At 42.9% G+C, this 1,153,433-nt stretch overlaps 3 protein-coding genes, 1 long non-coding RNA gene and 1 pseudogene across 14 annotated transcripts; 2 read left to right on the top strand and 3 right to left on the bottom strand.

Annotated features, from left to right (window-relative positions):
- Positions 1-240,020: 240,020 nt before the first annotated feature.
- Positions 240,021-287,060, bottom strand: HAO1 (hydroxyacid oxidase 1). The gene is made up of 8 exons (XM_073339672.1): positions 285,851-287,060; positions 271,555-271,706; positions 255,484-255,739; positions 251,375-251,550; positions 248,320-248,411; positions 243,067-243,225; positions 242,779-242,848; positions 240,021-240,134 (listed from the first exon to the last, which is right to left on the bottom strand). The coding sequence occupies exons 1-8, from the start codon at positions 285,985-285,987 to the stop codon at positions 240,064-240,066; spliced, it is 1,113 nt and encodes a 370-aa protein (XP_073195773.1). The 5' UTR covers positions 285,988-287,060; the 3' UTR covers positions 240,021-240,063.
- A 12,245-nt stretch (positions 287,061-299,305) lies between these two features.
- TMX4 (thioredoxin related transmembrane protein 4) lies at positions 299,306-357,424 on the bottom strand. 2 transcript variants are annotated; one of them, XM_073339669.1, is made up of 8 exons: positions 357,174-357,424; positions 337,450-337,565; positions 326,630-326,675; positions 324,870-324,998; positions 323,062-323,107; positions 318,019-318,120; positions 307,128-307,191; positions 299,306-304,087 (listed from the first exon to the last, which is right to left on the bottom strand). In XM_073339669.1, the coding sequence occupies exons 1-8, from the start codon at positions 357,380-357,382 to the stop codon at positions 303,780-303,782; spliced, it is 1,020 nt and encodes a 339-aa protein (XP_073195770.1). In that variant the 5' UTR covers positions 357,383-357,424; the 3' UTR covers positions 299,306-303,779. The 2 variants fall into 2 exon arrangements, with proteins under 2 accessions (XP_073195770.1, XP_073195771.1); XM_073339670.1 differs by having other exon boundaries at positions 299,306-304,084.
- An 81,883-nt stretch (positions 357,425-439,307) lies between these two features.
- On the top strand, positions 439,308-1,094,738 carry PLCB1 (phospholipase C beta 1). 10 transcript variants are annotated; one of them, XM_073339664.1, is made up of 34 exons: positions 439,308-439,635; positions 459,289-459,366; positions 615,783-615,851; positions 856,060-856,200; positions 864,453-864,532; positions 872,806-872,859; positions 873,865-873,940; positions 883,653-883,753; positions 885,571-885,737; positions 905,774-905,920; positions 916,913-917,070; positions 921,919-922,001; positions 932,961-933,045; positions 933,546-933,723; positions 942,913-942,983; positions 948,602-948,698; positions 961,216-961,300; positions 962,479-962,603; positions 964,748-964,902; positions 967,278-967,442; positions 970,512-970,611; positions 972,266-972,370; positions 973,171-973,280; positions 978,811-978,943; positions 982,823-982,876; positions 984,978-985,197; positions 990,780-990,957; positions 1,001,981-1,002,057; positions 1,002,163-1,002,252; positions 1,006,048-1,006,105; positions 1,010,042-1,010,128; positions 1,053,882-1,053,929; positions 1,057,157-1,057,221; positions 1,091,348-1,091,435. In XM_073339664.1, exons 1-33 carry the CDS (start codon positions 439,537-439,539, stop codon positions 1,057,193-1,057,195), a joined length of 3,513 nt encoding a protein of 1,170 aa, XP_073195765.1. In that variant the 5' UTR covers positions 439,308-439,536; the 3' UTR covers positions 1,057,196-1,057,221; positions 1,091,348-1,091,435. The 10 variants fall into 10 exon arrangements, with proteins under 10 accessions (XP_073195765.1, XP_073195764.1, XP_073195766.1 ...); XM_073339663.1 differs by lacking the exon at positions 1,057,157-1,057,221 and adding an exon at positions 1,053,023-1,053,135 and having other exon boundaries at positions 1,091,348-1,091,401; XM_073339665.1 differs by lacking the exon at positions 1,091,348-1,091,435 and adding an exon at positions 1,057,504-1,058,301.
- On the top strand, positions 766,748-768,795 carry LOC140908354 (E3 SUMO-protein ligase ZBED1-like; annotated as a pseudogene).
- Positions 987,715-997,039, bottom strand: LOC140909706 (uncharacterized). The gene is made up of 3 exons (XR_012158333.1): positions 996,886-997,039; positions 988,953-989,044; positions 987,715-987,800 (listed from the first exon to the last, which is right to left on the bottom strand). It is a non-coding gene; the product is annotated as an uncharacterized lncRNA (long non-coding RNA).
- Positions 1,094,739-1,153,433: the final 58,695 nt, after the last annotated feature.

Genomic DNA, 1,153,433 nt, shown 5'->3' with positions numbered 1-1,153,433 from the left:
GAGGTACAAACCAAAAAAAAAAAAAAAAGAGGTAAATACCTTGCTCTGGCCTTCTCTGTAGGAAGAGACAAGATCAGGTGTGTCCTGGGTGGAGGAATCCCTCTACACCCACATCTGCTCTCTACACAAATGGAAACTCTCAGAGAGAAATGCTGTTCTTGTGAAGTGGAACTCTGGAGAAATCCCTAGCTCTGCTCTATGCATTCTGAACCACCTTGGACAAGTCACCGAGGAGCCAAAATACCTTTGAGAATCTGGGCCAATGCAGAATCTGGTTATGTGAGTAAGGGACTGATGCTTTCCTTAGCTCAGAATAATGGCCCGGGCCCTCATTAGGGATGGGTCAGAGAACCAAATCCATGAACCAAATCCAAATCTTCTCTATGGTTCTGGAAGAGGCAGTTAGGGAGACCCTGTTCCACCCCCTTCTAGTTGTCATCTGCTGCTGTTTGGCAAAGAAGCTGAGAGAACTTCTTCCTAGAGATCTCTTCTGCGGGTCAGAGGGGGAAGGCCAGGAAGACCCACAAAGACATCCTGTTCCTGGCTTATGCCACAAAGGAAGTCACCCTGCTGCTTCAGTGTAGTCTGCAGATCTTCCCTCTAATGACTGCTGTCATAGGTCAAATTGCAGGGGGAAATAGGGGGCTCCATCTAGGAGCTTCTGAGATAGTTTGAGGTTATGCTATGCTTCAGATACACATTCCGACTTCCAGATGCTTATAATTATTGACTTGAACCTCCAAAACCTTTTGAGGTTCACCCATCAGTACACATAACCTTATATGAACAGTGATCTACAATATAGTAACCTGCCACCATTAGCAGCAAGCACACGGGGCTTAACTTGCTGCAAATATTGGTTAACACTTCCTCTCTTAGCCACTGAGGAAACCAACAGTGACCAGTAATCAGGAAAAAGGATACTCTTCTTTGGAAGGGTTCATTCATGCCGCTTTGTAATATTGTTGTCCAGGTTCCAATCTCACCTTTTTATCAACAGAGTTCAAATATAAACACTGGCTACCGGTAGCTGCAAATAGCAGAGGAGCACAAAAAGTCAATATTTTAAATGTCTTGGCTGACCAGGGACATTAGCATGTGCTACTGTTGCCAACGTTAGCAAGAAACCCAAGTGACAGTTTTAAAAATACATTGCGTTTAATTTCAAAATATGTTTGTTAGACACATGCAATTTTGTTTCCGCCAACCAGTCTATTATAAGGATAAGCCACACAGGCCCATCTGGTTACCCTGGAGAAAAAAAAACCCAACCACTATGAAACACTTAAGCATTTGTGGGTGGTTTCTCAAATATGAATGAGAAACCTAAGTGTTCAGTCAGTGGAATAGTTGTCCCGTTGGAAGCTTGCTAGGTTCTACATAGGAAACATTGTTCCAGCCTTGAGCATGCAGGGCCAAGAGTTACTGAGGATTTTCCACCATCTGAATTGTTTCATTTTTGGTACTCTGCAGCACTCAGGATGCAAGATAGCAAAGAGATTGTTGACAGCCCTATCACACTGGTGACTGGATGTCTCTAACTATTCATAATCCACCCTGACTTTTCAATTTAAGTCTGGTCCTGATAAAAGTCAGCATTATTTGGTGGCTGTTTGGTTACAAATTTTATATAGATTTTAAAGCTAGAAGAGGCTATTATGATTATTTAGTCTGACAAGTATATGCCATAGAAGCCCATCCCATCGTTCCTACATTGAGCCCATATCTAGTGGTTGAGCTAGAGCATACTTTTTAACAAGATTCCCAGTGATGGCAGACGCTCGTTTGAAATGAATTGGTGGTCTAAGGCCAGTTCTTTGCAATTAGATGGTGTCAAGGTTCTTCCCCCACGCTGAACGCTAGGGTACAGATGTGGGGACCTGCATGAAAACCTCCTAAGCTTATCTTTACCAGCTTAGGTCAAAACTTCCCCAAGGTACAAAATATTCCACCCTTTGTCCTTGGATTGGCCGCTACCACCACCAAACAAATACTGGTTACTTGGGAAGAGCTGTTCAGAAATGTCTTTCCCCCCAAATACTTCCCAAAACCTTGCACCCCACTTCCTGGACAAGGTTTGGTAAAAAGTCTCACCAATTTGCATAGGTGACCACAGACCCAAACCCTTGGATCTGAGAACAATGGAAAAGCATTCGGTTTTCTGACAAGAGGACTTTTAATAGAAATAGGAGTAAATAGAAGAAAAGAAATCCCCTCTGTAAAATCAGGATGGTAGATACCTTACAGGGTAATTAGATTCAAAACATAGAGAATCCCTCTAGGCAAAACCTTAAGTTACAAAAAAGATACACAGGCAGAAATAGTTATTCTATTCAGCACAATTCTTTTCTCAGCCATTTAAAGAAATCATAATCTAATGCATACCTAGCTAGATTACTTACTAAAAGTTCTAAGACTCCATTCCTGGTCTATCCCCGGCAAAAGCAGCATATAGACAGACAGAGACCCTTTGTTTCTCTCCCTCCTCCCAGCTTTTGAAAGTATCTTGTCTCCTCATTGGTCATTTTGGTCAGGTGCCAGTGAGGTTACCTTTAGCTTCTTAACCCTTTACAGGTGAGAGGAGTTTTCCTCTGGCCAGGAGGGATTTTAAAGGGGTTTACCCTTCTCTTTATATTTATGACAGATGGCCATATTACAAACCCACTCTCCTAAGTGGCATCTTTATTGGTAGTCACAGCAGAAAGGCAGAAGACCAAATGGGCCTGGGAGATTTAACTACAGTAATCTTCCATCTTCAGAGGCAGTTTCTCAAGGTTAGGTCTCAAGTTCATTGGTGGGGCTGTGAGAGTTGGAGGGTGAGATGCCGTGGCCTGAGTTGTGCAGGAGGTCAGATTAGACAATCATAATGGTCCCTTCTGACCTTAAAGTCTATGATTCTATTAGAAATAGTCAAAAATTATTTCATGAAAAAATTCTAAAGTTCTGATGTTGTTTCCATTTCTTTGGTTCAAATCAGAACTATTTCTCAGTTTTTAAAGTCCCCCCCCACACACACACACACACAAAAGGTTTATGATTCAAAGTTTTAAATTCCTCCTCTCCCCGCTTCTCCCATGCCCCCACCCCACAAACTTTTCCATTTTACTTTTCACCAATTTTGAAAAGTTAAATTTCTCCAACTTTGGAAGAGTTGCAGTAACATGTTTCCTTTTGCCATTTGGTCATTTTTCCAAAGCTCAGGAAGTTTTGAAAAGTGACAGAGTGGCAAAGGAAAAAATGAAAGGGGGGAGGGGGAAAGAAGCTAAAAACCCATTTAGACATCATTCATCCTATTGCATTCAATGACAAATAAAATAAATAAAATAATAACAGAGAGAAATAGGGCTTCTCCAGCACAACGATGCACTGCCTGGTATTCAAGAAGGTCATAAAGTCACACTCTAGTCCTGAACTTAGGTTAAATTGGGTTAGCGTCAATGTTGGTTGAGTGTGTTGCTTTATTAAATTATTGTATTTGGATCCTAGTTTAACTCAGTGGTGAGGTGACTCAAAGGAAGCAGAAGTGACACACTCCACCATTTTAAAGAGTAACATTAAATATATCTAGCAATATAAAAATTGCTAGATAATTGAATGGGAGCTTCATATAACACTAGTAAAATACCTACTATGTTTTCATTTACAATTTAAGCAGAGAAAAACAAGACAAATATATTGGAGATCCGTAAATGTTTCCCTCCTTCGGCTTGCTGAATTCAGATTAGATTTTGAAAGGTCGATAGCTTTGCTGCTCAGAAGAGGAAACAGTTTTAGTTGTTCAGTGGGAGTGTAGAGGTCTTTTCCATGTATTACAAACTGACATATCAGTCTGGTTAACTATTTTATTTTAGGTGACCATACGTCCCGTTTTGGCCAGGACAGTCCTTTTTTTAAGCCCTGTCCTGGCTGGCCTGACTTTCTGGGGCAAAACTGGGCATTTGTCCTGTTTGCTCTTGCCAACTGATAATCAGTTGGCAAGAGCAAACAGGACAAATGCCAAATTTTGCCAAAAAATTTGGGTGCGACCCCTAGCTGGGCAAGGAGAAACATGCAGGGGGAAGCAGCAACACCAGCTCTGTGTGGGAGGGAGGGCTCAGGAGAGCAGCTCGGGCTGGGCCAGCCTTGCCTGGGTGGGCAGCAGGGAGTCATGCACTGGCCCCACGCACAGAGGATAGAGGGGATAGAGGCTGGCCCCATGCAGGTGGGCAGCAGGGGTGGGGGGGCTTGGGCTGGCCCCATGTAGGCAGAGAAGGCTGGGGGGGGAGAGCCTGAGGCCAGCCCCATGCTGTCCCATTTTCCCTTTGGGAAAATATGGTCACCCTAATTTTATTACAGGCAATAGACAATGTGATGTAGATGCTATGGACATTATTCCCGCCTTCAAGTGAGACACTGATCATATAGCCAATGGGTTATCAAGCTGTGGACTACTGGCAGGCTCTGGACTTGCTTCTGTCCCTTGGATGTTAACGTATAGGGCCAGATTTTCAAAGATGTATAACCGTTTGTGAACATACCCAGTTTGTTCACACAAGTTTGGCCCTTTCAGTTGAGTGCTCTGCCTGATTGAAAGCCCTTTGAAGACTTCCTTCCCCGCACTGGCCTCAATGGGCTCTGGTTGAGATTCATGGTACGTGCCCATCTTTAGCACCTGTCCCAATTATTCATATTCTCGATAAAATAATCTGCCGAGCCTTCATGCCTTTCTTTGATACCAAGGACTCTCTTTCCTAGAATTGCCAGTTCACTTAACCATGCGGACTATTCGCTAAACACTTCACTTCATTGCCAATTTCAGCTTTGGCTCTAGGGTCTTTTTCATGTTTTCAGCTGAAGAAAGTTGGACTCTCCTGTATCTAAGGCCCTGATTCAGCAAAGTGCTTAAACCAAGTTTTCAGCACCGGAGTAATCTTGCTGAAGTAACCCATTCAATGGGATGATGCACGTACCGACATTTAAACACATGCTTGAGCACTCTGGAATTCAAACTGAAGGGCTATGTTCCCCAGTCTTCATCCAGAAAACTGTAAGTCTCCCAATTAAATCATAGGCTATGTTGCCCCATTAGGGACTGAAAGATCCTGGGTGTTAAATTGTTATATTCTGCTGTGCAAGCAGGGTTTTAATTTTATCATATTTAGTTTTCCAGACAAATGAATTTACTCTTCCTGGAAGCGAAGCATTTCATGATATTGTATTGTTATAAATAGAAAGGAAGAAAAGTCTCCCTTTCTGTATGAAACAGCCGCTTTCTAATCACACAGGCCTTGAGTCAGCAAAGCGCTTAAGCACGTGTTTGACTTGGAGCATGCAAGTACTCCCACTGACTTCAAAGCTTGAAGTTAATCATGTGTTTATGTGCCTTTCCGAATCAACTTCAGGATAAAAGTTCATTCTGGGCCAAAGTTTGGCCCACACAATCTCACCCCGGAAACAAATTTTGGTTACCGATTTTGAAAAAAATTTTGTTCAGCTGCATTTCACTTTTATAGAACACACACAGTCAATTAAGAGTGTCCAGACTTTTTTGGTTCTCTCCTAGCTCACAAACAGCTTTCTTTTTCCAAATCCCAAACTTGCCAAGTGGTTAACGGATGACCAAGCATTTTCCCAGTTTAAAATAAAGACTCCTAAAATCTCCTTTTTAAAATAACAGGGATTGTGATTTTAAAGTGACATTGTGGGCATTGAAAGCACAGGTTTGAATCTTGTGGCCACATTGTATAACAGCTGCAAAGCAAATTCTGCACCAAATGTCAAGCCAGGGAGATTTGACTTCTTTTCAGGCCTGAAGTGGCCTCAGAGTTTATGTCCTGAGGTCCCCCCTGCGGTGGGAAGGCAGGTACCTTGCTTACCTCACACAGCATTCCCTGGGCAATAGCAGTGCTGTGATCCACTCCTGGGTATGGTTTGTAGCCTTCTGGCTGTACCTCTTAGCTAGTCCATCCCCTACCAGGGGCTATGAAAACAGCCCAAACAAAATGGAACACTGTTCCAGAGCCCACAAGGGGCCCAGCCCTCTCCCCTGCACAAGAGGAGAGGAAGCCGTCTGTCCAGCTCCGTAAGGAGTCTCAGCTCCAATCCTCCTGCATGGCTAAAGGAAAACCATTAGATCTGTGGATTGCAACAAAACAAACTAGTCCAGCCTCTCTCCTCAGAAGGTACAGGCTGGGTGTACATCCAAGCTGTTCCTCTGCTAGTAGCCCCGATTCAGGGGCTCTCGCTCCCCTTGGCTCAGAAAGGGCTGCATTCCTCCCTTTTAAGCCCCCCACCAACAGGCCTGACAAGTCACACTGGTCCAGATGGTTGGGGCTGATTATGTCCACAGGAGGTTGTTTGTTGGTTTTTTTTTTTTTTAACAACTTCTTGATAGCTGGCGGGAGGGTGTTATCTGTCCCACCACAGGTGGAATGCATCTAGTCCCTGCAAAGGCTGTCTGTCCCGCAACCCCCTGGGAGCGGGGGCTGAGTGGAGAGCATGCCCTGGCTGAGCACTGAAGAAAAGGGCTCCTCTCTAGCCCCACCCAACATGCCATGGGGAGCAGTATAAGAGGTGAGGGAGAAGGGAGTCATGGGACCACGTGGGGTTTACCAGCCCTATCCCCACACGCTCGGCAGGGTGCTGAGGTGATTGTTTTCCTTTCTGAACAAATGGGAAGATGAGGCAGTTTCTTATTTGCTGATCCTGTTGCACTACAGCCTGAATGTCACCCTGCCTCCATATGCAGAAGCACTGAGGGGGCTGCTTGATCTGCTGCATGCCCCCTCCTTCCCCTGTGACCTGTGGAAGCCCCTCCAGGGGGATCAGGGCCCTTGGTGGGGGACAGGAGTGCTGAAGGTGACAGGGTTGGGGGTCAAGAGGACAACTCCCCATTGCAGCATGGTGCCTCCGCTCCCCAACTCACTGAGCAGCACGGAGCAAGCCCATGCAGATGGTTTTGGCCTTCATCCTGCCCCTCTGGTGATGGCAGCCATTGGTACTGTCCTTTCCACAGGTCCCTGCTTCCCTGAGGGAGAGATTCACCCTCAGCGTGGAGCACCAGAACAAGCCCTGCATAGGGGTTGTGGAGGGACTGCAGGGGAAATGGCAGCACAGGGATGTTTGTGCATTCCCTAGCATCTGAAAACACTGGTCCCTGCACCCCCAAAATAGACAGGCCTGTATAGCTATACATAGGTGCTGACTCAGTGGGTGCTGCGGGGCTGGAGCACCCATAGGGAAAAATTAGAGGAGGCTCCGCCCGCACCGGCAGCCAAGCTTCCCCCGCCCTCACCCCCTCCTTGCTTCCTCCTCCCCCAAGCGCACTGCGTCCCTGCTCCTCCCCCTCCCAGCGCTTCCCGTCCACCGCCTAACAGCTGTTTGGCGGTGCTTAGGACTTTCCAGGAGGGATGGGGAGGAGTGAGGACATGGCACGCTCCAGGGAGGAGGCGGTAAAGAGGCGGTGACTTGGGGGAAAGGGGTGAATTGGGGTGGGGTGGGGTGGGGGGGAGTTGAGCACCCACAGGGCAGAGTGGAAGTTGGCATCTATGTGGCTATAAAGGAGACAGGTGGGGCAGGGATCCCTCTTTGCGGGGATATAGGAGCCTTCATGAAAGAGGCAGCTGTCCCAGGAAAATAAACAGTGTATATTAATATGTGATGTCATTTAAAAGTGTATTGTATTGCACAAGGGGGGCAAAAGTTACGGCTACAGCTACAATCTGCCATTCCCTCGCTTTTGAGCCACTGCTTCAGGAAAGCTCCCAAGCACGCGCATGATTTCGAGTGTGTGCTTAAGTTTCCTTGACTTCAAAAACTTAAACATGTGCTGAAAGTTATGCCTGTGTTTAAGTGCTGTCCTGAACACGGACACTTTCTTAAATCAGGGACTACGGGTTCAACTTTGCCAAGCACGGAGCACTCCGACCCTGAGCCAGCGAAGCACTTAAGCGGGAACTTCCTCTGGAGCATGAGAGTCGTTGCAGGGGGACTAGTCATGAGCTAAAAGTGAAGCTTTGCTGGATTGGGACTAGAGAGATCCCCACCTTGGAGGATCCAGCCCTGTGTAGACAACTTTATAATTTCTTTTAACTCAGCCCTGTGAAACGTTCACACCCCTGGGCACTGTCGTTAAGCTGACCTTACCCCTGGTGTAGACACAGCTAGGCCAATGGAAGAGTTCTTCTGTCGACTGAGCTCCTGCGTTGATGGAAAAACCTTTTCCGTCACTGTAAGAAGCATCTACAGCACTACTGCGGCCGTACCACTGTAGCGCCTCCGGTTTGAGAGAGAGTTTATTAGGAATGACATAGGTGTAACGTTTTTAAAGAAAAAATATCAAAAAGAGAGGGATTAAGCCCTTAGCAATTAACAGGTCTTCGGCTCAAACCCTCAGGGCTCGTCTCCATGGCAAGGTACTGCACGGCAAGCCCGGGTGTGAATCTGCAGTGCACCCGCATTCCTGGATGTTCAGTGCGCTGTACCAGTGTCCACACTGGACGTTGTTGTGTGGGAGGCTGTAGATTCACACTCTGGCTTGCTGTGCAGGAACTTACCATGTAGACAAGCCCTGAGTCAGTTTCCTCTTTCACACAGAACTGGAGGACCAAAGGGGATTTAAAAAAAAAAAAACACAACAGTAATTGTTAAGCCACAAAACTCTTTTAACTCACTGGGCTAAATCTTCAATTGGTGTAAACTCATTTACTTCAATGGAGTAAAATAAGTTTAAAGCAACTGGAGATCTAGCCTTTTTTTTTCTTTATTGTGAGCAGATGTCACTTAACTATTGCTGGCTATTCCAGATACTACAGTTCAATAACTGGAGAAAGAGACAGAGAACTTCACCTAAAATTTACCCAAATGTACAAAACACCTTCCAACAGATGGGCCAACATAGCCATATTCCTGGCTTATTTGGAGACTTGTTCCTTGAAATTTTGTCTTCATTGTTAGCAACTACATACAAATGTCATCTGAGATTATGTTTAGTGCTTTATTTGATATGATCCTTCCTTTGTTCCTAGATTGACTTTCACTGGTTGGGCCTGCAATTCGCTGAACCAAGGCTTATGAGTAACTCTTAAGATTTAACTAGAGTCATTAAACTTAAGACGACATTTGAGAATAATGTAATTGGTTATGAAGGAATCACCATCCATGGTGGAAATGCCAAAGGTAGAAAAGTAGGTCCCTGTAGACATCTTGGAGAAGGAACTAAGTCAGCAATTCTCCAAGCCTGCTAAAGACTTCCTCGATCTTCAGGCAGTAATTTGTCTGAAGACTCTAGTAAGGGTCTCTGCTAGAGGGAACCAGAAAGCCTATGAAAATGTGCTGTACTAATAATACTTTCCATCTGTTCCCCTGAGTCAACAGGCAGGCAATAGTATGTTTAGAAACACCTTGAGCGTGCTGTTGGGTACATTTTCAGAGCTGCGCAGTGTTTTAGCAGCACGGATCTCGTTGACTTTACTGGCAGCTGTGCACTCAAGCCCCGTCACGACCCTGAAAACTTACTTCTTTTGCTCTGTTCCCTTCATGTGGATCTGAGTGGTTCACACAACCCTGGAAACTGATTCCATCCTATCCTAAATCCCCAACTCTTTGCATTGCTTCAGTCAGCTAAAGATAGTGCCGAATCTTCCATCCCACACCTCCACTGTCTGTTGCTTGCAGCAGAGAAAGCAAAAATATTGTCGTGTCTTTCAAATGTTCCAGGATTCAGAATGATGCTGAAATGCTATAGCAATTATGAAACTGTAAAGGACAGACAGAGACAGGATACGTCTACGCTGCAATCAGAAGGTGTGAATTCTGCTTTAGTAGACAGACCTGGGCCAGTTTTAGAGTAGCTTCCACTGCTACCAAGAGCAGTGACAATGCAAAGGCATGGGTTTCAGTACAGAATGTGCAAAACCCGCTCAGGACCAGAGCTTAAACTTGCATTGCTAGTAAAATGAACACACACACACACACTGTAGCTTCAGGTCAAATCTCCCTCTACCACCACTTCTTTCATCTCTTGCAGTGTCGCAGGTTCCTCTGGCTAGCACACGGTTGCATACTGGGCTTATCAACGCTAGGATTGCTAATAGCACTTTAGCACATATTAACTAACACTACTGTAAACTGTAGTGTGCACAAGAAACAAATGTTTTTTGATTTGTCATGTTTCAACCTAGGGTGAACTGTCGGGTTTTTTGGGGTTTTTTTAGGGATTTCTTTGCCTGTGGAATGCTAAAATATGAGGCATTGTTTGATGGACCCTAGGGATAAACATGACTAGGATCAAATACTTGTTCCTGGTCTGCACTAGAATTTACAATCATGTTAGCTGACACATGTTACAACACAATTAGCAATTGTAGGGTAGACTAAGCCTTTGTGGGTAGAGTGCATTTCTAGAGTGCAATGGCTATTACCCAGATATGTGCCTGGCTATTCCCCAGACACGTTTCCTCCCTATAACATTATGTGCTAATCAGCCCCATCCTGTAGTAGAGTACAGTCACGCTGCACCGGGAGCAGGGGAAGGCCTTCTGCACGAGGAAGAAAGAAGGTCTCTTGGAGCTCCCAGGTGCACAACGGCTGCCAGCCAGGTATTGGCAACAATTGGGGCAAACACACTGTGACGCTGGCAGACCAGGCACCAGCTCATGCCAAGGCCCTTAGGCCTCACTGAACACTGACAAATGCACCGCTGGAAAACAGTCAGGCTCACCGGTGTGTAGTATTGTTAAGATAGGTATTGGTTTTATATCAATGTGTATAGGGTTTCGACTTTATGAAATGCTTGAAATTTGCTGCATGCGTTAATCTCATTTATAACCTTTATATACCACCCTGTAAGGTAATACTTAAATGTTTGCTCTATAACTGTCAAATGCTTGTTTGAAACTATGTCAGGGCAAGTCTCCACTGCAAAATGAAGTCAACCTAAGTTACATTGACATACAGCCACCACGGTAGTTAAATCGCTTTTGCACATCCACACGACACTCCTTGTGTCGACAGTGCGCACCCTCAGCAGGCGCGCTCGCACCGAGCTAACTGTCCGTGTGGGGCTTTGTGAGACAGCTTCTGAAAAGCAGCAACAGTTGATGTAAGCAACCCAGTATCTACGATGACACTGCATCAATCTAACTACATCTAAGTGCTACGTTTCTTGTGGAGGTGGAAGTCAGTGCAGTGGGTAAGTCACGTCGGTGGAAGCGACATTTTAGTGTAGATGCTTACAGAGTTAGGTGGGGGAGAGGGGGCAAGCGAGGACCAAAACAGAGTCCCTGCCAGGAGGGAGGGGGAAGGGAGGGAGAGAGGACTGATATTTGCCCCCCCTCACACACAAGAAATATCTGAACTGGTGCCACTACAGTCGGGTGTCTTGGATTGTTTAGACACAACAAATCGTGCAGCTTGTCGGGGCATTAGTCTAGATAACCCTTGTGGTCCCTTCTAGCCCTAATGATTCTATGATTCTACTCCCCTCCTTGTGGGAGGGAAGGAGAATGCAGCTTCTGTGCCCAGGCCTACACAACTGGTTAGCTCCATCCAATGGCTCCATCTGCCCTCCTCACCATATCCCATGCCTGCAAGAGCCAGGCAAACTCTGGCCTTTCATCAGGAAATTGGACATAGTTGAAATTTGTTGCATGTTGAAATTCTGGAAAGATTGTGAATTTTAAACATCTGAAATCTGAAAAAAACAAAACCAAAAAAACCTCAGGACAATATTGTCCTGCCATTGTGAGCCAACAACTGAGTGGTTGACATTTTTCAAATTTTGAAGTGCCAACAAAATTTTAAATGTTAGAGTTCAAAACTTGGAGGAACAAAAGAGGGGAACTTTATTTTAAAAACTGGCCATGGATTTCCCACCTCCATTTTTTTTTTTGCCAGCTTCACAACCAATTAAGTAAACATAAGACATAACAACTCTTGTAAGTGATACATTTTGAGAACTGACCTCTATGAATTCTTAAATTCCAAAGAACACCAAGGGAAAATCCTCTGCTTCCATTTTATGATCATTACTTATTTCTGAATTGGAAGAAAAGTTCAAGTTCAGTGGTGAACCATTACAAAGTAATGTTACATGTTGTATTAATAGAAATCATCCTACCAATACTTTCACAAATTGAATTTCAATCATCAGCGACTTTCCTTCCATGGAGACAGCAGGAAACCCATATGCTGGACCAAGTTCTGCATCTGCACAAGGACCAACAGAACATTATTGTTATTATTAAATCAGGATCCCACTGTGTTAGGTGCTGTACAAACATAACAAAAAGACAACCCCTGCCCTAAAGCGCTTATAACCTTAGTAACATTCCGTCTCTAAACCCTCAATAACTCAATAGTGAAAAATTGGACATCCCGGAAACTTTTCTTTCATGAATGGAACCAGATAATGGGTCTGAGCCTCAAATCCCCATGCACCTACCACTCAAACAGGAGAGTGTGCCTACAATGCAGGAGTAAGCCCAATATTTCTGCTGTTCTGACCCCATCACCAATGCTACCAGTCACGTTACAGCTCAAAAATAAGTACCAATAAAAACAATGTAGCGTCAGATGCTGCAAAGAGGCTATTCAACATGGGTAAAGTGAACTGGATGAGTAGACCCACTGAAGTTAAGGGGACTTTGATGGAGAGAGGTGCTACGCAATGTGAGTAAAATGATCAGTATCTGGCCCTTAGAAGCAACAGTCAATGACCACATTCCATTATCTAAGGAGTCTACTTTTTTAATGCCACGTTTCTCCCAAACTTTAAAAGAATGGGCATTTAAATCTGGAAATCTTCGCTTATTATTTAATAGCCACAGAGGGAAACTCAGCTGAAAGGCACTTCTATTTCATAGCTCTGTTCCCAGCCCCAAACCTTGTTATCACAACTGGGTTACTGCCCTAGTAACGCTCTTAACCTCTCCTAATGACAAACAAAACAGAACAGCACTCGGGTCATATGGCTTGAATCACCGCTTCGCTGTTAAAAAACTACACTGACTTACACTTCCTTGCACCCTGGAGATAAGGAATTGAAGTGGGGCTGCCTTGTAATAGGGCCAGATTGTGACTGCTCCCTGCATAGGTGCATAAGTGGAGAGGGTCTGGTACAAACAACATTCTCTGTATGGCACACACGCACCGAGACCAGTCATAATGGCAGTCCTTCTGCTCTCCTAACTCAAGGACTGGGTCAGTCTAGCACTGCTGATGGCTCTCGGCTTCACCAAATAGGGGTTCTCAAAGCTTTTCATAGTCAGGACTGCATCTTAATACACTGACACTTCCCCTCCTGTCGGTGCTCACACAAACCATCTTCCCTTGCACCGATGATCGAATGACATCCCCGTGACAGTTATCGTAATTGCATGAATAAGTAATGCTAGCTCAAGAAAGAGACCTTGGAGTCATCATGGATAGTTCTCTGAAAACACCTGCTCAATGTGCAGCAACAGTCAAAAAAGTGAACAGAATGTCAGGAACTATTAGGAAAGGGATAGATAATAAAACAGAAAATATCTTAATGCCATTATATAAATCCACGGTATGCCCACACCTTGAATACTGTGTCCAGTTCTGGTCACCCCATCTCAAAAAGGGTATTTTAGAACTGCAAAAAGTATAGAGAAGGCCAACAAAAATGATTAGGGTTACGGAAAAGCTTCCACATGAGGAGGGATTAAAAAGACTGTTTGTCTTAGAAAAGAGACAACTAAGGGGAAATAGATGATAAAGATCTATAAAATCATGAATGCTGTGGAGAAAGTGAATAGGGAGGTGTTATATAACCATTCACCTAACACAAGAACCAGCACTACCCAATGAAATTAATAGGCGGCAGATTGAAAACAAACATAAGCAAGTACTTCACACAATGCAGTCAACTTGTGGAACTCATTGTGGGGATATTGTGAAGGCCAAAAGTATAACTTGATTCATAAAAGAATTAGATAAGTTCATGGAGGATAGGTCCATCATGGGCTATTAGCCACGATGGTTAAGGTTGCAACCGCTTCCTCTCAGTGTCCCTAAACCTCTGACTGCCAGAAGTTGGGAGTGGATGACAGGGAATGATTACTTGATAGTTGCCCAGTTCTCTTCATTCCCTCTGAAGCACCTGGCACTCGCCATTGTCAGAAGACAGGATATTGGGCTAGATGGACCATTGGTCTGACCCAGTATGGCCATTCTTATGTTCTTAAAAGTATTTAGTAGACATTTTAAAGCTGTTTAGCAGCTGACATCAAGAATGAGAGTCCTCACCAACCAGCTCTCTATGAACCACCAATAAGTGCTCTGCAAGGCTACAAATGGTCACAGACTATGGTTTGAGCATCTATATCCTAAAGGGGGAAGGGAAGGTCGGAGAAGAGACTGAAGCTTAGACTGATATGGGGCACGGGGTCCTGTTCATACAAATTTATCATGTTGTAATGAGGCCAGGGTACATCTCTGTTCTAAAAAATCCCCTGATTCAATTATAGTTGAAGTGTAGGAAAGCTTCTAGGGACTGACTCAAAGCCCACTGAAGTCAGTAGAAGACTCCTAGTGATTTCAACAGGGGATGGACTGGGCTCTGGTCTATTCATATTCCAAGATATGTATTTATTTTTAGTGCACTAGTCATCTGTAAATGCATGACACGTGATTTAAAACAGCACTCCTCTCCATTAACCTAACGCTAACTATAATAAATGAAAACACTTTAAAGGTGCAAAGAAATCAAGTACGAACAAAACTACATTGCAAAGCTCCCAACTGCTTCTGGGGCCTGACCCAAAGCAATATGACAGCAGTGGAACGACTTTGATTGCACAGGCCTTTGGATCACTCCTCTAAGAACAAGTGAAACTAACTCTAATAGGAGAGTGAAAAACCATCCATCCATTAGGAGCTGCCTCACTATTATGGTATTAGCAGCACTGCCAACACCAAATGTTCAAAACTCATGAGTCAAGCTCACCAAAAGTCACGAGATTGTCTTTAAAGTCATGAGATTATGTACAAATAATACATATGCTGTTCTTTTTATTTGCCTTCTGCGTTTTGAGCCTTTAGGGTGCACCGGGGTCACATTTTGAAGCTTTCTCCACAGCCGCAAGGCCTGGAAACTTATTTTTTCTTTAAGAACGAAGGCTGAAATCATCCCATACCCACTTGACTCCAGGAGCTGGGGCTTTAAGGAAAACAATATTTATCATGAGACTCAGGACAAAATCGTGTGAGCTGGCAACACTGTAAAAACATCCAGTGAGCTGAGCCCAAGGGTAGCAAACAGTGACAGAGGTGCTATCTACCACCGCACGTTTCCAGCCATTAGCTTTATAAGGCTGACCGGCACTGTGGTCTTTCAGCACTTTCTTGGTTCTGATTGTTAATAAATCGGGAACAGTTACTGCATCTTCAGTACTGTTAGTATTTTTACCCCCTAAATGTAAAGAGCAGCATTTCCCTGCATGTTCTTCCTTTAATTCACTATTGCTTTCCAACTTAAATTACTTTAGCTTTAAATGAGATGGGATTTGTTCTTTCTAATCTGCCAAATTAAACTGTAATTTCTAGGGAGGGGAAAAAAAGAAGAATTTCCATAAATTCTCCTGATAAGAGTTAGCTCGTAACAATATAGAACTCTGGGCACCAGTCAGCACTTCTACACACCAAAAAACCCTCTTTGGGGTCTTATCATAGCTAAATATTTACTGTGTCTTGGTCTTCCAAAAAGGCAAATGACCTCTCTATCACCAGATCAATATAAATTATATCTAGACATTTGCTGGCTACAACCTTTACACTTGAGCAAGCAATTAAAAACACTGTCTTGACGTGATTCTGCTAAGAAAAATGCAAACAAGCATTGACACTTGAACAGAGTGTAACTACAAGCTATGTTTTACTGCTGACTGCAGATGGAATTATATATGTATCAAACATCTAGGGCCAGACTCAAATCCCATTGAAACCAGTGAGTGTCTCACACTGATTGCAATAGGCTTTGGATTGGGCTCTTTAAGGAATCCCAGCTATTACCCGTGTTTGTAAGCCCTCGTTAAAACGAATCTAGGAACCCATTTACACTGGGCCAGTAATAGAGTTAAAGGGACCGGTTTAAACATGGTTTGATCATACCATATTTTAAAAATGTGTTGTAACTTAGATCGACACAGCCCACAGTAGCACATTGGGTTAGAAACCAAGATAAACTACAAGATTGTGGTTTTATATATATATAATTTTTTTTCTCCATTTACACTCCCCAGCCAAAGCATGTTAGAAACTGTCTTGGAGTCTGCCGTGTTTCAGCTGAGGGCCAGATCCTCAGATTTTGTAATTCAGAGTAGCTCTTTTTATATCAATGCACCTATGTAATTTACATCAGATGAGGCTCTGACCCCTGAGTTTCAAAATGTTTACTTAACTCAGGTTGATGGGCAACATAGACAGGATCTACATCACTGTGAAGATGGCTTGGAAGGGCATGAGACTCCATTATTTTGTGTGTGTATAATCATGATATTGCATTTTAAGACATCCTTAATTTAATAAAGACTAAAGCATCACAGAAGTCCAGATAGTTGACTCACCATAATTCAGAGTTACCAAACTTGAAGGGGAAAAAAAATCTGAAATGATTTTTGGGATAATAGCACCAAGATCAATAAGAATTCAGGTTCAGAATAGAGAAATTGAGCCAGACAAACAGGACCCCATTTTTAATTTTGGTGGAACTGCAAAGGTGAAAGGAACACAGTCGATTATTATTATTTTCGTACCTGCACAGCGGGCCAGTCGTGGAACAGGACCTCATTGTGGTAGGCACGAGACAAACACAGAACAAAAATCTTAGTTTTAGTGCAGCATTTCAAAGAGTGCTCATGAAATCTTAGAAAATGGCTCGGATAAGAGCATTGTCACTCGGTGACGGAGCACAGCCAAACAGGACCATTAAACATCCAGGGTGGATTGTGGCGTAAAGCCGCAGGTCTATGGTGAGGCCAGTATGGAGGAATCCTGTCCCCACCTGGAGCTTCAGAATGCACAGTGCTTTCAGGCAAGTAAAATTCTCAGGAGCATAACCACAGCACTACAGCTGGACTGGGTTGAGCATCCACTGCGCTCTGTGCCTGGTCAGTTCCCTCCCATCTTTCCCACTCCCTCTTAGAGACCAGCACTGACCTAATGCTAGCCCTGCAGAGTCCTTGTGCTTCCTGGGGGCCTTTGCTTAACCAAATGAAACGCTGAACCACAGCGGGGGTCCCCCAGCCATTAGATTTACATGTAGTCTTGTAAGTCGGAGGCTGGGTCACTGTATGTTTTATCTGTATTTTTGCAATGGGGGAGGTTGCTTTTCTTAGATATAGTTTTGCATGGTTTATATGAGGTTTGGTCTACATCAGTGTTTCCCGTGGTTCGCTGCTTCAGGCCAGTGGGGGCTGCGGGAACCGGTGCGGGCTGAGGGACATACCGGCTGCCACTTCCCGCAGCCCCCATTGGCCTGGAGTGGCGAACCGCGGCCAGTGGGAGCTGCGATCGGCCGAACCTGCGGACGCAGCAGGTAAACAAACCAGCCTGGTCCGCCACGGGCTTTCCCTGAACAAGCAGCATCTCAAGTTTGGGAAACACTGGTCTACATGATGCTTTACTGTGTGATCTCAGCTGGAGTTTGGCACTCTTAGGCCCCAATTCAGTAACACCCTTCAGCATAGGCTTGACTATAAGCACAAGTCATCCTGTTGAGTTCAATGGAATGTCATGGGGTCCACATGGGGAGCCTCCTCCTGGCAGCTCTGGGGATTAGCTCTGGCCAGGTGCTGCCCTCTTCTGGCTGCATCTCTACCCATCGTCTTTCACCTGGCAGCCCCTCTCGCTCCCAAAGCTGCAGCTTCCTGTGCATGGCTTGGCCCTCTGGCCAGGTCACTAAGGTCTTCCCTTTCTGGGGAAATCAAAGTCCTTCTGTACCAGCTGGCTGGCTGGCATCTCCAATGCCCTGCACCACTTCCCAGTGGCTGGTAGGGAAACCCAGGCCTGCCCTCGACCCTAGGCTCCAGGCCAGGGACCCTATAACAAGCAGCCAAGCTCTGTACAGTCCTACCTATTGCTGCTGTTTTCCTGGGCTTCTCCCTCTTTCTGGGTTTGCCAGCCCAAACTCCCTCTTCCCAGGGAATGACTGTAGATGACTTCATTGCAGCTCACCTTGCAACTCTCAGCTCCAGGGCTTTATACAGGCCTCTCCTGTTCCTGACCAGCTGAGCCCATTCCCAATGAGTGGCCTGCCCTCTGACTCCTTCTTCAAGTGCAGCCTGGGCAGTTAATTGGCCTGCCGAGCCACTTTAACCCCTCTAGGCCTTGTGTGGGGTGGGCGTCCTATCCCATAGTCTACATATTATCTATGTACTTAGAACTCAGCATGCCTGCTTTGCTGGACCAGGCCTAGTGCTGGACTCTGCCTGGTTTTTATTCTGTTCTCCTCATGGGACATCATGCACCTTTGTATTGCTGAATAAGGGGGAAAAAAATCAATAGATGGAAGTAAGAGAAAGATGAGAATTTGGCAAAGTCTATAAAAAAACCAACGATAATAATCATGCCGCCTAGCTCCAGTTCTATAGTCGATCCCAAAGCGCTTTACAAAGGAGATCATCACGGTTACCTTGGTTTGGGATTCACAGGGGAAAAGTGTAGCTGGCATAGATCACAGCCGGGGTGTAGGCACAGATTACGTGCAGAAAACTAGATTACGCACCATATGTATACTTGTAACGTGCAATCACTGCACCCTCTGTCTGTAGGCATGCAGGTCAGAGTCAGTAGAGCTCCATATGTATATATTTACAAAGAAAGAAGGATCCTGATTAGAGACCAGGCTCAGGCTACTGGAACAATGTTTATAGTGGGGGTACTGACAGCCATTAAACCAAACTGTAAACCCTGTATACAATGGAAACCACTTCAAGCCCGCACCCCTAGTTCCAGCACTTATGACCAGGCTCAAAGGTTTGCCTGACTTTGCTGCTCCAGCCTGAGCTTATTATTGTCTTCTGCTTTCTAAGTATAATCCTCACGTCTCTGACTCTGTGCCGTGTATGACTCATAACAACCAGCGGTGCTTTGAGTACGCACCGAGATTCTACGAGGGAACATCCTGGCTTTTCAAAATCAGGGCATCTCCTCCCATTTACACCAGTTTCGGATCTGACCCTGTGTTTTTATTTCCACCTTTATGGTTTTTATTTGTCTTTGTGTTGCCAGCCAGCCCGTTTAAAATTGGGAAGTAACACGGACACAGTATGTAACCAAAAGAAATTAAATACAAATGTTTTTGTTTCCATTCTTCGTTCTCGGACATTCGCTCTTCCGTCTGCTCATCCATTCTGTCAATTTCTGCCTTCACCCCTTTCTTTCCCTTTTGTGTTTCTTTCTTGATTGGGGTGTGGGGCACGTAGGGTCAGCAAAGTCGTGCTCAGCTTCAGCATTCTGCTGTCCCGTTAGCAAATCGCTTTCCCCTGGTATTGTGCTGTGCAGAGCTGGTTTGCTCTCCCAGAGCTGCACAGTGGCATTGTCTCCCTGCCAATGCTTTCTCCATCAGGCCAGTCCTCATTACCAAGCCCAGCTGGGCTCAGCTGACCTTGTACTAGGTACCGTGGGGCTGCCAATGGTTCCTGACTCAGGCATCCTGTTTAGACATCAGCCTGGTTCACCCTCCTAGAGGATGAAAGCAGTGGCCAAAGTCGGTCGAGCTCTGCACGTACAGGCTGCAGCGTGACACTATAACTGCATCTCCGTGTAAGAAAACTGTATGGCATAATACCCAGGATGTCACACTAATATCACGTGGTGTCCCAAAGCGTTTGAACGTGATCCAGATACAATTATAGGCACCTGCAGCTGATGACTCAGCTTCAGTACAGGAAGCGCGTGAGGTTCCGAAGAAGTAAAAGGAAACTACACACTGGCTGTAGAAAACCAATTAAGCAGTCTGGGCGTTAGTCAAAAAGAAAAATGACTTGGCACTTCTGGTCATCTTGCAGTTCATTTCCAGGGCAGCCTTGGAAGCGACTCAAAGATTTTCACCTACTGCCTAAAATTTAGACTTTGAAACATGCCAAGGCACCGACAAAACAGCAGCTGCAATGGCACAAAGAGACGGGGGGGGGGGGGGGAAGGGCTTATACCTTATTATTATACTAACACTGAGCTTTGGCCTGCTTATTATTAAGAAGTGTGTCTACAAGGCCAGATCTTCCGCTGGTGCAAATCAGGGTCGTTTCGTTGAAGTCAATGGGCCTACGTCAATTTACACAGGCTGAGGAGCTGGGGCTGTACAGTCTTGGATTGTGCTGCATGAGGCTATGGAGCAGGTGGCTACCTTGTACAGACTGAAACGCCATCCCGCTGGCGCGCAGGGGGAACCCCCCACAGTGAAATCTGTCTTCAAGTGTTAATACTTTCGTTAATAATGCTCTGGAGGTTCGCGCAGGGGAAAGGAACATAAATGATGGAAAGTTCAGAAAGTTGAACAGCAGACCAACACCGCGAGCGTGCCTGAAGCTGCGTTGCTGGTTTAAAATTAGATGACTTTAAACAGAAAAAAAAAAAAAAGAAGAAGAAAAAATGAGACACAGTAATGATCATGGATCTGGAATAAAAATTACAACATGCAACCACCATTTATAGTGTTGACCTTGTATTACTTTAAAAAAAAAAAAAACACTGCAAAGGACAGACATACCACCTACAGCCTCATCCACCAGATGAATGACTGCAGCTATTTTTGGCATTCGTTATGGTCCAGGTGGCCCATCTGGCCTGATTCACTTCGCCAGTTTTCCTTTGCATCTGGGAATTTTGACCCTCCTGCTTTCCGACTAATTGTATCACATTATCTGCTTTTTGTTCGTGATTTCCCTCTCGGCAAAAGGTTGCAAAAATCTCATGCGCTGTGTTAGAAAGTCTCAATTAACCTCTAACCTTGCTTCAGTGCATGTGGCTTGGGTTACTTCTCACACCCAACCGTGGGCCCATTAACACGTTGTCGTAAAACAAAAACTGTTTTGACGGGCTGTAATTGCTGCTAAGTGATGCTGAACAATGGGGCTCCTGTACCACTGCTAAATGGGCAGTATGTCCAGCAGAGCCTGTTCTCAGCACCCCAGTCAAGGAGATTTTATTTGAGATAAATCTGAGCCCCCTGTTGTATCTCTTTAAGCACTTAAGCAACCCAGCTTCCTAGAGCTATGAGCTGATGAAGGGGGCGTCGTATTTTGAATTACATGCTGCAAATCTGACAACGCTGCACAAAGCCTGAGCGACAACTCCCAGGGAGAACCACAGAAAGTTTTTTTTCTCCTCTGCCGCAAATATAATTAGTTTATGTTAGCTGGAAAAGGCCAAAGGCTACCAAAGGGCAAGGCCCTTTTTGTTTTTAGGCAAGACAGTGGAATAATTGCTTGACGCTCAGATCTGCAGGTGCTTTATGAAGCTCATTTGGTCTTGGCAGCTTGCAGTGAAAGCTGATTTCCTCTGAAAACGCTGGATTCCATGTGACAGGATTGATTTGCTGAGCCAGGAATGATTGTCCATTCATGCCATTCATAATTACAGTACCTGTTACAGTCAACACTTACCGTAGGTGCTTGTTCTTTTAACACGATTCGCTCACTTTTGGAAGGTGAATTTTTGGGTGGAGTGAATGTAGCAACTTGCTGCAGGTACTTCTAAAAGACCAGGGGAGCAATGGCCCTTTATATCTCCAGCATATCTCAGACAAAGCTGACCAACACTCACAATCTTGTTTTACTTCCTTTCTGGAGTTTCCACTAACGAAGCAAGGCTGCTTGGGAATGATATCACATTGATGGTCACTTCTTAACAGGGAACATCATTTCCACCAAGCACCACCATCTGGAGTCTCTGCTCCTGGGACCACTATAAAACAGTCACTAGCCAATCTGAGCAGGCTTCCGGTACCATGTGCTGAATATTTATGGGAGATCCATAGGTATTTCATTCACAGCTCAGCTCTTCAGTAATCATTTCATTTCAAAATCAGCTGTAACGTGCTATTATTCACACAGAGTCTTAAGTATACACGCTTTGCAAACACACAGCAGGGAAGGTCCATGCACCAAAGGAGATGACAGGTTCCATAGAATATTAGCTTACGAGCTTTTTTTTTCCACCCTAAATGAAAGTTTTCTTGGGGATTTGAATTGTGGGTGCATCTGCGTTTCAGTTTTCAGCGATATTGGCAAGACAAATAGCTAGATGCTTTTTTTATAACTCGCGATTAGCCAAAGACTGATGCTTTGACATGGGATGCAGACCCCACCGCAGTCATCCATTCCTTCATCACCTCCAGGTTTGAGCAGGACAATACCCCATGCAGCGGGCCAAACTTGCAAACTATTCAGGAACTGCAGCTAGTGCAGAACGGTACAAGTGGTGCTCCCCACGGGCAGCACGTTACGTCTGTGCTCTGAACTACCTTCCAGTCCATTCTGGGTGTGAGACAAGGTGTTCGTTTTCACCTATAAACCAGTAAATGTTTTGCGCCTTGGCTAAGCGAGACACCACTTCTTTCCTCATGGGATGCCAGGGCAAATAGGATCATCTGTTAGTTAAGCGGAGAGCCAGTCCCTGGCATTATGCAGAAGGGGGCTTGCTGCTAGGGATTCTTAGTCCAGGACTATGGAATTCACTCCCTGCATTGGCTCGCCAGAACCTGGGTCTAAATACATTTAGTTGCCAGATGCACCTATCTTCCCAGGCATTTCCTGAGGAAGAGGACTGAATGGCGTCAGGTGAGGAGAGGCCATTAAGAAGTTTTTATATAAACATTGTGGGTGAGATTCTCAAAACTCAGGAGGTGGGAGGTATGGTGGCTTTAAGCCACTTTTGTCTCCTCCTGCTCCTGGGCAGCTCTGGAGACCCCAGCAGAGTTTAGTCAGCCCTGGGAGCTTACGTTTCAGCAGCCTCCTGGGGCTATCCTATGGGTTGCAGTGCAGCCCAGATTCCCCACTGTGCTATTTGGTATGGTCTCGCCCCAACTTGCCCCATCCACCACCGGCACCATCCCCCCTACACCAGGGCTCTTGAAGGGTCCTTGGAAGGAAACCTTATGGCTGTCTTCCACAGTGCCTGCACTGGGGGAACCATCCCCCAGAGGTATATGGGGCTTTTAGGACCCCTTTACACCACTTCAGTTCTTTTATGAATTATAAAGGGAGCCAGCTGGGGGAGCAGGAGGAGCTGAGGCTTTTGACTCCATAGGTCTGTGCTGGGGTGAGGGAGATCTTAGACGCTTTATCCTTAAGCTGGTTAAAATGGATTTATGGAACTGTGTATACATATGTGTTTTAAAAGTATGTAATACACATATAAAGCCAGATCCGTGGAGTTATGCAAACATGCACCCTCTGAGGATGCAGCACGCAACAGTACAAGACAAGCACAATGAATACTTACTCCCATTGATGGGCACTTCTTCGCCAAGGCATCCCATCAATATCAATGGGACACCTCACATGGGAAGGTGGGCATTAGCCTGAGTAAATCAACGCATGAATAAATAAGACAATAACGGCATGCAGAATATTATGGGGCTGTTATTGGGTGAAATTTTCAAAAGTTCTCAGCTGTGGTTCAATTCTGTTCCTGTTGACGTCAAGGGGAACTTTACTACTGGCTTCCATGGGAGCAGAGTTCTGCTGATGCTGAAAGCTTTAGAAAATCCCTCCCATAATGTTTCGAAGCTAGAAATGCCAGTAATCACCATGTTCAGAGATTACCATATAATACAATGAGCAAAATTCTTAACTTCTTTAAACAAGGCCAGAACACCACTGCCATTGCAGCATCTGGCCGCTTTGTGTAGCCGCTCTATCACTCAACCACCCATTGTCATGCAGGGAGAGACCCACATTTTAGGATCCAAATATCCCTCAGATGCTTTTATACTTTTCTGACTGTAAATAGATAAAGTTAAAAACCGTTTTGAGCATTAAACTTTCACAGCAGTCTTAGGGCTTGCTTATTTACACTTGGAAACAGCTACTTCAGTATATTTCCAAGTGTAGACAAGGCCTAAGAATGAACCATATGATGCCGAATGCCAGGACTCTCTGACATTAAGCATCAATGCCAACATTCTATGCTAGTGGGTGGTACCTATCTTTAGGAATTTACGCTTCACCATAGCAAAATATTTAAGGGAAAGCCCTCACTTCGTCAGCACACACATCCGGCCTACTGTATCTATTGTTATTATCTCCTTTGGCCTTTCATTTCTGAGGAATCTGAAATCTCTACATCGATTAACTCATTACCCCTCACTGACAGAACTCTTATAACTCCTAGAGCCAGGTTTGTAACTGATATAAATTGGCATAGGTCCATTGACTTCAACAGAGCCATGCCCTTCTATACCAATTAAGGATCTGGCCCATCCAGCAGTGCGTTAATCAATAATGAAGTCCAAAAAATATATTGCCCTCAAGAAATGTAAGATTGCACTTCATGGTGTATCTAGTTATATGTCTTTCATGAGATATAATCTCTATCTTGGATATTACTGTGCACAGTATCTAGAAAGGTTTGGATGTTTTCAAACACTGTGCATGTTCAGAGACCCTCAGTTGGTATTTCACTCCATGCTCTACAGTAGTATTTTACCTACATACTTTCCTTCCTAATCAACCTTATAAAAGTAGTATAATAATCTACAGTCATGGCCCCATTATTATGATTTACAAGAGTTTTATGCTGAGATGCAGTGTATCCTAGTGCAAGGGTTCTCAACGTTTTTCTTTCTGAGGCCCCTCCAACATGCTATAAAATCTCCATGGACCAGCTGTGCCACAATAAATTGCTTTTCTGCATATAAAAACCAGGGCTGGCATTAGGGGATAGCAAACAGGGCAATTGCCTGGGGCCCCATGCCACAGGGCCTCTCGCGAAGCTACATTGCTCAGGCTTTGGCTTCATCCCTGGGTGGTGGGGCTCAGGGCCCTGGGCTTCAGCCCCATTCAGTGGGGCTTTGCCTTTCTGCCCTGGGCCCCAGCGAGTCTAACAGTGACCCTGCTTGGCAGCCCCCCTGAAACCTGCTCGTGGCCCCCCAGGGGGCCCCGGGCCCCTGGTTGAAAACCACTGTCCCAGTGGATAAAGCATTGGCCTGGGACCCAGGACACCTAGATTTTGTTCCCATCTCTGCCACTGATCTGCTGGGTGGTCTTGGGCAAGTTACTTCACCGCTCTGTGCTTCCAATTCCCCTTCCATGCTTTGTCTGTCCTTTCTATTTTGATTACAACAAGAGCTGACTCTTTCTGCATGCACGTACAGTGCTTAGCACAATGGGGCCCTGATCTCAGTCGGGGTCTCCAGGTGCTACTGCAATATAAATAATAAATGCTAATACAGTGTTAGGGGTCAGATGGGCCACTCTTGTAATAAGATTCCAAAAAAGAAACCCCTTGTACTTCTAGGGTTGCATCAGCACATTGGACAATGCTTTGCTAGCAGTCCTGTAAGTAGCGTTGGAGCATCGATCTGTTATCACCGTATGCCCAATAACGTGCCATACCGTTGATGGAGCAGCTTGAAACAAAGAAAACCAGCATCTTGTGTCTGCTCTTGAACTGGGACACTCGACTCTTCCTCTCTTCATGTGAAATGGCCCCAGTAAAACCCAAAACACACTACAAATCAATAGCCTCTGTATTGTTGGGTCTCCTATAATGTTCATTCTTTCATCAGTTACAAGCCAGAAGGGGCCCACTGCATAACACGGGCCACCGGACTTCCCTGAATATTTCAGCGATGGTGGGATTCCAAGTACCAGAACTGGGATTCGGGCATTGCCAGTGTTATATAAAGCTACAGTGACAACAGTTATTAGAGGATGCTCCTCCAGGCACGCTGGTGTGGCAGTTGTCTTCTGAGCCACCATTTTGAGGGATTCGGAGGAGCCACAAAATGGTTGGCGTTCTTTTAGAGGAAGCCTGAAGAACTTCGGCTCCTAACTGTGGGCTTTCGTAGTTTGGGTTCAGCTTGTGTTTCCCATTGTTTGTCTTTGACGGTCAGGGCAGTGCTGGCATTTTTCTAACCTACACTTAGTAACCCACCTGTGGAATTGTGTGCTGCTCTTTCCCCAGTGATTCCCCAATATGTTCTACTTAACTGTTGATGTCAAACCCATGAATAGGGTATCTTCTTCAGTGAAGAAACATAATCGCTGAACAACAAATGCAGCCACATGACAGAGCTCCTAGTTCTTCTGAACAACCCGTGATTACTGTTTTCTCCCCCTTTCTGTGTGCGAAGAACTCAGATGTCAGTCACAGATTGGCCTGGATCACAGACGCTGACATAAAAAGACATCTGGAAGCAGATAGTATCACACTGTGAAAAGGAACAATAAATTAACCATGAGAGCCATATGATTTCCCTGGAGCAAAAAAAAACCCAACCCCGCACACAAATGGACTTCCAGGCCAGGGGCACCACATATGGAAATCAGTACTGGAGGTGGGATGCAAAGGATGTGGGGAGTTCAAGTTCACGAATCACTGTTGGAAGATGAAATAAAGATGCTTTAATTGAAAGGCAAATAATTTTCTCTTTCCCCCACAGCCATGCTTGACATGGATTCTAAAGCTTGCTCCTGATAGTTCAGATAAATCTCCGCATGACCTGTTTACCAGGTCAACTCCACATCATTAGATACAAATTGAATACCCACTCATTCACAACATGGTCAAGTCTTTGTAGCTAACCCCACCCTTCAAGAATATTTACTGATAACACAGGAAAAGATGCTGCAGGATTCAACAGCGTGCTTCAACCTTCCAGGTGTTCCCAGACATTTGCCATACCTAAACAGATCATATGGAGTTTGGGGCCTGACTTTAGGCACCAATCTTTGAAGCTTTCGATCCATTTGTTCATCAAGTTTGTCCTGATGCTTAAAATAAGGTGAAAATGCCCTAAAGTATCTAGTCAATTTGGCAGTGCTGCTTCTGGGGTAGGAAAAATATATCTTCCTGACCACTCGAGGCAATTAATTCAGTGCCTGAAACGTTAAATTCTCTTAAATTTCGATTCAGAATTACAACTATATCATTAGTGAAATCATCCATCCCCTTTCTAAATCCAGTTGCAGCTTTTTGACTCCATGACCTCCTGCAGCAGCGAAACCGACAGGATAACCAATTCACTGTGTGAAGTGGTACAGTGGAGCCTCGTTAATATTCCCCTTGCTAATCCACACACCTCGTAATTCACACACCAAAACCAGTGGTCTTGTCCCACTTCTCAACTAAGATTTAACAGATTGTTGCAGGGAGCTCTCATGTTACTAAGGCTTCGTGGCTATTTCAAAACATGCTGCAGGACACTTACTAGCATAACACAAAGTCTGGACATCAAACATTCAAACTAAAGTCCAGGTATTGCTAATCCATTCCCTTCTTGCTTTTTTTGCTGTTTGCTTGCTTATGTGCTCATTCACTGAATTCATAGCTTTACAGTGGTTCTCCTTCATTAATATGAATTAGCAAAATGTAACTTTTCAGGGGGGTGAATTGGCTGATAATTTAATCGAGTGCCACCTTGTTCTCATACAGGGTGGAAAAAGGAGAAGTGATCAGTTTCCAGTGCATCCTTCAGGATTTGGAAAACCTTCGTAAATTTCCTGATAAGGGCTTGTCTTCACCATAAAGTTAACTTGAGTGTTGCCTCTATCGTGAGTCCCATCCACACACACCAAATCCCTGAACTTGAGTGTAATAGTGCTTTTAACTCACATGGGCTGGCCCAAGGGGGGGCCGAAACTCAACCGAGTGCAACTCCAGAGCCGCTAGCCCTCCAATGCTTGGAAGGGACAAGTCAGTTCTCCCCCAGTTCACCTGCAAAAGACTTCATAGCACAGGCCGCTCAGTTCACCACAGCACTAAGAACCAGGAACTGCTCTGAATTCTTTCACAGCTAATGGTGGGGAAACGTGCCTGTCCTTCTGCTCCCTTGAGTGGCTAAGCCTGTGGCCTGACAGCAAAGTGACCAGCCCGACTGAAAGCAGCAGCCAAGCACCAGCCTGTACCTCCAGCTGGGCCTGCTAGCCTGGCTTGAAAGCACCCCCACACTCAGGAGAGAGGGTTTCGGGTGGATGGAGCATAGGTGCTGGAACTAGGGGTTCTGCCGCATCCCCTGGCTCGAAGTGGATTCCGCCATATACATGCTTTACAGTTTGGTTCAATGACTCTCAGCACCTCCACTATACAGATTGTTCCAGCATCCCTGGACAGGAGAGGGGGGTCTAGGCAACACCTGAGTAACAGCCCAGGCTAGCTTTGCAATAAAGACACACACTAAGGCAGGCTGTGTGCTCCTGAGAGTAATAGAGTAATCTCTAGTAATATCTTGGGGCTTGGTCCATAGCCCATTGAAGTCAAGGGGAAGACTCCTGTTGAGTCCAAGGGGCTTTGACTCAGGGTCTTTGCACTGTATTTGTTGCTCCACACCACACAGACGCCCTCAAAGGATCCCACATTCTGGCTAGTTTTGCCAGCATCCTTATGCTGTGTTACCAACATCTGGTGAAACGAAAGTCTGGGCATTCCCAAGGGGTTTGCAGCAAGGGCATCTGTAGTGTTTGCTGCCCTAACTCGGCTTCAGGTTACAATTTCCTGGCCGCTTCCTGTTTTTTTAAAGCAACACTTTTTAATGACATCACTGCATTGTACTCACTTCAGCAGTGAAATGTAGCCCTCATGATACCTGGTCCCCACCTCCATGGATTCAAATCCATCTGGAGTATTTCACCACCGGTTTCTTCCATAACTTTCACTAACTGAAACAACTTAGTGACAACAGAAAACTTCACCGACTTGCTCTCCACATCCTCTTTCAAATCATTAATAAAATATATTAAACTGCCACACCTGGGATTGACCCCAGAGCACATTCCACTATTAGCCTTTCTCCACTGGGAGGAGCTGCCATGAACTGGGACTCTGTTTCCCAGTGCTCGACCAGTTTTCAGTCCAGGACAAGGCTTTCCACATGAACCAATTTTGTTTTCCTTAATGATCTTGTATGAGGGACCCTGTCGGAAGCAATCTGAGAACTGACGTGAGCTGTGTGTGTCTACTCATTCGCTAACTTTTCAGAGGACTCAAATAGGTCAGTGAGTTACCTTTAGAGCAGCTGTGTTGGTTTGACCCTGCAGGTTACCCTGCAGCTGGCTGGAAAATGATTCTTTTTTTTCTGAATTCTTTTTTTTTTTTTTTTTTGGTGGTGGTGGTTCCTGGCAGTTGACGTTTTGGGGGTTGGGTTTTTTTGGTGTGTGTGTGTGTGTGTGTGTGTGTGTCTTTGACAAAAACCCACATATTTTTGACAGGAACGGAAATTAGTTCATGAAAATTTCTGTGCCATTCCAAAGCTGTTTCCCTTTGAAAAAATGTCTAGCTGGAAAAATTGAGACCAGCTCTGCTGATATAGATCCTGAGGCTGTGCTATTCCAGCTTTAGCTGGGCCCAAAGTCAGCTGCAAATGGAGTTGAGATGAAGGTCACCTGCCTGTGTTGCGATCCCCAAGATTTCCCACAAACAGGTACCATCTTAGTCACTTTCCAGTCTTCTGGTAATTCGCTGCTGATCCCTTCCAGACTGAGTCATTTGTGTTGCTCAGCTGGCCCAGAGGAGCCAGGAATTCCTCTGGTGCTGATGTAAAACCAGCACACCCAGCTCGTACACCAGCTGCTTCCCCAACCAGAGTGAAGGGCAAGAGCAAGGTAAGGAGGAGGTGGAGCAGGAAGAGAGCACAGCTTTGCACTGGCGACTCTCAGCCAATGGCTGGTCCCTTAGGGGCTATAACCAGCTACTATAGGTTAAAACAAACTGGGGTGGCACAGATCACCCCAAAGAATCAGACTCACTGACATCTCCCCCACCCTCCTCTCTAATAAGCACATCTCAGCACAGTAGAAACTCTGGTCCGGGCTTTTTTATTTTAATAATATAGGCCAAAATCCAGACAGCATCACCTGGCCTGAGTATCTGGCTATGCTCTGGGCAGATGCATGGTGGGAAATTCTCTCCCAAGGCTACATTAGCAGCTCAGCCCAGTGGGTACATGCCCCTCCCACTGTTTTGCCAGCATCCTTATGCTTCATGGAGGGCGACAGAGGAACCTATGCAATGGTAGATCCCCTTGACCTAGACTGCCCATGCCAGCCCCTTGCACTCTGCCATGCAGAAAGCTCACGCAGAGCAAATCTCTCTGCAATGCTCCCAGATGTCCGTGCTGCAGGACCAAAACTGTCCTGGTTTCGTTAATCAGGAGCCTTCTGCAACCAATACTGCATACTGTCATCAGCACTGTACCTCTGCCATTGCATACTGAATTTTCTGCAGAGCGCGCCAATGAATCATCTCCGTTGCTGGTGATTTATGCGCTCCAGTTTCTCAAGTTGCTCCATAATTTGATTTCCTCCTGAGAGCCTCCAGCTTCTGTCAAAGCCAAACTCCAATTTCTCATAGAAAACTGCTTGTGGAGTCAGCATTTCCTTATGATCTTCTCCAGTAAGGACAGAATGATTCAGAGCTAACTGAAACGCAGTATGGTCCAGTGGACAAAGCACCAGACTGGGAGTCAGACCTGGGCTCTGCCCCGACCTCCTCTGTGACTTTGAGCAAGTCTCTTCACCACTTTGGGCCTTGGTTTCCTTCCTCTGTCTTGTCTATTAAGACTGTAAACCCTTTGGGCCAGGGATTCTCTGTGACTGTGTGTGTACAGTGCCTAGCACAATGAGGCCCTAATCCCAATTAAGGTCTCTGGGTGCTACTGTTTTACACATTAAAATAGCAGCCTGGGAGCTAACAGAGATCTTTGTTGTGTGGATTGCAAGGCGAGGACAAGGTTGGAAAGAATTAAGGTTTCAGTATGACACTCCGACACTCCTATTCATGTTGAGAAGCTCCTTCAATAGAACCAATCATGGAGTAAGATATTCATTGTGGGCAAAGGCATCAGAAATCTGGGTTTTAGCTTACTGGGTTAATCCTTCTATCCTGAAAATTGCAAATTATTTTATTGTTTAGTTTAAATACTGCTTTTTGGGGAAAATAATGTATATGTTGGAAAAGTTAAGAGACTCACAGCAGATTATTTATTATCAAACAAATACTAGCTTAATCGTGACTTTCACAAGCCTCAATCTGTCCAGCTGGTTTTCAATCCAACTGAAAGCAAGAATTGTAATAGTTATAATGTGATTCCCTATTATAAAGGCTGAAGTTTAAAAAAAATATTGTTATTCTTGAAAAAAAAAAACCCTTTTAACTAGGAATTTGGAAGTTCAAGAGCTTTTTTATTTTTAGCATTTAGAAGGAAATGTTCTCTCTTTTTTCTAAGGAAATTAAGTTCGCACACCTACCTGGAACATAATTAGCGTGCATTTTTTAATACAAGTATATTTGGATTTGACACTTCTTCCCTCCGGTAAATGTGTGTTTGTTTAAAAATAATGAAACACAGTGGTTCAAGACTATTGGGACTGCCGGGGCAGAATGTTGAACTTTACGTTCCCAAGAAACGTGCAGCCTTGACCTTGCCAAAAAATTCTTTTTTATGTTTAAATGGTCACTGCTTTAACAATGGGCATCAGGAAAGACTCTCCTTTAACTACATCCTTTACTTTTCATGTAGTTAGCTAAACATGCGTGCCTTTGGTGGATGCTGTCTGAACTGTGTTGGTTATCTCGGATAATTTGTACGCGTTAGCAAATGATGTCCCACTAGGTCAATGCAGAAATTAGTTGTGGAATTCTTGTCAGATTCACATTGTTTCCTGGCACAGTTGAAATCCACTCAGTTAGACACCTTTCAAGGTCTTTCGCTGGTCTCAATGTCGTTAATTGCTCCAGTTCTGGATGTGATGATTCATTCCCAGATGTCTCAGACCTTTCAGCAGCTATGCTCTGCTAAAATCAAAACGCACAGCCAGCGAACAGGACATTCTTGCAAACAGGATATTTTACTCATAGCCTCTCTTTTATGTGATTAATCCAAAGTAAGGAGGGGCTCCTGAATCATACTCTTGACATGGCAAACCCCCTGCACATTAGCGTGCTTCCCACACACACGAGATTGGTCATGAATGCAGCCTTTCTGTCGCCCCTCTCCAGGTGCAGTGCTAGTCACACTTTGAGCTTGACAGCATAACATAACAGTTTGCATTTGCCAGCCTTCTTGGCGAAGTATTCTTTTCTCTTCTCATTTGCCTGTATCTCAGTAGCAGGGCCAGCCAAACCGAAAATGAGTGAAGCACAAAGAGAGACTGTAGTTTCCAGTGACCGTCTCTGGGAAAATAGTGCACTCTTTGGGGTTTTTTAAATGGAGCCCTCAAAGGTCACTGGTATCACTTGTGCCTGTGAATCTGCAAACGAAAGGCCTAGCGCATCTGGTCCATTGGTTCCCAGCTTTCAGGAGAAATCACCACGAGCTGTGTGGTGTTTGTTTGCTTGACCTTGAAACCTCTTCATCAACCTACGCTCTGCATCTGCGTGTGATTGCATCCCATGGAACGGGAGCAACCCAAGTAACCAGCTTTAGAAGGCAGGTTTCATACACATTGTTATGGGGCAGCAATGTTTTACATTAGAGGTTTGCGATTCCAACCTTGCTGGGCGGCTGGGACTGTGAAACTGTAACTAGATTTAGTGTAGAACCCACTATACCACATCAGCTGGGCTCCCAGCTAGGGGAACATTCACTCACACACCTGCCATTAACCTAAGCAGCCACTGGATGTCTGCATTGCTCCATTCCAATGCTCCTGAAAAAGCATTTCCCTGAGGGGTAGAGCGGGAGAAAGGTCTCTTAAAGATGGCAATACAGAAATGATACCTGGGAGGAAATACTCCTGTGTTACATCTATGCTTAAGTAAGAAGCTACATCCAATGATTGGGTTGCTAGGCTGGGGGCCAGGAGCTCTCGGCCTTCTTCCCAGCTGCACCACTGACTTGCCATGTGACCTTGGGAAAAATCATTTAATGGCTCCATGCCTCAGTTTCCCCTGCTGCAAATTAGAACTGATAACACTGCTTACCCCGTAGGGAGAATTCATCAGTGCCTGCGGAGCACTTTGAGAAATTGAGATTGAAGGAGTTATGTGATGTGAACACACAGTATTACCCATTACTGCACACCTTGTTCGAATGGGCCTTTCACTCCATACCCTCCGACCCCAGGGACTGCAACATTACTCTAGTAACCAATACAAATGAGTAACCTTAGCGAGACTTGAGCTCCGGTTCTGGCCTCACTATGTTGGTTAAACTGGAAAGAATAGGGAAAAAAAAGAAGGAGGCAAGCCAAAGTGAGCATAATTGCAGTTATTTGTTAATTACCGTAGTATCATGGTAGCATCTAGAAGCCAGGACGCCACTGTGCTAGGCGCTGTACAAACTCATAAGGAAAAGACAGGCTGTGCCCCAAAGAGCTTAGGTATGTCTACACTGCAATTAAAAACCCATGGCTTGCCCGTGCCTACTGAGTCGGCCTCCTGGGACTTGAGCTCAAGGGCTCTGAAAAGTGGGAGGGTCGCAGACCTCCGGCTGCAGCTTGAGCCTGAACGTCGACCTCAGTTAACCAGCCCAAGTCAGCTGGCATGGGCCAGCTGCGGGTTTTTAAATTGGCACGTAGACAGACCCGTAGAGTCCAAGCATAAGGCCGTAGACACCCGACAGACACAACAACAGACTGGGAGGAGCACACGGAGCAATGAAACGATAGTGGTCAGCAGGAAAACCAGTGGTTGTGGCATGCCAGCTGCCTCACCGCCGTGTTGAGATTTCTGTAGCATCACAGCAGGAAGGAGTCCTGCCAGCGAGCGTGTTACCTCCAAAAAGGGACAGAGCTAGCAGCAATCTGAACTGGAGTTATCCTTTGGCTGGGGACCTGGGGAAAAGTGACCTCAGTGGCTGGTTGTGGGACTACTTCCCTATGCACTGGGGCTGGAGCAGGGACCAAGGGCACCCTGTCCTAGGGGGAATAGCCCCCCCACAGATGAGATCATTGGGGAACAGCCAGGGCATAGATACATCCTAACCATGTCTCCTCCCTCACCTGCACTGGGTGTTACTGTGGGGCTGCATAAGCTGGTAGCACTTGCTCAAAGCTTGTTGGTGAGGACCTCTGTGCCATTGTCCCAGAGGGAGCTTACAGCTGCTTTGAGGACCCATTATTAATTCCCCATGCCGTGAGGTTGCTCTCATCATGTGTCTATAGGTGGTGTACAAGGACCCTACCCAGTAAAATCCATCTATGCGCCCATGTCTACTCTGAAAGTCTCCTAGGCAAAAATACAGTAAGCCAGTGGATGAGGTCTTGGTTTCCTTCCTACTTCCTCTGAAGCACCAGAGGTTTGGGCTTTAATTTCCCTGGATTTTCTTCTACTCTCTCTCCTCTCCTAGCATTTCTTTCCTTCACTCTTTCTCACTTCACCTACTTTTCCTGCTCTTCCTCCAGTGTTCTAACAACCTCGATGTCTGCCTTTTGCAAGACATGCATCCCTTTTGATGCTCTCCCTCCCCGGTACATGTAGACTATAGAAGCAGCAAGCTCTTTCCTTGTGTGTGGTATCTTCCCCAGTCTTGGGTGTAGCATTTGGAGACAAAGAGGACAGGGAGAGAAGGAAAAAGAGGCAAATTGAGAGCAGATCATCAGCTGGTAAAGTAGGGTCCCTCAGCATCCAGCTGGTGCAAGTAGGGAGGGAGCAAGGCACACTTTGCAGGATAATGTGTATTGCACGAACGTTGATTTTGGGAAACTCCACCAGGGTTTTGCAAAAGAAGTGCAAGTTTTTCTAACTGGCCATTATTCCTCTGCAGCATTTTCCTTATTTGTGGTTGTCTTCACCTACAGCCATGGGAGAGCTTCTTTCCCCTCATGGCACTGTCCAACTTCTCCCAGCAGCAGCTTCTGGGTTTACAATTCCGTTGTGACCCAGAGCTCCAGAGACAAAGGGGTGAATAGAGGAAATGGCTATCAAGGCCCACACCTTTGGCTCCACCCCATGAGCTCCTATCTGCATTTATGTCTTTCTGGTGTAAAAAAATATAGGTTAATCAGGTTGATGGAAACTAGGACCTAATCTACAGCCCATTGAATCATAGGACTGGAAGGGACCTCGAGAAGCCAGTGGTAATCTTTCCAGTGACCTCTATGGGCTTTGGCTCAGGCCCTTTGTCTGAATTCACCATGGAACAGCTGCTGTAGCCCCCTCTCCTCTTTTCTACACATGTAACCCAGAATCACATCCAGATGGGCCAAGACGTAGTCCTACTAAATAGAACATATCTAGTCCTATGACTGGCAAGAAGTTTAAAGATGTAAGGCAGATGGGCTAAAGATTTCAGAAACTGCTTAAGGGCTTGAGTTAGGTGCTTAAATACCTTTACAAATCATAGAATCTCAGGGTTGGAAGGGACCTCAGGAGGTCATCTAGTCCAACCCCCTGCTCAAAGCAGGACCAATCCCCAAATAAATCATCAACTAAATTTGACCCCAAGTGACTGAGGAGTGGGGCTGGTTGAAAAAATATCCTTAGAAAATTCAGCCAAAATATTTTGGTTTTCGTCTAGAATTTTTCAGCATTCAAATTCCAGCCCTCCTTCCAAAATCAGAATGTTCACAGGCACCCCTCCCTCCCACACCATTTTTGACCAGTTCCACGTCAAAGCACCTAAGTGACTTAAGAACCTGGATGCCATTGAAAGTCAAGAGGAATTATGTACCCAAATGGCAGGCGCTTTTAAAAATGGAACATAGACTCCTAAGTCACTTAGGCACATTAGAAAATTTTACCCAGAGGCTTTGGGGCAAATCTTTTTTCCTGAATCAATTCTCCAAAACAGAACTTGTCCTGCCACTGAGGAAAAAGTTTTCAGCTTTGCACAGTCATAATCCAGGATGATTTATTCCCCCTCCCCTCTGGCAATTTCAGGTTGATGAAGTATTGTTCATTTCCAGTGAGAGAGCTAGTTTTCTGGGAAGGGCGGAAAAGTCAAATTTGGAAACAAAGGTTCAAACTTCTTCCTTCTTTTCTTGCAATTTGGACATACAAGAAAATTATAACATAACTGGCGAGCTCTGATTGCTGTTTATTACACTGCTCATAATTATTTATGTTACCTTGTGCTCCCCACGCCTGTTTGTTGGGTCTCATCATCTATGTAAATACTTTGCAGCCCTTTCTTTGTATCTGTGTACAGCTGCTAGCACAATGGGCCCCCGATCTCTGGCTCCTCTTGGCACGGCCACAATACAAATACATGATTGTTATGCTTACAGAATGCAAGGAAGCAAATTAAATGACTGTGGAAATGTGAAATGCCAAAAAATGTAGCCAAGTCTGGTACCTTGCTCCCTGGGACAGCAGCACGGAGGGAGGCGGTGTATTCAGCCCCTCAGGGGGCAGGGAATGCCTCACTGAGGTCACAATACAGGATCAGTGTTGATTAAATGGGCTCCAGTTTTCTTTGGTGTCAGCAGTTTCAGGAGGAAGTGTGCATGACCATGATTACCAAATGAATCCGTAATCCCAGAGGAGTATTTTTCTGACTTTAGAAGACCCCAGTTCAACTCCTTAAGTAGGTGAATTGTCCCACTGATGTCAGTGAAAATACTCCTATGCTCAGAGTTACATACATGATTAAGTGCTTTCCTGAGGACTAAATACACCATGGTTCTTCTGATTCAAAGCTTATCAAAGTCAATGGAAAGACTCCCATTGATTCTGATGTGCTTTGGATCAAGCCCCATGCCTGTAAAGGACCCATTCAAAAGTGAACATCTATCTATTTTATCTAAAGGTTTTATATTGTCAGCCATCACCATAATATCCGAGAGCTTTCCCCATAAAATCAAGAGCAAAGTTCCTGGTGAGCGTCTCACATTTTCCACACAAAGGTATCTGAGATTCCATAGTTATTTCCTTTTCCAAGTATAAGGAATTAATTCAGTGTCTGAGCCACCCCAGTGGCAAATGTTGACTTTTTCACCATGAACACTCACATCTATTTTTTTAATCTGCTGTGAAATAACAGCAACATTTGCTAGCAAAAATACCATCGTTACGTCCTGTTCTTTGTATATGGAAAATCTGGTATCTCCGGATACTACTATATGGGAACTGTTGGTTATTGACTGAAATAGTATCATGGGATCATCTTATGATATAGCATATTATAAATTATTAGGGTGTATCAAATAACTGCAGCCAGCCAGAGTGAAAACGGTGTCTCTCTCTCTCTCTCTCTCTCTCTCTCTAACACTACCTACCATGATGTTTCACAGGAAATCTCCTTATGGGTGTGGAAGTATAACATTGTATAAGTATAACGTTGTATAAGGGGACATGCTGGATACATTGTATATGAGAGGGCATGCCAAAACATGTTACAAAGTATCTGAGGGAGCACACGTAGGGACAGTTAGCTTTTGAATGGAGAAGCAATTAAGATAGAGCCAGCACGTCTAAGAAACAGGCATCAGAATGGAAGGTGTGAAGGGTAATTAGTTAAGTTAACTGGAAGCTGTTAAAGGAGATTGTTAAGTGTGGCAGGTAATTGAAGATACGTGACTGGTCTCAGGGATCTCAAAGGGTGGTGACTAAAATCTTTTTCTTCTTTTGTCTGTAACTTCTCTGTAACTTGTTCTCCAAAAAACTGTATAAATTAAAAGACACAAGCCCCTCTCGGGGGGCTCACTTCTAAATGTATTAGCAGAGCAGCTTTGCTAATAAAACAGAGTGGTCTGATAAATTGTGAGTCTGAGTCAAACTTTGACATGGGTAAAGAGGGCAGTGCTGCCTAGCGGATAAAGCACTGGACTGGGACCCAGGCCACTTGGTTCTATTCCCAATTCTGCCACTAGCCCACTAGGTAAGCTTCGGCAAGTCACTTTACCTTGATGTGCCTCAGTCTCCGCATCTATAAAAGGGGGATAATAATTCTGACCACCTTTCTAAAGCCATATGTGGTTGTGCAAGACGAGGGTTAGGGTACAAGGAGCCTTCCCCACATTCTGCAGCTGTGTCCGGGCTGAGCACAGTGTCAGGTGCTGTGTTCCCATGAGTGCTAGGGAATTACAATTACTAATGCCAGGCTCCTCAGTGAGGCCATAATACTCACCAGCCAGCAGCGCTGGTGCTATGTGGGGGAATGTAGTGGTGGCACCCCGTGAAAGGCTAGCAGAGCACCTAGAAGCACTGGGTCTGATTCATCATTGGGTTCATCCAGGGTTAACCCAGAGTAACTCATCAGTGGCATAAAACTGGAGTAGTGCAATGGTGGATCAGGCCCATTTTGCACACCTGGGGCACAACACCCCAGGAATTTCCATCCCAATGCACTTGTGCACTAGAGGCTAAGGACTTAAGCCACAATTAACCCTCTGGGCCAGGGTGTGTTTAGTCAGTGGAAAGGAGGGGGGCACTGCTGCCACCTCTCTACTCTCCAGAAGAGTAGAGATGAGACCATAGCTTTGATCCTCTTTGGCTCTGGCCAGTAGGTAAAGTACACTCTGCCCCTTGATCAAGGGTGGTCCAGCAGCATCAGGAGCTCCCACTCGGGAGGTGCATCTGTACACTGCCCCCAGCCATAGGCTTTGGCTTATGGCCACTCTCAAACCCTTTAATGAAAAGCATGGTGCAGTATATTACTGCACGAATAAAATTAGGCCCCCAATCAGCAAATCATACAAGTACATGTGTAACTTTAAGTACGAGTAGTCCCATTCAGTACAATGGCACTATTCGCATCCCAGAAAGTTATACACATCCTTAAGGACTCTGCTGGATCAGGGCCTTCCACAATGATTCTCTCTTTTAATGCCACAAGGCCGAATGTTTTAATTTTTTTGCCAGGCTTTTATTGAAATTTCTATGATACCATTCCTTCTTCCATTTGTAGCTCAGATCCATTGCTGGGACTACATTTGTGATGACTTGGTTTATAGCATGAACTTAGTCTTTTTATTAATTATTATTATTATTATTCATTGTAGCACCGGTTAGGCCTGAATTACTTGCCTTGTGCTGGGAAACGCTGACCTTTTCCTTGAGTATTTTCTGTTTTGGAACACGGAAGTTGACAGACTGAACTATATTTCTCAGTCCTGGCTCTGTGCCATTGACCTAAATTATTTCATAGTAAAATTGATGCCTGGTTGTTGAGGGACAATAACCATGTCATGAGCACAAATCCAAACCTGGTTCCAGACCCAAGTATTGCAAATGGAACCCATCTTTATAATGGGCCAAACCAACCTGCTAAGTCTGAACACCAGCAGACTTTCTGGGTATTCAAAACCCAGAACTGGTTTTTGTGATGTGGGTTCATCTCTAATTTTAGATTTAACATACTGACTACATACCCAAGCATCTATCCTCTTTTCTCTCTCCATCTGTGCCATACAAAGTGTTTTTCCCCATATCCTAGTGTTATATTACCAAGAGCCAGAAATAACAATAATCCTAAAGGGAAGCATAGTTGAGTGATTATCAATGCAGCACTAAAGTAGGGAAAAAATAATACCACCACCTAAAATATTACTTTCTATATAAAGGCTAGACTGTTCCATTGATCTTTGTGCAAACCTCCCATTGACACCAATGGAGGTTCTGCTCATGGATGGAACAGATGAGGAACATGGAGTCCTACATGTAGACCCTTGGCCATTCAGAGGCTGTGCTGAAGTAGCACAATCAAGCCTCTTTTGATTAATTCTATTACAGACTCACGCTAGGGGAACCATTTCAGACTTAACTTCAGGCCTGTCTCAGTCTGAACGTTCTGTAAGGTTCAAAACCTTGGTTTATATATATATAAATCAAATCAGTGATCCCTCAAAGCTGAGGATGATTGTCTTTTATGGATTGTCCATTTCAAGTTTCTGTGAGTCCGCTGATGACTGATGAGGCCTATTCTCTAGAGCTATAGACTCTGCCACATTGCAGACATGTATTTCCGAGCAGGGTGGGTGAACCTGGGATGTTGGTTTGACCCTTGGTGCGCTCTGTCGCTCCCGTTTCGTGTAATCACATCTGTTTCCTCAAAGTGCTGAGTTCTCTGCCTCAAGCAATTCTTCCATTGTTGTCAGTCCTGGACTATAGAGTCCCACGAGTTGATGTCAATGTTGCATTTCCTCCGATTACCCTTAAGGACATCTCTGTAGCATTTTTTCTGCCCTCCTCTAGCACGTTTGCCTTGATGTAGTTGAGAGTAGAAAACTTGTTTTGGCAGTCTGGAAACAGTCATCCAAACAACAAGCCCTGCCCAGTGAAGTTGATGATAGATAATCATCGCATCAATGCTCATGATATCGACTTGCAATAGGATCCTGATGTTAGTGTGTCTATGAGTCCATTTAATTTGAAGAATCTTACGCATACAGTGTTGATGATACTTCTCCAGAGCCTTAAGATGTCTCATATATGTTGTCCACCTTTCAGCCCCCAACCATAGGGTGGGGATCACAACAGCTGTGTAAACCATAAGTTTATTTTTAATTCTGATGTCACAATCTTCAAATATTCTCTTTTATCAGACAACCAAAAGCTCAGCTAGCACATCTGAGCTGGCACTGAATTTCTTCATCAATGTCAGCTGTCTGTGAGAGGTGGCTTCCAAGATATGGGAAAGTCGGCTCACCAACAAGCAAAGGTAGAGGTCCAAAAAAGAACTCACAACATGAGGAACAGGTGGTGGCTGGACAAGTCAAATGAGCTTCAACTCCTTGCTGAAACCCATGATATGCATGACTTCTTTAATGCTGTTAGAACCATTTAAGGCCCATGCATCTGGGGGCCAACCTTCCTGAGATCAGTGGATGGAGATGAGTTGGTCAATGAAATGGAAGCTGTCATCGCACACTGGAAGGACCATTTTGAAGATCTCCTCAATCAGGACTCTGCTATTGATAACAGGGTATTCAGCTTCATCCGATAACACCCGATCAGAGATTAACTTGAAATACTTCCCACCCTAGAAGAAGTGTGCTTTTAAAACAGATGAAGAGCAACAAGGCATCTGGAGTTGATTGAATCCCTGTAGTAATCTCTAAGCGGGGGGGAGGGCGGGGCAAAGAACTCACCTTACAGCTATACACTTATTTTGAAAATCTGAAACCATGAGAAAATTCCAGATTAATTTAGAGATACTATGATTGTGATGATCTTTAAGAAAAGAGATAAATCCTACTGTGGAAATTATAGAGGAATCTGTCTGCTAGCAACTTCAGGAAAGGTCCTACCAGATTTCTCCTGAACCATCTTCTTCCCCTTTTCCGAAGACATTCCTCCTGAATCTCAATGTGGATTTAGACTGTCTAGAGGCACTACTGACATAAGCTTAACTGCTCGCCAGCTACAAGGAAAAATGTATCAAACACAGACCAGTATACATGGAGTTCATTGACCTGACAAAGCCTTTAACTCCATCAACAGGGAAGCGCTGTGCAAAATCCTCCTGAAGTATGGATGTCCACTGAAATTTGATATATAAACATAGGCTTCTACACTACTTGGTTTCAGATAGGACAGGAAGCAAAAGGGCAAGATCATGTAAGTGCGATTCTCATGGTGTTTCCAACCTCCTGCCATTAGACAGAGCAGAAATGACGTGAGAATTCAAGCCCAAAGCTCAGGCCAAAAAATGTTCACATAATTTAGTAAGATTTCAATAAGGGGAGGGAGGAGATTTAAATAGGTCTCCTGTAAACTCATTTGGGGACTATATCACTCAAGGAATTGATAAAGACCTGCAAAGCTTTTTAGCTCTAGGTCACTGGTTTGAATCCAACCCAACTGGTAGCGACAGAAAATCTTTGCTATCTGGCAGGTGTTCAGCAGCTCTTGTGAAATGAGTTACTGGTGTCAGTCCAATTTTTAGTGGACAAGTGCAAGCATCACAAAAGCAATCATCATTTGCTCTAATTTGCACCCTGATGGGCAGTCTGTAGAGAATAGGAATGGGCTGGTAGCCTGAGAGTGAGGTGCTTTTTCCAGATCAAGGTTGAGACACATTAACAAGGTAATATGTAAAAAGAAAAGGAGGACTTGTGGCACCTTAGAGACTAACCAATTTATTTGAGCATAAGCTTTCGTGAGCTACAGCTCACTGCATCGGATGCTGTAGCTCACGAAAGCTTATGCTCAAATAAATTGGTTAGTCTCTAAGGTGCCACAAGTCCTCCTGTTCTTTTTGCGGATACAGACCAACACGGCTGCTACTCTGAAACCTGTCATTATGAAAGATAATGTGTGTAGAGAGCTTGCCCTACCACTGCCTGTGCTAACTGTACTTGGTGCACAAAGAGTTTCTAATTTGCCACCACTCACATGCACGGAATCCACCCCCATACAGATAAAGACAAATCTCAACCACTGTTAAAAAACAAGGTTCATAACAACACAATTCTCATACGGCTAAGCTGCTGAGATTCTTACATATTGAATACCGCAACAGAAACTAAGGTGTAATTAATAATTACTTGGTTATTCACCCTAATCTTACTCCAGATGGTCTTATTTGATGGTTTCCTTTTTTTATTGCTTTGTTCTGTATTTTTGCTGTCCTTACTACTGTGAAATTCATCTTTATTAATTTAATTACATTTCCACAAATGTCATGTCTGCAGAGGGCACAGGCCAGAAAACTATTAGAATAGTATTTCTCCTGTTGCCCCCACATTCAGCATACATTACTTTTCCGAAGATCATTCAACCCAGTCCATCCCCCCCAGCTTAAATGAAGACAAACACGCGCACGCACTCGCAATGCCAACTTACTAAGAGATCATTTTGGGAAGAACACCTGAGTTAAGAAGATTTCTTTAAAAGCCAGATGAAGTTCACCTACTTCAGTGAGACACTCCAGAATAAATAGTATCAAGAGTATTAGAATGACTGTTTCTAAAGCAGATTACTCATACATACTGTAGTAATCTGAAAGTCAGGGCTGTACAAATAAAATAGTAGATAGCAAAACCATTGCACTGAAAAAGCAAGGCAAAATTCCAGATTTGTTCCACAGAAATCCAGGAATGGGAATACATTTACTATCTACTATCACCTGTCACAGTAGCAAGCTCCCAGAAATGAAAGTCTAAGTCGGTCATGTAGGGTAAATGTCATTATTCTTCATTAATTCACTACAAATCAGCCTTGTTGTAAATCAGGGAATGTTCATTAATCAATCCATTTTTAAAAATATTTTATTTGGCCAAGAGTGTCAGTTCATGCAAGTAACAAAGTAAAAATTAAAACCATGTGCTACAAAGGGGTTCATGGCTGCGTGCTTACATCAACAAAGACTCATAACTGCACAAACAATTACCATAGATCATGTTAACTTTCATTAAATAAAACCATGCTGAAAGCCAGTAGTACTGTTCTTATAAAACACACATGTTGTCTAATCTGTTTATGTATTCAGGAAAAAAATTTGCCCTCCGTCAGGGAAAACTTAGGTTGCAAAGGTGTACATCAGGGCAGAATTTCTCTCACCAGTTCCCCACTATATTAGAGGGCATATTGTGTGAAGACACCTATTAGGAAGCATGAGATGGTTAGAGTCCTGCAAATTGGCAGATATCCGCTTTATATCCATGGACCACGTTTATGGATCGTGGATGGATGCGGATCCAAATTTTATATCTAGAGCCCTGCAAATCTGTGGATACCCGATGCTTTATATCTGCGGATATCCACATACCATGTTTACGGATCGGATGCAGCTACAAATTTTATATCTGCGCAGGGCTCTAGAGACGGTGCTCTCATTTCAGATCTTTAGTAGCTCACTTGGAAACATGGGTGAGATAGCAAGGGACTGCAATGTAGCCTCTATTGAGAGACTTACGTAGTGATTAAAGTAGGGGCTACTGGGAACAAGGATGCTTTGGTTCGATTCTTAATTTTGCCACTATCTAATGGTTTAACCGTTGGTGAATCACTTATGCTGACCTGCTCAAACTTGGGAGGGGGCCAGTTAATCAGCTAGTGTAAACTGGAATAACTCCATTGACTGCAAAATAGCTACACCTATTGTCACCAGTCGGGGATCCGGCCTTCTTCGTCTAAAGTCAGACACCTCCATCCACAAGACCTAGTCTACAAGAGAAAAGGTTTGCCAGTATACCTCTGCTAGTACAGCTTTACCAGCAAACCCTGCTAGTGTAGATGAACCTTACAGGGGCAAAAGAGTGTTTTTACTGGTATAGCTTATACCAGTTCCCCAAATGCAATAAGCTATACCAGCAAAAGGATTTTTGCCAACATAACTGCATCTGTACCAGGGCTTTTAGCAATATAAAAATGTCATTAAAAATAAAGAGACAAGATGAGTGAGGTAATATCTTACACTGGACCAACTTCTGTTGGTGAGAGAGACAAGCTTTCGAACAGACACAGAACTCTTCTTCAGGTCTGGGAAACTCAGTGTCACAGCTAAATACAAGGTGGAAGAGAGAGTTTAGCTTAAGTAGCAAAAACATATTTCAAGGGACTATTCAAGGTGAAATGGCCCGTTAACACCCCTCCCATTATAGGCAGGAAAGGAAGGGGAGGAAAAGGCAGCTGGGGGAGAGGCGTGGGGTTGTTAGTGGGTCATAGATTCTTGTAATAAGCCATAAATCCAGTGTCTCTGTTTGGTCCATGATTTTTAGTGTCTAGCAGAGCTATGAATGTAAGCTCCCATCCTCAACTATTGAAAGTGTCGCTCAAGTTTTCTGTGAGGATGAGGACCGACATGTCAGATAGAGAGTGATCGCTTTGTGAAAAGTTTCAGAGTAGCAGCCGTGTTAGTCTGTATCCATAAAAAGAAAAGGAGGACTTGTGGCACCTTAGAGACTAACCAATTTATTTGAGCATAAGCTTTCGTGAGCTACAGCTCACTTCATCGGATGCATCCGATGAAGTGAGCTGTAGCTCACGAAAGCTTATGCTCAAATAAATTGGTTGGTCTCTAAGGTGCCACAAGTCCTCCTTTTCTTTTTGTGAAAGTGTTCACCCCCATGTGATAGGGGGTTTTGGTTTTTTTTATAATTTTCCTGTGTGAGTTCATTCAAGAGAGTAATGATTGTGGGGTTTCACACAATAATTGCTATTGGGGCATTTATTGCACTGGATGAGGTACACCACATATTGCAATAGGCATTTATAGGACCCAGAGATTTTGAAAGGTGTATGGCGGGGGGTGTTGATCATTGTAGCTGTGGAGAAATGTCTGCAGGTTTTGCATCTGCTATTCTGGCAGGGTGGGTCTGGTGCCGCTTTGAATTGGTGTCCTGTTGTATGAGGAGCTTGCTTCTGATGATGAGCTTTGAGAGGTTGGGGGTTTGTTTGAAGGCCGAAAGAGGGGTCAGGAAAGATTTATTTCGTCCTTTCGAAATAAGAGGGGTCAGGAAAGATTTATTTCGTCCTTTTGTCCTATGAGTGATTTATTTCGTCCTTTCGTCCTATGAGTGGAGGGGTGTTAATGGGCCACTTCACCTTGAATGGTCCCTAGAAATACATGTTAACTACTTATGTTAAACAATCTGGTCCACCTTGTATTTAGCTGTGACGCTCCGAGTACCTTTTCCAGACCTGAAGAGCTCTGTGTAAGATCGAAAGCTCGTCTCCCTCACAAACAGAAGTCGGGTTCAATAAAAAAAATGACCTCACCTACCTTGTCTCTCTAATACCCCGGGACCAAAATGGCTACAATAACACTACATAAGTTGAAAAAATAATCACATGCCTAACCAACATTACTATACCCACAAAAGATTCTAGTGTAGATCAGGCCTTAGTTACCTGGAGGTGTGACCTGTTTTCCAGAAGTGCCTGGACACCCAAGTGGAAACATTTTTGCCAAGTTTGAAAGAGGAAGGGATACTATTTGCACAGGAATGTTTTGACAATAAATGGTTGTTAAAGGGTCCAATCCAACTCCAATTACAGCTAATGGGAAAACTCCCATTGAAATTACCCCCACTGCTCTCTGAACTTCTTCGATCAAATGCACTACTAGTCTTGATTTAGCAAAGCACTGGCTTAACGTTAATGTGCTGAACTGCTTTCCTGAATCAGTGCCTATATATGGTGGGCCTGTGTCTCCGATCTCGTGCAAAGTCTGAGTGTGTGTGTGTGGGGGGGGCGGGGGATGAGGTGTAAAGGTGTCTCTGACAGCTTTGTGCACCCCCACGTCCTTGGGCTTGACAGCTTTGCGCACCCCCACGTCCTTGGGCTTGACAGCTTTGTGCACCCCCACGTCCTTGGGCTACCAGGGGCCAGTTTGGCCTCAGGCATAGGTAAGAGCAACCTTGAGGCTGTCCTAACTTACACCAGCTAATAATACCTCCTAGGTGCTATTACACCAGGCAAGACTCTCTGGAGCACAACATTCATTAGTTTGTACACCGCTGTGAACTCCCCACTTAACCATCTTCCCTCCAAACCAAATAGCCAACATCTTTTTAATCTCTCTCCGAACATGTTGGTCTTCTTGTACTGCTCAACTGGCCAAACCCCATGTGGTACAGAATGTAGAGAAGATTCAAGCCTGTGCACTGAGTCAGGACAAGGTCTCTTATGCCCAACGTCAACCCTATTTCCGCTGTATCTTGTTGAAAGGGGATAACCGAGCGGGGGACATTCCAGCTGAGGGAGTGCCGTCAATTAAGAGGTCACTGTAATATTTTCAGGAATCTTCTCTATCCCTTTCTTACATACCCTAATACCTTTTGACTGCTGCTTCCCATGGAGCAACTAGTTCTACTGAGCTGTCCACAGTAGCACCGAGGTGCTTGTCCTGAGGCACTGCGGTTAATGTTTTGCCTGTTAATGAGTCTGATGAGTTCAAGCTCTTCTCTCTAATATACACTAACTCACACTTGTCTACAATCAATTTCATTTGCTGCCGTGTGGCCTGCTGCTTAGTTTTATTAGGTCCATCTGAAGTTGCCCAGAATTCTCTCTGCTAATTGTGATGGATGATATAATGATATCCCATGTACTAAAGTACGTCTTCTTAAACCAGTATTTACCATACACTCCCAAGCGATTACCTAGTCATAAAATAATCCTGTTAAAAGACTGAAGTGTGAGCAAACCAGGGTGACCAAGTGCCTTGTTTAAAGCATGATTTCCCTGCCCCCACTCCTGCATGCTAATGCTACTACAGCCCAATGGAAATGGATGGCTCAATTGCCAGATCTTGAGATCTCTGAGCTAAAGGAAATTCATCAATCATCATCATCATGTTCCCATTACACCTCTGGCATTTAGGGCAGTGACAAATCTCCTCCACTCCTGTCTGTTTCTGGCAAGTCTTTCAATGGTTCCCCAACTGTGCCCCAGGTTTTTCAGCTCAGCTTCCACAGCTCTTCACCATGTTGTTTTCAGGCGGCCTCATTTTCGCTTGCCTTCAGGTGTCCATCTTATTGCTACTCCGGTGATGGAATCAGTTTCCATCTGAAGCACATGGGCAATCCATCTCCAATGCCTCCTGGCAACGATGGTGCTCAGAAGCTAATTTCAACGTGCAAAGGAAATGTGTTCTAACACAAAAGATCCCTCACTGAGAACGATCCTTCAGACGTTTTGAAGGGTGACCCTGCTAGAGTGAACATAGCTGAAGACCCTGATTCCATCACTGCATTGGGCTGCCACAGTGGAGTGCGAGAATTCAGAACAAAAATCTCTAGGCTAAAATGTCAGCCAAAGGTTAAGGGTCCATATTAAAGAAGTGAAGGGGCTGTAGCAAGTACTTCCCTAGATCACAGCAAGCCACGTGAGAGCTGCCAAAAGCTGAATCTGGAACACATTTCTACTTCTTTTGTAGACTGCTACATATCGATAGTTATTACTTATATTACCGTAGTACCCACAGGTCCCAAATCATAGCAGGGTCCCATTGTACAAACACATAGTCCTTGGCCTGAAGAGATGGCAATTGAAATAGGTAAGACGGACAAATGGGGGAAGAAAATTTCTTGCATGGAAAATGGAGACAAAAAGATTTAGTCCTTGACCCAAAGAAGCAGTTAAGCATGTGCTTGACTTTGAGCATATGAGTTCTTCCACTGAAGTAAATGGAGCTCTGCACATGTTTGAAGTAAGGCACGTGCTTAAGTGCTTTTGCTGGATCCAGGCCTAAGTGACTTGTTCAAGGTCACCTGGAAAGGCTGTGGCAGAGGTGAGAAGTGAAGCTACAGCTCCTGAGTAGAGCTGAGTGAATCACTGATTTTTCAGTTCGGTGGCTAAAACCAAAAGAAAAGATTTATATTGGATCAAACAAAATGTTTCATTCAATCTGAAGTTGTTTCCTCCCCCCACCCCCGCCCCGCTCTATTTCATTTCTCCTTGCAAGAAAAAAGTCAAAATAGTTTGACATTTTGCAAATTATTTTTAATTTCTTTTGGCCAAAACTATTCAGCCCAAATTTGTGAATCAATCCAAAACTGTCTTTTCTCGCAAATTCTTTACCCAGTTCTACTCCTGAGTCATAGTCCAAAGCCTTTAACACATACCTATGCTCTCACAATTCCCATCATTACTGTGAAATGTGTTTCACAATTTTTTTTTACTTGAAAAATTAATGTATAAAACAATGCCCCTTCATTTTGGGGAACCCAGAGCTCACCCCTAAACTCATATTCCACCCCAAAGATATCTACATGTAAAGTTTTCAAAAGCACTTAATGATTTAGGAGTACAAGTCCCATTGATTTTTCCGGTTGTCAACTCTTGTGATATTTATTGTTTTTTTCTTAAAACCCCAGCTCCTGGAGTCACGTGATGATGTGAGAATCTCAGCTTTAATTAAAAAATAAATCCTAGCCCTTATGGTTGAGGGGAAAAGCTTGCAAACGGCTCCCAAACCAGAAAGCAAATAAATGAGATTTTTTTTTAAATTGTGGGGTTTTTTTAAAGTCAATCTTATAATTTTGGAAGGGAGGAGGGCTGACTCATGCTCTGACCACGTGAGGCTGGCAATACTGTGATATATCAGATCTTTCCTAATACTGGAATGCACACAAATATCCCCAGTAAAGTACAAAGGATGTGTGTGTGTGCACTTGCAAACCTGTTTTATGTGAGTCTCTTGTCCTGAAGGGTCCATACGCTAATGGTTATCAAATGGGTGGCTGTTTATTTTAACAGGGAAAGCCTACCCCGTGGAGCTGGTAGTTTTAAGTACTTTAAATAAACATTATCTGTAAACCCTAAAACGGTGCATTTATTAGCGCTTTTATAAAGGGCTCGTTTACGGTCAGATTTGCAGAAAAAAAATAAACAGAACGGATAATTTAAAACCTTGTCATCAGTGGAGTCAATCTCTGAGCTCAAACATCTATTGCTTTTTTTCCCCCGAGTGCAACTCTTTGGGGCTGCTGCTTATAAACTGCATTCTAGTCTGTCATATGGTCAAATAAGCCAATAAATATTCCTGCAAGAGTTTCATCATTTATAAAAATCTATGCTTCAAACAATAAAATATTTGATTTGTGAGGTGATCTGTAGTTTTCACAAAAATCCCTCCTGCTGTACAGAAAGATTATCAGTTTAACGGTCGGGATTAAAAGCCCCTGACGTGTAGTGAAAACAAATGCCTGTCCTCTTACAGGCCCGTTGCACTTAGCACCCGTATGCTGATGAGTTGCATTGATTCTGTTAACTGTTCCATGAAATATGCCTTTGGAGCAGTGAAAAAACACCCTGAAAGAGCACCACCACTGTGAACGCCACAGAACCTTCTGTGTGTGAAAACAGAAAAGCACCTCCTCATGCTCCCTTGTTAATAGAGGTTTCAGCTATGAACAAAGCAAGATGGAAGGATGTCATAGCTTTCAGTGTAAGTGCTGGATCATGCAATGACTTCCCTTACTGATTTCTTTCTTTTGCTCTGTTTTTCAATCTGCTTCTCTTCTCCTTTCATCTTCCAAACTTTCAGACAGCTTCACTACTTGCCCTGGGACCCCACCCACACTTTATCACACCCCAAGCACAGCAGTGAGACACTAGGTTCGAATATTTAGAGACGGTCAACATTTTTCAAACATTTTCCTCTTTTTCCAAAAGTTTGCCAAAAAATCATTTTCAAAATTTTCCAATTTTTTAAGAATACCCCAAATGATTTTTTGCTTTGTTTTTGCTTTTCCTCTTTTTTGGGGGGGGGGGCGAGGGAAATGGGGCAAATTGACAGAGAAAACTAAAAATCAAAAAGTCAAAAATTTTCAAAACGTCCTGAGCAAATGTCCAGTGCCAAAATGCCCTCTTTAGTGGCCTACGCTTTCTTGGTCACAGCGTTGCCTAGTATGTGATGTAATGCAGGTTTAAAGTATGCATATACTACCGCTGAGGCTTGTTGAAAACTGTCAATACTCATTTTGGATGGAAAAATGGATTTTCAACTCAACCTATATTTGCAGAAAATATCTGCTTTTCTTGAAAATGTTAGATTTTTTCCTGTGTCAGAAAACCATTTTTTGTTTTGTTTTGTTTTTTGGCTAGTTTCCAGTTGAAAATATTCAGTTGCTGAAAACCCACAAAAGTTTTGTGTGTTTGTAGCTTTGCAATGAAAATTTGAAATTTTCTACTGAAATTTTTGATGAAAACTTAATCTCTCATTTTTGCTGAATTTTTTTTTGGGGGGAGGGGATTTTTCCAACTCTATCTATCACCTTTACAGTGTATCAGATGCACTCTCTAAATTACAACAAATAACTATAGTACAAAGGCGTTTTGCACATTATGGCTGCTAAACTTTAAAGTAAAGGAGTGGGGGAGGAAACACCAGTTTCCCATACATCTGTGGATAATTTGGGTAGCTGCAGGATCCCCAGTAGCTTCCCTTGTCCTCCAGTCTGTGGGATTAGTTATCTAGGAAACATTTTGAGGCATTCACACTTGCCTTCCACCTTAATGTTGAACAGCTACAGGGGTATAGTTGAAAATTAAAGAGTTTCTATAAATCCTTTTTATTAAAAACATGGACTTTAAAGAGGTCTAATATACAAAATATTCAGCTCCGATGGTGATTACTCAGACCCTCTCTGGTAATTAGAGATGCTTTTTATTTGTCAAGAAAATATATTTCTCATTTCTCACTTACTAAAATCGAATATTGGGAACTTCCATTTGAGCACAGTGGGCCCACTCCTACACCCACCAAATACATGGCAAAACTCCAGTCAACCTAAATGGGACCTCGATCGGGACCTCTATTTGTACAATATATAAGTAGATCTTAGGAAGAAACTCAATGACATGTTATTTTTATTATTGCAATGCCTAGGAGACCTAGTCATAGACCGGGATCCCATTGTGCTGGGTGCTGTACAAACCTACAACAGAAAGACTGTCCCAACCACCAAAGAATTTACAGTTTAAGATCTGATTAAGGGCCCAACCCAATTCCCCTTTAAGTGAATGGCAAGGCTCCCACTGACTTCAATAAATGAGAATTTGACCAGATCTTCACAGATATATTTATATTATACACAAATATCTAACTGGTGTAGTTGTTTGACAAATATTGTTCAACCCTACAGAGCTTGCCTGAAATCTAGGTGGTACTTATGGTTACAACAGGTGATTTAATAATGAACTTTGGCTTTCCTTGAAAATGTGAAAGCGATCAGGCATTTTACAAATATCTAGGCTAGAGGTCAAAAAAGTTTTTATTAAGATATTTGAATGGCCAAAATTGTTCTGCATTAAATCGATGTATATCTAGGTTACATTATTTCAATGGAGTGTATCAAGATATATATCTGTGTAACTAAGAACAGCATTTGGCCCAAATCACTTATAGATTACCTATAATTATGCAAAAAGAAAAGGAGTACTTGTGGCACCTTAGAGACTAACCAATTTATTTGAGCATAAGCTTTCGTGAGCTACAGCTCACTTCATCAGATGCATCCTATAGAACTTTTATTTAAACATATCAAGGTTCGTTCACAAAAAGGAAAAAAAAATCTACATGGAGTAAGTTTGGAAACAGGCTTGAAAGATCAGGGATGGAGGTGGTTGGGAAAGGATTTTTTCCCCTCCAATACAACATTTTGACAAGTTTTTGTCTTTGTCAATTTTTCACTTTGCGGGTTTACAATATAAGAACGAGAACCCAACATTTTAACAGTTCTTGCCCCCTCTCAAAAAAATCCCCAGGTTTTCACAAAAAATGATAATTTTGTCCAAAGAGCCATGTTCTATTCAAAAAAGCTTTTGTCAGTCCAAAGAAACACCACTGAAATGAACGGAGTTATTCCAGATTCACCCCCCTGTGACTGTGATCAGAACCTTACCCAGTCTCTCTTCAAGCTCACCTTGGGATAGCTCACTTCCCTCCCACCTTTCGGATATAGAACTAACACAGGAGAAATGAGACATGTCTATTGTTTTCTCAATCACACCAGCTTCTTCCGAATTAATTGTCAAGATCTATTCTTTGGCAGGGATAACAAGAAAGGTCAGGCTAGAACACAGCTGCAGGTGTGCAGACACAACCCTCTATGGTGCTTTGTTTGAAGATGAATGAAAACGTAAGTCCTTTTAACTCTGTCTAATGATCCAGGGGCTGCTTTCTCTCTCCTTGAGGGACTTTGGAAGGAGGGTGTTCAGCTGCTGCCGTATAGGAAACATTTGGTCCTGCTGATTTCATGGCTGGGAAGCTTATATTACAGCTGATTAGACAATCTGTTCTTTCCTCATTTAGCTTTCATGTGTCTTTGCATACCACAGTGTCTTGCAAAGGAAAGTAAATAAGAATGAAAGAATCAAAGCAAAAGTCCAGGGTTAGTATTAGTCCAAAATAAGGGTTAGATCTAATATAATTGTAAAAATTACATGCAATGTCTAACATATGCAGAGAGACTAATTAAAACAAAGCAAGCACCTTGTATGTACTTGCTTTGTTTTAATTAGATACCAGGTTTTTTTTAAAAAAAGAATTGTACTGATATGTTTAATCTGATGTTTTACGGAAGCATGTTTCTGACCAGAGCTGAATTCATACTGAATATTCAGATGGTTGATTTTTAGGAGAGACTGGAACCACTATGGGAACACTAGAAAGAATACTGCCATGCTTGGTACAACAGAGAGTCCAATTCTCATCTCAGTAACAGCCAGGCAAATACGGACTTACTCCATGTTGCTGTAATTCCATAAACATTTGCTTTCCCCGGCTGCCCCTCAGCCTACCTACTAAGGGCCAGATTTTTAAAACTACTCAGATCCCAATAGCTGCCTTTTGGGCCCCAAATAAGTGGCCAGATTTTTAAAATGCACTCACCTCTCAGTTAGGCAGGCAGAAGTAGCAGCCAGATTTTCAAAAGCACTTAACATCCTGCAGCAAGTAGAATTCCCCTCCCCTGCTTCCCCACAATGAGCGGGGCTGAGCCCTTTTCAAAGCCAGGCTACCTCAATGGGCATGGAGCTCTTTGAAAATCTGGACCCAGTTGCGGGTGCTGGGTACTTGAAAACTTTCAAAAGTGACTTAGGTGCCCAGGTCTCACTGGGTGCCCATAAGTCACCCGGGCATTTTGAAAGTTTTACCCTAGGAGCCTAACTTCAGGCTGCAACCTTTGAAAAGCTTGAGCTTATGCCAAATCTTATACATATAGTTCTCCATGCCACCTCAAACTTTCTAGTAAGCATGAATGGACCAGATTCACCTGTGCTCTTATTCTGCTGGCTTCAGCAGAGTTACTAGGTAAATGGCTAAGGACAAATATACTGAGAAGTGATTTTATAGATAATATGCACACTATCGGATGAAAAGCACATTCCTACACTGGAATGTATCCTGGTTCTGGTAAAGGACCTGAGAAAGGAGCAGCCCAGGAACCAGATTGTGATTTTGAGACTCAGGATCTAGCTCCCAGTTCCCATCAGTGCTATACCAGCCACATATTCTGTCTATTTTAGGTATTTATATGGACCCTGCTATCATAGTATCTGAGCAGTGCATCACTTTTAATGTACTTTACTTTCTTAACACCCTGTGAGGTAGGGATTATCATTCCCTTTTACAGAAGGGGAACTAAGGCACAGAGAGACTGAGTGACACGCCCAAGGTCACACAGGAAATCCGTGGCAGAGCAGAGAATTGAACCCTAGTCTCAGACTAGTGCCCCACCACTGGATTGTCCTGCCTCCTGTTTCACCGGGCACACAAGATAAGCTGTACTGGGTAACTCACTGGCCAGGGGAAGCCAAGGACAATACCCAATCCCAGGTGCAGGCAGAGTAGCAGCAGCCTCAGGAAACCTGCTCTCCACCCTGAAATGGGAGCAGCCTACAAAAGGGGGCACTTTACTGCCTTGCACTGGTGCATTAGGTGGCTCACAGCTGAGCCCCTATCAGTGTGTCTACACTACATTGTAAACCCAGGTCTGTGGGACCTGGGCTTGTGGACTTGGTGTTTGTTTGAGCATCCACACAACACTGTGAATCTGGCTTTACATTGCTGGACCCATGTCCCACAGCTAACATGTCTGTACTGTACCATTCAGATGTTCTCACTCAGGTATGCAACTTGAGCTGTTTTCAGAGTAGCAGCCGTGTTAGTCTGTATCCACAAAAGGAACAGGAGTACTTGTGGCACCTTAGAGACTAACAAATTTGTTAGAGCATAAACTTTCGTGGGCTACAGCCCACTTCATTGGATGCACAGAATGGAACATACAGTAAGAAGAGTTGTGTCCACACTGCAAAATGATTAGGCTTGGATCAGAGTTGGGACTTGGGCTCTGACCCAGCCCGCCAGCTGGGTCCTAGCACCTGGAACTTGAGTGCTTCCTGACTGGAGTCAGACTGACACATGTGGACAGAAGGGGAGCTTGAGCGCTAACTTGAGTCAGAGCCTGGGCTTAATGTGCAGTGTAGACACACTCTAGAACACATGTTGTTGATTTCTTGAGAAGGTGCAGGTTTGGGTACTGCTTGTGAATACCTGATTTGAACCTTTGCCCTCCCCAAAATCTGGTGCAAATTGCTGAGAAGTAATGGGAGTTTCACAATATTTTTTAATAAAAGGATTGCTTACAAAGTTCATGGATAATGTTTCCAATATTTTATTAGAGGCACTTTGAGCCATGATTCTAAATGGCTGCACTAAACACAGAAAAGATTAATACTGGTAGTGGATGAAGTTCCAGGCTTCATTTTGATGAGCATTCAGAAGTTATGTTTAACCAAGCTTATACAAACTTCTTTGGTCTGAAGAAAATGTATATTTAGGCACTTCCCCGCCTAGGGTGACCAGATAGCAAGTGTTAAAAATCGGGACGAGGGTGTGGGGATAATAGGTGCCTATATAAGAAAAAGCCCCCAAAATCAGGACTGTCCCTATAAAATCGGGACATCTGGTCACCCTATCCCCGCCTTTCCCCAATTTCTATGGGAAGTTAAAATACGTTTCATCCTTAATTGAGCCTGACACACCTTATAGTTGCCACCAGGTGTCCTAACTGAGCTATTCAGCTCCCCTTTCTGTGCCAGTGAGAGGTATACACCCCATTACACTCCCGTTCAGGAATCTTCAGCTCTGCCACTACGCTACCTCCCCTAGGAAGCTATCGGGTAGTTTCAGTAGTCTTCACAATAGCAAGTCTATGATACTTCTCCTGAAGACACACATTGTCCCAGGGAGGCCCAGTTGCCCTTGGAAGCTTCGGAAGATGTAAAGGATCGAGGTTCCTTAGCCTTGCTACTAGGAGCAAGAGCTGGCCTTGCAGCCCCTTGATCTGATCTGGCACATTCTTGGCAGGGTTATCCTAGATAGCACTGTGTCCCAAGCAAACCCCAGATTAGAGATTCTCCAGAATGCTGCGAACTGTGCAATGCCATCATCAAGGGACACCCTGGTGGCAACAGCAATGAGCTGACATCTTGCCACCAGATGGCGAAGGAGGAGAGGAGAAATTCTTAATCAGCTGGACCGTGAGACTCAGGGAAGGTTCAAGGTTTGCTTCATTTTGAGGAATGGACCAGATGGCCTGGGTCAGTTATTATTTAACAGAAGTAGTTTGCCTAGCCCTCAATTCACATCTGGCAAGGACATTTCATAGGGGCTGTAATGATGCTGGGTGATTTGGGTTTTCCCAAGACCCCGGACGTGAGCTGCCATTCCATGGCTCGAGAGGGTTATATGATGATGTGGCAAAAACACACAGAGTCCTAAATGAAACTAAAACTGTGAGTCTAAGTAAAGAGAAGTGGTTGGTGGCTGGCTGTGAGACCCTGGTTTGCTGGCTCAGCTTAGCATTAGGGATATTAAAATGAGAAGCCAAATGCCTCCTTTCCTCCTGTGTTGGGGAGTACAGCGGCCTTCTCACATTCTGTCTCAGTCAGCTACTGGGCTCATTCAACAGTGACTGTGATTAAGACTAAACATACACAGCCACACGCACCAGCCTGCACAACAAATACCAGGCAGCTCAGATGAGGGATTCAGATAATGGTTTGTCCTTCTTTACATCAGTGTTATTTTCCCAGCAAGATAGGGGTTAAAGATGAGCTGAAAAGATATTCAGCTACCAAAAACTGATTTCAGGGATACCTAGGTCTGTGTTTTCCTTGGAATAGTTAATATTCTTCAACTCTAAAATAGTACCAGAACAATTCACTGCTAAAGCTAATTGTAGCTTTAAGGCACTGTATAAAGAGGATAATTTCTGCAGCCCTGCATTAAATCAAAATTCCATGATGAAGAAGAAGGTAATCAAAACAAGTAATGAACCAAGCTCCAGCAACAGATGACTTCCAACAGCTTCTTGGACTCTTCGCAATCATGCTGTAAACCAGGGTATGACAAAGTGAAACTTTTATAGCACTAGAGGGGGATCTCCACATGACTGGACGAACATAACTTCTAGAACTTGGTTTTCTGCATGAATGTTGGCAGAAAACAATTCTACACTTCTCCAGGATTTGCTGAAGTGTGGGTAAAATATAAACCTAACCCCATGTATTTTCTCGAGGAGAATCTACCTACTTGTGTCTGCACATCTGCAAGAAGGTGAGCATTTGCCTTGGAATCACAGCTCCCTCTTCATAATCCTAGAACCAATATTGTTGATGAAACAGTTTTCTATCATTTTAGGATTAGAGCTAGCATTTAATCCTGCCAGGCTTGGAAATGGTTGGAAATGCTTGTGTCACATTTAGGCTGGATTACTGCAATCCTGTCTCTTCGGCTTTATTAACTTTACAGAAGTGACAGTTCACCCAGAATAACACAGCAGCATTTGCACTTGTTTGGCTTGTGTAAGAACAAGACAGACTTACCTATCCGGAAATCGACACATGGATTCCAGACATCAGCCAAAGCCAGTTTTGAAACTGTCCTATCAAATGGAGAATAAAACCACATTATTTTTTCTCTGATGTATCGATCTGGAGCTTTACATGAGATGGGCCGCAGAGCTATATTTCACACCCAAAATATAAGTCATTGGGGTTTTCCTATACATGGACTATCCTTTCTCTCCCCAGTGATATTTTTCCCCACCTGACAACCAGTCCTTCCATCACCACCACACAGACAGCTGCCAATCCTGCTCGCTCCACTCCCAACTTCCTCTCCGCTCTGGTTGAGGATGCTGCTCAGGGTTTGGCCTGACCTCTGCATCCTGCTGCTTTTCAGACAATGGATCCAGTGCAGAAGATTTCACTGGGGCCTTTGAAGCTGAGCCTGCCTCTTCTTCGCTTGATATCTCCCCAGTGGGACCTCTCACCCATTCCCCCCCTACCACCACCAGCTGCAACTACAGAATCACCATAGGAGACACCCTCAATTTAGTGGAAAGGCATCCTATCACCATGGTTACCCCAACTCCCAGGCTTCCTTACATAGTATGAGAGCCTCCTCTCTTACGGGCCCTGTGCTTGTGGCTTGGATAAGTTCTATCTTTCCAGTGGCCTATTCATGGGTCATCTGTCTGATTTCCCTCCAGGCTCGGGCAGTAAGATGGCTACTACTCCAGAGGCTCCTGATGGTGTCCCCATCGCCACTCCAGAAGAAGAGATAATGAAAACCTCTTGGGTACCAAAAATATAAGGTATCAGAGCCAACCTGTCTGTACAGTGTCGGCAATTAACACGTGGGTTAGGCTTCAGCACAAAGAATTTGCTTTGGCCTGGTATTTCTAAAAAGATACCAACTCCGACTGGCAAAGAAATCAAAGGCAGTGTTGCCATTGACTGAGGTGGTATCAGAGTTTTGTCCTATCATGTTTCACAGTCCCACCTCAGAGCACAACGAACAAAGCTCAGAGGGGTAATGGGGACAACTAACCTAGACGGTCCCAGCACCTTCAGTTGTGAAGCTTCTAACCAACAAAACAAGAAGGATATTGAAGCAGCACGTGGGGCCATAGTCAGTTATATTGGTATAAATCTGGAGCAGCTCCGTTGAAGTCCATGGGACAAGTCATGTGAGAAAGTGCCTACCTAGTAAGGGCTGTGCTAGCTGGCCCTTGGGGAAAAGGACAGAGTTCTCGGACAGTCCATTGGAAATTGCGGATAATATTGAGCCCCTGTCCATCACGGGCAGTCCTGCTGGTTACTGCCAGCACTAGAAGAGTCGAGTACTTCAGCTGGCAGCAATAGACAAACATTTTCAAAGCCTTCAGAGCTCAGACTTTTCATGGTGACAAGCTTTGGTTCAGCTTATGAGAAGGCCTGCTCCAGGGACCTGGCCGAAATAAGTATCTTTCCACTTCTGTATGTCTCGCTGGAAAGATTCGAATCCACTGCCATTTCTAGGCAGTTCCTCTGCATCTACTAAAAGAGATTTTCAACCTGCCACTGTCAAGCGCTCCTAGGCAGGCTCAGACATACTATCCAGGTCTAGGAAAAAACAGCCCCTGCTCTCTGTTGCAGGTCATAACCCACTAACCCTCCTCCCCTTTTTGTCCTATGACTACAGAGATGTGAAGTGGCCACTTCACCTAGAATGGTTTTTTTACAATATGTGTTAGCTACTTATGGTAAACAATCTGGTCCACTTCATATTTAAGCTATGACACTCAGAGTCCCTTTCCTAGGCCTGAAGGAGAGCTCTGTAGAAGCTCAAAAGCTTGTCTCCTTCCCCAGCAGAAGTTAGTCCAATAAAAGATATTCCCTCATCCACCTTGTCTCTCCCATGTTCTAAAGTGGCTTCTCAATCTATATTTCAATTCAGACCTAGAGTAAAGGGTCCCTCATTCACAAATACATTTAGACAGGAGTATCTTCTAGCTCAGAGGAGGAAATTATAGAATCATAGAATATCAGGGTTGGAAGGGACCTCAGGAGGTCATCTAGTCCAACCCCCTGCTCAAAGCAGGACCAATCCCCAATTAAATCATCCCAGCCAGGGCTTTGTCAAGCCTGACCTTAAAAACTTCTAAGGAAGGAGATTCTACCACCTCCCTAGGTAACGCATTCCAGTGTTTCACCACCCTCCTAGTGAAAAAGTTTTTCCTAATATCCAACCTAAACCTCCCCCACTGCAACTTGAGACCATTACTCCTTGTCCTGTCCTCTTCCACCACTGAGAATAGTCTAGAACCATCCTCTCTGGAACCACCTCTCAGGTAGTTGAAAGCAGTTATCAAATCCCCCCTCATTCTTCTCTTCTGCAGACTAAACAATCCCAGTTCCCTCAGCCTCTCCTCATAAGTCATGTGTTCCAGACCCCTAATCATTTTTGTTGCCCTTCGCTGGACTCTCTCCAATTTATCCACATTCTTCTTGTAGTGTGGGGCCCAAAACTGGACACAGTACTCCAGATGAGGCGTCACCAATGTCGAATAGAGGGGAACGATCACGTCCCTTGATCTGCTCGCTATGCCCCTACTTATACATCCCAAAATGCCATTGGCCTTCTTGGCAACAAGGGCACACTGCTGACTCAAAGGCACACTGCTGACTCATATCAGAAAGGCTTCATGCTCAAGCCTTAGAAGTGGTACTGAATAGAGGCATTCAGTGTAGCTGGATAAGTTCTATTTTCATGGTTCCCCAAAGTCCGGGGGGGGGCTATCACCCTGTTGTAAATGTAAACCCCTTAAATCAGTTTATTATAGATCAGTTGTTCACACGGATGGTCTCAAAGACTCAAATTACTGAGCCACATCTTCAGCTTCAATGACATCACATCCTGGAAGTCAATGGGTGATTGACATCTGCTGAGGATCTGGTCCAATGTTAGCACAGGGGTTTTCTTGCAAAAAATACATCTGAGCTTTGAGTTTGGGGTTCTAGAATGTGCTACCTCCTAGACAAACAACATGGCTTTATTCCCCAGAAAACCACCTGTGATTTCATGAACAGGCAAGTCTATTTAATAGTGGGGAATAAGGACAAATGATGTTATTTCTCCCCATTTGTTCCTATGCAAAAATCACAAATGTGCAAAGTGCTGATGTCCTAGTCTTTCTCAAGGCCTGAGTTTCAAAATCAGAAGAGGGGACGCTAAGCCCCATTTACAAAAAAAAGTGTTTGAGTTGATTGTAAAAGTTTGTTCTGTCCACGTGGCTTCATTTAAAGAGACAGGTGAATCCCCCCAACTGAAAAAAGAATGGCCTTATTTCTCAACTCAGCTACAGTGGTGATACACTATTATAACTCCAATGGATTGTGTGTTTGTGCCCTATAAAGTAAAGAGAAGTAGTTCGTCTTTCAACAACAACCACCACCACCACCAAATTGATTTGCCTTAATGATCTACCGGTGATTACTGGAGTGAATCATTTAGTCCCACTTGGATACCCTTAGGGTCAGCCAGTGCTGGACATTTTCTCAAGACTGGCAAAAAACTCCAGAAGCAGAATGCATTTATGTTTCTCATACGATGCTCATGAATGAAAATATCGGCCCAGAAGATCAACAGCTGGAGTAAACGGACAGAGCTCCATTGACTACAATGGCAGAAACTTTCACACATTTTGCATGAGGCCAGCAAAATTAAACAAACTGGACACCAGGCAAAATGCTTGAATTCAGTTAGGGTTCATTGCAAAGTAACAAGACTGGTGACATTTTAAAACTCTCCTCCCCCAGTTTTGCTGTAGAAGCTGTGTGAGGCAAAAACAAAGGCAAAGTCAATGTGAGTTGGGGGTTTCTAAATCTATTGGGCTCTCCTGAAAATCTTAGCCACCATCATAAAAAAAAAATCCACATGTTCTCAGGAAAAATGCTGTAGGTTATCATTAGCTGATTTGTAGTCCAGGGTAACAGCCTGGGACTCAGGAGGCCCAAGTTTAATTCCTTACTGGCCCACAGACAAATCATTTAGGTTTTCAGTGGATGTTAAGAGCCTAAATACCATTGGGGATCTGGGCCATTTTACAGATAGGGATTAGAGCACTTGCTTTCCTTGTCAAGAAATGACGAAGATAAACACTCTAAGGATTATGCGGGGTTCAGATACTATGGTAATGTCTGAGTACATGCGACAGATATTTAGTAAGGTCCCAACTCAACAAGGTACTTAAGCAGAGTGCATAACTTTAAGCATGACTAATGCCATTGATTTCAATGGCAGTACACACACGCCCTGCGGAACCGGAGCTTTATTATTATCTGCACTTGCAAATGCTTCTATATTTAGACTGTCTGATACCTGAAACTTCCACTAGCAAGTAGCAAGAACCTCATGCTTGCTATGGATGCTTTGTGCCACCTCCAGCAGGGAAAGCAGTCCCAGTGTCACCAGGAGGGGAGATCTCCGCCTGGCACAGAGCTGTGGTGGTGTAGGAGGTATGTCCAGGAAAAAAGGAGAAATGGCAGCGCATCTCTAGACTCTAGCGATCATAGGTGCCAACTCCTTGGGTGGTCCAGGGCTGGAGCACCCACCAGCAGCCCAGATCCCCTACTCCCCTCCGCATGCGGCCCCTGCTTCTCAACTCCTCCCCCTCCCTCCCAGTGCCTCCTGCATGCTGTGGAACAGCTGGAGGAGCTGGTAGGGAGAGGTAGGAGCAGGGATGGGGCATGCTCAGGAGAGGGGGCGGAAAGAGGCAGGGCGGGGGTTGAGCAAGGACAAGAAGGGGCGGGATGGGGGTGGGGTGGGGTGGGGTGGGGACTTGGAGGAAGGGGTGGAGTGGGGGCTGGAAGAGGCGGGGTGCGGGCTTGGGGAAGGGAAGGAGTGGAGGTGGGGCCAGGGGCTGAGCAAGGGTTGAGCATCCCCGGGGAAAATTAGAAGCCGGCGTCTGTGCCGGTGATCCCCAACCGCCAAACTAGCCCGAGGCAACTTAATAGAAGTTAGAGCACGATAGGCACAGTCCATAATTGGGGCCTATAACTTTAGATTCCCCTCTACGACCCTCATCCTTCAAATCAGAGGTGATGTATGGGGGAGGGGGTTACATCCCCCCCCCTCCGATTTGTTGCTTGGCTTGTACTGAGCATGCTCACATTAACCGAGCATGCTCAGTAACATGGCTGAAGCCGGCTGCCCTCACTCTCCCCCCCGCCCCACTATTGGCGGACACGGTTCATCTCTGCCATCAAGTATGTGCTGAACTTTCTGCACGTCAGTGGTCCCACTGAAGTCATCAAGTTACACACAGGTTAAAGCGTTTGCAGGATCTGGCCTAATTTGTGCTGTTCTGACAGGTGTGTGAAAAAGCTAATGCTCTCCTCCGTGTTTTCACCAGCTTCAGGACAAGCAGGATGCTTTCAGATTTTACCTCCGCTCTGTATCCTTCCAGAAAACAAAAGCTCATTGGCTTAGATGAAATCTTATCACTTCACTCTGAAAAGCGGGGAGGGGGTTTTGTTTTCGTTTTGTGGTTGTTGAAAAATAGCAAGTTTTCACCTGGGGTAAGTAGCGGTAATTGTAAAGGTTTGGGTGCATAATTTTCCTCACACAGCCTGTTTCCCACCCACCCGCCGCCACTTACAGCTGCGTAAGCTACGCCAATAGGATTCCTGTGACTTCCGTGGAGTTGCTCCTCATTGACATCAACGTCATTTAGAGCAGAATCAGGCCCTTTATCCATAGTGCAATGTTATTTTTCATTGGTAGAAACGACGACATATCATCCCAGGCCAAATGCGCATACAAAAACATTAGAAAATGGAAAAAATAATAGAGGGTGCTCAAGCCCCACTAGCCACTCGCCAATCTGCTGCAGTGGGTGGGAGAAGCTGGGGGGAGGGGGCGGAGTGGGGGCAGGAAGAGGCAGAGCAAGGGTGGGGCCTTGGGGGAAGGGGTGGAGTGGGACAGGGCCTCAGGGCAGAGCACCGACCCAGAAAGAAGAAAGTCAGTACCTGTGCTATATTCCCCTCTTCTAGCCCCATCCTCCCACTGAGGCCTGTTCCTGCCAGACTTGAAGCTAAGTCCTTTGGCAATTTCAAAGTGTCAGGGGGGAAAAAAAATCATTTCACGTTGGGCTAAAAATGAAAAACTTCCTAACCTTCAGCAAATTGAAAAATTAAAAAAAAAAAAATCATTTCGGATCAAGGAGGGTAGGGATAGGGTCCAGAGTGACCTAGACAAATTTGAGGATTGAGCCAAAAGAAATCTGATGAGGTTCAACAAGGACAAGTGCAGAATCCTACGCTTTGGATGGAAGAATCCCATGCGCTGCTACAGGCTGGGGACCGCTGGCAGTCTGCAAAAAAGGACCTGGGGATTACAGTGGATGAGAAGCTGGATAGGAGTCAACAGTGTGCCCTTGTTTGCCATAGAAGGCTAATGGCATATTGGGCTGCATTAGTAGGAGCATTGCCAGCAGATCGAGGGAAGTGATTATTCTCCTCTATTTGGCACTGGTGAGGCCACATCTGGAGTACTGTGTCCAGTTTTGGGCCCACCCATACAGAAAGGACGTGACACACTGAAGAATGTCCAGTGGAGGGCAACGAAAATGATTAGGGGGCTGAGGCACATGACTTTTGAGGAGAGGCTGAGGGAACTAGGCTTATTTAGTCTGCAGAAGAGAAGAGTGAGGGGGGATTTGATAGCAGCCTTCAACTACCTAAAGGGGGGTTCCAAGGAGGATGGAGCTTGGCTGTTCTCAGTGGTGGCAGATGACAGAACAAGGAGCAATGGTCTCAAGTTGCAGTGTGGGAGGTCGAGGTTGGACGTTAGGAAACACTATTTCACAAGGAGGGTGGTGAAGCACTGGAATGGGTTACCTAGGGAGGTGGTGGAATTTCCAACCTTAGAGGTTTTCAAGGCCCGGTTTGACAAAGCCCTGGCTGGGATGATTTAGTTGGGGATGGTCCTGCTTTGAGCAGGGGGTTGGACTAGATGACCTCATGAGGTTTCTTCCAACCCTGATATTCTATGATTCTATGAAACCAAATGTTTTGTTTTGACAAAAATCAAAAGGTTTCATTTTGATTTTGGCCATTTTCTAATGTTTTTGCATTTAAAAATTTTTTTTAAAAAAGGAAATCTTGAGAAGTTGTTTCAAACCAAAAAATCAAAGTGTTTCATTTTTAAAATGTCAACATGAAACGGTTTGATTTTTTTTTTCTGTTTTTTGAGGGGAGCAGGAAAGGGGGGTCCAAAACAGTTCAGCAAAAATTACATGTTTGCTGTCACCAAATCTACATTTTTCACCCCCAAAAAATGCCCAAAAACTTTAGCCCAACTCTATTCCACATACACAAAAAAGATAAAAATTGACAGGTCAACATCTTTATAGTTAGTTCCTTGTACTACAGCTGTAAGAAGATGGAGTAATTATCATGTAGTGGACACACCTGTTATCTGATCATCTGACATACCCTGTTATGGAGTGTCTGAAATGGGAGTCAACAGAATTACTTCTGTCCTTACACTTCTGTCCCTATTCTAGAAATCCAAGGGACATCTGTGAAGGGAAGTCTTTAACCCAGGTCAATAGTAGACATCAGTAAGGTATAGTTTTCATAGTTCTATGTGGAAGTTTGCATAAATCCCATGTCAACAGGATTTGTTCATGAACTTGCCACACACAGCCTAGAATTTTTAACCTTGCCATCTGAAGGTTGGCAGAAACAGGTACTGAAGCAAAACATAAAATGTTTAGTGGGTCATAAATTTAAAAGGTTTAGATTGAGGTTTTCATAGCCAGCCAGGAGATTTAGCCCCACAACTTCCATTGAAACAAGTGGACTCCCTTTGTGGAGCTGGACCAATTTCAGTCAGCTCAGGAGCTGGCCCTTTGTAAGTAAAGCAGACATTAAAATAAAGCTTGGTCAGTTCATGCCCTAGCCTGAACTAACACCCTATAAACTCGAACATTTCAAAGGAACTAGGCAAAATGGCCCTAACAGGTTGCTTACTGTCTCCGATCACTGTGCGCTAATCCACAGCTGTTCCTTATAAAAAACTACTAATCGGAACCTGAAAGTCTGACAAGAATTTATACCCTTCTTTCTACATGTTTTAGTGTTGATTTGCTTCTCTTCTAACTAATGCGAATAGTTTCTGAGCTATTAACCTTTCTGTGAACTTCATTAAAATAGGAACCTGTTACTTCTAGCTGCTCAGTTGTATAAACAAGGGGAATAGAGTAGGAAAGGGAGAAAATGTCTGTATCCAGCACAGGCATACAGTGTCCAGTTCCCGTGTCCACACTTCTAAAAGAAAGTTGAAAAATTGTAGATTGTTCAGAGACAAGCTACAAGGAGGATTTGTGTCTGGAAAAAATATCCATACAATGAGAGCCTTAAGGACCTCACTCCATTTAGTTTATCTACACTATGAGTTTATGATTTAGCAGCATTAAATCGAATTAACCTGTCCACACAAAAAAGCCATTTTTTTCAGCATAAAGGGCTCTTCAAACCAATTTCTGTACTCCTCCCCGATTAGCACTGAAATTGACATCGCTGTTTTGAATTAGGGTTAGTGTGGACACAATTCGAAGGAATCGGCCTCCGGGAGCTATGCCACAGTGCACCTTTGTGACCACTCTGGACAGCACTCTGAACTCTGATGCACTGGCCAGGTGTACAGGAAAATTCCCGGGAACTTTTGAATCTCATTTCCTGTTTGGCCAGGCGAGCTCATCAGCACAGGTGACCATGCAGTCCCAGAATCGAAAAAGAGCTCCAGCATGGACCGAATGGGAGGTATGGGGAGAGGAATTCATGCTATCAGAACTACATTCCAAAAGACGAAATGTCAAAACATTTCAAAAAATCTCCGAGGCCATGAGGGACAGAGGCAACAGTAGGGACGCAATACAGTGCCACATGAAACTTAAGGAGCTCAGACAAGCGTACCAAAGAATCAAACGGACGCTCCAGGACAGAGCCCCAGACATGCCGCTTCTATGCTGAGCTGCATGCAATTCTAGGGGGGCCGCCACCACTCCCCACCCCTGTCTGTGGACTCCAATGATGGGGTACTCTCCGCCATGCCTGAGGATTTTGCGGATGGGGAAGATGAGGACGACGATGAGCTTGAGGAGAGCACACAGCACACCATTCTCCCCGACAGCCAGGATCTTTTTATCACCCTGACTGAAATACCCTCCCAACCCAATGAAGCCGGAGAAGGGACCTCTGGTGAGTGAACCTGTTAAAATATAATACATGTTATAAAAGCAAGTGTTTTTTAAAGATTAAGTAGCCCTGAGGACTTGGGATGCATTCATGGCCAGTATAGCTACTGGAAAAATCTGTTAACATGTCTGGGGATGGAGCAGAAATCCTCCAGGGACATGTCCATGAAGCTGTCCTGGAGGTAACCTAAAAGCCTTTGCAGAAGGTTTCTGGGTAGAGCACCCTTATTCCATTCTCCATGGTAGGATACTTTACCATGCCATGCTATTAGCAAGTAATGTAGTATCATTGCATGACAAAGCCTGGCAGTGTATGGTCCCGGCGTTTGCTGGCATTCAAGCAACATCCAATCTTTATCTCTCTCTGTGTTATCTTCAGGAGAGTGACATCATTCATGGTAACCTGGTTGAAATAGGGGAATTTAATTAATGGGACATTCAGAGGTGGCCGTTCCTACTGGGCTGTTTGCCTGAGGCTGAAAAGAAATCCTCCCCGCAGTTAGCCACGCGGTGGTGGGCGAGATAGGGGGGCATTGGCGCTGAGCTGTTCGCATTTGGCTAGCAGGGATCTTCCCTGATACCAGCCACGCAGTGAGGGGAGAGGTAAAGCGATCATCCCAGAGAATTGGATTGGGGCAGGAGGGGGGTTAGTTTGGTTTCTGCTGCTGCACGTTAACAGGAAAACCGCAGTACTAAATGGCCAACTCAACGTGCTTTGCTTGGTATGGGAGAGGAGGGCGCTGCTGTTATGAAGGTTGCAGAAGCCAAAAGACTATGGCTTACCGTGGCCACCTGCAAGCCAAATTCTGTTGCCTGGTACTGCGTGTGTGATCTCTAAACACCAAAGCCGCAGGCACTCAATATAAGATGCAAAATGCGACCCTGTACCAAAAATCACATGTGCTATGTAATGTGAATAGTGTTGCTCACCGTGAAAGAGTATAGCCATTGTTCTGTAAAATGTATCTTTTAAAATACTTCACTCCCTTTTTTTCCTCCAGCAGCTGCAAATGTTTCAAGCCTCCCTCCTCCGTCCCAAAGGCTATCTCAGATAAGGCAGTGAAAAAAATGCACGTGCGATTAAATGTTCTCTGAGCTCATGCAGTCATCCGGCACTGACAGAGTTCAGCAGAATGTGTGGAGGGACACAATAGCAGAGTACAGGACAGTGGCCGATGAACATGAGGAGACGTGGCAGCAGGAAGATCAGAGGAGGCATGAGGCAATGCTGGGGCTACTGCAGGATCAAACAGACATGTTCCAGCATCTAGTGGAGGTTCATGAACGGTAGCAGGATCACAGACTGCCTCTGCAGCCCCTGTTTAACCGCCCGCCCTTCCTCCTCCCCAAGTTCCATTGCCTCCTCACCCAGATGCCCAAGAACGCAGGGCGGGGGGGGGGCTCCAGGCACCCAACCACTCCACCCCAGTGGTCAGCCCAAGCAACAGAAGGCTGCCATTCAAGAAGTTTTAAAGTGGCCTTTTCCTTCCCTCCTACCCTTCCCCCACACCCCACCTGGGCTACCTTGTGAGTTATCTCCCTATTTTTATAATCAATTAATAAAGAATACATGTTTTTTAAACGACAGTTACTTTATTTCCTTTGCAAGCAAGCTGTGATCGAAGGGGGGAAGGGCAGGTGGCTTACAGGGAATTTAGAGACAATCAAGGGGGCGGGTTTTCATCAAGGAGAAACAAACTGAAGTGTCACACAGTACCCTGGCCAGTCACGAAACTGGTTTTCAAAGCTTCTCTGATGCGCAGCGCTTCCTGCTGTGCTCTTCTAACCGCTCTGGTGTCTGGCTGCGTGTATTCAGCCGCCAGACGATTTGCATCAACCTCCCACCCCACATAAATGTCTCCCCCTTACTCTCACAGAGACTGTGGAGCACACAGCAAGCAGCAACAACAATGGGAATATTGGTTTCGCTGAGGTCTGAGTGAGTCAGTAAACTGCGCCAGCGACCCTTTAAACGTCCAAATGCACATTCTACCACCATTCTGCACTTGTTCAGCCTATAGTTGAACAGCTCCTTACTACTGTCCAGGGTGCCTGTGTACTGCTTCATGAGCCAAGGCATTAAGGGGTAGGCTGTGTCCCCAAGGATAACTATAGGCATTTCAACATCCCCAACAGTTATTTTCTGGACTGGGAAGTAAATCCCTTCCTGCAGCCATTTAAACAGACCAGAGTTCCTGAAGATGCAAGCGTCATGAACCTTTCCTGGCCATCCCACGTTAATGTTGGTGAAACGTCCCTTGTGATCCACCAGTGCTTGCAGCACCATTGAAAAGTACCCCTTGCGGTTTATATACTGGCTGCCCTGGTGGTCTGGTCCCAAGATAGGGATATGTGTTCCATCTTTCGCCCCACCACAGTTAGGGAATCCCATTGCAGCAAAGCCATCTAGTACGACCTGCATATTTCCCAGAGTCACTACCGTTGATAGCAGCAACTCAATCATTGCGTTGGCTACTTGCATCACAGCAACCCCCACAGTAGATTTGCCGATTCCAAATTGATTCCCGACTGACCAGTAACTGTCTGGCGTTGCAAGCTTCCACAGGGGTATTGCCACTCGCTTGTGAACTGTGAGGGCTGCTCTCATCTTGGTATCCTTGTGCTTCAGGGCAGGGGAAAGCAAGTCACAAAGTTCCATGAAAGTGCCCTTATGCATGCAGAAGTTTCGGAGTCACTGGGAATCATCCCAAACCTGCAACACTATGTGGTCCTACCACTCTGTGCTTGTTTCCTGGGCCCAGAATCGGTGTTCCACGGCATGAGCCTGCCCCAGTAACACCATGTTCTCCAAATTGCTGGGGACCGCTGTTTTAGAGAAATCTGTGGTCATGTCCTCATCACCACGCTTCCATCGCCTCCTCGCCTGGTTTTTCAGATGCTGGTTTTGCATAAACTGCACAATAATGCGTGAGGTGTTTACAATGGTCATAACTGCTGCGGTGAGCTGAACGGGCTTCATGCTTGCTGTGCTATGGCATCTGCTTGGGCAATCCAGGAAAAAGGGTGCAAAATGATTGTCTGCTGTTGCTTTCACGGAGGGAAGGAGGGTTGACTGATGACATTTACCCATAACCACCTGTGACAAATTTTTGGCCCCATCAGGCATTGGGAGCTCAGCCCAGAATTCCAATGGGCAGCGGGGACTGCAGGAACTGTGGAATAGCTACTCACAGTGCACCGCTAGGAATGTCGACACTTGCCATGGTACTGTGGACGCACGCCGCCGAATTAATGTGCTTAGTGTGGACGCATGCACTCAACTGTATACAGTCTGTTCCCTAAATTCGACTTCCGTAAAATCGGAGTACTTTTGTAGTGTAGACATGGCCAAAGAGAAGGTTAAGAGGTGAGTGAACTGATCAAGTCTATAAGCACTAAAATCTTGCTCACACATTATGAAAGAAATCTTTCTGTTTGACTGTGTCTAGTAGCACCAACCTTGCCATAATAGCACTTATGCTGGGAGAAGGTATGAATCTAGGGGGCTATTTAATCTAGCAGACAAAGGTATAGCAAAAGCCTGGAGCGGGAAAAAAAATTGAAATTAAAATATATCTTTAACAGTGGAATCGTACCAAGGGAAGCAATCAATTTAACAACTCTTATGTCCTTAAATCAACACTGAATATCTTTCGAAGAGTGAAACTCTAGTTCAACCACAAGTTATTTGGCTCCATCGTGTTACCGATGTAGTAGGAAAGAGTTACTTTAACTTCAGGAATTACAAGGGGAGGTTCTATGGCTTGTGTTATGCAGGAGGTCAGACCAAACATCAGAATGGTCCCTTCTTGGCCTTAAAATCCATTAAGCTATCAGTCATTGTCCTCTGCTCCTAACGGTCATCAAACAACAGCTCAGCCAGTTTTCGGTTGTTTTGGGAGTGTACAAGTAAATACACTCAACATATTTAGTTAACATTTCACCTTTTCATTACAGCACTTTAGAAAGAAAACCTTAAGTACATTCTCTGTACAAATACTGTCTGGAGAATACCAAGGGCTGCATGAAATAAAACATGGCAAATGATCTTCTTTATTGAGGTAAGCACAGCTGAAAAGGGAGAATTCTCAGAGATGAAAATATTCTCTCTTCAAATAAGGGGACCATTGATCCCAGCACACTTTGCTTGGATTTATTTGACTGGGAAGTAAAGTGAATGGATGTTTCATTGTCTTTTAGTACGAGACAATTTCTACACTCTGGGCCAATCCAAAGGTCGTTGTTGGAGGTCAAATGGGAGTTTTTTCCACTGACTTCAAGGGGCAGTGGATGAGGTCCTATCTTTGGCAACCATAATCACATTTGCACTTTAATTCAGGAAGGAAAATAGATGACTAACAGAGTTTGGGGCACTTTTCATCTATATGGAACCAGGATACCCCTGTGCAAACACCAACTTTCAATGAACAGGTGGGTTGCTGACTAGTGTCCTTGCACTCTCCCCTCTGAGTCAGTATTGGTGCCAGTAGATCTTGTTAAAGGAGGTGCCATATTTTGAAAGACGTAAATCAAAGGTCCTAACCTTTGTGTACTTAAGGTTAAGCATGTGCTTGTAACCCTGATTCAGCAAAGCACACATCACCAGAGTGTGGAATAGATTGTATTGCTAATTCTATTTCTGCGCTACTCTTCAGTACTGTGTATTGAACTTAAGACCACCTCTGCTCATTAAAGGGCCAAAGTTTTAGGGAGCATCTATTTAATGTACCTGAAAAATGTACAGTTGTATTCATTTCCTCACACAAAAATCCAAGTGGAACTCATTCATAGGGTAGTTAAGCATGAAATCATACAATTTTTGAATGCATATGCCTATGTGTTGGTGCTAATGTGGGGTGTCTGTGGCATAAATAGATGTAACCTTAATGCAGGTCAGCTGACAATGTGGCTTTAAAGATCTCATGACATCTTTTGCAAAAGAATGATGTTAGCCCTGGTGTTTCCGTTCTAGAACTGCATCTTTCATTCTAACCTACATATTTATAGGCTGCCAGTCACCATAGTGTCTAGGGGCCAATACACAGTACTGAAGAGTAGCCCAGAAGTAGAATTAGCAATACAATCTATTCCACACTCTGATGATGTGTGCTTTGCTGAATCAGGGTTACAAGCACGTGCTTAACTTTAAGTACACAAATAACGACAATTAGACTAGTAATTAAGCATGTGCTATAACTGAAAGTTTTGAGGGAGTACCAGACTCATAAACCGCGTTAGGTGATCCAGCCAGTGGAGAGAACGAGGTCACTTGGTCAGCGTGTTACATACATGTGTGTTTAAAAGGAGAGGGGATAGGACTGATCCCAAAGGATTGTCCCACAGGAGAACTCCTGAGCACAAAGGCCAGTTGCCCATCTCCAATGCTTTCTGGAATCTGTTTAAGAGGACCACCATCATCTCCTTCTATCCCTAACTCTCTACCAACAGCAAACAGAGTGGAAATTAATAAACATCTCAAAAAAAAAAACAACCCAAACCAGAACCCTATCTAGAGGAGAGTTTTGACACCGAAGAGGAAGAAGAGCCAGAGACTCCATGTAGCCTACTAGAGGCTTGGCTATTGCAATTGATTTGAAGTGGAAGGTGCCTCGACACTGTGGTGATGGGTAGAAGCGTAAAACCCTGAGGTTTGGTCTGCACTTTAAACATTTTACTGATGTAATTAAGTTGGTCAAGGATGTGACGACTTCTTGTTGTCCATCCCCCCTTCCCTCCCGTTATGCCAGTAAAAGCCCTAGCATTGACAACGTGTGAACTGCTGGCTCGGGAAGGCTAGACCCCCAGCTCCATCCCTTCCTACCAAGGCCACGCTTCTTCTGCTCCCCCCGCACCAGAGCCCAGAGGCCCCCCTACTGCAGCCGCTGGCCCCCACTCCAACCTCCCCCAGGCTACCCCCGCCCCAGAGCGCCGGGAGGGCAGTGCAGCCACTCCCACCCCCCCACCCCGGTAGGCCAGGAGCGCCAGGATGGGGGTGGCGCATCCCAAGTCGAGGCCACCACACAGGGAGACTGGACTCCAGACATGCAGAGAAGGAAGCAGGAAGGCAGGGCAGTCTGGGGGCAGAGTGTGAGCAGGGCACAGCCTCCCCCAGGCTATGGGCTTCTTAAGTCTGCAGAAGAGAAGAGTGAGGGGGGATTTGATAGCAGCCTTCAACTACCTAAAAGGGGGGTTCCAAAGAGGATGGAGCTTGGCTGTTGTCAGTGGTGGCAGATGACAGAACAAGGAGCAATGGTCTCAAGTTGCAGTAGGCAAGGTCTAGGTTGGACGTTAGGAAAAACTATGTCACTAGGAGGGTGGTGAAGCACTGGAATGAGGGAGGTGGTGGAATCTCCAGTCTTAGAGGTTTTTAAGGCCCGGCTTGACAAAGCCCTGGCTAGGATGATGTAGTTGGGGTTGGACTAGATGACCTCCTGAGGTTTCTTCCAACCCTAATCTTCTATGATTCTACGATGCCCACCGCCCAGGAGTCCTAGCCTACACACAGTGATACGACTATAAGCTATACCAGTATAAAGTGCCTTATTTCATTTCAACAAATTGGAGTAAACTATACCAGCATAAGCATTTTGATAGCAGTATAACTGTGCCTGGACTATGGGTGGGGAGATGCTGTTTTAAGTATATGAATATAATTCAAGTGGCAAAACTTTTAAGTGTAGATTAAATTAGGTAGATATTGGCCAGTGGCCTGGATTCTGGGTCCTATGTGCACTTTGGGATTAACTATGTCAAAATTTCTAGAGAATTTAAGTAGAATAATCACAGAAATGAATGGAATAATACATTTACAAGGAAATTCATCTAACATTTTAACAGCTTGACTGAGAGGGCAAGCAGCAACAGTTTGCCTCAGTAAAACTGGACTAAGGATTTGGCCCTATGACTGCACACTTAACTAGACATGGTCAGATGTCTACCAAGGACAGGGCAAAAGCATTTGGACCCAGCTGCTTATAATTTACAGTCCTCCAAATTTTATGGATCCACTAAATTCTTGTAATAAGTTTTTTAGTAAAACAAAAACACTACTCTTAAAAAACATGGCACCACAAACGGAATGGGATTTACAACTAATGCATTAGTACTACTGTGCGCAGCTACTGGGTATTACTGGCAATGGTACGAGACGACATCACTGTCAACCAATCAGAAAGCTCCAGTGGTGTCCCAAATTCCAACACCATTTCATAATCAGACTATACTACACAGCTTCTCCCGCCCCCTGCTCTCCAAAAAAAACCCCCAAACATTAATCTTAGGTAGAATTGCTTCAGAGCATGTTAGGTAAACTTTTAGATTCAGGATGATTGTCCACCAGGAAGTGAACCCAGAATTTCAGCCAAAAAATTTGTACTCCAAAAGCTTGACTTAGATAAACATAGTGCTATCCTCAGGTATATAAATGACCCCAATTCAGTTTCAGCCATTCATTTCAGCTGTTAAAATAATGCATGCTCCTCTGTGTTTTTGTTGCAAAGGAAAAAAATCGCCATAAAATAATGAAGCACTGTAGTTGGTTCTTGTTAGAGGGAATGAAAATGCAACATTTCCTGTTTACTTTTGTAAATGAATGAACAGAAAAGTTTCACTGGCAAACCTGTGACATGCTGACCTTTTGCAAACCTTTGTAAGAAACACTGACAATTTGTATTTCAAACTTTTTTTTTTGTAGAGTTAATGATTTCTCCAAATCTCTTGCAAAAGGGTTCCTTTGTGTGTTTTTTCCTTCATTCTAAAATGTTTCTTTTCATTTTTTCCCCCTTTGCTTCTACAGGTTTGAGCCAACAGAAAAAAAAACCCACACACCTGATTTATCAAGAGCCGCTGATTGGTTGATGAGCTTGGCAGATTAGCAGGGCAATTCTGCAGTGAATTCAGATATTAAACACAAGTTTAAAAGTTAGTATATACCGGGGGAGGGGGCAAAAACTACAATTTTAGCCTGATGAAATTGTTGTTCCTATAAAACACTAGAAAATATACATAAACAGGACTGCATTCATCAGAAGACTCATGGAAGCCCCAAGAGATTGTAGATACAGGGCCTGATTCAAAGCCCACTGAAGTCAAAGAAAAGACTGATCCAACTTGTATTCAAATGACTTACATACTGGGTCTTGCAAATTTGTTTATGCAGCTGACATATGCCTTGGCACTGGGTCACACTCCTTTGACATATTTGAGGGTGTTCTGAATGCAGATATTTTGGCTATGACCAATTATTGTCATTGGTGGCACCTGACACCAAGTGAAAAGTAAGACTTTGCTGAGTGTCTTCCACTTACATCAAGCATAAGCAGGCAGAGAGCTGAATATAGTTCTCAGTGGGCAGCGAATCAAGCATGATTCAAACCAGTTTATCTAGGTCACGTTGGATAGAACTCTCACATATTGTGACCATCTTATAAAGACAGAGACGAAAGTCAAAACGCACAAACACCTGCTTAGAAAACTGGCTGGAACATGGGGGGCCAACGTCTAAACGTTACGCACTTCATCCTTGGCACTCTCTTACTCAGCGGTGGAGTACTACGCTCCAATATGAGATCACTCGTCTCACACAACGATGATCAACGTACTACTTAATTCCACCATGTGTATTATTTCAGGCACACTTAAATCTACTCCTCTGCCATGGTTACCGGTTCTCTGCAATATTGCTCGCTCAGTGTTCGCAGAGAGGAAAACGTAGCAAAGCTCATAACACAATTGCATGATATTCCACATCTACATTTAAATTAAAGACTTGTTGAATCCACCACATGATCATCTGCCCTTGTGTCGCCCATTGTGGATAAGTTTACCAAGTGAGAGATTTACGGTAAAGGAGGCATGGAGAGCTTCCTGGTCTGCACGGAAAGTGACAAATTATCTGGTCTTGGATCAACCTGATTTTGATTTACCACGAAGGCAATGGAGCCTTCTGAACAGGCTTTGCACTGGACATGGAATTTGTGCTGCAGCGGAATTTCGGTGGTGTTTCAGAGACAGTCCGCTACGTCAATGTGGGCAGCCACAAACCATGACACACATTGTTGAGGACTGCAAAATGACTCAATTTCCTAGAGGTCTTGAATATTGTTGATAAGAACGCTGTGGCTTGGCTTGACCAATTGCATAGGCCAAATAAAAATGGGCACTGGATCAGTTCCAGGGCTTCCATCCTAAACCAACTCTATCCATTGTCAAATTTCCCAGTCTGCTGAAGGTTCTTACATAGCTTTGTATAAGGCTAGAACTCAGAGCAGGGGTCGATCTATCATGTCTAGTATAGACAGGATAAATCAATCGCCGATTGCTCTAGCCTCAATTCCGGTAGTCCACCTCAACAAGAAATGCAAGGGGAATCAACGCGAGAGCATCTCCTGTCGACACACTGGAGTGAAGACACTGCAGTAAGTAGATCTAAGTACGTTGATTTCATCTACTTAATTCATGTAGCTGAAATTGCGTAACTTAGATCGATCTCTCCCCGTAGTGTAGACCAGCCCTTAGAGACAGACACAACTTCTTCATAGCTACATGTTGCACCCTTGATTGTGAGCACACTCCACTTGGTACACTGAACTAGAGGAGAAAGCCAATTTGTAAGCATTTGGAGTGCATAGCTAATGGAGACATTGCAGCGGCCTCGCAGATGTCACCCAGTATCGATGGCAATAATGCACTTAAGTAGTATAGAAAATTGTTTTATTCCCCTTGCAGCTGAAGGGCTGGATCACCTATTTTGCAGAAGAGCCATAGCTCTGGCTTTTTTGTCTGGCTTTTTTTGTTACCCCTGAGCAGCTTCTAATTCAATTTAATTATTAATCAGCACGATTATTCAGATCTCAGTTGTTCACACTCTTCTGGACTAGAAGGTGGGAAGGGATTTCAGTTTGTAACCAAAGACTAGAAAAGGCCAGATCCTTAGCTGGTGTCAGTCTGCGTAGCTCTACTGAAGTCAACATTGCCAATTTACACCAGCCAAGGATCAGGTTCGTTGTTGTAAGAAAACTCTTCTAGTGTAACTGCGCGTGGACCCCTGCTCTGGTGGCACGAAGGAGCCATATAGCCAGTAGATCCCACCCCCTCAGGATTTACCCTTCCCATAACCTATAAGGAAAGAAGCCAAAAGATAAAGAGGTTCCAGAACCAACACACCCCACCCGGTCTCAGTCGAGCAGCTTGGATAGATAAGTCCTCACCTAGTGAATTGTGCAACCACTGGGTGAGGCTAACCAAGAGGTAAAGCTGAAAGACCCAAGGGGAGATAGGAGCTGCTGGCGATGTTGATCACAGCTGGATTTTCAGCTTGGCATTACTTGGCCTAGTTTTTGCACCCAGAGTTTTGCAGGTGCAAATAATTGTGAGTATCCTTTAGCCCAATTAGACGTCTACTTACTTCATTGCACCTGCACACCAGATAATTGGATGTCTAAATAGCCTAAGTTGAACATAGAGTTATACATACACACCTGCAAAGAAACCCAGGAGGGCAGTATTAAAAACGGAGGGCCTGATTTCCAGAGATGATGAGGACTGATGACCCTTACTGAAATCAGTAGGGGCTGGGGGTGCTCAGCATATCTGAAAATCCAGATGCAGGAGCTTGAAATATACGGGCTCAGATCCTCAGCTGCTGTGAATCAGCATAGGCGGCTTCACACCAGGCCCCTGATCCAGAAAAGGAGTTAAGCACATGCTTTGGTAGGTTTCTATTCAAGACACTATTTAAGCACATTCTTAACTACTTTCCTGAACTGGGGCTTTGGTGAGGATCTGGCCCCCTGAGTGTTGGTCTGGTTGTGTTGGGAGTATAAGTTGAAAAAGCAGTTGGACAGAATCAAGCTAATTTTTTCCCCACTTAGTTCTAAATACCACAGCAGAGTATATAATATAAACAGTGGCTTCTCATTCCTAGTGGATTTATACCAAGAATCTGCCGTGTCCATAGAAACGCCAGGAAAAGGATCTCAAGTGAGATTTCCACTGTCTACCATTCACTTTACCGAGTCTCCCTCGTACATTAGTGGCCATTGTGTCCTCCCGCAAACAAGGCCCTGACCTTAATCCCACCTGTCAGCCATGCCCTGTGAACAATCTCTCTTCATTACCATGCTTCAGCCACATTTGGACTCACATACACAGGTAATAAATATTGTCAGATTAACATCGAGAGGAGGGAATGGAAGTGTGAACACCTCAACCAGAGATCGAAATGACATATTCCGTGCCTGAGGTGGCTTTGTTATAACAGTCGAATGGGGACATCCGAGGAAGAATAATTGAAAAAACAGCTTCTTTAAGTACACCACATGATGCCTGTGGACTAACTCCCCTCACCCCCACCCCCAAGAATGTTTCATATCATACTGGTTTGGTGTTAAGTGTATATATCTAGAGGCATTTTTCTCCAAAATTTGGATCCAAAAACACATCAAAAACAACAGTTCATCTGTCACGGTTGGGAAGCATGTATGACAAGAAAATATTTGCTTTGCTCTGGTTTTGTGTTTGGTTTGCTGACCACTTATATCAAAAAGCTAAAACTTCTTTTTTCATCTTGGTGTAGTTTAGAAACATTTATAGGACAGATGGTCTAAATTTGTGGGTTTTATAAACTTAATGAGAATGAAGAGGGGGAAAAAAGGCGCATATGGGTGCAATATTTTCTGGGGCTTTTTTGAGCTGACCAAAAGGTAGCCCTTTGCAAAACGAAGTAAGAATTCACATTGGGAACTCATTCAAAGGCTGACAAATGACTGTGAAAGGGTAGTGGGCTTGATACCAAAATGAGACTGTCACGGGCTGACTTTTTTCACCTCGGTAGCAGTTTTGCTTGCAGTATATGGTGTGGAAAAAACATGCATTATTCTTTCCAGCAAGCAACTGTTTCTTTAAAAACTTTTCCATTGTGGCCTGGGTGTCAAAGCTCCACAAAACTGATTAACATCATGTATTGTAGAATCATGCCTGGGAACTTGCTCTAGGCCCAAACAGCTCTCCTGTTAATGGGAGTGCAATGCCCTTTATTCTACAACGTAACTAGCATTTTATTCCAACATGCAGCTATGGGGTTTGGGGGTTTTATTCTTTTTAGCTGGAAAACATCGCACAGAGACTTGACAATATAGGTCTTGCGATTAAGGCACTGTGCTGGGCCTCAGGAGATCCAGAATCAGTTCTTGGTTCTGCCAAAGACTGCCTGCACGAACTTGGTCAAGTCACACACTCTGCACCTCAGCTCCCCCTCTGACAGATGATAATCCTTCCTTTCCCTCCACCAATTGTCTCTCTCGTCTACATTTAGACTTCGAGCTCTTCAGCACAGAGCCTGTCCCTAACGATGTGACTGCACAGCAGATATCGCAATGTGGTCCTCATCTCAGTGAGTCTGTCACAGAAGTATTAAACATTCCATGTAAGAGTGATGTAAGGAATAGTGCATGAAATGTATACCCCAGTAGGAGATCCACAAGGGTTAACAATATCAAATCACCTGAGCTGGCTTCTTCCCAGCTGCCCTACGTCACCACCATTTAAACAACAATGGGCAGAAATTCTCAAAGTCCTTTTCACTTTGGCCAGTATCACTTGGTTGCAAATTCAATTCAGTCAAAACCTTTGAGAGCTTGAATAACCTATTCCAAGGGCACTCTAACAAGTAGAGATCGCAGAATCTGTGCATATTCTCATATCACGACTTAGCTAGACCAAAATCCTTACATTCACAGTATTAAGAGGAAAAAAAAATCAGCATTCAACGTACAAAAGGGTAACTCAATAAGGGGGCTCTGTTGGGCTGTCTAAGGCCCCGATTCAGCAAGGTACTTCAGCACATACTTGAAATCAGGTATGAAAGTCATCCTACTGGGTAAAATTTTGACAAGCACGCAAGTCACTTAGGAACATTGTCATCAAAGATGCATCCTCTAGTGAGGACCGTTGTGCCAGTCAGAGTGACCATGGTGGATGGCATCGCAGTTTTCTCAGATCTGGCTCAGTCCCACCCCAAAAAAAATCCCTGAATCTCCGGAGCGCCCACATGGGTGATCCCAGATAGAGTCAGGACATGCACCCCTTCCTGTGTTGATGGAGAGTTTGAGAGCAGAGTGTATTAAGATGTTTTTGCCCATCCTGGCAGACATGGCTGAAGAGCATTCAGTGCTGTTTTTGAATGTAGTGCACAACCATCAGAAGGTCAGATCTCCGTATAGTGATGATATTTTGCACAGATTTGAACCACTTTATGCTTAGGATTTGGGCCTGAACAAACATATATGGAATGCCTCTGTCTGCTTCATAGAATCATAGAATATCAGGGTTGGAAGGGACCTCAGGAGGTCATCTAGTCCAACCCCCTGCTCAAAGCAGGACAAATCCCCAATTAAATCATCCCAGCCAGGGTTTTGTCAAGCCTGACCTTAAAAACTTCTAAGGAAGGAGATTCTACCACCTCCCTAGGTAACGCATTCCAGTGTTTCACCACCCTCCTAGTGAAAAAAGTTTTTCCTAATATCCAACCTAAACCTCCCCCACTGCAACTTGAGATCATTACTCCTTGTCCTGTCCTCTTCTACCACTGAGAATAGTCTAGAACCATCCTCTCTGGAACCACCTCTCAGGTAGTTGAAAGCAGCTATCAAATCCCCCCTCATTCTTCTCTTCTGCAGACTAAACAATCCCAGTTCCCTCAGCCTCTCCTCATAAGTCATGTGTTCCAGGCCCCTAATCATTTTTGTTGCCCTTCGCTGGACTCTTTCCAATTTATCCACATCCTTCTTGTAGTGTGGGTTGGGGCCCAAAACTGGACACAGTACTCCAGATGAGGCCTCACCAATGTCGAATAGAGGGGGACGATCACGTGCCTCGATCTGCTCGCTATGCCCCTACTTAAACATCCCAAAATGCCATTGGCCTTCTTGGCAACAAGGGCACACTGCTGACTCATATCCAGCTTCTCGTCCAATGTCACCCCTAGGTCCTTTTCCGCAGAACTGCTGCCTAGCCATTCGGTCCCTAGTCTGTAGCGGTGCATTGGATTCTTCCGTCTTAAGTGCAGGACCCTGCACTTATCCTTATTGAACCTCATCAGATTTCTTTTGGCCCAATCCTCCAATTTGTCTAGGTCCCTCTGTATCCTATCCCTGCCCTCCAGCGTATCTACCACTCCTCCCAGTTTAGTATCATCCACAAATTTGCTGAGAGTGCAATCCACACCATCCTCCAGATCATTTATGTAGATATTGAACAAAACCGGCCCCAGGACCGACCTCTGGGGCACTCTACTTGACACCAGCTGCCAACTAGACATGGAGCCATTGATCACTACCCGTTGAGCCCGACAATCTAGCCAACTTTCTACCCACCTTATAGTGCATTCATCCAGACCATACTTCTTTAACTTGCTGACAAGAATACTGTGGGAGACCGTGTCAAAAGTTTTGCTAAAGTCAAGAAACAATACATCCACTGCTTTCCCTTCATCCACAGAACCAGTAATCTCATCATTGAAGGCGATTAGATTAGTCAGGCATGACCTTCCCTTGGTGAATCCATGCTGACTGTTCCTGATCACTTTCCTCTCATGTAAGTGCTTCAGGATTGATTCTTTGAGGACCTGCTGCATGATTTTTCCAGGGACTGAGGTGAGGCTGACTGGCCTGTAGTTCCCAGGATCCTCCTTCTTCCCTTTTTTAAAGATTGGCACTACATTAGCCTTTTTCCAGTCATCTGGGACTTCCCCCGTTCGCCACGAGTTTTCAAAGATAATGGTCAATGGCTCTGCAATCACAGCCGCCAGTTCCTTTAGCACTCTCGGATGCAACTCGTCCAGCCCCATGGACTTGTGCATGTCCAGCTTTTCTAAATAGTCCCTAACCACCTCTTTCTCCACAGAGGGCTGGCCATCTATTCCCCATGTTGTGATGCCCAGCACAGCAGTCTGGGAGCTGACCTTGTTAGTGAAGACAGAGGCAAAAAAAGCATTGAGTACATTAGCTTTTTCCACATCCTCTGTCACTAGGTTGCCTCCCTCATTCAGTAAGGGGCCCACACTTTCCTTGGCTTTCTTCTTGTTGCCAACATACCTGAAGAAACCCTTCTTGTTACTCTTAACATCTCTCGCTAGCTGCAGCTCCAGGTGCGATTTGGCCCTCCTGATTTCATTCCGACATACCCGAGCAATATTTTTATACTCTTCCCTGGTCATATGTCCAACCTTCCACTTCTTGTAAGCTTCTTTATGATGTTTAAGATCCGCTAGGATTTCACCGTTAAGCCAAGCTGGTCGCCTGCCATACTTACTATTCTTTCGACACATCGGGATGGTTTGTCCCTGTAACCTCAACAGGGATTCCTTGAAATACAGCCAGCTATCCTGGACTCCTTTCCCATTCATGTTAGTCCCCCAGGGGATCCTACCCATCCGTTCCCTGAGGGAGTCGAAGTCTGCTTTCCTGAAGTCCAGGGTCCGTATCCTGCTGCTTACCTTTCTTCCCTGTGTCAGGATCCTGAACTCAACCAACTCATGGTCACTGCCTCCCAGATTCCCATCCACTTTTGCTTCCCCTACTAATTCTTCCCGGTTTGTGAGCAGCAGGTCAAGAAAAGCTCCCCCCCTAGTTGGCTCCTCTAGCACTTGCACCAGGAAATTGTCCCCTACGCTTTCCAAAAACTTCCTGGATTGTCTATGCACCGCTGTATTGCTCTCCCAGCAGATATCAGGAAAATTAAAGTCACCCATGAGAACCAGGGCGTGCGATCTAGTAGCTTCTGCGAGCTGCCAGAAGAAAGCCTCATCCACCTCATCCCCCTGGTCCGGTGGTCTATAGCAGACTCCCACCACTACATCACTCTTGTTGCTCACACTTCTAAACTTAATCCAGAGACACTCAGGTTTTTCTGCAGTTTCGTACCGGAGCTCTGAGCAGTCATACTGCTCCCTTACATACAGTGCTACTCCCCCACCTTTTCTGCCTCGCCTGTCCTTCCTGAACAGTTTATAACCATCCATGACAGTACTCCAGTCATGTGAGTTATCCCACCAAGTCTCTGTTATTCCAATCACGTCATAATTCCTTGACATCACCAGGACCTCCAGTTCTCCCTGCTTGTTTCCAAGGCTTTGTGCATTCGTATATAAGCACTTGAGATAACCTGCTGATCGCCCCTCATTCTCAATGAGGCAGGAGCCCTCCTTCAAGTCTGCTTGTAAGAAGTTTCCAGGTTTCTAACACGAATATCAAAAAAAGTAGTACACAAGCTTGGTAGGTCCTGAACTTTGTCTCAGCACAGACATTTTTGCATGCATAAGCAAGACATGGACTTCACGCAGGAGGTGGAGAGACTTATATGTTGGAGGACATCCGGTTTGCTGTGACTTTTTGAACTCTGCTTGCAGCCTAGGTAGATTAACTTGTCAACCCTCTCCACGGTGTTCGTATAGGCAGAAGGTAGTAGTGGCAGAAGCTGTTCTACTTTAGGATGTGGTTGTCCCTGCCCACACAGGCCTCAGGTCCAACTGGCCCTGGTCAGTAGCACCCAATAAAAGCCCCTGCTCAGGGTAATGAGTGAAGGCCAACAGCAGACCCAGCGGACAAGGGCCAAGTTCCACAACGGTGATGACAGTGGCCTGTGTAGGACTGTTGTTTCATGGACCACACAGGGTGGAAGAAAAGCTAGATCTTCTAAACAGTCACCTATGCACAAAGAAACCAATGGCATCTGGGGGAAGCGGTCCTGGGAAGGGGGATGGTGTGTCTCTTCACACCAAACCTTCTACATCTCCCCTCTCTTAAGGTGGCAGAATGGATTAAAGGGACCACCAGCCATGACAGACTGCAATTACAGAATCAGGATTAAAGCCCTATTACCAACTCCAGAAGAAGGAGCATGTTCCATATGCATATGGACAGGCTCAATGACCCCAACTTCCTGGAAGTCCAAAGCAGACCTCAGAGACGCATTCCATGTTAACACCAAACAACAGCAAGTACAAGACAGCACTTGTCAAAGACCTCACTCATTACAAGTTTATAATTGCTGGCATCAAAGAGGTGATCCTGCCACTTCAGAGCCTAAGCACCATTTTCTAAAGTCCCTAAGATGCACTGGCTTCAGGGGAGCTACTTATGTGTTTGAAGTTAGGCACAGTTAGGCTACGATTTTCAAAATACATCAACCGGCCAATAGTAAAGCAGATTAATGTTTGAAAGACGCGCCAAATGAAGTGGGTCCCATGTGCTCAACACAAGTTGGACCTAAATTCTATGGCAAAGTCCCTGGATTCCACCGCAGCCTGGTGAAAAATCGGGAAATACTGTGGCAGCAACAGATACATTTTAAAAACAAAGACCTTAATTCAGTAAATGAGAACATACAATCAGGGCAGGAGCCCCCGTGTTGTTTAGAAAGTAAATTCAATTTCATGCTGTTCCCACATGTTCAGTTTTCCATATGCCACAGAATTGTGTATTGATGGAACCGTATTTTGCCTGAACAGAAATAAAATGTTTCATGAAACTGTCAATTTGAGCAGAATTTCATTTTGGAAGAAAACCAGGAAAAAAAGGTTCCAACAATATCAACATGCCCCTTTTTGATATTTTTGGAACAAATATACAAAAATGCTGAAAATGTTACTGTAACACAAAACCTTTAAGAGGTCAAAACAAAGCATGTTGATCAAGTCAAAATTTTAAGAAGAATTGTTTCGGAATGAAACCAAAATCTCAAAAGCCATTGACTGGAACTTGCATCCTCCACACGGCTTTGTTGACAATGGCTAACCACATCACTGGAGTTGTCAGGGTGGAAGCTGGTGGAGTGGGATGGGGGATAATTGGAGCTTTTTACCAGATGTGGAAGCAATTTGCAATAAAACGCATTAGGATTTTTTTATTTTTAACACCATAAAGACCAGCAGTGGAATAGTTAGCCATGTTGACCTTTAAATAGTCGTCTTTAGGTTTCAGGGTAAACACCGCAATAAGATAAATGGGCAGTTCATATTTTGAAATGGTTGTGTTAGTTTCTCTGAAAACTCAGGCAGACAACGGAGCTTCATTTTACAGTAGGTTGTGTTCCCAAAGTTTTGCTTTGGATCCATGTGGACTAGAAGTATAATTTTCTAAAGAAAATGACAGCTCAGATCCTGGAGCACAATTCAGTGGCCAGGTGTGAATTGCTTGGCGGTGGCACTGTGGAACACACAGGGCCCAGATTACAAATCCAGCTGTCCACAGATTTCAGCGTGGGGGTTGACTGAATAGGGATTGCATTGGAAAGTGTGTCAATAATGCAGGACTCTCTTTTAGCCACTCATACCTGCTTTCCTTACCAAGACACACACAATTGGAATGGGTTTAAATCTCCCCTAATACAAACAAGTGCAAAGCAGCACAGGGCCAAACTCTGCCCCAGATTCAAACCTCACTGCAATCCCCAAGAGTTTTATGGGTGTGAGTAGAAATAGAATTTCACCTTATATGAAGACAGATCCCCCCTTCCCCCCGAAAAAGTCCTTTCTACCTACCAACACCATGAAGGACTATACAGTAGTTATTCAGTGTTCCCGGCCAGGGTTTTTGTTGCTCCCCCCCCCCCCGGTCACTTCCTCCACAAACCACCTTTTCCTGCAGGGTAGAGGGGAGGGTTTAAAAAAAAATATTCAGCTAATGTCTAACGAGTACTTCTACAAATAGCTGAAGATCTCTTAGTCAGAACGTCAAATGGTAATTGAATCTTAACGTGTGCTTTCCAAAAACATTTTTTTTGGTTGTTGTTTTTTGAAAGGAAGGTAGTAAAATCCACAGATGTGGACAGTCATAAACCTTTAGATGAGACTAGATTTCCTTGATGTCAGCTGATAAAATCCACTAATAAATGTGTACAGATGCAAAGGCCTATTTGTTGTCCTGTCAAGTCAGGCCATGTGGAACAAAAAACCTAAAAGCAACCAGGAAAGGAACTAATGAGGGGGGTTGCCTCTGCCAAGAGGCACTTACTGAAGTTCCTCTGACATTTAAGGAACATAGCGATGCGACATTCCTTTTTAACTTTATTGTTTTGTCAAAAGCGGGCTTTTACAGCCGAAGATCACGTTCCCAAGATAGTCAATTAGATTATGCAGATTTACAGACATGCTGTGATCTCTTTTGTGCAGCATGACTCGTTTCTTTGCTACCAATCATTCATATTTGATGACAAAGACGAGGCTGGAGTCAATATCTCCCATATGGAGCTGGATTCCCACCCCCACCCCCCTTCTACAAATAGCTCTTTAGATCTCACAATGCATCAAGAAGCCATATTTTTATATTATACACACACACACAAATAAATATATATCTCCTGATAATTAGTTCTGAATGCGCAAATATAGTTTAGAAAAAAAATCCCTTTCCGAAGTAACTGAACACCAGATTTCCGCAGAATGCAAGCCATCTCAAGGCATTGTGGTGTGCTCCGTGGTTAGCTCTGCTCTTACTTAATTAGGGACCGAAGTTATAAGTCCACAGCTGCAGGAGAGTAATAAATAGCTATTGCTGACTTCCTTATTGCCAGTACATAGGTCATAATTGTAGGGTGAAAAGCAGAGATCTTTTCATACACTAAGCTTGATGCAGCAATAGGACTTTGATGTCATAAGGAGGTTGTTACATATTTTGAAGTCCTAATTGTGGGCTGTTGTGGTGCTATCAGCTTCCTGGTGAAACATTAAACCATTCCATGATTTCTTTGGTATATAGTACTGGCCTTATATTTGCAGACATCTGCCAGATCCTCAGCTGGTGTGAATCAGTGTAGCTCCGCTGACTTCAGTGAAATGATACCAAGTTACTCCAACTCTCTCTCTGGTTATAGATCACACACACACACCCCGTTTTTTAAAAAGAGCCAATATTAAGTCTGCTTCCTGGATCCACATTGTTCTAATTAATAGCACCTGTTTACTTATTGTTCAGAACACTCCCACCCTAACAGCACTGGTCCCCTCCAGAAGTCCCCTTTTCAGCTCCTCAGCCATGCCAGCCCAGTTTCCCTAGCTAATCTAAGACCTCTGAGCGATGCGGTCTTGCATCAATATTTAAGTAAGCTCTTCCCACCCTTGTAATTTTAATAACTTCACAGCCTTTCACTGCCAATGACTCCAGGTTCCATGACCTTCGGCAATTTGAACATCTAAGTAAACCTCCCTTGTAACTCCTTAATCTTGGATTTTGTTGGCATCTCACTAAATTTATTGGTAAATTAAAATATGAGAACCTTTAACTTGAGTCTGGATGTCTCTCTAAAATGCATGCTGTAGTTCAACCACAAGTCAGAAAGAGGCTTGACAATGTGGACATGTCATATTGAATAGTAATTCTGTCCGCTGAAGGAATTACAAGGTAAAATCCAGCCTGTGTCATGCAGGAAATGAGACTAGATGATCATAGTGGTCTCTTCTGGCCTTCAAAAATATAACAGTACTTCAGTAGCAAATACATGAGTTCAAAAGAGCTATGAAATGTGGATTAGGGTACTAGCCTAGGAACCAGGAGACCTGGGAATCTATTCCCCAATTTCCCACTGACCTGCCGTGAGTGGCATCTTGCACAAGGGACTCCCCCTACTTGTCCCCCTCTAGTAGTGTCTGGAAATTATAAGGGCTGATTAACCAGCCTTGACTATCTGAACTGGGTTTCTTAGCTCAGAAAGTTGACACTGATACTTCTAGATCCAGAGTTCCCAGGTTCAATCCCGGAGCACAATCCACTCCGGAGCCAGTGATGCATTTGCACGATGCCTAACACAATGGGCTCCTGTCCTCAGTTGGGATATCTAGGCAACATTGCAGTACAAATAAGTAACAATGACAGGAACGGGGGAATAATTGCATACATTTGCATTGGCCACTATTGTGCAATCCATGCCACTTGCCAGTTACAGCACTTTGGAATCTGCTTGACAAAGGAATGGTCTGAAAACACAATGGGATTTAGGATGAAGTGGGGACAAGTGGATTTCCTCCCCTGCTGCTGGAGGCTCCTATTGTTTGCCATCTGCACAGAATACCACCTCTTGCTACAAGAACACTGAGTTCTGGATAAAAAAAAAAAAAAAAAAAAAAGCACCCCAGGTGACAGTTTCCATGCAAGGAACAATTGGGCTAAAGGTAGAGAAGAATCTTCTAGAGCAGGGGTGGGCAAACGTTTTGGCCCGAGGGCCACATCGGGGTTGCACAACTGTATGGAGGGCCGGGTTGGGAAGGCTGTGCCTCCCCAAACAGCCTGGCCCACACCCCCTATCCACTTCCCGCCCCCCTCAGAGCCCCCGACCCATCCACACACACACCCGCTCCTTGACCCCTGACCACCCACTCCAAGGACCCCTCCCACCCCAACCACCCCCCGGGACCCCACCCCCTATCCAACCCCCCCTGCTCCCCATCCTCTGACTGCCCTCCCCAAACCTCTGCCCCATCCAACCGCCCCCTGACTGTCCCTTATACAACCCCCCCGCTCCCCGACCCCTTACCATGCTGGAGCCAGCCATGCTGCCGCGCTGCCCAACAGGAGTGGCGGACCAGAGCGCTGCTCATGCAGCGGTGTAACTGCAGGGGAGGGGGGACAGTAGGGGAGAGGCCAGGAGCTCAGGAGCCAGGCAGGACGGTCCCACAGGCCAGATGTGGCCCACGGGCCGTAGTTTGCCTACCTATATTCTAGAGGTTACAAGACAACAGCAGTTACCAGAAAAAGAGGGACTAACTTAAGGACAATTGATGTGGGGAGGAAAACATGGGTCCTGGGTTGTCTGAGAAATACAGCTGGGGGAGAATGAGAATATTGGTAGATGGGTTGGGAGGGGCTGGCTGGGCGAAAGGACGAAGAGTAAGGTCACAGGATATAACTGTGTACAGGATGTGCAGTTAGGGTTGGGAAAGGCAGGTCAGTAGCAGAAAGGGAACTGGGATATGGCTGAAAGGGAGGCTGTTTTAAGGAATGGCGGGGACAGTCAAATTAATCCAGTGAAAAAGGAGAGGGGCGGCTATTGGACTAGGTGGGGAGGGCGGGAACGGGACGCTGAACAAAGTCAACTCAGTTTTGTTTTAATTTCAAACCTGAAGCTCAGGCTAGACTTGCTGAAGTTCATGGATCTTTTGAGCGAGCCTGGTTCCGCCTCCCCACCCACCACTTACAGGTTTGGATGAGTCAAGCTCATGATTCTATGCCAGAGCTGGGCTCATAGTTTAGAATGACAGTGTGTGAGATCGGATGAGGTCCTCTTGTCCCCCGTTAGGGGAAACAAACTCTGCTCATGGAATCACTGCAGCAGGTCAAGGTAAATGCACCAGCTGGTCTGGGCCTGGGATAACTCGCCCTGAGACCGTGTCTACCCTTAAGAGTTCCCTACCTCAGGCTCAGTGGAACTGCCTACTACAAGACTGACACTTGTATGTACAGAGAGAACTATCTGGAATTGGCTGCAGACCACAGAACTGACTCTGGCAGGAATGAAGAACTACCATGTCCCAGTCCAAAGACAAAGCACATTTTGAACTTGCTTCCCCATGCCACAACAGCTAACAGAAACCACCCACACGCAATCTTGGCTCCTGCGAATGGGGAGAAATCCCCGTGGGAAATGTTAGTCACTATGAGGAGAACTGGTAACAGCAGACACGGGAGTTAGGCACACAACTCCCACTGAAAGTCAACGGGAGTTAACTAACGGCCTTTGGTGCCAAATCTAAACAAACCGTGCTCAGATCCTATAGTGATAAGAGTAATACAAGAACCGGAACAGAGCAAGGGTGCCAAGTAGCATTAAGTGTTTTGTAAACTGCATTAAAATAAGTTCATTTTACATAAGCCACCAAAGAGCTGACAGATGGAAATAACCACACTACATTACCAGCTTAAGTTGGATTTGAACTCGTGGGTTGTGCACACAAAGAAAACAACCCACCCTCCCCACCGCCACCAAAAGAAAAACGCTTTTCACTGTTGACTTGAATTGAGTGAGAGACTGCATGTGTATGTACAAATTATTTAGCTCAGTAAGAAACAGCACTATAAATAGAGCACTACTGGCAAACACATATGGAGTAAAATTAACCAATACACATGGGGACCAGATCTTCAGCTGAAGGCAATAGGACTGTACCCATTTACAGCCGATGAGGAGCGGTCCTAGGATGAATGTAGATTGCAACATTTAGAAAACAGGCGAAATACGCCTGAGGAATTAGATTTCATTTTGTAGGTATTTAAAAATATATATATATATATATATATCTGTTTCAGTATTTAGAAGACCAGAAATAAAACACTACTAAAGAATTGATGGATAATAAACGTCATGGCACAACATTGTTCTTGGCATCACCGCATTGGATTCTGTGTCAATACAGCAGTCACGCAAACAGGAAGTCAGATGGCCCACAATCATTTGGCTGACATAGGGCTTTGCCCAGAGTTGGTCTTCGTTGCATTCACCATCACGCAGTGGCCCCAATTCGACAAAGCAGCGAGGCTGCCATTTTCAAAGGGCTGAAGGGACTTAGGTGCCAGACTCTTATTGAAAGTCAATGCAAGTTGGGCACCCTACACTTTGGGCCCATTGAGCAAATGCATTAAACTGGGAATTCCCAATTTTAAACACCGGTGCTGTCCCACTGAAGTCAATCAAACAGAGTTAAGCATATGCTTAAGCAGCTTGCTGGATCAGGTCCTATGTTAATAAAACTGCTGACAAGTTTTACACATGTAGCTGGAATTTGTTTAGGAGTAAAACATTTAGAAGCTGGACTTCCCTTGCTGTTGGTTAATCTGTAGCGACAGGCAGACTCCCCCTCCCCCCGCAGCCTTTGTGTGGTGAGTAGCTATATCATGCTGCACGGGTAGTGCAGATTTATTATACAGTATTAAAAGAACATTATCTGAAGAGTCTAGCCTGGGCCAACAGAGATCCATGCATTCCGAACACCCACACAGATTCTGAAGATTTAGGGTTTTAGTAAACATTGTCTTTGGATTTTATTGCACGCAGAATTTAAAACAATCATTTAAAATTAATGAAGTTCCTAGCCCTCTGGGTTCTCCAGCTACACACGAGAACATAAACCCATGTGCTGGAATCCCAATCAACAGCCAGCGAGACCCAGACAATAGCACTACGGGCCTGGGTTCTGATCCAAATGAGCGGCGGAGTCCATGCAAAGACTCCCGTGGACTTCAGTAAGCTTTTGGATCGGGCCCCAAGTCCTGAGGTCCTCACTGAGCACCAGAATACGAATGTGACACAGTGGCCTCTGCTAGGGGGTGATGTGGGGCTGCACTACTCCCCCAGGAGGAACTGTGCCTGACTCTGTATTCCCAGCATGCAACGGAGCGCACAGAGAACTATCCCTTCACAGGATGCAGGCTGCTCCTCCCGTGAGGCTGGCCAGCTCTGCAGGTTGGCATGGAGGCAGGCGGGGGAAGAGGAGGGGGTGACCATCTCTGCTCTCCACCTCTCCTTGCTTTCCTTGGGGTGGTCTGCACCCTAGCAGCATTAGGCAGGAGCAGGAACTGCACTCCAGATGTAGAGATGACATTTTAACTTGGTAGCTGTGCCAAAGGAGCAGTGAGGAAGGTGCCTGGGTGCCCTCCACTGCCCTGTTCATCCATGCCAGGGACAGGCTCCATTTTCCCCTCCCTCAGGTAAACCCACATTGAATTCAGTAGGAGCTTGCCTAAGAAAAGACCTCAGGAGTTGGCCCAAATCTCGAACCTGGCTCACACGGCATAGTGGGGCATGGGATTGCATTACTCCCACATCTGGACTCAGCAGTGCCTTTAACTCATCTCCAAGACTGTCAGGTTGGTGCAGATTGATTTTGCTACAGTTGTCCTTTGGGTCCAGCTGAAGAGGGCAGAAGACTTTTGCAGAGGCCTAATGTCTCTCTCCAGTGGGTTGGATGTACTTGTCATGTAACACACAGACATTCTATTCATTAGACACACTATCACACAGGCATAGGGACTGTGAATGGAGAATATGTGAATGGTCGAATACTCTATCCTGCATTCTTGGATATTCAGATAACAGAGATGCTTGCTATGGTCCTTCAAAATTAAGGTTATTTACAGCATCACTTTGTCATTTGCCCAAATGCCCCCAGGGATTACAATGCAGGCACAAAATCCAATTAACAGGAGACCTCAGTCACGTTTGATTAGAGACAGGCTAAAAATGTCATTGAAACTATTTTTAAGGGAAAATTAAGTTTTCAGTAACAGGAATATTTCCATGGAAATTAAATTGTCTGCTCTCTTCAAAAAACAAAAAATTGTTTTTTCACTGGAAAACCAACACTCAAAAAGTCTGTCTGTTTTCAGCTTTTTGTGTTTTTAAATAAAAAAAAAACGAACAAGAAGTGTTTCATTTTCATCAAAGATTTCCATGGTGGGGGGCGGGGGGAGGAAGAAGGGGAGAGAACATTTTCCGTTTAGCTCCACATGCGATCTGGCATATTATCTGCCTGCAGAACACCACAGCATCTGCCCATTATGAAGACTCATTCCTTCCTTCCTTTCTCCAACGTATTTAAACATATTGTACACATCTTCAGCATCTAGAGCTGTTGAAATTTTCCAAATTTCAATAGAAACAATGGGGGGGGGGAGGGAGAAAATCTGGTTTTTAGTAAGGAACATTTTCACATAATCCTTTTCATGTTTCTTGAGCCAGCTGTAGTAAACATCCTTTGGGGGAAATACATCGATATCATTTTAACAGCAAAACAAAAAGCTGGTCTCGGCACAGAGACTCAGGAGATCTGGATTCAATTCCTGACTCTGCCCCTCTATGCAATGCTGGGCACTTTCTCTCTCTGAACCACAGTTCTCCATCTGTGAAATGGAGACCGTATTATTTCTTGCTTCAATTGTTGGTCCATCTTGTCTACTTGGTTTATAACAGTAGTTCTCAAACTTCTGTACTGGTGACCCCTTTCACATAGGAAGCCTCTGAGCATGGCACCCCCCCCCCCTTATAAAATTAAAGACACTTTTTAATATATTTAACACTATTATGAATGCTGGAGGCAAAGCGAGGTTTGGAGGTGGAAACTGACACCTCAAACGACCCCCAGTTTGAGAACCCCTGGTTTATAAGCTCTTCAGGACGGGAACTGGCTCTTGCTTTGTGTACGCACTGTGCCTAAAAGTGCAACCACAATCTTAGCTGGAGACTCTAGGCTCCATTCTGCATATTATATGTTTAATTTTTTAAAAAATGTGCAAATGAGACTAAAGTCTAGTGGCAGTAGGGAGTCAAATGCCTGTCATACCTTCTTCACTCATCAAGCTCCTGCAAAAATTATGCCCTTCCCATCTCATTTCTTTTAAGAAAAAGCCTCAAAATCCCTTTTACAGTGAGGTTTACTGATGTTATTCCAGAACCAAATCAAAAGGCTATAAAAAGACAGGAGGATTATGGGGGAAAGGGGCTACACTGCTCATGTATTTTTGATTGTGTCCAAGAAATGATTCAGTTGAAATAATTATGAAACCATTATTATGATTCACATTAAATAACGGTAACTTCACCAAGCTGTATGTGGAAGAGGGCAGTTGGGGGATAGTTTTTAATGTAATGAAGCAACGCTAGCTCCCCAGCTTCTAAAAGATTACTGTACAGCAGTTCAAACAAAGGTTATCCCTGCCAGTGGTATTTACACTAGATAGGAATGGGTACTTATATACCCACCTACAGGCATTCACTTGTGGGTACCCCCAAATTACTAACTGACTCCAGAGGTAGCATTTCTGGAAAGTATGATTCAATTTGGTGGGGTGACTAGATAAATCTTTTCCCTCCCACCAAACCCAAACACATACACCCATAACCTCAGGTCTGTGGCACTGATGTGTTTGGAAGCAAGCAACGATGTGGGAGACTGTACCAACATCAGTCAACTGTGTCCCAGATCCTATCTTGGGTGTTGTTTACAGCTCTCAACTCTGGCAGTCTTCCCGCAAATACCATTCCCTTGATTTAATACCTACATCAACAGAGAAATAAATAAATAATCCATCAAATCTGTAAGTCAGCTCCCTAGATTTTTCTTCATTATTGCAGATTTCACAGTGTTTTGGCGAATAATTCTTAATTCATGAATTTCACCTCTTTGCGATGAGACAAACACAACATGATTCCCTTGAACATATTTTTGTTCAAAATGATTCATCCAAATGGATTTCTTCAAATAATGCTTGCCAGTGTTATTTGTGTTGCAACAGAATCTAGAGGTCCGGGCTGAGATTGTGGCTTTGATGTGTTGGACGATAGAGTTGAGTAAAACGTTTCAACCAATATTTTTTTCCAGTGAAAAACAAAAAAACAAAACTTCCTTCAAAATTCATATTGAACTCAAATTATTTCAGTAAAAACTAAAAAAAATGGTTTAGAAAACGTCCAAAAGGGTTTTTTTTAAACATTGCAATTTCAGTATAAAATGACACTTCTTTTCAAAATTTTCCTTGATTTTATTAAATTTATTTAAACCTTTCAAAATGTAGATTTAGATTCTGATGAAGCTAAATGTTTTGTTTGGCCCAAAACAAAAAAAAGTTTTGTTTTTATTTTTTGATTCGCCAACATTTTCAACACATTTTTTTAGTTTGACCTGAAACTATGTTTTCCTTCAATTTTTTCAAATGGCCAGCAAACCAAAAAATCATCTAGCGGTACTAGGCACTGAACACGTACATAGTAAGGAACCGTACCAAAAAGAGTTTAAAATCTAAAGCTTCAATGCTGCAAAAGACTCATGCGTATGTTTAACTTTAACACAAATTGTCCTATAGAAGCCCTTTTGTGCATAAATCTTTGCAAAATAAAGTCTCCTTGTATCTTGTTTGTTTCAAGTAATCAATATGCATTATTTGAAATTAAGGGTGTTATGAGTCAATGCATAGGTCACATGATATTTTGTGGTTTCCCCAACTGGAGCAGACTTCTAGCATGAACATGAATTCAAAATTTGCTTTCCAAATACAAATTTGAATTCTTCAGTGGGATTTGCTTAACATTCACTGTTTTGGCAAACTGCCCTCAAAGCTCATTTGCTAGAATGTTAATGGGAAGCGAATGCAAAACAGTCAAAGTAAATTCACTTCAAAACTCAGTCAAATACTGGCAGAATGTTGGCGGTGGGGATGTTAATATTTGCCCAACTCTAATAGTTATCTCTAAAAACAAAGCTATACGGATAAAAGGTCCAAATTAACACATGGATTTACACCTGGGATTAATTTGGCTCAGACCTTTATAGTTCAGCAGCTCCATTCTGCTGTATATATACACTAAGTGAAATCATTCCCCTTAAAGAGCAGGCTAGCAAGCAGAAATCAGCAACACCTGTGATGATGGTAAAAACAACAACAAACAACAACAAGGCAGCAAGATTTTGCTCATTTACAGTAACTGGGATCCAACTTTGCCAAGGTTTGTTTTGGCCTCTGGTAAACCTATGTCTAATCAGAAAGTAATGCATTTCATGGAAAATAAACTGCACCTGGATTTGAGTCATACCTAGTCCCCTTGAAACCTATCACATCCTCTCCCTAAATGTCTCTGATACAATAAACACATGAACATAAACAAGACTGTGACTCTCGTCTGCCCGGCCTCTTTCCTCATTCCAGACAGAAAACCTTAAAAACAGCTAACAGATCAAGAGGCAGGAAACCATTTCTAAAGCTACTTTGGGTTGGTGTTTAACATAATCCAGGATCTCTTTTGTTCAGTGGACAATTTTCCTACCATGTGTTCACTTACTGTGTTACCTGCTGATGGATTTCCCTGCAGAAATATTCACCGAACACAACTGTAGACAGCATACTTCTTTGCTAGGGGCACATATTTCTGCACCGCTGAAGTCAATGGAAGCTTTCAAAGCCCAGTAAAGCTAGGAAAGGCAGAGATGGTGCAGGTGGCTTCATTAACGATTGCGAGGAGCTTCGATATTATGGCATAGGAGCCATATAATTAAAACCACATGAAGGAAATCTCATACAGAACGGAGAGTACTCCTCTAACGTACTGGAACCCTGTAGGAAGGATGGTGGTTTGGAACACTCCAATTTACCTGGCTGGAACAGGACAATGCCTAAAATGCAGGACAATGCCTTGTGTCATGTCAAAGAGGCTACTCTTTGTTTCTTAACTCAGAGACTTTCAGAATCAATGTCAATTAACTATTCTTTAGTGCTAATTGCAGGAACTCCTGGTTTGCCATCTTCTTGAAAGTCCTTTGCACAGTTAAATACGTATCCAAAGGGTGATATTATTTCAGGAGCAGATAGAGGCCCTGGAGGAGATTGGATGCTGTACAAACATTTAGTGAGAGACAATCCCTCCTCCAGACAAACAGTGCACTAAGCAGTTCAAAAAGAGAAAAAAAGATTTTCTGGGTAGTGAGGTCATGTGCACAATTGCCCAAATCTGTGGAAGAAATGTCAGCACAAGCATGGAGAATAAATATTCTCTGTTAAATGCACAACATTGGTAACCTTTAAAGTACCACATTTGGCACCGGATGAAAAAGAAGAGACAAGAACGTGATAATCTTAGGCCAGGTTTTCAAACCCGAGGAATGGAAATGGCATGCTTATAACTGAGCGCGTTACTTTCACACCCACATTGGGTATTTCCCCATGCACGTGCCTTAGTGTCACTGAGAATCAAGCTCAAAGGTTGCTACCCTTAGGGTGAGAAAGACAAGAGGGCTGTGTTCAGAAGAAGCCGTGGCAGGTAGCTCTAGAGAAACACAGGAGCAGCCCTGGGTGGTTTATACCTTTTGGTTTTGTATTTTTTGAGTTTACTACTTAATAATCTTCATGGAAGGAATAAAAGCCAAACTGGGTTAGCCCAACTTGACACCTGAACCCATGAAATACATTTACAGGTGGAGAGGATGTTTTTATTCATGTCTGAGCTGACAATTAATGCAGTCATTGTGGATCGGGCACTGGACCAGGAATCAGGAGACCTGGGTCCTCTTCCCAGCTTGAGCATTGACCTGCTACGTGACCTTGGTGAAATCACTTAAACTTCATTTCCTCTTTTCTTTGTCTTGTCTAATTTAGATAGTTAGATTGTCCAGGGCAGGGATGTTTTCTTACTATGCATATGTGCAGCGCCTAGCACAATGAGGCCCAAAGCACTACCATAATAAAAAATAACCTTCCTTTCCCAGGCCACTAGCTGCTGCTTTGTATTAACAGTTATTTGGCAAATAGCTTAGATGAATAAATTCCAGCCCATCGTTTGTACTCAAAACAATTTGCTCCCACTGTCCAGCACTCGATATGTGTGAGGTGGGAGCCAGAACACAAATAACTTGCTCAAATGCCTGGGTAAATCTTTTCACTAATCCATTTGTGCCAGGATAGGAAGGAGCTGATGTGACATGCTGGATACTGTTTCTTTTAACAAACAATTGAAACTCTTCAGACGTGAGTCGAGTTCCATTGTAACAATCTGTTCCTGAAAACAAGAAAGTCTTAACATTTCCACCATCTGTGCTGAACTAGTTGAATTCATGCAAAATACTTCAGGCCATTTAGAATGGGCACGTACGGCAATCAAAAACATATGCCCCATAAACGGTCCAGCATAGTTTGGGTAGATTCACTGCCACGGGGCAGTTGGCCTCTCTCAAGAATACATAGTAGCATGGTTAGAGATGTGTTGAATTTGCTGACTACTTTGACATTGTCCATTTCCTATATTTATTTATGTATCAATTCCTGGCCACCACACAGCTCCTGGCAAGGACTTTCCATTTTTAAAATTCCCGAATGGCCTTCATATAATTCTTGGAGTATGAGTGTCCAAAACTTTCCCCAGTTATATGGTGGGGGTGTGATGTGTGTACAGATCTAATTTACTCCATTCCAGCCAGAGTGGAGATTTACATTGTTGTAGTGGTAATATATCTGCTCTGAAATCACTACTGAATTATTAATTTGCTGCTTACTAGAAAAGTCATAATGTTCCATGATTTGTAAAATGTAACACATTGTGGACAGGTGAGGTGCTGTTATAACCATCTATGAGCACCTAAAGTACATAAGCACCAAGAAAGGAGAGGAGGGGAACTGCTTAGACTAATCATCCAAGGATAGAATTTGGAGTAATGGGACAACATTAAGCACAGGAAAATATTAAGCTACATATCAAGCCAAATTTCCTATCTGTGGGATTTATTAGATTGTGGAATAGTCTCTGAAGGGTAGTAGAAGAAATATTGCTCGAGTCATTTAAAACTAGTCTGGACAAAGACTCAGAAGTTGGCCACATCCCTGATTTCTCATTGAGTCAATGCATGCTGCTACACCACCCTACACCATCTTAGCGTAACTTCAGAAAGGAGACATGCACTACATTATTTGCACAAAGCCTTCCTTTTGATCACTTTCAGTCTGCTTTTGGGAGTCCAGTCAGTGTGTCATCCTTCCGAGATACTTGATAAACCCTCTACCCCTGAAATACAGTACAGAAGGTAGATAAAAATTCTGGGAGCGTCTTTCATTTGTCTTTTGTAAATTGTATTCAGTTATTTAATGGCAGAATCAGAGGGCATGGTCTTGTCAGCTGTGATTCAGGGAAGTCCTTAAGCACATGTGTCTCTTTAAGCAGGTGAGTGGTCCCACTGAAGTAGTCACATGCTTAAGATTACACATGTGCTGAAGTATCTTGCTGGTTCAGGGCCATAATGAAAAGCATTCTTTTTACTGACACTCTTCTCAATGGGCCTGATCCAAAGCCCATTAAGGTCAGTGGGAGTCTCTAACTTCAGTGGGCCTTAGAGGCAGCACTGGAATTTCTGTGTGTCAACGCGTTGCAACAATTTGAGTCTTTCATTCAAATTCACTATAATCCCTAGGATCCAGTACCCTGGATTCTGGGAAAGATGAGCTCTGAAGATAGATCTGAATTTCAACCTATTCCCCACTTCTATAATGGTCCGACTCAAAACATAAGGATACAAAGGAGCATCAAAACTTTGAGAAAGTTCATATCTGGATCAGGATCCAAACTTAAAAGCAGATGGAGTCTATCCCTACGGCAGATAGTTTCATTATAGCTTTGTTATACCACAGGTTAAGTAGTATAAAGAACCACTGAAAGGACATCTGCTGAGGTATACATTTCCAGGGTCTTTATACAAAGATCAGAGCTCCACTTCTTAATAACCATATAACTCTATAAAGAATTATCTATGATTTCACTGATAGATCACCAATGGAAAAAGAAAAGCATAAAAGCATTCCACCTGTATTGCTGGCAGATGGCTTATAAATGTCGCACAGACTTAAACCTACTACTGGCTCGTACAAGAGGTATTAAACAAACTGCTGAACATCTGCTGGTAAATACACAGCAAACAAGAATGCAACTTTGAGCCAAACATCTGGTGAGTGTGGGCCACATCTCTGCTCATAAACTAAGCAATGTTTTCTGCTAATCATTAGCAGAGTTATTGATTTTAGATGTGTATCGCACAACTATAATTTTGTCAGAGAGTAGACCACATAAGTTGTTCTTTTTCTGGTTGTTTCATTTTGTCTTATTCCAAAAGTCCGTAAATTGACGAGCGGGACAAAAATTATAATTGACATCATCTGTGGGAAATATTTCATAAAACAACAGGCCCAGATGTAGGATTAAAGCCATGTGGTAGTAAAATACCACACTGAAAAAAGTCCAGGTTCCATGATTTCTTACGAAAACAGATGTGCTATTACTCCACTTTACTTGTTTTTCCAATGCTTTTTACTCCAAATAATTCCTCCCCACCCTCCCCCCAGCAACTGCACTAGGGAGAGAGAAGAAATTGATTGCAGATGGTGACTTGTACTTCAAAATCCTAACTGTCACACTCTTTGAAATAAAAATAAATGAAACATTTTGCGAAATTATATTGAACTGTGTTAAAGGTTATGAAGATTACACAAACACATGTCTGCTTGTCATTTATATAGCACCTTGAGGCATGACAACCAAATCTATTAAACAGCGCTCTCCTCCCTGGGAAGGAGTAGTTCTCTGTGCATCCAGGATGTATTGAAATGTAGTAAATAACCCAGTTCTGAGAGCCCCTCAATTCAAACCACAAGATGGTTTTAACCTCTGAATATTCTAACGCAGTGTTTCTAAACCTTTTCGATACCAGGGACCTGCTTGCTGCCTTCCAAAACCAAAACTAGGGAGATTCCACCTGTATTGCTGGCAGACCGGCCCCAGTCCATGCACTGGTCATTGAGAAACACTGTTCTAATGCACTTGATGAGAGGTGCCACAAGTACTCCTGTTCTTTTTGCTGCTACCTGTGTTTTCTAAGACCGCCCTCAACACAGGAGTCAACATAAAAATAAGACATCAGTTTTGTGTGTCTTGCTTTTCATGTAATCTCATGGTACTGTTATGTTCTTCACGTGTGTAGCCAGCCAGATGAGACACAGAGGTTTAATTGTTTTGAATACTAATTTATCCTACTGTAGTGCAGAACAATTGTATTCTTACTAAATAGCTTACTGTCATGTGGAATCCATTATGATGACACTAATTACAAGTCATTAATTTAGCATTTATGGGATTTCACAATAGACTTGCATGGATTCTCCATAGGAATTTATCATAGCTTTAGTCAATCCTAATCAAATGCAATGTAAACTAAGCTCCCATTATGTGCTACTTTAAAGGCTTTTGACCCGATCCTAGTCCAAGAGAGCCAATTGGTGTTTTGTCAGTTACTCTCATGGGAGCAGGATCAAGCCCTCTGTTGCGATACTAAAAGCCCAGAAAAAAATGTGATCACAGAAGTTTACTTGCAAGAAGTATTTCAACTCCTGGTATTTGGTTTGGGATATTTCAGTTATATTATGTGTTTCACTTTTGGGTGCACCAGTGCAAAGGGCAAAGAAGGGGCAGCTAATGAGAACCAAGGGGGGGGGAGAGGGGGTATTCGTACCAGAGAACTAGAGCAGAGGCTAGACCAGAGGTTCTCGAACTGGGGAGCAGGATCCCCTGTGGGGAGCAAGGAATGTATTTGGGGGGGGGGGAGCGTGAGGAGCTTTAGGAGGGAAAGAGAAACATACTGCACACATTTTACCCACAGCAACGAACAACTAGTAAAGCTGCTTCCTCCAGACATATCAGGTCCTCAGAGGGCACTGTGCATTGGACTGTAAAATGGCACTGTGCATTTTGACAGATCTGGCTCCAATCATCGACTCTACTAGACTAAAAATCATTATCCTGGCTACAGCTGTGCCCACATCAAAGCAGAAAAATCCATGTAACTGTCTCAGCCCAGACTCACTGCTTCATTTGCTCTCCTAGAGACTAGCGCCCAGGAAGCGCTGTATTGCATGGCCTACCACGAGGCCCCCTCTGGCCTTAAACAAAGGCTACCATGGAGTCTAGCATCACCAGCAGCATTTCAGATGCCACAGGTTAAGACCAACCAAGGCCAGTCTGAATTTTCCCTGTGCAGAAAGCTAAGCCAGAGAGCCCTGAAAGCTGCGCGGAAACCATTTTTCACACTATCTGGTCTAATGCATAGCCAGACCTTGGGCATGGTCCAATAATTCAGCTGGCTAAATGTTTAGGAAGGTTTTTAAAAGTTAACTCATTTCCATTACCCACCAGTAAGCAGCACTGGGCGTATTGGCAGAGGTTACATTTAAGCTGCTGACCTACTAGATTTTCATTTTAAGCAACAGCTCATATTTCACCACTAATGGTACGGAAGGCAATAGGAAATGCTTGATTGTTATTGGCACTCTAAATCCCATCCCAGTTTTATCAGTTCCATTCATTTTCCTTCCAGACCGTGGTACAATTTAACAGAATTTGTGCGGTTAAAGTTAACCAAGCCTGAAAAAAAAAAGTTCAGCAAGACGGAGTTAAATGAGCTTCAGCCAATTCTTCAAAAATCACACTTTCTTCTCAATGGACAGTGAAGCATTTTCAACAATTCCTGGATTCAGCACGCATTTAGGGTTAAAGATGTGTCAGCAGGCAAACATTGTTCAGTATTATTCTCTCACGCTATAAGGAAACGCCCTTCCAGACCTCATGACAGAATCCTACTCAATAACCAAATACCGGGTGCCAAACAACAACAAGCTGTTGCATGACACAGCAAGAGGGAAAAGGTGTAGGACTGGAACCAAGGAGTATGAACTCCTCATGATCCTACATCATCTTATTCTCAAGTCAGAAAGCCCAGGCTATGCTAAAATAATTGACCCTTAAATAAATCCTCTCTTGGGGAGAGAAATATGGAGAAGAAAGGAAGTCCCACGGACAAGAGGTGTCACAGTTTGGTTGTAAGCTCTTCATGGTAGGGATGCCAGGCCAAATTCTGCTCTCACAGCTCTATCTTCATTGGGGTTATATGGAGCCAGGGCTTGCTCCTGCAAGGTGCTGACCGCACTCTACTCCCACTGAAGTCAACATCTCACAAGACTTGGCCACACATGAGAGCAGAATTTGCTTCCTTGGTGCGCTGTGCGCTCCCCGCCCCCGAATCTCACACACATGTTTCTGGACTACCATAGGCATTGACTGCAAACTGTACATAATAATAAATGTGAAACAAACTAATTATCTTCAAATGTAACCAATTCAGAACATGTACATCCATATTCCTGACAGCAGCGACTGGCTCACCTGTTATTCTCATGCCTAATAGAACTCTGTACAGGTCTGATTTCAAGCCATTTGTAGTAAGGCTCCTCTAAGTTCTGATAACAGTCATGTTTTCTTCTTTGCCAGCACCCACTACACCAGAGTCCCGGAGACAGGGTATCCTAACTGTTGCTACAGCGGCTCTACACTGCCTAGAAAAATTGAGAGCAGCTCAAAGTGGCTAAAGAGTAGGTCAAAACCTGGCCCTAGGAGTTCATAAGAAGAGAAGTATAAAAGTTCTGCCCTCCTTCAAGTAACTAGTTAGAACTGATCAACGCTTGGAATTTCTATTTCACAGGAAATTTCAACATTTCAGCATTTGGTTTGGACGTTTCCCGAAAATCTGGAAAAGTTCCTTTTGAAAATTTCATTTAAAAATTAATGAAATTTATTAATTTTAATACTTTCATTATTTTATATTACTTCATGACCTGTCAGTTGCAGTGCATAACATGACATGTCAGCATGTCATAATCATGACATGTAATGATGTAACAGTCACCATAGTCTATTTTATTTTTTAAATACACATTACTAGCAGCTGCTATTTAGTACAGATTGAAACATCTTATTTTCTAGATCAAAGGAGCTCCTGCTTTGGTGCTGCAGTAAAACAGCTTGAAACTGACACACAAAAATGTGTTGCTAGGGAAAAGAATCAAAATCTGTCCTATTTGTTTTCACAAACACTTTTGGTTTCAGTGAAACGGCATTTTCCAACAGAAAACGGTTTTCACGAAAAATTTTCTGATCCGCTCTAGTTAGAAATCTCTTAACTTTTGGGAGACCCCGTGTATCAAAGATAAATGCTAAACATCCTTTGCCACTCTGTACATGTGTCCAGATAGATGCTGACAGCAGAACAAACTACTGGACAAAATCACTAAAGAGGTTTTTACACCACTGAGTTATGAATTCTTTATGCTCTTTCACCATATCTCCTGGGTATTTTATATCAGAGATCTAGTAGGTGGAAAATATCAATCAATACACTAGGACTAGGTTTACAGCCATTTGATGTGGGGCTGTAGCACAAGAACTATCATTTGGATCACGAACAGTATGGTCCCATTTCAAAGTCAGAAACAGTATGCACCAATCATACGCAAGAGTTAGTGCCACCATGTGATTAGCCATCTACATATGGGAGCAAATATTATAGGATGTTAAAAATGACAGCACACTAATCAGCATGGTGCATGTCAGTGAGCTTACAAGATTAGCTCACTATATACAGCAACATACATTTGTCAAAAGGAAAAGGAGTACTTGTGGCACCTTAGAGACTAACCAATTTATTTGAGCATAAGCTTTCGTGAGCTACAGCTCACTTCATCTTATGCTCAAATAAATTGGTTAGTCTCTAAGGTGCCACAAGTACTCCTTTTCTTTTTGCGAATACAGACTAACGGCTGTTACTCTGAAACCATACATTTGTCAGTTACACAAACAAATAACTGCCTGATCTTGTTTTGTGTAAGCCTCAAACTTCCCTCACCTCTCCACCCTCGAAACCTGCAGCTAATGCCGAGTCTCCTGTTGCAACGTCGAAATGTGGATGGCTACAAAAGCTTGCAAGCATTCCAGCAAGTTGTTCAGATCCAGCAAGCCCGTGAGGTAATAGTATTTCCTATTTCTTCTCTGTTTAGGCCCTAATCATGCAATTTGTTGCATACGCACCCATGTGCGTAGTGGGGAGGACTTGGGGGGAGGGGGAGGTAGCGTTTTCAGCTCTGTTTTACCCACATTGAACTTAAGGTAGCAGCTAGACATGCACAAGGAAATGTCAGAGATTTCAGTTTGGACAGATATCGACAGGTATGGAGTAGAGGTAGATCTGTCAATCAAGATAGAGATGGTAGTTTGTTTCTGGATGAGATTATCTAATTCCAGAGATAAGGTGCAGAGGGAGACGAGAACTGGATTAAGGACTGGACCTGTGGAACCCCCACAGAAAGCTAGATAGGGAATAAAGAGGCTCTTCCAAAGGGCAAGCTGAAGGAGTGATTCAAGAGGTGGGAGGAGAACCAGGAGAGGACAGTCACAGAAGCCACAGGATAGCTCCTGCTATCCCTCACAGGCCACAGATCCCTACTTTTGAAATAAGAAGCGTTTCATGGTGGTCTTTAAAGAGGTTTTCTTGTAGGATTACCTTCTTCCTCATATGCCCCGCTCCCCTTTCTGCCCCCCCCACCCGTGACATACAATCCAGATTAATGAGTAGATATGTCACCCCTGCCCTGTAACCTGGGGTGCCTGTTACAATGCCTTGCTACTGTAGCCTCCAACCTGGACAGCTCACAAACAGCCTCCAGCATACAAGTCACTCCTAGCTATGTCCGTGTGTGCTGCAGCCAGCCAGTCACACCTTGGCACTTACCAGCCTTGGTTATACTGCAGGGTGACCCCAGCACAGCCCCAATCCCAGATTTTTCCCCAGAAACGCATGTCCTGTACTTAACGTTGCCAATACCCCTGACGAATGCAGTTGAGTACTGCTTATTATTAATAATTCTTACTAAATAATAATATCATTAATATCGGGAGGAGGGGTGAGGCAAGGGTGTTAAGAAAACCTTCCCTTATTTTTGAAATACAATGTTGGAAATCCTACCTGTATGGCCCAGCCCGCTCCTGGACAGTACAAATATATTTGAGTCTGATATTTCTTTAAAGGAATAATATGCACACAACTTATTCCTCCAAATGGAGTTTCTCAGACACTTCAACTCGAACACACTGGATTAGATAAAAACAAGTGTATTAACTACAAAGAGAGATTCTAAGTGAGTACAAGTCAAGAGGCATAAGAGTCAGAAATGGTTACAAGAAAAAGATACAACAGTACTAACATCTACTTAGGAAAAAAGAAAAGGAGTACTTGTGGCACCTTAGAGACTAACCAATTTATTTGAGCATAAGCTTTCGTGAGCTACAGCATAGATGTACATACACAAAGTGAGCTGTAGCTCACGAAAGCTTATGCTCAAATAAATTGGTTAGTCTCTAAGGTGCCACAAGTACTCCTTTTCTTTTTGCGAATACAGACTAACACGGCTGTTACTCTGAAATCTACTTAAGAAACTCTCTTTCCTTTAAATCAAAGCTCTCTCACCACATGCTTCTGGAAGACTTATTCATCAAACTCTTAGGTCAGGACCCCTCCCTCAGAGTCCAATGCCTGCTTCCTTTGCCTCTTCAGGTGCAGTGAATACAATAGGCAAGGGGAAGGATTCCTTGGGGTGTTTGTCCCTCCTTTTCATATTTTCAGTCCCCAATTTGAAAAACATTTCCAGCTGATGACCCAGAAAGCAACGAGCCTATGGGGAAGGCTATTCCCTGCTGGGTTTTTCACCTGTTTGAACATCCTTTGTTTTTCCTTCCTGCTTGATCATAGAATATCAGGGTTGGAAGGGACCTCAGGAGGTCATCTTTTCCAACCCCCTGCTCAAAGCAGGACCGATCCCCAACTAAATCATCCCAGCCAGGGCTTTGTCAAGCCTGACCTTAAAGACCTCTAAGGAAGGAGATTCCACCACCTCCCTAGGTAACCCATTCCAGTGCATCACCACCCTCTTCGTGAAAAGTTTTTCTTAATATCCAAACTAAACCTCCCCCACTGCAACTTGAGACCATTACTCCTTGTTCTGTCATCTGCTACCACTCAGAACAGTCTAGATTCATCCTCTTTGGAACCCCCTTTCAGGTAGTTGAAAGCAGCTATCAAATCCCCCCTCATTCCTCTCATCTGCAGACTAAACAATCCAAGCTCCCTCAGCCTCTCCTCATAAGTCATGTGTTCCAGTCATGATTCTGCTGCTCTCCTTTCTTCCTTTTGTCAGGATCCTGAACTTGACCATCTCATTGTCACTTCCCAGGTTCCCATCCATTTTTGCTTCCCCTACTAATTCTTCTCTGTTTGTGAACAGCGGGTCAAGAAGAGCTCTGCCTCTAGTTAGTTCCTCCCTACATTTTTCAAAAACTTCTTGGATTGTCTGTGCACCGCTGTATTGCTCTCCCAGCAGATATCAGGGTGATTGAAATCCCTCATGAGAACCAGGATCTAGTAACTTCTGTTAGATACTTGAAGAAATCCTCGTCCACCTCATCCCCCTGGTCAGGTGGTCTAGGATTCAGTGAACTGCTTAAATGCAAATTAAGGCAAGGATACCTTCCTTTGTTTGGACAGACCTGTTTGCCAACTTCTTCTTATGGGCAGGGCGATGGGGTTTGGAACATGTGTTAATAGTACCATACAGGGGAATCTTATTTCTCCACATACAAAGGTTGCCCTACATATTTCACCAGGGCAATACTGACCAGCAAATTATGAGGTTTTCAAAGGATACCTCACAAGGCATACGCTGTACAAAGATTATTACAATGGTGTGCAGGGTGTGACCACAGGCGTATATTCTGTCGCAGCCCCTTTCATTGTTTTTATTCTTTGAAATTTTAAAACGATCACTATCATAATCATGCTTTGCTTTATACAGCACTGCAAGCATGTTGGCCACAGACATCAATCAATATTTAATGAATCATTGTAATTCCCTTCCTGCATTCTTGTTTCAGTATCTATCTTTTTATAAAACTTACTGCTTGCAACAGCCTTTGAAAATGAAAGGCACTGCGGGCATCATTAAACAGCGAGCACCGGTCAAGATACAGCACAAATACTTCACCGTGGGATCCATTCTAAATATGGGGACTGCCACAGTCAAGCTAGCAATATGGCACAGTATTTGTTTCCCTGTTAATGGGGCCCAGGTTATTAATAACAAAAAGGTTTTGTTTTTGTTTTTAAAAAAAGAGGCAGAATATGATACAGTGCCTTTCATTTACCATAGTAATGTATTGTCTTTTGAGCCGCATTTGATGTGTGTTCAAGCGTGCTTTTAGGCCCAGGCGTGGTGGTGTGTAAAGTGCACCACCGCAAGACAAGTTGAGGGAGACGTAGCCCTGTGAGTCACAGTTCTCCCTATGCTGAAGAGGGGATGGCAATAGTCATGTGATCTGGCCTACCCCATCGATAAATTGCAACACAATCTGTACTGGCTCATCTGCAGAAGCAAGCAACTAGATGGATCCAAAGTTCTGCTTATTCCTTAACTCTTCTGCCCACCTGCTCCTGGGGAAGGGAAGTAGGCAGTTGTGCAGTGCCTGCTTACTCCCGCATACCCCAAAGTAACCTTCGCAGAAATGCAAGGGGCAGGGATTCTTATTCCCATGCATATCCAGTGCTGAGATGTTCAAGAACGCTAAAGTGACTTCTGAAGACAAGCCCCATTGATAGTCACTGATGAGCTAAATCTAGCCCTATGTCAGTATCCACAAATTTACAATGCATTGTAACCTTCATATTTTTGGAGCCTGCATTTATTTTGCTAATTATGGGTGGGATTTTTCAAAACCATATTGGGGATTAGGACACCCCGTTCCCATGAGTTTTAATGAGAACTGAGCACCCCAATTCCTTATGCTGCTTTAAAAATCAGCCTACAAGTTTAATGACTGCTAGAGATGAGCATAAAATAGTTTTCTTGCCCTGCAAAATCTGAAATATCAAAGTTTTCCCATCCCAAATCAGGATCCAAAGTTGAAATCTCAAGTTTCCACGGATCAAAAAACCAGAAAAAAATTTCATTCAGATCAATCGAAACATTTTAATAAATTTCAAAATGTTTCAAATTCATATTTAACAATTAGCTTACATTTCAAAGAGAAAAGTAATTTTGAAGTCAAAACTGGACTTCCATTGTGAAAATGTCAAAATGGAGTTGACACTTTCAGATTAAAAAAAAAAATCAAATAGAAAAAGATATATCAAAATCTACCATTTCCTGCAAATGGTTTTGGCAAATCTGCATTCTCCAATGAAAAGTCATTTTGTTGGAAAATACCCAACTAGCTCTAATAACGACGCATCGCAAAGAGCAGAAATCTAAGAGTAAATTACTTGAGGTCAAAAAGAAAAAAGTGAAGGCACCTCTAGTACATGAACATCCCTTTCTTTGTGAAAGGCTTTCCTCTGGGAAGACAAGTCTTTACATTCAGATGTAAAGCCAGTCTTCAAAATGTAAATATTTCTTGTAATTTGTTATTGCCAAGATAGAAAGCCAGCCTTCTTTCATAAAATCATAGAACTGGAAGAGACCTCGAGAGGTCTTCTAGTCAGGTCCCCTGCACTCAAGGCAAGACTAAGTATTGGCATGTGTTTGTTTAACCTGCTCTTAAAAATCTCCAATGATGGAGATTCCACAACCTCCCTAGGCAATTTATTCCAGTGCTTAACTATCCTGACAGGAAGTTTTTCCTTGCTGCAATGTAAGCCCATTGCTTCTTGTCCTAGCCTCAGAAGTTAAGAACAATTTTTCTCCCCCCTCCTTGTAACAACCTTTTATATACTTGAAAACTACCATGCTCCCTCCCCCGCCATTGGTGTTCTCCTCTCCAGATTAAACAAACCCAATTTTCCCTCATAGGTCATGTTTTCTAGATGTTTAATTATTTTTGTTGCCTCTCTCTGGACTTTCTCCAAATTTGTCTACATGTTTCTGGAAATGTGGCACAAACAAATGGGCAAATACTCCAGCTGAGGCCTAGTCAACATGGAGTAGAGCGGAAGAATTAATTCTCGTGTCTTGCTTATAACAATCCTGCTAATACATCCCAGAATGATGTTTGCTTTTTTTGCAACAGTGTTGCACTGTTGACTCATATTTAGCTTGTGACCCCCAGATCCCTTTCCCCAATGCTCCTCCCTAGGTAGTCATTTCCTATTTTGTATGTGTTCAACTGATTGTTCCTTCCTAAATGGAGTACTTTACATTTGTCCTTATTGAATCTCATCCTATTTACTTCATAGCATTTCTCCAGTTTGTTCAGATTTTGAATTTTAATCCTATCCTCCAAAGTACTTGCAGGTTGGTATCATCTGCAAACTTTACAAGTGTACTTTCTATGCTATTATCAGAATCAATGGTAAAGATATTGAAAAGAACTGGATCCAGAACTATGATCCCTGTGGGACCCCACTCATTATGCCTTTCCAGCTTGACTGTGGATTACTGATAACTACTCTTGGGGAATGGTTTTCCTACCAGGTATGCACCCACCTTATAGTAGCTCCACCTAGGTTGTATTTCCCTAGTTTTGATACTGTCATGGGAGAGACCGTATCAAAAGCCTTACTAAAGTCAAGGTATACCACATCTACCACTTCCCTCCTACTCACAAGGCTTGTGACCCTGTCAATGAAAGACATCAGGTTGGTTTGACATGATTTGTTCTTGACAAATACATGTTGACATGTCACATTATCTTCTAGGTGTTTTCAAATGGAGTGCTTAATTATTTGCTGCATTACCTTTCTGGGTACTGAATGATTGGTCTGTAATTCCCCCATTTGTCCTTATTCCCCTTTTTATAAATGGACAGTATATTTGCCCTTTTCCAGTCTTCTGGAATCTCTCCCATGACTTTTTGAAGATAAGCACTAATGGCTCAGATATCTCCTCAGTCAGCTCCTTGAGTATTTTAGGGTGTACGTCATCCCTTGTTTTATGTACATAGCTAACTGTCAGTTGGACTTCTGGCTCCGTGTGAAATTTTGCTGCTTTATTGACCTACATCAATGCAAAATGAAAGGGCAACAGAGAAATTGCTGTTCATGGCAAAACAGGAGTTGCCACCTAAGACTTTTTGTCAAACTAAACAGCCAGCCCATTATTTTCTTCTTCATAGCTATTCCTTGCACATTTCAGCTGGTTTCCAAGAGAACTCTTCTGGGATTAAGTAGTAACATTTCATTTTTCACTGATCCTTAACAAAATATAGCAAAGGTTTCTATAATATAACAGAAGGGGTGCTGTCATTGTACCAAGTATATTACATTTTGGATTAGCTGAATAATCTTTTCAGAACCAGAATGCTGAAACATACATAAAAGGTTACTAGGCTTTCTTGTCCATTAAGCCACATTTCTACAGAAAAGCATTCCTTCTTTTGGACTGTGGGATTTGCTCATCTGTGAAGCAAGGGACTTCACTCTAGACATAGGGATGAGATCAGCTACAGCCTCAATATTTTTCTTCACTTTAGTCCCCTTGCAACTGAGGTGCTCAATGGCTTAGCCAAAATTGTGTTTAGCCTGTGGCCCTATATAATCCCATTTTTTAATCTCACCAGTCACACACAAGAATTTAAAATGTTAAGTTCCTGACCTCTATTTCCTTGGGGGTTAAATAGTCTGACCTAGCTTCTGCAGTGAGACTGGTTAATCAAATGTCATCTTGGCTGAGGGTGAAAAAAAAAATCTGGTCTAAACTATAACTGGTGCTAATGTTTATTAAAATTAAATTTAAAAGATCAGGTTTCCTCCACAGCTGAGAACCGCTTGGGTGCATGGGGGTGAAAGGTTACAACTCCTTGATTCTCCACCCCCTTGCAGGTTCAATGTACACTGGAGCAGCCTAGGGACTGCTCTAATTCCTGACAGCCATCAACAGCACCAAAAGAGTATGTACTAGCTGTAATTGCAGAAGCCATATCCCTTCCTCCCCCATTTTTGTTTATTTCTACAAAAATAGTTCTCCAAATCTAGCCTATTTATCCTTGGGACTAAAAGCCATTACGACACTTCAGTTGTCCTACCTTGTAGCTCTTTCTTACCCATTAAACTCTTCCAGTCTCCTGGGGGTTAGAGAGAAATCATAGAATCATAGAACTGGAAGGGACCTCAAGAGGTTATCTAGTCCTGTCCCCTGCACTCATGGCAGGACTAAGTATTATCTGGACCACCCCTGATAGTTGTTTGTCCAACCTGCTCCTAAAAATCTCTAGTGATGGAGATTCCACAACCTCCCTAGGCGATTTATTCCAGTGCATAACCACCCTGACAGGAAGATTTTTTTAATGTCCAACCTAAACCTCCCTTGCTGCAAGGACAGCTCAGTTGTTAAGGTGCTTAAACATAGGCTTTCCGAGTCACAGACAAGTCTCTGTGCTGCCAGTGAGACTTACAGCAGGTTTTTCCAAGGCATTTAGGCACCTGAAGATGTCAACTAGCACCTAGTTAAGAACCTTTTGACAATCCCACCAGGCGCCTATGTGGATCTTCAGGTGCCTAAATATCTTAAAGTTTGGCCCTTAATCTTTGTGGTTAGGTCCGATCTCTTTCCAACCTCACAGTGGTTTTATGAGGATAAATATAGGAATAATTGTCAAGGGTATAGATACTATGACCAGGGGAGACATGTAAGTACTTAAAACAGCTCGCTGTCCAGTTGCTCATAAATATCCAGTTTAAAAAAAAAAACCCACACCCACTCAAGTACATGAGTAAATCGCCTTGGAATGAATGTATATGTTAAAATAGTTTCGCTGCCCTCACAAGCATTTTATTAGCTGCTATAGGCTCAGATCCTGCCTCACTGAAGCCAAGATAGGAGCTTGGCCCGTGACTTCACTGCGTCCTGACTTCAATGGAACTACTGATGTGCTTGAAGTTATGAATGTACTTAAGTGCTTTGTTGGATCAGCGCCACCAGGTCCAATTCTGCCGCCCCCAATTACACTGAGTATTTCCATTGAACGGATCTAATTTGTGCCTGAGCAGAAGGGCTGGTCGGATGCCTGCACATCACTTACATATCAATTAAGTCCTTTTAAGTGGTACATAGGCAGGATTGCTCACCCTCTGCAGAAGAGTGAATTTCACCCTCCCATTGGTGTCAGGGCAAGCTTGCAACGAGGCCTCTGCTCTCTCCAAGACCTTTATGTGGTGGAAAGAACCACTACATAAATTATCTTGTCTGTGGCAGGCTTGGCTGTCTCCCCATCAGATCCCCATATGTGGGATCTTTTCCACCCTTTCAATTTTAACATGAGCGATAAAACAAACAGAGCAGCCCACATGTAGGAATGGTCTCCTAAAACCCTAGGAACGTGGGTTTCATGCTGGATAAACGGCTCTGAAATTCCACAGTTATTGTTGTGTAAATACTAAGTATCACCTCAAAAATGTTCAAGTGAAACACATCAGTTTGATCCCACTTTGGATCCTCAGGCCCTTTTTACTCCAAGGTCAACTTCACCACAGGCACATGGAGATTTTGACTACGCCGATTACTAAAGATGAGGCACACAATTCATCTTATTTTCACTGGAATAGGCACTTGTCCTGTGTGTTCCCCAGAGAAGTTCTCAGTGTAACTTAAGGAGGTCCCACTTTCAAGATGTCAGAACTAGAGCAAAGAGTATAATGGATATTTCTGGTTTGCTGGCAATTCGGGGGGGCGGGGGAGGAGGAAGTCACCTAAACATTGTTAGATCTGAAACAAAATATTGTGTATTAATTTCAAGCATATAAAGCGGATTTTTTTAAATTTAGTAAGACAGAAGGAAATTTTGAAGGTCATTTCAAATCAATTAAAAAAAAAGTCAAAACATTTAAACTTTTTCATTGTGTTTTTAGTGGTCCCCCTCTCCCTCCTCCCCCAACATGAACAGTTTTGTGAAAGCAACACAAATTCATAACAATGTTTTGGTGTCACTGCATCTGCATTTTGCACTGAAAAGTTTTGGACAAAAATATATACATTTCAACCAGTTCTACTCAGAGCACACCCAGGGCCTGACCCAAAACCCGTTGACGTTAAATGAGACTTTTTTCATTGGCTTCACAATGGGCTTTGGATAAGGCCTAAAGGAGCCCAGTACGGGACACATCTGACTTCTTTTAGGAATGGGAAAGTATGTAGGGCCTTCTTCCTACAAGACTATGGGTAGTTGGTCAAAAGTAAGCTTGAGTACGACTCTCTGCAAAATAGAGAAAGGGGGAAAAAATGGATAACAGGCAAAAATTGGTTCTTCCTGCTTTCTGGGTCTGAGATGCAGAGTTCTGACCCAGATCCAAAGCCAAGCTGCCCTCAGATTCAGGGAGGTTTGGATCCATTACAAAGGTGAGGACCCACAGCGAAGTCCAAAACCAGGTTCAGATGTGAATCTCCTCAAAAATCGCTGTGCTTCAGTTCTACCCCACTTCTGTAAGAGGGGGAAAACACTTCCTTTCTTCCACCCTTTGTCCTGTCTATTTGGACTGTAAATGCTGTGGGGGAAAGAGAGACTCTCTCTCAGGCACAGGTCCTCAAAAGGTATTTAGGCTTCTCATTTCCACTGAAATCAATGAAAGGTAGCAGCCTAAATACCTCTGGGGATTGGAGCCTTATTACCGACCACTGTGGGGTCTTGATCTCAGCTGGGGCCTGTGATAAGAGGGGGCACGCTGGAGGCAGGCCCAATGGGGCACTACTCCCTCTGTGACAGGCTCTCCAATGGTTGGTTGCTGCTTCAACCCTCCAGCTAAGGCATACTTGAGCCCCACCCCTTTCTCCGTATTGAAGTCCAAATATAAAGGAAGAATATGAACTCAAGAACAGGGTCATCCGAGAAGTCTTTGGAAGGATCCCTGCCATTCTACTTCTACATGTCTTCATGCAGCTACACCTTTGATCCATCCCCCTGGGCCCAATCATCCCATCCCCTGAGAAGCTTATTGAGGCAGCAAGCTGTCTCAGGCTCTTAGCTGAAACCAGACTTCCCTCAACAAGAGAGTGAAGCAGAGCCCTGCTCTCTGTCCTAGTCAGCCTGGAATTGAACTGGGCCTTCTCCTTTTAAACTCCCCTCTCCACACCGGACAGGTGTAATGGAGCGGGGCCAGTTAGGTACACAGGCCCCCCTCTAATCCCCTCACAGGGCCTGTGACAACAACAACAGAGTTCTGCTGCAGGATTTTGCTTTTAATCCAACAAAAAGCGTTCTGATTTGAACAAATTATTTTGAGCTGCGCAGTTCTAATTAATAAGGAGAAGAATAGAATTCTGCCACCCTTGAGGAGGGATGAGAAACTGAGTTTTGTTCGTTGTGGTGATTGTTGAAAAGAAACCTCTAAAAAACTGCTGCACAAGTCCAGGCTGCTGGTCTAGTCCCACTGCAAAAGCCCTTTGTCTTGCTTTTACAGGACTTAACATGTGTCCAATCAACTTCAATTTCTGGGTAGATCTAGACGGAAAACAATCAGGTGTTATCAATAGTATCATTTGGAGCAACATCAAAGCTCTGCTTTAGGGCATGAGGCTTGATACTTCCCAGCTGCAGTGTACAGTACAGTGAGAAACTCCAGGATCTGACAGAGGCTACAGGACACCTTGTAAAGATAGAGGAAATTAACCAAGCAGGTGTCTAATGCGGAGCATTTCTAGAAACCCCCTCTCTCTCCTTTTTACAAAGTCTAATGTAGAAAGACAATGAGTGTAATTTGTATAATAAATGCTTTTCATAGTATCAAAACTAGAGTTTTGGGAAGGACAGAATCCCTTATGCTTCAGGGAAGGGTTTATGCCAGCTTCCAAGTAACAGTCATTAGAAGAAAACCTGCTTGTAGGACAAGTTATCCCATACTGTCTACCACAGAGTTCCTTCCACCTTCTTCTGAAGTTGCTGGTACTAATCTCTGCCAGAAGCAGAGATTTTGGACCAGGTAGATCATGCATCTGATCCAGTATGGAGTTTTTATGGTTCCTACACATTTCCCTATAGGATTTTCATTTTAGCCAGAGCTGTATTTCATTTCTGATGTTAGGGTGAAGTGAAAAGGAGAAGGAAAGATTCAGAAAGGCAGGAAAGAGTGGATTAATAAAGCACAGTTTTACAGCATCCTGACTGATATTATGAAAGGTACCAACAGATGGAGTGGGTGTCACACTTTTGCTTCAAGAGTACAGGGGGTAGCATAAGATGGGGAAGGGCCTCCATGGGACACACATTTCAATAAGGTTGATCAAAGCAAAGCAAAGCAATTTTGTATTTAATATACCTAACGTCTCAAAAAAAATGGAGAAAGTTTCAAATGTCACCGCTCAAACCGTTACCACCAGGACTCACTCTAAGAGTTTAGTGAATAAATGAAGCATAAAAGTAGGACGTATCATACAACAAATGGCAAACAAAGACAGCCAAGCAGATGCTATGCAAAACAGATGTGCTCCGAGTCTCACTAAACTCAGGCTCTGATGGAATGAAATCCAAGGTGCTGAGATAACACAGTTATGAGCACAGTACGGCTTGTTACGGACGACACGTGATGGATCTTTGTGACTGACTCAAAAGATGGTTGAAGGTTGGGTGGCAGACCCAGACCATTGGGGTACAGGAGTCTGGTCGAAGAAAAATATACCAGCCACTGGATGAATAGTTTTCATTGAGTGACCAGAGCAGGGGCTGTGCTAGAGCAATCAGGAACCGGCTAGAGCCAATAAAGACAGGCAAGCTAATTAAGACACCTGGAGCCAAATAAGAACATACAAGAATCAATTATGGCAGGCAGACTAATCAGGACACCTGGTTTAAAAAGGACCTCCCATCAGTTAGTGGAGGGCGTGCAAGGGACATGCTGCTGGAGGACTGAGGAGTACAAGCGCAATCAGGCTTCAGGAGGAAGCTCCTGCGGTGAGGATGAAGAAGGTGCTGGGGGGAGGCCATGGGGAAGTAGCCCAGGGAGTTGTAGCTGTCAAGCAGCTGATACAGGAGATGTAGACAGCTGCTATCCACAGGGCCCTGGGCTAGAACCTGGTGTAGAGGATGGGCCCAGGTTTCCCCCATTCCCCCAAATCCTGATCAGACACAGGAGGAGTTGACCTGGTCTGTGAGCAACACCAGAAGGAAAGGTCTAATTTGGAAAGGGATGTGGCCTGTCCCCGACCCACCACGTGGGACAACAGAGACTGCAGAGATTGTTCTCCATTTCCCCCAGGCTGGCCAGTGATGAGGTTAGCTGAGTGAATGGCAGCTTTAAGCCTCTAGCAGAAGCGGCCAAACTGAGAGTTGCCGTGAACCTCTGAGATGAGTAAATCCACCAAAAAGCGCAGGACCCACAAAGGCAGAGGAGGAACTTTGTCACAGTTGCAACCAATTACAGTCTCATACCAGAGTCATGTATTCCATGAAACCTAGTGGTGACTATAGTTAATTAGCATCCCTTGCAGCAGCAATTAATTCACAGGACTGAACTTGGCCATATATTGCTCTCCTGATTAGGCCTCAACCTCCTAGTGCCCTGGCCCATTCACGTCACAAACCTCAAGATGGAGAAAAGCAGCCAGCGATAGAAGCCGGAGATGGCTTTTGAACTTGCATCTCATTTAACAGTGTTGACTAAGGAGGTGAAAGAGAGAGACCCATTTAATGGTAAGAATTCCCCCCTCTGATCAGCAAAACACTAAATGTGCTTTGACAGATAGTATACAGCCCAATAGATCAACTCCGACTCCTGGGTGGGGTGAGGGGAGAGTTCTAACCAGCCAAAGGCCCATTTGTAGGGTGACTTTCTCAAAGTGAAAATGATGCTGGCCCAAGCCACTCATCCAAGCCCCCGCCCCGCTGGGGCTGGTCCAAGCCTCCTGAGGCCCCCCACACGGGGGCTGGTGTCGCCACTCCATATCCCTTCCAAACATTCCCCGTTGGGGGGGGCATGCCCCACTTTTGGGGGGAAACTCCCCACCCCCTGGCATGCTCAGCCCTTGTCCCCAGCAGCTGAGCCTGGGCAAGGAGCAGGCTGCTGTGGCCTCCCGCCACACTCTCAGTCAGAAGCAGCTCCATCCTGTTTCCCGCCCTGCTGCCACAGAGATCTGCTGGGGCGGGAAAGGTGGGGAGAGAAGGACAGAGTCCCTCCCCGTCCCTGGCAAGCCAACCTGAGGGGGCACTTGACCTCCCCATGTCACCCCCTCACCCGTTGCCTCTGCAGAGAAGCTATACAGGATGTGTCAAAATATCCTTCCTGAAGTCGATGCAGAACCTTGTGAACCCACCTGGCTTCAGGACCAGTATTAACAGGCTGTGCCACTCATGCGGAGACTCCTCTCTGCCCACTAGTTCCTTCGCTTTCTCACTCCCTGCTCTTACCTAGGGTTGCCAGGTGTCCGGTTTTCAACCAGAAGGCCCAGTCTAAAAGGGAACCTGGCGGCTCCAGTCAGCACAGCTGACTGGGCCCCTAAAAGTCCAGTTTGCCACAGTGCCAGCGGGGCAGGCAGGCTCTATGCCAGGCTCCGTGTGGCTCCTGAGAAGCAGCTAGCATGTCCCTCCAGCTACTAAGTAGCAGAATGGCCAGGAAGCTCCGCATGCTGCCCCTACGAGCCACAGTGAGCGTCGACTCCACAGCTCCCATTGGCCAGGAACTGTAGCCAATGGGAGCTGCTGGAGCAGCACCTGCAGAGGGGGGCAGCACGAGGAGCTCACGGCCACCCCTCTGCCTAGGAGCGAGAGGGTCATGTTGCCACTTCCTGGGAGCTGCCTGAGGTCAGCACCACCTGGAGCCCGCACCCCAAACCACCTCCTGTGCCCCAACCTCCTGCCTCAGCCCTGAGCCCCCTCCCACTCTCTGAACTCCTTGGCCCCAGCCTGCGGCCCACTCCTGCACCCCAAACTCTTCATCCCTGACCCCATCCAAGAGCCACCACCCCCAGCTAGAGCCCCCTCCCCAACTGCCTGCCCCAGCCAGAGCCCTTTCACACATAACCTCTTTGCACCATCCTGCAGCCCCCTCCTGCACCCCAAACCTCTCATCCCTGGCTCCATCCCAAAGCCTGCACCCCCACCTGGAATCCTCACCCTCTCCTGTACCCCAATCCCCTGCCCTGTGAAGCTGAATGAGTGAGGGTGGGGGAGAGCAAGCAACAGAGGGATGGGGGATGGAGTGAGCAGGGGTGGGGTCTCAGGGAAGGGGCAGGGCAGGAGTGTTCAGTTTTCTGCCATGAGAAAGTTGGCAACCCCATCTTACTAGCATGAATTTTCCAGATTCTTCTGGGGGTGAGGGGGGGGGGGGAGAGGGGGGTAACCACCGCTCAACTCAGCTGAGGTGCTTCCCAGAGTCTGGATTAGCACACATACCTATATCTCTAGCCACTCAGCAGTGAGGCTCACTATCAGAGTCCAGGAGGTACATGTGACCCCATTTTTACATAAGCAAGAATGTGCTTGAACTGTATCTTGCCTACTGCATTCTGGGGCTCTGCCTGGGGAGCAGACAAAAAGATTAGGCTGTGTGGAAGGGTGGTGCTGTGGTTACGACACTGATGTGGAAGCAGGAACAACTGAGTTGAATCCCTGTCTCTGCTGTAGACTCCTGGTAGGACCTCAGCCAAGTCACTTAGTGTTTCTGGACCTTAGATCCCCGCCTGTAAAACAGAGATAATGCTGCTTCTTTCTTTTCACACCTTGCCTGTGGAAACTATAAGGTCATTGGGGCAGGGACTGTCTCTTACTATGTGTATGTACAGGGCCTTGCACAGTGGGGCCCTGAGCTTGGTTGAGGTCTCCAGGCACAGCTGTTATACAATTTATAATGTGCCTGTATCCTCCCTGTTCTTTTAGGGAAATATTTTCAGGTACAAGCAGGGTGCCTAGAATTCTTCATATAGCTCTTTAATCTCATCTGGTTATATACATGATTCAAGCCAATGGGACTACTCTCATAGGCAAACTGAGTTGTATGTACCCCTCAGTGTTTTGTATTCACCACCACACACTCGAGGATCTCAGCTTGTCTACGTACCGCCATGTCTAAGCGGCATTCTGTCCTGAACCCACCAAAGAATGAAGAGAACTAAGCTATGCAGCACTCACTGCTAAGGAAAATGCAGGAGCTCACAAACTTGGTCCAGCAAAAACGTTGTTAAGCTTTTATACATTTCTTTCTACTGGGACATTAAAATCATTTTCCCTCCTTTCCCCCCAACAGGATTCGAATCAAATATTTGTGGTGTCCTTATACTTGGACTTTAAGGTCAGAAGGGACTATCATAATCATCTTAGTCTGATCTCCTGCATATCGCAGAAGAGAAGCCAAGCCCAGGCTCCTCTGAACAATCTCTGGACTGATCATTCCTGAGTAGACAGAAGTCACCCCTCAATACTTGCAATGATCAATATTCACAAACTGACAGGTTTCAGAGTAACAGCCGTGTTAGTCTGTATTCGCAAAAAGAAAAGGAGGACTTGTGGCACCTTAATAAATTGGTTATTCACAAACTGATCACCCCAAATGGTCAGCTGTCACAGTAATAGGTCTGCAGCAGGAGATATCTGCGAACCTGAGTGGTCAGGATTCACCCCTAACGTCTTCCCAATAAATAATATCCATGAACACATCACCCATGAGCACTTAGTCATCCCAACCTGTTTTCATGGATGTTGTTCATTGCAACGATCCTGCCTAAAAAGATAGCTGCAAAGTTATTGTGCCTGACTTGTTAGGGCTCATCCCTAATCACTTTGCACTGAACAATATTCAGAAACCGATCATCCAAGAGTGGTCAGTAGTCACAGTAAGCTCTGCGCCATGAACAATATCCAAGAACAGAGAACCCTTGGGTGGTCATCATTGTTCCCTAAGCTGAGCAGAGGTGCTGGGACTAGGAGTGCTGGTGCACCCCCTGGGTTGAAGTGGACTCTATTACACACAGGGTTTACAGTTTGGTTCAATGCCTCTCAGCACCTCCACTATCCAAATTGTTCCAGCACCCCATCCAAGTGGTCTGCTGTCACCAGTAACGTCTACAGTGAGAGATATCTGAATCGGTTATCCTTGAGTAGAATCACTCCAATGTCTTTCCAATGAACATTATCCATGAACAGAGAATCTCAAAGTGGTCAGAAGTCACCCCAACTGGTTTGCAACCAGTTTTATCCATCTGATTCCCAACTGGTTGACAATCACCCCCAACCGGTTTGCAGCGAGAGATATCAGCAAACTGATCATCTCTGAGTTGTTAGCAGTCACCACCCCAATGGGTTTGCAGTGAGAGATAGCTGCAAACCAATTATCCCTCAGTGGCCAAGACGTCTTTGCAATAAACAATATCCAGTGAAAAAATTATCTGTAAGAGGTCAGCAGTCAACACTGTACTGTTTGCAATGAGAGGTATCTGGCAACTGATTGTCCCTAATTGGTCAGAAGTCATTGCAAACCTGTTTCCAATTAATTTACAGGAAGTGATTAGCCCTGAGGGGTCACCATTCACCCCACAACTGTTCGCAATGAGAGATAGCCATGAAGCAATCATCCCTGCACGGTCAGCAGTCACACCCAACCTCTTTGAAATGAGCAACTTCCGCGAACGTGTGATCTCTGAGTGGGGAGCAACCACAACTAACTGTGTCACGAACCATATCCACATACTAACCATCCCTGAGTGGTCAGATGTCACCCCAACCTTTTGCAACGAGAGAACTCAGGGATGATCGGCTTGCAGCTGTCTTCGATGCAACGAATAAATACTTCATATTGATCATCCCTGAGTGGTCAGGTGTCGCCGCTAACCTATTTTCAATATCCATGAACTGATCATCTGAGATGTCACCTGATATAATAGTAACATTGCAAATACAGAACGCCTTCCATCCACTGATCTCAAAGCATTTTACAAGCATGAATGAATTAAGCTCCACGAGCACCCCTGTGAGATGGATAAAAAGGGGACAATATTTACCTATGGAAAAACTGAGATGCACAGGAATAAGGACCTGATTTTCAGACATGCTGAGCACTTGCAACGTCCATCGACTTCAGATGGAGGTACGGGTGCTCAGGATTGCTGAGAATCAGGCCATAGGAATCACAAGGCAAGACTGGGGCAAAGCTGGGGGAAAAAAAAGACACAGGTCTCCTGCCTCCACTCCTGAACTTTAGCCACAAGACCATCTAAAGAACTAGCTCAGCAAAAGGGCACAGCCAGGGTCCAGTTCAGGAGTGTGCATTGGAATGATTGTGTACATGACCAGTGAGAGATTGTAGGGTAGTCCCTAGAACAATCTAACCTTGGTACTGTGTGCAAGGGCCTGGGTAGAAAGGCAGCGTGGCCTAGTGTCTAGAGTAGCAGACTGGCACTTGGGTTCTATTCCTGGCTCTGCTGTTGGCTTCCTAGCTTACCTCAGGCAAGTCATTTTGTCTCTCTAGGCCTCAGTGTTCCCCTCTGTAAAATGGGGAGAATGGTGCGTACACAAACACTGCACAGCAAGCTGGGCTGTATCTCTGATGCAGTAGCCTACTGCATGCTGTCAGCGTGGACTCTGCTGCTGCATGCTAAAAGTTCCCTAGTGCACTTTGATGTTCAATCAGGAGCACGGTAGATTTACACCCCAGCTGGTCTTACAGGGATGTGAGGCTTCCCACTTTTCATCAGCGCTTTACAAACTGCTATCTAAGAGCTAGGTATTGATATTACTCCCCAAATCTAAGATACAGGCAGCACCCAAGGGACCCCAATTTGTGAATTCTGTTCCTGGGGGCTATCCTGACGTGCAAACGAGAAACCAACCCACTTTAAAAACAAAAAACAGATGTATTCACAGAAAGAGCAGAAATATCTCCCTGGTTCTACTCTGCACTAGAGGGTGGGGAAGGCGTTAATCCAGCAATAGTCTGTGGAAGGTGTGTCCAGTGAGGCAATGAGACATAGAAATTAGTTATTTTGCCCAGGGATGGGCTGATAGATAAACTCAGCAGATCGTTAGCCCTGAGATGGAGGATGTACCACCCCCTCAAAAAGGGCCATTAATCTCCTTCCATTCAGGGAACGTGCGTCAGAACGACATACTACTCACAGAGCAGACATAACCCACCCGTGTCCCAGTTCAGCCTCCCTAACAAATTGAAAGGAATTATAGTGTGTAGGACTCTGTCACCCAACAGTGTGTCAGAACAGCCTGAGGGGACAGGATATTTTCTGCTGTCAAGACAGAAAGAGACACAGACACCCCCACATCCAGAAAATCCCTGTAAATGAAGGGTGTGGGGCACACACACACCCCCCACATTATTTTCTCAGTGCAGAAGTTGTAATTCAGCAATGGGAGCCAGTGAGGAGATGCATGTGGCTGGCTAGTCAACCCCAACGGCTGGACCCTGAGCTGGATTCTTCAGGCTGCTGAGGTCACTTGAGGCTATTTAAACAGTCTGGCGATTCTCAGCAGAAAATTCCCCAGGCACAGAATTTCCACTAGCACAGAACTGACAGAGCCTCACCTTTCCCTGGAGCAGAGGGGGAGCAGGAGGTAAGTTAGGGACAGGAGGGGCTGTGGTCATGAGGTGCAAAGGATCTTATGCCAGCAGCATAAATCAGGACAAAGCACTTAAATCTCACACTGCTCTAATATAGAGAGTTGCACTCATACAAAATATGCACTCAGGCTCGAATTTTAAAAAGGTATTTAGGCAAAGCAGTGCAAGGCCTAAGGCCCATATCCCAAAGACATTTAGGTGCCTATTTCCATTCAGATCAAAAGTGGCTTAGGCTCTTTCAGGCTAACAATCTCACAGGACTCCTAAATCCCTTTTGAAAATGGGACATCACTGAAGAGAGCAATTTCTGAATATCTTTACAAATCTGGGCCTTACACTAACACTAACTCTGCTAAACTGCTTTAACTTTCAGAACTGCCCAGCCCCAGTGTATCAGAGAGCCAAAACCAGCTCCCTGCCTCCACCCCTCAGCTCAGACATAATTGGGAAGCAGGCCCCACGCACCCAGCTGCTGTATTTATTTATTTATTTTTAAAAACACCATTGTTCCCTTCCTGGCCCAAGTCAGGAGCTGCCCTGAGTGGGGAAGGGTCTCCAATATCCCCACAGTCCAAGGCACAATTACAAATATTCTTTCCCCTTCTTTTCATGCGTCCAGAATTCCCTTCTCCCTCCTACTCTGGCCATGGTGCTGAATGCTATGGGGCAGGCAGGGCACATCTGGAGTAGCCCTAAACAGTCATTTACAGTTAATTGGTTCAGATGCCAATCTCGGCTCAAAAGTCATAGCAGGTCACCTGCTTACGTGTTGCTTTTGGAAAGGTGACTTGCCTCTCCGCGGCTATTTAAAAAGTTTACTTTCCTCCCTGTGGCTATGTTGAAGGTGGCTTTATCCCTGTGGCTATTTTAGGGACTGCTTTGCCTCCTTGCGGCTGTTTTTCGAGCATCCTGCTGCTATGTGGCTATTTCGAGTTGACAACTCACCTATTAGCGAGGAGTAATATGATCGCAGTCCCTGCTGGATTGTAAGAATGAGAGTTTCTCACTGAGACAGGAATTGCCAGACTGGCTCAGTTGGCCAATACCAAACACGTCACAGGAAGGGGCAAGCTTCTTCCCATCCCATCAGTTAGAGACTGGCATCTGCCACAGAGCATCAGGGTTTCTATCCCTTCCAGAACTCTTTGGGAGGTTTTACTTTCACTCCTGATAACACTGAATGTTCTTGTTATCTATCTAAAGGTCTGATCCTTTTCCGAATCCTGTTAAGCATCTTGCCTCAAAGTCCTTTCTCTGCAGCAAGGTAATTGTGCCTTGTGTGCAGCAGTATTCTTGTCTTCTTTTGTATTTGATTTATGAATAAGTAGACAAACAGATTGTGCTTTTGTGAATCACCAGGCATTCTGCTTTTGGATTCCAGAAGATAGCCCTGTCATACTAAAGAAAATTGCTATGTTTAGTCACGTGGCCATTAGCAAAAAAAAAAACCCCACAGTTAAACAACAGATCTGTCAGTGCCCCATTCAGAGATGAAAGGGGCTGGCATCACTTCTAGTCCTTGCAAAGGGTGTTCCTAAAGAGCACAGATTGTAAGATCCTGGGGGCAGGGACCATCTTTTTGTTTTGTGTTTATATAGCACCTAGCACAATCAGCTCCCGGTCCATGACTAGAGCTGCTAGGTATTTCAGTAATACAAATAGTAAATATTACCACAATTGTATGCTCCTCTCTAACATCTCAGTAGGAATAAGGTAGTGAGAATCCTGTACTTTTCCCCAGCATTTGTTTTTCCTTTTTAAGCACAAAGCAATCATTTTCTGCCACTGTAATGAGGACCCAAGCTGGCAGGTTCACCTTTTCTGAGTTCTGACAGACAAACTTGGATGCCATCAAACATCTGGAATGAGGCATTATGCTGGTATGACCCGTGGAGTAGGGTATTGATTGAAGGGGGAAGAATCCGGACTTAAGTGTTTTGTATAAATTGAGTAACAGTTGTTATTCACATGGATCTTGACTCGGTATCCTACAAAACTTCTAGCTAAGCTGTAGTATTGAGTGATTCCAAATGTGGATTTGTCGCATTGCCAGTTCAAACACCACTATAATCAATTACCGGAATGGTGAATTTTGGTGTTACAGAAACTCTTTGGCTACATAAACTTGAAGACGTCAGCTTTTCTGGCTCTTCCTGTGGGCCACAAGAGGTTATTCAGACTTCAGCACTTCCACCTTTTATTTTTAACTGCAATATTTAATTTGACATTCAGTTCTCTTGACCTTCAGGGCCTGAGCCAATGCCCGCTGAGGTCACTGGAAAGATTCCCATTGATTTCAACGCTAGTTGGGCCGGGTCAGGAAGTGTTGATCAGAACGGTTTATGTACAATTTACATTAAGATCTCTTCATTTTGCCTTGAGGATGTTTTTTAAAAAGTTTAATAATCTGAAAGTCTTTGTGCTCTAAGGAATTTTTCCATGGACTTCTGTTTTGTTTTTCCCTTTTTAATATTAGAGTTAGCATTACAAGTACTAGTCTGGCCAAATGTCATTACTGAACTACACACTGTTGTGACCTCAACTGGCAATGGAATTAAACCTCTTAAGATATATGCTCCATGAAAACAGATGAAATTCAATTGCCTCTTCAGATGTTCGTGAAACACTATACTGAATACGTAAGTCACTGGTACCCATGTTAACTTGCTGTCTTCATATCCTGCTGACGATAGTTACATTATTTTTAAATTTGTGGTGAAAGAAATGACACTGTCTTGGTTGGTAGCTAATCTGGATATTGTGTTTATAAAATTGGTGTCATCTTGCTTGTCGTCATTTACTATTACTCTGGAGAGTCTTGTAACATTTAGGTTTCAGAGAAGCAGCCGTGTTAGTCTGTATCTGCAAAAAGAACAGGAGTACTTGTGGCACCTTAGAGGACTAACAAATTTATTAGAGCATAAGCTTTCGTGAGCTACAGCTCACTTCATCGGATGCATAGAATGGAACATATATTAAGATATATACACATACAGATAAGTTGGAAGTTACCATAAAAACTGTGAGAGGCTAATTAATTAAGATGAGCTATTATTAGAAGGAGAAAAAAAATTTTTAACGTCTCATGCTCTTTAGGAGCATATGGTAGATATTTCCATATCAGATCATCTTTTCCAGTGTCCTGTGGCCAAGGCCATAGGCTTAAAAGGAACGTGCAGGAAACCCCATAGCGGACCAGTATGGAATAAGGTTCCCATGTGCAAGGGTGACAATATTAGGAAGAAATTATGTTCTGACACCTGAGGGTGTATTCTTTTTTATTATTATATCTAATGTTCTCATTATCCATACAAATGTCCTACTAAGCTCTTGACCTCAAGTAATAGCTTGTGGCAATGAGTTCCCAATGTTAATAATGCAACATGTAGAAAAGAACTTTCTCGTCTGTCACCATTTTTAAAATGCCCCATCTTTCACTGTCATGAAATATCTCCTTGGTTTTTGAGAAAGCTACCTGGGGGGGGAAGGAGAGCTATCCTCTCTGCACCATTCATTATTGTATAGCTCGATCACATACCCTTTGAGTGGTCTACTCTCTAAATTCTCCCAATCTCTTCAACAAGGACTTGAAATGTTTTGTGGAACATCATACTTCTCTATGTTCTCCTACCTTCCCACCCCACAAAGATAATCCCAGGTTTTAATGCCCTGCACATCCAAGTGCAAAGAGCCATTAGGCGCCCCTTTACTGCCTGGGAATGGGATACCTGCAACTGCAAAACACTGTGCAGAAGAGGCAAGAGTTTCTATGTTGTGGCTATTCCCTCTCCCGCAGAGGGGGCAGGCGGTGGATAGACAAGGGTGGGGCATAGGCAGAGCCTAAGATTACTGCCCCCCCCTCCACCTCACACACACACACACCCCGCAGCAGAGCTGAGAGGGGAAAATAGCTTAAGACCTGGTCTATGTACAATTCTTATAGTGGTTTAATTATTTCAGGTAGGGATGCAATTTTTAATATCAAAATAGTGAAAGCTATTATTTTGTTGAGGTACCACTAAAAACAAGGTTCGAAAACAGAGACATCCCTCAAAATGCATTCACAGGAAACTGTCTAATGATGTTTCTTTGAATTAAAAAAAAACAACTCTTTGTGAATCCTACAAAGTCCAAAACACATGTTTAAGAGAAGAAATGTTGATATTAAAGAATTATCCTGTTTTCCATAACTCTCCCTCCCCTTTCTTTCTAATAGATGAAGGGTAGCACTGAATAACACACTCATAACACTGAAATATAAAATGAGGAATTGTTAATGGTCAGATTAAGAGTTTTGATAGCCATGTTTTTAACGATTTGTAATTATGTATGGTGAATTAGTGAAGTTGATACTCCTTGCTGGCATAAGCATGGTTTTGCCAATTTTTACACAGAATTGCTAATCTGCTGAAAATGTTTTTGCTGAAAGAACAAAGGTAACCATGCTGTGTTGGAAAATACAAGTAAAAGATATACCAACATGTAACAATAAATAAAAATACCCCTTCCTCTGGGAAGACCCTGGGCAGGGTGACACAAAAACCATGACCCTGGAACTGGAAACCCACCAGGAAAAAGACAGAGGCTGGGTGATCAAAGCTTATGTGTGTGTAACATACGGGTTAGCACATCAACCCTTTGGATTTTAGGTAACAGCCAATTGGGTAAATATTAAATCATCTGTAATGTAGAAATGTATAAAGGATTTAAGTGAACTTGGGCCCAAACTTGAGAAACACTGGACCTGAAACTGAAGAATGGGCCTGAGGGACCAGACCAAAAGGATCAGAGAAGGTGACGACTAGCATGAAGGTGGAAGAACTTCTGGGTGCCCCTGAATGTGGTAACTTGGGGCCATTTACCAATTCTGTTTTGTCTTATTATTTGTCTGGCATAAATGTACGTCCAGACAACGTAAGTGACAATAGTTATGTCTGAAGTTGTATAAATAAAGGCAACAATTGATTAAACCTAAATTGGATGGATTTGTGACTCAGTTTCCAACTTTTACCCCCAACACTATCAATAGTTGTATTGGTATAAAGCTGCCATATATCTGTACAACTCATTCCCCTTCCCCAGCTATAGCAGTATAAGGCACCTTTCTACTAACAAAACAGTGTCCACACTAGGCATGTTGAAGCACTTTAACTATACCAGTACAATTTGTTTGGAAATAAGGTTTTATTTATCGGATTATAGACCGGTAGTAAGTTATACAGCCGTCCTGGAGAAAGGGGATTGCCAAGGAATGAACCGTGACTCAAAATTACTTCACTTGACCCTTGGTTTGCTCCTGGGGCAGTGTAACTATGTACTGCCCCTTACTTAGGGCAAATTGTTAGCTCACAGTCTAGCTCTTAAGCAGTTCCCCCAGAGTGCAGCTCTTCAGTACTATGGGCCACAGCAAGGTTACACAGGGCAAGTCAACATTTCAAGTAGACATAGGCTTTAACTGCAAAGTTCAGATGTGAAGCTGGACTCTTCTCAAAAGCTCAGGGGGTGCCTGGCTCCAGAGTTTCAGTCTGACTCTCTCCAAAGAAGTTTGGTTCCAGATCAAACTTCTCCAGGTTGTGGAGAGCACTTGGTATCTGGACCCATCTCTGATGGTGGAAGAGGAGAAGAGGCTAGTAGCTATTCCTGGCTCAGTGTTGCAAAACTATATGTATTCTTAGAGAGAATAGAAAAGGCCAGGGCAGAGGCCGAGTCTGCTTCACTGCAGCTCTGAAATGCCTTTGGCCATTTATATGTTTTTTATGCAAATATTTACTGTGCTTTCAATCAAAAACAAATATTTACTATTCTAATTGCAACAGTACTTGGCGCATACATACACACACACACCCCTCTTCAAATACGGAGCATCTTCCTAAGGAAATACACACTCGTAGACCAGTTGGTAATGAGCTTGCAAGGGAAAAGTCTGTTCTTTCCACTATTAAAGACACATTTCTTTTAGTTTTCCCTAAACCTGTGCCAGCTGAGTAAAAATAAAATTTCTGCTGCTGGTTTATCCCGTCCTACCCACAAGTGATTTACTGAGTTGCTATCTCCACTCAGCTAGCTGTATTGCCTTGCCTTTCTAATGACTGTGATCCATATCTGTTCTACACTTGCTCAGTCTTTTTAATAAAGTGTAAAACAAATTAGCTCTTGCTTCCCATAAATTAACTCTTAAGTGTTGAAGTTTGCTGGAGGTCACAGTGAACTCCAAGGATACCTTGGAGTAGAGAGTAGCATGCTCACAGACCATCACAGACTCTGCTCCCCCATTAGCACACTGCCACCGTTACTTTAAATAAAGCACTCTCCACAGAGTAAGGGGAAACAGATCAGAGTCCCGTAGGAGTAATGGGTTGTCTACAAGTTTACAAGACCAAGAAAGGAAAACTCAACAAGGCTTGAAACGAGCAAGAACCAAAACACCTAAATACTGTATAGACATACTATCAAACTAAAAATTACACTAAACTGTCAGCAATAAGTTTGTCCCAACTAAAATCATAAACTAGGTTTCTCTTGCCCCCCAAGAATTGCTGTCTTGAGAATTCAGATCTTCAGCCGGAGTAAATCGGCATAGCTCCATTGATCATAATGGAGCTATGCTGATTTACACCAATGAAGGGTCTGGCCCACTCTTTGGAGCCTCAAAAGCTAAGCCTAGAGCCTGACCTGCTATTTACTCTATGTCTATGACGGACATGGATCCAACCAGCATTTCACTCAAGAGATGAGCCAGGGACTTCACTTTCACTCCTAACAAAGCCTTTACCCAGACAGCTCAGCTAACCCTTTCTTTTCCCTTTGAGAAGCTTCTAGACTATACTGGGAGTATCCTTGACAATCAGCAGTATGATATCCTATGGCACATGCCCATTCAGGTTCTCAACGACTATCCTGCAATGCAACATTCTCTCTCACTTCTGGTAACTTGTGCCAACCTGGTATCACACACAAGCCGTGTGTTACATCTCACCACGTGGATGCCTTGGCTAAAACTACTTGAGCACAGCCCTAGCAACCACAAATTTTCTTGTCTTGTTTCATTTTGTGTCTTATCCATAGGAGCTGCTTTTTATTGCTTGTGAAGTGGCTTGCAATTCATCTTCTTGAGCACAATTAATTGCAATATCTGGTGCTGCACTGTATTGCTTCTTGCCATCATTCTGCCTCATGTAGCTCAGGCTGGGACATCCCTCCATACTTCCATTTTGAAATCCTTATTGTATAGTTTCTCTCTGATACTCCGTTTCATTTATTCCCTCCCAGAGAAGCAGGGTGGTCTAGGGCAATCTGCCTTGAACCAGGGTTGTGGAATTGCAATTTGAATTCTTAGCCATTCTGTATAATTTGTATTACCGTAGTTCCTAGCTCCAGGCCCCCGCATGCTAGCCACAGAACAATAAGTGGATCTATACCCCCAAATAACTTCCTGCTTAAGTAAGCTCTTCCATGGACTTGCTGCATACCCTTAGCCAGGTCACTTAACATCACTGCATCTTAGTGCCCCCAGTAGAAAATAGGGATAACAATTACTCACTTACCTGACAAGGATTTTTTATTTGATACCTGTGAAGTGCTCTCCACATGTAAACCACTCTGGAAGTGCTAGTATTAATGATCAACCTTTTAAAATACCGAGTTATAGAATATTAGAGGAGGGAGCTTTCCAAAGAGGTATGAAACAACCAAATTTGATGCAATGTAATGTATATGCATGGCAAACTTCTTGCAGCCAAGTCCTGAGCTACAAGAGGAGTAGTCTCCAAATGGTGGGGCATGCCCCCTGGGGAGACAGAGGAACCCTGGGGAATTGTGTGACAGGGCATGGCCCAGCCCCCATGCGGGGGGGGCAGGGAGGGAGCACCATGCTTTCAGCCCTGTTCCGCCCCCAGACCAGCTATACCCCTAGCCTCGCTCCTCCCCCAACCCCATTCAGCCCCCACAAGGAGGGAGGGGCAGAGAGGGAGTGCCACACTTCAAGCCTCGCTGGGCCCCCAGGCCTACTCCACCCCCCAGGCCCTGCTCCACTGCCGAGGAAGTGCTGGCTATGCAGTAATGGAGGGAGAGGCATGGACAGATTCCACTAATGGTCCATGGGGGAAAGAAAGCGACTGGAAAAGTTTGCACACCACTGTACTAGAGTAAAACTCACCCCTGGACAGCAGCTAGCACAAGGCCTATGCATGCTTAAGTCTCACTTAAGTTGTCAAAATCAGGCTTCAAGTGATAAATGGTGCATCTTTCACACAGGCCCTCTGCACAGGGGTGAATTTCACTTCTAGCGCACAGGGACCTTGTGAGCTATGCTGCCCCTCCATAGTGGCGTCTCCCTGCAAGGCATCCCATTTCCTTTTAACTCTGAAATTGCAATACTCCCATCCCATGAGAGAAAACAGGCTGGAATGACAGTATCCACCACTGCAACCTGGTGACCGCAAGGAAATATGCTTCCTGCTTTTAGACTCGAGGTGAGTGAAATATTTTTTCCTCATGTATACGGGTGAAATGCTAACCCCATTAGAGTCAGTGGGAGTTATGCCATTGACTTTAGTGGAGCCAGGATTTCATCCTGTAACAATGAAGTGAACTTTAACAACAAAAATACCGTTGAGCGCCACAGTTGAACCAAAAGAACACCGTAGTTTTGATGAGGAGTTTTTCACACTTGACATATTGGGATGGATTCTCAGCAGATCTAAATTGGCCTCGCTCTCGTGATTTCAATGGTGCTTTACACCAGCTGAGAATCTGGCCAATTATGACACTGTCAAGTGTAAGATCATCATAACATTCACAAGAAGGCAAGTTCATTGCTCAGTCAGGGTTTAATTTTGGCCTTATTTTTTCCTTTATTTTCTCAAAGCTGAAGAGCAGCGTCTTAATATTCACCCGGCATTACTCACTTTGAACCCCGCTACTCACCACAATTGCCTGTACCCCACTTCCCCACCGTGTAGCCATTATCACGTGTCTGCCTCTGCCTTTGCTTGCGTATCGCTGTTAATACTAGACTTCATAAAGGTAGACTTTACAGAGAGCCAAGCCATGGGTTTGGCTTGATGCTAGGAGGCCAAATACTAACCAAGTCTTGGGAGCTGCCAGTGCTGGTAACTGCTGAGACATAAAATTGTTGGTTTTTGCTTTAAAAAGATGTTTAATTATTCTCTAATTTCAATTTTCATGAACTTCTTGGATTGGTTGTCTTTGCGGTAACGTTTAGTGTACACTGGAAGTTCACAGTGGCTAAAGGACTGCATCTGTAAGAGCAGCGGCCACACTGCACACTGCCAGCGAAGAGGTAGGAATATTCTTAGTGACTTGGCTTAGCCTCAGCTCATGCTTCTTTTTTACAGACAGTGGCTTGAGCCAGAGCCAGACTTAGCACTAAGTCTACACCAGGCTTGAGCGTAGACCATTGGCCAGCCTACCTCAGACAAGCACACTCACGCGCATGCACAGAAAAAGGTTTCTGACTGCAGTCCCATACCTGTTAGTACCCTGCTCTCCCAGGCTGTTCACTGCTGCTAAAATTCAGGTGTTTTGTAATTGGTAAAGATCTGTGAAATAGTGAGACTCCAGGAAAGGGGATAGTCTGAAACAGTGTTTGGGAAAGGAGAGGTGTGTGTCTGCCCAGCGTCAGATGTACTCACCGAGTGCAAGAAGTTCTTCAGAGGCCTACAAAGAAAGGTGGTTCAGTGGTTTGAGTGCTAACTTAGGCCTTGGTAGCCCTAAGGTCAAATTCCTGCTCTCCCTGGATCTTCTGCATAACCCTGGGTCCCTTGGTCTCTCCCTGCCACATTTTTCCATCCACAAAATGGGGATAACAGCACTTCCCTTACCCTCACAACACCCGTGTGCGGAAGTGTAGTAGAGGTTGTGAAGTGCTCAGATGCGATAGCAATGGTGGCCATATAAACACCTGAGACAGAGCAGCTGTCCTCCACCATTCAGACTGCAGCCCGATCTCTAAACCAGGCAAAAGCTTGCTGTATCAATAGCGGGAGGCTGAAAGACTGATGAGATACAGAGCAAGATCATGTAATTGTTGCTCATTTTAGATGATTTTTTAATTAAATTTCAGACTCCTTGCCTCCAGAAAAATAGAGGGTTGAGGGGTTTGGGGATGGAGGGCTGTAAGCAGTGCTAAGTTTAATTACTGGCAGAAACAAGGAGGGAAATATTATGATAGTGCTAGACTTACATAGAACCATATTTAATGTATACTGAAACTTTCAAATAATATGAAATATTTGGGATTAAGTACTTCAAGGTTTAAATGTAATTTGTTATTTCAATAGCTTTTCTTGGTTGCATTTTACTAAGCTCAAGGCTATGCATATATAGAGACAAGACACTCCCTGCCCCGAACAGCTGAAACTAAGGCCCCAGAACCCGCAAAGACTTACGCAGAGGACTGACTCTGTGACACTAGCCACATGTTTAAAATTAAGCAGGTCCTGAGCTAGATCAGAGCCCAAGTAACTCACCCCCCAGTGGTTCTGTGGCAGAGCTGGTGAAGGTCCTCTGCAGCTTGGGCCATTGCCTTTGCCACAAGGCCAACCTTCCTAGGACAATACAATTGTATTTTTAAAGTTACTCCCGGAGTAGCTCTAGGAATCACATAAAAGGACCTAAAGTGAACAAGTGAGAGAGCAAAGTAGGGATTCTGCATACTCATCTAACCTTCTATCCATATTTCTATGTCCATCATCCCACATTAAAATTTTTAGGGGGAGATTTTTAGAGGTACAAAGGACAGTTGAGTGCCCAAGTGGCATTCAGTTTTAATGGACAACAGGCATTTAACTCTTTGAGACTTTGAAAAGAGAGCAGAAGAGTAGGTGGCACACTCTAACCCAAATGCTAGATGCTCTATACAAATCTTCTCAAATAGCACAGCTCCTGGACACTTTTTGTTTTTATTATTTAAAAACAAAAAACCCACCCACTTCCCTGTTTTGAATAGACGCAACCTGAAAGCACTTCATCCTTATTCCAGCATGAAGAGCTTGTTCCTTCTCTTATTGAAAGCCCATGCCACTGGCTTGCATAAAAGCAGGAGCAGGCCCCAAATTATGCAGAAATAGAGAGCATCAGGGCTTTGTTAGAAGGTTAATAATTGCTACAATGTGAATAATATAATGTTCTAACAAATAACTCAGTGTTGCTATTTAGTAGCCTGATGCAAAGAATAGTCAGCAAGAAGACTCCCACTGACTTCAAGGAACTTTAGATCAAGTCTGTAATCCTCATCATAGGATAGAAAGGGAAAAGAAGAAGATCTAAGCAGATACTAAGAGCTCAAGGGAAGAGGATTGAAAGTCTTCAAGGCAGAATGAAATCACTCAGTTTGATGGGAAGGTTCCCCCCGCCCCTCTTTGGAAAGGCAAACACATGGTGAAATAAAAAATTCCACTGGATAAAATATCAATAATTGGAGTCTCCTAAAATACCAAAATAGCCTCTTGCCCAGCCATTGAGTTTCCTGCATGTTTCCAATAAGACATTATATTAAGAAATATAAGATACATTTGCTTTTACACAATAAAAAGTTTAGCCATATTCTAGTGAGAGATTTAAAATGAGGGATATATGCATAACCTCACCTTGCTTAATAGTATACAGTTTAAACAGTTACACCTGGCTTGGCTAGTGGGCTTTATAAGGTCTCTGTAGTCAGTTACATACTCAATTGTCAATACATGGTACCTTGAAGTGTAGTTGCCTGGTCTTATTTAGAAAGCATTTAATCCTTTTCTTTTTCTGACACCCAGGGTTTTCTTTACTGTGTACTGATAAAATATTGGTGTCTCCGGTGGGTGGGATGCACCCTCAAACAGCTTAAGCTGGTTAACCTGAAACTTCTCCATATTTCTTTTATTTCCAGTAATCCAAACTCATCTACAGATGAGCTCAATGTGTTTACAGCGTGATGGAGACCAAGCCATCTGGGACAGCAGTTGTGCTTGGATACTGCATATGTCTGATGTACAAAGAGGTTTTCTACTCTTTATTTTAAAACAAAGATAATTTTTGCGCTTTATGTTTTGACTTCGCCAATTCTTTAGAATATATCCGTTTTATTTGCTTTTGCGGGTTTTTCCATAAAGACATTCATTTTTACTTCCTTAGCATGTGCATTACTAGTTTCCCATAATAGATATACTGCTTGACTGCTAAATCTGGTGCTCACAACCTTCTGTGAGACAATGTATGCTCTCCCCTGTGCCCAAGCACTGTATTTTACCAAACAGAATTTTTATCCAAGCTTTTTAGAGTTAATTTGTTACAGCAATTTACTGTTAAATATTTTAAAGCACAAACTTTAATAACCAATACATTTTTTCAAAAGCGTAGCACAACGGAAAAATCGTATAAAAATAAAGTTTAAATGCAGGTCTATATAAACACAGAGGATAAACTCTTATGTCATTGGCTTATGCTTTTGTGAGACATAAAAAAACCATGTTGAAATGTGTTGGTTTAGGTTACAGCATATTAAAGCTAACCAGACATAATAAATATTATAACCAAAAGGTTTAAAATATAACTATATTTTAGTTTTTAATGAAGGTGCAAACAGGTTTACCAACCAATAAAGTTATATTAATGTAATTTTTGCTTTAATATTGAGGTCTTCTCTCTATGGTTTTAAAAACTTGTTTGTTTGCAGCTGAATTATTCATTCAGGCAGAAATATATGTACACATATTTATAACTGAGGCCCTCTTGAGCTTTGCAGGAAAAGTGAGTTGGTATTATGAAGTGCAACCATAGTATCAAAATAATGTGGTACTACTAATGGCTTTTTCTCATATATCTATATATAAATCAATTATGCACACAGCATTTTTTTTGTGGCAACAAAAAATAAAGAAAGAGCTAAAATAGTTGTGACCCACAAAACGTAACACATGGACAACATACATTACATATAGACCTACTAACGATTAAAAGATGAAGATACCAAAACAGTTATATTTAAATATAAAAGATGAGGAATAGCTTAAAGTTACTATGGAAATGTGTGCTATAAAATAAAAAGTTAAACAAAATAATTAAACAATTCATTAAGGTATAAAGAAAATCCAATGTTTTATACACAATGTTAATGGCTAGTTTTTAAAAACGCAGGAGTTTTAGGATCAAAAGCAGAGTTAGCATTCTGTTCTCGGCAACCGCATCTTCATTAGCTGTTGAATTCCTGAAAGGTTAAGACAATTTATTGGACTGATTTATACCTTCGGCATTTGATAATTTCTTTCAGTTTGTCTTTTTATGAGGGGTGTTTCTGTAATAACTAGAACTTTTCAAACAAAAAGGAAGGAAAGAAGGCAGGAGGAAGCAAGGCACGGAGGGATATTAACTAACTTTGCAAGGACATTTCAACTAGTATAAGCAGGAGCCGCAAAAGAGCCAAATGAGCAACACAAGCAAAAAGGAAAGGAGAGGGTCTGAACACGAGAAAGTTCCAGTTTTTCCTTTATGTTCTACAATTGAGGAGCCATTAGCCAGTATTAGCCAAACCATTTGGTAGAGGTTAGCAATCTGGTCACTTGGATTTTGGATAATAGTCACACAGAGTTTAGTGGTTATGAATCCTAACTACAATCTCACAGCATGGCCGGCATAGACGAGGGGTGGAAAATAAATTTATAATAGTGCTACTTCAGCAAAATGCCTTAAATAACAGATAATATCAGGCACTTATAGCAAAATGTTTCACTTAGCAAAATGCCATTTATAAATACAAACTATGGGAAAATAAAGAAGCTCTTGAATTGTTTCTGTCAGGAAACATGTAACATCACCAAGATGCCTCATTCATGTGGTACTTGATGGATAAGAGTGACTCCTGGCATTAGGGTGGTTCTTTATACACATCGGAAAGAGGAAAAAAGGAAAAGATAAAAGACAAAGGAGGAGACTGTCAGTCACGATGCAGCCAGAAAGAAGCTAAGCTAAGCTAAGCTGGCAGGAACAAACTGAAAAATCAAGTGGCCCAGGAACAGTTAACTGCAGCAAAGACAAGCACCTTGACAGAGCATGTAGACAGTAGAGATGGGAGTGAAAGGAACAGCTTCAGGATTTGCAGAGAGAGGTAGTGGTGCCCACTCCTCCCAGAGCCAGGATAAAACCGAAAAGTCCTGGCTGCCATGCCCACTGTTCTAACCAACTAACCCTACTCCCCTTCTAGAGGAGGAGGGGAAATTCAGAAGAATTTGACAAGATTTTATACAGATCCCCAGTTGCTTCAATTATAGCTGATACATTATAATCAGAGATATGTATTTACTGTCCACCTATTCAGTGCCTAGCTCAATGGGGTCCTAACCTATCACTGGGGCTCAGGAGTGCTACCACAACACACATAATAAATCAGAGTCATAATACGGAGCTGTAATTTAACCTTTTGTTGGCGGATTTCCTTTTCTCTGGTGCTGTTTCGAGACCCATTTTCATTTCAATGGAGAAATTCACACACACACACACACACACAAATTGACAACATTTGAGAAACAGCAGCCACTTTATGAAACTGGGCAAAACTTGTGCATGCTTGCCAAAGACAGGAAGCGGATTATTTTTGCAGAGGTTGTATCTTGCAGTGTGATGGGGCGGCTGCCCCACACAAGCAGAAAAGAGGTTAAAAGCATCCCTAGGGAGGCAGCCAATTAAAAAGGGGCTGAGAGGAGCAGCCACTCATGGCATGGCAGGCTCATATAAGAAGGGCTGCAGGACAGAGGAGAGTTCAGTAGCTGACTAGAGCTTGAGGGCAGAAGAGCAGGCTTCTAGCAGGAGGAAGGAGAGCTGCAAGCAGGGGCCAGGGGAGCTACAGAGAGCTTCTGGCTGGCTGCTAGGGCCTGCAGGCTAAGACCCTGAGGTAAGGGCAGAAGAGCGTGCTGGAGCCACATGGGAAGTGGCCCCGGGACAATGGACTGCAGTTGCCACTGAACGAGTTGCTGGACAAACATTGCATGTCCCCTGAAAAACGGGGGGGGGGAGGGAGAACACAGAGCGCGGCACAGTCAGAGGACAGCGTCACTGAAGAGGATGCCGCAGTCTTGGGAGTGCAGGTCTTGGAACAAAACTGAGGCGGGTGCCCTGGTGAGCAGAGCTAATCCCCAGGACAGCCAGCAGGAGGTGCTTCATTGACGAGTGACACCCTGTCACACGCAGATACAAGAGAGAAGTTGTGCCTATTTGTAAAACAAATGCAAAAAAAATGACATAAGTGTCTTGCTTACGTGTAACAGTTTTCATAAAATAAGTCTACGGGGAGAATAGTGTCAGATAGAAGGATTTTGGCAGGAGTGATTTTAAACATATACTGTATCAAACCCAAAGGTTAACGTTCCTTCTGAAGCTATACATGACAGAAATAGAGCTTTTATATTACATGAAAACGACAACTGAGGAGGAAGATATTTCATGATTTTGTTTCTATACCTGAACGTCAAACAGACAAATCAGTCTATTTGGTGCATGCTGACATGTGACTTTGACCACACATCATAAACAGACAGAAAATTTTGCTTTACCAGTCAGTTATGTAGGACCAAAGGTGGAGAGAGAATACAGCAACAATGCCAAGTCACCAATAGGAGAGGAAAAAACCTACACCTTCTAATAGGCCCTCTCTCCAGAATTCCACACAGCATGAGTGAGTGTGGAGAGGCTTAATTGATTGTGGCTGATCCAAAAAGCAGCAGGAGTCACTACACGCAGCAGCAGACTGAATTCAAAACAAGATTAGACAAAAAGACACTCACTTTTGGTTCCTCTGGCTACCTACTCATTTCAATTTAGAGTTTGTTGATAGTTTAAAAAAAAATCATCAAGTGCTTCTTGTTGCTATGCAATATTCCTTTGCAAGTCTACCAACTAAAACATACAGCCACATGCACATAGCCTACTAAGGACGGTTACAACAGCCAGGTAATGGCTTTGCTCAGTTCTGCGATCTGGCTCAATCCTACAAATCCATGAGTCTTCGGGGTGGCCCCAGAGGTGGCAGCAAGTAAGGTCAAGGTGGGCAGATGGCAAGTTTGAGAGCATACGATGCTGGGGCGTTTTTGCGAGATGGCCAAAGAGCAGACAATGCTGCTTTTGCATACGAGGAGTGACTGACGGGAAGCCAGCTCTTTGCAAGGATTGTGACATTTCACGCAAAGTCAAGCCATTTCACACTCTGGCTTTGGCAGTGACCTGCACGTATGGAATGCCTCTAGCCCCTTCAAGTCTGTGTGTAGGAGGTCCCAGGTTTCCGACGCATACAGTGATATGGGCAGCACCCAGTTTTCATAAATAGTCGCATTTTATATTAAGGGTACATTTACAGATAGGTTATGAAGGATTAATGTATTAATCTATATTTTAATAAATAATTCATCAGCAGAGTCCAACAGGTTAATGGGTTGCTTATGATGACTTATTGATAACATCTACTGAATGCGTACTTATAACAATCTATGCCACTTGTTATTCACGTCTCAAACAATGCTTGTAACATCAATCAATCATTTAGGATACAATTGTCAAAAGTGCCTAAGTGACTTAGATGCCTGTCACTTTTGAATATGGGACTGAGACTCTTAAGCACTTTTGACAATTGTATCCTTAATAACCTGTTATAAACCATTTATGAATTTTCCCCAATATAAAATGTTACCTGAAATAGGACAATATTGATATAGGTTTCTATATTGTTGAATGCTGATGCTATTAAAACAGAATAAGAGCACCTTACATCACAAAGTGACCCATTGACTTAGATGAAACAACTTGTGGAGGAAGGTGCTATTCAATTATCTACTCAGGGCATTATTCCAGAATGACTAGTCCATTTTGGATTAAACTAAAAAAGGAACAAGGCACACTTATTCCAGACTAGGAGCATCTACACATGGATTTATTCAGGAATAGCTATTGTGCTTTTTATTCACACCCTGCCTTAATCTGAATCAACTTTCCAGTGTAGACAAACCCTGAGAGTAAGGAGTCCAAATCTGGCACTAAAAATATTTAGTGGATTTGCAACTGTGGATACTGTCAAACATGCACTAACAAGCACTCTCAGAGAAGCAATCTGTTGTTAGAGATAATTTGATGGTATCCCAAGTTTCCAGTACAATTTTGTTTAACTCAGGGTCAAAGTCCCTCTGCCTAAACAACTAACTTTTGCTGACTTAAAGTAATAATAAAAACATTTTTAAAAAAACGTGCGCCAGGTTTTATTGTATTTATTGGAACATCTGCTTGTAAGTCTTAAAAAACACTACAAAAATATGGTATTTTTCAGTGATGTTCAAAGCAATTTTGGTTGGTTGGTGTGATGTTTTGCTACTGTACAATGATGAACTGGGCCAATATTTTTAAACTCGGATGCCTAAAATTAGGTACCTAAACCCATGCTTAGGATGTGGTTCCCAGAATTTGTCAGTGAACTGGAGGTTTGCCACTGAGTTCAGTGGAAGCAGTAACAGCTCTCCAGTGTTACTGACATTTGCCATTAAAGTTTATTTGACCCTTCTAAAGATTGTTTTTTTCTGCATCAAGCACTAGGAGAAGGGAAATTCAGAAGTAATTAATGCATTTTGCAATCGTTTATTCTTTTTGAAAACCTTGAGCCAAATTCAGTCCTCAATTTCCATGTGTGTAAATCCATAATATCCTTGTTAAATGCAGAGTATCTTCAGTGGCATTACTCTGGATTTACCCTAGCATATGTGATCAGGATCAGGCCTGTCATGGTTATGAAGAGCAGTTTAAAAAAATGCAGTGAACAGATGTTTTGTTATCATAAGGCATTTAACATCTTGCCCCGTGCACATTTTTAAAACCCTGAGGTTAGTAGGGTTCCCTGATATAATTCTTGTATACTCTTCTTTGTAAAAGGAGGCATCCAGAATTTCCTGCAACATTCTTACTGTAGCTCCGATATTCTCTTAACTAAGCACCAGAGTCAATACAACCACCAAAACCCCTCTTATTGTTATATGCTACATACATTGCTTGAGATTTGCAGGACCAGATGCTATGGAGATGGCATTAGATCCTAAGGGATATTTCTAAACTAGTAGCGGGCATTCACTCCATCGCTCAGTATTCTATTTACTTCAGACAACTGAAAAGCTGTTACAAAGGACACTGTCTTTTTGTCCCAGAGCAGATTTATTTCTATTGGGAAAATCTGCTTGCTGAAAATGGACCCCTCAAAAACCAATAGCAGGATATTAGCTATGTTAAACTTTGTTCTCACATGGCCTGACCCAAAGCCAGTTTGAAGTGTATGGGACAATTTCCACTAGCTTCAAGGGGATTCGGATCTATTGAAGTCAATGGAACCGCTCACCACTTGAGCATGTGCTCGAGTATTTTGCCATCTAGAGTCTTTGAGCTCTTGAAAGAGCCAGGACTGCCGGGAAGCCTTGTATGTCGCCAATATAGCTTCGGCCCTACATGGCGGTGGAGTAATTATGCCGACGGAAAAGCGCTCTCCTGTTAGCATAGAGCATCTTCACCAGACACACTGAGCTGATGTCGTGCTTCTAGTGTAGACCTGCCCTCAATATCAGTAGAAATTTTGATATTTTATTTTGACTTGATGGGAAATTTTGAAATCCTCCTGTAATGACAACAAACTTGAAAATAGCACCATGCTAGTGCATGGTACCAGAAAGTGAAACTGTCTATAAGAGAAAAGGAAAATAACCGCCCCCCCCCAAATAAAACAGATTTTAAAATAACCTTGGGGCTAGACGGGTTCAGGCCATAACAGCACAGTGACCATTAAAATCAAAGAGAGTTTTTCACGGTCTTCCGTGTGTTCAGCTACCTACCTAAACACATGAACAGACCGAGTCACAGGATGAATCCCTCAAGATGCATGAAGCATTCTTCATCCTGCAAAATACTTAAGCATCTATTTATCTTTAAGCATGTGAGCAATCCCATTGACTTCAAATTTAAACTCAGATGTTCTGACCAGTTTTACGTAGATTAGAATTGGTTGACTTTTATTTTTTAATAAACAAAAATTTTTGTAAAATGGCTTTTTTTCAAAAATAATTCCCTCCCTCCACAGACATACAACTTGTCGTCATTCTAGTAATGTCTTGGTTTCGTGAAGAGTGTCAATTTTTATTTATTAAAAAGTCATCAAAATGATTACAGAAACGTTGAATTAGTTACACCCTGAACTCTCAGTAAACAAAGTTTTCAATAATCTTCATTTCTGAAAAAATTGAAATGGGTGAAGAATTCCTCTATTTTGAATGCTTTGAAACAAACAAACAAAATGCACATTCAGCAAAAAATGGTTTTCCTGCCCTAATAATTCTGCAATTTTGGTAAATTGTTTTCCGATACAGTTGGGAGGAAAGATGCTATACCACAGTGCAATATTAATTTAAACATGCAAAATTTACTTTTGCCAAAAATAATATAACTTCAGTGGAAATTTTACTCTATCAACCACAAGAATGTAATGCATGATGCAATCTCTTTAAAAATGTCCATTTATGCATGGGATTACTGACAGGAATTTCCATACCGGGTCAGACTAGTGGTCCATCTAGTCCAGTAGCTGGTCTCTGACTGAGGCCCATACCAGATGTTACTGATGAATGTGCTGCCCCACCATTTGCTATTATAGGCTAACTTGCCCTGGGGGAAAGTTTCTTCCTGACCTCTGTTAGTTGGATTATGCCCTCAAGCACAGGGGTCTGTTCTGGGACCAGTCCTATTCAACATATTCATAAATGATCGGAAAAAAGGAGTAAACAGTGAGGTGGCAAAATTTGCAGATGATACAAAATTACTAAAGCTAGTTAAGACCCAGGAAAGACAGTGAAGAGCTACAAAAGGACCTCTCAAATCTGGGTGACTGGGCAACAAAATGGCAGATGAAATTTACTGTTGATAAATGCAAAGTAATGCACATTGGAAAGCATAACCCCAACTATACATATAAAATGATGGGGTCTAAATTAACTGTTACCACTCAAAAAAGAGATCTTGGAGTCATTGTGGATAGTTCTCTGAAAACATCCACTCAATGTGCAGCGGCAGTCAAAAAAGCGAACAGAATGTTGGGAATAATTAAGAAAGGGATAGATAATAGGACAGAAAATATCATGTGGCCCCTATATAAATCCATGGTACGCCCACATCTTGAAAACTGTGTGCAGATGTGGTCGCCACATCTCAAAAAAAGATATTGGAATTGGAAAAGGTTCAGAAAAAGGCAACAAAAATGATTAGGGGTATGGAACGGCTTCCATATGAGGAGAGATTACTAAAACGGGACTTTTCAGCTTGGAAAAGAGACAGCTAAGGGGAGATATGATTGAGGTCTATAAAATCAGGACTGGTGTAGAGAAAGTAGATAAGGAAGTGTTGCTTACTACTTCTCTTAACACAAAAACTAGGGGTCACCAAATGAAATGAATAGGCAGCAGGTTTAAAACAAATAAAAGGAAGTATTTCTTCACACAACGCTCAGTCAACCTGTGGAACTCCTTGCCAGAGGATGTTGTGAAGGCCAAGACTATAACAGGGTTTAAAAAAGAATTAGATACATTCATGGAGGATAGGTCTATCAATGGCTATTAGCCAGGATGAGCAGGAATGGTGTCCCTAGCCTCTGTTTGCCAGAGGCTGGGAATGAGCAACCGGGGATGGATCACTTGATTACCTGTTCTGTTCATTTACTCTGGGGCACTGGCCATTGTTTGAAGACAAGATACTGTGCTAGATGGACCTTTGGTCTGACCCAGTATGGCTGTTCTTATGATTTATATCCTCTTTTTTAAAATTCTAATTACAAGTCTGGATATTCTAGTTATCAGACTTAGGGTTTTATACTACCACCCATCACCATAGTATCCAAGCACCTACCGTGTGTCAAAAATCAGTAGCAATGGACCCAGATCCTCCAAATGTATTTAGGTGACTAACTCCCATTGAAATGAATGGGAGTTGGGTGCCTAAATACCTTTGAGAATCTGGGACAAAGCCTATACATGTACACACAGATACTGCTTTTTAGACACACAGCTCTTGGAATAAAACCCAAAGCCATCAAATACAAATTCCTTGGGCTCTATAGCTATTTACTCCAAGTGTCTGGCATGTTCCAACTTCAGAGCACATACTATTTAGGCTAAGTGGTAGTGGGGCCCCAGTAGAAAGGTGGGGGGCATGGATCAGCATTCATGTCACACTCCCAGTCAGTACCCAGCACGGGCAAGCTAATGATCCGCCCAGTGGACCACATCCGGTGATGAATCCTGGTCACATGCCACCTGAGGTACACTGTGCATACGCTAACTAGAAAGATTACATCACAAAATAGGACTTATTAATTATGACTGCGCCAGCATGGGGAGATTTCGGGGGGAGGCCTCTGGGTGTCACTTAATTCTTCTGAGCAGCAGAAAGCCATAATATAGTTGCCTGCCTTCATTTGGCCTGGTTCTCCATTGCCCTACACCTTATGTAGTCATCTACACATGTGCAACGGCTGCACGCGTCACCCTTGTGATGATGTAATAGTTTATACCCACTTTGCACAGGATGCAGGGCAATGGAAAAAACAGACCTCTTGAGTGAAAGAGAAAGAGGTTCTGGCTTTCCCCTAGCATTAACAAGCATCTGCAAAGCTGAACTGTAGGGGGTGCACTTGTACTAATTGCGGCTATTAAGAATACCCCCTCCCACACACCCCTCAAAAGGCATTGTACCCCCTCCTAATTCTTGTAGCCACCTCCCTAATAATATGCTTCCCCTTCCCCCCTCCCCATCCCCATCCCGGCTCTGTTTCACAGCACTGAGCCTCTCATACTGTCTATTATGTACCATATTTCAGTGTATCATCAACCTCGGCTCCATAGGCTAGGCCCAGTTTATTTACAAAAGTTAAAAACTTAGTAAAAGATGTAAGGTTTAAAGGGAGTTTCAGTGGAGTCCCGTGCAGCCTCTTTACACATCTGCTCTAACAAACCTCGGTATGAAATATAAACACCCCATCACATGCTCTTCATATTGTCTCCCTTTGCGATTTCCCCCGCCCCACCCAAAAACGTTAAGTCTGGGGATTTCAAAGGGAAGCAGGCACGCAGCTTCATTTAAAAGTCAATGAGTTTCAACAGGAGCTGGGCCCCCAACTCTCTTGGGGCCCCTCTAAAAATCCCAGGCAAAAAGATTTTACCCCATCAAGACCAACCGCGTTAGAGTTTATAGCCATTCTGGAGCTGGGATAAGCCAAAGATGCGTTAGGAAGGTTTTCAAAAAGGCCCAGCCAAGACTATGGTTTGAATGCCACTGGCCTGATAGCCTCAGAACAGTGAGTGGAGAATCAAGCCCTGTAACTTTAAAACCCCCTCTTCTGCCCCCTGCCCCCCCCAGAAACATTCTATCCAGAATGAGGTCTGGCCTGTGACATTTCATGAGAGGTTAATCTTTTATGCAGTGGGGTGACTGCAAACAGCACTTAGATTGGAAGCCATGTCTGGTGGTGGAAGCACCCTGCTCTGTTGAGTGGAGCTCAAATCCTAAGCCACATGCCTGAGAGAACCATGCAGATCTCCCACCAAACGCAGACCTCTACAATCCCTGAGAGGCAGGCATTAAACCCACAAACAATTCCTATACTGACCTACAGATTACACCTATGTCTGGGCAGAGACAAACTCTCAAGTAATACCAGGGACCATTCAGGGACTCTCATGGGGAGTCCCACAGACCTTCACCCCAGCAACAGCACCCTGTTGCAAGTCCCCAACACCTAAATACACAGGGGGATGCTCTCTAAGCCAGTGCAGAACCCCCAGTCTCATAATGCCAAACAGGGTACCTTCTGTCCCTTGTGCTGGTCACCAGGGCTTGGGTGTGGGACAAGCTCAAAGGTGAATCCCAATTTCTGCTGTGCTGCCTGGCTCCCATCACAGAACTCCCACCCTGGATCCAGGCTGCTCCTTCACCCTGGCTGCTCCCTGGGCCAATCTCCTAACCCAGATTCCAGCTGTGTTTAGGCTTTCCAGCAGCAGCAAATACATAGGCAGGCTTCAGCAGGTGTCCCTCTTCCATTCTATCCACACCAGCCCATTGGCTCAGAGCCAATCAGCTGACTGGCAACCCAGCACCACCCCACTCGAGCAAGGCTGGGTGATATTCCTCTCCTCCAGTGGGATTTCCTTCCAGGTCCCTAGCCAAAAGCATCCGGGGCCCACAGCCCTCTCTGTCCAGCCCTTCATCAACGAAGGCTCATAGGTATGGGGCGCTGCTGCTGATTTGTGGAGTAGGAGCGCCACAAAAACCCTAACTGTGGAGTGGCTACATAATACTGCATATGCTACTATTCTCTTCGTGGTTGATATTTAAAGAGTTATGAGAGATGGATTTTAGCTAGACTTTGTCCTGTGATGTATGTTTCATTACAATTTTTATTGCCAAGGATTTAAAAGTCCATTTTCCCCTCTAGCCTATGTAAAAGCCCGTACCAGTGTCTGCCTTAATTCTTTAAAGAGTGAATGCTTCAAGTCAGACATCAGTCACTTGCTAAGCACATCTGGGCCAATAAATGTCTGTGGATTACATACAATCTGCTTAAAGAGCATGTCTGTAAATTACGTCACTTATTCCTGAACCCACAATACTCAGATTTTGATCAGCTTCCTGGTTCTTAAATCAAAACTCTGCCGCCTGTTCTGATAAGAGTTTTATTTTTGCAGCTGTCGGCCAAACAATATGCCATCAGTTTAACAAAAGAATCAAGTTTCAAACAGAATTATAAACCAGCCTAGTTTATTTGTTTTGTTTTAATGGAGACAGCTTCTACCAGTGGATTCTAGAGTGATTCTAGACTCTATTCGCCAGTAGAAATCAAGTTGAGTGGCTTAGCCTAGCAAGTTTGGACTAGGGAGGGGCTTTCAGGGAACGTAGAAAAGAGGAGTGGGGGCCTGAGGCAGAGGAAACTGCCCCAGACAGATGGAACCCAGGATCCATCTTTTCTGGGGGTGGCAGAGGGCATGGTTGGTTCAAAGTGAAGATTTGCTTGGTGGAGTTCTCCACTAGACAGGGGTACCCAAGAGCTGTCAGGACTCCAGCCAAAGAGGCAGGTGTACCTTCTGAAGCTACTAAGAGGATTTTCTGGGGGGAGAGGAAAAATAACCTGGCACCCACTGTGATGTATATGAAATCCTGCAGCAGGCCTCTGGCCAGTATAAAAATCACCCCTTGAAAAAGCTGCTTCCATGCCCCATGGCTCCCTCTAGCCCCCAGGGTTTCTCCCCAGATGACGCTTTCCTCCATTTCCTCCCCTTTCACAGGGCTGACCTGATTTTATGGGAAGAGCCAAACCACGCCAGGCAGCTTGGTGTCCCAGGCTGCCCAGCTCCCTGCTAGCTCTCTCAACAGCATCAGCACCTGGCTCCTGTTTCTCTTCTGGGCAATCACCGCACAGTGGCTCTCAGGGAAAGGCAAATGCTAGAGGGGCCTCAGGGAGCTAGGGCGGGACTTACTGAGCTGCCCGCGGGGGAGAGAGCAGGTCATTTTTAAAAACACTGTCTCCTGCTGGCTGCAACCTGGAGCACCCATCCAGACCCGGGTTTCCTGGGATGTGTGTGTCCGACTCTGGACTGTCCTGGCAGTTCCTTTCCAGCTCTCAGACAGGGTGGGATGGGTCTGGTGCTTGTGCTCCTGTCCTGCATCCACAGTGCTGGTCAGGAATGTGAGCCCCAGACTCTCCTTTTCTTCTGGCTCAGGCAAATGTTGCAAGAGGGCAGCCGCCATTGCGCGGGGTGGGAGGAGAACTGCTACTCCAGAGGGTGAGAGGAATACAGGGAAGCTACTGTGTGTGCTAGGTGAGCTGCAGGTGCGGGAAGTACAGAGGGGCCCATCTCGGTCCCAACCTTAAAGAGACAGACATTGTGTTTGTTTGGGCGACTTGATTCGGTTCTCTCTTTCCAATCCCGTTTTGGGCAGGCTGGCTGGGGATCACCTAAAATGCCCCTGGAACCTCCATGGGCCATTCTGGTCCTGCAGCCTACTCTTCAATTGCCTAGGCGGGTGTGCACAGGGCCACACAATCCAGCTTGTTTGTGGTCTCCGCCATATGGAATGATACAACCAGAGCGTTGCAGATCCCACTGCATTGACAGCGCTGTATGGAGAAGCTGGGATAGTGTCCCCCTGCACTATTAGGCCTGATTCTGTTCTCATTTACACCCGTCTAGCTCCCCTGATTTCCCTGGAGTCATTCTTGATTTACATCACTCTAGCTGAGCTCAGAATCAAGCCCAGTATCAGGATCTGGTACATGCTAGACGGCCCTCTCATTCATGCCCATGAAAATGACTCGCAGGTGGCATATATATTTTTTGCAGATTGAAGGAGTTCAGTTATTTAACATCTGTAAAGGATTAACGTGCTGAACAGTTTGGGGGAAATTAGATAGCAATGAGCACAGTGCATTTGCCCGCGCGTGGGATTGAACTCAACTTGTCTAGTTTTAGCACCGACAGGCGTATTTTCCTTTAATTACAATGTGAATCGTGAATGCCATGCACACACAGTATATGTCATTTCTGTCAGCCCATGCTTCAGCACTAAGCTACTGTAGTTTGCAATAAGTGAACACTTAGCGGGCTGATGCAGCCAGCTGCCATTTTCCATCCCCATCAGTGAGTATAGACTAACACTGGGGAATAAAGAGAACATTTATAGAGCTGCAGCCTTCTGAGTGCATTTCCAGCTGAACAGGAAAACATGGAGGGAGAGTCAACTGTAATGCACAATAAACCTCATTTAATTGTACTGCTGGAACAAGCTACAGCCTCGATCCAGTGGGGTCAGTGAGAGTCTATCAGTTGACTTTATGGGCACTAGATCAGGCTGGGTCTGTAATAACTGGTCCTTTAAGAAACAACCATTTTCCCAAGGAATTTCTTTTTTTAAATGAAAGTCTGTGTTGGGAAGTCTGTGATGCTGCTATCCTAACACCATTCCACCATATTTCCTACAGAAAATGAAGGATGACAGAAGATGAAAGAAGACATTAGCCTTCCCGTGTCTTCAATATCTCAATCCCTTTCTCTAGCATTAAAAAAAGATAAACGAGGTGGCCTGCCTCCTCCTTCATTCTTTGGGAGAACAGGTTCTCTCTTCGTCTGTTTGATGCTGCCCCTTACCACCCGCCAGCATTTCTCCAGGGGACAGCTGAATCCAGGTCACCACAAGAAGAATCGGTGCCTAGCACAGGATGACACTGTTGATTGCCTGCAGGACTTTTGATACTCCAACAGCAGATTACAAACCTAAGAACCACCATGCCTTGTAAAACAGAATATTCAAGGCTTTGCATGCCGTATACATTCTCTGTTTTCCCAGCAGCTGGGTATCATCTGGGACATTCCTCACACTTTTGCAAGTACGGAATCAGGCAGGACAGAATATAGCAAACCACCAAGAGTTCAAGAACTAATTTTGGAAGCCTTTGGTTCAAAATGGAAGGGAGTTTCAGCTCCACTATTTTTCTTTTTTAACTCCCCCCACATGCTAGGACTTTTTCTCCACTTGTCTGCAGTCTGCATGGAACTAAGGCAGGAAAACATTCCTGCAGGTGTGAGGGAAAGAATCAGTGCAGTGGGTCAACGTACAGGAGATTATTTTACCATATGGATAGCCATGTGTCCAAAAAAAAGTCTATATGCATTATCATTGTAGGACTCGGTGGATATGTCAAAAATCCCAGGTGTGACAGTAAAATTGGTTGCGAAGCCTTCACCTTCAGAAGAGTAATAAAATACAGGTTCAAAACTCATATTAAGGCCAACTTTTTCAACAGGCTTTGAGTTGCCTGCACCCCTCCTCCCCCTCCCCTTCCCATTTCTGCACCTATATAGGGTAGGACAGAAGGGCATATAGGCCCCAAGGTATATAGGTGCCTAAATACCATAGCTTTCAATAGGAGTTAGGCACCTAAATTCCTATGGGGACTGGGGCCATAGTCTACTGCAGATGAAGGGAGCTGCCTCCATACAAGGAGACAAATTGAAGTGTGGGCCTAAAAAAAGTCTACATAAGTAAAATTAGTTCCAGTTGTTACATTTTAACGATATTCTGATTATCCTTGAAACGGGACACTACTGAAATTGAGATTAGTCTGATACTTTATTATAGCCAATAGGTTTATGTTCCCAGCTGTGCCACATAGTTCCCGGGTGGGCTTGGGCAAGTCACTGCATTCTCTGTACTTCTGTATTCCATCTGTAAATGGTGGAGACGGATCCTTCCTTTCTCCCAGCCCGTTTGCCTTGTCTGCTTTGACTGTAAAAGCTTCAGAGGTGAGGCTGTCTCTTTTGAGCCTACCTGGGCTTTCTAGGTGCTTGAACCAAACACCACCAAATAACTCTTAGAATTATACCCAAATACAAACCTACCAAAGATATGATAGCATTTCATGTTATCTTTTTATTTGCTACTTGCCATTTAAAAAAAAAAAGACTTTTGAAGTCTTTTGGAAGTGGCCACATTAAAGAAAAATGAGAACACCCAAAACTTCCCAGAGCCAAGTGAACCCACGAGTCAAACAAATGCACTTTAAAAGTCCTCTGTTATTTATATTGGCTGTGTTTCCGTAGCACTCTTTTATGAACGGCCTGCCTAAGGCGTTTGTCTCCTTTCCAGGCCAAAAGGTACTCTGCTGGGGTTGGGTACACCATGCTTTAGTTTCTGCACTGGGCTCCTCGCCGAAGCTTCCACCTGTATATTCCAAGCCGGAGCAGCTCATTTGTTCTGTGAGGGCTGATATATGAAAGTTAAAGACATATGCAGTGACGACCCATTGGTAGTACTGCACTCTGTCTCACTTATGGAGCTGAGAACAATCCGAGAGCCAGTCAAGAGTAAAGAAAGAGCAATATTTTAGACACTAAACTTTCCAAGCATTTAGCAGAGAATGGATTGCAGATGTATATGTTTAAATGCCATTTTCGGTCCTATTGTTTCCTTTAACCTATTGCCTTTCTTTCTGAAAGCATCTTCTGATGAAAATACCAATACTGCTGAAAGCAATGGTCTTCTCGGTGAGAAATAACATCTTTCTCCTGAATGCTAAAACAAAAGGCCAGCATTTCACTTTTACTCCTTCACAGAGATGAGGCCAGACTGTTGCCTTTTGTGCAGACCTCAGAAATGCCAATATAGCTTGTGTAACTGGCCACAGGTGAATCACCCCAATGCAGAGGGACCCTGACTTACACAACAACACAAGAACGGCCATACTGGGTCAGACCAATGGTCCATCTAGCCCAGTGTCCTGTCTTCCAACCATGGCCAGTGCCAGATGCTTCGGGGGAATAAACAGAACAGGGCAATTATTGAGTGATCCATTCCCTTGTCATCCAGTCCCAGCCTGGGGCAGACAGAGGCTTTGGGACACCCAGAGCATGGGCTTGAGTCCCTGACCACTTTAGCTAAAAGTCACTGATGGACCTATTCTCCAGGAACATAACTAATTCTTTTTTTAACCCAATTATATACTATTGTCCTTTACAACATCCCCTTGGCAACGAGTTCCACAGGTTGACTGTGCATTGTTTGACATACTTTCCTATGTTTGTTTGAAATCTGCTACCTATTAATTTCATTGGGTGACTCCGGTACTTGTGTTGTGCTAAGGAGTAAATAGCACTTCTCTATTCACTTTGTTCATGATTTTATACATCTCTATCACATCTCCCCTTCAGCATCTCTTTTCTCAGCTGAACAGTCCCGGTCTTTTTAATCGCTCCTTGTATAGAAGTTGTTCGATACCCCTAATAATTTTTGTTGCCCTTTGTACCTCTTCCAATTCTAATATATCTTTTTTGAGAGGGAGTGACCAGATCTGTACACAGTGTTCAAGGTGTGGGTGTACAATGGATTTATATAGTGGCATGATCTCTTATGTCTTATTATCTATCCATTTCCTAATGGTTCCTAACACTGTTAGCTTTTTTGACTGCTCAATGTGCAGGAGCAGATGTTTTCAGGGAACTATCCATGATAATTCCAGTTCACAGCCTGCCAATCTCCTACTGCCATTTTGGCTCCTTAGGGCTACTAGTAGCCAGTGTAACATAGAAAAGCGACTGGATAGATACCAAAACTCCCTCAAGGCAGTGGAAAGGTGAGCTGTATGTCACATTTGCGCCTGTTTCCTAATCTCCACTGTGTGGTTCTCAGCCACGCCTAAGGACCTAGCCCACAGTCAGCAGGACTTTGAGCCACCCAGTAGAATCAGTTTCAATAAGGGCCTGACCCAAAGCCCATTGAAGCCAAAGGGAGACTTTCTATCAAAGTCTGTGACGTTTGGATCAGGCCCTACATGCAAAACTATCACTGTTACCTGAGTTTTTCTGTTTGCACACCTCAAAAATCACCTAAAGATTGAAACAGGCTACAGTAATAAAATACTGGAAATTAAGATGTTCTAGGGATTTGGGGGGAGGAAGGGGGAGGGAATGGCCTCCTTACCAAAGACCTAACCAAGGGCTCACTGAAGTCAGTGGCAAGGTTGCCACTGACCTTGGTGCAAAAGCAGACCCTAAGCTTTGTATTAGCAGAGTTCTTTCAAATTCATATTGCAGGATAGGAAACCTTAGCATATTTTAATAAGAGTTCAATATTTCACTTTATTAGGCTTACATTAATGGCACATTGCCTGGTGCTTTCAGATAATTTAATCCCCAAATCAGCAACCCTTAAGTGCATATTTAAGCAGTTTGAACATAGATGGAATTATTCAAATGCTTGAAGTTAAGCATGTGCTTGAATCCTTTGCAGAATTGAGGGTTAACTACAGAAGTAACCTAATGCTGATTGAGAAATAGAAAAAAAGTCTTCGTCAAATATTATAATCAACAAATTTCACTAACATTCGTCAAGTAATTGATTTCATCAGGGCTTAAGCACATGCTTAAACTTAATCACACTTCCTGAATAAGGATGTGTTCCTGAATTGAAGCTACAGTCACCAAGGAGCATTCTAATAGAATTCTACAATTGTTATAAGGCTGGTTCATCACCAGAAAAAGAAAAAGCAAGTAATTATTCAAGCAAAAAAAGTGAAATTTACTAGTCATATTTAGTAGTCAAATACTACTTGAGTGGCCCTTATTATTCTGTAAACCAAAAATAGCCCCAGATAAACAAACCAACAAAAGCCCAAGCGTAAATTAAAGGGGCCAAGTTCTCATTTCATGTGTTCTTGTGCAATGGTGCGGAGTTTCAAGTGTGGCTGAAAGAAGAATTTAATCCCAGAAGTTTAGGGCCTGCTCCTGCTCCATTTGACTTCAATAGCACAGTCCTCTCCTTGTTAAAACCAATATGATAATTATTTTTTCATTTACCTGGGTGTTTTGATTTCCTGGATGACACTGCTTCTCTAGCCTTTACTTGTAAACGGTCAGATAAGCTCTAATGGTCTAAAAAGGAACTGCAAACCACTCCAGCTGTTTAGATGCAATATGACATTGCATCTAAATTTGCTGTAGGTATGGAATTTTTCCCATAGTTACATCAACAGTTCCATTTAGCCTAGGACTGCATGGTTTCCATTAGATTGCCTCCCCTGATTCCTTAAAGATGGAGGCTGCCTGGAAGTTTAAGATTCAACATTTTTGAGAAAGAAAAAAAAAGTCTACTTAGCATCTGAATAATGTTATCAGAATATTTGCTGATGTATAAAAGAACAGTGCTTCGAACTAGTGATGGCAGAGAGTGGTTGGGATGGACATCCACAGCATGATTCTCATTTTCACTAAGGTACCTCTAAACCTCTCTGGCAGAGGTATGGGGCCATAAAGTGGACATAAAGTCAGAGACACCTAGTACATTGAGAATAGCCTTCCTCAGTAATAAGAGTGGGCTGCCACAGCTGAAGCATGAGGCATAGTTATATAGATAGTGCCTGACTCATAACATTTTCCAGATGGACGAGAAAAATGGATCACAGAACTTCAGTAGGAATAATTGAATAGCAGTGTCCTTTTGAGTAACTATATTTATTCACTGCACGGAGCCAGCTAGATGCGTCACCTTGTCTTGATGATGGGTCAGTCCCCAGAAATCAGCAACAGAGGTGGCTGGATATCAGAATTATATTTTATTTCTTTCCCCACGTGGGAAGGCCGAGATATGGAATAGAAATATCTTAACTTTGACATTTGCTAGCACTGTCATTCTATACAGACAAGCAAGGCGCATTTTTGTGGCTATCGTGTACACAAGTGAACAGGAGTTAAGAAACAGTGGGAAGTAGTAAGAATTTTTCTAGAAACAATTACGATATCAAATACCAACCCCAAGGCCTGACCCAAAGGCCACTGAAGTTGGTGGAAAGAGACTCCCAATGACTTCAATGGACTTTGGAACAGGCTCTCGCTTTGTTACATCTCCACAGCAGTTTTTAATTCAATTTGCCCAACAGCTTCTTCCCAAATGGTGCGGATACTTTGGCATCCCATACGACAGTGTCTCTATTTTTGATTTTCTGTCTTGGAAATCTCCTTTGTGGTTCAACCACTTTTTTTTTTATTTATTTTTTTAAATTAAAACTTCCTACTTTGACACATGATCTTAGGTTGGCCAGGATAAAGGGACATGCTGCCTAACAGGTCATCAGGAGGAAACCTGCATGACCAAGAAGTTTGCATAGAAGCTGATGGAAGTTATAGCTCCATTGGAGATACCAGCTCCCCAGCTACATAAATTAATGTCACCAGATTTATGAAACTAGCCATGCTTGAAAAGACGTTGCCGTTCAACTGGTGACATTCCCCTCTCCTGTCTACAAGAAGTGACAGGTTCTATTACATGGCATTGCTGAGGTTCTAGCAGGAGGATGAAATAAGCAATGGTTGGTTCTCTACTGGCCTGCTTTCATACATGGGCTGAACTAATCCTAGGTCGGAAGACAATTCTATGCGTTGGTCATTTAAATAGCTCACGCTTTTGGGGTGCAGTTTGCTTTCCCAGCTATCACATGTGAGTTGCTCTATGCTTATTTCCTAAAAGCTCCCAGGAATAGTAAAGCATGACACATTGTTGCTGTGGATGTTGCAGTTAACACCAAAATAACCATGCCTCGTGAATTAGGAACGTTTCCCCAAAATCGAGGGGGGCAGGACCTGATTTGGAGCTTTTCTTAAACCAGGGTAAAATCAGTGTCACTTTAATGGACTTATTCCAGATTTACACCAGTGCAAACGAGAACTGGGTTTATGATTCCTAACTCTGGGTCTGATTTACCATACAGTTTTCAGTGGCAATTGCTTTTGCTGAAAGCCTGTAGCTCCAAGTCACCCCCTTGGGAGCTGTTAAAAATATACTAAAACAGAATTCTGTTTACATTTATAACCTGACATTCATGCATAGATCTCACACTGCATGACAGTTACAGCAATGGGCATCGCTGTAAAACGTTACAATAAGAAGCAAAAGAATGTGACCAGTAAATTGTGAGAGGCATAAAAGCTCAGGAATAGTACTGCAAGGGGTTGACGTCTTATGGAAAGGAGGCAGCGCAGATGGTTAGGTTTTGCTTAGTTCAAAAGGGAGGGTGAATAGACTCCTCAGATGGCTTCAATAGCAGATTTTTTAAAGAAATCCTCTGTCATGCAGAATTTCCAGGCATTTTGCCTTGTGGAGAAGGTTTTGTTTTTGCCTCACTGGGAAAACAAAAAGTCAGGTTCTAAGCAAGTACCTGACATGTTAGAGATGGCAACACCCTTTCCCACAGGCAAGTGTGTGTAAATTCTGTGCGAGTGTCAGGGCTGGACAGCGGGCAGCCAGTGTGCATTGCGCAGTTACCAAGTTGTGATCAGGAGAGATGTAGCATAGTCGGAGTCAAGCCAAGTCAGGATACCAGGAACAGGCACCAAGTTGAAGGCAGGAGGCAAGTAGCTGGGTTCGGGTTGAGCCAGGTCAGGATACCAGGAACAGGCACCAGATTACAGACAGGAGGCCAGTAGTGAGGACAAACTGGGATCAGAAGTTCAGAGTAAGCCATGGTCTGGAGCAGAAGCAAGCTGACAGTCTGCATCATTGCTCAGACAGCTCCCTGTAATGACTTCCTGGTTTATGTACCGGCATAGGCTAATCAAGGAACTGCGGAGGTCCACCACTCAGGCCCTGCTGGGCAGTATGTCCCACAGTGTCTAGCTCCACAGGGTCTCCCAGAAGAAACCCATCCTGAGCTTCAAGGCAACACAGAAGCATCAGCACACCACAGCCTCCATGGTCCCAGGTTCTAGTCCAGCCAGTGCTTACACGAAGGGCACTTACAGTGTGTCCTTGTGGACTGGAACTTGGGAGACCTGGGTATTATTCCCAGCTTTGCCACTGGCCTGCTGGCTGACCTTGCGCAAGTCGCTTTACATCTGTTTCCCCATTTTACAGATAGGGATAAGATACTGACCTTCTTTGGAAAGCACTTTGAGATCTCCTGAGGAAAAGTGCTATACAAGAGCCAGCGCTACAAGAGTTAGGTAGTAATATATAATCATGTAGCTATCCAGTGCTTAGAGTGAAAGAATGTGTTCCTGGAACAGTCGCAAATGGCACAAATTACAACACAGGACATAATGGGACCAAAAATAACCGATCAGCTACATTAGGCCTTGCTTCATAATTGCTTTACACACTCAAGTGCTTCCCTGATATCTCCACTAAACTATTCCTCATTGTGGGATGGATCCAAGCCCACTGGAGTGGCTGGAAAGACTCCTGATGACTCCAATCGGCTTTGGAGTGGACTCAGTCTGAATAATCTGAAGTAAGTGTCTCTGTGCCCTTCCATTTCATCTATTTGCTTAGAATAAATAAAAGCCGTAACTTCTGCTAGATGGGGAAAAAATGGAGCCCAACTCCATTCACAGCCTTGTGGGATTTAATAGCAATGCACGACTAACTCCCATCTCTTGGAGATGAGCTTTTGCAACCCCAGAATTTTATCTTCCTCTTTTGTAGAGATGCAATGGAATCTGCAAATATTTAAGGTACCTCTCCCACCTGGGGTCCGATCCAAAGCCCACTGAAGACGGTTGCTGCTTTTCAATCAAGTTCTCCTCATTTAAAGTCTCAAAAAATAGCCAGTACCACCTCTGTGTAGATACACAGAAAGGGCCAAGTTGTGCTCTCAGGCTGGTGTAATTCTGGAACAGCTCCCCTGATTTCAGTACAGCCACTGCGATATTTCAGTGGCGTAACAGATTAGGCTCTTGGCCAATAGCTACCCCATGCGAAAAAAAGCAAAGTAATCTCATTTTTAGAGCTTCATGATGAGGTACATTAGCTAATTATTTTTTTAGGAAATAAATAGTTTAACTATCACCCCGTTCAGTTTTTGTGGGTACATCACCAAGTTCTCCAAAAGTTCTAGCTCCTGAGACAGTAAAAAAAGCCTGACTGCAGAAGTGTATTTATGCCCTCCAACACTTGCATTAGTGAATGCCAGGTCACCCAGATAGTCAGCTGGTAACTGTTGCTGACATAAAAGGAGTAATGGATGCAACCCACTGCTGCTTACATGTGAGAGAATGGTTATATGGAGTCTCACTGTCCACCAACTAGCTGGTCACACACCCCTACTGTCCCTCCTTCCAAAACCGCAAATTCAGTCTCTCCTAAACTTGGAAATCTCAATTTCAATCCAAATTCTGCATCTCATACCCACCTCCACTGCCACTTGCAAAAACTTGAATTTTTTTTTCATTCCAATGTGAAACAAAAAGAAAATTTCAAAACCTCAAAAGTTATCACAAAACAGACTTGTCTTCCTCCAGCCAGCTCTAGAAGTGACCATTTACTGGTAAGAGAACAGGTCTTCTGAGGGCTAGATTATGCCAGTCAGGCACAGCCCTATATTTTTATTATTTGTATTCTCATAGTGCTAGGATAATCAGCCACGGACCAGGACCCCATTGAGTTAGGTGCTGTACAAACAGAGCAAAGAACTTACAATCTAAGTAATGGGGATGCTGCAAAGTCTCAGGCACACAGGATGCCTCCTAGACCACCTGTTGTCACAGTGCACAACACACACACTAGAGAGGTACTACATTAGAATGTAATAACGTAATTTATGCGACCAGCTTCCACACCTTTAACGAGTGCTGATTACTTCCAACCCATGAAGCTGGACAATTCCACCAGCCAACATGTAGGGCTGGAGCCAGGGTCCCACTTTCTCCACCCTCTCTTTGGGGCTGTATTCATTTATATTTCTTGAATATCCACCAATGAACAGGTCCGGGCAAAGCCTCTGGAGTGTGGTATTTGAAGCAATTCTATTGCACACGTTTTTGGAAGAGCACTTATGTACAAGACCTGCTCTAGGAATTATTTAGAGGACGTTCTCTGGCCTGTGCTATACAGGAGGTCAGACTGAGATGATCACAGTGGCCCCTTGTGGCCTTGGAATCCATGAATCTATAAATTAGGGACTTTACAAAAGAATCAGAATATTAGTTATAGGTAATAAAGTGTTTTACAAATGAAGCTGTCCTGTCCATGTAACCTGTATTTATGTACTGCACTGCTATATTACTGCCTGTTTGTAATGCCAAGGTCCGTTTGGGATCATTTTGCTTTGCACAGCCTTGGCTCAATGGATTATTAAGGCTTTTCAATCCTGTTATGACTTTGTATATCTTCTCAATCAACAGCTATGGATTAAAAATCCATATACAGTCTCTATTGAGCCCATTACCTCAGAAATGTGCACAGTCGCTGCCGTTTGTCACGAAAGAACAAAATTTACCATTTCTCTTTCAAATGCCAAAGGGTATCAGTGCACATTAGAGAGACATGGCCTATACAATTTCATTTATATATACACACACCAAAGTAGCTTTCCATTCATACACGTGCAAAAAACAAAAAAAAAATGGACTCAATTTTTTGGTATCGTTGCTGTTTTTTGCCATCTTATCCAACTGCATAAAATGTCTAAGCAGAATTCCAACCTCCTCAAAATCTTACGTGAAAAGAAATCCCTCCTGGGCTAAAACCTTGATTGGAATGTCTGCAATCTCTGCCAGACATGCTTGTGAGTGAGGAACGCCTCAGTACAGCTGTTGGGAATTATTTTTCCCTGTTGTGAAAAGTTTTGATGAAAATAAAAACATGTTCATCAAAAACATCCACTGAAAGTTTCAATTTTTCAGCAAAAATTCAAAACCTGACGTTTTTCAATTTGGAAATGTTGCTGCAGTGCCTCATGGGAGCTGCTGCTCTGGTAGCTCACGCTTTCGTTCTCCTTTATAGGCTAGGCTTAATGGCTGGGGGTGTGGGCTCTGATGTGGGGCCAGAGATTAGGAATTTGGGGTGCAAGAGGGGCTGGGGCTGAGGGGTTCGGAGGGCAGGAGGGGGATCAAGAATGGGACTGTGGGTTGGGGCCCGGGAGGGGGTCAGGGGTGCAGGCTCTGGGCAGCGCTTACCTCAAGCAGCTCCCGGAAGCAGCGGCATGTCCCACCTCTGGCTCCTATGCGGAGGCGCGGCCAGGCAGCTCTGCGCGCTGCTCCATCCGCAGGCACTGCCCCTGCAGCTCCCGTTGGCTGTGGTTCCCAGCCAACGGGAGCTGTGGGGGTGGCGCCTGGGGCGGGAGCGGCATGCGGAGCCCCCTGGCTGCCTCTACACATAGGAGTCGGAGGAGGGACATGCGAGCTGCTTCCCAGGAGCCACTTGGCACAGAGGCTAGCAGGGAACCTGCCAGCCCCGCTAAACGGCGCCGCCACCAGGATCCCTTTTTGACCGGGTGTTCGAAAACCAGACACCTGGAAACCCTGACTCCCTACTCCTAACCTTGATGTGGCCTGGTCCACTTTGCTGGTTGGTCTGGAGTGAGGAGGGGGCCAAGTCCCCACATATTCTCTCCCCTTCTCCTTGCCCCCTGGGTGGTTTGTAGGGGGAGCAGACCTTGTACTCCACTGAATGCAGGTACTGTGATTGTATCTGTCCCTCATGCAGTGTGAGTGTTCCTAGCTCTCATTCACCACTGCACCTGTGGAATTGAAAATCTTCTTCTACCTGATCTCTGCCACTCTTTATAAAAGGGTCAGAGACAATCCAGCCCTAAAAAAAAAAAAAAAAAAAAAAAAAATAGACCAGAAAAAATGTTTACAGCTCGGTTTTCAACCCCTCCAACAAGGGATTCTTTAGAACCAGAGACAAGCCAAGATCCAATACCCAGCTCTGACCCAACCCTTGGGAAAGCTTGGATTCACACCAAAAGAGTGTACCTCAGGCCTATTTCTGAGTAGTACAAAGGGTGAACTCTCACCTGTACCTCAGCTTCAGGGGCAAAAACAATGCTTGGATAAAGACAAAGTTCCATGGTTTTTAAAAAAAAAAAAAAAAAAAAAAAAGTAAAATCCCAACTAATACTACAAAAAAAACCACACTTGGCAACAGGGATATTAAGTTTGATAGTTGCATCACTAAATCTAATACCCTTCATGAAGGCTGACATCAGAGGAAGGAGACGTCCTAAGAGTGATCTGTAGACTACCAAGGATTTTCAGATGATCAAAGAGAGAATACTGGCTCCTTTATATTACCAGTGATACCAGGAATTTCCTGGTTCACTAGAGTCTCTGGGCTGGATTCTGCTCTTACTCCCAAAGGTTTTACACTGTTGCAACTCCATTATCTTGGCAGGTGTCACTCCTGATTCACAGAAGTGCACGCTGTAAATAGAATCAAGCCCTTTATCTCAAATACTGGCTAACTGAGAAGAATGCTAGGAGTGTGATCATTTGGGGCAAGATTCACCAACATGCTCCAGCTGCTTTGCATGTGTCTGGCAATGCAATGTAGCTGTAAACCCAGTTTAATGAGACCTGGCTTAAATGGTTAGTTAAGCAGCGTTTGACAACTTTGTATCAATGGAAGCACACAAAGCAGCCGGAGCCTACTGGTGAATCTGTATGCGCTAAAGGGATAGACAATAAGACAGAAAATATCATACTGCCTTTATATAAATCCACGGTACGCCCACATCTTGAATACTGCATGCAGATGTGGTCGCCCAACCTCAAAAAAGATATATTGCAATTGGAAAAGGTTCAGAAAAGAGCAACAAAAATATTAGGGGTATGGAATGGTTTCCGTATGAGGAGAGATTAATAAGACTGGGACTTTTCAGTTTGGAAAAGAGACGACTAAGGGGGTATATGATTGAGGTCTATAAAATCATGACTGGTGTGGAGAAAGTAAATAAGGAAATGTTATTTACTCCTTCTCATAACACAAGAACAAGGCGGCACCAAATGAAATTAATAGGCAGCAGGTTTAAAACAAACAAAAGGAAGTGTTTCTTCACACAACGCACAATCAACTTGTGGAACTCCTTGCCAGAGGATGTTGTGAAGGCCAAGGCTATAACAGGGTGTGGCAGAGCTCAGACCTTGTCCCCGGGGGTCCCGCGCTTCCAGGCAATTTATGCTACTTCAGAGGCTCACTGCAACCCTCCACATAGCCCTTCTCTCGCTAGGGCCAGGGATACAGTCTACTGAGCCCTTTTCATCATAAGCAAGCAATGGAGGTTGGTGAGAGAATTCCCAGAGTCTCTGTTGCTCCTACAGCCTCATGCCAAAACAGTTTAGCCTCCTGTCCTGACAGGGGCCTGTTTTCCCCTCCCAGGAGGTGTTTCTGTAGTGGTTGGTTGGGGGGAACCCGGGCCCGCCCTCTACTCTGGGTTCCGGCCCAGGGACCCTAATGGTAGCAGCTGTTGGCAGCCAACCTTTTACTGCCAGAGTTGCTACATTTCCCTGGGCCACTTCCCCACAGCTCTCCTGCTTCTCCCTTCTTCACCCTTACCAATGGCTTGAGGGTGTCTTTATTAACCAGCCCTTCAGCCACACTTCCTCTCCTCTGTCCCCTCTCTGACAGACTGGAGTGAGCCCTTTTATATTATCAGAGGGGCCTTAGTTAGAGTCAGGTGGTCACATTAGCTTAATGGCCTCACCTGACTCTTTGCAGGTTAATTGGAGTCAGGTGTTCTCATTAGCCTGGAGCAGCCCCATCTCTGGTCAGTCAGGGAACAGAAAACTGTTAATCCAGTGGCCAGTATATCTGCCTTCTGCTCCTCTGCTGAACCCAACTGGCCTGGGTCTATCACAAGGGTTCAAAAAAGAACTAGATAAATTCATGGAGGATAGGTCCATCAATGGCTGTTAGCCAGGATGGGCAGGGATGGTGTCCCTAGCCTCTGTTTGCCAGAAGCTGGGAATGGGCGACGGGGGATGGATCACTCGATGATTACCTGTTCTGTTCATTCCCTCTGCGGCACCTGGCATTGGCCACTGTCAGAAGACAGGATACTGGGCTAGATTGGTCTGACCCACTATGGCTTTTCTTATGTTCTTAAATTGTTAGGAGATGTCAGACATCTAGGTAATGAAGCCGTGACTTCTCAAAATCTGGTGATCATCAGTAGCACACAAGTATAAATTCTGCACACACCTTCTCGTTTGTAATTAAAGAAAATACTGAAAAAGAAACTCTTGTATTGCGAGGCAGGAACAACTTAGAAGACACTGCCCCATGAACATGATTTAACTCTAAACACACAATACTTCTGAGGGTGAAAAGATTATTTCTTCTCAGGGCTCATTCAGTCCTTGGTTTCTCCAGTGAAACTGCCACCAAGGAACTGTAACTGTAGAAACTACTGAGACTGGGCTTTTTGCGATCAGCTGACCGCCACGAATGGGACTGAGGCCTCCACCTCAATTCACATAGGCTGCTGACCTGCAGTAGGATGGCAAAATTCCCATTGGTTTCTATAGGGCCCAGTGATTTTCAAGCACAATCAACCTCCCCTGGTTTGAAACCAGTTCCCTATATAGAAAGTCTCTGTATCACATTACCAGTCCTCTTGTCCCATAATATTTTGGGGGTTCGTAGGTTCTCGCCCTGTGTTAAGGTTTACCAAGCATTAAGTTTAAGCACACTACAGGAGCATATACAACTAAGTTTAATGTGAACCCCACTCCTTCTAAGCATTTACATGCTTAGATTTTGAAATAGCTTGCAGCTGTTGCTTGAGTTCGGCTAACAAACTCCCATTTCCTTCTCTCTTCTTTTTTTACTTTGGTTGGGAGCTAGATGTAGTGATGGAAGAAACACCAAACAACAATTCATGTAGTGTATTCCATGCAAGATGAAAACAAAGAAGGAACCAACAATGGGACAAGGGCAAGAAAGCGTTTCTAGTTTGTTGGATACATGCTACCGGGAAGACCACCCTCTGCGTGTGGTATATATCGGTGTTAAGTCTCACATCTCTTCTGCAATATATATATTTTTACAAGGTTCTAAGCCTTTTTATGAGGTGAATAAAACACACAAGAGCAACCTCCCAAGCAGTTAAAGGGCAGTGGTAGATGTCTCCGCTGTACACTTGCTTCTAATAGAATTCCCAGTTGCTTGCCTTCAGCAAATCAAAAGGCTTTGATGGAAAAATTCTTTGGAGATCAGTGGCCCACACTATCCCTTTCTAAAGGAATGAAAGAGGCATTAAATGTTTGCAAGGCTTCCCCCAGAACATACATCCACGGAATACGCTGTTGAGTCAACGAAATGCACAGTAGTTCCCGATGAAATCATACAGGGTTACAGGCTCTGAGAATTTCAGGACTCCACACTTCACTGGAGACTCCAAAGGGCCTACAGGATACTGCAAAATCACTCTTGATGTCCCACAGCACACTGTACTTCCCCACGTGGGTTTGATCAATTTTCTTGGGTAGCAGCAATCTGCTCCATAGTGTTTTCTTTCATTTGAAGGCAGCTAATTGTTCTTGTCTCTCATCAGTCCTTTTTGAATCAAATGGTCTTTTACTCCAATGGAAGTGGAAGCATCTAGCTTTCTTCTCTGCTGCTTTTCAGGCCCTTTTCTTTAGCCACCAAACCATCTTCTCTAATCCAAGAACTTTCATTTTTTTCTGTTCTCCTCCTCCATTTCCAGGGTCAGTGCTTGGTTATAAGCAATGGGTACATTCTTTTAAGGATGTAGTGAGCCCAGCAAGATTCACTGAGGCCTCTAGATCTATCGGAGGTAAAGGAAGGGGATGCTGACCTCCAATGTATGGGAGAAAACTAAAATGAAGCACGTGACAAAAATTAGCAAAGAAGGAAGCTTGAAAAGATGGAAAGAATTTTCGTGGAGTGAATCAGATTTCTCATATGATTCAACAATTCTGTTGTTACACTGCAAGTTGAAGTAATGGAAAACGGAGCAAGGACTGGGAGGATGGGAGGTGGAAGTGAACTGAAAATAAAATGATGTGCCACCTTTTAATGCAGGAGAGGTGACGGTTACATATGTTTAGGATGCATTAAAAGTATCTATCACTTGGTGAAATAAAATAACTTGTTCTATTTGCCTTTCCATTTGAATTTTGTTCTTCCACAAAAGGGTTTACTATTATTGGCTCTGTGTTTTACAAGACCACCTAAGGTCTTCTGAAGGTTTGTTGGTCTCAATTTGGCCTGTAAACTTCAGCATCATGGAATCTGAGCAGCAGTTTGACACAGGGAAATCTCACTAACTGACCTACAGCTAAAATGTCATAACCTCTTACATCTAGTGGAGCCAAGTACATCATCACATGGTGTTCACACTGAATATCAGTTGTGAATAGAGTTCTTTTCTGTTTCTAGAGCTGATGGCTCATTAGCTTTCACCACCAATTTTTACCCAGCTGACAAAGGAAAAATATTCAGTCATCACACTAAAAAGAGGAAAAATTCAGCAGTGTTACCTCTTCTCAGAATTTCATTGAGTCTTACAATATTTGTTGTTTTTGTGAAACCCCACTTCCAAGAATCAAGAGATAACATGAGAATCTCAGCTTTCATTTTATAAAAAAGTAAGTTTCTAGTCTTCATGGTTGTGGAGAATAAGCTTGAAAACATGAAAAATCTTATGATTATTTAGGCTTATATCATGATTTTGAGGGGATTGCCATGATTTCTGAATGCTTGCAGTTGGCAATACTGTGTGCCATAACACACAGGGGAATTTGCTCTTACTGTGTGCTAAGCATAGAATAAGAACACAAGAGAAAAAGAGAGATGAGTGACAGATAGAGAGCAGAACAGGAACTGTGCTTGGAGGGCCACCTATGGTACTGTGGGTGTAACCTTTGCAGGGGGCTGGAGTTCACTTCCTTGCCGTTCTCCAGTGCCCCACAAAAATCCAACTCCCCTAGAAAAGCAGTTGGAGGCCCAGAATTCAGTCTCTGAGGATTTTCCTCAAGGATTGCCCAGGGTCAGCCTCCCCGCATTCAAGTCCCAAAAAGAACAAAAAGGAATGAACTTAACTAAGTACCAACTTTATAAAATCTCATGATAAAGAAACATAATTTTTTACAACAGAACATGGCTACTTTATAATTCACATACATTAACTTTACAGTTATACATCAGCATAAATAAAGAAAACAAATGACATCTAAACAGGTCAGTCCCCACAGAAACACAGTGAGCAGAAACTCGGAGTTCCCAAAAGCTTAAGCTGAGTTCACCTGAGTCTCAGAGGCTTTGATCACCAAATCTATGCAGTCTGGGGAGTCAAAATCAACATCTTCCCTCCACTTGCCTATAGGAATCTTCAGCTGGAATCCATGCAGACTCTTCCTTCTCCTCTTCCGAAATCACCGTTAGCTAGTCAGCTCCCTGATTAACCAACCACTCAGTGAAGTATATAGATTGAATTTTAAAAACCCTGCAGCAAAATGCTTCAGAGTTATGGAAAAAACAGCCTGCTTTCTGCTCCTGGACTCAGCTTCTCCCAGCCCACACAGGGCACATGGCCTTTGTAAAGCAGCTGCCTTGACTGCTTGTTCTCATGGAGCCTGAGTCCAGCTACAGGGAACCTACTAAGCATACCCAAAACTGCCACACCCAACTCCAGAAACTTCTGGGTGTGGAGTTAATTGTGCATCTGCCTAGCAACAACGATCCAGACACAACTCACTCCTACCCACCCCCATAATAGAGCCCTTAAAGAGATATCTCCCTATTAGTCATGTGGGTTACGAGATGACAGTCCAACTTACATCTGCAGTGAGACGATGACATGCTATAGCAAGAACGCCATGATAGGATGTGGAAAGGCAAGTCAGTAAAGGATGAAACAAATGAAGACCGCCGTGGGAGACAGAGGGTAGGATAGCAATGCTGGGGGCAAGCATGGATAGCAGGAGACAGGCTGTCACCTGAGGGAAGGGGTGGGAACCTGAAAGAAAGAAAACATGGAAAGAAGAAACGGAAAGGGAGATAAAAAAGAACCAAGCAAAGCAGGTTTGATTTTAAAGTGGTGTGCAAATGTTATGAAACGTGTGACGGAGATGCAGGCATACAAACACTTTCACTGCATTGTGCAGTAAATGTACCCAGTTTACAGTGCAGCTGGGACCTTCAGTTGTGGGAATTAAGCTCCTTGTCCCTTTCCAATATTTTGGGTCAAAATTACCCCACTTCCCAGAGACAGAAGACCTGGGGCGATAGGAGTTAGTGCATAGCAGAGCAGATACCCAGCTGGTATAAATCAGCTTACCTCTATTTGAGTCAAAGGAGCAACATCAATTTACACGGGGGAGGTTTTGGCTGCATGTGTTTTGATAGCAGTGTCCAGGAAAAAATCCCTCCCCGCACTTCTCAGGGAAAGCATGTGAGTATCCTGCTGACAATGGCTGTATCTAACACACCTGTTCCACAGCTAACATGGTTCTGATCCAGAGGTGGCAGGACCTAAGTCTTGTTCGTGTCCTTAGTGCCTGATCCCGTGCCCATTGAAGTCAATGTGAATTTTCCCATTGACCGTAAAAGGAACGGGATTGGCTCCTTGGGAAAGACATGACTGTAACAAGTATACCCTCTTGCAGTGATTACACTCAGCTTGCCAGACAGATTCATTCCAGACATGGTGGATGAGAGATGAAGTTTGAATTTCTACCACACCCACCCAAAATGAACTAAAAGAGCCCCACTCTCTTTCCCTCCTTTCCCCCAACATTCCCACCACCACCTCCTAGAAAAGCGCAAAACTCTAACTCGTACAGACCAAATTATATAAACTGATGTTCCAGTTAACAGTCACTTTGGAAATTCCCAAGCCGTGAGCTGTCCTGCAATCTAGAAACTGTGGTTACCAAACATGAGCTAAATCAGAAACTGCTGCACAAAGAGTCTTTGCAAACATTCCTGGGGTCATTGTTTCCAAATAAAGCTTGTAACATTTGAATCCCATGACCACAAGAGCTTATCCGTTGGAGCGAGTAAGGAATATCCAGTGAGTTAGGAAAGCACCCCTTCTCCCCGCACCCCCTTTCCACTCTGACAACACTGTATTGGATCAGGACTAGTAGCAAGGGGCGGGGGTGGGGAGGGGCTGCTGGAAAAGGATACTGATTTACCTGCAGCACTAATGATAACTTCAGGATAACTCTCAATACATCTTAAATCAAGGTAATTTCCGTATTCCTGTTACTGGTCGCTGTACATCCTGGAAGGCATTTTTAAAGACTTTCCTTAGCGTTCATGCCTGAGGAAAACATTGGAAAGTAACATCTTATCCGCAGAACCGATACCATATGGGTTGCAACACTGCAATATTTTCCTTCTAGAATACCACCTTTCTCCATTGTTAGCAGCAGAATTACCATAGCACATAGAGGCTCAGATCACTGTACAAAAACCATAGTGAGAGTGTGTCTCTGGTCCCTCGGGAGCTTGCAGTTTAAACAGACAAGTATCACCATCCTGATTTTATACTGTGCAGTCTAAACAGACAAGTATTACCACCCAGATCTCCTGACTCTTAGTCCAGTGTCTGACAAGACCATCCTTGCTCTCGAATGCCCAGCTACCACTCTGGAAGATATGTTGTGGAAGTGAGTTCACTTTCAATGCTCATTAAGGGCTGAATCTAATGCCTACTGAAATCAACTGAAAGACGTCTGTCCTGATTTCACTGGTTTTTAGATGAGGCTCTAAATTCTCCAGGACAGGGACCTTCTCTCACACAGTGTTTGTACAGCACCTTGCACACTGGGGGCCTCAATCTCAGATGGGGCCTCTAGGTACTTCTGTAATACCAACAATGAACAATACTAATACATTCTCAGCCTTTCCGTGCTAGTTCTAATGGTGGACTTCATGATGTAGACACCTGTGCAACTATTCTGAAAATGATGGTATTTGACTTTGGTCACAACTATCCTGCTCCATGTTTAAACTGGTGAACCAGTTCCAAAAGATTTCAGATTCCATGGTCCTGAGTCTCATTTACACTAATGCCCTTATACATGGTTCTGGCTCACTCCTAGAGCCTTCTTCGATATCAGTACAATGTTTGCTGCCCTCCAATCCTCTGATACAGGAGCTTTTAATAAGACATTTCATATTTTTGCTAGCAGCTCAGCCACTTCACACTTCTGCTCCTTCCGAACTCTTGGATATAGCATTTGGGCCTTACTGCTTTTTTAAAATGATCAGTTTGCTCCAGAACCTGTTCTCCTGACACCTCATTCTCCGAGACTACCTGATCCATAGTACCAGAAAAGAGCAAGTCTGGGGTAGGTCTCTCCCCAACATCCTCTGCAGTGAAGACTAATGCAAAGACATCATTCAGCTTCTCCACAATGCCCTTATCTTCTTTAATTGCTACCTTTAGCCCCTCATGGTGCAATGGACCCACCAATTCTTTCACGGACTTCCTGCTTCTGATATACTTAAAGAATTTCCTGAATAGGGATGCTTTCCTAATAAGTCAGGGCCTCTCTGAAGCAAGGAGGTATTAATATACCCACTGGCCACTCTTGGCTGCAAGAAATCTTTGGAACTTCTGGTTTTATTATAAAGGCTACGTAGGACTATAATTGTAACTGTTGGTGAAATTAACACAAATATTTAGTAAACTGAAGTTCATTACCGGCAGATGGTATGACTCACTGAAAATCAAAACTTACCAGTAGGCTGGCAGTTTGTTTTCAGTAATTTAGGAGGTGTTGGGAAAAGAAAAAGGAATTTATCAGAGAACCGTTATCTTCAGTCTGTTCCAGCCGGAGAGGTTAAAGGAGAATCAGCCAGAGGCAGTGAAGTGCAAATAGGATTTTTTTTAGCTCCATAGCAGATTGTAGAGCTCTGCAAAAGTAAAAATACCACAAAGATTCCAGGAAAGCAACAAGGATTTGGATAAGTCAGGCTAACACAGACTATTAACTCTCTGGAGTTTGTGGACATAGAGAGAATTCCAAATTTTGCTTGATCAGCTGAAACAATTGAGGGGATAATTTTATCCAATTTTGTTGCCGGAATTTTAGCAAGAATTTTGTGTCAACAGTAGGGAAGATATATGTTTATAACTGCAAACATTAGGAGAATCCCTGCCTCGCTTTTCTAGTAAGGTGATATGAGCCTTGGAGGATGAAGCATCTTCCAGTGTCAATGAAATTTGCAAGTTAGAAGAGTGCTAAAGGTTTACATTAATACAGACCAAAAGCCAGCTGAAGCACGGGCTTTGCTCATTTTCATTTTAAGGCTGCTTTGGGAGCTTTCCTGTTCAGACTTATTCTTCCAGACCAGCTTGCACGGCTAAGACTGGTGGTTTTGTTGTTGTTTTGTCTGTAAGGGTAGCCTTCAAACTTGTACCTCACAACACAACAGAGATGTGTATTAATGATCTAATATGCACCCTGTCATGGCGTATTGCTATATTAGTGTCTAGTTATAGAGAATGATTAGCCAAAACCACATTCTGATTGGCTAAATGGACATTTCTGATGATGTCAAAACTGTGGCCAACTCCTAGCAGTGCACAGCTGATACCCTTGTCACTATAACACACACTGGCCTTACACCTGGTGCAGCAATTTACACCTGTGTAAAGTAAGTGTAAAATGGTAGCATTCCGATAGAGGAGTGTGTATACTCACTGCCCAGCATAAATGACTGCACAAGAACCTTCATGCATCAGGCCTATAGTCTCTAGGCCCATTATTTTAAATGTGGAGTGAGGAGAGAAGAGAACATCTATCTTGGAAGTATATAGTTGTAAGGCACACTCTAGGAATGGGGGCTGAAGAGGGGTAATTTGGTGTGGGTGGGGAAAGAGGGACTGAATGCAAAAAGTGACAGGAGGATGGATAGGATAAGTGGAGAGCCCACCTAATGAAACACTAGAGATGCAATTACAGGCAGTGGAGGAGAACCAGGAGAGGACAGAGTCATAAAAGCTGAGAGGGATAGACAACAAGAAGAAAAGCACAGTCACGGCGTGGTTCAGGGAGGGTGGAGCTTTGCCCAGAGACCAGCCACTGGAGACCATGGTGAGTATAGTTTCAGAGGAGCATGCAAGGTGGAAATCAGATTTGGAGAGGGCCTAGGATGGAATCAAAGGGAAGAATTCCAGGTACCATTTTTGTAGACAGCATGTTTGAGAATTGTGGAGAAGAAGGGGAGAAGAAAGACTGGTTGATACTTTGAGGGTGAGGTGAGGTCAATAGTATTATCTTAAGTTGGGGAGACCAAAGCATGCTTGTATGGAGAAGAAGGAACCTGATGAAAATGAGAGAGCCATCAGGAGTGGGGGGAAGCGGGGAAGAAAGAGAGACTATTGTACTATATGCTTTTGACAGCATCTTTATCCTGTTGGGCCAGTCACCTGCACATACTACGGAATATATGTCAAGCCATGAATATCATCCCAGTCCTCCAGTACATCATGTGCAGCATTTGCCCATGTGCATTGGGAAGAGCAGCCATAGAGCCCTATTAAACAGGGCGGCTATAAAAATTCATTCTGCAGTGAAGAAAGCAGATTTTGGCAGGTGGCTCCTTCCTCCAAGAGGTTTTGCTGAATAGGCAGGCCATCTGTTTGGGGTGGATGTGGTTCGACAGCAAACCCAGCCAGTTCCCTGCAAATCATCATCCACTGGTAATTGTCATTGTATGGATCTGCAGCTGTTTAATTTTTCCCTAAAAAATGATAACAATGCTTTAAAGTTAGACACTGGAATAATAAAACCATGTAGGTTTGTACAAAGAAAGCGTGTTGGGGGGGGGATTCTTGGGTATGCTGTGTTTATTGTTTTAACTAGTTGTGAACCACAATCTATTTTCATTGTCTCTCTGATCTGCATTGTACATCTGGCTGCCGGTGCTAATGTCAGCTTGGTGGGAAAATTCTCTAGTGGTTTGTGTATGTCAAATCTCTCTGTTTGGCAGCCTTGTATGTAGGTTTGGAGGTTTCCTTTGTTCTAACCTCCCACGGAAGGCTCACAAGTGAAATGCACTTCCATTAAGAAAAGAATCCAAACAGCAAAGCCACAGCAGCCAACTATGTATATGACTGGGAAAAATCAAGAAGCAACATGTCACTTGGCTTCTATTAACCACTTTGCCCAAACCCATCAAAAGCTTGTTTGTTCATGTCCAATAAAATAGCTCATGTTAGTGGTCAACCCTACTGTTCTGTCCCCCACAAGCCCTTGGGAAGTGTCTGAGGCACTAGGATTGTCTCAAGTTTAACATCTCTATTATGTCTTCTTTAACCATCTCTTGGTGAATGTGGACATACAAAAAAGAGGGAATATCTCAGGCAGTGACCTGCTTTCTTGTGTCAGTTGAACATTTGGCATCTCAACTTGGCTGCTGGAAATAAAGTGGGGGAAGTTTTGTATTTTGTCTCTTCTGGCCATGAGCCTCATCCTGGGAGCTATGCACCTCCTGGGAAATGCTGAACATTTTCAACTCCCAAGATTTACTTCACTGAGGGCTGAAGGCACTCCACATTTATAATGCATTGTTGGTCTTACAGTAACACCCAGAGGCCCCTACTGAGATGGGGGCACCATTGTGCTGGCTATCATACATATACATAGTAGGAGACCCTGTCCTGAAGAACTTACAATCTAAACCAGAGGTCTTCAATTTGTGGGGCGTGCCTCCCTAGGGGGGTGTGGAGTAATGTTTGGGGGAGCTCCACTCCTGACCCTAGCCCCGGCTGCCAGTCTGCGCCTGAGGTCCCAGTTTCTGACCCCACGCCCAAGGATCTGTGCCCGGGGTCCCAGCTGCCCTCCCCATGCCTGGCCACGGCTGAAGGCCTCAGCCCCTGGCTGAGGGTCCGCTCCTGCTTCCGCCCCCAGCTGTAGCTCCAGCCTCTGCTCCCTTACCCCTGTCCGCCTCCCCCCTCCCAGAGCTGTGGCCCCCCTCCATGGGGAGGGGGGTGTGCAGACAGAGGTAAGGGGGGCGCGAAGTAAAAAGTTTGGGGACCACTGATCTAAACAGACAAGACAGAGAAAGAAATACAATACACAAGGAAGAACTGACGCACAGAGAAGTTGGAAGATTTAGCAAGGAAGTCTGTGGCACAGCTGGGAATTGAACTCGGTATTACAGAATCCCAATCTACTGCCTTAATTACCCATCCTGCCCTTCCAGGACCAGGTAATTTCTATTAAGGTAATTTCTTTGTCATCTATATAGTCAAGCGAGAGAGAGAGAGAAAAAACACAGCCAAATTCTGCCCTCAGTTACATCTGTGCAATTTCTCTAAGTCAATAACATTGCACCAGTAGAAATGAAGACAAACTCAGTCCATAATTGCTAAGACAATAAAACAGTCATCTGTGGACACAACCTCTGATCTTGACGTCACACACCATTCTATGGGCCCCTTCAGGCTCCCCTTGAAGGTCAGTGTTCTAATACCCACACCAAAGTCTGGGTCATAAATATGGGTCTAACTCATGGAAATTCATAATGCTGTAAAAACAAAGATGATGAGTACCATAATTTAAAGAGAACATTGTTGGTTTTGAAAACTAGTCTATTATATTTATGCTTTATGCGTGGATTTGGAAAATGGAAAACTCGATCTGTCTCTAGACATATGTATATTTTTTTAAATGCGCTTCGTTTAGATTTTCTACTCACTGCAAACCACACAATCCATATTTTTATCTTTTGAGGCTTTGTTAAAGAATTTGGCAGACAGTCAGTGATCTGGAATGCTTCATACACTGCATACGCATAAATGAGCTGTAAATTGGACCTCATTTTCTCTCTCTTGTGACGAGCTGCTCCTCAAGTGCTAGATACAGCACGGTAATTACAACTATACTAATTTTTTTACTCCTGGTTTGGAGTTCATAATAGTGCGAATAACTGGTTTGGGGGTTCCCTGATGCTCCTGGAAGAAGAAAAAAAAAAGCCACACATTTTGGGTTGAACAAAACATTTAAATAAATTTTCGTGAACCCAGAGTTAAAAGAAATGTTTCAGGTCAACCCAAATGTTTTGTTTAACCCTGTGATGGTCTGTAATTATCAGAAGCATCCCCTAGTGGTGAGCAGTTGGACCCTTTTAATGCAGAGGGAGGTGGTTAGGGGAGCTGGGTCCCTCCCATTCCCCTAAGCTGTGACCCAGGGCCCTGTAAGGGTTACCAAAGTTCTGGCACTCAGGAGTGCCTTAAGGCTGCCCTCCCGGAGCCACTTCCTGCCACCACTGTTCCCTCTAAGCTGTGCGCGCTGTGAAACAGGAGGGCTAGGGAGCAGTGGGAGAGTGCTAGATATACAAGCTCCAGGCTAATTAAGGCGTGGTTCCCTGTAGACTAGGGAAGGTGGTTGCAGGTTAATTGGAGCACCTGCAGTCAATTAACCTGTTAGGAACCTAATAAAACCCTCTGCATCAGGCAGACAGAGGAGGAGGAGGAAGGAGAAAGGAGTGGAGTTTGAAGGTGTGTTGAGAGATTTGGAAAACCTGAGAAATGGAGTAAGGGAAACCCTGCGCCCCAGCATCTAAGGACTGAGGGTAACCCCACCTAAGGGGAACGAGGGTAAGAAACCCACAGGGGTTGAGAGGGGCTGGGACTCAGAGCGAGAAGCAAACCCAGACCCCTCCCCCTGCTTCCCTCCTCTACCACCTTCCCGGGCTAGTAGCAGGGCCCTCGGCACCCAAGAGCAGGGGCAAAGGGTGGTATCTTAGCTCCCCGCCGAGAAAAGCGCAGGACCCACCAAACTAAAATTGGCCATCTTGCCACAGCTCGCACACAGATCCTAAACACAGCGAAACACCGCACGCACAGAAATGTGCACAGAAGCACAAACATTTGCACAGAAAACTTTTTTTGCACACACGGCCTGTCAAAAATTTGTACAGAAGAAATTTTTTGCACTCACAGCCTGTCAAAAATTAGAGGGAACGTTGCCTACCATCCAGTCTCTCCTCAGAGTTTTGCAGTCTGTTCTGAAAAGGTAATAGAAAAAGGTGCTAACTGCACCTTCAGTCTGTCTGAGCCCACCAGGTAGGTACCTCTTCTCCAAGAGAAGGCTTCTGCAGCAGCCCTCCTCAGGATCTCCCAGGGTAGGTCTTCTTCCCTGCCTTGTCAGCCCCATTCTGAGCTTCCTGGCTTCCTTTTAAGTTCCACCTCCATCTGGAGCATGGTCTGTAGGTGAGGCTTGGTGGAGTCATCTGGGCCCAGAGTTACTCTTTAACCCCTTCAATTCTCTCATGAGCTTTATATACCCCATCGCAAACCCAAAAAGAAATGTTTTGTTTTAGTTTTAAGCTTTTTTTTTTACACTCAATATATATATTTTAATAAAATTGAAGTCAATTTCAAAATCAAAAGTTTTGAATAAAAATATATTTTAAAATGTCAAAAGTAAGCTTTTGTTTGTTTGTTCTTTTGTTCAGGTTTTTCTCTCTCTTTTTTTTTTTTAACCAAAACAATTTGGCAAGCTCCGCACAAATTTATAAAACATGTTGGCTGACCCAAATCTTCATTATTCAGCCCAAAAGTTTAATCCAGCTCTATTTATAACTTCTATAAATCTGGAGAAGTCTTCTGAAAATGGCCACTGAAAGCTCATGCAAAATTTTATTTCATCCACGATTGCAAAAAGCTCACTTTCATGCCAAAACTCCACTGGAAATTTTTTAAAACCTCAAAGAAAAGTAGAGGGTGGTACCAGCGCTTAGTCCAGTGGATTAAATGCTAAACCATTCTATACTGTCAGTGGCAGAGGCAGGGACAGAATCTAGAAGTTCCTTGTGCCAATGACCCCTAGCTAAATTCACTAGGTCAGGAAGGTTTTAGGATACTGTTGGGCTTAGAATAATTTGCCATTATTATTTGTTAGGTAAACAATATTAACAATCATCCTGCCGGTCATATGCCTGATTCACCAGAGAACAATGGCCACGACTAGGAATGTCACTTGACCTTTCCAAATCCTCACAACAAGCATATTAATATTTAGCTACTTTCAATAGCTGTGTGACCAATTAAAATCCTGTATATTTCTGGATTTCACTTTAGATTTAGAGATAGACGGCCCTGGTCTTTGTGCAAGGGGGACAATCACAGGCCTGTCTCATCCATATGAATCCATAGAAGAGATTAAACACCCCCAACAGGGTGGGGTTATGGCTCTCCACTCCTATATGTCAGCCCACAAAGCTCACTGGTCATCCTGGGGAAACAGATGTGCCAAGGGACAGTGCATCTTGCTCTCTCTGTGTACTGGAGTAGGGAGAATGCATCCGGTAGCATAATCCTTCTTCGGGCTCCTGCTCCAGTGGTGCGGCTCCACCCTGCTGCCTGAGCAGGGCTTTCCCTCACTGCCTCAATCTAGTCCCTAGAAATTTACATTCAAGAAGGGAGAGTGACTTTCATGGCAGCCAATGTAGCCCTCTATGTTGGGCATAGGACCAGAAATCATGGGACCCGAGTCTGGTTTTGACACTACATTGCTGTGTTACCGTGGGTAAGTCACTTAAATGGGTTAAGCCAATATCATTCAGGCACTGAATAAGACATACCATGGTCCAGTTCCCAAGCGTATTGGACAATTACCGCTGCAACTGGCATCCTTGTTGGCATCCTCTCACTGCCTCCAGGAACATATTGACAGGACAGGGTGGAGAATTCTGATCTACAATTCTCTGTGCTAGATGGGCTCTTTGAGGGTAGATAGATAAATAATTTCACCAGTTGGGAGAGATAAGATCCAGACAGACCAGGGTGACATCAGTATATTAAAAGTACTGTGGCCTATAACTCCTCACCAAGCCTCCTATCAGCTTCATATACATGTTGACTAGGACATTAGAAGAGAGAAACCCTTCCTGACTCCCATCAAACTAGCAACTGCCCCTCAGAATCTCTCAGGAAGAAAAGAACAGAGTCATATTCCATCTACCCTTACAAGGGGCCACAGACATTTCACCTCTACCTCACGGTCAACAGCTGGCAAACCTGAAAGAACTAACTTGGTCATCTGATCATCATCCATTGCCAGTGAGAAATAATTCATCAATGAAATCAGCACGGTTGTTACTTTACCAAGAGCGAAACTAGTTCAACCCAGGTCAACTCCACATATTGGTTGCTTTGTCACAAACCTTCCAGCAACTTCTCGCACCACCCCAAATATGGGAGGAGGGACTTGCTGTCATTCTCCAGCAACTCAATGCCTACTGCTCCCATGGTAGCTTTTGCAAGCAAGGACAAGCATGGATCCCTGCCAATATCAAAGCTCTCCAAGCACCTTCACTAGCCATGCACAAGTAATGAATACTTGGTATTTATCCCCTTATAATGTTGTTCTGCCACCACAGATAGATAGCTTTGTCCAGATGTGGGAAGATTACCTTATATGACTCCATAAAGAAGTGCAAACAACCCCGATTAACCAGGACGTCCTCCTCCATGGACCAGTTTCACTGTTTCAGCAGAAAACAGAGAACAAGCAATTTGGGAGGTTTTTTTGTAAACTGTTTATGGTTAAGATTTTCTGCTTTTCAAAAGCTAAAACCTGAATATTTTGATTTAAAAAAGAAATAACATTATCGAAAAATGTTTTGTTTCCAAGTTTTCATTTTTTCCAATGAAAAAGCAGAACATTTGGATCAAAATGAAAATTTTTGTGAAATTTGCTTTTGATCGGAAAGCCATATTCCATAGAAACACATTTGGATGGGAAAAAAAGCTTGCAACCAGCTGCAATAATGCTATAATGAAGGCAAAGACTAATTTCTCCACCTCCTGCACAGTCATGGCCTAGAACTCCAAAAGCTATATAACACAACTGGTAGACTTGGTACACAACTTCTACCTGTGAAACACTCACTTTATATTGAAAAGATTCTCAGACAGGGCTATAATAGTCTTAATATGAAAGGCCCAGATTATCAGGATTCTGATTTCTACATGCACATAACTTGTGTCTCCATCTGTCCTCGCATATGAAACCTGCATCTGCACTGTCAGATGAGCATTTATGCATACAAACTGGGTTGGGGGGGGAGCCTTGCAGATGCAAAACAATGCTTTTGACCATGAAAATGAGTACACACACAGACTATTGGCTTGTCCTCTCAAAGGAAAATCTAATCCAAAATTGTGGACTAAGTGACCTCAACAGAAGGAACCTGATTTCCTATATAGGGATCATGGAGCGGTGATGAGAGAGCGTGCGACCAGGAGTCAGGATCTGTTTCTGGAGCGGTAACTGGCCTGCTGTGTGACCTTGGGCAAGACACTTCTCTGTGCACGAGTTTCCTTCTCTATAAAACAGGAGCAAAGAGAATACCTACCTGCCTCCCAGTGGTCTATGGAGGCTTAATCCATTGTGTGGAAAGCAATTTGAGATCCACAATGGAAAAGTGTTACAAGAGTGCAGAGTGCCATTATTTAATGGTAATGTAACAGTTATACTGGTGACAGCCCTTCAGTCCCATCACCTGTCCTCTGAGCTGTCTAGTCACTTTGCCCAAAAGCTACCAGCATACTTTGTGATATAGCTAGTGCTAAACAGAAAACAGCAGTACGATTCGGGCATCATATCCTGCAAACAGACCATGGTATTTTATTCGCCAGGTATTATATTGCACACACAGGTTGGGTAAGAACCAAATGGGAAGAAGATTGAAGGGGAAAATAGTGCCGATCAAAGTAAGTAACGTTTCATGGAATACTGGAAATTTAATTTTGCGCACATCACAGCCATTTCAGCAAAACCTTCGCTAAGAGAACAGTTGCACTAAGAATGTCCCATAAATGAAGATGGTATCTCATTAGATCCATCAACTCCTTTTAAATCTGTTTTCTCTCTCTCAAGTTTTTCATTACCACCATAAGACATTGATTTTGCAATGTAAGGATGAACCATATCGTAGCCCCAGTAAAAGAGAAACAGAGTAGTTGCCAAGACTTAGCAAAGCTCAATGAATCCTGAAGTTTTTTCTGATCCAATTCCAGCTTATAAATGGTCAAGGCTTTGCAAACTTTATGGGACATCTGCAGGCCTTAGACAATTTATGTTTGAAGTGTTATGTCAGATCTTTAAATCCTATTTTCACTGAAATAAAATAGTGGGTAAAATTTATGCTTTGCAGAAATTTCTCTTACAATCCAGTTTTATCACAGTGAAATTGTGACAAACATACCGGAGGCCCTTGGTTTTCCTCTGAGCTCTTTCCCGTTCTCCCCACCATCCTCTCAGCATAGATGTGGTGGCTAAGGTCCTTTCTGGACACAAAAAGTGACCAAAACCTTAATCTAAATCTCAAACCAAACAAGAAGCAAGCTTTGAGCCGTGGGTTGGACAAGATGACCTCCTGAGGTCCCTTCCAGTCCTGATATTCTATGATTCTTCAAACCCCAACACTTTGGTTACAATATTTTTCTTCATTGTTTTTACCCTTTCCAGGCACTGGGTGATAATGGAAGCAAAAGAGACAAAATACCATGAAAAAGCCTGTTCTCATGAGATTCCATCTCATTTTTTGTAGACCCCAAGGATTCAGATAGCTTGGATACACTATGCATCCTAATGTTTGGGTATGAATGAAAGTAAGGGGCAAATCCTGTTTACTCATGTCATACCAATGAAGTCAAAATAACATAGGGACATCAGCCGTGACAGACACTTACATAGAGACCTCTCAAGATGTGCACATGCTAAGCACCGTCAGATATTTCTAACAGAGTGATACACAAATGTGTAATTTATGGGTTGAGTTCAGGTCTCCATTTACTTGATGAATGTTCAGCGTCTACATTTTTTTAGTTCCAAGAGATTAGGTAAATTTAACATCAATAGAAAGAAGCAATGTAGCAAAGTATGTTGAACAACATTAATATTTATTGGCATAAAGGTGCCACCTATTGTTATGACCACCACTGTGAGAGTAGCTTTAAAAGGCTCAATTGAAAAGTGTACCCCTTTTAACTCTATCTATGGATCATTTTTAATGACCCATCCCCAACAGGTAAATATTTCTACGCATATTTATGTGGGGATTTTTGTTAATGGCACAGATTATAATTTAACCAAATGTGGTCAGTGTTATGAATGTTTTAAATATATTTGATATTATCCTAGACAGTAAATGTCAAATATATAAATAGGCTTGGAAATGACAGTAAACATACAATTTCACCATACACGCACAAGCCAATGGAAAAATATTTCCGTCACCACTGATCGAAACTTACAGATACACAAAATAAGAAAACTGCTGCTTGAGACTTATTAGAGTTGATGAAAGGATATTTACTTTGCATACTTGTACACGTGATGCTGGCAATGTGTATTCTAATGGTTATACATTTTTGAACCTCAACATCAAATCATCATCTGGTTTGGTAAATCTGCTCAGGTTTACAAAGGCTGGTGTATATCCACTTGATGAAGTGGTGAACCAATTAATAAGCTTGCACTGCTTGTCTTGAGCAGTGCAAGACGGTATATTCCTGAGGTACAAGGCTGGGAGCTGGGGGGATTCGGCTGGTGTCTGTCTCATGAGTGGCTCTGTGAGCAGTCATGCAATCTAGCTGGCTGTGGGGTTCCACATGCGGTTGTGCTGAGTGATAAGAGCACCTGGAGGGGGTTGCTGCTTGTCACTGGCAAAGCACTGGGAGAGACAGACGGGTCTGGAGAGTTAAGGGGACACAGTGGTCCCACAGTCCCAGGCTGCACCCCGGGGATCCCGTCACAGTGTCATTGGAATAATACGTTACTAACGCTGCTCAAAAGCGTTGCTTTGCCCTAGTAGCGATGGTACAAGAAAACTAAAATCCTCATTGCAAAGCATTGGCTCTGTTGTATCCCCTAATTTTTGATTTGCATTTTGGGTACAGACGCAGTTAATAGGTAGAGAACAGATTTTTTTTTTTTTTATAAATGGTGATCATTAGAGATGAGAAACACCATTAACGATATGGGACTATCAAGCTTCTCTGACTGTCAAAAGGGTGAATCTGCATTTTTACTAATGGGATATAACAAAGATCAGGTACAAAAAGCTGTGTTATGACCAGCAAGTGTTCATCCTTATCTTCAATAATAGTTAAATATTTTGGAGCAGGACCACCCAGCTGCTGCTAAGACTAAAGAAACATCCATTGCCAGTGGTGTGGGGGTTTTGTTTGTTTGTTTTTGCTAATAGTATTCTGAAAAGAAGGAGCATTTTGCTGCATGTTACAGATCAATATCTGCTTCTTTTGAACCAACAGGGTCTTAACATTAAGATTAACAGTCTCTATGAACTGGACAGGTACTCAGACACCATAGCAATGGTCAACCTTCTAAAAACCTAGAGGGATGCAAAGGATTAGCTGGGTTTCATTTCATTTCATTTGATCGTTCTGTGTTGCATAGACTGTGAGACCAAGAACTACTGAACTAAGGTGTTCAAACCATCTTGTACGCTACTTAAAAACAGTCAGGGTACAGACTGAGCCGGTACATGGTCAGCAGCAGTTTTTCTTTAGTGACTCATACAGTCCTGCTATCTTTGAGCTTTCAGGTGTGATTTTTTTTTGGGGGGGGAGGGAGGGGTAATGGGGTTAAGACACATTTCTAGCCCAAAGAAAACCTACCAAATATGTAGTGATGCAATGCCAACTTACTGAGTCTGCAGACAGAAAGAAACAGAAATTCTAAGGCAGTAGAGAGTGATCCCCATTCTCCTCAAACGGAACTGAACATGGAAATCTAAACGTCAGCATTGTTAGCTGATTAGAATTCAAAACCTTGATAAATTAGAGATTTAGTCTGAAATCAACCTGATGAAATGTAATAAAGACAAGTACAAAGTACTACACTTAGGAGGGAAAACATCAAATGCACAGCTACAAAATGGGGAACAACTGGCTAGGCAATAGGACTGCTGAAGAGGATTTGGGTGTTGTAGTGGATCACAAATTGAATAGAAGTCAATAACGCAATGCCATTGCAAAAAGGCTAATATTCTAGGTGTATTAACAGGAATGTTGTATATAAGACATGGGATGCAGTTGTCCTGCTCTACTCAGCACTGCTGAGGCCTCAGCTGGAGAATTGGGTTCAGTTCTAGGAAAGATGTGAACAAATTGGAGAGATACCAGAGGAGAGCAACGAAAATGATAAGATTTAGAAAACCTGACTGAGGAGGAAAGATCAAATAAACTGGACATATTTACCCTTGAGAAATGAAGACTGAGGGTGGACCTGATAACAGTCTTCATATATTTTAAGGGGTATAAAAAAGGACAGTGATCAGTTGTTCTCCTTGTCCACTGAACATAAGACAAGTAATGGACGTAATCTGCAACAAGGGAGATTTAGATTAGATATCAGGAAAATCTTTCTAACTATAAGGGTGTTTACTGGAATTTGCTTCCAAGGGTGGTTGTAGAATCCCCATCGCTGGGGTTTTTAAGAACAGGCTAGACGAACACCTGTCAATAATGGTCTAGGTTACTTGGTCCTGCCTCAGTGCAGGGGGCTGAACTTGATGACCTCTCAAGGTCCCTTCCAGCCCAACATTTCTATGATTCTACAATTCTGTGGTCTTTTTAGCAGAAATAACCAAATATTCCAGGACTGTGGGTTTGAGTGTGTGGAGCTGCCTGTGGGGTCACCACTCTGACCCCAAAAGACAGAACAACCGAACCAGTAGCTATTTGACTCTTCCAATCAGAATAATTCTATACTCGGTCGTTATTCTTCTAAGGCTAAGCTATAGTTCTGGAATTCTAAAAGTAAAAGTAACCCTGAGATTCCTAACTGACAATGTTAGCAGGAGGCAAAAAAAAAATGCTTGTTTTAATTTGGCTGCCCTTTACCAAACAATATTAGTATTATTTAATATAATTGTTTAGATTTACGCAGCAATGAAAAAAGCCCTATACAAAAAGTTCTAGGTGCTCTAATGATCCATTAGATTTATAGTTGCAGATATCAACCAACTGGCAGAATTAAATAATCATAAAAAATCATTTAAAAAAAAAATCAACATTTTCCCATGGAAAATCGATATTCCAGAAACCACATTTTCTGCAAAGAAAACATTTCAGTGGAAAATTCCCAACTATCTCTTGGATGAACAAGTTCCACAGTCCCGGAGATAATGGATGGCTGTGGGAACGAATAGTGAGGTAAAGACCCAGGACGCCAGCTGAAATCTGCCTTGGGTCATTCATAACCAAAAGGCGCTACTGGCTGAAGCCCATGCAGCTTTACTTGTGTGTACAGTATATTAAACCTCTAAAGAGGTTGGGATAGGAGGCGTCTCAGGACTCGGGGCATATTTCAGAGGTAATGATTGAAGTAACCTCATTTTGGCTCTGCTAACTAACCAGTATGTAGCGACAGCAGATTTCAGCTCAGCTGGTAAGTCCCTTAATGAACTTGTTGACTTGTAACTATCAGCGGATGAGATAAGAAGCCCATTTGTTTCCCTTTGGGAAAGAGAGATTTAATGAGAACAGCTGTTCTTAATAACATCATCTAACCCTGAATTTGACCAACTAATGGAAATCCTGGTGACAATGCCAAAGCACACATCTTAATTGTTGACGCCGCTTTTACTTTTTGCAGTAAAAATATAAATCAATAAGCCAGTAATTAAAATTATAATATCCTAAGTGAGCTCTTTATGCTTTGGCTCTTGCCAACAGATAAGAGTGGAGTTTAAGAACCATAAATGGACTCTTTTCAACTGCAATGGAGCAATAAGTTGTTTTTTGGAATTCATGTGTCCAGCCCGACAGCTCTTCTATGAGAGCTCTGTACCCATAAAAGCAGGGGGGGAGGTATTGATAAAGCAGAGTCCCCACCAACTTACATCAACCTCTCTTTCCCTAACCCCTCTCACACTGGGGACCCTGAAGTGCACGGCTAAGTCTCCCAGAGGGCGAGGTGCCTGAGCCCCTTTCTGCAAGGAATTGGATGGTTTCCACACAGATGATCTGCAGCCATAACAATTGGGGAATTAATCTGCCCCATTATTCATTAAAGCTAGGGGAACAGGTAATTATACCCCAGTTTAACAGCAGAACATCCCTCTCCGCCTGTTCTCAGCGGAGCAGCCTAATGAACCATTTCTACAGTTCAGCATGATTCGACCTCCGTATAACATGGGGAATGTAACAGGATGTTCAGTGCAGCGATTGTCACGCCCGTGGGGGCCACGGACCAGACATTAAAAACACACAGCATTGACTGCGTGGCAAAGGTGCAGATTTCTGTCCCTTGCGCAGGCACAGAAAACTGATGTCTGCTCATTGTTTGCTTTACAGAGAATCCACCCTTTTGATCAGTGGGGCAATGCTCTGAGTGCCTGAACCTACAAAAGCATCCTCTCCTGTGGACCCTCTCTCTCACACTGAGTGACACTGGACTATTGCAAGGCAGGTGCCCTCCTGGCCTCAGTGGGGTTCCATAAAGGGGTCAGGGTCCTTTTGTGCAGATTCTCCCTGGTGCTACTATTTTATTACTATGCTGAGTAGTGGGGAGGGTGGTATTTTGGTTAGGGCACTAAGCCAGGACCAAAGAATTCCAGCTTCAAATCCTGGCTCAGCCACAGACGCCTTGGGTAAGTCATTTAAGCTCTGTGCTCCAGTTTCCAATCGCTTGCTTTCATGTATTATCCCTCTCTCCCTCCCTTTGAGTGTCTTGTTTATGTAGCACGTATGCTCTTTGGGGCAGGGACGGTCTCTTACTGCATGGTTGGACAGCACCTACCACAGTAAGTTCCCCATGTCAGCCTCTAGTCACTACTGTAATGTAAATAATAAGAACATTCCATCGCATCCACGGCCTGGTCCACACACAGTTTTGTACTGGCCCAACTAGGTCAGTAGGGGTGAGATTATTTTACTAATATTACAACTCTTTATTACTTGTGTAACCCTTCTGCCCGTCAGAGTTGGCAGCAACAAGGGCCGGGTTCAGTATCTAGGGGTTCCATTCCAATAACACAATGCAAAACCGGCTTGAGCACCCACCCAGTGACCTGGGACAAATATATACCACCCCCGCTGGGCACCTCTAAGAGGCAATACTTCCCCTCTCGCAAGCACAGAGTCTGAGTGTAGCAAAAGCCTTTTAAGAAGAGAAAGAAATAATGTGGCATTACACCACCAACAGGATTCATAACACAACCCATGAGCAAAACCCATCCCAAGCAAATTGGGCTGTGTTCTTTCCCTTTGGTTCTTGAGTCCAGCAACCCAAAACCCACTCAAAGTCCCAAAAGTCCAACAACCCAAGTCTCTGTCCCTGGTCAGTACAGCCCCAAAGTTCGAAAGTTTATCTGCAGAGTTTTACCTCCCAACGTGGGTGGAAATGGGAGGGTTAAGGGGCACCTTACGTGGTCCAAAGTGGATTGCCCCATCTCTTTGTGGGGCTCCGCTCCGCTCTACCAGCTGTCCCATGAATCGCTCTGCTCTGCCAGCCCCCCTGTAAGCTGTCCCACAAACTGCTCCACTCCACCAGCCGCTCCGCTCTGCCAGCCAACCCATGAGCCGCTCCACCCGTCCCGTGAACTGCTCTACAATATATCTTCAGGCCCCCCCACTACTTAACACAACACTCAGTGATTTCAGCTCTTTGTAATTTTAGCTCTGTCATGATTTCAGCTTGTAGTAGGAGCCGCCTCAGTGCTGGTGCACCATTGGCCCAAAGTGAATTCAGCTCAGCAGCGTGTAACTAGATTCCTAATGAAATCAAAATTAGCTCTGATAATCCACAGTGGAGAGAGGAGGAGGAGGAGGAGGAGGAGGTGGTGGTGATGGAGGTGCAATTGGCATGTAGGGCCCTCACCAGGGGCCCATACCACCCGGTATTAATACCTGTCCCCAGCCTCTCTCAATTCACTGAATTTCGGAACCCATGTTCCTTGCCTAGCGAGTGCTACTTAGTTGATGGCAAGTCCCTCCATCATAACAAAAGGCCAAGGACAGTTCCACTGTCCTTGATTCACATAATCAAGATAATAACAATTTATTCTTCCTGCCCCAATAACAGAGAAACTGGGGATCCCACAGCAGCCAAAGTGACCATTTGGGAAGCTATGGTCTCATGCTAGGTGGGGTGGGTGTGCCTATGCAAATGAGATACATAAAACTCCACAGAGATTCAAGCATCACAGGGCCCATAGTTAGATGGAGAGGGACTATGCTAATGTAAGACTGGCACTGCTGTAAAGTGACTGGTTACTTCACCACCACAACCCAGCAAAACACAGATCCCATCAAACACATTACATATTCTTGCTGCTGCAGCTTTAAAATTAACCAAAACACGGAGGGGAAAAAAACAAATGAATCTAGCAAGTGGCTGTCGGTTACAGTTACATGTTTATTTAGTGTCTCTTTTGTTGGATTTAAATGGATGGCATTGTCAAGCAGGGTAAACAAGTTTCTTCCTTTCCCTTTATTGATCCCCCCCTTTCTTCCCCTAGCCCTTTTCTCCACAAAATCCCGTTTCCACCTCAAATGGAACTTCAAAAAAGCAAACAATGATTACAAGTCTGCCGCTCGCATGGAATTTTTGCCACTTGACATTCAACGTGAAGTCGTATATAATTGGATTTCTGTTTGGCACTGTACATTACAGTTATATTCTTGGCAAAGGAGACCTAGAACTAGTGAAATTTAAAAAAAAAAACAAAAAAAAACCTTCTTTTGCTTTGTTTTGTCCCCTACTTTCCTTCCACAGCCAAAAATCACAATTTGCTCCACAAAGGGAACACTCAATAAGTCTCCGTGAGTCTGCCTCCTCCATTTATTTGCATTGTATAAACCACCGTAAATCTAACGCTGCATTTTAATTCCACTCCAAACCTAGGCTTTCTGCTCGACTGACATAATCGCACAATGGACACTGTCTATTATATACAGCAAAACATGCCGCCTGTCGAGCTTCCGCTAATATGAAATTAAGCGGGAAAAATGCTTTTGTCCACTATTTCCAACTAGAGAAATAACATGCCCAATAACGCTCTCATTCTTGCATGATTTCCTATTAAAAACAGGACCACAAAGTATGCCTTTTATACAAACATCAGTTGAGAGTTGTATGCTACCAGATCAGAAACCTTTTATAACAAAGTTTGCCTATTTCAAAAGAGTTGTAAAGTTTAGAACTCCAAAACCCAGGCCTGCTCTATGAAGACATTCAACAGCCTGACGTGTAAGTAGGCAGAGAGTGCGGATCTAAAAATCAAATGCTTTGCGTCGCTATTTGTAGCCAGATTCTTCCCTCTCCAACAATAGACATGCACGATCCTCCTGCTGTAGTTGTGTATCAAAATCTGACGTCAGAACAATTATGGATGAAATGCAGCCCCATTCAGAAGGCCAGCGTAAGATCAATGCACAATTTAAGTCCGCAAAATAGCACCGCATAGACTTCATGCTGGTTCTCGACCCATGGTGAAATTCACCTGGCAAGAATTTAAAATGGATGAACTAAAGACCTGTGGACAGGTCTACACTACAAAGTTGCATCAGCGTAGCTATGTTGGTTGGCGGCTGGGCTGTGGAAAAAAACACCATCCCTGGCCAACACAGAGATGTCAGCAAAATCCCCAGTGTAGGCGTAAGTGGGAAGAATTATTCAGTCGGCTACACTAATGTCGTTCGAGAAGGTGGTGTTACTCTGCTGGCAGAAAAACTCCTTCTGTCAGCAGACCCTGCATCTACACTATGGAGCTCTGCCGGTGTTGCTATACTGGCAAAGCAACTAGCCAAGGTATAGTATTGGGAAAAGAGGTGCTGGGAAGAGCTCTGGGCCAGCAAACGGGCATTTATAAGATTACAGCTATCATGGTACAATTCACTACAAGGTGCTCCACCAAACACAGAGCTATGATCCAAAGCTACCGAAGTCAATGGGAGTCTTTTCACTGACGTAACTAGGGTTGGATTAGACCCTAACGTTGCATGATGTAAAATAATCTACAAACTGGGTACAAATCCTGCTACTCCCACAGTGTATCATAAGATCGTACCTTACACTGATAGGATGCTGTGGCAATGTGCCTGTATGAATTCACTCTGGTAATCTCTCATTAACTATATTTTTAACCTTAAAGACATTACACTTTGCTATTTAAATACAGTCAATAGTCCTGTGAGTAGGAACGAGGAGAAATACAAATACTTCCCTAGCCAAATGCAGGATACTACTACATTAGTAAACCAGTCTTAGCCATTCGCAAAGCAAGATGGGGCAAACAATATAAAGGTGCTGTTGGATAAGGCCTGCAGCACAATAGAAGACCAAGAAGCAATATCTGAATTCATAAAGGGAAACGTCTATTGCAACGATCAGTTCAAACCTTAAACCCTGTGAGATGGATGATCTGGAAATGCTGTACAAGTCTGTCTTAGTTGCCTCGTGGAAGGGGAGAACAAACAGGTGACGTACCGTATATTCTGGACTTCTCTCTGGAAATCTGGGAGCTAAACCACAAACATTTGTACAAGTAGCAGTCTCACCCTTTCATCACTATCATCATTTGTAAAAGAGCATGTAGTCAGTTGGATATGACATAAGCTTTGCAGTATTGCCAACTCTCACAATTTTTTTTTTGGTCGTGAAACATTTACATACACATCTTAATATAGAATTAACATTATTAAGCAACACATATATTGACCGTGTATTGTTATATCATTTACATTTCCTTTTTTTTTCCAAAATTATTTAAATATAACCTTAACATTGTATCTATATTGTAACCATACATATGAACTTGTTTTGGGGAAACTGAATGGTTTCCAGGGTGAGAGAGAGAAGATTCTCAGGAAATCAGGAAAAGAAGCTGGGTCATGAGGGCAGAATGTAATTCAGTTATCTTCTGTGTATGTCCTTTATGACTAACCAATAAGCATAAGGTTACTGTGTCTACGTCACATCATCTCAATCATTTCAGTAACTGGAAACAAATGCTAATAGAATATCTTATAATGGAAGATTTAAATTTTGTGAGAACAGTGCCAAACAAATTCACAAAAAAGGATAAAATGAAGAGCATACATTGCACAGGAAAACTCTCAGGGTTTCATTGTGAAGTCCTTGATATTTGGTGGGGGAGGGAAAGTTAAAAGCCGCAGCTCCTGGAGTCAGGTGATTTACATGAGAATGTCAACTTTTTTTTTTAAGTAAGTTTCTAGCCATCATGGTCTCAGAGAAAAAGTTTGAAAACATCATCCCTAAAAGATCAAAAATGAGAAGGCAAATTAAAACAAGTCAAAAATGTATTATTTTTGAAAACTTCTTGATTTTTAAGCTGATGTCATAATTTAGTGGGCCCTGATTCATGATCTTAGAATCTTTAGGGTTTACAATAATGTAGCTAGCAATCCAATATGCTACAAGTCTATTACCCAAATCACTAGAATTACCCAGGTTCACATGTGATTTAATGTGGAGTTCTTCTCTTGCATAGTTTGAAATGTCCTTTTTTTAGTTGTTAAACTTTTTTTTGCAAACTAAATAAATAATGATATTCTTAAAGATAAAAATATTTCTCTTGGAGAATTCTCAGTTTGCTAGAGCACTTAATATATTACACATAAATAGTTGCATTAGCAAGTACTATGGATCTGATACAGTTATAGAAGCACTGCTGATTGACTGACAGTTCAGTTTTCAACCAACTTTGTTTTGTAATGAATATATGGAATGTAGATCCAGCTATGAACCATGTACAGAAAAGGAAGAATATTTGTTTAAAGTAGAGACATTAACAGATGTTTACATCCCCTGTGAATTAGCAAACAAAAGAAAGATTTTGCAATATTACCTTGGTGTTTACCTAGATTTTGTAGCTTAGATAAAGTATACTACATATTTCTCCAGAATGACTCAAATTGATGGCCTTGTCTATTCATTTTTGCAACGTAGTAGTCACCAAGACAGCAATGCATTGCAGAGAGTAGTGCGTTTTACTGATGACATCTTTAAGAGTAAAGTTTAATTTTGTTAATTTAAATGAGCAAAGCAGTTGTCATGACCAGATCCGCAGTGGGTGTATATCAGCGTAACACTGATGTACTCCAGCTGAGAATCTGGCCCTACCGGTCCAGTCTATATTAGATATAGCATGGACTGGTTTGGAAAAATCTCACACTCTTTGAAGTTTCATGCACTTTGCAAACAGTGCACAGGGTTTGGGAAACTAGAGTTTGTGAACTATTTCCCTCCGTAATTTAGATCCTATGTTTTTTCAGGGAGATTCAATAAAAAATAACCAATGAATGGGAAGCTGTAAGGTGTATGAGGTGAACTTGCTCAATGTCATAGTATTGCCAACTCTATAACTTTATCATATGTCTCATTATTTGGTGCTTATCTTAAATCTCTAGCTCCTGGAGTCATTATTTGAGAATCTCTGCTTTCATTTTTGAAATCTCATTCCTAAAATGAAGGTATGTTTTCTTTCAATCTTTGCTTCTAAAAGGAATTAAAATGCCAATTTAGCCCCTGATCCTGCAACCACTTACACATGTGCTTAGCTGTATTATTGTGAGAAGTACCGCTGGCTAGAATGAGTTGATTTCAGCTGATTGATTTCAGTGAGATTTTTCACGGTAGCAAACACAATCATGTGCATATGTACAGGACTGAGGCTTTTTATTGTTGGTATGCCTTGCGTAAGGAGCCCAGTTTTCCAATAGGGCATCTGAATCATGCATTTTAGACACACAAACTGGCATTCACAGTAAGCTCTTGAATGCTAGTTGCTGTAACTGAAGGTCAACCTGACCCTCCAAAATGTGGAATTTTTTACATCCAATTAAATAGCCCACCTTTTAGCACTGGACCCCCAATGGCTGCCAATATTTAATTATGTCTTGAGAAGACAAGAATTTAACTGAGACAATTCACACCTGCCTCATAAGGTTTTGATGGTGGCACTGAATAAATAGTCCTTTGCTCAACAGATGCACTGGATCAAGGTTTAGCTTGTTACATAGGAAAAAAAAATAAACCAGCTCATGTTTCCTTTACTTCATTTTTCCAGCTCTCTCATTCCATCAAGGAGCACATTGCATGGTCAAATCAGGCATGGCCATGCTTATTAATAAATCTTTGGAAAACCATGGATATCATGGTGCAATCATTTTTTATTATAGTCAGCGCACACCTGGTGAAAGATACTTTTATTTGTTATTAAAGCTCCCAAAAGCAGCTGAAGAGAGGGGGGGAAGTACTCCATAAGCAGAACCATAACTGTGATGCTGCTTTTCAAATCAAAAGGACAATACAGTCTTCACAGGATATGGCTCTTAGCCAGGTGTTTAATGCTCACAGGCCAATATACAACCACCTGAGCATCTGCTACCTAATTGAGAAACCAAATATCAGCGGCAGTTAGGTTAACAATTTAGCATTCCTTCATTTAAGATCTGGCTTTGAGTCCCTTAGCTCCTACCTCTTTTTATTTTATCATATACAAATATCCACTCTGATCCCAGAAAGACAATATAAATTTGACCCCTGGTGAACGGTGGGTGTTTGGACACTTTTGAGCAAGACCAGCTGTTCACCACCCTCCTGGCTTTCAGTCTGCCAAAGCAGTTCAAACCCGTCATCACGGGCATAAATTATTCGCAGACTTGCAAACCAGGAAGACATTCCTCCCAAATATTTTTGATGGGTCACATCATGACCCCAAACATCAGCACATCACCAGGCAGCATGATACAATCCAGTAAAGGATTCCATCTTGTTGGTAAATCATTTGTGTTGCAGACTAAATTTTTAACTGGGGGGGGGGGGTGTGCCGGCGGCAAAACCAAGCACTCCAAACACTAACAAAGATTTTTTTAAAAAAAGCCACACAGTTATTCTTTCTTGTCCTTTCTCTATTTTGAGTGAGCAAACACACATGCGATGGCAGAATGCTAGGAGGGTGCACCGAACAAAGAATAAGCAAACAATAGAAGTCAAAGACATACATACAATTGCCCAGACAAGTAATCACGAGCCAACTTTAAGTATTATATGCTAGGGCTGATTACAGCCCTCATTCTGACCCTTCTATTGCCACTGAGGCTAAATATAAGGGCCAGAGAGGTGACAGAAGGGCCCAGATCCTCAAAGATACATAGGTGCCCAACTCCCATTGATCTGGGCCAAGGGACCGAGGAGAAATTCCAGAACTCAGCCCCATGCTACTGCTCCCTGCAAGCCTGAACATGCCCTGCCCCCAGCTCAGGGGTAAGGTGGGCTACTGGTGGGAGAGGGAGTAGAGACAGCACTGAGAGCCTGTCAGAGTGGATTCTGGGCTGTGGGATAGCCCCAGAAAGGGTACTGTAAGTTACAGCAGTCCTTACACAAAGGGCCATTTGGGCCCCATCAGCTGCCCAGAGACCACAGGCTGCAAACCTGGTGTCAAGCCCTCTCCCTGGGCTGCACCTTCCACCCTGCATCTCTCAGGAAGTGCAGCACCGAACCTAGCTGGAAGCCCATGAGCGAAGTATGTCTGCACGATGCTGGGATCGTGCCCAAGCAGATATTCAGACACCAGATGGCGCTCTCAGTTACACCAGTGTAAATTCCAGAGTCACTCCACTGACTTCGTCAGCTTGCTCAGTCGTGGATTTAAACCAGTGTAAATGGGAGCGGCATCTGCCTTCTTTCAAATACACATCGTGATGCGTTCTGGCATGGCCTGTGCCGGAAGGGAGAACACAGGCACTCCCTTGGCGCGGCCATGCAGGACCCCGGTGTAATGCTACCACCAGCGTTTCCTGGACGTAAAGGGAGCAGAGGGCCACCCAGCACACGGGGCCGCTGCGGGAGAGAGCCCCTGTTAATTTTGGAAGCAGTGGTAAAGGCTGGCTGCTTTGCTCGGGCCCCTCTGTCAATTTTCCCTGCCTCTGCCTTGTGCAGACAGACTGGCTCAGGGAAGCACCCCGCAGCTGTGACATCTCCACGGCCTTCCAGCAGGGGAAAAGCCAGAAACTGGCCCTTAGCATATGCAGCACAGAAAAATAGCCCTAGTACAATGCTGTGACCTGCAGGTTACTCTTTGCACATCCTCCTAGGGAGAAAGCTGGAACTTACCCAATGTCTAAGAGAGTCTCTGTTCCCTGGTCTTGGCCTGGTGGTATCCTGTGAATGTGCTTCACTGGCAATTATTTTTTTAAAAAATACATGTTTTATGAAGTTGCTGAGCCTAAATTGTAGGCCTGGGGGGCTGGAGCTGCAATATGCAACACGCAAAGCGGAGAGAAAGCTGCTAGTGTCACGAAGCCAGTGGAGTCCCTCCAGCTTTGCACCAGGGTGAGACCAGACACTCCACACACTTCCCCCTCTGGGGGGGGAGAAGGGAAAGAACAAAGAGCATGTGACAGATGTGTAGTCGCGTTGCCTAATGCACTGCTGAAAGGTACTCCAATGCAAGGCTGATGAGCACAGTGTAAAACCTACGTAGAATAAAATACACAGAACTGGGAGCCAGTGGAGAGACAGGAGCTTGGGCCTGGCATGCTCAGAGTGGCCTGAGTCATGGAGGAAGTGAGCAGCCGCATTCTGTACCAACTGGAGCCTGGTTTCAGTTTCATAAGAACATAAGAACAGCCACACTGGATCAGACCAAAGGTCCATCTAGCCCAGTATCCTGTCTTCCGACAGTGGCCAATGCCAGGTGCCCCAAAGGGAATGAACAGAACAAGTGATCCATCCCCTGTTGCCCATTCCCAGCTTCCGGCAAACAGAGACCCGGGCCACGTCAGAGCATAGGTTTTGCATCCCTGCCCATCCTGGCTAATAGCCATTTCAGACACAATGTGTTACAGTAATCCAGCTCGGAGGTGACAAATGCATGGATCACCATGGCCAGATGGCTGTTGGGAAGGAAGGGACAAAGTTTCCTCAGAAGCTGGCAGTGAAAGGAGGCATTTGGGGAAACTGACGAAACGTGATCATTCAAGCTTAGTGAGGAATCAAACAGGACCCCAAGGCATTGCTCTACTGTGATGAATGGGGGCTGCATGCCTTCAATGGAAGTGAGAGATAGTGCTTTGGCCAAGCATTTCCCTTTCCAAAAAGCATCACTTTGGTCTTGCCTGCGTTCATCTTGAGCCAGCTGCTTTTCATCCGAGAGCTGATCTGGTAATTTTGTAGGTATGTCTACAATGCAATAAAAAAAAATAAAAAAAACACCTATGGCAATGAGTCTCAGAGCCCAGATCAACTGATTTGGGTTCATGAGGCTCATGCTTCAGGGCTAAAAATAGCAGTGTAGACATTCAGGCTCGGGCTGGAGCCTGAGCTCTGAAACCATCCAGGTTGCAGCCCAAACATCTACACTCTTCATTTTAGCCCCATAGCAAAAGCCCTATGAGCCCGAGTCAGTTGACCTGGGCTCTGAGACTTGTTACCACAGATCTTTTATTGCAATGTAGACATATCCAGTGAGTGTTCAGTGGGTAAGGGGCTGAACACTACAGGGGAATGCTTCAAAGGGGCTTGGCGACTGGGGTGTACCTATTGTTAACAAAGCAAGGGCTGGCATAGCCCAGAAGATTGTTTGGGTGGCTGACAGATTGGAGGTGTCAGGGAGCTGGCACCCAGTTAAGCACAAACAATTCTCCCTTTCGTTGGAGGCGGGGGGGCATAACAAGGTGACTCTCAGGCCTGGGTACCCCAAGAACCCGCACAGAGGAATTGAATTTTTCCATTAGTTATAGGCATAGTTGTTCTTCACTGGTCTTCATGCACAGATCCACTTTGCAAGGAGTGGCTCTAATTTTTTTTTCGTAGGGTTTCCTTGAGTCTTGGCGTGTACGACGGGGCCAGTCCCAGTGTGGGGTCATGAAGTGGGTAGTACAGTCTGGGCAGCAGTGGAATGCTCTTTCCCAGATCCCTTGGAGTGTATTCGGGTGATCTGACCACGGCAGTGTGCCGACAGCTCTTCACAGCAGCCTGTGCTTGGGTCCGGTGTCTGAGCCAAGCGAGATAGCTCCACTGGCTGTGGTTCCGCTGGATCGATTGCAGATTCGCGTTGCTTCCTGTCCTGATGTTGCTGCTGCTCTCAGAGGGATTCAGAGTCTTTGGCTCTCTTTTTTTCCTGCCTGTGCAGAAAAAAAAACACACCCCTGACCAACATAAGCAGAATGCTCTGCCACCGACATAGCTACCGCTGCTCGCTGGAGTGGTTTAATTATGCCGGCTTCGCAGGAGACCTTACAGTGCTGCAGCGGTACAGCCGAGCCGCTGTAGGGTCCATAGTGTCGACATAGCCTCAGAGATTGAGTCAAATGCTGCAATAATCACGGAGATCACCTTTGTTCTAGTTTTCCATAATCGTTCCACGCCATTAAGAATAGAAAGGAGCTCAAAGCACTGAAAAGGAAGGCTGGGCTCACCGGATTATCTGTAGCAACTACAGACACGGATACCAAACAAACAAACAAGTTTCTGAACCGACAGTGACCAATATCTGATTTGAAAGTAAATTCAGCATTCTATCCCTTTCCATGCAAGATCTTGTTCATCTTTGCCTTCGTAAACACAGTAACTTTGAATCTTATAGTTATTTATTATAAGCCTTCCCATCATTACAATAACAAAACGGAACCAGCCGAATCCATGTGGCTTGATAGGCATGAAAACAGAAAGTCCTTAAGATAAGTTCATAGCTCTGAAAGTATCACAAGAAGGCCTAACACTTGCCTTAATAGCCCGAGCTATAGCATTTTCAGTTTTGCCAAAAGCAACGACTTTCCTTCTGATCCCAGAGTAACTGTTTCCACACAAATCACATGTGGAGACAGTTTACAGGGAGTTATGATTGTGATGCTGGGAGACCTGGTGCCAGCTCTTGCCAAGTCTGTAGGCATCAGTTGAGCACTGACAAATTCATAGCTGGAAACCAGACCAGCTCACCTGTATGTTAATATAGTTCAAGATAGGTGTTAGACTTTAAAGATGTGTTTAGTGTTTAGAGTCTATAAAATGCACGTAAATTGCTGAATGCGTTAATCTTACTCGTAATGTCTGCATCCCATGCCATCAGGTAATATGTAAGTTTTGCTTTATAATTGTAAAAACGCCTGCTCTGAACTTGTGAAGAGTGGTTGCTCTGCCCATCAAGGAATATGAAGACTAAATGGGCCATTGTAGGACAAATACGTTGTTGATTGCCCCTAGTCATGAAGAAGTTACGTGCAGGAGCCCTCGTCCCATCAGTTTGAACTCTGGGGAAAAGCATATAAAGATGCTCTCAAGAAGAAATGGTTCTCTTTTATGCTGCCTGGGCTCTGAGAGACAACATAAGCAAAGAGAACTGTATGCTGCTTGGCATGGGTTAGCCCTGAAACACATTTTGAATTGACAGATTACTACAACTCTGTCCCCTTTGAAATCACAGACTGAATCATTTGTATGTATATACTTGGTTTCTTGAAGCTGTACATAACTCTCTCGTTGCTTTTTCCTAGTTAATAAATCCTTTGTTCATTGATTATAGAACTGGCTACAAGCGTGGTCTTTGGTGTGAGATCTAAGGTACGAATTGACCTGGGGTAAGTGACTGGTCTCTTGGGACTGGGAGCAACCTGACTAGTTTGTGCTTTTTGGAGTAAAGTGACCACTTAGCACTAAGTCCAGCTTTCATGGGTGGCAAGATAAACTAGAATGCCTGTGACTCCATAGTAAGACTGTTACAGTGATCCAGGAGTTCACATTTGTTACTGGGTTGGTGAAATGTAATTACAGAACATACCATCTGTCTGGGGTGTCTGCACTGTTTTTTTGACAGTCTCCCCAGAGGTTCGCACTCACAGTCATGACCACTCCAGAGAGCATGACAATTGTATCTACGCCTCTTCTGTTATCTCTGTGCATCAATTATTGTATTTTAACACTACATTTCCTCCCTTATAGAAAGATCTTATCAATTAAATGTACAGTTTTACAACTGGGGTCAGATTGGTCCAGCTTGTTATAGTTTGGTATATGGAACAGGAATGAACGTCCTTCATGTGTTTAAGGCAGACATTACCGTTTAGGAAGTGAGACAGTGTTCATCAGTGTCTAGATCAAAGGACTTTGGAATGAGGGAGCCCTGGGTTCTATTCCTAGCTCTGCTTCCGACTTGCTGTGCAAACCTGGCCAAGTCATTAAGCCCTTCTGTGCCTCAGTTTCCCCATCAGTAAAACAGAGCTATAATAATAATACTGGCCCACTTTAGCACCACAACATCCCTCTGCATTCATAGAGCCCTAGAAATGTAGGACTGGAAGGAACTTTCAGTAGTCATCAAGTCCAGCCCCCTGAGCTGTAGCAGGACCAAATAAATCTAAACTACCCCTCACAGGTGTCTGTCTAATTTGTTCTTAAAACTCGCTTGTGATGGGAATTTCATAACCCTTTTTGGAAGCTGATTCCAGAGCTTAACTACCCTTATAATTAGAAAGGTTTTTCCTAGTAGCTAACCTAAATCTTCCTTGCTGCTGATTAAGTCCACTACTTCTTGTCCTACCTTCAGTAGACATGGAGGACAATTGATCGCCGTCCTCTTAATATTTGAAGACTGTTATCAGACCCCTCCCCTTCAGTCTTCTTTTCTCTAGACTAAGCACACCCATTTTTTTTAAAAAAAAACTTTTCCTCACAGGTCAGGTTTTCTAAACCTTTTATCATTTTTGTTGCGCTCCTCTGCTCTCCCTTTAGTTTGTCCACATCTTCTCCTAAAGTGCAATGCCCAGACCTGGACACACTACTCCAGCCGAGGCCTTACCTGTGCTGAGTAGAGAGGGACAGTTACCTCCCGTGTCTCACTTGTGACGTTCCTGTTAATACCGCCCAGAATGAAATTCACCTTTTCCACAGTTGCATTGCACTGTTGATTCATATTCCAGTGGTGATCCACTCTAACCCCCAGACCCTTTTCAGCAGTAGTGCCACCTAGCCACTTATTCCCCATTTTATAGTCGTGCGTTTGATTTTCCCTTCCCCCGTGAAGCACTTTGCACTTATCTTTAATGAATTTCATCTTGTTGAATTCAAACCAAAAGGTGCTTGCAACCCCGCCCAGCTTGGTGTCATCGGCAAAGTTTATAAACATACTCTCCACTCCATTATCCAAATCATTAATGAAAATGTCAGGTTTCGGAGTAGCAGCCATGTTAGTCTGTATCCACAAAAAGAAAAGGAGGACTTGTGGCATCTTAGAGACTAACCAATTTATTCGATCATAAGCTTTCGTGAGCTACAGCTCACTTCATCCGATGCCTATGCTCAGATAAATTTGTCAGTCTCTAAGGTGCCACAAGTCCTCCTTTTCTTTTTATTAATGAAAATGTTGACTAGTACTTTGATGCCTGCAAAGTGCTGAAATACTGCAAGTATTCATAACATAGAAAAGATTCTAAATAAGGAAACCCAAGCCACTCTGGTAAAAGTGAGGTTATAAGGGAAATTGAATGACTCATCATTCAGGAGAATTATACCCCAGTATAATTACACGGCAAGCTTGTTAATTCTCACCTATGCAGTGGATAGCAGTAACAGTAGGCTAGCATTTAACATTAGGGCAGTATTCATGGTACTCCTTACATATTCTCTCTGCTAAGTGCAATGAATGCTGCAAATACCATGGTATTGTTCATTGCTTGCAATGGGGAAAAAAAAAAAGATTATAAAAAAAACTGTATACCAACCATTGTACAAGTGCCAGTGTATAAGGCTTCAGGGGCATGGATAGGACATTTGTACACTTTCTCTGAAAAGATAAGGCACCAAGATTTAAGTTTCCAGACACAACACAACTTAAGGATGCATGAGACGAATGTTACCTAATTTTAAATATTATTATTGGGCAGACATTCTGTTCGTCTGTGTTAAGCTATAAAACAGCAAAGCCAAGGAGACTGGGTAGTCATCACACAGAGAGAAATGTTGAAACAGGAGTGTCACGTGCGGAGACCAATGAGAAATATAGGTGAGGGGTAAAACTCAGACAAAAATTGCACTGCCAGGCAAACTAATGACAAACGATTGTCTTGTCAATTTCACAAAAGGCCGGGCATGTACTGGCATTATAAAAAATAAAAAAGACTATTGCAACATTTGGATTCCATTTGCCTATCTATCTATCTATCACTGGAGGCAGCATAATTTAGTGGATAGGGCACAGGCCTGAGACTGAAGCTCTATTCGTGGCATAGACCTGATCTGTGACCATGGGCCAATCATGTCACCTCTCTGCCTCAGTTTCCCTTCTCATCCTTTGTCTGGGTGGTCTACCATTCTTTCAATTTTCTGCCCCGTTATCAACTTCTAGTATTCATGCTGTAATACTTAAAGTGAATTTCATTTATTGATTATCCTTTGGGCCTGATATCGCTGCAGTATTCACTCAAGCACCTATTATTCTCTGTAACTTGAAGTTTTTAAATCAAAATTTGAGGCCTTCAGTAACTCAGCCAGAGGTTATGCACCTATAACAGGAATGGGTGGGTGAGGTCCTGTGGCCTGCAATGTGCACGAGGCCAGATGAGATGATCAGGATGGTACCTTCTGGTCTTAAAGTCTATGGGCATGTCTACAGGCCAATAAAAAACCCACAGCACCGAGTGTCAGAGGTCAGGTCAGCTGATGGAGGTTCACCAGGCTACAAATTGCAGCATTGATACTCAGGCTGGGGCCAGAGACCAAGCTTTGAGATCTTCCCTCACTTGAGGGGCCTCAGGGTCCGGGATCCAGCCTAACATCCCCACAGCCAGAGCCCAGGTCAGGTCAGGTCAGATGACCTAAGCCAGTGGTTTCAAACTTTTTTTCTGGGGACCCAGTGAAAGAAAATTGTTGATGCCCATGACCCAACGGAACTGGGGATGAGGGGTTTGGGGTGTGCGCTGCAGGGTAGGGCCAGGAATGAGGGGTTCAGAGTGTGGGAGAGGACTCTGGGGTGCAGGAGGGGCTCCAAGTTTGGGGGAGCTCAGAGCGTGGGAGGGGAATCTGGGCTGGGCAGGGGGTTGGGGTGCAGGAGGGGGTCGGGGTGCAGGAGGGGGTCGGGCTCTGGGCTTGGGCCAGGGATGAGGGGTTTGGGGTTCAGGAGGACTCTGGGTTTGGGAGGGCTCAGGGCTCTCAGTGCAGGCACTGGGGTGGGGCTGGAGATGAGAGGTTTGGGGGGCTCAGGACTGGGGCAGATAATTGGGGCACGGGGTTGGGGCATGGACTTACCTCCAGTGGCTCCTGGTCAGTGGTGCAGTGGGGGTGCAAAGGCAGGCTTCCCGCTTGTCCTGGCACCGCGGACCATGCTGCGCCCCAGAAGCAGCCCGCAGCAAGTCCGGCTCCTAGGCAGAGGCACGCAAGCAGCTCCGTGCGGCTCTCAGCTGCAGGCACCATCCCCACCCAGCTCCCATTGGCCAGTTCCTGGCCAATGGGAGTGCAGAGCCTGTGCCCGGTACAGGGGGAGGGGAGGCAGCACATGGAACCCCATGACCCCCCTGCCTAGAAGCTGGACCTGCTGCTGGCCACAGGGACTAGCCTACCTTAGCCTGGCAGCATCACCGACGGGACTTCTAACAGCCCAGTCAGCAGTGCTGACCGGAGCAACCCAGTGCCTGACATGCCACAATCCAGTACTGGGTCATGACCCGAACTTTGAAAAACACTGACCTAGGTCAGCTGCGGCTGTGCCATAGACCTTTTATTACAATGTAGCGACACCCTATGAGTCTATGAAGTCAATGACCGCCTACCACAGGGTGCTCCCTCAGGTACCCACTGTGTGCGCTTCCTTGCCGGCTTCCATTGCCTCACAGTCATAAACTCACTCAGGCGGCTTCCCTTTCACCACCCGTACCTATTATTCCACCATTCTTTTCCAGACAGAACAAGACACAGGCATATTGACACAGAAGGTTGCCACATACCTCTCTCTCAGCTCACCCTTAAGGCTCCTCCTTCCTGTTCCTCCCAATTATTGAGCTAATTGTCTCCTGAGCCCAGCTGTTACCACCTAGATGTCAGTAATCCCCCCAGCAGAAACTGGTTAAGTACTTCCAATTAAGCCTGCAGCCTTCTCTGTGCTGCAGGAACCTCAAGGTGCTCCAGCTATTCTGTCACACACTGCCCTTATTATTGATAAAAAAAAAAAAACCCACTAAACTGTAATCTAACAAAACCAGAAAAACCCAGCGGAGTATGTTCTCTTCCAGCTTTTCACACATTGTTCTGCATTCCCATATATAAATGTTGTGTTTATTGGGAGTATGCTTTTTAGTTTACGGGAATAATCTTACGTTTAAGAGGAATAGCTTCAAAACATTTCTAAAAGTGGCCTCAAATATCTTTACTATACATAAAAAGAGTCATGATAGACTGATCTTCTCTGCCCCTCCTCCCAGGGCTAGATGCAAGTTTTGTGTGTCACATTGTAAAACTGGAAAATCTTCCCCTAACAGTATAACACAGCTCTTTCTCAACCTGAAGGGTGGTGATATATTGGACCTTAAACCTGACTATGATGCAGGAATGGACAGTGCCCATCCTGCTGCTCAAGCCAGTGTCATTTTGGTGGAAAATCTGCACATTTGGAGGAAAGAAGAAAACAATTAATTAGGTTTTTTTAAACATGACACAAAAAATTGGTTCATTAATATCAGCTGTTTGAAGCTACTCAGAGGTTTGGAACATTATTAAGTAATCCTGGAGGAGAGGGATTAATGCACACAGTTTAGGTGAAGTAAGCAAATGTGCTTAATAAATGCTGTTTACCAAATTGAAGAGCCATGTATCACACGAATATCAACACCAGATATATGTGTGTGTGTTTGTGTGTGCACACATTATTTTTTAATATGATGGGTAATACATATAACAGTATAGCTGGAAATCCATACATCTATAAATACATGTTTTATGCTAGTTATGTTTGAAAACAAAAAATACATTAAACATTTTCCCATCACCAGAACTCCAAACCCTTGAGTTGTTTGAAATCCACATTTGAATTATGAGGGTTTCGGGCCCTTCTCTAGTGCAAGGCCTGGGGCATACCCCTGCAGAAAGGAACAAGGACAAACGTCTGAAAACACAGTTTCATTGCAATGATATTATCCTTTATATTGGATCAACTATTAGGTAAATTGTATAACAGGAACGTCCAACTAGATTTATCAAAACGGCCACAGATTATGAATTCATTACTTTGCTTTGGAGCCAAATGCTCAGCAGGGACAGCGTAAGGAAGGTACAACAAAGGTTTTGTTTGTAGGGGATAGAACCACTGCTCGCTGGTCAGCGACGAGGTTGGCTGATGTGTTTTCCATAATAACCAGTTGAACAATCTGAGCACTCAATCCCAGCCAAATATTAATCTGCTGAATTTATTACCTTTGGGGTCTTAAATTAAAATTGCCAGCTGGAGCCTGCATGTGTGGTATACTGAACAGTGCAGTACTGTGACGAGGTAGACAAACTCATCTATACCTTGAAGCCCCATGAATTGTGATACTGCACATGGAGCATTTGCTTGCTTTGGTGGTGGGGGATTAATGAGATATTTGTTAATAATTCCGCAATGTACCTCTAATGGTGTACACAGCTCAGGTCTGGCTTGACCAAACCAGTCCTATCCATTGAACAAAGCCAAATTTTATAGGAAAAGGGCTGTGGTGGCCAGAAATAATGCACCTACACAAAAAATCCCAACTATTTTTCCCTTGCAGGCATAAAATGGGGCAAGACAACACAAACGGCTTCAATACTGCAGCTAGAGAAAGCTCACCAGGTAAAATCCTGGCCCCACTGAACTCACTGGGAGTTTTGCCATTGACTTCACTGGGGCTGAGATTTCACTCACAGCTTTGGTTTGTAAAGGTTTCTGTGGAGCTGCAATTTTAATTCACATTGTTTCATTCAGTCACAATGGGGTTAAATTTAGGCCCTTCACATCTTGCAAGTTATACTCAGGTGCCAGGGCCACAAAGCTTGAAAACAGATTACTGAGTTGTGCCACACTTTGGGCTTTCACAGCAGAGTTATGCCCAACCACCAGCACAACATGGTTTAGATGAGACATTGGAAGTGAGTCTAGGTTCACTGGATGCTGGACTCAAGTTCACTCAAGGTATGTCTACAGTGCAAAGAAAAACCCACAGCACAGCATCTCCAAGCCTTTCTCCTGTCTCTCTCTTCCCTTCTGGGACTCCACTCCTTCCTTTACGAAGCAATCCCAGCTCCTCCCCAGATGGTTCTGATAAGGAATGAAGTCTGATACTCTCCAGCTGCGACAAAGTGGACTAACTGAGCTCCCATTAGGCCCTGGCCTACCATCACACCCCACTATGATCAAAGGAGATCCTATTCCCTGCATCTGCTGCTCAATGTGGGGCGTGGAGACATGTAGAAGGGAGGATATTTTCTATTAGCCTAGCAAATTAACTCTTTCCCCGTCCCTAGGTGTGGTCCCACAGAAGCATATTGACTGGGCATATGGGTAGCAGCATGCTTCCACAGCTGCTGCCCATGCTGTATAGAAAATGGATATAGATCTCCATAGTTATCATTACAGTGCCTTTCCTGGGCATAAACTCACTTTCAAATATGCTGTTTGCAGTGCAGTTGTAGCTGTGTTGGTCCCAAGATATGAGAGACACCAGGTAGGTCCAATATCTTCTGTTGGACCAACTTCTGTTGGGAAAAGAGACCAGCTTTGAAGCTTAAGAACTCTGTGTAAACTTGAAAGTTGGTATTTCACTAACCAAAATTGGTCCAATAAAATATATCACCTCACCCCACCTTGTCTCTTTGAAACATGTAACTAATTGCAAAGTGCCAAAGACAGGTGAGGGCTTTGTTGGTTGGTTTTAGTTGCTGTATTTCCATGTAGCAAGAGAACAGATATGCAAAGAATCCATTTCTGTTTTTTATGTTGATATTTACGTCAGAGAAAAAGTGTGTAAACCTCTTTTCCCAACCTTTAGGTTTGTCAGTCTTAATCACTGTCATAATACCATCTCACTCACCCTCTTGTAAATGGATGAGTTGTTATGTTTCTGACTGTCCTTATAGAACCTCCTGTAAAGAGCAAGCTCAATGGAGTTCTCCACCGCACCCCCTGCCCCTTCTAATTTGTCATCTCTCCAGAGCTTTATGATTTAGTTACTTGAAACATCCTGTAAAACCTAACAGGATTAGTACCCCCTACAGAAATATTTGTTCTCCATCCAAGCTTACCAGGTGTTCCTCACATTCTAAGTCTTGAGGTTTAACAAAGTGCACCCAACATATTAGGCAAGAGTGGCCTTCCTAGTGTAAGAACATTATCCTGCTTTCTTATATTGCTTTGGCTGAGACAAGACTGAGTTGCAGCCATTGTGAATGAACCAAGGACAGCAGAGGAAGTGTCTCTCTGATGTCATTAGGACATTATATCCCAAGATGAAGAAAAGGTTCCCTTTTTAGACAGAACTGGACATTTTACATCACAATCTGTTGTGTGTCTTGACACAGCGTGTTGTGTTTAGGATTTTTGATCTCTGTTTCATCCTATCCCATAATCTCCAGAAGAATAAATAATCAGATTATAACGCAACACAGGTTATAACCCAACCCAACCCTAATATCTAGTCATGCCGGATGTCCTGATGATTAAGAAATTAAGGTGGGTAAGAGAAAAGGTCAGAATCTGGTTGTGGTAGAAGTGTGCTGAATTAGATGGAAATGGTAGTGGATTACTATTTTTGAGCAAACATTTCTTGCAGAACCTTTTATCAGTTTTACAGTGGAAACATGAAGGATTTTATAACAAAAAAGCCCACCAAGATGTCTGGTTAGATAAGGTGGCTTATTTCTAGTCATGTACAAGAAGGTATTTGTTTACACAGTGATAAAGATTGATTTCCCTTTCTTTGAATCATTCACTTCTCCTCATTGGAAGCTTTCGCCCACACCGCCCCTCACGCTTGGGAGAAATTCCCCATAAAGATCCACAAAACTAACTCATTATCCTACTTCAAAATCCTCCTTTTCCGTGAGACCTACCGAAAAACAAAACAAAACAAAAAAAAACATAACAGGCTGCTGTTGCACATTGACCAATTGCTGATCACATTGACCAACATTGTCTCATTGTTTCCCTTTCCTTTCCATTGGCCGGTCTGTAACCATCTGGTGTCTCTTGTCTTACACATAGGCTATGTCTACACTGTGCACCTTACAGCAGCACAATTGTGCTGCAACAGCCATGCTGCTGTAAGGTCGGCCGTGTAGCTGCTCTTTGCAGCAGGTCTCTCTCCTTCTGACAAAATAAAACCACCTCCAATGAGAGGCGGCAGCTCTCCCGCCAACAAAGCTCTCCACACTTATGCTTTTTGTCAGTAAAATTTTTGTCGGTCAGGGGAGTGTTTCTTTCACACCCCGACCGACAAAAGTTTGACCGACAAAAGCGCCTGTGTCGATATAGCCTAAGATTGTGAGTTCTTTGGGGCAGGGACAGTCTTTTTGTTCTGTCATTTTGTAGCTCCTAGCACAATAGGGTCCCAGTCCATGCTGGAGCTCCTACGAGAATGCAAACAACACATCATAATAATTGGAAGCATCACTGCAATGATGAAAGCTTGGAGGGTTCCAACCTGAAATGACTGCATTTCAGGATTTCAAAAGCCAATATTTCATAACTAATTTCATTTGTTGAAGGCGGCTGTAATTCTGTACATCTTTGAATACCCATACTTTATATTTCGGCCTCTCTCTGAGGCCCTGTGCATACAATATTTAGACTTAAATTCACAGTAAGTCAATTATGAAAATACTTACCCAGGGCAGAGTCATGGAGGTTGCTACTTTTCCACCTTTACCAGAAGTGACTTTTGGGGCAACATCCAGATGAGGATGGTCAAAAAGCAGTAAAAATTTGCCATTTAAAAAAATTATGCCATTTTCAATCAAGGTGTCAATAATTCGTAACATTTCTACCAGCTTTGTTTGTAGATTGTTCTAATTTTCCCTTGTTTAGTCATCACTTATTAAAATCAGTAGCTTGGCTCTTTTCTCATAACTCAGTCCCTTCTATTTTTCTTGCTCTTCTGGGCTGACCTCCAATTTTCCAGTAACTTTTCAGGTAAGGAAAGGTACCTGAAGTGGATTCAGTATTCTAATATACACTAGAGCCATAAAGAGGGACAATCACCTCCCTTCTCTGAAATGTGACAGCTGTATGCATGCAGCCAAAAGCTGCATTAACATATTACATTGCAAAAATCACTTCTAATTTGCTCTCCACTACTATTAGTCTTAAGGCTTTCTGGATATTACTGTTTTCAAGCTGTATTTTGGTTAAATGCTGCACGAATGTAGTAGCACACATTCTAAGTTAGTCTCATGTTCTGTTTATGTAACTCCCCGGGTACCTTTTTTCACCCTGTGCTCTTGAGAGGAAGGGAGTGAGCAGGCAAAGATCCGGAGCCTTTTCAGCACAGAGCACCATGCCTACTGCTTAATTTCCCCTCAGACCCACATGCAGTATCCACTCATACCACAGTGCAAAAACCTTGCAAGGATTTGAGGATCAAGACCTTGCTATCATTTGAGAAGTTCATTAATGCACTATCCACTCCTGGTTCCAGATCATTAATGAACATATCGAACAAACACAGATCTCTCTCCAGAGGAACAAAAGACACGTTCTCACAATACCTAGCTCTTCATCAGGTAACAGGGCATCTATCACTTGCTTTGGAAAACTGAATTGGTGTTCTTTTTACCTTTGTCATTCCCCATTGCAGTACAATTGACTACAGTATATCAGAGCTGAAAAAGTTCCCCCAACAATCACACATAAATCCTATATACAGAGACTGTTCTGCAGAGACATACTTGGGTGTCATGAGTGCTGAGCTACAAGTGTACAATACCAGGTTTACTGTGGCGCTGAGCCCACACTCAGAAGGGGCCCAGTCCCCATTCTCTGCCTTGAGGCCCTGCCCCTGCTCAGCCTCTTCCCCCCAAGGCCCTGCCCACTGCTAGCATAGGAGGAAAAGGCCGAGTGGGGGTGGGGCCTCAGGGCGGAGCACAGGCAGAGCAGGAGGCAGAGCCAACCATGGGTCTGGGCACCGGGGCCCACAAAAGATTAATCTGGCCCTGCAAGAATACTGTTAAAAATACAGGGCCATATCTGTTATACCAGATAATAAGAGCACCCGTTAAGATATAACCCATAACGTAAGAGCAAATCATGGAATATTTTTCAGGAAGAAGCAGACCCAAAAGCCATCCATTCAACCACAAGAGTATACAATGGAAGCTTCACTGTGCCGGAGCCATGATTCAACAGCAGTCAGACTGGGTTAGGTGGTCTACTAGATATTTCAGTCACCACTTCCTTTTAAATACTCCTTTTCCCCTCTCTGAACGTGGTACTCCTCCTGCTTTGACCACTAGTACAGCCTAGTTTATCTGGAAAGAATAGTAGCTTGTTATAGACCCAGAGTTTAAGGTCAGAAAGGACCATCATGATCACCTAGTCTGACCTCCTGCACATCTCAGGCCACAGAACCTCACCCACCCACTCCTGTAATAGGCCCGTACCGTCTGGTTGAGTTACGGAAGTTCTCAAATCTTGATTTAAAGACTTCAAGTTACAGAGAATCCACCATTTGCACTAGTGCAAAACTGCAAGTGACCAATGCCCCATGCTGCAGAGGAAAGTGAAAAGTCCCCAGAGCCTCTGCCAATCTGACCTGAAGAAAAATTCCTTCCCAACTCCACATATGGTGATCAGTTAGACCCTGAGCATGTGGGTGAGACCCACCAACCAGACACTTGGGAAAGAATTCTCTGTAGCAACTCAGAGCCCTCCCCATCTAGCATCCCACCTCTCGACATTGGAGATATTCGCTAAAAGCAGTCACAGAAGGCCATATGCCATTATAGGCAACCTCATCGTGCCATCCTCTCCACAAACGTATTAAGCTCAGCCCTGAAACAAGTTAGGTTTTTGCCCCTACTGGTCATCTTGGAAGGCTGTTCCAGAACTTCACTCCTGATGGCTAGAAACTTCTGTCTAATTTCAAACCTAAGCTTGTTGATGGCCAGTTTATACCCATTTGTTCTTGTGTCAACGTTGGCCCTTAAATTAAATAACTCCTCTTACTTCCTGGTGTTTATCCCGCTGATGTATTTATAGAGAGCAATCATATCTCCCCTCAGCCTTCATTTTATTTGGGTAAACAAGCCAAGCTCCTTAAGTCTCCTTTCGTAAGGTAGGTTCTCCATTCCTCTGGTCATCCTAGTGGCCCTTCTCTGCACCTGTTCCAGTTTGAATTCATCTTTCTTCAACGTGGGAGACCAGAACTGCACAGTATTCCAGGTGAGGTCTAACCAGTGCCTTGTACAATAGCCATAACCCTTCCCTATCTCTTCTGGAAATACCTCACCTGATGCATCCTAGGATTGCACTAGTGACAGATAAGCAAAAAGACTTGTGTGCATGTGTCAGTCACAAGATGACTATGAACTACCACTACAATACAATTGTCTTTTTCACAGCTGCATTATATTGATGGTTCATAGTCAACCTGTGATTGACCAATATACCCAAATCTTTCTGCTCCTTTGTCACTTCCAATTGGTCCCCAGCTTATAGAAAAAATTCTTCTTGTTAGTCCCTATGTGCAAAGTGCAAGGTAATGCACAATTAAGTTTCATCCCATTTCTATTACCAGTTTACAAGATCATCCAGATCTTCTTATATGATATTCCGGTCCTCCTCCATATTGGCAATACCTCCCAACTTTGTGTCAACCACAAATGTTATTAGCACACTCCCACTTTTTGTGCCAAGGTCATAAATGAAAATGTTAAATAAGATTAGTTCCAAGACCAATTCTTGAGGAACTTCATTAGTATCATCCCTTTGGCCTGAGAGTTCACCTTTCAGTATGACCCATTGTCCTCTCCCCTTTAACCAATTCCTTACTCATCTTTCAATTCTCATTAGTCCTCATCTTCTCCAATTTAACTAATAATTTCCCATGCAGAATTGTGTCAGATGATCTACTGAAATCCAAGCAGAATATATCTACTGCATTTCCTTTGTGTAGAAAATCTGTTATCTTCTTGAAGGTTGGTCTAGCCTGATCTACCTTTTGTAAAACCATGCTGTATTTTATCCCAGTTACCATTTACCTCTATGTGTTTATCCTCCCTCCCTTTCAAAATTTGTTTTAAGACCTTGCATACAATTGAGTTCAAACTAACAAGCCTGTAGTATCCCCAGATCACTTCCCCCGCCCCCCAACATGCCTTTCATAAAGAGAGGTACTATCTCTGCAATTTTCCAGTCAATAGGATACGAGCCTTGAGTTTATAGATTCATTAAAAATCCTTGCTATTTGACTTGCAATGTCATGTGACAGTTCCTTTAATATTTTGCATGGAGATTATCCAGCCCTCCCCGCAATTTGGTCCTATTAAGTTGTTTGAGTTTGGCTTCCATCTTGGATGTGGCAATTTCTGCTTCCATATCCTTGTTCCCATTAGCCACTCTGCTGTTGCCCCCAAGGCTCCTCATTATCTGTATTAAAAACGGAGACAAAGTATTTGTTTAGGTATTGGGTCATACTTAGGTTATCTTTAATCTCTACCCTGTCCTCAATACTTAGCAGTCCCCCTTCTTTTTTATTTATATGGCTAAAGAACTTCTTACTATTGGTTTTAATTTCCTTTGAAAGGTCCAGCTCTGCCTGTCTTTTGGTATTTCACTTTTCCCCTGCACTTCTGATCTCCAAGAGGTAGCTCTCCTGGCAGATCAGTCCCTTCAACTGGTTAGGAGCAAGAGCCACAATTACTGCTTTGCATTCTAGACTTGTCATTAAGAGTCTCAAATGATTCACAAAACTGCAATGCTGGTTGCCTCAGATTCTGCCTCTTGACAGAAAAATTGTGGGCAGAGTAATGAAGGAAAGAGGGAGGTTTGTAAAAGACAAAAGAAACCCACCAGAAATATCCATGAAAGAACAGGCAGGACAAGTACCTATTTTCTCCATTCTGGATTCTAACACCACCAAAAATAGGGTACACAGGACAGATCTAGAGCCATGCTTTTTTTTCAGTTCAGTGGCAATTCAGAAAAAAACCCAAAACTTTTGTGTTGAACTGAAAAATGAAATTTCTGGTTAACTGCAAAGTTTAAAAGTATTTCATTTCAGGTTGAACAAAACCTTTCGTTTGATCCGAAATTAAATGTTTTGGTTCAATTTTGAGCATTTAACAATTTTGATTGTTTTTTTTTGAATGAAGTCAAAAAAATTGAAACAAAAAAAGTCATTTCAAATTGAAAAACTGAAACATTTCAATTTCAGAATTTTTTAGGACCCCCCCTCCAGCCAAAACAATTCAGTGACGCCAACATACATTTGTGAAATGTTTTGGTGTCAAATCTGAGTTTACACTGGCAACAAATTCCATCTGAAAAATTTCTTCTAGCTTTAGCCAGAGCCACCATTGTCCACAACCCATGTAATCATTTAAACTTGTGCATTGGGGGTGTGAAATGCTCTCAAAGCACAACAGTAGTGTTTCACATTCATTTTGCACTAGTAAGAATCTGTCCCTTTGAGCTCATTCCCACCTTTCTTCCACCAGTGTAGATCAGGAGTAATTCCACAGAGATCAATGGAATTACAGCAGTGTAAAACTGGTGTGAGATCAAAATAATATCATAAGAGTGGAAAAATTAAGAATGAAAGCAATTGACTTAAAAGCAGAGTACATGCAGAAAAAAAAACCCCAAGGGACGCATTAAAAAGATAAACACTGACTTTGCCCCAATAAGTGTCTCTTAAGCACTTTTTGAATAGAAGTCCTGCTTATAATTAATAAAAAAAAACAGCTGTGTGTAGCCTTGAGGCAACCTATGCGATCTTTGAATTTAATAGAGATAATCCAAAAATATGTCCATGAATCTACAGAGAGAAAATGTATTTATTTTAATTTTGCCCAGGCTTTACAATTAGAATGCAAAACATCTTGTTAATACTAAAGCCAGAGAGAAAAGAATTAGGTTAGTAGGTGAGTTGAATTCCTTGACTGAATTTGGCTCAATTTAATTCTGAAACTATAATGTAGCATTAGTAAGAAATTTAATTTTTTACACAGGTTAGCTGCTTAAATTCCATTCGGGTAAAAGCAAACAGTCAAATGGATAAATCAAAAGATTTTGTCAGAAAATTTCAAAGCTTCCTACAGGGTTTGGACACCCAGTTCCCACTGGGTGTCCAATGATTTTAATGGGAAGTAGTCATCAAAATCCTTTACATGGCTTTGCAAACGTCAGCCTTTATTTTCTTAGACATACTAATATTAAAGAATGGGCCTGAGCAGCAAAATCCAGGTCTGGATCTGGATTTCCAAAGCTCTCCCTGCAAAGGGGCTAAGGTCTGGGGTTTGAGTTCCAGAGAAGCTTTGATCTAAAGCATTTCATTTCATGGTGGATTCTGTTTTATGTATTGTTTTAAAGTGTGCACAGTATTCCTACCAACTGGTGTTGGATCCTATTTGTTGACTCCTGGAACTGTAGTTGTAAAGAACATAAAACTGACTCAGAAGTTACAGCATAATAAGAAAACGTTACTCACATGCAAGTCTGGTAGCTTTTCCTGGCCTAAAATTGGAAAAATCCTGCCTTCCTCTCTACAAACAAAATGCAAAAGTAATAATTGTAGTAAACCCAAACTCATGCACACAAAGGGGGGAAAAAAGCATGGCAGACAATATTTTAATTGTAATTAAGTTGATTTTCCATTAGGAAAGCAATTAAGAGCTTTCATTAAATCATTATACTTTGTGCATGGTGGCATGTCATACCACAAAAAAAAAAAAAAACCCAAAGGAAAAAAAACCACCCCAAACATACACAACCCAGGTATTCCACCTTGTCGCAATTTGTCACAGTCCAAGGGCTTGTGTGATTGGTAGAGAGGCTGAGATACATGGGCTGTAGTGTTAATAATCCAAGACGTTATTTGTAACAGGTAAGAAGCTGTGATCTAATCCCACGCCTGGTGCAAGGACATGTTGCACCTACTTACGCATGTGGCAGCTGTCCATCTCAGAAGAGGGTGGCATACTAACTGAATGGCTTTGGCGTCTACGTGTCATGCTGCAGCATCACAAAGGAATAAAAAAGTCCAATTCTTGAGGGACAGCCCTTGCCACAAATAATTCGGGGGTAAAGTGCTTGAGGCCTGCTGCACTTTCCTCTCTCCCAGCCACCTCTTTTCAGCCTTTTTAACTTCCTGGTGCAGCACAGCTCTCCAGTATAGCCTGTTACTCGCCACATCTTCCCAGCTGGTAATGTCAATTTTGAGAGTTTTCAAATTGTTCTTGCAAACCACCTTGAACTTTGGCCTCAACGCTTCAAGGCCACTGGGCTGACCCACAAGTTCTGCATAGAGAAGATCCGTTGGAATACATCTGTTGTCCATGTGGTGCAGTTGACCAAGCCAACGGAGGTGTCTGTGTTTGAGGGTAGTGATTAAACTTGGTAATTTCGCTTCCTCAAATACTTCATTGTCAGGAACTTTAGTTTGCCCTCTTGATATTTAGAGTATGGTGAAGAAAGCAGGCGTCAAAGGTGCTAGGCTTCTTTGTGGCCCAGGTCTTGCCACCATACAGATGCATGCTCAAATTTCAGTGGGTAGACCTGTGTTGTCAGTGTCCTGTTATCTCACATGTACTTGGTCAGCTGGCCAAATGAGGTTGCTGTCTTTCTCATGCAAGAATTAAGCCAGATTATCTGAAACAATCTCAAGATGACAATTGATTCGAGAGAGCAGAACTTGTGCACAAGCTATTAAAACTTCCAGTGCACTCAACACACCTTATGCCATAAACACTGTCTTCTGTACACTGATGGTTAGTCTAAATTCATAACAAGTTAGTTCACACCTACTCTAACATTGCTGTAGCTCTCCTTCACAGTCTGTGACGAGCAGTGCCTCACTGGTGAAAAGAAGTTTTCCTATAGGGTGGTGTTTGACATTGCTTTTTGCTCTTAAATATGGAACGTTGAAGAGTTTTCCATATGGTCTTGTATGGAGAGGTACAGCCTCGGTGCTAGATGAGAAGGCAGGATGACGCAGCAGAGAGAAGAATATACCAAAGACCGTAGGTGCCAAAGCACATCCCTGTTTGACTCCTCAATGGATTTCAAAGCTGTCAGACTGATCACTGTCAGGCTGGACTGTAGCCTTCATGCCATCATGGAAGCATTGAATCTAAATGAGGACTGGAGAGTACCCAATTCTCTCAAGTGATTGGAAGAGGCCCTTTCTGCTGGCAAGATTAAAAGTCTTACATCAGGGATGAATGTGGGCTCCTGTTTTCAAAAGTAACATTTAAATTTTTAATTGTACAGAGTTGCTTTAAACCAAAATCTTTGGCCTACAACAGCAGTTTCATCAATAATGTGTGGTGTATGTAACAAAGTCATCACAATTTCATAGTATTTTGTGTGCCACAAATTTACATTTCCAAGAATGTTGCCCATGCACACTTGTATGGTATAAGAGACACAAGGTAGGTGAGGTAATATCTTTTAGTGGACCAATCTTGGTATATTGGAAGGTACAAACTTTCAAGCTTCACAGAGCTTTTAAGGTCTGAGGAAGGCAACCAGAGTGTCTGAACTAAATATAAGTTGGGACAGACGGTTAAGCATAAGGTGTTTCCATTTTATAGTAAGCAACAACGAGAGCAAAAGTTAGTTGAAATCTCAGTTATTTCAGTGACTGTAGCATTTTCACATGCAGTCATGAGCTCCGTATTATTCAGTTATAACATTTATGTAAAAAATATTACTTGGTTTTGTCCCAAGAAGAATTTCTCTCTGTTAAAAAACCTCCAAGCTATTTCCCTGGTCAGAAATTAGTGGTTACATAACATTTACTCCTGGAAACCAACTGTTAAGAACTATCAGTTTTCTTGAAAAAGGTCACACTAAGACAAATTAACTTTATTTCCTGCCTGGGTCACAGTCACCTTACCTGGGTCAGAGTTACAAAAAATACTGACCCCTGTCATATGAGAGGGGTATTATCTATTAATTCTAGTGGCTATTGTTAGTCAGCACTTCCGAGATACATTACAATCTACTAGAATATTTAAGCCATGTTCAGCGATACTTAGCACTAATACAATTAGGGGCCACTCCACTGAAGTTAATTTGGTCTAAGGCTAAATACATTAGACTTCTTTTTCTTAAAAAATTTCCCTGTATTGCTTCATCAGTGACTAAATTAGTCCCTAGGGCAGGGTGATTAAAATGCCAGCAGCCACCACCACTTTGTCTATTGGAGAGTCCCTGCCACTCCTGGTGGAATTGAACTAGTGAGAAGCAAAGATGGGAGATTTAAAGGAAAAAAGTCTACAATAGACAAAGCCCCAAATTGGGAAATGGGGCGGGGGGCGCATCCAGGAGGAATTGACTGAGGTATCTAGGTCTGAGATTTACATTGTCAATAGCAATTATTTTACAACTGTCTTTTTACTGAGAGATTCCAAGATCATGAGAACCATCACTACACACAGCTGTTTTCTGCTATCAGAGAGGATTCAGACAGAGCCCTCTGACAGTTCTCAGGGTGCCCGGGACTGTGAGTCACCTTGTTATCTCTGCCTCATGTGAGGGGGAGTCTGATAGAGGTTCACAATACACCTGGGACCATTCTTGCTCTGGCTGCACTGGATTCCATGAGGTTACTACAAGCATAAACTCGACCCTTGCTCTTTTCATATACTTTTGTAAAAATTGGTTGCACTGCGGTCTCTGCTCATCCTGAGCAGCCCAGGGTGGTTGGGACTATGCCCTATGCCCTAACACATCCTAGGACTATGCCCTAACACATCCTGTGTGGAAGCAATGCCTTGGCTTGCTTCTGCAGGGCACTGAAAGGATTAGGTCTCCACTCCAGTGTGTATGGGTGTAGTCAGGGTTAAGTTCATGTGATAGATGTATATTTAATATACTGCAAAATTGACTTCTAATGAGTGTTCTTTTTTGAGGTGTGCATGAAAGTGCAGAGGTGCTACAAAAGTGCAACTGTTTAATTATAACTCCTTTCTGTTAGGGTTAATGATCCATTTGGGCCCATAGGTGTCCGTGGAAAAAGAAATATAAGATCACAGGCATCTGTTTGGGGTGGTGTCAGAAAGAACCGAAAGAAAGAAGGGAACAGACCTTGCAAATAGCCAACATATTGAAGGATTGTAGAAGGACAATGACATAACTATCATTCAAGCTGCCTATTGCCAGTAAACCTTAAAGAAACCATTTCTTTATCAGAACAAAAGTTTAAAACAGGTTGCACAGGAAGTTTGGTGGAACTGATTGAATTTCAGTGGGTTTGAAATCCCACGTGCTATGTTCAACCTACCCCATAGTAAAGTGCACAAAAACCCTATGTTAGTGGTGCATGCAACTTTATTATGAATCAGTCTCTTTCTCTGCACAGACACAAGCTCTTTGTTTATTGTGGATACTAGCAGTTACAGCTGCTACACGACATAGCTCAATATAATGCATCATATTACTGTAGTTATGATAAATAACAGTAACGTTGTTATTGCAAATAAGGTGGTGTTGTTGCTGTTCCTCTGCAACGTGAAGACTCATGGAATATATCTTATTTGTTTTACAGGGAAATTCAGGGCAGTATTCTGGCTTTTATAATCAGACCATATGTAAGGAAAGTGCAAGATGACACAGCACCAGTGGTCATTCCAGGAGGCACTGCCTGCCTAGGACCTAGGCAGAATATGTCCCATGTCATTTAGGAAAGAATATTCAGAAATGGCTCTGACCCCCCCTCCTGCCTTTTGAAAGTGTTGCTGGAAGGACTGGTAGAAAATTTTCTGTCAGAACTGTTTTGCTACAGAAAATTGGGTTTTGGACGAAACGAACATTTCTCTGGATCATATCTGCTGTCCACAGTAAATTTCAACTTTTCAGCAGATAAACAAAAATCCCAACTGCAAATATGTTTTTTTTAAAAAAAAAAAAATCTAAATTCTCTCCACATGAAAAAATCCCATTTTCCAGCCACATCTAGTTGTGTGTTTTCCCCCATCCTTCCCCAGTGGCAGTTTCAGTCTGCCAGCCAGTGCGAAATGAGGGGCCTATAGCTCCACCCAACATATCTATGCTGGAGTATCTGTGGGGCTTGCAGCACTAACAGCCAGCTGTCCTTGAGTTCAGAAATCACAAGGACCTGGACTGTGGCTTCCCCCGTGAGCAGGTGCCAAAGCAGGGCGCTCTCCACCCTTTATTTCCATGTACCAGTAGCTGCCCTATGTATTTTTCATGTTTCCAGTCAGGAGATGTATTCAGACTTTCCAATACAAGGTGCCATGGAGACACGACCATGACCATGACCCTCCGGAATGAAAAGACTATGGGTATGCTCCTTTCCTTACTGCTAGGCTTTAGCAGTTGGTCACTACAGGTGACATTGGTTAGGTGTTGTTTAATCGAACAGCTGTGTACAGCTAGAAGCCAAGAACCGAAGGGATCATCAAAATTCAGAACTAGTGTGCAGTGTGAGGACCATTTCACACAGAGCCCCCTTATGTTTGCATTGCAGTTAGAAAGTACCACCTGTATATAATAGTACAGCAGCAACCACGTACCAAGTACGACTTCATGGGCGGCGGTTGACGCTTCCCCTTGGGGAGGCTAGCCCCCTGTCCAACCTCTTCCAGCCGAGGCCATGCCAGTGGCTCGCTGCTCTCATCTCCCCCCTGCCCCTTCCCCTCCGTGGCCCCAGCCAGGGTAGTGGGGAGGCTGAGCGCTCAGCCCTGGCGAGGGTCAAGCTCTCAGGCTCTGCCAGGAGCATGGTGGAGCTCTCTCAGCCCTGGCTAGAGCTCTGAGCCCTGCCCCCAATTCCACCCCTTCTGCCCATGGCCCCACCCCATTCTGCCCCTTCCCCCATGGCCCTGCCCCTGTTCGGCCTCCACTCCACTTCTTCCCCACCGACAACCTGCCCCCCACTCGATCCTTCTTCTCCCTCCTTCCACAGCGGGGAGGGACAGCTCCTCCAGCCCCGGGGCCATGGAGGGGGGAGATTTTTCCTGGGGCCCCCAATCTGCCACTGCCCCTCCCCCACACACCTCCAGCGGCATGAAGATTGGGGAGGCTTAGCCTCCCCCGGCCTCCATTACACGTTGCCTCTGTACTACTTCCATGTTTTGAAACCGGCAGTGCTTTTGTGGCCTATTTCTCTGGTTTGTCATCACTGATTGTTATTAGACAACTCACATTCCCTTACATACTTTTCAAGTCCCTGTAAGTGAGGCTATTGTCACTGAACTCCCATCACCAGGGACCCCGGCTAATTTTAGTTGCTGCTGGGGATGACAAATAACAGTTGGAGATTAAGGTGGGTGAGGTAATATCTTTTACTGGACTGACTTCTGTTGGTGAGAGAGACAAGCTTTCAAGCTTACACAGCGCTCTGCTTCAGGCCTGGGAAACTAGCTCAGAGTGTCACAGCTAAATACAAAGTGGAACAGATTGTTCAGCATAAGTTGTTAACACATATTTCAAGGGACCGTACAAGGAGAAGGAGAAGGAGACCTCTCCCGGACATTTATAGGTAAAGTTATAGTGTATTTATATGATGCCTCATTTAGAAAGGAATGGGCTTGAATGTGCTGCCCATGCTCACCTTGAGTAGCCCCTTACTCCTTGAATAGTTCCACTGATGTCAACAGGTGCTCATCGCTCTAGGTGAGGAAGGACAGCACCAGTTGACCCAGCCTAATACTTTGTGTGACTATAGTGGCTTCTATCTGAACATCTCAAAGCACTTTGCAAACATCAAATTTAGCCTCATAATTACTGGAATCAAAGAAACCGAGGTGCAGCGAGACTAAGGGCCGGATAGTCAATAGCACTGAGGGGCCTAAAGATGCAGATACACGTTGTTTGTACTGGGGAAGGTGGTGAAGGCTGCTGGTGCTTCTGGAACGCTGGTGTTAGTTGCACCAGCCAGGAGTCCAGCTTGCCCATTCAGACCTCAGTGTTGTTCATAAAGAAAGACCACAGGCTCGGTGTGGTGGCGAAGGCGCTCGGCCAGGTTCAGTGTGGACAAAGCGTGATACTAGTGCCCCACAGGAGCTACAGGTATACTAAGACATGTCCACGACAATGGGACCAGCTCCATTAGCACACCAGGGCGCAGTCCCCTAGGCCAGCAGAAAGATGCCAGGTCTACTACACAATCATTGTTTTATGGTCCTTTAGGACGTTTCCCTAGTCCGGACCTAGGGCTTTGGAATGACGTGTCAGTGATGCTGACAAAGATGGAAAGATCAACATACACTTGCTAGTTGGAACAAAACATCATCATCCATTATCCTGGCATTCTCTCCTTATCTTCTGTCTCCTTATGTGTGTGTCCCTGTACCACCTCCTAGGAATGTGTTCATGCAGTTACTTCTGACCGCTGAGTGTTCCTGTACCATCCTCTCCGGCCAGGAATGTGCTTACTTGGTGTTAGTTATTACTTGGTGTGTTGCTATTTTGCCAAGGCCAGACCTCCTCTGGTTCACAGCCTTTGGTTCATCCGATTAGTTATGCCAAGGGCTCCCGCAGGGCCTACCTTAGGCACTCAGGGGGATTTTCAATGTGCCTAAGCAGGTTAGTCACGTTACTCCTACTGACTTCAACCCAGAAACTCCCAAAATCCAGGTTTGTGCTTCAACAGCAACAAGGCCATGCAATTGTATAGGAATTCCCTTGCCCACCACTGAAACACAGCCATTCTTAAGGTGCAATGTAGCAATCCTAGGTAACCGTTTAGTACAACAAGCACTCGAGTTGAAACCACAGGTGTCATTTATGTACGGAGAATATATGTAGGTAAGCTGCAGTTTTGGCAAGACATGAAAGCTAGATTCCCCACTGTTGAAAAAAGAACCCTGGATTCTTTAAAGACCCTCACAGTCAAGATGAGGCCCCCATATACGTTACAATTCTGCAGATACATAGTCTGCAACTTGTTGCAAAGCTGCTCCAGAATCTGTTTTCATGTAAAACAATTGTTTCTAAGCCTTTATGTTTATAAAGAAAATCGTCTTACTATTGACTGACTATACCAAAGGTACTTGATTTTGCAGGACAGTCTAGCTGATTTAGACTCCCTGTTCCAAATCGGGTGACACTCCAGGTGTGGGGGAGAAGAGCGAGCCTCCTTATCCTTTAATCAAGGTGAAGGTGCACTGAATTCTGAACTAGGGAACTCTGAGGTCTGTTCTCACCTCTACCAAATTCTGCTTATTTTGCTGTGAACCTCCCAGCCCTTATTAATGCGCAAAGCCTCATAACCCTACCTGAGTGGACAGTCAAATAGTATTTGCCACATTTATAATGAAGGTGATCGAAAAGTTGCACATGGTCACTTGCAGCAAAGCTGAGACTAGAACCTGAGTCCCTAATACAAAAGGCCTAACGCTCATTTATTCAGCTGTACTGCCTTTTGATACGAATGGGCTAGCTTGTCTCTATGCAAGCGACCACAACCCTCTCAGAGCCCTGAGTAGAACCTAGGATTCCTGATCACCAACACTCTGCTGCTTAACAAACAGCCATGTGGATTCCAGCAGCAAAAGTGTGTGTTACATCCCCCTCTAGTGGCTAATCGACTTGAAAAATAACAGTTTCTCCTCCAGATCAAGAGGCAGATCTCCGTGCTCGAGATTTGAAGGGTCAGTGCAAACGCTTCTACCAATCCATGGAGGGATCCTGAGGATCGCATGGGATGAAACTCCTGTTTTGGAAAACCTGGTTTATTTAATTCACACAGTGAGAAAACAGCCTTTAAAACAGGTTTTTAAACAGACCATTATATAACCTATTATGGCACAATGTGCAACAAAACATGGCTTTCCTCATACGGGTCATTTGTCAGACACCTCTATTGCTTGAAGAGGGTTGAAGGGTGGGATATATGGTTGTCTTCCTGCATCTGCAGACAGCCTGAAGTAGTAGCTCTTGGAGATGTGTGAACTGCTTCCGTTCGCTTCCAAGGAGCGTTAACGATGAAGCCAAACCATCAGTTTAAATGTCAACATGGTTGACCGCTTCCCTGTTGACCCTGTCAGCACAAACGCTCAGCTAATGTTCTTGCCCCACAATCCAAAACTGCTTCCTGCCTCTTCTCAGGTGCCCAAAAGTGCCATCTGTGCCCAACCCAGCTGCCAGAACATCGATAATCCCCCTCACACAACTGTCTTGCAGAAGGTGTGATCAATACAAAAATCTGTAGCAAACTGCACATTGGAGGACACCATAAAAGAAACTGAGAAAGTCAACGTCAGAACACAAAACACACGTGCTACTGTGCTGACTGCATCATTTATACGCATGTTTGTGGAGAGGAAAAATACTGTTGCGGTTAAAGTATTGGACTAGGACACTGGAGATCTGGTTTCAGGCACTCAATCTCTATGAGTCTTGGCTCCACATCTGTATAATAGGAAAACAATACTTCATTTGTCTATTTAGACTGTAAAGTCTTTGAAGCAAGAACCATCTCTCATTAGATGCTTGTACAGTGCCTTGGTTTCACCTGGGTACACAAATAGCACCCAGCCATTAAAAAATGTCCATTCCTCAATTTAAATGATCCTGACACTGAACTCCCAATCTGCTGCAGAAATCAGGTCATCTGGCTGCAGAGTCCACAAGGCCTTGGCTATGACCATGGTATTCATGTGTCATCCAAAAAGGAGCACATCGACGAGACAGCACCTCCTAACACCACACAAGAGCACTTGTTCAGTATTGACTCATAAGGAAATGTACCACCTACTGAGTCACCAACACCACTTCCTACTGCACCTCAGTTTCCCCTTGAAGGTCTCCCATTTACGTACAGATTTGTCCTGACTAGAGCTGTGCACAATGTTTGCAACGAAACCCCAAACCGCACAAAATTGGCCTGGTTTGCAGTTCCACTGCAAACTCAAAACTCACATCAGGTTTGCCCTGAAAAAATCTGCTAAGGTTCATGCACTTTTGGAGCAAACCTGAGATCATTTTATTTCAAGCAAACCTGAACTACTTTCTGGCTGTTGATTCTGAATCTTTGGGATAATGATGGTTTCACAAAACCAGTTGGAGCACCGGAACCGAGGACTGAATGGCATTTTGAAATTCTGATATTTTTTAACTCAAAACAAATCAAAACTGAAAGAAAATGTGAAAAGCAACTGCTTAGTTATGCACAGATTTACACTTAATCTGATCCCCAAGACCACTGGGATGAGAGGTATAGCTGTCTACAAGAGATATTTGATACATTTATAAAGCAATGATTTTTCAAATGAAAATTTGTCCTAAGTAATGAATAATTTACTATGTACAATACATTCCATATGCATCCCACAGTCAACAGCCACAGCAACCGTTGGCATTGTATTGCAAAATACAGCACAATGTATTTAAGGAAATGACCCTTAAACAAACAAAAAAAATATTGTCTACAGGATTGTCATATGCATGTTTTGCATCTTTTGTCTGGCTTTGGGGTGAGTGTTCAAATACAGTCACAAATGAGACGTGCCAGAAGGAAACATGCCCTTTTCTATGGAAGATCAGCTCACAGGTGGACTCGCCTTTGATTCACTTTGACTCACATTAATATATATTTCCCCTTCCCCTTTAACCCACATCCTGAAAAGCTCTGCATTAAGGCAGCCATCCCCCTAGCCAAGAAGATACAGCTCTGGCTCTCTCCGGCGTCCCGGCACTGCTCAGCAACTCACGGCCACTAACCTAGCATGACAGCATCCCACAGAAGAAATGGCCTAGGCCCCAGTGACCTGAAACACCACTTCCTTCCCCACATCCTGCCCTGAAAGTTAAAGTCAGCTGTTGTGCTCCAGTTTACAGCCCCCGGACTGGAATACCTGGCTGCTGGGTGTTTTCAGTGGAAGGCCTCCATGCTGGAGTTTGTTCCGCCTCCACCTCCCCCCCAGTCCAAGTCAATTGAACTTCAATCCCAGGTGCAAGACTCATAGAATCATAGATGAACCAAAGGCTGTGAACCAGAGGAGGTCTGGCCTTGGCAAAATAGCAACACACCAGATAATAACTGACTCACCTGTCCTCCCAGTCCTTTGCCCTGAGGAGGGGGCAGGGGAAAGAGGAACAGGGTGGAGTTTCTGTGTTTACTTATTTCTCTATGTACGTAAGTCTATGTATTTATTTTTGTCTGGGTGAGGGCATTTATTTATCTTTGTTAAAATTGCCATTTGGAGTTTGTAGATTTTAAAGAAACTTCACATTGCAGGAGGCATTTGCCACAGCTACAGTTTTATAAATAAAATATTAGCAGCCAGATTAATAGGTTATTAGTAGAGAGAGACCAAATGCATTCAGACAGTTCCAAACACAGGAGGACCTCTGGTTAGCATAAACTAAGCCTAGCAAGTTCATTAAAAAGCTACGTCTACACTGAGAAACAAACAAACACAGAAGCAAGTCTCCGGCTCCAGGCTCAGTGGGAATGGCCACACTGCGATTTTTAGCCCTGTACCATGGGCCTCCCCGGTCCGAGTCAGTTGAGCCAGGCTCTGAGAGTCGTTGCTGCTGGGATTTTTGCATTGTAGGCATACCCGAAGAAGCTTATCAAGGGTTCCCCCTATATACAGAGATGGTTCTAGTTGATGACCTCTCCTCTCGGCTATGGAAAGGGCCAGACATCCCTACTCACGCTGCTGGGCCTCTTCACAAGGTTTAATACAGTGAACCATGGAATGACAGGTTCCTGCCTCAAGATCTGGCAGCAGTCAGTGGGGCGGCACCTCATCCGAAGTCACAATCGGTCAGAGAAATTTCGACGCAACCACATCCCATCAGAATATGCGGTTCCATCAATGCTGAAATGCTTTGTGAAGCAGGGCGGATTTCACTGGCATTTCGTTTAAGAAGAAAACCTGGGAAGGGGGATTCGGAGGGGTGGAGGACAGTAATTCTGACAATGTTAAAACATCCTGTTATGACATGTTTCTTAATTGAACATTGCAATCGTTTGTTTTGAATTTATATTATATATCATAATAGAATACGACATTTTAAAAGTCAAAATCAAAACAAAACGTTTCCATCCACCTGAAACAAAAACCAAAAAAAATCAGAATTCTGCTGAGAATTTTGAGATCTTCTGTTGATTTGAAATGTTGCCAGATTTCAAAATCTCCAAGAAACAGAACTTGCACCCTCTGCTCAGCTCTATCCTTCAGCCTCCAAATTACCTCAGCCTCACCAGACCCCTCACCCGGGGAGTGCTGCAAGAATCCAGCCTCTCCCTCTCTGATTCAAAGCCCTAGAACACAGTATGAAACTGCAAGGGTTGATACATCAGAAACATGAAAACGACACCTAGCTCTACATTACCTTCACCTCAGCCCCGAACAAAACCATCTCCCAAGGGCCGGGCTGAAATCAGCAACTGAATGAAGAATAATTGGCTGACGTTGAATCCAGGAAAGAGTGAAGTGATATCAGTGTGGAGAAAAAGGGAAGATCACTTCGAAGAAATTGCTCCACCCATAACATCACCCTCCATAGCGGTTGTCCACCCTGATATCATGAAAATGGTCTGCTTCCTGAGTGTTCACCTGAATTCCTCACTGCTTTTGGATTCCTAAATAACCACATCCGTTATTCACTGTGGCCTTGATTCAGCAAGGTACTCAAGTATGTGCTTCTAGAGTTTGGGAAGTGCTGTGGGATACACAATACAGATTATTTGTATTGCAGTAACATACAAAGGACTATGTGATCTCTGTTTGTGCAGCAGCTAGCAGAATGGAGTTTTGACCCATGACTAGGGCTCCTAGGCGTAATGATAATAGACATGATAAATAACTGAGACTCATTATTATTATTATAAGTAGTCACTGGTAGGTGCTGCATGAAGACCCAAGTGTAAAATGTAATTTTTTTCTTTAATGTATGCTCATTATGCGATATTTACAATCTGTCTTTGAAATGATCAATGACAAGTATAAGTGTGCTAGAGTGAATCAATACACATGCAGCACAGTACCAACAAACTCACATAGATAGTCACCTTACCCAGTGAAAACCAGCTACGTAACATACAAAACTTGTTCTGTACGAACCATGCACAGGGAAAAGCTGATCACGCATTGGAATAGATCTGTTAAAATCATAACATATATTTTCTGTGCACTGAATCAAAACACACAGAGAATAATACAAAAGAGTCCTTTAAAATGTATGTCTGTCGAAGGAATAAATCTGTTAAACGAATCCCGTTTCTGTGTAACAAGGTTATGGCCCAAATTTCAGTCTCAGTTTTTTGGATGTAAATCTGGGGTAGCATGGCTTCAGTGGAACTTCTGCAGATTATACTTGTGTAGCTGAGGGTGCAATTTGGATCTATGGAGCATTAGTGGGTCCCCAGACACTGTTCAACAGAGAGTATCACGTCAGCATTACTAACATTTTGAATCACACACTGGAGTTAGTTGCAAGTCCTTGCATTTGCCCTTCCATCGTTTTTTCTCATTAAGATGCGTATCGCGTCTCAGTCGGCACGTTGCCCTATTTGCTTTCAAATGAAAACCAATGGGGTTCTCTCCAGATGGACTCTCCTGCAGAACACTTGAACACACCAGCATCCTGGCTCATCATTCAGTGATTCCTCAAGGGAAAGAAAGATCAGACTCAAATTATGTGTCTGAAAAGGAGGAGTCGAAGTTCTAAACCCAGGTGGTCTGACACTCATTTGCTCTTTCACCCCAATGCAGAACATCATTGTAAAAAAGTCACTAGGTATTGCTTTTGGCATATCTGGTAGGCCAGATGCTCAGCTGGTGTGAATAATCCCAGCTCCAATGGAGCTACTCCAGTTTACATCACCAGCTGAGGATCTGGCCCGTTCTCATTCAAACACCGTGTATTATATATCGAAGGGCCCGCTCTCATTTTTTCCAACTATTGTTTGTGTAAGTATTGGGGGTTGCTCAAGGCTAGAGCACACCAAACCCCAAGGGGGCCAGTCGTGAGCCAGGTGCACCACAACTTGGAGGCGGGCATGGTAGGTGTTTAAACACGAGCCCTGGTGGGTCCCAATAACCACCCAGACACATGGTTGAGGGAAAGGGTATTTTCCTAAGGCTGGTAGGAAAGGCTGTAGATACCCTAGAGGCTTCAACAGTTACAGTGCAAAGGGAGCAATTGTTTGGGTCCTTGGGGCTCTCCAGTAGAGAGCTTGGGGTGTCCTCTCCAGTCCAGTGTCTATTCAAGCAAATAGGAGCTTGCAGATTTCAAGGCCAGGTTCAGTTGAGTGTCTCTCCTGGGGTCCCTCTGTAGTGGCTCCCTGCCCAGCCGCTGCTACTCTCCCATAAGTCCCACCCAGGCCTGCACTCAGTAGTCATGGCTTGTTCCACACACACTCCTGGGGATTCTACTCTGAATTCAGTTCCTCTCCGGCTCCCTGCTTGCCATGCACTTCAGCTGAATTCACGCATTCTCTGCAGCTCCTGGCTCACCATGCCCACATTGCTTCCAAAGGGAGCCCAGACACTTCCCAGTTCAGGGACCTACCTGGCCAAGCGCAAAGGGATGTGTAGTGGGGTGAGGGCTAATGGGAGTTGTAGTCCCCTGCTTAGCAGATCTATCACATTTGAAAAAGAAAATACAAGGGCAGTCTCACACAAAAGTCCACGCTGAAACAACTTGAAGGGTCAACTAAAAGACAGGAACCTGACAGGCTTTAACTCTGTCCTTAACTCACCATTGGGCCTAGGTACAAACAGATTGAGAGAGAAACCTGGAGTTCAAAATGTGGTGTCTCTCTTTCCTTCCACGGCTGAGCTATTAAACTTTAAAAAAAAAATAAAAAGTTAAATTGACTCAAAGCCCGAAGTGCCAGTAAGCAGAGCAGGATGGTGTGGAGTCCCCTTCTCTTGCTTTTCAACTCCTTTTTCAACTTTACAGCTTTGCGGGATAACAAAACCAGCTGCTCGAGGTTGTTTATGTTCCTTGCCATGCATATTTCACACTAGTCTAGTTGCTGCCCTTTTCCAGGTCTCTTCCCTTTACAGCACATTGTCAGCTCGCAAGATGCCAGTTCCAGCTGGCAAACACGGGGTTACTTTGCAAGAGAGTGATACGTGTCCACAGGGGGGCAATAATGCATTGGGTCTGATCCTACACTGATTGAAATGTGAAGGTGTCAGTGAGCCCTTCCCTTATCCCTGTAGCTCAGAAAAACAGGCATTAGGTGAAATCATAACCAACAATACAGGACTGTGTGATTCATTTAACGTTTCGTTCCACAGAGACACACTGGGTCTGGATATTCGTACATGCATATATAGGACATGGCCTAATTTCCAGTCTGTGGAGGGGGTCTGGTATAGATGAGCCACAGGGATAATTTAGGGGCATTGCTCCTGGCAGCTGCGAGGGCCTGGCAGCGCTGGGCAGGAGTAGAAAGGAAAGGTGATGCTAATCTGGGAGGTGGGGGAGAAGCAGCTGTCAGGAAGCAGCAGGTGGACTGAGAAGGGGTGCGTGAAGCATGAGATGCATGTGAAGGGACAAAATGAAGGAATAAGGTAAAGAAGAGGGTGGGAGCGTCTAGGGGAGAGGGCCACATGAGTGGGAGCACATAAGGGTACCAGTGAGCTACTGCCATTGGAGGAGGAATAGGGAATCAGCCATTAAGGGCTGGGGAACAGGTAGGGGGGCAGCACTAGATGGGATGGAGAGGGGGAATGGGGACTGGAAACTCAGTGAATGAGGCCAAGGAGCCAGCAAGGGGAAGGAGGACTGAGAACTGAAGTGATGAAGGGGAAGAAGCACCAGGTGGGAGCAGGTAGGAACTAAGCGCTGGGGTTCACACCCTTCCCTTGAGGGGAGGGCAGAGGGTTGTCAGCCTGCAGTGCCCCAGTCAGAAACATGCCGCCATCTCTAGGCTCATGCTTAGCACCTAGCTGGAGACTGAAAATAGAGCCCCTCCTCCTGGCGGGAGGCAAAAACCAGCAGAAGATGGCTGTCCAAGGAGCAGAGAAGATAGCGGCTGGATTTCCAGACCAATAGGAGCATCCCATTGCTGTGGGGAGGAGGAGGTGGATTGCCGCCGCAGCAGCTGGCTGGGAGTGGGCGTTCCATCATGGCAGAATCCTTGGGGCTGCTCAAGTGGGGACCCTTCTACTGTTCAGTCATTTGTGATTCCAGAGGCCCTGACCCTGCAATGAACTGCATGTGGGTGAACTCCCATTGACTTTGCTGCCTCCCACACAGAGCTCATGGCAGCACTAGGCCTTAGAAGGTTTTATGGGGGATCTCTGTCTCCTTGGCCCGCCTTTCCCCATGAATAGTTGTCTACACTAGCATTGGCCAGAGTAGCCATGCCAGCTGGCCTCGCCTCTCACAAACAAAACAACTTTGTTATGGTGCTTGGACAAGAGAAACACACCTTCCCGCCCTCTCATCTTGGTCTCCCTAGCAACCTTGTTTTGTTGTTCCACAGAGAAAGGCCAAATCAAATAGCATTGGAGGCAGAGGCACATTAAAAACCTCTTCCCTTCATTGAAAGCCTCCATAACTTGGCAAATTCCCTGGTTTGGGAAAAGTAAACAGTTTAGACAGCATGCTGTACACTACGATTTCTATTCTATGAGGATGTGGAGATCTGAACTTCACTCCTGTTCTGTTAGTAATTACACAGCCTTTCCTGAGAATACGGTCATGCCGCTTGTCAGGTTAGAATTAGTAGCCTATTACATAAGGGTGCATTTCCCCCAACTCACTTGATGTATCACAGCACCATCTGCTGGCTCCTATAAATTAAACAGATTGACGTCTCTGCTAAAAAAACAAAACAAAAAAAAACGACTGGTAGAATATTCTTAATGCTTCACAGCTAACCTGAAGGTTCTAGATCTTGGTCTCTTCAACTAATTGTTGATGGTAAATAAAATAATTATCTATAAAGGGCTTTCGCCAGGAGTTCCTTCTCAGAAACCGTATAATGATCAAAATCTAGCCATTATGCTAGTCCCCCCAGCTGAACTCTTGTGCCTTTTACAAGATTCTTTGGCCATGATTTTGCAATCCAACTAGTTATTCTGGGTGCCTCGGGTTTTGGGTGTCCAATTTGACACATCTGAAAGGGACCTGATTTTCAAAAAGTGCCACACACTTGCCTTCTGAAAATCAGGCTTTTTGAAGGTATCTGAAATTGGTCCCACGCAAAAGCTTTAGAAAATCCTCACTGGCCTCTGGCAATTATTTACTCCAGGCAATTGCCTCACTGGGCTTGCTTCACCAGAATGGCTCGGTCATCTTTATGAACTTTACTGACAGTTGCTTCTTGCAGTTAAGTTATAGCTTCTTGGGCATTGAGAGGAGTGTTCTGATCCCAGTCCCTTGCATGGTGATGCTCTGTGAGTGTCTTGGAAAGGCTTTGAAGAGGGGAAGACTTGAGCAAACTGGGAAAATGGCTAAAGAACTAAGAATGAAACATAATGTCTCTGTAGACACACACAGTCAAACATATTTACAGCACCTACCAGGTGGATCTGCCGGGGCTAGTAAATGTACTTTTATTTTTTAAATAAGCCATCAGAGGAATACAAAGAAAATGTGATGTTTTGCTGATGGTCCCTTGGTTGTTTTTATTTTCTCTGAGTGGGTTTCCTTTGCCTACTTAAAACAATCCAGATTCAAAGGAGACTGGGTTCCCACGCGCAAGCAAAAAGTAATATTGTTTTTAGATTATGAAATCTTTGATACACAGAAGATGAAAATAATTTTACTTTACTGCCTTACACACCCAGTCCCCAAAACCCTTACTCATTCCTGTAGCACGGTGTAAATTAGTGGGACTACTCACGTGAGTAAGGGCTATCACAGAAGTAATGGCAAGCAAGATCAGGCTATTATTTAGAAGTGTAGCATAATCACTACGTAAACTGGATAACTTAACCCACAGCAGTCAAATGTGTCATGATATTTGAGGTAGCTCCTAATTTGGGAGATAGTATGGTCAAATGGATAGTACAGACTGGGAATCAGAAGACCTGCTTCTATTCCCAGCTCTGCTTCGTAACCTAAGGCAAGTCATTTCATCTCCGTTTCCCCTCCTGCCCTTTATCAGGCTTGCCTGTTTAGATTGCAAGCTCTTCAGGACAGAGACTGTCTCTGACTATATCTTTGTACAGCACCTAGCACAGTGGGGGCCCATCTCGGTTAGGACCTCTAGGTGCTACTGGAACGCCAATAACAGGAATCATCATTTTAATCAGACAGAACCGATCTGCAGACAAAGTGGTAGAACTGAATACTGTGCAGCGGTAAATGGCCATTCTCTACTGTTGCCGGTAGTCTGCGTGCTTCCATTTCTACAGGCGGTGCTAGCATGAATATACCATCTCCTAAAATTCAAGTTAAAAAAAAAGGGATTTCATCCACACCCCCCAGTAGCACTTTATATTCCTTTCCAGTCTCGCTCTTTCATTGAGCCGTTTGAGCTGTTATGTGATGAAGAGCAATTTGCAATAATAAGCATTTAAAAATGTGACTCCAGATACACAGCATTTGATTTAAGGAAGAGGGTTTCCCCTTTCACGGCCCAGCACACATACAAGGTTCAAACAAAGTGCGAGGTGCTGATGAACAGAATCTTGACAAACTTTGTTTTCCTGTGCGGCATCTCAGCACATAATGATTTCATTCAGCAGCTACTGCTCAAGCGTGGAAAGCATTGCTAAAGAAATCCCACAGAGTTCAGACTATCTTTTCCCTAACTTCAGCTCCCCACACACACACACACTCCATTTGCCTTTCAGGTTTTTTGCCAGGGATAACATAAATATTCATCAGCTGATATTTGCCATAGCTGTGAAGTCATGAATGAGGCCAAACGCTTTTCCCGCCTGCCCTGTCTGCAAAATGGCAGCTTCTGGTCTTAGCTCATCGCCAAACGACACTTTCCAAAATCCCCAAAGTGCACTTGCAGGCTTTTCAAATTCGGTCAGGTTTTTAATGTGCAAAGCAGAAATGCTGTCTGCCTAATATTTACCCTGGGATTTACAGGGAAAAAAAATATTACTTTGCTATGCTTTAAACTGTGGGATGCCTTGACATAACGGACAGAAATGCTGGCAGCTCAAATCTTGGTTGGTTTATTTCAGTGGACATGACTGCTGCAGGTTTCCTTTCTGAGTCAAACACCAGACACTTCAACGATTTGTTGTGCGGAAAAGAGAAACAGCTTTAGTCCATCATGCCGTTTTCTTAACCACTTAGGTGCTGTCACAGGAAGCCACATGCATTGGGAAACACTTTTAATAAGACTCCTTTAAGCTTGCCTTGAAATTTGGATCCTGAAATGTAGACTCTCCCATCCCTTGTCACAAGTGTTTGCCCTCTATGGTCCAGGTAGTGATTACCTCCTTAGAATTGTTCTAACCAAATCCAGAATCATTCATTCAAGTTTATACAGAGTTAATAGGTAGAGGAGTATCTTACTTACTAATACCTCCAGGGATCCCCTGACCACTTCTGATACTGCTGCTCCAGGCTATGGGCCATTACCATTGTCACCAGTGCAGAAAAGAGGGTGGGGGGACAAGGATTGCTTGGTGCCACTTTTCCAGCCACCAGTCTCTCACCCTTCCTCCCTCTTTCTCTTCTTTTTCTCTCTCTCTCTCTTTTTTATGCACACACAGTGAAAGAGATAGCTCGTGAGGAAGTGAAAGAGAGAGAATGACAGAGCAAGAATGAGCAGTGACGAAGAAGTGATGAGGATGGAGAAGCACTGTTGCCCAGCTAGCCTGCTCCCTGGGTGCATTCAGAGTCATATTTGCTAACATAACCAATGGAGCTGCACCAGATTACACCAGCTGAGAATACAGCCCAGTCAGCCATATCATTACAGCCCTTTGAGACATAGGAAACATTTTTCTCAGAAAGCTTTCATCAAAATTGCCAAAATTTGAAACATTTCAGTCATCACTCTGCTTTGCTGGCCAGCCAAAGCAATGAATGTAGCTGTGCATTTTCCCAGTGCATTGCTCTTCGTATATTGATTACTATTGAGTCACTATTAATGACAATAAAAATACTCTGGGGTAAAATATTCAATGCAAAGTGTTAGGATTCAGTAGGGGGAAACTTTTGTTATTAGTGGGAGGCAGTAGTTAAGTCCCTTCACTTCCCTTTCTCTACGTCTGGGATGAAACTGTAGCTCTGGAGATCACAACTAAGAACACAGTGATGGACTTGGATGCCTGGAACTATATCCAAAATGTTTGCTTGCTTTAGGTGAATCAGGGATTTTTGATCACATCAGTGGACAGTAACTTGGAGAAACAGAGGGTTCAATAAGAATAAGTTCTAGAAGTACATTAGGAGCAAGAGAAAAACCAAAGAAAGTATTGGTCCTCTACTTAGAGGGGAAGGAAAGCTAAAAATGGAAGACATCAACATGGCTGAGATGTTCAATACCTTTTTTAATTCAGCCTTCATTAAAAAGGGTAATAGTGACCAGATACTTAACACAATTAATATTAATATGGAGGGAAAGAACAGGTTAAAGTGCTTAGATAAGTTGTGTGTATTCAAGTTGGCAGGGCTTGATGAAATTCACCCTAAGAGACTTAAGGAACTAGCTGAAACCATCTCCGAATCATTAGCAATTATCTTTGAGAACTCCTGTAGAATGGATGAAGTCCCAGAAAACAGGAGATGGGCAAACATAGTACACATCTTTAACAAGGAGAATGAACAGGACCCAGGGAATTACAGCATAATTCACTTAACTTTGATACTTGGAAAGATACTCGTACAAACTATTAAACAATCAATGTGTCAGCACACAAAGGATAATAAAGAGTTATAAGAAATACCCATCATGGATTTACCAAGAATGAATCATATAAGCCACTAATTTCATTTTTGACAAGTTACTTGCCTAATGGATAGGGGGAAGCTGTAGACATGATATATATTGATTTTAGTAAGGCACCTGCCACAATCTCACATATTATCATAAGCAAACTTGAGAAATGTGGTTTAGATGGAATTATTATAAGGTGGGTACAAAACTGGTTGAAAGACCATATTCAAAGAGCAGTTATCAATAATTTACTGTCAAACTGGGGTGGTGTATTTAGTTGGGTCCTGCAGGGGTTAGTCATGGATTAAATACTATTTAATATTTTCTTTAATTACACGTATAATGGAGTGGAGAGTATGCTACTAAAATTTGCCCATGAGAGCAAGCTGTGGGGGGTTGCAAGCACTTTGGAGGACAGGATTAGAATTCAAAAAGACCTTAACAAAACTGACAAACTGGTCTGAAATCAACAAGATGAAATTCAGTAGAGATGAGTGGGAAGTACTGCACTTAGGAAGAAAAAAATCAAATGCACAACTACAAAATGGGGAATAACTGGCTAGGTGGTCATACTGCTGAAAAGTATCTGCAGGCGATGGTGACTCACAAATTGAATATGAGTAAACAATGATGCAGTTGCGAAAAAGGGCTAATATTGTTCTGGGGTATATTAGCAGGAGTGTTGTATATAAGACAAAGGAGGTAACGGTCGCTCTCTACCAGGCACTGGTGAGGCCTCAGCTGGAGTATTTTGTCCAATTACAGGCGCCACACTTTAGGAAAGCTGTGGACAAATTGGAGAGAGTCCGGAGGAGAGCAACAAAAACAATCAAAGGTTTAGAAAACCTGGCTTGTGAGGAAAGGCTAAACAAACTGGGCATGTTTAGCTGTGAGAAAAGAAAACTGAGGGGGGACTCAATAACAGTCTTCAGATATGTTCAGGGCTATACAGAGGATGGTGATCGATTGTTCTCTGAGGTTACTGAAGGCAGGACAAGAAGTAATAGGCTTAATCTGTAGCAAGGGAGATTTAGGTTAGACATTAGGAAAAACTTTGGGACTGTAACAATAGTTAAGCACTAGAACAGGCTTCCAAGGGAGAGTGTTGAATCCACATCAGTGAAGGTTTTTAAGAACAGGTAGGGCTAATACCTCTCCGAGATGGGCTGTGTGTACTTGGTCCCACCTCAGCACAGGGGGCTGGACTAGATTCCCTGGACTATGATTGTATGGTACAGTGGGACTGAATGACTCAGGATAACTGCCTTTCCCCTCTGAGTCGTTAATTCCAGTGTAACCCAGGCAAGTGGAAACAGAACATTTTAACCATGTGGCGGCTTTTTAGTGTTCCACTTCATAAATATGTTTTGCACCATGAAAGCCATCAGCAAACCTTGCAAACTTGTTGGTTGCCACGTCTTGGGCTGTGTCTACACGAGGGATATATTCCCAGGGTTCTCCACCTTTGCAGCTCCACCAAAGGTCGCCTGGGACAGAAGATGCTTCAAGCCACCACTTCAGTTTTAAGCAGGCCTGCACAAGACTCTGGTTAAAGCACCAGCAGCATCTTGCAGGTATGTGCATTGTCACCATTGCTACCGGCAGAGGAGCGGATTCAGGGTTTGCAACGGTAGGGTGCTCTGGTGGGAAATTCCTAGGGTAGACGAGGCCAGAGAGGATGAAACAGGCATGGAGAGCAGTGGAGTAACTGCCAGCAAAGTGTGGGCAAGGCAATGGGCACAGACCTTCAGTGCTGAGTGCCCCCTAGCAGGATAAATCCCCTGCTACACCCCCACCACCAATGAGGCTCTAAATGCCTCCCTCTCCCCAAATATTCACTCCTACACCCTCCTTCCAAACATCCAGCTTTTCCTCCCTGTCACAAACACTCCTCCCACTACCCTCCCATCAAACCCTCACCTCCTCCAACCATCCTCCCCCTTCTCCCCAAACACACCTCTCTCCCACCCCACACTCAGCCCACAGTTAGCATGATAATGCTGCTGGAACTATTATTGCTATTTTATTTTAAACAAGGAAAGTTAAAAACTGAAATTCTCTGCACCGATTTGTGTCTTTATAGCCTGTTCCTGCACTCCCTTATCAAGGGAATGAGGGTTTCCAAGATGGGCCCTCAGTTTGCAAACCTTTGTTAAAGAATGTTCTATGCCCCTACCGGGACGGTTCTATTGAACAAATGCTATTCTGAAAGCTCAAATGGCAGCTGTTTACTCTAGATGGGCAGCAACAGGATGGGGTGTGGGCTTCATAAAACCAAAGTCAGGTACATTACAAATTCAGTTCCATAGTTTTCAACCTGTCAACATTTTGCAAGAGACATGTCTCCAAGTAAGCCAAGGAGTTGACCACTTGCTGTTTGTATTAACCGTTTAAGCACTGTCCCTTGAAATCTATAAAATGCAATGCCTTTGAAAATGAAGATGCTAAACTGTGACAAAGCCAGTTTGCATCTGGAGGAAAAGTTTTGCTACACTGAGAAATTCTTTGTGTAACACATGTGGTATTCTCCCACTGTTTGGCAGGAAATAAGATAAACAGAAGCATAGCAAAATGAAAACAAAATGGAGCATGTATGCATCATGAAATAATTACAGTGCCATTTCATTAGAATCTAAATCTGGATTGGCAAACCTGCTTTCAAAACAATTTTGCTCAATCCACTGTGATAGAATTTGAAAGCAGTGACATCTTGCAGTACAGCAGCCAGAGCCCAGCTGCTGTAAATCGGTGTAGATTGACAAAGTCTATTTGGAGTGACACCAATTTATACCAGCTGAGGGGCTGGCCCAAAAACTTTAAATCTACTTTCTAGGAGTGTTCAAGGACACCAACTTCTCTGTGCCCTGTAAGTCAGTGGTTACTTACAATGGCCTTCAGTGTGAGTTGGAGCCAAATGTCCACATCAAAAGTAGTTTTATAAGACAGAGCCTTACAGTGAGGTTCAGCACACCATCACAACTTCAGAAGGCAGCTTTTCCCATGCTCTTAGGATTTGATTTGGGGCTGAAAACCATTCAGGAAGCCAAAAAACACAGCGCCTACTTCCCTAGGTTTGTTTCATCTCTGAGTCTTCTGCATATTCAATAGCATCAGGACCTACACTGTTCTTTTATCAAAGTGAGTTACTCTAAGTGTCTGTTTATTAATGTTAGGAAATTCTCAATAAGACAGACAAGTTTCACCCATAACTGGCACTCTCCCCACCAGCCGAGCTTGCGAAAAGGTAACACATGGCTCGCCAGAGCAATTCTGTTTGGTTTGCCCACAAGTAAAAATAAAATAAAATACACCAGATCCCAGAGGAGAGCTGAAGGTCACAAACAAAGGTCTGGTGGGCTGGAAGCTCCCTGTAACACCCTTTCAGCTCCTGATTGTCAGATTACTACTATAATTTACCTGCTGTAGCACCCACTAGATGCTCTTTCCAAACATTCAAGAAGGAGCAGTTCCTTGCTCCAAGGAGTTCACAGTCTAAGGACAGATAGACAATAGTGAAGTTATACCACGTAGAGGAGATCAGCTGGAAGGAGGCATGAAGATGATGTTGCAAAACAAAAACGAGCAGACCAGTCAGGAGCGCTGGTGGAGCGGAGGGCATGGGTGACAAGATGAAGGACGGACAGGCAGAGTTTGAAGGCACTGACAAGAAGCTTAAATGTGATGCAATAGCAGAAGTGGAGCTAGTGAAGGCATTAAAAGAGGGGGAGACATTATCAGATGGTCATGCCAGGAAGATGTGTTTAGGGGCTGAATTTGGAATGGACTGAAGGGGACAAATCAAATACAACCCAGTGGGTTATGTCTCCAGGGTTGGGTTGAGGTACATGGTATGAAGAAGCTAATGTACCTTCTGTCTATGCTATTCCTGATCTGTAAGGGCCTGATCCAAAGTCGGTTGAAATAAACTGAAAATCTGTTGATTTGACTGGGCTTTGCATCAGGTCCTAGATGAAATAAGGATTTCAGTTCCTGGGGCTATCAATCCAGCACCTTCCACAAGTAATAAATTCACATGAAAACTCCAAGTACACAAAACCCAAGAAATGCCTCTCAATGATACATGATTCGCAAAAAGAAAATGATACATGATTGTTAGGGCAGTAGCCTTGTCAAGACACATTTTGGAAAAAGTTATCATTGGAACAAAAGCAAATGTATTTTGTTTGCAGAACCACCCCCCTAAGTCACACTGTTTGGTTCGGATAGTACCAACAACCTCTAGGGTCTCCTAACATCTACTGGCCCAATCCTCCATCTCAAAGGCTCAGATTAGTTACTTGAATTCTTCAGAAAAGTTGTCAAGATTTTGGAACCCCCTAATTCTCCCTCACTTTTCCTTTACCTCCTTGTCCACAGAATACAATTTGGAGGGTGAAATATCCAGTATGCTTTTTGCTTTGCTACAACTGCTGTGCCTTCTGTTGATGATTATCACCCTCTGTGATGGGCTTAATCCCCATCACCTGTAACACAAGGGAAAGAACCTAATTAATTATGCTTCACACATGGGAGGTGATTATCTAATTGCCTCCTGGCCAAAGCTAGGCTGTATAAGATGTTGAGGGAGCGACTGCAGAAGAGAGAGGTCCTGCGGGAGAAGGTCCTAGACTAAGGTTTAACTGGTAGGATACAATAAGGGAACTGTACTGAAGCCCAAGAGGCGTAGAAGGGCTATTAATTTAAAGACTAGTTTGAATCCTTATTTGGACTTGTTCATGCTATCCCAGAAGGGGCTTAGACTTTTATGTGACTTGACAAGAAGGCCCATGGAACACCTGGAGGGGGAGAAGATGCAGACTGAGAAAAGCTATTGCTGGCCAAAGGACTGGCCACTGGTGTTGCGCACAAGAGGCGAAGTCCTATGCAGTGCTGCATGCCCAGGTGTGAAGGGGCACCCTAGAGGCAAGGATGCACATTTACATCCTCCTCTGTGCTTTTTGGTTTTGGGGCAACACTGCCAATTACCTCTGTTTTCCCTACTTAAACAACTGAACTTATCAGCCGAAGACATATTCTATTCTATACAGCGTCCTATCCCATCGTCATCATCATGCATTAAGTGACATGAATAACTGTGACATACCAGGGTATAATCCCGACTAATACATAGCTGTGTCACCTCTGACCTGGGGTGCCCTTTACAACACTTCCCACCTGGACTGCTCACAAACAGCCTCCAGCGTGCAAGTTACTCCCAGCTATGTCTGTGTGGGTGCTGTAGCCAGCCAGCCAAACCTTGGCTCTTACTAGCCTTGGTTATACTGCAGGGGACCCAACACATCCCCAGTCTTAGATTTTCCGCAAGAAATGTAGGTCCTGCCTACAATGCCCAGCTCTATCTAGGGCAATACAAGTTTCTATTAAGTCCATTATTCCTTGAATAGAAATAATATGCACAAAACTTGCCACCCGAATGAAGTTTCCCAAATACTTCAATTTAAGCACATTGGGTTAGATAAGACAAGTTTATTAACTACAAAGAAAGAGATTTTTAAGAGAACACAAGAAACAAGGCATGAAAGTCAGAAATGGTTAGAAGGAAATAAAGTTAAAATGCCATGAGTGCCTAACTTAAACTGTATCAGATTTAAGCAAAATTTCTCACCATATGTGTTCAACAGTCTTACTGACCAAACCCTATAAATCAGGACCTCTTCTCTTCCAGAATCCAATGAAGGCTTCCTTTGTTACTTCAGATGTAGAGAATAATATGGGCAGGGGGAGAGAGATGGGTGCCTTGGGGTGTTTGTCCCTCCCCGTTTATAGTTTCAGTACTCCTCTTTGGTACCAGGAGACAAAAAGTCTATGAGGAGGGATGTTCCCTGCTGCTTCTTCCCCACAGGTTTCCCTTCCTGCTTGATGACTCTGTTTACTGCTTAAATGCAAATCAAGCAGAGCACACATACCTTTGTTTGAAACAGACCTGTCTGCCAACTTCTGCTTGGTTAGGGCTGTGGTTTGGAGCATAAGTTATCATCATCATACAGGGAAATCTAACCGTAACATACGATATCACACATCTTATCAGGATGATACTGATCAGTAAACTACAAATTTTCAAATGATACCTTAAATGGCATACTTTGTACAAAGATTATTACAATAGTGTGTAAGTTGTGAATACAGGGGTACATTCTCTCACACTAACATCTGTCACATGTGGCTCATTCTCACTCATCCTAGCCCCAGGGGGGAAATTGGGTATGCAATGAAAGTTGTTTTTATTTTGGTTGGACGGGACTGGGGTGATTTGTGTGGGTTTTTATGAATCTGTGTGCTCCTCTGCGATCTGTTGAGCCAACCCCTGCTATCCCACCCCATAATCAAAAATCAGATACAAAACTCCTGTCTTTTCACATTAATTTTCACAAACAATGTTGTTAGTCTGTCACAAGATCCAGGGAAATTCCACTTCACCATGAAAGTTTTTTTTAAAAGAGGAAAGATTTAAGGCAAATGCATTAACTTCATCCTGCAGCATTTGGCTCTGAAATCACTCTTTATGAAGAGGGCTTATCAGCTTTGAACTTGGAGAGTCAGTCAGTTTGGAGATAAGCAGAGCAAGTTCATTATTCCACAGGAGCAGTAACTTAGAAATGGTTAATTAAACCCAATAAATAAAGTCTATTTCCTCACTATCAAAATTTACTCTGGGCCACAACACTATGGAACCTTCCTCAAATTAAGCTGGGTTAAGGACAGGAAACTGCATCTTCTAAACTTTAGAAATAGATCTTAAACATGTAAACATAAGATACTATGCCCCTATCTTTTGAGTAACATTTATATTATCTAAAATAAACAGTCTTTCTGAAATTGCTCTGTAATTGACATCTGACACAGTCCACATTGCAACACATATGATAAGTGCAGTAAACAGTAGAAATTACGCTTCCTTATGCTCTGAGAAACATATTTCCTTAAACAGATAAACTTTATTTTGTTGCTATGCAACCGTCATGCAACATAATACACTCGGCAGTAAATACGAGTAAGAATTTTACAACTGAAGGGTAGTGTGTGGCCTTTTGTTTCCTCCCTCCCCCACCCTTTGAGTTCAAGTCCCAATTTACGTTCATGCTGTAATATTCCATCATTTTATTCTAAAACCTTTTGCAAATTCAAACTTTTGGCAAAAAATGATTCAATGAGTAAAGCTCAATGCGAGGTATTTCAAATAGTGCATAAGGGAAGTTGGGGTAGGAGGATGAGGGGATGAAGATGCACCACTCCTATGTGGTTGATGGGAGATAAATGACTATGGGTCTCAGCCTACACCCATTTATATCAATGGCAAACTGCCCCGGGACTTCAACAAATGCAGAGCAATGGGATAGAGCCCTACTTTCTGTTTAAAAAAAAACCTTATTGCTAGATTTCTAGGGCAGACTTTTCCAAAGCATTCTGCACTGATTTACCTTCGCTCCCACTGACCGTGCCACTGACTTCAAAGGAGTAGAGTTAGGCCAACAGCGATTGCTTTAGAAAACTCTAGTCCTAGTATTTTGTGTTCACTTGAGAGGTGAGATATCAAGAGCAATCTTGGGTTTAGGCTGAGGGAGACTACTAGATTCTTAACCCAACTGCCTTTATGGATTCGGGGAGGTCACTTAACACTGCTGTGCCCATTCCTATATTTTGTACCAAGGCAAAATTCCCATTCCCTTCTACTGAGAATTCTAGTTTGCTCAAGGCATACAGGACCAAGTCCCTTGTCTTAGTTTTGTCGTACCAAATAGCGTCAATAATACTTATGGACCTGCCTCAGACGGTGTTAGATCTAAGGGCTATCAACCCTTCAAGTACACAAGTAGTTCTTATTTTATTGAAATACTCACGTAAGTAAATCTTTGGAAAGTCAAGCCATGAATAGCTACGGCCCTCATGTGAACAATGGGACTAGTCATTTGAAAAAGGACTACTTATGTAAGCAAGGGTTGGAAGAATTAGCCTCTTGGGGGCCCAATCCAAAGGCCATTTAAGTCAACAGGAGTCTTTCCATTGACTTCAATGGATTTTGAATAAAGTCCTTGATGAGTCAAACCCTGCTCTCCTTACTCGCGCAAGGAGCCACACTGAGTTTAATGGGACTTGGGTAAATGGAACATGATTTGGCCCAATGGCTGCAGAGTACCACTTATATGCCTATGTGAAATATCAGCCAATATATGGCTGCTAGGCTGGAGAGTTGGCATATTATTTAAGCACTCTCCTACTACTTTCTCTGAGGTGTAAAAATTCCCAGTACACCATTTTGAGGACCTCCACCAAAATGAATACTTGTCAGCACTAATATTCCTGAATTAATTATCAATCCAAAAAAACAGAAACGCACATCCAGCCCTTCTTTATACATCATCAATGGAAATAAGAGGACACACTCAATTTTACTTACTTTCTTAGCAGTTTACCTATAATCTTTCTGCACCTCAGTTTCCCTATCTGGAGAATAATGGATAGAGACCTTCCTTGTGTGAAATGCTTTAAGATGTGTGGCTGACAATGTAAGGTGTCATACTCAGCACTTACTGCATCATTATTATTATTTAGTATTTATACTTCAGGGAAGTTGAATTTGTCCAAGAAATCATCTAAACCAATGTTAATTTTTTTAAAGTAAAAATATAGCAGAGCTCCAGCTGGTGTCAGTCAGCACAGTTCTGTTCAAGTCACTAGGGCTACATGGATTTATACCAGCTGAGGATCTGGCTTATGGTCAGTATTCATATGTTATTATAATTTAAGTGCAAAGAGATTCATGTCAGTTAAGACTGTAAACCTCCAAACTCTGGATTGGCTGTACAATCCCTTGCATCTCAAAAGCCTCCAAGATACTTACCCAGCTCCCAGCCTACGCTGTTTACACACTGTAATGTAGTTGCTAGGGGAAACGATGCCATGTTGATACGAAAAGAATATTTAATCCGGACAATCTGAAGTGTAGTTTCTATAAACAGCGAACAAGAGGTATCCTTTAAACTTTGATATTTTGGTAGTTGTTTGCTATCAAAACATTTCTGTTTATAGTTTCATTTTAACATCTAAGCTCCTTCCAGACATGCATGTTAACATCTGAGAAAAGTTCTTCGCATCTGTACACATATTGAAAAGTCAGCAGTTTCTGCTTAGCTGGACAACAACTACAATTGTGTGCACCAGGAGAGAATTAGGGCCCACTCTTTTCATCCTTATTCGCACCAGGAGCCAGATTCTCAAAAGTGCTCAGCTCCTTTTAAGGAGCTAGTGCGGGGTGCTGAGCACTTAGGAAAACCTGGTCCATGTACACCTTTCAGAAGTAGCCCTATTGGTTTAAACCCTCTCCTAAGTAAGAGTTTCATGATGAGGCCCAAACAGAACAATCTGGCCACAGTGAATAGGGTGGCTTTACCCAGAGCCACACTTTTTTTGTGCTAAATCTTGGAAACTGCAGATGAAGTTCTTCGTACCAATGTCGTGTCAATCCCTTTCACGCTCTGGCATCCTGGGAGATAAATTACATACATATAATATGAATATGCTTAGAAGAATAATCAGCATTATTCAGGAACTGGTCTTCCAGCAAAAGATGACCCTTGACTGGTGAGAGGATAGTCTTGTGATTAAGGCATAGGTATAGAACTCAAGTCATAGGGTCTTCACCAAATGTCCTGTGTGACCTTGGGCATGTCACTTTCAGAGTTTAATTCTGGAAGGGACCACTATGATGATGCAATCTGACTACCTTACATAACACAGGTTAGAGAATGTCATCTGTGATTCCCGCACATTGAGCCATACAATTTGTAATTGAGCTCGAGTTACCTTTTAGAAAAACACTCAATCTTGATTTACAGATGCCTAGTGATGAAGAATGTACCACATCCCTGGTGTTGTGTGCTAATCGGTAATTAGCAACACTGAAAAATTTACTATTTAGTCTCACTTACTCTCTCTGTGCCTCAGCACTCCATCTGTAAAAGAGGGATAATTATACTTCTTTTCCTGGTATTGTCTATGTAAATTGCAAATTTTTTAGGGCCGGGACTCTTATTCTAGATCTCTGCAGTGCCCAGCACATGGGTCCTTTTCTCTCTGGTCCCTAGGCACTACTGTAATAAACATAATAAATAATAATAGATGGAACTATTCAGGATGGAGACTGTTTTGCTATATGAATGTGCAGCACCAAGGGCAATGAGTCTTGGTTGGAGTGTCTAGATACTACTGTAATACACAGAAATGTGTAAAGTTTACAGCTCAGTGCAGACTTGTTAACTTTTATAGTTTGGCGGATAGGACAGTGGGCTGGGACTCAGGAGACGTGGGTTCAATTCCAGGCTCTGCCACTGGCCTGCTGAGTAAGGCACATCCTGCCCCGTGCCTCAGTTTCCTTATGCATAAAAATGAGGATAATGATACTAGTCTCCTTGGTAAAGCACTTTGACACCTACAGATGAAAAGAGCTAGATACTGAACCATTTTTATTATCTGCACTCAAGTGTAGGACTGGAAGGGACCTCAATAGGTCGGCTAGTCCAGTCCCCTGCCCTTAAGGCAGGACTACGTAATAACTAGACCATTCCTGACAGGTGTTTACCTAACGTCCTCTTAAAAACCTCCAATGATGGAGATTCCACAACCACCGTGCACAATTTATTCCAGTGCTTAACCACCCTGACAGTTAGGAAGTTTTTCCTAATGTCCAATCTAAGCCCCCATTGCTGCAATTTAAGCCCATTTCTTCTCATGCTCGCCTCAAAGGTTAACAAGAACAATTTTTCTCCCTCCTCCTTGTACCAACCTTTTATATACTTGAAAATTGTTATTGTGTCCCCACTCAGTCTTCACTTTCCAGACTAAACAAACCCAATTTTTTCAATTTTCCCTCAGAGGTGATGTTTTCTAGACCTTTAATCATTTTTGTTGCTCGTCTCTGGACTTTCTCCAATTTGTCCTCATCTTTCCTGAAATGTGGTGCCCAGAACTGGACATAATACTCCAGCTGAGGCCTAATCAACATGGAGTAGAGCGGAAGAATTAATTCTCGTGTCTTGCTTACAACACTCCTGCTAATACATCCCAGAATGATGTTTGCTTTATTTTTGCAACAGTGTTACACTGTTCACTCGTATTTAGCTTCTGATCCACCATAGCCCCCAGATCTCTTTCCGCAGTCAGTTCTCATTTTGTATGTGTCCAATTGATTGTTCCTTCCTGAGTGGAGTACTTTGCATTTGTCCTCATTGAATTTCTCCCTGTTTTACTTCAGACCATTTCTCTAGTTTGTCCAGATCATCTTGAATGTTAATCCTATCCTCCAAAGCACTTGCAACCCCTCCCAGCTTGGTATCGTCCGCAAACTTTATAAGTGTACTCTCTATGCCATTATCTAAATCAATTATGAAGCTATTGAACAGAACTGGTCCTAGGACTGATCCCTGTGGGACCCCACTCGTTATGCCCTTCCAGCTTGACTGTGAACCATTGATAACTACTCTCTGGGAACAGTTTTCCAACCAGTTATGCACGCACCTTATACTAGTTCCACCTAGGCTGTATTTCCCTAGTTTGTTTATGAGGTCATGCAAGACAATATCAAAAAAGCCTTACTGAAATCAAGATATATCACAATTACTGCTTTCCCCCTATCCACAGGTTTGTTACCCTGTCAAGGAAAGCTATTAGGTTGGTTTGATGGGATTTGTTCTTGACAAATCCATGCTGATTGTTACTTATCACCTTATTATCTTCAAGGTGTTTGCAAATTCATTGCTTGATTATTTGCTCCATTATCTTTCCGGATGCTGAAGTTAAGCTGACTAGTCTGTAATTCCCTGGGTTGTACTTATTCCCCTTTTTATAGATGGGCACCATATTTGCCCTCTTTAATCTAGCCAGTGCTGCTAAAAACAGCCGTGAAGACATGGTGCCACTGACCCCCAGCACAGGTTACCTACCTGACTGGGTACTCAGGCGGGCTTGTACAGCCTGCACTGAAGACCATGCTGCCACATCTTCACAGCTATTTTAGCCTCACTAGCTAGATTAAATCGAGCACAGGTTGGCCTATCTGAACTGAAAATAATGCTTTCAATTACAGCATCCAGAGAAGGAGTGTGACTATGGAAAGGAAGCTGGTGTCTCACCAGAAAGTGCCATTGCTAGCTGGAATTCTTCCCTCAGCATCTGGAGAACTTCTTTTGCTCCTTCTTCACCCTAATAGATTGGAAGACAATACATTGTACTACGACATATATACGCACCAGGGGGCTGAATTAAGGTTTCATGGACAATCTTAATTCTGGCATTTCATTAATTTCATGTGCTTGAGTTTGCACCCATAACAGTCCCTAGTCATATTTTTTGAATGTTAATGCATGTCTAAAAGTTTAGTCTAATAGTCAAAATTTGGACTGCAGCCTTTGATGAATTACCTGATAAACCAACCCCCAGATGATAGGTCTTCCAATGAACACTGCCTTGGCACCAAGAGCCAATGCCTTGAGAACATCTGTGCCTTTTCTCACTCCACCATCCAGGAACACCTCTGCCTTCCCTTCCACAGCCTCAACAATTTCCGGCAAGACATCAATCTAGGAAAGCAAGAACAGGACAGTAGCAATTCAGTCCCATGTGACACTACTGAAGTTTTAAGCGAACTGCCACCTGTAGGAACCAGCCTTTAATGAAGATAAGCATGAATTTTGTGCCTAATCTATGTGCACAACTAATGCAGTTGTGTGTACAAATATGGACGTGACTAACCATACTAGTAGGCAGAGGTTAGTAATGATCCAGTGCAGTGCTAGGGGATACTTTGGTGAAGGTGCTGTCTTTCTCATTACACATAAAAGCAAGGTCCTGGTTAGGACTGTATGTGCCTTTCATAATGAAATCTAGAACCAGATTAAACTCATTTTTCTCTTAGCACAGTGTGGTATGGCGATTTACCAAGCCCAGTGACCAGCCACAATGTACCTGATCCACAAGACCCGAAGAAGAGCTCTGTGCAAGCTCAAAAGGTTGTCTCTCTCACCAGCAGAAGACGGTCCAATGAAAGATGTTACGTCCCCCACCTTGTCTCTCTAATTGTGCTAGAAGGCATACATAAAGATCCTGTTTTATATGCACAATCACAATGGCTACATATACAAGTTTCCTGTGCATGATACCATTTGTGTGTGTTATAGCCCATCAGAGATCGGGATCCCATTGTGCCAGGCTCTGTACGTACACATAGCAAGAGACAGCCCTTGCCCTGAAGAATTTACTGTTAAAGCTGGTAGAAAGTTTTCCATCAAAGGATTTTTTCCAGTGAAAATGGCTTTTTCAGTGAACATATTTTTGTGATCAATTTTCCATTTTTGTGAGGAAAATGTCGGCATTGATTGACAACCAAAACATTTTCAGTATTTCAACTAAAATCTGAAATACTATTTTAAAAAATGGTTTGTCTAATTTTGGGGGGGGTGGGGGGCGGAATAATTCAATATTCAATAGGAATAATTTCCAACCAACTCACTATCCAGCCAACTTAATATCAAACTAACCACGGGAAAGGATGGAAGAAAGAAAGGGGGATTATTCCTATTTTACAAACAGGGAACTGAGGCAGAGGCAGATTAAGTATCTTGCCCATGGTCACACAAGATGCCTTGAGTCCCAGACTAGTACCTTAACTGCAGGACCACCCTTCCTGTCATGCCTAACTTTTACTATCTCAGCAAAGCAGGAGAGATATTCGATTAGAAGCAAAGTGCTAAAGAGGCTGAAAATATCACGCTCTAGGAAAGCAAGCAGGGATCCAAATTATCCATTTTCAAACAGGGATGTAATTCCTTTCCCTTTTAAAGGATCAAAACATCTCCCTCTTTCTACATCCAAGCAAACTGCACCACCATACAAGTGCTGTAATTACTAAAGTACAATGTTTTAATTATGGTTTGTATCAATTTCCTCAATGTGTAATTAGATATTAGGAAATGTTAACCAGTTTGGGTTCAACTCACATTTCAAAAACCCATCCAAATTAAAGCATGTGATTATGATGCAGAAACAGAAACACTTTATGATCCGGTACAAATATATATTATGAAAAATGTAATATAAAATATACCCCATTGTAGCAATATGAAATCCAGTGAACAGACCAAACATTCAAAATACATAACTTAACGGTTTCTTCTCCTCCAAACTAACTTATTACAAGCAAATAATTTGTAAAAAATACAGTTTTCAGTTCAATTTTTCCTTTATTTCAGTTGGCAAAATGTCAAAATTCTTGAATTTCCTTATTATTCAAAATCATTTGTTAATTTCCTCATGAATTGTTTATTTCAGAATAGCTCTCACATACAGTGTAAAATTTTCAGAAGTGCCCAAGTGACTTACGAATCTAAGTCCCATTTTCAGAAGTGAGCAAGCAGATTTTCAGATGTGCCTCATTTTTTGGGTGTTCAGCTTCAGCCACCTAAAAAGAGATCCTCATTTTCAGAAAGGGCTGAGCCCTTGCCCTCTGAAAATCAGGCCTTTTTTGGTGTCTTAAATTGAGTACCTGAAAATTGAGGCTACCAAAAATCACTGGACATGTTTAAAACCTTGGTCTAGGTCACTTTTGAGAATGGGACTTTGACTTAAAAGTCTATGAGGCACTCTTGAAGATTTTAGTGATAATTCACTGCAAATCCTCTTTTACATTTACACTTCAGAATCCATGCAGCACTGGTTAGTAAACACAAGTCACATGGTAATAGTTAGTTCCCCAGTTGAGGGTCTTAAGTGCTGCCTGACACCATGCAAATTTGGAATTTTACTATCAAGTATATCATTTGACATTTGCTGTCTGCAAACATTCAAGGTGGTAAAGCCAGACCAAGTGAATGCTTGCAGAAAGCAAATATTAAAAAGTCATGATCACAGTTAAATTTCATTTTGAATGCAAACAAATGTTCATACAAATGCTTTCCCATTGTTGACTCCAATCTAATTTCATAAGTTAGCTGGAAGGGACAAGTACTAAATTCTGCTCATCTGACTTATCGCAAAGCATCTTCTTCTCTCCCTATAGGGGTAAGTTTCCTACTGTGATGTCATGGGAGAGCCACACTAGTATTCAGAGAACATCTGAGAACTGAAAGACCTGAGAGTAGAATTTTGACCCCTACCTTACATTTAAAAACTGAGCCAAGTTGCCAGCTGACATATTCACATTCTCCCAGGGTGAGAGTATCACTGCATGGCTGTCTTCCCCCTATCCTCCTCCTCCCTCCCCACCATCATCAGTAGTCCTTGGTCTGCCTGAGACACATGGCCAAGCTAGGGCCAATCAGAGGCTGACTCCTTGCTTTCTGTAACATTTAGGAAACACGTGTGATCGTAGCTGGAATAGAGAGCTAAGATCATTTTTCTTCTGGAAACTAGCAAAAGGTCATTTGTGTAACACCAGCAGGATCTAGGGAGGAGGGTTAATGGTGGAAATTGGCAGGCCCCCCCAGAGAGGAAGGAAGAAAGGAAGGAAGAGCTTGAAGGGTTCTAAGGGAAGGAAGGGATGTTCTAACACAAATACTGGAAATTTTTCATTCAAAATGTTTTTCAGTGAAAAACAGCTTGTGCTTCAGAACGGAGAACTATTGTGAAAACATTTGTATCAAGCTTTCCAGTTTTTTATCAAAAGCAACAATTTCCCCAATTACTCTTCTCTGCCACTGAATGCAAAAGCATGACTGAGTACTAGCTGTATGGTTATTCACCTCAGGTAAACATCTTTTCTTTTTTACTCTACTCACTATCTTTTCAAAGTTACAAAGTTACAGAGCAGCAAAAGAAAAAATGAAACACGAAGGGGCGCTACATTGGCACAGCTGCACCTCTGTAGCATGTCTGGTGAAGACACTCTGTGCAGACAGGAGAGGGTTCTCCCGTTGGCATAATAAATACACCTCCGTGAGAGGCGGTAGCTATGTCGGCAGGAGAAGCTATTCCCATTGACATAGCGCTGTCCACACTAGCACTTAGGTAGGCGTAACTACGTCACTGAAGGGGGTGGCTTATTCACACCCCTGAGCGATGTAAGTTACACCGAAGTAAGTGGTAGTGTAGACCTGGCTTCAACGACTCTGTAAGGTTTCCAAAGTTGGAGAAGTAGTGAAAAGTCACAGTGGCAGACTTTGCAATTTTCATTTCTCCTTTTGCTGCTTCATAGCTTGCCAGTAGGTTTTGAAAAGTTATAGTGTATCAAAAGGAAAAGACGTGGTGGTGGGGACAAGTCTGGACATGATTCAATTTATTGCGCTAGGTGGTAAAAAGGGGTGGGGAGGAAACTGGATACAAATACTAAGAATTTCTAATTTTTTAAAATTCAGAAAACTTTGAAATAATATTCCATACATTTTGGGGGGTGAGGGGGAATAAGTTTTGTTGTATTGATCCAATCCTGCACAACAACTTTGAACTTTTTTGTCAATTCCTTTTCCCATTTTCATCCAGTTCTATTAAGACTCCTGGTTTCCTGTAAAACCCTTGATTTTGGGCAACCTCTCCCACCCACCTGAATCTCCTGCTTTTCACACAGTCTCTCAGGAGCTCAGGAATCTCAAGCAGCAAGGAGCCAGAGAGAGGGTGAATGGGGGAAAACGGTAGAGAAACTCAAAGGGGAGGAAAGCTAGGTGTGGTGAGCAGGAGACCTTTGATAGATTTGATTGTAGGAAGGTTTATTCAAATGAGGAAATGCATATTCAAATCTGCACATTAGAATATTGCCTAATAAGCATAAAATCCCCAGAATTCCAGGCCTCCATCCTTAACTGGTATGATTAGGAGAAGGTAACAGTACAGAAGTTGCTGGGCCCTACCATTCTTAATGTAAGTGGAAGACTGCCAAAGACTGGGGGCTCATGGACATCAGCGGGAACAGAGACAGATGGGAGCGGAAAGGAGTTCACTAAGGCTCAACCCCAAACAAATGCAGACTTTCTGCTTACAGTAAAGTGGAGATATCGGAGTTAATTCAGCTATAGCTGGCTTGTCACCCTGGCTAATCCAGCCAACAAATTCTTTAGATGTCACCTCTGGCCTCCTGATATATTATTTATTCCACATTCCGCTGTGTTGTATTGCCATCAGGTAACAGGAAGTAAGACATTGTTTCAACGTGTCAGAAGACATGGACCCACTTGCGCCTCCTAGTGCAGTTAAAGTTTTGAATTATCCAGGGCATGCCAAGCATCAAGGACTACTTTTCTCCTTTTATTGCGCTCTTAAATGAGCTAACCTGAAACCACTCCTTTGGATTGCTTTCCTGAGCCCTGCAGCCAGGGCAGGCTGCCCAGGTTCCCAGAGGCAACTGCCCACATGTTAATCCTTCTGTGGCTTTTGGTTTGATTTCTTAGAAGAAAGAAATCCACAGGCTGCCCTCACACACACACCAGTAAGAGGCTACGAGTGCCTACATGCACGTTGTGAAATTCTAAGGGGCCTTGAAAGAAACAGCCCATTGGAGCTTAAAAAATATAGCACACGTTTACATGTTTCCTCTCCAGTAACCACATGTGCAACTTAAAAGGGGCAGGGCGGGAGCAGGGGACACAGAGACAGAGAGAGAGAACAAGTTAGCAAGCAGCTGTAGATGCAATTAAAGTTACTAAACAGATTCTCAAGTGCCATTCCTAAGTGGTTTCACCAATACTCACAGTTGCTGGCACACCATCCAGTTGGCGCGCACCATGGTTTGACACCAGGATCCCATTTACACCGTGCTTCACAGCTTCTCTAGCATCATCAGCTGGAAGAAACAAAAGTCAGCCCTTCAGACAGTGCAGTTTATTAGGGCTGTCCATGTAGAAATGAGAGCATCTCTAAAAATATTCTGTTAATAAGAATTTACCCAGGGCTCTGGCTTCTAATAGCTGGGCCTTGTACCAGCCTGTGGACAGCTGTGTCCATAAATTGTGGCCTGACCAGAATTAAAGTTAGCATTTGTATCACCTGGAACATTGGAGGAGGTAAGTAGCTCTGAGTGGGCAGTTATTGATCTCTTCTGGTGGCTGACATGTACTTTCATCACACTGATCTGCAGTTCATCATCAGTAAGACAATCCTGCTGCGGTGAGTTTTACTGTAGTCTGAAATTATTAATATCATTACAGTGTGTAATCACTTCACTAGGTTCAATTGGCTTTTGATTGATTACAGAAGCTTCAGAAAGAAACAAAAAGAAGTCCCATTCTCACTTATACACATGCAGAGTGTAACTCAGAGCTGAGCTTGGGTCTGTACATGCCATGGGTAGAATACGTCCGTTTGTTCCCATTTCCTGTCATAGCTGATTTCAGATTCACCCTAAATTAATGCCAACATATGAATGCTTATACAATTATGGAAAATGGAATATTGTATTGATTTGGGAATATCAGTTAAAATGGAAAATGAGGGTCTTCTAGAACTTAGACAGAGGGAAGATGGTCTAATGGTTAGGGCCCTAGTCTAAGACTTAGGATTCCAGTCTTTGCTGTGGCTCAGACTGAGTGACCTTGGTCAAGTCACTCAGGCGCTTTTGAAAATATGACCCTAAATGACTAAGCCTTTTAAGTGCCTATGTCATTTTTGAAAATGGGATTTAGGAGCCTAAGTCTCATCAGAAATCAATAGGACTGAGTACCTAAGTGACACAGGCACTTAGGTGTCTAAGTCACATAAATACTTCTGAACATTTTACCCAACGCTTCTTTGTGCCTTGGTCTCCCTATCTGTACAATGGGGATAATAGCACTTCCCTACCCCACAAGGCTGTTGTGAGGATAAATATATTAAAGACTGTGAAGTGCTCAGCTCCCATGGCCCTGGGGGCCATTATAAGTACTATAGATAGAATTATACCGAGTTTGACATATTAAAGTAGGTAAACATGTAAAACTATTGATTGTACTTATATGGTGCCCGCTACCATAGTATCTGAGCACGCACGCACAAACACACACAAATCTTTTAACGGGATCTCAAAGTCCTTTCCACATGCTAATTATGTCCCGCAAATATTACTGTTCACCTTTTATAGATGGGTTAACCATATGAGTGGTCAAACAACTTACTCAAACACCAAGACAGGGGCTGAGTCAGGAACTGAAGCCAAGTATCCTGACTCCAAGTGCACGGGACAATGACCCTTCCCTTATGCATGTAAATGAGCTGTAAGAATCTCTGATATTAGGCAGAACTGTGTTGCAATAATACATGGGGTACGGGATATGCACAAAGCAATACAAACTTGATTTCCACACAGAACAACGCTCTGTGTGTGTGTGTACAGCACCTAGCACAATGGGATTCTACCCCATGAATGACATTCCTAAGTGCCACTGCAATAGTTAATAACTCAAAGCCAACTTTTGGCTGTCCAGTCTGCAGTGCAGTACATGAAGACGGCTGAGATGAAGGGTCCCGTACACATCACTGATTTGTTTGCAGGTGGTGATGGTCTCTCAGGGAGGCAGTGTGACTTAGAGCACCCGGGACAGCACTCGGAATAGGGAAATACAAATGCAAAGTCCTGGCTCTGTGCCTAGCTTGCCATGAGACCTTGGGCTAGCCACAACGTCTCCATACTTGATTCAATTACTTACACTGGTGTTAATTAGAAGTTACTACAATGAGGTCAGCAGAGTTTAGGTGATCGGAAACCTGCGCGAGCAAAAGCACAACCCAGCCCTCTTCATCTCATCGATGTGGTGATAACACTTACCTACCTTGCAAGAGTAATGTGAGGAGTAGTTACCTAAGGTCCTGGTTCTGATGTCACTGACACTGGTCTAATTCCATTGGTTTCCAGGGAGCTACATCCACTTTACACCAGCATAGGTGAGATCAGAATTAGGTCCACAAAATTCTATACCATGTAAATGCTTAATAGTACTGGTGAGATGCTCTGTAACTATGCAAAGAGGCCAGTCCTGGTTCTAATTCTCTGCCATTACCCATGTTACACCTCTGTAACTGCACTGACGTCAGAAGCCCATAAAAACCATGCTTCGCTGGTTTGTGTGATGCAGAAGCAGGATATAATTTTTGTTAGCTTGCACTCTCCTAGGGCCCAATCATTGAAGGCGATGAGCATCTCTTGGCCAGGTGATCAAAGACCTCCGACAATGCCTCCAGTGCCTACTACAAAACCCACAACTGGAAAAATAATGACGTCCAGTCCCTGCTGACCAGGAGGAAGAGACAGAGCAATATAAAATCTATGTGTATGCTTCATAACGTTGGGAGAGACTCCCATAGCACAATGAGGCATGCCATAGAATAGTTTACATGAGAAAGAAAGGCAGAGAAAACGCCCTTCAACTCCCATTGAACTCGGTCAACACGGAAAGAAAGTTAGCACTTCCCAAGCCAGCCCCCAGTTAGGAAAAAGAAGAAGCCATTTGTTTCAGCTGGTTTTTTAAGGCTCCAGTTGGGCAACTCCTCCCTATTCAGCAGATCGTTGAAGCATGCAGGTAATCCCCATTAAAATCCATGAGATTTCAGCATATGCTTAAAGTTACAGTGGCCTATGTTATAAGAATATTTTTTGAAAGGTAAAGGAAAATCAGGTACACTCTATATCTATTCTATGCACACATTCTTGCCATTTAGTCCTACAGAAAAATCTGTGCCAATAAAGCAACATAAAAGTGTTTCTTTCTATCAGCGGTTGATTTAAATAAAAGAAGCCTCACGAGAACCTGTTGCTGAACCTTCACTGCTACAAACCTCGGAGAATTCCTTTAGTGACTATCGGCAGAGATGTCAGTCCTCTGAGCCATGTAATATCCTCCCACTTGATGGACGGATCGATTGCTTGGGCTACATAAACAGCCAGTCCGCTATTTTCACCGTAGCCTTTCTCGGAGGAAAATGCCAAATCGTTGGTGTCGAAATTTTTCATTCTAACATTACACAGAGACAAAAGAAAATGACACTGAAAAAAAAACATTTAAAAACCCATATTCGCCCTGCAATGAGTTCCATGCCAGCAGATCCCTTCACTGGTACAGATCTTATGGCAGGATCGGGGCCTCATATTGCACAGTGTGATGGGGCCGTCACCTCCCGTGAGTGCCTCCTATCCTCCTCTCTCTCTAGCTGCATCACTTGCAGTGACCACCTGTTGGGCTGTTAACTTCTCAAGCAGGTTTTCAGTGATTCAGCCCTCCGGCCGAGTCACACACTGTCTGTAGGTGTGCAACACAAGTCAACCCCTTCTGGGGTACACAGTCTAACAGGGCCTCTCACAGTGCCGTTAGCTATGTCTTTATCTGTAGCCCTGTCCCTGGGCTCAGTCCTTAATCAGTCCAACCTAACCTAGGCCTAACCCAGTACCCTCCGTTGGTCTCTTTCGCCCTACCTCTGGGCTTGGTTCTCAACTGTCTCTCAGCCGATTCTGGGCTAGTTTTCATTACTCCCTGCTCTGTTATAGAGCAGTGCCCCCAGGACTCCCTCCCTGGAGACTCTTCGCTTGGTAGCAAGGCTCACTGGCCCCGGCTCTTCAGCTAAGCCACTAGTTCAGTCCCCTTCCAGGGGGTTATCAAAGTCCACAAATGCTGACCCTCTTTGGGGTCTTCAGCCAGCTCCCTGGGGCCTGTGTAAATTCCCCTTCTCCAGGGCTTTGGCCACTCCACCTGTGGCTGGTGGGGGGGGGGGTACCTGCTGCTGGGCTCACCCACTACTCTGAGTCCCAACCCAGGGACCCTATAAAGAGTAGCCACCTGCTGCATCCCTTTTAATTCTGTGGCTAGTGTTCCCTGGGCCACTTTCCCACTGTCCCTTCACCTGTACCTTCACCCTTAGCTCAGGGATAAAGTCTTGCTTGAGCCCCTGCAGTCAGCAGGAGCACCTTCCTTCCTCCCCTGGTCCCTGCTGGCAGTGCTCTGTCCAGTCCTGGAACTGCTGCAACCTGAAAAATGCAGCCAGGAGCATTTTCTTTGCTCCTCAGGCTCCAGCCAGCAACTGGTCTGATCTGTCCAGCAGCTGATTTTTATAGTAGCCTGATGGGCTCTGATTGACTACCCCTGCAGCCTCTCTCTAATTGGCCGCTTCCATGCAGCCACTCTAGGAAGCCTGGAGGAGTCACCTCCACTGCTCCTTTTCTGGGACACGGTGTGGTAGGACAGCAAGACCTCCAGGAGGGGACCTCAGATACACCCCATCATACACAGTTAGCAAAGGCACATATCCTAGCATTTAACGTAGTATTCGATATCAACGAAAAAAAATTGGCCATACATACGTCGGCCAGGGGTGTGAAAAAAACACCCCTGACCGACATAAGTTTCACCGACAAAAGGGCCAGTGTGGACAGTGCTATGTCGGTGGTAGATGCTCTCCTGCCGACATCGCTACCACCACTTGTTGGGGGTGGTTTAATTATGTCGGGGGATAGCTCTCTCCCACCGGCATAGAGGGAGATCGTACAGCTGTGCCACTGTAAGGTCTGAAGTGCAGACATAGCCTAAGTTTTAGTTGAGGACCAAGCTTTAGTTAACCCACTTACATTTCAAGAGTTAGCTTGAAGCAAGAGGGATATTAAGGGGAATTTCCCCAGTGCAATCTTCATAGGCTGGCTCATCAGATGAGCTCACAAAGGCTTCATTAGCATTATAGTGGGAGTGGCAGCAATTGCTAACAATGAAGGTTGCTTAACAGTTTCCATTCAAACACCCCTTTTTACAGTTGTACATAACTTTCTGAAATGTTTACCTTTGGGACTGAGGTAATTATTTTTTTATTGGACTAACTCCTCCCCTCTCCAGAAGTAGGTCCAATAAAAAAATAACACTACGCCGAACTTGTCTCTGTAGTATCCTGCGACCAGCATGGCTACAAAAACATGAATATCTTTTGGACTGAAATTTTCCTTGCGTGGTCACTGCCTGAAGGTGAATATTTTTGGAAAGTTTGAGCAAATGAAGCTTCCACTGTTTTTTTTTAAGTAAGATGAAGAGGGGTGTGTCACATATTTCTTGTACGCAGTAGGTTGCAGGGCTACTACTAGCAGATCAGGCTCTTATACCAGATATGGACCGGCTACAAAGCTTCTGACACTGAGAGATATACCAGAGGTGTGTATTTCATAACCATCCTTTAATGCACTCCTGCTTATGGTACACTAACTCAAGTAAGGGATGTTGCACATGGTGCCACCTAGTGGCTGAACAGTATTGTACAGTTTAGCATTCCAAAATGGTGGGGGGGAAATCACATTGGGTTTTGTTAAGCTCTATGGCTTGCATATGGGTATAGGAGGTTTCACAATCCTTAAGCCTTGCAAAGCCTTGTGAAGATTCATCATTTCATTTGTCCAACAAGCATGACATTGAATCAGTTGATTCTAGTTTCCTTGTGAAACACAAAAGAAATCCATGGCACTCCATACCAGAACGTATACTGTTATTTGGATTATGGTAACACCCAGAGATGCTAAGCGGTCCCTGCTGTGCTAGGGGCTGTATATACACCTAGTACGAGATAGGCGCTGCTCCAAAATGCTCATTGTCTTAATAGACAAGAGACTTACCCAAGTCACCCAGTGGCAAAGCCAGCAATAGAACCAAGCTCTTCTGTGGCCCACTCGAATGCCCTATCTACCAAACAACTCTGCCTTTTCAGAAACTGGGCCCATTCTCTGACAGCAGGAAGTTTCATTTTGCATTTCAATGAACAGTTCTAAGAACCAAGCAATTTTCACATGAAACCAGCTGGTTTCACTTCTCTGTCCGTACCTAAAACTGGCTGAATTTCACCTGGTTTTAGGCTTTTATTGTGCCACTCTAATAGTAGCATTAGAAGAAAATGAGAAGGGAACAGTCTGCGTCCTCCCTCCCCTCTCCAAGTAAGATCCAGCTTTCCAGCACTTGGTTTGTGGGGTGGATAGGAAAAAACAGAACCATGGAGCCGATTTTAGCAATAACTGTTGTTTTTCTTGGACTCTGAAATGCAGATCAACGCTTGAATGAATGTTGTCTTACATACATTTCTGTGCACAATGGCACCTTGTTGTTACTCTGAAACTTTGTTGAAAGTCTGAAGCCAAGAAAAAGTTATCTGATAACTTGACAAAAGCATCATCCTGGAGAATTTCACCTATGGCTCTGAAACAAAAAGCTACATGGAAGTCTTGGTGTGTTTTCCATTTGAATTATGCTATTTCAGTGTTTAAAATAATTCTCTGGCTTTAGAAGGTTTTACAGGGTTAATTCAATGAAAAAAGCAGATTTTCCCCAAGTTGTGGAATTACCTTGATGACAAACTGTTTCAGAAATGTTCTACTCAGTCTGACCACGCAGAGGCTCACAGGTAAGACTTGTTTCATTAGCAGTAAGTGACGCAGCAAACAGGAAGAGTTGTAGGAAACAGATCTTCGCTATGTGCGCTGAGCTACTAGTGTTATGTGATGAGAGCCAGCAACCTGACTCAGCGTGGGTTCCGCAGATCCCCTGGTGGCACACGGAACAAGGTGCCTCCTGAAACTGGATCCTCTTTCTCCAGTCCAACTCATTACACTGCAAGATCCAGATTGGTTTGTTTTTAATCAGGAGGAGTTCCCCTTCCCCCCTCCCCACCGCTTGTAATACTTCCACTGACACGAAAGTGTTGGTCTCAAGTACGCTCCTAGAGGTGGCAGGGGTGAGCACGACAGAGGAAGCTTGCTCAGCTCCTGAGTCATAAAGGAAAATGTGATGCACCTAACCTGGAAGAACCTGCCCCCCACCCGCCCCGAAGGGAACAACCCAAAACGACATACAACACTGCAGGAGCAGCAGCAACAGGTGCATATGTCCTAGCTGAAAATGGGCTTTCCAAAGCAGCAGGCTGGTAAGTACCTGAGGTGCGGGGGGAGCTGGAATTTGTTGCGTACGTCGTCAAAGCGCTTGCCAAGGAGCGGCGTGTCCACCGTCACGAAGATTCCTTTGTAGCCTGCTCTCTCAGCACGCTGCACGAGCGACCTGGTGACCTCCCGGTCCTTGTAGATATAAAGCTGCAGCCAGTGAAGGCCATCAGGAGCCGCCTGGGCAACTTCTTCGATGGTGGAGGTGGCCCAGGAGCTGAGCATCATCCCTGTCCCCAGTGACCTGCAAGCTGAGGAGCAGAAGTTAGATTAGTGCCTGTTCTAAGTGTTGGACCCTTTTAGAGCTGGCTACTTGGCAGGAGTCACCAGGTTAAAACAGCAGTGAAGACACGGCGTCTCTGCTTCCAGTACAGGTTAGCAGCTCAAGTTAAAGTTTGTAGGGAAGTCTGGAGCGGGACTCAAAGCACCTAACCCAAGTTAAAGGCAGAGTAGCCATGTCTCCACTGCTGTTGTCACACAAATTAGCTCACTCGGGCTCAGAACACACCTTTTTTCCTGCAGTGAAGATATACCCTGAAAGTGGGCACACAAAGAGTAGGAGGTAAAAGAGAGGTGACTTGCCCAAGACCAAACAACAGGTCAGTGGCAGAGCTGGGAATACAACCTAGGTCTCCTGCCTCCCAATCTAGTTCCCGGTCTATTAGACCACATTGCTTCTTGAGCTTTTTCCTCCTAGAATTTAAATATCTTGTGGGTGAAAACCCCCTCCTGTGCAGAAAGTTAGCTATAGAGTTATGCATCATTTAAAAGCTCCACACAGGGGTTCAGTGGTGCCCAGGATGTGTTCTAGCTGTCTGCTCAGAGGGGATTTCCACCCCAGGGTGCTTGACAAACCAACTAACCTCGCACAATCACATTTTATGACTCTAACAGGGCAATCTATCACAATGTAAAATAGAGGGAAACCCACCGTAAAGCTCTAAAATATCAGATAGAGCCTGCTTTTTTCTTGGTGCACCACAGTATACATATTTTTCATGTAAATGGACCTCTGTCCAAAAACCTCATCTCCATACTTTCCAGGCCCTAAAAAGTGGTCTTTATGGCGACGTTTGATTAAATAAGGATTACAAATCTCTCAAAGTGCCATCTTATGAACAGTTTATTCAAACAAATTGGTTACACCCTCCCACAAACACTAGGCAGCCTTCAATCGGTGAAACAAGCATGCTTTGGTCTTCTATCTTGCAAGTTTTGCTACTCCATGAAGCACAAGCAGAGGGAAGCGTAAATTACAGAATCCGTGAAGCAGGATAAATATAGATATCAGACAGGCGTTTATGATGCATTAGAATCTACTAAGCATTTGTTTTTATTTATATTCTCCTTTGGCTTAACTCAGTAGAAGGACAACCGTATAAAGTGAACAGCAGCAGATGGGTCTCTTGCATTTGCACTGTCCCAGTGAGAGAAATGATAGACAACATTTTTACTCCCTGGCCTGCCCAGAAAATTATAAAGTGCAAATCATTAATTATTTGAAAAACTTTGCCTCTCATTTTTTTCACAAATTAGCAGCAACTGGATAACGACTTCTGCCAATGGCTCCATTGCCCAGAATTACGTGCTGAATAATTCTTGGTCTCAATGACAGGTGGTTCACAAAGCAATTCCTTGAAAATATTCAAAACTCAAGCTGATTTGGTGGGACATGCAAGTAACACAGTACATTTCTGTCACCTGATTAGATGAGAATCATTTTAACAGTTCGGCGTCTGGTATGAATCCTCTCATATTTGAAATTCGCTTTCAGCAAATATTCCACAATATGACCTTGAAACTCACCATGTCAACAAATATTCCTACCAAAAAACTTAATGACAATATTTGTGAAAAGAAACATCTGTGCAACACTTTCATAATGTCTAAATTGAGCCATGATTTGGCCCAATGTGTAAGAAAGAATCCAGATTGATTTAAAGTCCTCGCTTGATTTCACGTGACTGGCAATTCAAAGAAAAATCTTTTTACTCATGAGCTAACCAAATCATGATGGAATCTCTCAGAAATCATCAGCTTTTCACGGTAGAACTCACTTTTGGCTCAGATCTAGCAAAGAACTGAAGCACACGCGTTAATTTGCCATGAATGGGACTGTACTCATGCTTAAATTTAATTGCTTAAAAGTGTCATAATCAACAGTGCCTAAGCAGGCTAGGGTCATAAATACACAGACTTTAAGGGACCATCATGATAATCTAACCTGACCTTCTGCAAATTTCAGGCTAAACTGCCACACCCACCTATTCCTGTAATAGGCCCATAACCTCAGGCTGAGTTAACAAAGTCCTCAAATTTTGAGGTAAAGACATCAAGGTGCAGACTCAACTGAGATCAATGGGAGTTAGGCACCTTAGTCACTTAGGTGACTTTCTATATCCCGCTATAAGTGTTTTGTGAAATCATGGCCTGTAAATGTTGGTAACTCAGCTACAGCAGACCTGAAATCTAATAATGGCAGAGAATGTAAATATTTTGCATTCAGATGTGTTTAGATAGTTATTTATTTTCTGTTAGGGCTTGTCTACACGGTGGGGTAATGTGCTCTATGGGGGTATGATTTCTCAAGCTCATTAACGTGTTGCATATTAATTGGACCATATAGACTCTGCTAGCATGCTTTAATTAATGCTGCTTGAAACAATACTACAGGTGAGTCGCATCATATGTGCATTTTATTTACGCGAATTCAACTATATGCGCTCGGCAAAAAAAAAAAAAAAAGACCTGTAAATAGTGTGGGCGATTCCACCCACCATTCCACTCAGTGAGCGTGAGATGGGAGACGTGAATCTACTGTTCCCTCAATCGGTCTCAGTTCCCACGTGCCTCTCATAGTGTGAGCATCTCGCCACGCTGAGTGTGATTCTAGTCTTTAAAGATACGTATTTTTCGTACAGCATGGCCCCTAAACGCAAGCCAACTACTTCATCTGGTGCTCAACCGAAGAAACAGCAATCTGTTCCAACACCGGAGGAAAAACTGGCTGTGTTGGACTTATTGACAGACGGTATGTCGGTCTCCAACGTGGCGCGTAAATATGGCCGCAACAGATCTAGCATCCGTACCATCAAGATTCGAGAGAGAGAAATTCGTCAAGCTGTGGCATCGAGTGCTCCAATAACTGTTAAGGTGACGAGCCAGGTGCGTGGTAAGACTTTAGTGAAGACTGAAAAGGCATTAAACTTATGGCTGGAAGACATGAACCGTAAATGTGTGCCTATCGATGGCAACACGTTGCGGGAAAAGGCTCTTAGCCTCTACGCGCTGTTCAAACCTCCTGCCGAAGGGGGACAGCCTCCTGCTGAGAAGGAATTCAAAGCCAGCCAAGGTTGGCTTAACAGTTTTAGGAACTGCTTCAACCTCAAAAATGTGCAGACTACTGGTGAAGCTGCATCTCCCAATGAAGAGTCAGCAAAAGCCTACCCCGAACAATTAAAGAAAATCACAGAAGAAAAGGGCTATCTTCCCTAACAAGTTTTTAATGCTGATGAGACTGGGCTCTTCTGGAAAAAAAATGCCCAACCGCACTTACATTTCAAAATCAGAAAGACAAGCCCCTGGCTTCAAAGCAGCTACAGACCATGTGACTGTTTTGTGGCAATGCGGCTGGGCATTTAATAAAGCCGGGCTTGTTCTACAGGGCTGGAATTCCCCATGCCCTAAAAGGCAAGAAAAAAGGTCTCATGCCTGTGATCTGGCAATCAAATAAAAAGGCTTTGGTGATGGCAGCATTATGTCTGGATTGGTTCCACAAGTGTTTCATTCCGGAAGTCAAGCGATACCTCGAAGAGAAAGGACTTGACTTTGAAGTGTTACTGATCGTAGAAAATGCTCCTGGCCACCCTGCGGCACTCCGGTTTGTGCATAACGATGTTGAAGTCGTCCTTCTCCCCCACAATACCACCTCCATCCTCCAACCTCTCGACCAAGGCGTGATTCGCTGTTTCAAGGCCACGTACACAAGGCTTACGTCTCACGGATACGTAGCACTATGGATGCTGATCCCAATCTTAATGTGATGGAGTGCTGGAAGTCCTTCAACATTGGCAATTGCATCACTTATATTAAACAGGCAATGGATGCAATCAAGCCTGAAACAGTCAATGCATGTTGGCGAAACCCATGGAAAGAATGTGTGAATGATTTTAAGGGTTTCCCCAACCATTGACAAAGAAGTGAAACACATTGTTCAGGTGGCCAGGCAAGTGTGTGGTGATGGCTTCGTCAACATCCTTGAGGAAGAAATTGAAGAATTAATTGAGAGCCATAGAGAAACATTGACTAACGAAGAGTTAGAGGAAATGATAAAATCGTCTACAGAAGATGAAGATGACGACGACGAACAGGAAGAGCCAGCAAGTTGGAATCTTCATAAATTTGCTGCAGTGTTCCAAGCAGCGAAACACTTGAATGATTTAATTTCTGAATACGATCCCTCTATGGAACGAAGCCTCAAAATCACACGTAGTATTACAGACGATTTGAGACTGTATCAAGAAATGTTTGAGCAGCTCAAGAGACAACAGCGACAGTTGCCGATCACCATGTTTTTCAAGTTAAAACAACCAGCAGCAGATAAGCCTATGCAATCAACTTCTTGAGCTGAACCAGAGCCAACCACTTCATCTACGACTCGCTCTCCGTCACCCAAGCTCTCAGTCACCTCCGTCTCCTGGACTGACATCAAGCCCTGACGACCCCCTGTAATTAATCCCTTTAATTAAAAATAAAAAAAAATTGTCTATTATATATTGTACATTACTGTATACATTATACATATTACTGTAAGGGGTTGTACAGTATACACAAAACCATGTACAGTATACTGTACTGTATGGGCGATTTAAAGGATTTTCAAGGGTAATTTTGACTATACACGATTTTCGCCTTACGCGCTGACTTTAGAACCTAACCCGCGCGTAAGATGCGACCCCACTGTGCATTAAAGTGCACTTGGGAACTGACCACAAGGGGAGCTGGAACACCAGCAGAGTCTACATGGGCCAATTAACGTGCAACTTTAGAAATCACCCCCGCCCCATAAAGCGCATTATCCTACCATATAGACATGCCCTTCGTTATACCTCTGTAACCCTGGTGACGTAAGTGTAACCGCAAATGAGTAAATGAACATAATCTACCCTATTTACATTCATGTATATTCTGTTAATAGTAAAAGATCGTGGATATTTTTAATAAATATTTCAGTTCAACTATATATATGGAAATGAATTGGAAAGACTGTGTTTACATCTGGATCCAGATTAGGTTTAGGTTAGGGTTTGAGTTCAAAGTTGAATCCGGGCTTAATAGTGCCAAATTGGATTAAACAGAGCCAAATTCTCACAAAATTTCAGCCTCATCTGAACTATATATGGAAAAGTCAATGGCTGGAGTCTACAGTCTAGGGGAACTTGGGCCCTCCCTGATCCACCAGGTTCCAACCCAGGACCCAATGAAACAATAATTCGAAATGTGCGGCCAAGGGCGTGGGTGCCCTTATGCCTGCTCCCTGAGCCACTTCCTACTCCTGCTTCTGTTCCTCTGTTAGCATCCCCGGTTCGCCTCTGAGTCCCTCCTGGAGTCCTCCCTCTCTGTGCTCCAAAGGGCCTTTCTCTCTCAGTCACATCTTGTCATCATCAAAGGCCTGGGGCGCCTTGGCAGTGAGGCCAGGGCCCAGCCGCGTAGGGCCTTTGCGGATTCTTGGTAGGACCCTGCACCACACAACGGCTCCCCTGCTCCATCTGCCCTGACTGAGCTGAGCTGCTCCCTTTTGAGCTCAGCCTCCACTGTGAGCCTGGCCAGCGGGGTGGCTGGGCAGGGCTTTCTGGGCCCCGAGCTGCTCTTTAACCTTTACCTCCCCAGTGTGGGGCTTGTCCACCCCATCGCACATGCATATTGGCCTGTGTCAACTGGTCAGACCAGATGATCGCAATGGTCCCGTCAGGTTTGATAATCTAGCTGTTGCTGGAAATATGCACCCCATTCCAGTATTTTATTTTAGCAACAGTTTTATGATGGATGAAACTAGCTACTCCAGCAACCATATTTTACCCTTAAATTTCAGAATGTGCTTTTATTTGCTTAGTTATGCAAACTATTCCTGGATCCACAATAACTTGGGACACTCTTGTACTAACAAGAGACTTTTGGACAGAGCTTACACATCAGATTAATTTTGCTATCCTGCCCACCCACTCTTGTTTTTCATTTACCTTTTACTTCTTGTCTTTTAGGCCTCAATCCTACTCTGGTTGACATGTCTTTAACTAAATACATGTTGATTACTCCCATTAAAGTCAAATGGGCTACTCAAATTGCCTAAAGTTGGGCATGCATGAAGGTCTTTTCAGGTTCAGACTGTAAATTTCAGACTGTAAATTCTGTAGGGCAGAGCCCTGTATGTTTTTGCCTAGCACAAAGGGGTTCCGATCCAATTGAGGCCTGCGAGAGGCCTTGGGACACTACCACAACATAAATGATAAATAATAATCAATTGTGATTCTGCTGGGGAATTCAATTTTAAAAATGGGATAAAGGGACCGATTAAAGCTTAATGAGCCCAGATCAACCAAGAAGTGGGGCCAAAACCCCACCAAGGAGCATGGTGAGAGGTAACACAGCATTTCTTAACCCTTTTCATACTAGCAGCCCACCTTCCCAGGTTCCTCCTCCCACCTAGACAGGATCTAGCTGGGATCCCACTCCCATTTAACAGAATGGGCAAGATAGGTTGGTCAGGACCTCTAGGTTAAGACCCCTTGGGAAAGCATGTTTAAGGTTCCCTGGGGTTTGGCTTACATATTGTGACTCAGGTTGTTCATTGCCTTGTATGTTTCTTGGGAGGTTGACTAATTTTCTTTGTTTCTCGCAGGGAGGTTCTCCCATCATTTCCAGTCTTGGGGGATCCTTTGGAAAGGGCAACCTGAATTGCCAGTCAGACCCAAATCCATCACTAAAGATATCATCTCTAGGTCACAGGATAATGCATTATGTTGGTTCAGCATGATGCCTTTAGAACTTGGCAGTATTTATGGAGAGAAACACCCACGTTTTCCAAGTTGTTTGAAGTGCCTAAAGTTATTTGCTTGACGAAACACGGTTGGTCCCTGCAATGACTTGCTCAACAAAATACTCTGCGCCAGCTCTGCCTAAAATAATTTTGTTGACAAAATGAATTTTGTCATCTTTGCAGGAAGTCGTTGTGGAGTGGGGAAAATATGCCATGATGAAGTATAAAATGGTTTCTGTTGATCTAAAAAAAAACAGAGCGGTCATTCCGGAGCATTTCCACAAATGTGCACCCTGAAGGCCACGGGCTGCGTCAGCCTCTCCCATGGTTCTGTTTGCTGCAGGGGCTGTGATTAGCTCAGACCAGCCATTTTTGCCAGTGTTGACATTGTTTGTTGAACAAATGAAAATGACTCCATTGAGATTTTCCAGAAGTACGGCTGAAGAGCGGTGACCTAACGGGGAATTCGGCACCCAGATCTGCCAGTTGCAGTAGACTAAAAGTACTTAGGAGAAGTCTCACACACAAAAGCAGTGTAAGATCTGTTCTCTCTACAAATGCTTAAGGAATACATCCCCCCTGCTTCCCTACGAAATAGGAGAGTGCAGGGGGGAAACTTTGACCCTGGTTTCTAGCTGGTTTGTTTTTTAAGTGCCAGATGATAGCCCAGCCATAAGTGACCCCCCAAGGAGCCTAAGCAGGTATAAGCAACTCATCGCCCCCTGCCTGTGCACAGCAGATGCAGGGGGAGAAAAAGAAATGCTGCACGATTGGCTCATCAACACCTCATGCAGGTGGGCAGAAAGAGATGAGCACGGGTGGAACCTTGGCTCGTCCCTACCTCACATACCTGTCCAGCTGAGCTGGTGGGGTGAGGAGCGGTTCATTATCTAGCAGTAGTCAGAATCACGGGGAGATGACTTACCCCCCCGTCTCAGGCTGATGCTCTGTATAGTGGAACTCAATGAGCAAATCAGACGTAGTAACTATGCTTTTGAAAAACAAAGAGGCGGGCAAAGACAGCCCATTCTACAAACCATACAACCTGTTGGGTTGGAAAGTCAGCATCATGCTGTCTCTTGGACTCCCATCCCGATGATGGTGTGCCCGCTGAATGGTAGCCAGCCACCCAAAGTAGATGTATTAATTAGGAGAGTTGCTACATCTCAAAGCTGGATTTATTGTGCCTGCAACCTGACCAACACTCCTCCCACATCCCTCACTGAGATTCAAATCAGGGCATCCTTAGTCCCCAGGCAACAGCTTCTCCAAGGAACTAACAGGACATCCTTCTTCCGGTCGAGAGCCCCATGCAGGTGGGTGGTTCCTGAGACCCCTCACAACAGCCATTCTCCTGCTAGAAAGGGTACGTTCTCACAATAGGAGAGGAATATGACATCTATTTTTTCTGTATATCTTACAGAGACTGCAAGGTTACAGAGTGTTGCATCTTCCAAGGGACTGGCCCAGATCCTCACCTGGTGTAAATCGCTGTAGCTTCATTGAAGCCATGTTGATTTACACCAACTGGCGATCGCCTGTGTGTGTTTCTGTAGTTAAAGGGGATACTGCACAGGCTTCCACAGGGGTAGAGGCTTATTTCACCACAAAATCACTAATAACTAGCTTTTATATAGCACTTTTCATCACTAGATCTCAAAGCACTTAAAGGAGTAAGTATCATGCTTTTTCCTTTTCTGATTTAAAACTCAGGACAGTTAAACATCAGATCATCTGTTAAGCTTGAAAATTTCAGGTGCGCAAAAGTCAGGGCATTCCAAAATGAAGGTACATCAGACTACCACAACGCAACCCTTGCGGATAGTAGTTTGTATCGCTGTGCTGTATATGCCAGTTAATGTATGCCTTAAAAGCGAGTCGGTCCTGGGCTCTGTGGTAATCAACTATGGAATGTCCTGAATTTTGTGCATTTTAAATCTCAGCCATAACACGGCGTTACCATGGTTGCATTTAACAGCATTATGGGTCGCAGTTTCCTCAGTAATGTCCTATCATTGTAACCGAGGCCAAAAATATCGAAACATGTTTTCAGCTGACCAGCCATTTCTAAGAAAACGGACGGTGCGGGAAGCCCTGGTCTCTAATCACTACGATCTATTAAAGGTATTAGAGCTCCATCATGTGGAACACATCTGTATAACTATAGAGATATATCAAAAGCCATTAACTCACGAATAAATCTCCCAAGAAGCAATACATCTTTAAACCTGCTATAAATCTTCATCAAAGCAACTTGCTCTTACAGAGTTTCTGATTCAGCCTGACGGTTAAAGAGCGATGAAGGCTAGTCTGAATAGAAAGGCTACGATTGACCGAGGCCTGGAACGCTGGGGGGAGCTGCGCTGCAATTCACCTCAGCAGACCCTGTGTGCAGTGCCTCTAACCACTTTTTTCATATAGAACTCAATCCTCCAGTAGGAACAGAACCAGACTCAAAGTTGCCCCTTCATAAGGAACAGTCACTGGCATTTTTCGGATTCTAGCATGGGAGATGTAGCTAAATGTATAGTTTATGCATGCACCTTGCCCACACGGTGCTGGTATTTTACCTTGTTATCCCTTGTTTATAGCCTCGTTCATTATTTTCACATTACAAAAACTTAAAGGTACTGGCTGGTCCTCTTTCATGAACAGTTATTGCACGGCCTCTGAGATGCACACCTGGTGCTCTCTGTAAGTCCATAGGGTTAGGCTGAGCTAGAGTAAGAAGTAGGAGTAAGAAGTAAGAAGGAGTAAGAAGTAGCTCCAAGCTGGACACTGAATACTGGTTAATGACCCTGGACTTTAGCTCTATATTACAGCCTTGTAGACTGTAAGCTCTTTGGAGCGGAGACCATCATTTACTATATATTTGTACAATGGGGCCCCAGCTTGGCTGACTCCTTGGCACGACCACAATATAAATGTGAAATGTTAATATGTGCTTGAAGGGTTAAATTTCTTCAGCAGGTAGCACCTTAATGGGGAAGCGTCCGGAAGTCCTACCGACAAAGGCGTGGATTCTCGTAGCTGCGCATAAACAGACCCACGACTGCCAGTAGAGGAGGCGTAATACCGGGGAGACAATCCATTAATCGGTGTTTGCATTTTTACAGACTTATCTGCACTGAATTGTTGCATTGACTGCTTTCACCTACCCTTCTGTGTGCAAGTATTCTAGCAAAGGACTTTACCAGGAGGAACGATCCCAGCAGCAGCTGATTGTCAGTGGCTATTGCAGAACATGTGGGCCCAAGTAAACACTGAATTCACAATAAATAAATTCACCAGAAACCTGATTCTGAGGATTATGCTCCTCCAGTCAGGGAACAGAAACAATACCACATGACTGGCATGTAAAATGAAAACGACTTAAAGGATGAATATCCATGACTCCCCTTGTAAGCTGCTTGCAACAAGCTATCAGCCAAAAAATCATTCATAGAATGTGTTGGGAGGATAATTTTGAATAACAAATCTGAGGAAATTACCTGGGGATGTTGTGAAGGCCAAAACTATAACAGGGTTCAAAAAAAAGAATTAGATAAGTTGGTGGAGGATAGGTCCATCAATGGCTATGAGCCAAGATGGTCGGGGATGTAACCTCATGGTCTGAGTGTCCTTAGCCTCTGTTTGCCAGAAGCTGGGAGTGAATGACAGGGGATGGATCACACTCAACGATTGCCGGTCCTGTTCATTCCCTCTGAAGCATCTGCTATTGGCCACTGTCGGAAGACAGAATACTGGGCTAGATGGACCTATTGGTCTGATGCACTATCACCGTTCTTATGAAATTGTGATCGGTTTGCAGCCAGTTCCCAACAAACAAAAAGGAGGCAAAATGCCTTTAATTAATTATTTGTTATGAATCATTCAGCCAGCTCAAGGTATCATGAGTGATAACTAGAATGACTAGAGGCCTGGAAAACATGCCTTATAGTGAAAGACTACATTAGCTCAATCCATATAATTTATTGAGGAGCAGGTTAAGAGGTGATTTGCTCCAGCTCTGTAAGTACCTATATGGGGAAGAGACTTCTGGCAGTGGAGGGCTTTTTAGTCTAGCAAATGAAGGCATAGCAAGATACAGTGGTTGGAACCTGAAGCGAGAGACATTCAGACTAGAAATCGGGCACACAAGGGACATGCTGGACTCCCCCATCACTCGGAGTCCAAGTCAAGACTGGGTGTCTTTCTAAAAGACATGCTATGGCCCAAGCAGAAGTCATGGGTTTGGGGCAGATCTTAATGGGTGAGGTTCTTTGGCTTGTTTTATATGAGGAGTCAGACTAGATGATCAGAATGTTCCCTTCTGACCTTAAAATCTCTGAATCTATAAAGCATTATTGGGGATTGGTCCTGCTTTGAGCAGGGGGTTGGACTAGATGACCTCCTGAGGTCCCTTCCAACCCTGATATTCTATGATTCTATGATTATTTATATTACAGTTGATTCCAAAAAGCATGTGATGATGTGCAGACACCTCGAAAGTCATAGTCTTTGTCCCAGGAAGTTTACAAAAGAAAAACAGACAAAGGGTCAGAGAAAAGGGTGCAAAATAGAAGCAAAATTGATCCATAGATGATTGACACCCAGTGAGAATCTGCCAAAATCTCAAGGAGTTCTGCAGGGCTTCCATACAACCATCTGCACTTTGTAGCTCCGACAATGCAAACACCTGTCATTTGCTCCTGTTTGCTTGCCATGTATTTAAGCTGATGGCACTTTTCCATGTTTATCTCTGCCACAAACCATTGTTACCCTGAAGCGCCATCAGGTTGCAAGTGGCCCCCACAGATGTTCTTTTAAAGAAGAATGTTTCTAAATGAAAGGCCAAATTTTTCACAACTGGGTGCCTAAATAGAGGCAAGTAAATCAAAGTGACCTGCTCTTCAAAGGTGCTGGCTGTACACGGTTCTCATCTGAAGCCAGATGGAGACGCATGTGCTCAGTAGCTTTGAAGGCCACTTTGATTTAAGACCCTACACATTAAATTAGTGCCTGGCATTACATCCCCGACGTTTGCAGCCATTGGCCCATGTCATGGTTGAAATGGGATTCATTTGGTTCCAAAGAATATAATTGCTTCATGATTTGTCCCTTCTCTCTTTTACCGAGATATAATGATGGCAGTGAGCATGCCACCGTTCATTCTGTGCCTCAGAGCGTGCCTATGTCTGGAAGGAAGAGAAGAAATAAAAATGGTAGACCAGGAAACTGGTGCAGCTCCATGGACTCCAGCAGAGCTACGCTGATTTACACCCGCTGCAGAACTGGCTCAGGTGGCAATTCCTTTCCCACAATACTCATCTTACCTGGCTGACTTTTTCAGGAACTGGAGCCAGAAAAGGAATTGTTGCTAATACGTAGTGCTAAGAACAATGGGATAGACCTTTGACGGCTCCTCCAGTGGAGCTATGCCGATAGACACCAGCTGAGGATCTAGCCCCTAATTCTAAAATAATTCTGTTATAGCTGAGCAAGGTGTTGTGAGCAGACGGGATTGTGTGAGTGTATGGAGGGCAGGGAAGAAACAACAGGTACATCTCCAGAGTTATGCATGTTTTAATTCCCTTTTACTGTAATGGGAAGTGCATGGCTAAATGCTAAAGTGCTCCAAAGGGCAACACAAGTAAAAACAATTTAAAAATGAGACCTTGGCCACACTGAACTGATAAGTTCATCCCCTCATCCTTAAAACATACAAGAGAATATTTTAGGCTTGTTCCCATAAATGTAACTGCCTAGCCACAAACTACTGCTGAAGCATCCAGTTGAGCCTGAAAACCAGGCCCAAATTCTGCTCCCAATTCCTAAACCCACCAGGGTGTGGAGTTCTCCTCTCCACGTATCAACAGTGGGAAGGACCAGCTCTCTGTGCCCAAAGCCCCAGCTGGCTAGGCAGGTGGCTAAAAATCCCATGCCTACCTCCCGTAGGTCAGGTCAGGCTTTGTAGCCTGCTAGTGTAATGGCAGTAGATGGTACCACCTGCAGCTGGTCCATGCTGTGTGCTGAGAAGCAGTTAAGTGACTTGGCAAACCTCAGCAAGTGCCAAATCCTTCAGATGGATGTGCACTTGCGGAAGGTAGTAGGACCTCAAGGAAGGAAATGTCATCAGAAGGCAGAAGAGGTAAATCATGATTTAACCAATGGCAGATGGGAGAGAACAAACTGGAGAGAAAGCGATGGGAAACCACCCTCTGTACTTTCACCCATGAGAACTATAATAGCAGAACAAAGGTAAAGTAATCCATGGGTGGCACTAGACAGTGAGCTCCCCAAACCAGAAGGTGTGGCAAATTATACTGGAGAAGAGGCTCCAGCCATCAATACAAGCTGTGGTTATGATGATGTTGTACTAAATCCTTGCACCAAGGAAAAGAATGACTTGAACCTTCATAAATGAATCATCAGAGTAGGAACATGGAACTTGAGGAGTCTGTATGAAGGGAAGCTCACCATTGTGACCAAAGAATTGGAAAGATGTAGGACAGAAATATATGGAACTCAGAGCTGCATTGGAAGGGTAGGGGGTCATTTCATGACAATGGATGGATACAAGTGTACTATTCAGGATCTGAGAAAATGGGCATGCATTTATGTCATCGGCGGAAACATCATAGTGTGTGCTTGGATAAAATCCAATCAGTGACAGAATCATTACAATTCACCTTAGAGAGTAGCCTGTCAAGAAGTTGAGTATACAGGTTTATGCCCCTACAACAGCAGCTGATGACAATATGATTGATGGGTTTTGTGAACAACTTGAAGAGACACTTACTAAAACACAGCGTAAAGATACCATTGCTGTAATTAGGGACTTGAATACTAAAGTTGGAGCTGTAAGCTTTCATAAAATAGTAATGGGGGGAAATGGTCTGGGTTCACAGAATGAAAGATGAAGGTGTTTAGCTGAATTCTGTTCCTCTGCTCACTTGGTTATTACAAACACCATCTTCACCCAACAACCTAGATATTTATACATGAGAGCATATGCCAAAGAACCAAATCAACTATGTAATGATATAGCAATACTGAAGATCGAGTGTCCATTGAGCAAACACTGTCTTGAGTGCAGACTGTGGGTCAGACCATCAGCTGTTAGCTCCAAAAATCAAATTAAAACTTTAAAAGATATGATGTTCAACAGAAGCAGTAGACGAATTCAGTTATCTGGGATCATACACACCAACCGAGGAGGCTGTCCCAAAGAAATCAGAAGACTAGGGATAGCTTGCTCAGCTATGGCCTCCTTTAAGAAAGTGTGGGAAACCTGTGGTATCTCGGAATATATGAAGGTGCAACTGGTGAAAAGCCTAATTTTTTTCCCCTAGCGATTTATGGATGTGAATCATGGGACATTAATGCTGCTGACATGAAGAAAATTGAAGCTTTTGAAATGTGGTGCTGGCAAAGACTCTTGCATATCTCCTGGATGAAAAAAAAAAAAGATGGATTGCTGTGTTAGAGATACTATTGGAGAGAAACAGACCCTGATGTCAGAAATCAACAGATGCAAATGGATGTAATTTGGTCACATTAGACGATGGAAATAACCTTGAGAAAGTTACTGTGGAAGGAACGGTGGAGAGCCATTGCAGATGGACACCTGCTGCTGTTGCAGGGACACAGCAACAGAGTGTCTGAGCTTGGGGCAAGGGGACAGGCCCAGGGAGCAGCTGGTCTGTCTGTCCACTGTGCGCTTGTAATGCACTGCACAAAGACTAGCCATAGCCCAAAGGAAAGGGGTGCCCCGATGGGTGGCTGGGGGAGTGATACTGGAGCGGCACGTGGGCTGTTTGCTGATGTTAGTTTGTTCTGACCATGGTGATGGAGCGATTACAGGTGAAATCCTGACTCCCCAAAGACTGTTGTAGGGGTCTCCATCCCAAGGCAAAAGGTGGGAGTTTCTAACTACCATGGATCCATCCCCTGTCATCCAGTCCCAGCTTCTGGCAGTTGGAGGTTTAGGGAAACCCGGAGCATGGGTTTGTATCCTTGACCATCGTGCCTAATAGCCATTGATGGACCTATCCTCCATGAACTTATCTGATTCTTTTTTTAACCCAGTTATACTTTTGACCTTCACAACTTCCGATGACAAGTTCCAACTTCCCCAGGTTGACCTTGCGTTGTGTGAAGACGAATTTATTTTTGTTTGTTTTAAATTTGCTACCTATTAATTTCATCTGGTGACCTCTAGTTCCTGTGTTATATGAAGGGGTAAATAACAATTCCTTATTCACTTTCTCCAGAGAGAGGACACCACCACCATATGGCCATAACTGTGGTGACTCCCTTAGGAATAGCAAACCAAGCACAAAACTTACTTGGCTGAAAGAGAATAAAGAGAACATGGTGGAAGATATGCTCATCACACAAAGCGTCCAGGTTATGACACTCATGACAGAATTAATATGTAGGCACCTGCAATCTTTGAAAAATGTCATTCTCCTGGGAACAGAGAAATGTTTGCCGTCACTACCCCATCTCTCCCTGATCCAGAACAAGTTCCTGTGTGCCAAAATGTATTCCAATTGGTGTTGGGTCAGTTTTATACTCCACAGAAGCCAGATCTTCAGCTGGTGTGAACTGGTGTCGCTCCATTGTGGAGTTATGCCACTTAGACTAGCAGAGGATTAGGCGTGCATACAACTCAACCGAGCAGAGGCTATTATCTGCTTGTACATGGGCTTAACGATCAGTGGTTTCAAAATGCCCTTACAGCTTTTGTAATTATGTATAGCTGTTTTGAAACATGGATTATGAAATGGTTATTAACTTAGGCCCAATGCCTCAGCCGCTGAGTCATTTCATTTCTCAACACCGTTGCACACTGAGGGAGAACCAAAAAAAAAAAAAACACCCCAAAAACAAAACAAAAAAAACCTGACAGCAACAACTAAAAGCCATTTGTAGAAAAGAATCACCAGCAAGAAACAAAGCAAAGATTCATGAGCTGCAAGCTCAATGTCATTCCATTCATCTCTTTGATTTGCTCGAGGGGGTTTCTCTGCTGTGGTGGTTTACCTCTGGCGGTAGCTGCTTCTCCGTCCACATGAGCCATGCTCTGCATGGCAGTTGCTCCAACACATATTGGCATGCTGATTTTCTGCCCTAAGACAGCGGTTGACAGGTCCATGACAGACACATCCCTGAGCATCCGTGGGTACAGTCTCAATCTGACATAAAAGAGAGGGGGGGAGAAAAAATTAACTATGTTATTCATAGCTCACAATGAATGAGATCAGGTTTCCTTTCATGGCGACAATCGTCAGGAAAGATCTAGAAGAGAAGGAAGCCCAGAGAGCTATTTGAAAGGTAGGCAGGGGTAAGTTAAAAGCTAGGGAGGGACATTGCTTTAATTTACTATCCCAAGCTTCTGTGAAGCTGCTGAAATGTAGAAAGCAAGGGAGGAAAAGAATCAAAAAAGGAGGAAATAGGTGAAGAGCATTAGATAAGTGGCTCTCAACCTTTCCAGACTATTGTACCCCTTTCAGGAGTCTGATTTGTCTTGCGTACCCGCAAGTTTCACCTCATTTAAAAACTACTTGCTTACAAAATCAGGTATAAAAATACATAAGTATTGTCACAGCATACTATTACTGAAAAATTGCTGACTTTCTCACTTTTACCATACAATTATAAATCAATTGGAATCAATATTATATCCATATTGTACTTACATGTCAGCGTATACTGTATAGAGCAGCATAAACAAGTCATTGTCCATATGAAATTTTAGTTTGCACTGACTTCACCCATGCTTTTTATGTAGCCTATTGTAAAATTAGGAAAATATCTAGATGAGATGATGTACCCCCTGAAGGACCTCTGCGTATCCCCAGGGGTACGTGTACCCCTGGTTGAGAACCATGGCCTTAGAACATTATCTGTTCATACAGTATTCAAAAAACAGCCAGCCGGTGCAAAACAGCTACATGAGTCTCCATCCCCGAGCAGAAACGGGTGTCTGTCAATGTCAGATAGCAAGAAAAATTATTGCTCAGCTCAGCTGCCCTCGATTATTTTCCCCCTGTGGAAACAAGCATTTAACGGAAAATGGTACAACATGGTCAGTGATCTCATGCACTTTTGTCCCCATGTGGCTGACTCCCTATGCACTGGCTGTCTAGAATATGCCATGGTCTTTCCTTAAGGCTAGGTTGTCTTACTTCCTATGCACCCAGTCAGGGGGAGTAAGGGAGTCCCAGGTAAGCCTTTAATTCCCTGGCATGGGCTACCTGCATCATAACTGGTGACCTTGCGGGGAGAACATGCTCCACTGGGCTGCTCTTTAAATGCAAATTACAAGATAACTCTGATGGAGTAGTTGAATTAGTTTGACAGTTTAATTTTTGTCAGCTCAAAGGCTGCATTAAGTGACAAATGAGTAGACAGGTGATCAGTGAATATCCTAGCAGGTGAGCGATTATGTGACAATTAACTGGGTATGCACCATGCATATTTTGAGAGGAGTGGCATGTAAATACATTGGATTGTAAAATGCTTCTTTGAATTGTCAGGCAAAGGGGAGAAGTTTGAGTAGCAGGGTGGTGGGAAAGAAATGGGCACAGGCTTGGTTTCCCTCACCCTCTCCACTTAAAAGCAATGGCCCAGTGCAGAGGGGGAAGTCACCTGCTACTGATCTGTACCAGCAGCAAGATTACGTCCTTCCTGGAGGAAGTGGGGCGGGATGGAATGAATTGAAAGTTCCTTTTGTTGCATGGTCTGCTCCCGCACAGCTACGTACTCCCCCTGAGGCAGGGCTGACTGGTAAATTACACTCTACTCCTTGAATGAGTCTGGCAGAATCCGCATGACCCTCCCAGCCCCTGCATTGGGCCCCTTCCATTCCAATGCCTGGAAATAATACCATTGCAGAGCACACCATTCTGGTTCTTTATAAAGGCCAGATTTCCAAAATGGATGCTGCAGCAAGGTGGTTTCCCCGCTCCGGCCCTGAAGGGCTTAAAACAGCCCTGGGAGAGGGCTGTGGCAGAGGAAAAGCTGGGCTGATTGGGAAAGCAGCCACAGCTGTAGCCAGTGCAATCAGGGCCCAGCTGGCCCTTATAAGAGGGCAGTGGGCCAGAAGGAAAGGCAGTCTCTCTCTAGTTGCAGAGAGAGAAGGACCTGTCTGCCTGGGAAGCTGAGGAGGGTACCTAGGGTGGAGCAGTGCTGGGGAAGTGCAGAGGGAGCTGGGGAGTTCCAGCCTAGCAAAACCCCAGGCTGCAGGCCGAGATAAGGACCCACAAAGGGTACTGAGGCTGCCGAGGGGCAGCCCAGAGATAGGCAGAGGCAGCAGATCCAAACCCTCCTTGCCAAAGATGAGTGGCCTTTACAGGCTGCAGTCTACCCCAGTGAGCGGGGGCTAGATGGTGACAGGCAGTAGTCACTGAGGTGGAGATAGGGCGTTGGGGGTTCACATGAATGGGGAGGCCCAGATTGTGGGTTGCTGTGGTGGGCAGAACCCCTGAGTAAAGGGCACCAGGGTCCGGGAGGGACACCGGGGGCCAGCAGCAGGCGAGACATGAGCTGGCAGAGGGTGCTCCGGGGCTGGAAAGAGCTAATTCCCTGGACAACCAGCAGTGGGCGCCACAGCAGGGAGTCGTCGTTGCCCCGCCACGGGCCATGAAATGGTATTCCAGAACAGGTAACAGAAGAGTCATGTATTACATCTCAATAAAGCCGAGTGTCGTGCTTTGACAGTAAGCAACTCAGGACAGGGAGTCTTTGTACAAACAGCTAGCACAGTGGGGTCCTGGTCCCTCCTTTATCACCCCTCCGCCCCCCGTGATATCACAATATAAATAACAAACATGCATGGGGTGACGTTAACGCTGGGCTGTCTGTCAAGTCACCCTTACTGTGACCAACAGGCTGAGGTCTGAAAGACAACAGTAACGATCGAGCCATTATTACGACAAGCCACAAGAGGGTGTGCATTAGTAGGTACTGATGCATGTCCGGAGTGCATTGTGAGACACAAGGAGGGAAGGCTGGGTGCTTTTGGCATGCAGTGACAAGACACGCATCTGTATCTTGCTAATGCACATGCTGGGATGGCTGCTTGCTATTAGATTGTGGCTCCTGAATTTTAACTAAAGAAAACTAATTAAAAGCTGCCCAGCTATCGGCTGAGTCCAACCACCCGTGCTGCACGGGAGTCATGGATTCCCTTTGAAGCACTACTTCTGTTGTTATTCATAGGGTACCACCTAAATGCCCCAATGTGCTAGGCATTATAAAGCCATAGTAAGAGGGGGTCCCTACCCTGAGAAACTTACAATCTAAGTAGACCCAACAAGTTTTATAGAGGGCAAACTGAGACACAGAGAGATGAAGTGACTTTTCCAGGTCTGCAGCAGAGCCAGGAATTAAACCCAGATTCCTTGCATCTCCATGCATTGTCTTACCCATGAGACCATCCTACTTCTCCAGGAAAGCACTCCTCGGGGAAGAGAAAAATGTTACCTTCTCTTTTGTTCAAGTGATTGTGCTCAGCAAGAGCTAAAGAAGTAGTGTGTGATTTTAACTATGCTGGCATTCTTTGTGTTCTCGTACTGCATAGGAACCCTAGTCATGGACCATGACCCCACGGTGCTAGGTGGCGTACAAACACAGAACAAAAAGATGGCTTCTGCCCCACAGAGTATATAATCTATCCTATTTCTCGCCCGTTACATTCACATAAGACATGGCCCTCAGCCTTGTGCCTAACAACCCACTAAATAAGGAATTACCACTCCCATCAAGACCTCCCCCTGTCCTATCTGATTGTTGTGTTTTGGTGAAGAATGGGTTGAGGGATGCAAGGAAGGGGACACTGCTTTCCCCCACCCCCTATCATCCTCTCCATTCCAGCACTTACAACTTAGAGTTTACAGAGATTTCCTCTATGTAGCCATAGGAACATTTTCTGTTCTGGCCTGAGATGACACTAGAAGATTGGTGTGAACTATGCGTTCTGGGTCGGGGGAGGGATAGCTCAGTGGTTTGAGCATTGGTCTGCTAAACCCAGGGTTGTGAGCTCAATCCTTGAGGGGGCCATTTAGGGATTTGAGGCAAAAATTGGGGATTGGTCCCGCTTTGCGCAGGCGAGTTGGACTAGATGACCTCCTGAGGTCCCTTCCAATCCTGATATTCTATGATTCTATGATACTGCCACCAGATAACACTTACTCCTTGCCTTACTGCAACTGGTCTCCTCTGACACTCCAAGTCCACTTTTCCCAGCACTTATAAAGCAGGGATGGGCAAAACAGAGCAGAAAATGTAAATCCCTCTAAAACTTTTGCTCATTTTTTTGGGCAAACTTAAAATAAAACCTTATGGTTCGGGCAGTTTTTATGGTGGATTCTCTGTACCTTGAAGTCTTTAAATCACGAGTTGAGGACTTTAGTAACTCAGCCAGAGGTTAGGGGTCTATTACAGGAGTGGGTGAGTGAGGTTCTGTGGCCTGCAATGTGCAGGAGGTCAGACTAGATGATCACAATGGTCCCTTCTGACCTTAAAGTCTATGAAAGGTTTGCCACACCCCACCCCATCTTCTACTTTCAGGTTTTGGCTGTGCTTTATTCTGTAAGGCTCAGATTCATAGGTGCTGGAACTAGGGGTGCTGGGGGTGGCTGTAGCATCCCTTGGCCTGAAGTGGTTTCCATTATATACATAGCTCACAGTTTAGTTCAATGGCTCTCAGCACCCCTACTATATGCATTGTTCCAGCACCCCTGCTCAGATCCCCAGCTGGTGTAAATCAGTGTGGTTCTGTTGAAGGACACCAGCTGAGGATCAAGCCGTGCGTGCCAAAATACCATAACTCCCGCAGTATTTCTGGCCAGGAACAGATGCAGAAGTACCCAAATCTCTCTTTAAAAAAAGCTGATTTTCATGAGATTTCCAGCCTAAATTTGCAGAATCAGGAGGCGTGGCTGTTTATAAACATCCACATTTTAGGAGAATAACCTCAGTTCCCAGCCCCTTGGACTTCTACTGTCACTATTACATGGCTCCTAAAAGTGAATATTCTTTGGTTTCCTTTTTTGATACTTCTCCCCTTTAAACGTTTTCACAGAGCAAGTTCTAGACCAGGGGTGGGCAAATGCCTGAGGGCCACAACAGGGAATAGAAATTGTATGGCAGGCCATGAATGCTCACAAAATTGGGGTTGGGGTGTGGGACGAGGTGAGGGCTCTGGCTGGGGGTGCGGGCTCCGGGGTGGGGCTGGGGATGAGAGGTTTGGGGTGCAGAAGGGTGCTCCATGCTGGGATTGAGAGGTTTGGAGCGGAGGAGGGGGATCAGGGCTGGGGCAGGGGGTTGGGAGAGGTTCAGGGGTGCAGGCTCCGAGCGGCGCTTACCTCAGGTGGCTCCCAGAAGCAGTGGCATGTCCCATCTCTGGCTCCTAGGTGTGGAGCAGCCTGCGACCCTCCGAGCAGGGCCGTGCCGCGGCTTCCGGGACCCACGTGGTGCGGCTCCCCAGCAGGAGCTCACGGGCCGACTTAAAACAGTTCGCAGGCTGGGTGCGGCCTGCGGGCCATTGTTTTCCCACGCCTCTTCTAGACAGATGTTGGACCAATGCTCATGTTTCAGCAGTGGTTTTACAAGGTCACCCATTCTTATGAAATAAAGAAAATGACACATTTGGCTCCTCCAGCCCTGGAACAATAGCATTTCCTGGACATATATTCAAGACCACGTATACTTTTTTTAATAATCTATTGAGCACCCCCACCCCTTTCTTTTTCTCAAGTTAATATAGCCTGCACAACCATGTGCTGTGATCCGCGGTTCTAAACTGTCAGTCGTTGGGATGAGAAACCACCACGATACATCTCAGTGATATGGAAAGTAGCTTTTGCGATTTCAGTGGCTGTGATGGTCACTTGTAATAACAAACTATCATTCTGTAGTTGTTAAACTCATCTTATTGTTTTATCTTAACCAATGTGTTTGGATTAGAGTGGAGGGGAACTCCATTTAGAATAGCAAGGCTGGGGCATATAGGATTTCCTTTGATGAAAAGGTCTGTCTATGAGCATGCATTGTTCTGTAGCGTGCTGGACAGGACAAGACGCACATTTCTGGGGGAAGATCTGGGACTGGGAATTAGCGGGTGTGGGCCTATATGTAATTAAGAAGTGACTGGTCAGAGCACTCACCTATTTAGCTGGGAGTGAATTTGCATGCTGAAGTCAGTGTGAACAGGCCAAGAGGCACTCCAGGCCAGAGATTTTAGGGGACACAGCTGTTCAAACAGTCCAGATTGTACCCTGGGGACGGTCACAGTGGCTTGCTTCCAAAGTTGGTTTAAAAAAAAAGAGGAGGGAGGAGGAATTTCTTTTCTCTCCCCCCCTCCCCCTTATTTTTGACATTTGAATTCCATTGAAATTTCAAAACCTGAAAAATTTCAATCAGTTCTATATTTGGTTTATAAAAAGAGAAAAAAAATCACTGACATTTTCCCCTATTGGTTTTTAAATTTCAGTATTTTAACTGTCATTGAATTGTTTAAATATAATAAATTTTAACCAGCTCTCCTTTGTTCCCTCTAAGTCGGTGCTAATTAATGCCCCAGCTCTGTGCTGCCAGATAAACATATTGTGAAATCAAGCTTCTTATCCCAGGCAAATTCTAACTCATTCTGCTACCTTCCTTCTCTCTACAGCTCTGCACTTCCTGTCATAAACTGTCACGGCTGGTGCTGTGCCCTGTTCAGCAGTTACCCAGAGGAAACGTATTAGATCTCACAGGCTGTTTTGAATTTAATCCGTTTATTTTTTTGCAAAGCACTTGGAGAGCCTTAGATGACAGACATCACACAAATGCAGCCAGCGTATCCTCATTAAAAACCTATAAACCTTTTGGGGAAAGACAGGTGGAAATTTCCAGAGATTTATTCAAACAAGCCATGTAATAGTGGGTATGTCCACCCCCTTCTCTGGAGATCCCTCTGCAGTAGAAACAAGAAAATATTTCAATCACCCTTTGCTATCGATGGGGAGACAGCATGATACACATGTTCAGAGTAGATTCTTTAGTCTCCCAGTGCAGCGCTGTGTGGACACAGTATAGGGTTATCCTCCAGCAGCAGGCACTCAGCACTGAGAATTTACACCTGACAGGCTTAAGGAAGATGCTGACCAGAGTAAGTGAGCACAAGCCATAAATCACCCCCACTTCAAACATCCCCCTTGAAGAGGGAGATGCCAAATGAGGTGACTTGCTGCTACTCAGTGAAGTACTTTGGCTTTCCAGAGGCAATGTTCCTCTTTGTTCCTTTGAACTTCTATCTAAAATACAAAACATTCCTGGCTTTTTTTTTTTTAACTGAATATAAATACCTGCTTGAACCTGACTGCATTCTCAATCTTCCCCAACAGATATGGCCAGTCACTTGAATTACCTTAATACCTAGCCACAAGGCAATGATCGTTTGCTGTGGCTTTGGTAAACAAGCAGTCGTCGTTCCATGTACGTGTTCCTGAGTAAAAAGAAAAGGAGGACTTGTGGCACCTTAGAGACTAACCAATTTATTAGAGCATAAGCTTTCGTGAGCTACAGCTCACTTCTTCAGATGCATATCGTGGAAACTGCAGCAGGCTTTATATATACACAGAGAATATGAAACAATACCTCCTCCCACCCCACTGTCCTGCTGGTAATAGCTTATCTAAAGTGATTTCCAGCACAAATCCAGGTTTTCTCACCCTCCACCCCCCCACACAAATTCACTCTCCTGCTGGTGATAGCCCATCCAAAGTGATAACTCTTTACACAATGTGCATGACAATTAAGCTGGGCTATTTCCTGCATAAATCCAGGTTCTCACATCCCCCCCACCCCCATACACACACAAACTCACTCTCCTGCTGGTAATAGCTCATCCAAACTGACCACTCTTCAAGTTAAAATCCAAGTTAAACCAGAACATCTGGGGGGGGGGGGTAGGAAAAAACAAGAGGAAACAGGCTACCTTGCATAATGACTTAACCACTCCAAGTCTCTATTTAAGCCTAAATTAATAGTATCCAATTTGCAAATGAATTCCAATTCAGCAGTTTCTCGCTGGAGTCTGGATTTGAAGTTTTTTTGTTTTAAGATAGCGACCTTCATGTCTGTGATCGCGTGACCAGAGAGATTGAAGTGTTCTCCGACTGGTTTATGAATGTTATAATTCTTGACATCTGATTTGTGTCCATTTATTCTTTTACGTAGAGACTGTCCAGTTTGACCAATGTACATGGCAGAGGGGCATTGCTGGCACATGATGGCATATATCACATTGGTGGATGTGCAGGTGAACGAGCCTCTGATAGTGTGGCTGATGTTATTAGGCCCTGTGATGGTGTCCCCTGAATAGATATGTGGGCACAGTTGGCAACGGGCTTTGTTGCAAGGATAAGTTCCTGGGTTAGTGGTTCTGTTGTGTGGTATGTGGTTGTTGGTGAGTATTTGCTTCAGGTTGCGGGGCTGTCTGTAGGCAAGGACTGGCCTGTCTCCCAAGATTTGTGAGAGTGTTGGGTCATCCTTTAGGATAGGTTGTAGATCCTTAATAATGCGTTGGAGGGGTTTTAGTTGGGGGCTGAAGGTGACGGCTAGTGGCGTTCTGTTATTTTCTTTGTTAGGCCTGTCCTGTAGTAGGTAACTTCTGGGAACTCTTCTGGCTCTATCAATCTGTTTCTTTACTTCTGCAGGTGGGTATTGTAGTTGTAAGAAAGCTTGACAGAGATCTTGTAGGTGTTTGTCTCTGTCTGAGGGGTTGGAGCAAATGCGGTTGTATCGCAGAGCTTGGCTGTAGACGATGGATCGTGTGGTGTGGTCAGGGTGAAAGCTGGAGGCATGCAGGTAGGAATAGCGGTCAGTAGGTTTCCGGTATAGGGTGGTGTTTATGTGACCATTGTTTATTAGCACTGTAGTGTCCAGGAAGTGGATCTCTTGTGTGGACTGGACCAGGCTGAGGTTGGTGGTGGGATGGAAATTGTTGAAATCATGGTGGAATTCCTCAAGGGCTTCTTTTCCATGGGTCCAGATGATGAAGATGTCATCAATATAGCGCAAGTAGAGTAGGGGCTTTAGGGGATGAGAGCTGAGGAAGCGTTGTTCTAAATCAGCCATAAAAATGTTGGCATACTGTGGGGCCATGCGGGTACCCATAGCCGTGCCGCTGATCTGAAGGTATACATTGTCCCCAAATGTGAAGTAGTTATGGGTAAGGACAAAGTCACAAAGTTCAGCCACCAGGTTAGCCGTGACATTATCGGGGATAGTGTTCTTGACGGCTTGTAGTCCATCTTTGTGTGGAATGTTGGTGTAGAGGGCTTCTACATCCATAGTGGCCAGGATGGTGTTATCAGGAAGATCACCGATGGATTGTAGTTTCCTCAGGAAGTCAGTGGTGGCTCGAAGGTAGCTGGGAGTGCTGGTAGCGTAGGGCCTGAGGAGGGAGTCTACATAGCCAGACAATCCTGCTGTCAGGGTGCCAATGCCTGAGATGATGGGGCGCCCAGGATTTCCAGGTTTATGGATCTTGGGTAGTAGATAGAATATCCCAGGTCGGGGTTCCAGGGGTGTGTCTGTGCGGATTTGATCTTGTGCTTTTTCAGGAAGTTTCTTGAGCAAATGCTGTAGTTGCTTTTGGTAACTCTCAGTGGGATCAGAGGGTAATGGCTTGTAGAAACTCGTGTTGGAGAGCTGCCGAGCAGCCTCTTGTTCATATTCCGACCTATTCATGACGACAACAGCACCTCCTTTGTCAGCCTTTTTGATTATGATGTCAGAGTTGTTTCTGAGGCTGTGGATGGCATTGCGTTCCTCATGGCTGAGGTTATGGGGCAAGTGATGCTGCTTTTCCACAATTTCAGCCCGTGCACGTCGGCGGAAGCACTCTATGTAGAAGTCCAGTCTGCTGTTTCGACCTTCAGGAGGAGTCCACCTAGAATCCCTCTTTCTGTAGTGTTGGTTGGGAGACCTCTGTGGATTAGTATGCTGTTCAGAGGTATTTTGGAAATATTCCTTGAGTCGGAGACGTCGAAAATAGGATTCTAGGTCACCACAGAACTGTATCATGTTCGTGGGGGTGGAGGGGCAGAAGGAGAGGCCCCGAGATAGAACAGCTCCTTCTGCTGGGCTGAGAGTATAGTTGGATAGGTTAACAATATTGCTAGGTGGGTTGAGGGAACCATTGCTGTGGCCCCTTGTAGCATGTAGTAGTTTAGAAAGTTATTCTCTGTGTATATATAAAGCCTGCTGCAGTTTCCACGATATGCATCTGAAGAAGTGAGCTGTAGCTCACGAAAGCTTATGCTCTAATAAATTGGTTAGTCTCTAAGGTGCCACAAGTCCTCCTTTTCTTTTTGCGAATACAGACTAACACGGCTGTTACTCTGAAACTTGTGTTCCTGAGTGTAATGTCTCTTGTTCCAAATGCCTTTGGAAAGTCCATGGCAGAGTGTGTCACAACAGGTTATCAGAGATTTATTCCCCTCCCCCTCCGCTCTTCATTTAAAATGCTGAAAGAAGAGATTTTAGATTGATTTCTTGAGTGCCATCAAGCCAAAGACACCCTCACCTTGTCCTAAAATCCATTCTTTGTTCGTCCTGATTGGTAATTAGAAAACTTTAGGAGTGAATTTAATCACCAGGCAGCACAGCCTTGGAAGGACACAGTGTCGTGAGATAAAAACAAATGCAAGGTGAAAAAGGTCACGTTCTGTAGGGATGACGTGCTCGGACATCCCAAAATCTTCTCTGACCTTAAAAATCTCACCTTTACAACAATTACCACCATGTTATCCCAGGGCTCTGAAGGAACAGTGAGCTACTGTTAGCAATAAAGTCCTGACATTGGAATGTGACCCCTGGTTCTTATTGCAATACAGACTCATGTTCCTGATCAGTGTTAACAATCACTTAAAAATCAAAGAATACAAGAAAGTTACTGTGACTAGCATAAGAATTGATCTCTCGTGGAAATTTATACTCTAGGTGAACTGATATGTCAAAAGCATCTGAAGTTACTCAAACTTCTCATTGCTTAAAAGCAAAAACAATTATTTTTTAATCCATTATATGTGCGTGCCACTCCTCCAGAAGCACACATGGTCCAGACCAAATTACCTGTGTCACATCCCAAAGTAATCTCTCTCTTGCTAGTACATTCATTGATAACCATTCTAATCATTTGTCACTTAATGCAGCCATTGAGTTGACAAAAAAATAAACTGATCCAACAAAGAAATTCACATTTAAAGGCACCAAAACTATTTACTGCATGTACCTAAATAATTGCATCATGTACCAAATCAGCAACCTGTGCATTTCCCACACACTTTCCAAGTGCTGATTCGGTCTCAATTTTGTGCTGTTACTTTGCAGTTAAAAAAAACCTGAATTTTAAAGCCAATCGGTCCTGACTCCTTTGTCTTCAAGGTATAAGGGACATCTGTGCTTTTAGGGTAGGGTTTTCAAAAGTATTGGCTTAATTCTGCCTCCATTGAAGGCAATGGGAGGTTTAGGGGTTTCATAAATAAAGTTCAGTGTTAATGAATCTTTGCAACACTAACTTTGTGAGCTGAAGAAGTAAGATTCCTTTCTCTCCCCCCCACCCCAGCCCGAGAACCCAATACTCCTGAGCCATAATCCAGTCACTGAACCACAAGACCATCCGTCCTTATTCAGCCTTGTGGCTGAAACATATTTGACAGCCTTCTCCATAGGCCCCAAAACACAACGGGGCAGAACCTCTGCCGGTGTGAATGGTCAATGCTATGTAACAGGCACTCTTCAGAATCCTGCAGAAAAACATCATTGCGGTGAAGCTCAGGTTGCAGACACTTATCCATGTTTCGAGTGCACGTTACCTTTCAAAAACATTAGAGTTTAAAAATACTTATACACACTAGAAATCCAGGAATGCAGTTAAGGTTGCACTTCTCAAACAAAGCACCCAAACTACATTAACTTTGTACCCTTAGAGATGCCAGATTACTACCTTTCCTGATAGCTATGCATAGATAAGGGAATGGGAGTATTTCATGTTCTCAAGGTGCCTCTATAAGTTCTAATAATTACATATACATTAGCACACAACCAGTGGAAAACTCTTCGATTTTACAGTGTCACAGGAGCAGGTAAGTAGCTGAGGATCACCTAAATGGAGAATGAGCATTCTAATAGAAAGGACTTTTTTAGCTTCACATGTTAAGTATAATACAGCAGGATGGCCTAGCGACTAGAGCATTGGACTGTGACGCAGAAGATGTGAGTTCTATTCACAGCTCTGCCACTGGCCTGCTGGGTGACCTTGGACAAGTCATTTCACCTTGCTGTGCCTCAGTTTCCCCAGCTGTAAAATGTGGATAAGGATTTCTACCCTCCTTTGTAAAGGAGCGTTTGAGTGTTGAATAGCACCATAATGGAGCCAGTTTTTCTTAGTATTAAACCACAACTGCTGTTTTGGGTTTTTCCAATAATAATTCCCAATAGTAAAGACTCCTCCCTATAAAAAGTAACACTGAAAAAATATACTGGCCCTGCTTCCAGTCCCATTGACCTCAGTGGGAACACCCATTGTTAATGGAGTTTGCATTTCATCCTTTCTAAAAGCTGATATAATAGTATTTACTCATCCAAGGTTATTAATCCCATATAATGCAGAATATTTGTTACATATGAATAGGCCAATAAACACTTGCAAAGGAAAAAAGTGAGCAGTTATTTGTGTGAGCCTTTTGGCTGAACATCCTAAGGAGACTTCCAATTAGTTGAAGACTAATTATTTTTAATAGAGATAAGCTATCTGCATTGTCCTGTGATGTAACAGGCAGGGTCATACCTGTTATGTCTTCCATAGGCATTAGTTATACTCTGCATGTTACAGTGATAACGGGGTGTCTTGTGCCCATCAGGAAACAAGGATTTCATTAACATCTTGTCCCTTGTTATATTAAATGGCTAAGTGTGGTCCAAAAATTTCAAGTTAAGTTAAGGCTGGTTTTCTTCTGTTATAACCACCACCATTAACATCTTTTTAACCTTTTATTAAAGATACAGAAAAAGGAAAAACAGTTTCAGCATTAGAAATACAAAATGTTAAGAGTAAGGTTTTCATTTTAGCCATTTCCCTTATTCTCTTCCCTGTAGCTGCACAGAGTTGTTTATTGGGAATGCCCCTCTTTGTCTGTCTTTTAGACGTAGTAACTGGCCTTTTTTGGAGAAAAGGTTAGTTTAGATGATCTGGTGCCATCATTGAAGTCTGATCCTGGTTTGTTTGTTTTTTTAAGACTAAACATGACAAACACACACTGAAAAGAGAACAGCAAAGATAGAAAAGCAGCTTTGGTCTCTGGTGTGTTTTTCAGACTCCTGAGCAGTGAAGGTAAGCCAACCGAATTTTCTAGCATAGACCAGGCCTAAGAGAGACCACCACCCAACAAAACTGGTCTCTGACTACCCAACAGTAATGGCTGGCCTTTGTAGAGATGTCTAGCACGTAACCCAGCCACTCAGACTGTGCACTAGGTTTTGTGGTTTGCCCCTGGGGGCACCAATAGGACACAGCTTTGATTCAGCTGCCCGGCAGGAATGCACGTCATTGGTCATCTGAATAACTGAGTGGAGGAGCAGTGATTCACTATTTTGAGATATGATATAAATCCCCTTGAATTTCATCCTCGCAAAGAGAATCTGACGAAGGTTGAAACTGATCTAAAGATTGTTGCCTACTGCTGTTAGTACATTTTGTCTGAGTCAATAAACATGAGTGTCAGTTACCCGGGGTTGCAAATTTGCTGGAGTGCAATCCAGTTTTGAAGTTTTCCCACATCTCTCATTAGCCCGCGGGAGGCTGAAACGTGGAGGCTGAAACATACCCTGATGGCAGATGTGTGAAGACGAGTGTAGAAATTAAAATCTCAATTAGCAGATTAAATACTGCTTACCCCAGGGGTGATCCAAAGCACACTGAAGTCAATAGGAGTCTTTCTACAGAGTGCAGTGGAAAATCGATCGGGCTCCCAGTAAGAGCTGGTCAAAAAAACACTGTCAAAAATATTTTCCATCTTGGATGGAAAACTTCGGGGGTTTTTTGTTATTAAATGGAAATTTTCAAGAAATTCCGTGTTCACAAAAAGTGTTACTTAAAAACTAATTTATTTTCTCTTTTCAAAGAAAAAAGTCTATGGAAATGAACAATTTTTCATTTCTGGGGGTTTTTTTTGGGGGGGGGAAGGGGGAGGGTTTCTTGCTGGAAAAAAAATTATTTCCCAACCAGCTCCACTCCTAGTAAAGACTTTCAACCCATTAAAGAGTGATTCTGTCTTTTTCCTACCTTGAAAATGCTGCTACGTTATCTGCTAATGTCTGTTGATTGTCTGCTCCTGACCGGTAATAGTCGTACACTGCTTTTGGAAGAACTCTCTTGGCATATTGTTCAAAATCACCCACACAAACTGGTTTTCCAGACATTTTGCGGACCCCACAGGATAAGTCTCTTCTTACATTCCACTCTTTTTAAGGTCTATTTTTCGGCCTGTAAATAATTAATGTGTGACTTTTCCAAAGTTCAAGTATCTGAATCATTTGAATTGATTTTTTAAAATGTGCAAACAATCCTGGCACATCTGTACATTCTCTTTGGACTTTGCCATTCTGTTCTGATTCACAATTTGAGGGACGTGCCCAGTGTGTTCAGGGCAGATCCAGACTGTAAAAGGTCTACAACATGGGGAAAAGGAAAAGCAAGAAATAAAAAATGAATAAATAAGCAAAATAAACATATTGGCACTTTACGGATGCATGAATTAAAATGCTTAACCGAGGCTGGTCCCTCGGGTCAGGGACTCTGTGGGTGTATGCACGTGCGTCTTGTTCAGTGCTCTAGACCTTGTCAGTGCTAAAGACTAAAAAATTCTGATCTAGGCAGTTTGCAAAACCAGCTCCAAATCCAGGGTCAAACACCCACAAACGTAGAGGATTCTCAGATGTCTACAGGTAAGGCCCCTACTCAGGAGATCTGGCCTCAATGCCCAGTTCTACCACAGGTTTCAGAGTAGCAGCCATGTTAGTCTGCATTTTCCACTGAATGCATCCGATGAAGTGAGCTGTAGCTCACGAAAGCTTATGCTCAAATAAATTGGTTAGTCTCTACGGTGCCACAAGTCCTCCTTTTCTTTTTAGTTCTACCACAGACTCCCTGCCCCTGGGTAAGTGACTTTCTCCCTGTGGCTCAGTTCCCCCTTTGTAAAATGGGATAATAATCCTTCCTCTCTCCCACCCTGTCTTGTCCACTCGGACAGGAAGAGACAATACGTGCCCCAAAGTACTTACTGTGTGTCTGTACAGCACCAAGCACTGTAGAGTCCACTTCTGTAACATAAATATATCCCACCTCTACTGATCACCCGTAACACGTAAAACTGGCCCCTCACTACTTCATTGACCAACACCTAGATCAATGGTGCTGTGCTTCCTTTTTTCCCCTGCAGGGGGGGCTGTGAGCAGCGGAAGCCTCTGCCCATTCCACCACTGCAGACACAAGCTCAGCGGGTGGGGGCCAGTCCTGTGAGAACCCCAGTGGGAAGAAGGCTGAATGCCCCAGCAAAAGGAGAGGTTGTTGAGGGGGTCAGAACAGTGAGTGGAGGGTTGCTGGGGGGGGGGGTTGGGGGGGAGGGGGTGATCTTGGTTCTCTCACTAGCTCTCCTCCCCCACCCATCAACTCCTGGTGGTCTCTTCCCTCCCCCCATGCCCAAACTCCATGCTCACCCACATTATTAAGACCTCACCAACCCCAGTTTGTTTGCCGGCCGGGCCCTTATCCTTAAATCTCTCTCCATACTGGGAGGAGCAGTGCATGATAGGACTAGTGGTTTCTATGGGTTGCAGTCTCAAAATAAAGATTAGGCAGGATTCTACTTTTGGCTTTTATGCATTTTAACAGATAACATTCGCATTTATTTTCAAACTACACCTAAAGACATTGTCTACAAGTAATGATTTGCAAAGTCTTGTTGAAACTGTGCAATCAACTGAGATTTATGCCTTAGCTGGAAATAAAATGAACTCACCTAATAGCTGTTATTTATCCAAAACGTAATAACTGTAAAACAATTCAAGATTTAGAAATTAAATCATAGTACTTTGACTATATAACATTAATTTCTTCTTACCAGCTTGCCAAAGAGAATTGTAACTCACAAGCACAATGTATCTTAAAGTTTTCAAATTTCTTGCTCTGTGGGTGTCGGTTATTAATGATGAAGATGTTTTCCATTGCTGTTTGGGGTAGAGGGAGAAATCTAGAATTGAATTAAAATCTTATCCTTCCAAGTCATAGGATGAGGTACAGTAGAACTTTAAAGGTTACCTACAAGCTCGGTAGGTCATATTTGGGTCACCATAGGTCAACATAGGGCCTGATTTCTCACCGCATGACTTCACTATTGAAGTGACACCCGCTTCAAACTGGAGTAACGTGCTGATGAACCAGGCTCTAGTATCTACTTGTGATGTGCTATCCAATCAGGAATTGCACGTAATCAAAAAACAAAGCCAGCCACCCAGTCCCCTGGCCATTTGCATTGTAGAGTGGCTTTATGTTTCTTTAATGAGGCTGCAAAGTAAATAAACAAACAAACAAAACTGAATCACAATACTTCCTAGTACACTGTAATGTGATACAGACTGTTTTTTAAACCAGTGCCTTTGTCTTGTTTTAAAGGTGCATCTTTTTTTATGGATACACTGTCCAGAGTATAACATCCAACGATGAGTGAGAAAAACAATTCAGCAGGGATTTCCTAACATCTTTTAAGAAACACCTTAGGGATCGGAACAGGATGGGTAGTGCTGACCATACGGTCAGTCTTGGGAAACATTTAAAGAAAGCTACAGCATTTAGAGAGAAAGCTGTATGTCTCTAATTGCTTTTCCCATATGAAGAGAAGATTAATCTAAGAGGCTTGCGAGAGAGAGGTTTATGCTTCTTATGGGTATTCATCTGCTGAGAACTTTCATGAGAGGAATTACTGGAGATGAATATTAACGTAGGTATAATTATACCAGGAGATATTTTATCTAAAGAATGGAGGTCACACATCCATGTCAATTTCCAGCAAAATCCAGAATGGTTTAATTGACATCTCTCGCCCCTCATGATACAAAATTGGAGCTGTATCCTACCTATTTTATTTCAAAAGCATACAGTCTATGCTAAACAGGCTATCTATCCCAATGCACACCAGAGAACAAATACTGTGTGATAGCCAGGCATTTTAATACAGGCAGCTGCATTCAAAGGTACTTTGTATGTCACTTTATAATCTTGATAATTTGCCCCAAAACTGGTGAAGATAGCTTAGCTGCTCCACTCTTCCCAAGCTGTTCATGCCACCTCCCCCACCCACTACGTCTTTTCATTAGTCACCCTCACATAAATGAGACTACCTTTATGTCACTAAGTAGTTATTTGGTGCACAAGCCAATGCTTCCTCTCCCATACTATGGGACACAAACTCACCACACACACAAAACAGGGGAGAATGCTCAGTCCAGACTGGCTAAGAAGGTAAACCTAGGACCAAATTCTGGCTGCTCTGTGCACAGAGCCATATGCCAGAAAATCCTCAAGGAACAGGAGAGACCTTCCACCTCAGTTTTAACCCCCCTCCCAAAGCATTCCACAGCTGTCCCATGACAGGCGACCAGGGAAGGACACTCCTGGTTGGAGCCTCAGTATAAGAAAACGTGGTCCACACGTTCGTATGTATAGGCTACCCTGACCCAGCAATGGGGACTATGAACACACCTCAGACAGATCATTCATGTTCCTAGCAGAGATAAGGTGGGTAAGGAAGGCTAGTGGGCAGGGCTGGGTCGTTACTGGCCACAAATCAGTAGCACGTTGCTATTTCAAAGGTTGCATTTGCAATATCCATGCATTTCCATTATGGAGCTACTTACGCGATAGGCCGGAATTTGTCCCATGTTTTTGATGTAGATGTAATCTATATATCTTTGTGTACATCCTCTGATTATAGATGAACATTCAGCAAGCAGAAAAGGATGGCTACATTATTTCATGTTCATTTTCACAGCAAATAATTCATTCTGCTGTACTGTGAAAAGATATGCTATAATCCCAGCAAATTGCCTTGGAGGTGGAACGAAATGCTTTTAAAAAAATGTACTAAATGTATAATCGCCCTTGGTGCTCTTTCCGTCTCCCCAGCAGCCCTGCTTTCACCGACATAGGTGTTAGAGATGTCACTCACACCAGCCTACAGAACATGTCGCGAGGCACCATTGTTTAAACACGCCCTCTTCCCCAAACAGCAATGCTGTAATGATGTCAGGCGCAGAAGGCATCAAGCACCTGTGCCCTGTGGCTGTAAGGAACTGTTTTGGAAGAAGGGGTCCAACTAATTTGAGAAGGAGTTTGATATATTGTGAATGTTGGACAGTGCAGTCATGCTACCACACATGAATGCCATAGACATGCTTCTGAATAGCATAGTTAGGGGCTACCAGGCTGGGATGGAGATAGGATGGGATGAGCAGCTTTTTCAGTGACATCACCTCCTAGCTTAGGGTGGCAGTACACCTTTACACTTAGGGGCTCACGTTATGTCTTGTGTTGGGAAGGCAGCAGGCGATATCATACATCGGTGTCCCAGATGCCATGGGCAGCTCAAGACTGATCCGTATCTGATTGTCATGTACCCCATCAGGATGGGTCTGCTTCATCTACTGGGAGCAACCCAAGACCATCAAGTAGAGGGTGGGGCAGCTCAAGCCAGGGAGGCAGGATACATTTATGTTGCCCAGCAAAGGTGCTTTGAGCTTTCTGCATTGACTGTGAACACGTTATCCCATCCGGCTTCTCAGCACATGAGAACAGGGGGGTTATGAGTCTGCCCATCCACACTCCTTATTCTTAAGCAGCGCAGCTGTCCTCTTAGGCTACAGATGAGATGTAGAAGGTGTGTGATTACTGCTACCTGATCATTTCTGACCGGGGGGAACCTCCAAATTTATTACAGAGCACATCAAAAACTGGTTGTCTGACTATAGGTCTCATCATTTGGCCTCTTGCAGGTACAGCCCGGTGCACTGAACAGCCTCCTCACTGCATCGGACAAGATATATACGCTAGCTCTGACATGGCTTCCTTGTAAGTAATTGGCTCCTTTATTTTAACGAACCTATGCACTTGCTGTCCTGCAGGATGAACGTCTCCTGTCTGCTTAATGAGACCTCCGCAGTCTGAGCTTTCACCTTCGGGAAAGGCAATGGCGTTTTGAGGCTCAGCAAAGAGCTCGCTGGACAAAGGCAAAGACGGCTGATAAAAGTCAAAGAGCAATCCAACTGAAACATTCAGATGTAATTGGAGGGGTCGAAAGGGGACAGAAATCAAGGCAATGTTAACATCCTATTCTGCAGCTACCACTGCTTCTCATTTGTTCCCCTGGCAGACACTGGGGAGTTACCATGGGAGTGACACAGCAGTGAAAGATTAGCCAGGCTGTCCACAGAACGCTGCCCTTTCCCAGGATTAAAGAGACAGTGAAGACAGAAGTCATATGTTCTTTTAAAAAAAATTATCATCCTTGTTTCAAGCACCTTCAGTGATTAAAATGGAGAGGCTGTTCTATTCAGGTTCTTAGCGAGGGCTCTTGATCACTGAATCAGAGTGATATTAACGCTAGGTTTCCCTATTTATGCTCTTTGTTTACTTTTCACTCACCTTGGCTATGAAGTCAGACAGGCCTGGTTCCTTTAGAGCATAAAATGCTTTCACAACATTATAGTAGCTGAGTTATTGCCGACCACTTTTTGGCAGAAGCTGAGCTTTCCTTTTTCAAGGCTGAAGTCCAGGTCCTCTGCAAAGCTGGCCTCCCAAAGTAAGGTCTGATCCATGCAGCCAAGCAGCTCGGTCTGGCAGTGGCTTTTAACCTTGGGGGTGGCCAAATTAGGCTGGAGCATGGTTTAGTTCAGCCCGTGTGGATGGGGTGAGGCACCAAATTGGGCACACTAGTGATAGCACCCGCTGGAAGGGGGGGAACAGGGTCAGGAAATGTTGTGAGGTTCACATCAGAGCCCTCGTCTAAGCAGCCACTTGGGGATGCAGGCTCTGCAGGGGGTGTAGCTGCCCCGCCCCACAGATCTTGGGGCTCCTCAGGGAACCCCCAGTCCTGCAGAGAGTTAACACCTCTGTGCTACTCCCCAGACTCTTCCTGAGTAGCCGGGCTCCCTGAAGAGCCCTCGTGTCAGAAGGCAGCTATCCTGTGATTACACAGTCCCCACCCACCAACTCTCACAGCTTTTCTCTGATCAGCCTTTAGTGTGGGGGCAGATGTATGCTAGGATGGGCCCAACCACAGAAAGGTTCCTACTGCTCCCACCCTTGTCAGAGTGCCAGGCAAGTCCATTTTTAAAAAGGAAGTCTAGCAAAGGGAGAGGCAGCGTTCTGTATTGGACAGTATGGCCCAGCACTTCTGGAAAGATAGGACCAATTAGCCCTTTGTTTAATGAAGCAAATCAAAGAGGACAAGTTCTACAGGCAATCCTGTGAGCAAGAGTCAGAATCAGATGAGGGTATTCTTTGAGAGTTCTCTTGCTTGTTCTCAGATGAACGATCATCCACGCTTAAAGTGTAATTATACTCTGATATTTTGGTAGAGTGCCTCTCTAGGGCCCCATCAGAATGCCTTGCAAACATTAAAGAATCTATGCTCAAAAGCACGGCAAGGCAGATAGGTGTGATTATCCCCATTTTACAACTGGGCAACTGATACATGGAGGTTAAGAGACTTGCCCAGGGTCACACAGTGAGACTGCACAGCCAGAGCTACATTTCAATCAGAAAGACATATCTCCTTTTATTTACACAGCTACATGTATCTCAAGTCTGGCCTGGCCTGGCCAGGCCCTTAATAACATTGGCAACGGTATATATCCTCCCTTCCATGCCTATCTAGACAAATCACTTTCCGTGTGTGGATCTTTCTTCTGCCAGACTAACAGTGACAAGGCCTGGGGCCAACCTTCCCCAGTGGTGGCCATAGTCGCAAACTGAAATTTAAGATAACAACAGAGAGGTGAGGGACTGACACACCAATTTTACCTTCCCCTGTGGCAACCTGTGAGTTGAGGGCAGGTGCGCAGTGCCGGGTTGACAGTGGTGGGGAAAAGGGTGGCTTCTTGGCCAGGCAGAGCGAATGGTGGATGATAGCAGGGGGAAGCTGAGGGGCTCTGAAGAGAGACCATTCAGCCGCACAGGGTCAGAAGGACAGTGACCTCTACCTGGAGATCAGATGGTGGAGTGATAAGTGCAGGAAAGGGGCTTCTGGCAGAATCTGCAGGACTCTGTCATGAAGATAGCGGGGTATTACAAAAAGGGACCGTGACATTCTCTCCTCCTTCTTAACCAGGGTGATTTAGAAAGAAGCTGCATCCATCTCAGGTGTAGGTTTTGCACTCCCATTACAATAGGGCGATTTGATCCTGGGAAGCTCTTGTGACGTGTCAGGGCACAAGCCTGGTCAAACACGCAGTCAGAGCACAGGTTTCCCCAGACCGCGCCATTTCACCTGCTGGTTTGCAAGAGGAACAGCCTTTGGGATTCTCAGCCAGCACCTGCCTCAGTCTGTGCATTCTCCACCTCCCTCACCCCAGGCCAACTGATAGGGCTCTGTGGGCCTCTGGAGATCAAGTCTGTGCACCATCATTTGAGAACCTCTGGCCTACAGCTTTAGCATCCTTCTAGACACCAATAAAAGAGTGCGAGAACAGGCTTCATTCTCCATGAAAACAGCCCAGTTTCTTTGCTCACCTTGAACGGCTTGCACCACTCCCATGCTCCAGCTATATTCACTGCATGAACTCTGAGGAGATACTCCACATTGGGTGTTAGGTTCCGCAGTTCCACAGAGTTGCTCGCTATTTGGAAGAACCATGGGCTGAGCTTCTCAATGGCCATATCTGTACTGTTGGTGTCTACTTCCTGCACGACCAGCTGATAAAAACTCACCTGCTGCCTGTTGAATGGGGCCATCCAGCAGAGCCCACATGAGCTTTCTTAGACCTGTGGATCTGCAGAAATCATCCGCAGACTAGAGAATGGGGAGAGGTTGTTATCTTTAGAGCAAACACCAGAAATGGCCATGCTGACACACACAAGCAGCCTGCTGTTCTGTGACCACAAATGCCCCTAACCACCACTGTTATCTAGAGCCATATCCTCAAAGATATTTAATGCCTAATTCCCCTTGATTTCAATGGGAGTTGGGTGCCTAAATACTTTGAGGATCTTGGCCCTAGTGACTAATGAATTGCACTTTCAGGTAGAAGGTTGAGGGTACATACTTTACATACGCTGCGGTGTGTGTACTAGCATTTGTGAGTAAGTGAACTGTGTGCATATCTTGTGTACATCATTTGTCAGTGTATGAGCCCAATTCTTTTGTCACTCACACCTGTGTAAAATCAGGAGTAACACCATTGAAATCAATGGCTTTATACCAGTGTACAACCAACCGACGTCAGGAGAGAATCAGGCTCTTTGTGTTTATCATTATTCATTACAGTTGGTTGAATTTCTTTGGTCAAAGTTTTCTGCATTAAAATGGATTTCAATGAAAATTGAAAATTTTATGGAAAATTTCATTTTATTTGTTCCCCCCCTTTCTTTTTTTAATATACACTTTTCCTCCTCCCACCAGAAAAGAGGGAGAAAAGTAAAGAAAAGTTGGGGGGGAGGGGGGAATGGAGCGGAGGGGAACACTTTTTATTAAAAACTTTTTCCAGTGGAAGAGTAGAAAAGAGTGTGTTAAAAAGCAGGAGGAAATGTTACATTCACTTGTTCTTAAAAATACACGTTTTCTAGTTGGAAGGAAAGGTCAGAAAGAGCTGGGAAGGAAATGGGTTGTATTGATAGGACTGAGTACAGGTGGGAATAGAGTCAAACAGTGAATGAGGTTGTGGGTAGGGCAGGCTGGAAAACAAGAATTCCACTTTGCAAGGGCTTTTGAATTTTTTTTGGGGGGGGAGAAAGATAGAAAGAGAGACCTCTGCCTCATTATAGCCAACAGCCCAGTGGTTAGGGCATTCATCTGGGATGTGGGAGACCTGGGGTCAGGTCCCTGTTCCATCTGATTCAGAGCAGGGACTTGAACCTGGTTCTCCCACATCCCAGGCATGTGCCCCTGCAGCCCAACTACTCATGCTGGGAATGAGGAGCCCCTGGCCTGCTTCGCGGGACAGTGCCTATAGTGAGTGTGAAGGACTGGAAAATGAAGTTAAACAGTCAAGATGGGGCAAGGAAAGGGAATGAGGCCCTCTTGGAAACTTTTGATGAAGCAAGTGGCAATTTTAATTTCCTCTCCTACTGCCCAGTTCACTAGCAGCATGATGATGGATGGGTGGCTTTGCTGTAGATCTAGAAAATCCAGGCGGTGGGAGACTGCAGCAGTCCATTCACTCCCCATGCCAATGGATTCAGGGTATGTCATGGAGGAATATACTGGCCTGAGACAAGGAGTTGGGGAGGGGTTGGGATGTTCTACTCGTGCCACCTGGCAAGCCGTCCTACAGAGTAGCCACTTTTGGGGACCAACACAGCCAAGAAAAGCCATGTTCCACTGCCAGGGAAGTGCATTCCTCAGACAATGATGCATTGATTACTGACTGATCAATTCTACCTCATTGATTATAACTCACAAATCAGGAGGTTTGCTTTTAACATGAGATGCATCCTTGTACCATGGCAAAGGTCACCCTGTTATTACAGTAAAAATTAAAGTAAACAAGTCTGAGCTGCTTCCAGTTACTCTCTACTGAAATGAGCCAGCCATTTGTCCATTGACCTTCAGATGATCTCACCTCCTGCCATATTTAAAAGAGCTGGTTAAATACAGCACAATATTATAATAAAGACAATAAATATTAAAATAAGTTATCAGTCAAATAAATATACCACTTGGTTAGCGTTTGACCAGCTCTCACACTGAATCACACCACTGGTCCACCAAGTTCAGAGACCCGCCTTCAATGATGACCAATGTCTGATGCTTACAAGGAAGGCAAAAATACACCTAATTGTGCTATATAGTTGGCAAGAGAAAAACCTCCTTCCTGACCCTCTGCAGCAGTCAGCCTAGGCCCTGAATCATGAAGTTTGATCTCCCTTATCATCAGTAGCACAGGAATTTTCTGGCCTAATATTTTTCACAAGGTGGTCTGGTTTCCAGAGACACAAAATGTTCTTTGGGAAAATGTGGATTTGAATGAATTTTTTTTTTGTTTTATTTTCCACCCAAAAAAATCCCTTCACCTCTACCTGAGCCACCATGAAGAGACACATTCTAAACTATGCACCAGTCATGCCAGGCAGCCGGTACTTCCCATGATGGACTGGCCTCTCTGAGTGGCCAGGATGCAGCATGGGAGGCGTAACATGGCAGAACAGTCCAGCCCTTAGAGGAGAATGGGGGCACGAGGCACCATGGTTCAGGTGGATCCAGACTGAAGTTGAACGGATCCAAAATTAAATGTTTCAAGTTGGGTTGAGAAACTAAAAATGTGATGTTTCAATCTGGGAATCTCAAAATGTCTCATTTTGATTGAAATGCTTTGAGGTTTCTGTATCCGATATTTTACGGAACTTTTTGTTCCAACATGGTGACAGGACCACTGAGGTCACAAGGGAGTTTACATGGGAAGAAGGCAGTAACGTGAGCTGCAGAGGAGTATGGAATGAAGGCTGTGCCAGGAACTGATGCGGGCGCTGTGGAAGCAAGAGCGTGGTAAGGAACAGGGGCAGGAGAAAGAGGGACTACAGTCTGAAGCAGGAAGGGACTACAGTATAAAGAGGTGGCATTTCCTTTCCTGAGGGTTAATAACTACAAAGAGGAATACCTTCCTACGGCAGTTGCTTAGGGGAAGCCTCTCCATTTGTCTGTCTGCATTTCAGACTGAATTTACCAAGAGAAAGAGTCTCTCACGTTGAGAAGGGCTCCCCCCAAAGAGTTCCAACACAGAGGGCAGGCCAAAAATTCTGAGAGGCTGACGACAGGGTAGAGGCCCCACGGTGTACCTATATTAAAAGAGTTAAGGTTTTCAAAGATCCCCCAATAGGTCTATGAGATGTTTATCTCTGGCTTCCAGGGGCTAATACTATTGTAACTTAGGACTCTGGGACAACACAGTGTGTGCATGGTGGGGAGAGGAGGGGAAAATCCAGAGCTACCAGCACCATGTTGTGAGGCTGCCTATAAACAAAGCAGCAGCGTGCATGCAAGACCTTGCATTGAGCTTGTGAGAACAGCAGGGACAGCAACTTTCTAAGATGCCTTGGGAAGACCAGTGCTGTTAGGGGTGGGTGCCTATGCATATCTGGCACGACAGGATGCAAGATTAGGTGTAGGTTGCAGCAAGGACCAGTATCACGTGCTAGGGCAGAGCTGATGTCAGGATTCATCAGTGTAATATATAAGAGCAGTGGTCCTTAATGTAACTTTTCACCTTTCGACCTTCTCTGTGCCCCTCGCTCCACCCTCTCTGGCTTTTTTTTTTTTTAAATAACTAATTTAACATGTGTTCTGAACATTTGTCATTGACATGACCGAGGTAGGGGCAGCACTTCAGGGAGATGATGTAAATGAGCCCGCAACGGCAGACAGGTGGCGCCAGCAGCAAGGATGTCCGTTCCAGTGCATGGGAGGACTAAGGAATAAGGAAAATGGAGAGCAGCTCCACTCTTTCCCACCTGGTTACCCCTAATTCGCTCACCTAGTGACCCCTACGCCACCCTCAATCATACATAAAGTCCCCCACCCACCTTCCAGCACCACCCTGGGTGGATTTGTCTTTTGTTCCTCCTTTTTCTTGTTCTCATTTTTCCTGACTATGTTCTCTCGTCTAAAAATGTAGAAGAAAGGCAGAGATGCCCATTGGGAACTAAGCTTTTATAGCAGGTTTATTTCCAAGAGACACTCTCCAAACAGAATAATTCTTGGTTTAAATCCTTATCCACTAAATACCACCACATAATTCCCAAAGAGGAAAATTAAGGATTTGTTAGGAATTTATAATCTGCTATTCCAGAGATCCTGTGATTTTTATATTTTTTCCTGTCCTAGAGATTCTGTGATTTTTATATTTTTTATAAAATGTATATATATTTAAAGCCACATAATCATATACCAGTCAAGGAATCAGCTACTAAAAAAGTTATTTTAAAAAAAAAAAACACTGCCTTCTCCATTCCACAAAGCAGGCCTGTCTAATGAAACGCTGAGGGAATACTGAATTAATATTTTATAAGTGTTGATAAAGATTTGAGAGTGCTTCAGTTACTCAGTAAGTATTCTCTCTCGGGCCCCCGATAGTTTAGTTTAATGAGTGTCTGAGAAGCTGTGGTAAGCAATGATAAAGTGTGAGGAAATCCCTACTTTCCTGTACTACTGAGCCACTCACCAAATTGAAAAGATCTTTGTCCTCAATATTTCACTTAGGCTCAGAGTTTATACTCTGAATAAATGGTAATGGCTCCCTATTAACTTCTAGGATGGTAGTGCTTTCAGGCTAACTCCACACTGGCCTTTGACACTGTAGCTAGCCACATTTTTATTATAGTGGAGAACAAACATTTGATGCTGAGATTCAAACCATGGAGCTGTACAGAATATTCACACTGAACCTCAAATGCAGACAGCTTGAGCCTCGATACCTGGATTTGAAAGTCTCTCTGGAAGTCAATTAAGTCAAAGAGGGAGGGAGCACAGATTGGTGAGAGAAAATGAAGGAGAGGAGTTTGATGTCAGATTTATAACCAAACACACATACACACACAGGTCATTTGACTTTGAGACTGTTCGAACCAAACTTAGTTAAGATAGCAAACCCTTTCACAAAAGCCACATGGGTCTAATTTGAGAAACATGCAGCCCAGATGTAAAGAGAAAGATCACTCATCTACAGCAAGTGAAAAGGTGACAGCTACACAAAACTCAGCTGCTTCACTCAAAGGGCATATGAGAATATTTTGATATGCATGAGTTTGCATCTCATGTTTCACTGTGTTTTGGATTAGAAAAATGCAAAACCTTAAAAAAATAAATTTAGTTGCAACCTGGTTTTGTATGAAGATTAGAACACAAACCCATCAGCTGTCTTACTTTCACTTGAAATTTCAGCCCACATTAGCAACTCTTTGGATGAACAAAGAGAGAGCTTTAACTTTGCACCAACACAAGAAACTACAAATTTCAACCACAGTGAATAAATAAGTCAGCATTTCAAAGAATTGCAAGAATTCTGTTTCCCTACTGAATATAAAAACAAATTTTACATCTCAAAATACTGAGCCATTTGGGATTACAAACTCCGTTGCTTTAAAAATAATTACTAGAACAACTAGATCTTAGGCTCTCTTATTTCCATACCTGAAGTTGGCTAAGGAAAATTATTTTATCAACTTCATAATTGGGTTTGCAGAGCTAATTATAAGTAGAATGTAGTATTAAATTGGTCAGATGTCATATCAATGGAACACTTAAAGAGTTAAAAATGATGTATAAATGTTACAAGCACATTATAGCCACACTGTGTGTTATAGATGGCTTTAAACATCAGCAAGTGTTGTAAAACTAACAATTGATTAAACATTATTAAAACATCTTAATTTATTAATCCTTTATAAACTATTTACAAATGCAACCTTGAGATACAGTGTGATTTTTCAATCAAATGTAATTGTGCTGAAAAATAAAAACTAGCCAGAACCAGATCATAAATAAAAAATTTATATGGAATTCCAGTACAAATACCCATGGCTTAAAGCCACAGAATTTTTAGTATAAAAAGTAATTTTGCATAACATTTCCATGAAAAAGCCATGTAACAAAAAATGTTGTCCAACAGAGTAATTATAGTCGAAGGTTTACACAGATTTTATTTCACTTGAAACTTTATCGGAAGCATAAGTAAAAAAGGCAAAGCTTCATTTGTGCCCTCTTTAGAAATGTAGCCTTAACATTTCAAGACTGACTTACTGGTTTGTGGATGCCTCATTTTTTGGAGGCTCTTGTTGAGACACTTTCAGGACATGATTGCCAGAACATGTTGAGCACCAGCCTCTGAAAAGTGAGTCTCTAAATTGGAAATCCAAAATCTCTAGTCACCCTTCAAAAGTCTGCACTCCCCGTCAGCAGATCTTACCAGAGTTAACGGTGCTACAGTTACTCAAACCATTTCAGTCAATTGTGTGAACATCAGCCTCTTTTCAAAGACATTTTGTCTATATTCCAAATGCAAGGACAAATGCTACTTCTGTAAAGTGAATCAAAACAGAGGATGGAGGTGATGAGATGACACACAGTCTTCTCAGTTGGCACAAATGAGAGGTATTAATCCTTTAAATAACCCAGAAACACAGACGATGCTAAAATTGCAAGTCTAATACTGATGTAAACATTTCAGTACTACACTAACATGTCTTAAGGTTAAGAAGACATTTTTCAGTGAAAAGGTACACGCCTTCCATATATTATTCAAGACCAACACTGCTATTATTGCACGGTTACCACATTATTCATTAAGGAGAAACCTGCCTTTTATAATGCCCTTTAATACCACCTGTTACTTAAGCCGAAGAAAGAAAAGGAGTACTTGTGGCACCTTAGAGACTAACCAATTTATTTGAGCATGAGCTTTCGTGAGCTTCAGCTCACTTCATCGGATGCATACCGTGGAAACTGCCGAAGAGTAGATTTCCTCCACAAGCCAAGAGTTACTACTGTTTTGCTGCAAGTCTATTTGACAAAGAAAAATGACAATCTTAAAGCTGAGGTGTTATTAATGTCTGCACAGCACTTTGAGAAGTGTTCCATAAATACAATAATCAGACCCACTGTATTTCAACTCCATTTGCAGTACAAGAGATCAACTGTCAAACCAAAGCTAGCGCTAATCTTCCTTATTAGCGGGAATATGGAAATAAAGGGGCCACCATCTACGGGGTCTGATGTTTGAAACACCTTAAAATGAATGTTTCATCACTCAAACAATGTCAGATTCACAAAAAACATAACTGGGGGGGAGATGAACAGCTGCCATTTGGTATGTGCCTAAAGGTTTGCTGTTCTGGCACGAGTCCCACTTGCTTGTGTCCCTTCATCTACAGAGATTTCATGTCTTCTTTAGACCGGTTTTCACTGAATGCTTTCTACAGCCCGAACCTGAAACATGTGACATGCTCCTTGACTTGAATGGGAGTTACTTGAACATAAGGGACTGCAGAAATTTGTTTATGTCATTAAAGTTTTGTTGTTTCTCAGGACATCTTGTAATCCCTGCATCTTGTACGGCAATAAGCTTGTTATATAATTTGTTAAGATCTCTTAGTTAATGGAGACAGAGGTGTACCTCTTTGCAAGATTAACAGATTTTTCAACACCAGCATGTCAAGATTTTCAAAAACAGGTGCCTACAAAGTTACTCCACACTTAATTCTTAGGCACCTAAACGAGAGGAAGGTTTTTTTAAAGGCTATACACCTAGCATCTTGTACTGAAGTAACTGGGAGGTTCTAGATACTCTGTACTTTTGAAAATTAGGCCTCTAATTTAGATGCCTCAAGATGACTTTCTGAGGCCAACTTTAAGCTCTTATTTTTTAAAAATCTTTGCCATCACTTTTTGACATTTTTAATATGGATGTTTCTCTCCCTCCAAATCTTTTTGGAGCAACTCAAGACTCTATTCTGTAGGGAACACCCTTTTCTTTTTATATAGCACAAGTCAACGTTTTCAATTACTTCATGATGGACACAATCCCCTATATTTTCAGGTCAAGCAGAGTTTTAAATCCATGACTCATTGAAGATGTCATCAACTTGAAACTTAGTCAGGTCACTGAAGATATGACCCTTGGTCTGCTTGTCCTAGCCAGTTTTGGTGATTTTAATATTTCATTTTCCTATTCTTAAAATATTTTCCCCTCTCGCTGTATGATTTACCGACACAAACAAGGAAAACTGACTATAGAGGAAATTGTGAAATGGAGTATACACAGCTCTGTTAAAAGCACAGCCATGGTTTCTCTCCCCCCCAATCTCTTCCATTTACAGTAATCTTGCAACAGATGTAGGCAAAAATTAATTTTTTATATTGACTGTATCGCTTTAAAGACAATGGGCCTCAGCTACACAGCTGAAGCCCTTAGCACCACTTCTGAAAGTTTAGGGGACTGTGTCCAGGCAAGCCAAGCCATCTGCTCTCATTTTAGTGCACTGCAACAATTTCATTTCCATCATTTCTATTTCAGAATTTTCTCTGCATCTATTTTCTCTGCATCCAGAGGGCTGGAGAAAAGAGTCTAATCTTCATGGCTGTATGAACAGTCTAAATATCTGAGTATATGCAGAAGTACTGCCCCAATTCTGATCTCCTTTATGCTCAAGAGCTCAGTGAAGTTACACCTCTTTACACTTAGACAACAGACCAGAATCAGGCCCTATGACTGCAGGATTTATACTAGATTAGCAAATGTTGTACATTTGGAAACATTTAAAGAACAGTGAGACACAGTAAGTTAGATTGCTTTCTGCTAAATAAAATTTTCACATTAACAGTAAAACAATTCCCAAGACAGATGTAAACTGACCCTGTCAAGACTGATTGTCTCCAAGAAATCACCTTTGTGCACTGGTAATATCCCTTTTCTCACACAAGGGGGCAACCATCTTAATCTCACAGAACACTCCTTTTTCTCACAAAAGGAAATGAAGAGACTGATGCTAGATGGCCAGGTTTACGCAACATGGTCATTAAATATGCAATACAAAAGATGTAAACAACCTTTCTGCTTCTTATTATGCAATCTGGATCAGCATGCTGCCAAAGTGGGAATGTACACGATTATCCTTTAGATATTCATTCACGTAATGGGATGTGGTTATTAAAAAAAATTCTTAATATAAGTCATGCTAACTAGAATGAATAAAATGCTGATCTCTTGAATAAACTCGACAGCATGGGGTGTTGTCAGCAGATTAGCTAATGAGCCGTTTCCACTTTATGCAGTTCAAAAGATGCATCTGAATGTAGACAAGACAGCAGTGTAACCAAAAACTATTTCTTTCATTTCCTGATGTGTTTTTCCCACTACTTCCGTCATTAAAGCCAGTACACTGGAGGTGAAACCATAAGTGGTTTTTCAGTTAATATTACTAAAGCAGTTCTGACTGCCAACTACTGTGAGCTGGGAACAGCAAAAAAAAAAAAAAAATACTGCAGTTCTCCGCATATGACTAGCTTGTATTGGTAAGAAATATGGCATTTTACTGTTTTAGACACAAATACTTCTCACTGCAACATCTTAAAGGAAAAAGGTTACACTTTGGTAAAAATTCCTTGTTCTCACTAAATCATTTCCCTTCCAGCCTCTGAGATTCCAAACATGCCATTTCAAGCATCTAGTTGTCTATGTTCCATAGCCCAAGGTTTTTTGATGATTTTAAATTATTAAAATCACCAGCTGACTTGTGCACTATGCCTTTGAATAATCAACAGTTGAGAAGCTTTGGGTGCACTTCAAGCATAGAATAAAACTAGTTTCTGTTATAAAATTATGGTATAGTTTCAAAATAACTTCAGCAGAAAAAAACGAGAAAAAAAGCAACATAATGAAGGTGCTTCAGTTGAGTTGATGAAAGCAAAACCACTAAACACAAAGCTGTTTTAATGGAAGACAATTAAGGTGCCTCTGTCTGCTGTTTTATGATGTGCCTGATATTCTTATGGCATTTAAGGAACATATTCAGAGAGAAAGAAAAGGAAGTCAAGAGTCCTGCTAAGCTACTTCTTGTTAATGCAGGTTTGTGAATTCAGATTCTCTTGCCTCATCTTGCTTTGAGCAGTGTCTATAAAAGAGCACAAGCATGAACAACAAGCATCTCATTACCAAGTCTTTCATCCCATTGGTCACGTCCCCCTACCCCTTAAGTCTCTAAGCAGACCAAATTATACTTATGATTTTGATTGTCATGCCCAACGTAATATATAAAGGCGTGCTTATAAAAATGAAAATCTATGAGCAAACATTGGCTTAGAAAAAGGAAAGAAGAAAGAAGCCAGCTGATGCAGAGCAGAGGTTTCGCTTTACATAAACACAAACTACAAATCAAGTGTTTGGCTTCAGCTGCAGACCAGAAGGGCCCCAAATATTTCTTTGGTCCGAGTCGATGGAAAACACCAAGAAAACTATAGTCCATTGTCAGCCATCTGGCTTTTACGTTGCCTTACTGAGCTTTGGGTCTCTGAATCAGATGGAGGTTGTTCACAGATGTCTTCTGTCTCTTCTGTCCCTGATCCTTCATCAACGGCAGAATCGTCTTCTGAGCCATTCTCACTTGAATTGGCCTCTTCACTTGATCTGGCTCCATCTTCCCCATCTGAAATGTCCTTCTTTTCCTCTGCAGCCTCTTCTAACTCATTTGCTGATAACTCTTCAGCTTCTTCCACCTCTTCTACTGCTGTAAGCTCTGCATTCTCCTTTTCAATCCACTCTACTGAAACAAAATAAAGATTGAAAATGTTTAAATCATAGGGCAAGTCATCTGCTGAAGCCTCTTTTCTTGTTACCACACTATCACAAGAGTACAAAAATTACAAAATATGCTTTGTGAAAAGATCCTTGGTGTAATTCTAATGTAGCATCATCATCATCTCATTTTATTACTTTACTCTGTTTCTCTGTACTCTCAAACCTAGGTATAACTTCCACCCCCTTATAATTTGTCTGTTACTATTAGGAAAATATTTGTTTTCATTTTGTTCCTAATGGATTACAAGTTAACAGTAGCTCAATTTTATTTAGTTCCTTGAATGTCCACCGTCATCCTACAAGCATTAGCTGGAACATAAGCAACTCTGGGAATGCTTTTTGTTAGGTAATTGTAGCTATAGAGCCAATCTAGCAAACACAAAAAGCACATATTTGTGTAAATCTGTCATAAATATACTGTTCCCATTGTTTCTCAGAGTGATGGATGGCTTCATATTACATGAAGTATATTCTCCACAACTTTTAAATGTGGCCAGAGTGGGACCTAATTACTTAGCAGTATCACTTTAAATGATGCATTTGAGACACTCAGTTCATTATTTTCAATACTACTGAACCAAACCCAAAAACCTACCAGCAAACATTACAGAGATATTTATGATTCCATAAATCACATACATATATACAAATCAAATTTCTTTACCTCCAGGTATCAGTACAACTATGTCAAGATAAGATTCGTGGAATATGGTGTTCCAGAATCAAACCTAAACCTAGACACCATTAAATGATTAAATATTCACTGGGGACTGAGATTTTTGCTTTGTGCTCACTGCTACCACCATTACTTTTGTAGAGTGGAACCTTACTATAAGAATCTTCACACTGACAAGGTGGCAGGACTGTCTCCTTTATAAATCATATACAGTAGATTCCGCATATTAGCAACCCCGCTGGTTGCCAGCAAGAAGTTGCTTTTATCTGGCATTTGTCAATAAGTGGAAGGCAGGTTTGCAAGGCTGCAACCAGGGAAGCAGAGGGGAGAGGGGCTGCATTCCAGATGCTGCGGCCTTCTACAGGGAGCAGGGTGTGCTGCAGGCCCACAGTACTGCACAGTACCTCCCCCTGCACTCTCTGGGGATGGGGGTCTGCACATCCCAGCACTTCCTTCCCTGGGCACAGCCCTCCAGCAAGACACAGCCCAGAGAGCCCAGGGAGAGGTACCATGCAGCAGCCCCCCTGCGTGCTACTGCCCTGCCCGCAGCCTCCCTCCCTCCCAGCTCACAGACCCTTACCACCTGTGGGGTCCCAGTGCACAGGCAAGTTTGTGGGGCTGAAGCCAGGAATGACATGTCCCAGCACTTCCTTCCCTGGCGGCAGCCCTTAATAAGCAGCATGCCCATTGCCAATATCCAAATCCCATTAACACAGAAGTCATTGGGACAGGATTGGTTCCCAGCAAAATATTACTATTAACCAGATATCAATATCTGGGCTGCTATTAAGCAGAATCTACTGTATAAAAGTTTCTAAACCTTTCCAAAGGGCAGTTTCAACCCTCAGCTGCACATATTGCTTTCCATTAAAGTAATGGAGCGTTCTAAATATACTGGAGGGGATAATTCGGCCTTAAATGTGCTGAGACTACAGACAAAGATAATGAAATAATATTAGATTATTAAAGGTGCACTTTGTGCCATAAGAGGCAGCTTGGTCTACGGGATTGTCCCAGGGACTTGGGAGCCAGAAACTCCTGAGTTCTCATCATACGCTGCCATGGACTCACTCTATGCCTTTCAGAAAATCTTACACAGCAAATCTGCACCAAGTATGTCTTGAGGTACATCTGCCTCCTTTGCAGACCCAGTCAATCAATCAATCAATCAATCTTCTCGTTCTATTTTAGCAGCAACGATTGAGATGAACTCTACTAAGCAAGTGTCAGCTAAAATATTTAGTTCTGGTACTGAGGTAAGAGGCAGAAAACTTCCCAACTTGCAAGCGGGGCACACTGGATACGGAAGTAATTAATTACTATAAAACTGCATCACGCCAACTATTTTACATCTTTGGTGACTTTAAGCATCACAATACCCACTCTTGCAGACCGTATGTGAACGTAACTTCCACTTAAGTGTTGCAGAGGGAGGTTCATTTGGGTCCAAAGTGCAGTCTGTGTAATGTCTGCCTATATACAGAATGTGCATTAGAAAAATCCTGTCAGAGAGCAAGACTGCTTGTACCTTTAAATTAGACCAGTGGTTCCCAAACTGGGGTTCGCAGAATGTTACAGGGGGTTCGCCAGAAAAATTTCACTAATGGAGGCCAGAGGACCCCGGACATTGGAGGCAGCAGGTGGGACCTAGTTGCAGAGCAGTGAGCCCGAGCCCCAGGGAGAGTGGGGCCAGGCATCTGGGGCTGGCAGCCCAAGCCTCAGCGGAACCTGCAGCCCAAGCTCAGTGGAGCTCAGTTGACCAGGGCGGTCAACGGGGTCCAGCAGCAGGAGCCCCATGGAGTGCGGAGGAAATTTAAACTTAAATCCCCGGAAATATTCATTTTTAGGAGTGGGTTCATAAGATTTCACAATTTAGTGAAAGGGGTTTAGCAGGCTGCTAAAGTTTGGGAACCACTGAATTAGACAATTTTGTGGATAAGCATAAAACTGGGAATCAGGAGAACCATTTCTACTTCTGGCTCTAACATGGATTTCCTGATTGACTTGGGATGTTTTTTAGCCTCAGTTCGTGTGCCTGTAAAATGGGACTACTACTACTACTTTTTCTAATAAGGCTGTTACAAGGCTAAACTCTTTGGTGTTTATAGAGTGCTTTGAGTTCCTCAGATGGAAGGACATGAAATCATAGTGTTGTTTACAACAGTAAATACAGACCCTTCTCAGACATGCATGAAGGAATTGCCTGTACTCAGAATTAGTCAGTTGCCATCAATGAATCTTAGAGGAAAGTTTTATCATGAAAAAAAATGTACATTAGTAGGCATAAATCTTTCCAAAAATAGAATATCCAAGCATGTCGAGTGCTTACCGGATGCTTCTTCTCTGTACCTAGCCTTGGAAGGGCAAAGGCAGTCTGCAAGCAAAACCAATATCTGAGTAGAAGAAGAAAAAGTGTAATTCAGTAACTTAACCAGTAGGAATTTCTTATCTCACAGCCCCTGCAATATATCAGTCCCTTTGCACCACTGAACTGGGTTTATGAGCTTACAGTAAATTTAACCGGTGACCGGGTAATAAGAAGACTTTTTGAAGAAGACAGTGCCATCCTAAGTCATTGCTGTACTGGTCCTCCACAGTGCAGGGGCCTAGTTCTAATGTTTTCTCCTATATAATTACTTACTTTTACATTACGAAAGGGGTCACACTTTGTATTAAGAATGTTTATAAAAGGTTAATAAATGATTAGACCATTTTAATAAACAGGTACTTTTTTACAATCACACCTTACCGTAATGGTCTATAACACATTCTATTCATATCTAACATGGTTAATAAATGATTAATACATGTTCTAAGCATTTATAAATATACCCTTAATATCAAGTAAAGGATTATTTCAGTATTTGGAATTTATATTACTCCGCATCTGTTCCTAACTAATATCTACACAAAAGTAAAGTGGCAAATGCAACAGATGAATTTCTTCAACAGATGAAAGCAGAGAAAAACAACAATGGCAGTGGACAGGCTCAGATAGGTTTAACAGCTATCATAAGCGGAATCACAGTCAGAAAGGAATTACTACTTTCAAATAATTCTATGGGTCATTTTCCTCTTCTCCTATCCTACAATAAGAATTCCAATAGCCTCACTTACCAAGAAGCAGAGGACAAAAAACAACCAGTGACTGGCAGTATAAATATCCACGCTTAAGCCCCTTGCCTTAATTTATAAAGAGGACAAAGCCTGGGAAACATTAATACTAAATACACAAAAATGGAGGAAGCAGAATAGGAGATGGTGCTGACAAAGTTACTAGCTTTCCACTGCTGTATGCTCAGCTTCTCTCATCCTACAATAATTCCAGTACAAGCAAGTAGACAGTACAACCAATGCAAAAAATGAGTTAGTCTAACCCTAAACAGCAACCTAGAAAAACTACAACCTCACAGGACAACAGCAGGTCAGGCTGTCACAATAAAGTACTGAACAGAGAACTACACAACAGACATGTCTGTATCCAGCTTTGAAGCGGAACCCCCCTTCCTAAAAACCATCATTCTTTTTGAGTATCTATTAATAGGTCTTCTATCCACTGAACAGTGGTCTTTACAAAGCTGACTGAAAACAACATTTTTTTCCATGCAACAGAATTTTAGAGACTTACAGAGAAGCTTTATCCAATTTGATTGTCTCCTTAACATCTAAGCTATAGAATTTCTTCTGGGAACTAAAGTAAATAGTTCAGATAGAAATAGAAAACTCATGTGCTGCCAACATTGAGATGAAAAGTGTGCAAGAAACCAACACTGAGATGAAAAGTGTGCAAGAAACCGGAGGTTTATTCAAAACACTTGTAGGTGAGGTGGACCAATATCTCCTCTCTTCCAATAGAGAGCACAACTTAAATAGAGCTGGACAGGAAATGACCTTCCTGTCCCAAGAAAACTTGGTATTTCAAAAACATTTTCGTGTCCCATATCAGGACAGTCAAAATCTCAAATGTTTGCGAACTGATAATCTAGAAAAATATCAGTTTTGATCAATCTAAACATTTTGTTTCCACAATTTGGAAATGTTTTCTTTAGATTTTGACGTGTTAAAAACGTTTTATTGTATATTAACTTGCATATGGAAATAAGTCATGTCAAACCAAAAAAGCAGCCTTTTCATTTAGAAAATGCCAAATAGGACATTTTGACAATGCTGAAACTTCGCAAAAAAAAATGTGACATGGGAAATTCATCAAAATTAACTTTCCACTGAAGAGTTTGGGTTTTGCCAAATCTGCGTAACAACAGAAAAACGTTCTGTGGAAAAATTCGTGACCAGCTCTACTGAAGAAGGCTATTTGGGCAGAAAGAAAATGAAAGGCTGCCTTTACCAGAGTCTTAAAACAACAACCCATAAAATACCACGTTTAAACGTAAAGTTGGTCCCACTGAGGGAAAATAAGTGTGCTTACTGCGCAAATCATTAAGTTCTGGAGAAAAAAACAAAACAGGAAAGTGATATGAACAAAAAGGCACATTCCTCAATGAAGTACCAAACAGCAGAAACAGTAGCTGTGAACTATTAGCATAGGGGTGGCCAACCTGGGGCTCCGGAGCCCCATGCGGCTCTTCAGAAGTTACTATGCAGCTCCTTGTCCAGGCACCGACTCTGGGGCTGGAGCTACAGGTGCCAACTTCCCAATGTGCTGGGGGGTGCTCACTGCTCAACCCCCGGCTCTGCCCCCATTCCACCCCTTCCTGCCCCCTCCCCTGAGCCTGCAGTACCCTCGCTTCTCCCCCCTAGAACCTCCTGCATGCCACAAAACAGCTGATCAGGAGGCGCAGGGAAAGAGGCGCTCATCGGCCTGGTGGGTGGGAGGCGCTGACATGGGGCTGCTGACGTATTACTGTGGCTCTTTGGCAATGTACACTGGTAAATTCTGGCTCCTTCTCAGGCTCAGGTTGGCCACCCCTTTATTAGTGATAAGCCCAAGATGCTCGGGGTGCATCTACACCACATGACAATATCAAAAGACACCTGCATCACATCTACCTGAGTGCTTACATTATTAACACCAGTGCAGAAAAATGGGTAAGAAATTACCTAGAGTAGACAGGCCTTTAAATGCTGTTAAAACAAAAATCAAGAACTTGTTGAAAAAGCAAACCTTAAACCTTAAAAAAAGAGAGTAAAATTTTCAAGGGCACCTAAGTGACTTAGGAGACTAAGTCCTACTGACTTCCAGCGAGACTAAGGGTCCTCAATTACTTATGGTCAAATTTTTAAAGGCACCAAAGTGGATCAGTGCTATTAGCAGACATCTGGACACTTCAGGCAAGAAATCTTCATTCAAAGAATGAAATGTGTGCATGTGTAGATAGAAACACAATGCATTGGCAAATCTACAGGCCTTACTCCTGAGGGAATTCTGCACCAAAAGATTTAAAATTCTGCAAATTTTATTTGTCAATAAATAAATGTGGCTCCAGCATGGCAGTGGGGAGCACATGCCACTACTGAGGAGGAGATCACCCTGAAGCCCTCACCTGCCCTGTTACAAGGACTCGGCAGTGAGGTTGCACCTGTCCCTGATACAGTGCAAGGGCTGGGCCTGCCCTAGAAACACCCCGGGGCGCCAGGTGTGGGTGGGCAGGCTCAGCCCAGCAGGATCCAAGTATAGAGGGGCTTAGTGTGGGGGGATCCAGATGTGGTGTGAGGGGTTACTGTGTGAGGCAATCTGGGTGTGAGCGACACAGTGGGAGATCTGGATGCGCAGCGGCTCGTTGGGGGGTACCAGGTGAAGGTGGCTGGGACTCGGGGGAGGGGGGGTGGGGGGGGCTGTGTGGGGGCTCCAGGTGCTGGGGAATTGGGGCTTGATGGGGTAGAGGTCCAGGTGCAGCTGGTTCGGGATCAGTGGGGTGGGAGTCTGGGTGTGAGGGGCTCGTCGGAGGAGTTCAGGTGTAGGGCTTGTCAGGGTGAGGGTTCAATGGGCCTGCTTAACGGGGAGCTCCAGCTGCTACTGTGGGGTTGCCGCATGCCGGGATCCCACTTCCCTTATCCCCGTTTTCCCTCCATCTCCCTGCCCTCACTCCCATATTCCCCTCCCCTGCCATATTTCATCCCCCTTCCTTCCCACCCCCTCGCCCCCCCCCCCCACGTTACCCAGCCCCACCACGGGCACTCACTGTTGCACAGAATAGAAAACAGGAAGGCTCCCAGCACAGAATGGGACCACGACTGGCACTAGATCCAGGAGGCAGCATTCAGCTGCAGAGCCAGCGGAGCCCAGACACAGACTCCTTTGGATGAGCAGCTCTGTGCTAGTGGAATGAGGGGGGGCAGTGGCATGTGCCCCCTCCCTTGCCTCGCCTCTGTTTGGAGCGGGGCAGTCCCCGCAAAAAAACTGCGCCCATCCCCGGGCGGCTTCCCTGCTATTTTCTGCAGGGAAAGGCAGGAAATCTACGGGAGAGGGGAGGACATTTTCTGTAGGCATGTAGTCCCGCAGAATCCCCCCAGGAGTAACTGGCGCATTGGTATAAGCTATAGCAGCGTGACTATTCCATTTGCCTGTTACATGGTGCACCACTGTCATCCAGCAAAAGAATCTAATGGACATATGAGCTTCAGAGCTGGAAGAGGGACTGAAGACGCAAAAACTCGTGATCTCAGGAGATGAAGGTCCTGCGTGAATCAAGCCACATTTCCACTGACAAGGTAACAATCATATCAGCCTGTAATTTGTCAACTCCCTCAATAACTTCTTTCAGTTGCTTTTTGCAGTGTTGTCATCACTGTGTTAGGTGACAACAACACTGATACTACAAAGACAAGGTGGGTGAGGTAATCTCTTTTATTGGACCAACTTCTGTTGGTGAAAGAGACCAGCTTTCAAGGTACACAGAGCTCTTCTTCAGGTCTTCAGTTGCTTTTGTAAGTTCATTGCTTCTCTGTAGAGATGCGAGGTGTAAAATGCAGGTTATGTTTTCATCAAAGACCTCCTCATGTTCAGTACATATTTATGGGAACGGGATGCAAGCAGACAACTTCCTGAGATTCCTGTCCCTGAGAAGTTGCGGTATTTATCCTCCTCGTTCAGTAAGCCAACAATGGGTGGTCAAAGACTCTTCTAACTTCCACAGTGTGCTGTGGAGGGCAGTGTTTAATGTTATTTTTTCCTCTAAGAGGTTTGAGTAGCATGCTGAACACACTAAAAGTTTAGGTTGCTTGCATCATAGAAGTGACCTACTTTCTCATTTTCTTTTTGTTGTGTGAGCAAAGACCTCCTTATACTTCTCTGCATTCCTGGGTTACAGTCAGCAATTTGGATGCAATATTCTGCAAGTTACTTTTCAGACTCAGAATAAATACCAGTAAGTAGGAACATATTTTTCCATTTAACCACCATCTTACAATAATGCCATGTTGATTAATTTAATCCTTTAATTTTCCCTTTATTGCTTCACTAGCAGTATCTAACATTGGATTTACAAGCTTAAATCTGTCTCGAGAAGTACATCCAGTAAGAAACACTTCAGTTATGTCTTTAAATTACTCGTTTTGTGCTACACTGAAGGCCAAGTTAGCAGATACGACGGTTGCAACATTTTTATCAAATTCACTGCTTTGCCACGCAGTTTTTGAGACAATTGCTAATTGTTCTTTGCTATTTTTGGATGGCAAACGTGCACTGAGAAGGCTCCTGAATGATGCTGATGCACCGCTGAAAGGCATCGAGAACTTAATTATTGTGGCTACACTGCAAGGGCAATGGCCTATTCGCCTCAGACAAAATTTCAAGTGCAACATCAATGGAGTTTCCCACAATCAAATCATTGCAGCGCTTTCTCAGTAATTATGTCAGGAAGTTTTCTGGAGGGAGAAGAGATGTAAGGTTAGTATACAAGGCAAGCCATGTGTCCAAGCCTACAGTGAATCTCAGCATGAGACTTTAATCCATGTTCCATGAAAGGAACACGAACAGTAGGGTCATGACTCAGACGGTTGTCTTCTTTTTGCTGGGAACCTGCAGCGTAAGTGGTGATTCCCAAGCTAAATGTTTTTAACCTCTTTTTCCCCCTCATCTTCTTCCTTTATCTAAACGATCTCTTTTTCCCCCTCTGAAGACTCACATTTGTTCGACGTTGAGGAATGAGTGAGAATTCCATGTTTTCATTCTAAAGAAGCTAAAAAGTGCTGTAGGGAAGTGCTGCTGGAGCCAGGGTATTTATATGGACAGTTCCCTTCCTCCTGCTTCCTTTGTGTAGGGCACGTTGAAATGGCTTAGGCTAGGAGAAAAGGAAACGTCCAACAAATAAGCGAGGCTCTTTACAGCAAAGAGCTGACGTAGGGGGTGTTATTTATTTGCAAGGCCTATGAAGTGTTTCTATCCACTGGATAATTATCCAAGTTATTTTTGCATAGAATATTTTCACCTCCTGCTATGGCTTTTTGTTTTGTTTTTTTACAAAAGGCTTTGCTGTCGGAGTAAGTTGTGACTTAAACTGCAAACACCATCTTATCACTTCTCAAAAAGTGCACCATGTAAGTGCTCAAACCAAAATTTATATATAAACAGTAGAAAAAGAAAAACAAGAAAATGGTACTATATATTTCAAGAAACAGATCTTCCAGTCAGTACAAAATACAGTTTTTCTAGAAGTAATGGCAAACAAATGATCCACCAGCTGAAACTTTTCACCTTCATCCATTTTTGGGTAATAAATGTATTCTGTTTCTTGCTAGCTGTGAATCTAATAAAAAACACCCATTTGATTCACATCCAGTTAGCAAGGGTACATTTACTACTTAAAAGAACACGCAGACATCTAAATGTAATAAAACTTATAATGCAGGACATTCATCTTTGCACAGGTTATACACTGGTGCCCACAATGTGCTGCATATATCGAAGGATAGAGAAACACACAATACATACTCCACTTCGATACAATTACAGCTCTGTTATAATTAAATTCTCAGAGCCCTTTATTCAATCCCAATCCCAGCAATCTGTGCTCAGGACCTAAGGGGAACGCCCAAAAGGTGGCTTTAAACCATCTCTTAGGCCAGTCAGGGGTCTAGTTCAGCCCCTGATGCTGCTTGGCAACCAGCACACAAAGCTTATTTTGCCAGTAGATCACTGGACTACAACAAAACTACAGCTATGCCTCCTACTCCAGCCATACTCTCCATGCCAGGGGCTGTGAGGTGAGTGTATGATGCTGGCCACACCATCTTGGGGAGGACAGGTGAATATTCAGTTGTCCAGTTAAAGCTGCTTTATATAGCCCCTTTCCAACGCTGAAGCAGTGCAAAGGCTTGTTGTATTACGTTAGATGGACTACATGAGCCAAAGGTGTAACATAACCTGGTCACTGTCTAACACTGAACAGTGTTAAACAAGGTTCAGGGTTTGGTATACAGAGACCGTGGCCTCCTTAGTACCATGGCAAACACACTATTAAAAATCTTTTTAACCTTTTATTAAAGATAAAGAAAAGAAGAAAAGGCAGTTAAAGCATTGGTCATGTAAAGTACTGAGTAAGGCTTTCATTTTAACAACATCCCTCGCTCCCTTTCCCTTTATCTGGAGAGGGTTTTTAGAAGAAAAAAAACCCCTTGTTTGACAGTCCCTTAGATGATACCAAAGTTGGTAAAGTAACTGTCTTTTTGGAGAAAAGCAAAGAAATTAGTTGAGACAAGGTGGAGCTGTTACTGTTAAAATCCAATCGCATTTCATCCTGATGTTGTTTGGGATTCAGCTGGAGCCAGCAGAGGTGGCAACGTCATCTGGGTTCCTCTCTGGCCTGGTCTGGGCAGGACCTCTCTCAGGATCAGGGTGATGAAGGCCTGGGGTCCCAGGAGATAGCCCAAAAGGGAATGTTGGGTGGAACAGCCCATCCCCTCATTCTTTTGTCCACTAATTAGGCCTTATAATCCAACACACCAATTTTGATTGATTAATTTTTCTGGTCTTACACTTTCTCATTTCCAGGCATGATCTTAACACAGTCCTTGAGTTATATCACTAGGCCTTTTTGTTTGGACTAATTCAGTCTGTCTTCCTTTTCCCACCAATATTTGTCATTATAGGCTAGTGTGACATCTTATGAACTTTCACGTAATTGTTAGTTCAGCTGTAAAAAGTAAGGAAAATGTGAATACCCAGTTAACACAAGAGGCTCCAGAATCTGGCCCTCAGCATACAGGTATGTTACCAATGTTGTACAAGTCTCTACTGTAAGTACTTTTTTCAGCAACTGTAGTTCTGTGACCATCTGGGGATTTCAGAATACTCTTGGGTGTCAGTTTTGCTCAGTGACAACAGATGGCAATGTCACAGATACTTGATTTTGATTCACCAACGGGGACTCAAACCAGGATGGAACACATGGACGAAACAGTGGGAAATTAAGTTTTAATATAGACTAAAATATCAAAACAGAGAAATTATGAACCACTGTTAAAAGCAAACATCTTCATACACAATGAAATTACAGAAAGCCTCTTTCAATCTGGGTTCCTTCCCCCCACAAAAGACCAAAAGTCAAACCTTGAAATTTAATGAATTATAACCTCACAGAGTGAATCAAAGTGACCTTATGCTTTCAGTATAACTAATCATTAGTATAAGACTATTTTTCACTGTTTCTGTTTTTTTAGCAACGGTATGGGTAGATATGGCACTTCAAGCACTACAATGCTACATATATCTCCATTCCACCTACCATACACAATCTTTTCCACAGTGACTGTGCTTTCAGAAAAACTGAATCAGATGGATATGTAAAAGATCAAAATATTTACCTGTAAACATGGAAACTTTCAATATAATGGTACATCTTGTGAAGTTATTTACTGCTACTTAATTTTAGTCAATTTAAAAGAATATTTTTACTCCATCTATGAAGATAAAGGTCAAATAAAACCTAACCTGATTGAACCAATGAGTCCTGATCCCTGCTTAAGATAATTACTGAAGCCAAAAGAAGGCTCTGCTCTAGAATGGATAATATTTAAACCCACAACAGGAATGGAAAAGAGGAAAGCGTTTGTACAGTTCTACAAGTGTGGCAAGATGGTCACACACGAGATCAGTGATTCCTTCTTAAAGTAGGGAAGAGGTGTGTGATTACATGACAATTTACAGAAGAGCTTGACTATTTAATAAACTGCTATTTATGAAATCATTACATTTTGAAACAGTATTAAAAGAGCTAAAATAATTAAATGTCTATTACTTCTTTTCAAATCTTTTTTTGGTTTGTCAAATAACCAAGACAACTTTAGGATTACCCCCATAACTTCCTTTCTCAGAGTAGAGAACTGGGAAATAAACTAAACCTCTACACAGGAAATGGTAAAGAGGAAAAAAAATAGCTCTCAAATTGTGAACAATCTATCCTAATAATCCTAATTAGATCCATTCTAAGTCAGTATTGCTGCACCTTCTGTCACTTAGCTTTTGAGAAAGCCAAACAATACAGCAACATTTAAACCAGTAAGAGAACATATGTGCAGACTAGTTTAAAAAAGTAATACATTATAAAATTATATAATTGGGATTGGCAAGACAAGCGGAGCATAAAGAGACAGCTTTAAGTTTTTGAGGTCAGGCTTGACAAAGCCCTGGCTGGGATGATTTAATTGGGGATCAGTCCTGCTTTGAGCAGGGAGTTGGACTAGATGACCTCCTGAGGTCCCTACCAACCCTGATATTCTATGATTCTATGATCTTGAGAGAAAATCAGTGGTAAACAAAGAAGCACCATCATGAAGAGCCTTGGATACGAGAAAGAGAAGTTTGAATGAGATGGGAGCACCGTGAAGGAACTCAAACACAGGACCAAGATCAGAACTACGGGCAAGGAAGAGTGTTGCATGAACTGGAACTATGGAGAACGGAATGGAAAAAGTTGCAACCGTTTAAGCAAGAGATGACGTGGGCATGGACAAGAGTTTTAGCAATATGGATGCAGAGGAAGGAGTGGATTTTGAAGATTATGTATAAGTGACTGATTTGGCAAAACCCTAGGGGTGAGAAGGACAGAGAAAAGTCAAAGATTGCAAGTTTGAGAGGCTAAGGAAAAGAGGCTGACAAAATATGGGGGGAAGACTAGAGTTCAAAAAAATAAATTACTAATCTGTTTACATTTTAAAGACTGTATCTGAAGACTGGCTTCCTTGTTTAACTAGTATAACCCACTTTCTGCTCCTCCAGCTACTGCTGTTGACTGTGGTCACATAAGGCCTCCACTCAGCTCTCCTTATTCAGGCAAATCTTCCACTGAGCGTTGTTTGAGTAATGAGTGCTCAGCAGGGCTCGAAGGGTATGTCTACATTGCACACACACAAAAAAGCTGCAGCAGTTCTTATCAGAGCCCAAGTCTACAGACTCAGGTTCACAAGGCTCACACTATGGTGCTAACAACAGCTGTATAGGTATTCCTGATCCAGCTGGAGTTTGGGCTCTGTTACCCAGAGTGGGAATGTGTCCCAAGAAAGCTTTGCTTACAGTAGTTTTCTCATGTTAGTGATGCCATCAGCAGGGTAAATGAATTCAGAACATTGCAGCTAGAGGAACTAATTTTAAAGATTTTTTGTCTAAAAGGTAAATATATTTGTAAGTGGTAAACTTTGTTATGAATGCGACCAATTTGGGGAATGGGAGCTAGTTCAGGGGCTGGTAGCAGGGTGCCTCTTATTCCTCCCATACAGAAAGTTTGGATGCAGCGGGTGAGGTGAGTTTGCGGAGTATCCCACAAAACAGCTACTACCAACACCACAGAGGTAAGGAAGGTTCACAGAAGTGCCTTGATGCTATTTAGTATCAAGATCTTATTGTGACAGTACATGCAGCCATTAATGGGACATGTTTTCTTCTCTGCAACCCTATGAAGACAGTTTAGAGCCATTATACATACCATCAGGTTTCAGAGTAGTAGCCGTGTTAGTCTGTATTCGCAAAAAGAACAGGAGTACTTGTGGCACCTTAGAGACTAACAAATTTATTTGAGCATAAGTTTTCGTGAGCTACAGCTCACTTCATTGGATGCATTCAGTGGAATACTATGTACACATTGAAACAAACGTTTAATTTTAAGTATTACAAAAGAGCCCCCTTGTAGCCCTTCATTAAAAATAAAATACCCTTGCTGTTTCTTTTTCAGCAATTACTGTAAAGCAAGATCTCTAGATAATTTTTAAAGCAATGAGTTCACATTTGGCTGTAAAGAGGAAAATTAAAATGTAATACGCTTTCTTACCAAACCCAGGATCAGGCCAATCAACAAGGTGGCTAAAATGAAGATTGCATAAGAACCCCAGACATGAATTCCAAGAGTGCCTGTGAAGTAGCTGTGAATTTGCTGCAAATGGGAAAAAAACAGATTTAATATGCTCGTATTACACATATTTAGTACCCATTCTGTAAACTGTTCTTAAGTTAATTCCCAATTGAGACTTTTCATTCAACAGCCACTAATTACATTAAAAGAATCATCCCCCTTTGCCCTCACGCTCTTCCACACTATATTTAAGCTTACTGATACTGTAATTCTTATAAGACATATGATAGTGATAAAAATCAAACCATTTGTTTTCCTTATTTAATAATTCTACATGTAAAAGCTGTTTCAGGAAGGAAACTACAATTTTTCCTTCCTGTAATACTTGCAGTGACTAGTATTACAATATCAAATCTTCCTGAATTGAAATTTCATATTGGCTCCATCACTAATTTACAATGCAATTTCCACACTCCACTCATCATACTGGAAGGGACAGAGACAGGGCCTACACTTGTAAGAGGGCATACGCGCAAAAATATGTACCCAAGTTGTGCATGCACTTTTAAAGATAAACTAATCCTTTATATTAAAGAAAGGAAAGCCATGTCATAAGGAAATAATTACATATAGTGATCTTCACATTACTGACTTGAATCTTTTTCACGCTCTTCCCTAGGTCTTGTAGCACACAGTCCTGTGACATCTACTTTTGCTCAGAAATCGGGTAGCAAGAGGACAATATTAACAAATTTAAGGCTTCAGATTATCTTAATGATCTGATCCCTGTGCTCAGCACTATCATGCAGATCCATTAGTGTTAGCAATGTTAGGGGCCCTAGTAAAACAAATAAAACTTCATTACGTAATCTGTGCAAATCTGCAACAATTAGTATCACAAGGATGTTTACAATTCAGGGAACTTCTACCCTAATTTCTAATCAACTTAAGAACTAAAATATGGCTTCAGACCCCTAGTCATTGCCCTGTCTCAAACACTGGCTGGAAGGTACAAGAAACCCAAGAATACACAGATGTAGGATAATCTACTGCCCTCAAGAGAAAGTCTCCTCCTAATCCCTTATAGTTTAGATTGCTTTAATGCATGAAATAAAAGGTTTTATATTCCTTCTGAAACCTCTCTTTTTAAAAAAATATTCCGTAAATTCTGGATATTCTTGTTATCCATCCAAGTGTCCAATGCCACTTGCACAATGCACTGATGCACAACAGTGTGCAAGTCATTTAACCACTGAATCTTAAAAGTGCCCTCCTGTAAAATGGCATAGAAAAGATTTGCACCTACTAGGAAAGGAACGAGAAGGAGCAATAAGCTATGCCATTCACTGTTCCATCCAAGGGAACAACTAAAGAGTAGCTCAACCTACCTGCGTGGAATTCAGCTGCTCAGCTTCCCGTCCCTTCAGTTCAATCTTTTAATTTGCTGCAAAGCCGACTTTTCTGCCTCCCTTCTTTAGGGGCTGCAAGTTACCCTGCTATATGTGGCCTCTCCTTCATAGGAAGCTGAAGCCCACTGCTTGTGCTCTAGTGACACATTTATGAGCAGCTCTATACTTCATTAAAAATGCATGCTTGATAGAGCATTCTGATCAACCTAGTTTTTGCCTGATTAATAGAAAGCAAGTACCATGGGACTTAGTGAAATCAAGGATTCTGTTATCTTCAACCTTTTAGAAAAAACCTGGGTTGTTCACAATACCATGTGCATTAGGCTCACAGGGAGGAAAGACTCGTGTTTCTCTATGCCGATGTAAGTGTGTGTGTGTATTTGTGGACTGGTTTCTTCCATCTCATCTTCTAAAAGGTGCTCTTTAAGCAATATTCCCATCTGCCATCACCTGCCTTCCCACCCAGGCACAGGATTTAAGAATTTGCCACCTCCTTACTCACCTACCAAATTGGTGGGGAGGTAGAGACTGGCAGGGGCTCAGAATTTCTCCTAGTAGCTCTACTGGGGAAGAGACTCTGGGGAGCATGTGGTTGTGTGAAGATTCCACCCCACTGTCCTTTCTGGTGAAAGTTATTTAGGTAGATGCCAGTGGACAGAAGCAAGAACTAAAGATGGGCACTCTGGCAACCAGTGGCTGATCAGAAAGGGGAGTAAAGAACATAGCTGAGGTATGGGGATTGCTGTGGGAAGGACCATGGATGATCTGAGCAGTTTTCTATCATTTAATTTATATTTTCGAAGACTACATTCAAACAAGTCTCAAAATTTAATTTAAAAAAACACTGTCTACCCCATTTCTTCATTTGCATTTATCCAAAGGATAATAAAAGGGACTCTGGACTCCTTGCCATTATTCAGCATTACAAAAGTTATCACCCATATCCCAAACAACTTCATCAATTTGCAAATAAACCCAGAGAATTCAAAACTTCAAATCCAGCACAAAATTCCCACCATGCCTTAAATCCTTCCCCTACACATCTAATCCATACATAATTCTCCTCCTCAAAGGCCCAAACAGATGGACATGCCTTGAACTTCAATAAATTCAGGCTATTTCAGAATGACCCCGGACGTAGGTGAGAGGATGAAATCCAAAGATGAGGGGCCCTCATCATGGAGGACACCTTGGTACAGCTCCATCTGTTACATCAAGGAGACTACAGTTTGAACGTCCCCAATAATGGCAGTTGTGACAGTACTGGCAGTTGTGAAGCAAACAAGCCACAGACCATTAGAGCTTCCTAGGTCAAAACATACTTTAATCTCCACCCAGAAGCCAAACAGCAACTATTGCAGATTACAAAGTAGAGATGTCATGTGACCTCATAAGACCTTTCACTCAAGCAGGCAGCTGCCTTCTTCAGGGTTGCAGCTTCTGAATAGCCTTAAAACGTAGCCTCATACTACACTATCCTGGATTTAAAAGATGTTTTAATGTCTAAAATTTCATAAAACCAGATTCTCCAACTTTTATATTGAACCTTCAGTCAGGTAATTTGGCCTATAGTGAATAACTAAAATGAGCCATCCAGTTCCTAAAAGTACTTAAAGGCACTCCTCTGAGCTGAGGACAACTGAGGACACATTGAAAGTTTCTAAACTAAATATTTTCAGAGGAGATATTCCAAAAATAAATGTTAAGACTTCCCCAGAAGTGAAGAATCTCATTATTCAAATCCGTACCTATAAGAAGTCAGATTTAAATAACGTAATCTTAAGAAAAACATTTATCTGGCTAGACACCAAGCATGAAAAATTCTAGGCGGAAGACTTTTTTTTAAAATGACCCTAGAAAGATGGAACAGTCTAAAATAGGCATATACTAGAAAACTATTTCTAACATTAACAGTGTCACTAATAGAATTCCAAATTCATTTCTATTTTCTTTTTCAAGGTTTTTTTACTTGTATAAATAAGAACGTCAGAACACAAGAACGGCCCTAATGGGTCAGACAAAAGGTCCATCTAGTCCGGTATCCTGTCTTTCAACAGTGGCCAGTGCCCCAGAGGGAGTGAACAGAACAGGTAATCATCAAGTGATCAATCCCCAGTCGCTCATTCCCAGCTTCTGGCAAACAGAGGCTATGGACACCATTCCTGACCATCCTTGCTAATAGCCATTGATGGACCTGTCCTCCATGAATTTATCTAGTTCTTTTTTGAACCCTGTTATGGTCTTGGCCTTCATAACATCGTCTGGCAAGGAGTTCCACAGGTTGCCTGTGCATTGTGTGAAGAAATACTTCCTTTTGTTTTAAACCTGTTGCTTATTAATTTCATTTGGTGAACCCTAGTTCTTGTGTTATGATTTGTTTATACTGTTGATTTGTTTATTCCTTAGATTTGTTTATACTGACTACACAGCTCCTAGTCTGTCAGTCATTCTGAGGAGGGCTGCTTTTTCTTTATTGGATTCCAACCCTTATTAATATTTCAGCAGTACATTCTATAAATCTACTTCATATGACTATTCAAGGCAATGAACTGAGGGACAAAGCAGCAAAAGGCCACTATATCCACAACAGGTCAAATAGTAGAAATACACAGCAGCTGAAGGATTAAGGGGATGTCCTGCTCAGAATGTGTGATACCCTTGCAAAAGACCGTACAATTCTGGAATGCTTATTCTGACAAATAAAAGGGAATTATTCTAGCAACATAAAAATTACTGAGGATACATTTAGAATGTTGTGCTTACTTCTGACCACCTTATTTTAAAAAGGGCATTACAGAAATGGAGAAAACACAGTATGGGGCAGCCAGAGAGTTTGAAATAGGTTAGTAGTTAGATGTGACAAGTCTAAATGGTTCCAAAAAAGGCTATAAGTTACAACAGAAAAAAGGACAAGAAATTCTAAATTTGAACTTGGGTCTTCTCTCATAGTTATATGGAAGTGATACTCCCAGCTTTGTATGATTAGAGAAAGATACGACACTAAAACAAGCTCATGTATAAAGCAATTCTTTCAGGCCGTGGTGCAGAGGGCCAACACAAGACCTTCCACAGACAAAGCAGTCTCTCAGACTTTAAGGTTAGAATGGACTATCATGATCATCCAAGTCTGATCTCCTGAACACTGCAGGCCACAGAACCTCATCTATCAACCCCTGAAATATAAATATTAAGAAGAGAATCATCTAGAGAATATGATGGCATCCTACCTCCACTGTGAATGCAAAATATATTCTGCAATATGGTAGTAATCAGACTATAACAACTCCAAGTACCAGTACAGAATTAATTTTAGGCTGGCTCATTTTATTAGGGCTGCTAACCAATATTAAGATAACACTGAGCAGAGAGTACCCTTTGGCATTGATCATAATCTTATCTATAGCCTTAAAATGTCATTTTTGGCAAACAATTAATTAGCCAAGCACAATTTCTGCCTTCAGTTACAAGGACACAGGAATACATCAAGGGCATAGCCAGCCACAATAAGAAAAACGTAAGTTATGTATAAGGCTGTCAAATATCTGTTTAAACATTGTTTGACACACTTTTTCCTCAGATCTTAAATGCTGTAATAGCGAATAGTGTTACTTACCCTGATACATCCAGAGAGATGAAAAAGACCTGCCATTCCATGCATCCTAAGAAAGAAAGGGGATTAAGAGTTTGATGCACGACATACTGTACAAATTGAATGAAAACTGATGGAAGAGATGGATGTAAAATTTACAACATCCATCACATCCAGCCGTTCACATCTTCAAAGAGAAACTTATATTGCACATTAGTGAACGTAGGGTGAAAGTCATCCCGCCTGCACTTAGCCTGAGGTAAACCAAGTTGTGTAGAGGACACTAAGTAGAGGCTTGGGAGAAGAAATTCAGACAGACACAGCTGTCCACAGCCACTACTTCATTCAATAGGCCAGAAGAGCCACTACCTGCCTTTTTATAACCCCCATGCAGGGCACAGTCATGGATCCTGTGGTTCTTCACCAGCCCAGCCTCCAACAGACAGTGTAACAGGAGAGGCTCCTTATACCTGTAGAATCCCTAGAGCCTTCCCAGCAAAAAAAGGCTGGGGCCCTCGACACCTCACTTGACTTTCACTCATGATGACTAAAGGACTCTCTTACTTGCAGGTCCAACACAAATCTCTGATTCATTGTTTCATCACCATCTCTAACGGGAAAAGTGTGGTTTTCACTTAAAGCAAACCCTATGTAAATGCAGCAGGTTACAGGAAAATACCTTATTCTAGCACTACGCTTTACCTCCCACCATTCAGCAACAAAGTATGGGAAAACTGCACATTGATGTATGTGCTAGTCACTTAATGACAGAGATTTTTAGTGAGTCAAAATGGCCCATGTGACCAGAAGTCATTATATGGCAGACCTGCATAACAAAGCAGTTTCATTCCAGTACTCAGTGGACATAAAACTGCCATTCCTGTTAATAATAATGCTGAGCAGTTATGCTTTTCACCTTCCAAGAACTCTCTGTATTTAAAACATATAAATCTTAAAGATGTCAAGGACTGAACAGGCATGGAAAATAAACCGCTCACACACCAAAGGGTCAGGGCTGAGGCACCAGAGCAGGGTAGATTGCCAATACCTATGCTATGCTTCTCCAGTGAACAAGGACTTCAGTCTTTAATGCTATCAGTCTAGCACAGAGGTGGGCAAACTACGGCCCGCAGGCAACGTCTGGCCCGCAGGACCATCCTGCCCAGCCCCTGAGCTCCTGGCCCATGAGGCTAGCCCCCGACCCCTCCCCCGCAGTTCCCCTCCTGCTCCGCCACGCAGGCAGCGGGGCTGCGAGCTCCCGCCACTCCGAGCGGCATGGTAAGGGGGCGGCGGTGCACGCATGGCGGTAGGGGGACAGGGAGCGGTTGGGGTGGGGAGTCCCAGAGGGCAGTGAGGGGACAGGGAGCAGCTGGATGGGGCGGAGGTTCTGGGGCGGCCAAGGGCTGGGGAACAGGGTTGGATAGGGCGTGGGAATCCCGGGGGGCCTGTCAGGGGGCAGGAGTGTGGATAGGTCAGGGCAGTCAGGGGACAGGGAGCAGGGGGGGTTGGATAGGAAGTGGGATCCCAGGGAGCGGTTTGGGGCAGGGGTCCCAGAAGGGGGCAGTCAGGGGACAAAGAGCGAGGGGGGGGCGGCGCGTTGGATGGGTCGAGGGTTCTGAGGGGTGCAGTCAGGGGAAGTGGGAGGGGGGCGAATAGGAGGCAGGGACCAGGCTATTTGGGGGGGCACAGCCTTCCCTACCCAGCCCTCCATACAGTTTTTCACTCGGGTGTGGCCCTCGGGCCAAAAAGAGTTTGCCCACCCCTTGTCTAGCACCGTTTATTAGCAACATCAAAAGCCAGTTATTTTTAAGGTAAAATTATACGGCAGTTACATAAGAGAAGAGGGGGATTTCCACCCAGCTACAGGCTCTACGGCTTCCCATTTTTTCTCTAGGACATAGCCTTGAAGGTCCTCTGACGTCCTTGATCCGCGGTATCTGCGAAACACTCCATCCTTCGCACTGAGGAGCACAGACACATAGTGATTACAATGATGCCCCTTATTAGAAGAAACTGCCCCCTACAGCCAAAGTGAATTACCCATCATCAGAGGTGTTGGTGCCACTTACGAAGTTTGAACTGCACACCAACGAAGAGACCCTTGATGGTAAATTAAGGTTCCAAAAAAATTATGAATACTTCAATTCATGAACTCTTGCAAACTAAACAATCCCGAGGGATTAAACCTATTTTTAAAAGAAATATACCCACATATACACACCATTAAGGCAGCGATTTTCTGAGAAACCTAAAAAAGTTGGGATTCCAAATCTCATTCAAATTCAATAGAATTCAGGCACCTGACTTGCTCAGGCTCCTTTGAAATAGCCTTCAGTGTTTTTGTTTTTTTGATAAATTAGTTTACTGTAATAGACCTAACTGTGTGACATATTATTTATGTGCATTTATTTGAAGGATTCTTACAACATAATGGAGCGGAAGGATGAGGGGGTGTACACCTTACAATTTCTCCCCTGAATGTTTTAAATTATGTTACGCATAAACAAGGAATTTACAGACACTATTTTTCTTGGAAACAACTTCTGGTGAGGAATTTTCCCTGTGTTATCACAGACAAAAGTTTTAGCCCAAAGCTTGAATTAAATTTCAGACAATTAGTGTGTTCTCTTTGTCCATTCATACCCCCATTCTGCTTTCAATTATACCAGTTTAAGACCAGTTACAAGCAGAATTTGGAATACACACACACAGTATATGCACACATTAGATAGAGTTATTTTTAGGGTCCATACATTTTAAAACAATCTAGTAATAAAAAATCCAGTACTATATATATATATGCAGTGCAAGTAAGTTATTGTTGAGATGAAAACCCAGACTTCAGTTTCCTGATATGTTTGAATTTGCAACCTTAATGTTATTAACATTCCTATTCTTCCTGCTCAAATAATTCCCTTCGGACTTCACGATTACATAATTTTTCCAAGAAAATTCTCACTTTGAGATGATATGGTCATAATAAATCTCGACTCAAAATGAAAATTCCAAGGAAAACCACAAGCAAGTAAGAACAGAGGAAAATCTTTGTGCAAATTTAAACTATAGCACTGGTTGGTAATAATGCAATTAAAATTGTCTTTAGACTAAGAAATAGCTGATTTAATTCATATTAATCTGAACTACATATGCATAGCAAGGCTATTTTGTCTTGGAACAAAAAAAACTGTTTTTAAAAGATATTTTAAGCTCTAAAATTTATTTCTTCAATTTAAAAAAAACCTGTACTTAGCTATCCGGGGATCTCGGTGCTTATCCCATGAATTAAAACACAAAGCAGACAGACATAGGACTACTTATAGCTATAACCACTCATCCCACACCCTCCAACAGCCTTAGCAGAGAAGGAAAATAAACTGCAAGTCTTGTTCTTAGCCACTGCAACAGCTAATGCTCTGGGGAAGGTGAGGAGAATTATGTTACATAACATATGCCAGAATTATGTTCAACAGGTGGTGGCTATCAATAACAGTATGTAAGAAATAATTTTAATTTGCATCTGTTCACAGGCTCTGCATGATGCTTCATCTGTATGGAAACTGACAGCTTTGATTCCTGTATGATACAGACTTACTGGTAAATAGTAGGAAGTGTGGTAACAAAAAAACGGCCACTCAAACCTGGTGGAGAGAAAAAAAAATACAAATCACATTTGTTCAGTTCAGCTTTTGAAAAATAAATTTCTATTTCTATTTTCTAAAGATACCTATAAACATTTGTCTTTTCAGAACAAAATGTGAACATGAATGGGGTTATCACATCTCTAATAAAATGTTTAGTTGTTTTATTCTAGAGAATACTGCAGTAAATCCATGACAACGCTATTCAATATAAAATATTGTCTAGCATAAAGGCAAAAAACTTAAAAACTGTTACTTACCTTATGGTAACTGATTCGTTGAGAAGTTTTGTCTGTTTGGATCCCACTCTAGGTGTGGGCATGTAAGATCAGAATCTTTGAAAAGCAGCATCAGTTGAGCTGCGCCTACAACGTTCATGTGCTGGCCCCCTGCCAAGGGCATAAAGTGCAGAGTGGTTGCAACTGTCCCTCAGTTCACTTGCTAATTCAGAATCAGTTAACAAACGCTCCAAAAAAAGCAGAGAGAGAGTGGGTGGGGGGGATCCGGCTGATGACAACCACTCAAGATTACTAGTTACTAGAAGTTAAGTAAATGGAGGTTACTTACCTATAACAGGAAATTCTTAGAGATATGTAATTCCTATCTGTACCCAACACACACCATGAACCTGAGTCTGGCATTTTTTGCCAGCAATATCTGTTGGCCCACGCACGTGCTGTAGCTCTCTCTGTGCTCCAAACTGGTGATCTGGGCAGATGCCTCTCCAGTTTCCCCTTCTTATTGCAGTCCAAACAAAATGCACCGCAGGGGATGGAGGGCAGGTAATTGAATAGGTTTAGGGACTACAAATCTCAAAGAACCTTTCGTTACAGGTAAGTAATCTCCATTTCTTCGAGTGAAGGTCTCTGTGTATTCCACATATGGCAGATTATCAAACAGTAGTCAGACGGGGGAGGGTGTGCGGACGCAGAAGTAACAGCTGTCCCCACAACTGCATCCACAGATGACTGGACCAGAGAGTAACGTCTCATGAAGGTATACAAAGGCTCCAAGTAGCTACCCTACATATCTCTGGGAGGGGTACACCTCTCAGAGATGCAGCCGAAGTAGCTTGCGCTCCAGTGGAATAAGCCCTCACCCACTCCGAAGGAGGAACACAAGCTAGTTGGTAACAAAGCAATGCAATCCAAGATCCATTTTGAAAGTCTCTGGGCCGATACAGCTTGATTACTCAGCTATGGAAATAAATACTTTACGCATCTTTCTAACATCCTTTGTTCTTTGCAGATAAAAGACCAAAGCCCTTTTATCCAGATAATGCAGCCATCTTCCCTCATATGAGGCATGTGGTGTAGGGGAAAAAAAAACAACAATGGTAAGTGGATGAAAGGGGACTCGTATGAAACTTGGAAACTATTTTAGGTATGCATCTGGGGTGGGGTCACAATGAGAACTTTTCGTTACATTCTCCATGAGATGTTTGCTGAGTCTCAGTTTCCAACCCTCATGAGGGAGGAGAAGGGCAGATGTTGCGCCTGGCAGAAACATTAGCCTCACCCAAGCAAAAGAGGCAGCATTGATGTTCATCGCTTACCAAAAAGGAGGGAGACCATAAAACACAGGTTTTGAACTCTGGGACCCTGGGCATAATCCCAGACATCTTGGGGAGAAAAAGCCCCCGGGCGGGGAAGAAATGGGGGAAGCTATCTAACTATACTATGTTGGACTATACTATAAAGACTACTAAAGTTACTAAAATTACTTAAAAAACTAACTATATGCAGTATCTTACAGCTATGACCCAGGAAAAAAGGTGCTGAGGACACAGAAGATTCCAACTCAGACCTTGCGGCAGTAAGAAGGAACTGGACAGGTGTCAGTTTCATGCCCGCAGTTCAGAGCACAAGGAGAGCTGCAGTGCACGTGCGTGCCAATGGACACTGCTTGCAAAGAAAATTCTGGACTCAGGCAGATGGCACACACATGTATCCCATATGCAGAATATGCATACGAACCATCACTTGAAGAAGAATCATTTGTTCTTAATATTCATCCACGGGGATCCCTCTCTCCAGGTGACTGATGAGCAATGCCCTTATGGAAGGTGGGATTGCGCAATCCAAACTGCCAGTAAGAAAAGTGATTTTAACACTGTCCTACCAAATCTGGCACCTGATCTTGCAACCAAGTGTTTAAACAAAAATAAGGGGATTACCCAAAGTGGCTATCTTGCAGATCTCTGATATGGGGATGTTTCTAAAGCTTGCAGAGGAGAGACTGTGGTCTAGTGGAATGAGCTTTGATGCTTGGAGGAAAAAGCGTTCAAGCCATGCGATAGATACACTGGGTAGTCCAGTTAGATAGTCTCTACAAAGAAGTGGCCTACCCCTTAGAAGCACTACTTTTGGCAACAAATACAGGGAACTTGCCTAAAGGACTTTGTTCTCTCAAAATATTATAACAAGGCTCTGAAAAGATCCAAAGTGTGAGGTTTTGTTTCCCCTGGGGACAAATGGTGTTTTGGAATGAAAGCAGAGAGATCAACAGACTGATTTAAACGGAAATCTGACAATTTTGGTAATAATATTTTAGAGGGGATCTCAACATCACCTTATCTCTGTGGAATGTTGTATGAGGATCATCAGCCACAAGGCTTGGAATTCACTCACCTTCTGGCTGATGTAACAATAAAAAAAGGTCATCTAAAGAGTAAGGTGGTGTAAATTATTCACGAGAAATTCAAAAAGAGATTCCATGATGCTTGCAAGGACAATATTAAGATCCCACATCTGAGGGGGCTCTTTGGTGGGTAAGTATGAAAACTACAGAAACCTTTAGATATCTGGGGTGAAGAAGAGAGAACACAACTGCATAGGATGCCATGAATAAACAGCTGCAAGGTGGACCTGAATGGAACTAAATAAAAGTTGAGAGTGTTTCAAATGTAGAGTACAAATCAAGAATTTTAGGTCCGGGAGCCTCCAATATGTCAAGGTTGTGCTGTGCTACCCAAATATTGAAAATCGTTTCCACTCAGAGGAGTACTTTATAATTGTAAATCGCTTTCTGCTTGGCAGGAGGATTTGTTGGACTTACAGTGAATCTGTCAGTAGCAGTCAACTGGACAATATCCAGGCTACCAGGTGTAGCAATTTTACTTCTAGGTGAAGTACTTTATATTGGTTCTGTGATCTGTCTGGACAGTTTGGAAGTGCGATTGGAAGCTGAATAGAAGGAGACTAAGATCTATCAACCAGAATTTTCTTTGCCAATATGGCACTATCAAGATAAGTACAGATACATCCTGTCTGATTTTCCATATAACGCAGGTTATCAGAAAGATCAGTGGAGAAACACACAAGACTGTGATTCCACAGCATGATACAGACATCTTTCAAGGATCACAGGCTCATGAATCCTCTGAAGCAAAAAAGACCAGACACTATTTTCTTTGGTGGCAAACAAGACTATAATACGATTCCCCATGGATGTTTTTATAAAAGGTATGATCTAGGAATTATTTGGGGGAAATTGTATGGCTTATGTTACACCACAGGTCTGCCTAGATTATCACAATGGTCTCTTTTGGCCTTAGAATCTATAAATCTGTGAAATACAGGCATGATGATGAAGCTCTTCAGAGATCATTTGTTGTTGCTGATGGCTTTCCTGCTTGAGAAGTCTGTTACATTGTTACTGGCTCCTGGGAAATGAAGAGCTATTAGGGCTATCCTGTATTGTTGACACCATGTCCATAATTTCATTGCCTCCAGGCACTGGAGTGATGAACAAGCACCTCCGTAGTTATTTACTGTGGAGTCTGTGAGAACCCATACAGTGGAATTCTATAAAACAAGCACAGCAACCTCCTCTATCATAAGGTCAGCTGGCACTATTAATGCTGCTATTATTGGTGCCTGTGTCAATGCTAGCAATTGCCAACATTGTCAGGTGCAGGCCCCATAAAGGTCTGAGCCAGAAGTTAAGCTCATGTCACTTGCCCCATCATATGAGTGGTCTTAATGCTCTATCCCAAGAGGAGAGCAAAGGTTTAAGCTTCTTTGGGAATGAGAAGATTGGCATGAGGAATGATGTTCTGACCTCCTTTGTTTTAAGGAGGAGATACTACTGGTCTTGGTGCAAGCCCATACAGCCGGGGGGGACAGGGTTCGACAATCTCAGATCCTTATCAGACAGTGTTGGGGCAGATCTTCTGCAGGTATCAACCGCAAGGGTTGCAAACTGGCTATCAGGGGCACCAGCAGACTGGGATTTAGAAGCGACTAGTCCCATATTGGAAATTGATGTCCATTCTTCATTACTGAGGCTCCTCTCTCCAACTGCTGAAAAACATACTGAGTGTTTCTGGCTTTCTTGTTTTGGCTGAAAAGATCAGCAAATCAAGCAGCAGCCTAGTATGTGGCTCTAGCCAAGACAAAAAAAGGCAGTGGTTTTGACAGTCTGTGACGGCAAGGGTTTTGTCGCCAGAGGAACACAGGTTTGAAGCCCTAATGCTTCAAATTTGTTATTTTAGGATTATGATATCGGCACAAAGTACCATGGAGAAATTAATTTTTTTTTAAAGGAGGAATTTTGTTTGGAAATTAACCTTAACCAGGTGAAGATAGGAAAGGAAAACTTCTGCTATGTGTAGTGGACAGACACCGCTTCTTCGGTCTCACTGCCATGGGTCGTAAGAGGGAACCAAGGGACTTGTGGCCACTCTGCCCTTTATGCCCTGAAGTGGAGGAGTGTAAGTACATGTATAGCACAGACAAAGCCCAACAGAGATGTCTACTCATTCAAAGATTCAGACCTTGTACACGTCAGGGACATGTGCTTCTAGAGTGGGATCCACATGAATAAATACTTCAAGAAGAAATTACTGATTCTGTTATCTTTAAACTTCACTATCATTCATTTATGTATGTAAATATTCATTAATTCAGGCACGCAACTTCACACAGGTCTATAAAATTTTGCTAGAAGGCAGCCTGGCAGGAAGCCAGGGACAGTAGCAAGGGGCCCTAAATGCCAGTCAGAAGGTACAGGGTCTTATGTGTAAATGCCAACTCACTTGTATATACCCCAGGCTTAAGGATCAAGCCTCTGCATCCCCACAACTCCCTGCTCTCAACAAAGAAGGTATTTGGAGAGGCATTTTGCTTGGTTTATTCTTAGCCAGCACTTTGGATTTTAAAAACATGGATTTTTTTTTTTAGGACTTGTTAAATGATGTTTAAAATAAGGATTCTATGACTCTTGCATTACCCTAGACCAAAATCTGTGTTAAAAATGAGATGCTAAATGGATCAATCAGAAGTGAAAATTCAAATACCCAAAAAGCCCTTCAAAATTGTTGCAGTAAGAGGGAATCAGAGTAATCTCATATTAATCAGCCAAGACACGGCACTGGATTAAGAACCTGCTGCTTATTTCACCTCTGTAACGCAAGACCAAAAAAAAAAAAAAGAAGAAGAAGTGGGAGGGGAACAGAGGAAGGAAAAGCAATTAGATTAAATAAAGAAGAAACAATGTGAGATTTAAAGCTATGTATTACTTGTTAACGAGGGATCTAATTCAACCTGTAGCACATCAGAACTTTTAAAATATAATCACCGAAATGGCACTTTGTCATCACTGCACATTTTTTGATTTTCCAAGTTTCATTAGATCAGCTGGAAACTTCTACCTAGCAGTACTTAACTCCTGGTGTTTCCATCGCCAGCATCCTTAATGGAACTTATACCTCTCCATCATGCTTAGTAATACCATTTTTTTCTTACATGTAACTGGTGTCGAAACAGATATTAACTTTTTTACATCAGTTGCCAGATATTCTGTTTTATCATTTTAGATGAGATCAAATAAAATCCCGTAGTGCTAGAGAAAATATTTTTCAAAATCATAACAATGAATTAAACCACTGATATGTCAAATTATTCTACACCACCATTTTCATTGTAGAATGAAAGTGCTAGAGAAAATATTTTTCAAAATCATAACAATGAATTAAACCACTGATATGTCAAATTATTTTACACCACCATTTTCATTTTCACCACCATTCTGCATAGTAACAGTTCCCATTATAGTTGTATACATTTCTAGAACAAAAGCACAGCCATACTGGGACAGACAGATGGTCCAGCTAGCCCAGTATCCTGTCTTTTGACAGTGGCCAATGCCAGATAATTCAAAGGGAATGAAAAGGAAAGGGCAATTTTAAGTAATCCATCCCTGTCATCCAGTCCCAGCTTCTGGCAGTCAGGGGCTTAGCGTCACCTAGAGCATGGGGTTGCATCCCTGACCATGCTGGCTAATAGCCCTTGATGGACCTATCCTCCATGAACTTAGCTACTTCTTTTTTTGAAAACAGATACACTTTTGGCCTGTACAACATCTCCTGGCTACGAGTTCCATAGGTTGACTGTGTGTTGTGTGAAGAAGTATTTCCTTTTGTTTCTTTTAAACCTGCTGCTTATTAAATTTCATTGGGTGACCCCTGGTTCTTGTGTTATATGAAGGGGTAAATAATACTTCCTTAGTCACTTTCTACACACCATTCATGATTTTATAGACCTCTACCACATCCCCCCCTTAATCATCTCTTTTCTAAGATGAACAGTCCCAGGCTTTTTAAGCTCTCCTCATATGGAAGCTGCTCCATACCCTTAATCATTTTTGTTGCCCTTTTTTGTACCTATTTCATTTCTAATGGATGTTTTTAGAGATGGGGCAATCAGGCCTGCACACGATATTCAAGCTGTGGGTATTCAAGCTGTGGATATTCAAGCCCTGGATTTATATAGTGGCATTACTGTAATTACTATCTTATTATCTATCCCTTTCCTAATGATTCCTAACATTTTTTGACTGCAGCTGCACATTGAGTGGATATTTTCAGAAAACTATCCATAATGACTCCACTTTCTTGAGTAGTAACAGCTAATGTTGACCCCATCATTTTGTATGTTTTCCAATCTGCATTACTTTACATTTATCAACACTGAACTTCAGTTGCCATTTTGTTGCCCAGTCACCCAGTTTTGAAATATCCCTTTGTAACTCTTCACAGTCTGCTTTGGACTTAGCTATCTTAAGTAATTTTGTATCAACTGCAAACTTTGCCCTTCACTGTTTCCACTTTTTCCAAATCATTTATGAATATGTTGAATAGCACTGGTCCCAGTAACGATCCATGGGGGACACTGCTATTTACCTCTCTCCAGTCTGCAAACTGACCATTTATCCCTACCCTTTGTTTCCTTTCAGTTACTGATGCACGGGAGGACCCTCCCTCTTATCCCATGACTCCTTACTTTGCTTAAGAGCCTTTGGTGAGGGCCCTTTGTCAAAGGCTTTCTGAAAGTCCAAGTACACTGTACCCACTAGATCACCCTTGTCCATGTTTGTTGACCCCCTCCAAGAATTCTAATAGATTGGTGGGCATAATTTCCCTTACAAAAGCCATGTTGACTCTTCCCCTACATATTGTGTTCATCTATGTGTCTGATAATTCTGTTCTTTACTATAGTTGCAACCAATTTGCCTGGTACTGAAATTAGGATTGCCTATAATTGTGAAGACTGCCTCTGGAGCATTGTTTAAAAATTAGCATCGCGTTAGCTATCCTCCAGCCATCTGCACAGAAGATGTAAGTGATAGCTTACATATCACAATTAGTAATTTCACATTTTATTTCCTTCTGAGCTGTTGGGTGATTTATTACTGTTTAATTTATCAATTATTAATTTAAGGAGCATTTGGTCCTGGTGATTTATTACTGTTTAATTTATCAATCTGTTCCAAAATCACCCCTACTGACACCTCAATCTGGGACAGTTCCTCAGATTTGTCACCTCTGACAAATGCAGAGAATTCTTTGACTGACGCAAAGAATTCATTTAGCTTCTTCGCAAAGTCTTTTTTTTCCTTGAGTGCTCCTTAAGCATCTCAATCATTCAGTGGCCCCACTGATTGGCAGTCTTCCTACTTCTGATGTACTTTAAAAAAATTGCTGTTAGTTTGTGTGTTTTGTTAGCTGCTCTTCATATCTTATTTTTTGGCTTGCCTAACTATGCTTTTACACGGGACTTGCCAGAATTTATGCTCCTTTCCATTTTCCTCAGTTTGACTTCCAATTTTTAAAGGGTTCCTTTTTGCCTCTAACCGTTTCTTTTACTTTCTTGTTCAGCCATGGTGGCATTTTTCTGGTCCTCTTACTTTTTTTTTTTTTAATTTGGGGTATACATTTAACTTGGGGTATATATGAAATTTAATTTCTACTGTATATATTAATCCTTCACTGTTCATGGAGGCTACCATCATCCCAGGAGACATGCATAAGGCATTCATGCAGTACATTTATTAAGTTTGTAATGAATGACATGACCATTAATGTGTCTACTTTTCAAAGGCACAAATGGCAGCTAGGTGCCTAATTCCCATTGATCAGTGAGAGTTAGGCACCTAAAAACCATTTAGGCCTTTGAAAGTCTCCCTCACTATCCCTAAGTATTCCCATCCCTATCCAATTACCCAATCCATCTGAATGGAGACTTTTAGGGAGAGCAAGGCAAGGACATGGAAAAAAATTTTCCCCACCTGTTGATTACAACCAAGTTCACACTTCCAACAATGATCTTTCCCAGCACATACCTTCTAGCCAAGAACTGAAGCGGGCAAAGCCCCAGCATGATTGCCCCTATGGTTGAAAAATACTTCAACTTAGGTTACAACCAAAAATGGACTAAACTCAAGTAACCTTAACAGGTCCCCTTGCAAAAAACTTTTTAGAGCACAAAAAACATGGAAGCCTATGGTCAACTGAATTGCCACATAGGGCACACTGTAATCGTAAACTTACCTACTACAAGAAAAATCAGATGATAAACCAGAGAGCCAAAACCACTTAGGCTTTTTGAAAATCCTACCAGTAATTTTTAGGTTATTTATCAGAAAGACTAATTCTTTGAAATTTTCCCAAACAGTTCTGCTTGTCACAGCCTTATTTTTGAAAGAATCATTTTCTTAAAAAAATCATATGCTTCACATAAGTGCCTGTAGGCCCTAATAAAGATCAAAGTCCCATTGTTTTAGCATGGTACAAACACAAAAGAGCTTAAAATTTAATGCGCATTGGAAGGTCAGGCTCACAATGGAACACTGGTTGCAATCTTAATGTTGATATTGCAATAGTTAGGAGCTCATTGTTTCCTTAATATGAGGAAGCAGAGGTTCGTTTTAATTAAGGTCTTGCCCATGAGAAAGGAAGAACTGTTTTCAAACTCATCCCTTTATTAATCAGGTAACGATTTGTGCATTCGCTAACTGAAGAACCCATACCGGTACCTTTTGAATTTCAGAGAATTTTGGTGTTCCTCCAACTTTCTAATAATACAACTCACAAGCACACACTGAGCCCTTACGAACAGCCGGTATTCTTTGTCCTTGAGATTAGAGTTCAGCTTCACAGGTACAGAAAAATTAAGTCTGAACCTGTTAAAATTAACAGTATGGAATTAACTTAATTGCAGTATCACCTGCACTTGAGAAATAAACCCATAAAGTATGTACGCACTTCCACGGTTTGATAAAGCAAAATCATCAGCCATGGTTTTCTGATTTGGATGTATCTGGAACTTCCTCCCACTTTTATCACAAATCATTACTATAATTAAGCTTAGCATATTTTTTTTATTTCAGTGGATGACACTGATGTTTATTTTAAAGCCTTTTTATTGTCATCAATATAAATTTTCATAGTTGTGGGAAATTGGGGAGCGGGGGGGACAGGCAGTAATTATTTAAAGGTAAATGTTGAGATTCAAAAAGTAGAAACTGTATAACCATTAAACCACAAAGTATCCTTAAGTCAAATGCTAATAATGGTTGTCAAACAGCATTTTTCTTACTTTGCCCATCTGTAAAGTTTCAATCATCATCAGTGGAAATATTTTTTCCTAGGTTTATAAGTCTACAGTGAAATTGACGTTTACCGACATTTACTGATAAAAATCTAATCTTTCCAAGCCTAACTATAATAAACTTCATCCCTCTGCAGCTAGGATAGAATTGTAAAAATATTGCATTTATCTGCATGTACATAAAAAACTAACAAAGCTTTTTTTTTGTTTCAAAATGTTACATATCTGTGTCAGGCTCATTCAAAAAACACACCGAAGCCAAGAAATAGCCTATTTGAAAGTATAATTTATAGAACAAGTTTATAAAAGCTTTTTTCTATTCATACTTCATTTAAAAGAAACAAATTAAACTGGTCCTTTAAAAGTACTTAAAAGCATTACTATAGCTAGATAATACAATAAAGCAATAAAGCAGCCAGCTGATAGAGAGAGTTTATAAAAATTTCCATTTAGCTTGAGCAGACTTCAAGATTGTTTCCCCAACTAGAATAATCCATGGTTTTCAATCTCCTTGTTCCCCCAACCATTACTACCAGGCAGTGGAAATATCTCAGTCAACTAAGAGCCTTCCATGGCAGAAGTAGATCAACACTGTAGGTAGACACTTTTATGGGATGTCCGCTGCAGACGGCACTACAGCAGAGGACCCACGCTGATCCTTCGTTTGGAAGATAGAAACACTATGCTGTTAAATTCAAAAATGCAAGCAGCACAAAGAAATGGAAGGAAATAACATTTCTTTTGATTAAATAAGCTCATTTTTCTGAGTTGGCCAATTTTTCAGTTGCCCCAGTAAAATGGAATATTTTCCCAGTAGCTAAGAGTTACACAGGTTCGAGTGTTCCTTTTAAATACCTATATATAGTGCTCATTTCATAGCTTACCTGGTTCTTGAGTGACATCCACTTTTCCTACGGTGGTATCTAGATGTTCACTTTCTTTTGCAAAATTCTCCCATGCTGCTTCAATCTGTTGGCAGGCTGGACACCAAGGGGCATAGCTAAGAACAGAGAAGAATGTATTAGTTTAATATACACACACAAATTGTTTTTTAAATCAAGATTTCAAGAAAATGCACATCTGATACAATGGAAATATAAAAGTACTAGCCACAGATAAGTAGACACTTTTTCTAATTTTCTCTTAAAACTACTGGATTAGGAAAAAAAAATCATGAAATCCCAACCAGTTTTCTATAAATCCATAGGGATTTTTTTAAGTTGTTTAAACAATTCACAAGTTCGAAAAGATCAGCTTTTCCAAATCCTTCACAATGCAGCACAAATAACTCCATTTACACACAAAATTGATTTTCATGGAAGCTGTAAAAAGTTACTGAAGCGAGGTGTATCTTCAAAAATTATGTCCTAAAGACAACATTCTACATCACCTTCATACATCTCAGGCCCTCCTCTAAATTACATTGACTCTAATTTGTTAAAAGAACAGGAATACTTGTGGCACCTTAGAGACTAAAATTTATTAGAGTATAAGCTTTCGTGGGCTACAGCCCACTTCATCGGATGCATAGAATGGAATATAGTATATATATGGAATAGTATATATGTAGATATATATATACTCATACAGAGAAGGTGGAAGTTGACATACAAACTGTAAGAGGCTAATTAGTTAAGATGAGCTATTATCAGTGGGAGAAAAGAAAAAAAAACTTGAGTGGTAATAATCAAGATGGCCCATTTAGACAGTTGACAAGAAGGTGTGAGGATACTTAACTTAGGTCATGTCTACACTACGAAAGTACTCCGATTTTACAGAAGTCAATTTTTGGGAACAGATTTTATAAAGTTGAGTGCACGCGTCCACACTAAGCACATTAATTCAGCGGTGTGTGTCCACAGTACCCTGGCAAGTGTCGACATTCCGAGCGGTGCACTGTAGGTAGTTATCCCACAGTTCCCGCAGTCCCCGCTGCCCACTGGAATTCTGGACTGAGCTCCCAATGCCTGATGGGTTCAAACATTTGTTGCGGGTGGTTATGGGTAAATGTTGTCAGTCAACCCTCCCTCCCTCCGTGAAAGCAACAGCAGACAACTATTTTGTGTCCTTTTCCCTGGATTGCCCAAGCAGACGCCACAGCGCAGCAAGCATGGAGTCCGTTCAGCTCACCGCAGCAGTTATAACCATTGTAAACACCTCGTGCATTATCGTGCAGTTTATGCAGAACTAGCACCTGAAAAACCAGGCGACGAGGCGACGGCAGTGTGGTGATGAGGACATGAACACAGATTTCTCTAAAACCGCGATCCCCAGCAATTTGGAGATCATGGTGTTACTGGGGCAGGCTCATGCCGTGGAACGCTGATTCTGGGCCCGGGAAACAAGCACAGACTGGTGGGACTGCATAGTGTTGCAGGTTTGAGATGATTCCCAGTGGCTCCAAAACTTTTGCATGTGTAAGAGCACTTTCATGGAACTTTGTGACTTGCCTTCCCCTGCTCTGAAGCGCAGGAAAACCAAGATGAGAGCAGCCCTCACAGTTCACAAGCGAGTGGCAATAGCCCTGTGGAATCTTGCAACGCCAGACAGCTACAGGTCAGTCAGTAATCAATTTGGAGTAGGCAAATCTATTGTGGGGGTTGCTGTGATGCAAGTAGCCCACGCAATCATTGAGCTGCTGCTATCAAAGGTAGTGACTCTGGGAAACGTGCAGGTCATAGTGGATGGCTTTGCTGCAATGGGATTCCCTAACTGTGGTGGGGCGAAAGACGGAACACATATCCCTATCTTGGGACCGGACCACCAGGGCAGCCAGTATATAAACCGCAAGGGGTACTTTTCAATGGTGCTGCAAGCACTGGTGGATCACAAGGGACGTTTCACCAACATCAACGTGGGATGGCTGGGAAAGGTTCATGATGCTCGCATCTTCAGGATCTCTGGTCTGTTTAAACGGCTGCAGGAAGGGATTTACTTCCCAGACCAGAAAATAACTGTTGGGGAAGTTGAAATGCCTAAAGTTATCCTTGGGGACCCAGCCTACCCCTTACTGCCCTGGCTCATGAAGCTGTACACAGGCACCCTGGACAATAGTAAGGAGCTGTTCAACTATAGGCTGAGCAAGTGCAGAATGGTGGTAGAGAGTGCATTTGGACGTTTAAGGGGTCGCTGGCGCAGTTTACTAACTCGCTCAGACCTCAGCAAAACCAATATTCCCATTGTTATTGCTGCTTGCAGTGTGCTCCACAATCTCTGAGAGAGTAAGGGGGAGACGTTTATGGCAGGGTGGGAGGTTGATGCAAATCGCTTGGCCACTGAATATGCACAGCCAGACACCAGGGCAGTTAGAAGAGCACAGCAGGAAGCACTGCGCATCAGAGAAGCTTTGAAAACCAGTTTCAAGACTGGCCAGGGTACTGTGTTATCCTTCTGTTTTTTTCTCCTTGATGAAAACCCGCCCCCTTGGTTGACTCTAAATTCCCTGTAAGCCACGCACCCGCCCCGCTTTGAACACAGCTTGCTTGCAAAGGAAATAAAGTCACTGTCATTTAAAAAACATGTATTCTTTATTAATTGATTATAAAAATAGGGAGACAACTCACAAGGTAGCCTGGGTGGGGTGTGGGAGGAGGGAAGGAAAAGGCCACTTTAAAACTTCTTGAATGGCAGCCTTCTGTTGCTTGGGCTGCCCACTGGGGTGGAGTGGTTGGGTGCCTGGAGCGCCCGCCCCGCGTTCTTGGGCATCTGGGTGAGGAGGCAATGGAACTTGGGGAGGAGGGAGGGTGGGCGGTTAAACAGGGGCAGCAGCGGCAGTCTGTGATCCTGCTGCCATTCATGAACCTCCACCAGACGCCAGAACATGTCCATTTGATCCCGCAGTACCCCAGTGTTGACTCATGCCTTCTCTGATCTTCCTGCCGCCACCTCTCCTCACGTTCATCAGCCACTTTCCTGTACTCTGTTATTGTGTCCCTCCACACATTCTGCTGAGCTCTGTCAATGCCGGACGACTGCATGAGCTCAGAGAACATGTCACCGCGCGTGCGTTTTTTTCGCCGCCTTATCTGAGATAACCTTTGGGACGGAGGAGGGAGGCTTGAAACATTTGCAGCTGCTGGAGGAAAAAAAGGGAGTGAAGTATTTTAAAAGATACATTTTACAGAACAATGGCTATACTCTTTCACGGTGAACAACACTATTCACATTACATAGCCCATGTGATTTTGGTACAAGGTCGCATTTTGTATCTTATATTGAGTGCCTGCAGCTTTGGTGTTAGAGATCACACACGCAGTGCCGGGCAACAGAATTCGGCTTGCAGGTGGCCATGGTAAGCCATAGACTTTTGGCTTCTGCAGCCTTTATAACAGCAGCACCCTCCTCTCCCATACCAAGCAAAGCACACTGAGTTGGCCATTTAGTGCTGCAGTTTTCCTGTTAACGTGCAGCAGAAGAAACCAAACTAGCCCTCCCACTCCAATTCTCTGGGATGATCACTTTACCCCTCCTCCCACTGCGTGGCTGGTATCAGGGAAGATCCCTGCTAGCCAAATGCAAACAGCTCAGCGCAATGCCCCCCACCACCGCTTGGCTAACTGCAGGGAGAATTTCTTTTCAGCCACAGGCAAACAGCCCAGTAGGGAGGGCCATCTCTGAATGCCCCCTTAATTAAATTCCCCTATTTCAACCAGGTTACCATGAACGATATCACTCTCCCGAGGATAACACAGAGAGAGAAAGAACGGATGTTGCTTGAATGCCAGCAAACACTGGGACCATACGCTGCCAGGCTTTGTCATGCAAATGATACCACATTACTTGCTACTAGCATGGTGTGGTAAAGTGTCCTACCATGGAGAACAGAACAAGGCTTCTCTCCCCAGAAACCTTCCGCAAAGGCTTTTAGAGTACCTCCAGGAGAGCTTCATGGAGATGTCCCTGGAGGATATCCGCTCCATCCCCAGACACGTTAACAGACTTTTCCAGTAGCTGTAAGGGCCATGAATGAATCCCAAGTCCTCAAGGCTACTTAATCACTAAAAAACGCTTGCTTTTATAACACGTATTATATTTTAAAAGGTACACTCACCAGAGGTCCCTTCTCTGGCTTCATTAGGTTGGGAGGGTATTTCAGTCAAGGCGATAAAAAGACCCTGGCTGTCGGGGAGAACGGTGTGCTGTGTGCTCTCCTCAAGCTCGTCCTCCTCATCGGGACGCATTGGGCTTTGTTGCAAGGATAGGTTCCTGGGTTAGTGTTTTTGTTGTGTGGTTGCTGGAGAGTATTTGCTTCAGGTTGGGGGGCTGCCTGGGACTGGTCTGTCCTCGCTTAGAAATTTGTCTTATAGCTGCTTCAATGCCACTAATATCACAACTTGAGAGAATTTGATGGTATTTTAGAAATTGAAAGGGAAATTGTGATTGGAAATAAATTGTATTGCTTGTGATAATTAGAAATGGAAGCCTTAGCTTGAAAGCTAACCTAGTGGAATTATGAAGTAATGACATATGTATTAGACCATTTAAAAATACAAGAATATCACATATCCCGAGAGGGAACAAACATTTACAGATAATATTGTAGAAATGCATTTCCCAACAGAAAAGCAACAGATTTTTGTACTGAACTTTCTAAGTCACATTCCCCAAGAGAAAGCGCTTCTGACAAATAAAGCAGACAATATTGACAGGAAAAAAGCCATAAAATAACTCTGTGCTCTATGAAGAAAAGAATAAATCACTTAAGGTACATTCAGAAATCAGAGAGTAGTCAGAAAATACAAAAGACAAGAAGAAAAACTATTTAATGAGAAAGCAGAAGGTGAGAGAGAAAGCCGCTGCAGACAGCTGATGTGAGAAGAAAGAAAGAAAGAAAGAAAGAAAGAAAGAAAGAAAGAAAGAAAGAAAGAAAGAAAGAAAGAAAGAAAGAAAGAAAGAAAGAAAGAAAGAAAGAAAGAAAGAAAGAAAGAAAGAAAGAAAGAAAGAAAGAAAGAAAGAAAGAAATCCACAGGCCTACATCCAAGTGAGCAAAACTGGGATTTAAGAATACTCCTAAAGCATTCCATTTTCAGAATAGCAAGAGAATTAAGTTTGTGCTATCCTTTTAGAATTCAAAGCTCCGTGTTTGCGGAGAGTTGAAAATGTAAAGTTTAAGAATTATGGGAAAGAAAAAAAAATGAGAAATGTTAAACTAAAGCAAAAGTATTTTATATTGATGTGAGAATAAAATGTAAGCAAAACCATCTCTTATACTACAACCAGATTTATAGGAAAGGCCAAATGGGACTGTGTCACTGTAGGCTACATTAAATTGAAAAGAATATTAAAAAGCGGGGCACAACTTTTAAAGTTATGTATGGAATAAAGGAGGGCTCTTTTATTGAGAGGTGGGTTTTGGGCAAGAACATGAAGTCTCCACTCCAACCACAAAGAAGAAAATATAAAATAAAACAGGCAACATAGAAATATTTAGATGAAAAAAATGGGAGAGGAAGATGAACTTAACACTGATTTCTGGAGTAGACTTATACAAGACTGTGTATATTACATAACAATATACCCTGCCCAAGATCTGCAAGTGGGATTGAGAACAATGGGAATTTCATTTACAACCAGATGACCCTTGTTTGCACATCAAGCTACATTTATTATACACATACCACTCAATACAATGCATAAACCCTGTAATATAAGCAATCCCACAGCCTTCTTTCTCATAGATGTCCAACATCCTATGTCACCTCATCTCTCATGTAGACCCTCACCCCATCAGGGATCTACATGGACAAACCCTCATTGTAGTAAATGGGGTTCCAGGAAGGCATAAATTCCCATTGACTCCTGTCATAAATATAAAGGGAAGGGTAAACCCCTTTAAAATCCCTCCTGGCCAGAGGAAAAATCCTCTCACCTGTAAAGGGTTAAGAAGCTAAAGGTAACCTCGCTGGCACCTGACCAAAATGACCAATGAGGAGACAAGGTACTTTCAAAAGCTGGGAGGAGGGAGAGAAACAAAGGGTCTCTGTCTGTCGGTACGCTGCTTTTCCCGGGGATAGAACAGGAATGGAGTCTTAGAACTTTTAGTAAGTAATCTAGCTAGGTACGTGTTAGATTATGATTTCTTTAAATGGCTGAGAAAAGAACTGTGCTGAATAGAATGACTATTTCTGTCTGTGTGTCTTTTTCGTAACTTAAGGTTTTGCCTAGAGGGATTCTCTATGTTTTGAATCTAATTACCCTGTAAGGTATCTACCATCCTGATTTTACAGAGGTGATTCCTTTACTTCTATTTACTTCTATTTCTATTAGAAGTCTTCTTGTAAGAAAACTGAATGCTTTTTCATTGTTGTAAGATCCAAGGGTTTGGGTCTGTGGTCACCTATGCAAATTGGTGAGGATTTTTACCAAACCTTTCCCAGGAAGTGGGGTGCAAGGGTTGGGAGGATTTTGGGGGGTAAGACATGTCCAAACTACGTTTCCCAGTAAACCCAGTTAGAGTTTGGTGGTGGCAGTGGATATTCCAAGGACAAAGGATAAAATTAATCTGTACCTTGGGGAAGTTTTAACCTAAGCTGGTAAAAGTAAGCTTAGGAGGTTTTCATGCAGGTCTCCACATCTGTAGCCTAGAGTTCAGAGTGGGGGAGGAAACTTGACAACTCCAATGAGGGGCTACCTACATAACTTGCATGGGTTGATAGTAAACAAAGAAATAACATGCCATGACTGAAGTGGCAGCATGCTTTAACTGTTTCTTGTTTACAAACTTTATTATGTTGAGATGGTGCACAGTGTGCTCTTGTATAGTAGTAAGTAATATATGTAGAATTGTAAAAAGAGAAAGTGCCTTTTACAGGCTATAGGTGCCTTTAATACTAAAAACAAATTGCACAATATGACTGACCCAGCAGCCAAGCTTTCCTATGTATCAAAAATAATCAGAAGAGATTGAAAAAAACATCTTTCTTAGACACCATCCCTTAGCTACTCCTCCCTCCTACTCCCCAAACCCGAGAAAAGAGATTGGTTTTTCAGCATGCCCTGGAAGTCAATCATGGAATATTTCAGACAAGGACTTCACGCAATCGGCTGAGCCAGCAGTCCTCCCATCCTTTTAAAAGAAGGGGAATATAGCTGGAACCTTGCCATTCACCTCAGTTATGCTATTTTTTTTTATAGATATAAATGTGCTGATCTATCAAATGCTTTTAGGCGTAGCGTGGCTGTGTTCATGGTAAGTACTTACATTTATTTTATCCCCCATTGCAGATGAGGACAGAATTATTAAAGAGGAGATTATTACTACATTCCACAGTCTACTGTGCACCCGTCACAAGCGTTATGAATGTGACGCTACCAAACATGTTAAGAACAATGGCAAGGGATCCTGAGTGAGGACCAGGCTTCGGAGAATCCTCTGTCCCCACTACTGCTGCTAACATAGACCTGCTAACACAAGTACACACGATGGCAGTCTTTCCCCTTCAGTGGGCTATAGGATTGCATATCCATATGTAGGCACTTCCACCAGGAGTTCCAAGAACAGTGAGAAAGAGCTTGAATAGCTGAAATTTTTTGGCGCTATTCAAAATTTTGAGACACTGCGACCCGCCTTTAACTTTCACTTCATATTTTTATGCACCTTAAGTTGACTGGTTTTGAGTCATCTCTTCACAAGCCACTCCCAGACACAGCCTTACAGACCTTAAACTACTACAGTCCAGTAGTGATCAGATGTCACAAGAATGCAGTGAAATTAAAGAATGTACAGAAAAAACGACGTAAGTCCCAAAATAGTTAAGAACTAAACTGGATGGGAAGTGGAGGAAAGGAGTACTAAGATTGTGTGTGCAGAATGGAGGTGAACGATGGAATGGAGAAGGACAAAAAACTATTTTTATTTTCTCCTATTTCCCGCTGTTTACACCTCTTCCTCTTTAAAAATGACAATGGTTTTAAATAAAAATTACAGAAAAGATGAGGCTCAGGGAAAGCAAAAACTGAGCTCTTGAAAGAATTTAGGTTTTAGTAAGTTACATAACAGTGGGATGGGTAATAGATTAATAAAGAAACTAAAGCCAGCCTATGCCCCTACAACCTAATAATTGGACATATTGATAGGAGTTTTATAAACCCAGCTGCACTACAAATGTGTTACCTGAGAAGATAATCACAAGATTTTCAATATTTACAAGATCAAAGAAGTTTTGTTGTTGTTGGTTGGGGGGGGGGGGCGGTTAAACCAAAATGTCACAATCTGGTCACAAAATTGGATTCCCAGATAATGAAGTTTTTCATGCCTCCCAGTTATAAAAGTAAAGCTACAAAACCATTTGAAGAAATATGACAGTTAACTGGTTTCCTGTGAGTCTATTAAGTTATAGGTAACCTCAAAATAACAGATTATTTTTTCCATTGATGCTAAAATAGAAAATAGTCAAAATATTTTACAAATGCAGTAGACAACATTTTTCAGATCTGTGCAACAAATGAGAGCACCAACCAGGAGAGGAAAAAAACTCCATGAAATGCTTCACACTAGAACTGTAGCTCAAAACTCCTTAAATAGAATCTGCTCCTTTAGAACAGGTCAGTGTCACACTGACATCCATAGCTTGTTAATAGGGCCAAAAACACACATCCTAACACCATCACAAACAGATATGGTTGAAGCATATTTATTTATATTTTTTAAAACTGCCTATGAAGTTCATTGATGCAAGAGTATAGAATTGTTTTAGTTACTGAACAAATACACATTTACCATCTTGTTATAAAGGCAATGTTTCAAAATCTTATCTACAATACGCTGTTTGAAACAGAAAGGTGAAATCACTGAGGTCAAAGTTTCAAGTTTGGATGCCAAGTCACCTGAGACTATATGGACAGCTCTTCCCTATGGCCTGGTCTACACTGGGGTGGGGAACGATCTAAGTAATGCAACTTCAGCTACGTGAATAACATAGCTGAAATCAATGTACTTAGATCTACTTACCGCGCCGGTGTCTTCACTGCAGTAGGTCGACTACTTACGCTCCCCAGTCAACTCCGCCTATACTTCTCACTCCGGTGGAGTACCGGAGTTGATGGGAGAGCGCTTAGCGGTCAGTTTATTGCGTCTTTGCTAGACGTGATAAATCGACCCCTGCTGGATCGATCGCTCCGGAGGCAAGTGTAGACATGCTCCTATCATGCCTTTGAGAAGAGTGCCAGAGCCAGGACAGCAGCAGGGAGAGAAAGCCAACTGATAAAGGGACATATCAGACAACCCTGAGTGTTGATTTTATTGTATCATCAAATTATTATATTTTGCTGTTGAGCACATGGGGAATAAGATGGATTTTCACAGAACACAGGAATCGGCAACACTGGGCACCCCCAGAATATAAAAGTAATTTCCTAGAGGCCAGCAAAACCACACCCAAAGCACACAAATCCTCCTGTGTTTTTGCCCTTACTAAAAATAAAATTATAAATTGTTTTTATTTATACTGCAGTAGCACCCAAAAGCCAAAGCAAGATTTGAGACCCAGTTGGGTTAAGCACTGTTCAGATACAGTAAGACCATCCACATGAATCTTAACAGCTTCAACCCTACTGTCTCTGCAGCCACTCTCAGTACAGCAGCTCCCAGCTGATACTGAGGTTATTTGTAGGGGTGGAAAAGGCCACTAGTGAAAACGAATCCTTAGACTGCTCTTCTCTGCCTCACATCCAAGCACATACCCAAAGAGAAACACACTGTAGATGGGACCAAATATGGCAACAAAACTAGCTTCAAAACAGTGAGTTAAACTTTATTAAAGCCATACTATTCGTTGTGCTAAATTTTACAGGTGGACAAATGGCCCAGGAAGCAGGGGAGGCAGAAGAATCTAATCTGAACAGTGATCCTATCAACAGTGGCAGTTGGGATTAGGACAGATATTTAACACACGTACGTTTTACTGTAGAGTTCATCTTCCATTGCACCTATTGAGGCTCTGGGGATGGGCAGGCTCAAGCCAACCTACATCTAAAGCACCACCCTTCACCCCCCTCTCCCCCCCACAGCCTAAGGGGAGGAGCCACCAGACATAGGCAAAAAAATGGAAAAACAGGGGCACAGGTTCAAAAGCAGGGATCCAGATAGGGACACTGAGCAGAGAACCCCGGACAGCGCCCACTGCTCCTTAAAGGCATCCAGGGAGCCAGTGAACGTGGCCCAGAGGAACTCTGCCTGGAGGTGTGACTTGAGGGAAGATCAGAAATAGACCCTGCACCTGCAGAGCCCTCAGCCCCCATCCAATTTCCTCCTACTGGTATGATGGATGACCACCATGGCCAGCACTAGGTGGTTGACGAGGAGGTCTCGCAACTTTGCGGGGCCACAGATAGGGTGTGCATAAATCAGGAGGTGTGGGAAAAGTGCAGCCAAAACTTAAGGAGGTGGTTTTGGAGGAGCTGGAAGAGGAGCTGCAACCTGGCACACCTGATGTAAATGTACGCCAGTGTCTCCCTCTGACCACAGAACGGACAAGTGTGTGAACGACACCAAGTACACGCCCATGGTTACGGCTCCATGAAGGAGCCGCCAACTAACATCCCCGGTGGGCCATAGGACTAGGATGGAATACAGACTGGCCCACTGGGGTTCCTCATCCCACTTGGGTGGTGAAAGATCCCGCCATTTGGTGTCTGGGAGGGACATGAGGGTGAGGAGCATAAGCATGTACAGCTGTTTCTTGGGCATGATTCGGTGACAGCCTGGCTGCAAGTCTCACAGCCAGCTTCGGTGGTGCGTGAGGCAGGAGGCGCTGAGGGGGCTCACAGGGCAGAGGCCCGATGGTGAGGTCCCCTGAATCTTCCACTGCAGTGACTCCCTGCTATACACTCACTCATCCAGCTCAGTGGCAAGGCTGAGGCGGCAGGATGTCCTTCCCGTCTATCCTATCAAAATTGATGCGCCTTTTTACAGCACCAGGGGAACAGCCTTTTTTTTTTTTTTTTTAAGTTCAAATCCAAATCTGACAGGGCAGCCTAGGATCATATGCAAAAGATTTTCTCAGAGGAAGGGGAAGGAATACTCATCATCTGTGGCCTATTACAACCAGTAGAGTACCCTCATTTTGCCTATAATTCGTCAGTCTTTCAAGGCCCAGACTGACAGAGAGCCTCAAATATTTAGAAATGTATATTTAATATAATGATCTATTCTGGTTCTCCCCCTTTCAAGTGCTCTAGGCAAGAATATTTCACCTTGTTTTTAAAACTTAATGGTTTCAAAGGGAAAAAATCTCTATATTTACTTTCTCAGAGACTGCACTTAACAGTGGGCTGTCTGAAGCTTTATCCACTGAACAGCTGTGGATTGAAACCTGCAAGACTCACGTGCTTCAAAGCCCAGAAGCAACTGTGTGAGTATATTTCTTCTACATTGGGTCCTGGCAACAGTGTGCATCACGTAAGGAAGTTGCTGCCTTTATGAGATGTAATTAAATATAACGTGATGTAACACAAACAAAAAAAGATTCAGGAGTACGAAGAAGGCAAGCAGAAGTCCAGCAACAGAGTGGGGGCTATCCAGTTTATTGCACTGAATACGGCTTGTATGATTACCTGCCTTGTGGGCAGCTGGTGTATGTGTGCATTCGGTGCAAGGAGCTCATGGCCCTCAGACACCAAGTACAGATTCTTTACACTAGAGTGGCTGATCTGGATGAGCTAAGGGAGATAGAGAGCAGGTCTACACTGGAAGAGTTTACATCTGATGTAGATGTGCCGCTGTAGTGCGCATCATGAAGATGCTCTATGCCGCTCTCATGTCGGCATAATTACTCCACCACTGTGAGAGGCAGAAGCTATGCTGGCAGGAGAGTGTCTCTCACCGACACAGCACCACTGTGGACAGCACTTAGGTCACTGTAATTTGCGCTGCTCGGGGGGGTGGGGGGGTGGGGATATGTCTTTTTCACACCCTGAGATCAACTTAAGCGGTAGCATAGACCTGCCCAGAGATACATAAAAGAGACTTTCTGAGACAAGGAACACATGAAACCCCAAATCCATACTAGAGGAAGGTGAAGATAGAAAGCCAGGCCCTGTTGATCAGGAAGATAAATAAAGGCTTTTATGCTGTTATGAGAGCGAAATCATGGCCCATCAGATATCAATGGAAAAATTTTCATTGACTTCAATGGAGTCAGGATTTCACCTCAGAGATCTTATTATGCATAGGAACCTACCACTGTTTTCCACCAGCCCCAAATACTTTCCTGTCCAGCATCTCCCCCTTCATATTCTAGCTTCCTTCCATCATTTTCTGCACCCTCTCCATTCCCCTAATACATTTTCCTCAGATTAGCCTCACGCTACAGTTCCTCTTTACATGAGCCTATAGTCTATTCTTTCAGTGAACTCCACTCAGGGTAGGTGTGTAAGACTTATTGTTTATTAACATGTCTGTTACAAAGTGTGGCATCATTTACAGTGAGGAAACCACATCTTAAACCTTTGAATATATTCCAAAAGAGAGAGAGATAAAAAGAATTGATAATCATGCTCTTAAAAACATTTCCTCCACTTTATAGCCAAATATGGTAAAATAATCCAGCATTTAACTTAAGCAGGAAATTGGTGACTAACGTAGCTAATATACCCACAGTAGCTACTATTGGCACGGTTTTCTTCATTTGTTTCCTTCCTCGTCTTTGCATTGTAAAAGCATTGCAAAGAGTACCACTTGGGTTAGGTTTCTTGACATGCACAACAGCACTAGCCTGGCATTCAAGGAGTTTCAGACTGATGAAACAGGGTTTTTTTAACCTCCTTAATCCATGCATTGTGAAGGGAGATGTATATTGCAAATACATAGTACACAAACCAAACATCGGGAATGCAGGTAGTGTTATCACTGCTCTTCAGGAGTTATCTTAGGACCATTCAAATCTTGTTTTTACAACAGCTTCCTCAACACTCTGTGTTGGTTAATCCAGGCAGGCTGCATTCTCCAAGGAAATAAAAGATAAGTAGACTCACCAAGATTCTGCAGTAACAGAGACCTGATTTCTATGAGGAGGTGAGAAGAGAGTCACCTTTCACAAAACTCAGTAAGTCTCGAGTGCATTTAATCTGACCAGTCAACAAAGATTCAGGAATTAACCTCTGTAATCCACTAACTCCATATCACAAAGGAGTAGACTTTAAAATTGATATATTGATGCTTTTTGTTATAAGCAGAAAAGAAATATGTGAGTTCCATCAATCTGTCCACTATAGCTGCAGAAGGCCCAGAGAGTATGCCTACACTGCAACTGAACAACCAGGGCTGGCCCATGCCAGCTGACTCCAACTTGCAGGGCCTGGGCTAAGGGGCTGTTTCACTGTGGTGTAGACATGGCTCAGGCTCAAGTCCAATCTCTGGGACCCTCCCACCTCATAGGGTCCTAGAGCCTGAGCTCTAGCCCAAGACTCTAGAACGCAGTTGGACAACCCCTTAGTCCAAGCTCGGGCCAGACATGGGTTTTTAATTGCAGTGTAGACATACCCTAATTATGCTCAAACCCTCAACAGTAAACACTATCTCTAAATTCTATTGCTGTATAGACCGTTAGCACAATGGCTTACACAGTAGACTTGCCTACACTTTACATGGAGGACAAATAAGTGGTACTCGATATCTACAAACAGCATCCCCAAAGTAATAGGTATTCTTTTGCCCACAGGAGGTGAAGCACTTGTCTGGGCAGCACTTATGCCAGGCCAAAGCCCTTTCTCCTCTTCTGTTACTTCTTTGACCATTACTCAGTAGCGTACACCATTAGTTCAACTGGGGCCTAGTCCAAAACAAATGCCCCACTGGGGCAGAGTTCGTGGCCAACGAACAGGTAAACCAGGCACTATCAGGCCGTTCAATCCACCACTAGACCTGGAATAGTGTTCAAGGCCTGGGCAGTTGTCAACAGTCACACTTGCACATAAATGTGTGAACTCAGGGACAACCTTCTGGCTCCCAAGTCATTCCTCCCACAAGTACAGGAGACAGCGGTTCAAGTTGCCACAGACAACGTCAGCAATGTATTCATGTAACACAAAAACAACAACATAAAACCAAAAACAAAATATTTTCTCAGATATTGTGGAATGTATGATTTCTACTCTGTAAGCTGAGAAAAAATAGAAGTCAATTAAAAAGCCTTTCCTATTTTGTTCATACTAGCCTCCTGCTATCCCCATTTCTTGCAAATGTTGGATCTCACACACTTCAGCACACTCCTTTTCACCTTGATGCAAACAGAAGCCCCAAAAAAGCTATGATTTCTTTCAAAGATAGTTATCCTACATTTCATTGATAAAACGTTCTGCAGTATTTCCAGATCCTGCAACTTTGCCAGCTGTGAACAGTTACAAAAAGCCATCCAAGAACTAATTTTTTTTATTGGCGTGTTTTGCAGTGATACACTGTACTGTTCTGGAAAAAGAACTTGACTCTTCACAGCTGGTATTGTGTAGAAAAATTGAAATGCTGACATTCAAGATTTTTCTGGTTTCTATTTGCGGCTTCTAAATCGTGTCAGTACTATGCCAATTAGTTTACACTATTCCCTAAGTATTTGCCATTGTATCATTTTGAACAAATGACAGCATTTTTCAGATATGCAGGTTGACATGGTCTAGACAGCAGCCCTTACTATACAACAGACAACTTACAGCCTTTAAATAGGGATCTCCAGTGTAGTCATGGTTGCCACAGAAGTGCTAAGAGAACTCATCATGTGTTAGTGTAGAAAGAAAACTCTGGACACACCAAAGGAGTTGGAGAAAATGCCAGGCCTCCCAAGCAGCTAGGATTTTTATGTCAAATACTGCAACAATTTCAGAGGAGTATATCGGACTAAATTCTGGATCAAGAGACTGGTAACTGGGTGGGAATCTCACCTCCAGGTCACCAGTTCAAATCCAGACAAAGTAAGCAATGACAAACAGTTGTCATCATTTAATGGCTGTTCTGTGAATACCAGTGGATCTCAGACTAGTTTCTAGTAGAAAGACGTCAAGACTCCTGATCACAAATCCAGCACCAGTGGATTCACTCTCACTTAGAGAGGTGACCTCTTGAGGTCAAGCCAGAGGCACTTTAGGATATTCAAGGAAAGAGAGCACGGGGAAGCTTAAACAGATATTTCCTATTACATACAGTGTCTATGTATAAACATAGTACAACTACCATAAGGGAAAAGAATTTAGGCAAGTCAAGTCCTATCCCCCATACTCAGCTAGTGGTAAAACCTGGGCTGATAGGTTTCCCATGCTACCATCTCCACGAGTCACTAATTCATTTATCTTCATCACTTCTAAGCAGAGTTAACACTACAGTTGTAGTGTGGAAAATATGGTTTTCAGATTCATGAAGTTAGTGGAAGGGCACAAAAACACACTGCAGACATCAGTCCAGCGGAGGAGTTTGTTGCTAGTTAAAAAAAAATCAGGAGCTTTCGTTTTTAAATTTAAAATACCATAGGAAGTATCTTAATTAAAAAGTCCCAGTGTCCCATAATTCAGGTGATTTAGTTAAATTAAGCACCAGTTTTGAGAAGAAGAGAGCATCTGACTGAAACAAGCTCTGAGATCTAACCAGCACTGAATTCTGACAAAATTAGCTCTTAAGGAATGAAAACCAACCTAATAATGTCCTTGCTCCACCACTTTTGGTTTTAGACATTCACCACCATCTTTGCATGCTCCATTTCTCCCTGCCCCCCCTTTTTGGCAGGTTGTGTGTGGAGTGGGCAGCTGGTTGCTTAAAATATTTTCCATCTTACTTTTTATGGCCAAGAGAAAGTGAGGAGCCACCACCATTAGCCACCCACTTGATTTTAGTATAAATTTATTATTCATACACAGGCTAGTGAATCTTCTTTCTTCATATAAAAACCTTAATTTATAAACCTTCACAGAAAGTCTAAAATTTGTGTTAAACCATTCAAGGTCTAAGTGAATGAAAAGCTTTGTTACATTATGCAAAACCTCTTCTATTTAAATCCTACATTTTAAGTCTAAACTAACAGATTGTCTCCAACTAATGAAATACTAAATGACTTATGGTTACTGAAAAAGGTACTAGGAAATCATTAATATATCAGTTGATTATAAGTGGCTCATAATATTTTTCATACGGCAGTAACAAGGCAAAACACTAACTACCAGATGACCTCAACTCTATTTTATTATTTTTCTTCTATTTATATCAGAAACTTTCCTTTCATTTTCATATCACAGTTTTGCACTTAAGATAGACAATGAAAAATCAAGCCCGATCCTAAAAAACCTTATTCACAATAATGAGTCAGGGAATGTCTTTAAAGCAGGGCCTTCAAGATGGTCAGGCATAATATCTATTTTGACTACTTGCTGATATCACTAAGACTCCAATAGGCTTCTGAAATCTAAAATTCCTAGGTGGACTAGACAGTCCCTCCCTCTAATCACCTCCCAATGCAGAGTGACTCAATCCCAGTAGAAGAACAATAACAAGGCAGAAACAAACCTAGGGAAATAGTCTAAAAACAAACATGAATGCAGCTTTCATAGACTCAATGCTAGTTTACATCCTAAATTTACCCAAGGATTTACTGAAGTTTAACACCCACCACCATCAACTTTGAGTCATGTTATTTAAACATGCACAGACTTTCTAGGAATAACGCGTACAGAATTAGATCATCCAAACTAACTCACGGCTTCAGTCTAGGACTAAGCTCTTTATTCTCTGTTATGAAGAGCATTTTTTAGAAAACAAAATTTAGGAAACAAGTACACTTGATTGTTCCTCATAACATCGTTGCAAAGGACACCACTAGTAGTTCTTAGCTTGTTTTTAACTGCTCGGATATTCAAGCTGTGAGAGCACTTTTACAGAAAGGCAGCAAACATGCCAAGATACAAATTGCACTTTACAGCACCCCTGCACGCAAAACCAGGGAAATATCATAATCCCTTCTAACGCTTGTTTTTAAAATGTTTTGCGGAAATACAAAATTGTTGTTTCTAAACAAATACAGCTGGGCTAGCCTATAAATTCAAAATATCTGTATTTCAGAGATTTGAATGGTCTGATATCCTGGGTGAAATCCTAGCATCATTACAGTTAATGGGAATTTTCCATTGACCTAAGTGAACTTCGCTCTATTTGCTAGTCTCTAAGGTGCCACAAGTACTCCTTTTCTTTTTGCAAATACTGACTAACATGGCTGTTACTCTGAAACCTGTCAACTTCCATAGAAGTCAATGGCAGAACTCCTACGAATGTCAATGGGAGACGGAACAGGCTCATGAGGCATTTTTGGTGTGGTTCATATCTTCCAAAGACAAGGAGAAATGGACATACCCTGCTGGGAAGTAAGAAGGGAGAGGGACGGACTTTGTAGTTTTGAACTCATGCATAGTACCACTGTATCCCAATTTTGCATTCCTTATTCCAACAAAACTCAATCGAAGCTTTGAGTGCAAAGAAGATGCAGGACACATGCTTAACTTTGCAAACACAAACAGTCTCACTGAAGTTAGTCTCTAAGGTGCCACAAGTCCTCCTTTTCTTTTTGCGAATACAGACTAACACGGCTGTTACTCTGAACACTGTATTTGGGCGTTAGTTACTACACAAATGAACAAAAATAATGATGTCCCAAGTAATGCAGTCACTCTCTCCTTCTAAGATGGTACACACAGGAAAAATATCACTCTAGGGATGGGAGAGCGAGTTATCTGGAGCACGACATTATTTCTTCTCCTGGCCCCCTACACTGTCCCTCCTCTGGATAGGTGTTTGGGCTGGAAGGATGCACAGTGCTGTCACCCCACCAGCCCACAGGAGTTTGCGGGGCAGGGGAGGGTACAGTATAGGCATCCAACACCGTGGGGTGACTGTCACAGGGGAGAGGAGACTGTGCATGGGGAGGACAGGGGCTGCCCTGGGGCGAGGGGGACGGCACTCCCCGGGGGCGGCAGAGGCTGTGGAGAATAGGCAGTCCTGGGCAGGGGACAGACACGGGGGGGGGAACGGGGCGATGGAGGACGGACTGTCCCGGGGAGAAGGATTGTTGCGGGGGGGGGGGGGAGCGGGGCGATGGAGAACGGACTGTGGGGGGGGGCGGGGCGGGAGGGAAAGACGATGGAGGACGGACTGTCCCGGGGGGCGGGGGCGATGGAGAACGGACTGTCCCGGGGGGACGGATTGTTCCCGGGGGGGGGGGGAACGGGGCGATGGAGAACGGACTGTCCCGGGGAGGGGGCAGGGCGGGAGGGAAAGACGATGGAGGACGGACTGTCCCGGGGGGACGGATTGTTCCGGGGGGGGGGGGGAACGGGGCGATGGAGGACGGACTGTCCCGGGGGGACGGATTGTTCCGGGGGGAGGGGGAACGGGGCGATGGAGAACGGACTGTCCCGGGGGGGGGGCAGGGCGGGAGGGAAAGACGATTGTGGACGGACTGTCCCGGGGGGACGGATTGTTCCGGGGGGGGGGAACGGGGCGATGGAGGACGGACTGTCCCGGGGGGACGGATTGTTGCGGGGGGGGGGAGCGGGGCGATGGAGGACGGACTGTCCGGGGGGGGCGGGGCGGGAGGGAAAGACGATGGAGGACGGACTGTCCCAGGGGGCGGGGGCGATGGAGAACGGACTGTCCCGGGGGGGTGGGGGGGAAAGACGATGGAGAACGGGCTGTCCCGGGGGGGAAGACGATGGAGAATAGACTGTCCGGGGGGGGCGGGGGGATGGATTGTCCCGGGGGCGGGCTATGGAGAACGGACTGTCCCGGGGGGGGGGGGGAGACGATGGAGGACGGACTGTCCCGGGGGGCGGCGGCGATGGAGAACGGACTGTCCCGGGGGGGGGGAAAGACGATGGAGAATAGACTGTCCGGGGGGGGGCGGGGGGATGGATTGTCCCGGGGGCGGGCTATGGAGAACGGACTGTCCGGGGGCGGGGGGATGGATTGTCCCGGGGGCGGGCTATGGAGAACGGACTGTCCGGGGGGGGGGGGGGGAAGACGATGGAGAACGGACTGTCCCGGGGGCGGGGGGATGGATTGTCCCGGGGGCGGGCTATGGAGAACGGACTGTCCCGGGGGCGGGGGGATGGATTGTCCCGGGGGCGGGCTATGGAGAACGGACTGTCCGGGGGGGGGGATGGATTGTCCCGGGGGCGGGCTATGGAGAACGGACTGTCCCGGGGGCGGGGGGATGGATTGTCCCGGGGGCGGGGGGATGGAGAACGGACTGTCCGGGGGGGGGGGATGGATTGTCCCGGGGGCGGGCTATGGAGAACGGACTGTCCCGGGGGGGGGGGGATGGATTGTCCCGGGGGCGGGCTATGGAGAACGGACTGTCCCGGGGGCGGGCTATGGAGAACGGACTGTCCCGGGGGCGGGCTATGGAGAACGGACTGTCCGGGGGGGGGGGGGGATGGATTGTCCCGGGGGCGGGCTATGGAGAACGGACTGTCCGGGGGCGGGGGGATGGATTGTCCCGGGGGCGGGCTATGGAGAACGGACTGTCCCGGGGGGGGGGGGGATGGATTGTCCCGGGGGCGGGCTATGGAGAACGGACTGTCCCGGGGGCGGGCAGGCGGCGGATTATCCCGGAGGCGAGGTGCCGGCGGCGGGGCCGTTACTCACAACTGCACCATCCACTGGCCCTGCAGCACCAGGCTCCAGTTGGCGGCGCTCAGGACCCGCACGCGGCTCCGCGGCTCGCCGGGGCTGCCCACCTCGGAGGGGCGGGACGCGGCGGCGGCGGCGGGGCCCAGCGCTAGCACCAGCCCGGCGGCCAGGAGCGCGCTCACCGCGGCGGCGCCGGGCCTGGGTTGCCGCGCGCCCGCCGCCATGTTGCCCGGCCCAGCCCAGCCGCTGGGGAGAGGCGCCGGAAGCGGTCCGGGGGCGGGGCCTCCCTCCGCGAGGGGGCGGGCCTCGCTGGCCGGGACGGCATGAGGGGCGGGGCCTGGGGGCGGGGCTGTCAGGGGGCGGGGCCTGGGAGGAGGGGGCGGGGCGTCACGTCGCTGGAGCGCAATGGAGGGGGCGGGGTCTCTGGGGGAGGGGGCGGGGTCTATGGGGGGCGGGGCAGAGGTAGAACCAGAAGTGGGGTGTTGGGGGTGAGGCCTGCCGCAGACCAGCTGTCTGGGGGCTTCCTCCCACTCCCCCCCCCCCCGTGTGGCAGGGCGGGGCTGTGAGCATGTGTTCACCTGAGTGCACTTGCCCATGCCTCCGCCTCCATTGGCTGGTGCGTGTGCACGCCCTTCTGCGCCAGTGGTCTTGCACCTCCCCATGCTTCAGGTAGCCTGTGCCTGTTCCTTTGGCCTTGTTTGTGCCCATTGTAAATTGACTGCCTGACTTAAAAACAAACAACATGTGCTGGGTCATCATCCCAGCCCGCCACAACATGAACTATCATAGAACATCAGGGTTGGACGGGACCTCAGGAGGTCATCTCGTCCAAACCCCTACTCAAAGCAGGACCAATCCCCCATTTTTGCCCCGGATCCCTCAATGGACCCCTCAAGGATTGAAGTCACAACTCTGGGTTGTGCTGGCCAATGCTCAAACCACTGAGCTATCCCTCCCCCCCATATATGGCAGAATGTGGGTAAAACAGAGCAGGAGACATACAGTTCTCCCCCAAGGAGTGCAGTCACAAATTTAATTTACGCATTTTTTTTAATGAGCGTCATGAGCGTGGAAGCATGTGCTCTGGAATGGTGGCTGAAGCATGAAGGGGTATACGAATGTTTAGCTTATCTGGCCTTGCAATGCTGGCTACAAAAGTACCATGTAAATGCCTGTTCTCACTTCCAGGTGACACTGTAAATAAGAAGCAGGCAGCAATTTGTCCCGTCAATGTAAACAAACTTGTTTGTCTGAGTGATTGGCTGAACAAGAAATAGGACTAAGTGGACTAGTGGAGTCTAAAGTTTTACATTGTTTTGGTTTTTTGAGTGCAGTTCTATAACAAAAAAGAATCTACAGTTGTAAATTGCACTTTCTTGATAAAGAGATTTCTTTAGGGTACTTGTATGAAGTAAATTGAAAAACACTGTTTCTTTGTTTATCATTTTTACAGGTGCAAATAGTTGTAATAAAAATAATAATATAAAGTGAGCACTGTACACTTGGTGTTCTGTGTTGTAATTGAAATCAATATATTTGAAAATGTAGAAAAGCGTCCAAAAATATTTAATAAATGTCAGTTGGTATTCTATTATTTAACAGTGTGATTAATCGCGATTAATTTTTTGAGCTAATCATGTGAGTTAACTGTGATTAATTGACAGCCCTAATTTATACTGATTAATTTTTTAAATGTAGATGAGACCTAAGTGTCTACAGGATCAGGGGCTTACTGTCTGCTTTTCTACAAAAATTCAAGATGGAACAAAGTTGGATTTTTTAAAAATTGTTGTTCTCTAATTCAAGAGTGTTGTGTGTGAGTTTTTTTTAAAAAAGGAGGAAGGGTGAGGCTATTGAAAAAAGCATTTTGCGGTAGAGGCCAAAGCCTGCTCTAAGTTGATGAGAGCTTTGCTATTGGCTTCAATGGGAACAGGTTCATATATATATATTGGTATATATTTAGGACTTGTTTACAATCGAAGCACAGCTACTGTGCTGTAGCTATGCCACTGGAACACTGCAGCATAGACACTTCCTGAAGTGACAGAAGGGGGTTTCTCCATTGGTGTAGGTAATCTACCTTCCCAAGGGGCAGTAGCTAAGTTGTCAGAAGCTACTCTTCTATCAGCCTAGATATGTCTACACCGGGGTTAGGCCAGCATAGCTCTGGTGTTCAGAGATGTTGAGTTTTTCATACCCCTGAGTGATGTAGTTATGTCAATCTAAATTTGAAGTGTAGACCAGGCTTTAGCGGTCTGTCTACAAATCTCCTGGTTTTGTATGCGAGATGTGCAGAAATGGTCGACTGGGGGAAAGCCAACAGATGCAGGAGGGCACAGGATTTGGGTGGAGACGTCCCTTAGGAATACATTTATTGAAGGGGGAATTCTATATCCTAGTAAAGAGGATAGGAATGAAGTTGGTAAAGCACAGACAGGAGCTCGTGAGGAACAGTCAAATGTATATTTTGTCAATATTCAGTTGCTTGCCTTCCTGTGTTACATTTAAATAGGTTTCAGAGTAACAGCCGTGTTAGTCTGTATTTAAATGTAAAAAGAAAAGGAGTACTAGTCATGAAAGCTTATGCTCAAATAAATTGGTTAGTCTCTAAGGTACCACAAGTACTCCTTTTCCTTTTACATTTAAATAGGACTCTCTTACATGTGCTTACATACAAATACTAGAAGTCTACATACTAAGATGGGTTAACTTGAGTGCCTGGTATTAAATGAGGATATTGATATAATAGGCATCATAGAAACTGGGTGGAATGAAGATAATCAATGGAACATGGTAATACCAGGGTACAAAATATATAGGAAGTAGAGTAGGTTGTGCTGGCTGGGGAGTGGCACTATATGTGAAAGAAAGCATAGAGTCAAATGTGGTAAAAATTTTAAATGAATCAAACTGTATCATAGAATCTCTAGGGATAGAAATTCCATGCTTGAATAATAAGAGTATAGCAGTAGGAATATATTATTGACCATCTGACCAGGATGGTGACCGTGATTGTGAAATGCTCAGGGATATAGAGGATACAAAAAGAGAAAATCCAGTAATGAGGGATTTCAGCAATCCTTATATCAACTGGAAACATCTCACCTCAGGAAGGGATGCAGAGATAAAATTCTAGACATTAAATGACTGCTTCTTGGAGCAGCTAGTCCTGGAATCAGCAAGCTAGTCTTGATTTAGTCCTGAGTGGAACACAGGATCTGGTCCAAGAGGTGACTATAGCTGAACTGCTCAGTAATAGTGATCCTAATGTAATTAAATTTAACATCCTTGTAGGGGGGAAACACCAAAGAAACCCACCATAGTAGCATTCAACATCAAAAAGGGGCACTATGAAAAATGAGAAAATTAGTTAAATGGAAATTAAAAGGAACAGTCAAGTGGAAAATGCCTGCAAGCTGCATGGAACCTAGTTAAAAACAGCATAATATAGGCTCAAATTAAATATATACCCCAAATTTTAAAAAAACAGTAAGAGAACCAAAAAAAATGCCACCACGACTAAACAGCAGGGCAAATGAAGCAATTGGAAGCAGAAAGCATCCTTCAAAAATTGGAAGTCAAATCCTACTGGGAAAAATAGAAAGGAGCATAAACTCTGATAAGGTGATTGGAATAGTATAATTAGGCAGGCTAAGAAAGAATTTGAAAAGCAATCAGCTAAGGAGACAAAATCTAACAGCAATTTTTTTTTTAAATACATCAGAAGCCTGCCAAACAGTCACTGGAAAATCGAGGGGCTAAGAGAGCATTGAAGGAAGATAAGGCCACTATGGAAAAGCTCAATTAGTTCTTTGCATCATTCTTTATTGCAGAGGATGTGGGGGAGATCCCCAAACCAGAGTCATTCTTTTTAGGTGACAAATCAGAGGAACTGTCCCAGATCGAGGTGTCAATTGAGGAGGCTTTGAAACAAATTGAAAATTAAACAGTAGTAAGTCACCATGACCAGATAGTATTCACCCAAGAATTCTGAAGGAACTCAAATATAAAATTGCAGAACTACTAACTGTGGTATGTGACCTGTCTCTTAAATCAGCCTCTGTACCTGATGATTAGAGGGCAACTAACATAACGATGATTTTTTTAAAAGGTTCCAGAGGCGATTCTGGCAATTACAGGCTGGTAAGACTAGCTTCAGTACCAGCCTAATTGGTTGAAAATATGCTAAGGAACTAAATTATCAGATACATATAATGTTTATCTATGTTGGGGAAGAGTCAACACAGCTTTTGTAAAGGGAAATCATGCCTCACCAATCTAGTACAATTCTTTGAGGAGATCAACAACCATGTTGACAAGGATGATCCAGTCAATATAATGCACTTGGACTTTCAGAAAGCCTTTGATAAGGTCCCACACCATAGGCTCTTAAGCAAAGTAAGCAGTCATGTGACAAGAGGGAAGGTCCTCTTATGGATCACTAACTTGTTAAAAGATAGGAAACAAGGGTAGGAATAGGTGGTCAGTTTTCACAATGGAGAGGATCCCCCAAGGATCTGGACTGGGTGAGACCAGTGCTGTTCAGCATATTCATTAATTATCTAAAAAAGGGGTAAATGGTGAGGTGGTTAGATTTATAGACAATAATAAATTATTCACGATAGTTAAGTCCAAAGCAGACTGCGAAGAGTCACAAAGGGATCTCACTGAACTGGGTGGCTGGGTGACAAAATGGCAAATGAAATTCAAAATTGATAAGTGCAAAGTAATGCACGTGGGAAAAAATAATCCCAACTATACATACAAAATACTTTTGTCTAAATTAGCTGTTACCACTCAGGAAAGAGATCTTGGAGTCACTGTAGATAGTTCTTTGAAAATACAGTATCTGCTCAGTGTGCAGCAGCCCGAGGCAACGCATGGGGGGGGGGGGGAAGAGGGAGTCACATTCCCCCCAAAATTGCTCAATTACATGGTTCAGCTGAGTCCCCTCCTTGCAGGGCAGCTGAGCCTGCGAGCTGCACCTTGCAGGGAAAGGCAGAGGGAAGAGGAACAGCTGGAAGCTGCAGGGAAGGATAGCTGCTTTCTGGGAGGAGGAGGGGTTGCTTGGTGGATATGTGACTTAAGCTGTTCCAGGGTTGTGCCCTCCCACCCTTACCATCAGCAGGCATGGGTCATCTCTGGTAGCAGCAGCCAAAAAAGCTAACAGAATGTTAGTAACCATTAGAAAGGGGACAGATAATGACAGAAAATATCATATACCACTATATTAATCCATGGCATGCCCACACCTTGAATATGCATGCAGTTCTGGTTGCCCATCTCAAAAAAGATATTTTAGAATCGGAAAAGGTACAGAGAAGGACAACAAAAAATGATTAGGGGCATGGAACAGCTTCATTATGAGGAGAGATTTAAAAGATTGGGACTAGCTGTCTTAGAAAAAGAGACGACTAAGATGTTGAGGAGATAGGAGAGAGGTCCATAAAATCATGAATGGTGTGGAGAATAGAGAAGTTTTGTTTACACCTTCACATAGCACAATAACCTGAGGTCATCCAATGAAATGAATATGCAGCAGGTTTAAAACAAACATAAGGAAGTACGTCTTCAGACAACACATACTCACCCTGTGGAACTCATTGCCAGGATTTGTTTTGAAGGCCATATGTATAACCGGATTCAAAAAAAGAACTGGGTAAGTTCAGGGAGGATAGGTGCATCAATGGCTATTAGCCAAGATGGTCAGGCATGAAACCTCATGCTCCAGGTGTCCCCAAGCCTCTGATTCCCAGAAGCTTGAACTGGACAGCAGGCTGGATCATTCCAAATTGCCCTGTTCTGTTTGTGGCCCCTGATGCATCTGGCACTTGCCATTTGCCAGAAGATAGGATACTGGGCTAAGTGGACCATTGGTCTGACCCAGCATGGCCAGTCTCATGTTCTAATGTATGTGCTCTTTATAAACAGCGCTTTGAAATTTATTCTTGTCAAATGACAGAAATCACGCATAAGACTGTCTATGGATTCTATCCAAGACAGGGTTTCTCATATGAAATCCAAAGAGCACTATTTATTTCAGAGACTTGTAATTAAAAAACAGAGCAGCACTGCTCTCTGTTTACAATATCAACAAAGTCTATAAACACTGAACTAAATCATTACATTACAAGGAATATTTTAGCCTCATCATTCAGCAAAAGTCAAAACAAAGTTTTTCTCCTATAAATCTATTGTTGCCCTTAAACTCTTCTGCGGTAGGACCTTCCTTCTAGACACAGGAAGTTTTAGGGAATATTGCAGTAACATTTAGCTTCAAAGGGAAAATTGAAAAGTGTAAGGGGTTCAGCTTTGAAGACAGCTTCCACATTAAAATAATCTGTAAAGTGAAAACATGAAACAACTTTAATTTGGTGTAACCACCAGCACTTCCTTCAGACATCCACATGTGATTCCCATTGAAGTCACTGGGACAGATCCTCAGCTGCTCTAAGAGGGTGCAGCTCCATTGACTTCAGCAAAGCTACACCAATTTACACCAGCTGAGGATCTGGTCCATAGTAAGTCACACGCATGCATGGGCAGACTGAGTGTTGGTGGACAATATGGAGCAAATGCTGCATCTCTATCAACGGGCATGCACAAGTTCCTAAGCACAGCAGAAGTTCTTTGCTTCTACTATAGCAGGGGTGGCCAACCTGAGCCTGAGAAGGAGCCAGAATTTACCAATGTACATTGCCAAAGAGCCACAGTAATACGTCAGCAGCCCCACATCAGCTCCCCCCCTGCTCCCAGTGCCTCCCGCCCACCGGCAGCCCCGTTAATCAGTGCCTCCCCCTCCCTTCCCGCACCTCCCGATCAGCTGTTTCATGGCGTGCAGGAGGCTCGAAGGGATAAGGGGAGGAGTGAGGGCACAGCAGGGGAGGGGACAGGAAGGGGTGGAGGGGGGGCAGGGCCTGTGGCAGAGCCAGGGGTTGAGCAGTGAGCACCCCCTGGCACGTTGGAAAGTTGGCGCCTGTAGCTCCAGCCCCAGAGTCAATGCCTGGACAAGGAGCCGCATATAAACTTCTGAAGAGCCGCATGTGGCTCCGGAGCCATAGGTTGGCCACCCCTGTATTACAGGATGTTGGAGAGCCTGCAGTGTAAGAATCTGCAACCTCGAGACAGTACAGAGCTCTGCAGTGTCTCGCTGCACTAGAATAGAGAGGATGATTTCTGTTTTGGGTGCATGACCCGTGTACCCATATGCAGCATAGCCACTAACCTGCAAAGAGAACAACAGCAGACAGCCTGCTATTTTTCATAAACTGCCACAGTGGTAATGACCTATTTGCATAAGTTCTCAGGTCCCATTTGTTGGTTGTGAGGAAGATCACCCTCTGTGCCTGTTATGATCATGGCATACACGCGGAGAAGTTAGATACAAACAAAATACTCTTGGCTGGGAGGCTGGAACGTAACACTATTTTATCTCTTAGAATTCAGAACAATAACACACAAGAACCAAAACCCAGAGAGAGACAAAACAGGCTGCTCTCTAAAACAGAGTGGCACAATTCACCCCCATCTTATTCTAGGTTGTCTGCTGACTAACTCTGTTGCCCCAGACAGATCATACACTTCCCTACAGATTTACAGAGACCCGTAAGGTGCAAGCAGGACCAGGAGAATCCCTGACAATTTAAAGTAATAGATCACTCTGGTCCACGGTATTAAAAGCTGTGTTAACACAGAGTACCATGTCTTTTCCACGGGTAAAGGCTTTTTACTTATGCTTTGTTCACTGACCCAGAATTTGGACTTCTGCGGCCCTGTCTGCCTGGCTATTACCATAAAAAGGGTTAACAGAACACTCAGTTCTAGATACAACAGTGTAAGGTACAGCATGTGTTTGGAAACTCTCTTTTGTAACTTTCCTCTATCAAGTTTATTTTCTACATTGTTAAACACTGTCCTATTATTAGGCTGGGTTGATGTCCTATGGTAAGGAATGTATAATCTGAGTGACTTCTTTCACTATGTGCCATGACAGATTCATGACACTGCCTCGGAGCAGAATAGATCATTGTAACACTCATTTTCCTAAAATACACCTAATTGCATAAGCCATGTAATTTTATCAGGTCAATACCGAATTTCCAGAGCTGTCATTCTAAAGTTTCATGGTTTGTTTGGGTTTCGTTGTTGCTGCTTTCAAGAGCATATCTTAAAAACATGTCTGGGAGCTAAAGTACAATAGCAAAAAATTTCTCTTTTTATGATTTAATGTTCAAGTTAACAGAAAAGTAACTGTTGCACTCAGTTGCCTCATTGTCAGCAATGTTGGTGGTTTGCTGGAGGAAAGCTACACCAAGTTTGGTGAACCCAACTGTGTGGGGAAATACATGATAAGAAGTATATTTCACTCTGTATAAATTACAATTTGCATTTCCAGTCCTAGTGATGGAGGCAAACTTTTCGGTAGAAAGTAATAACATTTGTGATATCACCTACGTAACAGCATACAAGATGCTGTGTTTAAAGCCTGTTTCAACAGTGATTTGAAAACCATACCGTGTAATATTTAAGCAGAATGTTTAGTTTTTAAACATTAATGTTTTCTTCAGTTAAATTATTATCACCACATTCTATAATACTAACAGGTGCTTGGTTAACAATTTGCCATTGCACTAAATCTTGGTATCTATTTAAACTGAACCAAAAATTTTTCACAAAAAGCAGAGTTCCAGTTTTGGCGCCAGATGACAAACAGACAGCGTTTGCTTCCGTCCTGCATGAGTCAGACTACTATATTCCTGGGATCATTACTTCTTTACAGCAGTAAACTTGGAAAGCATGTCATTGTTTGTATGCATTAAAAGGGATCTTTACCAGAGCATCTGCTAAACCATTATCATGGACTGTAGATAAGGGATAAAATTGTAAGAGGACATTGCATGGTAACATTTTGCCTCAGTAATACACTAGGGCTAGAGGAAAGTTGCTACATTAATAATATACACTTAATTTAATATGGTGTTAAGAATTTATATCTGAGAAATTCCAGTACACAGCATCCTGTATATATGTACACAAAGGAATTAGGGCTAGATTTTTCAAGTGGTTACTACCCACAGCACCTCACATCCTGAGCTCTTTTGAAAATCTGACTACTTATTTGGAACCTAAGTGGGAGCTAAGGATGTGCAGAACCTATCTTTTCTCATAGACAAGGCATGAAATAATGTACCCTCTCATCTTGCTGGAATATCTAACTACAGAAGGCATGTGAGAGGTGTGGTAGAAAAACCTAATAGTGTACTGAACCTGCCGGCTCATTACTGAGCAAAGTGTTAACCCCCAGTGCAACATCCCGCCCATAGAGGACTCCACAGTCTACAAAGCACAGGGAAGGAAAGTATCACCAGAGGACAGAGGGGACGGGATGCAGGAGCAGCAGGCTGGGTCAGGGAGCTGACTGCAGAGGCAGTTGGGGAGCTGGGACTAAAAGTGGTGGTCTGGAGTGCATATCCTGTCAGTAGGCTTGAAGAGACGCACTTTCATACTCTTTTATCAGGCCAACCCTAAGGCCTGAGGTAGGAACTGCAGGTTCATTGTCTGTGACTTAAAGCCCTCGTGCATAGGGTAATGGCAGTGATTGTACCTGGCAGTCCTAGGTTATTCATCAGCCTCTGGGTGTTTATGGGAACTCACCATGGCCGAGCCTAAAAGGCCTAGTCTTTAGAGAGCCTACAATGCTTACCTCCAATTGCGTTATACACCCAGCGCACGGCCAACTGTGTTGAGACTACAGCGCTCCCAGCCACTCCCTCATGTGGGCTTGGATATAGTTGACTAGAATTTAGGTCTAGGTGACTTATTTTATATTTAAGGGAAACCAGCAACGTAAAATCCCCACGGGAGAGAAAGCAGCATCTCTCCTGTTGCCAGATCCTCCATTTAGAATTGCCTCACCACCCTGCCCCTAGCAGACAGGCAGGCACACATGCTGGGACAGGTCCTCAACTGGCAGCATTCAGCATATCTTCACTGGAGCTAAGCCAATTGACCTCATGGTACATAAAGGTGCATGGCCCAGAAATCAGAATCATAGCTCTGTGCACCCTACTGAGGATCCAGTCCTGAGCCCAGGGCCATGCAGGAGGACTCCTGTGCCCGAGTGAAGTCTGTATGCAGACAGATCCCTGCAGCTGTCTCTTTGCAGGATTCAGGCCCCACCCCTCCAACTGCTGCTGTTCACTTTCACAGTCTACTCATAATGCCTGTCTAGCTGCTACAACAGCATGAAATGAAGGCTGACGTTGCGCAGGAGATATAGGAGCAAGCTTTCCACTTTGAGCGGATCCGATCAGAACAGCGCTGACAAGAAGCATGAATTTTTATTGCTTCAGTTTTTCAAGGAGGAGGAGTTCTCCTTCCACGGGAGGAAGTGTTCCTAGCAATCTATTTCTTTTCTGCAGTAAAAAAAAAAAAAGAAAAATCTCTAAGGCAGAGATACCATTCTCCCTTTGTGGCCCTGACACCTCTGAAGCCTGCTAAATAGGTTGCTGTGTAAACTAGATAAAATGGTTTTATTAGGTTATGAGGCAAGCCCCAGAGGGCTATGCTTATCAAATTGTAAATCTGCTGCAAACATGGAGGACCAAATTCTGCCCGCATACACCTGTCCCCGTCCAGTGACCACACCTTTCCTCTTTACCCTAATAGTAGCAGCCTTCCTTGAAATCAGTGTGGCGGCGCAGGGGTAAATGAGAGCATGTTTTATTCCATACACAAACCTTTAGTACAGAGGTGGGCAAACTACGGCCCACGGGCCACATCCAGCCCACGGGACCGTCCTGCCCAGCCCCTGAGCTCCCTGCTGAGGAGGCTCACCCCCGACCCCTCCCCTGTTGTCCCCCCTTCCCCGCAGCCTTAGCTCACCATGCCGCCAGCACTCTGGGCGGCGGGGCTGCAAGCTCCTGTCGGGCAGCGCAGTGGTATGGCTGGCTCCGGCCAGGCGGAGCGGCTGCCAGTCCTGCTGCTCTGAGCAGCATGGTAAGGGGGCAGATAAGGGGCAGGGGGTCCCGGAGGGCAGTCAGGGAGCAGGAGGCAGTTGGATGGGGCAGAGGTTCTGGGGGGTGGGGGCAGTCAGGGGTTGGGGGGGTTGGACAGGCATGGGAGTCCTGGGGGGCCTGTCATGGGGCAGGGGTGTGGACAGGGGTTGGGGCAGTTGGGGAACAGGGAAGGGGGGGGTCCTGGGGGGGGCGGGGAGTCCCAGGAGGAGGTGGTCAGGGGACAAGGAGTCGGGGGGGGGCTTGGATGGGTCGGGGGTTCTGAGGGAGGCAGTCAGGGGGCAGGAAGTGGGAGGGGGCAGATAGAGGGTGGGGGCCAGGCTGTTTGGGGAGGCACAGCCTTCCCTACCCTGCCCTCCATACAGTTTCAGAACCCCAATGTGGCCTCAGGCCAAAAAGTTTGCCCACCCCTGCTTTAGTAGCAAGATTGCTTCTGATCTCACACCCATGTCAAGTCAGGAATGATTCCATAAATGCTGGTGAAGCTATGCCAGATTCTGGCCCTTTGTATCAACAGAAACTGAATCTAGCTTCTATAGTGTGAGTAAAAAGAAAAGGAGTACTTGTGGCACCTTAGAGACTAACCAATTTATTTGCGCATAAGCTTTCGTGAGCTACAGCTCACTTCATCGGATGCATGTAGCTCACGAAAGCTCATGCTCAAATAAATTGGTTAGTCTCTAAGGTGCCACAAGTCCTCCTGTTCTTTTTGCGAATACAGACTAACACGGCTGCTACTCTGAAACCTGTCATTATAGCATGAGTGTTTCCGCATCAGTCCCACTTAAACACTTTGCCATTTCAGAGACGTTCTGCTGCTAGAGAATCTGAGGGGGAGAGACTGTGTTTAGGGTAAGCAAAACCAGCTGCGGGGCCACATTTGCATGGACAGCTCTCATTGACTTTAGTAGTAATTGCCCAGGGATCGGGTATGTGAAGGCAAAATCAGGTGTTCCAAGTTCAGCAGCTATGCCCTCTGCGTCAGCTGGTGAGACTGACCCATCGCATTGGTTCTAGCAACAACTAGCTTTGTATACAGTCACCTTATGCACATTTACATCCTCAGGGATTTATATTTCTGTAAAAAGAGGCTATTAGAAAGTATACTGGACCAAATGCTACTGGTGTAAATCTGGAGTAAATTTCATGGGTTTCACTGCAGAGCAGAATGATCTCGGCAATATACAGCAGGCATACTGTACGTGTATAAATTAGATTTTTTTTAAAAGGTCACCTAATGCTTCGAGACTTCATATTAATAGAAAAGCTAGACGCTCACATGAAAAACTGCATGTCTGTGATCATGGAAACTGATACATCGTAAGCCGTGTTCATGCTCACAATCTGCATCTGGACACACAAGTATTAAGAATGGGCCTGAACCAAAACCCCAGAAGCAAACATTCTTGAACTTTGAAAATAAATCCCAATCCAATCTTCCACAAACTTTTCAGTTGGCCCCTGTCTGTGTTGCAGGCCAAATTAAATCCCCAAATCCAGGTACTGCTGAAGAAAGAAAGGAACAAAATAAACAGATAAAAATAAACCAGTTCCTACCCCACCACTTGTGTGTATGCAAATTCCTGATGGCTGTCAGTCTGTCACATCCACAGCAAGAAAGTACACCTTCATCCACATGCAGTGAGAGCTAATGCACTTGGAACCCACACCTGTGCAATTAGGGCTCTGCAGGATTGATGTCCTGCCAGTATTAACAAGCTGTTGACGGCTGTCTGAGAAGTCCACTTTCATCCTTCCGAAACCTGGAATCAAGTAATATTTGCTCATCCTCATCATCACTATGGTCAACAAATGTGCAATCCTTGCTCTGGAGTAATTAGTCAACTGGTGGTCAATCAAAATACTGTGAGCCTGATTTGCCGTTGCTCTGCACTTTGTGTAGGCCTTTACATCAGGCCGAAGTGAGTGTAACACCGTCACTCTGATCTGGTAGTCTTTTACATCCTCTTAAGAGTGGGGTAATGACTTTATGATGTGTCAGGCAGTGGAGAATCAGACCCAAGGGCTTTTTCACGTGGAGAAACTGACTGGCAGAATGAGAGTTGTATAAATATACTAAGCTGGCATAACTCCCCATATGGTCACGCTATACTGGAATAAAGTGCCTTTAGTAAAAAGTATCCACAGTGGGGGGTTATACTGGAATAGCCATAGTAGCATAATGATTCTGCTATAGTCAATTTCCCCCTGTAGTCAATTCCTGAGATTTGATGGAAGAGTTGCTTCTTACCCTTTGAACCTTTCCAGTCATTTCTTTCAAAGGAAAGACCTGCTTTGTTTTGCAACAGGAGAATTGCCTTGTCCAACGTGAAGTCTATTGGCGATGCATCCACAAAGTACTGAAACGGTTCAGTGCTTTTAGATCAGTGCTAGCATCAGCAATACACTCTGATGGAATCCAGTTCCTCTTTCAGAAGTATGCTCTTGATTACCCAGTGCAAGAGTTCATTATCCAATCACTCACCACAATGGCAAATTGAGATTTCAGCCCATTTACCTTTCATGTGATAATCAGCTTTTCCTGCCACCCCCACTCCACCAAAGCAACAAGAAGAAAAACAGTGTTGTATTGAAACAGTCACTTCCCAGTGAATAATCGCTTTGCTTACCAAGTGTCTTCTCCCTTGGCAAGTCTGCTCACTTCAGTGTAAGAACAAGATATGAGGAGGGAAATATTAGAGGGCAAAATCCTGCTCTCCTTACTCACACAATTAGCCCCATTGATTTTAAGGGGGGTTACTTATGGAAATAAAATGAACAGGATTTGGCCCCAAATGCTCTCTCTGCTTAGTTAACATTGAAATGTAAAGCATGCTGAGTGTATAATTCTTAGTCAGCAACAAAAAGCCCAGAAGTGCACAACATGCCAAGACAAGGGGATTTTATTGCTGTTGAGTGGGAGACTGGATTTTCTCTCCAAGAGGAATGCAAAATGGAATGAGGAGAGTTGTTTAGGTTACATAGTAATTTATGCAGCCATGGGAACATTCCTTTTTGCACCACAAAGGGGAGGGTGTGCAAATCTTTCAAGACCCTCATGCAAGAAAATATTTAGGGGTGAGCAGAAAGGGTCTAGAGTCATCAGAACCAAGAGAGTCACAAAGACTTGGGTGTACAGAGAGAATGAGCCACATAGATAACCCCATTCATAGCTTGGTCACACATCTGATGCATAAGCATCAGGCTGTTTTCTTGTGGTGTTTGCCAGGGGCCCAGACAGGGCTGCGGCTGTTGGAAGAAGCTTTTCAGTAACTTGCCATCTGGAGTTTGCACTGCCAATTAGACGGTAAATAAAACAGAGATCAAGGGCCCAATCCTGCCATCCTTACTCAACAAAATTCCTTTGCCTTCAGTGGGAATTTTGGCTGAATAGTTACCGCTGGATCAGATCACAGAATGTTGTAACCATTTCCTACTGGCATGTTATACTGATGCACAGATCTTCTTAAACAGAAGGTGCTTAAAAAACAAAAACTAGAGCCATCCTGTAACAGGCTGGCTCACCCCTGAAGGGCTGGAGTCAGTCAACTCTGATTACAGAATAAGCCACACCTGGGATAAAGATCAGTGTGATTGCCCTATAGCAACAGGAGCCATAGCAGATAGTGCTGGGATTTAGGACTAAGAGTCCAGCCAGGTAGGGCCTGCTAAAGCAGCAAGTGTAGGTGTGAGAACTAGGGGTGTGGGGGTGCTGCAACATCTCTGCCGGCCCTGTGCGCCTGGGGTCCTGGCATCAGCTTGGGGGAAAGGGGCTGGCTTTCAGCACCCCCACTATTAAAAATGTTCCAGCACCACTGGCAGCAAAACCCCAGGCAAGAAGGTCTGGGAGGAGGAACAGAAACCTTTGTTTTGCGTGGACTTTTAACGGGACTTGGAAACTTTATTTTGAATGTTTGTTAACTTATTAAAGGTAGAACCTGAGAAGGAACTGAAGGGGCAAAAAGTATTGAATTTATTGAACAGTCTGATAGGGGAAGCTGAGGCAGGCTGCCTCTCACATGACCCTAGCCATGAGGAGGAACATGGGAGACAGCTGGTCCAGTTACACAGACAAACAGGCAAGCTCCCATGTAGCTTAGAGCTTGGTCTGGGGTTTGTTTTTTTTAAAATGCTAGAGGCCACAATCTGCATGGAACTCCATAGTGCACAGAGACATCTAGTGACTCAATATCACCCTGCAAGTAAACCTGCTATAGCCACGAGATACTATTTTGGAAATACTTTGGATCAATCGAGTTGTGCATTGTCAAACTAAGGACCTGGTCCTGGAAGCTCTCCACGTCGATGACACTGATTGACGTCTCGAGGTGTTACACAGGTGCAAGGTTTGCAGAATCCAGCCTTGTGAGATAAGGGGAAAAAAAGCCTGTGGTAGAAACAAGCAGATACTTGAACAGAAATGTTTCTTTAAAGATAAAGACGTTGGGCTAGTTTCATCCTGGTATAATTGCACAGTCTGAAGTAGAGTTACAGCAGGGATTAAGTTAGCATATCATGGGCCCAATACAACTCCCACTGAAATCAAAGAAGAGAGACCAGAGAGGAAATTCAGATCTTAGGACTTATACAAAAAATAATCAGTACCACTGAAATGAAGCTCCTTTTGCCAAAGGCTGCATTAGCAGGCACCATGGGGAATGAGTTTATAATATTTTGAAAAGAGTATGAATGTTGGACCTTGCATCTTATCTGGCAGGCTTTTCCTACCCATTAACTCATGCGTGATCTGGGCAAGTAACCACGTGTTTCTCTAAGCAAATATCCAATGAGATTCACTGTATGTCTACACAGCGAAGAAAAACCCTTGGTTGGCCCATGCTAGACTACCTGGACTGCAGGCCTGTTTCACTGGTGGAGCCTGAGCTCTAGGACCCTGTGAGGGCAGAGGGTCCCAGAGCTCAAATTTCAACCCAAGCCTGGAAGTCTGGGTAGCAATGAAACAGCCCCGCAGCCCGAACCCCGTGAGCCTGAGTCATCTGGCACGGGCCAGCCATGGGTTTTTCTTTGCTGTATTGACATATCCATTGAGGGTTATAACTATCACGTCTGCTGTGGTTCACGGCCATTAGTGCCAACCTCAGGGCAGACTAACAAAAAGCAGGGAAAACACTCCAAACTAGTGGTATTTCACCCATCCAATAACAAATGTGAACTCCTGGATCACAGTAACAAAGTCTTTCCAGAGAATCCCAGGCAGTGGCCTTGGCATTCCAGCCTATGTCGCCACCCAGGTCAGCTGGACTCAGTGATAAATGAATGGAGTGTAATTGTAGCTGTGTTGCCCCAGGATATTAGAGAGACAGGGTGGATGAGGTAGTCTTTTGTTAGACCAACTCTCACAAGTGTAGGACAAAAAAAGGGGTGCACTGTAACCCACCAACCCCCTCTTTTTGTTCTGTGCCTGCTGAGGTTTTACCAGACCACTCTACCTTGCATGGTCCCTTAAAATATGGGCTAACTACTCATGCTAAACAATCTGTTTCACCTTGTATTTTGCTGTGACTCTGGGAGTACCTTTCAGAGACCTGAAGAGCTCTATATGGCTCGAAAGCATGTGTTTCTCACCAACAGAAGTTGGTCCAATAAAAAAGTATTACCTCACCCACCTTATCTCTCAGTAATAAATGGTCACTTACACCAAAGATCACAAAATATTTAGGTTGCTCCCAGGCTGACCCTGGGGATCTCTATTTTTGTTTTCCTAGCTCCAGCCCTGTGAGAGTCCAAGTAGCCAAAAGAGGAAGAATTTTCACAGCAGCTATCTTTATTTCCTACTTCCAGAATTCAAGCTGATGGGACAAGCTTCCTTGCACATGGCTCCTTTGCCAGTCTGAGAGGGCCATTAGCCCAGCCTTTGTATCGTGATGTTTCAACAATGGTCCACTTAGTTTTTTATAGTTCTTGATGGTTGGGGGAACCCTCCACCTGAGTTCACAACCACAGCAGGCATTTTTATCCCACCTTATAGCATGGGATACAGGCATTACAAGTAAGATTCACGTACGACCCTGGCAAACCAGGTGCCAGCTCTTGCCCAGGCTGCAGGCATTAGCTAAGTACTAACAAACTCATAGCTGGAGAGCAGACCAGTTTGCCCGCATGTTAGTTTTGCTCAAAATAGGTATTAGTCTTATAACAATGTATTTAGTGTTTAGACTCTGAGATGCTTGTAAATTGCTGCATGCATTAATCTCACTTGTAATGTCGGTATTCCATGTGATAAGGAAATCTGTAAGTTTTGCTTTGTAACTTTGAAAATGTGTGCTCTGAACCGGTGAGCCCAGGCCTGGGAATCATCTCCCCCACTCTCCAGAAGGGCTATCAAAATCAGATGGGCCACCAAGGAACATCATCATCATACAGACAGGTTTCAGAGTAACAGCCGTGTTAGTCTGTATTCGCAAAAAGAAAAGGAGTACTTGTGGCACCTTAGAGACTAACCAATTTATTTGAGCATGAGCTTTCGTGAGCTACAGCTCACTTCATCGGATGCATACCGTGGAAACTTCTGCTGCAGTTTCCACGGTATGCATCCGATGAAGTGAGCTGTAGCTCACGAAAGCTCATGCTCAAATAAATTGGTTAGCAGTTTCCACGGTATGCATCCGATGAAGTGAGCTGTAGCTCACGAAAGCTCATGCTCAAATAAATTGGTTAGTCTCTAAGGTGCCACAAGTACTCCTTTTCATCATCATACAAAGGATTAGTTAATGGCCACATCACACCTACATGCAAGGAAGCTCCTCTTGTGGACTTGGAAGCAGAATGAAGAAAATAAGAACAGGAAATTTTTCCACGTCGCTCTTCGCTGTTTGAACACTGCCAGGGCCAAAGCCTCTAAACTGAGACAGAGATATGCAGGGGTTGCGCCTAGGTCCACCCCTAAAAGACACTTTGAATTGACAGATCGCTACAGCTCAATTACTCTTAGGATTTAGATTGTAACTAATTTGTGTGTATACATTTACTAGCTTTAACCTGTAAATAACATTTCTTTTTCCTAGTTAATAAACCTTTAGATAGTTTATTACAGGACTGCTATGGGCACTGCGTTTGGTGTAAGATCTAGGGTACCAACTGATCTGGAGTAAGTGACTGTCTCTTGGCACTGGGAGTGTCATAAATATAAAAGGAAGGGTAACCATCTTTCTGTATACACTGCTATAAAATCCCTCCTGGTCAGAGGCAAAACTCTTTCACCTGTAAAGGGTTAAGAAGCTAATGTAACCTCGCTGGCACCTGACCCAAAATGACCAATAGATCATTCATGTGGTGTTAATATTTCAAATCTGCTTTCCTAATATTTTAGGCCATTAGCTCACTGTGAAAAGAAAATTAAAACACAAGGCACATAAAATGATGATTTCCAGCTCATTGTTTGCAGTGTTGTTATAGCCGTGTTGGTCCCAGGATATGCGAGAGACAAGGTGGGTGAGGTAACATCTTTCAGTGGACCAACTTTTGTTGGTGGTTGAGCCAAGCTTTCAAACTACACAGGTCAGGCCTGAAGAAGAACTCAGTGTAGCTCAAAAGCTTGTCTCATCCACCAACAGAAGATTTCTAATATGAAACTTCTGTTACTCATATTTACTGCTGCCTGGATCAAAGATAGATAAACTAATTCCACTTATTTAAGAACAAGTCACAGGGCTGACAAGCTGGGTGCCCCTTGCATTCTCAGATGATTTGAAACAGCAAAGTTACAAACTGCTGAAAAACCTGGTTTATAATGACAGGTTTCAGAGTAACAGCCGTGTTAGTCTATATTCGCAAAAAGAAAAGGAGTACTTGTGGCACCTTAGAGACTAACCAATTTATTTGAGCATAAGCTTTCGTGAGCTACAGCTCACTTCATCAGATGCATACTGTGGAAAATACAGAAGATGTTTGTTTTTATACACACAAATCATGAAAAAATGGGTGTTTATCACTACAAAAGGTTTTTTCTCCCCCCACCCCACTCTCCTGCCGGTAATAGCTTATGTAAAGTGATCACTTTCCTTACAATGTGTATGATAATCAAGGTGGGCCATTTCCATTTATAATGGAAATGCTGTCAGGGCCTTGACCATAATAATAAAATCACTTTTTGTAATGAGATTGTGTACCTATAACTACAATATTTCAATAAATTACCCTCTTCTGTTTGGCCTGAATATAGATTCACACTCACCAAATATATCCATCTAAATCACAGTTTCTAGCTTGAAAAGCTGTAGCAGTCTATTCTCTAGGGCTACCCGTAGTGCTTTTACAAACTTCTGTGAAGAAGCAAAGTTACAGCTCTGGCTGAAAAAGAAAAATAATTTGTTTAGTAGAGTTTAGAAAAGAATAAACTTCAATTCAATGATCAAATCCTTGAGCAGCCTCTCAATCATGGAAAGCACAGAATTAAATGGAACAACCAAGGTACTGGTCATAAGGCAGCAAAGAAGTGGAATGTTTATGTAGAGATTTCATAGTCCTACCACCGCACTCTGGAACTGTGCTCTGCAGTGAATCTTCTAATATTACTGAGAGTCAGTAGATGGTACTATTACTGTATAATACACTGTATAGGCTGTTAGACCCTCCAGTAATGTTTATAGACAGCTGTGGTGCAATTCTTTTTAGAAGGTGAACACATCACCAGTAATGCTTGAGCCACTTTTCAACTAAAATAATACCTTGGGTGCAGAGTAGCTGCTTACAGATTAAGTCTGCAGGAGAGAGAGAGGAAAAAAAATCCTAGAACATTTTGTGGTTTCCAAAGCACTGTATCTGTAAAAAAAAAAAAAAAAAAAAAAATGGCCTAACAAGAAAACAACTCTGGCCAGGATTTTAGTTTTCTGAGGTCCAGATGCCCAGGATGAACAGGGAGGGAATGCTTCTGAGAAGTGTAAAGAACTCCAGTAGCATGGAGAGCTCATTTTCAGTGATTCTATGAAATCTAAAAATGAGAGAAATATCATCTGCTAACCTGGGTTATCGAGAAAGGTAGAGAGCTTTCTAATACTTAGATAAATATGTCAGCAAATAGAAAAAAGGACTGAGGGAATATTAGAGTAGTTTTAATGAACTGTGTACTTTCAATGGGTAACCCATCATTTGCACGTAATAAATTTTATCTCAGGGTACAAGGTCCAAGTGAACCCATAGAAAAGTAGAAGATTTGCTGCTCAAGAATTTTGCATTAACTGACACAGATGAATTGTTTCAGATTTAGTATGCAGCCGGGTCACAGTTTCCAAGCTTTCCTAGGCAGCTTTGAAGGGCAGAAACTTAACTTTTTAAAAATGAAAGCAGAGACTTACATTTTCACTTGACTCCAGGAGCTAGGGCTTTAAGAAACACATGAAACTGAGGCTCACAATAAAATCATAATAGTGAGCAACACTGCTGAGTTAACATCGGGGGTGGGGGGAGACTGCCAGGTTAAATTTAAATTGGACAGTGGTGTACAAGTTAGTGTAATATCCACTGAAGTATACAAACTGCTCTCGCTCTTAAATCCCCCGCTTCCTTCACCCAGAAGGTGTCTGGTTATGGAAGTGAACCACAGACATACAGGAACTGCAACATGTAAATGTAATAATGATGCACAATGTCTACAATTTCACATCATAAATACATGGTCTCAGAGCATGCCTGGATCTTAAATTGATCAAATTTGTATCGACGGCAGTAAACATCTCAGGTACAGTGCCAAGCTATGACAGATGACCTAGTAAGAGAAATATCCAGATGCACTTCATTGATTGGGTGCTGGGAACGCAATATAAAAAATGAGCACCAATAGAGATACTTGTAAATAGCCCTCAAAAATTCTCAGCTGCACTGGGAGACGGGTTGACTGAAGAGATTTTGAGATTGGAAAATGCCTGCAGAGGACAGTGGCAGTGATACAGGGGGCTGGAACAATTTGTGTAGTGGGGGTGCTGAGAGCCACTGAACCAAACAGTAAACCCTGTATGTGATGGAAACCACTTCAAGCCAGGCAACACCCCTAATTCTAGCACCTATGCAGTGATACCCAAACTCATGAGAGCTGAGTAAGGAAATCAGTTGAAAACATTACCAGATGCACCTATCTGATGATGTAGTGAGTGAACTAGCTGATGGCCGGGTTGTTGGGGGTTTTTTGTTTTTGTTTTCATGTGCTGGATGCCAAGTCTGGATACAAGCAGATAAATCTAAATAAAAGATCAGTGTTACTGCAAGAAGGGAAGACACTGGTTCATGTGTGCAAGCCTCTCACATTCACAGAAACTGCACTGCTCGGAACAGATCTGTGCTGTTTTAGGGCTTTGAGTGCTTCCATCTATGCATGTGAGGGAGAAAAGCTGCTGCAGACCCTTAGCGTTAGCCGTAGGAGACAATAATGAAAAACACTTACTACAAAACCCCCAAGGCTAAAAAAATGAATGCATTTCTTTTTAAAAAATTGGAAAACAACAAATGGACCAAGAAGGAAAGGGGAACATTGTTGATGGAAAACATTTCAATAAGCAGATAAAGTCCACGATATTCATAGAGTATAAACCCAGAAGGGACTATTCGATCAACTAGTCTGACTTCCTGTGCAACACAGACCATAGAATTCCATCCAGTTACTCCTGAGTTGAGCCCCATAATTTGCATCTCTTCCAGAAAGGCACCCAGGCTTGATTTGGAGATGGAAGAGATGGAAGAACCACCATGTCCCCTAGTAGATTGTTCCCATCACCTGTGGGGTGGGAGGGAGTAAATTCTTTAACTGGAAGATGTTGCACAGTATTTTGGGATGATAAAAGGTATGCTTGTCACCTCCTTAAATCACAGGAATTAATGTGATTACGGAGAGCAGGATTTGGTCATAGTTTTGTTAAAATGGGCTGATCGGAGTAACAAATAAATAATCTTCCAAAGACACCTGGTTACTGCCTAGAGAGTATTTCCAGTTACTTTTCTTGGCAGTCCTACCCAAGTATGATTTTATTCATGATAGCTTGAGTGGCCAGTCATTTCCGTACAACTCAGATGCATTACAAAAATGTGATTGACAAGCTATTGCTCTGAGGAAGTAATTATCCCTGTGTAACTGAGGAAAGGCGGCTTGGGGCTAAGATGCAGAACTGGTCGTCAGAAGAGCTGGGTTCATTCCCCCACGCCACAGATTTACTGTGTGACCTTGGGCAAATCACTTAGGGTGGGATTTTTCAAATGTGCTCTCAGCATCAACCTAACGCTGCTCCCATTGGGAGTTTTATCATTGACTTCCGCAGGAGCAGAATTAGGTCAAAACTTAGTGCTTTTGAAAATCCCACCCTATATTTCCATGCCTCATTCCCCAACCTGTAAAACTGGGATAATAATAAACCTTTCCCCCACCTTTTGTCTGTTCTATCTATTTCAACTGTAAGCTCGTTGGGGCAAATTATTTTTATAAAGAACCCACACAACAGAACCCTGATCTCAGTTGAGCCCTCCAGGACCTACCATAATACAACTGAGAAATAACAAGTACTTTTCAGATTCAGTAGCAAGGAGTCAATTTTAATCAGTAACTTTTTCAGAATGTATTTAACCAGTACTATAAAACCAGGGTATATTTTGTGCATCATATTCTCCTGATGTCCATGGGGCTCTTTCTTGCAGTACACAGTGTGAAAAGCAGCTTTGCTCCTCACACTGAGGCTGTGAACCGTTTCTCTGTGATATTTCAGCTTGAACGATGACAGGTAGTTGGCACTGCCCTGTGGAGTCTTAGCAAACAGTCAAGCCTTGACTCACCAAAAAATAGGGCAGAAAAAGACTGTTTCGCAAAAGGGCTTGTGATGGTTTATACTCCCCACACTGGCCCTGAGAGGGTAAATTAGGCCTAATTAATTAATAGGCAGCACCTGGAGGAGGAGGCAGGGAGCAGGGATTGATTAGTCAGACATGAGGCTCAGCTAGACAAGAAGAAGAAGGGCCTGTATAAAGCCAGGTAGCTGGCAGCAGAACTGGGTGGCAGGGGAGTAGGTTACAGTCCTTCCCTAGGAGGAAGGAGTTGGGAGGTTGGCAAACCCAGAACTGGGGGGAGGTAGGAAAAGGCTCGGGGGCCGGAGGGGGAAGCAGCAAGGTAGGGCAGTGCAGGCCTTGGCTGCTGATGGGAGGGCCCCGGAGCTGGAACCTGGAGGGTGGGCCTGGGTTCCCCTATCAGCCACTGAGGATGTAGCATAGACCAGGCAGAGGGCAGTGGATTGCCTGGGATGATTTGTTCTGGAAAGACTTTGTTATCCCCCCCGAAGGGGGAGCCACGGAGTGACCTGGCCGGAGGGCCGAGTCACGAGGAGGAGGCTGGGGTTACTGGAACGAGAGGGGTCTGCAGGGCAAGAGGACGATGGGAGAGATGCTGCTGCCAGAGGAAGGCGCAATATCTGGAAGAGTTAATCCCCTGAATGAGCAGGGGGCGGCACCTCAAGCGGTGAGCGGACCCCCTGACAGGGCTATATTAGTCTTACCTGAACTTCCTCTGCTTGCAATGTGGATTTGCGTGTGATGCAGACAGGACACATGTGGACCTTGGAGAGACAAGGTGGGTGAGGTAATATCGTTTATTGGACCAACTTCTGTTGGTGAGAGAGACAACAAATCCTTGTCTAAGTAATGTCCTGGGTCCAGAGCCGTCCCGTCCAGAGGATGGACCGGGGCAATCGCCCTGGGCCCCATGCTTCGGGACGCAGGGTTCAGGGCGGCCTGGGGGGTTAGCAGGGAGCCTGGCACCGGCAGCAGCGAGCGGCCCGCCGCACTCTGCTGGCTCCCAGCATTGCTTGGGGAAGGGGGCGGAAGCCAGAAAGAGGTGGAGCGGGAGTTTGGGGGAAGAGGCGGGGTGGGCGTGGAGCGGGGGTGGGAAGAGGTGGGGTGAGGGCAGAGCAGGGGTGGGAAGAAGCAGGGCGGGGACTTGGGGGAGGGGTGGAGTTGGGGCGGGGCCTGGGCCAGAGCGGTGGGGTTGTCCTGGGCGCCATACCCCACTAGGGATGGCCCTGCCTGGGTCCAACATGGCTACAACAACACTTCATACAAGGTATAGATGTGTGGGCAGGTTGGCTTTTGACAGCAGAACTGGAACGATGGGCCCTCTTGTCAAGTGTGGCGTACTCCCACTTCCCCTTGATGTCTTCTCAACATAGATCCAGTCCCATATGTTCCCCACATGGCTGGGAAGTAAAAGCACCAGAAAAGCAGGGGGCAGCCAGGTCTCTTGGCATGTCTTCACTGCAGCCATAGATGTGATTTGCTGCTCATGAAGACACAGCCACACAATTTGTATACTAGCTAGCTCACTGAAAAGACATGTAGATGCTTTGGTGCAGGTTTTAGCAGGGACTGCACAAGCCTGCCTGACTCACACCCCACCTGCTCCTGGGGTACGTATTCACTTGGGCAGCTGGCCCTGAAGCTCACACCACAGCATCCTCGCTTCTCTTTTTAGTGAGATCACTAGAGGGCAGCTAGCACAGGTATGTCTACACAAGCTTCAAATCAAAGCCATGGCCACAGGTGTTGGTGCTGGGGGTGCTACTGCACCCCCTGGCTTGAAGTGGTTTCCATTGTATACAGGGCTTACAATTTGGTTCAATGGCTCTCAGCATCCCCACTCTAAAAATTGTTCCAGCATCCCTGCCTGTGGCTGCTGTATAGATGTACCCTAAGAATTCACCTAAAATATAGCTGTAGCTCAATCACTTACTAGCTTTTTCCCTCCATCATAAATCCTCTTTCCAAAGTCCCATGTTCAGAAATGTGCCAATGGCTGGAAGAAAGTTTAAGATGTGTTACATTTTTGTTTTACCTTTGCTTTAGTTGTCCAACAGTAAGATTGGAAAAATATGCTATCAGTTTGGAGTCCACTCTGATCAAATTATCTGCTAGCTCCTTGTTGTTGTTTGCAATATTTCAGGTGCACTCTAACTGATTCCATTCTTTGCAGGGTACACATGGATAAGGTTACTGGCTGTACATTCCCTTAGCACAGAACAAGAGACAAATGGATGCATAAAGCATCTGATAGAATAGGTAGACAAGTCATAAACTCTTTTGGAGTTTCCATCTCCCACTTAGCCTTGGCCTGCACAACTCTCAATCAGTCTAGTTCTCCATTGTCTGGCATTTGGCAGTCATTCACACCAGGGCGAAGTGGGAATAAATGCTACCAAATGAGAATGGCAGCGTTTTACACCCACTTTGCACAGGTATGATTAACCGTACCAGGTGCAGAGTAGGGGAGCACAGCTATCTGATCATCTTTTCAGAAGAAGATGCCTGCCTAAAACCCCCTTTGAAAGGCCTATGGAAAATAGCATCTGCTAGGAGGGTGTGTAGTCACCTGCTTTGAGTGCACAGACACAGGGTGAGAGCCTCCCCTTCTGTTCTGGCCCCTTAACACTGAGTCAAAGGGCTGGAATGGCATAAAGGGGCCATAAAAGCCCTGTATTTGGCCAGGGAGGATATGCCTTAGGGCACGTATGGTGGTTAGACAGCCAGAAGGCTGCTCTCTGAGACCCCCAAAGAAAGTCAAGATGTGGAGTGTGTGCTAGGGCAGCACTGCAGAGATCCTAGGCGGTACTTAGCCTACAGAATTGGGAACCTTATGCCGAGGGTCTCTCCAGTCTGCAGAACTAGGAGGGCACAAAGGTGGCTTAAAACCCTAGAGGTGCAGCACAAAAAAACTCACCGCCAGCATGTTGCAAATTCTGATCTTAGAGGATTGAACGCAAAAAGCAATTTAAAATCTAAATGCATTTGTCACCATTTATGCCCTTTGCTTATCATTTGTCATTCACTCACCTTGTTGGACTTAAATTTCCCTTTGGTGGGCCTTGGGCAACAGTTCAGGGAAGAGAAACTGTGTGAGGTTTGGGGGGGGGGAAAGGTGATTCTCACTGGGGATTTTAGCCTTTGAATGGAAACTACAGGCTCAGCACTGCCCTATTTGGCCCAGAACCAAAGCATTCTAAGACCCATAGTTCTGAGAGAAGCTGTAGACTTCACAGCAAGGAATGCCAAATAAAAGAACTGGGTGGGAAGCAGTGTAGGGGAAAGTTGCAATGTGAGTGAAAGATATCAAAATCTTATTGACCATGATCTGAAAGAAAGCATGAAAAGAATCCTGGTAACTCTACCGTAGTATGGTGATGCCCTTTAAGCACCTACCTCTGACCTTATTGTTGGACTTTCGATGGGTATTGCTCCAAACCAATGATACTTAACGTTCCTGCTAGGAACTTGTGTCACCCTTGCATCTTTCTAGGAGATAAATAAGGATCCCAATAAAAGTAAAGGAAGCCAAATGGGACCCCACTCAGATCACCTGCTAAACCATTCGCCACGTTTTCTCATTTTAGAAACAAGGGAAATAAAACTGAAAATGGCAAAATGTACTGTCTGGATTTCGCAGCTGCTGTCCTTTCACAGTTGGCTTATTCCTGCGCCCTGGGGAGAATTCAGTTACACATAAAGATAGGAAATCAGATTACACCTCCAAGGCTTCAGTGTTAAACATTTCAAGACCAAGCGGGCTGCAATTTAGCAGAAATGTCAGTAGCTTTCTCTTGACTGCTTTATGAAAAACAAGATCTATCATCCCCTGACCTCAGACATTAAATCCAAATGGCCATGTTAGCCTCAATTAATGATCAGGATAGGGCCACATTTGCTCTCAGGGAGTGAATTAGAATTTTGCCCATTTCCTCAGTAGGAGCCCACCCCCAGTGGTCTCTTTGGTTTTATTGTGGAAAGATTTTTTTAAAAGCAAAATCTATGTTTGATCTTTCAGAAAAATAAACACAAAGATGAGAGAAACCTCGAAAAAGCAGCATTTAACCCCCCCAAATCTGAGAGGAGAGACAGTAATTTGGATTGCTACACACTTCCGCAAGGTAGTTAGAAAGCCTCCCTATATGCTCTTACTTGGCTACACAGACTCGCATCTTGGGAGCGTAGTAGTAAACAGGGGAAACCCTGCTTATTCCCACTCCTGGAGTAGCTGGGCAGTGGGTCATGGTGGGTAAGACTTTGTAATGGGTAGAACTTTGACTCAGCCCCTCACCCCTTGGTGCCAGAGTAGGTGAATCCATAGTAAATTCATTATGGGTAAAATTTCAAAAGTGACTTAGGAGCCTGACCCACTTTCAGAAGTGACTTGGACACTTATACACCTAGATTTCATTGAAAGTTGGTGAGATTTAAGAGCCTACCTGCCTACGTCACTTTTGAGAATGGGACTTAAGCACTTCTTGAGAATTTTATCCTATAACTCCAGGGAGATACTAAGACTCAGGGAGGGATCTGAGCTAGACAGCTTCCAGGAACTACTCCTGAGATAATGCATTTTATGCATCACACCTTCCTCAGGGCTAGTCTTGAAACCTCAATCTGACTCACAGAATTAAATAGAAAGCAAGAATCTTTCTGTATATATATTTTTAAAAACTATCCTTTAGAATTTGAGAGAGAACTCTGTCCCTGTAATAGAATCCTCCAGGATCTGTCCTCAAATGCCTACACACAAAGGTTTAGCATTTGCTCAAAGAAATGTAAGAGCATATTCTTTTTTTTTTTATTGGCTTCATTCTTGTTAAATTTTATAGGACTCTCTCCCAAGAGAAAACCTTTATAAATATAGACAGAGAAGCTACAGATGAAGTGCTTGCTTTTTCCACTTTGTCACTCCAGTTTTATGCCATACAATGTGCTGAAATCCATGGAGTTTCACCGCTATGGAATTGATATAAAGGAGTAAAATATCAGGTTCATTGTGCCAGATTATGCCAGCTTTACTCATGTTGAGTAGCACCTAACTCCTCAAGGAGTCCCATTGAATACAATGGGACAACTGGTAGAGTAAGCTGTTACTCAATGAAGGGTAAGAATAGCAGAATCTGACCCTCCCTGGTTATTCATTTAAGGCTGGTTACTTACAACAAGGAAACAAACGTGAACACAACATATCCCTATGCAGTTAATAGTTGCTGACTAAACTAATCCTACAAATAATCAACAAAGAAAAGGGTAACGCCTTCAAAAGAACATCCATTTAAATAAGGAAAGAGATTTGACTGAGTTTGGCCCACTGCTTGCAGATGTTAATTTATCTGGGGGGTTGTTCCCTGGGGAGGCAGTGTTGCCTAGTGGCTAGCACTGGGGCTCAGGAGACCGGGGCTCTATTCCTAGCTCTGCCACTGGCCTGCTGGATGGCCTTTGTTGGTCACTTCAGTGCCTCACTTTCCCCATATGTAAAATGGGGATAATGATACTGGCTTCCTTTGTAAAGTGCTTTGAGATTTGCTGATAAGAGCTAGGTTTTATAATATGGGTGTTTCATTGCTACTGTACACGTACTCTTACTCAAATTCAGGGTCGGGGGCCAGGCTCAGTGAGTGGAGAGTTAGGAGATGGTAAAGATGACTTCCAGTTTCTCATTGCAACACACTGTTCAGCATTTTCAAACTAGATACACAATTTATTTTTCAAACCTGTTGTGTGGACAGGTTCCCAGTGTTCCTTCTTGTGGCCACTTTTGACACCCCATATTCAGGAATTCCTTCTTTCTTAATAAATAGTTGAACCACACTAATGCTACCCCAGGATCATGAAGGAGTCTGTATCAATTTAGCACTTAAAAAAAAAATAAATGAAAACTCTCTGCAGAAAGCACACAACTTTCCGGGTAAGCAGCATACAAGTACACTGGATGAAAATCTTGTAGAAATCTAAGACGTCTATGTTTTAAAAAAAACAAACAATAAAAAAAAGCCTGCTATTCCTTTCATGGAAAAACGGACACCACAATTCATCTGCTAGTGTCTCAGACTATTGCGTTTTCACTGCCATCAAATAAATAAAAATATGGTTACCTCCAGCTTTGATAGTTCTACCACGAGCAATTTAGATTTGTTAGCTATGGCATCACTGTGCAGAATGTCTGGGTCTGCAGTAGGGAAATTAAGAGGAGTCTGTAAGCTAATAAAATGTCATGCAGACGTAGAAAATGAAAGGAACCATAAAAACTCCAACCTCTTCAGCCCAGATCCTCAAAGATCCCATGGGAGCTGGGCACCTAAATGCATTTGAGGATCTGGGCCTTCCTGCTCTAAGCAGTGTTGCAGGAAAATACTGCTTGGAATGGGGGAGTAAGGGAAGAACCCAGCTGGGGCAGATACAGAGGGGATGATGTAAAGGGAGGGGAGCAATTTTCACTCTGAGGTGTACACACTTAAAATGTTACAGTGGCACAGCTGTAGTGCTTCACTGTACACACTGCCTACATCAACGGAAGGGATTCTCCTTTCAATGCAGGTAATCCACCTCCCTGAGAGGCGGTAGTTATGCTGATGGGCAGAATTCTTCCATCGACCTAGCACTGTCTACACAGGGACTTTGATCGGCTTAACTTCACTACTCAGGGGATGTGGATTTTTCACACCCCTGACCAATGTAGTGAAACAGACCTCATCTTCTAGTGTACACCAGGCCTTAGTTCCCGTTGACTCAGTGGGAACTGTGTCAATATATTTGAAGGCAGAATTTAGTTCAAGATCCCCGCTGATTCTCTGCTCACACTAAAGCTAATCCATTTTAGAGCCAGACTTTTGGGTAGGGCTCAATTTAATCTCCTCTTTTGTGCATGCAACTTTGCTCCTGCAAATGCTTGTGTCTGCACTTTTGTCTGCAACTTTCACGGCAGATGCAAATATGAGCAGTTACACCCAACCTGCTGATATAAACAGATTTTTATATGCTTAGCTACTAATACGTACACATATAATGAATATCAGAGGAAAACTGTTCATGAATACGCAGGGAGAAATGGAGGCCAATGGTGAAAATCTGTCTTACCTGTCCTAGGTTGTCCAGTAGAAATCAACAATCCTAGGTAAGCAGATCTGATTTTGCTTAGTAGACTGCAGTAGAACATAAACACACATATATTGCAACATATAAGGCCAATTTTCAGAAGTAGCTTCTTATTCTAATCTTGCATATATTCATTTGCATGCACAAAATCAGCATTGCCCCAGGCACATGGACATTTGCAAGTATAAATCACTGTGAGATTTAAATGACCCAACACTTGTTTTGGTAAAAAGGGCCTGATCTTGATCCCACTGTAGACACTGGCCAAAGTCCCATTGATTTCAGTAGTGGCTCAGAATTTGCATGGGCAAAATTGGAGGCTGTTTCAAAGCTGGCTGCTACTGGTCAGCCACCCTGGAACTGACTGCTGGATGCGAGAGGTGGTTGAAGATTTACCAGGTTTACATAAATGGAAGGAAAAATGAGATGGCAACTTAAAACATGGATTCTTTTCAAAATGTAACCCTAGGAGTTAGTACAGCTTAAAATGAATTACCAAAGGGAAGATGAAATTGTTCAGCACTTAAAGAGTTTTATCTTTTCAGCTGCTGGACTCATCTGATTTTCTGCAATAGGAATCTTCAGTTTCTTATTTACGCTTGGGAGGCATTAGCTAGTACTTCCTAGCCTGCAGAATCACTTTAACAGTGACAGGGCGGGAAGAGAAAAGTGTGGTAAATAGCATGGGAGATCAAAAATCACTATCATCGGATGCACTTCTCAGTGTTAAAGCACTTTAAAGTATTCTAAACTTTTCTGACTTTTCTAAATGGATCACTCCTTTCTAAATCATATCTATTCTACCATCAGGCTTGTTTTGCCAGGAATGCAGAACAAGAGTAATTCTGAATGGATTCAGATTAATCTACCTAGCACCGCATTTCTTTTTTCACTACCCACTAATTATTAATATTCCTCACTGTCAATAACGTTCACTTGGGACCTGATTCGAAGCCCGTTGAAGTAAATGCAAATAATCCTATTACTATCCCTGGGTTTTGTATTGGGTCCTACCAGCACTAAAGTACACTAGACACCGCACTATCCAAATAGGATGGGTTGGAATGGCATTTTTCTAACTGGAGTAGAACCAAGCAGCTATTTGTACAAAAGAGAGAGAGAGATGCAGAATTAATACGCCTGAGCTGAAATTAGTGACCATCTTCATGTGTGGATGTCACAACTCCGGTCAGATACCCACTTCTTGGCCACTCGTCAGACTGTTTGAGGGGATCCAACGGCTGGACCCTGTGTGTTTTAATCCTCTGGGGTCTGAATGAAGCCCAGGCAGTGCTGTTGTAAGGCTTGTTTTTTAGCTTTTGCAATTTTGTTTTATATAAGTGGTTGTTTGCCCTCCGTGTTTGACCCCCTTCTTGTTCATCAGTTGCTGCCCTTGTTCAGTAAGAGCAGGAAAATTGTGCCATGTGACTTGGGAATAGCCTGCCTAGTAACAGGAGAGCATAAAAGCCTGGCACGTCCCATGAGCGTGCTGTCCATCCCAGAGGCAGCCCAGTGTCTGCAGAATACCATCAAGAAAGAAGATCCACTCACCCGTTTGTGAGTCCCTGATCTGGTGTCATTGTTCCTGGTCCTTGTTGTCCAGTCCATGGTGGTCTTAGTCATGGTCCTCTTCCGTCCCTGTTCCAGCCATGGCCCTGATCCTGTTGTGGCATCCCTGCTCCCCTTTAGGTATCCCTGTGAAATGGTGATGTACAGTTTTACCTGTTTATCTTGTTAATCCACTTATAATTTGGGGTCCTGGCTGCAAACCAGTTTGTCTGTTAACTACTGAGTTACTTCAATAACTCTTGTTGTTTTGTTAACACTGAGAAGCACCTCATTAATTGCTCTTCCTTTGACGGGAAGATCTGGGGGTGAGGGAAGGGGATTGCAACCAGTGATCAGACATAGATCAAGGGGTGCTTGCAGTAAGAAGGAAGGGAGAATTTATTTCTTGGCCTCTCCTCCAACCCAACATTGTCTTGGGACCTTGTCATGGGGTGAAAAAAACCCCCTCTAGAGGGGAAGGAACTTGGCCCAGACTGGAGGAGGAGCTTTAAAGGAGAAGAGCCAGTGGAGGAGGGCTGAACCTAAGCTTGCAAAAGGAGCACAGTGGGAGGCCCAGCTGCCAGGGCCCATGATTACTGATGGTCTGCCTGACCTGCTGAGGAAAAAGGACTCTGGACACTTGCAAGGTCGGAGACATTTTTCTTTGATTTATTTTGTTTACAAGTCCTTGCTTTTCCTTCATGTGTGGGGAGGCTGGTAGGAAGGGATCCAGGGAGGGTATTGCATAGCAATCCAGCATACAGGACCCTTTGGGCCCCAGATCAGAGCCTGGTGGAGATGGTAGGCCTGGGATCCCCTACCCACCTGTGCTGGGGCTGGAGGCAAGAAGCCTAGCTCTGATACTAGGGATAGGACTAAAAGCCCATATGCCAGAGAGCCCTGGCTGTGGCTGGGTGAAGCCTGAAGCCCCTGGCTGGGTAGTGGAACTAGCATTTGTTGAATTCTTTCCACACCCTGAAAGGGATGGATACAACTTGCAGCCCAGTCGGTGGGCCGAGTCTCAGAAGGGACTGGGCCAGAGCAGCTATTGATAGGGAATGCTAAGATACAAGAGTACCTGTCACACCTTTTCCCGACCACTAGGTAGCACCTGTGGGGAGCAGATCCCTTCACAGGCCTTATGGCACACTTTTGGGTCTAGTACCCCTCCTGTAGAGCTGGGACCATCTGGCCCACTGCCCAGGCTCTGGAATCAGTACTGACCCCCCTCGGACTCCTTCCTGCAATGTACACACTGTGGCCCAGAACCTCCACCGTATGGGTGTTCTGGGTCCACAGGTTAACTCTTCAAGGGTGCATCATAAATGTAACACATAACATAGACAGACTCTTCAAAGGATTCTAAATCACCTTGGCGCTTTACTTAATTGCACAAGAAATACACAGATCTATACCAAAATATACCCTACTTGCATTTCCCTGCCTCGGTTTCCTCACCATTCTTTGGAGTGGGGTCCGACATCTGGTTATATCCAGGATCCATCTGCTGCAGCACATGGCATTGTCTTTTTTTTAAACATGGAGTCCTCTCTCCACCACACTTTCTGACTTTGGATGGTCGATACGCTTCCTGTCTCCTGCCCAAAGCTTCCTGTATGGCTCTGTGCATCTTTCCTCTGGCCCACCCAGCCTCTGTGCTTTTCAAAGACTAGCATCAATATCTTGGTGCCTTTGTCCCGCATTAGGGTATTTACAGTTCTCCAAATGCCAGCCACTTGCTGATGGCACATGGAAAACTGCTTCTCCCAGCTTCAGCCAACCTCTCTAAAGCATTGTGTGGTGCTCTCTCCCATCTGAATAGGCGATTGTAGAGTTCTAACAACTCACCATTGTATCTGGCCAGCAAGTTAAAGAAGTATGGGCTGGATGAATGGACTATAAGGTGGATAGAAAGCTGGCTAGATCATCTGGCTCAACGGGTAGTGATCAGTGGCTCCATGTCTAGTTGGCAGCCGGTATCAAGCGCAGTGCCCCAAGGGTTGGTTTTGTTCAATAGCTTCATTAATGATCTGGAGGAAGGCGTGGACTGCACCCTCAGCAAGTTTGCAGATGACATTAAACTAGGAGGAGTGGTAGATACGCTGTAGGGTAGAAATAGGATACAGAGGGCTCTAGACAAATTAGAGGACTGGGCCAAAAGAAATCTGATGAGGTTCAACAAGGACAAGTGCAGAGTCCTGCACTTAGGACGGAAGAATCCCGTGCACTGCTACAGATTAGGGACCGAATGGCTAGGCAGCAGTTCTGCAGAAAAGGACCTAGGGGTTACAGTGGACGAGAAGCTGGATAGGAGTCAACAGTGTGCCCTTGTTGCCAAGAAGGCTAATGGTATTTTGGGCTGTATAAGTAGGAGCATTGCCAACAGATGGAGGGACGTGATCGTTCCCCTCTATTCGACATTGGTGGGGCCTCATCTGGAGTACTGTGTCCAGTTTTGGGCCCCACACTACAAGAAGCATGTGGGAAAGATTGGAAAGCATCCAGCGGAGGGCAACAAAAATGATTAGGGGACTGGCCGGAGCACGCTGCGGCCAGGCCAGAGACATCCTCCCCGGCCCTCCACAAATAAGGTGGGAAGGGATGGGATGGGGAGAGTGTGGGGGTCCTGGGCTAGGGGTGGGGTCACGTGGGGAGTGGTCACAGGTGTTACTCCCCCTCCACCCCCCAAAAAAAATTTCCCTACCAGTTGCTGTCCCAGCCTGTCAGGGTAAGTAGCTGGCGTGCCAGGACACTTTGTTTACTTAGGTTTACCTCCATGCCTGCGGACGCTTGAGGTAAACAAACCATCTCGGCCTGCCAGCAGCTTATCCTCATGGCCCGGGAGCCAAAGTTTGCTGACCCCTGAATTACAGGGTCGGCTTATGAATGGGTCACAAAAATTTTCCATTTTTACTTATCCATCTTGGGGGGGGAGGGGTTGGCTTATAAACGAACCGGCTTATGATTGAGTATATACGGTAAGTCTTCAAGTTTCATTTCAGAGTGCATTTTTAGTTTCCAGGTGGTCAGTTTTTTGACTGAAAAGTTGAAACAGAAAACAGACGCTTTTCATGAAAGTCTCTGTGTTGTTGAAAATCTGGTTTTCCATTGGGAAAACGCTCTTGATGTAAAACTTTCAACCAGCCATTGAGAAGAGTCACTTTGTGAAAAAAGGCACCTTGATGTATATGCTTCCTTTGTACAGTCAGCGTCATAGCTGCATGCTTGCATGACGAGTGGCGTTTATTTTTAACCATTGTAAGCCCTGCAGAGCTAAACCAGAAGTGGGAGAGTGAAGTGGATTCTCTTCTGGCTTTTGTGTGGTTAGAAACATTGCCTAAATTCTACTAGTAGGACAGGTGTGATTATATAGCTTGCATTCACTTTGCAGCTGAGAATCAGGCTCAATAAGTCTGGAACCCCATGCTTCAGCAGATGCTCTCATTAAAAGTACTAGGGACAGATTCATGGTCTTGTTAAGTCTGTGTTGTGCTGTGGGAATGCCTTAAGCCCATCTTAAAGGGCCACTTCATAATTCCCCCTGGTAGAGGAAACCCCAGGAGCAAAAGCTGTTCCCTTCAGTGTATGCATTCAGCAACACAGAGGCCACTGTGTGATAATTCAGGCCAAGAAAACTGAGGAGGAAATGAAATTAGAAGAAAGCCTGTATAGTGACAGGCCAGCGAGTGGATTAATCAGTACATGGAGAATTGATTTGGAGTTCCTTCAGTATTTAGTCCTGAAGACATGCCATAACATTCCTTTGGGAGATTATTTTAAAACCCCAAGGAATGTGTGCACTGTTCTTGGGTGTTAAATATCCACGTGCTTGTGCAGTCTGCTTGTCCAAATGCCGAGGGAGTGGGTGATATAAAGAATCTCCTCTCTATTGAAAAAAGGCAGTGCTATTGCTCTTCTTCAACTAGAAATAAGTTTATTCTTGTCACGGAGTCACCGGGCAATGCTCTGGAACTACTCCATACGAAGCCAGTCAGGACTCTGGGGAAGCGTGCCTCCTCTCTGTGAGCAGACTGTCTCCAGGGCAAGAGGCTTACACAGCTTCGACCTTCCTAGGTCTGACCTTGGAGCATTCAGCATCCCCTTCCGCACCGTGCGCTTCCCACAGCGAGTCCGCACCGGCGAGGCTCCTGGGGAAGCCAGAGGGCCCTGCACCCCAATTCCGCAGTCAGACGTGACTCTCAGACAGCCAGTAAAACAGAAGGTTTATTAGACGGTAGGAACGTGGTCTAAAACACAGTTCGTAGGTACAGCGAACAGGACTCCTCTGTCAGGTCCATCTTGCGGGGGCAGGGAGGCCAGAGCCCCATCTGGGCCTCCCTCCATTTCCCCAGCCAGCTCCAAACTGAAACTCTCCAGCACCTCCTCTGGCCTTTGTCTCTTTCCCGGGCCAGGAGGCCACCTGATCTCTTTGCTCTCCAACACCTTCAGTTGGCACCTTTTGCAGAGGAGGGGCCCAGGCCATCAGTTGCCAGGAGACAGAGTGTCAGCCATTCTCTGTGAAGACACCATCACACTGGCCCTCTAGGGCTCTGCCACAATCACACACCCTTATCCCACCACCTAGATACTTAAGAAATGCATAGGGGAAACTGAGGCACCCACCCAGTATTCAGAGAAAACATTAAGAACAGTCCTACTTCATCACAATTCTGTTTCCACCTCTTGCACCCCCCGGTAGCCATTTTGGGTGAGAGCTTTCATGAGGCTCTCTCATTTCACGTCATGATCGTGATTTCTCTGCCAGTGCAATGCCACACTTCCCATATCATCACACCCAGGAGATGAGTTTTGTTTGTTTAAGCAGAGAGGTTTGTTCAAAATCAGGTTTAAAACAGTTTTCCGGACCAATTTTGGTAATCAATTTTATGCTGAGTTTAAGACAGACAAAGGCTTAAAGTGGACTTAAAGCCTTTGAGTAACTTCAATCAAAAACATCACAACCACTTTGAAGTGGCAATGTGCATAAAATTGAAACTTGGATCCTGAATATTCATAGTAATTATTTCATTCAGATGTGAAAACTAACTTCATTTTAAAATGTTCTTGCTCCAGCAATAGAATATCAAATGGCAATTGTAAAATTATCGTTAGTGGTCTATGGACTTCAAAACTCCAATAATGTGATTGCATATCTCTGGAGGTGGTGCAGCAAAGTCAAAATGCTTTGAAACGACATCAGTGGAAGCCCATGGAGAGAACAGCAAAACTAAACAGAGTAATGTCAACTTACAAGTCAAAATCCTGAGATGTAGTTGTGACCAAAAGCATCCCTGTATTCACACCCTACACATTGTTGTAATAATCTTTGTGTAAAATATGCCTTGTGAGGTATCATTTAAAAACAAATAACATTGATCATCAATATTCTTGTGTAATGTATATACAAAGTGCACATTAAAATTATGAAAACAAGCTGAAATTATCATGCAATGTGTTTGCCAGACAAGTCTGGGAAAAGGGTAAACCAGTTTCTCAAAGACAAAGGACAAGCTGATGCCTCTTGCCAGGTGTCATCAAAGTTGATTGGCTATCACAGGTCAGGTGGCAACAAAGAGGGACAGGAACAGATCGATCTGCATTTTAGCAAACAACAATGTAAAACCTCGTTCACCACAAGACTCCATGTCTCCATCCTCACAGCTGGAATGAACTTTATCCAAGGATAACCCTTAGGAAAATGCATATCAAAGGGTGTCTGGACTATAAAGTGAGGGCAAAAACACCCCAAGATCTCACGCTCACTCTTTTATTTATTTTTTCCCACCTAAGATGACAAAGGAGCCAGCCTTTTGACTTTTGGAGGAGATCCTGACCTGATGTTACTGGTAACCTATGGTAAGGATTTTACTTTGAACCAAGTCTAGCTTGCTAAGCTTTAGCCACTAGGAAGCATTTTATCTTTTTCTTTTGTAATCATTTCTGACTTTAATACCTTGTACTTGTACTCACTTCAAATATATCTCTTTGTAGTTAAATAAACTTGTTTTATTTTTATTTTTAATTAAAACCAGTCCAGTGCTGTATTTGAACTGTTTGGTAACTTAAGTTAAAGTAGCAAACTGTCAAATATTGACTCTTTATGGGGCAATGGCCAGATTGAATTGCCCAAGAGAGGGTTGGACAGTGAAGGACACAAATTTTGGGGGAAATTCAGGACTGGGAGTGTGCTAGGGTCACTCTGCAAGAGGTAACTAAGGTCAGCGGAAGCCAGAGTGTGACTGGAGAGTTACTGACAGGCTGTTAGAAAAGAAGTACTTGTGGCACCTTAGAGACTAACCCATTTATTTGAGCATGAGCTTTCGTGAGCCACAGCTCACTTCATCGGATGCATCTGTAGCTCACAAAAGCTTATGCTCAAATAAATGGGTTAGTCTCTAAGGTGCCACAAGTCCTCCTTTTCTTTTTGCGAATACAGACTAACACGGCTGCTACTCTGAAACCTGACAGGCTGTTGGAGTCAGAGTTGCTGGAGCTATACACAGACCCTCAGGGTGTGGCCTGCATGCTGCTAGGCTGTTTGTGAGCGTTCCTGGTTGGGAGTCACAACAGCAAAGCCTTGTGAGGCAACCAAAGTTACGGGGCAGGCCACCACCCCTTGCTGGCCGGAGTTGCACCCTGGAATGTATTCTCTGGGGTTGGCGGTTACTGACCTGTGCCATGTAACTTTAGCTAAAGTAGAAGGGGGTTTCTTCTGCGGGATGGGAAGAGAGGCAGACAAGTGACAATAAATAATAGTCTATTGCAAAGTATAGCAAGATCTTCTAAGACATATCCACAAGTATGTCAGGCTAAGCATAGACTCTCCGCTCATGAATGCTAAGTTAAGCATGCTGTCAGTATACCTTGCTTTCATATATTTATCTCACTCAGTTTCAAATACTTCTTACTCTTTAATATGTACGTGAGTGTAAAAGCAAAGAAGGGGAAAATCCATTAAGAACATTCACTAAAATGTTGACTTTTAAATTAGACAGAGGGATTACAAATTACTCTGGGTTTTTTTAGTAAACTAAGCAGTGTTAAGAACAGGAGGACTTGTGGCACCTTAGAGACTAACCAATTTATTAGAGCATAAGCTTTCGTGAGCTACAGCTCACTTCATCAGATGCAAGTGTTAAGCAGTGTTAGTCCACTTCATAACCATTATCAAGGGAGAAGGACGTCAAATACCCTTCATCAGTTCTGCCAGAGAAGGGAAATTATCCTTATTAAAGTTGTGGTGTTTTTTTGTTTTTTTTTTTTTTAAATTTTATTCTGGTTTTTCTGGACTCCATCCAGGATGAACTGCTTTAATGACCATTGTCAGAGAAGCAAGCTCCATTGCAAGACAGACTGTGGAAGAATTTACTCTCAACAACACACCTGGAGCAATTCCACTAAAGTCAGTGGAGTCTGCACCATTGTGACAGATCAGAATCTGGCCCACACTCTCTCTCATTATAATGCAACAAGCTTAACTTTGTCAGCAAATAACTAATTTGCAGTCTGATGTTCTGGACCAGAATATTGAATGGAGATCAGAGGGCAAGCCTGCTGAATGTAATTTTAGAGAAATGGTGTGATTCTTGTAACCCCAACTGCGAGAGCACAGAAACAGTGCTTCTGTGGACCAAGCACTTAGTTGTCACATGCAGGGGAGCTGCTAAGACTCCAGGGGTAAGAGAATGGTATTTGCAAATGGCAGACGCAGCAGTTTATGGCTATATTTAGCAATCACCTTGGCAAGGGATTGAGTGCCCTAATTCCTTCAGCCTGGGTGTAGGCATGTTGAAAGATTGGGCCGAGATCGAATGCTCTTAGAAATGAATTTTGGGAGCCACACCACAGACGTGGGCCTCCAAATCTCTTAAGCGCACAGATCTTCAAGGAATTCAACCTCTGACTCCTCTGAGTATCCACAGAATGGACCACTTTCTTCCTCCCTTCCCTGTGCCTTCAAGACCACTGTCCTGGTAGCATAGCCCCTCTCTGTATCGGAAATATTACTTGTATCAGTGTGGGAGGGGTTACTTGGCTCCAACGGGATGAACTAATCTTTCACCCCTCCACAAATTCTCAGCTATCATATGGCCCCTTGGGCCACCAGGGAAGCTTCTGTCTGAGGGATCCAGTTCCCCTATTCCCCTCCACCCCCAAATCTTCTCTGCCAATGTGATCTCTGCAAAAAGAATCTTCCCCCCCATGTTTGCACGGTTGGAGGCTACACAAGAAAAGGCTTAGGTTAGATACCAGGAAAGGCCCCTGTCAGAAATGGAGCTGAATATACTATTGTTAAAGCTAAGTTTTGGTCACAGATATTTTTAGTAAAAGTCAGGGACAGGTCACGGGAAATAAACAAAAATTCACGGCAGCCTATGACCTGTCCCTGACTTTCACTAAAAAATATCCCTGACAAAAGGGGTAGGTGAGGCTGCTGGGGCTCCCAGGTCCCCCCACCAATGCGGTGCTTAGGAGCTCCAGGGTCCCCCAGCTCCAGGGTCTGGGCAGCTGTGCGGTCTCCCCACCAGGTTGGGAGCTAGGAGCTGCAAGGGCAGGGCTGGAAAATGTCCCGTAGGTCAATGGAAGTCACCGATTGACATAATCGTAGCTTAACTATTGTTGGAGATGTTCACAGACACGAGTTCAAGCCCCAAAATATAGTTGCAATGCAGAAGTACAGTGAAGTGCATGATGCTGAATGGCCAGCTGTGACTGCAGTAAGATGACCCATTTCACTCCCCCTCCAAGTCAATGGTGAAACCTACCACTGACTTGCATAGGAACAAGCTCCAGGTGATTTTCTTCCTCTATAAATGCTACAGGTCTAGCGCTGCCCTCCCATACACCTGTACGATCCCAAGGGAAGTTGCCCACTAACGTGGGCATGCACAGGTTAGTCCTGTGGTTTTTGTGTTTCAGACATATTAGGCAAAGCATCGGTGTTTTTCCTAGGGCTTTTATTCTGCACTTGCAATAACGGCTTAGACTCTTTTACTAATTTTTTTTTAAAAATGTGTTTTAAAGTCTTCCAGTTATTCTCAGTTTCCTATTTCAGTTTCCCCACTGACATGAATGATTTGAGCAGACAAACTGTATTGCTCTAGGTAACCAGCTTGCTCATCAAATGCCATGTGTGATTGAGCTAAGTGACTATTATGATTTCAGGACAACGCTAAGTGCTAGAAGCTGAATAAACTTCACACTCTACATTTCAGTAGGTGAAGGCTGTTTATGCAGGACAAATATCCAGTGGAGACTGACTGTTCTAATTTTTAAAAGCATGGAAGGCTTTTGACACTTACACTATTAATTTTCCAGTAAGGACAGTGAGTCCTTAAAATAACTGTTTAGCTAACCTCTGTATGAACTGGCTCTGCTTGTTACTACTAAAAGTGGAAGTACTCATTGTACTAATGGATTTTGGCTCTTCTCTGCTGCTTTACCTTTATCTTTTAAGCATAGACTTTATTATTTGAGAACTGGTGTTTTTCCTATGCGAAAAGATAAAGCGTGCATTTTAAATTAATCATACTTATAATATTAGCTACCATATCGCTGTAGCATTTCTTCCTGGAACAGGGGTGGGCAAAGTATGGCCCACAGGCCATGTCTGGCCCATCAGAACTTTTAATCCAGCCCTCGAGCTCCTGCTGGGGAGCGGGATTTGGGGCTTTCCGCATGGCTCCCGGAAGCAGCGGCATCCCCCCCACCCCCGGCTCCTACACATAGGGACAGCCAGGGGGTTTCGCACGCTGCCCCCATCCCAAGCGCAGCACCCTCAGATCCCATTGGCCGGGAACTGAGGCCAATGGGAGCTGCAGGGACGTCTCCTGCGGACGGAACAGTGTGCAGAGCCGCCTGGCCAGCACCACGCCTCCACATAGGAGCCGGAGAGGGGACATGCCGCTGCTTCCAGGAGCTGCTTGAGGTAAGCGCCACCTGGAGCCTGCACCCCTGAATCATTCCCCTGCCCCCCCCCATGTCCCAGCCCTCTGCCCAAGCCCTGATCCCCATCCCACCCTCCAAACCCCTTGGTCCCAGCCCGGAGCAACCTCCTACACCCCAAACCCCTCATCCCCAGCCCCACCCCAGATCCTGCACCCCCAGTCAGAACCCTCATCTCCCCCTGCACCCCAACCCCTAATTTCATGAGCATTCATGGCCCACCATACAATTTCTATACCCAGATGTGGCCCTCAGCCCAAAAAGTTTGCCCACCCCTGTCCTAGAAGCTCATAACTGCTGAACAATAATGCAATTACTAACATAGTAAATTGGACTGTACCAACATCCACTGCAAAGCTTTGCTTTGCTTTTTCTAGCAATACCCTTAAATCTCAGGTGCCAATGTCTTAGCCTGACCGCTGTTAATCTTGATACTCAAGGATCTGAAGGCCAAATGTAAACCTATATCCCAAAATACTGTATGCAAGCAGCTGTGTTTGATTAAAAGTCTTATGCTGGCAATATATTAATAAATTATTTGTGTGAAGATATAAGTGCAGTAAATATTTCATCTAAATATTTTAGATCTCAGCTCTCCCAAGTTTTAAAGCTCAGTTTCAACACTGAGAACTGCTTTTGATGGACACTTTTAATCACTTCAAGTCAAGTCCCCTGCTTGGTATATCAAGACTCACTAGCTGCCTTGAAATCCTAAAATCCCAACTGAACCCTAAGCAGCAGGTTTCAAACTAATTTCCTGACTTCCTAGCAGTTGAAGTGTGGGGCGGGAGTAGTCATCTGCAGCTGAACTAAGGCTTGGATTTGTATCATGTATTTATGCAATTAGGTTTCGTTGGATTTTAAGTTCTTTAGAAATTCTTTGAATATATTTTTTTTTCCAGAGGACCTGTCGGAGGATAAACAACTGTACAGGAACTCTGAAAAATAAACGTATGTTCCGGAATAACTTGCTTTTGAAATAACTTCTGTAACATTGTGTGCCTGTATGTCGTCATCTTAGTAGAATTAGGTGTGGGTTTTTTTAAAGATATAGAGGAAAAATCAGAGTATCATTCTATAATGGGTGAATAAGTAGCTGGCTAAGATTCATTCTAGAACCCCGTCTTACAGAATGAAAAGCATTTGAGGCATAACAAGTCTAGAGGCTAATCCCAAATGCCCCAGTGGCTCTAGAGTAACCAAAACTCTATTTGTCAAGCAGAAACTATATCAGTACTAGTACTGACAACATTGGGAAAAAACCAATGTTTTCCAGATATATCTGTGAGATTGGCTTGTCTGTTTGCTTTCAGTGGATATGAATGTCATCCTGATCAACGAGTCTTCTACAAAGCTCTTGTAGATGTAAAACTGAATACTTGGTGCTCTTTCAAATGTCCTTTATTGGCTGGAAAATGTGATACTGAAGTCTTTTTAATCATATGTTTGCATTCTGTGTATGTATATGTAATATGCACTTTATCTATGCCTATGTCCCTTTAGAGTGCTTGACTTTATAACCACATTCTTATAACATACCATTTTTTAAACAAAATATAGCTCCCTATATCTTATTTAAAAAACGGGAAAAAATCATAGAATCATAGAATCTGAGGGTTGGAAGGAACCTCAGGAGGTCATCTCGTCCAACCCCCTGCTCAAAGCAGGACTGATCCCCAATTAAATCATCCCAGCCAGGGCTTTGTCAAGCCTGACCTTAAAAACTTCTAAGGAAGGAGATTCCACCACCTCCCTGGGTAACACATTCCAGTGTTTCACCACCCTCCTAGTGAAAAGTTTTTCCTAATATCCAACCTAAATCTCCCCCACTGCAACTCCAAATGCCATCATGTGGAACAATATCAGCCTGCTGTGTAGGTCATCAGGAAGACTTCAACCCAGGACCTTTAGACCCACAGCACAAACTTCTACTGCTGAAACTCAAGGAGTAACTGGTAGTGGTAGTTGTCTTCTGTGGGAATCCTCCATTAGAAGAGAAGATGGAACACTGTGTCCTGCCAGGGGCTTACCATAGCTATTTGCTAAACAGCAGAGGAATATATGGAATCAGAAATCCTGGCTTTGGAGAGGAGCGTTGTCAAGTGGTTCACCAGCTGAGCCCTAAGTTTAGAGTTGGTCATTTCTTATAAAAGACAGCATGGCTCAAAGGGTACTTGAGTGTGCCGTGTTAGAGAACTGTCTTCTATTCCTTGCCTTACTAGAAGCAACCTTATGTAACCTCTTGGTGGGGCATGACACTTGTCTGCTTCCTAAGGTAAGGGTATGAGGCCTTGCTCAATAAGAGCTCTGAAGTGAACAGAGCTACTAGCATTAGTCAGTGCAGGAACTGAGATGAGAACTCATGGTAGTCTCCTGGCTCATAATAAAGTAGACCTTCCTTAAGGCCACACACAGGGACTGTTGGCTTGCCTGTGTATAGTCCAGAGTTTCCTCAGTGGGGCCTGGAAATATGCATGCTCAGTGCAGCTGAAATGTTCAGAGATCTTAAGAACAGGACTTTAAAAGGCTTTATTGAACCGGTACAAATAGTGATTTTTTTTCCCCAGAGACTTATTACTTGGTGAAATCTGGATGAATTTTACTGGAGACAGTAAAAAGGCACTTCTGTGAACGTGGCAGTAACTCTCTGCCAGATGTCCAGTTCCTGCTCCAAAGCATCAAGGTGCTAGAGCTCTGCCAAGAAACAGTATGAACAAATGTAACTGTGGCAAAACTACCTACTTTCCCCTAGCTTTATTCTGAGAAACAGCTCAACCACTTTTGCTGAAAGTTTTCCAGAACAATTCATTCTGAGGTAGACACCCGGCCTGGAAACATTTCGACCAAATGGTTAAAGTTTGGCAAAGTCACAAGCAACAGAAAACTGGATTTTATAACTGACTGTGTTAAGCAGCAGTGTTGCTACAAGTTCCATCTATAGTAGGATAGAGATGTTCCTGTTTGGCAGAGAGAGGTACCTAGAGTACTTGGTGTATGATTTTGGTACGTGCTCTTTAAAGGACTCCACATTTATTGAACCACTTTGGCTATGATTAAGCCCTTCAATTTCCAAAGTGAGATAAACAGCATCGTAGCAGTGCTAGGCAAAGGTCTTTGGTTTGCGAAGTCTGCAGCTGCAGAATTCAACACTGAGCCTTGCTTTATATGAGGCTTACCTATCTCATTCTAGAGACAGGACATGTTCAATTCCCATGCTCATTTCAGGTGTACAAATAGTTCAGGAAAGTCACAGGCTCACTGATGCTGTCCTCTGAGAAAACTTTTTGCAACTGACATTGGGCCAGATCTTCCTTGACTTTCTCATAAGGCATGTGTGTTGAGTGAAAGTTTTCAGTGTTAGTAAGGCAAGCAGAAATTGGCCTATTATTGCCACATCAATTTTGAAAGGCCCTGCTATGACCCCATGGAATCAAAACAAGCACAATCCTTTCAAGTGTGTCTTGGCACCTTTTGACCGGAGGCTAAAATAAAGATGACTATCCCCAGAACAGAATTGCTTCTGCCTGACGTTATGATGATAATTCCAGAACAGCTGTTTTATCTACAGCTATAGCGCTGGGCCAGATCCCATAAATCCAAACCACAATATTTCTATTTGTATCACTCCCATACAAAAGAGAGGAAATAGCTCTGATTTCTTCAAATGAAACAAAGTATTGAGATACTAGGGTTGGAAGTGGGTCAGTAATAGTGTCTTTCAGTTTAAAACAGCTCCTTTTTTAAAAAAAGAAACCCATTGCTCCTTAGGAAACTACACAACCCTGCCTGTGGCTCTTTTTAATTAGCTTTCTTGCTTTCATCTCATTTTTTCTGGAGACAGTTTAAAATGCACCTTTCTCTGTTACTTAGCAGAAGTTGTGACGTGTAATAATACTAAAACCCTTTTTAAAAAAAGCTGGAAAAAGGCAGAACATTCACAGAATGCCACTGTGCAACATGCCTGGTTATTACAGGGGGCAGGGGGGCAGAGCAATAGTTGATTCAGCAAATATGCAGTCAGTCCACAGAATATAGCTTTAATGTTGGAGCATCATTGTTTTACTTGGCCTAATAATCATTAGCAGTATGTAAGATAGCTTTTGAATTTCATTTTCCATATTTTAACAGTTAGGAATGCTTTTTCAGAGGAAAAATGTGATTATCTTCCATTGTTGTATGCAGAGTTGTTGCCATATTGGTCCCAAGATATTCGAGAGACAAGCTGGGTGAGGTAATATCTTTTATTGGACCCATTTCTGTTGGCGAGAGAGACGAGGAAGAAGAGCTTGCTTCTCTCACCAATGGAAGTTAGTTTAATAAAAGATATTACATCACCCTCCTTGTCTCTCTAATATCCTGGGACTGACAGGACTGCAACAACACTGTATATTTCCTTGCTAACATTTTAAAGGGATGCTGTAGCCCCTTTAAAACCAATACATGAAGTTGATGTCTCAAGAACGTTTGATTTGTGGTGTTTGCTGGTATTGTGGACTAAAATGTTACCATCCACGTAGTCACTGAGCTGGCTGGGTATGTATGGATGCCAGACTGTGATGTCAGCTTTTGGGGCCTAGCTGCACCCTGATATCGGCACAGCAATCTGTTTCCTTTATGGATGTGTTAGCATCCTCACAGAGCAGACCATGGCAATGACTCATGCCTGATATCAGTAGCTATGAGTGGGGAGGGAATGGAGGCCTTATGTCCTCATAGGGGCTGGGGTCATTAGTAAATGTGAGGATCAGATTGTTGACCCCTTTACTCTCAAAGCAGCACCATTGACTTCATTGGAGCTATCGTGGAGTAAAGTACTACTCAGCATCACTGGGAGTATCCCAATCCTTTCAGACATCCAGCACTTCACACCCTTTCAGGAAGATTATACTACGTTTTTAGGCCACACTGTTGTTTATGACAAATGTATTTTCAGGAGGATCCATAGAATCATAGAATATCAGGGTTGAAAGGGACCTCAGGAGGTCATCTAGTCCAAACCCCTGCTCAAAAGCAGGACCAATCCCCAATTAAATCATCCCAGCCAGGGCTTTGTCAAGCCTGACCTTAAAAACTTCTAAGGAAGGAGATTCCACCACCTCCCTAGGCAACACATTCCAGTGTTTCACCACCCTCCTAGTGAAAAAGTTTTTCCTAATATCCAACCTAAACCTCCCCCACTGCAACTTGAGACCATTACTCCTTGTCCTGTCCTCTTCCACCACTGAGAACAGTCTAGAACCATCCTCTCTGGAACCACCTCTCAGGTAGTTGAAAGCAGCTATCAAATCCCCCCTCATTCTTCTCTTCTGCAGGCTAAACAATCCCAGCTCCCTCAGCCTCTCCTCATAAGTCATGTGTTCCAGACCCCTAATAATTTTTGTTGCCCTTCGCTGGACTCTTTCCAATTTCTCCACATCCTTCTTGTAGTGTGGGGCCCAAAACTGGACACAGTACTCCAGATGAGGCCTCACCAATGTTGAATAGAGGGGGACGATCACGTCCCTCGATCTGCTTGCTATGCCCCTACTTATACATCCCAAAATGCCATTGGCCTTCTTGGCAACAAGGGCACACTGCTGACTCATATCCAGCTTCTCGTCCACTATCACCCCTAGGTCCTTTTCCGCAGAACTGCTGCCTAGCCATTCAGTCCCTAGTCTGTAGCGGTGCATTGGGTTCTTCCGTCCTAAGTGCAGGACCCTGCACTTATCCTTATTGAACCTCATCAGATTAACCTCATCCAGTAGAACCCTGTCTTGTAACAAACCTAAAATTGCTAGGTAGATGTCTGTGCTTACACTCCGGGTATGTCTACAGTGCAATATGAGGGGTGACTGCAGAATGGGTAGACACACCTGCACTAGCTTGGCTAAATAGCAGTGTAGATGCTGGGTATGTACTAGTGGTTCTAGTCTGTGCCTTTGCAACTACACTGCTACTTTTAGCTGCACTTGTGCAGGGACGTCTGCCCAGGCTGCACTCACACTTCTGACTAAGTGTAACTACGCTGCAGTTCAAGGTGTATCATATGGCCCCTTCTATGTGAAAGAGAGAACAGGCCATTTGTGACATGAAGAGCAGTTACCACTTCTTGCAGTGAACTCTAAAATATACTGAAACCCACTGTATGGAAAGGAATCCTTTCCTTTATGACACTGAGACCAGCATGACACCACAGCCAACATCACAATAAGGTGAATTCTGCATTTCTAATGTAAGCTAAGGCATAACCTCCTCTGCCCTGTGGGCAAAGAGCCTGTGAAATTTCATTTAAAATGAAGCTTTCATTATTGTTAACATCTAAAACAACCAATCCGCTATTCATTAAATGCTGTTTAATTAAAAACTGGATTAAGTGATTTAGGGGCCTGAACCAATTCCCCCGATGTTATTGAGAATATTTCCACTGACTTTAATAGCAGTTGGATCTTGCCCCTAAGTTTAACCTTTTGGAAACAGCAAACAAGAGCATATTCAGCTTGTCCTGCTAATCGCTCATTTGGCCAGCAGTCTGGAAACTGCAAATGTGCTAAGGCTTAAATACAGCTTTGTCACTGGACAAAGAAATTGCACACCAGGTTCTCACCAGTTGCACATTAATAAAGTGGGAATTTATAACTACCTCTGAAGTAGGCTTTATAACAGTCTGACATTCAGGGCTGAGAGTGGGTTAGGGAGACTTTTTTCCCCCTCTAGGTTACTCGTGTTAATCTGAAATCAAGTGAGTGAATCTTTATCTGATTTTTTTTCTGAAATTGGTTAGTGTTGCTGTCACTGTCCTAGTTGACAAGTGTCCATGTCACAAAAGAACACCCTCCCTGCTGCCCTTAACTGCTGCCCTGTGGGCATTCCTAGCAGAGAGGCCAAAGACCAAATGAACATGGAGGCTACACTACCATTCAAGCTAAGTGGCGGTCTCTCCGAGTCAAGGTTGAGGCATGTTGCCAAAAAGAGCGGGAAAGCTTGTGCGGCTGCTCTGCTCCCTGCTTATTTGTTCTGTACATTTGGCAACTTTCACAAGCACTGATATAATGAATTTATTTCCCCCAGCAGTAGAATTTCTGTTGAAGAAACACTTCCCTATATCAGCGCTGTTGTAATGCACTGGTAGCTGAGGAAACGGCTTAACTGCTACATTCTGACTTGAGGCACAGCATCGTATAAACTGTACTGCCCCAGGAGCAGCTGTTGGGGGTGCCGTGACTCAGACATGCCTGTATGAAAATTACACGGGCTCCCAGCGTGTAGAGATTTACCGCATGCCAATAGCAGCAGTGATTAAGTACCCTCCTGCCCCAGTGCTGGCTTAGCTACTGGGACCAATGAGTCCCACGGCCCACCGGGGATATCAGCTTGCGGCTCCTTTATGGAGCTGTGAGCACAGGTGTGTACCTGGCGTGGTTCAGCACCCTCCCCGACACCTGTCCCTTCTGCGGCGTCAGGGAGACCCTGGGGCACGTCTCTCTGGGGTGTGCCAGGTTGCAGCTCCTTTTCCAGCTCTTCCAGAATCTTCCCCTGAGATTCTGGCTGCACTTTTCCCCGCACCTCCTGATACATGCACCTCCTATCCCTGGCCCCACAAAGCCTCAAGGCCTCCTCGTCAACCTCTTCCTGGTGCTCAATAGGTACTGGGACCAATGAGAGTGGGAGTGGGGAGCCAAGGGGTGGTCATTCTCCATCTGCTCCCAAGACTGTAACTGAGCAAAGATTAAGCCCGACTTAATTTTATATGCATGAATCCAAGGTAGCCCATATAGGGGCATACTGTGGGGGTCTTGCTCCCTCTTATTCCCTTGCGCAGGTGTATAGTCTGAGCCACAACCTGGCACTTAACTAGACAAATCGCTAGGAATTTTTTTAGTGATTTCTTTTATGTATCTACTGCAAGAACAAAGAGTTTATTGTATTGCTTATTGTATGTATTGCATATTGTAGACAGAAGGTGCAGGATAAACAAAATAGTTCCCCCACCTCCCTTTAAACTCTACCCCTCAGAAAGCAGCTGAACACTGAAAAATGCTCTTCACGAGGGCCAGCCAGAATGATGCTGAACTCCTTGCTGGCCTGACAATGGCTCCCAGCCTTCTTTTTGGAGGTGATCTCATTGGCTGTGCACACAGGCTCTTTCAGCTTGGCTTGGCAACCTCATGACTGCCGTGAAAGCGGGTGGAATACATCAGCTACTAACGGGGACTAGGGAATGACTGAGACTGTACCATAATGGGGGTGAACAATGGGTGGGGATATGTCAGTAGAGACAGCGCTTTCTGTGCGTGATGACGTATCTTTTCTAATAACTCCCAATATTAATTATACTTTAATGTCTGTGTATTGGATAAGGATAGAAATCACGGTCTCTTTAAAAAAAATGGGGTGAATCTATTTTCTTCTGGGTTTAGATGCCTAGTTCAACTACACAGTCAAGATGGAGGAAAGGAGCAGAACCTTGCTTGGGGCTGGACTGTCACAGCTCCTATATGGCCATGCAGGGGATAAAAGTGAGGAATGCCCCACACTCCTTTGCTTGAGCCCCTGCTCAGCCAAGGGATGCTTGACTTCTGGCTCTAGCCAAGAGAGAGTGAGTCAATGAATAGGGGCTACTCTGCCGATACTCCCCACTGTGAGTGGGGTGGTGGAACTGGGCAGGGTCTGGGAGGAACCCTGGCTCCACGCGCTCCCTTGCTCGCCGACCGGGCACATGTGACTGGCTGGGCACATGGGGGAGCAAGATACTCCATGGAAGGGTGAAGTAACTTACTCCTTCCCCAAAGCAAGTGGGGAGCAGTGAAAGAACAAAGTGTGTTCATTTCTGCGGTAGGCCAACTACATGCTGCCCTTTACCCAGGGAAGATAGCAAAGTTATGATCCGGCTCTTGGAGAAGAATGGCAGGGATACTCCACACGCTCTTAGTCCTATTTCCTTCCTTTTGCAGGGGGAGTGGGGGGCGGGGGGGCTGTGATCAGTGTCATTTAAAGCATCTCACCCCGTTTATTAACTGAAATACATCAGACAATGCTGTGTGGAAGTAGCAAAGCTGACACATAATCCTCTGTTGCTCTGTGCTCCTTGTCTTGACAGAAGAGTCCCAAAGAAATCCCCAGGCTTGCTTCGCTGGTGAGAAAAACCTGAGCCAGGAAAATCTCCACAAACAAACCCTGCCGAAGGGACTTGCATTCTAAAAGAGAAGTTATCATTTAGCATGGCTGAGGAAACAAGGGCCCTGAGGCAGACCCCACTGGCAGGAGGATCAGGCCCCAGGTTGGGAGCCATGAAGAGCAAATGAGAGTCCACAGTGGCTGAAATCTCAGAACGGAGAGGTTGCAGTACAATCGTGGGGAACTAGAATTGACACACCAAGTTGTACAGAAATAGAATCCTGGTGCTAAAGGATTTAGGTGCCCACCATCTCATGTCGTTTAGCATCGCCCTCTAGTCTATCAGTGTCCATGACTGGGCTGCCACTCTGACCTCTCTGTCCTGCTCTCTCCTCTGTTAATTCACTCCACAGTCCAGCTTCATGGACTTCTTCACCTCTCTTTCCTGCATGCTATAACCTGCCTCATCCATGCCCAACAGCTACTTCCTCTACACCTAGCCTCTCAGACCTGAGGGGCTATGGAGAAAATATCATCTCCCTTCAGAGGAGGAAAACTGATAAATAGCAAGAGAGAGCAGTAGAAATACCAGAAGGGAAATGGGTCACTGGTGCCAGTATCAGGCCTCTTGTTTTCTCAGCCATGTTAAAAAGATAATTTCTCTTTTAGGATGAGTCCCTCTGATAGGGTTTGTGGAGATTGTGGAGGCTCATCTCCAGTCTTGATTGTGTGGCTGGATGGTCCAGTGGACCGGGCACTGGCCTGTGACTCAGGAGGCCTGGTTTCTAGTCTCAGCTCTGCCACTGATTTCCTATTTGACCTTGGGCAAGGAATTTACTCCACCCTGTGTCTCAGCTTCCCATCTGTAACATTGGGATACTACATCACAGGGGTGTTGTGTATATCAGATCCGCTAAAGATTGTGAGGCTCTGTGATGGGCTGTCCATGCCACACAAGGCAAAGCAGGTTGTTGGGGCAACTAACTTGGTAGGCCACACCTGGGGGACAGCCAGGGCCTGAAAGGCTAATTGATGAGGGAGCCCAGCTGGGCACGGCCTGGCTGAGCTTGTATGAAGCCAGCAAGCTGATAACAGAAGAGGGCTGCAGGGGAAGTAGTCTGCAGTTGTTCCCTGGGAGAAGGGAGTCTGGGATGGTAAACCCAAAGGAGGGGGCCAGAAGATATGAAGGAGAAATCACAATAGGGCCTGGGAGCCAGTAGACAGTAGTTGCGGGACAGGGTCCCTGGGCTGGAATTCAGAGTAGACAGCAGGCCTGATTTCCCCTACCAGCCGCTGGGAAAGTGGTACAGACCTAGCCTTGGACCAGAAAACAGTGTACAGCAGAGGACAGAGTGGGATTTTGATATCCTGGAAGGGGAGAACTATACAGTGAACGGGCTGGAGTGCTGAGTCATGACAAAGGAGCACCACGAGTCTTGGAGAGCAAGCGGGATATGTGGTGTGAGCAACTGTTGAGAGGGGGTGTCTGATCAGAAAAGAGCGAATCCCCAGATGCAACCATACGGCAGGACCCCAAGGATGAGCAGTAAGCCCCATGACAGGCACTCAAAAACTATAGGGATAGAATTTGTTTTTAAATAAACCCCAAGAAGCATTGTAACTCTTTCTATTAGCTATAATTCTTGTCCCAAAAGAGCTAAAGCCAAGTCAGCTTAATGCTGTTATTTTCTATCTTCCCATAAGTCATATTATATTAAAAGGAAGAGCTTTTACTGCAGAATACAAATGGCAAACAAACCTAGTAGGGAAAAGGAGATGTATTTCACAATGTACTAATTGTGGGCCATTCTGGAGATAGCACAAATATTTAGTACTGACTAATATTCTTTCCTAGACTATACGAAGTCATTATAATGAATGATGTACCCTTTTGAGTGTCTGTGCATTACGCATGCTCTCTGGACAAGTTGTGATCAGGACCAGGAATTATGCCAATTTATTATGGTTAAAGTGATACTATTTAGCATTTATATAGTACTTTATATTTGCAAGGGGAATTTTAACTAACTAACCGTTTCAACACTCACATGTACTCAAGTGTTATCACCATTTTACAAACGAGAAACAGATTCAGAGGTTAAGGCCCAGATCCTGAAAGGTATTTAGGCTCCTAACTCCCACTGGCTGAAATCAAGGAGCCTAAATACCTTTGAGGATCTGGACTTGTCTCTGACTTCAGAATGCTGTGTTTAGAATGCAGGATTAGAACTCAGCGTCCTGGCTCCGTGATCCATCCACTAGATCATGCCACTTCATATATCTCCAGTTAAGAGTTTATAAAAGTGATTGGGATTGGGGAACGCTGGAATCTTCTGGCGTATTCCAGAGCTCCCCACAATAACCGCCCTGCTTCCCCGGGGTAGTTAGTGTGAGACGACACTGGGCAAAGAAATGGAAGCATCACATCATCAGAACCAACTCTGAGGCTAGCTGATGCTGTTGGCTAGCAGTTTCCCGGAATTGTTTTTTATGAATTAACCCTTTGATGGGTGTCAAATCCACAGTTAGTTCTTGGGCACTTACACCTTCCCCTGAAGAACTTTGGATCCTCAAACTCCATGTCCACATGACACGCAGCCTTAAGCCCCACAATCTCAGCTGGCCAAGCTTTTAGCCACTCTGGACTTAAAAAAAAAAAAAGAAAGAAAAGGCAGATGGATTGAGGGCATATGAGTCCTTGTAGTCCTGATTTGCCAAATCCTTCAAAGAATGTATTTTTCATTTTTTACAGGCTATCTTTATCCCTAGGGCTCTCCTTCCCCTTTAGCTCAGTCCACATTTTCCTTTTTTTAAAAGCTACTCTGGTTTTGTGGCACGTAGCAATGACTTTCCGTGTACCTATCCTGCAGAATCTAAATGTTAAAAAGTAGCCATAGCCTTAGGTAAAGATTTTGGGTGCCTCATATTTCAGTCCTGTATCCCATCTTCAGGATACAGACACTCCAGAGGAAGGTGGATGGGGAAATCTTTTGTGGCCCATTATGAATAATGGGCCAGATTCTATGCTGCAGCAGGAGTAGGAACCCAGACTAAGGGGCTAGAAAGACGGCATTAAATCACTTATTCATCTCCCTAATTTGCACAACTGTCCATTGGCTGTTCTGAGTTTTTGAGCAGCTCGAGTGCCCTGGCTACACCCCAGCATGCCACTAGTGAGGGGCTTACAGGTTAGTTTAGAGCTGCATGCTTTGGCCCTAACCATCTTGCGTGCCGCATGCATTGGAGAATTCTCAAAGGGGCCATCCCTCTTTACTGTTCCCTTACCGCCCATTAATCCTATATTGGTTGTGTAACAGGGAAGAGAATCCATCTCAGCATTCCAAGTTTCTTCCCAATTCTGGGAAGTCCGTGATTAGTTTATGTCGTGAAGGAAGAGGATGTGTTCCCCTTCGAACTGTCTTACCCTAGCTGGTATAAAACGATATTCACATAAATGTCTAATCCTCATTTCATTACAGAGTCAACTTTAAAATCTGTTTGCAGAACAAAGTTAAAATCAAAGCTAATGGAATCATGAAATGATTTAGTTGATTTACACTTTAGCTCATGCTACCACTAAGTACACTTTTAAAGTTATAAAGAGATGAAGAATTATGATACAATGTTAAAGCACAATTCATCTAGACATTGTTTGGAATGCTCACCCTGTTAGGCATATAATGCATCTGAGACACTGTAAAGATGCATTTAAAAAACCATTGAGAGATCAAAGTCAGTAGCACGAATGAGTGGTCATTGTAGACAGGGTTGACACATTTCATATCTGTTCCTACATATATATATATAAGGCTCTGAACTTCTGAAGAGATTTCCAATTCAATCTTAGTCAAAGATTATCTCATATGCCACTTAGCGTTGACAATTTTCATGTGCTTTTGTGTGATGAAGCAAGTACTCCCTCTGGGGATGATGTACACGGTTGCGTTAGGTGTTAAAATAAATTGTGGTAGGAGGGGGAAAGAGCTGATTGATTGAGAAGACAATTTCCTGGATTCTTAGCTTTTGCGTACTGTGACAGTGTATCTCTTTCATCATGGCAGGATTCAGCGTTGCCCCTCTGGCATTGAAGGGACCTGATGTAAATCAGTCCCACTCAGGATGTTTAATCCTTCACATTGTCTTATTCACAATATTTTACAGGGTAGGCCCACAGGGCTTCTTTAAACATAAACAAAAAAAAATTAGATTTCCTAACTCCCACTGGAGTACTGCCTCTTATGCCAGCTACTGATCACCAGCCACCCTGTCTAACCACTCTTGGCCCAGCAATGTTGGGAACAAAGGCCTCCCTCCCCAAATACAAGGCTTCCCCTTACAGGGTAAAACAGCTCTTTACCTAGGAGGAGCCTGTCCCCTTACTTCACACAACCCTTCTGCGCCTTGCTTCCCACCTCTCCTCACCTTTCTCAGTGGGAGAGGTTTTTAAAGGTCACAGGCTGCCCTTAATTAGACTCAGGTGACCATAATTAACCTGAGGCAACTTCTTTCAGTTCATAGGGGAAAGGGCTTTAGTCATTCTAAGACAGAAAGTTACCTTCAACCACCCTCCCATTACTCAGGTCTGACTTTTTCACAATACCTATTGACAGAAAGGCCTGTTTTCTGGTAGGATCTTAAAACGGTTAGTAAACTTCCCCTGGCAAATGGGTAACTAAAGTCCTGACTCTGCAACCAGATCCAATAATTCCAATCCTTGCACATTGGCACTCTACAGGAATGGGTGCAGGAGCTATGGATGTCACTTTGATTTTTGCCAGGGGGAGAGTAAAGCCTTGTATTTGATGTGATACAGCAGTCTGGCACTGCTCAGTGTTCCTTGACTAGTATAAGAAAGTCCTTCTCACAATTTGGGCTAAATGCAGGGATCATTGGGAGAACTCTCTGGCCCGTGTTTTATGCAGAAGGTCACACTATGTGATCATAAGGGCATTACAGACCGGAATAGGTCCAAGGGAGGGGGGCGGAAATCAGTCATTTTGAAGAGTTTTGGTTTTGTTTGTTTTTCCTCTTCCTATCTCCCCCAACCTCCTCAACATTAAATACAGTCAGGGGTTGAAACGTTCCCACATAAACAGGAAATGTAAGACTGCTGTATGTAAACCCTCTTTGTCACAGGAGGAGATTAAATCAATGGGCACAGTCAAGTACAGGCTGGGGGAAAATTGTTCGAGAGCCCCACTACTCTGGGAGCAGCCATGTTTAAACATGATTGGCTACAATCTCAGAATTTATAGAACCTAGGCTTAAAAAACAGACATAAAATACACAGTTTATGGTTTATGTTTATGGGCATCCAGAATCCAGGCCAGGTTTTCAGCAGAGCTCAGCTCCCATTTAGACACCTAAATAAGCGGTCATCTTTTCAGATGAGTATGGCCTATATTGGGTGCTAAGTACTCTTGAAAGTTTGGGTTTTTTTAAGGTACCTAGATGGTGCTAGAGCACCTTGTGAAGATGTGTCCAAGAGCTCTCTTGAAAATCTGTCCTCACATGGGTGAATAACTGGTACTTACCCTTTGTTTTGTGTTTGATTAACCTATGCTGTATATGTTAATTTTTGTAAAATATTTCCAGCATCCTACTAACAACTGGTTAGGTGGCCTGATGGAATCAAAGTTTTGGTTCAAATACACAAAGAAGCTTATAAGTGCGAGAATGTGGATAAGATGCATTCTCAGTTAAAGACATAGAGTCAATAACCTTAAACTAAAGTTGCGTGTTGTGCATTAGCTGTGCAATGGCAACGTAAGAGGAATGTGTATACCAAGGCCTTCATTCCTAGGCCAGTTGGGTGGACTGTTGAAACAATACTGAACAGGAATAACGTCCCATAGGATTGGTCAGTGACTATGTTGAGGCATTGCAGTCTTGAAAGAAGGATGTACTGTCACTATCATTTCTGACACCTTTTATACAGCATCCCTTTGATAAAACAAGATGGTTTACCAGAAGACAATCTTGCATCTAATAAGATTATTTTTTAATATGGATATTCTGCTTTCTCTCAGTTTACATTTAAATTTGTCAACGTTGCACTAGGAAAATCAGAATACATCTGGGGAGTATCACTTCATGAAAGACTTCTGACAATCTTTCTGATCTCTTGTCACAACTGAAGTGCAGTCTTACTCTCTGCTCGGTCTGATGACAAACGGTGTGTCTGTCAGTCTATTCAGCCATCCTATAATACTCATGCAAATTATTTTACTGTCATTTTAATGGTATGGGTCTGCCACAGGGTGTTCTACTCACTCCTAGGTGGTGCCTCTCTGGCAGTTCTGGGGATTAGCTCGGCCCAGTTCAGCACCCCCTTTCTTCTCTCCTACTGTTGCAGCTCTCTTTCTGCCCACAGAGTCACTCAACCCTCCAGCCGGGTCACACTGTGATTCCCCTTCCAAGGGAGTCTTTCAAAGTCCTCATGCCCCCTGCCCTGTGTCACTCCCACAGCGACTCCGGCAGTCTTCCTATTCACCGACCCTAGCAATGCCACTCTGTGGCTGGCAGGGAAACCCAGGCCTGCCCTCTGCTCTGAGTTGCAATGCAAGGCTTTACAGAGAGCAGTTAAGGTCTGCACCTACATCTCTACCTTACTGCTTTTACCCGTGAACTACCTATTGTGCTTGTCCAAGCTTTTCGTTCTCCAGCCTTCCTAGTCAGACACCTCTCTCTTAGGTCTACTAGGTAAACCCTTCCTCCTAGGTTCCTATCCCTTTCCTCAGGGGTTGCTATTTCCCCTTGCCTCGGGGAGAGAGACTGCAGGCTTCCTCCCGGCTCCCTCCTTGCTTTGTGGTATCTAGAAATTTTGTCTCAAACACATCCAGAGGTGACCTGTATCCAGTCAATATGGGGATTGTTGAAATCATCCATTATTATTGAGTTTTCTATTTTTATAGCCTCAGTAATCTCCTTGAGCATTTCACAGTCACCAAGACCATCTTGGTCAGGTGGTCTGTTTTATAGTCTGTCTGCTATACTCTTATTATTCAAGCATGTAATTTTTATCCATAGAGTGCATGTCACTTCAGGATGGGATGCACAGACAATATATCTACACACATTAAATGACTGCTTCTTGGAGCAGCAAGTCCTGGAACCCACAAGGGGAGAGGTACTTTTTGATTTAGTCTTAAGTGGCACACAGGAATTAGTCCAAGAGGTGAATATAGCTGAACCACTGAGTAATAGCAACCATAACATAATTAAATTTAACATCCATGGTGGCGGGAGAGGGGTGGGAGAATGCTAGAGAAACCCACCACAATAGCATTGAACTTCAAAAAGGGGAACCACACAAAAATGAGGAAGCTAGTTAAAATGGTAATTAAGAGAAACAGTCACAAGAGAAATGCTTGCAAGCTGCATGAAAACTATTTATTAAACAACTTAAGAGAGGTTCAAACTAAATGCGTACCGCTAAATGAAAAAAAAAAACCACAGAAAGAAGCAAAAAAAAAAAAAATTGCCACCATGGCTAAACAGAATAAAAGAGATAGTTAGAGGAAAAATGGTACTAGAAGCCAAATCCTATTAAGGAAAATAGAAAGGAGCATAAACTCTGGCAAGTCACTTGTAAAAGTGTAATTAGGCAGGCCAAATATTTGTAGAGCAACTAGCAAAATAGACAACAGCAAAAAATATATATATATATATATTTAATTATATCAGAAGCAGGAAGCCTGCCAAACAGTCAGTGGGGTTACTGGAGGATTGAGGCACTAAGGGAGCAGTCAAGGAAGACACAGCCTTTGCGGAGAAGCTAAATGAATTTTATGCATCAGTCTTCACTACAGAGAATGTGAGCAATTCTTCTTAGGTGACAAATCTGAGGAACTGTCCCAGATTGAGGTGTCATTAGAAGTGGGTGGAACAAATTGATAAATTAAACAGTAATAAATCACCGGTACCAGATGATATTCATCCAAGAGTTCTGAAGGAACTCAAATGTGAAATTGCAGAACTACTAACTGTGGTATGTAACCTATCATTTAAATCAGCTTCTGTACCAGATGACTTTAGGAAAGCTAATGTAACACCAATTTTTTTAAAAAGGCTCCAGAGGTGATCCTGGCAATTACAGGCTGGTAAGCCTAACTTCAGTTCTAGGTGAAAAACAGAACCTGTAAAGAACAGAATTATCATATGTATAGATGAACACGATTTATTGGGGAAGAGTCAACATGGTTTTAGTAAAGGGAAATCATGCTTCATCAATCTAGTACAATTCTTTGAGGGGGTCAAACATGTGGACAAGGGTAAGCCAGTGGATATAGTGTAGTTGGACTTTCAGAAAGCCTTTGGTAAGGTCCCTCACCAAAGGCTCTTAAGTAGACTAAGCAGTCACAGAATAAGAGGGAAGATCCTTTCATGGATCAGGAACTCGTTAAAAGATAGGAAACAAAGTGTAGGAATAAATGGTCCATTTTCAAAATGAAGAGAAGTAAATACCACTGTCCCACAAGGATCTGTATTGGGACCCAGTGCTGTTCATAAATGATCTGGATCATAAATATTCATAAATGATCTGGGAAAAGGGGTTAACAGTGAGGTGGCAAAGTTTGCAGGTGATACAAAATTATTCAAGATAGCTAAGTCCAAAGCAGACTGAAAAGTTGCAAAGGAATGCACATTGGAAAATATTATCCCAGCTATACACACAAAATGATGGGGCCTAAATTAAGTGTTACCACTCAAAAAGAGAGACCTTGGAGTCATTGTGGATAGTATATTAGCTTTTGACTGCAACTGCACATTGTTCAAAAAGACTGTAAGGATCCATTAGGAAAGGGACAGACAAGAGAAATTATCATAATACCACTGTATAAATCCATGGTACACCCACACATTGAATACTGTGTACAGTTCTGGTTGCCCCATCTCAAGCAAGTTATATTAGAATCCGAAAAGATACAGAGAAGGACAACAAAAATGATTAGGGGGATGGAACAGCTTCCATATGAGGAGAGACTAAAGACTGGGACTGTTCAGCTTGGAAAAGAGACATCTAAATGCGCAGGGAGAGAAGAGAGAGAAATCTGTGGTTGTTCTAGAGGTCTATAAAATTGAGTGGTATGGAGGAAGTAAATAGGGAAATGTTGTTTATCCCTTCACATAACACAAGAACCAGGGGTCACCAGATTAAATTAATAGGCAGCCAGTTTAAAACAAACCAAAGGAAACACTTCTTCACAGTCAGCCTGTGGAACTTTTTCCGGGGGATGTTGTGAAGGCCAAAAGTATAACTTGGTTTACAACAGAAGTAAGTTCAGGGAGGCTAGGTCCATCAATGGCTATTAGGCAAGATACCCTGAGGTGACAGGGGATGGATCACTCAATAATTGCCCTGTTCTGTTCATCCCTCTTGGCCACTGTCAGTTGGCAGGATAGTGGGCTAGATGGACCATTCATCTGACCAAGTATGGCCATTCTTATTTATCCAGGTAATATAGCAATAGTTGTAATCCATTATTCCTAGGGTTTTTCTGTTTTTTGGCAACTCCCTGAGCATTTCCCAGTCACTGTTACAAACCTGCTCAAGTGGTTAGTAGTTGAGTCCTACTGCTTTACTTTTTTTTTTACATATAGTGCCACTCCCCCACCATTGTAACCTACTCTGTCATTCCTATGTATTGTGTACCACAGGGCCGGCTCCAGGCACCAGCGAACCAAGCAGGACGTCGGGCTCTGGGGCGGCAATCCACCTTTGGCAGTGGCGGGAATTGGTGGCAGCTCCGTCACAGCGCGTTTTGCGCTCAGCGGCAATTCGGCAGTGGGGACGTGACTCTTCTTCGGTCGCCGGCAGCAATTCGGTGGCCATACCATCACTCCACCTCTGTGTTCAGCGGGCAGGATTCCGCCTCCCCATTCGGCAGCAAGTTTTGGGTTTTTTTGACGCTTGGGGCGGCAAATACGCTGGAGCCAGCCGTGGTGTACCAGGATATTACCATGTCCCACTGATTATAATTCTTTCATCACGCCAAAACGCCCAAATAAAATAAACACATTCTATATGTTGTACCATAATTCTGCTGTATTTTAGTTTTATAAGGCAGTCAAAGGCTTTGACCACTGAATGGATTAGATTTAAATCAAGGCACCAAAGGTAGGTGCCTTACTTTTGAAATACAAAAGGAATTTATTTTAAAAGCAATGTACATTTGAGGAAGAATTTCTCTTTCATAAAGATAACATGTGCTTTGCCAGTCACATTTATAATGCAGTACCAATACTCTCCTGCACTGTGCATTTGTAATATTTCACATAGTTCTCTTAAAAAATTGATGCTGTGAGTGGAATTACTTCAGCTCTGGCACTTACTGGCTGCAAGCATAGTGTCCTCTATTGAACATTTACAGCAAGCTAAAACACTACGAAAATATTGTTGCCGGCAAGAAACGTGTTATACTGAGTGCTAAGCACAAAGTTGTTGTGGTCTTTTATGTCAAAGAGCTGACCAGCGGAGCCCCAGCTGTGTCGGTTTCATTTATAATAAGGGTGTCTACTACTCACTGCTGGGTCATCTCCTTGTGGCCACATCTGGGGACTACCGCTCAACCAGTCTGATGCCCCCTCCTTCGGTTGCATACCCTTTCTCTCTCTCTCAGGACTCTGTATTGCTCCCTCTTTGTGGCTTGGCCCTCTGGCCACCTCACTATAGTGTTTTCCCCTTCCAGGGTCTCAAAGTCCCACTGGACAATCTATCTCAGGCAGTCTTCCATTCCATTCCCAGACTATGCCACTTCCCCTGGAGCTGGTTGGGGAACCCCAGGCCCATCAACTCCTCAGGGTTCCAGCCCAGGGACTCTTATGTCCAGCAACTATGATCTAAGCAAGCCCAGACCCTGTTGCTGCTTCCCTGGGCTCTTTCCTACTGTCCTTTCTCAGTCTTCTGGCCCACCCCTGAGTTATCACTAGAACCACCACTGTTCCCTGTGGCTACTTCATCCTCTCTCGGGTACTTGCTAGAGTCTGTGTTCCCAGGCAAGATCCCAGGGTTTAGTCCCCACTAGGATTCCGTGTCTCTTTTCAGTTCCCTTCTGCTCTAGAGAATGACTGCAAAGTTCCTTCCTGCAGCCTCTTTCTTACCACCAACTTCCTCTTTTTGTAAGTCCAGCCCAGCTTCTCCCCAAGCCGAACTTCATCAGTGATTAGGCCTCATCCATCCCTGACTTTCTACCAGGTGCATCCTGTAAGGTTAATTGGCCTATTTTACTGTTTAGGGCTCGTGTTGTGTAGATGGTGTCCTATCAAAAAGGGCATTGCAAGATCCAGACAAATCATTCACTTTCTTCAGTGCCTGCAGATCAGTAAGGACGTGATTGAGCAAGGTACTCAAGCATGTGCCTAGTTTTAATCATGGGAGTAGTCTTCAATGGAAGACTACTCCCATGCTTAAAGTTAAGCGTGCACTGAAGTACCTTGCTGAATTGGGCCCTTATCTTTGTGTCTGTATTTTATTCAAAGGGCTTGCAAACTGGCCCTCTTTGTATGCTTCCATTCAACCAGACATGCCTCTCAAACTGGGGACCAGAAGGAGGTGGTGGAGAGCCACTGTGTCACTTCTATATCATCCCAGGGATTCTGTCTACATTGGAGCAATCCCCATGTAGCCAGTGAAGTGAGCTTTACAGCATCTTTGTTTCACACTAGAGTAAAAGATCTGGCCCTTTAAGATAAAGAGGGGCTAGATAAAGGCTTGTGGCAGGTGGGAAAATATATTTAAGCATCCTGTTTCAAGAATTACCTATTCCCAAAGTTCATTTCCTTAACTGTGGAACAAACTTTTACAGGTGAAGCATGTCACGTGTCATAGGCAATGCTGTCTGACTAACAGCAGGCAGAGCTAATTGAGCACAGATACTAATGTCAGGGAGGGATGGTCCTGAATACAGGGTAGCAATTCCTTTGTGCCTACAGGGAATCTCATTTGTATGCAATGGCACAGACAGAGTACCTCTTCTCTGCCCCTCTGTTAAACCTAGTTAGCCTAGAGAATCTCCGGAGATTTAATAATGCAGTATAACAAAGTCACCAAAGAGGTAAACAAGAAGAGAGTGTCTTCCTGCATATTTGATGGGCATGTCAGGAAGCTTGGCTGTTAGGGGGGCAGATGAATGATGAATTTCAGTCCAAATGGTGTTTAGTTCAGAAAATTACAAGTGCCTCAAATCAGGGCCTTAGAATGAAAACACCTCTTAAACCTTAACAATAACATCCTTGCCGCAGTGCCATAATGCTTTCAATGTATTTAGCCCATTTTGATGCCGAATGCTATCATTTTTTGTGCACAGCTGATCTCGTATCACTTGATATGATGGCAAACAAATAAACCCCTTCAAATATAAAATAGCATGTTCATATACTGAAGTCTGTCAATATAAAGTATCCATTATTTTTTATCTCTAAAGAAGTGGTGTATGTATTTACCTTCTCTAAAATGTACAGTGGAGTTTACAGGTTTCCTTCTGAGTCATTGTGCTTAGAAAGTACTTAACACTGAAACAGGTTTTAACTCATTTTTATAGCACTAGTAGGCAGTGTCTTCTTAATAACATTTTCTGAGACTAGAGAAATGTTACCATTAGAGGTGGACTGTTGCTAGAAAGAGGCAACTGAGATCAACTAGACCAGCGGTTCTCAAACTTTTGTACTGGTGACCCCTTTCACACAGCAAGCCTCTGATTGTGACCCCCCCCCCCTTTTAAATTAAAAACACTTTTTAATATATTTAACACCATTATAAATGCTGGAGGCAAAGCAGGGTTTAGGGTGGAGGCTGACAGCTTGTGACCCACCACGTAATACCCTTGCGACCCTCTGAGGGGTCCCGACCCCCAGTTTGAGAACCCCCGAACCAGACACTTCATTAAAGAATGCAACAGAATAAATTCAAGCAAGGCTCTAGCTTCTTTTTGGTGTTTTGGTTTTTTGTTTAATAGAAGTCTAAAGAAATAGAGGGCATTTCTGGGTCACCTTTCTGCCTCGTCTTGTCAGCAGCAACCAGGGGGCTGGATTAAATAGCTCCTGCAACCAATAAACACCAGACGCTTGAACCCCCACCCAGAAGTTCTGGGCTCACTAAAATCTGGGCTCGCTACCTTCCCTATGCACCTCTCATGGGCAATACGTCCCCACTCACAAGCACTGAGTCTGGGTATGAGACAAGGAAAACTTATTAGGGGAAAATGGAACACAGCATCAAGCTGGGAAGACACAGCACCAATATATCTATGTGAATGGTAAGTAAAACCATTACTCAGGGTGTCTTTGGCAGTCTTTTGCATATCAGCGCCACGCTCCCCTCTTCCCCCGCCCAATAACTTAGTGTTAGTGAGCAGGGTAGTCCTAGAATCCCGAGGTCCATTCCAGCAGACTTGCCTCTAGTCCCTCAGGCAGTGCCGCCTGGTCCTGTCTCGAGGATCCACCACCTAACCCAGTGGTAGTTACCTCAGCTTTATTTAATGGCTGGATAGGAGGGACCTCACTAACATTCATTCAGCTCTGTGGCTTCAGCAAAGAGCCCTCTTTAGGATCCACCTTGCAGAGATGACCCATGTCTGCTGATAGTGGAGGGGCTGAGTGCGGTCAGCCAGCTTCAGCATTGTTACTGAGCATGCTCAGTACAAGCCAAGCAGAAAATCAAAGGGGTCGAGGTGTATGTGATCCCTCGCCTCTACCACCTTGGCATCATCTCCCATAGCAAAGTCCTTAGCCTGCATTATCTCTCACCATGAAGTCCTCACAGGAGCACAGGATCTGCAGGAGAGAAGAACCAGTAGCATACAGGAGCTGTGCGCAGATCCCTTGTCCTCCGATAGACCCTTTCCCCCCTTCCTTAGTTCCATACCACTATCCAACCAGTCTGGAGTTTGTGTATAGTTATGGCGGCTCTCACAATATAATTGGAGGATTCTGGGTAGAAAGCTTATGCAAATTAAGCTAGCTGAAGCCCTATATGTTCCTGTGCACTAACAGATGGGAGCAGAGCGCCTTTTCCTCTGTAAAGCTTCAGTACATAGGGCTTCCGTTTATATATATTAAAAAATAAACAAGGCATTTGTAAATACCAATCACCATAGTATCTAGGCACCAAGTGTCATATCTGTAAGACAGAAGTGTTTCTCCACCAAATTGATTTTGACCTGTACAAGATGTTTCAATCTAACATCTTTGCCCTATGTGTTCTGCTTGCTCTTGCTAAAACATGGTATTGATTTGAAGCCTTCCATAGTGCTGTAAATTCCATGCTATGCCTGCTTTTGTGTACTTCGGATGGATATCAAAATGGACTGATCTTAACCTCTTCATTTTTAAAGATCCTATGGTTCTTTTGCACGACAAGCGCTAGCCCTGGCATCCTGGCAAATTGGTTTGATTTTATCTTGGTTATCTAAAATTTCCCAGCTGTTTCCAGTGGACAAATTCCTCTTCGTCTTCTGTCCTCTAGGGATGTGTAAAGTTCCTGTCATCTGTTAAATGGCTCCCCCGCAACTTACATCTCTTGACATATTGTTTGACTAAGTGATCTCAGTCTATCTGATGCAAAGAATTATATTGAGACAGTGGTGTGTGATGACTGCCATCTTTGGCTGGCTGACGCACTAAGAATTGAAGTAGGGACCTCCAGGCCTAAAAGGTACACACTGCTACAGCTTGAGGTAAAGAGCACAGTCTGACATTACACTCCATAGACTTTATGAAATTATGCTTATGATATGGATATGACATATCCACATGAGATGTACTTTATGCAAGATAGCTCATGTAAGATATCATTGGAAAGGTTATGACTTACTGAATGAGATTATCCAATTTGTATGCCTGTATCATTTCTGTATCTGAAGTTAGGAATATTGACTATGTATCTGTATTTCAAATGGGTTACTTTGGGTGTCACCTCCAACTAGCCCTTCAGATACAACAGTGAGAAAGCCAGACAGTGCTAATGGCCCATTAGCAAAGACAATGGACTGTAAAAGAGCTTAGTCTTCCTGTGGACCTTGGAGACAGGCTAGGAGCAATGGCTACCACAGCCATGCATAGACATGGGTCTGAGTCACCTGATACTGGATACCCTTCATTCCCTTTTGGAATGCCAGTGTTTTTCTGCTGGAAGACAATGGGTTCCCACCTTACTCAAGAGCTATATAAGGCAGGGAAGTGACATCATTGTCGTTCTCCTCTGCCTCCCCACCCAAAGAGACACTGAAAACAAGAACTGAACTGGGGGGAGAAGGGTTGAGCCCAAGCTGTAAGGGAGTCTAGCTTGTGAGTAATAATACCTGAGGTCTCAAGCTGTAGACCAGTGCAGGTGCCTTTCAAGACTGTCTGTAATCTCCCTGTAACAATATCTAGGGTGAGAAATTACATGCATCTGAGGAAGTGAGCTGTAGCTCACGAAAGCTTATGCTCTAATAAATTGGTTAGTCTCTAAGGTGCCACAAGTCCTCCTTTTCTTTTTGCGAATACAGACTAACACGGCTGTTACTCTGAAACCTATTTGTAACCAATTTCTTTAGTGAAACAAGCTTAGTTTGCGTGTTTTGTTTTATTTGCTTCATAATTTCCTTTGTTCTGTTTATCTGTTTATCTTTAACCACTTAAAATTTACCTTTTATAGTTAATAAACCTATATCTTGTTTATAATATAATCCCGTTTGTACAATTAATAATGGGGGGGCAATAAGAGGCTGTGCATACCTTTCTCCACATTAAGAGAGGAGGTGGATTTCATAATATACCTTTGGGTCTGCATAATATACCTTTGGGTCTAAAGGAGGTGGACACCTGAGTGCTGGGGCAAGTCCCTTAAGCTAAGTCTTCCCAGAACTGATCTCAGTGTCTGTGTCATTCTGCAGTTGGGTGTGACCCTGCCCGTGTGCGTGCTGGAGGAGGCTTAATAGCCTGGCTCAGCAAGACAGATTAAAAGGGTGCCCAGGCTGGCAGAACAGGTGGGCTCAGTGATATCAGCACATCAGGTGGCATCCTAATGGGGGCAACCTGTCATACCCAGACTCTGTAGCCATGGGCTGTAACAACTCCAATCCTCTGTGCATTGGCACAGAGAGGGGACCTATAACACACATGCACTTGCCTGGGGGTTACAGTTGCACAGCTGAAATCACAGAAAATGGGGAAATGGAAAAATAGTTTTCACTCCTGCAACAGAGTTGACTCAGCCGTGTTGCACAACCGCTGGGTACACAAATGGAGATTTAAAAAAAAAAATGCTTGTGCTTAACTTCAGCATGTATGTGCTCATAGTTTGGCATGAGGGAGAGGAAAGTTCCCCCATTGGTACCACTGTTTGTTTGGTTAGAGATGGTTTTCTGTAAAATGGGGCAGTTGCACAAATGTTTAGGAAAAGAGGTGCTCATTTTTGGATGACAGGTTTCAGAATAGACAAGAAGTTGCAGAGTGTCAGAGAGAGAACAAAAACTGCAGCAATGCTAATGTTGCAAGATCCATGATTTCTTTTTCTTCACCTGCAGTTTTCTCCTTCAGTGCCATTAAGGCAAGTTTTTAAACAGCTTTTGCGTTAAGGCTTCCTCATACAAACAGACCCAGCAGCAAGCCCCTTCTTTGGAAAATCATACAGCAATTAAGCAAAGGGGTGGGGTTTTGGTCACTTTAAAACAAAAGCTTAGCAAATGCACATTGGTTGTGTTTAAAAAGTCAAGGTGGTCAAAAATGTTGTCAATTTTTCTTTGACAGAATGGAAATTTTCACCGATATTTTTTTTATTGAAAAATGTTTGTCAACCCGCCTCCCCCAGATAGTCAGATTTCAGCAGCTGAAAACCAAATATTGTTTTTTCTGTCAACTCCAAAATATTTTTTTAAAATCTTTTTTGAGGAAAATGAAGGGGGAAAAAATAATTGAGAATATCCATCGGGAGAGAAAATCATTTGCCAACCAGCTCTATGGAAGTGATTTTTCTATTGGCTGTTTTTCATTCTCCATGCAATTAAGCAAAGGGACCAGATCTCAATTAAGAGCATATATCTCACATTCCAAGTTTCAGACTTTACCAGGTTTGGCTATAATTCGGTCTAAATATGTGGTCAATATGTTTTCTTTTTATAGTGGCAAAAGCAGATTCCCTTTCTTGTAGCTCAGAAATGCTTAGATTTTATTCAAATTTCATATTAACAAAGGAAAACGAAAACCATTTTCGGGCAGCGAACAAGGTTATAAAAATTTAATTCCAAAATGCCAATGTTATTGAAAGTCACAAATGTGGGAGAGCAGAAGTTTATAATAGAAATTTTTCTGCAACCTTAGCTATGCTGGACGCAAGCATTGTCTGGTATAATAAAGAGCTCTATTTTCCTCTATGCAGGAACAAAATGTATAGCTCAAAAGATCCTCTTTCCATTACGGTGGCATAGTTCAATCCATCCCTGAAGAAGCCAGCAGTTTCTGAGAATAAAATGGACCTCAGGGTATCTGCGGGAACCAAGGGACATTCACACAGATGTCCCCTGCTTCTCCTTGGCTGCTAGGACCTTGTGACTCACACCTACCTATGGACTAGTTGGGGATTGGTCCCGCTTTGAGCAGGGGGTTGGACTAGATGACCTCCTGAGGTCCCTTCCAACCCTGATATTCTATGATTCTACGTGGATCCTGCAGAAACTATTGTTCCGGGATTTCCCCAAATGCATCTGCGAAATTCCACCTCACGGGGGTAGGGACAGAACAAGTGAATGCTACACCAGACTGTATCAACTTGAGCTGGGTTCCCACACAGGACTAGGACAAGGGAATCCATAGGGTGCCAGGCACATCTTTCTTCACCCACTCCAGTGCCCCCCACCCCCACCCCACGCACACACAAAGGATTCTGTAAGACAAGGAAGGGGTGAGACCATGATGTCATCCTTGCATGGCAGGGAGCTCACAGAGAAAATCATGTTTTCCACAATTTGAATGATGTTACTTTTGAGCCCTTTGGTGTCTCTGGATAAGAGGTACTTCATAAATGTCAACCATTAGCCTATGTCTGTTCCTTTGCTCTCTTAACTGGCCAGACCTTTAGTAACCACTTAAATACCAAGGCAATCTTTGGGCTGTTTAGAGATCTTCCTCCTTGTTCCTGATATTCATACCCCAGCCAGGAGTGTTGTGATGTTTTTGTTTTTCTCCCTCTCATCAATAAAATCTGGTCCCCTTCTGCATGTGATTTGCTGCTAGGTGATCTAACTTCCACCATATTTTATGTGCCCTTGCTTATGGCTGTAAACCTAAGTGTAATCTTTCTATACAGCAGTCTGTGATATAGAATTGGTAAGAAGGGAGACTCAGTGTAGTTAGTATTTCAGAGGTGGTGACCAAGTCCTCTGGAGTTGATGTGGCAGTCAGAATTCAGGGACGGTATTCCATATTCCTCTCCACCCCCCACAAATCCATCCATTCAGTAAGTGTCCACAGAATGAGCTGGGGGAAGCTTTTGTGGAGTGTTTTTAACCTTCCTCCCGTTCCCTCCCCTCCTCCAAAAAAAAACCCCTTCACACACAAGTTTTGCCAGCATCCCTATTGCCAACATTTTATTATACAGGTTTATCATTACTGATGTTTTCCTACGATAGATCGAGCACCCTTTAGCTGACAATCCCACAGTGCTTTGCAGATAGTAAGTAAGCCTTGCAACACCCTAGTGTGGTGAATAAGCATCATGATACCCACTGAAACTGAAGCACTTGTGCAAAACATTTCAATTTCTCTCAAGTTGAGAATGGCAGAGATGGGGAAAGAAACCAGGAGCCCTGATGCCTAGTCCTGCGCTTTAACGGATACACAAGCTACCTCTGTGTACGTGTGGTCAGACTGAAGCACTGTGGTTGCATCTTTCATCAAAATTAGCCATGTACATGTAAATTTATGTGCAGGAATCTATACCATGTTTTGATAGATTTGTACTCATTACTTTAGGATCCACTGGATTTTCCCTGTGGAATGCTGGGATTCTGGCTGAGGAAGGGTGATCTTTTATGACCTGAAGTTGACAATTGATGGGCACTTACAAACTCCATGGAGATCAATGGGTGCCCAGTACCTCCTGGGATCAGGCACGTGGATTGCAAGCACTTTAACAGTCCCTGCTGTGGTGTCTTTGCCTTCTCAGTGATTAAACTCATTAGGTTGCCCTACCCTCCACTCTGCCAATGATGCCAGCCTGGATGCTGCATTTATGTGGCCTTCCTGCCATACTTTCCTGATTTTCTTTGATGCATAGAACTTCTTTCTTGAGCTCATCTGCAAAGCAGCTCTACTTTCCTCATTTAAATACCTCCTTGTGAGCAGTTTCTCCTCTGTTATCTCTGAGAAGTTAGCTCACGCTGAGAATATGTTCTTGACAATTATTTTATGTATACTTTTTTTAAAAAATGGGCCAGATCCTCAGCTGGTGTAAATCGATATAGCTTCGACTTCAGTAGAGATGTGCTGACTCACCTAAGGATCTGGTCCCATGTTCTTACTACAGCATGGTATGGGCTAGCCATCACCGAGGAACTGTGTATACTTATTAATGTGCCCCATGTCCTTTCTCCCACTCCCTTCCCTACTGGTTTGTTAACCCCTGATGCTGCATCCTGGTTAGAACACCTGTGTTTCCTTATATGTATTGGGAGGCACCTGGGAAGAGAGAAAATGACAGGTGGTTTGGTTTTTGGTGAGTAAGGCCTTCCACTGGGATTCTGGCCATCTAGGCTCAATTCCCAGTGCTCTCTTAATCTCTTTGTGCCTCATTTCTCCATCAACTCCCTAAAATGGGAATGACACTTACTTTCTTCCTGTGTCCATCTTGCCTATTTAGACCGTTTGGACAGGGACTGTTTCTTACTTTGTGTAGGTACAGCACCTAGTTGTTGTGTCTTCCTGGCACTACTGTATTATGAATAAACAATAACCTAGCACATTCTGGGCACTGTCAAACGAATGAAAGATGTTGATTGTTCCTGGTTTTTCTGATGAATCATAGAATATCAGGTTTGGAAGGGACCTCATGAGGTTATCTAGTCCAACCCCCTGCTCAAAGCAGGACCAATCCCCAACCAATCCTCAACTAAATGAAGAAACAGCAAAATATACTGTCTTTAATTTGCATACCCATTCAGATTAATGCTGGAAGCACGCAGTTGGATCAGTAATGATTTATGAAATAATGTTGGGCACATTGCTGCCGGGAACAGTAATGCTCATGTGTATTATGGGTCCATTCTGGATGACCATCGGTTACATTCACATAAAATCAATGCTTATGCCAGCTGTTCCAAATGACTACTGCAAATCTCAACCTCGTTAGAGAAAGCAAGATATGTCCTTTATTATATTTTGTGTAGTTCGTTTGAGTTCTGTTTAGCTCAAAGTTTTATTCCTACTTGCTGATGAGAAGCTGAGGTTCCTTTATGGTAACTGCTCTTTATTTCAAATTATATGTCACAACCTTTAAATATTTACAACACTACTGGGAAAACAAGAGTTGAATCCTAAATTAATCATTGGATGTTTCATCGAAACTGTTGCATAATCTCATAAAAAGATCATTAGGAGATCACTTATATTGTTTGCTTTCCTAGGGCCCATTCCAGCTCCCACTGAAGCTGATGGAATGACTGCAACAGGAGTTGGATCGGGCCCTTGGTAATCACTTTCAGTGACATAATGCTTTGTTTTGGTTCTCGCTCCCTGGACAAGATGGGGATTGGATTGCTCATGGGGAGTGTGAGGGGAGAATGGGAATAAGGGGTGTGTTCTGCATTGTTTGAGAGATCCCAGTGCTGTCTAACTCTTATACAACAGACACACAGTGGCTTCTCATTCCTCCCCCCCCCCCCCGCCTCCCCCAGCAACCCCTACTGCCAGTCGTGGTTAGATCATAAATACCAAGTTGCAGGCTGCTGGCTCCTTCATAAAGGCTTTTTTTTTCTTTTTCATTTAACCTCCTCCCTTCCTCTACACATGACTTGTGTATCTCCCAGTTGGGAACTCAGGGAATGTTGCTTCTGATTGCCCAGCAAGTGTCCCCACAGAGCAGGTTACATCCCTGAGAATTCAGTGTTTCACCTCACAGGGCTCTGACTTGCCCAGGTTCAGGGTACGAGGCGCTGATTGCACCATTCTTCAGACCCAGATCTCTAGCTTCATAGTTCTTAGCTCACTTCTAGGTCACAGAGTCCATTACGGCTAGTCGCTGTTTAATAGATGCCTCTATGTGTCCAACAGAATGATTTCTAACTCACAAAACCTTGTCACAGCTCTTAGTGGTTCATCAGTTTAAGAATTTGGATAACACAGAATAGCCCTTAGGTTACTTAGCTAAGCTGCAGTCTTTGGATCAAGGGGGAAGATACTAATTGGTCTCAGTTTGGCAGTTGTACATATGTTGTATCTAGCCAGGGTGGAAGGAAATTAACTGGTTGTCTACTCTATATACCTGGGCATAAGTGGTCAGACACAACATTGCTAAAGAATGCTAAAGAATGTTAAGAACTAACCTTAAAATTTAAAGAAACCTCTTTGAAACATGTCACTGGCTTGTAGGAGAATGAGTTAAAAATGAGAAGGATCACTGTAAGATATTGTGGTTCAGAGTTTACGTCATTAGAAACACAATTAATCAAACCTTGGAATATCTCTTCTGTTTCAACTACGTAAATGGTGTTCTGTTGTTTTGTGACTAATTTTTTTGGTCATGGAATTCCAGTTTTTACAACTGTGTTTTGTAAGATAGCCAGAATGGACATGGGAAGCCTGTGCTGATTTCAAAATGCTTTGGGGAAGTGGAAGTAGATATTTCTGAAAAGGGAGGAGAGAAGAAACATTAGGAGATTACAAACAAGACTTTACATTTTAAAATCAGATGTTTAGCTCCATGATACGGCATAATCATAATCTATTTGTATTCTCTTGAGAGAGGTATCAAAACACATAAGCGTCTGGGAACTTTCAAAAAGTTTGGAAAACAACATGCCAGAGTGCCAATGCAACACGTTCAAACCCAAATTTGCCTGTAACATGGAATGACCTAAAAAAAACCCTGAACTATTTTTGTGAAATTAAATTGAGATGATGTACATTTTTCAATATCTTAAATGTTCTCTTTCGTTTCTGGCTATTTAAGCCAACAATTCCTTATTACTTATTTGTATTGTGGTAGTACCTAGAGACCCTAAGCAAGATCAGGACCCCATTGTGCCAGGCACTGTACATACAGAGACAGTCCCTGCTCAGAAGATCTTATAAGTTAAATAGACAAGCCAGTCCAAATGACGTGGGACTGGGGGAAGAGAGGCACAGAGAGATGAAGCCACTTGAACACATTCACATGACAGGTCAGTGGCAAAGCCGGGAATAGAACCTCCAGAGTCCCAATCTAATACCCTAGCCGCTAGGCCACCCTGCCTTGCCTGTGCTGTGATGCGTGAGTGCTTGTAAAACTGTACAAAACTTGGTGCTCGAGACTGAACTCGTGAGCTTCCACAGGACAAAGCTTGCAGGAGCTGTTTGGTCCCCTTGGCCTCTGCAGCCATGGAACTACCATACATACTGAGAAGGAAGGAATGGCCTCTGAAGTGGCTACGTGCGGCCTATGCTGCTCCCCACCCCCCTTCCCACTGGTAGAGTCCAGGACCTTGCCCATCCTGGCTGACACACATGGCAGTCAGGCTTGTGGGAATAATACCCAGGCATCCACTGAGCATGCATACTGCCTTCCTGATGGTCCCTCCCACCGGCGGGACAAGGTCTCAGAAAACAGTCATCTGGCTGACTGCTCCACAAAAGAGGCATCAGCCAGGGTGTTGAGATGCCCCTAACCGATCCCCTCTCCACACCAGATGCATAGCCTTCTCAATTGTTCTGACCTTATATGTCTCCTGCAGCTATGCAGGCCAGCCTCAATGTTCAGCTCTTAATCAGCACACCATGGAACAAAAGAGGCAAAGCTGGTCTTGGTTATTAAAATACAATTCCAAAGGACTTATAACCTTGTCATGGTCTGACCATTACTGCCTTTCCTTCAAGGTTAACTCAACACAGCTCTCATCAGGACCTACTGTATTGATCCTCCCTCACAGATAAGTGGAACTGGTGTTGTTCGGGAGACTGCTCTGAGGAGAATACAAGGCAACTGATTAAACCTAATAGTCAGATTAGAAATTATCACTTTCTCTAGTTAAATACAGTTGACACAGTGCCCCCAACCTCCGTTTTGTATTGTTCTCGCAGGTCATTGGCACACAGACAACCTACAGCAGATGAATCATAAAGCAAGGAGGTTGGAATTACTTGCTGTGACGTTACCTATCTATGTGACGGATACGATCATCTAGATTCAGACCGGGCTGGTCCCTTCAGTGGAGGCAGAACCATATTACGAAGGGATGGGGTGAAGTCATCTCTGCCTTAGTTTTGGCCATTTATCCTTGATGAATTATGGTGCTCAGGGAGCTCTGGGCTGTGGGCCACTCCTTTGCAAGCTGATGAAAACATGCTGGGACACACTGGGTCCATTACTGGTGGAGATTATCAGTAGATCTTGGAGTGGGGGGCAAGGTTACAGGCACCCCTAAATAAATTATTATTAGGTCTGTTCTTAAGAGACCAACTCTTGATACCGACAGACTTACTAGTTACTGCCCTTTTATTTATTATTTTTATTATTTGTATTACCATAGTGCCTAAAAGCCCCTGTCATAGACCAGGATCCCATTGTGTTAGGTGCTGTACAAACGCAGAACAAAAACATGGTCTCTGCCCCCAAGTGGCTTACAACATAAGTACAAGGCAAGAGACAACAGATGGATACAGACAGATGGGAAACTACAAGGAAACAAGACAATACTGGCCTGCATGATAGGCAGTGGTCTTGGCATACCAGCAGGTGAGCCATTGTCAAGTTTTTGCAGGTGTAACCCACACACCTCCTGGGTGTGGTGTTCTGTCCCGTCTAGCGGCACCGAGACCACTTAAAGAGAGAGAGAGAAAATGAATCTGCTCTACAGCCTTAGCTAACAGTCAGTTGACCTTTAGCTCATGTGGTAGAGGCTCATGCACTAAGCTCCAGAGGTCCCCGGTTCGATCCTGCTTGCTGACAACTGGGGTCCCTCGGCATTACATAGGCATCATGGCAAAACAGTTTTGAGGAGGGATTTCAAGGTGGATAATGATGTAGCTTTACAAGTATTTATGGGAAGTTCATTCCTCCCAATCACGATGGAGAACGTACAAAGGGGTTTCTTCAAAAACTTAACAAGTGGGAGTGGCATGAGCGGCGGGTATAAGAAGCCAGGGGAGTCTAAGCCTCCCCAAACAGCCAGCTTGCCGCCTTTGGAGCGCGTTGCCACCAAAAGGGTGCCCAGGCCATGGCCCCGTCCCCACTTCACCCTGAGACCCCGCTCTTGCTCATCTTCTTCCCTTCAAGACCCCACCCTCGCTCCGCCTCTTCCCATCCCCACGCCGCCCGCATGGGGACCTGGGGGAGGGGATGAAGAGGCGCATGCAAGCAAGTGGTGAGCTGCCGAAGGGCAGGCAGGGGGCCTCAGGGGAGGGGGCTGAGCGGGGCTGGGGGTGGAGTGGGCTGGGGCTTTGGGGGGAGGAGCTCGAGTGGGGACAGGCCTTGAGGTGGGGCCATGGTCCGGGTATGCCCAACCTCCCCAAATGGAGGAGTCACATGCCGCCCATGGGGCGTGGAAATTGGTATCATGGGCCGATCAGAGGTGAGCATCGATAGCAAATGAGGGATGTTAGGGAGAGTGGGAATTGACTGTGAAGGGCCATGAAAGTGAGGACCAGCAGCTTATATTTGATGGGATAGAGAAGGGGGGGCCAGTGGAGGGATTCAAAGAGAAGGGTATTATGGTCAAAGTGATGAGCTAGGGAAATGATCTTTGCAGCAGCAAGATTACATGTGTCAAGGCCAGAGAGAAGGATGTTGCCAAAGATCAGAATTGAGATGATGAGGCCTTGGACGAGAGTTTAAATTATCTTAGAGATGTTATGCAGAAAGAATCAGCAATACTTAGACATTGTCTGGACGTGAGGACCTAGAGAGAGGTCTGAGTTGAAGATAACACCTTATGGGCCCGAGTGACATGCAGGATTGTAGTGTTGTCCACAGTGATCAAGAAAGGAGTAGCTGGGTCGACTTTAGGAGAGAAAACTAATAGCTCTGTTGAGCTAGAGCTAACAGCTAGACATCCAGACATCCACAAGGAGATATCTCAGACAGGCTGAGATTTTAGTTTGGACAGAAGGAGACCAGTCTGGAGTATAGAGGTAGACCTCCAAGCCCTTAGCATACAGAGATGGCAGAATTTGTGTCTGCTGATGAGATTTCCCAGAAATAAGGTGTAGAGGGAGAAAAGAACAGGAAAAAGCGCGGAGCCCTGTGGAACCCCCACAGAAAGTTGGAGAGAAGACCTGTCTCTAATGAGAAGACCTGTCTCTAATTTCTCTGAGAAAGAAAGGTTGTGATGAAGCAGCTGGGGCATTAGCTAGACTCCTCAGAGTTCCTCAGTAACCAGTGACTAAATAAGTAGATCGGAATGAATAAAATAAAACCAAGACAGTGGCAGAGACAATTTCAAAAGAGCAAAAAAAATCTCAATGTGGGATTTCCCTTGGCAAGTGCTTGTTATGAAAATTCTGCTCTAATGCCAGAAAATTAAAGTGCTTCTGCAGAATTCCTTGCTTCTCGCAGGAGCCGTGCTCTCATTAATGACTTTGCCAGCACCTGCACAAAGCATTGCCACACAGGGATAGAGTGAGAGTTAATGATTTGGAAAAAAGTGAGGAAAGCAAATGATAAAGGTCTAGAAACTCATCTGGTGTAAATTGGTGCATCAGTATTAAAGTCCATGGAGTTGTGTACCTGTTTTCACCAGCTGAGAATCTGGTATGTAACAGGATATTTCACAGCAATGATAATTTAGCCATTATTGTACATTCTGTACAGTTCTTACGGTGTGTAGTTAACGATAAAAATATATTAAAACACACGTTTATCAGAGAAGCAAGAATAGACTGTATTACATACAGCAACAAGGGTGAAGTGACATCACTGTGAACCCTACCTTTTGACTCTCTCGACTTGTTCTGTTTTTACCTGGGCAGTCATGACACTGCATTAATGGAGTTTTTTGTGTTTAACAGAGTCTTAATGTGCTTTATTTTTTCTGAGTAAAGGCAATTATCTAGCTGTTCCAGTTCAGCTGCTGATCCCATATAGGTGACACAGAAAAGGATACTGAGAGCATAGGGCTATATGATCTCCCAATGGAATGAATTAAGGGACATTAAGGACATATAGAACCACAGAGCTCCAAAGACATTGGCTGTAGAGCCCTGATAGGCAATGTTTGCTCTAAAGATCACTGGGGGAATAGATCTACCTAATCCTGAATCCTGCTCAGAAGAAATGAGCAGCTTTCTGAGGTATGGCAATACATGTGCCAGCTAGTGTATCAGGCTAGCCAATCCGGAATAAATGGTGGGCTTAGTGCAGAAGTGACTTCTTGGGTCACTTCATATACATGCAGGTGCTGATGAAGTCCCAGATAATCTCAACCATTATGCATTAAGCTTTCTCATAGTCTATATTCTCCCAGGATTTTTAAAGATGTTGCATGACACATTATGAAGAAAAAATGTTGTTTTTTAAAAAATTCTATTGACAGGGAATAGATGTTTGTGGCAGATTGCTCTTTTATTTTTCCCTTTCCTCCCCTCCTTCTAATTTTTCCTTTGTGCAGCTGCCGCTGTTGCCAGGCTGTCTTTGTTGCTATGGTGTTGTTTTGTGTGCCAGAATTTTATATTCACTCTTGAGTCACCTGATAACTCTGTCTGCTCACTCCTATAAAGATAAAGGATATATCAGACCTCACCCATCAGATCATATTTACGCATGACATCTAGTGAGTTGATCAAATTAAACATAAATATATTCCACCATGTACTGTTCTTGGGTGCATACAATTATTCATTTAGCAGGTGTGAATTTTTTTACTCTGGGGGATCTGAAAAAAGATCTCTTGGGGATTTTTACCTTTACTAGGTTTATTTTTCACAAGACAGTCATCTGTGAGAGGGTTTCACTACACATTGCAGTAAACACTGGTAAGATTTGGATCCTACTCATGAAATCACTAGACTATTTTCTTGGCAATTACTTTGTTTTTATTAGGAGATTAGGGCCAAATTTTGCAAGTTGTCCTACTGAAGCCAGTGAGTCTACATGTATTATTAAGGAAAACGTACTTTGCCCCAATTCACAATGTAATTAAGATAATGCCATTTTTTTATTTTTATTTCTTTCACTGAATTTGTCTTTCACCTTTGATCTGCAAACACTTATGGGCATGGTTAGAGTTAAGCATGTGAATAGACCCACTAAGGCCATAACTTGTTTCTTGACAGAGAGTTTAACCAGAATAAATCATTTAAAATTCTGATACACTCAGAATAACATCTCTGGTTGATATTTTGCATTTATTCTTTCTGAAATCAGGATAAAGGAACTGTATTTTTCACATATTTTTCTTATCACTTTATGGCACAGTCATCCAATATATTTCTTATAGCTTTATTTAATCTTACTTAGAACAATGCCATCTGTTATTTAAATCATTTCTGACTCCCCTATCTGTATTTGTCTACTTACATACGCATATGTGAATCTAACACACACTGTACATTGAATTCTCTCTCTGTAAATTACATATATGTACACGCGCACACACAATATAAACATATAGTGTGCATTTAATATATCTGTTCACTATCTATGTTAATACAGCAGTAAGGGTGAGATTTTGAATGCACAAAACATCGAGACATTCAAAAGCGAGCTCCCGCAACTTAGGACATCTCATTTTAGATGGCCCTGGCTCTCAGCCCCAAACACTGCCCCGCTTAAGTTGGTGGTGGAAGTGTTCCTGGTGAGGATGCGCACTACCAACGGAAGAAGGGTGATGTGGACATGAACCCCTGCAGGAATTACTGCAGTGGCTGTAAATCAAACTAACGTAGGTCAACTTCAGTTTATAGTGTAGACATGCGATAGACTTTGGGGCCGAGGTATGTCAGATTCTTATTTTCCCTGAACTGCTCCAACCCGCTAGTTATAGGACCGCCTCATCCCTCCTTCCTGCTGACCCCAACCTTCTCCCAGAACCTTAACTTTAGCCTTTGTAGCTATAAAAGCTTGACTTTAATTGTGCATTTTTATTTTATTTGCAACATGCATTGCCTATTTAGGGCCAGATCCTCAGCTGGTGTAAATGTCAATGGAGCGACACAACCTGATGATTGGGGATTAAATCCTGGTCCCACTGAAGTCAATGGCAAAACTCCCATTGACTGCACTGGATCCAGGATCTCATCCTGGGTCCACAGTATCAAAGAAGAAAGACACATGCTAATGTTACTAATGTTCATATACTTATTTAATGCCATCTCCTCACTCACCTTTTTTAAGAATTAGTTATTGAAATAACATGCCATATTTTCCTTTGTTCCTCTTATTTGGGTGCAAAATTCATTACCAAAATTTATTATATGTGCTATTAAAGGCATACTTCTGTGAGGCCAAATTCTATTATCGGGTACATCTCATATAAAAGTGACTTAACTGAAGAAGCTTGTGGTTGAAATATGTGTGGGTGGGTAGCCAGGTATATGCTGTATGTGCACCTCTTAGACTTTAAGATTTATAAAGCATCCCCAAAATGGAGTGTGAGGATGGAATAGTGGAGAAACAAGTGTTTTTTAGCACAGTGAATCAGAAGCGTCTGTCCTGATGCTGGATTTAGTAAAGGCTAGCTTAGGTGAATCGGTTCTTTCTCTCTTGTTGAGAAAAAGGGACACAGTAGTCTCTCATGTATAGCCAATAAGCAGATGGAAGAACCAAGATGGGTATTCATTACCCTGCACGGAGATCCACACACCATGAAACTCCTTCAAGGGTGTCTTCCCTACAGGTGAATTAGTAGCTTGCTGGGAATGTGAGAGTTTAAGTGATCATGGATGATCATTCTACTACTCCCACTCTCACCTACCAGTTTTTTCCAACCCAAACTCTTCATAAATCACACACTATATGCTTGGGTGAAAAGGCAATCCTGACAACTGTCACCCAGATTCTGGTCTCAGCTACCCCGGCATAAATGGAGCTGTTCTGGCTTTACGCTGGTGCATTTGAAAACCGAATTTGGCATCGTCTCTCCTAAATCATGGCAAATCAACAGAAATTAAAGCACTGCAGTGAGTGGGCAGACTTTCATCCTGACTAATGTGACATTCGTTCATGCATGCAAGCTTGATAAGAAGAAAAAATAGATCAAACAGGTTCATGGGTAGTGGAACACTGATTATTGTCTGCATGGACTATCACAAAGGGCCAGATTCAACTCCCATTGAAGGCAATGGAAAGTATCCCATTGAAGGCAATGAAAGTTGGAGCAAGCCCAATACATTTTAATAACCCAGGAACTAACAATAAGAGACAAATGAGTAAATTGTAACATTCTTGTAACTTATTTTTAAAAAATCTCAAAAACATATACCTACACCAAATGAATTATTTGTAATAACAATCCTCAACCCCAAAACTTATTTCCTCAAAGGCTGTTCCTTCTGCATAATTTGCATTGGCCAAGTTAGAACAAGTTTGACCAGCTGCCTTTAAATCTTAAGGGTCAACCAGAAAATTCTGCAGGGAAATCCGAACTCTTATGTGCTGCGTCATCTGACACTTTATCTCTGCAGTGACTCTTCAACAGGCAGAAGGTCACTGCTAGAGCACGTTTGATTTTGTTCTTCAAAAACCTTTTTCTTGAAAACCTTGGTTTTAGGATGTCACTCGAATGTTAGTGCACATTCTGTCTTTAAATGAATTGAGAAAAGGATACCTAAAATGGAATTAAGGTCAGAGGTCTATTCCAAGAAAACCTCTCAGTATGGATGATTAGTTGGAGATGATTAGTATTGGATGATTTAGTTGGGGACTGGTCCTGCTTTGAGCAGAGGGTTGGACTAGGTGACCTCCTGAGATCCCTTCCAACCCTGATATTCTATGATTCTATGAAGAGAACATAAAACTTTCTAAAACCCCTTTCTTATACACTTTTGTGGCTCACCAGAGACCAGTGCTATGAGATTATAACTAGATCCCAAAAAGAGTTGATGATTTTAGGTGTTGTCTTTATCCTTTCGTCACCTCATTTGTCAATTTCCAGACGAATGAATTTCTTCCCTTTGTCTGAACAGCACCCCAATAACATTTTCCAGACTTAGCCTCAACTTTCTCTGCACTTTATTCTCCCTGAAGAGGTATTTGTAACCACTAACAACCCTACCTGTCACACTGTACCTAAATAGCAAGTGTGATACAACTTTTACCCCTGGGTCTTGCAAACCCAGTGTTCTCACACCATCTGTTACAGTAAGTTAGGGAATAAGAGAAATGCTTAATTATTACAAAATAATACTCCCTAGCTCTTATACAGCACTTCTCAGCCATAGGTTTCAAAGTGCTCTACACAGCAAGTCAGTATCATTATTCCCATTGCACAATGGGGAAACTGAGGCAGAAGGCTGTGCGATGACTTGCCCAAAGTCACGCAGCCAGCCAATGGCAGAGCGGGAAATAGAGCCCGTGTCTAAGCATGGTGTTCTTTATAGGTAGGGTGGGCTACGTTTCAAGGAAATAAAGGACAGGTGTAGGAAAGTTAGGGACATAATTTTTTCCCCATATGTTTTACTGATGATATAAAGCAGCGGTTCACAAACTGTGGGTCGGGACCCCAAAGTGGGTCACGACCCAGTTTTAAGGGGTTCACCACGGCTGGTGTTAGACTTGCTGGGGCCCGGGGCTGAAGCCCAAGCCTAAGCCCTACCACCCGGGGCTGAAGACTGAGGGCTTCAGCCCTGGATGGCAGGGCTCAGGTTACAGGCCCCCCAACCGGGGCTGAAGCCCTTGGGCTTTGGATCTGGTCCACCCGGGGCAGTGAGGTTCGGGCTTTAAAAAACAAATAACCAACCCCGGCATTTGTCCCAGACTAGAATTTTCCCCGTCATTGCTGGCTGCCATGTGGGCTGTCTCCTGTATGTCATGCGCTCCTGGGGACACTCGTCACCGGTCCCTGGGCAGGAGGGACGGGTGTCACCCTAGCTATAAGACTCCTGGGTGGAATTTTGCCTCTGCTTGCAGGCCAAGGGGCGTTCTCCCGCGTGGGGCCAGGATTTCCCCCTTCCTGCTGAGCAGAGAAAGCCTTTGCCACCTGTTCTGCAGGTGGGCCCTGCCCCCGCCCCCAGCTGACTGCTGGCAAAGGGCCATGAAATACTGGGGGCGATTGGAGCCGGGGGGAGAGGGGAAAAGCTGCAGCTGTGCTAACCCCTCTCTCCCCAGATAGAGCCAGAGCTGGCCTGCCCCCTAACTTCGCCTTGCCTGGGGGGGTTGCAAAGCCAGTCTCCCCCACCCCACCCGCCAGCTCCGCGCGCGCCACTCTGTCTCCTCCCCCCCGCCCGGCTGCAGCGGCCTCCTTGTGCCGGTAGGTGGCGCTGCCGCCCCGCGGGCAGGCGGGTGACCCAGCGCGGAGGAAAGTTGGGGGCCGAGTCAGCTGGGGAGGGGGGGGGGGGGGGAGGAGGAGGGCGGGCAGCGCGCTCGCGCCGGGCGCGCGTGTATATAGGATGTGCCGCCGCTGCATGGCTCTGTCCGCCGGCGGCCGCGCCAGCTGCCTGCTCGCCGCCCCTGCGCGCCGGTGACTCCCTCGCCCGGCTGCGGCAGCCCACTCCCCGGTGCTTCCTCCTCCTCCTCCTCCCCGCCGCCGCCGCCCGGGGCTGCCCTCCTTGCGGGCAGCCTCCATGCGCTGCCCATGGCCGGGGCACAGCCAGGCGTCCACGCGCTGCAGCTCAAACCCGTCTGCGTCTCCGACCTCCTGAAGAAAGGCACCAAATTTGTCAAGTGGGACGATGTAAGTCGGATCTGTTCCTTCCCTGTCCCCCCCCCCCCGCCCGCCTCTCCCTTTCCAGGACAAGGTGTGTGTGTGTGTGTGTGTGTGTCCCCCCTCTACCCACCCTCCAGGCGCGTCCCCCGCCCCCCAGGGCTGCCCCCTCCGGCGGCGGGATGGGGGACAAGGCAACGTGCCGAGCGCGGCTGGATGCCCGGCTCCGGCCCGGCACATGGACCGCGCCGCGCACCGCCGGGGGACGGGGAGCGGGGGAGGCGGGGGGCAGCCTCACCTTGGCTCACACCTGTTGTGGGCTGGGGCAGAGCGAGGGGGCCTCCCCGCGTCCTTGCCGAGTGTTGAATTTCATGTTGGGGCGGGGGAAGAGGATGATTCCTCCGAAAAGGAGGAGCCCGCGCTCGGGTGCAGGGGGTTTGGGGCCGGCACCGGTGTGTGGTGTGGCCTCCCCCGCGACTGGGGTTGTTTCCAGAGCGTAGGGCGAGTGTGCGGGGCCGGAAGCCACACAGGTGCCGGCCCGCATTATACAAGTTGGAGGATGAGTCTGGGGGTGGGGGGCGTTTAAAACGGAGGGGGAGCAGGTTGACAGTAGGGATTTGTTTCCATGCCGGCGGTGAATTATGGTCCCTATTCCTTTTAGCATGCCATCTACGTTAGCGTGTGCACCTTCGGATCTATTGTTTATTGTAACCCTTTGACATCTAAACTGCCTCTTGACTGCTAAAACTTTTCTGAACTTACTTTGTCTCCCTTGCATCTATCTGTTCGTCCCATTTCACTTCATTCACTGTTATCTTTCCCCTCTCCCGTGTCTCTTGGTTATGTTGTATTCCATCTAATTCACCCTGTATTCCCCTATATTGTTATAGATGGTGATTTAAAGTGTATTCTTTTTGCTTTTGTCCCCTTCCTCTTTCTTTCCCTGTGTTCTCTCTCTCTTCGTAATGACTACTTTCGCAGCCTTTTGCCGCTTTCGCCAGTCTTCTTCATTCCCTCTCTCTTTATGGACTCTTCCCCTTCCACCTTGTGACCTGAAATAGGCTGAAAGCTTGTCTCTTTCACTGACAGAATTTGGTCCAATAAAAGCTTCTACCTCACCCAGCTTGCCTCTCCACCCTCTATCACACGACCTGTGCATACACACCCTTGCATCCCCTAAATGAAGAACATCACAGGTACCCGTTCACCTTTTTTCCTCGGCAAACAGCTCTCACAATCCTTGACTCCTCCCAAAATCTACATGCATTCAAGCCTCCCAACAAGACCCCCTCTCTCCTACACACTTCTTCTCTGATTCCCCCAAAGCTCTCATGCATTTTTGTTTCTGCAACACAAAACACATTCACACCCCTTCAGTACAAAATCACACACACACAAGCAGCATCCCTTCCTCCCCTGAAACATCCAATACTATTTCTGTCTCTTCATCTCAGCATTGCTACATAGTGTGGGAGAGGGGTAGGTCTATGCTGCCCCCTGAACGGTAGCTGATTAGCAGTTGGGACTTCTTTTTCTCTTTATAGGCTGTGCTAGGGACTTCTTCAGAGACTGGGTGGATAACATTCTCCTCCCCAGCATTGGGCCACCAGTTATGAGTGGGGAGGATATAGCATCGGGTGGAAGGAAACAGAGGGGGCAGGTTCCTTGTGAATCCCATCCCTCAGTGGTTGCTCCTGTGGTAAAACCTCAAGGGTTCCTGCCCTCCGCACACAGCTAGAGAAATGGACAACCCACCAGGGCTGGTGCTGATGTGTGCACTGAGGCAGCATTGCGATGAAAGTATATGGATTGGGCATAAAGGAGAAGACCGACTTGCTGCACGGACTGAATGGCAAGAGTTGTTGAGAAGAACTAGTTTTCGAGATCTCCTTTTATACTAGCTCAGCTCAAAAAGAAAAATTCTTGTGTAAAGTTGACTTCTCTAGAGACATGCGCAGTAACAGCAAAGAGAAAGTGCCGTTCACTGCTCCCGTTCTGTTGCACAGTATCACGTTACCATTGCTCTCAACCTGTCAAGAGACTAAAGGTGTGATCCTGACCTTCATAAATGTGTGACAAATGCTTGCAGTGAGGAATGCAACACCAAAAAATTAGGAGGGAAGTCTTGAAGCAATGGGGATTTACTTATTAAGGGATTCCTAGAAGCTGAGTTTCATGACTGTGCCAATAATTTACAGTTATAAACAGTGAGATAACACAAGGGTCACATAGTGCCTGAGGTAGATTTGGATCTAAAATGGATGATTCACTTGCTGTTCGGGTTGAGTTGACACCTGTGAGTTCTCACCGATCAGATTTGCTGTATTGTAGATCACAGCACAGTTTCAGCCTTAGTGCTGTGAGATATATATATATATTTTTGATAAGCAATCTTGCCAGCAAATTCATAAACTACATATATGCTGAGGGCAAATTAACAGTGATTTATACTCTCCAGGTGAAGAATACAAGGAGTTATCAAACATGGATTATGTGTTTTGCCTATTTTTCATGGCCCTCGAATGTGTAACTGTGACAAGAACAGAATTGTTTGCAATATCTCATGGATATTGTTACCTTGAAAGATAGGACTAAATTATCTGCAAATAAAACTAGCTGATAGAGTTAAATCTGCAGAGAATTTGGTCCTTTGTTTTTATTTGTGAGGGCTATTACTGCACCATAATTCAGAAATGTGTATAGGTGAAGAGATGCACTCTGTGAAAATGGAGTCTTCCTGTATAAATAACTTACAGGATTTTTTTATTTAATTATGACTATATATTAGTATTGTATAGACTAAATGAAACCACCCACAATATTAAGCATGAAGGTTGTTAGCAAAAATTGACAAAGGATATAAATCCTAAATCAAGATTAATTGTTATAGATTCCCTGTTATATCTGGCACATATGAGCCCCCCAATCCTGCAACCTCATACACAAGAATAGATCCTCATGCCCCGCCCCATTCTTTATTGGTGGGCTCTCTAAGTGAGGAGGGTTCTCTGGAACATATATGAATGTAGAAATGGGACTGAGATTATCTGGCACTGAGACACCTGCCATGGGCATAACACTGAAATAGTTTTGAGCCTTAACTCTCTTTTGATTTATTTAATTGCAATTTACTTAGTGTGTGCGAGAGGGTTTTTTTCTTTAATATTTTTTTACCCACAATGCCTCATTCCAGCAATGGAATCACCCCAGGGAAAAATATTTTAGTGGAAGTGATCCCTACTGTAGTATGGAACATTTCATACCTTAAATTGTCAATAGACATACATTGCCTGTATTCAGAGAGATTTTTTTTTTAATGAGCATCATTGACCTGAGGCTTTATGGTCTAAAGTGTGAAAATGTGTATATAGGAGCTCCTCTGTGAAACAATAAGCCATAATAATGATGATACATAATATGTTAAAGAATTTACCATGACAATAAAACCTAATAGACCATTACAACTACTTTGGATCCATTGTGTAAACCTAGTGGATGTGCAGAGAAGTTAAGCTCATGCACTAAGGTTCCTTATGAAATATTTGTTGGGTGGAGGCAGGGGAGAATACTTCCCACAATCCGCTTTTGTAGGAGGAGATTTTAAAAGGTGCTAAAGGGGTTTAGGAGCACAAGCCCCTTTGACTATCAATGGGACGTGTGCTCCTAAATACCTTAGGTGCTTTTGAAAATATCTTACTAAACAAATAATTAGCTATTCTTCTCTTACCCCCTTCCTCCTCCCATACATGAATACTGGTCCTGTCTGTAGGCAGAGCCAAATTACCACTGAAGTAACAAGTCGACAGAACTTGGTCCTGGAATTTCAGTTTATGTTGTTTGGGCCTCCCCAAAGCACCTGAAAACGACTTTTTTCGTGTTTGGTACAACCCTAGAAATCTGATATGGAAAAGATTTGATCCACTCCTCTGTCAAGACAGCATTATCGCCTACCTATGCTTTCCCATACAGCACATTTCCTGTCTGTTTTATTTCTCTAATAGAAAAATGACCATATTGACTTCTTTTCACATCTCATAAAACAAAGGCTCTTCCTCAGCAAAACCTTGTGACTTGTACCAAGTTTCAGCCCAGAGCAAAATTTTCCAGATGAGTTATAAGCCACTGAAAATAGCTTTCTGCAAATGGGAGTGCTGAAAGGATTTTACCCAGAGTAGCACTTAGTGGCTATCACGCAGTCACACAATGTGTTGGAGGAAGAGTAAAGCAATAGCTCTTAAAGAATTAATTTAGTACTTCTTTGAATGATGCTGGGGTGAGATGCTGGCAGAAGCAGTAGTAATGTAAGCTTTTAAACTGACCCACCAGTGTGCTTGAAACCTGGCCTGGAGCAGCCATTCCTAGGTGTTAGAGAGCGAACTGCCCTCCAATATCCATCTAGTAACTTTGCTGAGACCACTAAGAAGTGCAACATGTGCAATGCTAAATGTGTGATGTGGACCCTCATCTACTCATAAGTGCAAATTGGTCACCTACACGCCTCGTATAGGGCCTGATCCAATGTCTGTGTGAAGTGCATAGGTGATCTCAGTTGAAAGACTCTTGTTGACTTCATTGACCGTGCTCTGAGCAGTAATAATCTTCTGTCAATTTAGACTGTTTAAATTGGTGCAATCTACGCAATCGTAAAGGCTGGAAATTCCATGTGTTCTGCAGGGGATTTCCTGTCCTGTACGTTGAAATCCATTTAAAATCTTATTTAAATAAAAGAGAATACACCTCTATCCTACGAGACAAGTGAAGTTCTCATACACCAGGATTACAGGTGACTATATAATATCCCCATAGCCATCTGCTTCCCCATTGAAGGATGTTTTGGCTTGAGACTCCTTACAGGGGGGCCTGATTGTCAGAATGGGCTGAGCACCTTGCTCTCTGAAATTGGGATCCTTTCAGTTGTCTCAAGTTAGGCTTCCAAAAATCAAGATGAGCAGAATCACTGGTCAGGAACAATCTTAGCCTTTCGTAGCAGGGAAAGAAGTCTGGGTTGTTCAAACATTGGTTTGACTGCCAGTGCTGTAGACATGCTGGTGTCCCTCATTCCCAGTGTTTGACAGTTACCGTTTCAGGAAGAGGAGATTTATAGACTGGTGGCTGAACTTTGTGACTTTGTCCTTACCCATAACTATTTCACATTTGGGGACAATGTATACCTTCAGATCAGCGGCACTGCTATGGGTACCCGCATGGCCCCACAGTATGCCAACATTTTTATGGCTGATTTAGAACAACGCTTCCTCAGCTCTCGTCCCCTAAAGCCCCTACTCTACTTGCGCTATATTGATGACATCTTCATCATCTGGACCCATGGAAAAGAAGCCCTTGAGGAATTCCACCATGATTTCAACAATTTCCATCCCACCACCAACCTCAGCCTGGTCCAGTCCACACAAGAGATCCACTTCCTGGACACTACAGTGCTAATAAACAATGGTCACATAAACACCACCCTATACCGGAAACCTACTGACCGCTATTCCTACCTGCATGCCTCCAGCTTTCACCCTGACCACACCACACGATCCATCGTCTACAGCCAAGCTCTGCGATACAACCGCATTTGCTCCAACCCCTCAGACAGAGACAAACACCTACAAGATCTCTGTCAAGCTTTCTTACAACTACAATACCCACCTGCGGAAGTAAAGAAACAGATTGATAGAGCCAGAAGAGTTCCCAGAAGTTACCTACTACAGGATAGGCCTAACAAAGAAAATAACAGAACGCCACTAGCCGTCGCCTTCAGCCCCCAACTAAAACCCCTCCAACGCATTATTAAGGATCTACAACCTATCCTAAAGGATGACCCAACACTCTCACAAATCTTGGGAGACAGGCCAGTCCTTGCCTACAGACAGCCCCGCAACCTGAAGCAAATACTCACCAACAACCACATACCACACAACAGAACCACTAACCCAGGAACTTATCCTTGCAACAAAGCCCGTTGCCAATTGTGCCCACATATCTATTCAGGGGACACATCACAGGGCCTAATAACATCAGCCACACTATCAGAGGCTCGTTCACCTGCATATCCACCAATGTGATATATGCCATCATGTGCCAGCAATGCCCCTCTGCCATTTACATTGGTCAAACTGGAAAGTCTCTACATAAAAGAATAAATGGACACAAATCAGATGTCAAGAATTATAACATTCATAAACCAGTCGGAGAACACTTCAATCTCTCTGGTCACGCAATCACAGACATGAAGGTCGCTATCTTAAAACAAAAAAACTTCAAATCCAGACTCCAGCGAGAAACTGCTGAATTGGAATTCATTTGCAAATTGGATACTATTAATTTAGGCTTAAATAGAAACTGGGAGTGGCTAAGTCATTATGCAAGGTACCCACCCACTCCCAGATGTTCTGGTTTAACTTGGATTTAAACTTGGAGAGTGGTCAGTTTGGATGAGCTATTACCAGCAGGAGAGTGAGTTTGTGTGTGTATGGGGGTGTGTGTGTGTGAGAACCTGGATTTGTGCTGGAAATGGCCCACCTTGATTATCATGCACATTGTAGGGAGAGTGGTCACTTTGGATGAGCTATTACCAGCAGGATAGTGAGTTTGTGTGTGTGGGTTTTGGGAGGGGGGTGAGGGGGTGAGAGAACCTGGATTTGTGCAGGAAATGGCCCACCTTGATTATCATGCACATTGTAGGGAGAGTGGTCACTTTGGATGAGCTATTACCAGCAGGATAGTGAGTTTGTGTGTGTGGTTTTTGGGAGGGGGGTGAGGGGGTGAGAGAACCTGGATTTGTGCAGGAAATGGCCCAACTTGATTATCATGCACATTGTGTAAAGAGTTGTCACTTTGGATGGGCTATCACCAGCAGGAGAGTGAATTTGTGTGGGGGGGGTGGAGGGTGAGAAAACCTGGATTTATGCTGGAAATGGCCCAACCTGATGATCACTTTAGATAAGCTATTACCAGCAGGACAGTGGGGTGGGAGGAGGTATTGTTTCATATTCTCTGTGTGTGTATATAAAGTCTGCTGCAGTTTCCACGTATGCATCCGATGAAGTGAGCTGTAGCTCACGAAAGCTCATGCTTAAATAAATTGGTTAGTCTCTAAGGTGCCACAAGTCCTCCTTTTCTTTTTGTGAATTTACTCTGGCCACTTGACAGTAAATCAAACCCAATGTTTTAATAATTCTTCCTTGGAGAGTTTTAAAGCCATTTTCAAAAGAACTACATTCAACTGCAAAGTGACGTTGTAAGGCTTTCCAAAGTCCACTTTGTTTAGGGATAGTGCAGGGGGTGGGGCCTGATAACGGCAGATATATTACTAGCTGGGTGAGTTAAAGAAACCGGAGTAGAAAGGAGTTTTTCTCATGGGGTTGGTGGAGGTACAGCTCTGCTCTGGTTTTGTGTGCATAGTTGCTGGAACTAGGGGAGCTGGGGGTGTGGCAGCTTGAAGTGGTTTCCATTATATACAGGGCTTACAGTTTGGTTCAAAGGCTCTCGGCACCACCACTATATACAAATTGCTGATTGTGCATAATGGTTTCCGCTGTGTGGCCCCAGCAGGAACAGGACAGACATTGCCGAGGTAGCACCAGCCCCAGAGCTAGGACACCGTTTAGCTGGTATTGTCTAGTGGTGGTAATTGGCATGCCAAGGCAGGTTAATGGAATGGTATAAGTTAAAAAACTGTATTTGTTTTCAATTCTCACTTAAAGAGTTTCTTATCTTCCGTAGTGATAATATGTACTTTACATAAAGGCTTTGACTGGGTCTTTGCTGCTTATGCTATTTACTTTCACTTTCAAGTGTAGTCTACCAATAAATAATGGAGAGGTTATATTTACTGGGAATGCTGCCTAAATTAGGCGACTTTCTGGCCATAAAACTGGCACCCAGTTTGAACCAAAAATGTAGTTATCAGAATTGAACTGTTGCACACGCAGCAGCATCCAGTGGCTAGGGCACCAGGTGGGAAGTCAGGAGACCGGGGGCAAGGTAGTCCAGGGTGACTAGTGAATTCTGAGCGCCCAAATTGAGATACTTTAAAGGGGTCTTATTTTTAGGAAGGGCTGAGCACTCACCTTTGAAAATGAGGTTCTTCCGTTTGTCTCATGTTGACTTGCTGCTCACTCTTAAAAATCTTGGCCCTGGGCTCTGCCATGTCATTTGTTTTATGACCATGGGCAAATCACTTAACCACTCTCTGCCTCCACACCCTCCTCTGTAAAATGGGGTAAATATCATTATCCTATCTACTCATCACAGTTGCGCCTGAGCCCCTCAAAACCACTAATGGATTTTATCCTCACAATACCCCATGGGAGGTAGGGAAACGTTATTCCCATTTTAACAAAGGTGCAGGGGAACAAAGATGCAGACAAACTAAGTGACCTGCCCACGCTCACCCAGGAAGTTCAGAGTGAAGTCAGGAATTGAACCCAGAGTTCTTCAGTAGACTTCATAAGGACTCACCTGCTAGACCAGTGATTCTCAACTAGGGGTATTTGTATCCCTGGAGATACGCAGAGGTCTTCCAAGGGGTACATCAACTCATCTAGATGTTTGCCTAGTTTTACAACAGGCTACATAAAAAGCACTAGCGAAGTGAGTACAAACAAAAATTTTATACAGACGACTTGTTTATGCTGCTCTGTATACTATACACTGAAATGTAAGTTCAATATTTATATTGCAATTGATTTATTTTATAATTATATGGTAAAAATGAGAAAGGAAGCCATTTGTCAGTAATAGTGTGGCTGTGACTCTTTTGTATTTTTATGTCTGATTTTGTAAGCAGTAGTTTTTAAGTGAGATGTAACTTGCGGGTAGGCAAGACAAATCAAGACTCCTGGAAGGGGTACAGTAGCCTGGAAGGGTTGAGAGCCACTGTGCTAGATTATCTTTACTCACATTTATAAAATGCTTTTGAACTTGGTGGGTGACTAGTGCAGTGTGATTTGGTCCGGGAGAATTCATGGGCCTATTTGTTTGTTTGGCGTCTTTTTTTCAGAAGATTATCAAGAACATTTGATGTGTTTGTTATACTTTATAAACATCCAGATATGTACATGTATCAAGTATTATCAGTATGGATAAGTAGAAATAAATAAAACAAACTAGTTGTGAATACTTGCCTGAGAATGTATTTCTCCTTTGAAGAAACTTTCAGATGTGGTTTAAATTATTGGCTGTCATATAGCTTGTTTTATTTTGGCATTTTTTTTATTCTGTCCAAATCAGTCACTACTGAATATTTCTGAGACCATCAGAAATGAACCAACATTGGTCTGCTCTTAGATATATTCAGAGATTAGACTTTTCCTTTTTTAAAAACAGAAGAAAAACATACTCAACTGAACAACTTTGTTTTTCCAGCCGGTTTGGATTTGGAACTCTCTTGAGTCCAACGTGTTCTGTTTGTTTTTCTTTAATTATATTTAATCTGCAATGATCGGACCAAATATAATGAACAAAAATAAAGTAGGGAAGGATACACTGTTATCTAAACTAGTGGGAAAATGTTGTATAACCGTTCTCTTGCAACACAAGAAGAAAATCAGATACTGAATTTAAACAAATCATATTTCAGATGTTCAATCAGCTAATATTTCATCACAGGATAAATTCTGATCCTATTGAACTCCATTGGAAAGCATTTATTGGGACAGAGATTTGGCCCCAAGGTTATCTTGTAAAATGAGTAGACTCTTATCCCAAAAGGATATGAAAATGATTTTCAATTCCATATATAGCCTCTATTACCTTAATATCTGACCACCTCACAATCTCTTTGTCATAAATATAAAGGGAAGGGTAAACCCCTTTGAAATCCCTCCTGGCCAGGGGAAAGCTCCTCTCACCCATAAAGGGTTAAGAAGCTAAAGGTAACCTCGCTGGCACCTGACCAAAATGACCAATGAGGAGACAAGATACTTTCAAAAGCTGGGAGGAGGGAGAGAAACAAAGGGTCTGTGTGTCTGTCTATATGCTGCCTTTGCCGGGGATAGACCAGGAATGGAGTCTTAGAACTTTTAGTAAGTAATCTAGCTAGGTATGTGTTAGATTATGATTTCTTTAAATGGCTGAGAAAACAACTGTGCTGAATAGAATAACTATTTCTGTCTGTGTATCTTTTTTGTAACTTAAGGTTTTGCCTAGAGGGGTTCTCTATGTTTTGAATCTAATTACCCTGTAAGGTATCTACCATCCTGATTTTACAGGGGGGATTTCTTTATTTCTATTTACTTCTATTTTTATTAAAAGTCTTCTTGTAAGAAAACTGAATGCTTTTTCATTGTTGTAAGATCCAAGGGTTTGGGTCTGTGGTCACCTATGCAAATTGGTGAGGCTTTTTATCCAACATTTCCCAGGAAAGGGGTGGGGTGCAAGTGTTGGGAGGATTGTTCATTGTTCTTAAGATCCAAGGGTCTGGGTCTGTAGTCACCTAGGCAAATTGGTGAGGCTTTTTATCAAACCTTGTCCAGGAAGTGGGGTGCAAGGTTTTGGGAAGTATTTTGGGGGGAAGGATGCGTCCAAACAGCTCTTCCCCAGTAACCAGTATTAGTTTGGTGGTGGTAGCGGCCAGTCCAAGGACAACGGGTGTAATATTTTGTACCTTGGGGAAGTTTTGACCTAAGCTGGTAAAGATAAGCTTAGGAGGTTTTTCATGCAGGTCCCCACATCTGTACCCTAGAGTTCCGAGTGTGGGAGGAACCTTGACACTCTTATTATATTTATTCTCACAACATCCGTGTAAGATAGGCAAGTTCTATTTTACCCTCTTTACAGATGGGGAACTGGGACACAGACAGGCTAAGTGAATTGCCTATGGTCGTACAGGAAGTCTGAGGTGGAGAAAGGACTTGAAGTGAGGTCTCTGAAGTCACAAGCTAGTGCCCCAAGCATTGGATTATCCTTCAAACAGCTATGCCAGATAATGATGAAAGGACTGAAATCCTTATCTGTTTTAATCTGGTAAATACAAGTTCTGTCAGTAGAATTTGATGTATCATTATTTTCATTGTGCAAAAATGCTTTCTAGCAGAGTGGAAAAAAATGGAGAAAAAACGTGGCTATCCAAATGTGTCAGCCACCAAAAACTGACTTTTTGTTAACTAAAACATTTCAAAATGGTCACTGAAGTTTTTGATTTACTGAAACAAGATGGGTTATTTTTAAATGAAAAACTTGTATAAAGTATAAACATTGACATTTTTATGCAATAAATTGCAGTTTAGAGAAAAAGGTTCTTATTTGATTGAAAAAAGTTCGAGTTAAAGAAGTTTTGACCTGCTCTACTTTCTACACAAAACTTCGCTTTTTAAGAAAAAAAAAATTAAATAAATTTGTTGTTACTACAGTCAAACCACATTAAAAGACCATTAGTAAGGTTGCAAAATCAAGCAATTAAAAGCTAGGAAATGCCAGAATTAAGATTGCCTGTGCAACTTAATTTGGTCCCTTGTGTGTATGCATTATGATACAGTCTTTAATTACATAATCACATACTATTTTGCTACAGGATTCCTGGCTCATTCGTTGCACAGGACAGTGGTGTTGACTTATTCAATCTTATTAACAGTCCTCATTGTTCAGTGGATGGCTCCATAGCTTATTTAATGTATGCTATTCAAACCCTGCGCTGATGACACAATTATTAATTTCTTCATGGGCTTTTCTGTAGTACCCCTCACCGTTTGTTGAAGCACTCAGATACTACATCAATGAATTAATGTTCACAATGCCCCTGTGTGCTCAGGGTGTGTTGTTCCCATTTCAATCCCCATCCCCAACACTCTTCCCCCCCCACCCCCCCAGCCTTGTTTAGCGGCATGACATGAAGGGCATGTCTACACTTTGAGCTGGGTGGGTGATGCGAGACTCAAGGAGACATCCTTGTGTGAGCTCTCAGCTGGCTCGGACAAAGCTAGTGCACTAAAAACAGGGAGTAGCCGCGGCAGTGTGAGCAGCCCTGAGTACGCACCCGCTGGGGACCGTAGGCATGTACTCAGGTCAGGAGCGACGGAAGCGCCCTAAAAGTGGATGGGCCACCGGTGCCTGAACTGTGGCCCTGCACTGCCCCTTCTTCCCACCCTCGTACCGCCCCTTCCATGAGGTCCTGCCCCTGTGCTACTGCTTCCCTCCCCAAGACTCCGGTGCAAAAACAATGAGGAGTCCTTGTGGCACCTTTAGCCCACGAAAGCTTATGCCCAAATAAATGCGTTTAGTCTCTAAGGTGCCACAAGGACTCCTTGTTTTTGCTGATACAGACTAACACGGCCACCACTCTGAAACCTTCCTGGTACAGTATCCTAGGGCTTGTGTGTGTAGAAAACTTGTACCGCTTTTAGCTATGCTGTACTGGTATAGTTAAAGCAGTGCAACTCTAGAAATTGCACTGGTAAAGTGCTTTTACCCCTATCACTTATTCCTGTACGGGAAGGGGGGTTAATTATACTGGTATAAGGCGCCTTTATGCTGCTCTAACTGCATCCACACTAGGGGTTATACTGGTATAACTATTTTGGTTTAAAAAAAAAAAACCCCACACCCATAACTGTAACCCCCTACAAACTCTGAATGTGGGCCCGGCTTTAGCTGAATCTGAGGGGCTTGTCTACATGAATGTTTAGTTTGTCGCAAGTTGGGGTGTGAATTTACCCCGCACTAGCCTGCAGCTCACATCTGTCCTTGGAAATCCTGGAGACGTGTATTAACAGTTCTTTAAAGTGCATTTATCTAGTGCTCTTTACACTGGGAGGGCATCAGCAGGGGCCATACAGACAGCGCAGCAGGTCAGTGCGGAGTAGGGTCACACCCCAGCTTGCAATGAACTAAACTTTCTTACAAAACTGCTGTAGGTGAAGACCAAAATATTGGGAGATTAAAGCCATGATCCTGTGGATTCTTAAACAGGTGCATAATTTTAGTCATCATCTCCTGTCTGCTGCTCTTGTGCTTAAAGCCATCCATCCACTTTTGTAGCATTTCTCATAGGACGTGTCTCAACACAGAAGTTGCACCAGTAAAAGTTTTGGCAGAATGCCTTCATGTTGGGTCGTTTGTGCCATTCAGCATGTCACCACAGCATTGGGCAGTAGTGGCAGAAGTGTGGAGCAGTGCGGGTAGACATCCCACTTTCTTTGTTTGTGCCTCAGTGGCATAAAATCTCTTTACAACAATGAAAAGTCACTTAGGTTTTTCAGTACACTAAAAATTACAGTGACCTTTTTTTATATACACAGGCCCGAATTTTCCAAAATGGGAGCCTAAAGTTATGCTTCTAAGGGGGTGGGGGGGGGGAATTTTCAAGTCTCCTGAATGATTTACGGGCACAAGTCCCATTAACATCAAACTTTGATGGAGGCATGTAGCCTGGTTGATGCATTTCAGCTTTCTTGATTTCTGTGAATGCAGTATGTCAGGAGGTGGTTTTGGTTGCAAATACAGCACAGGGCTAGAAGAGTGTTTTAAGTGTGAAACGTCTTAGTGGAAAATATCTCTATGCAAAATATGAAATTAAGTTAGGAAGTTAGGAAACCATTTAAAGAAAATAGTCCAAAATGTCTGTTTGAGCAATTCAAGACTATAAAATTGGAAGAGAGTAAAGAACATGTAAATAAAAAAAAATCTGTTTTAAATTAAAAATCAGGGTTTTGTTTTTTTTTAATCCCTCTGATGTTGTATATACTGGTCTATCAGATTGGGTCCACGCTGCTGCTGTTCTTTTTATTTCAGGAATTTGCAGAGGAACTCCATCAGAAGCCAGAGCTCTGCTTGGCAATAGTAGGCAGAGGGTGGTATTTGAAGCTGCTAACAATTTGCGGTCATTTGTGGCACGGACTTGTTGGCTAGACGTTGCAGATCTGCTGTGCCTTTCTCTGCTTTTTTTTTCCTTCTCCACCCTAATTGTTTCTCTTCCCCATCCCACATCTTGATTGTATTCTCGGAACGTCTCCATGAATGTTTCAGCATGCCATGTATTGGTTGTTCTGTTTGTTTATTTGGGGCCAGATGTTCAAAAGATGTTCTAAATACGTGTTTGGCTTCCCAAAAGGGACACCTGTTGGTCTCAATGGGAGCTGCTGCGCTTTGAGTACCTTTTTGACAATCAGGTGCCTAAATGGGAGTTGAGCTCTTTAGAAATCTAGTCCTGAGAGACTGTGCTGAGAACAGCCTCTTTGCTCACTTCTGTGAGGATACAGTCAGCCGAGCCTCGTCTTTCCTTCTGTTGCTTTATTTTCTCTCTTTTCTTTTGTGTGTTGGATTCAATAGGGGTGGGGAAGAAATGAGTTTGCCCCCCTCCCTCTTTGTTTGTCCTTAGGTGTTTTTCCTTTGTAGGGGTGGCTTGTTTACCTGGATGGAAGGGAATTGTATTTCGTACACTCATAAAGTGCTTTTGTGTCTCCTCGGTTTTGTTGTCTGTGTAGGTGTGGATGGAAAACCGCTCCATTTGGGGAGGTTGGGAAGTGGGTCAGTTATGTGCGGGAGAAAACTGAATGAATGGGTTTGAAGATACTCCTCAGCAATGACTCGTAGCAATGTGGGGTGCAAAAATATCTTATTTGTAAATATAATACAGGAATTGTGTATGAAATATTTATCTTTTAAGTCAGACAGTTATTACTTGGAACGGTGGGGTTGACCAAACTTCTGATGCACTGGTTTAGGTTCTTCATTTTCTTATGTGTAAATGTATAGGGAGTTTTCATGGTTTTTTTTGCAAAAAGAAAAGGAGTACTTGTGGCACCTTAGAGACTAACCAATTTATTTGAGCATGAGCTTTCGTGAGCTACAGCTCACTTCATCGGATGCATGCCGTGGAAACTGCAGCAGACTTTATTTATACACAGAGAATATGAAAAAATACCTCCTCCCACCCCACTGTCCTGCTGGTAATAGCTTATCTAAAGTGATCATCAGGTGGGCCATTTCCAGCACAAATCCAGGTTTTCTCACCCTCCGCCCCCCCCACAAATTCACTCTCCTGCTGGTGATAGCCCATCCAAAGTGACAACTCTTTACACAATGTGCATGATAATCAAGTTGGGCCATTTCCTGCACAAATCCAGGTTCTCTCACCCCCTCACCCCCCTCCCAAAAACCACACACACAAACTCACTATCCTTTTTTTTGATTGATTTCCCCTCCCCAAATAAAAAGCTACTTGTGGGTCCATAGTCCCAAAGACTGTGTGTTTGTGAGTGGGGAAGAGCATCCTGCAAAGGTGAGCAGAGAAGTTTTATTTCTGTTCCCAGATCCAGAAATAGGAGTATGGCTCTGGATGAGAGCTTGACACAGTTTTATTTTAGAAACAAGAACGTCGAGACAGTCTGAACCCAGCCCTTGCTGCTGCTGCTGCCACTCACAGCTGCCACAAGGGTGAGGAAGATCTGTAGACAACATTTTTAAAAAGTTAGATATGGTAAATAAAAGTTTTATAGGGCAGGCACTGTCTCTGGCTCTGTGTTTATACGATGTCTAGCAGAATGGGACACCAATTTTGGTTGGGACTTTTATGTGCTGTTGTAATACACATCATAAAATGTTTTGTCATATCAGAGCAGTGCATTTAACATAAAAAAACAAGAGTTGAAATTATTATAAATTAGTAACAGAGCAGAGAAAATGTTCTTGCTTTTGCATTTCCTGACTTAAAGCTGAATTTTTTTTTTGTTAGCACAGCTTTTGATTTTGTAATATAATAAAATTTCTACTATACTCGGAAGCTTTAATTGAATTCCTCTTTATGCATCGCATGGTGCAGATTCCGTTTTGTCACTTTACGGGGATTGGAGGCTTTGGTGCAATTCTTTTTGTGGCACTACGAAGTCTGCTGAGTGTAGCTGGCGTCCCACAGCCTGAGACTGGAAAAATCGTACTTTGACAGCCGTATATCGTCCACGCAGATGCAGCCAAACAGCTTTTGGATTTAAGCAGTTGATTTGGAATGATTAACCAGCAAAACGGATTAATCCTAGACATAATCTCTTTATGCCTGTCTTTCTCAACACCTCCGCCCCCTCCAAATGTCCTGTGTGCCTCATCCTTCAGAGGAGCAATTTGCATCTCTTTTACTGTGCTGTCAGTTTACGTACAAACGGCACAAAAAATGTCTAGAGGTGGGCTGAGGAAAGGCAGTTACGTGATGTGAATCATTTCTTTTCGAAAGGAACAGATTTCAGAGCACTTTTATAGTATTTTACAGATACTGACATCCACTCAATCTCTTCTTCATTAGGTTTGTTTTAGATTTATTTTCCATTGCATCTAGTACAAGTGTAACATGGACAGACCCTAGTCGTCGGCAGGTGGGATCAAACCTAGGACCTTAGTGCATGAGCCTCTACCACAGAAGCTAAAAGCCAGCTGACTCTTAGCTAAGGCTGTAGAGCAGACTCATTTAACTCTCTCTTTCTAAGTGGTCTTGGTGCCACGAGATGGGACAGAACACCACACCCAGAAGGTGTGTGGTTTACACAAGCAACCACATTGCACCCTTTGGACTTGGGGAAGACCCTGATTCAGGAAAACAATCCAGTGTGTTCTTATCTTTATTCAGCAAAACATTTAAGCATAGGCACAAGTTCCACTGAAATTGAAAGTTAAGCAGGTGCCCAAATGCATTGCTGAATCATAGCAAAATATCTTGTCTCCCTCCATACTTTTAATTTGTTGTGATGTCTTTTGCTAATACACAGTACCACTAGTATTTTTTTAGTGGATCAGACTTTCCCTTCAGTTGACAGTCAGGACACTTGTCGCAGGACAGTTAATGTCCTAGTGTGACTTACCAGCTTGTGTTCTATGACTTTAACATTTGGAGAGAGAATTTCTGGTTTTCATTTAACAAAATTCTAGCCAGCACATTTTGTGTTTTGTTTCCTTTCCTTATTACTGTCCACCTTTCCATAGCTTCTTTCCCTCAGTGTTTCCCCTTGATCTTACATCTGAACTGTGGGTGTCCTGTGTTGTGCTTCTGAGTTGAACTGTAATACTTTCAGGGCAAGGACATAAACTTTCCTCAGACTTTCACGTGTTATCTGTTGAATTAAAGTGTTTTGTGTGGTAAGGTGCTACTGAATATGAGTAAGGGTATTTGAATTGTGCATTATGTGCTTTGTAAAGCTGACATAAAATACTCCATAAATAATCATGTCCCCAAAGCAGATAATGTCACATGTCAGTTACTTTTGTCAGGTAATCCTCATTAAGGGCTTGATGCTGCATTCCTTGTGCATCCACAAGAAACATAGAGTTTGGTTCTATAAAGTATATGTCCTTATGCTGGGATGAAAACTTCTTTAAGGGACACTGTTCACACTTCTCTGTTTCTCTCCCTCCCTTCCCCCTCCCCACCCCCGTTGATACAAATGACAGCTGACAGATAACAGAAAGGGATTAGAGAAATTATTTTTCCAGTGTGTGTTTGTGCATTTGACAAGCAGTTTCACTATTTCTCTTTATAGTCAAATTTGCCTATTTGGATGTATCTTTCATACAGCCATGGGGACAGTTAAAAGACTGTAAAACCGTTTTAAAAAAACTGGTGAGGGTATTGAGGGCAGATGTCTCACCGTTGTTATGATGGCTGTCAATTGCTTGACCATAGTTAAGTGGTGGACATGCTGTCACTTTTGCTTATTGTATCAACTATGGTTATTTCACTAGTTCGTCTTCACCTATTGCCTCCTCATACGTTCAGATTGTAAATCCTTTGGGATGGAGATTGTCTCTTTATTATGTATGCGCACTGCACAGCACAGTGGGGGCTCCAATCCCCGTATGCTGCTTCTAGGCACCACTGCAATACAAATGGTTCATCATTTGAAACTACTCAACTCTCTCTCTCTTTTTTTTTTTAAAGCTGACTAGACTTCAAGTCGATGGGATCACTTTTAATTAAATCAAGCAACCTGCTTGTGTCCGTTGTGTATTAGACATTATATTCTATACACCGCCCTTGAGCCATTCACACAAGAAGGGGGAAAAATCAGCTGTGAAGCTGAGTGGCTAATGGATCAGTCAGCAAAGGAATGTCCGAGCCCAACTGAATTTGTCAGAAAAAGCAAGCTAAATGCCACTGAGCCAGCCCCCGTACTGCATTCTCCCCATGCGGTGGTCCCTGGGGAGGATCGAATCAGAAAGACGGGTCTTCAAGTCCTCACCCACAGAGGCCAGTGAGAACAAATTATAAACTGGTACTGCATTGGCCTTGTGTGACCAATAAGTGCTTGTCAGGGTGGATACCAAGGGAAAAAAGGTGACATGGCTGCTTCAGGCAGGCAGCTGTCTCAGGGAAACCACTGTTCCATCCCTGTTGTTGGAAAAATAGTGATGACTATCCAAACCTTGCACCCTGAAGTGCAGTCCACCCCTGAGGAAAGCACTTGATTGAGGCCTACCCTGACTCCCATGACCGCTGCACTGGATGCTCTTGTGTAAACACTGCAGGAAGCAGGATGTACCCTGTGGGAAGACCCGGCAAATCCGTTTGCCATCTGGCTCCCATTCTGTGATCCCTGGTGGCTAGGCCACTGGTTATCTTCTCAAGACCAGTGGCTCTTGCTGAGATGGTCAGCGTTGGATCACTTTCCTTAAGATAGTATTTGCCGCTGCAAATTTAATACCTTTCCAGTCCAGACAGGATCCCCAGTCTTTAAAAGCTTGTCTATGGAGGGGAAGGATGCTCCAGTGGTGAGGGCCCTCTTTTAGGAATTGGGACCCTGGGCCCTGCTCTCTCTCAGACTTTGTGTGACCTTGGACAAATCCAGTTAACCTCTCTGTGCCTTGTTTCCCCATATGGAGGGTAATAGCACTGTCCTACGTTGTGGGGGTGTTGTGAGGATAAGCATGTTTAAAGATTGTGAGGTGCTCCGATACTACAGTAAAAGGAGCCGTATAAGTATTTAAGACAGACCAACATTATCCTGCTTTTTAAATTTTTTATTTGTATTGCATCTGTTTTGTGGAATAAAAGAAAGTTGAGTAATATCATAGACTGCAATTTACATGATTAAATCGTGTTCTATGTTTTTTTTTGTTTTTGTTTTGTTTTTTAAATGTTCAGCACATTTTATTTTAACTTGGATCAATTGGAGCCATATTTTCTAAAGATCTGTAGAATGTGGCCTTATTTTTTGTTGTGTGGGAAATGGCTGAGTTTCAAAGCTTTACAGGAACTGTAACTGGTTAGGAGAAATATACATCCACTTTCCGAATAATTTTAATAAATAAAATTTTTCAGTGATCCCACATATGGACTTTACAATTGGATTTTTATCTGCTTTCAGAAAAATGCATATCGTTATAAAAAACGCATATATGAATTACAGACAAAAACAGGAAGTATTTAAATGGAAAACAGAATTAACAAGATTCCTACAGTAATTTAATATGTATAACTGAGCATGATTGGGCAGATACATTCTCTCTCTCTCTCTTTCTCTTGCACGTATACAGAATGTAGAACATGAAAACATTTAAATTACTTAGAAATATATTATGACATCGGAATGGAGATTTGGGATGTGGGATTAAACTGTGTAAGTGACATTCTGTGATTTGGTACCTTCAGGGTGGCTGTTAGGGCTGTTATTTAACAGTGAAGATAAGGTGGACCCGGCCTTGTGGCATCTGCCTTGCAAGTTTAATGTTCATATTATTTACCCTTTTTTTTTTTTGTAGGATTCCACTGTTGTGACTCCAATTCTTCTCAGAACAGATCCACATGGATTTTTCTTTTACTGGACAGATCAAAATAAGGTAAGAGAAGAAATGCCTTTTTTCGTATTGATTTCAATACAGTGCGATAGGGCTGGTGCGATAGGGCTTTGGGCAGGAAGCTTTGCACTCTAATTCTGGCATAGAGGACGCCCAAGGAGCGCTGCAGTGCAGAGAGCTCCTCTGTGATGTAGAGAAAGCATATATGCTCCTCCCCAGCCCCTGCTGCACAGGGCATGTGGCTGGGAAGAAGGAGAGTGATTGGCGATCCTCAGCTGCCTGAGTGGCCCCTTGTGGACAGGGGCCACTACTGGCATAATACAGAGTTGTTCCAATTTATACCTGGGGACCAATCTGGCGTGAAATCTTGGCTCTGCTCAAGTCAGTAGGATTTTTTCCATGGTGTGGTTGGTCCAATATTGGAGGAGTTTAAAGCCACCTATTTCAACCTCCCTGCTGAGTTACTCTGCACTCCTCAGCTGCGACTAAGGATGTGGGTCTCTGTTTTTATTAATCTGTGTTGGAGACTCGGTCTCTTGTTAAATATGTTCCTGTATGCTTGTTGGGAAGGCTTAGAGACTGCTGCATTGCTCCTATTTTACACCAGTGTCATTCCAGTGCTGTCCTGTTTCCCGCAGACAGAATCCATGGCATTACACCAGGGTGAAAGTGGAGCAATACAGTGGCGCATCAGGCCTTTGATCTTTTGTCAATATGCTGTCATAGCGATTCAATGGAAAAACACAGTCCAAGTATTATGAAGAAATTAGTTCCTCTTGTCCCCGAAGATGGATTGTGGTGGTACCTTGTTAGAAAGTAACCTTATCTTGTATCTGTTGCCTGTTACAAAAGAAAATATTAGAATAATGTAATTGCTTCTGTACAGTTTTCATTTTCTGTTAGTGTTTTTTGCTGGGTTCAGAGTATACAAGGCTGAAGCATCAAGGCTGCTGAAACTTAGTTTTCAAAACACACCCTCTCACCCTCAAGTCTTTACAAATAATTCTTTGGCGTTGCAAAAAGGCTTTTATTTTGGTTGTTCTCTATACCACATAGTCCTCTTTAAATATAATGTCCCTTTTAGGCTTTGATTCAGCAAAACACTTAAGCATGTACTTAAGTCTGGAGTTAAAAAATGACCCAGAGTTGATTGGAGAGTTTATTCACATACCCTTCAGTTTCCTACTGTTGTCTGTAAAAACAATGCCTTGAAGCAGTTCTGTAAAATGGCTATTTATAGAATGGTTATTTCCATATTCATGAAAAAATGTTTTTATAATGCCCAAAACATTTTTTAAAAGGTTGGGTATTTGTACAAGAGACATAAGTATCAGTTTGATTTTTTTGAAACTGGGGAATCAAATATATATATAAATGGCAACAAAAAAGATTTTGTCTGGTTAGTAATTCATGACAACTAAGTAAAGCTTGTTTTCAAAACCTATCCTAAAGGTCTCTTTATTTAAAAAGTTTGTGTTTGGGGATGATCATTTTCTGCTTATGCAGTGAATATTTTGATTTATATTTATTGTGAAATTATTGAAATTTTTAAAAAAAATTAAATTCTGGTTAAGTATTAGGTGAGATATTTAAGGTGGTTCTTATGATTTATGGTTGGAAATCCAAAGAAGGAACAGTAACCTTGCTTACACACCTACAACCATTGAGAGATCTTCTAAGAGACACATTTTTCACAGCACTGCTGTCATGTTTCTGACAGATGATAGACCATCACGGGTTAATCTGCTCCCTTCTAAAAAGGAGAAGTTATGAATTCCATCGCATTTTGGACTTACCTGAAACCATTCTCTTCCTCTTGTGTCCTGGAAGAAGCAGACACAGGTTTTGGCTTCATTCCATGTAATCGGTGCTAATTAAAATGGGTATGTGCGACTGGCATTACATTTTGGACAGGTTTGTCAAAACCTCTCTCTAAATCCAGAGAGTCATACACCTCTAACAACATTAAAGCCTCAGTGAGACACGCATCTCTTCACCGTTCATCCTTATTATTATTATTATTTTATTTTATGATCAGCTACACAATAATTTGTGTGTGTGTGCACTCATCAAAAGAACTGAAGGAAAGGGTAGATATAACAAAGGGAAAATTCTGCATGCATGACCTCTGTGGTGTTTTCTTGAGACAATGCACAGTTGGTGCAAATATAAATTGCATTTATGCCAGTGGTAGTTCAATTTACACTGGCATCTATGGTATTTCCTGTTCTGTGTTTACAAGATAGAGCAAATACCTCATTAAAATCAGATTCTGAGGTATAGATTGATTTTTTTTTTATCTTTAATGGTGCTTGTTTGATATCTGTTGATAAAAAGACACATGAAATATTAAGGTAACCAACTTTGCTCAGAATAGCAAAACCACAATAAAGAACTTTCTTGCTCAATCATTCCCCTCTATTCAGCACTGGTGAGGCCTCATCTGGAGTACTGTGTCCAGTTTTGGGCCTCACACGACAAGAAGGATGTGGAAAAATTGGAAAGAGTCCAGCGGAAGGCAACAAAAATGATTAGGGGGCTGGAGCCTTATGAGGAGAGGCTGAGGGAAATGCGATTATTTAGTCTCAGAAGAAAAGAATGAGGCGGGATTTGATAGCTGCTTTCAAAGAGGATGGAGCTCCGCTGTTCTCAGTGGTAGCAGATGACAGAACAAGGAGTAATGGTCTCAAGTTGCAGTGGGGGAGGTTTAGGTTGGATATTAGGACAAACTTTTTCACTAGGAGGGTGGTGAAGCACTGGAATGCGTTACCTAGAGAGGTGGTGGAATCTGATTGGGCTGATTTAGTTGGGGATTTGTCCTGCTTTGAGCAGGGGGTTGGACTAGATGACCTCCTGAGGTCCCTTCCAAACCTGATATTCTATGATTGATTAATATAGGATAGCTGGCTTTGGGCCAAGGGAAAGAAGAGACCTCGTCTCTCTTTATGACAAGGAAAATGTACAAAGTCGGTGCTTACAGACGCTGTGTTTATTGCCTTGGAGCTTGGATGTTCGCACTCCAGGGATGGTGTGAAGCTGAAAAAAGACCTGTTCGTGTCACATCTGTGCCTTCTTCACAGCCAAACCAGAGTACAGAGATGCTAGCAGATATCCCGCTTCCTTCCTCAGAGCACTGGCACCAAAACAAGGTCTTCTGTAGCTGAGAAGAGAGAAGATCAAACATTTCAGAGCAAGGATTCAGTAATATTCCATAGGATCTAAAACTATGCCTTTCTCCCTGATGATGATGAGTAAGAGGCATGAGAGACTAGATAGTCGTTGATAACCTGACCCCCAATTTACAGCTCCTGGGGATTATTCTATTATCCTGTGCAGAAGGAGGAACAGGGAGAGTATGACTGTATCCCAGGTGATGTGTATATTGTGGAGTCCCAGCAGTTTATGAATGGGAAGAATCAAGGGACTGGTATAAAGTCAGGTTGGTTTTGGCAGTGGAGGAAAGGAAGGGGGAGTAGCACAATGAGCTGGAAAGTGGCATTAGCTCTTAGGTTCTTAGACTGTGTTTTTTTCCAAGGCATGAACAGGGCCTTTCTAGGTAGGGGTAGGGATGTGTGTGTAAAGTCCTATCACAGTGTGGCCCAATTTGTGATTTCGGGGTGCTAACCAATATAAATAACATTAGAACAAAATGAGTAGTGACTGTCGCCGTCTGAACTTTTCCTGGAAGGTTGCTGTCCGCAGAATACTGATCAGTTCCAAGGTAACCTGGGTTTTTATGGGACCCGGATCATGCATGTAGATGCTTGGGATGTGGCTTGTCCACTGGCATGGGTGAGCCCCACAAAGGTGAGAGCAGCGTCTGTGATTTTCAGGGGTGGACTTGGTCATGTGCAGACCTCATGGTGCTAGGGCTCTGCCTCTCTCCATTCTTGAGGGAGTGTACTACATTGCACAAAAAAAAAACAAACAAAAAAACACCCCAAAAAACCAAACAGCCCTGCAGCAGTAAGTCTGAAAGCCTGGGTCCACTAATTGCAGCTCTCAGACCTTGTGTTCGGGGGCTCAAAATTGTAGTGTAAACATTCCCACTCAGGCTCTGAGACCCAGCAAGGGAGGGGGATTTCAGAGCCCTACCAGGAATGTCTACACTGCTATTTTTGTTTTTGCAGTGTGGACATACCCTTGGAGTCCCCCCCCTTGGTCTCAGGAGCTTTGCTCTGTTGTGTTTCCCTAGAGCTTGGATTGGGATGCTCTGTTAAACACTGGCAACCCATGGACCCTCTCCTAGAGAAGATGATATGAAAAGGTTGCGGTTACTATTTCAAGGACTGTCTTCTTGGACAGATACTGTACCCTGGGACAGTATTCTTCCACTTTGCCCTGCCTCATGAAATTCATAACTCATAAAAAAAAATAGATGGTGAAAAATAAATTTCTGGACGGCGAGGGTTTTGTCATAGTGGTGATGCGGTTTCTCTAAGAATAGTCTTTGTGTGCAATGGGAGAGCAGAGCATAACTCAAGATACAGGTTACCTATTGATAATAGTTTTGGATCAGCTGAATTCTGCTGCTTTGATAAGGAGTTTGAAGATAGAGAAGCTGGCAAAGTACTATTATAATGTGGCCCAGCGCCCATTCCTGTGCTAGCCCGAGGCAGAAGCTAGCTTCAAAACAGAAGCTTTGGATCCCTTGACATTTTTGGAATATTTCTCTTGTCCAGCCAGCATGAAAGGTAAAGGATTGTTTATAGAATTCTTCAAACCCTGTGCTGTACAGGTGGCTGGGTACATTTTTTTCCCTCTGAATAGCTTGATCTGGAGGAAAAAGCAGTCCCAGGCAAGAATGCATGCAATTTCTGACCAGGATCCTAGAGACAAGCTCACCTGCATTCTGATCCTGCAACCAGATATAGACAAGATGGGGATCAATCCATTGCAGGATTGGACCTTTATTTTGTAAATTTTCAAATTAACAATTTTATAAAACCATAAGATGTCTTGTATTTTAATTGTTTATAATGTGCCCATGCACAAAGTGCACTGCTGCCTTCGATTTACAACTGGGCTATCATTTGTTATCATTCAATCCTAACTTAGTTATATTTAAATTTGAACTGTGACTGGTTTTTTTTCTATGTTGCCTTAGGGATTTAGGTGCGCACATTTCTCTTTGACATTAATGGGTGGGATTTTTATATATGCTTAAGTGACTCAGAAGCACAAGTCCCATGTGTCTCCTTGAGTCATTTAGCTGCTTCTGAAAAAGTACCATCCAGTGTCTCTGAATGCCCTAGGCAGTTTTGAAAAATTTCAGGAGTGCTCTTCAGTTGTTTTGGAGTTGCACAAAAATTGTGCTTTTGTACCATTCTGAAAGAAAAGTAAACTTCTGCCTGTAACAAAATTAGCATACTTCCCCCCCCCCCCCTTTTTTTTTTTTTTGGAACTTCCAGACAATGAAAATATCCATTGATACTTTAGGAATCATGGAGACCTATTAATATTCGTGCCTCTCCATGAGATGAATAGCAAGATTTTTGCCTGGACAGTACAGGGGTGCAGTGCAGAGGTGTGGCATTTCATTGGCAGCTCTAAGAGGAACTGTGGTAGATGCATACAGAATTTCCCTTGGGGATCTGGAGCAGCATATGCTGAAGTGGCAGCTTGACCACCTTCTGAACATGTTCATTTCATATTTCAGCGCTAGTCAGCTCTGTTGGCCAGTGTGCAGTGTGGGAGAGGCCATGGCCCAACCCTCACCCTACCCCTTTTGGGAAGGGTAGACCCTCTGGCTTTGCTAGTATCGAGCTCTGGTTGTGCTCTCCTACCGTGGTGAAGATGGCCCCTTACATAGAGGTGTTTAGTAGAGGGGAAAAGTTCTTTTTGCAGGTCCATGCAGAGTCAGCCAGAATACCGGCTCTGTTCACAGTAGACCTCAAAAATTCTCCCTTCTGCTGTATAAAGTGTGTCCCTTGTCTAAATCTAAGGCCATGTCTACACTACAAAATTATGTAGACCTAAATGACCTTGGCATACAGCCGACACAGTTATTAAATCGTTTGTGTTGTGTGCACACGTAGCTCACAAAAGCTTATGCTCAAGTAAATGGGTTCGTCTCTAAGGTGCCACAAGTCCTCCTTTTCTTTTTGCAAATACAGACTAACACGGCTGCTACTCTGAAACTTGGTTCCTTGTGTCAGCAGTACGCATCCTCACCATGAGCGCTTGTATCAATGCAGTGTGCAGTGCAGTATGGGTGAGTATCCCACTGTGCAACTCAGCACCATCCAGTGCAGGCTGTTTTGGAAATTTTTTGCAGTGCCTGATGGGGCTGGAATGAGTTGCGCAGGGGTGACTGGAAGCATGTGGTCAAATTCCCATAACGTGGTCTTCTCCGTCCCATAATTTCATCTGCAGCCCATAATATTTTGCACCTTCTTTTCAAAGACCCACAAACCCACGCATCCCTCCTCGCTGCCCACCATCTCTGATGGAAGCATGGGGCCTTCACAGCTCTGCACTATTGTCATGAGCGTTGCAATCACAGGGCGCCTGATCCTGCAGTATTTGCAGAGGCACAAGAGGAGCCGTGGGGAACATGATGTTTCCTTGGAAGCTAGATTGCGATGGGACATAGAAACAATTCAAGGTTCTTGGTGTCATTCATGGAGTAACTGTAAGGGAGATGGTGGAGTGCCGGTTCCAGGCCCAAGAAACAAGCACTGACTGGTGGAATCTCATTGTTATGCAAGTTTGGGGTGGTGGGTAGTGGCTGGAGAACTTTCGGATACATCAGACCACATTCCTTGATCTGTGTGCCAAACTCACCCCAGTCCTCCAGCTCAGGGACACCAAAATGAGAGCTGCACTGACAGTTGAGAAGTGGGTGGTGACTGCACTGTGGAAACTTGCAATGCCAGGTTGCTTCTGGTCAGTTGAGAATCAATTTGGAGTCAAGAAATCCACTGCAGGGACCGTTGTCATGCACGTGTGCCGGGCCATTAATCACCTCTTGCTATGCAGGACTGTGACTCTGGGCAATCTGCAGGATGTGCTGGATGGTTTTGCAGCAGTGGGGTTCCCGAACTGCAGTGGAGTAATAGATGGCATGCATGTCCCTATTTTAGCACCAGACCACCCTGCTTCAGTACATCAACAGAAAGGGCTCTTTTTCTACAGTATTGCAGATGCTGGTAGATCACCGGGAACACTTTACTGACATCCGTGTGGGCTGGTCAGGGAAGGTACATGACGCCTGCATCTTCAAGAACACGGAACTGTTCAGAAAGCTACAAGCAGGGACTTTCTTTCCTGACTAGTGGATTACCATTGGAAATATGGAGATGCCAAGAGTCATCCTGGGTGACCAGCCTATCCCTTGCTCCTGCGGTTCATGAAGCCATATACTGGCCCCCTCAACAGCACCGAGAAGCGCTTCAGCAACAAGCGCTCAGCAGGTGCAGAATGACCGTTGAATGTGCCTTTGGTCTTCTGAAAAAGGGTGGCTGGCATTGTTTACTTCCCAGATTGGTACCTCAGTGAGAAAAATATCCCAGTGGTTATAGCTGTCTGCTGTGGCCTGCATAATATCTGTGAAGCAAAGGGAGAAAAGTTTCTGCCGAGGTGGTGGGCGGAGGTGGAGCGGCTGTCTGCGGAATTTGAACAGCTAGATACAAGGGCTGTTAGAAGACCTCAGTGCAGAGCTATACAACTCAGGGAGGCTTTGAAAGATGATTTTAATAGTGAATAGTGTGGGTTGTTGTTGTAGTGTGCTCTACCTGGCCTTGCTGTTTCGTGGCCTGGTATGAATCTTGTGATTGCTGTGTATGTAGGACTATAACAATGTCCATGCACCTATTAATATTGTTTGTTGGTGAATGGTGTTTATGGGTTCTGTAACACAGTGCAGGAACAGGAAATTGGTCGCTGTCAGATCTGCTTAGTACCAGCCAGCATATGTTGTGAACTAATAAAGATGAATTCTGTTCCAAACAATAAAATTTTATTCTGTAACATGAACCAGGCAATTAAAAAAAGGCAGTACTTGATTAAATTTAGGGAACAGGACTTACGAAGGAGAGAGAACAGTTGTTTCCATTTCAGGTACCCCTACACTGACCTGTGAAAGTCACGGTTGGTGCATGAGAAGCTGTGATTGTCTTTAATGCTCCCTGGGTGGAGTGGTAAGGGCAGTGCACTGACCCCTGATGCCATGTGGAATTTTGGGGATAGGAAGGTCCCAATATAGAGTTTTCTCTATGGGCTGCAGAGAGAGGCAAGCACGGGATGAGATTCTGGTCCCCTTGAAGTCAATGGTAAAGCTCCAATTGATGTCAATAGGGCTAGGATTTCAAGAGATGCTCTAGCTCAATCACAAGATATGGGCTTGATGGTCATAATAGTCCCTTCTAGCCCTAAAATCTGTGATTGAGAATTGATCTGCTATGTGTCATGGGGCCAAAGTGCTACATCTAGAAAAAGAGAGGAGTAGAGTATGTAGGATCCTTCAGGATCCGAGTCAATTTCAGCATTCCTGTAAATAGCGGGTCACTTTTCAGCTAGTTAAATTGCCAATGATCCATTCAAATCGAAGGAGCTGTGCTCACTTGCACCTGCTGGGGATTTGGGCCAGTATCTTTTTATGGTGCTCTGTGTCCATTTTTAAATTTGGCTTTAAAGCAGAGCGTTCCTTAGTGACCTGCAGGCAAAAGAACTTTAAGTCCTTTATATGTTTTACAGTGCATCTGATTAGAAAACTGTAGTAATGGGTATGTTTTTAAATATATATTTAATACATAACTAATATAATTTCATCACACTAATTTCACACAGAATTTTAAAAGGGTCATATAGCTTTTTTTAAAAAACCTGCTCCAACATTGAAGTAGCTTTGTTTAGTTTAGTAAAGAAAGAGTATACTGTACAGTCTATTTCACTGCTAAGGAGGTCTTGGCAGGATGTCTATAAACATTCTGACTGCCTAGTCTCTCTCTGTGAAAAGAAGGCCAAACAAACCCTTTGTACTGAGGCTTTTAGAAGATCAAGATTATAAATACTGCTGAATCAATGGGAAGAGGTGATGCTTATGCCTCTCTTGTTAAGCGATCATCTTAACATGCTAAATCAAATAAAAGTTATTGTCTTTTTCCCTGTTTGTAAATATTTGGTAGTAACCTTACCATTTCAGCAGACAGAACCACTTACAGTGAGTCTGCACTTATCTGTCGTGAGCCTTAGTCACAAAGGCATTCTATCAACTTGTAGGTACCACTCAAACAGCCTTTTGCTGCAACTGCAAGCTATAATCCACACAGAATCCGAGAGCCAAGACACATGGACTGAAGAGTATTACAGGCTTTGAACACAACTTCAACATTTTTGTATCAGTTGGGTTTTTTGTTTTGTTGTGAACACTTTTAGAAAGCATATGTTTTACGACATAGTCCCAGCATTCTTGTACCTGTGGGACTTTGATGTGGATATAGGTACGACATCTAACCCATATCTCCACATCCCCTCTGGTAAACTGAGGCTAAGTGGAGCCCTTGGATCAATGGTGAAAGTCCAAAATCCCTTTCTTCTGAGCTCTGTGACCTTGTTAATTATTGAAGGAACCTCTGATAGCATCTGAACGTTGTTGTCTTCAGCTATACTTTGAGTTAAACTCCTAGAAGTCTATCTGAGTGAGTAATGAGTTAGCGCACGAATGTGGGAAACAAGCATCCTGTTCTGTTGATACCAAGCAGACTGATTTAAGTGGCTTCATGACACTTCTCGGGGCACCCAAGGTTCCAAGTCACCTTGCTTCCACTGATGTAAGTTGCCCTCTACACCAACCTAATAACTCCACCTCCGCGAGAGGCATAGCACCTAGGTCAATGTCGTTAGGTCAATGTAGTGTCCCTGTAGTCACTGCGTTGCTTACATTGCCTGTTGCTGCCTTTGACAGCCAGAGCCCCGCCACCCTGGGGCTGACCGCCCAAGTGGGACTTCACCTTGAATGGTTTCTTGAAATATGCATTAGCCACTTATGCTAAACAATCTGTTCCACTTCGTACGTGGACACACTTCGTAGCAGGGACATACTGAGTTAGTTTCCCAGACCTGAAGAAGAGCTCTGTGTAAGCTTGAAAACTCATCTCTCTCCCCGACAGAGATTGGTCCAGTAAAAGATATTACCTCACCCACCTTGTCTCGCTAATATCCTGGGACCAACACGGCTACAACAATACTGCATATTTAAGACTTTACTCCTCAGCAGAGCCCTCAAAAATAAGACTGGCAATAACACCCATCCTGGCACTTTCACGCTGTACTGGAAACTGACTGGGTTACCTTTCTCCTCCCTGCTGGGTTTTGAGTTAGAAAGCGAGCCCCCCTGCTTACCTTAGGTGTGCTATATAGATCACTTGAAAGGAAAAAGAATCTGTTTATATATTTAAAGTGGAGCAGCTTTCTAGCTTAGCAGTTAACACAACAGGGGAGTCAGTCTAGTAACAATCTGTAGTCACCTGTAATTCCCAGATGCTGAGATGCCCCCCACCCCAACTACTTACAAATCAGCATGTGGAGAGGGAGGGAAGTGAGGGGGAGTGATGGGATTGCAGCTGAAAGTGAAAATAAAGAGAGATCTTTCATGGAGGCCAGCTTTCTGTCATTTGCTATTGTATTTTATTTTTAAGAGGAAATCCCTCAACTTTCAAAACATGGAAATTGTTCAGGACTTGTAAGGGAAATGGGACTACATCAAAGACAGAGGCACACTAATAAGCATTTGCCACTGGTAAATATAACTTCTTATTGCGTGGGATATAACCTTCGTAAAACAGGTGTGGGAAATTATTAATACACAGTTCCGGCCCAGTACTTAAAATGAGAGAAATCCTCAACTTTTAAAGGGGAATACTGCTTTTGTGGGGTGACTAAATTTTTTGAGACCAACATGTGACCCCTTAAATTGGCCTAATTATTCAGAAAATGCTGAGCACCACTTCTTCTCTCTGAAAACAGTGTTGTCCTAATGTAGCTGTTGGAGCGCAAGAGTATGTCCAGCAAATTGCTGTATGGCGAACAGGCTGTGCTCACTCTTGTAAGAACATACTGTAGCTTGTCCTACTTTTGGAGAAGAGATAGGGTTATGCAGTTGTAGATTCAGTTCAGAAATAAATATTAAGGCTGGTCAAATTTTCCATTGTAACTGTTTTTTGGTGGGAAAACTGGTTCTTTGAGAAACCAGTGTTTTTCATAACAAGTGTCTGATTTATGTGAAAAATTTCAGGTTTTAAAGTATTTCAGACCCAAACTTTGACAGAAACAAAACAAAACATTTGGACCGTCTGCACTAGAAAGGTGTAACAGGATCCAGTGACTGGAAGTTGAAGCTAGACAAATTCAGATAGGAAAAGGCCTATATTTTTAGCAGCATGGGTAATTAACCAAGGGGACAACTTACCAAGGGTCGTGGTGGACTCTCCGTCACTGGCAATTTTTAAATCAAGATTGGCTGTTTTTCTCAAAGATCTGCTCCAGGAATTATTTTGGGGAAGTTTTATGGCCTATGAGATACAGGAGGTCAGACTAGATCTCAGCGATCCCTTCTGGCTTTGGTACCTGCAGATATGACCTATTGATCTTGTATTTAGCTGTGACACTCGTAGTACCTTTCCCAGACCCAAAGAAGAGCTCTGTGTAGCTCAAAAGCGTCTCTCTCACCAACAGAAGTTGGTCCAATAAAAGATATTAACTCACCCACCTTATTTCTATGATTAGCCCATATTAATTCATACATCCTGTGAGCTGTTCGGAGTGTTGCTTTATCTCTGTCGCTACAGTAAGTGTAAGTAGCTTAAGTAAGTTTAGTGATCTTCAACTAACAGTTGTGCACAATTTTAGGAGTAGCGTGGTGTAGTGGATTAGGGCAGTGGAGTGGGGTCCAGAGGATCTGGGTTCTAGTCCTAGCTCTGCTGTGAGACCTTCAGCAAGTCACTTCGTCTGTTTGTGCCCGTTTTCCCTCCTACTTTTTGTCTGTCTTGTCTAATTAGAATGTAAGTACTTTAAGGCAGAGACTGTCTTACTGTGTTTTTTATTATTTTTTTTACAGCGCATAAGACGATGGGGCTCCAGTCTATTGTAATACAAATAATTTGGCAGCAGAATTGCTAATGTACATAAAATCCCCCAGCTGCACAGAGACCCGGGCAATAATTGAACACAGCAGCGGGTTGGTCAGCTGGAAGTCAGACTTCCATTTCTTTGTTTTTTACTTTTTAAGTCTTTTCTTATTTCATAGTCTTCACTACTGCACAGGTGCCATTGATTTTGCCAGCTGACCTACTGTTAGTATGGTTGGAAAGACTACTGCTCTTACATCAGCCTTTGTACTTTTGAGAAAAAGCAATTGATCTCTTGATGTCTGTTAAATTGGATTCTCTGTGTGCAGTTGGGCTAGTTCAAATACTACTATCTCTTTGGCATGTTTGCTCCTCTTACTCACTATTTATTCTTCCTATTGTGCTTTTAAATAGCCATTCTTTTTTGGGGGGAAAGTTTGCATTCAAACGCATTTTCTCCAGGTAGGGTATGTTCCATCTCTGTGCATGTCCTCTCCCTCCATAGGTGTATTCTTTGACTGCAGCTACTAATACGAAATAAGACAAATTGGAAAAAAAAAAAAGGGGGTTAGCAGAAACATGGGGTGGCACGCAACTAACTGTGGGATAGTCTGAATATTTCATCATCTTTGAACAAATACGTGCACTTCTTTAAGACCAATCAAGCGCTGAGACTATTCACTTGACCGCACTGCCTTGTATCTTTCGGTATGTCTACACGGTAGTAAAAGACCCATGACTGGCCCATGCTAGCTGACTCGGGACTATGAAATTGCACTTCAGGCTCAGGCTGGAGCCTGGGCTCTGGGACCCTGCAAAGGTATGTAGACATACCCTTTGTGCAGTCTTGCTGATCTGGTAGCTTTTTGCTTGAACTCGGTATAGCTATAAATGACTACCCAAGTCTCCATGGTGGTAAGAAGAACATGCTCTATTGTGCAGCGTTCTCTTCTGTCTATACCACAAACTGTTCAAAGCAAGTGGACAGTAGTGTACTAGGCCGTCCTCGTAGAGAGAGGACAGCAGCAGCAGCAGCATTCGGCTACATCTGTCCTGCCTCTAGCCTTGTCCCTGCTCTTTAGTACTTGATGTCCCCCACTGCTCCAACTCCTAGTGCTATGCATGGCCAGTGATCAGATGCCATGCAGGCACACCTTCCCACAGCAGCCTTCAGCGCTCCAAGTTCTTTGCACATTCGTCCCACAATATTATTTTTTAAGTGTTTTGTAACTATGGAGGGGCAGCACCCATCACCATCCTCCTCCAGAGAGTCTGCTGGGGTAGAAGACTGTGGCTCTGTGGAAGAAGTGTCCCCAACAGAGGCTGTCTGCGGGTTATGCTGAAATAGAGATTTCAAAATTTGTGTCGAGATTAAGGCCAGAAGGGACCATGAGATCATCCAGTCTGACCAGCACATCCCAGGCCAGTAAATGTCTCCCAGTTACCCCTATGCTGAGCCCAATAATTTGGGTTCAACTCAAGTATTTCAGTCCTCAGGAGGCTCAACTGCTGCAGAGAACAGGCAAGAACAAGATGCCACTAACGCTCAAGACCCCTGCAATGACAGGGCCTTGATTAGCGAAGAGACTCCCTTACTGGTTCTGCAGGAGTAGGGCTTTTTTACATGCTGGGGGGTAGAGGGGATGACCAGACTAGCTCTGCAGTAGCTATTCCAGTCAACTTCCCAAGGTCGACAAGCCCCCTAGCTATAATGCTTTGTTGGAAAGAAGTCCTCTTCTATTTCTGGGCAGGTCACTGATGGCAGCGCCCTTTTAATAGGAAAACCAAACCCAATAGGCACTGGCTCAGAATCTCACTTGCGACTGTTTAGTACGCCTTTTCTTTTTTTTATGTCAGTGTAACTCCACTGATGTCAACGGTTCCTCCTGAGTTACACCAGTGTGAGGGTGTAAAAGGGTTTACTGGCTCCCATGCCTTATCCATCCACTTGAGGTTCTGACACAAGTAACTCTTTACATTATTTCTCCAAAGATAGGCTTCACAAGGGGTGAAATGGCACTCTGAGGCCCCGAAATCCAAAATTTAGATCCTCAAAATCCCTGTTTAGCTGCTGCCTCATTCTGTAGCTGCCTAAACTCCTCAGCCACGTGATCTTCTGCCAGCTGGCGTGTGCATAGCCTCCTCCGTCCTGCTGCTGCTGACACCTAACTCATGCTTAAGCCCTGTCCGGATTCATAAAACAGGGTCTGCCCCTGCTTGTTTTGCCTGTGGGGCCCAATCCACTAGACGAGCTCCGAGACCACTTTAGAGCACATCTACCTGATAGGCCTCCCCACAAAACACAGCTGGAGGAGGTGGTGTCCCCTTTATATGCTTGAGACCTGTAGTTTGAGCCCTCAACCCAGGTGTGGGAGACGTGGGCTCAGTTTCCCCCTCTGCTTGCTGTAGAGCATGGACTTAAACCCAGGACTCTCACCTCCCAACTCTCACCCCTAGCGTATGGGGTATTTTGAGGTGGGTCTCTCCTGTTGAAGCTGTTCATTTGCATAAAATATTTAAACAGTGATTGGAGCAGAGTCTTGAACTTGGATCTCTCATCCCAGGTGAGGACCCTAACCACAGGGCTATGGGGTCAGTTGCTCTTTCTCTGGGCCAATGCCTTGTTATACAAAGTGGAACAGCTTCAGCAGGAGTGACTGAGAGAGACTTGCTCCAGGAGACCTCCGAACCCACTGGTTGGAGCACTAATCTAGGAGTTCAGAGACTTGAGTTCAAGTCCCTGAACCGTCACCTTAGGCAGAGTGGGGCTTTGAACCTAGGTCTCCCATGTCCTTGGGGTGTGCCCTAACCAGTGGGATATGTGAGTAAAAGTGGGAACAATGACAGCATTTTTTCTGAAATCGGGCTGAGCTGGTGTTGGTGCCTGACTCCACGAGAATGGTTGATGCTGTGAATCCCGAGCAGAGGGAGATGCATCCTTCCACCTGGAGTTAGGTGCCCAGCTCCGTGAGAGGGCCAGGGCTTAGGCCTCACCCCTTTGCTCAGCATTTTCTGTTGGCTAGCTTAGGTGCCTCCCCACTCAATGTGCTGGCTTCTGTGAATCCTTTTTTAAAAAAAGTGAGATGCAGCAATGCTCAGCCCAAGCCCCCCGCAAGGCGTACTTTTAAGCTGGTGCACAACTTTATTCAGGATGTGCTCTGCACTATAAGATGAACAGGGGGTGCAAGATTTCAGTGAACAGTTGCTAAAGAACATATTCTAAATTATGGCTCCCCAGGGCATCTTTAAAACCTCTAACATGTCCCATTAGCACGGTGATAAAACGTACGCTTAGGAAGTGCACACAGCACTGCAGTTTAAATGTGCTGCAGTGACACTATCTCCTCCCCCCACCCCACCCTTAAGAGTTAACAGACTTCACAAGGTTTTTGGGGGGGGGTTTCAGACCTCAACCGCCCCCCCTTCAATTTATGCACAGGCTGTAATTCTGCAGCGTAGCCCTTCCATGTCCAATGTCCTAATCTGCTGTGTTGCTGATGGTAATAAGCTGACCAAAATCTGTCAATACACATATCTATAAAGTATGTTCTTAAGTGGGACATGGGTAATCGGGACAGCTGCTTTAGGGGAACATTTTCCCAGGGAGCTGATTAATCCTGGCGTTCACAAGTGGCAATGACTGCCGCTTAACAACCGCAATATTAACAAAAATGTTGATTAATGGGCATGCGCTTGCTTGGTGCCAAGCAGTAAGTGAGGCGGGCTTCCCCAGCTGTTCAATAGCGGTGAAACTCTAAGCTCTGCTTTTCATACGGAAGTTGTTTAATGTGGTAGAGCTCAGTTGAGCAACTCTTGCTCAAGTCAATGGGACTGCCTAAGTAAGTGCTTCCTAACATCAAAATTGCACAAATGACACCAATAATGATTGAAAGGAGGAGGAATAAAGGTGAAATATAGTGTAGAGCCCTCTTGTTCGGTACAGAATTCTATGCTGCTTAGCCCTTTGAGGCTTTATTGCCTCGTGTTTGTAGGAACATTCAGAGTGTGTCAAGCAGCTATGCTCTATAACTCATCTAACAAATTACAAAGGTTGTTCATCTGTGCTGGCAACCTGAACCTGCCTGCTAAATATTGACAGTTGTTGTTTCCCAGGGTAGATGTAAAAGCATGTAACTCTGTACATCACCTTTCTCAGGGCCAATTAGGACTGTCTGTCTGAAACGTCAAACAAATTGTCCTTATCTCTACTTGGGCCTGTGTATCAATCATAGGTTTCAGAGTAGCAGCCGTGTTAGTCTGTATCCGCAAAAAGAGCAGGAGTACTTGTGGCACCTTAAAGACTAGATGAAGTGGGCTGTAGCCCACAAAAGCTTATGCTCAAATAAATTTGTTAGTCTCTAAGGTGCCACAAGTCCTCCTGTTCTTTTTGTATCAATCATGCTTCCCTTCGACTCCGATCCCCAACTTATCTCTACTGGCTATCCAGTGTAAATTCTCTGCTCCATCACTACCTACCCCTCTGCAGCCTGGACAACTCTTAATTTAAACAAAAGCAATCCCCCCCCCCCATAGATGTGAGGTGAAACTGACTTGATCTGCGTTCTTTGTAAACAATGCTCTTCCAAGGCCAATCCCCTTCCCTGTTATCACTTGTGTCAACTCCTTTCCGCTGCCCCCCTGTTCCCATGTTGGTCGTTACGCACTGTGATGTCTGGACATTGGAGCATGAGAGGTGCTGAGCGGATGCTTTTCTGCATCTTGCAGGCTTGGACCTGAGTCTGCTCTCATTGCAGTCCACTGGAATTTTGTTCCTATGTTCCTTGGTTCAGGCTCATGCTGTAGCGCTGGATTGCGATGTTAGGTCTGGCCCAAGTAAGGGGTGTGGTGGAAACAGCATCACCGGGAGGTACTGTGACTGGGTCAGAGTTCTCCCTTGGGGGAGTGGGAAAGGAGGAGCTAGTGTTTTCCTCGTAGTCTGTGGTGGCAGAAAATTGTGACATCTTTCTGCAGCAATGTTTGCTATGCTGACCAGTGATTAGGGGTGCAGAACCATGGCTACCCTAACACCCCATCCAGCTGCTCTGGTCACTAACCCCACTTTATTCCCATATATCTGGCTCCTGTAACCCATGTATCAGTGTAAGGGGGGAAACTACTTATTCCATTGTGGGTCATGTTGTCAAAGTCCCAAGCTAGTCCATACATTTTAGCCTCCTATGTATCACCTTGCCTCTGTGTTTGTCTGTAGTGCCATGCACACTTGTTATAATGCTTTAATATTGAAGTTTTGCACAGTGTGTTTTAAATGGCTTGAATGCCGTAATGCCATCTGCATAAATACAGTAGCTATTGTTTGCATTTTCTGTATCTACAGTTACAGATCCCATAATGCCTGCCTTCTCTGTACTGTATCGTTTATACAATGATTCATAAGCTCCATCCTGTGCTACGTGTGTTTTGATTTACATGAAAATGACTGTCTATAAGTCTTGCACCCTGTCACGTATAGCTCTGCATTTCAGCACATAAACCCATCTTACTGAGTAAAGCTCCCAGTGGGAACTTAATGAAGCTCAATGGGGTCTTTTGAACAGAGCATGGGGAGATATTGTACTCCATCACTTCCTGCCCCATGCTAACCATTCTTGGGAATATTTCATGAAGATAGAAACGTGTAAACATCGTTCATGGTGAAGGTTGCCTGAGAAAACTTTCTTGTTAAACCCATCATGCTGGTGATACTTTAGTATGTCTTTAACAAGAGTTGTGTTGAATTCGTGGAAAGGAGAGAATCTCTTTCATCAGGTCACATCATATAATCCCTTTCATAAAATTATCAAGCTCCATCTTAAAACAAGTTAGATTTCTTGCCGCCCCTACTCCTATCGGGAAGCTGTTCCAGAACTGCATTCCTCTGACAGATAGTAATCTTCTTCTAATTTCCAGTCTAAATTTGTTCATGACCACTTTATCCCCATATGTTCTTCTGCCAACATTGTCCTTTAGCTTAAATCATTCTTCTCTCTCCCTGGTGTTTACCCCCTGGATGTATTTATAGACAGCAGTCGTACCCCTCTGAGCCTTCTTTTTGCTAGGCTCAACAAGCCAAGCTCTTTTAGCCTCCTCTCTGTAAGACAGGTTCTCCGTTCCACTTTGAGTTCATCTTTCTTGAACACAAGTGACCCGAATGAGATTCCTTCCCATCCATTACCTGATCATAACTATCTGCATCTCAGTCACACACACCTTCCAAAGCATCCGTCCCCCTGCTGTGTGTCTGCAACATATACACGAGAGTGATGTTTCTAATACAGGGACACGTATTTTTTTTTAATGCACGTGCTTCAGTATTCTTGTGAAAAATGAATTTAGAAAAAACCTGTGCCCGTAGGTAAGATATAGCATGTGAAGTTTCAAGTCAGTTGAACTGGGTGTGCTGAGGTGCTGAGAGTGCGGTCTTATAATGGGAAACTAGCTTCAACTTGAATTATGGGCAAACTAATTCAAAGGAGAATTAAGCCAGGGAAGTCCTGTGGTTTGTGTTATGCAGGTCACACTAAGTTATCAGTGTCCCGTCTAGCGGTGCTACGTAATGGAGAGGAAGGGTGGTTGTGTGGATGGTCAGGGCACTGGACTAGGAATTAAGAGACCTGGGATCTAGTGCTCCATGGCAGGCTTCCTCTATGACATCAGGCAAGTCACTCCACCTCTCTGCGCCACAGGTTCAGCAGCTGTAAAAGAGGCTCAGCACTTCCCTACCTCAGATGGATGCTATGACGCTAAATCCATGAGTGCTTGTGAGGTGTACAGATGCTACAGAGGAGCACCATAGAAAAACTGACAAATCACTACTTTCTAGACTCACTTCATGTGAAGTATGTCATGGCTTTGGATTTTGTATTCAGGAGAAAATATGCCATATCTAACCTATCCATGGAATGGAGCATAGGCTTGGCCTCCAACAAGTTTCCAAAAATCTTCAACCTATTTAAGACCCACTCCTGTACGCACTTATATACATGTTTAACTTTAAGCATACGGGTAGTTCCATTAAAGTCAATCATAGGCATAAGTGTTTACAGGAGTGGGACCTGTGGGACCTTGGACAAGTGACTTAGTTGCTCTGTGCCTCAGTTTCCCCATGTGTAAAATGAGGGATAATAGCACCTCACAGGGTGTTGTGAGGGTGAATCCATGGAAAAATTGTGGGGTGCTTAGATATTGTGATACTGGGAGCTGTATAAGTCCTGTAGAGGTAGCAGTTCACAGGAACCAAGTTCTGAATTGTTAATTTAGGAGTGTGATTTCCCTGTTTGTGTTTGCAGTGCAGTCTGTGTCTATACTGGGGATTTGAGTTTCCAAAGTTGCTGCAAAGGTATAAATCATACCTAAAGCAGGGGTGTTGCACTGGTGTAGTTGCATGGGTGACTGGAATCCCTGAGTAGCAAGGACTAAAGGGGGTTGCAGGAATGAAGGCAAACCACTCAAATGTGATAGTTGGATTGTAAGCAGGGCCCATCGTTTTGTTCTGTGATGGTACATTGCCTAGCACAGAGGGGCTTCGATCCATGACTGGGCCTGTTGGTGCTACTGAGGTACAAACAAAGAAAGTGAGTTCTTCCAGAGGATTTCAGAACATGAATTTCACAAATGCAAGTCCTTTAGCTGATTATTTTAGAAACGGTAAAATCTACTGCTTTAGCATGATATCCTAACACTGTTAGACATGTTGTTTCTGTTGCTCGCACTGTGTTTGGAATGCAGATTGTTATGCTGTTTGAATGCCATCTAATACCAAAAACACCTATCAGTAAGTGCATTGCAAAATTAGTCTACTCTAACAAGCGCATATTTACACGCTTGTAACTTGTAACTTTAGTCTAACTAGGTAACATGCCAAACAAATGAAACAGCATTACCTGAGCCTGAGTTTAAAAACAAAAGGCCATATTTATCCATAGGGTTACTTTAATAAGTTGCACCATGGGTGAACTTGGACCAGTGTAACTAAGCAAAAGGAAAAGATTGTCTTGTGGTTAAGGAAGTGGGTTGCAATTCAGGATATCTACATCCAGTTCCTAACTCTGCCATAAACTTCAAGTGTGATGATGTGCAAATCACTTAATCTTTCCATGCCTCCATTCCCCATCCGCAAAATGGGGAAAATAGCACTTCCTCCCCCCAACCCCTTGTCTGTCTTGTCTATTTAGACTGTATATAAGCACTTTGGGGAAAGGACTGGTTTTTGCTGTAGGTATGGACAGTGCCTAGCAGGCTAGATCTTGGTTGAGCTCTCTGAGCACTACAGTTCTACTAATAATGAAAGATGTATGTATGTGACAAACTGGGGCACAGACCAGTGTGGGGCTATGTCGTCTGTACCGTGCAATCTTGGGTGCCTTACAATGTCTTGTTGTCATAGATCCCACCTGGGCGCTCACAAACAGCCTTCTAGCATGTCTGAATGTCTGGGTAAGATTTTTGGAAATCTTGTTCAGCATTAACACAGTTGTATCATAATCCTAGAAAGGAAGTATAGAGTGGAGAAGGGGGATGGGTTACAGTTACTGGGATCATGTGACATTTTTCCTAACTAGCATTTGCTTTTGTAGCTTGTCATAAAACTAGAATCTCAGGACTGCATTTCAACTAGATAACCCATATATTCAGATTTCAGAGTAGCAGCCGTGTTAGTCTGTATCCGCAAAAAGAAAAGGAGTACTTGTGGCACCTTAGAGACTGACAAATTTATTTGAGCACAAGCTTTCGTGAGCTACAACTAAGTGAGCTGTAGCTCATGAAAGCTTATGCTCAAATAAATTTGTTAGTCTCTAAGGTGCCACAAGTCCTCCTTTTCTTTTTCCATATATTCAGAGTCATTAGTCGGTGTATTCACCTACAAGATGGGAAACTCTTTTTGGAGAAAATCTGCATGACCTTGTCTACCATTTAGCTCTGCATATGGGTATTAGATTGAGTAGATTAGCATATAGCAAGCCGAATATGGGGTGAGTGAGCAATTCAGGTCTAAATCCAAGTTTGCTTGAGTTTTGGATTATTTGAATGCAAACACTATGGCTTCAATAATGCTTGTATCTGTGCTCTCTCCCATGCTATAGTTCGCACATGAAGAAGCAAAGACTGGGAGCCATATACGGTTGAGCTCAGGGTAAACTGCCATCGTTGTGTGGGAAAAGCCTGACCGTTTCCAGGGCATTATCAATTAATAGGACAGCAGGAGTCAAGTTGTTCAGTAGTTCAGTTATAAGGTTCCAAGATGCTAAACCAAAGCATTTTCTGTCTGAGTTTTTCACAGAAGTCCATTTTCAAGAGGTAAGAAACAACTTAGCTTTAACTTAGCTTTGAGTAGTTTTAGCGTAGCTGGTAATAAAACTGTACAGAAATGGTGGAAAGGGAAGAATATCTTCATATAACCCACTTCTTGGTTGAGAACTTCAGCACCTTATCATAATATGGCAAGCACTGCTAGAAGACACTTTATAAACAAACATGAAGGCAGTGTTAACAGGAAATATACACGTTTCAGACTGGATTCATAACACAGCCTTTGTTCTGTTTGTTTAATTTGAGGATAAGACTTCTGTTTGTTCCTGACCTCTTCTCAGAAATCTCATTACTACCAAGCTTCATAGCTTTTAATCTGCCGCTGCTAGACTGGCGACCTGATGCACATACTGCAGCGTAATGTACTGTTGTTGGTATTTACCTGGAGGGGGGAAAGTTAATATTTGGTGATTGTCCTCCCCAGGAGAGCTTTGGTAATGTCTTCTTTCTTTCTTTTTGTCCAAGCTCAGGTGAGTGTCTGCTTGAAACTTGTTTATCCAGGTATTCTCTTCCTCTCAAACAGTTATTAGAATCACAGGTTTTGACATGGAACAACAGAATCAAGAAGTTCACTGTTAGGATTGTAAGCTCCGGCTTTTGGGCTTTTTCATTATAATTCAGCTTGGTGAAATGCAGAGTTGTGTTCATGAGTTGACGAAAATGAGTGAGAGTAGTATGCTTCTAAATCAGGGGTGGCCAACCTGAGCCTGAGAAGGAGCCAGAATTTACCAGTGTACATTGCCAAAGAGCCACAGTAATACGTCAGCAGCCCCACGTCAGCTCCCAGTGCCTCCCCCTCCCTCCCTGCATCTCCCAGTCAGCTGTTTTGTTGGGTGCAGGAGGCTCTGGAGGGGAGGGGGATGGAACGAGGGCACGGCAGGCCCAGGGGAAGGTGTGGGAAGGGGTGCAGTGGGGGCAGGGCCTGTGGCAGAGCCGGGGGTTGAGCAGTGAGCACCCCCCCGGCATATTGGAAAGTTGGTGCCTGTAACTCCAGCCCCGGAGTCGGTGCCTGGACAAGGAGCCGCGTGTTAACGTCTGAAGAGCCGCATGTGGCTCCGGAGCTCCAGGTTGGCTGCCCCTGTTCTAAATGATGAGTTGCGTGGGGTGATCTTGGTCTAGATTTTAGCTGTCCTAAAATCTCAGGTGTGCCCTTTCCCACGTTAAAGGGACACAGTCAACTGAAAAATCACACTTCTTCCGCCTGACTTTTTAACTTACTGTTGAGGGTCAATCTGTTTCCTGGGTGTAGCCGGCCCCCGCATTCACTTTTCACATATTCGACTCCCACGCAGCGGTTGGCAAGGAAGATGATTAGTTCATGTACTCAGCTTCACGTGGTTTATTTTAATAAGGAACCGACATCTTAAAAATGTGTAAGGTTCGTCATTAGGATTGTCTGGGATCTTGGCAGGAGAGATTTCTATGGTGTTTAAATTATAAGATCAGAGGGGACCATTAGAACGTCTAGTCTGACTTCTTGTATATCACAGGCCATGTTGTTCAGTTATTCCTGCATGGAGCCCAATGACCTTTTTGGCGAAAGTGTATTTTCCAATACAGGCATCTTGTTTGGATTTGAAGCCATCAAGAGATGTAGAATCCACCACTTCCTTTGGTAGTTTGTTCCAATAATTAATCTCACTCTTTGTTAAGTGGTGCCCAATTCCTAATTGGAACTTGTCTGGCTTCAGCTTCCAGCCAATGGTTTGTGTTCACTGAAACAGCTGCGAAGCCACTTAGGTTATGTCTACACAGCAAAAAAACCCCAAACCCACTCCACAGCAGGGCGTCTCAGAGCCTGGGATCAACTCAGTTGGGCTCACGCCATGGGGTTGAATGAGCAGTGGAGATGTTCCTGCTCAGGCTGGAGCCCGGGCTCTGAAACCTGACAAACAGGGAGGGCCTTGGAGCGCAGACTCCAGTCCTAGCCTGAATGTCTACAGTGCTCTTTTTAGCCCTGTAGTGCGAGCTTGAGTCAGCTGACACGGGCTCTGAGACTCGGTGCATGGGGTGTTTCATTTCCCTCTGTGTAGATGTACCCTTAGGCGAACGGTCAAGGCTTGTCTGTACTAACGGTGGCATGTAGGATACAGGCACCTACCTATGTAGCTGTGCGTTGGAGTGAAAAGCGGGTTGCGTCCATCTGTAGCTACATAACATAGCAAAAGGCTGTGGTGGTAGGGAGAACTGGGGAAAAGCTCCAGCAGCTCCCTACTGCCACAGGCTTTCCCTGCCGCCTCCACCATGCCAGGATCTTTTCCTGACGCTGGAGCCTTTCGCTGCTGCAGGGAGGCAGTGGGACACCGTGCTGCTAAAAATAGCAATGTAGATGGGGAGGCGTTGCTTGGGCGTGAGGAGAGAGCCATGTAGGGTAGGTACCCGAAGGATCTGGTGCATGTCTGTACTCACCTGAGCAGTGCCTTGCTGTCTAGTGTCTGTTCTCTACTCGCTGCCATATGGAGTTTGCAGCATCGACATACCCGTAGCGTTAGATATCTTTCTGGGTTATTTTAGAACAACTTGACCTGATGTCTCAAAAAGCTTCCCAGCTGCATATAAACGCATCCGTCATTGTTCATACCCAAGGCTTCATATAGAGACTGATCCTGCAATCTGTTGGGCTGGAATCTGCTCAGCACTTTTGAAAGATAGGGCCCCCTTTGCTGTTCAATGGAGAAAGAGACATCTGCCTAATCCAACACGATGGAAAAGGTTCATCAGTTGCAAAGCATGAGACCTGGCTCATTGATTTGCCACTCCCACTGACCACAGGGACCTGGGTTTAAAATTGAATGGCTGGCGTCTGATTAAAGCCTTCCCTGCTGATCTTTTTTTTTTTCCCTATTGAAAATGGCACATAAAAGAATATTTATCACATACCTACAGGGGGAAACTTAGCAAGCCTCGAGCACAGATATGCTGCATTATTTAAGAGTATCTGGTAGCTTCTTTCATTTCCCTGCTTGGATGAACAGTTAAATTAAACTATACACCAGGATTTCAATAGAGTCTCTGTAGCAGAGGCTTAGGAAAAGTCATGCTATATATTATTTACTTTCCTGGAATTAGGAGTCTACATGTTTTTCCATACTAGATAAGACCCTGCCAAGAAAAGGAGCCAAAGAGCTAATGTTTTGTCTCATTTTATTGTTCCAGTACAGTTCTAAAGCACCTGTTAGTGGGCACTCATATGTACATTTGTCTACTACAAGGCTTGTCCCTTAAAATGAAGAGCTATCTTCCTACTTTCCTCCTGCACAGCTTTGTATAAGAAAAATTAGACGTCCTGCTCTATTTTATTCTAGACATTGTTATTTTTTAAATGTATGTGGACCTGGACAGACACACATTTGAACCTGTTTGGGGGTGGGGGGAGAGCGGGTTGGTTAGAAACTAAGTAGGTTTTAGCTACAATATGTGCAATTTTTTACAGCACCCAAGAACAAGGAGCAAACGCAAAGGGGGATTCTAGTGGGTCGGACAGTGGCAAAGGTTTCATGTAGCTCTACAGAGCTTTTATGTGGGTCTACGCAGCTCTGCTTAGGCTTCCCTGTAAGTATAGGAGCTAGACTGGAAATAATCCTCTCACCTGCCTTTTGACAGAAGGTTCTACTATGGTGGTAACATGCTCATCCTTTCTTATGACATAGAGACAGTGGCCTAAGTTTCTGGAAGCCAGGCCCAAGTGTAAAGTTTTTCCCAGGGGTGGGGAGGAAATGAGATGTTTGGTCCCTGAGCCTGTACAGAGTACACCAAACTCTGCTGTAGTCATCTCATCTTTCATCAGGTGATATCACTTGGGGGTCTCTGAGCCTTTAGACCATGGGACGATAGCCGGAGTATGAGGAGCGCAGGCATGTTTGGTTTCCTCCTCACCAGCTACCAATCATAGTCACAAAATCAATCATAGAATATCAGGGTTGGAAGGGACCACAGGAAGTCATCTAGTCCACCCCCCTGCTCAAAGCAGGACCAACCCCAACTAAATCATCCCAGCCAGAGCTTTGTCAAGCCTGACCTTAAAAAACCTCTAAGGAAGGAGATTCCACCACCTCCCTAAATAACCCATTCCAGTGCTTCACCACCCTCCTAGTGAAAAAGTCAATAGGTCATCACTTAATGTTGTGTTTTGCAGTTGGTGTGTAAGCTTTTTGCCTTTCACAGAGGACATTCTGCTGGTACACTTATTTATAGTCTTGTGCACTCATTGTCAAAGTAAAGCTGGAGGATGGGTTTCTCAGAAGTACTCACCTTTGGCCCAACTCCGCTCCTATTGAAGTCCATGGCAGTTTTACTATTGCCTACAGTGGGAGCCAGTTCTGTAGACATATCCTACCCGAAGTATATCATGTGCCATAGTAGGGTGCTTTTCTGGGTGCGGACTTGGAGCAATCATTCTCAATAGTAAGAGGAATGCTATTCTGACCTATGGAATCCCCTTTTTTATGATGACTTCTCTGTCTTCATCCCATAATCCTCCTGTCTTTATATTAAGTGGAAAGCAAGTGACTTGGTAGTGATGTCTGGGGATGTATTGGAATCTTATGTCAAGGTTTTGCTGAAACACAAGGGAAAATATTAGATTGATGTAAATTAAAGCTCTGGGAGATCGTAGGGGGGATGTATGAGAGTATGGAAGTATTGCTTGCTACCTAGCAATTACATTGATAAGAGACTTTTTTTTTTGCATCCACTTTGAAGTGTTGTGCTGATGGTAAACAGCTTTTGGCAACTGAAATCTTAGATCAGGTGGTAAATGAGTAATGAGTCTAGCGTTACAAAGGAAAAAAATCCTTCCTCTGTTGACCACAGGGAAGATTGTCATGAGGAGATAGCTTGAAGCCATTGAGCTCCAGTAGCTTCTTTAATTAAAGTGCTAGGGCAAAAGAACCAGAACTTTTTCAAAGGAGTCTGGCTACACAGTGTGGTGGAACCTTGGGGGTTTTTCAGAGGTTTCAGAATAAAATGAACAGCATCAAGAGCAATGTATTTGTACAGCCCAACACAGCAAAGCTCTTCCATTATAACAGAGAAATGAGAATGACTTTTTTTTTTTTAGACAAGTACAGAATTGTATTCTATTTAACTTGTGCCGTATTTTTTTCCCTTTAGCTGTGACTTCAAATTAAATGGGCTGTCGAAATGAGTAGCTGTGTGTGAGCTGTTTATTCAGCATTCTTCACTGAGGATTTACTGGAGTAAGGAATTGGGAAACACAGAGTAAAATAACTGCCTCTTCCAAGGTTGGTGGATTGACTCAAGGTCGTCTTGTTTGGGAGGCCTTTTCCCAATACAGGACTCGTTACGTAGTGAAAGTTCAGGGATGGATGCCTGCCCTGCACATAGGCTAGTTAGGATAAAGGCCTGTATCTTCCATCCCATCCCTGCCCTTGGAGTCTGGCCCACTATACAAAAATAAGGATCTACTCTGATGGGTTTCAATAGGAGGAGTACTGAGCCCGAAAGTTGGCATTTCCTATTTTTCCATTGATTGACTTTTTGCCCTTAATGTAATGAGATTTTATTTTTTATGAATATATCTGTGGGACCTCTTTCTTAAATTAGCACTTATTGAGGGCCTGAATGATTCAAGGCGTTGCTAGTGAACTACAGAGCCTTCACCTGTGGTTCACCAGTTTGAATCCAGCCTTGCTGAGTAGGGTTTAAAAGTTGTTTCTGTCTAGTGGATATTCAGTGGCCTCTGAGATGAGTTTGGGTCTTTGTTCCAGCTTCCACATCACAAATTTATTAGACCATTTGGGGTAACTGGCAGATTAAACAGAGAGGCAAAGGACTGCATAGGCAATGGAGACTGAGCTACCACTAGAGAAAGTCCTTGCTTTTTTTTTACATTCCAATCCGTCAGGCATGCTGGCAGCGCAGTTTGTGTGCGAGGATTACTTTGCTGCTGCCCTGTTAAGCAAAGGTTTTTAAATGATCAGTTCAGAACTGCTGATTTTTTTTGTCTTGTCTTTGCGTACGACACCGAGCATAGTTGTCCAGGACTGGAGCTTCTAGATGCTGCTGCAGTACAAGTAATAATCCAGATGTCTAGCCGATGCCTCTCACAAACACTAAATCTAGTTTTTTATAGTTATATACGCAAACAAGCTCATTAAATAACCTGCCTAAAATATTACACATGGAGCTGTACAAAATTTGGCAGCTACGCCTCCTTTCTACTAGGAAGGAGTAACTGTACCTGCACAGTAGCGTTCATTAAAGCGTAATCGGATTTATGCTGCCCTTTGTATCAACTTTTTACTGTATGCTATACGTGGAACACATTGCATCAGTTCCACCGAGGATCATACCTTTTGATCCTGCTTTGTATTCAAAATAGTGAAGAATATCATTTGCAATTCAAGATTTTTTTGAGGGGGTGCCTTTTGAATTTGTCTCCTGTAGGAAAATGGATTCTTTGCCCCTCTTCCTGCGGCTTGTGTCGTATACTTGAACAGTAACCATCCTTCTTCTTTTTTTTTTTTTTGTGCTACAAATTTATTCTTGTCTTGTGTCTGTATGCAGTGGATGTAAAGCAAAACCCACTGAAAAACACACAGTAAACTTGGCAGCACCCCACCACCACAAAACCTGTCCTCTTGGATATTTAACCCTACTCTTCCTGGCGTTACCTCTGTGTCTTACTTGCTCTGCACATGGGCAAGACTTCATGCTAACTGATATTGCAACAATTGGTTCAGCTCCCATGAGATCCAGCTGGCTGTCAGAAGACTCGGAGGTTCTTCTCTGGAAGCTGTCCCTCTGGCAGCGACATCTCCCTCCTTGGCAGCTTCCGTAGGTAGTTAAGCTGATAATGCTGGAGTTGCATCTGAATCTGTTACAGAGGAGAAAACCTCAAGCCTTTTGAATGCTTACCTGAATATTTTGAGGCTTCCCATGCTACTTTCTAAGGAATGGATTAAATCTGTCTCAGTGTTTTTTGTCCTCTTGCCACCCAGCCTTCCAGTTGCTCCTGGCAACAACTCATTCCTGTGACACCCAATCACCCCCCTGCCCTTCACTCAACAACCTACAGGTTTTGAAGCTTCCACTGACACTGGTTCTATTTCTGCTGGCCCCCTTTGTGTGCCCATGTGTGTGAGATTTGAACTCAGTGTAGCATCCATCCTTCTGCAGAGAAAGTGTCAAGGCTGCTGGGCACTGGAATGGGATCTCCAAAGGGTAGACAGATTTGCAGGAGGAAGGAGCTCAGCGTCTTTGGTTCACTGGTTGTTCCCTGTAGTGTTAATACATGCCCTCTCTTACAGTGACAATCCCATCCTCCAATCAGAGGAGGCTTAGCAGTAGGAAATAGGGTCAGGATTTCCTGCTGGCTTTCTAGCCAACTGGGTCTCTGTGCGGGGAGGGTAGAAAGGCCAGCTTCTTCTTGACTGCCCATCCCCAGTCAATTGGGATGCCAGGGCAAGGCCAGCCTTTGTAGCCTGGTTGCTGATCTGCCATGTGGGCACTCTACAATACTATTTTCAATGATGCGTTTAGTAACTCTTTAAGACTATCCTTAATGGCATATAAGCCACTAATTGTTGTTTCTTCTACACTGTAAAACTAACATCTTTGTCTTCCGCTGCCACCAGCTTGCTGTACTCAGCATGGCTGTGAGGGGCATTGATTAGTGTTGCACTCAATTATTATAGAGCTGGCTTTTCCTGATTCTAATCCTGAAGCCTAGTTATCCTGCCTTAACTGTTCCAGAGTCAGAAGAGCGTTACTTCATGCACCCAAAGGTTAATGAACACGGGACTGTTCTTAGCACCCACATTTGTACTGCGCAGAATGTCTACACTCATTGGCCTTAAAGCCAGCGATTTTTGAGTGTTTGGATGTTGGCTTCCTGGAGGAATATTGTGAATGAAAATTTGGGAGAAAGATCAGTTAGGGGTGTAGCATTGATCAGGTGGCATTTGGCAGGGGCTAGCATCCCCTTAGTTAGAAATAGGATCCACTGAAGAGTAATTCTAGCTGAGTGAAGGCTTTCTTTCCTCCTCCCCCCCCATTACCTAAAATCATTGATCAGTTTGGAAACTGCATCTGCACTCTAAGGTCTAAAACCTGTCCTTGCTGTCACCCGTGTAACCCCTGTTCTAGTCAATGAGGATGCATGGGTGTGAATAAGGGCAGAACTTGGGCTCTGCATGTCATTGTCTTTTTTTTTTTTTTTTAAACCAAACTAAACAGATACACTGACCTGGATTATACAGTGCATGATGAGCTCTAGTTTCCATTTATGTTTATATATGCTTGGGATTATTACCACGTCTGTAGCTAATATGGAACACTGGAGTCCTATGTTGGAATACCATCGTGGAAGGAATCATGGAGCTCCAAGACAGACTCCAGAAGTGGATGGTTCTGTCCAGGGAGGGGGCGTGGTAGGTCACCTGGAAGATGTATGGACCCCAAGTGAAGGCTCTAATCTTCTGGAATGTGATGGGGTGTCTGCCCCACACTAGCAGAAAAGGGGGTAAAAGCAGCCCTTGGGAGGCTGCACAGGAGGTAGCCAATCACAGAAGGGATTATAGGAGCAGCCAATCGGGGCCAGGCTGGCCTATATAAGAAGGGCTGCAGAACAGGGCAGTGGGAGTCACGCCCTGGAGCTTGAGAAGGCAGGAAGACTGGCTGCCTTGCAGGCGGAGGGCAGCAAGCACTCTGGGTAGAGCAGTGCTTCAGGAAGAGACCCAAGGAGCTAAAGGCAGTTCCTGGCAGGTTGCACGGATCTGCAGACTGAGGTCCTGACACAAGGGCAAGTAGGGTACTGGTGCCACTGAAGGAAGTGGCTAGAGTGTGGACTGCAGGTGCCCCCGGAAGTGGGGGACATAGACTGTGGCACAGCTGGGGGGCAGTGTCACTGAAGAGGACATGGGTCCAGGAACAGAGGTGAGAGCGGGCAACACACCACCAGAAGAGGGTGCAGCATCAATTCCCTGGACTGCCAGCAGGAGGCGCTGCAGTGATGAGGTGAGCCCCGTCACATGGAACCACAATGCAAAATGACTGCGTTGAATGCCTCTTCAGATGCCGCTTCCCCACTGCTGTAGGAGTGCTGCAACTTGCATCCTCCACTGTGAGCAGGGATGAGTCAAGCCATCAAAGTGTGAATGCAGATAGTTTTTATAAAGTGAAAAACATTGCCTAACATTTGGGCAATAAATGAAATAGAACAATTGAAAGCCTTGTAATCTTCATAAGGGTTGGGCTTTGTGGTGTTGTTTAGTATATTATCTCTCACCAGGTGGGCAAACGTGGCTAATCATTAGCTCTGTTGCTACTAAACCTCTCCTTAAGGCATCTAACTTCCAGTGGTCTGCAGGTGAATAATAATGAAGCATAATTTAGCAGAAGAAAGGGTTGCTGCATGCTATATGTAATCCACACCTGTTGCTACTAGTTTAAACATTAACTTGGCCTTTTTAACTCTGATAAAGTAACCGGAAACTATTATCAATATGGACGGTATTACACAAACAAAACTCTCAAACTCTGCTCCTTATGTTAAAATGGAGAAAACACTTTTATCTTCTGTTGGAGGTAATATATATTCCTAAGTGTGTGGGGTTGTTTTTGTTTTGTTTTGGTAGATTTTTTTTTTATGATTTGCCTCCAAAAACCATGGTGTGCTTAACCAGAAGATTTTGGTACAAAGTGATCAACAGTTTGGCTCTGAACAGAGAACTTAAATATATCCCTGTACTTTTAACTGTGACTGTTACCTCCTTTTTAGATCTACATTTTTTCCCCTGTACAGCCCTCTTATTTCAAATGAAAACCTCCATAGTGTAATGTTCTTTTCAGCAGTGTGAGCAGGTCGATCTATCGCTATCTTCCCCTCTCATCAATGACATTTAGGAATACATTCATAAAAAGCTGCATGCATGGATACTCTAAGCTCTTTGGCAAAGAAGCAGAAAACCTCATGAGTTCTAACCACTTACATTTAGCCTGTACTGGTTCATGTGCTGAAATTCTTCTTTCTGGGGCATCAGGGTAGCCCGGCTGCAAATGCTTTGGCCAGTGGGCAATCTTGTTAGCAGAACTTCGGAGACATACGTTGTTTTCTTAATGAATGATAATGAGAATGCAATAATGAATTATTGTTGTTGTTGTTGTTTGATTATTATTTTATTATTTATTATTAAAGATTTATATTCTGACATCTGTTTTCACTAATGGCTTAGAAGAGCAGTAGAGAGACAATAAAGAGGGACCCAAATCTATTTTCTGCATTTTCATTGTCTGTTGAATATTTATTTGTAAAGTTCTGGAAACCACTTAGGTACTTGGAGGGAAAAAAACCCTCTTAAGAGCCTGTTAAAATTGGCTCGTGTTCTAGTTTCAGCGTGATTGTAAAACTGGGTTGAGTAGTTCTAAACTGGAATAGGAATGGTTAAAGATCACAAGATTCACGATACATGCAAGTAGTGGTTAAAGCTTTCAGCAGAATTTACATGTGTTCTGTTATTCTGATATGTATATTTTAAAGTGAATGGCACTATTTTATATGTCACATGTCGTTTCTAGTTATAGAGTTATTGGGAGTTGAACCTTGTATGTAACAGAATGAGGTGATCACTAGAATTAATGACATAAAAAGCAACGAGTTTTTTTCCAGTACATGTTTTGACTGAGGTAAGCTAGAAATTGAACATTACTTTTGTTATTACAGCTTCATAAAAAGTGTCTTCACAGTCATAAAAGAAGTCTTATTCACAGCAATATTCACTGGGTCAAACCCCGAGCAGCTACGAATTGGCATAGCTCTATTGAAGTCACTTAGGCTCTTTTGATTTAAACCAGCTGAGGATTTGGCCCATCTTATAGAGCGTCTGCTCTCTCTCTCGCTGGCTGAAAGTTAATCATTACAAAATGAAATAGGTGAGTGGCCTGCTCATCTGTTGGAGGGAGGGACATGAGGACACTGCAACTGAAGCTGGTGTGAGAGAAAGCCAAAGGGTTGAATTATGGAGGAAGGGGGCTGCAGAAGATTCAAATATGTTTCATTTAAACAACGAGTAAGGCGTGTGCCTGTTGATCATTTTGATTTTATATTATAGACTTCAAGGTCAGAAGAGACCATTATGATCACTTAGTCTTATGTCCTGTGTAACACAGACCAGAGAATTTTCATGCATCCAGTACCCTTTCCTCAAACCGATCCCTTTTGTTATTTAGACTGCATATATTCTTCAGGGCAAGGACTGTGCCTTCCTTTGTCTTTGGAAAGTTTCTAGTAAATTTGGAGTATTACTGCAATGCAAATAACTAACAGAGAACACTAAAGGTATTGTAAAGGCAAGTGTAAAGGCAATCTATTGCTAGTAGAAAAGAATATGCTGTGATCTAAATCATTAAGTCTAACGGCAATAGCTGTAATCTGGCTTCTTGCCAGATCCATTGGCGGCTTTGTCAGAGATTGTGACTGAAATACAGAAACAAGCACTAATCATATTCATACAAAACCTGTATCATTAGTCTCAGGCTCATCAATGCATGATTACTAAATGCTTCACCAGCTGCTTTTTATTAGCCTCTTTTTAAAAAAATCTTGCAGGGTTTAGACAAAAAGTCCATTAAAGTAAGCTTGTAACTCAAACTCCTAAAATCAAGGAAATTTGAAGTTAAAGTTGAAGCTCACTTCTTTTAGTCTGGTTGTGTTCAGTTATTGCAGCACGCATTACTTCAGGTCTCATTTTTTTCCAGCAATGTGTAGGCTCCATCTGTCTCAACTGTTCAGATCAGCCTGCCATTTTGAATCTCTTTACATTTTGTGTTTGAGTTGGAAACGTTACCTCTAGGCTATCAGAGAGAGAGAGTGAACCGGGATTTTAAGCATTCCCTGATGTAAATTCAACTCAGGTATTCCAGAATTGTTCTTCGTGGGGTTCCTTGCACCATGATCCGTTACTGGCCAGTAACAGACACAGAGTGTTTGACTTACACTCTGAGTGCAATCCAGTGTGGTATCTCCTATGTTCATATGCATCACTGGGATGAAATGATGGAAACTGTTTAATAGTGAAACACCATCCAATAGTTCAGTATAGGAAATTAAGAATATATATTTTTTTATTTTAATTGAAAGTGCTGGGAAGTTTTAAAAAGTTTTTTCAATAGTGTGGAGTTCCACATAGGGAACAGATAATAATGCACAAATGGGTGCTCTGCAGCTAGGGGTGTGTGTGTGTGTATGTACGCGCATTTTAGTTGCATTTAAAAATGTGATCAATTGGAACAACTTTTTTTCCCCTCTTTTTAGATTAGTTTAGAAGAGTACGTGAGTCAACCAAACGTTATGGGAAAACATAGTTGCTCTGCGTGCACCACTTTTAAGATATTAGGGCCTGATCCTCCACTTTGCAACTTTGTAATAATTTATACCAATGCAGAGTGGGGGGCTAAAGTGTTGTCCTTCTGGCTTGGCAATGCCTTGCACTCCCTCTGCACAGCTTGTGATTCAAAGCTTGTGGAAATCAATGGTGAGACTCCCGTTGTCTTCAGTGCCCTTTTGTCTCTGGATAGTATCAGATGTAAACTCCATATTCTCATGTTACTCTTGTTTCAAAATAACAATGCCTCCATGGCTCAGTTGATGGTTTTTCCTACCTCTGGGGCATCTGGTCTTAGTTTCATGTACTATTTCAGAACTTGTGCTCGCTCCCACTGTTAATACCCCCGTGCAATACTAAGTATTGTAAGGATCCAGTGCTTGATCCTGTGATCACTGAAATTGATGGTACAACCTTCACTGACTTCAATGGGAGCAGGGTTAGGCCTTTGTCCTCATACAGACTTTGTCCTTCTGCTGAAATATTGAATCGAGGTCCCTTCTACCCATTAAGAAATGTCCTTTTTAGAAAGTGCAGGTCAGAACCTTGGTGTTCTAGCCAACATTCCCCCTCTCAGTCAGGAGCTGATGTTCAAGGCTGTGCACAAGATATTGGGGAGGTGTTCAACTATTGAAGTCTGAGGAGTGAATTGATTCTATGCTAGCACTATGGGGTCCTGGTCCAGATTTAGGGCTCTTAGGCACTACAGTAATACAAATAATACACTATAAATTGCTTTGTAGTACTGTACCTTAAGTAAGAAAGGTGCTACATTAAACCAAATCCCCTTCTATAATTGTCAACCAAATGTCAGGGTATTTTTAAACAACTTGATTTGCTAGTAAAGCACTATGAAGGTCTGAAACCAGTTGAAGTCCTTTTTACCCATTAAAACACTTAAAAACAAACAAAACCCAACCGAATGGATCTTTCACACTGTACAAAAACATGTGCTGATAGCCTGTGTGCCAATTTTCAGCACAAAACTATTAATAAACTTTGGATGGAAATATTAACACAGCCCTAAAATATATCCTTGGCTGTATTTGGGGAGAGGTGGAAGGAAATCATGTTCAGTAATTTGAGAAAAGATTTCTTTTATTGATCCAACACTTATCCAGATTATAATTACCCATATCATGCCATTTCACCAACAAAAATAATTTTTTCAAAGGTCACATAACGTATTGTTAGAAATGTGACGTCCACCACCCCAATAATGTCAGGTGTTACAATATTCTATGTATGCACGGTACATAATCTTAAAAACAAACAAACAGAAACCTCTTTGCTGTGGATTCGAGGACGTATTGTTTCTTGAAGTTTGGCATTTGAGCCCTAAGCTTGTTTTACTCTGCACAGTTGCTTGTGTTGAATTTTTGCCCACTCTTTTCACTTCTCAGGGCATGCAAAACTTGTTAAATTTCATGGGAAAGGATTGTGTTTTTGGTACATAAACATCCAGCCAAGTGTTTTTAGAACTCAGGAAGAGCAGGCACTTTCTTTAAAAGTTGCTGGAGTCAAACACATCCATGGAGCTTGTGCATGGCCCTTTCTCTAGGGAGAATATTGTATTAAAAGATCAGGAAATGTCTTTTCCAAGCTGGAGTTTCAAAATACTCTCCCCCTACCAGAATAAAATGCACATCAGACTGTCTCATGAAAGCTGGTTTTGTCACTTGCTGGATGATGTCTTTACATTCTAGAAAAATCAGGCAATAAATAAAGCAAGACTTGGCATGGCCAAGGCTGATTTGAAATTTTCAAAGGAAATGCCCCCTTAAGGTTAGCCTTTGTTTTCATTTTCCCTTGAACTTGCTAAAAAGTCACCTAAACAAACCAGAGAGGCTTAATTCAGACTAAACAGGGAGCTTTATTTTTCAAAGTAGGTCCCGGTTTGTTAAGAAACGTTAAATTTGCAAGCACTTCTAATAGGATAAACAAAAGCTGCCAAGATCAGCCACAGAAAGCATCATAGTCACGAGTAACCATTTCTCTCCAGAGTCATTAAAACATGGCATGCGTTATGTTTAAATTTTGTATCTTGATTTATTAATTGACCCAATGAGTGTTGGAAATTAAGGGATACATTGCGTCTTTCATGCATTTAAGAGCACCAGGGGGATGTAAGAGTTGCTCTTCTGAGTTAGCCAGAATTCCTCCTAGGACTGCCCTAGATTCCAGCTACATCACTCTCTGTGGGGGTACTGGATGATCTGATGCCTCCATTGAGTCCCCTATGGCCAGATACTGCGTTAGCAGCTCCTGCAAGGTGCCCCTCCAAAACTGGAGAGCCTGTGGCTATGAGGTTCCTGGGCTGCCATAGCTGGCCTTGGGCAGCTGTGATGGAGACCGTGAATAACCTGTGAGTTTCAGGGGAAACTGCCAGGACACACTTTCAGTCCTGGGCCCATTTTATGTTTTGAAGCATACACTTTGCAACAACATGGCTTAAAAATAAATGATTTGGAAGCTGAGGTCAGCATTAAGACTTACAGGGGCTCAAAAATGTGGGGGCAACAGAGGCTGAATAGTGGGTAGGCCCCAAACACCAGCTCTGCAACCTTGGTCCAATCCTCCAGTTTTAAGCCCAAAGTCATGCTTTTCTAAGGTTTGTCCCCAATCCGGTACTGAGACAAAACTGAACATGGTTTTGTGTGGTGTAGAGCATGTTGCCTCGGTCTCGCAGGTGCGGGTGGGCCCATGCCATTCCCAGAAATCCCGGAATGTTTGGTTTCTAGGGATGCATCGGTGACCACCCTACTGCAATCAGAGTTTGCCCTTGAAAGGAAAAAAGGCATTTACGTCAACTTTTCGGTGGTTCTTTGCATGGTATAGAGGTAGCAAAGCTCCTGCAAGGGTGGTGTGTAAGCTTCCCCCTTATTTTTATAGATCTGTTTTTCCGTCACTCCTGGCTTTATTCTCACTGATGCCCTTCCAAATATTTTTCAGAAAGAATGGACCTCTGAGTCATTTTGGTACCTGGAAAAATTCAGTGATCATCTTCCAGACTGTACTCAGAGATTAGTGTCCCAGACTGTGCTCAGACATACCTGTGCTCAGAGATCAGTGTCCCAAGAAACTATATGAAAAAGATTAATCTAAAATGAATTATCCTGGGTGGCACATCTCAACCATGAACTAATAGTATGCAAGAGAGTGTCAAATTATGGCAGCATGATACTGTGGATACTATTTCTTAGCAGTGTCTAAGTCCCACCTTCAAACGTGAGCTAGGCATGTCCAGATTTTTAAAGCTTTTTGAGCATTGCTGTGCTCAGCGTCACAATGTCAAACTGACGTAGGAGCCTAAAACTAATTTTCAAAAGGGATTTAGGCATTCAGGAGTCATTCAGAGGTAAAAAGTAATTGATGGCATATCTGTTTTCATTCTCAAAGTCCCGCACTTTTGAGTGTGTTGGCTACTTGGGCATCTAGCTGTCTATTTTCATAGATTAGTTGATGTAGTTTTCAATGGTAGCTGAAAGTGTGGCCCTGAACATTTGCACTCTTCAAATTAGCAATATTGAGCCTTGCAACATTCCCCTTATCCTTAAACAATATGATGTGGCCATCACAATATTTCTGTGATTCTGAACAGTACAAATTTCAGGTCTACAGTCCGTATCCCTAAGTGACTTTAAACATTAGCTGGGATTTTATTTGCTGGAAGATAAGTCCATCACAAGTGCTTGCTAATTAAATCTGGCACTCTGCCTTCATTTTAAATGTGGCCCTGTATGTTCATTAATCACGGTGTCGAACCACTTGAAGCACCACAGCAATTCCACCCTTCTCTTGCTCCTTTCAGCTTGCTCTTTGTCCCATAGAGTAAATGTTAGTAATGAAACTGCTTCCCACATGACTTTAAATGCCATTGCTAAAGCAAGAGTGAATTTTAAAATGTCAACCCTGCTTAGCCTTATGTTTAGACTAGGAGTTGTGTTAAAGAAATAAACTGAACACGAACTGAAGTTTTAACATTTATTTAAATAAATCCCATTAGCCTTTGCTGGCAACAAGAAACTTGGCCCTGTAATGTGTGCTTTCAAAGGAATGCCCACGCTTAGGGTGCCTTTTCTGTGCCCCTCCTGGGATAAGTATTTTGCATAAGAGAGTGCGCTCGGGTTCAGCCTCAACATGTCAGGTCCTTAGGTGTTGTATATGTTCCTTTTATTAAAGTGCTGTATAGTGTAAATTCATTTTTGTGGTTAAATATTCATTCATCCAAATCCCACTTTGTCTTCTGTTCATTTATGTTCTTCTCTTTTAAGGATTTCTTGTTTAAACCCAAAGAACTTCCATTCTTGAGGTGAGCCAGGACCTGAGGCAGATTTAACTAATGCAGCAAGCCCCTGATTCCATTCAGTCATCATGTTTGTTTCAGCCCTTACGACATTAATTATATCACGTAGCTCTTTTCATCATCAAGGTGCTGTATTAACGTTAATTGACTAATTCTCACAGTGTAAGTATCGTTGCCCCAATCATTTGGTGCACCCAGAACCTGCATAGTTAACTTAGTTGCATACTCTGAACTCTAGGGTACAGATGTGGGGACCTGCATGAAAACCTCCTAAGCTTACTTTCACCAGCTTAGGTTAAAACTTCCCCAAGGTACAAATTAATTTTATCCTTTGCCCCTGGATTTCCACTGCCACCACCAAACTTTAACTGGGTTTACTGGGAAACATAGTTTGGACATGTCTTTCCCCCCAAAATCCTCCCAACCCTTGCACCCCACTTCCTGGGGAAGGTTTGGTAAAAATCCTCACCAATTTGTATAGGTGACCACAGACCCAAACCCTTGGATCTTACAACAATGAAAAAGCATTCAGTTTTCTTACAAGAAGACTTTTAATAGAAGTAAAGGAATCACCTCTGTAAAATCAGAATGGTATATACCTTACAGGTTAATTAGATTAAAAAACATAGAGAATCCCTCTAGGCAAAACCTTAAGTCACAAAAAAGACACACAGACAGGAATAGTCATTCTATTCAGCACAGTTCTTTTCTCAGCCATTTAAAGAAATCATAATCTAACACGTACCTAGCTAGATTACTTACTAAAAGTTCTAAGACTCCATTCCTGTTCTATCCCCGGCAAAAGCAGCATACAGACAGACACAGACCCTTTGTTTCTCTCCCTCCTCCCAGCTTTTGAAAGTATCTTTTCTCCTCATTGGTCATTTTGGTCAGGTGCCAGCGAGGTTACCTTTAGCTTCTTAACCCTTTACAGGTGAGAGGATTTTTCCTCTGGCCAGGAGGGATTTTAAAGGGGTTTACCCTTCCCTTTATATTTGACACAGCTCCTTGCACTCTAATAACCATCTGAACTTTTGGCTATCTCAACGTCTCCCCACTGCGTTACACAATCGAACCCTGGGAAGTGCTCTTAGTTCCCCACCCACTTCCCCTCACTAAGCCCTCCTCAAGGGGCACTGAGGAACTGGGACATAGATTGAGAAGACTGGGGTTTTGTGAGGAGGGAATACAGTTTAGGTGGCCATATTTCTTGTGGTCGTGTAGACAGGGAGTTATGTGAGCAGAAGTGTTAACAGGAGCCACTCTGAGGGCATAAAATAGAAGATGGAGTGCATATTTCCCAATAACAACTTGTAACGCTTCCTCTTAACCATACTGTGGGCTAAATTATCGACTCAGCCTCGGTGCCTCTTATTAAGCCCAAGTTGATATTACTTCTTAAAAAATGAGCATGCTGAAGGTGTGTTCAAATTCTTCCTGTTTTACAGATTTGGGTAGCGAGGCTGAGAGTTTAGGTGGCTTGCTGAAGGCTTTGAGGCGGACTGTTGTCAGACCTGGGATTAGAACTTGACATCCTGGCTCCTGGTCTGGGCTCAGATTGCCCGCAGTACCTTCTTGCGTACGAACTTTAAACGCAAATGGAACGCTACGTTTCCAGTAAGAACCGGAACACACAGACAAAACAAAGTCGCGACACCAGTGCTGCACGCCTTTAACAACCAAAAATCAGCTCAAAATTGTCTTTTGCTCTCACCAGGCTGTCTGCCATCTCCCAGCACTCCCTTGGGTCTTCTCAACCATGGCAACGTGCCGAAGAGCAACACAGATAGTTGAGCCTAGTTCTGCAGGTGCTTCTTCTTGTGTCTGGAAACAGGCTGAATGCTTTCATGGGCACAGTGAATACAGAATCACATGTTGATTGAAAATCCCCAGGGAAATCTCAGGCCAGTGCCTCCCCTTCCTGGGTGCACCCATTTCTTCAATGGATGAGTCAAATAAAAACCGTGTAGCTGGGTTTGGCTCTGCAGCAGAAGAACTTCTAGTTTTCTTACCACTGAACACCAGATAATCAGTCACATTTTTAAAAGGCAGACAAGGAAAAATTGTTCCAGAGTACTAGAGGACCTTATTTTCAGGCAGCCACCTCTTCAGTTGTGGGTGCTTGGTACTTTTGAGAATCATTCCCTAAATATTTCAAACTTCCTTCTTTTAGACAGTCTTCACTCACTATCAATGCTGACCACTCTGATCCAACCCAACGTTAAGCAGGTGTGTTGTTGTATTGACGTTGGTGGGACTGTGGATGTGCTTTGTGGGATAAATGCTTGAATAGTCAGCATTTAGCATACGGTTTACCACCGAATACCAGAATATTCCTAATAGCCCTGCAGTTAACAAAACATTATTATTATGTAGGCACAATAATGCTCCACTTAAACAATTCAGGACTTTCTCTTGGCATTATCAGGGAGTTCTTAGGGAATGTCATGTAGAAAGGGTTTTCCTAAAGTATGAACCTCTATGCCGGAACACTGTTGCAGAAATTTGCAGTTGAGAAATATACCATTAAGCTCTTGAGACGTGAAAAGGAGCCCACAGATCAGTTATTGGGAAAATAGATCTTCTTCAGTGCTGAATTCCCATTTTGTTTCCCTCTACTGTTGCCCAGTAATACTGAAAAATAATTGACCATTCCTCACCACTGATACTTGAACCAATGGAAGTTAAAACTTCTGGGCACGTCACCCCCATTCTCATTTCTTTGACTGGTAAGTGCACTATACATCTCTTAACCAAATTACATGCATTGCCTGAAAGTTTCTGAAATACCAGAGGAGAGGATACAATAAGCCACATAAATACAGACCGCTAAATAGGTTTGTCTTTATGAATAAGCACCTATCTGCTAGTGTCAGTTCTAACCATTCCACCTCATCCCCTTAGCCTGAGAAGTGGCAGTCTTCTTATCCTGATTCAGCTTTGCTTCTGAATCATTATTAAATATTATTCCCCAAATTGCTGCTGCTGCTGTAGGACTTGACACCACCTGCAAAGCTCCTGGAAAAGGAAGTCCCCATCCTCAAGCCTGTATAATTTATATGTTAGTCTCAGCTCGAGCTGCAGGTAAATAGTGTGTGGGTGTGAGATCTCTCAAAATGTACTAACATTATCACATGTGCATGAGGAAACATTTGATTGCCTTATCTAAATATTTATCTCTATTGTCCATGCATTTTAGGTATGCAATTGCCCGTTACCGTATGCTGCCCACAATAATGGGGTCCTAAGAGAAACAATCCAACAGTGAAAAGAAAAGGAGGACTTGGGGCACCTTAGAGACTAACCAATTTATTTGAGCATAAGCTTTTGTGAGCCACAGCTCACTTCATCGGACGCATACTGTGGAAAGTGTAGAAGATCTTTTTATACACACAAAGCATGAAAAAATACCTGTCCCCACCCCACTCTCCTGCTGGTAATAGGTTATCTAAAGTGACCACTCTCCTTACAATGTGTATGATAATCAAGGTGGGCCATTTCCAGCACAAATTCAGGGTTTAACAAGAATGTCTGAGGGGGGGAGGGGGTAGGAAAAAACAAGGGGAAATAGGTTCCCTTGCAGAATGACTTAGCCACTCCCAGTCTCTATTCAAACCTAAGTTAATTGTATCCAATTTGCAAATGAATTCCAATTCAACAGTCTCTCGCCGGAGTCTGGATTTGAAGTTTTTTTGTTGTAATATCACAACTTTCATGTCTGTAATCGCGTGACCAGAGAGACTGAAGTGTTCTCCGACTGGTTTATGAATGTTATAATTCTTGACATCTGATTTGTGTCCATTTGTTCTTTTACGTAGAGACAGTCCAGTTTGCTATTACCAGCACGAGAGTGGGTTTGTGTGTGTGTGGGGGGGAGAAAACCTGGATTTGTGCTGGAAATGGCCCAACTTGATTATCATACACATTGTAAAGAGAGTGATCACTTTAGATAAGCTATTACCAGCAGGAGAGTGCGGTGGGGGGAGGTATTTTTTCATGCTTTGTGTGTATAAAAAGATCTTCTACACTTTCCACAGTATGCATCCGATGAAGTGAGCTGTAGCTCACGAAAGCTTATGCTCAGATAAATTGGTTAGTCTCTAAGTTGCCACAGGTCCTCCTTTTCTTTTTGCAAATACAGACTAACATGGCTGTTACTCTGAAATCCAACAGTGGACTCAAGGACAACATTGCCTTTTTAACCCAGAGTGTGCTTCTATAACTTCCCCTTCCACACATCCACCAAAGGAATATGCACTGCTGGAATTTACATGACCTGTAGCCAATTAATATAAAGTATGGTGGAATATTATGCAACAAGGCCAGCCATAAATAAATTAAGTTCACGCTATCAAATACAATGCTGGAAAGAACCCTCCCCTTCGCCCACGTTCAAATACCTCCCATAGACTACTTAGCGTATCGGCAATAAGCAGTGGCTGAGTACTGGAGATGAGTTTCAGGTACAACCTTCAAATGTGATGCACAAGTAATACACCGCCCAAGGCATTTCTGTTATCGATGGCATTTCTAAGCTCTCTGCTTAATTGTGAAATATTAAATGGACCTGCATGTTTACCAACAACTGTTCAATACAAATTTTTTTTTCTTTCTCTTTCAGCTACTCCATTTAAAAAGTCATCTCACTTGTATTTGTAAATGAGCAAGAATAGACATCAGGGTCTACTCATTTGATGCTGTTTGATGTTATATTTATAAAATGCATAGTTCCACAGGGCTTAGGCTACAGGTAAATATGTCAAGTGATCATCTAAACTCTCATTTCACACTCTAATTACACATTATAACTGTGTTGGGTGTCTTTTTTTTATTGGGGGGGAAAAAAAGCTAGCAGTTTATACTGTTCTAGCATAAGCATTACAGGAATTGGCTGCAAACATCTGGTTTTCTTTTTTTTTCAATTTCACGGAACTGCTGCATCCCCAAATACACTGTAAGCTCACTCTTCCTTTCGATACTGATATATCACCTAAGTTGCCAAGGATCATGAAATACGTAACACACGTGGGGATATTATGATACTATTTGGAAAGCCATGTCTTACCATTGTCTGTCATACTGAGAGGGAGTTTACCAATGGTCTATTTATGATAAGGCTTTTTAAGACAACTGTCAATTAGAAAGCCTGTATGCAGCTCAGAGTTGGTGCAGTTGTAAGACACACTTCTGACTCCCAGTGATGGGATTTTTAGAAGAAGGAGGAATTAGCATTATTATTATTATTACACTAAATTCAGGGAGTCTTTATTTGGAGGAATATAGAGTAGAGCAGATTTTTTTGCCCCCCAGGTATTGGGGGAATTCCTCACAGCAGGATGCAATGCAGAATTTATACTGTATTTCAAAGCCCATCCTCTTCATTAACAGCAAACAGTTATGGATAACATGCATCTGGGGGGGGCCTCTCTCCAGTTTATATTTGCTGAGCTTATCCTAATGTTTTCACGCTCCTCTATTTAGAATGTCTAGTGCTTTCTTTAAAGCACAATCTGAAAGCCCATGAAATCAAATTTCAAGATATTCTACCTGAAGTGAAGAAAACAAAAGATAAAAGTGAGATATAAGTGGAGCAAAAGAAAAATAAAGCGCTGCATACAAAAGCAGACAGATGTTTCAGCTAGATACATAATTTGTAGGAAAATGAGAGAATGCCTGTAACCTTGATTTCTCTGCTGGGTTTTCTATCCTTACACTGTAGAGTTGTTTAGTACCAAGGGTCTGATTCTGATCTCCTTTATATTAGTGCGTGGCAGTAGGAAAGTGTGGTAGTCTGGTCATTTTAGGGAGGACTACTAAGGCACAATGAATCCATTTTTGAACTCTCATATTTTACCCAGATGTAATTCCACTGGCTGCAATGGACTTGTTTTCTATGCTCTCTAAAGGATTTAGCTGTGAATGTCCCATAACACATGAATGATGGCTTTGATTAACCCAGCAGCAGGTCAGTCTGATCCCATCTTTGCCGTGGTTATCCACTAGAAAGAAAGTGCTGTTGGTCGAGTACCATTACCAGATCTTTGGCTCAGTGGCATGGCAAACTAGTGAGAAGGGAAAGAACAATGCTTCATGCCACAGATACAAAGTAAAACCTGATTCTTCCCGCCTTTGCCTGTGGGTGACTTGCCCAGTGGCCAGTCCTGGACCTGGACTACTTCTTAACCGATCCAGTTACAGCTCCCAGAACCAAGTAATTGGTTGCACTGGCCATGTCTGCTGGGCCAATTGAGCTCCTGTTGTCAACCATCAGAAGGATTATCAATTGTTTGCTGCTAACTCTAGAGGAACTGCCATTTAATGGATATCATTACATGAATATAAATAGAACCTTTAAAGAATCCAGATGCACTCCTCACAGCTGTTACTATTTTTAACTTTAAATTCTGACATATGAGTTATTTAACGCTCAGACACAAATTACCTTTGTTCATAAAACGTTTAATGCATGAAGTAATGCAGTTTTATGATTTTATATGATATCATAAAATGAGAACCTTTGCCCCATATACTGTAGCAAGAATCTAATATTGCTAGCTTAATTTTTTGTTCCCACTTAACTACTCCATTTTGAGCATGAAGAGGCCAACGTTTTATATTTTCTTAATGGTAGCAATGTAACTTCATAGGTACAGTCAGAGTTTCGTGGCTACATTTGCAAATAGCTTGATACTTAAAAGGAAAACTGATTAGCAAGCATGCCATTTTCATCCAGTTTTTAGTTTTGTCTTCTGTTTTCCTTTTCTTCTGCCAGATGGCGGTGATATTCCAGGGGTCCAAACAGCCCATTTTGTGTGTAGTGCACGTTAGACAAAAAAGTGTCAGTTATATCTAATGCACTCAGAAGTGTGCCACACAGACACTGCCATTTTATGAATCCAAGAGAGAACAGTCTGAGCATAACCTTGGTGCGCAGACATGGCTTGTTCACTCATAGTAGGCATGGTCTTTTAAAAAGTTGTGGCCAAATACCCTGTACTCAGGACAACTCCTTCTAACAGCTTCATGTAAAAAGTCACATAAAAAGTTGTGGCCAAATACCCTGTACTCAGGACAACTCCTTCTAAGAGCTTCATGTAAAAAGTCACAAGTTAAAGCTGCTAAGTGGAGTTTTAACTTGCAGCTCAGCCTCTTCACATGTGGAACTGCAGCAGGTGTTGGTGCCACTGAAAGCAATGGAAGTATATGAGGGCAGAGCAATGAGTATAACTAACGGCAGAATTTGGCCTAGTCTCCCGGTTCCTTAAGGGCCTCCTCTTTAACCCATTTAAATTCGTGGGAGCTTTGCCTTGACTTCCTTAGAAGCTGGACTGGGATCTAGGTCCACAAGGTCCCCTCAGTGAAAATTAAGTTGGACGAGTGCTTTGAAAGCAGTGCACATTTTCTGTACGTTACGGGCTTGTCTTCATTATGGAAGCAGCGGCATCGATTTAGCGGGTCTAGTGAAGACCTGCTCAGTCGATGGCAGAGCGCTTTCCCTTTGATTTCTGTACTCCACCTCAATGAGAGGTGGAAGCAATGTCAGTGGGAAAGCATCTCCCAAGGACATAACATAGTGTGGACCCTGTGGTAAGTAGATCTAAGCTATGCCGACTTGAGTTACACTACTAATGTAACTCATATTGCATAGCTTAGATCGACTGGCAGCTGTGGTGTAGCGTGAATAACACTTTAACTAGAATCCTCACAGTTAAGAGAGGATGGTAGAAACATTCCTTTTGGCTGGAAAAGACACTGTAGCAGCAAAATGTCCAGCAGCAATGAACGGGCTGATTCAGCTGTAGCACGTGGAATATCTAGAAGCGGAAAGAGCCATGTGATACTGCTGTTTAGGGGGTGGAGGTGAGGTGGAGGGCAAGAATCATTCTAAAACATGGAAACCTCTGTTTTGAAGCTGCCAAATATATTTTGCCTGTGGCTATGGGTATTAGCTTTAGAGCTGAAGGGGTTAAAGGAAGAAGGTATGAAAGGATCCCATCCAACATCGCCCAGGGTAGGAAGAAGGTATGAAAGGATCCTGTCCAGCATCACCCAGGGTAGGAGACAATGCACTATCAATGAGTAACTTACACACAACCTGGATCCAAATGTTATTTGTAATGGAATTACTAACAAAAAAAGACAAATTGTGCTTCTCTGTTCTTTTGCATTTGGGGATTTGTGACGAGCTATGTTGAGAGAGCAATGAAGATTTGAAAGCAAGAGGATAACAATAATGAAATGCATAAAATACTAGTGCTAATTAAAGTTGCAAAAAAACAAGCCCTGAAAAGTCAGGAGATTCCAGGAGGAAGGTGTCTCTTGTAATGCTGACCTTGACTGTGTTGCCCATCCCATGTATTTTAGTGCACACTAATGAACACGTGAAAATATACATTTGAGATAGGAACATAGTAATAAAGACTATATGAGTGTAATATCAAGAAGTTAACAGTGAAGGGTAAAGTTTTCTTTCTGGGGAAACAAAGGAAAATTCCTTTATATTAAGTTTATTAGTGACTTAGGATGTTAGCTCATGGAGCTTTATAGTCACAGACTATAGCTCATGTAGCATAACCACAACTTTCCAATGGATCTTGTAAGTGTTTGTGCAGCTGTCAAGCTGCTCAGGCTTTACCTTGAGATCTTGGACGTTCCTTCAAGTACAGGTGCAGTAAACCTAGATGGACTGAACTCGGTTTGTTTTTATAGCTCTTGCTCAATTGAAGATAATACATTTCCCACAAGATTTGACTGACATTCAGGTATGTAAAAGCCTTCCCGGCTCTCATTTGCTTTGGGAACTGCCTCTACCAACTTCTCCAGCAGATATAGTCCATTCCAGAGTTTTCAAAGTACAATAGCTCCATTCACAGCAAATACTGTAAGTTTGTGGCGGCTGTGGACCTCTTCTGCTAAAGATCTACTAGTTTCATCCACAAAGCTTGTCGCCACCTTTCTCTGGAGCTAATGGGCTTGAGGAGTATCAGTATGTATCGGTAAACAGCTGGCTGTGTTTACAAGCTCCACCACCCATTCATAACATAACATAACATAACATAAGAACAGTTATACTGGGTCAGAGCAAAGGTCCATCTAGCCCAGTATCCTGTCTTCGGATAGTGGCCAATGCCAGGTGTCCCAGAGGGAATGAACAGAACAGGTAATCATCAAGTGATCCATCCCCTGTTGCTCATTCCCAGCTTCTGGCAAACAGAGGCTAGGGACACCAATAGGTCTAATAGTCATTGATGGACCTATCCTCCATGAATTTATCTAGTTCTTTTTTTAACCCTGTTAGTGTCTTTGCCTTCATAACATCCTCTGGCAAAGAGTTCCACAGGTTGACTATGTGTCAACCTGATTGATTGCTCCGAAACCACTACCCTTTTGGGCTTGCAAACTTCTGCTCCAGTAGCTGAACTTGTAAATACCTGTAAGCAAAGACCCATGTGTGAATAATTCATAGCAAATAGTTTATTCAGCACACTTAGCCTCCTTTCTTGTTTGTGAATTGAACATGAGGCGTTAGAGAGAATCAAATGTATGTACCTTAATTGGATGGATAATTTCTGAAAATTATTTGTAGATTGTTAATTAACAGGTTGTATTTACTATCCAAACTTCAAGCTGTCTTGTCTCTGAATACACATAGAGCTGATGGTATTCTTTTTGTTCCCTGATTAGATGAGTGTAGCTCTTAGAATCTGGGTCCCAGTGCGAATACTTGCACTTACAAGTTCAGAACTCACTTACCGAGAATCTTCTATAACATCCACTTTAAATTCACTATTTCTATTAACTTTCCTGCCGGTAAACTCTTCTTCTGGAACATTAATGAAAAGGGGAACAGACACAGGCCAAGCCAGTTCACATTTTTATTCAAGCAAAGAGTGAGGTACTGCATTTCCATTAGCTGTAGCTATGAGCATGTAAAAATGTGTTTGAGTGGAAACTGTTTTTCATTGTTAACGACGGAAGCTTTTACCGGCACAACCACTAAAATACTTGAGATTCTGTGCTGTGCCTCTTAGAAGCATAGTAGTGAACTTGCAATGCAGTGGCAGGGAAGGCCAATCAATGGTGGCTTTAAGCCACCTTTGCACTCTCTTGATACTGGGCTGTTCTGGAGACTGAAGAGACCCACAGCATCAGAAAAACAGCTCTGGGGGCACTCCAAGTTACAGCCTCTCTGGGCCCCTCCATGGGCTGTAATGCTGACTGGACTCTCCATAGCACCATGTGCCATGGCCCTTCTTGTCCTCAGCCATTTCTCCAACAAGCCCCCTATGCCAGGTCTTGTGAAGGGAGTCCTTGGGAGGCAGCCTGCAGAGCCTGCACTGAGGTACCCTCCCCAGGCTCTAGAGCGGCCCCTTTTTGCTACTCTGGCCCTTTTACATGGCATAAAGGAGTCAGAGTTGGGGGAATGAGCTTGCTATCTGCCTTTCCATAAGGCTTTTCAATGGAGGACAGAAAGTGCTTTACCAATGATAACAAAGTCTCGCAGCATCCTTGTGAGGATGGCATCTTGGGGTTCCAGCGTCCTAACAATTTCCATATCAAATTAGCTCAAGTTCACAGGTATAGTGTAGTTGGTGTGTCGTGTTCCCCCCACCCCCGCGCAATCTAAACCTGGTCTCTGAAACTCAAGTTGTCGTCTTTCTGGATGATGAATAAAAGATTTTTCAGGTTAAATTCTGTTTCTGAAGTTCCAGCAACTGTCCTCTTTAGAGTGGCAGGTACCACAACTGAGGGCAGAATTTGGAAGTGCAGTGGGAACCAAGGCCCAGATTCACAAAGAGATTTAGGTGATGCGACACTGAGCATCGCACCACTAAACTTTTAGAGGCTTAGAGAGTTTGCAGGAGCAAAACTTTAATTCTCACAAAGCCCGAGTCAGTTGCCCAGACTCCCTATACATTGAATAGGGAGAGACAGGTGCCTTTGAATATGATTCACAAAAGCCAATACGCTAGACAGGGAGCTGCTTAAGCTAGCCAATGGGAGAAGCTGAGGAGAAGAGAATATGCTAAACCCTTCCCCTATCATGGAGATAGGCACCTCTCTGCAGCCCAGACTTAGGTGTCTATCTCTGCTGGCCATTCTCAGCTGTAAACCCTCTCCTGGAGTTCGGTATCTATGCTATTTCTTGCAAAAAGCTGTGGGTGGCAGGAGGAGGAGGCCCTCCTTCAGAACTTTTAGCCTTGAGTACTCATCTGGGATGAAGGAAAAGCCCCAGTTCAAGTCCCTCCCACCCAACCTGATGAGGGAGGTGAAGGGATTTGAACAGGGATCTGCCATTTCTTGGGTGAGGGCCCTAAGAACTAGGCCATGGGATATTCTTATGGGGAATGTCCCTCAGTTTCTCCTGATGAAGCTGGATAAAGAGTCATCGGAGCAGTGGGACTGGATCCAGGGTCTCCCACATTCTGGGTGAGTGCTCTAATGACCAGGCTAAGAGTAATTCTCATATTGGTGTGCACGGGCTCTCTGGCCCAGTGACATTTATCCAAAGTGCAACAACTTCCTCGGGGCAGATTGAGGGGACTTAGACTTTGGATTTAGAATCTCCTTTGCCTAGTTGCACATGAAGCATCTCATTTTTCCCACTGCCGTGTGCCTGGAGCAAGACGTTTGACCCCATGGGAAGTTGTCTCTGTGAAAGCAGCATCCTTTTAGATCATCCTGCAGTCGGCCATTCTTTGTTCTCGATGCCTTCTCTTCCCTCCAGGCGGGATCCAGACCAAGATGTACCTTTTGCTTCTGCCACGAGAGAGCCTGAAGATATGGCTAAACTACAGTAGCCATCTGTCTAATTATTGAGTCCCCAGTCTTTTGACCCATGCAGCTCTCCACATTGGTTACACAATGTCTCCAATCACTTCCCCAAATTCTTCTTAAACAATCCTGGCAGAGTGGATTCTGTTTTCTATTGTGTACTTCCACCATCTGCCACATTTCTGAGGCCTACAGTAGTTTAAGAGGACAGTAGCATTGTACAGTCTCATTTGAGTGTGTAGATGTATCTTCTTACTCTTCCAGATGTTTGACAAGCAGGAAAGTGATCTACTGGCTTTACCGATTCGTGTGTGTGTGTGTGTGGGGGGGGGGGTTTCTGGCTGGTTAAGCACAACCTAGAAATGTTCCACCCAACAGGCTGTCTGTCCTTCCTCTTGGGCTAAAATTGTGCCACCTGAAGCCTTCACAATGCCACAACGGTTCAAGGTCTGTGATGTCAGTTATTTAGAGATTTGAAAAATCTTTTCAGAATCCCTTCTTTTGGAACGTGTTCTCAGCTTCTCTTGCTTTATTTTCCAGCCCTTCTCTTTTATCTCTTCTGGCTGCTCTTTTAACTTCCTTGTTTTTGTCCGCATATTCTTGTCACAGAATAGCTTTTATTGTTGCCTCGTTCTTGCTGAATTCTCTTCTTTAATTATTTCCTAGCTTCAACAAGCCTTCATATATTTGGTTGGAGCCAATCTTCTCCATTAGATCTTTTCATCCCTACTGTAGTCCTGGCTACATCCACACATGTTTCTTAAAAGTACAATGGCAGTTTTTCAATGTTATCCATCAATGTCTGTCTTTAACTTTTCAAATCTATTGTGAAATATGCCTTCACTGCTGGATCCGCTAGGTTTCAAGTATAATACATACCCTCTGATAGCTTGTTTTAGTCTACTAGTGCTTCAAAGCGATCTAACGGTCCAAAACCTAATTCTTGTCTTAACCTTAGCTACGAAGATGCCGCATTTCAGATGAAGAATTTCCTTGTGGCTTTGATTCTCCATTATCATAGTGTCACCTGTATTTGTTGGTTGGCCAGTACTATCTTTGTCTTACGTCCAGCTCATGATTCTCCATAGTTGATTATTGTATTTGCAAATCCGTGACAGAGATTTCTTGTGTCTGGGTTATTTCAGTAACAGAAAAAGCATTTTTATGTGGACAGTTTGTTCTCCTGCATCACAATCCCCTACTGGGAGGACTGGTGGACTGCCTTTAGTTTGCCCCCTACCCTTTGACCTTTCTGGCTTGGATGGTCCTACTAAGAGTTCTTCTCCCACCAGCACAGCTCTTAGGGTCATTGGATGCAAGCCTTCCCACCATGTCAAGGAATAGTCCCTGGGGAAAGGATTGAAGGGAAACCCTCAGACTAACCCATGCCCATTAATTAGGTCACTCTTACTTGAGAGGTGGCAGATCCTTGTTCAGATCCCTTCTTCTTATAAGGTGGATAGGGGGCTTGATCTGTGGGTCTCCCACATCCTAGTTGAGTACCCTAAGGACTGGACTAAAAGTTATGAGGGAGGTCCTCCTCCTCTTTCTCAGTCCCCACTGGCTTTGTGTGAATTCTCCTGCAGGGCCTGAGCTGGTAGGCATGCTTTGAGTACGCCTACTGGATTGGGTTCTGCAGGTGGGTTAGGCAGAGGAACGCCTATCATCCCCCAGTTTGTGAATTGCTCTCGGGCTTACATGGGAGATAGGTGTCCAGATGCCTAGAGTGAGGCAGCAGTGTTTATGCCCAGAGACAGTAAAATAGGTGCCTAGGGAACTTATATTCCACAAATGTCAGCACTGAGGAACCAACGGGTTTCAGCAGATTATTTTTTGAATTGCAGTGAAGCTTGAAATTGGAATGCCAGTGCCTAGTCCTGGATTTAGGCACCTAAATCTGCGGTTTAAGAGCCTAAGTCCCTTTGTGAATCCAGGCCTAGTGAACCAATGTGTTGGTGTGAGCCAGAACAGAACCCAGGTCATTCTCCTTCTGTGCTTCTTTTGGTGCTGAAGTGCTTCTGGGAGCAAAACTAAGTCAAAGTAACTGTGTCACTGAAATCAGCAGATAGAACTGTGAATACACACGGGAGCAGGTCTACTGAGTGAGAAGGGGCCATTTTTACATAGCCACTTTTCAGAGAAGGTAAAATATGGTGTATTGGGCCTTCTCTATCCAAGCAAAAACTGACACCCTAATTCACCGTCAGTACAGCTCTACTTTGTCAACAGTGGAAGCTGTAGATTAGAAAGGGCTTCAGCGTCTTTCCCATTGCGTTGTGTATCCCTAGTTTTAGCCAACAAAGTCATTTTAAATACTGGAATCCTGCCTACGCTGCAGCTTCCATTCCTCCTACCACTGGAGGCTTACAGAGGCTGTATCCACATTGACAGTATTGCACAAGTGCTTCTTGAGGTGAAACATCAAATGATTAATTAGTAAGAGACAGACAGGGAGGGGACGAAAGACTTAAACCGGATATCAGCAGACCTCAGACAGACCAATTTGCATGACAGCTTGGCTTATGATCATGAGTTTTGGAAGAAGGCTATAAAAGTAGCCAACCCTGAATAGGTAAGTGGCAAGAAAGAAGAGGTAATAAGAGAATGAAAATATTATACTGTAAATGTTTGTTACATGAATACTACATAATGTTAGATAATAAAATAATGTTTAAGTCTGAACTTTTATGACATGTTGTTTGGACTTTCTTTGGAATAGTTTCAATGAGCTTTAGAGGTGCATGTTATTGGAGAGTCATAGATTTTAAGGTCAGAAGGGAGTGCTATATCATTTAGTCTGACCTCCTGAACTACACAGCATATAGGACTTCCTGAAATTAGCTCCTGTCTCACGTCCTATAGCTGTGTTTGAACTAAAGCAGCAGTTCTCAAGCTGTGGGTCGGGACCCTGTTTTAATGGGGTCTCCAGGGCTGACGTTAGACTTGCTGGGGCCTGGGGCCAAAGCTGAAGTCTGAGCCACATCATCCTGGGCAGTGGAGCTTGGGCTTTGGCTTTGCCCGACCCCCCTTCCACTGGAGGCAGTGGGGCTCGGGTGGGCTCAGGCTTCGTTCCCCCTCGGGGTCATGTAATAATTTTTGTTGTCAGAAGGGGGTGCAATGAAGTTTGAGAACCCCTGAACTAGAGCATATCTTCTAGGAAAAAAAATCCCCAACAAGCAGCATGTTCTTGTAAACCTGTATTCCTAATACTTCTCTGTTTTTGTTGTGTGAAAAGAGCATTGTAGGGAACTATGGGGAATCTCTGGCAGTTTCCAACCATTCTGAAGGCTGTGAAAGAGTTGTGTCCAATTGTATGTAGTAGATTTCAAGAAATGGAAAAAATAAATTACTTCCTTGTTACTTTGCTTAATCCAATGTCCTTTCCCCTCAGATCCTTTATAGCTGGCCTTTTCGTATAAACAATAGAAATACTGAAAGCAAATCTGACAGCTGGCAGGGAAGGAACTGTTCCTTGGCCTGCTTCAAAATAAATAAGTAAACACAGGTTTTCATTCTTCAGTAAAATTCCAAACCTTTTGCTCTCAGTGGTGATATATTAGAATGAATGGATTAACTCAGGAGAGCTTCATTGATGCATCCTTAACAAACACGTCCTTAATTGTCTTATTCTACACTGCAGTATCCTTACTGCAGGAGTCCTTAACCAATGCATCCTTAACTGAAGCCTCTTGTGACAAACTGACAAGTCCTTAACTGAAGTGGCCTGCAAACCGCAAACATTATGGATTGCTCTAAAAGAAAGCTGTTCTAAGTGAGTAGGAAATGTTCTAATGCCCAAGAGAACATCTTAAATGTACATCAACTTTAAAAATATCAAACTTTCTTCCATCCATAAGGTCTCTAAATAAAGTCAAATTTGAAGCTTCCATCTTTAGCCACTACTGAGTTCTTGGCATGTGAACATTTATGTTGGAACATGAGGGACCATGTCTAGGCCTGGCTGACAATTTTCTGTCAAAACTGCTTTTTAAATGGAAAACTGGGTTTTGCGAAAAGTGTTTGCTTTTCATGGAAATCATTGGTCGTTTTTTTGTTTTGTGGTTTGGTTTTGTTTTAATATCAAAGAAACTTGGATATATTTTGGCTTTTGGCCACATTTTTTTTGCCATTCTAATTTCTGCCAAAAAAATCTAAATTTTCCACAGGGCAAAAATATTTTCAACCATCACTAAATGTGTGGTGGTTTCCCCCCCAGGGCTCTCATAACACAAATATAAACAAATCTTAGCCATTTCCTCAAATATATGTGTATGCAATTCACCTGTTAAGCTGAAAACCAGCAAAGACAATTTCATCCTCTGTAATTTTTTTTAATAAACAATTGAGAAGGGGGAGTTAGAAAGGTAACTGTAAAAAGACAAGTAGGACTTATGGCACCTTAGAGACTAACAAATTTATTAGAGCATAAGCTTTCGTGAGCTACAGCTCACTTCATCAGATGCATACAGAAAGGTAACTGGAGTACAACCTTCAGCATTCTCTATGCATGAATGCTATATTAAAGCCACAGACAGTTAATAAAAAGATTTAAACAGATGCTTATGATTATGAAGCACTACAATATGTGCTGTTTGTTTTAACCTGAGGAAAACTACCATGTGCATGTCTGTTACACAAACAATATTGTAGTGGTGACTAAAACAAATGTTGTTGCTTTTTTAACAGTGTGAATGGCATGACATAGGCCTGATCTGAAGCCAATGAGAGTTATCCCATTGACTTCAGTGGGGTTTGGATCAGGCCCCTTGAGATCACAGTACAGGTACATGCAAATCTAAAATCCTTTTACTAAAGACCAAATCCGCTTGTGACATTTGTGTTCCTCTTGGCTGTCATTGCTTTAAGAATATTTTTACATTTGCATTTATTGTTTGTTTATCCTTGGTGGTCCCCCGGTGTTCTGAGGTTTTTTTTTAACATAGCATAGCAAGAAGTTGCTGAGGTATAAACTGAGGTATGTATTTACACTGTGATGGTAATTGCATGCATAGCTTTCTTTTCATCTGAAACCCAGGAAGTCAGTTACTACGAACATATATTTGTTGGAGATTAGCATTATAGGAAGCCTTATAACCTTGGTTTTAAAATGATTGTATTAAGACCGCTCGCGCTCTCTCTCTCTCTCTTTCTCTTTCTCTTTGAAGAGTCTTCATTCCTTTTGCACACCAAGCTCTTATTGGCTTGGGTTGGAGTCATGCACTTACACGGCTTGCAGAAGTGGCTAAAAATAAACAGATTGATCCCACGAACTGTACAAATTTAGGAATCCATTTTACTCTGTGATCAACAGTCATGCCAGACACATTGAAATCTTAGTTTTTACATATGAAAGTAGTTTCCTTAAGTATGTAAAGCTGACCATTTTTCTTTACAGTAGACATATGGCAAATCCAGTTTACAGGCACATTATTAGACAGTCCTGTCTCTGGAAAGCACTTAGCTTCAAGTTGCAGCTTCCAGTGTTTAGTAGGTGACCTTTTCATAGGCCTCTTCTCCTTGTGCTTTATTGCTTAAATAAAAAATATTAATTAAAACCATCAAGGATATGCTTAATAGAAGTCTGAGAATCAGTGACCTAAGAAGAAATGTCTGAGCTGACACTGGCCAGGAGGTGTTGCCTGCATGCAATAAACAGGGTGAAATTTAATGTAACTAATAAGTGAAAAGTGTGATGTAGCTATCAGAATCTAGCAGGCTAGACTGATTCCTTTAGTGTCTGAATGTAGTTGGAATAAGGAGAGAATAATGTGAACTTCAAAATGGACAATACAGTAAAAGAGAGTGGAATAAAGAGGTGGAGAAGTTAGATGTCTGGCTTGGGGTTGCCTCTTTCTAGGTTGTCTGTGAGTGCAAACATTATTAAACGATTCTCCAAGCCACTCAGTGATGCATAATGTGTGTAAAGGCAGAATTGCTTAGTATTCTACAGCTCACGAAAGCTCATGCTCAAATAAATTGGTTAGTCTCTAAGGTGCCACAAGTACTCCTTTTCTTTTTGCGAATACAGACTAACACGGCTGTTACTCTGAAACTTAGTATTCTAGTTTTACTTGATAGGTTTATCTTTAAATTTATTACTGTGTGGCAATTTGTAACAGTTTATTAACTGATATTTTTAAGGTATGTTTATCTTGAGCTCGGATGCAAATACCATTTCTAAATCATATGCCAGTCATCTTACGTTTGGGAAATACGTTTGGCAAAGGGATAATTTTTGGAAGGAATTCATTGTTGCAAGATTTTTACCATATATGGGTGCCCATTTGGCCTGCGTTTGTTCCCCTTTTGATTTCACTTTCCAAAGAATATTGTAGAGAAACTTATCGGAAATGGTCAACTTTAAGTGACTATTACAGAATATTCTCAGAAAGTGAGGTCTGAACAGGTAAGTGCAAATATGCACACTGGAAATTTGATTCTAAGAGTTACGCTTACCCAGTCAGGGAACCGAAACAATGGCATGAGACCAGTGTCCAGTCAGAACTAACCAACACTACTTGAATTATGGGTAGTTTTGTACAACATGCACAACATCAAACAGCCAGCTAAAGTAAAATGACTTAAGGCCCATACCCTATTGGACGTTGAAGACCTGAGTTCTTTTTAAGTGTGTGTCCCTTTTTAACAAATACAGGTATCTCTGTGCTATTGTACCACTGTCTGACATAATGAAGCAAATGCTCTTCTGGGCCCAGGCTGGACAGCGTGGGAGAGAAGAGGACATTAAAAGACAGATTACAGCTCTGCCCAGTCCCAGCCTGTTGAGTGCTCTAAGGTACACCAGCTGGCAGTTGTCCCCAAGGGATCTTGCACCTGTTTAAGATTTCCAGAATGCATCATGCTTCAGTCATGTGCGTGCTCTCTCTCTCTCCCTCCCCTGCCCCCCTTCCCCTCCCCGGCATCATGTCCTCTGCACTGGGGGCTGTGAGGGATGGATGAAGAGAGTCCTAGGGCCAGATCTACTGCTGTACACCAAATGGGGGAAATTCTCCCAGAGGCCTCTTTGGGGATGGTAAATCTGCTGCTGCACAAAAGGAGAGGGAGAACCTACCCCAGTAATGTTAGGATGTGTTGTGTTTGTCAGAACTGAAGCAGAGCTTGGGGAAACTCAAATTTGCTGCCTCAAAAACTGATTAAATGGTCAGATGAAAATCTTGAAAATGATGAGGTGTGATCTGAATTTCTGGCTAGGAAGCAGTGGGGAGATTGGATGAGTGCTCATTCCTATTTGGGATTATAAAATATATGAATGATCAGCATCAGTATTATTATTTTTAAAATTCATGATAACGGGAAGCTGTTTTGGGACTGTAGCAGTTATACAGTTAGGGCCAAGCCCTATCGCTGGGCAGATCTTGAGTAACTGGGCTGCAAGTTGAGGAATTCCTTACAAAACAAAGGAAAAGAACCTTCCCTACCCCTCATGCCCAAAACCACTGTGGCCGTTCCTGTGGGCCTGAGGCTGTAGGAGCCTATATAATCCCCATACACCTCTCCAAGCATAGGGGGTTTGATGCATGGATCTGTGCAGCCATGTTCGGCTGGCCTCAACTAAGCCATATCCCCACACTTAAAATCCTAATATCCTCTGCATCAAGACAGACAGGGAGCCTCTGCTAAGCTGTACTCCACAGTGCACGGAGATATATAGCTTCTATACGAGTCACTGATTCCTGCATAGTAGAACCATGTCCCAGTCAGTTGAATCTAGAGCCCTCTCCACCTCCTCCTAACCAGGGCCAGCGAAGAATGTGGATCTCTGATTCCCTCTAGTGCCTGGTCCACTTAAGTGACTTTGTTACTGCGTTCTGCTATAGGGTTTAGTCTTTCAGCTCAAGTGGTAGAGCCTCAGGTTTTCTGCACTGAAGTCCCTGGGTTTAGATCCCACAAGCAGAGTCCGTTGCATATGGAAGGAGCAGGGGCAGCATGTCCTCATGGTCCTTATTGCTGAATGTACTTCCTTCTACTAAATAATAGTATTAAGTTATAGGTAAGTTTACAAGTGCTCTGAGTGGAAGGCAGGGGATGTGCAGGGTGGTATGACCTAGTTCTCTTCCTCCAGTAATTTTTCTCTCCTCTGCATTTTCATATTAAGTATGGAATTTAGTTATCAGCCCTTACAGAAAATGCCTTTGTCAAAGGGGGAGATTTCAAATACCACTACAATGGTGATTACTGTCACTTGTTACCTTTAAGTCCACTGTGAGTCTTATTTGAGTAAGTGAAGAACTCATTAGGCACATGTGGAAGACGCGGCAAATTTAACTCTGCCCCGATTAATCGATTGCAGCTCCTAGTGCACAAAAGATGTTGTTGGCCTTGTTTTAGTAGCTTTCCAGGTATCAGGAGTGTAAGACTGCATTTAAAGTCATTTGTCACAGCATTGTGTCCAAAATGAGAATTGTCACTGCCAGCAGCTAATAATATCTGAATTACCCAATTATAATCTTATTTCTGCCAGTGGTTTATGAACACTGATCTTGCTGAATCTCTCCGTTCAATAGGTCAGTTCCTAGGATATATGTAAAGTCAAGACAGTAGTACTGACTTGTACAAAAATGTGTTATGACTGTAGCTCTTTCTGCTAAATTACATTTATTAAGACATTTCAGGTCTCTCCAGGAGACTTTAGAGAGGAGGGAGCAAGCCATCAAATAGCTTCTGTCTTCTACAGGATTTTCCCTGGTGTTGACGTTTTACTGAAGCCTCCAATCAACTGTCAGATTCAACATCTCCTTCCTTTGATCATTGAGCTCCCAATGTGGGCGGTGTTTGAATGTTTTTAAAGAGAATACATCATAAATGACATACTGTGACATAATTTTAGATTACTTTAAAGGGTGAGGGGAGGCTTCCATGGAATTCTTGGTGATGGAAATTAAGGGCATGGTGGGGTCTTGGTGTTGATGCATTATTATTATTATCTTGGAGGCCCAACAAAGACCAGAACCCCACTGTGCTCAGAAGCTGAGACAGAGAGACTTTCCTACACCGTAACTTTGTGATGCAGCCAAGAATTTAACCCCAATCTGCTGGTCTAACTAACAATTAAACAAGTTCTTTGGTGATCATTCTTGTGCCTTATAACTGAAACATTCAGAACTGTTCAATTTTAGGGCCCAGTCCGACTCCCACTCAGGTCAATGGCAAATATCCATCTGTATTAGCCAATCAGAATATTAAAAAATTGATTAAAATACGAAGAAATACATTCACCAGGAAAGATATGCATCAATGGCAAGGATGAAACATGGTCTCAGGGGTGTATCCAAATTAGGAGAAAAGGTGGGTATTTTTACCACATGTTAGCTAACCCATCCTAAAATCCTAGATTGTGCAAAACAACTGTCGTTTTAACACTAGTTGGTAGGTTGTCCCACCCAGTGTTAACATGTGTTAGTGGGTCAAGATAAAAACTATAATTGCATTGTCTACCCTGGGATTTTACCGCACGTTGTTACCATGTGTTAGCTGATATAGGGTGGTAAAATACTTCCACTGCCCCTCTTTCTCCCTGATTAAGACAAGGCCTAACTGAGGTGGGATCCCACAGTCTCTCCTTTCCATACCTTGCGCCAAGAGCACAGATTGAGAAAGGAAGCCTGGGTGTTTTAGTCACATAATAATGTGATGCAAGTAATAAGTGAAGTTAAATAACAAAAACAAAACAAAAACAGCGTTTCCCCCTTGCGGGGTAGTCCTTTTTCAAAGGGACTAACAGCTTACTTCAAAGTGAATAAGACTCTAGACCAACCGAGAGGACCAAATATTTCTGAATGTGCACTATAGATGCTTTAACATCTGTATTGGGGAATAACATCCCATTTCGGCTGAATGTGTCACTTGTCCCTAGACTTGACTGGAGTGCATTTGAAGAGTGTTAAAATCAAGGATTATGGAGCCCCCATCTAACAGAGAAGACTCCATTCTACCCATATATCATCTCTTCTATGCCATTGAGCTGACTACCCCTGCTCCACCAATAATGCCGGCCTTCATTGTCTATTGTCATATTTTCCCACAAACACCACTTCACTTTCTCCATTGTCTCCCCTTCTATGTGGGAAAAGTGCCACATAAATATCTGCAAAGCCACTACATTGTCCTCCTCCAAATCTCTCCTTAAAACGACTAAAATTTGCTACAATGCCTACCAAACAGTCATCAATGCCTAGACAGCTGGTGTGCTAGGACTGCTACTTATCACACTTACCAGTGTCCGACTATTAGTGCTTCCTGCATCCTGTTTGCATCCACCTGATGTCTTGTCTTTTGCTTAGGTTGCACACTCATTGGACAGTGACTGCTTAGAGCCTTTAGACCCAGCATGAAAGCCATATGTTTTAACTTCTGCAGGGGTTATTGGTTGGCAACTCCACACATGGGAATCCAAAGTCAAGTTACATTGCTTCCTTACTGGTCTGTAACAGTTCTTGGCATGAGATCTAAAATGATAGAAATCTATCTTTGCCCACTTTACAAACATGTACTGAAAAGAAGGAGAACTAATTGATTCTAACATGGAACAAGGAAAGCATAACCCTTGGGCATGGATTTAATGGGGAAATTTTTTTTCCCATGACTAATTCCTAGCAGATAAAAATGTTAACAGACAAAAACCAGCTTCTATATCTGCATTTGGCATAAAGGACCTCTTGACATGCCTTGTGACTTGACCATATAAATTGGCTTGTCAAATGAAATAAATGGATCCACAAGAGCAGGTCAGAATAATTAGTGACAGCAGCTTTCCCTAATTCTGTAACTAATAAAGTAGCCAAGATTTCCTTGAGACAGTTCACAGGTAGAGTTAGCTGGAAAATGGAAATTCCTTCCTTTGGAAAAATTTAGTTTCTCAGATTTTTTTTCATCACAAATCAGGATGAAAAGTCAAAAATGTAAAATTTTTGTGAGGTGGCATTTCCAGAAAAATTGTTTTTTGGGAGAACCAAGACAGACTATTTTGGCACGCCAACTGCTCATCTGGAAGGGTCTTGTCACTTTCATTTTGCCTCCCAGCTCTCAACCTCCATTTCTAGGATTTGCCCAAAATTTTAAAATGAAAATTCTCCCTGTCTGGGGTTCAAGCTGCATTCTCTCCTTCCGTAAACCTACCCCCACCCCTCCCAAACGTTGTTCTAGATTTTTCTAGAATCTAGTCACTGGGCCTGATAGATTACAGAACCCAACTTCGTGTGCTCCAAGCTGCCAAATCCTTTTCTTCTTGCTTGTACACCCTTGCCATGAAAAGGGAGTGTTGGCTAAGTCGGACAAGGTGGAACCAATATGCCCAAACACTTCCAGGATTCTCATGATGGGCAGTATAAGGCATTACAAATCCCCAATTCCTACATGCTACTCCTTTTGAAGGATATTTTCTTCAGTCATAAAACCATTTATAGCTAATCTTAGTTCTGTACATAATTACTGTATTTTCAACCACCACGGCAAACTCCTTCTACTTTCCCAGGAGTTCATGTTCTTAATTGCAGCCTCAGAGTGACTTTTAAATTTAACATGTCTTTCCTTTGATCTTGATACCTACTTGAAACATGTAGTAATTGGGAATGCATCCTCTGCATCCTAAACATTCATGCTTTAAAAACTGCTATTAAGCTTAATTGCCCCTCTTTCTCTCTTCCTCTGCTACACAGTGCTGAACCATTGAAGAAAGCTTGAAACCTACCCGTCTTATTGTTCTGTAGCATTTCTTTTCCTGCTCTTTGCAGTCTGCTGATTTTTCCTACTTAGTACAAGCTGTGCCAACTTCTGACAGCCTCCGGAGGGCACTCATCAGGCCATAAAGAACTGCCCAGTGATCCGTCTAGTTTGATACCTTGTTTTTGACAGTGATTAATGTGGGATTAATTCAAGGAAAGAATAAATCTCTGTAATGCACCTGATAGCACACTATTATACAGCACTTTTTCCAGATGCTAGTGTAGGATTATTATGGTTTAATACTGTGGCAGTACCTAAAGTCCACAGCCAGATTTGGCCCTATAATCACCGTATGCAAGAGAAGAGATAGTCATGGTTGCATAAATATCTAATTTGTTTTTGACTATGCTACTTGTCTGTCACAGGACATTGAGGCTACTTCTAGAGTGTTGCCTTTTAATGTCAACGCATAGTCCCCTTTCTTCTAAGAGTAGAAGGAGAGGAAGGATGATGCAATGGTTCGGGTGCTAGCATGGGTCTCAGGTGTCCTGGGTTGAATGGAAGTTAGGCATCAGAGCACTTTTGAAAATCCCACGAGGCGCCTTTCTGCATCTTTAGATGCCCTAATACCTTTACGTTTCTGGCATCTCATCTCTTTGGCCCAGATCCTCAAAGGTATTTATGCTTCAGACTTCCATTGATTCATCTGGGCCCTTGTGCCTCGGTTCTCCAGCTGTAAAATGCACTTCCTTACCTCATAGGGGTGTGTGAGATTTGCCAAATATTAAGGATTCGGAGGCTACGCTAATACACCTTAGATAGCTAGACATGGTTGCCAGCAGCCTCTTCTGTAACTTATTAGGCCTTGTTTGCATTCCTTTCCGCTAAACCATTGATGTGTGTTCAGTAGCCATGTGTTCTCTAAACATAGTTAATTTTGAGGGGGATTAGTAAACTGAAATCTGCTGCTAAAGGAACTTCCGCTGCTTTCGTCGCCAAAGAGATTTGCCATGTGGAACCCACTATCCAAGTACACCCCCCACCATACCATCAGCTGGTCATTGCTGACAAATTGGCCTGAGGACAGCAGGGCTTGCTTTCTCCATCATGCTTTAAACTCCTTGCAAATGCTTGTTGATGGCTGATGGTATGAAATGAGTGGTGCGAAGTACGACGAAACCATCTATCTTCTTTGCTAGACAGGCAGCCAGACTTTTGAAGACTGAATTTATTCTACTTTGAAAAAGCTCTCTATTTTCAGTCTATCTAAAAAAATTTTATGCCTTTCAAGCAGGCTTCTTTGGAGGGTCACCAGTTTTGGTTGGATGTATTTTGGGAAGTTTCATCACATGACATAATCGTTAACTAAAAATTAATCTTTAATTCCTGGAGACGCCAGGACAATCCTGGAGGGTTGGCAACCACACTTCCTTAGCATCTATCATCTGTGGATCTTAAAGCACTTTACAGGTGTTAACTAGCTGAGCCTTGCATCATCCATGTGAAGAGGTTGATAGGGATTATACAAGGATCACTTCAGTAATCACTGAAATGCAACCACTTCTGAGGTTGAACACAGCCCCAGTTTAACAGTCTAGCAACTCACTTAGGCCTGAGTTCAGCGAAGTTCTTAAACACCTGCCTAGCTTTAAACATGCTCGCGGTCCTGTTGGCTTTAAAGTGGTATATGCTGAAGTAACTTGAATGCAGGCCTTTGGCACTTTTGAAAATCTCTACGTAAAAGCATGCTTTTTTCAAACACTCTTGTATAATAAGCACACGCTTGTTATACTTTCAATACATGGTTTTTACAGTCCCACCTTCCTTCCCTACAACCCATTATCTAAATCAGAGGGAGGGTGGTGCCATGGCTGGGAAGTTCAAAGGAGTCTAAATTCATTGATTCAGTGAAATCCTACAGGAGATGGTTGCCCGACTTTCTTAGGGTCTTTTGAAAGTCCCAGCTTGTCTCAGGATATCAAATGGATACCAAGTGATACAGAAGGGGTAAGGTAAATATAGGTAGCAGTCTTCCTAAAGCCCTTATTGAATTCTGTAGCATTCAGAGTGTGCCGTACCTGTGTGTCGTACACAACATATGTATGAAAATAATGTGTCAGGCTATCTTTGTACAGACAACGTCCTTTTATTAGACAACTGTTTTTCTGAAAGGCATATCAAGCTTAAAGATAACAAAAGTATTCTGTCTGTTTCATTCCCAGACTTCTGCATCTCTCAATAAAACACCTTCCCTTTATTATAATCATTCACATCAAAACCGTGGGAGCCTTGGAGAATAGTGATGTATCTGGAATTCCCTTTTTGTCCTGATCAGTGGTGATTAGACAATACAGTATCCGTTTGCCCAAAACTCTAGTGACAGTGTGTGCCAAACCTTCCTTCCAGCATTTCTCTAAGTGCCTTCTTTTTTTCTGTCTCTCTCTTTTAAACTGATTAGCTGACAAAATAACTATTATTCCTTGGCTTTTCTGAACTACAGTTAGTATAGAAAGAAAAGGAGTACTTGTGGCACCTTAGAAACTAACAAATTTATTTGAGCATAAGCTTTCATGAGCTACAGCTCACTTCATCAGATGCATTCAGTGGAATTAGTCTCTAAGGTGCCACAAGTACTCTTTTTTTCTTTTTGCGAATACAGACTAACACGGCTACTACTCTGAAACCAGTTAGTATAAAAGGCTCTGTTAATTGCTGAAAGTCTTATACTGGCTTCAGCCTATGTATTGAAAATCTGCCTGATGTACTAGATGTACAGGAAAATCTGCCCGATGTAGTTGAGGAGTAGACTTTCTACTAAAGCAGAAATTACCTTTCCTTAACAAAACAAGTTGGCAACAGTCATTCAGTCCTGTAAGAATTTTTGGCATTTTAGTGCTTGTTGATTCACCAGAAGATTCCATTTCCTTGATTCTGGATTATTTGCACATACAGGAGTTCATGTTGATACTTGCTAGACGTAATCCTTCTGAGCAACAGGCAGAACTATCTCATCTGATAAAGCAGAAATTTACTTAACGAAAGTATTAGAATTCCTTCTAAGAGCTATATACACCTCTCTGTCTGTGCACGCAGCTTCCACGGATATCAACAGAAATATAGCCACAGATCAAGGGCAGTTTATGGCCCTAAGTATATAATGTTGCTCTGTGATTAAAATGCTAATATAAATAATTAATGTAAACCCTGTAGATGCATCTAATAGATCCTAATTTTGCTCAAAACTGTTGAGTTAATGAAGCTCTGAAAAAATAAGCTACCCAAGTACATTTTATAGAACAGTTTGTTTCATCTTTGTGCATATTAAATACTGCTACTTTTTTAAATAGAAAGAGCACACAAGTGCTTAAAGTGCACTTACGTTTTAATGATTATAATCAGGACAAAACACCTCGTTAGCCAATATATTATGGGTACAGATCCAGATTCAATAGACTAAATTAGAATAAACATAATTGACTTCATCACTCAGTACAATAGGTTTGCAAATCAGAATGAGATGAGTCTTTATCCAAATGCTTGCTCTGTCAGTAGGCTCTACTTTAACAGGGAAAAAGGAGAACAAATGTACAGATTTCTTGTCAGGCCACTGAAATAATTTCCCAGTTCTTTTTCTCTTGCCCAACACTGGCTGCAGTTATTGTAGGGAGCCCAGTTGGGAACCAGTGAATCTGTGTAGATACTCAATGAGATTGTATTTGAGCCAAACCCTCTGCTCAGTGCCAAGTAACCATGTGGGGCACTGGGCAGCTGTAGGGGGATAGGACATGGAATTGTTCTCCACAGGCCTCCAGGCAGTGTAGTAGGTACAGAGTTGATCTGCAGAATCTATTTCTAGCAGCCAGCCCAATAACTGGAGTAGTCCCCATAGAGCCAGGGCCAGCCCTAGACGAGTGATGCCTCAGGCGAGGAGTGTCTTCAGTGCCCGCCCCATTTGTTAAACTTTTGAATACCTTATTTTTTATTGCATTTGTAGCCCATTTCATCACATTAATGCACAATTTGCATGCATGATTTATCCCTGTCACATAAGATGATAAATTGGCACACTAGGGTCTGTAAATCTGTATTTATTCATTATATTTATGAATCCGCATATGGAATACCTGAAACGTTTTACTTCAAATATTCTATTTTCCCTGTTGTCGCTAACAACAAAAATGGGACCCTGAACCTGGTGCCCCCCAAGTCCAGCACCCCAGGCCGTTGCCTGGGTCGCCCGCCCCTATATCTGGCCCTGCATAGAGCTTTGTACAGCAAGGATGGAAGGATCTGTTCAGTGCAGGATCTCCTGCCCGTACTTCTTCCCAAACATGACCCATCTCTTCAGAGCCCTGTATGTTGCAGTTGGCCAGCACTTGCTCATGCAGCAGAGTCATGCCAATTCCCTTGACTGTGGAGAAGAGAGCTAGTTTCTTACCTTTGTCCTTCAAGGATTATGAAGTAAGAAATATTTTAAAATGTGGAGTGGGTACTTGGGAAACATTAATGAGTGAGTGTATTTCTGCCATTCCTTGTCTGTTGGTTGGAATTTGTGTGATCATATGTGATGGAGGGGTGCAAAATCAGTTGTATAAATGGCAATGTGCAGAGCTCACAGGAAATGTTTTGTGACCCTGTCAGTTATACAGCCCACAGTACACCAGGTACTTGTAGGAGATGGTGACATATAGATCTTTTAGTATTTTATCTATGACCTCACCCCAAAGCCCCTTGAAGTCAATAGATACACTGACATTGATTTTAATAGTCTTTGGATGTGACCCCCTAACCTCACAAATCATCAATATGTTTTGATTTGGGAGACTCAAAGAAAATAGCTTGAAAGTTACTTTGCACTGTAAAGTTACCAGGAAAAAACAGTATAGGCATGTGAATAAAGACTTTAACTTCCTGTAATTTTACAACATTACAATTCTATTAGCAAACAGAGATACCAACCTTACTAAGCACACATCGAATTCAGCCGTTTCTGACAGCAGTTTTAAGCCATTCTTTTTAAGTTTTGCATCATCCGTTTCTCAACATACCATTTTAAAGCAATGTAATGTCACAAATGATTACATCAGCGAAGGGGAAAACCGTAAATTCAGATTCAAGCATCACTCAGGCATAGCAGCTCTCATTTGCACTTTCCAAAATTGGGCTGGGGAAGTTGGCATTTGCAAACCAACAATAATTTCAAGACACTAGACGCTTCTGCATGAAGAGGTGGTGTGTAGTAGTAACCTCAGGCTACTGCATCAGAGTTAAAATGGATCCCTAATTCTACGAGCTGTTAAGATGGTTGCATATGCCTAAAGGCCATATTAATCCTACCCAAAACTAAACTTGAACAAACTATGTATTGCAGTTGTTGGTAAAATCCGTATTGTACAGGAACATATACTGTGACATACATTATATATTTTGTTAACCAGGTAGGGGAAATAATTTTTTAAATATATTTGGATTTATACTTTAAAATTTAAACACACAAGAATACCTATTCCAGATTCTAGGCACCATTGCCATCAATTGAAAAAAACAATACAGTGCAAACCTTGCTCCTAAATGAAACCGAGCCGCACACTCTTTGTTACGGACAATCACCATATAGCATACCAAAACTTTCTGACCCTTCTAATTTCCTGAAGCAATGTCCCCCTACTGCCACCTCACCCCTCCCCAGCTATCTGCTGCAGAAGACAGGCTTTGCAGCATTCCCCAAAGGTCAGTTCAGGGAATTTGGGGCCATTCCGAGTGAGGAATGGGTGGGCCAGAACTGTGATGTACTTAGCCCCGGTTGGGGATGTCCCTGGCCGTGCTGGGAATGTGGCAGCTTTTAAAGGGGCAACACCCTCTCTCCCCGCCCACAGATAGAGGCAGTCCAAGACCTTTTTATTTTTATTACAAAATACTTTTTTTTTTTTTTTTAAAAAAAAGGTTGCTGGAGGAGGATTCAGATCTCATCGTGAATTTCTCTTTGGTGGGATCAGCTTGAATCCTTGGTGTACAAACTTTTTGGATGGATTGCCCGAGGCAATCTGACAATAGGGACCGGAGCTAATAGATCCCCTGATGTTGGTTGGTTTGTTGTGTGTGGGGGGTACAATGTTTTGTGTGTTGCTGTTATCTGCAAGATGAAGAGCCTGTGCAGAACCCACTGCCATTACTATAAATGCTCCTGTACTATTATTTCAAGGAAGGCTAAATTTCCCCATAAATCTATAAAGGGGAAGAGTGTTTTGCCAGTGATTCACTGTTTTCTGAGAAGATGATTATCTCCGTCTGCATTCTTAGAGTTTACTTACTGTCACATAACTTCATACGTTTATCTATTTATTCTAATTTCTAAAACAAAAGGCACGTACCTAAAACATTATGGCCCCTGCTATCATTTCAAATCACTATTCAATATTATATAGCACAGTCCAGAGAGGAAGGATGATCTTGGGGCAGACTCAAGGAGATGGGGGTTTACTCTTCAGCTCTGCCACAAAGCTCCTGTGTGACCTTGGGCAAGTCACTCAATCTCTCTGTGCTTCTGCGCTCGACCTACAGAGTAAGGATAACACCATTCCTTTCTCTCGCCCTGCGTGCGTTTGTCTTGTCTATTTAAATTGTGAGCTTTTGGGGGCGGAGGCTCTCTCTCGTTATGTCCTGGTCTGCATTTAATGGCTGTGTCATTGAGGGGTGTGATTGTTTGTCTTTCCTCCCCATAGCTCTGCTGGCAAAAGCCCTAGAGTAGATGCAGTAATACCAGCATAAAGTGCTTTTGCCTGTATAGCTTGTTTTGCTCACCAAACTGCACTAAGCTCCGTCAGCAGAAGCACTGCTACGCCAGCATGGTTACACTGGAAGGGTTTGCTGGTGTAGCTATACAGGCAAAATTTCTAGCGTACACCTGGCCCAAGTGTTTGTACAGCACCTATCATGACAGGGCTCTGATCTTGATTAAGGCCTCAAGGCCTTATTGTAATAGTACCCCCCATTGGCCTTATCCCTTAACATTATCCAGTGACTCTTAACCAGCAAGGATTAAGCTCATTCCACATCAGACCCGACCCATTTTCTCCTATTCTTCCACCTTCTTGAAAAGCCTGTGAAAACAGATGGGCTTTGCAAGGTGTCCAAAGATTTGGCTATTTCAGCCCAGGCAGCATAAAGCACCCTGCTGGCAGCTCGCTCCAGCTTCATCAATGATGCTATTGCAGGGGCAAGGAGGCAGATTATGCAACCTGGCAGATCCCAGCTCTTCAGGGCTTTAAATTGTCCCCAGCCAGCAAGCAGGGTGGATCCTGGAGTATAGGTGTCATGTAGGCTCAGTAAGATGCTCCACTTAACAAGATGGCAATCGCAATCTGTGCGAGTTTCAGCATCTGGAGGATGTTAATATAAGCTCACAAGTGAATCCTTCTGAGGTTCAGGAGCCCCTGCTAGCAAAAAAGGTGCAGTTTGCACACACCCTTGTGCTAGTAATTGTGAGTTAAGTCCATAGTTCAGGGTACTGTTACACAGGACTCTTGTTAGAGGCAAACAATATGGTATTGCATTCACAGCATTCATTAAAACTTACATGGGAAGGCACCATGCCATGCTCTGCTCTCATTTGTACCAGTGTAAATCTGGAGTGACACCACTGACTTCTTCAGAGCTGCTCCAGATTTGTTCGGGTGTAACAGAGAGAAGAGTTTGCCCTGGAGTCTTTAAAAATGCTGAGCATTCTCTTCAGCTATATCCACACTACATCATGTACCGTAGCGCAGCTGCACTGATACACCTGTGCCACTGTAGCACTTCTGGTGAAGACAGTCTAAGCCGATGGGAGAAAACTCTCCCGTCGGCTTAATACCTCCCGCCTCCATGAGAGGCGGTAGCTGCGTTGGCTGGAGAAGCTCTCCCACCAACATGGCACTGTCCACACAGTGCTTAGGTCAGTACATCTACGTAGTGCAGGGGTGTGGATCATTCATGCCCCTGAGTGACGTAAATTATACTAAAGTAATTTGTAGGGAGTCATAGCCTTCCTTTGCCTGGATGAGAGAGAGAAGAAATGCTAGTTAACGCAATTGGGGACTTTGTTAGTTCTGTGGAAAACTCTTCAGACGTCTGAAGGGAAAGTGGTCTCCATGCTGTTTCAACTCCAGCAGCCGCTTCTACAGAGATGCTGAGATAGGATCACTAGTATTTGTAAGATTATCACCTCTTGCCTTACCAAAGCCTCTCAGGTTGTAGATCTGACTTTTGTGCTTACCTACTGTATTTAACTCACCAGAGCGGCCTTGTGCTCTCATTTCTAAAACTGGACTTCACAGACCCACCTTAGAGCTTCTGGGCTTACTACACCGTGAGTATACACGATACACCGATCGTTTGGGAATATTCACTTAACAAGAAAAGTGAAAGAAAGAACAATTAAAGTCCTGCCCAGGAACTCTTTAATTCAGTCACCGACCATTACATATGTGTTAGCTATTGTAAAGATGGAGCATAAAATCCAGACTCTAGTGAGGTTAATGGCAAAACACCCTTTAGGGCCAGGGTTTCACCAAGAATGTCTGTTTGCCAAAGGAGCCGATCCTGCAAGGTACTGAACATCTCTTTTATCCATGTCCTGAAATCCATGGGGTTTGAAGTGGGGCAGTACCCCACCTGTGATGTGGAGGGCAACCCACAATGTGACAATTTGGAGGAAAACCCGCCAGTCCAAATGCAGATTTTCCCATCTGTTACGATTTTTTCTCATAGAGACAATGAGTTAGCTGTAGATGTGTCATTCAATAATTCAGACATATCATCTGTGTTAATCCAGTTCTTCTAATAGATGTGTAGATCTGTTTTCTCCTTTCTTTAACTGAAGCGCCCGGGCCTTTGCAGCTCCAATTGGCTAAAACATTTTCAAGACTTAGACAGAGGCTATTTGTCATCATAAGTTCCTCGATTGGAAATACTGGCAGGCTGACAATTAGGTTAACTGCCATTGAGTCATTAGGTAATACAGCCCCCAAGTTTTGCTGCCATGGCATACCTAAGCGATACTGAAGGTGGGTGTTTGTTTTTCACTTACTGGTGTTTGAGCTGCTTTGCATAGGTTGCAGTGCACTGATTGTACCTCCCTTCTGTAAACAAAATACTCCCGTGAGAGTTTTACCGGTATAGAATTTCAAGATCAGGTCTATAATATATAACGATGTTTAAATATATTTATTGGGAATTCACTTCAAAATTAAAATATTGACTGTGCAAATAATACATTTCACCTGGTCATTTCAGTTCATTGTAAGTTTGATTAATGTCAATTTTGTAAATTGCAAACAACAGAAATAAGATTTGTCCTAATTTAATATTTATATAGGTGCCCTAGCAATATGGCCTAAATATATAACAGAGACAAGGGTCAGTGCTGACATGAGGATCACATGTACATGTAGGACAAGAAGCCTGGCTGAATAATTAGCCTCCATTTCTAGCAAGCAGCACATATTCTATCCTCACAGTGTAACACTGCAGGAAAAAAATAAGATTTTTAAGGCATAATGAGGAACAGCTGTTTGATGTTGACATTTAGCTTCCCCATTGTTTGATAAAATTTGGCTAGCGTCATGTTTAGCATCAGTCAGGTAGCTAACGTGTTATGTAGTTCCTTCTTCTTTGAAGACAGTAATAAGGCAAGAAAAGTATTGAAGTAACTGGTTTTTCTTCAAGTCATTTTATCTGCACTGGAAATGTATTTCTCATCCCCTGTAAGAATGAATATTTACGAGGTTTATGCAATAACATCTTCATTTCCCAGCTAGAGATGCCGTAAGAATTATGTTTAATATGTATTATTCTCTCTACTCAGTTTGTTTTAAACTTCTTAAAAATCACATGAACTGTCATTTTGAAATTTGTCATGTTTAGAATTAGTCCAGAAGACACAGAGTGGTTTATGGCGTTTTTAAAATAAATGGGTTTGTTTGCTTCAGTGTGATATTTTTAGATCAATTAGGTTCCATTCCTGCAAATACTCACTTCACTTGACTACCAAAGGATAGTCCCTTTGATGTCAGGGCAGGCCTTAATTGCAGGCCTAAGTGTTTGCAGGATCAGGACCCTGTTTATTGTTGAGCCCAATTTTGTAATTCCTCATGTCATGGAACTCTTCCATACTTCAGCGATTGAGCCCATCCATTGTAAGTTCTTTAAGGAAGAGATTTGTGAGGGCACAAATCGGTGTTAGACACCCAACATCTATTGACTGCCAGTAGGAGTAGGCAGCCTAGCTGCCCTTTGTGCCTTTGAAAATCTTCCCCTAAAATCATTATGAAACCTAAAGCAGAGAGACTGCACAATTAGTGCAGCCTTTTATCATTTAGAAAAACATAGGAGACATAATTTCTTTAATAAAGTTGTTCGATGAAATGCTTTCAGTGTGCCATAATAAAATGAAAGATTATTATTGTTCTTCAACATCAGAAAGACAAATCTGGGAATACAAGGACTAATGCAGGAGGGGACAAGTTTCTCAGCTGTTTTGTCATAATTAGCACAATTTTGTGGGGTGAGGGCAGAGGCGAGTGCAACAGTGGAAAAAAGACACAGAATTTAATTTTCCAAAGCCACTAAGTGATGTAGGTGCCTAAAGCTAGGTCTGTACTACAAAGCTTTGTCGGCATAGCTGTGTCTGTTGGTGTGTGGGGGAAAAAACCAACACCCTCTAGTCAATATAACTGTGCCATCTGTGCAGTGTAGATGGAACTATGCCGAGAGAAGAGTGCTTCTGTCAGCATAGCTCGGCCTGGTCTGCACTTAAAAATTAGGTGGACGTAGGTATAGCACTTGGGGTGTGAAAAATCCACACCCCGGAACACCAGAGCTCTGCTGACTAAACCCCCAGTGTAGACGTGGCTAGGTCCATGGAAGCATTCTTCTGTCAACCTACCTACTGTCCCTGAGGGAGACGGAGGTACTAAAGTGATGGAAGAAGCCTTTCAATCACCATAGCGTGTGTACACTACTGGTTTACAGTAGCATAGCTGCAGTGCTGTGGCTATGCCATTATAGTCCCCAAGGTGTAGACGAGCCCCTAATGTCGTTTGAGGAAGTGGCGTTCCTATCCTGAGAGAGAAACTCCTTCTGTAGGAGTGTAACTGTATGCGCGGAGTCTGTGGAGTGTGGAGTAAGTCTTGTGTCAAAGCCCCATCAACTTTATTGGGACTTAGGCTACTGGGTCACTTCGGTGCTTTGGAAAATTTAACCCTGTTTCCTGTATTAAAGTTGTTCGTGTCTTGCAGCTGGTTCCCTGCCTAGCAAGATATCTAATGTGCAGGCTTTACCTTACGCAGGGCTGGTCGACCCAGCTGTGTCGCTGAGGGGTGTGAAAAATCTACACCCCTGAGCGATGTAGTTAAGCTGACCTAACCCCCAGTGTAGACTGTGCTAGGTTTTGGAAGAATTCTTCCGTCAACCTAGCTACAGTGATGGGGAAAACCCTTCCCATTGGTGTAGATAGCGTCTACTCTGAAGCGCTGTATTGGTGCATTTGCAGTGCTGCAGCTGAACCACTGTAGTGTTTCAAGTGTAGACAAGTCCTTGGTCTTTACTGAGGGCCTGGCTACACTTGCAGATGTAGAGCGCTTTGAGTTAAACCAGCCTTCGGAGGGCGCAGTAGGGAACTTAGCGCAGCAGGCGTGGCCACATTTGTGGCACTTGCAGCGGCATTGGGAGCGGTGCATTATGGGCAGCTATCCCAGCATGCAAGTGGCTGCAACGTGCTTTTCAAATGGGGGGCGGGTGGGGTGGAGTGTGACAGGGAGTGTTGTGTGTATGTGGGGAGAGAGAGAGTGGGTTTTTGGGGGGCCGAGAGGATGTCAGCATGCTGTCTTGTGAGTTCAGACAGCAGCAGACCTCCCTCGCTCCCCCGCCTCTCTCTCTCACACACAGCATTCCACAGTAATGGTTGCTTTGTCTCGGAGCAGATAAGCAGCTGGCTGTCAGAGACGGAGCTTTCAAAGGGCATATCCGCATTCCTACAGCCGATTCCAAACAATGACAAGAGTGGCCACTTGACTTAAGGGGATTATGGGACGTTTCCGGAGGCTGATCGGAGCGCAGTAAAGCAACACCTCGTCCACACTGGCGCTGCGGGACTCCAGCGAGGGCGCAGCAAACGTTATTCCACTCGCCGAGGTGGAGTACCAGCAGTGCTGTAGCCGCGGAGTCAGAGCGCTCTACGTGCCTTGCCAGTGTGGACAGGTAGTGAGCTAGTGCCCCTGGGGCTCCTTTACTGCACTGTAACTCGCAAGTGTAGCCAAGTCCTTTGGCAGAACTCCCCACTGAAGTCCCTGCTCAGGCTAGGCGGCAGGAGGTTTGCTTTGATAAGCCCTGAGGATTGTTTCCGTTTGTTCAGTACTCTCTGAAATACATTGGTAGCCAGGGCGGTGCCCCAAAATCAGAACAGCCCTAAAGCACATGCTAAACATCAAACACACACTTAACTGCTGTCCTGAGAATAAGGATGGACTTAAGCACGTACTGATGTTGCCTTTCTGAATCTATCCTGAGTGAATTAAAATGGGTTTGATTAAACAGGTTTGGCAGTTAAAATGCACATAGAAAAATGGAGTTTTCTGGGTTGTCTCAGCTGAAAAGTTGAATGCAACTAAGCCATTTTTGCAAATAGCTTTGTTGCAAACTAAAAAACCAAATGGATTTTACATGGAGCTTGTGAGTAAGAGACGATCTTACAGAGACTTACACTCTGACATGCAAACATTTGCCATTCCATTCTGCTTACCGTGAAACAGCTATGATTGATAAATAGATGATCAAATGGTTTGTAGCAAATGAGAATTCTAATACTGAGACAGCTTGAGTTCCAGCCAATGCCGAGTGCTTTTTGAGGACAGGATGAACGTAATATTATGGGTCAGGTGCAACTGCCACTTTACAGTCAGGATCAATGTAAAGAAGACATTGTCATCCGGTGGCTGAAACAGTTAAGTGGCCTCCACCCCAAACATAGGCCCACGTATCTGGCCAAAACAAAGGCAAATCCAAGGCCACTCAGGAATTTGAACTGTGTGGGTAGGTGCCAGGCTGGGCACTGTTTATTTGGAGGACGGGTGTGTGAGTGAATGAGAAGCAGGACAGAGAAACAGAAGCAGAAAGAAAGCCAAGCAGACAGCAACAGAATGCTGGTAATCTGGCCCTGGGATTTCCGTTTTCATTGAAAATGTTCAGGCTTACCTTGAAAACCTGAAAATTGTTCTACTTTCGGCAACTGAAAATAACACCTTTTTTAAAAAAAAGAAACACCCTATCCCCAAACAAACACTTTCATTGAAAGAGTTTGACGTTTGTTTGTTGGTTTGTTTCCATCCCCATATCTTGCAGGAAAAACATTTGTTTCGTGACCATCTGGCTGCAACGCATAAGTTAAGGAAAAGCGCCTCTCATGTGATAGCTGTTAATAAGCCATTATGTACATACTGCTGGTAAATCTGAGAGTGCTATGTGACCTATTCTGTGCACAGCTGTATCTTTGCTTTACAAAAGGTGTTTTTTTGCCATGGTATAACTAACGTGTTAGCGATCCCACTGGACAGACCTAGTGGATACCAGGTCCCTGAAGCATTTACCGTGAGGTAGCTATGCAATGTCAGCGCTATGCACCCCTCCCCACCCATGATTGCCCTGGCTTCATGTACCTGACAGTGAAACTGCAGCGCCTTGGCTCCACTAGGATTGTACAGCAGGATTGCTAATGTACAGGTTTAAAAGGTTCCACCTTTTTTGCCATGGAGGCAACATTTTTGTATGTCAAGCTCCTGTCAGTCAGCTGTTTGGGAAGTGACACTCTCATTGTGTAAGTGACAGGGATATGTCTGAAGAGTGCTTGGTTATGTAAAGAAGGGTGAGTGCGAAATATAAAACAATGGAGAAGTAATGTGTTGCTGTTCAGGTTTTATTTTTTCCTTTTGAGCTTGCCAGTATCAAAGGCCCTTTTTCTCTTCCTCCCCATTACAACTGAAGGAGAAAGACAAGAAAAGGGAAAATAATTCACCACACTCACATCTCTGCTTCTGTCCAGAGACTCTGTCCTTGGTGTGGTTTCCCACATCCTGACTGATGAAAAAGTAAATATAGAAGATTACGAACAAAAATGCAAAATGTGATGGGATGTGTTGTATAGAGGCACTGTCTACATTTTATTTTTGTAACCGACAACTAGCATTTAAAAATGTAAAAATAAATTATTTCAGATCCCAGATTTATCCAGAAAGTTGTGTGATGGTTTTTGATCAATTTGAAAGTGTCTTAATTCTGAAGGACTTCCATCCCTCTGTTATTCGCTGGCCAAGTGGGAGGTGGGCTTTAGTACTTTTTGGTTACGTTCATGTTGCTGCCACCATAGTGTTATTTATGGATAAATACGTGAGTCTCTTTTTATTTGGTTGCATTTATAGATGTAAGAGTTTATCAAGGTCTCCCAGAGCTCCACATAGGCATTCTTTTATATAGTGTAATATAAATCTAAATAATAAACCACATGCTAGTGATCCATTCAGTCCCTTGATGTATATCGTCAATGACTGGCTAGGTTAATTGCCTCTTTCTGAGAGTGTAGGTCAGGATTGCACAATAGATGTCATATGATGGACAAATATGGATAAATAGTCTATTTATTTTAGGTGTAGCGAGACGAAGTGGGTGAGGTAATATTTTTTATTGGACCAGCTTCTGTTGGGGAAGGAGATAAGCTTTTGAGCTTACAGAGTGCTCTTCAGGGCTGGGAAAGGTACTCAGAGTGTCACTGTGAAATACAAGGTTTGAACAGATTGTTTAGCATAATACAGATGTGCTCCCTCCCCTTCCAATTACCATAGTATCTTACAATCTGTAATGTCTTTAGGTACTATTATCCCATTTTATGTATAGGTGCACTAAGGCACAGACTGATGGTGGCTTGTCCAAGGTCCCAAAAGGTAGTCTGTGGCAGAACAGGGAATTGAAATGAACCCAAATATCCCAAGTCCTAAGTTAGTACCACATGTTTGTGTTAACACGAAGATCATCGGCTGATGTAAAATTCATTTTGCAGAACTCTGCTAGTGAATGCAGTTGAGTGTATGCTCTTTGTATTGTTAGTGTGTGTTCCGTGCTGATAAAATGGCATAAAGGAAGTAAAGCTGCACATTTAGGGCCCGATACTCCCATTCCCTTATGTGGGCTACATACTCCGTTGTAAGAAGAAAAGGAGTACTTGTGGCACCTTAGAGACTAACCAATTTATTAGAGCATAAGCTTTCGTTGTGTTTTTTTTCCCCAGAGAACCCGACAACCCCTCCTGTACAGCTGGCTGGGGCTGCATGGCCTATGAGGGAGTGTTCCGGGGAGGAGTGAGCTGCTGCTTTCTATTGCATAAACTCTTTGGGACGCAGCAGCATGCTTAGTGGGTTTCCAAATAGCATTAACTTTCTGCCCTCTGAGGAGTGAGTCCGTTTGTGGTCATGTGTGGGACAGCTTTAAAGAGCTTGAGCCTGGGAAGCCAAGGAAGCAGGCCCAGATCCATGAGGTTGGAACCTGGTTTCCTGAGTGTACCCACCATTCCCTTTTGAGGCACTACTAGAAGAAGGATCACCATTATATATGTGATATAGTATTATATCATCGTCCCCATTTTAATTTTCCTTCCTTTTTTAAAAGAATGAAGTTTGGCATTGTGACTCCATTAAAAGTAGCTCTGAATAACACAGAGTGCGCTGCACATGTTCCATTGCTTTGAAAGAATTCCCGGGTTCCAAAGATTCCTTAGAGCTGGGAGGAAAATGCTGTTTATTATCTGCAAACTGTTTTCAAGCAAAGTGAAATTTTTCATTGTGTTTGAATTATTTTTTGTCCAGTTTTGGTTTCAGCCAAAAAAAAAAAAAAAAAATTTAAAAAAAAAATCGGTTGTCTGTTTCCCACTGAAAACCAAGGAATGTTTGTTTTGGTCAAAAAGCCATTTTTCATCAAAACCTTCCCTCACGTTTTGATGAAAATATGTCAACCAACTCAAATATTCACTATTTGAAAGTAGGGATTTCCACAGGAGATGGTAGAATCATCCAAACCTACCGTATTCACCACGTCATGGGCAAAATGCAGCATGCCTCCAGCAAATATCTGAAGTCAGTAAACACACCATATGGTACCTTCATATTTTAACTACCTTGTCATAGTGTGGCTTTCAACTCCCTTGGTTTTACATTCTCTGCTTTTCCATAAACGATATCCCACATCAGACTCTAATTTCTCACTTTCAACCTGCTGGCCATGGTCGACACCACTGCTATATTGCAGACTAAAAGGCTTTTCTAAACTGCCTTTCAATCAGTGTCTGTTGGTAAATCCATGTTTAAATTTGTCATTGCAATTGCAGGGCCTTTGCAAAGTTTCCCTGGTACTGATTCTCTTGAAGTTCAGTATGTTCATTTGGTCCCCTTGACCTTGTACTTCCATCGCTTCAGTTTAACACAGCACCTTATGTACCTCTCCTAATTTGTCCTGTTTTCTTTTAATTTGCATAACTTTTAATGGTTATAGGGAAACAGATTAGGTGAAGCTATCTAAGTGCCTGGTAGTGCTTTTTTGCCATGAGTGCTCCCGCTGATTTCTGATAGACACTTTGTGGGAATGATAACAGCACCTAGGCCTTACTTACCACTCTCCAGGAGTAGATCTCAAAGCGCTTTCACATTTCAGCTCCGGCTCCTGGCTGTCAATCCCAGGTGGGAGGAGGGGGCTCCAGCTGTGAAACAACAGCAGCCATGAAACGGACAGGAATGTCAGTTTCTCTGCTGGTCAGTTTTCTGCTGTGAAAATGAGCCCTGAGCGGGCTCCCAGCTCGGCTGTCAGTGCCAGGGTGGGGGGCCCCAGCTGTGAGCCAGTGCCTGCCTGACAGTTGCGGAGGAGGGGAGCTCCAGCTCTGTGTCCAACAGAGCTCCAGCTCTGTGTCCAACAATTCCCCACTTCAGTTGGTGGAAGCGCTCCTGCTGAGGACATGCACCACCAACAGAAGGAGCCAGTGTGGACATGAACCACCTGTTTAATTACTGTGGTGGCTGTATGCCAACTTAACTTAAGTCAACTTAATTTGTAGGGTAGACAAGCCCTTATTGATGTCACATTAAAACAAATAAGATTCCCTTTGTCACAGAGAGATTTTTATCTCAACACCTCCCACCTCTTCAGCATCAAATTGCATATAAGTCAGTAGTCCAGTCTCAGTGCTTCACAGAGTCTGATTTTTCCTGAGAGAAATGGACGGAGCCTTCCACACACTTGATATTTGCCCGTTCAGAAGTGAACTCTATCTTTACTCACCCAAGTTTTATCAATTGATTGATTTTACTATTTGGATTGTGCCTAGAGGTCCCAACCTATCTGTACCAGGCACTGCAGTTGTAGTCTATCCAGTGCTGTTTGAAATGAACCCTTGCATTGAAATCCCCTCTTGGGGTCTAATTGCTTTACAGGTGTTTGAGCACTGTCAGCTTTGTGGCAGAGGGCTTGGAGTTAGCAGGTGAAGCCAGCACATTGATCACTCTGGTACTAATTAGGTCCCACAGAGTGGCCTGTTTGGGGATTGGGGTGTAATTATCCAATCAAGCTGGCAGGCTAGGGGGCGCTAGATGATTAATTAGCCCATCTGCTGAGGACTGATCAAAAGGCACAGGAAAGAAGTGGGGGTGGAAGGTAGTAAGTAGGGCTAGCTAAGCTCAAATTCAGAGGGCTCTCAAGGAAGGGCGACCTCTTCTACTCTTGGGCTCTGGGGAGAGGGCTGATGAGCCAAGGGGCAAAATAGTACTTCCACACAGAACTGTAAAAGTGTTGGCGGAGGAACCTAAGTAAAATCGCTACTTAACTGGCAGTTGGAGCAGGTTTCAAGCTCCCAGGGACATCAGCTGGAATTCTGGGTGCTGCACGTCAGCAAATCGAGCTAAGAATGTATTTGTTTGCAATCAGGTCAAATGCAAACCCTCCTGCCTGCCCCACTGCCCAAACTAGAACTCAGAGAAATGGAGCATGAACCATGAACCTTTTCTGTTACCCTAAGATGATGAGTCCGGGATGTCTACACTACAAAATTAGGTCGAATTTATTAGGACGTGATTTTGTACAGTCGAATGTGTGTGTCCCCACTAAGCACATTAAGTCGGCGGAGTGCGTCCACAGTACTGTGGCTACCATTGACTTTCGGAGCGTTACACTGTGGGTAGCTATCCCACAGTTCCCACAGTCTCCGCCGCCCATTGGAATTCTGGGTTAAGCTCCCAATGCCTGATGGGGCAAAAACATTGTCGTGGGTGGTTTTGGGTACATGTCATCAGTCGTCCCTCCCTCTGTGAAAGCTATGGCAGACAATTGTTTTGCACCTTTTTTCCGTGCGGACGCCATACTGCTTTCAGCAGACGGTGCAGTAGGACTGCTAGCTGTCGTCATCGAATCACCACTTCCGCTGCAACTCTGTTCTCCTGCTCTTGTCTCCTGCTCTTGTCTCCTCTATGTTGGGTATCATGGGCTCCCACTTCTACTGCAACTCTGCTCTCCTGAATCCACCTCTCAGGTCCTCTCATTGTTCTCTCTAAATATCTATTCTTGTGGCATCTGTCGTCAGCAACCGCTTCCGCTGCAACTCTGTTCTCCTGCAGATGCCGTACCATGGCAAGCATGGAGCCCGCTCAGATCACCGTGGCAGTTATGAGCATTGTAAACACCTCACACATTATCCTGCAGTATGTTCAGAACCAGAACCTGCGAAAGCAGGCGAGGAGGCGACAGCAGTGTGGTGACGAGAGTGATGAGGACATGGACACAGACTTCTCTCAAAGTATGGGCCCCGGCAGTTTGGACATCCTGGTGGCAATGGGCAGGCTTATGCCGTGGAATGCTGATTCTGGGCCTGGGAAACAAGCACAGACTGGTGGGACCACATAGTATTGCAGGTCTGGGATGATTCACAGTGGCTCAGAAACTTTCGTATGCGTAAGGGCACTTATATGGAACTTTGTGACGTGCTTTTCCCTGTCCTAAAGCGCAGGAATACCAAGATGATAGCAGCCCTCACAGTTCACAAGTGAGTGGCGATAGCCCTCTGGAAGCTTGCAACGCCAGACAGCTACCGGTCAGTTGGGAATCAGTTTGGAGTGGGCAAAACCACTGTGGGGGCTGCTGTGATCCAAGTAGCCAACGCAATCACTGAGCTGCTGCTATCAAGGGTAGTGACTCTGGGAAATGTGTAGGTCATAGTGGATGGCTTTGCTGCAATGGGATTCCCTAACTGTGGTGGGGCCATAGACGGAACTCATATCCCTATCTTGGGACCAGACCAACTTGGCAGCCAGTACATAAACCGCAAGGGGTACTTTTCAATGGTGCCACAAGCACTGGTGGATCACAAGGGACGTTTCACCAACATCAACGTGGGATGGCCGGGAAAGGTACATGATGCTCTCATCTTCAGGAACTCTGGTCTGTTTGAACAGCTGCAGGAAGGCCAGAAAATAATGTTTGGGGATGTTGAAATGCCTATAGTTATCCTTGGGGACCCAGCCTACCCCTTAATGTCATGGCTCATGAAGCCATACACAGGCAGCCTGGACAGTAGTCAGGAGCTGTTCAACTATAGGTTGAGCAACTGTAGAATGGAGGTAGAATATGCATTTGGACGTTTAAAAGTACGCTGGCGCAGTTTACTGACTCGGTTAGACCTCAGCGAAACCAATATTCCCATTGTTTATGCATCCAATGAAGTGAGCTATAGCTCACGAAAGCTTATGCTCAAATAAATTGGTTAGTCTCTAAGGTGCCACAAGTACTCCTTTTCTTTTTGCGAATATTCCCATTGTTATTACTGCTTGCTGTGTGCTCCACAATATCTGTGAGAGTAAGGTGAAGATGTTTATGGTGGGGTGAGAGGTTGAGGGAAATCGCCTGGCCACTGATTACACCAGACACCAGGGAGATTAGAAGAGCACAGCAGGGCGCGCTGTGCATCAGAGAAGCTTTGAAAACCAGTTTCATGACTGGCCAGGCTATGGAGTGACAGTTCTGTTTGTTTCTCCTTGATGAAAACCCGCCCCCTTGGTTCACTCTACTTCCCTGTAAGCCACCCAACCTCCCCACTTCGATCTCCACTTGCAGAGGCAATAAAGTCATTGTTGTTTCAAATTCATTCATTCTTTTTTAATTCGTCACACAAATACGGGGATAACTGCCAAGGTAGCCCGGAAGGGGTGGGTGAGGAGGGAAGCACTGGGTGGGGTGATGGAGGAAGGAAGGACAAGGCCACACTGCACTTCAAAACTTATTGAATATGCCAGCCTTCTGTTTCTTGGGCAGTCCTCTGGGGTGGAGTGGTTGGGCGCCCGGAGCACCCCCTCCCCGCCCCCTGTGTTTTTGGGCATCTGGGTGAGGAGGCTATGGAACTTGGGGAGGAGGGCGGGCGATTACACAGGGGCTGCAACAGTGGTCTGTGCCTTTCCTGCACCTCAACCATACTCTGGGGCATATCAGTTTGATCCTCCAGTAGCCCCAGCATTGCATCCTGCCTCCTTTCATCACGCTGCCTACACCTATAATCTTGATCCCGCCGCCTCTCCTCTTGCTCCTGCCACCTCTCCTCTTGCGCATCCCTCCTGTCCTCACATTCATTTTGTGCTTTCCTATTGCTTGCCTCCACACATTCTGCTGAACTCTTTCAGTGCGGGAGGACTGCATGAGCTCAGAGAAAATTCATCGCGAGTGCGTTTTTTTCGCCTTCTTATCTGCATTAGCCTCTGGGATGGAGATGATGGGGGAGCGTTGAAACATTTGCAGCTGCGGGAGGAAAAAAAGGGAGAGGAGTATTTAAAAACACACATTTTAGAGAACAATGGGTAGACTCTTTCAGGGTGAACCAAGCTGTTAACATTACATAGCACAGGTGTTTTTGGTACAAGGTTGTCCCCCCACCCCCCGCCAATTCTCTGGGATGATCACTTCACCCCTCCTGCCACTGCGTAGCTAACAGCAGGGATGATTTCTTTTCAGCCACAGGCAGGAAGAGCCACCTCTGAATGTCCCCTTAATAAAATTCCCATTTCAACCAGGTGACCATGAATGATATCGCTCTCCTGAGGATAACACAGAGAGATAAAAATGGATGTTGCTTGAATGCCAGCAAACACTGGGACCATACACTGCCATGCTTTGTTATGCAATGATTCCAGACTACGTGCTACTGGCCTGGCATGGTAAAGTGTCCTACCATGGAGGGCGGAATAAGGCTGTCCTCCCCAGAAACCTTTTGCAAAGGGTTTGGGAGTACCTCCAGGAGAGCTTCACCGAGGTGTCCCTGGAGGATTTCTGCTCCATCCTCAGACACGTTAACAGACTTTTGCAGTAGCTGTACTGACCGTGAATGCATCCCTAGTCTTCAGGGCAAATTAATCATTAAACATGCTTGCTTTTAGACCATGTATTATATTTACAAAGGTACGCTCACCAGAGGTGCCTTCTCCACCTTCAAGGTCCGGGAGCCCGACTTGGGATGATTGGGAGGGTATTGGCTCCAGGGTGATAAACAGTTCCTGGCTGTCGGGGAGAACGGTTTCATCCTCCTCCTCATCTTCCTCGCCCCCAAGATCCTCATCCCTGTTGCGTGAGACTCCCCCCTTTCAGGAGTCCATGTACAGGGGTGGGGTAGTGGTAGGGGCACCACCTAGAATTGCATGCAGCTCATCATAGAAGCGGCATGTCTGGGGGGTCTGACCCAGAGCGGCCATTTGCGTCTTTGGATTTTTGGTAGGCTTGCCTGAGCTCCTTAAGTTCCATGCGGCACTGCTGCGGGTCCCTGTTATAGCCTCTGTCCTTCATGCCTTTGGAGATTTTTTTCAAATATTTTGGCATTTTGTCTTTTGGAACGGAGTTCCGATAGCACGGATTCGTCTCCCCATACAGCGATCAGATCCAGTACCTCCCGTTCAGTCCATGCTGGAGCTCTTTTGTGATTCTGGGTCTGCATGGTCACCTCTGCTGATGACCTTGCCATGCTGGCCAAACAGGAGATGAAATTCAAAAGTTCCCGGTGCTTTTCCTGTGTACCTGGCTAGTGCATCTGAGTTGAAAGTGCTGTACAGAGCGGTCACAACAGAGCACTCTGGGATAGCTCCCGGAGGCCAATACCGTCAAATTGCGTCCACACTACCCCAAATTCGACCCGGCGATGTCAATTTCAGCGCTAATCCCCTCGTCGGGGAGGAGTACACAAATCAATTTTAAGAGCCCTTTAAGTCTACAAAAAAGGCTTCGTCGTGTGGATGGGTGCAGGGTTAAATTGATCTAACGCTGCTAAATTCGACCTAAACTTGTAGTGTAGACCAGGGCTAAGTAGCAGCCATGCATGTCTTCTCAAATGTATTTTCTAATTTAGAATACTGATACCGGCTTTTGTTTAAAATGCACTTGGGAATCTCGGTGATATTTCATTCTGCTCAAGTTGTCGCCTTTTAAAAAAAAAATGGATAGTACATGATTGTAGAAAATTGTTAGTTTATTTTGAATATATTTAAAATTTTCCTCTTTTGTGTTTGACTCATCTGTTTATCTTGCTCGTAGTTTTTGCTTTGTTTCCTGTGCCGAAATACGTATGTAGTTAGAATATTATTTTAAATTGTTACAGAATACCCATTTTTATGGAGAAGAGATCTTCCAATGCAGTATTTAATATACTGCACTGGTGGGTTAAATTTGCTTAAAATGTAGAAAATCTCCCACATTTTACCTATTCTTAGACCAATAGAAACATTTCCAAATAACCCTCTTTTGTGACTTCCAGCCAAAGCATTGCTAGTTGTAGAAATGTGCTGGTGCCTGAGAACCTGAAAGTGACTAATGTGTATTCATTGTCTAATTTGAGAGAATTTTCTAAGGTGGTGTTGTAAACTAGGTAAATGCTCTCTGGAAATCTGAGAGTTTTTTTTTTAACCCTGACACTGTTCCTAGCATATATAAATAAACCCAGCAATCCTTCGTGTGTTGTAGGATAAAGTTTTCAACATGTTACAGAGGAGATTAGTTGTACCATGTCACCAATAATTGGGACTTGTCCGATGTGTCCCTCTAAGTTTCAGCTTTGTCATAAAATCACCACTTATCACAGTCTGTATATAGATCGGTCTATGATTGATCCTACAGTCCTTACCCAGATTACATACTCACTGATGTCTGTGGGAGTTTTGCCAGAGACCATGGTATCAGTCCCACCATGAGTTAAAATAGTGCTAACCGTCCCGGAAACATGCTTAATGCAATCCTTGTTTTTCTTCTTCTGTCAGCCAAGCATGTGCTGTAATCCTACAACACTGATGAATCATCTGGGTACAAGTGGAAATCTGAACACACTAAAACTAACATGGTTTATTTATTTCTGTCCTCGTCTGAGTGAAATTACTTAATTTGACAACTAATAAAAATTACTCTTCTTTTTTACAAATAGCTCTCACTGATTAAATGACTGGAGATGGATATACCTACGCCCGCCCCCCCCCACCCCCCTTACACACAGACTCATTCACTCAGTCTCGTTTAGATCACAGATTTGAGGAAAATTTTAAGCCAGTGCAAACCTCTCATCCCATATTGTGGCTAAGAAACGCATTGGAAGTTACTCTCTAGGGGGTTATAATGCATCCTAGTACCACACAGTAAGTTTTTATAGTCCTTTAGGGTGCCCTTTCTTGACCTGTATTCTCTCGTAACATGTCTCTCTTGCACCCCAGCCTTAGGGAAATGACACCCACTTCTAAAAATAGTTGCTGCTTTTTGTTAAGATGCCAGAAGTATTTGCATGAATAAACAAAGTCAAATTCTTTCTTTTAAAATTACATGTACTGCTCTCAAGGGAAGTTCTTGCTGACAATCTCCAGACTTACCCGTGATGGCTTTTCAGCCACTTTAACCTCTTCTTGTAACCTCTTAAACTAATGCTCACAATTTTAGTCATCTGTGTTCACTTTTTTTTCCACTTTCTTCTAATGACCATTTTTAAACTGCTGTTTACCTTTGTGCAGATGGTGCTGTCAAATTCAGTAGCGATGAACCAGTTGTGTAATTGGAGTAAATTGCATGTGTATTACATCGGTGAATAGATAACAATTTATGTTATATAAAGAGGTGGTGAAGAGGAAGGAGGAAAAGCAGTTAACTGGAAGGGTGTAGGCTAGTTTTCTTATCTATTCGTGCTAGTTACTTTTTCCACTGCTACCTTACCATTTCATCCCCTTGACAAGTAAGACATGCCTATTTACACTCACACCCATATGCAGACTTGTAACTTCAAGACTTGTACACTCACACCCATATAGCAAACCTATATTTGTTAATTGGGAGGAAGGCTGGTTTTGTGGTTAAACTGCTGGACTGGTTCTTGGGAGACCTGTATTTGGTTTCGAGCTCTGCTACAGATTTCCTGTGGGAAAGTCACTTAATGTCTGTGCCTCAATTCTCCCATCTGTAGAATGTGGGGTAATAATGCTTCCTTTCTCCCACCCTTTATCTCTCTCGTCTGTTTTGACTGTAAGCTCTTTAAGGCAGACACTGTGTTTGCAGGTTTCAGAGTAGCAGCCGTGTTAGTCTGTATTCGCAAAAAGAAAAGGAGGACTTGTGGCACCTTAGAGACTAACCAATTTATTTGAGCATGAGCTTTCGTGAGCTACAGCTCACTTCATCGGATGTTTGCAGTGCCTAGCACAATTAGGGCCACTAGGTACTACTGTAATAATAATATTTACCAAGTCAGTTTTCAATTGTAATTGGAAGGGTTTGCACGGCTCTGTCTATAGCCTTTGTTAGAAACCAAAATTTAGAGCTAGGCCATTAATTTGCCTGGAAAGCAAACCTTGTAATAAAATTAGTTCTCTGCTGATTGTCCGTCAGAATACTGCTTCCCCTCCTCAGTTGATCTGGAAGTTCCAGAGGCCAATTGAACTCTCATCTGAATGTCAAAAAGTGACTTCCATGTTTCCATTTGATCAACTGGTGACTAACTGGTATGAGTGACAGGCAAGCCGCTTTCTTACCAGGCATCCAGTTTGTTTATTCTGTGGCACTTGCATGAGTGTGCGTTTCTGAAGCACAGTTAGAGATGTCAGCAATCAGTGTTGCGTGAGTGAAGGTTTCTGTCAGCTCCTTCAATTCATTTTCTCCTTTGGGTGGAAACAGATTGAATTTGATTTTTTTCTGGTAATTGCTGAGAGCCGAAAATAACTACTCTTAAGTGGTTGCTAAGGTAGTGGAAAGCTACAGCAACACAAAACCACAAACACCAAAGTACAGAACTGTGGCCTGGAAGGCAAAATAACTACAACTGGCACATCCTTTATTGATAACATTGTCGTATGATGGATGCTTACCTAATGTTAATGCAGTGATAATGCACTGAGTCCAATTCTCCCAGAGCAATCCAGGTTAACCAGGGATTCGACAAGCAAATGATTAAAAGTGACCTCTGAATAATGCACCTGTCAAGGTTCCTTCCCCACTCTGAACTTTAGGGTACAGATGTGGGGACCTGCATGAAAGACCCCTAAGCTTATTCTTACCAGCTTAGGTTAAAAACTTCCCCAAGGTACAAACTTTGCCTTGTCCTTGAACAGTATGCTGCTACCACCAAGTGTTTTAAACAAAGAACAGGGAAAGAGACCACTTGGAGACGTCTTCTCACAAAATATTCCCCCAAGCCCTACACCCCCTTTCCTGGGGAGGGCTTGATAATAATCCTCACCAGTTGGTACAGGTGAACACAGACCCAAACCCTTGGATCTTAAGAACAATGAAAAATCAATCAGGTTCTTAAAAGAAGAATTTTAATTAAAGAAAAGGTAAAAGAATCACCTCTGTAAAATGAGGATGGTAAATACTTTACAGGGTAATCTGATTCAAAACAGAGAGAATCCCTCGAGGCAAAACCTTAAGTTACAAAAAGACACAAAAACAGGAATATACATTCCATTCAGCACAGCTTATTTTACCAGCCGTTAAACAAAACAAAATGTAACGCATTTTCTAGGTAGATTACTGACTAACTTAACAGGAGTTGGAAGGCTTACATTTCTGATCTGTTCCCGGCAAAAGCATCACACAGACAGACAGAACCCTTTGTTCTCCCCCCACTTCCAGATCTGAAAGTATCTTGTCCCCTCATTGGTCATTTTGGGTCAGGTGCCAGCGAGGTTACCTTAGCTTCTTAACCCTTTACAGGTGAAAGGGTTTTGCCTCTGGCCAGGAGGGATTTTATAGCCCTGTATACAGAAAGATGGTTACCCTTCCCTTTATCTTTATGACAGCACTTCATTAAGAGTTTATTGATAAAACACTGAAAAGCTGTAGAGGACAGACAGACAAAGGCCAGCAAATACGCAATAATAAAGGGGCTCACTGAACGATGACTGGGATCAGACACTGTTGATCTACAGAATGGCTGAGACAGCTTTCAGAGAATTCTGAGGATGTTTTGTTACTAGTCCAAAATTGCTTTTCAGGCGTTAAAGGGCCATTAATAGTTCTGAATGAGAGGAGACATTTTCACTGAAGCTCATATGAAGCTGGCCTGGAATCTTCTGTTCCTGCTAGTGAAAGTTGCCTGGCAGATATCCACATCACACGGGACTATGCACCGAAGCCATGTACCTGGGACCACACATGCCTAACGCAGAGGGAATTATGTATTTCTGGAGACGAATTGGTGCTGAGCCCATGCTTGGGGCCTCAGAGGGACTTCATGATGAAAATCTCAGCTATGATAGAAGGGGCACAGCAGGCCATATCTGCTTCTCCCTTTGCTAAACTGACTGTCGTCTCAGAGCCATGGCTGGGCCTTGTGACACACATTACAGCTGAGATTTCACTCCCTCAGGCTATGTCTACACTACTGTGGGAGCAACACTCCAGTGATTGATGCACCGGGGATCGATTTAGCGGGTCTAGTGAAGACCCACTAAATTGACGGCAGAATGCTCTCCGGTCGACCCCGGTACTCCACCGGGAACGAGAGGAGTAAGATAAGTTGCAGAGTAGACCCCGCAGTAACTTGACTTAAGTTACGTCAACTCCAGCTACGTTATTCGCTACGTAGCTGGAGTTGCGTAACTTAGGTTGATGTACTGTGGTAGTGTAGACATAGCCTCAGCCTTGCTGGCTTTGCAGCACATTGTTATTCAAGTGAAGCTCACTTGCTCAGGATAAGTTCTGTAGTGCTAAAGTGAATTTAGTGCTCAGGTAAGGTGTCATGCAGACAGTCCTGGAGATGGAATTCTTCTGTCCATCTGCAGAACAGATACAATCTGCAAAGCAGCAGTACAAGCTTCCCTCCAGTCTCCTACCAATGTGTTTCATCCCTGCTCTTCTTGTTGATGGGGAAGTCAGTCTCTTTGATCATCTTACCATGGCCTCTGTTGTAAAACTTCCCGCAAGGTTGATAGGAAACCATTGTAAGCCACCAAACAGCTAGCAGATAGCAACAATATTTGGTAGCAGTCACTCTGATCTGGATCAGATGACCTAGAAGTAAAAAGCTCCCTGGCCTATTATTAATTCCCTGAGCCTTCTGTTCCCCTGAAAATGTACCTCTAAGTCAGACTTCCATTAATTATTCTTTTTTACCTCTGCATCATTCTTATTTTACCCACAGTTTTCCTAAATCTGCAGATACTCAGCCAGTCCAGGGAATTTCCCAAATCCTCAAACGTGCTCTGACGCTACCACAGAGAAAACCAGCCGGGTGAATTTGGGCATTTTACTTTCGGTGAATTATTGCAGCGAGTCCGTATTTCTGCTAAAAAAGTATCTGCGGTTTCACACAGTGCTTTCTCTATGAAGTGTTGATATATAAACATAGTGTGAACATACATATTGGTGCTGCCTGCTTTATGGTGCTATTCAAGCAAAAGCAACATGAGCCAGTCGGAAAACTTGCAAGTCTTAAATTATTTTGAAAATCTCCCATTTTACATATATGACTCATTATAACACACCTTTGTAAATTCTAGCTTGCTGATTTTTTAAATAAATGTTTCTTGGCATCAGTAAATCCATTACATTTTACCCAACAATTTTCCTCCCTAGTTCTAGACACGGGGCAGAATTTAACTTAAGATAAAGAGATTGCTGTTGAAGATATACAGTGATTTGCCCATATCAGCCTGCACTATTTTGACTTCCTTTTCACATGGGATGTCAAGACATCATGGTCATTGTCGTTAAAGGCAGTGGATTGGTCTAAAAGAATCTACATAGACACCTAATCTTCATCCACCTTCATGAAGGGACGTATGCAACTAATAAACTCTTTGTGCCCTACCCAAGCTTGAAACCAAGTTGACAAATTCAAGGAGACCCAAGATGGAACCACTTCCAAAATGCCTGAATTTGTCAAAGTATGTAAACAGCCCGAATTAACCAGGTTGTTCATCGCCCAGAAAAGTTCAGCTGATCCTGACTTTGTGGATGCTATCACTTTCCTTGAGTCCTACAAAATGATGGCATAATATTTCAGAAAGACTTTACACTGCAATCAGCAATATTCAGCAAAAGCTGTTTCCCCTTGACTTTCTTCCCCTCTTCCCTGCTTATTCACCTGTCACAAGCAATCAGTATATCATATTGACAAAGGGTAGCAGATGCTCAAGGGCCCACTATTTCAATTGTCAAGGACTAGAGAGATTATGATGCGTGTTGCACCACGCTACCAGTAGAGTTCTTTGTTGGCTCAACAGTATTCTTCCCCTGAGTCCTCTTACCATAATGATTTAGGAGCTCAAATCATTTTGTTTATTGTTACCTTTAAATAAAAGCATTTAATTCCACCTTTAAATTGGAGGAGTGAGCATGTTGCTGCTGAATTTCTGCCAAAGCATTTGCTGTTAATTTTGCAGACGTGTAAACAAACATGAGGGATGGAATTTCAAGAGTTATTTACAACATTATTCACAGCTTAATTTCACTGCCTGGCAGTAATAGAAACTCGGGTTAGGACTATCATTTCACTTCATTTTATTTTCAAGGATTGCAGTATTGGTTGTATCTGTAAAAACAATGCCTTGCTCTTCTGATAGCAAAACTTGCAAGAAGTCTACGTATGTATCACTGACTGTGCAGGAAGTAGCAGAGGGGGAAATGGCACAGACAAAGCAATTGAGAACAAATTAACACTTCATTTCTATATTCAGAGTGTCTAGGCCTCCATAGAAATGATTTAACTGCAGCCCCCAATGCACCAAAGTGCTCAACTGCCTACGTAACTGTAATCAAACGAATTGTGCTCTTGAAGTCAATGGGCCAGATTCCTTGACCTGCACATTGCATAGTCACTTTCACCAGTGCTAAGCGAATGCTACGTGCTACTCGATTTACACCCATTTTTCACAGGGGTAAACGGCTGCAAAAGGTGCAGAACAATGGTGAATCTGGCCCAACAGGTCTGCTCTTGTGGTCGAAATTAGGCATGTGTTTAGACGCCACTGCTTTAGAACCTCATCCTGCAAGGTGGTGAAAGACTGGCATGAATACCAGTGACGGAACCCTGAACCTTTTTGCTGGGCCTTGTGCAACCTGGTTACCTGCCTCTCATTCATCATCACATGCCTTAACTCTCAATGGAATTTGGTCTCCTCCCAACCCCAGTCTTACTGTTGTGTCCAAGCTCCATGGCAGGTTACAAGGTGTGCTTTGAATAGGTGGTGGACGCTGCCTGGTACATTTAGTACCAACTCTGCGAGGGCAGAGTTCCACTGATGTCAATGAGGCTCTGTACAGAGACGTAGTTCATTGCAGAATGGGGGTGGAGTCTTAGTTAGATGTAGAGTATACAGAAGGAAGCCAGTGATGGGCATTTTGTGCTAGAGTGCTGTGCCCCCGGGCACCATTTCTTTTTATTGGTAAGTTTTCTAAGTATACTGAAAAGCTAGGGAAAGCCACATGAGGGTGTCTAAAATAATAAAAGTGCCTCCAGGAGTTCTTTGCTGGGCATTCATTATCCCTTTTATTTCTGTTTATGTCCTCTGTAGGTTTTTCCCAGAGTGGAGAGACTAGGAACAGGAGGAAATCACTGGTTTCCTTCTCAGACCCCTCCTCTCTCCTTCCCTTGATCCGCTCTGCATGCTTGACACACGTGGTTGCAACCACCTTCCCTCTGGCTTAAGAGAATTGGAGGGAGCTCTCCTGAGCCGGCCAACATATTGCTTCTGTTTACGCAGCTGCAGGGGGAGCCGTTGAGCAGCCCACCATTGTATCGCTCCCCGGTCATGGAATGTGCTGTCTTGACAGCACACCCAGCAGGTGATGGGAGAAGGGAGAGGCTGGCAGGGAATTTGCCCTGCGATTTCCCAAGTGCCAATTCCCCAAGCAACTGGGGAGCTCTGCTGCTTTTTTGCGTATGCGCAACATGCCTCAGACATGAGCAGGATTCAGCACCGAATTTGGTCCGCTAGCTGGATCATTCGCTTCCCAGCCCAGGCCGGGTACCAATGGGGAGTGTGACATGACCGCTGATCCACGCTACAAACTCCTGTACCACTTGAAAAATGAGTGATGTAATTTAGTTACCTCATGATTTATGAGTAAATAAAGACTATAATAGTAATTGGCACCCCGTCAGTGCATTCACAGCTGGTTTCAACTCTTCTCTATCCCTATGATTGGGTTAGATCATACAAGTGGTTTTTCCACTTGCTCTGCAGAGACGACATGAAAGGATCTGTGCCACCGTGGGTGGTGAGTTAGGCACACAAGCCCTGATATTGTTAAGGGAAGTTGACAGCCTGGCATTCCACACCATCTGTTCCCAACTTATACCTTGAGATTTAATGTCTGTTGGAAAAAATAAAAAGTCTTATGAAAGGAAGTTATTGACTGTGAAGGCAGCAAGGGAAATCCAGTGTATATATCGGCATGTGCTTTTTAAACTGGAAAGCAGATCAGTCATTGAAATAATGGCAATAGTTTTTCATGCAATTTTGTTTGGGTTTGACCAGGCCCTCTTCCTCGGGGAATGTGGGATGATTGTCATCTTGGCCAACCCTGGGCACTTCCAGGAGTAAAAGCACTAGTCTCTACAGCTTGTGCTAAAGCACCAGCCTAACTGGGAGACGGATAAGACTTGCATCCTCTGTGGACTGGGCACAGAGGAGGTCTGTATCACAGGTGACAGAGGCGCAGGGGAAGACAACAAAAAACTCCTGCCCCTTTTGTGCCTTCTGGACACAGGGCTTGATCCTGCAAGGTGCAGAGTGGTGCCTCCAAGGGTGAGCATCCTCAACGCCTGCTGAAGTTAATGGAAGTTGAAGCCGCGTTGCAGGATCGAGCCCGGAGACAGAAGAGAGTCACAGTGCATGTTGTGATTTTGGATGGTCAGCAGGTGAGTGCATGTAGCTGGAGAGTCATTCAGACGTGATTAGGCAGAGCAGTGGTGCCTGAGGGCCAAACATTATCTTATAAAAGTCAAAGGACTGCAATCACACTTAGGCGGATTCTCCAGCAGGGGAACGGCTGCCTGAAGACTTAAATCCACAGTCTGTAGCTGTGACAGGTTCTCGGTGGAGTTCTCTTAGATGAGGTTTGAATTAGCTGCAGTGAGTTATTATTATTTTTTGTACTAATGCAGTGCTTAGGAACCCTAGTCATGGACCAGGGTCCCCACTGTGCTAGGCGCTGTACAAAGCCTGAACAAAAAGATGGTCCCTGCCCCAATGAGTTTACAATCTAAGCATAAAACAAGAGATTATGAAGGGATTGATGGGGGGATTACAAGGAAACAATGAGAAAATATTAGTCAGCATGTTGGCAGCGGCCTCAGCACCTGGGCACCTGAACCAGTGTCAAATTTTTTCTAGGCATCACGGCAGAGGAGAGTTTGAAGGAGTATAATGAGGTAGCTTATGGGGATGCTCTTCTCAAATGTGAGGAGCATCATGGGTTTGTTTGACAAGTTAAACTGACAATGGAAACTGGCATCATGAGCCAGTTGGAGGTAGGAGCTGACATCTCGATAGCAAATGAGAGATGTCTGGTGGGGATAGACTGTGACCAGCCTCAAAAGGGAAGATGTGCACTGTATGTTTGATGCTATAGAAAAGGGGGAGACAGTGAAGGGATGCAAAGAGAGGAGCAATATGGGCAAAGCGACAGACTGAGTGGATATGAGTGGGGCCAGGCTGCATTTGTCCAGAGCAGAGAGAAGGATGCTGCCATAATCGAGATGTGAGGTGATGAGAGCTCCCGCTGGGTGGCTGGAGAAGAACGGTGTACCTTAGAGATGTTACGCAGAATGAATCTGCAAGATTTAGACATAGCCGGAATGTGAGGACCTAGGGAGAGGTCTAAGTTGAAGATGACATCCAGGTTACAGGCCTGAGTGATGGTCAGGAAGGTGGTGTTGTCCACAGTGATCAAGAAAGGATGGAAAGCTTAGTTGATGGCTAGGCATCCATGGGGAGATGTCAGAGAGACAGACTGAGACTGTAGTTTGGACAGAAGGAGACGAGTCTGGAGCAGAGAGGTAGAGGAAGTGGATGTTGGGAAGAGCCAGGGCTGAGGATCAGCAGGGCAGGCCTTGCAATAGGAAAAAGGGGCAAAAGAGTGGAGGGTGGAGCCATTGTGGACTGGATTCTAGAATATCCCTGGCTGTTCCTGAATGTTTTAAATGTTTTAAATGTTCAGAACCCCCAAAACAATTCATGGTCTCCTGCACAATTGATTTGCAGCAGGAAGTTGGCAAATAGTGCTTATATTGAAACTTCTTCAGATGGTCTGGGTGGGGATCCAACCTCAGATGTTCACTATCCATTGGTCTTTTTTTGAAAGAGCTTAGAATTTTGGAAGAATGCAAGTCCTCTTTTTCTTTTTGCGGATACAGACTAACACAGCTGCTACTCTGAAGACAAAGGGAGATTTCCCACAAATTTCAACTGGCATTGGATCAGGCCCTCTGCTTCAAGCAGTAAATAAATAAAAAAACAGAAATAATACTGCTGATAAGCATATTAGCTGAACTCACAAGTTGCATCAAAAAATATTAATCCCCCTTTTAAAAAATTCCTGTTCATTCTATTTTCTTCCAAATATGTTGTGTGGTATGAGAGTTGCAATGGGGATTCATCTTCCTTATTTAATGCTGGGAAAATATTTTTAGCAATAGAGAGGAAAAATTCATTAAAGTCATAGCAAAATATTATTGGTATTCTCCCTGTAACTTTTCTTTAAAGCCTTATGTACTGATGCAAAAGCAAATAGAATTAATGCTCCAATTATATTTTAAGAATATTTAGGGTGTTTCTCCCATAAATATTTTAATGTGCCTAGCTTTGTTTTTCCATTGTATCCAAAATACTGGAATTTGATATCATCACTGGAAATTGTAGCCTAGATTCTAACCTCAAAATCTGTGGTTTACAACTACGTAGTCCTTGCAACAAAGCCCGTTGCCAACTGTGTCCACATATCTGTTTGGGGACACCATCATAGGGCCTAATCACATCAGCCACACTATCAGAGGCTCGTTCACCTGCACATCTACCAATGTGATATATGCCATCATGTTCCAGCAATGCCCCTCTACCATGTACATTGGCCAAACTGGACAGTCTTTACGTAAAAGAATAAATGGACACAAATCAGACGTTAAGAATTATAACATTCAAAAACCAGTCGGAGAACACTTCAATCTCTTTGGTCACTCGATTACAGACCTAAAAGTGGCAATTCTTCAACAAAAAAACTTCAAAAATAGACTCCAATGAGAGACTGCTGAATTGAAATTAATTTGCAAACTGGATACAATTAACTTAGGCTTGAATAAAGACTGGGAGTGGATGGGTCATTACACAAAGTAAAACTATTTCCCCATGTTTATCCTGCCCCCCTTCCCCCCCCCCCCCCCGGTTCCTCAGATGTTCTTGTCAACTGCTGGAAATGGCTCACCTTAATTATCACTACAAAAGGTCCCCCCCCACCGCCCTCCCCTGCTCTCCTGCTGGTAATAGCTCACCTTACCTGATCACTCTCCTTACAGTGTGTATGGTAACGCCCATTGTTTCATGTTCTCTATGTATATAAATCTCCCCACTGTATTTTCCACTGAATGCATCCGATGAAGTGAGCGGTAGCTCACGAAAGCTTATGCTCAGATAAATTTGTTAGTCTCTAAGGTGCCACAAGTCCTCCTTTTCCTTTGTCTTCAGTGTTCTTTGAGCCTGTATTGAATGCAAAACAGGAAGTAACTGATTCAAAATCAGTTGAGGAATTGTTGAAAGTGGGTCATTGGCCACTGAAGTGGCGTTCGGTGTAGTCTATAAGTAGAAATGTTTAAAGGCATCCATAGTACAGTAGTTAAGTAGAGTATTTCATTGGACAATACAATGAATAGGCATGGGAAATTAACTTTGTTGGCAGGATGGAGGGGAATATTTTAATCCTTTTTAATTCAAGTTGTTTATTGGTGAAGGGAGTGCTTTCCTCCTTTATCCTGCTATCTTGGGTGGGCAAGTATTGGATTTTGTTCTGCAATCTGTCTTCTACTACTTATAAGCACTCTGTGCTAAATAAGCTGAACCACGTGCATTGTAACTGGTTGTTCTCTTGTGTGCTTCCTGTACGGCAGAGTACTCACAGCTCTTGGTGGCTGAACTTAAAGCAACAAAGAACTTAATATTTATTTCCTTTTATCGAACAGGATGATGGGACGGACCAGAGAGCATGAATCTCTGCAAAAGCATAGGCACTGATTTTTATTTTTCCCCACCTCCGCTCTGCCCCCAGGCTCTGCCTCCACTCCGCCCCTTCCTCCGAGGCCCTGCCCCAACTCTGCTCCCTCCCTGAGACCCCCACCTGCCTCTCGTTGCTCTCCTCCCTCCCCCAAACCACTCCCCCAACCACCAAACATCTGATTGGCAGCACAGCCGATCAGCTGTTCGGGCTGGTGGGTGCTGAGCATTCACCCCCGGAGCACCCATGGAATCAGCGCCTATCTGCACAAGGCACCCTCTTTGGTTCAGAAAGCCTCTCACCCATTAGACATTCTCAGACAAATTTTGCAAAGCAAATGGTGAATTTGGGTTGCTCAGTTTTTGGATCCACCGCTTGAGACATCTTGAAGTGGGCTGATATACACAAAGCAGTTACTGAAAATCAGACCCTTCTGATGTATCTCAGGTTGGGTACCCCGCAAACATATCACAAGTCACTTTTGAAAGTTGAGGCCATTAAGTGCAGAACAAGGCTAAGAATCAGGGCTTCAAAAATTTACCCAGCACCTACTGGCATGAAGACTAAGGCTAAGTCAACACTTCAAGCTACGACCATGAGTTCCGTGCTCACATACATACTTTATGTCTTAAACTAGCTTCCAGAAAGAGCAATACCTATAATGCCCCCGATCCTGCAGCTTTATTGTGTATTGTTTATTATATTGATTTCAATGTGACATCAATGTGTTTAGGATTCTATTTAGTACATTTGACTGTCAACTAAGGGTGGTAGAACATTATTTGGCTGATTTCGCTGACGTTTCTGGAGTAATGTACTGCTGAATAGTAGTTGGCCAGTTACAGAGCTGGCCAGATAGCTCAAATTATTTGCCCAGCCCCAGTTACTGTGAGTCTGATTGAAAGCACATTGAAATCAGCGGGAGTTTATACCATCTTTCCCCTTCGTCTTTTATGTAACAGATCACTTGGTGTCGTTGCCTACACGTCAGTATCTGTTTCCTTCTTTCTGTTCCCCTACACCCATTATTTCGTCCTCTCTCTTTCCCTGCCCTTTTGAGTTGGTAGGATTGCATGCTCTGTTTGCACTGCTGTAAATGACTGCACAAAGTGCAGGGCAGTGGACAGTCGGGCCCCTGAAATCTTTGGACAGGCGGCCCAGCGGGCCTCTCTGGATTTGTCTATAGGTGGAGGGTGACTGGCTGGTTGGCTCACTCCTTGACTTCTTAGGGAAGCAGAGTAGCTTCCAGGTTTGCTTTAGATAGTGCTAATGCTTACACCAGTTCTTATTTTGCAACAGGTGATTTGTTCATTACTAATTTTATTAAAAACATTTTTTTTTAAATCCCCAGAGGAAAGAAATGAAAGAGGGAAGACATACACGAGCATCTCTGTTTCCTTTCCAGGAGAAAGCAAAGGGGAGGAGAAACTCTTACATGGCTAGAGTTGCTCGGGAAACCATTTTATAAAGAATATGCAAAATTCAGAACCTTTGGAAATGAAAAGCAATTGTCATTAAAATAAACAAGAAAAAAAACAAAATTGAATCCCTCATTTCTATAGGTTACAGGTCAGATTATTATCTCTTTGTTATCTGGCAATGCAAGCGATAACGGGCTAGCTGCTGATGAAGTTACCAACTGACGTGTTGAATATAAATACCATAGTTCAGTATTAAGGCAAATGACACAGTGAAATGCTATCTCTTTAAGTAATCCTGTTGACAGCCGTTTTCTTTAGCCCTTGATTCACTGCTCTTCTGGTGAGGGCTGATTGCCCTTAACTCAGCGCTGGCATTTCTTTGTTTCCATGGTACTGATTTGCATATGGAACTAGTCCTTGCATTTTCATGTGTTCGTGTGGCTCACACATTTACTGTGTTAACTGTTCTCAAGGAAGGGATAAGCCTGTTACTGTTAAAGGGAGTTTGCCAGAAGGAAAGTGTGGGCGAATAATTCTTTAGGATGTGTTTGCAATGGTGGAGTGCTGACTGAGTGACTGGCTTCTGCAGTGCCATAGAAAATGAAAAAGGAGTTTGTTAGGGGTCTATCCTTATAACTGCGGAGAGGCTTACCCCTTCCTCCAGTGACGGATTAATAGGCCCCTGCAGGAGCGCTGGACCTGCATAGAAGTGGGGGGGCCTCCGGTGCCAGAACTGTGGCCCTGCATCCCTACTTCTCCTTGTCCCCCTGGGGACCCAGCCCCTGCTCCTCCTCTTCCCCCAGAGGCCCTGCCCCCTGGCCGGGCCAGAAGCTGGAGCTGGGTGGGAGGTTGGGGTGTCCAAGGGCAGCCCCTGGCCTGTGTTCCCGCCTGCTGAGGTGCACCACCTAGGGCAGGTGGAGACTTCGGGGCTCCCCACAGCGGCCTAGGCTCCCTGGGTGGCTCTTACCATGGCCTGGCTTCAGTTTCCAGCCCGGTCATGGGGTGGGACCTCGGGGGACAAGGAGGAGCGGGGGGGGGGAGCCCCATAGCGAGGGAGGTGTGGGGGGCCCAAATGTTCTTAGCACCCAGGGTTCCTGCCTTCCTCCCACCCTTTACTGGAGCCAACACCATTCAGGGGTGGTCCTTAAACTGCAAGCTCTTCAGGGCAAGAATTTAGGGTGAAATTTTCAGAAGCGCCTGAGTGGCTTGGAGTCCAGATGCTTAACTCCCACTGATTTCTGGGATTTAGGAGTCTAGATCCCATTTTCAAAAGTGATATGCACGTGGGAGTGACATTCAGTGTTGAGCATGCACAGCTGCGACTGAAGTCAGTGAACAGTTAAAGCGCTACATAATATTTAGCTCTCTGGAAAATCAAGTCTTGGGCCTCTCAAACTGGGGATCCAAAATTAGTGGATGCTCTTGGACCTTAATTGATCTGGGCCTCAGTTCCCCGTCTGTACAATGGGGATAATATGCCCTCACCTCGCCAGGATGTTGTGAAGTCAATTAATATTTGTAAGCACTTGATTCACGTAGTGATGTGTGCCATTGAAAAGCCTGTGAGGAAATTTAATAATCCCGTCTTCAGAGCAGGGTGTGAATAGTGGGCAGTGAATTAGGCCCGGGGCCCACACCCGGAGCAGTGAGGATGAAACGAAATGTTGAATAGTTGCTCATCACTTGAGTCCTGTCCATTCTATGGAAGTGGAATCCTTGCCCTTCCCTTCTTTTTTGGCGTGAGTGTGTGCAACTACCCAAAGGAGAGATCCTTGGAAAAGTCCACATTTTCTGCTTTCCTAGGGAGGAGAACAGGGCTCTAATTTTAAAGCTCTGTATTAAACATGACTCCAATGGAAAAATGAGCCTTTGAAAATGCTGGCCTTTCTTATCCCTATGTTAGCACCATTTTGCCCCCTGAACCGGGATGTGGTTAATTGAGGCAGTCACTTTTACTGGGATATCTCCCAGGGAACCGTCTTAGCCTAATGATAATCAGTGGCAATCACTGTTGCTTAATCAAGGCAGCACCATAAATCCCACTTATCAGGCATGCATGTGGCCAGTGTCAAGAGTGGTTAAACAGGTGTTAAATAAGCATGAGCGGGGGGGGGGGGGGGGCGCGCTTCCTTCAGGCATTACAATGCGGAGGATGCCAAGTGACAACTGGAAGCAGTTTTGTGCTTGTGCTTTGTGTATATTTGTGCTTGTCTTTTTAATTCCATACGAGATTTTATGTAGTGTTAACAGGCTGCTTTAAAAATAGCCTCCTTTCTTAAGTGAGATAGGATGAGAAGGGAGGAAAGAGGGTCTAGGGGATTGGGCACTATTCTAGGGTTAGAGAACTTGGGTTAAAATGTGCACCTCTGCCAGGGGCTGATGTGACTGTCCTTGCTCTGGTTGAGTTCCCCCTCTTGACCACTCACCAGACTGCATCCCTGCGTGTTTTAAACCTCTGGAGTCTGAACAGCATCCAGGCACTGCCCCATCTTGGTGTCCACAGGCACGCTGTCTGGGTGCAGACCCAATATCTAGCACCCTTCATGAGAGCTGCAACCACGTGGCCCCCTGCCTCTGGAACCAGTGCTGAGCCTCAGACTCCATTGCTCTTTACTTAATCACATGAGCAATACACAGCTCTAAACAAAAATAATAAACTCTCCAGGCATGTTCCTGCCTCAGTTTCCTCACCTCTCTGGGGCATTCTTTGGGCTGAGGTCAGAGTCATCTGGGGCATCCAGGGACCTTCTGCTGCAGTGCAAGGCCTGCATTCTGAAATATGCAGCTTTCTCCTACCAGCTCGCTTCTCTGAGCTTGTCTGCTCTGTCCCCTTCCTCTCACCTGCCTAAAACTTCCTGTGTGTCTCCTGCAGTCTTCCCCCTGAGAGTCCTTTTTAAAGACTATCGTCACCCCTGTGGTGACTGTATTCTGTTGTCTGCTCTCCAACCCCTCAGACTGATGGTGAGAGAAGTTGGAGAGAACTGGTTTCTCTGCTCAGGCAACCTCTTCAGTGTACCTGTTGTCTGGTCATTAAATTCTAACGACCCTCTGTTGTCCCTGGGCTGGCAGAGATGAGACACAGCCCACCTAGCGGCATTCACTGATACAGCAGTTTTCATACTAACAACTTCATTGTAGCAACTAGAATTTACAAGTTGTACAGACAGATCCCCCAAATTGTCTCCATGACCTTGGACAAGTCCCTTAGGGTAAAAATATCAAAAGCCCCTAAGTGACTTAGGCTTCTGAGTCTCATTGAAAGCCACCACATGGTTGCTTTTGAAAATGTTACTTCTAGCCTACTCTGTTTCCCAGTCCCCCTTCTGTAAAAGGGAAATAATACTTCCCAAAGGTGGTGTTAGGATAAAATCCATTAGTGACTGAGAGTCTCTTTGTGACTATGGTGATGCGAACCAAGGAATGACCTAGAGCGAGAAGCAGCAGCATGATTGTGTGGGATCTGCCAACTCTTGTCTCACTTATGTAGGTGGCTCAGGCAGAATTGCAATCCATACATTCTCCCACTCCATGGAGTACAAGCCAGGATCATGGGCGACTCCCACTACAAGCCCACATAGCCTGGCCAGCCAGTGCTCCTTCTTGGGCAGTGCAGCTCCACCTATCCCCTTTCTCAGAGTTGTCCCTTATGGCACAAATTGCCCCTTATCAGGGATGGTATAAGTTGTCCCCTGCTGTTAAGAGGGGAATGGAATGCTTTGCAGATTCAGTTTTCCATCCTAGTCATGATGGAATTTTACTGATTTAAAATGAAATATATGTACAACACCTTTTATAAACATGTAATCTTGAACATGAATTTGGGAGGGGAAGTTAATGGGTTTTTCGTATTTTTAATAAAGATTAAGAAGAAGTGCATGTTCCTCAACAGAAAACAAAATATCGCTACAAACCCACTGTAAGAGAGAAATCCCACAGACCCTTATTGAACCCTGTGTAATTGCTGCAGAGCACTTATGCCAGGGACAAATCAGTCTCACTGAATTGATATGAAATGTATGCAACCAGACATACCTGAAACAGATGGTAGGCCACAATTGTCATGCTCAATCATAGACTTACAAGATACGGGCCCATATTACACGATACTTGTCATACCCATAATTGCTACCTCAGCTCTGTTAATTTTGTTTGCTGACATCTAGATTTTTAACAATTATTTTCCTAGCAACTGTGCCTGCTCTGAGGATAAAACACTTCACACACTTTACTAATATCACCTAAGTAAGAATTTCTGGGTTTTCTGCTAGGAAATCTCAGCATTGCCATAGGTGCATGGTTTTTCTTTCCAAATAGAAGAACTGTGGTGTGATCCCAAAGCCTAGGTACTAAATCACCCCAGTTCCTACTCAATCTGTGCATCCATCACTAACATACAACAGTAGGTGCCACCTCCCCTCCTGAAAAGGGACAGTCCCCATTTTACAGCAGCTAACATTGTTAAAATTCTTTCTAAATGTCCCTCCTAGCCCATTGCATTTCAGGAGCGTTTCCAGCTGTGCCCCTGTATCTCTCACCTTGTTTCCCTGCATGTTGCTTATGTAAAACACTTTGCTTCCTACCAGAGAATCCTAGGGTGGGTTCTATCCAGCATTATGAGCTGATGCAATCTCATCCTAAAATGTGCTGTAGAGGTTTGTATTAAAAGGAAACTCTTCATATCAGATTAGTCTGTGCATTGCGTACTGCCCTGGGGGAGAACTGGAGTCCTTCAGCTTTCCGAGTCCTCAGAGTGGTATGGGCCTCCTGTGGAGCAGTTTATGCCCTGCCTCAAGTAGGTACTGCAATTCTGCCTGGCCTAGGTTTGGGTTAACTTGACTTTACCCCATATGACTTGTTTTATTTGCTGCTTGGTCCTCAGTAACCTAAGGAGGTAAATACGTACAGAGCAGAGAAAGAACTAGTCACATGCTGCAGATGAATGGATGTATTACGAGTAGAAAGCCCCACTGCACTTTGGTACATTTTTTTAGCTAACAGATCTGTCATCTCCCTAACTGGATGTAAGATTTGGAAAACTCATCTCACTCAAACTGACATCAGCTTGGTGTTTATAAATAGCCAGTCCACTGCCAGCCCCTTCGCTCCACACACATTGCCTGGGTCATTACAAGTTTTAAATAGAAATAGCTCTGTATTCTGTTACACGGTGAGCTCGAGGATGAGGAGATATTTGGGAACTCACAGGAAGCCAGGATGGTATTGCAGCAGCTACTTGATTTTTGCTTTTCTTCTCCAGCACGGCAATGCACAGCCAGCAGATACAGAGGGACAGGTGGTGTTAAATCTTTAATAGAAGCCTTGGTTAATATTGCAGGACCAAAACCTTACATAGGAATGGGAAAGACTTTACTGTGCACATCTTCACAGCATCACGGCACGTTTCCGCAATGCAGACGTTCCTAATCCAGCACTAGAATGAAGTGTCTGTCATTTCAAGGCCCACTCCTGTAAGGTATAGAGCAGGGGTTCTCAAACTTTTTTTCCTGGGACCCCCTTTGAACATATTACAGGCTGTGACGACTCCCCTTCCTCCCCATACCATGCCATGCTTGCTTCTGCACTGAATAGCTCTGAAGGCAGAGCAGAAGTAAGAACTACAATACGGTGACTCTTCCCCCGGCCTTCGCAACAGCCTTGCAGCCTCCTCTTGGATCAGGACCCCCTGTTTGAGAAATGCTGGTACAGAGCTACCCCCAACTACCATTGACTTCAGTCATGATCATTATTTGTATTTCGTTAGTGCCTTGAGGTCCCAGTCAAGATCAGGGCCCCATGGCATTAGGCTCTGTGTAGACAGAGTAAAAGATAGTCCCCACCTTGAAGACATTATAATTTAAAAGAGACAGGAAGTGTTCTCCTCATTTTATAAATAAGGAACTGAAACACAGAGAGATGAAATCACTTACTTAAGGTCAGACAAGATGTCTGTATCAAAGCCAGGAGATGAATGCAGATCTCCTGAGTCTGAAACCAGTGCCTTCACCACAAGCAAACCCCTTCTTTTTGCATAGCAGTTCAATAGACATTAAGGGTACTGACCTCACAGGATCATCTCACTGGCTTAGGGCCTAGGAGGCTAGCACTGCAGCCAGCCAATTACTGCTTGCAGTCTCCCTGAAAAATGCAGGGAAAGGCCAGGATTCAGGAAACTCTGTGGGTTGAATCTCAGAGACCTTCCATGGAATCATTCCATAATGGGATCTAGTTGCCCACCTGTGCATGTATATTGAGAGAAATCCTTCCCCATCGGGCCGTGAAGTGGAAGCAGAGCAGCTCAGTGGCTGCAGTAGCCTTTGCAGTTCTTACTTGGCACCTGTGTGGGGAAGTGGGTGTTGGGAATGGTTGGGGAGCCCACAAAAATCATACATCTACCAGCTATTGCCCCAGCTTCTCCAATGTCATGACTGGGACAGGGGCAGCCTGACCTAGTGGTCAAAGCAGGAGTCAGGCATCAGGCCGGGTCAGATACCCGGAGGTCAGAGTCTGAGAGCGGCCATAGGCACAACTGAGATTCGAGTGTCAGGAGGCAGGCAGAGTCACGTTACCAGGAGATCAGAAGCAGGAGACAAATGTGAGAACAGAACTATGGATCGATAACCAGAGTCAGATACCATGAAGTCAAGCCACAGAAGCAGGAAGCACACAGTCCAGAGCAAGGTGGATACTGGTTGCATGGACAAATTTCTGTTTCAGTGCTGGGTTTACATGGGGGCTGTGGACCAATCAGGGCCCCCAGCGTTCTGCCAATCTGCTCCCAGGACTGGAGTCCTCTGTCTAAGTTCAGCTCCTATTCTGACAACAATTAGCAGGTCCCTGGGTGGCAGGGTAGAACCTGCTAGCTTCAAAAAGCCCAGTGGACCAGCATTCAAGACCCATGGTGCCTGACATCCCCTGATCTGCCCCAGTGTGTCTCTCTGCAGAAGCACCTTCTTAATAGTGTATTAAGAAGGAAATCAATCTGGAGGTATGCTTGTGCAGCTAGCATAGGCTCACTTTCCAATTCAGTATGCATGCACACTGATGAAGGAGGAAGAAATAATAGTAAGACAGAGAATATGACTGAGGGTGTGAGGTTAGAAGTGAAAGAGCTATCATAGGAATGTAGGGAAGACTAAAAATAAACATGTAAATGCAAAATTTGACAGAACGTGAGATCTAATCAGCGAAATAAAAGAAAAAGGTGTGTGCATATAGGGAGGAAAAAATACACCAGACATTTCAAAAGAGCTCAAAGTAGATTTTCAAATGACCGATATCCACAATTTGAGAGCAGATTTCCATGTACAGGTTGAACATCTCTAACCTGACACCCTCGGGACCTGACTGGTGCCGAGCCAGAGAATTTGCTGAACCATGGAAGTGGGCAGGTCTCTTTTTATTTGTATCTCGCCAAGGCGAATAAACGGAACGATGCTTGCAACGCCGCTAGCCAAGGCTTACCGACTTCCTTCATAGCAAAGTGTTAGTGTTGTTACACAATTTTACTATATTGGCACAAGGAAATAAGTAGACGAAGCACAAAAAACATAAAATAAAATCATGCCAGAGCACAGATGTTGCCGGACCAGAGAGTGCTGGACTAGAGTGGTTCAACCTGTACAATTAACTCCCATTATCATAACAAGGAGTAATAAATATAGGGAGTAATAAATATAGTGAGGAATAAAAAAAGAACTGTGTGTGGGTGAGTGAGAGGAAGTTCACCAGTGGTGAGCTGGAGCCGGTTCGCGTGAACCGCTTGTTAAATTTTTCAGCCGGTTTAGAACCGGTTGTTAAAGGGGTGGGCAAACTCCTGTCCTGCTCGTCCCGCCTGAGCTCTCGGCTCCCCCTGTGAATTTGTACTCACCCGGCGGCACTGCGCGCCTTCAGCGGCATTTTGGCAGCGGGCCCTTTACTCGTTCTGGGTCTTCGGCGGCATTTCGGCGGCGGGCCCTTCACTCGTTCCGGGTCTTTGGCGGCAGGTCTTTCAGTGCAGCCTAAGACCTGGAGCGAGTGAAGAACCTGCTGCCAAAGTGCTGCCATAGACCCAGAGCGACGGTAGGAATCGGATCTTCAGCTTCTGGCAGCTCATCTCTGAAGTTCACCATGTAATTAAGAGAAAGAAAACAATTGATGAGACACCTAAAATATCAGGGAAGGAAGAGGATGAGCAGGTAAATGGCTGAAAGAGGTAATGGATGCAACATACATGTCCAAATGATAAAGTAACTAATACAGTCCTAGTGGCAATAATGTAAAGAAAGAGACTCTGGATACTAAATAGCCTGGAAGCAAACATAGGATCAGAGGCAGAGCCTGGAAGAAACCTGATGTGCGGGAGAGCATTGAGAGTGGGAGGATGTGAAAATCTACGTGTACTTTCCGCAGCCATCTGCCCTGGCCAGGATTTTCAGAAGGGCTGAGCACTCACAATGGGAGGGGAGTCAACCAGGGATAGGAGCAGCAGAAGCTCCCTAAAAGTGGAGGAGCCACAGGCTCCCAAACTGTGGCCCCAACCCCCAATGCTGCCCCTTCTCCCTGAGCCCCCACCCTCGTGCCACCCATTCCCCCGAACCCCTGCCCCCACACTGCCCCTTACCTGAGGTCCTATCCCTGTGCTGCCTCTTCCCCCCAAGACCGTGCCCCCTCTCACTCTTCTCCACCCCCTTCCCACTGTTGCTCGCCCTTATGGCTGGTAAAAAGTGGCCCCCTCTGTTCCAGTGCCCCTGACCAGGGATTTCCCGAGCTAAAGCCTGAGCTGCTACCATTTAGACGTACTCGCTGGTGCAGTAACACACTTCGACCTGCTGTGGATCTGGTGCAGAGGGGGACCTGTTACACACACTCCCAGCGGGTTACAGAGGCACCAAAATAAGCAGCCATATTTTCAGAAGAGCTCGGCATGGTGGGTCCTGAGATATTTGGAAAAAAATCTGGGCAGAAGTGTTACAATGGGAGCTGCTGGATGAGCACTATTGAAAACCTGGTCTTTGTATAGGTGTCTAAAGGGAAGCTGAGCTCTTCTGAAAATCGGCCCACCTGTGACCAATGGGACTGCCACTGCCAGGATCCTGTCCTCAAGATTCACTCCTTTAGGCTGAAAGACTGCAGTGCTCCTGAACAGCTTGTCATACAGAACTAATGATCTAGCCCCTTTTGAAGCATGTATTCTTTATAGACGACACATTCCGGGCATCATTTATTTACACGCTAGCTTTTGTCTGCAGCAAATGGGCAACGTTTTAAAGTGCAGATCTTCTCTGAAAAGTGACCCTGTTCCAGTGGAATTGTGGGGATTCCTGTTTGTTGTGTCTCACTGATTCTGGCAGATCAAATGGGCTTCATGAGGAAGTGAAAAGATGTTTTTCCTAACTGCTATGCAAACTAGGGTTGACACCTGTCTGGGTTGTACCTGGACAGTCCAGTTCTTGGCTTTTGTGTCCGGGTGCCATTTAGGGTTGCCAGGTGCCCGGTTTTTTACTGGAAAATGGCACTTGGCAGTTACCGCGGGGCGGGGGGGAAGCACGGGTCATTAACTTGCGCCAGCCACTGCTCAGCCGGGGCCACCTCCTACCTGCAGGCAGGCTCCTTGTCAGCCCCGGAGCAGAGGGAGCCCAGCTGGGGACTTGAGGGGAGGGAAGGGAGGTGGAGACGATCCAGAGAGTGATGGGGGAAGGGGAGAGAGGAGCGAGCGATCAGGACGGGGCCTTGGGGGAAGAGGCCGAGAAGGGGGTGGAGCCTGGGGGAAGAGGTGGGCCAGGGGGTGGGGCTTGGGAGTCTAGTTACCAGCCATTAGAAAAGTGGGAATCCTAATACAAACTCAACATGTGTTTAAGATTCCCCAGGCCAAATTCTGCCTTTAGTTTCACCTGTTCAATACCATTTTCTTCAATTCAAGCGGAGTAGGCATTTGGAACTTTGTTATCTTTGATGTGATTGCATTTTTAATCCTTGCCAAGGGCTCTCTGAGCTCTGACGAGATGCTTTTTTATATATATTATACACTAAAAAAGAAATACATTACTTGGGGAGTCTGATAGAACATGGAATGCACCTTGCTAACCCTTAGTACAGAGCTAAGAGTGGTGGACACTGGGGATAAAATGAACACAAATGCCCTCTGCTTTGCAAGATGTTTAATGTACTTTACCTACCACTAGCAGGTACGCCAGGTTGTTGGGTTTTTTTTTTCACTTTGGCAGCACCATATAGTGGGGAATAAAGGCAGCGATCCCCCCTTACCCCATCTTTACCCTGTCCCCCCCGGAGTCGGGGCTGAGCGGGGCCACAGCTCGGGAGGGGAGCATGGACGGGGTAAGGGGGCCAAGGCTGGGGGTGGGGACAGGAGCGAAGCTGCAGCGGGATCTGCTTCTCTCCCGGCCCCGCCCCCAGCCTTGGCCCAGGGGACACGGCCAGGGAGCTGGGGAGGGGCTGAGGGCCGGATCGGAGCAGATCTGGGCTTGGGGAGGGGCACGCTCCCTCCCCGCCCCTGCAAGGGCTGGTGCAGGCCCTGCCGTGCCCCCCGGACGTTATTCCATGCCCCACAGTTTGGAGACCTCTGGCATAAGGTATTTTGAAAAGAACTGCAGTTAAGAAGGTTACAGTCTCTAACCATTGCAACCCGCATATTGGACTCTGGAGCCTCCGTTCCTTCCACCTCTTCCGCCTTCATCCCCATCCCTCGAGTCTGATCTGATCCCCTTCCTTCTCTGGATCCCTTTTACTGAAAAGAAACCTCCAAGCACCTTTGTCCCTGGCAGCAGCAGGAGTAGAAGGGTCCTGAACAGCAAAGGCAGGCACAGAGTATTTAAGATGTTGAGAAGGGGGCAGTCAGCTGGAGAGTGAAAAATATTCGGGATCAGATATGGTTTGGTGGGCTTGTTCTCCTATATCCCAAAGCCAAACAAATACACCACCTTCCTAATTCTATACATCATTAGCACCAGAGCAATCCCATCCATGTTCCTCATGGCAGGGAGGGATTGTCTCACTATGTGTGTGTAGACCACCTAGCAAAACTGGACATATTTCTTGATGCTCTGTGGGCCCCTATGTGTTCCCCTTACCACCACTCTGCCACGGAGAAGCCCATGGGGAAGGGCAAAACTTTTTTTTTTTTTAAACGGCAAAGTTTATCTTGTGGAGGTGGTGCTGCCGGCTGCCCTCAAAGGGAGAGGTCTGGGGCCCTAGAACTGAGAAGGAGGCATATGACTATGTAGTTAAGGTCATTGGACAGGAGCCACCGTCCATTCCATTTGTGCCTCTGCTGAAAATAGTTTATTGCCATGTTTAAATTTAGTGGTGGTGTTGCTGTGTCGGTCCCAGGATATTAGAGAAACAAGGTGGGTGAGGTAATACCTTTTATTGCAACAACTTCTGTTGGTGAGAGAGACGAGCTTTCAAACTTACACAGAGCTCTTCTACAGATCTGAGATATGTACTCAGAGTGCCATAGCTAAATAGAAAGTGGAACAGATTGTTTAGCATAAGTAGTTGACAGATATTTTGAGGGACACCACAGAGCAGACAATCACTACATTGATTGCCTCAGGAAATTTTTTCGTAAAATCCTTAACAAACAACACATTCACCACAATCTCTCCACTGATGAGAGGACAGCTATGCAGTTCCTGAAATCTAACCACTAAATAGTGTTCAAAGGAGCAGAAAAAGGGGGTACCATTACAATCCTGAGCCATGAAGAATATGTTAATGAGGCCAACGAGACAACTCTCTCACACCACCTGTTATAAAGAACTCAAAGAAGACGCCACACACAATTTACCCAGGAATTTAAGGATATCATCAGATCCTTTCCCAAACAACTCCAAGAGAAACTTCACAAACTTCTTCTCCCATGAACTCACCCCAGGTTCCTTCTACACGCTTCCTAGGATAAGGGAACCCAGGCAGGCCCATCATATCTGGCCATGGCACTCTTACTGAAGGAATATTGGGACTCATAGAAACCATCCTCAAACCACTCACCACACAAAGGGCTAGTTTCCTCCAGGACACAACTGACTATCTCCACAAACTCTGCAACATTAATAACCTCCCTCAGAACACCATCCTCGCCATCAAGGATATCACTTCCCTATACACCAAAATCCCTCACAATGAGGGCATAGTTGCCTGATTCAAATATTTACATGACAATGGACAACCCTCAGATATCCACCCCAAACATGTTGCCAAACTCATGCATTTCATCCTTACCCATAACAATTTTACATTCAACAACAAATGCTTTGTCCAAACCATGGGAACAGTCATGGGTACTAGGATGTCTCCCAAATATGCCAACCTCTTCATGGTCCATCCTGAAGAATTTCTGGACAAATGCACCACAAAACCAATGATATACCTGAGGTACATCAAAGATATTTTGATCCTCTAGACAGACGACTTAAACTCCCTCATAGATTTTCACCACAACTTCAGGAACCACCACCCATCCATTAAACTTTCTCTGGAACACTTGCACACCAGCATCAATTTCCTGGACACCACACTCAGCTTCAACAATGGAACCCGACACACAACTTTATACAAGAAACCCACAGATCACCACACCTACCTTCATAGATACAGTAACTACCTCAAACACACCAAGAAATCTGTTATCTACAGCCAGGCACTCAGATACCACGGAATATGCTCTGAGGAGAAAGTCTGGGATATACACCTTAACACACTCAAAACCGCCTTTATCAAACAACGACACTCCATCAGAGAAGTAGATCGCATCATGGACTGGACCACCCAAATGCCCCAATAGAATCTGCTTATACAGAAATAAAACCCCCTCCTATTGCACACCCCTAGTTGTCACCTACTACCACACACTGGAACCCATATGAGGTCTCATCAAACAACAATAACCCATACTCAATGGGGACCCCATCCTGAAAGAAATCTTTCCTGAACCCCCTCTTGTAGTCTTCAAACCTCCCCCCCGGCCCCGCCAACCTCTCCAAGCTCATCGTCAGAAGCAAGCTCCTCACAGACCAGGACACACCAACTCAAAGCAGCACCAGACCTTGTCAGATCAACAAATGCAAAACCTGCAGACATCTCTCCACTCCTACAATGATGAACACCCCTCGCAACACACGTTTCACAGTCCATGGATCGTATAAATGCTTATCACAACATGCAGTGTACCTCATCCAGTGCACTAAATGCCCAACAACAACTATGGGGTGCGGGGGGGGGCAGACAATCTCTGTGCTCTCGAATGAACTCACACAGGAAAGTGGTAAAAGACAAGAACACCGTATCACCTCGGGGTGAACTTGCCACAAGTACTCCTTTTCTTTTCATAAAAGCAATCACTCTCTATCTGACCTATCAGTCATAATTCTCAAAGGAAAGTTGCACAGCGCTTTCAAAAGATGGGTCTGGGACCTTAAATTCATAACTCTGCTAGACACTAAAAATCATGGACTGAATAGGAAGATGCTGGATTTATGGCTTATTACAACAATCTGTAACCCACTTACACCCCCCTGCTGCTTTTTTCCCCTACCTTACTTCCTTTTCTCCCTATGACTGGCAGGGTGTTAATGGGCTACTTCACCTTGAATGGTCCCTTGAAATAATATGTGTTAACTACTTATGCTAAACAATCGGGGCACGGGTCACTTGCTGGAGGATTCTCTGCACCTTGAAGTCTTTAAACCATGATTTGAGAACTTCAATAGCTCAGACATAGGTGAGAGGTTTATCGCAGGAGTGGTAGGTGAAATTCTGTGGCCTGCATTGTGCAGGAGGTCAGACTAGATGATCATAATGGTCCCTTCTGACCTTAATATCTATGAATCTATGAATCTGTTCCACCTTTTATTTAACTGTGAGGACCTGAAGAAGAGCTCTGTGTAAGCTTGAAATTCTCTCTCACCAACAGAATCTGGTCCAATAAAATACAGTACCTCACCCACCTTGTGTCTCTATTTTTAAATTTATTATTTGCATTTCCTGCCCAGGCAGAATTGTATTATTTTAAGGGACGCCCGAGGCTAATCAGACGAGCTGTTCCTAAGTTATAAGGCTTTGAAAAAGTGGTGGATTTTTCCATACTTTTTTAAATTATATTTTTTGTTCAGAAACTCACAATGCAAAAATTGCTTGCTGTAAAAATGTCAGACGTGAGCCAGCCCTGGAACAGGTGTAATAGATGGGATGTATACACCGCCAGGCCATACTGCCTCTCTGCTAACACCTCAAGATCAGATTTAAAATCACTTTAACTTCCCTTGTGTAAAGATAACCTTGAATACCACAAAGTAGACAATATAATGATAATACAGAAGATATAGCCTACCTATGTAGGAAAGGACTTTGCTATATGCAGTTTTCTTGACCCTGAATTTTGCTGCTGTTGGTATAGTAAAGTACTGCTCAGATTTAGCATTTAGCTGTTGTATTTAGACTGAATGAAGGTTTTTCACATTCTAGAGACTGATCCAATACCCATTGAAACAAGTGGAAAGACACCCATTGATTTCAAAGGAGCTGAATCTGGCTCCTAGCCTCCACTCAATGAAAGCATTATCCACCTAACTCTCATTAACCTTACTGCAAGCCAGACAATGAGCTGAGACTCCAGATTGCTTCTAGGACATTGCGTGATGATGATTATGCTGGCAGGCACACCTATTTTTTTAATGTGCTTGATTTGACATAGTGCTGTTCACCATCTGAATTTTACCACAAGTTCTTTCTGCCAAAAGGAAAGAGGTAGTGTTTTTCTTTTCATCCATTTTAGACAATCATTTACTCCCTTTCTGTGGAAGAAGAATATTAACATTGTGGTAAATTCTTAACTCTTCACTTCCTAAATTAAAACAACTAGGAAAAACTCCTCAGCTGGTATAAATCAGGATAGCTCAAACAACTCTGTGGGGCTACCTTTATTAACACCAGGTGCAAATCTGGCCTGACTATCTAGAGTGGCAGCTGCATGTAATTTATCTTATCTGCTAGTTCATTATTCTGTGCACTTTGGAAAGTGCTCTGATTCCTCTTGTTGTGTCAGACTGGTCAAAGGAGACCTCTCTGCCACTGCTCTGCAACAGCGGCTCTCAACCTTTCCAGGCTACTGTACCCCTTTCAGGAGTCTGATTTGTCTTGCGTACCCCCAAGTTTCACCTCACTTAAAAACTACTTGTTTAGAAAATCAGACATAAAAATGCAAAAGCGTCACAGCACACTATTACTGAAAAATTGCTGACTTCCTCATTTTCCCCATAACATTATAAAATAAATCCAGGTGGAATATAAATAGTGTCTAACATGTCAATGTCTGTATGGAATGTTAGTTTGTACTGACTTCACTAGTGCTTTTTATGTAGCCAGCAGTAAAACTAGGCAAATATCTAGATGAGTTGATCTATCCCCTGGAAGACCTCTGTGTGCCCCTGGTTGAGAACCACTGCTCTGCAACACCGTATCAGAATGTATAGTATGGGATGGTGATGTACCTGTCCTTTGTCCAGGAGAACTAGCTGTTAAATAGCTATACTGTCATGCTGTGAATTGGGAGGAAGATAAACAAATTATCCTCTGACTTTATTTTCTCCATTTTCTGATTAAGGCAGTGCCCTAAGGTGCACTCGTGGCAGAGTTGCCACTGAACCCAATTGCTTCTTGCAGTGTTTCCTTAGTGTTCTTAACCTTGAAAGGTCACTCTGGAGATCTGACCCCCAAAAGGAGGGAAAGATCTTAAAATTGTCTTCTGAATGCAGGGGGGCTGGAAAGTCTCTGAATTTGGACTGACAGGGTGAAATCCTGGTCCGATTGAAGTCTATGGTAAAACTCCCATTGACTGTAATGGGGCCAAGATTTCACCCACAAAGCTTTCATGGGTTTTTTCCTGCTGTCAGTGTTGCCAACATGGGTAATTTGATCCCAAGTCTCATAACCTGTGGTGTTTTGCTGAGAGTTCCAGCTCTGGGAGTACTGTGATTGTGTGAGGATCTCCCCTTATGGGTGCCAAGAAAATCTTGAGCATGTGGCCTGAGCGCACCCTAAAGACTCAACCCTCCCCAAAGTGTGTATAAAAGAACCCCAGATCTATTATCCATTTAAACTCTTGTGATTTGTAAGCCAGTCTCATGATTTTTGAATGTTTGGGGTTGGCAGGAGCATGAAGTGCACAGATCTCCAGAGGGCTGCTGGAGATGCTGGCCATCATCCATGACTGATTTACCCAATTTTCAGAGTAGCAGCTGTGTTAGTCTGTATCCGCAAAAAGAACAGGAGGACTTGTGTTAGTCTCTAAGGTGCCACAAGTACTTCTGATTTACCCAAGGCTGGCAGTTAGAAAATAAACCAAAACATCTTGATGCTTGCAAACAGAACCACGCTGAAATGGTATCCGGGAGAGTTAGCAAACATGAACCTGTGCCATGGCACTCGTGCAGAGCTGAGCCATCTTTCAAACGGATTGAATGTCTTTGAAGATGGTAGAATAAACATACGCTGACCTCGATCTCTGTAAAGAATAACACTTTGCTTATTGTTGATGGATGTCTTCCTACTGGCACACCTTTTATTTGTCTAAAGGGAGAGAGCGGGGTATCGGTTTAATGTTCTTGTTTATCATTTCAGATAGATTACAAGATGTTCTCTTCAATGGCAATATATTTTAAGGAATTTTATGGTTTTCATTTTTTTTTAATTTAATTTTCTTTGTTTTTTTGCCAGCATGAGAAACTTCCTCCTATTCTCCCATCTGGCTAAACAACAAGCCGCAAAAATGTCTAGAATAAGTTGAAACTGGCAAAATCTGTGACTTGGTTAATTAACTCCCCATTAGTTCAAATAGCCAAAAAGTCCATTTTCCATTAAATACTTTTGTATAGATGCGTGTACCGCCCACACGTATGTAGTTAAAACAAACCATAAGGTATTCAGTCTTGGCTGGTCCATGCAGCAATGATCTTGTTTCTGAATTCAGCTTCCAATAGATATATAGCAGCATGCTGTCATTTGAAGTACATGTTAAAGACATGGTGATGTCTTTATGACGTAACTGACATGTGCGAATATGTGTTCTAGCTCTTGGCAGAAGCTTGGTAAGGAGGCTGAGAGAGAGAGAGAGAGAGTAGGGCTACTATTGTTACCTTTATTCTAATAAAGTTCCTTGTTCAGTGTTCAGTTAAAGTCTCTTCATGCGATCCTTTACCATTGTCATATGACAGAAGCCTATCTATCTTCCCACCTCACCTCATTGCTTTCCCTTGTGAATGTTCTGAAGTGTAGCTCTTGGGTGTCTTTGTCTTGCCTGCTCCAAGACTGAGCAGAATCTGGAGAGGGTAATGGATTTGACAAGCACCATTTTTTAATTGGGGGCGGGAGTTTCAGTTGAAAAAAATGGCACCAGTTCTAACAGTGACTAATGATTTGGGGACATTTTTTCATTGCTATTCATGCTGTGTCAATATCTGTCCCCAGATTTATAGTCATTCTCTCTTTTCTTTTCATAGGCGCAAAAGGGATTTTTATATTTAAATCTAAAAGCTAATACGTGAAATAGCTGATTAATCCGCCCCTCCGCCCTTTATTTTTTATTGGCCTTTTCTTAATCCAGTGTTTGCTAAATCTGTCAATTCCTCGCTCTATAAACCTGTGCTGAGGTTGCAGAACCATTTCTGTGCAGACACCCAGTGGGGAGGTAATCCTCTTGCCCTCCTTCCCAGCAGCCTCTGCAAATATCTGCCTGAATGTGTAGGGAGGGCAAGGCTGCATGCCCAGTACTTCCTCTGGTGGAGAGTAGGTGGCTGGCACCAGGGGAAGGAATCTGCACATGGTAAAGGGGTGGCATAGTTCACTTCCCCCTAGGAGCAAGGGTAGAACAGAGAAGGGATTGTGCTAGGGTAACCAGACAGCAAGTGTGAAAAATCGGGACCGGGGGGAGGGAGGAGGGGAGGGGAATAGGATCCTATATAAGAAAAAGACCCCAAAATCGGGACTGTCCCTATAAAATTGGGACATCTGGTCACCCTAGATTGTGCCATTTTGAAGAGTTCTTCTGAGGCATGCTGCTGTCTCTTATACAGGATGTTTAGCAAAGTCTTGGTCTTCTAGCCTTTAGATCTCGGCCTCCTGTTTCCGTCACTCATACTCACATGTTGAGGCCAACAAATGATGTGTCTGTTATATGTTACTGCATATTTACTTGCTAAGCAAACCCTCTGTACTTTGTTATGGTCAGAGACGTTTGTCCTGAGCTGGAAGGAATTGTGGAGGAAAAAACCCATGCCCAAACCTACTAGCGTGCTGGTCACCGATCAAAGGTCACAGCTAAATTTTTGAACCTGGAACATCCAGATGATAAAGATGGGGTGACCAGAACCAGATATGTACCCGGTGGCTGCATATGTGTGGTTGGCCTCTGCTGGCAGAGGAGGTACATAAGATATAATGAAGGGGAAGGAATTGCTCCCAGATAATCTGTTTGACTGGTGTGGGCCATTCTAATGTTGCCTTTAAAAAAACAGCATGCTCAGGGCTTACGACTCGAAGGGTCTCATCCAAAGTCCATGGAAGTCCATGAGAGTGCATGAGTCTAGCACAAAGAGCTGTGCTGCGAGGACGAAGGAGATGTGTTGCCGGAGTGCTGGCGTCTGGAGGCCTTATGCCTGTAGTAGCCAGGAACAAGCTCGTTCCCTGCAGGTGCACTGGGCTGGGTAGGGAGGTCTGTCTTGTTTACCAGGGACAGTTACTACATCACCAGCTCAGGTGGAGTGTGAGCTGCCCCTCTTTTAGCTCTGCTGCCACTGGCCAATGTGCAGGAGATGGGACTATCCCCACCCACCCATCTTGCCAAGACACAGCCCCTTTGGAACAGCAGCAGTCGCTCCTGGGAGTGCTAGAAGTCCCCACTTCTCCCTCTCGCATTCAGGATGTGCATTATTGCAACATCCTAAGCAGGAACGTTAAAGGGGGAAGCTGCTGGTGGTGCCCTCTGCTGTGTCACCCTGAGCTTTTAGGATCGTTTGATAGAAGGGAACTCACTGCAGTGAAATGGAATCTAAACACTACTGAGATCACCACATAACTAATACTGCAAGCAACCCCCTGCTTTCAACGGAGGACAATAAAATGTCTCTTTCTGATTCTCAGATCTGATCTGTTCAAGTTGTTTCCAGCTCTAACATGTGTTGTGTGTGTCAGATCCTTCTGTGCCTAGTGTTGTGTTAGAAATAGCTCCTGTACTCCATAAAGGGGCAAGTGTGGCAAATGCCTCTAAAAATGCTGTTCTAATACCATGCAACTTTTAGCAAATAAGTGTCAGGAATAGAAACCAGGCACCCTGACTCCCACTCTCTTTCTGTAGCTACTAAACAACATTCCCTCTCAGCTGGTGTTCCGTATTAGGAGTGCTATAGCTTGCAACATGTATTGGTGCACTGAACTGGCTCTGTCCGACACAAGGGAAAGATTATCGATTAGCTCTGCTACTTTCCTCTGAAGATGCATGTGACTAAGAGCTGAAGTGATGTGTGACTGGAAGCGTCTGCTGATGTCTCTGAATGTTCAGAAACAAAGACAGCTACGTGCAGCAGGCCTGATTCTTCCCTCACTGGCTTGAGTCCATATCGTCACTGAAGCCAGTGGAATTACACGGGAGTAGAACGTGTGTGAGTGAGTGCAGAATCGAGCTGCTGGGTATACTAGGCTGTGATTAAAATGGTGTGTCCAGACTAATGCAGCTAGAGACGCAGCTCTGAAGCTAAGTGAAGTGAATGTATAAGAGCAGCAGTTTTGGAAGAGCATTTTCTCCCCCCTCTAGTGAATACAAGAGAGATTTTTGTATCTCAGATCCAGATATCCAGAGCACTGACCACGCCCATTGAAACTAATACTTAAGCACATTGAGATGAAAGGCCCTATGTAAGTGCAACGTATTGCGTAAGGCACAGGGGTTGCCATGAAAAATAAATAATTATCCACGTTGACCACACAGCTATACGTGAGATGCTCGTTCTTACTCTAAGTGCAGGGAGAAACTATGCAGCATGTGGACTACCACTAAATGGTAAATGTGGTCAGCCAGTCTAAGGGTATGTCTTCACGGCCATTGGGAGGTATGATTGCAACACACATACACATATCTGAGCTAGTTTTGGGCACTGGCTAGCCTTGCCTGCCCAGGACCTAGGCTATTACTTGAATGGCTGCCACCCATATTGCTGTGACTTCAGCACTGTAGGAAGGCTTGTAACTCTTCCATTCATTATACACCAAAGACCATCGGTGGCAACTTTCAGAGCAAGACTCTAGATCAGTGGTTCTCAACCAGGGACACACGTACTCCTGGGGGTACGCATCAACTCATCTAGATAGTTGCCTAGTTTTACAACAGACTACATAAAAAGCACTAGCAAAGTCAGGACAAATGAAAATTTCATACAGACAATGACTTGTTTATAGTGCTCTATATACTAGACACTGAAATATAAGTACGATATTTATATTCCAATTGATTTATCTTATAATTACATGATAAAAATGAGAAAGTCAGCAATTTTTTCAGTAACAGAGTGCCGTGACACACGTGTATTTTTTTTGGTCTGATTTTGTAAGCAAGTAGTTTTTAAGTGAGGTGTAACTTAGCAGAAGGCAAGACAAATCAGACTCCTAAAAGGGGTACAGTAGTCTGGAAAGTTTGAGAGCCACTGATCTAGATCTCTTTGTTTTCCGTGTTGCTGTATTGATGTCATTAGGTTATGCTATTGCATCTTGTACTGGTATGGGGGAGGAGATGCTGGGAAGGTTTTTTTTCCACTCCTTTTTGCAGTCTATTTGACACATTGCTCCTTGGCAAATTGCTGTATGGAGTATGAACTCCCTCATACCACAGAGGAAGGGGTTTTGGGTTGGGGGGCAGGAGGAGCTAGTAACTGCTGAGACCCACAGTCCATTACTCCCTGGAGTTATGGGGTGCACCGTTAGTAAGGACAGCTACTACAGTGAGGGTACTGTTTGCTGCTGGGACTGTGTAGGGAAATTTATCCTTTGTGAAGCTTGCATACCTCCTCAGCACGTACTTAGCTATATGGAGGGGAATAAATATTTTGCCTCTTAGTTATTTTTAGCTTAGGGTGCCCAGAGGTCTTTCAAACACAAGGCACAAAGGAATGCTCCTTTATTTATTTACTTACTTAATGTTTATATAGAACACAACATAGAGCAGAAATAGATCTAACACTTTGACAGCACCTGGCATCTTAAATCATATCAGACGTGGTTAGAATGGTCAGGTTTAGTCAGTTGTCTATGTGGATTCACTCCACAGCTCCTGGAGATGATTGACCGTTCTCCTTCGACAAGAAATGCATACAGTGCGTTCAGCAGCCGACATCTATTAAAATGAGAAGCAGAGCAGATACCGCGGATTGCATCCCTTGGAGGAGTATCTCTGTGTGTGTGCGTTTGCGCTCAATAAGATCTTTGCTTGACGGGTCACAAATGACTTTGCCCATTTTTTGAAGAGAAAAAAAATGGACAGCCCTTGAGACCGAAACTCTTTCCATTCAGAGAACAGATACCGCGTGGCAGCAAAGCTCCATAGTCAGTGTGCTTCACCCTAGCCACTCTAGGGAAGAGAGGGCAGCTCAGTTTCTATTCTCACTGAGAGTCTGATCCAAAGACCATGAAAATCAATGGAAAGACTCTGACTGACTTTGGATCAGTCCTACAATCCAGTGAGAGAACCAACTCATTTTACATAAGCCAGCACTGACAATCTGCTGGGGCAGGGCTCCATTCCCTATGGCACGTTTTGCAGCCGTCCCTTCCCATCTGAGTGCATAGTTTTCAAGCCTGTTCCATTTTCAGCGTCGTTTGGAGTCCGCAGCCTTTAGAGCATTGCAGCTGCCAGGTATAAAGACATCAAGTAGACCTAGAAAAATGAAATGGCAGAATATTTTATTGATTCGTCAAATCTAGTTGCCCAACTGCCCGTGGTGGCTTGGGTGAGCAGAAGCAGGACACGTCCAATGCTCCTGTCAGAAAATGTTCATAAGACGATAATAGCTAGTCCGTTCCAGTGCTTGCAGAGAAACAAACCTAAATTATGAGAGCTTATTATTTTAATTATAGCACTTAGTGTGTGCTGCATGCTCTAATAAGAAGACTTGAGGAGTCAATCGCATAAGAGGTCTTATTTCCACAATACCAGTTCCTATAATAACTCCTCAAACAGTCCACCCCTTTTTATTAGGTACGGAGCTGAAAGAGTCCTTGACCCTGCTCTCTCCGTGTTGTGCTGCTAAGGTAGATCTGGGTTCCGTTGCTTGCATAGTGACTTGTATCCCTAAACATTTTGTTCCAGGATTGCAACAGGTAGACATCACATGATCCTTGATATTTAAAATAGACTCATAAAGAAAGAAGCTTTTGGAAGGTGGTTTAGCAATCACTTCTTGGATTTGACTTGAAAGCAAAGTGCCTGGGTGTAGCGTAGGCACATGTGGTATGCTGGCAGCCTAGCGAAAGTTAAACTGGAAAGGCTTTTTATCTGCCAAGCCCTGCATTCGGGATTCTACGTATGCCTTGCAGCAGGCGGGGCATGACACTAGTAACTTCAGACTACACTCAGAAGGTCACATCTTCTATTGCTTTAGCTGGTGTAGGCAGGGGAGATCAGCTGCAGTTGTAGTGCGGTGTTGCAGTCCTCCAACAGCCATAGCAGGACACATACAGGATGCAGCTGGGATTTTCAAAAGCATGCAGTGTGGGTGTAACTCTGCTCCCATTGATGCCATTAGGAGTTTTACTGTGGACTTCAGTGAGAGCAGATTTACACCAACACAGAGTGCTTGTGCAAATCCCAGGTGAAATGTTGTGATACACATCTGCTGGACGATCCTAAGGAGGAAAAGAGCCTTCTATGTCTAAAAGTAAGAGGTGTCAATCCTAGGCATCGCTTATTCACGTGCTGTTGTCGGCAACAAAGGATAAATGTTGTGCTCATGAAACATGCTGTCTGATCATGGGGCTTTTCTGGCATTTCTTGCGCACCCAAAGCTCTCGCTGAGGAGAACAGAAATTTTAGGTGTATGATGAATTGAGGATGGAGCCAGAGATGTGCAGGTACGTAATAAGGTGCTACCTTCCTCCATAACACGGCATACGCCTGTCAAATAAGCTAGACGTGCCGTAGCAAAATCCAGTTCTTGTGGACAGTGAATGGATTTATGTCACTGCATGTTGGCCGGGAAGGGTTTGGATTGCACAGATATGAGAGCTAGGGCCTGGGATGGGGCGTCATAATTTACTAGCAGGAATCAAAAGAACCAATAAACATCCAGAATATGGAATTCTGGACAAGTCCCTAGTGGAAGTGAGAAATACTAATGTATGCACTGCTTTGGAATTCCATGCATGTGTATATAACTAACTGCATTGGAATTGCTTAGCCAGTTGAGAAGGGACTGCTGTGTTTTCTGGTATGTGCCATGCCTTGCGGTTAAGCAAAAGCTATGTCATGCTCTACTTTTTTGCAGCTGAGGCGTGCCACCAAGACAAGCTGAAAAAACAGCCTTTAACTCTGCCGAGAAGCGCGACACATGTCCCCAAGTCCATCAGTTCTAACTTCACAATGTTCAGATCTATACTAGTCAGTTACACTTTCTATCCATGTTGCTGAAGTAGCTGTAATTTATGAAAGCAACAGTTCCACATTTGGGAGCCTCAGCTGGTGTCAATTCCCATGTAATCCCTTGATTTTCACAGGCTGAGTATCCAGCCCATTGTATAAAAAATGAGGCATTTATTATATATTATGGGGCAAATTCTGCTCTGGGATGTGAAGAGCCCCTCCTAGTGGCATAAGTGGGATCAAGGAGTGTGCATCGAATGGCAGATTTCTTTGGTTTTAGTTCCGTTTTTAAAAACCTGTTTCTTTTATTTAAAGAGACACTGTCAACTTGAATTTTTTGCAAAGTAGCAGGACACCTGATTTTATTCTGTTAATTATTCCTTTTAAAATACCATTTAAGAGTTTTTCTGCTGATCCTTATTAGGTTCTCTTCGGAAAGGAGAGTGGGCACATTCCAGAGCAATACAACCAGACATGCTCTGCTCCCTCCTCATACCCTTATCCCTTCCCCAGGCTATTCCTCTTCTCAGTTCCTGTTGCTCCTTTCCTCCAAAGGGTAAAGACTCCTGGAGCCAAACTCAGAAGCAGCTGTGGTGTTGTTCCTGCTGAAAGCCTTCTTGAAAAGCCTGGGAGAAAGTATGCACAACAGTTCTTCTTTCTCCCCCGCCCCCCTTCCCTAGCTCCTCACCCCCAGCAGTGCATAAGAGTGGTGTCATGATGCTGGTTCAGGAGACAAGAAATGTAACTGACCCTTGAAGAAGAGCTCTGTGTGGCTCAAAAGCGTGTCTCTCTCACCAACAGAAATCGGTCCAATAAAAGAGATTACCACACCCACCTTGGCAAAACAGTGAAACTGACTACTCACAAAGTGCTGCCTAGTCCACAAAGTAAATAAACTAAAAAGATTGGGGATTGGGTGAATAGTTTCCTTTCTCCTTCAGCCTTAGGAATTGTAGATGTTACTGGTAAATATAGTAGTTAAAAGAAAAACAGAAAGAGTTGTGATCCCCCCCCCCCAAGCTGGTGTCCTCTTTTAAATTTAATTTTAATTCCATGCTGTGTTTAAAGTAAAAATAATACAGATTTGATATCTGCAGATCCAGATACCCATTAGTACAAACAAATTAGCTTTATGTTAGATATAATGAAGGAAGGTCTGGGGGCGGGGGGGAGAAGAGGGAAAAAAAAATCTTGAATGCACTTGGCTTTTAAAGTTCACCTTTAGTATTAACCTGCCATATATTTCCTGCTTGTACAAACAAATTGTTCATTTTGTTTCCCTAATGCTGCATATATGTCACTTTACTATGTTTGTTTTGAGTAGTACGCAATAAGACCCTTTTCTGGGTTGACAGCTAGAATGAGACACTCCAGGAAAAACCCATACGATGCTTGGTTATAAGTAATGGTTAGACAAGGACCGTATCTGCCAGAATCCCTGCCCTGTGTCAGTTGCTCCAGGCACAAGGATGAACTAAAACAAATTGAGCAGTATGTGGTGTAATTGAAATGTCACTAGAGCAGTACATCTACTTTTTCCACCTATTCATTTCCCCCCTGAATTGATACCTAAGATCATTACAAGCTTTGAATAGTATACTCAAGCCAGCACATTGGATTTGGGAGGATAAAACAGAAATGCGCTGGTTATTTATATAGCAGAGGAGGTAATTGGCTATATCGTTTTATAATACAGAAGTCCTGTAATACAGGTACACATGCTGTACTATCCCAGTCATGTAACAGTTAACACTAACATTTCGGCCACTGAGTATGCATGCTTTTAAACCTGAAAATTGGTATCTTTACTTTGTACTATGAGTGCTAATCTGTAGACACCTTTGTGTTGCCCTGTGCACTGTGGTTAATTTTGCCTCTGGGCCTAATTCCATCTTCACATATGTGGGGTCAGGAAGGAATTTTCACCCAGATCAGATTGGCAGGGACCTTGGCAGGGTTTTTGCCTTCCTGTGCAGCGTGTGGGCATGGGACACTTGCCAGGATCATCTAGGTGTGGCTCATGTAATCATTTCCCTACCCTTGTGAGGACCTAAAACATCTTGGTCCCTCCTATTCTCTGCTGGTGTTACATCGTAGTTTTATGTCCTCTGGGCTGTAATACTTTGGTCTCATTTAGGTTGTTGGATTTAGTGGTGTTGGTAGCCTGTATATATAGGAAATCAGATTAGGTGATCTATTGGTCTGTGATTTAAGCAGAGTTGCCTCCCAATTTGCATGGGCATCAAGCGTGTCCAGAATTGGGCCTTTTGTTCCTTTACCTGTTTGCAAATTGACAAAGCCATTGGCTGTGGTTTTTGGCCACATGCTGTGTGCTACGGTTAAAGGGGACAACAGAATGCGTTAGAACTGAAGATTCTCAGCTGTCATGGAGAATTTGATCTTGTGAAGTAGGGTCAGGCTCTAGTGAGACACAGGAGTTGCTGCAACAATGCTCATTGGCTCTCGTTGAATAAATATGGGATTATAGAATGAGTATCGTTTTCTGGTTATTCCACAAAGGTGTTTGGATACATGGTGCATAAGGACCTGAAAGGAATATATGTATTTATTTGATTATCTGTAATGGCTCCACCAGAGCCATATAAATATAAAATATATAATTATGAACCTTTTTAAAATGGGTAACATTTCTTCTGTAGCACTAAGGAAGCCATTACTGAGCCTAGCTAGACTATTTAGTGGATTATTGACTTGACAGACTATAACCATGGCCTCCAGTGTAAGTGTTATTGACATAAGAGCCTGTAATGGGTCCTTTAGAAGCCATTATGGCCTTTCACTGAAGGCGTGCTGCACTTTGAGACTTGCTTCGGGTGGACAGATCATAACATACTGGGTATATGTTAACCGACATACACAATAGGCATTTGTTAAAATATTTCATAACAGCCAAAGAAAAAACACATCACAATAACAATCCAGGCACGCGGTCTTTTTCCTAGGTGGAGAGGATATCCTCATGCACAGCCAAGAGCCATAAAAGCAGCCATGCAATTTCAAGTGGCAGTTATTGCTATAAAGTTATTTTAAAAACAAAAACAATCCCCATTGGTTTTTATTCATTTGCCTTTTGTCGTAGTTTGATTTGGTGCAAAGTTCTTACATAACTTTTGACCACAGTGCCCTAGCTGTGTAGTCTCCATTATTCAAATCACTACCAGATATCCCCACTGCTCATGTCAGCATGTTGCATCACACTGCCCTGCAACCATTAAAAAGCAGTTAAGCATAAGCCAGCATTGCATTTCTCAGTGCGTACAGAGAGAGGCAAATGTGTGCCAAGAGGAAGGACGACCTAGTTGGGAAGTGAGAGGCGCTACTGGGACCAAATGAGGCAAGTGGGGCTAGCCACGATGGAATTAGGTGCAGGAAAGGCTCATTAACCATGTCTAGCTTGAAATAGAAGGGAGAAGGCAACAATTCCGAAGGGGTATAGGGCAGAGGAAGTTCCACACCAGAGCACATTAAATAATCGTAGCCTTTTTAATCTGAAAAGAAAAGACTGCTGTTGGAGGAGATAGGATAGAACCATATAAAGTAATGAATGATGGGCCATCTGGTTGCTCCATTTTATGTTGTCTCATTACACAAAAAGAGTGCACTCAATGTAATGAACATGATAGGAACAAATTCAGAATTGTTTATGCAATACAGAGTCCAAGGAAAATCCCTGCTGTGGGATATCATTGAGACAAACAATGCGGGTAGCCATATTGGAATGGAACTAGACTGCTAATGTGAAGGAGAATCTGCATGTTTCAGTGTGTAAGATGATCACTGGTGGGTACCAGCAAGAGTATTCTTCACCCTCCCTCCCACCCAATTCTGTACAGCTGGAGAATTGCCAGATATACTTTAATGGATTTTATGGTGCATTGAAAACTATCACTTTATCAGGGAGATTCTTGGTCCTGCTTGTAGTCCAGGGGGCTCTGTAAGGAAGTGTGCTATCTAGGTCCAGTAGCAGTAAGTCTGCAGAAAGCCACCCTAGAATAAAGTGGGTTGTGCCTCTCTATTTTAGGGAGCAGCCTGCTTTGTTTCTCTCTGTTTCTGGATTCTTGTGTGTTATCATTCTGAATTTTAAGAAATAAAGTAGTTACACTGCAACTTCGCAGAAACAGTACTTTGCTTGTATCTAAACTTCTCTGTGTATATTCCATGAATAAAACAGATTTACATTTTCCTATCAAATATCAGAAGTAGAGTTCCTGACTAGTTGGATCACTGGTCTATTCCAGTGTGGCAATTAATCATAATAATAACTTCTTACATTTTTCTATTGTGTCTTTCATGTCACAGCACCCTAGATACAATCCATACCTATATTGTGTGGGGTGTGTAAACAGAGATTTTATATACCTATGCAAAGAGAGACTATGTGTTTGCATGCTATATTATGGTTTTATTAGCAAGTGTATGGTTGGCTACATTGCTTGCATGTAGTGAAGCTATGTGTGAGCTATGTTTGTTTTAGTGGCATCTGAAGCTGTTCAGATGTTTAATGTTGTAAGTCCCACTGAAGATGGATTGGTGGAGGGTAATTCAGGCACTCAGACTTTATGGTAAATGTTGTTATTTATCACATGCTTGGCAACTTCCCAAATGCAGCTGTCTCAAGAGTGTATATATATGTGTGTGTGAGCACACGCATGTGCGTGCGGGATATGAATAGTGTAGGCATGTTTTTATATTGTGTGTATGAGGGGAAATTGCTGTTTTCCACTGAAATGCAGCCATTTCAATAGCAACTGTTAAATGCACAGCAATGCGACACAGATTTTAGGACAAGGAATGAAGGAGATTTCTGTATTCTGTGACACTGTAGGGAGAGTTTACATAGGCAGAATGTACAGTAGTTACCCAGTTACTCTCCCAAAACTCTCCTTTCTAATTAGTTGGAGGCAGGCGGAGGGCAGCTGCGTCTTCCAGATCTCTCTTTGTGCCAAATAGCATTTAATCTACATCAAACCCTGCTGGGACAGAAGGATAAACTATCTGATTTTTTTCCCCTCTGTCTGCATCCAATCTCTGCACCTCAGTCTTACTGAGAAAAATTGCAAATTCTAATCCCTGCATCATGAACATGGAGAAATATTAAAAACTGATCTCCAATATTACTGAAACCCATTGATTTGCACAAGCTGAAGTTTGGTACAATTTCAATTTATGAAAGGGGGCGGGGGGGAAGGGGGCTGTAAGTGTATCCCAGAAATAGGTTGATGAGGATATTTTAGAACTTTGGGATTTGTTTGATAGTGGGTGTTTCAAGACTCTTCTGAACTCCAGAGATACTTTATAATTTATCTGAGGTAGAAAACTAGTTAAACAATCCAAACTGGGATTCTTTGGTTTCTTTGCCAATGGCTAGACTTTCTACTCTAGTGTTTATAAGATTTTAGTTAAACAAATGAACACAAATGAGTAGTTAAAAAATGATGCGAGTTTGATGTGCAAATCTTTAATATCACAGACAGGAATCCCATTCCTAGCAATGTTTAAAACAGCTACGTGGCTCTAAAGATATGGACTTTGAAATCACAGGAGGTACTGCAACCTGAAAAGGCTTGGAAAAATGAACCATACAATTCCATATACCTCTGGAAATGTCACACTGAGAAGGAAATGCTAAATCTCACACAGTATTAGGAGATTGCCCAAGAGATCAGCCATTTTGGCCCTGTGTCTTCTCCAGAATTAGTTTGTTATTGAGTCTGTTTCTGAAGAAGTCTGAATCCACCGTACTCGATAATACATCTCAGCTGGTTTGATATGAGGTAATACTTTGACTCATAACCGAAGTTACTCATGTGGCTTCAAATGTAACAGTAAAGAAAATCCCAGCTCTTCCTGTTACTAACCATTAGGAGCCAGCCAGATTATACCATTCTCACTGAGGTTATGGTAATATTTTACCCACTAGTAGATTCTTTGAAATGACTGGCTCTACTCCAAAGAAGGGACCTACTCAAAGAATAAGGTTAATTCAGCTTCAGTAAGAGTGATAGACTTTGCCCCTAGAGTATTATTTTATAAGAAATATATGATCTCTGTACTAATTAATACACAACCTACAGTATTATAATAGGTGAACTCTGATTTTATGCTTATGCATACGGCCAAATTTTCAGAAAAATCATCTGAATTGCACCTCTCAAATTTGAGTGGAGAAGAACTTGTGAATGCAAGCAGAAACATGCATACAATTACACCTTTCTGCTTGCACAAATGCAGGATTGTCCATGCACACAATTTATGCTCTGGTACAATTTAGGAGGATCCTTGGAAAATGTGACCCATAGTCTTAAAAATAAGAATTTTGGTCAAGTGCTAAAACATCATACATCTACACTTTTTTAGAGCCAAACTTCCTAACAGGAAAACTAATCTTCCTGCAGTGCGTGCTATATTTCATGGTTCATTCCATGACTGTTCCATTTGGAAGACTGGGATGAGGCTTGGAGAATTGAAATCTGTGTTTTGTTTTCTCTCTTCAGTATTTGACTGATACTGTTTATTTTGCGCTGGTACAAAAAATTATTTCAGCCCTTGGCGTGTGCCTTCCATGCATATTCTGACAATGCTTGTACACAGATTTATCCCAAATATGGAGCTAACAGGCAAAAGTAATTTTTGCAATCTGTATATTCCAGAATGACAGCTAAGCCTCAGCTGCTTTGGGGTTTTTTTTAGGTTTTGTTTGTTTTTTTACCATAGCTGGTACATGAATGTTCTTGGCTTGTCTGTAAAGCAGTGAAACTGATGTTATTGTACAGACCAAAGTGAGAGCAAAGCACCTGAGGCAAGATTATACTGATTAAAAACAAGGTTAAAAATTCACATTGAAATGTCTTTATAAACTGACTGACAGCCAAATTTATAGCAGGGCTTTCACTTAAAACTTTTCAGGGAGCATGTACATTATCAGGAGAGGTCTGTGCTTTGAAGCACCTTTTGTGTATTTGGGGGATATAATACCAGTGTGGTGAAAGAGCAGGACGAGGCCAAGCTGGCTTGTGTTTTAAGTTCAGATTGGCACAGGCAAGCTGATCTGCAAAAACTCACCAATCAAGTCGAATATGTTGCACAATAACTTTTGGTATATTAGTCACTTGGTTGATGAAATTAACCAGGTTATTTAACACTTGATAAAACTACTAACCCCTTGTAACGTAGAGTCTGATCCTTATCCCCTTGCTCAGGTCAAGTAGCCTCTTACTCCCTGAGTGGATCTGTTGGCTTAAATGGGACCACTTGTGGCACGAGAGGTCTGGGACTTTTAAGAGAAAGCTGATGCAGCTCACCTGTGCCTCATCATGGGGCTTGATAGAGAGCAGCTGATCTCTATAAAGAGCCAGAGGATGTCTACATTGCAATTGCACATCAGTGGCTGGCTCATTACCAGCTGACTCGGGCTTATGGGGCTCAGGCTGTGGGGCTGTTTTATTGCGGTGTAGACATTCTAACCCAGGCTGCAACCCAAGCTCTGGGACCCTCCCACCTCACAGGGTCCTAAAGCCCACACTCCAGGCTGAGTCTACTCTGCAGGTAAACAGCCCTGCAGCCCAAGTCCCATGAGCCCAAGTCAATTGGCATAAGCCAGCTGCGGCTTAATGGTAGTGTAGACATACCCAGAGAGGTAGCTGTGGCAGGGGGAGCCGCAGACAGTTGGATGACTCCTGCAGGTAGCAGCAGAAGAGTTTGAGACTGCAGGGGAACAAGCCCCCAGCCAGGGAGTGGCTGCCTAAAAGCAGGAAATTGAATGGGACTTTGTGAACTTTATTTGGGGACTTTGCGTTTTGTTTGCCCCTTTGATAGGAATTGATCGGGACCCTGAGGGGTGTTGCAACAGAGAGAAAAGTGTGTGAAGTTGATGGAAGTTTATTTCTCCCCAGCTGCCTTCCTTGAGGAAATCAGAAAGTTGTTTTCCTTTCACTCTGCAGCCTCTTCACCTCAGAAACAACCTGAGACTTGTCTAATTGAAAATGAGCTTTATCAAGAATAGGGAGTTGATCAGATTGAAACAAAAGACTGGATAATGCTTAATGCAGCAAGTCTGAAACAGTTCAGCAAGATAGGTACACAGCACTGTTAACCCCAGCATTCAAAAATCTCATGATTTTTTCCCAAGTCTGACTTACAAGGGGCCAGGTAAGTGTGTGCATACTATAAGTGAGTGTATAGCTATAAATAATCTTGGGATCTTTGTTTGCCTTCTGGTTTCTGAGTCTTTACCATACACTTTGGTCATTTTTTCTGTCTTTCCTTTGTAACCTTGAGGACTATAGACTTTTTATTTAAGTGGAATCTGAGATTCTCCAATAATCACAGGACTCCAGGAGGTGGGGCTTTCAAAAATACCAAATATCACAGGACTTGTGATTAAAATCATGAGATTTGGCAACACTGTATGGTATCGTTACAATGAAGACTGTCTTGCCTTCCTAGAGTGCTTGCTTTCCCCCCTTCTGAGCCCTTCAACAATCCTGTATGTCAGAAACAGTTTCTAGTTTCAGGTATCTGTCGTCATCTTCCCTGCTCAGACTGACTCACACCCTGGCTAGACTTTGAGTGGGATGTTCAAAAGTGCTCAGCACTGGCCTAACTCTGCTCCTATTGAAGTCAGTGGTAAAGCTCCTGGTGTAAGAATTAATATCCTCCCATGGAACTTCTCCCAGCCCACGCCATGCAAAATGGTGTCCTCTGGTTTCTCCTCAGGGAAGGATATTTTCTGGCTCTCCAGTTGTTTTTACTAGTCATTGTAATCACTGTCTTGGAGACAGCGTTTAGCTTCCTGATGAATTCTGTTTACCTTCCATAACTTAAAGTTCCTTTTGAAGGTTTAGCCACACAATAGCTCTCTCTTATTACCAAAATAAGCACCCCTCCTCTAAAGGCTGCCTGCCCTTTGTTCTCTCCTCACTAGCATGCTTTTTGCATGTTAGTAGTTTTGGCAGGAGGTATCTGTTTTTAAAGATACAGCAGTTCTTAGTGTTAAGAATTAACTACAACTTGACTGTAGATCAACTTACATCCAAAAAACCCTGTGTTAAGTAATGCTAAAGTAGGGATGACAGTACTGTCTTGTAGAATTTAGAATCTAGCCCTTTTTGGCTGAGCCACTTTAGCTGAAACTTTAAAAAAATATTCAGCCTGATGATTGACACCTGAGACTGGCATGGAGAATCTGGTAATTTCCTAAAAGATAAGCCAATCAGTGAACAGCCAGCAAGTAGCAATATGCTGCTGTTGGAGGAAGGGAGCTGACTGGAGGTCATAGACAAGACAGTGGGAATTTAAAGTGTTTGTGGGTTGGGGAATTTAGGACTTCAAAAAAAGTCAAGAGCTAAATATGGAAACTATAGTAATAGCATTAGTTAACAGAGGCAGCCTTGGGTTCATTGCTTTTGTGTTTCACTCCAAACTGTTCACATGTAAACAATACAAACATGAAAGGCATTAACTGGGAAAAGTTTCACTTCAGTCTTCTGTAGTAAGGAGTACAAATAAAATGCTAACAAACCAAAATAAATAAATAAATAAATAAAAACCCCTTTGAGATCAAGACAATAAAATATCTAAAAACAGCAAATGTGTTACAAAAAGACCAAATGGGGCACTGGAAAAAAACCCCACACTTATACTCCAGAATCTATAAAACAGACTTTTGTAACAGACAGCACAGTTTATTCCCATGTTTTCAACAAGCGGGAATTTTAAAATGTGATGTTAATTATGGGCCGTTGAGAACTGAAAAATCCCAGATTTGAAATTTGATCATTCTGTCCAAAGTCAGTAGGCATGGGATTCATAAAGGTAAGCTAATTCAGTGCAAGTTAGGTCTCTAAGTACGTTTGTGTTTTCCCCCTAAAAGCCCGGTCATTTTTCTTGGATTTCAGCCATATGAGTGTCCTTATGTATACTAAGGGTAACAATTTACAAAACAAATTCTTCTGTGACTTAGTCGTGTCCGGTACAAGCCATCCAATTAGGAGTAAGGAAGGCCATCTGATGTTACTAGTTCAATGGATCATATTTTTAGACAGGAAAACGTCCATAAAGTGCATTTATTGGATAGGACTATAAGATTTTTTTTGTTTGGTAGATAGACAATGTGACACTGAGCTGTAGCTGAGGTTCTCCCTTATTCTGTCACTTATTCAAATCCTTCCTAATATATGGTATGAAAGATTCTGTGCAATGGGACAGCCTTTTGTACAATGCCAGTTCATCTTGTTTGCAGAGAATGGCAACTTGAATAGAAGGATAAAAATATATTAAAAACATAAGAAAATTAATGATTGAAATCCCCAGGATGATCTAACTCTTCAGATGTCATTGAAGTACAGTCCCGTACTTTTAGAAGGTCCACATGTCCTGTGGAGTGGAGTAACGCTTACAGGAAATCAGTGTTGTCCATTGGCATTCCACTTGTAAGTGGTATTTAAAGGCTTCAATGCCCATAATCAGTGTGTGATTAAGTCAATCCCTATTCATGAAAGCTCTTGCTCACTTCCCAGTGAAGTTAATGGGATCTTAGTGCACACAGGCTTTATTTAAGTTAAGCACCCGCTTAAGTGCTTTGCTGAATCATGAGCTAACAGTGTAAAGCAACCCAAGTGTGACGGCGTCAAGACTCACCACCGCTGGCGCCTCCTGCTGGTTGTTCTGGGAATTAGCTCTGTCCACTGCGGGGCATCCTCAGCGTGTGGTGTCTTGCCTGTTGTCAATTCTGCTGCCCTGGGACCCACATTACTCCCCGCTTGGTGGCATCCGCTTCAGGACACTGCCCTCCAGCAGTGCCCACTACTCCAGACTCACCCCCCTTCCAGGGGGCGGGTTAACAGCAGTCTTTGGGACTTGCACCTGCCTCAGTGGCCAACCATAACCCAAAGTCTAGCCCCTTAGCTCAGGGGCAGGTTGCAGTCTGTATTGGCCACAATCTTCTGTGGCCAGGTGCAGTATAAGGGCGAGGACCCAGGCCTGCCCGCTACTCTGGGTCCCAATCCAGGGACCCTTTAGCAGCAGCCTCTTTCTGCTCTCCTTTGTTCCCCTCTTGTCCGCCTAGTCTTCCCTGGGCCACTTCCCCTTTGTTATCTGTGCACCTTCTAGGCCCTTTGTAGCAGGGTCTGCAGTCTGGCAGGTAACGGGGCTGGAGTTCTCTCCTGCTCCCCGGAGCCTGCCCAGCACTGCTCTGTCCAAGGTGCTGGCTCCTTGCTTCAGGAGCCTGTCCTTCTCCCTCACTAGTCAGGGAGAGACTCCCTTCGTCTCTGCTAGGCAGCCTTTATAGAGGGTCTTGCCCAGCCCTCATTGGCTGCCTCTTCCTTCCCCTGATTGGCCCTCCACAGGCCTTTATTGATTGGCTACTGGTCTGCGCAGCCTCAAAAGGCCTGTTCCAGCCCTTTTCTCAGGGGGTGGGGGCAACTGCCCCACCACACCAAGATTTTCAAGTTTTGGGGTAGCCAGTTCATTCATCTTTCAGTGAGATTACAGAATGTCCCACTTCTTTATGCAGTAGAATTCTAATTTCAAGTGTAGCTTCCCCCTCACAGTATGAGAGCATGAGACATACCACTACAAATACACTAAGAAAATAATTATTTCCCATATGTATTTAGAAGATTCATAAAATACAGTAATAATAAAGGAAATTATGCACTCAGATTTCTAGTGGATGAATGTAAATTAAATCTTTAGAGATTCACCCACTAGTAATTTAGATCCTTACGTGTTGCTTATCTTTATGTTTTTGACTTTGATTTTTAAAATGTACTTATCCACATACTCAGGGACCACATACAGTAAAAATAAGTACAGCTCATACAAAACAAGCCAGTAAGAAATTCTAAGCTCCACCCAATTAATTCACCAATATGAATAACCATCCTCCTCAATGAACTGAGTGAGTTTAGGAGCTAGAAAATGGGAGAAACAGGGCAGGTTAAAAGATGTCAACTACAGATGTTAAGAGAAAAAGAAATGGAAATAAGTTTACTTCTGACAAGTGGCATCATCTGTCATCTGTTGCTGGAGTATATGTCAGTGATAGTTTCTGCTGAGTTATTACACTAGAAACTATATAAATTCCAAGAGGGGAAAGTGAGATTTGCCCAGTGATAACATGTTTTCCTGTGCTCACATTTGATTGCTGTATACAATTATGCACTCACCTAAACTCTTCTCATCTGTTATATTGAGGCATAAAGAGCCAATCCTCAGCTGGAGCAAATTGGTGCATTTCTATTGACTTCAATAGAGCATTGCAAATTTACAACAGCTGAAGAACTGGCTCAATAAGTTTTCCATTTTATTTTTCTAAGTCTGTGTAACTTATACTGGGTCTTCCTTACACCTGCATAAAGGGTTTTTGCCCTTACACAGGGAAAACATCCACTGAAACCACTGCAGGATCAGACCCACAAGGGAGGCCTCAGTTTAAACTACTGTTTAATTATTCCTTCCTTAACTGTCCTATGGTAACTTTAGATTTGATAAGCAATTGCTGTTGTAGGGGAAAAAAGAGTTTTTGTTCATATAGTCTCTTTTTATGGTATCAAATCAATAATTCATACTTATATGAAATGTGGAAAATAAGACTGTTTTATTCCAAATGGGATAATGAGATTCCTGTTTGTTACATTATGAATTTCTTAAATGACTCATTAAAGACCCAAACACCAAAGCACTTTTATTACCAAGGTCTAGCATCCCTGCGAGGGAAGGCTGATAGAATATGTAGGGAAGTTGAGTTCCAATGCGGTATTTGTTATCGCCTCATAAATAATTCTCTGGCATATTAGTCCAAAATGTGTATGTCCATAATCAAGGAAAGATGTAGAAAGGGATATATATGTTGCATGCTGCTTTTGTGTTTGATTGTCTTGATCTCCTTGATATAAAGTCGATCAACAGTGGTGCTGAAAAAATTGCTGAATACACATCTTGAACACTATGTGCCGATGGGGTCGCCCCATCTCAAAAAAGATATATTGGAATTGGAAAAGGTTCAGAAAAGGGCAACAAAAATGATTAGGGGTATGGAATGGCTGCCATATGAGGAGAGATTGAGCACAAATCTTCACCCTGAGATGGCAGAAATCTTCTCAGAATAACTGATCTTATGAGTTTTTTTCAGGATTCAGGGCTGGAAATCTGAGAGCAGGTTTTTTTTGGCACTGTTTGAACCCAAACCACAGCCCTGAAGTCAAACCTGGATCCTGTCATCTTCACTCTAGTTCATGTTTATTACACAGAGTCAGTTTATAGCCCTTAAGCTATTGTCTGTGAAGGAGGCAGTGCTTAGAGACCATGCTGCAGGGGGAGATTCCACTAGGAAATTTGGCAGGCATTTGCCTCACCCATACCTCTATCCTTTTCTGGGTAGCTAATGTGTGTGTTTTGTGGGGGGGAGAAGCAGCTAGCTGTAAGAAACACATGCACTCCCCAATGAACTTGCTCCCAGCCTTTGTATAGTATGCAGTGAAAGAATTCTTGTGCCTTCCCCCTGCTTGAGTAGCCATACAGAGCTGGTCCTGTAAGTAGGATCTGGGTTTCTGTGTTAAGATTTAGCTTTGTCACCACTCCATAAACTATGTATTTAGACAGAGAACAGATCTAAGGGTCTAATTCCTTACTCTTGCTAGCTTTAAAGGCATCAAGGAAATATTATAAATATAGAATCATAGATAACACATTAAACATAAAAGCTGCCTATTGAAGATTCTAGGCACCCTGCCATCAATTAAACATACAGACTATAACCCCATCCACATAAAACAACCAGTCAGTAAGAAAACCATTGCAGAGCAAAGTCCCCTTTGAAAACCCCACACTCCCACCCCCTGGAGTCCTTTCCAAAACGTCTCCTCCAAACAAAGATGAGCTTTTCAGCCTGCCCTGAATGTCAGCACCTTCAGGCTGCATAAAACAGAACCTATGTAGAATAGGTCAAAAAGACACAGCTTGTGGTCCATACTTGGACAGATCTCCCCTTGCCATCAAGGGTAGTTTTGCATGATTAAGGACTGCAGGGTTGGCTCCTACATGGGCATATCATGCTTTGCGACAAGCAGCAAGCTCTGCATTGTCTCGTTCAGGTCTGTGGGTGGATTAGGTGACAGCCTGTGTTCCAACTATCCACTATCTAGGGCACTCTGGAAATAATACTTCACGGACAGGTTGTGGGCAATACACAAAAATTCATGGGAGCCCTGACCTATCCATAACTTTTACTGAAAATAATGGGGGTGGGGAGAGAGAGGAATGACACCTGGATCCCCATAAGCGGCACTGACAGCCCCAGCTCCAGAACCTGCCAAAGCTGTGGGGTGGGGGTGCGCAGCAGCAGCCCTGGCCATGGCCAAAGCCACAGGGACAGAGGTCCGGTAAATTCACGGAATCCTTGACTTCCCTGAGCGCCGAGACAAAAATCGTATTCTTAACGATCCCCTGAGAGCATGAGCCAATGTCAGGAAATATCTTACAAAAATATGATCGGTCTCTCATGTGGGGCGGCATTTAATCATTATGGACTCATGTGATTATAACTGTTTGGTTTGGAGAGACAAGCTTCTTAACAGACAGTGCTTTTTGTCTGCTGCATGAAAGGTCAATTCAAAGTGACTCTTACTTGAATTCTGGTCCCAACTCCATCATTTCTACCATTGCTACTCATTGGTCATGACTGTAGAGAACAGCTCCAATGGAACCAAACTAATCTAACTGGTATATCAGTACTGTCTGTGCAAACTCCCACTGCTCATTGCAGAAAAAAAAACAAAACACCTGTTTGGACGCAACATCTAGCTGCAACAATCAAGAGAAATTGACTTGCACTATGGTTCAGCAAATAGCTCCTACTGTGTGCAGACCCCCAGCTGTGAAGGAAGCAAAAGTTTCTTTCATAGTGAGACCACAGTCATGTGAGCCAGCGGAGCAGTGCAGAATTGAGGATTCCAAAGAAACCTCAGACATGCTGATTGGAACATTTAAAGCCGGAAGACAACCATGAAGCTTATCAAGGCTTATCAAATCTGATGTGGACACTTACACCCTGGTGGGATCCTCCTGTGAGGCATTCCCTCACTCTCTCGCCCGTGGGGCCCAATCCAGTAGGCATGTTGTGAGGTCAGTTTCCCTGTCTATGAAATGAAGGTAGTGATAATTCATCAGCTTGGTATGATACTAAAGTCAACCTGATTCCCCAGGTAACTCAAGTTACTACCACCACAGAGCTCCCAGCTGCTACGTAGCAGCTCTTTACTCCACACCACATAGCACTAGTGCGTGGGCATTCAAACATCACCCTGGCTTTCCAGCCCATTCTTGGGGAAGCGGATCCCCTGGATTTGGAGGATACGGGCCATTGCAAGTTCATCCACCTTGTAGGGGAGGCAGCCTGGTCTAATGGACTGGAAGCCTTTGAGTTCTATTCCCAGCTCTGCCACGCACTTGCTGTGTGACCTTGGGCAGATCACTTCACAACTGTTCTCTCTCAGCCTCTGCCTGCCTCACAATCACAACCTGGAGAGGAAACTAGGACCAGCCAGTGCATGTTGCGGCAGCACTGGATGAGCCTGAGAGTAGCTTCTTGAGCCTGGTCCAGGATCTGTGATCAAGATCAAAGACACAGAGGCAGGTGCAGAGATGGGCTTCTGAATTTACTTAGTGTTAGACTTTATCCCACTGATGTTTCCACTCTATAAGAACATAGTTTTCAGCTCCCTGGCATTGCTGCTCATCCGTGCATGGAAAAGCAACAGTAAGGCTCTTGTCCGAGACTGCATGAGTTGCTGTAGCAACGGGGTGTCAAGAGATCAGCTGTGATGTCACATCCCGGTTTGCAGCAGTGGGATTCCTTGCCTGATTATGACCAGACTTTTGAGCTGGCACAGCGTGTTGCCTCCTGTCCTATAATGGGGCATCAGTCAACTGGAGTCGTAAGAGGTCTGTTTCATCTGTCACAGCTCTCCAGGCAAACGTAACAGCAGTAGCATCTCATCGATGGTCTGGCAGAGTGAAGCGCACTGGCACATACAGACTAGTGGTTGATGTATAATTCAAGCAGCCGCTCAGAATAGAAGTGGGCAAATTCAGCTGCAAGTCACCAAGCTGAATGTGGTGACTGTACCCCCATACATACTGACCAGTATTCAGCTGGAGCAAACACCAGGGCCAGTACAGCTGTGTGCAGGACCAAAGGGTCTGTTCCCCAGCAGACTCCAGACAGTTTTTGTATCAAGGCAGTACTGGAAGAGATCTTCATTTTCCGGTGCTCCAGGTGAGGCTAAATGTCAGGCTATGGTTGAGTTTTACTCCCAAGTATGTGACAAGTGGTTGGAATAGCGGTAGCTATCCTAGTACATGGATCGAGATGGGTCAATTGGCAAGATGGTTGTGATGGCAAGTAGTTCGCACTGTCTCCGTTTCATTAAGAATTTGTCTCCATTTCTGGAAGTAAGTGGTCACGTCTTGGAGGAGATTCCCTTCAATGCTATGGAAATTGTTTCCATACAGATGTCATCAGCATACACATACTTCTCAATCTGCCTTTTAGGAAACTTTTACGTGTATATTGAACAATGGGAACCAAAACTGACCCTTGTGGAAGGCTGTTGCAGAGATATTTAAGGCACGTGATTTTTTTTTTCTCCCCCAACTTGCAGGATGCAACTGCAATTACTAAACATTTCTTGGATGAAACGTATCGTCGATCTAGAAGGAATAAGTTACAGCAGCTTGGCTTTCAGCCCAACGTGTCAGACAGTGACGTAGGCTGCCGTCAGATCAATACGTTTGCTAATAATTATCTTGCTCTACCCCGATAATGTCTAATCTCATCATGCTATAGCAATATTGAAATATAGCCATAGCTTCAGACATGTACAAGAAAACACAGATTTAAAAAAATCTTAGTCCAAACTACATGCTTTTCAGATACACGGAGAGCTTGAACCTGGGCTGATGGCTAGCACAATAGCATTGACTGTGTGACATGTGCTTCACTCATCAATATGGTTCAGTTCACTGTGCACTGGTGGAAATGAGAATTGTTACTACTGTCAGAGCATATTCCAGGGTTTCCATTCCTGGGAGCAGGAGGTAAGCACAGATTGTGATAAGGGCAGAGATTCTTGACCCTACCTTTTGGCATTGGGAATTGAGTTGCAATCAGCTCCCATGGACCAATTTCCAGTCTGCTCAGCCACTATGTCAGTAAATCCAAGCAAATGTATTTATTTTTTTAACGTAGAGGTGAGGAACTGAAGACCTAGATCTGCAAGGGCTGTTTTTGCTTTGTTTTGGTATCAGAAGGGTACACTAGTATGGAAATCTCTTTGCATTCGTTCTTCTAATGGCATTGTGCATCCTATTTCCTCTGTATTTGAAAATGTTGTCATTTCTAGGTCTCCAGGGACATATTTTTAGAGATTGCGCATCATTAAGATGGCAAACACTTTTTCTGAGTCAACGGTGGTTCTTTTTCTTCTCTGGCCTTCCAGTAAGGATGTCACTACAGGAGTCACTGGGTACTACTTTAAGAATAACTGCTTAGAAGATCAGTGTGACACTGCACCCCATATTCTTCATAGTGATATTAGTATGATTTCATTTATATCATAATTACAATATTTTATGCAAGATAAGGCATGTGAGGTGTCATTGGAAAGTTTATGGTTTGCTGAATATGATTATTCTATTTGTATGCATGTATCATTTTTGTATTAAAAGTTATGGATATTGACTATGTATCTATTTCACCTGTAGCTATTCCTGGGCAATGCCCAGTAGGCAAAATGCTCTGTGTGTAGATGGGTGGCTGGGAAGGGCCCATTCAGGTTAATGAGCCATTAGGAAGAAGCAATAGGCCTTAGGAGAAGCTTCGCTCCCACCTGGTGAGCCTTCCTGTGAATGCTCCAAACAGCTCTGGGGGATGGCTGCTGTGACTCTACAGGGACAAGTGACCAGGTCACCTGGTGCTGGACTCCATCTTGGGATGTCAGTATTTTTCCGCTGCCTGGCGTGGGAACCAAGCTTTGAAACAAAGGATTCCCCCCATATGCAAAAGCTATATAAGGGAGGGGAGTGACATCATCTGCGTTCTTCACTGACTCCCCACCCAAGAAGACTCCTGGAAACACCTGAGGAACAAAGACTGAACTGGGGAATGTGCTGGACCCAGGCTGAAGGGATTTTTAGCCTGTGAATGGAACGTCTGGGGATTCCAAGCTGTAAGCAAGTGCAGCTAGCCCCTTAAGAGCCTTCAGTCTGCTTGTATCATCTCTTAGGGTGAGAATTTGCTACTCATATCCAATCTATTTAGTATATTAAGTGTAGTTTGCGTTTTTTGTTTATTTGCTTGGAAATCTGCTTTGATCTGTTTGCTATCCCTTATAATCTGTTAAAAATCTATCTTTTATAGTCAATAAACTTATTTTTGCTCTATCTAAACCAGTGTGTGGGAATCATAACTCAGGGCAAAAAGCTGTAGCATATTTCTCTCCACATTGAGGGAGGGGGCAAATTTTATGAGCTTACGCCGTAGAGTTCCCTGTGTAGCACAAGGCGGTATAATTTTGGGTTTACGCTCTAGAGGGGATGTGTGCCTGAGAGCTTGAAGGTGCCTTAGCTGGAGCCTTCCCATGCTGGGGCTGGTCAGAGAGCCTGCATGTAACTGCAGCTGGGTGTGTCCCATCTATATGTATGTTGGTGAAAGTGCAGGCTAGAGAAGGCTTTGCAACTTGTCATAGCAGTACGGTGTAAAAGGGAACCCAGGCTGGTAGGTCAGGGAGGCTCAGTGGTATCCCAGTTCCAGGTGGCACCCCGGGGGAACCCACCACAATAAGAACCTCAAATAAATGGACTCTAGAGGACATCTGAAAAACACACGCAACACAGTTAAGTTATATTGCAAATATTGCAGCAACTGAAATTGCCAGGTGCTGAGAATCAACAACTCTTTGCTCAGCCCTTGAAGGTTCAGCTCCACAATTAAGTCTTGAGATAATACCTGGCTTCACTGCTTGCAAAGAACACCCTCATGCTTTTGGATGAATCACTGCCCCAGGCTAACTGCGTGTGTGCGCGATGGAGGCACTAGACTGAAAGAGAAATAGCCCATAATGTCCTGACCAAAGATGTGTGCCTAAGGGGCTCACCTCTGCCCAGGACAATGACCCTGAACATAAAGCTAGTCAGGCTGAATTTGCAAGCTTCCACCTCTTCAAGCTTCACCTCTTCTCTATGATGGACATTGCTCTTCCACTGCCTCAGCAGCTTGCAATGCCTCAAAACCCTAAGCATGCTGCCAAGGAAGCAAGCAGCCTGTTGGATGACCAAAATACTCAGCGTTTTATAACAAGAAATGGGATTAGACATTTCTACAAATGGGGGAGAAAGGACAGTCTGTACGCAAGGATAATAAGGCATCAGAATGCTGTAATAATTTAGTAATGCTTTACTGTTATATAGTGCTTTCAGCTCAAAGCACTTTACAAGCACAAATCTTTAACCCAGTGCAGAGCCTGAGTGTTTTCCAGGAGAACAAGTAGGGGAATGGCTCCTACTCTACATGGGTTGCACAGAGGAGCAGTGTAGCCGCTCCATGGCTGCTAATGCACCCTGTGGTTCCTTGCACCAACTCTATTCATGGAGAATGAAGCAATAGGTGGTGGGTCAATCCTTGTGGATCCCCTGCATCTGCTCCTTCCTAGCTTGTCTCCCCAAAAAAGCCCACCTGTGTATGGGGGTGGAAGGATCCTCTTTCTGTGGCAAACAGGGGTTTGGACCCCCTGTGAAGGGTCACAGCATTCTGCTCTCTCCCCACCTGCAGTGGGATCCTTGAATCATGGGGATAGGGTTTGCCCCTAATTACGCCTCACCCCATGGAGTCTGTATGGTATCCTCCCCTTTTACTGGTGGGCAAGTAATGCACAGAAGAGCTAATTGGCTTACTCAGCTTTGCACAGGAAGTTCGTGTAGAGCTAAGTTTAGAGCCTTGAACTCCTGTCCCCCAACCCCATGCTGTAACTGATAAGGGATGTCCATACATTGCAAATGTAATGAAACTCGACTGATCTTTAAAAGCCATAGTTAGGCACTGCTCGTTGAATTTCAGTCTTTTAGTGAGCAACTTCAGAGGAAGTCCGAGTAGACTTTTTAATGCATGGTGGGCACTGAAATCAATGGAACAACTCCCCTGGATTGAAACAATATATTTGACGCTACAGTGCCACTCCATGACCTGTCAGTCCAGGGCGTTGGAGCGTGATGTAGACTTCTGCCGTCCCTCACTAAATAGTGCCATGCGCTGAAAGCAAGTGGCACAGAATTCTCAAGGGTGTAAGCATAAAAGAAATCCTGACATATTCCATAAAATGTATATAGGTCTTCTGGGTTTTTTTGGAGGAGGGTATTAATTTCATTGGGAGAGGGGTTATTTTGGCATTTTTTGAGTTCTACATCAATGTCCCATAACCAGGTTTTTCAGGGCTCTCTCTTCGTTATGTTCCCCATTGCACTTTAATGTGTGTTTCAGGCAGCACTACATTAAAGCACACTAGGGAACCTTTAGAGCATGTCAGCAGGATCTACATGGACCAATTAATGCGCAGCACATTGGTGTGCTTTAGAAATCACACCCCCATAGAGTGTATTACTGGTCCATATACATAAGCCATTAGGTACAAGAAGGCTGGATAGAATTCAATATTTGGTGGGGTTTTGTAATAATTGTGACAGATAATATTGATTATTTTTAAGCATTTTTTTCAATATCCATTTTCACAGTTGTGGGAAATTATGGGGGGAGGGTCAAACAATAATTATTTAATAACTGTCGACGTTGAGATTCCAAGAGTTAATGCTCTATAATCATTACCAGACAAGTTGTCAACATCGCATATGAAAATATACACAGTAAATATCCTTAAATCAAACTCCAAGTTCTCAAGCGCCGTTTTCTTACTTTGCTTATTTGTAAATTTTTATTCTTATTGAAGGAAATATTGTTTTGGTGATTTGTGAGTGTGCGGCAAAATCGACATTTACTGACATTTACTGGAAGAAAAAAAACAAACCAAAACAAAACCGCCCTAATTCTTCTAAGCCTAGATTCAAGTAACAATCTCTGGTTCTTTTTCTGGCATTTATTGAATAAACACCAACTTCATATTTTTTTTGTATTGAGAGTGTTTTACTGGTGTTTGAGTTAAAACTGAAAATCAGTATCCTAAACACGTTTTCATATGGTCACATCTGCCATTTATTGGGCCTCTATGAGATGATCCAATGTTTGAGTTTCAAAATCTCTACAATAGTTAAATGTTGCTATTAAATTCTCCTAACTACAGCTAGTTTAGATTCTTCAGTCCAAAAATAATTTGATGCACAGAGGCTTTTTACTAAACGTTTTGAAAATGTCTAGTGTGTCAACAAAACTTAAAAAAAAGTAAAAATGGAAAATGTCCATGAAAACTTTGAAAATGAACATTCATTTCTTTCAAAAACTTTTACAGAAAATACTTACTGTTTTCCAACTAGCCCATTTAAGAAATGGGACCATTTTCTGTTCTCTGCTAAGACTTACCATTTGAGTTAGGCGCTTAAAAAAAGCAAACCCCAACAACTTTGTCTCAGAAAGATTGTGGTAATTTAAAAAGGGCATTATCTGATGGCAAAATACTTTCCTCTTTCTATTGGAAGTCGTTGTCTGTATACAGCTTGTTTAACGTGCTTTATCTTTTGGGCCAGATTGACTTGTGTAAGGAACCCACTCCCTGCTTACATCTTGTGCAACGACTGGGCTCAGTTAGCTGGAGTGAAAACAAAGCAACTAAACAATGTTGCTTGCAGCATATCCTGCCCCCATTGGGGTGTAAATGGTCATCACTCAATTGAAGTCATCAAAGCTATGACAGTTTACACCAGCTGAGGATCACTGACTGTCATCGGACCCCTACGTCTGGTCCCTTTCAATTGTGGTGGTCACAAGGTGACATTGGCCCTTTAAGATGGAAGAGGGGCTCCCAGTTGGGCTTAGGAGTGGGCACCTGAGACCGAGAGGGAACGAGACTGTATGAATCAGAGACTTGGAGAGTCAGAGGGGTCAGACTCAGGCAGGGTGGGTGAGAGCTCCCTAAGACTCAGAGAGAGAGAGACAGGAAGCAACAAGAAAGTACTAGCAGGAGTTGCTTGAAGAGAGCAGTAGAGAGAGCTGAGTCTGGATGAGACCTGGTGGGGGCAGAATAGGAGCTGAAGAAAGCCGTTGGAGAGGACTGGCCATATCTGGGAAACCCTGCTGAATTGCAGGAAGTTTTGTGCATAGGTGCCTGGGCTAAGGGGAGAAACAAGCTTGGTCCACGGAGAATGAGCCCAGAAACAAGAGAGTTGTTGTGGGAGGCTGGCTCCTCCTGTTGTGGGCAGGAGTAGGACTCCCTGGCAGGGAGGCCTGGAGGAGTGGAATGCTGCAGGAGGGCGAGCCTCCTGGGTGAAGGCCAGGGCTGCAGGAAGGCTGGTTGCTGTCAGGAAGGGAGGTCTGAAGAGTGGGGTCTTGGCTCTGAGCAAAAGGGACTGGGAACAAAGTGCTGCTGTTCACTCTTGAATGGGTGATTTGGAGGCGAATGGGAAAAATCATATGTTTATATGGGAATTGGATAATGGTTTTATTACAAGGATTTTGGGGAATTACAGCCCTAGTCTTTGTGAATAAATTTGTATTAAACACTGAGAAACTGAATTCCTTTCACGGGTGGACAGAAAGGGAAACCGAAGCTTGGTGTACATGTCGTGCCATAACCTGATACTGGAGGGGGTTTGAGGCAGGACCGCCCTGCCGCAGTGGTTGATGTGGATTTATGCTCCATGGGTGTAGGATTGTTTCCCTAGATCCACATATGGAGGGGACTTTTTGTGCATGGAGAGGGATCCAGTGATTTCCATGCACTTGTTCCACTGTGTCCCTGCACATGGTTATGGGGGGCAGGCCTAGGGTTGCACTAGGGGTGAATGGGCATCTTTCTGCTAGCACTGGACCCCAGGCTATATTACCCATTCTGCATTCCCCTGCAATATCGCTCTGTGGAGCAGAGCCCTTCTCTGTGGGATGTGTAGGTGGAAGAAACAGTGGCCAAATGGCTCAAGGGGAACTCCATCGCTAGGGAACAGTCGAGAGCCACAGGGGGCTGCAGAACCAGTAGGGAGGCACATTACCTCTGCAAGCATAGCCCTTGGCCTGCAGAGGATCCCTGGGAGGCTCTGTCTGGGGCTGACTTTGCTGCTGTTTTGTGAGGTGCTCAGGAATTTGGGGAAACTCGGTGAGAATTCAGACCCTCACAGCGTTGTTTTCTCCTTGGCCTCCCTCCTGCAAGTGGGAGCTGGTTCTTATGTTTTAAATGGCACTGAAGTGGAGGAGGGCTGTAGAGGGCTTGGGTCAGCATTGTCAGCTATGGAAGCAGAGCTTGCAAATAAATGCGCCATTGTCAGGCAACTGAAGCTGAGGAGGAAGCCGAGGATTCTGTCTTTCGCAGCACTTCAGAAACGCTGAAGCACTGGGTGCCAGAACAGTGGGCGTTGATTTTTCAAGAGGTGTTTGGAGGCAGAGAATTCAGAATTTCCTCCTTGCCAGCTTAGAGGAGTTAGAATACAGGAATAGCAATGTTCATTAATGTGCCTTCATAGCTGGTCCGTGTGTTTTTATATAAATAGTACCCACAGCAGTGCTGCCCTCAAGATCCACCCCCTCCTCCTCACCTCAATCTAAGCAATCTTTCCACTGTACCTGATAATTGCATGCCTGCCCGCAGAGTTCAGGTAAAATCCTGCCTTTTTCTGAGCTGTGGTGCGGAGGGAAGCAGAAGTTTAAGTGCCAATGCAGGGCAGGAAGTCTTGGGGAGGGAACGTGCCGTCAGGAGCACCTTATGCAGCTCCATTACGGCCTCCCCGTCATGGCAGCTGCCATCCATAGCTGACAGCAGCATATGCAGAGGAGCCTCACCATGTCCTTACGTAAGTAGATAACGCCCTGGCTTGCCACGCACCCGCTGGGGTATTAGCCTGTGTCCCAGCAGGTCACTTGAATGCTAGGTTAGAATCTTGCCCTGCTACATTATAGGAAAAAGAGGAGTGTCTCTCTCCCCTAGCTTCCCTGCTTAGTGCACCCATACAGAAGATAGCAGGGTTTGGCTTTTTTAATCCATAACAGATTTTTAGGATGTTTTAGCAGCTCACTGGCTTTAAATCACAGTTTGAAGAGGTTGCTACATTTTCTTCCGGTAGGGACTACAATGAACATCCAGAGAGCAAAGTGTGCTGTTAGCAGCAAGACAGTGGTCCTCTCTTTGCGCTAGTGGACCTGCGTGATGAGCAGTTTACCAGAGGGTCCTTCTGGCATTGTCAAGCAGAGATTTCAGTCGTGACCAAAGTAAATTGCTAACTGGATTCTGCAGAAAATGAGGACAAACCCAGAACTGCACCATTTTTCCATTGCCATAAATGTTTATTCTTGTGACATCTTTTGATTACCCTTCTGGAAACCAATTACACATTCAGTGCCAATACAAACAAGTTTTAGGTATTTATGACCAGACAAGAGCATTTGTTTCCTTTCATTTGAATACCTAGCTATTGCCACAAATATCTGCTAGCAGAAGGAGATCCCATAATTGATTTGAATCCTATACAAGACGCTAGAAGGGAACTGTGCAGTTAGAAAAGGTAGGCCAGCCTTAGCATGAGAGCAATAATGTGTGTGTGTGTGGGGGGGGGGGTAACAGTTCATTGTTTAAGGAGCTAAGAGGAAAAAAGGGGTGGATGAAAGATCAAAGAATTTGACAGAGAATTGCCAGCTAGGATTCATAAAGAAAATTAACTTATAAAGATCCTTCACTATTATCAGTAATACCTGAACTTTTAAAAAGGCGGATTTAGTGATAAATTGGAGAACACAGACTAGATTCTAACCACAAAAACCATGTATGCATACACTATGGGTGAAATCTCTGCCCCCTGGAATCCCAGGTGAAGTTTTGACCCAAATGGGAGTTTTGCCCTTGACTGCAATGGGGTTGGGATTTCACCCTGAAATTCCACTATTGACAAAGGAGTTGAGTTTATGATGCTTGACAACACACCATTTGGTATCCATCTTTTCATGTTTCCACAACCTGAAGAAGCTTGTGACTTCCACCGAGTTGGTCAAGTAAAAGATATTCTCTCACTTACCTTGTCTCTCCTTATATCCTGGGACCAATGCAGCTACAATAACACTTTAGTGGAGTTAGGGAAATGCTGAGAGCTTTTAACCCCCCCAGTCTCCCATAAAGCTTTCCTTTTGGGATGATGACATTAGTTTTGCTGTGTGCTTGTAGGCGTGCGGGACTCACCCCTGCAGCACCTCCTGCTGGCGTCCTGGGAATTAGTTCTACGTCAAGCCTTAGAGTGCCCTCTGCAGGCCAGTATCCCGCTTACGCCAGACCCAGTGCCCCTTGTACCCCGGGGTGCCACCCCCTGGCACTAACCCCTCACTTGCAGGGTCTCCCCTCCCCAGGGAACCCCTATCCCTACCTTGCCTCAGTCATAGGCTACTGCCAGTCACCAGCAAGCCCCCACGCCCTGGGGCAGACTGCAGTATAAGCCCCTCATTACAGGCCAGACTGGGTTTGGATCTGCTGCCTCTGTCTAACCTTGGGCTGTCCCCTACAACCCCAGTACATGTTGGGCCTAATACCAGCCTGCAGCCTGGGGCTTTCCTGACTGGAGCTCCCCAGCCCTGCTCCAATCTAGGTATTCTGCTAAGGTCCCTCCCTCTCAGAAGCTAGAGAGAGGCTCTTGAGTGTCAGCCCAGCAGCCCCTTTATAGAGCCAGCCAAGTCTGTTTGGGGCGTGGCCACAGCTGAGGCTGCCTCCCAATCAGCCCCGCCTAAGGCTCCCAGCCCCGGCTCTCTCCAAGGGCTGGCTTTTAACCCTTTTGGGCCAGGAGCGGGTGACCACCCCGCTACAGTTGTACACGCTCGTGCTCAATACGTTACATTTCCTCACCCTCGTGTCCCACCCCGACACCAAATGGCGGGACTATCTTCCACCTAAAGAGGGTGAGGAGCCCTGGTGGGCCAGCCTTTACTCCACCTTGGTCCCACGGCCTGCCGGGGACATTAGTTGGCAGCTCCTTCATGGAGCCATGAGCACGGGCATGCACCTGGCGCGGTTCACCCCTACACCTGAGGCCTGTCCCTTTTGCGGCGTGAGGGAGAACCTGGCGCACGCCTATCTCGAATGCGCCAGGTTGCAGCCCCTATTCCGGCTCCTCCAGAACCTCTTGTTGAGGTTCTGGCTGCACTTTTCCCCACATTTGTTCCTCTTCGCACACCCTATCCGTGGCCCCACGAAGTCGCGAGACCTCCTCGTCAACCTCCTTCTGGCTCTGGCCAAAGTCTCCATCTACAATACCAGGAGGAGGATGTTGGACGAGGGGGTGCTCTGCAACTGCGGGGCCTATTTCCATTCCTCCCTAGTTTCATGTATCCGGGCAGAGTTCCACTGGGCAGTGTCTGCTGGCTCCCTCAACAGCTTTGAGGAGCAGTGGGTGCTGTCCGGGGTTCTCTGCTCGGTGTCCTCATCCGGTATCCTCATTTTGAACCTTTGACCCTCACTCCGGTCCCTGTTTTTCATTAGTTGTCCCCTGTAATCAGTTGGTCCCTGGGTCCAGTGGTCCGTCCCGCTAGGCTGGGGGAGGGGCCGTTAGCAGTGGGTAGGCTTGCACCCACCCACTTCCCGGGTTTTCCAATGAGACCCCGCTACAGTGCTATATTGCAAAGTGACTAAAGGAAAGAGAAAAGGAAGGGAAGAGTACATGATGCAGCCCTGACTGAAAAAGAACCTTTTCTATTTCAACCTTTCATGTTCATTGGTCATTTCGGGGAATTTAATACCTGAGACAGTTTGGATGTAACTGAAGTTGGAGCTTTCTACTGAAATCTCTAACCCTGAATGTGGCTGCCATATTCACTCTAGAGATGAGTGTGAGTCACAAAATCTGCATACATATTTAGCCCTGAATATACAGGGCGAGATTCTTAGCTGGTATAAATCAGCATAGCTCTGTTTACTTCAATACAGCTACACCAATGTATATAAACTAAAACTCTGGTCCATAAACATAAACAATTATCTTGATAAGAATTTGCCTTATTAAGGCTTGCCAAACTCATTTTCACTTAATCTTTTACACTTAGTGGACAACATTTTCCCATAATGGGTTGTTTAACCTAAAAAGAAATCACATACTTATTTGCTTGTCAAGTTGAGTGGAAAAACAAAGCAGTTACTCCAGATTCATACTGTTGTTACTGACAAAAAAAATCAAGTTCGGTATGTTCAGGTTGGGCCAGGGTGTATTGATAAAACATTTGTCACAGTAAGTGTGCTACACAGATTTTCCATTTAACCGAAATTTCTCTGATTTCAAAATTTGGTTTCATTCTGACTCGGAACGGAAGGTCAAATTTAGAAATTTCCTGCAAAACAAAATTTTCAAAAAAAATCACTTCAGGTCAGTCAAAACATTTTGTTTTGATAAAACCGAAATATTTCATTTTAATTTTGACTCTTTCTATTTCATTTTTTAACGACTTAAAAGAAATCGAAATAGGTTATTTTGATGCACAAAATCAAAACATCACAAAAATGTCCAAATAGAACACTCTGACATCACAACCCTTTGTTCTGATTTTTTTTTTTCCTGAACAAAATTTTGTCAGCCAACATATTCCTGTGGAAAGTTTCAATTTCAAGGAATTGACATTTCCGATTCAAAAATTTTCATCCGTCTGTAATTATTAGGAAACAACATGATTTAATTATCATGTAATTAATGCAGATTACAGTAGGGTTTACTCAACCAAATCCCCTGCTAATGTAAATTGGCATAGCTACACTGAAGACAAATCTGCCCAGAGTTGTGCTAGGCACTTCACAGCAGTAGTCTGACGTGATGCAAGGAGGAAGGTGGAAGGATGAATGGAGTTTATAGCAGTAAGATTACGTGGTTTCTCAACAGGCTAGCACTCAACATGGTGGAGTAGAATTGTGTTTTTGGGGAGGAGTGGAGTAAGGTTGTATATAAAATAAGTACATACCTATGCTGATTCATTCCATGCAGACATCAAAACAGACATCTACATTTACTATGTAATCTTGAAATAGGCTAAAGTGTCATGCAGAATTTCACAAACTAAACTATGAGCCATTGATCTTATTGGGAACTCTGGTTCACAAATGGATGGCACAATCCTTATTTCTATTTATGTATACTGTTTACATGTAAATCCACACTATTTAGCAAGTAGAGAACAACCACCAAGAGGGATTTATAGCTAACTGGCTGGCTGGGTGTCCATAAAAGGGAGCTACCCCACACCTTTCATTTATCACTGAGGAATTTTGCCTTGTTAACTAATGTTATGTTAATACGAAGTACCTAGACAAGGGGTGATGTGCTTCGCTCGGTTTTGGGAGGCTGAAATTATCTAATAAAAGTAAGAGTGAGCCAGATCCTGGGCAGGTATAAATTGGTGTTGCTCTACTGAATTCAGATGAGACTGCTTGCATGAGTAAGTGCTCCCCAACACAGGAAGGGTTGCACAATGCGCGGTTTCTGTGAGAACGTGCTCACCCAGAAAAGTGAGGATGCACAATCTAGCCCTATATGGATGGGTCTCTGTCTCAGATGATAGCTGAAAACAAACATAGCAGGAGTAATATTAATTTCTTAGTGTTTTTGTGGTAGCTGAATTAAGAGACATTATTCTCTTGCAAGAGTAATAGCTCACAGTAACAATGGTTACAGGTCTGTACTCAGTGCCAGGCTGGACTTATAGTGTTTTTGCTTCTCCGTTGCCATAGGCTTTCATGGCTCATCTAGCACACAGTTCCAATCCTGTGCCCATTGATTTCCGTAGCAGCAGGATTTAGAATTTCAATTTTGCAGCTCTTGAGCTGCAGCATTCTTCTGCCAAGTAGTAAAGAATGGAAGCATATTTTGGCTTCACAAAAAACCTGTCCAAAATGTATACTAAAATATTAGGAAATTGCCCTCCCACTCTTTAATGAGTCATTGGGAAGATGAAAGCAATTACTAAAGGTTGCAAAGTTCCCAAGGGTTTGATATTCTTGAACCTCGGAACTTCTAAGAAATGTTACATTATGCCTTCTGACTTATTCAGACCCTAGTGAATGTAGGCTACAGTGACATTTATGTGGGTGTGCTTACCTCAATCTGTTGCCTTTAGATGGCAAATTACAATGGCATAAGGGTTACTGTTTTCACGGTGCAGGAGGCACATGTAAAATTAAATTGCATAAATGTACCGTAGTTGTATGCAGTGTTGCTGTAGCTGTGTTAGGCCCAGGACATTAGCGAGACAAGGTGGGTGGGGTAATATCTTTATTGGACCAACTTCTGTCTCTTGCCTCTCTCACCAACAGAAGTTGGTCCAATAAAGATATTACCTCACCCATCTTGTCTCTATACATGTACCGTTCAGTTCTAATATCTGTTAATAAACAAGGACTATGGGGCATATGTTCCCAGGGCTTGCGTAGCTACTTCCTACAAAACCTACGTGAAAAGTCTGTGCGCTCGCCAAAAAAACCCCCTATGTGCTCGGTTGCCAGACCCAAAATATGGTAACGTGGATAAGGTCGCAGCAAGGATTGACAGATCCCACTCTTTAAAAGTAGGGATCTAATTACATCCCCTCTTCAGATGGCCTTGGTTTTGTAGACTGAGTGTGCTTACAGCTCCACTGCCCTGTTCTAACAATCCCCTTCCTAAAGGGAGCCCAGATCCTAGGATACAAATGCTGGTAATAATATTGACTTGATTGTTCTGTGAGGTGTTGATTTGTTTGGCTGTTTGTTGTTCGTGTTTATTCTTGATGTGTATTATTTGAGTTGAAAGGCTCTTGTTATAGGTTTGTGTTAGGGGAGGTCTAGCCATTTATTCTCTTTTTAAAATAAAACACAAGGCCAATCCTACAATAACAAGCTTCTCACAATCATCTTGTGTGTGGTTTTTCACCTTCTCTTGTAATCCCTTTTTCTTCTGCTTCTTTCATTCTTTCTCATGTTCTCGCTGATACAACCATTCACTTCTAGCAGTTGTCAGTCTTTTCAGTTTTCTAAATCCTTCTTTGATTGCATAAGCGGAATATCTTTCTTCATGTCTATAGCGTCCTTAGAGCCACATTGCCACAAGGTTGCCATCCCTCAGGATTTTATCTTGTGATATTTGGTGTTTTTTGGAAAGCCCCAGTGTTGGGAGACCTGTGATTACACAAGCGTCTTGGCTTTCATTTAAAAAAAAAAAGTTTTTTCTAGCCCTCATAATTGCAGGGAAAAACTGAAAACCACAAACCCTAAAGGCTCAAAAACCAGAATACAAATAGAGCACCCAAAATGTTTCCATCATCTTTTGATTTTTAAGCCCTTCTCGTTACTTTTGAGCTCTTGGTGTTGTCAGTAGTGGATTGTGGATACCTGAACTCATGTTGAATATTGCCTGACCCCACAAGCAGTCTCACTGAAGTCAGTGGGACTTCTTTTGGGGTGAAGGTATTACTCAGTGAGACAAGGGGATCACCATGTGATCCTTAACATTTAGGGCCAGATACTCAGCTAGTGTCCATGGATCTATGCTGATTGACACTAGTCGAGGATAAAACCCTGAATTTCGAATAGTCATAATCTGCATGCTTCATTGTGTGTAGAAATTTTTTTTACCCTGTTCAGTTCTGTTGATAGAGCAGAACTGCAAAGAAGGAGAAAGACTGTCTTAGTTTCCATTTCCCTCTCGAATCCCTGGTTCTCTTTTCAGTTTCTCGCTTACCTTATCTCCCTTTTGTTAAATGTCCTCTCTTCTCCATCTTTCTTTAATTACATCTAAAGTCTAGAGCTCCTCTTCCCATTCTAAATCTTATTGCCGTTATCAGTCTGATAAACATGAATGCAACTCTTCCATATATTTCATTAGTTTTGTTCTTGCCCATATTTGAGTGTCTCTCAGACATTAAGTCAACAGAGAGACTCCACATCGCGTCCTTATTTTGCTGTATTCAGAGTCAAGCTCGCTACCAGCCCTGCACACGCAGCTATTTAATAGAGCGCTGCAATTAGCTTCATTTGTTTCAGATGCTTTTCTTCCTGTCTCCTCCGTTGAGTCTGCCCTTAGTTTTGATACATTCCAAATGGGACTTCCACAGAACAGGCGCTAGAGTGGTTCCTAAGAACAGCTTGAAAAAATAAATAACTTGTATTTTTTTATCTTTCTTACATCAGAACTAGGGGGGAAAAAGCTTTTTTAATTAACAAAGAATAGTCTGGCTGTCTGCACCAAAAACGTTATGCTGCATTCTGAGATGCATTTACAGTGGTATGCAAATATGGCATAAAATAAATTGCAGAAGAAATAAAAACGTATGTGAGGCATTCTTGCACAGATCTGACATCTCTGGGGTCTGGAAGAAAATTCTGCACAAGGATGGACAAAATATGAAGAGAATGTAGAAATGTTACAGTAAGACCTAGGGTCAGATTCTCAACCAGTGTAAATCAGCATTGCTTTGTTGAAGTCAGTGAAGCTGTGCTGATTTACACCAGTTGAGGATCTGGCCCCATCCCAGCCTGGGGATCAGTTGTGCTGGAGAACAAAACACAATCCACACTGCACTCTTTGTGCACTGTGGATGACGCTCATGCTTTGGTAGAGGGCCCATTGCTAGATCCTACATGACAAGAAGGTGTCATGCAAGTGAGCTTCTGCAGCACCTTTGCACTGGGAGCGGGTGAGTCCCACAGCAGCTTCAAAACCCACCTGGATGATCTAGAAGAGGAGCTGCTCCACCTAGACCTGAACAGATTCAGTAACTAGGAACCTTCACGTGAGGACACCAAGGAGCAGCATCCACTCTTCAGGCCTGTCAGCTGGGGTATTAGCCATGACAGCATTGTACGCTGTCACAGAGGGACTGTGCTTCACTGCTGTGGCCTGCCCGGGTGTTTGGGGGATGGTTCTATTATCTTCAATCCCCATTTCATTTCCATATCCTAAGTCTCTTCATGCTTGGGTGGGGGTTGGAATCGAACACATAAGCCCATGGGATGCCAAAAGGCCTTTCTGCTCCCAGCAGAGGTGCATGCATGGATCTGATCCAATCAATATCCACCTCATTTGTGATGGTATGTCAGACGGAGCAAGGGACGGGAGAGCGTGGGAGCAGTGTGGTATTTCTGGGAGTGGATCTTCAGTCTGGAATTGAAGTGGTGCACAGTGGCCATTTTGTTAAGAATCAGATACTCCTGAACACTGGTTCGGATAACGGTACAGGCAGCCAGCTGTGAAAAGGATAGGAACTGGTGTTGTCAGGTGAATATTTTTTCCACAGGATACAAGTGTATTTCTCTCACTCTTTTTTTTTTGTTTGTCTGTTTTTTGTTTTGACTGGCTCAGGATCTGGCCTACAAAAAATGAAAAAGAAAGTATTGACTGCTACTATAGTACAGGTCACAGAGAAAACCTGTATTTTCTCTTGGGAATTTGCTTTTGCTTTTCGAGGTATAGTGGCTTTATACTGTACATGGATTTCAGATTTTCTGAGCATCAACGCAGGAATTATTTAAGATAAAAATTCTGTTAAAGTAGTGTTGCTCTGTGGCTAGTGTGGTCTGATTCTTGCTTTAGCACTGTTTATACCTGTAATTGAACAGATTTATGCTAATATGGACTATTAGTCTTCATCAAGGTGTAAATGAGGCAGACAATAGTAAGAGGGGCTTTAATATTTTTAAGCAATGTCCAGTCAAATCAGAGTTATTTGCCCGAGTCTCACAGGATAGTTTGTGTTGCTACTTGGGAAATATGTGCTCAGCGCTTGCAAAGAGCGTACAAGTGGAGATAAATCTCTCTTCAAGTACTGTTCTTTCCACAGTAGCTATGTCCATATGTGATGGCATTCACTTGTGGGGAGCATTGCCTAGTGGTGAGGCTTACTGCCTTCAAACGGCGGGTGGTGGTGGTGGGGGGAGGGTTGGTAGGGGAGCCCAGGCCCTCCCATTCCACCAGACTCCAGCCCAGAGCCCTGTAAGGACTATCAAAGGTCTGATAGCCGATGCTGCCCTCTCTGGGCCACTTTCTACCACCCCATGGTTGCCCAAAGCTTGCTGTCTATGATTAGATGTGCAGGTGGTCAACTCACCACTTGGCACCAACTTGTGGCCATGCATGGTGTGGTAGCTCCCTCTGTCTGGGGGCAGCAGCTATCTCTTCCGGTGGCTTGGCCCTCAGCCAGGTTCGGGACAGGGTATGGGGAGGGTAATAGGATAAGAAAAAGACCCCCAAAATCGGGACTGTCCCTATAAAATCGGGACGTCTGGTCACCCTAGTTCCAACTCTCTCCCCTGCTGGGGTAGTCCATAAAGAAAACAAGAAGAATTAACGCAAATAAACTGAGTCCATATGTGGGAGGGAATGCCTCCCTCTCAGGACATCCCTGAAGCAAGTCCTCCCTTCCCTCAGTGAGGGACCTTTGGTAGGGGAGATTCTGCCTTCCCTCAGCTTTTCTCTCAGGAGCTGCGAAGTGCACGTCTGCTCTCTTTTTTGATCTGCCCCCAAGGGAGCTGTTCTGCATCCTTTAATTTCTCCTCCACCCTGTGCCCGCCTTGCAGGTGTGGCAGGGCAGGCCTGGCCGAGCCCAGAGCAACCCCTTAACCCCTTGTTGCCCAGTGTGGGGTTTGTATACGTTAAGGTATTACATCCAAAACCCTCCATGATGTGCAATTACACCTACCCAGGAGCAGGTAGGGAAGAGGATATTGATTCTGAGTCTGCCTGGTTTCCCCCTGCTCCAAGAGGGTGGGAGTCCTTTGTACCAATCCTAGACTTGGTGATGGGTACGCTCCCCAGCACAATGGTGCGGCAGCAATGCCCTGCTCATTGTGTGTGTGTGGGGGGGGGCTAGCCATGGTTCCGTTCATTCTCTGCACCTTCTCCACCTCCCCATGCAGCGTGGGGGAATACTGGCCCTTCAGAGGGTGCGTCTCATGCTGCACTGCTACCCATGGTATGGGTAGTTAGTGCAGAGTAATGGGGGGATACCTTACACCTCTGCATGGGTATGCAGGACTGGACACAATGAGGCCCTAGGGGAGATAAAGTCTGGCTATTGTTAAGGTGGATGACTGGGACTCAGGAGACCTAAGTTCTGTTTCTGGCTCAACCACTGGCCTGCTTGATGAGCTTGGACAAATCATGTCACTCCTGTGTGCCTCAGTTTCCCCATCTGTAAAATGGGGATATTGATACTGAACTCCTCTTTGTAGAGTGCTTTGAGATCTGATAAAAGCTAGCTGGTATTATTAAAACTGTGTTTAAAAGGTAAATTTAAACCCTTGGAAAATACAACACAATATTCTCTGTAATTGTTTCCCTATGTAGGAGAGGTCACGTAGCACATCGTTTTTATTCTCTTAAGTGCAATATGTAGAAGTCATCTGAAGTGTGAGATGGTGGTCGAAAGTAGATGATTTTTAATGAGTAGTAAGGAAAATAGTCGTCCTAAAATTGATGGTGCACGTTATCACTGAGTGCACAGCATCCTTCTTATTCACACACACTTTTCAAAATGTCCTGTCTACAATCATGTAGATTTTTCCACTGTGAAGTTAGGATGTTCTGTTTTTTTCTCTTTTGCAGAATGGTAGCCAGGAGCTAATTATTGCGAGACAAGGGATACATAAAAAACAATACACAGAGGTTTTGTTGAAAAATGTGAACCACAGTAGAGTGCTTGGCAACACAAGAAATAGGCTAAATAATTTTGGTTTGAAATGAGTACCTGGAAAATCAATATATCAAACTGGTGGTGGAGATGGGGTGGGGGGGAAAAAGACCAAAGCAGATTTTCAAGGAAACAATGGGGCTATATGACAACGGTTCCGCTATTGCAGTGAGGAATTGTTACTCCTGACTGGTATGCAATGTGCAGGACAGAACCTGCACAGAGCTCACTGAAGACTGAGGTCTAACAGTAGCATTACTAGGGAACAAAAGCGCAGTTAGCGAAGTGTGCATTTTCAATGAATGGGTAACAATGTGTATTTCAACTTTTCCTTATAGGAGACAGAGCTGCTAGATCTCAGCTTCGTCAGAGATGCCAGATGTGGGAAACATGCCAGAGCTCCCAAGGTAGGAACTGCTGTTGTGTACGTACCAGATGTTGCATTGATAACTTAGATGAGATGGCTTGGAAACTATATACAGCAATTAGAAAATTTGCCCAACACAATAAATATCATTTTGCTTTTTTCTTCATTTACACAGCCTGTGAAACGATGCACTGAGACGGCTGGGCCATTGACTGTTGAGCCTGTGTATACAATTCTGATGAATGTTTTCTTTGCAGTGAATAAACAAAAAACTGGAAACTCATGCATTATTTCTAAAGATCCAGTCAAAATGATGGAAGCTCTTAACTTCCCTGGGGGCTGTTTAGTTTTAGTTCTCCCTTGCATTTGGTATGGGATGTTTGCCTGCTTGTTGAAGCCAATTAGTCTTTTTCATGTGACTTCAGTGGTCATTGAATCAGACCCTGTGGATCCCGTTAGGTGGGTTTTTTTGGTACCTTCCTGCTGAACGTTGCTGACAGAAATATGTTTTTTGTATTGTTGGTTTTGGACAGATAATTCACATCTAAGTGGAAAATCCCTAGCGCGCCGTTCTGGTAACTGGACTGTACCCTAGGGAAATCCACAGAGGTTTGTAGAAGGAAAGAAAATCTCTCCAGGGCTCTGGAAATGAATATCTGCGGCTTCACGGCTGCTGCCGAAGCTTCAGGGTTGCAGCGGCCTCTGGAGTTGCAATTCCTACCCTGGCCTCAGGGGAGGAAGTGGATGATTGATTTGCAGTTGATCCTCTCCTTCCACACTCCTTTCTGCCCCTCCTGTGCTCCACCCAGCTGTGTTGCAGGATGCTTTCCCATAAGCTGCTCAGGTTTTGTCAGAATACATTTTAGCAGCATGAATGGCAAGTCCTGTGTATTTGAACCTATCTGATGGTTATCTTCAAATGTATTTAAATCTGGTTTTCAAAGCTTTCCATATGGTGCCAGCAGCATTTGAAATGCTGAATTGTAATTGAAATGCTACAGAAGTACTTTATGACATCAACATTAATATCAAATTAGTTCTTCATGATTAATGGTTTTATGATGAATAGTAATAAAAAATTAACAAGGGCTGGAACATTATTTTTAAACTGATACCCACCTTTATATAAGGCATTCAAGTTCTTCTAGCAAAAATGTTTTTAGCTTAGATTTATGTGCAGGCATTGTTTTGGGGGCTTTTGTTTAGTAGGTTACATAAAGGCTGTTTTTGTTATTGTGTTTCACCAGCTTGAGTGCAGTGGCATTAATTGAAGGGTACCAGAAAACCAAGACTTCCGTCCTGGTGTAATGCCTCGTACCTGTGTGAATCAGCCCGCCTTTCATCGCTGGTTGCGTGGGATCCTTGATTGCGAGGCGCAATAGATGCAGCACCTGCATTGGCAGTTTGACAGGGCCATGTTTACCCGGTGGAGCAAAATGCTCATTTGGGGATCAGTTATGCCTGTTATGCACAGGTCCGTGTTCTGAGCACTGTGGGCAAAGAGGTGTAATTCATGGGCGAGTGTATGTTACAGGAGACTCGGTATGACAGAGCCACATTAGCAGCTCATGCTTTGAGATCTGGACATCACTAGTTCAACCCCAGGCCGAGGGGGTGCCGCCAGAGAGGTATAGTGACTCCCCAAGCTACCAGATGTACAGAATCACTTCTCCACCGCTACCCTCCTTAACAGGTCGCAGGGTGCCCTGTCCATGGACCCTCTACTTCCCTACCATTAAGTACTAGTGGGAATAATCCTTGCATTCAGGTGAGGGCAAGGACTGTAACTGTGGCCAGCCCCTGCATGGAGCCTATTCAGAGGAGAAAGTTCCTTGCACTTAGCACCCATGTAAAGGCATAGCACCCATAATCTGCTCATCCTACATCATTCCTGAATGTATGGTATATAAATATTATGGTCCAGAGTCTCAGCTTCTGTAAATTGGCGTAGATTCACTGAAGTTGTCTTAGACCAGCTGAGGATCTGGCCGTTTATGTGGTGCCGGAGGCACTCTCCGTACCAGGGACATGTCGTAAGCCTATATGAGCTGTGTCCCGGCTGTCTTAGAGATCGTGTGATATTTAGGTCATGGCACAAGGTCCAACTGTTTGTATCAGAAAGAGGATTTGGATGGAAGATTCATTAAATGGGTAGAAATAACTTTTTTTCTTTGCATTCCTCTAATTTATGATGATTTGTGGTCTTGAATTTGGTGACTCTGTTTCCTGCTAGTTTGAGTAAGCTCATTTAATTTTGTGTATTAATTATAATAAAAAAGGCTTGTAGATTGGGCCTCAGTCTTACAAGGGCCTGATCCAAAACCCATTTAAGTCAGTGGGAGTCTTTACACCACCTTCAGTGGTCTTTAGATCAGGCTTAAAGGTGGACAGAAATAAAGTGATCATCTGTATCCAGCACTGGCTTTTCTAATGTCCTATTTGATTTATTTACTTTTGTAGTTAAATAACAACACCAAAGATGCCTATACAAGGCACTAGGTACCCTAACACATTATTAGTATTGCAACAAAGTCCCAGCATCATTAAAATAATTATTTGAAATTATATTAAATTTTACACAGCCACCCACATGTTAAAAAAAACAACCCTCCTTTCCACCCGTTCATTATTCCAGGATGCTCTTCCTCCACCCTCTTCTGAACCCCTATCAAACAAAAGGGAGGTTGTAAGGGACTGCGGAAGACTTTGTTACAGCCTAGCTAGGGAACTTCCGCTATCTCGAAGCTGACAGGTCACTGTAGGACATAGAAATCCGACTATAACCAGCTTTAGTTATAGGTTAGCCAGGTAGCGGAAAACCCCTTTAGGAAAGTACCTAATTATATATTCATGAGGTGTTTCTGTGTACTGCTTATTATGGCTCACTGTTTGCCCCTTCGTCGGGCTCCGTCCCAGGCAGAGCTCCGGTGCGCTGGGTTCCCCGCCTCCGTGACAGCAACGCTTGGAGTCCCTGTTGCGGGTGTGTCACTTACCTTCATTAAAGCCAATAACTCGCTGCTTTGCTGCTTGTAGGTCTCATTCTTTTGGAGCACTCCTGATAGGCCTGCGGCCTAGCACAGAACAGGGGTGTTTCTTGGGTTACCTTTAATTATTTGCCACGGTATTGTATAAAGTCCATCTTTGGTAGTAAGTGCTGGCATCTTTAAGTACAGGAAGCCAAACTGCTCATTTATAGGTCTATTTCAAACTCATCTGTGTGTATTATTTTCAACAATTGTCTTCCACCAGTCAAGAGAGCCATACTTTGTGAATTGTTTTGTATGTGTTTTGTAATCTCTAATGTGCCTTCTTAATTGTTATAAAAAGGAATATTCTTTTCCTTTGGTCATTTTTAGCCGTAGGGGGAAAATACTCAATTCCTTTTATCTTCTTGTATAGTGGGTAACATTGCTAGTCTTTCTGTCAACCTATCTCACTCTGTCTCAAACTATCATGATATGTTTTGCTCTGATAACAATCATTAAAGCTAAGCTATGGATTTATGTGCTGTGGTAGGGTGGGAGCAGCCTGTCCTCTGGAGAAAGGAAATATTACGAAGGTGATCTTTTTAATACCTGCCATGGCCACAATGTATGGTGCCTGGTACACCTCTTGGGAAGGTGTAATCTGTAAATCCCCTTATACTCCCCTGTAGTTGTGATTAAAAAGGACATTTTCCTGTACACGATCCCACAAGACTTGTTCTTGCCAACCAGGTACCAATATGAACCTCATCACCATGGCATCTAAGCCTCCTCACAGTCTTTAATGTATTTTTCCTCCCATCATCCTTTGAGGCAGGGAAGTTCTACTCCCCTTTTACAGGTGGGAAACAGGCACAGGGCATGTTAAATGCCTTTCTCAGCATCACACAGGAAGTCGGCTGCAGAGCCAGGGACTGATCCGAGGTTCCTTGTGACCCAGTCTAATGCCCTATCCATGACTAGACCCTCCTTCCTTTCGCTGCGGACAGTAGCATGATGGGCGGTACTACTTCTCCCCACGTCTGCACTCCCAAGCACTGCAGCTGAGTCTTGTGGCTCTTCTCTGCTGGGGTGCCTGAGGAAAGAAGGGGCTCTTTTGCACCCACCACTCCCCCTGAGTACCCACTCAAGCATTATTTGAACCTTCATGTTTTCCTAGGATCAGCATCAGCTGCTGGGTGTGAATATACCAACTTCCTGATCCATCTCATGAATTCTCCAGAAATTGACCAAGCATTTTGTTGTCTTGCACACGTGCAATGTACTCTATCCAATGCCTTTTTGAAAGCTGGGCGGGTGAGATCCTGGCCCCGCGCAAATCAATGGCAAATCTTCTGTTGGCATCAGTGGGGCCAGCATTTTATCCAGTATCCGGAACAACGGCTCACTGAGACTCCAACAGTGGTATTTGACTACTTGCTCAAGTAGGAGTGCTGCAGAGGAGTCTCACCCCTGGAAAGCTCAGGGGAAGGACTGTGCTCCAGGAACAATTCCCTCCTAGTGTGCAAGGGGCCATTGTAGGTGGCACCATACTCCAGATGCACCTGGCCAACTATGACCTATAACTCTTTTGGTGCCAACTGGCAGAGGGCACAGGGCGTGCATATAGTTTTACAGAGTTCCGCCTGGATCAGATTCCCTGGATCACTAAAAGGTGGCATGTAGGGTCTCTGCTGTCATCATAATCACTGTGGAGCGTATACATAGATAATATTTACCAAGGTATGCATCGTATACTGAAAATTATGTTCTTAAGGTAAGGTAGGTCACTGGACGGTTCCTTCTAAGCAGGAAGTAACAGGCACTTCTCTTTCTGTCTGGTTATGCATGTACTGGGCATTGCATAATGAGCCTGATACCAGTTGAAAGATTGCCAACTCTACAAGAGAGGACATTGCTAGGAAGAAATAAACAGCTGGAGGGGATCCTGTTTACGAGTAAAAGCAATGGATTATGGGGGTCTATCTGGGAGAGCAGATGAAGGTCCACTCTGGGTCTTTCACCTTGGAGACCAGCTGACAGCATGTCTTGTCTCATGAGAAACGGATCACAGCCTGACTTATGTCTGAGCTACTGAAGTCCTCAAATCGTGGTTTAAAGACTTCAAGATACAGAGAATCCTCCAGCAAGTGACCCGTGCCCCACATTGCAGAGGAAGTCAAAAACCCCCCAGGGCCTCTGCCAATCTGCCCTGGGGGAAAATTCCTTCCCAACTCTAAATATGGCGATCAGCTGAACCCTGAGCATGTGGGCAAGACTCACCAGCCAGATACCCAGGAAAAGATTCTCTGTAGTAACTCAGATCCCACCCCATCTAACATCCCATCACAGGCCATTGGGCCTATTTACCACTAATAGTCAAAGATCCGTTAATTGCCAAAATCATGTTATCCCATCATACCATCTCCTCCATAAACTTTTCAAGCTTAGTCTTGAAGCCAGATAGGTCTTTTGCCCCCACTGCTTCCCTTGGAAGGCTGTTCCAGAACTTCACTCCTCTGATGGTTAGAAACGTTCATCTAATATCAAGTCTAAACTTCCTGATGACCAGTTTATATCCATTTGTTCTTGTGTCCACATTGGTACCGAGCTTAAATAATTCCTCTCCCTCCCTCATATTTATCTCTCTGATATATTTATAGAGAGCAATCATATCTCCCCTCAGCCTTCTTTTGGTTAGGCTGAACAAGCCAAGCTCCTTGAGTCTCCTTTCATAAGACAGGTTTTTCATTCCTCGGATCATCCTAGTAGCCCTTCTACCTGTTCCGGTTTGAAATCCTCCTTCTTAAACATGTGCGACCAGAACTGCACACAGTATTCCTGATGAGGTCTCACCAGTGCCTTGTATAATGGTACTAACACCTCCTTATCTTTACTGGAAATACGTCGCCTGATGCATCCCAAGACTCATTAGCTTTTTTCACGGCCGTATCACATTGGCGGCTCATAGTCATCTTGTGGTCAACCAATACTCCAAGGTCCTTCTCCTCCTCTGTTACTTCCAATTGATGCATCCCCAGCTTATAACTAAGATTCTAGTTATTAATCCCTTAATGCATGACCTTACACTTCTCACTATTAAATTTCATCCTATTACTATTACTCCAGTTTACAAGGTCATCCAGATCTTCCTGTATGATATCCTGGTCCTTTCTGAATTGGTATTACCTCCCAGCTTTGTGTCATCTGCAAATTTTATTAGCACACTCCCACTTTTTGTGCTGAGGTCAGTAATAAAGATTGGTCCCAAAACCAATCCCTGAGGAACTCCACTGATAACCTCCCTCCAGCCTGACAGTTCACCTTTCAGTATGACCCGCTGTAGTCTCCCCTGTAACCAGTTTCTTATTCACCTTTCAATTTTCATATTGATCCCCATCTTTTCCAATTTAACTAACAATTCCCCATGTGGCACTGTATCAAACACCTTACTAAAATTGAGGTAAATTAGGTCCACTGCGTTTCCTTTGTCTAAAAAATCTGTTTCCTTTTTAAAGAAGGAGATCAGGTTGGTTTGGCATAATCTACCTTTTGTAAAACCATGTTGTATTTTGTCCCAGTTACCATTGACCTCAATGTCCTTGACTACTTTCTCCTTAAAAATTTTTTCCAAGACCTTGCATGCTGCAGATGTCAAACTAACAGACCTGCAGTTACCCGGATCACTTTATAGGAACTATGTTAGCATTCTCCAGTCACATGGTACAACCCCTGAGTTTACAGATTCATTAAAAATTCTAGCTCATGGGCTTGCAATTTCCTGTGCCAGTTCCTTTAATATTCTCGGATGAAGATGATCTGCCCCCACCGATTTAGTCCCATTAAGCTGTTCGAGTTCGGCTTCGACCTTGGATATGGTAATATCTACCTCCATATCCTCATTCCCATTTGTCATGCTACCATTATCCCTAAGCTCCTCATCAGCCTCCTTAAAGACTGAGGCAAAATATTTGTTTAGATATTGGGCCATGCCTACATTATCCTTAATCTCCACTCCATCCTCAGAGTTTAGTGGTCCCACTTCTTCTTTCTTTGTTTTCTTCTTATTTATATGTCTATAGAACCTTTTACTATTGGTTTTAATTCCCTTTGCAAGGTTCAACTCTACATGACTTTTAGCCTTTCTCACTTTATCTCTACTTGTTCTGACCTCAATAGTTTTCTTTGCTGATCCCTCCCATCTTCCACTCCTTGTATGCTTTCTGCTTTTTCTTAATCGCTTCTCTGAGATGCTTGCTCATTGAGCTTGGTCTACAACTCCTGCCTATGAATTTTTTCCCCTTTCTTGGGATGCAGGCTTCTGATAGCTTCTGCAGCTTTGACTTGAAGTAATCCCAGGCGTCTTCCGCCTTTAGATCCATAAGTGTTTCAGTCCAATCCACTTCCCTAACCAATTTCCTTAATTTTTGAAAGTCAGCCCTTTTGAAATCAAAAACCCTAGTCACAGATTTATTTTTGTTTATCCTTCTGTTCAGTTTGAACTGAATTAGCTCATGATCACTCGAGCCAAGGTTGTCCACTACAACTGTTTCTTCTATGAGGTCCTCACTGCTCACCAAAACCAAATCTAAAATGGCATCCCCTCTTGTTGGTTCAGCAACTACTTGATGAAGAAATGCATCTAGGAAAATCTGAGCCCTATTATTATTACTTGCACTTGTCCTCCAGTCTATATCTGGGAAGTTAAAGTCTCCCATGATCACGCAGTTCCCATTAGTATTTACTTCATTAAAAACATTAAAGAGGTCTCTATCCATATCCACATCGGATCCAGCGGGCTATAGCACACCCCAAGCACTATCCCAGGGGAGGCTCCAGTAGCTTTCTTCCCCACTGTGATTTTTGCCCAGACAGACTCTGTCTTATCCATTCCATCACTTCTTATTTCTTTACAGTCTACCTCATCATTGATGTACAATGCTACTGCACCACCTTTACCTTTATTTCTGTCTTTCCTAAACAGCACATACCCTTCAATACCTGTACTCCAGTCGTGACTACTATACCACCATGTTTCTGTTATCCCTATAATATCTGGTTTCACTTCCTGCACCCAGTAGCTCTAGTTCCTCGATTTTGTTTCCTAGGCTCCTCGCATACAAACATCTTAATTTTTGCTGTTTGGCCTCACTCACTTTCTTCACCTGATTAGGCATGGTCATTCTACAGCCAGTATGACCTATTAGACTGATATCCACACTGTCCTTCCTCCTTATGTCCATTCTCCTATCCACAGCTGTATCCTTTCTTACTTCATTTTCTTCCCTCTCAGTGTTAAAATCTGGCATGGAGATTACCTGAACATCTCCCAACCATCTCCCCCAAATTCCTAGTTTAAAGCTCTCTTAATCAGTTGTGCCATCCTAGAAGTCTATTTCCCTCCCTACTCAGATGGAGTCCATCCCAAGAAAACAGTCCTGTCTATGAATGCCTCCCAGTGGCCATACGTCCCAAAGCCCTCCTTATAGCACCACTGCCTGAGCCATCTGTTGAGCACCATAATCTTGTCACACCTTTGTTGCCCTTCTCTAGGAACAGGCAGAATCCCACGGAAGATCACCTGAGTCTCTATGTCCTTAAGCATCTTCCCCAGCCTGGCATAGTTTCCCTCGATACGTTCCAGCGAGAATCTATCGGTATCATTTGTTCCCACATGAAGGATGATGAATGGATTCTTTCCTGCTCCCTTTAGGATCCTCTTCAACCTCAGGTCCACATCCCGTATCATAACACCCAGTAGACAGCATGCCCTTCTGTTCTCTGGATCAGCTCTGGTTACAGACCTGTCTATTCTTCTCAATAAGGAGTCCCCAGTCACGTAGATCTGCCTTTTCCTGGTGACGGTGCAATTCTCCGGTCTATCCCCTGTTCCCTCTGGCTGCAAGTCCTTTTCATTCCTATTCCTATTTTGGGCTGTCGTGCTCCTTTGGGAGCAGCAAATCTGTGAGTGTCCCATGGAACAGGGATGGGACACTCCAGGCAGACTCTTGGAGGGCTCAAGGGGTGAGCTGTGCCTATCGCTAACCTTTAGAGAGAGCAAGGCCTGTGCAGGCCTAGAGGGGAGGGCTTGTGTTGCGCGTGGCTGGTGAAGTTGGGGAGAGGACCCCCTGCAGGCACAGACAAGGCTTCCTCGTTCTAAGGAGCAGATGGTAGCGACGTGTCCCCATAGCCATGGGTACCCCCAGGAAGTGTCACACCCACCCTTCTCCATTCTTTTTTGCCCCTTTTTTTCGGATGATGTGTTTCCACAGGACCCTGTCATGATTTAGCTCTAAAAAAGGGCTTGATCCTGCACCTCCAGCTCAGGCCAGATTTCCACTGATCTCAGCTGGCAAGGAAACAACAGAAAGATTTGTTTTCATTGAATTTCCTTGTTCATTGTCTTCACTACCGGTGAACGCTGAATGTTCCAAATAGGTGAAAGAGGGCTCCACCAGTCCCCACATGTAAAGAAACTGGGTGAAACTCAGGGGTGGTAACCATGGAAGTGGGGCCCATTGATTGTATTGTTATTTACAATTCAACAACACCTAGAAGCCCCAGCCGAGATCTTTGGCCATTGTGATGATCACTGTACATTCACATAGTCAGAGCTCCTGCCTCCTATAATAAATAGAGAAGACAGACAGAGTCAGAGGAAGGGAGTGATATGCCCATTTTACATATGGGGGAACTGAGGCAAAGTTAGATCAAGGACCAGATTTTAAAGGTATTTAGGCACCTAGAGATGCAGGTGGACCTTCAGTGGGATTTTGAATGGGAGGTAGGCACCTAGGCACTTTTGAAAATCCCACTGGTGGAGCCTCAATATCTTTAAAAATCTGGCCCCAAGTGACTTGTGATAGAGGGCTTTAACCACAAGCCAATCCTTCCTATCCCCTAATTTTAAAGGATTTATTCTTCTCTCTTCAACCTCAAAACACCAGACTTGGAAATTATGGCAATATTTCCCACCTAACTGGGGTGTTTGTGCAAAGTCTTATGCTTTAGGTACAGAGTGCTGGTAACCAAGGACAAATCTCAAGCGCCGCCAGTGTTGCAGTGAATTTGCAAATGAGAAGATAAATGGAACTAATGTTCCAAAAAAACCCAAAAGAAACCTTTATAATTGTGAATTAGGAGAAGTGTCTTGATTCCAATATAATCAGAGATATAACAGGGCCGAGGGAATAGTAAGATGATAATATTAACCTCTGCTTTTTAAATAAGTTATTAGAATCATTTAAGAAGGAAGCAAAAGTAATTTGGGGAGCAGGAGATTAATAAGCGATTCATCTTTAAACCAGAAGGAATAACTGCTGATGTAGATTCATTTCTGAAACATGAAATGCTCAGGGCCTCACTACATAGTCCTCACTCATCAAAACTCCCATTGACGTCAGCCAGATTAGAACTCCAGCAAGGGCAGGCCCCAAGCTATTTATGTTTCAAAAATGCTGAAGCTGATTTGTAAATCAATAGTTGCTCCTTTGAATTCCACATTCATTTCCTCTTGCCATCCCATTTACCTGGTAGCAACCTCTGCAGTTTTATTTCAGTGTGAGGGCTGGGAAAGGCCTGTTTTTGTTCTTTTACTTGGAATGTTCCGTGTATAGAAGAAAATTAACTATCTACATGCAGTGAAGAGAAAAATTGGTTCTTGTGCAATAAAACACACATTTCTGTGAACATTCATATGCTCTGATGTGAGGTGTAAATGTGTCAATAATATTTAAATTCTTAAATGTAGGAACATAACTTAATAATGTCATAAGATACTAAATATCAGTTGAACGATTAACTATTGAAGAATTTGCATCCACAGTATGCTAACAGGACTATAAAATACACATTATTTTTTACCATTTTGAAATTCTTGAGACAATAACAGTTTCTATGGAAACTGAAATCTTCATGTAACTATATAAGGGTTTCAGCAGCAAACAGAAATATTAGGACGAGTTGGCGAGGCTCAGGAAGAATCCTTATGGCAAATGTTCACCTTTTAGAACTTTTGATGCATTTGATTATTGCTTTCCCCCTGTTGAAATGGAATATTTTAAAGTGACAGATGATATAGAAACTTGAGAAAATTAAATAATAAATAATTAAAGGGACTGTTCTGAAAGCCTAAAATAAATAAACAGGGCAACCCCCAGTACTTCAAACGTTTCAGCCCTGCAAACACATTTCCAGTTAACATGGTAAAAATCTGCTAAGCGCAGTCGTTAGCGTTTTGAAGTGTCAGGTGTTGTGTTCACAACTCTTGTGGTCTTGAGATATTTGGCATTTTTCTCAAAGTCCCAGCTTCTGGAATCAGGTGACCTGGGGAAAATCTCAGCTATCAATTTAAAAAAAACAGGAAGTTTCTAGCACTCGTAACTGTGGAGGAAAGCTTGAATATGTGAACCCTAAAAGCTCAAATACCAGAGAGGCAAATAAAAAGGATCCCAAGTTTATTACTTTTTAAAGTCTCATGACTTTTGGATGGGGTCATTCATGAATTTGAAATGCTTGGGGGTTTTACTGCACTCAATTTTCTATTCTGTTGCACTGTTTTTTTTCATTGACAAGTGTGATGGAGTGGAGAATCAGGCCAGATGTGTATTGAGATTTCTTTAGCAGTCTCTCTCTCTCACTTTGTTTTTAACCCTGTCCTCTGAATTTACAAACTGGGATTTTAGAACACTGTTTCAGACTCATTCAGCGCATGCATGCATAAATAAATAACACATGGTGGTTCTAACTTCTGATGCAGCTGATCAAATAGGAATTACAAGAAACCATCAGGATAGTAAATATAGTTGAGGCATTTGACTTTTGCGTGAACCCTGTCCTGAAGCAGAATTTGACCGCTATTTTATGTTTGCAAACATGGTCTGGTGCTTTGGGGAGTGTATACTTCAGGGGAAGTTTCTATAGTCTCATGTTGAACGGGGTCTGATTTAAGGGAGTGAGTGTGACACCAATGAAATATGAAAGATTGCCTTGTTTTGGGGTGTTTTCTTTCTCTCACTTTTTAACTCTCTCTGATGTTCATTTGGTTCCCAAAAGAGCCAGGAAGGAAATGTCTGCACTGGAACTGGAAAGTAGGATTCCCAGCTCCATGAGACATCCCCGCGCGAAGTCTGATCGAGCTGATGTCGCTGTGGCGGTGAGGGTGGCAGGGCGGGGCTAGTCGCTTAAGTGTGGCAAGCTGCCAGGCATCATACGCCGATGGACTGCCTGTTCCGCTGCTAGCAGCACTGCATCTACAGTGCTCTTGCTAGCATGTTAGCTTGATCAGAGATCGCCTGGGTATGCCTACCCGGGCTGGAAGTGACACCTTCCCAGCTCCACAGTAGACAGACGCAGACTTCTGAGGCCTCGCCGTGTTGCTTTAACCACCGACTGACCCAAAAAGAGAGGGGCTAATTGTCCTTGTTAAATTCTCAACAAGCCCTACCTGGCCTCTGAAGAAAGTAGATTCCTGGGCCAATCGGGAGAGCTACCATTCAGATGTTGGAAGCTTCCAAGTGCTGGCAGTTAAACTGCGGGGGCTGGAGCTGAAACCTCGGAGGACAGTAGGCTGGAAAACCACCCGAAGGGGCAACTGTGATGCTCTAATCTGACCTCCTGTAGAATGGGGGCCATAGAACTTCCCCAGATTAAGGGCTTGTCCACAGTGGCAATTTACAGCGCTGCAACTTTCTCGCTTAGGGGGTGTGAAAAAACGCCCTGCTGAGCGCAGCAAGTTGCAGCGCTGTAAAGGGCCAGTGTAGACAGTGCACCAGTGCTGGTAGCTATGCCCCTCGTGGAGGTGGGTGTTTTCGAGCGTTGGGAGAGCTCTTTTCCAGCGCTCGTACACGACCACACAAGCCACATTAAAGCGCAGCGTTGCCAGCGTAGACTAGCCCTGACTCATAGAGCACATCATGGACAGCCTGTGTTATGACTTGGGTTGGGATGTTTTTGAAATGTTTTGGCACATGTCCTCTCCCAGCTCAGGGAAGGACAAATAAAACTCCTATTCTACCCTCTAGGGAGAGAGGGAAAGCACCTGTGACTTTTTGTGTGTGGAGGCCACACCCACCACTCAGGGTGGCCCTGTGACAACAGTCGAGTTATATTTTTATCAGTGGAACAAAAGAGGCTTTTGTTGTCTTTATCACATTTGAAAGCTGGAGCGGTTGTTCTTTTCTTTGTGGTGAAGGCTGAACTAGGGCAATTATGCTGTGTTTAATAGCCTCCCTGATAAGACAGCATGTGGGAAATGGTGCATAGCCTTTTTCTTCTGTGCTATAAATCCCCTAGAAAAGTTAGCTGCCTACTTAGAATTTTATTGGAAGGTAGATCAGGCCCTAGTTTTGCAGCCCAGCAAGATTTCTGCTGCTCTGCCTGTTTCAAATGTTGGCATCACTGCTATTTATATCCCTTGATAAATTCATGTCATTTTTCCCTTCAATAACCTTGGCGTTAAGTTAGAAACTCTTATGTAAATTACACCTTAGTAGGGCTCTATTTCTGCCAACAATAAATAAAAGCAGATTGTGCACATTGCTCACCTTCTCTTCACCCAAGCTCATTTGAATTCACTGTACTTAGATACAACCGTGGCATCTTTTTTAAAAAAAATGTTTGTTCTTTTCCTGCATAGCATTTCAGTTTCACGTTCACAATAATGAGAGTTAACCGTATTTCTCCCCCTCCCCCAGGCAGTTGGCATAGCTGTAAAAGGAGAGTTGTCTTAAAAAAGCAAAATAAAGATGTCAAGGAGTCTTTCCTCTGCTGTGGAAAGTCGGATACACACCATGCTGTGTGTGTTTATCTGAGGGAGATGTTGATTTAAACAAAAGCATTTTTGCTATGGGTTGGAATTGTCTGGTAAACGTTACACCTGAATGGAGTTTACCTTGCGAGTTCATGGTCACAGGACGCGGGAGTTTAAATAACTGGAGTGCAGCAAAGAAAGTGATAAAGGAAGTTTGCCTTTAGAGCGCATTCCCTGGGAGAAGAACACATTTCTTGCTTGTGAATTCTTTGCAAGGTGTGGAGGAGAGAGGTCTTTGTGGACAGAGTACTTGAGATGGTCTTAGGAAGGTGCAGTCAACTAATAGTGTACTAGAGGGATGACTGAAAAGGAAATGCTGGATTTAGGCCATGTCTACACAAGCACATCTATCGGCAAAACTTTGGTCGCTCAGGGGTGTGGAAAAAAAGTCCCCCTGAGTGACATAAGCTTTGCCAGCATAAGCAATGTGTGTACAGCACTGTCGGCGGGAGTTGCTCTCCTGCCTACATAGCTACTGCCTCTTGTTGAGCTGGTTTTATTATGTCGACTAACGCGCCTACACGAGCGTTCTTACAGTGGCACAGCTGTCTCGGTACAGCTGTGCCGCTGTAAGCTTGTAAGTGTAGACATGGCCTAAGTCTGCCCAGGAATGAGTCTGTGTTGGGGAGTTCACCATGCTTACCTCAGATCTCCTCACAATGGGTTGGAATCCTTTGACTTTCAGGAGGACTTGTGCTCCTCAATCCCTTAAACACTTGTGAAAATCTCCCTCAGAACGGTTCCAAGATGGTGAGAAGAGAGCTGAATCCGGACGATCTACAGCAGTGATACTCAGACCTCAGTGGTTCAGGAGCCAAATTAGTGATCAACATTACCCAAAAGAGCCACAGCAGTGTGAATTCATTGTTTCGTTTACTATATTACTATAAATTCATATTTGAACAGTATGATGGGGAAATATTTAGTGTCTGTGTGTGTGTGTATTATTCTCACAGCAAAATGACTGATCAAGTACTATTATTTTACCAACTACAATTGGTTAATAACATAGTAAAAGCATCCTGATTGGTTAAGAACTTAGATTAGTTAATAGTTAAATCAGTGTTTTAATATGTGCTGCAAAGAGCCGCAGAACATGCACTAAAAGGCCACTTGTGGCTTGCAAGCCTCAGTCTGAGTATCACTGATCTACAGACACAAGCATTTCTCTGTGAAAGTTTTCTAGACAGTCTATGCATAAAACTAGCTGGATCCACAACAGTTTGACTCCTTCCATGGCTGGTCTTTGTGTCCTCACACTCCTTTTCTGTGTACCACCATATTGCCCCTCACACCTAGGTCACCCGTTCTCTTTGTGAGAGAGCAAACATCTCATGTTAGCAAACATCTACCCTTTCCTCTTTCAAATCTCTCCTCAAAACACACTCCTTCCAGGAAGTGTATCTCAGGGTTACCTGCCACCTGGTGAAGTGCTGTTATTTATTTAAAATCCCAACTGCTTCACTGCTAGGTGATGGATCCTTATCTTACTGACATGGTGTTCTTTATGTTTCCATTGTTGTCTGCTTGTATAGGGGGTCAGCTTCTTGGGGAAGGCCCCATTATCTCCACTCTGTTCTGTATAATGCAGATTACATTGTTTGGGCTCCATAAACAATTAAAACACTACAGTATGAAGTAGAGAGACAATGGTATCCTCTTCGATAGAGCGTCACATGACATTTTAGACAGAAGGTGTAGTGTGGGTGGGAGGAGGCAGAGAACTCACCAGTGCCAAGAGCAAGTTTCTTGAGCAAAAGCCCAACAATTACTTCTTTAAGAGAAGCCAGCCCCTTGTCCTTCCTAAAGGGAGGCAGTGACATTCCACTCCTGCAATGGACCCACTGTTTTCCACAGTAAATTTTACCAACCAAGACATAGGGGCTTTGCATAACGTGGCCTGAAGCTCATTATTTTCTTGTACTCCCCCATCTTTCTGTCTGAATCCATCCGTTGTCTCTTGTCTTATGCTTAGATTGTAAGCTTTTAGGGGTAGTTCTGTGTTTGTACAGTGCCTAGCACAATCGGGCCTGGTCCAGGACTGGGCTTGCTAGGTGCTATGATAATCCAAATAATACTAATAAAATAATAACAACAAAAACAACAACTTTGCTTTCCTAGAAAAGATAAGACGTGCTGCACTCTGAATAAGCTGCATTTTACGTAATTCTATCATGAACTTCAGAAAACAATTACAATTATCAGTTGTAAACAAAGCCATTAACTAACGTATGTAAATCCTTCTTGCTGAACAATGGTCTCAGCCTGGTAATATTATAATAAATAAAATATTTTAGCAGTAGACTGAACCTTACCCATTGACAGATCTGATGACAGTGTATGTAACAGACCTAGACTTTGGATGCTTGAAGATGGAATAAATAGTGCCTTATAAAATAAAAATGCCAAAGTGGGAGCAATTTTCAGCAGGCACTTAGAACAAATAATTAAACCTTCCCCGTTTTATTATAATTCAGTTTAGTAAATTTACATGACACCCATAGCTGGATGTCTTGTAAACAATTGGTCAGAGTGGAAGTTGCAGCATTGACAATTAGATGGAAAGTTAGATATATTTGTTGTCATCAGCATATTAATGACAGGCAGATTATTCTGTACCTCGCTGAGCTGAAAGCAAGTAGAAGCATATAAACACTTAGAAGTTCGAAAACTGCTCCCTGTAGAGCACCACAGTAAAGAGAAGCAGAATCTGAACATTGCACACACAAGGAAACCATCACCAAATGAAGTGCTAGGTTCATTTTAACCATGGGAAAGCTGTATTACTCAGCACAGCAGTGGACACTAAATGTGTTAAAAGAATGATGTGACGGGTAGCATGGAATGCTGCTGGGGAGTCCAGTGATGCTAAACATTGACAAATGATGTAAGAGTCAGGAGAATCAGTAAGTCATTATCTACCTTGAGCAATGCAGCTTCCGATCTATGATGCATCCTAAAACTTGATTTGAAAATTTTTGGATAAACAAATGGAACTAAACCATTTGCAACAGACTATAAGCACTTTTTAAACAGTATCTTTGATCAACCTCATTACTTAGAAGCTGAGTAAAAATTAGAGACAAGGTAGGTGAGGTGATATTTTTTATTGGACCAACTTCTGTTGGCAAGAGAGACAAGCTTTCGAGTTACATGGAGCTGCTTTTCAGGTCTGGGGAAGGTTCTTGAGAGTGTCACAGCGAAATACAAGATTGAACACATTGTTTAACATAACTAACTAGTTAGCACATATTCTAAGGAAACATTCAAGGTGGAGTGTGCCATTAACACTCTTCCAGTCATAGGATAAAAAGGGAGGTTACAGATTATTGTAATAAACCATAAATCCAGTGTCTTAATAAAGACTGTGATTTTTAGTGTCTAGGAAAGATATGAGCTTAAGCTCCCAGGCTTGTCTTTTGAAAGTGTTGTGCAGGTTTCCTTTGAGGACAAGGACTCAGATATAGAGTGATTGCTTTCTGAAAAGTGATTTATGGCTTATTACAATCAATAACCCACTAACAACTCCCGCAGCCCCCTTCCTTTTCTCCCTGTGATTGGAAGGATGTTAACAGGTCAGTTCACTTTGAATGGTCCCTTGTTAACTACTTATGCTAAAGATTTTCAAATTTTTGTGTTGGTGACCCCTTCCTCACACAGCCAGCCTCTTGAGTGTGATCCGCCATTATAAATTAAAAATGGGGGCGGGGTTTAATTTAATGGAGGCTCGGGGCTGTCAGTCCCACAGAACTGACAGCTCACAACCCTCATGTAATCACCTAGCGACCCCCTGTGGGGTCACAACCCCCAGTTTGAGAACCCCTGTGCTAAACAATCTGTTCCACTTTCTGTTTAGCTGTGAGGTACTCAGGCCAGGTGTACACTACAGACCAGGTATAACTACGTTGCTCAGGGGGGTGAAACTGTAGTTATACCAACCTACCCCACCCTCCCACCCACCCATATAGACAGCGCCATCAGCGGGAGAGTTTCTCCCATTAACATAGCTACTGCCTCTTGGGAAAGTGGAATAACTACACCAACAGCAGAAGCTTTCCCATCGGCGTGGTTGCATCTTCATTAAAGCGACACAGAGGCACCGCCGTGGTGTTGTATGTGAAGACGAGCCCTGAGTAAAATTTCCCAGTCCTGAAGGAGAGCTCTGTGAACGTTCGAAAGCTTGCCTCTCTTGCCAACAAAAGTTGGTCCAATATTACATCACCCAACTTGAGTCTCTAATATCCTGGGCTACAACACTGCATACAACGCTGGAATATATCGAGCTTAGTTACTTGATGGAATGCAACTTGCTAGGATTCAGTTATTGCTGGATTCCAACAATATTTGGGAGTCTAAATATTAGATAAAAGAATGAGGAGTATTTGTGGCACCTTAGAGACTAACAAATTTATTTCAACATAAGCTTTCGTGGGCTAAAACCCACTTATTAGATGGCTCACTGGGTGATTCTGGATTTCTTACATCCTCATGTTCTAGGTAAGATTGGATTTATTGTAAGAGTAGAGTATACTCATTGTATGTGCCCTGAAATTGCAGTACACTGTGCTTCCCTTGTTGTGGGAATATGTTTTCAAGCCCCTGTACTCAGCCTAGGATGTATGTCTTACATTGGTGTTATGTTACTGTATTCTCCTTGTGTGCAAGAGAATGGAGGTGAATGCATCCCCACCTCTGTTCTTGTTTATACCAATGGACATTTCGGTAAGAAATAGTTTTTTAAAACATAGGCAGGAGTGCACTAATATTAAGGCGTGTCCAAACCTCACTTTTTAGAAGTGATAACAAAATACCTTAGACCTTTATTCAGTACGAATTCTATGTCTCTGGGCTTCCACAGCTCAGCTGCCTCACCGCCTCATCCTAGTTAAGTAAACAAAATTATCAATTGTTGCTGCTGGCGAATTTAGCTGCTTGCCTTTTGATGACACTCCTCCACCCTGCTCACCCAGAAGGCCTTCATGAGCCATCTGTGGGTATGATGGCTCAATATTTCTATTTCTCTACTTCTTATACACCTTAGAATCTGAGTGCCTTCCAGCAATGCATTGAGCGGTATGGCTAACATCTGTCACATGTTGGTTCTCTCATCCTCTCCCCAGAGGGACATTGCGTCTGCAATGAAGTATTTTCTTTTGGTAGGTTTGGGGTTTTGTTTTTGTTTTTAATATACATGTTGCTGTATGTCTGTTAGAGGAGGCAAGGTCAAAGAATTTTACCTGGCACTTGGAGCGGAAATTTGCGATGATTCTTAGTTCCTTCCACATATGACCCATTGACATATGTGTTTATTTATGGTCCACTGACATCAACAAGGCTGAGCAATATTATTGTACTACCCATAATATTGATGCTAGAAGAAACACCCAGGTTAGCTTAGTCCACATTTTACTCAGACTCCCACTGGATTCACTGGCAGTTTTGCCTGAGTAAAAGTGAGGACTCAGCTTTGTCTGGTATACACTGCCCAGTGTTGGGAGTGGTACTAGGCTGTTGCCTGCCAGTAACACACAATGCATGCAGGAATTGTCTGCCACCCAGGGGAATGCACATACTGTTACAGCGCCTAACTGGAGTGCCACATGTACTCACCTTGACGGCCAGCCTGGTCTGCCTCTTTTGAGGGTGGCTAGCCTTCCCTAATTGCTGTGCTTGGTGGGCCTTTGACCTGTCACTCCCATGCAGGGGCTGATCTTGAGTGACAAAAATCAGGAGTTGGTCCCTCCTGACAAGGTCCAAAGGCAGAGGAATCCTGCCCATCAGCCAGTGTCACTTCTATTGAGTGGAGCCCTTTTGTATGATCTTCTGGTTACAGCATGGAAGTAGCTAAATTACACAAATATAAATGGTTTCACCGTGGTAGTCGTGCTAGTCTGTATCAGCAAAAACAATGACGAGTCCTTGTGGCACCTTAGAGACTAACAAATTTATTTGGGCATAAGCTTTCGTGGGTTAAAACCCACTTCATCAGATGCATGGAGTGGAAAGTACAGTAGGCAGGATGTATCTACCATTCAAGTGCATGGACTAACACCACATTTCATGCTGACTTAAAGTGTCTAAGTTGGACACAGGTTTTTTGTTGGAAACAGTTGTTCTCCGTTCCAGGGAGCTTGATATGTTCCAGGCATAGAAACCCCAGGAGTTCTCTTCAAAATGTACAGGAATGATGCCAGATGCTTGGTAGAAGTTCTGGCAAGCTGTACGGCATATGTAAGAGCAGGATCAGTCTGTTGGCTTTTGCATTAATTAGGACTGATGACTTCCCAATCTGAATAAAGTAGTTCAGTCTGAATTTCACACCTGCTCCTAGATATCATGGACTGAATGCCATTTCAGGCCACATAGTACTCTTAATAGTCAAATAGTTGCATGTGTGGATCAAGGGCAGTGATATGATCATTAGACACCATAGGTGAATTGTCAGATGTCCACACCAAGGTTAGGAAGTGCTGTAAAAATACTCCTAAGGCTTTTAAGCCAAATTCAGTCCAGGGCTGAGTGTTTCTTTGTTGGTAATCAGAAAACAACTTCTACATCTAAAACTAAAAATCAAACATGTAACTGTAACATACATTAATTTATTAGTGCGAAGTTTCGATCTTTAGGTCTGGTTCCATGTGGTTTAGGTTTGTTTGTTATTTGTGGGGAATTTTGAAAAAAATAAACACCTCTAATTCTGAGACAATAGAAATACTGTTTCTGTGAGTTGCCACGTATCGGTGCATGTTTAAGTCGCTCTATTTTGTGTGTGTGTGTGTGTTTGTCAAAATAACAATACCTCTAGTCAATACAATTTTAGAAATAGAATCAGCTATAATGGAGAGTGGGTGGAAAATATTCTTTGTCATGCTAAAATTATTAATTCCTCTCATACACTGGGATTGCATTGCCTCTGATTAATATGCAGAGATGTTTAGTTGTTTGCCAAGATACAAATTCCTTGGGAATGTTACTACCCATAACACTTTTATTCTGTGTATTAAAAAAAAAAAAGTGTCTGGCTTTTCCTGATTATTGCCATGAAGAATCCTAAAACACATATTTAATTATAATGTGAGAATGCTAACATAATCTATGTTCCATGAATTGCAACATTTCTAAAACTGAATGAGCATTTCTTCTGAAATATGATTACATTAGTCGATACAAGCTGGATTCTTTGCTGATGGTGGGAGGCTAGCTGCAGACCGTAGTGAGTCTGGTTCCACCTGGCCAGCATAGTAAGGTGATAGGGTGCGTGCGTGTGTGTGTGCATATATGTACGCACTCCCTCCCTCCCATCCACCCCCGGCCCTTGCAACAGAAACAGTGTCTCATTAACCTGGCCAGTTAAGACCAGCAGGCTGTAAAATGAGTGGTGGTTCATTAGCTGTTTAAAAAAAAAAACAAACCAAAAAACCAGCTCTACGGAGGCGAGACCTAGTTACAGGTGTTAGAAAGCAGTGTTGCCAATTTTTATGATTTTATCACAAATCTATTGATATTTGGTGACTTTCCATAAGGGCTCAGCTGCTGGAATCAGGTTATTAGTTGAAAATCTCAGCTTTCATTTAAACAAAAGGAAAGCGGAGAGTCTTCTATAAAAGGAGTTGAGCACCCTAATGCATAGGGGCTGACTCTGCAGGTGCTCCGAGGCTGGAGCACCCACAGAAAAAAAAATGGGTGCTCAGCACCCAACGGCAGCCCCCTCAATCAACTCCTCTCTCTCCCCCCAGAACCTCCTGCCCACCGGTGATCAGCTATTCAGTGGCATGCAGGAGGTGCTGGGGGGAGGGAGAGGAGTGAGGGCAGGGCATGCTTGGGTGAGGGGGCAGAACCGGTGGGAAGAGGTGGGGCAGAGCAGGAGTGGGAAGAGGCGGGGCACAGGTGGGGGCTTGGGAAAAGGGGTGGAGTGGGGGCGGGGCCTGGAGCGGAGCAGAGGTCGAGCACCTCCAGCAACTGAGAAAGACAGCTCCTGTGCCCTGATGTACTAGCAATAGTTTTATCCTTTGAGGTATTTTGAAGGCTTTGCTGTTGTCTATTAGAAAGGGACAGCAGTAAGGGCAGTCTTTGGGGATTAAAAATGCAGAGTGAAATCCTGGCCCTACTGAAGTCAGTTAAATATCCCCTGATACATTAGGATTTAGATGCAATCACTTCCGATAGAAGAATATTTAGTAACCAAAACCTGACTATCAGGGTGGTGGAACTGGGTATCGGACAGGATTTCACATTCAGACAGTTCAACTTGAGCATGACTAACGGCTTAATTTGACTCACTGAAGTCACTGTTAGTCTTTCTGCTGAAATGATGGGAATTGTATCAGATTCCAAGTAGTGATGGCTTTTTTGTAGCTTAAGTAAAATGAATTAGTTGTCTCAATTCCCAGTGGACATCTTCACATCACCAAACTCAGCCTTCCCATTAGCACTAACTGGCACTTGTATTGGCATTTGTCAAGGTTCCTTCCCCACTCTGTACTCTAGGGTACAGATGTGGGGACCTGCATGAAAAACTCCTAAGCTTACTTTACCAGCTTAGGTTAAAACTTCCCCAAGGTACAAACTATTTTACCCTTTGCCCTTGGACTTCCACTGTCACCACCAAACGTTTATCTGGGTTTATTTATTAGGAAAGTGTTGTTTGGAAACATCTTTCCCCCCAAAATCCTCCCAACCCTTGCACCCCACTTCCTGGGGAAGGTTTGGTAAAAATCCTCACCAATTTGCATAGGTGACCACAGACCCAAACCCTTGGATCTTAAGAACAATGAAAAGCATTCAGTTTCTGAAAAGAAGGATTTTAATAGAAGTAAAAAGTAAAAAAGAATCACCTCTGAAAAATCAGGATGGTAAATACCTTACAGGGTAATTAGATTCAAAACATAGAGAATCCCTCTAGGCAAAACCTTAAGTTACAAAAAAGACACAGAGACAGGAATATCCATTCTATTCAGCACAGCTTAATTTCTCAGCCATTTAAAGAAATCATAATCTAACGCATATCTAGCTAGATTACTTACTAAATTCTAAGACTCCATTCCTGTTCTGTTCCCAGCAAAAGCATCACACAGACAGACACAGACCCTTTGTTTTTCTCCCTCCTCCTAGCTTTTGAAAGTATCTTGTCTCCTCATTGGTCATTTTGGTCAGGTGCCAGCGAAGTTATCCTAGCTTCTTAACCCTTTACAGGTGAAAGGATTTTTCCTCTGGCCAGGAGGGATTTTAAAGGTGTTTACCCTTCCCTTTATATTTATGACAGCTTGGAGACAAGCTATCCTGGTTCACCTTCAGAGTAGGTTACACTGCTGCAGTTTCTTGTGTGTGTGTGTGTAATATGGTTTCTGGAGCAATCAGTTGTTTGGGATTTATCACCAGCAAAAACTGTTAATCAAAGATTCGTAGTTAACCCTGTGATGATCAGCCAAATATCTTGTGAAATCTTGGCCCCTTTTGAAGACAATGGGAATTTTGCCATTGACTTCACTGGGGTGGGAAGTTCACTCTACAGCTAGGCAATGTTAGTGAAGCATTTTGTATTTAAAATAGCAGTGAAAATATTTAAACTCACAGTAATCCTTTTGTAGTTAAAAAAAAAGTGAAAATCCTGTTTTTCCTTATTTACTCCTTGTATTTGTTTCTGCGAATATCCCACCAATGATTCTCAAGCAGAAAAATGAACAACACAGAACATCGGTCAATCATTTTTTGTGTCCCACTGACTTTATTCAATACTCTCTCTTTAACTTTTCTTGGTGGTGTTCCATTTGTGTTTTCTTTTATAGGCTGTGTGCTGTTTGATCACCCCAGAAACCCAATAGAGCAGGGGTTCTCAAAATTCATTGCACCGCGACCCGCTGCTGACAACAGAAATTACTTCACGAGCTCAGGACGGGTGACTGAAGCCTGAGCCCCCCGCGAGCCCCACCGCTCCAGGTGTGTGTGTGTGTGTCTGGGGGGGAACAAAGCCTGAGCCGGGGGCAAAGCTCAAGGGCTTCAGCCCCAGGTAGGGGGCCTGTACCCTGAGCCCTGCCACCCAGGACTGAAACCCTCAGGCTTTGGCTTTGGCCCTGGGCAGTGAGGCTCAGTCTTCAGCCCTGGGCCCCAGCAAGTCTAAGCCAGCCCTGGCGACCCCGTTCAAAAGGAGTCACGACCCACTTTGGGGTCCCAACCCACAGTTTGATGCAATAGAGCATCCTTTTGGAACTGCAACTCCTACTCCAGTGGTGCTGGAGATGGGGGATGGCTTTGGCACTACCTTTACTCTACCCAGCAACTCGTTCTGATGCTTTCTTTGTAATGAGTGGTTTCTATTATAATACAGCCCCGAGTAAAGGGTAGTGCATTGTTGTGCTGACCCAATAGCAGCCCAGCGCAGTCTTTTCACAGCACTAAGAATGGCCCAAACTGCGAGAGGTCTGTATCTGTTGCAGCGTGGGTTTCTCAATGAGCTGCACTGCCAGGCACGTTCTGCCCACTCATAGACTTTAAAGGCCAGAAGGGACGATCATGATTATCTAGTCTGACCGCCTGCACAAGGCAGGCCACAGAATCTCACCCACCCACTCCTGTAATAGACCCAGAACCTCTGGCTGAGTTGCTGAAGGCCTCAAATCATGATGTTAAAGACTTCAGGTTACAGAGAATCCACCATTTACACTAGTTTAAACCTGCAAGTGACCAGTGCCCCATGTTGCAGAGGAAGGCGGACCCCGCCCCACCCCCCCAAGGTCTATGCCAATCTAACCCTGGGGGGGGGAAATTCCTCCTTGACCCCAAATATGGCGATCAGTTAGACCCTGAGCATGTGTGCAAGACCCACCCAATCAGTCAGACAATTGGGAAAGAATTCTCCATAGCAACTGAGACCCTCCCCATCTAGTATCTGATGGTATCTCCATTGGCCGTTGGAGATATCTGCTGCTAGCAGGCACAGATTGGCTACATGCCATTGTAGGCATCTCATCATAACACCCCCTCCACTCTTCATCTTTCCATTCACCTGCTCAAGGGGGTCACACAGCAGCTCTATAGGACTTGTTCCCCTGACTCACTGAAGGCAGTGGTGTGGCTCACCAGTGCAAGGGGAGGAATCGCACCTTATTTCCCTTTTGTCCTTTGTGCCGGCATGCAGGAATAAAAAATTGGAGACAGGTTTAATGTATGTATCTGTTCAACTTCTCGATGTTTTGCTTACAGTAGAGTTTATATGCTCCTTCTTTGCATGATTTACAAATCCCCTGATACTGTACAGGCTATGGTTGTGGAGTCCGTTACTGACTTTTGTCACGTGCTAAACGACTGATTGTCAGACAGCATACTTCGTTTGCCGTGAGCATATCCTGGAAATAGTAAAATGTGGACATTTGATAAGAACTATCTGAGCCCTGTAACCTAACGATTCAGTGGCTTGCAACTGTCTCTCTGAGAGTACGTATCTGTTCAGTGATTTTAATCTCAGAGGCAACTGTCAGAGGACAATGCTATCATTCGTATTGTGTGTTCCATTAACTGTGTCCCCCCCCCAAAAAAACCCCCCAAAAAAACGAAGCAACAATTTCTTTCAAGCACTGTAACAGTGAGGCTTGGAGGCAGAAATCTTCTCTGACGTAGCCTCAGCCGTTCTGCTATAGAGTTTCAGCAGCCAGGAAAAATAAGGCAGGTTGTGCACAGAAAATTATGCGTGTTTTAGTCAAAAGAGTGCACGAATGTGTTACTTGCCAAATGAGATACAGTTCATATCAAGCCCAGTCAAGCAGAAGAGTTATTCTCTTCACTAAACAAATAAAAAAACACTCTTCAAGTAAGAAAAATCGTGCAGCCAGTGATGTGCTTGCTGTGTGCATAGTTACTGGCCTGTAATCTAGACTGCTGTTCATGGAGTGGTTTCTGTCACACTGGTGCAGCATCTACCAGTCTTCAAACAGCAAAGCTTGGTGCTGGCTTTAGCCTGGTGCAGGAGCCAAGTTAACCAGCACTGTAAACTGATTCAATTGCACTGACTTGCGTGGATCTGTTTCTCCATGATTCCACTGAGTCTTACAGTGAATTTGTCACCAGGGCTCATTAAAGATTTACAGAGGCTTTTCTGAGAAACAAATGAGAACAACTCCAGTACTTTTCCTACATCCCCCATATCTGCTTCATGTCTTTCTCTGTTGTAAAATCAACCAGGGTCACATCTGTAGAGGACATTGCAGTTTGAGAAGTAGCAAACGCAGGAGGGCAGAACGCAACTGCAAAGTAACCGGGAGAGATTAGAGCAATAGGGGCTGCCCTCTATTATGGAGTGAATCAGTAACAAGAAGATTCATCCTTGGTGTAATATCCAGCATGTATTTGGTTCAGCAGAGGTAATTACAAGCATAGACACACAATTGTTTGAGTTTTGATTAGATGGACAAACAAGCAGCCACATACATCACGTTAACGGAAATGCATTGTCGTCATGTCAACTTTTAGGACCCAAATCAGCAAAGCACCTACCATGTGCTTATGTACTTTGCTGAATCAAAGCCTATATGACCTAATATTGCTTTTGCACATAGCCAAATAGTAGAATAGCTGCAGGGAAGGTGTGAAATCAAGACTGAACAAGTAGGAAGTGCGGTGGAGTATGAAGGGATCTTGGTCTTGAGATACAGTCCAAAATATTGTGAAGGTTGAGAATCAGTGTATTAGTCAAAGGGCTCTGCCTCAGTGAAATCAACAGCTCCTCCATTGACAAACCACCATGTCAGTATTAACATGTTTTAGCCGAAAGATAAATTCAAAGCCATTTTGATGGATTATTGACAACCATTTATAAGGGGAAAAGGATAATCTGCACTCACTCCTGGAGTTAATGCCAAGCAGTTCATTGATTATAAAACTGTTTTATTTAAATATAGGGGATAGCTGTATGACTTTAACCTTTATTTATTTGTGGACTGTAATAGGTGTCGGGAGAGAGGATATTTTCCTCTGTCTGTAGCATTGCGTGGCAGTCTAGGTACAAGAGTAATTTACTGGTCACTTCTAGAAACAGGAGATTGAATTTCATGAACCCAGTGGTCTGCTCTGGCATGGTAAATCCTATGCTCTTGTTCAAACTTCTAAATATCTAATGGCACATGTGCTTTGGTTAAAGATTCTGTTCTGCATGAAAATCGAGAAGGGGGTGTTTCTATTTAAATTTACCAGCTATTGGCAATTCCTCTGAAGTTTTACAGTTGCAGTTTGTATTTTCATTTCCTATGTTACAAAGATGTGAAACACAAGAGTGGTACTGAGGGTCTAATATTTATTTCAAAGCCTGCCATATGCCATGGGTTGAGTTTTAAAAGGTTATACCATGTCACATAGCAGGGATCTATACCTGATGACTTAGTTACATTCTTGGCAACATTTCCATTTGAAAGTGTTGTCTGATGCCAAAAAACCTCCAAGAATATCCTGGCCTATAGAACTTTTGATCACTCGTGAGACTGTTTACTCCTGAGAATAAGAGAACAGCTAACATAAATGAAGATATATCTCATGGGGCTTTCAGAAATCCTGCCAAATAAAAGACTTGGAAACTTATGCTCCCCGAGAAGCTCACAGAAGTCATGGGCTACAAAAAGCTGATAGTTTGAGTGTCTGTGGAATGGAAAGAAGACAATTTGTGCTGCTAGTATAGGACTTTCCTTTTCTATAACAATGGCTTCAAGTAGGGTTCGAAGTATAGAATGTTGGAACAAGTTTTAGGGTCACTGGACCCATGTGAATATTTGGGTTTGAAATTTTTTGACTTCAATGAATTGATCAATATGTACTTTAAAGACCGGTCATTTTTATCTCAGTCCTTTGATGGCTGCAGTTCATACATAGTTGGCATTCATGTTACACTAAGAAAATCCATTTCCCACTTCTGTGTTGGTGTCTTCTTCGCTACAGGAACTCAGACATGCACCATTAATTAGGTACATCATTTTGACTTGATGAAAAGTACCTCTAGCGGGATCTCAAGTAATCTAATGAGCATTGAAATTCAGCCATGAAATTCACCCAGGGGTTCTTTACATAACCTGAGCTATACAAGTGGAGTGCACCACTGTGATGTTTTGAGGATCACCCAGACCACTAAGGGGTTCTGTCACTGTCTGCCCTGTAACCTGCAGTGCCTTTATGCTGTGCAGCTTTGGTTCAGAACCCCGACACCAGTAATCTGCCCACCAACACAAAGTCTCGCCCTGGCTTCCACCAGCCTAATTACTCCATGCAGGGTGATACCATTTGCCCTTCCTGTCCCAAGTCTCCCCAAATCTGTCCTGCCTGAGTTCTGAACTACCAGACCCTCCGACGTTTCCCCTCTGATTTGTCACTCCCAAAGGCGTGAAACCAGCCCCCGCCCAGATGTCAGTGTGGTTTGGTACAGCCATTCAACACAGTTTGCACGACAGTCTGTGGTCTGTGTCGAATAAAAATAAACAAAGGGGTTATTTTAATAGAAAAATCAAAGATGGGAAGATAAAATAGTAAGGAAAAACAGACATATACAGGTTACCTGGAAGATGAAAGTAAAGACACAACCTCAAGCTTTACACTTTCATGCTAAATAAACTTCCTTTTCTAATACAGGCTACCTGTTGCCTCTGGACAGCTTCCCAGTGTACCCCCTGCCACAAAGGGGACCCAGCCATTCACAGACACTACCCTCAGTTTCTGGACCCCAAACCTCAGATACAAGTCTGCTTTTAAAAGGCTTTTTCCCCTCTTTTTTCCCCCCTCAGTCCATGGTGACTCTTATTTATTCAGAGTAGGGAAACCCCTTCTCAATCAGGCATTACTTGGAGCTGGCTCCTTGGAAACACCTGTCTTGGGAGGTGCCCCTCCCTGCTGTGAGGTGTACTTGAAATTGTGGTACAGGCTATGAGCACAAAAAGAACAGGAGGACTTGTGGCACCTTAGAGACTAACCCATTTATTTGAGCATAAGCTTTCATGAGCTACAGCTCACTTCATCGAATGCATCCGATGAAGTGAGCTGTAGCTCACGAAAGCTTATGCTCAAATAAATGGGTTAGTCTCTAAGGTGCCACAAGTCCTCCTTTTTGCGAATACAGACTAACACGGCTGCTGCTATGAGCACAGTTTTCTATATACATAAATACATAGATTCATAACCACAGTCTGTATACATATCTTATAATGACCATCAAGTTCAGAACATTGTAAGCGTTCATAAAAGACCTTACTTGACATTTTTATACACAGTGACTTTGTATATAATCAGCTGATTCAATTGCTTATTCTTTGGGGTTCATACCACTTGTTCTCCCCTTGGGGTGTCTGGACTTTGATTGTCACACCCACACATGGGTGCACTTGCATACACAATGGAAAGACTCTTCATACTGTGGTATAAGGAGTTGGCGTGGCAAACAGCAGTGGGGTGGGACAAGGATCATCACATGTATGGCATTATGGTAACCATGTTTTCAACGTCCTGAGCAAGGGTGGCAAAGGGGAGGTGACCGCAACTCTAACCCAAAGACCTGAGCCCAGGCTGGGGGATGGATTTCATGTCCACTTGTCCTATGTTGAGCTTTGTTTAAGCAGTGAAATGGGTTTCACATTATCGAGTGCCAGAGCGGAGTACTGTTTATTTCAATGTTCATAAATCAGGTTTCCTGTAACAATCAGTAAACTGCGAAGTATTTATAGGGCTCTTTGTTATCTGTATTTGCCATGTGTTTTTTCAATTTCCTTAATGGCTGTGTGAGTCTACTGCTTGAAATAAATAAATAAATCCCTTTTTGCTACAAATATGTGTTGGTGCCCACTGAGACATTCGAATGCCCCTGTTAAGGCTGAATCCCCACTCTGGCACCTCGAGTGCAGGAAGTAGGGCCTGCAAGGTTTCTAAAAACTAATACTTGCCACTCCAGGTATTAAACTCCCAGGATTACAGCTTTTCTCTGACCTAGGCTTCGTAAATGCAGCCACCACCCAAATGCAAAAAATCCCTTTTGGACCCAGGAAGGAGCAGTTGGAAATTCCTCCCTGTGGGGTACCCTCAAACACTTTCACCCCACCCTCCGGCAAAGAGCTGAGAAAGAAAACAAAGGAAATTAGTGGTGGCCACCAGCTAATTAAACAACATATGCACAAACCTCTTAGGACACCAAAAATCCAATCCTGTTGTTAAAAAAGGTAAATTTTATTAAAAAGAAAGAAAGAAAGAAAATACATCTGGAACTTAGGCTTTTGCTAGATTTTAAAAGAGCAATTCCAAAAATTAAGCACCCAAAATAGCTTTCTTGGGGGTTCAGGTTAAAGGTTACAAGCAAACCAAAAGCATCTGGGGTTAGCACAGAGGAGATCTACAAGCCAAAATAAGAAATAAACCTGATAGCGTCTAACTAAACATTCCCTGGTTTGTACCTGGTTCAAGCCTTACACAGCATTCCTGCTGCCCTCTGTTCCCTTATTTCCTGGAGAGACACAACACACAAAACAAAGGGAAGTTTTTTTCCCCCCATTTTAAAAAGGTCTAGCCCTCCCATTGGGTCTTTTGGTCAGGTGTCCACTCCTTTTCCTTTACCTGGGGAACTTTATTAACCCTTAGAAATTCATTTCTAGCTATTGTGATTAAGGAGAAAAGCTTGAAAACATGACCTGAAGGTACTAAAGACGTTCTTACTCTCGAAGATTAAAAAAAAAAAATCAACGCTGTGTTCTTTTTATTTATCTCATGGTTTTTAAGCCAGTCTCATGATTTTAGGGAACTGCCTCATTTTTGACAAGTTAAGTAGGTGATACTACTTTCTACAGCTCGAAATATTTTGGTCACATCCATGTTTGATGAGACAGGAGAACCAATCCACCTGTTCTTCATCTCCACCCCTTTCCTTTTCTTCTCCTGCCCGTCGCATCTTCCAGTGTGCCAGAACATGAAACTCATTGGCTTTGAAACCCAAGTTGATTCCATCACTGCTGTTTTCCTGGTATGCAATTTTTCAAGCTCATTCTTGATTACTGATGATAAATTACCTCTGAGACGTGAGAAAAATGATCCCTGGTAAACTGCAAGCAAATGAGCCTGACTCTTCATTAATATGTGTGTGAAATAAAATCATGGAGGAACATCAATTCATAACTTACCTATGTAACGTGACTGAGGAGGAAATGGAAATGTGTCTAGTATTGTTTGAAACGATTCCCAGTCTTAACATAAAAAGACAAGTGATGTGGACATCAATGCCTGCTGTGACCCAGTTTTAAATAATGTTGCAGTCACTGGTGTTGTAATGGGGTCTACATACTGAATTTAGCATGGGGAGGAGAACCTCTCTAGTTTACAAGCAAGCTGCTTCACCACACCCTAGGCAATTGCCAGAGCTGCCAGTCATGGAGACAGGCACCTGCAGCTACAACCAATAGAGGAAACTGGGCCTGCTATAAAGGAGGGAGTACAGAGAAAGAAAGGGAGGCAAAAAGGTCTGGGACAGCAGAGGGGAGACAGTCCTGCACCAGGCTGCCAACAAGAAACTGAAGCAGACTGCAAGCCCTAAAACTGAAGGGCTGCTAGCCTTAAATAGAGGTGAAGGTCCAGGTATTGATCTGACCGAAGGCAAGCTAAGGGGAGTGGTCAGTCCTTGAAAGACCACACTAAGGGACAGTGACAGGTGTATTAGGACAAAGATGCCTGCTACACTGAGAGTTCAAAAATCTTATTAATACTTCAATTTTTTTTAATATAATTTCTATGGAAGATCTGTTTTCCATGGCTCTATAAATTGTTTAATTAAAGGCCACTGAGATGTGGGTTTAACAGATGAACAACAAATGAGCATGAGATTGCAAAAAGAATTAACTCTCTTACTTCATTCAGTGTTAAAAACATTTCAGTCAGTGTTAAAAGAGGCATCTAGAGGAAATACCCTTTCAATTCTGCTATTATAATTACTCACTGCAGGTGTGGATCACGGAATTTACTTGTTTGTTTGAAATTGCATGACAATGCCACACGAAGACTCCCTAATTGTGGGTATATATAGTTTCTGTCAATGTTTCTATCTACCTACACAACCTTTTGTGAATGTTAAGAGGAAATAATTGTGTTATCTCACATACCACTTTGTGTAAATGTTGGTTTGTTAAGGGAGAAAACTGTATTTCTATTGTTATTGTTTTAATCTATCGCTCTTGTCATTTGAAAAGTGGAAGTATGTTTTCATCATATGCAATTGTTTCTGAAACTGGCTACAGCACAGTAGCTGATTTCAGAAGCTATGCAGTCTGTATGCCCGCATATCTTTGGTTAGGATCATGCATTAATCTATAATCAGTTTAGGTAAGATGTACAATTCCCGTCCTGTTCTCTGTAACATGTTTCTTGGAAGAATAAATTGTGCCTGACAATGTACTTGTTACTGGAGAGAGAAAATCAAATCTGTCTAATCCTTGAAATCTATCTCATGTTTTTATTAGTGAAAAAAGCCTCCGTCCAGAGTGCTGTCTGGAATGTCCCGCAGAAATAACAACTAACAGCCATTAACCTCTACCAGTGCACAGTACATCCAAGCACGAGCTAGGTAGGACACACCAAAGCTGTCTCCATGGTTTCCCCCATGGCTTCCGACTACAAAATATTAGCATCACTTTAAATTTAAACATCTTCTTCGTTTACTTTTCAGAGACACCCACGAGATATCTGAAAGATAAGCCATTTGTTTCTGTGGCCATTCATCAAAATTGTTTAACTGGTGAAAGAGATGGCTTACAGATATTGTCATCTGCATCTCTATGAATACAGCCCTTCTAACTCTGCTTTGTAAGCTGCTGGCTTGCAGGCATGGCATTCAGTGTGTTTGCAAATGTGTACAGGTTGTGTAAAAGCCAAGGCACGGAATGGTTATTATTTTGAGATCTGTGCCTAATGCAATTTCACAGTAGTAACTGAATCAGACAATGCCCTCCATATTTATTTGCTTTCTTTTTCTGTTCACGGTGAGTTTGGAATACCCTGTTTTTGTGAATCTGAGGAAGAAACAATGAACATTTGAAACGGAACTTATGAAAATGTTCATATTTTGAGTTGTTTTGAGGTGTTTCTTTCTTTCTCTTTCCTTTTTGCTGGAGAATATATTTAGAAGAAAAAGCTCTGATTTACTTACCCTTTTTCACACACGTGATTAATGCTTCTAGGACACAGGAGTGAATATTTGCAGATGTGAAGTGAACATGTAATATTGGAGCAATCAAATATTTAAACTGACCATCTACCGCACAACTTAACAGATGAAAAATGAGCAGCAGGGAATTTATATAACATGTCACCTGTTTGCATAAATCTGGGATTAATCCTTTACAGAACTATCACATTAGACGCACGTGCTAATTTTGTTTTAAACCCTCCGATGTGGTATGTAATCTAATTGTGCACCTCAGCACTGTCTATCATTTTTAGTGGAACAAGAGGGCTTGTTGATAAACATAAAATAATCAAAGAAGCATCAAACATAAGAGCCAAAAGTTCCTAAAACTACTCAGAAAAGAGCACAAAATATATCTAGAACTGATTTTAAATAATCTCTTATGCAGTGTACAGATTTCGTGTACGAAAATGAACTGCTGACTACTGGTAGACTTTGCAGCAGGTAAATTACTGAAAGAATGATACATAGCTGATGTAACTGAATTATTGTTGATTTGCCTGACTCCTTGCCTAATTAATGGCTAATATAAAGGCATTTTTGAAAGCACACATTTAGAAGTTAATGACTGTCACAGAAAAGCGGGAGCTAACATTGTCCCTGAGCCTGAAGAGCTATGATGTACAACAGCAGAGGATCTGGCCTCTTTTCTGGGGAGAAATTAAAAGATAGCGGGCCAAATTTCGCTCTAAATCCTTCCCTTTCGAGACCATGTCCTTGAGATTCTTCTTTCAGTTCAACTTGTTGGTTTGTTATTGACTTCAAAGAGTGGGCTTTGAACCAGTGGCTAGAGTTTCAAGGATTTTAAATAGGGAAAATGGTATTTATGAATCTATTAGTGGAGAAGCTTGGCTTTAGGTTATCTATTATTAAGGATAACTAATTAAAAGAGATGTTTGATGTTGTCACTACTGATGTTTTCCCATGTTAATATTTTAATTTATTTCTAAAATCGCCTTAGATAGCAGCATGCCCTGTGCACAAGTGATGTCCAGGGACCAGCCCTGCTGTAACTCTGAGAACTAAAACAGTGATCAAGCACATCAGAGAAGTAAATAAATCATGGACAGGCAAATATGTGGGGTTTGATTCTCCACTGGCCCTGTATTTTGCATAGGTCATCCTCACTAATACACGATGAGGCCAAAATGTACCAGAATCATAATTATTTTGCACACTAGTGAATCAAGCCCATTGTGGGATGCCAATCTCAAAAGTTGAAAAATCATGGTAGCCCAATGTATGTGAGGTAATACCTTTTATTGGACTAACTTCTGTTGGTGACAAGGATAAGCTTTCGAGACTGTGAAGCTCAGAAGCTTGTCTCTTCCACCAGCAGAAGTCGGTCCAGTAAGTGGTGTATTAACCTCACCTACTTTGGCTCTCTCGGATCCTGGGACCAACATGGCTACAGCAAAACTGCAAATAGTAATAATAAAAAACCCCATAAGTCAGGCTCCCAATATTCATGACAGTATTTATTAAAAAAAACCCCTCATGATTATTAAGAAATAATAACTATTAAGTTCTTTTTATTTTCTTTTGGAGCTTTGAGGCTTCAAACTTCTCTCTGCAACAATGAGGGCTGGAAATTATCTTTTTCAAAATAAAAACTGAGATTCTCATGTGACTTCCTCTGATTCCAGGAGCAGGGGCTTTAAGAAAAAGACCAAATATCATGAGTTGGCAATGCTGCCATTGTGACTTCATTACTAATTTGTGATGTTTCTGTGCTCTCTATACCCATGAGTTACTATGAAATAATTGAGAATTGTTTAGAGGAACTGTGAGAGGAGGTAAGATATTTAAAAACATACAGATCTTTCACTTTAGTGAGCCCTCAACTGATGTACAAATAGAAGATAACGTTGCTTACATATTGGCCTTTTACGTCTTTAATATCATTCAAATAGACATCCCTCTTTTTAAAGCATTATCCATATCAGCACCCTGCTCCATTAGGTAAACAATAAACAAACCTGGGTTAGGCCAGGACAGTAGGTGGATCAGTGAAGACTAGGTGCTGCAAGGTATGGACCTGGTAATTCAACAGGTGATGGTACTCCTGTTTCCAGCATACTTAAAAAATGACCTAGTGCTAGGTGTACTGCAATGCTGGAGGTAGGTTAAATGGAGGTCTTGACCTCTTGTGATAACCCAAGATCCTGTAGTTTGTTTTGCAAGGGTAATTATGTTTGACCTTAGTGTCCTGGCCAAATCCCAAAGTGGCTCATTTTTCATTTCCTGCCGTGAACTCTTGTGGCGTTTTGCTATAGTCTGTTACAGAGCTACTTCATTACAAGAGGTTACGTTTTCAGTGGTGGATGAAGTGAACTTTGTGCATAGTTTATATGTTAGTTTATTAAAGATGTAAAATGCTCTGGTATCGCTTTATAGGAAAGGTACCAAATATATTCAGGATTATTTTTATTATTTGCTCTTTAAAATGTGTTTATTTTGTTCATATTTGCTCTGTGTTCATAACAGCGCCTTATTGTTCATTGTTTGTATGCCCCTTTTCTATGTGTGGGATAAGGAAAGAGTCCTATCTGAAAACCTTAAGCAAAATGATCTTCAAATATCAATATTGGTCCCTCTATTTTTACAAGGCTAAAAGAGTACAGAACTCAAATGAAAGCAATGGTAAGCTGGGGAAACAAGGAGGAGCTCTATCTAATCGCAAGACAAATGACTGTCTGAGGTCACTGAAGAGAGAACTCCGTTTTGGGGCACACTGAGCCACAAAGATTGTACCATTTAATGGGTGCTGCATTAATAAATAATAATACGAATACTTAACAGCGTTGTGGTGATGCCCAGAAGCACAGTCACAGACCAGGACCCTATTGGATTAGGCCCCGTACAAGCACAGAACAAAAAGACAGCCCCTGCTCCAAAGAGCTTACAGTCTAAGATGGCACTTAGTTCATTCACATGCTTTAAAGAGTTTCCTAAATATGGCCCCAAGCCGAGAAGTCCCTCACATCTCATTATGTGCTGCTTAGGCTTATTTAATAGTTAGCTTGGTTTGGCCAAAACAATCCAAAGCAGGTTGTTGAGGAGGTCGTAAAAGATAGTTAGCAAGAGGGTGCCTGAAAATAAAAAGGTTTGTTGGAGGTGCTCCCAGAACTGTAGGAGGTGGAATAGTGCAGATTTATGCGCATGTCCCACCAGCTCCTCCCTTACGCAGAAAGGTCAGGCAACAGAAATCTTTTTGTAATTGCTCATCTATGTACATGTCTCCACAGAGCAATCTCCAGATCTCTGAGTGGCCTCTGGATGAGGCGTACCAGAGGGGTAGCCAGGTTAGTCTGCATCCACAAAAACAACGAGGAGTCCGGTGGCACCTTAAAGACTAACAGATTTATTTGGGCATAAGCTCTGGATGGGGGTTCACGTAATCAAACAGGGATCCTCAATGGGTGGTAGGATGTTCCACCAGGTGATAACTGGGCAGGACATAATGGCAATTCAGCAGACTATGTAGAACGTGTGTTATAAAGTTATAGTCCTTGGCATGGATGGGAGTGGGCTATGGTAAAAATCTGACAGCTTGGTTATGTTGTCAGTAAGGAAGGGGATTGAGAGACTGCACACGAAGATTTGATTTACGGTGCCAGAGAGTTAGAGGAGGATGGTGAAACAACAATTTTCACTGGAGCTGTGACAGCTCTGTGCTGTTGATCCACAAGAAGAGCGTTCTGTAATAGAATTAAAAGTCCTGATTCCCCCTGTCACGTACACTGGGTTAAATCAAGGGCAAGATCATTGAAATCAATGGAGTTGCATTAGTTTAAACCAAGTGTAAGTCAAAGGAAAATCAACTTCAAAACTACCATTAGCTTCAGTAGAGTCAGGATTTCACCCTTGATCTACATTCTGCAATGGTTTTATTTCCTTCAGAATGTGCCCGTTGGTGCTGGTTTGGGACTTCCCAGAGTCTAGATTTCTATATACAGTAATACTAAAGTAAGCCACTGCAAAATCAGTGACTGGCTGCTGGAACAGATAACACTCCATATTGCTTTTTATTTTCTGTACAGCTTTTCTCTGGATCCTCCCTGCCCCCCACTGGGTTGATTTTTAATTTGATGTTTGGTGAAGCATTTAATAAAAACGATTTCCCCAACATTTTCAGGCAAATTATCAGAGTATTTAGTTTCTAATGGATAAGGCTGTGCTTGCAACTAAAGATAGCATTAGTATCTACAAACCAGTCTCAAGTTTAGATACTAATGCTAAATCAGCTGGTCGAACTTAGCTCACCAGATGTATTTAACAGAAATCAGAGCATGACTAATGCTTTGAGAAAGATTTGCACACACAGAAGGGCCAAAAAAATCCAGATTTACAAGATGGTATTTTTTTTTAAAAAAGAGAACCCTTTCATGCATATTATAGCCATAACATTATTAATATTTTAAAGGAAAGGCGTAATTGCAGAAAGAGGAACCCATCAAAAATGAAAAATACTGGTGACTAAAAACTGCATATTGGAGACATCTTCATGGAATGCGTTTTTGAAATTGAATTATCTTACTCATGCAAGCTGCTTTGCTCCAGATAAACAAAACCAGACAGGCTATAAACAGATTAAGATATTGTACAATTAAGGAAAAATCTTGGAAGTGTAAACCGCTATTTCAGTTTTAAAAGTTTGCAGCTGAACCTTTAGACTGCTAGCACAACTCTATGGCCTGGTCTACACTCTGGCGGGGGGATGATCGATCTAAGTTATGCAACTTCAGCTGAGTGAATAACGTAGCTGAAGTCGACGTACTTAGATCTACTTACTGCGGCGCCTTCACTGTGGTAAGTCGACGGCTGACGCTCTCCCGTTGGCTCCGCCTGCGACTCTCGCCCTGGTGGAGTACTGGAGTCGATGGGAGAGTGCTCGGCCGTCCATTTATCGCATATAGACTAGACGCGATAAATCGACACCCGCTGGATTGATCGCTGGCTATTGATCCAGAGGGTAATGTAGACAAGCCCTATGTGTGCTAGGCATTTTAGACACCTGAGTTATTGAAGATTTGAATAACTACAAATAAGTAATTCAAAATTTAACTTATGCATTAGAATAAAGCTTTTTGTCTGTGCTAAATAATTACAAGTCATTGGAGGTTGAAGTTGTTCCATACCACACAGCCTGGCTCAGCATCTTGCACGATCAGGCTTTTAAAGTAATATCCAACTCAGATGCTGTAACTTAGTTTGTTATTTCCATGAAGACAATGGTATGTTTCATGTACTGTAATTTAAGTTATGTAGTGCACAGCTATTTATATTGCACATTATCATCTTCTAAAATATAGACAACAGGTGATACACTTAGAAATAATTTGGTATTGCCAGCTTGAAGGTAATTGCTCGATAGGTTTTAGAAGGAATGAAGGGGAGCTGACAGTATAATTTTAATGCTGCATTTTTGGTTTCTTAAACATAATATATACTAGAACAACATCAGTAATAAAGGCCATTAGTTAAGCTATAAAAAGCAAGCAGGTAGGCAGCATAGTAGGATAAAGTGAAGGTCGCCTGCATTATGAGGAATGAGAGGCAAAGTAGAGTTCTTTAAATGATTTCAGATGGCATCGGCTCTGCTCAATTAATGCCTTGAGGTAGCTTCCTTTGGTTAGAAAATAATATATTAAAAACAACAAACAAACAAATACATACCTTTTAATTTTTATTTATTTGACTTTTCCTTGCTCTATTTTCTTATCCTTCTCCTAGGAACTATTTTCCTTAGTGGAAGGATACATTGCATAAACACTTCAATTTTTAAAGTGTGTTGTTTTCCAAATTTAATTTCAGTTTAGCTGCTATACTGGAATAACATTGAGTGATTGCGCTTAATTCATCAGTAGGATACTGAAGTCAGGGTTACACATCAGGCCATACAAACGGCCAACTTATACATACCCTCCTTTGGCCTATTGCTGTGTTAAACCATTTAGACTATATGATGAATATTTCTGTAAATTAATACCCCTTTTTCAAGATCCTGTGAAAAAGTTTTATATGATTATGTAACTAAAGTAGTAAAATGCATTCACAGAAATGCTAGAATTCCAGCATTTCCCGATGTTTGAGTGCTTCACTTTGGAACCTTAAAAATATTATTTGAACTTTTTTTTTGTTTAATATTGTGTGGGGGTGTGTATTTGTAAAATATTTTATATACAGGTATGTATAAATCTGATGTCTAGCATCTGGGCATATAAGGAATGGTATCTGTGTGTGTGTGTTTGTATTATATACAAATATAAAATCTAGGCTTCAGTGTTGACTGAGCATATTAGCAATACTTAAGATAGAAGATATCTGTACCATCATGCAATGACATTTGCACTATGAGATTATATGCTTGTGCCAGCATAGGCAGTAATATCCATATCATTTATTCCACATCAGTAATTATTGAGTCAATCATACTACATCAAGTTGAGTTCTCATAAGCTAAGCAGGGGCAGCCCTGATCAGCATTTGAATGACAGACATAAAGGAAAACCTTGGTGGTTTAGGAAATTGGCAAATCAGTTGGTGGTGGACCTCCTTTTGAGTCAATACTTAAATAGTGCCCACCTGAAGTGCCCACCGCAATGTCAATTGGAGATTCGTAGACTGGTAGAGTCCAAGGTCAGAAGGACCATTGTGATTGTCTAGTCTGACCTCCTGTATACCACAGGCCATACAACTTCCCTAAAATAATTCCTAGAACAAAATCTAATCTTGATTTAAAAATTGTCAGTGATGGAGACTCCACCATGAATCTTGGTAGATTGTTCCAATGATAATTACTCTCACTGTTAAAAATTTGCACCTTATTTCCAGTCTGAATTTGTCTAGTTTTAACTTCCAGTCATTGGATCATGTTATACCTTTCTCTGCTAGACTGAAGAGCCCATTTTCAAGTATTTGTTCCCCATGCAGGTACTTACAGGCTGTGATCAAGTCACTCCTTAACCGTCTCTTCATTAAGCTAAATACATTGAGCTCCTTGAGTCAATCACTATAAGTCATGTTTTCCAAACTTTTAATTGTTCTTGTTGCTCTTCTCTCTCCAATTTATCAACATCCTTCTTGAATTGTGGGCACCACAGCTGGACACAGTGTTCTAGCAGTGGTCTCATGAGTGTCAAACAGAGGTAAACTAACCTCTCTTTCTTACTCAGGAGTCCCCTGTTTATGAATCTCAGGATCATATAAGCTCTTTTGGCCACAGTGTTGAGCTCATGTTCAGCTGGTTATCCACCATGACCCCCAAATCTTTTTCAGAGTCACTTCTTCCCAGGAGAGAGTCCCCTGCATCCTGTAAGTGGGGTCTACATTCTTTAGTCCCAGATGTAACCATTTACATTTAGCTGTATTAAAATGCATACTGTTCACTTGTGCACGGTTCATCAAATGATCCAGATCACTCTGAATCAGAGATCCGTGCTTTTAGTTATATACCACTCCCCTAATTTTTGTGTCATCTGCACGCTTTGTCAGTGATTTTGTTTTTCTCCAGATCATTGATGAAAATCATGTAAATGTGCATCTGCACATCCCCACTTAAAATAATTGTTCATTACTGGTGGTGCAGAGTGGCTGTTGTTTTGTTTGTGAGTAATCCCTGTATATACCATCTGTAATGGACTTTAGGGCCTGATCCAAAGCCCACTGAAGTCATTTGGAGTCAATCCATTAACTTCAGTGAGCTTTGGATCAGCCCATTCTGGTATGGACAAAAGGTGCTATAAAAATAATGGAAATGGAAGTTTTAGAACTTTAATTAATTGCCAGCTCCGAATTAATGAGTCAAACAGAATTACTTGCACAAGATAGTTTAAACTAAATCATTATTTTTTCTTTAGTTTTAAATACAGGCTTTTGATAGCTAATATGGCAGAAAATGTAAATTAAACTCCTTGGGATTAAGAGTAAGTAGTTCAAAGTAATTAAAATGTGTGTATATAATATACTGGGGATATCTAAACCATTTCCCACCACTCAATGATGCCACGTACTTGCACTGCATTAGATGAAATTTTCTGAGTGGCACACTATTTTTGTATGAGCAGGATCAGTTATTACTACTTGTATTAGCACAGCGCATAAGAACCCCTAAGTATTGCTAGGTGCAGTTCATATAGTCCCTGCCCCAAAGAGATGACAATCTAAGGCCTTGTCTATACCACGGGGAGAGATCAATCTGTTACACAACTTCAGCTACGTGAATAATGTAGCTGAAGTCGACGTACTTAGATCTACTTACCGCGGGGTCCACACTATGCTATGTCGACAGGAGACGCTCTCCCGTCGACTCCCCTTGCGCTTCTCATTCAGGTGGAGTACACGAGTCGACGGGAGAGTGATCTGCGGTTGATTTAGCAGGACTTCACTAGGCCCGCTAAATCGAGCGCTGATGCATCGATCACCGCACGTCTACAGGTACTGGGGAATTGACAAGCCCTAAGTATAAGACAAGAGACAACAGATAGCTACAGACAGACAAATGGGGGAGTACAAGGAAACAATGAGAGAATACTGAGCAGCATAGTAGGCAATGATTTCAGCACACCAACAGCCTAACTACGATCAAGTTTTTTTTTGTAGGCATCACGGTAAAGGAGAGTCTTAAAGAGGGTTTGAAACCTGCAAAGCTTTATACTGACTTCCTTAAATGTATACACTGCATTGATTTCATTTAGACTACCCACAGCAGATACATTTAAATCTGTGCAGGATCAGGGCCTTAGTTCGATCCACTGTAAAATGGCAACACTAAATATTAAGTCATGCACCTTTTAAAAATATTTTAATCTCGAGGCCGAATACCTGTTCTTCTGCTGATTAATATTGAAGGCCTGACCCTGCAGTGTTCTACCTCTGGGCAGGGCATGCCACTACACTTGCACAGATCCCCAGTAACTACAGGGGGGCTCTGCATAGACGCTACATTTGGTCTCTGCAACCATTTCCAGGATCAGGGCCTAAGAGGTGTAAGTTTAAGTTTATTAGCTTTAAAGAAAAACACCGAGATTTACTATTTGCATTTGAGAATTATAACAGAGAATCCTTTGGGAATTATTTTTCTATTAGACTCAGTTTTGCACCAATTCTGTACTCTTCCTCTGTTTCTTTGATTTTTTTTTTAAATTAATAGATTTCACAGCTGTTCATTCTCTCCTAGCTTTCCCTTTCTATTTCCTATTCTTATCTGTTATAAAACTATGTGCTGTTCATCCTCTCAGCTTCCCACGAATGAAATGTTTTATGTATTCTGGTTATTTTTTAATTGATCTCATTATTTTGCCATCTGATAAATAAGCATTTTTATGATAGTTCAGATGTAGATCAATACTATCAGATAATTGTTTCTCTCCAGATGGCCAGATGGATTACTGGTTTTAGGGATTAAAATACTTGACACTGCCTTTCCTCCCAGTTAAAACAAAAGCAAAACTCCTGTTTACATCCCAAGACATCAGGAGACAAATTCTGCCCATCTCACTTGGGCAAAACTCCCACTGAAACCAAATGGGAGCTTTGTCTGAGAGAGCCTGGCAAGATTTGATCCTAAGAGAGAACATATAAGCACATATGCGTTCAAATAAATGCCTTTCACAGTGGACCTGGTAGGTTTTTGCCTGTTATGTCCTGAGTTACAGCTCTGAAAGTTTACAGTGGGTCTTGCAGCAGCTGCTGATCACACTAGCATCTAATCAGTACAACAAGTGACTATGTTATTAACACAGCTTTAGGGATTAGAGATGTCGACAGCTCTGGTAGAGAAAATACCAAACTTGAGTCTTGGGAGGAAAGCAAAGAGGGAACTAGTGGGAAACAGTGTCTGGTTGTGCTTGTTTGTAATTCCTACCTCCCTACCCATATCCTGTTAACATTGTTCATTTATTATTTTAAAGGCATTTCGGTCACCTTCAGTGTAGGATTTGAGGTGTTCTCCTTTTCTGTTTCACATAAATTGGGACAAAAAGAAAATATTGGAAGTGATTGCTACCTTATATCTTACATCATTTGCAGGAATTGGCAACACCTAGTTAAGAGGCTGTCATTAAACACCATGGTCTAGGTTCCAATTTACAGTAAGCCCCATCCATTCCCCCCACTGCTCTGGTAGTTTAAATGGGGCTTAAAGTGTGAATAAATTATTTACACTCACTCCATGGTCCCTTTATACCACCGTGGTGGTGCAAATGAGAAGCCAACTTTAGCCCTGTAGTAAGCAGGCACTACTCTGTTGGGTTCTGTGGACTGTGCTAAGGCATGATTTGGCCCAGTGGACTTGCAGCTATAAAAATAAAGGCAGAATTTATCTTAACAAGGTTCCAAAGATGCAACCAACGGCAGAATTTTCCCGTGCTGGTACAAGATATATAATTGGCATTATAGATGGTGAAATTCACCCCAGTGCAGAGAGTCTGTCCAACGCCCTCGGTGATGCTTATCCTCCATGCACAAGTGAGTTTGTGGAGAGAGGAGACAAGCAGAGCGATATCCAGTAGTAGAGATGGGCTCCCAGTGAGCTGGCATCGAGAGGAGCGTTGTGCAGGAGGAGCCCATTGCATCTGAGTTCACATAGATCCAGGACCTAGTAACCCCGACATAGTGTGCGTAAAGGGACAGCAACCACTATTCCAGCCCATAACCATGGAGGAGGCTGGAATACAGCCATGTGGCCTGTCCATGGTTTGAGGTTGCTTTACATTCCTCCCATGCAGAGGTGACGCATGTGGGGGCCGTACAAGGTCACATCCCCCCCCCGATTTGCTTGTACTGAGCATGCTCATACGGACTGAGCATGCTCAGTAACAGTGCTGAAGCCGGCTGCCCTCGCTTTGTCCCCTCATTACCATCAGGTACGGCTCGTCTCTGGAGGAAGCCTGTTTCTGGGGCTTCATATAGGTAGAGGTGAAATGCATTAATGGTGCACTGAGAAATCAATCCAGGGCTGTTCAGTAGGATCCCATGCTGTAAATCAGTGCAGTAATTCATCCCTGCATTGTGAATTCTTTCCTTGTTAATTTCTAGACACCTTAGAAAACCTAGGCACTGATCCTTTAGTTGTTTTGGTCCTGAATGTGTTGTTTGTTTTTTGCTATCACTTCCATGGGCAGAACTGGGCAACTGGGGACCCTTTCATGTGTTCAGGACTTTGCATTAGTTGTATTAGCTACAGGGCAGTGGTGTGTGCCATAGCTTATTCTTCCATGGTGTGTCTGAAGCAAAATCTGCCCTTCACGTGAACTTGGAAATGTGCTCACCACGTTTTTACCCAACTGTTATCTGAGCTATTAATATGTCACTATGTGGACACTAAAGAGGCCATGGGGTGATATTTACAAAGGGTTCAATGCTTGCAGAAGACTCCTCATTAGGCTTTCATCGCTATCAGCCTAACAGCTAACCTTTGCTATTCTACCTTTGTTAAGGAAAGTAGGGCTAAGGTCCTGTTGCTTCTTTGCAACTGAGGCCTGGTCTACCGTTAAAAGTTTTGCTGGCATAGCTCTGTCATTTAGGAGTGTGTGGGGTTTGGGGAGGGGAGGGGAAATCACACATCCCAGCCAACATAGCATCCCACTGAGAGTTTAAGGGCAGAAGGGACCATCAGATCATCTAGTTCGACTGGTAAATCACAGGCCATTTAAATTTCACCCCTATATTGAGCCCAGTAACTTGAGACTAAAACATTTCAGTCTTCAGGAGACTAAACTTTTGTGTGCCACAAATTTGAGGCCCCTGTGATGACAGGGATAGGTAAAATATGCCCAGATGTTCCCAGCAGACAATCAACAGTCCATGCTCCAGAGGAAGACAAAACCCCCCTAAGGTCCTGTCAGTTTGGCCTGGGGGAAAATTCCTTCCTGGCCCCAATTCTGGTGATCAGCTTGAACTTGATCACGTAAGCAAGAGACACCAGCCAGGCACCTAAGAAAGATGATTGTATTACCTCAGAGCACTGGTCCGTCTGGTGTTCCCTCTCCAGCTGTGGCCAATCTCTGATGCTTCAGAGGAAGGTATTTATTTTTTGTTTGTTTTTTTTTAAAAACCCTCCAAAATGCATCTGGCCAGTTGTGCATTGGGGAAATAATTCCTGCAGATAACCAAGTTAAGCCTGAGATTTATGACAGTTATTGTTATACTACAGAGCTGCACATGTTAGCAGCAACATGTTGAGGGCAGAGCAGAACTTCCTGTTTGCTCCATGACCTGTGAAAGAAGAGGTGAAGAACATTCACAGATTCAGATGTCAAGGCCAGAAAGGCTGGATGGTCACAGTGGTCCTGACTGCCTGCACACAAGATCTATGGATCTTGAAATGTGTGTTGCGGGGTGGGGGGATTGATCATAATAGTAGCAGAGCTATATCTGCAGGTTTTGCATCTGTTGTTCTGGCAGGATCTGGTGCCGCTTTGAGTTGGTTTGACCTGGTCAGTGTGGAGCTTGCTTCTGATGGTGAGCTTGGAGAAGGTGGGGGGTGGGGTGTTGTTTGAAGGCCAGAAGAGGAGGGTTCAGGAAAGATTTCTTTCAGGATGACGTCCCCATCAAGTATGGAATGTAGTTGTTTGGTGTGCCATGGTAGGTGACAAGTAGGGGTGTGTAGTTGGAGGGGTTTTATTTCTATATTGAAGCAGGTTCTCTCGGGTATTTGGGTAGCCTGTCCCATAATGTGATCTACTTCTCTGGAGTATCCTAGGTTGGTGAAGACGGTTTTGAGCATGTTAAGGTCTATATCCCAGATTTTCTCCTCAGAGCATATTCTGCAATGTTCGAGTGCCTGGCTATAGGTAACAGATTTCTTGGTGTGTTTCGATGATTACCGGATCTATGAAGGTAAGTGTGGGGATCCATGGGCTTCTTGTGCCTGGTATAAGGACATCTTGTTAAAATACTGTAAGTTTTTAGCTTGTTCCCTGAAATTCCCTATCCAAGAGAATATAGTGAATAGAAATTGCCTTTGGTCTAAAGTCTGGGTTTTGCTATATTAAGACTTGTAGCTTTGGTATAGAAAGCATTTGCTGATCTGTTGAACACTCTTAAGGTTGAAAATTTTGTAAAGCAGCAGGGATAAAAACAAATGCTCAAGATGTCAATAAAAATGATTCCACAAAACTAAAATAAAAGAACTGAATGCAGTGACAAGAATTTGTCACCTGGGCATCTGGCCCGATATTTACTCTGGTATGGCTCTTGCTCCCTATGACATCTGAGGACTAGGGTGGGGGAGAAATACAGTCCTATGATGCATCTTAGGTAGAGCTAGTCAAGTAATGGGATGTTCACTTTCCAATCTGTCAAAATCTGAAATGTTTCAAGCAGCTCTCTAACTGGTTATAAAATGGGGCAAAAATGTTAACAGTGCATATTTTTGAAATCTTTTTACCATGAAACAGTTCTCTCTTCCATGCTTTTAGAGGATTTTCAACAGTGCAGTGAAATTAACTGGAGAAAATGTTGGATTCCTTATTTCTTTAGGTTAAATATTTCTCCATTTAACTTCTATGTAGCTTCTCTTGTATGTGAAAAAGGAAACAATGACCCACGTGCATAAGATCAAGAGTTACAAATAGGAATATTTATGTAAATATTTATGTTGTGAAAGTACAGAGAAGTTTTAAGATGTTTGCACTAAATAACAGATTATATATCACACATTTTGTTTTAGGAGGTTGATAGCCAGGCCAAAATATTTGCAGATGTAGTACTGTTTTGAGAAGACCAGTACACTACTTTAAAAGAAATTTTGTTCCTGTAGTCAGTCAAATTCTGTAAGACTCACTCAAGTTCTCATCTTACTTATTTGGCCAGATAGTTACTACCACCCACTTAGGCATTTTACTTTCATAAGTAAAAGCACTTTTAGTCTATAATGGCCTTCTGCTTAGCCAGCTTAATCATCTGAATTCATTAAAAAGATCCCCTCAGATCACTCTTACAATCAGTCTGGGAATCAAGAACTTCTGCAGGAAACCATATATTTTAGTTTTAAGTACCTCTGAAATGAAGTTCTCATGGATTAGTTAAATCTCTGGACAGAAAGAGGAGCTGGAAGAGAAAGATAAAACTTTCAGAATTCCAAATAAGAAATTAGAATGATACTGGTAAATCATCAGAAGGATAAAGTATTTAAACATGGGACACAGTGAAGGCAACAGTCAATCAAAGGCAATACTTCCTTGCTGGAATTCAGCCATCGAGAATCATAAATGAAGAGATTATGTAGCTGACCCTGTGACAATTTCTGCTTCAGTATGACTATTGCTCTCTCAGTAGATCAAGAAAATTTGGTTCTGTTTGTTTAAGGAAAAAGGAGCCCTGTCTAAGGAAGCTGAAAGTCTGATTTACCTATGAATGATATCTTTATGGATGTATTATTAAATTTTCTGGCAAAAGGGTAAGTGTAAGTCAAATGAAAGCCTGATCCTACAATAGGTAGGTAGGTAAAGTTGTAAGTCTTGGAGCAGTTAAATTTGAGTTCTGTGGTGGTGATGGTTATGAAAGGCCTTTGGGAAGTATTAATTTGTAAGTATATTTGTCACCTGTAATCATTTCAAGGCTCAATTTTCAAATCTGAGTGACTCAGATTAGACACTTAAGGCACATTTTAGAGCGAGACTAGGTGGGTGAGGTAATATCTTTTACTGAACCAACTTCTGTTGGTGGAAGAGACAAGCTGTTGAGCTTTTCTTCAGGTCTGGAAAGCTCTTCAGCTCTCCAGCTCTGACAGGTTTTCTTCGGGTCTGGAAAAAGTAACCAGACTGTCACAGATAAATACAAGATGGGACAGATTATTAAGCATAAAGGGTTAACACATGTTGCAAGAAAGTACTTAAAATGAAGTGGGCAATTAACACCTCTGCAGTCATAGGACAAAGGAGGGTTAGTAGGTTACAAATTGTTTTCATGACCCATAAAACCAGTGTCTCTGAGACCATGATTTTTACTGTCCAGCAGAGTAATGAATTTAACCTCCCTGGCTCATCTTTTTAAAGTGTTCTGCAGGAACCTTCTGTAGGTTTCCTTTGAGGATGAGACTGAGAGGTAAGATGCAGAGTGATCACTTTGTGAAAAGTGTTCGCCCACAGGTGATGCGGTGTTTTTGTTTCATCTTTTTTCTGTGTGAGTTCATTCAAGAGCGTAGTGATTGTCTGGTTTCACCACATAGTTTTTGCTGAGGCATTTGATGCACTGAATGAGGTATGTCCCATGTTGTGATAGGCATGTATAGGACTCATGAATTTTGAAAGATGTTTTGTGGGGGATATTGATCATTGTAGCAATGGAGAGATGTCTGCAGGTTTTGCATCTATTCTGGCTCTGAGTTGCCGCTTTGAGTGCCCTGCTGTGTGGGGAGCTTGCTTCTGATGATGAGTTTGGCAAAGTTGGGGGGCTGTCTGAAGGCCCGAAGATGAGGTTCGAGAAAGATTTCTTTCAGGACGTGGTCCCCATCAAGTACGAATTGTTGTTTGATGGTACCCCATATGGGTTCTTGTGTTTCTGTGGTGTAGTAGGTGACAGCTAGCAATGCAAACATTTTCAAGACTCAGGATAAACTTTTCAAAGGCATGTGAGTGACTTAGAGCCTAAATCCTATTTTCCAAAGCACGTAATTCCCAATTAAAGTGTCATTCAGGAGCTAAATCAGCTCTTATAATCTAAAATCAGTATTAACTGGATTCCTAAAAACAGTCATGTAATCAGTAGCTGATGAGAGATGCTGGGTGTTCAGCACTTTTGAATATCCAGCCACTTACTTAAGTGCCTGATTGTAGACCTAGGAGCTTAACTTTAGGCTACTATTTTTGAAAATCTTGTCCCTAGATTTTAAAACTAGGCCCATATTTAACTGTATATTAGAAAAAATATTTATTGTACATGTTTGAGACCAATATAAACATCTGGATAGATTATTAGAAGATTGGGGGGGGGCAGTCTTTCACTGTTGCAATACTGCTGATTTCCTCTGAATTACCAACTGACAACTTTGCACAGTGTCCACTGATATTTTGAACAGGACAGAGATGAGGTACAGTTTAGCAGGTATTATGGACCAGCTCCAGCTTATGCTGAAGTCTGTGGAAGTCTTTCCTTTGACATCAGTTGCAATAGGATTAAGCCATATAAGAACTGCTCCACAGACCTCTGGAAAATAACACTGGACACATAGGGCAGAATTCTTCCATTTTGTGTCACAAGCAAAATCAGGACTTTCATGGACAGGCTTGATCTGTAGTTGACAGCTAATATGCTACCACTAGTAATAGCTGAACTTTGAAGACTTTAGGCATTCTGTTCAGATAAATACTTCAGAAAATGGATTGAGCCAAACCTCCTTCGGTCACCAAAAACAGGCAAAAATCTTGCAAGAAGAAGGTTCTCTTGGAAGATTTTTTGGTACCACTTACTGCTTCAGCCTGGTCAGGGAATGCACAGTACTATGATCTCGGGATAGAACATGGAAATAAAAATCTAAGGCACAGCTGCAAAATGAGGAATAACTGGCTAGACGGTAATACTGCTTTAAAGGATCAGGAGGTTATAGTGGACCACAAATTGAATAAGAATTAACAGTGTGGATCACTTTAGAAAAAGGCTTATATCAGTCTGGATTGTATTAACCAGAATGTCATGTATAAGATAGTGGAGGTAATTGTATTTCTCCACTTGGCACTGGTGAGGCCTCAGCTGGAGTACTGAGTCCAATTCTGATCACCACACTTTAATAAAGACGTGGACAAATTGGAGAGAGTCCAGAAGAGAGCAACAAAAATGGTGCAAGCTTTAGAAAACCTGACCTCTGAGGGAGGATTTAAAACCCCCCACAAAAACTGGGTATATGTTTACTGTTGAGAAAAGAAGACTGAGGTGGGAGCTGATAAGTCTTCAGATATGTTAAGGGCTATTATAAAAAGGATGATGATCAGTTGTTCTCCATGTCCATTGAAGGTCAGACAGGAAGAAATTGTCTTAATTGTGCAGGAAGGTTAAATTTTAGGGGAGGGGGAAGTTTCTAACTATAAGGATAGATCAACACTGAAATAGGCTTCCAAAGGAAGTTGTGGGATCCCCATCACTAGAGGTTTCTCAGACAGGTTGGACAGACACCCAATGGTCTGAGTAGGCTTGGCCCTGCCTCAGTGCAGGGGGCTGGACTAGATGACCCCTCATGCAGAGATGTGTAAAGACATGCAGAGATGTGTAAAGACAAAAAGCAATGAATGTCTGGATTTTACAGAACCTCAAAAGAAAAAAAAATCACTTTGGGTGAACATTCAAGTCCGTTCTTACTGTATGCAAACCAGCATGCACATTTCTTAATTTTTAAGCATTTGTTTCCTTAATGTGGCCTTAGTGACAGCAAGAATTTTCATGTCCATTCTCATGAGAATATTGGATAGAAGCACTGGCTTATATCAGCATGATGTCTCCCACACAAGCTGAACGATGAAATCAGGACTGGTTATGTGAACACGTTCCCATCCCTGAAAGTGTTTGCGCGTCTAACCCCAAATGATTCTTGCTACCAGGAGGGACCCCTTCATCCACCAATAGCCATAATCGGAAGGCCCTCCTATCAAAATGAAAATAGTTAAAAATAACTAAGAAAAAGTAAGAAAAAAATAAAAACCATGATCAGGAACAAGGAGATAATGAATTTGCAAAGCTCTTCTTCCATTGCCACAGTGATCTAAGTGCTTGCACCACAGTACTTGATGGTCCTAGCTATAGAATCTTACAACACGGGGCAGGAAGCCGTGGTTGGGCACTCATGTGCATGGGTGCTGTGTACCGGGCACACATGCTATCCTAGTAGCATCAGCATTTGTGTCATGGCTGGATATCATGGGTGAGGGCAGGAAGTAAACTGCTAGCAGCAGACAGTGCTGCTGGAACAGTACTCCTGTGATTTTAATTGTCTTAAAAATAAGAATGTAATTTTCATAGAATGAAATAACTTGGGGTTTGATCGTGTTCCAAAGGGAAAGTCATGGAGAGAAAGATCCCGCTTTTCTTTCTAACAGGCTGCAGCCAACAAGTTCTCCAGAAATTCTGGCCTTGTATCAGAGGGAATGCCCTCGACTTCTTTCACAGTTCAGGCTGTTCAACTCTTGTCTACCATGCTTATTGCTGACTGAGCACCTACATGTCAAGGGGAATATCACAGCATCTTTGCCCAGCGAGGTAGATGCACAACTCTTAAAGCCAAGTCTGAGAATATATTTTATGCAGTTTTATTCTTGGATGAACCAGAAACAACTGGTGTGAAAAGATTAAGACATTCAGTTTGTGGGGACCACAGTGTGTACATTGTGACATTTTGGGCTTATTTTATCAATCATTAAATCTGGAAGTGCTTTGTTATCATTCTGCTAGTCTCCCTAGAGAGAAAAGCAACTGCATTCATCAAGGCAAAAATAATGATGTAAAATTTATGAAGTGAAAGAATTTCCACTAGCTTATTTTCAAACATAGCGGGGATGAGCATTTGCAAAACTATTACACAAAACTTTCCTCTGCTTGTATTGCAGAAGTTATACATAGCTTGAATCTCTTTCAAAGTGAAGAAAGGATTGCTGCTTCTCACTTGGATTTATGTAAGCATCCACATGAGACATAAACCCCTAATGGTACCAGGATTAATAAAATCAGAGTTCTGTTTGGGATTTAATTGCTTGTAGTCTTTTTTATTAATAGTAGTGAGACATTTTAATGTTAAGAATGCATTATCTAAAACATTTAAATATTCAATAGCAAGGGAGCAACTTAAAAAGCAGTGATGCTGATAAAGACTTCCATGTTATATTGTACAACAAATTGGAGGAACTTCAAGGAAGACCAACACAAGTTAAGGAGCTGGAGTGGTTGACTTATGAGAAAAGATTAAAAGGGGCTAAATATTGATATTTGGCTAAACAATTACTACACAGTACATAACAAATCTGAAGAGTGAAAATGCCAAGAGCTAAATTCATCTACAGAGTTTTGGGATGGGGAATAGGGGCTGTTGGTGCCAGTCATCAAAGACCCAAAAGAGAGCATAGGGGTATGTATGCATTGATTCAGTATGTTCCCTAGGCACTCTAAGCCAGTGGTTTTCAAGCTTTTTTCATTTACAGCCCCCCTAAAAAATTTCAAATGGTGGTTCAGACCCCTTTGGAAATCTTAGACATAGTTGGTGAAGCTCCAGGATATGTGGATCACAGGATGAAAACCACCGCTCAAAGCCTATTGGTCTCCTCCTGAGTTCACATCCAAAAAACTCTGGATCTGGTCTCCAAACTGCAAATTGAGGTTAGGTTAGTGCAGGGGTTCCCAAACTTGGTTCATGGCTTGTCCAGGGTAAGCCACGCTTGCAGCTCCCAGTGGCCACGGTTTGCCGTTCCTGGCCAATGGGAGCTGCGGGAAGCTTTTGCCCAAATAAATCTGTTATTCTTTAAGATGCCACTGGACTCCTCGTTGTTTTTGTGGATACAGACTAACACGGCTAGCCCTCTGATAATAAATAATACATTTAAAAAAAATCTGCCATGGCTTTGTGTAATTAACTGGGACTACTTGCCTTAATTTTGCATTATTTTTCATCATCTCAGTCCACTGTGGCACTGTAGTGTATGTCTAATTGTTAGAACTGTGTTTCAAACCTCTCTCCTGTTTTGTGACACAGGGCGATGACGTCTTCTTGTTATTGCTAAGGGCCAAGTAATGCCCTAGAGCTGTGCACATGACTTCCATTGACACCTGTCACAAGAGATCTTCCCTGAAACTTTTGGCTGGAATGTATATAAAGATCTGTTGTGAATTGCTTTGGCCCTGATCCAGCAAAGCAGCAGGTGTGTAACTTTAAGAACTTGTCTTCAATGGGATATTGATGTCAATAGGAATACTGACAAACTTCTAGTTATGCATATGATTAAGTGCTTTGCTAGAATGAGGTCTTAGCTTCGAAGGCAAATTTTAACATAAATCGTCACTCTATTTTTCTCTTCTTTTATTTATTATCAATTATTTTAGAGTGAAGTAAATTAAAAACCTCATTTACTTACCAATCCATCAAAGACTTCTGTGAATAAAAGCTTCAGGGAAAAAAAATGTAAATATCACAATAATATATCTTAATGTAAATATTTAGCTCCTTATATCCTTAAGAAGCCTAAGTAATTCCAGAATGAGTTAAATTAAATCAGCAGGGGGAAAACCTTGATTTAAATAATAGATTTTAATTATTCTTTGTATTTGTGCTTTTTTGTTATTTTCCTAAAGAAAAGAGGATTTTTGTTGGTTGGTATCCATTAGACATTTGCAAGTATAACCTTTACACTAAATTTGGTGCTTCTTTTTGCTAATCAGGAGGATACGGTATAGCTATACACATGTAAACAGTTATGTAGCTTAATTTGCATTTGTTCAGATTCTTAATTTTTATATTTTTTGAATATTTTAGAAAATGGTGAATGATCCATCTTATTTACTAGATTATGCTTCATTTTTTACTTGTGATTTGCAACAAGTTCTCTTTGAATGGAAGCTCAAATTCAATTACAAATACACAAAAACTGCATTTTATTTTTTTCTTAAATTAAATAAATCTACTTTTAAATGTGCTGGAAATACAAGACACAAAGTTTGGCAAGGTTTATCAAAGTATGTTTTGGATTTAAAATTAACTGCCCAATTAAAGAAAGAAAGTTAGTAAATTGAATTGATTATTTCTTGTCACCGTGTCCTTTAAGATTTTAGAACTAGTAGATCTCATCCTCTCAAATGTTGTTGTTATTCATAGATTGGAAGACGAAAACAAGCTGTCCTGATTTTTCAACTCCCAGTTGGTTTCTTAACTTCGAATGACTAGTAATTTAACTGATCCAGTTGAATAATCTGAAGTGAAGAAAATATTCTTTCTGTATCTGTAGAAGAGGCTACCGCTGTCAAAAGCCATTTTAACATTCAGTAACTTCCGGTTTAGGTACTTAGTCAGTGACTTCCACCAGTTCAGTGGTCTGACTTTCTTTAAAACTTGGTAGCAAACGTGCTATTTAATATTATTTTTTTTGAATTTCATTTAAATACTTTCAATAGATTGTAATAAAATGATGCTTAACATTTATTGTCAATTTCCAATTGAATATTAAATGGAGTTAGTTTTAAAAAAACAAAAAGTTAAAGTTAAAAAAATCCAATTTAAATAAAAAAAAATTTAAATCTTTGACTTTTATCCACCCTGACTATGCCTGACTTTCATTAGTTTCAGGTAGTGCTTGAGAATAGATGGCCAGGCATAAAATAGCCTTCTATTCCTAAAGGCTAATGTTCAGAAACCAGAAGTAAGGTCACTTTGTGGTTGAAAAAAATGTAAAATTTACCATATGGTTTCATTCATTATATCTAAGCAGTAGAAAATGATACACGTTTTCCAGGACTGTCTTTGCCCTAACTAATGTTTCTTCAGCCATTTTAGTGTAGGAGATTATTTCCATCATTCCTTATCAAAGTCTGCCCTGGGCCACAGATGGCTCATCAGTTTCCATAGCCAATGGTACAAAAGGGAGTAATATAGCTAGCATCACGTCCAGCCCCCTTTGTTTTCCCTAATCCTATGGGTCAGGTACCCATTTGGCTGCTGATGGAACACAGCCTTCAGTGTGAAATAGAGCAATCCTTGAACTCACAACTTCTAGGATTGTAGTCAAGCAGTTTAATCACTCAGCCTCTGCACTTCTATTGTTCTTTGTAATAAGGAATTATTCTGACCTGTTACATTCAAATTTGCATGACTAGTTGTGTAAAAATATCATCATAAGAATGGGATGTATCCAGTAATTGCCATGTAATTGAGGGAAATGTCACCATTGCTATGACATGATTTTAACGACACCTGGGAGCAAAATGTGTAATGTTTTGGGCTTCGGTTAATCATTCCCACAATGTTAATATATGTAAACTCAATATCAGTCTTGTCTTTACATCTCTTTTGTATGCAATCCAATATTTCCAATATGAGAAAGTAAATGAATAATACAGTTGAATATGGATAAAAATATCACTTGCTTGAAGTGATCAGCTAAGTCTGAAAATGAGTGATTAATCATCTCTACATATTCTGGCAGGTCTCTTTATGGCTTTATGAAATGTACAAACAATCCTGTCCGTTTTAATGGCCACGTATAGGGCAAGATCCTCAGCTAATATAAAGCGTGTAATACTACTGCAGTGGAAGTCAGTGGATTTAAACCAGCTGAGATCTTTACTCTGCTTATGAAACTAAGAAAACTATTTTAATCTCTGTGGGCCGGATTCTGATACCCATAATTTGTGTTGAATAGCATCGTACTCCACAAGTATCTCCAGTGACTTTGTTGGGGCAATTTCTGAAGGAAGATGCTACTCCGTGTGAATAAAGGGATTGGAATCTAGCACTTTACATCTGGGCATGTGTGAGTGGAATTCCACGTGCATTAAAATGAGCACAAACCAGTTTGAGAGGCTCAGTTTTTAAGAGAGAGAGACATTAATTGTGTTCTAAACAGGAAGGCAGGCGCAGATCACATCAGTAAATGACTATTACTAGAAAACCTGCCTAAGTGAATTTTAGCTGGCTTTCTTTTAACCTAAAAACAATAGTGCTGGAGCTGAAAGCTCTTATTAAATTAATATTTTTCAGCCTGCTTTTTCTCCCCAATGTTTCCCTATGTCAGAGAAATAGATGCCAGGTTTATCCTAATTCTAATTTTTTTTATGACAGTGGAAGTAACATGTTTTCTTGCTGGAGGCTGGGGTTTAATAGTCTCAAGACTTCCATTCATTTCCCAGAGAAGCAGTTTTTACAAATTCCTTTCTTTGCAGCAGAATTTTTGCCTTTTTTAAAAAAAAATCTTTGCACAATACTTTAACACTGTCTCTGCTCAGTAACAATAGGTCATCTCATTTCATAAAGTTGTTGGAGCTGGTGACATGCTATTGATATAAGCAACAGCATGATCGTAATTTAGCCATTAAGCCATTATTCTTTTTTCTCTGCCTTGTCTGGATTTTTGGAAACTGTCTCCTTAGTTTAGTTGAGTGGCCTGACCTGCCACTGCTAGTGGCAAAAGTTCACGATTTGGATTTATTTCATCCTTTATATTTACATTGCTGGAAGATATATGTCAGAAATACTGGAGCTTTGTAATTCAGTGCTATTCAGGGGAGCTGGAATAATTTGTATAGTGGGGGTGCTGAGAGCCTTTAAACCAAACTGTAAACCCTGTATATAATGGAAACCACTTCAAGCCGGGGGGGTAGCAGCACCCCCAGCACTCTTAGTTCCAGCACCTATGGAACTTAGTCTCAAGTTCTGTTGTTCATGGTTCTCTTCATGGTTTCTTAGTTTCACTTCTTGGTGCATAGTAAGCTTTGTGGGACAAGAACACAAAATAATCTATTTTGCCATAAATATCTTTTTAAACAATGACAGTGGCTACCCTTGAAATATTGTTATTGAACTTTATACACCAAGAGCATCATGCCCTTTTATTATTATACTTGTTTTCTTCATGATTATTTGTCAAGGATTAGGGCAGTGAAAAGTTTAGTGCGCTTGAAAGCATTTGTATGGATTGGTTCACCAAAGTGTTTCTAAACAAGGTGCCACACCAAAGTGTCACATGGAAAGATATTGCACCCTGAAATGGCGCAATACATTTTAAGACTGTAAGAGGAACTCTTTTGGTCAGCTGGTTTGACCTCCTGTATCACACAGGCTTTAGGATTTCACTCAGTGATGTCTGCACGGAGTCAAATGACTCGTGGTTGAGCGACAGCACCTTTTTCAGAAAGACAGCCAATCCAGATTTAAACACTGCAAATGATGGAGAATGAATCGCATCCCGGGGTAGATGGGTCCAATGGTTAGTTGAAAATGTGTGCCTTATTTCCTGCTTGAATTTATCTTGCTTCAGTTTCTCGTCATCTAACCTTGGTTGGCCTTTGTGTGAACATCTCTTGCATTTTGCTCTACTTCCGTTCTGATAAGGACTGCTGGGGCTAGTAAGGAAAAACATTGACTCACCTGATACCGAAGCAGGAATGAAGCAAGTGGGTTATCGGAATGATGGGATCTTAAGCATCCATATTTGCCACCTATATCTCACTGCCTGACAAGGACAGAAATGAGTGCTGAAAACCGCAGCTCTCCAGTGTCACCATATAAGACAGATATTTCTGAACCTGATGGTTTGGAAGGCTTGCGGCAGTAAAGCTTTCACCTCTCCATCAGCCTAGCAGAGCTTTTTGGTCTAAATATAACCAGTCCCAGACCCACATCAATGTAATTAATATTCAATACAAACATCCCGTTGACATCCTGAGGATGGTTGATTTTGGAAGATACTTTGTGTCTTTGAGTTTTGCATGTATTACACAATTACAATCACTTATATTTTTACTGCTTTTGTTTCTAAACACCAGGGCAAACAGCAACATTCAGTCTGTGAAGGCATTTTGTTCCCTGCTGTTGTCAAAATCCACTCTTTTTACTGCACCAGTTTTACCATCCTGCCACCCCCTCTTTACTGCCCTGTACCACCGTGCTTGGGTGATGTGTAGTTTCAGGCCTGAACCATAGAATTGTCTAGCTCTCTGTAAGATAAAATCCATTAATGTATTTCACAAAGCATACTGTCTTTGCAAAAGAGTTTAAATGAATTATTCCAAGTAAAAACAATTGCATGAATGCAACATATAGAGATCTGTCCTGCTCCTACTGGAGTCAGCTTAAAACTTCCAGGGTCTGATTTTCAAAAGAGTTAAACATCCACAGCTACCACTGACTTTGAGTTGGAGTTGTGGGTGGACAGTGCTTCTGATTTCAGTATAACATTGTAAATTAGAATTTCTCAAGGTAGCCCACAAGAGAGACTTCTTCTCATGCTGTTGGAAGTCAACATTACATGATTCTGAGTCATTTAAAAAAATAATCAAACCTATTTAGAGGTGCTTCAAAGTCGACTGTGTACCTTGTTATGGACAAGTATTACAAAAGAGTTACAGAGATGTTGTAAATTAGAAGTATATTCTCTTTTAAAAGCTTTCATGCTGCATCTAAGTTTGGAGAGTCTGAGTTCTGTAAGATTATTTAAATGAACTTGTTTGTGCAAAGATATACTTTATAAGAGTATTGGATGGCGGGCCTGGATTGTGTGCTGGGGCTGATCAGTTTTCCTGGCTGTTCTACACATGTATCGATCGATCGATCTATCTAGACTAGACCAGATGACCTCTCAAGTTCCCTTCCAGTCCTAAGATTCCATGAGTCTATGCTTTTTGAGTGCGTGAACATGCAACCATTGCATGTGGGTAAATCTCTGACACCTTGTTTAATATGCAGTCATAACTATAATATAGGCTGCTGCTAATGATAAATGGAAATTCTGCTTGTGAGGGAAAGCTAAATGTAAAGCCATTGTTACCTTTTTGGTTTCATTAATCTTTTATGGGAGATCTGCCACATTGGACTATTGTTTTCAAGTACTTTCTCTGGTCCCTTCTTATGCTCTGTAAGCAAGTAATATTACCACCATTTCTTTTTGACTCATATAGAATAAGTGCTGCAAAGAGTAGCCTTGGATTAATAATAATTGACTGGCAGGTGGCCCTACAAAAAAAAAAAGTAAGACAGCATCCCCTAATAAAAATCTGCCACAATACTAACGGCCTTATCAAAGGCTCATTGAAGTCAATGGGAGTCTTTCTAAAGACTTCAAAGGGCTTTGAATAAGGCCCCAAGTAATATGTTAGTCTCTCTTAACTTAGGCCCTGATTAAACAAGGTACTTATGCCCATGACCAACTTCGTATACATGTGTAGTGGGACTAGTCATTTACTTAAAGTAAGGCACATGTTTGAGAGGATAGTTGAATTTGGGCCACAGTGATCCAATTTTTCACTATTATTTCATAGTTGTTACTGTCTTTTTAAATAATTGAAACATGCCCTATCTTTCCTGGTTAAATAACATTCTTAGATGAATACTAAAAATAAAACGGTTAGAATTTAAAGTTACACACTGCAGACCTTACCCAAGACAGGAAATGGAGGGCATATGAGGGTAGAATTCAACCTGCGGTATTTGAACAGTTCTGACATGCAGAATTTTTAATGTAGTCCCTAAAAGCACTCAATGTACCATAATCTTTCTCTTGTTTGTATTCCTACTATCATAAATGTTTCTAACTAAACCTAAAATCCCTCCTGTGCTACAGTTTCCCCTTGTTAGGAAACAGTTTGTAAAAGGTTTTTAAAAGTCGGGGTAGATGCTCAGCCGGTGTGATGCTTTAGCTCAACTAGGGGTTATGGGCTTGATGCAGGGATGACTGGCTGAAATTCTCTGGCTTCTCTTGTGCAGGCGGTCAGACTAGATGACCATAATGGTCTCTTTTTTTGGCCTTAGAATCTACCAGTAAATTGGCACAGCTTCATTGGAATGAATCCAGAAGGATTGCAATGTGCTTAGCAGGCATGTGTCATATACAAAACCCGCTATGTATTCCACCAGCTCAATCCCTGCAAATCAAGCAAAGTTTCATAGTATTTTACTGCCCGTCTAAAATACATTTTCTCTTGATAGAAAACATCTTTTAAAAATGGGTACAAAAATGGTTATTGCAAACATAGTTGCACCAGCCTTTGTGGATGGAACATGGCATTGCTAAAACCATTTGTAAAAACAATTTTCCATAATTTCAGCCAAATCCTGCTCACTTTACTCACTGCAGATTGATGCAAACGAGCATATTTGTGTGAATAAATTGAGCAGAATTTGCCTTATCTCTTTGCAAACAGTGGTTTTACAAAGCGGTGCTCCAAAGCAGCATCAAAACCACACAGGCTAGCCTAAATAGAGCCATGAACTGAATTCTGAACGCTGGCCAGGCCTTCAGCTGATGTAAATTTCCAGTGAGGCTTTACTGGAGAAGCTAGTGGAGTTGAAGGGGAAGCCTTGGAAAAAGTACGGGGAAGAGGAGATATCTGTGAGGGGCTTTGTGCAGCAGCAGCAAGGGGGTCTTGAGATAGCAACGAGGCTTCAGCCCACGTAGGAGCACCCTGGGCCCATGCAAAGCTCAGATTCTCATGCGTGCAATGTTTATAAAATGTCTAGTAGTACATTTGGCTCAGTTTCTGCTTTAGCTTCACCATTGTGAATGTTGTCACCAGAACCTCTTGATGGAATTGCAGCCCCACAAATCCAAGTTACCTGTGGTTGGCTCCCCCCCAGTGGAGATCTTCAAAGGCAGCTAAGGGATTTAGGAGCACAGTCTCATTGACTTGTGCAATTGGTTTCCGCTGGATTAATATTATGTTGTTTTTCCCTTTTATTACATCCTCCGAACAGTCAGTAGTATTCAGTATGTACAGGTGATCAGATAAAAATGGCTTCCACTTAATTTTGTTCCATCTGTCCTTTTCTATCACACCATGAACTCTTTTTACTACATTTCCCTTGGCCTTTTTTCGAGTTTCTGAGAGAGCGTCCTGATTGCTGAGTGACGTTTAGTATGTGGGAAACTCTTTTAAACCCCTCTGTCAGCTCATCAGATAAGTATACTTGAGTGAGTTGGACATCACTATAGCAGATAGTTCCTCAATCCCATTCTTCTTTGGCCTTCTATCAGTTAACGATCATGAAATAACTGCGTCTGTGTGTGTGTGTGCCAGCAAGATATGAATGATTTTCATTTTTATTTTAGCTCCGGGACCATGAAAAAAGAGGCTTGTCAAAACTGCTACATTCTCACAAGTTCACTTTTTACAAGTTCAAGTATGCCAATAAACAGAGAGGGACAGAAATAGATATTCTATCGAAGTACTGAAAAGTTTTTTGGTTTACAGCTTGTCTTTGCTGCTTATCACTATCAAGAGACTCTTCTACCTCCCAGGATCTTTTTAGTTCCTGAAAGAAGAGAACAGAGTGGTGTGCTTGTCAGTGCTTTTATGGGAGGGTGCTTTCTCTCTTTCATTCCCTCCAATCAACACACTGGCAACAGTTGTGAATCATGTTTCCCCAAACTCTCACTGGCAACACCAGGAGGGCAAAGAAGGGCTTGTGTTCCCTCCTTCACACTAGTTACACCGCCAATGAGGCATTCAGTGACGTACAATGGGGTAGTGTGCTGCAAAGATTGAGTGCTCCTTTTGGATGGGGTGGGGAAAGGGGTTGTTGTTTTTGCACAGTAGGAGCCAGCATTCTGGAACAAACTACTTTAGAAAGTGCAGATTCTCTCTCTCTCCTCCTCCTCCATGATCAGAATAAGAAATGTATTACACAAAGAAACTACATGCTGTTTGTGTTTTTCCTTTCACCCCTGCCAGATACTTTTACCAAGTGAAAAGGGTTCTGAAAACCCTTGTAATGAACATCAGTCTTGAACATTTTTTTTTGTATGCGTGCTACTTAATGGTTGGTAATTATACCTCTTTTCAAATATTCAGCAGATCTGACTTCTCTTTCTTTGGGAAGGGGAAAAAAATCCGTTTTCTGTAGCTAAGTGGTTGATGTACTTGGGAGCAAACCTGTAGATGCATTGTTTAGAAAGTGGGAAGAAAGTGAAAGGTGGCAGGTTAATTACTGGGCTGGGATGCCAATAGAGACAAATAAGGTGCTCACATCTGTAAAATGCTGTCTTGTAAAATACAAGGACTTAGTTCTGCAACAGGAACTCTTATCTCAATAGAAATATAGAGATGTCTAGGAGGTAGAAATTTGAGCAAGCTGAAGAGGAAAAAATCAGTATTGTGTTACAAGGGCATTATTGTTATTATTTTCAGTGAATATAAAGTCTCTGCTTAGTGCTGCTTTTAAAAGAGACTTGTGTTGGAATTTTGGACATACTTTTTGGTCTAAAGTGCCCCATTCATATCTTCCTTCTGGTGGGTAAGAAGCTGAGACTGATGTTAATCTGGCCCTACAACGGCTGCCACACCAACTCCCTCTTCCTACATCCTTATTACCACTGATATATACTCTGCTTAGCTACTGAGACCAAGCAGCAGTGCAGTTCAGATGAGCCTTGTCCTTTTTAGGATCATAAGACAGTGAATTTATTTTCTTAGATATTTGTCAGAGTACTCCAGAATTTTAGAAGAATTTGTATATTGCAGAGGACTCACTGATGCCCAATTTCAAACAAATTAATCTGTTTTCTTTGTTTTTTCTTCTTCAAACATTTAAGGTTCTTGTGAGTGTAGAAGACTTTTGGATATTGTCTCCATGGTCCTCTGTGTTTAAATGATCATATTTAATAACAGGCTATTTGTCACTGAGGCTATTAAATGATCTGTCATTTTGAAGTATGTATCATGGTGGGTATATTTTTAAACTAAAGAAGAATCACTTCAGATACTTGCCTTGCATTCTGTTCTTGTGGGAATGATTCAATTGCATTAGACAATCGTCAACATATTTTAAGGTTAATAAAAATAGGAACCTGCTAAAAGTTCCCGAATCTTGGCATGTTAATGATTGGTTTGCTAGTCAGAGTTGGAAGAGTTGTAAACCTTTTTGACTTGTACAAGTTAGGTTAAGGCTTTGGACACAGACCTCAAAAAGTTGCAGTGTCCCAGGAGATAGCCTCCAGAGATCCCTGTGAAGCACTGTGTCCCTCGCTGGCTTTGGGAATGTGGTGATTTGCTGCTGACCTATACTACCAAAATTGCTGTTCTAGTCTGCACTGCCTGGTGCATGAGGGAATGGGAAAAGCCAAGCTCTGCTCTCTCTTCTCAGCCCACCTGCTCTAACGCAGGCAACTTGCAATTACTTGTATGTGCTCAGACCCAAGGCCTGGGTAACTGTTGTGGGCATGCAACAGGGGTTCTTTCACCACCTACGTGCCCTGTATTGACACTCAGCCCAAGTCACAACCTAACCCTATGTTAATTTGAAATGCAGGGAAGCAACTCTAGAGATTATAACAAGCATTTTAAAAGCTACAGAAATATATATTTTTCCTAATAATTTTTGCAGCATATCACTTAAAATAAGAACATAAGATGCATCCTGAACTTTCCAGTTAGGATCTGTATTTGTCCTGTTCTCTCTATATGAACTCAGCTCACTGCATACATGGCTACTGCTATAACTTGATGGTGATTTTTTTCTAATCTTGGCTCTCTCTGGGCATATATACATAACCATATCATGCTCTGTGTGTGTGTGTGTGTGTATTTACACACATATATATCACCACAGTCTCCACTGAAATTAATATTTGCCAAGAGATACTGTTTTACTGTTGCTACACCTATTGTTAATTCCAAGTAACGGGGAATTTGTGATAATTTGCATGTCAATGTTTCATGAACTGTTGCAGAAATATGATTTTTCAGAGGTGAGCACTGCGGGGGGGGGGGGCTATTTTTATTGACAACTTATTTCCACAGTCCTTCAGAAGGGGTTGATTTTTGTATGTAATTACATTATTTCTCAAGCCACTGGCCTGTACAGTACGGCTTTCTTAGACAAGCTCATTCTACAGGAACTTACACACCTTAAGCTTCCCATCCTTCCCCTACTTTGAGTTCAGACTCACTCTGCTGAACTGCTGCAGCTCTACATTTGACCCCGCTTCACCTTCCCTCTGAGAAAGTAAGGCTAATCTCATTGCTCTCCACAACGGAGAGATTTTGGGAGGATGAGAATTTCCTCTCTCAAAGTCCTGGGAATTTGTCAGCTTAAGGATCTTTTGTGTGGGACCTGCACTTCCATTTGATTCTGAAGTTTGTATGTGAGTCAGAGTGGTATAGTTTGGCCAGCCATTTCACCTCCCTTGGTTTTCTTGGCACTGACATATCGGGTCATCTATGACAGGCACTTTCTCCTTCCTGTGCATGTATCTACCAATATATGACTTTCTTCCCATGGTCTGAGTGGCTCAGCACATGACTATTTGCAGCACAGTCCATAGCTACCCAGGTTCATAAAGATGCAAGTTTGATAACAGCCAATGCTTCCAGTTTTCACCAAGGCCACCACAACCACTCTTGAATTTGACAGTGATCCTCCAGCAAGGATACTACCCCGAGCTAGTATCAGAAACCGTGCACAGCCTGAGAATATAAAAAGCTTTGGAGCATTTTTTCAACAAGTACATAGGTCTTGGCCTAAATCTGTCCCAAAAGGCTGTCACAGACATCTTCTAACTTAAGAATCTCTTTATGCCAACTGGCGAAGGGCACATCTAACACACTGTTATTAAAATATTTAGCCAAACTGTCTCATGGTATCATGTAAAAACTGGTAACATGCTGGTGATGAATTGTGCGATGCACATGCTGGTCATGTGTAAAGAGTTATCGATATGTGCTGGAAATATGTTCTTAAAATATGTTTTGGAGGCAGCTGATAAACAAGCCTGCCCTAGGCACAGGAGAGCTGGGTCTTGGTCCTCCACTTTCTGCTGTACCCTCGCATCGGTTTCTTTGAAGCTCTCACTCGAGAGACGCTTCATAAAGAAATCAGTAGCGCTTTCGCCTGGTTGTACAGGCCCTCGCAGAATGTCCTTGAAATATTGGCCTCAATTTATTTGTCTCCAACATTATAACAGTTGCTTCAGATAAGAGACTAAAATACTTAGGCTTCTTCAACTGATGAAGCTCCTTTCTCCAATTCTTCCTTGTCGAGGTGATACTCGGTTCCAGTCCTGCCTGTGTAGGCACTTTAAATAAATTAAAAAGAACACAATTCCCTTTAAAAAAGTTTTTCTCTACCATACTTTTGTCCTATATCTGTTGGGGAGGCTGCACACACCAATGAACAAGGCATTGGATGTGGGGCCTGGGTTGTGTGCTGGGGCTCATCTGTTTTCCTAGCTCTTCTACACATTTATATCACATTTAACCACTGCATGTGAGTAAATCTCTGACATCTTGTTTAATATGCAGTCATTACATAACTATAATATAGGCTGCTGCTAATGATAAATGGAAATTCTGCTTGTGAGGAAAGCTAAATGTAAAGCCATTGTTACCTTTTTGGTTTCATTAATCTTCTAAGGGAGATCTGCCATATTGGACTATTGTTTTCAAGTACTTTCTCTGGTCCCTTCTTATCCTCTGTAAGCAAGTAATATTACCACTATTTCCTTTTGACTCATATAGAATAAGTGCTGCAAAGAGTAGCCTTGGATTAATAATAATTGGCTGGCAGGTGGCCCTACAAGAATAAAAAGTAGCTAGTATCCCCTAATAATTAACATGCACACAGTCTCTTTACACATTCAACAACCCCTGAGAAAATAAGGATGTCAGTTATGGTATGTAATGCGGCTAGCTGGGGCTCGACCCTCTCTGGGGTGGCGGGGAGCCACACACCAGCTCGCTACACACAGATAATGTTTGGGGAAATTAGTCTGGCCGCGGGACTCTCCCTCGGCAGCCCTTGCTGCAACTGAAACAAGCACCGTAAGCCCGGGCCCTAGATCAGGGAGGGGCAACAATAAGTCAGGTGCTCAGGCCCTCCGGCAGGGGCTGAGCAGTAGCAAACATTATATAGAAATAGGCCCAGGCCCTGGGCCAGGGCGGGGCAAGCAAGTCAGTAGCTCCGGCCTTCAGGCAACGGCTGAGCAAACAGTTCAATGTTAGCAGGCCCAGGCCCTAAAGGACCTGGAAGAGGGGGAGACGGCCACCCACGAGTTGGGTGACAAGGGGGACACAGGCCCTCCCACTCCACTGCGTCCCAGACCGGGGCCCTAGTAGCGGCAGAAGACCCGCTTCTGGGTCAGTGGGGATCCTGGCCGCAACACACTGACGTGGGCTCTGTCAATGCTACAGCCAGACTGGGGTCGACTGTCTCCGGGCTACTTCCTAATCCCTCTTCTTGGGGTATCTGGGTCCAGGCGGTGTCCTCCGGGGCGTCCAGCACCATGGGTTCCTCAGGGTAGCGGGCAAGTGGCAGGCCCGGCAACTCCTCCGGGTAGCGGGCGCAGGGCAGGTCCGGCAACTCCTGGCATGAACCGTGGGCGGAGGGGGCTTCCCAGTTGTGGGCCAGGCTGGAGGCGTCTGGCCTCCCCGGCGGCGGGGCCCTCAGTGAGCTCTGAGAGTGAGCTTTTATACTTTCAGGTCGCTGCCTGACCCTCTGAGGGGCAGGCTCAGAGCTCCCTGTCTCCGCCCACTCCGGCACCCGGATGGGCTTGTCACTCTCCAGAGCAGCGGGGAGCCACACTGCCTCACTACATGGTACCACTGGTTCAACTTCATTAATTCTTACGTATTTTGATATATGATTCCATTATCTTCTTTCTTATGTCAATAGTGATATGAGTATAATTTTCCTCTTGCTATTCTCAGAATAAAGGAAAAATAATTACTTTTAAACAATCTCAGCTCCTGCCTATCAGTTCTGACACCATGTAATTAACGTGATCATGGACTCTGTTCCCTTCCTAAGAAACCTCCTAATCCAGAGCCCATTGATGTCCATAGGAGCCCTTCGATTGACTTCAGTGAAATTTGGATGAGATGAGACCTTTTCAGCCAAATCCTGTAATCAGAAAACTCTCATTTCCTTTAACACTTTCGCCTGCAAAAGGACTGCAGGATTTCACCCTAAATAATTCACTGTTGGCTGACTAGCTTTTTTCTTTCAGTTGTCTCCTTGTACATTTTCACTGTTTCCGTGGTATAATTGCCCCTTTCCCCCCTTAGTGAGTAAGAAATAATGAGGTTGTTCCAACGAGAAAGGAAATGCGTTTTGACTCCATTGTGTCACAGTGCCACTTTGGAGGTGATTTGTTTAACTTGTGTTAAGTTTCCGTTGCCAGTTCTTTTAGATGATTATCGTTTTGTAAACATTACATAGTAGGTTGCGGAGTGCCAGCTGCTTTCTGTTTTCTGTTCAGTAAAACCTATAGTGTAGGCCATTCCCATGGTGAACTTGCCTTTGGTTCCCATGTTGTTAGGCATCATTGGGGCCAGTGCCCAGAAGAGGGCCAATGTTCAGTAATTCATAAACATAGGGGCCGTAGTGCGCTCAGCGTTAGAAGCAGTGACGGCGAGATGTGGTAACTAGAATGAGGGGGCAAATTAAAACACTGAACGTAGTTCATTTCAGTAAAGGAGAGAGATTCATTTGGCAATGAAAGCTGTAGGTGCTGCTATACCGTGTAAACCTGATTTCCTCGTAGCTAGTTTGTACATTGGGGTCCTGACCATTGATACCCAGGGTACGTCTACACTGCACCGCCACTGGTGGCAGTATGTAGGACACATGTTGCCATATGCAGCAGTGAAAGGCTCTGGCAGGGGGAGACGTTTGGAAAGACTTCAGCAGCGGGGCAGGGCTCTGACAGTTTCCTGTGGTGGGGAAAGGCCCCAGCAATGGGGAGTTGCCGGAGCCTTTCCCTGCTGCCAGAATCTTTCACTACAGCTGGGAAATGCTCCCACAGTGGGGAGGCAGTGTAGCTGGAAGAGTGTTTGTGTAGAGCAGGGAACATACCCAGAGCATTCAGGTGTGTCTTTTCGTACTCGCCTAATCAGTGCCTCGCCATCTACACTGCTATTTATACGCATGCCAGGGCGGGTGCGCAGTGTATGTATTCTACACACCGCCATATGCCGTGCAGGGACTCTATCCACTGAGTTCAGTGGGCATGGGACCAGTTACCCCAGGCTCATGTCTGTGTAACAAATGCTGGTTTGCTCTCTTTGTTCCTTTTACCCTTTGTATGTTCCAGTGGGCAAATCCCATCCACAGTGCACGACCTGTGGATAAAACCACCCCAGCAACACAATAGTTCTCTTACAGCTGCTGTAGCCCCAGGACCAACCATAGGAGCTCTGTGGCTCTTGTGTCCCTCTCAGTGGATGGGGGAGAGGGAATTGCTAGGGGAGCCATATAACTGTGGAACCCTTGGCCTGGCCTGCCCCTAGGATAAATCCTCTGTCCTGCCTCATCAGTTCTTGACCCTATATTCCTGCTGGTTGTACAGGGGAGTGAAGGGTAGGATTTGACCCCAGTTCAGTAAGAAATCAATTCCTGTTATAATTACGATCGGTTCAAATCCATTTCACAAGACCAGAGCTGATAATTGAATCACATTTAAAATATTGAACATCAAGGACCTTCATGAGTTATCTAGTTTTCAAGAGGACCATGCGCCTGTCTGTTCTAAAAGATGGCATAAAACGTGGGAACATTATTTCAGTTCAGACTTCCTAATGGCTCTCACTATCTATATTGTGTTAACATGCATCACTTCTCTACTTAGCCCTTTCATGGATGGGCGCACACAGACACAAAGAGGGCAGTTGACTTATAGTTAGTGCAGGCAAACAGCAGAAATGGATAATTATGCATATTGTGGAGGGTGAATATTTAAAAGTAATTTTGGATGCATTAACTACCCTCTCAAAATGGTATAGTCTTAATAATCTGTTATGGCTAGTTTCCATTGTTTTCATAAAGTTCCTTCAGAAAATCTGGAAACCTCTTTTCCCTGAATGGTAGCAATTTTTTTTGCATAGGATAAAACTACCAGTTGATAGATTTTTAAGGCCAGAAGAGACCATTATGATAATCTAGACAGACCTCCAGCATAACACTGGACAAAGAACCTCGTCCAATAATTTCAAGTCCATAACTTCTGTTTGAGCAATTGCATAGCTTTAAGGAAGATAGCCAGTCTTGATCTAGATTTCAAATGATGTGAGAGTCCACTGTTTTCTTAAAACCTGATTAATTTTTCACATACGATTGCTGAGGTCTTCGTAAATCATGGTCCCCTATCTTCTCCATACATTTCTTTTTGTAGGACTTTTGTCGATTTCTAAATATTATTGCGTTTTTAAATTTGTGGTCTTTTCCAATAGGCCAATTGGAGATTTTGGGGAGCTCCATCTGAGGCAGTGCAAATTACATAATGACACTTCCCAGATTTATAAAGCAATATTGGCCAAGCAGGCTGAGATGGGACCTGTCTACAGGGTTGTGTGACAGTTCTAAGGACTTGCTTTCCTGCAGGCAAAAGCAACCAAGCTGCTGTACTGACAGCATGTCTGCTGGTAATGAAGGAAAAATTAGGTTTTCAGGGGCAGGAAGATTCTTGTTATATTTGTGACAATAGTTGAAAGATCAGAGAAAGTTGTTTTCTTTTAACACTAATCAAGGAATTTCTTAGAATAAGGCGAAAGGGTATATAGCTGAAGCCAGCCATCCTGCCTGATTCTCTCTCTCTCTCTCTCTCTCTCTCCCCCAGAGTTAACTCAGACATGAACGGTAACTTTCGGAAACATTCTTATTTAAAAATCTTAGCTACTAGACAATCTCTTTTATGCTTTTTTTTGCTTATGTGACGGACATGGAGCTGTTGAATTATAATTTACTAATGCTGTGTGGCAACCTGTCTGTTGAGATGTTTACTGTATGGATATATTGGGTTAAATCAACAGCTCTGTTGGAAAAACAAGCAGGAAGTAAAACAATGGCTCCGGATAAGTCACCCCTGTTAAACAATGTGACAGTTCTATCTCTGAGTTCCAGCTAAATTCCCAAATTTGTTTTGTCACATGGGGTCAAGGCTGGGAGCCACCAAATCAAAAAGGACTACAAAGACTTAAAAAGAGTCTGTGTCCACAGACCAGGCAGTTGTTGTAGGGGGGGAGCAGTTCCCAACCAGAACCGTTGGGGATGTCTAAAGGACGTAGGCCTGCCTACAGGATGGTAGGGCTTTAGGTAAGATAGACATGCATGTAGACTGTTACCACTGGTGAGGGACTCCCGAAAGGAAGAACTGCAAATGCCTAACTCACTAAGACCTGCTGGGTAAGCATACATGTGGGTCTATTCTCCAGGACACTGTCCAAGATTGGGAGAATAGCATGATTTCACCCCCGGAGAGGAAAAGGCACATGAGGCCTGACATCTGAGGGAGTGCACTCAGAGAGACCAGGGATGGGACAGAGGTGCAGCTAGCGCTGTAACTGCGGCAGTTTATATTAGTCACATGATCCGATAGTTAATACAGCATTCTTATAAAGGTTCCCATACTTTCCCAGGGCCTCTGGGCCTTTTGGTAAAAGAGTGCCCATTCCCAAGTTCTGTTCTTTTTGGAAGGAAATGCTGATGAAGCTTTTTAAGAATAGCAGTGTCACTGTTCTTGTTTCCTCCCTCCACAAAGGCACATGACTTATCACTGTTTGCAGATTTGATCCCTGTTGCATCTATTAATGAGCTTACCTGCACTTTTCCATTCAGCTTTGTTGCAGTTCAGAATCTGGAGAATTGCTTCTGGCCATCAGGCTATTGGTGGGGCTTATCAGTCTGAAAGATCCAATCTCAGGAGTGTCCATGAAAGAATCACAGAGAGTCTCTTTTTGCTAAGAGTGAATAAGGAACTTTATGAGAACATTAAATAGTGTCGTCCTTCACTGTAGTACCTTCACTGTAGGACCTTCTCCAGTCCTCTCCTGTAACAGTGTACATATTCTTGCACTAGGTGCTTCTATTAGCTACTCATTCACTAAATGCAAAACATAGTGTGTAGAAGGTAATTAATAGGCCAGTCTTTGCTGTAAAATCAGTCTTTCTTTCAGCTTCTTGCATGTGCCAATGTGCCTTTGATAAACTTTTGACTCAGCCTTGTTTGGATCAGGTATGTATGCTGCCTTAATTTTAAAATACTGATGCTGTATTCTTACTTTAAAAATATTTTTTTAAAAGGAAATAAGATGGGACCTTAGTGAGGATATAAAATGCTAAACTGAAATGGACACTGCATGGCTGACAAATCAGTGACAACTAAGAGTCGTAACTAAGGCATATACTTTTATAAGCTATACAAGCACTAGGGTCCCTTGATTTAATTCTAGTCATTCGTTTCTGCTAGCTAAGAGCAAGGAATGCTTCTTCCCCTATCTATATACCTATTCTGTAATCGCCCCTAGCTTTACAAATACTGCCAAAGTCCAGCTCTAGGAGACAAAAGCCATCTTCCATTCAGATGAGTCACTGGGGTAGGCATACAACAAAATGGATGCACATCATGTTTACAAATACACTGTGGCCAACCTTATTTGGTAGTTTATATGGATGAGCCTATAAAGTAGCTGCAAGGTTTAAAGTGGTGTTGTAGCTGTGTTGGTCCCAGGATACTAAAGAGACACGATGGGTGAGTGTGACATTACGGGGTGTAATCCAGGCCAGTGAAGGGCTGTGCCACCCCTGCCCTGCAACTTTGGGTGCCTTATCATAGCTTGCTGTAGTAGCTCCCGCCTCGGCAGCTTCAAACAGCCTTCCATCATGCAAGCCAAACTCTGAGTGTTGTTGCGTAACTTCAGCCTGCCTGCTGGTTTACACTCTGGCTTTTACCAGCCTGGGTTACCTCTGCAGGGTAACCCCAACACACTCCTAGTCCCAGATTTTCCTTCAGAAATGTATATCTTCTACTGCCCAGTCCTCTCCTGGACAGTCCAGAGATATTCAATCTGTTGTCCCTTTAAGGAAACAATACACAAAAACTTGCCACTTTAAGTGGAGTTACCCAGACAATTTTATTTAAACACACTGGATTAGTTTCAATTAAAGAATCAAACAGGTTTATTTAACTACAAAGAGACTAAGTGATTACAGGCAATGAGGCACAGCAGTTAGAAATGATTACAAGAAAAATGCAGATTAAATGCTTCCTTCCTAGGGCCTAACTTCACAAACAAGCAAGCTTTTGTGCTGAACAGAGCTCTTCTTCTTTCGAGCCTGTAGCTCGAAAGCTTGTCTCTTTCATAGAAGTTGGTCCAATTAAAAGTAGTACCTCACTTTCCTTTTCTCTGTAAGATTTAAACTCATACTGCTGCCTGAAGATAATAAACAGCACCAGCTTCAGGTGTAGCTCATACAGCTTTCTCTGTCTTAGTCCTAGACAAACCCAGGGAACCATCAGTACTTCAGCATTGCTAGCCCCAACACTCAAGTCCCTCGCAAAACATAAAATTGGCTTTAAAATTAATTATTTTTATTCATCTTCTGGTTTCTGAGCTTTTAGGGTATACCCAGGCCACATTTCAAGCTTGTCTCTGCAACCATGAGGGCCAGAAACTTGCTTTTAAAAGAAAATTAAAGCTGAGATATTCATGTAATTACATAACTCTGGCACATGGCTTTTTAATAAAAGTAACTCACAACAAAATTGGGAGAGACTCACGATAAAATGAGGAGAATTGCTACAAGGAATACAGTAAGTAAAATATACCCCAGTGCAGAGATCCTGTACAGGCTCACAGTTTCAAAAGTGGCTTCTACTTTTTGGTGGCTCACTTTCACAGGCTCTGCATGCGCACCGCTCCTGTTGACATCAGCTGGAGTATGCCGTACTCAACTTCTGAAAATTCTGAAGAGCTTCTGAAAATCAGACTCAAGGTGACTCGAGTAGAAGAACCAAAAACAGAAGCACCCAAGGTTAGAGGCTACTTTTTGAAAGTTTGAACCCCAAGGTGGGATTTTCACAGACATTTCTTGGCAGTCTAATTCAATTCCCATTTAAGTCAATAAGGATTGTATCACTGATTTCAGTGGGAGCAGAGTTAAGGTCAAAGCTGAGTGCTTTTAAGAAACGCATCCTACTTGCTGGGCCTAAATCAGGAGTAAGGTGTGCATCAGGCTTTGTACAGGCCTTCTGGAATTCTGAATTTCACAGAGAGGAAACTGAGATCAGGCTTGTGGTGTGTTAGAAAGGGAGCAATTTAACATATAAGCACCTACAAACGACTATAAGACCACACAAGTTTGTCATATTATATTTAAATAGCACCGAGAGAGTCTAATGACGGTACTAGGTACTGTAGAAACATATCGCTGAAATGCAGTCCTTGTCCTGCTGATGAATGGGAGGGTTCCTAACCAAAAGACAAAAAAGACCTCCCCTCCCCCCAGAAAACTAACCAAACACCACCACCTCCATCTGAAGGCCTCTTCCCTACTTCCCTTTCCCCACCATGTGTAATCCTAGCCCAGTGAAGTTAACGGGTATTTTATCACTGACTTCAGTGAGGCCAGGATTTCACTGCAGCTCTCCTGAATTTTCTCATGGTGAAAGAATACGTCACCATATCAAGAGAGCTGATCTTTATTTTTATTCAGCTTTCCTGCTTGAGCCTTTAGTATACTTGATTTCCTAAGTACCTTGTTAACTGAGAAATCTTCTTCTTCAGAATCGCCTGCCATACAAATTCCATAGCCCACTTCACTGGCAGATGCTTGGGGCATAACCTCAGCTGGAACTAGCTCAGTGGAGCTCTGACAATTTACACCTGCTGAAGATGTGCCACTTGTTCTCCCTTGTACAATATCATCTTCACTTACTATATAAAGAATAAGATGCTCTTCAGCATCTGTTTCTTGACTCAGAGCAGCATCAGTAGCTGTATTGAGGGGCTCTGTTTGGAACTCTGAAGTGGTTTATAGAAAAGGAGTACTTGTGGCACCTTAGAGACTAACCAATTTATTTGAGCATGAGCTTTCGTGAGCTACAGCTCACTTCATCGGATGCATGCCGTGGAAACTGTAGCAGACTTTATATATACACAGAGAATATGAAAAAATACCTCCTCCCACCCCACTGTCCAGCTGGTAATAGCTTATCTAAAGTGATCATCAGGTGGGCCATTTCCAGCACAAATCCAGGTTTTCTCACCCTCCACCCCCCCACACAAATTCACTCTCCTGCTGGTGATAGCCCATCCAAAGTGACAACTCTTTACACAATGTGCATGATACTTCAAAACTGACCACTCTCCAAGTTTAAATCCAAGTTAAACCAGAACATCTGGGGGGGGGGGTAGGAAAAAACAAGAGGAAATAGGCTACCTTGCATAATAACTTAGCCACTCCCAGTCTCTATTTAAGCCTAAATTAATAGTATATATGCCATCATGTGCCAGCAATACCCCTCTGCCATGTACATTGGTCAAACTGGACAGTCTCTACGTAAAAGAATAAATGGACACAAATCAGATGTCAAGAATTATAACATTCATAAACCAGTCGGAGAACACTTCAATCTCTCTGGTCACGCAATCACAGACATGAAGGTCGCTATCTTAAAACAAAAAAACTTCAAATCCAGACTCCAGCGAGAAACTGCTGAATTGGAATTCATTTGCAAATTGGATACTATTAATTTAGGCTTAAATAGAGACTGGGAGTGGCTAAGTCATTATGCAAGGTAGCCTATTTCTCCTTGTTTTTTCCTACCCCCCCCCCAGATGTTCTGGTTTAACTTGGATTTAAACTTGGAGAGTGGTCAGTTTTGAAGGGGTTTTACCAGCAGGAGAGTGAGTTTGTGTGTGTATGGGGGTGGGGGGGATGTGAGAAAACCTGGATTTGTGCTGGAAATGGCCCACCTTAATTATGCACATTGTAGGGAGAATGGTCACTTTGGATGAGCTATTACCAGCAGGATAGTGAGTTTGTGTGTGTGGTTTTTGGGAGGGGGGTGAGGGGGTTAGAGAACCTGGATTTGTGCAGGAAATGGCCCAACTTGATTATCATGCACATTGTGTAAAGAGTTGTCACTTTGGATGGGCTATCACCAGCAGGAGAGTGAATTTGTGTGTGGGGGGGTGGAGGGTGAGAAAACCTGGATTTGTGCTGGAAATGGCCCACCTGATGATCACTTTAGATAAGCTATTACCAGCTGGACAGTGGGGTGGGAGGAGGTATTTTTTTCATATTCTCTGTGTATATATAAAGTCTGCTACAGTTTCCACGGCATGCTTCCGATGAAGTGAGCTGTAGCTCACGAAAGCTCATGCTCAAATAAATTGGTTAGTCTCTAAGGTGCCACAAGTACTCCTTTTCTTTTTGCGAATACAGACTAACACGGCTGTTACTCTGAAACCTGAAGTGGTTTATGTAATCAGTTCTATACAGTGCATTATGGTATATTAAAAAATCACTCCCCAGCACTGTCTGAAAATAGTTTGTTACTGAGGACTTTAGGTACGTATGCCCTTTCACAATGGATTGCATATTCTGCTATATAGATGAAATATAAAGCAGATGGTTAATTTTATAACTAAGTGGGGAGGTGGTTTGCGCCTTCTTGACAGTACACCTGCTAATTTGTCCCTCAGCACTAGTTAGAGTAGCCTCAAGTGCTGCCTTACTAACATGCCGACAAAATGAAGCCCTGATTCTGCAATCTGATCCTCAAGGGTAGACTCTGACACCTGTCCAGGAGCCATATTAAGGTCAGTGGGGCTCCCACAGAGTAAAGATTGCCTAACTTCATGGCTCAGCTTGGGTGATCAGGTTGCATGGATGTAAACATGATTGGAATTTAGTCATTAACAATTTTATTTTCGGTTTTCTGTTTGCTGAATTTGATGATCTGTCTTACCCTTTCAAATATTTCCTCCTCCAGCCATTAGATTATTATTAGTGTTGCTATTAAAAATAATGAAACAGTGTAATTAAAACAAAAGAGAACAAAGCAACACATTTAAAATCAGAATAGAATTGTAAGTAATGCTAGGACTTCATGTGAATGAGTGAGGCATTTCATAGGGCCAAATGTTCCTGCTAATCCGGACACTCTTTTTTTTTTTTTTTTTTTTTTTTTTTGTTCTAAGGCTGCAGAGGTGCTAATGCACTCCATCTTGAATGCTCCCATAGAATATGTGCTAATTACCTATACAAAACAATCTGTTCCACCTTGCATTTAGCTGTGATGCGGGGAGTTCCTTTCCCAGACCTGAAGAAGAGCACTGTGTAGCCTGAAAGTTTGCCTCTCTCACCAACAGAAGTTGGTCCACTAAAAGATATTTCCAATCACCTTTGTCTCTCAACTGAGGAGGGGACACGTCCTTGATTTTAGCAGAGGATAAATAATGTTTCCCAACCATTTTCCAAAACATGCCTCAGCACCAATGCACATCAAGGGAGTTAGAATGTGGGTCCTATTTTAAAACGTTGGGCAGTTAGTGACTGTTTTTCAGTTTAGCTATAATCCACTGCAACTGAAAGGTTCCAATCACCTTTTTATTCATATATTCATGCACATTTCCAGGGGTTGTCAATACCCCAATCTGTTTTATAGCCTAAACCTCGTTCTCATATATTACGTTGCCATTCGGGTAATGGATGAAATCTACTCATTCTCAGCTGGAAGTGACTTGTCTGTGCAATATCTCAGTATAATTCATTTCACTGCTAACTTGAGATTTCATGGTGAAGAGAAGTGCTGAGTGCCCGTTTGATATCAGACTTGAGGCTGTTTAGTTAGAACAGCCAGGCAAGCCTCAATTAACCATGTTTTTAATTCTTTAGGACTGTGTCCCTGAAGTCATACATATAAATCAGAAGTCATGTGGGTGATTTGGCTGGTATTTTAGTATCTAAGGTGATCTCAGTTTTTCCCAGGATTTCATCCCCTGATTTATGTGCAATTAACTTCCTGCTATGCCAAAGCACATGGCGTTAGATCTCATTCTTGTTTTGCGACTCTCCAGCAGAGAGAGAAATTCTCAAGCCTAGCTGGTGCCTAATAAATAATACCACAGTATTTCAAAGACCTAGTTCACTAACATACACATTTTCTCTATAGTAAACTATTGTTCTCTAGGATACAGCTTCCTACTTAATAAGATGTTCCTGGCCATCCATTTCTGAACTCAGAAGCACCCAGACCTCTGTGATCCTTTGTACTTTCAGGGTCTTGTGTTAGTTTTTGTATTGTACTTTAAACAGCCACAGTTTTTCAACTGTGGTGTATTTTAACTGCTCTTCTGCTGTGCTTCTGTTTACTGAAACCTTTCTTTTTCATAGAGGTGGAAAGGACTTGAGTTTTAAAGCCCAAAGTTAGAGATCCAAGAAGCTGAGGGTTGATGTACTTTTTAAATCTTAATATGTTTAAAGTTTTAGACAGGTTGTAATCAAGTCTATCTAAGGAGTCTCCCAAAACCCAAAAAAATCCTGTGATCTGCAGAAATATCAACTATGTATGGAATTCCTTTTTAGCCCCCAGCTTTTGAAGTGATCTCAAACATTTTTTTTTGAATGCTACTTTAAAAGGAAACAGAGACAGCTGAAGAGCAGGGCTGTAGAGTGAGGGAGACAAGAAAGTTTGGTACTGCTCAGAGTGCTCTTATTATATTAGCTGAAGTCTGGCATCCTGTATAATGAATTAGATTTGACAGGCTCATTCTCCTCATTAATGGCTCTAAATTACACTTCCCGTTGCCCCGTGAAGATGGAAGAGTGTGTGTAAGGGGAACAGGGTAGGGCTGCATCATTACGGCTTTGGCTCTGGCAATCTGCTCTGTTTCTTTCATACCAGTGAGGCCTGATGGCATCTTCCTGAGGGAAGGGAGGAAAGTCCCAATGCCTGGATCCTGTTCAATGGGGAGAAAAAAGGTTAAGTGTCTCTAGGAATCTGACACTTTCTCAGCTTTCATTGCCTGTTGGAGACAAGTGTGTCAGAAAAGGGAGGGGCAAGGGGACCATGGCCCCACCACTTTTAAAAGTAGGAGGGCTATGCCCTTCCACTTCCTACTGCTGTAAGGATGAGTGACAGGGATAGGGGATGGGGTCTTGGAGGGAAGAGGTGGCATGGCGGCAGGGCTTCAGGGGAAGGGGCAGTGCAGGGGATGGGACCACGATTCAGATGCTAGTGTTCCCACCCCCCCAACACACACTGTTAGGAAGCTTTCACCGCCCCTGGTTGGAGATGCTTCTATAGACAGTGCAGGTGGGAGAAGACAGGAAAGGACATCCTTGGTGAGTTCATCTCATGTCACCTCTCCAGACCACTGCTGGCAGTTCAGCATGGATCATTTGTGTTAGTGACTGTCCCAATTCATCTAGAGTTAAGGAAACTCCAGCCTACCCGAATGGCTTTTTGGGACTCTAGGGATGTGGTAGCTAGTGAATTCACATTGTAAACTTTTATGTTCCAGCCTGCTTTATTGCTTCATTTTACTTGGCAGGGTTCAGATGAGGTGGAGAATCTGTTGCTTTGAATTAAAGTGTTTTCTTGACTTTACACGTTATTCCCACTATAGGTATTGCAGGTTACATCCAAAATGAGCTACAGAGATTATAATTTTCCATATTTCTACATTCATTTGTGTTATAAATAGAAGAGCCCTATGTAGGAGAAATGCAGCCTAACCACAGTGCTCTACTGTCTGTGCACTCTGTCCACCAATATGGGAAGAGTTTTAAAGGGACATGAAGGAGAGGAAGAAGCATCTACCAACCTGCGCTTCCTATCCCCTTGGTGAAAAAGGAACAGGAAATGCTACCCACTGTCTCTGCAGCCATGGCACTTAAGCTGGCCAGAATCTGTTTATCTGTCTCCTGGGGTCTCCTACAAGGGGTTCCTCAATCAATAACTCTGTTTTTGTGTTTTTCTTGTCTGGGTGGATAACTGCTTAGACGGTTTGCTGTGTCAAGACTTAGAGGTCTTTTGCTTTGATTATTTGACCTTGTTTGCATTGAGAAAAAGTCTCAAGTATATAGAAAACTCTCTTCACAAATTGTTGAACCCCTCTCCGCACCCAAAGTATTACATTATCAAATGCATCAACAAAACAAATATTAGGTTTTCAGTTAGGCAGCATACTAAGGAACAGGTCATTATGAAACCAATGCCGATAAAAATTGTATCTGACAGTCCACCCTTGTTTACTAGTATCATTTTGATAGGTATCATTAACATGTGGATTCAGAACATTGAAGCAGATGGAGAACACTAATGGATACCAAGTGCCTATCAAGGCAATGCAGCAGCATCTTCAGCATGGAAAATAACTTCATATAATTTGTTTAGTTTGAATTTCTCAATGGATGAAAATGGATGGTTGGGACCTTGTCAAGACATTGTCATGTCTTGTCATTTTCCATAGAGAAGATTCTTGTAAAGTTAACTGTGTCAGTTACATTCTCTGTCTATTCCACTCTTCTGTTAAACAAATTTTTATCACAATGTCCTGTTAAAGCCAGTTACTCATTTCGCAACCTAATTCTGAAAGGAGGATACAATCCAAAAATCTAAATAGCAAATGGTTAATCTCATTTGTACAAAATACATGTAATTTTCTCAGATTGGTATTAAACAGGTTAACATGGGCAGTAGTACGCAGTGCTTAGTGAAACTATTGATGCTTTTAATTTAGATTTGTATACCAAAGCATAGATTCAGTAAGTATTCTTCACACGTGCTTAAAACCTATTGGCATAAATGAAACCAAATAATTTTGTATAGCCTGTTGGAAATGCATATACGTCTCTATATAAATGTATGTATGCCAGAAGCTATCCAATTGGCTGAGAGAGTCAAGTGATCTAGAAGATTTGTAGTATTGCTTTACTAGCTGATTAATTATTTTCGGTGACTCAGTTAGCTATTGGCTGAGACAAATTGACGTAACCTGTGACCTAAAATAGTGCCTCTAAGTGAGCTGTTAGGACATACGTGTGAAACACAAAGTCTTTTCCACACTTATTTCAGTGGTCGGGACCCATTTTTGTGGCTTTTTTTTTTAAATTAGGTTTGTTAACTCACAGCAAATATCGTTTTAAAAAAATACATCCGCTAGGCACCAACAGATACAACAAAGTCCCGAGTAAGTTTAAAATCTTACTGTCAGTGCGATTGTGTGAGGGACAGGAAACGTAAAGTAAAATTTAAATGTATAGACATCAAAGATAGCCGCCACAATTCCTGTTGGGACTCTGGAGTGAGGAGCGCATTGTCTTGTGATGTAATCAGAGAAGCCTCAGCAGAGAGTAAATACAGATTTTGCATCTTGTCAAGAGTATTGTAAAACATCACCTGGCCCAACCCTGAATTTGACAGTCTGACATGTGGTGCCTGTCCCTTTGGGAGCCTAATGAGGACTTTAATGGGTTACACAGAGACACAGAGGGCTAATCATGCACTTTCAATGGAAAGACTGGCCATATATTGCCAATCGCAGTAGGTCGGAAAAAAACCACCCTTATTCTGTGCAGCACTTCAACACATATTTAACCTTAAACATGTGCTGAAGTCCTAATGAAGTCAATGGGACTTAAGCACTTGCTCAAAGTTAAGGAGCTAATTGAGTGCTGACATGAACTGAAGCTGCAGTCTACAGCTTTCTATTGTTGGTGTGTATTCCAACCCCAGATATTAGTTGAAGAGGACCAATAAACCTGACAAGAAAAGGAATGGCCTCCAGTAACTGACAGTAGTTCGTACCTACATATTGCAGAATACAGCTACATTGCCCTTATATGGGAAGTGTCAAACTGATGCAGTCCAGCTCACTGAGAAAGCATGTCCTAAGGAAATATAATTGTGGGTCTGACTACTTTCATGTAACCTCACTCTGTTCCCTTGTGCACAGAAAAGTTGGAGTTTTTATTACTATGACATTCCTCCAGCATAATTTATTTTTCTCTCTAGGTAGAAATATTCTTCCAATTGCCCTGGAACCTACAGGCTGTCACAGAAGTTTTGGCAACCTTATATTAATTAGTTGATGTGGTTTTATGTGCTGGGATGATTTCTTTCATATATTGCAATTTATCATGGTTACATACTGTTATATCTTTTGTAATCCTACTGTTCAACGTACACACATCGTGTGTGCACTGAGATCAGCCCCCTCCATCCCTCCTACCCCCAAATTTTCATCCATCCCCATGCTCAGATTTTTCAGTGTCTTTTACTTGTTACAAAGATGTGTTGGTGGAGAATCACAGAGTTCCTTCATAGTGATACTCTTTCTGTTCTTGATTCAGTGACATACGCTGTTTAAATAAATTGGATTTTTCTTTGTTCTTCTATCTCTTCATCAGTAATGCTCTGAATGCTCCATTTCCCCCCAAAAAGGCAAAACACTCCTCGTATTTGCAGCCTGAATGTCAGGGAGCATTAATTACTAATGGCAAAAAGAATAGTGTATTATGTAGGGAGAAATACTATCATTTGGTCCAGTGACTTATTCTTTTTTCATTTATTATTGCTATTAAATGGTAAGCATTAGAAATTACACTACAACCAGTTTTCCTTCTCCTACTCTCTCAAAATATTTGATAAAGAGAAGGGAATGTCACTGATTCTGTGAAACTGCACGTAAATATCTATCAAAAATATTATAGCAAGATTTCTTGTTCAGGAGCCATTTGGAGTTCTGTTTCTTTTTTTCAGTGGTTTAAGACTGTTGCTACTCCATGCACTTTTAAATGACTGCTAAAGTGCAGGATTGCAAAGTCTGATTAAATATTAATTGTGAAGTTGAGAATTTCTATCTTCTATTAATTGCTTGCTACATTGATCCCTAACCTCCACTTGAACATCCTTTTGCAACTGATTAAATATGATGAAAATGAGAGGAGAGCCTCCATGAGGCTAAGTTTTAGCTGGACTGCTTATTTACTGGTATGGAAACAGATTTTTTTTAAAAATAAAACATTTTGGTGACATATTCAGCACTAATTCTGTACCCAGAACTTCCACTGATGTCCAAAGGAGTTTTCCACATTGAAGACTCAATCCTGCAACCTAGCAGTCCCTACTTTGGCAAAGCTCCCATTAACTTTACCAGGAGGTCTTTTGATGGCTAAGGACTGCAGGATTTGCCCTTAATATGCGGAATACATGCCCCTCTTATAGTTAGTTTCCCAGAGATACTCTAAATAGTTTGTGCTAAAATTAGGCGCATCCCACTGGAAGACGTACAAATTCTTATAGATACAGAATACTGGCATTTGTGCTATACGCACAACAGTGCTGCATTCCTTATGTGATGGCCACCCTCCTGGCTAAAAGTATGAACTGCTACAGCTTGAGTTAACACGCTGTAGCTGCGGATGTTACAGACTCATATACTCTGCAGACTTGGTGCAGACTGGTACCTGTAACTTGAGTTGGGCCAATCCCATGACAAATTCAGAGATTTTGAACAGTTTGCCCCTCCCCTCCTAAATCCCAGGGATGAGCCATAACCACTGCACTATAGAATCCATCTGTTTCTCTCTGACTGAACGGATATTTATTTGCTTAAAAAAAGTGGAAAAACTCCAACAGGAGACGTTGAGAATGATCCACCTCAGAATTGCTGATAGCCTGGGGATTGGAGCACACAGTTGGGATCTTGGTGACTCAGGCTCGAGTCCCTGCTCCAAATCTGGAAGATCACGGACTTGCATAATGACCTCCCACATCCCAGGTGAATGCTCTAGCCACCTGACTATTGTATGTTCTGGCCAGAAATTCTATCTTAGACCTGAGAAATTTTTCCCGATGAAAGTTTCGTCAGCATTCATACTCAGAGTGTCGGTTTCAGTGAATTCATTTTCTGATGGAAACACTCCGGTTGAAATATTCCTGATCAGCTGTACCTGTGACAGTCATTCACCACTGGATTGCACTTAGGCAGAAACTGAATTCCCATTGACCCCATGATCGGGCTCTGAAAAGTGCATTCCCATTCATGCCAGTCACAAATTCTTTTGGTCTCTGCACATACTTGCAGAATTGGGCCCTTATGCTCTTAGGATTCCTTTTGCTCACTGGACCATGTGTTTGTCACTGTTACAAATCTGATTTATGTTGATGGAACTGAGAACAGAATTTGGCCCACTGTTTGTGTCAGAACATTTAATATATTGTTTACAAGTCAAAAAGGTAAAAATTCTGTATGTAGAGTTTGGCTCATAGAACGCAAACATTTGTTAGCATACAACCTATTTATATATTAAATACATTTGTGTGCAGTATACTCCTGTTTGTACAAAATCCTATTATCCGAACCTCCACATTGTTCAAATTTCTTCCTTGTCCCCCATCATGGAATGATTAGGATGATTTACTTGGGGGTTGGTCCTGCTTTGAGCAGGGGGTTGGACGAGATGATCTCCTGAGGTCCCTTCCAACCCTGATATTATACGATTCTGTGATTCATGAGACACATACTGTCTGCAGCATGTATCTCGTGCTAGGGGACAAGAGAGGGGTTTGGATAATCCAGCAGTTCGGATAATAAAGCAGAGACCCCTGGGCAGGACTGCGGAATGGCGGAGGGCGCCCTGCGCTGTCCCCGGTCCTGTGACACTCCATCCCTGCAGGCGCAAGGTGCAGGGAAGGCTGTGGTCCTGGCGAGACAGAGAAGAGTCCAAACTCCCCATAATCCAAATAAAATCTGTCTCTCTGATGCTATTCGGATTGCAGCGAGTACACTTGTGCGTATGGAGTCAGTGCAGATTGTCAGGCCTGAGACAAAAAGTCTTTTATGAAGCCACAAAACAGGCACTGCGAAGGCAATGGCTTCTGCGCTCTGCACCAACTACGGCCTGGAACTTGTCCTGAAGCGACCTCCCTCTAGAGGTGTGGAGAGAATTCATTCTCTGTGGCAGACCCACAGGGTATTCAGACTCCAAGACTGCCATTAAGGCAGCTAATTAGGGACAATTATGATCGGAGCACCAGTCTACTGAGCACCGAGACAGTAGACCGTGGTACTCAGACGTCACTGTGGAGGGCATAATATAGATATCATGATTTTATGTAGACCGCTTCACAGCCACCCATGAGCTAGAGTCAAACCAGTGACTTACTGCAGAGCTGAACGGCTCCATACCTCATTGCCAGTTCACTGAGTCATGCAGTGCTCTCTGAGGGCAATTTTGATTACTTTTCCTCATGTGCTTTTCATATCTTGAAGTGTGTAGTAAGACGGTAGCAATCATTGGTTATCAGTTTGCTGTAGGGTTTTATGATAATAAATGTCTGTTAATACAGTTTTCGCATAAAATATATTAAAAACTAAAAAATCCTGCCTAAAGATTTTTTTTTAAATCAGTTCCCATTCAAAGAGCATAACACTGAATTTTTCTACCATTGCTGAATAACTAAGGGGATCTGGCCCCAAAAATATTAATGGTTTCAATATTAAGCTGTTCTATTTGTCATATTTTCCCTCACTGAAAATGAGTTATGAAGACTTTAAAGGCATAGTGCCAACCAAGAGGAAAGTTATTCTGTTGGAAATCCAGTTTTTGAAATACTGAATTTCTCCATTGAAATAATCAAAAGTGTAAAATCCGTCCCAGTGGAGTATAGCAAGGGTTTAAATTGGCAGTATCGTGAGAACATATACATGCTTTAAACTCCGGTGTGGTAGCAAAGCATGTAGCATATTCAAATTCACTTACAATGAAACAAGTGAAAGATCCGGGAACAAACAGGGAGAGGTTTGTGCACTATGGTGTGACTGCTTTGTATCGTGGCTCAAAGCTGGTGGAAATAGACTCGGAAGTGTAGGGAGAATCTTTCTGGTGGCACAGAGCCAATATATAACTTTTGCTCCAAGGGCTTGCCCATTGCTGCTGACATAGTGGGCATGGTTAGCAGAAAGGGGGAATAGCCAGGAGTAGCTTATGGTCACCTAATTCCTGTCTGCTGTATCAGCTCTGGAGTTGTTGGCAGCTGGTGTAGCTTAGAGCAGCCTTTAGGCTGCTCTAGATTGTTACGGGATCAACTGGAGGAGACAAACCTTTATGTTCTGCCTGCTGAGCAGTCATATGCAGTACTTGACTACATCCAGGTATCTAGGGGTAACATTTTCAAAAGTGATTTAGGAGCCTAAGTCTTACTGAAAATTTAGTGGGAGTTAGGAGCTGAAATGGGATTTTCAAAAGGATCTAGGTACCTAATTTCCATTGATTTCAATGAATGTTAGACACTTGGGTGTTTTTAAAGCCTTACAAGGCACCTAATACCTGTAAAAAATCTGGCCTTAAGTGCTTGAGTCACTTTTGAAAGTGAGACTTTGGCTCTTAAATCACTCAGGTGCTTATGAGAATTTTATCCATTTTATCCTTTTTTTTTCCATGAGAATTTTTATCCATTTTATCCTTAATTTCTGCTATAATCTAGTTCACATGATGTTGTGATATTGTAGCTAATGAATTTTAAAATGCTTTGTAAAGATTTGGGATGGAGGGAGCCGGGAGAAAACCCAAGACATTTTAAACCATAAGAAGACAATGTGGACTAAGTGCTGATCACATATTTATAAAGATTCTGCAGAACATTTTGAGTTGTGTTTAATGGTTATGTGGCTACCGTCTGCACTGCTTTTAAACATTTGGGGCAGAGGGTAGCAGTATTGCTAAAAGGAACGAGTGGGGAAAAATCAACAGTTACTAACCAACATTGATATTGTTCTGAATGATGACATGGCTCTTACCAGACGTTTTCTGGCTTGCTGCTGACTGCAGCTTCCCACCTGTTTCCAACCATCTGTATCCACAGCACAGCTTCTCGTATCCAGATCATCCACCAAATCACCATTTAATGTCTCACTTGTTTGCCTTCACTCTTATCCCATTTGGTTATCTTGCCTTTTACATCTCACGTTGTAAGCCTTCAGAATCCTGCCCCATTACCTTACTTGCCACTAGCGTTACCCGATTCACAAGTTAATTCTCCAGCTTTCTCTCTAGCAATGATTGTTCTGAGTCAGTGGGCTCATATTTAACCCAGTAATTTTGTTGCCTGCTTTAGAATTTTATGTAAGTTTCTCCCCAGTGGTAATGTTACTATGATGAGTTCAAATTTCGGTGCTGAGAGTCTGGTACCTAAATCTGTAAAATGGAAAGTTAGCCACCTAAATGCAGACTTCCACTGTGACTCCCATTTCCTTCATCCGGAACTGTGGATGCAATTTTGGAAATTGACCTCTTAGGGGAGGAATTTTTGAAGAGGCATAAAGGAGTTGGGTGCCCAACTCCCAGTGATGTTCTTACTTAGCTTACATGGTGCAAAATGGCCTTTGGGCGGCTGGAGTGGGCCAGTGGAGAGGAATTCTGCTGGTGTAAATCTGATGTAGATAGTTCTGCTGCTCCTATACTACCATCCCCTGACCCCCAGGATAAGGAGATTGAGAGCATGAGAGACGTTCCAGGGAGGGACATGGCAGAGCAGAATTCCAGAAACCTCATCCTCTGGTGAGGGACATTACACCTGTAGCCTAAAGGCTGCCCTAAGGGCTGGGCAGCTCTAAATCAGGGAAGTGCAACCAGTTCTCGTATCCCTGACCACTACATATAACTGTGGTCACACATGGGAGATACAGTAGGGATGGTCCAATGGTTAAGGTGCTGGCTTACAAGTTAGGGGACCCAAGTTCAACACCCTGCTCTGCTACAGCCTTACTGTGTGACCTTGGGCAACTCACTTACTGGTAGGGCAAAAAAGGGGACTTTGACTCTGGATTGCAACATCTCATTTTTAGGGGCTCTGCTGTGCAGTGGAATCCACAGCCCTGAGTTAGGCACCCCAGCTCCTTATACAATGCATGCAAGTGTTTAAAAATGGGGTCCACAACAGCCATGAGTCTGAGCAAGGAGCTGCCTAAGCTAGCCAATGGGAAATGCTGAGGAGAGTGTCCTAAACCTTGCTCTTCAATGGGAGTTAGGCTCCTTATGGCAGGCACCTCCCTCCACTTGGGATTCATCACTGTGAACCCTCTCCTGAAGTTAGGCACCTAAGCCACATCAGCCCTTTCTCACAGGAAGCAAAGTGGAGGCACTCCCCTTTTATCATATAACCTAGTGGTTAGAGCACTCAGGGAATGGGAGACCCAGGTTCAAATACCCACTTTGCCTGAGTCAGATCGGGGTCTTGAACTTGGCTCTTCTAGGAGAGGCCTTGAACCAATGGGCTACAGAGCCATTCTCTCGCTGGTCAGTCTGTATGAGTACCTAAGGTAGATAAGCACCCAGACCATGGTTCTTCTTACTTAAAATAGAAACCTCTTATTCTTTATCTTCCTAAATGTATCCTTTTACTCTCTGCATCCTTTATAAAATCATATTTCCCAACAGGAGGGAGCTTTTTATCCCTCCTCATGATGGATTTTGTCTTTTGCAGTGTTTATTTAAATAATTTCCCTTCTTAATCTGCAACACACTTGTACATCACTTGAATTTTGGCTCATATTCCTCTTTATTCACGTGTCCATGCTCTCCTAATCCAGCAGTTATTTCCATTAATATTATTAATATAGAGCTGCTCTTAATCGATGTAACATCTACAGCAGATTGCAAGCGATTCAATTCCATTGTTTAAATAGAACTTTCAAAACTTGTTTTGTTTGAACACAATATGGAATAGCTTCAGGCAAATTCAGTCCATGCATTCCTTCTTCTTCTTTGCTAAAAACTCCTCAGTCACAAGAGGAAATAATCAAAATGATTTATCTCATTGCTGTTCACTGTTGACACCGCGTTTTCGGTACACATGGCACTTTGGAGACATGGTTCCTGGACTAAGGAACTGACCATCTAAATTTGATATGGCAATGGAAGGACAAGGCTCTGCCTGTCTAGGTACTTTATATGGCTCTCATCACTATGGTGTATGAGTGTGCCACAGTCATTCATGGGTTGGGTTTTATCTTCCCCATGCCATGGTAGGGCAATATTATCCCCACTTTACAGATTGGGGGTAAGGGACGTGGTTTGAGGCATGGAGAGGTTTATGCCTGCTTGAGAGTGAGTTTAGATACCTAGCGGGTTCGGCAGGAGTCTTATGCATCACGGTGGTCCCAAAACTAGGACTTAGGTGCCTAATGTCTTTGTGCATTAAGGCCTCAGTGACTTGCCCGAGGTCACACCACAAATTTGTGGTGGAGCAAAGAATTGAAACCAGCGCTGTTGAGATGGATCACCCACGCTACCTTTACATGGAGGGGTCATGAAAAGTTGTTTTCCTAATGTGGGCACCATAGTTCAGATGACCCGGATCATCCTTTCCTCTGGAGGAAGGAGAGAAATCTCTGTGTAGATCCTCCCATGTCATCCTGTTGGTAGAGTGCAGTTTGGCACCCCCTGCAAGGCCACAAGTCCCACCCACAGACGTGGCAGAATCACCTCTGTGGTTTTCCTTGCAGCGGGGTTCTATCAGATTGTTACTAGGGACTAGCTGTAGCTTCAGGAACGCTTGACAAGGAGCTCAACAGAAAAGATAATACAGCCCTGGGACCATGTTCCTCCCTCCAGCTCCACTCCAGTCCCCTCTCTCTTTTTTCTCCTTGCCCAGTCTCTATTCTTTCCCTCATGTGGATTCCCTGACCCTGTGGGACATCCTCCGTGGGACTGGGAGGAGGGAGAGGAGATGATATGATGGCAGCTGGGCTCCCATGCTGTGCAAAATTGGAGAGATCCATGCCCAGAGGCCCTTCCATACGCAGACATGCGGGCACGTATGTGTTATCCATTTCCTCCCTTGTAATGTAAAAATATTTGTACATCACTTTAAGTTGTATTTCCATTAAATCTGGCTCTGTAGTGGGGATGGGGTTTGGCATTGCTTCTTGTTGATAAACTTTAAATTTTCAAACCATTATAGCCAATATTCTGGCCCTACCGTAGGTGGGCGCTGTTGTCTTTGTCACCCCTGGTCATTAGTCCTTTGCCTAATAGGGAACACTAAGTTTTCTTGTGTGTTTCATGGGGCTTGTCAGCTGCCTACTTCTAAGCTATGAAAGCTAATGCTCTACTTAATGCCTATAATCCTACTTTCCTTAGTATCTGATTCACACCATTCCGTGGCGATACTAAAGCTATATGTAAAGCCTGGTTTTTGTTCTCTGCTGGTTTGGGCGAAACAAAACTTCTAGTAAATAAGGGTGAATGTGTATTGAAAGGCTAATGAAACACCTCTTTTCCTTCCTCCTCTCTTGTCTCCTTTTTAATACAACCAGTCATGGGATGCACTTTAGTGCATAGTTTCCTTAATTCATAGTGTTTGGTAAAAACTTACAGGGTTCTTATTACCAGCCTGATCCACTTCTGCCCCATGGGAGCAACACAAAGGATCCAAACACCAGACTCTGGGAGGATGAGGCAGTGAGAAGGGGGTCATACTGCTGCTTTTCTCTGCTCCTGTGGCAAAGCGGCATTTCCCCCAGGCTGCTCCGGCGTTTCTACTCAGAAGTGCTGACCACCCACCCTGAGGAGGGCAAGGCACATTGAGATGAGTGGAGAGCCTGGAGGCAAAGCCTGCTTTTCATTAGGGAGAGCAGATTCTGCAGATACTGACCCATCCAACAGGAAGGGTAGGGTGTGGGCCACTCTCTTCTCTATGACAGGTTTCAGAGTAACAGCCGTGTTAGTCTGTATTCGCAAAAAGAAAAGGAGTACTTGTGGCACCTTAGAGACTAACCAATTTATTTGAGTATGAGCTTTCGCGAGCTACAGCTCACTTCATCGGATGCATACCGTGGAAACTGCAGAAGACATTATATACACACAGAGACCATGAAACAATACCTCCTCCCACCCCACTGTCCTGCTGGTAATAGCTTATCTAAAGTGATCATCAAGTTGGGCCATTTCCAGCACAAATCCAGGTTTTCTCACCCTCCACCCCCCCCACACAAACTCACTCTCCTGCTGGTAATAGCCCATCCAAAGTGACCACTCTCTTCACAATGTGTATGATAATCAAGGTGGGCCATTTCCTGCACAAATCCAGGTTCTCTCACCCCCTCACTCCCCTCCAAAAACCACACACACAAACTCACTCTCCTGCTGGTAACAGCTTATCCAAAGTGACCACTCTCCCTACAATGTGCATGATAATCAAGGTGGGCCATTTCCAGCACAAATCCAGGTTTTCTCGCCCCCCACCCCCACCCCCATACACACACAAACTCACTCTCCTGCTGGTAATAGCTCATCCAAAGTGACCACTCTCCCTACAATGTGCATGGTAATCAAGGTAGGCCATTTCCAGCACAAATCCAGGCTTTCTCACCCCCCACCCCCGGAAACACACACACAGAAACTCACTCTCCTGCTGGCAATAGCTCATCCAAACTGACCACTCTCCAAGTTTATGCACATTGTAGGGAGAGTGGTCACTTTGGATAAGCTGTTACCAGCAGGAGAGTGAGTTTGTGTGTGTGGTTTTTGGAGGGGGGTGAGGGAGTGAGAGAACCTGGATTTGTGCAGGAAATGGCCCACCTTGATTATCATACACATTGTGTAGAGAGTGGTCACTTTGGATGGGCTATTACCAGCAGGAGAGTGAGTTTGTGTGTGTGGGGGAGGGGGGGCGGAGGGTGAGAAAACCTGGATTTGTGCTGGAAATGGCCCAACTTGATGATCACTTTAGATAAGCTATTACTAGCAGGACAGTGGGGTGGGAGGAGGTATTGTTTCATGGTCTCTGTGTGTATATAATGTCTGCTGCAGTTTCCATGGTATGCATCCGATGAAGTGAGCTGTAGCTCACGAAAGCTCATGCTCAAATAAATTGGTTAGACTCTAAGGTGCCACAAGTACTTCTTTTCTCTTCTCTATATGGAAGCAGAGTATTCTTCTTTAGCAGAGAATGAGGGATGCGGGTAATATTGAAGTAAGGGCAGCTGGGTAAAGGAGGGGTAAAGGGAAGAAAGAACTGAAAGAGAAAAAAGCCCCAGACCTTACACTCTACTGGCAGAAGACTGCAAAGAAGAGCCTCTTCCCACATGCCAGGCAGTGATATCCATCTGCATTTCAGGACCCATCTGCTGACTTTCAGAGAGAAGTTGCCACTATATCCCAGGCCTCTGCTTTGCATCATTGTCTGCTTTGGCACTCCCAGGGATTTGGTACGCTCCATGTTCAGTACTGAGCCGTGGTATACAAGAACTCAAAAGGAGAGGTGCAGGGTGGGAAGTGGGCAAGGGTAGGAGGGAAGGGAAAGGAGGAAAAAGGAAGTGGGCTAGAGTGGGCTAAGGAAAGAGGCAGATCATAGATCAGCAACTCACCCGAAATGAATCATTTATTTGGTGTCTGGAAAACTGGTGAGAGGATCAGAGCAACAAATATTTGCTCACATTTTGTTCAGCTATCCATGCGCTTCCATCAATCTAAAGTGACAATTTCAAATTTCCTTTCTTCATCCAGTTTTTTAGTTATTTATTTTAGCCAAACAGTGAAAGGCCCTATTACTAGACTGTGAACTAAACGTGACTTGGAGTGCGGAAAAAAGTGCCTTGCTGTAACGCCTCATGAAATATACATGCTTCAGACATTAGGTTCGATATGAGGAGATTGACTCATACGCTATTTTTAGCTCATTACTGCATATGATTTTACTGGCCATCCTCTGGCTGCCTGCTTTTTATGTTTCATAAAGCATGTTGGGTTATGCATGGTAAGAGTGCTTATATGAATAAGAATAGTATCTGCCATTATACTAGCTAGGTTAGAAATTGCCAGGGCTATCCATCAATCCGCCAGTTTCAGGAGGATGGTGATAATCAGTTGGGCAGGGGAAAAAATTCTCCCCATAGTATTCTGCAATTAGCCTGGTATATTATGGATTATTCCTCCTTTCTCTGGAATAGCTTTTTAAAGACACTGTTGGTTACAAGATACTAGATTAAATGTGGCCTGGGTTTCTACCAGTATTGTACTGTGCAATTAGCCAGATTCTGCTCCGAGAAAGCCTGCACAAAGTAAACTAAATTAAAATAAAACATCCATCTTGCCAAAGCAGGATGAAGCTTTTATTGAATGTGCCCTTGAGAGATTAAGTTAGAGTTCCTAGAAGCTAAGAGTACGAGACTGTCTGTCAGCAAATAAAATTATGGCTCAGGATCTGAATGGGAGAGTAGACGTTACCCCCATGCTGTGTGGTCTCAAATGAACTTAATATCGCACCTGAATTGCCACACTATAGAACAGTGGTGCCCAAGCTTTTTCTCTCACCTGCCCCCGCCCCCCATAGTGGAATCTGTCTCCATTACTGCACAGCCAAGGCTTTCTCAGCAGAGGACCTTGGGCTGAAGGTGGAGCTGGGGGAGAAGGCAGGGCTGCTGGGCTGCCGGTGGAGAGGGAATGAGAGAAGAGCTGGGCTGGGGGCAGAGCAGGGGCTGGCGTGGAGCTGCAGCTGGGCTGGGTCTGGAGCAGAGCTGGAGCCGGGGTCGGAGCTGGGCTGGGGACAGAGCCCGGCTGGGTGGCGTTCCCTCCCTGTCTCCTGTTGGGACTGGCCTGGGCCCCACCGCTCCCCCTTCCCCCAAACATTCCTCTGTGCCTCCCTAGGGGGCCATGCCCCACAATTTGGGGACCAATGCTATAGAATATATGGAGTTTGTCCTAGTCAATTCAAGAAGCAACATGTCTCTTGGGAAGGTTAAAAAGGAGAATCTACTGACCAGTAGGAAGTCTAATAAATAGCTACCTGGTTTCTTAGGCACTAATGAAAAGCCTTTCAAATCAGTGGCAGGTCTTGCATTAACCTGAGTAAGCTTTGGGTCAGGCCTGTGTTCTGTCGGAGAATGTTCCCTGAGAACATAAACCCATCCCTTTATCTTTTTCAGTTTGGAGTAATTGTCACACTGTGGTTACTGGTTATGCTGTGTATAAAATTACATGCATTTTACAGATTATTTTTTTCCACAATGCTGTGCTATACGGTACTCATCAAATTCCCCCCTTGGGTTGATTCTCATCTACTTTCCCTCCATACTTGTTTCTCCCTGTGAATACCAATTCTTTTCAACTTCTGAGCAATATATATATGTTCTGTAGCATTCCACACTTCTTCAGATATCCCACTTTCATCGCCCTTCTGATTTCGATAGCACTGTGAAAATATTTAATGACTGGGGAGTGTTTGCATCTCTTTGTATTGCATGTTGCAGAATTAAAAGGATTTTTTTGAAGTTCTTCTCCTCCACCATTAGAAAAAAAACCTCTCACAAATGAAATTTCATACACTATTCATAGCTTCTGGAAAACTTTTCAGCAGTTCTGCTTTCATATTTTAGGCATCTGAGATAAATGAATGAGTCTTGGTGGGATTTTACTGTGTTCTATCAGATGAAACTGGAAGCAGACTGTAAGGGTAACCTGAAATTATGACACCCAGAGGAATTTAGTTTCCAGGTGGCAATGGGGAAATAAAACAATTTTAAGTAGTTCATTGATGACATTGTTTTAAAACCACTGTAGCAAGATTTTCTCTGGAGACTTCTTTTTTTTCCCCCAAGTGAGTTTATTTTACACCTGAATAGACATATTTTATACGGCACTCAACACCAGAGTGCCTCACATTCATTGATGGATTTTATCCTCACAACATCCTTGTGAGATAAGGAAATACTATTCCCATTTTGCAGACAGGGAACTGAGGCACAAGGTAAATCAAATGACGTGCCCAACATCACACAAAAAAGTCGATCGCTGAGCCAGGTGTTGAACCCAGATCACCTCCATCCCTATCCAGTGCCATCACCACTGGTTAATCCTTTCCACCACTTTATGGTGAAGAAGCAAAAAATGAATTCGTATAAACGGATTTCAAAGGTCATGGTGGAAAGTTTATGCCAGGAAAAAAACTCGGAGGAGCCTACATGAAAAAAATACCACAGTCAGTATGTGTGTAATAAACTCAGGAGGATTTTGTGTTGAAAATAAAATGACTCCAAAGGATTTCCTGTCTCTATGCAATGTTTTTGTTGTTGGCATGTGTTCAGCGTGTGGAATATTTTTGAAATTTCAAAAGTCTTTTCAAAGGTTATTTATAGACACTTCAAAAGTTAAATGATGAACTGTTACGTTAGAACTGAAAGACAAGTGTTGCTGTGCGTAAAGGCTGAACTCTCTCTTACTTGATAGATTAATTTTTGTGCCTTGTGCTTTAAAGGGCTCTGAGCACTCTGTGTGCTGAGCATTCTGGCCTGATCCAACAAAGTGCTTAAGAGCATGCATTGCCTTCAGTGTGTGAAAGTCCTACTGACTTTGGTGGAACTATCCAGGTGCTCGAACTTCAGTACGTGATAAAATGCGGGATTGGAGCCAGAATGTTCAGCACACCTTGCAGGCTCGAGCCCTACATTTGTTGTGCTGTAGTCCATCTCGCTATTTCTCTCCTCTAAACTAAGCTTCTTATGCAATATCTCTGTGCTTTGTAAACAGGTCCCTTTTGCCATTAAGATGGATGGGAGAAAGATGTACCTCATGGCTGGATGATTATTAGCTCAATTATTAGCGGAAAAACCTTCCTCAGTTATGCATGCAATAATGTGGGATAAGTTGTGTAAAACTCACTGCCCACAGAGGAGTCCTTGTGCACATGTTGCAATCTCCATTTTAAATGGTGCAGCAGGCTCTCTGCTTTGCTGGAGTGCCTAGGAGCAAAGAGAGAAGTTTCTGCACTTCCTGGATCTCAGGGGCTCTCCTTGTACCCAGCACTTGCACAGGGATTGTAAGATGGAAGAGAACACCAAGAGCCTTCAACCAAAGGCTAGGTGAAATCTGACCCACAGTGAGCCAGATTCTGATCTCAGCGACAGTCAGTTACTCCAGATTTACACTGCCATGCCGCGAGATCAGAATCTGACCCAGTGACCTGGAGTACACTGTGTGTTTTGTAAGGAATCCATTCTTCTTTCTAGTAGTACTTTATATACGCTTTGTAATGCTGGCTGTTCAGGTACCAGTTGATGTGTTGGTTTCTTTGTTATAAAATCATTTAGACAAACATCTTCAAACCTGTGGGCTAAATTCTGGCCTGGCCACTTGTCTGGAAGCCTGCTGCCAGCAGGAGCGGTGTGCAGCAGGAACTGCCTACCCCATTCTGGCTATATAGGTCTAATATAGAATCCACCCACCCCATGTTGGATTCAACAGTTTTAGTCACATCTATACTATTAAGAAATTCAAAGGATAGTTCAATAATAGCAGTATTTGACCTGCAGTAGATGTCACCCAAATTGAAGCAAACCTTTTTGACTACACATTATAGATAGCTGCCTAAAGAGACATCCTGTTCCCTAGTGTCATTTGGTGGTCAATAGCAGACACCAGCTAATACCCCATCTTGTGCTCAATCTGTTAGGACACTGGTCCATTAGCATTTAAGATCATTTTCTTCCAAGTTATCAGAGACTGGGAAGCAGGTAATGCCATTTTTTGGCATATAGTGTCACTCCCCCAACCCCTTTTCATAGAATCATAGAATATCAGGGTTGGAAGGGACCTCAGGAGAGCATCTAGTCCAACCCCCTGCTCAAAGCAGGACCAATCCCCAATTTTTGCCCCAGATCCCAAATGGCCCCCTCAAGGATTGAACTCACAACCCTGGGTTTAGCAGGCCAATGCTCAAACCACTGAGATATCTTTTGCTTTGGAATCCTTCCTAAATAAGTTATAACCATTGATTTTAACATTCCCATCGTGCAAATCATCCCACAAGGTTTCAGTAATACCAACTAAATCAAATGTATGCTCACAAATGAGTACGGCTACGATTCTGTCATGGCTATTTTTAGTAAAAGTCAGGGACAGGTCAAGAGCAATAAACAAACATTCTCAGAAGCTCCTGACCAGTTTCTGACTTCTACCAAAAATACCCTGGTGGCGGACAGAGGGCTGCTGAGGCTTGCAGCTGCTCCAGCCCCGAGTCTGCTCCTGTGGCAGGGGCTGATTGCTGTTGTTGCAACCCTGGGGGGCTGATCCAATCCCAGCCGCTGTTCTGGCGGGTCATGGACCACTGTTCTGGCAACTCTGGGACTCCAGCTGCCCCGGAGCTGACAACTGCTCCAGCGCTGCCTCAGAAGACATCCCAGAGGTCTCGGAAAGTCACAGAATCCGTGACCTTCATGACACAATCAGAGCCTTATAAATGAGTAGTTCCTTTTGTTTGTTACCCAGATTCTCTTAGCACTGGTGTCTAGGCAATTAAAGAATTTCTTCTCTTCATGTCCTTTGGTTCCTTGATTAATTTTGTTCTCAGCATCTCGATTTTGTGCTAAATGAGTGCTCATATCTCCCTCTTTTTATCCTCACCTTTTGTTATTAGTTTAACACTCTCCTGACTACTCCAACCCTGGAGGATATGGCTTGTTGGTTCACCAGCTTGACCTGAAAGTGCCAATCCAGGATTATAAAGGGCTTCCTCCTCAAACTTCCCAAATGGGAATGTAGAGAGTTATTGCTAGATCACTGGGGCAGCTAAGCACAGCATTACAATATGTGCTGAAAACGAAAGGCTTAAATGATGGAATTTATAAGTGCTCTGGCTGTATTAAATTCAATTTTCCATTTAAAGTTTGAGGCCTTTTGTCATTATCCAAAGGATAGTTAGGTAAGTGTCTAGTTTTTTGAGCAGAAATAAAATATCCAAGCCATTATTTTGCTCATACAGTAGACTGACAAGTCACAATATAAACTCCACTTTAACCATGGTATCATTGGTTGAGTTCCACTGAAATCCAAATGACAGAATTAAAGGCTTTATTTTATTGCCTCAGAAATTCTCTTCCAGGGATCTGTTTTTCTAACCTGTTCAAACCTCTGTGATTCTAGATTCAAAACTCAACTATAAAAAGAGCAAGCCACTCACCCTATGTGGATGAATTTAATCTATCATGTCAAATGCACAAGGTAACTCTTACTAAAGCATTATGTGGTGGGGGACAGAGGCTGAGGAACGGATCAGGGGAGCAGGTGAACGAACACCTCCTCACCACAGAAAAGATCTCAGCACCAAAGCTGCATTTTTACGGACTGGGAGAGGGACCCTAAAGAGCTGTACTCTGGATTGTGTGTGTGCACGTTGCAATTCACCCCCCCACCACTGTAGTCTGCACTGCGGTGGTGTGTAGACAAGCCTGTCTTATTTATTTATTTGTTTGTTTGTTTAAATCTGCCTGCTTATTTTGATGTGATGGGATATTAGATGGGGTGGGATCCGAGTTACCCAGGAAAGAATTTTCTGTAGTATCTGGCTGGTGAATCTTGCCCATATGCTCAGGGTTTAGCTGATCGCCATATTTGGGGTCGGGAAGGAATTTTCCTCCAGGGCAGAATGGAAGAGGCCCTGGAGGTTTTTCGCCTTCCTCTGTAGCATGGGGCACGGGTCACTTGCTGGAGAATTCTCTGCTTCTTGAAGTCTTTAAATCACGATTTGAGGACTTCAATAGCTCAGACATAGGTGAGAGGTTTTTCACAGGCATGGGTGGGTGAAATTCTGTGGCCTGCGTTGTGCAGGAGGTCAGACTAGATGATCATAATGGTCCCTTCTGACCTAAATATCTATGAATCTATGTGTAAAAGGGAGCTCTTTTGAAAATAGAGCCCCTAGTGTGTGAGCTTTCTTGAAAATCTGGCCCATTGTCAGTTTATAGGCATTTTCAAGAAGAAAAAAACCATGCTGTTTCATTCAAACATTGAATGTAAATATTGTTAAATGCTTTTCTGGGTATAAATTGTATCTAATTTGATTTTGTTACATTGTTACTGATTGAGGTGTTAAAGGTTGATTAAATGCTAACTACTCAGGCAATAAAAAGTGACAGACCGGGCAGAGCATTTTGGGGCAATCGTTGCTGCTTTAGCTGGTACTGGTGGACATGAGGCTGATGCGTGAGTGAATTTAACTACCTGGGAAAGGCATTCTCCCATAAATACAATGCCTGGAACATGGCCTTGTTGCTATGTCGATAAACTTCCGGAAGGAAAACAATCAGACGTGTGTATTTGCCAGGTGTTACTATACATAAGAACAGCCTCACTAATGAACAGACATGCCATCTGTCTGACTCTCTAAACCTAGTCCCTCATCTTCTAAACACTTCATTTATTTCCATGAGTAGTCCCGCAGTAAAGTCGAAAACATGCCTACGTGTTGGCGTGATAATTTCAGATACTTTAATCCACATATCTAGGTTTTAGACACTTACCCGGGCACATACGTATACAGGATAGGGGAAGTTAAAATTCTCCAAATCAAATCCAGCCTTAAGTACTTGTGCAGAAATTGTCAGTGGGGTCCTACGGATTTGCATTTTCCAGGTGTGTACTTGTTACAATAGGAATAAAACCAAACAGCCAAAGAGAAATATGAAAATGTTCAAAGAATATTTTAACTAGAAAACATATTGAACACCGCTGTTTCAGAATGCATGTATATTTTTTTGAAGCCAGAGTTGCTAATGGAATCTTCTGTTTATGATCCAGAGAACCTGAGCTTCTGGTGGAGAACCCTGTTCTACTAATTGCCCATATGAAGGGGCAACTGCTGTTAATGCTAACTTTTACGTGAATGACCTTTGTCTCATGTAAGCAGAGAACAATGATGTGCAGAATTTGCATTTCATTCATGGCCAGATTCCCTGAGTCAGTATTAAACTTAATTACGCTATGAATTGAAAAATACAAAGCTGCCTGTGTGGTCATTTCATATTGCAGTCTCCTTATAATAATATGGAAATGGCATCGTATATTGAGTTGATTCTAGTAATTATATTTATGCAACACCACACATCCATGTGCAGCATTAAAGCAATGCAGGGGAGAGCTAATAATGAATAAGCTGCAATTCTGTAATATTAATTAGACTGTTATCATAGAGTTCTACTATTATGATCAAAATGTGCATCATATTTTGACTTTATTTTTGCAAAATTGCAGAAAATATTGCAGATCTTCAATCCTTTTACCACATTCATGATTGTCAAAATTTGTATATATCTATTAAATGATATACTGTTGATGCTGGTGAATGTATTACATCTACTTTTACGTCACACGTTTTATGTTTTCCTTTATTATGAAAATATTTTTTTTAACTTAAAACACAATCATGATCAAGTTGTAAGAAAATGAAATTAGCTTTATAAGAAGAAATTTTCACAAACAAAAGCCGTCATTAAAAATGGGCATAATGGAGAGTAATATGTTGCACTGTAGTGGGAGAACCAGCTTCCACACAGGTTAGGTGCCTAAGCTCCTCTGAAAAATCCTGGTAGATGCCTATCTATATCTTTAGGCCCCTGCATAGCTTTGAAAATCTAGCCCACTGTATGCCTGGTTGATATGGCCATTCTATTCTAAGGCCCCGATTCAACAAAGCATCTAAGCATGTGCTTAACTTTTAAGCCAGTGGTTCTTAAGCAAATGCTTAAAATTAAGCATGTGCATAAGTGCTTTGTTGAATTCGAGCCCCTATGTTCTGGCCTTTACTACTTTCTGAAAACACTTTAAGGTGCTTTTTGCTATTTTCCCAGAACGGCCATCCGCCATGACTTTTCAACTAGTCACTATCTCAGTGATCTATAAAACTAGAAAGCTAATCGTATAACAAGTTGTGCAACTGATTTTCAAATAGCTGATTGTACAAGAAACTCACATTACACAAGTGCATCCTAGGATGACCAGATTACTGAGGACGCAGTCAGTCACAGTTGAATGGAGAGGAAGCTGCAGGTTTGAGAAGAAATATTCTGACTGGTTTTGAGTTTGTCTGATTTTTACAAATTGAGCAGACTGTGTCCTGTTCAATATTTAGATGGGTGACCTACAGAGAATACCTCTATGTTCTGCACACATGTTGCTTCTCTGTCATAGCAATGGCTGATCTTAATTATTGTGGCTGAGATTTCAAAGGAGCCTGAGGTATTTAGGTGCTCAAGTCCTCATGGGAATTAGGAAATTAGTGGCTTAATTTCCCAGTGGATTTATATGTATACACATGTAATATGATTTTTTTAAAAACGTTCTCTATAGTCTATTACACACAGCTGCATGAGAGCGCACACACAACAAAAAACAGCACTATGTTAAAAGAACATTAGCTAGGTTGTAAATTAAATACTAAAAAGTTAGGAAATGCCAAATTTATATTTGTCCATGCAGCCTTAATTTGACCCTCTTGTATGTCCACTCTGTGCACTGAATGAGGTAGGGGGTCATGTGGAAAAAATAATACATTATCATATACTTAAGGATCATAATACACGCTCACCCCACAGCCAAATTAAGGTTGCTCTTGAGAGCATGTTTTGTGATTTGGGGAGGCTGCCTAAGCTTTCCCAAGGAAAGCAAGAGGAAATGGTGATTTTTAACATATTGTAACTCAGTTACATCTGAGTGCTATTTCAAAGGACTATATATATACTTCTGTAGCCTGAGGAGCGTCTCCCTGCAGAATATCAAAGGCCTGCTTTTGTCAAAGAAAAGGTCAGAAGAATCTTTAATGTGAAAAAGTATTAGGTGATCTAAATAAAGGGTTGTTGCCAGCTCCCCTGATCCTATATTGATGTTTTTTCTTGTGACTCTGACAGTATTCTGAAATAGTTCTCATGTGGAACCCTTGGTTTGATTCCTGCCCTTGTTATCCCACAGTATGAATCTTCTATCTAAACAACTGCAAAACAATATAAATAAAACATTGAGAGAAACAAGGTGGGTGAGGTAATCTCTTTTATTGGACCACCATTGGTGGAAGAGACAAGCTTTTGAGCTACTCAGAGCTCTTCTTCAGAGTGTTCTTCAGCTTTTTCAGACCTGAGGAAGAGGTCTGTATAAGCTTGTCTTGCGCACCAACAGAAGTTGGTCTAATAAAAGAGATTACCTCATGCCCCTTATCTCACTCGTATCCTGGGAAAACATTACTTCAACACTGCAAACATAAATTTAACATTGTTATTTCTGTTATTAATAAACAAAAGTCCCTAACCTGTAGACACACCGTATCAGCACAGGCTGTGATCTTGCCACATCTCATAAGGTCAGCAAGGCTGGTCCTGGTCAGTACTTGGATGGGAGACATATAAAGAAGATATATATGATATGCAGCAGACTGTGACTACTATTTCTTCTTCTAAGGAACTTCTTTCTCCCTGCACCTCTTATCTATTAGTGATATTAGAGATGGCCTGTACCAAAATCTCCAGTATCACCTTTGGTGTGGATGAGAGTTTATAGCTTGAATTTATCTTTATAATTGGCTGAATGTGAAATTTGAGAAAGTTTAGCATGGTCCCAACTAATCCATCAGTACTTCTAGTTCTGCTAGGGCCTGCTTTTGCAGCAGTGAAGTCAAAGAACCATTGCCATTGACTGTAATGGTGAAGGATTGGGCTCTAGGTACACTGAAACCTACAGCTTAAACAATAAAATCTGTTCAGCAGCAGGGACAGAAGGCCAGATCTTCAGCTTGTGTAAATCATCAAAGCTCCATGGATTTCAGGGGTGCTGTACTGATTTAAACCAGCTGGGATCGGGCCCAGAGTTTCTATTTATGAATTATATATTGAAATTTACCAGTGAGTAGTTGGTTAGGTAAAATATTCTTGATCAGCCAGTGAGTGTGTCTGTGTGTGAATGACAGAGCAGCAGCAGGAGTTACATTTAACTAGTATTTTTGCCTTTGAGGAACTAGATACGTTCATATCTCAAACTGATGAATTAGTTATCCTATTCTGACATACTGAGGCACAATTAAGACTAGTCAGGGGCTGTGCACCCCTGCTCTGCAACTTGGGGGCCTTACAATGCCTTGCTGTAGTAGCTCCCACCTGGGTCGCTCAGAAACAGCCTCCCAGCATGCAAGTCACACCCTGAGTGTCTTTGTGTAACTGCCCACTACACCCTGGCTCTGACCAGCCTGGGTTATATGGCAGGGTGACCCCGACACGCCTTCAATCTTCCCCCAGAAATGTATGTCCTGTACTGGCCAGCCCTCTCCTGGACAGTTCAAGTATGTTAACTCTATTTAAGATAATAGGCTGGTATGTTATTCCTTTAAGGGACTAATATGCCAGGCTATTATCTTAAATAGAGTGACCCAGACACTTCAACTTAAACACACAGGATTAGATAAAACTATAAAACAAGTTTATTAGCTACAAAGAGAGATTTTAAGTGAGTAAAAGTAATGAGGCATAAATGTCAGAAATGGGTATGAGAGAAATAAAGATAAAAGGCTTACTAGTATCTACTTAAGAAACTGAGTTGCAAAGCAAACTTTCTCACCACATGCTCCAGCAGATTACTGACCAAACTTTCAGGTCAGGTCCCCTCCCCCAGAGTCCAGTGGCTGTTTCCTTTTGTCTTCCCAGGTATGGAGAATGAAGTGGGCAGGGTGATAAAGAAGAATGTCTTGGGCTATTTGCCTCTGCTTTTTATAGTTTAAGCCCCCCTGCTTGAAAAAAATTTTCCAGCTGAGAACCAAGAGACAGAGTCTGTGTGGAAGGATATTCCCTGCTGTTTTTTCTTCAATTGTTTGAGCTTCCTTTGTTTCCCTTCCTGCTTGATGACTCTGTTTACTGCTTACATGCAAATTCAGGCAAGCACTCATTCTTTTGGTTAGGACAGATCTGTTTGCCAACTTCAGTTTGGGCAGGGCTTGGAACACATGTTAATAACACCATACAGGGAAATCTTCTAACTCCACATACAATGTTACCTCACCTATTTTATCAGGACAATCAATACTGATCAGCAAATTATGAGTTTTCAAACAATACCTTACAAGGCATACTCTGTACAAAGATCATTACAATAGTGTGTCGGGTGGAGTACGGGGTGTATTCCATTACACTGATGAATCCTGAAAAACTTAGTTTTCGTTTGTTGAACATTTCTCCGCTTGCTTTTCAAAATGAACATGTTCCATGACCCTTAGTGTCAGCCTTGCTATTTGACAGACATGTAAATTGCCTTTTCTGTTTAGATTTTCCGTGGAGTAGCTATGATATCTTTTTAGGCCCCTAATTCCCTTCTTGGAAATATGTTTCCCATTGTATTTTGCAATGTATGTATTTATGTGTTTTTGAATAGAAATGAAATTTCTGAACATAAAAAGAATCTTTATTTAGAAAGAAATCAAAATATATTGTAAGAAGTAAAAATGCAATAACGTAACTAATTTTCTCTCTCTCTCTCTAGATAAAGATCTTATATATTTGAGCTATAAATCTATAAAATCATCTATTCATTCCCACAAGTGAATCATCAATAGTCACTATTTTATATATCTTTTATGTTTTAAAGTATTTAAAATAGATTAAAAAATAACAAACCCATCAAGATGTGTATGCATCTAAACTGAATAACTGTGAATTCAATTTACTGTAACTACTCTTCTTTCTCACCTCACCATTTTGTCATGGCTAACATTTTGACCCCAGTCTTGGATGTACATGCATACTCCCAGTGAGCTTAATAAAATGACTCATGAATAAAACCATTTTACTAGCGTGTGGCAGGGTTTACATGATCAGGGCCTATGATTGTGATGTTTAGGGGGCAGGGATCATGTCTTCCTTCATTTCCCATAGAGTGCTTAGCACACATGTTGGTGCTGTAAAACAAATGATAACAGCATAAAATGCTGTAGAGACTACATGTGTGCAGGGGTTGTTCCATTCACCCCTGAATTACATCCGCCCCTGGGATGAGAGGGATCCAGGTAGAGAGACCACTGGCTCAAAGGATGTTTCACAGCCATGCCAGGAAGGGGATATTTTTCAGGGTGAAGATGTAGCTAAGTACTGTTAGGAAGAATGACATGGGATCTGTGATGGGATTCCCCAGCCTGGAACTGTGGGACCGCTGTGCCCCCTTAACTCTCCAGCCCGGGCTGTCTCTCACAGTGCTTTGCTAATGACAACCTGCAAACCCCTGCAGCCGCTGTGATCACTCAGCACAGCAGCATGTGGAGCCCCACACCCCGCTAGGTTACATGAATGCTCCTAGAGCCGCTCAAGAATCACATAGAGAAAGGCACCCGCCAAATCCCCCCAGCTCCCAGCCTTGTACCTCAGGACTGTACTGTCTTGTACTGCTCAAGATGAGCAGTGCGAATGTATTAACTGGTTCACCACTTCATCAATGGAAAGTGGATATACACCAGTCTTTGTAAACCTGAACAGATTTACCGAACACTTTAAGCAAACTCACTGGTAAAGATAAAGAGTTAAACAAATTTATTAGCTACAAAAGCTAGGTTTTAAGTGATTATAAGTGATAGGCAAAAAGTCAGAGTTAGTTACCAAAATAAAATAAAATATAAGCACGCAGTCTAAACTCTCAACCGTATTAGACTGGGCAACATCTAGATCAAGCAGTGTTTCTCACCCCACTGGATGCTGCAGTTCATAGTACACAAGTTTCACCCTTGAAACCTGGGCCAGTCCCCTCTGCTGGAGTCTTCAGTCTTCCGAGCGTCCTTGTTATTTGCAGCATAGGTGGGCAAAGAAGAAAGGCCCAGCATGTGGCCACTATGTTCTGTTTTATGCCCTTCATCCATGTGCTTGGAGAACACAAGACCAGGCATGTCTGGTGGGCATTGCTGAGTCACAAGGTGAAGCAATATCCCTGCTCCGGTGTGTATCCTGTGAGTGAGTCATGGAATTGCTGGACAATAGCTGGTGATGTCTGTTCAGCGCCCACCCAGGTGTTGGTTACTTCCCTTGTCATTGTCTCTGGAGAGCTAGTATCTGGGCGCTTCCCAAACCCACAGCATGTTTTAGTGTCAGCCGTACAATACAATTCTCATAACTTCATATGCCCTAATCATATACATATTTAGATAGAACCCTGGCTTTCAGCAGATCATAACGTTTCCCCTGATACCTCACATGACATGCTTTATACGAAATATCACAATTATATATCAATGATAAATATGGGGGTTACAGGGCGCTCCCTCAAAGTATGGAATGTCACAGAATCTTTGGTCCAGATTCAGCAGAACACTTAAGCATGTGCTTAACATTAAGCATGTGCTTATGTCTTATGAGTGGTTAGAAATGGCCAGGGGAATATTCCCAGTGTGCAGGGGAATTCTCTGCTAGCCTTCTCCATGTCCTCGGCAGAAGAGTGCATTTCGGGACAGGGAACTGGGCTACTCTCACAGCTATTGTAGGGCAGGCAAGAGGCAGACAGGCAACCAAACCACACTCCAATCCCGCAGCTGGGTGTTCAGTGCCTCGCAGATTTCCACTCTCTCCTTGTATCTATGTGGAGCTGGGGTGCAGAGGCCCATCTGCCACGGCAGGACTAGTGGGGCAGGGCAGAGGAACAGCAATAGCAATCTCCATGAGAAGCAGCGCTGCAGAGAGGGAGGACAAAGAGGTGTGAAGGGGGAGCCACTCAGGGGTGGTGAACAGATAGCTATAGCTCTGCATGTAGTAATGAAATGCAGCACTGCTAGTTGAATGCAGCAGAAAATTTGGCCCAGAAGATCTTCAGTAGAGATTGTGAGTATTTTATAGAAGATTTGACTTCTACTACTGCTACCTCTAAGGCTTTGTAAAGGGGAAATAGTGTTAAAACAGTGAAAGATGTGCTCTGTGTCATCTTAAGATTAAAAAGACAAGTTTTCAGGCTAGTGAAATAGGAGACATTAACTCTTTTCCCAAGGCATTCTTTGGCATCCATGTGGGTTATATTAGATCAAATCAGTGCTTATTTAAGGATTGCAGGTCATTTGTTTTCAATATATTTTGTCCTGCACTAGCCACAGAAAGCTACAATAGTACATATTCTTGGCAAGACAAGTCCCTTACAACCACTTCTTACACTTCCGCGGTGGAAAAAGTGCCTCCATCGATCATAATGTTTTAAAACTTTTGATGTATTTCAAACACTCCAAGATTTTCTTTCATCCGTGAAGCTAACACGCTTTTTTGTCAAAAAGATCTGAGCATCCGTGAACAAAAGCACTTTGGGAACAGAATGGAAAGACAACCAGCAATAGGCTAGATTTATGTTAACTTCTTAGTATTGCTGAAATGTCGTAAGAAACTTTCTGACCAGTTTTAGTATCAGTTGCATTATAAAACAATGTTGAATCATTCAGCATTTTGATGTGTGCTCAGTTTGTTTGGTTTAGGTTTTTGTGTGCCTTTTGAATTTAGATATAATCTAAAAAGATACCCATAAAAGGATCATCCAAATAGCAGCTCCCTGATAAGTGTGAAAGGAAAAATCATACAGACACAGGCTCTGCTCAGTATTATTCCCTGCAAGTCAGCATATTTGCCTGGCCGGGGTTGGGGGAGGGATAAACATCAAAAAACATGCGGGAAAGGCAGTTAGCCAAAATAGTTTCCTCCTATGCCCCTCAAGCACTAAAAAAGAAGCATGGCTGAGAGAAGAGCTAGGGAACAGCTGAGCTAAGGAGGATTGCTCTGTCTTGCAATAAAATCTGTGGGTGAAATCTTCACCTTTGTTCCAGCTCCTCCATGCAGCCTAAAAGGGCCTAAACCAGCTAAAGGCACTCTAAAAGCACAGGTTCTGACTAGAGGAGGTTCCTCCTAATGCAGATATTGTAGTGGGCAGCTGTAAGGCTGCCAAAGATATGTCTTGGTATGGGGGCTGTGCCAGGGCAAGGCTGTGGATGAGGCAGCAGCACTATGGAGATTGCAGGCAGCGCAGTTCTAGGCCCCTGGGGCTCTCTAAATTATGCCAAGGACTTTGGAGAAGCCCAGTATTGTGAAGGTGCAGAGGTGGCTTAACTGCCTCTGCTCCGTTCCCAGGTGGCAAGTTTTGTGCTGTGTCTCTGACAGCAGTGGTTCTCAACCAGGGGTCTGGGGCCCACTGGGGGGCCGAGAGCAGGTTTCAGGGGGTCCACCAAGCAGGGCCAGCATTAGATTTGTTGGGGCCCAGGTCAGAAAGCTGAAGTCCCACTAAATTCTTTATTTTTCAATTTCAGAGTAACAGCCGTGTTAGTCTGTATTCGCAAAAAGAAAAGGAGTACTTGTGGCACCTTAGAGACTAACCAATTTATTTGAGCATGAGCTTTCGTGAGCTACAGCTCACTTCATCAGATGCAATTGGTTAGTCTCTAAGGTGCCACAAGTACTCCTTTTATTTTTCAATATGCTCCTTCGGGACATGTAGTGTCCTCCTAAGTATTTACATCAACAGTCTTCGATAGGCACTTTTCAAAAAGCAGTAGTGAATTTTTGCCCACTAAACCTGTAGATGTCTACTGCTCGCAACCCCCAGAATAGAAGCATCATGTGACTACCTGATTCCCCAACACTTCCACTTCTGTGCTCAGCAATCTGTTATCTTCTATGTCCTCACCTGCGTTTCTATGTACTTACCTACGTTTGTATGAGAAATCATCTTATCCACTTCTCAATCTACTGTGGCTACGGTTCATTGTAGGTTATTCAGTTTAAAGTGTGTTTCTTCTAATGACTCCTTCGAAGTCTTATCACAGCTGCTGTGGTGTACCCTATCTAAAATGGACAAAAGAATCAAGTTGGACTTGGTGGGTTACATCTGGTACCAAGGTGACATTTTTCTACCAAATTTGAAATGAACCAGAAAAGTGGTTCTTGAATTATGACACCCTAAAAATGCAGGTGCTCACTACAATGCAAAAGGTCTCTAATATGTTTTTGGTTTGTTTGTTTGTTCTGCAGCTGTAGGAAAGAAAGAGAGAAATTAAAGTTAGTTTATTGGACTTCCTGTATTGAGATCTAATGTCCAGGACTGAAATTTAGTTGATTAAAGTTTAATTTCAAAGGTTATTAACTCATAAAGTGGTATAGCATAACAAGAGGCTTGTGGAGCCCTAAGCTTTTATTTGGGAGAGTGGGTGGGAATAAGACCTTTTGAGACCCTAGACCTTTTGAGCCCTTTGCCTTGCAAAGATAGATCTCAAAATGTGAACCAGGCAGTCCCCAGAGAGGCTTGTCATGGGAAAAAATTCCTCTTGTGAGGTAGAACACCAAGCCTACTGAGCCTCACTAAGCGTTTTCCCAATTTGTAGACTTCAGGAGAGCTGCAGATTGCCCCAGTCTCTTCTTCAACATCTCTGTTTTCCGTCTCCTCTTCCCATGAACCTCCTGAGCTTCCCTGACAGTCCTCTCTGGGCCACAGCTGCAGTGGCCACCTCACCCATTACAAAAACCACAGGAGGGTCATTATCAGGGAATCACTAGTGTTTCCACCCTGCTTTCTTCTGCAGTACGGAGGTGCTTTTCATCTCCAGACTTTGAGGCCCCCTCCTGCCACAGCCCACTCCCTCGTGGCAATGTACCCCTGAGAGCCGTTAGCACTTCCTGAAGTGGAGCCCTGCACTGAGAGCTCTCATCCTGTTCCCAGCATCAAGGCTTCCAGGCTCATCGCTGATGCCTTCTTCACATGTAAATAATAAACCACATCACTTCTTCCTCTGCAATATCTCTACATTCATTCTTCCTTCCCAGCCATGCCACTGATGGCGCCCTGGTCCGTGCCTCTGCCAGCTCGTGCCTCACCGACTGTGACCTCCTCCTTTGCTCTCCCTGCATCTCCCCTTTCCAATTAATCCAAATTGCAGCTGCTAAAATCATTTCCCTCTCTTCTGACTTGGCCCAGCCTACGTCTCTACTCTCCTCCCTTCCTGCTCCCCCCTTGTCCTGCTGCCCAGGAAGTTCTGCTCGCCAGTGCTGTTCTGGCTCCACAATCCCCCTCCTGTTCCCTCACCAGGTAGGGGGGGTGACTCTTCTGCTGTGCTGGTGCAGATACCAACCTGCTCCCTGCCCTTGCCCTGCCTGATGGTGCCCAAGTGCGAAGGGGTGAATGAGGCAGGAAGGCAAGGGGAACAGGGGTAGACCGAACCTTCCTTTTCCTCTCCACAGCAGCTTCTGGGTGGAGGCCAGTTTCTTTGTCTGTTTTTTTCAAGCACTGAGCCTATTGCCTCAGAATTCGGCTGGACTTGCAGACACATAAGAATAGGTAAAAACACTGAGGATGATCCTGGCCAAAATCGGAAAGTTGGGGTAGTTGCCGTTTACAGTGCTAGAGTATATAAACACTAGTGCTAGAGTGGGCACACGCATGCACGCTTGTGCACATATTACACACACGCGCGCACACACACAAAATGGCAGTGATCCAAACACTCTTGAACTTGTAAGAGTTTGACTCTTGAGCTGGACCTGATCAGTACCGCTCAGGTCACTGCACTGCTCTTTTGTGCATTCTGTATTTTTTATGAACAAATCTGAATTCTAAATAATGGAAACCCGTTTCACCTCTTATTTTGTTAAAAAATACAGAATGCACAAAAGAGCAGTTCAGTGCATGCCTAAACCTCTGCAACACCTAGGGCTCAACCTTATGTGGGGGTGCAAGGCACAATGCTATCAAGAGCTCCCATAGGGGCACTGCACCTCCATACCATGCCCCCACCTCACTGGCCTGGGGCTTAATCGCACAAGACTCAATGCGCAGTAATGACCTCCCAAATGCATCCAAAGGATCAAAATTCATAACGCTTATCTTGTGTGATGGACCTGAGCAGTACAGATCAGGTCCAGCTCAAGATTTCCCGGCCAATGGGAGCTTCAGGGGAGGTACCTGGAGAAGCGGCCAGGGCAACACACAGACCCCTGTGCCCCCACTCCCCCAGGTCCCGGCCACTTTCCGGAGCAGCACGGGGGCAGGGCAGGCAGGCAGGGAGCCTGCCCTGCCCCTGGTTTGCGCCAGGCCAGACCCGCCCCCCCGAATGCTTCCTGCAGCCGAATCCTCTGCCCTGAGCCCCCTGCTGCACCCCACACCCCCCTGCACCCCAACCCCCTGCCCTGAGCCCCCTGCTGCACCCCCCAACCCTCCTGCATCCCAACCCCCTGCCCTGAGCCACCTGCTGCACCCTGAGCCCCTGCCCCACCCTGCACCCCGACCTCCTGCCCTGAGCCCCCTGACCCACCTCGCACCCCTCCTGCACCCCAACCCCCTGCCCTGAGCCCCCTGATGCACTCTGAACCCCTCCTGCACCCCCTGGGGGCAGGGAGGGGGAGGAGTTGGGGTGGGGATTTCAGGGAAGGGGTTGGAATGGGGGCAGGGAAAGGATGGGAAGAGGCAGGGCAGGGGCGGGGCCTCACGGAAGGGGTGGAGTGGGGGCGGTACCGGGGCAGCGGGGTGGGGGTCAGTGGTGCAGCCCTCGGGCCAATGTACTAGTCCTCATGTGGCCCTTGTTGTCATTTGAGTTTGAGACCCCTGATACAGCATGTCTAATAAGGAGGCTTTTAAATGGGAACTCTTGCTAAGTGTTTCATCTCCTAGTACAGTGTAAATCATGAGATCTCAGATACAGGAAATTGTCTTTGTTAGATCTCGCCATTCTGATCAAAGTGTGCCACTCAATAACTAGGCTCCCAAGAAGAAAGTATCCATTACATTCCCATTACCATTCTCATCCTATGTACCAAAGAACAAAAACTAAAGTTTTGAGTGGGAAGGGAAGGCCTAAAGGTGGCTTTCCATTCTGGTCTGTGAACTTCAAGCAGTGAACGGTTTCTGGGATTATGTAGCCGTGACTGACACAGATATATGGTATCATTAAATGGATTATACTGACATTTTTGTGTGTGTAATCTCTCTCTGCTTAAATGCTTACAAATTAGAAGCAGATGAACAATAAATGACCCATTATTCAGAAGGTAGAAATAAGAAAAGACGGCAGCATGCCCTTCTGTATTCACCTGCCAGCTAGATATACTGAAGGGAGAATTCTTACCCACTGGGGTAAATTGGCGTGGTTCCATTACAGTCAATGAAGTTATGCCTATTTACAACAAGGAAGGATCTGGCCCTTAATGGTTCATAGTATGAATTGTTTTATATTTCCCGATACCCATCTGATATTTGTTACAGAATTCAGAATGATGTATAGGGCTTTAAATAAATATCATCTGTCGAAAAACAATTTTGGAGAGTCACTCAGAAAATAATGCTGTAAACATACACGTACCAGTAATAATGAAATACACTTTGTGAAGAAACTGAACTCCAGATTACCCATCTAAGATCAGCTTTATCAGAAGCTAGAAAATATAGTTTTATTTATTAAAGCGCTGCTAACGAACAATTAGACGCTAATTGATTGAAACAGTTCTAAGGTTCAGTGTTCCACCAAAAGGATCAGTTCTGGTTGGCTGGCTGCCTTGGAGACAGTTTGGAATAATCTTATGCGGATAGAAACAATACTTTTTGACAGATGTATCATTAATTGAGAGAGAGTCCCTGCGCCTCTAATACAGAAGGAAATGGAAGTCATTTCTCTTCTTGTGAATTTGGGAGATATTTTGAGTGAAGAAGTAACGTTTGTGAAATAGCAAGTAGCATTTATAAATTATTTAAAATCAGTAAGTGTGGACTCTTTTATATTTTAAAACTAGGTGTCTGAAGAAATTCAGCTTGACAGATTTCATCTCCTTTTTTGTTACTATGAAGAAAAGGCGACCGTGTGGATCACTGGATGCAGTGTATCAGTTCTAACTCAGAACAGTCATTAGAATTCACGAGTCAGGGAAAAAGAGAGGAGGTACCCTTTTTTCCCCTACCCTACCCCTAATCAGATGAGAAGGGACTTTCTTCAGCCATAGATGTGCCCCTCTGCTAGGTCAACAGTTGCAGTTCGGAGTGGTCAGCTGGGATTGCTGCTTAAAATTTCTATCAAATGGGCTGTTGGCAGTGTTGTGGTAGCCATGCTGGTCCCAGGATAAGTGGCCCAACTTCTGTTTGTGAAGGCGACGAGCTTTTCTGCCGCACAGAGCTCTGCTGCTGACGAAGAAGCAACTGGCACTGCACCCCGGAGACTCTGGCCCTGCATCCCCAGTGATTTTATGAAACACAGAAAGTAGGATTTAAGTGGTTCCAAGTAGTAACAGACAGAACAAAGTGAATTACCAAGCAAAATAAAATAAAACACGCAAGTCTAAGTCTAGTACAGTAATAAAAACTGAATACAGATAAAAACCTCACCAGTTCCAGTAAACTTTCTTTAACAGACTAATCTCCTTCTAGTCTGGGTCTAGCAATCACTCACACCCCCTGTAGTTACTGTCCTTTGTTCCAGTTTCTTTCAGGTATCAGGTGCTGTCCTTTGTTCCAGTTTCTTTCAGGTGGAGAGTCTCTCTCTTTTGCCAGCTGAAGACAAAATGGAGGGGTCTCCCAGGGGTTTAAATAGACTTTGTCTTGTGGGTGGAGAGTCTCTCCTCTCTCCTATGCAAAGTCCAGCTACAAAATGGAGTTTTGGAGTCACCTGGGCAAGTCACATGTCCATGCATGACTGAGTTCCTTACCAGCCAAGCCACATTCCTGGGAAAGGTCAGATGTGGATTGGCATCTCCAAGTTCGTTGTTGGCTTAAGGGCTTCTTGATCGGGCACTTACTGAGAATAGTCTTTTCTCAGGAAACTGGCTGACTGCTTCACTAAAACCTACTTAGAATCAGACAAGTATACAGACAATATTCATAACTTCAAATACAAAAATGATACATGCATACAAATAGGATTAATAGATTCAGTAGATCATAACCTCTACAGAGATATGTTATATGGCATAAGTAGCATAAAACATATTCCAGTTATGTAATATAGATACACTCATAAGCATATTTCCATAAAGCCTCATGGGGGGCACTGTCACTGTAATGTCTTTTTATTGGACCAACTTCTGTTGTAGCTCAAAAGCTTGTCTCTTTCACCAACAGAAGTTGGTCCAATAAAATATATTACTCCCCCCCGACACTTTGGCTATCTGATGGACTGTGAGCCAGTGGGGGAGAAACCTGCAATGCCCTCCCCCACCTCTTGCCTTGTGCCTGCCCAGCAGCTCCCTGAAAACAAAGCCCTGGTGATGCAGTGCTAGAGTTTGTCAGCTGTGCTGAGGAGGTTCCTGTCTCAACAGATCCTATTGTCTGGGTGCTAAGAAGTAGGCTAAGGCCTGGATGTCAACCCTGTACAAGCACCAATATTCAGTCACCACTTATGTCACTTTTGCAGTTGTTTAAAGGGACATTGAAAATCACATTTTTTTGTCCAAGAAATCCTGTGCCAGTAACTCCTAAAAGGATTAGAATTGAAATCAGTTAGTGGAAAACAATATTTTTCTCATTTTAATTTTTTTTATTTGTTTATTCTGTGAATTTTGCAACACCTTGTGTGTAGTCATGTCTCTTGTTTTCCCTACAGTCAGCCAGTTTCTTTCTTAGTGCAAAGACCCAACTGGGGAGTGGGAAAAACAAAACAAGTCTAAAATTTTATAAAGGAATTAAAAATAAATAAATAACATGGTGTTTGAAGGGGGCTTTATCAGATGGGATTTTCAAAATGTCCATGTTGACACCTTTCACTACATAAAACAGTCCTGTATGAAAGTTTAATGTAAGAAATGAAAATGGACTGATGGCCAGAAGAACCTGGATGGGGATTTTAGTCAAAATAACCTCCCTAGGTAAATTATTCCAGTGCTTAACTACCCTTGCAGTTAAGAAATTTTTCTTACCTAAATCTAACCTGGCTACAATTTAAACCATTTACTTCTTGTCCTGTCCTTAGTGGATAAGGACAATTCATCACCCTCCTCTTTACAACAACCTCTTTAGGTTCTTGAAGACTGTTATCATGTCCCCCCTCAGTCTTCTGTTCTCCAGACTAAACAAACCCATTTTTTTCGATCTTTCCTTGTAGGTCATGTTTTCTAGACCTCTAATAATTTTTGTTGCTCTACTCTGGACTTTCTCCAGTTTGTCCACATCTTTCCTGAAGTGTGGTGCCCAAAACTGGCCATGGCACTCCAGTTAAGGCCTTCTCAGTGATGACTAGAGAAAGAATTCCTTCTCCTGTCCTGCTTACAACACTCCTGCTAATACATCCCGGAATGATGTTCGCTTTTTTTGCAAGTGTTTCATTGTTGACTCATGCAGTTTGTGACCCGCCATAACCCTCAGATTATTTTCTACAGTGTTGCTCCTAAGTTGTCATTTACTATTTTGTATTTGGTGCAGTTGATTATTTCTTCCTGAACGCAGTACTTTGCATTTGTCCGTATTGAATTTCATCCTGTTTGTTTCAGCCTATTTCTCTAGTTTGTCAAGATAATTTCGAATTCTAATCCCATACTCCAAAGTGCTTCAGCCTCTCCCATCTTGGTATCATCCACAAACCTAATAAGTGTACTCTCTATGCCATTGTACAAATAATTTATGAAGTTGTTGAATGGAATTGGATGGAGGGCAAATCCCTATGGGACTCCACTCAATATGCCCTTCCAGCTTGACTGTGAACCATTAATAATCTCTGAGTACAATTTTCCAAACAGTTGTGCACCCACCATATAGTAGGTTCATCTAGGCTATATTTCTCTAGTTTGTGTATGGAAGGTCCTGTGAAACAGTATCAAAAGCCTTACTAAAATCAAGATAGAACACATCTACAGCTTCTCTCCTTTCCACAAGGCTTGCTACACTGTCAAAGATGGATATTAGTTTGGTTTGACATAATTTGTTCGTGACAAATCCATGTTGACTGTTACTTATCACTTGTTATCTTTTCTAGCTCCTTACAAAGTGATAGTTTTATTATTTGCTCCATTATCTTATTGTCCTTATTCCTCCTTTTCTAGATGTTGCTATATTTGCCTTCTGGGATCTCTCCTGTCCTCCATGAATTCTCAGAGATAATGGTTAATGACTCAGAGATCTTTTCAGGCAGTTTCTAGTATTCTAGGATGTATTTTGTCAGGCCCTGCTGACTTGAAGAGATCTATCTTCTCTAAGTAATTCTTAACTTGCTCTTTCCCTGTTTGAGCCCCAGATCCTATCCCGTTTACCCCGATGTTCACTATTTTAGTCATCTAATCACTGCTAACCTTTTTGGTGAAAACTGAAACAAAAATGGCATTCAACACGTTGCCCATTGCTGCATTTTCTGTTATTGTCTTTCCCACCTCAGAGTAATGGACCTAGTCTGTCCTTGTCTTCCTCTTGTTTCTGATGTGTTTGTAAAATATTTTCTTGTTACTCTTTATGTCCCTATCTAGTTTAATCTCGTTTTCTGCCTTGGCCTTACAAATTTTGTCCATACCTGCTTGTGTCATTTGGATCAAAATGTAAAAATGAGTTCCCAGATACTAGTGACAATTAAAGATCTCAAGGAACTTTTTGAAAAAGACGTGTTAATGCAAATTCACTAGGCAAATTGCAGTGTGGAATATTGCATTTAGCCTACTTGAAATTCTACCGGCAGTTTCAATGTTGTGTGATATTTTTAGACCAAACCATTGTGTACGGTATCTGTGTATACAGTATGATCAGTACTCTTCTTCTGAAATATTAAACTATTCGTGCACTTCCACCAGAAGTTCCACCTCTGACATAAAGTAGGTGATCATTTTTCAAATCATCTCTTGGTACCATACAATGAATTTAAAATATAGGAGGCTTTTCAAAGGGCAAAAAAGGAAACTGGTTATTATTGACTAAACAATTTAGAGAACATCTTTTCAATAATTGGAGGGACTTGTGGATTTCCTAAAACAAGGTGAACTTTATTACTTGACTACCTCTGTTTCTATGATGTAGAGTTGCTAACAGTTGCCCTGTGTTATAAGCAGGTGCATGGTACAAATTCAGTTGTTCAAATCTCAATTTTAAGAATTTCCTGTTAGATGATACAAAGTCATCTTTCATAACATTTTTTCATTACTCTGAAGGTTACCTTGATTACCCAAAACCTCAATTCATCAGGACTTAATCAGTGTCTCCGTAGGAATTTAGAGAATCCAGGTTTGACTTCAGTTATCCATGTTTCTGAAACAAGTAAATGTCTTTTGGTGATTTTAAGTTTCAAATAGAACTTTTTGTTTGCCTAAATAAACTAGGTTTTTTTTTCCAGGAGGCATACATGTTTATTACCTACCTTCATCAAAGCTTACCAAAAAGATACAAATATTTTAATATGTACAGAACTTTGACAAAGGATGATCCCAGCTCCAGGCTGTGAGAAACTCTTAGGGAATATTAAATTAAGTCAAAGGAGTTTAAGCATATTCTTAAAGTGCTTAAGTACTTTCCTGAATCGGGTCCCTGTGCTTTTTCTTCCTCATGTACATTCCCAATTCCTGAATTATGGAACTAATTTGCTACTGGATGGTAACTAGAGTAGATAATATAAACTGAATTCAGCCCTCATTTGAGCATGTACATTTTCCACTAAACCAGCTTCAGAGAAACTGAGGTCAGTGGGATTTGTGCCTGGTTATTCTAGGTTTGATTATGGTTCCATGGGTTTTGTGGATATAGAGCCTTGATCCAAATTCCATTGAAGTTGATGGCGGACTTTCCATTGATTTCAGTGAGGTTTGGATCTGTCCCCTAAAATCATAAGCTTGAATCTCTTGAATGCTCTCACTTTCTCCACGTATCTAGAACTTTGTATTTAGGGACCTCTCTTACAAAGTTAGTCATTTTTACTGATTTGCATTTAAAGCTAGGGCCCTGGAAAGTGCTGCTTGGAGAGGAGTGTTTTGATGCTTAAGAATTAAGAGCACAAAGTAATTAGCAAATGTATAAATAATAAAACAGTTTGCATTTGTTTTTAAAAGCCTAATTAATATAGCAAGATGCTCATTTCCTTCCATAATCCTTTTCTGTATTTCAGTTCAGTATTTGACCAGATTTTTTTAAATATTAAAATAAAATAATAATAATTAATAATAAAGACTTTACAGAAATGCTTAGAATGTTTTTCATCTTAGATTATAGCCTTTTATATTTCCCAAGAGACCAAAATGAAAAAGAGAGATTGCATTGCTTGGTATTTCCGTAATAAGCTTGCAGTAGGTATGAAATGATAGCATTCATGTAATGTAGTGTCACAACACCAAATCCATTTCTGCGTGAGGCTGGGAGTCAGAAGATCTGGGCACTACTGCGAGTTTAGCCACTGCATCTTGGGAAAGTCACATCTCTTCTCTGTGGTGAGAACTCGCAGCCCAGGGGAGGTGGGGCAAAGGTAACTTTAAGCCACTTTTGTGCCCTCCTTATCTTGTGCTGTTCCTGGGGCTAGAGAGGCCTCCAGAAGAACATAGACAGCCCTTGGGGCGTCTTTAAGTTACTACAGCCTCCCTAGGAGGCTCTAGTACTGCTCAGAATCTCCACTGTGCTATGGTCCTGGCCCCAACCCACTCATCCTGCCCCTAGCCCTGCCCCTGGTATGTCTTCTACACCAGTGGGTCCTCGGGAAACAGCCTTACAGCTGTCATCACAGTGCCTGCACTAGGGAATCAAACCCCAGCTAAATATGGGGCTTTTAGGACTCTTTATGCTGCTCTGTCCCTTAAACCTAGTTTAAAGCGGCTAGAGTGGGGTGGTGAGGATTTCACTAGTGCCTTTTTCCTTATCTGTCTTACTGCCCTGATATTGGTTGTGGTCTCCAAAGTGATCTGTATGTATTGCAGAAAAAGAACCAACACTTGTAGTTGTTCCTTCGGGGCCTACAGGAAGTGGTGTTGCCTTTTTTGTTGTTAGCAGTACTCAGAGGTTAAGCAGTGGTGGCATCAGCTGTATATGGTGTATATTCAACTCGCCTGTCAAGGTACAGTGTATTGGAATAGTCCTGTATTGTTTTGACTCATTTAAAGTCAGACTTTTAAAATGTGATTTCATACCCTTCTTCTTGGACTGATCAGATATAGAATTCAGTATTTTGTTATTCCTGATGGATTTCTTTTAAAATGTATATATATATATTTATATATTCTTGAAAGAGGTCTAGTTAAATACTGTTACTGTAGAATAAGATGCTTGGGAGAAGGGGTAGGCTCGGGTAGGCTTCCACAAATTCCTCGACTCTACGAGTATTCTAACGTCTTCCTGCCCCAGTGGTTCACAACGCTTTGGAGCTTATAAGCTTCACAAGCCCCAGGCTGCAGTGACTCATACTGAGCTTTCTTTGATACAGATGTGATATTTTACTAATATAGGTATGTCAGTACAACCCCTAGTGTGGATGCAGTTATACCAGTATAAATGTATGACTTTTAGTCCCCTTCCCATATGGGAAAAAGCTATACCTGTATAAGCACATTGATAGCAGTATAAATGTGTCCATTGGTGGGTGGAGAGAAAATGGGTGTGTTGTACTGCTTTAACTATAAAAGCATCCGTGTACACAACTATACAAATATAGGTAAAGCAGTACAACTTGTGTGTGTAAACAAGACCTTCCTGAGTGCTCCTTAAGAATGAGGCAATTAAGAATGGTGCAATTTTCGCCAGACAAAAGAGGATTTACAACTAGCATTTATTTCCGAGATTCTGAAGAGTTGTTACAAATAATGGAGTATGATAAAAACACAATGTAATCTGTGGAGCAGTACTTGACAGTAGGGTGTTTGTTGTTTTTTTAGTACTTGCAGTTGGGAAGAAGTCTCTCTTTAAGAGAATGATACCTGCTTAATTAAAATGTCCAATTCTGACACAGCAGTACTTTGATCCTCTTTATACTTCCAACCTTGTCTAATTAGGTAATAAAGGTAAACTTTTAATGGCTGCCCGCTCTTCATGTTGCTGTACAATGGTGGAACAATGCTAAGGCAGATATGTAGGCTGTGAATCTCATCAGACCTTTTTCTGGTGAGTCTTCTTGAATGCATTGCTACTTGTAACAGAGACAGGTCTTTTCCTTCATTTTTGAGAATAAAATGGCAAGTTTTTATTGTATTTGAATCCAGCTTGCTGAGTCTTACAACTGAACACGTTTAAATAAAATAAAACCCTCGTTTATATTTGCAAGCAGAACCAATCTTTTTACTTTAATACTTTTTATTGTAATTGGGCCAACCATAGGAATGTCATACAGTGTTGGCAAAGAAAAATTAATTGAGGTTTTTACAGGGTGTAAGGCCAAACAACAGGACAGAGTCACTAAGGTGACCCCTTGCCGACTGAATGTAACTAACTAAAGCATTTTCAAGGGACCACAAACCCAACTATTGGGCTGGCCCTGGCTGACGACTGTCTTTTGGAGGCATGTGTGACACCCTGTACCTCAAAATAACACCCCGTGCCTACGTATATTTTCTACTAAGTATGCCTTATGAGGTATAATTTGAAAAGTCATGATCTGTTGAACATTACTAGTCTGTTGAATTATGTGTATTGCCATTGCATGTGAAGTTAGGAAGTTTTGCTCTATGGATGTTACTGAAATATGTTGTGAGTCTGGGAGATGACCACAGCCAGCTCCATGCTGGCCTAGCCTGGCCAGGGTCTCACGGGGAAGAGGATGGGAAGGGGCGGGGTTCACCCTGGCGAAAAGTGGGTAGGCTAACGCCACTGGCCTGGGGCCCCGGTGATCTGGGAAGGAAAAGCTGCAGCAGAGCGTGGCAGGAAGCAGGAGAGGGCCTGGGGGTGGAGTGTGGGCTGGGCCATGCAGGCAATTTGGTTAGGCTTAGCCTTCCCCTGCCTTTGATACCCGCCGCTCATGGTTGCCATCCTCTCAGGAGAGATGTTTCTTGGAACTATCCAATAGGTATCAATAGACACCACCAATAACACTACAGAGATAGCAGTGATATGTCCCTCCTCAGTAATGATTATTTTAATATATTCCAGACTCTTAAATCAAGATCAGATCTCCTAGCCTAGAAAAGTGAGACATTCCCTGGTGCTGGAGCAACTCACACAGGCTGTAAGATTTCAGTAGTGAGGAACCACATAGATTAGGGGTGATGGATGAAGAACTGGGAGTCCTCCTCATTTGTCAGTGCTGATAATGTAGGAAGCACTGACTGAATGACAAGACCTGGTGCCTTCCTCAATTGCTTAAATGTAAATAGACAATCAGCCACGCTGACACAGAACCCCTGGTTCTTGTGTTATGTGAAAGAGTTAATAACACTTACTTTCTCCACGCCAGTCATTATTTTATAGACGTCTGTCAGATCCCCTCTTAGTCGTCTCTTTTCCAGCATGAAAAATCCCAGTCATTTTAATATCTCTTCATACGGAAGCTGTTCCATACCCTTAATCATTTTTGTTGCCTTTCTCTGTACCTTTTCCAATTCTAATATATCTTTTTTGATATGGCGCAACCAGAACTTCATGCGGTATTCAAGGTGTGGGCATACCATGGAATTATATAGTGGCATTATATTTTTGGTCTTATATCTATCCTTTTCCCAGTGGTTCCCAATGGTTCCTTTTTTGACTGCTGCTGCACACTGAGCAGATGTTTTCAGAGAACTACCCACGATGACTCCAAGATCTCTTTCTTGAGTGGTAAAAACTAATTAAAACTGTATCAAAGAATTCTAGTAGATTGATGAGGCATGATTTTTCTTTTCAAAAACCATGTTGACTCTTCTCCGACATATTGTGTTCATCTATCTGTCTGATAATTCTCTTCTTTATTCTATAGTTTCAACCAAATTGCCTGGTACTGAAGTTAGTCTTATTGGCCTATAATTGCCAGGATTGCCTCTGGACCCTTTTAAAAAAAATTGGCCTTACATTAGCTATCCTCCTATGTAACAGGGCCTTCTTGGTCCTGCTTCTGTCTCCGTCTGCAAACCACGCAGAGACCCTTGTGCTGATTCAACACCCTGTGCAGTTTATTTATAATTGAGTCCCACCACCTTCACAGCATACCTAGTGCCTTTACAAGTAGGGGGAGAGCAATCAATCAATCAATCAATCAATCAATCTCTCTCTCTCTCTCTCTCTCTCAGTCAGTCAGTCAGTCACCCCCCCCCCCCCCTTGTCACTTCTTTCCTGTGTCTATTTGTAGGCTCTGACTAATGGCTTAATTAGCCTTTCTGCCCTGCCCCACCCACAAATTAGGCACAGGTCTGCCTTGTCAGCTCCAATCTGCTATGCCTGATTGAAGCTGCTATGAACAGAGTGCTGACTCAGGGTTTCATACCTAGCACTCTGTCGCATCCTGATCGCTGATTTAAGTGGTAGGTTACATAGCGCAGTTAGTAGTTCTGTAATTTCATATTTGAGTTCCTTCAGAGCTCTTGTGTGAATACTGTTTGGTCCTGGTGACTTATTACTGTTTAATTATCAATTTGTTCCAAAACCACCTCTACTGACACCTCCATCTGGGACAATTCCTCAGATTTGTCATCTAAAAGAAAGGCTCAGGTGTGGGAATCTTCCTCACATACTCTGCAGCGAAGACCGATGCAAATAATTCATTTAGCTTCTATGCAATGACCCTATCTTCCTGAGTGCTCCCTTAGTACCTTGGTCATCCAGTGGCCCCACTGATTGTTTTTGGCAGGCTGCCTGCTTCTGATGTACTTAGTTTTTGTGTGTTTTGCTAGTGGCTCTTCAATTTCTTTGGCTTGCCTAACTACTTTTACACATGACTTGCCAGTGTTTATGCTCCTTTCTATTTTCCTCAGTAGGATTTGACTTCCAATTTTTAAATGAAGCCTTTTTGCTTGTAACCACTTCTTCTACTGTGACAGGTTTCAGCGTGGTAGCCGTTTTAGTCTGTATCAGCAAAAACAACAAGAAGTCCTTGTGGCACCTCATTGTGTTTTCTTTTACGGTGCTTCTAGCCATGGTGTCACTTTTATGGTTCTCTTACTGTGTTTTTTAATTTGGGGTATACATTTAAGTTGAGCCACTATTTGGTGTTTTAAAAAAGTTTTCATGCAACTTGCAGGAGTTTCCCTCTTGTGACCCTATCTTCTAAGTTCTGTTTAATTAGATTCCTCATTTTTATGCAGTTCCACTTTCTGAAGTCAAATGCTACTGTGTTGGGTTTCCTCTTGTATTTTCCCTCATATGAAGACGTTATATTCAGTTACATTATGGCTGCAATTACCAAGCAGTTCAGGTGTATTCACTTCTTGGACCAGATCCTGTTCTCCATTTAGGGCTAAATCAAGAATTGCTTCTTCCTGTGTGGGTTCCAGGACTAGCTGCTCCAAAAAGCAGTCATTTTTAGTCAGTATAATAGAACTAGTCAAAAACTAGTCGTTGAAAAATATTTTTAAAAAAAATTTGCTTTTTTATAGAATGAAAATGTTCACAAATAAATTTAATTTCTATTGACATGTTTTTTATTTGTGGTTTGTTTCCTCTTTTCTCTCGCTCCCTCCCTCCATTTCCTTTTATTCTTTCTCCTCCTTTGCCAGAGGCAAACTGAAAGAAAGGAGAGGGGCATAAAAGAAAAAGGGGGAAAAAAACCAAACCCTCCAAAGTGAAAAATTTCAGCTTTCAATTAAATACTTTAAAAAACAAACAAACATTTTTTTCAAATGATTTTTTCCCTTTTTTAAAATAGAATTTTCAGACAAACTGCTTAATATTTTGCAACCAGTTCTAGTAAACAGAACTTCTTTTTTGGAGATTGATTAAGACCTATGGGCATAATGGGAGAAGAGGGTTTTGAGGAAGGGTTGAAGGAGGAGGAGCTCCAGTGTAAGGGAACCTTGGCAGAAGGCACAGATCTGAAACAGGGAGAAAGATGTAAAGGAGCGTAGTTACATGCAGGCAGAGTGGAGAGAGAAAATGGGGGCATAGGAGGAAATGGTAGTGCAGCTGTAGACTGGAGCAGTTGTACAGACAGTTGCACAGGAGGAAAAGGAGGGTAAATTTAATTCAGCAACTAAGAGGGAGCCAGGAGAGGGATTCAAACACATGGCCAGAAAGGTAGGGAAGGCGGATGATTTGCATCGAAGCATGTTGGCTAGGGAGGCAGAATGAAGGGGGATGGATTTTCAGGAATCAAGGCAAGACGATTGCTTTAGCTAAAGGAAAGGAGTGGTATTGGAGATGATGTATAGGAAAGAAACCCACTGGGATTGGATGCTGGGGGGAAAAAGAGGAAAGTCAAACTGGCAAAAGCCATAGGCTGAGTACGATGGAATAGTCAGTGAGCGAGTGATGAAGGAAAGCCAAGGTCAGCTATTGCAGTGGTTCTCAACCTTTCCAGACTAGTATACCCCTTTCACGAGGTTGATTTGTGTTGCATACCCCAAGTTTCACCTCACTTAAAAAGTACTTGCTTACAAAATCAGATATAAAAATACAAACGTACCACAGCACACTATTACTGAAAAAGTGCTGACATTCTCATTTTTGCCATACAATTATACAATAAATTGATTGGAATATGGATATTGTGCTTACAATTTCAGTGTGATACTTGAGCCTGTTTTTTCACTTCTGAGCCTTGTCTGAAGCCCAAAGCCAGGCAGTGGGGCTGAAGCATGTAACTTTGCTTCGCTGGGCCCCCTGTGATGGGCAACCCTGAGCAATTGCTTGCCACCCCTAATGCTGGCCCTGCACTTGTGACCACCCCCCTCCCCAAACCTGTCCCTCGATCCCTCTCGAGGCTGCAACCCACAGGTTGAGAAACACAATCTAGATGAGTTGAGTACCCTCTGGAAGACCTCTGAGAACCCCCAGAGGTACACATACCCCAGGTTGAGAACCACTGAGCTATTGCACATTTTGGGTTGAGTTGGCAGTGGGATGTCCATAATGAGACCTCGCAGACACAGATATTTCTACACAAACGCCTCCCTTTGTCTTGTTGCTCTCCACAGTGGCTGACCTTTCCACGGAAGTGGTCTGTGTGCTGCAGAGCAAGCACTTTCAGCCATTTTGTATGGTGCACCAATATCGTCTCATCAGACCTGCTATGAACAGTATGCTTGTAAAAAGCCTAACTTTTCATTTTTGTGCACTTACCCATATTGTGTATGGTTCTCTTATAATTTAAAATGGTCAGACATGTTCCCCCCTGTTGCTTTATTTACACAGCAGTTTAAACGCGTCTGTAATATGACAAATCTCAAAAACGGTGCCTGCCAAAGTATCATTGCATAGGAATCGGCGCCCTATAAATGCCCGAGAGAGGGAATGTAATGGCTTAATCCAGCAGTTGGTAAGAATTGTTTGTCATAAAACAGTTTGACTGCACTGAAGCCGTGTGGAGCTCACTTAGACAGAACATCTCACTGTATTAAAGCCCTGCCACTTTTCCTGCTTTTGCTACACACTGCAGCACAAAACTTTAGAAATAAGTTCCTGGAGATTTTTAATGTTACTCTTTTAGAAAAATTAATACTCTTATTAAAAAATGAGGGAAGAGCTCAAAGAAGGGAAAAGACTGATCCTGTGCACCGTTTGCAAGGTGTTTAGTGCCCTTGGTTCACACTGATTTAAGAGGGAGCTGATTGCATTTAGCATCTAGGTATTATTAATAATACTATTGTTGAGATTTGCAGCTCTTTGGAGGTTCAGATCCTTTCAGACCAATATAAATTATTTTCAGGCTTCTCCATGTAAACTGTCACGAATCTGCTGCAATTAGCAGTGGAGAAGGGACTAAGCCACAAAGTGTTGATCCACATGTAAATACCTAGATTGTTCACATCCAAGGTTTTTCTTTGGGCCCATCCATAGACTGGAGGGCCAGGTTTTCAAAAGAGTTTGGCGCTCAGCAGCTGCCCTTGGGACACCTGTGGCTAACATGCTGACTTCTTTTGAAAATCTGGCCCCAGCTTTCCACCAGACGAACATCTAGATCAGTGGTTCCCAAACTTGTTCCGCCACTTGTTCAGGGAAAGCCCCTGGCTGGCCGGGCCAGTTTGTTTCCCTGCCACAGGTTCGGCCGATCACGGCTCCCAGTGGCCGCGGTTCACTGCTCCAGGCCAACAGGAGCTGCTGGAAGCGGCGTGGGCCGAGGGACGTACTGGCTGCCGCTTCCACCAGCTCCCACTGGCCTGGAGCAGCGAACCGTGGCCAGTGGGAGCTGCGATCAGACGAACCTGCAGAAGCGACAGGTAAACAAACCGGCCCGGCCCGCCAGGGGCTTTCCCTGCATAAGCGGTGGAACAAGTTTGGGAACCACTGATCCAGACTAACCCCCCACCCACAGTCATCCCTACCAAAATAATAGTAGTCCGTATTGTCCCCTTACCCGGTGTCCCATCAGACTCCGTCCTTTCCCTGGTTCTATGCAACATCTAGATGAAATGGAGACAGAACATTCTCACAAGAGATCAAAATGATCACTGATCTCATAGCATTCAGAACCAAGTAACCCCACCCCCCATTTTGCCTGCTTTGCACAGCCTCTTAAATTCACTTATTAAAATAAAAATCCAACATCATCCGCCTACAGGTGTGGGAAGGAGAGAGAAGGCTTTCAAAAATACAAATGACAATTATAAAACTAATTATTTGGGAGGCATGCAGCTACTACTGTGATGGGCCCCGTAAAAGTTGGTAGCACTTTCAGCCATAGGAAGGACTAGAGATGTAGGGTTGAGAGGTATACAGAACAAACTGCAGGAGACAGCTAGCATGGCTCAGTAAATTAAAGCATGAGCTTGTCTATCCCTTTGTCCTAAGTGACCCTGTCTGATTCTCTGCACATGAGTTTTGTTCTGTGCAATTTAGTAGCAAGTATAGAAAAGCCTCTGTTCGGCTGACAGAAGTTCACAGGTGCTGATTGTGGCAGGCTGGTCGCTTCTGGAGTAATCAAAGGGCTTATTGCACTCATAGCAACCTTCCACCATATGGACATAGGCTGGAATAGAAAGTACCGATGACTGAATTCTGTAGCATGTGGATCCATTCAGTGGCACACATAGTAGTTTTAAGAAAAAGTGTGTTCTAGCGAGAGGAAAAAAAGCTTTACAAATACCTATGTATTTAGCTGCATTACCATGTAGCTTTATATGGTATTTTAATGCAACTTTGTGGATGACAGAACTCTTTTATAGTCTCTGAATCTTTTGGTCCTTAGTAAGTTGGCACAGGGTTATTGATGGGAGGGAAAGGACATTCTATTCACTCATCTGCTTGAGCCAGAACAGGCTGCTCACTTATTTTTGGCTGCAAGCAAAGAAACTCATTTGTTTTCCATCCCGGAAAGTGACAGTCTAGGCATGCTGAAGCGCAAAGAAGGTACAGGTAGGAATTTTCTGTAGAATAAAAAGTTGTAACAGTAAAAAAAAAAGATTCTTTGGGCATTTTCTAAAGCTGTATTAACCGATTTTGGTTTCGATAACATTGCAGGTGCTAGCTGAGATCCTGCTACTTTGAGACACTTTGCAAAAGTTCGCTCCCTATCTTTCTACTGGGAACCAAAATACGTTCAATAGATAAGGACTGAACAAAGCAATGTTCGAAAAGAAAATAAGCAGATGTTGAGGTTACAGCTGATCCTACGAGGACAATTCTCTGGTAATAAGCACTTTGTTCCAGAGATGCACTCAGTCATTGTGCACAAAGTTTCAGCATTAAGGCTGCTGTCATGAGTCACAAAAGCTGTTGTTACATCTAAGACATTGGAACTTAAAATGGTGTTATTTCCAGTGCAAGGTACAATTTGATTCAGAGGGTTAAGGCACAGTGGAGTTGAGGGGTGTGGCAGTCCTCTCCTAACAAGTGTCATTTGGCACTCCCGCATTCCTTGTGTTCGCCATTTTCCATGCCCTCTCTTTAATCTCTCCTTCCCTTTTACTGTCCACTACGGGAAAGGGAGGAGGGTCTTTCTCACCCACCTCCTAGCTACTCCCGGCTTCTGTCTCTGTACATCATTCATCACTCTGCTCCAGCTCCACTATCTAACTTCCACCAACTTTGTCTCTCATTAGACTCACTTAGCCAGATTCTGTTCTCAGTTATAATGGTGTAAATCCAGAGTAACACCATTGGCTGAATTGGGTTTGCTCTGGGTTTAAACTGCCATGATAGAAACCAGACCTCTGGGCATTTCAACTCTTTCTATCAGAGTGTAATTTAGACTGCCGTACTCGTCACCTCTGAATTTGTCCCAATGTCTCTAAAAAGGTTGAATCCCCTTGTAGTGGGCAAACATCGATTCCAATTACTTTGATAATGAATGAAATAATTCATTGGAATCACATTGACTTTGCGTTGTTGGAGGCAAGGGAGGAATGTTTTTAATTATCAACAAGACTATCATTCCTCTAAGGGAAGTGAAACTGGAAATCTGATGATTTCAGAACAAACTCAGATTGTTCAATTCAGAAAAGAACCCTGAGGATTTTTAATGTAACCAGGATCAGTTTAAGGAAAAACTAAGGTAACAAATAGGGCAACAGTTTAATTAAGGGCATGGTGAGTTTTTTATGAGTTACTTGCTGAAATTTTTTATAGCTGTCCCAGCTGTAGCAGATAAGCGGTGACAAAACTAAATTACTGTGTTATTATTTATTAGGGCTGGTTGAAAATCAGAATTCCCATTCTGTTGGAAATTCTGATATTTTGACACCTGTTTTCATCTCAGATTCGGAAGAAATTTAGACATATTAAAACTTTTTGCTGAATGGAAAGTTCTGATTTTTTTTTTAATTTGGAAATGTCGAAACCTTTGTTTTGATATTTTCGATCGAAATGAAATGTTTAATCATTCCTGGATCTAAACACTTCATTTCAGTTTGTTGAACTGAACTGAAAAGTTTAAACTGCACCCACTCAAGCTGTCACAGTGCCTTATGGACATTGTTGTTCTGATGCTTCATGACCTTATTCTTCACCATGGGCTGGGCTACCTGGCACATCTCCCATGCTAATGCCATGAAATATTTTATTTTGATTTTCCCAAGTGAAAATCAAAAATTTTCAATAACATAAATTTTTTTCAGCAAAACAACATTTTTCATGTACATAAGAACATAAGGTAAATAGGTTTATGCATTTATGCAAAGCCCATTAAAGTCAGTGGAAAGACTCCCATTGATTTCAATGGGCTTCAAGTCAGGTCTTTAATTGACAACATTGTGATAGCTAATGAACTGCACATTACAAAGTGGATGTCTAATTCGTATTTTGGAAGGAAAAAACTGGCAACAGAGATCTATAAAAGTTCTGTGATCCTAAATTCCATGAACAAACATAGATGAGACAGAATGTAAGTAACTACCCTTGAATACATCCTCGTTATTGATATAAATAGCTGCTTGTTTTTTATCCACCATGCCATTTATTAAAGATATTGTCAACAACAGAGCTGTTAAGAGGCTATTTAAAAATAACAACTTTGTCTGTGTTTAGATTGGGGGAGTTAGTTCTGCAGAAAACCTCCAGTATGCAAAACCAGAGTAATTGCCCATTTTCTAACAGAATGCTCAATATACTGTTGCTACATTAGTCATTTTAAAGACTTGCCTGCATCTAAGAAGGTGCCACCATCTGCTTTATTTCCTGTGAACTTGCACACAGTTTGCTTTTGTTTCATGAGATACTTTACGGAATGGCTATCAACTAGAGTATGTACCATGATTGGACCTGATGAACAAGAGTGGGCATGAGTACAGCTGATAGATGCATGATGAGTTGTAAGACATTGGGAAAGATGGTAAACCTGCTGCCCATTTTCTGTGACCTGAGAGTGGGGAACATTTTTCTCATTTGGTGATTTGTGACCCAAAAGGCCAGTTTACCAATAATTGCAAAGTGCTTTGAGTGTTTCAGGGGATCCAGCAAGTAGATTGATCTTTTTGATGATTTCACAGTATGAGAACTGGCTGTGGGATCCTATTTCATTATTAATTGTTTTATTCCTATGGTCAATTTTTGTTCACTTCTTTAATTATATTACAGATTATACAAGAGTCCCACATGACATTCTGATAAGTAAGCTGGAGAAATGCGGGCTCAGTGGAACTACCATTAAGTGGATACATAAATTGTTTAAGCAACCGCAAACAAAGAGTAGCTATTAATGGAAAGATGCCAGATTTGAAGGAGGTCTCAAGTGGGGTTCCACAGGGATCAGTTCTACGTCCCTTGTTATTTAACATCTTTATGAATGGCCTGGATGTAGGAATAGAGAGCATACTGATCAAATTTGAAGAGGACACAAAGCTGGGGTTGGATTGCAAACACTTCGGAGGACAGAACTAAAATTCAAAGGGATCTTGATAAATTGGAGAACTGGGCTATAGACAGAAAAATGAAACTAAATAAAGATAAATATAAGGTGCTACATTTAGGGAAGAAAAACCAAATGTGCAAATATAGAATGAGAGATAACTGGCTTGGCAGCAGCACTGCGGAGAAGGATCTGGGATTTGTAGTGGATCACAAACTCAATATGAGTCAGCAATGTGACGCTGTTGCAAAAAGAGCAAATGCAATTTTAGGTTGCATTAACAGAGGCAGAGCATGCAGGTCATGGCAGGTAATAGTACTTCCCTACTGGTGCTGGTTAGGCCTCAGCCAGAGCACTGTGTCCAATTTTGGTCACCTATGTATAGAAAGGATGCAGAGAAACTGGAAAGGATCCAGAGGTGAGCGACAAAGATGATCAAAGGGATGGGATGCAAGCCATGACAGCAAAGGAACTGGGTATGTTTAGTTTGGAAAGAGGAGATTAAGGGGGGACATGATAGTGGTCTTCAGATACTCGAAAGACTGCCATAAACAAGATAGAGAAAAGTTGTTCTTTCTTGTCACAGAGGGCAGGGCAAGAGGCAGTGGGTTCAAACTACAGCAGAACAGATTCAGATTAAATCTCAGGAAAAACTTCCTAACTGTAAGAACAGTAGGGCAATGGAACAGACGCCTCGGGAGGTTGTGGAAGGTCCTTCACTGGAGGTTTTCAACAGGAGGCTGGATCGTCAGTTGTTTAGACAAAACAAATCCTGAATCTTGGCAGGGGTTAGATTAGATGACCCTTGCGGTCTCTTCTAACCCTATGGCTTTATGATTCAAAGAGAGTTTTCCAAATTGTACAATATTCTAATGCCTGGGCTGCAGTTTTAAACTATTCTGCTTCCTTAGCAGCCAGTTGATTTGTTTAATTACTTTCCTCCCAGACAGAAGTTAAAGCCTGATAATTCAGTGGAATTATAAAATTATCCTGCCCTGGCCTCACATCTTGCATGCTATAATTTTTTGATTGGTCAACCACCCTTTTGAGAAAGCTGCATTTAAGTCTTCGCTGGAGGTTCTAATCTTTAATTGGAAAACCCATCAAACTTGGAGCCATTCAACTACTAGATTTAGGATGAAAAAGAAAACATTATCGCCATTTGTGTTATCCAAGCATTATTTTCGGCTGAAAGCAGATGTGTGTCAGTTTTCCAGAGCCATCATTTTCCCTATGACACCATGTAGACAAAGACTTCTACATGAAAAGTGGAATTGTGAACTGCCTTACCCAGAGTTTCAGTTCCTTGAGTCTCCTGTTCCTGCTTAGTCCAGGCTATCCTCAAGCAAAGTTCACACTTGAAATTTAACCTCACTGATCATAGCTTAATGACCAACTGATAGCTATAAAGTACTGGATAGCCTTACAAATTCTCAGAAACAAATAAGATATTAAACAACAATAATATTTATCAGTTATATAGCATGATTATATATTTAAAATGCTGTACAAAGTATCTATTCAGACTTGTGACTTAAACTTCACAATACTCCTGTGAGACAGGAAAGTTATATTACCTCCCACTTGAGTTGGAGAAACTGAGATTCACAGAATAGTTAAGGCCCAGATTTTCAAGAGGATCCCCTATTTTGGACACCTCCATTTTGGGGTGTCAAACTTTAGAAACAGTGGCTAGGAGTCTCAAAGGAACCTAGGGGAGTTAGGCACCAGTCTTAGGGTCCAAGTTTCAGAGGAGCAGTACACCTGCAACTCCAACTGAAATCAGTGTCCCCAAGGGTGAAACCCTGACTCCACTGAAATCATTGGCAAAACTCCCATTGATCCAACATGGACAGGATTTCACTCTGGGCTCTGTAATGTCAGGCACTCAAATTAGAGGCTACTATTTAAAATGTTGCCCTTGCAAGTGGCTTGTGGAAGCTAAAACAGCATGTTAGTGCATGTCAGTCCTTTGCTCAGTCTACAAGATGGCTCTGGCTTGCTGAAGTCTGGCATTGTCTGATTCCATTTCAGTGGAAATACCTCTCTCATTTCTTCTGGCTTTGTAAAGCTACCTTCACATTGTAATGTATTTATTTTATTATTGGGCTTTTGATGGCTTTTACTCATGAATAAATTACAATAAAATAACAATTGCAGATATTATATTTGTCTTTACTCCATGTAGATATTAACTTCAGATGGTAGAGGATTCAAAGAAATCAAATGTAAAACCTAGCTTTTATTTAGTACATTTTGCCAACCATTTATATATGATTTTAAACATTGATAATTCAGGCCTATAGAATTGAGGGATTTATAAGAGCTAAAATATGGAGGCCGAAAGTCAAGTTTCCATGACTGATTCACATTTAAAGGAGACAATTTGGTCTTCTTTCTTCATCCTCCCAACTTTTGACTGGCGGCCTTGAATGCCACCTGACATTTTAGTAGGTGGTAAGATTTAAAACAAGAAAAGTCATCAGTCATACAGCAGGAGTATCAAAAGCATTAAGAAAAATATAAAAAGCAAGATATCCATCAAAGAGCAAGAGGCCTCAGCCTGAAATCTTCACTTAGCTTCCTCTGACCCCCTCATCTGCCCCACAGTGATGGAAAGTTCACCTGGAGGCAATGAACAGTAATGCATGCTACCTGCTACCATGTGACCTCTGATCTTCTTCTTCCTCTCCCCTCCCGCCACCTCACTCCATAGAAGCTGCTGTGGCCCAATGGCTGAAGTAACCTCTCCAGCCCCCACTTGCAAAAGGTTTGAGAGGGGAAAATGCGCCCTGCCTCACCTGCTTCTCCGAGTTCCCTGCAATCGCGCATCTACCTCACCCAGCAGAAATATTTCTTCTCCCTGGGGAGAATGAACGGGATGGGTCTGGATCTGGTGCTTTGTGAACACACAGCTGTACTGTAGCTGGTGATAACTGGAACGTGGTCAACCTCAGCTGACCGACCTGGAGACTGAATTACCCACTCAGCTCTGTAGCTGGTTCCTCCATTATACGATCAAGGCAGATTAGGAGGGAACGTTGCACTGCTGATGAAGGTGTTTGGGCGTGTATAGACAATGTTAGGCTCCATAACTTTCAACTCGGCATCTTTCAGAAATGCTCACTGTACTTTATGAACATAATCCAGATCCTCTGTCTAAATCAAGTTAGTTTTATAGCCTTTGATATCTGCTGTCACTTTAATTTTGTCAATTTTTGCACTCCTTTAAGGCTGAGACCCTCTACGCTGCCTCAGTGATTTGGACATACAATTCCCATTGGAAATTATTGACAATTGGGTGTCCAAATTCCTCAGACAGCTTTCACATGCGTAATTCAGAGGAGGTCTTTCTTACTGCCATCATGTTGGGACTCTTTACCCAATTGCCAGGGACACCTAGGGTAGAACTCATTTTTCTAAGAGAAGAGGCACCCTAAGTAACTTTCAGCATCTTCAGAAGAGAATTTTCAGTATTTTTTAATAACACAAGAGAACTTATCTTAACACTTTTATGATAAAGGTGATTCTATAATATTGTTATTTAAATGCAATAGTGTTTCTGTGATAGTATCAACTCACTTAAAGAAGTGCTCTTATTATGGAATAGCCATTTTCACAAGCACACTATATTATTAAATTATATTATATTATTGTGCTTTTATAATTCAGGCCCCAAATAAACCTGCCAGTATTGAAGAAAATTATTACAAATTTACCCCTGATCATAAACTCAAGAGAGTAGCGAGATTTAGATTTTTATGGCTAAATCATGTTCTGTTTGCTCTGTTGAATAGTCCTAGTAAAATCAACTGGACAACTCTGCTGAGTTAGAAGAGCAAGATTTAATTCAAATTCTTTAAAAATCCCTACTGAGGGCCTTTTCCTCAGATGTGTATTTTGGCTTAGCTTAGGCTTCAGTTTAATTTATGTAATGTTGCATTTTCCTTCCTGGAATCTGATGAGATGCATCTACATGGGAATCTCAAGTAGGAGTAGAGAGGTTATTTTACCTCTGTATTTGATAGTGGTGCTATGCTGCTAGCATATGGCATCCAGTTCCGTTTTCCACAGTGCAAGAAGGATGTTGATAAATTGGGGAGGGATAAGAGAAGAGCCAGGAGAACATAGCTGCTGGAACTAGGCTGGCGCACGCCCTGCGTGGAGGTAGTAATAACAACCCAAATACATGGCTTCCACCTTTATCACCCCCGCTATAAAAATTGTTGCAGCACCAGTGTATGAGAATGATTAAAGGATTAGAAAACATGCCTTATAGTGAATGACTTAAGGAGCTCAATCTAGTAAGTTTAACAAAGAGACGGTTGGGGTGACTTGATTACAGTCTATAAGTACCTATATGGGGAACAAATATTTGATAATGGGCTGTTCAGAATACCAGAAAAAGGTATAACATGATCCAAGGTCTGGAACTTGAAGCAGACTGGAAATAAGGAGTACATTTTTAACAGTGCAAGTAATTAACCACTGGAATAGTTTACCAAGGGTCATGGTAGATTCTACACCACAGGCAATTTTTAAATCAAGGTTGGGTGTTTGTATAATTAACATTTTAGCTAGTCTAGAAAAAGAAATTCCAGACATTTTCCAATTTGGAGTTATTGCCCGGATCTTAGACACTAACTCCACTGTGAAATGGCTGAATGTGAGGGGTCCTCTTATATGCAAATAAACACATCCAGTTTCCCACTTTCTTCAAAATGCCACTGCCACAAATGCTTCTTGAGCTAAACAATCACTATTCCAGGCAGCAAAGCCAACATGCAAAATGTCCATTAAGGCTGGTCCACCTGCTATAATAGCCTGCTGTAGTGGAAACAAACCGAAATTGTATGGCTGTTAAAACTGAGTAAAATTTAATTCATTTAATTCATTCCCACAATTGAACTATCAAGGCAGTGTTGGGATGATTTAAATGCTTATTCACATGTTAACTTCCAAAATCCTCTTCCATATCCCAGCTTTTTAATAGTTGATGCTTGTAGATTTAGACACTAATAGGCCATTTTATGTTCTCTTTTTTTTCCATTTATTTTTTTCAACACAGCAAACATACAGTTCCTGACCCTGTCCTCTTGAAGAGAATGGGAAAACACCCATTGACTTCAACTGGGATATTTACCATATTTAAGAAAATCTCACCGTTCAGCTTTGTGATTGTCATTTAAGGGTTGAATTTTCAAAAGCTTTCCTTTACTTCTATTGACATCAGTGCTTAAACTCCCATTGATGTCAACGGAGGCAGAGTGAGGCCAGTGCTAAGCGCTCTTGCAAATCCCCTCATATATTCCACTCAGTCCATCTTGCAATATCTCATGTCACTGATGGAGCATAGGAAATCATTTGTCTTCTTTACAAGGAAGGAGTCACTCTGAGGAAGTCAGTCTCCAGACTGCAGGGCTATAGACCCAGTGATCATGTTTGCCATGGTAGTTCCATATTTTTTTTTCCAAAGGTCGTAGCTGAGTCTCTTTCTCTTGTATCATGAAGATTCATATTGTGCTCAGGCTCCTTTGCAAGCATCAGCACCACCAGCAGCAAGGAATCTGCAGGAAGACAATTTTCATGCATCAGGAATTGCAGCTTCAGGAATACACACATGAATAAATTGAGTTTTGCTGGCTTTTATGTGCTGATCACAAGTCTTGTGGTATGTGGTGCTTTTCTTAAAGCCACAGCTCTTGGATTCATGTGGCTAGAGGAGAATCTCACTTTTCATTTTTCTAGTCCTTACAGGTACAAAGAAAAGCTAGAAAATATGACCTGAAAGTAACCGAAAGGCTCAGAAATCAGAATACAAATAAAAAAAAATGAATTTTAAGCCAATGTCATGATTTTTTTGAATGCTTGCTGTTGACAGTACTGAAATTGTGTTCAGTTAGCTTAACCAATCTATCATGGGAAGGTAGGGGAGATGTTTTTAGGTAAGTTAAAGTCTCTCAGTTAAGTTTATTGTAATATAATTAATTTGTATAGTACTTTTCTTTCAGAAAGGTTTCAAAGCAATGCTAATAATCAACGACATAGTTATGTATTATTTGAGTTTATTAAAAATGATAGTCACAACATTTAAATATAAAAAAAAAACCTGTAAGTGGCACAGCACAGAATCTCACTCCAAAATATTCCTTTATTAAATATTGTCACAATTATATTTTCCTCAGTGTACATGGAACAGGATCTTTTTTTTGATTAATATTTTATTATAGATTCTTATTCAGCTGCCCAGGTTCTAGTAAAAGTGATTCCAGCAGTTTATGTCTGACTTGTGACTGAACATGCTAAATATTCATTTAAACCAAAGGGAGCACATCTGAAGCGTATTGCTATCATCTGCTATTAGTTTTGTAATCTTTTGTTTGGGTTTATCTTAGAAGTGGGAAGGAAAAATTATTGTCCCTCTCCAAACTTCAGTATGACAAGTGTTAATCTGTTTTGAAGATCAGGAATAAATATATGTATGTGGATGGTGTTATAAGCATTATACAATGCTTAGAATACTGATCCCGTCTTGTAGGACATTGTCAGCTGTCAGCAATGGGTATTGAGTCAGTTTAGCTTACACGTGCCATTAAAAAATCAACATTTGACAACAGTTATCAGAAATTGGTGGGTGAGACAGAATAGGAAATAATCATGCTAAGTAAAGTGAAACTGTGGCATTTCAGAGGGCAATATCATAACTGTTGGCAAATAGTGACCTTTCATGCAAACTCTGGATTTCTTGCATCTTGTGCTTTTACATTCGAAGCCTTGAATATAATTTCTGACATTCAATTCGAATGACAACAAGTGAAAATAGATAGTGTTTGTCCGGTGCCTAGTACAGTGGGCTCCCGGTCCATGACAAGGGCTCCTAGGCATTACAATAATGCAGATAATACATTTTTATACATATGATATAGTCAGTTTAAATGTAAGTGATTATTTTCAAAGATGTGCTTTTAATAGCAGAAGATACAAGAAATCCAGAATTACCACAAAAGGTCCGCGTTCTGTATGGGACCTCATCATCTGCTCCGACTGAGGATTGCACTATGCAAATCAAGGAGGGCGTGGGCATGTTTGTATTGTGTGCGCATGCAAAGGGGGATTTAAGCTGCTTTGTGTTCTCCTGATCCTGGACCAGCTGTGAAGGATGATCCTAACCAGTAGACTCAAGAGATCAGCTGAGTAGCCAGTGGCCCTCATTCCCTTTGCCATGTCTACAACACTGCATCACACAATGTCACCCAGGGATAGTCCTCCGGTGGCCAGTTAACATGGCTTCAGGGCACATCTTTATGCTGGCAGAACAGCGTGAAAGTGCCCTAATACAGGGAGAATCTGGCCCATTATATTTTGTCACCAAATGTCCTTGTTTAAAGTTTGAAACAAAAAACTGTCTAGCAGGATTCTTGAGGCTCAGACATTCAAATTAGCACAAAAAATCATCATCGTTGGGCTGGGAATAAGCATGAGATATTTCATCCCTATAGATAATTGAAAATAAGTTGAGAATGAAAGTGCCTGCTCAGCCATAAGCCGTACAAAAAGAGCAAATGAATAAGTGCACTCTGGCAAAAATAAATAAAAACTCCACAGTCTGTCACGGACAATGCGGAATGCAGAAAGGTAAACATTATGTGAAGGACTATCCTTACTTGAGAGGAATCATTCCAGCAAGGAGCTCTCCACCCAAAGCCAATACAGTTTATGAAATCAATGGGGAATCTTCTTTATATGTCAGTAGGAGGAGCCATATCTGAGGCCTGCAAAGCAAAACATTAGTATGTCCCACACACAGCCTGTGGATGACTGCCATATTGGTTAGATCCAGACATGATTGTGCTTACGTTTTACAAACCAGATCAAATAAAGCACATTCCAAGCACTCTAGCCATCCTCTTTCAAGCACCCAGCCACTGGTTCTTAAATTTCGGTGTAATGTGACTACTTTAATTTATTAATCTCAGAATGAAGAGAAGGGCTGAAGCTCAGAGAGTTGAAGGAGGCAGTTGAAGTTAGATGAAAGGCTCTGCAGCCCATCACCTGTCCTGTGAGCAATCTAATGTGTCAAAACCAAATTCATTTTATCATAACAGTTAGATTCACGTTTTTCACACTCTGGTAACTTTAATGACTGAACTTCAAAGAGAATCATCACTACAGTGCTAAGAGTAAGAATAAAATGTTCTTCGAGTGCTTGCTCGCGTCGATTCCATCCTAGGTGTGCGTGTACCCACATGCGCAGTCGTCGGAGACTTTTGCTTTAGCAGTATCCATAGGGGGCCCTCCGTTCCTTAGTTCCTTCTTGCCAACAACTCTGACAGAGGGGCAGGAGGGTAGGTTATGGAATCGACATGAGCAACACATCTCCAAGAACAACAGTTACGAAAGGTAGATAGCCGTTTGGGTTTTTTTCAATTCAAGGAAGATTTTTTGAGAAAATCTACAAGTGAGTGACATTGGGGTTTCGGAACTGATGTGCAAACTGATTCTTAACTTCACATGCTCTGCCTGTAGGGTAGCTGTGATGGATCATCTTCTTTGGGCAGGGAATTATTACAGGTTCTGCCTTAAAATAGATGTTAACATGATCCTTTACGTGCCTCACTGAGAAATAATATTTTCTAGTCTATGAACTTACCATTATGGAGAAAGTGGAAGAAATACTTACAATTACTAAAATAACTTTGGTAATAATGCATGGTTAGATTGACAAGTCAAGATGCTTGGGAAAAAATGGACTTTGTTGTATTTATATAACTGAGGAAAACAAGGTACACTTTTAATCAATAATGCAATGTATCACTCAATTGTTGCTATTTTTCAGAACCCTTTTTGCATCACAAGATGTATTTCAAGTCTGTTTGTTTCAGTGACAAAGTGCTTCTTGTAATAGTCTCTCTCTCTCAAGGTCATTGCAACCTTTTATGTCGGACCTAATTCTTTATTCTCAGCCAGGCATTCACATTCAATAAAATATGTATAAAACCAATTGGGTGAACTTTAAATTTAGCAGACGATCATTTTAACAAGTAAAACGCTGAGTGTCTGACTATGGAGTGTTTTCTCTCCTACTGTGTGCTGGGTTTTCAGTTCTCTTGTTCATATGATCATTCAAATTGAGGGTTAATGATTGCTACACTGGTGTTCTCAGATCTAGGTAATATGCTATAATAGTGTTTGAAAACCTGTAATACGTGGAGCTCATGCCATTGAAGGATAGGGGTTAGGAGGAAGGACTGGACCCCTGAAGGCCCCACACATGTCACAGCCACTTGCTGCAGTTTTTTTCCCTTCAAAAGTAATTCACTTTTCTGCCAGAAGAAGCTCTTCCCCTACCATGCTGCTTGTGTATTTCACTGCCTGTAGAATGAAGAGAGAAGAAGAAACCAAGCACAATGGAGCTGTTGACTGTGAGAAGGAGAGAGAAACTTGGGAAGGTGTCGTGGGCAGTAGATAAAATGCAAGGGAATCCTGTAGAGGCAGAAAGGAGGAACTGGTGGGGAGGAGCCAGGAGGAAAGATACATATTGGGGGTAAGAGAGAAATGAATGTACTGTGAGGGAGGCATCAGGTGAGCTTAGACCAGGGTGAAGCAGGGAGAAAGGAGAGGTCCCTAGGTTGGAACACTGGCCTCACACGGCCATGATAAAGGAGATGCATTCTGTTGATACTGTATCTGTAATTAAGCTGGGTACACTAGAGGTGTTTTCATTTTCCTCCAGGAAAATCCTACTGTGACAGGGACACTCGCCTCTTGTGAGTGCCTCCTGTCGGCCAGGTCTGATGCTGCAATCTTTTTTCTCTTGGCACGCCCTGTAGGTTGTCGGCCTCACTAGATGGCTCTCCAATAGCACAGCTCTCCCGCTAAGTCAAAGCATCAGAATTGATGAATGAATCCCTTCCAGAGTAACAGGAGTTCAACACAGGGTCTTCAGCACTGTCTCTGCGCCCTTTAAATCTAGTCCCTTTCTCAACCCTTTGGTAAAGAGTCCAACTGGAACTGTTGGTCTACCCTGAACAGGGTGTTTAGCCCTACCTCTGGCCCCTTCAAGTCCTGCCTTCACTTGGGCTTCCCAGCAGAGCCTTCTCAGGGCTTAGGCCACTTCACTAGTGGCCTGTGGAGGGACATGGCTCACCCACTACTCCAGGTCCCAGCCCAGGGCCCTGTAAACAACAGCCACATACTGCTTCCCTTAATAATTGCTGCTGAATTCTCTGGGCTGTTTCCCACTTGGTCCCATCACCTTAGGGTTACAGTTCTTGGGTTCTCTCTGTCTGTTCCCTGTGGAGCAGGGTCTCTCCCAGGGCTCTTTGCCTGGAGAGTTGCTCTGTCTTCCAGCCCGTTCTCACTCTTCTGGTCCCAGCCAGCAACTGACCTGCTCAGCCCTTGCAGCTCCTTTTATCTGAGCCTGCTGCGCTCTGATTGGCTGCTCCCCTGCAGCCTTTCTAGGCGGGCCTGAAAGACCCACCTTCACTGCTCCTCTCCTGGGGCTGGGTGTAGTAGGACCCAAGGCCTCGAGCAGGGGACCACCAAAGGCCTGATATACCCTGTCACACCTGCGTATCGGTATTAGGGTGCAGTTTAGGGTTGCCAATTTTGGTTGGCCGTATTCCTGGAGATTTCATCCCATGGCATAATCATTAATTAAAGATTAATCTTTAATTCCTGGAGACTCCAGGACAATCCTGGAGGCTTGGCAATCCTAGTGCAGTTTCTTTCTGTAGGCAGTAGAAAGCTGGTGTGTGGGTGGGCGTAACATAAATTTGGTGTCATAGAGGATACAGTATCTCCTGCCTTACCCTCTCCACTCTCAGGACACAGTGTTTTTGACTCCCAGAATGAATGCAATTACTGTATAAAATTATAGACTTCTGGCTATTTGTGGCTTTGGGCAGATTTTTTCAGGGCACTTGATGTGCTCTTTCAGCGCCAGTAGGATAATCCTCAGTAAGCAGGTTAAGTACTTTTCCTGTGTAGTATCTTTTATGTTGGATTCTCTCTTTAAATTTGAGTATAGTGGGAAGAAGAAAGCTGTTCTAACTTTGTAGCTACTAAGACCTACTAAAATAGTTCCTTAGATTTTTCAGGCAGCAAACATCAGGGATTGTAAAATTGTCTGTTTACACTCTACTTTCTTTCATATGTTTATTCTTAGCCTGATGTGATTTACAAAGAAATGATTATTTTCCTTTGAATATGTTTAGGCAACTACTATACTGGATGATTATTAGTCTGCATATATTTTCAAACTCTTTCAAGGGCAATTGAGTAGAAAATGACCAGAAAGTATCACAATAGAAAAAGTAAGATATTAACTTTAACACAATTATCCTAATAATCTGTGGGACAGATTGTCAGGTGGTGCAAAGCAGCATAGCATTGTACAAATCGGTGGCACTACATGGATTTACTGCTGTTGAGGAACTCTGTGTGTGTGTGCCTTTTTCTATACACAGACTTTATATCTGGTATGTATTAGGTATGTTTGCTATTACTGGTGTGTATATCTACATAGAAATATTAAAATTAGCTTAGATTATTTATTTTAAATGTGCTGTTCATAGTTATAATTGCTGTAATATATTTTGGGAGGTGGAGTTGATAAAATTCAAATACTTTCTGTTTTTTTCTAGAGACAAGTACCATTTTAAATAGTTGTTAATAATATAAGCATGGATGCGGTGCACTTAAAATATGAAGGGCATAACCTCTTAGGGACAGATTTTCAAAAGAGTTCAGGGTCAGATTTTCAGATGCCCAGCACTCAAAACTGGAGCCAAATTTTCAAAAGTGCTTAGCACCCAGCCACTCCCATTCTAACGTTTATAGCTGGGTTCTCAAAGGAGTTCAGATTAAAACAACATGCTGAGTGCTTTTGAAATTCTGGCAAGTAATTTTAGTACCGAAATGGGAGCTGAGCTCATCTGAAAATACAGCCTTAATGTACTGTATTCTTAGGCTACTATATCTACTTAATGAACAGGACTAACTCGAGCAACCTCCTTCTGTGATTTAGGCTATGTCTACACAACGGACCTTACCTGTACCGCTGCAGCCATGCCGCTGTCAGGTCTCCTGTGTGGCCGCTCCATGCCAGAGGGAGAGAGATCTCCTGCCGGCATAATTAAACCATCCCCAATGCCGGTACTTTTGTTGGTGAAACTTTTGTCTGTCAGGTAGGTGTTTTCTTCACACCCCTGACTGACAAAAGTTTTACTGAATAAAGTGCTAATGTAGACATATCCTAAGTACTCACCAACATCAGTAAAGATTGGACAATGTAGCCCACAGAGTGTAGCTTATTGCAATAGTCCAAATATAGGTTCCCATTCAAACTCTGAGCAAATTGGCCTTCTATAGGAGATCTACACTTGTTGCTATTAAAAAGTCGTCATATCCTAATTGGCTATAGCTTCTAAGTGGAAGTCTCTGAGCAACATCCCTATTAATAGATCACTGCATAACCTGTCAACTGAAAAATGTAACCGTATTAGGAATTGTACCTTGAAAACGCTTATTAAATATGGATAAAATACAATTTCATTTTTTATACCAGGGAAGTGCAAAAAAACCCAACCCTTTAAGTTCTTATATTGCAATTTATGCTACATGGAGAGACTGCTATACCCAGATATTGTCAATTGTTGGGTTGGAGCCAAAATCTTATTTTTTCACTTTGCTAGTGCAGTTATAACTTACACTTTTTTTCTTTTTCAATTCGTTCAGTATTACCACTACTTTTCTTTAACATACAGATTGCACGCTTTTTGATTCTGTAGGTGTTCATTTCTGACCATGTGTGTGTTCTGTTGCTTTTTCCCTAAAGTTCTAATTCCACCTGTTTTAATAAGATAATGTATAGAAGTCAGCATTTGCTGTAATTGTGAGGGCATTTTTATTCATGTTTGGCACATATTCACTTTTTAATAGCAAGTACTTGTACATGAATTGCACAGTGTTTACTAGCAATAAGTGTGGAATAGAATTTTCCATTAAAATTCCTGTTATTCCCTAATCATTTGGTTTTCCTCTGATGGCATTGTAACATCTGTTTCAATAAGGATTATGCACGCCCAAATCTGAAGGAACATGTAGCCACAAAGAAGATCCCAGTTCTAACTGTTACATATGTATATTCCTCCAAGAAAAGGAAGGAAATGTGGATGAATAATGGGTTTCAAAGTAACAGCTGTGTTAGTCTGTATCCGCAAAAAGAACAGGAGGACTTGTGGCACCTTAGAGACTAACAGATTTATTTGAGCATAAGCTTTTGTGGGCTAAAACCCACTTCATCGGCTGCATAGAGTGGAACATATAGTGAGAAGATACACATATATATACAGAGAGCATGAAAAAGTGCAGTAAGAGGCTAATTAATTAAGATGAGCTATTATCAGCAGGAGGGGGGAAAAGGATAAATAATGAATTTTTATATCTAGAAAGGAGCAATATATTTTTGTCATAGTATGAAGTGGTTTTATGTCTACTTAATATACTAGTCCATAAAATGTGCATATTTGCAATGATTGATTAAATCATGCCTCTCTTTCTTCAGGACAGTCACCCGGAGATAAAGGAATAGGCCAGATTCACACCTTTTGTTAACTCACTCAGGTTCAGTGAACTTCAGTGGAGTTACCCCAAGGATGAATTTTAACGATTATATTCTTTTTCCCACATGCCTCATGCTTTTCTTCGTGCATCTAGCTGCATAGTACTGGTAATTCTATGGAACTGTTGATTTGTAATCCCCTATGGTTTGATTGGCATCTTCATCTGTTAATGGTGCGTGTTAGATTTTGAAATGCTGTAATCAGTTGAGTGCCATCTGCATGTAACATCATATTGCTTTAATGTTTATCAAGTCAGCTATTTTTAGGTACAAATCCTAAATAAAAAGGGGAAAAGATACACTATTTATAGGCATATAGCTGTCTCCATTAAATAAATGGAAAGGAACTGTAATTATAACGCCGATTGACGTTATAAAAGTAACATTTAGCCATTGCTGTAAAATCAGTTGCATCAGTAGCAAGCTGATGTATCACATTGGAATTCTTGTTAGACTTATTAAATACAACCACTTTTCTATTTAAAAACTGATCATGTATAACATTTTGTTGCTAGGCACCTGCTTGGCCAAGCAGTGGTTTCTAGGCATGCAGTTACTTTGACTGTAACCCCTGCAATGCCTACAAGTGATTCTGTTCATGCAAGCTCTAATTTTCCCTTCATTATTTTCCGTGTTCATTTTTCAGTGTTTCAAAGGAATTCCATTTGTGTGGCCTACCTTTAGTCAAGATTTATATTAAAGCCACTCTTTTTTGGAGCTGAAGAAAAAGCATGCGATGGAAATATTACATGACAGACGTTGTTACAATCAAGGGATAACAACAAAAAATCTAAATGAAAGGGCTCTACCTTTTACCCTGTAATTTTTGTATTTTCATGTTCTTTGAACCAAAAAATGTTTCATTTTCAAAAAAAAAAAAAAAAGAAAGAAAGAGGAGAGTCGTTTTCCATTCAGAGAATTAGATGTTCTGTTTGCGAGGTATCCATGAGTCCAGTACAGGTCCAAGAGGGGGGCAGGGATACTACAAAAAGGAAATAATTGGGCTTCTAAACGCAAGTCGCATGTATCTTGTCCAATGTTTTAAAATTATAATGGGAGTTAAATTGTATGTATCAGTTAAAGTTGCTTCCTATAACTTGTGTAACTAATATTTTTTTTCACCTAGGACCAAATTCAGCAAAGCATTTAGGCTTCGATTCAGGAAAGCATCGCTATTTAGAAAGTGCTTAAGCACACGCTAATGTCCCATTGAAGTCAGAGAGGCTTAAGCATGTGCTCTGCTGCATAGGGATGAACTCCTGAGTTGGGGCCCAGGGTCCTCATATGTCCCTCTGACCTTGGACATTTCAGATGTCACATTTTCACGTGTGTTGCTTGGTTTTGCATCATTTTTCTTCTGCGTATTCTGCACAAACAGGCCCCCACTCTACTCTTTTCAAACACATTGTGGCCATTGTAAAGTATGATCCCACTACTTATAATGCTTGAGTTCTCCTGTGCCCTTTCTAGGACTAGTGGTGGAATAAAGGGTCTTGTCAGATTTTTTTAACTCTTTAAATGCTATAAAAAGTGTGTACTCAAGATGACATGATGTGTCAAGGCGCCTGACATGTTTTGTGAAACTTCAATGGAATATTGAGGTATTTAGTGGCTGTCTTTTGAGGTGTATAAATACTACATTTCTGGTCAAATGGCAAATGTTTACAAGGCACCAAAGTGGTCAAAGGCACCCTATCCACATTCGATCCTGCCATGAGGCAATGCTATTGTTACTCCTCTTGACCCAAGCAGTTAGCCAAATTCAGGGTATTACCGTTTGTTCCAGCTAGGAGGGAAAACTAATAGTACAGCCAGATATAAAAATTGTGAATGCAGGTGGACCAAGGATGAAAATCCTGGCTCCACTGAAATCAATTGCTAACCTCCCATGGACTTCAGTTGGGCCAGGATTTCACCCCAAAAGTCTACTTAACTGTCCCTTTCATTTACCTAGATGAAGTCAGGTTCGCAAATAGACATAGTGCCGTCTTTCTTACCTGCAAGTTTTACAAGCTTAGCCTAAATCTACTTTGCATGGCATACAATATGTTCTTTAATATGTGGGCACAAGAGAATGAGTTTAGAAGGGATAAGAGCCTTTGTCTGGAATTGTCTAGCTTTTGTAGTTTCAATAAAATCTATTTAATAGTATAGTCGTTTTAAGGGACCCTTGCTGTTCTGTATGTTGAAGTTAGATTGAGGCTTTGAGCCTACATATTCAAACAATGATATTCTGATTGAAAATAAAAACTAAAAAAAAATGGAGTGCTGAACGTTCTGTTTCTGTCTAAAAAAATTAGAGAGGCTCTGAACAAGAAAGTTTGTTTTTTTTAGTAGGTAGTCTGCTCCAGAGACATGTTCTGAGTGCATATCTCAGCAGTGATTAAAGGAAGTCTTGTCAGTTTCTGCTAACAGCTGTGCTCCACACAGGTTAGGGAATTCTTCTCTTCTTATCTGAAAGAACAAAAAGGGCTACATTTACAAAAGACATTAGAACTATTGCCTGGAATTTCTTTTTTAATTGGGGATAGATCAAGAAATGTCAAAGCATCCAACCCTGTAGCCTTTACGCATATGAGGTATCCATTCCTTTTAGAGTCAAATTGATATTCTCTGGAGGGATAAAGCTTTTCTCAGACATATATGCCAACTACAGTTTTGGAACCTGATCCTCAACTGGTGTAAATCAGCACAGCTCTGTTGAAATAAAAAAATCTACACCATTCCAGGGAATATGTTAGTGACTTGTCTTTCTATGGGCTACTCATCACTGCAGTTAACTCAAGTTGTAACTTGAGTGTTGCCCCTAACTCAAGTCCAGTCCACACACACAAACCCTTCACTCATGTGTGATTGTGTTTTTAACTCAAGTTGGCTGGCTCCTTGGGGGGTACAGGATCAGTTCAAGTTAGCACAACTTGTTAGCTGCTAACACAATCGTTCTGTGCAGCTTGAGTGGTGTTTTGCAGTACATCGCTCTCGAGCTCGGCTAACTTGTGTTAACTCTGTAGTGAAGACAAAACCTCAGAAGCCGTATATTCGTAATGATTTTCCTTGTTCAGCTGCAGAAGAACAAAAATTATACAAGATAAAAATAAATTTAAAAAATCCTAAAATTAGACCCAGCAGGAAACTGTGAGCAGCTCTATGACATTCTAGCACAACAACAATACTGTATACTAGTCAGCTGTGCTCGCTGCTCAAAGCATTAGGAAAGATCTCATTGATACTCTCCCTGGAATATGCTATTGCATTTAGAAAAGTATGAGTATGTATGTGCAAAGGAAGAGAAACCAGCTTTTTTTTTTTTTTTGCCAAAGAACCATGCTCTGTTTCAGTTAGTTTTCAGAGCTATTTCCACCTTTAAAGCATGATTACACCTAGCAATAATTTAAGACTAATATTGCAGTAATGACTCCATGTGCTGCAGACAGTGACACAATTACTAGAAAAATCATACACAAATACAGGGAGCTCGGACTACAGCCATAGACTTTCAGCAAGAAAAGCCAGCAGTTCTGTCACATGAGGTAGAGGAGAACTTTCAGTGGGTCGTATTTGCATATTCTCCTAGCCACTTAGCAAGCCAGCTACTAGAAACAGATACAATCCCATACACATTACATACTCTGGTGAACTACCAAATGTGGTGTGGATTATTTCTAAAGGCATTGATAGAAAATTTACAATTATAGAAAGATAAAACATGCAGTTTAGAATAGTATAAGGACACAGAGGATAGCTGGTGCCATTGTGCTGTTAATGAAGAATAGTACTGCAGGGGTCCATCGCTTTCACTAATCCACTTGATCCCCCACAGATCCAGGCTAACTATGAGATATCAAAGATAACGTTCATAGTGATATATATGCATGGTTCTAGCTCTTCCCTTTTTGTCTGGGTTATTTCAGATCCATTGCTCACAGATTGTTTCTACAATCCATTCAGTCAGTGGTAAGTGCCAGTCATAGATTAGGTGATTATCTTCATAGTGGCATGTAACACATTATTATACTTTATTCTCATGAAGAAAAGGAGTACTTGTGGCACCTTAGAGACTAACCAATTTATTTGAGCATGAGCTTTCGTGAGCTACAGCTCAAGTGAGCTGTAGCTCACGAAAGCTCATGCTCAAATAAATTGGTTAGTCTCTAAGGTGCCACAAGTACTCCTTTTCTTTTTGCGAATACAGACTAACACGGCTGTTACTCTGAAACCTGTCTTTATTCTCATGGTTTCTAAATGAAACAGGTTAAGTATGCTTTGAGTAGCACCCAAACTGATGCAAAGATACAATTCTTCTAGCAGTACATATGTTATGACAGTGGTTACAGGGCATGAAGAATAACCTACTTTTAGACTTGTTTCTACTACATGTTCATAAGACTGTAGAGACAGTAATGTCATCTACAGTGGAACAGAGGGAAGGATGAGGGGGTTTCAGCTATCTATAGAAGACAGATTCTGATGAATATGCTTCACAGCTGCTTGTAATTTTCACTCCAAGAAGAGTCAGTATTCTGAATAAAATGAGCATGTCTAATAGCAGAAGTACTGTCATTAGAAGTATGGTTCAGTTACTTGGTAAAGAGCTCAGATAGCCAACTGGCATGAATGCTCAGGCTAAAATGTTTTGCTTTCCACTTTAGACTCCAGTGCAAATAGATGGACGAAGATTAATAAACCACTTAATCTATCTCTATACCCAAATACTGCCATGTGCCCGTTGTGATTCTTTCTTCTGCATCCAGGGATGTTATCCATTAGCTATCCTGGGAACTGCTCCTTCCCCCAAATCTCTATAGATAAACCCATATATTGGTCAGTGCAGCCTTGTATCCTAGAGACCAGGCTGACTGAGCACATTTGAATAAGAGCATCTTAAGAGCTTGTCAGTGATGTGACTTAACTGGCTAGAGGGATCTCTGTCAAACAACACAACCCATGCCCTGTTCAAGGAGGACTTTAGCATGCTGCTTACAGCAGTGCTCCTAAGTCCATGGCAGTTCAAAGAGAAAGGGTAGGTACTGAATGTAGATGGGTCTCCCATAAAGCAGTGCAGATGCAAAGCATGACCACACAGTCGTAAAGCTGGGTTGCCTTTTTAGTTGGGGTTTATCATGAGTGTTGCATTAAAGTCAAGCTTGTGTGCCTCTCTTAGCAGCACCGGGAGAGAGGAAGTAGTTCCAGAGCTGGTAAGTGTGTGTGTGGAGGGGAAGCCAAGTGAAAATGGAACTTGCATTTATTCACTGGGGGGGTAGGTAGTCACAGCCCTTACATGGCTGTCTGCAGAAGTAAGTCCAAGTACCTTTTGCTCCCCTCTCTTCTCAGATTCTGACTCTGGCTGTGGGAGGAAAGGTGGGTGCTGCTTACCTGATATTCCCTCCTACAAGAGAGTGGGTGGGGAGTGGATAGAGCTCCGCCTCCGTTTGTGACAGGGAGGAGTGAGCAGCTCCATGAAAACAGGTGAAGTAACTTATTTCCCACTCTCTCCCAAAGGCAGCGGGGAGGAACAGTGAATCTACATGCATCCGTTGATCTACTCCTGGGGTGGCAAAGCTGCGCGTTGCCCTTTACTCAGGGCAAGTTGTAACTAGAGCTTGTTGAAAAATGGAAATCCCTTCCTGTGGAATTTTTGAAAAAAAAAATCATCCTGAACTATGAAATTTTTCAGTGGAAAGGAGAACTGAAATGGAATTTCTCAGCTTCCCAGAAGCCCAGCTGGAAGGCTCTTGTCAATTTCACTCACTAAGTGAAATTGTCAAGTGCCTTTAGCCGGGCTTCTGGAGAGGCAGAGAGTGGGGGTGCTCATTTTGCTTCCCCCCAGCTCCAGGAGCCAGTGAGGCAGAGAACTGGGGTGCTCATCCCCTCTGGCCCCCAGATTGGGGTGGCGGGGGGAGGCAGAAAGGCAGAGTCAGGATGCTCAGCCTTGGCAGCCCCCTTGAAATGCTTTTGTCAATTTCACTTTCGGCCCAGAAGAGCCTTCCTGGCAGTAGACAGGGAGCCATCACTTGGATTTTCCCAATAGAACGTTTTTGTTAGTTTTTTTGCAATACTGATGTTTTCATGCAGACCATTTTGGTTTTGCGAAAAAAAGACATTTTTCATTGGAAAATCATTCTGACAAAAAAATTTCCAACCAGCTCTAGTTGCAACCTTACCATCTAGCCCAGAGCAGTTCGAGGTATAGCTAATGCAGTGCTCTGATATAGCTACACAAAATGATGCAGACGACAACAGTCAGGCTACTTTCCTGGATTATCTTTCTCTGAGTCTATGTCAGAGAAGAACAGATGTAACCACTCTATTGTCCTGGTTATCTGTATTCTATGTATAGGCCATGCACATTCACTATTAAAAATAAAATTTGTCATCACAACTGGCAGTAACTGTCACCTTTGTCTGGGCTGTCTATTGAGAGGCACCTGTGTAACTCAGTTTAGTTTGGGATTCATTTTAAGCAGGCTCTTAGGGGCAAAGACGCACAGATGGATTTATTTATAGAAGTAAATTGCAGTCAATGAAAATACTCCTATTTCTTTGCGAATGCAGTTCTTTGACTCATTAATCTTGATACTTGTTGAAAGGGTTTTTCCTTTACAACATAAAATGTATGTGTGAGAGCACCAGTCAAAGTGCTGGTTTCAGAGTAGCAGCCGTGTTAGTCTGTATTCGCAAAAAGAACAGGAGGACTTGTGGCACCTTAGAGACTAACCAATTTATTTGAGCATAAGCTTCTGTGAGCCACAGCTCACTTCATCGGATGCAGAAAGTGGAAAACTGCTGAATTTTCTGGTCTTATTCTAAAGTACAGCATATGGCTTACACTTTCAAAACCTGCTTCCGATTGTGGGCACAATTAATTGGGCTTTTTAATTGCACCCACTGGATGTGTCTACATAGTTATTTTTACCTCACATTAGCTGATTGTCAGTTAACTCAAGGTCGTTAACCACTGGGTAAAGGCAAGTATGGACACTCAGTAAGGCCTTGTCTTCACTAGGAAAAGAAGTGTGTTCTTCACTTGAGGTAAAATCCTAGTGAAGACAAGGCAAACTGTTGATTTAACATGAGTTAGTAGGTCAAGATAAACCCTAGGCTCCTCCCTCATCTTTAAATTGACCTGCTAACACTATGTGAAAACTGCAAGCCTCCTTGTCTTCACTGGGATTTTGCTTCATGCTGGTTACTTTGTGTTAGCTAACTGGAGATACGAACCTTCTTTCTTGAAAGAAAGTGAAAATGCAGTCCAAATATTTGTGCCAGGCTACAAAGGTTTGTGATTTTTCTTAGGGTAAATCACAATCTCTCTCTTACACTCTCACTTGCTCTCCAAACCCTTCATTATTAAGGTTGCAAAGTCAAGCACTTGAGAGTTAGGAAATACCAGAATTAAGGTTCCCTGTGTGGACGGATAATGTTCAGTTCCTCTGTGGAGATGGCGCATGCTCAGTGGGGTCACACACAGGAGCTGTAAGGGGATGGTAGGTATGGCACACAGGGATTACGTGCTGTGAGTCATTGGAGTGTGCTCAGTGTAGACAGAATCTTCAGGGAATTTAGCTTCTAAAACTGAGGAAACCTCTAGTGAGCATGTGCCCACTGAATTTTTTCAAAGGCTTATCACTTAGCCACAGTATTTGGTTGGATTTTCATAGGAATGGCAAGAGGCATATACCTGACACAAAGGCCACCCCCTGCCAAATTTCAAGTCCTGGTTCCAAATCATGGGGGCTCCAGAGCTTCCCAAAGAAAAGATAATCAGAATATTTTAACATGGGCAAAACAATATATTTTTCCTTTGCCTCATTCTTGGAAACAGATGAACCATTTTGGCTGATATAAATTAAAAAAAAGGGGGAAAAAATCAGCTCGAGGAAGACATTGGCCATGTAAAAATTCAGCCCAAATAGTTAAAGTTTGGCAAAGTTATAAGCCATTGAAAACAGCTTCTTATAATGGGAAGTGTCAAGCAACTTTAATTATTGGTGGCACTACCAAGCCCATGTATAATTACAAATTAGGGTTGTCAATTAATTGCAGTTAAGTCAAGCGATAAACGCAAAACAAATTAACTAGATTTTAAAAAATAACAATTAATCACAGTTAATAATAGAATACCAATTTAAATTTATTATAAATGTTTTTGCTTGTTTTTCTACATTTTCAAATACATTGATTTCAGTTACAACACAGAATACAAATTGTACAGTGCTCATTTTATATTATTTTTATTCAAAATATTTTCACTGTCCAAAAGCTAAACAAAAGAAATCATATTTTTTCAGTTCACCTCATACAAGTAGTGTAGTGCAATCTCTTTATTGTGAAAGGGCAACTTACAAAAGTAGAATTATTTTTTTAGGGACGTCAATCGCAGTTAACCCAAGTGATTAATGCAAAATTAACGCTTTTTTAAAACAAATATTAACCGCACCTCTCTATTTTCACCCTTTTCACTTACTGTACTTCATCACTTAGAATCATAGAATATCAGGGTTGGAAGGGACCTCAGGAGGTCATCTAGTCCAACCCCCTGCTCAAAAGCAGGACCCATCCCCAATTAAATCATCCCAGCCAGGGCTTTGTCAAGCCTGACCTTAAAAACTTCTAAGGAAGGAGATTCCACCACCTCCCTAGGCAATGCATTCCAGTGTTTCACCACCCTCCTAGTGAAAAAGTTTTTCCTAATATCCAACCTAAACCTCCCCCACTGCAACTTGAGACCATTACTCCTTGCCCTGTCCTCTTCTACCACTGAGAATAATCTAGAACCATCCTCTCTGGAACCACCTCTCAGGTAGTTGAAAGCAGCTATCAAATCCCCCCTCATTCTTCTCTTCCACAGACTAAACAATCCCAGTTCCCTCAGCCTCTCCTCACTTGGCGGACATTGGCACAGAGCTGTGTTCTCATGATATGAAGTGATTAAATATCAGAAGAAGTTAATGGAGCAAAGCAGTAAAAGTTTAGGTCTTTTGAATAGGAAGTTTATTTTTAAAAAATGTCCGGATGGTTCTCTGGATAAAAAGATGGTTATCTTTAGCTATTGCAAGGCTGAGTTCCAATACCGTCGAAGTACTTCAAATCTGCAATACCACCTAGGTGCTAAACATGCTTTCTCCTCCAGTTCTTGTGCTCCAGATAACCCCGCAACAGCAAATGAATCCCACCAGTCGAGACAGAGTACTCTTACAGAGTTTCAGGATTGCTACAAGCCCATGGATCAAACAAAGTACAACAGTTTAACCAGTGCTATTGAAAGTGGATAGCTATGGACTGCAGACCACTCAACACTGTAAACAACAGAGGGCTGAAAAATGTTGTTCAAATTGCATCTTCCAATCAGTCACACACCTTGCCGTCCCGAGGAACCATTTCATCAGGAATACATGACCTATATAATAATGAGCAGATTACAAAGCTGGAGCTTCTGTAAAATGCACTCGCTGTTGCTGTGACTGGTGATCACTGGACATCCTTGAGCAATCACAGCTATCTTGGAGTCACGACACCCCTGATTGAAGCTGCATGGACACTGCAATCGTTTGCTTTAATGATAACACATACTGAAGAGAGACATTATGCTGAAGCATATGCAGAGCGTTTCTTGGATGTTGCAGAAGAATGGAATATTCAGGAAAAGGTAACAACAGTTAGTACTGACCGTGCATGTAAAATGATAGCAGCAGACAGTGGTTTGCCTTTTGAACACGGCCGGCATCACGCACAGTCTGCAGCAATCCCTCACAGTAGCGCTCAGTGATGGCGGTTTGGAAAATACGCTGGCAAAATGTAGAAAACTTGTGGGCCATTTCAAACACAGTCCAGCTAACAGTACAGAGCTAGGAATACCACAAGCTACAAATGGACAGAAAACGATGCACAAGATATTTCAACCAGATGGAACTCCACATTGGGTAGGGTTCAGCACCTGCTTTTCAGTAAAGCCACTGTCTCAGCCACATTAGCTCTTCAAAAGCACAATCTATCAGTGCCAACAGGTAGGATTTGGAAAGGCTAGAAACAGGACTTGAGCCCTGCAGGTTTGTGACTGAACTCCTTGGGGGGAGAACTGTATGTCTCCTGCTCTGTGGTTTTACTCGCGTTCTGCCATTTATTTCATGTGATAGCAGTCTCAGATGATGACTCAGCACATGTTGTTTGATTTAAGAACACTGTCGCTGCAGATTTGTGAAAACGCAAAGGAGGTACCAATGTGAGCTTTCTAAAGATAGCTACAGCACTCAACCCAAGGTTTAAGAATCTGAAGTGCTTTCCAAAATCTGAGAGCAACAAGGTGTGGAACATGCTGTCAGAAGTCTTTAAAAAGCAACACTCTGATTTGGAAACTACAGAACCCGAACCACCAAAAAAGAAAAACAACCTTCTGCTGGTGGCATCTGACTCAGATGATGAAAATGAACATAGAATATCAGGGTTGGAAGGGACCTCAGGAGATCATCTAGTCCAACCCCCTGCTCAAAGCAGGACCAATCCCCAATTATTATTATTTTTTTTTGCCCTAGATTCCGAAATGGCCCCCTCAAGGATTGAAGTCACAACCCTGGGTTTAGCAGGCCAGTGCTCAAACCACTGAGCTATCCCTCCCACCCAAGCATCAGTCTGCACTGCTATGCAGTGATTGTCATCGAACAGAACCCATCATCAGCATGGAAGAATGCGGGTAACACAGACCAGGAGACATATAATTCTTCCCCAAGTAGTTCATTCACAAATTTCATTAACACATGATTTTTTAATGAGTGTCATCAGCGTGGAAACATGTCCTCTGGAATGGTGGCTGAAGCATGAAGGGGCATATGAATGTTTAGCATATCTGGCACATAAATACCTTGCAATGACAGCCACAGTAGTGCCATACGAATGCCTGTTCTCACTTTCAAGTGACATTGTAAATAAGAAGCGGACACCATTATCTCCCGTAAATGTAAACAAACTTGTTTGTCTTAGCAATTGGCTGAAGAAAAGATAGGACTGAGTGGACTTGTAGGCTCTAAAGTTTTATATTGTTTTACTTTTGAGTGCAGTTATGTAAAAAACAACAACCTACATTTGTAAGTTGCACTTTCACGATAAAGAGATTGCTCTACAATACTTGTATGAGGTGAATTGAAAAATACTTTTTCTTTTATCTTTCTTACAGTGCAAATATTTATAATAAAAATAATATAAAGTGAGCACGGTATTCTTTGTATTCTGTGTTGTAACTGAAATCAATATATTTGAAAATGTAGAAAACATTCAAAAATATTTAAATAAATGGTATTCTATTACTGTTTAACAGTGTGATTGAAATTGCGATTAATCATGACTATTCTTTTAATCTGAGATTAATCGTGATTAATTTTTTTAATTCTTTGACAGCCCTATTACAACTGTTTTTAGTCTGGAGCAAATATTTGGGGAGCATCCAGACTTGCCTTTACAAAAGTGTTAGCTACCTCGAGTTAATTTTCAATGAGTTAATTAGAGGTAAAATACCTCTAGCGAAGAGAAGCCCATTGAAGAGATTACTACTCTATCACATCCTCACATTTTATACCAAAGTCTATAGGTATAACTGTGGACACAATTAATTCCATTTGTATTAAACTGTGTGTGCAAAACTGCAACAATATTGGAAGGTGGACTGAGATCCTGATATTTAGTTGGGCCACAACCCCACCTTCAATATTAAGGTAGAAAATTTCATTTCAAAATTAAATGTAGTATCCAGGTGCAGTTAGATACTTAGGTTTCAAAATGGGTACGGTTCTGGGGCCAACTTAATTCTGCCCACAATATTGAAGACGGTTTTGAAAAATTCAGGCCTAAATGTCTCTTGCCTTCCATAGATTAAGCCGCTGGAATTTCTCCCACTTCTCCATTCGGTGTTTTAAAACTTATCATTTCACGTTATTTATTGGCTTAAAAATATGACTGAGATAATAGTACTGTGAAGAGACCACTGGGTCTCTGTTCATCTGTCCCCCAGAGTTCAGACCCTTGAACTATCAGTTCTGCAAGTTGCTGAGAGATCTATTTATATCCAGCGTTTTGAATTCAGATTCCTTGGGGAGAACAAGATTTTTGTGCAGATCAGAAGTAAGAGCACTTTTTTATCTGCTACCTAATGTCTTCCTCCTACCTTCATTTCTGTGACACCCCTTCTCTCTGACAGACAAAACCTTGTTGAAGCTCAAGCTCACGCAGCGTTGGTTAAGACTCCTACTCCTTCTAAACTTAGAATAACTTTTGCTACTTATAAAAAAAGAGACATCTATTGTTAAAGCAATCAGCAGCCTTTCCTGCCACGTTTAAGGTGTTTGGTTCCTATAGAAAATGTTTCCCTTAATTTTTTTTTAAAAGCATGTTTTGGTTCATATTGATCCCAGAGCTGTAAATCATAATTATTTAGAATTATTGTCTCAAGAAATGATTCTCTTTGGCTGGCCATGGAAGATTTGATCAGTCTTCGTAGAAATATGGCTAACCTGCTAAAATGGATGATGCCTTCTTCTGTTCACACTACTGCTTGAGGGTTTACCGTTTACAGAAGAGGGATAAACTTGGTCATGCCATTTCTATGCGTCCAGCAGTGAAAAACTTAGTGGGTAATACCTGGGTCACTCCTGATGCAAAATGTAAGCTTTCTTCTTTGTAGTTCTAAATGACTCACAGATAAAGTGAAGCTGTGGACTCAAGCACTCCAGGTCCTCTAGCAAATCTTTTCTTCCTAACGAGCAACAAATTCCTATTGAGGACCCCAGACAGAAAATGAATTGTAGAGTTTTAAAGAGAGAGAACAATACATTCTCATATGAATTCTGTACCATTTAGCTTGCCATTTCCATATGCTCCTGCAAGATTTCTTAACAAAAGCTAGGGATAATGCTGTCTCTGCAGAGAGACTGTAATGGAGTCCTACTCACCACTGGGGCACCTTCTTGGGGCTGCATCTGGGAATTAGCTCTGCCCAGTCTAATATCCCCTTCCGTCTTTCATTCATGCTGCAGCCCCTCTCATGGTCCAGGAGTCACAGTGCTTCCTCTTTGTGAGTCAGGATGCTCCCTCCGTGTGGCCTAGCCTTCCAGCCAGGTCACTATCGTTTTCCCATTCCGGGACATCAAAGTCTCACTGGATTGGTTGACCGGGTTTTGTTCCCAGCAGTCATCCAATTCAAAGCTATCAGTTCAATTCAATCCTTCCCAGTGGCTGGTAGGGGAACCCAGACATGCCCACTATTCCGGGTTTCATCCTAGGGACCCTCAGATCAGTGGCCAAGGTCTGCACCATCCCAAACCTTGCTGTCATCTCCCTGGGCCTTGTGCTAATCCACCTCTACAAGTGTAACTCCACTTAAGAAGAAACCCTATCTAAGTTAGCTTGTTGTAAAGCACATCGTTAGGTGAGACTAAATACAGTAGGCTGCTTGTGTTTTAAAATCCCCTTTTCCCCAAAACTTTGCTCCAACTGCTAAATAAAGCATTTTATTTTAGGAAGGTTTTTGGTCACAATATCACTGATCACCAAAGGGAAGAAATGCAGGTGCCTAACATCCAGTCAGTCCTGCAGGGTTAAAAGCAGTCGATAGTGCACCTGGGTGCTAATTTAAGAGTTTCCCACCCCAAGACACGTCTGGGCAAGACCTGACGTGTCTACACTCTGAGAGGCTGAAAAGAGGGCGGAGGCACAGCTAACTCCATCACCAGGACTGTATCTTAAATAAATTAAACATTAAATCATAGTCCTAACGTGGACACAAATTGCTCCATATTCCTCGTCATTCTCCTGTCTGTCACCACAACACCACAGTTCTTCCTGTCATGCAGGCTTATAACCAAAGCATCATCTGTCTCTCCTCCCTCTTCTCCATCCCTGACATCTCAGCTGCGTCCAAATGCTGATGCTCCTTCCTTCACAACATTTTTAAGGTCTGAACTTTTCTCTCTGTCCAGGCATGAAAACTTGTCACCCAGGCCCTCAATGTCTCCTCCCCTGACTGTTGAAGCTTCCTTTTCTCTGGCCCCCCTTAAACACACACATCTTCCCTCAAAAAAAAATACGCACACACACACACACACTAACATCATCTTCCTTGCTCATCAACCAGACCCAGTCACCCCTTCTTTGAATCTTTCCACCTGTCACCTTTGCTTCATTGCACCATACTCAAGCTTCTTGCCCTTGCCTTCAAGTCTCTGAATAACTCTGCCTCACCGATGTATCTGACCGAGTCTTTCATCTCATTGGCCCACACCCACTCAGGTCAGTTAGGGAAGCCAGCCACAGTGCGGTGTGGGCCAGCTTTTCAGAAAAGCTCAGCATATTGGGTACGGGGCTCTTTTGAAAATCTGTCCGTAAGTGTCACCAGGGGAGAGCTGCCAGGTGCTGAGCACTTCCGAAAAATCTTTCCCCATTTGTGAGTGGCTGAGCCATTGAAAAATTGACCCAAGCTTTTTGGAAAATCTGGCCACACAATCCCCTTTTTCCAGTAATTGTTTCTGTACTTCTTCGTCATGCAACTTCCCATGCAGCAAAGTCCTCCGTCTCCAACCTACCACCCTTCCCGCATTCAAATCCTACCTTCTGACCTACCTCTGCTGTTACACCCACCAGAAACGAGTCAGCCAAAACAGTTGTCTTCCCTGTGCTACACTATTTTTTTTTAAACTATACTTTTTAAAAAAATTCCACCACACAAGACTTTGCTGAGCAATTACATAAACTTGTTACTGTGTCTGCTGTCTCTCCCCTTGGAACCACAATGCTCTCTTTCGTTGCCCATTCATTGCACTGTGTAAAGTTTAGTCCCGTTCCTACAGTGAGCACTGTCTGGGCACAGGTGCCCCTCCGGGTGTTGCTCACTGCAGGAATAGAAGGTTTAGATTGCAAGCTTTTGGGGTCAGGGACAGCATGCTGTTCATTTGTTCTGCAAGATGCCTAGCATGCTTGTGAGTTCTGTAAAATAATCATAAAAAATTAGACTTGAGTCCATATTGTGATTTCGGTTATGGGTACAGAATTCTCATCAAAATCCCTTATGTGCGTGGAATTCTCACTAAGGCAATTGTAGCTGGCTACACATGTGGCTCTGAATCCAGAATATAATTCAGATAATTTTAGCACCAACTGTTTCCCCGTCAATAGATAATGAATTTGAGCTTTCAATTTTGGCAAATGTATTGCAAGAATCATGAAATATATGTATGTATTCACTTGGAATGGGACACTGAATTTCCTTATAGTGGTTCAGTGAAGCTTTGTGTCATATATATTTCATACATTTCTTGAAAAGTATTGCACTGGTCAACAAGTCAATGAAAGTTTAGGCAGATAAAGGAAAAGCAACTGGATGCATACTAGCTATTTGCCTTACTAGATGTGTTTATGTAGCAGCAGTGGAAAGAATGAATAAGTGTAGTACAAGTTGTCAGGGAGCTGCCACGATATTTATTCTGTATCCTTCAGGTGTATTTTTTATGTTTGGCTCAGTCATTCCAGTAAACAGTGGATGAAAAGTTTGTAGATCAAAATGTAATTTATTCAGGGAAGAATCTAAAGGTCTCAGACATGAATAAATGCAGGGTCAGTGTTCTTACTCTGTTCTACTTGCTTCAAAAAAATCCTATAAATTATTCTACCTCTTCCGTACTTCAGCTGGCTTCCGAATCTTTTTGAACACACCAAATCATCAGCATGGCATCAAATGCTTGGCAGCTAATTCTTGATAAACAATTATTGCTACACTAATGCACAACACGGCACCTTATAATTAATACACATCCGTCTTACAGCCATTTTCATAGATACTAAATTTTTCTTAAAAGACGATGCCCTCAAATTAGCACCTGCAGAATAAAGATGCAGGTTTAGTTTTGGGTAGAGCCATGGGAAAGCCAGTAAAGGATATGATGATTACATAAGCTGCTATATTTTTGTTCATGCAGTTCTTATTGCAGTTGTACATTTCTAGGGAATAAGTCATGTTTCATTTTTAATAGGGTCCCGCTGAAAAAACAGCACAAAATCTCAATTAGGATTCCCTCCCCACCTAAATAGGACTATAATGGAAGCAAATGAATTCTTCTTTTGAATTCTTCCGGCCTTTGTTTTTATTATTTGTTAGCAATGGTTTTAATCTTACTGTGTCTGCTTACTTGCTTCACTTCTGCTCGTCTGATAAGCTTTTGAAGATACCGTATGCTTAAAAGACAAGGCTTAGATGTTAATTAAAACTTCAAATGAAATAACCATCTTATTAAAATATTGTCCATACTATTGCTGGGCAGTACCTGCTCAGTCCTCCCTCTGCATGCCGGCCACCCCCCGCCCCCCCACTCAGCACAGACCCCTGTACCCACAAAAAGGCTTCCTCAGGTTTCCAGGGAAGTGAAAGAGACTGCTACAGAGGAAGTCAAGTCATGTTTTTGCCTGGGGAAGGGGACCCTCTCTGCTTGCAGATCAAAAAAGCACAAACTGGTCCATTACCGACATGTTTCTCCTAGAAGTTCCCAGGCAAAAAACTCCATTAAGTTAAGGCTGAAAGGATGTATCAGTGATTTAATAATAATAATAGTAATAATAATAATAAAAAGATTACAAGGATGTTGCATTTTCCCAGAATCATGCATTATAAACCCAGGGAAATTCAGAGTTAAGACTTCATTTAAAATAAATCCAAGTATGTGAAAGGGAAGACATAGGTTGTTAAGGCATCCATGCAACCCTTACTCTGTCCTGTAATGCTGTCAGATAAGATTAAACAGATTTTGAAAGACACGTTCGATATTTTTCGTATTTATTGTTTCGTAGTGGCATCACTGGTTACACATGGTCTTGTACAAGTGGGCTGTAAGCACTGCATTGAACAGCCCCACCACCAGAGCCCCATGAGCAGGCCAGCTGCGGGTATCTACGGCAGTGTAGACAGACCCATAGAGGCAAATTCTTTCCATAATAAATAATTGGACAGGAGGGGTTGCAAACTCGGTTGATATAATAAATTATTTTGGGGGGATGCTGACATTATATGCAAATGAATGGGGCTGTATACTTAGCAAGTAACAAAATTAAAATATCAATTAATCTAACTGACCAAAATGTACTGTACTGTGTGAGTTTAGCTCAATAAAGAGTATTTCTAATGCACACAAGGACTTGAGCAGCTGTGGCCATACTGCGCACTAAACACAATCTGTTTTGAGTTTGGCAGATTTTTTCCCCAGCAACTTTGCCAGATTAGTTTTTATACATAAGCGAAATTGCTTCATTTGAGGAATATTTTCCTAGATGGAATGATACTCAATTTAGAAGCTTGAGATGACTTCAAACAACTATGAACTATAATGAGGAAAGATATTATGCATAAACTTCTCAAACAATGCTATTCACGAAGATTACAGTGAGACATTCATTATCTTTCCATTTATATTTTTATTCTTATTATATTCCAAGTCCTCTCTTCACTGTTTTCTGACTGAACTGAGTCATTTATTTTTATTTTGCAAAAAGACCGCACTCCTGCAAACACTTTTTGGCACCTGCTTAACTTTGTATTTGAGTTGTCCCATCGAAACCAGTGGGACAGCCCATGGGCATGATCTCAAATACATGTGCATGCTTGTTTAGGCCTAATTGTCAAACATACCCTATTAATCAGCTTCCTGTGTTACTGAAAGCAACAAGACACCTCTATTTTGTAATATTCAGTATATCATCTCCCCTGATATCTTACATTGGTATTAAATTGTTTTCTTATTTTTGTTTTGGAAAATATTATTTATATAATCTTCATTTTATGTAACTGATAACTTCTAATATCTGTTGTATTTATATCTTTTTGGATAATTGTTTAGTCATGAAAAAATGTTCAGTACACATTACATATTTTTTTAAAAAAATGACTCCAGGTTTAGGTATTTGGGGACCGTACAGTGACAGCACAAACTACTTGAAAAAGATGTTGTCTATGACCCTGATCCTGCAAACACTTTATTAATTCAGTGGAACTACTCCTCTGTTATTTACTCACTGGGGTAAGAATTTTTAGTTCCGATTTATTATTTAAGAGCCATACAATAACTTTCCCATGTTCCAGTGATGGGGTATTTTCAGGGGTGCTGAATGAATGTTAAAGTGATTTGTTTTTAACTTCTAACTAATATTTTTTTAACAAAAAGAAATGGAGTACTTGTGGCACCTTAGAGATTTATTTGAGCATAAGCTTTCGTGAGCTACAGCTCACTTCATCGGATGCAATACTGTGGAAAGTGTAGAAGATCTTTTATACACACAAAACATGAAAAAATACCTCCCCCCACCCCAATCTCCTGCTGGCAATAGCTTATCTAAAGTGATCACTCTCCTTACAATGTGTATGATAATCAAGTTGGGCCATTTCCAGCATAAATCCAGGTTTTCTCACCCCCACCCCCTCACATACACACAAACCCACTCTCCTGCTGGTAATAGCTTATCTAAAGTGACCACTCTCCTTACAATGTGTATGATAATCAAGGTGGGCCATTTCCAGCACAAATCCAGGGTTTAACAAGAACGAAAGTTGCAATTCTTCAACAAAAAAACTTCAAATCCAGACTCCAGCGAGAAACTATTGAATTGGAATTCATTTGCAAATTGGATACAATTAACTTAGGCTTGAATAGAGACTGGGAGTGGCTAAGTTATTATGCAAGGTAACCTATTTCCCCTTGTTTTTCCTAAGCGCCCCCCCCCCCGACGTTCTTGTTAAACCCTGGATTTGTGCTGGAAATGATTGCCACCTTGATTATCGTACACATTGTAAGGAGAGTGGTCACTTTAGATAAGCTATTACCAGCAGGAGAGTGGGTTTGTGGGGGGGGGGGGGGTGAGAAAACCTGGATTTGTGCTGGAAATGGCCCAACTTGATTATCATACACATTGTAAGGAGAGTGGTCACTTTAGATAAGCTATTACCAGCAGGAGAGTGGGTTTGTGTGTATGTGAGGGGGTGGGGGTGAGAAAACCTGGATTTATGCTGGAAATGGCCCAACTTGATTATCATACACATTGTAAGGAGAGTGATCACTTTAGATAAGCTATTGCCAGCAGGAGATTGGGGTGGGGGGAGGTATTTTTTCATGCTTTGTGTGTATAAAAGATCTTCTACACTTTCCACAGTATGCATCCGATGAAGTGAGCTGTAGCTCATGAAAGCTTATGCTCAAATAAATTGGTTAGTCTCTAAGGTGCCACAAGTCCTCCTTTTTGTGAATACAGACTAACACGGCTGTTACTCTGAAACCATTTTTTTAACAATTAGATTATATTGTATGTGTTTGACAGTGCATTTATAGGTGCCTTAAATGGAGTGACTAGTGATAAATCCTTTTTACCAGTCTAAGGGATTGCTTAGTATTAGATAAAACACACAAGGTAGGAGAGGTAATCTCTTTTATGGGACCAGCTTCTGTTGGTGAGAGAGACAAGCTTTTGAGCTTACACAGCGCTTGTCTTCATGTCACGCAATACCTAAACCTCGAGTAATTTTTTAAAAAGCATGTAATGTGTATTGAACATTTTTCGTGACTAAACAATTACCCAAAAGATATAAATGCAATAGATATTAGAACTTATCAGTTACATTAAGGGACCTGAAGCAGAGCTCTGTGTAAGCTCCAAAGCTTCTCTCTCTCACCAACAGAAGTTGGTCCAGTAAAAGAGATTACCTCACCTATCTTGTCTCTCCAATATCCTGGGACCTACATGGCTACAACAAGACTACCGAAAACATAGTATACAGGAGACTGCAGTCCAGAATCTCTCAGTGACAGTCCCGTAATTCCAGAACAGCTTTGTGATTAGTAGGGCTAGAAATTTCTCCGTGAGATCTAGCCCAGGTGTCTGCTGTCGCTGTTGAGTGTGCCAGAAAATGCAGTCATGAGAAGAATGTGGTTGGATCAGCTGCAGAGGACTACTCTGTCTGGGAACCGTACGAAGATGTGAGCTCTTGAGACTCCTTCAGGCTGAGCTTGGAGTGGCTTGGGAACCAGAACCACCATGGGGCAAGGAGAGAGAGGCTAAAACATGCATTTTTCTTTCAACATTTAGGATGAAATTCACCCAGGAGTCTCTGATACCATTTAAACCCTGTGAGGCTGCAGCCAAAACAGCTGCTCAGGGGAACATTTGTGCCCTCTCCCATTGCTGAGCGGATCTCCCAGCCAACTCTAACTAGGTCAAACGAGAGAGGAGAAATTAGCTAGATTTAAAGCTATGCTCATGCTTATTAGAGGGGATTTGAACTCCACGTTGTTTGTAAACCATTGTTAAGAGCTCAAACATGTTTCTTTCCTCTGGCCATTTGTTTCATTCCCCACCCATTTTGGAAAGCATTGCTTTTTCCTGTGTTTTTGAATGGCGTTCGTAACACAGCTGCTTTTATTGGATAATAACTTTAACTTTTTATATCTCTTTATCATGCCAAAACAGCTGTCTACCAACGCCATTCACTGATAGCTCCAGAGACTGGGACACAGGATTTGTTACTGAACAGCTGCTGCTGCAAAACTAGTAGTTTAAGCACAAACCATGGTTTGGAAACTGACCAAATGTATCTGTGTTGGAAAGACAGGCTTTTGGGTTTGTTTGACAACAGCGATACATTTAATATCTGTAGAATTCCTCTTCGCCACCTCTCTTCTGACAGATCAAAATATTTAGGGTGACATTTTCCAAAGCGCTCAGCATTGGCCTAACTGCTTCCACTGAAATCAACAGTGAAATTCTCATGGAGATCTAAAAATCTTTAGTGTGTGTCTCTGAGGTCAGGTAACCTGAGGGAAGGTGAACTACGCCTGAGTTTAATCAGCTGAGGACCTATAGGTCTGCTGAAAGAAGGCTTGTCATAGTGTTAATTCACATGGAGGAAAGTCACCCCTCCCCTTACAAAGCAAGAAGCAAGAACTAAGCGAGAATTCAATCCACAAGTTGTGTGTTGTGTTTCTACATAGCCCCTTCCTGGCTACTGTCTCAGCCAGAGGATTTGATTGCTGCTGCTGCCCATCCATACACCCCTCTTTGATAAATGTGTGGAGGACTGCTGTACTAGATTTCCTATACAGCTCAGATCCCACAGCTTCTCCTCCAAAATGCACCCAAACATCCCTCTCTACTCTGGCCTAGTCAGGGGAGTTGGCTAAACTGTTTAGTCAAAAACACTTTAAAAAACCCAAACAGCTTTTCGATCAAAACAAAATTTTCATTTTGGTTGAAGTTTTCTGGAGGGTTTCTACAAAAATAAAAAACAAACTAAAATCGAAAAAAGTGCTTTGGAATAAAAAAAAAAATCAAGTTTTGGCCTTTGAAGTTTTTTACCAAAAACCGAACATTTTTACTAAAAATCGGTTTGAACACCGAGAAGTTTATATGTTTTGGTTTTGTTTTCTTCAAAAAGCTGTAAACTTTTCATGGAAAATTAAAAACGCAAAACAAACTTTTTAAAATTTCCTGCAAAACAATTAACCTTTAACATTTAATGAATGTTAACACTGTTCAACCAGTTCTGCTCGTCCTAGCTGGCTCAGAGATCCCCTCAGCAACATGCCTGGAGTTCAGAGGCCCTCCTGGATGCAGCTTTGTGGGACTTAGTTACTTCAGAGGACCTTGCCTCAGGCTCCTCCACCACACCTGGGTAAGCTTCATCCTAAATGAAATGTGAAAAAGAACTTCTCTTATTCAGGCTTCCTTTGTCCCAGGAAGGCTCCAGTTACCAGCTCAACATAAGTTCATTCTGAGGGCAAGTTCGAGAGGGATGACATTTTGCAGAGTCCCGCAGAAGAACAAATGCTCCAGCTGAGCCTAGCCACATTCCCCCTAGCTGGGTTTTCTGACAATCCCAGCTCTGAACGCTGACACCTGGCTTGATATGGGTGGGATTTTTAACCCACTTAGCAGAACCTTTATAGCCCTTGACAGTGTCCCTTTGACTTTCCCTAAAGAATCCTCAATCCCATGTCTTTGACAGGGAAATGAATTGCCCTGAATTTCACAGATCCTGAGCCTCTGAAGCACTCATTAACTCTGGGCCTGAAAAATGGTCCATGCAGGCCTTGTATATTGACCTCAAAGGGGGAATGCATGATCTGCCTGCCTGTATTAGCTTGCAGGATTGGGCCATAGACTTTAGAGGGATTTTGTTGGGCACTCAGAACTTCAGAAAATCTGGACCCGTGTGTATAACTGTGTTTTCTTTAATTTGTAACTGGTGGGCTAAGAGAGGTCACTCCAAGCGTTCAGCTGACTCTTTAGCCATTAGCGCTTAACATTTCAAAATGTCCCAGTGTTCCCCAGTGAGGATACTTGCCTTTTGATGTACCATGTTACAGTACCAATCCTGCAAACACACACACACACACACAGCTTTACTGAATGAGTATTCCAACGGGCATCAGTGAAAACACTTGCTGGCATAGCATTCCACAAGAGGCCCCAGGGTTACAATCAAGTTAACACATTTAAATATGACTTGTCCCTTTCTTCCCAAGGCATGTTTAGCATTGTCAAGGTTTCTTCCCCACTCTGAACTCTAGGGTACAGATATGGGCACCTGCATGAAAGACCCCCTAAGCTTATTCTTACCAGCTTAGGTTAAAAGCTGCCACCACCAAAGTGTCTAACAATAATAACAGGGAAACGCCCACTTGGAAACTTCTCCCTGCCGAAAATATCCCAACAAGCCCTACACTCCCTTTCCTGGGGAAGGCTTGATAAAAATCCTCACCAATTTGCATAGGTGAACACAGACCCAAACCCTTGGATCTTAAGAACAATGAAAAAGCAATCAGGTTCTTAAAAGAAGAATTTTAATTGAAGAAAAAGTAGAAGAATCACCTCTGTAAAATCAGGATGATAAATACCTTACAGGGTAATCAGATTCAAAACATAGAGAATCCCTCTAGGCAAAACTTTAAGTTACAAAAAGATACAAAAACAGGAATATACATTCCATTCAGCACAGCTTATTTTATCAGCCATTTAAAGAAAACAGAATCTAACGCATATCTAACTAGATTGCTTACTAACTCTTTACAGGAGTTCTGACCTGCATTCCTGCTCTGGTCCCGGCAAAAGCATCACACAGACAGAGAGGACCCTTTGTTTCTCCCCCCCCCCAGCTTTGAAAGTATCTTGACTCCTCATTGGTCATTTTGGTCAGGTGCCAGCAAGGTTATCTTAGCTTCTTAACCCTTTACAGGTTAAAGGGTTTTTCCTCTGGCCAAGAGGGATTTAAAGGTGCTTAGCCTTCCCTTTATATTTATGACAAGCATCATGTAAGTTATCATGTATTCTAACATGAGGAATTTTCCTAATGTGGACCTGGCCTATGTTTTAGCGGGATAAGGGCCTCATAGTGCAAAATATTCTACATAGTTTTTTATGATTAGGAACTACTGTGATTGCCATTGATCTTCAGGAAACTCTCGCATTAGACAGGCTCATTTTATTTTGTTTCTTCTGCTGTCGGTTGGTTAATATTAGCTGGCAGGTAGAGCTCTCAGGGCTTTGAGGTAACAGCAATGAATATTCCCCTAGGAGGAGAGAGACAGATGTGTGATCACCGTGTCAGGTTAAGGATGGCTGAGAGGAAAGAGGCACCATTTATCAAACCTATTAACTTTAAAAGCATATTCTGTGCGGCAGATGAAACTGGTAGTTTTCATTGCAGATTAGACAATGGATTGAATAGGCAGCATAACAACAAACACTGAAGGATTAATATTGTTAAATGCTATATGACAAAAGTCTTTCTAAATAATCAGAGCTCTTCAAGATCTAGAGAGCATTTCTATTAGTCACTCTTCATCAAAATGGGTAGTATTCTTCTTTGATGAGAGCCAGAGCCAGATGGAGCTAGACTGTTCTCAGTGGTGGCAGATGACAGAACAAGAAGCAATGGTCTCAAGTTGCAGTGGGGGAGGTCTAGGTTGGATATTAGGAAACATTATTTTGCTAGGAGGGTGGTGAAGCACTGGAATTGGTTACCTAGGGAGGTGGTGGAATCTCCATCTTTAGAGGTTTCTAAGGCCTGGCTTGACAAAACCTTGGCTGGGATGATTTAGTTGGTGTTGGTCCTGCTTTGAACAGGGGATTGGACTTGATGACATTCTGAGGTCTCTTCCAACCCTAATCTTCTATGATTCTAATAGCTATTTATTTGTATCTTTATGAGTGAGGAGGGTCTAGTTTCTTCTATGTATGACTGATCTGTAAGGTGATCGCCTCTTCCCTCTCCAGCAAAGCTGTGGCCCTTGTACTTGAATCAGAGGGAAAGAAGTTAGCAAGTTAACAGCAGGAATGATATGATTATCATTTCATTGACTGCAATATTCCACAGGTCACCAGGAGGAAAGAAGAGCTACAAAAGCTCAAGTAGTATTGAAGGGGGAGGGGAATTGTAACTGAAGATGTGAAAAGAGCTCCGCTATCCACATCTTGGACTCCATTCCTTAAAAAAGCATACTTTATATTTACACTTTATAGAGATGATCTTTTCTGTCTGATGAGAACATTCAGAAATATGATCATCCCCAAACTGTTATGGACCAGGATGTAGGCAGCATGGCCTAGTAGTCAGAGCAGGAGTCAGGTCTAGTGGGCGGAGCAGGCATCCAGGTTGGGGACCAAAGCCAAGAGTCAGCACCTGAGTCAACTGCCAATTACCAAAGACAGGGGTCAAACCAAAGTCAGAACCAGGAATCGAAGCTGAGGGTCAGAACCGAGGTCAGATACCAAATGCCGGAGCCAAGGGTCAGGCAAGAGTCAGGGTCAGAGGCCGGGGTCGGAGCCAGGACTGAGGAGTTGAGGTGGAAGGGCAGGAACTGGAGGAGAAGAAAGGATCAAATACAAAGCAGAAGCATGGTGGGAACAGGAGAGAAGGCAGGGGTGAGGCAGGAGCCGGGGGTGGAGCAGGAAATAGGAACAGGGTTGGTGCAGGAGGCAGGCAGAAGCAGGTTCCAGTGCAGCCACAACAGGAAATCACCTTGTTGCTTCCTGTGCCTCCTTCTGGCTTAAATAGCGTGGTTGGACCAATCAGTGGAGCCGGGCGATCCTCCAATCAGGGCTCCTGTGCGTCGTGGCTTGCCAGAAGCTGTAGTCCTACTAGCTTCTGAACCCTGCAGGGTTCAGCAGACATTGGGTAGCAGCCCGGAGGTGGTGGCTGTCTATGGACTCCCAGGCTTGGGTTCAAAACCTGGGACATCACAATTACAAAAAGGAGGAAGGACAGGAAGAATGGATTTGAGCCATGAATTGGCTCCTTCCTTATCTCCCAGATAAATTTGCAACTTTCATCTTGTTCCTTTAAACGGATGTCAGGCTGTACCAATTAAACTCAGCGCCTATGCCAAGAAAACTCCCATTAGCGTCTCTCAGTTTTGCCTTTATATGGGTTTCAGGATCAGAGTTTGGTGTTTGTCTAGTGATATGGACAGAGTCATAACTGCATCCAGACCATTGCTAGAAATGCTACGAATAATAGCTGATCTATGAAGACAAGTTTGCTATACAGTGTTTACTGATACACATACCACAGCAACTAAATACAGTCAAAAGCCTTTGTTTTGTCCCAAAAGTATAGTGTGCTAGAAACGTGAAAATATGAGAGTCCAATTTTCTTTAATTTTGCAAGTTTCATTTATTTTTTCTGTTTGATCATGGAGACTAAAATGCATGTGTTATATATTACCAAATAAGAGAGGAGACTTCACCAGAATTCAAAATCCCAAATGGCCTCAGACATTGCATAAGTGTGAAATCTGGGCTTGAACCTAGATCTGAACAGTGTGATTAGAGCCTGTGGGTTCAAAAGTGCCTAAGTCCCATCATGCTCACAAGTGATTTAGGGCCATATTTTCAAAGGTATTTAGGTGCCTAAGGGTTCGGAGAGGCACCTGGTGGGGTTTTCTGAAGTGCCAAAGCAGGTTAGGTGTCTAAGGGCTTGTCTATGCAAACAGTTCATGCAAACTGAGGTGCAAATCTACCCTATCTAAGTAGCCTGCCGCATACTAAGCATCCCATGTGGACCCTGTTGGCACATACTAAAAGTTCCCTAGTGCACTTTGATCTACCCTGCTTTGATACGGGAGTAGATTGAAGCAGACTGGGGAGTTTTTAGTACATGGGAGCAGAGTCCACATGGGAGACCAGTGTGTGATAGACTTACACCCCAACTTGCCTCAAACTAAGTGTTCGAATAGACAAGCCTTTAGACACCTAACCTGCTTGGTGCTTTTGAAAACCTCTCTAGGTGCCTATCTTCATCCTTAAGTGCCTAAATACCTTTGGAAATCTGGCCGTAAATCATTTGTGAACATGGGACTTTGGCTTTTGAAAATGTTACACTGTCTCTCTAATGAGCCAGATTAAAAACCCAGTTCAGAACACTTTCATTTTAAATCTAAACCTGAACTCTGATCTCCATTTTGCAAACTCATCTGAATTCAAAATAAATACTGGGAAGTAAATGAAATGAAAAACATGGGGAAATACAGCTTTTTTTTTTTTTACTCTCTGTCTTCTGTCTCTTATATATTAACATTACAACTCATTTAGTGTCATGAAACCAGTTTTCTGGTTTAGCACGTGGCAATTAGAATGTGTATTTTATGGAAGAAAGATATTTTATCAACAAGCTAATTCATCAACAATACAGCCAATTAATATAATTGACTAACACTCTTTAAGAAATTCAAGTGAGCAGCTCAATGAATGGCTACTGTGCAGTATTAAACTGAAATGATACATCACAGAGTGACAGAAACAAATGCTCTCCTAGGACTGTGGTTTTATGGATATGTATAGTGTGGTGTTAACAGCTGGCCTCTATTTAGATTAATTATATAGCATTAAAACTGATAAGTAACTTTCATTTACACATGTTTTGCGTACCCTGAGGTTTGTTATAATAACTAGAGCATATACGAGTAAGAAGGTGAAGAGGTAAAGAAAAATGAGTGGAATATTTTTCTCTGTGTATGTAGCTGTTTGACATGACGACTAATTTTCTGCAGCAATGTGTGGGTAGCCCCAAATTTACTGATAATTTCATGCTCACCTGTGTGACTCATTTTCATTGTATAAGTGTTACTGTCATTTTAGAACCAATACAGAGATTCCGCTTAAAGTGACAGTTAAGTAGCACATCCACTAGGGATGCCATAGTGAAATTATTTGTCTTGGTAGATGAGATAAGAACTAGAGTTGGTCAAAAAATTTCCGACGGAACAGTCTTCCATCATAAGATGCTGATTCAATGAAATCGTAATGTTCTGCGGGACCATGTTGATGCTGTCAAACTTTTGATGGAAATCAGGCAGGCCAGCTGGCTAGCATTTTGACCTAGCATTTTGACAGCCCACCTGGTGAGCTATTGGAGAATCCAGGCTCCCTGGCTTCTTGCTCTTTTTTTCCCCGAAAACTCAGAACTTTTCACAGGACAGAAATTCAATTTCCTGGCCAGCTCCAGTAAGAATGTCTAGCCTTTAGTGTTGCCAGCTCTCGCAAGTTGATTGTGAGTCTCGCAGTATTTGCAGTTTATACTTATAGTCCTGGCATGTGATGAGCGGAGAATCTCACCTTTCCTTTGTTTAAAAAAAAATAAATCTAGCCTTCACGACTATGGAGAAAAGCTTGAAAATGTGGCCTGAGTGCACCCTAAAGACTCAAAAATTCGAAGGCAAATAAAAAGAATCTCAGTTTTAGTATTATTTTTAAATCTCATGATTGTTTGGCTGTGACTCAAGATTTTTTAACGTTGGGATTGGCAATACTGAGTCTTTTCTTGTGGATCTAGAGGACTAGCTGTCTCTACTTCACATGGACCTGATTCTGAAGTTCCTAGCCAGGCAAAACTTTCAGGTCCCTTGTCTCAGCTCTGTTCAGTATGGGATTGGGGAGCCGACGGGTGGGAGCATTAGAACTCCATGATACTGTGTTGGCCTGGTCCTAGTGCAAAAGCAGCCTATGGCCCTTATGTCACACAGACCAAGGTTCTCAGCTCATCTACCAAAGACGAGGGGCCTGATTCTCATCTCACACTTACTTTAGAGCAATGTAATTCGTCTGATGTCAGTGGAGTAACTTGCAGTGTGAGACCAGAATCAGGCTCAGAGACTCCTGCAGTATGGAACCTGCTTGCATTGAAATTAATGGCAGTTTTGCCCCTGGTCGTGCTCTCTCATTTCATGTGAGTCAGATCCTATTGACATCAGTGGGAGTTTGGCTGCAAGATTTGTTCCTTGATAGTACACATCTCAAAGATGCTGAAATATTGGACTGATGTTTTGCACATAACCGTAATTTAACATGCTTGGCCATCGGTACCATTGATGGTAAGCCTGCTATGCATCAAATACCATAACAAACGCAAATAGAATTAACAGCTTCAAATCCCTCAAATGTGTGGACGTTTAATTACTGATAGGAGATGATTTCAGATGCTCCATCGAAGAATGGAAGTGACTGAGCCCTGCCTATCGCATTGTATTTTTACCAGTTAGCTTCTGCTGTTATTTTAGGTCAATATAAATATTGGATTGAATCTGACAAAATTGGGTGAGGAAATGTATCTGACTTAAAATGATGAAGTCAGTCTTTACTGTGTGTTTGGGGAAACTTGTTGAAAGCAAGGTGTGTAGTCAGTCCTTCCCAGAATCCAGTGTAACTTCCTGCAAGGTTGATATTCCAAAATCCTGGTTTAACACCAGCTAAAAAACAACATTTCCCTCCCACCTGTTTCTTAAGGCTGTTGTGGCAGATGTGGATGAAGGTGGATACAGTTACGGGCAGCTCTAGATCTGCATTTTAATTTTGTAATTTTTTTAAATGTATGGGATAGGCACTGTAAATGCCTTGCCTCCTCCTGGGTGCCCGCTGCAAGTGACTGTTTGCCTCAGTTTCCCTTCTTGGTTCCTCAAGTAAACTCAGTAAAGCCTTCGAAGTATCAAAAGAGTTCTTTTTTGTAAGGGTTAATTTATTACCAGAAGTCCCACTACCATAAACCAGAACTCCCCACCCCCTCGGTCCATTTGTCCCAACAGTCGAACACCAAATATGGCTCCAGCATCTCTCACCATGCCTTACCCCAGCGCCAGGTGCAGCTGCTATGCTTCTCACCATGACTCACCTCAGCCCCTCCAGTTTCCTTCCCAAGGAGGGTTACAGATCTTGCCTGAAGACATCAGACCGGTCACCCCTCTATCATTCCCCAGCCTTGAGCCCTCTCTGGCCCTCTGGGTTCTTCCTCTGCTGCTCTCAGCCTTCAGTCATCTCTAGCCAGGGCTCTTTGCCCTGGAGAAGTATAGAGGTGACCCCCTGCCTGCCTTCTGCTTTCACCAGCCTGATCTGGCTCCCCTGCTCAACCAGGGAACTTTCCATGCTCCCTACTGCAGAGGCATCTCCTTCCTGAAGAACGTAAGAACATAAGAACAGCCATACTGGGTCAGACCAAAGGTCCATTCAGCCCAGTATCCTGTCTACCAACAGTGGCCAGTGCCAGGTGCCGCAGAGGGAGTGAACCTAATGGGTAATGATCAAGTGATCTCTCTCCTGCCATCCATCTCCACCCTCTGACAAACAGAGGCTGGGGACACCATTCCTTTCCCATCCTGGCTAATAGCCATTAATGGACTTAACCGCATGAATTTATCTAGTTCTCTTTTAAACCCTGTTATAGTCCTAGCCTTCACAACCTCCTCAGGCAAGGAGTTCCACAGGTTGACTGTGCGCTGTGTGAAGAAGAACTTCCTTTTATTTGTTTTAGCTCTCAGTCTAGCTGAGCTCTTACTCTCGGGACTCCGGACTTTCTCCCTTTCTAGACTCCAGGTTCTAAACTCTACGCGCTTTCTCAGAAATCTGGACTCTGCATTCTGGACTCTGCTCTCAGCATCCTGAGATCTCACTTATAACTCCCCTGGGGCAGCCACGCCCTCCTCATTGCAACAAACTAGGGCGCGCCTGGACTGGAACAGAAGAAATGAGCCCAGTTTCATTTAATGTGCTATTACAGGCACCCAAGGCATTGGACAGATGCCTACAGATGTATTTTAAACATTTGAAGGACTAAATAAATACAACTTCTGGGAAAAACCCACATGGCCCAAACTCTCTTAACAGAACGTACCTGCCAGAATGCGAGGGAGTGCTACAAGTTTATATGGAAAAGTAGGCTAGATAGAATGCTTTCAAATACTTCTTTGATTCTGATCATCCCTCTAGTGCAGGGTTCTCAAACTTCATTGCACCACGATCCCCTACTGACAAAAAAAATTACTACACAACCTTGGGAAGGGGGACCAAAGCCCGCGCCCCGCCACCCTGGGCAGGGGGAAAGGGGAGCCAAAGCTCAAGGTGCTGAAGCTTGAGGGCTTCAGTCCTGTGCAGTGGGGCTCCAACTTTGGCATCAGCCCCAAGGCCCAGCAAATCTAATGCCAGCCCTGGCGACCCCATTCAAACAGGGTCATGACCCACTTTGGGGTCCCAGTTCACCATTTGAGAACTGCTGCTCTAGTGGGAAGGGAAAAACTACATACAAGGTTCTGCTTGGTTACTGCCACAGATTTTCCACTTCCATTTTTCCAGGCTCATGGAGATGGGGAAGAGGAAAAGGCTGTATAGGCCTGGTAATCTCTTGGTAAAGTGAAAACCAAGGGCAGGTATTCTGTCTGGACCTCTCTATGGCTACTGGGCTTCCCCTCCTATATGGCCACTTAGATTCAGTAGAGTGGTGCAGCATAATACAACCTTGTGCATGGGGAGTGGTGAGCCTCAATGCACAGAGGGTAGGTTATGCTGGATGAACCAGAACTCCATCTGTGCTGAATTGCCCCAGACTGTAAGACCCCTTCCAGGGGTTGGCAAGTCAAGTACTGCCACCACAAACAAGTGATGGTGAGACAGCAACCTGAATATTGTCTTTAACTCACAGACCATCATTAAAACTGGCCTCACTACAGACCAGCACATCTCTCCAGGTTAAGTGATTTATCAGTTTCCCTGTGGATCTCTGCTGCTCAAGACAAATGGCGATTTCAGCCCTTCCTTTTCTTTTTAAGCAATAACTAATCTTTCTCAGGTGACACCGCCAATTATTCGACATTTCAGGGATTGGAGTTCAGTTGCTATCTCTTGGGTTTCAGTACACAAGGATATAATGTGCAAAACATGACACATTAGAATGTCCTGGCTATGTGATCTACTTTCCTCCATCTTTATGAATAAGAACAATATGACCTGGCAATTGTAGGCGAGCACAAATATTATATTAAGCTGTGGTATTAGGACTCACAGTCAGAAGATATCACTGAGACCATGAGCTTAACAGGATTCAAGAAAGGATTGGACATATATAGACATGACAATGATATCTAGAGGTATAGCAGTAAGGATTTAAAATGTAACTAATGCTTTTGGAAGGCATAGAAACCTTCATGATCCAGGGCTAATAGGGGTTAGGAGGATACTTTCCCCATGAGCAAGTTATCCCGTAACTGCCTACTGCAGGGTTTCTTGCACTTTCTTTTGAAGCGTCTGGTGCTGGAGGCAGATACTGGTCTAAGTGGATCACTGTTCTGATGCAGGATGGTAATTCATATTTGCCTTTGTAGTTTGCTTCTTCCTCTTACCTTGTTCTTTTTCATGTTTGCAAGCGAGTATAATATATTCCTCTTTTTTTTTTTTTTTTGGTATTATTGTTTCATTCACTTGAAATCAAGTTAAAAGAAAAAAATTCCTTTTCAGTTCAGACAGGAAAAAGAGGATGTGGCGATTGTTTTTGCTACTCAGGACAGCCTAAACCAACAAAACCACAGTCAAGTGTGTACAGATGTGACGCTGATGTGGTTCTGTTAAACTAGGCTGAAGATATGAAAGGAAGCACATGTGTTTCTTTTAAGGAGGGAGAATATGAATGAGATTGGGATCATAATTTAAATAACACTGAATAAACATCATGTTGTTCTGTATTTTTTAGACAGCTACAGTCTCTACAGCATATGTTACAGCTTTGTCATGCTTAGGAGCTAGGTAATCAGGATATTGAATTTAATAAATAGGAGTTATTGAATTTCCTTTGAATGCTTTTGGTGATGTAATGTCACTACTGTACTTATCACATGCAGCTGGCTGCTGTAACATGACTTTTACTTTCTAAAACTCTAGTGAATAAATGTGATGCATTCTGAACAGCTTTGTTACTGACTAGGGATGCTCAAACTAGTTTGGAAAACCAGCCTCCTGGCCCAGACCCTGTCCCTCCAGTTTATCCAGGCTGCATCTGAATGGGAAAACATAGCCATGTTCAGTGTCATTTTCCCCACCATCACCAACCCCACACCTCATCTCATTCTAAGCATGCCTTATTGAAGTCCTGTAGATCAGACAACTTTCACTAAGGGCATGTCTACATTACGCACTGGATCGATGGGCAGCGATTAATCCAGCGGGGGTTGATTTATCACATCTAGTCTAGATGCAATAAATTGACCACCGAGCACTCTCCCATCAACTCCGGTACTCCACCAGAGTGAGAGGTGCAAGCAGAGTTGACGGGGGAGCGTCAGCCATCACCTTACCGCAGTGAAGACACTGCGGTAAGTAGATCTAAGTACATCGATTTCAGCTTTGCTATTCACATAGCTGAAGTTGCATAACTTAGATCGATCCCCCCCAGTGTAGACCAGGGCTAAGAGACGTCTGCTCTCCAACCCAATCATTGTTTCTTTTTACCAATCAAATTCTCTTTCCTTTTTAGATTCTCCTATAACCTCAGCCTGTCACAATAGTCCTGTTGCTACTCTATTAAATAATAATAATTAATAAACTACTCAGTCCACAATCACAGTCTCTGTCTTGTTCTGCTGCTCTCTTGTGTTCTGACGGGCTTGTGGTTGGTGCATGCTGGGGTTTTCTGATCAGGGGACACACACCACAAGCGGCTTTAGGAGTTCTGCTATAAGGAAAGGAAGGACAGCTTGGCACAGTGTTTAAAAGAGAAGATTGGAGTGGAAGGCAAAGGTAGTCGTTCACACATGCAGAGAGGGCAGAGACTGATCAAGGTTGTGGCTGCTGAGTATGTAATCCACCAGTCAGCATGTGTTATTGCAGCCCTCTCTGTGCCTGATCCACAGAGGATGTGGGCCTGTTTCTGTTTCAGCTCTCAGCATGAGAGCCTGTCTTTCTAGTTCAAACTGCAGAGACTCCTGCTTTCAGCTCTAGAGGTGCCTCGCTCGTTCCCTGCTGTTGGCCAGCATGGAGCCTGTCACAAAGCCTGCCTTTCTTTCTTTCTTTCTTTCTTTCTTTCTTTCTTTCTTTCTTTCTTTCTTTCTTTCTTCTCCTTTTGCGATCTCTCAATCTGCTGCACTGAGCAGGAAGCCAGAAGTAACCGGGAGGGAGGAGAGCCTGTGCAGAGAGAATGTTCAGCAGCAGTCAGCAGGAAAAATGAAATCTCCTCTAGCCCAGAGGCTACAAAAATAGCAGTGACAGCAGTCTCTGTCCTGTCCCTACCACCACCAGGGCGCCTTGAGGTCTCAATGGGGAAAACAGCACAGAGTGAGGGAGCAGGGAGAAGAGATAGTGGAGTGTAAGTGTGCAGGACACCAGGACATAACCAAATGAAGGCTTAGGGGAGATACGACTGCTCTCTATAAATAAATCAGAGGGATAAATACCAGGGAGGGGGAGGAGTTATTTAAGTTAAGCATCAGTGTGGGCACAGGAACAAATACCCAACAACTTTAGGCTTGAAATAAGGTTTCTAACCATCAGAGAAATGAAGTTCTTGAACAGCCTTCCAAGGGGAGCAATGAGGGGCAAAAAACCTAACTGGCTTCAAGACTGAGCTTGATAAATTTATGGAGGGAGTGGTGTGATGGGACTGCCTACAATGGCATGTGGCCCATCGGCGACTGCCAGTAGCAAAAATCCCCAATGGCTGGAGACAGGAACTAGATGGGGAGGGCTCTGAGTTACTGCAGGGAATTCTTTCGCAGGTGTCTACCTGGTGGATCTTGTTCACATGCTCAGGGTCTAATTGATTGCCATATTTGGGGTCGGGAAGGAATTGTCAGATTGGCAAAGACCCGGGGGTTGGTTTTTTTGGGTTTTTTTTTGTCTTCCTCTGCAGCATGGGACACTGGTAACTTGCAGGTTTAAACTAGTGTAAAGAGCGGATTCTCTGTAACTTGAAGTCTTCAAATCATGATTTGAGGACTTCAGTTACTCAGCCAGAGGTTAGGGGTCTATTACAGGAGTGGGTGAGGTTCTGTGGCCTGCAGTGTGCAGAAGGTCAGACTAGATTATCACGATGGTCCCCTTTGACCTTAAAATCTATGAATCCATAGCCTGGTGGTCAGGGAACTAAACTAGGTTGTGGGAGATCCAGGTTCAGATCGTTGCTTTAGTGACTCTTCAATTATTTATACAAAGTGAAACAGCTTCCATAGGCAATCCTGAGAAAGCCACATACCAGAATATCCCATAACCCACAGGCTGGGTTGCTTTCCTGTAATGTGGGGTACACAAGTTCAAATCCCTTCTCCACCTGAGGTAGCGGGGGGACTTTACCTTGCGTCTCTCACACACCAGGCGAGTGCTCTAGTCACACAGCTAACACTTGTAAGGGCAGTGCTACTACTTCCTCCAGCTGGTTGGTGAGTCCGGTCCTCCTTTCCTTTGCTTCTGTCAAACCGCCTGAAAATCAAAATGCAATGGTTTGGGTTGAAACTCAACATTTTGTTTCCCACATTACTGAAACATTTCGACTTTTTCAGATGGGTCAAAACTGTTTGGCAAACTTGACACAAATGTGCAAATAGATTCGGTGGATTTGAAAGAGCATTTTTTCAGCAAGTAAACTGTTTGCCCGAAAAATATTGCCCAGCTCTCTCAGTTATTGGCTCTTGCAAATCTGTCTGCTGCCATGGCTCCCATCTGCCTTTGTATATTGACCAATATGTAAGCCCAATAGCCCTTCGTTTCATTGATATCATTGTACTGTGTCCTCCCTTGAGTTTTGACATTAACTTTGGAAGTAGTTAGTTGAGATTTCAGGGAAAACTGCAACAAGTGGTGGATCCTGATTGGTTTTGTTAATTCACTGACATTTTCTAGGGTGAAATCCCCTTTTTGGAACTACTGTTCCTAGTCTCAGCTCGTGGTAGGAGATTATTGCTTAATGCTTAGTTATTGTAAGGCTGAAACCTCTGCCTTTGTAAGCCCTAAACTGATCTCTTTTTTTCAGTGAGAAAGTCAGTGCTGAAAACTTCTCAGAAAACTGCAGGTTTGTTCTCATGCTGTTGTTTCTATCCAAATAATCATTACATCCGATCAAAAGGAGGAAATTGCTCAGGGCTAAAGAAGCCAATTTTAGAATAGTGCCTGGACTTTGTGGCCCTGCACCCATCCCAGTTTAGAGTGAATTGGCTGCATAATCATCTTCAGAGAGTTGAAGAAAAATAATGTAGAAGAAATAGGAAATAAAGGGAGATCTCCAGAGTATGACCTCTGAAGGCTCCACACAGCAAAGACTTAGGGCTTTTTTGATGTTGTTGCTGACCCAAAAGCCCTGTGTTTCACTATAGCAAGCTATTTTTTCCTTTGGTTGGATGATATGTGGGGCTTAGCAGAGAGAATCAACAGAGCTTTGGAAAGCTGTGAATATATTGTTTTTAATTTTCCTTAATTACTGAAGCGCTCATAGATGATCTCTTTTTATGATGGTTTAAGAGAATTTATGCGCTGTACATTTCTGTATAGCTAAAAAGGTTCTCAGGTTATTCATCTTTGTCAGCTACTAACTGCATGATGGAAATTTAGGTATATTTGGGAATATCTTATGTTTCAAATGTAACAGTTCTATTTTTGCTGAGTTTTGATGTGTTTTCTAACTAAAAAGACAGTCAATTTCAAAGTTGATGCTAATTTCACATAATTCAGTTGACTGACAAAGTATCCTTTAGATAGATTTTGATTTTTTTAAAATAAATCTGTTAAAAATATTTATGGGGTGTTGTGGATGATTTTGGTATTCCCCCTGCTCTTTACTGTGTGTACAAGGGTCTGTATTTAGAAGGGCCCAGCAGCAACACCATCAAACATGTTTGTTTGGGGCTATTTATATTTTGTTGTTTATATAGTTTTGAGATTTCTCTTAATTTAGACAAAAATACAGTAGTCGATTGCTCAGTGTTGGCAACTCTCCTGATTTTATTGAGAGTCTCACAACATTTGGTGTTTTTCTTAAAGCTCCAGCTGCTGGAGTCAGGTGATTATGTTGGATCTAAGTTTCTAGCCATCATGATTGCAGCTAAAAACTTTAAAATATGAACCCTAATTCAAAACCTATAAGGTAAACAAAAAGAACCTCAAATATAACATTTTTAAACATCAATCATTTTTAAGCCAATCTCATGAATTTTTGAATGCTTAAGATTGACAACACTGGTTTCTAGTCAATTTCACTTTCAGGGGCTCATTCACTGGCACAATATAGCAGTGTCTGGGTGGAAAACTGCAAGAAAATAGTTATTGGGTTCTGTTTTTTAAACTGCTTCCCTTGGAATTGACCTTTTTGGACAATGTCCCTTTACTATAGCTCTGTTTGATTATTTTTCCACCTACAGTAAGTGTTCACTGGTGTATCTGCCATCCCAGGTTACATCTACACTACACACCAGTGTGAGCGCCATATAGTATACGTGTAGCTACATGCTATGGTGAAAAGCAAGCTGCATCCACGCTGTAGTATGTAGCTCCATGTGTCAGTGAGACTCTGGCAGAGGGGAGACAGCGGGGAAAAGGCTTCAGAAGCTCTCCACTGCCAGAGCCTTTCACTGCAATGAGGAAAAGCTCTGGTGCGGGGAGGCAGTGTGAATATTCCCTTTCCAGAGTCTTTCCATGCTGCTGGAGCCTTTGCCTGCTGTGAGAAAAGGCAGCTGGATACTACATTGCTAAAATTGATGTGTAGACAGGGAGGTGCAGCTTCTAAGTCATATCTTACACATAACAAATTTGGCGATATGCGTGCTGCTTTTTCTCTATTTGAATATATAATCTCTTTAGGCTTAAGGTCTGTTGGGGAGCAGAAAGGCTTTTAGAAAAGCATGTTCTTTAGATAAATCAGATCCCTAACGTTATTTTAAATCTTGCTGTATACAAAGAAAGTATTCCTCTTTTGTTTTAATTACACCAATTCATAGTATTGTTTTGTGTACTTCTGTTTCAAGATCTCTTACATAGTGTAGTGTTTTGAAACATTCATTTGAAGACACTTGAAAGTTGTTGTCAGTTTAGTTTAAATGCAGCTTTCTGGAAGCAATACGCCAAAGTTACAGCCTTGAAGTAAATTTATACTTTAAAGGGAATCCGTGATCAGTTAGAGTTTCAGATCTTGTGTCCCAAATGAAAGTATCATCTCTGTTTTAAGAGGAATTTGAAGGTTTGAAGAGCTGACCATTTTTCACAGCAAATACATTTTTAAACATGCACCAATAATAGCGTCTCTCAGCGGAAAGCTTGCAAAGTTTTCTTTTAAAAGATCCTAAGTGCGGGCTCCTATTCTTACACCTGATTGGCATGAAGAACTCCCATGGAAGTTCTATCTGTGGAGGAGCACTTGCAGAATCAGGCTCTGATTTATTGGATCTCTGTGAATTAACATCAGCCATTCATGCCACAAAATACCAGAAGATGCTATTATAGTTCATCGTCCATAGGCAGAGTGTTCTGATAGAGGCCTCTTTTTGCTTGCAGAGAGCAATAACATTCAAGTTTTCCTTATCTGTTTCCATTTTGACCATACAAACCTGTCTTCTTTGCGATTACTAGTCTTGAATCATCCCCTTGAGTGTTGATGGGGCAATTTGTACCCATGGGGGCAGCAGCACCTGCACTGGGATTCGTTCATGGGGAGGGAAGGAGATAGCCCACTGTAACCCCCTGCCCGGGGAGATGAACTTTACACTTAGTGAGAACCCTGCCAGCCGAATCTCTCTGGGAAAAGTGCAGATGTAGTGCACCTTCCAGATGGCCAGGCTATGCTGCTGCTTCGGGATCCTGGTGGATTGCTGGGAAAGAGGTGGGAGAGAGACTGCATCACAGCTCCCCTACTCTTTTGGTCTGCAGAATCCAGGCAGTGGATCTGGCCCACTGGATGTACAACTCAGGTCCCGAATAAAATGTGAATTGAAAAATAAAGTGTGTGTATTTATGGGAACAAGTGCTGCTTTGCTTTGATGTGATTTCCTTTAAGCACCCCACAATTAAAGCCTGGTGAGAATCCGGCTGCTTACTTTCAACTAAAAGATGCAAGATTCTAAACTCCACCCCTAAGCAACTCAGAAAGGCTTCTATGCTGTGAAACCTTTGGGTTTTTTGTAAACAGTTTCTCAGTGTACCATAGCCTCACATTAAAAGAGAAAAAAAAGCTGACGATCCCAATACCTTTAAATGGCTAAACTCCTCCCTCCACCCCCAGTGCTATGCAGGGGGAAGGCATAATTGGAGCTTGGCAGCTCCAGGAGTGTTACTAGCCCTGCCAACAGAGCTGGGAGCGCAAGAGGGCATGCCCCTTCCCATGCTTCAGCAGGACTGTTATGGAAAAAGCACTAGCTGCAAGTTGGCAGGCGTGTAGCAAGTCCTGCCATACTCTCCCTGGTTTCCAGGACTTGTTAAGAGTCTGATTTGTGACCAGTGGATGGTTTTATTGCCTTTTGTAGGCTTTGTGTCAGAGCAGCATGCTTTTAATATATTTTTCTGTTACCTTATTATTATTTAATGGACACTGTTGATTTGTGGGCATGGCTCTCTGTTGGATGCTGTCCTGTTGACGGAAAACAAACCTTTAGAAATCACTAGATGCTTATTTCTTGACCTTGAAGATTTTGTATCTGTGTTTTTAATAACATTGAGGCCGAACCTCTGAGGCAGTGAGGAATCTTGACTTCCATTGAAGTCGGGGAGAGATGAAGGCATGGTCAACTTGCCACAATAGCTGAGGTGATGCATCATGAGACGTTTAATCTGTGAATCCAGAGTTCGTGTCCCTGTTCTGGCAGTAACATTTCCGTCGCAGGATATGTTTAAATGAAGGTGGTATGGTTTTTTCTAGAAGATATGCTCTAGTTCAGTCACAGCTGTTGGACTTGAAGCAAGAATTAATTTATGGAATCTTGTTGCCTGTGTTCTCCAAGAGGTCAGGCCAGATGATGATTGATGATCCCTTCTGGCCTTGGAATCTATAAATCTGGGAATTTCATTGGGAATTGAAGAACCGGTCTCATAATTAGCATCTTGCCTATGTCTTTTTCATCTTAGAAACAACTGTACTTTTTATAATCATGCTAAAATTTGCAGACCCATCCATTCGATTGCAGTTTACATTGATATCAGTGCATTGGTCTTTTTCACCCTTTAGTGCTCAGAGCAGTTTATCAGTCTGCTGCAGCTTGTGGGCTAATGACTCTTATTCTTTAGATCAAGTAGTGGAGACCCCTTTTTTTAGTTTCAGTGGTCCTGGGTCCAAGCCTTGCTAACAACCCATGAGCTATCATTACAAGATTAAATTAAGAGCTAATTGTGTCGGGTTAGACCACCCGTTCCACCAGCCTGGGCTTCCTCACCCTGTTTATGCTGTGCCAGGCCTTCAAGCCTTCGCTAGCACACACACACAGGTAAGGCCACACCCAGCTGCAGACACAATCCAAAGTTAGCTCTGTGTGAGGGGGTTCAGCCCAGCAGTTCACCCAGCACTCATGTGCACACCTCCTTTGGGGAGTCAATCGAAAATATTGCCTTGCACTGTATAGAAAGATCTGCACAGCGCAAGCTCATAAAAATTTGCCCTCTCCCTCAATGTGGAAAGAGATATGCACAACTTCTTGCCCCTCTCCCCAGTTATAAATTGCACAAACTGGGTTTTATGATAAACAAAAACAAGTTTATTAACTACAAAAGGCAAATTTTAAGTGATTATAAGGGATAGCAAACAGAACAAAGCAGATTAGTAAGCAAATAAAACAAAACACTCATACTAAGCTTAAGATTGTAAAGAGACTGGTTTCAAGAAGTAATTTCTCATCCTAAATGTTGCTTTTGGGCATGATGCAGAAATTCTTGAAGGTTAGCTACCCTGCTTGCATCTTAAATCTTCAGACACCATATTCACAGACCAGATCCCTTTTCCAGCCTGGGCTCAACAATTCTCCCCCCTGTGTCTTTGTTTCTCAGATCTTTCCAGCTGTCATCCTGGGTGGGAATTCAGTGAAGAGTGAACCAAGATCAACTTATTCCCCAGCCTTAAATAGAATGTACATAAGGTGGGAACTTTTGTTTCCCAGTCTTGACCTCCCCATCCTTCTAGTGGAAAATTACTAGAAGTCCAAGGTGGTGTTTAGTACCAGGTAACATGACCACCTGACCTTGTAGTGTCAAAGCAACATCCCAGAACATTCTTCTCAGGAAGGGGAGAGATTAGTATCTTCACAGACTTACTGTTTCTTCCTAATGGCCCATCGAGGCTGACGGCCTGTTGTCTGGTGGGTGTTTTCCAAGTACACACACACTTATAATTGTTACATAGCCAATATTCCTAACTTTAGATACAGAAACGATACATGCATACAAATTGGATAAACACATTCAGTAAATCATACCCTTTCCAGTGATATCTCACATGATCCATCTTGCATAAAACATATCTTAGTTATGTCACGTTCATATCATAACAGTATTTCCATGAAGAATATGGAGTGTAACGTCACACTAATAATTTATATTTATAAATGGTCTGCTAAGTGGTTTTAAAGCAGCTTAAGATGGCCAATGGACAATTTCTCCTGTGCAGGGCAACTTGCCACTTCTGCAAGATTTCCACCAGGATCTTCATCACCTCCTGTGCCAGCTGTTCACCCCTCCCGCGGGGTAAGGGGAAGTCATGGCATGAGTGGGACAGAGAAGGAGTGGTGGGGTGGAGCTTTGCTATGTCTGATTCTCCACAAACATCAGGGGTGTTGAATCAGGGAACTATGATCAACTCTTTTTGGTCCGTCCTCTTACTCTTTCTGAGCCAGACTCGGAGAGAAAGGAAAATTGAGCCGCTAATTGAGCATAGTAACATAAAACAAAATGATCACATCTAGCAGCAAAACAATTTCTGGAAGTTTGTCCAGAAAACAAGTAACTTTAAGGTGGGAATCGGTAAAGAAAATTGTTGGATTTGAGTGGGGGTTGGATAAGGTCCTAATTATCTGACTTTCTGATTCCACTGTAATAAAACATGCAAAATCTTTCAGAATCAGACATGTAAAATTCATTCTTGAAGACCTACAAAACTGCAGCAGGTCTGTTAACCTATTGGCAAAAATGTACAGAACTTTGCTTATACAAACTGTGAAATCAGCATGAGTGAACAGGCAGAATTAATGTATTTAATATCAGGGGGAAATACCAATATCAGTACCAGATTAAACAGATTTACAATTAATTCCATTGGGTAGATTTAGGGAAAAGGGCATCAGAGCAATTTTTGACATATGAGATTTCCTTCTTCCTTTTACCTTAATTTTTCCCTTGTGCTTGGTTAGATGAGGTTCCAACAAGGGTCCAATCTTTTACCTATGGCTAAACACATAGACTGAAATAAGAATCCAGTACAGGATATAGCCATTTAGACACAAGTGGCTTCATTTATACGTTTTCTGTTTAACAGGCACTGGATTATGAGATAGCCTGTTAGAGTCTAGAAAGAGTGGACCATAAGAGTCTCTGGAAAGACAGATGCAATGTTTTGCCCAAAACACAATCACCTGACCAACCTGGTACACCGAGGTCCTATTTAAGAGTGAGATATCAGTATTTATTATGCTATTGATTGTACAATATGTTTGGGGGGGCGGAAATAGTAAGTCTTGAATAGTGTTAAATTGTGTTAATTACTGTCTCTTTGAGCCTGTTATACATGAGGTCAGACTAGATGATTTAATGGTCCCTTTTGGCCTTAAAAAGCTATGAACACTGTCGGAGAAAAGGAAGAAAAAATATTGATCTAGTCAGAGGTTTTTGGAGACTCTTCAACAAAATTCCAGGAATTTGTTGAGTGAGGTTGCTCTTGCTGTTTGAATGAAAAAAATCCCGTGTGAAGGATGTCCCTTGAAGAGATCAACCATAGATTCTGAAAAGTAAATACAGTAGCATACAAATATTTTTTAAAGAATGAAATAAAATGGGAAAAAGTAATGAACTAAACAGCTTTGGCAATGTTATTTTGTTAACGCTTTATTTAGAGCCCTTATCCACCACTATTTTATATTGTTAATCTTTTCCTGATTCATTTGTCTGTGTTATAAAGTGCACTCTGGCACTCAAACTAAATGGATTGTTCTGCTTAAATTTGGAGGAGTGACAAACCAATCTTTTCTTAAACCCCGTAATGGAAGATACTGTTCTTTCTCCCATTTCCTTAGAACTAGCTACGTTTTTTTTTTTTCTGTTTACTTTCTGTATTTTCTTTTTTCTGCATTAACCCCCTTGGAGACCAGTGTATTGTAGCTTGTTGTGGTGTAGACATATGCGCTGAGTTTCCAGGATGCTACTGGAATGAGAACAGCATTCGCACAGCCCAAATGGCCTGGCCAAGCACTCCTTGACAGTGATAAAGCTTTGCCAGATGGCTAAAAGGACACAGTGGTTGCAAGGTTCTTGAGCCCTACCAGTTTGGTCAGCTTGTCTCTCAGCTTCATTATTCTTCCCTCTCCAGCACTGTTTAACAGAGGGGCGACACATGGGGAGGCATGCAGGGTAACGTGTCCCCCACCAGATTTGCTGCTTGGCTGAGCATGCTCAGTAACACTTCTGAAGCCGGCTGCCCTCACTCTGCTCCCTCCCCCAGATAGGCAGGCACAGGTCATCTCTGCTGTTGAGCATGGGTTGTGGAAATGTTATTTATTATTCCCCACTCTGAGTGTCATGGCTGCAATTTTTGTGACACCAGAACCATACCAATGTAGCTTTACAAGCATGAAACAATGCAGAGTCCCACGGCTGATGTCAAAGAACATTACAGATGGCTACTGCTTGAAGGAAATTTGGGCCTGATCCAAAGCCTTTGAGTTAAATGGGTTTGGGATCAGGCCCTAGTTTAACCCCCACCCCAAAAAAAGAAGAACAAAATCCATCAACAAGAGTAAAGAATCCTCTAGTGTTCTAGAAGCCATGTTTTGTTTGGAGAACTTTCACTAGACTCCCTGCACAGCCAAAGAAAATTGCACTTGCAGACTAAGGAATACGGGATAGGGTCAAATCTACTGGAGGTGTAGCTCTGACTTCAATGGAACTGTGTCTGTTTGAACCAGATTAGGATCACGTCTGCTGTAGTGTGTCATTTTTCCTCTGTCCAAAGAGTGTAACAAAAGAATATAAAATGTTACTTGCATCTTATTTTAGCATCAGACCAGATTTTCAACTGTCTGCGAGGTATGGAAATAGCAAAGAAATAGCATTATAAAGTCCAAGTTTGACTCCATGTGGGTCAAAGGGAAATCACACGGAGCAAGCAGATACCAATGCGGCAGGAGCATTTTGCCACTCTCCATTACTTAACATGCTGGCTCACTCGTCTATGTCTGGGAAGATGAGAAAAGGGGACCATCAGCATACTGAGTAACCGCTTGAGGAGTTGTAACCATCCTCGCATCTGCATTTGAATGAACTTGTTCTGCAGCAAGAAGAACCCTTAAGACACTACACTGTAACCCTTTAGCTGATGAGGGTGATACAGCAGCCTTCTGATTAGGCAGTCGGAGAGGACAAGAATACATTTTGTTTGATTAAACGGACATAAGAGTTATCGTAATTTTGGCACAAAGTTGATCATGTAGAATACTCAGAAGAGGGGAAAAAATGAAAAGAAAGCACTAGTTGTATTCGAGACCAGAAACTGCAATCAGATTTGTATGAGTTTGTGGATGTTGGAACATTTCCAATCATGTAACAGAAATGAGATGTTAAAAGCTTGCATTCACTCTCCGAGTTGTTGCTATTGACCTTGTTGGCTACACTGACAACCTAGTGTGTTCAAAAAGAACGTTAAAGCCTTTCCTAAATTAATTACAATATTCTTTGCCAGATGTGCATGCATACCTTCCGTTTACATAAGTATGGGTTTCATGTGTCTGTCAAGGAGATGATAAAATCCTTCTGTATTTAAATCAGTCAATCAATCAATCAATCGAGGTGTGCTTCCAAGAGGAAAGGAGACAATATGCAGCCTCTGAGGAAAACCTTTTTACAGTGCAGTAGTTTAAATACATTCTTACAGTATGATCTCAAGAAATAGGAAGATGTTGACACGAACACCGTATTTCATCAGAGATATACATTCTCACATGGTTCACTGGATCTTCTGTGTTACAGATGCTGTATAAATGAAGTGCAAGACTTAATTAAAGCAAATAAGTGTTGGGAGAAAAAAAATTCAAAGTCAACTTTTACTTGTGCAACAAAATATCGTATCTGTACAGTAGTAGCATGGTCTCTGGCAGACGCTGATTAGAAGTTAATCAATTTTCTACATGGAGACATTCATTGCTAGAGACATGAATTTACAATGCGGTAAAGATTTAGTAGAACTAGTTGGCAAGGGGGCCAAAGAGATGCAACTTTTATCATGTGATGTAAGGCCAGATATTTTTAGGAACATATGTTTACTAAACCAACAGGTTTTGTGCCTGTGCTGGAAATAAGTCTTGTCAGTTCAAGAATCAAACTATCTAATTTTAATGGTATTGATTGTACTGGATAGCTCTTTTGTATGTTTGCATCCCTTTAGATAAATACATTATAACTCAGGTTAAGATTTTGTCAGTTATGTTTAGTAAAAGTCACGGACAAGTTGTGAGCAATAAACAAAAATTCACAGTAGCCTGTGACCTGTTTGTGACTTATACTAAAAATATTGGGGAGGGGAGGTGATGGGGGACAACTGAAGCCGGTGGGGAGGGAAAGAGAACCCGAGCCGTGCTGTGCCGGGGACCCACTGCAGTCCTGGCAGCTTGGCACTCTAGGGCCCCCCATGGCAGCTGACTGCTCCAGAACTGAAGAGGAAAATGTCACAGAGGTCCCTGAAAGTCATGAAATCCGTGACATAAGCTTATCCTTAATTTTAACCATGGCCACCTTTCAGTAGCCTTTGTCAGAGAATAGTATCAGTGCCATATTAGCAAAGTTCCCACAACAAAAAAGGCATAAAATAAATAAAAAACCCAAACGTCCCTCTTTATATATTTTTTTAAATGGCTGCTAATTAGTGAGCTGCAAAATGTTGGTATGCTCTGTTTGTGTTCGTATTTGTATTTATACAATCTGTTCTTGTCAAAAAGATATCAAAGGAGCAAAGAAGGCAAATGAAAGAAAAAGGAAATGAGAGTAAATGTGACCAATAATTTGTGACTAATTGATGAGACGTCACTCAAACAAATCCTGGGGTTGTGGAGGTTCACATACACCACAGAGTTCTGAACGCACATATGTCTAAATAGACATGTAGGTTTCTCACTTGTTCTCAGGTTTGCGGTATCGACAACATGGTGGTGCGGTTGTGCATGTGCAAAGCATAGCCTTGTTTGCGGCCTGCAGATTAGGCCCACTGATGTGTGTTGCAAACTACTGCAATTTTATCGTTAGTCATGAGATATTTGGTTATTTTCTTAAAGTCCCAGCTCCTGGAGCCAAACGAATACATGAGAATCTCAGCTTTCATTTTAAAAATAGTAAGTTTCTCAAACCTGTGGTCTGTGGAGAAAAGTTTGAAAACATGAACCCTTACAGGCTCAGAAACCAGAAGGCCAAATAAGTGAACCTGCCACTTTCTATTACTTTTTAAAATCTTATGATTTTCAAACCAATCTCATGATTTTGGGGGCCTGACTCGCAATTTTTGAGTGCGTGGGATTGGCAGTACTGTGAATACAGAACTAAAATAGCTAGCATTAATAGAAGGCTATGGGCAGGTGAAGGAGTAAATGAAAATGCATTCCAAGAAGTTTATAATTTAATTACATCCTTTTAAAATTCACACTCTCCTTCTTTACCTCTAGAACTCCAACAGATATATTCATTTAGACTGAGAGTAACTGGGAAGCCCAGAGCTACTGAACATCCCCTGGTTCAAAGTTAGCCAGCGTTCACTTATCTAGTTTTGCTCGTCTCTTCATCTGATTCCATCTTTGGAATCAAAACAAGTATTAAATTATTTTAAACCAGAATAAGTAAAAGGTTGTTCTCTGCAGATAGAAGACAAGCATTAGAGTCTGACAGCATAAGGGATCATTCTAATGGAGTGCGTTACAATATTTTATGTTTAATGTTTCCTTCATCCAAACAAAGCCAAGGTTGCCAGCTGTTCAAGTTCACAGAAGAGGGAAATAAGTGTGAGCTACACCATGCTGAAACAATGCTGTAAGAAAAATATTGGAAACTGTGGCTCAAATGAACTCAAATATTCTTTTTAAAAATGTACAACACTAGGATTACTGACAAACTGGAATCTTTCAAAGTGTGGAAATTCATTGAGAAAAAAAACAGCTGTCACATTAAAAAGTCATCGTTTGCGAACATTTACCACAATGGTTTCTAAAATACCACCATTTCTCCCATATGTAGAATAGAAAATAACTATATGGTACCTGTTGGAAAATATTGACTTTTAAATGGGAGCTTCTCTGTAGAATGTGTAATCGCGAGCTGTTCCACTTTGCAGATAAATGCAGACATGCCTGAAAATTAATTGAGTGTTACAGCCACTGGCCAAAATTTCAGTCCAATTGTGTGACACCCTACTTGAGGCATTCATGCTGGTCAAAGATGATAAAAGAGAAGCTTAAGCTGTGTGAGAAAAGTACCCTGTGTGTGCAGAGAATGACTGTTATGCTTCAAGTAAGCGAACTCATAACCTCTGTGATCTGTTTTCATGAGCATTTGAAAATGGCACATGCAGCATTTAAAGTAAAATCATGGGATCAGGACATTTGAGTCTATTATTCAGCAGAGGATTGCTGGACCGAGTGTTTTAAAAGGACAGGGCTCACAAGGTTATTGATTTATGTACTGAGCACTCAGTACATATATCAGTAACCGAGTGCTACTTGTCATATTATTCAGTGTGACAATTCTGGCTGAATATGGGTTCTCATAAATGTGAGAGACTGATCAGCTGGGTAGCACGTGTGTGGAGTCTGCAAGGTAGGAGTTCTGCAAGTTTTTCAGGCTTTCCCATTAAGTTCTGCCATGAACCTCATTCTTGACCTGTGCCATTCACCTGCTATTCCCATATTAGATTTTCCATATCAAATTGCTTGTTGGCTTTGTGAGGTGGTTGGATGTCCACTTGGTTCTATGCTCAGATCATTTTTAAAAACTTTGAACTGCTTTGAATTTGGCACTGTATTTATTTAATTGTACTTCTTTCTATTTAAATTAATTTAATCTCTCCATGAAGCCTTGTGCAGTCTTCTAGTCTTAAGCAGTCATGTAGAGCCTGATCCAAACCCAAGGAAGTTTCTATGATGAGATTACTGGTTCTGTGGATGAAGGGAAAGCAGTGGATGTATTGTATCTTGACTTTAGCAAAGCTTTTGACACGGTCTCCCACAGTATTCTTGTCAGCAAGTTAAAGAAGTACGGGCTGGATGAATGCACTATGAGGTGGGTAGAAAGTTGGCTAGATTGTCGGGCTCAACGGGTAGTGATCAATGGCTCCATGTCTAGTTGGCAGCCGGTGTCAAGTGGAGTGCCCCAGGGGTCGGTCCTGGGGACGGTTTTGTTGAATATCTTCATAAATGATCTGGAGGATGGTGTGGATTGCACTCTCAGCAAATTTGCGGATGATACTAAACTGGGAGGAGTGGTAGATACGCTGGAGGGCAGGGATAGGATACAGAGGGACCTAGACAAATTGGAGGATTGGGCCAAAAGAAATCTGATGAGGTTCAATAAGGATAAGTGCAGGGTCCTGCACTTAGGACGGAAGAACCCAATGCACAGCTACAGACTAGGGACCGAATGGCTAGGCAGCAGTTCTGCGGAAAAGGACCTAGGGGTGACAGTGGACGAGAAGCTGGATATGAGTCAGCAGTGTGCCCTTGTTGCCAAGAAGGCCAATGGCATTTTGGGATGTACAAGTAGGGGCATAGCGAGCAGATCGAGGGACGTGATCGTCCCCCTCTATTCAACATTGGTGAGGCCTCATCTGGAGTACTGTGTCCAGTTTTGGGCCCCACACTACAAGAAGGATGTGGATAAATTGGAAAGAGTCCAGCAAAGGGCAACAAAAATGATTAGGGGTCTGGAACACATGACTTATGAGGAGAGGCTGAGGGAACTGGGATTGTTTAGTCTGCAGAAGAGAAGAATGAGGGGGGATTTGATAGCTGCTTTCAACTACCTGAGAGGTGGTTCCAGAGAGGATGGTTCTAGACTATTCTCAGTGGTGGAAGAGGACAGGACAAGGAGTAATGGTCTCAAGTTGCAGTGGGGGAGGTTTAGGTTGGATATTAGGAAAAACTTTTTCACTAGGAGGGTGGTGAAACATAGGGAGGTAGTGAAATCTCCTTCCTTAGAAGTTTTTAAGGTCAGGCTTGACAAAGCCCTGGCTGGGATGATTTAATTGGGGATCGGTCCTGCTTTGAGCAGGGGGTTGGACTAGATGACCTCCTGAGGTCCCTTCCAACCCTGATATTCTATGATTCTATGAAGTCAATGGGAGTCTCCATTGACTTTCATGGTCTTTGGATGATACTGATAGACTCTAAGGTTGGCAGCTACAAGTGTTAGAATGTTTCTTCTTTTTTCCCCTCCACTATTGATAATACTTAGTATTCTTTAATACTTAGTACATCAATAGAGTATGCTAACGTTGAGCATCATACATCCTGGATGTTGGCCTGCCAGACAACTGTGTCAAGAGCCATTTCTCCAGACCAACTCAGCTTTTTGCTTCTTGTGTCATTTTTCTTATGCCGTATAGAAAGTCAGTTTGTATTTTCTGCACGGGTAACAGCTTTCATTTCCCAAACAGCTCGACAACTGTCCAGTCCTTGCCGTGCTCCCTTGATGGTTTCTCTGGGCATGTATAATATGTCAATTAAAACACAACAAATACAAATACATAAATAATATGTATAGTCATAGATAACCCTAGCTATCATGGACTAGAGGGAGCAGGGAAGCGATCTGGTAGGTTGTGGAGCTGCTGGGGAAAGGACTCTTTTAGACAGCTCACAAACTTTACTGTATTATTTAGACCCTTTGTTTTCAGTTTTTACCAAATTTCCCTGAAAAATCCCTTTTGAAAAAGGAAGTATTTGAATTTTACCGATTTTTTGTTTTTATGCAAATTTTGCAAACGCTGAAAATCCCTGGACCCAGCTGCTTCCCTTGCAGAATGCCTGCAGGACAGCATAGTGCGAGTGTGTACATGTATAATGTAAAGTAATGCACACTGGAAAATGTAACCCCAACTATACGTGCAATATGATGGGGGCTAATTTAGCTACAACTAATCAGGAAAGATTTTGGAGTCATCGTGGATAGTTCTCTGACGACGTCCACACAGTGTGCAGCGGCAGTCAAAAAAGCAAACAGGATGTTAGGAATCATTAAAAAAGGGATAGAGAATATGACAGAGAATATCTTATTTCCCTTATATAAATCCATGGTACGCCCACATCTTGAATACTGCATACAGATGTGGTCTCCTCATCTCAAAAAAGATATATTGGCATTAGAAAAGGTTCAGAGAAGGGCAACTAAAATGATTAGGGGTTTGGAATGGGTCCCATATGAGAGAGATTAAAGAGACTACGACTTTTCAGCTTGAAAAAGAGGGGAGACTAAGGGAGGGATCTGATAGAGGTCTATAAAATCATGAGTGGTGTGGAGAAAGTGAATAAGGAAAAGTTATTTACTTGTTCCCATAATAAAAGTACTAGGGGCCACAAAATGAAATTAATGGGCAGCAGGTTTAAAACAAATAAAAGGAAGTTCTTCTTCACACCATGCACAGTCAACCTGTGGAACTCTGCCTGAGGATGTTGTGAAGGCTAGGACTATAACTGGGTTTAAAAGAAAACTAAATAAATTAATGGAGGTTAAGTCCGTTAATGGCTATTAGCCAGGATGGGTAAGGAATGGTGTCCCTAGCCTCTGTTTGTCAGAAGGTGGAGATGGATGGCAGGAGAGAGATCACTTGATCATTACCCGTTAGGTTCACGCCCTCTGGGGTACCTGGCATTGGTCACGGTTGGCAGACTGGATCCTGGGCTGGATGGACCTTTGGTCTGACCCAGTATGGCCATTCTTATGTTCTTATGTAGGAGGGTTACTGCAAGTTGGCAGCGGGTGCTGCACTGTGGGGGAGTGAGACAAGCAGGGAGCCTGGTCCCGGCAGTCAAGAGGGGTCTGTTCCTGTCTCAATCCCCTATCACCCAGTTCCCTGTGCAGTGGGGGTGTAAGATGGGCAAGTAGCTGGCTATTAGCCCTCTCCTGCTTTCCCTGCCTGACAAAGTCCCCCTGAGCCTGGGCCCTTATACATGCCCCATCTGCGTCTCCTGTGTAGTAGGGGAATGAAACAGGCTGGGTCCTGGCAGCTGAGACCACCTGACCGCTTCAGCGATAGGCCGGCAAGGAGCTGAAGGTTGCCTTCACAACCCATCACACATTTCTGCATGTGGCCTCCTGTGAATACCAGGCACCACTGTACACCCCTGGGTACTGGCCCTTTGTTTTCAGGTTTTACCAATTTTCGTCCTTTTTAATGTTTTTTAATAAACACCAGTAAATTCCTGGGAAATTTTATAAAAAATAAAAAATGAAAATGAAGGACCATTTTGCACAGTGGGCCTGATCCAAAGCCCTTTGAATTCAGTGAAAGGATTGCTGTTGAATTCAGCATAATTTGGATAAGGCGCTATGTTTGTGTACTTTAAATCCATGGAATATGCATCCTTAGACAGACATTTATCCAGAGAATTAAAGCTATGTTTTTTTTAAAATCTTGCTACACAGTCTCACAAACAGGAATGAATTAGGGATGCAGGATGAGACCCAGAGATTGCAAGTGGAGGTTTTTTTTTTAATTGTTTCTGAAAATGTCTTTTGTTGTGTGTTCCCTATAGACTCCTCTGAGATAGTGTTGTCCGTAATTCCAGCTCACCTTTACTGTGCACAAGGCTATGCTAGCTAGAATGTCAAATCTTAGAGAAGAACAATTTTTTTCTAATATCTGATCTTCCTTAAACAGTCTGAACATTGCTAATTTGATCTCAGAGGTAGGCTATTATCTGTATTAATTCCACATACGAAACTTCCATTCATGCACCAAGAGACTGCAGGTTTGGGTCTGATGTTTGTATGAGGCATACTCAAAATGAAAACCAAAAAATATACTTGGAAAACAACCTCTTGGAGAAAATGTCTCTGGCATGAAACAAACTGTTCTTTGTTGTCATTGTTTAGTTCAAATCAAGCATGTGGGTTAAGACAAAAACTTTTCTGTTTCTCACATTAAATTCTTTGTTGTGTGTATTTAATCATATGTGAAAGGCTTCAAACAGTCATATATTTATCGAGCAAGAAACAAGGCTTGGAAAGTGAAAAGCTGAAGTTTTCAAATCATTGCCTCATCTTATAAATGTCAAAGCCACTATTCATTTCTGTTACATTGCAAAAAATAATAAAATTTCTCTGTCAATATTTCCTACCTAAACAGCAGAATGCTTAGAAAATTTCAAGTCCTAAGTACAAAATTCCAGTTTCCTTTTATTTTTATAACTATAAAAAATTGGTATGTTTGCCTGAATAATGGTTTGTATTTTACAAGTTTGCATTAAAATGACATATATTACACCTATGTAAAATCAAAACAGAACAAGCCTGATTCTTATTTACAGTAAGCTCCCTTCACACCACTCTGACAGAGTAAAATGAGTTTAAATACAATTTACTATACTTTACGCTCCCCCTTCACACTGCCAGATTGGTTTAAAGGGGCCGAAGTTTAAAGAAGTGTTAGACCCAAAATGAAATTTTCAGAATGTCACCCCCTGCTCTCTGTCCCCTGACCCCCTGCTACCCCATCCAACCCCCCCTCTCCTCCCTGACTGCCCCCCCCCGGGACTCCTGCCTCATCCACCTGCCCCCGGAACCCCCGCCCCTGACTGCCCCCCGCCAACCCATCCAACCCCTCCTCTACTTCCTGACCACCCCCGGAACCCCTGCCCCCATTCAACCCCCCTGTTCCCCACCCTCTGACCGCCCCGACCCTTATCCACACCCCTGGCCCCTGACCACCCACCGAACTCCCCTGCTCTCAATCCCCCTCCCCCGCTCCCTGCCCCTTTACAATGCTGCCTGGAGCACCGGTGGCTGGCTGTGCGGTTGCACCGGGCGTGGCAGCCACACTGCCCGGCTGGAGCCAGCCATGCACCACGCAGCACAGAGCTCCGGGTCAGGCCGGGCTCTGCAGCTGCGCTGCCCCAGGACCTCGCAGCCCTGCTGTCCAGAGCATTGCTCCGGTGATGCCGTGAGCTGAGGCTGCAGGGGAGGGGAAACAGCGTGGATGGGGCTGGGGGCAAGCTTCCCAGGCCAGAAGCTCAGGGGCTGGGCAGAAAGGTCCCACGGGCCAGACGTGGCCAGCAGGCCGCAGTTTGCTCACCTCTGATCTAGATACTGCCATGTTTGTTGCTCTATGAAGACTGATATTTGAGCCACAAGGCAAATCACTTTTTTAAACAAAGCTTTGCATTAACTTCTCATTTCATAAGGTTTTCATATGCTACTACGTGAATGTTTCTTATAAAATTGCCCATTAATGTTTAAACAGTGGGATGAAACAGAAGATACACTGATGTACTTTAATTTTGCTTTGCACTATTAGGTCATTCTGTGGGCTGCATTTTTATGTTCCTTCTCAGTTTCTACCCAGTCTTAACTCAGGTAGAATTCATAATGACTTCATATGGAAATATATAGAATTTAGTATCTGCAGCCTTTTGTAGGTGAGTTTCATAGAATCCTACGCAGAAAATTCCCTTATAAATTTGCTTTTTTAATGGTTTTATTTAAAGGCAAAGAAGAATTCATCTGACAGCTGATCTAATAAAATATGCCAATGTCAAATATTTTCTCCACTGCTGCTGACACTTGATCCAAGGGGGGACAAAACATGTTCAGTAGCTCTGGGCTTTTTTTTTTTAGCTGCAAACTTGTTCTTTGGTAGACAGTTGTGTTGCTCTGAAACATTGAACAGACTACATTGCCTGGAAGGGGTCTCAGAGCAGGTTTGAAGAGGTGACTTTTCTCTGCTTAGATGTGAGAGAGAAAAAGGCGATTTTTTTTTGGGACGGGATCCCCAGGGTTCAACCTGGAACTGGAGTACTGCCGTGCCCCTTTAACTCTCCAGCCTGGGCTGTCTCTCACAGTGCTTTGCTAGTGACAAGCTGCAAACCTCTCCAGGAGCAGTGATCACTCAGCACAACTGCATGTGGAACCTTACATCCAGCGAGATTGCATGAATGCTCCCTGAGCCACTCACGAATCACACAGAGAAAGGCACCAGCAAATCTCCCAAGCCTCCAGCCCAGCACCCCAGAACTGTACCGTCTTGCCCTGGTCAGAAGGCTGACCACTGTAAGTTCATTGCCCAGTCTGCCCCTCCCTCGATGTAGAGAGGACACGCACTAGCCTTTGTAATCTTAGCTGAGATTGCCAAAGCACTTGAACCAAAACACTCTGTTTTAGGTAAAATATAAAACAGATTTATTAACTACTGATAGATTTTAAATGATTATAAGTGGTAGACACAAAAGGTCAGAGATAATTACCAAAGAAAATAAAAGGTAAGCACACAGTCTAAAAATGTATTAGACTGAGCAATATTTGGATCAAGTAGTTTTTCTACCCCACTGGATGTTGCGGGTAGGTTATACTCCTTAATACACAGGCTTTCCCTTTAAGCCTGCGACCAGTCTCCTCAGTTCAGGGGTTTTGTGTTCCCAGCGTTCTTGTTGCTTCCAGCATAGGTGAGGGAGAAGAAAAGTAAAAGCATGATGCCACTGTCTCTTATTTTATACTCAAAAAAGTATAGTCCATGTCCCTGAAAAGAAACTAGCCCAGGCTAGTGCCTGGTGGGCCTTGCTGAGTCACAGGGTTGAGCAATCACCATTGTGTGGTACTGCTATTACAGAATTTCAAATCCCTTGTCTACAACTCCCCTGATGATTGTTGGTCGTTTAACACGTGCCTGGGTGTGGGTCATATCCTTTGTTGTCACTGGAGAAATAGCCAGGGACGACTCCCAAATCTTACACATATTTCAAAAACAACCATATAGCAAAATCTCATAATTTCACACACACTAATGATATATAGACAGAACAGTGGGTTTTAGAAGACCATGACCTTTCCTATGATTTCTTACATGACATACTTTGTATGAAACATATCATAATTACGTGACAGTGGTGAATATGAGAGTTCCAAGGGGCTGTGTTGAGGTACAGATTGCCACAGTTTTAGATTTCAGTTTTCTCCTAAATCTCCAAGTTAGCAGAAATCTGTTTGGTTTTTCATTTGATTCTCCTTGTTCATGAAATCAATGGGAGTCTTTCCAGTAACTTCAGTGGTCTTTGGAGCGGGTCTGCACTTTCTAATAGAATTATAGTCCACAATTCAACACCCTTTTGCATATGAAATATAGATTCCATAAGAGAGAAATGAATCCTCCAACTTCCCTCTGAGGTTTAACTGGATGCCTCCAAGTTTTTTCTGTTGTCGGATGATTTTCCTGGAACAAAAGCTTATTACACATCTGCAGGTTGCTGAACCACTTTTCAGTGACTTGACTGATGTCACGCCATAGGGACCTGGTCCTTCTTGTAGGGTGATGAGCATCCTCAGTTTCTGTGGGAGTTGAGGGCTCTAAGAACATTGCAGTTCTCTGAATTGGACCATAGATGTTCATGGCATTTTACAAAACTGACTAACATGGATTCCTTGCCCCATAGAGTTTACAAGCCAAATACAATGAGAGAAACAAGAAGAGGCTCCGAAAGGTCAGCAAGTGTAGCAGGGTGGTTGCTTACTAAGCACCCCCTCATGCCCAAGGATTGTTTTGCAGGTACCCCGCTTCTGCTTCTCCTTCTTCAAGGCCCCCTTAAAAACTGTACATATGGATAACACTGCCTGCTGCCTGGGGCTGGTTTAATAACAGAAACACTCCTTTTCTGAATTAACAATACCCCTGCATGGGCCCAGTTTAATAACAGAAATAATTCTCCTCAGGATCCCCAAATTAAGTCCCTCACCACATAAAAGTCTACACTTCGCTCTGAGGTCTCTCACAGCCAGAGCTCTTTCTCTGGCCCAGTCTTGTTCTCACAGCCCATTCTCCCAGCTCTCCCTACCTGGAGCTCAGTCTTCTGATTCTGGCCAATGGGCCTCCAAATGTCTAGGCCCAAACCCTGTCATGGTTTCCCCTCAGAAGCTTCCTGAGCTCCTTTTTTTTTTTCACAGCTCCCTTGGTCTCAGAGTCTTCCCTGCAGGAGCACTTCACATTCTCTGCAGTCTCGCTAGTGTTTCCTGAGTTTTCCAGCTTCATTTTAGGTAAAGTGACCAGATTTCCCATTTTTTGGGACTTTTTCTTATATAGGCACCTATTCCCCCCCTCCCATTTTTTCACAGTTGCTATCTGATCACCCTAATCTTAGGCCCCTGTTGCTATTTATAGGACAGTCCCTCTGTTCTGTCCCAGGTCTGGCTTATTCTGTGATCGGGGTTGGCTAACCCTGTTATAGAGAGGGTTATAGATTTGTAGACACCATGCACCATGAATGTCAAAAATGGTGGAATAATAGAGCCATTCAGTAGAACATTGCAAATGAACCCATTTAATAATACTTATGTCGTACATAGCACTGTTCAGCTGTAGGTCACAAAGTGCTTTGCACAGGAGGTAAGTATGATGAGAAAACAAAGGCTGAATGACTTTCCCAAGATCACCACCAGGCTAGTGGAATAGAACCCAGTTCTCCTGTGTCTTAGCCAATGGCAGAATAAACTGGATCATGCTGCCTTCCAGACAGACTGCCTCGGTGAACTGTACTTTGCTGTCAATGTCAACATCGCAATAGCATTTTGCAAGAGGGAACACAAGGGCAGAGGGAAAAGACTTCTTGTGCCTTCACTCATGCAGGGGCAGGTGTATGTCTTGCATGTGTAGATTATAATTGTCTGATGAAGTGATTGATACATTTACTATACTGGAAAAGTATTGTTTTCGTATTCCATTTTTTTATTCTTCCCCCAAATTTCACTCTGGGAAAATATAAACTTGCCATCTGTGATCGCAAGGCAACCTTCTAAATACTCATGTTGTATGGAGTTTTCAATAGAGGCTTATCATTTTTTTCAAATCTATAACGAATTGTAACGTTAAAGTTTCAACATGTCCTTCCTTATCCTGTTAAAAGGTTCAGCTGGGTAAAGGGACCTTTTCACCAGTTATACAGAGAGCTTCACTTGCAGGTTCCATCAAGAGTAATGGAAATATTGTGGAAAATTGCACATTGAACATATATGGTATTCTGTAGTTCGTTCTGATAGATCAGGGTTCTGGGTTACATAACTTAACAAGCTAGACTCAGTGTCAGAAAAAGTCATATCACACAAAGTTTCTCACATTTGAAAGGTGAGCAAAGGTGAGCACAAGGCATAATGATTCTGCAGCACTTTTGAAGGCTGAGACAAAAGAACTATCCCAGACTAGACTGATGACCAAAAGATTCTGATGGATCAAAGGCTTTTTCTTTTAAGTCACAGAAGTGGGTAATTGTATGAAATGTCTGCTAAAGATCTCAGCAAAATGACACAATACAGCAAACTAATTGAATGGTTCTGGCATTGTCCAAAGATTAAATGTTCTTACAACAATTTATAGCAGTGTGTAATGTGGAACAGTAAGTTACTGTTTGCAGTTTGTCCAGTTGCTGTGTATTTCAAGTATTTTACAATTCTTACTTGCTGGTGGTTGACAGCAAACGTAAAATAATAATGGCTCTGAGGGGACTGTGGTACTATCATCACTGCTAGATTATGACTCCTGCTATGGCTGGCCTAGGGGCTGCTCCCCAAACTGACTCTGTACTAGGCAGGAATTACCTGCTCACTAGAGCTGGTCAGAAAATGGCCTTTTTCCCCTGGAAACTTTTGACGTTTCAGCACAAAATCAAAAACCTAAATATTTTGATTTGGAAATGCTGCAGTGGTGCTGTATGCTCCCATTCTCCCCTATAGGCCAGGCTCTGTTGAAGGACTAGATCTCCCATACTGTACCTAATGATGAGGGTAGATGTGAGGGTGATAAATTGTTCTTGTTGTCCCTGAGGGCAGGACAAGGAGTAATGGTCTTAAATTGCAGCAAGGGAGATTTAAGTTGGACACTGGGAAAAATTTCCTGTCAGGGTAGTTAAGCCCTGGAACAAATTACTTAGGGATTTGTGGAATCTCATTGGAGTTTTTTAACAACAGGTTAGACAAACAGCTGTCAGGGATGATCTAGATAATACTTAGTACTGCTTCAGTGCAGGGAACTAGACTAGATGACCTGTTGAGGTCCCTTCCAGTCCTACATTTCTGGGATACTATTTTTGCATATGCTTTATAAGTCTCTTATCTAAATGAAACAGTTTTAAATTACTGGTTGTAGTTCAAGAAATTCTTGAATAAGTAAAATCTTCTGTGGTGCCTACTTAGTGATATTAGTAATAAAAACACTGGCCTATATTCCAATGTAAGAAATTTAAAGTTCTTTGCAAGTTGGCATGATCTAATTGAAGAAGTCTATTAAAAAATTAACAAATGTATGACTGTTAAACAAATGGTCCCAGTTCTGCCCGTTTTACACTGCTGTAAATCCAGAATAACTCCTTTCAAGTTAATAAAGTTATTCTATATTTATGCTGTCATGGCTGACAGCAAAATCTGCCCAAACACCTTTAATTTTACTAGACACACAAAGTGGGCGAGATAATAGCTTTCATTGCACCAGCTTCTGTTGGCGAAAGAAACAAACGTTTGAGCTACACAGAGCTCTTCAGGTCTGGGAAAGGTACTCAGAGTGTCGCAGCTAAATACAAGTGGAACAGATAGTTTAACGTAAGTAGTTAACAGATATAAAGAGACTGTACCGGAGTCCACTTGCCGCTAGGGCACCTCCTCCTTGCTGCACAGGGGATTAGCTCCGTCCAAGCCTGCCATCCCTTTCCTTAGTTTACTCTCACCGCAGCTCCTCTCTCTCTGGGGCTCAGCACGCTCCCTCTTCATGACTTAGCCCTCTGGCCAGGTCATTATCTTTGTTTCCCTTTCCAGGGGTATCAAAGTCCCACAGGATCAACTTCCAGGCTGTCTTACCAGGCCACCCTCTAATTCAAGCCTATGCCACTTTTCTCAGTGGGGGAACCTTGGCCCACGCACTACTCCAGGTTCCACCACCAGGACCCACTAGTCAGTGGCTCACTCTCAGATCCCATTGCTATTTCCCTGTGCTCCTTCCTACTTCCCTTCTCTTTCTCTGTGTTCTGGCCCTCCCATGGGGTCCAGCTGAAGCTCCCAACGCCTAGGGAATGACTGCAGCCTACTTCCCCTACAGCTCCCTTCTTTCCTCACCTTGCTGGCTTCGTATTAGCCCAGCCCACACCTGCTCAGCTGAGTTTCATCTTCTATTAAATCTTGCCTATCGTGCCTAATTCTCCCTCAGGTGTATCCTATTAGGTCAATTAGCTCCTTCCCAGCTACCTTAACCGTTTCAGGTAAAGTGTGACATGAACACCAATCACAGAGACTATTCAAGGTGAAGTGGCCAGTTAACACCTCTGTAGTCATAGGAAAAAAAAGGGGAGGTAGTGGCTTGCAGATTGTTGTAATAAACCATAAATCCAGTGTCTTTAAGTCTGTGATTTTTAGTATCTAGCAAAGTTATGAATTTAAATTCTCAGGCTCGTCTTTTGAAGATGTGCAGATTTTCTTTGAGGATATTGATCATCATAGAAGTGGAGATATGTCTACAGGTTTTGCATCTGTTGTGGTGGCAGGGTCTGGTGCCGCTTTGATTTGGTTTGTCCTGGTCTGTGGAGGAGCTTGATTCTGATCATGAACTTGGCGAGGTTGATTTGAAGGCCAGAAAAGGGTATTTGGGAAAGGTTTCTTTCAAGATGTGGTCCCCTTCGAATATGGGTTGCAATTGTTTAGTGATATCCTGTATGGGTTCTAGGGTGGGGCGGTAATTTTACTATGTCTGTGATGGGCTGGATCGCAGAAACCCCCTTGGGAACTGCCACCTGATGTGCTGAGACTACCCTTGAGCCCATTTTCCCTGGCAGCTTGCAACTTCAGTGCCCTGCCTGGTTTGAGCCAGACATGCTAGCCTGCTACAAACACAGACCCAGCTCTGAAACACATCCCCCAAAAGCTGCAGGCTTAACTGAAAACAGCTTAAGAAGTGTTCCTGTCTCCAACACTCAGATGCCTAACTCCCAATGGGGTCAAAACCCCAAATAAATCCATTTTACCCTGTATAAAGCTTATGTAGGGTAAACTCATAAATTGTTTGCCCTCTGTAACACCGATAAAGAGATATGCACAGATGTTTGCTCCCCCTCAGGTATTAACACATACTCTGGGTTAATTAATAAGTAAAAAGTGATTTTATTAAATACAAAAAGTAGGATTTAAGTGGTTCCAAGTAATAACAGACAGAACAAAGTGAATTAGCAAGCAAAATACAATAAAACACGCAAGTTTAAGCCTAATACAGTAAAAAAGTGATTACAGATGAAATCTCAGCCTCAGAAATGTTCCAGTAAGCTTCTTTGACAGACTAGAATTCTTCTAGTCTGGGTCCAGCAATCACTCACACCCCTATAGTTACTCTCCTTTGTTCCAGTTTCTTTCAGGTATCCTTTGGGGGTGGAGAGGCTACCTTTTGAGCCAGCTGAAGACAAAATGGAGGGGTCTCCCAGGTCTTTATATAGTTCCTCTCTTGTGGGTGGAAACCCCTTCTCCTCTCCTAAGCAGCATACGGCTGCAAGATGGAGTTTTGGAGTCACATGGGCAAGTCACATGGGCAAGCCCATCCATGACTCAGAACTTTATCGGCTGATGCAACATTCCCAGGAAAGGTCAGATGTGGACTGGCGCCTCTCAAAGTTCATTGTTAGCTTAAGTGTTTCTTGACTGGGCACTTACTGAGAATAGTCTTTTCTCATGAAGCTGACCAACTGCTTCACTGAGGCTACTTAAAATCAAACAAATATATGGCCAATATTCATAACTTTGAACACAAAAATGATACATGCATGTAAATAGGATGAATATATCTAGTAGATCATATCCTTTGCAGAGATCTGTTACATGGCATATCTAGCATAAAACATATTCCAGTCATGTCATATGTACACTCATAAGCATATTTCTATAAAGCATTATGGGGTGCAACGTCACAATGTCATTTAGTATTTTTGTTGAGCCTGAGATTTTGAAAATTGCCTAAGGTAGTTACCAAAATACATTTGAATTGAGAGTGTCCATTTATATAAGAACGGCCATATGGGCAGACCTATGGTTCATCTAGCCCAGTGTCCTGCCTTCCGACAGTGTGCCAGGTGCCCCAGAGGGAATGAACAGAACAGGTAATCATCAAGCGAGCCATTCCCTGTCACCCATTCCCAGCATCTGACAAACAGAGGGACATTTCAGAGCATCGCTTACCTTTCGATTTCAATGGAATTTAGGCACCTAGCTTCCTTAGGATCCTTTGAAAAATCCTGATTAAATTAATTACTATTTGCTAATTTCCATTCATGGAAAGAATGGGAATCTTGCATACGATATCATTGTTATCAGAAGAGACATTTACTGGATATTGTCTATTATTTCAAGAACACAAACTATTACCCTTCTTGATTTTGCTCTTCTCATCCCTGCTTTTCTGGTTGTCGTTAGTATTCCATCTGGGTTTTCCTACATACATTCCTAATGATGTACACTCCATTTTCTGCTGGAACCATTTCCATCACCTCCTTCACACATTGATTTTTCCATCATCTCTATTTTCGTTTTCTCACTGACCATGTTGTTGTGCTACTCACACGTCTATGCTTCTCATTATTTCCATCATGACTCTGTTTTCCAAGCTGATGTGTTATGTTCTCCATACAAACCTATCTCGAATGCATCCAGCCACGCTTTTTATGTTGTCTTCATTGATTAGCTCTCAGCACTATATAGTTCAAAGCAACCTGTTTTCAATGATTTTCATGACATCCCCTGAGAAATTTCTTCTCCTTCCAAGTGCTTGCCAAAAACATTGCCATTGGAATGTTCTTTTTCTAACAGGTACTGAGAGACAGCATTATGCACTTTCTCAGCTACTGAAATTCATTTATCATTTAACCACCTGAATCCAATTTCTTTACTGATTCTTCATTTCGCGCTCTCTCCTGATGCACAAGGTCTCAGAACATTTTCATAGTTCTTACTCATACTCCTGGTATATTTCATTCCTCTTTTTCAATATACAGGTTGCATCCATACAAAGTCACATTGCCTTGTGAAGTTGAACTGTTCATTTTCAGTGACATGTCCATACATTAAGTTTAAATATACTTGTAACACACCACCTTCTCAGCAGGGCCGGATAAAGGCAGGGACTTTAGGGGCTGCAGCCCAGGGTCCCAGCTCAAGGGGGGGGGGAGGGGCCCACAAAAATAAATTGTAGGCAGTGATCTCCAACTCCAGGCCACTAAAAGTCCCATGGCACAGCAAGGCACTCAGGCAGGCTGCCTGCATGCCGTGGCCCCACACCACTTCCGGAAGCGGCTGGCTGCTAGCACGTCTCTGCGGCCCCTTGCGGCGAGGAGGCGGGTCCGCGTGCTGCCCCTGCCCCCAGCACTGTCCTCACAGCTCCCACTGGCCAGAAACCAGCCAATAGGAGCTACAATGGTAGCGTTTGCGGGCGCGAGCAGTGCATGGAGACACACTGTCCCCCTACCCCCAGGGGCTGCAGAGACATGTTAGGAGCCAGCTGCTTCTGGGAGCAGTGTGGGGCTATGGCAGGCAGGCAGGCAGCCTGCCTGAGCCCTGCTGTGCCACCGGCCGAGAGCTGCCTGTCGTAAGCGCCTCCCATCCGGAGCCTGCACCTCGCACCCCCTCATCCACCCCAACCCTCTGCCCCAGATCAGAATCCCCCTCCTGCACCCAAACTCCCTCCCAGACCCTGCACCCCAATCTCCTGCCCCAGCCCCCTCCTGCACCACACTCCCTCCCAGGAAAACGACTTGTATACAGGGGCCCCACAAAATCTAATAGCCCCGGGCCCAGAGGAGAGTAAATCTGGCCCTGCTTCCCAGGGGTTTTTCCATAATAAAATAACCTATCAGTTAATCAGTCTGTTTTAAGGACTTATCAGGTAATTGTAAAATTACTGCAGTGAACAAAAGTCACAGAATACCTTCGGAATTAACTTCTGAAGTTATTGCACTCCATGACATCTCGTGAGAACTTGTGGTTAGCATGAAGTAGCCCAGGAGAAAATGTGTCATAACTCACTGGTGAGTGTATGTTATATGTCCCCCTCTGTGCCGCATCCACAGAGTATATGAGACTGTCACAGCCCAAGCTCGAGAGCTCAAGTTGTAGCAGCTTATACTTCTTAGCTCTGGAGGTCTCCACTTCAGTCCTGTTGTGTCGGCCAAGATGGCTGCCATCACGTCATCACTGTAATTCTTTCCTCCTTTCAAATATGCTCTGTAGCAATGAACGCTTAAAGTCAGTGGGGACGGCAGGTATTTAGCAACACTCACAATAATAAAGAAGAAATAATTACTCGCAAGTTTGTGGCTTTCCCTTCCTTCATCTGCTTTCTTTTTTATACTGCCACACCTATGTCTTTTCCATCTTCCATTCTCTTGGTAAATCTGAGATTGTATCAGTAAGAACCCTCTACCACTCTCTCATAATTGAAGTATTCGTAATTGTAATCTATATTTCTAACCATTTCTGACCAAAGTGAGGCTGGTCCCTCTAGGCAGTGGGTTATGGTGGAAGAAGATAAGGTGGCCAAATAGAATACTTCCCGCTCATTGTCATTTTCCAGCAGTTCTAATCAAACTGTCAAAGTCATATGTATTAACTCAGAAGTTTATAATTCATATGTTTTCAACAGTAACTGTTAACAGTCTGTTCCAGACAGCTATTTTGATGCTGTGTAGGCAACAATTACATTCAGTACCTTCAATGTTCTGGGTTTAAATTTCCACCAGATAAAAGCTGCAGCAAACTCAATACCGATTGTGGGAATTCACAGTCCAAGCCCTGCAGAGCTCTCAAAGCATAAATGACGTTTATACTGTGCCTTTCATCCAAAGGATCTCAGAAAGTCTATAGACTTTGCAACCTATATATAGAGAAGTCGCTGAAATGCATGGCCACATCTGAGATAAAGCCTTCAAACAGAGTAACAGCACAGCAGTTAAGGACTGAAAGAAGAATATTTTATTTGTAGGTAGGTGGAAATTGAGCCAGGACAGCAGGGCAAACGTTCCTGCTCCTACGTAATGTGCCATGCAACCTGCTGTAGAAATCACGTCTTCTGTAGAAATCTTTTCAGTGGATAGCTATGATTACAATACTCCACACTGGACCAAAGAGAATGAATTAGCAAGGGTTTTGCTGGGGAAAAAAAGTGAATGTCACGTTTGTTTTCTCTGCTTTTTCTACCCTTGAAATTCCATTGCAGAAAAATAAAATAAAATATTTGAGAAAGAGAGGAGTTGAAAAATTTTTAGGTTACCAAGTTTTTTTGGGTTTTTTGACAGTGAAATATCTGCAGCTGATGGAAATTGATACAATTTTGCTGCTTTCAAAAATCTTAAGAAAGGTTGATCATTAAAATGGGATTGTTGCTTTCTTCTGTGAGTTAAGGCTTCTTTGTAAAATATCTTTTGGATTAAGATGTGCTTTAACACAGTTGAATGTGACGATTGATAGAAATTATTCTTAGTATTGGGCTATTTTCCCTGTAGGCATACTCCCAAAATAGCATGGATTGAAAAAAATATCACATTTCGTTCAGTTTTACAGGGGTAAACATCTTCTTGCGCTTACATTTTTGAGTCTTTTTTGCTAGGGTGTTTTTACAGGTGTGAACTGGATGGCATTACTATGGTATAGTGTCTAGCAAAAGAAATGCTTTCAAGAAATAAAAGCTGCCATACTAAAGCTGTGGAAGAATAAAAGAAAGTGTAATATAGCTGTATGGTACAGTAAATGGAATGCCAAACAAAACATCTGGTATGATGATGATTATTATTTATGTCAATAACAACCAAAATATGCTAGGAGCTGTACGGACATGTAGAAAACCACCCTGCCTTTTTAGAATTTCCTCAGTTTATCAATTAATCTAAAAAAAGTTAAAAGGAAATGCAGAAAGTCACGTCACCAGAGTTCTTAGAAGACATCGGTTCAATTCCCTGGTTTTGCATAGACTTTCTTGGGCAAGTCACTTAGGCCCTGATCTACAGAGGTATTTAGGTTCCTAACTTCCATTGATTTCAATGATTTAAATACCATTGGGGTTGTGGGCCCTAGTCTCTCTGTGCCTCAGTTCCCCATCTGTAAAATGGTGATAATCGTACTTCCCTACCTCACAAGGATGTTGTGAGGATAAATGTGTTAATGATTGTGATACTGCATTGATGGGCCTATCTACCTAAGATGGATAGATAGTACTAGTAGTAGCATTGAAAGGTTGTGCATTGGATGGTCAAAGATCCAAAAAGAAAACCATCCCTAACTTGTTTCTGCAAACATGCCTGCTGTCTGATCTCTGGGAATGACCTAAACACTTCCAAGGTTGCTATCTGGGACCGTAGTTCCAGGCATGCAGGGGTCAGCTGGGCTGTGCAACCATTTATTCCCTCCCTGGAGCAGCTGTGAGGAGAGTGGGGCAGAGAGCAGCTGGGAATGGCAGGAGCCACCCCTTGCTCTCTGGCCAGTATAGCTGAGCATGTGCGGGGGAAAGGCCAGCAGAAAATTACTCACTCCTTTTCTCCCTAGCAGCTTGGGAGGAACAGGGAGGGAATTGTGTCTTCCTGCACCCCCAGGGTGCTCCTAGGCAGTGCAATCGTGCTCCACACCTTATTATTGGCACATGATCTTGCCTATAGTAAATTTCAAACACGAAGAGCATGAAATGAGAAATCTGGACATTATAAGGGAAAACAAACAAAGGAGTGAGACAGAGATTTGCTTAGAATTATGCCCTGGGCGAGCATGGGGAATCTGGTTTTTGATTGCTTAAATTATGAGAGAAGTCAGAGAAACGGAAAATGATTTTGAAACATTTTCAGGGCCAGGGCTTTTTCTTAACGCACAGTAAAATCATAGGAAACCCATCATGGCACAGAGCCTGGCTTATTACTAAACAGTAGATTGGCCATATTTCCTAATAGGCCAAAAGTGCTTTATTCTACAGGGAAAACCAGTAGAGTAGGAAGGTCTTCTGCTGAGATTCTATCTGTAAGTGAAGCATACCATGCCCTTGATACTGTTACACTTGCGTGTCATAACCACACCATATATACGGTATAGGAATCAAGTAATACAAATTGTAGGCAGTTTCGGGCAGGGACCATCTTTTTGTTTTATGTTTGTATTGCACCTAGCACATTGGAATTCTGGTCCAAGACTGGGGATCCCAGGTCCTACAGTAATGGCAATAATAATGATTATTAATGAATTATAATTTTCATAACCTGATTTTCTTATGTGGTGATTTTTATAATGAACTGGAAATGGAATCACTGCTTTTTCCTTTCAAAGTTGAATTTTGTTCAGACAGGCATATGAAATCTGCTTAGCATTTAATCTCTATACTGAAAAAACCCCACTTCATTTTATATAGGCACGCATATAATTCATAAAATGTTTCTCTAATTATTCTCCCTTTCTCAAAGACCCCATATCATAATGCCAAGGGAAATTTAGATACTGTTCGCATCTGAGCCTTTCAGCCTGCTATATGTATCCAAAAAGATCAGTGTTAGAGGGCAATGCAAGGTGCAATCTGTTTCCACAGGGACTAAATCCTCCTCTAAAGCGCTCCCAGCTCCTGTTTGTCTAGTCTTGTAGTGGGAGCCATACGTGTAGTCCCATGATATTGGACTGTGCTAATTATAGACTGTCAGCTTTAAACCAGCCTTTGATTTCTGGACGTTTAGAGACAATTTTGTGCATTCTAAATTGGGTTGTGCAACTATCACATTTGCAAACAAGTACCTGGATGTTCAAATCAGGCAGCTGGGCACCTAACTACTCTCTGTACGTACACCACTGCAGTAATTGAACACACACATTTAAAATATAGTTTGATGCCATAGGAAAGATGAGTATTTTCAGTAGTATTTTCCGTTAGAACATATCTGCATAATTCTCAGGAACTCATTGATTTGATATTTTTGCAAAACGTGCATGAGAATATAAGGGCTGCTGCACAGGGTCAAACCAATGGTCCATCTAGCCCAGTATCCTGTCTTCGATGGTGGCCAGTACCAGAGCTTTAGGGAGAGTGTACGGAGCAGGGAGACTGAAGAGACCCACCCGTCTTCCACTCCCGGCTTCTGGAAGTCAGAGGTTTATGGTTTTCCTTAGCATAGGATTGTATCCCTGACCATCGTAGCTCATAGCCATAGCTGGACCTATCCTCCATGAACTGATCTAATTCTTTTTTTGAACTCAGTTATACTTTTTGGCCATCACAACATCCAATAGCAAATGAGTTTCACACATTAATTGTGCTATGTGTGAAAAAGTACATCCTCTTGTTTGTATTAAACCTGCTGCCTATTAATTTCATTGGTGACCCCTGATATTTTTGCATTGTGTGAAGGGGTAAATATCACTTCTCTATTCCCACACTACTCATGATTTTATAGACCTCTATCAGATCCCCCTCTTTGTCGTCTCTTTTCTAAGATGAACAGCCCTAATCTTTTAGTCTCTCCTCATATGGAAACCAATCCAAACCCTTAATCATCTTTGTTGCCCTCCTCCGAACCTATTCCAGTTCCATTATATCCTTTTTGAGATGGGCTGACCAGAACTGGACACAGTATGGATTTATATAGCAAGAATTATATAGTGGTAGGATATTTTCTGTTCTATTTTCTATCCCTTCCCTAATCATTCCTAACAATCTGTTAGCCCTTTTGACTACTGCTGCACACTGAGCTGAAGTTTTCAGAGAACTGTCCATGGTGACTCCAAGATCTCTTTCTTTAGCGATAACTGCTAATTTAGAACTCATATGTACAGTTGGGATATTTTTTCCAGTGTAAATTACTTTGCACTTATCGGTGTTGAACATCATCTGCCATTTTGTTAAAATGTTTTTATTAAAAGGTGTTAAAATGGTTGTTGTAAAAACCCATTACACAGCTTTTGGCTTTCTTGGACTAAATTAATTTGTGGATTAGCATGATGGGGGTCTGTCAGCCCTTCCCTGCTCCCACTAGACACATTAGCAGCGACAACTCTCCAACCAAGGAAAATCCAGTCAGACCTAGCGACCAACAAGAGAATTCTCCAGAGGCCTAGAAGGGCCAGAGTAAATACTGACCAATCAAGAACAAGCAGGCTAGTTAAGACAGCTTGCCTGTGTTTGCTTGGGGCAGAGCTGGGTGAGATGGGGAGCTCCTCAGGATTGGCCTAGGCCAGGGCCTTGCCCTAAATACTGCAACTAAGCACTTGCTTTCTGAAGGGTTTTCTTCTTTGTTTCAAGGCTCAGACAGCCGAATCCTGAGTTACAGTTTTTGTTTAGAGACTGATGCCAAGCATATGGCCTGGGCTACCCTGCCCCAAACAGGTGGCCAAACTTTGCAAACCATACTGGGGAGCAGTTCCAGTACTATGCATGGCCCTCAAGCGGGTACTGCAGAGCACCCCTGCCTGCCGGTTAGCCGCTGCAAATTTAGTAAGAGTGAATTAATGATGTAAATAGACACATTTTAAAAAAATCAGAATACATTTGCATTTTTATAGTAATGAAAAGGGGGAGTTTAAAAAGTGCTGATTTGAATATCTTTGATGTTGCCAATAATGTCTGTCGGGAATGAAAAACATATGAAATCCTTTCAACTAGGGGTATGTCTACACTACGGAATAAGGTCGAATTTATAGAAGTCAGTTTTTTAGAAATCAGTTTTATATATTCGAGTGTGTGTGTCCCCATAGAAAATGCTCTAAGTGCATTAAGTGCATTAGCTCGGCGGAGTGCTTCCACAGTACCGAGGCTAGAGTCGACTTCCGGAGCGTTGCACTGTGGGTAGCTATCCCACAGTTCCCGCAGTCTCCGCTGCCCATTGGAATTCTGGGTTGAGATCCCAATGCCTGATGGGGCTAAAACATTGTCGCGGGTGGTTCTGGGTACATATCGTCAGGCCCCCCTTCCCTCCCTCCCTCCGTGAAAGCAAGGGCAGACAATCGTTTTGCGCCTTTTTTCCTGAGTTACCTGTGCAGACGCCATACCATGGCAAGCATGGAGCCCGCTCAGGTAACCGTCACCGTATGTCTCCTGGGTGCTGGCAGACGCGGTACAGCTTTGCTACACAGTAACAGCAACCCCTTGCCTTGTGGCAGCAGACAGCACAGTATGACTGGTAGCCGTCATCGTCGTGTCCGAGGTGCTCCTGGCCACGTCGGCTGGGAGCGCCTGGGCAGACATGGGCGCAGGGACTAAATTTGGAGTGACTTGACCAGGTCATTCTCTTTAGTCCTGCAGTCAGTCCTATTGAACCATCTTATGGTGAGCAGGCAGGCGATACGGATTGCTAGCAGTCGTACTGTACCATCTTCTGCCGGGCAGGCAAGAGATGAGGATGGCTAGCAGTCATATTGTACCATCTTCTGCCGGGCAGGCAAGAGATGAGGATGGCTAGCAGTCGTACTGTACCATCTTCTGCCGAGCAGCTATGAGATGTGGATGGCATGCAATCATTCTGCACCGTCTGCTGCCAGCCAAAGATGTAAAAGATAGATGGAATGGATCAAAACAAGAAATAGACCAGATTTGTTTTGTACTCATTTGCTTTCCCCCCTCCCCTGTCTAGGGGACTCATTCCTCTAGGTCACACTGTAGTCACTCACAGAGAAGGTGCAGCGAGGTAAATCTAGCCATGTATCAATCAGAGGCTAGGCTAACCTCCTTGTTCCAATAAGAAAAATAACTTAGGTGCACCATTTCTTATTGGAACCCTCCGTGAAGTCCTACCTGAAATACTCCTTGATGTAAAGCCACCCCCTTTGTTGATTTTAGCTCCCTGAAGCCAACCCTGTAAGCCATATCTCCCTCCGTCAGAGCAATGGCAGACAATCGTTCCTCGCCTTTTTTCTGTGCGGACGTCATACCAAGGCAAGCATGGAGGCCACTCAGCTCACTTTGGCAATTAGGAGCACATTCAACACCACACGCATTATCCAGCAGTATATGCAGCACCAGAACATGGCAAAGCGATACCGGGCGAGGAGGCGACGTCAGTGCGGTCACATGAGTGATCAGGACATGGACACAGATTTCTCTGAAAGCATGGGCCCTGCCAATGCATGCATCATGGTGCTAATGGGGCAGGTTCATGCTGTGGAACGCCGATTCTGGGCTCGGGAAACAAGCACAGACTGGTGGGACCGCATAGTGTTGCAGGTCTGAGACGATTCCCAGTGGCTGCGAACCTTTCGCATGCGTAAGGGCACTTTCATGGAACTTTGTGACTTGCTTTCCCCTGCCCTGAAGCACATGAATACCAAGATGAGAGCAGCCCTCACAGTTGAGAAGTGAGTGGCGATAGCACTGTGGAAGCTTGCAACGCCAGAAAGCTACCGGTCAGTTGGGAATCAATTTGGAGTGGGCAAATCTACTGTTGGGGCTGCTGTGATGCAAGTAGCCCACGCAATCAAAGATCTGCTGATATTAAGGGTAGTGACCCTGGGAAATATGCAGGTCATAGTGGATGACTTTGCTGCAATGGGATTCCCTAACTGTAGTGGGGCCATAGGCGGAACCCATATCCCTATCTTCGCACCGGAGCACCAAGCCGCCGAGTACATAAACCGCAAGGGGTACTTTTCAGCAGTGCTGCAAGCTCTGGTGGATCACAAGGGACGTTTCACCAACATCAATGTGGGATGGCTGGGAAAGGTACATGACGCTCACATCTTCAGGAACTCTGGTCTATTTCAAAAGCTGCAGGAAGTGACTTTATTCCCAGACCAGAAAATAACTGTTGGGGATGTTGAAATGCCTATATGTATCCTTGGGGACCCAGCCTACCCCTTAATGCCATGGCTCATGAAGCCGTACACAGGCAGCCTGGACAGTAGTCAGGAGCTGTTCAACTACAGGCTGAGCAAGTGCAGAATGGTGGTAGAATGTGCATTTGGACGTTTAAAAGCGTGCTGGCGCAGTTTACTGACTCGCTTAGACCTCAGTGAAACCAATATTCCCACTGTTATTACTGCTTGCTGTGTGCTCCACAATATCTGTGAGAGTAAGGGGAAGACGTTTATGGCGGGGTGGGAGGTTGAGGCAAATCGCCTGGCTGCTGGTTACGCGCAGCCAGACACCAGGGCAGTTAGAAGAGCACAGGAGGGCGCGGTACACATCAGAAAAGCTTTGAAAACCAGTTTCATGACTGGCCAGGCTACGGTGTGATAGTTCTGTTTGTTTCTCCTTGATGAAACCCCCCGCCCCTTGGTTCACTCTACTTCCCTGTAAGCTAACCACCCTCTCCTCCTCCCTTCAATCACTGCTTGCAGAGGCAATAAAGTCATTGTTGCTTCACATTCATGCATTCTTTATTCATTCATCACACAAATAGGGGGATGACTACCAAGGTAGCCCAGGAGCGGTGGTGGAGGAGGGAAGGAAAATGCCACACAGCACTTTAAAAGTTTATAACTTTAAAATTTATTGAATGCCGGCCTTCTTTTTTTTGGGCAGTCTTCTGTGGCGGAGTGGCTGGTTGGCCGGTGGTCCCCCTACCGCGTTCTTGGGCGTCTGGGTGTGGAGGCTATGGAACTTGGGGAGGAGGGCGGTTGGTTACACAAGGGCTGTAGTGGCAGTCTGTGCTCCAGCTGCCTTTGCTGCAGCTCAACCATACACTGGAGCATACTGGTTTGGTCCTGCAGCAGCCTCAGCATTGAATCCTGCCTCCTCTCATCACGCTGCCGCCACATTTGAGCTTCAGCCCTGTCTTCAGCCTGCCACTTACTCTCTTCAGCCCATCACTTACTGTCTTCAGCCCGCCAGCTCTCCTCCTGGTCATTTTGTGCTTTCCTGCACTCTGACATTATTTGCCTCCACGCATTCGTCTGTGCTCTGTCAGTGCGGGAGGACACCATGAGCTCGGAGAACATTTCATCTCGAGTGCATTTTTTTTTCTTTCTAATCTTCACTAGCCTCTGGGAAGGAGAAGATCCTGTGATCATTGAAACACATGCAGCTGGTGGAGAAAAAAAAAGTGACAACGGTATTTAAAAAGACACATTTTATAAAACAGTGGCTACACTCTTTCAAGGTAAACCTTGCTGTTAACATTACATACATAGCACATGTGCTTTCGTTACAAGGTCGCATTTTGCCTCCCCCCACCGCGTAGCTACCCCCCCAACCCTCCCCTCTCCCCGTGGCTAACAGCGGGGAACATTTCTGTTTAGCCACAGGCAAACAGCCCAGCAGGAATGGGCTTCTCTGAGTGTCCCCTGAAGAAAAGCACTCTATTTCAACCAGGTGACCATGAATTATATCTCTCTCTCCTGAGGATAACACAGAGAGATAAAGAATGGATGTTGTTTGAATGCCAGCAAACATACACTGCAATGCTTTGTTTTACAATGATTCCCGAGTACGTGTTACTGTCCTGGAGTGGTAAGGTGTCCTACCATGAAGGACGCAATAAGGCTGCCCTCCCCAGAAACCTTTTGCAAGGGCTTTGGGAGTACATCCAGGAGAGCCGCGAATGCCAGGGCAAAGTAATCCTTTCACATGCTTGCTTTTAAACCATGTACAGTATTTTAAAAAGTACACTCACCGGAGGTCCCTTCTCCGCCTGCCGGGGGCAGGAAGCAGCCTTGGGTGGGTTCAGGGGGTACTGGCTCCAGCTCCAGGGTGAGAAACAGTTCCTGGCTGTCGGGAAAACTGGTTTCTCCGCTTGCTTGCTGTGAGCTATCTACAACCTCATCATCATCATCTTCTTCGTCCCCAAAACCTGCTTCCGTGTTGCCTCCATCTCCATTGAAGGAGTCAAATAACACGGCTGGGGTAGTGGTGGCTGAACCCCCTAAAATGGCATGCAGCTCATCATAGAAGCGGCATGTTTGGGGCTCTGACCCGGAGCGGCCGTTCGCCGCTCTGGTTTTCTGGGAGGCTTGCCTCAGCTCCTTCAGTTTCACGCGGCACTGTTTCGGGTCTCTGTTATGGCCTCTGTCCTTCATGCCCTGGGAGATTTTGACAAAGGTTTTGGCATTTCAAAAACTGGAACGGAGTTCTGATAGCACGGATTCCTCTCCCCAAACAGCGATCAGATCCTGTACCTCCCGTTCGGTCCATGCTGGAGCTCTTTTGCGATTCTGGGACTCCATCATGGTCACCTCTGCTGATGAGCTCTGCATGGTCACCTGCAGCTTGCCATGCTGGCCAAACAGGAAATGAGATTCAAAAGTTCGTGGTTCTTTTCCTGTCTACCTGGCCAGTGCATCTGAGTTGAGAGTGCTGTCCAGAGCGGTCAAAATGGAGCACTCTGGGATAGCTCCCGGAGGCCAATACCGTCGAATTGTGTCCACAGTACCCCAAATTCGAGCCGGCAAGGCCGATTTAAGTGCTAATCCACTTGTCAGGGGTGGAGTAAGGAAATAAATTTTAAGAGCCCTTTAAGTCGAAAAAAAGGGCTTCATCGTGTGGACGGGTGCAGGTTTAGATTGATTTAACGCTGCTAAATTCGACCTGAAGTCCTAGTGTAGACCAGGGCTAGGTGTGTTGTTGTATTTGATTCCCGTGCCTGGACATTTTTTAACGTTTAATGTTTAATCAGTGAGAAGGGATTAGTGACAGATAAACTATTGATAGTTTTGACTTCGGTCTCAGAAAAGAAAAGATTGAGAAAAAAAAATTGATTTCTGTGAAAAATGAGGCTGTCAGTCTATTTGATTGGAAGTCCTCCATCCTGTATTATTGCTTGATGGTGTGTGACAAAAAGGGTTTTTGAATCAGCTTTGAAATTTAGATTTGAGTTAAAAGCAATAAATTCCACTTAGCTATCTGTGATGTCTCATACCTTTGTGCTACTGTGTTCCACTAAAGAGGCCACAGGCTTTTATGGGGTATTATTGAATGATTGTCCCTTCAAGATCTTGTTGTGGAGCCCTTATTCATACTGGTGAAAACTTACACAAAAAGTCTTAATGAGCAGTGTTGTGGCCGTTAGCAGAGAGACATACACCCTCATTAGGCATTGGGCTTCCTTGGATGGCCTGGTGCACTGGATGGTACATGACAGGGTAGTATATAGCCTGCTCTTTCTCTCTCCTGGAGTTTGACCACTCCAGAGGTCAGAGCAGGTAGTGATAGGAAAAGAAAGGCAACTAATTCCATATGTAGTCACTGAAATAAGTGCCCTGATTTCAGAGGTTTGTAGTCTTTGTCATCATTCAACAGTTAGAACCCAAATTAGACTATTTATTTATGTGGTTTAATAGGTACCTAATTTTTGGATCCAAAGTTTCAAAATTTTTGACCTTTTTTTCTTTTTTTAAAATGTGTACAAACTCTGATAAGGTACTTGTGAAGTAAGGGCCTGATTCTGCATCGTGGAACTTCATGGGAGTTTTGTCACTGACTTCTGAGGAAACAAAATCAAGCTTTAAGGCCCCAGAGCAACAAAATATTTAGCATGTGCTTAACGTTGAACTAAGTTAAAATCAAACATGTGCGTAAGTGTCTTGTTGGATCAGGGCCTTTGAGAACCCTCTTTGCAACTTTAGCCAACTTAACTAAGCTGATTTCTCCTGGGATTTATTCAGAGCTAGAAATGTAGAAATTCAGCAAATGTTATGGGCTTAGAAATTTCATTTTATTAAGCACTGCACTAACATGAAATCCCACTGCCAATTTTATTGATAACCTCTCCAGTCTAGTAGTCATTAAAGGACAATAATAACAATCTGTGATTAAAAAGCACCTCACGTTCAAAGGAATTCCAAAGTACTTTAAAATGATAAAATGCAGGTTAAAACATTTGGAAAATGCGTGTGTCGTAAAATATGCTAGCAGTGAAAATGATAAAAACCTAGGCCATGACCTTGCAATTGACTCTAACTAGTACTTGTGTCAGAGCAGGCTACATACAATAACATGTCTGATTTGTCTAGAGTGGTTCTTTTCCAAATACCCGCAACTTCTTGCACTGCTCGGATGTCTTTTACACTACCTCTAATAAGGCTGGTAGCACAGGTTTGTCAGTTGGCACGATAATGAATTCTGTGACTCACCCACTCAGACTGAGACAGATGAGATACTTAACGTGACAATGGAACTCCCAAAGATGTCCCCTAACTTTGCTGGTGCCGCAGTGTTCAGGTTTTGTTGTAGAGCTGGGGGAGGTCCTTTAGCAGTGCTCTAAAATAGTTGTCATGAGAATCATGGAATATAACCCAGCAGGACTCATACAGACTCAGCTTCCCCTGCACCACATTCTCTTTCGGAACTGGGAATGTATTACTGTCGTTGTTTAATCTTTATAAGGGTGTGCTGTCAGCTTTGCATACCTTGCCGTTGCACTTCTTAAACCTCATGCAAGATGCCTGTGAGCCCAATTTAATCTCTTCAGTGATTGGTTTTTGTTTCTGATTTAGTGGCAGCTAAGCTTTAAAGTATGTGTAGGAAAGAGACCCCCCCACACAATGTCTTGTTCACACACAAGGGCTGCCTCTGTTTATGACCAGGGTATCATCAGGTATGTGCAGATGCAATGATTGTTACTGGCCATTTACATTCAGAGATTTGTTCTGATTTATTAATTTACCCTTTTTATACCTATTCCTAAGTTTTATAATAACCCTGCTGTAGTTTTCTATAATGCTTTACTGACTTAGGACCTGATCTTTGGCCCCTCCAAGTCAATGGGACCTGTGGTTTGGCTATAGTAAGCACAGGATCAGGCCCCTACTGAATTTATTTCAACACTGTGAGGTAGATACATATTGTTATCCGAGACGTAAATGCAATAGATGGAGGAACTGAGAGACAGGGAAGGTAAGTGACTTGCCTCTGGTCACTTGGGATAGTCTTTAGAACTGCTGGAAAGAGCATTCACGACTTGACGCTCAATACTGTTCAGTCAGCACAAGCCCACCATCCCATATAAAAAGCAAATTGGATACCTGGAGAAGGCTTGTCCCAGAATGGTGCAAGTGTCCTAATGGTACTGGCAAACACTGCAGTTGGACCACCTGATCCCCTTCCAAACCTTTTTTAAAATTAAAGTACTATTAAAATATCAGCATCTGTTTTGAATAAATTCCCAGCAACACTCCACCAGCCCTTTTGTAAGCTGTGTGTTGCTCTTTTAGCAGTACTGATCATGTAGCACTTTGGCAGTTTGCCACTGGCATAATAGTACTCTTTCACCAACAGAAGTGGATCCGATGGAAAATATTACCCCACCTACCTTACCTTTAATACTCAATACATATTCATAAGAGTCCTTGCAATTCTCAGAATTGCATGTTTAGCCCTTGATCAAATGAACTCTGCATTCTTACAAAGAGGTCTGTTATCAAGTTCTTGGCCAGTCCTTTTTTACTAAAAGAAGCCTTTGCACCATGGCCTTTGAGAGTTATAGAAACTGAAAGAGAAAGTGTTAATCAGGATGCTTTATTAAAAGGATTGTTACGGGCTTTTTACAGTTGCCAACCCCAAGCATTCAGAAATCATGAGTCAGGCATCCAAAATCATAAAATTGGCTTAAAAATTATGAGATTCCTTTTTAGGGCTGTCAAGTGATAAAAAAATTCATCGCGATTAATCATGCAATTATAAAAACAATAATAGAATACCATTTAAGTATTTTTGGATGTTTTCTACATTTTCTACAATGTCAAACTTTAGCGCCTACAAGTCCAATCAGTCCTACTTCTTGTCCAGACAGTCGCTCAGACAAACAGGTTTGTTTACATTTGCAGAAGATAATGTAGAAGGTTGATTTTCTTTTTTGGTGATTAGGCTTCTGTAGTTTCCGCATAGGAGTGTTGCTCTTTTAAGACTTCTGAAAGCATACTCCACATCTCGTCCCTCTCAGATTTTGGAAGGCACTTCAGATTCTTAAATCTTGTGTCGAGTGCTGTAGCTATCTTTAGAAATTTCACACTGATATCTTCTTTGCATTTTGTCAAATGTGCAGTGAAAGTGTTCTTAAAACAAACATGTGCTCGGTCATCATCCAAGTCTGCTATAACATGAAATATATATGGCAGAATGAGGATAAAACAGAGCAGGAGACATACAATTCTTGTCCAAGGAGTTCAGTCACAAATTTAATGAGCGACATCAACATGGAAGTATGTCCTCTGGAATTATGGCCGAAGCATGAAGAGGCATAGAAATCTTTAGTGCATCTGGCATATAAATATCTTGCGACACCAGACACAACAGTGCCATGCGAATGCCTGTTCTCATTTTCAGGTGACATTGTAAATAAGAACCGGGCAGCATTACCTCCTGTAAATGTGAACAAACTTGTTTCTCTTAGCAATTGGCTGAACAAGAAGTAGGACTGAGTGGACTTGTAAGCGCTAAAGTTTTACATTGTTTTGTTTTTGAGTGCAGTTATGTAACAAAAAAAATCTACATTTGTAAGTTGCACTTGCATGATAGGTTTCAGAGTAACAGCCGTGTTAGTCTGTATTCGCAAAAAGAAAAGGAGTACTTGTGGCACCTTAGAGACTAACCAATTTATTAGAGCATAAGCTTTCGTGAGCTACAGCTCACTTCATCAGATGCATATCGTGGAAACTGCAGCAGACTTTATATATACACAGAGAATATGAAACAATACCTCCTCCCACCCCACTGTCCTGCTGGTAATAGCTTATCTAAAGTGATCATCAGGTGGGCCATTTCCAGCATGATAGAGATTGCACTACAGTACTTGTATGAGGTGAATTGAAAAATACTATTTCTTTTGTTTATCATTTTTACAGTGCAAATATTTGTAATAAAAATAATATAAAGTGAGCACTGTACATGTTGTATTCTGTTATGTGACTGAAACTGATACATTTAAAAATGTAGAAAAATATTTAATACATTTCAATTGGTATTCTATTGTTTAACAGTGCGGTTAATTGTGATTAATTTTTTTGAGTTAATCACGTGAGTTAACTACGATTAATTGGGAGCCCTGTTCATTATTTTTTTAAAAAAACACCCATTTGTGGTTCTTGTGGTATTTTTTCTTGGCTTTCTGCTTTTTGTGCCTTTGTGCCTTTGGGGTTCATATTTTCTCGCTTTGATGTCAGTGGGGTTTCAGCATGTGTTTAAATGCTGTCCTAAATAAAGATGTTTTCGTGAGTCAGGGTGCAGCTGATTTATATGCATGGAGTGGCAATGTGAAGTTGGTATTTTCACAGCAGCAGCCTATAAAGATCCAGGCTTTTACTGTAATTGGATTTTCACTCCACATATATTACAACACTCTCATGTCACATTCATAATTTTATAACAAAGAATCTGAAAGCTGATAATGCGTCAAAATGTCTTTAAGTTAAATGTGGCCGTTCAAACAGTCCAGCATTTTTAATAATACATGTTATACGGGAATGTAGAATCATGACTGTAACACATCCTGCTATAATATTTAAGCGGCTAAGAACTTTAATACATTTTTCTGCCAAAACGACATTCAAAATTGACTTCCCTTTAGAGAGAAAATGGTTTTTATGTGAATCTGGTATTTCTCAAAGGCTTGAATAGTATCTAAAGGAAAAAATAGTTCTTGTGAGAGACATGTTTCCTTTTTTGGAGTTATTCTAAGAGACAGAAAAGTTAGAATTAGGAAATCAATGCTGTAAATTTCCCATACAGGTAAGAGAGATGGACAGAAATCATTAATCGTCTCTGCATACGCTAAGCCAGCTTTCAATAAAGCTCTGACTTACGTTTTTCATAATCCAATGGTGTTTTACTATAGAATCCGATACACCGAGAAGCAGAATGTAGCAGTTAATGTATCATCCACGCATTTTTTATATTCACCCCTCCATTAAATAAACACCATAACGTGGAAATGACAATTTACAGAAAAGGTAGACTATTTTAGTTTAACAACGGATACTTCTGCTCTCCAGAAATGGCAACCTGCCCTTCCAGGACAATTAACTTAATGATCACATAGGTCTTTTCTACATCCATTGCCATGATTCTGTATAAAGAGATCCACAGCACTCCTCCTCCGCATTTTAATTCTTACAAAACTAGCAAACCCCCAGGTGGCTGTTACAAGAAATGTCAACTATTACCTAAGGATTTTGGTGGCTTCTGTGTGATACTGTGAGAGAATGGAAGATTTCTGACTATTCGGGGGCATGATGGTGGTTGAGATTCTTGAAATGAGGCTTTCTGCCACTGCGGTGCATGTATTTTGGCTAGCAGAAGGCACAGGGGTGTGATTATGTGATCCTCTAACTTGAACGACAGACTGTAAACTGTTTGGGGCAGGGACTGTCTTTGTAGTCTGTGTGTGTGCAGTGCCGAGCACAGTGGGGTGTTGCTCCATGACTGCCGCTGCTGTGTGCTACCACAATACAAATGATGATGAAGATAATAGTAATGATAATAATAATATGTAATAAGGCCTCCATGAATGGTGAGCACGAGGATTGCAGACAGTGTTGTTAGGGTAGCAGGTACCTGGTTTTCGACCGGAAAGTCCAATCAAAAAGGGGACCTGACAGTGTCCGGCCATATCTACTGACTGGGTACGCAAAGTCTGGTTACTGCAAGCAGGGAGGCCCCAGGTCGTCACCAGCGCCAGCCTCCTACCTGCGTCAGGCGGCTGCAGCTCCCATCCGCAGCACTGCAGGTGACGCCTTCCCAACCCAGGCAGGGGAGAGAGGGGAATAGCAGCAAGCAATGTGGGGGGGAGGGGAGGAAGAGGATCAAATGAGGGGCGGGGTCTTGGTGGGAAGAGGCGGGGCAGGGGTGGGGCCTTGTGTGGAAGAGTCAGGATGAGGGAGGATGACGGTGTCCGGGTTTTAAATATTATGAAGTTGGCAACCCTAAGTGTTGTCATTATTCAATGTGTAGATTGCGGATAGTGCCTACAGGCCTCAGCCAGGCCAAGGTCCCATTGAACTGGACACTGCACAAAAATATAGGAAAGCCCTGAGGAGCAAACACTCTAAAAGACAAGATGTAACAGGCCAGTGAGACAAACAAGCGGGAGGAGTGCAGAGGAGACAGGGTAACAAAAATAATAGGACCGGCACAATTCTTAGTCACCTGCTTTGTCTGTGGCAGCTTTCAAATAGCTCCACTCCTGCTCTGCAGCCTGGGAGAAGTAGTCCGTCTGCCTTATGATCCCTACACTTGGCTCTTTCACCTGGGCTTTGCCCAGAGGTCACGATCTGGCATGCATTGACCTCTGCCTTTTTTCTTCTTCTCATCCCTTTGAGTGGCTCTCACTCACCCTGATAGTTTTTGTTAAATAAAGAACTAAAGGTTGGAAGATTTACACAGCTATTAAAGGCTAAATTCTCTCTGGTCTGGGCCACAGAGCTGATCTCTTGATGCCCATTCTGCTCTGCGTGTGAAATTCCTCCCGTGCAAAGGGCCAGCAACAGTCGTGTATGTGATGTAAGTCCTTAAACCCTCAGAATAGCACAAAAGAGAGACAGAAGAACAGAAGTGAAGAATTTCATCATGCAGATGACAGAGGAGATTTTGGCCCTAAGATTGTGGCATGACCCACAGTTTCAAACTCTGGTTTATGGGGTTACTGGGGGTCATAACTCTCAGCTAGAATCAGGACTCCCTGAAGCCCAGATCAAAGGTTCCCCTCTGGGGAGGAACAATGGCCCACTCCCTCTACTTAAACAAAAAGAAGAAACAAATGGGCTCTGCCCTGCTTTGGACTGCTCACCCAGCTCTACTTGTTCTTGTCTTCTAATCCAGACCTCCTTGTTTCTTGACACAGTCTGATTCCTGGAATCTGACTCATGGTTCTTGATATCTGGTTTGTCTCCTTTTCCTGACCTTCTTTGGTTTCCTTATTTAACCTGATTCCTGGTATCTGACTCATAATTCCTGACCTCCCTGTTCCTGACTCGTCTTGATTCCTGGTGTCTGACTCTTGGTTCCTGACCTCAGCTCCTGACCTCCTGGTTCTGAACCCTGGCTGGCGTGGAGACCTGCCTCCCCCAACACTAACCACTAGTCCTGACTGCCTACATCCCGGCCTTGATAGATTGGTCCTGACAGTATAGGCCCAATCCAGCATCCAGTGAATTTAATGGAAAAACTCCAGTTGACTTCAATAGGATCTGCATCATGCACTGTGAAAGAATTATTTTAATATATACATTTATCAGTGTCAGTTTCATCTCTAAATATTCTCATTCCTACTATATTATAAATGACTGAGCTTATAGTGAGATAAAAGTTATAGCTAGATGAAAGTGTTGCTCATTTTAAGGAAATTATTCTTTAAGTCTTGGAACAATATTAACCGAGTAGCTAGAGGTGGGAAGAGTATGGAAGCTCCATTTTGTGAAGGACTTCAAGTTTTTGAAATTTGACTTAGTTCTGATTTGACCCAAAATTTTGAAATTTTGCAAGAAGGAATTTTAAAAATAAAACAAAAAAGTGTTTCAGGTCAATCATTTCATATTGATTTTGATTCTTTAAACTTTCTTTGCATAATAATAATAAATATGATACAATATTTTAAAAATTTCAAAACAAAAAATCCTTTCAGAACAAAAAATCGAAACATTTCATTCTGAAAATGTCAAAATTGGACATTTCAACATTGTCGGAACTTCCCCTCCCATTTTTCCGAAATGAAAATTCCGGTGAAATCGACCCAATTTTACAAAGTCTTTTGATTTCAAGAGAACTGTATACTCTGATGAAATATGGTTTTGTCAAAGTTTCGCTGAGCAGCTCTACTAATATCTCAGATATAGAAATAAGAAACATTTTGACAATATATTTTATTGTAGGTGAATGTGTAAATGTTACTTGATCAATGCAGGAACAGGAGTCACATTTCTCACCAAAGAGGTCTTTAGGAAAACTCTATTGTGTTGATAGATTAAATTATTCATAGGGTATGTCTACACTACGAAATTAGGTCGAATTTATAGCAGTCGGTTTTGTAGAAAGCGGTTTTATACAGTTGATTGTGTGTGTCCCCACACAAGTGCTCTAAGTGCATGTAGTCGGCGGAGTGTGTCCACAGTACCAAGGCAACCGTCGACTTCCGGAGCGTTGCACTGTGGGTGGCTATTCCACAGTTCCCGCAGTCTCCACCGCCCATTTGAATTCTGGGTAGAAATCCCAGTGCCTGATGGGGTGAAAATATTGTCGCGGATGGTTCTGGGTACATATCGTCAGGCCCCCGTTCCCTCCCTCCCTCCGTGAAAGCAAGGGCAGACAATCGTTTTGCGCCTTTTTTCTTGAGTTACCTGTGCAGACGCCATACCACGGCAAGCATGGAGCCCACTCAGCTAACCGTCACCGTATGTCTCCTGGGTGCTGGCAGACGCGGTACTGCATTGCTACGCAGTAGCAGTTAATTGCCTTTTGGCAGCAGACAGTGCAGTATGACTGGTAGCCATCATCGACGAAGTCCTGGGTGCTCTTTTAATCGGGCGCCTGGGCAAACATGGGAGTGACTCAGCCAGGTCATTTCCCTTTTAAGTTTCGTCTCGTGGCGATTGAGTCCTACCGGCAGTGCACTGTCTTTTAACCTCCAACCAGCAGAAGATGATGACTAGTCGTCATACTGCACCATCTTCTGCCGAGCACCCAGGAGATGATGATGGCTAGCGCTCGTACTGCACAGTCTGCTGCCAGCAAGATGTATAAAGATACATGAAGTGGCTCAAAACAAGAAATAGACCAGATTTGTTTTGTATTCATTTTCTCCTCCTTCCCCCTGTGACATCAACGGCCTGCTAAACCCAGTTTTGAGTTCTATCCTTGAGGTTTTGAGTTCTATCCTTGAAGGAACCATTCAGTTTCTTGCAAAGCCACCCCCTTTGTTGATTTTAATTCCCTGTAAGCCATGTCGTCAGTCGCCCCTCCCTCCATCAGGGCAACAGCAGACAATCGTTCCGTGCCTTTTTTCTGTGCAGACGCCATACCACGGCAAGCATGGAGCCCGCTCAGATCACTTTGGCAATTAGGAGTACATTAAACACCACGCACATTATCCAGCAGTATATCCAGCACCGGAACCTGGCAAAGCGATACCGGGCTAGTCGGCGACGTCAGCGCGGTAACGTGAGTGATGAGGACAGGGACACAGACTTCTCTCAAAGCAGGGGCCCTGCCAATGCATGCATCATGGTGCTAATGGGGCAGGTTCATGCAGTGGAATGCCAATTCTGGGCTCAGGAAACAAGCACAGACTGGTGGGACCATATAGCGTTGCAGGTCTGGGACGATTCCCAGTGGTTGCGAACCTTTCACATGCGTAAGGGCACTTTCATGGAACTTTGTGACTTGCTTTCCCATGCCCTGAGGCGCATGAATACCAAGATGAGAGCAGCCCTCACAGCTGAGAAGCGAGTGGCAATAGCCCTGTGGAAGCTTGCAATGCCAGACAGCTACCGGTCAGTCGGGAATCAATTTGGAGTGGGCAAATCTACTGTGGGGGCTGCTGTGATGCAAGTAGCCCACGCAATCAAAGATCTGCTGGTATCAAGGGTAGTGACCCTGGGAAATGTGCAGGTCATAGTGGATGACTTTGCTGCAATGGGATTCCCTAACTGTGGTGGGGCCATAGACGGAACCCATATCCCTATCTTGGCACCGAGCACCAAGCCGGCGAGTACATTAACCGCCAGGGGTACTTTTCAATAGTGCTGCAAGCACTGGGGAATCACAAGGGACGTTTCACCAACATCAACGTGGGTTGGCCGGGAAAGGTACATGACATTCGCATCTTCAGGAACTCTGGTCTGTTTCAAAAGCTGCAAGAAGGGACTTTATTTCCAGACCAGAAAATAACCGTTGGGGACATTGAAATGCCTATATGTATCCTTAGGGACCCAGCCTACCCCTTAATGCCATGGCTTATGAAGCCATTCACAGGCAGCGTGGACAGTAGTCAGGAGCTGTTCAACTACAGGCTGAGCAAGTGCAGAATGGTGGTAGAATGTGCATTTGGACGTTTAAAAGTGCGCTGGCGCAGTTTACTGAGTCGCTTAGACCTCAGTGAAGCCAATATTCCCACTGTTATTACTGCTTGCTGTGTGCTCCATAATATCTGTGAGAGTAAGGGGGAGACGTTTATGGCGGGGTGGGAGGTTGAGGCAAATCGCCTGGCTGCTGGTTTCACACAGCCAGACACCAGGGCAGTTAGAAGAGCACAGGAGGGCGCAGTGCGCATCAGAGAAGTTTTGAAAACCAGTTTCATGACTGGCCAGGCTATGATGTGAAAGTTCTGTTTGTTTCTCCATGATGAAACCTACTGCCCCTTCGTTCACTCTACTTCCCTGTAAGCTAACCACCCTCTCCTCCTCCCTTCGATCACCGCTGTCAGAGGCAATAAAGTCATTGTTGCTTCACATTCATGCATTCTTTATTCATTCATCACACAAATAGGGGGATAACTACCAACGTAGCCCAGGAGGGGTGGTGGAGGAGAGAAGCACCAGGAGGGGTGGTGGAGGAGGGAAAGACAAGGCCACACAGCACTTTAAAAGTTTAAAACTTTAAAACTTGTTGAATGCCAGCCTTCTGTTGCTTGGGGAATCCTCTGGGGTTGAGTGGCTGGGTGGCCAGAGGCCCCCCCACCGCGTTCTTGGGCATCTGGGTGAGGAGGCTATGGAACTTGGGGAGGAGGGAGGTTGGGTACACAGGGGCTGTAGCGGCGGTCTGTGCTCCTGCTGTCTTTCCTGCAGCTCAACCATACACTGGAGCATATTGGTTTGAGCCTCCAGCAGCCTCAGCATTGAATCCTGCCTCCTCTCATCATGCTGCCGCCACATTTGAGCTTCAGCCCTGTCTTCAGCCTGCCACTTACTCTCTTCAGCCCGCCACTTACTCTCTTCAGCCCGCCAGCTCTCCTCCCGGTCATATTGTGCTTTCCTGGACTCTGACATTGTCTGCCTCCACGCAGTCGTCTGTGCTATGTCAGTGTGGGAGGACACCATGAGCTCAGAGAACATTTCATCACGAGTGCATTTTTTTCGCCTTCTAATCTTCACAAGCCTCTGGGAAGGAGAAGATCCTGTGATCATTGAAACACATGCAGCTGGTGGAGAAAAAAAAAGACGCAGTGGTATTTAAAAAGACACATTTTCTAAAACAATGGCTACACTCTTTCACAGTAAACCTTGCTGTTAACATTACATACACAGCACATGTGCTTTCGTTCCAAGGTTGCATTTTGCCTCCTCCCACCACGTGGCTAGCCCTTCACCCCCCAGCCCCGCCCACCCCGGCTAACAGCGGGGAACATTTCTGTTCAGCCACAGGCAACAGCCCAGCAGGAACGGGCACCTCTGCATGTCCCCTTAAGAAAAGCACCCTATTTCAATCAGGTGACCATGAATTATATCACTATCCTGAGGATAACACAGAGAGATAAAGAACGGATGTTTTTTGAATGCCAGAAAACTTACACTGCAATGCTTTGTTTTACAATGATTCCCAAGTACGTGCTACTGGCCTGGTGTGTCCTACCATGGTGGGTGGAATAAGGCTGCCCTCCCCAGAAACCTTTTGCAAAGGCTTTGGGAGTACATCCAGGAAAGCCACAAATGCCAGGGCAAATTAATTATTAAACATGCTTGCTTTTAAACCATGTATAGTATTTTAAAAAGTACACTTACCAGAGGTCCCTTCTCCACCTGGCAGGTCCGGGAGGCAGCCTTGGGTGGGTCCGGGGGGGACTGCCTCCAGGTCCAGGGTGAGAAACAGTTCCTGGCTGTCAGGAAAACCGGTTTCTCCGCTTGCTTGCTGTGAGCTATCTACAACTTCATCATCATCATCATCTTCCTCGTCCCCAAAACCTGCTTCTGTGTTGCCTCCATCTCCATTGAAGGAGTCAAACAACACTGCTGGGGTAGTGGTGGCTGAACCCCCTAAAATGGCATGCAGCTCATCATAGAAGCGGCACATTTGGGGCTCTGACCCGGAGCAGCCGTTTGCCTCTCTGGTTTTCTGGGAGGCTTGCCTCAGCTCCTTAAGTTTCACGCGACATTGCTTTGGGTCTGTCATAAATATAAAGGGAAGGGTAAACCCCTTTAAAATCCCTCCTGGCCAGAGGAAAAATCCTCTCACCTGTAAAGGGTTAAGAAGCTAAAGGTAACGTCGCTGGCACCTGACCAAAATGACCAATGAGGAGAAAAGATACTTTCAAAAGCTGGGAGGAGGGAGAGAAACAAAGGGTCTGTGTCTGTCGGTACACTGCTTTTGCCGGGGATAGAACAGGAATGGAGTCTTAGAACTTTTAGTAAGTAATCTAGCTAGGTATGTGTTAGATTATGATTTCTTTAAATGGCTGAGAAAAGAACTGTGCTGAATAGAATGACTATTTCTCTGTGTGTGTCTTTTTTGTAACTTAAAGTTTTGCCTAGAGGGATTCTCTATGTTTTGAATCTAATTACCCTGTAAGGTATCTACCATCCTGATTTTACAGAGGTGATTCCTTTACTTCTATTTACTTCTATTTTTATTAAAAGTCTTCTTGTAAGAAAACTGAATGCTTTTTCATTGTTCTCAGATCCAAGGGTTTGGGTCGGTGGTCACCTATGCAAATTGGTGAGGATTTTTACCAAACCTTTCCCAGGAAGTGGGGTGCAAGGGTTGGGAGGATTTTGGGGGGTAAGACATGTCCAAACTACGTTTCCCAGTAAACCCAGTTAGAGTTTGGTGGTGGCAGTGGATATTCCAAGGACAAAGGATAAAATTAATTTGTACCTTGGGGAAGTTTTAACCTAAGCTGGTAAAAGTAAGCTTAGGAGGTTTTCATGCAGGTCCCCACATCTGTACCCTAGAGTTCAGAGTGGGGGAGGAACCTTGAAAGGGTCCCTGTTATGGCCTCTGTCCTTCATGCCCTGGGAGATTTTGACAAATGTTTTGGCATTTCGAAAACTGGAACGGAGTTCTGATAGCATGGATTCCTCTCCCCACACAGCAATCAGATCCCGTACCTGCCGTTCGGTCCATGCTGGAGCTCTTTTGCAATTCTGGGACTCCATCATGGTCACCTCTGCTGATGAGCTCTGGCCAGCGTGGCAAGCTGCAGGTGACCATGCAAACAGGAAATTGAAATTCAAAAGTTTGCAGGCCTTTTCCTGTCTACCTGGCCAGTGCATCTGAGTTGAGAGTGCTGTCCAGAGCGGTCACAATGGAGCACTCTGGGATAGCTCCTGGAGGCCAACACCGTCTAATTGCGTCCACAGTACCCCAAATTCGACCTGGCAAGGCCGATTTAAGCGCTAATCCACTTGTCAGAGGTTGATTAAGGAAATCGATTTTAAGAGCCCTTTAAATAAAAAAAAAGGGCTTCATTGTGTGGACGGGTGCAGGTTTACATCGATTTAACACTGCTAAATTCGACCTAAACTCCTAGTGTAGACCAGGGCATAGATTCATAGATTTTTAAGGCCAGAAGGGACTATTAGACCATGCCTGACCTCCTGTATAACACAAACAATAGAATTTCATCGAGGTACGCCTGTATTCGGCCCAATAAATTGTGTTTCAATAAAGCACGTCTTTCCAGAAAAACATCTAGTCTTGATTGGAAGACTTTAAGAGATGGAGAATCCATCACTTGCCTTGGTAGTTTGTTTAAAAGCTTAATCACCCAATTAAAAAAAATTATGCCTTATTTCCAGTTTGGTTTTAACTTCCAGCCATTGATTCTGTGTTATGCTTTTCTCCACTAGATTAAAGAGCCTGTTAGTGTTTTCTCACTGAGAAGGTACTTATACCTTCCTGTTATAGCTAACATTCCTTTTTAAGCAATTTATACACACCCACATGCACAAAACGTGTAACAAAAAAGAAAGAAGCTTTCCACTGTCATTTCTTTATTTTACTAAAAACTTGGTAAATTAATGACTTTAACGAATGAGACTTGCTATAATATTTTAATTGTGCACCTGTTTCTAAGAAGCAATGTATTCCTGTTGAGTCTTTTGATACTTATTTCATTTTACCCTGGTTGTTCAGTCCTGAGAAAATCTTTAGCATCTGGCACATTCTCCAAGTGCTTGACACAGATCTCAGACTCAGCTGCTCTAGGGGGGAAAAGAAAGGGCTGAAGCTTTGACAGGCTTTAGTAAGATGGGTGTCGCAGTACATTTAAGTTGAAGACTTGGCTGGTCTGTTGCCCGTTGATGTGTATAAGAGAAAAAACAGTGTTTGGGCTTTAATAAACACAGAAATCTGTTCTGCAGAGATGGGATAATTTAATCATTAATCCTTGTGGTTCAGAGAAAGTGAGGCTTAGCTAGGCAACGTACAGTATGCTACACACAGCCCCTGAGAGCGAAGTATGATTAGAAGACGCAATAAATGCATGCCGCTTATTAGAGCTGGGTGTGTTTTTTTGCACAAATATTTTATTCACCAAAAAACTGTAGCTGTGGTCACATGTCTACACTGCATTTTAAAACCCATAGCAGTGAGTCGCAGAGTCTCGAGATGTGGAGCTCGTGCTACAGCATTAAAAACAGCAGTCTAGACATTGTGGCTTGGGCTCTAAAACCCATCCCCTTCCTTGGGCTTCAGAGCTCAAGCTCAGATGTCTACACAGCCTTTGTCATCTTAGCACAAGCCCAAGTCTGTAGATCTGGGCTCTGACGCTCACTGCTGGGTGGCAGGAGCAGTGGAGGACGAGAGCACCCTTATAAATTTTAGCCCAGTGGTTCAGACCCTCATTTGGGATGTGGGAGACCCAGGTTCACTACCCTGCTCTGCCTGATGCAGAGAAGCAAGTTGAAATTGGGTCTCCTACACTGCAGGAGAGTGCCTGGGCCACTAGCCTATGGGATATCCTGATGGGGGACTCTTTCAGTCTCTCCTGTTCAAGCTGAACCATTATATATAAATAGTCACTGGATCTTTCATGTCCTAGGTTAGTGCCTCTTTCCGTGGCCCAATGACTATTCATTGTCATTCATTTTGTCATTACTGGCCTTGGCAACAATCCCCCTCAGTAAAACAGGTTCCTATATCCAAGGTGGTATGTGGTCTATTATCTGATCCATAACATTTGCCATAGCAATATAGACACTGCAGTCTCTTTATCTAAAGAATAGCTTTGTAAAATACCTCTTCTTTTAGGATGAAAAGCACTGTACAATAAGCATGTGAAGAATCCATCTTTTTTCTGATTTGTTGGATACTGTATTCCAGCTCCCCCAAATGTCACGGCTATCAAATAGGAATCCGGGTGGGGGTGGGGGTGGGGAATGTATATCCTTTAATCTCTGAGGAGAGAAATTGTCTAACATGTCCCAGCCAGGCTTTAAAAGCTAAGTCAATAAAACTACATTGTAATGTTTTATATACACAGCCTACAGTATGTAACAAAAACAGTATGGTCAATTTCCTCTTAAAGATGGTGCAAATTTTAGGGGATAGGTTAAACAAATTCTGATATCATTACAAGGCTATATTGTATTGACTGTAACATATAAAACATATATTAGTTGGAATTTAAATACCAGCAAGTTACATTTTAAGAACACTAGCCTTTCTGCATTGTCTGGCAGTAATGTAAGGATATGTCTAGTCAGCAGAAACTGTGCAAAGGCGAGTCTCTCCAAGCTAGCTTGAATCCAGCTCATGTGGGTCGCACTAGCAGTGAAGATGGTCAAGTGCAAGTTTCAGTGCAATTAGTGCAAGCCCAACACAAACCCTGGGTATGTGCATGGGTTGCTTGCCAGCACTGAAGGCCGTCTTCACTGCTATTGTTGTCTGCAGTAGCAGGATGCAAGGTTCTAGCCCACGCACCACTTTTGCTTTGTGGATATACCCTAAGACTGGAGAAGCTATCATTGAGATTGCTGGACATGCTATTGGTCAGACTTCAAGGAAAGACATCACAACTGGAGAAGGATTTGGAACGCTGTTAGAATTTTATTTCCATCAGTCTATGGACAAATGGGAGAGTCCAGCAGAGTGCAACAAAAATTATTAGAGGGCTGGGGGACATGACTTACAAGGAGAGGCTGAGGGAACTGGGGTTATTTAGTCTGCAGAAAAGAAGAGTGAGGGGGAATTTGATAGTAGCCTTCAACCACCGGAAGGGGGTGTTCCAAAGAGGATGGAGCTAGGCTGTTCTCATTGGTAGCAGATGACAGAACAAGGAGCAATGGTCTCAAGTTGCAGTGGGGGAGGTCTAGGTTGGATATGAGGAAACACTATTTCACTAGGAGGGTGGTGAAGCACTGGAATTGGTTACCTCGGGAGGTGGTGGAATCTCCTTCCTTAGAGGTTTTTAAGGTCAGGCTTGACAAAACTCTGGCTGGGATGAGTTAGCTGGTGTTGGTCCTGCTTTGAGCAGGGGATTGGACTAGATGACCAACCCTCTTCCAACCCTAATCTTCTATTATTCTATGATTCTACCTGTGGGCTAAGTGGGTTCTAACAAATGTTCAGTACAGTTTCATGAATGTCAGTAGAATCCATCAATAAACTTCTCCCGTCCATCCCATCCACTTAACTATTCTGGCTTTCTTTTCATGTTGCTGGAGGATTTCTTCTCTGCTCTGCACTTCTATTTTGGCTTCTTCACTTTGGGGCATATTTTTGTTTACCAGTTTCAGGGAGGGAGCAGAATGAAATAGTTCAGCTCCTACATAAGGGGATGGCAACACAGGCACCTGTCCTATCCTTGTTCAACATGGATGAACCAGTTCAAAATGGATTCTAAATTCTTTCCTCCTGCTGACACTATCCTTTGTCACTCTTCGTGTATTTGTCTGTTTAGAATGCTCCTCACCCTGGCATCTATCAGTGCTTGAGCCACGGGGTGTCACTGCAGAAATGCTGGGTTTGTGTGAGTTCATCTCCTGAGTTAGGTCTTCAGGTAGGTCCAGTATGAGAACTGTAGTTCGTGAAAGACTCCAGTGGGATGGAGTCAGCCACCATCTGACCTTTTGTATAGAAGACCATCACAGGCTGTTTATCTCTTGCAGCAAACATCTAAGCATATTGGAAGTAGAATCTTATCTGGTCACTACATCTGGAATCAGCTGTGAATACAGTCTTCATCATGTTAGCACCAATGTTTAAGACTTACATGGATGCTAACATTGACAATCTGCCATTTAGCAAGCATGCCCAGAGATATCTTCTAATCTATATGGTAGTTCCTGACTGTTTGGTGCCAAAAGACTTCGTCTATAGCACAAATATTTTCTTTATAAGCTTGTCTAGCTGGTTTTCTGTGAATCTTAGAAAGAGCTGGGTGATTTTTCTTTTTCCCTGTGTCCTCACTAAAGTCCCAGTCCAGCAAAACACTTAGGCCCAGATCCTCAAAGGCATTTAGGCTCCCGACTTCCATTGATTTCAATGGCAATCAAGCTTTGTTGGATCAAGACTGTAACCTGGTGGGCCCACTTGCCAGCCGGTGCATCAAATTAAGTTCCAAACAGCAGCAGAATTTCAGTCCCTTTCTTTAGGGACAGGTTTATTTCACCAAACCAGACCATTCTAACATAAATCAAATGGATAAATCAGGTCCTGCTGCCTGACCTCTGTCCAGGTCCTTTCCTATGACCTAGGGTGTCTTGCAGGTCTTTCTCCCCACTGAACTGCCTGTTGGCCTGAGGAGCAGATGATTTTAGACTATCACCTCCTTTCTGCCCTCAGACCCATCACTGGAGAGGCAGGTAATTGGTCACAAGTGGGGCTAAGACCACCTCCCTTGGAGGGCCAAACCTCCTTTGGGCATGACCTAAAAGGGTAGTATTTTGCCATTTATCAGAATTATCACTTGGGTCCCAATTTCTTCATATATGCCCGGGGTAATGATTTTAGCAAAAAATATGCAGGGAAGTTGGTAATGAGTTTTCTATAGTTCTCTTTGCCACCCCAATGTAAATGCACAGCTGGAATGGGTTGGGTATCTACACCTGTGATTCGGGGAGCTATTTCAGATTTCAATAGGAGGGTCAGGTCCAGAAGTCTGGAAGATCTTGGAAATTTCTGAAAGAAAAAATGTAAAAAATCAATCTATTTCAGGAGCATTTCTTGTGATTATTTCCTATATCTTTAATAGCAATTCATATAGATTTACTACAACAAAATTAACCAACACAGGGCAGACAGGCAATTTTTAAAGCTAAGTAATCTGCACCTGTGGCATGCAGACCCAGTACCAAATAAAACCTATTTTTCAAGCTAAAAAAAACAAATTCAGAACACACAGGAGACAAATATAGTAAAATATTATTGATGCCCTGGCCTTAATGTATCCATCTTTTAGCCTTTGCACTGCAAGCAATGTAGTCTCGCAGTATGATACATTGCTACTATTTTTAGTAGAGAAAGATCAAATGATTTACTTTTAAAAAATAAAATCTATTTACCCCCATATATGTAATCCCCCATTATAAAGCCTGAATGACATTTACTGCAGTCTGTGGTGTAGTCCCTGGTGGTTTCAAATCCAAGCATAATTCTGGATGGTTTCATAGCTCTCCTCATTCTTATTTAAAACATTATCTATGCATAATGAACTTCTGAAGTCAATCCATTAAACTATTTATAAATGAATGTTTTAGTAGTTAGTTGATCATATTTCAGATTGTGGGAAGGAGAATGAGTATAAGGATGGTCATATTGGGTTAGGCCAATGGTCCATCTAGCCCAATATCCTGTCTTCTGACAGTTGGCAACATCAGATGCTTCAAAGAGAATGAACAGAACAGGCAATCATCAAGTGATCCGTGCCCTGTCATCCAGTCCCAGCATCTGGCAGTCAGAGGTTTAGGGTCACCCAGAGCATGGGGTTGCTGACCATCTTGGCGAGTAGCCATAGATGTTATCCTCCATGAATTTATCTTATTCTTTTTTGAACAAAGCTGTACCTTTGGCCTTCACAACATTCCCTGGCAAGGAGTTCCACAGGCTGTTTGTGTATTGTGTGAAGAAGTACTTCCTTTTATTTGTTTTAAACCTGCTGCCTGTTACTTTCATTGGGTGACCCCTGGTTCTTGTGTTAAGTGCAGTGGTAAATAACACTTCATTATTCACTTTCTCCACACCATCCCTGATTTTATAGACCTCTATCATATGCCCCCTCAGTCATCTCTTTTCCAAGCTGATTAATCCCAGCCTTTTTAATCTGTCCTCAAATGGAAGCCGTTCCATATCCTTAATAATTTGTGTTGCCCTTCTCTGTACCTTTATCATTTCTAATATATCTTTTTAGAGATGGGGTGACCAGAACTGCACACAGTATTCAAGGGGTGGGATTTGTACCATGGATTTGTATAGAAGCATTATGATATTTACTGTCTTATTCTCTATCCCTTTCCTAATAGTTCCTAGCATTCTGTTAGCTTTTTTGACTGCTGCTGCACATAAATGGAGAACTATCCACAATGAATCCAAGATCTGTTTCTTGAGTGATAACAGATAATTTAGGCCGCGTCATTTTATATAATGTGCATTACTTTGCATTCATCAACATTGAATTTCGTCGGCCATTCTGTTGCCCAGTTACCCAGTTTTGTGAGATCCCTTTGTAACTCTTTGCTTTGTACAACTATCTTGCATAATTTTGTATCATCTGCAAACTTTGTGCTGTATATCCCTTTTTCCAGATCATTTATGAATATGTTGAACAGCACTGGTCCCTTGGGGGATCCCTCCATTTACCTCTCTACATTCTGAAAACTGACCATTTATCCCTACTCTGTATTTCCTGTGTATTATCCAGTTACTGGTCCATGAGGGGACCTTCCCTCTTATCCCATGACTGCTTACTTTGCTTTAGAGCCTTTTGTGAGGGACCTTGTCATAGGATTTCTGAAGGTCCAAGTACATTAAGTCCATTGGATCACCCTTGCCCACATGTTTGTTGATCCCCTCAAAGAATTATAGTGAGTTGCTGAAGCATGATTTCCTTTTACAAAATCCACGTTAACTCTTCCCCAACATACCATCTTCATCTATGTGTCTGATAATTCTGTTCTTTACTATAGTTTCAATCAATTTGCCTGGTACTGAAGTTACCCTTACCGACGGGTAATTGCCAGGGTGGCCTCTGGAGCCTTTTTTAAAAATTGTTACATTAGCTATCTTCCAGTCATCTGGTACAGAAGCTGATTTAAATGATAGGTTACATACCACAGTTAGTAGTTCTGCAATTTCACATTTGAGTTCCTTCAGAACTCTTGGGTGAATACCATCTGGTCCTGGAGACTTATTACTGTTTATCAGTTTGTTCCAAAACCTCCTCTACTGATTCCTCAGTCTGGGACAGTTCTTCAGATTTGTCCCCCAAGAAGAATGGTTTAAGTGTGGGAATCTCCCTGGCATCCTCTGCAGTGAATACTGATGCAAAGAATTAATTTAGCTTCTCAGCAAAGACCTTGTCTTCCTTAAGTGCTCCTTTAGCATCTTGATCGTCCAGTGGCCCCACTGATTGTTTGACAGACTTCTTGCTTGTGATGTGCTTAAAGAAAAATTTCTGTTTGTTTTTGTGTCTTTAGCTATTTGCTCATCAAACTCTTATTTGGCCTTACTAATTATACTTTTACACATGACCTGCCAGAGTTTATGCTCCTTTATATTTTCCTCAGACGGATATGACTTCCGGTTTTTAAAAGATGCGTTTTTTTCTCTTAACTGCCTCTTTACTCTTTTTTATAGCCATGGTGGGTTTTTTGTTGTTGTTGGGTTTTTTTTGGTCCTCTTACTGTTTTTTTTTAATTGGGGTATACATTTAGTTTCAGCCTCTATTATGGTGTTTTTAAAAAGTTTTCATGCAGCTTGCAGGCATTTCATTCTTGTGACTGTTCCTTTTAATTAACTAGCTTCCTCATTTTTGTGTAGGTCTCCTTTTTTGAAGTTAAATACTGATGTGGTGGATTTCTTTGGTATTTTCCCCCTTACAAGGATGTTGAATTTAATTACATGATGGTGGCTATTCCTGAGTGGTTCAGCTGTATTCACCACTTAGACCAGATCCTGTGCTTCATTTAGAACTTTATCAAGAACTGCTTCTCTTCTTGTGGGTTCCAGGACTAGCTGCTCCAAGAAGTAGGCTTTAATGGTGTCTAGAAATTTTATTTCTGCATCCCGTCCTGAAGTGCCCTGTACCCAGTCAATATGGGGATAGTTGAAATCCCCCATTATTGTTTGGTTTTCTGTTTTTGTAGTCTCTCTAATCTCCCGAAGCATTTCACAGTCACCATCACCATCCTGGTCAGGTGGTCTGTAGTACATTCATACCGTTATACTCTTATTATTGAAGCATGGAATTTCTATCCATAGAGATTCTATGGTGACATTTCAGTCATTTAAGATTTTTATTATATTTGACTTTATACTTTCTTTCACATATGGTGCCACTCCTCCGCCAGCATGACCTACTCTGTCATTCCTAGATATTTTGTACCCTGGTATTACCGGGTCCCATTGATTATCATTGTTCCACCAAGTTTCTGTGATGCCTATTATATCAATATCCTCATTTAATACCAGGCACTCAAATTCATCCATCTTAGTTCTTAGACTTCTAGCATTTGTATACAAGCATTATTAAATATGTCAATATTTAATTGTCTGCCTTCGTGTAATGTAATTGAATGGGACTCTTTTTCGTTTGATTGTCTCTTCAGTTCCTACCTGTACTTTATCAACTACTGTCTTCTCATCGTTACTAAGATGTACAGTATGCCCCTTAATAAATCTTCCCCTAGGGATATCTCTATGTGAACTGTGTGCTCCTCACCTGTCAGCTTTCTTCCAATCCTTAGTTTAAAAACTCCTCTAGTCTTTTTACATACCAGCAGTCTGGTTCTGTTTTGGTTTAGCTGAAGCCCATCCTTCCTGTGTAGACGTCTCCTTTCCAATAATTAATAAAGCAAAATCCCTGCTCCAGAATACCATCGTCTCATCCATGCCTTCAGACCCTGCCGTTCTGCCTGTCTAACTGGCTCTGCATGTAAAACTGGAAGCATTTCAGAGAATGTTACAATGGAGGTTCTGGACTTTAATCTTTTACCTTGCAGCCTAAATTTGGCCTCCAGGACCTCTTTCCTACCTTTCCTTATGTCATTGGTACCTACATGTACCACAACCTCCAATTCCTCATCAACAGTGCACATCAGTCTATCTAGATGTCTTGAGAACCATCTAGATGTCTCACAGCCTTCACACCCTTCAGGCAATTCACCATGAGGTTCTCTCAGTCATCAGAAACCCAACTATTAATATTTTTAATAATTGAATAATCCCCCATTACTATTCCCTGTCTCTTCCTAATAACTGAGGTCCTCTTCCTTGCAGGGGTATCCTCAGTGTGAGAGGATACCATGACATCAGTTGTAAGGAGAGTCCCAACTATAGGATTCTTTCCCTCTGTTCCAGCTTGATGTTTTCCTTCACTGAGACTTTTATCGCCCGCAGCAGCCCAGAGGCTGTCAGAGCGGGAGGTTCTCCTCTACTGTGTCCTGAAAAGTCTCTTTTTTGTACCTCTCTATCTTTCTTAGATCCTCCAGTTCAAACCCTCTGGTTTTGAGAGCCTGTACTTGCACTCTGAGGGCCCTGAGTAGCTTTCACCGAATGCACACGCATGCCTCTTGCCCACAAGGCAGGTAATTATACATGCGGCATTCATTGCAATATACTGGATAGCCCCCACTCTGTTGCTGGACTTCTGCCTGTGTTATTTATACTCTTGGGTAAAGATTGAGTAAACCTTGTACACACTGTGTTCTGACTGAAAAGTCTACATTTCTTCTCGGTCTGTTTTTCTCCTTACCCAGCAGCTAGCTGACATCATCTCTGTTTCTTTCTTCTTTCCGTCACGCGCCCTTGGCCGCCGCTCCTGCTTTTATATTCCTTTGCTGTTTGTGTCTGAGGTGTGAAAACGTTGTTTTAACTTGTTTATCCGTGAGGTCTGCTTTGGTTCAGAGCACATACCATAATATTCCTCATCTTCAACATATTTGAATAGGCTTATTATTCTGTCTCCTTTCCCGACGCAATTTACCGTTGTACCCAATATTTAAAGAAGCTCAGCATCCCGTGAGAGACAGCTTTTCTATTTCCTTCCAATTAACATGTGGTGCTTCAAAATATTCCTTTGAACCAGGGTAAGCATTCAGTAGATACTTACAAGCCATGCATGCAAATGCATGTAATACCTATCAGAAGATGTCCGTGTTAGATTAATGTCTACTAGCATGTTGATATTCCTCCTGTGCTGAGATCTCCCTATTTTCCAAGATAAATGGTCATTTTCACACACTGAAATTTATCATCCTGCTATAATAAACCCCATTTATAGAGGACAAATAGCTCTTAGTTTGTCATTCCAAGGGTATTTGAGTTTTGAAGAACGGTAGCATGAATAATAATGGCATTTGCTCAACGGGGGAAAAGTTTACATGAGCGCTAAATGGGAGCTGCTATTATATATGTCTTTCATAGATCACAAGTGATTCAATTCACTAGAGAGATTTCATCATGTCTTAACTTTTCTGAAGGAATGCGAGTGTTGGTTTTAATTTAACCCAGTAAGGATCCGATTCGCTTGGCAAATTTTTATATTTATAACATTCTGAAAAATTTTACCTGTGAAAGAAGCCTACGCTTTCAGATTGTGCTAGCAAAGGGGTGAATGTCACCCAGTTTGACTTCAAAATTTTTTTTCCACCAGCTGTCATTGTCTGAAGACTGTAAACTCTTCAGGGCAAGGGCCATGCATTGTTCTGAGTTTGGAAAGCGCCTAGCACAGAGGTTCTCAAACTTTAGCAACCCGAGGACCCCCATTTTGATTTAAAATGTTTCAGGGACCCCCAAACCCTCCCTGCTCCATGGACCCCAGTTTGAGAAACACTGACCTAGCACGCTGGTTGGCACTGCTGCAGTCTAAATCATCAGAAGCCAAGAGATAAACAAAATATCCTGAAACAGGTTCTTGTTAGAGATTGTGTTACCAGTGGCAAACCTCAGTTACTATAGTTAACTGCAAAATTAATTATCTCTTCACTATTCAGAAATGGTATGCATTTGTTTTTACAACACTGCTACAGATTAATATTGCTATAAGAGCATGAGACTGGAAATCTTGCAAATTAAATATATCTGGATTATAACTTTCAATTAAAATAATATGTTTTTATTATTTTCTTAAAAGATCTCTTGGGAGGAGAAGGGAGGGGAAGGGAGTGGAGTAAAAGTATATTCTTCTGTTATACGTGGTGGTGTCGTTTCTAATGATTCTGCTTGAATTCTTTGTGAGGGAAGAAATCAGCTGAAATCCTTTTCTTCCCACGTTGGGGCTGATCCAAAATCCATTAAAATCACTGACTTCAGTGGATTTTGGATCAGGCGCTGTGGCTGTGATTAAGCAAAGCACTTAGAAGAACATGATTAACTTTAAGGAGGCCAGATGGGTGGGAAACTTTAAGAGGCCCTTACAATCTGTCCTCTTCACTGCACCCATCCAGAGATCAGGCTCATTGGAAAATCAAGATCAAGTCTTTCACTGTTCCTGGAGGTGATTACTTTGGATATTTGCAGTGAGGAATGAACCAGGCCAGAAATGTAGCTGATGCTTAAAATGTTCATGTCTCTCAAAATGCAAGTTATTTTGCAAATCAGATGTTTACTGTCTCACAATATATTTACTTGCAGGATCCAAAATTGCGTGAACTGTTGGATGCTGGGAACCTAGGAGGTCGGCTGGAGAATCGAATGATAACTGTTGTCTATGGTCCAGATCTGGTCAACATATCGTACTTGAACTTAGTGGCATTTCAAGAGGAAATAGCAAAGGTACATTCAATGTTACCATTATTTACATTTATGAATATTATTATTATTATTATTGTTTTATTTATTATTCAAATATGGGTAAAATAGAAAAAAGGAGGGGATTGTTAAGATGCACTCGTGGATGAAATCAGCTTGCTGTTAGAGAAATATACTGTACTGCATCACAGCAGCAAAGTGTGTTCATGGGAAATTGTAAGCCATTGGTGTCTTTATCCTCAGAACATTGCTGGTTATTCTCTTTGCACAGTCGGAATGAGTGTTTTGTAAACAACTGTATGTCCAGAAAATTGCCTCCATGTCAAAGAATGCATTGTGAATTTCCAATAATAAGTCAATTTTTATCAACACCAATCACAAGTCATTTCCTATTGTGGGATATCCGTGATACCACAGTGCGGAAACTGTTGACTTTTTAATGTTGTCCTAGGTCAAAGTAATGAACTGAGGTTTGAGAGTCTATTTATCTGCACCTGCCTATTTATAAACTGATATGCCAGCAACGACACATGGCTTATACACCTAGCCTTTCTTGTAGTGTGCAAAGGTTAGTACTCCACAAATTTTCAGCATGTCTTTTCTCCACTCTTAGTGATTACCATATGTAAACACTTTTTTGTACAGTTTTATAGTACAGGCAAGTTGCATAAAATTAACATGTATTCAGCAAAATACAACAGATTTTTTAACGCAAGCTTTAGTTCCCTGTCTTCAAATACCTCCTAAATGCCTACATTCATTTAATTAAAATCATAATGTTTTGATCATGAAGTCCTCTAGATTGGCCAAAGATTGCTAGTCTTTATAGACTCCTGCTCTTTGTCTAGGGAAGGGGATATTTTCATTACTCACCAGTACCCTTTGGCCTCTCAGCCAACCCTCTTCTGAGCGTGCGCAGCCCTGGCCTCTGAGACCCACCACCTGAGCAGACCATCCACCCATGTGGGGAGGGACATGAGCAGCAACCCATTTGTCCCTGTGTGGGTGTGGCTTCCCTCTTCCCCATGCAGCTGTGATTGCAAATTCTCTCTGGCTGGTTGGTTGATCCTGGAGGATATAAAAAATGCAGAATGGTTACCTCACAGTACATTGTACAGCTAGGCTGCTAAGAAACCCAACACAGGTTTATCCTGCATGGGAGGAAGCACTTGAAATAAACATGAATGAATGGAAAAAGAATTTGAAGGAAGATGTAAAGGCATAATAAAGCCAAATTGCGCAAATCCGCTCACTCTTCGGAAGAAAGAAGAAATGAACTAACACGGGACGAGTTGTATGCCTTTCTTTTCTGTTTTCCAGTCTAGCCATCCTGGGTCAAAGTCATGATATGTTTGCTATCTGAAGGACAAATTAGAAAAATCCAGAAATACTGTTATGTGTCCATCTCCAAGTTATTGATGGAAAGTGAAAATACAGTAAATAAAATTAGGTTCTGTGGAGGTTGAGCTACAGTAAATCCAGAGTTTCAGAGTAGCAGCCATGTTAGTCTGTATCTGCAAAAAGAACAGATGCATGAAGTGAGCTGTAGCTCACGAAAGCTTATGCTCAAATAAATTTGTTAGTCTCTAAGGTGCCACAAGTCCTCCTTTTCTTTTAGTAAATCCAGAGTTAATCTCTTTGATTTTAGTAACTAAGATCTGAATCAGGCTCTTAATTTATCCTTAATGTAATCTGACATATATGTAAACCAGCTGAGTTCATTTGTTACTGATCTGTCAGGCAGTATGTCCTGAGGGTAGGATTTTTAAAAGCATTCAGCACTGACATAGCTCTGCTCTCATTAAAGTCATGCTAAAACTCCCACTTATTTCAGTGTGAAAATCCCACCCTGCTTGTATATACCGCACTATACTAAATAAACCCTCTAATTTTTCACAGGCCCAGTTCCTGCAATGAACTCCATGAGTGTAGAGATATCCCTGCACCCACATAAAGCCTCACTGGAGCTTCTAATGTGGACCTCATTGCAGGATCAGGGCCTTATAAATTTAGGAGGAGATTTTCAAAATCCCAGATGGCAATTAGGCACCTAACTCCCATTGACTTTCCAATGAAAGTAGGTGCCCAATTGCCATATGTGCTTTTGGAAACATACTCTCAGTCACTGGCATGCACACTTTGCTATTTACCTTTCACATGTCCTATGTTTGGGCTTGGCAGAATTCAATTTTTATTTTTTGCTGTTTTCTACAGATAACGTTTGTTTATTTCTAAGCACTGACTTTAGATTTGCATGGATGTAAAGGTTTAAGGTTGTGCAAAATGGATTTTAAGCCTTTTATTTTTATTGATTTAAATGTTTAGTTGTGGAATGGGCGGAGTCAGGCAATGGGGTGGGTCAGACAGCAATAATTTAATGGTAGTAGATGATGAGATTCAAAAAGTTAAAGCATTATAACTATAAAACACAAATTGACAACATCACATGACAAATATACATCAAATATCCTTCAGTCAAACTCTGATAAGATCTCAAGATGCATTTGTCTCATTTCGCCTATCTGTAAATTTCAATTATTATTGTTGGAAACATTTTTTGTAGGTTTGTGGTACAGTGAAATTGACGTTCATTGACATTTGCCAATAAAATCTAATCTTTTAAATCCTGAGTATGTTATTTTTCAAGCTAAAAACACTCACTCTGAAAAACTTAACCTAAAATTATTTGAAAAAGATATTAACAAAGCAATTTAAATAATCAAATTGTGTTTTTTTTCTTACAGGAGTTGGTTTATATTTCTGTAGGATCTGAGTTTATTATTATTCAACTTTTGAAATTAATATATTTTCAAGACTTTTACTGGTCATTCAGTTCAAAAGGTTCAGTTCCTCACCTCCACTCTCTGAGTTGTGATAGAATTAATGCGGATATGAGCCTAAAGCTAAGCATTTAGTACTGATCTTGCTTTACGTGAATTAAATAAAGAACTAGAAAATTAAAATGAAGTCACAATACACTGCTTTGCTCACATTTCTCTAGGTAAAATAAATAATTGTTAATGCTCTCTAGGTGTGAGTTGAAGGTAACAGACATGCTAGTTAATACAGAGAGTGCCTGTTTGTACCTCATTTGTTGGGAATCCAAGAAATGGATTAGTAGATACATTCTAATGGTGGTGGGGATGAAGATGAATGGCAGTTACGCAACTCTTTTGTTTATTTAAATGGGAGTTGTATGTGTGTATCAAGGAGCAGAATTTGCAAGGGATTCCAGACACATTGGGTCAACGTCTGGGCTTGAGTCTTGATTCTGGCATATATTGAGGTAACTCAGAAGTCGCTTTGCTGTAACCAGTGTAATTGAGAGGAGAATGAGCCCCTCCATGTTTGTTTATTTTTCTCCTTTCCCTATATGATCAAGGGCAATGTTTCCCCAGCCCCATTTTGTCTGATCCTTTCCATTCGAACTACTCTTGAAAACCCTTGGAGCTTCTGACTTCCACTCCATTAACTGTCTTCAAAGCATTTTTTCTTCCTCCAGTAACCTAATCTCTGCCCCTTCAGACACCTGCTGTTTCCCATCATTGTCTTTCTGATGGTTTCAGTCTTCATTTCTTGCATTCACTTCATCTTTATGCTCCTCTTCCAGAATCTGTTTTCAAAGCTATCAAAAAATCCTTCTCTTCACATAGGAACTTATGCAGGGTCTCATCCACCAGTGTGATTGATACATGAGTTTTAAGGATCATCAGTCTGGTCTGAAAGAGACTCCCTTACCTTTGTTTAAAGACAACTCTGACCATTGCATTCCTATTTCACCTATTCTACATCCGCTTGACTGTTATACAGTATCAGACTTCCTAGACAGACAAAGCTCTCAACTGTCTTATTTCCCAGTCTCAGAACCTATTTTATTTTGTCTAGTTCTATATCGTTTATGGTCCTCATTTCATTCTTTTCCATTTACTTAGAAAATGTTGTTGAAGAGAAAGATTTATATACAGATTTTATACAGATAAGGAGCTCAAAAAGTAGGGTCCTTAATATAAAAATTGGGGAGATGACCAGTACCGATAGAAAGGGAACTGAGACAGGGCTAGATCACGTGCTGGGTACGTGGCAGTTCAAGGAACAACTGGATCTAGGTGGGAAGGGGCTTTGGATCAGGCCTTTAGCTAACAGTTTGTCATTTCCTCCATACATGAGGGACAGTCCCTCATTTGTCTACATGGGGACACTCAGGAAGGTTAATCTGTATTAAATAAAGGTGTGTAAGTGCATTAAAGGAAGAAATCAAATTAAGGCCACTTTAATTCAGAATAAAAGTGTTTACATGGGGGTTTAATGCTGTTTATCTAATCCATGTTAAAAATTAATTTCTATTAACCTTCCTTAATGTCCCCTGGTAGATAAGCCTTAAGTGATTTATCTACAGCATGTGCCCAGATACCATATGTTCTGTGATATGTTTTTTTAGTATACTTCTTTATTCTTCCAAATTTCCTTTTTTGTTAAAATAAGCAGTAAAATAAATAATAAAATAAACAGTACAGAGTCATGCTTTAAAAAAAAAATAAAATGAAATGTTTCATACCAGAGGATGCTGAAACATGTGACTTCAACAACTTCAGATGGTAATTTTGAGCCAAAAACAAACATGCGAAAAACGTTGTCTTCACGCATATTCAGTTCTGATTTGAATTAAATGTTTTCAAAAATGTGTAGCACTTAGGTACTGTCTTTTGCCATGAAAAATAGCTCTCATCTCTCATACTGAGATAAATGCCTCTAGGTATATGTTCTGATTCATGTAATAGATGAAAGAAATGTGTTCACTGAGCAAGAGCTCTCAAAATATACTACACATTGTTTGCTCCTTACTGACTAGAGTACATAACAGCTACCTGATTTGTTAGTAAAGTTAATAGAAATGATATAAATATGAATGATGGTAACAGAACAAAGCCAAAAGGAGAGCAGGAACATATGGCTCTTTTATTATGATGGAAGCAGTTTGCTTGAAATTAAAATTTGTTGCATGGCTCCATTTTTCTGCTTTTAAAAAATACCATAGCTCAGAGGCTTCCAACTTGGGAGAGGAGTTTGTTGGCACTAGCAAAATCTTACTTCAAAATCTCCAGATTTATCATTTCCTTTTGCATTATGTATGGGGGTAAGTGTTCATAGTTACAATCCCATGGTAAGCAACCGTGATTGTGAGTCTGTTGTAATCTTCCCACAGTAAAATACCAGCTGTTTTCTTTCTATATATAATAGCTATTCATCCCATAGATGAAGTCTCAGCATGGCTTGCCTTGTGGAATCTATGCTGCTAGTAATGTGGGCTACCACGATGTGTTATATGTAACACCTTGGTTTTCAGTTTTTACCTTTTTTTTTTTTTTTACTGAAAATTTCCCAGGCTTTACAAAAGGCATTATTTGGGTGTTTTTTTAACCAATTTCTACCTGAATTTTGGAAGTGCCAGAACTCCCTGGACCTGGCTCCCTGCTCCAGAAAGGGAGATGACGGCTCGATAACCTGTGCCAGGTTACTGAGCTGCCATCTCTCCTTCTGGAGTAGGGAGCCAGGTTAGGAGTACTGGAATGATTTGAGCACTGGTGTACATGTTATCAATCCCATGCACATACACAGTAGCAGCTTGACAGATAGCTTGGATAGTTAGCAGCATTCAAAGCAAATAAAAATTAGTGAACTATTTTTCATGCCAAAATGGTTCAAAAATGAAAACCCTGTCTAACTACATTTGAGAGCGTAAGTGTTGGTTTTTTTAAGTTAAAAAAAAAAACACAAGAGAAGAAAGTAATATTTACCTAGAAATTGCAAAGTAGATTTTTTTGCACTGATTTTCACCTGTTTTTAATTTTTTGTATTAAACACTGGTACATTTCCAGGAATTTTTAAACTAAAAAAACCTGAAAATAAAGGGCCTTAATTATATGATGCATCATAATTCCAGATCTCAGTATTGACTGTATACAATACTGCTTAACGAAAGAGAGCGGATGTCCATTCGGTAGCTAAAATAACAGGACACCGCTTGTTTCACAGTCTGATCCAAACAGAAGTCAACAGAAAGACCCCCATTGGTTTCAGTGAGCTTTGGATCTTTGCTCAGTGCCATCATTTCATGACAGGAAGGATGATGTGACGTTTGGCAGCTTTCCTGATCTTCTTGGCTTTACTGGCTGGAGCATTTGGGGATTTAAATGTATACCCTTGAAAGTGAGGGGAAGTGATCAAGTATTATTTCTCACTCATTGCTTCACACAGATATTTGACAGGGTCAGTTATTGCTCAATCTGAGGGTAGGCGTTAGATTACTTGGCTCGAGTGTTGCTTCTCTTGCAAGTGTCATAGAGAGGTTAGGGAGGGAAAATATCTTGACAAGGATAACTGCATATAAAAAATGCTTGCAATAAAAATCCAGTAAGAGCCTGTCCACTCTCAGTTCTTGGGATGCATTTGAAGTGATATAGTTCTGTCTGACCAAAACAGAGCCCACCAGGTTTTCTTAAAAGAAAACGTATCTTAAGATGCTAAAATAACATTTTATGCTGCTGTTAAACTTTGCAGCAGTTAGTGTCACAAAGAACGTTTTTAAATGTTGCTGTTATTCGTGCTTAAACAAAGCAATGTTTACAAAATGTGGCTATTCTGAGACTGGAAAACTGAGACTCCAGGATGAAATAAAATGCTATCTTTAATATGCCTCTGCTGAAAACAGTCACAGGAGAGTAATGATGCTAGAGGCCCTATTCTTTTGTTGTTCTCACATCCCTTGTGTCTTAAGGTTAGACCTTACAAGGTTACGGTCAAGAAAAACAATACAACACAGTCTGTATTTGGACCTGGGAGACAGAGGTCCAAAATCTCTCGGCAATGAGTATGTAAATCCAGAACAACTTTGTGACCAGCAGGGCTAGAAGTCTCTCTCTGAGATCTAGCCCAGGTGTCTGCTGTCGCTGTTGGGTATGCCAGAAAACTCAGTCATGGGGAGAAAGTTGTTGGCTCAGCTGCAGAGGACTACTCTGCCTTGGGACTGTACAAGATATGAGCTCTTGAGGCTCCCTCATGCTGAACTTGGAGTGACCTGAGAACCAGAATCAACTTTGGGGCTGTTTGACTAGAGACCCATGTACAAAGGTATGGTATCAGAATACTTTGCCATTATTAATCTTGACACATTCAGAATGGCAGGAGAGGAATATTATTTTGCTGTTGAATGTTGGATAGACTCAAGAAGGCAGCTTGGAGAAGAGGAGGTTACAGTAGTCTGGGTGAAAGGGAAAATTATGGTATGAATGAATGTTTTAGAAGCAGAGACAAAAGGGGTAGATTCTGGAAATGTTATAAAAAACAACGAGATTGGGCAAGATCCTGGTTGCGGGAAGGAAAGGAAAGGGGGTATCAAATATAACCCTCCAACTGCCAACTTGAATGACGGCGGATTAGCAGAGCTGTCAGTAGTGTTGGAGAAAGGAAGAACATATTGCACGTGCAGTGATGGATTCAGTGCACCCAGCAGCACGCGTCACCAGAGCATGCAAAATTTTAATTAACCACATGATTGTGACTTCGATGGAACTATTAATCTGACTGAATCCACAGTATCCACATGCCTGTGTCTATCCAAAACAAAATCCTGTCTGTCAACATCAGTTAATTGCAGTAAAAGTATTCTTACTGGAAACTATTAACTGAACATTCATTCTCCTCTCCCCCAGGATATTCAGATAATCAAGCCACTTCGGTATTTCCCTGATGCTGTGGTTTCTTTTGCATATTTCTCAGGTCAATGCATAGTAGCCCATATAAAATCTATACTTACATATACGTTTTGACCATATACCTTAAGGGGGAAGTGCAGTATTGTTGCCTAACTATGTTACTTTCCTGTACTTCATTGGTTTGTAGTGATGTATCCACCAAGATGGTGGCCATCACACGGTCATAGGTATTTTTTTGTGGGCCTGATTCACAGTCCATTGAAGTCAGCGAAAAGACTGCCATTGTCTGCAGTGGGGTTTGCATCAGGCCCTATCTGACAATATTTGAAATCTCTTTTGAAACACACAGGTGTCAAAGTTTTGATTTATGCATAATGAAAAAGACAGTACCTTAGTCTAGAACTTAAGCTGTGTTGGGAAACGCATGGTTCAGGCTTTTATGAAACATTTTCTGTTAATGATACTCATGTTGAAACTATTTGCCATCATGAAAATAAAGGTCTAAACAAGCACCTTTGAGAGGCTGCATCTGGGCTACATCAACTGTAATTTATATCTCCCTAGCAATGGACGGACAAAGTTTTCAGTTTGGCAACAAACCTGCTGGCACACAACATGTCAAGGGATGCATTTCTGGAAAAAGCGTAAGTAGCAGTAATATTTATTGCCAAGGGTGTTGCTCCTTGTTCTGAGTCATTTTCCTTTTTCTTTTGTCAGCCTTCTTACCATCTATTGTTTATACTTTGTTGGCTTGTCAGTTCTATAAATATGGATTTTCCTCTCTCACTGAGTTCAAAAAACTGATATCTAAAAAAAAAAAAATCAGGGAAATATGATTCCTTTCACAAACTATTACCTAGGAGACGTGGCTGGAATATACTTTTGAATGCCATTGCATTCTTCCTGCTACACACACAGAGAGTGACGTCAGGTCTTGGCACTGCTGCTCAGGGTTAAAAACAATGAATTTCAGACTGACCCACTTCTCTGTTTTTTTTCTGTGCTATCTATTATTAGTCAAAGAATGAGAAGTACAAGATTTCCATTTTCCTCCGGCTGATCCCTCGGGTCTCGGTACTCAGTAGAGAGAAACTGTGAATCTGTTCATCTAGATTCATTGGCACACAATACATTGATTCTGAGTGTTGTAGGACAAAGTACAGAGGGTGTTTATGAGAAGTTCATAAAAATAGCAGGCATTTTGCAAATTAAAGAAACATAGTTGAATAAATCCAAGATTACCAGGTGTCTTGTGGATGATGAACGCACAGACAGAGATAGTTTTGTTTAAGTGACAGTGCTGAGAACGTCATACTTTGAATGCAGTTCTCTTTATAACAGGATAAAGCAAGCGACACTGTTTTCCAGAGCTAACCCCAGAGCATCGCTTGATTCATTTATCTAAATGGTTGCTATTTGTGGGGCTCAGAACATGACACTTGAGTCTTCTTTGAGAGATGGTCCCTATTGTATTCCATTGTGGGTTATGCATTCGCATCATGCACCCGGAGTTGGAGAATTTGAAAGTGGTGTCCGTTGGTCTGTGCATGTGCCCTGACTCACCTCATGCTTCCATCTAAGGTGATAAAGGGCGGGACGGACTGACTGCGTCTTCAGTTCCTTCTCACTGCCTCATGGTCTGGGTTGGAACCTCCAGGGTCCTCATCTCTGACGCAGCTCTAATACTTTTAATTGTACATATGTCTATCGGTTTTAGTCATAGCTTTAATAGTTCTACTTATTTTCCTAGTTTTAGTAGTTTACCAGTTTAGAATAGAGTAGAATTTGGGGGGCCTTCCCCCATGCTCCATTAGGGTACCGAACTATGCCCAGAACTCTGGTCTTCAAACTCTGCACCTCCTCCTGCAATCCTTCTCAGTCAGCGACAACCACCAACACTGCCTCTACTGCCTGGGAGAATCTCACATCGCAGCTGGGTGCAATATGTGTCAAACTTTCCCCAGGCATACCTGAGAAGTTTGAGCAGTAAGGCCTTGTCTACACTACAGAGTTAAGACAAGTTACATTGACAGTTATATGTTGCTTTAATTACATTGGTTGTGCATGCCACACAACGCTCCTTGTGTCAGCAGAGCACATCCACAGTTGGGTGCTCTTGCTTTGACAGATAGAGCATTGCAGCATGGGTAGCTATCCAACAGTGCAACTCACCACCCTCTTCCCCTGGGAGATACGGGAATAGATCACCGTTCACCATGGGGGCAGGCTCACTATCCCATTATGCAGTTCTTTCGGTCCTATCATTCCGTGAGCTTCTAACTTCATTTCGTACCACTTTTGAACACCCCCTGTAAACTGTGTGCCTGCCATCTCTGCCTGAAAGCATGGATCCTGCACTGCTCTCCAGTCTTGTGATCAGCATTATGAATACAATTCAGCTGATCTTGCAGTATTTCATGAGCTGTGAGTCTAATAACGACACCGTGGCGTCTGCCCTGCTGTGTGCCCTGGAAAGAAACAATTCAAGATTTCTTTTGGCATTCACGAAGGTTACCTTCCTTGTTGATATCACTTTGACGAGAAGGGTCGGTGAACTTGGAGCTATGCGGGCAGACCCGCTATTTACAGTATTCCACAGGGATAAGGTCTCTTTATGCTTATACCTGAAATTTTTACCAAAGGTGGTCTCCCCATTTCATATTAACCAATCCATTTACCTACCTGTTTTCTTCCCGAAACCGCACACATCCACAGAAGAACATAGACTCAATTCCCTCGACGTCTGACAGACTTTGGCCATTTACCTGCAGAGAACAAAAACAATCAGGAAGTCCCCTAGACCATTTACTGAGGTAGCAGAGAGAATCAGGGGACACACCATCTCTACCCGGAGAATCTCCAAATGGATTTCTGGCTACATTAAACTCTGCTAACAGCTGTAAAATCAACCTCTCCCCACGGGGAGGGTACGGGCTCATTCCACTAGAGCTCAAACAATGACTGTGGCATCCCTTCAAGATGTGCCTCTGATAGATGTATGTAGAGCAGCCATGTGGAGTTCTGTCCACACGTTCACAACACACTACGCCTTGGTGCAGGACTCGGCAGTGGATAACTCCTTTGGCACGGCAGGAAGAGGAAGACGACGTGACTTACCTGTAATGGGAAGTTCCTTGAGTTGTGTGGTCCCTATCTGTATTCCACTTCCCGTCCTCCTTCCCCTCTGCTTCCAATCTGTCAGATTCATGGTGGAGAAGGAACTGGAGACATGGCTGGCCTGCCCCTGCCCTTTATCCCCTTGGACAGAAGCACAAGGCAAGTCAGGGCGCATGCATAAACCAGCAGACACTACTTCTAAATTCTTCAACTCCAGGCTAATGGTGTGCATGCGTAACCCACAGTGGAATACAGTTAGGGACCACACATCTCAAAGAACCTCCAGTGACTGGTGAGTAACCTCCTCTTTCAGCTCTTAGCTCATAAACTACTAACACTAGACTGTATTGCGCATGGTAGACACAACCCTGTGTTGGGGACAGAGCAGAGATGCACTGCTTCTAGGGGAAGCACAGCATGTGTGTGTATGTACAAGGACACACAAATTGCTACAACTCTAAGATGTGTAGAATAGCAGGCAAGCATGGTATCTCCATGCCTTTTATTTTTTCACCATTTAATAGCTCACTTAGGTGCTGCAGGATTTCCAGGACCCTTAAGCACAGATGCCAAATCAGAGTTACTCAAGGTATCTTTGACTTTGAAGATTAAACATTTCCCACCTATTATAATGCCAGTCCTGCATAAAGTGGTGATCATAGTCCTATTAGAATCATGTCATCCAATTTAAAAATGATTGCAGTAGAGCTGAATTATAGAGGCATTTTCCTCCCTTTGGCATCCAAATTTTTAATGTCCAGGGTGTATTAATAAAATGACTGAACAGGTTTCCTGTGATCAGGTCACATGAGGAAAAATAGGGTTAGACTGTGGTGTACAAAACAGGCACCTAGGATTTAAATCTCTGTTGTCTTTGTTATACTGTAATTGTGCAGTACAGTTTTGCCTTTATTACTGGAGTACATAGCAAAGGCTTAACCAGGGCTGACATGGAGACCTGGGATTGGTTTCAAGTCCTGGATCTATCATTCTCAGAGCCAGCAGTGAGCCACTGAAGTAGCATGTTTAGCTTTTGAGGGTGGTAATATCTCTCAGTAGCAGCCCTTCTAGCCAGTAATGGAGCAGGAATAACCTCCAGACCTTCGAGGAGGGAAGAATTGTGGCTATAGAACAAGGTAAAATGGTGTGTGCTCGGGTGTTCCATAAAACATACTGAGAAGTCCTGGGGGAAGAAATCCCGATCAGGATTGGTCAGAATTGTTATAACACCAGTGTTGTTCATTCTTGTGATACCATCACAACAGTTGAAGCTTTACATAAAGAACACAGCTGAGAATCTCAGCTTTCATTTAACTAAAATGTAAGTTTTTAGCTATGGTTCTCATGGGTGACTTTAATTTTCCTGATATCTGCTGGGAGAGCAATACAGCGGTGCATAGACAATCCAGGAAGTTTTTGGAAAATGTAGGGGACAATTTCCTGGCGCAAGTGCTAGAGGAGCCAACTAGGGGGGAGCTTTTCTTGACCTGCTGCTCACAAACCGGGAAGAATTAGTGGGGGAAGCAAAAGTGGATGGGAATTTGGGAGGCAGTGACCATGAGATGGTTGAGTTCGGGATCCTGACACAGGGAAGAAAGGTAAGCAGCAGGATACGGACCCTGGACTTCAGGAAAGCAGACTTCGACTCCCTCAGGGAACAGATGGCCAGGATCCCCTGGGGGACTAACATGAAGGGGAAAGGAGTCCAGGAGAGCTGGCTGTATTTCAAGGAATCCCTGTTGAGGTTACAGGGACAAACCATCCCGATGTGTCGAAAGAATAGTAAATATGGCAGGCGACCAGCTTGGTTTAACGGTGAAATCCTAGCGGATCTTAAACATAAAAAAGAAGCTTACAACAAGTGGAAGGTTGGACATATGACCAGGGAAGAGTATAAAAATATTGCTCGGGTATGTAGGAATGAAATCAGGAGGGCCAAATCGCACCTGGAGCTGCAGCTAGCAAGAGATGTCAAGAGTAACAAGAAGGGTTTCTTCAGGTATGTTGGCAACAAGAAGAAAGGCAAGGAAAGTGTGGGCCCCTTACTGAATGAGGGAGGCAACCTAGTGACAGAGGATGTGGAAAAAGCTAATGTACTCAATGCTTTTTTGCCTCTGTCTTCACTAACAAGGTCAGCTCCCAGACTGCTGCGGTGGGCATCACAGCATGGGGAGTAGATGGCCAGCCCTCTGTGGAGAAAGAGGTGGTTAGGGACTATTTAGAAAAGCTGGACGTGCACAAGTCCATGGGGCCGGACGAGTTGCATCCGAGAGTGCTAAAGGAATTGGCGGCTGTGATTGCAGAGCCATTGGCCATTATCTTTGAAAACTCGTGGTGAACGGGGGAAGTCCCAGATGACTGGAAAAAGGCTAATGTAGTGCCAATCTTTAAAAAAGGGAAGAAGGAGGATCCTGGGAACTACAGGCCAGTCAGCCTCACCTCAGTCCCCGGAAAAATCATGCAGCAGGTCCTCAAAGAATCAATCCTGAAGCACTTACATGAGAGGAAAGTGATCAGGAACAGTCAGCATGGATTCACCAAGGGAAGGTCATGCCTGACTAATCTAATCACCTTCTGTGATGAGATTACTGGTTCTGTGGATGAAGGGAAAGCAGTGGATGTATTGTTTCTTGACTTTAGCAAAGCTTTTGACACGGTCTCCCACAGTATTCTTGTCAGCAAGTTAAAGAAGTATGGGCTGGATGAATGCACTAAAGGTGGGTAGAAAGTTGGCTAGATTGTCGGGCTCAACGGGTAGTGATCAATGGCTCCATGTCTAGTTGGCAGCCGGTGTCAAGTGGAGTGCCCCAGGGGTCGGTCCTGGGGCCGGTTTTGTTGAATATCTTCATAAATGATCTGGAGGATGGTGTGGATTGCACTCTCAGCAAATTTGCGGATGATACTAAACTGGGAGGAGAGGTAGATATGCTGGAGGGCAGAATAGGATACAGAGGGACCTAGACAAATTGGAGGATTGGGCCAAAAGAAATCTGATGAGGTTCAACAAGGACAAGTGCAGGGTCCTGCACTTAGGACGGAAGAACCCAATGCATAGCTACAGACTAGGGACCGAATGGCTAGGCAGCAGTTCTGCGGAAAAGGACCTAGGGGTGACAGTGGACAAGAAGCTGGATATGAGTCAGCAGTGTGCCCTTGTTGCCAAGAAGGCCAATGGCATTTTGGGATGTATAAGTAGGGGCATAACGAGCAGATCGAGGGACGTGATCGTCCCCCTCTATTCAACATTGGTGAGGCCTCATCTGGAGTACTGTGTCCAGTTTTGGGCCCCACACTACAAGAAGGATGTGGATAAATTGGAGAGAGTCCAGCGAAGGGCAACAAAAATGATTAGGGGTCTGGAACACATGACTTATGAGGAGAGGCTGAGGGAACTGGGATTGTTTAGTCTGCAGAAGAGAAGAATGAGGGGGGATTTGATAGCTGCTTTCAACTACCTGAGAGGTGGTTCCAGAGAGGATGGTTCTAGACTATTCTCAGTGGTAGAAGAGGACAGGACAAGGAGTAATGGTCTCAAGTTGCAGTGGGGGAGGTTTAGGTTGGATATTAGGAAAAACTTTTTCACTAGGAGGGTGGTGAAACACTGGAATGCGTTACCTAGGGAGGTGGTAGAATCTCCTTCCTTAGAAGTTTTTAAGGTCAGGCTTGACAAAGCCCTGGCTGGGATGATTTAATTGGGGATTGGTCCTGCTTTGAGCAGGGGGTTGGACTAGATGACCTCCTGAGGTCCCTTCCAACCCTGATATTCTATGATTCTATGATCTTGGTTTCACAGGAAAGCTCATATATGTGAACTCAGGACCCCGTAAAGCTGCAAAAGCAGAAGACAATGAAAAAGAACCCCAAATGTATGCATATTTTTAAAATGCTTGTGATTTTTAAGCCAGTCACATGATCTTGTAACGTTTGGGTTTGGCAGTACTGTGTAGCACAGGAAGTCTGGCTTCTTTGGTATATCTCTAAAGGCAAGGATTTATGAAAACACCTCACCGTTATTACACAGGCTAGAGTATTAGAACTTGCTCTGTTTTTGACAGTGCTGCTAATGTTCTGATCTTGCAAATGCCAAACCTAGAAGAGGGCGGGTGGGGATGCTAATTATATTCTTTATGTTACAAAACAAACAAAAAACCCTAAACCAAAAAGCTTACCCCAGAAGCTCTGCTATTTTCAGACAAAGGGCTGATGCGGTAGATAGATCCTTATGCAAGTAGCCCTCACTCAGCTGGGCAAGTCCCAAGGAAGGTCTGATCTAATCCCCGCTAGAGTCAATGGAATGACTCCCATTGATTTCCTCAGGCTTTGGATCAGACCCTGTTTGTGTGAGTGAGGATGTGCATAGCTTGGAAAAAAAGAAATGTATTCTTATCCCGATGTTCCGACAGGCATGGCATGGGTAAAGCTGTGAGGGTTGGGATATAAATACACTCTAAGAGGTCAGTCCACATAGTGCACTTAGTTGCCTGTATGTAGGCACCTTTGGTAGATAGTTAATAGATTTGTCCACCAGAAAAGTACTAGTGAGACTTTAACCCATTTGATCATCACACAAGGCTTTCAGGCTGACACGAGTGAAGTGGCCAGACTGATAGTCAGACTTCTTTAGCACATTGATTCTAAGTCTTTGAGCTGGCTTATGTTGGCTAGAGGGGATTTCACGCTCTCACTGCTGCCAGGATGTTTAATTGGCTGTGGTTTGACTTGTTTTCGTCTGACTAGTGATATGAAGACCAAGGGCCACATTATCTCTAGTTCTTCCACGGGTGTGCAGTGGGGTGGGCCAGGGACAGTTACAATCCCTGCACTCGGCAGAGAGTGTGCCCCCTACTAGCCCGTGGAGAGGGACTGGCACAGCATAGGGAACAGGCTGCACCATCTCCAGGAATGGGGCTGCTTACTCAGTATCCCTGTGCGTCAGTGAACTAGAAGTTGTACCTCCTGAGGCATATTCTCTCCTTCCCCTCTCCCTGGGATGGGCTAGCTCTGCACCAGGCCCACAATTTGCCTCAAGGAAGGAATTATTTCTAGGGTGCTTAAAGGGGGTTATAATTAGGAGTAACGAGATGCAATTAAGCAAAGGAAAATTTAGACTGGCTATCAGGCAAATTTTCCTAGCAGAGAAAGCCATCAGGCTGTAGAATAGTTTTCCAAAGGAGGTGATGGAAGGGTCCATTACTTAAACATGGACTCAACAAAGCAGTAGGGAGCAACCCTCGCTTAGCAGGAATCTTAGCTCAGCCATTCCATTCCTAATCTAACAGTTCGTCATCTCTGGATCTAGATGTTGTATCGCGGAGACCATACCCATGTTAGCTTGGTGAGAGCTAGCTTGCTGAATGTAGCCACAGCGGCTAGCTACCCCAAATATTATCCCATCTAAAACCCTAAACACGTACTTAAGATGACTAGCCCTGCCCACTAGCATAGCTACACCACACCAGCTTGATCAGAGGTAGCATGGGCACATCTCCTTGAGCTGGGAATGACATGTTCCATCTCCAATGCAGAGAGAACCTCTGATTCTGAGTTTTTCGATGTCAGTGTTGTGGGTTTTGTTTTGTATTCATGTGTACTGCTGATTTTTGCATTGCTCCATATGAAGGCAGGCGACGTTTCTCACTCACCAGCGATGTTTGTTAATGATGTCCTGCAAGATTTTCAGACAGTACAAAATGAGCGAGTAAAACTCGCAGACTGATAGAAACAATAGGATTGAGCTGTAAGAGTCTTTGAAAAGCTTTTAAAAAGAAAAAGACATTCCCCGTGTTTTTTTTCTCTACAGTTACACAAAACTGAAGCTGCAAGTCACTCCAGAAGGACGTATTCCTCTGAAGAGGTAAGTTCTTCTCTCCTTTGTTCTTAAATCGGATCTTTCAGACTTTTGAGTGTGATTTTAATCTTTGGAATGGTGCTGGACTGTCACCCCTTTGACTGAAATCTGTTTATCCACGCAGCATGCATATAGCCCCGCTGGCAGTGCGAGCTGCTTCCTCACTGCTGTGTCAGTGTGCGCCACCCCTTGCTAACCAGACCACTTTTGGGGGGCAGGAGCCCGCTCTGTCTTCATGGGCTGTGGGTGAAGTCTATGGAGGTTGCACTTCTGTATCTGATGCTAAGACCACCCGGTTAAAATACCAAAAGGGAAGGATGGTCCACTGGTTCGGAACCTAGGTTCAAGTCCTTTCTTCATCCTAGATTGCCTGTGTGATTTTGAGCAAGTCACCTAGACTGTCTGCACCTCAGTTCCCCATCTGTAAAATGGGGATAATAGCACTTCCCTACCTCAGGGTTGTTGTGATGATAATATATTAAAGATTATGATGTGCTCAAATGCTACAGGTATTGGGAGCCATTATAACTATGCTAGATACCCATTGTGATGATGGCTTTTTTGGTGGGAATGCTGGGAAATGGGCTGACATCACCCAAATTATTTAATATATGCCACTAAGCACCCAACAAATGGTAATAAGTGTTGATAACTACCATTCTGGGCTGGATTTGAACCAGTGACCTAGAGGTGAAAGAAACTGATCTCCCCTTTCAGGGCTCTTTCTGTCCTCACCCTTTCTGTCCCTTCTATGACTACTTTCCCCGTCAACTCCCTGCCTCCAATGTTAAGTGTTTATCTGATTGGAATATTTTGATTTCTTTTTGTTTTTTTGTGAAAGTGTTTCTGTTTTCAAGATCTAGCTATGAAACAAAGGATGAATGCACAAGTTTTCCCAAAAAGTCACTTTGCTGTGCAGTCCGTTAGCCATGCACAGCTTGTATCCATATAATACAGAAAAGTGTGATGTGCCTTTGAACAAATCCCTGCTTGTTTATTTCCATTTTGCAGCATATACCGCTTGTTTTCCGCTGACAGAAAGCGAGTAGAGACTGCATTAGAAGCTTGTAGCCTTCCATCTGCCAGGGTAAGCATTCAGATATTTTCTTGGCCTGCTCTGAAGTGTTGCCAAATCATAGCTGATTCCAGCAGTGTTTTCTCAGGGGCTGATCATGCCCCTTGAGACCTGCCCAACAAACAGGCCCTCAGCCAGTGGCTCTTCCTCTCCTGCACAGAAGATACCCCTGGATTCCAGAGATGGCTCTCTGCAAGTCTGAGTATCTTTGCTGAGGAGTTGGGAAGGGAACTGAAGGAAGTGTAAGTGAGCTGGAGGGAAGGGTACAGGATTGTGTGCCATACTTTGTGGAGATGCCATGAGACTATAACACAGTCACTGACTCTATTACAGACTTTCAGGACTCATTTTCACTGCAGTGTTAGCTCAAGTTATAATTGGAGCATTGCACAGAACATGACTCCCGCCCACACACTTAATCTCTAGGTCAAGTTAAGTGGTGCTTTAAACTTGAGCTAGTGAGCCTGGGAACATGGGTAAAATCTTGAGTACAGCTAACACTTAGCTACTACGGACACAGCTACTCTGCTCTGCTAATACAATCATTCTGCACTGCTAATACAGCTAGAGGGCGTTGGGAATTTTCTGACGAAGCATTGTTATGTCAGAAACCAATGTGTTAAAACCGAAGCTGTTCACAAGAAAGGGTTGATATGGACAGATCTCCCAATTTGAAAACAGTTTGAAAAAGCAGTGTGAAACATCCCATTTTGATGTTTTCAAAATGAAAAGTTTAGGTTTTTAATTTATTCAAAATGTTAGTTAATGTATACTAAAAATGTTATTTTGTTTAAAAAGTCAAAATCTCAATGAAACATTTTGAAATGATCAAAGCCTTTCAATTTTTTAGATGATCAGTTGATGGAAATTTTTGAGATTTTAATTTTTCATCCCGTTTCGGAATGGAGGAAAAAATCCAAAATCTCAGTAACTCTCGAAGGATGGGGAAATGGTTTCCCACCCAGGTGTAAATGCACTCATTCTGTGCTGCAGATTCAAACACTTTGTGCATCTCCAGTGGTGTTTGGTGTGTGATTTGTTCTCACTTGAGCTAGGATAACTAAAGAGGAGTTAACTCAGGTGTGGATAACTCCAGCTCACTCTGCAGTGAAGGTAAGCCTGTAGTCTCTTCACTGTTGAAGAGACCCCACTTTAACAGAGGGATGCCAGGAACAGCTGCCACCAAGGTAGTCTCTAGCAGCCTAGCTTCAATGGAGACAGGTCTGCTGCAGAAGCACAGAGCTGGCCTGCAGAAGGCCCAGACTTCTTGTGAGCACCCAGACTGTCTTTGGGACCTGGTTCCACAGCTGATTCCTGCGGGAAGGGAAATCTGGTGCCCCAGAACAGCAACAGGGCAAAACTCCACAAGCCAATCCTCAAAGATCTCATCTTCCCCGGTTCAATCAGACCCTCAGATGTTTCAGAAATCTAGGGGAAAATGGATCTAAAAAGATGGAAAGAGGCTTTGGGAGCTTTTTGCAAGCAATTTATGTAAATATTTGCAAAACGTATGTAAAGATTATGGAAATCTAAACTGATTGTGAAAATAATGCACCATATACTTTACCACACACAGCAGATATGTGATTGGTTTTCTACCTTCTCATTTGTTTCTTAAAAAAAGAAATATGTTTGAGGTTTGTTTCCAGGATTGCTTTTCATTTAATTGGCAGTGCAGTTAGCATTTAAGATGAGATATTCAAGAATCTCCGAGGCATGCTTTTTAACTCATTTGATTTAATGTATCCGTTTACTGAGTGGTAATAAGGATAAAAATGATTTCTTAACTCTCACTGAAAGAAACATAAACATTGTTACAATGCTTGAAGGAAACCACAAGCTCCTTCTGTTGTTTATTTGAGTCAATAGTCAATTTTATCTAGAGATTGCTGTATATTTTTTGCCGGGACACTAGTTGGACAATTATTCATAGTATAAGGTAGATCTTTTTGTTCAGGACAAAAAATGATGTGTTACATGCAGTAAGGAAAACTCAGTTGATTATCCTGGAAATAAAATCTTTTAAAAGAAACACTGTTCCATGACCAAATCCTCCAGGAAAGAGCAAATCCCACGGAGTTAAGGGGAAATTTGACTGTTTTGACTTCTGCTCTTTCACCTGTGTTCCCATTTATTTAAACAAGCAGAATTCTGGGCTCTCAGCTTCCAATTTCTGTGATATTTTCACCCATCTTGTGTCCTCTAGACATAAAGTTTAGACTAGAACAAGGTAAAGTTGAAACTAATACAGGATACTGTCTCTCATTGAGGTATGTGAATAGCATGCAATCCTCCTTGGAAAAGTGGAATTTGTTCATTTAGTATATTTTTTACAAAAGTTGACGGAGCACCCAGAACACTAGATGAGTGTGCTTGTATATATTTTCTAAACCTCCAAAGATGTCTCTCCAAACTGCGTAGAAAGGATATTTACGATATACATTAGGGAAGCGTAGGACTCATGGGCTGAGATTTTTCCAAAGTGAGAGTGTGATTTTGTGCTGCACTTCTAAGAGACTGTAGTAGCCCCTAAGGCACAGCAAAAAAACCCTGCAGCCCTGGGGGGGAAAGGGGCTTAGGTGGGTTTAAGCCACTTTTGCACCATCCTGATTCTAGGTTGTGTCAGGAGCTGATATGGCCCCTGGCATGTAACTTAGGCTATGGCTACACTGGAGAGCTTACAGCAGTGCAGCTGCACCAATGCAAGCCCTCTCGCATTGCCAACGGGAGAGAGCTCTTCCATCAGCTTTACTAGACCAGCCCCCAAGAGCGGCAGCAGCTATGTCAGTGGGAAAAGCTCTCCTGCTGTCCACACAGGTGCTTATGTCGATGTAACTTATGTCGCTGGGGGAGATGCTTTATTCACGCCCCTGCCAACATAAGCTGTAGTGTAGTCATAGCCTCCACCTTAGGAGACTGCCTAAAAGTTCATAGAATCATAGGGTTGGAAGGGACCTCAGTCCAGCCCCCTGCTCAAACCAGGACCAATCCCCAATTTTTGCCCCAGATCCCTATAAAGCCCCCTCAAGGATTGAACTCACAACCTTGGGTTTAGCAGGCCAATGCTCAAACCACTGAGCTATCCCTCCCCCAGCCCAAAGATATTGTAGTCTGAGCTGAACTGCCTACAGGTGACATCTTTGCACAGAACTCCTGTGGCTGCGTCGACTACAGGCCCAGCCCCTGCCCCTGCCATGCCCCTAATGCTGCAGCTTGTGGAAGGGGCCTCCCAAAACAATGTGGAGCTATCTGACTTAGTTCCTGGGAGTTCTCCTCCAGCTGGCACAGAGATTTAACAGTCCCTTTATGCTGCTGTGGAAGAATAATAGGAAGGGGTATCTCGCCCTAAAAGCCTAAAATTAAGCTCTTCAATTCATACATAGGCACCGAAATAAGGGCTCGCTCCTGCAAGGTGCTGAGCACTCTCACCCCGAGTCTGCAAATCACTTAAACATGTGCTTAGCTTGAAGCATATGTGTCGTCCTATGAAAGTCAAGGCGATGATCCGTGTGCTTAAAGTGAAGCACCGACGCAAGTGCTTTGCTGGTGCTGGGTCAGAGTGCTCAGCCCCTTGTAGGACTGAGTCCTTATTGACGTGCCTAAATATGAATTTAAGAGCTTGTGGCCTGATTTTCCACATTTTTGAGTATCCAGCAGCAAATACTGAAGCCAGGGGAGTGAATTTTTCAAAAATGCCTGAGGGGATTAGGTGTCCAACTGGGCATCCGACTCCCCTAGGCATTTTTTAAAATCTCAGCCAGGCTGGTTGAAGTCAGCAGGAGCTGAAAGGTGCTCGGCACTTCGGCAAACCGACCATGCTTCAGGATGTGACGTTTGTAGCTTGACTTTGGGCACTTGTTTTTGAAAACCTTGGCCATGGAGATTGTATTCTACACTCCACTGAGCAGGAAAAACGGGCCACGAATATACATATTCACTCCAAAATAAAATACCCTGGCTATTGAATCCTATCATCTGAGTAGCTGTTGTGCTGTTAAATCAATAGGGGAATGAGACAGGTGCTGCAAAAGCAAGTGGGATTCCAGACGAATCATAAATGGTCAGTGCCTGAAATGAACAGAGGGCCTTAATAACAAAACAGTATTGAATGCCAAATATACTGCAAATTTAGAAACAAGGCGTGTTTTTCTGCAGTGCAAAAAGCAGGGCAGTTTGTTCAGAGAACGCAGAAAGAGCTTAGGACAAAAGGTCTGTGGGTGACTCCACTGATATGTGGCTAGCTCTCAGGCCAGCATGTTGAAAGGGACAAAATATATTAAATATTTCTGGCAATGAGGATTTTGCTGTCCAAACTCAGCGAGTGTCTAAAATTGTCTCTTAGGTTGTAGAAGCTATTTGGGCCAAGCTTTTATCTCCTGTCTTTATCTTTGGGTCATGTGCAATACTGAGCACATTGGCAGGGGCGGCGAATTGTATGGGCCCGGGGTGCCTGTGCTCCAGGAATGTTCAGAGCACAGGGCCCGGATCCACCAATGTTTGGGCCGGGTTTCTCCCCCAGCCCCGCTGCCCTCGCACGCCTCCCCCCAGAGCATCTGTCATTCCCGTCTGCCGCCCCCGGGCAATTAAAAAGGGCCTAGGGGCCTCGGCCACCACCACCAGCAGCACAGCGAGGCTAACGCGGCTTCCTGCCTGCCCTCGCTCCGCGTGGCGCGCCATTCCTGGAACTCCCCGCTCCGAGCACCGAATCTGCAGCCAATGGGAGCTGCTGAGGCGGTGCCTGCGGGCAGCGGTGTGCAGAGACCCCTGGCCCTCACCATCTAGGAGCTGCTGCCTGAGGAGTGTGCGGGTCGCTTTCAGGAGCCGCCTGAGGTAAGCGCCGCATCCCTCACCCCCTCCCATACCCAAACTCCCTCCCACAGCTTGAACCCTTTCCTGCACCCAAACTCCCTCCCAGAGCCCGCACCCCCTTCTGTACCCCAACCCCGTGCCCTAGTCCAGAGCCCGCACCCCACACCCAAACTCCCTCCCAGAGCCCTAAGCAGGTGTGGAAGTGGGGTGGGACTTGGACCTGCACCAAAAATTATACAAACCTGCCACCCCTGCACACTGGTGGTGGTAAATAAATAATATGTACATTTCATACTTTATTTCCTCCCAGCGGCTTGCATCGATGGCTTTTTGTATGGTTGTGGCCGTAAATGGATGGAAATTCAAATGCGTTTCTGAATTTGAACCAAATTATATGCAAAAGGGGACAGAAACGCAGATCTCTGGTCATCAGGAAAGGTCCCCATCCAGCAAAGTGCTGAGCGCTCTCAAACTCCCATTAAAGCCAATAGGAATGGAAATCTATGGGAATATAAAGACCCTCAGTAATCAGAGCACTGATATCAAAATTGCCCCTGTAAGAAATACTTACTCATTTAGTGAAGCAATGGCATATTGTAATTATCCATTGTCTAGCGAGTTTTCAGACGCAATGCAAATTGAGCTACATGCTTTACTGCAGACAGCCTTTCTTTGTTCTGTTTTTTTACGAATGTATAGCAGTCAGATTTGGGAGAAAATGCCTATTGTCAGCTGTGGTACAATTCTTTTTAGACATTGCGCATACCACTGGGAAGGTATTTTTCTGCCTGGTTCTCTCTAAGAACCATAATTAGGTGTAGCAACTGCCTACAGATTATGCCCACACAAGCATTCAGAAATATTACAGTGTGCCAAAACAAAGAGTGTAAAGAGCTTTTCGCTCCTCAGCTCTGTAGAACTGTATTTTTCAAGAATTGTCATTATTTGTTATGTGTTGTGCCCCACACTATTTCAAGTTAAATAGAGGTGTCACTACGTCTGAAGACTGAATCAGTTCATTTGAAGCCTTTTCTCCACTTGCTATAGAAACGCAAATGTACATTAACAAAGAAAATAACTGAGTCTCCATTTGTCACACACAATGTAAGCAAACTTATGAGAAAGTCCAACTTGGTTATTCATAAAACATTTTGTACCCATCAGTGAAAAACCACTGATTTTTTTAATCCAGAAAAAAAGACACCCCAAAAAGCTGTCGAGAAAGCTTTACACTCTGTAAGCAGGCATCACATACAGCCAGCAATTCCACTTCAGGGTATGATCTCATTCAGTCTCACCAGCTAAACAGGTTCAGTTTGGATCAGTTCTTTGATTGGAGGCAGAACTCTAGGTGGCCTGGGAAGCTGTGTTGGGTGATCACTAGATTCTCTTCCCTGTGACTCAGTAGTGCACCAGTGCGCCACCATCGTGCTGGGGAGGCGAATACTTATTAACATGCCCTTGAAACAATCACTGAATTTGGGAGCGAAAAAGATTGTCCTTGTGCACGTGTCCCCACAATGCATTGGGGATTTGTGCATGTCAACAAGGTTTCACCCAAAGCCGTTGGGTCAGATCTTTGTCCCAATTCAAGTCACTTTTTTTATCACTCCAGCTTCTAAAGGGGCAGCTGGGGATTCCTGTGTCTGGGTGAGGCTGGAGTGTTCCATGCTCTAGCTATCTCAGGTACTTAGGGGACTGTTGGACTGTTCCAGCCAGCATAATTTTGAGCAGCCAGGTGGCTGCTCTAGCTTATGTTGCGGGGGCTGGTTTGGCCTCTGGTCACCTCTGGGATTAGGGGAGATGGACAGTTCCCTTGTAGCCACGTTTTACCCCCACACCTCCATCCCAGCTGCACTGAATATGAACTTGGTGAGGATTAGCCTCCATTTCAGCAGTGGGTTTGGTTGTTTTAATAGATTTTTGTATATTCTGATTCTACTTCACTTTCCATCTGCCCTGATTCCAACTAGAGTATGACTCTGGGCACTGATTGTCCAAAGCCACATTCTGGTTGGACTTGTGTTCTGATCAAAATGCTGCATGCCTGTGCACCAACGCCTGGTAGTATGTAGGAGGGAACCTCACCACTGAGAAGAGTGAAATGGATAAGTGGGGAAGATAACTAGTGACAAATATAACAGAAGGAGATTTAACTCACTGGTCATTCTGTCCCCCAGAGAATGTGGGCCTGTTGCTATGTAATGGCCTCCATCTTGGCTGACAGCAGGGATTCAACTAGAGATCTGCAGAGCTAAAAGTAGGAGTCTCTACAGCTTGTGCTAAAGCTCCAGGCTAACTGGTATTTATAGCAGACTTACATCCTCTGTGTACTGGGGACAGACAAGGACACATCACACATCCTGAGTGGTGGCTTACACACTTCCTCTGCACTTTCGAGCATCTGAGGCCTACAACCGTTCAAATCCCAAGAATGGGGGCCATTACACAGATGCTGTAGGAGTGGAGTGTTGAAAAGAGGAGGCTTTTGTGAAGGAGATGAGGAAAACATCCCAGTCCCTCAAAGATCCAAACTTGCCCTTCAGCCCTGCAGCCACATTTAGCTCCCTTGCAATTATAAAAATGACACTGAGGACTGTTTAATACACCCAACTTAGGTGTTTATAATAGAAAATGCATTGAAGGTGGTTGTTGGGCCACAAACTGCTGATGGAAAGGTGTCCAGAGAGCAGGAAGGAACAGTTCAGGAAACCTAAGGAAGCAAAAATGAAAAAAGTTGGGAAGAAATGAATAGCCCGTTAAGCATAATGAAAATAGCTGTGTGTGTGTGCGTGAGAGATACATTTCCAGTTCCCTCAGCAACTGTATGTGCATATAAAAACACGTTACTTTTTTTGTGGTTGTCTGTATAATTGGCTTATTTTGAGGCACTTTTGCTGCCCCCACTGCATGGAACTGACTGGAGGATTACAGGGTCTGAGGCGGACACATGTGGTGGGGCATGGCAAGTGTATGGTGGGGAGAGAGGTGTCTCGTTCTGAGCCTCACCGTGCCACAGAGCCAAGGAGCTTTGAGCTTGGGCTTTTATTGCTATAACTGAGGGCACAGGCGCCTGGGTGGTGGAAAGCCCTCTTTTGTCACAGACTCCTGAGCCATCCAACCCTAAACGTGGGTACCTTGGGTAGGGAGGAGGTGTGGCCAGGACAGTGGGGAATATACAAGTCAGCACATCTCCTAAGCAGCCTGCAGTGCTGAGCTTTGGATGTACCCCCTCCCAGCAGAAACATCAAGGGGTGGTTCTGATACAAACACCCACAGGTGACTTCCCTTTGGGGCTGGATGGATCCCACTAGTGCAGGGGAGGTGGGGACAATCACTCCAATGGCACATTTTTAGCAGAAAAATATTGAAAAGTTCCCTTCCTTCTAACAAAAGCTTGAATAGACACTTCCGGTTCCCTTGGCAACAGTGCTAAACAGCAGAATAAATAATAGCAATGATTTCCTCTGTCAGCGGCTTGCTTCTGACACAAGTGGGCTCAGCAGCATTTCCAGGGAAATGGCTTTGCATCCGATCCCAAAACACTTTCTTCTCACTGATTGGAATCATGTACTTAGTTTGGAGGTATGGAGAAGTGTCACCTGATACTGTAGTCCTTCCACAGGCCAAACCCCCAGTGCCTTCCATGTGGGTGGCTCACATGAAAGGAATTCAGGATCAGGTCTTCGATATGTCTGTTCCACATTTTTGCATTTTCAGTTTTGTTCTGGCTCCTTAGGAGGTTTCCTCTACACAGTAATTATTTTGCATGTTGTCCTCCTTTCTCGGAAGAGCTCATTGGACTGATGCAAAGGCAAAAGTCAAAACGTGTGAAGCTACTGGCCTGCATTGGGGCTTGCATCATTATTTAGACCTCCTCTCTCCGTTTTCCCTGCCCCAGTGGGTGCATGGAGGGAGCAGCCCCTGCTCTTCGCTGAGCTCAAGGACTGTGATTGGATGGGCTCTTAGACAAGTGTCAGTTAGGAAGAAAGCTCTTGCATCCACCTGAGTCCCATGAAAGGGCCAATCGCAATAAGGCTCAAATCTTCTGTACTGTAATAAAATACCCCATGTGTAAAAGCAAACACAATAATCCTATTCTTCTGGAAAAGCTCTGAAGAATATAATAGAGATTATAAAAATAGCATGTAAAAATAGAGTTATATACTTTACTCTAGAGACTTATAAAATTTAAAAAATCTTTCTTTCTATAGGTTTTGGAACCATTCTGCAGAATTCTGTAGTATTTTCTCTTAAGTTATATTGGATGTTAATACAAACAAATGAACAAAAACTTTTAGAAAAGCTAAATTCCATAGGACTTTTCCAGGAGAAGAATATTTTATCCGTGTGTCCTGAGTAAGTAGCGGGAAATATTTGTGCGGTCCTTGGACAAGACCAGGGTATTAATTTTTGCTCAGGGTTCCAATTCATTCCCTGGTTCTTCACATGCTCCAAGGAGTCAAGTAACCTGTTGCAGCTCTATAAAAGTATCAGTTTGTTTCCCCTTGGGAAGGCTGGGAGGAGCAGCCTGGGTTCCACCCATTCCCTGCCCCTAACCACTCTCCGCGCACCTGTGTGGAGTTGGAATTAGCAGCTACATGTAGGCTGCTCCTTCACCCATTCTGTGGGTAACTCACATAGGGGAAGAAGGGAAAGTTTTGTGTCTTCTTACAGTTCTGCATGGGTGCATAGGGTAAAAGATAATCTTGTCTAAGGGAGGACATAGTCATACAACAAATCACCCAGTTATTGAAACAGATCATTTTACTTTTTGTCAGAAGCTATATTCTTAAAACTGCTCTGTTATTCAGGAGAGTTGATTATTCTGCAAAGGGAAATAATCTTGTAATGACTTGCTTATAAACAAAATGTGCTATTTCTTTACTTCAGTGTTTTTTCCCCCGTTTCACAGAATGATTCAATCCCTCAAGAGGACTTCACCCCAGAAGCATACAGAGTATTCTTAAACAATCTCTGCCCTCGGCCTGAAATTGACCACATCTTTTCTGAGTTGTAAGAAATGACACTTTTTTTCCCCTCCTCCACTGATTTTCTCTGGTAGTGATGGCAAAGTAGGTTATTTAGGCTACAGCATCACAACGACTGCCAGGAACAGATTTCCATGTCAAGAAGGATTGTTATTTAACCTAGAAGGTGAATGTAGATCAAAAGTTCCTTCCTCCAAGCTTTAGTCACTGTTTGTAATAGCCAGAGTTTTACAGTAATTTATTTCGAGAGGAATAGAACTGCCAGGCCTTGTTTCTCAATATGTATTATGATAGTTTAAGCTTCAGTGACAAAAAAGGAGAGGAAGTGATAAGCATGAGAACAGGCATTAGATATCAGTGTATAGAAACCACTTGAAGACTAATAAGGAGTTGGAATAAGAATGCAATAGCATTTAGGATTCATGCATGATGCAGTTAGAGATCATATGCCTCATTACAGCGTAAATTACATTTGCAAACAGCTGTGCTTTTGTCATTTCATATTTTCAATTTCTTAAACACCTGAAAGCCATACAACTTTAGCCGAACTTTTTCACATCCTCTTTTTCTGGGATTGGATCAGTACGGTTTTATGTTTCTTTGGTGAACCTCACAGACCTTTCAGGCTTAAAAAACTTGCTTTGGTTTCACTGGCGTTCCTATGTACAGCTCTGTCCTCTACAAGATATTGACTATTTCTGCAGCAACCTGCTGTCTCACTATTGGAGATAAATGCAACCCCAGCTTAAGTAGATGCAACACTCCTTGATTTCACAAAATGTTTTACTCTGCTTACTCCAGAGCTAAATTTGGCCCCTGGCAAGCAAGCAGTCAATGGCATGTGGTGGTATGGCTATTCCTGCAAGAGTCACTGTACTTCTCAGCTCCAACACAGCCTCTTCTCCTACTACCAGTGGAGCAAGAAAATGGGGCAAGATGGTAGCCACGTGGATGAGATGTTAGTTCCCAAGATACCTAAGACACATCCCAAGAGCCATCAAAGCAAATTCATGAGCTTATATTTGAAACCTGTGTGTTCTTGCTCTGTTCATCTTTTTCTGCCCCAACCGATAGGGTGACATTTTCAAAAGTGCTCAACCTTCTTCCCATTGAACTTAATGGAAAAACTGTCACTGATTGCAATAGGAACACAGTCAGGCCACCAATAAATGCTTCTGAAAATGCCACATATAGTAATCTCCTTTCGCACCAATCCTGCATGCATGCAGGCACATCACAGTGCCTGGTATTCATGTGGTGTTCATTGGGGCCCTAGGTGTGTTCAGAGGTCCCTCTACACAAAGCCTGTTGCAGGATCGCAGCCTGAGATGGTCAGCTCCTTGGGTTGGGATCTATTTTTTTTTGCCTGTTTTGTAAAGTCCCTAGCATTCTTTGAGGGCACTGTAAACCAAGCAAATAATCGTATAATAAAATCAGGGCTTCTGTCCTCCAACAGAAAAACCTAATAGTTAGGCCTGGAATGCCAATGGAACTTAGGTAACAGGCTCAGTAATACAGCATTTCGTTTCCTCTCATTTAAAAAGTATGTCCTGTCCAGGAATCTAGGAGTAGAATTTTCAAAAGCTCTCAGCATTGGCCTAATTGTCTTTCACTGACATCAACAATGCTGAGCCCTCTCACTGATAGGTGTTTAATAAAGAAAGTTTGCCATATCTAGTCATAAAGTAAATGAGTTTGAAGACTTAACAGAACATATTTTTTTGTTGCCTGGTAGTTTGAATCTTGTTTCTGTTTCCATGGGAAGTTGCAAACCATTGAACAAAACTGCAAGGGAAAATATTCTAATTTCTTTTATTTTTTTTAACCATCATTTTTCTCTAGCGGTGCCAAGAGCAGACCATACCTTACTGTTGATCAGATGATGGAGTTTATAAATTATAAGCAACGTGATCCACGGTTAAATGAAATCCTTTATCCGCCAATGAAACAGGAGCAAGTTCAACAACTGATTGAGAAATATGAACCCAATAATACTCTAGCAAAGAAAGGTCAGTGGTTTTGATAGTCTTGCTGTCTTCTGTTTCTGGTTTGAAACAATGAACAAATTATACTAGAGCAACACACTGGAGCAGACTTTGGATCAGAGTCTAATCACATTTCCAAATGGCTGATTTTAGACTTTACAGGCTTGTGAGACTTGATGTAGTTAATATTCCAATGAATTTTGTTGGAACTTAAGTTAGGAAGGATGGGCTGGTTTCCGTTTGCTTTTCAGTACGTATAATTGAGAGTTCAGGACAGTTCCTCTGATATGTAAATTTCAGCACAAGCAGCACTAGGACAATAACTATTTTCTTGCGTATGAGATGTTTGGGAAATGCAAAACGTTATAAAACCATCAGTGGTATTGAATCTGAGAAGAATCATTCTATGGCCTGATCATTGGAATAACACTAATAGCTCAGCCATCTATTTGCTGATAAGGTGGTTATACAACGCAGGCTTTGATTACAGCAGAATGTGGGTTTTTTGGTCATAATCACAGAAAATTCTCTTTTGAAAATCTTGAATGTTTTCTGGGCTCAGCTGGGCTTTTTGCCAAAAGCTCTGTGAGAGCCTATTCTACTCTCAGCAGATAGACTTTTACTACCACCCTGAGTCTTAACGTAACATTGATTTTACGCATGCATCTTGTTTTATTCTGATTCATATGTTCTACTGTCTACACTCCTTTTCAATGTGTTTATATCATAGAATTGTTATGGGTGTGGGAATATCCTGAAAAAACAGATCTGATGTGAAAAAACATATTTTGATTCAGAGATACAGGACGCAGTCCTACAAGTTGCTAACCATCTCCTCAGAGCTGCTGAGTACCCTGAATTCCACACCCTTATCACTTCAAAGGATCAGATTCAAAATAACCATCAAAGAGACAAAGCCTTGGAGCCTCAGTTTAACAAAACTCTCAGAGTCTGATCCTCATTTACACTAAGTCCAGTACATTGGCACCAATTTTAATGCCCCTTTACACTGCCAAAGGGGGTGTTAAGTCCAAAGCAGACTGCAGAGAGTTACAAAGGGATCTCACAAAACTGGGTGACTGGGCAACAAAATGTCAGGTGAAATTCAATGTTGATAAATGCAAAGTAATGCACATTGGAAAACATAACCCCAGCTATACATACAAAATGATGGGGTCTAAATTAGCTGTTACCCATTCAAGAAGGAGATCTTGGAGTCATTGTGGATAGTTCTCTGCAAACATCTGCTCAATGTGCAATGGCAGTCAAAAGAGCGAACAGGGAAAGGGATTAAAGAACAAGACAGAAAATATAAATCCATGCTATGCCCACATCTTGAATACTGTATGCAGATCTGGACACCCCATCTCAAAAAAAGATATATTGGAATTTGAAAAGGTACAGAGAAGGGCAACTTAAACTGATTAGGGACATGGAACAGATTCCGTATGAGGAGAGATTAAAAAGACTGGGACTTTTCAGCTTAGAAAAGAGTCAACTGGGGGGTCTATAAAATCTTGACCGGTGTGGAGAAAGTGAATAAGGAAATGCTATTTACTCCTTCACATAACACAAGAACTTGGGGACACCCAATGAAATTAATAGGCAGCAGATTTAAAACAAACAAAAGGAAGTACTTCTTCACACAATGCACAATCAGCCGGTGGAGCTCTTTGCTAGAGAGGTTATGAAGCCTAAAAGATACGAATAGACCTGAAATCAACACCGATCAATGGTGTGGGTTTAGAGTCATGGTTTATCCTTTAAACTGAATTTTTGCTTCACATTCTTTGTGCTATTGGAAGGGATTGTGCAGAGATTAAATTGGAAAAGGAAAGAGAAAGGTTCTGGTACTTTTCCAAGTTCTGCCCACAAAATGAGCTTTCAGTAGATCATGCAAGAGTTCAAACCATGACATGTTTGCTGTCTGGGCTCCAGTCCCCTAATACACCATTGGGCTCTTCCAGCTTGGCTTCCTTCTGGGTGTGGCTCAGATGGCCTGTTGGGTTTCTTGGGGCAGGTCTCCACTACAGCCGGGATCGACGTTCTGAGATCGACCCCACCAGTGGTCGATTTAGCGGGTCTAGTTAAGACCCACCAAATCGACTGCAGATCGCTCTCCAGTCGACCCTGACAAGAAGAGTAAGGTAAGTGGATGGGATATTTTCTCCCGTCGACCCCCCACAGTCGAGTCCCCCACGGTAACTCGACTCTAGCTACATTATTCACATAGACATAGTAGTGTAGACAGAGCCTTGGGCTTCACTCCTTTTTGATTTGGGGAAAAAATAAGAGGTGGTATCTCCCAAGCCCGCCCACTCAGGGTGCTAAAATGAGCAGCCGATTAGAGTTGATTGGGAAGCTCTTCCCAGTATGATCCTTCCTCTCCTTCCATGCAGTTAAATAACTTTAACCCCCTGGCCCAATCACTTGCCAGCCGGAGCTCTACGAACATGCAGAAGCTCCACGGTTCCCAGAACATACCAGAAACTGGCCAAAGAGATAAGCAAGAACAGAGCGGACGGCCTCATTTGGTATATTTGGCCCCTTACTCCTCCTCCACAGGGACCAGGGCAGCAGCAGTTCCAAGGGGGGTGGTTTGAATGTTCCCTGCAGCCATGAAGAAAAGCTGCTCTAGTGAGGCAGAAAGAGGGCCTGACCTGAGCAACCATCGCCCAGGTTTAATGAGGTACAACAAGGAACAGGGTGATGGTATGAGGAAGGCAGGAAGCAGCATGCCAAGAGAGACAGGTGGAGAAGGGACGCTGGGAGATGGTGTAATGAGCATGGATCAGAGGGGCACAGATGGCTGAGGTAAGCAGGCTCCTATACTGAACTTATCACTGTAGTGTCTGGACGATATACTGAAATAAGTGCATATTTGAGACAGGAGAGAGGATCGGGGGAGTGACAGGAGTTGCAGGGTTGGAGCCCCCAGGAGCAAGTCATTGTCAATGTGCCGATCGTGTTATATGGTTTTGCAAGAAAAAAATATCACTGTACTTGAAATGAACCAACACCATTGAAACTGAATCAAATCCAAACCCAGAACAAAAGAAAACCCCGTCAGAAATCAAAAGCTTTTTTCAACCAAGTGATTTCAACCACTTTAAATCACACCAATGTACACATACAGTGTTTTATGGTGGTATTAGAGAAACTTTAAAGACTGCGTACTAGCATTAGGTTGATTTAATTGGCTAGCCTTAGAGCAAATTACATTGCTTCTTCCCCAGATTTCTCAAAAGAGTTTAAACGTGTGCAACTGTTTCTGGGTTTGTTTTTTTCAGTCCCTGCCATTTCTGATTTTGTAAAACCCATCAGCTGTGCTCATTGTCTTGTTTTAGGTTAACTGATGGTTTGCAAAAGTGCATACAATGAAACAGAGACTAAATGTAAAAACAGATATTAATGGTGAAGGGTGTCCCCTTCCTTTGTTTGAATATCCTTATATATTTATGTGAATTATTGGCCTCATTTTCAGAAGTTCTGAGCACCCGCAAATCCCACTGAGGTCAGTAGGCGCTGCTGTGTTGCACCCTTGAAAGCCAAGCCAAGTCTTTCTCTTGCATTCCTAGCTTTTAAAGACATTATTTCCCTGATTTAAATTGCCATGTAAAATAGCTGTTACAAAGCGGGAATCAGATTCAAAAGCTTTTGATGGCTCAAGTATCCCATAAAGTTCTGGACTTCTAGTTGATTCCTACAAAGAGAACCAAAAGACTACGACATTTATTAAATTTTCCTGTGTGTGTAATAACACACATCAAGACATTGACTTAGGCTGGGTACCTGTAATTTTGAGATGGTTGAAAACATTTGGCTTCAAGCTTTCCTGTGGAGCTGTGCGGTGGAGATGAGGGTTCAGTTTTGTAAGGTGTTGAGCACTCTGACCCCAATTGGATGAAGCACTTCAGAATGTACTTAAGTTTAAATGTAATGGTTGAGGGTAATATTATGGACAATTCTATTACACTCCACTTTCTTACTCCTCATTTTAGCTCTTTACGTATGTCTACACTGCAGTCAGGAGGAGTGATTGCCGCACAAGAAGAAATATCTGAGCTAGCTTTGGTCAAAGCTACAATAACCCCTCCTGATTTCAGTGTAGACATACACTGTGTTGAAGCTCAGTTCTCTATTTTCAGGACTTCAGAAGGCATTACAGAGTTAAACCTTGGGACCGTTGTATGCAAAACCCTGCTTTCAGTCCTATTCAAAGAACGAGTTCTACACAATTCTTAATAAACTGACATTTGATATATACAGAAAAGTTGTAAACGGTATTCAGGATATTTCGTAAATAACTTTTAAAACAAAAGCTTTTAGGCAGTAAATCTACTGGTGCTCTTTCTACAGACTTCCACCACTTTGTTGCTGTTACGCGTATTGCAATGAAAGGTTTCAATGTAACATTAACAATCGTATACATTAGTACTACTATAAACACATTCCCCTCTGATCTTCCTTCACAGATGATCTCTGATGGCTTAAATATATAGTGTGTGTATGCATGTGTCACTTGGAGACTTCAGAGCTTGTGAAGAACGGTACCATCTCAGTTCTTTTCCAAGCTCTTCAGCCTTGTCCGAAAATGGCTGTCTGGGGTTTCTTACAGCTTGCAGCATTCCAGTCCTTGGGCTCCTTTATTCATATGAGTAGTCAGAGTCCCATTAAAGTCAATGGTGACTACTCACATGAGTAAAATACATGCAGGATCAGTTAGATGGTAAAGTTTAGAGTGCAGGGGGCTGTCTTCCTACATATCTGTAAATCACCTAGCACATTTTGTGGCAATGTAGTCTGTTGCTAGGTTAAAATTAAGGTTTTGCAATATCAGCAGACGCTTATGGTTGACAATGCACATAGGTCAAGTATATGGTGTGTTGTTTGTTTCTGGAGGAAGTGTGAGGTTGTGACTAATGTTTTGCATGATAACTATGAAGGAGATTAATGCGTGTAGTATTTCCTTATCTATTGGAAGCAGAAGGAAATTCCTTGTGATGATGTGCAGTCTATCACGGTCAGCAGAAACATGCTATGCAGGCATTTGGCATGGTTAAGAGACATCTCATAACTTGGTATTTCCATGCTGTTTAGGGCTTGCATAAGATAGATGTCACACATGAACAACCTTAATCCCTTTTAAAGGAAATTTGTGTATATGAAATAATAACCATAACCTTATTGCTACACCTTTGATGTGGGAATTGCCTGAGTTGATTGGGTTTTAAAGAAACCTTTGGTCTGTGAACACATGATGTCAAAGGGCTTGTTACAATTTTGATCAGAGAGCGATGAGACTTATATTCTGAGTCCCAGGAGTATGAGCCCTGTCTCTCTGTCTCTGTCTTTGCCTCTGGAGTTTAGAAACTCCTCAAGAACCGCATCCTGTGTATCTATTTTTTTTTCTGTGAAAATTAAGTTCTGCAGGAATTCCTGCAAGACGAGTAAACCCTGCAGGAATATCTGCAGTGCTCATAAGCTGTGCAGAAATCCCAGCCCAGCTCTGCCAACTATCATACGAAGCTTGTAAAATGTGCAGGCAGAGCTGTGCAAATATCTGATTTCTCAAGTCACTGGCTGTTCCAAAATAATAAATAATAATAATAATAATAATAATAGTAAAAACATTTGAAGTTGAATGAAACTTTTTGTTGGCCCAAAACATTTCAGTCAGTTTTAAGCTTTTACATTTAAAAAAAAATAATAATTTAAATAAAATGGATGTAAATTTTGAAACAAAGTCATTGGGAATAGAAAAATTGAAATGTTTCATTTTGATTTCTTCCAAACTTTGTTTAGGTTGTGTTTTTTTAACCATAACAATTTGGCGAAATTGTCATAAAATTGTTTCAGTTGATTGGAACCTGCATTTTCCTCTGGAAAAACTGAAAAACGTCACCCAGCTTTATGTCTAGGATCCTTTATTAAAGTTATAATCTTTGCACAATAACACCTACAAGTTTACTGCTGCTGAAGTGAATCATTTTTCCATCAGCCACCCAGCATAACTCAAGGCCCGACACATAGTGACTTCAACAAATTCAGAGTTCCTAAGCAAAGCAGGAGAATAGTGTAAGCCCTGGGAATGGAGTCTTGACGTGCCTTGCAGTTTCTCCTTCCCTGGTGGATGAATCAGAACACAAGCTCCCCCAAAGCATATTTTTGAGATATGAGAGGGAATAAAGATTTTAGACTTTTCCATGTCTTAAATATGGGCATGCTGAAATATTAATTCTGCCTGTTGCAAACCCTTTCCTAGGGAAATTACCACATTCTCCATAAGCCAAAAAACTGACCAATTATAAAACTCACAAGGGTAACCCCCTATAATCTTCAAAGAAAAAAGAACCTTCCCACAACAGCAAAGAGTGTTTCTCCCCTCAAACTCAGTCAGCTCCTTGATCAACTGCCTCATAAATATTGTGTGTGTGTCATTAGTAGGGAGAGAGGGAGATAAATAGGCAGCGGGGTTTCAAAGCACTCTACGGAAGGTGTCCAACTCCTATTTAATTTCAACATCCATTCAAATTGTCTTGTGCAAGTTTCCTGGTTGTTACTCTTGCTTTTTAAACAATAAGGTAAATTAATGAACTCCCTGTCGTAGATTGAAACACACTTTTATTTTATAGAGCGCCTGACACATGGATTTTTTTTCCAGAGCACTGTTAAGACATCATGCTGTGTTGTTTGAATATAAATGTACTTTCCCCACCCTGTTAAACATCAATATGTTTTTAAACAATTTGATTCCACTGCTTTAAATCGCCTTTCAGTAACTGCTTTAGAATGGTTAGAGACTCCAGGTTGGTGAGGTAATATCTTTTATGGGACCACGAAGAAGAGCTCTGTGTAACCTCAAAAGCTGGTCTCTCTCACCAACAGAAGTCGGTCCAATAAAAGGTATGACCTCACCACAAACCTTCTGTCTCTAATATCCTGGGACCAACACAGCTACAATAACACTGCATGTAAGAATAGTCACATTAGAGTCCTTTGATGACTTGATGGGGTCATTTCCTAGGCAACAGTGTTTACTGGCACAAACAAGTACAAAGCAGGTAAGGGCCCTGCTGTTGCAGTTTGAAGGAGCTCTAATAATGCAAGTCTATTTAAAGCCTAACTTTGGACATATAGGCGGTGGGGCTTCCTGTCTCCAGAGGTCATGGAGGCAGATCTTCCAAGGTGCTAAACACCTCCTACAAGCTTCTCTTAATTCTGACATTAAACATTAGAGATGTTTATATTAACTCCTGAGTTCTGGACATTTTCCATGCCGCTCCCCCATGTTACAGCAGAAGACCTTTCAGCAGTTTCTGTTGTTTGATGAGTACGGTACAACAGAGCCCACCAAAACAGCAGTTCACTAATCTTCAGAATTTGTAATTCACAGAAAAATATCTGGCTTCTCCCTCCTGTCTCCGCAAAATATTCATAGAGTGCTCAGGTTAGGTTCTCTTATTACTGAGACTTCATTAGTTTTATAAACAGAACTGCAGCAAATTTTAGAGTGTGTTCTGTATTATCAAAAATAATTACACGTAAACTGCTCTTGTCAAAATAAATGAGCAAAGTACAGTTTTGTAATGCGCTCTCTTTTCTTTTTAGATGGGTGTGTTTGACTTGCTTGCCGATTGGTAAAATTCATTGCTTTGCACTAGCTTGCACATTTGCTAACAAGAGTCTATTTTAAGTGAAGCCCCAGCCCCCAAAATTCCTACTGAAATGTGAGATCTCCGCACACTGGATCCACTTTGCAAATACATTACAGTGGAAGCACTTAAACTTTCTGAATTATTAACTGAAGCAACATAATAAATAAATAATGGAAAACAAAGCAATGATGTGTACTAGCACTAATGGATATTGAAGGTGCTAACCTAAAAATACAGCTGTGGGAAAATATGGCTTTATATGGATTGATAATATGGCAAGGTTTTTTGCTTTTTAATCACTGGGTGGGTTCTGCAACCCTTTGTTGAGCAATACTTATGGTGTTAGGTTTTGCGCATTGTCCCTACATTTATAATATTAAAGTTTAGGCTGTAGGGGAAATTCCCTATTCTGTTACATTTGTTGCATATACTTGTATAGAAATATGAGCTGTCTTGCACATATGCGTTCTCAGCCTGATTCTGCTCTCAGGTGTTAATCGGGAGTAACCGCACTGAAGCCAGAGTAGTTACACCAGTATCAAACTGGTGCAACTGAGAACAGAAGCGTATTTCCAGTCTTCTTGATCCATATGTGAAGATAAATTTTTTCCCATCCCAGTCTAGCCTCCACCAAAATCATATTGCTGAATTTGTGTCATCAACCTGTGATAGTGTTAGGGAGACGTATCCCAAAAAGCTTTAATGAAAGTTTGTCTCACAACATAGCCTGATCAGGCTCCTTGCTAGGAGGGGGAAGGTCCCCAAACAAACTTAAAAAGGGAAATTCGCCAATCACTCACAGATGTCCAAAAAGTCTGTCCCAGGGTGTGGCTCTTACCTCAGAGCTTGGGTGAGCAAAAAGGGCTCCTTCACAGTCTGTCTTGTCTTAGCTTCCAACTGGCCTTCCTAAGCAGACTCCCTTGTGGCTTCCCAAAGTCAGTCCCCTCCACCTTTTCTTTCTCCTCCTCCTCTGGAGCTGCTTCAGCTACTTTGATAAGGAATCAGCTGCTTAAGGTTCCTTCTCTGTGCAGGTATCTCTGGTTGGCTCATTTTGCAAGCCTGCTTGAGGCTTCAAGCCGCCTACAGGCCAGCTCCTTCACTCCCACTCACTCAGAAGTCAAGGGAGTCTCTACCATAGTCAGCCTAGGCAGTAGCAAAGGCCTGGCTCACCCAGGCAATTACCCCTGCCACCACAATCTCTTGTTGACTCTGGCAGTGTGGAAGGAACCTGCTAAGTGAACGCTGATGCGTGTCAGCATGAGGAGTATACTTTGTGCCCCTCCTCCTCTTCTCTTCCGTGGAGGAACTCATGGTGCCTAAAGAAAACAAGAGCCGTGGCCCAAAAATCCTAAAACAGCCAGCAAAAAAGACAGTAAAACTGCCCAAAATGGGAGCAGCTGGGATTTGCTTCCTCTTTCCAGTGAAGCAAGAGGAAGACTGGGAAGAGGAAAGGGGGAGGAGCTTGGGTAGCTGAATGACACTAAAATAACTATTTCCCATTGGCTGCTGTCCTATCTAATAAGAGGAGGAGGCCCAACTCCTGTCCTGTGCTATTGGAACCATTAGTTTTTCTTTTATTTTTAAAGTTTTCCATTTCCACTTTGGTAAGTTATTTAAGAATTTTCCAACCAATATCTGCTTCTTTCCAGCGCAGACTGTTTGGTCTCTTCATAGCCGATCCCACAACAAAATCTTAATGCAGAATTTCCGACAGCACTGTTACTTTAATTAATTTTAACCTTTAAAACAGCACTACTAAAATTACTGGGGAACTTTTAGTTCTCACCAACAGGGTCTACATGGACCAATTAATGGGCAACATGTTAGTGTGCTTTAGAAATCACATTCCCCATAGTGCTCCATTTAGACAAACCCTAAGTGGCCCACAGATCACAGTTTGGAAAAATAACTACATATGCTAATAGTGGCATTCCTACTAGACATTATTTGGCTGAGATAAAACAGTGGTCTACTGTGAATCAATGTATTTTTGTCTGTCACTCTAGATCTACCATGGGATCCAGGCACCATGTACGTAAGAAAAAGTCAGAACTAGTTCTCTTTGCAAAGGACCTAATGTCTCTGCCTCTCTCATGTCATAGAAAATATCTTCTACAGGACTGCTTAGTTGTTTGTCTTCCAAGAAGGCATCTCAGGGCCATTTCATTGCTCTAGAAAGGCCTGTGTTATCTTGCATTGTGACCTAAAAGTGTCCAGACATAAGTTCATTCTGAATTTTGGAGATTAGGATCCACTACTAGGAAAACAAGAAAATATTTTGGGCTTACTGCTTTAAAGACTGTACATATCAGGGCCATCACTTTGAAATGAAATGGGAATTGGATAGGGAGTCAGAGAAAAGCACAGAGTTAGCAGTAAGATGTGTTCTCTTTGGACTGCACGATGGAGCAAGTTGCTGAGGTTCCATGTGGCTTTTATGGTTAACCTCAGATGGATGTTTTGTGGTAGTCTAACCTAGAGTTGATGAAACCATTGGTCACCATGTCTAGGTCTAGACTCTGGAGGAAAGGGTATGCGTATTTACACCAGAATGAAATTTAGCCCCCTAGTTTTTGATATTTTTTAATGGAACCCTTTAAAAAAGTATTGTTAAAACTGTTTTGGTTTAATAATTTTAACTGTGATATAAAGTAAAACCAGTGGGGCTGACCCCTGCCTACATTTATGCAATTCCCATTAAAGACAGTATAACTGAGATCAAAATTTGGTCTGTGGCTTTGAAAAATTACATTATAACTTTAAAAAGCAAATATTAGATTGTCTTGTATCAAAGGGAAATGCATAGACTTTTAAGGCCAGAAGGGACCACTACGATCATCTACCGTTACTTTCTGCATAACATGGTCATAGGACCTCACTCAGTAATTCCTCCATCAAGCCCATAACTTCTGTTTGAGCAATAGCACATCCGTTAAGCTACCTCTACATTACACGTCACTTTTGGCAGCACGTAGTGTACGTGTAGCTACAAGTGGGAGTGAAAACAGGCTGTGTCCATGCTGCAGTGTGTAGCTGTACGTGTCAGTGAAAGGCTCTGGCAGAGGGGAGGCAGGGGGAAAATGATTCAACTGTTCCCTGCTGCGGGAGTCTTTCCCTGCGGCAGAGAAGGGCTCCAGCAGTGGGGAGCTGCCAGGGCCTTCCCCTGCTGCTGAAGCATTTCCCTGTGGCAGGGAAGGAGGAGAGGCTCCAGCAGCTGGAGGCAATGGGATGCTACACTGCTAATAAAAAGCAGTGTAGACAGGAGGTGTGGCTTGCAGCAGTAGAGAACGCATAGGGTATGTACTCTGGGTACATACCCATATCCCTCAGGTGTGTCTTTACTAGATTCATCCATGCCTCACCATCTACAATGCGATTTATACCATGACAGGGGGGCTATGCACGTATGCACACTACATGTTTCCAAAAGAAACCTGCAGTGTAGACATACCCTTGGCGAGACATCCAGTTTTGATTTCAATAAAGGCAAAGCAAAGCGAAAAGGGAAGCTTTTCCAGAAGCTCCGTATTCTGAAATTATGTTTTTAACACACAATGTGTATCCATTAATCACCAGCAGTTGTGATTCCTAGTCCTACTTTCTAGCAGGCAAAACAGAGATTTTCAAAACTACCTTAGGGAGTTAGAAACCCAATTCCCATTGAAATTAATGAGAATTGGTCATCTGATTTTCTGAGGTGGCTTTGAAAAACCCACCCTACAAGTTTAACCTACTGGTATCAACCACCACTATGGCAGAAGGCACAAATTCCATAGACTGTGAGCCCCTTGGAGCAGAGCCCATCTTTCTTGAGCGTTTGGAAAGTGCCAAAGGCAGAATGGAAATCTCCATAAATAGATAGATAAATAAATAAATAAATAAATAAATAAATAGTAATAAATTTAACATTGTAACATTACTTGCGTACTTCCTTGACCTGTATTTATTGACATGAACCAGGCACATCTTGGAGAAATTTTTGGAAGCTTTGCCTCTTCTGTTCTCCTGTCTTCCTTTTACATTTGACGTGACCATGTTCTTCTTGGAGATTTTCCGAGGTTCGTGATACTAGAGGCACATGTAGATTATTGGGTAGACATTCACTTTGCTAGTGCATTTCTGCTTGGTTCATATACAGCTTAAGAATGGTAGTAAGTTGAGGAAAGGTTTACTTACGTAAATGCAGCGTAAATTGCTTAAGGGTCTAAATTCCTCTACCACAGGCAGTAGAGTGGAGGATATATTGTTTTCCTATTGCAGAAACTATCCTGAGACATCAAATGTTTGTTTTCCCTGTTCCATAGGGATCATCTGAAATGATAAAAAGTTGGTGATGCCTTTGTTTTAAATAAGAGCTGTGTGAATTGCTGGGTTTTTTTTTCCCCATCTTTGTTTGTTTTTTGTTTTGTTTTGTGGGCTAAACTAAAAAATAAAAAAATTGTTGTGGGCCAAACCAAGTGGTTTGTTCAAACTGGAACAAAATGTTTTGTTGAGTTTTTCAACTTTTCTTAAATAAAATTGTAAAATTTGAAACAAAAAGCTGTTTTGAATTGAAAAGTCAAAACGTTTCATTTCAAAAATGGCAAAAGGGAATGTTTTGACTTTTTTGGAATCTTTTTTCTGATCAGCAAATTTGACCCACATTCACATACTATTTCAGTTGCCCTGAATCAGGATTATTTTGGCAAAATAAATTTCATCCAAAAAATGTTGCCCAGCTCAAATTATAGTGACAAAGATTTCTAACTCAAACAAAGCAGATCCTTCTTTCTTTGTTCAACTGGCTCTTACTCAGCAAAACATCCTAGAATTGACTCTCCTTCGCTGCAGGATGGAGTCGTATTTCCACATGGATTAACTGATATTGAACAATTTCCTTATGTACTCAATTAAAGGGCAGACATCTTTTTTCTTCCAGACCTATGTTTTCTCTCCCTACCTACTTGTCATTCACCAACTATTTATTCTGGAAATTGCTTAGAAAATACCATTCTCCATTCCTGTGTCTTTAGTACAATATTTCAAGGCAGCCATACAGCAAGGAATCTTGCTCTTCTCCTGTGTTATTGGTTAAGAGTCCTCTGCAAGATTCTAATTTTATAGTAAGCCTGCTTTTTTTTCAGCAGTGTTACAGTCTGTGTAAGTCTGAGAGTTGCTGGGTAGGTGTAATTCAGAGTAGAATTTAGTGTGTTATTTTTATCTTTAAAAAAGTAAAGATCCAAAGTGTGGTCACCATTCTCTCAGTATGACCGTATATTCTCCAATATTATATCAGGTCTAATTTTAAATGATTCAAGCAATGGGGCATCTGCCACATCCATTGCACTACTGTTCCACAGTTTAATAGATTTCACTATTATGAAACTTTTTCAAATATTCCGACGTACATTTTCCATTGCTTATTCTGTTCTCATTACTCTTAGCTGCTTCTGCTCTTGGCCACCTTAAACAATTCCTTCCCATCCTTGTTGTTTATGCTTCAGATCCTTGCTGACAGTTATTACATTCCTACTTAGTCACTGTTTACACAGGTTATATGTATTGAGCTCTCTCATTTTTCTTATTTCTCTAGGTACCTTAGGGAGGCAATGTCATCTAGTGGTTAGAGCATAAGACACAGAATCAGGAGACCTAAGATCTTTTTCCAGGTCATATAATCTTGTTATAGCTCCATTTCTGTCGTGAGATGGAAATAATAATGCTTACGTTCCTGTTTAAAGCTTTTTACGATGCTTGGGTAGAAAGTGCTATCCTGTTATCCTGGGCGCCACATTTCAGGAAAGATGTGGACAGATTGGAGGAAAAAGAGCAACAAAAAAGATTAAAGATCTAGAAAACATGACCTATAAGGGAAGATTGAAAAGCTTGGGTTTGTTGAGTCTGGAGAAGACTGAGAGGGGACATGAGAACAGTTTTCAAGTACATAAAAAGGTTGTTACAAGGAGGAGGGAGAAATATTGTTCTTCTTAACCTCTGAGGACATGACAAGAAGCATGGGCTTAAATTGCAGCAAGGGCGGTTTAGGTTGGACGTTAGGAAAAACTTCCTAACTGTCAGAGTGGTTAAGCACTGGAATAAATTGCCTAGGGAGGTGGTGGAATCTCCATCATTAGGGATTTTTAAGAGCAGGTTGTAGAAATACCTGTCAGGAATGGTCTAGATAATACTTGGTCCTGCCTTGAGTACAGGGGACGAGACTAGATGACCTCTCGAGGTCCCTTCCAGTTCTACGATTCTATGAAAATATTATAAATAATTTCTGTTGCTGTTCTCTAAATTATCTCCAGTTGACAGACACCTTTGCGATAGTGAGGAGTACAGACTTAGCACTTACATATAGACCCTTATCCTTCCAACACTTCTAGCACATGCTTACCTCTAAACTCATGCGTCTAATGGGACTCCTCTCATTATTAAGGTTATGTATGTGCATTAGTGGTGGTATGACTGAGGCCATGTATTGTCATTTCCTTGGTCTGTGATTTGATATTGGTATCCTCTGCAGCCCTGAATCACATTGGCTTCTTTTACGACCATTTGTCATTGCTAACTCATCCAGTATTGCTGCCCTTTGTAACCTCTCCATTTTTCCAGTATTGCTGATTTCCAAGTATCTCCCTCCCATCCTATTCACAAAGACTCCCATGTCAATTTATTTGTCATGTGGCTGACCCTTCTTTCAGATTATTAACAGAGATGTGAAATGAAACCAGCCCTAGCAATGGGACCCCCATACAATCCAATTCATAGCTTCAGAGCCAGGAGGAACCATCATGACCATCTAGTTAGCCTTCAGTTCATTTTCATTTCTCGTTCTCTGCTGAATTAACTTTTCCAGTAAGATTCCTTCATCAATAATAGCCAGATATATGCATTCTAGTGTATCCCTTCTTCCACTAGCTTGTTAATATGATAAAAAAAGGGATCAATTTTGTCTCATGCAACTTTTCTGTGTTGCCGATCACTGTGAGAAAGTGGCTTAAAAGGAAGGGGGGAGGGGAGTGTTCCTCTTCTCAGATAACCGATGAAGTTTATAAAATGCCCAGATATTATGGTGAGGGCCGAAACAATTAATTAAAAAACCTTAATTCCCATTTTCAAAAGTGACTTGGGCACCTGAATATTTTTGAGAATCTGCGTCTGTCTCCTTTGAAAATGTGGGGTAGGCCCCTAAGCCACTTGAATGCTTTTGAAAATGTTACCTCATTTACAAATAATACATAGAGTAGCAGGACTACATATTATTCCAGGTATCCTTTAGGCCCTTATATGTTTTTCTCAATACTTTTCCAGTATTTTACTTCTCCCATTCCTTTATGTGGTAAAATATGGGGCCACATTCTGTATTCACACTCCTAGGAGGCCGCTTTCACCAAACCCCACCAAAGCCTTTTGTGTGTGTGTGTGTTCATGTTTTGGGACCCAAATATCATGCAACTGAAACACTCCTCCTCTCTCTCTATCTCTCAGTATAGTGGGTCCATGGGAGAAAAACGATAGTCATCAGCAGGGAATCCTAGTTTTCTGTGATAAAAAACCCAAAATTCTCCAACAAAAATAATCTTGTTTTTTTCGTGATTAAAATTAAATGCTGCACTTTAGTTTCACTAGCCCCGATATAGATAGGTATCAGTTGAACACAGTGTCTTACTGATATACAGTAGAACCCAGTGTATCCAAGCCACCATTATCCAGCTCTGCATCTTAACTGAACCACCCAGGGCTGCCAGCGGCTGGTGATTCGGCTTCAGCCCTGGGTGGCTGGTGGTTCAGGTGGTCAGCCCCATGCAGCTGGTGGGTCAGTTAATATGGAGAGATGGATAAATGGGGTTCTACTGTATGTTTTTTTTCACAAAATGTAAAAACTAAAGATTCTCTGTAAAAATGCAAATTCCACTTTTTTCCATGGTAAACAGATTTCTAGGCTCCATGGTCATCAGACACAAAAGTATAGTCCATTCTGCGCAGGAGCAAGATCTTTATGACAAGCTCTGCCAGTAAATCCAGCTGTCACATAATATGAAATATGCTTGGTGTGTTTTTAATTTTAAAACAAGTACTAGTGAGTGAGGTCAAAAGCTCATCAGTCACCAGTTGTCCTGTCAAATACATAACTAATATCAATAATCCATCAGTTTTCTCTGTGTATAGAAGAAAAAATTATGTACCAGGCTGGTTTTTACACTTTTTTGACAACAAAAATAACAGTATGGATTTCCTTTCTTAAAAAGAAGTATTAAGACAAATTGTAATTGACCATTAATCAGAAACAGACTTGGCTTAAGTTGAAAATTGGTGATCCATTAGAACATCCTTAATATTCTCCTGCATGAGAACTGTAAACCTTGATATGATGGAAGTACAATGTTCTGTTACAAAGGACATCAAGGGTATCTTCACAAAGAGTATACATGTGGTATTTTTCCCTTAAGAAACTTGTATCTTTAAACAGAACAAGTACTTGCTGAATGATGGGAAAGGTCTAAGTAATGTATAGGATGTTTAATGTATAGGATGCACAGAAGGGAGGAAGTATTTTTTTTTTGGTGGACATCATCTGGGTGAGCATTTCATGGCGGAGAGTCCTTCTGCATTACCCCATGAAATATAATTTTGTAAATAACTTCTGAAGAATTACATGTATTAGAGAGGAGCCATCTCGGTGGGAAAGAAAGGCATTCTGTGTACTGGTGACCTACTGAACAGTACGCTACCCCAGTAAAGGAAAAGATCTCAACTGTTAACTGCAAGAGATTTATGAACATAGCTGGTGTGATTAAAACTAGAGTACAGTTTACTCCAGTGCCAACACAGCTAAGAAAGTGTGTTTTGGATTCTATTCCTTCTTTTGCATTATCAATGAAATTATTTACTGTATACTTGATCCAAAACCCATAGGAATTAATGGGAGTCTTTTAACTGACTTCAGTGTGCTTTGGATCAGATCCTATGTAGTGGTTAGTTACACTCGTTCCAACGCATAGAAGGCAAGGGAATTGCAGAAGTATCGCTGAGGGCATCATTTGAAAGCTTTAGGGCCACACAAGGAATGATTTGACCCCTTGAACTCTTATTAATGGTAATGGTGAGTGAGAGAGAAACAAGCCAATTGAATTCTCTTTTCACAGCAGTGCACTGCACTTTATATCAGGGATGTGGAGAGAGATTATATTGATTATTTTAAAGAAATTAAATTGGAACATTTCTAAAGACCTGAGTTAGAGGAAAAAAAGAAAAAAAAAAGCTTAGGTTAGTGAAGTAGATAAAAACACAACATAGGCCTCGTGGGAATTGCCCAAGTAAGGTCTCTGTGATCAAGCCCGATACTTCAGTTTCTTGTGCTGCTCCTTTTCAGACCCAGGACTACGTCCTCCTGTTTGTAGAACAGCACAAAGAACAGCAGTTTCACTGTGGACCTGTCTTGCTGTGCTTGTTCGCTTGGCCAGTTTCCCCTTTTCCTAATACTCAGATGAAATATGGTAGTCGCTACTGAAGAAGCTGGTCATGCTTTTTTTTCCCCTTGTGGCATGACTGAGAAAACTCAGAACTCACCGTACCAATACGTTCAAGTAATTTTATTGCAGACTACCATCTATGGAGAATTGTTGCTCATTGGTTGGCCTTGGCAAGATCATTTACATGGTCACAAACGAGCTACTAAATTAGAACCCAGGAATAAAAGCATCTTTGACATCTGCTGTCTCCATTCCACCATCAAACTCACACCACTGCAAAATCTGCAATAATTTTGCTTGCATATTGTGTCAGTGTCTGAGATGCAGTCTGCCTCATTGTGATGAAGAAGAAGTAGCCCACTGTCGCAATGAGCTAGCTGCTAAGCTATGTAGTTGTATAGCTAGCAAGGCTATGAGGCCTCTCCACATTAGCACCACCTGTTTAAGGCTCCACAGATATTTGAGGTGAGGATGAGGTAGGGAGCTGTGGTGGGGGTATGATGGGGCATGCCTCCATCCCAATCAAGATGGCTAACAAGCTCCTCTGGAGCAGAGCCTGCTCCACTTGGAGGAAGCAAGTTTAAAAGGGAGAACTTGTCACAGGAAGGGCAGCAGCCAGGAGAAAAGCTGCTGTCCCTTACAACACGATTGCTGGGAGGAAGACAGCATGTAAACTTCCGCCACCCACAAGGACTCACCAGACCAGATACAAGCTGATCACTCCAGGGAGCAGTTGAAGATAAACCCTGGCCCGAGGTTTAGCCATACCTACCTGCTATAAACAAGCCAGACATCAATGGATTCTCTTAAAGGAAAACTCAGACTGAATGTCCTTAAGAGGAAGGTCCTTGTACCTGGAAATCCAGGAAGACTGAAGTAAGGTTCCCAAAGGAAAAAAAAACTTTGGAAGGGAAGAGAAGAAACTCTGAAAACACCCAAGCGGGGCCCAGGAAAGCCCCACCCTGTCCCGGGCGTGGGGGTGGAGAGTGGGGTTAATTCTGCAGGAAACAGTCACAGAATAGCATTAACTCTGCATTTATGTCACACAGAGCCTGATCCAAGTCATTGGGAGTCTTTCTGTTGACATTGATGGGTTTGGGATCAGGTCTGTACCAGTAACAGCACAGCTCCATGGCACCTGAACTGGTCAGGTCTTTGTGCCGAGCAGATTGTCCAGCCCTCTGATTGTCCGATGAATCACTGGGCTTGAAACTCGAGGAAGGTTTCCTGACTCTTTTTGCTCCAGCTGTGAAAGGGAAAGCATCTAGGCCTCAGTCTGTAGGTGATTGATTACTCTGTGTCAGAGCATCCAAGGAGGCTGTAGTCAGATTGCTATGTTCAAGCTGTGATGGGCTTGCTGTTTTCCCTTTCACCCTTCTTCTGGTCGTTGTCATGAGAAAGAATGATGATTGCGCTATTTTGTATTCTGACTATGCTCCTTGTCACAGAAATAGATTCATTTGGTGTGATGATCATTGGTGGTCATGAGAACAAGACATCAGAATTTAAATCTGTTACACACTTAACACGCTTTGGTTCACTGGCCACATCCTCCTCTCTGATCACAGCCAAATCCTGAAGTCCATGCCCAGACTTAAAATAGCTACTTTATGCAGGGAGAGAGAGTGAGCACATTTTCACCTGATAATCTCAGAGGCCTTTACAAAGGCCAGGTGCCATTTTCACAGGTCAGAGCCCCCCCCCCCCCCCCCCCCCCGGCTCCCTGCCCTCTTAGCGCGTTGCCTGGAGCACCGGTGGCTGGCGGCACTACAGCCGTGCCGTCCAGAGCACCAGGAGAGGCAGCCGCACACCACGCAGCACAGAGCCCCGGCTCAGGCCGCGGCCCTGCAGGAGCTCGCAGCCCCGCCGCCCGGAGCATTGCGCCAGCGGTGCAGTGAGCTGAGGCTGCAGGGGAGGGGCCGGGAGCGAGCTACATCAGAGGTTTCCCCACCTCTGAGGTAATGCGCTGAGGGAACAGCCTGAGTTACTACAGTTCCTCAAACAGACCAGTAGAGGAAAACTAGACAAATAAAATCAGAAAAAAACGGGGGGGAGGGGGGGAAGGTTGAGAGGGAATGTTATGGCTTGGCCCAGTGGAGTAGCATGTGTCAGATCCAGAGTAAGTCAAAGCCTAGTGGTTTACAGCTCAAATTCAGCCTCTGTGGAATGAGGCACAGCTTCACTGCCGTCAGTGATGTAGATCCCGCTTGTGCCCAGGCTGATCTTGCTCCTGCAGTTTCAAAGAGGTGTTCAAATTGGTGAAATAATTACAAAACAAAACACTAACTCACACTTGCTGAGGGGGTTCTTTAGTCTAAGTTCAGATGTACATACTGGAATCATGTTGACAGCAGAGAATTTACCAGATCCTTTTGATTGGTTTGTGTCCATAGCCTTCTGACCTACAGATTCCTGGCATATTTATTCCCCCAGCAGTGGGGTTTTTTACTCTGTCCTTATCCAGGAAAATTGCAAAGAATTGAATGCAAACTGAGTTAGGACCTCAGGCTTTGGCTCTAGAGGAACTGGAGGGAATGAGAATAGTTAGAAAGTTAATGAACAAACCAAAATAAATGGCAAGGTAGTACTATTTATGACATTTTATGTATGGGCCATATATGGGGAATTTTGATGCTTGGCTCTCATTGCAGTGAATGGAATGAGATCAACAGTGTGGCAGGACAGTCTCTCTGTACGAGACTGTACAATTGATGTCATGTGTTTAGATCCCTACACACAATTCTGAGAGTTTAAGGGTAATAATAATAAAAACACTTCTGTAAATGGTATAAATGTAGGCCATATTCATAACTAGTCTAATGTGATTATAACGTGGCCTTTCTCATATGCCACATTCTAGATATGCATTGAATGGGAAAATATGTATGTGCCGAGGATACTGTGCTTAGAATTAACGTGTGATTCCCCCGAATCTGTGCTTTCCCAGGACAGATATCGGTGGATGGATTTATGCGATACCTGGGTGGAGAAGAGAATGGCGTTGTTCCACCTGAGAAACTGGATTTGAATGAAGACATGTCTCAGCCATTGTCTCACTATTTGATCAATTCCTCACACAACACCTACCTCACAGGTATAGTACGGGAAGGATCTGATTTCTTACTTTGCAACATTAATAGACAGCGTATTTGCAGTCATACTGGATGGATGCACTAACCACTCGGGTGTAAATGATCCCACACTCTGATTGTTTCTGAAAAGTAAGGACAACACAGACAGTGATTCTTATCCTGCTTCACAGAGATGTTACCTCCTTATTCTTATTAATATTGAACATCCATTGGAAGTTATATAGTTCAGTCAGTGCCTGATCCAAAAAGCCTAGTGAAGTTGAAAGATCCCCATGAACATAAACAGGCTCCGGAGCAGATGTTTAAGTTGGAAAAGAAATGGTTCATTGTCTAGCGTCCAAGACAATATTTCATTACGATTCGTGAGAGGTGAACCAATATGGTAAAATCCTCATAGTAAGAACCTCCCTGCATCTACTTCATTTTTCCCCCTCTAATTGAAACTAATTGAACCTGAAGCTTTTGTGAGATCAACCTTCCCAATAGATTTGTTTTGGTTTGAGAGATCAGAGAGGTCCAGAATGGCTCATGAGTCTCCTGCCTTTCTGCCCCTTTCTTCTTAAGGAGGGGCGATCTGGGCTGCTAACTGCCTTCAGCATCTAGGCTCTTTGATGGTGCAAGCCAATTCTCAGAAATGCTGAGCTCCCAGAAGCTCCCATGACATAATTAAATTAAGGGCCTGATCTGTATTATTTATGCTCTAAAGTCAATGGAGCTTTAAAACACTCAAGACTGCAAGAGCAGATCATTACCCTGATTATGCTACATAAAGATTTAGGAGCCTATCTTTTGACTCTCCTTTTTTATAATCTTGGCCATAGGGTTTATCTCCGGGGAAAGAATTGTGAATTCACAATTTTAAAATGTTTTTTTTCTATATTATATAAAAATTAAGCATTTTTAAGCACACTTGCCTAAGGGAATTTTGTTTGTTACATTTGATTTTATGTTAGCATCATCTTGTGTTATATTAAACAAGGAAGAAGTGATAACAGTACATAGTAAAAATCTGGCTCGTATAATTGATTTATGGTCTTTTTAATGTTACTGATTTAGAGACATGCCTTAGTTCTGCAAAATGCCAGGGAGCACTGATCCAAACACAACAATTCCATGTAGAAGCCCAATCTAAACAGGGCAAGTGGTTGTTAATTTGCATCTGTTATATATGTTATAGAACTTTCTGCAGCACCTACTGCCGCTGTTGTATAATTAATGAACTGTCAGTATTTCCATTAGACACCCGTAGTCCAGAGTTTTATACCTTGGCTGTAAATCGTATTGTATCCTAAAACTTCTCATGGTCTGCTCAGGAGCAGCTTTGTTTCTGCAAATTAGATTAAAAAAATATCAGCGTGGCTGCTTAAAAGTTAAGATTCTAATATATAGAAATGTATGATCTTTTGACGAATTCAAGCATTCTCAATACAAAAGCAGCTTTATTTTTATGGTGATATTTTGCAGGTCTATTGTCTGTAATGTGGACTGGGCCCTACTGATATACAGAAGAATCCATTTAGTTAGAATGGTGCAATGTTACAAAGAATTCCTGATCCATGGAAACTGTCACTTAAATAGTAAGGCTGCTGTCCAAGGAGCTGTAGAGAAGTGGCAAGTCTCTCACATTAGTGGATAGGCTCATGGAGTGGGGAGGCAGTACAGGGCCAAATTCTGCTCCCATTTATGGTAGTGAAAATTTGCAGTCCTGCCCTTGATTTCAGTGGAGTAACTCTAGATTTACATAGGTGCAGCTCAGAACATGATAAAGCCCTAAAGGTCTAACTTAAAAGCAACCAACAGAACCGACAACTAGCTAACAACTAACAGAAGCCAGGAAGTACAGAATCAAGGATGAAACTTTGGCAGAAATCCAAACTATTCGTCTTAGATATCGTAAATGTCTCAGGACTGTAAATAATCTTACAGTACACACCTTAATATTGCAGCAGGAAGGAGTGAGTTACCAATTGTGTTTCAAACTTGCCTTGCCTTTTATGAGTTTAAGTCAGACCAAATTTGAAAAGAATTCCTACCAAATTGCACCAGCACGTTACTTGATGTACATTTTGGGATAGTTTCAGAAGCTACTCTTGGAAACAATAGAATTGTAGGACTGGAAGGGACCTCAAGAGGTCTTCGAGTCCAGTCTCCTGCGCTCAAAGCAGAACTAAGTATTATAGACCATCCCTGACAAGTGTTTGTCTAACTTGCTCTTCCAAATCTCCAATGGTGGAGATTATACAACCTCCCTAGGCCAGTGGTTCCCAAACTTGTTCCACTGCTTCTGCAGGGAAAGCCCCTAGCAGGCCAGGCCAAGGGACGTACTGGCTGCCGCTTCCAGCAGCTCCCATTGGCCTGCAGCAGCGAACCGCGGCCACTGGGAGCCGCGATCAGCCGAACCTGTGGGTGCGGCAGGTAAACAAACTGGCCCGGCCCACCAGGGGCTTCCCCTGCACAAGCAGTGGAACAAGTTTGGGAACCACTGCCCTAGGCAATTTATTCCAGTGCTTAACTATCCTGACAGTTAGGAAGTTTTCCCTAGTGTCCAACCTTAACTGCCCTGGCTGCAATTTAAGCCCATTGCTTCTTGTCCTATGCTCAGAGGTTAAAGAGAACAATTTTTCTCCCTCCTCCTTGTAACAACCTTTTATGTACTTGAAAACTGTTATCATGTTCCCCCTCAGTCTTCTCTTCTCCAGACGAAACAAACCCAATGTTTTTCAATCTTCCCTCATAGCTCATGTTTTCTAGATCTTTAATCATTTTTGTTGCTCTTCTCTGGACTCTCTCTAATTCGTCCATATCTGGTGGCACCCAGAGCTAGACACAATACTCCAGTTGAGGCCTAATCAGCATGGAGTAAAGCAGAAGTATTCCTTCTTGTGTCTTGCTTACAACACTCCTGCTGCTAATATATCCCAGAATGACATTTGCTTTTTTGCAACAGTGTTACACTGTTGACTCAAATGTAGCTCTCAGTCCTATTTAACATATCATTTGTGGATTGGTAGAATTAAAATGCTGTTACAGAACAAGTGAAAAAAAGCTGTCATAATTTAAACCAGAAAAAATACAAAATCATGCTGAGAGTGTTTTAACTTTTGAGATACAAAATGTGTGCCCTGTTTCTTTGTGGGTTCATGTGCTCCATAAATCTGAGACAGCTGGCGTGGAACGGGACTTAATAATTAGATTTTATAGATTCATTACAAAAGCTGAGAGCCATAGATTTATTTTCAAGCTAGCCCAGATACAGCCGTGTTGCTGTTTTCATTTTTTCCGCAGACACTTCATTCAGTTTAACATGTCAACAAATGCTACTGGATTGTAATCTTATTTGTTGACTGTTGAAGGCTTGGAAAGTTGGGAACAAAAGCTTCAGCAACATCTGTGTACTCATTTGAGCAGTGCAAATGGCAGTAGCAACCAATCATGTAATCATTATTAAGGAAGTAGGGAAACCATTCAGTCTAGCAATCCATCTTTATTATGGTTACAATTATTGCCCTACTAATTATCAATCCTTTTGTTAGTTTTTAAGCTAAGAAAAAAGGCATCCCCAAAGAAACACTGTTACAACATGAAGAGAAACATATGTACAGTCTGACTTTATTTTTAATTGTCGTGACCATTTTTCTAGCCTTTAGTAGAAACAAGTCCTGATTATTTATTTAGAAGCTTTATTGCTTCCCCCTCCCCCTGAAAGAAATGCAACAGTTAAGAACAAAGGTAAAATCCATCAGGAAAGAAGTAATTTCTATTAATTCGAACGTGGTTTAAAGAAATCTCCTCTTCGGGGCAAAAAATATTTCTCTCACCACTGATTTTTTAAAGAAATATCCTTCAGACATTAATCGGCAGTCCTGTTTTGTGACTGATTTCTTCTCAGAGTTGCCTGAAGTTATTGCTGTTGTCACAGTGGGGAGTGACACTGCAGCAGCATTCCTTGCAGCACTGGAAGCCAAGCAGTAATGATCATTATCTATCACAATCGTTTTCGCGCACTTATTTAACCTTTAAAATTATATTTTGCCATCCGCCTTTTTGCCTGTTAAGAAGAAAAACAAATGCAGGATGCAGAGCTCATCAGTTTTGTGTTGAGTGTGTGTGTATAGACTGCAAATTCTGCCCAACTAACTCCCAACCCTGCTTCACCTCCAATATCCATTTCCTCTACCTGTGCTCCTAGGCCACTGAGCATCTCCCATGAAGAATGCCGAGCAGTATTCCTTGGATACAAATTCATTATCTCCTTCTTTATTGCAACAATATTCTTTGCTTACAGCACCGATCTGCTTTTGTGCTTCAAGTACTGAGCCCACAACTTGCATCACTTATTTGCAACCTTCAACACTTCCCTAAAACCTTTCCACCCAACCTGTGCACCCACCTCCCTTCTTGCACAGGATCTTGCCAGCTTTTCCAAGCAGAATAGACCTTCCCAGCTTGTGGGTTACCAACATCTACCTCACAACACCTGAAGTTTCAGGGGTGGGAAGGAAATTAAGATGGGCAAAAAAACAACAACAACAACAAAAAACCCAACACCATGATGCTCCAGCTTCACAATTTCAAGAGACAACAATGTGCTGTTGAGGAGGGGGAGGACAAGACGGGACAGTGACCAGTCTGAGGTTGCTGTGTTATGTAGCAGCACTAAGCTAACTTTCCTCTCCCCTCACCATCTTCCCTGCTATCACTGAACACTTGTTGAGCTGCTGGGACCAGGCAATAGGGTAGCAGGGCCACCCCCCGGTTTCCCCCCGGCCATCTGTCTGGGTTTTTCCCACCCCTGCTCTGTTGGCTTGGAGGGTAGAAGAGCTTGGGAGAGGCAGAAACCTGGTCACCAGGTGGGAGCTGAGCAGGGTGGGGAGGAGCCCCAGGTATCCTCTCAGGAGGAGCTTCTCGTTCTCCCTCCATTCAGAGACACATAAAGAGTGTTGCTTTCCATGGCAACAGGGAAAGTTGGGGTATGGGCACCTTTGGGCAGGACAGAAGCAGTGATGAGCTGCCAAAATCTTAATAACCTGTTCCCTCCTCACCCCATGATGGGGTCATAGCCCCCTAAGAGCCAGAGGGACCTGCCGGGGGGCGAGGTGGGGAGTCCTGGCGGTGCTTACCTGGGGCAGCTCCCAGGAAGCATCCCGCAGGTCCCTCTGGCTCCTAGGGGCGGGGTAGTGTAGCTAGGGGGGAGCAGGGGGAGCGGCCGCTCCCCCTACTGATCACATCAAAAGTGGCGCCTTAGGCGCCAAATCTGTGGGTGCTCCGGCGCTGGAGCACCCACGGGGAAAATTTGGTGGGTGCAGAGCACACACCAGCAGCTCCCCGCCCCACCCTGCGCCTGGCCCCAGCTCGCCTCCACCCCTGAACGCACTGTCCTGCTCTGCTTTTCCGACCCCCCCCCCCACTTCCTGCTAATCAGCTGTTCACGTGGGAAGCCTGGGAGGGCTGAGAAGCAGGTGGCAGCTTCGCACTCAGGCCCAGGGAGGCAGAGGCGAGCTGGGGAGAGCTTCCCCTGCGCGCCCCCTGGGTTTACCTGCTGCGGCACGGGCGGCCCTCCTCGCCCCCCCACCGCCCCAGCTCACCTCTGCTCCGCCTCCTTGGGCCTGAGCGTGAAGTCACCGCTTGCTTCTCAGCCCACCCACGCCCCCGACTTAGAATCATAGAATCATAGAATATCAGGGTTGGAAGGGACCTCAGGAGGTCATCAAGTCCAACCCCCTGCTCAAAGCAGGACCGATCCCCAATTAAATCATCCCAGCCAGGGCTTTGTCAAGCCTGACCTTAAAAACTTCTAAGGAAGGAGATTCCACCACCTCCCTAGGTAACGCATTCCAGTATTTCACCACCCTCCTAGTGAAAAAGTTTTTCCTAATATCCAACCTAAATCTCCCCCACTGCAACTTGAGACCATTACTCCTTGTCCTGTCATCCGCTACCACTGAGAATAGTCTAGATCCATTCTCTTTGGAACCCCCTTTCAGGTAGTTGAAAGCAGCTATCAAATCCCCCCTCATTCTTCTCTTCCGAAGACTAAACAATCCCAGTTCCCTCAGCCTCTCCTCATAAGTCATATGTTCCAGTCCCCTACTCATTTTTGTTGCCCTCCGCTGGACTCTCTCCAATTTTTCCACATCCTTCTTGTAGTGTGGGGCCCAAAACTGGACACAGTACTCCAGATGAGGCCTCACCAATGTCGAATAGAGGGGACTGTAAATCCTCATCCTTCAGGCCACGAGATGATCACCAGCTGCAGTCAGAAATTCCATACTGCCCCAATACAGTATCACACAGCTACTGTATAGGGGTCTTACATTTTCCCCTGAAGGTGAGATTGGCCACTCTGAGTGACCCGTTACTGGTCTAGATGGACCACTGTTCTGGTCTAGCATGACAATTCTTACGTTCTTACTGCCAAAAATAAAACATCCTCATTTGGATTCATCTCAGGTCTCCTGCTCCTTCACTTGTCAGGCTCTGAGTGTGCCATGGAGGCAAAACTCTTAGAGTATGTCTACACTGCAGTTAAACACCTGTGTCTGGCCTGTGTCAGCTTGGGCTTGGGCTGCAGGGCTGTCAAACCGTGGTGCAGATGTTCAGGGGTCCCAGAGCTCAGGCTCTAGCATGAGTCCGAATGTCTAGATTGCAGTTTTCCAGCTCTGTAGCCGGAGCCCTGCAAGCCTGAGTCAGCTGAGACAGGCCAGCCATGGGTGTTTAATTGCAGTGGAGACATACTCTCAGTTCAGGCTGTCTTTAAAGCAGCTGGTACAAATAGCTTCGAGGACTTCTGCCTTAACTAGCTGCAGAAATGAACAGCCACAGTAGAAAGTAGCCGTTTGGTCAGATGGGAACATAGGATACACAGAGAGAAAATAGGCCCAAATTAAAGGGCAGGTTAAAAAAATCCACAACTTTTAATGGCCATTCATCACTTCTTTGTTTCCTTTAATTTGTTTTTTGTGGGGATAATTCACTGTTGTTTAACAATGAGCTATTAACCCTAACCCTAAGCTATTAACATTTTCTGTGCCCGTTCTTGTTGCCATTTTGAAATTTCCTAGGTTTGGGCATATCCTTTAGTGCAATGCTCAGAAGCCTGAGGGTTAGAGTGCATTAAAATTAAAGAGTTATCCTCAAGCTTCTATTTTAAGGAGGAGAAAGTACACTGGTACTGTACGTTGTGCTGAATGGAGTACCCGGAGCAAATACATCCAGGCTGCCAACTTTAAGCCCCATGGCCACATTGTGCTAGTCCCTCTTGATCCATGTGCTGTGGCATGTTTCCACATCTAGTCCCTTAAAAATGAACTGGGGAAAACTAACCAGCACACCAACTCATGCACCAGAACACCCAGCAAGTATAGTCAGACACCTAAAGTGAAATCCTACCCCATTGAAGTCAGTGGGATTTTTGCCAGTGACTTTAATGAAGTCAGGATTTCACCCCTGGATTGCATGTGCTAGAAGCAGCTGCATACTGCATCTGTTAGAAGAAGTACTAAGGTGAACTTCAGAATACATTCTCCCCCTCTCCCGCCGAACCAGTCTGCCTTGCACAGGAAGGGTGAATCAGGGCCTCACACCTGACTTGCTCTGATCCCACCTCTAGAGAGGCTAAAGGTAAGTGCAGGCTTTTGTCCTATGCCATGTGACACTTCAGTGGTTTGTTTGTGTAAATCATTGAAATTCAGATTTGAAGTCACATCTTTGGCAATCAGACAACTCTGGCATATCAGATCCGATGCGGGATGTTTTACACGTCAGATATGAAGCTTACTGCTATGCAAATATAAAGAAAAATGAGCTGGTACTCAGCATAGCTATGATAGTGATAAAGCAATAGTTTAAAGGGCACATCCAACTGGCTATGTGCTGGAAAAACTTACCTCTATGACATGTTTTACGCATGTGGAAGGGGTGTGTGCAGACAAGCGGGCTAGCATAACTTTGAAAATCTAGACCTGAGTGAAAGCTTCTGCAAATCATGTTGTTTGCAGGCCGAATGGGTAATTGTAAGTGCACGGATGTGGAGACAGTAGGCTAGCCCCCCGACAGCCAAAACAGCTGTGATGGATGAGTGGTTAACACATTGGACTCAAAATCAATGGGGTTCCCCCGTGCAGTTTTGAATCTTGCTCACAGTGAGGGGCTGCTTTTGACTGAGTGTCTTTTTCTAAAATACACGCTCTAGGAATTATTTTGGGGGGGCTCTGTGGCCTGTGCTATACAGGAGGTCAGACTAGCTGAGCACAACGGTCCCATCTGGCTTTGGAATCTATGAATCCTCAGCTGGTATAAATCGGCATAGTTCAATTGACTTTAATAGTGCAATGCCAGTTCCTACCAGCTGAGGATCTGGTCTTGTGTTTACTGGGAAATTCAGGTTTTGTCAAAAATATGCTCCTCCTTATTCAATGCAATTCAGTAGCAATTAGAGTACTATGGTGCTAAAGCAGATTTAGTATGTATTGAAGAAGGGAACTTCCAGTGTTCAGTATTATATTGTTCTGTAGTAGCGTGATACTCAAACTACCCTATTGCAAGTATTACCATTATTGCTTCTATTAGTACCTTTCAGAATTTGTCTGCGAGAGAGATTATTTGGAATAGATGCAGAATCAAGTGGCCATCCTTTGAATAAATAATATACGTTAAACACTTGGAATATTGCTTTTATTTCATGTATTAGAAAAATTAGTCGTCCAAAGCACTAAACCAATTGATACTGGTTTTGCACACTGGTTGGCAGTCTTGCTGAGGATTGAATGTTCATGGACACTGAACATCCTCTCACCCTTAGCGGTGATCGTTCCAAAGAGAGTTGAATCATGTTAGCAGAGCAACGTGGATACGTGTCATATGGCAAGCAGTGCATGTGATGCTTTAGATAGAGATTTCCGAAGTCAAGGATTTCACAAGTCCAAAATGTTTGATGCAAACCAGTAGATGATGGACAATATTCTCCTAAAACATACAGTAGCATTCATCAACATTCAGACTGCTTTGAGGGAAAACAAAGACAACGTAAAAGAAAACAGCTGTAAATACATACAACTTTTCAGTCAACATAGATCAGCGGACCCAAACATTGAGAGCTGAGTTTTCAAAAACAGACACTTAAGATGCAGACACAATATGTGCATGCCGCTGCAAACAGACATGTGCTTGTGCAAATTAGGCATTCTACAGGGGAAATGGATAATTGTGCATCACAGACGGTGTGACTGCGTGCACGGTATATGTTTGCAAGCAAGATTATCTGCTTGTGCATCCATCTGCTTCTGAAAAGTTATGATGCGAATCAAAGGGGAAAAGCACTTAAAGAAAACAGGAAGGAGATGTGAAATGGGGGAGGAGGGAATAACAGTGAGGCAGGGAGAAAGAATTGAAGGGAGCCAGGTTCATATAAACAACAAGTGCATTAACCACATGGAAAAGGTAGAAAAACTCTAAGACTTCAGTAGCAGAGTTAGGCCAGCATAGAGCACCTTTGAAAATTCCATCCTCAGTTTTCTATCCCAGGCACCAGCCCTAAATAAGCATTTTCAAAGAGGAGGGCTTTTTATTGTTTTTAAAGTGAATTTAAAATAAGAGTAAAGGGTAGAGAAAATAGAAAGTAAACATTTAAATTGAGTGGAGCAGTCAGAGGAGCTGAGCTCCCAGCAGAGAGCTTATCCACAGGAGGACCACAGAAATGGTGAATGCGGAGTGCATTCATCGACAGGTACATTATATATGTCTTTGACATACTTATATGACCCCTGTTATCATAGTATCTGAGCACCTCACTGTTCTTAATGTATTTATCTTCACAACAACCCCACAAGGTCAGGAAGTGCTATCCCCATTTTAAAAATGGAAAAATGATGTGTGAAGAGATTAAATGACTTGCCCAAGGTCACACAGGAAGTCTGTGGCACAGCAGGGCATTAAACCCAGGTCTTCCCAGTCTGAGGCTGGCATCCTGCTCACTGGACCATTCTTCCATTATCTTTAGTCTTCCATCACAGGACATTTGCACTGCCATTACTGGAGCTGAACCCATTGTACAGATTGAGGTTTCCAGTGCTGGAAGCCCAGAACCTTTCATAAACACAAACATTTGATTTAAACGAGAGGGGAATTTTTTTCCTAAAGTCTCCAGGTTTGAGAAAAAGCTGTTGGTTGTTTTTTTAATTTTACAATATGTCAGTATTGCAAACAGGTAATATAATTAAATTTTTAATACATAGTGCAGCATCACCTTGGGAAATTTAACTAACCAAATAACCGTGGTGATTAGTATGATACGTATTGATTTGGGAGCTACTGTTGATCCATGAGTGACTGTACAGCTGTTGATTTTCTCTTGCACTGCACTGTATTGTGTGTTGTGACAAAAAGAGGTCTACTGTCCCAGTTTTGTGGCGTAGCCTTTGTATCTTGTGTGGCTTGTTTAAAGTATAACACGTGCTTAAGAACTGAAACTTTAAAAAGAGCTCTTTATTAATGTGAAATTCAGACTAACTTGGGGATCTTAGCAATTACTTTTGAAGACAACGATAGCAAGGAACTTTTTAAAATCTTGTTTATGAAGTCTTGCAATTATTACATCTCACCGATGTCAAAGATGCATGTTTATCTGCCATTTGAAAAATGCAAACATTTAAAAGATAGGAGAATAATAATGAGGCACACTGACTTGCGTGTCTGTCTGTCTGTACAGGCCTTAATGCTAGTCTCCTGGTGGCTTTGCATCAGGGTAACTCTGTTGCCTTCAATGGAGGTAGTCCTGATTTACACCATTGTAAATAAAGACAGAACCTGGACTATGGCACTGTCTTGTGTTAAGTCATTTTCATTTAGATCTGGTGCTCTTAAGATGTCTTTGACAGCTTGCCTGTCACCAGAGGGTGAATGATGTTATTAACACTCATTGTTATTAGATTCATTATAATTATCCCAGCAGCCCAGAATGAATCCCCTTGTTTTGTGTCCTTGTTATGTTGTTGCAGCTGGACAGCTGGCTGGTAACTCCTCAGTAGAGATGTATCGCCAAGTGCTCTTGTCAGGCTGCCGCTGTGTGGAGCTGGACTGCTGGAAGGGACGAACAGCAGAAGAAGAGCCCGTCATTACACATGGATTCACCATGACAACGGAAATATCCTTCAAGGTATAATGAGGCAACACAGTGTCACTTTATCTTGGGTAGTTCCTTGCATGTAAAATGTGTCCCAACACATGGCAGAGTTAAACACCTTCATACAGCGAAGGTAGAAGGAAAGAGAAATGGAGGGGCAAAGAGATGTTTTCAGATGAGTGTTGAAAACAGGTGGAGAGTCATTGAAACTGAGATAGAGGGAGGATGTTCCAGTAGTCCAGAGCTGCAAGAAGAAGATCATGAGTGGAGAGATGCCACATTCGGACAGAAAAGAGACCAGTGCTAGATGATAGAGAGAGCAGACAGACATGTATGGAGTCCCTGGCGGGTTTTATAAGCAAGGAGGGCAAGTGTGAACTGAATCTTGAGGTGAATGGGGAGCCAGTGGAATTGTCTGAAGATAGAGGGGATATGGCCACATTTCTTGTATGGGTGATAACAAGAGCAGGGGGATCCTGTATGTGCTGGAGTCTGGAGAACTGGAATTGAAGCCATGACAAAATGAGTCCAAGCAAGAGAAGAAGGCCTGAATGAGGATTTTGACAGAAAAGGGGACAAAGCTCCCTCTCTTCTCTATCTGGCAGGGACTCTTAACTCCCTGCCAAGTTTGCTGTCATGTGTTTTCTTTCCTTTCCGTGGCCTGCAGCTTTACTCATTCCTTTCCCCCTGCAGGTCTGACTGTTAGCACTAAGGTTGCAGAAAGGCCTGCAGGGAGAACGGCTGTGTAGCAGTAGCCCTGGCTGGGATGATTTAATTGGGGATTGGTCCTGCTTTGAGCAGGGGGTTGGACTAGATGACCTCCTGAGGACTCATAGATATTCTATGATTCTGTGTGAGGGAGAAAGGAGACAAGAGTGCACACAGCTAGTGGCAGAGGACCTCTTCCCCTCTAGGCATTCAAAAGCTGCCAACACCCTGGCACGTTCAGTGACACTTGAGATGTTATTCCCATGATTCCCCTGAACAGTCTGGTACCCACAGCTTGGGAATCAGTGGGTTAATGGGGAAAGCAGGAAACAAAAATGCTGGAGCTTAGAAGGCAGCAAGATAGTAACTGTAGATAAAGAAATAACAAAGTTGTAAATTCCAGGAACTAAAGTGACAATGGACTGCCCATCCAGGTAGCGAGACATTAACAGTGTCAGTGCACAGCAGTAATTGAAATTGGCTAAAAGGCTATCTCACTTTCAGTCTACAGTATGTATTTGATCTGCAGTTTTTGTGCCTCCAGCACAAATGCTAGATAGCGGTAATAGTACATTAGCTAAAATGCTGTGTAAGGGCAGCATTCTAGAGTTCTGAAAGAAATACCTCCAGTTAATTTTAGGTACTTCTTTTCTATGGAAATACAGTTCTAGGCTTACTAATATGCAGAAGATATTTTGGAAAATATCATCCTTCTCTGAAGTATCCTTTTGTTACTGGTGATAGGCTTGGCCACTTTAACAGCTACAGATTTTGTGTGGGTCTCTTTCACTGTAAGGCACAAGTGTTTACTTGTCTTGATAGTCATTCACTTACAACATAAATAAGTAACACAACAACAAAGTATCTATATTTCACTTGCACTGCACTGCTTCTCTGCTTTTTTCACTCTTTCTCTCTAACTCTATGCTGATAGATTTAGTCACAGGAAATTGTAAAATACTACCCCGGCACTATTATTACTAACCTTCCCCATTCACAGTTGAGAAATTAGTTGATGCTGATGTAGAGTTTGGTTTCTGAAAGTTGTTTAATTAAATAAGGTGGTTCTCAACCTCTCCTCAGCCAAGTACAAGAGTATAAAGCAAAACCTGTCTGATTCTTTTAAAGCATACACAAGAATAGGGCCCAGGAGATTTCAGGATCCAGTCCACATCTCGCTGGCATCTGAAGGGGGTGGGAGGGACGTCTGAGTGTAATCAGAATCTTTCAGTCACCCCTAATGCAAACGTCCTTTTACATTTATTTATTTATTTATTGCCGCTTCTCTTTTCACCTCTAACGTGTGTGCTAGGTGAGCAAAGCAGTAGTGATAGAACGCATCAGAGGTGTGTGACTCAGTTCTGAACCATCGTTGGCTCTGGCTGTTGGGTGCTAAGTCACTGAATGGTTCGTGCTTTTGGCGTGGCTGTCACAGGCACTGCTGTTTGCTCAGACCGTCGGTTTTCACTGACGTAAAGAGATTTTCTAAAGTGTAGAGACAAAAAGTAATATGAATCCCCTTTGAGACAACTTCATTCATTCGTTTTTTGTCTCCTCTCGTGACTCAGAGCAATTTGTGAGGCTTCTGACTCCTTCAGATTGGGAGCCACTGCAGGTATATGACCTTATAGCAAAAACAACCATATTCCTTTTGTCAAATTCAGGAGTTGCTTTCTAGATATACGCACTTTCTGTGTCTCTACTTTGGAGAATCATTTCAAGTGAGTCACGCTCCTGCTACAATGAAACATGGATCTTGGCATCATTTCTGCACTGACTGAAGTGGATCTGTATATAAATTTGAAGATGCAGAAAGCTCAGTGTCTCCAAAAGGGCCCATCACTTCATTGACCCAAAGTTTGAATCTCACATCTACAGATTCAGCCAATCCCAGAAGGGTGACCAAGCTCTTACCCTTTCAAGCTGACTTTCCCCCCACTTCATTTTCTCCCCCTGTATTCAGTATTTTATCCCATCTGAGGAGTTGCAATGACAGCCGAGGAAGTAGTTTCATATGACTATACAGAACTAGTCCATAACTGGAGCAAAGCTCTCCTTCCAAGTGCACAATGGGGTGCTTAGCTTTCATACTGTGCTCTTCCCAACACAGGCAGAGCTCCCACTGCTATCCATACTGTTGCATGGAGCTGAGAAGAGAATTTGGCTCACTGTCCCTCGCAGGTGTCTAAAATGTAACACACGCTGTACCCTTTCATCCGGACATGAGTCACAGGTCTCTTAGAAAGAACATTTCATAGAATGCTATTCGGCCCAAGTCTACTACAAAATGAGAAATAGATCTCTGCAGTAGGGTTAAGGGCCTGCAGCTTGATTATTTTAATTATGCTTTCAGGGACTCTTGCAGTCCATGTGTGAGAGTGGTGAAGTCTAAAGGGAACGAAAAATAGAGCTAATAAATCTTAAAGATCTAAACTAAACTTTCTGTAGATCATAATGGGTGGGATTTTCAAAAGATCCTTGTCACTTAGGTGCACAAGCCACATTGGCTTTCAATGGGACTTATGTGCTTACGTCGCACAGGTACTAATAAAAAAATCCCACCCAGTGTCACAAATGTAAGGTGACATCAGTGTTTTGTGATCTACCTGGGCTAGAAGCAAGTTTCATCTAGAATGAGGTATTTTGTACTGTCCAATGGCGTGCAGTGTCTGTTGCTAACTCTCATGGTTCATGAGATATCCGACTGCTTACTTATGTATCATTTATTTATCAGTTTTACTTCTACAAATAAACATGTAACCAGAAACCTATTGCTAGATAGAATCGACCCATGCTAGGCCCTGAGGAGGAAGATTCCACATTTGGGAAAAGGAAAAAACAAATGGCTTTTGAAGCTTTTGAAGCTCAGAGGCTAGAGAATGAGAAGTAATCTTGGTAGAGCTGGGTTAATGATCAGTGTGCCAGTGAGGTAGTTAAGTGTGTAAAGTTTGCTATTTATTATGTGGGGAGTGTGTGCATGTGTATACAGTCATATCACTGGTGAGTCAGTTCTTCAGCTGGTGTAAATAGTCATATCTCCATTGACTTCAGGTCAGGATCTGCTCCATACAGTATAGATATAATCTGATGTTTCTATAGGGAACATCAGGATATACACTCAGTGTTGCCAACTCTTGCTATATTTGGTGTTTTTTCTTAAATCCCTGGGCCCTAGAGTTGTGTGAATGCACCGGAATCTCAGCTTTCATTAAAATAAAATTAATTTCCAACCCTCGTGGTTGTATAGCATAGCTTGGGAAGGTGACTTCTAAAAGTTCAAAAGCCAGAAAGTAAATTAAAAGAACTCTCACTAGATTAAAAAACCCTCATTATTTTGCATTCCATTGTATGATTTTTGGTGCTTGACTCATTTTTTTTTTTTAATCACTGTATGGGTATAACAATCTTCGATGCTAAAGCGAATTCATCTGGAAGCAGGTTTGTATTTCAAGAGGGAAATGTGAATTATTTCTAACAATATGTGCATTGATATAGGATAAAATGGGCACGCAGCTAAAATTAGTGTCATAAAATGATTCCTCCGGTAGATAAACTATTGCCATCTTCAGTCAAGGCTGAAAGGCAGCCTTTACAAATAAATGGTTCCATTTCTGAATATATGTTTTATAGATTATTACATAGTAGGATGCTAAAACTCAATGAAACAGTCTTTTTTGTATTGTGCCTTGAAGGCTTTTCCCACAACAAACAGGAGAGGACTGAAAATTTGTGCATCAGAGTACTACGGATTTTACAAAAAAAAAAAGAAACGAGAAAAGAAAAAGAAAGATGCTACTTAGAAGATACAACAGGCTTGTCAAATAAAACATGATTATTTTAATTATTCAAAATAATCCATGAAAGGTATAACTTTAGGCATGGAATGAATCATGACCTGCAAAAAGTTGTACAATAACCTATAGGTTCAGTCACAGAGAGGCACAAAACCACGTTTGGAGTGAGGTAACACTTTGGAGATCAGATTGTAGATCAGACTGTAAAAGCACATCCAGAGCTTTCAAGTTGTTCAGAATAAAAAGTCTGGGCATGGTTTTGGAAGGCACTGAGTTCTCTTGTGTTTGCTTTGCAGATAGATAAGTTAGATCAAGAACCAAAATATATCTCCTGGAGACATAAAGGGTGTGTAACCTATCTGTGTCCTAATTTCTTTAGGAAGTAATAGAAGCTATTGCTGAGTGTGCATTTAAGACATCGCCTTTTCCGATCCTCCTTTCCTTTGAAAACCATGTGGATTCGTAAGTAATTATGGTGTTACAATGTTTATTATACAGTGTTACAATGTCAAGACACAAGATTATTTAGCATTTTTGTTATCTGGCATTATCGTCAATCATCATAATTACTGAATTTGTCATCCTACATGTAAGCCCTTAAGGTACTTGAACATGTGCATAACTTTCAGTATGTGAGTAGTCTGATTGATTTAAATGAGATTACTCACCTTCTTAAAGTTAGGCACAAGCTTAGGTATCTTGCTGGAGCCTTGAATGTGAGGGGAATGTTTTAATAATTATTGGCCAAATTCTCTCACCTGCACTCAGGTTCAATAGTATCTTTCTGCCCAAGTAGCCTCAGTGATTTTAATGGGCTTACTCCTGGAGTAAGGTTCTACTCCAGCAGAGTATGTGAAATTCGCATTGACAGTAAACATAACAAAAATGAAAGAGAGCGCGAGAGAGAATATGCCCCATAATCTATTTTAATGTACACAGCAATTTCCTTGGAGGTGGCACGAGTGTAAACGAGAGTGGAAGTTGTCCACAGTGTGTCTTAGAGGAGAGCCCAGAAGTGGGCTTAGCGTGTGTGTGTGTGTGTATGTTGGAGTTGGTCAGTAATTTTTCAACCAAACCTCTTTCTGGCAAAAAATGCAGATTTGTTTAAACCAACACTTTCTTGCATGAAAGGTTCAGTTCTGACAAATTTCCTGATTTAAAAAACTTTTGAGAAAAAAGTCTTGAAATTGTTGAAACGTCTCACTTTGATGCTTTCAACACAAGAAGTTTTGCTTGTTTGATTTGGAAGGACTTTTCATTTAGAAATTTAGGTGAATAGTAATTTTTTTAATTAAAAAAGCTGAATGCAAAACAAAATGTTTTGATTGACCAGAACCAATTTTTTTTTCTCACATTTTTGGTTTGGGCAAATTTTCAGGATTTTGTCATTCTGTGCCAATGTGGTTGGGAAAAATGTTAAAATCTTGAAAAATCTCCTGTGGAAAAAAACTGTCTCTCCCCTCACCCCTACTTCCCCTCCTCTGAGCTCCAAAATATATATGATTAGTCATGGAGTCGGGAAATATTTTGGGACTCCCTCTTTTTGTGCTATTAGACAAAGATAAAAAGAAAAAGGGATGGATTTGCTTACCAATGGATACTAAATGCACTGTTCTTCATTGCCCACACTGATTGATTCACAGAGCAAAATTAATGTCGAGATATAGCTACTCATCCCTCCTTTTTAGCAGAATCTAAGATCCCATTGTCTTATAGTGAACTGGGGTGTCTCTACATCATAGCAAAACTGTCACCAAAAAAAATTAGGGAAAAATCACATGCATCCCATTTCATCTGCAGTTGACCCATACAACACTGACACTATGCTGATTGTCGGTCTTGCTCCCATTCCCCCTCCAATCACCCCTTTGTATCAACCCCTCCTTCCACTGACGAAAGAAATCAGGAACCCTGGATGATCAGAAGTTTGAAATGTACCCATAGGACCAAATTCAAAGGTGTGGTTAAAGGTAGCAAAATGTGTGGAAGGGAATCTCAGTTTGTCACTTTCACTCTGAGAGACTGGAGAAATGTATTGTACAAGTTAAAGTTGAGGGGTTGACCTATTTTTTCCTACACCTGTTAGTTTCTTTCACTGGTAAAACCTTTATTCTGGCTCCTATGTAAATCACACCAGCTGACACTCAATTAGACTCCTTTACACGTACCCACTAATGTATAACTTACATCACCTTACACATCAAATCTGAATCTGACCCAGAGTCAACAAACTTTGTTTAGAAAAGGCAGATAGGAGAATCAGCATAATGACCTATTTATTATCTCAACTGTTCAGGTCTACAGATTAAACAAAAAGCATTAAGGATAAGGTCTTTTCCAGAGCACCAGCCTCCACTTTATTTTAAAGAAACAAAGAAATTAATAATTTTTTAGAAAAAGAAAGAAATTAATAATTGCAAAAAAGAAAACAATTATTTTCAGAAGTAAAATAAGTGCCAAAATATCTTTTAAAAATGGGATTACATTTTAGTCACAACTAGATATGTTGTAAAATTCCAGGAAGATGAAAAACCAGGAGTAGTTTCCACTGTGTTACTCCAGTTTTACGCCAATGTTACCCCATAGAAATCAATGGTGTGTCAGCATCAGAAAACTGCAGTAACAGAGAGATGAATCAGGCCCTACATGTATTATCTGCAGTGCTCTTTCATGTGTTGTGATGACAATAACAAATTATTAACAAAGGATATTTGGGAAAGCAATATCAAATGTGTTGTTTTATTTGGCTTTAAGGTTGATTAACTATTGGTATTGGTTGTTGTTAACTTTCTGCTGCAATAAATTATCCCATTTAATGTGTGAAGCTTCTAATTTTGCCTTGGCCAAATACCACTTCCAGTTATTTGACTGCATGTTATAATTAGACTTTCATTTCTTCACAAGTTACTGGAGAATACGGCAATTAGTCATGCCAGTCAGAGAATCCCTCATCTAATTTCATGGAATGCTTCTTCTGCCTTTCCGTTTAGATGGAACATTATTTTTCTTTTAGATTTTCATGATCATTCAGGCCTAAATACCAGTTTCTAATGCTAAGTACTTTTAGAGCTTGCACTTTTGGAGAATTTATGTAAATCCTGGTCTCATGGAAGTCAACTCCCAGTTATTTCCGTGGGACCAGAATTTTCCCTGTAATTCTCAGCTATTAGATTTGTCTTCACTGAAAATTTTGGGTGAAATCCCGATTGCATCAAAGTCAATGAGAATTTTGCCATTGACTTCAGCTGGTACATGATTTTACCCTGTATGCTTTGGTCATGTCATTTTTTTTTAGTGACTATTAGATCACCTGAGGTAAATATTTATTACCTTTCAATATTTTTCCCAAAAGGACTTAAACCTCATGGAATTTGATACCATGTGAATTAGCTGCTCCGTTTTCCTTACCACTATTCCAATATGTGGCACCATAATCTGCGTGTCATTTTCAGCTTGGACCTCTGTCATAAATATAAAGGGAAGGGTAAACCCCTTTGAAATCCCTCCTGGCCAGGGGAAAGCTCCTCTCACCTGTAAAGGGTTAAGAAGCTAAAGGTAACCTCGCTGGCACCTGACCAAAATGACCAATGAGGAGAAAAGATACTTTCAAAAGCTGGGAGGAGGGAGAGAAACAAAGGGTCTGTGTCTGTCTGTAGTCATCTTTGCCAGGGACAGAACAGGAATGGAGTCTTAGAACTTTTAGTAAGTAATCTAGCTAGGTATGTGTTAGATTAGGATTTCTTTAAATGGCTGAGAAAAGAATTGTGCTGAATAGAATAACTATTTCTGTCTGTGTATCTTTTTTGTAACTTAAGGTTTTGCCTAGAGGGGTTCTCTATGTTTTTGAATCTAATTACCCTGTAAGATATCTACCATCCTGATTTTACAGGGGGGATTTCTTTATTTCTATTTACTTCTATTTTTTTTATTAAAAGTCTTCTTGTAAAAAACTGAATGCTTTTTCATTGTTCTCAGATCCAAGGGTTTGGGTCTGTGGTCACCTATGCAAATTGGTGAGGCTTTTTATCCAACATTTCCCAGGAAAGGGGGGGTGCAAGTGTTGGGAGGATTGTTCATTGTTCTTAAGATCCAAGGGTCTGGGTCTGTAGTCACCTAGGCAAATTGGTGAGGCTTTTTACCAAACCTTGTCCAGGAAGTGGGGTGCAGGGTTTTGGGAAGTATTTTGGGGGGAAAGACGCGTCCAAACAGCTCTCCCGCAGTAACCAGTATTAGTTTGGTGGTGGTAGCGGCCAGTCCAAGGACAACGGGGGGAATATTTTGTACCTTGGGGAAGTTTTGACCTAAGCTGGTAAAGATAAGCTTAGGAGGTTTTTTCATGCAGGTCCCCACATCTATACCCTAGAGTTCAGAGTGGGGGAGGAACCTTGACAACCTCGCTCTTGGTCCACACATCTAGATTATGTCTAAATCTTGATGATTCTTTGTGCACAACATCTCTAAGAGACAGCGTTTTTCCCCCCATCCAGACAGCTAAAACACTTATCCAGGCTCTTATGATCTCATGTCTCGATACTGCAACAACCTTCTCTCTGGCCTTGACAAAGGCAATTTTGCCCTGTTCCTATCCATTCAGAATCCTGCTACTAAGATAATTTTCCTAGTCAGATGCTTTGGCCACGTTTTGCATTCTTCCACTGGCTTCTCCATCTCTATCACATCAAACATTGGCTGCTTGTATTCACTTTCAAGGCCCTTCACGGTCAATCCCCACCCTACTTATCATCTCTCTTTCACTGTCAAGCTGTCAAAGCTCGCCTCTGATTGGCCAATGATGCCAATCTGCACTGCCCATTTGTTAAACTTTCAAACACATATCTCCATACCTCCCCCATCTGTCTGTATTAACCTGTTGTTTCTTGTCTTATATTGTAAGCTCCTTGGATCAGGGATTGTCTTTTTGTGTTTGTACAGCACCTAGCACAATGGATAAGCCTGGATAAGTGTTTTTTTTAAACAGGGCTCCAGAGGCGATCCTGGCAATTCCAGGCTGACAAGCCTTACTTCAGAACCAGGTTGAAACTATAGCAAAGAACAGAATTATCAGACACATAGATGGTGTTGCGGAAGAGTCAAGATGACTTTTGTAAAGGGAAATCATACCTTGCCAATCTACTAGAATTCTTTGAGGGGGTCAACAAACACGTGGACAGAGGTGATACAGTGTACTTAGACTTTCATAAAGCCTTTGATAAGGTCCCTCACCATAGGCTCTTAAGCAAAGCAAGCAGTCATGGGATAAGAGGGAAGGTCCTTGCAAGGATCACTAACTGGTTACAAGAGAAGAAACAAAGGGTTAGGAATAAATGGTCAGTTTTCAGAATGGAGAGAGATAAATAGCGGGATCCCCCAGGGATTTGTTCTGAGACTAGTGCTGTTCGACATATTCATAAATAATCTGGAAAACAGGGTAAACAGTGAGGTGGCAAAGTTTGCAGATGATACAAAATAGCTAAATCCAAAGCAGACTATGAAGAGCTACAAAGGGATCTCACAAAACTGGGTGACTAGGTAATAAAATGGCAGATGAAATTTAATGTTGACAAACGAAAAGTAATGCACATTGAAAAACATACTATACATCAAAAATGATGCAGTCTAAATAAGCTGTTACCACACAAGAAAGAGATATTTGGGTCATTGTGGATAGCTCTCTGAAAATATCTGCTCAATAGGCAACAGCAGTTAAAAAAGCTAACAGGATGTTAGGAACCATTAGGAAAGGGATAGGTAATAAGATAGTAAATATCATAAAGCTACTATATAAATCTACCATATGCCCACACCTTGAATACTGCACGCAGTTCTGGTTGCCCCATTACTAAAAGTTGTATTAGAATTGGAAAAGGTACCAAGAAGGGCAACAAAAATTATAAGTGATATAGAAAAGCTTCCGTAAGAGTAGAGATTAAAAAGATTTGGACTATTCGGCTCTGAAAAGAGACGATGTGATAGAGGTCTATAAAATCATGAATGGTGTGGAGAGAGTGAATGGGAAAGTGTTATTTACCCCTTCACATAACATAAGAACCAGGGTTCACCCAGTGAATGTAACAGGCAGCAGTTTTAAAACAAACAAAAGGAAGTATTGCTTCACACAATACACAGTCAATCTGTGGAACTCATTGCCAGGGGATGCATAAAACTATTAACTGGATTCAGAAAAGTACTAGATAAGTTCATGGAGGCCATCAGTGGCTATTAGCCAAGATGGTCAGGGACACAACCCCATGTGCTAAGTGTCCCTAAGCTTCTGACTGCCAGATGCTGGGACTGGACTACAGGGGGATGGATCACTCGATAATAGCCTGTTCTGTTCATTCCCTCTGAAACACCTGGCAAATGGACCATTGGTCTGACCCAGTATTGCCATTCTTATGTAATGGGGTTCAGGTCCATGACTAGGTCCTTGGCACTGATGATAATAATAATCATAAAAAATAAATGTCATTCATGACTCACTAAGGCATCCAGTATTGTGTGTAGGTTTTACAGTATAGAAAATAATTATAATGTTAAGATATATCATCATTTAGTAATGAATATTGAGGTCAAAGGCAGCATACTGAAAAAAACAGCACTAAGAAATGGACCCACAAAATGGAGTGGGGGGCGGGGAAACATTTAGACCCTTGAAAGCATTGGAAAAGCCTCAGAAAGACCTTGAGTTTTGAAGTGAGATTAATACAAGGTATCTAAAAATCTGAAGGCAGACACCTCTATAATTAGAAACATACTCATGACCTAGCAGCTAAAAGGTTAAGTAATCCTTGGACAATATCCCTCTAAGATCCATTTTAAGATTAAACTTAATTAAAGGCAAACTCACCTTGCTGTTTTCTGTCTAGAATTAGTATTACAAATATTAATAGATGTTATGCTCTCTGGAGAGGCTCATAGCCTTGAGTGCTTACCTCAGGGCAGACACTCCAAATTGATGCTGTGATCTAAAATTAGATTTCACCAAGCCAGTAACAAATGTGAACTCCAGGATCACTACTGCAGTCCTTCCATGGAGTCACAGACAGTCCCCTTAGCCTCTCCAGTCTGTCTTGACACTCAGACAAACTGGACTTAGTGATAAATTGTCACTTACGCTAAAAATCACACCACATTCAGATTGCTTCCAGTCCCAAGAGATCAGCCACTTACCTCAGATCAACTGGTACCCTAGATTTTACACCAAAGACAGCATCTGTAGCAGTCCTGTAATAAACTGTCTAAAGGTTTATTAACTAGGAAAAAGAAATAAGAGTTATTTACAGATTAAACCAAGCAAATGTATACACACAAATGAGTTACCATTTAAATCCTAAGAGTGATGGAGCTGTAGTGATTTATCAATTCAAAGTGTCTTTCAGACAGAACCTTGGGGATTTCTGCCTCCATTTAGAGCCTCTGGCCCTAAGAGTTCAAACAGCGAAGGGTGAGATGGAAACTTCTTGTTTTATTTCCTTCATTCAGCTTCCAAGTCCACAGGAGGACCTTCCTTGCATGTAGCATTTCGCAGGTGTGATGTGGCCATTAACCAAGCCTTTGTATGGTGATGTTCCTGGATGGCCCATCTGATTTTGATAGTCCTTCTGGATGGAGGGTGGAGTGGGGGATGATTCCCATGCCGGGGCTCACTAGTTCAGAGCAAACATTTTCAAAGTTATAAAACAAAATCTACAGATTTTCTGATCACATGGAATACCGACATTACAAGTGAGATTAAGGCATGCAGCAATTTACAAGCATCTCATAGAATAAAAAACACTAAATACATTCTTATAAGACTAATACCTATTTTGAGCAAAACTAACATACAGGTGAACTGTTCTGGTCTTCAGCTATGCGGCTGTTAGTCCTTAGCTAATGCCTGCAGTCTTGGCAAGAGCTGGCACCTGGTTTGCCAGAGTTACAATAGTGCTTTTAGCAAAGTTTCTTTTTCAGAATCCTCTTTACAATCTTTTAAACTTCTGGGGAAGGACTGTGACTTTATGCATGGCTAGTACAGCAGTAGCACATTGTCAACAGTTCATAAATAATAGGCTATTATTATATGCAATGCCTAGGAGACCCAGTTATAAAGTAGGACTGCATTGTACTAGGTGTTGTACATACACAAAACAAAAAGAATGGTCCTTGTCACAGAATTTCACAATCTAAGTAAAGGGACAAATATCAGTTTGTGTATTTCCTGCTTAACACATATTGAAAGTACAAAGGTATTACGCTCCTCCTTTATCTTGTAAATAAAGTCCTTTGCCGTTGCACCTTTTGGGAGGGTTCTCCATTTCGCATACTGCTGGTACAATTCCATACAGTACGGATCATTACTGCGTGGCTCAGTATGTTATAAACTGTTAGTTCTTCACACACTGAGAAGTGAGATAAATAGAGAGAGAGTTCGATGTGGGGTTAGGACAGGATTGTACAATTTCCTTCTAGTATTACTTCTAGCGAGGATAGTTCTAAACCTAAATTCTCTCTGAAGTGCTATAAGATTTTGCTGTTGTGTAGGAGTGAAACTCTCACTACCTCCAGACATCTGGGTTTTTTTTTTCTGTTGATGTGCCCTTTTAAAATCTAATCTTATGCCTGTTCCTAAGTTTTAGATAATGTGGGGTTTGGTTTAAAGAGGAACAGACTTTGAACATCATACTCTCTAGGAGTGTGGATCCGTTAGAAATACATACTAGTTGAGAAAATTAAGATGAACTTGCCTATAATAATTTCCCCATGGAGGCAGGAGTTATAACAAATCCCCACTCACCCACCCACTTTCCACAGAGAGCTAGGGGTGTTTTGTGCACCCTGTCTGTTTTATTTGTTTGAAAAGGAGCTGCCGGTTAGATAAGGACTATAACACTCTACCTTCACCCCCAAGTCACTGCATTCTCCACCAACCCTTCTCTTGAGGGCTCTTAGCTCTCTTTGCTTCCTACGCATCTTTCTAATATTATGCCTGAGACTGAACCTGCATCTTAACTTTCTTGCAGAACTGGCTAACTTTAAGTGACAGCATTAACAAAATACTGCAGTGATGAAAAACGTAGCGGTTTAAAACCCCACATAGCTTTGTGGAATCATTTAAAATCTACATCCATATGTACTGTGGGCAACTGAAGTTTGTGACTGTTTTAACCTATGGCTGCTAAAGACAGAATCCCCCAAATGGGAGCAATGCTGAACTTTGGGAGATTCCGATTCTGAGTTAAATGACATCCAGGCTTGGTCCTATCTCTGATTTACTCACTGTGTCACCAGCTATCTTTCCATTACCAACTACACTGCTGGCACACAATGAATAATTAGTGACCATAATAAGAGGGCAAGCTGGGCAACAGAATGGGGTGTTCAGTAATGTGAACAGTGCATATTGCTGAACTGCAAGTTTATCCAAACACTTTTGGCTAGATTCTCATTTACACTAAGGTTCTTTCACGCTGCCCTGGTAGTACACTAGAGCTAGTACAATAGGGTAGTTTAAAGTAGATGCACTAGTTTATTTGTGTTTGTAAAAGGTTAGTCGAGAAGTAGATTAAAAATTGTTCCTGTCAGCTGGGCAGTTGTCCTTTCAACTAGAGCTGGTTGGGAATTTTTGGAGGAGTTGTTTTTCATTGAAAAATGCAGATTCATCGAAATCCAAACTGTTCATGAAACAGGGTGTGGTTCGATGAATTTTCCAACTTAACAAAAAGAAGAAAACATTTCATTTCAGAATGTTCAAAATAAAAAATCCTGTTTTCCTGTTCCAAATGTCCTCTTAAAAGGTTTTACAAAAGAAAAAAATGTCAACACTGAAAATGTATTGTTTCAAACTGACCAAAACCAAACGTTTCAATGACCAAAACTGAATTTTTTGGGGGGGAGGGGTTGGCCTTTTTTGGTTTATGAATATTTTCAAAATTTTCAACTTTTTCTCCAAATTGAGAAACAAAAAACAAAACAAACCCCACAATGCTCAAAAATATTCACGAGACTAGAAAACTGTTTCCCACCCAGCTCGAGTTTCAACCTCCTGTGAGGAGATATGATTGTAACAGCGGGGTTCCCAAACGTTGTGATACACGGGACTGTAACTTGACAGAAAAAACCTAGGGCCTCACCTCTTCTATATTAATTTATATAGATACATTCTGTTATCAACAATAGATGCAACGATAACTGTTTGGCGTGTCCATGTGTCGTCCATGATCTGTGAACAGAAATTGCTTTTTGTTTGATTTCACTAACGAAACAAACCCTGTAGTTGAACAGTTTTAACCTGTCCCTGTGGTTATAAAAAAACTGGAGCTGCAGGCCGCATTCTAAGGCTATGCAAGTGGCATTTATTATAACCTATCTGTAGTCCTAAAACTCCCAAAACAATGATATGTAGACATAATTTCACTCTTGGTTTGCACTTTGGGTAAACTGGCCGTAAGCACAGTCTGCTCAGTTTGACTTATCCCTAGTGGATGTCATGAAAACCACCAAAGTAATTTACTGTAGTACAATATGATATAGGTAGACAAGCGTCTGATAAGGGGCAGTCTCAACAGTGGTCCACACTACAGGCTAAAATAATTATCCAGCTACTTGCTCCAGGAGCTTGTTGCTAAGGCCAGGTCTACGTTAGGAAGATGTTGCTGATCAGTATAGCTTTTCCAGCAAAGCTCTCCTATACCAAAAAACTGTGCTTATGCCTGTTTCCCAAACACCATATAAGATATATCAGCCTAAGCAGAATTATGCCATTATGACTGCGCTGAAAATAGGTCTTTTGCCAACAAAGCTATGGCAGTAAAAAAACCAAAACCACTAGTGTAGAACTGGCCGGAGGGTGACCATGTTTGAGAAAGTTTCTATGTGACTCTGTGCAAGATGTTGGAAGTGCCGTTGAAAAGGAAAACCCCTTTTCTCTTTTTTGTCTCTTCTGCTTTACATTCTCAAGTTACAAAGAAGAAAAGCAAAAGGGGGGTGGGGGGGGAATAAAGGCATAGATATACCTTGAAAATCCTTGATGTGACCTAAAAGTATGATGAAGGAAAACATATTTAAATAGGTTGTCTAAAGAGCCAAACATGTGTAACAGTTTATTTCGATCACTCCCACAACCGATATATTCAGTTTTTATATTCTGTAAAGTGCATGTGAATATTTGTCTCTATGTGACAAGGGCAGTCTCACTATTTATGACTTCAAATGGCCAGTGCCTTTATTGTACTATTTCATGTATGAGCTCTGCGATAAGAGCTGTCAGAGAAGTCAGAATAATTGTATGATGAATCAAGATCATTGTGAACAATTTACAATGATAGGATCAGGAAATTACCCTTTCATCGAGTTAAGGGATATTAGATTTTTCCATTACTGCTGCTTTCAGCTTGCAGTATGAATAAGTCTCACTTAATTCTATCCTTTCCCCCCTTCTAGCCCTAAGCAGCAAGCCAAAATGGCAGAATATTGCAGATTAATTTTTGGAGATGCACTGCTCATGGATCCACTGGAAAAATACCCAGTAAGATGGTTTGGTATTTCCCTGATCATAAGCATATGTATGAATATGTATTTGCATATTTCAGTTTTCTGTTGCTCTTCATATACCGCCTTACGAGATTGAAGCTGCTGGATTTTTGGGTTTGGGGTTTTTAAAAGTAATGTATGCTATTATTGGTTTAAGCATATGGTTTCTGATCTGGAGATTATTGTGAGCTAATCCTCTAAATCAAAATTGGCTCTAACATCTACTCTTTTATAATCTGGGCTTTCACATTGGAAATAATACTTCTTATGGTTACTGTTGTAGATATTTCATAGTGCATTTTTTCTTTATCTTCTAAAGCACCTTCATTGGTGCTGTTTTGTTTAGCACAGAGCCTACCTGTTGTGCAAACCACGCTTCATCTTAAAACGGGGTTACATTTTGGATTGCACAACTGTACATTGTATCATGGGGAGAATGAGAAGCTGGCGTGGGACCATTTTATTTATTACACATCTCTCCTTCTTTCCTCTAAGCTTGAAAGTGGCATTCCCCTTCCAAGCCCTATGGACTTAATGTACAAAATTCTGGTGAAGAATAAAAAGAAATCACAAAAGTCTGCCGACGGAAGTTCAAAAAAGAAGCTCTCTGAGCAAGCTTCCAACACGTGCAGTGATACATCCAGTGGGTTTGAACCCTCATCTCCTGGAGCAGGTAAAAGTTGAACTCCCAAATACATTACTGCCTGAAACATAAGGAGCCCAATTCTGATTGACACTAAGTCTTCTGTAAGTGTAAAGGTGCCTCAGTGTGGGTCTAGCCCAATAGCTGGTACGTTACTTAGTTAAGGCAAAGTGCTGTCCCCCTTACAAAAGCCAAGTCAACAGGCTTTGCTCAAGATCTAAGCGAGGTTGAGGCTCAGGAGTATTTCCTGCTAATCATAGAATATCAGGGTTGGAAGAGACCTCAGGAGGTCATCTAGTCCAACCCCCTGCTCAAAGCAGGACCAATCCCCAACTAAATCATCCCAGCCAGGGCTTTGTCAAGCCTGACCTTAAAAACTTCTAAGGAAGGAGATTCCACCACCTCCCTAGGTAACGCATTCCAGTGTTTCACCACCCTCCTAGTGGAAAAGTTTTTCCTAATATCCAGCCTAAACCTCCCTCATTGCAACTTGAGACCATTACTCCTTGTTCTGTCATCTGCTACCACTGAGAACAGTCTAGATTCATCCTCTTTGGAACCCCCTTTCAGGTAGTTGAAAGTAGCTATCAAATCCCCCCTCAGTCTTCTCTTCCACGACTAAACAATCCCAGTTCCCTCAGTCTCTCCTCATAAGTCATATGTTCCAGTCCCCTAATCATTTTTGTTGCCCTCCTCTGGACTCTTTCCAATTTGTCCACATCCTTCTTGTAGTGTGGGGCCCAAAACTGGACACAGTACTCCAGATGAGGCCTCACCAATGCCGAATAGAGGGAAACAATCACGTCCCTCGATCTGCTGGCAATGCCCCTATGTATACATCCCAAAATGCCATTGGCCTTCTTGGCTACAACAGCACACTGTTGGCTCATATCCAGCTTCTCATCCACTGTCACCCCTAGGTCCTTTTCTGCAGAACTGCTGCCTAGCCATTGGGTCCCTAGTCTGTAGCGGTACATGGGATTCTTCTGTCCTAAGTGCAGGACTCTGCACTTGTCCTTGTTGAACCTCATCAGATTTCTTTTGGCCCAATCCTCCAATTTGTCTAGGTCCCTGTGTATCCTATGCCTACCCTCCAGCATATCTACCTCTCCTCCCAGTTTAGTGTCATCTGCAAACTTGCTGAGGGTGCAATCCACACCATCCTCCAGATCATTTATGAAGATACTGAACAAAACCAGCCCGAGGACCGACCCTTGAGGCACTCCACTTGATACCAGCTGCCACCTGGACATGGAGCCATTGATCACTACCCGTTGAGCCTGACAATCTAGCCAGCTTTCTATCCACCTTATAGTCCATTCATCCAGCCCATACTTCTTTAACATGCTGGCAAGGACACTGTGGGAGACTGTGTCAAAAGCTTTGCTAAAGTCAAGGAACAACACGTTCACTGCTTTCCACTCATCCACAGAGCAGGTTATCTCGTCATAGAAGGCAACTAGATTAGTCAGGCATGACTTGCCCTTGGTGAATCCATGCTGACTGTTCCTGATCACTTTCCTCTCCTCTAAGTGCTTCAGAATTGATTCCTTGAGGACCTACTCCATGATTTTTCCAGGGACTGAGGTGAGGCTGACTGGCCTGTAGTTCCCCGAATCCTCCTCCTTCCCTTTTTTAAAGATGGACACTACATTAGCCTTTTTCCAGTCATCCGGGACTTCCCCCGATCGCCATGAGTTTTCAAAGATAATGGCCAATGGCTCTACAATCACATCCACCAACTCCTTTAGCACTCTCGGATGCAGCGCATCCGGCCCCATGAACTTGTGCTCGTCCAGCTTTTCTAAATAGTCGCGAACCACTTCTTTCTCCACAGAGGGCTGGTCACCTCCTCCCATGCTGTGCTGCCCAGTGTAGTAGTCTGGGAGCTGACCTTGTTCGTGAAGACAGAGGCAAAAAAAGCATTGAGTACATTAGCTTTTTCCACATCCTCTGTCACTAGGTTGCCTCCTTCATTCAGTAAGGGACCCACACTTTCCTTGACTTTCTTCTTGTTGCTAACATACCTGAAGAAACCCTTCTTGTTACTCTTAACATCTCTTGCTAGCTGCAACTCCAGGTATGATTTGACCTTCCTGATTTCCCTCCTGCATGCCCGAGCAATATTTTTATACTCTTCCCTGGTCATTTGTCCAATCTTCCACTTCTTGTAAGCTTCTTTTTTGTGTTTAAGATCAGCAAGGATTTCACTGTTAAGCCAAGCTGGTCGCCTGCCATATTTACTATTCTTTCTACACATCGGGATGGTTTGTCCCTGTAACCTCAATAAGGATTCTTTAAAATACAGCCAGCTCTCCTGGACTCCTTTCTCCTTCATGTTATTCTCCCAGGGGATCCTGCCCACCAGTTCCCTGAGGGAGTCAAAGTCTGCTTTTCTGAAGTCCAGGGTCCGTATTCTGATGCTCTCCTTTCTTCCCTGTGTCAGGATCCTGAACTCGACCATCTCATGGTCACTGCCTCCCAGGTTCCCATCCACTTGAGCTTCCCCTACTAATTCTTCCCGGTTTGTGAGCAGCAGGTCAAGAAGAGCTCTGCCCCTAGTTGGTTCCTCCAGCCCTTGCACCAGGAAATTGTCCGCTACGCCTTCCAAAAACTTCCTGGATTGTCTGTGCACCGCTGTGTTGCTCTCCCAGCAGATATCAGGGTGATTGAAGTCTCCCATGAGAACCAGGGCCTGCGATCTAGTAACATCTGTTAGTTGCCGGAAGAAATCTAATGACCTGGTGCATTGTGTTGTGTGTGATACATTTAGGCCCCCTCCCCTCTTCCCCCCCCCACACACTTGGGGAGTTTAGTATATGATCAGCTCCTCCAGCCTGCCATTGCCATGTGCCCAAACTTCCAATGCAAAGGGAAGCACCATGGAGCAGAGCTTTGGGCCAAAAGAAATCTGATGAGGTTCAACAAGGACAAGTGCAGAGTCCTGTACTTAGGACGGAAGAATCCCATGCACCGCTACAGACTAGGGACGAAATGGCTCGGCAGCAGTTCTGCAGAAAAGGAACTAGGGGTTACAGTGGATGAGAAGTTGGATATGAGTCAACAGTGTGCCCTTGTTGCCAAGAAAGCCAATGGCATTTTGGGATGTATAAGTAGGGGCATTGCCAGGAGATCAAGGGACGAGATCGTTCCCCTCTATTCGACATTGGTGAGGCCTCATCTGGAGTACTGTGTCCAGTTTTGGGCCCCACCTTACAAGAAGGATGTGGATAAATTGGAAAGAGTCCAGAGGAGGGCAACAAAAATGATTAGGGGACTGGAACACATGACTTATGAGGAGAAGCTGAGGGAACTGGGGATGTTTAGTCTTCAGAAGAGAAGAATGAGGAGGGATTTGATAGCTGCTTTCAACTACCTGAAAGGGGGTTCCAAAGAGGATGGCTCTAGACTGTTCTCAGTGGTAGCAGATGACAGAACAAGGAGTAATGGTCTCAAGTTGCAATGGGGGAGATTTAGGTTGGATATTAGGAAAAACTTTTTCACTAGGAGGGTGGTGAAACACTGGAATGCGTTACCTAGGGAGGTGGTGGAATCTCCTTCCCTAGAAGTTTTTAAGGTCAGGCTTGACAAAGCCCTGGCTGGGATGATTTAGTCGGGGATCGGTCCTGCTTTGAGCAGGGGGTTGGACTAGATGACCTCCTGAGGTCCCTTCCAACCCTGATATTCTATGATTCTATGAAGCATGCAAGGGATATGACTTCCATGAAGGGCCTTTCTGCGTATTAGCTCCGTGCACAGTGAAACTGCAGTGGTTCTTCTGTATTTAAGACTGAATGCAGGGGGCGATTTGGCTCTCAAAGTCCCAGAGCCCCATTCACTGCTGCCTCACATCTAGTAGGGTCACATGTACCTGTGTAAAGTGGGTGTAAAATGCTAGCACATCAGAATGGTATCATTTTACATCCACTTACATTGCACTGGGGAAAATGACTACACAAGTTGCAGGGCCAGGGTAAATCAGGCCCTACATCTTGTATTACTTCATGGTATATTTCTCAGCTCAATGCACCGCTATTTAACCGTGTGACTCCCATTAATTCCCACTCCTCCATATGAAAGTACACTGCTCTGTTTCCATTTTACTCACCTAAATAAAACAAATAAATTGATAGCACGGGCTGTGCATTCCTCTGGACAGAGAGCGGATTAATTTTTCCAAGACACCACAGTCACCAATACATGGATGTAGATTATTTGCATTTACTTAGCTTTGATTTCTCTAATTATCATCACACTGTACTCTTACTTGTATACTTGTAGCTGCTCCCACCCACCCGCAATGCACAGTACAGACAGTTCATGCAGCTAGAGTTTACACTATTCCTATTGTAAACCTCCTGTACTGAAGAAGGTAAAAAACTTGCTCCAGGCTAAAACTGGGCAAACTAAGTAGAAGAGCAATTTCCAATAAATAAAATATATAAAAGTATCTTTATCTGCTTTTGATTTCAGAGCTATATATCTATATATCTATCTACCTGAGTTCTCTAAGGTTTGTTCTGCACTCCTATAACAAACCACATTAAATTGTTGTTTTTTTATGTTCCTATGTTCTAGTGAGAAACATAATATTGAAACTAAATATCCAGTACAATTGGTGATTATAGGGATCTTAGCCAATGGGAAGCAGTAGGTAATACTTCATTTCTTGTTGGTCACTAGCTGGTTTCTTGAATGCAGATTTAGAACAGGAAGGTTATCATCATGTATTAGTTGTATCATGATAGTGCCCAGAGATCCCATGTGAGATCAGAGACCAGTTGTGCAAGGCACTGTTCACACACATAAGAGAAATCTCTGCCCTGGAGAACTTACATCCTAAACAATTATTATAGGCAGGTAGCGCTGCCCAAAATTAAGGTTGTCTAACACTTTTCATTATAAGACCCTGTTTTCTGTTGCTTATAACTTTGCCAAACTTTAAGCATTAGGGGTGACATTTTCTATGCCAGGTGTCAGCCAGTCATGTAATTAAAAACTATCATTATGCATACACACAAGACAGCTGTATTAAGGTAGCACAGGCAACTTCAGTTCTGCCATTTCCTAACTTTTGACTGTGTGATTTTTGCAAGCTTAAAGTTCCTTTAATGTAGGTTTTTAAAAATCTATTATTTAAATGTGTTTATAGCAGTATACAGGACTTGTGAGAATAAGGACTTGCCTTGACAAGCAGTGTTGCATAGTCAATAAAGCACTGGACTGGGACTTGGGAGACCTAGCTTCTATTCTTTGCTTGCCCATGGGCCTGCTGGGTGACCTTGGGCAAGTCTTGTCACTGCCTTGTGCCTCAGTTTCCCCATCTGGAAAATAGAGATAATGATTCTGACCTCCTTTGTTAAACACCTGTGAGATCTGTGGATGAAACGTATTGAATAAATCCTGGGTATTATTATTACATGAGAAAGTTGAGCCCATTTAATTATAGGCGCGATTTAAAACCATTTTAGTCAAACTGATGCAAAAGGTGCGGAGACTTGTATTTCATTTTAAGCTAGGCTTATTTGGCTTTAGTTGAAATTGATTTGGGACAGTCTTAAAGATGACTCTTGGATGTACTTATAAGCAAAATATAGCAGCAAAATATTATTATTTATAACCCAAAAACAGAGTGTTCAGAGAAGGCTTTGCACCTGATTCACTACATTGGTTTATAAACCAATTTAAGTCACTTTTCTGTGAGTTGAAAATGCCTGTATACCACCAGCGTCACTGCAGCATTGTATGCTGGCCAAATCACCAGACGTTTGAGAAATTGGTTTGGATTAGAGTTTCATTTTGGAAAAAGAAAATCTCATTCCTAGCATTGTGGTATTGTGGTATTTTGTTTCCTTTTCATATTACCTCTGTACGCGGTAGGTTGTTTTTCATGGGCTTGACGTGGACGGATTGTTTAATATAAAGGCCCAAAGCAACTGACAGTTTAAAGCAGCCAAAGTTTGGATAATTGCTAAGTGCCTGGCTAACACTTAAAAATAGTGGGGCAAATTCTTAACCCTTCCCTCTTAGGGTGAGATTCACTATGGTCCGCAGAGGAACTACTCACGGAGAGTTGCAGGAATGCTAGGGGAAGATGAAGGAGGCATATGTGCTCCCTGGGTGACTGAGTAAAAATGGATTAAAGCTTTTAGAGCTAGCTCCTCAGCTGGTGTGAATCAGCATTGGGTTGTTGTAGTCTGAGGAGCTTTGCCGATTTAAACCAGCCGAAGAGCTGGCGCATTGCCAGCTGTCAGCAAGTGACCACTTTAAATTTACAAGCTAAATAAAATGAACTCCTAAATCTAAAAAGTATGTCAGCACTGAAAGGTATCCAAAGAGTAAATAAAAGGTGCTTTCCCGCACAAGGTGTTCCTGCAGGTCTTCAGTTGATTGAGCTATTTTGGTGCAGTTTAGACCGCTAACAGAGCTGCACAAGTGAATTTTAAATTTTTTTTCACTCAGATGGGGATTTGCAAAGGGGCCTAAGGCGGTTCTGAATTTCATTCAATGTTGGACACTTACTTATCTTAGGCTTCTTTGGAAACCCCAGTATCTAGCACCATCTCTTATCTTACTGTATACATCGTGCTCAAATATCTGTAGTCAGACTCTGTTCAACTAGCCTTTCCCGCCCATGGTTTTCGTTGTAGCTTCATATAACGTCATAAATCCAGATCCTTAGCTGGTGTAAATTCCAGAACAACAACAGTCAATGGAGCTATGGCAACTCAAGTTGAGGATCTGACCCGTAGTTTCTAAAGCTGCATTAATTTGCAGTATTTGTTTGTAGACCCTTACATGTACATAAGAGGGAATGAACAGAACAGGTAATCATCAAGTGATCCATCTCTTGTTGCCTATTCCCAGCTTCTGGCAAACAGAGTGTTCACAGCTGCAGCTTATGCTGTCCTAGGAGAACTTTTGTAAGTGAGAATTGATCTAATTGGGATTTTTCAGTTAAACCTTTTCAAATAAATAGGTAATATGTTGCAGATTTCCCTCCATGGACACATCTGGTGGTGATAAGCTGCCAACCAATGGGTGCCACCAATATATACTAATCTCAGCAGGGCAAAAAGTTTGCCATAATCTGCCTCTTCTTCTCGTTTAATGGACTCTAGGAAGTGCTTTTTGCTAATCTAAATGAATAAATTAAGAGATTCATAGCCAGTGGCTGTTACTGCAAATCCAGCGAGAACACTTCAGGCTCTTAGCAATACATTAAAGTTCCCCCAAACTATCCCCTGAGCCTGTTGAGTGCTCATGTTATTTTCTTCAATGAAATGTTCAAACAAAGATTTGTTCATGAAAAAAGGCATGGCATATCAACACCAGTGTCTGGGAGAAAACCCAGCTTGGGGAATCATAGCTCGATTGAGAAAGTAGCCCACGTTGCTTTCATTATATATGCTCTACATAGTCAACAGAGGTCATTACGTTGACTTCGGTGGGCTTTGAATCAGGCCATGAATTGAGATGAAGAATCAGGACTGAATTATCTCTTCCCCCCAAGGAGAAAGGTTGTGGCATTGTAGATGAATTCTCACATTGCAGTTTGTTTTTGCAGCAGGCAAGGATGTTAGCCGTTCCTGATGCCAAAAGAAAATTGCTTTGCCATGGTTAACTGAGAAAAGTGAAAACCGTGGGCAAAAGGTTGTGAAATAAAAAGATTCATGCAGCCTGTAATAAAACATACTGACCTAGCAGGTCCATCTAGGAATCTGCGCTTAAGTTAAAGCTCAGTTTTGATGGCTTCTTTCTGAAAGTAAAACCTACAGTAGAAATTTCTAAGGAGAAAGATAAGGCTGCAATTTTTGTTGAACGTGATTGTTTCTGGAAAACACTATAATAAGACTATTTTGTTTAGGGGGAAAATGTTTCTTTGATTTAGTAACAAATTAATCTGTCTTGCCAATAGGGTTTAAATTGGTATAAAATACCTGAGAACAAGGCTTAAAAATCTATGTGATTCAGTCTCATCAACTCATTCAGTACTTTTTGAGTAAAAGAATGATATTTAAGCAGCTTCTTCACATTATTTAGTTTGCATTGCCCTCTGCTGGTGAGTGTGTGATATGCCACCTCAGCGCTGAGGGCTAGAAAAACATGCAGGGACAAAAAGAAAAGGAGGACTTGTGGCACCTTAGAGACTAACCAATTTATTTGAGCATAAGCTTTCGTGAAGTGGACTAACACTGCTTAACACTTGCATCTGATGAAGTGAGCTGTAGCTCACGAAAGCTTATGCTCAAATAAATTGGTTAGTCTCTAAGGTGCCACAAGTCCTCCTTTTCTTTTTGCGAATACAGACTAACACGGCTGTTACTCTGAAACCTGTCATTATGCAGGGACAGAACTTCAATTGGTGTACATTGAAATAGCTCCATTGAAATCAAAGGAACTATTGCCAGTTGACAGCAGCTGAGTATCTGCCTCACAATTTTCAATATATTATGATAAAAAATATTAAATATTTTAATTTAACCCAAAATATTATTTACTGAATAAGTACATTGTTGTTAGTAGTAATAACTAAGTTTATTACAGTAGTGCATAAGGACTAATGGAGAATGCAGCCCCATTGTGCTAGGCACTGTACAAACAAAGACGTTACAGTCTAAGTAATGGTACTTATATAGCCTCCATTGCCATGGCTCCTCAGGATCTTTAATGTATTTATCCTTACAACACCCTTAGGGAAGTGCTATTATCTCCATTTTACAGATAGAGAACTGAGGCATAAAGAAAAAGGTAAGTGACTTGCCCAACATCACACAGGAAGTGTGTGGCAGAGGAGAGACTTGAACTCAAATCAGCCAAGTCCTAACCATTGGACTATCCTTGGTTAATAATATGTGATATTGTATATTGTATATGCACAGACTATCAAAATGCAGCATTCTTTTTTCTTTTTTTTAGTTCATTATTCTAACATCTAAACTGCTGTTCTGAATCACTGTTTTGTTGACCACAAAAGTCCTTTACAAAAGACACAAAGGGGTTGTTTGTTTGATAGGCAAATTCCCCAAAGTAAGTCAGCGATGTTGAGGATGGCTAAACCACTCAAGACAGTGAATTTGGTGTGTTATATAAGAGGCAGTCCCCCTAAAATGTGGAACCCTCTAAAGCAACAGCACTTGAAGGTGTCTATCAAGAATAGTCTTGGTATTTATAATCATTGTTTCAGCCAATAATTGTATTGTAATTAAAATGTTGCAGGAGAAGCAGAGATCGAGAGTGACGATGACGATGACTATGATGATGACTGCAAAAAATCGTCAACAGATGAAGTAAGGATTTAAATATTTTGTAATAGCGGTGGAGTAATTCTGGTCCTTTAATTTGGCTTGCATTACTAAGTGTTGGACTGCCATCTAGTGGAGAAAGGAAGACATGCCCTTAAAACATAATACAAACTTTAGAAATATTTGCCAATAGTCCTAAAAGAATTCGCTGTAGCTCACGAAAGTTTATGCTCAAATAAATTGGTTAGTCTCTCAGGTGCCACAAGTACTCCTTTTCTTTTTGCGAACACGTGTACACTGTTGCTCACTTTATTCATATTTTAACTTAGTAAAATAAGATATAATGTATCAGTTTTAGACAGCTACTTCTTTATTATATGTGTGTATATACATATATATGTATGTATATATGTATATATGTATACATATATATATATGTATGTATATATATATATATACAGCTTATATATAACTATGCTGTGACAGCTCTGTGGTGAAATCTGTAGGAGACACATTTATTATTATTAATTTATATGAGTGCTCACAATGTGCTCGGCACTTTTCAGAAGATAAGATAAGGCAGTCTGTTCCCCAGGAATCTTATAGGCATGTATAAAGTATTAAAATACCAGCTATGTGATTTAGCTTTTAAATAGAGTGGTAAGGTCTCCTCTTCATAGAATCATAGAATGATCAGAGTTGGAAGGGACCTCAGGAGGTCATCTAGTCCAACCCCCTGCTCAAAGCAGGACCGATCCCCAACTAAATCATCCCAGCCAGGGCTTTGTCAAGCCTGACCTTAAAAACCTCTATGGAAGGAGATTCCACCACCTCCCTAGGTAACGCATTCCAGTGCTTCACCACCCTCCTAGTGGAAAAGTTTTTCCTAATATCCAACCTAAACCTCCCCCACTGCAACTTGAGACCATTACTCCTTGTTCTGTCACCTGCTATCACTGGGAACAGTCTAGATCCATCCTCTTTGGAAGCCCCTTTCAGATAGTTGAAAGCAGCTATCAAATCCCTCCTCATTCTTCTCTTCTGCAGACTAAACAATCCCAGTTCCCTCAGCCTCTCCTCATAAATCATGTGTTCCAGTCCCCTAATCATTTTTGTTGCCCTCCGCTGGACTCTTTCCAATTTTTCCACATCATTCTTGTAGTGTGGGGCCCAAATCTGGATGCAGTACTCCAGATGAGGCCTCACCAATGTCGAATAGAGGGGAATGATCACGTCCTTCGATCTGCTGGCAATGACCCTACTTATACATCCCAAAATGCCATTGGCCTTCTTGGCAACAACGGCACACTGTTGACTCATATCCAGCTTCTCATCCACTGTAACCCCTAGTTCCTTTTCTGCAGAACTGCTGCCTAGCCATTTGGTCCCCAGTCTGTAGCGGTGCATGGGATTCTTCCGTCCTAAGTGCAGGACTCCGCACTTGTCCTTGTTGAACCTCATCAGATTTCTTTTGGCCCAATCCTCTAATTTGTCTAGGTCCTTCTGTATCCTATCCCTACCCTCCAGCATATCTATCACTCCTCCCAGTTTAGTGTCATCTGCAAACTTGCTGAGGGTGCAGTCCATGCCATCCTCTAGATCATTAATGAAGATATTGAACAAAACCGGCCTCAAGACAGACCCTTGAGGCACTTAGCTTGATACCTGCTGCCAACTAGACATGGAGCCATTAATCACTACCCGTTGAGCCCGACAATCTAGCCAGCTTTCTATCCACCTTATAGTCCATTCATCCAGCCCATATTACTTGCTGGCAAGAATACTGTGGAGACCATATCAAAAGCTTTGTTAACATCAAGAAACAACACATCCACTGCTTTCCCCTCATCCACAGAGCCAGTTATTTCATCATAGAAGGCAATTAGATTAGTCAGGCATGACTTGCCCTTGGTGAATCCATGCTGACTGTTCCTGATCACTTTCCTCTCCTCTAAGTGCTTCAGAATTGATTCCTTGAGGACCTGCTCCATGATTTTTCCAGGGACCTAGGTGAGGCTGACTGGCCTGTAGTTCCCCAGATCCTCCTCCTTCCCTCTTTTAAAGATTGGCACTACATTAGTCTTTTTCCAGTCATCCGGGACCTCCTCCAATTGCCATGAATTTTCAAAGATAATGGCCAACGGCTCTGCAATCACATCCACCAACTCCTTTAGCACCCTCGGATGCAGAACATCCAGCCCCATGTCCATATAAATCTGTGAAACTCCCATGAGGCTCATTAAGACTATTTCACATGTATTTCCTTTTGTCCCCTTGAAATTGCTCCTTCCCTCAATGAGTTTCACGACTTTCAGAGTGAATTTCATTGCTTAACACCCTGTTAACAAAAACAAACAAAAACGACTCCTTTCCTCTAGATGAGGAGCCTAAAGGGGATGAGCCAAGCCCCATATCAAAGGGAAATAGGCCAGATAATGTGCATATACAAATGAATAATGATCTATTGGACATTGATCCCACACCCACTAAAGTAAATGGTAAAGCTCCCATTGACTTTGCTGTGGCAGGTAACGGACACTTGGAGTCTTAGATATATAAAGTCTACTTTATAGAAATCCCACCAGTGACCTTTGCCAGCAGGCTGGCTAACCTAGTGAGGAGGGCTTTAAACTAGGTTCACCGGGGGAAGGAGACCAAAGCCCTGAGGTAAGTGGGAAAGCGGGATACTGGGAGGAAGCACAGGCAGGAATGTCTGTGAGGGGAGGGCTCCTGCCTCATACTGGGAATGAGGGGCGATCAACAGGTTATCTCAAGTGCTTATATACGAATGCACAAAGCCTTGGAAACAAGCAGGGAGAACTGGAGGTCCTGGTGATGTCAAGGAACTATGACGTGATTGGAATAACAGAGACTTGGTGGGATAACTCACATGACTGGAGTACTGTCATGAATGGTTATAAACTGTTCAGGAAGGACAGGCAGGGCAGAAAAGGTGGGGGAGTAGCACGGTATGTAAAGGAGCAGTATGACTGCTCAGAGCTCCGGTACGAAACTGTAGAAAAACCTGAGTGTCTCTGGATTAAGTTTAGAAGTGTGTGCAACAAGAGTGATGTAGTGGTGGGAGTCTGCTATAGACCACCGGACCAGGGGGATGAGGTAGATGAGGCTTTCTTCCGGCAGCTCACGGACGCTACTAGATCGCATGCCCTGATTCTCATGGGTGACTTTAATTTTCCTGATATCTGCTGGGAGAGCAATACAGCAGTGCATAGACAATCCAGGAAGTTTTTGGAAAGCATAGGGGACAATTTCCTGGCACAAGTGCTAGAGGAGCCAACTAGGGGGGGCGCTTTTCTTGACCTGCTGCTCACAAACCGGGTAGAATTAGTGGGGGAAGCAAAAGTGGATGGGAATCTGGGAGGCAGTGACCATGAGTTGGTTGAGTTCAGGATCCTGACGCAGGGAAGAAAGGTAAGCAGCAGGATACGGACCCTGGACTTCAGGAAAGCAGACTTCGACTCCCTCAGGCAACAGATGGCCAGGATCCCCTGGGGGACTAACATGAAGGGGAAAGGAGTCCAGGAGAGCTGGCTGTATTTCAAGGAATCCCTGTTGAGGTTACAGGGACAAACCATCCCGATGAGTCGAAAGAATAGTAAATATGTCAGGCGACCAGCTTGGCTTAATGGTGAAATCCTAGCAGATCTTAAACATAAAAAAGAAGCTTACAAGAAGTGGAAGGTTGGACATATGACCAGGGAAGAGTATAAAAATATTGCTCTGGCATGTAGGAATGATATCAGGAGGGCCAAATCGCACCTGGAGCTGCAGCTAGCAAGAGATGTCAAGAGTAACAAGAAGGGTTTCTTCAGGTATGTTGGCAACAAGAAGAAAGCCAAGGAAAGTGTGGGCCCCTTACTGAATGAGGGACGCAACCTAGTGACAGAGGATGTGGAAAAAGCTAATGTACTCAATGCTTTTTTTGCCTCTGTCTTCACTAACAAGGTCAGCTCCCAGACTGCTGCGCTGGGCATCACAAAATGGGGAAGAGATGGCCAGCCCTCTGTGGAGATAGAGGTGGTTAGGGACTATTTAGAAAAGCTGGACGTGCACAAGTCCATGGGGCCGGACGAGTTGCATCCGAGAGTGCTGAAGGAATTGGCGGCTGTGATTGCAGAGCCATTGGCCATTATCTTTGAAAACTCGTGGCGAACGGGGGAAGTCCCGGATGACTGGAAAAAGGCTAATGTAGTGCCAATCTTTAAAAAAGGGAAGAAGGAGGATCCTGGGAACTACAGGCCAGTCAGCCTCACCTCAGTCCCTGGAAAAATCATGCAGCAGGTCCTCAAAGAATCAATCCTGAAGCACTTGCATGAGAGGAAAGTGATCAGGAACAGCCAGCATGGATTCACCAAGGGAAGGTCATGCCTGACTAATCTAATCACCTTTTATGATGAGATTACTGGTTCTGTGGATGAAGGGAAAGCAGTGGATGTATTGTTTCTTGACTTTAGCAAAGCTTTTGACACGGTCTCCCACAGTATTCTTGTCAGCAAGTTAAGGAAGTATGGGCTGGATGAATGCACTATAAGGTGGGTAGAAAGCTGGCTAGATTGTCGGGCTCAACAGGTAGTGATCAATGGCTCCATGTCCAGTTGGCAGCCGGTGTCATGTGGAGTGCCCCAAGGGTCGGTCCTGGGGCCGGTTTTGTTCAATATCTTCATAAATGATCTGGAGGATGGTGTAGATTGCACTCTCAGCAAATTTGCGGATGATACTAAACTGGGAGGAGTGGTAGATACGCTGGAGGATAGGGATAGGATACAGAAGGACCTAGACAAATTAGAGGATTGGGCCAAAAGAAATCTGATGAGGTTCAATAAGGATAAGTGCAGGGTCCTGCACTTAGGACGGAAGAATCCCATGCACCGCTACAGACTAGGGGCCGAATGGCTAGGCAGCAGTTCTGCGGAAAAGGACCTAGGGGTGACAGTGGATGAGAAGCTGGATATGAGTCAGCAGTGTGCCCTTGTTGCCAAGAAGGCCAATGGCATTTTGGGATGTATAAGTAGGGGCATAGCGAGCAGATCAAGGGATGTGATCGTTCCCCTCTATTCGACATTGGTGAGGCCTCATCTGGAGTACTGTGTCCAGTTTTGGGCCCCACACTACAAGAAGGATGTGGATAAATTGGAGAGAGTCCAGCGAAGGGCAACAAAAATGATTAGGGGTCTAGAACACATGACTTATGAGGAGAGGCTGAGGGAACTGGGATTGTTTAGTCTGCAGAAGAGAAGAATGAGGGGGGATTTGATAGCTGCTTTCAACTACCTGAAAGGGGGTTCCAAAGAGGATGGCTCTAGACTGTTCTCAATGGTAGCAGATGACAGAACGAGGAGTAATGGTCTCAAGTTGCAGTGGGGGAGGTTTAGATTGGATATTAGGAAAAACTTTTTCACTATGAGGGTGGTGAAACACTGGAATGCGTTACCTAGGGAGGTGGTAGAATCTCCTTCCTTAGAGGTTTTTAAGGTCAGGCTTGACAAAGCCCTGGCTGGGATGATTTAACTGGGAATTGGTCCTGCTTCGAGCAGGGGGTTGGACTAGATGACCTTCTGGGGTCCCTTCCAACCCTGATATTCTATGATTCTATGATTCTATATGCAATAAACACAAAGTCTTCCCTTGTCTCCTTGTTCTAGGGCACTGCTGGCAGTGAAGCCATGGCCACAGAAGAAATGTCTAACCTGGTGAACTACATACAGCCAGTGAAGTTTGAGTCATTTGAGATATCAAAAAGTAAGTAATCTAAATAGCCATAGCATGATTTTATACTGGGAATTACTTAGGAGGTCACTTTCTTATCCTCAGTCGGAATTATTTGAACATATCATGGGGCAGATCTTCAACCTGTGTAAATGCAGTTGTCATATCTTCATGGAAGTCAAGTAGACACCCGTAGAGGATCTGTCCCCATAGGTATAGGAGAAGAGACTGCTTAGAAAACTGATGACTCTCTGCTTTTCTCTCCTTAGTGCGTTGCATAAATCCTGTTAAGGGTATTAGGAATTACCCATATGTATCGAGGGACAATAGAGCCACATTCATTTTGAGATATGCACTGGTCTAAACATTCAGTTTTGTCTATGGTAAACGTTGGTACGCAGTGTGTGCGTCAGGTTCGACAAAGTTTCTGGAATTGAAAAAGTCTTTGCTTGTCAAATTAAATGTCCATGAATAAACAGGGTCAGAAAAGCGAGGCGTATTGTCAACCTTTGAACAACGAGATCGTGAGCATTGAGCGAGAAACAGCAAGTGCTTTTACGCTGTGCCCATGTTGCACGTACAACAGATAAAATATAAACACAGCGCTCACCTCTCATGTAAATCTATCTTTTCTACCACAGCCTAGGCTATAACTTCATCCCCTGCTGATTTTTCACTGATAAAGTCTTGCTGGGAATGCACATTGCAGCATCGTTAATAAACAGAACAGCAGCATTTCCCGTCTAGGAGCAGAACCCCCTACCATCTACCTGCCCTTTTTCATGGTGTTTTGACAGGATACAACATGTTCTTGACATTTCTTTTTTGTTAAAGCAGCCTATCGCATTTTCATTTTTAAGTCCTGGATTTATGAGGCCCTTGAAGACCAGGGTTATGGGTGCCTAAATCCATTACCTCTATACAAGATTTTACATCTACTGAGCCTTGTATTGCAGATGTTATGAGCATGATGGCAACTGCTTCATCAGAAGCAAATTAAGTAACTCCCCCAAACAAATATATTGAAATATTTAAAACTTCATTGTCAATATATGTATATATTTATATATCTTTGATTCCCATCCATCAGCTCAACAGCGACAATAGGACTGCAAGAAATCTTTACATCACTTTCTATCTTGAACCAACTTCATGGCTTCATTATAAAATATTTAAAACATTGTGTGTGTGTGTACTGGTCCAACTTATAGTAAGCTGTTTGTATTCAAGTTGCCTTTTTCTAATACTAAATTTTCTGTTGGATGCACATTTATACTCCCTGTAGAGGCTTTGAGTGGTTCCCCCCCGTCAGTGTCAGAGGGAATAGTCGGCTAGCCTCAGGAATTGACGCTCTTGTCCCTTCATGGTGGGTGGTAGCCAGGCCTGCAAGGCTTGAACCTGTCCAATGAGAGGCCGTGCCTGTCCTCGGCCCAAGGTGTATCCAAGGTATGTCATTTCCTGCCACACTTCCTTAGGTTGGTGGGCAGTTAAGCCCACAGGGCCCATACGACAGCCACCACCTGGTGGAGATGGTCCTCCTGGCGTCAGCTGTGTATCACCCCGTCATTGAGATATGCTGCAGTGTAGGAACCATGAGGCTACAGGAAAAGGCGATCCATCAGCCTCTGGAAGGTGGTGGGGGCCCCATAGAGACTGAAGGGCATCCAGAGAAACTGGTAGATCACAGTTGGCATGGCAAACGCTGTCTTCTCTCTCAGGCTTGGATTAAGGGGGATTTGCCAGCAGCCGTTTGTGAGGGGCGGTGATGAAGTGAGCTTCCCCGAGGTGGTCAAGCAATTCATCAATACGGGGTATTGGGTACGCATTGAATTTAGAGATCTTGTTTACCCTTTGTAAGTCGATGCAAAAGTGCAGGGTCACACCGTGGGAGGTGCCGCGTCACCTCACAACCATCACACCCCTGGGTTGGTCAGGATGGCATGGTGGACAAGAGTGGTCTGGCCAGGTAGAGCAGTGAAGGTCTTAGGGAAGGCCTTCAACAGGCTTCAAGCCTGCCTCTGTTGCTCCTTGGTGAGGGTATCCCTGAGTTGTGGTTCCTCTGGGCCGATTGCCCAGGTCTGGCTCAGTAGAGTAAGGGACAATCAATAGATGCCCCTGCTCTTGCGAAGTCTTCAGGAAGTTGACAAGATAGAGCTGTTTTTTCTTCTGCCAGTCCAGTTGCTGAATTTCATACACTACTGGCCCCACCCGACAGATTACTTTGTACAGCCCCGCCAGGGGGCCAGGAGCTTGTACTCCTCAGAGGGTAGTAGGAGCAGGACCCGTTCACCAACTTCAAAGGTCTGAAACTGTGCCCCCTGGTTATAGCTTCCCTCCTGGGTCCCTTGGGCAGCTTGCAGGTTTTCTTTCGCCAGAGTCCCGGCATGGTTCAGGCACTCCTGGCACTGGAATACATATTGTACGAGTCTCTGGGCCTGCGATGGTGAGTACTCCCATGTCTTACACATCAGGTTGAGCAACCCAGTAGTCCGCCAACAACTACAGGGCTCGTAATTTTTTCGACAGGCTGCTTGTGGGCACCGGACTCTCCCATGCAGATCTGGCCAAAGGTACAGTCCATCAGGGGACATTCCTGCTGCAAGTGTCCAAAACTGCCACAGGAGAAACAGGGTCCTAGCTGGGGATGTCTGAGCCAGGTCTCCTGGTTCAGCGAATGTGTGTGCGAGGGGAGGGGTGGGGGCGTCCTCAGGTTCTGAGGTCCCGCTCAATGCATCGGGTTTGCGTGTCAGGGTTCAGTGCCACCTCGTCTGCCATGACTCCTCAGGGTCAACCTAGAGTTGGCTCATGAGCCAGAACTTTCTCCAGGCTTGTCAGGGTTGACCCCAATATCGTGGCTTGGGCCTCTGGCCTGACAAGGGCCTCTGCTGCCAAGAAGTCCTCCATGAGGGTGACTGCCACACTTAAAGTAGTGGGGCAGTGTTGGAGCATCCAGGACCTCCCTCAGGGTGGGAGGATGTGGGTGAATTGTTCCAGCGTGACCTGTTTGGCCACCTCGGCGACAGAATGCTGATTGGTCTGGAGCCACCACCAGCAGCTGTCCTTCAGCTCCTGTCATATCCCCTGAATCTGGGGTCAGGCACGTGGTGGGTACCCCTTCCCCGGAACCGGACAGAACATCTCTGGGGTGATGTCCAGCATGTTAAGCACTGTGACCTTTACTTGCCCATAATCCCGGGCCTCTTCGATGAGGAGCCCACAGTAGGCCGATTGGGCCATCCCTGTTAGATATGTGGCCCACTCCTCAAGGGGCCCCCGGGTGGCCGAGGCGACCCTCTCAAATGTCATGAGAAAAGCCTTGGGGTCATCTTCGGGTCCCATCTTTGCTAGCCATACAGGAATGGTAAGCACAGCAAGGGTTGTTTCCCCAGAGGGGCTAGGGCCACTGTGACCAGGCAGCAGGGCAGCCAGCTCTTGCAGGCACTGCTGCTGTTGTTCCCGATGCTGGGTCCCCAACTCCTAGAGCAACTGTCGCTGCTGACCTGCCAGCTACTTCATGAGTTGCTGTTGATGTTGCAGCTGGGTTGCCTGCTGTTGCTGCTGGCTCTCCGGCAGCCACTTATCCAGTTTCTCGACCACATGGCCAGAGACGGTTGCTGGGAGGTCTTTGGGGCATCCTCAGCCCCTTGCCTCAGGGGTTGGGTTGGTGCCCACCTTCTCCACCAAGTGTAGCGACTTTGAGTGGTTCCTTCCTGTCAGCATCCAAGGGAGGCCACTCCGCCTTGCTATGCCACCTAGCTGCTGAGAGCCAATCGACAGGGGATTAGCACAGTAAATCAGTAAAGAGTCTCGGGCTCTGGTCCCTCGGGACAGAGCAGTGGGCTGTCTTTAGCCCAGCTCTCCGGCTGGGGCAGACAATCGCCACAGTCAGGCTCAAGCCCTCTGGGCAGGACAGAGCAATAGCAGTCTGTAGCCAGCCTTCTGTCTGGGGCAGACAGCATCTAAACACAGATGAATGGCCTAAAATAAATAGGCTGCCACCCCAGGGGTGAGGTTGGCAGCAGGGGGTAGGGAGACCCAGGCCCACCCTACTCCACTGGGTCAGCAGGGATCCTGCCAAAACACGCTGACCATGGTTTAAGCACCACAACCGGACTAATGTCTGATTTCCCTGGACTACTTCCTAACCCTGTCTCCTCATAGGGCGTCATTTCTCACGGGTCCTTGGCACATGGCTGTTCCAGCAGCTCCTCAGGATGTTCCTTCAGGGGTCCGGCAGGGGTTGGTATAACATGGTCCCTGGCTCAGGGGCCAGCAGCAAGGCAGAGGTGTCTGACTCCTTCCCTGGCTCTCTCTTAACTGAGCCGGAAGCCCTGCCTCTTATACTTCTTGTTCTGCCCCTCTGCTTCCAGAACAAAGGGCGGGCCTGACCTGGCTTCACCCGCCCCCCCGGGGGCCGGGAATGGTTCCTCCCTGTGAACGTCGGCGGGAGGCCACTTTGCTTCTCTACACTTCCCTTAACACTAATAGGAGTTATGTGTACACATTATGGGGAAAAATATTCCTCCTAGAAAGAAAGCTAAATGGGTGAGGGAACTCTTACTTTGAAGCCTACCAACCTTTCTGAACAATATGATGTATCTGTTGTCAAAAATCTGGGCATGACATTTATCTCTCACATGCTCTTACCCTAACTGAGTTCTACCTCTTGTAAGGAACAGTATGTGCAGATTTAACACAGCAGGTTTTAACTCTGAGCTTTGATCCAAACATATTTTATTCTCATTTGAGTACTCCTTGCATTATAACATTGGGGTGAGTATTTATGGTGTTCAAGTATAAAAAGACATTATTGTTAGGGTGTTATATATTGGTTAAAAGTGGCCTGGGTGGCAGGATGCCAGGCTGCATTGCTAACTCTGCCTCTGACTTACTCAGTGACCTCAGGGAAGTCCACTAAAGATTAATGCAAAGGGGGGGGATTAAATCAAGCTTTTTTAATTTAAATTGATTTTTAAACATTTGAAATGACTTTTCATTTGTCTTGCTCATTCTTTACTTTCTTCCCATTTTGTAGTTTTAAATTGCAAAAGTGTTTTGTACTTGTTTCTTTCCTAGTTGTTAGTAAAATTTCAAATTTTACAAAGATTTTTTTTTCTGTTAAGAAGTTTCACACTTAAAAAGCTTATCTGAATTGAAAAAGACACATCCAGGGCCTCGTTACCATCTTTACTGTGAGAAAACACAAACTCAAGAACATCACCACAACATAATTAAGCAAATCACACATGCTATATTCGCAACCAGACCAACCTTCCAATATATTGAACTTACACAAGTCACAAAATCTGAAATGCTTCGAACAGGCCACTCTCGTCCATTAAGATTTGCTCTTTGAAGTCAACGGGTTCCTAAATCACCTTGGTGCCTAACTATGGGCTTAGCAGCTGACCTTTGGGCTCCTATTTGTGAAAATTTTGGCCTGTGTGTATAAACACGTTCACAATAATTTTGTTTAATGTAGTGGAAGCCTACTTAACTCCCCATTGTTAACACTGAAGCACCTTTGTATTGAAGTGAAAAAGATTGTATGCCACTAAGATAAAAGTTTTTAATAAAAATACAGTTTTAGCTCCTGATACTGCAAACACCAAGGCATGTGCTTAACCTTAAACAATCCCTTGAAGTCAGTAGGATTGTTCATGTGAGTAAAGTTATGTCACTCTGTCAATGCAGGATAAAGGCCTTAATTTTCAATATTTTGTTTTTTGCCAGTAGCAGTTTTGTTAGGTTCAAATAAGATACCGCACCAGGAGTCACATTTATGAAAAATCCAGCATGTATCTGTGATGGGGTCTGTGATGGGGTCTGTGATGGGGTGCAACCTGGACTGTGAATAGCTGAGCCCTTGGTGGGTCACCTCTCACGCTGTGATGCTGATGTCAAATTACAAACCTCTGATATGCACTGCACTTACACAGCCATCCATAGGCACAGACACACCCAACTGAGTTACATGAATGACTTCCCGGTCACTCATGAACCATCAATAAGGAAGCTCCAGCCAATTCCCCTCAGCTCCCTAGCCTTGTATCCCGGAACTGTACTGAGTTGCACTAGTCAGAAACCTGGCCAATGTAAGCTCATTACCTTGTTCACCACTCTGACAAAAGGATAGTGGGCGTGCAACTGCCCTTGTTGACCTGAGCTGAGTTTTCCCAAGCACTTCAACCAAAACACACTGTTTTAGGTAAAATATAAAACAGATTTAATAACTACAGAAGGATAGCATATAAGTGGTAGGCATAAAGGTGAGAGATAGTTTACCTTAAGAAAATCAAAAGTAAATATGCATTCTAAATCCTAAACTTTTAGTCTAAGCAAGAGTTGAATCATACAGTGCCTCACCCTGACAAATGGTACAAGCAGGTACAGTTCCTCAATACACAGGCTACGACTACATTCCAGCCTTGGTCCACCCTTCCCCCGTTCATAGTCTTTGTCTTCCAGACATTCTTCCAGGGGGAAATATGCCAAGTGATGATGTCACTTCCCCTCTCTTATACTTTCTTCCAGGTTGCTGGAAAGATCCTTGCTCTAACGGAAGGATCAGGCAGTCCCCATTGGTCAAGAAGTCTCCATTGCCTACCTGCTATAGGAGTCTCTGGGATAGTGGATTCTTTTCTTGGTGGATGTTGATGAGCTATTAATGCTGTCTGGCTATTGATGGCTACTCCTTTGTTGTAACTGAAAGGCTGTTGTGGATGTTCCCAACCTCACAACATATGTCAGTAATACATAGAGCAATACTTCATAACGTCACATATAATGACAGCACATACAATCCAACAGGATATTCATGTTCAACAGACTAAGACTTTAAAAGTACAGTAATTTAAACTGATTATTTAAGCAGAGAACAGCACAAATCCATTCTCACCCACTCCTTTTCACACTGCAGCTCTCTTTAACCTCTGCATGTCTGCTTCCCCATTCATAAAAGTGGGGACAATAATACTTATCTCCCAAGGGTGATGTAAGGCAGAATTAAACTTTGTCAAGTGATTTGAGACCCTTGCCCTAAAGTGCAAAGCATCCCTATGGAAATAAATGTCTCTGCACGAATGTATCCTGTTCATATGGCCAATTTCTATCCTTCCTAATTTGACCAAAAATACCCATTATTATTATTATTATCATTGTCATTGTTATTAATTGTACAGCTGATTAAATGCTCAGCCATTTCATAACCGTGAACATAATTTGCAATTGCCAGCTCCTCCATTCCTGTGGGCATTTCCCTTTGGTGAAAGAAAGGGCATGGCTAAAAGATACCATATGCCACAAACCCTAACACAATACATCTTAAATAGAAGAAACAGAGATGCTGCTTTTCCTTCCTGGGCGCATTAGAACTTGAAGGCTCTGTCTTTCTCAGCCTTTCCACTGAGGTTATATGGAAGTTGAATAGCCACATGGGGGTTAAAAAGCCAATGGTCATATCATGACAGGATTTAAAAATACTCATTACAAGGAAAGTTCATTGTGGAAGAGGACAAATGTGATTACACAAACAGAGACTTCAGGTGTCTGGCTAGTAGTTTCTAAAGAAAGAGGGTGTTGGAAGAAGACCTCGGTGAGTTCCAGTAGCTTGCTGCTGAACAATGCACAAAGCACCCATCCCAGCAGCAAGGAGCATAGAGCTGAAACAATCCAGCTTGTAGGACGGTCCCTACCCTGAGTACAGTCAGGCTTTGTTTTGGTGTATATGGCAGGTGCGTAGGAGCATTTCTCAGCCAGCTGCATTAGCGTTGTTAGCCTTCACCAAAGCAGTGGGTGCTAAGGAGGGATTTGAACAAAGAGAAGGGGGTGGCCTTGGGCAGCATGGGAAAAACCCCACAAAGATTAAAGTGAGGAAAGAAAACAAGGGGTGTGGTGAGGCAGCAGGCAACGGTGCTGCAAAAGGAGTGAGGACTCAGTGAAGATTTAACACCCGATGGAACCTGCAGTGATCCTGGTGCACTGTAGCCTTTGCGCCTATAAAACTGTCCTGAGAATAGTTTCCACCATCTGGTTTTGCTGCTCCTCTGCCAGCAGCTCTCTCTCCCCCCGTGCTGTGCGCACGAATACAGCTCCTTCACCTGTGGGGGTGGAGTTCGCCTTCTGGCTCCCTCTAAGAACGGGGAGAGTTTTCACCTACCTCTACTATCTCTCCGCAGGAGCAGGGAAAGCTCTTGTTCAGTTTTTGCCTGCTTCCACTTGGCTTCCTGTTCTGATTGCACAAAGCAGACCAGGTCGACTCTGCGCCTCTTCAATCCACGGGTGACTGCAACAAAATTACTTCTAAGACCAACGTGGGTCAATTGCCCTCCACTGTGCCTCTGGCTTGTACTTTGCCTCTGAGACCTTTGTGAGGCACCAGAGCTCATTCAGATGTGACACACATACACTCACTAATTGCTTCATTTCAAGAGAGGTGCCAAGGCATTTGGTGGAGGGGAATCAGCTCTCAATAGTGTAGGCACTTCTGTGCAAGCGACATGGCTTAGAATTTGCTGGAATGAAAGGCTTTTTTTCTGAGGGGTCTGTGCCTCGTGTGCAAGACTAATTTGGGGCGAAAATTTAAAGGAGAACTTACTTAAGCCACAGGGGTTTTGACCTGGGTTTTCCATTTCAGGAGGCTATTCCGCTGCGTAGAAAGGATCCGCAAAAGTATCACTTGAGGGAGTAACAGACACAAAAGAAAAGGGAGATTTCCTTTTTAAGTTGAATATGCAAATTGCAACCAGCTCTATGCATTTAGCCCAATCAAGCCATGAGCTTAGGCTGTCTCTCCCCTCCTGCTGTGACTGTTTTATGGCAGGTAAGAGGTCTGGGCCAGTGTAAAGGATCCCTAAAAACTCTGGATCAGCCCAGGGGGTAGGAATGGGGACAGGGCCATAGCACATAGCGCTGTAAAGATTCTAGCCCACAATTGCAGGTCACTGTAACTTGGAGAGATTCTGAGGCTGACCTAAGTTACACCGGGGGCTTCTCCAGTCCCTGCAACTTTCTAAAATCAACTGTATGCAAAGGTGGCTTAAAGCCACCAGAAGCCTCCTACTTTTGTGCAGTAAGTTCTGTGCTTTGCTTCTCAGAGTATATTTACACAGCTGAAAAAAGCCCATGGCAGTGAGTCTCAGAGCCGAGATCAATGGACCCTGGCTCCTGGGACTCGCACTACAGGGCTAAAAATTGCAGTGTAGAGACATTCCCACTTGGGCTGGAGCCCAGGCTCCGAGACGCCTCCCTCCTCGCTGGGTTTCATCCAAACCCAAACGTCTACCCTGCTCTTTTTAGCCCTTTCGCCTTGATCAACTGACTCGGGCTCTCATACTTGCTGCCCCAGGTCTTTTTTTGTGTGGTGTTGACTTACCCATAGAGCAGTGGTTCTCAACCTATCTACCATTGTGGGCCACATTCACACAATATATATATTATCTGTATGGCCCTGAGGATGTCACCTGGGCCTCAGTTGTGTGCTGATTGGGCCATGGGTTGAGCGCCACTGCCTTAGAGGGATAGCGTAGAATCTCACCCTTACTGGGTTACTGGGACAAGCTTTTTAGTCAGGCTCATGCATTTCTCCTGTGCATGAGCTGATGGCTGAAATGTTCAGGAAGAAAGTTCTTTCTACTATGCCCAGCATTTCCTGGTGGCTGGGTACCTCATGGTCTGTATGGAACTCGTTGCCACAATGTACCAGTGACACCAGGAACTTTTTTTTGAAGAGGGACTAGATACTTATATGGAAAGTGAGACCATCCACAACTATATTGGGCAAACAGTTTAGGAGGGATATAAGCTCTCTTGCTTCAGAGCATGATCCAGCCTCGAACTTCCTGGAGTTGGGAAGAAGTTTCTTATATGGACAGGTTATTCCATTACAGGATTATTTACTCCTTCCTCTGGAGCATCTGGCACGCCTACTGTAGGAGACAGGCTACTGGGTTAGAGAGTGTACTGGGATGATCCTGGATGGCAGTTCCCATGTCCCTATTTGATTCATAAGCAAACTTTCTTTATCAGCTATTTCCTTACTGTGGCTGTAGGAATGTAGCAACATAAGATTTGTCATATCCCATTACACAATGGGTCATAACTTGGGCTACAGATTTGTCATGGTGGTCACGCAACTGGTGAATTTGGTTAAACTCCTTGGAGTCTTGGCAATGGCTGTAAGACTACATCTGATTGGGCCCGAAACCTAGTGTCGTTGAGCTAGGCTACATCACTTGGATTTGTCCCATCCACCCCTCAGAAGAAGGAGGAGCAGATGGGCCAAACTGGAGTGGCACTGCAACCCCATGTGCCAGGTCAGAACATCGGCAGTGGGGATCTGGATACAGCCTTGTGGAATAGAATGAATCCAGGGTGGACTTGCTCTCCAAACCCCATGCTCTGGGCTTCAGCTTTCACCACTTGTACTATACTGTTGTGTACTGCATTCTTTGGTGACCTTTCCATGACTTACCATTTTCCCCCAAACCTCTGCTGTGAAATTTACTAACAGTGGCCATGCCAAAATCATACCCTTCTTCATGACATTTCCCTCACTTTTAACACCCAGCTGACAGCAATTGTACCCTGGGCTGCTGCGGTAGCGAACTCCATAGGATGAGCAAGCGCTGTGCAAAGAAGTCTAGTCCTTTTTATTCCTGACAGCTCTTTATTCTAGTGCTCGCTATTATGCTGTGGTGGCTAAGGTGTGGAAATAGTTTCCTTATTTAAACCTTGTTTTCATACACTCCTGTCTTTACAAAACATTCATTTTTTCAAAGTGAAACTGTCTCCGGTTTGTGTATCAAGGTGATTCTTTTTTAAAGTGTGAACACAGTTTTTTTCAGTCTTATTTGAGTTGAGAGAATGAAAAAGAATTGCATGTGCCCATTCGAAAACAATTGTCTCATGCTTTTATCCAAGGAAAACACCTTGGAACCTTATAACCTGAACTTTTTTTTGCTATAAATACATAGAGCTAGATTTAGGTGCCAAAAGTTGCAGATAGGCATCAAGTGGGATTTTCAAAAAGGGCTTAAGCAAGTTAGGCACAGAACTCCCATTGACTTTCAAGGGAGTTTGGCACCTAACTCACTTAGGCACTTCTGAAAATCCCTCTTGATGGCTATCTGCAATTTTTGATACATAAATACCTTTGTAAATCTGGGCCATAGTCTGTCATGAGTGTACCAAATATATTAACAAATGTATTGGTTTGACGGTTAGGGATGTTTAAAAGTGCATCATTGCAGAACCCAAGTAGAGAAATGTGTTAACTTTTAAGCAGCTCACGTGTCCATCCCAACTAATTGCCTCATGAGATGCCTGGTTAACTAAAATTATCTCAATCTCTGGGGGCTTTTAAAAGCTTTCATAGATTCCAAGGCCAGAAGGGACCATTGCGATCATCTAGTCTGACAGGCTAAATAGCTCCCCCAAAATAATTCCTAGAGCAGATCTTAAAAAAAAAATTCCAATGTTGATTTTAAAATTACCAGACTCACCATGACCTTTGGTATATTGTTCCAGGTGTTAATCCAAAGGTTTGGCCCTAATTTACTACCCAAATTCTAGCAGCATTTCTTCATCCACAATGTATTTTGATTTAGTCCCAGAGTTTTGTGCTGCCTGTGTTTCGGCATCATTATCTTTTTGCATAATCTTCCCAGTCCTTGATAAGATTGGTGCACAATTTACTAATGCTGCACTCTGCCTAGAATGAAACACCTTTACTGTACCTCAGTAAACAAGGTCGGCGCTCTTCTTTTCATGTCGTGGAAAATCATAGCTTTGGGAATAGCATGACTGCCACTGCTGCTCAGCTTGTGCTTATTTTTTATTAATCCTGAAGAGCAAGAAAATGGGGGATTAAGACAGTTGACAGGACACTGTACTTCTGACTGGCATCTTCGACATTTTCCATCCTCGGCTTGGATGCTGCCAGTAGAGATACTGGAAAAGCTAGCAGAGGCCTGCAGTAAGCAGGAGAGAACTGGACAATGTTTGCACTCCAGTGTGTGCTTGCATTTTACCTCAGCACTCCCCCTTCCCCGTTCATGAGATCAGTCACCCCCCTAGCTCTACATGGGATTTGCTGCTCTTAAAGTGGGGTTAGTGCTGTGTCTAACCCTAATGAATGTTTTCAAACGCTGGAGGCTCCTGGGCTCAGAAACTTTTGTTTTGTTTTCCTTTTGTTTGTGGTTTTAATTTCCCCAAACGTGTGGCTTTGTCAAGCATTTTAATTTTAAATATTTTTTAAAAGAATGGAAAAGGGAAATGTTGGAAATCATTTGATGATATGAACGGTGGTGTGAAATAGGTAAGTCTATGAAGAGCAGATGGAATATAGGCACTGCGATGAACCCATTAAATTGCAGCTCTACTGTATGTCAGCTTGAAAGTTTGTCTCTTTCACCACGAGAGGATGATCCAATAAAATATATTACCTCACCCACCTTGTCTTACAATATCCTGGGACCAATATGGCTACAGCAACCTGGCAAACAACAAAGTTTTATCTAATCTATCACTGTTTTCCCCCTTTGAATTACAGAACGCAACAGGAGTTTTGAAATGTCTTCCTTTGTGGAAACCAAAGGGCTTGAGCAACTCACAAAGTCTCCAGTGGAGTTCGTGGAGTATCCTTGGCATTCAGAAAGATACACCATGTGCTTTTGTAAATCTGAGTAAGAGCCGTTATGGTTCTTCATTGGGCTTTGGAGACATGAGTTTGGGAAATTTGGAACCTAGCCTAACTTTGTTAGCTCGATTACCTCTTCCATTAGCAAAGAGAGCTGGCCTCTCATGAGACCTCATTGAGTTTTAGAGTGAATTCTTGTGATGTGGATTAAGGGCAAAAGGGATCATCTTAAAATACAGATTGAAGGTCTGGGGAGGAAGAGTGAGTCAAATCATTAGTGAGCATGTGGGAAAACAAAGCAATGGTAATTTGTTATATAAAATGATAGAAGATAAATTAAAACAAAGGAAAATATGTCAGAGAGAGATCATCTGGGTAACTCAGTACTTTGCATAGTCTTATGGGAGATCCGATTTTGATTCCTGGTCACAGCTGATTCTTTCCTGACTGCCAGGAGCTAGCTGCACTGATTTGTTTTTTGGAGAAAAATAACTAAAGGGGAGTGCTTTTCGGTTTAATGGCTCTCAGTGTATGTCATTGTCTCCTTTGAAGCCTACAATTTACAAAAATGGATCCAGGTACAATATGGCCTTACGGAACATTAACTGAGAGCAACTTCTACATCTAGACTGCAATGTATTCCCATATCTAAAATTTGTGGAGTGGCCATTTGACGCTCAGGCTCGCTACACCAGTTTACTCACCATTGCTTTCTCTATGTGGAGGCTAAATCTGAAACTCGTGTGAGGAGAGCACTTCCTTCTTAACTGGGCTCTCCTCAGTCCAGCTCTAGAAGGATTGTTACTGCTGGCTAGTTTCTGTAGAGGCAATTTAGGACCATATTAGATTATTTACTGTGTAACTGAAGTTACACATATATTGTCTTCTCAGATCCACACTTGCCCTTGCTTTTCCCCTGCTTCTTTAGAGTCTGTTAGCCCTCACAGGAACAAAAGGAAAGTATGTAACGTATCATTTTATAACCTCAACTTAGACACCTGAGTATTTATATAGACCAGCCACCCTCCCAAGAACGTGAATCTGTGAATATAGTATGTTTGGAGAACTCCACTAAGCAACCTACTATTGTTCTGTAAAGAGCATCTACATTTAATGACTGAAAGTATATATAATTATTTTGCCAAATGCACTGTCTCTTAACCACTCACCATCTAGATATAACAAAAGGCAGCTTAGCCGGATTTATCCAAAGGGAACACGTGTAGATTCCTCAAACTACATGCCGCAAGTCTTCTGGAATGCTGGCTGTCAGTTGGTGGCTCTTAACTTCCAAACTGTAGGTAAGTCTCAGCTTTTTCTTGGTTTAGTGAGCTGTACGTGCCACTTTTTCAATAGGTTCTGTTATTGGGAGCCAAGAGAGTTGTTTTGTTCAACAAAAGACGTTGGGCTATTGACCAGTTCTACGAAGCTGTTTGTTCATGAGCCCAAGTTATTCTCAAATTCATTAGCATATTATACCGTAATGCAGCATGCGCACAGTGGTCATCTTAAAGAGCCATCATTTACCAACCACTACATATTGCAGTTTCTCATATGCAGTTCTGCAAATATTCGCTTGTTAATAGCAGCCCCTTTATATTGCGTAATGAACTGAAAATATAACTAACTTTCCGCCAGTCTCCAGAAATAATTATTATTAATCATTTTATTGCAAGTAACACCTGGATTCAAATGTTCTTGGCACTGTACAAAATGACAAGGCCAGATTTTCATAGGCGGGCCCAATGGGAGCATCCCGTGAAATGCATTTTTGCTGCTCCCACAAACACCTGCATGCACATGCACAGAAGGGAAATTGTACCATATCGGTGCCTATGTCTCATTGAAAGTCAGCTAGGGTTACCAACTTTCTTCTCCCACAAAACCGAACACCCTTGCCCCACCCCTTCTCCGAGGCCCCACCCCACACTCACTCAATTCCCACCCCCCCATCGCTCACTCTCTCCACCCTCACTTGCTCATTTTCACCTGGCTGGTTCAGGGGGCTGGGGTATGGGATGGGGTGAGGGCTCCATCTGGGGGTGTTAGCTCCGGGGTGGGGACAGAAATGAGGGGTTCAGGGTACTGGAGGGGGCTCCGGGCTGGGGCAGGCGGTTGGGGTGTGGGGCGGATGAGGACTCTGGCTGGGGATGCAGGCTCCGATGTGGGGATGGAGATGAAGGGTATGGCATGTAGGAGGGTGCTTCAGGCTGGGACCAAGGGGTTCACAGGGCAGGAGGGGGATCAGGGCTGGGGCAGGGGGTTGGAGTGTGTGGGCGGGGAGAGTAAGGGCTCCGGCTGGGGGTGCAGGCTCTGGGGTGGGGCTCGGGATGAGGGGTTTGGAGTGCAAGAGGGTGCTCCAGGCTGGGATTGAAAGGTTTGGAGGATGGGAGGGAGATCAGGGCTGGGGCTCAGGCAGGGGGTTGGGGCCCAGGAGGGGGTCAGGGGTACTGGCTCCAGTTGGTGCTTTCCTCAAGCAGCTCCCAGAAGCAGCAGCATGTCCCCCCTCTGGTTCCTATGTGGAGGGGCAGCCAGGCAGCTCTGCGCGCTGCCCCATCTGCAGGCACTGTCCCCACAGCTCCCATTGGCCTCGGTTCTGCCAATGGGAGCTGCAGGGGCGGCACTTGGGGGGGCAGCGTGCGGAGCCCCCTGGCTGCCCCTATGCATAGGAGCCAGAGCGGGGACATGCCTGCTGCTTCCCAGGAGCTGTGCTGTGCGGAGGCTAGCAGGGAGCCTGCCAGCCCCGCTGTGTGGCGGAGCCAACCAGATAGTCAATGGCCCAGTCAGTGGTGCTGACCAGAGCTGCAAGGATCCCTTTTCGACCAGGTGATCTGGTCGAAAAGCAGACATCTGGTCACCCTAAAGTCAACAAGACTTAGAAGCCTAACTCACTTTTGAAAATGAGACATATCCAAGTCACTTAGGCTCTTTAATGCTAAGCAGAGCAACACGTAAGTATCTTTAAAATCTAGGCCTTAGGGTCTTTCGAAAATGTTATCCCACAACACAGGAATGGGTTACCTAGGGAGGTAGAGGAATCTCCATCCTTAGATGGAGTTTTTAAGGCCTGGCTTTACAAAGCCCTGGCTGGGATGATTTAATTGGGGTTGGTCCTGCTTTGAGGAGGGGATTGGACTAGATGACCTCCTGAGGTCTCTTCCAACCCTAATCTTCTATAATTCTATCATTCTATCTTCTGGAACATCTCTAGAGAATTCCCTCCTCTTACAGAGAGAATCCAAGATGGTGGCCACTGAGGACTGTGTGAGTGAAACTTGAGTCTTTCAGTGAAATATTTCCTGAAACCTAGGTTTAAGTGACAGCAGTGCTCAAGAAATAGCTGTTTATTTGCATTGCCCTTAGTCATATTACTGCAGTTATACTTGTTTTTGTATATTTGATACTTATCCAGAAGTTAATTCCTCGTGATATTTTTATTGCCTAGATTTGTCTATGCAAATAAACATGGGGATGTATGAATACAATGGCAAAAGTGGTTACAGGCTAAAGCCAGAGTTTATGAGAAGACCAGACAAACATTTTGACCCATTTACTGAAAGTATTGTGGATGGAATAGTAGCCAACACGTTGTCTGTGAAGGTATGTACACAGTTGTTGAAAATTCTGTTTATGTTAGAACCTGGACATATTTCTGTTTTATCTGGAGCCCTGGCAGATCTTCTTTAGCTGTGTCTGCACTGCAGTCAGGAGGTGTGATTACAACACGCGTAGGCATACCCAACCTAGCTTTAATCTAGCTAACTTGGATACTGTGGCAGAGACGCTCACCACCAGCGCTGCCTAGTGGTCAGGCTGGGATGTGGCAGGTGGTCTTCCGGGCATCCCCCTTTCTTACTGCTGCTTCACCCTGCAGTCGTCTGTCTTTCTGGTGACTCTGCCCTCCAGCCAGGTCATGTATTCAAGTCTGTCCCTTTCAGGGTATGTATAGAGTCCAACAATGGGGGAGCCTTCAGGATTAAGCAGGATGCTCAGGACTCTACCCCTTGGGTCAAGATCTCACAGCCCAGACCCTTTTATCTTCAGGGGTTTCTCCCCACATCAGGAATAGGCCTCTGTAGTTGCCCCTCTGCAGAGGTTGGTAGGGAAGCCCAGGCCCACACTGTCAACTGGGCTCCGATCCAGGGCCCAGTGGCAGGCAGCTAAATCCTGAGATTCTATGCGGCTGCCTCCCTGGGTCACTTCCTACCAGGCCCCTCTCTTCTCAACAGCTAAAGTAAAGAACTAAAACACAAAGATAAAGTCTTTGGCTTTCAGAGAGTCACAGGTCCCTTCTCTGTTGGCTCGGTCAGGTCACCATAGCCAGGTCTCAGGAAGCAAGAGCTCCATGGTGCTCCTTCTCACAAGCTCAGAGTATAGGTCAGCTCACCTCCACAGCCTGCCTGCCAGTGCCACTAAGCTACTGTGTTCCCCTTTGTAAGTTCTTCCTCCAGCCAGTGCAGGTGTGGCAGGTGTGGTGGAGCAGAGCTGCCTGGGCCCAGGGCATCTCTTTAATCTGTACCTTTCCAGTGTGAGGTTTGTACACCCCATCACAGGGACCAACCGCAGTGAAGGTGCGGCTTCACAGGCTTCAGCATGGCCCGTACAAGCCCACCCAGAACCCTGGGCACTTACTTGGACAGCTAGCCCCCGCTGAAGTCTGTGCTGCCATGGCTACACTATTGGTACTCACTCTAGCTAGATTCAAGCTAACTCATGTCTACATGTGCTGAAGTCACACCTCCAGTTGCAGTGTAGACATACTGTAAATTGAGACAATGAGATACGTTTAATTTGCAGTGGGGCATATTTAATTTTTAAACTCAACAGTATCTAAATTCATAAAAAAAACAGAAGCTCAAATTTTGAAGGAATATTGCCTATTAAGTAAATTTGCTTGTGTTTTGTTTTTAATTTCCTTTCCAATCCCTTTTCTTTTCATCACATAAGACTTCCCAGGAAACTGATGTATTTAAGAAGAGGTTGAAGATTTTTAAGCTTTTGTTTATGAAGTGCTGTATTTCAAATAGTGTAACCTTAAAAACATCCCTAGTCCATGCTAAATGCTAACTTGCACTGAGATGACCAACAGAGCATGCTGCTTAGTGTAAATTAATACAATAACAGGTTTTTGCAATGAGACCAGGAAGTTATAAAAGTCATGGTTTCGTACCGAGAGTTACAAAAACAATTTATTTCATTAATAGGCCTATTCAGCTGAACAATCTCCCCTATCAGAAGCCACCCACAAAATATCCTGTTTTGTTCAGTGGTAGGAAACTGATATCCACCCTGAGGCTGCAGGCACAAGTCAGCTGTGGCAAAGCAGTGGTGTGAGAGCGTGTGTGAAAGAGGTGGCTGGCAGCTTTGGGACCACATCTAAATGGAGGTTATTCAGTAGCTCTAGGGAGATGCTTAGCCCTTTGCAGGAATTGAGTCCCTAAGAGTAATGTGGCCACTGCCCGAAGTTGGCTCCTTCTGACTGTCCAGTAGAGATTGTGCTAGTTGTGATGTCATGGCATGGTAGATGCTGAGGCCTCACAAATGAATGGGAGCTGGCATACTTTGGGCAAATCTGAAGTTCTTTAAGATACCCTGCCATTGGCTGAATATCCCTCGCTCCTTGTTACTCAGGGAATTCATCAACAACCTTTACATTTACCTCATATTTAAAAAAAAAAAGGCTGGAAGGAGACAAAAACGAAACAGGTGCGTCTGCTTTTTTATCATTGCCTTGGTTGCAACGCCACCACACGTAGCCCTGGCGTTACCGTATCTTTTTATTTACCACAACAGCATGTTACAGTCCTGTATTTGCAGTATTAGAGAATGCTTGTTTTGAGTTTGGGGTTTATTTAGGAGAGAACTATACCGTCACTAGGAAGAATTCTTCAGCCTGAATTTCAGCCAGAAATTTCAGAATCCACACTAAGCCGTCTTTATTAATCATTTTCAAACACTCCTATCTTGTTTTCCAGATAATTTCAGGTCAGTTTCTTTCGGATAAAAAAGTTGGTACTTATGTAGAAGTAGACATGTTTGGCCTGCCTGTGGATACAAGACGAAAAGCTTTAAAGACAAAGACCTCTCAAGGCAATGCTGTAAATCCTGTATGGGAAGAAGAACCCATAGTATTTAAGAAGGTTGGTGTGATGTTTATTTCCCTACAGTGCAGAGTGATTATTTTATTGCTTTCCACTAGGTTAATTTTGTGTTGTACAGAAAATCAGAATGATTGCATTTGCTGAAGAGATCATTTAAAAGACTCTGAAACAGCTATGCTGTAGAGCCCACCCCTGCTCCAATAAAATCAAGCCAGCTCCTACTGAAATCAGTCAACTGATGTAACTTTGTTAGTTTCATTGACACAAGATTGGGCCTCTGTACATACAAGGCAAAAAATTCCAAAGTGCATGAAACCCAGATTTTGTAAGGTATTTAGGGGTTGCATCATTGAGCGTTGCAATGCCTAACTGATTTAGGAGCCAAAGTCTCATTTACAAAGTGATTTAGGCACTTAGGAGCCTATCCTATTGACTGTCAATGGGATTTTGACGCCTAAGTGCCTTAATCCCTTTTGATTAGAAGATTTAGGTTCCTAGATCAGTTAGAGATTGCAATGCTGAGCACAGCAACACCTAAATACCTTTAATCATCTGGGACCAGATGATTCAAGAGCCTAAATCCCATTCACTTACAATGGGACATAGGCTCTTGAGTTACCGAGGTGCTTTGGAAAATTTTACCCAGAGGACCCAATCCTACAAAGTCAGTGGGAGCTGAGGTACTAAGCATCTTTCAGAATCATGCCCCTGCAGCATTAGTATCTCACAGTGCTTTGTAAATGGGACTGCAGCCAATTTCCTAAAGAGAGCTGTAGTATTGTCTATTTTTAGTTTACTGGCTAATGCAGTTAATTAGTCTTGGATCAAGTAGAGAACCTGCCTTTTCCTGACGTCCCATGACAGCAATTAAAGTTCATGGAGGCACTTACACAGTCAGTGCCTGAAACTCAGCTTTCTAGGAGCTGCAGTAGGACGCCCTCATCTGAAGGGCCTGTCCTCAGACCTCCTTCCCTTTGGCATTCTGCCAGGGTTGGATTTTGGAAACAGCACTAGCATTTTGTTGTTGTTGTTCTCATGGGCCCTTAATTAATATATTTTATTTCTGTTACCAGTTTTACTATAATGTGTGGGAGCCTCCAGGCTCATAATGGGCCTGGATTGTTATTTTGAGTGATCTGAAGATTAACTCATATAATCTGTTGTTAGTGGGAGGTGAAACTAAGTGCCTACATATTTTTAGGTGTCATATAAACATCCATTAAATAACACACTGATTTCCGCATAGTGTGCTCTGAGGAAAAGAGGCCAGTGTAACCAGCCTTACAATGTGTATGTGTATCTACACATGACTTCTCTATGACACAGTAATGAGATATGGTGCACATGTTTTACAGTACCATTTGGTTGGGTAGGAATTAAGGTCGGGTCTGTTACTTGTGGGATTTGGGCCTTGACTAAAATTTAAGGCAATGTAAGAATGTTCATTCAATGCCAAGCACGGTTTTGGTCTCGAGTAGGCCTTGTTTTGGGACACGAACAGTCCTGACTTCTGGGTCCCAGTTCTTGTCAGCAGGAATGATCCAGTGGCACAGAGCTTTTGAGGATGAAATCAGAGACTGCCTTTCTAGGACTCTACTCAAGCAAACAAGCCCTTCTGTCTGATGGCTTGCAGAAAAACCAGCTGTTGGTCATGGCCAATCTGACAAAAGACTACATCCCACTGGAGAGCCCTATGGGGTTAATATTTGATGATGTCGTGTTCAACAGCTCTATGACACACACCCCGTACTATCCCCATGTGCCAGGGATAAGGATTGGGGGATATGTCTGTTGCCAGAAATAAGCTGGGTGATAGGAAATGTCTCATTACTGCTTGTTGGACTGGGAGCTGAAAGCTCCAGTTTGACTGCATTCCGCTTTGTAAATCTAGGCCCTAGCTCACCTGGGCCTTCCCACTGTCTTGAATATTGATCCCTATGAACAACGAGTGCTTTCGAAAGGGACAGGCCTTCCAAGCTCAGTTCTTTCACGTATCCTTACCTCATAAAGGAAAAGATTAATCCTTCTCGCACAGGCAGACTGATTTCCTACCAAATCACCCGTCCTCTTGGAGAAAGACACGCTATTTAATATATCGCCAGAGCAATCTCCCTTTCGAAAGAAATCACATCACATATTTGTTTATGAGGTTAGTCCAGGTTCCTTTCTGCCCTACTGCTATTATAGTCTTTTAATGTATTTCTTCCTCCACCACCAAGGTCCATCCATTGTAGCAACCCTCGGAACTTAGTACAACCCTGAAGGACTTTTCCATCCTTTCACTGAGGCTAAGGTTAGCATCCCAGGCATACCCATCTTTGCTCCTGGCCTCACCTGTCCAGTAAACATCATTTGCCTGATCTGTGGAAGGCAGGATAGGTGTTCTGAAACACAAGCTACAGAGAGCTCTGTTAGGTGTAGGCATGCAAGGGAAAGCACTTATGACAGGTATGGTTATTGGCATTATGCAAGCATGCTAAACTGCCTCAATCCATTCAGCCTGTCAGGATGCTTTATGTAATTAAATAACTAAGGTCTAGCAACCTGCTCAGACTTTTCCCTCTTAAAACACACCGATTGACCGATTTGTTATTTGATGGTTTTATCAGCACTAATGTGCTTATCACTGCCCTGCTTAATTAATTAAGGGGTCCTTAGGACACATTGGTTCTGAGTGACACTCATGATTTCACCTCATACATTGTCACTACATTTTCTACATGTACATGTCTACATTTTCAAAGCCTCATTCAGGCCTAATTAGAGGCATGATGCTAAAGATCTATGTGCTGCTTTGAAAATGTAGGGACAAGTTCTCAGCTTCAGATTTGGCTGTTCTAGCCATTCCCTGTCAATGAGTTATTCGCCTGTAAAGAAACTGTCCTGCCACCTGTTACTTGACTGAAGCATGATCATTTCAGAATGATTTTCATACACGGGTCATATGCATTCTGACCTGTTGTATGGCAAACTCCTAGTCTGGCTATAGAACTCTTTATTTGCTGACTAGAGCCTTATCTTTCTACTCTGCTATCTGCCTTGTATGCAGAAGGATCTTTTCTTATTTATAGCAGACAACTGATAACTGTACCAAATATGTCCCTGTAGGTGGTTCTGCCTTCTCTGGCATGTTTGAGGATAGCAGTATATGAAGAAGGAGGAAAGTTTATCGGACATCGGATATTGCCTGTCTCAGCAATTCGACCAGGTAAGATTATGGCTCTGCTGTAGTGAAGAGAAGCAACTTGGCAGACCCTCAGCAAGATTCTTTTGACGTCAATGCAGCTATGCTGATTTATGCCAACTGAGGCTCTGTCCCAGCGTATGCAGCCAATGGAGAAATTCACCTAATTTGGTACTGCATTATTTCAGCTTTAGCTATAACTTCATTTTGTTTTTTTAAAAAGTAAATAATTTTGAATATGTTTATATCATCCATGAGAGGAGAAACACCTGAATCACCGAAAGTTAAATCTAGAATGAAACAAGAAAACCTACAGAACTAAAACATACAAAGCAGTTGATGGCATTTACTGGTTAATTGTAGCTATGAAACCATTTTAAAAGAAGGAGCTTGGCAGTCGTTTCTCCTTTTCAGTCATTGTTTCTGAGATCGACTGCTCAGTGAGCTTTAGCTGTGGTGGGTGGAGACACTGAGGGCATGAAACATGCTCTCACGGGACAGTCAGCTTGGCTCATCCTTCCTCACTTTCAAAATTGCCTGCAAATGCTCATATTGTAGGTGTATTTTAATTTTAGCCACTGTGAAGGATTTATTCCCATTCATTCCCGGTCTTTTTAAATATGTTGCTGTGTCATTTATTCTGGTATTCTCTGGGTTTTTTATTGTTAGGTATTCATGTTGTATGCATATTACGGCATCCTGATTCCTTTTAATTAACATTTCAGCTCTCTGAGTATCTTGACTGGAAGTACTTATAAATATTTTAAATGAAAATAAGTAGGGTTACAAAGCCAAATCAATCCAAACTAAATGGAAAACAATAAGAAAAGATCAAAGAATTATATAAATTAGAGCTAGGGAAATAACTGATTTCTTTTGTTCGCTGGCACTTCCGAAAAATCATTTCAGTTCAGGTTGAACTGAAATGAAAAAATGCGGAAAAAGTTGGGCACATTGAAAACATTCATTTAAGGTCAAAGAAACCAAGTTTTATCTGACCCAAAACATTTTGTTTCAAGCATGTTTGAAGGGCTCAATTCACCAAACAGCCAGAGGAGGAGGAGGAGCCGATGATGGTTATAAAGAGGCTAGCACCGGCAGCTAACACTGACATTTTTGTGCCATATGGGAGACCCATGTTCAAATCCCTGCTCCATGTCAGGCAGAGGGAACATTAAACTTGGCTCTCCCACATCCCCAATGAGTCCCCTAAGAATTTAGCTAAACGTTCTAAAGAAAGCACCATCACCAACTCCTCCTCCTCCAGCCATTTTGCGAATGGCATCTCGGTATCCCCAAATTACTTTTGGCTGAAACTATTTGGCGAATTCATGTACAATTCCCAAATTTATTTCATTCGACTGATATTCGCCAAAAAAAAATTCGCCTGACTCTAATAAAATTGCAAATTGGCATGAGCCGAAGAACAAGAAATTAGTAAATGGTTTAAAAATAAAGGGGGAAAGATTTTTTTTTTAATTGTGCTGTCTTGAACCTTTCACCTGCTCCCTTGTCTGTATGTTGTCTATGTAGCTTGTAAACTTTTCTGAGTCAGGATTTGCCTTCCCACAGTCTCTAAAGAGCCTAGGTCACTTGGGCACTATATAAATAAGGAATAATAATCCAGTTACATTGGACACAGTTTACAATTCTGGACTCGACTGCTCTTGTATTCCAGGCTATCACTACATCTGTCTGAGGAATGAGCGGAACCAACCTTTAATGCTGCCAGCAGTCTTTGTGTACATAGACGTTAAAGACTACGTACCCGATACTTATGCAGGTAACTATTAAACTATGAACTATAAAGGTAAAATTAAATACACGAGTCTTTGGAACCTTCTCAGTCTGTTTGTGACAGAGAGCCTGAAACACCCCTGTATAAAACTGGTGTAACCATCTGCAGGCTGCCTGCATGGATCACAGTCCAGGATCAGGGCCTAAGTACTTATTTCCTAGCGGACTTTGGGTAGCCCTAAAGAAGCCAGGAGTCTTGGGATTTTGTAAGATAAACAATATGCAGTAGCTGTGAGATCAAATTGCAAATGTGCAATTAAAAAAATATGAGTGTGAACGTAAGGGTTCAAAAGCGCTCAGCATTGTCCTAAGTAAGCATTGGGAGTTTTACCATTGTCTTCTGTGGGAACAGAGTTGGGCCAATGCTGAACAGGCTAGAAAATCTCATCCTAAACCTCCCCCCAAAGAGTGCTCATCCCAGGCTCCAAGTGTTTTGGACATAAACTTAAAAACACAGCACATAGGAGAGACAAAAGAAAACTCATTCAAAGCAGCAGTATTTCTCCTACCTTTTCTTTCCCCAGTACCTCTCACAGTAGTGAAATAGGGATTAAAATTCTCACCTACATATTGGCCTAAACATGTGCAGAATGTATATTTCCATAAATGGTGTTTCACAGTTAATGCCTTTGGTATGACGGCATAGTCACATTCACTGAAGTTTCTGATGTCCAAGTGGTATTGAATAATAGATTTCAAGAAAAACTATGCACCTTCTTAACACCTTAGGATCTCTAAAACCATAGATTAAGGAACTTTGACCTGAAATGTTTACTTCATTTCCAGATGTGATTGAAGCATTATCCAATCCAATTAGATACGTAAACTTGATGGAACAAAGAGCTAAACAGCTGGCAGCACTCACACTGGAGGATGAAGAAGAGGTAAAGAAAGAGGTAAGGGAGAGTCACTGAAAATTCATCATATTTGGTGGGACTTTCAAAAGCATCTACGTGATTTAGAACTTCATTGAAAGTTAGTGGGACTTGTGCTCATCAGTCACTTAAGGACTTTTCAACACCCCACCCATTATCTGAGAGCCAGGTTTTGATACACTTACATTGTGTACATTGTACTGTATGTGGGATCCTCTTGAAGTCCGTGGGCTAATGCAAAGTCAAATGAAGTAAGGTATCAGAATCTGGTCTTTAGTGAAAAAGTATTGGATGTCACACAACACGCAGGAAAAAAAACACCCCCAACCACAGACCCTCACGTTTGTTTAGCACTCTGATCATGTGGTTTTCCTAGTCCCGAAGAGAGGACTATATCATTTGCTTTCTTTGAAAATATTACAAATTTTGCAGGAATTTTGAGGGCTTTCTATTTCACAGCAGTTTGTCTCTAAAAATTGTATTCTGTTCACAGGAGGAGAGAGTCTCTTCACATCCTGCACAAATTCTGATGTCTCCATATTACAACCTCAATTTTCATTTGCACAAAGGCCACTTTACATCCACTATAAGGCTCCATTAAACTGCCAGAGTGGTGTAGAGTCTTTCACACGAATGAGAATTCAGGCCTATTGCTCTAGTTTAACTGGAATTTTGTGGAAGCCAGATTTTCAGTGGTTCATCTTTGTGCCTTTGTTTGCATAAGCGCTTGTCACTAAGAACATATAAGAATGGCCATACTGGGTTAGACCAAAGCTCCATCTAGCCCAGTATCCTGTCTTCCGACAGTGGCAAATACTAGGTGCCCCAGAGGGAATGAACAGAACAGGTGATCATCAAGTGATCCATCCCCTGTCGCCCATTCCCAGTTTCTGGCAAACAGAGGCTAAGGACACCATCCCTGCCCAGCCTGGCTAATAGCCATTGATGGACCTATCCTCCATGAATTCATCTAGTTCTTTTTTGAACCCTGTTATAGTCTTGGCCTTCACAACATCCTCTGGCAAACAGTTCCACAGGTTGACTGTGCATTGTGTGACGAAATACTTCCTTTTGTTTGTTTTAAACCTGCTGCCTATTAATTTCATTTGGTGACCCCTAGTTCTGGTGTTATGAGCTGGAGTAAATAGCACTTCCTTATTTACTTTCTCCACACCAGCCATAATTTTATAGACCTCTATAATATCCTCTCTTAGTCGTCTCTTTTCCAAGCTGAAAAGTCCAAGTCTTATTAATCTCTCCTTATACAGAAGCTGTTCCCCTAATCACTTTTGTTGCCCTTTTTCAATTCCAATGTATGATTTTTGACATGGGGCGACCACAGCTGCACGTAGTATTCAAGATGTGGGCGTACCATGGGTTTATAAGACCAGTAGTGGGGGCAAAAGATCTATCTTGCTTTAAGATTAAACTCGATAAGTTTATGGAGGAGATGGTATGATGGGATAACATGGTTTTGGTAATTAAATATTCATGGTAAATAGGCCCAATGGCCTGTGATGGGTTTTTAGATGGGGTAAGATCCAAGTTACCCGGGAAAGAATTTTCTGTAGTATCTGGCTGATGAATCTTGCCCATATGCTCAGGGTTTAGCTGATCGCCATATTTGGGGTCGGGAAGGAATTTTCCTCCAGGGCAGATTGGAAGGCCCTGGAGGTTTTTCGCCTTCCTCTATAGCATGGGGCATGGGTCACTTGCTGGAGGATTCTCTGCTCCTTGAGGTCTTCAAACTACAATTTGAGGACTTCAATAGCACAGATATAGGTGTGAGGTCTTTTTTAGGAGTGGTGGGTGAAGTTCTGTGGCCTGCATTGTGCAGGAGGTCAGACTAGATGATCATAATGGTCCCTTCTGACCTAAATATCTATGAATCTATGAAACTCACATTTGCTTGTGGAGATGCAGTGATTGTACAAACATATGTAGACATATGTGTATTTTTGTGCATGCCTGGGGGCCTCTGACAATTATGCACTTACTTTCAGTGGTAAATGCATATTATAGTTTTATTTAAGTTGAGGTTTAAAAAGCATCTGTGGAATTTGGCTTCCCAATTCCAATTAATGTTACTAGAAATTGGGCACCCGAATGGCTTTGAAAATACCAGCATTAGATTTTAAACAATTCCTGTGTCATTCTCTAGGTCTATCACATGAGTTAAAGAGTATTCAGTACAAGCAGTTAAGTCCTGATTCCTGGAAGGCAGGGAAACAGTCCCTTTTTTGCCTCCTGCCCTGTTTCCTGGATCCTCCATTCTCAAAGGTATAAAAGCTCAACTGAACTCGCTTTTGTAACCAAGAATACATTCCCCCAAATAAGATTAAATGAGTGATAATCATTACAGTTCCTTGGCCAACAGTTTGCCTCTTTGTCTCTTTATTATGTACAGTCTCACAAGTTTGCTTGAATGAGGACATGGAAATACAGAGTATCTGCCCCATTCCATTCCCTTTGCTCATATGGCACAAAGGGAGCAGAAGTCACTCACAGGTCCCCAGCTGGAGATTCCTGGGCATGAAGAAGTCCTTGTCAGGTGTACAGCCATGTAACTAGCTCCTGTGCTGTTCTCCCTGCAGCCATGCCACAGTTAGGGTTGCCTACCCTCCTGGATTGGCCAAGAGTCTCCCGGAATTGGAATCAATCTCCCTGTGGCTACTGAAACCAATCCAGGAGATTTTAATAGGCCGCTAAAAGGCTGGTTGGCAGCGCAGCAGGGCTAAGGCAGGCTCTCTACCTGCCCTGGTTCCGCGCGGATCCCGGAAGTGACTGGCACGTCCCTCTGGCTCCTAGGTGCAGGGCTGGCCAGGGGGTCTCTGAGCACTGCTCACCCCCTCCCCCGAGTGCCAACTCCGCATCTCCCGTTGGCCGGGGCAGCGCGCAGAGCCGCCTGGCCACCCCTGAGCCTAGGAGCCAGACATGCCGTTTGCTTCTGGGAGCCACTCAAGGTAAGCACCACCCAGCCGGAGCCCGCACACCAACCCCCTTTGGCACACCAACCCCCTGCCCGAGCCCTGAGCCCCCTCTTGTACCCCAACCCCCTGCCCTAGGTTCAGCCCAGAGCCCCCTCACGCACTCCCACAACTGGCATTCTGCCGATGATACCGACTTCAACGTCCTGTTAGCCCACTTCTCACGGTTATCTCTGTGTCTTTGTCCATTGCCATCTCCTCGTGGAATACCCATTCTGAGTTGACACCCCGGCCGCTACTCTCTCCTCATTCAGATCCTTCCTAAAGTCTCCTCTGCTACTGACATGCACAGATGTGAGTGAACAAAGACTGTAATCCTGAAATCTCCACTACATCTAGACAGGGTGTAGAGTGGTAGCTACAGGGAGGTGATTGTGACTCACTGATTCGGAGTCACTCAGCCTTGTCATAAGTCAGAGCACAAGGGGTGCTGCTGGCATAAAATCCCTTTTACAAGAAAGAATCGGGTCAGGCATAGGGGATCTTCTGAGATGATCCCCCCTTCTCCTTACATCAGGTGTGGTTAGTGTGGAAGATAGCTACAATGCCACTTTTTGGTGTATAGTAGAACAGAATCCAATCCTATGTGTCTATATAAGACTGCTCTTCCCTGCTGACCACTAGCCTTTGCTGAGTAAGCACAGTCTTACTAAAGACATGAGAAAGCAAAGGGTGTAAACTAATGTTCCTTTTATACCTCGCTACTAAAACTGTAAAATATGAGGGTGGAATACATAATGTGTTAAGAAAGATAACCTGTGATATTCTCCATTAAGGGAAAATCACATTCACTTAAGAATTGTGGGTGGTCATGAATTATGAGAAGAGAACATGCTTTATTAACAAGATTAAATTGCTTGTTACACACAAAATAATGGCTCTTTGTTCACTTCCTGAACTTGTCTCACGTTTGTGATTTAGTTTCTGGAAACAAATGTCTCCAGTGCCCAAAACTAAACAGCCATGCTAATTGTTTGAAAACAAGGTGCAGTGCTACATGAGTTTTATTAGCATATATAAACCTGGTGGCCAAAAAGAAAATGTGCACCTGCACACGCAAAATTGGCTCCTAACTTTCCATGCGTGAATTTGCAAGCTGGGATGCGAGCTTGTAAGTCTAGCTTTATTTTTATTAATCATTCATGCAGTCCAAGTTCTCACTAGCAGAGCCCTTTTTATTAAACTATTGAACATCACTTCCTTTAACAGTGTTTAAAGGAGAAAAAAAGAAAACCAGCCAAGACTTCTGCCAAAAACAGGATCATTCTAGAATGAAAGTGGACGTGCACATCGCTGTTCAGATCATGTTTTGCTTATGCATGAGATAAATGAAGTGGTTGGAATAGATTGAATCTCCTGATAGACACAATGGTGGTGGTATCCTTGTATCCCATTGTATAGCTGTGTTAGAATTAAGTTGTTGAGACAGAGATCCCTTCACAATACACAAAGTGTTAAGTTATATGACTGTTGAGCCAGATTGCAGTAAACTGGCAATGTAATTAGTGTAAAACAATTATACCAGAACCTGTGTTGCCTCTTGATAGAGTGGCAGACGGATATTCTGAGAGCTGTCTCCTGCTTCTGCCTGTAATTTGATTTTCCTCCAAGAGTGAAACAGAAGCAGCCTGAGGAACAAGCCAGGACTGTATTCAGCTGGTGCCATGGCAACCAGTTCTTCATACTCTTTTTGGCTGTCTCAAAATCCAAATACCTTACCAATGCTGTGAGTCCCCCTCCTCTTCCTCCCTGAGCATGGAGTGTTTGTATGTCTTTATAAACCTGACATCTACAAGAGTAACTGTAAGGTGTTCATAAGGGAACTGGCAAGGAGGGAAAAAACGGCTGTGGAAAATGCTTAGATGAGTTGGATACCAGAGACACGTTTATGTAGAGTTCAGCAGGATGGAGGTACTGTTTATATGCTCTCTGTTGAGTGTAAATATGACACTATTATATCCTGGGGATAAGAAGTATGTGTGCGTGTCTTGAGAGGTGGTGAATAATTACACTGTCATGTGTATCTAGTAAAATTAGCTATGAAATTTAGCAGCCCTTCTATACACATATTTTGTTCATAATAAGGATCTGAATGGTATTTTCCTGCTACCTTCTGCTTACTTCTAGAAGGGTTTTATGATGCAGCACAATGCTGATTCCATGTAGTTTCACCTCTGATATTGCTAACTAATACATATTATCAATGAGTAAATTACCTGTCTGTTTTGTGGCTGAAAACCACCAGCTGAATTATATCCTGTTAACAGGTTTTTTTTTCCGGTGGTTATACAAGACAAAAGTACACTCAGAATAATTGTTCTGAAAGATATGTGCTGAAAGTTAAACTGCAAAAATGAACTGTCACTAATACAGTGGAAAACTGAAGCTACTAAGTCCAGATTTTTCTTTTAGAGCAGTGTATTTAAAACCTGTACGAAATTTCAGAATCAAAAGAGGCTTGAAGGTTGGACTGGAAATAAATAACACCTTCCCCCTCCCCCTGTGTGTATTTATTATGTATATACCTATTTGGAAGAGTAATGTAAAATATTCTGTATCTTTAGGTTGATCAGGGGGATGCACCATCAGAAGATAAAAGCGAGCCCAGACCAACTCCAGCAGAAAATGGACTAAGTCACTCCACTTCTCTGACAATGAAGCCAGCAACTCAGGTTGTCCATAGCCAACCAGTCCCGGGTAAGAGACTTAAACATAGTTTTCCTACATTAATTATTTAAAAAGCAAAAACCAAGAAATGGCCGAATAACACATTCTGTGTGTGCTTTGCATTTAAAAAAAAAACTATATAAAATGAGTAGGGGAAAATTGTCCTCTGTTGTAACATATATTATTATTTTATTTCACAGCATAGTAGTCTCTTTCTTCCAGAAGGATACCTATAGGCTTCACATACTGTATCCAGTATTTGAGTGAAACAGGTCATGATTATGCAAGAGTTGAAGACAGAAATAATAAATAATAATAATAAAATATAGGGCGGTCAAGCAATTAAAAATTAATCATGATTAATCGTGCAATTAAAAAAATTATTTGCGATTAATTGTGCGATTAATTGCGCTGTTAATAATAGAATACCATTTATTTAAATATTTTTGGGTGTTTTCTACATTTTCAAATATACTGATTTCAATTACAACACAGAATACAAAGTGTACAGTGCTCACTTTATATTTATTTTTATTACACATACTTGCACTGTAAAAAACAAAAGAAATAGTATTTTTCAATTCACCTCATACAAGTACTGTAGTGCAATCTCTTTATCATGAAAGTTGAACTTACAAATGTAGAATTATGTACAAAAAATAACTCACTCAAAAATAAAACAATGTAAAACTTTAGAGCCTACAAGTCCACTCAGTCCTATTTCTTGTTCATTCAATCACTCAGACAAACAAGTTTGTTTATATTTGCAGAAGATAATGCTGCCCACTTCTTGTCACACTGTCACCTAAAAGTGAGAACAGGTGTTTTCATGGCACTGTTGTAGCCGGTGTCACAAGATATTTACATGCCAGATGCACTAAAGATCCATAGGTCCCTTCATGCTTCAACCACCATTGGCAGCCAAAGCATGAAGGGGTATACAAATGTTTAGGATATCTGGCACATAAATACCTTGCACCACCGGTGACAAAAGTGCCATGTGAACGCCTGTTTTCACTTTCAGGGGGCATTGTAAATAAGAAGCAGGCAGCATTATTGCCCGTAAATGTAAACAAGTTTGTTTGTCTTTGTGATTGACTGAACAAGAAGTAGGACTAAGTGGACTTGTAGGCTCTAAAGTTTTACATTGTTTTGTTTTTGAGTGCAGTTATGTAACAAAAACCCTACATTTGTAAGTCACACTTTCACGATAAAGAGATTGCACTACAGTACTTGTATGAGGTGAATTGAAAAATACTATTTCTTTTGTTTATCATTTTTACAGTGCAAATATTTGTAATAAAAAATAATATAAAGTGAGCACCGCACACTTTGTATTCTGTGTTGTAATAGAAATCAATATATTTGAAAATGTAGAAAAACATCCACAAATATTGAATAAATTTCAATTGGTATTCTATTGTTTAACAGTGCGATTAATCGCGATTAATTTTTTTAATCACAATTAATTTTTTCAGTCAATTGTGTGAGTTAACTGCGATTAATCAACAGCCCTAATAAAATAATAATAATAAAACACACTCATAGACAAGGACTCCTTGAACTTTCGAGAGGCAATGAGCAGAATCCAGTATGAACATTACTCTGGTATTTGCTTGTGAATCTTAAGTACCAGTGCAGCACTTAAACATGCAGTGCCCAGCACTTCCCATTGTGTCAGTGGAGTGAGATCTTGAGAACAATGGAAGCCGTGGAATACTAAACACATCTGAAGAATCTGGCCACTTCATGAAGCTGAGCTGTGTAGAAAATCAGACTCCAATATTGTGTGCTGAGCATTTTTTTGACACTTGGCTCCATGTTGATAAGCATAATAGCAGTATGTTTTGAACTTCTCCTAGTCTTACAGTAAAGTACACATGTCCCTCACTTCAGATGCTTTCTAAAATCTCACTTCTTCCAGAGGTGAGTTTGTTATCCCAACCTCTGGATGTTCCAGGGTGACCAATCTTCTGGTATTTAATATTTACATGCCTCTGTCTCCTAAATTGCCATGTCTTTAGGGCTGTCTTCATTTTCATATATTAATACAGCACAAGCACATTATTAATGCTAAATAAATAATCATAACCCCATGCACATTATCCTGGTAAATGTACATTTTTACTCCTGTCTCAGGTCCTCCAAAACAATTGCCCCATCATCTCAATACTTTTATTGGTTCGGCCATTGGCCTATGCTACTTGAGAAGCAATTTGCCCGCACAAAGGAAGATGTAAATAGGAGAGGGCATGTATTTTAATGAACATGGGGGCACAGATGCAAGCACAGACATTTTTTCTGAGTTTTGAAAATTACGAAGTATTCTGCAATTGTGCAGCTGAGTGTTCCATTATGGGCAAGGTCGTTATGTCCAAGGGTGGTAGACCCTTAAACTGCTTTTACAAAAATATTTTCAGTTATTTGTGCATGCATTTACCTTTTACTGTACACTTTAAATTCATTCATTGAAAATGGAGGCCTGTGTACATTTGTATAGATATATCTATTTTAATATGAATTCTAAAACTGCATTATTTCCAATTTAATTATTGATTGTTCATCATCAGCCCGATCCAACTTCCACAGACTTCAGAGGAGTTATATCAGACCCTTTTAAAGCAATTTTGAACTGTCACTTAAAGTACCAGTGTTGTACTAACCATGAGCCAAATCCTGTTTACCTTACTCACATGATTGGTCCCACTGAGTTCACTAGCATCCCTTCCATAAGAAAAGTGAGGAGGCTAGGGTGTTTTATTTTGTGTTGTGTTGTTTGGTGTTGATACAAGCGTTGCCTCTGTAGACCATAGGGCTAGTTTGCCTTTATTATCTTCACAGCCTTGCTTTCATTATATTCCACCTTTATGATATTCAGCAGTCACGCAAGAAACCTACAGGCCTGTATCCTGTAAGACATTAGCCTCAGCACTTAATTTAAGGCTTGAAGCCTATGAACTTTGGCACAGATAAATGACCCAATGGTAACCCCCAAGTTCTGGAGAACTGAGAATAAAGTGTTTAAGGGGAAATTTTGTCAGAATTTACCATAACTACGTGAACATGAGCTAACATCTGCAGATGTCTGACCACAAGAATGCCCTGGCAACGAATTGACATATATCATAATAAATGGAGATCATTAGTATACTAACCTATAGGAGAAGGGCACCTCAACATTAGTATGGTGAGGAAATACAAATAAGGAAGAGGGGAGAAACCCCTTCTGAATGTGCATTGGGCAGAGTGGTGTCAGCATAACATATTCTAAAAGTTGTATCCCAGCCTGCGGGCAATAGGAGAGGGAGGTGTAGCCCTTGGGAGATGCCAGGATGATGGCCACTGATGATGATGAGGAAGGTGATGATGATGAGGAAGATAATGGCTAACATTTTAGGTTGTTCTGCAAGGGATGGTGTGAGTATATGGATGTGCAGAAGGACATTTTGTATTATCTCCATCTACCTTACTGAGTTGGAGTGTTCGTGACTTTGCTAAATGTATTAATAAACTATTGTAAATACAGAAGTTTTCCTATAGTGTGAGTGTTGCAACTGTGCACATCGAGGTTTCCACATCTACAGTAATTTTAATACTGAGCCTGATCTTGGGACAAGAACCTGTCAACTGTCAAAGTGATAACTGGAATTCTGAAGTAATCAATATAATTAATACATAATCTATGAACTGGGATACACCTCCATGTTGCTACATCTTGGCAGTGTAAAGGGTATCTGAAAGATATATTTTCTCACATTATTCAGAATGTTTACACAACTGTATATGCTATGTCAACTGCAATAATGATATAGAATATATATACATTTTGTAAGGGCAACACGTGTGTCTTGTTCAATTGTTTTTGTCAATTCAAAAAGAATTGATATCAATAATATCTTTTACTTCCAGGTTCTGTGAAAGCACCTGCAAAAACAGAAGATCTTATTCAGAGTGTCCTAACAGGTAATAAATATACGGGTGTTATGCAGTAGCATACTCTGAATAAATTTTACGGTTTTGTCCAGGGATACGTACATTTCGTAAAATAGGCTACCTGGTTTAGACTTTTCATTGTCTGATTATTCTGAAAGAACTTTGTGGCAAATGTACATACCACGACTTGTGCCCACAGGACATAATCCTGCATCTTTGAATGGCAAACGCCCCGTTGACTACAACGAGAGTAGGATCAGGTCCCTACAGGGAGCTTTTTCTTAGTATCTCCCTCTGTTGCACTGCCACCCGTGCCGGTAATGGTGGGAGTATTCGGAGTCTGAATGCAAAGAAGGTACCAGTATTATGACCACCGTGTCATCTAGACTTGCTGAAGTCAATGGCATAACTCCTAAGAATAAGATATACCACTTGTATTTCATCGTACCTCGTTGAATGTCATTGCTGGCTTAGCTTCTTGAGGACATCAAGTCCATTCTCCACTTCCAAAACTGAGAAGCCCTTCAGTTCAACTTCTTTGAAAAATGCATTGATTCTGCTGTAGTAAGAGGTATATTTTCAATGTGGTCCATGGAGCTTTAGTTTTGCAATCCTCCTGGACATTCAACTGAAAATAGAAGTAACTTGTCAAAGTGTTGCACAGCTAAAGCTTTGTGTACTGGTATGAAAATGTGTCCTTATGCAGACCAAACTGTTGCCTAGAGAAGGGAGTGGGAAAGGAATAGTTAACAGTATTTACCCATGGACTGCATTGTACCTTAGGACAGAACTGGATTTGACATTATCTTTGGATTTCAGTTAAATACAGTGGCTTGCACTGTTTAAAATTTCATAATTGGAGGCCCATCCAGAGCTTTGGCTTCTTTTCCATAAGGATTTTTGTGAGGTAACATCTCCCATTTCCTCTTGTTAATCTCCATTTCCCAAAGAACACGTGTAACCTGTTGGTGAGTGTGTGTTACTGGTCTCCCAATCCTCAGAGGAATATGAATTGTTACAGCCCACAGCTGAATAGCTTTACTTCAAGCTGCAGCTGCTCGTGTTTTTTTTTTTTAGCTCTGGCGGTCCCTGGTTTAATCCCTGGTGTGTCAGCCAAGATGGCGACCATCACACACATACAAACTGAACATAAGACAAACACAACATAGGATGGAACTCTCCAACCTGAACATGTTAGCATGACCCATTGTAATTTAGACTACGAACAGTGTCAAGTATAACCAGCCTCAGCCAGTTTTTGGATCCAGAAGAGATGTGTAGATTTACTTGACTGTTTTTTTCAGCATCTCTTCATTAGGTCTATTTTAGATGATGTTTCCTTACTGGATGGACAATTAAAGAATAAAAATAGATCCGTCTTTCCTTGTGTTTTAAAATACAACACATATTTGCCTGATAAACTGCTGAGAAATCATCCATAGCAGATAAATGTGAGAAACTGGTCAATCTCTGTCTAAGTGGGAGGACCTCTTTAAGAGAAAATGAGCCAATGGAAATGTAAAGGAAACAAGAATAAAGTCTATCTGCATAATGTTTTTAGAACTGGGACTGCCCCATTACTCCAGCCAGACTGGTCTGATGTTCTTACAGTAACCGTCTGTCAGTGCCTGGGCAATGGCAGCTTGTACTAGGGATATTCTGAAGCAGCTCCTCTAACCCCAGAATGGTTTTGTCTTGTCCTCTGCTGTCTGAGGGATATTTGTCCACAGTGATATGTTTCTGGTGTGTTGGGGAAACACAGGAGAGGACTGTGGTTTGGTTTGTCTTGGGCTGGTGGTGGGAGTCCTCTGCATCTGAAAGGGATTGAAGGAAAGATAAAATAGTGTATATTTGTCTTGCAAAATGTGATGATTCTGAACTTATCACTTAACTACCTAGACATTAATTGATTACACTTACTACAATATTTTCAGCCTTATTCGTTTATTTCCAGATAAAGTTGGTTGCTGTCATTGAAAGCCCTTGATTTATCTCAAGCCAATAAAAGTTGTTTATCAATAGTAAACAAAAGCCCTTGGTTCCATGTCCTGCTGATCAGAATTTGAATGTCCGACTAATATATCATTTCAATCAGAGAAAAATGATGCATTTTCCATTATTATTGTTGCAGAAGTGGAAGCACAGACCATTGAGGAGCTAAAACAACAGAAGTCATTTGTTAAACTTCAGAAGAAGCACTACAAAGAAATGAAGGACCTTGTAAAGAAACACCACAAGAAAACCACTGATCTGATCAAAGAGCACACTGCAAAATACAACGAAATTCAGAACGACTACCTGCGACGTAGGGCAGTCTTAGAGAAAACCACAAAAAGGGATACTAAGAAAAGGTATGTTAACTGGAGCTTCCTCTTCTTTAATCTTAAAAAAAGATCTTTATCCATTTACTCATAATTGGTAACATAACAAGTATGTGGAGATAGCACTAGAGTACAGATGAAAAACAAAGGCCCTGACATTCATAGAATGAGGGCAGGGATCTTGAAATAAAGGTGGACCCTGAAAAAGTGGACGGAAGCCCCCTTTGTGATGCATTTCTTCTCTACTCGCAACCCAAGAAGACCGTCCCAATTTACATGGTAGATTGCTTGTATATATCACCTTCCCTGTACAACAGGGGAACACACTGTTTGTGTATTGAGAAACCCACTTTCATCTGTATGGTGATCTCATGTGATTCAGCTGTTCTGATAATCCATTCTTTTTCGGGAGACCATACATCCTGTTTTGCGTGGGACAGCCCCTTTCTTAAGCCCTGCCCTGGCCGTCCCTTTTTTTTTTTTTTTTTGGCAAAAGTGGGCATTTGTCCCCTTTGCTCTTGCCAACTTTTGTCACAAAAGTATGGTGCAGTGCAGAGGAACATGTGGAGGGGCAAGGGGCGATGCCAGCCCGGTGCAGGGGGAGAGGCAGGGCTGGAGCGACCAGGGATAGTGGCAGGGGCGGAGGGGGACTAACGACCAGTGATAGCCTTGCGCAGGAGTAGGGGAGAGGGAGGAGGAGGCAGGGCTCAGACGAGCGGTTCAGTACAGCCTCCACGGGGTGAGGGGAGAGTACGGGAGGAGAGGCCCTTGGGCCAGCCATGTGCGGTGTCCCGTTTTCCCTTTGGGAAATATGGCCACCCTAATTCTTTTGTAAATTGTGGAGTTCCCACATGCCCTGAGTAAGAGGCTGCACCTAGGTGCAAGAGTAGACCAGGGACCAACTTACAGAGTCACAATTCAATCCCTGATTCCCTCCTTGCTGCAGGCAGGAAGTAATCTGCATCAGCTCTTTACTGGCACAGATGACTTGCCTCTCCTAGTAGGCACAGCTACACTGGCTGATGTGCTTTGCAAGGTACCGCATGCTTCCCGTGCCTCCCTGCTTTTCTGCAGGGAAGGAGGAGGATTATCCCCAGGGAAACTGCTGCTGCCCCCTCTCCTTTACACTGTAACTCATGTATGTAGTCCACAGGGGGGCGGGGGGAGATAAGAGACCACCTTATGCCCCTTTACTCCCCTGCAGAGACAAATAGGACAACCCATGATCTGGCCCCAAACGAGCAAACAATTGGCTCTAGATCCCACAGTGTGAATTCTAAAGGTGCAACCCTAGACATGAAAATCAAAATTGGTCCTGTTTTATTATTTGCGGCAAGGGGGGCCATCCTTAACTTGTGTCTGCCTCCAAACTGGAACCCTGGAAAGAATACTAAGAATTAGACCTATTCCTTGAATTTAACACCTGATAGATTTACTGACTAACAACTGAAAGTAATCAAATAAATTTTAAAATATGAATTCTCTAGACCACTTGGTGACGATTGATTTATTGTAAGTAGATCTAGGCAAGATGTTATGCCCCCTTCCCTTTATGCAGTCCCTTGCTGTGCCCTGTCTACTTTTCAATCCTCCATTCCCCTGTATTTTTTTATATGTGTAAAAGTGTTTTGTTTTGTTTTTTAGTTTGTTAGAAAATAAAGGGGCATGGACATTGTAGTTATTTCTGTCAATTTGATGTGGGAAGTATACTGTGACTCACTAAATCTTTCCAATACTCTCATTTTGTGCATGTAGCAATGAACTATATATTAATAAACAACTACTACTATAAACAGTTACACAAAATATAATTACTCACATGCCTAAGTTTATGCAGGATTAGATGCTAATAATACCACAGTTGAATATGCTTAATCAGGGATGCCTTTTGGTAGATTTCTGTTCATCGCAATTATACAGCATTTTCATTTAATTATAATTTATTTAAATGTAGTAAACATTACAGCATCATTCTGCAACTCATTTAATTCAAATAAGCACCATTACAGTCTAAGTCCTTTTTATTATTTCATAAAATTGACTACTTGCAATTCATCATAGCTTTTCAAATAAGAAAACCATGAACATAAAAAAAAAATCTCTGGGAGACAAGCAGAGAGAAAAAGCCAAGAGTGATTTCTGGCCCCTGACTTCCATAATAACACCTCTGATTGTGACTGGCAGGGAATTAGCCCACAAATTGTTCCCAGAAGGCAACTTGGCCATTTATGTTTGTCCAGCGGCAGAACCCTCATTCAATTTAACAGGAATTTTGTACTTCTAAAGCAGCCTCCCCATATTTAAGTGACTTAGAATTTGACATTCTGAAAACAGAATACAGCCAAGGTTTGAGTCAATAAAATTCTTTAGCGCTGTTTGTCAGCTGTGTTACATAGAAATTTGTAATCTGCTATATAGTCCAATGCCAACATGCAGGACAGAAATCTACAGACAGCGACGTTAAGATTTTTCTTGCTTTGGTTTATTCCATTCAAACTTCAAAAATATAACAAAACCAAATAAATAACTCATTTACCTTTCAGTGATGGCCATTTCTGTTCCATTAGGATGTGGTCATAGATCTTCCACAGTGTCAGGCAATGAAACATTCAACTACCCGTTATTACATTGAGCTGCCAAAATAATTTCAAAGATGAGAAGTTTTATATTGGAAAATCTGAAGGTTACACTAAGTCTGATGCTGAATTTTAAAAAGGCAGGAATATATCATTAGGGTTTTTCAAACTTGCAAGTACATAATATCTTAAGCAAAAGACTTCTAATAGATTACAACATCCCAGCAAAAAGGCAGTTTATATCATTTTAGATCGTTACTGAAGCTGTTTCCCTGCAACTACAGTATACAAATTACTATTTTGTCAGTAGTCCCTGTATTAGAAACTGACTCAAATGTGCATAACCGGATCAGAGGGCAATCCGTGTTTTGCAGCTGTGTGTAGAATTGGGCCCTAATTCAGTAAAGTTGAAGTCAGTGTGGGTGACTCACATACTGAAAGTTACACAGAAGCTCTGCTGCATTGGGGTCATAATGGTGTAATAAATTAAGATTTTTTATTTTGTGATCTTGTTGGTTAAATATCTTAAGGTCTTAGTAGTTTTAGCTGAGGTTTAGCAGAAAGCCATATTTTTTCAACAACACGAGTGAAGTATTATCCTGAAAATACATAAACTAATCATATAAATTGCTCAGTTTAGTAAGTATGACCACCTTATTCTGGGCTGCAGCTCCATATTTAGATTGGACTCTCCTTTCTCAGTGCTGCCATTTGAGTCCTGAACACTTTGGACTTAATGCTTAGTAGGCAATGGCATTGCACAAATTGATTTTAGGATTAGATTGATACTTGGTTAGGAAGGTTGTAACCCTACTTAAATTTTCCTTACTAAAGTAATTGTTCTGTCAATATAAACTACCTGAACTAGGAAAACAGTGCTGTGCCATTATTTCTGTCATTTCTTTCTAGAATATGTGCTGCTCATCTTGCCCCTCAATCCTTGTAGCTGAAAATTGGGTTAGGGGCATTCAGAGATTTGGTGTGCATGTGTGCATGCTAAACCTGCATTTTGTCTGGAAATTGACCTGCTAATCTCACAAGAACAGACTTTTCCATAAAAATACCAGTATTCTCTTGGTCTGGCCATGCTGGGAATACTGTGAGAATAGCTTTTCTCATGCTATTTCAATGATTGTTTTTTTTATTTGAATCCATGTCAAAAGTCTCCCCCATTGGAACACCTATGTTCATCCACAGTGTTTTGCCTACCTGTGCCAAGGACGGGGCTCAGAGGAACTGGAGTGAGGGCTTTCTGAGTAGCAGGTCCTTCTCTTCTGAATTCTCTTGCACCATAGATACATCTGAGTTGGAACATGGCTGTATTTAGGAAGCATTGTAGGACACACACACACACACCTTTATCTGGACTTTTTGCTGATTCAGTTTTCACTTTAATTTAGAATAGTCGCAAGATCTTCCTAGTCTGGGTTTTTGTTTTTGTTTTTTAGGATCATGGTGGTGAGTGGGCAGGGTCTTGGGATTTTCAATTTACAGGAATATAGGAATCTTTCCTCCCCCGCCCCCACCCCCACCCCTTTAGTCTAAGGTAGGTGGTGTGTACCCAGGTATTTTAATGATCAATGCTTATAATAAGCATTTATATTGCAAAAAGCAGAATTTATAGGTCTGCCCAGTAGGGGGACAAACAATTAAACATGCAGTATGAAAGAGAAAAAGGGGAGTTTTATTGCTGGTAAAAACTTAAAATTGAGGTACAAAAGTCCAGATCCTCAGCTGGTGAAAATCAGTATGGTTCCATTAGCTTCAGTGAAGCTACTCCAGTTTGCACCAGCTCAGAATCTGGCCCAGTGTATCCATCCAAACAGAAAGAATGACACACTGGCAAGGTAGAGAGCTCTCTACATTATAATTGGTTTTCTGGATTTGAATTTCTGAGTGGCTGACCCATGTGTTCCTACAAATTATGCTCTCTCTTCAGGGCTTTATAATTCCGTCTATCTGAAGCAAGAACTCTATCCTAGGCTGAACTCTGGCCCTTTTCCACATCACTATAAACTGACAATGCTAATTGTATTCTTGATGTTTCCTAGGCAACTAACTTAATGCCTAGAATAAAGCAGTAAACATGTAGGAATATGGATCAGGGCATATTCTTACATGTTTAATTTTTTTTTTGTTAGATAGTTATTATTTTACCTTAATCCTTTAACTTTATGCACTGTTTATCTCACTCTCACATGCACATGCTCCCTCATCAATCCCTTTCCCTGCCCTTGTTCGTTTACCTTTCTTTCCCAAGACCAAAATCTCATTCTGCTTCTGAGGGAATTTGGGTTTTAGATTCTTTTTTTAAGTTTTCCTTTGCTTCTGTGTGCTCCCTTACTCAGACTCCTTAATCCTCTGCTAGTTTTCTTTTTCACAGAAGTCCACAGTTCTGCAGTTCATAAAATACTTCCACACAAATGCACACACATTCACTGTAAGTTAGCAGATATAGGAATGTTCCTAGCTCCTGAATAAATACTGGCCATGCTTTTTCTAAATGCAAGCGTCAGGTTAGGTTCCTAAATCCCCATTTAGGGATCTAAATAGGTGACTTGATTTTCAAAATGGCTCAGCACCCAAGAGCTCCCATTATTTTCATTGAGGGCTGGGCTATTTTGAAAATCAAGCCACTTATTTAGGTATATAAATGTGAACTTACGCCCAGTTTGGGGAAATATTGGTGATTATGTTTATGACTTATTTATATTGATCCTGATTCTCCACGGCAATGCACCTTGTGCAAATTGAGTTTAAACCACTATAACCACCACCACCAAAATATTACATGTTTTACACTCATTTTATATAGAAAATACAAATCAGTGATGAAACCAGCCAGTCATTTTAAGTGTGCAGTAGATCGTATAATAGCACTAGTAAGAATATACAGCTCTGAGAGACTTATGCATTCTTGATGGGCTACAGCTACTACTTTAGACAATTGCTTAAAAAAAGAAAGAAAGAAAGAAATAGGAATTGTACTAACTGTACCTATTGAATGAGTTATCAGTATTCCATGTGTCTTTGCAGATGTGAAACTGGCAGCCCGGATCACAGTTCAACTATTGAACAAGAACTGGCTGCCCTTGACTCAGAAATGACCCAGAAGTTAATAGAACTGAAGGAAAAGCAACAACAGCAGCTGCTCAATCTCCGACAAGAACAGTATTATAGTGAAAAGTATCAGAAGCGAGAACATATTAAGCTGGTAAGTGTAAAGACTCATGGCTTACACTTTTCTTTGAGGCTCTCTCAGTCATTAGTGGAAATTATGTATTGTTATTAATTATGTTGCATTTTGTCCTGTACTTCCCTTCCCAGACTCCAGTTCTGAGCCTTAATTTATCCAGGTCCACAGGGTGCATTCTGTGTTCAGTGAAAACAAAACTGGCCAATTACAGATGGTGACTTGGGCCTGAAACCACACGAATAAACTAGTCAAACACCACATGTAAAACTCACTCTTACTCACTTGCTTGGGCTACCAGCATCACAGGGAGGTGGGAAAGAGAGTAGCCTCCATGTTCTCCCTCCTATCCAGAAATGGGTGAAGCCAGATTCCCTCCTCACCAACCCGAACACTCCAGCCAGCAGAGCTGAGTGAGCACTGAAGGGAGTGTAAACCTGCTGCTTCCACTGTGGAGCAAGGGAGCGATCAGGGATAGTCTGGTCTACTCCTGCAGCTGTACAGGTATGCACTGATTCTTGCTCGGGGCAGATTATAAACCAACAGTCGAGCCTTACACGCTCAGGGCCAGGATGGAATTTAGAGAGAGACCCACCATGCCAGAATAGGTTGGTGGCTTGGAAATTCTGCCTTTATTCAGAGCAGCGATTTGACCTAGGTCTCCCACATCCCAGGTGAGTATCATAACCACCAGACTGCTGACTATTCTGTAGGTGTCTCTCTCTTCCCCCCTCCCTGTTTTTTGTCATGCAAAACTTCAAAAGTTTCATTCCGCTTCAGAAAAAATTGCAAAATACCCACATTTTTTTGCAAAATGGAAGTGTTGTTTTCTGGCCAGCCCATGTGTTTATGTGTTTACTGAAGGTGTCAAAAGGAATATTAAGGTACATTAAGTTATGTCAGACTTCTAAGTTTTCTCATAATGTAATTTTTTGGTAGAGCCAAAGAATGATTATGTGACTGGTTGATCTCTTTGATGTTACGAAGTGGGTGGCCTATACCATGTATTTCTGTGTGTGTACGCCTTGCAATGTTGTATTTTTAACAATGTTGTTTAGCAACTAACACAGCTTTTTCGTAGTGGGTAATGTGACACCTGATGGTGTCATGCTATTTTAGAAGGGCATACCTTTAATAGGAAATGGGATTTTCTAATCTTATTTATTATTTTGATCTTTGCATATGTTTTGCGGATGTTAGGAGTCAATGTGAAGGTTGGATGGGAGTGTAAATCAGCAAATGATGAAGGGTAATATGGCTGTGAGGAAACAGCTCTCGCGCTCACCCTGCTTAATAACCTCAGCACAGAATATTCCACACTCATTTCATCATTTGAATCAGATTTCCTCTTTTTTTCTGCTGCTTTTTAGACTTTTGATATTCTCGGAAGCAAAATTAATTGTAAAATAAAGTAAAAGTTCATGAAAATGAATCAATAAAAATAGCTTCAAACATTCCCTGAGGCGTGAAGTTGTGCCAAACAGTGTCCTCAGCAAAAATGAATGCTTTAAAGGGATGCAAGGCCATCCTTTATAGATAGTGAAAAAGTCTTTTGCATACATTATTCCAAGTCAGTTTTTGTTTTCCCAGCTGGAATTCTGCTGTTGGCTGAAGCAGGATCATAAGGCCCTATGAGCTAATATAGGGAAGACTGAGCACATGGCAACCGATGATGCAGAGTGTTTTGAGGGAGGAAAAGGTTTTTTTAAGGGTGTTATAACACATACACGAGAGTTTTAGTGAATAGAGAAAGCCATTGCTCATAGGGTAGAAGAATGAGCTGAGATTCTGTGCTAAGCCCCCAAGATGCCCAGTACAAAGGCACAGCTCAGGGGAATTGGGAGCAAAAGTGGCATCTTTGTGCCTTCTGGATTCTGGGCTCATCTGTGGGCCAAAATCCCTCCACCTTAAATTAGAGCAACCCTGGGGGTGATTCTAATTTACAGCAGCCTCCCAAAGTCTAGGGAATTCCCAGAATCTCCATAGCAGCATGGACTAGGAAGATTCCCCATCCCAGTCTACCTTATCCCTCCTACCCTGAAACACCCCCTGCAACAAGGCTTGCAAGTGCTGGGAGAATTTTCCCCTGGTCTCTTGGAGCACAGGGTCCTATATTCTTCTAGAGCAAATGATAAGGCCTGAGGGGCAGGAGACAGATTCTGTCCCACAGTCGCCAATAGACAATCATGCCCTTAAGATGTAGCTTCAATTGTTGTATCTATCGATCATTTTTTTAACCTGCAAGGCTGTAATTTTCACTATAAACTTCAAGTCCAGTCAAATATTGTCCCAAATTTTTAAAAGTGTGCTCAGGATGTCGTCAGTGCACGCACAACAAGGTACGTGTGCTTGGAAATCCCAATGTGCAACCAGGGCTCATGCACGAGTGCGTGTATGCTTTTGCAATTATGCGACGCAATTAAATATGGCAATAGAGTTATCTGAATCTAAGGTGTGATACCAGTGTTTTAGAGCAAGCAGAAGGTGTAGAATGGAAGGCCAAAGCAGTTCCATGGCTTCCAAAAATATTTTTATGAGATATATAAATATATCGAGTGAGATTTTCAAATGCACTCAGCATTGGTCTACTCTACTCCCTTTGAAGTCAATGGTAAAATTTCCAATGATTTTAACAAGAGCAGAATTATACCGACCACAAGCACTCAGCTTCCCCCATGATAAAAGTGGAACAATGATACACACCTCCTCTGTAAAGTGCTTTGAGATATATGGATGAAGAGTGCTATATAAGAGCTAGGTATTTACTATTATTGAAAATCCTGCTCACAACAAAGGTGAAAATATTTTTTCTTGGAGGGTTTAGTTATTTGTTGATTGACAGTTGCCTCTGCGGGTTGTGTCACCAGTGAAAGGGCTGGGCCAGAGATGGAGAAGCCTCAAGGAGACTGTAACCACACAGGGTATTTTGATAAGGCACACAATGATCTTATTAATCAGCAGTAAGCAAGACAAGAATAGAAGTAGGCTCTGGCAGGTCTATGGAGTGGGTGGAACATCCTGACTGATAGACTCATACAAGCTAACCAGAGGCAAAAGAAGGAGAGATGGGATGTCCAGTGATTAGGGCCCTAGCCTGGGGCTCTGGAAACCCAGGTTGGGTTCCCTGCTCTACCACAGACTAACTGTATGAGCATGGGTAAGTCACCTAGCCTCTCTGTGCCTTAGTTCCCCATCTGTAAAATGGGAATAATAGCACTTCCCTACCGACAGGGTTGTTGCAAGGATAAATACATTAAAGATGAGAGCTGATCAGATACCTCAGTGATGGGGACTATCTAGGTATCTTACACAGAGGACCTGTTTAGTTGTCTGTTCCATCCCTTTGTTTCTTCATTTCCATCCCTTTATTCCTTTAAGAAAAGTATGTGTTTCTGGCTTCCTTCTATGCTCCAGCTAGCAGCTAATCAGCAAGCTGTAGTCTTTGCAGTTACACTTTGTAATTTCTTATCTCAAGTGCTCACTCTCAAGGTGACATAGTCCATCATAAGAACAGTTACAGATGTATTCCACCTATGACCTAGTGTTACTGTTCTGCCATCATTTCTCAAGTAGCTACCATGCTCAGACTTAGCAAAAATTGCAGTAGAAAATTTCCCTTTGATATAACATGTTAGCGATAAAGACTTTTAAAATTCTTTGTGTTGGCCAGCACTCAAAGCAATACATTGTCCTTAAGAACAATAAGATAAAGACTGAAGTCTTTAAGGTGCCACCCGACTCCTTGTTGTTTTTGTGGATACAGATTAACACGGCTACCCCCTGATATTGTCCTTAAGGTAACTGAGAAATTCTCTCTCTGTTCATTCCTCACAAAGAGCTGTGTGTTCTGTTATTACCTGAAAAGCTTTGCGTCCTCCAACATACATCAAGGGTCATGAAAAGCAAAAAATGTATGATGTTGCATGATGTGAAAAAATCCACACAATTTAATATACTGAGTTATTTATGATTATATACTCAAGTCTAATAGAGTGACCTACTACACATATATTTTTGAAAAACACAGAGCTAATAAAAATTAACTGGCAAAGCAAGAAAGGGTAGGAGCGCGCTTGTCATCTTTGCCTCTTATGTAGTTTATCGTCAAAGTTAGGGCAGATATCTTGTCCCCATATAAGTCCATGGGAGTTTGGCCATTGTATTTAACCAGGCCAGGATTTCACTCTCAGTCCCTATCCTTCAGTTGGGTCCACACAGAGATCCACTTTTGGGGATTTCTGGATCAAGGATTTGGCTTGTATTTTGCACTGTAGACCTTGGACAGTTTGTAATGCAGACTCTTGTTTAAAATACAGTTTTTGAAAAAAACTTGTGCTTAAAAACACTTGAGTGGCTGCCCGTGAACCCCAGTGAATGCAGAAGGGTTGTATGAAGTGCAAGTCCAACAGAATCTGGATGCTTCTATACAGTACACATAGCTGTTGTAATTTTTAATATACATCTGTTAAAAACGACATAAACAACCTTTCTGTAAGATCAGTAGTCTTCATTTTAAAAATGTCTTCAGTTTACTTTCTATAAAAGTTTAGGTGGGAGCTTTTCATGTTGATGTATCCTTTTGCTATAGTTTGTTGATATGTTCATACCTTTCAGGAAGATAGATGTAGATTTTTTTCCTCTAGAAAAAATTGTATATAATTGTGTAATTAAAGACTGTATCATAATGCATATGTAAAAGGGGGTCAAATTAAGATTGGATAAGCAACCTTAGTTCTGGCATTTCCTAACTTTTGGTTGCTTGACTTTTTAACTTTAATAATGCTCTTGTAATAGTGTGGGTTTTTAGTGTAATTTCCCAGGTTTTTTAAAAAAGCAAACTGAAAAAGCAGACATTCCATCATGTGCCATCATACTGACACCCACATGGATCAGCAGCAGGTTTGGAACTTTTAGATCCATGCTACAGACCTCTGCCACTTCAGCTAACAGAGTGGGTTATCGTGCTGTGTATGGCCCAGCACTAGAGGTGATGGGACCCTTCGTGAACAGGTTTCACAGATATTTGCTGACAGACGAGAAATAGTGAGACTCAGGAATCTTGGGTTCCATTCAGGGCTCTGGAGGGGAGTGTGCTCATGGGGGATAGGTATAAACTCTTCTGTTTTTTTTCTCACCAAGTATGACCCTGTCTGACTCATCTGCTCCAACCTCTTCCAGTCTCCACTCCTCAAGTGTCTCATCCCAGTCTCCTTGCCCATCAAGTCCTAGTCTGACCCGTCCAGACTCACTGTCCCAGTCTCCTCAAGTCCCAATTCCTCATTTATTCTCCTTATTTACCCATTTCCAGTTACCCCCCCATCCCACCTCCCCTCTGCAGCACTTTGTCCCCAGTCTCCTTGTCTAGCCATGCCCCCACCCTCCTGCCAGCTCCTCCTCTACTCTGTCTGCATCTCTCTCTCTCACCATGGCCTTCTATGTGACTTTCTCCATCCCAATTGGTTTCCAGTCCCAATCTCTCTCCTCAGGCTCCTCATCCAATCAGGCTCCTCATCCGATCTCTGCGACTCTTGTCCCAGTTCTCCCCTCGCACCTGAGTTCCTTGTCTGATCTCCTTTCCCCCTTTACTTTGTTCTCTCTGTTGCAGTTTCAGGGCAGCTGCACCTGTTTCCCCCCAATGATCCATCAGTGGCACCCATTCTAGGCTTCTGGCTGCGAGCCGTCACCTAACTTGGGCAGAGACTGCATCTGACTCCCTTCTGACCAGGGTTTTTTAAAGCTGCACAGTTGCCTACCTTACACTATGATATCCCCAGCAAGCCAGACTGCCTAAACAGGCCAGGGTCTGCACTTTGTATTCTCTCTGATTTCTATGAACAGTGTGATTGCCTGCAGTTATGAGTTACCACTCAGCTCCTTCTAACCAAGCACATTTATTCTTAAGGTGGAAGCATTACAGAGAAAACATATTAAAAACTATAAAGAACCTACCTGCTAAAAACCTTACCAGAGGTCACCCCCAACTCCAGCGTTGGGCTCTGGTAGCTGTCAGTCCTTCAAAACCCACAGCTGGGTTTTCCCCATTGTTGCAAGGTCATGGCTGTCTCAGATTCAGAACCAGAAGCCAGGCTGGGCAGTTCAGCCATTTCTTCATACCCGTTGGGCCTTTGATCTGGGAACAAGTAATCATCAGACAAAGACTTAGCTCAGGATATAGCTTCACAAGGCAGGAGTTTTGCATAACCAGAGGTGGGAAATTTTCATTTATTTCCCCCTTGACATTTATGACACTTATTGTCCATTCTTGTCTGGCACATTTTTAGTATAGTCCTTTGAACTCCCACACTTCACATCACATCTCCCCCCTACAGAGCTAACATACAATCCTGGCCCACAATAATACATAAACTTTGCATGTAATGCAATGGAACCCAAAGATACTTAGGGCTTGTCTACACTTACCAGGGGATCGATGCATCGGCGGTCGATTTAGCGGGTCTAGTGAAGACCCACTAAATCGACTGCAGATCGCTCTCCCATCCACATAGCATAGTGTGGACCCCATGGTAAATAGATCTAAGCCACATTGACTTGAGTTACACTATTAACGTAGCTCAAATTGCATGGTTTAGCTCGGCTTTCCCCTGTAGTGTGGACAAGGCCTTAAACTTATTTTTCAAAGATATTGCAGGAAACTGCCGTATCTGTCACACTCCCCAACCCACTAATTTTCATTTCCAGTCTCCTTGCTCAGCGAGTCCCAGTCTCCCTGCGGCTCCTCATCTGGTCTCAGTCTCCCCTGCAGCTCTTGTCTCTTAGTCCCCCCTCCATTTACCTTCATGGGTTTTGGTCCCAGTCTCCTTGCCGCATCTCCTTGGCTTAATCTACCTCTCCCACCCCACCCCCCATTGCTTCAGCTCTTCTCCCCTCTGCATTTGGATCAGTGCAGCTGCACTGATGCAACATTTGTAGTGTTGACGTGCCCTCTGCCCCTTACAGCTGTGTGAGGTTTAAGTCTGAAGCTAACTCCGTGCTTACTGTAATACAAGGGATCTTGATCGGGTCACACTGTGCAAATTAAGGCCCCCTCCCTATTAGGAGCTCTGTGTGAGTGCTGGGATCCGCCCGCAAAACTCATTGCAGGATCAATGCCTAAAGGCTCTCAGGGACACGGCCATTTTCTAAAGTTACCGAGTTTAAATGTGTTGTCTCTTCATTGTGTGAAATACATATGGAATGCTCTCACATATCTGATTGTTCATAACTCATCTTGATGAATGGGAGATGTGTGATTACACAGGGAAAGTGTTTTTGCTGCATTCATGGACAGCTCTTGTTCATTTCACATTACGGAGGTGCTGTTCAGGACTCCATAGTTAAGGATGGAGTTTGATTTTGCACTTAAAGAAACCTTTTTGTTTTGTATGAAAAATGCAGTATATCCTCAACAAACTTTCAGTGCTTATTTTAAGTATAGAGTGGATTTTCTGAGCATTTACAAGTGGGGCTCTCAAGCGATTAAAAAAAATAATTGCAATTAATTGCTTGATTAAAAAGATTAATCATGATTAATTGCACTATTAATTGTGCTGATAAACAATAGTACAATGCCATTTATTTAAATATTTTGGATGTTTTCCATATTTTCAAATATATTGATTTCAATTACAACACAGAATACAATGTGTACAGTTCTCACCTTATATTTATTTTAGACTTATATATTTTAGGCTTCTTGTTTAGAATGTCACCTGAAAATGAGAACAGGCGTTCGCAAGGCACGGTTGTAGCCAGCATCACAAGATATTTACATGTCAGATGCGCTAAAGATTCATACGTCCCTTCATGCTTCAACCACCATTCTAGAAGACATTCGTCCATGTTGATGATGAGTTCTGCTCGATAATGATTCAAAGCAACCCGACGCATGTTCCAAAGCATGTTCATTTTCATCATCTGAGTCAGATGCCATCAGCAGAAGGTTGATTTTCTTTTTTGGTGGTTCGGGTTCTGTAGTTTCCGTATCAGAGTGTTGCTCTTTTAAGACTTCTGAACACATGTGCCACACCTCAGCCCTCTCAGATTTTGGAAGGCATTTCGGTTTCTTAAATCTTGGGTCGAGTGCTGTAGCTATCTTTAGAAATTTCACATTGGTATCTTCTTTGAATTTTGTCAAATTTGCAGTGAAAGTGTTCTTAAAACAAACATGTGCTAGGTCATCATCCGCGACTGCCATAACATGAAATATGTGGCAGAATGCAGGTAAAGCAGCAGGAGACATAATTCTGCTGTTCAGTCACAAATTTAATTCACACCTTATTTTTTTAACGAGTGTCATCAGCATGGGAGCATGTCCTCTGGAACAATGGCGAAGCATGAAGAGGCATATGAATCTTTAACGCATCTGGCACGTAAATATCTTGCGACGCCAGGTACAACAGTGCCATGTGAACACCTGTTCTCATTTCAGGTGACACTGTAATTAAGAAGTGGGCAGCATTATCACCCGTAAATGTACACAAACTTGTTTCTCTTAGAGACTGGCTGAACAAGAAGTAGGACTGAGTGGACTTGTAGACTCTAAAGTTTTACATTGTTTTGTTTTTGAGTGCAGTTATGTAACAAAAAAACTACATTTGTAAGTTGGACTTTCATGATAGAGATTGCACTACAGTACTTGTATGAGGTGAATTGAAAAATACTATTTGTTTTATCATTTTTACAGTGCAAATATTTGTAATAAAAATAATAATATAAAGAGAGCACTGTGCACTTTGTATTCTGTGTTGTAATTGAAAGCAATATTGAAAATGTAGGAAAACATCCAGAAATATTTAATACATTTCAATTGGTATTCTGTTGTTTAACAGTGGGCTGAGCTGGGTGTGAGCAAGAACCGAATTTGGCCCACTGATTTTTTCTCTCTTGTCGTCATTAATTTGCTCTTATCCCTTGATTTTGTCAAGTTACATATACCACACAGGAAAAACTATTGAGGATAGTCATTCCCCCTAGGTCAAGAGCAATTTAACTGCTTCTGGTGACGATTATTAGACATTGTGGGTATTCACTCTTTGTGAAATGCTCTCCACTTGTTTTTTCTCCTGGATGATTTGAGATCATCTTAAAAGTTGGATTCACCTCTGCCCAAGAAATACTTCTTTATCTCTCACTGGCACTTTTGCTAAAGGCAGGTTTGAATAGGTCCAGAAGTGAGTCAGCACTCTAATTCCTTTCCAGGCCAGACACAAGACTGGCTCTCGCTTTCTCTCTCAAGATTTCTCTATCTCATTTGCCTTCGCCTTTCTTTCTTCCTCACATCCACACTCTTAAGAAATAAATCATCATTGAACGACATGAGGATGTGGTAAGAACTTGGAATTCCCAATGTTGTATGATGCATTCCACTCACAAGAAGATGTGAGGAGAACATTGAACAGTTATGCACTCAAAGTGAAGAAATGCCAAAGTTAAGGAGGCGTTCAAATCCTTATCACTGCCCCCTTGGCTTTATAGGCTGGTCTGTGTTCATGTGATCACAAGCTATGTCTCAGATAACACCAAGTAGTATCATACCATTTTTCCTGTAGCATTAGTTGCATATCCGTATCATTTTGAAGTATTGTGTCCCTGCCATACAAATAGTCCAAAAAAAGTATGCATTTGAAAAATACACAATTAATCCTTTCTACACAACATACTGCAGGTTACCTATAGCAGAGTAATATGCAAAGCCCCTTTATGTTTGCAGTTGGAGGATATGAAGGTAAACCCCTTACTCACACTGATGAACAGTTACATGATTAGTCCAATGTCCTCAGGAACCCACCCTCGGTTTTGGTAATGAGCTATGTCTAAAATGGGCTGTGTCTTATCTTTTTATTTGGAATGTAACATTTATATTACTTTCGTGCAAACAACCATTTTGGACTAGTATATAATTATTTTGTGGGACTTCTTATTGTCTGTGAACTCATTTCCCTGCTTACATTTACATTTCAAAACACATAATGACTGTTCCCAACTTGGTTACATTTTCTGAATTGTTCAGTTATGAAGTGTCATGATAATTACTTTTTCAATAAGAAACATTCTGACAGTTTCCTCTGAGCTTTATTCGCTCTGATGAAAATTTGCTTCACAAACAAAAGAGAATTCTTTCTTAGTTGTATACTTTGTTATTCTGTAGTTCTAGAAGAGAGTTCATACTCAATACCCTCCTTTTGTTCTCTGCAAATAGGAAATAAAAATTGGATTTTACTAACTACCCTTTACTATACGTTCTCTGTTTCATGGTTCTAAATGTCTATCTGATTATTTTTACTGAATTATGCCTAAACTGTAGTGATCTTCAAGTGAAATATATCAGTGACCCTTTTATGACTCATAATATTATGAAGTTAGTCTCATATGATGTAGGGAAGTATTGTTCCCTCTTTTACAGATGGGCCAACTGAGGCATAGAGGGTTGGGTTTTTTTTCGCCAATAGGGACCACTCTTGTTCCTACTGAAGTCAATAGAGATTTTGTTTCTGACTTCAGTGGGAACAGAATTTGGCCTTAAATCTGCCAACAGTCATAGACCAGGTCTCTGGCAAAGCCAGAACTCAGATCTTCTGACTCCCAATCCTGTGCTTTAACCTCTAGTCCGTACTTCCTAGATATGAGCAAAGAGTCACTTCTAACCCAAAATGCATGAAACTATTACTTCTACCTGGCTACACCAAAATCAGAATTGTTGCAAATAACAGTGTTCTGTTCATGGAAACTGTATACCACACTTGCATGTGTGAAACTGAACTAGACAAAGGCACGGAGATTCAATTGTAATTTATCAATGACCACAATTATTCTTGTTCATAAGTAGGAAAACACTTGGAAGCGAATGAGATTTTTATGTGTAAGTCCACAGTTCTCAAGATGACAGTCCACGCTTCATTGATAGAACTGCTGCTAGCTTTTAATCACGTATACATACTGGTGATGAAATAACATTTGCACGTATTCACCACGCTACATTTTTGAAGAAATCTGGGACTATTTATGATGACAAAATATAAAATACTCATTGTTTTACTTTTTTCAGCTCATTCAGAAGCTGACAGACGTGGCAGAGGAATGTCAGAGCAGCCAGTTAAAGAAACTGAAAGAGACTTGTGAAAAGTAAGGTGCTATTCTCATATAACTAACTAAATCTTCTTCAGCATCTAACTTCTGGTTGAAATATGTATGTGTGTGTAGATTTATCTTTATTTCTCTTTCCTGTAGAGAAAAGAAAGAGTTAAAGAAGAAAATGGACAAGAAGAGGCAGGAGAAGATCACAGAAGCTAAGTCCAGGGATAAAAATCAAGTGGATGAGTAAGTGTATTCTAAAACTGTGTTAGATTTTATGAAGAAGTTCAAGGACATTTGGTCCACGTGACATCAAAAGAAAAGCCTCAACTAAATGATCAGTATGCAGGCAGTAAGGGGTCACCAAAGGAATCGTGCCACCTCCTGTTGAATGAATCCAAACCCCTCCTCCGCATGTAAGCGCTTTGCCAGCTGAATGGGTGTGCTTTTGCACTGCAGTCCATGTCAAATGAGAGAATCCTCATGAAAAGAGCCAAGGTCAGTGTGGTGACAGAATGGCACACTTAGGCACTGATCCCACAAACACTTCTACATGTGCGTGAAAAAGCCCATTGGCTTCAAATCAATGTTGTAAAGTTACTCATGTGCAGGAGTGTTCGTGGGATTAGGCCTGGATTTGAGAGACACCCTTAAAACACACTATAAAACTAATGTTCTGTGGGCCATTTTTGATATGGAGCATACCAGGAAAGGAATGTGGCAGGCTGGCCCCTCCATGGGTGCAGCGTTCAAGTAGTTCAGGTGCCTTGTTTGAGAAATGCAACCTTACCGGCATATTACCTTTTTCCTATGTTTAAAAAATTATAATGTTATTGAATGATAGCATGAACTCAAACTACTGACAGTTCCTGAGGCTTTCATTTCACCTTAACAGAGTTTGTTGGGTAGGAATTTCCTTTCTTTTTAACTTTACCTATTATAAACTCGTTTCTGATGGAAACAAACAGCATCATTATAATGGAGGGTTTGTGGTAGTTTTGTAATGTCACCTCAGATCCTTCTTTCATGCTAGCTTTAGCCAATGTGGAGTTTCTCCTGATTTTTCAACAGTGGAAGTGAGAAGAAGTGGGTTCTGTGGGTGCAGTATCTCTAAAAAAGTGCAAAAATATTTATTTGATTTATGGTTCACAAATAAGCACAGAATATATCTGGGTAAGTGGGCTATATCCTCCTCTAGTATGCAGTAAATAGGATTTGTTTGTTTTCCTCAATTCCTTTTTGGCAAATAATTCAAAGAGAGAATAGAACATTTTAGGTTGCACTACTGTATTTATTATTAGCTATCACTCTTTGTGTAAGGCCTAGTGGGTCTCAAACCCAGGCCTGCAGAGTTTCTAGATAGCAAACAACTCCGCACTGCTACCCAGTAACATCTGTAAGTAGCTTGCGTATCCCCACCCATGAACTGTAAGTAGCTTGCGTATCCCCACCCATGACCCGCTACAGACACCAACTACAGGAAATCCCACCTCAAGGGACTTGTGAAGTGGCACCTTTATGGCACTGGATTGGCTCACTGCTCTATATAAACCCAAGGGGTGTTTCAGGAAGTGTCCAGGTAACAGTGTGGATTATTAGCTAGCTACTATGACCTCCCTGTTCCTGAGCCTTGGTATTGGCTTCTTCTCTGATTTGGACCTTGACTCCTGCTACCCAGTATTGACCCTCAGCCTGATCTCCGACCTGTCCCCGGCTCTGCCTCTCAGCTGGACCCTCGGCCTGACTGGTGACTCTGATACTGACTCTGAACTCCGGTGGTTGTTCTGCCTACTGAGCTCCTGCCACTAGTCCTGCCTACCTCTGCCCAGGATCCTGATGCTTTGTAATATTTAAAACCAAATTTAAAAAAAAAATGCAATAGAATTTAAAAAACCCAAGCAAACAAAAAAAAACCCCAGGCTTTTCCACAAAGCCACGATTATACAGTGTTTAATATAGTATCACCACTGTGTATGGTTTGGAGCTTCTTGTTGTAGGAAAAAGAAATACATCTTTTTATTGATAGAAATGAAAGATGGGCTACAGAGATAAAGGGACTACAATGCATGACCTGAGAACAGACATTAGAGGAATTTAACAAGCAGCCTAAGGAGAAGATGACAAAACAGGAATAAAAAGTGATAGTGTAAAAGGGGAAGAATTATTTAAGGTGGTTAAAGTTGGCATAATGGCATGGAAATAAAATTGGAAAGAATCAGTTAGACATTATGAAAAATGTCCTAATGGTAAAATCAATTGCAACATGAAATGATTTGCCTGTCGCAAGATTATTGAAATATCAATTTAGGTGTTCAAAAGTAGACAGGTAAAAGTCCCTAAGGAGGCTCCCTCAAACTCCTTGCACAGGAAAATCCAGTGGAGGCAGCAAAAGGAGCAGGAAACTCATTATGTTTCTCCCCAGCTGTTCCAACAAGTGGACACAGTTTGCCCCTCCCCACTGAAAGAGGTAGCAGGACCTGTGTGCAAACTCAGTGGTTTCCTTGAAGACCTCCTGTGCCAAGTAGGGATTTGAGGATGCTCTCTTGCAAATGTGGGAAATCAAAATACGCCCAGATTAATATATCGTGCCAAACTTTGCAGGCTTTTGTTTTTCTATCATTCTTAATTTTTCCCTGTCTCTAGGGTTTGCATAGCTGCCTGGAAGCAACATATTTTAGTCCCTTATGTATAGATAGGTTTACCAAGCAATTCAAAATTCTGTTTAACCTCTTAAGTGCTACTTGATTTTATTGAAATTTTGCAACTAGTCCATCATTTGGGAACAGTTATCTTCCCCTCTGCGAACTTCATAAACAGTAAAGAAACCTTTTACACTGTATACTCAAATTACTACATGCCATCATCTCTAATGAACTGCATGTTCACTGTGGGCTTGATACTGTGCTCATTGAAGTCAATGGCAAAGTTCCCATTCATTTTAATGGTGCGGAATCAGGGCCTATATTGCCACAAGTAAAATTTTCAAAGGCCCATAAGTCCCACTGACTTCTAATGTATCTGCACTGCCCCTGCTATAGTGCTCATGTCTATGGCAGTATGTGCTAACTCTGACTAGGCCATCCTGAAAAAAATCTGTCTAAAAGGTCACTGCTGATGAAGCTGCTGAGATATTCCCGCCCAAGTTCTCCTGCCTCCACTTAAAATGGTTGTAAAGAAAACCAGTGACAAAGGTCAGTAGAAACCTCTTTTTGTTGTGTCCAGTCAGTGTGGCAGCTGAGAGGCGAACCAACATGGCACAGCAGCATTGCTGTGGAGAAGAATAAGACAATGCAGTTCAAAAGCAGAAGACAAGCAGCCGTGCCCTACCCCCCAAAGTATCGCAGCACATCACCAGCTAAACTACCACATTAGCAGAGAAGCTCTGTTAAGTCATTTGGCCTGCCAGGCTGTCTGCCACGGTAGAGCAAGCCCCTATCCAATGCCATTCATAGGCACCTTTAAAATTCAAATGTTTCAACTGAATCCAGAGCTCCGTGGCTCACATAGTAAAGTTATGGGGTGAAATCCTGACCCTACTGGAGTCGCTGAGAGTTTTGTCATTGACTTCAGTGAGGCTGGATTTCATCCGCAGTATCTGCTCACTGACATGGAATACTGCGTAATATAACATGTTGGGTAACGTAGCAGGTGATGCCCTGTGCGTTCTCTTTGGTATTCCATTTTCCACACTTAAAAGAACAGTGCTGCCACATAGAAGCTGCAACAGGAACAATACTCTACAGCAGAAGGACTAACTGAGAGCAGGACTTGCCTGACATTATCAGGACTTAAAGGCAAGCAAGGGAAAATAATTTCATTGCAGGAAGTCACGGATCTGGACATTTTGGGACGTTTCTGAAGATACAACTCCAACACCCTGATTCTAACGTATTAGACACTTTAGAAATGCAGATGGATGGACAGACAGAACTGTCTCTTCAAGGCAGAGTCTATCACATTGGGTATTTGATGTATCTGAATTGACAAACATATTGATGTAATTTTGTCTACTGCAATAACTTGTTAATCCCTTGTCCCCAGAGAGAAGACAGAAATGATTCGATCGTATATCCAGGAAGTGGTGCAGTACATAAAGAGGGTACGTCAATCTGTTGTATTTACATTCTTTGTAAATCTTCAGCTTTTACAGATTACAGTTTGACTGGAAGTTATCCATGGGCGTGAGTATGAGCATATACATTTCACTGTAGGCGTATGTGCACCCAACGCACTCAAGCCAAAGACCACTAGGGGGCGCATTCCCCCCATGCACAGAGCCAAGGGCATAAAAGGGGCATAGCCACCACCTTCCTCTCAGTTCCCTCTCACCACCCATGGCGATATTTAGAGCTCCCCAGCACTCATGAGCCTTGGTGAGCCAACTTAGGGATTTTCTCACTTTGTACATAGTTATAGTTCACTTAGTATAGTTATAGTTTAGTTACTTAGGCTTTGTGGAGAGGGTTTTGCCAGGCAAAAATGTGCCATGTGCAGGACCCTTATCCCATCACTGACAGGCACAAAAGTTGTCTCGTTTGTTTAGGCGAGGGACATGTGAGGGACAAGTGCTGTATCTGCATCTCATTCCCCATGAGGGCAAAGAAACAGAGGGATTTGTGATATAAGGTTTATTTTCTTGGAAAGGCAATGCATCCCTCTTCAGAGCCTGATCCCTAGGACGAGAGAGCAAGATTTACCCCACAAGGAGGGCCCCTCCAGCTGCCATGGCTCCAAAGTCAATTTCGGGGGAGAATCATAGATCTCCTTCCTTTCCTGCGGCCACCCCAGCCGGTTCAGAACTTTGGGGCAGATAGGCCGCACTCCTGATCTCAAAAAATGGTGCTAAAAGTCCTCCGGTGCCAACTCAACACCCCCTGTACAATGTCTGAGGCTGCACTGCTGCTGCCAGCTCCAGTGGGCCTAACAAGACCAGTGTTTTCTCCTTTACTGGAGAGATCGTTAACCCCGGCACTGGTGGATCCAATACCAGCTCCAGCAACAGAAAATTTACCTTCATTGGTGGTGCTTGTCTGCTTCCACCAGCACCGTCGGATACTTCGTCCTACCTTTGGTGCAGTGCCACGTGTCTCCTGTGCCCAGGACTCCACCGGGAACCACTGGACTTGCCTGTCCATTCAATGAAGAGAGGGAATTACCTTTCCTCCTCGTCAGACTCAGACAATGATAGACCTTTATCTCTGAGGTCTTTTGGATCTCCATACGGATCTCACTCTTAGCATTCATGACCCGTGGAGCAAGTTATTCATACAGATGCCCTGGTATGGTGCCCTTCACCACAGACACCGCAAACACTGCTATAGCCCCTTTGGCCATACTGGGCCTCTGGGACTGCTCTCAGGCCCTCTGGACTCTATCAGCTACACAATCCAGGAGGAAGTCACCTCTTCCAACTCCTGTAGCCACTAGTGAAGCTCCTGTGGAACCACGAGATCCTGTCACCCTGCTTTGGAGTACCCAGACCAAGAGGACCCAATAGAAGAACTCCAAGATATTCCTCCTCTTCTGCAGATGAGTCCATCGCACTTGAGTCAACTTCACCTCTGCCTGAGCACTTTAAGGTCTTTCAAGACTTTAGAAGGAGGGTGGCGGCTTCCCTAGGAGCACAGGTGGAACTTTAGCAAGATGATCTGCACAAGCTATTATCAGCCTTCCCATTAACGAAATCCTGCTGGAACTTGCTAAGACCATTTGGCAGATACCTGTTTCTCTGCCAAATGTGTGGATAGGCGACATCAGGTTTCCCAGCAAGAACATGATTTTTTTTTCACTCACCCTACCCCAGTTTCTCTAGTTGTCACAGCAGTGAATGAACAGTTGAGGCAGTTGCTCCCCAAGGCTACCCCGAAAGACAAGGAATTTAAGAGATTGGATTTATACCGGAGAGAGGCCTATACCTTCATAAACTTTCAAATTAGAGTGTCGAACTGTCAGGCTTTATTGGCCAAGTATTCCTTTATTAATTGGTGGGCAATTTCTAAATTCACGGATAAGTTGCCTGAGGAATATAAAGAGCAGTTCTTGGCCATAGCCTCTAAAGGTCACCTCACTGCCCAGGCATCTCTAAATGGCTATCAACACAGCGGATATGGCTTCATTTTCAAAGGTGACAGCCATCTCAATGAGGTATTCTCGTTAGTTACAAGCCTCCTGAATGCCAAGGGAACTTCAAAATGCAATAGAAAACTTGCCACTTGAGGGCACTAAGCTCTTTTCTCGAAAGACTGATGTTCATGGTGTGCATGTGAAGATTCCTGTGCGACTCTTTGCTCTCTCAGTATCTGTACCCAAGTGATGAAGAGGAAATATTTCAGACCACAGGGACAATATGAACTTTAAGATCATTCTAGCCAGAGATCTAAGCCTTCTAGAGGTTGTCCATCAGCTTTGTCCACAGCAGGCCTTTCTCACCAGACCTCTGCTTCAAAACAGTCATTTTGGCATCAGAGTCGAAGACAGCATACTGACTGTAAATCATCTCCAAAGTTTCGGCTGCCCATTTGGAAACTGCCTACCTTTCTTTTACAGTGAATGGATAGAAATTTCTTCTCGGCCAATTCACTTCCTTCCCCACCCTACCTTCCCCATCCCTTTTCGGGGACCCATATCATGAGGCTGTATCTATGCAAGATGTACAGTCTCTTGGATCTGGGCTCAATACAGGAAGCTGTTTATCAGCACATTAGGAAAGGCTTTTATTCCCACTATATCCTGATTCCAATAGAGGTACTACTAGGCATGTACTGCCTAGTGGTTCTGCTGGCAAAAGCCTCTGACTTGAGTGCATTGGGTGTAGATACTCTACAATGAAATGCATAAGTACATAAAACATCCTGAAGAACAATTGTTATTGTACAGGTGAGTAACCATTTTTTCTGAAGTTTTAAATGAAGCTTCTAAAATTTCAACTTTTTGTGCAACTGCCATACGGATTATTTCTATATTACTGTATATGAAATTAGAATTTTATGTCTTTTTTGAACAATCCATGACTGGGGGAATTAAATTATTTTTCTTATCTGAATCTAGATTTATTTTGATCTTTGTGCAGTTTTTATTCATGGAAACTGTGTATGGCTTCTTGCCTTCAGGTATTGGAGAAACATTTTTGTAAATTGGTTTGCTGTCTCAAGAATGCATTGATGGCTTAAAGAACGCTGAGAACCAAAGAACATTTAATTACAGTATATTCTTTATTAGGTTTGTAGAACTACTGAAATGCGTAAGCATTCTAAGCAGAGCTCTGCAAAATACTTTTTTTTTTCATGGAAATTCATGAGAAAATGTTAGCTATTTTATAGTTTTAGCTGTCTTAATGTTGTACTGAGCCCCAAATTTTGCTTTGTGAAATGTGGATCAAAATGTTTTCAAATCAAAAATATGCAAAATAAACTCCCAGGAATTTCTTTAGGTCTTCAGTGTAGAACTATTTTAATTCAACAGCTGGGTCATTTTTGCTCACAAAGGCCCCAATACAGGAAACCACTTAAGAATATGCTTAACTTTAAGCATGTGTTCCATTTCCATGGAAGTCAAGTGCATGTTTAAGTGTTTTGGTGAATCAGGGCCCAAGTTCTGTACTATAGCCAAAAATATGTGGATGTTTCCTTCTTCAAGCCCTGCAAAGAGTTCTTTCTGGGTGCAGAAATTAGCCATACAAGGCTCCTTGCAGGATGGGGACCAAATATTATTTTTAGGAGCATTGCCTCCTGTGAAGTTTATATGCAGTGTTGTAGCCGTGTCAGGCCCAGGATATTAGAGAGACAAGCTTGTCTTTCTCACCAACAGAAGTTGGTCCAATTATCTCACCCATCTTGTCTCTCCTGTGAAGTGTGCATGTGTGGTATATGTACCCATAGAAGAACTATTGCCAACAACATAAGTCATTGGTGCATGTCAAAAAGGGGATTACACAGCTGTATTAAAAAGGTTTACAGTTGTCACTAGAGAATTTTTAATTGGAAAAAAGCAGGTTTGTGTATTGGGTGAAACAGAACTTTTTGCTGTTTTCTTATAGCTAGAAGATGCTCAGAGTAAAAGACAGGAGAAACTCGTAGAAAAACACAAGGAGATTCGTCAGCAAATACTGGATGAAAAGCCCAAGGTAAAGAGTTTTGTACAGTGACATAGTGCTTTTAAAAACTTTTTTTCAGCAAATGCACCTACTGTATGCATCGATTAATTTGATACTCGAGAAGTGTGATAGAATCCGCGCATAGTGAGAGTTTCATAGACAAGTTCCCCGATATTTGAGATTATGAAAAAAGTCAGATAGCAAGCTGCTAGTGAGTAACCACTTCAGACCCTGACCCCCTGTAATTAAATCGTTCTTTTAGTCATTGTAGAGTATCTCTGAAAGGCACCTGGTGTAAAGGGTGCTTCTGACCAGCAGAGTGTGCCCTTTGCTGTAATGTTCTTTAGCCGTACAAAAACAAAACACAGTTTGCATAAAAAAAGGAGATATCTTTTTAGCATGCTTAGCTCAAAGTGTTCTTGATAGTAATGAAAGCCGGTAAAAATAGATGATGATAATAAATGTTTTTCCATTTGTGGAAAAACAATGAGATGTCAAAATGCTGTTGCTGAACATGGCATATATGCAGAATTTTCTACACTGGATTTTGTGCACTGAATCTTTTGTATTCTCCTTCAGGTCAGCTAAGATCATGTAGTATTCTGAAATCTCTCCCTGTCTCTGTCTCTCTCTCACTTTATTTTAGAGATTGTGGGCTGAATCCTGGTCCTGCTGAAGCCAATGGGAATCCATTGACTCCAGTGGAGCATATTTAGGCCCCCAAAATGTTGTAAAATTTGTTTCAGGAAGTCTTAATTATATCAACAGGCTATTGTACATGAATATGGTGTCATTCAACAGAGTGCTCCTCCTGGTCTAATTCTTCATGGACCATTTTGGTCATCTCTGCTTTCATGTTTCCTATATTAGAGCCAGTATGTTACAGACTTCAATTTTAATTTCTTGTCTGTCTACAGACTAATGTTCCAATGCTTGTATTACAGTTAAATTGGCAGTAATAAGGAATTTTAATTTTGGCAGTAGTTAATCAGTGTTGGCCTCCCATTTGTGTGAAATATCAAAAGAATGAATCAAGTAACTATTTTAACAGCTAATGGGTGATAAATGATAAACTTAGTACGTTTCTAAAAATAACATATTTTTGTTCATGTAATTTTCTACTTTGATTTTAAAAATAAACTTTATAAAAAACAACAATAATAATTAATAACAGATAGTGTAAATGCCGTGGTATCTGGGATCAGAATATATACCTTCTTTAAACTTTTAAAATGCTTCCTTTTTGTGTTTGATCACCAGCTTCTCTTGAGGAATAGCGCTAACTTATTGTTTTTACATTAATAGAATTTAAGTGCACAAATATAATGCAAAAATAACTCATTGTCAGTCATTCTAAGGCTATGGTTTGATAAGCTTGTTTATACAAACTCTTGATTAACTTCTTTCCTTCTTTTTTTAATCTCAAGGCTGCTACTGTATTTCTTAGTAAAGTAGTAGCAGATCTGAACTCTGGACTCACTCCTACCACAATTGTATGACTTGCATGCAGAGAGAAGGATCATGTGCAGGCTTGGCAGGATTAGAATTCTCCCACGCACATTCACATCCACAACCTCAGGACAGGGCATGAGGCAACTCTGCCTTTATATGGGCTTTGGCTAGATCCTCTCTGTAGTCAGTGACCCATTGACAATGCATTTAACCTCCACTTTCAAGGTCCTGCCTTGAGAGCCAGCATAGTGTTGTGCTCTGTAGTGCACCACGGGATCTGTATCCTACCCTTTACCGCATAATGGAAATGATTTCAGGACTGTGCATAGCTTTTACTTGGGCCAAAAGATTTAGTGCAAAACAACAATTCATTGTATAAACAGTTTATTTTTTGCTTCGTATTCAAAGCCAAGCTCCCTTATTAGCAGGGCATTAATAAGCAGTAGATCAAAAGTTTCCCCAGTTGTAGGTGTTTGAAAGGTGCAGACACAAATATGTACTCTGTACCCTTTCCAGAGGTATTTCTCTAAGTACCCAGACATGCATTATTTGTGTATCCAAAGCTCCCATCAAAATTAATGCTAATGTAAGTCAATGGGAGTTTATGGGTACATAAGCAATGCAGGATCAGTCCCTAAACAGCCTAATATGTTTAGGGATAGCATTAGCTTTGTGTGCTCCTGCCAATAATGTCACTGGGGACACCCTTCCATCCATTCATCATTTTACTTAGTTACTTAGCAGTGACTCACAAAACTTCTTGTATTATGACTTTACATGCAGAGCCCAGTCATAGAAAAAAAGATTATTGCAGTCTTAGCCATTATGTTTGCAGCAGGGCTTGGTAGTTTGATAAGTGTAAGTTTGTAATTTCCTGTATTGTAAATTCTCTAGGAAACTAGAGAGAATTTTGCACTAAATAGCTGAGGTTTTAAATCTTTTTTAAAAATGCAGAAATCCTGTAGAAAGGTATGCCACAGATAAAGGCCTTTGGGTTTTAAAAAATAATTTTTCTAGACTAAGGCACCACATTCACCACTGATTTACACCTTTATATACCCCACTGAAGTCAGTAGAATAATAAATCAGTACAGATTTTTTTTCCCCTAAACAAGTCCTAGACACAGGGCTACTTTGTACTTTTTCAACTGCTTGGCTTATAGTTGAAAATAACTTGAACTTCCATCTACTCTTGTTTGATTCCTGAACTGATGCTGTCAGCAGAAAGGGATGGGAGCAGTCCCTCTGAATACTATATTCCCCTTGAAGTCAGTGGGAGTTCTGCTTCAATGGAACCAGAATTTCACATTGTATCTGTATAATACGATACTCCCTCTGATCACAAATTCATCTTTGGTCTAGCAGAGACTAGAAATTTAATAATCTCATGGATGTTTTTCTAATATATGTGTGTGTGAGGACATACCAAACACTTCCAACAAGCTAATGTGGGAGAGCTTCCAGGCAAAGGAAAATGTCGCCTTGTTAATTCAAAGACTATGTGCTCGTGTGTGGAACAGTAAATACCCTGGCCTTATCCTTCCTTGATTGTCCTCTACCTTGAGTGTTATCTTACAGAATGCACACCAGAGAGAGCTTGTTCAAAAGTTACTCCTACAAATGCATACATTGAAAGCCAGGTAGCAATTGGAATCCATTAGGATTTCTAATTGATGCCTTCCTCTTGAGCATCAGATATTGACCACTGAAAGCAGGTAGATAACTTAACCAGGTGGATTAGTTATAATGATTCAGGGTGGTTCACCTTTGTCCTATGTGATAGTTGCCTCCACTGTCTTCTCCCTGACAGCCCCATTTCCCATCAGTCCAATTATTTCTTTGCACTCCTTTTTTCCCTTTCTCCTCCACCTGCTCTCCTTTTTGCTTTCTATTGTTCACTTCCTATTCATACACCCCTCCTCTTTTCTCCCCGTTCCCATTCCTTGTCTTCTCTCTTTATTTCATTCATTTACATTAAGCCTTCTTCTGCCCCTCTCTTCTTCCCCTTCAGCTGCCTCTCTTGTAAATTCCTGAGGGCTACTGTAGGAACACAGTTCATTACACCTCAGTATGGAATTTAGTACATTCAGGGCAAAGAGTGATCTGGGATGCTTACTGCCGTGCATGTGTGGCGCTGTGATATCGAAGAACAACTGAGGGACTTGAGGATGGCGTGGTCATTTTATCTCAGTGTCTTTGCTTTGAATAATCTGTTCATCCATTTAAATCTAAATTAAGTGCATTTCCATCCCCTCCTCCCCCATTGCATTGTAATGACAAAACTCCATCCACATGAGATATGGCAAGGAATTCATTCTTTTGCATGAAAATTGATTGTTACAGTAAATGGACCCTGCACTTCCTGTCACTGGAGTCAATGAGGGTTTGTCATGGATGTTGAAAGGGTCAGAATCAGGCCCATTACAGTTTGCAACTTTTAGCTCAATCCATTAGAGCACATTATTATTAATATTTTACACTTCTGTAGTGCCTTCCATTCAAAGACCTTAAAGCACTTGACAAACATTAACTCATTCAGCCCCACGTACTTAGGTAAGTGTTGTTATTTACAAATGGAAAAGCCTGAAGCACAGTGTCAGTAAGTGACTTGTCCAAGGTCCTACGGAAGACAAGGCCTTGCCACAGACCTTCTGTATGACCTTGGGCAAGTCACTTACTGTAGATAGAACCCCAGTCTCCAGACTCCCAGTCTCAGACTGGAGCATCCTTTCTGCCTATTGCTTTTTCTTTTTAATTCATAGCACTTACCCGAAAAGCTAATTGAACAATGCAAACAGTGGACAGCCATAGATTATGCAGAAAAGGCGTGGGGAAGCCATAGAGCAGAGAAATGCCGCTAAGCAGTATTTTCTCATGACATGCCTTAGTTCATACATGAATGCAGGGGCGGAGTCTGAGAGCAGCCACTCTGCATGGCATGATCCCCTCTGTAAGAGCCGGACATTTTCTATGCAAGATAAAGCTGCCCCAAAGCATTTTAAGATAGCCGATAAGCTCCATAACCAGCTGCCACTCTCACCACCATTGTAGGAGTCACATATGCCATGCTGCAGTGCCAGAGGAAATCCAATGGCAGCACAACAGGAGAGACTCCTGCGCTGTTAAAGCCTGATCCAGCTCCTGCTGAAGTTGACTGGAATCTTTCCATTGACTTCAGTGGTAACCTCAGTGCCTGGAGAAAGGAAGACTCAGCACAGCAAGGAAGATATAATCATCTGTGTTCATGCTCCCACAGCTTATGTTCAGTTTGCACGAATCAGAGGAGAGAGAGATGGCCAAGTGTGTCTTGCTAAATTGCTCTGCCTGGCTTTCACCTCTGACATTTATAATTTTTTCCTCAAAAAAACACCATAAAAGCAAAGGTACTTTTAATTTAAAATGGTGTATAAATAGAGGCTAGTTAAGAATCTGATGTATGTTAAATAATTTAAAAACACAAGCTTATTATCTCACAGTTTGTTATGCATTATTAATTGCACCCACTGTGTGTATACATTGCTATACCTAATCAATAATTTATACCAGGGCCATGCCTGAAAAATTTATGGGGACTTAAAATGACACGTTTTCAAGGAGCAAAGTAAGGAGCCACTCCAACTCTGAAATAATAATCCTCCTGTAACTCCAGCATCTTCATCCTGTTGAAACAATGCCTTGCAAAAACAATGGATGACTTCTTCCCCCCTGCCAGGTGCAGTAGTTAAATTCAATTATTTGAAAACACAATTAAGGGAGAATGATCCTGAAGTCACAGACAATCTTAAAGTATCTTTTTTGTAGACCGCAACTTGGTTATCTAACACCCATTTTGTGGTTTTTGTTTCAAATCATTCATTTTACTCCTGCAAATAATATAAGTGATTTAAATGTGGCTGTTCATAAAAGTAAGGTCAGCAGGATTCTCTCTCTAATTTTTGAGAATAGTCAATGTACAGTGCATATGATTCACAGAACTTTTGAAATTACTTTAGATATGTCTTTATCAATTCCTAGAGCCCAGAATTGCTACTTTAAATCAATTCCAGGGAAGAAAGTAATTCCCAGGGAGTTTTATGGCTCTTCCAATATGTTTTCAGGTCATTGCACATTGCACAAAAAGACCATACTCCATTTTCTCAACTCAGTGCCCAGGTAAGAAGCCAAACCTCCTTTCAGGACAAGCTAGGTTAGACACACTTCCATCCAACTCCTGTCAGACCCATTCGAGTTTCTACTGCATGGGATCACCCAAAAATTTTAGGGATAGAGCTTTGCAAAGTGATGATTTCAGTTTGCAGGGCTTCGCAAAGACCTTTGATGCTATAGACTCATACTGGAATGGAGAAAGTGGCCTTCTTAAAGTGTTCCCCATCTTAATCCCCCTTTGTCCCCTACTCCCAGAGGCAAATAGTCTTTTCTGTGCAGTGGATAGTTTTAATCCCTCCAGATTTTAAAAAGAAATTTCACAGCTTTTAAGAACCTGCATCTTTTAAGCTACATGTGTTACAGCAATGCCTAGCAGTAAAACACAGAAGGAATACAGAGGGTTTAAAATAATGTACTGTTTTTTTTCATTGTTCAACTTTTTTTCTAGGCTTGTAAATCCATCAGAGTCATACGAGTTAACTGTCTCTGGGTCTTCTTAAGTAGGCAATAGCACAGAGACATGCATGACATTTACTCAGTCTCAATGAACTGCAAATTTTTTAAAAGAATATTTTTATAAAAAGTAATTTCTGTGGGCTGAGATTTTCAAAGCCACCTCAGGGCTTGATCCCGCAAGGTGCTGAGCACTTTGGTCTCAATCCTGCAATGTGCTTAAGCACAGTCTTAACTGTAAGCACATGAATAGTTCCATTGATTTCATTGGGATTACACACATGTTTAAAGCAAAGCATGTGCTTAGTTGCTCTCAGCCGCTCACAGGATCAACCCCTAAGAGATGGGCATCCAAATCCTGTAGGCAGCTTTGAATATCTCAGCTCTGATGTTTGGGTGTACTTTTTTGTGTCACATTTGGGTTAAATTCTTAGGCTTTCCCTAGAATGTGTTGTGGTCATTGAATAGGCTGGTCTGGATCTCATACTGGTTTTGCTCAAGTAAAACTCCACGGACTTCAGTGGAATGACTCCAAACCATCACCAGTGTGGGGTCAGAATCCTGCCCATAATCTTCAGCCTCAATCACAAAAAGCAGAGAGGCCTTCACAAGTGAAAAGAGTGAAAACTGGAGCTTTCTCATGTGCTTTTTATTCATATAGATCCCCTCTTTTAATAACTTTATTTTTCCAGCACAATATCCATTACAGTTCTAAAGATAGATAACAGGTCACAAACGATACATGTAACAATCTGAAGCGATATTCAGTATGTTAATTAAATCTCTTTTCGTGATGATACTGTACACACAAGTGTCACTTGGGAATTCTAGCTTTCAAATCAAATAGCCCAAATGCCTACATTAAATTTTCAATGGAAATTTGCGAAATGCTTCTACTTTTATTTTAATGACTTGCAACTTCATTTATTTTGAATAAGGGTGTCATAGACCCCCGGTAGAAAGAAAATATAAGTAATTATTTTAATGAAAACCAGAGGAGGGAATTGTTAAGAAAACTGTTTTTTCTTCAGCAGAGGACATTTTTCCAGACACGTATTTATTTAGTGTTCATTGGTGTTCCTTGTAGGAGGTGCCAGAGGAAATCTACTTTTTTGAGAGCTGTAAGGAATTGAGATTGAGAGGACTGAAAGGCCAAGCTTTGTTTTCATTTTTCACCAGTGTAAATCAGGAGCAGCTCTTGTTATTTCAGCTGACTCACTCTTGAATGCACTGGCAAGACTGAGAGCAGCATATGGTCCAGAGTATATTTCATGTAGTTGAAAAGTTTGATTTGTGAAGATCATTATTTTGTAATGGTCTAGGCAAGTTAGACAGTTTCTAGCACCTCCCACCACCTCAACTCTCTGCCTAACATATTTCTGAGCCCCTTCCGGCGTGTGGCAGTCTTTCTTAAGCATTCTCACTTCTCCTATTCCAAGTTTTAAAAAATAACATTCCGAGTCAAAACCCAAAGATCGTCTCTGTTATAATGTGTAAATTGAGGTTTCTGAGTGAGAGGTGAGTGTTCATCAGTGGCGTTAGGCAGCAGTCCACTGCTGGAAACATTGGAATCGATATGATGCTGTGTCCAACAGGAGGCCAAGCACAGAAGCTGCAGCATGGGAGGAGTTGAGGCCAAAGGTAACTAAGCCATCTTTGTACCACCTGAATTATGACTCAGGGGTACCACAGCCTGTGGTTTCAACTAGAGCAGTGCTGAATTACAACACCATGGACACTCCCTCTTCTGGTCCTCCTGCACACATCCAGCCTGCACCGCCTCCCCTCTTCCACTGAGACAGCATAAAGCTGCATATTCAGCCCTCATGACAATGTAGTGCCTTACTGCCCCTGTATGCCACTAGGGTAGCATATAGGGGTTGGGTTGGAGGACAGAATCCGCTCCATTGGTTGTAAGGGATAAAGCAGTGAGCATTCTGCTATTTAGCATTATGCAGTTACTTACAAAGAGATCTCCTCTTATGATAGCTGATTCTTCCTAATGGACAGTCCTTTGAAATGACCAACTTTGCGTAAGTTCTCAGGGTATGTTTTCTCACAGTCGTGGGCCTAGCAGATGCCAGCAATAACAATGTGCTAATAAAAGATTTGTTAAAAGGTATATAAAGTAATTATTGATTTTGACACTAGTGCATGTTTAACTGTTCCCAAGACTATTGTCTCCCTGACACAGAAAGGAGAAGATGATAAAACTCACCTTGCCCTTCACGCAAGAGAAAACCAGACCAGGAAGGAGACATGAAGGTGGATATATAGCTTCTTCCTGCCAAAGCCCATCCCAAGAATAGATAACATCCTAGAGAGAGAGAGGCTGGTGATGTTGCCCAAACACAAAACTGTTTCTGTGGGCAATATGATTAGGGGTTGTAAATTGCTAAGATGATCCCAGGACAAGAAACATTGCCTATTTAATACCCAACTGACGTAAACAGGATAATGCTATAAAGATATCTCACACACTGAGGAATCTCAAAGCTTTTTAGAAGCTATTTATATATAGTAATCATTTCAGCATTGAAATTCAGAAGCATACTCTTGGATGTACAAAAAAGTTCTGTGGAATTTTCAGTGTTTACCCAAAGCAGCCAGGATCTCTATTCTTAGGTCTAATCTGAAAGAACCATGTGTAATACACTGCATGGAAGTTAATGCATCTACCTCTGGAGAAAGACGAGCTGAAAATGATAAAAATGAGTTGACGTGTGTAGCAGGGTGGCTTGTCCCACAAGGGCTGGTGGCCTAGGGGCCAGCCAACCCTGATCACTGGGTATGGATCAGGCGATCCCCCTATAAAAAGCAGCAGGAGGCTGCAATGAAGTGGGGGTACTCAGACTCCAGCAGAGTCCTGGGTGTTGAGGCTGAGACTCCAGGCAGGTAGAGCCTGGGAGTGGCCCGTCAAAGCAGGAAAGGGCCCAGGCAGAAAGGCCTTGGAGTAGGAAGAGAAACTTTTGCTTTGTATAGACTTTAGTTGGCCTTTAATTTGGGACTTGGCATTTTATTTGGAGTTTATTTTTATATGAATAAACACAGGCCCCAAGGAGGGTGCACTTTTGTCCACAGAAAGCCTGTGTGAAGTTTATCTGGGGAAACTGAGGTGAAGGGCTGCCCTGAGGATATGGAAACTCAATGACAACACAATTATGAGTTTGAAGAGATTCATGACAGAATGTTTACAAAAGCTTCCAATTACTGAATTAGACAACACTGATGTTTAAACCCCAGAAGGAAAGCCTCATGAGAGAAGAACAACTGCAATTCGCCAAAGGGGATTACTTTTGCATACCAAAGCTAAATAATTGAAAGGGCCCTAACAGGGAATGTTTGAATAGTTTTTAATGTTCACTGTTAACATTCCATTCTTTATGACATCCCTCTTTGAAATTTGAAATAATTTTCCTCACTAGTCTTGCCTTTTGTTTCGAAACCCTTGACTTTTCCCTTCCTCCATCGTGGAGCTCAGACCAGGACCCTAGTGTTTATTAATATAGTGTTTATTACCCCCTAAAATAAGTACCATATATTGTATAGTGCTTTGTAATCTCAAACCATGGCCCAGCTCCAGGAATGAGCTCCACAAAGACAGATCCCTGCAACCATACAGAACTCTAAGCTATATCCATCTCTGTGCATCAGAATTACCATATTTGTGTTATTTAACTGCTGCTGTGAGGTAAAACCAAGGACTGAAGCACAATACTTCATATGATATGATTGAGGTCTATAAAATCATGAGTGGTGTAGAGAAAGTAGATAAGGAAGTGTTGTTTACTACTTCTCATAACACAAGAACTGGGGTCACCAAATGAAATTAATAGGCAGCAGATTTAAAACAAATAAAAGGAAGTATTTATTCACACAACACACAGTCAACCTGTGGAACTCCTTGCCAGAGGATGTTGTTAAGGCCAAGACCATAACAGCGTTCAAAAAGAACTAGATAAAGTCATGGAGGATAGGTCCATCAATGGTATTAGCCAGGATGGGCAGGAATGGTGTCCCTAGCCTCTGTTTGCCAGAAGCTGGGAATGAGCGACGGGATGGATCACTTGATGATTACCTGTTCTGTTCATTACCTCTGGGGCACCTGGCATTGGCCACTGTCAGAAGAGAGGATACTGGGCTAGATGGACCTTTGGTCTGACCCAGTAGGGCCGTTCTTATGGCTGGTTAGGAACTACAAAACTAATGTCTGTAGTTTTTAATAAATATTTATATTTATTACAGTAACCTTGTCTGAAATATCAAAATATAGGTGAAATAGGAAAAATACATAGAATAATACTGCATAATCCACCAGTATCAACTAATAGAGATGTCAAGGTTCTTTCCCCGCTCTGAACTCTAGGGTACAGATGTGGGGACCTGCATGAAAACCTCCTAAGCTTACTTTTACCAACTTAGGTTAAAACTTCCCCAAGGTACAAACTATTTTACCCTTTGCCCTTGGACTTCCCCTGCCACCACCAAACATTTATCTGGGTTTATTTTTATTAGGAAAGCGTTGTTTGGAAACGTCTTTCCCCCCAAAATCCTCCCAACCCTTGCACCCCACTTCCTGGGGAACGTTTGGTAAAAATCCTCACCAATTTGCATAGGTGACCACAGAACCAAACCCTTGGATCTTAAGAACAATGAAAAAAAGCATTCAGTTCTTGAAAAGAAGAATTTTAATAGAAGTAACAGTAAAAAAGAAGTAACAATAAAAAGAATCACCTCTGTAAAATCAGGATGGTAAATACCTTACAGGGTAATTAGATTCAAAACATAGAGAATCCCTCTAGGCAAAACCTTAAGTTACAAAAAGAGACACAGACAGGAATATCCATTCTATTCAGCACAGCTTAATTTCTCAGCCATTTAAAGAAATCATAATCTAACGCATATCTAGCTAGATTACTAAATTCTAAGACTCCATTCCTGTTTTGTCCCCTGCAAAAGCATCACACAGACAGACTCTTTGTTTTTCCCTCCCCCCAGCTTTTGAATGTATCTTGTCTCCTCATTGGTCATTTTGGTCAGGTGCCAGCGAGATTATCCTAGCTTCTTAACCCTTTACAGGTGAGAGGATTTTTCCTCTGGCCAGGAGGGATTTTTAAGGGGTTTACCCTTCCCTTTATATTTATGACAAGAGAAATCAATGCAAGTCTTGCAGAAACTTAAGCACATGTATAATTTATGCATGTAAGTAGTTGCTTTAAGCACATGGTTAAGTCTGCAGGATCAGGCCCCCAAAAAAGTCAGAAAGAATTGGAATGATTGGATTTTGTAAATCTGGCAGTTCTATAAAATCAAGATCTCAGGTAGTCTATATAAGTCCTACCATGGCAATGTATATTGTAGCTTTACGCTTACATATATATAGGGAAACACTCCAATAAGATAAAAATCATAGTAAATGAAGACTCCCCAAGCTAAGGCTAACTAAAGATATCAAGAATATTGTGACATTTCCATAGCTATAAATAAATTAAAACATATACACAGAATGGAGACAAAAATCGAAAACCTCAGAATGGCTCGTGGAGCTGGAAGTCTGCAATATTTTGTTATGGAAACACCTGCAGTAAGAACAATTTAGTGTTTCCAAAATGAAACAAGGTCCCTGTGTTCCAAGCTCCCCGGAGGTGGGAGCCCGGGCTCACCAAGGAGCTGGGGCACTTGGGAAGCAAGGCTCAGTCAGGGCTTCTAGGTTCCTAGTTTTTTAGCAGCAAGCTGCTGAGGAGCCATGAGCCTGGAATTCCAGGAAGCCCTGGTAGGTTGGCAACTGACCTGCTGGGGAGCTGGGGTTCCCAGGGTTTTCTGACTGCTTAGCAGCCTGCCAGGAGTCCGGAGGTCCTGAGCTCCTCAGCTCCACAGGAGCCTCTAGGCGAACTGCCAAGGTGCCTGGCATCTGGGAGCCCCGGAAATCATGGGCACCTGCTAGGCAAGCCCCTGAGGAGCTGTGGAGGTAGGCAGATGAGCCAGCAGGAAACCTGCCTGGCTCCTGCAAAAGAAATATCAGAATCAACACATTCCTGTGCAATGTTTTGCTTTTGAGAAATTGGCAGAAATATTTTTCATCAGAAAATTTCCAGCTGGCTCTGCTGAGCACTCACCCTTGTCACCGATGTCTTGGGAGCTGGGCTTTGACGAGATAAAGTACTTTATCATGCTGAGTAGTCCGGAAAATCAGGTCCCAGTTGTCTGAAGTTGGGCACCCAAGATTCGTGGAAACATTTGACCCTAATCTCTCACCCTCATCCCCTCAGCTCATAGAGGTGTTGTGGAAGTAGATTAGTAGACGCAGAAGCACTCAGATACTATAGTGATGAGCTCCATAGAAAACCCCATGAAGAAATAAATAATTCTGTCATCAGAGCAGGGTTTGAATAGTGTGCAGTAAAAAAAGCCTGCGTCACACACTGAACAATGAGGAGAAAAAACAGTTGAAGATGCTCATTAACTAAGCACAGTGCATTTTGTGCACTAAATGAGGCAGGGTCCTGTGGAAATAGCATTATGTGCTCGTGTAGTTAAAGACTGTATCATAATGCATACAGAGTGTCCATGTTAAGGCAACATTCGGCCATTTCCAATGATTGAGCACTTGACTTAGCAACTTTAATAATGTTCTTTTAATGTCATTGTGTGTGCGTAATATATATGTGTGTGTGTGTATATATATATATATATTTTACACACACACACACAAAATTACATATAGATATATCTATATCTATCTATGTTTAAATGTATATAGATAGATATAAATATAAATGCACACACCGGGTATCTAACCTTTAGATTCTTATGCAGCACCCACCAGTGTCATATATGAACATTTTACAAAATTAGAAAATGTACAGCTAATTATGTATTTTTCTCTTTCCACTCCAGTCTGCAGAAACTCGGCTTTTGTTGTTGTTGGTGGTGGTGGTTAGAGATAGTAAAAATCATTCGGCAAGGTAGGGTTTAATGGCTGCTAGGGTTGAACAGAATTGAGTTTTCTCACTTTCATTCACAGTCAGGGTATAGGCTCATGATTTTTGTCACTTATACTCAAGTTTTCTTTCCTTCTGCTTCTTCCATCAGAGGCTGATAGCAAATGATGGGGATTTGTGGGAATGAGGGGGAGGAAAGTGGACATTTCAGTGATGATTGATGTGATCTTAGTGATTCCCTACACTTTTGATTCCACCGCCTTTTGGTGGGCAGGGGGGAGGAAAGTTAACTTCAGAGAAGTTTTGGAATGTGACTGGGCACATATGCTTCTGGGATGGACCACTGGATGATTTCTTGCCTATAGACATGGAGGTTTCTGATCTTCACCTGGAGAAGATGGTGTCAGTTAGGAGAGGCAGGTCTAATCCAGACATGGGTAGATATGGACTCTACACCAGGGCTGGGAAAGATGAAGCACTACCTTGCTGCGAGTTAAAATTTCCAAGCTAGTGAGGGGTCCAAAGAACTTCTCTTGGAAGATTCCTGTGAAATAGATGCAACCTGAAAGTGTCCCGGTGCTTAAATAAAGTGTGGGTGGATAGCCTCTGGGTTTTGATCTTCACCTCAAACTTGTTGGATAGTTGGCATAAGCACCTCTCCTTTTTACCACCTGATTGAATCCACCCATTCTAAAGGCCTCAAGCGGTGACCACTAGCTTTCTGACCCAGATAAAAATGGAAGGGAGGGTTCCTGTTTGTGACGGGTATATGCTGGTGCTGATAGGCAGACCATCTTCATCTTTCCTTGACCCTCCTCTGTTTGAACTTTTTGCCTCTCCATCAGTGATACTGTTTCTCTTGTTTGTTCTTCTCTTTCTTTCACCCTTTCTCCTCTGTTTTCTCCTGTTGTCTATCCTTACGTTATATTTTTCTTCTCTGCTCCGATTCCTCAGTTGTATCCCCTTTTTTCCAGTCCTTGTTTCCCTAGTTAAGATATTCATAGATTGTAAGGTCAGAAGGGACCATTGTGATCATCTAGTCTGATCTCCTGGATAGCACAGGCCATAGAACTTGTCCAAAAATAATTTCTGGAGCAGAACTTTTAGAAGAATATTCAATCTTGCTTTAAAAGTTTTCGGTGATGAAGACTCCACCATAACCTTTGGTAAATTGTTCCAATGGTTAATTACTCTCACCGTTAAAAATTTACACCTTATTTCCAGTCTGAATTTGTCTAGCTTCAGCTTCCAGTCATTGGATTGTGTTATAACTTTCTCTGCTAGAATGAAGAGCCAAATGTTTGTACGGCATGTAGGTACTTATAGACTATAATCAAGTCACACATAACCTTCTCTTTGTTAAGCCAAATAGATGGACTCAAGGAGCTCAATTACGGTAAGGCATGTTTTCTAACCATTAAATCATTCTCATTTAATCTCTTAGAATATCAGGGTTGGAAGGGACCTCAGGAGGTCATCTAGTCCAACCCCCTGCTCAAAGCAGAACCAATCCCCAATTAAATCATCCCAGCCAGGGCTTTGTCAAGCCTGACCTTAAAAACTTCTAAGGAAGGAGATCTGAACCCTTTCCAATCTATCAACATACTCCTTGAATTGTGGGCACTGGACATGGTATTCCAGCAGTGGGTCACACCAGTGCCAAATATAGGAGTAAAATAATCTTTCTACTCCTACTTGTGACTCCCCTGTTTGTGCATCCCAGGAGCACATTAGGTCTTTTGGCCACAGTGTCACACTGAGAGCTCATGTTCAGCTGATTATCCACCACAACTCCCAAATCTTTTCCAGAGTCATTGCTTCCCAGGATAGAGTCTCCCAGCCCATAACTATGGCCTAAATTCTTTGTTCTTTGTATATTTACATTTAGCCATATTAAAGTGTTTGATTGTGCTCAGACTACCAAGAGATGTAGATCACGCTGAATCACTGACCTGTCCTCTTCATAATTTACCACTCCCCCGATTTTTGTGTCATCCACAAACTTTATCAATGATGATTTTGTGTTTCCTTCAAGGTCATTGATAAAGATGTTAAATAGCATAAGGCCAATCCCTATTAGAAATAGACCCACTCAATGACAATTCCCCTTTTAGTTATATTTTGAAACCTATGAATTAAGCAATTTTTAATCCACTTAATGTGTAATTTTATATCTCATTTTTAATCAAAATGTCACGCCTTATAGAAGTCTAAGTATATTATGTCAACACTATTGCTTTTATCAACCAAACTTGTAATCTCATTAAAAAAAATTCAAGTTAGTTTGACAGGATCTTTTTTCCGTAAACCCACGCTGATTTGTGTTAACTACATTACCCTCCGTTAGTTCTTTATGAATCAAGTTCCATATCAGACATTCCATTACCTTGCCTGGGATTGATGTCATGCTGACAGGCCGATAATTAGCTCTGTCATCCTGTTTTCCCTTTTTAAAGATTGGCACAACATTAGCTTTCTTCCAGTCTTCTGTAACTTCCACAGTGCTCTAAGACTTATTGAAAGTAAATCTTATTGAAACTAATGGTCCAAAGTGCTCCTCAGCCAGCTCTTTTAAAACTGTATGATGCAAGTTATCTGGAACTGCTGATTTTAGAATGTCTGTCTTTAGTTGCTGCTATTTAACATCCTCCAGAGATACTAGTGGAATGGTAACACTCTTACCATGAGACTGCAGCACCTGCTTTTTGTCCAAACACAGAACCAAAATGTTAATTGAAAATGTGTGCCTATTCAGCATTATAATTCTACTATTTCCATTTAGTAATAGACTAATACCATTGTGAGGATTGTTTTTGTTCCTAATATATTTTAAAACTCCTCACTGTCCTTAATTCTGGTGGCCATAGATTTCTCCTTCGTGTCCCTTGGCTTCCCTTATCAATTTTCTACAATTCCTAACTTCTGAGTTATATTCATTACTATCAACTTGCCCTTTTTCCTTTTGTTATATATTATTTTTATTTTTTTCAGCTGCCTTCACTTCTCCTCTAAAGCAGGTGGTTTTATTAACCAGCACAGCCAACTTCCTTGATTGTGGAATTGTGGCTTTTCGACCATCTAGTAAGGTGCTCTTAAATGATTCCCAATTATCATTCACAATTTCTGATTAAATTCTTCCTCCCATCTGGTTTGGCTCATCTTTGTAAAAATGGCCCCGTAAAGCATCAACTATATATATGACTGATCTACTTTATTCTCTTTGCAAATTATAAATTTAATCGAGTCATGACCACTTTTACCTAAACTACCATAAACTTTTAGTTCTGTGATCAGTTCCTCTTTATCTGTTAGGACAAGGTCTAATGTAGAATTCCCCCATGTTGGCTGCAACACTTTTTGAGTTAGGAAATTGTCATCTAAAGTTGAAGTCCCCCATGATCACACATTTCCCCCGTTATACATTATAGATAAGTGTGTAAGGAGACAGTCATCTTGTTCCCTAGTGTGATTTGGTGGTCTGTAACAACTAGTACCCCATCTTGTGCTTTATCTCTTAGGCCAGCGGTTCTCAAACCTAAGCAACCTGAGGACCCCCATTTTTATTTTAATTTTTTTTGCGGACTCCCAAGCCCCCATGTCAGTCCCATGCCCCGCCCCCACTCCACGCCTTCCCCCAAGGCCCCACCCCTGCCCCACCTCTTCCCACTCACACTCCACCCCTGCCCCTTCTTTTCCTCACCTCTTTCCACCCCCTGCCCTGAGCACACCCTGTCCCCGCTCTGGCGTGCCTCCTATGTGCCGCTGAACAGCTGTTCCCTGGCTTGCAGGAGGCACTGGGAGGGGTGGGGAGGAGTTGATCAGCGGGGCCGGCAGCCTCCCCATAGTGCGCTCCATCCCTGCTCCTCCCCCTCCCTGCCAGTGCCTCCTGCACACTGGGGAACAGCTGTTCCATGGCATGCTGGAGGCACTGGGAAGGAGGAGGAGGAGTTGATCAACAGGGCCCGCAGACCCCCTGGAGTACCCTTATGGACCCCCAGGGGTCTGCGGACCCCAGTTTGAGAAACATTGTGTTCGGCCATTGATCCATAAGCATTTGAAATCATTTTCTTCCAAGTTATCTGTGACTTGGGAACAGGTATGTAAACAATTTATACAAACCCAGCAGGATAGCACTTTCCTGCAGGCTGAATGCCCATTCCTTCCAGCCTCATTTTAGTGGGACTACACACAAGGTAATTTTAGTCACAATTCAGGGCAGCAGAATCTGGAGCTAAAGAATCGAGAAGGCCACCAGATGATGGATACTTACATGAAATTGGCAGTTCTTGCCTAAATCATTAACATGTAGCCCTTCAGTGAAATTTATTGAAATATATATTTTCAAAGAGATTGCAACCAAATCCAAAGGGAAGAGATTCTAAAGAACTGCCAACTGAAAAGAGGACAATGGGAGTACAACATGTTCCTGAGTCTCTTCTCTTATCAAATAAAGGAAATGATCAATCAATTCTGTCTAGAGACCTACCATGAAAAACTTGTCAGTCACAAAGAAGTTGAACCCCCAGAATTACCAGCTCTAACAAGGAGAGAAATACTTAAAATGATGGCAACAGTTAAGTGTTGGAAGGGAAAACAGGACTGAAATGTGGGTTAAGCCAAAGAGGGGAAACCACAGAGTTGAACCTTGAACATACGACACAGGTTAGAACTGCAAACCAGCTGAGACTTTAGACAGCAAAGGAGAAATGGATCGAGTGTGTTAAAAATTACACAAGAGTGACCCTATGGGGGAAGCATACCTGCTATTGCTTTGTTCACCCCTGCTCTTTTACTACCCTAGATTTCAATTTATGTCAGCTACCCAACACAGAAAAAACACACTGGAATTGCTCCCATCGTAGAGCCAGTCATGCCGCAGGCACTGACTTCCATTTTTCTGGGTGGGTGCTCCACGCCTGCTCTGCTCCGAGGCTGCACCCCCACTCCACCCCTTCCCCTAAGGCCCTACCTCGCTCCGCCTCTTCCCATCCCTGCTCTGTCCCCTCCCCCAAGCGCCTCCTGCCAACTGCCGAACAGCTGAGCTGAAGAGCTGTGGCTGGTGGGTGCTGAGCACCCACTGTTTTTTTTCTGTGGGTGCTTCAGCCCTGGAGCACCCACGGAGTCAGCGCCTATGAGTCTTGCTTTCTTTGTTCTGCGGACTGTGAGCCTTGAGCAACATGGGCTTTACCCTGACTGCAGTTTTAATTTGAGTTCATGCAATTTGGTGAACATCCTCTGCTCTGCATTATTATTACTGCTTAGATTTTGGTTGGTGATGTTTTGCTGTTATAGTCAAAGTTACAATATGAACGGGACAATTAGAGTCTTGCTTTGAGATTTGATGGTGGCTTAGCCGTGAACTGCCGAGTCCTTGTGATAATTGCTGGCTTTTGTTCAGGATATGTGAGATAGGGTTTATATAAGGAAACCCACTCGTGGAATGTGTATCAAATACATGTGAGCGGTGGGCATGTGCAACAGAGTGTTTGTGACAACAGGGGGCTTGGAAGGTCTGCTCAGAAGCTTTGGATGTCATGCTGATAAAAGAAATTGCCAATTACAGCTTAAATGTAATTTCATATTGTATTTCATGGCAGTCTAGGGCCCTACTACCAGTCATTAGGGCACTAAATCTTCAGTGTCCAAAAATCCCAGCTGCTGCCAGAAAGACAGCCTTGCTGTTTTCTTTTTCTGAATTAAAATATTTGTTTGTTTTGGTTTATCCATTTTGTACAGTCTACTTTGCAGGATTTCTGCTGCTTTCTGTTGCTGATCATATGCTGGACAGATTGGGAATGGGACCTGGTAGCCAATAGCAAGAATATTAATTGAAAATGAGCTAGAGAAAGGCTGATTAGATTCAAAGGCACGACCCTATAATGTCACAATTCAGAGACAAAGACTATCTCTAAATAATAAATTTTGTTTTGTCTCCCTCGTTCCTTCCTTAAAGCAAAGGTGAGGGCAGACAGGCAGTAACACCATGACGTCAGTGAAACAAATACACTTGACTTATAAATAAGGGAAACCTAGTAAACTCTGCTTAGCAACAGAAAACAATCTCAGTTAAGATGTGGTAAAAACAGCAACGCAAATATCTATGATGCAGTATTACGAACCTTTCTGTCTTTTCTCCCATTTTAAAAAAGTCATTTATTTAAATGCCTTGGATACAAGTACCAAATGAAAATGAATGAACAAAATTGATAAAGGTGTCCTGCAGTAAAATACACAAACAAAACATTAGCATGCATTTGGTGTTCATTCACAACACAACAGGTTTGGAAGCAAGGAGACATTACCAGGACTGTGTATAGCCTATACGCAATAGAAATCCTTGTGAATTCCCCAGTGAATGATTCTTTAGTTTCAGCAGAGTGAGCTCCAGAGTAGCTGTTACGTGAATTATTTGAATGAACTATCCATTTGTGATTTGTGGGTGTGAGTTTTAATCCACTACAATAAAACTCAGATAGTTTGCATCTTGTACCTGCTAAAGATTAATAGCTGAAGCACTGTCAATGAGTCATTCTGTGTCTGTAACCTTGGTAACCCCTCTTTTTAGTATCTTGAAGCCTTGCTAGAAGGAAGAGTATAAAAATATATGTCCTGTATATACTCTGTGTACATTCATATACCTCTGTGTGTGCATACATGTACACACACACATATGCCATGTGTGTGGAGATGATCTCAATGCTATTTATTTAGATTAATTTTGAAAGAAATAATAGAAGTGCTCATCTCCGGCCGTGGGCACCCCTTAGAAGGCTTAAAAATTCCCAGTCAGAAAATGACATTTGTCAATTAAATCTATCACTATCACTGTCGCCACAATTTAATTATCTCTTTCCAGTAAACAAACCTGTCTACTTCTGAACCTCCCCAAATACCTGAGGCGAAAAAGATGAGCTTTGCCACATGTCCAGGAAATAACAAATCCAGACTGTGGCAGACTCCGTGGGAATGTGCATTCTGGGGTCAATGGGCCCTCATGGATCTCTTTGATATTGAAGGAGCTCCATGCTTACTAACCACAACGGCAGCAGAATGACCTGAGGAGAGGTGTGGTCTCTTAGGCCTTGCCTAGAGGAGGATTTAAAGGTGTGATGTCAGATGAAGTTATCCAGCTCAATCTACCTAACACCTTCTTGAACTTTTGACAAGTCCCAGCAATTGTACTTGAGCTGCAGCACATGCTAAATTGGTTGCGTTAAAGCTGAAAGGGGAACCTAGACTTTAATTTGTCCAGTTTGGCACACGGTAAAGATCAATTGCTTTGTCTTGACTAGAGTTTCAGAAGGCATTAATTAGATCAAGCTGAATAATATGATAGTCTCAAGTAATCCAGACTGAGACCCATACTACATATGGCTTTACAGACAAATAGCCTCACCTTGAATTCCACTCTGAAGACCACAGACAACTAGTACAGCTCATTGGCCACTGGTGTAGTGTGCGCCCAATGTAAAGTAGTGCTTAATAAATGTGTGCCACATTCTACACTATCTTCAGCTTCTGAATGGTCTCAGTGTGTAACCCCAAAGAAGAGCACACTCCAGTAGCCTAATCTTGAAGAGACAAAGGCATGAATAAACTTAGTAAGGGACACATCTGAAATGGAAGGCCTCACTTCCTTACAAAGTGCAGATGGAAAACCATGTTCAACACAGCTGCTGTCAGAATAGCAGCCTTGGGTATAATATCCCTAAATTGTAAACCCATTTCACAATTAATAGTCACACACCATCAATTAGTGGGGCATGTACAATTTAGCTAATATGGCTAGCCTAGTCCTCTTGAACTATGACTCATCTATAGTGTGAGAGGTTCTGGACTAAAATCATGGGGAAGACATGGTGGCAGAAGTGAAAATTATTTTTTGGAAGGAAGGACAGGCTAGTCATTAGGCCGTTGGGATTCAGGAGACCCGCATTTAATTCTCTGTTCTTCCACAGACTTCCTGGGTGACCTTGGGCAAATTACTCAGTCTCTCTGTGCCTCAGTTCCCCATCTGTAAAATGAACCCCATTTTTTCTAAAGGGGACCAGGGTCCACAGCCACCTAGCTATCAGCTGAATTCTGTTCTCTGTTATCCCAGCATAAAGCTAAAGTAACTATTGACCCCACATGAGAGATCTTTGGAATGCATGAACAATTGTGCAGCCATTTCCATCTGCTTCTAAGGACCACAGCCATATCAACAATGTAAGACTTACTCATAAGAAAATTATTTTGTGGGAGAGATGACAGGTGAGGCATCAAAAGTACATAATAAATCCATTTCTCACATGCCTCCACAGTTTATCATATAGATATCTCACCCCACTATGCAATGTCTGTGTATCTCTCAAACATATAAACTGTATTGCTTAACAGTAGCTTTTAATTTAAAAAAAAAAATCTCCTGTACTTTGTAAAGGCCATTTTAACGGCTTGAACACAAATCTGTTTTCCCTTCCAGTTCTGTCCTTTTCTATTTAGCTAATTGAAACTAATAAGGCTCTTTTGTGTGCTTCTGTGTTTATTAGATTAACCTGATATCCTAGTTCCTGGGGATTTTTTTGAGTGCTGTGGCTGAATTATATTGAAACTGCTTCGTTACCATCAGCCATTGACACATTTAGCGCCTTCTGTCCTGGCTCCCCCTTTCCACCACAGTTTCCTTATTTGTTTTCTCCCCTTCCCCTTATGGCTCCCTGCCTCTTTTTCCTTAATGCAGAATTCTGGTCCAGATGTTTCTGGCCTGGACCTGCTGTATTGCTTGCCACCTCTCTGATGGCAAATACCTCCTCATCAATTAATGTTTTTCTAAAGGTTATGCTCTAGCTGAAGCAGGAATTACTTCAGGGAAGTTCTATGGCCTGTATTATGCAGAAGATCAGACTAATGATCCTTTCTGGCCTTGGAATATATTAATCCAAATTCGGGACATGTTACCACAAGCAGGTAGGGGGCATCGCAGATTGTGCCTTGTTCTCCCTTGCCCACGGCGTTAAAGGAGAAGAAGAGTAGGTGATGCATTCAGGCTTAGCACGGAGACAAGTGGGCCCAAGTTCAATGTTAAGGTAGGCAGGGGAGGAGGAAGAGGCTTGAATGTTCAAAAACAAGGGAGTTTGGGGGAGGGAGTGTGTGGTGTTCTGTTTTGTTATGTGTGTGGGGGGGGTGTTTGTTTTTTTGTTTTCCTTCACAAGAGCTTAGGCAGGGCAGCTATGGCAGATACAGAGGCAGCAGCGGTAGTGACCTAAGGAATGGAGGAGATAATGAAGATGACTGGATGTGGAAGCTGTGGGATTTACATTATCCTGCATCTCCAAACCTCGGATCTCCTCTTCCATCAACTCTATCAAGCATGAAGCTCTTTTTGAGTACCCACTACAGCAGGGATCGGCAACCTTTGGCACACGGCCCATCAGGGAAATCCGCAGGCGGGCCGGGACAGTTTGTTTACCTGCAGCGCCCACAGGTTCAGCCAGTCGCAGCTCCCACTGGCCGCAGTTCGCTGTTCCAGGCCAATGGGGGCTGCGGGAAGCGACGGCCAGCACATCCCTCGGCCCATGCTGCTTCCTGCAGCCCCCATTAGCCTGGAATGGCAAACTGCAGCCAGTGGGAGCTGCGATCGGCTGAACCTGCGGACACTGCAGGTAAACAAACCATCCTTGCCCGCCAGCAGATTTCCCTGATGGGCCACATGACAAAGGTTGCCGATCCCTGCTGTAGTGGGTACTCAAAAAGAGCTTCATGCCTGATAGAGCTAAGTGGCCATTTCCTCTGTCTGGGTCTCATAGCCACATGCTTCCACTGGTCACTTTCCTTACCCATCAGTCTACCCTCATATTTCTCCAGTCCAGCTTGCATATGAGAATCTTGACTTTTCCCTCAAGCCTCCTCATGCTTTCTCTCCATCATCTGCTTGAATCCTCTTCAAAACTCAACCATAGTCTCCACCTGCATCTCCAAACCTCAGATCTCCTCTTCCACACTTCTAGAGTAACTTTAAATGGGTCAGATTTGGGTCCCAGCAGGCTGTCACTATGGCTTTGAAGAGGAATTTGTAGGGTAGTGTGTTGGCAACAGGTGAATGCAATAAAGTATTCCATTGTTTGCAGGTATTAGATCTTTACTGGAGGGTAAATGTGTCTCTAAAAGAATATGAGCACTCAGTAAATGTCTGACAATACCCTGCAAGCATCTTAGGACAGACTAATCAGGCAAAGTCTGATTTATCCATCTCACTTGCTCAATGTTCCAGCTAAACAGATCAACACCAGGGAGCTTTGACAAAGGATTGCAGCAGAGAAATGGGGAGCAGCTGGAGTAATCAGAGGAGTAATTGGAGAAGCTGCCAGGGATTGCTTCCCCATACCTGCCAATAGTCTGGTTTGGCTGGGCCCCCCCTGGATTATGAACAAGGATTCTGTGGTGCTGCTGTCCTGGCCTGTGTATTGGGACAGCAGCATGTATGATCTCCATCCTCAGCTGAAACTAGAAACTCAGGCCCTGCAAGAGAGCCACTAGCCCTTCTACTGGAGAAGAGGGGCTGTTGTTATTAGGGCAGGAAAGAGGAAATCCAATCCAAATGGCTGTGCTCCTGCTGCTGGACTGAACCACATGGCATCCTGCCCAGCACCAGAAGGAGCATCAGTTCCCCCAAAGCCCACCATCCGCTCTTCAGCCCCTACACCCTGCTTGCTATGGAGCTGCTTCTTCTCCATCCTCCCCCCCCCCACCCCAGAGCCCCCATACTTCAAATTCTCCCCTACCACGTTTTCCCTGCCTCCCCAACCCCTGCCACCCAGCAACCCATGGTCACCACGTACCATTCCTGGGTGTGGGAGCATTAATAAAGTTTTGATTAACTCAGAACTTCTAGTCAAAAGAGTTCAGATTCACAGTCAACCGTTGGTTATTTTAACAATCTCTGTTTTGACTGTAATGGTAGTTAGACATATTTTCTATTTTTAGATTACTTTACTTTTCTATTAAAACTGAGAGTGATCTTTTCCTACCACAGCATCTTGATTTGGGCACACAGTATCGTATGCAGAATAACTTGTGCATACAAATTTGCTCACACAGACAAGGTGTATGCATGCACACCAGTAGTTAGACTCCTGACTGCCCAAACTATTTGATTTGTATCCACATATCATACTTGCACTTGCAAGTAATCATGCACGTAGACTTACAGGCTGATTGAGGTCCTTTCTGAGGATTTGACCTTTAATTTTAGCTTTTACTGAAAGGTTGGAGCTTTTAAACATTTTGTAGAACAACATACATGTTTTTCCTAATTTTCACCTTGACTCGTAGTGCTGCTGGCAATTAGTGTTCACCTCAGTGGTTTTGGTCCCTTCCCATGTCTTTTCCCCTTACTTTCATTCCTAAATTATCAAATGCTACCCCTAATCTTGTGCAGATAATCATCTAATTCTGGTACTCTCTGTGGTTGGCTCAAAGATTTGCAAGACTCTTGCATTTTTGCAGTGTCACTCTTCTCCTCTGTTCTGAGTGTTGATGGCACATTGAATTAATAGTGCCCACCCCCGTTTACTGTTCTATTAATTCTACTGTCCACCCTGCTTGCAGACTTGTCCATTATGCAGAGAACACCTATGAGGGTTCTTTCTCTGTGGACTTACTGATTGCTCTCCCAGTAGTATTCAGCTTTGCACATCTTGCATTGAAAACAATGTTCTCCGTTAAGCTTTGTGATGGCTTTACAGGTGAAGGTCCTGTTTTTCCATAGCAAGTCTGTGCTAAGGAAACCCAGTTCCTGTTTGTGGCATAAAACTGTGAAAATATAAAACCCTTAAAACGCAGTGTACATTATTACAAATTTATTGTCCATATTGCACAAATGTTGACAACTCGTTCTTAGGTCCCAAATCAAAATCTGCCCTCAGGGCAAAATAGATGTACAGACTCCACTTCATCTAGCTGCTGCCTATACCCCTCTTGATGCGAGACATCTTGATGAGAGTGAAACGTTCTGTGTCAATAGTTGTGCAATATTTGCTGTAAATACCCATTTTTAATCATCCAGTTCTCTCCTGGGGTTTTCTCCTTGTCCCAGCCAGAGACATGAGATTCTCCTTATTTCATCCTCCCACCTCCCAACATTTCACATTTGACTCTTTAAAACCAATTTGCAGCTATTATACTCTTTCCTTGTCAGACTATCACCCTGACACTCCTTAGGGTTTGACTTCAGTAAGAGTGCTTGGAAGGGCTGCTGTGTTGGACGGTTCATTAGAAAAAAAGGGATTGCTCTTGAGTGTTCTGCTGTTGTGAAATCCTTCCCATGGGTTTAAGCCTGTTGCCTATGTCATGCTCCCTTGCTGGCCCTGGAAGAAAGAGACTGTACTTGGAAGCAATTAGGCAGTATTATTTCATAAAATTGTATACAATTATTTACAAAACATACTGTATAATTGCTTCCAAGTACACTGTGAAAATATGGTTCATTTTATTTTTACTGAATTTTATAAAATTATGTAAAAACAAGCCATATTTTTCACAGGTTCGTTTCTATCATATGGTAATAGTAGCATGCTATCGGCCCCTTGTCTTATTTTGTAGCCCATGAGAATTCCATGTGGCTTGTAAACAAAAGTGATGCTTTCAATCAATCTTTTGATGATAAAAAAAATCCTACTTCCTTTGATTTTTTTCTGCCTATCGATTTCTTTTGCACCCTCCTGCGTTGTTATATCTAGATGTCAAATACAAAATTAAGATGCCCACTACAATGTTGTCCATAACTCTCCATCACCCCTTAATTAATGAGGTGTTGGGCTTTTTAATCTTATCCAACTATGAGAAATTAGAATGCAAGTTCCTGTTTATTTGTCCAGTGTTACGCACATCTATGATACTGCACACAAACCTTGTGTAATAATAACCAATGCCACGTCATTCTTCAGCTCTTGTCCGTCCCCCATCCGTCTATATCCATCTGTTGTCTCTTGCCTTATGCTTAGCCTGAAAGCCCACTGGGGCAGGGACTGTCTTTTAGTTCTCTGTTTGTGCAGCACCTAGCACAGTGGGGTCCTGGGCCACATCGAGGGTCCCTAAGTGCTATAGTAATACAAATTAATAATAATGTTCTTGAAATAAATTTTATGCACCTAAAATAGGAGTCAGCAGAGCGTGGTAAGTCTGTTTCCTATTTCACTGGACAGGAGCAGGAACGAACGAGCTGCTTTTCTGGCATGGAGCTGGGCACAGAGGCATCTCCCTCACTCTGGTCTTGACAGGGAGGAGAGCAGGAGTTCATTCTCCCATCCGTGTTATTCTAGAATTTTCTGTACCTGGCTAGGCATTTCTCAGTTGGTTCAGGTTTTAGGTCCGACTGACGGGAGAAGATGAAGCCACTGCCAATCCCTCCTACCATAGTTTGGCTAGTTTTAGCCCAATCTGTCCCCATCGCCCATGGTTCTTTATATACTTTTGTCAAAACACTAGATAGCACAGTTCAGACTGGTTCTAGAGTCTTGGCCAGAACCTCCTTGGCTATCACAGATGGTACTTCTACCCTCCAGAGGACATAAATACAAGTGACCCTGATTTCTGAGATGAGGAGGCTAAATGATAACTCCTGATTCAAAGCTGGATAAAGACTTGCTCACTGAATGTTGGACCATGGCAAAACTACTAAGAATATCTCACCTCTATTGATTCTGTCCATGACTTTTGCCCCTTACTGTTGAGGAGAAGCTGGATAATAACCATGCCTGTCTGGTTTTTTTTCAAAGGTACTGACTTATAATACTGATGTGGCTCCTGAAAGCAGACTTGTACACCTAGACAGCCATGGTGAAAATCCAGGGCTTACTCCAAAGAAAAGGTTATTGTAAACCAAGCGAACATATTTATGATGCCTAGGCAGATTATTGTCCTTATCAGGATATAATTTCAGAATGACAAAGGGGAAGGACTTTTGCACATACACAATAACTCCAAAACTCCAGGGATTCTGCCATCAGCAGTTCTATACCTTCTCAAAGGCTTTAGCTTCAAGTATTCTGCATCCGTTTTTTCCTTGCTTCTGATTCCAAGTTCTACAGCGGCATGTGATGATATGTGGAACTGCAAGACCACCTATTTGAATTTATATTTTCTCTTTCATCTTCTCATTGGACCCTAATCTGGTGGCTGTAGCAATCCCAGCTCTCTGGAGGAGCTTCCATGTCCAAATTACCCTATGCTCATGACTACAGATGCTAGCCTGTTTGGAATCCCATAGGAAGCTGAATATGGCACAAAGCGACTGGCCTAAATAGAGTTATAGGTATATCTCAATGTGCTTGAGCTCAGGGCTGTAATATGAGCTTTTCACTTTCAGGAGAAGCATAGTGTACTGCTTTAGCCTTTGAGATGTCAAACTACCAAGCTTCCAGGAATGCTGAGAGCAGTAATCGCTCTTGGGAGAAAGACAAAACATGTGAATGAAGAAAAGCTGCTAGGAGACTATCTGGCAGTAACAAGTAATAGCAATTCAGAGAGACTGTAGATCTAGTATCCCTTGAGGCTTTGTAGTTGTTGTTGATTCCAAAGTTAAACAGGCTCAGTGCTCATGATATTTGCACAATCCCTAACTGAGGAATTATGTATGTTAAAATTACGGGAGACATCACAGCACTTCTCCTGTTTTTTTCATCTTTGACAGAGAGATAGGGGTGGGGTTTTTTGTTTGTTTGTTTTGTTGTTGTTTGTTTTTATTAAATATAGAGCATATTACCAGACTATCAAGCTAGGTCTTACCTTATTTTGTAAAAATGTTTTTAACACGTGATATTATTATTGTGTGAAACATAAGTCTGCTATATTTGGTGTTTTACTCTGTAATTCTTAGAAAACGTGTAAACCACTGGCCAGACTTTTAAAAGGACTTGGGATAATCTTGCTCATTTAGTTTGGGAGTTAGATATTAATTTTTAACACATCATTCTAAATTTGTGGTGCACAGATTATAAATTCTTCATGTGTTTTTATAGTTAAGTGTATACCGAACGATAAATGGATATTTTCTTGTAATGTTTTGTTTTGGTTTGTAATAACTGAATAGATAAGAGGATAACATTTCAAGCTTAAATCTTGGATTGCAAAGCATCTATATGTCTTATATACTTGTGAGAAAAATTGCCCATAATCACTTCTAGATACTTATATGCAGTATTACTGGTGCTCAATGTTGAAAATTAGCAATTTTGATTTTTTGCAATACTTCTAATGTAACCAACAGAGAATTTTGGACTCCTTTTAGTTCTGTTCATAAGAACTTTTTAAAGTAGTTGAAATCATGCCTCCCTACTCTTTCTTCCTTTGGAATTTTTTGTCATTAGGGCCCTGCTATATATCACAAGTATCTGTAAAGAAACTTTGGGGTTTTTTGCCTGGCTTTTGTACTAGTGGTTCTTTCAGCATTGTTTCTCAAGGGTAATTTCTATGACATAATTAGATCCTGATTAAATATCAACATGCAGGTAATATTTCACTCTTTTGTAATTTCCAGACCTCAGTAGAGACAGTAACATGTGAGTGCAGCCTGTTCTGCAATGTGCTTGTTATAGTTTGGTGCCAGTTGCTAACTGGCAGTACGAAGGGGCATTGTTGTCCTGGTATATTTTAGTCTGTTTATACTTTTTGTGCTGCCCTTACTCCACGTCTGCTGTTGTTTTTCTGATGGATTTTTGTAAATCAGATGAATTCTAATTCAATCAAAGTTGGAGTCAGACGATTTAGAGATAAGGCAAATTAATTTGGGTTGAGTAACACAATTCCTTAGTCTTTTAAGCATGTTTTTCAGCTGTTTGGGGAGGAAATTTATATCAAGCTACAAGTCTAAAACATTAAAAGCCCTTACTAATTAAAATGGGCAATATTTGCTATACGGTAACCAGAGAATACATTGAGGAGAAAGTAAATAAGGAAATATTATTTACTCCTTCTCTTAACACAAGAACTAGGGGTCACCAAATGAAATTAATAGGCAGCAGGTTTAAAACAAACAAAAGGAAGTATTTTTTCACACAACGCACAGTCAACCTGTGGAACTCCTTGCCAGAGGATGTTGTGAAGGCCAAGACTATAACAGGGTTAAAAAAAAAAGAACTTGATAAGTGCATAGAGGATAGGTCCATGAATGGCTATTAGCCCACGATGGACAGGGATGGTGTTGCTAGCCTCTGTTTGCCAGAAGCTGGGAATGGGCGACAGGGGATGGATCACTTGATTATTACCTGTTCTGTTCATTCCCTCTGAGCACCTGGCATTGGCCACTGCCGGAAGACAGGATACTGGGCTAGATGGAACTTTGGTCTGACCCAGTATGGCCGTTCTTATGTTCTTAAGGTCAAAATATTCAAAATTGAGTGTCTTACTGTCTAAAGCCCAGATTTTTAAAGATATTTAGGCAGTGCTGCACTCAGCTTGTTTCTTTCACCAGCAGAAGTAGGTCCAATAAAAGACACCTCACTACCTTTGTTTCTTTAATATTCTGGGACCAACACAGCTACAACACCACAATTAACCAAATATGTTAGTTTCAAATCATGTAATGCTGTATAAAAAAAAATTACAGTAAACCTCACTAACTACAGAGGCACTTGCCATTCCATAGTTGGGGGCAAGTTTAGTTTTGTATTTAAAACAGGGATTCATACTCTGTTATATGTGAAACAACAAAATATATCTTCCCCAAAATTACAGCATTTACTTTGAATACAAAATAACTTTTCTGAGAATGTGTTAATAAGCTTACTAGTTAAAATTAAATTAAAATGTGTCCTTTAAGAAAGTTAGCACATGGTATCAGATGTTCTTTTTGTCCAAAATGACCTTAGTAACAAAATAATGCAGGGCCTTTAAACTTCCCATATAGTTAAAACTCACTCAAATCTTGTGCATAGACTACATTGTACAGGCTGCTCTACTCAAAATGGCCACCATCTCCCATTGTTCTCCATGAGACTGGAGGTCACAAGCTGCCCTTAGTTAAGATGCAGCGTAGCGCTTGAGTTGCTGTGTCTACACTGACACTGCATTCACTTTTGTGTGGCGCTAAGTCTTCTAAGGGCACATCTCCTCATTCTTTGCGCTGTAGTGAGCTTATATGGTCTATGAATTCTCTCCCCCTGTGGGAGAAATAGTCTGTGTTTTCTGGGAACACCAGGTGAATTATGGGATGACATTGGAGGACTAGTGTTGCTAGCCTGCATTCACATTACAGAGTGGACATGTTAGCAGCTGACAAGTTGCGCTCACTCGAGTTTTAACCCGTACCTCGTCTTGGGCCAGTCACAATTCAAGTTAACTTTGCAGTGAAGACCATCCTGTAGCTGGTTGCTAGCGGGAGGGTGAGGGGAGGAGTCCTCCCATTGCCGCAGCCTCACCACCTCCCTCCTCACTGAACAGGGGGAAGGTCGAGAGGATCTGAGTAGAGGTCATAAAATCCAGCGTGACCTGCTGTCAACCCCACACGGTCATGTACTGATCCCCCTACAAAGCTGAGCACGTCAATCGGGGTGCACACCCAGTCCTGCTCACCCCCATGTACCGAGCAGAACCGCACGGGTTCTGCAGCTGGGCAGCCCAGTGCCCTTGTTGCAATGGGACAGGATTTAACCATCTCTTGAAACACACAGTACATTCTGGCTCAGTTTTCTGCCTTTACCAAGTAGGGGGGAGAGATGAATTTTACCTTAGCAACTGAATCTATTTCCCTCAGTAGGATTTAATCTGGGAAGAGTCATTCCATTTTGTGTAAAGCGCCTCAGGCTAACCGATCTTTGTAGATTACTGAAACCGGACTCACAATATAGATTTGGAAAGTCATTGCTTTACGCCAGGCTTACTGACAGCCTTTTGTTCATTTGCCTTGCATATCATCTACATGGAGCATATAAATGTTCTGATCTCATCGCCTTTCAAAGATCTAGAAGACTCTGCATCTAGGAAGCTAGAAGAGTGAATATTTAAATACTGAAAAGAGGATGTTTTTATACAACAGAATTATCAGTCTCATTGTCTCTGTCTGTCCACCTGCCTGTCTCTGTGCAGAGCATGCAAGAGATGTACATTCCATTTTTGCTCCCCATTCTCCCTATGGTTTTAACCCTGTTCTAGAGGAGTACCTTACATTTGCATGAAAGAGAACTCAATATCTAAAGCAGTACAGAACCTGCTTTAATGCAATAATGCAAGTTGACTTTTCATGACTTAGTTATCATGTGATGAGTGTCCAAGAGTTGCATAAATATAATCAGCTATATCTCACTCCTGTGCACTTTAGGGAAAGGAATTTTTTGTTGCTGTTCTTGTAACTCGTTTCAACAGCATTAACCCCCATGAAGTCCACTCTGTCGCTGATACTGGGCAACCACAGGTCACTCAATCAATGGAAGCTCTGCAAATACAATAGTGGAAAAGGGAAGACCAGAGTTGCAAGGCACAGAATAACAACCCTGTATGACTTGAACCTGCCCCATTGAAGTCAATGGGAGCAGGATCAGACACTTTATGAATGCCTTTGTGAATCTATTATTTTTCTAAGGTCTGAAAGGCAATACTGCATACTCACTTGGCCCTAATGAGACAACTTCCTGGAAATTCCAAAAGGTTATCCTTGCAAAGAATCCTAAACCTTCTCCCATGAGCTTTTCCAGGGAAGGATTGAACGAGACCCTTGGTTTTAGATCACCTGTCTAATTTCAGGTAGATTCCTTTTCATTGTGCTGAACTCATCATTATCAATAAACAAATATACAATAAATAGACAGTACATTGGACAGCTCAGAGCTAGTGAGCAGTATCCAAAGTAGATGGATTGTCATGTTCCATACCTAGCTTAGGTAAAAAAAATTAATTAAGATCACCTTCCCTTCCCCACAGAATGACATGTTTTATAGCTTCCTTGAATGGTGTCATTGAAATAATACATCAGAAGTTGCAGCTGACAGTAAATGACAAGGTACAAGAGACAAAAGCTTTTTTAGAGCTGGGTGACTTAGATGAAACCTGTCTGGCTGCACTTGCTTCTTAGGAAGATGGTCTCAATGCTTGCAAGGCTACGGAGACAGCTTCATTAAAGTCAATGGAGAGAAAAATTAGGACTTTTCAAGTGGTGTTTCAGAGGAACAGCCGTGTTAGTCTGTATTCGCAAAAAGAAAAGGAGGACTTGTGGCACCTTAGAGACTAACCAATTTATTTGAGCATGAGCTTTCGTGAGCTACAGCTCACTTCATCAGATGTTTACCGTGGAAACTGCAGCAGACTTTATATACACACAGAAATCATGAAACAATACCTCCTCCCACCCCACTGTCCTGCTGGTAATAGCTTATCTAAAGTGATCAACAGGTGGGCCATTTCCAGCACAAATCCAGGTTTTTGTGTTTGTGACTCACAAAACTTTAATAAGTAAAAATATGCAATAGTCAGCCAGTGCTTTGTATTTCTGGAATTTGCTTTGCAAACCCTATGCAGAGGGAAGGGGGTAAGAATACAAGTACACTTTCCTCTGCTTTGCTGCTCAGTGCCGGGTGCTTCTCCTTCTCCTCCTCCCCTCCCATGATTTGCCTCATGCACATGCTCACTGCTCACAGAGACTGCTTTCATTTCAGTCTCATTGTCCTCTCAGCTGCTTCTGGCACTCAAATCCTCTTGCTTTAGAAATATGTTGGAGACCCCATATCTTTGCCCTGTTGGGACAGATGCATTCGGCATGCAAACTGTACATGCCACATGTGAGCTAACTAAGAAACAAAATTAAAATTTTAATCAAAGCCTTCATGCTTTTACTAAGTATTAAGCAGCAGATTGTTAGGCGTGTAAGTAGGTCACACATTGTGTTGAACGATTGTGCTTTGTCCTTACCATCTGGCAGCATGAATCAACGTCAGCTGGATGCAAATATAACTATGCAAAGGTGACCTTGGTAACAGTATTGGTCCATTGAGCAGAGACCACAAGAGGGTTACCTGCATTCACAAGTACATTTTAAGCGTAAAACCGAAAGTGGCATTGCATGATTCTAATACTGGGAAACCTTCAGGACACATGGCCGCAACTGTCAATACCAGTTAAACAGTCTGCTGTTTTTCATTGATAACTATCTGTAGTTTCAAATCAGCAATTGCCTTAACCCAGAGTCATAAATCTGGATTTCAGTTCATGCCCAAGGGCTCACTGAAATTCAAGTGAGTTACAAAAAAGCACAAGGAAAATAAGATGAAAATTATCCTTTGTGTTTGATTGCTGTTTAAATAAAAAAGGGGGTGGGGAGTGAGACATTTCCAGGTATTATCCAAGACATGTTCTAGAGTGAAAGCCATTGTTCTTTTGTACACTGAAAGGTAGGGCTAAAAAAAGAGCTCACTCATTGTTTGGTTTTTTTGGGGGGGGGGGGGAGGGAAGGAATTAACTCATCTCTTGAAACATAAACCACTGAACTCTCCCTGATATCTGAGAAAACCTATAACAAAAACCATTAACTTAACCATAACACTGTCAGATCAAATCCTGCCCCTCGTTTTTTGTTTTTTTAAGCCTTGTTAAATCCTGGATTTGTGCTGGAAATGGCCCACCTTGATTATCATACACATTGTAAGGAGAGTCATCACGTTAGATAAGCTATTACCAACAGGAGAGGGGGTTTGTGTGTGTGTTGGTGGAGGGGTGGAGAAAACCTGGATTTGTGCTGGAAATGGCCCACCTTGATTATCATACACATTGTAAGGAGAGTGATCACTTTAGATAAGCTATTACCAACAGGAGAGTGGTTTTTTGGGGGGAGGGTGTTGGGGAGGGGAGAAAACCTGGATTTCTGCTGGAAATGGCCCACCTTGATTATCATACACATCGTAAGGAGAATGATCACTTTACATAAGCTATTACCAGCAGGAGAGTTGGGTGGGGGGAGAGAAAACCTTTTGTAGTGATAATCACCCATTTTTTCATGGTTTGTGTGTATAAAAACGTCTTCTGTACTTTCCACAGTATGCATCCGATGAAGTGAGCTGTAGCTCACGAAAGCTTATGCTCAAATACGTTGGTTAATCTCTAAGGTGCCACAAGTACTCCTTTTTATAAAAAGATTGTTAATGAATATGCATTATTCTTATTTATTTGTATGGCAGTAGCGCCAGGATCCACAGCCATGGACCAGCTAAGCGCTGGACAAACACAGCACAAAAACTCTTCCCATGTTGCTTCCTGACCACAGTGGTGAACCAGATGAATAGATACTCTTTACACCTTTAATTTTATGTGCATTGTATAATTACTAGTGGAATTTACTACTTGTATTATGCAAGAAAACTTGAACTACTGCTTGCTTACTGGAGTGTAGAACTGATAAATAGCCATCGCATTCATACATTTGGCATGATGGTTAGCATTATTTATTATTTACTTATGGTTGTATACGCCTTGTCCTTTCATTAAAACCTCTAAGACCAGTTGGTAACAAACAACCATTGTGAAGCCCTAAGAAATGAATGAGAGAGACTGCTGCAGCTTTTAGAGTAAATTTTTATCCCAAGAAAAGCAGACGAGATGACCCTTGAGATGACCGTCTAACCCTGTGGTTCTATGATTCTATGAATGAATAAGCCATCAGTTCTGATTCTGGGAAGAACAATGTGAAGAGTTTAACACAGCTTTGAGCGGGGGTGGAGAATGAGCGCTGCCCTTGAATTTAAAACTCAGACAAATAAAAGAGACATATTAGTGACATAATGAACATTACCTCCAAGAAAGGTGAAAAACTTTGCCTCAGGACAATGCAACAGAGCATAGCTACCACTGCTGTTCCTGACACAGAGCAATATTATCACCATGGTGTAGTCTAACCTCATGCACAGAGACATAATGGCATTACAAGAAAAATGTGTGCCATCATTCAAAGCAACAAGAAAGAGTGCAGTGATCAGTCAAACAGTTAATACAGCAAATGGGTGGGACAGTCCTAACAATTTGTTGTGCCACCACTCCTGGCTCTTTCTATGAAGGCAGCATGATAAAAATATTTTGTAATGTATCCAGGTAAAGAACTAGTTACAACTTGTCGGACACTTTCTAAAATCTGATTACTTGACCCATTGTGAATTCCAGGCCTAATTTTGTAGAACACTGAGACTTTCAATTTGTCACATTCTCTGGTAAAAGTCAAGGCCAACATTTTAAACCTAGGTTCCTATAAGTTAAGCACCAAAATCCATTTAGGCTCCCAACTAAAAGTTCCCAGACTTTTGGAAGCAAGCAACAACTGCAGTTCCTATTGATTTCATTCAGGAGTTTAGAAACCTACCTAGTTTGCAAAATGTTCTCTGAGAATTGTCTCTGCAGATTGCCACTTATGGGTTGAGCACCCTGGAGCAGCTGAGCATCAGTAACCTTCTAGAGAGTAGTGCTTATTAGAGCTGCCCAAGCAGCCTTTCATGACATTAATCATCTGGTGCCTAAGCTATAAAAGGGCTGTGTGGTTCCAGCTACCTCAGATTTTACGTGAGTGGCTGTAGGTGGTAGAGCTACCTTCTTTCCATACCTGGAGGTGTTCGTGAATCCATATGTACCTGTACTAGATATTGGCTGGCTTGGGCTCAAAAGGAAAGCTCTTGAGGAGTTCCTGAAAGAGACATCCACTGTTTCTATCCCCAGGACTGCAGATAACTGGGGCAGATCTACCTTGATGTCTAACTAGAGGTTCTCTTTTGTATAGGCTAATGGGGCTCTGTACAAATCAAGGCTTTCCTCCCAAAGATGATTTGTGGACACTGATAGAGCTGAAGAAGCTTTGAAGACTTGCCTTTGTATTTTAGAAATCTGTTGGGCTTCCGTCTGAAGCTCTGTTAATACATTTATACACCACTACACTCTCACCTTCGCATCTAGAACTCATATTTGCTTCAGGAGGGCCGTTCTGCACTCTGATTGATAAAAACTTCTAAGACCACCTTCCTGAGCAATTACTGCTCCTAGACAAGAAATAGGAATGGCCATACTGGGTCAGACCTATGGTCCATCTAGCCCAGTGCCCTGTCTTCTGACAGTGACCAATGCCAGATGCTTCAAAGGGAATGAACAGAAGAGGGCAGTCATCAAGTGATCCACCCCTGTCATCCAGTCCCAGCATCTGGCAGTCAGAGGCCTAGGGACCCCCAGAGCATGGTATTGCATCTCTGATCATCTTGGCTAATAACCATTGATGGATCTGTCCATGAACTTAACTAATTCTTTTTTAATCCAGTTATAGTTTTGGCCTTCACAACATCCCTTGGCAACAAGTTCCACAGGTTGACTGTGGATTGTGTGACATAGTACTTCCTTTTGTTTGTTTTAAGCCTGCTGCCTATTAATTTCATTGGATGACCCTGGGTTCTTGTGTTATGTGAAGGAGTAAATAACACTTCCTTACTTATTTTCTCCACACCATTCATTACCATTCATGCTTTATAGACCTCTGTCATGTCCCCCCTTAGCAGTCTGTTTTCTAAGCTGGCCAGTCCCAATCTTTTCAATGTCTCCTCATATGAAGCTGTTCCATACCCTTAATCATTTTTGTTGCCCTCTCTGTACCTTTTCCATTTCTAATATATTTTTGAGATGGGGTGACCAGAACTGCACACAGTATTTAAGGTGTGGGCATACCATGATTTATATAGTGGCATTATTATATTTTCTGACATATTATCTATCCCTTTCCTAATCGTTCCTAACATTCTGTTTGATTTGTTGACTGCTTCTGCACATTGAGCAGATATTTACAGAGAGCTATCCACAACAACCCCAAGATCTCTTTCTTGAGTGGTAAAAGCTAATTTACATATGTATTGTTGGAATTATGTTTTCCAACAGTGTGCATTACTTTGCATTTACCAACACTGAATTTCATCTGCCATTTTGTTGCCCAATCACCCAGTTTTGTGAGATCCTTTTGTAACTCTTTGCAGGCTGCTTTGAACTTAACTATCTTGATTAATTTTATATTATCTGTAAACTTTGCCACTTCAGTGTTTAACCCTTTTTGCAGATCGTTTATGAATATGTTGAACAGTATTGGTTCCAGTACAGATCCCTCAGGGACACCAATATTTACCTTTCTCCATTTGGAAAACAGACCATTTCCCCCTACCCTTTGTTTCCTGTCTTTTACCCAGTTACTGATCCATGAGAGGACCTTCCCGCTTACCCATGACAGCTTACTTTGTTTAAGAACCTTTGGTGGGGGACCTTTTCAAAGGTTTTCTGGAAGTCCATGTACACTGTAGAAACTGGATCACCCTTGTCCACATGTTTGTTGACCCCCTCCAAGAATTTTGTTAGATTGGTGAGGCATGATTTCCCTTTACAGAAGCTGTGGTGACTCCTCCTCAACAAATCATGTTCATCTATGTGTCTGATAATTCTGTTCTTTATTATAGTTTCAACCAATTTACCTAGTATAGAAGTTAGGCTTACCAGCCTGTAATTGCCAGGATCGTGTCTGGAACCTTTTTAAAAAATTGGTGTCACATTACCTGTTCTCCAGTCATCTGGTACAGAAGCTGATTTAAGCGATAGGTTACATACCATACTTAGTACTGCAATTTCATATTTGAGTTTTTTCAGAACTCGTGGGTGAATAAATACTAATAAGTCACCAGGACCAAATAGTAATTTCTCATCTTGTTCCAAATCTCCTCTATTGACACCTCAACATGGGACATTTCCTCAGATTAGTCACCTAAAAATAATGGCTCAAGTGTGGGAATCTCCCTCACATCCTCTGCAGTGGGAAATTTGCAGAGGCAATAATTAGAGAAGGAAGAAAGTTTATTCAGCAGCAGCTAGTTATTTCAGGTATTACTCCTACATGTCCACACTACCTGCCTATATTTCCTTCTTCCTCAGAGCTCTTTGCTAGAACTCTGAGGTTTAGAGGAAGGAGCTAATGTGGTTAGGATGGCATGGCCCTTCTATACATTCTGTTCTGGAAGTTTGGTGAGAACCTTTCTGTGGTCCCAATGGGCTCTGCTGTCCTGGAGGTTCCCAAAGTCCTGGCACGCAGCTGCAGATGCATATCTTATAAGGGTGAATGTGCAGAGACAATACGCTCAAAGCACTGGACAGGGATCTCTCTTAAAGTTCAGACTTTTTTTCAAGTTGCTGTTCCACTGTCTCTTGAGTCTGTTTGCTTAACACAACACTGAAAAGAAAGGGATGGGTGTTTTCTTAAAATACACAGTCAGTTGAAAGTATTTTTGTTGAAAACTGAGACCAAAAGCGTGGGCCAATGAGGGTCAAACTGAAATGCCACCTCTGAATCTGCAGTCCTCTCGTTGGCAACAGAACAGTTTATTATTCTGCTGCATGCCTGGGAGAAGCTGGAATTGGGGCATCCAGGCAGGGGGAGGTACACATACACACCTGTGTGCCACAGGGTTCCGTCCCAATAAGAAATCAGATCTCCCTTGGACGGCACATAAAACTGTAAGTGTGTCATTCTTGGATTCTCTAATGCTCAAAAGTGAAATTGGCTGTGTGGAGGTATTCAGTCCACCCATTCCTTGTTGTATAGATTTGTTGTTCATAAAAACTGTGGAACTAGACTGTAAACATAGAATTATATGCCGCTGGCTGGGTTAATTGAACACCATTTGTGTGGAGTGCTGTAGTTCTTTAGGATTAAATGCTGCTTGGAGCAGGAAATCTGTGATTTTAAATTGACAGGAAATTGTTTATTGTGAATTGATCTGAAGTAGGCGCAGGTGTACTCAATTAGTTCAATATTAGCAGGATTTTCTACTCAGCAAATTGATATTAAGTCAGCATGAGTTTACCAGCGTCCATTCAATGTATTATCTGAATGAGGCGAACTTTGGCTTCAGATGAGAATGCAGCTGAAAATGTGTTGTTAAAAACGAAGAAAATCACTTCTTGTACAATATATAGACTGGAGAAGGGACTTTCCCATCTGGCACCTTGAAAACCGTCATTTGGCCTATATACTAAATCTGGCAAAATAAAAGTAAATAATGATGATTTGCTGAAAACTCTTTTGCATACAAGTTTTTTCTTCCTTTGTTCATTCAGTTTGTGATTTTGAAACCGTCAAATTTTGATTTTTAATGAAGTTTGAGGAGACTTAACATTTTTCTTGATAAGGCATTATTTGAGAACTGCAAAAAGGCCCTTCCTGGTACAACCTCATTGAGGAGGTGGCATTGGACTAAATCTTCTCACAGAAGAAGTCCCCACTACCTCTCTCCTCCACAAAAGCAGCACCATGTGGTCTGGTGCATTTTGAGCTCAAGAGAAGGATCTAGAAAGGCCTGAGTTTTAGCCCCCATCTCTGCAGCATAGTGGCCTTATCAATGCTTTTTACTTTCAGCTTTTTACAAACCATATTAAGTTTGAGGCAGGTAAATATAGTTCAGCCCATATTACAGATGGGGAAATTGTGGCTGATAGAGGTCAGGAGATCTGCTGAAAATCACACAGTAGCACAGGCAGGATTGTTAGAATGTCAGACTGCTAAATTTATGCCAAATCTACTAGACCATGGAGACTCCTAGACAAGGTGCATCCTCAGTCCAGTCTGATTCTGATCTCAGTTGCACCGGTGTAAACCTGGAGTCACGTCAGAGATAGCAGTGGAGTCACTCCAGATTTACACAGGTATGACTTAGAACAGGATCTGGGGTAGAAAGAGCAACATTTCTGAACTCCCAATGTTCCAAATCAAAATGTGTTGTTTCATCATAGAGATAACAGGGGAAATTGGAGATTTGATTTGGAGATCAAAGCATACAGGCCTCAGCTGTGAGTTGCATGCCCAAGCAGGGAAGTAATGGGACATATGGATCACCTTACATCCCCAAGTAGATTACCCACATCACACTGAGAAGCAGGGGGAGACAACAGCTGCCACTGGGCTGTTACTCCACCTTCCACATACATAGGTGAGGAGAGTCACATTCCTCCCTTTACTGGTAGCCAGTCCAGAGAGGCAAGTAAGTTGTACCAGCCAAAGAGCCTGAACAAATTATTTCCCCCATAGCAAAGCGGGAATCTGGGAGCAGATTGTGATCCCCGGAGTCACGTTCAGGTTCCTGTCTTGCTCTTGGGGCAGCACAGCTATGCACTGCCCTTGACTTACACTCTATCCCAGCAGTTCTCAAACTGTGGGTCAGGCCCCCAACATGGGTCGTGACCCCATTTTAATGGGGTCACCATGGCTGGTTGAGATTTGCTGGGGCCAGAGCTGAAGCCTGAGCCCCACTACCCGGGGCTGAAGCTGAAGCTTGAGGGCTTCAGCCCTGGGTAGCGCAGCTCAGGTTACAGGCCTCCTGCCTGGGGCTGAAGCCCTTGGGCTTCGACTTTGCTCTCCCTGCTTGACGCGGTGGGACTCTGGCTTTGGCCAACCTGGGGTGGTGGGGCTCAGGCAGGCTCAGGGCTTCAGTCCCCCCTCCTGGGGTCATGCAGTAATTTTTGTTGTCAGAAGGGGGTCGCGGTGCAATGAAGTTTGAGAACCCCTGCTCTTGCCCACGAAGACCTTTCGGGTGCATTGGCTCTTGTCCAAGTGCAGTTCTGAAGTTACCTTTGTACCACCACAGGAGATTTATTGGGTGTAGAAAACAAGCATCTGGGGGGAAGTGACTTGCCCAACCTCACCCAGCATGCTAATGGCAGGGCTGGGAATTGCATCAAGGTTTTGTAAGTCCCACACAAGTGTCCTAGCCACTAGGCCACAATGGCTCCCAAACTTACTGTTTAGGCAATTTTAAGATCAAAGAATTCACACAAGTGGTAACTAATATGGGGAACTGACCCTGGGAAATGAGTTAGAGCTTTGGTTAATTTGTTCTTATTGGGAATCAAGTATTAGTCTTTTGTGGATATATTGGTAAATTATTAAATATTATTTTTCTGGGTCATAAACTCTCCCAAGAGTGACCCAATAAATCTCTCTAGACCTGAGGAGCTTTATAGTATTTATACTGGTATTTTTAGCAGTGTAGTATCCTGCTACCTTGGAGTTCTTCCCCACCACAGTGAAAAACTCCAGAGGTGGGGAAAGGTTCTGGCAGAAGGGTGTCAGCAGGGAAAGCTCTGGCAGCTCCCTGTGGCCGAGCCTTTCCCTACTGCCTCTCTTGTGTCAGAGCCTTTCATAGACATGAGTAGCTATGCACCGCAGTGTGGACACAGCCTTCGGTGTGTAGATAATGGATTGATCAGGGATCTTGTCCACAGACTAAATTAAGACATGGAGTGAGGTTATATATTTTATTGGACCAACTTCATTTGGTGGAAGAGACAAGCTTTCAAGCTTCAGAGAGCCCTTTGATTACCTTTCCAGACCTGAAGAAGAACTCTGTCAGGATCAAGAGCTTGTCCTTTTGACAAACAGTAGTTGGCCCAATAAAAGATATTACCTTATCTTCCTTGTGTGTCTCATTGAATTCACAGAAGTTTTATTTCTGAAAAATAAATTACATTCTCTTGCTGTCTGTCTATCTAAAAAATGCCGATAGATAGACAGGCAGACAGATAGATATAGATATAGATATAAAAAGTGCTTTGTAGATGTATATATACAAAACAGTTTCTACCTATAAAAATTCAATTCTACTTTAAGCAGATTAAGTTATATTGAAAGGATTTAGGAAGGCCTTTTGAAGTTGAGAAATTTATGTACAGACCTTGCCTTTTAACTTATCTGGAATTATTTTACAATAATAGTAATCACAAGTTGATTTTAAAAAATTAGCATGAATAAAATAATCATAGAAGAACCCAGCCTGAAAACCTACCCTTCTTGCCCAGAAATGAAAATAGGAGGAAATATTAGAGGCTAAGTTCCACCTTTGATTAGATTGCGCAGTTTAACTGAAGTCATTGTGGTTGCACCGGTGAAATGAGGACAGAATTGGGCCTTTAGGTCTAATATTGCTTTCTCTTACACTGGTTTTATACTAGTCCTGATTTACACACACATAAGCAAGATCAGAATCAGACCCATTCTGCTGCTCGTACATTTCTTCTCTGTACTTTTCTTGATCAAAGAAAAATTCCGTGAATTTTTAATGAAAGTAGCTGCTCCAAAGTGGGCAATCGAACAGTTTTGATTCAAACAGACACTATAGTCTAGAGTCACAAAGAAACACAGTTTCTGGGTCTTTTGAAGGCAAAATGGCAGGACCAGAACGAGTAAGATAGGACATATTGTTATGATCCAGATTCTGCTCTGAGCTCCTCCCTATAAAGCCCAATTGAGTTATTGGAATTGCAAAGCGTTAAAAGTTGGGGGGAAAATTTGGCCCCGGATCTCATCTTTTCTTTTTGTGTTGTGTGATTTAACCTTCTGCTTGCAGACATTTGTATAATGAAAGTTATTATTTAAAATATCATTGACACCTCTCTTTTGAAGGTAAACTCTATTGCACATCCGAGGGAAAATTTCAAAGGAATCCATAGGTGCTGGAACTGGGGGTGCTCCCGCACTCCCTAGCTTGAAGTGGTTTCCAGCATATACAGGGTTTACAGTTTGGTACAATGGCTTTCAGCACCTCCACTGTAAAAATTATTCCAGCACCTCTTGAAGGAATCGTGAATTAAAAACAATTCTGGGAGAGATTTTCAAAGTTTAGGATTCCCATTGACCTGTGCTCCTAACTTGCTGGGCCTTTTTGAAAATCTTCTCCTCTTTCTCAAACAAAGAGGTCTTATCACAGACCTGAGCAGCCATGAAACCCTTGTTTTAGGCCAAACGCTAGGGTGGTGTCTGTACAAATGAGTTGCCAGCTGAGAGACTGGGGAAGAAAGTCTGATTTGTCAGGAACTGTGCAAACAGAATCAAATAAGGTGTTATGAGACAATGTTTTTGGTAGCTAGTATTCCCTTTGTATTTTCCATAATGTGATTCATTTTTCTTTGTAATGTTTTCAAGATGCCCATAAAGGATAATCAGGAAAAAAAAATCCAAATTGACAGAACTGATTTTAAGCTTCAGGCTCAAAGCTTCAGGTTGTTGTTGTGGATTCCAAGTACACAGTGCTCTGGGTGAGATTCGGCTCTCATTTGTGATGATGATGATGTAAATCTGGAGTAACATCATTTACTCCAGTGGCTGTCCACTGGATTTACAGCTGCGTAACTCAGAAGAGCATCTAACCCCTCATGACAGCTCTGAGACCAGAAATGTAAAATACTCTTTGTGATGGCCTTTGGGACAGTACAGAATAGCCACGCATTGTCTATTCTCAGATAAAATGAAACATGTTTATAACCTTCACGTTTTAAATGCTTATCATGCACTGAATGATTTTTGCACTTTCTATAATAGTAGGGCTTCTCCACATAAATGCTGGGAAAATACAGCATTGCAAATTAATTATGGATAACAGAAAAAATATACTCATTTGACTCTGATCTCCTAAGATCTAGTCCGTCGTCCAGAAGCTTAGTGTCTTCTCTCTGTGATGTTCCCTGAACATTACTGTGACTAATAGCTCTTCAGATGCATTTTTATGATTTGGGAAGCAGTAAATTCTGTCTGTGTTGCATTAATTATCTGCAGATTTAAAATGTTTCACCAAAAGCCATTTAACATGACTACCGGGCATGCACAAAGGCCACTAAAATCAATTCCTTGCTAGAACAAAGGAGTTGCTGGTTTTTAAAGACAAGATCCATGTAACTTACAATACGATAAATGTAGTCATAACAAATGAAATCAAAAGAGCTTCAAATTCGGAGTTCATTTTAATTCTTGTGTTTCTTCCTGACTCTCTTTCTTATGCTGCAAGACAATCCTGTTCGCTGACTGGGACTCCATAGCAAGCGAGCACTCTGTGGTAAATATGAGTGTGCAACACATGATTTATAATGTCTGATACACTTGTGCTAATTGCATCAAAAAATAGCAATAGTGGCAGAGTACATACATTATCTATATAAGCTCTGAAAATATTGTAGAATTTGAATTATGTGCACCTTAATTCAAACTAGGGTGTCATATTTTGTAACTGTATATCACAGAGAAATTCAGGCTGTCAGTTAGCTACAGCTGCTATACAGATATCTCTGTTACATCTGATTGACTGCGTTTTGGGTACTTGCTACTGATGAAGGTGAAAATCCCAAGTATGGTAGAGGAGAATTGTTTTATTGTCACTTTTGGATGTTGCTTTTATGAAGTGATTAGCCATTTTGAACCTGATTTTCAGCTTCCAGCTAGGTGGTATTTGCATGTTCGCAAATTTGCACGCACTTTGCACACGCCCCTCACCGTGTGCACACCCAGATCCCCGCCTGTGAACAAAAAAGGCTACAGGAATACCTTTCTAGCCCTGTGAGTATGTAAAATTGGGATCGCTTGCATGCAAAGCAAACGCCTTTTCACAAACGCAAATGTGCACTTACCCAGGAGGTAGGCTAAAAATAAGATCCTTGAAGTAAGGATCAGGAGGAGCATTAGACAAAGTAAATAAGTTAGCCCTGGGATGGAAGTTAGTGTGCTCCAAGGTTTGTTTTAAGGAAAATTCTAGGGGCCAAATTCAGACCTTATGTAATGGATGCAACTCTCCTGGAAGTAACTAGGCCAAATTCTGCAGTGACAGAATGGTAATGTAACTTAAACCTCACATATAACTGTGGCGTAAAACTGGGGCAAGTGCTAAAATAATGCAACTTCAACTGATTTATCTGTCAGCAGGTATGCAAAACCAGTGTAAGTTCCAGGCCAAAAGGGCCAGAAATTAAAATGCCCCAGGAAAAATAACAAGGAAATATGCACAATAAAGCAGCCGTCTCATCCCACCTTACATTTCACCTTCTCACTGCTCCATTTTTCCTGCTGTAATCTCCACATTCTGCTCCCTCCGCATAGATTATGGATTTACTTTGCAAACTCCACTCTCACGAGCGCCCATTTTCTGGCCAACTTATACCCAATATGTAACTTACAACACCATTTATGTCACTGCTAATGTAGTAGTTTTACAGCCCAAGGTGAAAGAGAGTTCAAGGGGAAAAGAGATAAAGTGGTTTCATTCATTCATTGTGACGCAATATAGGAGGGCTTTGTAAGTTCTGTTACATATTAATTTCATTCAAATCCAGCCATATTAAGTTAGTTGATGATGATTTTTTTCTCCACTGTGACTCAATTACAAGACATTTATAAATCCAAATGAATGTAAGATGAGCACACAATGCATAAAATGCATTTTTCTCCCCCTTCACCATTACCAAGGATGTGACTTGGTAATTATGATCAGTTTACAAAAATGCTTTAAGGGGAAACATTTTATGATCAATTTAAGTATTACTTCGGCTATTAAGTTACATAAACTTTATTAGTGGTTTCATTAGAATAGAAAATGAAAACACTGACCTTTGTGCTACTCATTTCTTTCTATTTCAGTTTAAAAGTTTATTTTCAATGCTTTCTTAACAAATTTAACAGACAACCAGCAAGGACCAAGCATCGTTGACTTTAATTAATGTGTGCCCAGCTATCATACCAGGGCTGACTTTGGCCCAGTGTCACCATGTATTTAAAACATACCGTGGTGTCTGTAATATTTCCCATTCTGAATGTATGGAGCACCATGTATGGCATGGTGTGGTAGACCCCAAGCTTTTAATAGCAACTACTGTACTGTAAAAATAGCCATAAAGTTTTAACTCCTACAAACAGAACTAGAACTGCAATCCTTATTCATGCAGCTACCATCAACATGTAGCAATCACATCACTCCCCACTGCAATCTCTGCTGGGGTGAAATATCAGCTGTTACCACACAGCAATGCTACACAACATTATAGGAAAATAGACGAAGAATGCACAGCCAATTGCAAGTGGAAAAGTAATTTTAGTAGGGAAAATGTATTTATATGTAAACTGATGGTGTTCTAATCCAGCTCCAAATAAAAGCTACACCTTAGTCAGCTCCAAAAAGCTACCCTTCCTGAAGTACAGTTTTATTAACAAAAAGATAACCTTCAAGGTAATTGCCGTATGTGGACCCTTTGGAGTTTTTTGGATGCTTCTAGGCTGGAGTTCTTTCTTTCAGGGCCTCTCTGACTCAGGCCTGTACTCTCTTACAGAAGGCTACCTTTACCCCCTTTACATTTGGGGTGGTGTATAATGAGCTACTCCTGTCCCAGAGAGTCAGCAATAATTAGTCTGCAGCTTTCTGAAGGGTTCCAATGCCTGCTAGCAGGGTGGGCTAATATTAAAATCCTGCCACTCTTTTAAATTACCCAAATATGAATTTTGACACTGGGAATCAAATGCAAATTTAGGTGTTTTTGTTTCATTTTGTTTTGTTTTTTTAAGGGCTCTTTGGTGGATCAGAATATTGGTCTTATACTTTATCCTGAAAATGTCACCTCCTCCAGCATCATGCCCAGTAGCTCCCTCTGCTCAGGCATTGGTTAAATACTGACTCAAAAGGAAGTGCTCCACCTGTTGATTCTCTAGCACCACTTTCTGAAGCATTCTGTGTATTGCTTGAAGATCTCCTATCTAAGAACTGATTAAGGCCAATCCCGCTTAGTTTAAGAAATCTGGCATGATCAGAGGCAGAGGTGATATATCTGTAGTGGCCTTAGATACTCCTTCCAGTAGGAACCGAGGTGGCATGGCTGATTGACATTGTCCTTATGGAAATATACTTTTCTTCCCCTATCGAAAGAATATGTCTCTTTCTTGAGGAAATTTTTTTTCGACAATGTGCCTGAGCTCCAGCTGTACCCAAGCTCAGATCTCCCACACAGAAGCATGCTGAAACATTGTCCTTTTTTAATAAAGAGTGACAGGTTATGTTTCATAGATTGGTTTGACTGCCTAATGTGTTCCTACCAACCGGTCAAATTCACTGCCTAATGTGATCCTAGCAACCAGTCAAATATTAATGAGCCAGCACTCAGAAGGGCAGAGTGATCTTTCTATTGTTCATTATGTGCCTAGATAAAAGAGAGGTTACTTTTTTGTACTGCACAAAATTATGTAATTTTAGTTTAGAGTAATTGCTAATCACCGAAAATTGAAATGATCCTTGGTTTTGTTTTAAAGAGCATAGAAGAACAAGAAGTAGAGGAAAAACAGAAGTAGAAATGGAATATGAGACTATAGTGAAAGTGAGTGAAATGTTCCCCTTCTTATCTAGTAATGCGCATGTTGTTTTCATTTTTCATGTCAAAACGTGAGTCGGTGGGGTCCACAGTTTACTGCCCATTAGTTCACGTGATAACTGAAATCTCTGAAGGTTTTGAATCCTTTTATTATCTGCTGGCTTCGTAACGTATGTTGCCACTGGTGGTTATACTCTTTTTAGACTGGGAAAGCAGTTTGTGGCTTCTTTGCCTCACACTCCACCCCACTGTTTTGTTTGTAATGCTTTTGTCTCACCTCTAATGCAGCGATCAAGAGATGCATGTAGCAGCCATCTCCATTGCCCTTTTGATCATCTGAGCATCTTCTGTTCCATCTCTCAGCCAAGTCAGAGCCAAAATCCCATTCCCTCGAGACCACCCACGAGAAGGCCAATGCTCTGTTTCCCATAGACTACTGGAAAGTCCCCTGAAAAAGCAAAGAAAGATTATGGGGAAGGAAAAGAGGGAACTTAAAGTCTCCAGAGAAGGGCATCAAGGACTGGCAGCATCAGAGAGGGGAAGGGACTGTAGGCAAAAAGTGGGACAGAGTGGGGCACAGAAAACATTAGAGGCATGAGGGAAGGGGAGAGATTCAAGCATTGTTGATAGGAAAGAAGGAGGAACAGAAGATAATAGGGTAGAGAAGAGAGTGCCAAGGCAACAGATCTTAGGGATGGAAAGGAGAAGAGAGGTAACCAGGAGACGGGAGAGGTAGGGGAAATTGTGGCAAGCAGTGAAAGGGGGAATTAGTGGAGCCACCAGGAGAGATTAAGAGACAAAAGCGGGGGAATTATTCTGGTGGAAATGAAGAAGACTGAGGAAAAGACAGACACACCCACCAGGACAGATGAAAGTAGAGTATAAGAAAATAATTTCTTTCTTTAAATTGTTTTATAGACGGGTTGATGCTCAAAATGCCCTACCAGAAGGGATAAGAGTTTGATTGTGTGTCACAGGGCAGTGGGGATATGACTGTGTAGGAGGAAGGAGGCTTGGGACAGCTGCTTGAAGATGCGGATGTGCATGGGATCTCAGGTTTTCTTCTGCCTAGGGGATGGAAATAAACTGCTTTGGTTATTAATCAGTCATTTTTGTTTGCTTTGTTCTGATCTTTTACCATTTACCTGATTCTACCTTTCTGAATGTTTTAATATGCGTTGTGTCTTGCTGATGGAATAAGAACAAGTTCTTTTGAAGCACTGTCACTTTGGGGGGACTAGCAAGGGACTTGGGAAAACTAAGTATTGTAACAGAACATAACTTCCCATTGGAGAGTTCCCATAGTAAAGGATTTCAGATAATCTCTAGGAAGGCACTTACCTTTGTTTGCATACAATACATATTTTTCAGTGTTTTTCATATTTTTAGGGCCATATGGTGCCAGGGAGCAAGGGGCAACAGCCTTCACAGAGCTGCTACTTCTCCTCCTTCTGTCCAGGTAGAGAGGGAGGAAGCCAAGGGCTGAGGAGTGAGTGGAACACACACAAGTGAAGCAATTTGTGCCAGCTGTCAGTCCGCTGCAGGTACTCACCCCAGCCCTCCAAGAGGCCGATTTTGACTCTGAGTCACAATCTAGTTACCAGTGTGCTTCTGAGGAAGCACAACCACATGTTGCTGCCCCTTTCTCCGGGCTTTGGCAAAGCCACAAGTTAGTGCATAATCTTTAAAAATGCAGGGCGTTGCAATTGATGGGTACAGATATTTGGAGGGGGACCCCAGACATCTAATCTTAAAGAAGGAGGTGATTGGGCCACACAAGGTGGTACAGCCGAGACAGAGATCTGTGGTGGGGAAGTGTATTGATAGTAGTGTATGGAGAAAAGACTTAATTTACTGCAATCTCTATAGCTCTCCTCTGAATTTTTTAACACAAGGTTCCTATGCACCTTGAAAGTAAATATCTCTCTCTTTCTGTAATTCATAATCCTTGCCATCAGTAGCTCAAGATCACATCTTGTTTGGATCTGGAGTTACTCTCCTTTCTACTGTGATGGCTACAACAAAGTCAAACAGTGGTTAGGCCTCTTGGTTGCTTTGATCTCTGTTTTCCATGCTGGCCACAATCATTTCATTGCTTCCTTGTGCTCCCCCCATGTGTTGTTTTAGCCACCTGTTTTCTGTAGTCTTACAATTAGTTGTAAAGGCTTTGAGGGAAGGACTGTCTCTTCACAGCTTCATAGATTATAAAGCTAGAAGGGACCAGTTGAGTCATCTGTGTATAACAGGCCATAGGACTTCCCAGTTGAGTCATCTGTGTATAACAGGCCATAGGACTTCCCTGAATTAATTCCTGTTTGAAATAAAGGATATTATATGTTCGTATAGAGCCTACCATATTGGGACCATCGTCAGGACCTAGTTAGAGATTGATCCAGGCAACAGTCAGTCTGCAAGGTGGCTACATCCCTTTGGGATTTGCCATGATAACAGCAGTTTGGGGCCCTGGCCTCTAGGCTCTACTGTAATAGAAATAATAAATAATGTATATGTTTACTGATGCTTAAAATGCCACCTTAATTTGAGCCACATTGGTTTTCTGATGTGCATGATCAGTCTTCTGACCACGTGGACTCTACCATAGTCTTCACGTATCTATTAGGGTTGTCAGGCGTCTGGTTTTCCCCAGTCAAAAAGGGACCCTGCCGGCTCCGGTCGGCACTGCCAACCAGGCCGATAAAAGTCTGGGCAGCAGCTCAATGGGGGCCCGGGGCTAGGGCAGACTCCCTTTCTGCCCTGGCTCCACGCTGCTCCTGGAAGCGGCCACCAGGGACTACCAATGGGACCTGCGGGGGGTGGTGCCTGCGGGCACGAAGGCACTACACAGAGCCACCTGGCCGCCCATGTGCCTAGAGGCTGCAGGGACCTGGCGGCCGCTTCCTCGGAGCCACGGTAAGCACTGGTAGGACCCCGCACCTCCCTGCCCCCCAACCTCGTGGCCCAGCCCGGAGCCCCCTCCTGTACCCCAAATCCCTTATCCCCGGCCTCAGCCGAAGCCCTCACCCCAACCACCTGGCCCAGCCCGGTGTCCCCTCCTGAAACCCAAACCCCTCATCCCCAGCCTGCACCTCCAGCCCAGAACCCGTACCCCCCCCCACCCCAGCCCAGTGAAAGTGAGTGAGGGTGGAGAAGAGGCGGGGTGGGGGTGTTCGGTTTTGTGTGATTAGAAAATTTGCAACCCTAGTATCTAAACATACTAATGCACGCTTATAATCTCTTATATAAATGTTTTTAGTTGTTGTAAGATCTCTTGCAAAGAGAATAATGAACTTGTAAAATACAATGTGTTTAAAGCAGATATTTCACTCTAAATTGTGCTTAGTTGTCTTCTCTCAGCTTGGCAGAATTAGGCCACAAAACTAGGGCTGGTCCTTGCTTGTCATGAGCTCTCGGTTCAACTATTTATACACAGGAAAGCATTGGACAAGCATTTTCATGAGCAAACTTGTTGCAACAAAAGCAAGTAGAACTGTGAGAGCATAATAAATACCTCGGTACCTGATGATGTGCAGAAGGGACAGCCCGGGTGACTTACGGGAGACAGCATTATTACATTGGCAACAGTTTGCCAGGGAGCTGATAGTTCTTTGTTTTTATGCAAATGTCATGAGGATATTGATTTCTGCTTCTCGGAGATGTACTCTCTTCTTTCCTGAAAAGCTGAAGGGCTAGACTAGCGCTCAGTTTCTTTGAAATAACTCAACTAACATTCTGAAAGTCAGAAATAATAGTGTTCAAGATTGCTGCCCCCTTTTGACCTGAGCAGCTCGGCAATGTTCAGGCCCTGTGCGATGTTCCAGTTGGAAGGAGAAATTGATGGAGTCTGGTATTTTCTTTGATGCAGTCTTTTTTATTGACAAGGAATGTACAAAACCCAGTGTTTTCTGAGTGCAGAAGGAACCAAGTAGCATAAAACAACTACTTTTGCTTACAGCACAAAAGGCACTCTTTTCAGCTTGCACCCCAACCCAAAAATCTCTTCCCAGGGTTTTTCCATGGTCAGCCACCATTCTTTCAAGTAGCAGCTCCTTACGTGGTCTCTCCCCCGCCCCCAGTCCTTTTTGTCTGTAGGTAGTTACTTTTTGTTCTGACTTCCCACACACAAACACGTGCCCAAAACAATGTTCAGCAAAAGCTCCTGAGCAGGGCCACAGACTTCTTTTGTCTTAGGTGGGCCTTATGCTTACAGTCTTGTTAATTAAAGGGTTGGCTCACACCCATCAATCTCAGTCCATAAAAATGTTTCACACAGATCATAACAACACCCCCCACATACACACACCTCAGCTTCACTTGTTGTCCCAGTGAGGCTTAAAACGGTGACACTCACCAGCCCCATCCCAAACAGAAATTTTTTTTAAACGTTCAGAATGATACAAGGTTAACTATTTACATATGTACGGTGTCTTTCTGTCAAGATGTTTTCACATCACCAACCCAAAGGAATTTTATTTCCTCCCAAATTTCTTTTCTCTCCCTGGGTTTCATGTCAACCAGACCCTAAAGACTGCCAATTGTTTATGTGGAATTTGCTGGCTGAGGCAGACCACACCCTTGAGGAGAATTCACTCTGTAACAACTTTTCCAGTCTCGACTTCCACAGCTACATTCTCAGATTCAGAGGGCAGCAAAACTGAAATTCTGTCCTCCAGTATCTTCTCAGAGGGTTCTTATGGATAATGTTGGGTTTAGTCCTGTGACCCAACAATACAGTGTATACCATTTCATTGATTTGGGTCAGTACTCTATAGGGTTCCCTCCCAAAGTTTATCCAGTTTAGGCCTCCTACCCTTCTTTCTTCTAGGATTGTGGAACCAGACCAGGTTCCTCCTTTTAAAGGTTTCCCCAGATGACCTTACATCACACAGCTTTTTCATTTTGACAGAGGCGATCCTCAGATATTCCCTAGCCAAAGGTGTGATTTTTTTCAGTTTTGGAATGTAGGGTAGTCCCCATGGTTCAAATCCCTTTGTTCCTCTCCAGGAACTCCATACAACAGGTTTCCTGGGTTCCTTAGCTCACGTCCAAACATGAGGAATGCTAGGGTACACTTCTTACTCTCATTAACTGCTGTTCTATAAACCATCAAAAGGAATGGGATATGCTGGTGCTAGTTCTTTGATGCTGTTCAGCAAGGTAGCCAGCTGAACCCCCAGAGTTCTGTTGAACCTAGCCATCGCCCCATCAGATTGGGGGTGTGTTGAGATGGTGCAAATTTTGTGGATCCTAGAATCTCACAAACCTGGTGAAACACATTGGATTCAGAGATTCTCTCTTAATCCATAACTTGCCTGGGCCCCAAAATCTGGTGAAGAATTCATTCACTCGTCTGCTCCTGTCACAACCTCTTGGTTTCTTATTAGATAAGCCTCAGGCCATTTTGTGAAGCAGTCCATAGCTGTCATCAAGTATTGATTGCCAGCCTCTGTCTCAGTCAAGGGCCTAAGAACATCAGTGGCAATGCACTCCTTTGGCACCCCCACAAGATGCTGCTGCAAAGGGGCTTTCCCAGTTTTAGGGGGGCCCTCCTTTGCAATGCAGGCATCACGTTTCCTGCACCAATTTCTGCACCCTGCCTGCATGTTACCCAATAGAAATTCTCCCTGACCTTGGCTAAGTTTTTTGCAACCCCCCAGTGTCCAGCAGTTTTAAGATCATGACATCACCTCAGACCCTCCTATTTCATTGCATCTGGTACAAACAGCTGCTACCTGTGTCCATCACTTGCTGCTTTTTCCCATCTCCTATACAATATTTCATCTTTAAGCCTTTAGCTTTCCTACTGTGACCAGACAACTTTTACTGTGGCATTGTTACATTGCATTCCAGGGTGGGTGCATTTTCCAGTTGATTTTCCAATCACACACTATCCTGATATCAGGGTCTCTCTTTGAGAAGTTTTTAGTTGCTCTGGGACACATACTTTAGCCCCAGCCCGGTTGCTCTAATGGATGAAATAGGAACATGGGCCCTTCTGCGAATTAGAGGAAGAGCGGCACACTCATCTTTTTGAGCGACTAGTTCCTTGCTCTCCTGCTTGGGGCAGCGTTGGTAATTAGCCTCCCAACAAGACTGTCTGGATAAGGCAGCAGCATTATCACGCTCATGGCCAGGCCTGTGTGTGGCTGTGAAATCATAGCACTGCAGTTTCTCCAGCCACCTGGCAAGCTATCCCTCAGGACTTGTGACTCTAAAGAGCCACTGCAGGGAAGCCTGCTCTGTCCTGACCATAAACTTCCTCCCATGCAAATAGTGCGGAAAATGTTCTGTGGATTTAACCACGGCTAAGAGTTCCTTTCAGGTGGTGCAATAATTTCTTAGGAGAATTTAGACTTCTGTTGTAACAAGCTGTCACTCTCTTAAGTCCCTTGTGTTCTTGTGTCCGTACTGGCCCCAGACCATAAGCACCAGCATCCATGTCCAATACAAAACGGGTTTTGAAACATGGATAGTCCAAGACAGGAGCAGGAACAATGGCACTTTTCAGCTCTCCGAATGCTACATCATCCCTGTTGACCACTGAAATGGCTCCCTTTCTCACCCAACGTCTGCAGTGGTTTCGCAATATAGGCAAACCCACCACTGAACCGTCTATCATAGGAGCAGTGCCCTATAAAATGGCACATCTGTGAGTGTCTGGCACATTGGCCAGCTCTATACAGCTTCAGTTTCCTTTTTTGTCAATGGAAATTCCCTGCTTGCTGATTTTGTTGTACCCAAGGTAGAGGACCTCTTCTTGGAACAACTCTCATTTCCTTGGGCTCAGTTTCAAATTGGCCACCTTCAGGTTGTCGCAGACCATTGGTAAACCTTTTAGTTCCTGCTCAAATGTTTTCGCAAGCACCAGGATATCCCGTAGGTATAACAGACAGGCTGAGAGAGGCATGCTTGTAATACCCTCTCCATTAGCCTCTCAGTTGTGGCTGGTGCATTGCACAAGCCAAAAGCCATCACTTTAAATTGTCACAAGCTCCGTTCTGGATCCACTTCCAATATCCACTTTTAAATGTCAGTGTGGAAAACCAGACTGAACCTGCTACAGCATCCAGGGTATCGTCCATTCATGATAATACATAAGAATCCTTGAAAGTGACTTCAGATATTTTTCTGTAGTCCACACAGAAACTGGGGCTGCCATCCTTTTTCATAACCAGAACTATGAGTGAGGCTTATGGGTGAGGCCGAACCAGGCTTGATTATGCCTTCCTGTTACATTTCCTTGATGCCCTGTAGTGCACCTTCCCTTTTTGCTACAGGTAGGTGAGGTGGCTTTTTAATGGGTCTGTTCCCCCCAGTATCACCCTTGGGCCGGACCAGTGCAATACAACATATATCTTTGTTAGATCGGGAGAACTCCTGATTCCTTACCGGAAAGCACTGTAGACTGTTCTGCTAGTCCTCATTTAAGTGTGCTGTACTGAGCTGGAACAAATCCAGTAGAAACTCTTGGAGTTCACCTTTATTCCTTTGTAATTGTCTTCTCTACCAGTGTTTACCAGATCTCTCACGTATCGCAACTGCATCCCTTTGTTTACAATTTCCTGTTTGTCAGAACCCTGCCACAAACAAGCGGGGCTCAGTTCTTGTTTCAGATCCACAAGATCTTACTGGCTAAGATTCCCCCAAGACCCTGGGTCTCAAAGCAGATTTCAAAACTCCGCATCTTGCCCTTGCTGAAAAGCTACCATGGCATGTAGCTGTTATAATGGTTCCTACCCCATCGGAGCAGAACAATTAGTTCACTGCAAACCAGTTGCCTACAAACCATTTGTCTCATGTGGGCCATATCTATATAAAGAATTTCCACAGACTGAATTTGTAAGATACCTTGCCTGGCATTGATTGCACAGTTATTAGCCACAATGAAATCCAAGCTAATCATTAGCTCATCCACTGTTTCTGCCACCCAGATTTCTTGTTCCAATTTCAGAGGTCCAATCTTCAAACCCAGTTTTCCCAGTTTTTGAACTGGTTCCCTGACCTCAGTCTCTGTGTCCATTGAAGACCAATTAGGTGGTTCAGTTTGGGATTCCTAGCCTCTTTAGTGTCTGGTCTAATAACTGTAATGTTTGAGCCTGTGTCAATTACCCCTGTATACATCACAGATCCTATTACAGACTCAATAGTCCAACTTACTTTACTGTTGTTTAATGGCCTCACATCTAAACAAAAATTCTGGGACTGATCCTTGTACTTCCCAGCTTTGCCCCTTCAGATTGGTGTTCCCCCCTTCCCCAAAGTGGGAGAGAAGCTTTCACGAGACCCTTGTGACAGCCATAAATTTATAAGAATCCTTCTTTTTGTGGCCAATTTTGTCACAGTACCAGCATTTAACTGAACTCTTTCTGAACACAAAAGTAATCAAATTTCAGGAACAGCTTTTTTCGCTCTCAGCGCCAAGAGTATTCTTTTCAGCCTGCACCCTGACCCAGAAATCTCTCTCCAGGTTTCTTCCACGGACAGCCCCTGTGCTTTCCGCTGCCCCTTTAGACTGTCTCTCTCTGTGTTTTCAGTGCTGTCCTGAACACGAGCCAAATCCTGATCAGTATCTCCTAATTTGGGCCATGTTACGGGGGTGGGAAGGGTGAAGGCTATTCAGTCCAAATAGTTACCCCAGTTGTGGAGAGCAAATCAGATCCCAAGGGGGAAACCTCTGTGTCATCGTGGAGTTGCTCAGATAAACCTATCCCTTCCCCTGGAGGTGAAGTCTGTGACTCCCTCTTGCCTTGCTCACCCCATTACATGGCAGTGAGGACACCAAGGAATGAGGTTGGGGGAAACTATGCCTGAAAGGACCATGGGGTGAGATCTACCCAACTGAGTAAAAGTTGGGAGACAGAATGCACCAAGTAGTGCACATCCAATAGGCTGCTCCAAAATGCAGTGAATGGGCCCATCGGCCCAAGGATCTCCCCTTCTCCAGAGCCAATAGGACAGGTGTTTGGGGAGAGCGGTGGAAGAATGACAGCACAGCCCCTCCAATGCCCACCAAGTCCTCTGCAACCAAAGGGTAAGGGTCATTTTGAGCCCCCAAGCTCACCCTTGCCCCAATAGATGCTCTGCAAAATGGAAAGAGGGCAAGCTTTACAGACATAGGGAGAGGAGTGGGAATCCCTTCAGGGCATCACATGGCCCTTACTCCCACATGAGATAGCATCAGATTTTGCTTCAGCAGAATTCATGGCCAAAGTGTATGCCCACTCATAACAGATGCACATAACTCTCATTAGCATTGATGGTAGTTAGGCATGCAGCAATCTAGCTGAATTCATCAGATCTAGTTGCATAACTTCATGCAGCGATTCACTGACTTAACTACCTACTGTATTCTGCTACACAGAGGTGTAGGGGGAATTTTCTTTCCTCTGGTTAATGACATTGTGATTGACAGATGCCAGCAGTAAGAGGGCTAATTTGATGATTTTAAGAAAGAATAGGAGGAGATACAGTCACAAGTCTGTACTGTACACGGGGCTTCATAAGAAAGGCTGAAGCGAGCCCCTATCGAGAGCCTGGCTACTAGCAGCTAGTGAGTACTGCCATAATTTACTCGTACCAGAAGCCATGATTCAGGAAAGCTTTTACATACATGCATAAATCAATCCCTGTTCAGGACAGCATTGAAGCCCATATTTAACATTAAGCACATTCTAAAGTCCTTCAGTGGGCTTTGACCACAAGTTTGAGCGCTGTTCTGCATCAGGATGCTTTCCTGAATCAGCGCCGCAGGCTAAAATTTGCAGGCGCTGTTGTGTAGAGCTGGAATTCTGCCTGGCGTAGTGTCAGCTGCTATATCTAGTGACAGCATGGCTTATGGGAATAATATTGCACTTCGCAGATCACATTCTGACATCTTTATTTTCATGCAGTAGGTGTTAAAAACACATAAGTAAAATACATACCATGCAATATGTAGGAGGGATTATTTCCGCAAATAGTTGATACTGAACTTCAATGTTTCAGAAGTGATTAGTAAAGATTAAAACTTACAGTAGTTACTATTCAATAGGTACATTACGGTAGAATCCAGAGGCACCGATCAGAATGAGCGTTCCATTCTACAAGTTGTACAAACCCTTACAAGGATATGGTCGGTAATCTAGAGAATTCACAGTCTAAGGTACCTGCTTTTAAAACACTCGTTTCTGTGTAAATGCTACAAAGGCAAAATTTTTGGTGCAGGGTTTAGGACTTTAGAGTCAGTACTCCTGTTAGAACTAATGACATTTATGGGAATTAAACTCCTCCACCGTTCTTTTAGTAATGTGCCTTTTATTGCATATAGTGGATACTGCTGCAGAAAAGGCCATTAAAACACATTAGAGGTATCAGTGTAGAATGTCGAATGGAGCTGAGGGGTATAAGATTCTGAGAATTATAACTCACCGTCAGTCACTTTCTCAATACACAACGTCCTCAGCAGCACAATGGGACCAAATTCTCTGGCAACAACCGCTAAAGTCTGCTTCATTGTTAACTTACCCTATCGCCCTAGAATACCATTTACTCCTAACCCCACCCCCACTGAACAAACCATGGCACATGCTTGAAAATACTCATTGGTGAAAAAAATCATCCACGGTTATTTTTGACCATGATTTTATTTTAAAGATGGGTTTTGTTTGCTGTGTTCTCCGACCCAGCTCCACTCCCTAGGCCTTGGCTTCTGCGGTGTTGTCCAGATGGCCTGGCTGACTACCTCTTTGCTTTCATGTATGCCAGAGAAGTGGGATCCTGGTAGCCAACTTCAGCAGCTTATCTCCCTGGCTTACCAGACCCAGCTTACAAGTCTACACTTCTGGCTCCCACATTCCCTGCCTGCAAGCTGGACTCTCATCCTAGCTCCCCAAAGCCTGGCTCCAACAAACAGTGCAGGAAGCCTTGAGAACAAAGCTGGAGAAGACAAGGCAGATCTTGGCAGGACTGGGGCAGGGAGACAGGCACAAAACTGCAAATTCCTCAGTATCTTGGGAGAATGCCAATTGTAGTAGCAGAGTCCATGGGAACTGGGGCAATTCACATCTCTTAGAGCTATGGTTTCAGGCTCTCTGCAGATTCAGACAGAGAGGTTTTCACTTGAAACATCACCTAAGTGTATATCTGCAATAGCATGTGCTAGAAACAGTTTTTAAAAATGAAAGCTGAGATTCTCAAGCATGCATCCGATGAAGTGAGCTGTAGCTCACGAAAGCTCATGCTCAAATAAATTGGTTAGTCTCTAAGGTGCCACAAGTACTCCTTTTCTTTTTGCGAATACAGACTAACATGGCTGTTACTCTGAAGCACAGTTCTGTGGCACAAGATGAATTCTGCATGGCCAGATTACAGGGGGTCCTGATTATAGCATATTCTGCTTTTAAAATAATTGAGAGGAGAGCAGTTTTCTCCTGTGTCCCCTTCCAGCCTTCCTAATTATTCATCTTGGGCTAGTTTCTCTTCTTTTTATAATATTTTAATGTTTCCAATTCCCCTTCTCTGTAAGCAGTCAGATCCTGATGACTGATGCTGCAATCCATGGGGTGTGACATTACAAGTTGCTAGCCTGAAACCAGCTGTGGTGTCACAGATGCTAGAATGTGGCTTCAGTACATGAACAGAGCAGAAGGCTGGCTCTGAAGGAGAACTTCAGCTGTCTTAAGGCCTCTTTTACAAAGAGATCAAGGCAGTTTAACAGCTTCTCAGTGAGCCACAACAGCAGGCAGATAAAAATTAAGAACTGTGAATTCCCCATGTGTGTAGACAACGTGTCTCTCCAATAAACCCATCTCTGTTAGCTAACAGAAAAGCAAGAGCACTGACTGAACTATTTAAAGCTCCCCCATCCACATTTACCTTACATATCTATTATTTCTGAGGGCATTCTGCACCAAAAAATTAAAAATTCTGCACCCAATATTTTAAAATTCTGTGAGTTTCATTTGTCAATAAATGAATGCAGAGGATCCAGCATGACAGTGGGGAGCACAGGCCACTGGCTGCACGAAGGTGGGAGATCACCCTGCAGCCCCAACCCCACCCCTGGGACCCAGACTCAGCAGTGAGGCTGCACCCGACCCTGACACAGCAGAAGACCCAGAAACACCCTGGGGCCCTGCCCCTCTGCACCAGGTGCACCAGGGATAGGGCAGACAGGCTCAACAGGCAGGATCCAAGTGTGGAGGGGCTCAGTGTGGGGGGATCCAGGTGTGGGGTGAGAGGATTCCGTGTGGGACAATCTGAGTGCAGGCAGCTCAGTGGAGGGTCTAGGTGTGGGGGGATCTGGATGCACAGAGGCTCCTTGGGGGCTGGGTTCCAGGTGCAGGGGCAATGGGATTCTGCAGGGGCTTCCAGATGAAGGTGATTGGGGCTCAGCAGAGGGGTCTGGGTGTGGGGGTCTCAGCAGGGGTATCTGGGTGATAGGGAATTAGTGGGGTGGGAGTCTGGGTGCAGCTAATTGTGGGGTCAGTGGCATGGGGGTCTGGATGTGGGGGCTCCGGGTGGTGCAGGGGTGTGGGGCTTGTCAGAGTGGGGGTTTGAGTGCCAGGAGCTCAGTAGGCGGTGGTCTCGGTGCAAGAGTGAGGATCCGGAGGCAGGAGATTTGAGGGCAGGGGTTGAGGTGCAGTAGGGTGGGGTTTGGGTATGGAGGGCTAGGGGTATTCTGGATGTACTGGGTGACGCTTGGCAGGGGTGTCTGGGTATGGGAGGTCTGGATTCACAAGGGTTGGGTGGATGCGGGGGGGGGAAGCCGCTCCCCATACAGTGTCCCCTCCCCCCACAGCTGAAGAGCGATGGGGCCAAGAAGCAGGGGGGGATGCTGAGCTTCCTGCAGCTGGGGGAGGTTTCTGGGGGTGAGTCTTACACAGCCCCAGCCACTCCTTGCAGGGGAAAAGGAAGTCCCATCCTCTCCTGCCTCCAGTCCAGCCAGGACTAGCAGCTGATCCCGGCTCAGAATAGAAGCCACTGGCTGCGGTGTCCCCAGCCCCACAGTGATTTTCCTCTCCACAGGCTGCTCCAGGTGCCTGAAACAATGTATCTGCACTACTAGGGAGCGATGTGTGACTGCTCTTGAAGCTTCCCTTTGCTTCCCTGTCAGAAAGTCATTTTTCTGCAGGGAAGCAAAGAAATCTGCACAGGGCATGAATTCTGCGCACACACAGTGGCGCAGAATTCTCCCAGGAGTAGTCTATTGCAGTATCTTCTAAGTGAAGTTTCTCAAACAAATAAGTCCTTGGACTTGTGTATGAAGCTGGCCTTCCTTTACATGAATAATATGTTTCTTTCAGCACCGGACTTTTGGCAGAAAGTAGTTATACTGTATAATCTGGAAAGAATACATGGAAAATACAACAATATGTGTTAAACATCTGTAGATAAAAGCTTATAGCTGCAGCAATCTGTCTTAGCGTGTAACAGCAGAAAATGGTAAACTGACAAAGAGTCTCTTGTGTATTCATTGCTCCCATTAACTTTTCTTTGTTATTTGAAGGCTGAAGAAACCTTTTCTGTTAGCCAAGATTCTTTGTTGCTTCAGCTTAATTTTCATTGCAGAACGTTAAATACAGGTCATGTCTACAGTGCAGCAATTAATGGATAGCCTAAAGTCTTATTATTTCAAACTAATTGATGTGTAAGAAATTTTAAATAACATAAGAGTGATAGGAAATTTTAGGAACGATTTATGTAACTAATTCAGAATAATCCTATCGCTGTTGTAAAAGTAGCAAAATAATTTAATTATTCAGTCATACTTATTAGTGCTAATATTGCATGCCTTTTTTCTACATTTTGAAATCCATGTTCATGGATGGGTCAGCCAAGATGAAGTTTTACAAGTCATAGTTTTTAAAAAAGAGTTTTTTAAATTTACAACCTCGCTCATCTCATAGCTGATACTTCCCTATCACCACTTGAGCTCTTCCCAAAGAAAAAGATAACTGTCTGGTATCCTAAATAAAACTATGCAATCTGGATGTATTTTAAATAGAGCCATTAATCAATCAACCAACGTTTTACAATTCCCAAAATAATGTGATCATGGCAGGTTGTGTTTTTTCTAGTATACATTCAACTTGTCTCCAGCTAGATTGTGATCAGAATTGCCATCACAGAATACATTCTAAACATGCATGAACTGAAAGAGCCTTTTAATGCACTTGGGAGATGTCAAGTGTGATAACAGTAGCAGGGGTCTAACAAAATAAATCTCTCTTCAAACAGACATTCTTGGCATCTGAAAAAAAAGCGTGGCACAGAAGCAGGAGAGGGATTGGTAAGAACAAAACTTAAAGAGCTTAAAGTTACAAATAGTCAAGAATAGAAATTAGATTCAGACAGAAAGCAAAGGACATTCCTAGGGACCACATTATACCCTCCTGTGGTATATCTCGGACAAAGGGAACAGAAGACTTGGAGAAACTCCATAGGGTTCACCTCACATCCGGCCACATACTCAGCTGGAGTAGACCTGGCCTACTTTAATGGGAATATGCTAGATTTACACCAGGGACTGAATCCAAAATCCATTTAAACCATTGGAAAGACTTTCATTGACTTCAGTAGGCTTTGGATTAGGCCTCAGCTGAGGATCTGTCTTACAGATTCTTCGTAGTGCCTGGATGACCCTGGAGGAAGCAAGGGTGGTAGCTTCTAAACCTCATGGATCTGTGGGATCTGTACTGAAAGAAAGTCCCAATGACATGGAGGGTTTCCTCTGTACTAATGTCTAGCAGCCATTCTCTCTCCCTTGGCATCCATGCTGTCCTTGGCCAGCCTGCTGTGCCTAAACTCTTCTCCCCTTCCATGGTTGAGTGGACACAGCATGGAACAAAAGGCAATAAAACCACTTGGAACAGCAGTAGCTTCCCCTCTGTATTCTAACAGAAATTCTGCCAGTCAGAGAGGGGAGTATGCCATACAGAGCAGCTGCTCCTCCTCTCTACCCTTTCCCCTGACACACCTCATTCCTCCACCCTCATGAGCCGCTGAGCACTGACCAGACACAGATCTAGCATAGAGGGCCTCCACAGGCCCCAGGGATAGGTGGGGGAGTCATGCCTTACTGCTGTTTCTGCCCTTTCTGCTCCTTTTGGGGCTTTCTACCTCATTTTATGCTTCTTTGCCCATCATCATGCATAATAGTGAATAGCGGGGAATTAGCGATCCCTTATATCTATATCTCCAAAATACTGGATGTGTGGAGTGTGACTGTCCTCTCTCCTGCTATCTCGATTTGAATTTGCCACTTTAATCTCTACTAGAAGCTATACAATCTGCTTGGGAAAAAGCATATTTTTCAGCTTCTGAACTTTCCTCGATAACATGGGCATCAAGCCCTAACAAAAATTTTAAGCAAAATATGCACAGCACTTCAACTCCAGACATACATCTGCTTCAGATAATATCCTGAACAGATAATATTTAGCCTGTTCATGTTGGGGTTATCCTGATATATTTAGGTCTATCTTGTCTGTTCTAATTTTTGTCTGTTCAGAAAATAAAAAACAAGCTGTCACTTGCCCTTAAACAGTTACAATTCAACACCTTCTGCGAGAATAACTTGCAAACGAATGTGAATTATTTAGGGATCTGACTTGCATGCCGAGAGAAAATCTAGATAGACTCCCTCGCCCTCTGTCTGAATCACTGAACAATTAACAAGCTGCTGTCAGTCAAAGTACAACTGAGTTAAAGATTCTCCCTTTCCTTTTCTGCACATGAGGGGACTCTCTTTGATCCTGTTTATATTCCTCCCTGTCAGTTGTCCCTCTATCATTCCAGCATTTTCTACCTTTAAGCTAGGAATTGTTATTAATGATTAGTAACAAATATGTATTAATTAGTCATTGATTGGGTGCTATTACCATACAAAACTATCAGAACAGGACCCCATTATATTGGACACTGTATAAACATACAGTAAAAGAGTTCTTACGTCAGAGAACTGACAAACAAAGACCAGGCAAAACAGGTGGGAAGAGCTGAAAGGAGAGGAAGACAAGGGAACACATTATGTAAACATGTCATGTGCATAACTTGCACGTTTTCCATGTTATTATATATTCCTGTTGATTTGTAATCCACTCACCATTGTGGCATCACTAAGTTGTACTAAACTGGTGCTTGCTGGGGCACGTCTTCCTGTAAGTGACTGGTGGGCCCATAGGTGCCGATTCCATCTGTGCACCAGGGCTCAAACACCCACGGGGAAAAAAGTAGTGGGTGCTCAGCACCTACCAGCCACAGCTGTTCCATGGTGCCACGATCAGCTGTTCGGAATCACCATCGATCAGCTGTTCGGAGGCGTGGCTGATCAGCTGTTTGGCAGCTGAGGGAGGCACTTGGGGGAGGGCGGAGAGCAGCAGGTGGGCAGGAGCTTTGGGGGAGGGGGCGGAGCAGAGTCAGGAAGAGGTGGGGTGTGGGTGAGGCCTCGGGGGGAAGGGGCGGGGCCTTGGGCCACAGTGGGGTGCAGCACCCCCAGGGGAGAATAAACGTCAGAGCCTGTGGGAGGGCTGCTACTGCAGAGTGTAGCACCAGACCAATACTGGTTCTGCAGCAGCAGCGGCCACACGGGTGAGTGGCTTCAGACACCTTCAGAGACAGGGGTGCCAAATCCAGATCTAATGTCAGCACTTGGCGACTCACCTCAAGCCCGTGGAATGTCCATGCTTATTCCTGGCTTGATTATTTAATGACTGTGCTGCGGCTTTATGCACGGGTATGTCTGCGCCATGAGCTGAGAGTTTGAGTCCCTGCCACGTGCTCATCGAGCTGGCGTACAAAAGTAGCGAGGTCTCTGGGGTAGCACAGGTGGTGGCGAGCAGTGGCCTGGGCTAGCCACCCCAATACGTACCAAGGGGGCTCAGGCAGATGCGCACTCGGCAGGGCTAACTCGTACCATCGCTTGCCGCTGCCTGTTTGACTGCAGCAACACCGCTGTGTTTAGCATGCTAGCTTGATGAGAGCTAGGACACCGACGTCTGCCTGAGCTGGGAATCACACCTCCGGGTCCAAGTGTAGACATAGCCTAAGTGGTCCAAATTTCGACCTAGTGCAGTCTGGAGGAAGCAGATCCAACTTCGAGGAAGTCTCTGGGCCAAAAGTGCATCATTGCCAGTATTTGAACATTTTTGCCCAGGACCATTTTCCAGAGGAGCAGCCCTTCCCCCTCAGCAGGGATTTGTGAGCACTATGGTCACATAAATAACACAACTGATAATAATATGTGCTACAATTCATAGGTGATATCCATGTATGGTAAGGTACTCCTCCTCCTTCTGAGGCATTGAGAGCACTGTAGTTTAGCTCACTCTTAGTATCTTCCAAATCCATCAGGGTTGAAGAACTCTCGTGGGATTTGTTTCAAAAGGAATAATTCCCTTTCAAAAGCTAACAACGCTAAACCTGAAGAATTTAGGTTAATGTAATGAAATTACCACTGTCCTTTCATGCTAAATAATGCTTTTTATTTTTTTAGTCCCGAATCGGCTTTATGAAATCTTTTAGAAGGAAACGGATTGTCATGCTACTTTTTAAAACCATTTAAAATGCTCAGTATGATTTACGTTTGTTTTTTACATCAGTCTAGAATTGTATAGCTCACCTGACAAAAGTAGAAGGTAGAATGACATTATGCATTAGCCCTTTTATCCACGTACTGCACCTAACTAAAATATTCAGAGACTTACATTTTTCCAGAAAGAATGCAAAGTCTAGCGGCCTGATTCTATCTCCTTTATGGTGATGTAAATCAGGAGAGACTCCATTCAGGTTGGTACCATGACACCAGTGTAAAGCACATGTACTTGACATCAGAGCTGGACTCTAAGTAGAGAAGAAAAGTCTTACGGCTCTCTCAGGCAAGATTTTTTTTAACAGCCATTTTTTACTCGTATGTAGCCCATCACTTGCATAGAATATGCTGTGTAATGTCCACTGTGGATGTATATGATGGAGGGCCAAAAATATATTGGATCCAGACTAAAATCCTCTCAAAATGGAACTAGGAGTCTGAATGGGAAAACATCATACCAAAGACATACTTAAGGTCAATGGCAAGATTTCTATCCACTTCAGTGGGTGCTGGATCAGGCCCCTATGGGATTGCTCATCTGCTCCTCAGCAGTACCCAAGTGCAGGTGACTAGACGAGGATAAAGTCCCTCTGTACTGCTGACCTTCAGAAGTACCACAGGCAGCTGTGATGGCTGTTCCTGGTTTGAAGTAGGGGAATTTCCCATCTGCAGAACACTTGATGGGTTATTCCAGATCTTCCTTTTCCCCAAAGCCATGGTCTGACTGCCCAGCCAGACTGCGCAGTTGGGAATGACACTGAACAGTTTAAAGGGACTGTGGTGCCAAAGTGGTGTCCCCAGCTCGAGATTTAAAAAAAAAAATCAGTAAAGAAGGAAAAAAACAAATACACACAATGAGGGGACAGCATTCCTGCAGTGCTCTAACAGCCGTGGAAGTAATAGGGGCACAACCATTGTGACTGGGATGGGAGCGTTCTCCATCCATTGTGGGAAGGCCTCTTTCGCCACAGGACTTGGTTTGTAAACAGACCTGCCTGAGGGAAGAGAGGCTTGTATTTTAAACACCCAGCTGATACTGTACCTCAGCCTCTAGCTATACTAACTCCTGCTTGGTTTCACGCCTCTCTCAGGTGTAGAGATGGGAGGATGGGAGCACTGAAGGCTCCAAGAACCTGAGTGGTGCAGTCGGGGGAAGCGAAGTTCCATTACATGAGGTTGTGAATAGAGTCTGAGCCTTAGGGCTTGGCTACACTTGCGAGTTACAGCGCAATAAAGGAGCCCCGGGCGCACTAGCTCACTACCCGCCCACACTGGCAAGGCACGTAGAGCGCTCTGACTCCGCGGCTACAGCGCTGCTGGTACTCCACCTCGGCGAGTGGAATAACGTTTGCTGCGCCCTCGCTGGAGTCCCGCAGCGCCATTTTGAACGAGGTGTTGCTTTACTGCGCTCCGATCAGCCTCCGGAAACGTCCCATAATCCCCTTAAGTCAAGTGGCCACTCTTGTCATTGTTTGGAATCGGCTGTAGGAATGCGGATATGCCCTTTGAAAGCTCCGTTTCTGACAGCCAGCTGCTTATCTGCTCCGAGACAAAGCAACCATTACTGTGGAATGCTATGTGTGAGAGAGAGAGGCGGGGGAACGAGGGGGGTCTGCTGCTGTCTGAACTCACAAGACAGGATGCTGACATGCTCTCAGCCCCCCCAAAAACCCACTCTCTCTCCCACCACATACACACAACACACTCCCTGTCACATTCCACCCCACCTGCCCCCCATTTGAAAAGCAAGTTGCAGCCACTTGCATGCTGGGATAGCTGCCCATAATGCGCCACTCCCAATGCCGCTGCAAGTGCCGCAGATGTGGCCATACCAGTGCGCTTGAAGCGGTCAGTGTGGACAGACTGCAGCGCTTTCCCTACTGCGCTCTCCAAAGGCTGGTTTAACTCAAAGCGCTCTACATCTGCAAGTGTAGCCAGGCCCTTATCTGTTTGCTAAACTCAAACTCAGAGCATCACAAATGCTGCATCACTGAGAGGTGCTGTGGGTCTGTGTGGCTTAGGGCCCAGATTTTTAAAGCAATGTAGACGTTGGTGCTCTCAGTGTTGCAATGCCTAACTGATTTCAGGGCTTATATCTCATTTTCAAAAGTGATTGAGACACTTAGGAGCCAAACTCTTATTGACAGTCAATGGGAATTAGGTACTGAAGTTCCTAAATCACTTTGAAAATGAGATTGATGCTCCTAAATCAATTCAGTGTTGCAATGCTAAAAAGCGCAGCAATGCCTAAATGCCTTTAAAAATCTCGGCTTCTGAGCCTAAGTCTCATTAAAAGTCAATGGGATGTAGGTTCCTAGGTGCCTACATCTCTTTTGAAAAATGGAGTTTAGGCTCCTAAACCACTTAGACACACTTGAAAATTTTACCCAAAAATCTATAATGTTCCTGCTCTAATTTTTTGTGTAGTGTTGCCAGGCGCTGCTGAACAGTTGTCGAGTCTTGTCTCAGAGGTAGTTTTGTTTTCATAGTGGGCAAAATTATTCTTGTTTTTATGCCATTTGATAGAGAAAAGTTAATAAAAAGCTTATTTGAAAAAAAATTTCAAAGTATTCCAGACTTGTGCAAACCTTCCTGGAGAGAGCTGATCTGACATTTAATTTATCTCCAATCAACATATGCACCTGTTCAGTACAAATTAATATTTACTTTAAGAGAAACCTTCTTTAGTAAACAACTATGTGACAAAGAATCTTTTTAAACAAAGCGCCCCAAGCTCCTGTGTGGACTTGTCTGCTAAGTGCAATGCTCATAGGTAGGTGGTGGGGTGTGGAAAAGGGAGGTTACTTTATCAAAAAGTTTCGCTCGTTTATACCGTTTAAAATAATCTTTTGACGCTACAGAATTTATGAGAGACGATAACACTGAGAGGCAGAAGAGAGCAGTGATTTGAAAGGACTCAAGGAGTTGTTAATCAATGTGGCAATTCTACCTTGTGCCATTAAGCTGAGAGATAAATCAAGGAGCTCTGCTAGAATCACAGCACTGAGTAATAAGCAACCAGGAGTCCTTGTGGCACCTTAGAGACTAACAAATTTATGCCACAAGTACTCCTCATTCTTTTTGCTGATACAGACCAACACGGCTCCCACTCAGAGCACTGAGTAATGCTCTGTAGCCATTCCATCTGTAAACACGATGGGTATTGCCACATAAAAGAAGTGCATTACCCTGTTCTTTCTAGCTGATTTGAGCATTTGGCTATACCTGTAATCCTCACATGTACATTTGGATGGTTAATATCGGGGTCTCAGAGGCCACGCTGATCAGTACAAGGTCAGACTCTGAATAGACTTTCTCATCAGCTGATGTGCGAGAAAACTGGATTGCCCATTAAAATGCCACAGATAAATGGAAACCTCCAGTGAGATTCAGTACAGAATCTCTGGTTACGTGGAGTGCAAATCCAGGCTAGCGTTGTTAGTGAGCTAGTTAAGAAACCTTTCAGAACAAAGGATTTCGTTGCAAAGGATTACAGAACTATAACTACTTGAAAGGGGTTTCAATGACACTTCCATGGCTTTGATCTTTAATCATAGAGAGGCTGGTTTCTAGTCTAAAAACACTCATTTTTAACAAGATATTAACAGAACATCTGCTCGGTAATTTGCAGAACAGACTTTTCAAACAAACTCTGTGCTGCAGAGTCTCCTTCCTGACACATATAAGTGTAGTGACACATCAGGCTCATCTTGTCACTAAGCAGGGAAAATGTCAAAGAGCTGTATAGGGTTTTATCAGTGTGATTACCATTAAAGTCAACTAAAATCCCATGCAATTCTCCAACAATAATAGGTATAAAAATTGTACTAAACATGTACTGTGATTGGTGTGTCCCCCCAGCCAATGGGACAGTACTCTCAGGTGCAAAATCTTCAGCTAAGTCTACACTGCAAAAACAAACAACCTGTGGCAGTCTCAGAGCCCAGGTCTACAGCCTTGGGCTACGCTGCTAAAAATAGCAGTGTGGACGTTCCCGGTTGGGCTGGAATTCGGGCTCTGAAACCTGGTGAGGGGGTTGGATCTCAGAGCCCAGGCTCCAGCCTGAACAGAACATTTACACTGCTATTTTTAGCACCATTATGAGCCCAAGTCTCTAGACCCGGCTCTGAAGCTTACTGCTGCTGTTTGGGGGGGTTTTATGCAGTGAGAGCTCTTGTTGCTGTAGAGGGTGCCTGACGGTTTTGGTTGCTGGGGAGAGTAAAGCGTAAATCAGAATGACGCAGTGGAAGGAAGTAGCCAGACGCGACCAGAAGTCAGCCATGCTAGAATGATGCATTATGATGCCACACGGCGTTTCAGACAGGCCATGCTAGAATGATGCATTATGAAGTTAAAGTTCAAAAACTGAAAAGCACAGTTCAATTGTGTTCAGATACCTGTTTAGAATTGCAAGGGATCCACAAGAGGGGCCAGTTGCCCTCAGAGCATTTTATAGTGTCATAGGATAATGACATTGATTCCTTTGGAAAGTGCTTTGAGATTTAAAGTTGAAAAGGCGTTATATAAGAGCGAGGTATTATTATTATTACTACTGCTGTGTATCGCCTATTACGTCTTGTCATTTCTGGCCTCCAGAGAAGAGTATTCCAAGCTTTACTGTCTTCCTACATATCTCTTCTCCTCCAAAAAGAACCCAACCTCTCCCCCTGCAGGACAGCAGTGCTTTTAGGCAACAGAGACTGTATAACTGACCCTGTAGATCCCACTGCACTCAAGAGACATTCACCTTAGCTGCAAGGAAGGCTGTTCAGCTTTCAGAGTGCAGAGAACTCTAGCAGGCAAGGGACTTGAAACATTTCTGGAATAGATCGGCTCTGTCATAATCTCAAGATTTAATTGTGAGAAAGGGTTTCCAAGAGACTGTTAAGCACTTTTGAGCAGATAGTTAAAATAATGATACCCTTTAGAAGGGTTCTGCTGTCTGATAGTCAACTGTCTATTCAGAGGGCATACTGGAAGCTCCATGGAAGGGAATAAATAGCCATCATTAGAAGGCAATGGAGAAATCACTGTGTTAGTCTTTAATGCAGTGCCATAAAGTGCATAGCACTTTATGAAAGAACTAAATCAGAGCTTATATTGCAGCTTCTGTTGAGTGATGTCAGAGGAGTTACTTACCCAGGATCCTCACCGGGGAAACAGAGTGCAGAATGTGGCAATAAAGAGGCAGATGTCAATGGAGTTTCTCTGGATTTCTTCCAGTGAAATAGAGAAGACTCCGGCCATAAGTAGCTTGCAGTGAACTTACTACAGTTTCATGATGGTGTAAAAAGCAAAATCTGGCCCAACCTCATCATGCATAGTCAGAGAAGAGGGATTTTTTTCCCCTTTCATACCAGTTCAAATTCTCTCCATTTATTTTTATCATGAGAGGCATGTCACATATTTATAGTCATAAAAAAAATCACCGACAGCTTAAGAAAGCCTTCTAGCTACAAAAGCAAACAGTTAAACTGCAAGTACACAAAATATTAATCAGAAACAAGAGTAGTTCCAGATATACAGCTTAAAAGGCCCAGAGCGGGATTTTGCATGAGAATTAACTGAGGAAATGTTAGAGAAGTAGAAAACAAAGGGACCATGAAAAAATCCCCAGACATTTCAGAGTAATCCATCCATTTGAAGGAAATACAAGAGATCTGAAATGTGCAAATACAGCCAGTAGTGAGCTGAGCTTCCTGAATCTTCACACAATACCCAGGCTGCTATAATAACATGATTTTACTATGGATCCCATAAAGAGATATGTATTGCTAATGTATCTATCCTCTTGGATCTAGGTGTCTGGTTTTAAGGTTTTTGGTTTTTTTTAGTTGGTAACAATTTTATTTGACAAAGGATTGCTGATGCGTTTCACCAGTCACACTTATTTATTAATTAGCCCTTGAAGTAGGTGGCAGTTTGCTGAACAAACAACAGGTAAAGTCCCTTCACCAAAAAACTGCAATCTAAGAGCCTTATTTAAGGACCCAATTAACTTCACAAATCCATTAATTTAATCGGGGTTACAGTCGCATGAAGCAATCTGGTCAGGCAAGAAGCAACGTGCACCGGTCTGTTAGTAACCTGGATAAAACTAAGTCTCTGGCCATTTCCATCAAGCCGTCTCCAGCTTCAGATTACAAGGAGTTCAGTGTTAATCTGTCTGGATGGGAGATTGAGCGGGTGGCAACTAGCATATACTTGAGAGGTGGGATAGACCGTGTTGGAGGATGCTCCAAAGAGGTGGATACTCATACAGCAGCCCCTGCTGCCATGTTTTGGCCCCGCCAGGGTATGTGTACACAGCAGCTGGGAGCACGTCTCCATCCCAGCTCATAGTCATAGCATTTAAGGCCAGAAGGGACCACTAGATTATTTATAGTCTGATCTCCTGTATAACATAGGCTACGAAAACTACCTAAAAGGAAGAGAGACTTGTGCTAGCTTGGCTTGAGCTAGCATGCTAAAAATAGCAGAGTAGAGGTTGTGGCTTAGGGGGCAGCATGTGCTCTCAAGCCCGCCCAACACCCTGCATCTGAGATTGGGTGGCTAACCCGAGGATCCACCGGAGCTGCAATGTCCACACTGCTATTTTTAGCACGCTAGCTCAAGTGGAGCTAGCACGAGTCGGTCCACCCCGCTTGCTCCCAGCTCCAATGCAAACGTACCCTCAGTGACCTCTGTGGGACCTGTCCTGACATCAAGCTTGCTCCGAAGCGGTGGAGCTATGGAACCTCATACCAATTTTGTTGTATGGCAGTGAAAGATGGGCACTGAGGAAGGTTGAAGAGCGGTGGCTTGAGATTTTTATTCTGATCACCTTCATCAATGGCTCCACATTAAATGGCAGGACAAGATCAGAAATGAGAATATTCAAAGCTGAACCCACAACCACCTCCATCAGCACTGGTTTGGTTTTGGCAGCTTTCTTGGTACAGACACGTTGGAAGGCCAATGAATTACAAAGCATGTTGAATAAGGAATGCTGCTACACCGCCAGCAATCTGGTGCTCATCAAAACCTTCCGTGGCATGAACACATTAATTACCTGACTAGAGATTGATCCATGTGGCACTAAATCTGCAAGCAGGGTATATCCTTTCAGGATTTGCCATGATGAAGACAGTAGCACAGCACTTGGGGTTACTGTATCTCCACACAATACCTAGAGTGCCATAATACACCTGCTTTCACCAAGGATCCCATTAAATACATATATGCAATGTATCTATCGCCTTGGGTCTAGGTACCTGTCGACAGGCTAATTCATTTCACCAGTCACACAATCTAAAGCCTTGATCCTGCAAACAGTTATGCACATGCTTGACTTTATTAAGATGAGCAGAACCATTCAAGTCATCAGGATAACTTGTGCTTAACTTGAAGCAAGCGTGTAAATGTTTACAGGATCAGAATTTAAGGGCATAATCCTGCATCCACTGAAGTCAATGGCAAAAATGTTTGGCTTTAAGAGGAACAGGAATTAAATTAAGACAACATGAGTGAGAAACATGAGAAGATAAAAGAAGGGCATAAGAGGGCGTAAAAGAAAGGTCAGATGGGGGAACAGAAGGTTTTGGGGCTGCCTAGGTTTGTAAAGGGCACTGGGTGGTTTATTGTGCGTTGTTTAACTCTATAGGTTTGCGGTTTATAAACAAAAGTTCTTCGAGATCTTGCAAAGGCAGAGAGAGTGGCAGAGGAATGACTGAAAGTGTTGTCAAGGTGCTGGAGGCTGTGACGGTGGGACCCTGTTGCTGCTGAGTGAGATTCCTCTGGGAGGAGTGGCCTTTATGGGCTGGAGCTGCTGCTACTCTCATCCCCCATGGGGCAAACTGGGATCTGAAGTCCCAGAAGGCTGGTCTGGTGGGAAGCAGAGGAGTTGGATTTAGCAGGCCCTGCTCTCTTGGGCCTGCTGTCTTCCTTGCTGCAGCTGAGTGAACTGAGTGTTCTGAGTGAACTGCAGCTGAGTGTTCCCCAGACATTGGCACCTGTAAAGTGTTGCCCCTGGAAGAGCCCTGAAGCCGATGCTGTCCGCGGTGGGAAGGGCATGCTTACCCCCCTTCCAAATCACACTTAATGTCCTGGGAAATGAACAATTTCCCAGGATATTGAGTGTGATTTGGAAGGGCGGCAGTGGGCATCCGCTGAGCTTTGGATGTTCTTGTCAGATGGCAGCAGTCATCAGTGGGAGAATTGTGCTATTTCCTAGTCAGTTAAAAGAAGTGCCTGCACCATGAGTCACTTACATAGCCTAATGCAGAGCCAAGTTGTCTCTGTACCATCATTGTTAGAGCCTTTATGTCTTCCCTAATTACTCCACATACCAGGTTCTTTGGAGATGATTCTCTAGTGGCCAGAATGGTTTCTTTTCATCCTTATCTATACTGACCGTGTGTAGTTTGTTGAAGTCCAGGTATTAACACGTGGGCCCCATTTGCTCTTGTGCTAGTTTGCACTTACTAAAAAAAGATACTCTTTATTTCACCAAGTTGGGTGAGCTCCACAGATGGTTCTCTGCAGGGTCAAGAAGGAGACCAGGGAGGAGAACAATGCCATGGAGATGACACTTCCATGCCATGCCAGTAGGCTTCTGCTTGGTGGCAGGAATAGCAGGGACCTTAGTAAGAAACTCTTGCTGTTTCAAAATAGAAAAGAAAAACAATTGTTGACTATAGATCACTTGATCCCTAAGCTCTGCTCCTCAATTTCAATCTGCTTTTTACAATTCTTGCTACTCAGCCTTTAATTCCGTATCCCTCTCAAACGGCTCTCTAATTAAGTAAGCTCTGAAAACGAAAAGTAGCAGCGCGTTTGCTCTCTGTCCCCTTAATCTGGGAGTCCTGCATGCACTGTTTTGGGAGCTAAATTGAGGATGTGGACATAGTGCGTATTTGTTGTTTGATGCTGTCATAAAAGCCCTGACTCTGCTACTCAAAATTGTCTTTGGGCACGTAGGTCAAATGTTTGCAGGCATGAAAACAAGTATGTGGCGCTTTACCAGGCTCAGAGAAGTGTGAGGGCAAATAAAAAGTGGTTTCAAGCACAATAGTTCTGTTACAGACATATGCTTTTCCTGATCCACAGCTTTAACAGCTCCCTGGTGTTGGGGAAACAAACCGTCGTTCCTAGTGGCTTGTGAAAATGGAAACATGAATTTAAAACAGTCGTTTATTATACTGAACTGCTGGTGCAATCCCACTTTTATTAATAATCAATATAGTCACTGATATATCACCTGCATTCAAAATGAATGCAGTTTATCCCACACAATGCATGGAAGAAATTAATTTAATTGCTTCGTTCATCCGTCGACCAAAAGGCAGATGGGAACATTCAGATAGAATTAAATATTATGCGGGATGCTTGCTAAAGCCTACAATTGTTATGGATACAAAACTGTTTTAGACACAAGTCTTCAAAACATTTTCCTTTAAGGCTTGCATTCTCCACGCTTGGCTTCTGCCGGGAAGGGAATTTTTTTCTATGCTCTTTAAACAACACCCTGTGACGGGGTCAAGACTCCCGCTACTTGTTCCGGGAATTAGCTCTGTCTGCTGCAGGGCATCCTCAGCATGGGGTGTCTTGCCCGTTGTCTGTTCTGCTGCCCTAGGATCTGCGTTGCTCCCTGCTCGGTGGCGTCTGCTTCAGGACACTGCCCTCCGGCAGTGCCCACTACTCCAGACTCACCCCCTTCTGGGGCGGGAGAAGGGGGGGATGATTAACAGCAGTCTTTGGGACTCGCACCTGCCTCAGTGGCCAACCACAACCCAAAGTCTAGCCCCTTAGCTCAGGGGCAAGTTGCAGTCTGTATTGGCCCCCGTCTTCCATGGCCAGGTGCAATATAAGGGGGAGGACCCAGGTCCGCCTGCTACTCTGGGTCCCGACCCAGGAACCCTCTAGCGGCAGCCTCTTTCTGCTCTCCTTCGTTCCCCTCTTGTCCGCCTAGTCTTCCCTGGGCCACTTCCACTTCGGATCCGTGCACCTTCTAGGCCCTTTGTAGCAGGGTCTGCAGCCTGGCAGGTAACGGGGCTGGAGCTCTCTCCTGCTCCCCGGAGCCTGCCCAGCACTGCTCTGTCCAAGGTGCTTGCTCCCTAGCTCAGGAGCCAGTCCTCTTCCCTTGCTAGTCAGGGAGAGACTCCCTTCTTCTCTGCTAGGCAGCCTTTATATAGGGCCTCGCCCGGCCCTCATTGGCTGCCTTTTCCTTCCCCTGATTTGCCCTCCACAGGCCTTTATTGATTGGCTGCCGGTCTGTGCAGCCTCAAAAGGCCTGTTCCAGCCCTTTTCTCAGGGGGTGAGGTGACCACCACACACCACTTCAGTTATTTTGAGTTCAAAGAAGCTGGGGGGAAAATCCCATTAAAAATATAAGTAAGGATGGCATGGTATGGTATTGCCACCCTTACTTCTGCGCTGCTGCTGTCGGGCAGCCCCCCAGCTCTGAAGGCAGCGCCAAAGTAAGGGTGGCAATACCATGACCCGCTAAAATAACTTTGTGACACCCTCCACCCCCACAACTCCCTTTTCTATCATGACACCCAATTTGAGAAACGCTGGTCACCCCCGTGAAATCTGTATTCACTGTATAGTATATGGTAAAAGCACACAAAAGAGCAGATTTCACAGTCTGTGACGTGTTTTTCATGGTCGTGAATTTGGTAGGGCCCCCACAATGACCATATGTGTCTATGTATGCAGCTGCCGATTTGTTACCATGTGCTTAGACTAATGCCGAGATTTTCTTAACTATGTTGTGCTTCTGAGAGCTAAAGTATTTTATTATGTGATGATCTGATTCCCATAACAAATTACCCCAGCCATTTCTTTCATGCTACCTGAAATGAAAAACAGTTTCACCAGCAAGAGCATGAGGATAAATTAGATTTCAAATACTGAGAACTGACGAAATCAGTATTCTACTCTTAAACTCACTAACAAGATAACTCTGAGCGCTATGAATCTGATCTTATTCAGCATTGTGGGGATTCATCTTTCTTTTTACCCAATACACTCCATGTGAACTACAATCCTCCTGGTAACTTGTGCTGGGGTTTTTCATGTGATCCTGTTATTTTTGTTCTTGGTGGAAGCAGAAGTTCATTAGATCATGCTGGAAGTATGCAGAGGTCTAGAGAGGTTGGTCAGAATAAGTTTGAAACCACAGTTTCTGCTTCTATGCTTGGTAATTCTGTCTGACCCAAGTTGGGTTTTTTTTTAGTATTGACCTCTTAGCATGTGCTCCATTTTAGTAAGTTTAAAATTAATTTGGGGCTTACGTAACATAAAAATTATAAACTGTATAAATCACAGCATTTATTTTCTTTCCTCAATGCTTTTCCCTTACTTTAAGCTGAATGACTCAGGTTAGCTTTCACTCCCGTGCTCCCAGGCAGTCCTGCTCAGACCTCTCCCTGCTCCATGCCCCTTTTCAAACAGTGGTTTTAACCAAGAACCCTGAAGACTTTTATTTTCCAGCTGAGAGGCAGTTTGGGTACAAGGGATTGCGCTCTAGGCTAAAGATCATGTGCTCACAATTCCTGTGCTGGCACGAACTTGGTGTGTGGCCATGGGAGATCAACGCTGCTGCAATCGATGCAGCAGGTGTTGATTTAGCAAGTCTAGTGAAGACCCGCTAAATCGACAGCAGAGCGCTCTCCGGTTGACTCCCGTGCTCCAGCTCCCCAGGAGAGTAAGGGAAGTCAACCGGAGAGTGTTTCCCATCGACGCAGCACAGTGAAGACACCAGGGTAAGTCGACCTAAGCTACATCGACTCCAGCTACGTTATTCACATAGCACAAGAATAAACAGCTGAAGAAGAGTCAGCTGAAGAATCTGAGTTGCATTACTGAAGGGCTATGTACGCTAAGTGTTGCAAGAAATCACACAACAGAATCCAGATCACTGCATGTCCTGTGTCATGTAGTTAGTCTGGGATCCCTCTGTGGCTTGAGCGCTGATGAAGCTGTGGATATAGACAAATAAATGAAGTTTTTTGGGCCAATCCCAATGAAGTTTAGAAATTCTTGATAAATAAAAGCCATTAATAAGCAACCTTTTATTACCAAAAATGAATAACGAACAGGTGAATCTATTTTATTCACACATATTAGATACTAGATTTCCTAGAGGAAGGATGAATTAACAGAAGTCTTTTTTTAAAGGCTCATGAAGCAAGAACCCAGGGAGCAAATCTGAGAATACTATTGATAATCCATGTTACACCTTGAATCATACAGAGATGTATGTCAACATGAGAAGTCAGGATCTCCAGAATTGACCTAGATGGATAAAAGTCATAGAAACCACACGCAGAAACTATAAACCTGCCCTGCAAAAATTATAGTTTGTATGATTTTTCAGATACCTGGCTCTGTGACAAAATATATTAAAGAGACAGTTTCAAGGAGATCAAGTAATTATGCTAGGTGTCCTTTTCATTTATGTCTGCAAGAGCAAGACTTCCACGAATATCATAAAATGTGATTAGAGATGTGCCAAAATTGGAAACCTTTTCTACACTCCTGTGTATTTCACAGGAGTGTAGATGCAAATTCCTCAGATCCAACTCTGCCTCCATTCCAAATCAGATTCTAAATTGAAAAAGGCCTATTTCCCAGGTTGGTTATAGCCAAAATCCTACAAGTCAATTTCACCATGTTTTGAGTTAAAATCGCAGAAATCTCACAAGATTTTAGTACCCTTAAGTCCAAAACTCAACCTTAGTCTTAATTTGGGTTTGAACCTAGACCAAATGTAATGGAGATCTGAACACCATTGCCTCACTCATACGTCAAATTGATGCTGTTTAGTTCTAGGAATTATTTTGGTGAAATTCTATGGCCTGTGTAATATAAGAGGTCAGACTAGATGATCACATTGGACCCTTCTGGCCTTGGAATCTGGAAATCTAGGAGCAATACAAATAGCGGCTCAGAATGATAAACCTCTCAGGGATGTACAATGATTTCTATTTCATATGTCATTCTTGGGTGTCTCCCCAATACACTAATTCCATTATCCACAGTAAGGTGTATCACTGTAGGTATTGATGTGGTCCTACAACATGAAATATTTTATTATTTGTGGCCAAATTAAGTTGAAAACCTTGCATTCTGTACATCGTATTGCTGTTTGTAGAAATGTGTTGATTCCTGTTTCTTAATTAAACTTACTAATATTGTGATGTGTCCCAGTTCAATAAGCCTTGCGTTAGGAAAGGATTTTAACGTATGCTAATAATCTCCATATGTGGAGTTCATCACTAAGAGTTAAGAGTAACTGTAACAAATATTAACACCTACATCTCTGAAGATTCCTATAAAACAAGGATCTTAAGAAATGACTGCTTGATACAGCTTGACACTGACGGTCTTGCCAGCTATTGACTTAATTCTGGAGAGTCTCTACTTGTTATTGGAAAAAATCCTTGAGAAGTTTGTGGCAAGAAAACTCCAGTGGTTTCTGAATTGCCTTGACACCAATCAGTCAGATTTTAGACTTAGATATGGACCAGGCACTTGTTGCATTAGTCAGTGATCTCCTCCTCATGATCATAGAATAGTAGGCCTGGAAGAGACCTCGAGAGCTTATCTAGTCCAGTCCCTTGTGCTCATGGCAGGACTAAGTATTATCTAGTAGTATCTATGATGGATGGATATAAAGTGTCCATGCTGCTGCTTTTGTATGTGCTGGGTTGCCTTTCATAGTACTGACCACATGGTTTAGTTGACATACCTGAGACCCGCCCCTAGAAGGACTGGATGGAGGGTTTTTTTGAGCGTGAGAGAGCCCAATGGGTAGCGTTGGCCAGCTGCTCTTCTGCTGTAGGGTTCCCTTATGCGGGTTACCACCGTGGTTTATTTCATCATATCCACTGTGTAGAAGTATGAGGCTTAATGAGGAGATGTGGACTGTGATAACACACCCATGTCTACAGCTTTGTTGCTTTGATCTTGGTAGGTAGAGTTGAACAAATGGTCCAGAGGTTGTCTGAGACTGTGAACTGAATGAGGGCTAGATATAGAGAAGATAAAGGGAATGTTGGTAGGCTGGAGCAACCAATAGAATTGATAAACCAAGTAGAGTGAGGGAATCTGCCACATGCGGCACAGATTTTGTAATTTAGCAGTTTCATGCGATGTTGGTCTGCTCCTGGATAACTAGCTGTGGCTAAGAGCACTTTTGACACATGGTGAAACATGACTGTCCTTTTTCTCTAGGATGTGGTCCTTGATGCAAATATCCCTGCCTTTGGTCTCCTCCAGAGTAGAATATTGTAATGCATTCTGCACCATGCTGCGCATTGAGACCATTCTGAAATGAAAACTAGCGCAGAATGCATCATCTCAGTTGTTCAGTCGCGTGTCAGGCAGAGAGCATACCATAATAGTGCTCTGTAATCTTCACTGGCTGTCAGTAAATTTCCAGGGGCGTTTCAATGTGTTAGTTTGTAACTTACTGCTATTATATTTTTTATTAATTTATCTCAGGTATTGCCCACACTCTTCTAGGTGATCTCAGAGAAAAGTCCCTTAAAGACAGAGAGAGGGTAGGGAGAAGGGGCACAAGAAAAAGAAGAGGAGACATTGCATAAGAGAAGAGTGATCAAAGTGGTAACTGCCCATGTCATGGCAAAATAAGACTGATGCAAATACGTATTTGAAATCTGGGATACATAATTTATTCCTCAGACTTGTCAGCAGCAGTTAGGGTGACCAGCTGTCCTTATTTTATTGGTACTGTCCCAATATTAGGGGCTTTGTCTTCTATAGGACCCTATTACCACCACCTCCATCCCGATTTTTCACACTTGCTGTCTGGTCACCCTAGTAGCCATCAGTAATATGGATTGGGGGTGGGCAAGATGGCTGTCGTGAGGCCAGAGCAGATGGTTACCGCAATCAAAATGGGAGATGAGGGCCAGAGCAAGCGTTCTAGCAGCAGAGATAGAAAGAAGAGGGCTGATCTTAGACACTAAGGAGGAAAAAGCTACAAGATTTGGACACTGCTTATATGTAGGGAGAGGAAGGAGTTAGAGATGGATTCAAGCTGGGAAGTGGTGGATTTGAGTAACAGGGAGGATGATGGTGTTGTCAATAACAACAAAGAAGTGGGGGAGTGGCCGGGGTTTAGGAGTGAAGATAAGGAGGTCAGTTTGGGTCATGGGAAGCTTACATGGATGGCAAGACATCCAAGAGGAAGAGTCAGAGAGACAGACCGAGATGTGGGATATGCTGGAGGCAAATTGAGGGCAGAGAGGTAGATTTGTGAGAGGTTGCCATAGCGCTGGTAACTGAAACCAAGTAAGCAGATGAGGTCACCCGAAGAAGAGGTGACCTAGTGGACAGAGCATTGTGCTGGGACTCAGGCTTCTATTGCCGGCTCTACTGCTGGTGACTTTGAGCATGCCACTTAGGCACCTAAAGACCAGTCTAAAGAGACTTAGGCACCTAAAGGCCAGTTTTCAGCCTACCTTTAGCCTAGTGGTTAGCTTACTCACCTAGGATGTGGAAGACCCTGGTTCACTTCCCCCTCTGCCTGATGAGAGGAAGGGATTTGAATAGGGACATTCTGATGTGGCTCAGTCTCTCCTGTTGAAGCCGTTCCATTTTGGATAAATAAGGAAATATGCACTGGGCCCGAGAGAGATTGAGAATGCCTCTGTAGTCCGTTAGTTGGGGCATTTCTTGTTCATCTCCCTTCTCCTCATCAAATAGAGGGGACAGTGGAACAGGGATCTCCCATACCCCAGGTGAGTCCCCTAACCACTGGGCTAAAGGTTATAAGAGAGGCCTTCTCCTCCCCTCAGCTGTATTCTTGCAAGAGAAATGGCTGAGGCTCCTGATTCTAGGAAAGGTTTCCCAGCCATGAATCACAAAGGGAGCTAGGCACTGACCTATCTGAGAGGGGCAGGGTTAAGGATACACCCTTCTCCCCAGCATCTCACACTGGTTAGTTTAGGCAGCTCCTTGCCTACTGTGCTAGCATTTGTGGATTTCATTTTCCGGCACCTGTCTCTCCCCCCATGCATTGTATATGGAGCCGAGGCACCTAAACCAGGGTTTGTGGATTCCAATGATTTTCCCAAGATGCCTTTCCTGGATCTGAGCTTTAATTTCTTTGTGCTTCAGTTTCCCCATCTGTAAAATGGGGTAACGATACTGACCTCCTGTGTAAAGCGCTTTGAGATCTGTTGATGAACAGTGCCATATAAGAGCTAGGTATTATTATTATTTATTACTAACAGAAGTAAAATTAAGCACATGCATGTTTGCAGGATTTTGGTGCCTATGAGTGTCATAACAAAACAAAATGTAAAAATGGTTGTATTTGCCTTCAGCTTTGCAGTGGATGCATGATAATTAATAGGTGTCTGATCATTATTAGGTGTATCATAGGTATAGCCCTAAACCTACAAACTGAAAATAAGCCCCCAGTCATGTAAAAATAACAAATGGAGGTGAGTTTGTAAGTTTTTCCTCTCCTGCTTGTAGTGTCCCCGTGCTGTAGGTTATTGTTCCCATCAGAAATTATTTAAGACCATTTCTGTTTTGTTTTTGTTCCAGTTACAAGGTGAACTTGATCAGGAATATCAAGACAAATTCAAAAGGCTCCCTCTGGAAATTCTGGAGTTTGTACAGGATGCCATGAAAGGGAAAATCAGTGAAGACGGAGACCACAGTTCTGCCACTTCCTCCCTGACATCTGACAGTGGAAAACTGAACCATAACCCTCTGCAAAATGAAGAGGAAACGGAAGAAAATAATCCAGATAAAGTGTTCGATACCCCTTTTTAACTACCCAGGGCAGCCCACAAGCAACAGTTATTGTGCCAGGGCATGCCACTCCCATGCTGCCCATTCTCTGGTTTCCTGTTGTGAGCTGCCATTGAAAAGCTTCTGAATGCAGGAGGCATCTGTATTGAAGTTCACATTTTAAAAAGAAACATTTTATAAAGAGATTGTGCAAAGGTCTTCACTCTCATGCTTCGTTTTTTTTATTATACTAAAGCTTAGTGCAGTGAGAGTAGGGAATGAATGTGTTAATACTCCCCCCTCCCCCAATTTACAATGGGTAATTTTCAGGCCTTATGCACTTTTAAGATAGTTTAATGAAGACCAGAGTATTGTACACAGGCAAATGTGCACAGATTTCCTTTTAAAGTGCCAATGCAAAGCGTCCCAAACTAATACTGACCTTACGGAATTGTATGACAATACTTAATCATTTTTGTTTCCTGCTTTCTAACTGCACCTTGACAGCTGTGTCATCATGTTACATTTGCACTGAAACATTTGATCCTTTTTCGCTTTGCAAGCACTGGTGGCTTGCTGTCTTGATATTATGTTTATCATGTGGAGAGAAATATATTTGCTGCTGAAAAAAATCCTTTGTTGGAACTGTGGTGATTAGAGTAAGTTTAAAACCAAGAGTTGGACTTAGTCTGCTTAGAGAAAGAGAGTGTTTGTATGTTGTACACTTGTGTGAGTGCATATATGTTTGAGCATATAGATACACACACACACACACACATATACACACACAGCATGTATGTATTTGCAGTCGGTCTGCTCTCATGGCAAAATGAAAAGTTTCAGGGATACGTGAATAGAAAACCTTTATAGATTGTAACCTCTGGGTTACAGTGATATTAAACAAACATTAAATCATAAGATTCTTTTCGTGTTGTTGGTGTTGTAAATTGAAGTACATTTAGCAAATAAATTTGATATATATTTTGCAGACTTGAAAGTATTGATTTTAAGTGTCATATTTTAAGCTTACTGAATTTGATAGGGTTATAAAAATGTTTAAAACTACAGGATTTGAACATTTAGGAACATCTTCCATCATTTTTAATTCTGCAGTTCAGTTTTACTAACGTCTGAAGTTTAAAAGCAAATTTAAAAACCCCACCCCTGTTATTTCAAATATCTGTTAATCCATATATCCATACTTTAACATAAGAACAGTCCAAGCTTATGTACAGTATGATATGCATGAGAGAAATAAACCACATATTTTCAGAAATCTATATAAAAATAATTAGTAAGACTTTCTGAAAATCAGGATATTTGAGAAGGGAAAGAAAAATATTATTCTCTGGCATCCCCTGTTAAAGAGGATATAGGGTATGATAATATATATGGCCTGATTCTCATTTACACTAAGGCCACTTTATACTGCTCTCGTCATGTAAAGGAGTTTTAAAGTGAGCATAAATATAATTTACTTGTACTTTAAGGCCCCTTTATAGTACCAGAGCAGTGGGGCCCTTAGTGTAAATGAGAAACAAGCTCAGAATGTGTAGATTTTCATACTTAGGCCGACGTCCTGCAAACACTCACATGCGTAACTTTATACACATGAATAATCCCATTGGATTCAGTGAAACTACTCTGTGGATAATAATGCTCGCATACATGTTTGCAGGATTTGGGCCTTAATTTGTATTTTTAAATAAATAAATTTAAATGGTCTAATAGTAGCATAGCAAAGCATTTTAATAAATAATAGCAATTAAGTTACTTTACTTGCTTTCCCTCAGGATTTTAATATTTTAAGTAACTTATTTTATTTAAATTTAAGCAATAAATACCGATCAAGCTTAAGTTTTGAGTTAAATCCTATATGTGTATATATATTATAAGTTCAAATCTTAGAAAACAAACAGTATTTTGATGGGTTTTTTTTAAACTTAGAGCAGGCAAAAAGAAAAATTGCACATTCTTTGGAGATCATATTTTGGATTAAACTATTCTGGTTGATGATGATTACGCTAACTGAATGACCATAAAACTCAAAAGTCTGACTTTCAGCTTGATTTTAGAAAAATCAGTCTACTTTTGCACTTTGAAGATTGGCATTAATCATTCGATAAAAATCTAGAATGGTAAATTTAATGCTGCATTTTATAAACTAAAAATTACATAGGTTGTTGAAATTATAGGAAGGATATACTAATAGCAGTGTTCACAACCCTATTGAAGACTATTGCATTATAGTAATCATTGCCTTAGGGTAAAAATCATGACTCCACTGAAGTTTATGGTAACACTTCCAGGGACTTCAGGGTAGCCGGGGCTTCACCATTAGTCTTCAAATAGACTTGGGCAAATACAAATTAGCCTTTTATTTATATTTTAAAAAGTGTATGGTTGGACTAAATATATGATCAGTTGTAGTCATTTTACAGTATGTTTGTATTTGACCATTTACTGTACTCCCATTTTTTATATCTGTACAGTGCTAATTTTTGCAGTTGTAGGGTAGTGTGTAATATTGTACACCTTGCATTGTTCAGATTATTACAGTGATACAGATATCATTTAATATTAATATTACTTGAACTAAATAAGATAACGAAAAAGGGGTCTTTATGATGTGCAAGTCTTGTGCCTTTTATGTATTTGCCTTGTTATGTGTTGAATGTGTGGAAATGCTGTACTGTGGACCTTTCTGTTGTATAGAATAGAACTCTCTATATTAAACTAGATTGTACACTTCAAATATCTTAACACTACTGAGAATAGATTGACTTGGGCAGTATAAGCAGAATTTTAAAAGTTCTAATGAAATGCCGGACATTTTGGATTTAACATGTTCATAATTATGTTAATTAATGCTCATGTATTAATTATTATTATTATGTATTCATTAAAAGATAACTAAAGGGACATTGCTTGCCTTTCTTTCAAATCAGTGTTGCTCTTGTACATTGTATTAATAGTGTCTGTGATTGATTGGATTTTGGTGATTTGCTTTGAAAAAAAATAAGAGAAATATTTCGGTTAACATGTACATATTTTCGTTTCTCAATCTAATTGTTTCAGATGCATAATTCACATTTTTGTAAGAATTCTATGCAATTTTGTGGCATGGTGTTTCTTCCATTTGTAATTTTATGTGCTTTCATCACAGATCCAAAGGACAAATAAAAATTTTCTTAACACAAAACTGTTGCTATGTTTGTTTTATTATTGGCTCAAAGCATTTACTTCCAACTACCAAGTCCTTTGGTGACTAGACGGGTAATGGCATGCCTTCTGTGCTGCGTTCAGAGCTGAGTGGCTAGAGAGCGGCGGCTGCTGACTGAGGGCCCAGCTCTGCAGGCAGCAGCGCAGAAGTAAGGGTGGCAACGCCCTACCGTGCCATCCTCACTTCAGCTCTACTGCTGGCAGCAGCTCTTCCTTCCGAGCTGGGCTCCCGGCCAGCAGCCGCCGCTCTCCAGCTGCCCAGCTCTGCAGGCAGCACCCCACCAGCAGCAGCGCAGAAGTAAGGGTGCCAATACCATACCACGCCACTCTTTTGAAGTCAAGACCGTGGCCAGGAATCCAGCCAAGTGAGTGGGTCCTTCCTGATGGGAAGACTCAAGCTGTTAATTATTGGCCTGCCCCTAAAGAACCTACCCATCAGTTGGAATCCAGAATACTTTGGCTCTGAAACCAAGAGTAACAGCTGGAGCTGGAGCTTTCTAGTTTTTATCAGCTATACTTAGGGCTTCCAGCAGTGACTTAATCGTAACAGAGGACAGCTGAATGCTGAATGGGCCTGCTTTCCTGTGAGGGACTGAAGGGCTCGCCTGAAGAGAAAACTATTATAATAGAGGTTGAGAGTAGAACTCTGAGCCTCTCTCCCAGACCTTTACCCACTGGGCTGAGATCCTCTCCTGCTTACCACAGTAGGATTCACGGGATTCTGAGCAAGGGGCACCTGATTGTGCCTTGGAGTGCACCCTAAGACTTTATTTTTCCTCCTTTGGGAGCAATTTACTCTGCTTACATTAGGGAGATGAATACTTACCTGCTGGAAGAGAAGGAGATGCAGCCAGCAGCAGCCACTTGTAAAATGGCCACTTTAGGGCTGCAGCTGCTTGTCTCTGCCAAATTTAAAGGGCCAGCCCTCAGAAAGTCTTTTTTTTTTTGTGGAGGGGGAGTTCCTATAACAAGACCAGCCTACAGTAGGAAACATTAGTAAGAGACAGGTAGTTATCAAAAGCAGTGCACCTGGGAAATGTCTGTTTCTGTGCTGTTGTCACTATACCATATCCCCATGTTTGGTAGTTATTCTATCTGGGCATCTCTTTCATCTTCTGGAACCAATTCACAGATCATAAAAGATTTCAGGGATCTTGGAAGAGAGCTGAAGAAAAATAAAGACCACGTCATCTTCTTGGAGATCCTACCAGTCCCACAAGAGAAAGGAAAAATCAGAAAATACTAGAGTTGAAAAATTGGCTGTGTGACTGTGACACTGAAGACTTTGTGGAATACTGGGCCATGTTTCAGCGGGAGAGGACACTGAACAAACAGGACTGCTTGCATCTCACGGTGGGTGAGGGTGGGGGTACTCTTTTCTGTTGGAGATAGCTGGAGCAGGTGAGAGGGTGTTAAGAAGGCAAGGGTGTGGCATAAACTCTGCATGTTGTCAACCAATTGAACCGATGTGGTACAGAATGTGAAAAGAAGACATTTTAATTGCTTGTATACCAATGTTCAGAGGCTGGGTAACACACACAAGAAGAACTGGAAGCTGATTGATGAGAAGTAATTTGATACACATGTTATCACTGAAACCTTGTGGGTGATTCACAAGGTTGGAATGTTCAGGTATAACCTGTTAAGGAAGGACTGAGTGGGTAAGAGAGGTCGTGGGCAGCATTCTATATCAAAGACATTGTTGCCTTTTTTAGAGTGATTGAGAACTTGAGACTCACAGGAACCTGAATGCATATGGCTACAAAGCTCAGGAGGTATTACAGGTATGGATCTGTTGGAGATAATCAAACCGTGATCGTTCCCCTCTATTCGACATTGGTGAGGCCTCATCTGGAGTACTGTGTCCAGTTTTGGGCCCCACACTACAAGAAGGATATGGAAAAATTGGAAAACGTCCAGTGGAGGGCAACAAAAATGATTAGGGGACTGGAACACATGACTTATGAGGAGAGGCTGGGGGAACTGGGATTGTTTCGTCTGCGGAAGAGAAGAATGAGGGGGGATTTGATAGCTGCTTTCAACTACCTGAAAGAGGGTTCAAAAGAGGATGGATCTAGACTGTTCTCAGTGGTAGCAGATGACAGAACAAGGAGCAATGGTCTCAAGTTGCAGTGGGGGAGGTTTAGGTTGGATATTAGGAAAAAACTTTTTCACTAGGAGGGTGGTGCAACACTGGAATGCGTTACCTAGGGAGTTAGTGGAATCTCCTTCCTTAGATATTTTTAAGGTCAGGCTTGACAAAGCCCTGGCTGGGATGATTTAGTTGGGGTTGGTCCTGCTTTGAGCAGGGGGGTTGGACTAGATGACCTCCTGAGGTCCCTTCCAACCCTGATATTCTGTGATTCAGAGAAGAGGCTGAATTACTCATTAAGCACTTGTCTTTAAAATGTGGATAGAGAAATTGTAGTGTTGGAGGCTTCAATTTGGGAACTATACATTGGAAGTCACATGCTGCCAGTGCCAAAACATCACTAGCCTTATAGATTATTTTTCTAACAAAAAGGCTTGCACTCAACATGAGGTAACTCTGTTTTGGGTTATTATTATAGACAGATAAAGCTGTATTAATCACTGGACTAGGAGTTGGTGGCTGTGGCTGCAGCTCTGATCATGACCTGATTTCCTAAAAGTGAGAAATTATGGGCAAAATTGAGAGGAGAAATTTAGACAACAATATATGATTAAATAGTGAGAGCGCTTTACGACCTGTTTGTTAGATGGCCAAAATAAATCACTAGTCCCCAGTCAAAAAACAAAATTAGCCTTAACTAAAGCACCTGCTAGTTCAGAGTTGAAGTGCAAGCAGCAAGTAAAATAAAGAAGCAATATCGAACAAATAGAAAAAAGGGAAATAGCAATCACTATAAAACTAGAAGTTATAGAGAGTAGAAAATTGATAAGGGACTCTAAAGACGTCAGAGTAAAAAAATCCATAGCTGGGTGGGCCAGTGACAATAAGGAGTCTAAGTATATTAGTGTGATGGGGTGGACTAGTTCCAGAGGTCCCCTCCTGGAGGCCTCATGGCCCTGTCTCACCCTACCCCAGAGGAGCAGATGAGAAGTCCTCCAAGCAGCCTAGAGTGGCTGCAGGGGAAGCAACCAACCAGAGGGGCTGAGGTGTGGCCAGTCAGGGGCCGGAAAGGCCATATAAAAATAAGCAGCAGAGGCAGAGTAGTCAGTTGCTGCCTGGAGCTGGAAGAGCGAGGAGTGGGTTCCTGGCTGGCTGGAAGAGCAGCAGGACCATGGATCAGTCAGTATGGGCAGGACTGAGCCCAGGGAGGGCTGCTAAAGCCTGGGGGAGCTAAGAAGGATCTCCTGCCTGGATGTGGGAATCTAGCAAGGGCTGACCTCAGAACCTAGCCAGGCCAAGCAAGGGTACTGTGATGGGCCCTGTTGGATAGAGGGCAGTGTCTCCTGGGAGGAAGCCTTGGTGGAAGGTAAAGACTATATACCCTGGAAGGAGTTTTTGTTCTGTTCCAGCTACAGTGTATGTGACTTGGCCAGAAGGCTGAGTCACTGAAGACCCCTGAAGAAACCAGCAGCCAGGAGGGGTGCTTGTGATAGGTGCGTGCTGACCCTGTTACAGTTAGGAATAAAAGAAATCCTAGCAATAGTATAAACCCATTACTAGCTGTAGATGATAAAATTGTACTGATGATGCAGAAAAGGGAGAAATGTTCAATATTTCCATTCTGTATTTGGAAAGAAGCAGGGTGATAACTTGCCCCCAAGAGTCCTGAAAGAGCTGGATGAGACGATCTCTAGCCATTGATAGATTTTAATAAATCTTGGAATTCCATGGAAATTACAGAAGGCAGGAAGAGTGCTAATCTTGTGCCAATCTTCAAAAAGGGCATGTGGGTTGATCAGGGTAACTATAGACCAGCCAGTCTGACATGAATCCTGAGCAAAATAATTGAAATGCTGATATGGAACTCAATGAATTAATAGAAACTTAACCCATATTTTCAATATGCCTATCCTTTATCAAATGTGGTTTTACTTTTTTGAGATTTTTCAAGAGTGGGCAAGGAAGGTTTGGTGAATGTGCGAAGTCTCTGTAATATTATTATGAACTATCTGTATACCTCTGTACCTATTCACTTTGTATTGGTAAACTTTCACAGGGCTGTGGAGTCTCAATGTTCTCCCTGGGACAAGGTAGATGTTTGAGACATAGAACCACTAGGCCTGTCTGGACTGGACTTAGTGGATCATGACCACTTGAGGGGAGCAGAGAGGAATCCTATTTCCTTTCCCATCCCTGCAACAGCTCTCGCTGGCTCAGGGAGTCAAGATGGCCATCAAGTTGTGGTGAGAAGTATCTCTGTCATCAAGCCATAGCCTGTTAGGTTCATTGCCATAGATCAGAGCTACAGACAGAGCACCCAGGCTAAGAAGGCTCTCCTCTTCCAGGAGGCCTGGCTATAAACTGTCAATGATTTGACAATCAGAGGCTGTCAATGATTTGTATAAGAGCATGTGACATCAATGGGATACTTCTTTTGAGCCCAGTGCTGTTGACTACTCAAGCCTGCTTCCCTGTCTTGTGGGGAAGGGCCAGACCTGTTCTTTCTAGGAAGAGACATTTACAGATAGGAAAAGCTTCATTTACTGTTTGGAAAAAATGCAAAGTCCTGCTTTTCTTCTAATACTCTGCACCATGGCCCAAAATGCCCCCTCTGTCTTTAAGGGGGGCTTTTGTCCTTGAAATTCTTCCTCCCCATGATTGTTAGATATATTCCCCTACCAATGGCAGTGCTATTAGAGCTCCCTACAGCCATTCTTCTGTGTGGAATGGCAGGGAAGAAATGTACAGAAATCTGTGGAAATTGGCTGTGGGGGACATGTGGAATAGAACGGATACTATTGGGACTGGGTGGTCAGACCTAGTGGTCAGAGTCAGGAGCTGAGCCAGGGGTTGGAGTCAGAGGTAAGGGGCAGGGATTAAGAGCCAGACAGGAAAGCAGGAACCAGGTGCAAGTCATGGAAGCAGGGATCAGGAATTAGTTGAGAAGGCAGGATCTGATGGAAAAGCCAACCAGAAACTCACTCAATTACACAAATGCCTCCCTGAATATCCCAGCCAGCCCAGTCGGTGGGACTCGGTGCCCCCCCAGGCAGGAGAACTATGGGCAGGGCCTCAGGGTGGCCTAGGGTTCCATTAACCACTTCACCCAGTAGCTACTAGTATGCTACTGGATCGTGGCTGGGAGGCAAAGGTTGCCTGCAGACTGATAGACCTGAGTTCAAGACCCCTGGATCCTTCAATACAATGAATGGTTTTTTTCCTACAACCTCCCTCCCCTTTGCATAGCCAGCTCTTCTCCCTTCTCCGCCCTCCACCACCTTCCCAGAACCTCTCTGTGGAAATGGGGAGGGAGGATGGACATCTCAAAGAAACAAAGTGGTGGAGCCGCAGAAGAATCACTCTAATTGGCATGGCCATTCTCCCTATACCAGCCAAATTTGTATGAAAGAAGGGAATATTCGTCAGTGCTGCTTAAAGCAGCGTGACGTCCTCTTCCATGCTCTGCAACAACCAATATGGTTTGCAAAGGGCAGATGTGTCATGGCACATCTGGGCTATGTTGCCAATGCCCTGGAGAGGCTGAAAGGAGTGCAGGTGGCTGAGCTCCAAGTGGGACCCCCCTGCCATGCAGGTTCAGGCATAGTTTCATTTCCCCCAGGTTTTACAAAGGGGACTGTTGGGTCCCATGCCTTTCTCACAAAGCAGGCTGCTGAGCCCAAATGTGGCAGCCAAATAAGTCTCCTCTGAATTGTTTTGCGCCTTAAATTGTACAGAGAAAAACAGATTGGGTTGCAGGGAGACTCAAGGAAATAATTGCATGAAAGGTGTCTTGTGACCAGTTTATAAACCAAGAGAAATAATGCCAGAAGGCCAATGTGGAATTCCGTGTGGAATAAGAGGCCCAAGTCTTTGGCTATCTTAGTCAAGTTGATGAACCTATTTTGGGTATGTAGTGTTGTGAGAAGCCTTTACCTCTACCAGTGTAGTGAACTTGGTTCTCTGTTGCTGAATATGATGTGCACAAGTAGTTAAAGAGCTGGTGTTGCACGGCTGGTGATTTCTTGTGTTTGTAACCTTGCTGTGTTTGAGGTCACCTTTCTTACACTCTTTGGTGGGTGATAAACTGGGGGAACTTAACACTTTCATATGAACTGGGTGGCAAGAGAATTTCTCTTCATACCTTCTTGCGTCATTTGGATGCTACTGTAGAAAACTATCTTTGAGAGGAAGTATAGATGAATTCCTAACCTGTCCCTGGATATTTTTGTGCCTTGGCTTCTCTGTAGTGAATCAGACAAGCTTTAACATCTCAAATCACTGCGATCTGCTAATATTTTATAATAGCCTCACCTTTGCAAGGTCATTTCTGAAGATGAGGAAGAATCGGGTACCACCGCCAGACCTGTGAACTATCAGAAAGTTAGCCACCTTGTAGCTCTGCCACTCAGAACTCCAGAGGAAGGTGGGACCGTCAATAGGAACTGGAGGGAAACGCCTTTCCTATTTCCAAATATGGTGATCGTTTTAATTTTGTGTATGTGTCCAGTATCTCCATGGGTTAGCATTGACTTTCAGATTCCATTTACAGCTGGACAAGTAACTGTCCTCCTTTATTTTCTTCATTAGTTTGCTTTGACAGTATTCAATAAATGAGAGCCATGACTGTTTCTAGACCTGTGTGGCTATTTATTCCAGGTATTCACTTTGGGCTAAATTCACCACTGGTGTAAGTGGGTACAATGCCACTGATGTGAATGGAGTTGTACCCCTTTCTGCCAGCATGGACAGTAACCCAGTGGCTTGGACCGCCACTCACTAATTGGTGTTATATTTAACTCTGATTCCTGGCTCTTGCCAATGTTCCTTTTTTTTTTTTTTTTAATATTACAGAGTCCCGGAACTTGGAAGAAAACATCCAGGTATCTCCTTGATATCAATAAAATTGCTTCTCCCTCCCTCCCCACAGGGAAATCCAGTTTAGAGCTGTGTCATACTCTGTACTAGAGTCATTTTACGAACAGCAATGTACGGTCTATTTTCTTAGTTTAAAAAATCAAAGAACTGAAGTCTCAGAAATTCCCAGCGCATCATTCTGTTGGCAAGTCAGGGCGTTTAATAACTTTTGGGTATCAAAATAACTGAATTTCTTTTTTTTTTTTGCTGACTCACTATGAAAACATTACTCAGGCCCTAATCCTGTGTTTGAGTGCAGCACGATGTTGTACAGCCGTGCACACCTATGGAGCACCACTGACATCAACAGGGCTCTGCGTGGGCTCACACTGATCCCAGTGCAGGGCCAGGGTTAAGAGCCTTTATTCTGAGACCCTCCCTCATATTGGGTTGAATCTTACACTCCAGTTGGTCCCATTGATGTCAGTGGGATTAGTTGGACTAAAGTGCATTCAGCAAGTAATTGTATCAGAATCTAGCCCTCAGGTGTTAGTACACTTACATATTTTCTGCTTATTCTGTCCATTATTTAGTGACACTAGGTATTACAGCAAATGTGTGCTGTTTTGACTCTGACAGACTCGCTGTTAAAATATACTTGTATTTATATCCAACACACATGTAAATAACTAGGACCTATTTTAGATGCCATTAGGAGACTCTGCTAAATGTTGCTTACCGAGGACAGGTTTCAAACCGTCTCCTGGGCCACTTTCCTTTTTAAAAGCTCTTCATTCATTGGCACTAGCTGCCACTGTTGCTGGCAGGTTCATCAGAAGCCAGTGCAATAGGCATGGAGATTAAATTACTCTTACTAGCAAAGGTGATTCCCTCAAAAAAGTCTACTGGCAGGACGAGGTGCAGAGACCATTGGCTGCAGCATACTCATTCTTTGGATAATCAGACTACTTTATTCTCTGTTGCTATTTAAACTGATTTGTAAGTGTGCATCCTTCATCCTAAAGCATGTGGGAAAAACTCCACTAGAAGTTTAGTTCAGTTTATACATGAAATTACTTTAGAAGTACCTTGTTCTCCACCTACAATGACTTGCGATTTACCAGGTTTCTCTGACTACCTTGGAGCTACAGTTGAAATACCCAGCTGGTTTAGCACAGTATGTATTGCTGTTGTCTCAGAAGGTGAACATTTCTCAGAGCTGCTGGTTTGGAGGCTTGTATTTTCTGAAAAGCAGAGCTCTAAAACATGACATAGGCTGGGTCTAGGCAACTGAGCAGAATGCCTCTGTCTTCTGTCACTCCTTTACAACATTAATAACATTTCTACAACGTGTATTTCTTTTGTACAGAGATCACTTGTTTCAAATTGAGCATGGTCACTGACACTAGACTAGCCCCTAGAGCAGGGGTCTCAAACACGCAGCCCGCATACGGCCCGTGGAATTCTTTCCTGTGGCCTGCCAAGCTCCCCTCCCGCTTCACGCCACGTCCCCACTCCTCTGCCTACCTTCCAGCGCTTTCCCACCGCCAAACAGCTGTTTGGCAGCGCTTAAGATTTTCCAGGAGGGAGTGGGGAGGAGCAGAGACGTGGTGCGCTCAGGGGAAGAGGCGGGGCTGGGGCAGGGATTTGGGGAAGGGGTTGGAATAGGGGGCAGGGAGGGGGAAGAGTTGGGGCAGGGACTTTGGGGAAGGGGTTGGAATGGGGGCAGGGAAGGGGTGGGAAGGTTTCAGTGATGCGGCCCTTGGGCCAATGTACTAGTCCTCATGTGGGCCTCATGGTGATTTGAGTTTGAGATCCCTGCCCTGGAGGCCCCACCCAAGATCAAGGCCCAATTGCGCTAGGCACTGTACAAAGACATAGTAAGAGACAGTCCAAAGATTACAGTCTAAATAGGCAAATAGGTTTTTATCCCCATCTTACAGCTAGGGGACTGAGGTACAGAGAAATTAAATGGCTTGCCCAAAGTCACACAGGAAATGGATGGCAGAGCTGGGTACTGAACCCAAAGCTCTTCAGTCCAGTGCTTTAACCACAGGACCCGCTCTTCTGTTCAGCATGAAGCCAGGTCTAGACTGCAGTCACTGGGTGTGAGTGAAGCTTGAGTAGACATTCCTGAGCTAGCTTTATTCTAGCTAGCGTGGGTCCTGGCACAGTGACACTGGAGCAGTGCAGGCTAGCCCTGTGAGTAATTACCCAGGGTTCCTCACATTAGCTCTGATACAGCTTGTATCAGATGGGATGTTCACCCCCACACCACCCTGGAAGGAGTAAAGGTGGCTCAGAAGGGGCTAATTAACCTGGTTGACTGCATGGGGGTGGAGGGAGAGAGCCCTGATGTTCAATATAGCCATTGACTATGGAATCCATCTGGGCAAGAGGAGGCTGGGCTTGTATAAAGCCAGGAAGTGAGAGTAGAAGGGGGCTGTTGTGTGGGGGGTCTGCAGTCACTTTTTGGGCCTAATGAGGAGAAAAGATGGAAACCTGGGGGTGGGGAGCAGAAGCCCTGGGAGCCTTACCAAGTGGCTGGCAGGAGAACCCAGGCCCACCCACTACTCTGGGTTTCAGTCTGGAAACCCTACAATCAGCAGCTAAGGTTTCCTCAATTCTTGTTGCTTGTTCCTTGGGCTTCTTGCTGCTCTGCCCTTGTAGGCCATCTTCCCCACCACCCTGTAGGGAAAATTCATTCCTTCAGGGTAAGTGGAATGGCACCTGCTCAGCTGGTCTGGGTTTGCTTTATCCTGGAAGGGGAAAACTATATAGTGACCTGTCTGGAGTGCTGAGCCCCTAAAAGGAAGCACTGTGACTCTTAGCGAGCAATCCAGGCCACAGCGTGAGCGACTGAGAGAAAGGGGTATTAGACTGGGCAGCGCTAATCCCCAGACACAGCCACAAGTGAGTGAACCTCTGTTACACAGAGATTACTAATTTTTCCTTCAGCTTATTTAAGGGTCCAAGTTTACCAGCCCAATATAAATATTGATTTTGGGTGTAGATAGAACATATAGTAAAAAAAATCTGCTACCATTTATTTTTGCATAGCCTCTTTTGTACACTTTCACAATACATTTCAGGGCAGATTCCTTCTGTTACTCATGCCTGGGAGGTGGGGGGACTAACTAGCCATACTAATCTCAAAACCAATATTCTCTTCAGATGCTGCAAATAATTCTTTGGAGGCATTACAGGGAATGCTGTACTGTTTAGGCATGCTTTGTAAAAGGAGAAGTTTTTCCCCAGGTTATTCGTCAATGCCCCTAAAAGTCTTTACAGTCTATTTGCTTCTTAGGGGCAGCTTCTGTCTTACACCTCTAAATGCAAGGTTTTGGTGGCTCAAGCTACATAATCAGGATAGTGGATCTGTAGTAAATCCTGACCCTTGATTTGTTCATGTTGAGCTGGCTATACAGGGCCCATAATGTTTTCAAGGCTAGATTCTGGCCTTTTTATGCTGGCTTTTCCTAGGATGAGCTGGGGTGTAAGGTCCCGGAATGGCAGTCCCACCAAGAGGACATGTGGTATACCCAGACACTCCTGCCCACACATCCCCTCTAGCAGGAGCCCTACAGAGGCCAGCAAATCCTCATGAGTGAGTAGTGGGACTGCAAATGGTAAAGCAGCTGTAGCTGGCTTGCCTCAAGCACCAGGTGTTGTGCACAATTCCACAAGCAAATGAAAGCTGCTGAAGAAAATCTTGGCTCTCCTTGCACCAGCGCTGCTAGATGGGAGGCCAGCCATTGGTTCCAGATTGCTGGATTCAGGATAAATTCCCAGCATAGAAAAGGCTTCAGAATACAATATAATTGCCTCCAAATCTCATTCTTCTTGTGGCTTTTGCAATCACATCTAAGCACAGCAATATAGTCCCTGACTTATACAGCCTGTATTGCAACACACTGCAGTCCTGGTGGCATCTGGTCATTTCTTGGAGTGAAGTGAAGGCTGCTGTGCTAGGAAACTTTTCCAGTCATTCATTCTATATCATTTTCTCAGATCTCAAAAGCCAGTGTTTAAAACTGCAATGAAAGGGTAAAGGCTCAGCAAGCTGCCTGAAATTCAGGAGGTGAGAACAAGTCACTCATTATTTTGGTCCTGAATCTATTGTGGAAGCAGTTTGGAATAAAGGGTTGCACACTCCTAGGATTAAAGACCTTCTTGATTATTGGTTCCTGCTGGAGTCCTATCAAGTGCCATCATTCTCTCTGAAAACAGCAGCAAGGAAAGCATATATGGAGGTGAGGTAACTTAAAACCAGCTTTAGTGTAAACATTTCCACCCACATATTAGAGCAGTGGATTCTTCGATTTCCCCCCCCCCCCCCTCCAATATTGCAGACCAAAAGAACAAATTGGGACACCCTTCAAAACCCTCCTTTGGCATGTTGCCTACAAAAAACCTGACAATGGTAAGGCCAGTGGTTCTCAACCAGGGGAACGCCTACCCCTCGGGGTATGCAGAGGTCTTCCAGGGGGTACATCAACTCATCCGGATATTCGCTTAGTTTTACAACAGGCTATACAAAAAGCAGTAGCGAAGTCAGTCCAAACTCAAATTTCAGACAGACAAAATGAGAAAGTAAGCAATTTTTCCAGTAATGTGCTGACACGCTTTTGTATTTTTGTCTGATTTATTTTTTTAAATAAGCAAGTCATTTTTTAAGTGAGGTGAAAGTTTGGGGTACCCAAGACAAATCAGACTCCTGAAAGGGGTACAGTAGCCTGGAAAGGTTGAGAACCACTGGGTTAGGCTACTGGTGTGCTGAGACCAATCATGCTGACAAACATTGTCTCGTTTGCTGCTTGTACTCCCCATCTGTCTGTATCTATCTCTCTTGTCTGATATTTAGATTGTAAGCTCCTTGGGCCAGGGACTGTCTTGTTTGATTGTGTAGTGCCTAGTCCAGTGGGATACTAGGTGCTATGGTAATACTAATAATAAAAAGGGAGGGAAGTCACAACCCTCTGAATCCTGTCTGTGACCCTCAGGTTGAGAACCCATGATCAGAGAAGGAAACAGGGTGTTAGGAGATGAAGCAGGCCTTGTGAAAATATTTCCTTAATCTTCCTGTCTTTGGGCTTGTTTGCACTATAAACAATCATTTTTGTAACCAGGTTGTGATGGTCCCATCTCACCCTGTTACAGTAAACAGAATTAAGTTGGATTAATTTAGCTGCTATTTCCAAACCACAGACAGTTTGTGCCTCCTCACTGCCTCATTGTGTCTACAGCTGTGTATTCTGGGAGAATCAGGCCAGTGCTTGAGCAGAGCATAGATGCCCAGAGGATAGTAACATATGAGGCAATGCATTGTGGGATGCCCAACAACAGAGCTGGGGGAAAGTACCAGTCAGTCCAGTTACACAGATTTGTTTTGGGAGTTCTCTCCTCACACAAAAATAACAGCCTGGATTCTGGAAGACGACTACATGCCAAATTAGGCTGCCAGCAAGGACCACAGAATATGAACCATGTTGTGTGTATACAAAGTGTGTTTTAGAGCCTACCTTGCTGACAAATGTTACCAACACAGCTATATGTTGTGGTGCATACTGGACCTCCTCTTCCAGATGCTGAGAATCCCAGAGAGAATGGGATGCACTGTGTCATCTCTCTGTTTAGCCTTGTAACTAAGCTTTTTCTGTTGTACTGCAAAAAACCTCTTAAATAGTCTTCAGTGAGTCATGCTGTGTAAAATGCATCCTCCACATATTCTATGGCCTTGTACATACAATATGTGCCATGGGACAGAGTGTAAATTGGCAGAGCTTTATTGATGTCCATGGCGCTACACTGAGTTACACCAGCTGAAGAGCTATACAATTTATGATCCTCTGACCGCTCTAAGAGGTCACTCAGGACAGCTCTTGTAGTGGACACGCTTTGGTAAGGTGCCTGCAAGTGTCTTTCTCACTAGACAGGAGATTTTAAGCTCTTTTGGGAAGGGACCATCTTCTTGTTTTGCTTAACCTGTTGGGTTGCCCTGATCCTTGGCTAGGGCGGCAAAGGACTGCTGCAATACAAATGTTTGATTTGCAGTCCCAGCAACTCAGAGACCCCAGCCTTATTGTCTGAGGGAGAAAACTATGACAGCCCCTTTCTGCTTATGGCATGCTGGCCTATAGGTTTCATTGCAACAGGCTAAAAGCGAAAGTTACACTCCATATTCCTTATGAAAATAGGCTTATGATATGGATATGACATAACTGAGATACTTCATGCAGGATGGCTCATGTAAGATATGATTTACTGAATGTGATTATCCAGTTTGTATGCCTGTATCATTTCTGTATCTAAAGTTAGAAATATTGGCCATGTGTCTGTATTTCAAATGTGCTACTTTGGGTGTCACCTACAATTTAGTCCTTCAGGTACAACAATGACAAGCCAGACCGGGCTGATGGCCCTTTGCAAATACAATGGACTGTGAAAGGGCTTAGTCTTCCTGTGGACACTCCAGACAGCCTAGGAGTAATGGCTGCCACAGCCCTGCAGAGACATGGGTCTGGGTCACCTGGCCCTGGACCCCCACCCCTTGGAATGACAGTGTTTCTTCCCCTGGAAGACAAAGGGTTCCTGCCATACCCAAAAGCTATATAAGGTCGGGGAGTGACATCATTGTGGTTCTCCTCTGCCTCACCACCAAAAAAGACCCAGAAAAACACCTGGAAGTAAGAACTGAACTGAGGGGAGAGGGTTGAACCCAAGTTGGGAGGGTGTCCAGTCTGTGAGTGGAATTACCCCTAATTTCAGTCTGTGTCTGCAGTGAAGTCACACAAATGAGGGTCATTCTTGTCAGTTGCCAGCTTGTGCAGGGGTGTGTGTGTGTGTGTGTGTGTGTGTGTGTGTGTGCTCCAAGTGGCCGGAGAGCCTAATTCAGCAAAACAGGGAGAGGGAATCCAGGCTGGTGGAGCAGGAGAGGCTCAGTTAAACCCCAGTACATCAGGTAGCATCCCAGACAGGGGGGTCCAACCCGTCACATAGCATAAGGTATGCAATTAATACCTTATCCTAATTCTAAAGGACAGGCCACATGCCATGAAATACTCTATAGCAGACTTTCTCAACCTGTGGGTCAGGACCCAAAATTGGGTCACCAGAATGCGTCCAAGGGTCACATGGCAGCTCCTGTCCCACAGGGCTGGCTGGGCTCCACTCCCTGTTACCGGCATTGCAACCTCTGGGGTCCCAGCACCGCTCAGGTTTCACTCAGCTGTCATGATGACAGGAGCCCAGGTAGGCCAAATTTGAGTGTGTGGCACGGCAACCTCATGAGCCAGGTCACAACTCCACTCTCTCAAATTTTGTCCAGTCAGGGCAGCAGGTCAAACCTGAATGGTGCTACAACCCCGGAGGTGGCAATGCCTGGAGCAGAGAGCCCAGCCAGCCCCACAGCACAGGAGCCGCCACTGTTCGGTGAGTGCCGGGCAGGATCCAACCCTCCCAGGGTGCAGGATCCGACTGAAACCACCCCAGGTTCTCCATCCCCAGGCTATTTACTGGGACACAACAGGCCATAAACATTTACAAATGGGTCCTGAGCCCAAAAACGTTGAGAACCACTGCTCTAGAGCATTTCTCCCATGCTTCAGAAGTCTGAGCCATTGCCACACTCTGTTCCACATGGCTGTTATGAAACAAACTGTGAAGTGAAGAATATTATTGTATCTGTCACTAATGACAAAACTACGATGATAGATCAGTATAATCCCTTTGTTTCTAGACCCCCAAATCCTCTTGGGTGCATTACTAATCTACTTGACATTCCTGAGAATTAGATTTTTGCCTTTAGATGTCTAATTTAGCTGAAAGATCTGACAGAGGCTCAAGGGCATAAATTATTCCTGCCAATTGTAATGTATGCTTATTAAATTGCCATCAGATCTGCCTATTTTCAGATGGTTGGACAAGAATATATATGTGCTAGGCCAAATCACCATCTTTGAGAAATTCAGCATAATAAGTGTAGATAATATGAATGCCTGGAGATCTCCAAATCTTATAGGAGGTCAGAATACTGGTGGATCAAATGAATCACTTAGCATAGTCTTCAGAGAGTTAGGGCCGTTTTAGGGGCCTAGATAAATGATTGTTGGCATGACCTCAAACACAAGTTACTGGGCTCAATACAGGGGTAGCTGGTCTTAAACTGTATGAATCTGTAGTGCAAGCGGGTGTAATTTATACAGTGGAAGGGTTTAAGGGTTGCGATGCTCAGGTCCTGCAGAAGAAACTTTGGTAGTTAGAACTGCCACACCCCCCCCAAGCGTTCCCAAATCAAGCATCAAAATCCCATGTTCTTGGCTTTAAAATCATGAGGGTGTTTTCTATTTTGGTTTTTTTGGGTTTTTTAGATCTTGGCATTCTTTTTCTTCTCTGTTGTAGCTATTAGAGGTCACATTCTCCAGTTTTTTCTGCAAACATGAGTCTTAGATATTTATATTTATTTATTTATTTATTTATTTTTAAATGGAAGCTGAGATTCTCCTATAATTACATGCCTTCAGAAGCTGGGGCTCTGCGAGAATTACCAAGAATCATAACTTATGACTATTTAGGTACCTAGATTGGTTTTCCTGCTACAATCTCTATCAACTAGAGGGTGTAAAATGAAGGAAATCTCCCTGCTTTATCCTACATGCTCCTGCTGGACACTTTTCCAACTATTACCCTCTCCTCCTCACCTACCCATCCTGCCCCGCCCCCATCCCTCTTGCACTTCCAGGGACCAAACCTGCTCCTCCTGAAGTCCATTGCAGAATTCCCATTGACTTGATTTCAGTGGGAGCAGGACCAAGCCTACTCACATTAAATTATGCCAGTTTACCAGTGTGTGTCCTCTCCATTTAGCCCCTAATGTGGATATGCTTGGAGGCTGAAGCCCTTTGCATTATATTTGTTTGGTTATTTGGTAATTCTGCTGCCAGGAAGTCTACACTACAGTAGGGATTGACACTCTGAGATTGATCCGCCGACAGTTGATTTAGCAGGTCTAGTAAAGACCCACCAAATTGACTGCAGATCATTCTCCAGTCGATCCTTGTACTCTACCCTCGACGAGAAGAGTAAGGTAAGTCGACAGGAGATTTTCTCCTTTGTAGACCCCATGGTAACTCGACCTAAGGTACGTCGACTCCAGTTACGTTATTCATGTAGATGGAGTTGCATAGCGTAGGTCAACATACTGTAGCAGTGTAGACATAGATTTAGGCTATGCACCTTCTTCCAACACAACTTTAAACACATTTCTGCCAAGAGACCTGCTATCAATTCACTGCCTATTCATTTGCACCAAAAAATAGTAGAAATGGTTAAAGGAGCATTTTTATAATTTAACAGGTGAAATAATGAATGTGCTATCTGCTATAGCAAGTAAAAACAATTTAAATTACTGCTCAGATTGCATAGTGTCCATTACTGTTTGGCACATATGGTTGCATTTCTGCACAAATAGCAAATAAATATATGCAACCTAGAGAGGATTGGTGGTTATCCCATACTTCTACCTCCTACTGCTGGCAGTTGAAAAAAAAAAAGGGGGGGGGGAGAACTATTAGTTTTGACAAAGTTTTAGTTGGGAATGGTTTTGAGGCCCAGGGTTTTCTGGTCTCTTCTGACCAAAGGAGGAGAGAGACCAAACCAAATTGAAAAGGTCAATTTTTCAATCTGAAAACCACCATTTTGACACACATCTGTTTCAGAAAAACATTCCAAAGGTTTTGTTTTCATTTCATAAGTTGAATGAAAACAAACTGTGAAACCTCAAGTTGCCACAAAATGGAACTGTCATCCTCCAGACAACTCTAATAAATAGTAGTAATGAGAAAACACTGGCTTATCCCCTCACTTTATATACTGGTGTGGTTGTATAAGTAGTGGGTAGGTGATTGGCAATCCAGCTCCTCCATATTCTAGTTCTACCAACACTGCAGAAAAGTTCTAGATGCAGGCTCATGTGCCTGGCCTCTAGGCTTCAGAGCCAGCGCTCCAGGCCAAACCACAGCTTCAAAGTGCTGTCTAAACAACTATTGTTACAGCTCTGGTATGACCCTCACTAGCTTGAGTCTTTGACCCAGGTAGGATGCTCACTCCTTAACTGTGTAGATGTATCCTTTGACTCCAGTATGGCTACTCATGTGAGTAAGTGTTTGGAGGATCAAACCCTTCTGCTAGTTGTGAGCAGAAGAGTAATTGATTATATCTAATATTTGAGGCCAAAAAAATCCATTTTATCTTTTCCCTCTTGAATTCCCAATGGTGGTTGAGATTTACTCTGCAAATATCAAAGCAGTTTATCAGTGACAATGAAATAACTTCCATCCATTGAAAATGTTATAGCTAAGTAAACAACCGGCCTTCACAATCTTGTTAAGTGACATGATTGAGATGGCTCTTGGGTCAGCTGTCAATGGGCTGATGGATGCAGAGATGTTTATGAAAGTCTGTGATTTGGAGATGCTTCCTCCTAAGGGACAGTGTTGTGAGTTTGGGAATTTGGAGATGTGCCCCACTAGAGGCAGAGTTGGGAACACTGCGTGGCTGTGTGCAGCAGCTCACTACAGAAGCTCTCCGATTTGTTTTGTTAAAGTTTATTCCTTTCTAATTCACTGGTTTGTTGTTGTGACGGGGCAAGGCCAGACGGCTCTAGGAAAGTAGTGAGAAACAGGTATATTAGCTCCAGGCTAAACAAATACCTGTTACCATGGTAACCAAATGGCAGTTGTTCCGGTCAATTAAGACACCTGGGGTCAATTAAGAGCCTTCTAGAAAGCAGTGGAGACAGCTAGGTTGACTGGGAAACCTGAAGCCAATCAAGGGCTGGCTATAGCTAGTTAAAAGCCTCCCAGTTAGTCATTTGGGGGACATGTGTCAGGAGCTGTAGGACGAAGCCACGCTGCTGGAGAAACTGGGCAGTACAAACCCTATCAGGCACAAGGAACGAGGCCCTGAGGTAAGGGTGAAGTAGATATTGAGGAAGTGGGGGAAGTGACCCAGGGAATTGTACTTGTCCTGTTTCCAAAAGTCAGCTCCCAATAGCTGCTACTATTAGGGTCCCTGGGCTGGAGCCCAGAGTAGATGGTGGGCCCGGGCTCCTCCCCTCTCTCCCCAATTAATCACAGAGACTGAGAAAACTGAGATAAGCTATTACCAGCAGGACAGTGGGGTGGGAGGAGGTATTGGTTCATATTCTCTGTGTATATATAAAGTCTGCTGCAGTTTCCACGATATGCATCTGATGAAGTGAGCTGTAGCTCACGAAAGCTTATGCTCTAATAAATTGGTTAGTCTCTAAGGTGCCACAAGTACTCCTTTTCGCGAATACAGACTAACACGGCTGTTACTCTGAAACCTGAGAAAACAGACTGTGCGATGGAGGGTAGCTTCTTCCCACTTCCCTTCCTGGCTTGATGAAAATGGCTCAGTAGGCTGTGACCCTTGCCTCGAGAGAGAGAGAGAAGGGCTACGTGGAAGATCACAGTGAGCCTCTGAGGCTAGTGTAATCCGCTTGGAAGCGTGGGACCCACTGAAACAAGGTAGGAGATTTGTCACATTTAATGAACCCCAAGATCATTACAATGGACATGTGGCTATATATCGTGGCAAAATGATTGAACTGAAATGTGTTGCAGCTGTTATCCTGAGGAGATGATTAGTGTGTTTGCATTGAGTGTATGCTGCATTAGTTCTCAGTACAGAGAAATCCCATCTCCAGCAGTTAATGGTAGTATAGTTCCATTTTCCATTTTTTTTAAAGTGACAAATTTCACAACTCTTTTGAAATAGCATTAATATTAAATCCTCTGGAAAATTTCAAACTGCACATCTGTGATGACAGTCCTGTGACAGAACATTTCCCATGAGGGGAAAAAAATTAAGGGGATATCACAGCTTAGCAAACTTAACTCTCTCATTTTCCTCCAGGGACATGTAAACCAATGGACTGGATTTCAGTAAATGACCAAGGGCATTTCTGTAGAGCAATTGACAGGTTTTGACAAGTGATTTGAATGTGCATGTAACTGGGCAGTGTCAGAGAAGAAGTAGTTGAAAACTGTCCCTTCTAAAATGTGCCTCACTGTCCTATGAGCATTCAATACATCATGATGCCTTCTATTACAATTCTCAGGCGGTCAAACCAGTGACTTTAATGTCTGTGATATATTTTATTTTTAAGTACTGAGGAACACATACTGTGAGGAAGCAAAGAGTACATGGATTTATCTGCACAGACTTGGAACATTTCAGAACTGTTCTGAATTAAGAATAAAAACACCCCATGTTTTGTCAACTCTGAAAATAAGCATTTTGCGTAGCTGAGGTCCAGATTGAAGTCAGCTTCTTTCATCTAAAATGTTCTAAAATGACTTAGGATCAAGATAAATGCTCTCCCTGGTACCCTGCAGTTAACATCGGTCATATTTTGATTTTTCTGTAATGGTTTCCAGATGCAAGTACTGTTCTATAAACACTTAAAATAGTAATATAAATCCTTTGGGGGAAATTATTGTAGTTAAGCCTGCTCTTCTGAATTCTGATGTTGATCTCTGTATTATAATTAGGGCTGTCGATTAATCGCAGTTAACTCACATGATTAACTCAAAAATTAATCACGATTAATCACAGTTTTAATCGCATTGTTAAACAACAGAATACCAATTGAAACTTATTAAATATTTTGGATGTTTTTCTACATTTTCAAATATATTGATTTCAATTACAACACAATACAAAGTGTATAGTGTTCACTTTATATTATCATATTTGCTTACAAATATTTGCACTGTAAAAATGAAAAATACTGTTTTTATTTATCAGTTCACCTCATACAAGTACTGTCGTGCAATCTCTTTATTGTGAAAATGCAACTTACAAAGGTAGATTTTTTTTATTTTATTGGTTACATAACTGCACTCAGAAACAAAACAATGCAGAACTTTAGAGCCTACAAGTCCACTCAATCCTACTTCTCATTCAGCCAATCGCTAAGATAAACATATTTGTTTACATTTACAGGAGATAATGCTGCCTGCTTCTTATTTAAACTATAACCTGAAAGTGAGAACAGGCGTTCACATGGGATTTTTATAGCCAGTATGGCAACGTATTTACGTGCCAGATATGCTGAACATTTGTGTGCCCCTTCATGCTTCGGCCACCATTCCTGAGGACGTGCTTCCATGCTGATGACGCACATTTAAAAAATAATAATAATGCATTAATTAAATTTGTCACTGAACTCCCTGGGGAAGAATTATATATCTCCGGCTCCATTTTACCTGCATTCTGCCATTATTTCATATTATAGCAGTCTCAGATGATGACTCCGCACATATCCATTTTAAGAAAACTTTTGCTGCAGATTTGACAGAACGTAAAGAAGGTACCAATGTGAGATTTCTAAAGATAGCTATAGCACTCGACCCAAGGTTTAAGAATCTGAAGTGCCTTCCAAAATCTGAGAGGGAAGAGGTGTAGAGCATGCTTTCAGAAGTCTTAAAAGAGCAACACTCCAATGTGGAAACTACAGAACCCAAACCACCAAAAAAGAAAACCAACCTTCTGCTGGTGGCATCTGACTCAGATGATGAAAATGAACATGCGTCAGTCCGTACTGCTTTGGATCATTATTGAGCAGAACCCATCATCACCATGGACACACATCTTCTGGAACTGTGGTTGAAGCATGAAGGGACCTATGAATCTTTAGTGCATCTGGCATGTAAATATCTTGCAATGCTGGCTACAACCATGACATGTGAACGCCTGTTCTCGCTTTCAGGTGACGTTGTAAACAAGAAGCAGACAGCATTATCTCCTGCAAATGTAAACAGACTTGTTTTTCTGAGTGACTGGCTGAACAAGAAATAGGATTGAGTGGACTTGTAGGCTTTAAAGTTTTGCATTGGTTTTGAGTGCAGTTTATTTTTTTGTACAAAATTCTACATTTGTAAATTCAACGTTCATGATAGAGATTCACCACAGTACTTATATTAGATTAATTGAAATACTATTTCTTTTTTACAGTGCAAATATTTATAATAAATATAAGTGAACACTTCACACTTTGTATTCTGTTAGAATTGAAATCAATATATTTGAAAATGTAGAAAACATCCAAAAATATTTAAATAAATGGTATTCTATTATTAACAGTGCAATTAGGAGTTTAATTTTTTATATTATAAAAATATAATATATATTATAGTAATTATAATATCCCCATAGAGACCCACAATTGTGCTAGGTGCTGTACATACATCTTGCCCCAAAGACCTTATAATTTAAATAGATAAGAAAGACAAAAGGTGGGAGAGAAAACAGGTTAATTGACTTGCTCAGCTCACACAGCAAGTCTGTGGCAAATTTAGGAATAGATTCCAGGTCCCCTGATACCCAGTTCACACTACCAGCTAGACCAGTAGTCCCCAAACTGTGCCCCCCCCCCGCAAGGAGGTACAGAGGAATGGTAGGGGGGGGACGCACAGCAGGGCGAGGACTAGCCCCCCTGGACAGAGGGAGCACCATGCCTCCAGACCAGCTCTGACCCCACCTTGCTCCCCCTTCAGCCCTCAGTCCTGTTCCGCCTCCAGGCCCAGCTCTGCCCTCATTCTCCACTCTCATATAAAAGGGGAGAGCCCAGTCTGAAGAGAGAAGCCATAGGGTGCAGACAGGAATTCAGACTCCTGTAAAGGGCTGAAGAACCAGAAACTTCAGGAAGTTTGTGGTTGGGCAGGACTGTGAGGTGAGGAAAGGCAGTGGAACCCCAGGGAAGGGTTGAAGACCAGGCCCAGCAGATAGGGTGATTTCTTTGGACTGTACCTGGACACTTGTTACCTTAGAAGGGGTTTAAACTAGTCCCTTCTCAGCCAGAGGGCTGCGTGACCTCACGTGCAAAGGCAAGAGCCCTGGAGGAGGTGAAAACCCCTGCAACATCACACCCTGACACACAGGGGTGCAATAGTGGGGAGTACACAACATAACCTGTCGATATTCCAAGTATGAGTGTGTGATGCTTGGCTCTGCTGGCGTCCCAAGTATGGCTCCTTCTCAGTGTGACTAGAATATACCCATGGGCTCTGCCTTGGCTCTCCCATGAGAATGGGGGTAGGAGGAGTGGTGGTGTCATCCGCACACCACCTACCAAGATGTGGCACTGACCTGTTGCAGTAAATTGCACAGGCTTGTGACCTTCCCTCTCCTTTACGCGTCAAGAACCAAATCCTTGCCCATGTTAACATTTCAATTACTGTGACCAGCCTCTGAGTGAGCACCTCAGATGAATAAACCAGTTCATGACTCTCAGCTATCATTCCCACCTTTCTGAAGGCTCATCTCTGCCATGGCTATTTTCGAATCCCAATTTCAAGGTTTTTTTCCACCATCATAAGAGTCAGAGACTTGCTTTCCCCCCCCTCCCTTTTTAATGAAAGCTGAGATTCTGGAGAGCAGGATAGTGTACACACACATGCCAGTCCGAAACTTCTTTGAAGGCACTAACCGTTTCTGAACTCTCCATCTAGGATGAAGCTCAGGGTAGACAACGTGGGTTTCCCTTGACAGAAAAATTTGCCACCTACTCAATAGCCATTAACTAATGCAATCTCTGAATCTCACTGGCCCTCTGGTCATGTTGCCATTCTGGTCATGTGGCCAAATCTTTCCAGTAGCCTGTCCGGTCACTGAGATGGATCTGCTGTCTGCAGTCTGAATTTGCTGCACCTCGTGCTTTGCATTGTTGGTGGCTGGGAGAAGCGAGGGGGGATGTCTGTCAGCTGTGAGCACTCATGGTAGCATACTGGATACTGCAATGACACAGGCTTTTGGTTTAGATGTCTTCTGTTCTTCCTGCTGGACTGACCCAAAATGGTGATGTATGACCTTCATAGATTCTAAGACCTGGATGGATCACAGTGATTATTTAGTGTGACCTGCAGTCAAAGACAGGACATGGAACATCCCTGAAATAATTGCTGTTTGAACTGTACCGTGGTAGGATGGTATGGCTTTTTGCCTTGGCAAATTGCTTGAAATCTGACATTCTCTCCTACTGGCTATGCAGGTGACTCTGGCATCCTTGCTGTAGTTTTTCTGTTCTGGTTTCCTGGCATAGTTCTTTGGTAGCTACGACAGGGTTTAATTCAAGAAGCCTATTAAATGTTAAACCTAAGGTGGTTGTCCTCTCTCTCTCTTTCTCTGTAATCAGTCTCTGAACTGACAATGTGAGTAAAGCATGGTGAGGTGTGGCAATTCTTGAACATGGCTAAGGCCTGGTCTGCCTTAGTTGAAAGTTGTAGTGGTGTTACTCTGTTGATCGGGAAAGTGCTTTGTTTTCCTTTTTCTTTTTTTCCCCACCTGAAAGTTTTATGCTGGTGCAATCCCTAATGTTGACGTGGTTATACCTGCATACAAATTATTTACACCAGTTTAATTTATTCCTCTTCCCCTATGGGAATAGCTGTACTGGCATAAAGCATTTTCATTCCAATATAACTGCATCCACATTAGGAGGGGGATACACTGCTTCATTATACCATATTGTTAAAGCAATGCAACATAGTCGTGTAGATGAGGCCCAAGTCTGAATCCCTTGAATCTGCCAGGCTTTTAAAATTAAGTTCTTTGCTATTTGTACTGAATTTGCTGCTAGCCCTTTATTATGAGGACTTGATATGATATATCAAACAGCTTTTGATGGAAGCTCACATTCTTACATCCTCACGTGTTAGGATTTAGATATTCAGGCCTGTCTGTAAAGGCCTATACTCTAAGAATTTAGGTGTAGTCTTATCATTTGGCTAGTTAGAGGTATAAAAGAAAGAATCAAAATCACTATCTGCCAGTGTAAGATCCTTCTCTTACTGTGACAGTCTGAGGCCCTGTGCTTAGGCTAAGATCTTTGGCTAAGCAACAGAGGCAGCCATAAGCTGGGAAAGGACTGGTCACCGCCTCACATTCCAAACTAGTCACACTGAAATAAGGTGCTATTGGGCTGATAGGCACTATCAGGACAGGACTGTATTCCTATCGCCTCCAGAGAAAGGGAAGTGCCTAGAAGATTTAAAAGGAAACTTAGTTTGATAGCATCCTGTCTGGCAAGAACTCACTTATCAATAGCTGGGATGTGAAATCCTCACTTCTGTATTGTTTTGTCATTATGGCTCCCACTTTGCTATTGTTTGTCTGTATAATCTCTGTCTGGTTCTGTGATTGTTCCTGTCTGCTGTATAATTAATTTTGCTGGGTGTGAACTAATTAAGGTGGTGGGATATAATTGGTTAAATAATCATGTTACAATATGTTAGGATTGGTTAGTTAAATTTAAGTAAAATGATTGGTTAAGGTATAGCTAAGCAGAACTAAAGTGTTACTATATAGTCTGCAGTCAATCAGGAAGGGTGGGTGGGTGAGTGTGGGAAATGGTAACAGGGCATGGGGGTGGGGAAATTGGAATCATGTTTTGTAAAGGGGGAAATGGGAACAGGGACACAAGTAAGCCTCTGTGGTGTCAGAGGTGGGAAGGGGGACACTAAGGAAGGAAACTGGAATCATGCTTGCTGGAAGTTCACCCCAATAAACATCGAATTGTTTGCACCTTTGGACTTCGGGTATTGTCACTCTCTGTTCATGCGAGAAGGACCAGGGAAGTAAGTGGGTGAAGGAATAAGCCCCCTAACAACATGACTCCAGGAGCTGGGGGCTTTTAAAAAATGAAGCTCATAATAAAATCACTAGAGAAGTAAACTCAGAATCGGCAGCTGACACTATGCATTAAACATGCAATACAGAAATGTGACTAGTCTGCTCTGTATTTCTCTTCCCTAGCAACCTGACATGGTTCCAGGGTACAAATGGTTAATAATACCTCAGTCACATGGCAGAGGACATTTCCACTGATTTCAGTGGTGGTTGTTACAAAAGCGGTGTTCATAAAGCTGGGCTGAAGATCTAGGTAAACAATGCTCAACAGAAATTTTAAAAATTACCTAACTACTGTGTAAGGATGTTGGTGGCAAATCAAGAGACACTTCTGTGCTTAATAACAGACTTGCTCAGTGAGCACTTTCCCCCCTCAAATTCAGTCGGTCAGTTTGTGGAAAGTTCTCACCAGAAGATGAGTGGGCCAAATCAACAGGAGCAGAGGAGCATTGCCTTGCCTAACTCATCCCTCAGATGTGTCACTGCTTTCATGCCTTCAGCGTGTCATATGACTAGTTTAAGAATTCTTATCTTCTTGTATGTTCTGCATTAAATACACAGCCAGCAACAGAGCTGCCTATCTGCAAGTAAGGAGGGGAATATTTTTTTTTAAGCTTTGTTGACAGAAATATCTTCAATTAAAAGATAAAGGCTATGTTAAAATGTAGTTCTAGGTTCACATTACCATCCCTCCCTTCTGGATTGGAATGGATTGGCATCCTTATGGACAGACTCAACAGAGCCACCAATGGCTGGATGAGCATGAACCTAGCACTGAAATGGGATGGATTTAAGCATGAATCAAGAACTTTCAAATAATGGATTTCTCACCCTTAGAGAACATTCATAGTCATGGTTTGGATGGTCGTGTGGTCAAAGCACTGCCTTGGATGCCAGAGATTGGTGGGTTCAATTTGTGGGTCTGCCATAGACACTTTCTCTGTGAGCTTGGTGCAGTCACTCAGTCTCTCTTACCTTGCCTTATGGGACACAGTGCAAAGCCTATCCACTAACCCAGGTTTTTGCCTGAAGGGTAAATGTGGGTGTATTTTGATTGTGCTAATCAGTTAATTTTGATATTGTTTCACTTATGCACATGTGCCCTCAGAAAGAGGGAAAGGCACACTTCGAGAAACAAACAAAAGACATTATAATGTTCTCCTTTTTAAAGTCCTTTTTCAGAGCAGAGCCACCCCCTATGTGCGTTTTCTGCACTTGCTGTACCCAACAGCTGTTTTTCAAGCTCCGATATCACCAGCATTGCAGAGCTCTTATCTTCAAAATGCCAAAAGACCCTCAACTATGAGCCTAGTGTTGCGGTCCTCACCCAAATGGGCCTTCCACTGAGTTCAGATGGGAGTTCTATTTGTATCAAGGCTGATATCTCATCTGTAAGAGGGAAGATTGTCCCCCATCCCCAGTTGTTTTTTTAAGCTGGAATTTAGCCAACCTAGAAAAGAATAAAGATCTGCAACATAAAAAGGATTAAAAAGGTGCAACAAGGCTCATGACTTTTCTCCAGTTTAGCCTGGAGAAAATGTAGTGTTTAGTTTGCTTCCAGCGTGCAATGCCACTTCCATTTCAAAATATTGCTACTGAAACAGTACGGACAGCAAATGCGCTGCGCACGCACAATAAGTGCTTACAGTGTGGTTTCCCCAGCATGGATGTGTAGGACTGAGTGGAGAAAAGGGACACAGAGAGTCCCATTTCCTGCCATGCCTGCCCTCCAGTGTGAGAAACACTTATTCCAGTAACTGAAACTGTAACAGAGCTCCCCCGTATAGCATTTGTATAGACTTAGAATCATAGAATATCAGGGTTGGAAGGGACCTCAAGAAATCATCTTGTCCAACCTCCTGCTCAAAGCAGGACCAATCCCCAATTTTTGCCCGAGATCCCAAATGGCCCCCTCAAGGATTGAACTCACAACCCTGGGTTTAGCAGGCCAATGCTCAAACCACTGAGCTATCCCTCCCCCCGACTTAGCAAGTGACAGGATGGTTTTGCACATGGGTTCTTTCTGATTGTTACACAGGCTAGTTCAAGGCTTTGCAAATCTGCTACACTCTCGGCTTCTCCTGAAGAAAGTCTAAAGATGACGCAGTCGCTCTCTGAGCACAAACTGGGAGAGGAGGCATGTCTGGGCATGGTAGTGATGGGGCATACTTTCCCCCCAGCACACCCAGTAAGGGTGCCAGAAAAGCCTGTGCCAACAGTACCGAGTACAGTCCCTCAGTGCTTCCGAAGACACATGCAAAATGTCTCCTTCCACACCATTCAAGGAGTGCCGCTTCTATCCCAGAGCAGATATAGCGCCTGCAGTCCCCTGGCGGTGGCAACCTGCTGTTTGTGTCCATGAGCAATAATGACAATAAAGGGTTTTTCTCTCTCCTAATACTGATGGGCACATCCAGGCTCTGTCTAATGGCTTTTGCTTCGTCTACTGCTGGAATCTTGGGTATGGATGTAACCCATGCCTGCTTGGTGGGGCACTCTGTCCCACTCTAGTGGTGACTAGAGATTGGTGAGCCTGCTACAGCCCTGGCTAATAGCCGTGTCTTTTAGCTCAGGCAGTAGAAACTCATGCATTAAGCTCCAGAGGTCTCAGGTTTGACCCCAGCTGCCGCCGACCTGGGTCTGTTGGCGTTACATGTGCAAACCACAAACTCCATTTATCTGACATGATTTGAACCCATCAAAATGAAACCTGCTGATTTGGGTTGGCAAATCCCTCTCAGACCTGAAGCGGCCTACTTGGCACAGTTCTAGAACGTGTAATTCCTGAATCAGGCAAGAAGCACCTAACTCAGCTAATGGGCAGCAGCCATGACAAAAACTTAGCCTTAAATAAACTCTTCCATATCCTCAGTGCTGTAGCAGATAGGAGTAAAATAGCAACATAAACAAACATCAGGTCCCTGACTAAGCACAGAACACACATTTGGTTGTCAGTGATATGGGCTGCGAGATCTTCTTCATGTGCACTATTGCAGCTCAATCTTTGTGTCCTAATCTCCTGTGGACCCCTTTGACAAAATTATTGGCTTGTAAGTGGAAGACGGGGATTAGATATGCCAATTTTTATGGTTCTTAAAACTGCTATAAACCTACCAATAAAGATGCCTCCTAGATAAAATCTGTCCTCGTTTGCTTTGAGTGCTGCCATAAGAACACAGCAAAGTGTCAGGAGCACAAGGAAGTCCTCAAGAAGCACTTTCCCTTGACATAATGAAGACATGTATTCATTGTGTTCTCCTGTGTCTGTCACAGCAGAATGCAGACAGATTTCTCCAACACCCAATTTGCAATCTGTAGTCTAGAAGAAAAGGTACTTCAGCTGTAAGAATAATTTGCACTAATAAGGTACAAAAAATGAAACTTTTCAGGATGGCTGATGTTAGTCAAGCAAATATTGAATGTCACCCCAGGTTTCTGACTCGCTAATGTGCTTGACAGGCATCTCAACCACACTGCTCCATAACGGACATTGCTTTTCAAAACGTTTATTTTACAAGTTATCATGGTTGAGCAAATGCCACCAAAAGCTTTAACTGCATAAGAATGAAATTGTGTCATCAGGGATCATGCCTCCTTTGTGTTCTTTCTGCACTTTATAGGCATGCTATGTAAAAGAGAGGACGGTACATACATGTCTGTACCTAATATAAAGAGTGCCATCTCCTGGCACACAGAAATATGTGGCATTGTCCGTATGTTGTTAGGTTCAATACAATTGTTCCTGTTGAGTATCACAGCATAGGGGCGCCAACCCTCAAGATTGTCCTGGAGTCTCCGGGAATTAAAAATTAATCTTTAAATTAAAGATTAGGTCAGGTGATGAAACCTCCAGGAATACGTCCAACCAAAGCTAAGGAGTTTTACTCCCAGTTGCTCTCAAAGCGAATTTTAAGCTTGTGTGTACTGTTAGCAGAGCCCTGGCCCAGAGGCAATTACACAAACCAGACAAGAATATCACCAACTCTTCTCATCACGACTAGGACTGTGCACATATACACAAGTACCTTGCGTCAGTGACCATTACAACAGAAAAATACAGAACTGAGGCAATGAACTTGGTATATTTTAATTACTATGAATGTGATCAGATACACCATTTAATTTTAAACTCCATGCCCAGCTAATGAATTCTATAACAGGCAGGCCTTGTCCGGGCATCACTCCAGTAAAAGTTACTCACCTCATTCCTCACCTGTCTTGTTCAGCTGTTATAGTTCAAAAGAGAACCATCTTTCTCCCTCACCCCCACAAAAGAGAAGGAATGTTAAATTGTGAGGATTGCCACCCTGAGATTCATAGGGTCTGCATGCCCCCTCGAATGAGGAGCAAGAGCAGTTCGCTCGCAGAGAACTACAAGCTAACCAGGGGAGGACTAATTTTCACTTGCAGTAACTATCCATGGTCAGAAGTGCTGACTTATCCTTCAGCTTGTCTATTTCTGCTCAGGTTATGGATTGGGTTTTATTTGTTTTTGTCTTATTTTTCTTTTTTCTTATTGAAAGCTGCTATATTACATAATGGATGATTGTATTGTGGTTATGTATACTGACTTCCACTTCCTGGAGAATCCTTTCTGTATGGTCATTAATTCAGCTATTGAAATAACACTTTACATGAACATATACTGGATTATACAATTTATTCATTATCCTAATATAAACCAGACTATAAGGTATAATGGGATATTATCTGTGCATTCTTCTAAGCGCCTTTTAATTTTCCCTCCCCTTTTCCCTCTCATCCTCCCTTCTCTTGTTAACGCCCCATGGAAAGCTCTTTGCACTTATATAGCATTGTTTACCGAAGGGTCTAAAGGACCCTTACAAAAGTGGGGTAAATCCACTCTTCCCCCTCTGCTGCAGCAACTGGACTATAGCATATTCAGTGTACAACTGCAGTCATCCCAGTGGGAATGCCGCATCAAGGCCTCCCTTCTGTATCCCTTACAGATCCAAAATTCCCACCAAAGACAACAGTATTTGTGTGTGCACAAGGAATGAAGGAGCAGGGTCAGATCTTCAGAAGAGCTCAATATCTAGCAACTCCCAGTTCGGCACCTGAATAACTAGATTGTCAGATAAGGACCTAAATGACATGGGTGCTGGACATCTCAGAAAAATTAGGCCACTTTATTGACATGTTTCAGTGGGAGATGAGCTCTTATGAACTATCCATGCCCAATTTGTGGGTGCTGAGCACTTTGAAAGTGCAGGCCCTGGGTGGACAACTCGGTTAATCAGTAGGTAGCTCATCTAATTCCCTCTCCTGTGACTCCTCCCTCATCCCCAGTAGGATTGTTAACATCAGACGGTGCAAGGGACCTCAGTGCCACAGTGAGGTGTCAGTTTTCTATGGCTTCCTTTGTCAGCATGAGTGAATCTGGAACTAACTCTGTCAGCTTGAACTACAGGAGACATCACTTAGTAACGATGTCCTACTGCCCAAACAGGGACAGCGTCACGCTCACCTAAAATACCTTAGTGCCCTGCAGGGAGTGTCATTTTTGCAGAAGTGCAAGGTGATGTTCCCCGCTGGTTACAAACCCAGCAATCCCCATCCAGGTTAGTATTTCATTAAGATGACTGTAGCTGTATACTACACTGGTTCAGTATATATTGGACCAATCAACTGGAAAATATCTATGCAGGAATGATGAGTATTGTCATATAATTTGCTGATTAGCATTGGCATGTCAATCGATAGAATACAGCATAACTTCTGGGGTTTTCACCCATAGGATCTTCAGTCAATGCAACCAAGTAATTGAACTTGCTGGTTTCAAAGGTTACATGAAAACCAAGCATTACTATAACAAAAGCGATGTGGTGATGATATTGAGCAGCTTTCCATTGCAAATTTACCCCTATTGATTACAACTACATGCCGCAACTGGGAAATAAGAAAACCAAGAAGCATTGAGGAAGGTCCTTAAGCTATTTTTTCCCCAGCAAATGGCCAAGGTAACTTTTCAACCATGTCATTAAAAGCCATTTAGTGTCTGAAGAGAAGGAAAAAGTAAAAAGGACTAGGATTATCTTTATTTGAATTCAAAGACAGAGGCTGTCAAGGTTCTTTCCCCACTCTGAACTCTAGGGTACAGATGTGGGGACCTGCATGAAAAACCCCCTAAGCTTATTTTTACCAGCTTAGGTTAAAACTTCCCCAAGGTACAAACTATTTTACCTTTTGTCCCTGGACTTTATTGCTGCCACCACCAAGCATCTAACAAATATAACAGGGAAAGAGCCCACTTAGAAACATCTTTCCCCCCAAAATCCCCCCAAGCCCTACACCCCCTTTCCTGGGGAAGGCTTCATAAAAAATCCTCACCAATTTGCATAGGTGAACACAGACCAAAACTTTTGGATCTTAAGAACAATGAAAAAGCAATCAGGTTCTTAAAAGAAGAATTTTAATTTAAAGAAAAAGTAAAAGAATCACCTCTGTAAAATCAGGATGGTAAATATCTTACCGGGTAATCAGATTCAAAACATAGAGAATCCCCCTAGGCAAACCCTTAAGTTACAAAAAGACACAAAAACAGGAATATACATTCCATCCAGCACAACTTATTTTATCAGTCATTTAAACAAAACTGAATCTAACGCATATCTAACTAGATTGCTTATTAACTCTTTACAGGAGTTCTGACCTGCATTGCTGCTCTGGTCCCAGCAAAAGCAACACACAGACCAAGAGAACCCTTTGTTTTCCCCCCCCCTCCAGCTTTGAAAGTATCTTGTCTCCTCATTGGTCATTTTGGTCAGGTGCCAGCGAGGTTGTCTTAGCTTCTTAACCCTTTACAGGTGAAAGGGTTTTTCCTCTGGCCAGGAGGGATTTAAAGGTGTTTACCCTTCCCTTTATATTTTTGACAGAGGCAATCAAACATCATGATTTTTTTTTCTTAAGAAATTGCTCAGTGGTGAACTCTGGGAAGGTGAGTGCAATTTCCCCCTTCCGTCAGAACAGCATCTGAAATTACAAGTCTGCGAGCCTGTGTTCCTCTTGTATAATGGCAGACCAAGTGACTTTCCTTAGCAAAAAGAGTTATCTGGATGTGAGAGCTTCTATAACGAGACTTTCTAATTTGGTTCTGTTGTTTTGTGGAGTAGCTCTTGCAGATACAATGGAGATTTTAAAGGGTGGCCATGTTCTCTCCACCTGGTCCAGGGAAGAGCAGCATCTTAGGTGTACCTGGCTGTAGTGCATTATGGGAGGTGTAGTGCAGCCAGCAAGTGTGGCCTATACAGGCAAATAAGAGTATAATGACCTGAACTACAACTCCCATGAGGTACTGTCACATGATTTGACTTAGAATAATTCAGGTTTTGGCCAAAACCCCAACACTTTTCAGGTTGGAGGCATTTAGTGTTTTTTGACAGACATTTTTTCACACAAATTCACGTAGCTGAAAACTCAGTTTTCTGTCAAAACAGTTTTGACAGAAAATTTTCAAGGAGTCCTAGCTTTTACTGAGCCAGTTAGAATTTTTGGAGACATGTCCTGTCCAGGGAGGATAACTGAATCAGTGAAAGAGCTGGCAATAGAACCCATGTGTCGGGACTCATACTAACTACATTCACTCTGTACTCCAACATGTATTCCGGGGGGAATTCTGCATGGAAAAAGTAAAAAAATTCTGCAACAAATAATTAAAAATTCTGCACATGATATTTTCAAATTCTGCATATTTTATTTGTCAAAAAACACAATATAATTACACCACTTTTGATTATTTTGGTCATTTGTTTCACAATACCTGTCAGCAAGTATGTCTATAACAATACAGACAACAAAAAAGATTCAAGAAATGTTTTTTGAGAAATAGATTCCTTACTAGGCATATTAATACAGAAGAGTTGTAATTCATTTAAACTAAAATATAGAACTCTATTTCCCACACCCCTCAGAAGCAGTGCAAAGGCTTGGGGGAGTCAGGGGTAACGGAGGAGCTGAGGGAGAGAGAAGTGATTGCTGTAAAGGAGCCTGAGTGTGAACTTGGAGGGTTGTTGGGTGTGGGTAGGAAAAGTGTGGAACAGTTGGGGGTTTTTGGTGGGGAGGGGAGAGTGAATGGGAGATGCTAGGGGTCAGCCAGTGTCTGCATGGGGGAAGCTCCCTCACAATCAGGCACATCTGTCTCTGTCCCCATGTGTTCTTGCACCCCCTGTCCACATGTCCCTCCACCCCCTCTCAGACACCCACTCCCCCATCTCTATGTGGCCCTGCACCCCTTCCCGCATCCCCATGTGGCCCTGAAACTCCCTCCCCACTGTGGCCCTGTGCCTCTACTCCCATTCAGCCCCTCCCCCCTTATGAGCCCCTGTCTGGCCCCCCAGCAGCCCTAAACTGTCTGCCTCCCCATAGCCCCTGTCTCCTGTCCTGGCCCAACAGGTGCTGTGAAGAAGGAAGACTCTTTCTCTTCCCTAGCTGGTGGGAGCTAATGCTCTTTTCTATTGCCACAGTGCCCTCTGGTGGGCAATAGCAGATCTGCAGCAACTTTCCAGCAGAAGCTTTTTCTGTGCAAAAAATTAAAATATGCACAGCTCATTAATTATGTGCATGTACAGTGGCACAGAATCCCCCCAGGAGTAAGCATGCATACCCTGGTTCAAAGTTATTTCTAAACCACACCATTTTGCATTCCCACTTTCCTGGCACTCTTTTTAAACCCTTCCCACTTCAGTGGCCTACGTAAATCTAATTTCTGGGTCAGATTTCCAAAAATGCTCAGCATCGAGGTGATTCTACTCCTAATAAAATCCATGGGACTTTGACCATGTACCTCAATGGCAGAAGAGTCAGGCCAACATTAAATGCTTTGGGGAATCCCATCTTAAGCCAGTTCTCTCCCTTCCCCCTCATGGGTTCTGAAACATTCCCTACCTATATTAAATATTTTGCTGGTGAATTTAAACCAGATGGAATCGTCTTGCCATGAACCAGAGTGCATTGTTTCTTAGGCAATGGAAAGGAGAAGGTGGATGGAAGCAGTGATTGTATTCTGAAGAGTATCTGTCACTGGGACGCGGCCTCCAATACCTGCACTGTGTTTTTCAATTAACTTTATTATGAGCATTTAAAGGGCATGCATCACTGTGGTATCTGGAAGCAACTCCTGCTTGTTGCTGTTTAAAAAGGGGAATGTGGTGCTGAGGTGCTTATACATTTTGTAAATGAAGTACCTAGTAAAAGAGGTGGATACATACTTCTTAATAAAACCCATTCCCAATAAGAAATCAAGCCCTGTTAATTCTGTGCTTTGTTTCCATGGTGGACATGTTTATAGGCTGAGAACATTCTTTTTAGTAGTACTGTAAATCATCAGCTTAACATACCCCAGGCTGCACAATGACTGCATGCCCATCTCCTTCCAAGATCACATGGGCTGAAACCCACTGCTTTAAGGGCCCCACCTGCAAAGCATTTAAACATATGCCTAACTGCACACAATGCATAGTTTCATCGAAGTCAATAGAGCTATACTTGTACCTAAAGTTAAGAAGGTGCTTCAGTGCTTTGACGGCATGGGGCCTAAATACATACGGACATTTCAAAATAGGGACACGGTCTTAATCATCAGCAACATCTCCTCACCTCAGCAGTGTGCTCTGCTGCAGCTCCAGTTTGTAGTAAAAGGGACCCCTCGAAATAAACAGACAAATGATACACTACAGGAACAGTCTCCAAGGGGCAAAGCCTAGAAATGTGCCCGTGACTCATTAGGAACCATAAATATGAAAATAACACACACCCTTCCAAATTTCATTGCTGTTGGAGCACTATAGTGGTTCATCTCATTGCATCACCGAGTGTGTTTTAGTTGTAAGTGTAACACCACCACCAACTTACTGCAGACTTCATTGTAGCTGGACCTGCTAATGCATTGTGGGGTTTTTTTTGTTATTGTTTCAAGTTTTGATCGTGGCAGTAGAGATGTTAACTTATGAGTGGACTGAAGAGAAGCTAATTCTGTATTGTTTATCAACACGTTGTGAGGGGGGAACCTTGAAAAACAAGCTCAGCTATATACACATGATTTCTTAATACAACTGCATTAAAAAAGTATTCATCATGTAAATGTCAAACTGTGTATGAAACATTAGTCACATGCCATTTGAATTCACTGCCTTTGCAGTTTAAGACAGACACTTGATGCCAAGGCCTAAGGGAATTTACAGGTGTTTAAATTAGCTATGTGAGCGCTCCCTGCTGTTCTCTGAATACAACAGAAATACATGAAGAATTAATCAAAAACAATTTATTGTACAGTTTGAACATAAGCACTAAATCATTCAAATGGAATTTGATTCAGTCACACCAAAATCTACATGTACGTAAAATTTCATATAACTCTAACTTACTTTAATGTTTTGTTTTTTCAAAAGAAAGCCAAAGAGCAATAAGTGACACAAAGATTAGCTACCCATCCCTTCAAAATAGGGCGCTGATTAAAATGACATTATTGGGGGTTTCAAAAACACTCTGCTTCCATTGATATTGTTGGGAGATTTACCATTGGCTTCAATGGAAGCAGAGTTAGGCAGACTCCGATTTCTTCTGAAAATCCCACCTTTTGTGTTTCATAGTTGGGTGAGCAGCTCTATGGAAAAACAGAGCCTGATCTAAATCCACCAAAGCCAATACAAAGCTCCCTTGACTTATGTGGGTGTTGAATCAGGTTCAGAAAGAATAAAGCTCCAGTATATGATATTGTCAAGCCAATACCTCAGATCCCGCATCAAGCTTGGTCCATCTGTATTATAATGAGCAGGGAGAATAGCACCCTTGGAACCTGTGTTGGGAAGCTGGTGGGGAGCAAATAGGATAAAAATAAAGTCCCAAAAGGACTTGCAATAAGCTCTCCCTTCATATGTATCAGTGTAGAAAACTCAACAGCAAATTGACACACTCAGGATTCTGGAAGGGTTGGGGAGGTGCGTTCATGGTCCAGGAGCAACCATGTTATATCCAGCTTTTTCTGGCATTGGAGGAAATACCACTGAGGGGGGAGAGGGTTGGAGTGAAAGCTGCTGCGAGCAATGCTAGGTCCTGTCCTGTGCTGTTCCCTCCCCTTCCCCTGGAGGGGATGTGGCTATGCTGGGATCAGCAGGTGGTAGCATTGATATCCCAGACAGCAGCTTCCCCAGACTTCCCCAATGAGGACAGCATTTGTCAGGAATTCCACAAGCTGGCACACTCAGATTTTCCTGTGCTTTCTATCCTGCTCCAGCATGTGGATTTAACCCAGGAGGGTATCATCTGGACCTAAATTTCTAACTTGACTTACTACTGTACTTCCCAATAGATTTGTGTCTATAATAGAGAGGTATAATTTATAAGAAACCTATTAAAGTAACTTTCTGGTTGAAATAGAAAAAAGGCATTTACTCTTCTGCAAGTGAGAAGGAAAATATCTTGGATTTGCGGTGGATACAACTCCAAAACCGTTGGCGTATTAAAGATTGATTAGTGTGCTATAATAGACATATGGTATCAGGCACAAATTAGGAACATTATTTTAGTGCCCTCAAGGGAGGTAGTAAGGCCAAACAGCGTTGGATAAATCAAATGTGCAGGTCTGGTTCTCTTATATAATAAGATTAGTGTAGAAATCAAGGTGTACTGGAGAGAAACCAGAGTGGGACAAGAATGCAGAGATCAGGGTTATTAAAGGAAAAAAGCTCACAGAAATTAGGTCGTGTATTTTTAGGGAAAAAAACAGAAATTAATAGGAGACCTCCATGAGGTTTAGCGAATTCTAAGGAAAGGACATGTTGCAGCACCAGTTAGGCAGTATTAGATGCATGACATGGGGAGTGAAATCTTGAACTAAGGAAGTGCTAGTCTCTAAGCATTTCTTTGCAGAGAGCAGATAGTATAGGGTGCCATCAGCCAAACATAGCAATAGGAATAATGTGGTATAAAGGGCTTCTGAAAGGAGTTAGGCCTGAATGCACAAAAGGAGTCTGGCACCTGGGACAATTGTTGCGGTATGCAAAGCCTGAGTTCCCTGCCGAAGCTGGAGCGACAGGCACACTAGCTTACGATTTGTAAAAGCCAGCTTGCCTACGCTAGCCAATGGGCGATGCCAACCAGAGGGATGTGTGCTAAGCCCCATCCCTCTCACTGAGAGAGGTGCCTGAGCCGGAGCTGCAGACAGGTGCCTATTTCTGCCTGCAAGTCACAGCTGGGAAGCTCCTTTGGACTTAGGAGCCTTATGCTGTTTCAGCAAGAAGCCTGGGGTGGAAGGAGGAGAAGGATGACGACTTCCCTCATAACTTTTGGCCTGGTGGTTAGGGTACTACACATGTTGGAGGTGGAAAATCCCTGGTTCGAGTCTCTCCTCTCCCTGAGGTGGGAAGGAACAGAATCTGCCCCCTCTCGTGTGAGTGCTCTAACCACCTGGCTATTGTCATTCTCCTGCTTTCTCTGTGAGTCATTTGGAGAGAGGGATGGCAGGAGCCTGAGAGTGACTCTATAGCCTGGTGGTTGGCGCACACCCCCAGGAAGTAGGAGATTGAGTCCCGTAGCTTCCATGACTCTTTAATTACTTATCTAGAGTGCAATGGGAGAAATTGAGGGAATCTCACAACAGAATACCGCATTGCCCAATGCTTACAGCACTCCTTTCTCCTTCCTCAGGTGGAAGGAGAACTTGAAGCAGGGGTCTGCCACATCCCAGGTGAGTACCCTAGCCACCATGCTGAAAGATATGAGGGAAGTCCTCCCTAGCTATCTTTTGTGTACCCGCCTGATGGGCCGAATCCAGTAGGCAGTCTCGGAGCATGCCTAGAAGATCAGGCCTCTGGGTTAGGGAGCTGAATGTCTATTTTCCCCCAGTTTGTGAATCGCTCTGGGGCTTAGGAGGGAGCTAGGCGTCCGGGTGTCTCGAGGAAGACTGCAGTGCGCCTGCTCACAGGCAGAAACATAGGCCCCTAGGGAACTTTTACTGCAAAAACTTAGGTGCCAAGTGATTTTAGGTGCCTACGGGGTTTCAGCAGGTGTTTTGTGCTTTACTGGAGCCAAAAATGGGACGTAGGTTTTGTGCATTCAGGCGTTAGCAAAGTATTTGTCTTACAATGGTCCATTACTCATACTCCAGAGTGCCCACGACACTTTGATATTGTTCGATGCCAAAGGTGTTTTGAAATAGAGGCTACATCACAGCCGCCCAGTAGAAAGCAAAGAAGCAGGTTTCGAACCGTCGTGGTGTTAGCATTGATTTGCAAATGCAGTACGGAACACTAAGATAGCTCCCACAGTAGTTTCTTTCCCTTCCGGACTGAGCCATGTCCTTCTAGCACTCTGCAGTATGGAACACAGAATTAACCCTGTGCCCAGGAATTTTTAATCTCAGTCAGAAATGTCCTGTAGAATTAAGGGTTGGATTTAAATGTCTCCAAGCAGGATATCTTCAACAGGTGAGCGCTAAGCAAGCATCAAGCCAGGCTGCTATTTTATTCCATGTGCCATCATTTACAGAAGGTTAGTTTTTGTGGCGCAGCTCAGCAATATGTTTTCAATGCCAAGTATTAAATATGCCACATTTGCCGTCTCCTGCTCCATGAAACACACAGTATTGTCTTCTGTATTATCCACCTATACAACTCAATTTGTTTTGTTAGCTAGCTTATGAAAGTTACTTGTGAATTGCAGTGTGGGAGAGTTGTTCTTTGCTGTTCTGATCTGTAACATGGATATTGTAATCCCATATTCCCTCTGAACAATTGTAGTCATGATGCATTATTTATTGATTCATTTGTGGGCATCTCTGTGGCGTTTATCACTGCAGTATCTCATAGGAACCATGGGCTAAGAAGCAGACATGTCATTGCAGTAAAATTCTTGGAGACATGGGAAGTTCTGTTTGCTTCTCCACCTTTTGTGGTTCTGTTTCTGATTTATTTCACGATTAGAATATCAAGCCCTTTCCCAAGTTGCTGTTTGATGCTGGGACAAGGCTCCTTCAGGAAACCGTAGCGAAAATTATGTATATTGCAGTGAAGGAGAATTGTAAGAAGGTTGGGTGGGCAGAGGAGGGGTAACGCCAGGTAATCAGCAATTGGACAAGAGAACAATACCATCTAATATATACACACTCAGGAGGACACCCTTGGTTTTATTCCTGTTTATTATTTCCATATTACCATAGATATTCAGAGTACTTTACAGACAAATGCAAGAACACCTAACTTCTGCCAGGAGAATTCTCTTTTCTTTTTCCTTCTCTGTACAATCCTTTTTGTTTGGGCCCAATCCTGCTCCGATTGACTTCAATGGGAGCGCGACTGGCCCACCATAGTGCAGCAGTGGATCTCACTGAGAAAGTTATGTGGCCTAATCTACAGCCCTTCCTTGCACCAATAAACCCTGTGCATGTGGGTGGTCCCATTGACACCAGTGGAACTCCTGGCACTACAGTGTGGGTAATGTGTAGGGATTACGCATGGTTTTGTAGGACAAGATTCTGCCAGTGGTCGCTGTGCAAATAGGAATTACTCAGCATAAATAAAGGTGGTAGAATTTGCCCTTAATAATTACCTTGTGGGCTAAGGAGTGTGGCTTATTGCAGATGTGGAAGCCATTTTCTCTTCTGTGGAGTAGCTCACACAGAGTCAGTGGGAGTGGAAACCATTTTCTTTTCTGTGCATCATAACGGCATCGCTCCTACGGCTGAGTGGGTGGAGTTCTCTTGTTCTCCTCTTCTGCCTCCCTTGATGGTGGGGCAGGATTACAAAGGGAGAGGCTGGTTCAGAAAACCATGCTATTGCTCCAATTTTCCAATGGTATCTGATCACAGGACTTAACGAGAATGTGCTAGATGTGAATCGCGACTGCATGTATGTTTCCTGGCTTGCCAGCCACCTCTTTTTAATCCCCTTTGTTCTTTTTCCTTGCTAGTCTACAACACGGTAAAGGATGGCTCTTGAGATCATGGTGGGATTGCCCTATAATACATAAAGGCAACACAAGGGCTTTTTCTAGTTCTTGGGGGATCCCTGAAAAGAGGGACTTTTGGGATATAATAGGACCCTGGTGAACTGACTGAAAAAGTAGGGGATAGATGAATGAACTACCTTGTCTGTAGCCTTCTGTAGTAAAAAGGCAAGGTGATGCCCTTCAAACTTTAGCTTGGGCTAAGTCTATGGTTAATTTGGCAAGTTAAACAGTTAGACAAGTTAGAAAGGCCTTTCTGTTCCTACAGAAGGCCTCTGGGGAGGATTTATGTTCAGTGTGCTGCTGTGATCATGGTACTGTTTCTTTAAGGAAGCCAGAGTTTAAAAGCTACCTAAGGCGAGTGTAAAAATGCTTCTCAAGCAAAGAACATCACATAGGTGAAGGTTGCAGATACCGAGAGAGGTATCCACAGCCTGTGCTTTCAGCATAGAAACAACACGAGACAAGGTGAACGTGTATCCTCACTGTCTTCTGAGGTGCATTGCTACATTTCTTTTGTTTATCTTTCACTTTTGCTTTAAGGTTTTATTCTCCTGCTGAGTCGCAGGATTTTTCACCCAGTTGCCCAGCCTGTCTCACAGTTATATAGACAGAACGAGGAGCAACGGTCTCAAGTTGCAGTGGGGGAGGTTTAGGTTGGATGTTAGGAAAAACTTTTTCATGAGGAGGTTGGTGAAACACTGGAATGTGTTACCTAGGGAGGTGGTGGAATCTCCTTCCTAAGAGGTTTTTAAGGTCAGGCTTGACAAAGCCCTGGCTGGGCTGATTTAGTTGGGGATTGGTCCTGCTTTGAGCAGGGGGTTGGACTAGATGACCACCTGAGGTCCCTTCCAACCCTGATAGTCTATGATTCTGTGATTCTATATCTAGCAAAATAATTACAGTTCAGCAAAACCAGCCTGCTGCGTTTGTCAGCATTGCACAATGCCACCTGTTCAGTTATAAAAAATTTAACGCTTTGAGATACTAGAAAGGTTTCTGGCTTGATTTTTTTCACAGGTGATCACAGCAACCGGGGGAAGGCCTTGACTTCTTTGGCCATGATGGGTTTTCAGCACTCATGAACATCAATCAATATGGCATTTTTCCTGATATTTGTGTCATCAAACACCACACTAAATGCAGGCTCCCTTGAGAAACTGACGAGGAGTAACATTTTCAAAAGCTCATAATTCCCATTTTCTAAAGTGGCTTAGGAGCTTAAATCTCAGTGAAAGTCAATGGGACTTAGGAGCCTAAGCATTCTACAACCTCCCTTGGAAGCCAATTCCAGAGCTTAACTGCCCTTAGAGTAGGAAAGATTTTCCTAATATCTAACATAAATCTCCCTTGCTGCAGATTAAGTTCATTACTTCTTGTCTTACATTCAGTGGACATGGAGAACAATTGATCACCATCCTCTTTATATCAACCCTTAACATATTTTACCACTGTTATCAGTGTCCCCCTCAGTCGTCTTTTCTCAAAACTAAAAATGTCCATTTTTTTCACCTTTCCTCATCGGTCAGGTTTTCTAAATCTTTTATCATTTTTGTTGCTCTCCTCTGGACTCTCTCCAATCTGGCCACATCTTTCCTATAGTGTAATGCCCAGAACTGGACACAGTACTCCAGCTGAGGCTTCACCAGTGCTTACTAGAGTGGGAGAATTATCTCCTGTGTCTTGCATACAAAACTGCTGTTAATACACCCCTGAATATTAGCCTTTAACCATCTGCATCACATTGTTGACTCAGATTCAATTTGTGATCCATTATAACCCCCAGAACCTCTTCAGCAGTACACCTTTGGTTTTTCACAGATATCTAGCCAGTATTCTCCATTTTGTTGTTGTGCATTTGATTTTTCCTCCTAAGTGAAGTGCTTTGCACTTGTCCGCACTGAATTTCATTTTGTTGAATTCCGACCAATTCTCCAATTTGTCAAGGTCATTTTGAATTCTAATCCTGTCCTCCAAAGTGCTTGCAAGCCCTCCCTGTTTGGTGTCATCTGCAAATCATATCAGAATACTCTCCATTATTCAAGTAATGAATGAAAATATTGAATAGTACCAGACCCAGGACTGACCCCCAAGGAACTCCATTAGCTGCACCCTCCCACTTTGACAGTGAACGACTGATAATTACTCCTTATTATGTTTTTTCAGCCAGTTGTGCACCCACCTTATAGTAATTTCGTCTAGATTACATTTCTCTAATTTGCTTATGAGAATGTTGCATGGACTGTCAAACCCTTTCTAAAATCAAGATATGGCACATCTACTGCTTCCATCCTATCCATTAGGTCAGTAACCCTATCAAAGAAAGAAAATGGGTTGGTTTGGCATGATTTGTTCTTGACAAATCCATACTCCTATTCCTTATAACCCTATTATCTAGAAGTGCTTACAAATTGTTTAATCATTTGTTCCCATATATTTTTAGGTATCGAAGTTAGTCTGACTGGTCTATAATTCCCAGGGACCTCTTTGTTTCCCTTTTTAAAGATAGGTTCTATGTTTGCCCTTCTCCAATCCTCTGGGACCTCACCCGTCCTCCATGAGTTCTCAATGATAATTGCTCATGGTCCCGAGACTGCTTCAGCTAGTTCCTTAAGTACTTAAGGATAAATTTCATCAGGCCCTGCCAACTTGAATACATCAAACTTATTTAAATATTCTTTAACCTGTTCTTTCCCTATTTTGGCTTGCATTCCTTCTCCCTTGAAGTTAATGTTAATTGTGGTGAGTATTTGGTCCCCACTAACCTTTTTTTGTGACGACTGGAGCAAAATTGGCATTAAACACCTCAGCCTTCTTGATGTCATCTGTTATTATCTCTCCTTTCCCACTAAGTAGAGGACATACACTTCCCTTTGTCTTTCTCTGGCTCCTAATATATTTAAAGAACATCTTCTTATTACATTTTATGTCTCTTGCTAGGTCTAACTCTTTTTAACTCAAATTATCCCATGGCTTATTTTATTACCTGAGCGTGTGCCATAAGCTCAGCCATTCAGGGAACCAGAATATAACATGTCTCCATCCATTTGACTTGAACTCAAATGAGCAACTCATCTGAAAATGTGTCTGGAAAAAACTTTGGTTTTTCACAGATATCTAAAAAATGAATAAACAAATAAATAAAAATAAAATCTCTCCAGATTAGTCAAAAACTCTTAGCCACAATGTCTAACGGAACAATATGATTTTAGTTTCAAGTGAGATGTTGTAAAGCTCTAACAATGGCTTAATTTGATACGCTTGTGCTTTTTTAACCAACTCTGAAATAAACAAGAGTGTGGACCATCAATTATGCCCTTTTCAAGGATGGTTTGCAATGTCTCTTAAGATCAAAATTTGGTTTTAAAGGAGAGATAATCTACCCCATTCATCTAATTAGGATATGGACTCTGAAACCTAATGACATTTCACATTAATGATTTCACTGCTGATAATTTTAGCAGAAATATACAGGTACTAGGTTTGCAGTAGTAGTTTGTTGCTAGGGACAGCACTTTTTTCTGCTGACTTGGGCACTGAATGTCAGCTTTTCAAATTGCAGATATTCTACTGTGTGTTTTTAGTGTAGGCTTTGTCGCCAATAGATTACTTTAAACTCCAATACATCTGACTTGGTAATCTAATCAATTGAAAAAACAGCTTTTCAGGTAAAACCAGCCTCTTTAGTATCATTGCAGAGGTTTTATTTAGGCATGAGTCCAATTCCTTATGTCTCCAGAGGAGAATTACATTTGCTACAATCAGAAATGCAAAGGCAGAGTTAACATAATGGGGTCTATTCTTCTACATGCACAGGATGTGTACATAGTGACTAATTTTTGTGTAACCTCTTTCTAGTTCTGTTTAATACCAAACTTTTGATAGGGTGCAGACTTCTTTTGTCATTCATTGAAAGCAAAGATCCAAACTTCGGTTTGGATAATTGTGAAATTGTTTGAAAAGAAGAATAATCAGTTGTAGTTACTGGACTCTGGATTTTCAGTGGGCCCTAGATGAATTAGATGCCCAATTCCTACTCATTTTTTTTCAATGGGAGCCAGGAATTTAATTGTCCTAACTGCCTTAAAATCTTGGCCAGTGTAGAATGGAGAAAAGGGTGAGCTCTTAATTCCTTCTGAAGCCAAATCAAAACACTGCACACATTCTGTCATTCCAGCTCTCTGTTTCTTAACGGCTTCCTCACCTACCCGAACAGGCTGAGACTATAATGAGATGTCTTCACTGCAGAATTACCCTAGGTGATCCCCAACTGGGTTAGCCTAGCCCAGGTGCGAGCAGCCAGACTGCAAAACCTTACGCAAGTTTGTGTGTCCTCGCTGGTGTTGCTGGTTCCCCCTGCTGGACTTTGCTGGGACTAATTTGGAGTTCTTTGTGATGCAGGAAGCTGAGCCACTCTGATTCTTTCCCAGTGATTTGTAAGAGAACTTATCTTTCCTTCTGAGCACACAGGGGAATTATGGGAAAGCACTGGAAGACTATCGGGACTTGAGTAGCTTAGCTTGTGCTCTCACTGCAGAGTGGACAGGTTGGCAGTCTGAGTGAAAGCAGAACCTAGGCTCTGCCCCACACCCCCAGCTCTGCCAGCTAGCTCAGGTTTAAAGCACTCGTGTGAGAGGCTTTTGTGTGTGGACAGGGTGGGGTTAAGGGGCTTCACCGGGGAAGAGCTTGGGCCAATTCTGCAGTGAGGCCATACCCTTTGTGGTTAGAATCCTTGCTGAATCCCAATGTATGGAAGCTTTCTAACCTCTGAGCACAAATGAGAGGATCATCCTTGGGCTGTTTTCACTGTTTCTCTCTTATCCTCAAACAGCACAGAAAATGTTCTGATTCACTTACATGTAAATTATGCAAACTTTTTAGCGAAGAAGAGGATAAAGCTCTCAAAGCCAAGTGATTTTAGATTAGCATAATCACATAATAGAATAGCCTTAAATTCTTGCCAGCGATTAATTTCTCTGAAACAAACCATAACTGTTCAGCACCATTATTATTGTTCACTCGTATTGCAGTTGCACCCTCCTGAGACAAACATCCCATTGTGCTGGGAGCAGTATACATGCATAATGGGGAAACAGTCCATGCCCCAAAAGTTTACCATCTAACTACACAGACAAGGAGTGGAGAAAGGGCATATTATCCCCATATTACAGATAGGGAACTGAGGCACCATGAGATTAAATGACTTGCCCAAGATCACACATGAAATCTGTGGCAGAGTTGAACTCAGATCTTGTGAGGCCAAATACAAGGCCTTAACCACAAGACCAGCCTATGTCTCTGTTTAGACTATGTCTACACTCTGGAGGGGAGCTTATGCCCCATCTTAGGTGGCCACATGTGTACTAGCTCTGCTGGGAGTAGCAAGCTGACAAAAGCAGCATAGCGATTCAGGCTAGCAGTCCAAGTACAAACCCACATGGACCGCAGCTATTTTTAGTGCGCTGGCTCGAGCAGAGTTAGCGCGTGTCTGTCCACCGGAGATGCAAACCACACTTCCAGCTGCAGTGTACATGTTCCCTAAGTGACATCGAGATCCTTCATAGTAACTATTACATTTGCATTGACAGGAGCTACGGGCACAGGCCTTGTGTCCTTCAACAGACAAAGCAACTCTGTGGAAAACTGCCTCAGAGCTGCAGCTAGAAAATATCTTTGATTTTGCTTATTGTTTTGGTAAACCCAGTTACAAAACAACAACACTCTTAAATTCATCCTTGTTGGATTCCCCTAAGCAATAGTCACAATCTCTTCCTTTTGCTACCATGTTCATTTTAGCAAACAGATTAACATGCATGTAAGAGCAGGATGCTTGGTATGACAGAAGACCAAATTGTCTCACTCCACATTAGGCAAAATTCAGAGCTGCAAGGCAGACCCAAGTAGCCAGGCCAGACATTGGCTACCAGAGAAGGAAATAGGCAAGGAATCCATTTTCCTGGCTGCAGAGCTGCTCAACTGAGGTGGTTACCCCATCTCTGTGGTCTGCCTCAGGAGGTGTTGGATAGAAGGATCTCAATGGTTTCAGAGTAGCAGCCGTGTTAGTATCCACAAAAAGTACGGGAGTACTTGTGGCACCTTAGAGACTAACAAATTTATTAGAGCATAAGCTTTTGTGGGCTACAGCGCACTTCATCGGATGCATAGAATGGAACATATAGTAAGAAGATAGATATATAGAGAGATATAGATAGATACATACAGAGAAGGTGGAAGTTGCCATACAAACTGTAAGGGTCTAATTAATTAAGATGAGCTATTATCAGCAGGAGAAAAAAACTTTTGTAGTGATAATCAAGATGGCCCATTTAGACAGTTGACAAGAAGGTGTGAGGATACTTAACATGGGAAAATAGATTTGAATCCTCTGAATCCACAGCCTTAATGTGCAGCAGGGTCCTGAGACATCAGGCGGGGGATGGGGACGGGGGAAGTGGGGCTCCCTAGTAGAGCAGCAGGCTGGATTTGTATGGTCCCATGCTTACAAGTGAAGACAAAGATATAGTGGAAACAGCAGGGCAGGTCAGTGTCTTGGGCTAGTTTGATTTTGAAACCTGTTCTATCTGCGGAAAGGTTTTAGGACATGTATTTGGATAGAAGCTGAGTAGGAACTTGCTGGGATCCAGAACATTTCTAAGAAATAGTGCTCCTCATGAAGGAAGAAAGCAGAACGCAGGATTGATATTTGTGTACAGTGTTATGGTCACTGAAGATTCTACATGTTTAATGTCACGGTGCTTTTCTCCTGGCTCTGAAACGCCTGGTTTTCGTAACGCTCCATGTCATGTTATGGTGTGTTATACACACACACACAAGTTTATTAATAATTAATAAAAAATGAAGTGTACTGGGACTGCCATCCATCCAGAGCAGCCAACTAACATGCACAAAAGATCTCTCTAGACTGTGGCCTCAGTCCTATCTTTAAAACAATAGGAGGGTAATCAAGTATCTGTGGGCTAGTCCGCCACCGGGCATGCATGACTGACCTTGCAATGTGTGCAGCCGGGGTGCTCAAACATCAGAAGGGGAGGCTGGGTCATAAGTGTCTGACTTTAAGCGTTCAGCATGCCCGCTTCCTCCTCTGAAGCACGATGCTGATGCCTGCCTATGAGTTGTTCCACAGGTCAGACTTCCAGAGCTCTACTTGCCTCCAACATGCCTGCTAGCTAGTCATGCCTGCAGTGCACCCCTATGCTGAGAACTGCAGTGGCATGTATGTTGGTCCTATGCCACTCCTGCACTGGGGGTGTTCCCTGGTGGCCCCTGATTCAGACTGAAGACGGGCTTGCCCCAAGCTGTTTCTCTCTAAACAACCAGGCTAGAGGGAAGAGCAGAGAGAAGGACAGAGGTGGGGCAATGAAAAGGAGAAGAGGAAAGAATGAAAATAAGAGCAGGGGATTGGGGAAAAGCTGAGGAGCAAGTAGATCCTAGCAGGGAAGAGAAGAGAAGTGGTGGCTGGTGATCTTGGAAGGTGATAAGTAACTAACTGGATGATGTGATATTAGCATAATTTGCTACTGCCATCCTTGTTAAACCAGGCAATTACATGTAGACTGTCTCTCATTAGGAACGGTGTCCCCTATTTTAGACCCAGATTTACTTCTGCTCCGCAAATGGCTTCTCTCTCTCGCTGCATTAGCTTACATGATGGATGCACAAAATTCTGACTCGTGAAGTTGGGGTTCTAGTAACTGTTTCTTTGTGGTTATGGGATTGAGCCCAAATCGTTTTCACCCGAATCCAAAGCCCATTTTTGTTGTGTGTATTACAGTCGCTCCTTGAGGCCCCAGTCACGATGAGGGCCCCATTGTGCTAAGTGTTGTACGTATGCCTAGTGAGAGACGCTTCCGGCCCAAAGATCTCACAAAGGATGCAATGGGAAACTGAGGCCCAGAGTGGTGACGTGACTCTCAAAACATCACTCAGAAGGTCTGTGAAAGAGGGAGGAATAACTCCAAGTCCCTTTTCTTGCCCTATTCACTGGGTAATGCCTCTGTATTGAAGTATTACTTGAGACATGTCAAACAAACTCACAGATTCTAAGGGACATTACAGAGAAGGGGGTGAGGGAGATCCATATTAATACATCCTCCCACTGTCTGCCCATCTCTGCACAGGGACAACAGCTGTCAAGCCAAATCTTAAACTCCTTGCAAGGTGAATCTCCCTGTATGACTTTGTGGAAGGGTTATCCGGGTCCACACTTCCCAAATGCATGGGTAGTGTAGTCAGCTAATGGCTAACTCCATAGCTGGAGACAGATTTAAGTGTGTGCTATCAATTCACAGTGTCTGTTGCTGGCCTGGAAAGTTTTTTTCTCCGTTCTGAATTTCTATATTATCGCCTCAAACATATCTGTTTGTGCTCGGGGAGCAGAAATCTACCCAAATGAAAAAACTAAACAAAATTTATTCCCTCACAATGTGCTTCTTAAAGTGTGTTTATATATCACACATGCCAAAGGCCTTATAACATGTGTGCTGCTATTGAACTTTGTATAAAGTCTTGTGTACTATCACAGGGAATTAGCTTTGAAATGAAAGTAAAGGGGATGGCATCATTTAAAAATATATATGGGCTAAATTTTTAGCTGGCATACATTAGGCACAGCCCCATTAACATCAGTGGAGTCACACCAGATGACACCAGCAGAGAATGTGAGCCTTATTTCCTTTATTTGAAGAGAGATATTACAGTGACCATACTGCATAAACACAGCATGTAATGATTCATAGCTTCTTCTTCCAATCTACCTTTCTGCTCCCGTCTTTTTCACTGCTCCCCATGCTCTGCTTCACCAACAAGGCCAGCCACAAACCCATGTCTGTCTACTTGTCCTACAAGCAACTTCACACTCCTTTCCATGCTGTCAATGAACTGATTCAAAGAGCCACTCTCTTCTTCAAGTTTCAGAGTAGCAGCCGTGTTAGTTTGTATTCGCAAAAAGAACAGGAGTACTTGTGGCACCTTAGAGACTAACCAATTTATTTGAGCATAAGCTTTCATGAGCTACAGCTCACTTCATCGGATGCTTATGCTCAAATAAATTGGTTAGTCTCTAAGGTGCCACAAGTACTCCTTTTCTTTTCTCTTCTTCAAGTCCCTGCTCATGAGCAACTCCTACTATAATGCCTATAAGAAATTAGCCAACTAATTATGGCAGGGACCAAGAGGAGGGGAAGGTTGTTGATATTTATAGAAAGAAAGGAGGGGGGAAATAGGAAGGGAGAGAGGAGTATATGCCATTTTTTTTTTATTTAAAACTGGTTGACATTTTTAATGTTTTTTTTTTTTTAAAACCAACAATGGCCTTTTTCTACCAAATGAGAAAAATTCACAAAGAAGTTTAAAAGTTTTGTACAAAAACTTTTGGAATTTTTTAAAAACCAAACATCATAAAAACTGCTATCGAAACGGTTATGAAACCTTCATTTACAAAAAAAGTTTTCTATAAGGGGTTCAATAAACATTTTGATTAAAAAAAGTTACACTGCAAAAACATATTTAAAACATAAAAACATTGGAACTGTTTCCAACCCTGCAAAATGCAAATAATTTTTTTAAAATTTTTCTCAGCCAGCTTTAGTTTTACCCTTCTTTTCCCCACCTTTTCATTTGCCGCTTGTATCCTGAGGCCTAGTCTAAACTCAGATTTTTGTAATACTATAACTATTTTGGGTGTGATTTGTTTTTTTGTATTTTTTTTTGTTCTTTTACCCAAATATTTATACCAATACAACTCCCTAATGTGGACTTCTACTGGTACAGCTTATTCCTTTTCCCATACAGCAATAGGCTATACCAGTATAAGCACTTTCTATAGTAGCAGAATTGCAGCCACACTAGGGATAGTTGTAGAGGAGCCCTTGGAGTTTGTGAGCTTTTCAGGGCAGAGATTGGGCCTTCCCTTGTCTCTGGGCAATCCCTCGCACATTCTTACACTTAGGGAGCATACTATATACATACGAAGTACGCTAATACCCATCAGATCAACATTTTCTTAGTTGTAGCCATATGAGGACTTAATTTTTTGTGTCTTTCTGAGATCCTATTCCTGGGAGATTCATCCCTTAGAGTTGCGTAACACTTTCCTTTCACATTGACCTCCGAGATCATCTACCTCGTGCACGTCAAATTAACAAGAGAACCGGGCAGGAGCTTGGGAGTTAGCACAAGGTCACATGAATAATGGCATTATTTGCACTCAGAAAATGGCTAAATTTAAATCAGTTACTGAATTGAATAGAATGCTGGCAAGCGGGGCAGCGCTTGTGATGTACTGTGCAGAAATGAAATATTGCTTAGAGCCGGGGGTGGGGGTGTGGGAGGGGGAAGATGCGGGACAGCAGCAGTTTCACAAGAATATTCCCCAAGAGAAAGTGGAACAGAATTTTTTAAATGTTTGGAATTTTTTTTTCCATTTTGTAGACAATCTCTCCTCCTTTATTTCAAAGTCGTTTTAACGCAAATATAATTTCTCCAGACAACATACCAAATGAAATAAGCAACAATGTGAAAGTAATCGCTTCATATATCTGATCCTCTGCGTGTGCAAATTGCCCTAGCATTGACTTCAGCTGAGCTATGACAACTTATACAAACTGAGGGTCTGGCTCTCAAAATAAAACCAGGGAAGCAGTGAGGGTGGCATGGACGCCCGGTACACTATTTACCAATCATATATTTCAATCAAAATTTGCATAAATACTTAATACACCAAAAAACAGATTCTGCCACCCTTACTCATGCTGACTAGCACCTTACTCCAAGAGTAGGCCCATGGATGAGACGAGTTGCAGTGTAAGGTATTACATGCTGAACTCAGTTCAGCAAAACATTTAAGTACATGCTTAAGTCCATCCCTCTTCAGGAAAGTTATTATATAATTTTTAACTTAAACCCTGCACTGCGGTCCCACTGGAAACATCGTGAAGTCAGTGGGATTTAAGCCGTATGCTGAATAGAGATAACCCTGATTTATCTGTCAATCTGAGTGAATGTGACAGAATGGGGGCCATTATAAGTGAAACCATTAGTGCTGCCTGCAGTTAGGTTTGCCCAATACTGCCCATTATAAAACTCTCCCACCACGCCTATGTACAAGAGGGTGGAATTAAGGCTGCACTGCTTCCTGGATTTTGCATGCTTGACTTTGCAACTTTAAGGATGATTTAAGGCAGGACTTCTGGTGTGTAATATCAATGTATAATATATACGTGAAGAGAATATCATCGGTGCCAAAAATGAATTATTCTGTTTCACTCCTAGCAGAAAATTAGGCTTTCCCATCTAACAGAAGGAAGACGAAGCCAAACTGCTCTCTAAAATTATTAACACGGGGTACAAAGGTGAATGATGTTTCCTGTTTCTTATTTATGCTGACAAAAAGAGGAAGCAGTCAGACATTGATAACTCTCTCTTCTCGGGAATGGTTTTATATTTTAAGTTATATATCAACGGCATCACCAGTAAATACATATTAAACAGCAACGCATTTTAAAATGAAACCAGTGCCTAACAAAACACATTTACCGTATAGGGCGGTGGTGTTTTTTTTTTTGTGGGGAAGGCAAAATGCTTTAATTTACTGAATCTTTTTATGGTTGGTTCACTTATAGAAATCAGAAATGGAGAACACCTATTAGATCATCTAGATCTTCCCCCAGCTATTGCCAATATTGGTGAAACCTGTTCCTTCAAATATAATTTTCCCAGCCTCTCTGCCCTATACAAAGCAATATACCATACAGCAGAACAAACCATGACATTAAAGTCCTTGTATAACTGCAATTATCTTACCTGCCCGTGTTTTTAAAAGGTATCTGCTGCTATTGTGTAGAGTATGCAAAAGACAATGCATGTAGAGTGAGCTCCTGCTGTGTTATAAAAACAGGTTCAATTGGGTTTTGATTACAAGAGGCATCAAAGCAGAGCACCATAGAAATAGAGCACTATAGATGTATGAATATATTCACTTCACTCACATTCTTTATAGGCGCTGACATTATTAAAAAAATGTAATATATTTTCACCAGCATCACTGGGATTTTAGTTCTAGAGGGAAATCACTCCAAAGTAGGCTAGCCTAAGTAATTCATTGTGCATACTGTATGTAATAAGCCAGATCTGATATTTAGTTACATAATCCAAAAAAACTCCCAACCTATAGATTTCCCACCCCCCCCTCTTTTTTTTTCTCTTTGCTAATTTCCTATGCTCCAAAATCAAAACAGGCTTGAACCCAGCCTTAGATACATGGCTGAACATGAGTGTGTAGTGTAACATAATCGAGATAGTTCATGTAGATCCACCTGTATCGGGGCCTGTGTCTACCACCTTTTCTCATGGTCAATACCTTACTTGATTAGTAGTCTCATAGAAATCAAAGCTGACTTAGGCTCTGATCCTGCAAGAGGGTACATGTGGGGGCAGGGGTCTTTCTGTGCAGGACTGAGTCTTTTGGCTCAGGTGCACGAGAGAAAAATCACCTCAGGGGTGTAAAGCATGGCATTCTGCAAACTTCTACCTATATAGTTCCACACTATGGAATCTATATATGCCATTGCCATATATTTGCAAACGTGCAGAGCTTCAAAGTCCTGGCAAATGACTGTCTCTCTTTCATAAATCTTTTTTCCCCCACTAGTTTTCTTCCAAGAAACTTAGGCAATGCCGTACAAAAATCTATGTTAAGGTCACACAGTCAAGTAGCAGTCAAGTCAGGAAATTTAAAAGTTAAGGCTCTTCAAGCAACCTTAAGTATAATGCAGTTTCTTCTATAACCTTTTTATATATATGTATATTATGTACTATACTGTGTAGAGCAGATGAACACGCATATGTAGGAAAAGTACACAGTAAAATGTACTTACGCAATGTATACTATAGATTTAATAGTAAAAGTGAAAATTTTCTGTATTATAATGAAAGTTGTACTGAAAATATATAACCCTGAGATAAGGGAACTTGTATAAAAAGTCTCGGGCTTAGACTTACTGAACTATTTTGACAATGAAAATAAGTATATAAAATGAAAAAATAAGATACAAGATGCTACTTGTGCATCTAAGATTTGAAAAAAATAGTGTATGGTATTAAAATACTTGAGAAATAGTATGTGATCATGTAATTAAAGGTGGCACATGCGACCTTTAATTTGTCATTTCCTGACTTTTGAGTGCTCAACCATGTATACCACAAAATACATCAGATATGTGACGCTGAGAAATTAATGCAATGGGGGGACGGTTTTTTGGAATTCCTCATGCGCTTGATTTTGTTACCTTAACATCACATTAAGATAAAATTTTTTTTGCTTTCATTACTGATGTAGATTTGTTCCCTGTTAAGTGAAAACTCTTGGTGCAATATTAAAGATTACAGGCAGGGTTAATGATAAGACAAAGAGAGGAAATACCTGGAAAGGATTAGAAATTGGTCTCCCACCTATGTCTTTCCTGCCTAGATTCCTACATGAATGATCCTCATAGGGAAAATGGGGGATGTTAAATGCGGAATCAATGGGAACAGGATTGTAAGCAAAGACAGGTGTATGTTAGGTTAGAAAAAAGAATGATATGGCATAGAATAGTTTGATTAGTCTGTTTGAAGAATATTGAGCTTCACTAAACATAATGGAAAGAAATTGTTGCTTTTCACTTATATTAAGATTTAAAAACTACTTTGGCAAAATAAAATGTGAAAAAGTAAAAGTAGGGCCCAATTTTCGAAAGATCAGGAACCTCAGATACTGTGTTGGGTGTGCAATTGTGTGTCTAATTTATACATACAAGACTCCTATGTGCAGCAATCATAACTGTATTTCTACATTCAAATAGCACATTGATAGCCAGAGGCCAATACTCAGTTTAGTCACAATAATTGCATGTATAAACTAGGTGTAGAATTGCATGCACGTGTCCCTTGGTGCCAGATGTCTTAAAATCACACCTTAAAGACTAAAAACGTTTTGATCTGGAACACAGGAACATTAGAATTGCTGTTCTGTATCAGACTCCTGGTCCATCTACTCCAGTTCTAGTATCCAACAGTTGCCAATACCAGTTATTTGTGAGGAAGTTACAGGAATCATAGAATCATAGAAATGTAGGATTGGAAGGGACATAGAGAGGTCTTCAAGTCCAGTCCCCTGCACTCAAGGCAGGACTAAGTATTATCTAGACCATCCCTGACAGGTGTTTGTCTAACCTGCTCTTAAAAATCTCCAATGATGGAGATTCCACAACCTCCCTAGGCAATTTATTCCAGTGCTTAACCACCCTGACAGTTAGGAAGCTTTTCCTAATGTCCAACCTAAACCGCCCTTGCTGCAATTTATGCCCATTGCCTCGTGTCCTATCTTCAGAGGTTAAAAAGAACAATTCTTCTCCCTACTCCTTGTAACAACCTTTTATGTACTTGAAAACTGTTATCATGCTCCCCACCCCCAGTCTTCTCTTTTCCAGATGAAACAAACCCATTTTTTTAAATCTCAATGAACACTACAATAGGTGGCTATGAGACAACCTGCCCCCAGGGCAAGTTTCCTTCTGACCCCTATCAGTCAGAAGCTTACGGCTTGAAGCATGAAGATTTATATCCCTTCCCTAAAATCCAGATAGTCTTATTAAACATATAAATGGCTAATCCCATTTTCTAATCCTTCTAAATTCAAGGGCTTGGTGTTACTTGGTGGCAGTGAGTCCTACGGGATAATTGTGCATTGTGAAAAACAGTATTTCTTGGGCAAATACATGTTACAGCAACTGCCCCCTGAAAAATAGGGGTCACCAGTCCCTTGCCAGTACAATAAAGAACTGTTGTCACATGGTTTTCATAGAATATCAATTGTTCTCCAGCATTTTTCTTTTTCATGGGATCCTGAAGGAAGCACAGAGGTGAAAAAATACAAAGGAATGGTCATGGGGCGGGAGCTGGAGAATGGCAAGTCAATAGCAAGGATCTTTCTCAATGAGCATTCCAAATCCAAGCAAAAGTTCAGTACCAGACTTAAAAAGTCTTCCTGTGGCATTGCCTGCCAAAATTTCAAAGGATATATGTAACCAGCTGAAGCTGAGGTGAACGTTAATTATGCCATGAGTAATATTTCTTGAGAACAGGTTTCAGAGTAGCAGCCGTGTTAGTCTGTATTCGCAAAAAGAAAAGGAGTACTTGTGGCACCTTAGAGACTAACAAATTTATTCGAGCATAAGCTTTCGTGTAGCTCACGAAAGCTTATGCTCAAATAAATTTGTTAGTCTCTAAGGTGCCACAAGTACTCCTTTTCTTATTTCTTGAGAACAACTCTTCTAGTGCTGTGTTGCTCTCATTTAACAAATTAAACTAAATCAACATAAATCAGTTGTAAACTGAAGTAAGCTAAATTGATACATGCCAATTCTAAACCAACGTTACATCCAAACAGCGATTTGCATCGGTTTAATTTAACCAATTTAAAAACTGATTTCAGTCAAACTTTTCTATGTTCAAGGCCAAAGAGTTTGGAATGATTTTAAAACGTATCAGGATAACTCCATGCACCAAAGTTTAAAAAACAAAACAACCCGCAAGCAATAAAGTTTATACTTTGTAAAATTTAGGGCAGGACGTTTACAACCTTCCAGTTTTTATGCATTACTGTACCTGAGTAAATGCATATAAATGCAATCAAAACATAGGCCATCACTTTCAAAAGTGACTACTGTAGTTACTTCACGAGTCTCGATTGCTGGTGCCCAACCTGAAACACCTTAAATGGGACCTATTTTCAGAAATGTAGAGTACTTGCTCTCTGAAAATTAGGTTCCTTTAAGGTGTCTCAAGTGCAGTCAAAAATTAAGGCACCTAAAATCTCTAGTAACTTTTGAAAATGTTGGGCAAAGTTTATAATAGCTGAGGAGTCAAAATTATCTTCATGTGGATATCTGAAAACCAGATGCAACCTGGTGGATACTTTAAAAAAAAATTACTAGCCAGTACTTGGCATCCATAGATGGAAAATCAGTTGACTATAGTAACACTTAATCCACTCCAAACTGAGAATTAGGTTTTTTTTAAGTTGTTTGTTGCCCTTTTCACTGAGAATTATTTCCTATGTCTGCCAATATTTAACTACAGAATACACACAAAAAAGTATCGATTCTTTGGTTACTTCAAATATGGATGATTGGAGCTTCCTCTTTTATGACCTTCATGATAGGGATTATTTTTATTAGGGTATTTGGAATGTGTCAACTCCTATCTCAACTAAATATTACCAGAAACAGAATTTCATTCCACCATTGATAGCTTTCATTTGCTGTCAGTATGGTTCAGGATTTTTTTTAAAGGTTTTAGTTCTAGATTTCCAGATTTCCTCTTTGACAGGTTACTGGCCTAGTGGATTGGGGGAAGGAGTAGATTTTATATATACTGATTTTTAGTAAGGCTTTTGACATAATCCCGCATGACATTCTCATAAACAAACTAGGGAAATGTGCACCCACCTTATAATCATTTCATCCTGCCCACAACTGGTTGAAAAAACGTACTCAAAGCATAGTTATCAATGGTTTGCTGTCAAAATGGGAGGGTGTATGTAGTGGGGTCTCACATGGGTCAGTCCTGGGTCTGGTGTTGTTTCGTATTTTCATTACTGACTTGGATAACGTAGTGAAGAGTATGCTTATATATTTGCAGATGACATCAAGTTGGGAGGGGTTATAAGCACTTTGGAGGACAGGATTAGAATTCAAAACCCCTGTGACAAATTGGAGAATTGGTTTTAAATCAACAAGATGAAATTCAGTAAAGACCAGTGCAAATTACTTCACTTAGGAAGGAAAAATCAAATGCTAGATGGTAGTACAGTCCTGCCAAAAAGGATCTGGGGGTTATCGTGGATCACAAATCGAACATGAGTCAACAATGTGATCCAGGTGGAAAAAAGGCTAATATTCTGGAGTGTATTAACAGGAGTGTCATATGTAAGACATGGGAAGTAGTTGGTGCTGGTCAGGCCTCAAATGGAGTACAGTGTCCAGTTCTGGGTACCACATTTCAGGAAAGATGTGGACAAACTGGAGCGAGTCCAAAGGAGCGCAAGAAAAATAATAAAAGATTTATAAAACCTGACCTATGAGGAAAGATTAAAAAAAAACTGGACATGCTTAGTCTTGAGAAAAGAAAACTGAGGGGGACCTGATAAGTCTTCAAATGTGTAAAGGACTCTTATAAAGAGGATGGTGATCAATTGTTCTCCATGTCCACTGAAAGAAGGACAAGATGTAATCGGCTTAATCGGCAGCAAAGGAGATTTAGATTAGATATTAGGAAAAACTTCTGAAACATAAGGATAATTAAGCTCTGGAACAGGCTTCCAGAGGAGGTTTGGAATGCCCATCACTGGAGGTTTTTAAAAACAGGTTGGCTGAACACCAGTCAGGGATGGTCTAGGTTTACTTGGCCCTGCCTCAGCACAAGGAGCTGGATATGCTGACCTCTTGAGACCTCTTCCAGCCCTACATTTCTATGATTCTATGACGTACTAGGCTCCCTTGTGTCCTGTAGAAGAGGGGTGTCAAATTTACTCTGTGGCAAGGGCCAAATTACAATATAATAAAGCATGGGTCTCAAGAGTAGGATAAGGCCTTTGTTTAATTACTAAGATGATGTTCCTGCAATGTAATTTTTTGGCATATCCCTCCCTCCACTTGAATGAAGTCTCATTGACTTTGGCGCACAGGCAGAGAGTCTGTACTAGTGGACTGCATTGCAGAACTGGGCCTACACTTTTAATTAAAAGTTTTGTTGCATTCCGTTTGAATCAGTGGGGAAAAATTATGCAGGGCAACTTAAGGACCAGGGTCATTTCTGCACTTTGATTAGCCATTTGCATGAGCAACTCAATAATTGTTCCCACAAACTTGGCATGACAGTAGGTGCACATTTTACACATGCAATTGCCTGGCTACCTTTTTTAGAAAATCTGGTGTTAAAGGTGTGACAGGTACAGCAATTTCCTGCAATATCCCTAGGAGACTTTATTGAATTAACTGTAAGTATCTTTGGGGTCCACTGTATTAAATGAATGGTTTGTGTATTATTATGGGCCAAGATTGTATGTAACCTGTCAAGAGGGAAGATGTGTCAGATCTGAGACCTGGGTTTCAAAGGACTAATCTGAACAATGTGGCAGACAAGAGTGGACTTTTAGAAGAAAAAGTGTTAAGTGGTTTTCCTGGTGAATATCTAGGAGTAGGTGAATGCAAATGCCCCACCTCTGGTTATGCAAAAGCCCAGCCTTTTGAAGCTACACCCTGAGCAGTGGGCCATTGCCTGCTGATCACCTGTTACATGAGGCCAAGATCAAAGGCCCAAACTGTATAAAGAAAGCTGAACTATTCGTGGTTGTTTTGGTTCTGAATCTGACATAGGTTGAACTTACAAACACGGGGAAAACCCAGTTGTGGGTTTTGAAGGACTGACATTGCGGGTGGCCTCTGGTAAGCTTTTTAACATGCATGCAGGTTCTGTTATTGTTTTTATATATTTTCTCTGTAATGCTTTCACCTTAAGAATAAATGTGCTTACTTAGAAAGAGCTGTGTGGTAATTTGTAATTACAGGCAATACACATAGCCTTTGGAGAGACAGCAAAGTGGTAACACTGGCCTTTTAGGCAGTCTGGCTTGGATATCCCAATCGAGGCAGGGATCTGTGCAACCCGGAAAACTCCCAGGGAGGAGGGTCTCCGCCCAAGAGAGGTGATGGCTGAGGAGCCAGGAACCTAGAGGGAGTGCCCTCAAGGGACCATGAAGGTGGAAATACAGGTGTAGTTGCCCTAAACTGTGACAGCAGATATCTGCATTAGTCTTCAGAATTGACAGGTAATTCCCTGATTCAGGAAAACTTCCCTATTCAGGAAAGCACTTAATCCTGTGCTTAAGCTCCATTGAAATCAATGTCCTTAAGCTTAAGCACTTGCTCTATTTCTTTCTTAAATAGAGAAGGATTAAGCACATTTTTATGAACTTCCCTAAATTTGAAGTGTAGGGGGTGT

This window comes from Lepidochelys kempii, chromosome 3 (assembly GCF_965140265.1).
Source record: "Lepidochelys kempii isolate rLepKem1 chromosome 3, rLepKem1.hap2, whole genome shotgun sequence".
Classification (NCBI taxonomy): Eukaryota; Metazoa; Chordata; order Testudines; family Cheloniidae; genus Lepidochelys; species Lepidochelys kempii.
The sequence above is the reverse complement of the archived record's forward strand: the minus strand, read 5'-3'. Positions and strand labels throughout refer to the sequence as shown.

Excerpts from the sequence above, each read along its gene's own strand:
- HAO1 (XM_073339672.1), bottom strand. The coding sequence starts at position 285,987 with ATGTCTGGAAAACCAGTTTGTGTGGGTGATTTTGAACAATATGCCAAG. Across the intron at positions 271,707-285,850 it reads AACGTAGCAGCATTTTCAAG|ATTGAGACTGTACCCACGGA; the intron begins GTAGGAAAAAGA and ends CTTTTATGTCAG. Across the intron at positions 255,740-271,554 it reads AGAAGCAGCTACCGCCAGAG|CTTGCAGGTCACTGGGGACA; the intron begins GTAAACCACCAC and ends TCTGCTCCTCAG.
- TMX4 (XM_073339669.1), bottom strand. The coding sequence starts at position 357,382 with ATGGCGGCGGGCGCGCGGCAACCCAGGCCCGGCGCCGCCGCGGTGAGC. Across the intron at positions 323,108-324,869 it reads AAATCCCCCTCTTCTCTTAT|GATGCATGGAATGGCAGGTC; the intron begins GTAACTGCCGTA and ends TTTCTTTCTTAG. Across the intron at positions 318,121-323,061 it reads ATCTCTCTGGATGTATCAGG|CAAATTCACAGCTACTTCAC; the intron begins GTAAGTAACACT and ends TCCCATTTGCAG.
- PLCB1 (XM_073339659.1), top strand. The coding sequence starts at position 439,537 with ATGGCCGGGGCACAGCCAGGCGTCCACGCGCTGCAGCTCAAACCCGTC. Across the intron at positions 933,724-942,912 it reads ACCCTCATCTCCTGGAGCAG|GAGAAGCAGAGATCGAGAGT; the intron begins GTAAAAGTTGAA and ends AAAATGTTGCAG. Across the intron at positions 1,002,058-1,002,162 it reads CTGAAAGAGACTTGTGAAAA|AGAAAAGAAAGAGTTAAAGA; the intron begins GTAAGGTGCTAT and ends TCTTTCCTGTAG.